Source organism: Sus scrofa, chromosome 1, assembly GCF_054392235.1.
Source record: "Sus scrofa isolate SSC_HxYL_T2T_F1_AM1 chromosome 1, Sscrofa_HxYL_maternal_Yorkshire_Landrace_v2.0, whole genome shotgun sequence".
NCBI classification, from domain to species: domain Eukaryota; kingdom Metazoa; phylum Chordata; class Mammalia; order Artiodactyla; family Suidae; genus Sus; species Sus scrofa.
The window spans coordinates 217345597-218389083 of NC_139383.1; the positions used below are offsets into that span (position 1 = coordinate 217345597).

General features: G+C 39.3%; 4 protein-coding genes, 7 long non-coding RNA genes and 1 pseudogene across 64 annotated transcripts; 3 read left to right on the top strand and 9 right to left on the bottom strand.

The window, feature by feature from the left end:
- Positions 1-580: 580 nt before the first annotated feature.
- LOC110255488 (uncharacterized) lies at positions 581-110641 on the bottom strand. The gene is made up of 5 exons (XR_002335871.2): positions 110368-110641; positions 110195-110263; positions 41715-41784; positions 4961-5148; positions 581-1163 (listed from the first exon to the last, which is right to left on the bottom strand). It is a non-coding gene; the product is annotated as an uncharacterized LOC110255488 (long non-coding RNA).
- Positions 110642-120671: 10030 nt separating this feature from the next.
- On the bottom strand, positions 120672-150309 carry LOC102162053 (uncharacterized). The gene is made up of 5 exons (XR_014821260.1): positions 150288-150309; positions 147291-147433; positions 147020-147077; positions 123262-123324; positions 120672-120864 (listed from the first exon to the last, which is right to left on the bottom strand). It is a non-coding gene; the product is annotated as an uncharacterized LOC102162053 (long non-coding RNA).
- An 82625-nt stretch (positions 150310-232934) lies between these two features.
- LOC146407015 (uncharacterized) lies at positions 232935-234360 on the bottom strand. Its single transcript, XR_014821559.1, has 3 exons — positions 234238-234360; positions 233805-233981; positions 232935-233590 (listed from the first exon to the last, which is right to left on the bottom strand). It is a non-coding gene; the product is annotated as an uncharacterized LOC146407015 (long non-coding RNA).
- A 1901-nt stretch (positions 234361-236261) lies between these two features.
- Positions 236262-588016, bottom strand: CCDC171 (coiled-coil domain containing 171). Of its 36 annotated transcripts, XM_084985192.1 has the most exons (28): positions 587016-587148; positions 585017-585073; positions 575918-576075; positions 565169-565304; positions 557627-557801; positions 548564-548754; positions 546128-546259; positions 526765-526911; positions 510856-510948; positions 507144-507304; positions 477512-477650; positions 476248-476392; positions 447265-447367; positions 433514-433620; positions 431659-431748; positions 430326-430526; positions 428027-428194; positions 426295-426483; positions 405054-405558; positions 403945-404061; positions 386201-386427; positions 385547-385729; positions 381269-381454; positions 335764-335909; positions 333724-333778; positions 312372-312503; positions 278062-278214; positions 236262-238231 (listed from the first exon to the last, which is right to left on the bottom strand). In XM_084985192.1, the coding sequence occupies exons 12-28, from the start codon at positions 476326-476328 to the stop codon at positions 238010-238012; spliced, it is 2865 nt and encodes a 954-aa protein (XP_084841318.1). In that variant the 5' UTR covers positions 476329-476392; positions 477512-477650; positions 507144-507304; positions 510856-510948; positions 526765-526911; positions 546128-546259; positions 548564-548754; positions 557627-557801; positions 565169-565304; positions 575918-576075; positions 585017-585073; positions 587016-587148; the 3' UTR covers positions 236262-238009. The 36 variants fall into 36 exon arrangements, 34 of the variants coding, with proteins under 34 accessions (XP_084841318.1, XP_084841214.1, XP_084841324.1 ...); XM_084985088.1 differs by lacking the exons at positions 476248-476392; positions 587016-587148 and adding an exon at positions 587922-588016; XM_084985198.1 differs by lacking the exon at positions 585017-585073.
- TTC39B (tetratricopeptide repeat domain 39B) lies at positions 373156-935331 on the top strand. 9 transcript variants are annotated; one of them, XM_084985288.1, is made up of 21 exons: positions 373156-373215; positions 816112-817542; positions 825160-825194; positions 866631-866726; positions 880815-880925; positions 883711-883842; positions 885090-885166; positions 891981-892048; positions 895255-895319; positions 903597-903702; positions 905353-905418; positions 906948-907056; positions 908041-908108; positions 908198-908257; positions 909674-909835; positions 911050-911141; positions 914963-915089; positions 918056-918164; positions 927248-927365; positions 930461-930577; positions 932901-934950. In XM_084985288.1, the coding sequence occupies exons 2-21, from the start codon at positions 817297-817299 to the stop codon at positions 932989-932991; spliced, it is 2055 nt and encodes a 684-aa protein (XP_084841414.1). In that variant the 5' UTR covers positions 373156-373215; positions 816112-817296; the 3' UTR covers positions 932992-934950. The 9 variants fall into 9 exon arrangements, 6 of the variants coding, with proteins under 6 accessions (XP_084841414.1, XP_084841424.1, XP_020919159.2 ...); XR_014821469.1 differs by lacking the exons at positions 373156-373215; positions 816112-817542 and adding an exon at positions 792044-792315 and having other exon boundaries at positions 909618-909835; XM_084985298.1 differs by lacking the exons at positions 373156-373215; positions 816112-817542 and adding an exon at positions 792044-792332 and having other exon boundaries at positions 932901-935331.
- LOC146407016 (uncharacterized) lies at positions 419938-421950 on the bottom strand. Its single transcript, XR_014821564.1, has 2 exons — positions 421641-421950; positions 419938-421584 (listed from the first exon to the last, which is right to left on the bottom strand). It is a non-coding gene; the product is annotated as an uncharacterized LOC146407016 (long non-coding RNA).
- PSIP1 (PC4 and SFRS1 interacting protein 1) lies at positions 617840-660613 on the top strand. Of its 6 annotated transcripts, none has more exons than XR_014812340.1 (16): positions 617865-618020; positions 618546-618760; positions 622150-622226; positions 635120-635258; positions 637772-637876; positions 638921-638983; positions 644206-644302; positions 645909-645984; positions 649987-650215; positions 651272-651390; positions 652774-654158; positions 654767-654837; positions 655054-655155; positions 655272-655485; positions 657645-657756; positions 659013-660613. XR_014812340.1 is itself a non-coding variant. In XM_084971904.1 (16 exons), exons 2-16 carry the CDS (start codon positions 618689-618691, stop codon positions 659071-659073), a joined length of 1593 nt encoding a protein of 530 aa, XP_084828030.1. In that variant the 5' UTR covers positions 617865-618058; positions 618591-618688; the 3' UTR covers positions 659074-660613. The 6 variants fall into 6 exon arrangements, 5 of the variants coding, with proteins under 5 accessions (NP_001230599.1, XP_084828030.1, XP_005660149.1 ...); XM_084971904.1 differs by having other exon boundaries at positions 617865-618058; positions 618591-618760; positions 654103-654158; XM_005660092.4 differs by having other exon boundaries at positions 654103-654158.
- Positions 657748-696753, bottom strand: SNAPC3 (small nuclear RNA activating complex polypeptide 3). 2 transcript variants are annotated; one of them, XM_001927743.6, is made up of 9 exons: positions 696423-696753; positions 695640-695717; positions 687877-687961; positions 679145-679249; positions 677193-677342; positions 669430-669512; positions 668040-668204; positions 665438-665545; positions 657748-664129 (listed from the first exon to the last, which is right to left on the bottom strand). In XM_001927743.6, exons 1-9 carry the CDS (start codon positions 696737-696739, stop codon positions 663982-663984), a joined length of 1239 nt encoding a protein of 412 aa, XP_001927778.1. In that variant the 5' UTR covers positions 696740-696753; the 3' UTR covers positions 657748-663981. The 2 variants fall into 2 exon arrangements, with proteins under 2 accessions (XP_001927778.1, XP_003121948.1); XM_003121900.5 differs by lacking the exon at positions 677193-677342.
- LOC102162768 (uncharacterized) lies at positions 702885-779847 on the bottom strand. 2 transcript variants are annotated; one of them, XR_002335897.2, is made up of 5 exons: positions 779634-779847; positions 724710-725022; positions 723703-723835; positions 706274-706472; positions 703524-705603 (listed from the first exon to the last, which is right to left on the bottom strand). It is a non-coding gene; the product is annotated as an uncharacterized LOC102162768 (long non-coding RNA). The 2 variants fall into 2 exon arrangements; XR_014821557.1 differs by lacking the exon at positions 779634-779847 and having other exon boundaries at positions 702885-705603; positions 723703-723832; positions 724710-724984.
- Positions 759678-760192, bottom strand: LOC146407017 (large ribosomal subunit protein uL15 pseudogene; annotated as a pseudogene).
- On the bottom strand, positions 934761-940862 carry LOC146407018 (uncharacterized). Its single transcript, XR_014821525.1, has 2 exons — positions 936467-940862; positions 934761-936152 (listed from the first exon to the last, which is right to left on the bottom strand). It is a non-coding gene; the product is annotated as an uncharacterized LOC146407018 (long non-coding RNA).
- Positions 940863-959049: 18187 nt separating this feature from the next.
- Positions 959050-1006594, top strand: LOC106507234 (uncharacterized). Of its 4 annotated transcripts, XR_014821532.1 has the most exons (4): positions 962337-962854; positions 964087-964226; positions 965755-965963; positions 996215-997785. It is a non-coding gene; the product is annotated as an uncharacterized LOC106507234 (long non-coding RNA). The 4 variants fall into 4 exon arrangements; XR_002335903.2 differs by lacking the exons at positions 965755-965963; positions 996215-997785 and adding an exon at positions 959050-959186 and having other exon boundaries at positions 962760-962854; positions 964087-964216; XR_014821540.1 differs by lacking the exons at positions 962337-962854; positions 964087-964226; positions 965755-965963; positions 996215-997785 and adding exons at positions 980457-980703; positions 1004042-1004120; positions 1006548-1006594.
- The last annotated feature ends 36893 nt before the right edge of the window (positions 1006595-1043487 follow it).

A 1043487-nucleotide genomic window follows, 5' to 3' on the forward strand; every position in this document is an offset into this window, starting at 1 on the left:
TGGCTTGGTTCCACTAAGAAGGTCGGAGGGACATGACCCTGTCTGGTTTCCCCCCTAGTTGGGTTCACTAGTGAGAGCATGCTACTCCCTGGAGACCAGCTACACACATGCTCCAAATCTGCTCCCTTAAGGAACAGGACAAAGGAAAATACTGAGAGTAAGGATGAGGTTCAGGAAGCCAGAGAACCAGGTGCCTTTTGAGGGGGGTAGCCGAACCTCCTTTCATTCCCCAAAATCCAGCATGCACATCTCTGTTTTTTTCAGAGGAAATGGGGTGAGGTGTTGGGGGGATGTTTGGAAAGGGCTGTCTCTACACGATGGCTCAGTGCATGAGACAGTCTGAGGGCAGGGCAAATGCTACATAACTTTCTCCACAAAAAAATGTCAATTAAGAAAAAAAAACCAACATATTTTTGGAAGCCTCTTACTCCCTCATTCAAAAGAAAACAGCTTTATGGAGTCCGGGAGTGGGGGTAGGGGGCACGGTGTGTGTGTGTATTCTTGTAACTTAGATGACCCACTGATATGAATAGTGCAACAGTGTTGACCAAAAAATACTTGAGACTTAGCAGCAAAAGTCAGTCTTGTGATCTTTTATTGTCAAGTAAGAATGGAGGCCATGGCACAAAGCTGGGGGAAGAGGAGAGCAGTGTGGAGTGGGTGGCCCTAAGACTGCAGGTCTGGGGCCCTCATCACATACTACAGCTAGTGCCGGAGTTAGTAAAGCCAGTCGGATGAGGCAAGAAGTTCAGAGGGACATTTCCAAACTGGCTGTACTTGAAGCCCTTTCTGCAAATAAGGTTTGGACTTTCTGCTGTCCTTTTAATATTTAGTATGCATTAACATAACAAATGAGTTAAATCTGCAAGTGGGAAAGCACATATGTAATTCTTTATCCAACAATCTCACCAAGCATTTCATATACAGCCTGTTTCTGCCTTTGGACTTCTGGCTATTCTAGACACTGCTCACTCCTATTTTATAGATGGTGAAGTTGAGGGAGCAGAAATGAAGCATCTTCACAGAGAATTAATCCTGCAAAAGAACCAAGAGCTGCGAGGGTGCTGACTGCCAGTTCCTGGCTCTGAGAGTGGCACTGGGCTTCCTTCTCTTCTTGTGGGAATAACAGCTGATACATTGGCTTCAGACTTTGACTTTACAGTCTGGAAAACAATCATTTGTTGTAAAGGTAGTGAAATGCCTACGTCTTAGTCCTTTGGTCAAGGCAACTTCCTTGAAAATGCTTTAAAGTAAGTTGATGAATTCCAGACCCAGCTGTTTTGTCTCAATTTCAACAGTGGCTCATCCACAAATAACCAAAAAAAAAAAAAAAAAAAAAAAAAAAAGCAAAACCTGTGGCTATACTCAGTTCCTTGTTTCTTTGATTGAATTGATCCTTCTTTAAAATGCTTATTGAATTTACTGGCCAATTTAATTAAAAGAGTTAAAAGAGTACAACTTCTTCCATGGAAGAATTGTGTCTGTGCCTTTTTCATGACTGCCCTTAGGCGACATAATGCTTAGAGCTGGGTTGGGGGTCAAGCAAGTTAAAAACAATTCTTTCCTAAGGCATAAGCTTGTCCCTGCATGACCCCTAGGCATCTCAATAGAGTCAAGAGGTGAATATAGTTTTTTTTTTTTTTTTTTAATTTGTTTTGTTGTTGCTGTTGTCTTGGCTGGGCCCATGGCAAATGAAGTTCCCTGGCCAGGGATCAGACCTGTGCCACAGCAGTGACCAGAGCTGCTGCAGTGACAATGCCAGATCCTTAATCCGCTGAGCCAGCAGGGAACTCCTGAGTTTAGGGGTTTTTAGACAAAACTGGGAGGCTGCATGATTCATGTTGAACTGTTCATACTCAAAATGAGTCTCATAGGCAAGAACTAGAAATTGGCCTAAGAGACAATGGGAACCACTTTCAGTCAATTAAACCTTGAAATAAGCAGAGATTTTTATTTTTTTAAAATTTGAGTCAGAAGTTAAGCTGTAAGAAGCTACAATCCTGCAGTATGGAATATGCTCCTTGTCTATTAAATACTATTTAATAACAACTAATGGTTTTGAACAATGTTTTGATCCAGGTTTTGGCTGAAATTTTTTACATATTATGTCATTTAATCCTTACAACAAGGACATAAAACACATACTCTTACAATTTCTCAGAGAAGAAAGAATGCGATTTTAGGGAATCTTGCAGGATTTGAACCCTTATCTGCCTGACTTCCAGTAACCATACACCTACCTAGTTCTATGCTGTATTAATATTTATTACCATGCCTGCCATGAATAAGGTACTTCTCACATGTTCACAACCATAAAAGCCATCCAAGATGGCCTCAAAGATGGCAGTCTGGGTTCTGGTCTTGGGCTACCTTGTAAAAGTCAAGAATTTCATCAGCTGAGCTATATGAAGCACAGACTCTGAATGAAGACATTTCTACTGAGAATGGCGTGGAGGAACGACTTCTAGAGATTCTTTGGAAAAAAAGGAAAAGAGGGTTTCAAACCATATGAGTACCTTAGGCCTGGAGATTAGGGAGTCAGGAATGAGAGAAGCAAGGGCCTCAGGCAAAAATATAAAAACTCGATTTTAGTTTGACACGGTGGCAACTTGCCTTAAAAGAGAGAGGAGGAGCTGGGAGAGGTATGGTAGGGAACAGAGGAAAGATGGTGTTTCAGGTTTTTTTGTGTTTTTGTGTTTGGTTTTGTTTTTATAAAGTCATTCCCTGTAGTCTGCTACAGTTAAAAGTGAAGGGATAGAGGGGGTCAGATAGAAACAAAGTGCAGAGGGAGAATTGAAGGGAGCGGGGAGAACAGAAAGTAAAAGATCACAGGAGAGGTAAGAAGAAAGCCAGAGGTAGCACAAAGCCCCAGGGAAGAAGCGTGGCAGCGAAGGAGGAGGCAAGTTTAATCAGCTTCGCCTAAGGCTGCTGCATTTAAATCAAGGATGCAGGGCGGAGGAGAGCAGCCATTCTGGAAAGGCGAGGGTCAACAGTGGTGTCAGCAACAGCTCTTTGGTGGCAAAGGGACGAGGGTGGGCAGACAATGGGAGGAGCCTGGTTGCAAGAATGATGAAACAAAGGCCAACCAAGAAAATGATGGCAGGATAGAGGCAGAACTGCTGTGTCCCCAAGGGGTTTTCAAGGGGCTGGGAGTTGCCCTCCCCTGCTGGTGAGAGCCGGATGGTTAAGGCATGAATGACCACAGGAGGCAGGGGAAATTTGGGGGAATCATAAAGTGAATATTTAGATGTGTCTCGGAAAGCTGAAGTTCACTGTGGCTGTAAACTGTGAACAAATTTGCCCCGGGCACATACAGCTTTGTTCCATATGGCCAGCATAATGCTGACCACAAAGACACCTGATTTGGTTATTAGTGGCTGAAACACTAGCCCGGTTCTGCCACAACCTGTCTGGGAGTTTGCTTTCTGATGGAGGAAGCAGGAGGCTGGGAGGAGGCGCCAGAGGGACAGGTGTGGATGAAAGTAAAATATAAATGCTACAAAAAATGGCTCTCTTAAAAAAAAAAAAAAAGTGTTTTTCTGAGGAGAGAGTCCAGTGAACTTGATTACGGACAGGGTGGAAGCAAGGGGAGGCTGTGGGTTCTGGTTCAGACAGGCCAGAGGCTAAAATTTGGTCCTGTCACTTTTAAATTCAGTCTGGGCAAGTTATGCCCTTTCCTGGGCCTCACCTGTAGAAGTGCAACCCCTGACAGGATATCATGGATGGATGTTGTGCAGAGATCAAGTGTCTGGAGATGGGCTGATAAATCAGCTGTAAGATTGACAGGTATGGAGGCAGGGCATGAGGGCAGAACAGTCTAGAAGGACCCAGAGAGTGAACTTCCCAAGGATCAGATTTTACTATGCTGTTGAGTAATGAAAAAAATCTAATTCCAGAGCCACCCTTCTTTCAGTATGACTGTTGCGCTGCATCCCACAGACCTACAAGCCCTATACTCTCCTAGTTTCAAGACTGAATTCTGAGAATTTATCTAAACACTTAATTCCTTTTAAGCCAATTAAATCAAACTCACCAACAAACCAGTCTTGGCAATGCCATTTGGAGGCAGAGATACCTCATATTTATAAGGTGTGCAAAAGCACACCTATATCTGTATAGACACAGAGATCTCATAGTTTTCCTATTAGAGTTTAAAAGGCCTCCTTTTCCTGCTTCACCTGCAGGGATGAAAGTGCCTGAGAGCCCAGGTGTATCATTTACATCTCAAAGGCATTAGAAGAAAAATACCTATTCCTTCTAGAAAGCTAACTTTCTCTAACAGGTTTATACAAAAACCAATGTTAGAAGGTCAAGAGTCCCGTCTTGGGCATTTTGAGGATTTTTTTTTTTTTTTTCAGTTTCTAAATAGCCAATTCAGTTTAAACAAGTTATAGACAATAATACGTATTCACTCGCATTCCCATGCTTCATTTTCAGAGGAACAAGACTCAGCATTCAAGTGTACTTTCACCTCAGCAGTTAGCTCAGTGTCTGTGGACTTTCTTAATACAAAAAGCAAGGACTGGCCCACAGCTGTGGCCACATCTTTCTTCCCACCATAATGGCAGCCAATATATCCCCAACAGCACTAGGGGTGTCTATGAGTTCTCCGTACTCTGATGGGCCCCCATTCATCAAGGACAGACATCATAGGCCACCCTGGAAATTCCCCTTGCCATTTTGGGGATTCTCCCAACCCATCCCCCCACACCCATCTGTCCCACAACTTCCAGGTCCTACCTGTTAGTTGTGGCCACCTCCTGCAACTTCCCATTCCACATCCCTTTTTCTTGACATCTTAGTGCTCCTGGGAGATTCCTTGGCCTCCTGGATGCTCTGCCAGGTTTTGAGCTGTACCCTGCAGACCTGCAAGCCCTGTACTTGCCCAGCTTCAGGACCAAGGAAAAAGCCCAGAGTCAGCCACAGAGACATCAATGGTTTAATGGATAGGGAGACTTACCTGTTTGAAGCAAGGTCGTGGAGTGAGATCTGGACAGTGGAGATGGGCAGTCTTCACTCTTGGGAGGAGGTAGAGGTTGCCAGTTATAGAGGGAATTGATATCAGGTTGGTTCATTGGTTACCAAGGAAACCAGCAGAGAGTCTCGCCCCTCACCTGTTGATAAGCTAACAGGTGAAGATGTTCTGATCTGAGGGATAGAAGGATCATTAGCTGTGGTGGGAGTTGGGGACAGGTATGTAGAAATGTCAGTCATGTGGGCAGGGTGTAGGTGAAGCAGGCGCTGCCCTAGCAGGAGCTGTATGGAGAGCAGAACAGCCATCTCGGGGGCCCGACCCTATAATGACCATGGAGGACAAACCATATCTAATTTCAAAATAAAAGGTGCCAAATTTTAAGAGTCTGAGAGTTGAATACCATGAATATCAACTTTTTTAAAAAAATAAGCTTATCATGGTATGTTTATTAAATACAGCAATTATAACTATCTATCTATCTATCTGACCATTCCTGGATACTCTTTGCAAACTGAGAAATCCCTATCACTACCTTTTAAACATGCAAGTTTGAGCTCATGAAGTGCAAGGAAAGTCAATTTTATAACTGCTGTTAGTGCCACATTCAGACAGTGAAAGCGCCGTTTAAAAAACCTTTAGGTAAATATTTGAAATATTCTAAAACTGACATTCTGAATGATATTCTGATACCACTTCAATAATGTTTTATAAAATTCAGAGGAAAAATAGAATTAAGTAAATTTGAACTTTCCCTTTCCGAGGCAGTTAAAGGCCGCACTATTTGCATATTCTAATGTGGGATCACTGTAGCTCAAGGTACAAAGCTTCAAAAGAAACTGTCCCTCTCAGGCCAACAGAGCAGGAGCCATTAACCTTCGACCTTTCATCTGTCTAAGACAGAAATCAAAGTCTCTTCTTTTCAGAGTGGCTTCTGAGTAACCACCCAGCACAACCCATGCTTTCCAGAACTGTCTTTGGAAGTACAATTAGAAGGTTTAAAAAGCAGAAACACAAGCTCCATCCTATTTACACATTTAAAGTAAAGGTCATTCTCAGAAACTGGGCTTCCCAGATTTCTCCCCTTGAAATCCCTTAAGATATGTAATACCAACATAAAGGGAATCACAAATCCAGTTTTCAGAAAATGGCATTAAATATAGATTTAAACTTTGACCTTTAGTCCCAAGTGAGAGGACAAAAAATTCTCTTTACAGTGAAGGGCATGTTGCTACTAAGCTTCAATGAGTAGGGGAGAACCTGCCTGGTAGTAGCCAGGATTAAGAAGCACCAATCGATTTACCTCCAATGCAGGTGTGCTGCAAATCCGCTGGGTCTAGATGTAGCGCGTGATTGGGCCAGGCTCATCTATATTCTAGAGTTTGTAGAAGTAGCTTCTGGGAAACGGGGGTCTTTTTGGCTTGGGGAATTGACGTTGCCACGGCAATATTTGAAATGCATTCAGAGTGAGCAGGAGTAAGAGATGGAATACACAGGGTCTACCACTCCACATTAGGGTCATGAGCAATAGGTGGGAAGTCCGTGGATAGCGCAATGATGGATTGGCCAGACAGGGAAATCATGGAGACCCAGAGCATTCATATTTTTACATCCCTTATTAACCTGAGTGCTCTGCAGGTGCTGACCAGGGCCCCAGGCGGATGACCTACTCTGTAACTCACCTCCATGTAACATCCTTGACAAGTTGATACTGAGGCCCAGGTAGGGGAGGAGGCAGATGATGGACAATAGGAAAGGGAGCTTATTGTAGAAAGGGACTATCGGTTATGTGCATACCCGCAGCCAAGAAGAAACACTCTCTGATTGCTCACACTTGGGGGCTCAGCAAATGTTTGTTGATTGAGTATATGAGGGAAGGAAGAAAATTATTTGATGGGAGGTGCTCATCCAGTCCAAATCTTTTAAGATAAAGAAATGAAAGCCTAGAGTGGTGAAATAACTTGATTGAGGTGCCATTACATGTTGGTTGCAAAAAGAGTGAGAACAAGAGTTATAAGGATGATGATATTAACATAATAAAGTGCTTAAATTGTGTATCTGCTAATATTGGTGATTTTTAGTTGGCTCTTAGCTCCTTATTTTTCTATTTTCTCCAAGGTTTAGAAGCATGAAAACTACATTTCCCAGAATTCTTTGCAAGCTTCAGTTAGGTTCTGTCACTGGGAAGCACTCACAGAACCTTGGGAAATGGGTTCAAGGGAGAAGTGATTACATCAATATTTTAACTAATTAAGTGTCTGGTCCAGGTGGCAGCAGCAGCAGGTTCCTTCTGAACCAGGGGGTGGCGTCTTCCTGCAGTTACTGAGCTCTCTCTGGGTAATATTGCCTTCCTGCTTTTGCTCCAACAGCCTGTCCAAAACCCTAGTAATCTTTGGTATTACATCTCCCCTGATGAGAGTTCCCTGGTGGTCCTAGTGGTTAAGGATTCAGCATTTTCATAGCTGTGGCTTGGGTTCCATCCCTGGCTCTGGAACTTTTGCATGCCACAAGCATGCCCCCTCCTCCAAAATCTCCCCTGACAAACCACCCAAAGTGCTTCATGTGGATTCTCTCATTAAATTCACAGAGAAACATATGAGATGTGAGCTATTAGAACTATCTTCTTGTTTTACAGATGAGGAAACTGAGACTAAGAAACACTAAATGAGTAGCCAAAGATCATATCACCATATGGCAGATATGGTAGTGGCAGAGAAGGGATATAAGCCAGGGCTATCTGATGCCTAAATCCACATATTTAACCCTGTACCTCAAGAGCAACCCTGCTTTTCCCATCAGATTTTTTTACTGAGGTGGTCTGAGGGTGATGGGGTCTTCCTACCCTGCTGTGTGGGACTGATTGCAATGGGCCCTCTTCTTGAGAATGCTCCTTCTCCAGGACCCTTGTTTTTCTTACCTCTTGACCTGAGCCTCATGAGGACTTATTTCCTCCATCAGGAACTTTAAGGATAGTATATATATATCTTTTAGGAGCAGAGTAACTAAGGGTGTGATGCTATTGCCTGGAAAGCAGAGAGGTTAACTTGAGTGAGGATTTGAAAGAAGAGTAGATGTGGGATGAATAGGCCCAGAGTTATTACACAGCAGACAGCACCCTTTTCTGTCAGGCCAGCACTGAGGGTCCAGCCCCTGGCTGGGGGTGGAAAGGAGTCAGAGGACTAAGGATTGAAGGAGTGGGTTTCCGTAAATGGCATAGAATGGTGCCTAGCTTACTGTGAGCCCTCAATAAATGTTAGCTTACAAAAAGGCCACTAGGCATGAGGTACTGCAAGAGATACCAAGACAAATAAAAGCTAAGGCAGCCCCAGGGGATGTTCTACCAGGAAAGGCTGAGACATGTACTCATCCACCTGAGAGGGAAGGGCTGTGAAGCCAGCACAGGCGTGCTGTCAGGGTGTTGGGGAGGGGAAGGGGTTTGTGCAGGCTCTGGGCTTTGAGTAGTCTCTTAAAGTGGGGACAGCATGAGGAAGAGTTGATAGTGGAGGGACACCTTGCCTCAGAAAAGAAACTGTAGTCAGAGGTATCTCGAAATGACCAAGAAAGGATTAATCTCCAAAATACATAAACATCTCATTCAGCTTTATACCCAAAAAACCAAACAACCCAATTAAAAAATGGCTAGAAGAGCTAAACAGACATTTTTCCAAAGAAGACAGACAGATGGGCAAAAAGCACATGAAAAGATGCTCAACATCACTAATTATTAGAGAATCGCAAATCAAAACTGCAATGAGGTATCACCTCACACCAGTTAGAATGGCCACCACCAAAAACTCTACAAACAATAAATGCTGGGGAGGATATGGAGAAGAGAGAACCCTCTTACACTGCTGGTGGGAATGCAAGCTGGCGCAACCACCATGGAGAACCATATGGAGGTTCCTTAAAAAACTAATATAGAACTACCATATGATCTAGCAATCTCCCTGGAGAAAACCATAATTTGAAAAGGTATATGTACCCCAATGTTCACTGCAGCACTATTTACACTAGCTAAGACATAGAAACAACCTAAGTGTCCATCACCAGATGATTGGCTAAAGAAGATGTGGTACATATATACAATGGAATATTAGTCAATCATAAAAAAGAAATTATGCCATTTGTAGCAACAGCAACATGGATGGACCTAGAGATTATTCTACTGTGTGAAGTAAGTCAGCTAGAGAAAGACAAATATTATATGAGATCACTAATATGTGGAATCTAATAATGATATGAAAGAACTTACAAAATAGAAACAGACCCAAAGATTTTGAAACTAAACTTACAGTTACCAAAGAGGAAACGTGGGGGGAGAAGGATAAATTAGGAGGTTGGGATTGACATAAACACTGCTATGCATAAACTAGGTAACAAGCACCTACTGTATAGCACAGGGAAATCTATTCTATACTGTGTAATAACATATAGGGGAAAATAATCTGAAAAGGAATAGATATATGTGCATTATAACTGATTTACTTTGTTGTACACCTGAAACTAACACAACTTTGTAAGTCAACTATACTCCAATAAAACTTATTTAAAAAAATAAAGTCTGGAGTTCCCGTCATGGCACAGTGGTTAACGAATCAGACTAGGAACGATGAGGTTGCAGGTTCGACCCCTGGCCTCGCTTAGTGGGTTAAGGATCCGGCGTTGCTGTGAGCTGTGGTGTAGGTTGCAGGTGTGGCTCAGATCCCGCATTGCTGTGGCTCTGGCATAGGCTGGTAGCTGTAGCTCCGATTAGACCCCTAGCCTGGGAACCTTCATATGCTGTGAGAGCAGCCCAGGAAATGGCAAAAAGACAAAAAATAAATAAATAGATCAATAAAAAATAAAGCCTAGGAGTTCCCGCTGTGGTTCAACAGAAACAAATCTGACTAGGAACCATGAGGTTGCGGGTTCGATCCCTGGCCTCGCTTGGTGGGTTAAGGATCCGGCGTTGCTGTGAAGCTGTGGTGTAGATCGCAGACACTGCTTGGATCTAGCATTGCTGTGGCTGTGGCATAGGTCAGCAGCTGTAGTTCTGATTAGACCCCTAGCCTGGGAACCTCCATATGTCACAAGTGTGAACCTAAAAAGACAAAAGACAAAAAATAAAATAAAAAATAAAATCTAAGTTCTTGGGGTAACATTTATGTAGCTCTTCCATCCCCTTCTAAATATCTGAGAGCAGTTTCTATGGACCTTCAGTGGCTTCAGGTGGTGCTTAGAGGTGAAGCTTTCTCTTCAGGAAGTGAATTCAAAGACAAATTTAGCCTTTTCCACATCCTTTCCAATCATTCATCTTTCCTCAAGCACTGCCCATCTCCCTGAAACCCTAGCCCCCAGACCCCAGGACTCAGTAGGGACAGAATCCCCTACCTCCCATCAAAGCCTGTTTGTTTCCTTGCCTATTCTTTAGCCGCCTGCTATTGGACCAGACAGCTGTTTCAATGAACTCACTTGCAGTAAGATGTCAATGGCTTGCTATAATTTAAAATGTTCTCCTCTCAAAGAGCATTTGTATCTTAACACTGGCCTTCAGCACTTCATTCAAAGGAGTAATGTGGAATTTCAAATGACATGACATAGAATTTATATCAGTTAAGAATGCATTTGGCTGTAACAGAAAGCCACAGTGCCCTGGCTTAAACGAGGAAAGGTGTTTAGTTGTTCCAGGAATTTGTGCGTGTGTGCATGTGTGCGTGCGCATGCAACACACACACACACACACACACACACACACACACACACACACACACACAGTGTTGCTATGTCTGTCCAGGGTGAAGAGGAGCAGAACATGCCACCCCGAAATATGCCGCTTTGGCATGTGGATTATGATCAGCTGAAGGCAATCAAGACCTGGCAGACTGAGGAAAAACTTTGACCTTTCCCTTAAATACTTAAAAGAATTCAGATGGGGGCTTGTATTAAAAAAAAAAAAAAAGTATGATTACCAGAGATCACGTTTTATCTGAAAGACCTATCTGCATGGCATGGCAAATTTCTAATTACCAAACATCTGCTTTTCTTATTGTTCTGTGAATCATCCTCCTCCCCAATGAAGCCAAGGCCCCCATCCCATTCCTTAGCTCAGGATGGCACACAAGCTCAATTGCTGGTTTGTCCTTGAGTCTCCTATTTTTGGGACTCCAGTACATATAAAATTAAAATTTTCTCCTCTTAATGTGGTTCTAAGTCAGTTTAATTATGAGACCAGCCAAAGAACCTAGAAGGGAAGAAGGGAGAATTTTCTGCCTCTACAAGAGCTTATATGGCAGTTCTGTAAAGTTACCATCTGTCTTCTCTCTTTCTGCATCATCCCTAGAGTTGCAAGATGCTGCAGCTCCTTTAGGCATCAGGACCACAAAGGAGAAAAAGGAAGAAGTGGGGGCAAAGGGGCATAGAGGCACAGTGGGCAGCTCCCTCCCCAAGGATGCTGCCTACTTTCATTGGTCAGAACTGAGTCACGTGGCCAGCTGCCAGCTGCAAGGGAGGTGGGAAGTGAGCTTTCAGTTTTTATTTATTTTTCATGGTTGAGCAAGCGACACAAACCCAAATCCAGGTTCTGTTCATCAGGAGGAAGGGAGAATGAAAGGGAAGTTGGCAACAGCAGTGTTTGCCACAAAGCAGACACATGCAGGGTCTGGGGAGACTCCAGGGATCATCGTGTCTCACCCTTTGTCTTTGGAGAAGCTGCAGAGTCAAGTGCAGAGATGTGAAGCCAAGTCTGAGCAAAACCAACCCCACCCCTTCCACCACAGCCAGCCATTCTACCCATTGCAAAAAGTGCCTCCTGCTTACCTAAGACACAGTTAAATGGCTTCATTTTGTACGCCCCCTCCCCTTTTAAAAATCCTTTCGACCACTTTGAAGCATACAATTCAGCGCCATTAAGGAGGCTGACAGTGTTGTACAACCATCGCCACTATCCCATCCTTCACTTTTCATCACTAATCTAGTTTTGCTTTTTTTTTTTTTTTTTTAGGCATAGGGTTCAGAGGTGGGGATTTGAAATGCACTGTCATTTTAATTGATTCAAAAATACAAAGTATTTTTACTTTTCAAGGTAGTTAAGAGTTTAGGCGCACATGTATTTTTCTGCCTAGAAACATGTTTCTTCTCTAGATTATTTATCCCCTCCAATAAATGCTGCTACATGTAACTCTCCTGCACAGAGAGCCAGCATCAGGGCTATGAGCTGCTCCATCTTTTATTCAAGGGCATCAATATCAATCCCCTTGTGTTTGTACTCAGAATCTACAAATAAATTATTTCCTTTGAATGTTCCCAGGGCCATTTTGTGAGCTTGGACAGATGAACATTCTTCTGGATTTCTAATCCCTCTGAAGTGGGCCATAACCAGAACAATGAGGAGACATATGGGGGAGGTGAAGTCAGTCCCCAGCTCACAAACTTCCACTCTTGGAAAAATTCCCACTGAGTCTCACAGGCAGAAAATCGAGTCCCGTTAACTTCAGTAGACTGTGGAACTCTAGAGGGAGCCAACTGGTGCAATTTCCATCTCTTGAAACATTTAAAATGTATCTGATCAAAGGAGGAGAAAATTAACCACAGTGTAGGAAGCTGGCAGGGGGACGGGCAAGATGACCTAATTTGCCTTTCCCATTACTAATTTCAGTAGGAGTCTTCTCTGGGAATTTCACGCTGAAATTCCAAGGCACGATCACCTCAATGGGATTCTGATGGCTGCTAGCGTGACAATCAGGACCTGTGATTTTCGAAGCCTCTGCTGTTGCATCCTTTGGGGGTTAGCATGGAACTAAACTCTCCTCAGATGGATACACTGGGCCCCATTCTTATCTACATAATAACTATGGAGCAATTTCCCCTTTAGGTTTCAAAGGACGTGAGTTTGGTCTATCAAAGTTGGGGCTGTGCAATGAATTTATTACTTGCTGAAATCAAAATCAACACAAATATGTCTTTGCCTTAAGAAAAAAAAAAAAAAAACCCACACCACTTAGTTGCTTTACCAACCTCTGGATTCAATTAATTTTTAACATGGAAGTAAAGTTCCCTTTTATTTTTTTCTTCTTTCAAGCCAGACATTTATTTTTAACAAGGGATGAAATCATCTGAGAACAAAACGGGACATCTGTTACTTTATATCTGTTTATTTTAAGTACTTAAATCTGAGTTTGATTTCACACAATTTTGACATTGTTGCTTCATTAATAATCCTTACGTAATTGTGACCTCAGACTGCGCCCTGAGATTGCAGCATTCACTTCCCATTAGGGCAGAGTCTGATAAGAAAGCCAGAGTCACCCTTGGGTTGGGTGAGACTTCCATGTTCAAAGCTGGTCCGAGTGCCGACCTTGGCAACAGCAGGAAACCACCTCAAAAAAATGCAAGGAGAAGGCCTCTAATGGGGTCCAACATGAGCAAGCAGTGGTCTATGGTCTGCTGTCAATGTTGCCACCGTCCCATTTTGCAGGACTTATTGGATGGGCAACCTAAAGACAGGAGTTGTTGCAAGAGAAATAGAAGGCGTGTGTGTGAAATGTGTGTGATTACCTCATGCACATGTGTGTAGAACACTGTGTTGGAGTAAAGGTACCCTTCATGCCCCAGGCCAGCCCACCAGCCTTTCCAGAGCACTTGGATGCTATTGGAGCGACCATGATGTTGTTACAGTGACAGGCAGTGATGGAAATGTAAGGGTCTCACAAAGAGGGGCCTCTGTGGCCACAGCAGGGGTGGGGGCAGTGGGGGGAGAATGGCCTGATACCTGTGGCTGAGAAGCAGGGTAAGGGGCCCAGAGATGGGGACATTCAATAAGGGCAGTGGGATTTTTAATTGGCTCATCCATTTATAGACTAAATATCTAACGTGCTCTGTGCAAGGCACTGGATATCCACTGCTAAAGAGATGATCCTTCCCCCCTTAAGGTTAACAGATCAGTGTGCCTTGAGAATGAAATAGGGGGTGTCACAGAGGGATACGTAGAGAGGTCAAATGTCACTTGAGACCTCAAGGAAGAGAAGGAACTGGATGTAGCAAGAGGAAGGGAGAGAGAACTCAAGCTGGAGCAAACAGCTTAGGAGAAAGCCCAGAAGGGGAAGGAACTGGGGCTTGTCAGAGGAGGCTGGTGTGTCTGAGCTCAGTGAGAAGGACTGAGGGATGGACAAGAAGAGAAGGGGAGGAAGGTGGAAAAGGAGACGGGAGCCAAGCCCAGGCTTAGGGACAGAGGGGGGGAGGTTGCTTTTAACTGTATGTGCAAGGGAAGTTACTATAGTTTTAAGCAGGCAAATGATGTGATTTGCTTTATGCTTTAAAAAGATGGTGCTGGCTCTGCAGGGGATGAATTTCAAGGGGCAGGAGTGGAAGCTGGGAGATTAATGTCCTAGGCCGTTGACGCGGTCCAGATAAAGGTTGCAGAGGAAGGGGGTGGGAAGGGGATAGGTTAGGAAAATCTTGAGGGAAAGACAGCAGAGAATGCTGATGGATTGGCTAAGAGGAGGCAGGTATGTGAAGAATATTCCAAAGGTTTCTGGCTCAAGCAGCTTGGTGAACAGAGGCACTATTTACTGAGATGGAAAAGGTGGGCTGGGGCTGGGGCCAGGAACCCTGTGGCATTTCATTTGGGACATGCTAGTTTTTGGGTTCAATTGGCAGTTGAATGTTGGAGTCAGAAGTTCCTTTGAGAGTCTGGCTTGGAGCTATAAATATAGCATCCTTGGCAAGTAGATTTTTTTGTTTGTTTTTTTGTTTTGGGGTTTTGTTTCTTTGTTTGTTTGTTTTGCTTCTTAGGGCCACACCCACGGCATATAGAGGTTCACAGGCTAGAGGTCCAATTGGAGCTACAGCTGCCAGCCTATACCACAGCCACAGCAACACCAAATCCAAACTGTGTCTGCGACCCACAGCAACATCAGATCCTTAACCCACTGAGTGAGGCCAGGGACCAAACCTGCAACTCATAGTTCCTAGTTGGATTCATTCCTGCTGCGCCACAACGGGAACTTCAAGTAGATGGTTTTAAACCAAAACAATGAATGATGTTACCTAGATTTCAAATAAGAAGGGATAAGTATTATGCTGGCTAGAGGTTCTCCAGAGAAGAGAAAAAGGTACAATGTTTATTTCACGATATTTTTTGACATTTTAAGAGTAAATTATAGACACGCTATTTCATCTCTAAATTCTTCAGTCTTCAAAAATAAGGACATTTTCCTACTTAAGTAAAATCTCAGGAAATGACATTTATGGTCATCAATTCAGTGCCAGGCTCTCTTCTCATGCCTAGAATTGTCTATTTATATCTTTTAATTCTCACAAGTCTACGAATAACATGTGATTGGCCCATTCCACCATCAAAGAAAGGGTTAATAATTGATCCCAAACCAGACAGAGGATCTTTGGGTCACATCCAAGTATGACCAGCTCTAAGGCATTCTCTCCACCCCTACTGAACTGTACGGTAAGAGGCCTAGAAACCATCTTCATGGAAGGCATGTGATTCTTCTCCCCCTCTGAGCCTGACACTTACCTGGGCCTCTTTTGCTTAGAGAATCATCCTCTCCTCTGAGCATTTGATCCCAGGGTTCTCATTCTTGGCAGAGGTCATAGAACTATGCTCTCCTTTGACTAGGCTGCAGTGGACCACTCTTTGAAGGCATTAGAAGCCAGGAGGAATCCAGCTACAGCCTTCTCCCACTTATCATGAGTTTGAAAAGCCAACTTTCATTCAACCCTCAGCTGCCCACAGGATGCAAGAGATGGGGAGAGATGGCAAGGGAATGGTGATGGAATGAGGGTTTGGGTGCAGTGACAGGGGGAGCAGGACGCCTGTTTTGTTTTCTGTAGCTGCATTAATGCCTCACCCTCCCAGGGATGCACTCCAGAGGCAAGCTTGGGGTTGTGCTTCTGGGGGTCCTGCCCCTTCCTGCAAGTCATGGCAGAGAAGTTGTGCGAAGCACAGTTGCTCAGGGACGTTGCCAGTTCTACACTACCCAGAAAGGGGGTTCTTGGCCACCCATCATGCTTACTGTAAAATTTATATGTAGCAAGGCCTCTGTCATTCAAAGGAGCATGTGTGTACACAGGAGCATGCAATGGGGGCTTTCCATCACTCTCCAGCCCCTTACTAGCATTCTTTTCCTTCATACCATTTATCACCATTGGCTATAAATGTTTTGTACTTATTATTTATCTCTCTTTGCTAGAATTTAAGCCTCATGAAAGCAGAACTTTTATCAGTTTGTCTCACAATTCATCACCAGCACCTACAAGACTGCCTAAAACATAGTAGGCACTTAACACATACTTACTGAATTAACAATTCAATCAATCAGTCTAAAAAAGTTCATAACAGACTTCTATCTACCCTTCTCCAATGAAACTCTGAAATACTTTCTTATCCCCCAAGTCTAGATAAAAAGAAAAGAATGATGATAGAAAAAAAATGGAAGGAGGGGGAGTTCCCTTTATGGCTCAGTGGTTAATGATCCCAACTGAGGGATCCATGAGAATACGGGTTCCATCCCTGGCCTTGCTCAGTGGGTCAGGAATCCAGCGTTGCCGTGAGCTGTGGTATACATCGCAGATATGGCTTGGATCCCACGTTGCTGTGGCTGTGGCATAGGCTAGCAGCCGTAGCTCTGAGTCTACCCCTAGTCTGGGAACTTCCATATGCTGGAGGTGTGGTCCTAAAAAGGAAAGGGCGGGGGAGAGAACAAGAGGCGAGAGTAAACGCAGGAGACGTCAGAGCACACACTAGAGGAGCAAAGGCTACCAGGCCTTTGCTGGGGGCTGGAGGACCCAGGCTGATTTCTAAGGCCTCAGGGTGGGGCCAGGAAGGTTGCATTACTCTAAAGCCAAAAACCTCAACGAACTGAGGCTTTCGATCATCAACTTTACTCCGGGCTGGCTTAGAGGTCTGGGGAGGACATTCAGATGCTCTGAAATACAGCGATAATCAAGAGAAAGAGGGAGTCTTAAATTGAGGATGGAGAGCAATATAGTCAGGTTAATGGAAGCACTAGCAATATTAAATGAAATTGCTCTACCACTTCTTCCTAAGACGGCACTGGGGAGCCTGCTCTTTGCATAAGCAGGGAGGGTCCTGGGATTTAGCAGGAGGGCAGAGGAGTTGGGGAATCAGTCATGCAGCAACCATTACAGTTCATGGGAGCCCAGCTCGCGGCCCCTGGGCACACCTGCCTCATATTTACCCAGGCCCACACAGGAACTAGGCAAATTTGGGCAGGATTTCAAGGGAGCCTGGAGCCAGGGGAGCCTGCTTTAGTCCAATTAAATGAAGCAGTATCAGGTGGAAAGTAATTCTGAGTATTCACCATTATGGGGGGTTTTGTGTTTAACCCCTCTATGGACCTTCTTTTAATGAAGAACTAAACTGCGGGGTCTGGAGGTGGGCAAGAGGAATTGCTCCAACTCACAGAGTTGAATGCAAACCCCTCCACCTCACCCCCAGAAGTCAGACAAGGGCCTGCAAAGTTTCCCAAGGGCTGCATCTTCTAGCTCCCAAAGCACTCCCACCTGAGCCCACAGACACCTCTGTGGGTATGTCACTTCCATTATGTAAAGACAATGGGAAAGTTGCCAGGCCTGGGGGTGGGGCGTCTAAGAACCTGTATCTAAATGATCATAGGTGGAGCTAACTCACTGAAATCTTTGGGGTGCTCCTTTCCACTTCCTGCCTTCTTTCTTTTTTCCCCTGTGTTGGTCTTCTGAGGCAGCGGAAGCTGAGGCAGTGAAGATGAGCTAATGGCATTGCAGAGAATCAAGACCATTATATAACCATGTTGGGGAAAAGCAAGCCCACTACTGTAGGCAATAAACGCAAAGGAAGGAGGGTATGATTCATGTGTTCACATGGCACAGAGAGGATGGGTTGCATTTAAACTGTGGAAGCTACTCACTGGAGAGATCTCTTTATCAGTGGACATTTGCAGAGGACTTAACGTGAACCAAGCACTGCACAATATCCATGGGGCAGGCAGAGGAGGGGGCCCTACAGAAAAGCCCAAATGGGGGTCTGGACTCTTCAATGGCTCTTGATGACAGTGCCCTGAAGTTATTTGTAGAGCTAAAGCACAAATATGTGAAATGAAACAACCATGCATCATTTCACCCTTCAAACAACATAGACCCTTATTTCAGGTACTTCTCCCTTGCCTGCAACAGTCCTCTGTGCATATCTGAGTCTGCGCTCCTGCTTAGCACCCCTGAGGTGGGTCCACAGTGTTCCCTGAGGGTGGTGAGAGCAGAACACCCTGACTCCAGGTGTGAGATTGCTCAGTTTTTTATTTTCACCACAAACCCTTGATTCTAAAAAGTGTCAGTGACAAATCGTTCCTTCTCCAGCTTCCCCAAAAGCTTTTGTTGGACTAAGTGAAACAACTGCTGCAGTTCCTGTTGAGTTTAGTGTTATATATATATGTATGTATATAGATACACACATACATATAGCTTTTAGTTGAGTTTTAGTTATATACGTATATATATATGGAAACAATTTTTTTTTTTTTTTTTTAGGGCCGCACCCACGGCATGTGGCGGTTCCCAGGCTAGGGGTCGAATTGGAGCTGTAGCCGCTGGCCTACACCACAGCCACAGCAATACCAGATCCAAGCCGTGTCTGTGACCTACACCACAGCTCACGGGAATGCCAAATCCTTAACTCACTGAGCAAGGCCAGGGATCGAACGTTTTGGATACTAGTCAGATTTGTTTCCACTGAGCCACAAGGGGATCTCCTGGGCACGTTTTTATTATTTATCATTTAATAAATATCAAATTTTTTACAGAAGCTAATTCAGAAATTCTCAGCTATATAATTTCCAATATAGGCAGACACACAGTTATGTTTCTTTGCATAGTAAATTCTTACCTAGGGATTCTCTGAATTCACACCAGGGGCAGTTTATGTCTTCAGCTCCTGTGACAGAACCCATCCCTGCGTTTAAACGATAGATGAAAAAAGGAAAAAAAACAATAGCCATTGTACAAAATGGCAAGGATGAAACAAGAAAATTCTGTTATTTTATGTGCCCTTTTAGATTTTTTTGTTTTAAAAATTTAAGGCTGTGGGAAGGAATGAAAATTGTGAGGCATAATATTTTCTTTTATACATGTACATTTTAGCGCACATACGAAATATTTTGCTGACTTTCAATAATACCTTAAAGTTGAGATTTCTCTATTTTATTTTATTTTTTATTTTTTTAAATAAATTCTGTGGCATATGGAAGTTCCCAGGCCAGGGATGAAATCGAAGCTACAGCTGCTGGCGTATGTCACAGCCACATCACTACCAGATCCAAGCTGCATCTGCAATCTACACTGCAGCTTGAGGCAATGCCAGATCCTTAACCCACGGAGTGAGGCCAGGGATCAATCCCATATCCTCATGGATACTAGTTGGGTTCTTAACCCGCTGAGCTACAACAGGAACTCTGAGATTTCTCTTTTTTAAACTGCCAATTGTTCATTTGAAAACTAAGTGAGAAATAGAAATAATTATTGAATACTACATGCTGATTCCTAAAATTTAATGCTGTACTGTACAGGAGAGGGTGATAAATAATGCCCTGCCTGCATGTCTAATATGCCAGGAACCACATTGCTCACAGAGAATCCAGAACTCATCCTGGAAGGACTGGGACCTGAAACCACCCTGTGGACTTGGGTGGTAAGATTATTTCACTTTCATGCACCGAGGCAATTGGGGTTCCCTTATCCCATGTTTTCTCTTTCTCCTTATTGTTCCCCAAAGTTGTCCACACTGAACCCTACCTCATATTCTTCCCAAAAGCATCTGGAAAAACAGAGTCGGCTACTTGCTACTTTTTTTCCTCTTAAGCTTCACCACTTGTTTTACCCTACTTCCACCTCCAAACTTTTGGCCCTGCCTTGGTTCTGTGATGGCTACAAAGGAAGCCTTCGGAGGAAAGGGTGCCCTTGGAAAGAGTACAGATCAGTAGATTTGAAGGAACCACTCTCCCCAAGCCCAGATTAGAAAACTGATCAAAACAATTGCTTAAGAAGCCTCATTATTAAAGGACTGAAAACCATGAATCATGATCAGGGGATTTATCAGAAGTATTAAAAGACGACATGTGGGACCAATTTCCAAAATAGGAAAGCATTATCTCCCTGGAAATAGCCCAGGGAAAACAGAACTGGGAATTTCAATATTTTGCAAGAAAATGGAACAAATCTTAAGAGAGAGGCTCTGTGAGCAAGACAACAGGGTAATGAGACGTTAAGACAGTGTGTTTATGAAAAACAGAGCTTGCCAAACACACTGGATATCTTCTAACATTTCAGCTTCAGGATTAACACATGAGGTGGCTTCAAAGCACTTCATATATCTTTGTTTTTATGACGGAGTTGATATGAAGACTAGAAGAGGGTTTGCAGCAATGGGAATTGGAAAGGGACTAAATGACCCACAAATAGGTGGCACTGCCTCAGACCTGGACAGGAAGTTCCCAGCAAAGTGCCAAAAGGATCTCTCTCTGGCCAGGGTTGATTCACTAACGTTCTGGAAAGGGAATCAAACAGCATCTTACTGGATGGAGGATTCCAGGCTTAAGAGGCATCTGTATGATAGAGACCAGGAGGTCAACACGTGTCAAGCTCTGCACATCCAAGCTTTGGAGAGTGTGGACTCAACTGAGCTGACATGGAGAAGCAGAGTCTCAGGCTGAGGGAGCACCACCTCGGAGCCCAGCTGGCAGAGTGCCACCCTCTCAGCCATTGACAAAGAGAGGAGTGTGTTCAGAAGAGACTCTGAGGACAGAAGAGTCTGGAGAAAAGCTGATGGTTGTTAAATGAGAGGAAGAGAAGCCTCAGGGAAACACAAGTGTTACCTTCTTCATGTGTCTACAAGGCCGACTTGCAGAAGAGTGGACTAAACTGTGGCCCCTCTTCTTCCATTCATATGTTGAAGCCTTAACTCCCCTTTACCTCAGAATATGGCCTTATTTGTAAACGGAGATGTGGTTAACAAATTTGACTAGGAACCCTGAGGTTGCTGGTTTGATCCCTGGCCTCTCTCAGTGGGTTAGGGATCCGGCGTTGCCATGAGCTGTGGTGTAGTTTGCAGACTCAGCTTGGATCTGGTGTTGCTGTGGCTGTGGCATAGGCCAGAAGTTACAGCTCCAATTAGACCCCTAGCCTGGGAATCTTGATATGCCATGGGTGCAGCCCTAGAAAAGACAAAAAAAAAAAGAAAGAAAGAAAGAAAGAAAGAAAGAAAGAAAGAAAGAAATGGAGATGTTGCAGATGTAATTAGTTAAAAGGAATCCTACTGGAATTGGAATCCAATCCAATATGACTGGTGACCTGATAAGAATATGGAGACAGACATGCACACAGGTGGAACGCCAGGTAAGGATGAAGGCAAAGATCTCTAAGCCAAGGATTGCCAACTAACCACCAGAAGCAAGGGGAGAAGGATGGAGGAAATTCTGCCTCACAGCTCTCGGAAGGAACCAACTGCAACGACCCTTTGATTTCTGACTCTCAGATTCCAGAAATGTGAGATACCTCCTAGGCTGTGGTCCTTTGTCATGGCAGCCCCATGAAGCTAGCACAGGGGCTGAAGTTGCTTGGTGGTAGATGTGATTCTTGCTGAGAAGAGGCTGGGTGGGAGAAAGACCTGTCTCAACAGTTCAGAGGTCCCAAGAGCAGGCTAAGCTGCCCATGGTGCAGAGTGCTTTCTAGCATCAATGATGCTCAGACAGAGACTGGAGGACCACCCACTTGGGATACCATAGGAGCAATTCCTGCCTTGGCAGCAAGACGGGGATGGATCCTCTCCAAGGTTTCTTCCAGTTGAAAAATGTATTGGTTCTAATTCTAAAAGTATTCAATGACAATCAAAAATTAACTGAAAATTGGAAATTATTCTTTTCTTAGAACAGAATCTAAAGAATCATAGAATCAGAACTAGTAAAATATGGAAACTTTTTCCACATGAGAAAAAGTACAGGTATTAACAATGGAGGTTATTTCAAGAACAAGAAGTACATGAAGAAGAGTGATGCTGAAAAGTAAAGGGGCATTGAATTATACTAAAAATGTATGTATTTATGTGATGTGGCTGCAAACCAGCGTGGTTCAATAGGAGCATTAGCCATAGGGGTTAAAAGCATGAAGTTTCAATCAGACAGGTTCCTTTCCTGACACTCAAGAGCATTGTAGCCTTGGCCTATATGCTTAACTTCTCTCACAAGAATGTCCCCACCTGTGGAGTGGGACAATATTGCCTGACTCCCCATGTCAGAAGGATGACATGAGATAATTAATTAATAAATAAAGAGTGTGGGGCATGGAGTGATGAAATAAGGGATTACTATTCTTATTATGAAATTATTTTCCCCTGCACCAAAACACAAGGGTAATTATACACACACACACACACACACACACACACACACACACACGTACACACAGAAACAGGGATGACAAAAATCAAAGCTTTAAAGGAAACTATACGATGGAATATTACTCATCCATAAAAAAGAATGAAATAATGCCATTTGCAGCAACATGGATGGACCTAGAAACTACCATACTACGTGAAGTTAGTCAGACAGTGAAAGACAAATATCATATGAAATCATTTATATGTGGAATCTAAAAAAAAAAAAAAAAGGATGCAAATGAATTTATTTGTGGAATAGAAACAATCCCACAGACTTTGAAAAACTTGTGGTTACCAAAGGAGTCAGGTGAGTGGAGGGGGGGTGGACTGGGGGTTTGGGACTAGCATATGCACACCGAAGTATATGAAATGCTTGGCCAACAGGGACCTGCTGTGTAGCACAGAGAACTCTATCCAGTATTCTGTGATGATCTATGTGGGAAAAGAATCTGAAAGAGAATGGATGTATGTATATGTATGACTGAATCACTTTGCTGTACAGCAGAAATGATCACAAGTTTGTAAATCAATTATGGGTCAATAAAGCTTAAAAAAGGGAATTTTTTTTTGTTAGATTCATGACTTAACAAAGGATCTTTCCTACTAGATGGGAAAGTTTCACTCTTACTGATATCACCCTATCTAAGTTAAATTGCTGGGAATTAGTTTCCCAATATCGTTTCACATACACTCAAGTAGAACTATGGACAAGTTTTTTTGGGTGACCACCTCATTTGAAAGCACATACTGGAGGCTGGCCCAGGACTGAGGCTTTGGTTTGGTGTATGGCCTTCACTTATTCCCGGTTTTCTCATCTGTAACTTGGGGCCAGCCTCACCTCCTTCCTCAGTGGGGGATGACCAGATGGGAGCAGGCTGTGTTGAAGGGCCAGTGTCAGTGCAGCATCCTTGCTTTGGGTTGGTGATTGCGGGTGCTCCCATGGCCCCCTACGTGTAAATGCTCTAAATCCCAGAGGAAGCCAGGACCTTATTATCCTGATAGAGCCAGTCTAAACGGGGAGTAAGGCGTGAAATTAAGGTCAATGAGGCTTTAAAGAAAGGAAAAACTTCCGTTCAGCAGGATCTTTGAGATAATGAAGTGGTCTCTAAGGAAGCCTGAAGAAGACCTACACCGGAAGAGTCCCTACAACGTGCAGGGAAACGTTTCTGATTGAGATCCTCACACTCCTCTCAGTCTTCACTACCTCCCCTTCCTCTTTTAACCGTATGCTTTTCCCCAGTATCTTTCCTGATCCGAGTGGCTCCTCATTGGAGCCCCTGATCCATTCCTGGTGTACTTCAAATAGGCCCTGGTCTGTGGTATCTGGTGATGGAAGAGCGGACTCCCTCCTCGCCCGCCCTCACTGCCTTCCCGCCGCCCCACCCCAAGTTCACGGCAGGCCCCGTAGCCGGCTGACTCTTCCGCCTGGGTATCAGCCTCCTCATTAGGCATGCTCGGGAGCTGGCTGGTGTCAGAGCCGGCCGATGCATCAGAATGCAGGGCACGCCTCGGGCTCCTGGGAAGCCGCACATTCCGCATGAAATATGAAGGCAAGAGCCAGCCCGGGGGAGACCCGGGGTGAATTTAGTGAAAGAGCAGCAAAGGTGGCTATGGGGGGAGGGTCCCTGCTGGGTCAGGAAGACGATGCCAGCACCCATCACAGATTTTAAAGGCCCCGTTTGGTGGGGGAGGTGGGAGGCGTGCAGGGAGGGGACACCTTGATTATGTGTCGTCCTGGCTGCCCCCGACACACACTCCCCGTCCATTCTTTCTGCATATGCTCAGCGTGTTCCCGCGATTATGGTGATGTGCCCTTTTGAGATAGGCAGCCGGCTCCCTCTCCCGCTGTGCTCATCACCGATGCTTGAGTTTCTCTTTGGGGACAACCTGAAATCGCAAGGGCAGTCCATGTGGATTTCGGAAGACCTGACAGTAAGAAGCATAATAAAAGCCATGATTGTCCACAGGCCCCGGGGAGGCTTGTCGCACAGCACCTTGGGCCTGCCGAGGTTAAGTGTGCTTAGTGAGCGGTGGCCTCAGATGGCTCTGAGGCCTGACAGGCAGGACAGCCCGCCTCTACCTTTCTCCCAAACCCCCCGGCCTCCAGCCAGGCCTCCATGCTGGGGCCGCAGACAGCCACTCAAAGGTGAGGGGGAAAACCATTCATTTCCGCCACAAGCAATAACACTACCAAGTATCTCAGACATGTCACAGTGTCATTTGCTTGCCCCTCCTTTAGACATGAACCCACTGTGGCATGCTCATTATGTGGAGGTCCTTGTGCTTGCCACTCTCTCCACGAAGCAGAGATGCTGGCTTACCTGTTGTTACATACTCAGAGATCGGCACATAGTAGCTACTCCATAAATACTGAATACATTATATTTGGTGAGTCCTCCCTCCCACCCCAGCATACACCCACGTCATCAAGAAACGCAAGTCTGTTTGTGTCTCTCCATACACAGACATTTTGGGAAGCCATGGTTTTCTCCTTTAACCTAAAACCACAGTGCCCATTACGGACAGGGGGGCACAGGGCTGATTCCATTTCCTGCTATTAATTAGAGAGTACCCAACCTCCTTCTGATCATAGAGTAAATAATTACATATTTTCCCCCTTTAAATATATATATTTTCCTCTTAAATAAATGCATATATATTGCTCTTAAATAACTGTATATATGTGTATATACATATATATATATATATATATATATATATATATACCCTGCTTAAAAAAAAATATTTGCTTTTTTAAAGTCTTAGGTTGTTAAAGCCTTCATGGGCTCTGTAGGAGAAATTGACAATTCAGCAGAAGCTGCATTATTCTTATCTCTGGAAACCTCCTGCAGTCAGATAAGAAGGGTGGACACCATGCACTATAGGGTTCATCCTGAAGGTCCCTACCTAGGATGGAAACCATCTGCATTCCTTGTGAGGGTTTTCTGCAAAAAATCCTAAAGCCATGATGTTTCCTCAGAACCTAAACAATTCTAGCTGGCGTTACTGACCGCCAGGGAGCTCTCCTGCTCACCGCTAGGTCCCCAGTGGCTACAGCAGTGCCTAGCATGCTCGCTCCATCAACATTTTGGTTGACTTCTGCAAAATAGAGTAACTTATCCTCTAGTCAGTGACAGGTTTAGGGCTGGGTCAATAAGAGTCTATCCTGGCTTTGATATACAGAAATTTTCTCTCTCTGCTGAGCTGCTAAGGTGAAAGAAGGAAGTTAATCACACAAAGGAGAAAATGAGGCTATCAGGCAAAATAAAGAGATGGAGAGAGAGAGAGAAAGAGCACAAATGAGCTAGCCCTAACAACATGACTGTGTATTCAGCCCCAGTTGAAGCTCTAACCCAGAATGTCTTAGTTACATGAAACAGTGAATTCCTTCTTTATTTATTTGCTTAAGGTAATATTAGAAGAGGGTTTCCATCACTTAAAACCCAGAGTGGTCTAACACACTTATTTCATACTATGTCTCCTTTCAAAGCTATTCATTTACTCCATACTAATGATTTACTCTCTCTTTACATTTTATGCATGTGGATCTTCTAAACGCCTATTTTCACAGATTGGTCATTTACCACCTCTTTTGCTTGCCTTAAGCAGACCAGACCTGTGTTTCAGCCACATCTTTCAGGGAAGATGTATCCTTCCCATACAAAGAATCTAGACAGAGGGAATTCTTCAAATTCCCTGGATAACAGACAGAACAGTTCCCACCGGTGATGGATTCCCTCAAGTCCCTAATGCGTACAGCATCCTCTCAAAGTGCCCACGAACTCTACTGTGGACCTTGGCCCGGGTGCCCTGCTCTGACCTCGATTCTGCCGGGTCAGTGCTCAATTGTTTGTAGCTTATTTTGCTGGAACGGGGTTTGTTTCCCCAGCTAGACAGGAGAAAGGCAGTTCGCAGAGGACAAAGCAGGGAATGAGATCAATGTTCCTTGGACATTTACAGCGTGACAAACCCCATCCACAGCACTGCACAACCCTGAGAAATCAATAACTCTCTTCATCCATGATCAAGGACACAGGGTCCAAGAGGCTCAGCTGCCACTCACCCATGGACTGAGGTGCTAAGTGACAGGGAAGATCCGCCTGATCGGAGCATCCATACCTTCTCTCCCTCCACTCACTTGCCTCTGGGGCCATGTTTTGATAGATTTTGCACAATCCAGACCACTCAGCACCATGCCGGCCACGCTGTAAGGCCAATGATGACAGCACTGTGTTTATTGCCATTTCATAGTAACCTAATGAGGAGGGAATGTTAGAGACCACCCCCTCCATGGTGTGAGAGAATTGCTTGACATGGAGATGCACAGAAACAAGAGACGTTTCGAGTCCAATTTCCTTCCTCTGTGGCCCACCCAGCCTCTGGGGTGGAGAGCGCGGCCCCGGGAAAGCGTTCTGTTCCTGAACAGGCGGGGATGCCTCTGGCCGGGGGTCAGCTGCGGACCCACCTGTTTTTGTTCTGCAGGTGTTGGAAAAAGGATGTGGCCATCCCCAGCCCCCGACAGGGAAGGGTGGGAAGAGCCCACACGTGTGTATGTGTGGTCCGTGGAGCGAGGGCCGGGCAGCGGCCAGTCTGCAAAACAACATTAAGGAACTGAAACATTTTCCACCAAGAAAGAGAATTACTGCCCATGGAATTCTTACTCAGCCTGAGAATCGAGCAGCAGCCCCTCCTTTTCATTAGTTAAACAAAGAGGGTTATTTTTCAAATGAAAACTTTCAGTGTGGAAAACAAACAGTCTAATTCCCAGTGCTTTTCGAGAAGCGAGATTCTCAGTGCTCGAATAAACACGTCTATGTGGACGAACAGCTCCAAGGGGCAAAGCGGGTGCCCTGATCCAGCGAAGGGGCAGCCTTGGCCAGTGGGGGACCCAGGCCTCCGCTTCAGGTCTCTCCAAAAAAAAAAAAAAAAAAAAAAAAATCCCAGGTAGGAAGGCCAGCCAGAGGCACGATCCATGGCCTGGGAAGACTGGACCAGTCTGAAAGGGGAAAAAAAGGGGGAAAATAAAAATATTTTCTATGTCCATTACATGATCCTCTTTCTGCCTCCAACTTAATGAACTCCCTCTGGTTGGAAAATAATCTGCAGACTGAAGCTCTGCTTGGTTCAATGGGGCATGCCCAGCTTTTCTGAACTCAAGCCTACTGAGTTCTCTCAAACACAAACCGGCTTCTACTCAGGGACCTGTGGGGTGGCATCTTGGCTTTTTCTTGAGGTGTTCTCTTCGTGAAAGCTCCTGGTACTTGCACTTGTTTGCAGACAGTACCAATATGGAAGTAGACAATCAGGGTTCAACTTACAGCTCTGTCATCTAAGAGTGGTCCACATGTACACCTGCAAGGCCTCAGCTTGCCCATCTGGAAAGGCAGATAGCCATGCTACCTATGCCATAAAGTTGTCATGATGACTGAATGAGAACATGTTTGAAACGTGCCTGAACACAGCGTCTGGACAAAAGAAGGCCTTTGTACAACTGTGGCCAAGCTTCTGAAGTTAGAGGGACATGGCATATGGTCAGAGGCCCAAGCTTTTTAAAAGAATAAATAGCATTCTCTGAGGTTCCTACTTTTCCCATCTCACTTGTGGAGAGCATGTTATTTAAAGAAATAAAAGCAGGCACAAAATAGCCTCTCTTCAGATGGGAGCTTCCTTCTCCACTCAGTCCGTGAATGTTTTGGGGAGCACTCTATTTAACTTGGCCAGCCCCTGGTTTTGCCGTGAGTAATATATTGGGCTCAATTTCAAACTCCACACAGCCATGATCACTGGATACTTGAGCTTCCCCAAGCTGAGTTGATACAGCTGCTCTGCCTCTGGTCACTGGTGAGTTATCCCTGTGGGCTCCAAAGGGTCTTGACATGGACAGGTCAAGGTGAATGGGCCGGCTGCTGCCTCAGGACAAGAGCTGCCACAGAGAGGTTCCCAAGGGAGACAAGGCTTGGGAGCCCAGAGAACAGGTGAGACAAGGCTGAGACAGGAAGAGAATGGCCATAGATGATGGAGAGAGAGGGCTCGATGCAAGGGTGGGGAGAGCAAGGCTGATCAGAACATCCTTGCTTCTGTGAAGGGAGCACAGGAGGTGAGAAGAACCCTTCCTGAGTATGAGGTTACCATGGTGATAAGAGAAGGGAGTGAACCCCCTTCAAATGAGAATTTCTAAGACCTTAGTGCAGGTGATGGACACTTGCTTTCAGAATGTTTGAATGGGTTTCTTTTCAACAAAGATTTCATTTCAAGTGGCACTGAACAAACTAAATTTAATTTAGACATTTTCCCCCCAGGAACTCAGCTCTGGCCTGGAACAAGACCTGAAGGTGTGCAGCCACTTGAGAAGACTTCTGCAACACAACTATACCAATGGACAAAGAGAGCGGAGTGTTAATTCTGAGGCCAGTCTAACCTCAATGACAAGTGGGCTGGTAAACAGATGGAAGAAGCTAATGACTATTTAGTGTTTTCTTTCAAGGTGAGCAAAAGCCTCTTTGGCTTCTGAGGTAGCAACACCCTTACCTTAAAAGGTTTGAATTGATGGACCTAATAATAGCCCCTTCCCAAGTCTTCTGGGAAACGTGAGCATTTGAAGAGTCAAAGATAATGAAGATGCCCTAGGAGCAATATGATTATGAGTATATATTATACATGATAATTACAATTAGTCACATTAGCTTTCATAGTTGCCCAACATTATAACTTAACATGGGTAGAGTCATAGATCCCATGTGAAGAAGAAAATTTGCCTCAAATTACAAATCTTCCCCTTTGATCTCTCTCTTGAAGAAAGGCATGTGATGGGGAGTGAGGAAGATGGAAAGTTGTGATGTTCTGTAAGTTCTAGAATCCATGACCTACATGGCCTCTGAGTGAGGCTCTTAAGATCACATCAATACATGTCACAATCCATCTACATCCCCTATCCCCTCCTTGCTTTCTCAGTCAAGTTGCTTTTATTCTCCCTCATAATCCTCTCTTCTTTTGCTCCAATCAGGAATCATGACTTTTTCTTTTTTTAATTTGCTTTTTTAGGGCTGCACCTGCAGCATATGGAAGTTCCCAGACTAGGGGTCAAATTGGAGCTGCAGCTGCCAGCCTACATCACAGCCACTGCAGCTTGGGATCCGAGAGACATCTGCGAGCTACACCACAGTTCACAGCAATGCCAGATCCTTAACCCACTGAGCAAGGCCAGGGATCAAACCCGAATCCTCATGGATGCTAGTCAGGTTCTTAACCTGCTGAGCCACAATGGGAACTCCAATTATGGTTTTTTAAGTCATTTAAATTTGTGGGAGGGTTAGCCCCTCTTCTAGATGTAAGCTCAGTGGAAGAGGAACCATGTTCTCTTGTTGGCCATCCTCCTATGAGTACCCAGCATGGTGCCTTACAAGTGGGGGGAGGCAGGAAATAACTGTCGAGGGGAAGCAAGAAGGGGTTGCACAGCCAGGAAGAGCAAGCCCATTCGAATGAAGCTCTCTCTTCTCTTTCTGTGGATGCTAAATATCCCACTCTCTTTAAATAGCATCAAGATCAACAGTGATTTCCCACTGTGTGCCATGTCCAGTAACTTCCTCAGTCCTCATCATTCAGCTTCTCTGTGGAGGCAGATACAGTGAACCCTGCTGAACTGGAGACCCTGGTTCTTTGCTGCCAGGTCTCCATCCTCTCCTCCCTCTCCTGTGCTTGCTCACTGCATTCTCCTCTCACTTCTTAAAGGGAGCTAGTCAGTGACTCTGGATTCCACTTAATCGTCTTCTGGAGCAGCTCCCTCCCTTGATAACTCATTCAGTCTTGGCTTCAGCCTTCAGCTTTTGCAGGTACCCATGATGCTACATTGCTAAATTCCAAAATGCTCTTTCTGCTGCCTGCTTTTCTTTTTTCCTCTCTGGAAATGTCACTAACCTTCCCATTGCCAGGCTGGGAAACTTGGAGTCTTTCTCAACATCATTCTTCATGTTTACCACATATTCAAGATAACAAAACACTAAAAATATTCACTGTCTTCTCACTGTCTGTGACTCAAGTCTCTTGATAGTCTGGACCTTCCCATCTTTCAGATTTCCTATTTTCCCCAATTCTCTGCTATCCTTTACCAAATGACTACTTCCAAGTTCCTCTTTTGCCAACAATGCCCAAATGCTTCTATTTACACTACCCAAAGTCTACCTTTCCTTCAAGGATTATCTCAAATACTTCCCACTTTAAAAGTCTCTCTTGAGCTTTCTAATCAATTATAATTGTTTTGGCTTTAAATTACCAATTCACTGTGTACCTTTCATTTGGCATTCTCTGAATTCTTTATTGTTTAATGAGTTTCTATGTACTTGTCTGTAGCCTTTAGAGAAAGACTAATAAATAAATCTCTGAAAAGACGCAACTAGTTAAAAAGAGAGTTGGCATAAATTACCAATACACGTCATATAGCATTAAAAGTATTAAGTGGGTATTATAAATATTTTTATATTAATGGATTTAAAAATAGAGATACAATATGGATTATATAGACTGAAGTGTAAAAAGGTGAACAAGAAAGCTTATGGACTGTAACAGGTGAGGATATCTTCATCATGTTGGTGAAGCGAAATTTGGACAAGACATAAAATTCACCAGCCCTAAAAACAAAGATGGACAAATTGGTCATATTAAAATTGAATGAAAGAAGAAATAAGAAAGAAAGAAATATTGTAAGACTCTATGTGACATTCACACATGAGCACAGCTCATGTATGATGGAGAGTGAGAATAAGGACAGAAGCTTTGGGGATAAGGATGATGTTCCATGGTCAGATCCGAGTGGATGGGCTCACTTTTCATCATCAACTAGTACACTGATGATGATAGGTATATGAGTTACACTTTGCATTATCAAAGCTTATCAAACAACAACAACAGCAAAAACCCTGGGCTGGAGGGCCTGCTTAAATTCATGTACATCCTAGCACTCATCTTTTTTGCAAGTTGCTTTATCTCTCCATCACTCTGGCGCTGTCTCCACTCATGGTTTCCATCGCTTCTCTCTGTGGATGTGGTCCTAGCACATTCCTCTGTTCCACCCTTAGCTTTCAACCCAACCTGGATGTGTTGATTCTCATCCTCTGTCTAAGTATTTTGCCCTGGGAGCTGATTTTTCATTCTCAACTTCTGTGTGAATATTTCACTAATAAGTCCCCATTTCAGGTTAGTTCTACTTCTTTTGTAAATGTTGTTAATGGCCTTGCTGTAAATGCATCATTTAATGTTTACACCTTTAATTTTTTTCCTGTTTTTGCTAACAATTTTTTATCTTGTTATCTATCATTTTATAATTGCTGTTAGATTGTTTTCTTGGCTGTCATTTTTCTCCCCAAATCCACAACTCTGAAACAAAGCCTTCATCTCTACTTTTCTGTCCAATGGGCTAAAGTGTGGAGGGTGTTTGAATAGGAGAAGTTCTTTCTCATTTTTTACCCTCCAGCTCCAGCCGTGAGGTGCCAGCTGATCTGACAAGGCAATAGGAAAGGGTGGGGTGGAGAGAAGATTCAAAAATGACAGCTAAAACAAGAGCGTCCCAGTTGCCCAACGTGGTTAAACAGATTACTTTCCTTACAGATTCAGCTAAGAAGCCATATAACTCGAGTTCATTTATGGAACTATTTGACCTTGCTTTTCTTTTTTCTTTTTCAGAATAAATCCTCTGGTCCTCAATTGGAGACACTGCAGAAACCAGGGAGTCCATTTTTTTTTTTTTTTTTTTTAAATCCATATGAAGGTTTGGGTCGGGAATTTTTCAAACACTGGAATAAATTTTTCATTTGAACTTTGATATCCAGACAAGCCCAGCTCATGTTCTCTTGGGTCTCCTTCCCAAAGACCAGACTTCAAACAGACACTGCTCGCCGCCTTAGCAGAGGCAGCAGAAAAGCACTACTCCAGCCACGGCGGCAGCAGTCAACATAAGCCCTGCACATGCGGCCTGTCTGGGCCGGACCCTGGTTTGCTACCCTGCTTGGAAACCAGCACATCCTATTCTGTGGACCTGAATAAAGCACAGTTCCTCAGAGGACAATGAATGAACCTGTCATCTCTCAAGGCAGGGATGCTGGGATGTCCCACTGCCGCCTGGGGATCCTGCCTGGAACATTCTCAATAACATGGGATTTGCATCTTGAAGGGAAACAGGCAAACACATTATTTTGTTTGGCTTATTTGCTTCTTATTCTTTCAGTTTCCTACTTTGCCTCTTAGAGTTTGGCTTGTGAGAGAAAGAGATATGTTTCTTACCAATGAGACTCCAGAGAACTTTTAGTTTAACTCTTCATTTAACTTGTGAAAATTGACAAAACAGAGCATGGGAAGGAGGGGAAAAAAAGAAACTGATTTTCTCTGACAACCACAGAAGCAGCTCATTTCCTTTTGGGGACCTAGATCAGAGACTATAAGTAATTGAAACCTAATACACAGCATCCCTCAGCAAAGTGACCACCCTGGGGCTGTTATCATCATTTCCTGTTAACTGTCACCCGAAATTACCAGTTGTGGAAATGGCATGGGGGCCCCAAGCAAAGGAATGGAGTTTGGGGAACGGCTAGCCCACTCATGTCCCATAACAAAATACAAATGATTTAACAGCAATACTGACAGGGTTCTCAGAATAAATCATTTCCATTCCCACTGCTGCAAATCACTTACTGCGATTGCCTTGAGACAGATTTGGGGAGTTGGCTATTGGTCACCCAGGCTCTAGGACAATTCCCCCTAGTTACCTATGGAGATAAATTGCAATTCTGACCTAATTTACTGCTCTTCCCCACGGCTAAGGGGCCAGGACTCTCTGCACTTCAGGAAGCCTAGAAGATAAAGGTGACCAGAATAATTGTCAAGTCTTTCCAAGAATCCCCCACCCTATCCAGCGGTGTTGACTCTTGAAAGCCTGAGCCCCTACATGGGTGCTATGGCTGGGCCAGCCTGGTTTTTCTATCCAACCAAATGTCTGACTGGACCCAATCACACCCTTCTGTGTATCAACCCCACATTCTCCCAAGCTCTGTCTCATCCCATTGCAATGAATAAGGTTTGGAATCTTGCTTTTACTTTTTTACAGAGCCCAAGTTCCTGTGTGCCCCTGACCAACCAGTCAAGAGGTACGAACTTCTGCAAACTGTGCCTCTCCTTTGAATGAGTCACATTGCCCTCTGGGCCTCCTCAGCACTTTGGCCATGTCTGTGTACCAGTTTGCCTGTCTGCTGTGAACTAAGAAGACCTGGAAAGGGGGGGCCTGGTGTCTTGCATCTTTGTATGTCCACTACCTGCCAAAGTGTGCATGGGATGGGTGTCTGAGGAAGCTAGAAAGAGGAAAGGACAATGGGAAGGAATCTTGGCTTAGTGATCCAATTCTCCGGATCTGGTTGCAAAGTGGTAACATGTACAGATATAGAATTGCAATTTATCTCCCTGGAAAGCTTCATGGGAAGTCTTAATTCCAACTTATAAGCTCTGATTTGAACTCCACCACCATTTTGGTAGGGTTAGGGCACCTGGGAAGCCTCCTCCAAGACCTGCCAATGTTATGTCATTTCTTGACCTTGATCCCCAAGGCCTTAGCTCCAGCCCTTGTTATCTCACACCAGGGTGGCCGCCCTGGACAGACCATGTGTCCTGGTGCCCTGTGGCTCATTCATCACCCTTCCTTTGTGGCCAAGTCATCATTCCCCCAAACCAGACCCTGCCCCTCTCCTCGTCAAGAAGCCAGCACTCACTCCCAGGCTCCATCTGGCCCTCTAGGCTCTCTGACATTGCCCCATGCAATGCTCCCGACTCCCCAAGAACCTTCAGGCCAATTCTCTTATGACATCTTGCTTAGTCCCACCTTGAACCTTCTCTGCCAACCAGTATAATCTCATTTCATAACCCAGTTAAAGTGTTGTTTCAAGAAGCCTTCCTAAGGGACCCTAGTCCAGCTGTTCTTTCTGCTACTTGGTACCTCTGCATCCACAGCCTCACCAACTGCCTCTCCCTCATTCATTCCTTCTGTCCAGGCAAATTTAGTGAGCTCCACCAGGTGCCAGGCCTACACATGTAAAGCGGCAGAACTGAGATTTGAATCCAGATCTAAGCCACTGGAAAGCCCAGCTCTCCATCATAATACCACCGCGCCCAGCCAGAGACATGGGGCCCCCTCTCCTTGCTCTTGCCCTCGCTTCCTGCCTCAGTGAAGAGAGAGGTGGTGTTGGCCATGAATGTAGGCATCTTACCAGTTGGGCTGCAGTCCTGGGGTCCCCCTCTTCAATAATTCCCACATCCCACTTTGGGAATGAAATCACTTTGAGGGTCTGGGGATGCCCTTCCTAGAGTGCAAGACAGCAGCCTGACTTCAAAAAGGGACCTAGATGGGGAGAGAGAGGACAGATCCCTCCTCATCGAATAATTCCTCCTTACACACCAGGGAGAAACTCAAACTGGAGTGTCATTCCCATCATGGGTAAGGAAAGAAAGGAAACAAGTAAGGGAGTTGAAGGCATTGGTGATGAGAGGGGGCCATGGGCCAAGGCTTAGCGACTGGACCGATAAAGAATCTGGATGTGTTGGAGTTCCCGTCGTGGCTCAGTGGTTAATGAATCCGACTAGGAACCATGAGGTTGCGGGTTCGGTCCCTGGCATTGCTCAGTGGGTTAAGGATCCAGCGTTGCCATGAGCTGTGGTGTGGGTCGCAGACTTGGCTCAGATCCTGCATTGCTGTGGCTCTGGTGTAGGCCGGCGGCTACAGCTCTGATTCGACCCTAGCCTGGGAACCTCCATATGCCACAGGAGCGGCCCAAGAAATGGCAAAAAGACAAAAAAAAAAAAAAAAAAAAAAAAAAAGAATCTGGATGTGGACCCAGGGGCTGAGCCCTCCTTCCCTTGTGCAGAGGTGTCAGCCTGATCCGTAGCTGGCGGGGCCCGTGGAGATGGAATCTCTGGATGTGGGCCTGAGGTTTTGAGTTCACTCATAGTGGGTGACAAAAACGATCTGGTTATTTGTTTTATGGTAATGATCTCCAAGAGGCTCCAAACTCCGGGGCGGCAGTCGGCATGCCACACGGCAGGCCTTCCTCTGGGTGCAAGAGGATTTCCTTGGTTTGGTGGGATTCATTTGTTTTTGAAACGAGGCTGTTTATTTTCTCTTCTTTTAATGTTAGGATTTTTTTTTCAGACTCACAAGGAGGATACATAATGTACAGCCGAATCTGCAATCTCCTATTTTGTCAGCTGCTCATGTTGATTAAAACTTCAATAAAGATCCTGTGATAAAACAGAGCTATGTTCAAAGGATCTTGTTATGTTTTTAAAAGGCTGAGCTTGGCAGAAAAGATGGAGAGTATAGGTTTGCTACCTCGATATTTTCACTCTTGTGCAGGTTAGAAGGGGAGCAGATCGGGGACAGATGCACCGTGGCTTCTAGTACTTGGGGGATAGCGAGAGAGCATGTGTTTAACTCAATCCTCAGCAATAAGCAAGGTCCAAGTTAAGGGATACAGAAGCTGTTTATCAAACTGGTGTTAAACGTGTGACCCAGTTGGCCTTTTCCCACCCATGGGTCCGACACACAGCCTCTCTCTACAGGGGCCTCGGCCTTAAGCTGGAGTTGGGGAGGAGAGCCAAGGACAAAGAGAGGTCACAAAACTCCAGGAATTCCATACCCAGTGATTCACCCACCTCACCCGAGATGATGGGTTCCAGCAAAATTCCACAGAACTGCCAGGAACATACAGCTTTAAGGACCTGGGATCACTCAAGAATCCCAAAGGGTGAGTGTTGGAGGTGCCCACCTGCTCCCCGCCCCGCCCACCACCTCTCCTTCAGACAGCCCATTCCTGGCAGCCTCTGAAGTCTCTCAATTCTTATTCTGAAAGGGGCCGGAGAAATGCCTGTGTGTGAAAATCAGTCTAGCCAAAGTCGCTGACTTTATGCAAAGCAGGCAAGTGCAGTCAAAACACTTACAGCAATCAATTCGAGTTGTTGGGTAAAGTTTTTTCCATGTCCCATACATTATTGAACAGTTAATTTCGTCTTTGTGCCTGCAAGACATTCCAGCTCTCAGATGACAGCTTTATCCATTAAGGAGCGCTCGGTGACAGGCGAACAGTGCGAGCTTTGCCAGCCCTGCCTGCCGGGAGGCGAGACCGGCATCACCAGCGAGAAATCCTGGGACACATCAACATCTTAATCAATATGCGAGAGTCAATTACCGGGGAAGCGAGGGCTTAAGCAGGAGCCGATGATGAGATTCACGTGCAAATGGGCTGGATCAATACGCAGCTGAATCTCACACGTGGGTTCACCTCAGCCCCCCTCCTCCAGCGCCCAGCTCCCACACCAGCAGGCTGACCACGCCCTCTCCCAGCATCGCTTCCAACCTGCCAATCACCTGCTTCACTGGGGCTTCTTTGATTCATTTCTTTGATGGATGTGTTGGGGACCGAGAAAGCAGAGTTGAGGGGAACAACCAAAGGCAGGTTTTTGTCTTTGGAAACACAAGCCAGGCTCTTAGGATTGGCCCCTGGGTGTTGAGAATTCTCCCACTGGCCAAGGGGACAATTAAACCTAGCCTGTTTAGCTTAGAAGGGGACCCTGCTAGGACCCCTCATTCAAGCCTTGATCCTGTCACCTGAATGATTCCAGGAAACTCTTAGCTGGTCTCCGAGCTCCATTTGTACTCCTCTTCCAATATGTCCTGCATTGGCTCTCTGATTGGGTGGGATTATGCCATTTACGTCCCTGAATATCTTCAATGTCTGCCTGGGTAATAAAATCCCAACTCCACTGAGTATTTGTAATATTCCCCTGGCTGGGGGCTTCCATTCTTGTTCTGAGTCGTGTGCTATTAACCTCACTCCCTTAAACACCAAGATGCTCTTTGATGCACTGCTGTACCCTTCTCCACCTGTCATCTCCTAAAGCTCTCCAAGCCTTCTCTGACTTCCCTGGTCAGAAGTGCATGGCCTTGCCATTATTGGCTTGAGGTCATTGTATGTGGATTCAAGTTGGATGTCTGCTTAGTTGTGTATTTGTTTATTTCCATTAGATCATCTGCTCCATGAGAATGGGCAACTTTTAGTTTTTCAGGACTGCCAGAAAGGTAGGTTGAATCTATTATTGAGCAGCCTTTAAGGAAACTGCTGTGACCCTGACTCCTGTCTTCATTAATGTAGTTGTTGTCACCTTGGAAGCCAACTGTCCCCCTGCTCCTGCCTCTCCTCAAGCCATGTTGTTGTCCTGCATCAACCCCGTGGCAGAATTCAGCCCCTACGGGAGTTCCTGAGAAAGGAATCCATTGGCATGAGTGCTCTGGTGACCAGCATAGACCTCAGTGAGAATTTGGGGAGGGTCCATGGTGAGATGACATAATTTCAGACCAGGTCGCTGGTCTCTGTGGCCCTCCTCAGAGCCACCCCTGGTTCCCTCCCATCCCTCCTCATGTGGCCTCCATCCCCTGGGGCACATTCTTCAGCTTCCTGCTCCTGTCCACACTCTGTCTCCCCAGTTCCTCCAGGACATCACTCCCCTTTTCCAGAGGCATTGCTGTGCATGCTTCTAAGAGAACCAAATGTTGTCACATTGCAATCAGCTGTCCATACCCTCTTTCAGCTCCTCCCACCTGTTTCGGCAGGACCTTGAGAGTGTCAAGGACGTACAGTGAGAAATGCGAGGTGCCGGCACAAAAGGCAAAAATGAGAGGCTGGGGGAGGAAGACAAGACCTCTCCCCTCTCCCTGCTCTGTGGGTGAGGAGAACTGTGCGTGGACTCACTGGGCACAGAGACATGAGAGTTTGGATCCAGAAAGCTCAGGGAGTGGGCACCAGTGGGGCTTTTTGGATCTTTAGTGAGGTGCAGTGCTGGCTCTGAAAACCAGAAAGGGGCCCGGTCTCCAGCAGAGAGAACAGGCCATGCTGGTGCCTCTGGATATTCCTAAATAAACACCCTCTGGATCTTCCTAGATGAAGCCTCTCTGACCAGCTGACTAGATGAGATTAGCTCATCTTTCAGGAACTCTCATATGCATCCTGCACTTTCCTCAAAACATTCATCACCTCTGGATTTTTAATTTAATGTCTACCTTTTTTATTAGTCTGAAAGCTCCACTAGTCTGTCTTGTCCCCTTCCTGGCACAGAGCAGACTTTTGCCCCTCCAATGAAGAGATGTATGTGGAATGTTCCAGAACACATTTTGGGTAAGGCAGGTTTCATGGAGAACAACTAGAGGTTAGTTCTTGCTCAAAATAGTAAACACAGTATCTTAACAAAGTGAGTTCTTGATAATGTTTCTGATAGGAAAAGGCTGAATTTGGGGAAATGATGGAAATCAATCAAGGAGAAAGATGGTGAGGAGCTAAGTGGACTGGGAATAGACTAGGACTGATGACTTCAAGAGACAGTTCTTAGGTATTTTTGGTCAGATGCTACCTGACTGCCATATAGTGTAGACAGTTACAAGAGGGCTCTGGAGAAGGACAGATTGAGGTCTGAATGGAAACCCAGTAATTGTAGTTCCACTCAGTAGTGTGACTTTGGTCCAGTCACTCCCTATCTCTGAGTTTATTCTTCATATGTAAAGTGGGAATAACAATCACATCTACTTCATAGAATTGTGCTAAAGACTCCATGAGCCTGTAATGCCAGGAAAGGCGAAGGGCCTGGCTGTTGTTTATACCAAGACTGAAGACTGGAGAGCCAGATGGTTCTAGCATTTCAGACGTGGGTCAGTGGGAAAGTGGAGACACTGGCTAAAGTAGGGAACTCTGGAAGAGAAGGCGTTCTTTTAGCGGCATGCTGAGTTTGAGGTCTGGACATCATGTTTAAATGCCGCCCCCCCACCCCCGCCCCGCCAGGCAGCTGGGCACATAGGATGGATGCTCTAAGGAGATGGGACACAGAAATGAGCGTAGGAATCATGACTGAATTTGGGAGGCTAGATAAGCAACTCCAGAGGAAGAAGAGAAAGAAAGGGCAGAGAGCAGGGGCTGCGGCGGGCAGCTGCCTTACTTTGGGAGCCAGAGAAGCAAAAGGAAAAAGTCGGCCTCGTTGCCCTTCCCAGGTGGTGCTGTGGTTCTCAGTCGCTTTCAATGGTTGAGCAGCATCTCACCAGCCCGGGCCAAGGAAAGCCTGCCATGTGGATTAAGCTTAAGTGGTACTCAGGGGAGATGTGGAAAGTTCCTGTGGCAACTTCTTGCTGAAAATCCTCACCCCAGTTATTTTCCATTCCTGCAGAGACATCCTTATGTCCCTCAGGTTAGGATATAAATATTTTACAAAGTACAGAGGGCTGAGATATCTTAACACTTTTGACTAGAAACTCATTTCTCTGCAAGTTAAAGGATGTATTTCCCACTTGCAAAAATTGAACTTCTAGATTAGACAAAGCTAGGGAAGTGACATATTGCAATGTTATATGCAGTGCTTCTCATGGTTTCAAGGTGCCTAAAATATTAATACCACTCCTTTCTTCATGAAGTTTATAAGATTCATTGCCCAAGTTTAAAATTGATTAAGGACCGAGTGCCCCAAACATAGTAGGTGTTCAATAAAAACATGTCCTCTTCCCTTCTTACGTGATGAAGGCTGAAATGTGGTCTACACACTTGGGAGGTAAGTCACTTGAGATATTTCCAGCTATTTCTAGACTAAATTTTTATTAGCTGGAGTTAGGGAAGAGGAGAGAGAAGAAACTTAATTAGTAGCAGAAGAGTATTTAAAAAAAATTCTGCACAGTCACTAGGGAACTCTGTGATGGGGTCAAATTGAAGGAGCCCAGGATAGAAAAGAGGACCCCGAGTTCATGAATGGAGTGTCAACATTGATCCTAAAAAAGGATGCTTTCGCTAACTGTACAGAGAGAGTTAAATCTCCTTTGCCAAGTTTCTGGCAAGCACATCTGAGGGAGGGACCATGGAGTTCCAACTCTCCCTGTGGATAACAGTCACGGTCCAAAGAAAAGGACATGTGACATGACTAGGGAGTAAATGCCACCAGGCTACGTCCATCCTGCTTCCCCTCAACCATCTCCATAGAGTCCTGCCTGTTCTACCCCATTCTTTCTATCTGGGGCTTGGGCAATTAGGCAGCTTTGCAGAAACATGGTTCCTGACACTAAAAGAGCATCTCCCTAACTTAAAGTCTATGTCTTGGCTTTGGTCTGCCTTCATTTTTATCAGAAAAGGGTGGGTAACATATGAGAAAAAAAAATTGGCCTTGTAAAGGGATCCCGAAAGAATGACATATTTGTCTGTTAAGTATAAATACGAACAGCCATGGAGATATGGTCCTGTGGTGCTAGGTTTTCACTTCAGTAACATTCATCTAGTGCCAGGAAACACTAGATTTAGTACCTGAGGGACTGGAGTTTCAAATACCTTCTACTCTTTTTTTTTAATACTCTGCCAAGAATTTAAATTGGTAAAAGCTGGGGACTGACAAAACTTGATCCCCAAGAGCTTTTCTGGCACTGGTTTATCAGAGAATATGGTGCCATTATTTTTATTATAATTATTATTTTTTTCTTTGGTGGGGTGAGAGCTCATTTATAACCCAGTGACTTCTACTCCCAGATGTATGTTTCTTAAAAAAAAAAAAATCCCAACGCTTAAATAAACAGAGGCTTTGCCTTTTGTGGTGGCGTTAGAAGCTGTCATTGGACTTAAAAGTTGCAAGCCTTTTCATGTTTTTAGATCAGATCAGAAAGAGTTGAAAGGAGAAAAAGCTAATTTTAGGATCTGTGTTGCTAGCTTCCAGAGCACACACGCACCCTTCCACAAGCCCCTAGTGCACCCTGACACCCGGATAACTTAGGGGGGCTTTGCAGAGAAGGTGTGTTGCTCCTAAACAGGACGTGGTAAAGGTCAGAAAAGAGGTAGAAAGTCTGGGTTTGAGCCCCCTGCTCACCTCTGGCACCCATCACTTTTTAGCAAGGTAACTTGGGACAGCTTGGTCTTTCTTGGATTTTTTCATCAGTAAACTGATCATTGGATTTTCCAACCAGGAGCGTTGGGAGGATTAAATGAAAAAAGTAGAATATGGGAGAAGGCTTGGCACTGTGAGTCTTTTAAACAACGATCTACAAAGGATGAGAGCTGGGAAAGGGGAAAGAAGGAGGGAAGAGCGTGTAGATTCTGCTCCAAGGTTAGGCTCTTGACATAGACATTCGGGCTGAGAAAACATCCGCCACCGTGGAGACACATAAAACGAGAAGATGCTGTTTACGGTCCAGCATCTTTACGGTCCTCATTGCTCCCTGCAGCCAGATTCCCGATTCCCTTCAGTCCCCCCTCGGATTTTACCCACAAGCAATTTCCAGGGTCAGCTCACCGCTCTCGTGCCCAGGGCAGCGGCAGCAGTGGTGGTCCAGCTTTCTCACACAGACCCGGCTGGTCAGATCCTGCTGGAAATGATTCGAGTTTTATTATACAATTAGATCAAGTCTCTTAGGTGTAGTAGCCCTCCTCATACTTAGAAGAATAGATTAGCCATTAGGACTTTGTATATTTTTCTCCGTAATTGACACCACATCCCATTTTCCTCACCAAAGGGAAAAAGAACCGCATAAAACAATCATGATTTGGGGGGGCAGGAGGTGGGGGCGGGGGGCACTCCTAATGTAGCCATGTCTGGGTCTTCGCCTCCATCTACTGTCCTTCCCCAGCTTTGAAAGCTCCACAAGACAGGTCGAACAAGCCTCATTTGGTTTTGTTTGGTGGTTGCTCATCCACTCCAGAGCCCCTCAGGCTCACACTCCCTAAGCACTTTACTAAGAATAAACCAGGCATCATTCTGCCATTGCAGATAAATGGCAGCCCCCGCTGGCTGGAAGCTGGGTGTTCTTAAAAAGTCCATGGAAGCAGAAGCATGACCGGGTATCACTCAACCTTTCCTTTCTTTTTTCTCCTTTTTTTTTTTTTTTTTTTTCAGTGCCTCCTCCTGGGATAGCTCCATGACACGCCCTCTCCATCAGCATCCCCTTTCTTGTCCTGGTCCAGGGAAGAAGGGGCGTTTGTGGGCTGCTCCAAGTAGTGGTGACACAACGTCCCTTAGCATCCCCAGTTGGGAAAAGGAGAGGGAAAAACAAGCTGTCAGAGCCCAGGGCATAGCTGGTGCCCCAGATACCCAGGTCTGTTTTTGTCCTCTCCCTTCAAATGCTGAACGTTTACATTTGGAAGAAACCAAAAAGAAATGCATCTTATTGAGGAATTTAAATCAGGGAAAATGCTGCCACTTAAATTGGCTTTGCCCGTGTTTGGCATTGCCCACATTTGCAAATGGGCCTCCATTTTGCATCTCGGCCAAAAGCAGACACCTTAGGGCAAGGAGGCTGCATCTGCATAAAGAAAAAAAAAAAAAAAGCAGATGTTCTCTGATGTCCGGTCAAGCATTTGTTTCCTTTGGTCATGTCATAGCAGCCCAAGCTCCGATTCCAGTGACCAGGCCTGGTGGCACCAGCCGTTGCTTCAAGTGTTGCACTCTTGCTGCAAAACATCTGCGAGCAAAAGGCCCTTCCCAACTACAACAATGTTTGTGTCAAGGCTCAGTGGGTCCCTGACAGCCTCCACAACTGTCCAGAGGCCTGCTGTGAGGTGCCGGGGGCTAGAGCCATCTGCAGAGAGGGTGTTCCTGCCCCCTCCCTCCCTATCTTTCCGTGTGGTCCATCAGACAGTGCAGCACCAGCATCATGGACATGAAACGCACTAAGTACATTTTTCAGCTTGGGTCAATGTGTCCAAAGGGACTCTGTGCTAACACATCCAAGCCAATCCTCCAAAAGAAGCTGAAGTGCCCATTTCCCAATAAGATCAATAAACCCACTCATCCCTGATTATGGAACTTTCTTCAGGTACCTTCTGCCCCAGTCAGGGCGTGCTGAACTCTCATAATGGTACAGTGACCCAACAGTGTGCCACCCAGGACTTATACTCCACCCAGGGGTTGCTTTCCTGAAGAAAAATGTCCTAAAGCTTTCCAATTGGTCCCCAAGGACTGTGGAAAATTATAAGATGGAAAGTGACTTTTCTTTGGCCACAACTGGTGATGACTTGTGAACATGTCTCTTTTGCCCAACTTGGCTTTAGCTAACACCTACTGTTTTGAATAAAACATGGGCCCTCTCCACCCCCTACCTCTATGAACCCTACCTCTAGGCACCCCCCTGCCAAGTCCTAAGAGCCCCTGCCTGCCTCTTGTAACTAGGAATTCAAAATGAAACTGTAGTCTTAACCTCTCTTGCTGGTTCTGAAAACATGCAGATTTAATAACTTTTTTTAAAAAAAACTTCTCAACATACATATGGTCCCTTCATATATATATATATTTTTAATTTCCCTCACACTTCCCCCAACCCCCACTGCCTTTACTTTCATTAGCTGGGGGCCAGCTGAACTGAATGCACCCTCTGCACCCAGTGAGCACCTGAGGGTGACAGGCTTCCAGGTGCCTTCCCCCTGGCCCTTCTCCCAGTTGCCAGAAAAAACCCAGCTGGGTGCCTCAACCAACACAGGCCCCTAATTTAAGTTTAATAGTACAGCACTTTTACTGCTTTTGGCCAGGGTGTTTTGAGAAAGGTTAAAATATGTGAAAAATACACGCTAAAAAAAAAAAAAAAAAAACTGTTTAGAAAACAATTCCAGTCTAAGTGCTCCATGCTCTCAGCTTCTGGCCCCTTTTCCAGGAAAGCAGCTCCAGCAACCACACAATTTAGCTCCATTTGGGGGGTGGGGGGTGGGGGTTTCCATTTCCTTCCTATGGGATTTTTTTTATTAGTTTTTTTAAAAACTGTTTTTCTTTCCCTATGCTGGTTTACTGCCTTGTATCTATCTACCCCCAAGGAGTTTAAAAACCTCAAGTCAGTATTATTGGATTTTTCTTAGTGTATTTTCTGACTTTTCTGGTGTGAGAGCATGTGGTCAGGATCTGTACATTTGTGTGCTGGTGAGGATGGAGGGCTGGGTGCCAAAGAGGTGATACCCATAAAGGCCTCAGAAGTGTCAGCTGAGCCTCCTAAGTGTGTACCCCAAAATGAAGTGCCTTGTTCATTTCATTGTTATGCAAACCTACCGGTTAGTGATCAATAACACAGTAGGCATTGAACATGTATCCACTGTCTGCAGAAGGGGATAATGGAATATTAGGTACGGTTTCGTGAACTTTTACGCTGCTTATCATAATTGGTGCTTTATGTAGTTTATTTCATCCAAGCCTCATGATAGCACCACAGTGATGTTGGTCTCGACTCTAGGAAGGAGTAAACTTGTTCTGATGTCATGTGCTATAGGACAGGATTCTTCTGGTCCAGTCCTGTCTGTCCCCAGGAAATAACTTAAACTGGTAGAAACTATGCATATATCACGAACTGCACCCTGCCCTCAAAGACAAAAGGTACTGAAAAGCAAATATTTGGACCTATTAGGAAAAGGCTTCTGGTTGTAGAATCATGGACTGAACACATGTGAATGGTTTGGTTCATTTCTTTGGGAAAGGAACAGGTTGGCTTGTTTGAAGAGGCCTCAAAAGTCACTGGAAGTTTCCCCCAAGCCTGCATGGGCCCCAAGGCAGGCATCACTAACAGATAACACATGGGACCTCAGAATCCTTCTCAACACAAAGCTCGAGGCAGCCAGTAACACTATCTCTCCTTTCCAGCTCTGTGAGCCTATGCAGCCGACAGTGGTGGTCTTCTACCTTCAAGCACATCCTTTGCGATTTTTGCCTTGTCATTACTCTCCGTTATCTCAATATAGTTTAATTGGTTTACATTGCTTCCTTTTCTTTCTGACAACGACAAAAAAAAATAGTGCTTTTCTAAGAATAGACTAAGAATTCATGAAATAGGGAATTTAATGTGGTAGCAGTATGATTTTTAATATTGGTTAAAAAAGCATGTAATTAAATGATTTTTATAAGTTTGTCCTCGGTTATGTTTTCCACACTCCTTGGAACACTTTGATGGTGGGAAGTCCACAGACTTTAGGGTTCAAGAGTCTCCACCACATGCTGGCTCCACGACCTTGGGCAAATCATTTAATCTTGTGACCTCAGTTTCCCTCTTCTTCTTCTTTTTTAAAATCTTTTTAGGGCCGCACATGCGGCATATGGAACTTCCCAGGCTAAGGGTTATATCATAGCTATACCTGCTGGTCTACACCACAGCCGCAGCAGTGCCAAATCTGAGCCGTAATGGCAACCTACATTGCAGCTCACAGCAATGCCAGATCCTTAACCCACTGAGGCCGGGGATGGAACTCATGTCCTTATGGATCCTGGTCGAGTTTGTTACCTCTGAGCCACAACAGGAATTCCCTCATTTTTCTTCTGTATAAAATGGGAATAATAAGGCTTTCTTTGCCATACCATCCAGAGGATTAGAATCTATTCAATGCAATAATGCACACAAAGCAGTCTCTGGTACACAGGGATGTTCAGTAAATGGCAGCTGCTAGGACTCTCCCAGGCTCACACACCAGCATCACCATGCCCAGGACTGTCTGAACATCCCCTCTGTTCCCTGAACTACAGGCTGGGCTGCCTCCTCCCAGATGCCTGCAAGTCCTGAAGGACAGCAGCGCTGAGAGCACTTCAGTGGCAAATATTTACCCAAAGAAGGAAGAGCTCTGCTCTGGCCATCCTCTCAGGGGACTATGACATCCTAGTCATGGAAGCATGGCTTCAGTAGTAAGACTCCCTCGTAATTAGGGAGCCGTTTCATTTTTGTGATAACTATCATCCCCAGGACTCAACACACCTGATTACATAAGTGTTCTTTCTTTTCTGCCTCATCTCTGTTATTACTTCTAATGCTTTTCCTCTTGGGGTCATGAGGGTGGGGGAGCAGGAAAAAGAAAGCACATCAGGAACAAGGCCACTCAGGATGGGGACCAGCAGAGAAATGACTCTAAGATCTTTGCCCGCCCCTGGGACCCGCAGCCTGTGAGGTTCTACCTCTGCTCTCCAAACCCAGCTGGACACACCAATTTTCTCTGTGGACTTTCTGTGGATTCAAAGCAGCCAAGAGACAGTGAAAAAGCCAGATTGAGAGGCTTTTGCCGATTTGTCTATGAAGAGTGGATGACAGAGGGCTAGGACCCTCCCCCACACTGTAGCATGAAAGAAAAGACGGCTGTGTTTATTTACTAAGAGGAAGGGAGGGAGCGAAGGCGGGCATGTCGCACGTGCTGTGAAGGATGTCAAAGAGCTGGTCCTTCTGTAAAGCTTGGGAGAGACAAGAAAAAAATGTGTGTTTTCCAAGAAAACGGTGAGACCAGTTTTCAGGTTGCTCTGGGCTCCCACGCCTTCCCACGCCCACATTCTATACTCTTTGGGGTCAGACCAGCTATCCTCAGGACACGGAAAAGAGGCATCCTTAACGATTGCACTAGGACCAGACAGTGGAGGGAGGGGGGTCGTTTCTGCCAGATGCAGGGGAGGGAAATTCCTGATAAAAACAATACGACTCAGGGAGAAAGGCAAGAACCCAGATCACATCCAGGATGCAGGGACTTCACAGGGATGGGAAAGGAGATGTATGAAAAGAAAATGTACAAAAAGGACGCTGGCAGACCGGGAAGCAACACCTCTCTGACTCTGAAAACCAGACAACAGTAAACACTTGGGTGGTACTCGCCACCTTGTCTTCTGACCGTGAACTCGCTTGCTCACTCTGGGTGCGTGTATGTGCTTGTGCATGCAGAGCAATTAAAAAGGAAGCCCAAAGACGGAACAAATCAATATTTACAGATTCATAATCAGTTCCTTTCCATATATTTATTTATTTTCTCTTTAGCCACTAAAGAAACAACAGCAAACTTGCAGGGAGCAGTTGTTGCCAGAGGGTGAATCATGGCTATATTGATTTGATTATGTAAAAGCTCAGAGGAACCTAAAGCCAGATACAGAAATATCTCATAGCCCTGAACCCTATGGGACACACACTAGTAAAAAAGCAATCTTTATATTGTTCCTGATAAAAGCATCATTAGTTTCCTCACAGTGAAACCATTTCTCTGCTGATACAGTATATGGTTTTCTTTTTCTCTAGAATCCACTCAGACATAATTAACACTCAGTTACTAGACTTGAGGTTCCCTGGGGTGAGCTGCTCAAGTTGGGGAGGGGTGTGGGGGCTAGAGATGGGAAGAAAGAAAGACTGAGAGAGGAGAGGGAAGGAGGGAACAGAGGAGGGGGGTATGGTATTGAACCAATCCATCTTTGGCCTTCCTGAGCACACCCCCAATAGCCTGTACTGAGCAGCAAGACGAGTGTCAGCGCGGTGGCGCCCTCTGCTGGTCCTGCGTATCATCCTGGCTGCCAAGCAAGCTGGTCGCCCCTTCCTGAGGGGCCATCACCCAGCCATCACCTTCCAGGGAGAGAAGCCTGGACTGACACTTCTGCAGTTAGACATATGCCCACGGTCATGCTCACAGTGGATGCTAAAAGGCAGCAGCAACAGCGTTTTCTGTTTCCTTTCCCTGGTCTGCTTGTGGGCAGCAGCAACTTGAAAAGACTTGTATACATAGTGTTTCTGAGGACAGCACGGCTGGCCTTGAATGAGGTCTTAAAATTTTAAGTGTTTGGGGTAGTGGAACCTGGTGGGCCCTCTCAGGTCTCTAGTTCCTGACCAGATGGGTTAATACTTATGAGCTGGGGCTGGGGCGGGGGTGGGGATCCTGGCCACCCATGGGATGGGCTATGGGTTTGAGGGACCAGCACACCAGGGGACTCTGTGGTCCTCTCTTACTGTGCATCAGCCTCTTTAAAGAGGTGGAAGAATCACCAATCGTACTGCTCCTCCTGTGGATTTTGGGGCAAATAGTGGCTCTTTCAGGAAAAAAAAAAAAGGCTTTGATTTTAGAATTCTCTCTTTACTTTTCCTCTTAGTTTCATCTTCCTCTGGTTCAAGGAGAAGGGTGATCAGAATCATTCAGGAGACAAGAGAGGACCAGGTATTGCTGAGGCAGAATGAATCCAGATGTGGATATGGATTCACTAAGCAGGGAGAAACCAAGTCACTTTAGGAGTTTATTCTAGCACCTTCTACATACATTAGCAAGCCCATGGCTGCATACACACACATGCACACAATGGGCATAAAAATATGAACACATAAACACTTTCACACACAACCAGAACCACATGTGTGCAGACTTCCAAACACATATATACATATGTCTTAATGTAATCCCATATGGACTGCATCTTAGATCCTTGGCCTCGCCCTCACCCATCTTCCTCCCTCTGTTGCCCCCAGAGCTCATGTTTCTGTGGGAAAAAACCTCCTGTTGGTGTCTTCATGTTGCTCCATTGTTCCACCCTGAGGACCCTTCCAGGGGCCCTTTCCCAGCCAGCAAAAGCTCTGCACTCGCACCAGCACCAGATCGCTGCATGCTTGTTACTTTAGAGGAATCTCAGGGGTTTATAAGAAAGACCTCTGGAAAGACAGGGGCAGAGCTCTGCAGTCAGGCCAGTTTAGTGGTTAATGGCAGATTCCGAGCCAGACTATCTGGCCACACCCCAACTCACTGGTGTTGCTAGCTGCATGCCTCAGTTTCCCCATCTGCGAAATGGAGATACCACTAGTCCTTGGCCCAGGGAGGTGCTACAATCATGAAATAGGTTCATATTCAGAATCTGCCTGGAACAGTGCCTTTCAAGTAATAACTCCTATATAAATGATTGTCAAACAAAAGGTGTATAATGCAGGTGGGTAGCATTATTCTCGAGAGTAATCCTGGGCAATCACAAGGAATCATGAATAATTCTTCTTCCTCTATTTCTTACCAGGTAGAAGAAGGAGAAACACACACACAAAGATGATGACCAGATGCTTCAGACTCTTTCTATCCTGGGGATCCTTTTACTGGATCTCATTGATCATCTCTCTCTGTTTTTTATTTTTGTTTTTGTTTTGCTTTTTAGGGCCACACCCAGAGCGTATGGAGGTTCCCAGGCTAGGTGTTATTGGAGCTACAGCTGCCGGTCTACACCACTGCTTATGGCAATGCTGGATCCTTAACCCTTAACCCACTGAGCGAGACCAGGGGTGGAACCCACATCCTCATAGATCCTAGTCAGGTTTGTTAACTGCTGAGCCATGAAGGGAATTCCTTGATAATCTCTTAATTATATGTTGTAATAGCATTTTAACCTGTGGCAAGTCACTTTGGACAGCAGTCTCTTCACCTGCAAAGCCTCTGAGATGATTTTTTAAGACTAGTTTTAGTATAGATTAAGACCAGATACAGACAATTTTCAAACCTCATTTCTTTTTTCTTTTTATGGCCACACCTCGGGGCACATGGAAGTTCTGTGCTAGGGGTCACATCAGAGCTGCATCTGCAGGCTTATGCCATAGCCACAGCAACACCATATCCAAGCCACATCTGTGACCTGCACCACAGTTTGCAGTAATGCCAGATCCTTAACCCACTGAACGAGGCCTGGGATCAAATTCACATCTTCACAGAGACAATGTTGGGTCCTTAACTTGCTGAGCCACAGTAAGAGTCCCTCAAACCTCATTTTTAACACCAGTTGCAACCTCTTCCATCTAACCCCACCCCTACTTAAAAAAATTAGAGCTGTTAAAAAGTCGAGCACTTGACTGCTTTAGCTCCCTTTTCTTCTTTTTTCTTTCCCACATGTTCTATTGGATGCATAACCAGCAGTGAAATAGCAGAAAGTGGGGTGATCAGGGTCATGAGATAAGTCAACCAATGGACTTTACATAATCTATGCATTAGGATCAAAGCCAGATGGAGATATGACAACTATAGTGGGAAGCCTCACAATTGAGTGTTCCTCCAAAATGATTTTCTTTAAATATCTGTTCAATATTGTGCAGAGGGGTGGGAGGAGAGGGAGAGGACAACAAACACCACTAGGCCCCTCCTCTGTTCTTCGAACAATTCTGCTTGGTCTCAAATTTGCATACCCTGCTCAGATAAACAAAACCTTGGCAGTCAACCAGACCTGCCCTCATTTGAAGACAAAGTGACATGCAACTGTTGAGAAACCCCAACCCACTGCAAACAGCATTTCTTTTAAATATTTCAACTACACAAATACTTCTGATAAATATAATTTTCTCCATCTTGTTATATTTCCAATAAGATCTAGCACCCCAGCAATGTTCTATGAAGCCCTTATGAAGAAGTGTCTCCAGAAATTGCACTCTGACTCACTTCTGAAGCTGGTTTTGATTAGCAGGAAAGTTTTCAACAGAAGTCTTTCTAGCTATGGGTCAGGAAGCTCCAAGACACTATTTGCCCGCACTCTTGTCTTCTGGAATGGCCCTGTATTCCTCTTGGAAGGTCTTCTCATTCCAGGAACAATCAGGAAGATGCATGATTTCCTAAGTTTACCTCCACACTCAGTGGCCAGAGCAAGCTTGGTGGTTTCCATAGGAAAATATTCTTTGCCCTCTTTTTCCTTCTCAGCCTCATTGACCTAACCTTGCCATCATAATGTGGACTTTAAGAACCCATGTCTTCTGTAGTGCCTTTGGGCCTTCACAGAAATATTAGAGCATGCACAGGGTTATTTTAGAACAAAGGAGTGCCTTACTGGATTCTAATTCTTTGAAAGTTAGTCATACATGGAGGACTTCTGTAGCAATCGTTTGTTAACCAAAATATTTAACTAACCACCATAACCTTACATAGTCAGGCTAGATAGGAGTTTTCTGTGTCAATGATGTGTTGCAATATGTAGCATCCTTCATGTAGAAAGATGGTTCTTGTCATTAAGATATGCTTTAAGGCTTCCTATCCAGCCCTAATAAAGTGAATGAAGTTTAACCAGCTTGACTGTAACCAGCCAAACATAGCAGTGGGACAGCTGGCCAGGTCAGAGCTGGCTGTGGTCACTGTCTATGGCATGGATCAAAGAAAAGGAAACTCAACCACGTTGGAAATGAACCTAAGACGCAACCTCATTCCCTGCATGCTTCGAGCAACACAGCTAACTAGACACAGGCAGACATAGATATTTTTCTCTTTCTTACACATCCACAACTGTTCCCTTCAAGGTCTATTTGGTACAGGAATTTCCGTTTGGAGATGGAGCAAAACCAGACTGTGGGCACGACCTGTGTAAAACTCAGATGTGAATATTACAGAAAGCTTGCTCACATCCACCAGAATGTATGAGAGGCCCTGTGGGAAAATCCCGGCAGCTCTCCACTCCCTAGCCTCAGTGTTCACAATTCGCTGTCCAGACTGTGTTCTGATATCTCTCTTACCTTGTCTTTTTTAACGAGCTCCTACTCATGCTTTACAGCCCAATTCAAATATCTCCTTTTTCAGGATGACTTTTACAACTCTCACCATCACCACCCAGGCAAAAGGAGGCTCCTCCTCTCTGGGTTCTTTCAGCTTTTGGTTTATGTTCCTTTCATCTCAGCTCCACCAGTTCCTTTCTGTCCTCATAAATCAATGGGGGTCAAATCAGTACCACCTCAGGGGGTTGCTATGACTTGCATGTGGAGCCCTTCTGAGAATGATAGGCTTACAGTGAGGGCTCAATAAATCTTAATACAGTTGTTAGAGCACTGGGTGCAGTGTGTTGTAATTATCTACTTGCTGTATTTGTGACTGTTCTCCTTAGAAGAATGACCATATATTTTCAAGGTACCTTCAGAGCAATCCTATAATCCACCTCTGATGAGGTATATAACTAAGGAAAATCTTCATCATTCTGGTTTCCTTACATGAATGTTAGAATCAAGCATTTCTTAAATGACTTTGAGATTCCTCAGTGCTCTAGTGGACCTGCATGGTGGTCATAAAATATGACCACAAATACTTTGATACCCCCTCCTTCAAGAAGTAGACCCTGATTCCCTCCCTAAATGTAAGTGTATTCAGCAACTCAAGTCTAATGAATGGAATGATGGTGTGACTTCCCAGATCAGGACATAAAAAGGCAAGGGCTTCCTCCTTGCTCTTTATCTTGGATCCCTTGCTATGGAGGGAGCCAGCTGCCATGTTGTAGGGATGTTCAAGCAGCCCCACGGTGGGGGGAAGGCCCATGTGGTAAGGAAGCAGGGCCTCCTGCCAACAGCCATGTGAATGGATCAGGTCACTGTGGAAGTGAGTCCTCTAGCCCCAGTCAAACCTTTAGATGCTACACCATTTAAGAGATCTTGCAGCCTCTAATTTCACCCAATAACACACTTGGGGTGTAATTTCTGTCTAACATTGATATGCCTTTTAGAAGAAGATGAGAAGGCAGAGAAGAGAGGTGGTAATTCCATGTATAGCTTTTCATCTTGGGGACAGAGTCATCTCTCGTCATCTCTCACCAGGGCTGGCCAGGTTGCCACTCATCTGGAGGCGCCATGGCCTCCTGAACTTCACCCAGGAGGTATCGGAACTACCATGATAAGCTGCTCCTCAACTTCTGACCCACAGAAAGGAAGATAATTCAAGTTTGGTGTTTTTAGTTTCTTTGTTTGTTTTTGTTTTGTTTTCTCTGTGCCCATGGCAAGCAGAAATTCCCAGGCCAGGGATTGAACCTCGCCACAGCAGCAACCAGAGCCACAGCAGTGATGATACCAGATCCTTAACCTGCTGAGCTTCCAGAGAAGTCCCTAATGTTCATTGTTTTAAACTACTAAGTTTTGGGTCAGTTTGTTATACCCCAATAGATAAGTAATATACATGACAACTAAATCAACGACTCGCTTTGATTTCTGTCTAACCTGTATACCTTTGAGAAGAAGATAAGGTGGAAAAGAGAGGTGGTAATTTCCTGTAAAGCTTTTTGTCTTGGGGACAGTCAACTTGTGTCATCTCTCACTAGGGCTGGCCAGACTGCCACTCACCTGGGGGCGCCATGACCTTCTAGTAGATGGCTCTCCTCAGATAGAGGAGTTGGCATGCTCAGGGGAACAAGAGGGCCCACTGCCTGCTCTTGCCCTGAACCCTCCTGGCTGCTGGCCACTGGCTAAAAAGCTGGCCTAGAACCATTTGTGAGTATCGTCAGTTCCTTGGAGAATCCACCTAGAGTAGAAATAAAAATAAAAGCACTCAACCCAAGGACTTGAGTCATACCAACACTCTGCTTCTTATAGAAAGACTTTGGAAAAGTCATAGAAGCCTCAGTGTTCTCAACTGAGACATGGGAATAATAAGAACATTAGTCTTAGCTACCTTTTTTTGAGTTTTTGTGGAGATGAAAGGAGATTCTATGTGAAACATTGTGCAAACCATGGATTCATGGTGCTACGGAAATGTTAGAATTGTGTTTACTTTTTTCCACAGCTCACACAGATGCCAAGTAATCTTAAATTCACTATTAACTAACTCCCCATTGCCCTAGAGAAAAAGTTATTTGATAAGTTATATAAAGATCAAAAGAGGATGCTTGGAGATGTATAAGCCAAATAGATGACTTTCAATCTACAAAATTTTAGGCCACAGTGGGTGAGAGATTTGGAAAAAGGGCAAATACCTGGTATCCCTTTACAGAGACCCCATTTAAGGTCAACTGTTCTTGGCTAAAGTGGCTTTTAATGACATGAGATGGAGGAGAAAAAGGTAACAGTCTAAAAATATATACATTGCTCTCACTCCAGTTTCAAGGCAGCTCTGCCTGCAAACAGGGACTTTAGCCTCTGACCCCTTGAAATTCCTTCCGGTTTCATGGTTTTGTCTTCACTATATCCTCTCCCCACCTCCTCTTCCCACTTCTATCTCCATCCACTTCTCCTTTGTCAGACAAAACCCAGAAATATTGAAATGTGGTTTGAGTATCAAAGCAGCCAGGAAGTGGGAAGAACAAGTTAAAACTATTTTCTTAACTCACAGCTTCTTTCCAGGAAATATAGCACTTACCATAGATAGATAAATAGCCCAAGCCATTTAGATAATTTCACTTGTCCTTTCCCACTTGTCAAAGCATTTAGCTACAAGCATGATGGGCCCTGTTCAAGTGAACAGATACCTCCCTCAGCTACAAACAGTGGCTGGTCTCTGGGGTTTTGTTCATAGAATTAAGTCACAAGCAATTCAGAAGATGATTCCTGACCAAGCAAACTATGAGTTTCTTCTTAAAGACCTGAAAACCCAGAGACTCTGCTTTTTTGAATTAGAGTCATCATTTAAGGTCAGAAAATGTGCCCCTTCCCAGAACAGTTCGTTCTTAGCAATAATGATTTTCAGACCACCACCAAGGTCACATCAAGTAGGCCCAAGTTCAGTTCCCATGCTTCTAAGACATGATGCAGAAAGAGCCTTTCAAGATCTTTACCTCTGAATATGCCCAAATAGGGTGAAACTTTTAGGGCCCAGACCCTGCCAGGCCTGAGATTCTAGGGTTTGGCAGCTTCTAGGGCAAGAGTGGGCCGTGGAGCCTTGGACTGCAGAGGAAAAGACGGAAACAGGTCCTGGGGTTTGTGTTTGCCTGGACTCAACATCGAGATGCATCTGGACTTACCAGCCTGCCCTCTTCACTTGTGTGTTGTAGGACTGTAGGAGAGATACCAGCTCTTAAGAAAATGAGGGTTTATTGTGAAAATACACAGGATCATGTATGTGAATGAGAAAGCTGTTAGCCTTAGACAGTTTCAGGGACTAGCATTTCTCTTCCCGTGACTCCATTCTTTATTTCTTCCCAAGCCTCTTTCTCGTCTATCCTTTCAATGACCACTTTTCACTCCAGACATCATACTTTTCTCTTCCCCATCTTTCTGTTTCCTTGTGGTATCTGCTTCCTTATCTTGCTCAGGATTTGTTTCCCTAGGATCTTGTCTAGCCCTACTCTATTGCAAGATTATGTCTCTATTTCACCTCCATTGATAATACTTCATTTTCTCCTTTCAGCTGAGATAGAGATCTTGGTTGGCTCAGATCATCTTTTGCGGGGTGGCTATGTCTTGGGTCTTTGGCGAGCTGTGGCTTAGCTTCCTTGGGTCAGAACCCACCCTTGTTCCAATCAGCTGTGCCACGGACAAGCCACATGATATAAAATATGCCTACTGGGCATATTTTATCAGGAGCTATAGGCAGAGAAGCATCTCTAAGAAGAGGGATGCAGGCATGTCAGATGGTCATCCTGCTGTAGCCAGGTACTCATGGTGAGGCAGGTGACCAAGGCAGAGTGACTGGCCTTAAGCCAGAGCCATTCAAGTTTCCTTCATCATCCCCGTGTTCAAGAGTAAAGACCTTTAAGCTATCTCAATCTTGGCTTTTCATCAGGCACCACTTGCAGGTTTTTAGTATTCTAATTAAATGACCATCAGGACTGAACACAGGAGAATAGGATTCTGGACTGCTTAACCGTAGGTCTCAGGGGTGCTGAGACTATTTACCATTCACGAGTGGGCACTCGACTACCTTGGCACTCACAGAAAATCTGCGAACTCCCTGGGAATGCAGCTGTGATTCTTGAGTATCTCTGAGGCCTGATTTGCTTATCTGCTAAACCCGATTATCATACATGTGGGATCAAGTTCCCTGTGTGTCATATAATAAACCCATGGTTTAATGTGGAAACTCCTGGAAGCATTAGCATATACCAGTGATATCCCAAAGAAAAACAATTTTATAACTGTCAGATATATGATGGAATGGTCCAAAGGACATGAAATCAGCTATGCAAATTGTGAGACGTAAGTCACACTTCTATTTTGTACTGTGACAGTGTGAAAATTGGAATTATTTTTTGTCAATATAGAAAAAAAAAAAGCCAGAGACTACATGCACTGTTTTATGAAGAAAACTATTCTACTATGGCCAAATTATTGGTGATATACTGCTCACAACACATTTGATTTTTTTTTCTTCCTTAACCTATGGCTCAAGGACCATCAGAGTTGTGTTTAATTTGATATTTTTAAGAATAAAAGGCAATGAAAATATGTGTGTGACTATTTAATAAACACCCCACTGGTTGATAATGAAGAATTGTGTCATGCCATATTCTGTTGATAATCGATTGGTTTAATTTTGTCAATTCAATTTCAAAAATGTAGGAAGTAAGAAAAAAAAGTCTGAAATTGAAAAATGTTACTATCAACAGGTACATTGGTTAAAAGACCCAGACCACCATGTTAAGATGTAAGTTTGATAGATACGAGTGGTGTTAAAAAGCCTTTTGAAAGAGAGCATAGTTTTGTATTAAGAACATGGGCTCAGGAGTTCCCATAGTGACTCAGTGGTCAACGAATCTGACTAGGAACCATGAGGTTGTGAGTTCCATCCCTGGCCTTGCTCAATGGGTTAAGGATCCGGCATTGCTGTGAGCTGTGGTGTAAGTCACAGACGCAGCTCGGATCTAGTGTTGCTGTGGCTGTGGCATAGGCCGGCAGCTACAGCTCTGATTAGACCCCTAGCCTGGGAACTTCCATATGCTGCAGGTGCGGCCCTAGAAAAGACAAAAAACAAACAAACAAACAAACAACAAACAAACAAACAAAAACATGGGCTCAGCAGACTAAACTCTTCTGCCAATATGTAACTCTTCTAAGTCCTTATTTCCCTATGTGTGAATTGCTCTGGAATTCTTGCAAGGACTTAAAGAAATTTTTATTCTAAAAACTCACATGAGTTTTGAATTCCACTTTATAATACACTGGCATTGGTTCTAAAACAAAATAATTTATTCTCTGCCTTTGTATAATCCCAGCATATTCACCCAAATGTCAGGGTATCAGTTAAAAGTGCTTTCAATTACAAATAACAGAATATACAAATACAGTGGGTTAACTGTATTTGAGTGATTACTTAACATGATTAGTGATTCACTTCTATCATCAAGGACCTGACTCTTTCCAACATATGTTAATCCACTGTCTCAAATGTGCTGGCTTTTCATGACTAACCTGCTTTTTCATGATCACAAAATGACTGCCAAGCTACAGCAATCACTTCTCGTACCATCATCTCAAGAATGAAAAGGAGGAAAAGAAGTCCTCTAAAACACCTACCTTTTCTCTTTTTTTTGGCCACCCCCACAACATGTATAAATTCCTGGGAAAGGGATCAAACCTGCACCACAGCAGAAACCCAAGCTTCTGCAATGACAATGCTGGATCCTTAAGCTGCTGCATTGTAAGGGAACCCTGTAAGAATACCTACCTATCTTTAAGTGTCTTTGGTCAGAATTCATCATGACTCTTCTTGGCTCTAGGTGGGGCTGGAGAGCAAATTCTGGCAAAGGGAAATAGAGTTTCCATGACTAGCTCGACTGATCCTATTCCTTCCCCCGGAGTATGGCTAACTGGGAGTAAGGAGATGGAAATGCCCACTGAATAGGCAAATAATAATGACTGCCACATTCAGTTTAAAAAACATAGAGGTAGGAAGTTTTGCTTTTCCTGCCTCCTCTGAGTGCTCCCTCTTCATGAATCAAAGAAAGAAATTATAGAGCTTTTTCTCATGAAATCAGCACATCTCAATTTCTCTCTCTCTCTGAATCAGTAGGAGATAATGTTCTATTTTTTCCCAAAATTTTTTTTCCTTTACCAAGATTTTCTAACACTAAATGATATCTGAGGAGTTAAAGATTAACTACAGTTAATCTGAGTTAAGATTAAATACAGTTCCAGGAGAAGACTCCCTGCTCTAGGGATTTATCCTTCAGCTTGAGGCAGGTCTGTTGCTGAGCCTAGAGGGAATCTAGAGAGTTTAGTTGGGAAGAGAAGGGTTCATGAGAAGAGGTGCAGTTGAAGGGCCAAAAGGGCAGCTTTTCTGAACCAAGCGTTCCACATAAGGGGGCTTGTGGGGAAGCATGTGAAGGTGTGACCTGCCTTTTGAAGGGCTCTGGGGCAAAGACTACCTCTCCCAGGGCTGCCTGGGCTCGGCCAGGCAGCTGAGCTCTGGAACAGAACCATCTCTGGCTGTGTGCAGCCCTGGGAGGACCCCTCATCCCACTGGTCCTGGCTGCCTTCAAGGGCAGCACCAATCTTGGAATTAATATCTTCTCTTCAATGGCTTGGGGACAGCACATCTCTGTCACCAAGGGAGAATCATAAGATCCTAGAGGGCTGCCCCCATCACCTAGGCAATAGAACTCAGTTTGCTCTTCTGTCAATAATGCGCAAGGAAAATATTTTGCTTCCCATGTGCTCATGCGCCACCAGATGTGTATGCCCAGGAGACACTGGAAGCCTTACCTACGCAGGTTCCAAAAGAACTCACATATGCTAATATAAGTAAGCAAAGAAAGACTGCAAGTGAAATCAATAGCCTCCAAAGGAGAAGACTGAGATGAAACTAGAGATATGGTACCTCTTTAGGATGACTTAATGATAGAAATAAGATACAGTGTGGCACAAAGCAAAATAGAAAACTAAAATAGAAATCTTAAAGTGATACAAGATGATGTTGCAATAAAGCAACCCAAGAGGGTGAAATTTTCTTAAAAAAAAAATAACCTCTGAATGTTAAAATTGAGCAATAGATTGAACCATAATGAATATTCATCTAGTGGGACCTCACTGCAATGAGGTCTTACTGTATAGCACAGGGAACTATATTCAATCTCTTGGGGTAGAACACTATGGAAGATAGTATGAGGGAAAAAATGTATATATATGTAAAACTGGGTCACTATACTGTACAGCAGAAATTGACACAACACTGTAAATCAACTGTACTCTAATAAAAAATTCAACTAGTGATTTAGAAGATTAAATGGACACACTATCTCACAACACAGAACAAAACCACAAAGAAATGGTAATAATGAGTGAAAAGAGAAGAGGTATGGAGGGAAGATCCAGGAAACCTAGCAAGAAATAACAGGAGTCTAGAAGGAGAGAAAGGAATGGTTTTAAGAGAATAATCAAATAAATTACAGAAGAAAATTTCCCTGACCTAAAAAATGACTTGCGTTTTTATATTAAAAAGGCTTACTAGGAGTTCCCGTCGTGGCACAGTGGTTAACGAATCCGACTAGGAACCATGAGGTTGCGGGTTCGATCCCTGCCCTTGCTCAGTGGGTTAACGATCCGGCGTTGCCGTGAGCTGTGGTGTAGATTGCAGACGCGGCTCGGATCCCGCGTTGCTGTGGCTCTGGCGTAGGCCGGTGGCTCCAGCTCCAATTCGACCCCTAGCCTGGGAACCTCCATATGTCGCAGGAGCGGCCCAAGAAATAGCTAAAAAGACAAAAAAAAAAAAAAAAAAAAAAAAAGGCTTACTAAAATCCAGGCAGATCTAAAAAGAGAAACAAAAAACCAAATTTAGACATATGTGGGTAAAGTTTCCAAAATCAGAAGATAAAGAGAGAACTATTTACTTACACAGAGAACAGAATGATGCTAGCATTGATTTTCCTGTATGTTAGGTAAAGAATGATTTCAAAATTATCCACCTGACCAAGGCATTGGGAAGCCAAGAAAAAGACATTCCCACACATGCAAAGACTTTTGTACTTTTTCTAAAGGAATTACTTAACAAAACATGCAAGTCAAATAAAAATGAAATTACAATACAGATCTCAAGGTAGCAGATAATGAAGTAAAAGAATTAGGGGAGACCAAATGCCATAATGCAATAGCTTCCAATTAAATCTAATTGGATGGTAATAATGCAGTCTTACAGTTTTTGTCTGTTTTCTGTGTGTCAGGCATTTTTTAAAGTATCTTATATGTACTACATACTATTACTTTCCTCATATTGCATGGGAAAAAAAAATCGCGTTTTACTATTACTTTTTCTGGTAATTTATCCCAGGTCCTACAGCCAGAATTTGAACTCAGACAGATTGATTCTGGACACTTACCTTCTACACTGCAAGACCTCCATAAATACCCTCATAATAGTGCAGGCATAAATTATAGTGCAAGTGCTAAGAAAAAATATTTGAAAAGAATGAGATAATTATGATAAAATTTTAATAATTGGTGGGAAATAAAATCCCATATTAATTAAACAACACCCAGAAGTGGGGTAGGGGGGTAGATATAGGGATTAAGGGTGGGAAAGCAAAAACCTACTAAAAAAAATTTTATGCTTTTTGGAGTAGGGGTAGAATTACTACTTAATTTTGGTAGAGAGATATAAGTTCAAATATGACTGCTAAAATATGAAGTTATTTAGGAACAAGAGAAGGTACATAGAGGAACTTCATATTAAAGAAACAGAAAAAGGGAGTTCCTGTTGTGGCTCAGTGGTTAAAGAATCTGACTAGGAACCATGAGGTTGCAGGTTCCATCCCTGGCTTTGTTCAGTGGGTTAAGGATCTGGCATTGCTGTGAGCTGTGGTTAGGTTGCAGATGTGGCTCAGATCCCATGTTGCAGTGGCTGTGGTATAGGCCGTTGGCTACAGCTCTGATTAGACCGCTAGCCTGGGAATCTCCTTATGCCGCAGGTCTGGCCCTAGAAAAGACAACAACAACAACAACAACAACAACAACAACAAAACAAAGAACAAAAAAATGATGTAAAAAATATGAAAACAGGAAAAAAGGAGGAAAAAAGCTAAGAATGAAAAAAAAAAGAAAACCTAAAATTAGGAAAAATGTCACGTATCACAATTAACACAAGAGGATTTACTTTTCTCATTAGCAGATAAAGACTTGTAAATTAGGTTAAAAAAACAAACAAACAAACAAAAAAAACCAAGCAGTAAAAACCCCCAAATTTAGCTAGGTTTATAAGAGTCAATGTAAGGATAATGTGAAAAAAAGAATGTATATAAATGTATAACTTTTCACCATTTAAGAATAATTTTATTTTTGTCTTTTTAAGGCCACACCCTCGGCATATGGAAGTTCCCATGCTAGGGGTAGAATAGGAGCTGTAGCCACTTGCCTACACCACAGCCATAGCAACGCAGGATCCCAAGCAGCGTCTGTGACCTATACCATAGCTAAAAGCAGCGCTGGATCCTCTTCCCAATGAGTGAGACCAGGGATTGAACCCACATCCTCATGGATACTAGTTGGATTTGTTTCTGCTGGGCCACAGTGGGAACTCAAATAGAAGAATAATTTGACAGAAGCATAATCATAGAAAGGAACTTTGGCTTTTCAAACTCCAAAAGATAAGTTTTGGAGAAAAGAAAGGACATAAGGGCTTAGAATAACAAGGAATAGAGTATCTAGCATATGTGTGTATTTGTGTATGTGTGTGTATACATGCACACATGTACATATGTGCACAAATATACATGTTACAAAGAATTGCTTTTTCCTCTTATGTATAATGCACACTTACAAAAAACTGATAAGTGTTCTTGGCCACAAATAAAACTGAAAAATTCAAAAATATTGGTCATATTCTCCTATCATGACGAAAGAAAGCCAGAAACCAGAGTTAACAACAAGACAAAACTCAATGGTAATTAAAAGAACTCTAAATAATTCCAGAATCAAAAAAGAAATCAAGTTGAGTGATAAATTATCTAAAAATAAGCATAAAAATGACATTTCAAATAAAAAATTTATGAGCAGCAGTTAAAGCTGTATTCAACAGAAAACACATAGCATTATTAGTCAAGAAGATAGGTAAACTAAACATGCAACTTAAGGGAACAGGAAAAAAATAGCAAGAACTAAATTAAAAGGAAGTTAGAAGAGGAATTGTAGGGGGAAAAAAGCTGGAATTGATTAATTTTAAAAATTTAAATAAGAAAATATAAACGACTAGTAAAATCAAAGTGGGTTCTTTAAAAAGACAAATAAAATTTACCAACCCCTAGCAATCCAAAGACAGGCAGGAAATAAAAACATAAAACATGAGGAATGAGAAAGAAAAGGCACAGTCACAGACACCTAAAGGACTAAATTCATTTTAAGAAACAAACACAATCATATCTCTTAGCTGCTGAGGTTGCCTTGGAAAATCTCAGCTTAATAACTGCCTTGGATAAAGACTTCTTTGTCTCCAACTCCTCAGAATCGGTCTATAAATGGATTTGTATTTCTACCAGAACGAACCATTTAAATACTGTGCTAAAACAAACCATAACTAGAGTTTAAATAGAATGTTGTGGGGATTTTATTGCAATTCTGTTTTAACTGACATCTGTCTTCTCTAGAGTTCCAAGTGCAATCAAATGCCCTAGGCCTTCCTTTGGAAGGAAAATCAACACGTCGTTTTTATACTCAAATCACAATGGTCCAAGCCTCTCATTTAGTTAATGGCCAGAAACAGAGCACCCCCCCACCTCAGCCTCGAAGTTATTTCTCAATTATTTCTTGGTGTCCCTAAGGGATACCTTGCATGTTCCAACCTGTGATGACAGCTGCCACCTGGAGTTGGCCCTGCCATCTCTATTACCTGCTTCTTAGAGAACACCAAGCTTCCTGTTGTTCCTGCAATTTTTCAACACCCTTTTTTTTCCCCTCTGAGGAACCACTTGATCTCCTCTCCTAATGTGTGCACATGAGCAGATTTTGCTTCTCCTGGTTCCAAGCGTGAGTCTATGACTCAGACCTGACCCGTCGGAGCATTCATTCCCCTAGACTCGGTGACTGGTTCAAGGAGGGTCATATGGCCCAACCAGAAGCAACCAGACACAATGGCATTTTTGCCGGGCATTCTGGGAGAGAGGCTGACATTCTTTCCACTGGACTCTAATTGCTAGAAGCCATCTTGCCACTGCAAGGAGCCTCATCATGAAACTATCTGTGAAAAAGAATAGAGCCAAGAGAAGGAGGTTGGTGACATCATGTAGGCTCCCTGGGGCAACACTAAAGCTGAAATTAGCCTGTTACTGAACTTTTCAGTCCCATGAACCAATACGTTCTTTTTTCCTTTTCCATAAGCCAGTTGAGTCAAGTTGGGTGGTCCCTAGAGCCAAGAATCCTAACTGAGTAAGTTGTTTGGCAGAGTAATACTCAGTATTATCTATGGCCCAAAGTAGCTATGCTTGTATCCAGCAGTTCGCCAAGTCTCTTCTGAGCTATCCTGATGTCTTTGGCCTTTTGACCTGTCTTTCCAGAGAAACTTACAGCCAGACTAAGGAAGCGGCTGCAGTTCTAATCCCTCTCTTCATGTTGCATGTCCAACCAAAATGCTTCTCTTTTTTCCCATTTATACCAGCTCTTGTCAGAGGATGCACACAGATATGGTAAGCAGGGAAGGAGGTGGGACCGGGGGTGGGGGTGCGGGGGCCTGGCCTGTACACAGCAGCAAACTCTCAAAGCCAGTCAAGGTGCCCTAATTCACCACATTCTCAACCTGCATGACAAGAAATCTGTCCCTTAAGCACAAAAAGCAAGGGCAGAAAGTGACCTTAAAGAGACAAATGAAACAGATACCAGAATATCTCTCCAAGCTACCATCAAATATTTTGGTTTGAGTAGCATAGATACATCTTTAAGGCCTTTGAAAATTCGTCCTAACATTTAGACATTTTCAACTCACTGCCTTGGATTCTTAAAGATTAATAAACCTACGCAAATCCTCTTCTTGTCAACCACTTTAATAGATGTGTCCTGCAGTGGTCTTATCCCCACTCCCTCAAAATAAAACAAACCAAACAATAAATCAAGACCACTGAAATGAAATCCAGTCTCACATCACAGAGCAACAGTTTTATGGGTGAAACGTGTGCTTGCTAATTTCAAGAACAAATTATTGTGCTTTATTTAGTGCAGTTCCATTTATACACTTTTAGCTACAGGAAATAAAAAATAAAGCCTACAGGCCAGTTTTAATTTGGTCAGTGTTTTCTTTCATGAGCATCCCATGGTGGAAGGAACTGGCTGACACTGAATTGGAAAACCCCTCTCTGCTCTCTTGCCTGAGAGTAAACACGGCCCCTTGAACGGAGATGTTGTCTCACTTACAGTATCAATGATGCTTAATAGACTTGCATTATTAACGGAAAAACGTTTCTGCCTGGCAGAGCTGGAGTCAATATTTAATAGATTTAGGTCCTATTTAGCCACTGGATTTTGGGGCAACCTGACAAAATGAAACTCAGTATGAAAGCTAATAGATTCAAAGATTACAAAATGAGCATTTCCATAAATATGCATTCCTCATAAATATTTGAGGCTGTGAATGGAAGGCTATCCAACATCCTTTAATCATTTCCTAATTAATATTCCTTAGATAGGGCAATCTTGAGTAAATATTAGGCCTCTGTTAAAGAGTTCTGTTAAAAAACAAAATATCCAACCAAATGTTTTAGGGTTTTTTTTGTTTGTTTTTTGGTTTTTATTGTTGTTAAGGAGGTATTACTAAGATTTTTTTATATAAAACAACTTGTTTAGCCTCAATGAGAGGAAATTCCTTCCTATATTCTAACCTATATTCTATATTCTTCCTAAATTCTTCCTATATTCTATTTTTTAAATTTTTATTATAGTTGATTTATAATGTTCTGTCAATTTCTGCTGTACAGCAAAGCGATCCAGTCATATACATACATACATACATATATATATTCTTTTTCTCACATTATCCTCCATCATGCTCTACCACAAATGACTAGACATTGTTCCCTGTGCTACACAGCAAGATCTCTTTGCTTATACATTCCAAATGCAATAGTTTGCATCTTCTTACCCGAAACTTGCAGTCCATCCCACTCCCTCCCCCTCCCCCTTGGCAACCACAAGTCTGTGCTCCATGTCCATGAGTCTGTTTCTTTTCTGTGGAAGGGTTCGTTTTTGCCAGATATTAGATTCCACATATAAGTGATATCATATGGTATTTGTCTTTCTCTTTCTAACTTGCTTCACTTGGTATGAGAGTCTCTAGTTCCATCCATGTTGCTGCAAATGGCATTATTTTGTTCTTTTTTTTTTTTTTTTTTTGTCTTTTTTGCTATTTCTTTGGGCTGCTCCCACGGCATATGGAGGTTCCCAGGCTAGGGGTTGAATCGGAGCTGTAGCCGCAGGCCTACGCCAGAGCCACAGCAACGTGGGATCCAAGCCGCGTCTGTGACCTACACCACAGCTCACGGCAACACCGGATCGTTAACCCACTGAGCAAGGGCAGGGACCGAACCCGCAACCTCATGGTTCCTAGTCGGATTCATTAACCACTGCACCACGATGGGAACTCCTTATTTTGTTCTTTTTATGGCTAAGTAGTATTCCATTGTGTATATGTACACATCTTTTTAATCCATCTTCTGTTGATGGACATTTGGGTTGTTTCCATGTCTTGGCTATTGTGAATATAGTGCTGCAGTGAACACAGAGGTGCATGTATCTTTTTCAATGAAACTTTTGTCTGGATATATGCCCAGGAGTGGATTGCTGGATCATATGGTAGTTCTATATTTAGTTTTCTGAGGTACCTCCATACTGTTTTCCATAGTGGTTGTACCAATTTACATTCCCACCAAAAGTGAAGGAACGTACCCTTTCCTCCACACCCTCTCCAGCATTTGCTATTTGTTAACTTGTTAATGATGCATCATTAATTCTTCCTATATTCTAATTGTGGGATGGAAATCCTATAAAATTGGATTGTGATGATCATTGTACAACTATAAATGTAATAAATTCATTGAGTAATAAAAAAAATTCTAAAGAAAATGGAAGGAGCATCTGTTCCAATGAACAAGGGCAGTGACTTTCCAATTCATAGATTGGATGAGCCACTGGAAGGACCTTCAGGAATTGTTGGGCTGAGAGGTACACTCTACAAAGCCTCAGAGCTAAGGGGTCTAGATTTACCAAAAAGGAAAGGGTTCCTGACTCCACTCTGCCCTAGCCAGCTATCCTTGGACATCTCTTAAATTCTGAGAGTCAGTTTTCTTGTTTGTAAAATGGGGAATAATCATACTCATCTTGCTTCTTTCCCAGAGCTCTATTGAGGTATCCGTGAAATAGCTTCACAAACTCCCTAAGTCCCTAAACAGGTCATGCAGCCTGGGCCTCAAATCCAACTGTACTAAATCGACATGCTGAGTAACTTTAGGTGAGTCATTTAAGCACCCTGGGTCTCAGTTTCCTCACCTGTGAAATGGGGATAATAAAGATGCCTGCATGGCTGGGTTCTTGAGAGATTTAACTCACACAAAGTGCTTAGGTGGTGATAATGATGGACACAGAAGAAGAACAGCATAAATGTTAGTACTTCTTATGATTAGTTTTATACTTATTGTCATCTAACATGAGGAAACTCAGTTCAAGGGGACTTCAGAGGCTTAGTCAAAGTCACAAAATCATGGCTAGAGTATGATGTCAGGTGATAGAGCTGTTGCGCTTCAGTCCCTTTCTGGAATGTGATGGGTTGCTTCCGTCCTTGCACATTCTGGCAGGGTGCCACCCAGAGTGGCACTGATGGTGCCTTCAGGGAGAAGGCACATCTGATTGGAAATTGTGATTGGTTGAACTAAAACTAGACCAGCCACAAGAACCCCCAGGGATGGGTGGCCACCTTCACAGGACTGGACATCAATAACCAGCAGCTAAGAGTAGGCAGGAAAAATCCTCCAAGAGGCGTGGTGGGGAAGAGTGCAGCGAGGTCACTGAACATTCTCAGAATGAGAGAAAACAAGAGAAGCCCAACTGCCCTCTGGCTGACCTTGGGCTGGGAAGATAGCCATAAAAAATGTCATTCTGATGGATGAAGAGGTGATAAGGTGTGGAGCAATGGACCCACTTCGTTTCAGGGTTGGTGTGTGTTCTTAGGCTCTTCCCTCCTAAGGGTTGGTTGGGCTTGTAAATCTCAGCCAGAGTTGGTCATTATAAATATGGGGTTGGTCCAGAGCATGACAGCTGCTTTATCTTCTAATGTGAGTTACCCCTTTAGCGGGGACCCTCGGCAGGGGCTGGAAAACTTTCTTAAGGGAGCATAGGCATGTCCAGGCCTATGTCCCAGCCCACCCACTTGGCCACGGTTTTTGACCTCTCACCTTTCCAAGCTCCATAAACCACTCCCTTCAGCCCTTACCCTCAGACTCCCACCCACTCTCCTTTCATAACTAGGGACTTATTGTTTTTCTTCCTGAGGGAACACAACCAGGCATCACCCAGAGATGCTGAGGAGATGCAGAGGGGTCGAGACTTCCATGTTTCTTTGCCTATGGGTAGAGGGCTTTTGCGATGATCACCAGAGCCATTCCCAGTGGCCAGGACAAACCACTGGAACATTGGTGAGGCAGGTGGTGTAAAGATGTGGAGGCTGGTGTGGGAGCTTCTGGTTATCCTTGTCATTCTCTCCCTTCTCACTCATCCCCCGTCCTCTTCCTCCCTCCTCCCCAGCCTGACTTTCCCTCTCTTCCTCTCACAAATCATTGCCTCCAAAGCGTGAATATTCCAACAAGGCGTTTCACAGAGATCAAGTTATTTTACCTTATTTTCCTTTCTATTGTCACCCAAATTACATTACATAATTATGTACATAATCACATATGGGAACATTTAATTTTTTTTACTTCTTGTTTGTATTATCTTTTTTTCAGCAAGTTCAACAGAAGAAAGGCTTCCCCATCCTAATTTTACCAGGAAAACCCCATGATTAAATGTTACTAAATGGAAAAATAAAGTTTTTTTTTTAAAGTAGCTTGATTTATAGCTCATGTTTTTAGGCTGTTCTATAAGCTGCAATTCCTCCTTGACCATAAAAAGGGGGCCTGACTCTATGATTTCTTAAGTTCCTTGCAGTACTGATTTCCCAGGAAATTTTTTCAGAACCCACTCATGCTTATTCCTTCAAAGAAAATTTTTTTAAATTATAGTTGATTTACAATGTTTCTTCAATGTCTGTTGTACAGCAAAATGACCCATTAGTACACAGTTCCCTGTGCCGTACAATAGAGCCCCATTGCCCATCCATTCCAAATATAACAGTTTGCATCCACCAGCCTACCAAACTTCCCATCCATCCCACTCCTTCCCCCTTCCCCCTTGGCAACCACAAGTCTGCTCTCCTTGGTCATGATCTGTTTATGTTTTGTAGATAGGATCATTTGTACCATATTTTAGATTCCACAAATAAGTGATATCATATGGTATTTGTCTTTCTCTTTCTGACTTACTTCACTAAGTATGAGAATCTCTAGTTCCATCCATGTTGCTGCAAATGGCATTATTTTGTCCTTTTTAATGTCTGAGTAGTATTCTATTGCACCACATCTTCTTAATCCATTCATCTATCGATTGACACTTAGGTTGTTTCCTTGTCTTGGCTATTGTGAATAGTGCTGCTATGAATATACAGGTGCATGTATATTTTTGAATTATAATTTGTCCATATATATGCCCAGGGGCGGGATTTCTATATCATATGGTAGTTCTACTTTTAGTTTTTTCAGGAACCTCCATACTGTTTTCCATAGTGGTTGCATCAATGTACATTCCACTCCTCTTCCTTAATGTGGAAGGACTTGCAGGCACTTTTCCCAAGGGAAATTTACCCCAAACAATGTGAAATCAGGGAAAACCATCAAGATATACAGGAAGGAATAGCAAGTCCTTTGGGGACAAACATTTTCCATGTCTACTGGGATCTGCTTCTTAAGAAGGTGCATCAAAAGAACATTGCACAGGTCCCAAACAGGAGTTTGTGCAGCACAGCAGCAAGATAGCACCTCCCTCCCTCTTAAACTCTTTCATTCTGACCTCAAGACTTTTTCAACATGCTGTTTCAGTGACAAGGGTGTATTTCCTCAATTAGTTGGGCTTTATCTGAGGCCAAGGCAATCGCTGAGAGATCCCATTACCAGAAATGACTGGCTTTATATTAAAGTCGCCTGACTCTGAATTAACATCCTATGCGAGACAGGATATTTCTTGGCTGGTGTCCTGTGTGTTAAATGTTGGCCAAACTCACATCAGCCATCCCTTGACCTCCCAGGAAGTAGGTAAAAATGCCAATCTTCTTCTTATGATGATGTTGGCAAATATATCCCTGAATTTGCCCCAGTCGGAATGACAATATATCCAGGAGGTACTATTATTGCTATTAATCATACACTAAGTGGATCCAAAAGTGCCTGCATATAGAAACAACCATCAAAACCAGTGAGAATTAACTTTGAACTTTGCAGTACACAGTACATCACACTCATACAACCAATTAAAAAGGCCTGTCATCTTGTTGGGAAAATATCTATTGATTTCCTAGTTCATCAGATCAGGTTGATGTTCTTTCAATGGCCTCGATGACATCATCAATATTTTTCTATTTAGAATAATGACTTATTTTATATGCCACTAGCTATAAAAAACAACCCACCTATATATATTTCTCCCGACACCAGCTTAAGAGCCATCTGGTTTTCTCTCCTTAACATATGATATTGGTAATTTGGGGCAAAAGAAATGTTTTGGTCTTGTCATGAGACTCATTTAGAGACCACAGTAAATTTGTTTAGTTTAAAAACCAACCACTAAATCATATTTTCTCTATTAGAGGCCAATGCTCTCCTCTGCATTTGGTGTCCAAATTACATTCATTTGAGAGTGAATTACATTCACTTCAGAAGCGCCCCCAACTCCCTTCTCCTTCCTGGCCAAGAAGGCAATATACTCACCAGCTGTGTGATCTTTGGCAAGTGACTTAATCTCTCGGAAACTCATTCTTCTCATTTATTAAATGGGGAAAAAAAGCACTAGTTCTTAGGCGTATTACCTGTTTTAACCCTCACAGTAGCCCCATAAGATTGAAACTGTTATTAGCCCTGTTTTACAGGTGGGAAACTGAGGCACAGAGAGGCTAAGTAACTTGTCCCGAAATAGCACAGCTAGTACGTGATGAACTCAGAGTATCTGACCACAAATGTTCATAACTGATTACATCTGCCTCAGAGGGCTGTGTGTGGGAATTCTGTGACACAGTCAAAACACCACACCAGAGTTCCTGTTGTGGCTCAGTGGGTTAAGAACCCGACATAGTCTCTGTGAGGATGTGGGTTTGATCCCTGGCCTCACTCAGTAGGTTAAGGATTTGGCATCACCACAAGCTTCAGCAGAGGTCATAGATGCAGCTCAGATCCTACATTGCCATGGCTGTGGCATAGGCCTGCAGCTGCAGCTCTGATTTGACTCCTAGCCTGGAAACTTCCATATGCCACAGGTGTGGCTGTAAAAAGAAACACACACACACACACACACACACACACACACACACACACACACACACACACCAATTTGGGCACTTGGTAGGTGCTAAGGAGGCATTAGGATAGAGATTGGAGAGTCGCACCACCAGAGTCCCAATCCCAACCTTATCGTTTAGTGCCTATATGACCTTGGGCAAATGACTAACCTCTATGTACTACAGTTGTGGTGTAACATGGTGATACTAGAAATGATGCCTGCCTTGCAGGGTGTTGGTGAGGATAAATAGCCTATGGCATATACAGTGCCTGGCACAGAGTTAGTCCTCAGTTATGGTAGCTGTCATCATTCACTGGTACTCCATAAAATGCTGGGCTTCTATTCCCCCAAATCTTTAGTGTCATCCATTTTCAACATACACTCAGTCTCAACCTATGACTTGTGGTTGAAACCTTTAGTGCCATCATGACTTTGCAGGAAACTCCCTGCTGAAGAATTTCTTTGTCTATTTGGCTCATCTCTCCTCCCTGTTTCTGTCTTCTCTTTTCCAAGTCATTTGCCTCTATTTAAATGATCCCAGAGGCCTATTCTCTTGGATTAAGCAATGGAGAGAAAAGAAGCTGAGGACCTAAGGCCTTGGGAAAGGCTTCTTGGGGAAGAAACTGAAAGTGCAAGGCTAGAGTCTTAGTCTTAACTGTCACTAATCATTCAGGTCACCCTGGGCCAGTTACCTCACCTTTCTGGGCCTCAGTTCCATCCTCTCTGAAGATGGGGGGCCAGAGAAGCAATGTGATCTTTATGCTGTGTCCCTCAGAGGCCAGCGTCCCCTGGCAGTGCCCTTGGGGCTGCCGTAGGTGCATGGGGCAGAAGTCAAAATCAAGTAGCTCACGGTTGGCTTACAGATGCATTTTTCTTTACCTGTACAGTGCTTCTGTTTTCCCTAAGTATTGAGTTAGTGCTAAGCTTCTCAAATCAGGCGTTTTTAAATTAATAAACTTTATTGTTTTAGAGCAGTTTTAGGCTTACTGAAAAATTGAACCAGAAAGCAGAGTTTCCAACACTAATTCTTCCCTCTCACCTCTCACTGGCTCCCAGTTTCCTTTATTATTAGCATCGTGCATTGCTGTGACAATATGTATTGTAATTGCTGAATCAGAATTGACACAGGATTATATTGAAGTCCATGGTTTACATTAGGGTTCACTCTTTGCGTTGTACATTTTATAGGTTTTACAAATACACAACGCCATGTACCCACCACTACAGTACCACACAGGATAGTTTCATTGCCATAAAAATCTCCTGTGCTCTGCCTATTCATCCCTCTGCCCCCTCAACTCTTGGCAGCACTTATCTTTCTACTGTCTCTATAGTTTTCCTTCTCCAGAAGGTCGCAGGGTTGGAATCATACAGTATGTACGGTTTTCACATTGCCTTTTATCTTGTTAGGGCTGCACCTGAGGCATATGGAACTTCTCAGGCTAGGGGTCAAATTGGAGCTAGACCTGCTGGCTTACACCACAGCCATAGCAACATAGGATCCAAGTCACATCTTGCGACCTACACCACAGCTCATGGCAACACCAGATCCCTAACCCACTGATTGAGGCCAAGTATTGAATCTGCATCCTCATGGATCCTAGTCAGGTTCATTAACCACTGAGCCACAAAGGGAACTCCTCACATTGCCTTCTTTCACTGAGCAATATGCATTTACAATTCCTCCATGTATTTCCATGGCTTGACAGCTCATTTTTCTTTAGCACTATGGGTGTATCACCGTTTATTTATCCATTTGCCTACTAAAGGACATCTTGACTGCTTATAAGTTTGGGCAATTATGACTAAAGCTGCTATAAACATTCATGTGCCGGGTTTTGTATGGACAAATTTTCAACTCATTTGGGTAAATACCAAGGACTATCATTGCTGGAGCAAATGATAAGACAATGTTTAGTTTTGGAAGAAACTGCCAGATTGTCTTCCAAAGTAGATGCACCATTTTTGCATTCCCACAAGCAATAAATGAAAGTTCCAATTGCTCTACATCTTCATCAGCATTTGGTGTTATCAATGTCTGGCATTTTTGGCATACTAAAAGATGGGTAGTAGTATTTTTTTGTTTTAACTGGCAATTCATATGGGTCATAATATGATGTTGAGTACCTTTTTCTATGTTTATTTGTCATCTGTATTATCTTCTTTAGTCATATATCTATTCAGATCTTTTGCCCATTTAAATAGGGTTGTTTATTTCCTTATTGTCACATTTTTTGGTATATTTTGGATAGAAGTCCTGTATTGGATATGTGTTTTAGAAATATTTTCTCCCAGTCTGAAGCTTGTCTTTTAATTCTTTTAACAGTGTCTTTGGAGTTCTCATTGTGGCTCAGTGGTTAATGAATCTGACTAGGAACCATGAGTTTTCAGGTTTGATAACTGCCTTGCTCAGTAGGTTAAAGATCTGGTGTTGCTGTGGGCTGTGGTGTAGGTCGCAGACGTGGCTTGGATCCCACATTGCTGTGGCTGTGGCATAGGCTGGCGGCTGCAGCTCCAATTAGATCCCTAGCCTGGGAACCTCTGTCTGCCTCGGGTGTAGCCCTAGAAAAGACAAAACAAACAAACAAACAAACAAACAAAAAAAAAAAAACAGTGTCTTTGGCAGAGGAGAAGTTTTAAAAATCAAGAGTTTTCACATACTTTAGTTTCTGGCTTGCCTTGGAAGCGGAAGATCTGGTAACACTGGGACACATTCCTGCAGGGCTGAAGCCATCTAGCGGCTGCATCTTTAGACCAGGGACATTCTTTCCCATTCTGCAGAGCTGCACCTAGCCTGCTTCACTCAGCTACATCACCTACTTTGAGACATTCGACCAGTGTAAATCTGGCCTTGGGAGGTTCCACCTTGTACTGATTTCTATACTGGGTTCCACATAGGTTTTCTTTGTATAAAACTATTGCTGCTTAAAAAGAGACATTTAAACAGAAAATTAAACTTAGATGATCTTACTGCTGTTTCATACTGGAACTACCCATTCAGTGCTGCATTTAACTTGCATGAGAAAAGAAATAATTTCATAAACACAGTCTGTGTGGCATCTTCTAACTGGCCAGTTGTGCCTGTTCTAATCCACACCATGGAGCATAATGCTTGCAGAGGGTCATCCCACATGTTGCTGCACCCACACAAAGGGCCCCATATCAGCCTTTTTGTGGCATCACTGACTACTAGGGATGGGTTTTAGAGTCCTTTGCAAAGGCAAAGTAATTTAAGCCCCATCTAATGAAAAATAGGCCTCTTTAAGGTGGTACATATATACAATAGAATACTACTTAGCCATAAAAAAGAACAAAATAATTCCACTCACAGCAACATGGATACAACTAGAGATTCTCATACTAAGTGAAGTATGTCAGAAAGAGAAAGACAAATTCCATATGATATCATTTATATGTGGAGTCTAAAATACAGCACAAATGAACCTACCTGCAAAATAGAAACAGACCCACAGACATAGAGAGCAGACTTGTGGTTGCCAACAAGGAGGAGAGAGGGAGTGGGATGGACTGGGAGTTCGGAGTTACTAGATGCAAACTATTACATTTAGAATGGATGAGCAATGATATCCTAGTGTAAAAGCCTGGGAACTATATCCAATCTCCTGGGATAGACCATGATGGAAAACATATTTTTAAAAAAGAATGTATATTGAGAATGGAGAAGCAATGAGGTCCTACTGTACAGCATAGGGAACTAGATCCAGTCTCTTGGGATAGACCATGATAGAAGATAATATAAGAAAGTCACACATATATATATGTGTGTGACTGGGTCACTTTGCTGTACAGCAGAAATTGTCATAGCATTGTAAATCAACTATACTTTAATAAAAAAATTTTTTATAAAAAGAAAAATGTTTATGCAGAAGAATCACCCTTGTGGGAAGGTGCTCTCACACAAAGGCAGCCCAAAACAGAGAGAAGGAGGAAACAGCAGGTTGGAATAGCAGATTCCTGCCTCTGGGCTCTTGATTCATTCTGAAGAATAAACCTAATGAGTGGGATGGTGGGCAAACTCACTACAGCATCATTTAAACTGCTCTTTCTCTTTCTCCCTTGAACTGGTTATAGTCGCTTAAGGTATCTGTGTATGCCATGAATCTGCTTCACTGGGGCCTATGGAAAAATGGTTCTCAGGTTCTAAGAAGCATCAGTAAAGAAAAATCCCTATGGGCTTATCACAGGACTTCACAACAAATTATAGGGAAAGAAACATTTTTTGGTATAAATGCCTTGTTCTCAGGCTGGGTCTGGAATCCTGTTGTGTAGACCTGTTGAAGTGATGTCTGTGGATGTCTATAAAAGTTTGTTAGGGCTGCTGTAACAAAGTATCACAAACTGGATGGTTTAAACAACAGAAATGTATCATCTCATAATTCTAGAGGCTAGAAGCTTAAATCAATGTGTTGGGGCGAGGCTGGCTCCTTCTGAGGGCTGTGAGGGAAGGATCGTTCTAGGCCTCTCACTGAGGCTTGTAGAGGACCACATTCTCTCTCTATTTATATCGTCTTCCCTGTATGCATGTCTCTGTGTCCAAATTTCCCCCTTTTAGAAGGACACTAGTGATATTGGATTAGGGCCCATTTTAATGACCTCATCTTAATTTAATTAATTACTACTGCAATGACCCGGTTTCCAAATAAGGTCACATTCGGAGGTAGCAGGAGTTAGACTTCAGTGTCTGAAATTGGCAGGAGGTGGGGTGAAACAATTTAACCTATAACAAGGCCTCTAGTGTAGAGATCAACAAGCAAAAAAACATCCCTTACCTCTATGAGCCAGTTGAAACCAGGTCATTGGGAAAGTGAGTTAATGAAGAAAGACCACAGAAGCAAAGCTTATTGATGACCTTCTCAACATTCTCTATGTTCTAAAATTTTGCTCATCTTTTTCAGCTAATATCAACATGGTAGAAACAAAGAGGTGCTAAAAATTAAAGGAAATGTGCTCTAAGTCCCCAAACCCTGCTCCAGTGTTTCCCCAACCCCATGATATCTTTATAAAAGGTGTTCTTTACAGCCGCACCATGAACAGCCCCTTCAAGCAGCGGTTTCAACCAGGTAAATGGGGCTCTGAAATAAAGGAAGTCCCACCTCCTGCATGGCGTTCAGAGATACAATCCCAGAAGCTGGTCATCCGACTTCCGGAGCTCTGCACTGTTCTCATTCTACCGCCCTGACTAGCTCTGCCACCACCCCAGCCACCACTTCACCCCACGATTTCATCTGTGACTTGTGCCTTCAGAGACTCAGGTTGCTGTTTCCCTAGTGACCCCATTTCACCAACTTCTCATTTCAGCTCTGATTTCATCTCATACCCTTTGGTTTAATTTTGGGTGTTTCTGGTCCTTAGGCCACCCCTGTCTGTGCAGTCTCTCTCCTCAACTGGAGCGTATTTCGTTTCCTTTCTCTAGGGAAATAGTGAAGGCACAAAATTGTAAAGTTGAGACAGGGTGAGGGGGGAGAGGAGGAGGGGAGGAGAAATTCACAACTGGTCTGAAAAGGCAGATCTGGGGTTCCCAGGAGGTAAGAGTTGGATGGCTAGTGTTGCCTGGTGGAAAATGGTCACACATGTTTGAGGAGCTTAGCTATGCCAGTAACTGGGACAAAGTCATTCTACCTCTGAGTGTGGCTTTAAATGTCATCTAAACATTGACAACTCCCCAATTGGTATTTTTAGCTCCGATCTTCCTTCAAATTGGTGGTCCAAATTCAACTTCCTTTTAGACATTTCCATTTGGTATCTACTGATAGTCATCTCAAACTCAACATGTCCAAAACCACTCTTAATTTCACACCAAAACTTGCCCTTTATCCAGTTTTCCCACTTGGTAAATGGTAAGTCCATTATTTTCATACGCAGGTCAAAAGTTTTCAGAGGCATCTTTGACTCCATTTTCTCTCTCTCATATCTCGTATTTTTATCCTTCAAGAAACCTTTCTGGGAGGGTACAAACTAGTATGCAAAACATAAGCTACAAACGAGTATTATACAACACAGGGAATGTGGAATGTAGCCAATATTTTATAATAACTATAAATGGAGCACAACTTTAAAAAATTGTTAATCCCTATATCGTACACCTGTAATTTACATCATATTATACAGTAACTATATTTCAATTAAAAAATTTTTTTTTCTGCTTTTTAGGGCCGCACCTGCAGCATACGGAAGTTCCTAGGCTAGGGGTCAAATTGGAACTACAGCTGCTGGCCTATACCACAGCCACAACAAAGTGGGATCTAAGCCGTGTCTGCAACCTATATCACAGCTCATGGCAATGCCAGATCCCTAACCCATTAAGAGAGGCCAGGGGTTGAACCCAAGTCCTCATGGATAGTAGTTGAGTTCATTTCTGTTGTACAACAGGAACTCCCTAAAATTTTTTTAATTAAAAAAAAAAAACCTTTCTAGCCTTACTTTTAAAAAATATATCCAGAATCTGTATGCTTCTCACCATCTCTGTTCCTGGCACCCTAGTCTGTGACATCATTATTCATTACTTGTATTATTAAAATCACTTCCTAACTAGTCTCTTTACCTTCATCTCTGCCCCTCCAGATGATTTTTCATGATGATGTTTAGAGCAGTCTTTTAAAAGCATTAGTCAGGAGTTTGGGGTAAGCAGATACAATCTATTACATTTAGAATGGATAAGGAATAAAAACCTACTGTATAGCACAGGAAACTATATCCAATCTTTTGGGATAGACCATGATGGAACATAATATAAGAAAAAGAATATGTATATATATATATATGCCTGGGTCACTTTGCTGTACAGCAGAAATTGATACAACATGGTAAATCAACTATATTTCCATAACAAGTCAATATGTATAAATATCAAAAACAATGTTGAGCAAAAATGCTACCAAAAGACTTAAATTGGGAGTTTCCACTGTGGCACAGTGGGTTAGGAATCCAACTGCAGTGGCTCAGGTCACTGCGGAGGCACGGGTTCAATCCCTGGCCTGGTGCAGTGGGTTAAAGGATGGGGCGTTGCCACAGCTGCAGTGTAGCTTGCAGCTGTGGCTCGGATTCAATCCCTGGTCCAGGAACTTCCATATGCTACAGGTGCAGCCATTAAAAAAATAAAAATAAAAAACAAAAAAAACAACCATAGGTCAGATCATGTTACTTCTCCACTCAAAACCTTCTGTGACAGGCTCCTAGCTATATCCCAACACCCATTCTTCCTTTCTTCCTTTAATAACAGACCTTGCAAACTGTAGCTGAGTCATGACAAAAGGCTCTCCTTTCTACCTTTGTGGCAATTGGTGTGCCCATGTGACCAGGTTGTGGTCATGTGGCTGCTTAGGAGCCTATGGGCCATGAGCAGATGCAACATGTACAAAGTCCAGACAAAGCTCTAAAAGAAGAGGCTGTGCCTCTGCTTCTTCCCCCCTTCCCAGTGGTGTGCCAATGGCCAAAGTCCACCATCTCATGGCCACCCTAACTCTAGGCTCCCTACCTCTGGACATCACAGGAGAGAGAACTAGACTTCCACCTCATGACTTGGCACAGCAGCTGAACATGAGCCCTAGCCACACATCCTCCGGTGCCTTGCTTCTGCAATTAGAATAAATTCTAAAATCTTCCTGAGATCGACAAAGCAATGTGTGACCTTTCCCTTGACTAGCTCTCTACCTTCTTCTCTTATCCCCATTTCCCCTGTTGTCTGTGCTCTAGCGCCAAGGATGTTGGTCCTCAAGGCTCTGCATACATGTCACCTCATCAGGGAGTTTTGTCCTGCCCCCCCACCCCCGAGGCACCTCACACCCTTCTGTGTTTTTCCTTATTGCTCTTATGGCTACTTGTCAGGTAACTTTGTCCTCTATTTCTGCCTTGCCCCACAGGAATGAGATCTTCTTGAGAAAAAGACTTTGTGGTTTTGTTTGCTGCTTTAATATGATAAACTCTCCAAAATAGTGATTGGCTAAATAAAGGAACAATGTGTTCCCATCTGTAAAATGGAGACATAATTTCTGCTATATAGCCTTGTGGTGAGAACAAGGGGACATAATACCAGTGGCTTCATGCAACCTCAGGAGATGTTAGCTACCCAACTGGAAAAACGAGCTCTAATGCACAGATGGATGTGCTCTAACAGGATGCTTTTCCTATTTAAACCTAGAAGTTTTTTGTTTTCTTTTGTTTGGTTTCTAATCAGAGAAGTTCTTTTCAATGACTGTTTTCTGTTATCTGTTCGTTCATTATTGCCTCTCCGATCTCTCTCACTTTTGTCCCTGTTCCCTGGCAATATCTGTTTGTTGGCTCTGTCATTGATCTGGACATCTCTGTAACTGGTGATGCTGTTTCTCACCATCACTATGATCATTTCTAAGCCTGGAACTTTTAGAGACAAGAGACATTCCTGAGACGGCAACCTCAGGGGACACTTGCTGCTGATGGTCTCTTTCAAGCTGGCAGAGGGAAAGTGTATCTTGTCTTGTATTTCTCCAACTGGAACAGAGCTGTGCTGACTTAGCACAAATTTCCCATAAAAAGCTGACCCTCGGGGAGCAGAGACTGAACGTGGAAACTTTTATCCCCAAAGGAGAATCTGTCATAAAGTTATGAGTGACTGAAATGTGAGGGGCTGGGGCTGCTTGGGTAGGGTAAATGGTGGTCATTTTGCAGCTTCTGCAACTGCATTTCCTGCCATGAATGCTTGACTATCCCCCATGTGCCCCACATCCCTGTGACCCCTGGCCAGAAGCATCATTACCCTGTTCACCCACTGAAAAAGAAGATTAGGACTGTTACCAACAGAGCTACTTCCCATGGCAAAAAGAGGCTCTTGAATCAAGTTTCCCCTTTACGGTCAGTGATAATCACAATTCACTTCTTTCCCACCAGCCAGATTCAGTCTCCAGTGCACACATGTGGATACCATAGAAGTCGGAGTGGCCCCAGATACACCTGAGGTCTCTTCTTGGTGGCAAGAGAGTGGCACTGTGAAGACAATCTCTACAGAGCTGGGCGGTGTGTGCTTGCGTTTGTGCATGTGTGTGGTGCGTGTGTGTGTGTGTGTGTGCGCGCGCACCCATGCGTGGGCAGCATTTACCAAGGTCTGAAACCCATTTTTGAATCATCATAGTTTAAAAGCAGCCAGCCTTATTGTCCTGGGAATCCTCTAGCATTTATGTTCCAGTATAAGAGCAAAGATGATGGAAAAATTCTTTTTGACAGCAACAGCCAAATTTACAAAACCACGAGATCTGCCAGCCAGGAAGCAGATGCGGAGTAAGTGACAGCAACATACACGGGTTTTGAGGCAGCAGACCTCTGTCCAAATTCCAGTCCAGTCACCTTCTACCTCTGCTCCTGGGCAGGATCCTTAATTTTTCTAAGCTCTAACTCTCATGGCTTCTTGCCTTTCAGTCTGTAAAAAGGAGATTAATATATGTAAATGCCTCGCTTATAAGTGCTCAAATGGAGACCATTTTCATACCTTAACAGGAGATGGAAGACATCATGAACATGGCCCCTCCAACACCACCTTCCGCCACATGCACGTGCACACACACACACTCTCAACTGACTGGCTAAGACTCTGAAGTGTGCTACACTTTTGTTAAGAGCTGCTTTCTGTCTTCTGGGTCCTTCGCATTCACAAAGCCGGGACCTCTTACCCTCTACCTCAGTGGAGAAATTTCTGGAGGGCTCCAGCTGGGACCTCTTACCCTCTACCTCAGTGGAGAAATTTCTGGAGGGCTCCAGCTGGGACCTCTTACCCTCTATCTCAGTGGAGAAATTTCTGGAGGGCTTCCATAGTTCAGCCCCCAGCCATTCCCAATGCCCACCCTCCTCCCTCCCTGGGAAATACAACTTAATTCTAATCTTGCTTCTGCTCTTGCTAGCCATTAGGAACTCTGTCCATTCTGGCTTAAACATGGCACACGATGAAGGATACTTGTCTGAAATCTCCACAAAAGTGTAAAACTCAAGGAAAATAAGATGTTAGACAGACCCTCCTAATATACTGTTCTGTTCACACATAGTGCTATTTGTGGTTAAAATCACTTGTGCAACAATTTTTTAAAAAATGGACTTCCTCCACTAGACTATATGCTCCATGAGGCCTATTTTGCTCAACAGAGCACACCGTAGCAGAGAAAATAGAATAAAGCAGCCTTCAGTAAGTATTTGCTGAATAAATACAAGAACAAGAATGTTCAAGTACTTGGAAAACGGCAAAGCACACGCTAATGTCAGATAGTATTATTATTATGAGACATCATGCAAATACCAAGTGATTGGTTACTGGGTTGCCCTGTTCAACCAATTTATATATGTATTTTAAAAGCTTTCTACTGTACAGTTTTTAGACATATCATTTCTACCTAAATGAGTATGATATTTTCAGCCATTTCTAAAGAAATTCAGTGAAGGGCTCAGTTTCAGGAGTATAAAATCCTGTATTTTAATATAAATTCTTTGGCAAAATCAATTTTCTTTTTGTCTAGACATGTATATATGGGCTACTCACATTTTACCTTTATTTATCCACTTGTCAATTCACTCATACACTGAAGAACTACTTGTTAAATTTCTTTTTGGGGGGGCACTGTTTCAGAGTACTAAGGAGACAAGGATAAATATGGCCAATGGCCTTTGTCTTCAGCTGTCCCTGCACTGGGAGAGCCCAATCTGTAAAGGCACTTTCAACAATGTGATTTGAACTATAATGGAGAGTACAAGGGACAATGAGTGCATAAAGGGGAAAGTGCTTATTTTGGAAGAGGTAAAGGATGCAGGAGCCTTTCAGAGGAGCTATTTGAACCCAGGATGAGTATGGTTTTTCCAGGTAAACTGGGTGAAAAAGCTGCACTTCAGGCAGTGGAAAGAGGATGTGATCTGATGAATAAAAAAGAAGAAATGAAGGGACAGATAAGGTTACAAAGGAGATCAGCCTAAATGATCTGCCACCTTGTATTCCAAGTGCATCGATATGTGTGGATGGAGGTGGGTGTAATGAGCTCCTTTTAACTCCCCATGCTGCCCATGTAACCAAAGAGGGCACCTTGGAACCATGAAAATAGGAGGGTCTTAGCAAAGGACCATCAAGGAGGGAGTTTTAGGCAGATACTAGCCACTTGCCCACTTCCAGGAGGAGAAGAAAGAATCCTCAGTGTGGTTTCAACCAATTTGGAGAGGTCAAAATGCTACAGAGGACTTAATCTTGGAATGTCACAGAGACGTTCCAAAGAATGCTTGGAGCGTTGGCCATTTTCTTCCTCTCCAGGATCCACAAATGCACCTTGGTTCAAAGCAGGGGACATTGTTAAAGGCAACATTATTCTTCCAGAAAGCCAAACCAGGTGCTTTTGAAAACCTCTGACTCCATTCTGAGCATAATCTATGCATTTAAAATCATTTTCTGAGCTGGGACAATGACGCAAACATCCACACAACACAAGCTGCCGTGGATAAAGTTGGGCTGCCTGGTCTGGTTGAGCTGAAAAGTGCTGTTGCAGGGTGTTTTCATTTAAAAATTCTTCTTATTATTTTTTAAAGAATTCTTGTTATAAATAAAAAAATTATTATCATTCAAGTGCATGCTGAAACTGAATCATGCCATTCTTACATAATTTTTCATTGGATTGTTGCAACCCATAAAGAAATCCAATTAAATTTCCCTTGCAGGCACAGGCCTTCATTCAGGGGGCCTTGAAAAAGCTGGTTTGTTGTATTGTATGGCAGGTCGATGAATTGAGAAGCAGAGAGGGCCTGTCCCGTTTCTGTCTTGTGTGACATGATGTGAAGAGTCTGCCAGCAATGTTTCAAAGAGCTGCATTATCAGACAACATAAAGGCATCCATCCAGCCTTTCTGCTGCTGCACCATGGAATATGTACACGCCCGGGTCTCCGTCCATCCGTTAGCAGTTCTGAACACTGTATGGTTAACATACTGCCTTTGGGATCTTGTGAGCATCTGACATCCTCATCCCAGACATCGGACCGAGGTTAAGTGAGGAGTGAGTCAGTGATAAGATAATGGGTTTCTTTTTTTTTTTTTTTAAGTACTTTAAAGGGAATATCCTGGAAACCAGACTACACAAACATGTGTTTTCATTACCTACAAAGAAGGCAGAAGCCAACGTGTCACCAAAGTGTATTATTTTATGTTAATCTGTGTCTCAGTTGCTATCTGGATTGTTTATGCCTCTTCCCTCATTGATTTATACATCATGTGGGGGTCTCAATTATTTCCAGACACACAGGATTTTTGTTTTTAAATACAAATTCTGCCCGAGCAGACACACAGACACATATCCTTTCTTTTCATTATCTTCCCTCTAGTATAGCAAAAAGCTCTTCTACACATCTACCACGGACCAGAAACTCCCTTTAAGATGCCTACCATGGTGTAGATTCAGTCTTCTCGCCATGTACCACACAAGATGGAGGAACTGAGGTCAGAGTCAAAACATAGAGAGAAACACTGGTGTGCATGAGGGAGAAAGATGCTGCTCTTTGTAGTCCTCATCCAGTTGCTTTCTGGAAATGATTTTACATTTGCTTCTCCTACTGGCTTTTCATTTTGGGTTTTGTTTTTGTGCCCCTTTTCATGGCATTTCAAAAAAGTAGCAATTGCCTAATTCTCTTTGACCACGATTTCTCAGCAAACATGAGAAAGCCTAGTTCACCAAGCTGGAGTTTTATAGGACAAGGATGGACATTCAACTCCTTTCTTTCATAATCTCTCTCTCCAGGCATATCTCACAATCAAATTTTCAAAATAACTCACTTCTGCTCTTTCCCCCTATGCAAGGAATAAATTTGTCTTGCTCTAACACAAAGCAGTGATTTGACTGGTAATGAGACACATAGGCAGATATAATTGTTTTCTGTAAAAAGAACCTCGGGAGCAAAGCAGGCATGAGTGTGGGTCTGTCCTCAATAATTGGGAAGCCACATCAGGCTTTTCCAGATCCAGTGTTTGCAAATGATTTATGTGTCAGAAATGTTTCTTTAAAGTTGGAATTCCAAAGTGAGCACTAGTGATTATCACCCTTCTTCCCAGAGGGGTCTAGTCAGAGGAGTAAAACGGGGGCTGACAGAGCCCATGGAGGGTGTGGCACATTCTCTCTGTTGTTTCTAAATTTCTTACCACAGCAAATGTCCTCTTTTATTTTTAAATCCAGTTATTTAAGCCTGAAAGTATCCAAGTGAAAGGTAACCCCTCATGTACAAATCTTTTTTTTTTTAACTATGTGATTCCATTTATAGAAAATTCTAGAAAGACAAACAAATTGATAATGACAGAAGGTGGATCAGTGGTTGGCTGGGGCTGGAATGGGTTCATTGTGATGATGGTTTCATGATACATATACCCAAATATATCAAATTGTGCACTTTAAATATGTATACTTCAGTGCATGTCAGCTATATCTCAGGCTGCTTTAAAAACAAAATAAAACAAGACAGTCAACCCCAATATCCTGTAATCTATAATGGAAAAGAATCTGAAAAAAGAACATATATATATATGTATGTATATGTACATGTATATATATGTATCTGTATAACAAATCAGTTTGCTGTACACCTGAAACCAATACAACATTGTAAATCAATTATACTTCAATTTAAAAAAACAACAACAACAACAACAAACCCAATAGGAAAAAAAGGACCAACTTTATTTTATTAAAGTATAATTGATTTACAATGTTTCTTTAATTTCTGTTGTACAGCAAAGTGACATAAAACCTTAGATGCCTGTCTGTCTGAGCATGCCTGGGTGGCTTCGCTTCAGAGGAACCCTAAATTGTTCTTCAGATCACAAGCAAACCTTCCTCGCCCATCCAGTCCTAATTGGACACAGACTCTCCCACAAACTGACCCAGGGTCCCCCCAGAAACCAATCCTGATGAACTATCAAATTTGCCCAGTCCTCAAGGGTCACAACCGCAAATCAGCCTTTTGCTGAATTTGGCCCACGCTTTGGGTTTTCAGTGAAACTTGAGCTCCGGGCAGAGTTCTTAACTTCAAATTTAGTTATGAACATTCCCTCCAAGATGCTTGGAGCTACACTCTTCTCACTGGGACCCCACAAAGCAGGCACACCCACAGCACAAACACATCACACATACACACTTACCCCCCAACAGGACACAAACATCACAACACACACACACACACACACACACACACCCCAGCCTCAGAGTTACAACTTCACTAAAAAGGATAACTTCAAAAAGCATTGGGTTTCAATGGCTATCTTATTCTTGAGAAGAACCGTAACTGACTGTTAACTAAATTATTTCCCTCAGAAAAACAAGTCATATTCTGGGAGCTTATTTGAAGTTTAAAAATCAGACAAAGGCTCAGATGTTGTTTCTCTTTGTCATGTGAGGTTTTCATCTTTATCAAATAGCATTTACAAAATGTCCACCAACAGATCAGGGAAATGGAGCAGGACAGACAGGAAAAATGGCTCCTCTTGGCTCTGCACGTGTGGAGTGGGATGTCAAATGCACAGCTCTTGGGCCAAATGACATGCGCTGGAAGATTAATCCACTTCTCATCAAGTCACTTATTTGTCTGGAGGAGTCTATCTGCACCTCATTTTGCCATTTGGAAACCAGAACACCTCCTCCTTGTGCAAGAAAATTAAATCACTCGAATGCCTGGAGCCACAGGAGCCGGTGGAGGAGGTTAGGTAATGACAACCTCTGATGGTGAGGACTCGGCACATGAAAAACCCGGGTTGCTGGGAAGTCACACACATGAGGGCCGGGCATTGAGCAAATAGGAAAATTCAGGAATATTCACTATGCAAAAGCTGAGGGAGCTGGAAGGGCAAAAAGATGTGTGTGTGTTGGGTGTTGAGATGAATCACCGACATCCCTCCCATGAGCAGAACGGCCACTGGGAAGGCAATGGGGCTTCAGAAAATCTTTGACAAATACAAGTGGAAGTTGGACATGCTGTGAGGAATTAAAAAGCATTTCCAGCGCAGGACTAGAAAGACAGAGAAAGTTGTGAGGCCCTTTTCTTAGGAGGAAAGGAAGGGAGAAAGTGCATAGAGCTACCGAGCTCTGAAAGACTTTGAAGTGGATGGTAGGAGACCCACTCTCTCTCTAGATCTAAAGGAGGCAGGATTTAAGGGTGGGTTTTGGGGATGAAGTTGTGTTGAAAAGAACTGGGAGTTCCTGGGAGTTTCCTAGGAGTTTCCATCATGGCTCAGTGGTAAAGAACCTGACTAGTATCCCTGAGGATGTGGGTTCGACCCCTGGCTTCACTCACTGGGTTAAGGATCTGGTGTTTCCATGAGCTGCAGTGTAGGTTGCAGACGTGGCTTGGATGCTGCATTGCTGTGGCTGTGGTGTAGGTCGGCAGCCGTAGCTCCAATTCAGTCCCTAGCCTGGGACCTTCCATATGCCACAGGCTCAGACCTAAAAAGACAGACAGAAAGAAAGAACAGACAGGACAGATTCCTGAGGCCTGAAAGAAGTCCAAAAAACAAAACCCTAAAGAAATAGGAAAACATCTAGGGGTAACTGTCATTGAAGTAAAACATCAAATAAAGATAAAGGCTGGAGTGATTGGCTCATCCTTGTTGAGCAGTTTTTAGGAAATTTTCATGAAGAACCAAAAAAGCCTTAGAAACACACACACACACCACTCAGGAGAAAATCCTGAAGTCCTAATTATAGTAAACACCTGGGGACTTTATTTCCTTTGCTGCTGGAGACCCAGGATGATTTAGAAATCCGAGACTTCCCTGGGAGAGTGACATATAGGATTAAAGGGTCCAGTTTCGAGAGGATTCCTGAAGCAGTTTAGGGTTCCAGCCACACTCTTTCACCCGAAATGAGAGTCTTAGGTTAGGAAAGAGCAGAAATTTTGTGAGACTTACTGAGATTCACCTCCGAAACAGCTTTGCGTGATGGCCTAGGGCCAAAAGTTTTGATCTAGACTAGGGCAAAGGCCAAAGGGAAAGACAGGAGTTCTTAGGTGCCATCAAGCCATTCAATAACCTATTCCAAGCCAGGCCAGTTCTCCAAATGCGCCCAAGTAAACACCACCCAAGAGACAGCGGGGCCTGCCAAGCAGTGACCAGACATTACAAGCAAAATTAGCCAATTAATGGGTTCTCCTGTCTCATGGCTGGATTGCTGTGCTTGCTGTTGCTGCACCAGCCTGGCCTCGGACCTGCAAACCCACCCCCCACTGTCCCTGGGCAGGCGTTCCACCAGGTGAGCGGCAGAAGGGTGGTGGGGAGCAGGCCTGCCAGATGGCTGAGTTGTGAGGAGCTGTGCTAAGCTTTTCTCTGCTGCAAGTTACTCTTAACCCAAACACTCCACACTCCATAACCTTCCAGGGAAGTGATTCTTGATCCATATGTAAGTTGCCAAGTGTTACCTGAATGAGTGATTTTTAACTTGATGTCTCTTTTTTGCCAACTTGGAAACTAGTTTTTGAAAGATTTTTCAACAATGAACTGAAACCTCCGCTAATGCTTTGAGTTGCTATGGCAACTTTTTTGGGGGTGGTGATAGGAATCGAAAGTGTTTGAAGGATCTTCTTTTATTCATCTTTAGAACATAACTGATGGATGACCATCAGGTAAAGGAACACTGTCTCCACCTTACAGATGGAGAAACCAGGTGAAGAAGTGTTGTTACTCGTCTTTACAAGGCCAGAAAGCAAATAATGGACTCCTGATTTCAACTACAAACTGAATCATGTATTCCAACTGTGCACTTTGGACTCTGTTAAAGAATGCTTTTAAGAAAAAAGAGGCAAAAACACTTTACCCCCAAATTAAGACAAGTAGAGCTGTTTGTTTTATATGCCACAGACAGAATAAAAATCCCACCTTTGTGACATCTGTAATGTGACTGATGTAGAAGCCTGAATCAGTGCTGCTCCCAAGTAGGAAGTCATTATCATAATAATATCATCTGTGAGATTAATCAAAATAGTCCAATTAAATGTAAGAAGTATGTATTGCATGCTAGGCATTGAACTTGGCTCTTTAGACATTGTATTTTATCCTTAGAGGGAGGTATTATTCCCGTATTTTATGAACAGAGAAGTTGAGAAAGTGAAGGCTTATGAAGGTGTAGTTGGAAGCATATCTAACTTCCTGCCCCATTTCCTACCTTCCACCCAGAGCTGGGGAGGAGAAGACGTGGTCCAAGAACCTAGTTTGGCCATGACAAGCTTTGCACAGGAAGCTGTGAAGAGAAGGGTATGGCCTCCCAGGGAAGTGTGCAGGAGTCTAGAGGAGTTAGTGAGTGGGGGTTCACGGCTGAGCAAAAAGCCAGGGGAGGAAGGAAAGCAGAAGTAGGGAAGAAGGTGACACCACCCCTTACCCTCCCCTCCCCATCACCACCAAAACCAACACCACTGCTCTCTGCAAGCCCATTTGAAGGGAACAGCCCCTGAGGAGGAGAGGGGACAATGGACCCAAGTTTCTCAGGTGCAGCAGCCGAAGTTCATTTTATCCATGGAGATCTATAGAGAACACATACCCCCACCTCCGCCCTGCCCCAAGTCAGCAGGGAAGGCATGGAATCCCACCTTTGGAAACCCCGGAGCAAACAGAAGCTCTGTGACTTCTAAGGACATGCAGCGCCTGAATGATGGAAACCACACCACAATCCCGAAAGGGCAGGCTCCATCTGCCATGGAAATACAGGAGCTACATGCATAACTCGGTTCAGGGAATGAGCCACTCAACTAAGTCTAAACTTTCCTGAGGGTTTTTAAAGGCTGACCAACAAGGAGCCAGGAGCTTCTCATCCAAGTCTCCTGCATTGTTTCCTTTGAAAGAGCCCTTCCCTTAAACACAGGCCTCTTTCCTGACTAAATATGTCATTTCAGCCCTGCTCCTTCTGCTTGTTACCAGGATGGTGCTAATTCGAGCATGGCTCACTTCAAAGTTGACACTGATCCTCCTCATAAGCAATTGTTTTGCAGCCAGACCCATCAGTGGCTCCCGTCAACCCCTTTCAAGCATGGCGCCAGCTTTTCAAAATGCTGACAAGAGTTCCCCTCTGTTGCCTAGGACAAGCCATGGTTGTCCTTTTCAGAGCATGTAATTGTCTCCTGTGGAGAGCAGACCCCCTGCCCCACAGGCCCAGCCACCTGTCTTTCCCATCGCAGTAACTGGGAGCTCAGACTCCGGCAAACGCTAGGGAAAGTTGAAATAGTTTTAGAGGCTGAAGCCAGAATACAGTTATGAACCAGAACACAGAACTAATTAGTGAAATCCACTGGAATCTTTAAACTGCTGCCCTACGGTATAAGACCATCAGACTAGTAGGGTTTCCTTTTCTGTTTCCAGGGAGGACCCCAACATTTGCCACTCCAATGACAATTTGATTCCTTTTTTAAGGCAATGGTTCTCCAACTTGCATCAAGGGAACTTGTTGAAAACACAAATCTCTGGGCAAATTTTCCCAGAAGTTGCAATTCAGTGAGTCTGGGGAGAAGCCCAGGGAACCGCATGTTTGACAGGCTCCCCCGTGATTCAGATGCAGGTGGTCCGGGACTACATATTGTGAAACATGGCTGTAGAGTCTTAAGCAAACGAATGTCTTCTCTCTCCCTTAGAACTCATCTGGGAATTTCAAAAGCTTTAGAACATTCTTTCTTATATCTATTCCTGTCGAGTTAGGACTTACAACGACAGTCCTTGAAAATAATATAAATGCATTGCTTTAGGTCAGAGGGAGATAAGGGCCAGATGTCAGCCTCTGCCTTCCATCCTCAGCTCTTTCCATCCCTATTTCCTCCCAGGTACATCTTCTGATAGGCTCCTCCCGCAAGTCCCAGAGGACCTGCAACCAAGCAGGATTGCAGGAAAGTATATGCTTGTGCCTCAGTCTCCCACTGGGAGAGATGGATCTGGAATTGAGTTAGCTACCATCCAGATCATATCCCCAGGGACAGCCCTGGGGTAGGCATGGCCATGGAATTGTAACACATCTCTCTGTCACCTCCAGCTTCCCACCTCCACTTGACAGGGCTCAGTCTTAAATATTGGGCTTTTGCCCCCCCCACCCCATTTCCCATTCTTCATATTGTCACCATCATTCTCTCAAACTCCCTAGGATCTCAGGTCCTAATGGAGACAATCCTCTACTCATTATTTCCTGAGCATCCCTCAGGACCAGGAAGAGGCTGCACAAATCATTAATGTTATTGTCCAACCACTTCCAGTTCTCAGCCCTCAACAACCTCCCCGGTCAGCAGGACTGCATGTTCCCTTATGTAGGTGCTGTGTTTGAAACTAGTTCTGGCCAATGAGTTATAAGCAGAAAGTACATGGCTCATTTCTCTTATATGGCCTTTCATTATCAGCACATGATGCCACCCCCTGCCCCTGACAACAGAGCCATTTTTTTCTCTTAGGCATGGTGACTGGCAACATTTAAGATAGGGATTGCTTTACCATCCTGGGCCCCTGAATGACCATGATCATTTAAGCCTCTTGTTGATGTGCAATATACATATAGTATGAACAAGAAACAAACCTCCCTTGTTTTGAGTCACTGAGCTTGGGGATTATTTGTTTCTACAATGTAATTTAGCTTGTCCTGGCTGTGCAAGGTCTTTGGGTGCTTTGGACTCTTGCTAATCCCTTTCCTGGGCACCTGAGTCCTTACCTTTTGTTCTCAACTATCATCTGGGACATTTCCCGGAATCAACAAATAGAGCGACCAGAATAAGTGTACAGCCCCGCCTGCCACTGGGATCATGATTCTCTCTACCATTCACTGACACAATTGCCTGACTCATTAACACCTGTACTTTTATACCCTTGGGATATTGTTGACTCTTCAATAGGTAAATGTCCTTCTTTCACACAGGATGATCTTCTTTCCTTCCTCCTATCCAGTGCTGCTACCGACCAAAGCTTTCTCAGAGGCTATTTTCACATTGACAAGGAAAGTAGCTAACATCACAATCTCTAGAGAGATCTTCATCACTAACAGTTTTTGCCTGGAGTTGGGAAATTATTACAAGTAGGTCCAAACTCACTGCCTCTATTTTTCATGACAGTGATAATATAACTGCTAGAAATAATTCATTCCCAGCAGTGGCCTTGTCTACCTTGTGTTCCGATTCCTAAGGACCGTTGGCAAGTGACCTTCCTCTGCTGCAGGCTTTGGCAGTTCACATGACTCTCTGGTTTGGCAATGATGACAAATGAAGTTACTGCAGGTCCCAGAGCCTTAGTCCCTGGAAACCATCAACAGGATGACAGCTCCTACTTGCCTTTGTAACAAGCTCTTCCAGGCAACTAATCACCAGACAGGGTCTTCCTTCCAGTATGCAGAGTTTCTTAATCTTATTTTGGAGAATTAATTGTGTGACCTCAGAACTGGGATTTTTCCTAATAAAGAATTCCAAAATTGCAACTCAGTATAGTAAAAGAGTAATTATAATCCCAAAGACAGGATGACATAAGAAGGCAGAACATAAAGAAGTGATCTGCTTAAGGACCAAGTGAAATTTCAGAACATATTTGGATGTAAACCAAGAACGTCTTCATGCAGATTTTGTGTGATAATTGCAATAAATAAAACAGATTTCATTGTTTCAATGGAAGGGGTTTCATTGGAGAGAGAAGACCATTTTTATTTCTTTTTCTAGACTTTCCTCTTCTCCCGGCACCTAAGAGAGGACTTTGCCCTTAAGAGGGTGCTTGATGCTTAATGAATTTGAAATGACCTCATGTCTAGGTGTTTGATGTGTTGTGTGATGTATGTGTGTGTGCTTGAAACAAAAATATAAAGCGAGATATATAGATATGAAAACACTAAATATGAGGCAATCATTCACTTCTTCTGTAAATATTTATTGAATACCTACAGTGTGCTAGGCACAAGTCTAGGAATACAGAGAAAGTTAATAGCCTCATGATATCTATATTTGAATGAAGGATTCTGGAAATAAATAACAAAAATATTTGTTTTATAAAGAAGAGATGAGGTCATGGAAAATGATGGATCGGTGGTCAAGGGAGCCTCCCTGAAGAGAAATATGAATGAATAAAGAGTTAGATATATGGCCACTGGCCCAGAAAACATTTGAGGAAGATAAAACAAGTTCAAAGGCCCTGAGGCAGGTCCTGTTTTGTGTATTATAGAAACAAATGTGCCAATGTGGTTAGAACAGGATGAAGGGCAGAGAATGGTAGGAGGGGAGGCCATGGAGGTAGCAAGGGCCAGATCATGTAGGGTCTTTTCTGTTATGTTGGGAACTTTGAATTTTGTTCTGAGAGTGAACGGAAGCTGCTGGAAGATTCTGGGCAAGAGAATGACGAACATGCTGTGAAGCTTTGAAATTTTCTACTATTGCAGTGCAAAAAATTAAATGCGGGTCACCAGGGCTGCCTATATCTGGTTACACTGAGTTCCATTCTTCATGATGAAGATTACAGTTGAGCTTCCATCTCAAGGCAGGATGATCACTAGAGACCTGCATATTTGATTTTCAAATGAATTCCTGCCTTTGTGTGACCACACTTTTCTCTCAAAATCTCCCTACAAGAACACTGCAATAAAATCAAACAACCAGGACACCTAAGATCATTCCATATGGATTTGAGAGCATGAGGGTGAATTTCTGGGTTCCCAGGAAAAGAGGGAAGGATAAGAGTAGTTAAACTCTGTGTTACCCTTTTAGCCTGTCCACCTCAATGCTCTACCTAATAATTCTCAGCTCTGAAAAACAATAACACAGGATAACACCCACATTTACATCATCTCCAGTCTTGAACATTAACCAAGATGAGCCTTCTCTGATGTTTGGATCCTTACCAGTTTGAGTTAGCAACAACACATTTTCAAAGGAAGGATGAAACATGTCAGAGACTCTCCAAGTTCAAGTGCCACTACGAACCTCACAAGATAGTTTACCTAACATAGGCATGCCCTTGGAGGCTTTCACAAAAGACCAAAAAGGCTTCAGATCCTTTGTTTTCAGAGCATGAGAGTGGAGTCAGAGAGACAGAACGGTGAAGAGAAAAGGTAGCAGTCAGGAAAAGAGGTGAGTCCATGGAACTGGTAGTGGCTTCTGAAAGGTTTTCATGCTCCATGAGGGAAAAGAAGGCCTTTTCCTCAGCCTGAAGTTGCAACTGGCACTTTTCCAAGCTCGGACTTTAGGACTTATCTGTATGATGATTTTCAAGAATCTTAACTTCTCTGGCCTTGACTTCCTCATTTGTAGACAAAAAGGGAATTGGACAAGATGATTTATAAGTGATGTACTTAGCTTCAAAATTCTGTTTCTTAGAATTACACTAAAAAATAATCCAAATCAACATATTCCAAGACCAGGGACCCAGTCCTATAACATGGAGGTTTAAGCATAAATTGCAGACCTACTCTAAGTGGTTTCATTTACTCTTACTTATTTCATTGTAGATATTGTTCTATTTCCATCAAAGAAATGAAGGCAGAAAGAAGGAAGGAAGGAAGGAAGGAAGGAAGGAAGGAAGGAAGGAAGGAAGGAAGGGAGGGGGAGGGAGGGAAACACCTAAAATGTGTAATTGATATCCACTAGATAAAGAATAGCTTTCTTTTCCAAATACCAATGGAAATATGAGTCCTGCTATCCTCCAGGATAACCTTTGTTTTGTGGGGCTAGAAATTTTGCTGGTCCTGATTTGTGTGCCAACCTTTCTGCTCATGCTATTTTCTTTAGCAAATAGTTGTTTTGAAAGATACACTCTTCTTCTTTCGCATTTTACTCCGACACCAGTGGATAGAGTACATGTGACAATATTCTGGAGCAGGTCTTCACAGAGTAAAATACTCTATCATGTTACAACCAGCTCATGGCAATAAGAGATAGCTGGCCACCAGGGGAACTTTCTGCTGGTTCTATGTTTGTCTTGCCCTTAGCTAATGCTCTCAGAAGAGTAGATTTTCTGATTAGAGGGATCCTCATGGAGACATCATTATTGGGATAAAATGCTATCTATTTGATAAAGAAAAGGAAACAAAACCCAGGTTTCTATGCAAAAGATGAGATCAATCAATCGACTTTTTCAGACCTAAGTAACAACTTCGAGAAACTGACACCCCACCACCTCTGATTTCACGTCTCTGACCATAATGAGGTTCTGCCTCCTGTTGTAACCTGACCATCTTGGCTCAAGTTGAGAAACACCTGTCGTATTAGAATCTTGGGGAGCCAGTGGCTCCTAAAACTCTGAAACCCGAGAAGCAACATCTGTCTGCCTTTCTCCTCTTCCATCAACCAGTCTGTGGCTTTACCAGGGAGTAAATGCTGAGTCAGGGCCGGTGGCTGGCGCTGAGCAGGAGAGATCCAACAAAGCAGTAAACACCACATCGTCAGCATGTGGGGCTTCCTGTCTTAGCAGGCTGGCTTCTCTCCCCTTCCCCCCAACCCCTCAGCTCACACAATGGAAAGGCAATTTATTAGGCAAATCCCTCCACAGCAGAGAGAATATGGGAGTCTTAGCCATTGCTGTGTACTTGGCTTTTGGTGAGCACCTTGTCAGGATCATGATGTCATGGCCAGAACCATTTGTCTCATGGACTCAGGGACATCACCTGATAGGAATTGGGGTGATGGTTTTGATGACCCTTTTGCTCTAGCTCAACACAGAACATGGAGGCTAAGGGGGAAGAGGCCCAGAAACCAACGGGAGAAGGAGCCATGTGAGGGGGTGGCTGGCAGACTGCACGCAGAAGGAATGGTTTCTCCCTTGTCTCATTTTCTTGGGTTCTTCATCCTTCTCTAGGGAGCCTGAATCTGGAAAAAAAGAGTTTTACTTTCTATTTTAAACTCAACATTTCTTGAGGGAGGCTCTTCATGGAAATTTAAATTTCTCTTCTTTTTCTCTTCTTACCTTTGATAAGCAGTTAGAAGCAGGATGCCCAGATGCACAGGTTTCCAAGCACAGGCCAGAGAATAATGGGGCCTTCACCCCCAAGAGAGAAGCAGGAGGTGGATGGCCTGGGCCTCTGGACATTGAGGGGCACCCTAGCTTCCAATCCCTGGGAATCCAGCCACCCAGATAACCGCCGTGATTGGTTTGGGAAAGAAGAAGCCCTCAATACAACTGGAAGCCCCTTGGGAATCCATGAGTAAGTGAACTTCTGGGAAGGGTCTCAGAAAGGAAGCAATCTGAGAGTGGAAGTGTTCTTAGAGTATAATCTAACAGAGAAGAGTCCACAAGTGTGCAGGCATTGCTCCAGTGCTGGGCAACCCCATTTGTGCCAGTCAGGAGTTGGTGTCCTGGTGGGAAAGGCTGCAAACTGCTGACCCTGGGGGTAAAAAGAGGATCCACCAGTCTGACTTACTAGTATGTCAGGCTCATCATAGAAACTCTCCAATATTTGAAAGATAGAATGAGCAAGAGAGTCAGTGATCATTATTTAATATGATTCCACCTGAGCATATGTGGCTTTAAACAGGGTCTCTGGGAGTCAAAGCTGGGAGGCAGTGAAATGCAATGGCTAAGGGTTGTCTCTAAAATCAAACAATCCCAAATATGAGTCTTGGCTCTGTTGCCTACTAGCAGCGTTATTTTTTGGCAACTTGTTTACTTCCCTTAATCTCATTTAGGCCTATAAATGGGGATTACACTAGTGCTTGCTCTCAGAGTTGTTGTGAGGATGATAGAAGTAAAGTGTGGATGATGGTTCCTTTCATGTGTCCACTTGCATAGGCTATAATGTCCAGTAGCTTGGTCAAGCACCAATCTAGATGTTTTTCTGAAGGTATTTTTTAAGACGTGGATAACATTTAAATCAACGGATTGTGAGTCAAGCATATTACCTTCCAGAATATGGGTAGGCATCACCCCAACAGTTGAGGGCCTTATGAGAAAAGACTGAGGTTCTCAGAAGAGGAAAGAATCATGCCTCCAGACTGTTTTTGGGCTCAAGACTGCAACATCAACACTTTCTTGGGTCTCCAGTCTGCCAACCTGCAGGTTTCTAACTTGTAGACCTTGCAATCATGTGATCATGTTCCTTAAAATAAATTCCCCCCTCTCTCTTCATCTATAGATAGAGGGATAGATGGATAGATGAATGAGGGGGTGGATGGATGGATCTCCTAATAGTTTTATTTCTCTGGAGAACCCTGACTAACACACTACATACAAAGTACTAAGCACAGTTCCTAGCACAGTATGTGTTCAATAAGACTTTTCTTTTATTATCATTAATTCCCTAAGTGATAAAGCTTTCCATACCTGGACAGAATTCCAGATGCCTACAGGAAGGTTATTAAGGGGCCAGGGATTAAGTAGAACAGAAGATCTGCTCATTAGCCCTGAAGCATACAATTAGGTGGCACCCACTCTGGGAGGAGCATAGACTGGACATCTGTTGTTTTGGGGGGCAGAAGGCTGGGCTCCTCAGCCCCTAGCCCATCTAGTCCTTCCTCCCCCGCCCTCCTCACAGCTCCTCAGCCCTCACTAGGAAGATGATTTGTGATTCAGGCTCCTTGGCAGCTGCACTAGTGGACACCAGCCTCTCACTCCCCATCCCCAAAGCCTGGCCTGCAGATGTTTTCTTGTGGCCTTTCTACTTTTAGATGCTGTTCCCTCCTCTGACCCAAACTCCTGGCGAGGCTTTTTGGTAAGCTGTTTTTTTCCTCCAGAGTCTCTTTGACTCTGTTATCATCACTAAATCATCTGAATCATCAGCTCAGTATGGAGCCACTGACAAAGGACAGAGATCCTGAGCTCACCTTTCTCCTCCCTTCCTCCCTGGGGTGGCATTTACAAGAGGAGAGCAGAAGAGAGGAGGACCCTGAGGCACTAAAAGCATGTTGTTCTCCATCCTTGAGCCCAGAAAAGCCACATTTTCTCCCTGCCAGCCCTTCCTCACTGGCTCCGCCTCTTTGGGCTTTCCTAGCCTTTTGGAGAGAAGCCCTGCCCTGTAACTCCCCTCTAGCCTGGGCATCCTTCATCTTGAATCTCCATCCCTCTCCCCTCGCTCTCTGGTTACAGCTCCAAGGACAGACCTGTCTGTTGGACTGGAAGTAACTCTACTGGGCTCCCTCACTGCTTCGTTTCTATGAGCTGGAAGAAAAGGTCCAAATTTTATGACTAATAAGGGATTAATCTCCAAAATACACAAATATCTCATACAGCTTTCTAAAAATAAAAAAAAAAAACGCACAACCAAACAATCCAATCAAAAAAGGTCAGAAGATCTAAATAGACATTTCTCCCAAGAAGACAGAGTGCCAAAGAGCACATGAAAAGATGCTCAACATCACTAATTGTTAGAGAAATGCAAATCAAAACTACACTGAGGTACCACCTTATACCAGTCAGAATGGCCATCAACAAAATATCTACAAACAATAAATGCCAGAGAGGGTGTGGAGAAAAGGGAGCCCTCCTATACTGTTGGTTAGAATATTAAGTTGGTGCAGCCACTATGGAGAACAGTATGGAGGTTCCTTGAAAAACTAAATGTAGAACTACCATATGATCCTGCAATCCCAATCCTGGGCATATATCTGGCAAAAACCATAATTTGAAAAGACACATGCATGCCCGTGTTCATTGCAGCACCATTTGTAATAGCCAAGACATGGAAGCAACCTAAATGTCCATCAACGGATGAATGGATAAAGAAGATGTGGTACCTGTATACAATGATGTGGTACCTGTATACAATGGAATATAAATCAGCCATAAAAAGAATGAAATAATGTCATTTACACCAATGTGGATGGACCTACAGATCATCATACTAAGTGAAGTTAGAGAAAGACAAATATCCACTAATATGAGGACTCTAACAAAAATGATACAAAAGAAGTTATTCATAAAGCAGAAATAGACTTAAAGATTTCAAAACCAAACTTATGGTTACCAAAGGGGAAACTATTCTACCAAAGGAAGAATAAAATAGAAGGTTGAGACTGACGTATACACACTATTATATATGGAATGGAAGAGTAACAAGGACCTACTGTATAGCACAGGGAAATCTACTCAATTTTCTGAAGTGACCTGTACGAGAAAAGAATTCAAAAAGGATTGGATATATGTATATGTATAACTAAATCGCTTTGCTGTGTACCTGAAACAAACACAACATTGTAAAGTCAACTGTACGCCAATTAAATTTTTTAAAAAACTAAAGTACAAAGAGCCAAGAGAAAACTTTTGGTGGTGACTAATATTTTATCTGGATTCTAATGATGGTTTCACAGCTGTATACCTTTATCTAAAAATATCAACTTGTACACTTATGAAAAAAGGTCCAGGCTTCGGATGCTTGATAATTTATGTGAACCCTCTAAAGAGTCTATTGCTTTCAGGGATTGTGGTTCCTGCACCAAAGGCCAAGAGTGTGATGGCTGTGGTACCTTCAAAGGCCACTTACAGAGAACCATGTTTTGATGAGCTCCAGCACTACCCCCTTTGACAGAGGCAGCTAATGTTCAGAGAAGGGACGTGTCCTCTTTAAGGCCAGGCAGTTCCCTGGGAGCCACACTGGAGCTCAAACGTGGGTCTCCTAATTTCAGCACGGTACTCTCCACCGACTGCCCAGAATAGCCCATGGAGATGGTATCACCTTGGTAATGACCCTCCATACTGTATCTGAGGGTTGTTGATAGGTTGATTCAAACTTGGTTTCTTCAGAAAGTAAGAGACAGGACTTCTAGGTAGCGTGTGGAATTTTTATTCAAAGAGAAAGGAGAGGGAAAAGCAGAATATCCCAGCATAGATCTCCCTTCTCATCTGTTCATTGGGTCATTCACTGATTCACCCATGAAGTCGTTCTTTCATTCCACTATGGATTTATGGGGTGCCCTGGCTAGCTCCACCAAACAACACCACAGGCCCTACTTTGGAGAATTTTAGGCCACACTCCAGGCATAGAAGGTAAGAGCTCTGGGCACACAACTGCCTTTGCAAAGAAACACACACACTCACACACACACACACACACTCAGCTTTGGCCAAACTGAGGTCCACACCATGAAAGAAAGAACACTGGTGTTGAAGGGTAAGGGGTGTCTCCTCATTCCCATAGATCTTGAAGTCACAGACGCCTCTCTCTCTGCACTAGACCTGGAACCCCAGTGGCTGCAGTGGCTGTGGCTTCTGGGGGCCAAGCTGGATTGCGTGGTGGGCCCCAGACTTCCAAGCTGCTTCTCATCTCAGACCCACTCCTCAGAGTCCTATTGTGTGACCTCTGTCCTCTCCCTCCCTGGCCAGATTCCCGGCCCCCACAGCTATCAGAGTTTGGCCTGCCAGGTCTCCCAGAATCTTCTACACCTACACTGGTCTTACCACCCAGTGAGGTGTAGGTGGGAAGAGCACAGAGATGCAGTTAGCTCAGTGGGAGGCAACACACTGAGGCCCAAGCCAACCCCACCCCTGACTGATACTTTCAACTGTTCCAAGAGGAGCATTGGAAAAGGCATTTGACCAACAGACCACTGCTCTTCACAGCTCTGCAGCTCAGAAGCCTGGTGAGGATTCTTTCAAGAGTCCAGGAGGTGAGGGCACAGGCTGACAGGAAGGAGAAACAAGGAGGCACTTCTCCCAGGGGATTTAGTGCTGCTTGTCTTCAGTCCCCATGAAGCCCATTGAGACAGAGAAGAAATTAGGCAGAGAAAAAGGATTAGGAGGCTGCGGATTTTCCTCTGAAGAGCTTAGGCATAGGTGACAGACTGCCTCTAGCACTTCTTGGCTCTGTTACCTTGGGCAAATTACATAGCGTCTCTGAGCCTAATCACTAAAATGGAGATAATGCTGCCTTTCCTGCTTGGCTGGTGTAAGAATTAGAAGAGAACATGCAAATCACTGAGACAGTACCTAGCAGTACCTTAATGATGATGATAACAGTTAACCTCCTTACGCACTTATTAGGTTCTCAGGAGCTGGTAGTTCTTGGGTTATTTTATTTTTCTTCTTGGTGGAAGAAAATGGATATTACAGGTAGAAACACAGACTTCGTGACCCAGCTTTTTACCTTCCCCAGGAGACCTGCAGCCCCATCATCTTCTCATGGTGGCAGGTGTTTCAGAAGAGGGGATGCCAGGACATGAGTCACAGGCCCCACCATTTCAAAGCACCCCGGTCCCCTGGGGTGGCCTCTGGAGCACCCAGAGATCAGGTCTAGCCCTGCTTTGCTTCTGCAACCACAAGGTGGTATGGACAGCAGCCACAGGAGAGTTCTTCTTTTTCCAGAGTCTGTTTGCTGTATAAACACAATCATAAAATGAGAGCCAAGTGTCGGTGATGGCAGGGTTGGAGCAAAAGCAGGGGGAGGCAGCATTCCTGGCGATGGCCAGCTGCACCCCGCCCAGCCCCAGTCAGCGTGGGGGAGAAGAGGTCCTGCATCCCATCACGTTGTCAGGCCGCACAGACCCTGTGTTCTTCAAACTTCACTTGGCTGGAGTGATTTAGAGAGGCTTTAGGGGAGGAGGAGGCAGCTGGGAGGTAGAGGTGGAGGAGGCAGCCAGGGAGTTATGCTAAACTGCTCCCAGGCTCCAAGGCCTTGCTGGACTCTGAAAAATAATCTGGTTTCCACTTGTCATCTGATCCATAAAATGCCTTGCTGGGGTACTTAAGATAGTTCCCCAGGGCTGCATCTGTGTGATTCAGATTCAAAAGCAGAATTACTGACCATGGAGATGGCTCCACCATTAGTAGCCTGAAGGATGAGCAGGGTTCTCAGAGACCCTCTGGCTGCGTCTCCATGGGTAGCAGAAGATTGGAATGATGACTTCAGGCAACTCAAGCCTCTGCCCCTTCCAAATATGAACCAAAATGCAAAACTTGTATAAATTGGGAGTGAGTAGGCATACAAGCTTGAACGATCAAAAGAGCTGTCTCTAGGAGTTCCCTAGTGATGCAGTGGGCTAAGGATCCAGCATTGTCACTGCTATGGCTCATGACACTGCTGGGGCAGCCACTGGCCTGGGAGCTTCTGCGTGCCATGGGTACAGCCAAAAAACAAAACAAAACAAAAAAACAAAACAAAACAAAAAACCGTTGTCTCTACTTTCAGCACCACATTGATTGCATTCTCCCCAGCCCCACCCCTACTGCTATGACTTGTGGACTTTAAGCTCCCCCCCCCAAAATAATTCCAAATTTCCTCTAGTTCCAGTCACCTCACATTCCATTGCTTGCCCTTCAAGCTCCACTTGCTTAGAGAACTTTGGTTCTTCAAGTAGAGTGAGAAGTAGGGGGCAGGGGGCAAGGGTTCTGGAAAGGGCATGCTAGGTTCCGAATCTAACTCAGATAGACTGTACCCTGTCTGCTCAGAAGGAAAACTTACGACTCGCAGCTGCGTTACAACAAGCACAGGGCTGAAGCCATTCAGGGCCCCCGCATATTTTCCTTGGCCCCAGCACAGGCTGCTGACATCATTGCAGGCTCCGCCATTCATCCACTGCTGCTCGGAGCTTGTGGCTGTGTGAGGCTGTGTTCCAGGGCCTGGGGAGGGTCGGACTACAAATTGGGTGGTGGTGGGGATGGAGGTGGTCCCACTGAGTTTGTGAAAACAAACGGAAATGCACTGAACCATGTCTTTCCTCCACCGGAACAATGAGGGAAACTAACCCCACCCCCTGCTGCCCAGCCCACTCCCCCAGCACAAACCAACCCAGGCCAAGGCCAGCCCAGGGACCCAGAAGCCTTTGTCCTGCCAATGCTATTTTGGGGAATGATGACAAGTGTCCGCCACAGGTAAGAGAAGCAGGGGTTCCAGTAGCAAATTCTAACACATCCTTCCAGACGTCACCCGGGCCGCTCTGGGCCCATCTGCATTCTCCTGCAAATCCTGGGTAGCAGGAAAACCCTGTTAATGGTTCCCAGAGGTCTCAGAAAGGAAAATGGCCAAAGTAGGAAAATGTGAATATTAGGAAATAGGGCATATGTGTAGGTGCACACACTGTAGGATTCATAATCATTTTTAGAAGGCAGCACTTCTATATGTGGATGTTATAAAGGAGAGCCTTTAAGCTGTGCTTCCCAATTCCTCAAAAGCTTTTGGTTCTGGCAGCCTGGTGACTGGCTGGGGCAGCAGTCAAGCTGGTGATACTGAGAAGCATGTTAGAGAGCACAGATAGAGAGCACCTCTAACCTTCCTGGATGTTGCTTCCCGTGTTGAGAGGGTGAGATGTCACGGGCACCAGGGGCAAAGCTCTGGACTTTGGCACTAAGACCTGGCATGGCTTAGTGAAGAGCCCGCAGCCTCTAGATGCTATGAACTGGATGTGAATCCTGGCAGAGGCCACCCTGTGTCCTAGAGCAGCCAGGACCGGCTCCAGGGCACAGACTAGCCAATAGGATCGCCTCTTCCTCAAACATCCCTTGACACAATGTATTTGAGGACAGTGCTCAGCCCTCGGGGGTGCTCATCTAACACAGAGCTGCCAGCAACATTCTTGGGAATGTTTGCCAGCCAGCTGTTTAGGGGGAAACGATCCTGATTTGTAGCATCTGCCTATTTCTGAGGCATAAATACTCCCATCATGGTCAATTTCAACCTCCCAACTTTGGGGAGACAATTCACTGGTCTCTTGTATTTGTGCACATCTTATGAGCAGAGGGACTAACAGCTTTTGTTCTGGATTATCTTTTTAGAGATGCTCATATTCCACCCCCCTTTCCTGACTCTTTCTCTTCCTCCAGGGCTGGAAACATGGACCTTATATCCTGAGAAGACGAGAGAGAGAGGTGATGAAAGAGCTCTGACGTCTGAATCCATTCTCACACAGCAGCCGCCCAGGAGAGCCATCTATCAAAGCCGTCCACATTAGACTCTGCATGAATGAGAAATAAATGCTTCTCATGGTATGACAGTGAATTTAAGGTTGTTGGTGATGGTACCTAGTACTACTTACTCTTATGCAAGTCATCTCCACCTATTGATGAGAAAAGTGAGGATAGGAGGTAACAGACTAGGTCTCATTACCAGTAAGTGGCAGAACCAGGAATCAAATATTGGCCTGTGTACCTCTAAAGCTTTTTTTTTTTTTTTTTCACTGCATTGCTGACTCTTCATGACCAGGTCCATGTGTGGCCAGGGTTTTCAGGTCCACAGATTTGCCCAGAGTGGGAAACCAGTCTCTCTGCCAGAGAAAGCCAGTTTTCTTCAGTAATCAGTCCTGCCTCCAGGGGGTCTGGAAGGATGTCTGACCATCTGCAGCTTCCAGGAAGATTGATTCCTCCCGTCCAAGCCTCTGCTGCTCGGGGCAAAGCAAGGCCCCCCAAAAGACTCTTAGCCTGATGAGTATGGTGCATTCAGGGCAGCTGGTGGACTGCATGAGGGCCCCCCCCCCATGGCCACTGAGAGTCCCCCGTCACCCTGGGATTGCAAACACTGCAACAATTGAGTAGGAGCTCATGCCATGAAATTGTTGGACACCCGCTGTCTACATTGGATAGGAGCTCCCAGGACGCCATAGCCAGGGTGATGGGGACCCTGGGAAGCAGCTGCCTGACTTTACCTTCCAGAGGGACACAGGTGACTGAGGTTAGGCACAGTTTAAGCACTTATTGAGCACTTGCTGTGTACATCACAACTGCAATGACTACTTCCGAGATCCTGTTTCAGAGACTGACAAAGGATTTGTGGTTCTGATTTCTGAATGTGTTTAAAAATCTGACAAAATACTAAAGTAAGGGAATTCCCACTGTGGCTCAGTGAGTTACAAACCCGGCTAGTATCCATGAGGAGGAAGGTTCCATCCCTGGCCTTGCTCAGTGGGTCAGGGATCAAGCGTTGCCATGAGCTGTGGTGTAGGTCACAGACATGGCTCGGATCCAGCATTGCTGTGGCTGTGGTATAGGCTGGGGGCTGTAGCTCCAAAACGACCCCTAGCCTAGGGACTTCCATATGCCCCAGGTGTGGCCCTAGAAAGCAAAACAAACAAAATAAAATAAGGTTGCATTTGGTTTGACATTTCATGAATCATCTTTGCTGAAGAGGATCAAAATACATAAATTCAGGACTGTGTTGGAAAATACCTGCCATGGAAATGTTGCTGGGTGATAGGAAGGACTCAGAAGAGATGAAGAGCCTGGTCTGTCTCATCTACTTTGATATTCCAGCACCAACGTCGCGTCAACACTCAGAAAATACCTAGGAGACATTTGCCTTAAGAAACAAGAGTTTTTCTGATCTACCTTGATAGTTCTTTCATCTTTTCTGGGCCCTCAAGAAATCTGAGAGGTTCACTGAGATGCTAACTCAGGCTGGTGTGGAGGCATTTCTGCCATGGTCTTTCCCAGGATTTTTGAGAAGTTGCCTGGGCTGCTCAGCCTGGGTCTAAGTAGCCATTCAGCCTCTGCACCTGTGCCCTGTGGTTCCAGTTCCAGGTTTTTGGTGCCTCTGATGCAAACTGAAGAATACAGCCCCAGCTGTGGGTGAATGAGCATAAAGTGACCGACTGCAAGGCCCAGGGTTTGTGTGCTTAGCTCTAGAAAATACAAGCCTCACAGAGTCTTTCTTTCTTGGGGTCCTGCCTGGCTCCTCCCAAGCCTTGGCATTCAACAGGCCAAGAAGTAATAGTAAGTAATAATAGAAATCATTTCCAATCAAAACACAAGGCCTGATCTTACTAAAGAGTCATAGGGATTAAAATATTCTCTGTATGAAAGAAACTGTTTGTTTCACAATTCGACCTTTGGCCAACACAGCTACTGGATTGCCAGCCACTCCTTGGGCTGGCCTTGGCTTATGTGCTGAGGGAAATTTCAGTCTGTAATTCACAGGGGCCCCGGCACCCTGACTCCACACTGCCACCACTTATGTTCTGAAAACTGGCACGTGAGCTTGTTTCCCCCCTCCTCAAAAGCTTTGGGTGGCGCCCCATTGTTTAGGTAATAAAATCCAAGTTCTTTGGCATTAAATGTCCAAACCCTATACCAGCTACTGTATTCCACACCTATTCCCCCATCTAGAACCCCACACTCCAATCAAAATTATCCATTCTTTCCACCTGAACATTCTTTCTTTGCTTAGTTAACATTAAAATAAAATTTATATACAGGGAAATGCACAGATCATCAGGATCCCCTCTGATGGCTTCGGATAAATGTACTCGACGAGTCACTACTCTGTATCTCCAATCCCAATATCTCCATCTCTCAGAACGTTTCCTCATTTTCCCTTCTAGTCAGTTCTCTCTCCCAGAGGGAATCACTATCCTGATTTCTGTCACCACAGATTAGTTTGCCTGCTTTGAACTTCATGCAGAGGAATCACACAGCATGTACTCAAAAGTGTCTGACTCCTTCCACACAACATAATGTTTTTGATATTTATACAAGTTGTTGTGTGTATTGGTATTTCATTCTTTATGCATTCATAATCCCCAAATAGTATTCCATATATGAATATGCCACAATGTTTTTATCTAGTCACCTGCTGGATTATTTGCAGTATTTAGCTATTACACTCTAACCCACGTCTTTTTGTGGACATATGTTTGCATTTTTCTTAGGGCAATCCCTAGGAGTGGAATTGTCAGAACATAGGAATGGTGCATTTTTAACTTTGTAAGAAATGATCGACTATTTTCTAGAGTGGCTGTACCCAAAATACATAACATTTTAAATTTAGTAACATTTCCTTCTCATTCACATAGCATCCATTCCACATCAGCAGGATGTTGGGGAGAGAGGAAGGTTCTTGCATAGTCATTTAGAGGCTAGGTTACTGGAAGCCCTGCCATCCCTGAATAAAGCCAACAAGGGAACCCTGAGCATCAGCATTTGGCCAGTGGATGAAGAATGAGGGAATGGAGAAAGAACAGCTTTTTCTTACTGACTTTACCCAGAAGTAAGTACTATTCTTTTGGTTGACATTTCACTGTTGAGAGCTAGTCCCCGGCCGCAACAGGAAAACTGAAGTTCAAACCCCAGCTGGTCAGCTTTTCACCAACATGAGTCTATACCATGAGAGAGGAACACAGGTCTTGTGTACAGTTAGCCATCTCCACCCACTCAGGGGTTAGTCTTACCCTCCTTTCCAATCTGACTGTGCTCACTGAAACTGTCCCATATTCTATGCAGGATGAATCCTTCCTTCCCCTATATTCTCATTGTACTTGTCCCTCAGCTACAGCACTTAAGATCTGCCTTTCATGATTTATTTCCATGTTTTTCCCACTAGATGGCGCCCTCTTGGAGGGCTCTAAGGTCTGGCCATGTTGGATCCTGGTGCTTGGCACACAGAGGAGTCTCCATAAGTGTTTGCTGAATTCACTGTGGTAGACACCTGGTGCCGACCAACCTCCACCCCCTTGAACACACCACTTGTCTATACCCCCCGCTTCTTGCACACACCACTTGTCTGAGTTCCCCAGTTCCCTGGTATCAAGCTGAGACCATGTGACTTGTCTCCCCAATGCCACATGAGCCACAGCTCCATGGCAACCTCCAGGCTGATGAAGTAAGGAGCGGCGATGCCTCCTGATATTTTAGGTATTTTTTCCCTTACCCTTGAGCTAGATGTGGAGGCACTCAGGTCAATGAAGCACCTAAGACCTGACCAGCAGAACCTGTGTCCTGAACACTTGCTGGAGCTGAGTCCCTCTACTGAGCTCAGAGCTGAGACTGGATATTGTTTGCTAGGTAAGTCAGCCTACCCTGACTAAACACTCACTCTGTGTGAACCCAGCCACTAAACTCGGGAGGCACAACCGATTACCTTCTCTTTCCATCATCCTTCCTTACTTGCCACCAAGTGCCAACTATATGACATCAGACCCATGCCGGTATGTGATGCCAGGTAAAGAGTGTCCAGGTAAAGAGAGTTTTCAAGGTATAAGTTCAACTGTGATTTGATAGCTAAACTTGATAAAGACTCCATAGAGTCTTAAATGTTATGCCCTTCTGTACTCCATTCTCCCTATAAACTCTTAAAAGGCAGGTATTAATTCTTGCTGTATATCCTGGGTATATAGCTATTCATTCATTCAGTAAATATTAACTGAGTGCCCACTATGTGTCATTCACTATTCTAGGCAATAGAGACAGAGCAGTGACTCAAAAGGCTACCAAGTCCCTGTCCTTAATGAGAGAGACAGAGAAGCAACCAATAACTGTAACTGTGGAAGAGGCAGGAACAACAGACATCCCCTTCTATAGCACTGTTGTCTCCTTCCCATATCCCAACGTAAGAGTATTTTTACATTTTTTGGGTCAATAACTGACTGATGTCTTCCATGAACCTGGGGCGCCCCTCTATCCCTGGCACTAAGCACAGTGCTGGCACAGAGCAAATACTCCAGAAACATTTATTGAATCAAAAAAAAAATGAATAAACAATGATTATATCTACCATCTGCTGAAAGCCCATTATTTTCCAGGCACCATGTGGAATGTTTGCAAGCGTGATCTTATTTAGCCCTTACACCATCCCTGCAAAGTAGTTATTATTACCTGTTTCACCCAGGAGGAAATTGGGGCTCGGAGAGGTTAAGTGACTAGCCCATTGTCACATGGCTGACAGGAGATGACAGACCTGACATTAGAATCCACACACTTTGCTCGGGATCACACTGCCACACACAACAGCAACAAGGGCTTTTTTTTTTTTTTTTTTTTTTTTTTGTCCCATATATTCTTTCTCAACAACGAGGAGCAACCACTACGGGCCACCGTTCCTATGAGCTGGACCATTCATCCCCCTCTGCAACTTGCCCCCGGCCAGCCAGGGCCGCCTTCCCTAGCAGATGGAAGATGTGCGTCTGTGGTAATTACAGACCGTGCTGTCCTTTTCATTTATGTCTTCACAATCCAGCTTGACATAGCGTCATAAAAGTTTATGTACTGTGTTCTCTCCGCTCCTTACTAATATTCTCTGGCGTTCTCCCCGGCCATCCAGAATCAATACCATCGCTCCTCTCTCAATAAAGCAGGGAGCTATGAACAAGGCCCAAATGGGCACAGTGACTATTTGTGGCAATTAGACGTCACACTGAAAAATGGCCATGCTGAGGGAGAGTGGGCAAGATCTAAAGGCCAGCAGCATCACTGATGTCCCTCACCAGGGCCCTGGAAAGTGGTCTGCTTGAAAAACACACTCTGTCCTCTCATCTCTTCTCTTTCTCACCCCTTCTGCCTTTTTCTTTCTCATAAGAGATAAGGAGAGAGAAATGCATTCAAATTAGGGACCCCAGCCATTGATTTTTACTTGCAGTTGGTGGATTGTAATCAATGTTAATTAACCAGATTCTTTTTCAGCAAAAGGTTGGGACAGGAGAGTAACTGCACAATATTTTTGACCAAGACAACAGATATTAATGGGCTCTGGGGTGGCCAGAGAGCCTGAGGGAGAAGGAGGGCGGTGCTGAGAGGCCACATGCGCAGGAAGGGGAGAGACTGAGACAGTTTTAAAGTGGTCCTGTCCGTGGGCCCTGGTAGCATTTTTTGGAAGCCAAGCAGGGAAGCTCAGCTTTTTACAGATCCTTTGCTTTCTTTCTGCCCCAGGAAAAGTGGGCTTCATCAGAGAGTAATTCCTACATTGTCAGCAAGGCAGCCAAGCACACTCCTCTGATGATTATCACTCTGCCGTGTGGCTCACACTTGGGCCATGTGGCTCAATGGGAAGAGAAAGGTATTTAGCACTGGAAGGTGGGTTTGAGCCTTAGGAGGTGCTCCCTGGCTATGGAACTGTGGGCAGGTTACATAACATCTGGACCCTCATCTTCCCTATGAGGTACATGATTACAACTGACCTCAGGAGCATTGACACAAGACTCAAATAAGATTCTATGCATATCATAACACGCCAGCAGCCACCACTGTTGTAAGTTGTGAGGACAAAGCTTTGGAGCCTCTGATCTCAACCAGCCAGCATGAAAAGATGGGAGCCAAGGTTCCTTTCCAATCTCGACCCACCCCTAATGATGTACAGAGTTGTCCTGGCAGTACACAGTTTTTATTCCAAAGAGGACTTCTCTTTAAATCTAAGTGTTGCATTGAGAAGAGGACCCCCAGATGGGCCAATGCTACTTTTCAATATCCCAGAGCAAGTAAAGAAAGTGATAAGAGTTGGAAACATGATACAGCTGCCAAAATTACCCCCCAAATCTGTATCTGATTTGAAACAGGGCATGCATTACAATTTTTTGGTCACGAGAGAAAATAGAAACCAAGGAAGCCTATGGGTACAACCTCTTGAAGAGACCCATCGCAGTCAAGTTCCTGGGGTTTCCTCAACACCATTTTAGTCAAATGGGGCCTCTGCCTCCAAGAGACACTTTCAGACCTTTCAATCAAGAGAAGGGCACCATTATTTTTCAAGTCTTTCAAGTCCCCTGGGAGGGAGGAAGACTATGGGGGAACAGGATAGCAGGTCATACTGCCATGCAAGAAAAAGATTCCTCATTGCTCTTGGTGACCTCTTGGCCACCGGCACATGGAAATCCCAACTGTGCTGATACACACTAGCTCCTCCTTGCCAAGGCACCTGTAGGCATCTTCCACTTAAGGAAGGTGAATGAGAGGAGGCTTGGAGAGAGAGAGGAGGGAAGAAGGGAGAAAGAGGGGAATAGAGGAGGTTGTCAAAGACTCATGGGTTCAATAAACAGTGCTGAGTATGGGCCTTGAGGCAGTGCACACCCCCTACCCAGGTCATTCTGGAGACCCAGAGGGAAACATCATCTCTGCCCTCAAGTTGCTCATAGGATCCTGGGTTGGCTGGAGGGAGGCAGATTCACAGAGAATCACACACAGGGCCTGGGTGAGTACAGACAACCCCCTGCCCCTGGGGGTTCTGGGGGTGGGAAAGAAGGAGTCATTAAAGGACTTTACCAGTGAAGAGAATGAGGAAAGATCAGAAGGGAGAAGTAACTGAGGAAGCAGAAAGGGAGGGAAAATCAGGAGACAGCAGAGGAAAAAATTATTACTTCACCCCAGGATTTATATACTCAGCTCATATGCAAATCTTGTCTCATTGATCTGTGATTTCAGTGAATAAAGCTGCCTCTTTTGGAGAGCTATCGATTGTGAAGCAAGCTGAGAAGGCCAGGGCCATCCTGCATAGACCTGGGGAGTGAGCTCGCTGCAGGTGGGTCCTGCATTAATTAGGGAAAAGCAGTTGCTCACAGTGACCAAGGTTCATCCTTGAGAGAGGAAGTATCTTTAATGACACCTCCTTCCCCAGTACAAAAACACCCTCGTTTCCAAAACAGGGCCTTGTCCACCATCCCAGGGCCCTGCAGCAGAGCCCCCTCTTTGTCTGGTCCAAGGGTGAGGAGCCTCTTTTCTTACAGGAGCGCCATGCATCCCCTACTTGTACTTCCTATAAGATGACTATTCAGATTTATTCGTGCTCAAAGCTTGGCCCCTCTGGGCTCTATGTTGAATCCCAGTGGTTTCTGGGGAGAGTCCCGCCATCAGCCTGACTGAGGAGAAGAGAGACTTCAATTCTGGACCTACTCCAGCGAGCACCTGGAAGATAGCAGGAGCCAGGAGAAGGTTCAGCCTGGGGCCAGGATCTGGGGGGGGGGGGGGGTTCTCCCGCAGGAGCCTGAAAGCTGCTGAAGTAGGTGAGCCCAGGGGGAGTGGGTGTGGAAAGAGAGAGGCAGAGGGCTCAGGGCTGAAGCCTAAGAAGTTTACACATTCAAGGGTTGGGAGAGAAAGAAGGAACTGAGAGATGCTGACAGTAGGGCAAGAAAGAAGCAAGCAAAGGAGGTCATGAAGAGACACAGGAGAGGAGAGAAATTCAGACACATCAGAGCAGGTAAGCTAAGCAAGAACAAGATGTTAACAAAGATATCCATCCACTGCTTATTTTGACTCAAGGTTCATGAGGCACCTCTTCATTAGGCGTAGTAGCAGAACCCATGAATACGATAGAGAACAAAGCTCACCTGGCCTCGTGATGCTGGCAGTGGCCGGGGGCAGACAGAGGACTTGTGGCACATAGGGCTTCTCAGACTCTGCGGAAAAGAATGAGCTGTTATTGTTTTACTGTCCATCCATTGTGGATAGATACCACCGTCACGGCAAGGTCAAGTTGCTAGGAAAGTTTGTAAACTCTTACACTGCTGTACTTATCTGCTCACAGACAGACATGGGCTGCCTACCACATCTTGAGTAGCTCAGATGGCAGAGATGTCGAATGCCTACCAAACAGCTCCTCTCTCCTTCTACCTTACCAAGGGCATTAGTGGTTTTAGGATGCTAAGGAACTATATTTACCAGCTAAGGATAGGCAAGGAGGTATCTTTGGTAGAACTTAGAGGAAAATTTCATAAAGGGGGCTGACTCATCTTAGAGACATTCCTTTTAGTTCCTGCCCCCTTTACTGATAGAATGGCTTGCATTCCAGCTTCCATCTTGGAATCATGAGGCAATACTAAGGATACTGAAACAAAAAGTTCTAAAGAACCTGGGTCCTTATTGACATTAAAGCTATCACATCAATTCTGGAGAGCATAACTCTACATTTCTTATTACGTGAAAGGAAAGATTTTATCTGATTTAAGCCATTGCAATTTTGGGACAACCAACAAGTATATTTCTCATCTGTTCCATGAATTAATGGGGACTTATCATATGGGAGTAAATACCATCATCACAATAATTTAGAAAGTCCAGAGAAATGGTCTCCATCACAGTTTGGAGGGAGAGTTGGGAAAAGCTATCAGAAAGAAGTAAAAGAGAGAATAAAAGGCTGAAGGAGGAGGAGTTAACTAGAGAAAAGGACTAATGGGGAAAAGAGTTTTCCAAGCCCCAAATAAAACCCATACATGCACGTATGTATATCTAGTTGATGCAAAGACTGGGAGGTGGGGCCGTAAGATGAACTCAGAGTAGTCTGGTCTGGCTGGAACAAGAGTGTAAAGAAGGAGTGACAGGGAAGAAATAGCAGGGGCTGCCACAGAGGGGGAGGCAGTGGTCCATATGAAGGAAGCAGACACTTGACTTTCTGGAAGTCTCCATCCCCACCAAATTCAGAATCTTTCAGAAGATTGTGTTTCCTGCTAGAAATCGGCTGGCAGACATTAGTCCTGGTCTCATCTCTGAGGGGGGAAATCATGTTCAGTGTTCCCAAGTCACTCACCTCTTGGGTTTTCATTTCCAAATCCACAAAACAAGCTTCCTGCTACTGTCCCATCAACCTCACCAGGGATCTGTGGACAAGAGGTTGTGATGTCTTACCCTCAAGAAACATAAAGGCTTCATGCTCAGCCCTCTCATTTTACTCATCAGCATCATAAGGCCCAGAGAAGTGGTCCCACCTGGATGGGGAGAGCTGAGCCTGCAATTTCCCTCTCCCAACTCTCCGGCTGTTATTCTTTCCCCGCAAAGAGCTGAGTGTTTTGCCCTTGAAGTGGATGGTTATTGTTCCTGCCAAAGGGAACACAGCAGAGCAAGATGATAGAGTTTCTTATTTCAAGAAACCCAGTACTTGAAGGTGCTTTGAAATAACACTTTTGCATACTTTTGCAACTAACTAAATATTTGGAGTGTGTCGTCCCATCCTTCCTTTCTGCTCTAAAAGCAAAAACAAGTCTCTGTAATTGGGTGGGGGTGAGGGTGGGTGTTGAAATAGATAAAAGGGAAAATTCAGCTCAGTAACCACAGATGTGAAAGTGCCCTGAAGTCTTTAGACCAGATTCCCATCTTTGGAGGTAACTCTTCATTTTCCACTGAATCACTGAGAAAACAGAGCCAACCCCCTTCGGTTACTTCACAGTTGCTCCCTGAAAAGGTCTTCGTAACCCACCGTCTTCGTTCCATAAATGAACATCTCCAAGAGCCCTGTTTTGATGACCATGATTCGGGGCCTACAGAGGAAGTTCATAATGCAGTGAAATGACGGTGTAGGAAAACTGCATTTCACTTAGGGCTCATACTAACCCTGAGGGGTGGAATTGTTGTCCCAGTTTTTTAGATAAGGATGTGGTTCCTCCTGACTTCCCTCACAGTCAGGCACCCATCCTTCCTAATGCCTCTTTTGTGTGTCAGAGCTTTCCCAGTGCTTCCTGGAAACTCTGATGCCTCCTTGCCTCTGGTAGTTCCCAGCCACCCAGCACCCTCCATTCCCAGAAAGATGTGGATATTTCTTCTTAGGTATCATGGCATCTCTGCAAACTCAAAATGTCTAAACCGCCATAACTTAATGTTCTCCTGCAAACTTCCCCCATGTCTTAATTTGTTATTGAGTCAATTGCCCAAGATGGAGACCACAAAATCTGCACTTTACCCTAAGAAGTCTATTCACAGACCCCCAAGTACACCTTGTAGTTTCCATCCTCCAGGCTCTACTAATATTCCGTTGTTACTTCCATGATCTTCCCAAGAAGTTGTTCAGCAAGTGCAGAAAAATAAATAAACAAGAATGTTCACTATAACACTCTGTCTCTCTCTTTTTTTTCCCCTCTTTTTAGGGGCATACCTATGGCATATGGATGTTCCTGGGCTATGGGTCTAATCAGAGCTACAACACAGCCACAGCAACGTGGGATCTGAGCCTCGTTTGTGACCTATGCTGCAGCTTGCAGCAATGCCGGAACCTAACCACTGAATGAGGCCAGGGATTGAATCCGCATCCTCATGAATACTATGTCAAGTTCTTAACCCCCTGAGCCACAGTGGGAACTCTACAACACTGTTTCTAATGGAGTTAAAAAAAAATCTCAAAGAAAGAAACAAGGATAGATTGTACAGCACAGAGAAATAGAGCTACTATTTTATAACAAATTTTGTCAAGTATTATCTATGAATATATTGAATCATTTGTTGTACACCTAAAAACAACATAGCATTGTAAATCATAATACTTCAATTTAAAAAAAACTCAGAGAACTGAATTCAACTGTCAGTAAGAGACATTATGTTACACACATACAATGGAATAGTACACAGCCAGTAAGAAGTAAAACAAACACATAACTGTAAGTACTGATACACGTTAAAGAACCATATGTATGATCCCACTACATAAATATTCTAAAAGGCTCAACAAAATTATTTTTTGGCTGCCACCTGGGCTGCAGCTGTGGCAACACTGGATCTTCAGCCCACTGTGCCAGGCCCAGATCGAACCTGTGTCCCAGTGCTCCCAAAACACTGCCGATCCCATCGGCACAGTGGGAACTCCTCAACAAAACTCTTAATGATATATATCTCTGGAATTAGAGATGGAGAAGTAGAAATTTCACTCTCTCCATTAAATACATTTCTATTTTAAATTACTTTTTATGGCAGTGAATTACTTTCGTAATAATTTTTTTTCCATTTTGGGAAAAAAAAAAGCCATTTCCCCCCCCTTTTTGGAATTACTTATAGCCCATAATGTACCTGGAGAGTCTAAATATGTCTTATCTATCTTTTATCTCCTAGGGCATGAAGCACGATGTCTCACATGTTCGCACACGTCCAAAGTTTCCTTAGGTTGGGATATTCTCATTCATTGTATGGCCCTTTAAGAGCCCTGCTCTTTCACATTCCCTTGTATATACTATGGAAGCCCATAGCACCTAAACACACATGTAATTCACCACCACCTTCACATACCTGGGTGGAAATTAAATAAGGCAAAGAATGCATAACCATTCTTCAAAGGGAAAACCTGTTCATCAGATTTGGAGAGAAGGGCTAGGCCACTCAGGTATATAAAATAAGAAAGAAAAAATGAGGACAGATTTGTTGATTGTTACTCAATCCCTGCTTTCTTTGGGTTTTAAGTTTTAAAATGTTTTCTCTGTGAAATACCATATTATAACCAGTGTCGAAATCCATTACTGAGATGGGAGAAACCGTGTTTAAAGTGGTGGTGAAATATGGGAATGCATAGGTTCCTATATTTACCGTTTCCTGGTTGTTTGTTTGTTAGGAGGCAGCGTAAATAATTTAAACTGCTGAGATATATTTTTGAATCTCAGTCATGTGGCAAGATGTGAAACACAGGCAGCCAGAGTATCTTAGCAGAGGATCTTCATAGGACTGGAAACAGGGTGCCAGGTGCTCTTTTAGCAAACAGTAGCTGTGACTGCAGGCTTCTTTAGAGACCCAGACCATCAAAAATAGAAATGTTTGGTAGACTGAGAAAGAAAACTAGGCTCCATAACTACCCACAGAAAATAGCAAAGTAGTCTCAATGGTTAAGAAAGGATATCAGTGTGTGGTGTCACTTCCAAAACAGCCCCCCACCCCAAATGATACTTTCAAATGTTAGTTCCACCTCCAGCACACTGGTCCTTGACAGATTTAAGTTAACCAAAATCACTTGGTGGAATTGTGATCTGTGGGGAGACAATATTTTAATATTCTTGTCCATTAGTCACAAAGGCTTTATTGATGCCAGCTCTATGCCTGCAGGGCATAGGGCAAAGAAGAAGAAGGTGAGAATGTCTGCCAGCAAGGAACTGAGATAAACATAGAAGAGGATGCAATGTTGTGTAAAGTTCATTAAGAAGTTATTAGATGCCTCGATGAGCTTCACAAATGCTGGGAACCATAAGGGAGACCAAAGAAATATGAGACTTAGATGCTGTTCTCTGGAACCTTAACACCTCCTTGGCGGGTGCCAGACTTTCAGTGGGAAACAATGTGAGAACCACAGTACAGCATAAAACACTAAATTACCTTGTACAAAGATAAGTCATAAATGGAGGGTTAAGAAAAATGAGAAAACGAATGATTTAAGACAATTCAATTGATTTTGATTCAACATTTTTGGAACTCCTTTCTGTGTAATGGGCATTAGCAGACACTTGGGAGAGGAGAATGATAGAACAAATTGGGTCAAGGTAATGTTTCCCCCATAAAAGAACCTATTGTTTAGCAGGGAAGATAAGACATACAAATAAATATAATTAATTCTAGATGTCATCAATTGAACTCAGTTGCCAGGTCCAACCAACAACTGGTATTGAGTTATAGTTAGGAAGATTTTGGCAGCAAAAAATTTAAAGGAAAAGAGGAAGACAAGAAGGAGGGAAAAGAAAAAGGAGAAGGGAAGGAAAGATCTTGAATCAGGTGACTTAAACCATGAGAAATTTGCTATTCAAATAGCTTCAAGTCCTAATGAAGGAGGATCCCAGGCTGAGGTTCCCTACTGGGGACCCTGTGCCCCACTGCTGTCCTCATCACGGGTTTTTTTTGGGGGGGGCCTTTTTAGGGCCACACCCCCAGCATATGGAAGTTCCCAGGATAGGGGTTGAATCGGAGCTACAGCTACCAGCCTACACCACAGCCACAGCAACACAGGATCCAAGCTGCGTCTGGGACCTCCACCACAGCTCATGGCAACACCAGATCCTTAACCCAGTAAGCAAAGCCACGGATCAAACCCAGATCCTCGTGGATACTAGTTGGGTTCGTTAACTGCTGAGCCACTACAGGAACTCCATAGGCTTCTTTCTAAAGTTAGTGTCACTTGGAGAGCAAGAGGGTAGCAGCAATTCTAGACTTCACTTCCAGATATGACACCAAGGAGAAAACAAGGGACAGTTGTGTTTAGAGGTTTCTCTTCCAGATCCCCCACTCTCCTGTGTTGGCCAAAGCCAATGTAGCTGTGGACCCAGGACCATGAGAGTCACCTTCCATGAATTGGGGGCTAGGAACAAGACATAGCTCCTGTCCTCAAAAATCTCATACACAAAGGGGGAGATATATTACCCAATTACAGTACCAGGTGCTATAAGCACATTCAAGAGTGGCGTTAGGGAAAGATGAAGAAGGAGAAAATATACAGAGCTGACTGGTGGAAGAGGAGGGAGTTACAGGGAGAGAAAGAGGTAAGTTTTAGGGTTAGAGGTGGATTCCAGGAGTCTCGGACAGATCATGTTTAGGCACTACCAGGTGTGGCACATTACCAGTACTGGAAAACCTGCTGGAAAATATTAACCCTTTAATAAATGACAGTCCAATTTCTGAAATGAGTGAATTAATGAGCCCGGAGTGTTAAAGGTGGCAGGCAGTTTCCTGAGTCTGATGGGATAGATAATGGGTCTGTCCTGCTGTGCCAAGGAGTTTGAATTTTACGTTGAAGTCTATGGGAAGCCACTGAATGTTTTAAGTATAAGAGGGGCATGATCAAATTTTGGTTTTATAAAAGATCACTCCTGCTGTAGTATGGTAAAGGAAAGACTGGGGCAGCTAGAATGGTAAGCGAGAGTCTGCACAGTAACAAAGCCCATGGAAGAGGAGAAACTAGTCACACCCACCTGAGGGTGAATCTACTATATAGAAATACTGGGATCTCTCGTCTTCTTTTTTTCTTTTTTTTCTTCCCTTTTTTTCTTTTTAGAGCCATACCTGAAGCATAGGGAAGTTCCCAGGATAGAGTCAAATCAGAGCTGCAGCTGCCAGCCTACACCTCAGCCACAACTAGGGATCCAAGCCACATCTGCGACCTACACCATAGCGGGGCCAGGGGATCCAACCAATGTCTCTGTGGATCCTACTTGGGTTCTTAACCCACTGAGATACAATGGGAACTCTTATTTCATCCATTTGGCAGAAACATCTGGAACAGGGAATTTTGGCCTTCATTTCCTGAGCTCAACAGTTTGAAAGAAGCAGTCCTCCTTGTGGCCTTTGCAATTGCTTAGCAGCGATTGTATTTCTATGTGACCTAGACGCATCCTCTCAGAAGAGAACCCTCCCGCTAGTCAAAACAGACAAAAAAAAAACCTATTAGCTGACCAGCTTCTGAGGCAAGGTACCCTATAGACCGGGGCATTTTAAATGGCTGTGATCTCCTTTGTGTTCCTCTGTGGACCGAGCATGGAGTAAGCCAACTTTCTGCCTCCATAAACGACTCTTACCACATTAGCTCTTTCCTGTCTGCTTCCTGTTACCAGAACCCAGCTCACTCCCAGAGACCAATTGCTCTGGGCTGTCATTTCTTCATCTATTCCAAAAAAAAAAAAAAAGGGCAGGGTGAGTGTGGGGTGGGGAATCAAAGCCCGATTTAGCCTCAGGGAGCAGTTGAGGGTGAAGCGTGTCCTGTCTGCTAGGTGTTCTGAGCTCTTCAAAAAGAGCAAAGGAGAAGGCGTATTATTCATGCAAGACTGTTTTTCACTCTCCTTGCTGCGGGGTGGAGGAAAGGGAGTGCCGTCCCCCCACAGCCTCTCCCCCAGCCCGGCCTTGGGGAGGCTCCAGAGGGGAATAAATTGCAGCAGCACAGCTCTGAGAGGAGAGAGGCCGGGCCGCAGGTGTGCAGTAGGCAGTCCTGAAGGAGCCCGGCCCCAGGCCAGCTGTGGTCTGGACCAGGCTCAGAGGCTGCCTGCTCTGGGCCCAGCTCCTCTCCAGGGCAGACACTCTCCCATGGCTGCCCCCCCCCCCCCCCCGTCACCTTCCCAGAAGCCCCACCTTTGAGCCTTGTCAGAACTTGGGACCCATTAATAAGGAGTCCCTGGGACCTGAATTCAATTCAGCCAGTGCACATTCGTTGAGGTAATAATCAGGGGTTTTTATCCATCCTGTATATTGGCCTGTTTTTCTTTTTTGCTACAGTCACCACCTGAATAGGATTAGAGAAAGCAAAATACTGCAATTCACTGGAGATCACGTTTCCCTTTCCACCTTAGCCTCCACTTGCTGCTGGAAAACAAAGGATAAGCAAGGCTACGGCAGGGGTTCTGGCCAGCAGAGGAGCCAGGGTGGCAGGGATAACCCCAACAGGCTCGGCTCCACCTGCTCGTGAGCCCTGGCCCTCAGTTATTTACTTAGCCAAAGGAGGGCGCTCGGCTGCCGGGAGGCCTGTGCAGGGGCCAGAAGAGTGGATGGTCTTGCCTTAAGGCAAAGACCTCTGGGTGGAAAACGTTCTTGGAGAGAAGTTGTGTTTCGTCTTGTGTTTTTACAGGGGTGAGGAAAAGGTCCAACATCCTCACCTGTGCTGATAAGGGGACACGGTAGATCCCAAGTGCCCTGACCGCCCCCCGCTCTGCCACACACACACCCTGCCTCCTGCCTTTCTGATGAGGGAGAGGAATTTGATGATCTGTTTTTGTGGGCACCCCATAATGGTTTGGGGGCATTTCCCAGATTGTTTCTTCCCCAGGACAATTGTTGGATCTGCTCGGAAGGGAGCCTGGATGGGATATTCAATATCATGCATTTGTTGCTTTAAAAATACCAGTGCCCCAGCAAGAGAAGGTCGTGTACTTCTTACTGGCACATGTCCCCAGACATGGTGTTTTCTTTGTCTTGGAGAATCGCTTAGGTTTAATGGGTGTTGCACATAAAGAATGATGGGAATTTGGTGATCATTTTTGAAAAACAGAAAAACAAAAACAAGAGAAATCAAGCAAAAGCAGGTTATCCTCAGTGCTATACAGACCCTGAGAAGTCACTGGGAGCAGGGAAAGCCTTTGGTGGCAGCAGGGACCCTCTGGATGCATGTGGTGTCACAGAAACCTTTGTCTCATGCCCAGATCCTCATCGTCCCCCAGTGGACCTCCTGAGCCCTTTCACCCCAGCTCTGCCACAGGCCTCCACTGCCACCCCCTAACCAATCCCATTCCTCTGTCTGTGAACTTGGGGAAGTGATTTTTACTGTGGTCATTTCATGGGCCACCTCACAGAGTGGGGTTCATTCCAGAGTGTTTTCTCCTAAGACATCCCACCCAGCTGATTCCTACACCTCAAAAAGTCACATTGAAAATAAGGTAATAATTATTGCCTAAACTGAAGAGTGGGGTTTCCCCATTGATCACTCTTTCTCTCCCCCAAGCAACCTGCTCTGTGGGTGCTACTTTGGGGGATGTCAGCTGGGGTGGGGAACCCCCCATATCTGAGAAAGGACAGAACTCTGACCTGTAAAGAACACTGGGCATTCCACCCCCAGCCTTAATTTGCCTGGCCTGTACATACTTCAAACAGGAACCTTTTTTTCTTTCTTTCTTTTTTTTTTTTTTCAATCAGGGATGGTGGCTTTTCAAGGCAATCCCAGAAGCATAAGCCCCAGTAAGTTCTGCATTATCCTCCCAGGCCATGCTCCTTAAGGGAAAGGGCCTGGTTGCATTCACCTCTGTCTTCCCAGCATTTGGCGTTCCACGGGTGTAACCAAAGCATAGCTACCGCCTAGTGAATCTCTTCCCTTGCACAGAGTGCTGTGTAGATACCATCTCTACCCAGAAAATATGCTGAATTGAATTTAACCTGTATTGTAGGAATAGCAAACTACAAAACACCTTGGCCCTAACCAGATGGATCATGGGATTACAGCAGGATTATGAACTCAAAAGCCTCTAGGGGATGGTCAAATGGAGAATAACAGACCCAAGAAACAAACAGAAGTGGTAAGAACACCAGAAATCAAGTTATGGATAATTTCACATTAGAAAAAGAGAAATATCTGGATCTTTCAGGAATTAATGGACATTGATTCTGAACTAATACTAATCATTAGGGTTCCAGAAAACCTCCATAACCCATAGGTAAAAATGGATGCTTAGAGAATTTCATTGATTAATGGACTTTGGGGTCACTTCAGTCTTTCAGTGGGCCCACTATACCCATGAAGATATTCTTTGGTCATTTCCATAGTTCCTGAAAATGTGGTTTGATTAGATATACTCAGCAACTGGTAGAATCATCACGTTGGTTCTTTGACTTATTGAGAGTTTTTCTAATAGGATCGGCAAAGCTGAAACACCTGTAGCACTCCCCTCTGTACCAAAATAATGAACTAAGGGTAATAGCACATGCCTGGGGGAATAGCACAGGTTAGTCCACCAACAAGGGCTTTAAAGTTGTAAAGATGGCAATCCCTATCCCATCTCTATTCAACTGGCCCACGTGACTGCCACTAAAGACAGATGGCTCTTGGAAAATGATGTGTGCTATTTTAAGTGTAACTGGTTATGGCTACGATTGAAGCTGTTCTTCCAGACATTGTTTCTTTATCCTATAGATCTGCTGTATGGTTACTGATCAGGTGGATACATTTTCTCAGTTGCTTTGATCTGACAGGAATAACAGTACATATTCACCTCTCTGGCCTCAGGGTTATGTTAATCCTTTTGCTACATGCTATTATTTAGATCAGAGGGATTTTTATTCTTGTTATCCCAGAGAACATTCTGCTGGACCACAGTTTAGATGACGGTAGGCTAATCAACCAGGTGAGCAGGCAGGAACTGATATCCCACTGAAACACATGTGCATCAAAGGTCAGAAGATACTTCCATTGGAAATACAGGGGTCTCAGAGACATTTCTAGCAGTTCATGTCTCCATGATATTAGAATATTTTCTCCAATGTGAAGGAAAAATTGCCATACTATACATTCTTCACCTCTAAGGACAAGCAATACTTTTATGGGCTCTCTTTGGGGCTGATACATACAGCGTATGGATGTACTCCTCTGACCCTGTTGCAGTGTAATGCATAAGGTTACTCTTTATTTGAGTGGAGTCCAAAGCAGGAGAAGCTGAGTCAGGCTACAACGCAAGTTATTCTGCCAATAGGTCTTCCGACTGATGAATCTAATGGAGCTTGAAGTGTTGGTGGCTATTCAGGTTGCTCCATGGAACCCATGTCAAGCCTTGAAAAAAGATTCACCATGGAGAGTTCAGACCTGATAGGAATGGATATATGTATATGTATAACTGATTCACTTTGCTGTACACCTGAAACTAACACAACATTCTAAGTCAACTATACTCCAATTAAATATATATATAAAAGGAATCACAAGGTGATTAGAGTCAGCATCATATGACTATACATTCCTTTTAAAAAACCAAGTTTAGAGGAGTTCCCGCCATGGTACAGTAGGTTAAGAACCTGACTACTGTGGCTGGAGTCGGTGCAAGTTTGATCCCTGGCCTGGTGCAGCGGGTTAAAGGATACAGTGTTGCTGGAGCTGTGGTGTAGATCATGGCTGTGGCTCGGATCTAGTACCTGGCCTGGGAACTTCCAGGTGTAGCCATAAAATTAAAAAACAAAAACAAACCAAGTTTACTGAGGTATAATTCACAGGCAATAAAATGTACCCATTTTAGTATATAGTTCAATGACTTTCAGTAATTTCTACACATGAAAAACCACAGCACAATCAAGATGAGGAATATTTTCATCAAACCAGAATCCACCCTTGTGTCCCTTCACACAAATCCCCATCCCAACCCCAAACCCAGCCCCAGGCAACCACTGATTCTGTCATTCGAGATGCATCTTTTCACAGACTTATATAAATGGAATCAGGGTGTATGAACTCTTTTGGGATTTTCTTCATTCAGCATAAATATTTTTGAGATTCTTAAATTCTGTCACACCTATTGGTAGTATCAGCATTTTTTTCCTTTTTTATTAATGAGAGATAACACATTGTATGGACATACCACTATTTCTTTATCTTTTAATAAAAATTTGGGTTGTTTCCAGGTTTTGAGTCTCCTGAATAAAGCTGCTATAAATATTCTTATAGAGTATTCATGTGGACATACATTTTTGTTTCCCTTGGATAGACACCTAAGGAGTGGAATTTGGGGGCATATGGTTAGTTCATATTTAGCTTTCTAAGAAACCAACAAACTGTTTTTAAAAATGATTGTACCATCTCATAATTTCATCAGAAATACAGGAGAGTTCCAGTTGCTGGACATCCTCACCAACATTTGGTAATGTCAATGTTTTCTATCTTAGCTATTTTAATGGGTGTATACTATTTCTTTATGGTTTGAAATTTCATTCCCTGATGTCTAGTGATGTGGAGCATCTTCTAACAGGCTTATTGACTGTTTTTTATATCTTTTGTGGAGTGTCTGTTCAAATTTTGCCCTTTCTTTCTTTTTTTTTTTAATTACCAAGTTGTATAAGTTCTCTACATAGTCAGGAAACAAGTTATTTTTGTTTACATATACGGTGAATCATTTCTTCTAATCTGTGGCTTACCTTTTCATTTTCATTTTTTTTTTCTTTTTATGGCCACACCTGTGGCATATGCAAGTTCCTAGGCTAGGGGTCAAATCAGAGCTGCAGCTGCTGGCCTATGCCACACAGCAATGATGGATACTTAACCCTCCATGCAAGGCCAGGGATTGAACCCACATCCTCATGGATACTATGTTGGTTTCTTAACGTACTGAGCCACAATGAGAACTCCAGCCTTTTCATTTGCTTCATAGAGTTTCTCAAAGAGTAGGAGTTAACTTTGCTGAAGTTCAATCATCACATTTTAATTAATGGTTTGCTTTTTGTGTCCTGCCTAAGGAAATAATTTTTCAAAGAAGCGAGGCAACAGACTAAACTTATGGTATTCGTGGTGCTATGTGGTGCTATCCCATCACCCAGAAGCAGCCAGTCTCACAGGGTGGTAAACAGTCTGTTCTAGCTTTGTGTGGAAGATACCACACTCCAAGTCTTGAGTGAGTCCTGCAGAATGTGACATATATGGTGAACCAGTGACCCATATATGATGTTTCTTCCATAGCCAAAAAACATTTCAGGAGTTCCTGTAGTGCCTCGGTGGTTAACAAATCCATGAGATTGAGGGTTCGATCCCTGGCCTTGCTCAGTGGGTTAAGGATCCGGTGTTGCCATGAGCTGTGGTGCAGATTGCAGATGTGGCTCGGATCCCACGTTGCAGTGGCTGTGGTGTAGGCCGTTGGCTGCAGCTCTGATTAGACCGCTAGCCTGGGAACCTCCATATGCCACAGAAGCAGCCCTAGAAATGGCAAAAAGACAAAAACAAACAAACAAACAAAATTTCACTAACCAAAGCACAGAAGTAGGAAAAGAAGCTCCAGAACTTCACCCAATGCTTTACTTTTAAAACATTCCCTTCTTATTCCTGGAACTCTGCTAGTTCAGAGGCTAGAGTAGCAACACATAAATTCTCTACTAGGGAACACAACCGAGTTTCCGGTGAATTGAATGTAAAGACTGTGACCTAGAGTTTTAGGCTTCTCGTTCCACTGGATGTTGTTACGACTTCAGGTAAACCTGCCTCCATCCCTGACCCTGGACTTACCTGGTTCAGAAATGTGCATTCTCTGGTTGATCAATATCTCCTGCAAATGATTGCTGGTATCTCCTGCAAAATGGAATTGCATTCTCTGAGTTTTTAATCAGCCAGTTACTTTTTATCTTACCCTTTTTACTGCAAATATAATTTTTTTAAAGAAAGGCACTTAAAATTTCAAAACAGTTGAGTGTACCACAAGGGAGGGAATTATTTTAGACCATATGTGCATTTAATTAGTTATAGCATTGTGTTATAGGAATAGACTAACACATTGCTTGTTTTATTCATTGGTATAGATTATTTTTATGATGAACCTATTGGAAGCCATTTTGCCCTAGCAGATGAATGGGGCTACAAGAGAGTCACAGCAAGATGGATATATATATATTTTTAAATGGCTGCACTTGCAGCACATGGAAGTTTCCAGGAAGCCAAGGAATCCAAGACATAGCTGCAAACTATGCCACAGCTGCAGCAATGACAGATCCTTTAATCCACTGTGCCAGGCTGCAGATAAAACCCATGCGTCTGCAGTGGCCCAAGCCACTGCAGTTGAATTCTTAATGCATTGTGTCACAGCAGGAACTCCAGGATAGATATGTTTAAATACAGAAAGGGATTTGGAAAAAATCTAGTATGTGCAGCACCACTGTTAGTAGGAGAGGGAGAGCCTAGTTGTGGGGAAGAAAAGGGATCCAGAATATACCCTAATGTGTGCACATAGGGGCTTAGAGAGGAGATACTCACAAGGGGACATGAGAAGGAAGTAAAATCAAACCTCAATTGCCCAAAATACCTAGCCTGCCATTAAGGAACTCTGTAATCTAATAGAAATGATACAGGCACCTGAATTAGCAAAGAAAATCTTTGTTTAAATTCTGCCAGATCAACAAAAGCTCACAGTGCCACCCCTGCCTGCAACTAGACCCTATTTTTTTCATCTGCAAAATGGGGGAATTAAAAGTGGATGAGGACACCTTTTCTGTTGCTTTGTCGAATGAGTTTAATATGATACCTAATTGAGCCCTTTGATCATCTCAAGTAATGGTACATAAGGTGTTTAAAGTTATGTAGACTGTTTCTTTTGAAGAAGTGGAAACAAAACATAATCTCATCCATTCATCTTTAAATTTTCCAACAGCAGAGCTTAAAAAAAAAGTATCCCAGTGCCCAGACTAGGGGCCAAACCTGGACTTTAGTCTTAGCTCTGCCAGTAACTTGTTCTGTGACCTTAATCAAGTCACTTCCATTCAAAGGGACTTTATCTTGTCTAGAGAACTACAGGGTGAGATGTCACTCCTCTGTGGTCCTTCCAGCTCAGGCGTCAGTGACAGGGGACCTTCTGCCACAACTTGTTTCAGCCCTCATAGTGATCTGTCCCTGGTTGTCTTGTCCCAGAGCTTGGAAGATGTGAATAGCTTCTCCTGGCCATGTGTGGCACAGGAAATAAAAGGCACAAAGTTTGGAAACAGCAATCGTGAGAATTGTTATTTGGAGAAGACTATTCTTTGATGTACTCTCACTCTGTACCCACTGAATCGCAGGGCCTTTTTCTCAGCTTCTCAACCCAAGCTTTCCCCCAAGTTTGGGGACTCTTGCATGATATTTGGGATAACCTGGTGAGCAGGCTGCATGGGATGGAAGAGGCCCAAGGACACAGTGGTATTTGGCAGCCTTCAAGAAGGTCAAGAAAATGTTTAAATAGTGGTCAGAATAGCAAGTACTAACAACTGCTTTTCCATATATGCTAGGAGTGTCAATGTTTTATTGGTAAAATTTAATTCATCAAAATCATTTATCTTAAAAGAACTTAATGTGACATACATATTTTACGTGTTTTGTACATCATCTACATGTTCCATGGGGTGGGTATTTATTCATACTGAGTATTTTCACATTTTTGATGCCAAATTCTTTGAATAAGTCCCATTTGGGTCATCCTAGTCCCTGGAATCTTGTTCTACATTTGCTCTTTCTAGAATCCATGAAGCATCAGTGCCCAGCATACCCCATACCATGGTAACCAATGACTTAAGAGCAGCACAAGGCACAATGTGTTGATCTACATTTTGCAATCAAGGGAATCAAGGCAAAGGTGAGCTAGGTAAATTTTTTTAGCATATGGAAAACAAAAAAAATAGGAGTTCCCATTGTGGCACAGCAGAAACAAATCCAACTAGAAACCATAAGGTTTCAGGTTCGATCACTGCCCTCGCTCAGTGGTTTAAGAATCCAGCATTGCTGTGAGCAGTGGTGTAGGTCACAGACACGACTTGGATCTAGCATTACTGTGGCTGTGGCTGTGGCCAGAAGCTGTAGCTCTGATTAGACCCCTAGCCTGGAAACCTCCATATGCCTCATATGCCACAGGTGCAGCCCTAAAAAGCAAAAAAAAAAAAAAAAGAAAAGAAAAGAAAAGAAAAGAAAGAAAAACAAAACAAAACAAAATAAACAAAATTCAGGAGACTCTGATATTCACTTGTCAAATGGAAGGTTGCTAATAAATATTTGTGAGAGAACACAAGAAGACAGGACAGTGTTTAAATTACTATATCACTTTTGCCTCCCAAAAAGCAGCACAAATGTGGAGACCTGAGTGGCATGTGCGAAGCTCAACCAACTCCAAGTACCATTCTGTGAAACTGACATCAGGTGAGCAGTTTCTTTTTTTGTTATTTACTGTTTTGGGAGCAACTGCCAAAGTCTGTAAACTTTCAGCTTTTCCAATTTCTTTCAGCTTCAGAAACTATAGAATACATTGTGACTGATGCTTATATTGATGACCCTGAGATTTCCATTCATTTGCAAATAAAAATGTGTTTTTGCATCATTATTTAATACAAAATATATAACATAAAATATATCCATCATGTATAGGACATATTTTATATATTTTGTATTAAAAAACAATCATATCAATTAACCTATACGGAAATTATATCAAAATGCATGGCATATGCTATATTCTAATGAAATGTATTATTTTATAATAGTTGCTTCTATATGCCAGGACATTTCCTGGTACTTAGTCTCCAAAGATGCTTAAGAAACAAGGTGTAGACCTTGAGACACTTATAGCCATGAGAAGGAGATAGAAATGTTTAAAAAAAATTTTTTGTTGTTAAAATGCAAAGAGAAAGTCTTCGTTTACAAGAAATGCTTTCTAAGGCATTTAGCATCATGTCTGCAACTTAAACAATTCAGAAAAAACACATGTATCCTGTGTATATGTATAAAGATGTATATTTATGTGTATATATGTCATATATATCACATATATACACATACACACATTTAGAGAGAGAATGATAAAGCAAATATGGGGAAATATTAACATTAGGGGAATCTGGGTAAAGGATACATAGCATGCATTCTCCATGAGGCAACATGGTACTCCCAGGAAAGAAAATTGTTCCTGGGGACTGAAAAACTCACTCTTTTTCCATGTAAAGCTAAGAAATTCATGGAGTTCACAAGTATATTTACAGTAGATCTGTGGTATTAAAATTTTGTGGCAGAAGGCAATTAGGAAAAAAAAAACCAACCTAGAAAGGGCTGGGGGAGAAGGGGAGGCCGATAATGAGAGAAAGGTTGAGAAACACTGATTTAGAGGAAATCTTTATACTCTTTTTGAAATTTTTCTACAAATCCGAAATTGTTTTGGAGCAAAAAGTGTAAACATGGTGACATGCCAGTGCTGGGAGAGTTATGGGAGCTCGAATAAGGCCACCCTAATTCTGCAGGGCAGGTGAGGGTGGCTTTGGGTCAGGTGACATGGGAAGTCCCCACCAGAAAGGTGACATTTGCCCCAAGTCTTAAAGGAGAGTCATGAGTGTGCTGAGGAGATAAGGACAGGGCCTAATCCAAACAAGCCTGAGAGCAAGATTAAATTCTCTATCATTTAGTTGTGCTGTTTAGCATATTTTACCATATTCTAATGAGATACAAATTGATAAGCCAAGTCTTTCCTAAAGGATGACTTGCAATTAAATCGCAATCCTTTGTTAGATGGAAGATTCAGTCTCTACACTTTCCAAAGAAATGAGAGTTTGAGGGGAAACCCATCTTTCCTTCAGGATTCACTATTTTCCCAAACTTTCAGTCTCTGAGGGGATGTTTCTCAATTCATGATTTATGGACTTAGGAAATCCTTGGGGATTTTGGACAGGGAAGGTGCCATCCTGTGAAAGTTGCCTTTAGTCCTGAAGTTGCCTTGGGTCAGGAGGCCCGAGAGAGGCCGAGGGTGGCTTTCACATTCCAGAGCAGCAAACCCTGCCTTGCTGTCAGCTGGAAATCTGACACTGAGCTGTGGAAATGCACAGAGTCAGAGAGCATGCTGTGAAAGGAGGCACAGAAAGGGGCAAACGCTGGAAAAAATTGTACGTTTCTCTCCACGACAGTTGCCTTTTGTTTGGACAAATAATTTGAGGAGAGAACAAAAAAGCAGCTGTTTGCTTAATGCCAAGCCACAAAAACATGGAGCTTTTCTGGCCCCAGCTAGGAGAAAATTCCTGGTCCCAAGCATTCCTGATGATTTGCCCTCTGGTCCTCAGACAGAGGTGACACAGCATGCGCCCATGTCCCCAGGGCCCCTTTCACTGGGCAGAGGCCACTCCACTCAGTCATATCTCAGGAGGACAGGGGGCTGGGGAGGTCCGAAAGCTCCATACCAGGCCAGCCATGCCTGTGGGTGGCTGTGATGGGGTAGGGTGACCTAAAAGCTAGTCCTTAATGCATATGGATGCCCTTCCTACTAGTTGCTAGCTTTCTTGGCCAGAACCATCTCAAAAAGTACAAAACTTTGTGTTCAAAAGTTTTGGAATCTGTAACATATACAGACTCATATACACATACACACATGCCCAGAAACACACAAACTGCTTGTGATACATACATTTGGTGCCAACATAAACAGGATCTTGGCCAAAAACTGTGTTGGTTAGCAACTGGCCAATGAAGTGTTTAAAGTTAGAGGCCAACAGAAAAACCCAAACAGTGGTATTTTTTCCTAAACTTGAAGTCACCAGTCAGTATTGCTTTTCCTTTGCAGAATGGTTTTCTAATATCTTCACTCAGGAAAGACCCTGTCTGCAGAGAGGCCCTGGACGGGTTTGCTATTTTGGTGAGTTCATTACCGTAAATCTATCCAAGGCAAGTTCCAATAACAATTACAAGGCCATCAAGGCATGAAACCCAAGGGCCGCTGTGAATTTGTGACCAGTGCCAGTGAGAAGGAGGAGGGAGGTGCTGGGCTTCTAGAACCGCCTGGTCTCCAAAGTTTATGGAAGGACTGAGACCCCAAAGAAGGAAGGAGCAGCTTGCTGGGCCAGCCAACTGACGCCTGGAAGGGCAGGCGGAGGAGGAAATGTAGGTTATTCCCTCAAACCCTCAGGGTCCCCCCAGCACCAAATAGAGCGAGCTCACCATCCTAAGGACACATCCACATTCCAGAGATGACTCTCTTCCACCTTCAGGTGTCAAATGCCTTCTGTACCCCCTACAAAGTCTGTTCCCAGGAAAGGATAGATGTCGACCATTTACCACTTAGACTTATATTTAAGTCATTGAACCCAAGTCAGAGATGTGTTGCACTTCAAGTCTATGGCCCAATAAGTCCTGATCTCTGCTAAAAGAACCAGAGTCCTTGGCCTGCAATTAGGAAAGGATTTGGTAGGGATGAGGAATGGCAAGCTTTCTCAAAAGTCATGCTCACTGCCTGCATGTTCTTCCCTCTCAGCCTTCGGATCTCAGCCTAATTCCTCATTCCTAAGTAGGTCATATTCTGAGGAGATAGTCTCTTGGTATCACATACTTCTCCTTAACTCTAACTGAACTCAAGACTCATTTCTACACTAGATCACCCTTCTTGAGTACCTAGCCCAGTGCCTGACAAGTAGCATGTTTCAACAGATGTTTGTTGAATGGATAAATCAAGGAATGATTAAAGTTTGGATAGATGGATGGGTGGATGGGGAGATGGGTGGATGAATGGATAGATGGATGATGGGTACATGGATGAATGATGATTGATGGATGATGGAATTCCAATACAGCTCCATCTGGGCCCTGTCCATCTTCCTATGATCCTGCCTCCCTGAGAACTCTGTTGCTTTAGTGCAAACTTAAAGAAGCCCAGTCAATAGGTGATGGTGTCACTGGACGCTCATGATGAATTACTGCAGTAGCCACTGAGAAAGGCCAAGAGAGCAACCAAAGAGAAGGGCTGGGAAGATAAAAGGCAGAGAGGGAGAAATAGAGAGGTTGAGAGGTGTGCAGAAAAACCGACCATGGGCTGCTGGAGGAGAAAGGGAGAAGCTTTGAGGACCTGAAGGGAAAACAGAGGGAAGAGAGGCAATGGAGACCAGCCGTGGGGCGGGGGAGGCAGCTCGGGGTGGGGGGAACCACGGAAAAAGAATTTGTCTTATCAGGAAAACAAAAACAACAGGGGCTTCTCTAATAGGACTGTAGGGAGGTGAAAGTGGGGGGCCTGTAAGAGAGGAGAGGGGGAAGCTTAACCAGAAAAATTTAAGTAGCAGAGAAAGAGAGAAACAGGACGGGAGAAAAATGCTGGCCCTGAAAGCTACAGAAGGGGTGCCCGGCCTGAGAGAGCCAAAGCCACAGCTGCCCTGCCAAGAGAGGAAAGCTTACAGGAGACCCGCCCAAGCAGGATCTTGAAGGCTCAGACTTTTTCCACCTTATGAGCTGTAAATTGATCTATTCAGTTAGAGAAACCTGGTTTTTATTGAGTAATTTCCTCTGAACAACCTCCAGTTTTGAGAATGTCCCCAAAGTTCCCTGCCTCCCCCCTCCTCTACCGGGTCCCTGCGTCAGTGCCCGTAAATCATAGGAGGCAGGCCCCCCGCCACCGCTGGGTAGGTCCCCTGGCTAATCCTGATATGGCACTGGGTCCTGCTTGGTGCAGAGACCAGGGATCTGTTTGTGCTGCCAGCCAGGTCCCAGCATGCACCTCGCTGAGCTCACATCCAGGCAGCAGCTTGGGAGCCCTCAGCCACAGAAGGGATTGCAAACTGGTCCCCAGCCATGTCCTCCGCCTGGCCTCGATATTAAGGAAATTTCTCCATTTTTCTTCTTAGCCCTCAAAACGGGGCCTCTTGCAGATGCAAACAAGGGGCTCTTTATGGGAAGCACGGCCAGTCACTGGCTTTTACATTGCATCTTTTATGCCAGTATCCCTCAAAGCACTTTCACAGACAAGTGTCATTGTCTCCCCCTTACAGATGGCGCAGAGAGGAAAGCACAGAAAGTTAAGGGGTTCAATGAAGGTCACTCAAAAAGTCAGAGCAGAGGTGGGAACAGGACCCAGAGCTCCCTGCTCCCAGGACCATCACCTGCCACTCCCAGGCCTCGCTGGGAACAGCCAGCCTCTGTGAGCGCCCTTCCCACACCCCTGGCAGCAACCTGCCACCCCCCTCATCTCTGCTAGTGAAGCTCAGAACTGAAACCCCATCTTCCTAACCAGGACTCCACAGAGCTTTGGATGGAAGGGGCCCTCTTGCAAAATCAATACAAGGCCAAGGGTCTGGCCAAGACCCAACAGGGTGGGAGGGGGGCCTGAAAGCCCCCTCAGGAGGTGAGAGGCCGGCGTCAGGCTCAAAAAGCAATTGCATTACCTGTGTGGCTGAGGCTTTCCTGCCTGCTCAATCCGAAAGTTAGCAAAGTAGTAATCAATGAAAAGGAAATATAATTGAGAAGATTAAAAGCTGAGGGAGGGTATGGACTGGGGAGGGAAGTGATTGCTAAAGAGGTCCATTTGTATAATTCAAAGGTCGATGCCTCTCATTAAACTCACATCTCCAGACACTCAGGGGATGAAAGAGAATCTCTCCAAGCTGACTGGCTGACACCTAAGAGTTTCCTCTGGCCACTTTCAAGGGTAGCATGAGGCCAGAGGGACAGAAGAAGCTGTTGGGAAGGGAATTTAGGGGAATCCATAAGCAAAAGAACATTTGGAGAATTGAAACACGAAACCAGTCCTCTGACCCTTTTAAAAATGATAGCCAAATTCCTGTTAGACTCTGAGGGCTTGTTTACATGATCTGAATGGAAGCTGAATTGGTGCCCGAGAAAGTTCTAGACTGGCACAGCCCTTGCCTTCTCTGTTTATATTCACACCCCTCCTCCCCCCCACCCCCCCACAAACAAACAGAGTTTATCCTTACATGGAACACATGCATTTCTACAGCTTCGGATCAGTAATAGGCTCTGGTTGACACCACATATTTATCTGCAGAACTAGCAACTGTATTCACCTCTGAGACAAGTGATAAGCTTGTCTTCCACATTTCTCCCTAGGAAAGAAGGTGTATAGGGGTGTGTGTGTGTATGTGTGTGTGTGTGTGTGTGTGTGTTTGTGTGTGTGTGTGTGTGTGTATAGGTCTAAATTGTGATTTGGTGGCTGTGGGGTCTAGGAAGCCAGGTCACCCCTCCTCCCATGACACGAGCACCAGAGCAGACAATTCTAGGGTCTGCCTTCCTGCTTTTGCTCTTTCCTGTTAAGTTGCTAACAAGAGGATGCATTTAGGTTTCCCTTGTCCCTTCATTCATCCTCCATCCTTGTTGCCAATACTAGGAACCCCTAAAAGTGTGTCTTGGAGACCACAGGATACAGACAGGGCTGTGAGATTTAGCAAATGTACGATTTTCTTTTTTTTTTCTTTTTCAGGGCCACACCCGCAGCATATGGAAGTTCCTGGGCTAGGGGTCAAATTAGAGCTACAGCTGTCAGCCTACGCCACAGCCACAGCAATGCAGGATCTAAGCAGCATCTTTGAACTACACCACAGCTCCTGGCAACACTGGATCCTTAACCCACTGAGAAAGGCCAGGGATCGAACCTGCATCCTCATGGATACTAGTTGGGTTCTTTACAGCTGAGCAATAGTGGGAACTCCGCAAATGTACGATTACTGCTTAATACATTACCAGCTTAGCATCTGAAAACAACAAAATTTTCTTCTCACATGTTGCAGGGGCCCACAGTCCCTGGATGTGTTCTCTGCTCTAGGTCTCCCACAGCTAAAATCAGGATCAGGCAGCCTGCCATCTCTCCTGAGGTCCTGCTTCAAGCTCCTTCAGGGTGTTGTCAGAATCCAGATCATTGAGGTATAGGGCCGAGGTTCCTGTTTTCCTAATGGCTATTAACTGGAGGCTGTTCTTAGTTCCTAGAGGCCAACTGCTGTGTCCTGCACAAGGCCTTTTCTGCAACACAAGAGTATTCTCCTTCAACACTCCTCCTCTCCTGCTTTGAATCATGGACTTCTGTCTCTGGCCTCTAGATCTAGATATAAAGCATTTGAATGGTTAGGTCTATACCATACAGATAATCTCCTTTTTGACTAGCTCAAACTTGGCTGATTAGTAACCTTAATTACATTTGCAAAACTCCCTTTTGCCTCGTAATCTAAGACAATCACAGAAGTGATGTCTCATGTAGTCACTGGTGTTACCCACACTCCAGGGGAGGAGGTTATTCAAAGGTGAGAGTCATTGGTGGTATCTAAGAATTCTACCTAACACCACAAACAAAAATCCAGGATGCCCAGTTAAATTTGAATTTCAGATAAACAACAGATAATTTTTTAGTTCAATTATGTCCCATACAATATTTGGGATACTTAGATTTAAATATTATTCATTATTTATCTGAAATTCAAATTTAACCGGGCATCTAGGATTTTATCTGGCAATGCTCGAGGCAGAACCTCAGGGCCTTGGCTCCACGTCTAAGTCAATTGGTTTGGATTGGCCTCCAGTAGAAGAAGGCATTTCCTTTGTGAAACAGGCAGTAGTAGAACTTTCTTCAGTTGGGGGCCCTTTGGTGATAAGAGAAGGCCTCTGTGGCCTTATTTCTACAGCATCACTTTTTCTGCTTCCCTCCCCCAGCTCCCTCAGCCCAGGGCTGTCAACACCCTGCAAACACACGGAGAGCAACGGCTGTTCCCAGGCCATGTGCAGAAGTGGCCCTGAAGGTCAGCCACAGAGTCTCCCTTGCCTAGAATCACACAGCCTAGTGGGAGGGGTAGGGAATTGGGAGGGGAGCTTGGGGTAGGGGTGAGGGAGGCAAAAGCAACCCCAGGCTCTCTCCCTTCTGCCCTGAATGGAAGATCCCTGCCCTCGAAGAAGCTCTCACCCTCGAGGTGGGCCATAGAGACTCTCTGGGCTGTGGAAAGCTCTTCTCACCAGCAGAGTTTTCCTTGTGAGAGCTGCTTGGCTCTTCTCACGGCTACTCCAAATCCCTGCCAGCAACACTTCAAACTCTGGCCGGCCCAGTGTTACATTTTAACAGGCCAGGCCCTATTAGCCTGATCCTAGGATGGGTTATTCTTTCCAGTTTTCACTAACAAAAATCCCCTTTTATTTGGACACTCAAGTGGCCTCTAGGAATGAAGCTTTCATGAGTTGCCAAAAATGTTCGGATGCGGCAACATTTGTGTGTGTGGCCAATTACATCGGTACCTCTGGGGCTGATCCCACAGGCCTTTCTCAGGCAAAACGTCTATGAACTTCCAGCAGACCCTCCAGTGGCCCTTCTTCCAGAGCTCTATCTGCACGAGGAGGCCCTGGGCGGCTGCCTGGGCAGCTGGAGATGAGTTTATGCACGGAATTCTTACTCTCATGAAATCAATCTGAGTGGGGAGAGTGATTTATATGGGCACTAGTCAGTGCGTTATTAGAATTAATATCATTATTTCGCTGCTTCCCTTTCTAGGTTTTTCCTCTCATAAATCAACTGAGTTCGATAAGATTGGGCTGAGTTTCGGCTGCACACAGACTGGAGTGTTCTGCGTGGTGGGAGCAGAGGACTGTTTGTCGAGTTCAGACAATGCCTCCATTGTGTTCTGATTTATTGAAAGCTCGGGTTTTGCGAATATTACATGTACTCACTGATGTTCTGCAAAGCAGGGATTAGTGAGAATTTTTTTGACCCGAAAGATATCTCCCTACAGTGTTGGTTCTTAGAGTCCATGGTTTGTTGGATGTTGCCTTTTCCACGGCAAAGTAATGGCCACTGAAAGAGTGGGTAGGTAGGTTTATAATCATTCTCTCTTTCCATCCTCCTATTTGGCCAGCAAACACAAACTTGCTTCATGTCTGCTCTGAGTTTCCTGACTGCCTGCAGAAGAGGATCTATTTGAGTCTTCTCCTTCATCCTCATACTTATTAATACAATCTATTGTCAGTAGTATCCCATTGCCAAGCTGGTGCAGGCTGGAAACACCAATCAGAAGCCCATGAATACAAGTATCTAGAGTATATTCCCTAGGGTTTAGATGCTCTCTTTAATTAACCTTTTCATGTGCCTCATGTAAACATTCCTTCCACTACCTGCTTTTCTGAAATCTCTTGCAGAAGAAGTCACCAGGGAAGCCTAAGATATTTTTCTTATGAAAAGGACAGCACAGAAATGCTTAGAGATTAGTTTGCAACAGGAAGTCAGAAAGAGCTGACTTAGCTTCAAGTTCAATCACACTCACTTCGCCCTCCCTCTTTTTTACCCACCACATCTTTGCTCTTGCACCTTTGCCCATCTGCCCATCAGCCTTCTTAGAGCTCCATGCAATGGCTCTTGATATCTGTACTTTTTGCCTGGGGATTCCTATTCCTTTTTGTCTTTCCTCTGAAAATGAAATAGGAGAATAAACTTAGGAGAACAGAGTGTAGTCCCATTGGCATGTGCAGCTGCTCCTAAGAGGCATTTGGATATTAACCCCCCTGGGGGTGGCCAGAAGCCTGGTGGTGCATTGTTCTATTAATTTTAGCAGAAACTGATATCTCAATAAGTATTAAAGAAGTGAGGCTTCCAAACCCAGGGTATGACATGTAACAGTCACTCACTCAAGTGCTGTGGAATCAGCTTCTGTTTTAAGGGGAAAAATTTTTTTTTCTTTGCTTTTCAAGGCTGCACCCATGGCATATGAAAGTTCCCAGGCTAGGGGTTGAATCGGAGCTACAGCTGCTGGCCTACACCACAGCCACAGCAACACAGGATCCAAGCCATGTCTGCGACCTACACTACAGCTCACAGCAATGCCAGATCCCCGGCCCACTGAGCAAGCCCAGGGATTGAACCCGAATCCTCATGGATACTAGTTGGATTCATTTCTGCTAAGCCACAATGGGAACTCCTGTTTTACGAGAAATTATTAAAAAACAAAACAAACCTTCCACAAAGGAAAGCTTTCCCCAATAAGGGTTTATCATTATATCCTTAGCAACAATCCTGTGTCAGAGCTATCAAATGAGCCACCCTACCCCAGTGCTTGAAGCTGGGACTTTGCAGAGCAACCTCAGTTTCCCTGGAAACATAACATGTGCACACGTGAGCACAGCACCTCGTCCACGATTGCTCCCAACCCCAGTTCACACACTGTCTCTGGATAACGAATGCAAGTCCATTTCTTCCAAGGGGGGCAATTAGAAAGGAAAATGAATCAAGAAATTGCTTCTGGAAACCGCAGGAGATCTTTAAAACATTGGTCCTGCAATGCACACCACTCAGATGCCAATCAAAGGTGGCCGAAACTGGATGAGTGCTGTTACATGTAAGGAATTCTTACTTCCTGGCAAATGCCATGATCTGAGGTGCCATGTTCCATTTTATCTATGACATTAATGCAATATTCTGGGGAGCTGGTACATTATTAGCCCTATCCTACATATGCCAAAATTGAGGCTAGGAAAAATTAGGGGGCTGGCCCCAACACTCAAGGAGAGGGACCAAAGCTGGCTCTCTTGCTCTGTTCTCCTTTTGAGAAACACTGTTCAGAATGAACATATTTTTTTCCTAAAAATCAACTCTTAGTCACATATCCTTCCAACAAGTCTTTGAAGTCCTTGATAACGGAGATAATGACAACAGGATTAGTTATTTTAATCCACTGCATTTAAACCACTGTATTTTATGCTTAAATGATTTTGGATTTTGTTTTAGGTCCGGACCCATGGCATATGGAATTTCCCAGGCTAGGAGTCGAATTGGAGCTGAGTTGCTGGCCTATGCCACAAGCTGGTCTGTGACCTACTCCACAGGTCATGGCAACGCCAGATCCTTAACTCACTGAGCAAGGCCAGAGATCAAACCTGCATCCTTATGGATACTAGTCGGGTTCTTAACCTGCTGAACCACACTTGAACTCTCAAAATGCTAATTTAACCTTCAAAATGACCCTGTAAATTAGAAGAATAATATTAGCCTTGCTTTTTAATTAGGAAAGAAAAGGCTCAGAGATGTTGATTAACTAGTCCAAAGTCACACAGCTAAAAGATAGCCATGCTCTCATTTGAACTGGGCTCTGTGTGCTTCCAGTAACTGCTGGATTGCACTGAAGAGAATGCTTGGTTAGAAAGCCTAGGCTGATTGTGTTTCTTTCCCTTTAAATCTCAGACCTTCTTTCTACTCATTTCTCATAGGAGGCAATTCCATAGGACATAGAACATAGAACATGTCCTAGTGGGCAACCGACTAAGACCAACCTAGGGCTGACCACTTGGAGCACAATGCATAGAGTAAAAAGGAGGGAAAATGTAAGCTTCTCTGTCTCTGAGTCTGTCTGTCTCTCACTCTTCCTAATAGTTACATCTGAGACTCAACCTTGTCCTACTTCTGGCTTCTTACTGAAAACATAGATCAGTGCCACTGAGAGAGATTCACTCACTTACTTCCATGAGTCTCTAGCAGAGCACGGAAGTGTATAAACATGCCTCCACTGCTGGAAATGTTTATGGATCACTCTGGATAAGGATTCCTTATTTTTGAGATAGTGTGGTTGCTCAGTGAAATCACAAAAGCTCTGTTCAGCTCCCACCTCTGAAACACACTAGCTGTGTAGCTTCAGGCCAGTTACTTAACATCACCGAAGGTCCTTCCTCACCTATAAAATGGGGATAATGCCATTCTACTTTCAGCTGCTTTGAGGATTAAAACACACCTGTTCAGGCAAGGAGCAGGTCCTCAGCAAATATTGCTTTTCCTTTTGGAATATATGGAATATAAAGTAGATTTATGTCAAAATGCTGGGTTATATAAAATTTAACCATTAACTCCCAGACTGCATCTTACAGTGGAGCGCTCAGAGGCTACTGCCTTAAATGTGACTTAATTTACCCTTGCACTGAGCACTCCAGCCCACCTGTGTGGACCATCCTGTGTGCCTTTCCCTTGACAGATAGGAGGTTCTCAAGGGCTGGTGAGTCCAAACATAATGGGTGGTCCCAGATTTCCAGGTTTGTGTTTCATCTCTTTGCCCCATGCATCACTTTTCTGCTCTGTTGGAGTGACCCAAATTTATTTCTGGCCTTCTCTACCCCTCTGTCCTCCAGTGAGGACTCTCCGTTGCCCTCACACCCTCACTTCTTTCTGATTTTCTCTTTTCCCCTTTTGCCTCCTTCCCTCCAGTTTGCTCAGCCTTTAGCACCAGTGAGATTTGACTGGTATCATTGCTAACTGCCTAGCAGGAAACATACAGCACAGTCAAATCCAAAGGATTCTAGAAAGGCTTAATGAAAGGGCTATTTGCAAAGTGTGCACAGAGGGCACCACACGAGGGAGGGTGCAGCACCCTGGGTCTAAAGACAAGGGAGCTGTTACCACCTCAAGGCCCAAAGGGGTAAGAGGAAGGAACCTGGAACTTCTAGAATCCGGAAGGAGAGCATGAGAGAGAGAGAGAGAGACAGAGGGAGAGAGGAGAGAGAGCGCCTTTGGAGAGGAATAAGAACCTCAGTAGAAAGAATCAAGGGGATAAATTCCTCAAAGCTTCTCTCCTCCCTCCTTCCCATATCCTACAAGGGCTTCCCATTGGACAAACCCAATGAAAAGCCAAAAAGCAATGCTTCCAGGGCCTAGAGCAGTGTGAATAAGGATAGAGGGTCTGGAGGGACACAGACACCAAAGACAGTAAGCCTCATTCTGGCTCAGGAACCCAGTGCTCACAGCATCCCAGAGAGCTGGCAGTCCTGGGTGTGTGGGGTGTGAGAGTAATCAGGGTGTGGTTGCCATGTGAGGCAGACTTACAGGCTAAATTGTGTTTTCCATGCTCATGCCATTTCCCTTCCTTTCTTTAATTTACTGTGGCCTGCTCTACATTTTATGGAGCTATTTTAAGCATACACAGGAGATCTTCTTGCCATACACAGGGAACAATCAATGTTCTCACTTAATAATTCATTCTTTCATTAAATGCCCCAAGTAATTAAATAAAACATGAATAAATTCCACACTGATATTTGCTAAAGTTTTGTTTCTAGAGAATTTTACCTGTTGGCGGATATGCTGGCACCATTATTTACTATGATGAACAATGAAACAGGAAAACCTCAGAGTATATGGGTCACAGAGAACCAACTTCATTCTCATGGTTATCAAATGCTTACTAAGCACTAGATATTGGCAGAGATGTCACCTCCAATACTGAAACAGTCCTATGAAGTTGTAAAGAAACAGAGTTCCAAAGAAGCTCAGTGTCAAGCTCATGGTCACATCAGGTAGATTTCAACACCAGCTTTGTCTGGCATCAAAGGCTGGCTCTTTCTACTGTTTCCCCCTACTCTATCTTTCTAACACTTCTGTGGGGAAGTAGGTGATGCAGAAAAAATATTCAGTAAGTCAGCATTGTCCATATTTCAATACACATGTGCATGGGGGTGGGTGGGTGTGTGGAAAGTGGGGGGCAAGTGTGGATTTCAGAGGAGCTTGGGAGACCATGTCTGGGGAACGTTCTAAAAGAATGGGAGTGAAGAAGGAGAGAAAACTGTCAGAAAATAGAATCTGAGGCTCTAACCTCACTCCCCTCAGCATCGTTTCTCAAAAGAAGTTCAGGTAAAAGTTTTTCATGGGCCCAAATGTTTCTCTCCAAAGAAGCCCACCCTGACTGAAGGCAGCTGTGTCCTAGACCTGCTGTACATCTGCATGAGGCACGACTGCTTCTGGAAGGGCTTTCAGATCAGTATTGGGGTCACACTCTTCTAACAATATGTTTCCTTCATGACCACTCTGTGAGCACATTCTGATTGTTTCGTATCATCATATGCTTCTTTGGGAGTTCCTGCTGTGGTGCAATGGAACTGGCAGTGTCTCTGGATTACCAGAACGCAGGTTCAATTCTTGGCCTAGCACAACGGGTCAAAAAGGATGTGGCATTGCCACAGCTGCACCACAGGTTGCAAATGTGGCTTATATTGCCTGGGAACTCCATATGCCAAGGGGTGGCCAAAAAAAAATAAATAAATAAAATACACTTCTTTGCTCTCACATGAGTTTTGTAGAAGGTGTGGATTGATGCTAAAACCCTGGAAAGCCCTCTAATATCAGGCTAGTCTCACTGCTTAGGGAGGAAACACCTCTCCACAGACATCCTTACCCCTCCCCATCCCATCCTAAAGAGCTCCTCTTCCTCCATGTCCCCTGTTGGTCCCTTTGAGGTCTCCATAAGCCTTGAGTCCTGCCCCTCCCTGGTACCGACAGCGAATCAGTCACCAAGCCTTGTTTGATCTGTGTCCTGAATCTCATCCCCCTTCTTCTTCACAATGACCACCATAGTTTGAAGCTCTTATCCGTTCTCCTGTGATAGCCAATGAGCACCCCATATCAGTTTTTTCTGAATGACTGAACAAATGAGCCATTTGAGAGAGACTGTCCTTATGACCTCTCCACTCCCTATCTGTGTTCTACTGAGCCACGAGAGTTGACCTTGTCATCCTTTGATCTGGTCTTTTCACTCCCTTATTTAAGGTACCTCTTAATGGCTGCCAACTAAGAGAATATTCCAGATACTTTAACCCTGCCCCTCTTTTCCAGTGCCCCCTCCAGCCTACCTGCACGCTTTATTCATTCATTTCCCCCTACTCTGCTCAGAGTGTCATATCTCCCCCAGTGTTTATGGCTGTACTTCTTACAGCACCTCCTGCATGAACATGAGTCCATGCTCTTACCACTGCGCTAGCTAGAGGAGTTCATTGGCCCAGTTTGGCTTGGTTAGCTATGGCGAGGGGAACAAAGCTATTTCTTATATACATGGCCACGGGGGAGTACTCATTTGTAGAGCATGGCCATGGAAGGACGAACCATTATTAACAGGCAGCCACCCCAAGTGATCTGTAATATTTCCTATGTTGCTGTAGGAACAGAGAGAGTACAGGCTTGATGTCCATGAACTTGTGTGGCAGATAGGATCCAGGCATCTCAGAGACCTGGCTGCCAGTGGGAGAGGCTGAAGCAGGGGACTTACTGTATTGGTTAGCTAGCATGCTTTTCTTGGCATTCACAATCTACAGAGACATAATTCTTTGCTAGTTCTTTTTACTTCCTGATAACCTTAAATTACCTTGTATACCCTAAAGAAAGGAATAGAAGATGAAAGAGGGAAATGGGGGTGGAGGGACAATATCAGAAAGAGGTGAGTCACAGAAACCAATGCACTTCTCCTAAAACTGTTCTTCTCTTCTCCTTTCCTCATTGGACCCATTCATTAAAATGAAGATGGGATGAGCGTAGACTAGAATATTCTGAATGTCTTTTACCTGCAGAGTCTTGGGTTTTTGTTTGTTTGTTTGTCTTTTGTCATTTCAGGGCCACACCCACAGCATATGGAGGTTCCAGGCTAGGGGTCGGATTGGAACTGTTGCTGCTGGCCTACACCACAGCCACAGCAACTCAGGATCTGAGTCGCATCAGCGACCTACACCACAGCTCACGGCAATGCCGGATCCTTAACCCACTGAGTGAGGCTAGGGTTCAAACCTGCATCCTCATGGTTGCTAGCTGGGTTCCTTAACCACTGAGCCATGATGAGAACTCCTGCAGAGTCTTTTCTTCAGCAGATTTTAGCGGCATTGTATGAATCTACCTGATAGACATGGACTGGATGGTCCACTGCATGGCTCCTCCACAGTGGCCTGGAAGCTTCAGGGCTGGAGCACAACTTGGAAAGCCCCAGAAAAGACCAATGTCAGATAGGTATGCCCACCAGAGAGGACTGAATCTCCGCCTGATCAGGGCAAGGTCTGGCAAGGGAGAGCACAGGAGGTCCCAGGACAAGTCCTGGTGGAGTTTTCTGTATTCACCTTTCATCAAAGAACTCTAACAGAGCTATTTTCTTTTACCTTTGTGGGTCCCTTACTCGAGAGGAGAAAACGGCTATATCCTTTGTGGCCTGCATGTGTTGTGTCTAGTTCCCGTGGTTTGTTTTCCTGCTTTGAAAGCGAAACCGTGCATGGCTTGGAGATGGAAAGCAGACCACGGTTTGTCAGCGCAGCCATTCGTCATGTCCCCCAGAGGGGGCTGTGAACTCCTGCAGACTTGAGCTCTGCCAGCACACGGACCACCCACCTTGCGGAGCTCGGAAGGCCACCAGGCAGCGTGGGCACGAGACTCCACTACCCAGCTGGCCTGAGGCCTCAGCCAGCTCACACCCACCCCTGGGGGACACAGGCCTGAAATATGGCCATGTGATGGACCTTGGGCCAGGTGGTCCAGGTCCCTTGCTGGATGAATCTGCAGTGGGTCCTGCGTAAACTTGTAAGAGTGAACAGAGCTTCTCAGATCCACTTCAGAGCAGAATCAGGGAGGAAATCACTTTACTGTGCCATGAAAAGTCATTTGGCTATGTTTAAGTTGAACTCTTGTTTTTTTTTTTACTGTTCTGCAGAAAACTAGCTGTAAAATGCTCCCACGATGTACAGCAAAGAGTAAATGTCTGCACCTGTCTGGGCAGGGGGACTGGAGGAGGCACACAGAGGCAGTGCTGTGAGAAGTTTCTAATGCAGCTGCCCCAGGCAGGCCGGCAGTTTTCAGCCACTCCATCAGATGCTCCTGGGAGCTTATAAAAGATGCCCTGGTCTGCAGCAGCCCACCCAGACCTTTGGGGCTGGCAGTCTGGAATCCACCTCTACAACAAGCTTCCCTGGTAAAGCTTCTGCAAACTCATTTGGGAACCAGAGCATGGGGCCATGTTGATGATAGGACTCCATGTATGGGGAATGTTTCTCCATGTGAACCCAGAAGGGTGCTAGTCTCCGGGAGTCAGAGGCAGCCAGGGCTGGTCCCAGAGCTGATCAGCAGGGCCAAAGAAGAGGATCCTGTGTGCTTTGCCAAGTTGCGTCAAGGCTGGAGACAATGAGCATCGTGCTCAAGCCTTCTGAATCCATGCAAGCTTGCTATAAATATGCCACCTCGACATGGAACAACAGCATATGACAGAGCAGGAACTGACTGTAACTGGGCTCAGGGAGGAGCAAGTTGAGCCTGGAGCCTGTATTTAAGACCTTGTTCACACTTATGTTTTTGTTCATTTTACAGGAAGTGATGACTGTCTTACATTGTAATTTTAATAAAGATAAAGCTGTAATATAAAAACATGGAAGGATGTGCTTTATCACTTTCTCTCATTTAAACCTATAGGATATCCTATCTTGTTTGTCGTGGGCATGTGCATCAAAGACCCGGTACCATGACTCAGGGTAGACTCCTGGTCCTTGGCATCAATCATCAGCAAGGATGGGACCTCCTTCACAACTGCAAGGACACCAGGTCCACAGTTTATCCAACCCTGGAACTGATCTGACTTTTCAGGGTTTCCCAGAATGTGCTGAAGTCGCTTCAAGCCTCCAGTCTCCCTCCCACTGATCCCTGCCCAATAACACCCTCAGACCAGGCCCGTGTGCTGGGCATTGGCTGGGTTACCAGTTGTCCCAGACCATTTGGTGCTTTGTCAGCCCGCACACTGGACGGCGACTCCTGAGTCAGGTTTCCTGACTTCCTGACTTCAGCACATGTGGCCAAAGGGACCAAGTGGTCATGCTCTCCACAACATCTGGTACGCGCTGTCTCTTGGGTTTTGTCTTGCAAATTTTCTAAGGAAAAAAAAAAATCCTAATTGTCTCATTTCTTCCCCATTTGGGTACCAGGATGAGTTTTGGTGGGAGGAAGGTATGTGGGGGGGTGAGGGGGAAGGCTCTTAGTCTTTCTTGTGCATAATCTATCTTTGAAATCCAGTGATGAAAGTGCCTGTGGGAGGGAGGAGGGGATCTGGCAGGAGAACACATTCCAAGACCTACTGGCCCGAGCAGTCATGTTCTCCGCAAATGATTTATATTCACACAATCAGTGTTCATGAGGTGGGGGATGACCATCCCTGGCTACGGCCAAGTCTCCTTGGAAAAACAAAGAAAAGGAAGAGCTAATGGCACAGTTGGTGTGAGGAGAGAAAGAGGGATTAGACAGAAAGTATGAGATGAGAAAAAAGGAAAAAGAAACAGATGGAAGGAAGAGCCAGGAGATGAGTCTCTCCTGTACAAGAATGATTATTTCTGTTGCCCTGATTGTCCTCTTTTCCTTTTGAAAGGAAAGGTGTTTTCCCTCATTGTATTAATACCATAGAAATTCTTCCCTGCACCAGGCATTTTTGGAAACTGTTGATTGAGGAGTCTCTCTTCTTTTGTTAGACAACTCTTAGCCAATATTTGAAACTCATTTGGAATTGGTAAAGACTCGGGGAGTAATTGGAATAATTCATCAGAACTTTTTTGTTTAACTTATCTTCACTGGTGAGTGAAGTTGTTTGCTCTGGGAACAGAAAGGTAGGTCAAAGTGAGGCCATCACTGGTTTCCTTCTCCTTTCCTTTTCTTCCCCCACCTTTCCGCTAAAAGACTAATTTTTTAAAAGGATAAAGACTACCAAATTCATTCATATTTTTGATCATCATGGAGGCTTGGACTCATGCATTCTCATTGGGTCACGTGTTTTTCACTTGGTGAGGACTGAAAAAAGTCTTCAAAATGGTTACAGGCAACATCTTTGGCTGTCAGCTGATAACCTAGCATCAACACCAGCTCCTGCTACATTCTCCACTGCATTACAGGGGAAAAGCCTAAAAATACGTTTCTCAAAAGTCTTCCCCTGTATGATTGTGGGTTAGACCCAGCCTCTGAAAGGCCCTCACAAAATTTGGAAGCCAGAGTTCTCCAGCGAGATTTCCAGGCAGACATGTGGTCAGTCAGCAGATGTGGGGGTTTCCAGGCAAGCAGCAGAGAATCACCTTCTCTGGAGCTGTAGGCCAGTGGTATCAGCTTCCTGGAGACTTGAAATTCATGGTGACTTCTGGGCAAGCTTTTGAGAATTACTCACTCCAGTGCTGCAGGCAGTTGAGCTCAGAAATGGAAGTTTCCCTGACCTTAGCTCCCCAGCCCTTCCAACAGTTTGGTAAGCCTCTAATTCTTTGAATTGAAGCCATTACTGTTTATAATACTTAGAATGGCTTCTATTTCCCTGAACAAGCTCTGAAAAATGCAGTAAGCCATTGGAACTGGATGAAATCACTTTGGGAGGGAGTGGAAACAGAGAAGGGACAAAGAAGCAGATAAGCTACCACCTTCCTTCCCCTGTGTCTCCCTGTCTGACAGGCTGCCCTCGGTGGGGTCATTCCTGGGACCCAAGACCACCTCTGATATTCCTTAGGGTTAAACAAAAATGGCGCCCAGGCCCCAAAGATCTCTATCCCTGACTTAAACAGCCTTTACTCTAAGTATCCTGCTTTACAGATTTCAAACGTTAATAGCACAACTTCTAGGACATATTGATTCAGGTTTAAAAGGAACCACCTGTGTCCAACATTCGCTCAATGGAATATTCTGTAGGAGCAGAGTAACTCAAGTAGAAAGACAATGTTTCGGTCTCTTTAGTCTACCACTAATCTCAGCAAAATCAACTGTTTGCTTCTGAAAACAGTTCCTCTGAACCAGAAAACATGGTAAGATGGCTAAAAGGAGGGGCTGAGCACTGCCAGCATATATAGACACTCAAAAAATTCACTGAATGAGTTTTTGAAATTACAGAGAGAATTCCAGGAGGTGTGTTTATCAGGACAAAACAGTATCTCTTGGTTGCAGAAAGAGCACTGAAATTTTCAATTATTCCATGGAGGAGCTAACAAAGTCAGAAGGTCCTTTTAAAACCTGAAGCTAAAGAGGTTCCGTCTCCCAAGAATGAATATCTGGACCTCTAAGAAAGAAAGGAATGTGAAGCTCTGTCTTTCTAGAACCACCCCGACCCTGCCCTAAGAAGTATTTAACAACACAGAAAGGATTTAACTGGCACGCCAGTCAGAGTACCCAAATAAATGGTTCCAGTTTCCAACAAAGGGAGTTACTGAAAATCTTGGAATATCTCAAAAAATCAATGTCAACAACAATACAGGCAATATTTTGGAAGGATCTCTGAGTACTGTTTCAACCTTTGTTCCTTCCTGTGGTGAAAAGAGAGTAGAATTTAGAAGTTTGAACCCCTGGACTAGCCACTTTTTAACTGAGTAGTAGCCTTGGGAAAAATCCCTTTTCTTTGACTTGAGTTTCTTCAGCTAGAAAACAATGATAATGGCATGTACCCACGTATGCTCCTTACCGCCCATGATTATATGAGGATAAAATGATGAGTGTGAAATGTCTTAGAAAATAGGAATAGTCTCTGCATATAATCCATTACTAAAATCTTGTATTCCTGATTATAGTAACCCTATCTAATTTGCTCAGATTTTAAGTTATCACATTTTTAATGACAAAAAAAACCACCCTCAATAACCAATTCCTATGGAATGGAAGTCAATATTGATTTTATTCCACTGACTTAACAAACAGTAAATCTGCAACCACACAGCACTGCCAACACACACACATACTTACAAGTAGGAAAGTCCATAGCAAAGTTGTTATGGCAACAGTTTATAAAAAGCTATGAGTATGAGATTGGAGTGGACCATGTCCTCACTAATAAATGTCAGCTTGATTTGAATTACTTACTCAAGTACAGCTTATACAAAGCCAAAAAGGAAAACCAAAGCTTTCTCAATAAAATGGAATCCCAAAGCATAAATAAAAGATGCCACCTGAGAAGAATGATTTATTATCTCTCACTCAAGAAAAGGGTGCACAGGCCATTCTGTGTGACCACATCTCTTAAGTTGTTTGCTACTGGTTTATAAAAAGCTCAGGCATGTGTGTACATAAGCACACACACACACACACTCAGGACACATACACAGATACATACACCCACATACACATACACCACACATACATAAATTCAACTGAAAGAAACACTAGAAGTCACAGGTTACTTGAAATGAAACTAGGTACATCTTTGCCCTAAAAAAAGCAAATTACCCCCCCTTCAGGTCAGAAACATTGATGAACATTTACAGGAGCCAAAGAGAGCCTGGTATTCAGGAAACCTGAGGCATTAAAGTGAGGCCATCATGAAAGAAAAGAGACTAAATGTCTAAAATTTTAAAACCCATCATTTCTAGCATGAAGATATGAATGAATTTATTCTGCTTCAAACCAGTTTGGACCATATGTAATTCACTTCCTTATAATCTATTTGATAGAAATGCTGAAAATAATCATTTTATAGCATAAACCCCTTCACTCTCCAATTCTTCAAGCCACCAGAGATATGACACACTGTGAAGAATATTTACATTTTTTCTAGAAAGACAACAAATACTTTTCCTAAGAGCAGCCATCTTGAAATGAACTGAACTGTCATAATGAATTCTTTTTTCTCAGTCATATGGACTAAATGTCCCCCTTTTCCAACATAATTTAGACAGCTTTATAAACTCAACATCATATTTTTGAGGATTTTTAAGGTTCATATAGTTATGTATCATTTATGACCAGCACAACCAGCTGTATCATACATGACCAGCTCATCAAGTGATCATCACTATGTTATAATTAAGATAAATAGAATACCTGGGATAAAATTTTGGATTGGTGGAGAAGAATCCACTTGAGGGCACAGTGAACATCTCTGTTTTGTGTTAAAAAAAAAAGCTAATCAATAAGAAGCAAATATTTTTAGTTGCATTATATAAACATTTCACCATTTAAAATCTGGGTTCCCCCCATGAAGACCCACCTCAGCAGTTCTACCACACCACACAGATTCCCATTTTCTTAAGGAGCTGCATGAATTACAATGTGCTTGACTATAAGAAGTATAAACAAGTAGGAAAAGCATTACCTCATATATCATGAAGCCTGGGTGCATCATGGCCCAGACTCTGATGTTCTGAAATTCTTTCAGTTTGGCCTTCCCTTTTGTACTTTTTGGCATTTTCTTCAATCTGGCTTCCTTCATAATTGTAAATTGGCTCTGAACAGCACCTAGGGGTAGATTTTTCCTTATTCATGTTCAGTGAGCAAGAGACAAAAACCCCCTCCCAAGTATGGAATAAAAATCCTTCCCTTGAGTCTTATTTGGCCAACTTAAAGTTCCATGGCAGTCCCCTGGATCAAGAGTTGCCAGGGGACCATCAAGCATGAACTGCCCTAATCACTAGTTCCAAAGGTAATGACCAACAAAGGAGGTAATGACTGGCTTGGACCAATCAAGACTCGTCCCTTAAACCAGAGATTGAATGAACCTCTCTTGAGTTATTGGGCTGCACTGAGTGCAGAGATTGAACACCAGGAAGAAAATCAAGGTTTTGTTGGGAAAGAAGAAAGAGAGAATAGATGCTAGTAATCAATTGACAATGTCCATCTTAGAGCTCAAGGGGCTTACCAGAGTGGTGAGAAGAATTTCACCTCTGATGGTGTGTCTGGAATTTATGTGGAACAGTAGTTCACTGTCAATAAGAAGGGGGTTTTTCTAATGGCAAATCCATATGCTTCCACCTTGCCTCAGGAAAATAGATTCAAGGTTCCTTAAGAGAGAGGACTACAAAGAAGTTTAAATAGACTGAGGAAACTTTATCAGAGCCTGTTATAAGAGTTATAAAATCAGTGGTAACAAAGACATCCCCCAGTCAGCAAAAACAGAAATAGCAGCTACTGATTTAGGATAGCAAGCAACAGAATGGAGAAATGCACCAAGATAGCATAAAAGCCCAAATGCCTTCAAGAAGACAAAAGTCACCTACCAAGGAAAAGGAGACTTGGGTGGTTTTGGGATTTCTATTTGTATGTCTATTAGATAAGGGCTTGAAGCTGAAAAGGTGAAGGCAATTCCAGAGCTCTTGGCTAACTGCTAAGAAGACTTGCTTAGCACGGCTTTCACGCCTGGGCTAGAAAATAACATTTCTCATAGAAGAGGATCTTCCAAGAATGGCCCAAATGTGAGCAGACTGGATTTCCTGACTTGCTGCATCACCATAGGAAAGTCACAGAGAAGAAAACCAAACAGATGCTTCAATGTTGCTATTTTATGCTAGAGAAAAAGAGGTTGGGAACAATTAAGGAGCTTTAAGAAAATCAAAGAAAACTATGGCAAACCAAAATTTTAAAACTGGATTGTAAGTGTACACCAACATAAACACACCCCACACATGAACTATTGCCTGAAATTTCTACATCATTCAGAATGAAGAAACTACTTGGCTAAGTCATCTTGGATTAGGTAGAAATGATAGAACATCCCAGAAGACTAGCTGCCCATAACATACCCCAACAAGGAAATCCACTATATGATAATTGGCTATGAAATGTAGAATTAAGGGTTTAATCATTCTGATAGTCTAAAATGTTTAAAAAAATTATCAGGGGGAATTCCCATTGTGGCTCAGCAAAAATAAATCTGACTAGTGTCCACGAAGTTGCAGGCTAGATCCCTGCCCCTGCTCAGTGGGTTGAGAATCTGATGTTGCTGTGATCTGTGGTGTAGGTCCCAAATGCTGCTCAGATCTGGCATTGCTATATCTGTAGTGTAGGCCAGTGGCTACAGCTCTGATTTGATCCCTAGCCTGGGAACCTCCATATACCATGGGTGCAGCCCTAAAAAGACAAAAAGAAAAAAATGATCAGGTACAAAAGCAAAGTCCATTACTTTGATTGAAAGAATCAACTATGTAGATGGGATGACAGCTGCTTAACAGCTGTGAGTTTTGATTGGGTCTGTCAGTTGACCACAAGTTTAATATGTGATCATTATTGTAATATAACTTCTAAAAAAAAAAGATATCATGCTCTTGGATTGGAAGAGTCAATATTATCAAAACGACTATACCACCCAAGGCAGTCTACAGATTCAATACAATCCCTATCAAATTACCAAGGACATTTTTCACAGAACTCAAACAAAATATTTTAAAGCTTGTTGGGAAGCACAAAAGACCCAGAATAGCCAAAGACATCCTGAAAAAGAAAAATGGAGCTGGACGAATCAGGCTCCCAGACCTCAGACTATACTACAAAGCAATAGTCATCAAAACTGTATGGTACTGGCACAAAGACAGACATATAGATCAATGGAACAAGATAGAAAGCCCAGAATTAAACCCACGTACCCACAGTCAACTAATCTATGACAAAGGAGTCAAGAATACACAATGGAGAAAAGACAGCCCCTTCAATAAGTGGTGCTGGGAAAACTGGACAGCCACATGGAAAAGAATGAAATGAGAACACTCCCTAACACCATACACAAAAATAAACTCCAAATGGATTAAAGACCTATATAGAACACCAGACACTCTAAAACTCTTAGAGGAAAACATAGGCCAAACATTCTCTGATATAAATGACAGCAACATTTTCTCAGATCCACCTCTTAGAGTAATGATAGTAAAAACAAAAATAAAAAAACAGGACTTAAAAGTTTCTGCACAGCAAAGGAAACCCTAAACAAAATGAAAAGATAACCCACAAAATGGGAGAAAATATTTGCAAATTAATCGACTGACAAAGGATTAATCTCCAAAATTTATAAATGCCTCCTGCAGCTCAATACCAAAAAAAAGGGGGGGGGATCTTTAAAAAGAGGCCAGAGGGCCTACAATCAGAGATGTTGCTGAGTTAATCCTCCAGTGCAGCTGATTGAGGACATGCTTTTAAAAAACAATTATAGGTCAAATCAGGACCAGCAGCATGCAATTTAAGGTGCAATAAAAAGCTTGATTTCTCAACTCAGAGACCTGACTTGGCCTCACAAATTACAGTGGCAAAAGACAGGGCAACACTACTTTTACTTCCTTTATTCATTTTCCTATAGAAACAGCAGAAGGAAATATCTCTTGCCTACCCCTTCGAGGCTGCCTTCTTGCTTCAGCATTCTTTTTGCTCCACAAATAGCAAGCACCCAATACAGTGGTACCTATGAGGAAATGATATTCTATTACTTCTGGAGCACTGTAGACCTGTTCCATTTTCATCTCATTTTATTCTCCCAACAATTAGGGTGACCATGGACATCAAACAGCTTCATGTTCATTCCTGCAAGAGTGAACTGAGAGGTTAAGCTTTTAGTCTGGGGTCATGTAATTAATTAATGGCAGTGCTGTTGATTAGGTTTAAGTTTCCTGATAATCTATCTACTACAAGTCAATTTACTGAGCATCTCCTATTTGTTTTTAGGATTGTGCTAAGTATTGAAGATTGAGACTAGGTATCAGTCAGATTAAATCACTGAAACTTCCAGCACTGAATTGGAAGCCACATCAGTGGAGACAAAGTGGATTCCTACTTACTCTTTTTTTTTTTTTTTTTTTTTGTTCTTTTGTCTTTTCAGGGCCACACCCGCATGACATATGGGAGTTTCCAGGCTCGGAGTCAAATTGGAGCTGCAGCAGGCAGCATACACCACAGCCACAGAAACTTGGGATCCAAGCCATGTCTGCGACCTACACCACAGTTCATGGCAATGCTGGATCCTTAACCCACTGAGCAAGGCCAGGGATCAAACCTGTATCCTTATGGATACTAGTCAAATTCCTTTCCGCTGAGCCACGACAGGAACTCCTTGCTTACTCTTAACTAAGTTCTTCCGACACTTTTTTTTTTTGTCTTGGCACAACTATATGCACATCACTCAGTGGACTTCACTCCAACTTCCCACTACAAGCAACATTTTGAAACACTGCTCTCCTGCTCTCAATTCTCTCTGTACCTCGGCAAGTTCTGGGGACTATGTCTCTGCTTTCCCTTCCAGACTCATACCTTGGAGAAAATGGCACTACCATTGGGATTGGTCATCTTGCTGCAGAAAGTAAGAATAACTTAGAATTTGCTTGGGTTATAAAACCACCTCCACTTAAACTTCTCAAACCAACTCAGCAAAGAGCAGAGTGTACCTTCCCCGTGTCCAAGGGCAGCCTTGTTAAGTGACTGAATCTGTGAGCTGTGCTGCATAACAGACAACCACAAAAATCTCAGTATTCTCAGCAAAAAGCTCTTATTTTTTGCTCACCGATCTATGAGCTGTCAGAGGTTGGGCTGGTGATGTAGGCTGAGCGTGGCTGGGCTTGGTCCCAAACCGTGGATTGAGTTTAGAGCTCCCCCACGTCTCTCATTTTCCCTGGAAGAGCATTTTCCTGTGGCATGTCTTTTCCATGGCAAAAAGCAGGAGCTCTAAGGGCAAGTCCAATCTCACAAGTGTATGTCAAACACATGCTCACATCACATCCACAAACTCCCTAATGGCCAAAGAAAATCACTTGGCCAACTCTAAGGTCAAAGTGTGGGGAAGTACCTCCCACCCACCATAATGCCATGTGAAAGGTGTGCAGGTGTTAGCACTGCTCGAGGGCTGGAAGATCAGACCAATCGTGCAGTCGCCCTGGTAAAGGCAAAGGGCCTGATTCTTCAGGTTGTCCTTGATGGCTTGGCCCCTAGGTACCTGCCCTTCCAGCAGCTCAGAGTTCTGGCTTTGACCATTGAGCTACCCCACCTTCTCCTTTCCCTCCACCACCACCCTCCCCCAACTCCATGACACTACCATTTCAAAAGCAGCTCATCCCTTCTCATGCTGTCTTATTAAAAGCTTTCTGCCAGGCTGGGAAGTTGAGGAATCCCACCTGCATCTAATATATGATAATTTACTAATGTGACCCAGCTCTGTTGGCTTTTTCCCTCAGTCTGTTGCTTGCCTGTTGCATTGTTGTTGGCCAAGTTCCAAAAATCAATAGGAGAGGGAAAAAAGAAACGGTTTAGATGATGATTACCCAAATATCCAAGCCATTCTCCAGGTAATGTATCCATACTGAGTGAGACTAGCATTTGGAACAATAATGTTACGAGAAATGGAAAATAAAAAATTCCCATGAAAGTAAATAGGTCCTACAAGTATGTCTTTGCAGGCCCACACCATGGCACCTCACAGGTTTAGTCACTCACACCTCTCCCATATTTTCAGAGCCATTAACCAGGGTGGACTTGTCAGGGTTTCAACAATGTAATTGCTTCGCTATAAATTTCCCTGCTGGCTGGGGCCTGAGGTTTCCAATAATCACAGGCAAAGGCAGAAGTCAAAATAGACAGTGCACAGGGGGAAGCAGAGGACCTAGCATGAGGATTCCCTGAGGTGGGGGCACCTGGGGTGACATGGAGAGGGGGCGAAGACCGCCAGAGGAGAGGATTCTGAAGAGGAGGGGGTGAGACCGCGGCAGCTTAAGGTTAGATTGCAAGACAGGTTCTTGCTTCCTGACAGCATGAAAACAAGCCTGACATGCTGGCTCCCTCCCACACAACCAACCTGGAAAAACCACAGAAAAAAGAAGCAAAATTGGATGTGGGGACCCCTTGGTAGACTGAACATGGGTGGGGATCAACTTGATGCAGCAGGTATCAGAGGAAGCTCCCAAGTGCTGCTCTTGCCATTTCCTTTGGAAAGTAGTCACATGCCCCACTGTGGAGAAGAAGGCAGTGGCTCAGCCAGGTGGTAGGTGCGACAAGGGTGAAGCCAGGACAAGGTCAACACCCTGAGCCATGACAAACTGACAGAAAAGTACAGACTGGCCAGCTGGGTCCTGAGCATTTCATTCCTCTACCACCTCCATGCTCTCTCACCTCTGGGTTGGTGGATCACAATCAAAAGTTGTGTTATTCAAAGTGCTTGTGACTTCCACCCACAATGAGAAAACACATTTTATGTGGTGACTGCTCAGTACACATATAGCCCTGTACAAATAAAAGAGAGTTTCACAAAAGAAGGTTTTTACTGTTGAGATGTCCTTTACCTTTTCCACCTATTCTATCCATTCCAATCCATTCCGTTCCATTTTTTCTCCCTCCCCTCTCCTACCTTCCCTTCTTCTCTCTCCCCTTCTTTTTCCTCCTCCTCCTCTATTTGCTCTTCCTCCTCTTCCTCCTTCTTCCTCTTCCTCCTCTCTCTCCCCTTCTCCTCCCCCACTCCCATACTGGCTGGCTCACTAAATTGATCATGACCCCTTAATGGGTTGTCACTCAGAGTTTGAAAAACTTGCCCATAGCAATTATTTCCTTCCCAATTTACTTTCTCAGAGCATTAAGAGAGGATCCTGACCAAAGCTGCAGCAGAATGAAGGGGCAAAAAATTGAGGTGATGGGCTCTAGTTCTAATAGACTTAGATACTCTGCCTTGGAGCTCACTTCTGCCACTCTTCTAGGAGCTCCATCAGTCTGGAACCCATCCACCAACACAAGTACAGACATGGCTACTTTTACTAAAGGAAAAATATTTTTTATATAGAAGGTTATATTCAGGCCAATTATGATAATCTAGGGGCTCAATAGATACATTTTCCATAATGCAAGGCTTTAGCAGGCTTGCCACATAAGAACTATTTAGACAACTCAGGTAGGAAGTAAATTCAGAAAACTGCTGTAAGAAATATGGGAAATAAAAGGATTCAAATAATTAGTGGAATTTTTGCTGTCCAAAAAATTTAAAAACAAAGCAAAATAAATAAATGTATTCATAATAATACAGAACAAAAGTTTCAAACAATATCAACAAGGGAAGGATACAAAGAGACATGAGAATGTGCTAACATTTCCAACTTGTTCATGGTAAGATTATAGATTGATGATCATGATCAATAATAGATAGATGACAGATGGGCAGAACACAGGTAGATCGGTGATAGCTATAGAGTAAGTGTAAGGAGAAACTGAGACCCTCAGATTAGCTGAAATTTTAGCATATATATATCAATATGCGGCCTATGAGAAAAATGAAAAGAGGTGAAAGGATGAAAAAATAATCAGGAAAAGCAGGAATCAAAGAGGCTCAGAGCATCAGTTTCACTATCTGACAATGGAATTCAAGACAAAAATAATATGAAAAACAATAAAGCAAGAGCCATATAACCATCATTGGGATATTTGAACTTCACAATATGGGTTCAATATATATAAAGTAACAATGATAAAACTGGGAGAAAGAGGAAACAAGGCAACACCCCCCCACACACACACAGAAAAGCACCCTGTCCTTAGAGTATGTGATGGCTTCCTACTTCCTCAGGATAAAGTTCAACATCAGGGATTGCGAGGCCCTGCATTACACGGTCCTTCTTACCTTTCCAGCTTCTGTGACTTCTCATGCCTCACGAATGCCAATATCTGAGGGGCATGGAGATGCCCACCAGTGGGAAATCCAATTTCTTCAGGTAGGCCGGGAAGTGAAAGAGGTATTTGAGGAAGTTAAATAAGCTGGAGGGTGCTACGTAGGTGGGACAGTTTGAAATAGGTGTTAGAAAACCAGGTGGGAGGCTTCTGAGATAATCATGATGAGATCTCAGACCAGAGGATGGCAGTGGATGAAAGAAAAAACGACATACACAAGAGAAATTTTTGAAGACTTGATGGATGATGCAATAAGAGGCAGGAAGGAGGAGATGAAGGAATCAAAGATAATCCTGACTTTGAACTAGAGGAACCAGATGCAGAGCTGCAAAGATGGAAGTGGAGAAGGGGGGCCCTCATCCTTCCCGAAGATCAGGAGTAACATATCGACTTCAGGCAGCTGTGCAGGCCGGTGTGCGGGCTGCACATGTGGAAATGTGTTAGAGATGGCTGCACACAGGGCACAAGATCTAAGGCAGAAACACAAACGTGGGAGTGGGGATCGTTCTCACAGGGTCAGAGTTGACAGCACCTGAGTGAATGGAAAGCCTGAGGGAGGAAGGGGAAGAAGAAAGTGCAGAAGGCTGAAGACTTGACTTTGGGAGTCACAGACACATAGACGAGGCGACAAAAAGGAGAGGGGGGCCTCCAAGCAGGAAGGAGAGACAGGCATATCTACCTGACATGCAGACATAACTGTCAATTACAAGAAGCAGGAATGAATTCAAATGAGTAAGGAGGAAGGGAGGGAATTTATTGGCTGAGAATCCAGGTGTAGACTCTGACTGCAGGTATGATTAGATCCTGGTGCTCAAATGATGCCATTAGAAATCCATGCTCTTCACTCTTCTTCCCTTTCTGGTAGCCTTACTTTCTGACAGGTTTTCTCCTCATGATGGCCCCTTGGAAGCACTTGACTTTTATCCTCTCATCACATCAACCAAGATGAAAGAGAATGTCTTCCGCCCCCAAATTCCAACAAAAGTTTCCAGCAGAAGTTGCAGTTGTGATTGGACCACCTGGGCTCCCAGGACCAAACCTGGCCAGACCCGGGCCAGGTGTCTCAAAGTCTCTGCACCCATACCTATATGAACTAAGCACTGGGGGAGAGGGCTGCCCTAAATGAAAGATGGTCATGCAGCTTCCACAGTAGAAGAGAAGAAATGCTCCCAGAGAGGCAGAGAGAGGGCCCAGTGAGAGAGGGGAAGGTATGAAGCAGCCTGGGGTGGAGATTGGGTGGCCAGACACCGGAAACATCCTATGAAGACTAATGCAGGGGCTATGGAGGCTGCACTTGGCTACATGGGAAACAGGCCAGCTCCTCTCTCCTCCTACATCTTCCTCCTGCCTTAGGAGAGCGAGTCTGAGGACAGTGAAGTAACATCCTCAGCTTTCCTTCCCCCTCGTCCCCCAACCTGGCATCCAGAGCCCCGGTGTGTGCAGCTCCCCCCACCCCTCACCATGTCCTTCCAGAGACATGCTGCAGCCACTTTGGCTGGGGCCTGCAGGCCTCTCAGGCCATAAAAAGTCCCTCTGGCTTCAGAAAGCAGCCTTGTAACATGAGAGCCAGGTCCTTCCTGGCTGGACTTCTCACCACACACATCACACGATTCCTTCTTTCCCGGCAGGTAATTTTTCCAGTGAGAGCATCACCCCTCCTCTGGCTTTTGCCTCTGATCCACCCCCACCCATTGTTTGGCGAGGTAGGACCAGCAACGCTCCTTGGCTGGACTTCAGAGTCCCGGTTCAGCCTGGGGGTACTAGGCTGGGGTTTAACCACGGACACCGAGGGGCTCATGTTATATGAATCATCTCCCCGGCGCACCGAGACATCAAACCACACTTCACCCCTCGCTCTTTCTTTCCTGGCTGCTTCAGCTCATTGGCGTTTAAAGCAACGTCTCTGGCAGCAGCTCATCTGGAACATCCTGGCATGCTCCCCTTTTCATGAAAGTGAGCACCCTTTACCTCAGAGAGTGAGGCAGACAGACAGACAGACAGATGGACAGGGAGAATGGCGTCCTGTGCACAGGAAGGATGAATATGGATTTTGGACTTGGGTGGTGGGAGGGGGAGCCTGGCCATCACTTTCAGCGCCACACTCTGGCCCGGGATGCATCAACAGCGGCTCCCCTTAGGAATCTGAGTGGGCTCTTTCTTGTGTGAGGTTTTGAAGCGTGTCAGCATTCCTGGGCACTGTCAGCCTCCTCCAAATGACCCGAGTGGGGGTGTGAATAGCAAGCTCTCACCGCCTTGGGCTGTGCAGAGGGAGAGGCTGGGAATACTGTTCCAGAGCTTTCCTCTCGCTGTGAAAATCAAGCAGAAATGCCTCATCCTCAGCAACCCAAATACCCTTGAAGATCAAGGGGCAGATAAGCTAATCTATTATAAATTCTAATGCAGCACTGTTCCCTGACCAGAGCCTTCTCTCCTTCAGTGCCCCGAGCATTAGCCAATATTTCATCAAAACCAGCTCCCTTATGCAGGCCTGCGTCTGCTCCTCCCACTCACCCCCAAGAGGCTCACATGCTGGTATCTTCTCTGTGCATGTGCTACACACGCACACACACACACACACATACATACATGCACACACATGGACACATAAGGACACATAGAAAGCCAGATCCTCATCATCCTTCCTTATTTATGACCCTATCTTGCCCAGACTGGCTTAAAATTTTCATTTTTCACTCTCAGAATGTTTGAAGCCCACAAAAGGATGCTTAAAAACACCAAAAAGATAACACACACATATGCATACAAATACACATCAAGGAGACTCTCAGGCAACCTACCCCACAGCTCACGGCAACACCGGATCCTTAACCCACTGAGCAAGGCCAAGGATCGAGCCCGCAACCTCATGGTTACTAGTCGGATTTGTTAACCACTGAGCCACAACGGGAACTCCCCGTATGGTCGCTTTGATACCTGCTCAGTCTTAATTCTCCCTCCTATAAAGTGGGTCTAAAAAACCCACCAAGAGTCCACCTGTGGGAATTCCTGTGTTAGCCCTTTGGAAGATGAACACATGGTTGTCACCATTCAGCCAGGATAGGTTGGGGCTCAGCCTGACCCTGAGACCCTGTCTGGGTGAGCAAGCAAAGACGAAACGGCCACCATGAGAACTGCACTTCTGGCAGAACACACTGTTACCTGAGGTTTCTGCTGAACATTACTGATAATCCTAAAGGAAAACTTCTGCAGGGCTTCCTGCGTGCCTCACACTGTGTTCCACATGGATTTGCTCATTGGCTTCTCTGAACCACCCTCTGAGGAAGGTGCTATCACAAAGCCCTAGTTTAGAGATGAAGAAACAATAGTGGAGAAGTTGGGTAGCTGGCTCTGAGCGGTGGAGCCAGACTGTGCTTTTAACACCTACAATATACTGCAGCGAGCAAGGACTTGAGCAAGGGAGTGCGTGTGTGGGCGTGAAAAGGAGCCTGGCAGAAAGCGCAGCGTAGTACCCCAGGGTTAGGGTGGTAGGATGACAGATGGTTTCTTTCCTGCCATATTTCACCTAGTTTCTCATTTCCACAGTGAATGTGGATTGATTTTATTTTTTATTTTTGGCCATGCCCATGGCATGTGGAAATTCCCAGGCTATGGATTGAACCTGCGTCACAGAGGTGACCTGGGCCACAGCAGTGACAATGGCCGATCCTTAATGCACTAGGCCACCAGGGAAATCTCACAGATTGTTTTTATTTATTTGTTTTTTTAAGGAATTTCAGTGAGCTAACAGAGAAAGAAAATTAGCCACTTTGTTTTCACATCTAAAGTTGGAATTTTAATTTTTTTGACTTTATAATGATTTTTACTCTTTCCATTATAGCTGGTCCCTTGGATTGCTTTTATAAGAATAATTTTTAAATGCTATTTTGAACAAGCAGCTCCTATTTCTGTTTCTCGTAATAGGAGAGCTTTCCCACCAGAGAGAAGCAGGGCCAAGGCTCACAGGCAGGCTCAATCCATTCCTCAGGTGCAGCCCCAAACAAGGCAGAATGGCCAAGAAGCAGTTTAGTCTACTGTTAAGAAATATCATTGTTAGAGTAGGGGAACATGGCCTCCTGTACCCCAAATCTACCTGAGCTCCTGATGACTGTGGAAGCATCAGGGAGACAGCGGGAATGATGGAAAGAGACCTGGATGGGGTCTGGAGACCAGGTTTCTAGGCTTTTTCTCCTGTTCATTTTGTGGTAGCCAGATCATCTCTTCACCACCTGAACCAGCTTTCTCACCTTGTGACCTCTGCGGGCCTCCTGGATTCTAAGGCAACCCTACGAGATGCTGCGTAATTGCCAGCCACTACAGGCTCTTCACAAGTACTGTCTCGCTTTATCACCACAAAAATCACCGGGAGTTGACCTTGATGTTCCCATTGCACGGAGGGGAACCCTGAAGCTCCAAAATGAAATAACTTCATCGAGACCACAAAGCAGGGAAGCCAGTGAGCTTGGACGTAAACCCAGGTATGTCTGAGCCCCAGGTTTTGGAGTTCTTTTGGAGTGAATCACATTGTCAGAATTCGAATGTCAATAATGTAAAGACAAACCCCTGGCCCACTTCAGTAATGTGTCAAAGGGGTGTTGACATTATCATGACTGCTTTGGGGGTTGATTTTTAAGCAAAGCGCTCTGCAACTCTCAGTCTGTTTCAGCCCATCCGTCTCTCCCTCTTGTCACGCAGGCTCCACAACTTCCTTCAGGGCCTCTCAAGTCTTCCCAAGTTCATCAGGAAGAGAGCACAGTGCCCTGGCACCCACAGAGAGACAATCACACATTAGCCTCTAGGTGCTGGCCCATAAGCTTTTCCCAGAACGGACCAGAAGTGGGAGGGAGGAGGGGCGTTTGCACTACGCCCAGCCTGTAAGCTCTTCGGGCAGCCAGCAATAATGGAGAATGTGATAAGCTGTCACTAGAAGCCAGCTCAGTTCTCTGAGACTTAATGGTAGAATAACACAATAGGGTCAGACTAAAAAGGTTCCCTTATGAAAATTTTATCAGCAACTTTGGTAAATGGCTGAGGGAAAGGTGCTCTGCTCCCAGGCAGACCTGGGACCCGATTTTACAAGGTACAGGCGGCCTGCATTGCATCACCCCCACAAGATATTAAGGGCACTCAAATTGAATTAACACCAAATCAAGCCGGTGCACTTAACAATACAAATGCACTTAAGGGATGCCTCAGGATGATTTGTGACTAAAGAAAGCAAAGAAGAAAACAGCCTGCAAGCCACAAGGGTGGTGTTGTGTGTCATATACAGGAAAGGCCATAAGTAGAACTTAGAATACCGGAAAACCATGAACTTCGGGGGCTCGCAAATACCTTAGACCCAGTTGTAGAGTAGGAGGCCGTTTTTGTGGTATGCAGAAACAATTGATAAATAAATTACGGCCAATTTTCTTAGTGGCATGGCCTCCATTACCTCTGACAGCGGCGTAACTGCTCTGCTAAGATGATAAGAGGCAAATAGTGGTGTATCAGGTAGCGCCCCAGGAAATCCTTCACCAGTTGCCTGGTCTCCTCATGACAGTGATGACACAAAAATCCTCAGTGAGAGCCAAGTGATGAGAAGTGACAGCTCGCCAGGCAGACCGTGACAGGTCCTAAGAAGAATCAGCTGAAAATGTCCCCAGCAGATGGGACCCCAGAGTCAGGGCCAGCCCCTTGGTTTCTAGACATTTCCAACCAGCGTTTGTCAGCACACGCTTTCTCCTCCTATGTCTTACTCGCTCCTTTGCTCTCAGTCTCCTTCATCCTCTCTTCACCCCCTCACCACCTCTCTCACAGAGACCCTCTCTACTGAGCTGGAAGGCAATTTGGCCATCTTCATAGATGGATGGCTCTTCTGAGATTACCTCGGAAACTTGGATACATTCTGGACTGCGGAGAATTCAGGGGGAAAACATGGCCTCACTGGGGATTCCTTTCCATCAAGTGAAATACACACAAAAGCAGGCTTTTGTTATCCTTCCAGGCAAGAGCTTTCTCCACGCAGGGTCTCACTCTGAAAACGGGCTCCATTTAGGTCGGAGGTGGCCTCATTTTGTCAGAGTTAAAGCAATTGCTCGTCGAATCATGAGGTGGCTGGGAAACTGGGGCAGGCAGGTTCAAGTTTTCACTCCAGAGAAAAAAGTTCTTCAGTAGGACCATTTCTAGCTGCTGGTAGGTCCCAGCCGGGACTTGCCTCCTCTGGGAGGCAGGCATTATCTTGAGGGGAACACAGAGGACACGAAGGTTTCACTGTCTGGAATGACGGATCTCAGGCAGGTTAGAATTTAGTTGTGTGACTGTGAATAATTTCTTTGAGTCGTACTTTCTCCTTCAGTAAAATGAGGACATTTGCATCTTTTCTAATGTCCTCATGGGATTGTCTTGAAGAAGCATCAAAAGTAATTTTGGGAAAGGCCTTTGAAACTAGGAACTGTCTACAAATAGAAGGTGTTGTTATGACGAAAATAATCTACAAAATACACATGCATGCCCACTTCTTCCAAATCCAGTCCTAGGTCCCAAGAAAGAATATTCAAACTACCTGGTTTTCCATAACAGCAGCCTTCATTCAAATAATCAGAGGAAGAGAAGAACAAGCCAATATAAAGGAAATCCACTAAAATCTCCAAACTTTACTGTACCAATTACTTGTTAGCTTCTCCCATACTGAACTTTGAAGCCAAAACAAGGAATGATATCATTCCTGGCCTTCCCAGGACCACCAAATACGACTGTAGGCTTTTGACAGGATGTCTTGCTTCTTAGAGTGGAAGCCAAAGATCGGCCCTACCTTCAGATCATCCTCAGAGAGGTCAGCTAGCACAACAGGTGACAGCATCATATGACACATATTCTTCTGGGTCCTTTACCATCACCCTGGACATCTGGAATCCCTGCCTATGTCCTGATCCCACCTATTCTATTCTACATGATCCTTTACAGGCTTAGGAATCACTACTTAGATTGCTTACTTTTTACCTATTATTAGTCCTCTTTGCCTCAAATGACTTTCTTTGAAGCTCATAGTATTATTCATCAATGGTTCATCTAGTCAACAAATATTTACTGAGTGCTTACCATGTGGTCAGTACAGTGCTCAAAGTCCGGAATGTAGGGGTAAATCAGACAATATCCCTAACTCAGGGAGCTCCCTTTCTGCATCACTGTCCCTTTCTTAATCCCATCTTTGGTGTCTCTATTTAGTCTGAAATGCAGAGAGCTGGCCATGATCGTATAGTGGTTAGTACTCCACGTTGTGAAATGCAGAGAGCTAAGTTGAGCACAACTCTCTAGTGAGGCAGGCCTCTCCACCAGTTGGAAAAGAAGCAAAATTTGTGTTACCTAGGAGTCTCCACATATATGTGGCTAACTCCATCCTTCAGGCCCATTGGACAGAATTCATTCCTTCCTCACCTGGGGTCTTATAGGCTCATACTTCTACATATATACTTCTACTACATAATGTGTTCAGTTGTTTGTTTATGTGTCTCTTGAACACATTCTATCTTTCAGACTTGGGTACCATGCTTATCTTGCTCATGCCCAAATCCAAAGGTCATATCACAAGACTTTGTCTTTAGCTGGTCCTCAATAAGCCTTTCAGAATGAATGAATGAATGAGTGATTGAATTTGTCATCACATTACTTTCTTTCATGACCATCTTCCCTTTCTTTTCTCTTTTCTATTATCAACAACCCCAGCCTATAATCCAGGGAGGCAGTGTATTTCAGTGGTGACAATATAGGCTTCTTCTGGAGTGTTTGGGGGTTGGCTCCTGTTGGCTTGCAAGAGCAGATTGTTAAGTATTCTGGAATCTGAGCTGATTTTAAACTAGTGGTAAGTTAAAATTGCCCTTGGTAGGAGTATTTACATGATGGATGGAAGGTTTTGTTTTGCTTTTATTTTTTGGAAGCCTGTTTGTCAGTACATCACTGCTCTGATTTAGCCAGACTTAAATGTGTGCTTCCACTTTGCCACTCACTAACTGTGACCTTGGATAATCTGCTTGGTATCTCAGACTCAGTTTCCTCATCTATAAAGTAGGAATAATAATTATGGCTTCACAGGGTTGTTGTGAAAGTTAAGTGACCTAGAGTTTATAAAGTGCTTAGCATAGTTCCTCCTACATGGTAAGTGGTCAGTAAAAGCAATTTATTAGTATCAGTGTTTGTATTAGCATCATTTCCTGGCTTTCCGTTAATGCATTCTTTCATCCAGCTTGTTAAAGTTATATTTCTTATTCACCAAAGGATTTGGGACAACTGTGTAATGTAAAAGCCATAAAATAGAAAATATAAATTATAAATCAGGATAAGGGAAAATAAAAATCACAATACAAAGTCAAAATCACATTACCATCATGACTGGATGGAATCTAATAGACTAAGACTCACTCGAGCATTAGACGGAGATTTCTTAAGGTACTTCCAACAGAGTCTCAACATGTTAGAGTGCACAGGGCCTCAGAGATCTTTTAGTTCAATTCCTTACCTTACAGATGGAAAACTGAAGGAGGCAGGTACGCAGGACTCGTTTCTTAAACATTTATAGTTACAATGGCAGATGTTTTCACTTTCATGTCCACACTGTTCCATTTTACAGATGAAGCCACTGAGGCCAGGAAAAACACACAGAATTCTTCTAAAGCCACCAGGCTGGTACTGGTAGGAGGGAAATGGACCCAGATTTCCATTTCCCAGTCCACTCCCTTCGTCTTTCTGGGTACCATGCTATTTCCTCACTGCAGGAAGGGCTTTTTTGTGGTAACAGCTTCCCAAACATCAAAAAAAAAAAAAAAAAAAAAAACTCTCAAGGTGCAACAGAATCCCAGTCAAATGGAGAAACTGCAGGCACTGTGGTGGAGCGCACTTCCCAGGGAATTTCCTAGGTCTGGCTGTGATATATGAAAGAAGGACACGTGGAAGCCCACTGGCAAGAAGAGCTGCTTTTACATAAAACATGTCCTCATTTTGTGTTGGCTTTTGAAAAGAGAACCCCGTTCTTAATTCATATTCATTTGTGGTCCCCTCTGAAGTTCAGGTCTTTCTTCTGCAGGTCTTAGAACTAGATTTTTTTTTCTAACTTGTACTAATAGCTTCAACCTCATTCTTCACAAAATCTTCTGTTGGAGTGGTTCTCAGCCACAGAAATCAAATCTCTTTTCCTTTCTTTTCCATCTGAAAGAAGCCACACAAAACAAGGAGTTAAAAAGCAATAGGCAGGATGGACATGGGAGGGCAAGGAAGAGCCTGCATAATTCACAAAGTGAAGGAATCCTCCATTTATGGAGAGCTGACAGCAATGTCTCATTTACTAGGCCACCACCTTTCTTTGGCAGCAAGCAGGCCGGTGGCCCAGCCTGGGAGTTCTGTTTTATGGGAATCATATTATTGCCCTCAGAGCTGTAGCTGACCTCACACCAAATAAACACGTCAGCCACTTCTCAAGTCCCTGTTCCCAGGTGTGGCGGGGAGGCACCGTGCAAGCACCCTCATGGCCATCGCTCCCTTTTTCCCCACCTCTACTTAGAAATGACTCTCAAAGGTCTAGTGTCCAGCCTCTTTTTTTTTTTTTCCCCTTATCCCCTTCCCCAAATTATCTATCACATCTGTCTAAGATCTCACAAACTGGACATGAATTGCCATCTGAGTGCAGGGCAAGCCACTCTCCTTCAGAGAAACTACTGGATATTAAAGAAGATCCTAGGTGTTCCCATTGTGGCTCAGTGGGTTAAGGACCCAACATTGTGTCTATAAGGATATGGGTTCAATCTCAGTGGGTTAAGGATCCGGTGTGCCTGTGGCTGTGGCATAAGTTGCAGCTGCAGCTCTGATACAACCCCTGGCCCAGGAACTTCCATATGCCATGCTGCAGCTGTAAAAAGGAAATAAAAGTGAGAAGATCCTAGAAGGAGGAAGACCAATACACAACTATACAGAAATTCTATGTTATTCATCTTTCAAAAGTTAGGTTGGGCACTTCGGTGTTTTTTAAGTTTCTTTGCGCAGTGGTTTTTTTTTTTTTTTGGCTATTTCTTGGGCCGCTCCCTCGGCATATGGAGGTTCCCAGGCTAGGGGTCGAATCGGAGATGCAGCCACCAGCCTACGCCAGAGCCACAGCAACACAGGATCCGGGCCGCGTCTGCAACCTACACCCCAGCTCACGGCAATGCCTGAGCGTTAACCCACCGAGCAAGGGCAGGGACCAAACCCGCAACCTCATGGTTCCTAGTCGGATTCGTTAACCACTGCGCCACGATGGGAAATCCATGTGCAGTTTTTTAAAATGCGTTTTTTATGATTTGTCTTTCACACAGCAGAATTAACTGCTCCAGACTTAATAATCCTAGGTTGGCTCAACCACAAGTATAATTCAGAGCCCCATCACTCTGCCACCTGTTGGGTAAGCTTGGGTAACACTGACTCACTCGTCGGTTTTTAAATGAAGCACATGATAAAAAAGATCTGTGACCAAAAATCAAACATAACTCCCACAATCCACTGGAAAGCCAACTCTAAGCACTGTTTGCAACATCCACCATGTGGAAGTCCTCTCTGGATGCTGATGTGCTCATCTGGGAATGTTGGCAGTTGGGCCATGGTTTCCACAGAAGACTGATGTGGGTTCCAACACTACCACTCACCACTTCTGTGACCTTAGTCAAGTCTCATCGACCTTAGTCCTTGAAATGTAAACAGGAATATTAATAGGTGCCTTAGGTCTTTCGTACAGCAAACATGAATGTGCTCTGGAAACGATAATGTGTTTTTTTAAATGGCAGCTGTTGTTATTATGATAAGGGCAAAAGTGAGAGGAGCGTGCATTTCATGTGACAAAATCTGGGGTGCTGGATTCTGGAAGCACTTCCTTCAGAACCAGCAGGGAGGCCGCTGTGGAGACAGGAATGGCCTGACCTTCCTCGGTGTTTGAGTGAAGCAGCTGCATCTAGGGATGGAGGAGAGTGATGCATTGTGGGAAAGTCCACAGCTTGCCCACTGCCCAATCAGCTGACTTGAAACCACACTCTTTAGGAAGTACTGTGTGTATACCCTGACAAGGATTGAAACACCTGGGCTTCCTCTGAGATGGTTTTTCCCAGGGCCAATCCTACCTTGGAACTCTGCTGAGGAATTTCCTTTCCTTGCTACTTGAGACAAATAAGAAGCACAGTTGAGACAATCATAACTCTATTCTGGAGGTGAAACAACAGCTCTGGTTTGGCCTGTGTTTTCGTCCCATTTCTCATTCAGGTTCTACCAGAAGTCTCCCAAGGGAAATAGGCCTGGGAGTTGGTATCTTTGTGGGTCTATGACAAGGTCTTTCATCTTCTGCTTCTCAAGTTTCTGAGTCTATAACTTGTAAAATTCAACTTGCAAAGCACCTCTCTAGGCAGAAGTACTGCTGAAATTCATGGCATCCTCCACCTCCGAGGACCAGGGGTGCAGGCACCTAGGTGGAGAAGGCCCTCACCTTACAAACATGTCTGGACCAGGTGAGGGTGACTCCCTCAGGCCAGCAAGGAACCCCCACATGCCAGGCTGTCGCTGCAGGGTAACAGGCAAGGGGCTGAGAAATGGAGGGAGGAAGAGGCAGGCGAGTGTTCTCACGGTGGCCGGTGAGGGGAGAGTGGAAGGATGTGGTCATGGGGAGAGAGGAAAGAAAGATGAATGGGGCCTGAGTCAGTCATAGGCTAAAGCAAACAGGAAGGTTTTAAAGTGAGATTTGAGGAGAGGAAGTGGTTCTGAGCAAGGGAGGGAGAGAGTTCCAGAGATCTGTCTTGGAAAAGAGCTACTCTTCATTTTTTTGGATAGTCCTACTCATGTGAACATTTCTTGGCGGTACTGACAGACGGGTGAACCAATTTTATATTTTTTATTTTTTTCAATCACAACTGGCTCCAACCTTTCCCTAGAACTTGAACCAAAAAGGATTAAGACTTTCGGTTTGAAAACATTCAGTGTATTCATTCGCGTTAAACAGCACCGCTGCCTGCTGTTCTTAGCAAACACTCAAGGCCACCCAGATGAAGGGAGCACAGGGAGGGGAGTGGTCTGTCCAACTGAGGTCATCTCTTGAATATTATGTCCACTGTGTCTCCATGGTCCAGGGAACATGATCCCTGGAGAGCTCAGCATCTTTCTAAATCTTTCTAAATTGCCAGATGTGGAACTACGGTTGGCTCACTCTCTACCTGGCAAGAGGGGCTGTGCGTGGTGGAAGGAGGGGATTCAATTCCATCGAATTGCAGGGCTGGGGGTCTAGGGTAAATGCACATGAAAGCATAAGGGTTTTTCACTTGGGTTTCCCAAGGAAAGCACCAAGACACAGATCCAACCGAATAAAGGGCAACCACCTTCAGAGAACTAATCTCAGGACAGCTCTAAAAGCCAAAACAAAAAACAAACCTTTCATTTAAAAGACTTAAAAACAGGAGTTCCCGTCGTGGCTCAGCGGTTAATGAACCTGACTAGCAGCCATGAGGGTGCGGGTTCAATCCCTGGCCTTGCTCAGCGGGTTGAGGATCTGGCGTTGCCGTGAGCTGTGGTGTAGGTCACAGACGTAGCTCTGATCCTGAGTTGCTGTGGCTGTGGCATAGGCCAGCAGCTACAACTCTGACTGGACCCCTAGCCTGGGAGCTTCCATATGCCTCAGGTGCGGCCCTAAAAGACAAAATAAATAAATAAATAAAATAAAATAAAATAAGAATAAAGGACTTAAAAACAGCAAATCTTTCCAGCTCCTTGGGGAAGTCCCCTTCCCAAGACAGTTTATCAGAAATTGTTTTGTCCATGTTGTGAAAGATAATAAAATCCTCTGGCCTTCAAGAATTCCAAGGCTTTGCTCTCGCTTCTTGTTTTATGACTCTGGGAAATGAACCTTCATAATCCTCATTTTCCTCATCTATAAAATGGGGATAACAAGCTCTGTTCCCACCTTAAAGGTATTGCATGTTTTGAATTTACATACAGATGTGGCCATGTACACAAAAGAATATTATTCACAATAGCAGCGATGTTTGCAGAACAACTAATAACATCCAGGATATCATTTGTTTCTTCCCAGTTTAAAACTGAACTCAGGCATGACCAAGCTTAATGCTGGATCACTTTTTATTGAGCTAGAAACTAAACTATTTAAATAAAAACCCCAGTGTTTTCCTGTGCTCTGTCCACAGTCTCTATTATGAAATCCAAACTCACCCCACATTGCAATAAAATTCAAACTTTGGTATAGTGAACAAATTCTAAATGCTTAGAGTATTTTTAATAGCTTTATTGAGATATGATACATGTTTCCTTATATACAGGTTTCCCCACTATCCAAAAGTACCATGTTTCCCTGAAAGCTTCCATAAGCCAAAGTGGCATTAAAGCAGAGAAACAATTACCTTAGCACACATCTTGCTGATGCATGTATGAAACAAATCGAGTTAAAGCACAGAGGCTCACAGACACAGTTCAAAGCTATGGCAGCTTGATGCTGAGTATAGTTCCCCAGAAGGAATTTGCTGGGGCCACTTTCTGCCCCTGTAATGGCTCACTGCAAAGTCCACCCTGAAGTCTATGTTCGCTTTTTGCCTTTTCCTGTAAAAGCAAAAATCCTCTTTGGATTTCTTTGAGTTAGTGAATTGGGTACTAACAGAAGTCCTTCATAAAAGAGAAGTGGTGAAAAGTGAACTTTTGCAAAGTGGGAGATACCTGTGTTAGTTTTTTGCGCCTTAAAACTTTGCTGTGTTGTAGTCCCTGCCCTCAAATGACTATAAAGTTTAAATTTAACTTAGTGGGAGTTTCCATCACGACTCAGCAGAAACAAATCTGACTAGCATCCATGAGGACAGAGGTTCAATCTCTTGCCTTGCTCAGTGGGTTAAGGATCTGGTGCTGCCGTGGGCTGTGGTGTAGGTCACAGATGAAGCTCAGATCCCCAGCGGCTGTGGCTGTGGCTGTAGCTGTGGCTGTGGCGTAGGCCAGCAACTACAGCTCTGATTCAATCTATAGCTTGGGAACCTCCATATGCCATGGGGGCAGCCTTAAAAAGATAAATAAATAAATAAATTAATTAATTAATTAATTTAACTTGGTAATAATTTGGTGCTATTAAAAATCCAGTTACCCAGTCACACTAATCACATTTCAATTGCTCAGTGCCTATGGACTTGACAATAAAAATATGGACTCTTTCCATCATTGCAGAAAGTTCTATTTTAGAAACATTGTTCTAAAATAATCTCAGGCTTACCTTGGAGATACTGTGGATAGGGTCCAAACTACCACAATAAAGCAGATATGACAATAAGGTGAATCACAGGAATTTTGTGTTTTCCCACAGCATATAAACTTTATGTTTACCCTATACTGTAGTCAATACATTAAGTGTGAAATACCATTATATCTAAAAAAGTACATTCTTTAATTAAAATATTTACCTGTTGGAGTTTCTGTGGGTTAAGAACCCAACATGGTGTCTGTGAGGATGCAGGTTTGATCCCTGGTCTTGCTTAGTGGACTAAAGATCTGGCATTGCTGCAAACTGTAGCGTAGGTCACAGATGCAGCTCGAATCTGGCATCACTGTGGTTGTAGCATAGGCCTGCAGCTGCAGCTTTGATTTGACCCTAGTCTGGGAACTCCCATATGGTACAGGTGTGGTCCTAAAAAGAAAAAAAAAAATAATTGTTAAAAAAGCTAACCATCATCCGACAATGTAGGGTTGCCTCAAACCTTCAATTTGTAAAAGCCACGGTATCTGTGAAGTGCAATAAATGAGGTCTGTCTGTATACTCATTACAAAAATTTAGAAATTGCATAAAATCATGAAAAAGATAAATTATTTATTTTCTGACCACCCAATGAAAACCACAATTAATATCTTGGCAGATTCTTTACCACGTTTTCCTTTTTCTGCACATCTGTTTCTTTTGTTTCGTTTACATTACATGGTTGTGCTCCATTGAATAGACAACATTATAGTCTACCTTTTTGATGTCAAAATATAAACACTTTTCCATGTTATTTTCTACTTCTCAATGGCTGCAGAATATTCCAGCAGGTAGTGGTGCCATTCCCCTACTGTTAGGCAGAGAGGGGGCACATGCTTGAATTTTTTAAAAATAAAAGGAAATCTGAAAACTCAATACCATTTGCTACTTTAAAGAGGACCAGAGAAATCGTTTCATTCCACGGTAGTTTGAAATCAATTGTATTTTACTAGAAACATACACAAAATCCAGGAACAGCTGACTGATGTCCAGGAATAACCTGCCTGAACTAGTGGGGGCTCCCTCTCTCCTCCTGAGCTCCTGAAAATGATGGAGGCCGCCCACACGCATCACACCTTGGAACACCCGGCTCCCACTACTTGAAGGCTGTGCTCAGCAGAGAAGAAGCAAGGGCAACACGCTGCAGAATTAGTATAATCATCGCGAAATTACATGTTTCATTTGCCAAAAGCTGGGGCAGGAGGATTATGTTCTACCAGAGCCTTCTTTCTGCAATATCCTATGAGCCTGGCAGGGCTGATGAGGTGATTTACCTGGAAGGACCCCCCACAGTGCCTGGCACACTCTCCAGCAAGCTTCCAGAAGCCTCCCTCTGCTGGTTCTTCTCCTTCCACACTGGCTGCTCCTTCTCCTCTGCTGCCTCATCTCTGAATGTGCAGGGTCTAAGGCTCTGCCTTTGGACCTCGCTCTACTTACACTCCCTCCCAGGTGAGCTCAGCTGGCCATGTGGCTTTAATAGCCATGAGGACCCCCACATTTCTCTCTGCCTCCTGACTTCTTTGGGAACTCCAGTCTCCCAGTCCCCCCTGAACCTCTCCTATAAGCATCTCAAAATTAGAATGTAATTTTATCCCATTCTTCCCAACAAATGAACAAACCTGGAGGAAAGACTGCAAATTTTCAAAAACCAGGGCAGACAGGGGTCCTTCTTGCCCCCATCTTTCTTTAACGTCTACTTCATCATGAACTCCCACAAGTTCCACCTTCCCTATCTGGCCAAGCAGCCATCCTCCTAACTGGTCTCTGATTAACACATGCCGCTCACTGCCTCCTCTCCACAACAATTCCCCACCAAGGTGGTTCCGCCTGCCCCACCCACCCTGGGGTGTCTGGAAATACAGGAGCATTGGGGGCTGTCACAGGAATGCTTGTCACCTTTGGTGCTTGGGATCAGCATCCTAAATGCTTAGGACGATCTCTCACAGCTAAGTATTATCCCTCCCAAAATGGCAACGCCCGCTAAGGAGAAGCTCTCAACCAGACTGACCCTTTTTTTGTTTGTTTGTTTTTGGCCGCCCCATAGTATATGGAGTTCCTGGGCCAGAGATCAGACCCCAGCCGCAGTCTCCACCTACACCAAAGCTGTGGCAACACCAGATACTTAACCCACTGTGCCGAGCTGGGGATTGAACCCTCATCTCAGGGCTCCTAAGATGCTGTTGATCCCTTGGTGCCACAGTGGGAACTCCTAGAATGACCCTTTTAAAACGTAAATCAGATTTTGTTTTGCCCTCTTTAAAACCTCCCTTGGTTCCCATCCCCCTCAGAAGAAAACCCCAATTTCTTACCGTGACCTAGGAGGCTCCCCTGATTCATCCTCACCTCCCAGCTCCCCACTTCCGTGACTTTACTCCCCTCCACATGGCTTCTTGCTCTCCCTGATCTGAGCCTTCACACTGGCTTCTCTGGCTGCTGGGGCAGGGGTGGGGGGCTCTGCCTGGCCCCCTTCCTGCTGCGCTCAGGTGTCTGATCCAATGTCACCTTGGAAGGATTTCCCACCATCACTTTCTCAGACAGACCCCAGCCCCAGCAGCCCCTTGGTGTCCACCTCCTTTGCTTTCTCAGGGTGGCAGGACAGTGGGTTATCAGGGTGTGGTTCCAGGAGCCCTTTGTCCTTTCTAGCCACGGTCTGGCTGCTATCTGTGAAGCTTTATCAGGACCAACCTCCGATGTTCAGGAAGGACCCAGGGCTCAGATGTGGATCCGGAGAAGGACCACATCCACATCCATCCACATACCCAGAGATGTGAAGGCCTCATGAGCAGACTTTGAAAAACAGGAGAAATAGGAAGACATGTTGTAGGAGGCAGAAGAGGGTCAGGCCAGACTACAGGTGCAGGGAGCGTATGCCAACCCTCTTCCCCTTGACAAAGACCAGCTCAGCCCTGCGACTAAAAGGAAAGCGCTAACAGGCAAGAAATGAATGCATCAGTGACACAAGAGGCAACGTGCCCAGGGGATGGGATGTCCAGATTTACACTCATCTGTGGACCCAAAAATCGACTGGTGAAAAAAACTTTGAAACTGTGCCTTGAAACTCATCACTCTGAAAAGCTCATAAAATGAAGAAGTGCGGCCACAGTGAGGCAGCCAGCATCTTGAAGGCTGTAGCAGGTGCCAGATTCACATCAGGCGCTCTCTCTCTGACCCAACAGTGCAGCATTTGGGGATTCAGCCTTCATGACAAATAGCAGCTGCTGTCACTGTTGATGGTGAGGGACCACACTCAGGAGGCAGGCTGACCGGCAGACAGCTTTTTTGGAGAGGCAGAGGAGCGTGAGGGAGAGAGAAGAGAGGCCGTCATTCCTTGACCTGTATCTGCGCCTCACATCTTGCTAAGTTATTTACATCCTCACATCCTCAAAACAAGCCTACAAGGCTCAGAGAGCTTAGCAACTCACCCAAGGGCATGGCGTCAGTGGCAGAGCTGAGATGCAAGACCTTACTTGTCCCCACTTGCCCAAGACCTGCCTCTCCTGCTTCCCCCACCCTGTCTGTGACACTCTCCCTTGACAAAAGCTCTCTCGTGAAGTGGGAGGTGGAAGATGTGAGATTGGGCAGAAAGGTGCCAGACCCTGTCCAGGGTCTGGACAGTTGGTGGGTGACTCTGGACAGGTCCCCTGAGCTCTACAGCCTCAGATTCTTCATCCGTCTCTAGTGGACCTGCCTGGAGAGCCCCGAGAGACTGCCCAGCTCTCAAATTCTACCATCTTTAGAAGTTACACCCATCGGCGAGGATCTGTCCAGCTACAACTCTGAGAAAAATTACTCCCGCGGATATGAGACTCAGAACATTAAAGCTTTGCAAATGTTCCCGTTCCAGCATCAATGTATGCATAGAATATTCTTGGCCAGGGAGGGATATTCAGGAAGAGCGGAAGTCCATCTGTCAGTGGTGGGCTTAAACGGGCTGAGTGGCGAGTGAGGTGCTGGGAGGAGGGAATCTGGAAAGACTCATGGTCTGTTTGAAATGAAAAAGGGTTTTAATGAGACGTGCTCACTCACTCTGGATTTTACCTCTCAAAGTGTAACTGGGGGGAAAGGAGAGCTAAGGAAGAGGGTTTGTGATGTGAACAGAGAGGAGGAAAGAGAAAGGGATAAACACAGGACACATTCAGTCCATCAAGGAAAAGGCCGAGTCTATAAATGAGCTGGCCACTGATAAGGAGGCCCAGAGATGGCTCTCAAGAATATCTTAACACCAGAAATTTTAGGTTTGAAAAGCAAACATGTTGTTTTAAAAACTGGAAAGCTCTTGTGTATATAAGGCAGGCCAGTAGGCCTCAGTTTCCTCATTTCTGGTGAAAAGAAAAGTTCATACCTCATAAGGATTTTGTGAACATTAAATGAGGCAGCACACACATAACCCAGCAGTGTCTTTAGCCTGAGAGGGCTGTCACTCGTTCAGTGACAGGAAACAGCTCCAAGGAGCAATGGTGGCAGCAGATGACCATATCCAGATCATGTAAGGCCAGCTTCCCCAGTGACAGCCCCATGGCCACATGCTAAGGAAACTGGAGCAAGAAATCAGGACCGGGCCCCAGGGTGGTCTCTCCAGAGCCTCCTTTCATCTTCCTCTACCTGTTGATCATTTCTGCTGGAGATGGGCGATGCAGAAGGATGCAGAGCCCCCAACAGAACACGGGCTTTCCACCACCCCAAGATGGAGGGGGCTCAGGTCAGGTTTAGTTAGAAGATGAAAGAGATGTGACATCACTTTATCCTGAGAAGATAAGCATGGTGTAAGTGGCTGAGAACTGTGGGTTCAAATTGCTGGGGTTGGACTTAACTCTTTCATGGCACACTCAAGCTGGGTAACTGGGAGAGAGTGATAAACAAATTTTTTTTTTTTTTTTTACCGTAATGTGGGCTAATTTTAGGAAAAACAACAAAGGATGTAGTGGTACCTAAAAGCTGGTCACAGCAGAGAGCTGTCACCAACACAGTCCCAGAGGTCAAGGAGAACCCTGAGAGATAGCTCCCTGGAGATGGGGAAACCAGAGCAAGCTCACGCAGGCCCCTGGGAGCGGAGGAAGAGTGTGGGGAAACCTGTATATAAGGAAACATGTATCATATCTCAATAAAGCTATTAAAACTACTGTAAGCCACAGCAATGCCAGATCCCAGCCACATCTGTGTGGAGGCCATCGTAGTGTTGGAGGGATGAGTAACAGAGGCCACCTACACTGAAGCAGTGGTGGGAGGGAGCAAGGAGGCGGCAGAACTGGGAGATGCTGGAGGCATTGTTGGCGGATGGATGGAGGAGTGCAGGGCAAAAGGGAGAAGTTTAGAAATCCTCCCAGATTTCTGCCCTGAGAAGCTTCATAGATGGGATCACCGGGTGGAAAGATATTACAAGAAGGGGACAGATTTAAGGGTAACTGGAGGGAGATTAGTGGGCTCTGTTTGGGACCTGCTGAGTTCAAGTTACCCATAGGATATTCCCACAGGTATAGGAAGGAAATGCCTCTTATTAGGGACTGAATGTTTGTATCCTTCCAAAACATTTATATTAAAACCCTATCCCACAATGTGATGATTTTAGCAGATGGAGTATTTGGGAGGTGATTAGGATTGGGTGAGGTCATGATGCTGGCCTACCTGTTGAGGTCTTGGTAGAGAGAAAGCGGCCACTGTTCTAACACTCCACACTCCTTTGAACCCCCAACGCCCCACTCTCAGGACCCCAAATGATTCGTCACTTGGTATTTTTCAGCATTCATCCATGTGTTGGAAGCTCCGGAAAAATGTTCCTCTTCCAAAAATATTCTGCCTCCTCTCACCTGTCCCAAACCACTTGGAAAATAAAAAATCCATACACTTTAGATACAGGGAGAGCTGAGTTCAAAACTGTCCTTTACCCTCAATAGCTGTGTGTAGGGAGTTCCTGCTGTGACTCAGCAGAAACAAAACTGACTAGTATTGATGAGGACGCAGTTTAAGAACACAGCATCGTATTCATGAGGATGTAGGTTTGATCCCCAGCCTCGTTCAGTGGGTTAAGGATCCAGCGTTGCTGTGATCTGTGGAGTAGTTTGCAGACGTGGCTTGGATTCCTCGCTCCTGTGGCTGTGGTGTAGGCCAGTGGCTACAGTTCCGATTCACCCCCTAGCCTGGGAACTTCCATATGCTGCGAGTGCAGCCCTAAAAAGACAAAAAAAAAAAAAAAAAAAAAAAAAAAAAAAAAAGCTGTGTGTAACAGACATGAATGAGACCTGTGGTGCTGAGCTGAATTTAGGAAGAAATGAGAATCCCCCTAGGAAACTGCCTCCTTCCTTAGACTCAAGAAACAGGGTCTTCCTTTAGCTCAAGTCTCTCCAGGACCTGAGTGTGTCTATAAGACAGGGAAGGAGAATTTGGGTTTAGCTAACATTCTGTTAGAGAAGAGTTTATGGGGGCGAAAGGGGAAAGGACATCCAGTGAGGAGAGCTTGGGGAGTGAGGAAGGGGTCACAGAAAATAGTGTTTCCTCTGGCTTCGTCTCAGGCCTGGATTTGCCTGCAGTCAGCCAGCAACACTGAGTGACACGGTTCTCCTCACTCCTTGGCCTCTAGGAGCAGAGTCCAGCAGACTCTCCAGTGCCTGCCCTGGCACATCCCTCAGGCTTCACCATCTCAGACAGATTTGCAACAGCCACGCCTGCACCTTCCCCAGGGTTCCTCACAGAACCACAGGCCCTTTGCCCCCACCCAGGGGGATTTTTGGCACTGCCTAGAGACATTTAAAAATTTTTTAATTACTTTAATTTTTATTTTACATTGGAGTATAGTAGATTTTCAATGTTGTGTTAGTTTCAAGTGTACAGCCAAGTGATTCAAAGATATTTTTGCTCATCACACCTGGCTGGGTGGAGGGTGGCTACTGGCATCTAGTAGGTAAAGGCCAGGGATGCTGCTGAACCCCCTATGGTCCCCAGGGGAGCCCTCCCAACCAGGTATTTCCAGCTTGAAATGTCAGTTGGACCAAGGTTGAGAAACTTTCCTTGGCAGGATCACAACCCTGCTGCCCATAGTGGCCACTAGCTTGATGAGGCCCATCAGTGACTTCCTTTCCCTCTGTCCCTCCTCTCCCCACTGCTTCACTGAGATCTCTGGGGATCCTCTCCCAGTGAGCCACCCGCACTCAAACCACTGTCTCAGTGTATGCTTCTGGGGGTTCCCAAACAGGACAAGCCTCAAGCTGTTTTGGGTCGAGGTGAGCAGGTAAAATCTGTCTTCTATCTGCCACTGCATAAAGTACTTCCCACCAAAAGGAAAATACATTTTTAATATATTGATAGAGAAAAAGAGAAAAGACCAAACAAAGAGAATGCAAAGGATGACCTCTTAGGACACACTCGAGAGAGCACTAAAAAGAGAAGAGACTGCATGTGGGCAGAGACCACCCCAGCGAGGTCCTCAGGAGGTGAGTTTAAGGGAGGTTCAAAGCGATGAGTAGGGCAACTTGGCAGCAAGGAGGAGAATGGGCTTTCTGAGGAGAGAATGTGGCCTGTGGTGCTCCCTGGATTCTAACCCCAGGTCATCACCTCCGGGATGCTTTCCCATCCAAGGCCAGGTTCACGCAGTGCCCTGGGAATTGGAAGCACAACCGTGGAACATTATAGGGCGAGCACTCAGCGCAGGACATCTCCTCCCTGCACACTTCCTCTTTGTGGGAGGGAACAAGATGGCTGCAAATGTCTCTAACGTGAAGGGAAATCTTCGCCGGTGTCACGGCCAGGGGATTACATCTGCCTACAGTTACAGGATGTATCACTTGCAGAGAATTCCTTGCACAACACACTCAAAGAATGAAAAAAAAAAAAAGCATTAAATAGCTGGTTAAATTCAATCTATATTTTTCATTCTATTTTTTTTTCCTCCTGTGGTTTTTCACCAAAGTCCACTTTGACATGCCATTAAAAGAAAACCCTAAGTGTATGAGCAATAGATTTAAAAAGAAAAAAAATTAATATATTGAACAACCCAACGTATACAATTTGGAAGAAGTAACCGGATCCTCTGCTCTGGCAGGCTGTAAACTGGGCTAGGGAGGGACATTGTTTTTCTTTTGGTCATTCTGCCAAGTTAAAAAGGAAGTTGGAGATTAGAACAAAATATTTAAATCAAAAATGATTCCTTCAATGAAAGCTGCTTGATCCCCTTTGCTACCACCCCCTGTCTCTCTCCCCCCTTATTGGAAGCATATTTCTCTTTGAAAAGAGGTAGTGTATTGTTGCTGAATAGAAGGGGGACAACCCACTGGGGAGACACATCAATCTCATCATTTTAAAAGTGGGAGATAAATGACCTAAGGCCTCTTCCCAATCAAATGCTGTTTCTGCACATTCTCAGAACAAATGGCACAGTTTTCCCCAGTGAGCAGGGAGTACTCTCCCTGAACCTGAGTTTGCCTGTGCTAGCCATGCATCCCGGCTCTGGGAAAAGGGTAAGTGCAACTGGGTGATGGCACATCTGAGTGATGCCAGGGCATCACACTCTTCTTTGAAATTCAAGCAAGACCTTGACTCTTCCTAACAGGGAATGTGCAGAACAGCCCTTGTATCACAATTCAGTATTTTGATTCTTGAAATGTCCCTCAAATGCACACAAAACATGGATAGATAGCTTAGGTTCTACTGAAGAAAAGCATCCAAGAAAGAAGAAAGGAACGGAGCCACATCTGACATCCAAAGATCACGTCTTCCACTGTACCTGCCAGTTTTTCTTCAAATGAATTCCATGTTTGAAATGGTGTAGGTAAATGTGGTCCTTTTTGTGCTGAACCCGCTTAACATGTGTTTCAAAGAAGAATGCAAAACAAATAATGTGGTGGGACTTCTTATTAGAAACATGGTTCAAAAATTCATGGAGGAAAATGTTAGGAAGAATGTGATTCTGGAAGAGCTCAAGAAAACAGGGCAATCCAGGATAATTTTATTAGATCTGCTATCATCTTTGTAAATGGCTGGGTTCTACACCCTTCAGTACTCATCCCGTGATTCTATTGGTTTGCTATCCAATGTATCTATTGCTCTTCAACATCCTAAATAAATGTCGGGAATGTAGCCTACCAGTATGAATTATTCAGTGATAGCAAATAAACAACAGAATCACCCAAGGTATAAAAACTTAAGAGTGCACTGAGGGCGTTAATAACAACATGGCAATACATAGTAATAGTTCCCCAAATAGAACAATTACAAATAATCCATATGTATCCTGACTTTTCCCCAACCTCTCTGGCTTTACCATCCTGGGACCTTGTGTATTTCAATGCTGAGCTTGCATGAGAGATGATTCGGGGTTATCACACATTCCTGACTTAATACCCAGCCAATATCTATGCGAGTAACCTGGAAGCCTGGCTCTTCCCTGTGTAAGCTCTAAATATTTTAGAAACTGGAAAACAGCATCATCATCAAATGCTGTCAATAAATCCCCAAATGGGCATGTACCAATGCAAGCCTTTGCCTCAGCCCACTTTGCTCACCTACAACATGTCCTTGGCGGGAGGCAGCCACTCGATTTTGCCTGATTTGTGTGTGTGTGTTTCTTCAGCCTAATTTTAAATGCTCTATGAGAAGGGATAACAAAAAGAGAGCTCCTGTGCCTTACAGCCTCTCTTGTGTTTTGAGATGTCAACCCCAATGCCATCCTCACTCCTAGACTAACTCTATGTCTTCGTATCTTTTCTACCTCACTAGCTTGATAGTACTTAAGGTACACATTAAAAAAATCTGTACTGGAGTTTCCGTCATGGCTCAGCAGTTAACGAACCCAACTAGTATCCATAAGGATGCAGGTTAGATCGCTGGCCTTGCTCAGTGGGTAAGGATCCAGCATTGCTGTGAGCTGTGGGGCAGGTCCCAGGTGTGGCTCAGATCCTGCCTTGCTGTGGTTGTGGTGTAGCTGGCTCCTGTAGCTTTGATTTGACCCCTAGCCTGAGAACCTCCATATGCCACCAGTGAGGCCCTAAAAAGCAAAGAAAAAAAAAAAAAATCTGTACTAAACACAGACATGCCCCAGGGACTAAGCAGATGTTTGTCCCCATCTTCTCATCTAATCCTCCTGACACCTTGCCCTCAGGGCTTATAATTCACTTCATTATGCACAGGAGAAACTGAGGCACAGAACCATCAGACCACTTGCCCAAGGTCCCTGGGAGTAAATGCCTTCATCCCCTCAGCATCTCTGCTCTGGCTAGCCCTGGCTGGGAGCCCTTCTGTGTCTGTGCGGCACCACCTGGACTGTAGGGTGGTTGTTTGGGTTGGTGGTGTCACCTCAGGTCAAAATCTTCATGTTGTCTCTTTCTTGCCTTATCCCCAGTCATCTTGTCATCACCCCCACCTTCCTGGCTACAACTGCCTCCCTGACTATATATTCACTTCTCTGATACTCTGGAGCCCATGCACTGCCAACATGCTACTCCATGGACTCCTCCATGCTCCCGAGAATCTTGCTCCACCAAACACTAGCTGTGTGAGTCTGGGAAAGTCACAAAACTTTTTGATGTTTCTTCACATTTATAACAGACATCATAATCCCAGATCTATCTCTGGAAGAAAACTCAGTTGAAGAGCAAATGCGACTTAAAAAATGGCCTTTTGGGGACATAAATCCCATGCTAGATTTTTGTCTCTAAAATGGCCCTGAAATGTAAATTTTTATCCAAATTTACTCAAAATGTGGTATTTCTGGATCTGAATCCAATGCTGGGTTTTTTCCTCCAAAACATGCTATGTGCCCACAAAGAATGAAAGTTGGTCAATCAACTTTTCCCTGCAAAACCTGAGTTAATAATTTGTGTTCCAGAATACGTGGCCAAGAATTTTACTCAGTAATAAACTCTGCATTTGTGAAATCACCAATAAGGAAATTTCAATAAGAAGTCTTATTTTTAATACATAAAACCTTATTTAATTAATCCAATCATAATTTTTTAGATTAAGTCATTTTCACTGAGATAGCCAAAAAGATATCCCCCCCACCAAACCAAACACATTTTGGAAGCATAAATTATTAAGAATCCTGGTGCTCAGACTGGTTCAGATCAAAATAAGTACCTCAAAACCTTCAAAGTCTCGTCTTTAACATCCAATAAAAATTCTGGCTCCTCAGCCTGGCTTCCCAATCCACGTTCTGCCTCAGTCTGCCTTTCCCACCCAAAGTTCCTTTTCTCCTACATGAACCTTTTGTTCAAACCGCTCTGGATTATTTGCTCTTCTTTTAAAAGTTTCTTCATTTTCCTTCCAGTCTCCCCCGACCCAGAATACCTCCCTTATGCCCCTTACCTAATCCAATACATCTAGTTCAAATCTCCACTTCTTCCATGAAAACTACCTCCACCTCACCAGCCTGAATGGAGCTCTCCACCCTCTGAGCACCTATGGCAAGCTCACACCACATGCTGCCTTATGAGGCTTCTCCTAGTGTCATCTTGAACTATCATTAAAAATCTTTCCTTTTCATATTTTAATGTTTGGTGCTCCCTTCTGCCTGTCTACCCCAGAGCTAGCTTTTGTAGCCTTTCGCATACAGTAGCCACTTATTAAAAACTTGGTATTTAAATGTGACCCACATGCTTACAAACCACTCTGATCAAAAGAAATATTCCTCATGCATAAAGCAATGGAGTTATAGAAATCCACCCCATCAGATATTTTTGGCTAAAAAGGAAGGAGGATCTTTCCACAGTCTCAACGGAAACCATGCATGTGAATGTGCGTTTGGGGTTCAGAAGTAGAGAGAGGCTGGTTAATTTTAAAGCCACATAGCATGTTTGGCTAAGACTATGACTCCATTTGTGTATTTCAACCACGTAAAATACACTCTGGGATTCTGGACTGAGAAAAATAGCCATATAAGGAGAAAACAAGACATCCCCTATAGCTGCTCTTGTAAAACACTCTATGATTTAACCCTCTGCTCGGACAGATCCAAGCTCCCGCACTTTACAACTGCCAACAATCAGATTCCTGGGAGGAGCTCAGCATGTGACCTGCACCACTGGGCACAGAAGAGCGCAAACAAAACCTGACAGGTCACACACAGGGCAGCACAACCAAAGCTTTGTAGCTGGCTGCCTTTCTCTCTGTGGTGGGCCGTCCCAGCCGGAGCCGCGGAGCCCGAACTGAGATGAGCTCCAGCCCAGAGACAACTCTGAGGGGCTCATTAATCCTGCCTCCTTCAAGAACACAGGGATTCGGGGTCTGCCTCCACTTTCCAGGTGGCAGTCCATCAATCCGCAGAACCCTTCCACCGAGGGAGGAGGTGGGGGAGGGAGACGGGGCGCAGGGAAAGGAAAGAGGGGCTCTAGGAAGAGCAGCCAGAGGCAGAGCCGGTCAGTGCTGGCCCACCCCCTACGCAGTGCCTGTGGCCTGGGGGGCCTCTGCTCTGAGCAGAGAAGGGAGGGGTACAGAGCAGGGACCCAGAGAGAGCCCTCCCTCTCACTCTCTTCATCTTGATTGTTGTCAGTAACAACTCTGTGAGATCTGGTTTTCTAGAGTAAAACCGAGGTTCTGAGATGTTCCCATGTCTCTCACAGGTAATGAGTGGGGCTTTGATTAGAAGTAGATTTATGGGGAGTTCCCATCATGGCTCAGTGGTAATGAACCCAACTAGTATCCATGAGGACGCAGGCTTAATCCCTGGCCTTGTTCAGTGGGTCAAGGATCCAATGTTGCCATGAGCTGTGGTGTAGGTTGCAGATTTGGCTCAGATCTGGCATGGCGGTGGCTGTGGCATAGGCAGGCAGCTACAGCTCCAATTGAACCCCTAGCCTGGGAACTTCCATGTGCCTCGGATGCAGACCTAAAAAGACAGAAAAAAAATAGATTTATGATGTGCCTGAGACTGCTCTTTTTTTTTTTTTTTTTTTCCCTGCTATCCAGTCCAATCTCCTACCTTCTAGCAACAGAAAGACATCCCCAAGACATTCTTCCTTGAGGACCAAGGAAAATGGCTGCCCAGCTGGAGACAATGATCCCCAAGCTCCCTTGCAGCTGGGAGTGGTCCTGTCACTAAGTTCCAGAGAGAGGAAGGTGAATGGAGGTGATGTGGGCAAATCCTGGGTCACCTCTTTAAAAAGGAGCTGCTGGCCCTTCCCTTGGGCTGGAATGAAGAGGTGGGAATGAAGATGAAGATAAGAACACGGAAGGAAGCTGGATGGCTTTATGAAGCAGTGCCATCCGCCTGCCCAGCCCTGCCCACCGACACCTGGACTGTCCTGTGAGAGAGAAATAAACAGTCTCATCGGAGCCACTGTATTTTTCAGTGTCTTTGTGACAGCAATTCAGCCTGTACTCTAACTAATGCATGTGACTTTCTGCTGCCTCAGCTGTGTGCAAAGAATCTTGAGGCCATACTAGCTTGCACTAATTTAAAAAGCAGAAGGAAAAAAAAAATCATAGCTAAGTTACATAACAGTCAGCAAAATTTCTGTGCCAGAATCATCCCCTCCCTGAGGCAAGGTTGGGGAGGGCCTCGTCCACAGGACAGAGTCCTGCACAGGTTACAGGACAGGTCAGAGGATCCAGCCCCCTCTTTCTCATAAAAGGATGTCCAGAGAAAAGTCTGCCTTCCTAAATTTATTTCAGATAGAAGGACCCTTAACTTCTTTGAGCTGGAATCAGAAGCACTATCTAGAAGACAATTGTCACTAACATTCCAAAAACGACTTATTCAAATCTTTCTTATTAATTTTTAAAATTTGCTTTACCTATCTAAAGAGATATTTTAAAACATCTCCTATTTGTATATTTGACAATTTGTACTGGGGATGCAATTTGTGCCTTATATTTGAAACTCCTTGATTCACATCAGAATTGTTCTACTTTGTTCCATTTTTATAATAATGTTTATCTCTTATCATGAATTTTGTCCTACGATCTGCTATAAATGTGATTCTACTAACTCCTTCTTTTGGCCTGACGGTTATGTTTCCATTATTTGTCTTTGACTTTTTCTCTGTTCTCAATTTTAGATGAATTATAAACCACACAGATTTTTTTCAACTGAATTAATAATCTCTGGGTTTTAACTGATACATTTAGTCCATTTGGATTCGTTTAGAATTCATTTCTGCCATCTTATTTGGGGCTTTGTATTTACCTTGCTTTGTATGATCTTGCTTTCTTTTTTCCTGCCTTTTAATGGATTGATCAAGATTTCTTTGTTCCTTCTTTTCCTAGTCTCATATTTTGGTAATTATTCATCTCATTTTTAAGTTTGTATATACATGCAATCCTTTTAGATGTGATATTTACATCTTTATCACACATACTTGAATTTTAAAAGTATAAAATAAGTCAGCATCTCTACTTACCTACCAATCTTCAGAGATCTGAACATCTCCCACCCTTCTTACATGGTGTCATCCAATATTTCAGTTCCATATTATGTGGTACCCTTAAAACCTGTCAAAATTATTGTTATTTTCTACAGATGATGCTTATTTAAATTTAGTACCCCTCCTTGGATCTCATTCATTCTCTTTTGGTTCAATTTTCTTCTATTTGAAATAAATCCTTTAGAAGCTTTTTCATGAGAGTCACTGGTGACTAAAAAAACAAAAATCACCTTTGTTGTTGAATAATAATTTAAGAGGATGAAGAAGTGACGGTTATTTTCTCTATTATTATCTTATTAACTTCTTCTGGTTTCTGCAGTTGCTGTTGAGAAGTCTACTGACTATCTTTTTTTAAAAAGTCTTTTTATTTTTTTGCTTTGTAGGGCCACACCCACAGCATAAGGAGATTCCCAGGCTAGGGGTCAAATCAGAGCTACAGCTGCCAGCCCAGCCACAGCAACATCAGATCTAAGCCATGTCTGCGACCTACACCACAGCACACAGCAACACCAGACCCTTAACCCACTGAGTGAGGTCAGGTATCAAACCCACAACCTTATGGTTCCTAGTCAGATTCATTTCCACTGCACCACGACGGAACTCCTCTATTGACTATCTAATCATATTTCCTTTGTAGGAAATATGCCTTTTCTCGGTGATTGCTTTGAAAACTTTTTGGCTTTGGCGTTCTGCATTTTCATGACAGTAGACTTAAGATTTGCATTTACACTTATTTATTCAGATCATAGTTTGCTGTAGCTTTCTGAATCTTATCACCCTTATTTTTAACTATTATAGAAAACCTTCACCCTTTCTGTCTTTGAATATTTTACCATATTCTCTATTCTCTTGAAACTCTCATTATTCCCCATTCTTTCTCCAATATCTAATTTTTCTCTCATGTTTATGTCTTTGTGATGCATTCTGAATCGGAATCAGATTTCTCTTCCAGCATATTAAATTTCTCTTAGCCATATCTAATCCATTGAAATTAATGACTATAGTTATTACTTCTGGAATTTGTGTGTCTTTTTCAAATCTGTACTGTCTTTTTTATATTTATTATGTTTTAAATTCCTTACTTTATGTCTCTAATCATTTTAAACATACTTATATTTCCTATACGACAGATCTGCTATCTGAAGTTAATAGGTAAGTTCTATCTGTTGGTTCTCTCCCACGCAGATTGCTTCCTAATATGTTTTGTAATGTTGGAGGGTAATCGTGTCTTCAGTGTCCCTTTCTTCATGGAAATCCTGTGTGCCCTCCGCTGAGGGTGTGGCCCAATAGAATTTTGTATTTGGTTCATGAAAGTATGGCATCGTGGTCTAGAATCACACTTTCATGTTACTATCTCATCTGAAATGTTCTCGGACCACATATATAGCATAAATTCAAACCTCAAGTAAGGCATTGGGTCCTTGGTTCAGAATTCTTGATTTACAACTGCGAGGCATTTCTTTGTACCCAGAGCTCTAGCTAAGAAAGACAAATTCCCCTATTGTCTCACTGTGCCGATGGCGTCCTTGTCAAAGCCTGCATTTAGTCCATCATGGGGGCCATGGAATATAGGTCTCAGCATTCACCATTACTTACCTTTTCAGTTCAAGTTCCCAAGACAACTAATGGCCTCTGTCTCTAGGTGAAATGTGGCTGGCTTATCTTGGATCAGAATTCACATTCAATGCAATCAGCCATAGATAGGGACAGGGTCTGACAACACTTAAGGGACTCCCTTTGGGGCTGTTTTTGGAGAACAAACTTCTCTAACAAGAAGGCCTATAGGAAAAGAGGAAATAATCATTGGAGGAAACAATTAACAGCTCTGTAACCAATAACTTTTCTTTCAGACTTCTCCTATGTGAGGTCTGCTGTGATGGATTGGGTGGCCTCCACTGCGGACATAAAATTGTTCAGTGTAAGAGTGTGAGCTGTTGTAACCAGGGAAGGCACCAACAGTGCCTCTCAGGAAAGATCAAGGCGGAACTTGTTTTCAGTTCGGGCTAAATTTGGAAGTTGTTCTTCCACACAGCAGCTCACCCTGGGCCTGACATGGTTATTCAATATTTGTTGGAATAAAACAGCAAACATTTTCTCCACCCTTCACTAAGGAGATGATGCAGTGCACAGAGGCAATAGGCAGAAAGCATTCAAAGAGAGAGAGAAAGCTACAAGGACATGCCAAGATAAAGACAAATCTTTCCCAGAGAAATAAGTAAATCAAGGCAGGCAGTTAGCAAAGCGTGATGGAGGAAAGTAACCTCTTTAAAGCCTTAGAACTTAAACCGGACTTGGAATTAGCACATATACCAAGAGGGAGAATGTTCTTCAGTTCATAAATAAGAGCGCCATCACAAGTGGTGACATCTCACACCCTCTCAGCAGGGGTCACTGTGAACTTGGGTATTACCGTAAGATAAAGCACACCCACCAAAAACAAAGGCAGTTCTCTTGAGCACGCCTGCATAAGGGATTTAAGGCAAAGGAACTGAAAAATGTTTAAAAGGACACACTGTGTTAGTATTTTTGTTTATAATAACACCCACATTCATTATGTATTAAAATACATGTAATTCAAGTGATCTTGTGGGTTCCTTTGCAAAACGTTCTTTTTGGTTTTGGTTTTTAACACCCACGTTAAAGGATCTCCCCCAAAGCTATTCTAGATAGTTGCTTAGATTAGCTGAAAGCTGTAGTCAAAGTTGGGGTGCTAAGAAAGCAGTTCCCCTTACAGAATCCTGCCTTATCCAGGATTTCTTTTTTCCTAAGTGTACTAGTTATTAGATTCAGCCCTACTAATGGCACCAACATTTCTTTAGAAAAAGTCTTTGGGGTGGGCACCTTGCTGAAAGACAGGGCTAGCAGGCCCTATCTAAAACAGTATTTGTGCACCAAGTACGCTATGCTTCTACTCAAACTGTGTTTTTTAAGGCTGGCTCGGGGAGGAGGGAGGTTAGACCCCATTCCACAAGCTAGTCTTTGGTCCTACAGAACCTTGAAACCAAATGGGATTCCACATGTAAAACCTCTGGAGAATACAATGCCTAGCATGAAAAAGATTAATGCAGTGCCAAGCCAGGATCCAGGGGAGCTTTGTTAGGCAAAGCTTCTGGCTGCTTTGGCTTTTCAAAACACTCATACCACCTGTTCCCCAGGCTGGGGGTCATCTCTGTCACGACAGTGACACGCTGACCCCTGCCCATTCCGAACCTCAGAACTCATGAGAGATGGCTTCCTGGATGAATTCAATAGAACTTAACTCCATCACAGACCTGGAACATCTAATACCAATAATGACCTCAACCCTGAACTTAGGGGTGCATTCCCAACAGTAGCTCCTGCAGTTGTTCTCAGATGAAATCAAATTACTGTGGAAAAAAATGTGTGAGACCTCCCCTCCCACAGGGAAGGGGTGAAAAGGGCAGCTTCCTGGGTTACCACTGCGGAAAACACCATCGCACCAGCTTACAGGTGGTGTTAGTCAAGCACAGGAATGTGTGGAATGGGTCAAATGTGTGTGTCGAATGTGTGTCAAATTATGTAGCCTTCCCCCTGAAACCGTTAAATCTTTGCATCTTATCGTAGACGGGGCTCGGAGCCGGGCGGGTGGTGGGAACCCAGCATCGGAACTGGAACCAAGCTCTGCCGTGGCCCAGAGGGAGTGCCTGAGCCCCGCACATTTCACCTGCCTTCCCCGGGGAATTCTCTCCAGAAGTACTGCTGGGTGGCAGCTCCCCCTCTTCTAGCATTCCTGCAAATAGTTACGGTATGGGAGAAGCACTCAGACTTCAAATTTCTATTAAGAAGCTCAGGTGAAAAGACTCTATGGTGCGTAGATGGAGCATTCAGAACTCTGGGCAGCTTTGGGCTGGCAAATACCATTCCCCTCCCCTCCACCCCCCCGAAGCTCCCTGTGTGGGTGTCACTGAGAACCAGAGGGCACCCTTGCTGGGGGCCCTGACTGGATGTCAGCCCAGGGTGTTGTGAGTCCCAGGAGTCTTCCTGAGTCTTCACCTGGCTTCATCTCTCTCTCAGGGTACTTGTGAGAAATAAATGAGGTAACAATGTCAGATGCATACTAAACCCATCTATTCCACGGCGCCGTGGTACCCAAGACATTGTCTATTCCTAGCCCTGTGCAGCGGGCGGGCATGTGTTCTTGCTGGGCCAGCTCCCAGTCCCTCTTGCTCTGATAACAGCACCTCCATCCTCTCCTGGAGACCCTCTCTGCTGTTGCTCATGGTTTGGGTGCCCTCCTCTGGCCAACGGCTGAGAACGTGACCCACACCAGACCAACTGGAATTGCCCTTCTAGGAACCTGGAACTGGGGCAGGAAGGCACCTGGACAGAAAACTTTCAGAGCTACTTAAAGCTGGGATCCAGGCCCTAGAGACTGTAGGCAGGGCCCTGTTTTGCCGCAGCCCTGCCGCTGCCCTGATCCCCACCCACCTTTCTTCAGCTTCTGGGAGCTACACTCTTTCTTCATAATAGATTCCCTGTCTGCTTGGTGAAGCCAGCGTGGACTTCCACACCTTGTAACAATATGTCTCATTACCCCCTTCCCTGCACAAATGAAGAAAGCAATTCCCAGGTCCTGGGAACTAATGCAGAAGCAGGATGAGAAGCCAGCCTCCAAACTGGCAGCCTGTGCCCACCTCCCACCCACAGGTTCTCTTCTCAGCCTCTGGCGTTCCCCTCCCTCCCCGTCACTCTCTCGTGTTCCACGTTATTCCCGCTCACAAACCATCACCTCTTTCGACTCACAAGTCTCTTTTTCCTTTGGTACCAGGCTACTTTCGTAAATCTTTCACTTTAAAATAAATCTCGGTGTCTCGTTCACCACAGCATTTCTAAAATTCATTCCTCAGCCCCATTCCTCTGGCAACATGCTCATTCCAGAGGAGGGCCCTTCCCACTTGAATGTTGGCAACATCCTGGCCTTCTGGCTTCCTCTCCTGCCACCTTTCTCTCTCCCATAGAAAATGAGGTTTGGGCTGGGGTGGGTCAAAAGCCCATCCATGCATGCCATGCATAACATTCCCTTCCTCGGCTCCGATGCATTCGGAGACAAAAAGGCCTTTGATAATGTTTCTCTGGGGGCCCGTTTGGCGCCATGTTGTGAAGTGAGCAGCCTTGGCCAAGTTCCTCCTGCTGGAGCATAAGCAGCGGGAACTGAGGGAGGGTGTGCTGGGTCCCTGCCCTGGTCTCTGGGCTGCCTCTAAAGCCCAATCCTGCCAGGTGCCACATCCTCATCCAACCGAGGGGTTGAGGGCATGATCACAGTCCATGGTATCTCTTCCACCTAGACACGTTTCACCTAATTGAGCCTCTACAGAAATGGCCCTGTTTGGCAGCCAGAGACCATACCCACCCCTCAGGAAGTGGTTACATATTAGAATTCAGGGTACCTCTTGCAGCTGGGAAACACATTCTATGGGTTGTCCTCTGGGGGCCCATAAGGAATTCACACCTGTGATTAACTTAACTGGCTGTCCCATTTCTCTAAAGCCCTATACAGATCCAGTTGAGAGAGGAGCTCTCTGGCAGTGAACAACTTGCGTTTTTTTAGAGAGAAATCAAGGTATGATAGGTTCCAGTAATTCAGCATATCACAATAAACACTGTGAGCAGAGCTAGGCTAGATTTCACCAACATGTACAAGGAAGACTGGGTATGCTGGTCTCTGTATGGACAACCTAACACCTATTATTGGATTTGTCCTGAACATTTTAAAAGTTTTCCTGGTGTGAAAATTGAATTTGCTATTCACTCGAAGTTTCCCATGCTACTTACAATTAGATTAGTCATTTACTTTTGTGTGGTATTCAGAAGGAGCATATTGTAGAAGAGAATGACCGCATATGTAGAACATGTGTGTGTGCGTTCCAGTTGGGAGAAATTACTTTTATAAATGCAGGCTGAGGAACTTATTTTTAAATGAATTCTCTTAAACTTAAAATTCATTTTAAAGCTAAGCCCCCACCATCATTAAAAAAAAAAAAAAAAGAGAGAGAGAGAGAGGGGGTAAGAGAGAAGGAGAATGTGGGCAGAATTCAACAACTACTTTCATGGTCATGTTGCATTAGGCAAGTTCTCTGAATGATCTCTTAAACTCAAGGTTCTGGCCTCAAAACTAGACATGTTCCATCTTTGTCTCCAATGTATTCTTGTGCCCCTGAAAGTGGAATCATGAGCAGAAGTTTCCAGTATTTTCATTCTTTCCCTGCTTTGAAGTCAATTCATCTTCATGTTGATTTTCCCTCCACCCTCTTGAAAAAAAATGTGTGTGTCCCCAAAATGAAGAGCCAGGAGCTGGCACCTGGGGACAAGATCACACAGAGCAGGAATGGCAGGAGAGGCAAGGGCCTGGCCAGTGTGGGGAGCCGCCACCACAAACCACAGTCGGCATCTCAGAAAGGGAAGTGAGTCAGTTCTCTGACTTCTGTGCTGACGAACCCAGAGCCTCTGTCACCCTCTTCCCTCCCTATGGGTGCATGTCTGACCAAGCAGGGGGGTCTCCCAGGCTGAGGCAGGCCAGACAGTTGTTCTTCTGCCCTTCACCATGCAAACTGCTGTTCTCAAACATCAAATATTGTTCATACTCTTAATCTAAACTCACTTTCAAAATATATGGAATTTTTCCAGGAAGGAAAAATTGAATGATACAGGTCTACAGTAGACTCTAAAGTTGGTTTTTTTGAAATGACTTAAGAACAAATGAAGTTACTATATACATAGGTATATACCAAAGACAGATGGATGGTCAAAAAGCACATGAAAAGATGGTCAATATCACTAATTATTAGAGAAATGTAAATCGAAACTACAATGAGGTATCACCTTACACCAGTCAGAATGGCCATCATCAAAAAATCTACAAACAGTAAATGCTGGGAAGGATGTGGAGAAAAGGGAACACTCCTACGCTGATGGTGGGAATGTAAGCTGGTGAAACCACTATGGAGAACGGTATGAAGGTCTCTTAAAAAACTAAAAAAAGAACTACCATATGACCTAGCAATCCCACTCCTGGGCATATATCTGGAGAAAACCATAATTTGAAATGATACATGCACCCCAATTTTCATTGCAGCACTATTTACTATAGCCAAGACATGGAAGCAACCTAAATGCCCACCAACAGAGGAGTGGATAAAGAAGATGTGGGAAGCTGCTGCTGTGGCTCAGTGGTAACAAGCCTGACTGTATCCATAAGGCTGCAGGTTTGATCCCTGGCCTTGCTCAGTGGGTTAAGGATCTGGCATTGCCATGAGCTGTGGTGTAAACTACAGATGTGGCTTGGATTCGTACATTAATGTGGCTGTGGTGTAGGCCAGCAGCTATAGCTCCGATGCAACCCCTAGCCAGGGAACTTCCATATGCCATAGGTTTGGCCCTAAAAAGCAAAAAAAAAAAAAAAAGAAGAAGAAGATATGGTACATATGAGATCACTAATATGTGGACTCTAATACAAATGAAACAAAAGAACTTATTCACAAAACAAAAAAAAGAGACTCAAAGATTTTGAAACCAAACTTGTGGTAACCAAAGGGGAAGGGATAAACTAGGAGTTTGGGATTAACATATACACACTACTATCTATAAAACAGATGGGTAACAGGGACCTGCTGTACAGCACAGGGAAATTTACTGAATACTCTGTAGTGACCTATATGGGAAAAGAATCTTAAAAAGAATGGATACATGTATATGCATAACTGAGTCACTTTGCTGTACACCTGAAATTAACACAACATTGTAAGTCAACTATACTCCAATAAAAACTTTTTTAAAACCTACGTAAAAAATGTAAGGAAAGGAATATAACCATGTACAGATGTAAAGATGTCTTTAATCTATCTGGGAAAAAATAGTACTGCAATAAAATAAAAGAAAAAAATGTATATATCTAAATAAGAATCTGCGTATTTGACTGAATGCAGTTGAATGGATTGAATTGATCTATTCATCCCAAAATTCCAACCGTATGAAAACACACACAAGTAAAATGACTAACAAAGGGAAGGGGGAGGGAGGGGGATCGACTGGGAGTTTGGGGTTAGTAGACGCAAACTATCGCATTTGGAATTGATAAGCAATGAGATTCTGCTGTATACAGCACAGGGAAATTTATCTGGTCACTTGTGCTGGAACATGATGAAGGATAATGTGAGAAAAAGAATATGTGTGTGTGTGAATATATATATATATATATATGACTAGGTCATAAAACTATAAAACTAGGTCACTTCACTGTATGGCAGAAATTGACAGAACATTGTAAATCAACCATAATAAAAAAAATCTTAAAAAAAAAAGGAAGTCATACTGATAATGATGACGACACTGCTGCCTCTACCACTGCAGGGTATCTGGGAATAACTTGAAGGAGCTTATTGTCTGATTAAACAAACACGCACAACAGTCACTGAGACCTCAGAATCTTATATGATACTTCTCTCTTCTTTACCCTGTACACCAGCTTCTTTCCCAAGTCTTTCTTGATTTTTTTTTTTTTTTTTTTGTCTTTTTGCCATTTCTAGAGCCACTTCTGCAGCATAAGGAGGTTCCCAGGCTAGGGGTCTAATCGGAGCCACCAGGGACAGCCACAGCAACTCAGGATCCAAGCCGCATCTGCAACCTACACCACAGCTCACGGCAACACCAGATCCTTAACCCACTGAGCAAGGCCAGGGATCGAACTTGCAACCTCATGGTTCCTAGTCAGATTCGTTAACCACTGAGCCACGATGGGAACTCCCCAAGTCTTTCTTTTGCTAAATCTCATATTTACCTTCCTATCTTCTCCTCTCCAGTCCTGGCTTCCTCACCTCTGTTTCAGGCCCTCTTGTTTTTTTCCCAGAGGACAGCAATAGCCTCCTTTCAGGCACAGGATGTTGCCTGTTAAGACTTCACAAAGGTGGGCAGGGCTCACAAAGGCACCACACTCACTCATCTGATACCCTGACTTCCTCAATCATAACAGACTATACTAATCAATCCCAGTGCTCTTCCCCTGGACCCAGATGTGACTACACAGCCCCTCAGAGAACTTTCCTCCAAGGTCACTACCAATTTATCAGAATTCTCGTGGAAACAGAATCTATTTACCACCCCTGATTGAGGTCTTTTAAAATAAAGTTTTTCAACCAGGACTGAGCATCAGCATCACAGGTGCCTGAACAGCACCTAAGATCTAAAACATAATCTGTGGGCATGAGCATGGGCAGTGCAAAATGTACTAGGTATGGTTTTTGATGTGTAGTCTTCATTAAGAACTAAGTAAAACTAACCTAAGCTGGATAGTTTTTGCCCCCTTCAAATCCTCTCTCTCCTCTCCTTTACTACCTGCTGCCTTATAACCTTCACTGGTTCCTGTTCCACAACTATGAATCATGAACTTTCCCTAGCCAGCTCCTGACAGTTTCTGTTTAGACACCAGGTACATTAGTCTAAGACTAATACCAAGACAGGTATACCTACAAGGAGCAGATGTCAGGATGGGATTAGACATACAAACCTTCGCTATGACCTATGAGAGAAAAGGCAAAAGGAGCCAGAAGAGGCTGGGAGAAATGTCAGACTGCAGAGCTGATCTGACCCCTAGAAAAGGAGAGAAAGAGATGGAAGGAAGGCTGAATGCAAGCATCTTGGACTGCAGTACAGTATTAACGTGAGTTTAGCAAGGTCTTCAGGAAGTTCTGGAGCCAAAGTCACCTGACAGAGGAATCTGGCATTTTGGCATCCCTGCCGTGTTATGTCATTGGCTGGGAGTGGACCATGGCAAGCGTGGCTTCGACACAGATGCAGCAGATTCAGAGCTCAGAAGCCAAGGCCTTGGCCAATGAGGGACTCCCTGCAGTTGGAGATCTGAGAGAGGCATTCTCAGGGTTGCCACATCAGTGGCTGGGACTGCTGGATTTAACAAATAAACATACAGGATGCCAGCTCTCAGGGGTTGGGGGAGTGAGGGAAATGGGAAGATACTGGCCAAAGGATATAAAATTTCAGTTGTAAGATTAACAAATTGGGGGATCTAATTTGCCATAAGATGATTATAGATAATTATGAGATGATTATAGATAATAACAAAATATACTGCATCATGCACTTGAATGGTGCTGAGATGGATCTTAAATGTTTTCATTACAAAAAAGAAATGGTAACTATGTGGCCAGTGGTGGTGGAAGCTTAATACTGTGGTGGTGAAATCATTTTGTTGTAAATGTATCAAATCAATAGTCACACACCTTAGAATTATACAATGTTACGTGCCAATTATATCACAATAAAGTTGGGAAAAAATATAGTACATCAAGTTCAATTTGGATTTCAGATAAACAAATCAAATAATTTTGAGTCTAAGAATGTGCCAGGTATGGATATCTGCCATTTTGTTTGCCTTAGGTTATATCTGTGACAATTCTTATCTTTGGAAATGGACCTGAAAGTGGTATAATCCTAATAAGTCCCTCCCCTGTTTGTCTCTCTCCTCTCTAGTCATCCACCTTCCCCTCCCAACTACTCTAGATGGTCTTCTGGAAACACTATTCTGGTCATGCCAGCCCCCACCCAAGGAAATTCCAAGAGCTCTCATGACTTTCAGAATGAACCTCAAAGCTCCTCAGGCTGCCATTCAGCACAATTCTGCAATACTGATTTCCAATGAACTTTATAGGCCCTGGGCTCCAATCAGACCAGACCTTGTAGTTATCAAGACACTCTCTATACAGTTCCAGGTATCTTGCCTTTGCTCACGCTAGTCCCATTCCCTGGAATACCCTTCCCAGAGAAGCCTTCCCCCAGTTCTCCACATTTCTGACTTTGACCTGTGAGGCACAGCTAGCTCAAGTCCTGCTTTCTCCTTGAAGAGAAAACCCATGGACACCATCACCCAATCCCTTCCATCTAGTGACACAGGAAGAAGCCAAAATAACATAGAAGGATATAACCTGATATGCCCTGAACACCAAACTCTGTACAGAGTGGATTTTAGCAAACAATGTTTCCCAATTCCATGTGTGGCGTTAATATCAATAGCTCTTGTACAACCAACAGAGTAAGTCTTGCTTTTAGGCCCCGTGCAGATGTTTAATTAATCAGGGCCGCCGTCCTTGTTTGCCCTTGACTGGGTTTCCCTGATGATTACCCACTGGAAAACTCAGCCCTTTAATGCAAACAATGGCCTGATTAATGTTTGGTGCTGTGCACCAGGTTAGGGGAGCAGGTCCTTCATTAGTGAGCCAGCCTGGACTGCAAAATGTTCAGTCCTGAAAACTCAAAGCTCATTTCATACACAACTGTCTTTCCATTTTCTTGTGTGTCAAACCTTTCCTTAACTCCCTTTTCTCCCTCCCAACTTTGATTTGGGGGAAGGAAGTTTCCACCAGCTGAATATAAAATATTAAATTATTCTGACTTCAGCATAGTTTTGAGGTTGACTAGAGCGGTGAAAATGCCCTCCACCCAGCCTCGCTGTGACCGCTCCACAGTCCTGACCTTGGATGTGCCTGCCTTCTGCTGATGGCACAGGTATTCATTCATTCATTCATTCATTCATTCAGTGCCTTTCTCTCTCCCTCACTAGAAAAGGGGAGGAAATCAGATGATGAAATGAAAACCTTTAAATAAAATATCATTCACACAAAGGAAAAGAATTTTCCTCTGGGTCATTATCGTGGAAACCCAGTGAAAAGATAATAAGCACAAGATTCCCGATTAATTAAACATTTGTGCTCATTGTATGCAATTATTCTGGGGAAAATCAACTCCGGGACATCTGTTTACTCAACCTTGGGCTGAAAAACCACCAAACTACCTCTGCCCTGCATCTCCAGGCACAATGTCAAGGCATAGAACTCATAGCTCATAAGACTGAGGAACGTACCCACTAATTTCCTAGGGTGGAAACGTATGAACACTCTACATGAGCAATAAATTATGAAAGCTGAGTAGACTCATAGAGGGTTTATTGGGGAAATCAAAAGTGACAATACGTTAATATAATAATATTTACCAATATACAGAATCATTTATGCTACAGACCAATTAAACATAGATGATAAACATTTTCATGACAAGTTCCCGTTGTGGTGCAGTGGAAACGAATCCGACTAGGAGCCAGGAGGTTGAGGGTTTGATCCCTGGCCTCGCTCAGTGGGTTAAGGATCTGGTGTTGCCATGAGCTGTGGTGTAGGTCACACAATGAGGCTCGGATCCTGCGTTGCTGTGGCTGTGGCGTAGGCCGGCAGCTATAGCTCTGATTTGACCCATAGCCTGGAAACCTCCATATGCCATGGGTGTGGCCCTAAAAATACAAAAGACAAAAAAAAAATTTTTTTTTCATGAGATCTTCAACTATTATGGCTTTTCACCCAGTGAAACTACATTTCTAGCCTATTCCTTTTCACCTGTGCCTTAGTCTATTTGGGCTGTTATGATAAAATATCACAGACTGGGTAGCTTATAAACAACAGAAATCAATTTCTTCTTCTAGAGACTGGGAGTCTAAGATCAAGGTGCCAGTATGGTCAGGTAAGGGCCCTCTAATGGGTTGCAGGCTGCCAATTTCCTGCTGTGGCCTCACATGGTGGAAGGGGGCAAAGAACGTCCCTGGAGCCTCTTTTATAGGAGCACTAATCCCATTCATGAAAGTTCTGCCCTCATAAACTCATCACCTCCCAAAGGCCTCGTTTCCTAATACCACCACCTCGGAGGTTAGGCTTTCAACAAATGAATTTGTGTGAGACACATATATTCAGACCACAGCACCCAGTTAGATCTCCAGTTTCAATGATTTTCCTAATACTACTAAGCCCCTTAATTGTCATCCCTATTTTATCTCCCTCCCCTGGCAGTTGGGGTCATGGACTATCTCTTTCCAGTTTCGTTGGAGCCCAGGAATGGGTAGAAGTCAATGCTTCTCTACTCATCACTTGATGAGCAAAAACCACAAGTTACAAATGGAAGAGGATCAAGGTCCAAGAGTAGGTTAAACAGAAAGCGAAAGTGAGGTCCAGGAGGTCAAATGGGAAGAGACCCAGGGCAGTGAGGGAGCCAGGGCTGGAAAACCCACTGGCTGGACTCCAGGTGCCTGGAGCAGCTTCCTGTGAAGCTCCCACCGCAATCCCGGAGGCTTCAGGGAGGGACAGCCGTGATTCTCAGCTAGAGAATCTGCATTAGATGTGATCAAATGAGCACAAATGCTTGAAAAACTGCTAACAACTGCTTGATCCTTCCTGTCCATCAAATACCACGTGTATCTGCTGAGACTTTGGCGCTGGTGGGCCAGGGTTTGGGTGTCCTCAGATCTACCTACTAGAGGACTCAAAAACCATTAGGTTTCTCTGTTAGGGGAGAGATGGGTTACCACACCCACCCTTCTGAGTGAATTAATCACACTGTCTCAGGAGTCACTGCAGGAAAGCTATGAATCTGGGACCTGATTGATAATCTCTACAAGGCCAAAATCTGTGAAGAAGAGGGTGGCTGGACAAGCATTATGATGAAAGTCCTTGCAAGCATCTTCTAAAATCAGGATGCCCACCAAGGGATGAAATGAAAAAGCAAACAGTGCTCCCCAATCCTCCCACATCAAACAAGCAAACAAAAAGGAAGAACACAAGACGTGACTTGGAAATCCACAGAGGTGGAAGACCTTCTTTAAAAAAAAAAAAAAAAAGGTAAAGCTGGTGCAAGAGGGTGATCCTGGGCAGTGCACAGAAATGGTCATTTTTTATGAGGCCATCTACAGAGTGGACAAGACATTCCAACTTGCTGGGCCTCCCAGGACGACGTCTGAGTGGTCCTAAATCTCAGGTGCCATATGTGTAGACAGTCCTTTTCTGAATATGCGCTCGCCTATTGTTTCTGTTTGTTGTGTCCAAGATGCATGGCCAGAACTTCCTTTGATCACATGACTTCCTGCAATGGAACTACCTCTTGATATGCGCTCTAGTTTCCAGGATACAGGAATGTTTAGGGTACTGGCTGTTTGATAGACAGCAGAAGATAATATCAAACTCATGAAAAGACAGTGCCCCACAGTCCCTGTTCTGCACAAGTTCCTGTACTCCTTATGCTGTCTCAACCACCCTTGCTGCCGGTGGTCTGAAGGTACCCTCTGACTCAGTCCCTCTATGCCTTGGGGCAGCCATAGCTGTGGATTGATAACAACCTATAACTCTTACTCCCACACAGGACCATGCCACTCATAGGGGCCCCAGCTTCGAGGGAGGCAGAAAAGATGTTATGTTAGGATCAGGTTCCTCCTAACTCAAAATAATCTCCTTGTAGAGTGGGTGCTCTAGGTTTGAATGTGTTGGTCTGGGTCAGTTTGAGATAGGACAGGAGCAAGGTATCATATTGGTTTCCTACCGTTGCTATAGCAGATGACCATAAACTCTGTAGCTTAAAACAACATCAATTTATACTTACAGTCCAGGAGGTTGGAAGTCCGAAATAAGTCTTATCAAGCTAAAATCAAGACCTATTCAGGGTTGTATTCCTTTATGCAAGCTCTAGGGAAGAATTTTTTTCTGGCTTTTCCGAGTATCTAGAGGCTGCCAGCACATTTTGACTCATGGCTTCTTCTTCTTTCTTCAAAATATATCACTCCAAACTTTGTCTCCTTTGTTGCCACTCCCTTTTCTATTTTTGACCCCTTTGTCTCCATCTTATAAGGACCCTTGTGATTACACTGGGGACATCCAGATAACACAGGACATCTCATCTCGATTCTCAACCACATCAGCAAAGTCCCATTTCCCATGTAAAACAGTAACATAGCCACAGGTTCCAGAGATCTGAATGTGGACATCTTGGCAGAGGCAGGAGGGAGTGCATTATTCAGTCTACCACACATGTACTTGAACACCAGGAAGCCTTGGTTGGGACTGACTGGGTGAATTACTTGCTGATCTTGAGATGATCAGTTACTGAATCATACAGAGTAAAATAATGTTTTAGATGTTGAATAAGCAGTTGGTAATGCCCAAAGAACCCTTGGAATTCAGAAACATCTTTGCCTGTTCTGGAGGTCTCCCAGTTGGAAACGGCTGACTCCTTGGGGGATTTCCTGCAAACGTCCTCGCTGAGCTGACTGAACATGGCCCATGAGTTTCATCTCTAGTCTCACAAATTTATATCTTTGGACAAGACCAAAGGTTGTGTTGCCCCCAAGTCATGAGGAATAAATTAGGGCAGTAACTCTAAAGTCAATGTGTCAAGGCTCACTGTTTCTCAGGATGTTAATCATTTTGCTGTACTAAAAATGGCTCAATGGTCAAATTCAAAAAAGTTTAAGAAAAACATAGATAAGTTCCAACTCAATTACATCTATTGAAGTCAAAGAGATTTTTTTTTTCTTTTTAGGGCTGCACCTACAGCATATGGACGTTCCCTGGTTGGGGTCAAATCAGAGCTGCCGCTGCCAGCCTACATCACAGCCATAGCAATGCCAAATCCTTACCCACTGAGTGAGAGAGAGGATTGAACCCGCAACCTCATGGATTCTAGTCAGGATCTTAACCCGCTGAGCCACAACAGGAATTCCAAAGTTTTTTTTTTTTAATTTGAGGACCTGTCAGAGCCTTTAATATACTAGCAAGCATTTGAAACCACCAAAGTGGATGTAGAATATAACCTATGCCCAAATGCTTTAATCTCAAAACCCGTAGTAGCAGGGCACCTATTTATGTCTTCTAGAACTTGGGTTCTATGGAATAGGAATGGGGAAACACTGAGTCAGGAACATTAACTATTTAGATGATAATGCTCCGTCCAGAATTTGAACAGGGTACAGATAACTCAGTGTATGGAAGGTTACTTCCTATGCATCAACTTCCTGGATGTGGGTGAGGTGCCAGGCCTCAGGGTTTCAGAAGCAGAACATCTTGGGAGGCTGGCATCTTTCTTCTTAACAGAGAACATAGGGGCCTAGAAAGAGCATGGAAGGGCCTTAGGAAGCTTTCCCATAAATTCATGCCTTTTTTATTTGCAAATGATGTCAATTTCAGGTTCATAGCGAAGTGTACCCATCTGGTGGGTACACAGAGAAATTATTTTTTATGTCTGAAAATATATCCTGGTAGAGGCATATATGTCTAGGAACCCAGACATGGGACATCAAACCCATGGAGGATGCCTAGGTGAATATGAGAGATAGGCATGGCAAAGGGGTGAGGCAGCTTCCACCTGGTCACTTGCCTCCTCTTCATAGACCCAGCAGGCAAGAGTGGTGCATCCCACTGCTGAGCAGGGGGCCTCATGGCCACAGTCACCCAAACTTTGCCCCGCCACCTTTGCAGACATTAAGATGACATTTCCATCCTGTCTGTTTTGACAGGTAAAAGAGATGGTGACTATAAAAACATGTGGGAGGTCTCCAGACCCCTTTAACCTCCCTTGAGACTTTCCTGGAACCAAGACAGTAAATTCAACACCACCCAAGTGAGTAGTATTTTCCTTGCTTCAATGGATACGAGTTTTCCATACATATTCCACTGCTCACAGCCGGACTGCCCAGCGCCTCCCTTGAGTCCCAGCCACTCTGCTTATTGCTCCTGGTCTACTGCACTGTCCTAACCAGCTATCTCCCCCTGCATCCTAGACAGCCTCTGGATTCCCTCCCGCATCAGTCAGGAGAAGCTGCTTAGACTGCAGTAACAAACAACCTCATCTTTCAGTGGTTTAAAGCAGAAGTGTATTCCCACATGTTCATCTCTCATCAGCAGGGGGCTCCACTCCACAATGACCTTACCAGGGACTCAGGCTAAAAGTCCCTGCACCACCTAGAGCACAGCTGGCCACACAGGAGGAAGGGAGCAAACTGGTAAACCTTGTACTGACTCCCAAAGACTTTTGCTCACATTGCATTCGTAGTATTTTTCATAGCTGCTAGCATTTATTGAATACTTAACTCTGGGTCAAACATTTTACAACCATTTAATCCCAAACATGATATACTTATGTGATATTTATTTTCTCCATTTTTAAAATAAGGGACCTAAGCCTTAGAGAGATTAAGTAACTTATTGCCAATCTACTAAGTGGCAAAAACTGGCTTTGATTGCTAGTCCAGCTAGAGCCCAAATTTCTGCCTTCCTCACTAGAGAAGATTCTCTGATTTCTTATTTATTTACTTACATTTATTTCTTACTTCTTATATATTTATTTCATCTACGTATGTGAAAAGACTTACAAAAATATAGCAAATCACAGTTATATATTTAAAGAACTGTCTCATTGAACGCGGAACATTTAAGTGCAAAAAATGTATAAAATACCAAGAAGCACAAAATAATTAGTGTAGTATTTACATTTATCTTTATTATTCATCTGCTGGTGAAATTGTTAGCATATTTTCCTAATCACACTTATAAAAAGAACTTCATTTATTTAGTAACTATTTTCCTTTCTATCTCCAAACATCTCATGACAAGTCTCTGAATAATTAATTTACATTTTAAAAGATGTTTTTAGTGCCAGAGTCCATTGATGACATCTCTGCTGCCCAGAAACTGCTAATCGGAGACACTGCACTTTCCATTTGAGGTCTGTGATTTCATGCTCAGAACCAACAGAATGAATTCACACATTTGTAATGCCTAATGATTTGATCCGTTCAGTTATATATTTGTCAAAATATTTACATTAACAGAGTATTTTTTATGTTTTATAGAGATAATGAAAGTATTTAAAATCCAGACCATTCTGGAAAATATAGAATATTGGTTACTATAGAGTGTAACCAACAATGCTAAAAAACAGAAAAGAAAAGAATTTCTTCCTGCTCCTATTTAAATCTTCTTGGTATAAATCAACTAATCAACTGACTTAGCATTGCCTGGGTAAAGAGTTATTCCTCTTCCCACAGAGAATTTTTTTAACCATCCCTCACCCCTCCCCTCTCTCCCTTGCTCTCTCCCTCTCCCTCTCTCACCCCTACCAAACCTAATCTAACCAGGCTATCCTTGCAGCTCAGCTCACCCTTGCCTATGGGAAAACCAGAAATAATGACTGAAAGTCTGATGGCTTTCTGCCTTCTTAGGACAGAATTTCAAGTCCCTTCCATAGGGAATTATGCTCTAATTGGACTGGCCCTTCATCTATCTACCCACAGATGTCACCCAACTTCCTTTTAGCAGGCCCTGGATGGGAACCATCAATTCATCAACATCTGAAAGATGTTCTTTATAGCGACTTGCCTCTGGCTCTTAGATAGGAACCTCTGGAAAGAAGAGATCAGAATCCTTCCCCTAGGTATGCAAAGCAATATGGTGCAATTCCAAAAAGCCATGGACTAGGAGTCAACTTCCAAATCAAAAGCTTTGGAGAGGGATTTTGAAAAGAAATTGTTAAGGTTTTGCTTTTCTGAACAGCCCTAAAAATAAAGGTCTATTATCCATGGGGAAAATTGTTCTAAACTACTCTTGGCTGCAAATTAAAGGACAAAAAGGTGGGACTAGAAAGGGATTTCTCTGGAGAGGAATGTTGGTAGCCCTGGGTGATGTCTCTGAGTGCACATCTACTACTATGAAGAAGGGCTACTCTAGGCTTTCTAAGGACCCAGTTGCTCATAATCCCCTGCAGCTGCCCTGGATATCAGCATCTTTCTGAAAAGCATGGTAAGAAGGAAGAGTAGAACCAGGAATGAACTGAGTAAAATGAGGAGGTGACAAGGCCTCAGAAAATTCCACAGAGTCCCATTCAGATTACCTCCTGTGTGCAAAGGGATCCCTGGGGCTATGGAGCTCTAGGAGGTAAGCTGAGGGTATGACGGAGTCTGACCTATTACTGATGGTGCTTAAATAACTGGAGTTTATTCAGTGAGGAAACAAGGTGCTTAAGAAGTTAATGTGTGAATAAGGTCCAAATATTATCAGGTAGAGAAAATAATAGAACTTGAATGACTATATTGTCATTACTATAGCATAAAAATGTATCTCTTTGTAATTTTTAACTATGCATATATGTGCAAAGAAACCCACTTTAAACCTTTGGACTCCCCTGCAGTTTGGGAACCAAAAGAATCACCTACCATCCTTTCCCACTTTCTCCTGGCCTTCAGTTAGACCAAGGGTAAGGCTATAAGCTTCTTAGAAATAATGACATTCTGTCTTTCTTGTCACTAGCAGCTTCTTTTACAAGATAGCCTAGAAAGGGTTAGAAAATGATTCATTTTAAGAGGCAGTACAATAGGCTAACAAACACCGCAGACATACTGAACGAGGTTGTGTTGGATATGGGAGATTAGTGCCTAACGTCCATCTCGCCCTCCTCCTCGTGGATCTTTTTGCAGCGCAGAAGCTGGAAATTTCAAAACTACACTTACAGGACTCCCTTGCAAGTAGAGTTCCAGATGTGATTGAAAGTGAAAGATAGAAATGAGGTAAGGCTGTGGCCTGGGCTCCTTCTGCCATTTCCAGGGGCAAACACAAGGGTGGGCCCTCTGGTTTTCCTGTTTCTTCTGCAGAGTATGCAATGAAATTATCTGCTCGGTAAACTAGATCAGGTGAACTCTTATTTCCAGCTACTGAACATACTGATCCCAAATTCACCCAACCTCAGTTACAACCAAAAGAAATAAAAATTGTCTCTTAAAGTGACTAAATATAATTTCATGGTGCTATTTAGTACTTGTTCTGGTACCTTGTCCCATCTCAATATCACAGGTTACAGAACAAGTAAGTATATGCTTTTAGGAAAGCAATTAGGTAGTAAGAATAGAGAACTTTTAAATGTCTATATCCCAGGAATTCTTCTTCATAGAATCCTAGTGTTAAAATACAAAAAGCTCTATGTCCACTGCAGTATTACCAATCATGCTTTAAAAGTGGAAACAAGCAGGAGTTCCCATCATGTCTCAGTATTAACGAACCATAAGGATGTAGGTTCGATCCCTGGCCTCGCTCAGTGGGTTAAGGATCCAGTGTTGCCAGGAGCTATGGTGTAGGTTGCAGATGCTGCTCGGATCCCATGTTGCTATGGCCATGGTGTAGGCTAGCAGCTACAGCTCTGATTTGACCCTTAGCCTCAGAACCTCCATATGCCACAGGTGCAGCCCTAAAAAGAAAAAAGACCAAAAAAAAAGTGGAAACAAGCTAAAACTACAATCATAGGGAAAGTAAAATAATCACGTGCTGTGTATGTGGGCTTGGCCATAGCAACATGAGAGTATATTTAAGTGACTCTATTAAATTTTAAAATCAAAGTATCAAAATTATTGCGCAGTATGATAAAAACTATGATAATAAAACATGGAAACATGCATAGACAATATAAAGTCAATAAGCCAAATGGAAAAATTATTTCTGGGTGGCGAGTCTGGGCAGCCTTTTTGAAATTTATTTCCTTTTCTGTTTTTTCCCCCTTAACTTCTTTAATTAAAATGTACATTTTTTAAACATAAAAATAAACTTTTAAAAAGTTACCTCTAATGCACCAGCATAAAGCCTTTTGTGGTTAAGTTTCCACTGCTCAAATTCATCACCCTCCTCCCCCATCATCCAATATTTATCAAGCAGGCCCTTTAATGTCACCAGATTCTACTGCCATGCATTGATTTTTATGATATTACGGGAAAACTACTAGGTGCAGAGAAAGGGATCTGTGCATGGTATGTGTATGCACATCATATATCACTTTGGATTGCCAGTCAGCAAAGGAAAAACACCATAAACACTAATTTTTACTCCTAGATGGCTTAGTAATTTGCTAAATTTCCTTGTAATTGCTTCTAATTATTCATTACATTAGAGTAGAAGGGGGTGACTATAAATTTTCAATGAAAACAAAATTTAAATACAATGCATCCAAAATGTCTCTGCAGACCCAGGTGGCAACCTGTTTTCCTTATTAGGGAAATCTGACAGACACTGACAACACATGCTGCCTCTTAATGTGACAGAGGAGACTGAGCCAAGGAAGCAACACTATGAGCGTGATGCTGGCTCTAGGAGGATGCTGCAGAGCACCTCACCACCTTCATTCATGTATGAAAGCATTTGGGACCAGCCTCTTTTGCGGTGGGGGGTTTTCATTAATCCCCTGCACGCTCCCCTGAGAGATGTCAGCATTTCCTGGTAACTCAGATCAAGGCTGGTCATTACGTCATTCAGTCAGTCAGTCTTTCTTTCATTCACAAAATCTGTATCGAGCACCTGTGCTGAGTGAGGCAGCTGCTCCGATGGGGGCTGAGGGAAGGTGATCTACAAGTAAAACATCATAATCTAGGGTGGCGGGCTGTGCCTCCCAAGTGGCCCAATCATTGCCCAATCCCAGTGCTGCCCAAGTTCAACCTGAAAAGGGATCTGAATAGCTTCAGGAAGGAGGTGGCAACAGAACTGGACCTTCGAGGACAGTGAAGTTGAGAGTGCAGGTAGCTGCTGTGGAAAATAGTACAGCAGGCCATCAAAAAGTTAAACTTAGACTTAACATATGATCCAGCAATTTCACTTCTGGGTACATACCCTAAAGAAAGGAAAGCGGGGCACAAGCAGATATTTGCACACCCATGTTCACAGCAGCATTATTCACAAGAACCAAAAGGTGGAAACAACCCAAGTGTCCAATGACGGCAGAGGGATCAAGAATGTGATAGATCCACATGATGGGATATTATGGAGGCCTAAACAAGAAATGAAATTCCGATACATGTTACAACACGAATGAACCTTAAAGACCATTAACTGAAATGAGCCAGATACAAAAGGATAAATATTGTATGATTCTACTTACTTGAGGTACCTGGAAGAATACAATTCATAAAGACAGAAAATAGAGTGATGGTTGGGGGTAGGGCGGAGAGGAAATGGGGATTTTTGTTTCAGTCACAGGCAAGATGCAAAAGTCCTGGACATGAACGGTGCTGGTGGTGCCACAACAGTGAGAACGCACTTAGTGCCACTGAACTGAATACTTTAAAATGGTTTAAATGGTTGCTTTTATGTTATATATAATTTGCCACAATTTTTAAAAGTATTCACAAAATTTGACAGTGTGGAGAAGAGGACGTGCACAGAGGTAGGAGGGACAGCCTCCAGTCAGGGAACCAGAGAACCAGGAGGCAGGGGGGTGGGGGGGAGGGTGCAGAGACCAATTTGGCTAAAAGATACTGGATGCAAGAAGTAGACAATAACAATAAGTGTAGACTCCTTAAGTATAATCTTTAAATAGTGGGTTTTTTTTTTATTATGCACTGGGCCCTATACTGTTTCTTTTGCTAGTATTATCTCATTAAGTCTTCTTAATAATCCATAAAGTAGGTACTTTTATTGTCCCAAAGTCAGAGCTGAGAAATCTGTGGCTAAGAGAGGGCAAATAATTTGTCAGGCCTTGACTGTGCCTATCCGTCCCCAGAGCCCACCCTGCATGTTTTTGCCTTCCGTTGGCAATGTGTGAGAAGTGGGTTGGACCCTTGAACGCTAGGTTAAGGACTTGGGCTGTAATGAGCAAACAGAAGGGACAGAGGAAAGAATTCTGAGCAGCGGAATGATGTAAAGAGAACTGTTTGGGGAATATTAATCTGGCAGGAAGAGACAGGAAGCTAAAGGGAATCTTGAGAGTTTTCCAAAGAACAGATAATGACAATCTGACTGGAGAGACTGCGATGGGAAGAGGAGGATGGACGGAGACAGGAGTGTCTCCAAGGGTGCGGGAACAGACTAGGTACAGAGGGTGAGATCACTGATATTATTCTCTGGTTTTTCACATGGGGAAGATACAGTAACTACGAGAAATGGGACACCCAGGGAAGAAAACAGGACTGGGAAGGAAGAGAGTCTGCTAGGGGCCTGCGAAGTTGAAAAATGCTAGCCGATCTGATTGGTGAAGATGTTCCTCAGAGTGTTGGAGAATGGAGGTGTCAGACGTTAGTTTCAAAAGCACAAGCATTCAGGCAGGAAAGCTACAGTGTGAGGGTTGGACTGCATGGCTGAAATCTCCACATTCAAGCATTGAGTTCTCAAGATACTGGCTGGCTCCCTGCCCTCTCACCCCGACATCCACACTCCTCACCCACGCACAACAACCCTATCCGTCACCCATGAACAGATAACCAAGCATATATCAGACACTCGAGGAGACTGCAAACATGAATAAAAAAGACCAAGATGGAGTTCCCGTTACGGCTCAGGGGTAACCAATCCAACCAGCATCTGTGAGGATGAGGGTTTGATCCCTGGCCTTGCTCAGTGGGTTAAGGATCCGGCATTGCCGTGAGCTGTGGTGTGGGTCGCAGACATGGCTTGGATCTGGCATTGCTGTGGCTGCGGTGTGTGATGGCAGCTGTAGCTCAGATTCAACCCCTAGCCTGGGAACTTCCACATGACATGGGCACAGTCCTGAAGAAACAAACAAACAAACAAAAAAGGAAAAAAGAAAGACCGAGATGACCAAACACAAATGAATGACTCCAGAGGAACTATAAATAACTTAGTGAACCAAAATCACTGTCATTGTTGTCCTGCAAGACATTTGAGACAAAATTGTACCCATGAAATGAGACCATGGTATTGATATTAAAGGAACAATCAGTGATCTGTAAAGAAATTTTTGGAATAAAAACGATCAGTGTCATAGTCACAATATTTCAATAGAACATTTGGAGGTAAAATCAAGGAAATACAGCAGGTTAAGGATCCAGCATTGTCACTGCCATGGCTCAAGTCACTGCTGTGGCTTGGGTTTGATCCCTGGCCCAGGAACTTCCACATGCCATGGGCATGGTCAAAAAAAAAAAAAAAAAAAATCAAGACAATAGTCCAGAAAGCTGACCAAATAGTGAACAAGACCTAAGACACAATAAGAGGGAAGAGACCCAGATTACTAGTCCAGGAGGGCCAACCTCTGACCAAAGACATAATACAGGAATAAAAACTCATGAGACTATATGTCAAAGGAGTCCACGGAGTTCCCAGCACAAGGAATAAAAGAACCGCATCCAGACACACTCTTGTAAAGCCTCCATACCAACAACAGGAAGGTCCTAAAATCTTCCAGAGCTAAAAAGACAGGTCTCCTTCAGAGATGCTGTGGGCATAGACACAAAGAGACAGGAGGTGGTGGGGGTGGTGTGGCAAACCCAAGACACCCTCCCTGTGAAGGCTCCTGTCTTGAAGGGCCTGCCTTGGGCAGCACAGAAAGCCTCAGTAAGCCCGAATTTAATTCCCTCCATGTTCTCCCTAACTTCCAGGTGAGAACTTGCTCTTTGCAGAGCAGGCCACATGGTCTGACACTATAGGCAGAAGAGAGTGATCAGGGAATAACAGGAGAGTTTCTCATCGCTGCCCCAGGCCCCAGAGAGAAGGAGGGAACACTGGTTCTGCTCTGCTCTGAGTCACTAGCAGGGTGTCTTGTCTGTGACAAGACCAGCAAAACCTAGAGAAGATAAGGAACCAAGACAACCTTCTGACAGATGAGGAGGGGGGAGGAGGTGAAAACCCCCACTGAGGAGGGAAATACTCACGTTTCAGCTGAGTTTCTACCTATTCTAACTTCCTAACTTCCTCCTCCATCCACTCTAAGCTTTGGGAGAGCAAGGCCTGGGTTCTACCGAGCAGTTTGCATCCTCCACTTACCCAGTCCTGGAGCAGAGCTCAGTAAATGCTGAGTGGCTGTCTGGACAGATGAAGGAATAGATAAATTTCTCCTTTTGTTCCATAGAAAAGGTGACAGTGGCTCCTGGCTGGCTGTGCTCTTGAAAAGTAGCTGCATTCTGCTCCATTATTAAAAGAAACTCTGCATAATTGGGCTATATTGTCGCTCCTAACAGCAGAGGAGACCGTTTGGCCTGTCATTCTGCAAAAAAACCTGTGAATAATAAGTTCATATGGATTATTAAAGCTTCACTTCTAAAAGAATTACGCTGCAAAATATTTAAAACACAGCAGTTTTCATAACACTTCTCTTCCTCAGGTGGCATCTTTCATTCCTGCTTCCAGGGCTGTCTTTCTGTGGCTGTTCCTCCTCGTCTTTGCTGAAATTGTCTTCTTTGCCTGTGGGGTTTTGTTGTTGTTGTTGTTTGTTTTTTTGTCTTTTTGTCTTTTTAGGGCCACACCCGTGGCATATGGAGGTTCCCAGGCTAGGAGTCCAACGGGAGCTGTAGCTGCAGGCCTATGCCTCAGCCGCAGCAACCATCAGTGACCTACACCACAGCTTGTGGCAATGCTAGATCCTTAACCCACTGAGCAAGGCCAGGGATTGAACCCACGTCCTCGTGGATGCTAGTCAGGTTCGTTAACTGCTAAGCGACAACAGGAACTCCTGTCTGTGGTTTTAAAGCCCACTGTGAGAGCTCCTGCTCAGATGTACCATCTGTATCTCTGCTTTGAAGCCCCATGTGAGGACCCCTCTAACTCCTTCCACCCATTTCCCAGGGATCCTAAAATCCCACTCATCACCCTCATTTAAAGCCCAAATGCAGTCTCTGAACCTTCCCCTAAAGGGAATCAGATACACAGAAGGCCCTTCAAACCACAGGCACATGATTCACATTATTGGCCTCTGGCAAGAGCTTAGGTCTCCTCCCCTCACCTCCTCTTTTTCTACCCATGGATCCAGGTTGAGGTATTTCAGACCACAGTTGCTGTTCCTTATTTTTACCTCCAATATCTGTGTTTCCTGGAGGGCTGCTCAAGGTCACCTCCTCAGTAGTAAGAAGGGACTCTCTCTTGCTTCTCCTACTGTGTGCATGACATTGCCACAACCACTGTTTCTATGTTACACTAAATATTATCTTCCTGTGTTTTTCCCTGCTAAAGTCCACTTATTCTTAGGCATGATTTAGCAATAGATAATGAGACAAAGAGATGTCTCCAGCTCTGGGTCTCACAGAGTTACAGCATTTGGTGAGGGAGGTGGGGAGGGAATGGAGAGGGAGGATCATCATGGTCCTATCTCTGGTCCTTAGTTTCATACAGACTGAAGATAACTGACTCATCCAAAAATGACTAGATGGTTCACAGTAACCAAACTTACAAGAGACTGATGTATAAACCAGAAAGCCAGTGCATCAATTTATAATGGTAGCTAGAACTTTCTTTCTATCAAAGGTCACATCTATTTTTGAGGTGCTCAGCTTTCCAGGACCCAGTTGCCTAGAGAACCAAGGTAGGTATCAGACAATTGAGAGTAGAGTATATCATCAGAGTGAAAGGAGTTCAGTAATACTCTGTGCCATTTCGTTCAGTTTCTGAAAGGACTGATGGTTTGTCCCCGCCCTTCTGAGGAAATTTATTTCATCAATGGCTACATGATATGAGTCCTTTAAAAACAGAGCCTTTCTCCCTTGGGAAAAAACTGGATAGCACCCTCAAACTTAGGCTGCCCATTCAATTTCCCCCCACACTCTGCCCATATCACCAATGTCATGATTAACTTAGCAAATGAATCCTAGAGGGCTCTTTTTCTCTTTTATATGTGTGTGTGGCGGGGGGTGGGGTAGGGTGGGGAGGGGTGGCGAACAGAGGATTGAGAGTGGTCTTCCATTCAATCACCTAAATTCAAAGTTTGGCTGATGTCTTTGTACTTCACCATTATCAAGTTCATACTGCATATTCGCTATGTTTAGAGCCACTGATAAAAGTTCTGTACCTCTGTTGTGGTTTTCAAAAATAAAAAAACAAAAAAGCTCCCAATTACCATATCCAGAATTCTAGTCTTGTCTCAGCCATTATATTGCTGTGTGGCCTTTAGCAAGTCATACACCCTTTCTGAATCTCCTGAATAATATCTACATTGAGGGAGATGGGACCAAGTGATTGCTAAGCTTCATTCCAGCTTTGTAATTTAAGAATGTTATGCCTGAAAGCAGTGTTCTTTTTAAAAATCAAATGATCACATAACACAATGGCTCTCTCACATGTCCTGGGCATGCAGCGAACAAAAATTTGCACTGAAAATGATTGCAGAAATGAGAAAAAGAACAATGAGATGATGCATAAGTGTCAAGAACCATCTAAGAAGACAAGTTCCTGGGCTCAACTGTACGTCTTACTTGGGTTCCAAGCTGACAACTTTTACCTACCTGACAAGCTATTGGGAGTGGAGGATAGAGGGGTAAATTTTATGAGTATCGAAAATGGCTTTGAAACACTTGGATGAAATGTACCGTACATGGACTAAATACTCTAATTGGGCCTTTTCTGTCTCATTATTTGCCAGTGAAACTAATCCTGCTGATCTCTAGATAATAGGGGAATTTAGAAGTAGAATTCCACGCTCAGATAAAATCCAAGTATTTACCCTTGATCATTAATAAGTGTTACATGTTTGAGAATTGGGGTGTCTTCTTTTCCCTGAACTATAAACTATCTCTTTGTAGGCAGTTCACACCCCCACATAAAATCCACTTTGCTAAAATGTTTACTGAGGAGTGGGGTTCCTGTAGAAGGGAGCTGAAGAGGTGAGGGCTGTGTGCAAACACGCAGTGGGGAGTCTGGATGGGTTTACAGTAAGCGCAAGCGCCCCACTGGGACTGCAGCCTTTTACCTCTCACCAGGGGGAGGGATGAGGGGGGTGTCTGCCATTGACCAGGTGCTGCAGCCCCACAAATCAATTCAACACTAATGAGGGCTGCAGCTGGGAACAGAGAGGAGCAAGTGGGAGTTTGCAGGTAGCTAGGCTATCTGCAGACGCAACAGAAGCACAAGAAATGGCAACTACCATGCCTGTCCACTTCACCTTTAGGACACTGCAAATTCCAAGGTGGGTAATAGGAGCCAGTAGTAAAGGCCTAAAGCAGAGGCTTACTTATGGGCTGTTTTCCTGGTTGAAATGGAGGTCTCTTTTTGTTGTTGTTTTTGAAGTTCCCAGACTAGGGATCATATTGGAGTTACAAGATACCAGCCTACACCACAACAATGTCAGATCCAAGCCTCGTCTGGGATCTACGCCACAACTCAGGGCAATGCTGGGGGGTGAATCGGAGCTGCAGCTGCTGGCCTATGCCACTGCCACAGCAACATCAAATCCAAGCTACATCTGTGACCTACACCACAGCTCACAGCAATGCTGGATCCTTAACCCACTAATCAAGGCCAGGGATCAAACCCCTAACCTCATGGTTCCTAGTCAGACTCATTTCTGCTGCATCACGAAGGGAACTCCTCAAATAATCTTTTTAAAAAGAAGAGTCATGTCTTATTTCCAATTTGGGCTTCAGGAAAACGTATTCTTATCTCTCATATGCTATCTTTAAGGTTTTTGATCATTTCGCTTATAGTTCTTTCTGGTAAGTAAATGAGAATCACTTAGTAGTTCTACTATTGTCCTACCAAAGCAGAAAGACAACAACATGTAACAGTAGTCAACATGGTAGAAAACTGGGAAAAACCCCAAATGCCCTTAACAAAAATGATGTCAATGACATGAATTTGTGTGATTTTTTAGTTCAGATAAACTTCTGAGTTACTCAGCCCAATATTATTTAGAAGGGAAATGGAACTAATTTTTAACAAAACATATTTTACATGGGATGCTATAAAAATAAGTGTGAGGAAAAAAACAAATATTGAAAATAGACCATTAATGGTAATAATCTCCTAGATCTAAAAAATGCTGTACAGGCAAACTGAATGCTGGCAACTGTGTTAAAAATAAATAATGTTCTTTATACTCCAAAACAAGGATTGATCCTCAATTCTTCATTATTAAAATTCAGAAAAAAATAGAACTATTTCCTATTCTGAGTAATTTGTAGCCTCGTGTCCCAGATGCCTTTAACAGAGAATCCAGCAGAGGGTAGAAACCTAAATGAGAAACTGTTGATTTAAATTGAGTGGAAATGTGAATGTTTTCAAGCTTGGCTGTGTTTGAGCTTTGTGGACAAGAGGTTTGGCCTCCCCCAGAATCTAGCCCACCTCCTCTACAGAACAGGACTTCACCCACTTCCTGTGGCTGCATTTGATGCAAATGGTTCTCATTACCCAAACTCTATATAATAATTCTGTAACATTCAATAAAATAAAAACTTCTTGCACTGAATATTTTTAATACCCAGATTGCTTGCAAGACACTCCAAGCTGACTAGGATTTTTTTCAGGGATATCCATGCTGATGTGCCCCTGGGGAATGAACACGTGGGTGGCAAAGCCTGTGCAGCCAGCAAATGGGTCTCTCCCTGGAATCAGCAGAGGTGGAAGCAGAGGAGTCTGGCCCTCGCATTCCTCCTCAGCAACCTCAGAGACCCCATCACAGGGGCTGCATCATACAGGAATGTCTCCCATGGCCCTCTTCCTTTCAAGGCTCCTTTGGTTTCCCCAGTCCCAATATTATTTGCATTCAAGTGATATTTCCTAAACCTTGGCTCTGCACTAGGTTGTAAGCACCCTGAAGTCCAAGTGCAAGTTCACAATACTGTGTTCATTCAGGATTCTAAAGTCAATGGTCTATCAAAAGAGCTCAGCTCGAGGGGGCAAGAAGCACCGGAAAAAAGATGGGTTTGTAATCAGTGGTATAACCTGGTATTGAAAGCCATGGACAGGGGTGCATTTGCCTAAAAAGAATACACAATGAAAAGACAGTGGTTCAGGATAAGGCCCCCAGGAATATGCATATCTAACTGCTTCCCAGTATCCATCCTTCCCTTCTTCCTTAGTAATAGGGCCTTGATTATTCAGTTAAAAGACACTATTTTCCAGCATCTGTTACAGCTAGGAAGTCAACAGAATATAAAACAAGAGGTTGGGTGGGGCTTATAAGAAGCCTCTTAAATGACTCACCTGGAAGGTACAACATTTTGCCTTTCTCCCTTCCTTTAGATGCTTCCTGGTATGTGGATGTGATGGCTACCATCCTGGACCATGAGGTGATCTTGAGGATGCTAGGATGCTGAAACAGAAAGACAGATACTAAATTCCCGTATGGCCTACCTTTTGTGTGTGTGTGTGTGTGTGTGTGTGTGTGTGTGTGTGTGTGTGTGTGTGTGTGTGTGTGTGTGTGTGTGTTTTGCTATTTCTTGGGCCGCTCCAGCGGCATATGGAGGTTCCCAGGCTAGGGGTCGAATTGGAGCTGTAGCTGCCGGCCTATGCCAGAGCCACAGCAACGCAAGATCCAAGCGGCGTCTGCAACCTACACCACAGCTCACGGCAACACCAGATCCTTAACCCACTGAGCAAGGCCAGGGATCAAACCCACAACCGCATGGTTCCTAGTCGGATTCGTTAACCACTGCGCCACGACGGGAACTCCTGGCCTACCTTTGAGCTTCTTTTTTGTAAGGGAATTGTCCTTCAAATTATTATTATTATTTTTTTTTTTTTTTTTTAGGGCCACACCTGTGGCATATGGAAATTACCAGGCTAGGGGTTGAATCAGAGCTGCAGCTTCTAGCCTACGCCATAGCCACAGCAACACGGGATGCAAGCCCTGTCTGCAACCTATACCACAGCTCATAGCAATGCCAGGTCCTTAACCCACTGAGTGAGGCCAGGGATCCATCCTGTGTCCTCATGGATACTAGTCAGGTTTGTAATCTGCTAAGCCACAGTGGGAACCCCTAAATTATTTAAGCTACTATTTTTTTTGTTTTCTGTTAAGTTCATCCAAACTCAATTTTAATTGGAAAAGTAAGGCAGGAAATGATGAGTTGCGAATGAAGAAAATTAGTTCTCATTGTGGCTCAGTGGGTTACAAATCCGAGAAGTATCCATGAGGATGTAAATTCAATCCCTGGCCTCACTCAGTGGGATAAGGATCTGGTGTTGCCATGAGCTGAGGTATAGGTTGCAGATGCAGCCCTGATCCCATGTTCTTGTGGCTGTAGCATAGGTCAGTAGCTGCAGCTCCAATCTGACCCCTAGCTTGGGAACTTCCATAGGCTTGTGGGGCCCTAAAAAGAAAAGCAAAAATGAAGAAAACATGTAGTCAGTGAAGTAGGTGGGGAAACAAATATAATGTCATAGAAGCCATGGGGACAAAAGTGTTCCAGGAAGAAGTGAATGGTCAAAGGTGCCAAATCCTCCTGAGAGAGCAAATAAGGTAATATCAAAAAGCATTTCTGAATATTCATTGGACTTAGTGGCCTAGAAGTCTTGAGTGACTTTTATGAGACTGTACAAGTTCCTGACTGGGATGGAATCCCATTTGGAGTGGGTTGAGTGATGAGAGGTAAGGAGATGGAGACCACATGTACAGACAGACCTTTTAAAAAATAAGGCTGTAAAAGAGAGGCAAAGATAAGAGTGAAAGCTGGAAGGAGTTGTGAATGGGGCCAAGAAGGGATATTTCTCAGACAAGAGTGACCCGATGCAGTCCTATGAAGAGCCAGACAATAAGGAGAGGTTAAATATATTAAGATGGGGAGGAGTTTCAATCCTTGTCCAGACCAGGTGCCATGGCCCCTCACTACAAACACCTCCTTACAAGTACCCTCAACTTCCTTTCCTGTTCCCCCTTGTGTTTGGAGAAAACCCTGTTCTGGAATGAACCCAACAATCTTTTTTTTTTTTTTTTTGCTTTTTTTGCTTTTTAAGGCTGCAAGTGCGGCATATAGAGGTTTCCAGGCTAGGGGTCAAATTAGAGCTACAGCTGCTGGCCTACACCACAGCCATTGCAATGTGGGAACCAAGCCACATCTGTGACCTACACCACAGCTCATGGCAATGCCAGATCCTTAACCCACTAAGCAAGGCCAGGGATCGAACTTGCATCCTCATGGATCCTAGTTGGGTTCATTTCATCAGTGCCACATGGGGAACTCTGCCAACAATTTTTTTTAAGTATTTTTATTGAAGTATAGTTAATTTACAATGTTGTATCTTAATTTCTGCTGTACAACAAAGTGATTCAGTTATACATATACATATACTCTTTTTAAATATTTTTCCAATTATGATTTATCATAGAACATTGAATATAATTCTCTGTGCCATACAGTAGGATCTTACTGTTTATCTCCTCTAGGTGTAATAGCTCACATCTGCTAACCCCAACTTCCCACTCCATTCCTCCCCCAACTCCTTCCCCCTTGGAAACCACAAGTCTGCTCTCCTTATAATTATGTTTCTATTTCATAGATAGGTTCATTTGTGGTGTATTTTAGGTTCCATATATAAATGATATCATATGGTATTTGTCTTTCTTTTTTTGCGTTACTTAGTATGATAATCTCTAATTGCATCCATGTTGCTGTAAATGGCCTTATTTCACTCTTTTTTATGCCTGAGTAGTATTCCATTTTCTTAATCCAGTCATCTGTCAATGGATATTTAAGACGTATCCATGTCTTGGCTATGGTGAATAGTGCTGCAGTGAACACAGGGGTGCATGTATCTTTTTGAATTATAGTTTTGTCAGGGTATATGCCCAGGAGTGGGATTGCTGGATCATATGGTAGTTAGCTTTCTGAGAAATCTCCATAATTATATTCCTACCAGCAGTGTAGGAGGGTTCCCTTTTCTCTACATCCTCTATAGCATTTATTTGTAGACTTTTTAATGATGGACATTCTGACTGGTGTGAGGTGAAACTTCATTGTAGTTTTGATTTGCATTTCTCTAATACTTAGAAATTTTGAGCATATTTTTTTCATGTGCTTATTGTCCATTTGCATGTATTCTTTGGAGAAATGACTATTTAGGTATTCTGACCATTTTTTTGATTGGGCTCTTTGTTTTTTGTTGTTGAGTTGTATGAGATGTTTGTATATTTTGGAAATTAAGCCCTTTTCAGTCACATCATTCGCAAATGTTTTCTCCCATTCTGTAGATTATTTTTTCATTTTGTATATGGTTTCCTCTGCTGTATAAAAGGTTGTAAGCTTGATTAGCTCCCTTTTATTTATTTTGGTTTTTATTTCTATTGCTTTGGGAGACTGACCTAAGAATACACTGGTATGATTTAGGTCAGAGAATGCTTTGCCTATGATTTTAGGAATTTTATAGTGCCATATTTTATTTTTAAGTCTTTTGAGCCATTATGAGTTTATTTTTTTGTATGGTGAGAGAGTGTGTTCTCATTTCATACACAGCTGATTTACTTGCAGCTGTCCAGTTTTCCCAACATCACTTGCCAAAGACTGCCTTTTACCCATTGCATATTCTTGCCTCCTTTGTCAAATATTAATTGACCATAAGTGTCTGGGTTTATTTCTCAGCTCTCTATTCTGTTCCATTGATCTATATGTCTGTTTTTGTGCCAATACCATGCTGTTTTTATTACTGTAGCTTTGTAGTATTGTCTGAAGTCTGGGAGGGTTATGCCTCCATCTTTGTTCTTTTTCAGGATTGCATTGACAATTCTGGGTCTTATATGATTCCACATATTAGGATTATTTGTTCTAGTTCTATGAAAAATGTCGCAGGTAGTTTTATAGGGCCATTAAATCTGTAGATGGCCATTTTAACAATACTAATTCTTTCAACTGAAGAGCAAGGGGTATCTTTCCATTTATTTAAATCATCTTCATTATCCTTTATTAATGTTCTCAGCATACATGTCATTCACCTCCTTGATCAGGTTTATTCCTAAGTATTTTAGCCCAATAATCTTCATGCCTTCACCTGAACAACCACTGGAGAAGATCACACAGTGAGCTGACAGCTCCATCTAAAAAGCATTCTTTCCCACTCTGAGAGGAGGATTTCACATCTTTCCTCTCCTCAAAATCTCCACAGTTCTTTCTCTACCCTCAGTCAGCAGATGGTCTGACCTCAACATAATTGGAAAAAGAAGAGCATTAAAGATGACTTTTTTAAAAAAATCCACTTCAAATGCTTTGAAGTATTAAACAGTTTGTTTTTCACCCATACCTCCTTGTTACAGAGACATCTCATTTAGGCAATTAAGGAGATGCTTATTGCTTGAAGGAGGATTGTTGCAAGAAGAAAAGTCATTTTTTCAAATTTATTTTATAGACAACAACATGGAGCAAAAAGGCTTTGGGTTTTTAAGTTCATAAATTTTTTGAGTTTTATAGATCTTAGCCAGAAGATATAGGGAAATGTGTGTACACATTTTGGATTTCACAATGATGGGGTTGTAAGTGGAGGTGGGGCAGGTACAGTGTGACTCCTGCACAATGAAAAATTATCCTGCCGCCACAGCTGATAGCATCCCCATCCTGGTACTTCTTGCCCAGGTCTGATAGTGAATAAACAAGGGCCTAAGAAAAGCATGGTTATCAGAGGCTCAAATCCCTCAGGAATGAGGATTTGGATGATGTCACCAGGTGAGTCACTGAGACTAGCAGAAGTGACAGCTGAGGGCCAGGGAAATTTTGGATGGACAATAGAGGACAGAGAATGCAGATCACTTGCAGCCCTGAGACCAAAGACAGCAACAGGGGCTGTACTTTGTCCTTCTAACCCCCTACGTATAAATTCCCCCTCCCAAAGAGAAGCCTGTTGGCAACCCCAAAGAGCTATTCCCTGAATGCAGATGAAGTGGATCTGGACTCTAGAGGCTAAGGAGGTGGCACACTCTGCTCTCCCTCTGAGAAAGAACTTGCTGTTCTGATGCAAAAAGTGCCGGAACTAAGAGCCCCCGGCTGCAGCACCTTTGGGGTCCTTGACAGTGCAGGGGGGCAAGGCCAAGTTGTTCTGGGTAGCCCCCAGCCAACTGCTGAGCCTGAGTGGGGGGTGGAGGACAAGGGTCTTGCCTTCTCTGACCAAGGCAGGTTTCCTCTAACAGGCAACTTTGCTCTAGAGCTTCCTGCTGGACTGGCTGTGTGATTTGGGTGAGGTGTGAGTCTCTCCCAGCCTAAGCCTTCTTCCCTTCTTTGCCTTCTCTAGGTGCCAGATCAGCACCACAGTCGGCAGGCTTCCTGCCCAGTTCTGCTCCCCTGCCCTGGATCTTTCATAGGCTTTATTCCTCAACACACTTCTTGCATTCCCAAATCTGTTTCAGTACCTGCTTCCTGAACCACCCAGATTGACACTGATGGTTAAAGAATACGAGACCCAGGACACAACCCTATACCAATTCAGGACTAAACCTTGTTGACTATTTTTTCTCAATGCATGACGTATCGGTTCTTATCTTCCATTTTTAATGTGTAATTTGAGCCTTTACTACAATTTGCCTTATATTTATTTACTTAAGTCATGGTTATTTTTTAAATAGTTCAATGCAGAATTTAAGCAATACAGAACTAAAATTATCCTTTTATTTTTTTATTTTTAGTTTTTGCTTTTTAGGGCCACAGGTGGGGCATATGGAAGTTCCCAGGATAGGGGTCAAATCAGAGCTATAGCTGCCAGCCTACACCACAGCCACAGCAACGCCAGATCCAAGCTGTGTCTGCAACCTACACCACAGCTCACAGCAAAGGTGGATTCTTTAACCCACTGAGTGAGACTATGGATCGAACCCATATCCTCACAGATCCTAGTCGGGTTACTGCTGAGCCATGATGGGAACTCCTAAAATTATCCTTTAAGATTCCAGCCCTAATTCCCAGAGTTAACCATTAATTTGTATATCCTTCCATATTACACTTAATTCAATTTTCCAACAGGATTATAGTAAACACTGTTATGTAACCTGTGGGATATTTTTACTTTAAAACTATTATTTTGGACATAGGAACATCTTTCCATATCAATATATGTAACTATATTATTTTAAACAATTATTATATTTAGTTAATAAGTCATGTTACTAGGGAATCTTTATTTCTAGGATTTGGCTATTACAAATAATGCTTCAGTGAATCTCCTTGTATTTAGGAACTGATGCTCCTGTCTGTCAATTTTTTATTGGCATGTTAATCTTCTTCATACTGACTTGTACGAGTTCTTTAAATGTTAAATAAATCAGCTCATACTCTGATTATGTGTAACAAATTTTTTTTTTTTTGTCTTTTTGTCTCTTTTAGGGCCACACCCGTAGCATATGGAGGTTCCCAGGCTAGGGGTCTAATCGGAGCTGTAGCCCCGGCCTACGCCACAGCCACAGCAACTTAGGATCTGAGCCGTGTCTGCAACCTATACCACAGCTCATGGCAACGCCAGATCCTTAACCGATTGAGCAAGGCCAGGAATCGAACCCATATCCTCCTGGATACTAGTCGGGTTCGTTAACCACTGAGCCATGACTGGAACTCCGTGTAACAAATATTTTTCTTTAGTTTGTTGCGGTATTCTTTTGACATTGAGTTATTTTTTTCCTACAAAATGTAAAATGTGTATGTACTCAAATTTATGAGTATTTTCTGTTATAGATTTTAGGTTTGGAGTTGTGCCTAGAATGACCTTTTCTATACCAATATCATGAAAAGCAAATTACCTGTGTATATTTCTAGTACATCTGTAGTTAAGTTTTTTTTGTTGTTGTTGTTGTTTTTGGGGTTTTTTTTTTGTTTTTTTTTTGTTTTTTTTTTTTTTTTTTGTCTTTTTGCCATTTCTTGGGCCGTTCCCATGGCATATGGAGGTTCCCAGGCTAGGGGTTGAATCGGAGCTGTAGCCACCAGCCTACACCAGAGCCACAGTAACGCGGGATCTGAGCCACATCTGCAACCCACACCACAGCTCACGGCAACGCCGGATCCTTAATCCACTGAGCAAGGCCAGGGATCGAACACGCAACCTCATGGTTCCTAGTCGGATTCATTAACCACTGAGCCACGACGGGAACTCCCTGTAGTTAGGTATTTAAATCTTTTACTTTCTGGAGTTTATTTCTGTATAAGTGATCTAGTTTTATTTTTTCCCAAATGGCTGACAGTAATTTTATTTTATTTTACATTATTTTTTGCTTTTCAGGGCCGCACCCGAGGCATACGGAGGTTCCCAGGCTAGGGGTCGAATCAGAGCCATAGCTGCCGGCCTACACCACAGCTCAAGGCAACACCGGATCCTTAACCCACTAAGCAAAGCCAGGGATCCAACCTACATCCTCATGGATCCTAGTTGGGTTCGTTAACCACTGAGCCATGAAGGGAATTCCTGCCAGTAATTTTAAATGCCATATATTAAATGATCCATCTTTCCCCTCTGATTTGAAATACCACCTTTACCACACTCTAAATTCCCATAGTATTTCTGAATTTTATGCTTCCCAGCTGCTTAGGGTCCTTTCAGAGCTTGTGTTAATCACAATATGTGAAAAAAAAAAATGAGATAAACAGCAGAATGGAAAAATTGACCTAAATCTAAGTGAACAGGAGAGTTCTCCCAGGTCCTCATCACATTTATAGAGTGCTCCGTCTAAAGTCCAAAGAGAGGGACTGCATCTTGAGGGGGTGCCAGGCCAGCATGCAAGAGGGCACAGATCAGAGCAGGCTGGGTCCTTGCTGCCCTCTTCATGTGAAATCCTTCCCATTAGAGTTCTTAGATTGTATGAAAGCATGGCAGTTTTTAATGAGCGCATAACTCCAGCAAAGCTTTCACTTCAAAGCCTGTTGCTATTAGAGCTGCTGCATTAGTGAAGTAAGTAGGGGGATCAGTTGCACATGAGAACTTTGAGTATCTTATGGCCTCCCTCTGCCGCAAGACAGCCTTTCTGAAGGTGATTGCATACAGACGTGGCCCCGCATCTTTGAAGTATGCTCAATGCAGAATCAATTCAGGAACTCACAAATACTAGTTATCAGCTTGTGTTTATTCACTTCCGCAGAGAAGGGTTTAATTAATGTAATACATATTGGTCAATGCTTTGCTTTTAAACTTTACCTTTGGCCCATCAACAGATCAATACGTATTTTAATCTTCTTCTGTTTTAGAACTGGTTTTAAGACTCATGGCAGAGGCCCAGATTTCACAATCATTAATTGCTATTATCAGCCCCTTTCATTTCCTAAACATCAGCAGTTTCTTGAAATTCTGTTTTCAGTCTTCTACTAAGTTATCCTTTCGTGTTCATCACTTGGTTCTGTAGGGTCTTTCAACCAACAGCAGAGTTACGACTAGCCAATAACAGGAAGAAAAAGAACCATTCTATCTGCCTTCAACACCAGCTGCACACAAAACTCAAGAAGTTGTCTGGCTACTTCTTGATGGAGGCTATCAAGCACTTTGAAGTCTCCAGGTGAGTCAGCCACAAAGTAGAGGAGTTGTATTCTTCTGCTCTCTCTTTTAAATAAGTATCAAATTATCCTTTTTGGGTGGCCAATTATTCTACATGTCACAGTATAACGTCTTTCTTCCCAAATTGTCAGTATTTTTTTAGTTTATCAAAGATTGGGACATCAGAAGAATCCTCCACCACCTAATTCAGGCAAGTCACTTAATTTCTGTGGATCTAAACACCCTCATCTATAAGAGGGAATCATAACAGAAAATTTCTGGAAATCATGAGATAAGCTGAATAATGTATTTTGCACAGTGCTTGGCTACCAAGACACATCTGAATAAGGGACTATCCCTGTTAATGGTGTTGGTATCACTGGTGTCTTGTTGACTCAATAAAGGGCACTGAGTAGACAAGATACTCTTAATAAACGGTCAGCTGTGTTTCCACCTTCGAATGCGTGTCTTATTCAACTTAGGAAGAAAGGGAATTGACGTCATCCATCAGTCTTTTTACTCAGTGTGTCACAATATTTCAAGAAAGACTATTTCCATCTGCCACATTATATAACCTCCCTTCTTGTACTGCTCTTTGTATACAAAATTCCTTTGCTATTTTTATAGAGTTTATTTTATTCTAAACATAAAATTACACATGTTCACTGTAGAAAATTACAAAAAGATAGAAAAATGTGATGAAGAGAATAACAATTACAAAGAAAACAGAAGTTATTCATAATTCTACTTCTGGTAGTATTTTTGTATGTTTTCTCTCAAATACATACCAATGTTTCTATATACTTTATGCATATATGTAGAAACAAATCAAAAGCAGTTTGCATATAGAAGTAATTCTACTTGAAAATTAGCTTAGTTCTGAAATGGAAATCCATTTTTTAAAAGTCTATAGTGGAATTAAATGTAGCACAACTTTTGGTGTTACTGGCTAAAATCAGTCCCATTTTGCTCTGTTGTATAGCTCAATTCACATCTACAGATGATTGTGAATGGAAAGTATATACAAAGGGCTGCTTCTATATACAGTTTTATGCCCTATCTTTTTGATCAAATACCAAATCATGAGAACTTTTCATAAGATGTTTGCATGAGAACAATGCAGTAAGTATTCTATGAATCTGTGATTCTCAATACTGCAGAATAGATTGCTGTATGGATACAAAATTTATTTGACATCTCTTATTTTGCACAGAGAAATCTTGGTGTGTATCTCTGGTTATTTCCTTAGGAAAGGCTCATAGAAGTTGGATCAAAGGTAATGAATTTATTTAAGGATTATGATATATATGGACCAAATGCTTTCCAGCATGATTGTACTTACGTGCACACTACCCACAGCGGCACTGTTACTGGCGCAAACATCATCATTTAAAAAATCCTCTCTGGTTATACAGGCATGAAGATGTATTCTCTTCCATTTACTGAGGTATGCTTTCTGGAGTCCCAGATGTCTATACTTCCTTTAACCATTACAGGTCTTAGGGCTCCAAATTACCTGTAGTAGCTCACATTTGTCCAGGGCCGTGGCTTCACTGGCATTACCTTCTTTCTTGCTTTGTTGCCCACCTGAGCTCTACCATGTAAAGCCATAATGATTAGTTTTACGTGATGTGAGACTACACTGCCATCTCCTCTGACACCAAGGACTATAAATTCCCCTGTGCTCTATTCTGCCACAGGTTAGACAGGGTTATTTACACTGATGAGAAGATGGTTTCTGAGCTAAATCTTTGGTTTCCCTACTTCAAATTCCCTCCTTATGCACAGTAGTGCTTAGTTTGTCCAAAGGGTAACACACACACACACACACACACACACACACACACAGTTTTGGTTCTTGTCTTTCTACTTAGGGGTGAATACACACACATGAAGGGATTATTATAGACTGTTCTCATCTCAGGCAATCAAGTCCATCTCAACAAGCAGATTATTATAACTCCTTACACAATTAGTCAGCACCAGTCAAAGATTTTCCCAAACAGTATTCAACACAACTGTTTATCCAGGAACAATTGCCTGTGGGACTTTGGGAGCAGAAATGAGGATCCTTTAAAAGGTGCTGCTTTCCTAAGATGTTCTTTACATACTTCAGAGATTCCCCCTCCCTCTCTCTCTCCCTCCCTCTTTCTCTCTCTCTCACACACATCACAAAATCCATAAAACGAGGTAAATAAAATATAAAAAAATATTGCCTATTACAGTCTCAAACATTAAGGAATGAATCTGAAAAAAAAAAAAAGAAAAGAGTAAACAATATCATTTCTTAAGAAAGAAAAGCCAGATGTTACTTGGAAATTAAAGACACTAGAAAGAAAATAAAGATGACTCCCACTGACCTGGAAAGTATTATATTCCAAGGACTCTGTGGTTGAGTTCACCACGGGAGAGACAACTGGGGAAAAGAGAGCAGACACAACGACACAACCTTAAGTGGTATTCATTATTTAAGTGGAAGAAGAGAAGGGGTCAGAAAAAAACCTATCAAGAAAGAGGAGGCTGGAGTTCCTGTGGTGGCTCAGTGGTTAATGAATCCAACTAGGAACCATGAGATTGTGGGTTTGATCCCTGGCCTCGCTCAGTGGGTAAAGGATCTGGCACTGCCATGAGCTGTGGTGTAGGTCGAAGACGTGGCTCAGATCCTGCGTTGCTGTGGCTCTGGTATAGGCCGGGGGGGCTACAGCTTGTTGTGGCTCTGGTGTAGACTGGGGGCTACAGCTCCGATTAGACTCCTAGCCTGGGAACCTCCATATGCCATGGGTGTGGCCCTAGAAAAGACAAAAAAAAAAAAAAAAAGAGGAGGCTAACCAAGATCATGCATCTATGTGGAAGCTGAAATCAGAGCTTCACAAGGCAGGAACAAGTCCATGGTAAGAGTTACACAAGAGTCAAGGACAAACCTAACAGAATTAGGTGGCATTTATGGGTTAGGAGGTGACCTTCAAGGGACAATGAAAGTTCATGTTTCCTGAGTGACTTTTCTGGAGAGGCCCATTATTTCCTCCTCACCCCACACAACTTTCTCAATCTACCATGTCCCTCTGTCTCTTCCTGTTGCCTCTGCTGAGCAGGTTAAAAGCCTAGAGGGCCCTCTCTCTGGACACTGATGGCTCCAGGGAGGTGGACCACAAAGAATCAAGAGTTTTAAGCAAAACGCTTTTAGGTTCTAAAACTGGAAAATGATGCGAACCAGAGCTATGGTGGTCACGCCTGGGTCGGTTTGGAAATGGAGCTGAAAGCCAGTTAGCAAGGGAGAGGAGAGGAAGCAGAAGTGCCGAGAACAACTGTGGTGAGAGAGCAGGGAGCCTCAGGAACAGAGGAGAAAGAGGGACTTTGCTTCCTCTGGAGCCTGGCTGAACTCCTTGCCCTAGGGGCCCATGAATTAGCCTGCTTTCCTTCCAATGACTTTGAGTGGGATTTGGTGCCGCATAATCTAATTAGGCCTATTGGAGACAGTGACTACTCTGTGCCTTTTAGCTGTGTGCTAAATATCCTCTCACAGAATGCTCACAAGAGCCCAGCAAAATAGGTGTCATTATCTCCCTTTTCCCTGAGAAAAAACTGAAGTTCATGAGGTTAAATGACATGCCTAAGGTCACACAGCTGCTGAAGGAATTTGGTTCTAAATTCTCACACCACTCCTAAGGACCATAAACATGATACAAGCTCAATTACTGCTGATTGAGAAGTCCGCAGACATGCATAAAGACTATGTCTGTGCTCTAATCTCTTCCTGTATATTAAGTTATAAATGGAACACCTTAATTTGCTTTACTCATGGATCAGCATTCGGAATGCTCCATGAGAGAGGAAGTGTGTCAGAGAGAGACAGAAGCTTCGAAAAAGAAGTTTGCATTCTCCTGGTTCATAAAATACACTATAACTACAATATGAACTTTATCAGAAGTTCTTAGAGACTCTAACAGAAGTATAAGCCTTTTCAGTTATTAAAAGCATTGAAAGCTTTTTATGGTGCATGAAAAAGACAAACTCCTCCCTTTCAAATTATTCTACTTTATAGTACAATTCCTTTAGCTGGGAGGACAACTTCAGACACTTTTTTTCAAATAACCCCAACCATTTAAAATGTACCTTTAAGAAGTCATGCTGAGAGTATAGGGAAAAGAGACAGACGGAGTCAGAAAAGGCGGGTGGGGAAGGGGAGAGAAGGAAGAAGAAAAGGTAAGACATTGTTTCTGAAGTAGGAAGAATTTCCCAGTTCTTCTGGCCTACTTTAAAATGAGCCGGGGATTTCTATCCATAAAGAACACCTAGTATTGTGTAGGTATCCACAACTTAAAAATCTTCTCCTCGTCCACTCCAGTCAGATCATTCAGCCTATTTGTCATCCTCATCACACACAAATGGTGATCACTCACATTAACTAGACACTTTCCCTGAGAGCCATGATGCTGTCTTAGTCAGCACAGGCTGCTATAACAAAATACTGTAGATTGGGTGGATTTAAAAACATCTATTTATCACATTTGGGAGGTAAGAAGACCAAGATCAAGGTACCAAGGTTCCAGACAATTCAGTTCTTGGTGAGGACCCTCTTTCTCATTTGCAGACAGCCATGTCCTCATTGTGTCCTTATAAGGTAGAAAGAAAATGACCTCTCTCTCTCTCTTTTCTTCTTACAAAGCCACGAATTCCATCATTGGGACCCCACCCTCATGACCCCATCTAACCCTAAGTACCTCCCTAAGGCCCCATCTCCAAAAGATCACCCTAGGCACTGGGGTCTAGGGTTTCAATGCATGAGTTTTGAGGGGACACAATGCACTCTGCAACAGAACTTTGAACTATTAAATTTTGAACTATTAAATGAAATAAAACAAACAAACACGTGAGCAACATGCCAGAATATCAGCCATGATATTGTAGGATACAAATATCTACCCAAGTAGAATGAGAACCCCTAAATAAATGCTAAGGAGCTCCTATACTTTGGGAAGGTTGGAGAAAAGATCTTTGAAGAGGCATCTAAAACCATGAGAAATGACTTTTAAGGAAACAGTTTCAGTAAATCTTGAGAGAGAATCCAAATTGGAAAATGCGGCCATAAGGGGAGCAGAGGCCTTATGTGTAGGATCAGGAACAGAATCCAGATGATGTGGGTGCTGGGAGAGGGAAGGCTGGCTTTGAACTCTCTCTAGGCCATGTGCTAAGGAGACCAATGGGACTGGGGTTAGTCCAAGAACTCTAAAATGAAACGAGTTTAAAAATTGACCCTGGGACCTTTGAAATCTTGAATATTACATGTAGTTTCACAAATTCAATTGTTGCTTGAATTTGCTTTGGGGGGATGAATATATGTGTTTTTGGAAAACCTCTTCCATAGACCTGTTGGTTCTGCAGAAGTAAAGCCAAGACCCTAATTTGAAATGAAAAATTTCCAGGAAACATTATCTGCTCTACATAATTATATAAAAAACTCTCTTTATTATGTGTGGAGTTGTCTCTCAGCAGACTGCGGCTAGGAAGTAGGTTGGGAGGAAAGCTAAGATTACTTTCCCTACTCTTTCTAGAACTCACTTATATGGGTAGAGTACTTGGACTCTGAGTGAAGAAGACACACTACAGAGCACATTCATTGTCAAGAAGTGGCTGGCCTCTTACCATTTCACATTGGTCAGGATGGCCATCATCAAAAATCTACAAATAGCAAATGATGGAGAGGATGCGGAGAAAAGGGAACTCTCCCACATTGAGAGTGAGAATGTAAGTTGGTGCAGCCACCATGGGAAACAGTATGGAGGTTCCTCAGAAAACTAAGGACAGAATTGCCATATGATCCAGCAATCCTACTCCTGGGCATATATCCAGACAAAACTATAATTTGAAAAGATATATGCACACCTATCTTCACAGCAACACTACTCACAATAGCTAAGATGTGGAAACAACCTAAATGTCCATCAACAGATGAATGGATGAAGATGTGGTACATATATACAATGGAATACTACTCAACCATAAGAAAGAACAAAATAATGCCATTTGCAGCAACATGGATGGACTTAGAGATTATAATACTAAGTGAAGTAAGTCAGAAAGTGAAAGAAATGCCATATGATGTCACTTATAAGTGGAATCTAAAATATGACCCAAATGAGGGAGTTCCCGTCGTGGCGCAGTGGTTAACGAATCCGACTAGGAACCATGAGGTTGTGGGTTCGGTCCCTGCCCTTGCTAAGTAGGTTAACGATCCGGCGTTGCCGTGAGCTGTGGTGTAGGTTGCAGACGCGGCTCGGATCCCGCGTTGCTGTGGCTCTGGAGTAGGCCGGTGGCTACAGCTCCGATTCAACCCCTAGCCTGGGAACCTCCATATGCCGCGGGAGCGGCCCAAGAAATAGCAACAACAACAACAACAACAAAAAAGACCAAAAAAAAAAAAAAAAGTTCCAAAAAAAATAAAATATGACCCAAATGAGTATCTATGAAACAAAAATAGACTCACATATGTAGAGAACAGACTTACAGCTGTCAAGGGGGATGCGGAGAGGAAGGATGGACTGGGAGCTTGGGGCTAGCAGATGCAAAATACTATACATAGAGTGGATAAACAACAAGGTCTTACTTTATAGCACAGGGAAATACATTCGCTATCCTATGATAAACCATATGGGAAAGAATACAAAAAAGAATATATATAAGTGAATCACTTTGCTGTACAGCAGAAATTAACACAATATTATAAACAAACTATACTTCAATTAAAAATAAAAAGAAGGAAGGTGGCCTCTGAAACATGGCAGTAGACCAAGGAGAGTCACTCTGTGGAAGGGCTTTTCCTAAGAACACTGAGAGTCTTCTTTCTATTTTCATTTTAAGATTTTTCTTTTTTATGATAACATTCCTTTCAGTTATTCTTAAGTATTCATTAATGTTTTGCTAAACACTACAGCCTGGTCTTAGAAAAACAGACTAAATTAATAATAAAAAATTATTAAAATAGTATATTTTATGTTATCTGTATATAACCACAATCAGAGAAATAATTTTTAATATTTTTTAAAATTTCACACAAAGAAAAGCCCAGGCCCAGATAGCTTCACTAGTGAATTCTATTAAATATACAAAGAAAAACTATTATCAATCCTTCTGAAACTAATATCAACCCTTCTGAACAGGAGGAAGAATTTCCCAATTCATTTTCTATGAGCCCAATATTAACCTAAAGGAACAAAAAAACCCTTCAGACCAATATCCATTATAGACAGAGTTGTTAAGATTGACAACAAATACTAGCACATGGAATCCAGCAACCAAAAAAAGTTTATATATCACATTATAGCCAAGTGAGATTTATCCCAGGGATGAAAGGTTGGTTTAATACGTGAGATTTAATCAACAGAACACATCATATTAATAGAATAAGGGACAAAAACCACATGATCATATCAATAGTTGCAGAAAAATCTTTTGATAAAAAGCGAATTCTAAAATTCAGATGGAAACACAAGGGCTACAAAATATCCAAAACAATCTTTAAAAGAAAAATAAAGTTGGAGGACTCACGTCTCAATTTCCAAAACTTGGGAGTTCCCGTCGTGGTTCAGTGGTTAACGAATCTGACTAGGAATCATAAGGTTGCAGATTTGGTCCCTGGCCTTGCTCAGTGGGTTAAGGATCCATCATTGTCATCAGCTGCGGTGTAGGTTGCAGATGCGGCTCGGATCCCCCATTGCTGTGGCTGTGGTGTAGGCCGGTGGCTACAGCTCCAATTAGACCCCTAGCCTGGGAACCTCCATATGCCAAGGGAGTGGCCCCAGAAAAGGCAAAAAGACAAAAAAAAAAAAAAAAAAAAAAAAAAAAAAACCTTAACTTCAAAGTTATGGTAATCAAGACAGTGAGGTTCTGGCTAAGAATAGACACATGTAGATCAATAGGAATAGAATAGAGAGTCCAGAAATAAGTCCTTATACTTAGTCAAACGATTTTTGAAAAAAATGCCAAGACAACTCAATGGAGAAAGAACAGTCTTTTAATAAATGGTGCTAGGACAACTGAATTTCACATGAAAAATAATACCTAATACTACATACAATAATTAACTCAAAATGATCATCGACCTAAATGTAAGAGCAAACTATAAAACTCTTAGAAGAAATTGTAGAATAAATCTTTGCGAACTTGGGTAGGGCAATGGTTTCTTAGATATGATATGAAGAGCAAGCGAAAAAAGAAAAAAATAGGTTAATTGGATTTAACCAAAATTTTAAAATAATCCAATAATTCAACTTCTGGGTATTGATCTGAAGGGAACCATCATGCACTGCTGGAAGGAATGTTAAGTTGGTAAAGCCACTATGGAAAACAGAATGGAGGTTCTTCAAAAAATTAAAAATAGAACTACTATTTGATCCAGTAATTCAACTTCTGGGTATTGATGTGAAGAAAATGAAAATACCAGCTGGAAAAGATATATGCATCCTTATGTTCATTGCACCATTATTTACAATAGTCAAGGTATACAAACAACCTAAGTGTCCATCTAGAGAAGGATGGATAAAGAGGATGTAGTTGGTGTACACACACACACACACACACACACACACAAACACACACTTTGTTATGTAGCCATAACAAAGAATGAAATCTGAGCATTTGTAATAACACGGATGGATCTAGAGGGTATTATGCTCAGTGAAATAAGTTAGATAAATACAATTACTTATGATTTCACTTATATGTAGAATCTAAAAAACAAAATAAATGAACAAATGAATCAAAATGGAAACAGACTCGTGGATACAGAAAGCAAACTAGTGGTTGCCAGAGGGGAAGGGGGGTTGGGAGATGGCATAGGTGGAGGAGATTAAAGTGTAAACTTCCAGTAATAAAATAAATAAGGCAGGGGGGTGCAATTTACAGCATAGGGAATATAGTCAATAATATTGCAATAACTTTGGTGACACATGGAAGCTAGACTTACCGTGGTGGCCATTTTAAAGCATATGTAAATATCAAATCACTAGAGATATACTTGAAACTCTTATGATACTGTACATCAATTGTACTTCAATTAAAAAAGGAATAAAAAGATGAAAATACCAATTAAAAAATAGGCAAAGGACTTGAATAAACATTTTTCCAAAGAAGATATACAAATTGCCAATAAACACAAGCAAAGATGCTCAACACCATTAGTCATTAGCAAAATACAAATCAAAACCACAAGATACCACTTCATGTCCATCAGGATCTCTATACTCAAAGAGATGGACAATAACAAGTTCTGGCAAAGATGTGGATTAACTGGAAACTTCGTACTTCACTGGTAGGAATGTAAAATGGTGTAGTCACTTTGGGAAAGAATCTGAAAATTCCTCAAAAGCTTAAACTTAAGAGTTATCATACAACCAGTCATTCTACTTCTAGGTATTTACACAAGAAAATGAATGTTCTATATGAATGTTCACAGCAGTAATCCTCATAATAATCCCAAAGTAGAAACAAATCAAACGTCAGTTAACTCACGAGTAGATAATGTGGTACATCCATACAATGGAGTATTATTCTACCTAAAAAGGAATGAAGTGCTGATACATATGCCAATATAAATAAAACTTGAAAATAACATGCTAAATGAGAGAAGCCAGGTTAAAAAGTCAATACATATGACTTTATTTACATGAAATGTCCAGAATGGGCAAATTCATAGAGGCAGGACTCATGAGGACTAGAGAGTGACTGCCAGTGGGTATGGAGCTCTTCTCTGGGGAGATGAAAATGTGGTAATGGTTTCACATCCTTGGAATACTCTGAAAACTATGGAGGGAACTGTATGAATTGTGAATTATATTCCAGTAGGACTGTAATTTTTTTAAAGACGATCATGTGATCTAAGTGTTTGAAGCCTTATTTGAATTACGAAGTGGGTAAACTCAGTCAATGTGTGATTGTCAATTGCAAAAGTTATTTAGTGATAAAGGGACACAGACTTTCTACTCTTTTTTTGTTTGTTTTTTGTTTTATTGCCGCACCTGTGGCACATAGAAGTTCCTGGGGCCTACACCAGAGCCACGGCAACACTGGATCCAAGCTGCATCTGTGACCTATGATGCAACTTGCAGCAACACCAGATCCTGAACCCACTGAGTGAGGCCAGGGATCGAACCCATATCCTCACAGTGTCAAGTCCTTAACCCGCTGAGCCACAACAGGAACTCCAAGCTTTCTATTCTGATTAATATTCAGGGAAGACTGTGTCAGACAACCTCGAGAGTTTCTCTTATGGAGAACAGGGATTCTGCCTCCCTATTGAATAAAGAGTATGAAGCCCTACAGATTATTCAGCGGCTTTGGAGCTGATCATGGCATCCACATGCCAGGCTATTACATACAGCGCTGCAGGTTGCAACCATGCTGTGGTTGGTGCCCTCTGAAGGTGCACTTGCTGGGCAGCCCTCTGTGCTCTTCAAGGAGTCTTGGACCCAGGCACACTTCAGTAAGAACATCACCACCATTAATTGCCTGAAAGCACAATTTGAATTCTAACTGTGAAATGTGAACTCTGCTTCACAGGAATATCTCTCTAGTTTCCTCAGTACATATTTAGAATTTCTCCCTAGCCCAGAAGAAAACTTAAGTTTAATCACAGGTGGTGCTTCTGTAACCATAAATGCACTCACAGTGAATTCAATAGTCAGCTGTACATCAAGGTCACTAGAATGAACTGTTGTCTTTATACCTCAGGTCCTAAATGATTTTCAGGAAGTAGTCAGGTTCCAGAGCTGTCCATGCACAGTTTTACTAGGAAAGCCTCTTACTTTCAGACCAGAAGTGAACTTAGAGAAAGTAAAGAGAAATATATTTTGCTTATTTCTGAATGAAAAAAAGGCAAAAGCGAGATATCCTCATCTATATTTACTTCTTGTATGGTGTTCTTGATGAGGCATTCAATATGCTTCCATTCTCTCTTACATAAATACCCCCAAATGTAGACGGGATCTATTGAAAATAGGTAGTTCCCCATATAGTCTCGTCATTAGTGAATATTTATGAATATCTGGTAGCTCTTAACCTGTCAGCTGAGTCTCCTTCAGATTTAAATAAGACTTTATTTTACAGAGTTTCCTACTGCAGCACAACATTTCTGGAGCCGCTTCACTGGAAGGACTCTGTCAACAATCAGCATTTTGCTGGCATTAACATGCAATAAAAGACAATGAAGCATGACTCAATTAAATCACCAAAAAAAAAAAAAAAAAAACTGTCTTCAGATAACATTAACCCAGTAGTTTTCAAAACCTACCTGGGGCTTCTACTGCATGACCAGCATTAAGGTCAGTACTTGAAAAAACCTATGCTTGAGCTTCTAACCCACACACAAGATAATTTGGAGGAAAGAACAAAACTCTGTTTTGAGTTATCTCCTCATGCTGTATCCAGATATTTTACAATTTACAGCATGCAATATCAATTAGGTCTCACTACTACAAAGATTATGAACAAATTTTTCCATTTAAGATGTCAATGGAAATTTAATTTTCACAGAAGATACAGCTTGGGAGACCTGTTTGGGAATCAGCTCTACTTAAAACAAACAAACCAGAAAGGCTTCTGCAGCGAGTGGTTCAGAGGAAATACATAAGCACCCATGGTAGGAACTCCTAGGACATCTGATAACTGGGTATGACAACACATTCCACAGCCAGAAAAGAGACATAATACATTACTAAAGTTCAAGAGAAAAGATGACGCACTTCTACCATTACGTAAATGTACATACTTATGTCTCATTTAACCAGGAGGGATGGATGTGTTCCTTACAAAACTTGGAGTTTTTTTATTTGTTTGCTTTTGTTTTTTCTATACTTGAAATATGTTAACATTCTTGGTTTAGGTCTGCGATATTATGGTTTCATTATATTGAACACAATCTTTTCCATTAAAATTGCTCTCATTGAACTAGACCATTTTTTAAAAACTATATGATTTCACCAAAGCAAATATAAAACATACTCAAATATTATACAATAAAAATTCTTGAAGATTTCATTATTTGTGGCAATTACTAAAATTCTTGCACTTAAATTATAATAAAAAGCATGGATAAATGACCAGGGACATATGTTGATCTTATGGGTAAATAGTAAAGAAAAATGATCTGGCCCATTTAAGCTATGATTTACAAATTCCAAATCATTATTTTAAGCTATGATTAACATAAATCATTGCAAGTTTGAATTTCTTTTGTAAGAAAGCTATAAAAATATGCCAACAAGAGAGGAAATCAAATAAAAAGATTTTTTAAATAAACCTGATACATTTAAAGCATGATACCTTATTAAAACTGTAGATATTAGAATACACATTGAAATCACAAGTTAACTTAAAATTATCAAAAATGATGGCAACAGAATTTCCCAATTGTGCCATCACTACTTATTATATTCAGAAGCCAGGAGTATAAAATAGAAACCTAAAAAAAAAAAAAAATGGGAATTTCAAATTATGGAGGCAACCGATCAAGATAAAATAAAAGAAAAAATGCTTTTTTTTTTCTGTTAGCAAATATTAAAAGGTTAAGGTACTAGGCTTTCAACAAAAACACTGAAAGTTCACTGATCATATTAGTTTCCCATGGCTGCTGTAACAAACTTGTGGTTTAAAACAACACAAGTTAATTCTCTTACCTTTCTGGACCCTTGAGAGGAGAATCTGTTTCTTGGCCTTTTTTAGCTTCTTGCAGTCCTTGACTCCTTAGCTCACAGCTCTGTCCTCCATCCTCAAAGCCTTTGCTCCAATCTCTGCCTCCATTATTATCACATCAACTTTTCCTTCTGCAGTCAAATATCCTCTGCCTCCCTCTCCTATAAGGACATTTGTGACTGCATTTAGGGCCCACCTAGCTTATCCAGGGTAATGTCCCATCACAAGACTCTTAATCACATCTGCAAAGACCCTTTGCCATATAAGGTAACATCACCAGTTCCAAGGATTAGGACAGGGTTATCTTTGGGGCCATTATTCAGTCTACCACATCAGTCCCAAAAAATATATTTTAAAATCCCCATCTCCAGTCTAGGAGGTACACATGTTAATGCTTTTTTGACCAGCTTTACTCACCGGATGTCATTACGTTCCATTGGGAAGTTCCGGCTTGGTCAGGCTGGCTTTCTCCAATATCCTTCAACTGAGGGTCTGTGCTGAGAGGGTCCATGTAGTCTCCGAGCCCAAGCTAGAGACACTGAGCATAGTACCACAGAGCACTGGTTCCTTTGAGATATAGGTACAAACATCACTATTCTTCCCATTACAAGTCACACAAATGGGTGGATTTGTTTCATTTTGTCTAGTCAAAAGATAAGTGGTGTAGATTTCAAACCAAAACATAATTCTGAAAATTATTCCTAACTAGGAATATTTATAAAATTTTTTGTTCTCCTTAAAGACTGCTAATTACTTCTGGAATTCTAGGAAGGCCTAGCAAAGTGGAAATGACATGGGCTTACTAATTACTAGTTTCTGTGTGATTTTAGGCAGTCAAACACTTAACATCTTAGATGCTCAATTATTCACCTACAAGATGAATACCTAAGAGGTTTATTGTGAGAATATTAGAGTTTTGCTATAATAGCTAGCATGGAATAGTTGCTTAATAAATATTGGTTACTTTTTACCCTTTATATTAGAAAACTTGACTATAAAAACTGCATAGTAAAAATAAGATCAATTTACTATTGTTCAGTGTTGTCTATGGAATGAATTCAGATATAACTGGTAAATAAAGTAACATGAAATAATAATGATCTCATTAGGCACTTGATAGCAGCATATATTATAAATGTGAAATAAATAGAATAAATAGTGCTGCCAAGTTTAATAAGAGTCAGACATTTGGTAAATTAAAGTTATTATTCTACTAGTTGAGTTTATTTACTTATGTCATTAAATTATCAGAGAATTGGCAATTCTTCCAATTTCCTGCATTTCTCTGCATTTGTGTATGTCATTCTAAAACGTTTATGTCAAAAATGATGGGAAAGCGCCAATAAATACGACTTAGGTATCAAAACAGTAAGAATCCCTTTGATAGTGATGGATAATACAGATATTTTTTCTAGATCACAGAAGGTAAGAAAACCCATATACTAAGGTGTAAAGTAAAACTTCCTTTCCTCTCCAAAAATATTTGAAGCCATTCTCCTAAGAAAAGTCTACTTTATACATCATTCTTAAGAATGTAAGGAAGCTGATAGAGCAACCGTCCTTGCCAACACAACACAGATCTCAAATATGCAGCGATTGGTCACTGAGGTGCTCAGAAGCAGTCCAGAGTTTCTCAGATCTCCATAGGATATGTCATTAAATCTTCTCCTCCTGCTGAGTCTGACTTCTGGGAAAAAAAAAGCATGTGGTATAAAAATTACTATATTTGGTAGTGAATACTAATGATCACTCCGAAGGCTCATCCTTCAGTCTCCATAGCCTTTAGCATCTCGTTGGTTATAAATGTGACATGCTTTGATTTGATTTAATAATTGTTTTAAATTTATAGTTCAGAATGCATTGGATAAAATGTATCTGTAAAATCAGATACTCAAATATATGCAGAGGCATATATATTTATTTCTGGTGTTATCCCGTTAATAAAGGCAGGAAGACCAAGGTCTGGTCAAGGGGAAGTTTACAGAAGTGTTTTCCCCCCTAAAATTACTAGGATCTGGAAACAGATTCAACACACACACACCCCAGACATGTAAGTGATATCAGGTAACATTCTTCCTACAGTGTGAGAATTGGCATCTCAATGATGTCACTTGAACTAAAAAGTTGTTTTGATTTCTATATGGACAATATCTTAATCACTGTATAGGATGTGCAGAAACAGAGCAACCGTTCTTGCCAACATGAAATAGATCTCAAATATGCAGTGATTGGTCACTGCATATTTATATAAATCACTGTATAGGATGTGCAAAAACTGTCCTATGATCTGTATAAAAACAATCAATAGTGTTTTCTGTGTTACAATAAATTTGCAAGTTGACTTTCATACATGTTACATTGCATTACACAGGGCATACTCTCTAGTATTCAAAACCCAGACTGGTTCGTAAAAAGAATTGCAAGGAAAAAATTAAGAGAAATTTGGTTAAAGGTGTAATTTTACTTCACATAAACAGCTTTCTGAAGATTTATATAATGCTTATATTGGCCCAGTATGATAAGAAACAGTATTGCTACAAAGTATGACAATAATAGCGCTATGTTATCTCAGATGGTATAAACCACTTGGTTAATTTGGCTAATAACATAAATAGTATACCAATTTTATGTACCAAGGCCAATAAGAAATACTTAAGAGGTTGGGTACATTTGAATTAAATGTCATTGTAAAGTTAAGATAATATAAATTCCATAATACATACAGTTATTTTCTAATGTATCCATAATGAAGAACTCCATAATAAGAAATAATTATAAAAGATGGATTTTTGTATCAAAACTCTTTGTCTAAAAGTACAGTTCACATCAGAAGTTAATATCACTGGGGAGTTAAATAATTAAGACAAAAACAAATATATATTACAAATATTCTTTTGTTCTTCACTTACCATGATGCAAACTGCAAGGATTTAACCTTTAAGGGTTAAAGAGTTTAATCAATGTCAATGTCTGATCTTCTGAAGGCGATAAAGAACAGTCTGTCTAGCGATACCCAACAGAACATCACTTTGTCAAGCCACAAAGCGCCCAAAAGCTTGTCAAGTAAGTTACCAGAAACCTCTTTGTGGTTAGAACTCAGCTCCTTCCTGCTTGACCTATTATTTGATATTTGACCACTTGGTTGCAAGACACTTGCTCTTTCTAGCTGAAATGTCACTGGGGCATCTTGTCAGCTCCCCGACATCTCGGCCTGACATACAATTTTACTTTTGTGTGCTACAAGGCAGAAAATGCAGGGCAATGGCCTTGTTTTAAATTCTGTCAGCATCAAAGATGGGCGTCACTCTTGGGTCCTACCAACAACAAAAACAAAAAAGGAGTCTCTTTTGAAGGTCAAAACAGTCATTACCTTGAAGTTTTCCAGCTTATACTAAATATATTACCTGCTGTACTGGAGCGGGAACTGTCCTTAAAAAGTGCCTAAACACACCACAGAAATCTTCCCAGCACAACTGCTCTACTTTCTTATCAAATACAGACTTGATAAAAGGATGAGTTTTCAATGCCTGCAGGGACCAGATTCAGCAGTTAACTTAACTTGTTCAAATGGGCAAGTGGTATCATGTAGCTTTACAAGGAGCGACCTGACCTTCTCACATTGACCAGGAGTGACATTATTGTGCAGGAGGAGAAGCAGTCACATCATTTCTGTTTTGCACAACCTGCTTAAAGTTTGCAACTAAATGCTTGTCTTCAGTTGAGCTGACAAGAGAGAAGAGGGGGCTCAGTGAACCATGGCAGGGCTGCCATGAAATGACAGGAATCATTGGCATACATTTCAAATAGCTCTCTCAATCCTATTAAAGTATTGCAGTCCTGCTTTAAAATAGACAAGTATGAAACAACTTTGATAGATAGAGACTAAAATGGCTTATTGATTTTTTTAAGTCTGAAGGAAATTACCCAAAATGTGTCATTCTTTAACATTTAAAAATATGTTACATAAAAATGAGCAACGGTGATAATAAATAAAACTTAGAGGGAGAAAAAGTTTGTTATTTCATTATTCAAGGAGACACAGATACCTGCACACATCAAGATATCACTCAATTTTTAAAAACCCACTACCACTTGTGCTGAAACAAAATTCAACTGATAAGAAAATCCCCCTTCAAGACAATTTTAATTGTACTGTTAACTCTCCTTGCACCCCTTTTATTTTATAAAGTCATAATCCAATCTGAGTTGGTCTCTTGGTGGCAGCAGACAGAGTCACTGGAGAGGAGTGAGATGATGTCAGGGGCATGGGATTTATAAGTGTCTCCTTTAAGAAAGTGTAAGTTGTATCAAGTTCAGCTTTCAAAGGCAAAAAATCTCCAACATCAATTGTGTCAGCAGGAAGAGCAGCTCTTGAAGGAATGGAGAGATTTGAATGGTCTCGTGATCCTGTCTATGATATAAAAAAAAAAAAAGAACAATAAACATAGAATTGAAAACTCTTATTAAACAGAATCTAAAACCATAAACACAGAAGTGGACTAAGAGTCACTGAAATATGAAATGGGGTGGAAACTGCCACTTAAATAATATATATGATAATACATAAATATTAAATTATTTTCCAAGTTGTAACTGAACCTCTTATTTGTTCTATGTTATAAACTTGTCAGGACATCAGGAGTCTGCCTAAATACTAGACACTAAAACTTTGTGTAACACTCTTATAAAGTTATTGAATCAAAGTCAATAAAATCAGGCATTTTTACCTCAGATTCTATCCACTGGCAAATTATAGAAACCAATGCTAATAATGTTTATTTCATTATGCATTATAATATATGCTCTACAAATGGGAGAGCATAAACTGCTTAGAAAATTAACTATGAATATTTTATATTTTTTAAGTTATCAGTCTGACTTATATAATTGAAAAATATAACACAAAGAAAAATAAGTCAATCCTAGTGCCCTCTAGAAAACAGCACACTAGCATAAAATGCCAGTGAGATGAATGTTTTGTTTTGACCTTCTATAATTTTGCCACCACCCTGTTTTAATAAAGACTGTTCTATTATAAGTACTTGGAAATCATATGTCAAAATATGGAACTGCAACATGAAAACAATTTATCCCGTATTATAAAGCAGTACAACTATCTAGAAACTGTTGGAAATCAAATGTAAGAAATCCACACAAAGTACTTGAAAAGAGAATTAATATCTTCATCAATCTATAATTTAAGCCTTAAGTAACATCAGTAATTAGTAGTTAACATTTAACATAAATGAAATCTCACCTATAAAGCAGATAGGTATTATCTTATAGCATTTATAGATAGTAGAAAAACAGTGATCAATTGTATGTCAGAATTTTCCAGATTCCCAGCAAATAAATGCATGTTGCTGAGATAATAAATCTAGTCATAAGTGTCTCCACTAAAAACCACATTTCATATTACCGAGTTTTTTAGAAAAATATCTTTGTAGTAGATTCTCTTATGGTTTCGACAACAAAATAGCGTGAACTCTAAGGATCTGCTTTATCATGTCATGTTATACAAAACCGTTTCTACATGTGGAAACAAGAGGGAAGCTATCTCTAGCTTTAGGAAAGTATCAGGAATTCAACTGTTGTATGCGTTGCCATTTTTGTGGATTTTTTAAAACTACAACTGGAGAAAAATCAATGGTTGTATCTAATACCTAGTTCAGCAATTTTCTTTGATCTCTGTTCTTTTGATTTCTTGATACTCCACTGCAAGCCTACAGCTGACGGAAATCATCTCTTTTTATGATGGAAGTTAAAAAAAAAAAATGGCCACTTGAATGGCTTTATGAAGGAAAGGTTAACTTATCCTTGTGGAAGGAAAAGAAATTCTGAGATCATGTACTGACCCTGACCAGCAGCAGTGATAAGAACCTAAATGCTGGGCCTGAGCATATCAGCTCAGAACCAGAACAAAGGCATTTGATTACATCAGAGGCTGAAGCTGTATAATATGCATTTTTCCTGCTGCTAGAACTACCTTTGGTTTTTCTGGGGGTTTTTTGTGTGTGGGTTTTTTTGTTTTTTGTTTTTTGTTTTTTGTTTTTTTTTTTTTTTAGCCGTGTGTCTGGATTGGCAGTGTTATTTCTTGATTGATTTTGTTGCTGTAAAGAATACAGTGCCATCTACTAACTGATTCTGCCAGACCTGGCAGTAAGAGGATAATAGAAGAGCAGGAGATGGTGGGACCTGATTCTCTTCTTAATAAGACTCAGAGCAACTGCACTATTTATTATGATAAAAGAATATGGACAGGCAAGGCTTCAAAAGTTTGCTGTTACATCTTTATATTTCAAGTTCTGGTCTAAGAAAACTATATATGAAAGAGAAGAGTGTGCAGAATCAGATCAAGGAAGGTCAGATATTCTCTGAGGGCATTTTCTTCTTGATGCTTTAGACTAGAGAAAGGTAACTGTGCAAAACTGACCAATCACTCCTGTTTTGCAATGTTAGATATATATACATAATTTACTCAAATCTATATTCTGTACTTGAAGTTTCTTTTTCCGTTCTTATGAGTCCATCAACCTAACACATTACACATTAGGTAGATCATCCTTTAGGGAAGGTCTCTAACTTAATATGTTCAGTGGATCTTGCATTCTACAAAGGTGCCCCTCTTTTGCCTTTTCTCTTCTTACTTTTTAATATGTCCATTTTCCACCATGTTGTCCAAAAGTATATTTTTATCTAATGTAATATGTTTCGACTAAATAACTGTGAAATGGGATATTTTGTATTTCACCAGTATGTCAATTCATAGTCTCACTTTTTGCATACATTTTCTATCCTTATGTCCTAAACATGGTAAATAACCTAAAAGAGAAGAGATTTCCTTAAAGACTTGCACTATTCAAAAGGTATGTCCTCCATCAAATAAAGGGACTTATTTTTGTGTAAATAAAAATAATTGTTTTTTCTGTTACTGAGGTCACTTGCTGTATATACTTCATATACTGCTAGAAAATAATCTCATGAAATGGGATAAAATTTGATTGAAAGTCACTTAATAGCTTAAAAACAACACAGCAAAAATTCTAGTGAAAATGACTTGAAAATGGGACGTTAAAACAAAAAGTAAATATGAACTATTTTTCTTGTTACAAATAATATTCAGAAATATAGAACACTTTTAATATAATACAGAGAGTAAAAGGCAGTTAAATAATATTCACCATTTGATCTTATATTTTAAATCTGTGGTCATTTAAGCTACTTTTGCTTAACTTCTGAGATTTTCTGGTAGTCTCTCATGTAAGTTCAAATTTAAGCTATTTTAAAAAGAGAAATTAGTTACCTGAAATAAAAGCTAGGTGTCATGTGAGTCTTTATGGAAGCACTTTTATTTACTCAATAAGCTGTAAATGATTCCATTTGAACTGTTACAGTCCATCAGCTAAATACACATTCACAATACAGAATGTGTCTACCAAATTTCTGCATTTAAAAAATCTTATGAAACATAGTAATTAAGACATATCCATTAACCATTTTTCAAGGCTTTAATATCTTAGTTGTTGAAAAAAACTGAGTGTTTTTCAACAATAAAAATAAATAAGGCGCTAGAGTAATATTAAAGTAATGACTCAATAAATCGTCTATATATCAAAGCCACTTTGCAGATCAAGGCTTCTGAAACAATGACACTAAGCCATTTGTTTCTTGTGAAGCATTTATGATCAAGTTAAGTCTTCTGGAATCTGGTATTATAAAAATGAGAGGTGATGTGATGTAGTAAGCCTGAACAGCACTGCAAGGAGATTATGCTAGGCACATAGTATGGTGAAAAGAACACTAGACTGGAAATCAGAAGACTATAGTTTCCTTCCAGTTCTGTTACAATCCAGCTGGGTCATCTGGGCAAATGAATTAATCCACCCAGACCTCATTTTCCTTGTTTATTAAAATGAAGAACTAGACCCCTTCCAGCTCTGAAGTTCTAGAGGTCCACCATGATAGCAACCTGGCATGACATATGCCTAACTTTTATCTATGACGTTAACAGAAATCAGAGTTTCCTAAACATAATACTTAAGATGTTGAAGGGATACAGATGGCCCATTCTTAAGAGGAAGGAATACATATTGCACATAGTTCTTTAAAAAAAAAAAAAAAAGACAAGTCGATAACAAAATCAGCCACAGTTTAGATGATACGGTTACATTCAATTAAATTCTGTGATACATTTTTTATTATTGTGACCTCCATGATGATGTTTTAAGCTCTGTAAATCACTGACTGATTTTAAGTAGAGTGTGCAGCGCCACATAAACCGACGAAGGAATCAAAGTACCCACAAGAGGGCCTTACAATGAAGCTCCCTTGCCATTTCTACTGAAGCTCCTAATATGTTCTTACCACTGGAGTGTCAGTACTCAGAATCACAGAGTTTTCTTCCTTTCAAATACTTCAAGTTAGTTAACCAAATTTTACCTATTTTCCAGTTCTGTTGCGCTGGCATCATAGGACGCCTCAGTTTATACAGAGCTGACAATAATTATGCAACAGTTTCTCTTGTGGAATGCTCAGTTATATACCTGAGATCTCTTTCTCTCTATCCAGCTATACTCACATATGTATATACCTGGTAAATACATCTACACATACATACTTGCTATATGTATATGTATATGTGTATATATATATAAACATACACACATACACATATATATATACCTTCTACCACATCATTAAATATTCATTCCATGTAGTTATCAATTCTAACTTTTAGTTACCAATACCAAATCTGCAGAAACATGTTATGCGTTCCTCTCACTGCAAGTCATTAAATCTTAGTGCAGACTGGTTTGGCCCTTTAGCTCAGTGACATCAGGATAGGCCAGGCAGAGATATGTGAGCCAGTGAAGCACTGTGATGGAGTCTCCAGACAAAGAGAAAACAACCTAAGAGGACCCTAAGAGGTCTGGGTTCCTAGAGACTAAGAAGGAAGGGTGATCACTGAGCTAGAAACAAATCAGAAAAGACAAGTAGAAGATGTCAATAACCAGCTTGATTCACATCAAAACAGTTTAGTCCTAAGCAGACACTCAGCACTGGTTAAAGAGCCAGAGCTCTTAAGTCAACCTGGTTCAGTCTAAGCCTCAACTACGTGTGGTTAATGCGGTAGATTAATTGGATTAAAGCCCTGGAGTCTTCAGGCTTCCTAACAGGCACACCCTTTGCCATGTGAAGTAGTTACAGCTGTCTACAGCCTGGTTCACAAGCTCTTTGCCTCCCTGTCCAGCCTCATCTAGCATTTTTTCACTTGTATTCTATAATCTGGTTACATGGAACTTGTGAGTTGGTAAATATTATTTCCCACAGCTTATACCCGCCCCCAGTCTGTCCACTGTCTGCAACAGAATTCTACCCTTTGTAGAGTGAAATGTCTTCTTCACGTTTCAGGCGTTGTCAAGGTTTCCCTCTTTGTGGGGTCTTTCCAGATCCTTGCCCCACCCTTCCCCAGCTACAGTTGGCTACAACATTCAATCACACTTTCGCATTCCTTCACGAGCATTTATTTTTCTATTTTCACTTATTTGTGTAGTTACATCTCCCCTATAAAACTATGAGCAGTTAATGTAATGGACTCATGATTTTGTATTCCTAGCACTTAGCAGAGTACCTGGAAATAAATAAGACTTCTAATTGATAACTGAATGAACAAATCACTCATGTCATTACCTCGTGGTTTTGGTTTTATATTTGGTTATTTCATGCATATGCAGATTATATCACAATTAAATGTAGCATGGTATAGTGGAAAGAATATGAACTTTGAAGTGGAAGAGAACTAGGCTTCCAAACTTGAGTCTGTCTGGTATTAACTATGTGGTCTCAGACAAGTTATTTAACCTATGTGAGCCTGTGTCCTTTCTGTAACATAGACTTGCATGTAACATGAATAACCCCTTGTAGAGTTGTTATAAGAATTACATGAAATAATATATATATACATACATATATATGTATAACATACAGTAGCTCCCCCTTTGCCTCTCATTCTATTCACCTCAAGAGAAATTGAGAAGATGATTGATAACTGATACTCTTCTCAAAATTTTAATTATGGTAGCATGTAGTGAGCATGTAAGTTAGGCACTGTGCTAGGTTCAGTTTCATAAGCATTATCTCAATTCTCACAACCACTCAATGAGAAGGTACTATTATTACTCTCATTTTATGGCTGAAGAACTAGGGCTCACAAGAGTGGCATGAACTGCTCCATGTTGCACAGCTTGGTAAGTGGTGAAAAGGGACGTGACTTGATCCATGTTCCTTCTCATCTTATGCTTGGCCACTACCTCACCATGGATCCAAAGAAGATATAGCCTCAGGTTTATCTATATCCAGAGCTGTTTCATAAAGACAGAAAGGGCTCAACAAATCTCTGTGAAATAGGAAAATAAAAGCATATAGATTACAGTAGATGTTAAAAAATAGATGTTCTTTGATAATTTTCTTATAGTCTAACATTTGAATATCGATGTACTGAAGTATATAGATTTTATAGCATTTACATAAAATAAAAGTTCTAGACCTTTCACCGAAGAATCTTATGTGTTGTTATATTCAGAGATAAAACTCAGCACTGAAGTTTTAAATTACACTAGAACATTTAAACTTTAATTTTAAATTACTTTAAAAATGTCTTGTGGCTGACAAGATAACAATTTCCATTTTCTTCTCTTGGATATTTAGATTTCCTGACATGATTGAGGTTGGAAAAAAAAAGTCAAAGAATTTTCCCACATGGCTTTTGTTCTTTCTTTTCCTACTTTCCTTTGCACCCCTGTGCTTCCCCTCTGCTCCTTTCTTGGTAAGTCTGATACACCTCATGGTAGAGAATACCAGAAATGGCCAGAAAATGCAAAGGAGACCATTTTTCCCCCTGTATCTTAGAAGCAAATATATTTAAACAATCCATAAAGATTCTGAAATGTAAATATATGTGCACATACTCAAGTATATTTAAAAAGGTACAAAAACTGAATAAAAACTTAAGCATACTATATAGAAAAATTCCATTGAAAAACTGAAATGACAAGATGATAAAAATATATGCAATACACATAATAGCCATAAATTGATTTACTTAATTTACAAAAGGTTCATGTAAATCAAGAAAAGAAGAGCCTAATTAGAAAACAGATTCAAAATAGTTTATTTATTAACACTGGGTTCAACTATAACAGAAAGCCCAAAATGTTGGTGGCTTAAATAAGGTAGTTTACCTCCCTCTGATATGGCTACATGAAGCTATCAGGAATCCAGATTGCTTCTATCTTGGGCTCCAAAGCCTCAATATGTGGCTTCTACCTCAGGGTCCAAAACAGGTGATCAAGCTCCAGCCATTATGTCAGCATTCCAGCCAGAAGAAAGAAGGAAGGAGCGAAAGTGCCATTATTTGGATTTAACGACACTCCCCAAAGCAAAATACTTTTGCATACTTTCCATTGGACAGTAATCACATGGCTAACTTAGCTCTAGGGGAGTCTGAGAAATGTAGCTTTTTTTCCCCCATATCTGAATGGCCTGTGTAATAATATTGAGAGGACTCTATTACTAAGAAAGAAAGAGAAAATAGGTATCAGGAAACTAGTATGTATCTCTGCCTCAGATACATACTGGCTGCTTGGTGCAGGATGGGAAAATATAGTAAGAAAGAAACACATGAAAAAGAGCTAAACCTCATTCATAATTAAAGAAATGCAACACAAAACATGACATGAGTTTCCACTGTGGGTTAAGGATCCAGAGTTGCTACAGCTGTGGCATAGGTTGCAGTTCCGGCTCAGATTGGATCCCTGGCCCAGGAACTTCCATATGCCACAAGCGGCAGCCAAAAAAGAAAAAGAAAAAACAAACAAACATGACAATGAAAACTTAGTTTTCACCAATCAGATGGCCAAAAATTAGATTTCTGATGATACCCACTGCTGAGAAGAGAGGGAAATAGCTAAGTTCCTACCATGCAGGCAGAGCTGTGAGCTGGTACAACCTTTCTGGAAAACAAAGTTAAAATTGTGCCTCCCTTTGATCCAGCAATAGCACTCCTACGTACTTCTTCTATGGCTACACTCACAAAAGCTAAACAAGATGGACATACAGATTAATTCATCGAAGCATTTTTTCTGCTTCTAAAGACAATGCTAGATCCTTAACCAGCTGCACCACCAGAGGACTCCCTGTCGAAGCATTTTTTAGAAAATAACTTTTTCCATGAAACTAAAGGGTCCATCAACCAATTGTTGTTTAAGTAAAGTATGACACAACAAGAGACTTAGACAATTTTGAAAAATGAGGTAAATACATAAGTACTGATGTAGAAACATGTTGCAAGTGAAAAAAGAATGTTCAAAACAATGAGTGTGTGTGTGTATGAAAACAAAAAACACTTGTATTTTAAAAATGGGTATAAACCGATACATGCATATACGTTTCTCTATTTTCCTTCTGAAAAGGGAATCACAAGAAACTGTTACTTGTCTGTAGAAAAAGGAAATAAATTGGAGTGTGCATTATAAGGAAAAAGCTTTGAACATTAAAATTTTTCTTTCCATGTTTTTCTAATCTTTAAAAATACTAAATTTATGAATTGGCATTTCACGGAGGTCAAAATCAACTGATTAACAAATAAATGGAAAAACAGTAACCCCAATAGTAACAAAAATGGAAAGAAAAGTGAGATGTTTATTGCCAATCAAAATTGAATGTAAAAAATTATGACACTAAATAGTAGTGAAGGCGTTATAAAACAGGCACTCATAAATTGATAGTGATTGTATAAATTGATAGAACCATTTGGACTATAGCTTGGCAACTGTCTTAATTAAATGGTTAAAACTACTTGATCCAACAATTCCATTTATAATTAGGTTTCTAATATTAATAATAACCAAAAAAATCAGAAATAATCCTATATTCAACAAAAGAAGTACATTTAAGTAAGTGATAGCCATTCAATGAAATATTACATGCTACATAATTTATAGTTATAAACTTCTGGATAACATGAACAAATGCTTAGACTTGACCAGGTTTCAGAAACCTTTTTCTGTAAAGGGTCGGATAAATATTTTATGCTTTGTAGTTCATACGCTCTCTGCTGTAACTATAAAATTCTACTGTTTTAAGTCCCAAAGCAGCCATAGACAATATATGTAAATGAATTAGTACGACTATCTTCCAATAAAACTGTATTTATGACCACTGAAATTTGAATTTAATGTAATTTTCACATCATGAAATATTATTCTTCTTTTGATTCATTTTTTCAAACATTTAAAAATGTAAAAACTACTCTTAGTTCACTCAAAAACAGGTGGCAAATAGATCTGGCCCACAGGCTGTACTTTGCTCACCCGTGGGTGAGAGTATTTAAGGTGAAGAGGAGATAAGTAAAATTACATATGATAGTTGTGTAAGCTACTGAGATTGTAGGAATTTTTCCCCTTGATTTCTGTATTTTCCAATTATCTACAGTATGCATGCCTTACCTTTAAGACTAAAAACTTTTAATAAAAAAAAACCCCACTAATTTTATATACACTGAAACCTGTATTTTAGTATAGTTATGTCTCTGAACTGTGTGGCCAAAATGAAATGTAACTGCTTCGTTAAAGGTCTCACTGGGTAGGTCTTGAATCAAGGGTTTTGCAAGTTTTGAAACAATTTTAATTTAGTTAAGAACACTTTCTTATTTCAACATTTTCAGTTATCTAACTCATATCCACAAACTGACATTAAGTAAACACAGACAAATCATTTTATGGAGGAACGTGCGCCTCCACTCTGCAAAAATGCTGCTTCTTATAGAGAGTGGCTACTTACAACTTGTGTGCCTTCATTTTACTCCAAATAGCACTTCCAGCTGCCAAATTACAACTTCTGTGGTCAAAATGTACACATGTCACACTCTCTCTGGGAACTATTAGGCAAAACTTTTCTGACCACTTTTTCATTACTGAAGAATTTCCTCTTAAAGTTATAAGCCCTTTCATTCAATGTCAAAAATTTAGTAATAATCCGGACGCTATAAACTTAGACTTTTTAGCAGTATGTTTTTTTCTGAGTGGAATTACTGACCCTGCACTCAGGTAAAGAAGAACAGAGGAAGGAAAAAAGCATTTAATATTTAAAGTTGTTTGAAAGAGATGATTTTCCTAAATCATACTTATTAACATCCTAAATATGTCAGTTACATATTTCAATAAAATTAGCAGTAAATACACATTTTAAATGTTAAAACCCATTTTTTCTATGCCCCTCCCTTTCACTGCTGGTTTAAACCAGCGTCCCTCATTATTCCACTATATCACATCTAAAATCACCAGCAATTCTTCACGAGCTATTGAAAACAATCGTTATTCCCTGCTGACTATCCAAGGTTTAAGTCCTATATTTCCCTGGTCTGTTGACCCCTTTCTAGAGGGACTGGTTATCTTCAGTTAAAAGGATATAGACTCTATTTCTCAGTGAGAGAGGGGCACTTTGGATGTTAAGACAACTCATGTGATCTGGGGTTCACATCTGTGGAATGCCTTCAAATCACAACAAGCACTGGGGAGTATGTTCCAAGACAAACCACTTAGTTGGCAATGACATTTCCTTTACATGATAGGCAGGAATGTTACTTCTGATAGAACCAGGCCATTTCCAGCCATCTCTAACCAAATCCATCTCCAGGGAGAACATCTTACAGAACTGTGAGAATAATGCAGCAACCACAAAATTCCAAAATAATATAGCTATAGATTATATTTCAAGAATTTAGTCCTTACATGACCAATTCCATATGACAGACTTTCCCCAGGATACATAATGCATAAAGCATATCTAAATCAACATTCTCCATCTGTATCTAGTCATTAATTCATTTACTAGGTATCTATTAAAAGAATAAAATTGAAGAATTAACTAAAAGTACCTATAAAATGTCAGATACTGTTCTGAGTACTATGATACAGCAGTGAATTACACACCAAAATTTCTCTGCCCTCTGCGAACTCATGCCGTCCTAACTAACTGCATCCTGGGGCTGCATCTAGATTCTAATTTGCTCAATCCTATGTAACCACACAAACGCTGTTTTCATAGTGTTCAATTTTGATGGACAATGACACTGAGAGTTTGCCAGCCTCATTATTCTGTGGATACAAACAAGGTCCCAGTAATGAGTCACATATCCCTAGTTCTTCCCTGACCTGTTCACATATGACCTCAAGCGCCCTGGTAGAGTTCCCATCAAAACTTACTGGGTGTCTGCAATCCCTCCACCAGGCTCTGCCTCTAACATATTAGAAGGGCTCACTGGACCACATGCCCCTACACTCTGCCCTATGCCCACCCTTCTCTTTGTGTCCTCTGAAAACTGGGTGAACTCTGACTGGAACCTAGAGTCTTACACGGTCTGTCATGAAACATTACTTTTCAGTTTCTGCATGTAGGTACCATTTTCTAAGAGCCCAGATGCCAGTCCCTAGGCCTGCATGGAGGAGAAGGACTTGCCCATTCTCTCTGCTTCCAATCACCTCCTCTGGGCACCTGCCCCAAAACCTCTACCAGACCCTCATCAACTTCCAAAGCCCTCACGCTCATCAATTCTCGAAGAGCCTGTGCACCCATCACGCTTCCACAAAGGCCCTCAGTTGTTTGAAACACAGTTTGGGTTCAGAGTAGGGAATCCACAGGATAATGATTTGGACAGAGGTTTCAAAGCTCTTTGCTAAAATTTTCTATTAGTTATTTAAGTGCCTCTTCACTTTCTTTAGTTTATAAAGGCACTTGTAATTTTTGTAAACAAGTCATCCCTTCAGACTTATCTCTATTTCCTACTTCATCTCTATTGTATATTTGCTTATTATTTGAGAATATTCAATTCTGCTCTTGAAGACAAGGGAAAAAAATAGGATAGATGAACTCATAATAAGAGATAAGCAAAGAGAATGAATGAGCCAGCAGTATATAAGACAGAGCAGAATTCACATGATAGGGACAGATAGATAGTAAGTTAGCACTCTGTAGGGCAGACTACCTACAGATAGAAAGGGAAGGAAAGGGAGAGATAGTCTTTCTGCAAGCTGACATCATCCTCAAATTGGCCCCAGAACTACAGATAAAACCAAAAGCTGTACAGCAGCCTGATTGGCCAGCCACAGCTACTGGCCAGAAGTATGTGCCCCACATATCTCCTAGAAGACCACACTTGTAAGTGGTCCCAGGCACCTCTGTCACCCAATCTCCCTTTCTCAAACCTCCACCCTGATCGTCATAACCTCACAAAGAGTGGCAGAGGCTGATGCAGTCAAGAGAGAGGCTGTAGGAACACCATAAAAGCCAGGCATCAGGTAGTCCAGCCCGTCCCCATAATGGCTCCCTACCTTCCTCATCCTGCATGTGTTTTAAGTTGATAAACCATGTGATTTTAGGATCTTTGTTTTGTCTGTGAAACCTCCTGTTCTGTGACCTCTGGGATAACTTACCTGGTCGAGTACTCTGAGGCTACCATTGCGTCAAGGTAATTTCCCATAAAACGGCTTTGCTCCCTAGTACTAATCAAAACAACTGATCTGGAAGCAAGCCCTGCTTTGTCCTATCTCAGAGACCATTTTTCAGGCTGCTTTTTTGACTTAAAAGGAGATTTCTCCTCATGTTTTTACAGTTTTTCATGACTCACCTCAGCCATCACTCTGCCCCCAAGCCTTCCTGGCCATCTCTCCCCTCGCGTGTGGTTATGTGCCCTTCTCTATGTTACTGTCACATCTCAAGCATGCTGCTTTATAACAGCATCACAATCTGCTGTTTGCTTAAACCCATGCTGTTCAATACAGTAGCCACTGGCCTCATGTAATTATTCAATTTTAAATTTATTACAGTTTAATATAAAATTAAATTAAAATTAAAATTCAGTCTCTCAGTGGCACTAGCCACACTCCATGTGTTCCACAGCCATCATCACAGCAAGTCCTCATGGTCAGTGCTGGCTAAGAGTTTCCTTCTTGGAGGCACAGACTATTTTGTTTGTTTCTGTATCACCAGTGGCTTGACTAGTGACCAGCATATCAAAGGTACTCCCTGTGTTGTTCACTGTTGACAAGAGTGATTCTAAACAATATTCCAAAGAAAGCCAAAGAGAAAGCATGTTTGGATATTAAATTTTTCTTTCTCTCAAAAATATTTTTACTTTACAAATTTTAATTTTCACTCTTTAATTCTAACTTTTTCGGATTCTTCTTTTCTTAAGTGCCCAAAGTTCCAGAAGGAACCTCGCTGTTCCTTTCTGTGTTTATCTTCCTCAACCTTTTGGCGAATGTCACTGTGGCATTTCACCTTAGGCTGCTCTGAAAAAGAAGGAAAGAAGCCTGTGACATCTGTGACAAGAGGACAGTTACCTTGCCAAGTGTGCATTCTCAAGACACCCAGGCAGGAATGCTAGCTCTCTGAAGCTAGAGAAAACACATTTCTATATCAGAGAAAATGCATTGCTTAGTCTCCTGCTTTAATTTTCAATTTTTATACTCCCTTAAGAAAAAGATTCTACTATAAGCTAAATTTGGAGGCAATCTAATTGTTTGATGTAAACCTTCAAAGTTTCCTTTGAGTTGAATGTCTATCTGCTTGGGCAGAAAAGGGGAAAAGAGGGAATTTACATTCACTTTGCTAAACATTAGCATCTTTTGTTCAATCATTTGAATGCAGGACAGTTCCAGGAAACAGCTTAGAGAACAAGAGTTGACACATACAGTGTAAAATCTTTTAAGGTGCTTGGATTCAATGAGGGAGAAAGTGAGACGGAACCATATTTCAGCTCCCTAACTGTGCTCCAGTCTGCGGGAACTTTGTGACAGGTCTCTGTCTCTCAGCTACACTTGACTGGCTTCTGCTGACATTCAGCTGTCAGACAGCAACCCTCTACCAGGCCCCTAACATGCTCCACAGCTTCACCCAATTAACTCGCTTTCACTTGACACGGCAGCAAAAAGCTTCATAATAGGTGGTCAAGGTGCACGGTGTCTGCCTGCCCTCGAACTGCTCACACACAGCAAGATGTTTAACTACTTTCTTCTTGCTGGTGTGCTCAGAACCTGGATGACGACAATTTAGTCATTCCATCTACTGAACTGGACGAAATCTAGGAAATATCACAGTGATGCACTAAGCTGCTCAAAAACAGACCTAGAGATGACTAAAGTTAAATTTCAAATCCGCTTCTCAGGCCCTCTGAGAGGAGGATTTGATTTTTAGACTACCAAAATTTAGTATCGACAAGCAATCATATATGGCTAGTTTTTCAACTCTATCATTAACAGGATTGTATAAAAGACAATCTCAGATAGAAAAAGAGCATTTGACAAGTAAGAGCAGGAAGGTATAGGCACAATTCAAGAGTATGGAATCAGGCTTTGCTCATAAAAATGTACTTTTTTGAACAAACTCAAAAATTTCTCTATAAATTTTTGTCATGCTTCTCAACCTTTCAGATGAAATACATTGTACTTGAAAATATGTTTGGCTAACAAATAAAAACTTTTATACTTATTTTGAAAATGATCTGCGTAATCTATACATTTTGTCTCACCTCCTAATACATTCAGACCTAAGCATACAATCAGTTTTCACTTCTCTGAACCCTGAAGATCTGAAAATTATTTTTTAATGTCACATAAAGAAAAATAAAAGTAATATACACTGTAGTGCTCTTGGTTTCCTAGATTTATAAACCATGTGATGAAGAGGCCACCAAAAAAGCCACTTTATAAGACTCTTTTTTAATGACATGCAAATGCAGGTCCCTGTAGCTATTACTAAGATAAAGTTATGATTTCCATTCCAAGTACCCTATCAGTAAGTAACCAAAGCTGAAAAATCTAATTAAAGGAATGGGGAATTCTAGCCTCCAGCACAATGAACTAATCCCGGTAGAGATCCACCACTACTTTACACCAGGCAAAGCAGAGTTGAAGTATACCTGGCTATTTTATATAAATCTGAGAAGACCTTCTAAGCGTTTGGAGTCAAGTTTGTAAGTAGCAATGCTTTTGTGACACACCTTCAAAACGAAGGAAATATTTCTATACATAAAATGTGTATTTGCTCACTTCTTATCAGAGGCTCAAGGCAGGGATAGATCGTAACTGAATTGGTGAGCAATTAGGAAATCACCTGCATCCATTTTATTCAGTAAGTCCTGTCAATTTTCCCATCTATATCTGGCTATAATCGAATCCTCCTCCATCTCATTACTACCCTCACACAGATAATTCTCACTTTTCACTTGGGCTTCTTTAATATGACTTATCACAATTCATTACCAGTATTCACGTACATGTCTCCTCACAAAAACCTTAAGATCCCTCAGACAAAGTCATATTATCATATCCTATTAAGGATGCAATACAGTATAAAGCTTAAGAGTAAGGACTCTGGAATCACACTGCCTAGGTTCAAATCTTGGACTTTACCCTTGACAGTTTCTTCATATGAAAGGAAGAGATAATAGGCCATCTTAGATAGGATATTGGGGGTTAAATTAACATGCATCCAGTGCTCAGCACAATGGCTGGCACACAGTAAGCATTCAATAAATATTGTTGTTATTACATCCTTAGCAATGGGTAAAGTACATACCACATAGTAAGTAATAAATATATAGTGAAGAAATAATAAGGAATTTTTTTTTTTTTTGGTCTTTTTGCTATTTCTTGGGCCGCTCCTGCAGCATGTGGAGGTTGCCAGGCTAGGGGTCGAATCGGAGCTGTAGCCCCCAGCCTACGCCAGAGCCACAGCAACATGGGATCCAAGCCACATCTGCGACCTACACCACAGCTCACGGCAATGCCGGATCGTTAACCCACTGAGCAAGGACAGGGATTGAACCCGCAACCTCATGGTTCCTAGTCAGATTCGTTAACCACTGCGCCACGACGGGAACTCCCTTTTTTTTGTAAATTTTTATTATTGCTTCATTTCAGGATGATGTAGATAAAAATTTTTCATTAAGGATGTAAATGATAGATTTAAAACAGTTCTGATAGTATCATTTTGTAAAAATAAGAATTGAAAATGCTTAAATTTTTACAAATCAGTAAGAATTTTAAAAGTTTCTTAGATTTTTTTTTTCTGAGCAGATAACATGATCTGAGCATAAAGAAAAATAAATGTAAATTTTTATTGTTCCATAGATTTTTTTTTTTTTTTTACAGCCACATCTGTGGCATATGGAAGTTCCTGGTCCAGGGTCTGAATTGGAGCTGCAGCTGCCTGCCATAGCCACAGCTTGCAGCCATGCTGGCTCCTTAACCCACTGAGTGAGGCCAGGGATTGAACCCACATCCTCACAGACACTGTGTCTGGTTTTTAACCCACTGAGCCACAAGAGGAACTCCTAGACATTTTTTTATATACCCTCCTTTTCTAAGGATTTGATGGCCTGCTTATCTAATTTGAGGAAGACCTCATTATTTACAGAATTTTTAAGGAATGTGAATAAAAGATTTATTTGATATAAAGGTTCTACTTAGATAACATTTTTAAATGATTTTCATTTCTTTTCTTTTTCCCCTGAAAATAGCTTTACATTTTTCTATTTCACAGCTACTGAAAATCCTAACTAGATGAGGAATTCAGATTGATAAAATATGAGAGTACTTCCTAGGCTGAAATGCATACAAAACAATAGGCCATGTTTTATTAATATGTTGTATGTCCTTTATGTAAAGACATGTCAAAAAACAAAATTATCCCTTGCAATTTAAAAAAATTACTAGTGTTTGAAGTTTAAACAAAAATTTGCCAAACTTTTCAATTTAATTTCAGTTTATAGCTACCCTAAGTAATGCCTTTTATTAAAACTAAACCCCACATCATACTAATTGCAATTGTTTCCTGGCCGCTATAACAAACTGCCACAAACCAGGTGGCTGAAAACAACAGAAATTTATTCTCTAATAGTTCTAGAGGGTAGAAGTCTGAAATCTAGGTATTGGCAAGGCCTTGCTTCCTCCAAAGACACTGGCAAGAATTCTTCCTTGTCCCCTCCAGCTCCTGGTGGTAGCGCAGTCCTTGCATTCCTTGGTTTGGAGCTGTGTCACTCCAATTCCGACCTCTGTCTTTACATGGCCATTGACCCTCTCTGTCCCTCTCTATTTCTCCCTGTCAAGACACTGATTATGGATTCAGGGCCTGCTCTCACCCAATGTGCACTCACCTTAATTTAACAGATTACAACTGCAAAGACCCTATTTCCCAATAAAGTCACATTCTGAGGTTGAGAGTGAGCATTCATTTTCTAGAGGACTCTATTCAGCCTACTATACCAACTACTAACAATGTAAGAAGCAATGCATCAGGGTTATTACTCTTATAATTTTGGCTCAGGGCACCTATAAGGTTCTACTTCACACTGTTTTAAATAATAGCTTAAATATTAGTTCAGCAAAACCTCATGGATTTCCTAAGCCCTATTAACATTTAAAGGTCATTGTTCATGGACATCACTTCTGGTTGAAGCTATATATTTAGTCTTCAAATGCTGCTAAGCAAATAGGGCAAATATTTTTGAAGCCTAGTTACCTCTTAAAGTGAACTTATCTTTTTTCCTTTCATTTCCAATTGCTGAGCATTTTATTTTCATAATAAACAAAATGTAAAATATGTTCAGAAAGCAGTAGGGTGCTCTGAAAGTATATATAATGATGCATTGATAAATATAAACTTTCATCCCCAAATTCCACAAACACCTTATGAAAGAAATTTTTAATATCTGTGAAGATTAAGGCTTCAGAATTCCTATATTAATATATGTGCAACTGTAATTTTGTAATAAATACATGCAGAAATGTTTTATGACAATGGTGATACACATCGGTTGTTGTTCCACTATCCAAATTCATGTTATAGCATTTGCTGTCTCTTCCAAATCCCAAAGTAGCTGGATTTGTTAGGGTTATGTTTTTCATTCTTTAAATGAACATAATTTTATTATAATAGGATACTATTTATGCAAAAAATGAGACAGATTAAAATGTTAATTTTATAATCTAAGAAATAAAAATCCCAGTATTCGGAAAAAAAAAGTTATTAAAATATAAAGTGCTATCTCCCCCTGCCATCAGTAAGCTAGGCATTTAACAATTTATCTTGAAACCTAACTAAATAAGATGATTTGGGGCAAAGATACAAAACTGCCATCAAAACCATTCTAATGCTAACTCCAAAGCTCTGCCTAGAATAGGGGAGTTACTTTGAGGTCTTGGTAGTTCCTTCCTATGTTGAGAACAGGTAAAAATTATAATTCTATACTCAATTCATTAGAACATAATAGAAATGGCATAAATAATAACAGCAGAGACTTTATAAGCATCCTTTCTTTTAATCTTCATACAAGCCTAGAGAGAGAAGCTATCATTATCTTAATTTTTACATATGAGAAAACTGAAGCATTCTTGAAGAGGCTTAGTTGAACCAGGATCACATAGTTATTAGCAAGAGATGAAGCCAGGATGTGAATTAGCCTACTCCAGAGCACCTACACCCAGCCACTGTGAATGTGCTATTGAGTTGGACTGCCTGTGTTCAAACTTGCTTCAGCACCTGATAAGCCGTACAACTGACGATAACAACAGTACCAAAAAATAATATATAACCATAGGGGTGTTGTAAGTATTAAATAAATTAACATATCCAAGGATGTGAGAATGTTGGTTCACACATGTAAAATACTGGACAAATGTTAGCTAGTCTTCCCTCTCCTCCTCTGTATCAACCCTCTGCCTTGAAAAACTATGCATAGCCATAATCCGAGTCCTGTTTTATGTTCACAGACTAGGTCTTTACCTGGAAGATACTTTCCCTTGGTCACAAAGGGAATTCAGTAAGAAAATATGGGATGATACAGGACAAAAAGAAAAGTGATGGCCACAGTGGTTTACAAGGAGCCAGCAGTCCCAGCTCTTTGCCTTACTAACTGGATGATGCTGCATGAATTACTCAACATTTCTGAATCTCATAAATAATAATTTTATCACCAAAAAGTTATCCGGTTGAATACATGGATGTATTTTGAAAACTGTAAAGAATTGCAGAAACAAAATTGTCATCATTTAGGAGGAAAAAGCCAACTCATAGCTTAACCTTGATTGCATAAAGGTGATCAGCATCCAGTTTCTGCTCACACAGTTCTCCCTGTCCAGAATTTCTTATTCAACCTTATCATTCCTTTGAAATCAAGCTCAAATACAAATTCTCAAGAAGAGCCTAGCTACTGCAGTCCAAATAAATCAAGCTTTTCAAACTCTATGAAATTCGTCATCTTATTGCTTTATGTGAGTCTGTCCTGACTCACCAACTAGATTAAAAATTACATCAAATCAGTGACTCTTGATTATGCCTTTTTGTATTCAATCCATTTGCAGATACAACTATCTTTCTTGCATAAAATATGGGAAGAGAAAGACCTCTAAAAGATTTTAGAACTCTTCAAAAAGGAAAAAATTCTCTGACTGATTCAACGAACTTTTGTCAGTCATTTAGTAATGAGTTAGGCACAATGTGGGTTCTAAGGATAGAAGGATAATTAAACACAATACCTGACTTCCGGGTATTAGCAAAATCAAGTGTATATAGGCCAGCAGGCCATAATCTTGATCTAGTTCTAGATGTATAGGTCTGGTCTGAATGAGGAGCAGTGATTTGTTTTTGTTTTTTGTCTTTTTGCCATTTCTTGGGCCGCTACCGCGGCACATGGAGGTTCCCAGGCTAGGGGTCTAATTGGAGCTGTATCTGCCAGCCTATGCCAGAACCACAGCAACGCGGGATCCAAGCCGCATCTGCAACCTACACCACAGCTCACAGCAACACCGGATCCTTAACCCACTGAGCAAGGACAGGGGATCGAACCTGCAACCTCAAGGTTCCTAGTCGGATTCGTTAACCACTGAGCCACGACAGGAACTCCAGGAGCAGTGATTTGATGTATTCCTGGAAGGTATTAAGTTGATAATCGGGACCTGGTCCTTTTTATCTCTTTTCCTAAATTGTTAAGAATCACTAAAGGAGAAGTTGACCAATGCTCTCATGATTTGTGAAAACAAAGGACAGTCCCTGGAAACTTACAAGGAGTTGAAGTGGGAATGGGATAGGCTGATAACTTGAAAATGAATTTATAACACCAACTTCATTTAAAAAAACCATCAAATAAATAATTGGAAAGATATATCTCAATTCTCCTATATGATTCCAAAATAATATATGATTTTTAAAAGTTGGAATTTAGCATTTAATAAATGTCAACGCATTGCCATTCTATGCTTAATTGTTATATTATTTCACATATATGATCCTTTTCAAAAAATACAGTGTTCTCACAATTTATAGAAATAAAAGCAAGCACAATTTCTTACTATGCTCTATATGATGGACTCCATGTGCATCTCAGAGGTTCTAAATTCATCAATAATTGTCTGCTTCTCAAACTGATCTTTAGAGCTCTCTTCACATTTCCTTTTAAAGACTTCTGCTCCTCTTGTCCTTAAACTGATGTCCAACTGCCATCATGCCAATTCGAGGGTCACTGAATTAAATGCATCAATGACAACAGTGACAAAGCCGTTAACAATGCTGAGAAACACATGTGTACCCCTGGATCGTTATTATGTTGCCATGAACTTGATAGGAAACAGGAAATCTTCAAAGGGAAAACTAACATCAAATAGAGTTGACAAGACAGCCAGCAGTTTAACTCAGCCTCCATCTCCTTACTCAGTTCAGTTTGGGTTCAGCAGCTACAGTTCAGGGTTCAGGGCTATTCTCGGGTGGGTTGACATTCCCACCACTAGATTCTTAAACTGCTTTATTTCTTTTAAAAAAATGTACTGTTCTACATTGCTACTAATGTTGTAGGAGCTCTTTATCAGAGCATAAAATTTCTAGAATACCCTATATCCTTCTTATGATATATTTTCTATGGTAAAGAAAAATAAATCCATTTTTTTCTTAGAGATATGGAATGTCAACACATAAGGATTATTCACTGAAGAATTATGATTTCTACTAAACTAAACCATTATATCTTAAGCACTCTCTTCTCTTGAGCTTAGACCTTAAAAGAACAGTTCTTTTATTCTTTATACTATTTTTAAGGCCTACAGATAGTCAACTAGAATATTCCTCACCATCACTATTATTTCTTATTTATTGTACTCCAATAGTATGCTAGGTGCTGAATAAGATATAAACTAAGACACAATCTCTGATCTCAGGTGAACATTTCAGATACAACCACATAGTAGAAGTTTCTTCTTTTCCTATTCTCCTTCCCTTAAGAAAGGGGTTGGCAAAACCATAGAAAAAACATTTTCAACTCCAACTTGACATAAAAAATGATCTTAATGACAAAGAAATTCTGAACCCACAGAGACTAAGGACCAATCACAGCCAAACCTGGGCTTTTTCATAACTGAACTTCCAAACAGACCAGTAAACTTTAAGTTGGGCCATATAATTTATAGTGGAATTTTTAGCAAACTATTCCTTATGTCCCAGATTTTGAGCTAATATCTGGGAATAGCACAACCTCCTATTCCCACAGCACTTAAGAGTCTAATGTGGTAACTCAATTAATAATCAATGACAATATGGTATGATTAATGTTATAATAGTAAAAAGGGTGTTTGGAGAGAAACTTGGGATTTAAAACTTGGAGAAAAATCAAACAGGCACAAGGTAGAAAATAATATTCCAAACAAAGGAATCAGCACACATCAAGGTCTGTGAGAGAGACAACCCGGTACTAATTTTTATTAAGGTAAAAAACAAAATAATTTAAGTTAAAAAAAAAAAAACAAAAACGACAATTAACAGATCGATAACCCTACAAATGCTATAACTGATAACTCTACTGACTTTGCAATTTGTGCTGATCGGTGAATTGGCTTTTTAATATGATATTTGTATATTTTGTTTCTAGATGACTAATTAAAAGAGAGGCTTTCAGGCTACTGCTTATTGTCTAGGATGTCTTTCAAACTATACATTATAGATCTTTTCAATAAATCAACAGGCAATTTGAATAAATTTTCACAATTTTCTATTCTTAATACTGGATCTGAAACACTAAATATATCAAAATGTTGGTATAAGAACTTTGATCCAATGAATGGAACTTAGGGTTCTGTTGAAGATCATCTGAAATAAACTTTCATATCTGTTCTTCTTTTTGGATTCCTTACTACCACTGTATTTCAACATCAGTGTTTTTATGCCTCCTATTTATTCAGTGATACACCATGGGTGCAAAATTAAGTAAGAATAAGAGCAAAAACAAGTTAAACTCTAAAAGTGGTTAAAATTACAATGGTGTACAAAAGTGCTCAGCTAAGTAATAAATAAACTGAGTGTTGAATCAGGAGTACTACCTGTGATTTCCACTGTCTAACAAACTAACTTTCCATGCATTCAGGGGCTATCAATATTCCATCACAAAGGTGGAAATGTTTAAATACTCATTTTATTAATCCAGAAAACAGGAACTGAAATGAATGCCAATATCATCATTAATGACCTGAACCCTCTGAAAAACCTGCCAGATGTTGTGAGGTGACACTGAAGTAACACAAACCCATGAGAAGACACATTTCAGGAGGTTACTGAGTAGAACAGAAGGTTGCGACAATGAATAAAATTTTTAAAAAAAATGTGTTTAGTACTAAAAGGCACCCTAGAGATCATCTGGTCAAATCTCCTCCCTTTACAACCACGGAAACTCCCAGAGAGGTTATGCACCCAGGACCATACAGCCAGCATGGTAGAGCTAGGATTAAGTCCTTACTTCAGTCTTGACTCCCTCCATCCACTGTTTCTACTGCACTAAATTAAAAGCAACTCCTATGTATCTCAAAAATCATAGGTCAATGTTTTGAAGTAATAAAGCTACAGAAGCAATGAGTATGAGCTGTGATGAGGAAGACAGTGAGGAAAGTTAGTGAAATGTTTGATAGATTAGACAATTTCTACATCTTTGTTGGTTCCCAAATTCAGTCTGCAAGGTAGGCTTCATGGAAAGGGCTCTCCCTTTATTCCCAATAAGGAAATTCTGTGAATGTCCCTACCAAGAAGGAACTTGAAGCACTTCTCTTTCCTTGTAACTTCCCTTCAGTCACTGAAAAAAACAGAAATGACCGTTAACTGACTTGGAACTTAACTAGATAAGATTCTGAGATCTACAGGTAGATCAAAGACTGTGGATAGAAAGGTCATGCTTCAGTGTGGTACTCTGAAGAGTCTTTACTAAGTTTATGAAAGTCAAATATAAGGTGTAGTTGCAAAACACAGGCTAACATATGCTAACACACGATTTTATTTCTGCAAAGCTTAACTATACGCTTTACCCAAAATACATATATCACTATTCTCCCCAGAACAAATGATACCAAGTTACATAGTTAATGAAAAAATAGCCATGAATAATGAAGATCTGGGAGTTCCCACTGTGGTGCAATGGAAACGAATCTGACTAGGAACCATGAGGTTGCGGGTTCAATCCCTGGCCTCACTCAGTGAGTTAAGGATCTGGCATTGCTGTGAGCTGTGTGTAGGTCGCAGACGCGGCTGCACCTGGCGTTGCTGTGGCTGTGGCACAGGCCAGCATCTGTAGCTCCGACTGGACCCATAGCCTGGGAACCTCTATGTGCCATGGGTACAGCCATAAAAGGACAAAAAAAGACCAAAAAAAAAAAATCAAGATCTTATAACAGCTGTTCCTAAAAAAGTTTATGCATAAAGTAAGATAAAAATATTTGTTGGAAGAAACAAAGACAAGTCTTAGTTTTAGGCTTTCAAGTAACCATGAAGCAAGTAAAAATGAATTTATAAAGTACAGAAGCTGTCACAACATTATTCATTCTTTTTTTTTTTTGCCTTGAGTATATAATCTATATTTTATGACACATTCAAATAACTACAGATTTAACAGATCACTGTTCATGGGTGTCTTCTTGATATAACAGGGATCTTCAAATTTCGTTTTTTCTTTTTACCCAGTCACTCATGGCATATGGAAGTTTCCAGGCTAGGGGTCAAATTGGATCTGGAGCTGCAGGCCTATGCCACAGCCACAGCAATGCTGGGCCCAAGCCAAATCTGCAACCTATAACAGAGCTTGCAATAACACCAGATCATTAACTCACTGAGTGAGGCCAGGGATCAAACCCGCACCATCACAGGGACAATGCTGGGTTCTTAACCTGCTGAACCACAACAGGAACTCCTCAAGCTTTTTTTAAGGCAGAATTCTGTGATTAAATGAAATCTTATTCAGAAATTTAATTTCTGAATAAGATTAAAGTTACCCTGATTAGAAGAGGGATGGGACTGAGAAGTCTGTTCTCTGGCTTCCCCGTTCTCACCCTGAGGTACCCATATGAGAGAGGGATAAATAAGACTGACTTATTCAATCCTTGTTTCTAATAAATGATAGCCCTCCCCATATCAAGCTTTCTTAGTCCTGAAATAGTGACCCACGTAAACTCTTTGCATATTGACAAGAAAGCATTACTACACACCTGATTCCTTTTATTAGTGCCATTAAAAGAAGAAACAATGTGGTTATAAATTCTGAATTACTTTAATAGCCTTACTTTGAATTTCTTGGTTTTTTTACCTGCTTTAGGAAAGCCATTTAGTTTATTTTAAAAAATTGGAAGATTTTATGTTCAAATAAATATGGATAAGGAAATATAAGTACATAAACCAAGATACTAAAAAAAAGATTACTCCATTTACATGTGTCCCTAGAAGTGAAGTGGGTCCCTTGAAGACAGCATATAAATGGGTCTTATTTTTGTAAAGGAATCCAAATTGGAAAGGAAGAAGTAAAACTATCCCTATATGCAGATGACATGATACTATACCTAGAGAATCCTAAAGACTCTACCAGAAAACTGTTAGAGCTCATCCATGAATTTGGCAAAGTCTCAGGATACAAAACTAATACACATAAGTCAACAGCATTTCTATACACTAAGAATGAAAGAGCAGAAAAAGAAATTAGGGAAGCAATCCCGTTTACCATCACAACCAAAAGAATAAAATACCTAGGAGTAAACCTACCTAAAGAGACAAAAGATCTATACTCTGAAAACTATAAGACACTGATGAAAGAAATCAAAGATGACACAAATAGATGGAAAGATATACCATGCTCTTGGATTGGAAGAGTTAATATTATCAAAATGACTATACAACCTAAAGCAATATACAGATTCAATGCAAACCCTATCAAATTACCAAGGACATTTTTCATAGAACTTGAACAAAATAGTTTAAACTTTGTTTGGAAACACAAAAGACCCAGCCAGAATAGCCAAAGACATCCTGAAAAAGAAAAATGGAGCTGGACAAATCAGGCTCCCAGACTTCAGACTATACTACAAAGCTACAATCATCAAAACTGCATGGTACTGGCACAAAGACAGAAATATACATTAGTGGAACAGGATAGAAAGCCCAGAATTAAACCCACACACCTACAGCCAACTCATCTATGATAAAGGAGGCAAGAACATACACTGGAGAAAGGACAGCTTGTTCAATAAGTGGTTCTGGGAAAACTGGACAGCCACATGGAAAAGAATGAAAATAGAACACCCCTAACACCATACACAAAAATAAACTCCAAATGGATTAAAGACCTAGAAAGAAGACCAGACACTATAAAACTCTAAGAGGAAAACATAAGCCAAACACTCCCTGACATAAACCACAGCAACATCTTCTCAGATCCACCTCTTAGAGTATTGACAATAAAAACAAAAATAAACAAATGGGATCTAATCAAACTTCAAAGTTTCTGCACAGCAAAGGAAACCCTAAACAAAACGAAAAGCAACCCACAGAATGGGAGAAAATCTTTGCAAGTGATTCAACTGACAAGGGATTAATCTCCAATATTTATAAACATCTTCTGCAGATCCATACCAAAAAAACCAAAAAAATCCCATCAAAAAATGGGCAGATGATCTAAACAGACAGTTCTCCAAAGAAGACATACAGATGGCCAAAACTCACATGAAAAGATGTTCAACATCACTCATTAGTAGAGAAAGGCACATCAAAACCACGATGAGGTACCACCTTACACCAGCCAGAATGGCCATCATCCAAAAGTCTACAAACTATAAGTGCTGGAGAGGGTGTGGAGAAAAAGGAACCCTAGTACACTGTTGGTGGAATTGTAAATTGGTGCAACCACATGGAGATTCCTCAGAAAACTAAACATAGAACTACCATTTGATCCAGCAATCCCACTCCTGGGCATCTATCCAGAGGGAACCATGACTTGCAAAGACACATGTACTCCAATGGTCATTGCAGCACTCTTTTCAGTAGCCAAGATATGGAAACAACCTAAATGTCCATCGACAGAGGAGTGGATCAAGAAGCTGTTGTACATATACACAATGGAATATTACTCAGCCATTAAAAGGAACAAGATACCAGCATTTTTAGAAACATGGATGGACCTAGAAATTATCATGCTAAGTGAAGTCAGTCATACAATGAGACACTAACATCAAATGCTTTCACTGACATGTAGAATTTGAAAAAAAGACAGACATGGAGTTCCCGTCGTGGCGCAGTGGTTAACGAATCCAACTAGGAACCATGAGGTTGCAGGTTCAGTCCCTGCCCTTGCTCAGTGGGTTGGGGATCCGGCATTGCCGTGAGCTGTGGTGTAGGTTGCAGACACGGCTCAGATGCCACGTTGCTGTGGCTGTGGTGTAGGCCGGCGGCTACAGCTCTGATTCGACCCCTAGCCTGGGAACCTCCATATGCCGCGAGAGTGGCCCAAGAAATACCAAAAAGATGAAAAAGAAAAAGAAAAAAAGGCAGACTGAACTTCTTTGCAGAACAGATGCTGACTCACAGACATTGAAAAACTTATGGTCTCCAGAGGAGACAGTTTGGGGGGTGAGGGGATGTGCTTGGGCTGTGGGGTGGAAATCCTGTGAAACTGGATTGTTGTGATCATTATACAACCACAAGTGTGATAAATTCATTTGAGTAAAAAAAAAAAAAAGATTACTCCATAGCAAAATATAACAATACCCCCAAATAATTAATATCTATTTCCATATAGAATATTTACATAGGTATATGTATGTATCTATATTCAAAACTCCTTCCTGGGCCTTTTTTTCTTTTCTCCATAAAAAAATGTTATACTATCAAAAAAAGCCAAAAACAGTTAGGGAATACATAATTATAACCATAAGAATCTAATAGCCAATATATTAATATTTTTTAAGTTAAGTCATAAGCTACCAGGAAGAATAACAAAATTCTGTACAAAACAATCACTTCATAATGATAAAATTAGATATAATCTATACCATATAAAATCTATACAATTTTTTCAACAAAGTTTATATTTTCAGTTAGAACCGATGAGAAATAAGACGATGGAGACGAGAAATATAAAGCTGTAACCTTACCTGCCCCCTTACACTCTGGAAGGGTATCTTTCCAATAGGTGTCAGACAAACATTGAGAACAAAAGGATATCCAAAATAATAAGCTGAATTCAGATGCCATCAAAGTTTGCCCTAAGCCAAAGTTCTGGGAAACTAAGACAGCTATTTCTTCCTAATTTCTCAGCTAACACAGAATCATAAGAACAAACGCAATATATCCAAACTTCAAACCGGTATAACATGGAAGGATATACACTTTCAATTCTCTGTGTAAAATACAACTTCAAAAGGAAAGAGGAAGGTCCTTTTGTTCTAGGTAAAAGGCCTTCACCAGAGACCTACTGAATTTGTCACTCTCCATACACAGTCGTTTTTTACTGAAGGAAAAAAACATTAGTTTTGCACAGAAAACTATGAAACTTTTATTAAAGTTTAAATGTCCTTGTCTCTTAATAGCCTAAAGGCACACTCAACATAAACTTGGTTATTCTTAATGTTTCTCTACTATTTCATAACCTAGAATCCATTTTCTAAGAAAAATGTCTATTTCCATCTTTAATTAGAGCATGGGCTCTGCACACACAGACGGGGGTTCCATTCTTGGATACCATAGAGCATGATCTTGGGCAAATTACTTATCCTCTCTGGGACTGAGTTTCCTTATCTGCAATATGGGGAAATCACACATCTCTCATAAGACTGATATGAAGATTAAATTAAATAATAAATGGAACAGATATAGATGCAACATGACTCTAAAGAATCTGACAATTAGAAAATGTTACTGATATTATTTATGGATTACTAACTGCAACTCAACTTTGAATGAGTTGCCCAGCTTTCTCTTTCAAGACATGCACACTGTATCATCAAGACAACTATTCACCCATCTGTTCCTCACAATCACCTTATGCGTTAACTCTTAATTCAACTGGAACAAAAGTTTCCTTGTCCACACTGGTTCACAGTGAGTGCCTGAACTGTTCAATGAGTCTGACTAGTAGAAAAAGATGTGCCCTGACCACCCACTTTGTTGGATTTAATGTCTTGGGTGGGTGTGGGAGATTTCATTTTAAAGAAATCATTTAGCTCTCTCCTGAGTATTCGGTTTGGCGTAAATCATGCATTTTCAAGCAAAAGTTTCTTCCAAAATTACTATGAGAATTATGGCTCTTTATGTTTGCTATTCAGCTACCCACCTTAATTTTTGGTACTTCTTTCTGTTTAATGTCTACTTTTTAAATATTGATAAAAAAAAAACTCAGAGCATATAGAGTGAGCTTTAGCTCTCTAAAATACAATACAATTGGAACTACTATAAATATGTAGCTCTAATATTTATGATATCAGTGACAACTGTATTGAAAATTTCAAAGTATTAGAGCCATCTAATTATTAAGACTTGTACTTCCCCTGCAGGTGTTAATACATCAGTCTAATAAGCTTTTTTACTGTGAAAAAACATACTTATATTAAAATATTAAAAACTATTTAATGAGGTTCGTTTCCTTCCAAAAGTAAACTGAGGTTACTCCTGAGCCAGCTTGAGGCAAGGGAAGTTTCAAACATAACGTTTTTAAAACTAGCCATTATTTCCCGTGTTGAAAAAAACTGCAATTTTATTTCCTAACAGCAAATGAAACTGTCAGGAAAATTTAGGTGTAATAAAATTGGGTGGTTAAACCAACATACTAGACTTGAAATAAAACTGAATTAAAGGAATTAAAATTAATTCTTATGTCAGTCAACCTTTTAAAAATACCATTCAAAACTTACTGTTTTTACAAACAGAACTTCCTTGTTCTTGATAAAGTACAAAGTCAACCATCTCCTTAATGGACACTAATGGTGCTGCCGTTGAAATTGTGCATCGAACAATATTTTGCATAAAAAATGTGTTGCTCCTGGCAACTTTTCTGCTTAAATAAAAAGTTGTCAAGCAGGGTGACTTTAGTGGTACAGAGTTTTAAAATGGTGGATTCCGTCCAAGGTTAGCTAATAACGGCTGACATGCCCTGGAATCTTGAGGCCTAAATCAACATTGTTTTCACAGCTGTAATTAAGCCACCTAATCAGAAGCACATTTTGACGGGACAGTTTCTGGAAGCCAGACATTACAATTTCTTATGCCTGGAGCGCAGTGGCTCATGAGAGGTCCTCGTTTAATTTCAGGTTAAAAAGAAGGGGGGTGGGCAGTAAAATAAAAGGACTTTTTTTTTTTAAGCAACATACACTGTTGAAATGAAGCAGGCCTACGTGTTCATGCCTTGACCAGCCTTGCATCCCACCCTCCTCTGGCTCTCTGCTGAGTCCCCGAACTCTCAAGTGGCAGCTGCACACAGTGAGATGAAGGGTCTCTGCCAAGATCAACAGATGAGCTGGTCTACACTGACTCTCTGTGTGTTCTGATTGTAAATTGTGCTGGTGATGATTAGAGAACTCTAACACAGGATGTCGACTCTTAAAACTGTCCAGAGAAAATAATTTTTTTAAGCTCAGGAAAAAAAATTTTTTTAACTTTTTTTGTGGCTTGGTGCATAGTGTTGTGTCTATAACTTTCATATGATTCAAATGAATTCACCCAAATTAAGCAATTCTGTTATTAAAAAAAGAAAAAAAGAAGGCCATGGCTTGGCTCATAGCAAGGGCCTTCATCTGGGGTTGTTTATATAACAATGCTGCAGAGTGTGGTTCTCCACCAGCATACCAGTCATGTGTTTCTATCGCTTGCCAACTGAAGCTATTCCTAAAACGATGAAAATCTAGGATGTGATATTCACATCTTATCAAGTAACCCTACAGATGTCTTTAAAACAGCTAAATTGCCACCTGAGATAGTTTCTGCAGGGTTGTTGCATTCGGTAACATTTAAACTTTCAACCCCAGAGGCCATTGTAAAACTATCAATATGAAGGCACTAGGCACTGGAGTCTGATTACATTTAGTTCTGCATTTTAATTACATATGGATTCTATTAACTAAACCTTTTGCCTTATAGGCAACATTTTAATCAAATTACTATAATTTTCAAATATGTTACAATAGTTTGACGAGTTAAAAGTTCACATTCCTAAGATATTAAATATCAAAAAAACTTTGCATAAAAAAAGGAAATACTCCTTAAAAATACGCTAATACATTTTCAGATTACTTTGGGGACTTTTTGACTGCCTAGTTACAAGTTATTATGAGATTTATACAAATGGTATACATTTGTAAATGGGTTATTGGTGTTGCATATAACCAAATTCAAAATATAATTATGTTGTTATAAATTCAAAAACGCACACTTGTCTTATTGTTGGACAGTGAAGCAAGAACAAAACAAAGCACAGTTAGGATCTAAGTACTAAAAATCAGTATTTGTAACTCCAGTCAAAGAATTTTTGAGCTGAGAGGGAATTTGGATTTCATCTATTTGAAATCCTTCATTTTACAGCCAGGAAAAACCAAGACCAAGGAGCATGTGTGATTTATTTGCCAAAACTTTGTGTTGAGTTGATAACAGAGGTTGTTCTAGAATCCAAGTTTCCTCTGACTCTCCATCATGCTACTTTCTAGTACAGTACACAAATTGCCATTCTAGCTGCCTATTCCATACCACCCAAGAACTTAAAGAAATGTTTTGTCATGTGGCAAAATACACATGACATAAAAAATTTATCATTTTAACAATTTTAACATGTACAATTCAGTGGCATCAAGTACATTTACAATAATGTACAACCATTACCACCATCTTCACTCTAGAACTTTTCCATCACCCCAAAAGTAAATTCCATACCAACTAAATAGTCATTCTCTGTTCCCTCCTCCCTCCTGCCCCAGGCAACCACTAATCTGCTTTCTGCCTCTATGGAGACAGAATATGCTAATTCTGGACATTTTATATAAATGGAATCATATAATATTTGGCCTTTTATGCCTGGCTTCTTTAATTCAGCAAAATATTTTCAAAGTACATCCATGTGTAACATATATGAATACTTTATTCCTTTTTATATTCCTTCTACTATTCTATTGTCTGGATACTCCAGATTCGTTTATTCATTCATCAAGTGATAGACGTTTGGTTTGTTTCTATCTTTTGGCTATTGTAAATTGTGCTACTAAGTTCATTTGCTATTTTCCCTTATTTAAAAATTTTTTTTCATGGCATTCCTTGTAGGTGTTAAATGATATCTCATTGTAGTTTTAATTAGCATCTGCCTACTCACTGATGATGTTGAGCATCTTTACATGTGTTTGTTGGTCATTTGAATATCTCCTTTGAAGAAGTATCTATTTAAGTCCTTTGCCCTTTTAAAAATTTTGGTTGTAAAAGTTCGTTACATATTAGATCCTAAAAAGGTATATGAATTATAAATATTTTCTCCCATTTTGGGGAGTACTTTCTAATGCACAAAAGTTTTTAATTTTGATAAGCTTTATTTTTTCTTTTGTTATTAATGCTTTTAGTGTTGAATCTAAGAATCTATTGTCAAGTCCAAGCTCATGCAGATTTATATCTGTTTTTATGAAGAATTTTAACTCTTACACTCCCCAAAGAAGACATACAGATGGCCAAAAAGCACATGATAAGATGCTCACATTGCTAATTATTAGAGACAAGCACATCAAAATTACAATGAGGTATCACCTCACATCAGTAAGAATGGGCATCTGCAAAAAATCTATGATCAATAAATTTTGGAGAGGGTGTGGGAAAAGGGAACCTTCCTATATTGTTGGTGGGAATATAAATTGGTAAACTGCTGTGGAAAACAGTATAGAGGTTCCTCAAAAAACTAAAAATAGAACTACCATATACTCTAACTATCCCACTCCTGAGCATACATCCAGAAAAAAAATCCAAATTTGAAAAGATACAAATACCCAATGTTCACTGCAGCACTATTTACAATAGCTGAGACATGGAAGCAAACTAAATGCCCATTAAAAGAGGAATGGATAAAGGTGTGGCACATATATACAGTGGAATACTACTCAGTGATGTAAAAGAATGAAACAATGCCATTCACAGCAACTTGGATGGACCCAGAGATTATCACACTAAGTGATGTCAGACAGAGAAAGACAAGTATCATATATCACTTATATGTGGAATTTTAAAAAAATGATACAAATGGACTTATTTACCAAACAGAAAAAGAATGAAAAACTTTGAAAACAAACTTATGGTTATCAAACGGGAAGGGTATGGTGGGGAGAGGATGGAGTGAGGGATTGGCAAATGCATACTTTTACATACGGAATGGATGACCACCAGGGATTGCTGTAGAGCACAGAGAAATCTACTCAGTGTCCTGTGATAACCTATATGGGAATGGGTATGTGTATATGTATGGCTGAAACACTGCTGTACAGCAGAAATTAACATAACACTGCAAATGAATCACACTTCAATAAAACTTTAAAAAGGAATTTTAGCTCTTATTTTTAGATCTTTGATCCAGTTTGAGTTAACTTTTACGTAGTTCAAGAAAATACATTCTTGAAAATAAGCTTTTTATTGACTTACGTAAATTAGACTTCTATTTCTGAAATAAATCTCATATACTCTAATTTTTTGCTAGGCCCAAGCACAGTTTATTTTCATTTGGAATATAACTATTATTGTCAAATATTTACCCACTGCGTGAGTAAAAAGTACTACACTGGTCATTTTATGCCTATGTGGGGTAAAGATACACAGTTAGGGGCACCAAAAAATCTGACAAATTTTAAAATTATTTAAGTGGTATGCTGTAAAGAATGTTCTTATTTGTCACAAATAATTTTCAATTTTGGGTTTCTGGGCTTGCTGTCTTTATTTTCTACAATTTAATTTCTATTTGATTACAGTGATCAGAGTGTGAAAAGTTCATTCTTGCTACCCCTTGCTCCACCCTTGTAATAGTTCATCACTGAAGAATAGAATTATATAAATACATATTTATGACATATAAATATATTTTATACTTATATTTATAATATATATCAAATATTAAAATTATTAAAATATTATACATTTATATAAGATATAATTTGTATATTTATATACTTAAATATATTAATTACATATACAACTATATAAATAAAAAATTTATAATATCATGCCCCTATAGTTATTATCCAGAGATCATTTATTGTGAAAGTACCTCCGTACAAAAACTAAAAGGCTAGAAAGGAGGTATGAGGCCAGTGGAATATACATTATGACCTCTAGGTCCTATTGACCATACAAAAAAAACCTTGAGCTTCTAGGCTATGAAAAACATTTAAAAGTTCAAAAATTTATATCAAGGACCAAGGAAAAGGTATACCTATTGACTGGGCTGTCCCACCTTTTGATAGTTTTGTTTCCCTTATTTAACTCTGTTAATATCCAAAAGCCAGAGCTGGGGCTTATGATAAAAACATGAGAGAATTTAGTGAGGATATTTAGCAGTATTTAGCAAAAGGGTAAAATAAGTGCTGCTATGATATCAAATGTCAGTAAATTTTGAGAATTAAATAGAAAAAATTAAATTTGCAGTTGAGAAGAGTAAATACATAAGGCAAAGGGGGTATATGTTTTCCAGTGCAGTTAGTGGAAATATAAGAGTCTGAGAGATGCTAAGAAAGCTGAAAGTCACAACTTATGGCCATAATGCCCATCCACAGGTCTCCACCATCTCTCACCTTTCTGCACCTGACTCAAGCTGCTCCAGTCACACAGAATGGTTCCATCCCTTCAGCATTCCATACTTTTCCTTGTCAATTCCTACTTAATTTCATCTTATCTACTCAGATCTACTCAGACCACCCCAAGCCAAGGTTAGAGCCCCCAGGTATGTACTCTCATGGCACTCTGTTATTCCATCTTAATGGTCATTCTTTTAATTACTTGTATAACAGTTATAATCTCTGATATACTGGAAGGACCATGATGGCAGAGATTTGTTTTAATCCATTCTGTAGTCTCATAGGAAAACACCAGACAAGCAATTAGAGACATTGTTCTAATCCGATTGGGTTCTAATTAAAAACCTGGGAGTAAGACTTGAAAATCTGTACTTTATACCATTGTACTGCATTGTACACCTGGCTTAACAAATTAAGGCTTAGTTTATGGCTCATTTTTAATAATTATTTTTCTCAAAGGACTAAAAACCTTAATAAAAAAATCATCAGGAAATCAACTGAGATAAAGTGTTTGAAAGTTTAAGAAAGCAACTTACCTTGAGTAAGTTATTTAAATTCTGTCAGTTTCTTTATCTATACAACACTAATATTAACAAATAATACTTCCTCTCTCAAGAAAATATAATAAAAATAAATGTAACAAAATTTTATTTGAGAACTTAAGATAAATGGGATCCTTCTTTTAATCTGAACCAAAATACATAAGCCTTTCTGCTTTATTAACGCTAGAATACCACTAAACAAACTATCAAATCTGACATAATCTGAAAAATGATGCAGAGATCTCTCCCCTGCAATACACTAAATGGAATGCTCCTCTGATTTGTAATTTATTATTTTCTCACAAATAAAGTACTAGAAAATTAAAAATGTACTGCTTAAACATACAATGGAAATGAAGCAAATCAATACTGTAGCTCGAAGCACCATAACTCACAGCAAAGTATTTGGGTCTGGCATTCTATGTTTCACAGATTGAAATATCATGTGTTTCTCCATGGTTGTGGGCATGCCAATCTCCAAACACCCACAGGTAATTGGTTCTGACTGCTGTACTGTTCTCTACTGGGCTGTATGGGATTCAAAAGCTCTTTACTCAAAGCTCTTTCTGGTTACTGTTACTCAAGATAAAAGCTCCAGAACAGCCCTCAGTTAATGGGTCAAAACCAACATGCTGAAAATGTTAAAGTCCTGGCAAGTGTACAACTGATGAGAACTCCTACATGAACTCCAGCATTACTATTACATGTTGCTGAAAAAAAAAAAAATGGAAATGCCACCTAAAGAGGAATAAGGCTTATAATGATGACTATTCATGTCCGAAATATGATGTTTCTTTCTACGCATTGCAACACCATTACATACCAAGTTTTTAAATTAATAATATATATTTTGTTCTTATCTAGTGAAATGGCAAGAAAATTTAGAAATACATACTGACTGTTCTCAGTTCATTTAATAAGCGATAACAACTAACATTAATACTGTATTTAGTATTAAATTAGTATTAATTAATACTATATTTAATATGTGCTAAAAGCGCTGATTTAAGCGTTGTTTTAGTTCTTTTGCCTACTCATAAAAAGATTTCCTCATGCTAGCATATATTTCTTAAAGTGTAAGTATAGCTTAGCTGTAGGAAATATATGTTACTATCAGAAAAAATCTACGTGTAGGGAAGCAAACCAATATTTATGAGTATCTACCAATATGCCAGACACTGTGTTTTGTTTAATCCTCACAATACTACAATGTGGGCAATTTCATCTATGTTACAAATATATAAACTGATGCTTAAAGTGTTGTGTGGGTAATAAATACTAATGCCAGAAACACCCCCACATCTGCCTGACTCTAAAGCCATATATTAGGGGTAGGATGTGATGGTAGGTGGACCAGGTACTGGAGGAAAGAGCTAGTTCAACTGAGGACCCATTAACAGAGTTTTGAGAATGGCCAAATAAGAACACCAAGAGCAAAAGTAGTCAGAGGCAGAATCAAATCAGGTTATAAAATAAGAAGCAGGGATTGGATGGTGCAAGAACGGATAGAAAACATATGAAGGTTGGGTCTGGAGTGACTGTTGCAAGCAGTCTTGAGCTCCAGTATGTACAGGCTGGTTGGGTAGATGAAGTTAATTGAGAAGGAGAATGGAACTAAAGTAACAATATATTTCTATTACACAAAATATATATAATATAAACAATATATTTCTATATTGTTTATATATATAAACAATATATAAACAATATATTTCTATTACACAAAATATTATATAATTTAATTCATTAAACATATGTACTATCCATAAAGCCTATTCTTCAAACAAAATAAAGCAAAGATTTTGATGGGTCTTCCTCCTCCTTAACAAGGTGTCAAATTGCTATACATTCTTCAAAAGACTCCTACAAATATTTCATCTTATCATCTTCTGACAATGTTAGGCAGAATGAACTCCCTCATCTATGTTCCCACAGACTTTACATATGCTTATTTTTAGTATTTGCTTATGTGACCATTTCCCTTGTTAGAAAAGGAATCCACAAAGGCAAAGATCATATCTTCACCTGTGCCCCTATAAGACAAATAAAATGTAAACAAAAAATCCAAAAATGTCAATAATTATATTAAATGTAAATGGTCTAATTACTCAAAAGCCAGAGATTGTCAAATGGATAAATAAAACAAAAACCAACTATATCTTTTTACAAGAGACTCACTGTAAATGTAATACGTAGGTTAAAAAAAAAGAATGGAAAAAGATATAGAAAAAGATAAATCATGTAAACACTAGTCAAGAGAAAGCTGGGGTGTGAGAAGGTAATAACTGAAATTACAGTACAGAAATGGACAATATAGAGAACAAGGTCAAAATCAGACTGCTGGAAGCCTATTTTAAGAAGATATTGAGTCATTCCCATCTTAAAACCGAACTCCTGAATACCCTGAATACTGCACTCCTATTTTTCACACTAGACAGATAAACCTTTGAGATAGATATCTAAATATACTTTTTGGGGGGTCAACTCCCACTTATTTCTCCACCCCCTGCTAATAGATATCTAATTATACTTTTTTGGGGGGTCAACTCCCACCTACTTCTCCACCTCCTGCTGAAAGAGGCTTTGCTAAGGTTATGAGGGGCCTCCATGCACTAAATCTAAAGGCCACTTTCAGTGCTCATTTCCCTTGATTTTTAGCAGCATATGACACTATTGATAATATGGGAAATAGGACACTCTTTCACTTCTTGAAATTCTCTATTCTCAAGGGATCATACTTCCCAGGTTTTCCCCTTTTTTTCTTTGACTCTTCCTTCACAGCTTCCTTTGCAACCTTATCTTCCACTCAAAAATTGTATTTTTGAGCTTTTCCAAACTTCACTCTTAGGCCTTTTTCTATTCTTACTCTATCAACTGTCCCTATGAGGTCTCAGCCTTGCTAACAGCTTCAAGTCCTACCTGTGTAACAATACCTGAAATTTATATCTCCAGCTTGGCATCTTGCTTGAATTCCATATCAAGGAGTCTTTCTGACATTTCCAGTTGGATGTCTCAATGGCAACTCAAACTTAACATACTCAAAAACAAACTCACAATATCCCCTCCCATTTAATTGTTTCTCTCTCAGCAAATGAAATCATTGATCCATTACAAAGGAAAAAAAAAATAGGAACTGTTTAACACATCCCTACCTCTTGTTCTTCACATTCAATTGTTTCTTCACTACAGCCAAAGCGATCTTTGAAAGTGCAAATCTGAGCATAAAGTTTCTTCTTTAAAGCTTTTTAGTTTTTATAAAACAGAAAACCTTTTAATGCTGTATTACATATACAAAATAGATATACTGGGCCATCCCATTCCTCTAATTTGAATGTGATTGCAAATCCTAGAGCTGACCACCATACTCTGACAATCAGGGAATGGCTGAGAAATTGCAGAGAAGTTGAACCACAAAACTAATGATAATAGTCACCCACTTCTAGACTTCTTACTATATAAGAACAAAATTTTTTTTTCTTAAATCATGTGAGTCAAGTTTTCATTTATACTTGATTGTACTTCTAATGGATGTAATTCCTAAGCCCACACTCATATCTACCAAACTGTATCACCTCTCATCTATGAAATTAAATGAATAACCTCCCTCAGAGAGTTGAGTTCAAGTTAGAAAATGCATATGTAAATGTCTCGAAAAATAAAAATTATCATACAAAATCATTATTGTTTTAAAAACAGTGATTCTAAACTAAGGGAAAAGACTAGAAAACACACATCCCATAAATACATGTGATTGGGCAGCAGTGTCCTAGGACAAATCAGAATCTCGTGGGGAAATTTTTCACATAACACATGCTCCCTTTTGAGAATCACTTCCAGAGCGAACCTCCTCTTACAAATAAGATGATCCTGCATATCTGTTAGGAAGGTTTAGAAGTGGAGTGTCATTATGACAGTGAGGTATATATTAAGCACACCCCAATTAAGATATTAACAGCTTAATAACTGGTAAAAAAAAAAAAATGTGAACCCATGGAGAAACAATCCTACCTTACCAAGTTCAGCCTTTTTCAAAATACAAGTGCTTATTTTTGTATGAATAACAGTAACAAATAATCAATAAGAGTATGACTCAAAAAAGTTGACACAACCTAAATATTACAATGCAATATTAACCAATGGGATCAGAGAGGTAGCAGGAAGAAATGTAAACACACCTCAGAGAAAGACTAAAATGTATTCCAAATGCTTATTCAAATCTTTATCAAGATTTCCTCTTCATTTTAATTTCTCTTATTTGAGGTCAAGTTTACTACTTTCTCATTAAGAAATTAACAAAGTAATCTTAAAAAGTGAACTAAACCGAATTCACATTTCAGGTCCCAAATAACTAGTTTGTTCATTTATTAGATTAAATACTACTATTTCACATTCAATAACCATTTGTTGAGCACCTCTTCTGGGCCAGACTGTCCTTGGCACTAAAGTGCCTTTATAGCAATGAAGAAAATACTCAATTTCTTTTCTTTATGGAACTTATATTCTATGAGAGTAAGGAGTAAACAGACAATGAGCATATTTATTAATAAAATACAATATATGTAAATTGATAAATGCTATAGTGAAAAAAACTAAGCAAGTAAGGTAGAAGATATATAGGCAACGTGGGGTAAGAATGAGACAAAATTTGGGTTAATGGTTGCAATTTTAAATTCTATTGTCAAAGAGCTTTCACTGGGATACTAACACCTGAGCTAAGGCCCAGAGGAGGTGAGGAAGCAAACCTCAGGTGGGCATTTATCTGCTTTAATGTTACTATATCATTTGAAATTGGTCAATAGCTGAATGGCAAAATAACACTGTTTTTCTTTACAAAATCCATGATCCATTCTAACTAAACCAAAAAAGGAAAAGAGCCTTTAATTACTGGTAACCCTCTGAATCTCACCATTGATAAATCTGGCTTTTGAGAAAAAAAAAAAAATTTAAATGTGTATTTTATTCTTTCACATCACAAATATATTCATTTTTTTGATACTCTCCAAACACATATTTCAAATGTAGAAAATTTTGTTTAGTCTTAAATGAGCCCAAATTTCATCATGGGCTAAAATTTTAAGACATAAAATGACTGCTGAAACTGAATTTTAATCGTATAGATGAATCACAACATGCATCTTTAGCTAGGCATGTATTATGGATAAGTCTAGTTTTCTACAGAGAATAATCACATGTTCTAATTACCATTTTGGTTATACGCATAATTAATAATATTCTGTCTTAATGGGACACACTGAATCTTCAGACAGTTGCAAGCTTTAACTATGCATACTGCCAAATCCAACTGTCAGCTGCCCTGCCAAACACAAAGGAATCTTGATGTAGTGTTTTAGCACTGATAACAATATGCATATCTTTATACATGATACAATACAAAAATTAATTGCTTTTCTTCCTTCAACATTTTCTCCACACTTAATAATTTTATGTTGCTTGATTGATCATTTACCCTAAATTATATATTGGTGAGTGATCTTATAAACATTATGAATATAAATGTGACCCAAAATTCAAAGAAGAAAATATACTGTAGGACTTACTGATGGTAAACTTTCATTTTCACGTAAACAAGCTGTGTGAAGTTCTGATTTCAAGGTTGCAATGTGACTTCGATGAGATGTCATTTCCTTTTCTAACGTAGCAATTCTAGTGCTTGCAAGTTGGTAGACATCCATGAAACTTTTAATCATAGCCTTAAGAAATAAAAATAATGTCACATACAATTCAAATAAAGCTGTCCCCAAAGGAGAATTTCCATAATTTGAAAGCAAAATCATTAAAATTTTAAAATAAACAACTTTTCATCTTCCTTTAAAATAATAAAGCTAAACCCCACATTTTACACTGAGAACAGTGACTATTTTAAGAAAGTTTGGGAGAAATAATTGAGACTTCTTTTCCAGAGTATTTATTTAAATAAGATGTACTTTGATCCATTGTGCTTAAAATTTAGAATGCAGTTTTTAAATATAGCACACTTATTTTCTTTGTAAAGTTAAATTTAAGTTGTAATTTGACCTAAATTTCAATCTTAAGACACATAACAGATAGATATATAAGTAAGATATTTCAAAATAAGATTAGTAAAATTTTCAATCCACATAAAAAATGAATGTTTTGAACAAAAGAAGCTGAAATAATTTTGTGATTTTTAAGAGTAAATAATGTGATTCCCATATTGTAAGAAAAGTATAATTATTTTCATTCATTTGTATAATAGAGGGATGCCCTGGCTTTATACTCTATATAATAAATAGCATAAGCAAGTGCCAGTGAACTTTTCTCCTCCTAAATAGTATAATATTTGGGGGATTAGTGGGCCTCTGAGTTATAATTTAATCATATTCTGCAGACTTTTGCTTCTAAAGAAAACTCTAGTGTATTTTAAGTCCAAGAATACTATTATACCTTTTTTTTTAAAAAAAGTCTTTTAAAAGACTTCAAGTACAGCAAAGTAAAACCAAATATTTCAAAGACATATTCAGATATAATGTTATATTATTTACAAGAAAAAACATGTTCCAATCACAGCCACAACTTAGTATAACTGTAGACAGTCTGAGAATTTCCAAATTATATTCAATCTGAAGAGTCTGGTTTGAGAATCTTTAAAAATAAACCCAGATATTTGGGCAATTCTGAATGCATATGAAATAATAATTGGTAAATGAAAAGTAAAAACCAACATTCACAATATCTGAGAAACAGCAGTAGGTGAGTTATTTGTAATTAAAAATAAGAAAATTCACACCTGTTTGCCTAACAAATTCCTATTTGCCTCAAAAAACCAGCTTAAAAACTACCTCTTTCAAGAAGCTTCTTTTGAGCTCAAAGGCAGTGTTAACTTCTATTCTGTTTCTCTGTGGGTCCCTCAGGCTTGCTTCTGCTATTACATGTATTGCTTTAGCTAAATGCATTAGTTTCCATGTTTATTTTCACTATACTAGGGAGTTCCTTAGGCCAGATAGTGTGCCAAATCATCTCTGCATCTTCAGGGATGGCTTGAATGAATGACTGACTGAATGAGTGAGAGAAGAGAAAGGAAAGGAAAGGAGAGGAGAGAAGAAGAGATGGGAAGGGAGGGGAGGGAGGAAGGGAGGGAGACTGGAAAAGATGAAAAGCCACAAGTTGAATAGGCATATTGAACTTTGCAAAAAAATACCTTATAGAAAAGAATGAAGATATTTTGGAAAATATAACCTTAACACACTAATGAATAAATTACTAGCCATACTTTGTTCAAGTGAAAAAATAAAGCAAAAGCATAGCTATAGGCATAAAAAGGCAGAATACACAAAAATGACCTCTACTACCCAAAAGCATGGTACAATCTCATGTTTGGGAACATCTCACATGTCCTAGCATTCCTTAACTTGAGGCATTTCAAGGTAAGCTGAGGGCTAATACTAATACAAAGTATTTCCCTGGGTTTCAAAAGTATATAAAAATCAGAAATTATAAAATCATATCTGCTTCTTCCTGCACCAAGTCTCTCTCCTCTTTGGTAAATCCATTTATCTTCTCCATTGAGGCAGTGGACCAGTAATCACAAGTCCTATTCTTTCCTGGTCCTCACTCTGCCAATTACTTAGCTTTATGTTGGTCGATGCCATGTCATCTCTCTGAGCTTCCATCTCTTCCCTCCATAAAATGGGAAGAAGAGGCATTTTCTTGCTTACCTCCAAAACTGTCGTAAGGGTCAGAGAGTTACAAATCTCATACAAAGCCATTCTCTTTACCCTTCAACTACACTGCATCTAATACAAAAAAAGGCCTAGGAAAACGGTGTATGAGTGAATTTCACTGTAGTAGTACCATTCTTCTATTTTTAAATTCTCCACTAAGATCTTAATGAGACAATTTGTGAAAGGTAGTTCTTATACAAATGTTCTTGTTGTATAAGGACCTAAAGTGTATAAAAAGCATGAAAAAATGCATAAATGCTTATTCAATATAAAGAAGAAAGAAAGTACCCTTCTATCAATAATAGGTTCTTGGATTATTATTTCAGTGTAAATCATAATAGAATTGGCCTCTAACAGTTAAAGATTAAAAAATTCAACATTTAAAAAGTTATTCTATTTCTGAAATTTGAAGAAACACATTTTATGAATTCTCACATACATAATATGCTAAAAGGAATAAATAATATAAATGATATTCCCTCAAACCACTTAAAAATAAATACATTTTTTGAAAAGTTACATCTGAATTTTCATATGATGGATGGGACAAAAGTCATAATAATTTTGTCTCCTTCCTTGACCTACTTTTAAGAACTAAATTCTAATATTCAGTGCAGTATTAAGAGAAACCACATATTACTTCTTTAAAGACTAAAAAAGAATAAAATGATAATCTTTTTGCTTAGGATTTAGTATCTTAAGCATTTAAAATCATTAAAGCAGTATTTCACTTCAGAGACAAAAGCAGTTTTGCTTAACACTGTACAGGATATTTTTTTCTGGGCAGCAAAGGTACAGTGATCAATACAGAGGGCATGATTCATGTACCAGTGTCTGTAAAATATACTATAAGCTTCTAAAATGAAACCCACCTTCAGAACTGAAAGGTAGGGAGCAGTGTCAGTGAAATGGCAAAGCTATTCAAAGAAGCTACAGCTCTTTTGAAGAATAAAGAATGTTAACTTCCAGTATTAAAAAGTGATTCAAACTATGTAATAAAGGATGCCAGTGCAAATCCAACTCTTTAATATAAAGAAAGGTGCTAACTTGGTAGAAGAAATGGAAATGACAGAATCAAGTGAGGGGGTGGGAAGAAGAGGGAGGGGGCATCTAATGACTTCTCTATCAAGTCCTGGAGTCTAACCCTTTACGACACACCTTGCTCCCCTATTAAAACATCACACCCCTTTATGTTGGGAAACAGTGACAGAGCAGCATGATACTGTGAACAGCATGCCCAGCACTTGAGAATTTCTCCTGCGTCATCTTCGGCCCATGAGATTTGGACCATACCACACAATAGAATATGCATTTTAGCAGGGTTTATCTATCTACTGTATAGCAACAGAACGAAAGATAGTTTCTGGGAAAAAAACAAAACAAAACAAAAAGAAAAACAGCCTTTTGTGTTACAAATAATCAATCATGTTTATAACCAGCATAAAAAGATGAGAAAATCCAAATATATAAAATTACACATTCTATTTTAAGGAAAAGCAGAATATAAAAAATTCTGAGATACAAATAGGTGACTGCCACTTGAGGACCAGAATAATACTTATATAATTTGTTATGTACATATTAGGTAGTTGAGACTGACTCCCAAATTGGACTTCAGGGAAAGTGGGAGCCTTGGGAAGCTGATGTCAGGAGTAAAAATTAGTGGAAAATGTCATAAGGCCTAGATGCCAACAAAATAGCAAATTTTCTATTCGTATTTTTGCGTAAGTAATTGGGAAGCAAAAACCTCTGACATTTTACTTTAAATTATATTCATTACTGTATATTATATAAAGTAAGCATACCATGTAAAATAGATATACGAAATATGTGAAATTTAATACATCCCCGTAAAATAAGGATAATGATCCCTACTTTATCAAGATTTTGTGGGGATTAAATGAGTATTAATACACAGAAAGACCTTATCTATCTGGCACACAGTAAACACTCAGGTAAATGTTAGCTATAATAATGACAATGACATCAAATTAGGAAAATTATTATTTTAACTCATAAAAGAAAGATTTAATATTTCTGAAGGGTATTATTGGACACATTATAAGTATTTTAAATATAAGATATTGAATATATTAAAATTTTTTCAAACAAAGAATTTTGGAGGCTAATGAATATTTACTTCTTCACAAGAAAACATCCCATTGATAATAAAACAGTTACGATCAAAGATATCTTTTTTTTTTTGCTGTTGTTCTTTTTAGGACTGCACCTGAAGCATATGGAAATTCCCAGCCTAGGGGTTGAATCAGCTCCCAATCTACACCACAGCCGCAGCAACGCCAGATCCCAGGCACGTCTGTGACCTACACCACAGCTCACGGCAATGTCGGCTCCTTAACCCACTGAGCGAAGCCAAGGATCAAAACTTAGCAATGGGACCCTGCTGTATAGCGCTGGGAACTCTGTCTAGTCACTTATGATGGAACATGTAATGTGAGAAAAAAGAATGTATACATGTAAGTGTGACTGGGTCACCATGCTGTACAGTAGAAAATATATATAGGTGGCTTATATGGGAAAAGAACCTGATAAAGAAAGGACATATGTGTATGTACAACTGATTCACTTTGCGGTACACCCGAAACTAACACAACATTGTAAGTCAACTATACTACAAACATTAAAAAAAAAAATGCATCCTCACACTAGCCGGGTTCATTACTGCTGAGCCACAATGGGAACTCCAAGATGTCTTTCTTAAGGAAGCAAGTCTTACAATGATAACATTCTTGTAGTTTTTAGTAACCAGTTTTACTTTTTGGCACCTGTAGTTAAAGGAAAATTATTTTCTTCATTATCAAAAAATTACTACATTCATTTCAATATTTTATAAGTGTAGGGATATGACAGAGAATGAGGGTTAAAGGGGTCTGTTACTAGAAGTCTGCAAATAGCAACTATATTCCCCAGTCAAGAGCCAGTCTAAGATCTGGAATTGGACTCTTTAATTTGGATGCTTGGTTTCTGGCCCTGGCCCTAAATGCGTGATTCACCATGACATTCCAGTGCTAAGTTATGTAGGAAAGACTGAATCAGGATGATAGAATGTCATCTACCTCCCTGCTTTCCACATGGAATTGCATGTGTGTGTGCGTGTGTGTACGTGCGTGTGCAGATATCAAAGCTGGTTAAGAATGCTACCAGCTGACAAGAATTCTGAGGAATCCTATAAGGAATAGAAAGTAAAAGCGCCAGAAACAAAATTTTAGAGAAAACACTTCTACAAAGGCAAAACCAACCACAAGTGGGCTTGAAGCTAAGTGTAAACAGCTCTGAGAAGTGGAAGAGGGGCTTAACTTTGCTTTATCAGTAGCCCTCAAACCTTTCGCTCTCAAAAAAAAAAAAAATTACTAATGATTTTTAGTGAAGGAAATATGATTGAATATGCTTTACAATTTTAAAAGTCTTGTATAACATTTTGTGACACAGGAATCCCCCGCTTTTCAAAAGTTTGCTTTAAGCTAAATCACTTTTATAAGAGACCTACATTAGTACCTGTTTTCGCTAACCAAAAGCAATCCAAAAAGGATTGTTGTTTGTTTTCACCAAAAAAGGCCAAAAAGGAAAAGCAGCATTCAGCGTCTGTTTTGCAGTGAGCCCTTTTGGAGGCAGTGCTCACCCAGAGAAGGGAGAGCAGGCTCCACCAAGGTCCTTCCCCTGGGATCTCCTCCCGGCATCTCAGCATCAAGTCAACACAGCTTTGAACTGTGTCTGTGAGCATCTGTGCTTTGTCTCGATTTATTTTGTGCATCCATTAGCAATATAGGGCTTAGGGTAATTGCTGCTCCTTCGTTTAATGCCATTTCAGCTTATGAAAGGTTTTACAGGAATGCTCTGCTTTTGGATAGAGGGGAAATCCATAAAGCAATGTGGAAGTCCAACACTGAGTCCTCACCCTCACCAATCTCACACACTTGGTAAATAGGTAAGAGGCAATGGCAGAAGTACACCATTGGTTGTATTTACTAAGTCATGAAATGCATGTTTCAATCTGATCTAGCAAGTAAACGAAGTTTTAATTGGAATTTCAGCTAGAAAATTTCTTTTTTTTTTTTCTTTTTGCCTTTTCTAGGGCCGCTCCCATGATATGGAGGTTCCCAGGCTAGGGGTCTAATTAGAGCTGTAGCCGCAGGCCTGCACCAGAGCCACAGCAATGCGGGATCTGAGCCGCGTCTTTGACCTACACCACAGCTCACGGCAAAGCCGGATCCTTAACCCACTGAACAAGGCCAGGGATTGAACCCGCAACCTCGTGGTTCCCAGTCGGATTCGTTAACCACTAAGCCACGATGGGAACTCCATCAGCTAGAAAATTTCTAACATCCCTGAATCAATCATCTGATTTTTAAACAAATACATGTCCCGTTTTTACATTTTACCAAATGCATTTATATTAAATACATTTTATATTTCTAACAAAAATTCAAACAGATTTCTTTGGTTAAAAATATGAATTTTTACAGATTTGGATCATTCTTAGAAAAAAGTGCAAAATTCTGGAAGTATTTCCAAACAACTGTTCTCATACTGCTCTGTGAAACTCCTTCAATGAAGCAGTTAGGGTTTTTTTTTTTTAAACTTGTGACAGAATGTGTTTTGTCCTGGGTAAAAAAATATTTTCTAGATAGAATGCTTTTGATAGCCACTTACCATCAACGAAAAGGTCTACAGATTTGGAATCCTTCTCTTTTGTTACAGAAAACTGCACAACTCACACTTAAGTTCAAGACTACTTTGAGGTACTTCACAAGAAAAATAGCAAACTTTATATAGAAGATTTTAAAGACTACCTCATCTCATTGTAAACTGCTGCAATGATTACACTGCATAAAATAATTTAATTCATAAATTACTTAACCATACAGGGTATGTAACGGTTTCAAATACAAAGAAAAGTAAATGAGTGAGGAGACCATACTCAGCCCCGCTGCAGTGTAAATTCCTTCCACCTTTCCCAACACACCTTACAGGAAACACTAACCTCTAAACATGGACCAATTGAAGGCACCAGTGCCAATACATGGAAAGAAAAAAAAATGTATCTCCTACTTTACAAAAAAAAGGAACATCTACTGTCTTACATACCCATGAGGGTGTATTCAGTCTCCAAAGTGAATTAAAGTAGAAAAAAAATTGGAGACTTCCATATATGGACTTTATTTTATATATATTATATTTAGTTATTTTAATAGAATTTATGTTTAGAAAATTTTAGGTTCACAGAAAAATTGAGTGGAAAATACAGAAAGTTCCCATATACCCCCTACTCCTACATACCCCAAACCTTGACTATCAATATCTCACACCAGAGTGGTACATCTGTTACGATCGATGACCTGCATTGACATATCATCACCGAAAACCCATAGCTTACACTGGGGTTGACTCTTGGTGTTGTCCATTCTATGAGTTTGGATAAATATGCAAGACATATACCCACCATTGTACTGTCATACAGAAGAGTTTCCTTGCCCTAAAATCCTGTTTTCTGCCTCTTCATTTCTCCCTCTTCTCCAACTCCTGGCAATCACAGATCTTTCTACTGTCTCCACAGTTTTTATATTAATTTTTTTATCTTTCTTTGAAAAAACTCTTTTAAAATCCTATCTGTAAAATGTTTCTGTTTTTCTTTGTTTCATGTTATAGAGCTTATTTAATAACGCAAGCATATAATCTATAAAGGTATAAATATACACAGGTACATACACTGGGAATCCTGGCTCAAAATTTAAAGTAAGCAATCAGCAGTATGGAGAGCACTCCTCTGCATCATGGGGTGACTGACTGAGCTGGATGCCCCACTCCTCTGGGTGCTAAGGAGAATGGCAGCAGCTGTGTTTGTACCTATAAACCAAAACACCAAGTAGCCTAAAGTCAGAAAGGCACAAGAAAGGCCTTAGTAGGAAGCCTCCAAACCCAGAAGACAATCTACCAACCCAGTGGGCCTGGCAGGAAGAACGTCCCACTTCTTTCCCTAACATGCAGACACAAGCTCCAGTAATCAGAATCCTCATTTACATAAGCACAAAGGCAGCACAACCCTCAAGGATTACCAAAGACTTAATGGCTTAAAACAACACACATTTAGTATCTCGTAGTTTCTAGGGGTCTAGCATGGGTTAGCTGGGTTCTCCGTTCAAGGTCTCACCAGGCTGAAATAAAGTGTCAGCTGAAGCTGTGATCTCATCAAAGAGTCAGGGCCCGCTTCCAAGCATATTCAAGCTGTTGGCAGAATTTAGTTCCTTCCAGTTGCAGAACGGAGGTCTCCATTTTCTTGCTGGCTGTCAGCCAGAGTAACTGGCAGTTCTGAAAGAGGCCCCATAGGTCCTTGCCAAATAGACCCCTCCTTTCTCAGCATGGCTGCTTGCTTTCTTCCAGGCCAAGAGAAGAGCACATTTCTGACACATCACCTTCTTTTATGGGGCTCATCTGATTAGGTCAGGCCCACCTAGCATAATAATCTCATATTTACTTGTCCCACTCTCAAGGAGAGTGGGTTATACAATTCAGGTACATCAGGGAGAAGATATTAGGAAGTCATCTTTTAATTCTGATTACCACAACCTAAACTACAGACTTGATACAAAAATGAACTCAAAATTGGTCACAGATTTCAATGAAAAACATCAAACTATAAAAGTTTTGGAAGAAAATGTAGGAGAAAATCTTCAGCATCCAGGGCTTGATGAAGAGTTCTTACACATGATGCCAAAAGCACATTTCATAAAAGTAAAAAATCAGTAAATTTATATTCATCAAAATTTAAAACTTGCCCCGTGAAAGATCTTGTTACAAAGATTAAAAGACAAGCTACAGACAAGGAAAATATTTGCAAACCACCTATCTAATAAAGAACTAGTTTCTAGAAATATTTTTTAAAACTCTCAAAACTCAATAGTCAAAAAACAAATAATCCAATTAGAAGAGGAGCAAAAGACACTAAAATACATTTCACCAAAGAGAATATATAAATTTCAAATAAGCATATTAAAAAGATTTTCAAAACCACTAGCTATTAAAGAACAACAACAAAAAAAAAGTGAGATATCACAACATATCTACCTATTGGAATAGCTAAAAGAAAAAAATCAGCTAACAAGGAAACAGGAAATGATCTTTTACACATTCTGGTGAGAAAGACGAATGGTACAGACATTCTGGAAAACAGTTTGGCAGTTTCTTTAAAAACTAGGCAGATATTTACATTTGGCTAGCAATCACATTTCTGAACATTTATCTCAGATAAATGAAAGTTTATGTCCACAAAAAAATCTGTACATGATTGTTCATAGCTTTACACATAATAGCCAAAAATCAGAAACAACAAAAACGTCCTTCAATGGATGAATAGCTAAACAAATTATAGAACACCCATACCATGAATACTAATCAGCAACATAAAGGATCAAATTACTGACAGACACAACAACTTGGATGGATCTCAAGGGTATCATGCAGAGTGAAAAAAGTCAGTCTAAAAAGGTCACATTCTGTAGGACTACATTTATATAACACTCTTGAAATAACAAAATTAAAGAGGCAAAACATTTAGTGGTTACCAGGGGTTAGAGCTGATTTCAGAGGAGGGATTGATATGTCTATAAAGTGATTAGCTGGCGGAGATCTCTGTGATGATGTAATAGTACTGTATCTTGATCATGGTGGTGACTACACAAATATACATGTGATAAAATGTCATGGAACTATATATACACAATGTAGCAATGTCAGTTTTCTGGTTTTGCTATTGTCCTAAAGTTATGTAAAATGTAATGCTGTCCTCAAGCAATGTAAGATTAGCGAAGGGTTCACGAGCACTTCTCTGTTCTTTTTATAAAACTTCTTGTGAATCTGTAATTATTTCAAAATAAAAAGGAAAGAAAAGTGCATATTTGGTATGCTAACATTTAACTAAAAAATATACAAATTTATACACATTATATATTTTAGAAACATATAAGAGGAAAATAAAACTTTAAAAAGTTTAAATGGTAGCTATTTATCTGGCAAAGGCCTGCACTAGACTAACTAGTCTTCTGCCCATAACTCCTAGAGACTCCCTTACACAGATAGTTGGATAAAACAACCTAACATTTCCCTTATCACACTCAATCTGAGAGGACATCAGACAACTGTCTGTATTTGCTCACCAACTGGCACAACTATGCCAGAGGAGCCATAGAGTATAGCCTGTAGCCTCAAAGGAGCAGTGCAATCTGAGGGCTACATGCACTCAGCCCAGCTCTCCACTCAGGGTAAATCCCACTTCTACCTCAAGAGCCCAAAGAGGGAGGAGAACCCACACTCTAGCACCAGAATCATCAAACGTGTAGGAATGTATGGAAGTCAATAAAGCCTAGGCTTGACCAAATCTTTGCCCAAGATGCTTTCATTTCCTCTAGATCCCATTCCCCAAGGCTTACCAGGACTCCAGTTCTAGCAATTACTATGTGCCACATACCACATGATTAGCTTAGCATATTTTTCCAATTCTGGCAATAACTCTGTAAGACTCATATTATCACTATTTTACAGAATAAGAAAGTAAGGCTCAGCATTGCTAAATATATTATTCAAGGTCCCTTAGCTAGTAAAAAATGGAACTAGGTTTTGAATCAATGTCTGTCCAATTCTGAAGCCCATGCTCATTCCATGTGATACAAGTTTTCCAGTTTGCTTTGCACTGGTTTTTTGTTTGTTTGTTTGTTTTTGCTTTTGTTTTTGTTTTTGTTTTTTTGGTCTTAGCTGTCTATCATAGAAAGTTTCTCAATTAAATCAACAGAATTAATCTGGGCTTTCCAAGTTTCACAAAACTGTGCAGACCATCTATCACAACACTCATCTCAATGAAATGCCAATCTAATACATGTTCTCTCCTCTACTGACCATAAAAGGTACAAAAGCACAGCTCTCTTGAATTTTATTATGAAATCATGATTTTCCAAGATCTCAAACTCATTAATAATTATTACATTACACTGACTCTGAGCTACCAATTTTTGCCTAGGTAATGGAAATAGATACTTATTTCTAGTAAAAGAACTCCAGATGGTATTTTCTTAGGGACTTCATTCTTTCTGTAGAATGAGCTCAACAAACATTTTTAACAAATTAATGAATCTCTATTCTGTCTAAATATGTCACAATTTCTACACTTCCCCCAAAAGCATCTTTTGATTCCAGAAATATTTAACATGAAAGAAGTTTGCAGAATCACTTTAATGAGAAAAAATAATAATATTACAAATTACAGCAAATCTATTAGCCACACAATAGGAGATTATTTGGAAAAAAATTTGGAAAAAAACTTCTAATGTGTGTAATTTACTTATGTATGTAAAATGACAATGTGCTGTGCATCTCTCAGCAGCCTGACTTAAGAATCTGGTATCATCAGTAAAGGACTTTGCAAGCAAAATACCAAGACAGTGATATCCCTAAACCTCCCCCACAGGATTAGCTTGTCTGACTCAAATTCTCATCCTGAATGAGATCCATGCATACTAGACATATGTATAGAAGGAATGGGATTCCAAGAAATTAAATTTCACTTCCATTTTTCCTACCAAGATTGGGGATGGCTTTTATCTTGTCATAGCTGAAAAATTTCCTGGCAGAAAAATGACCTTTCCTTTATGCAGAAACTAGAATTTTAGTGAACCTGGCTTCCTCCCACTTCTTTTTTTTAATGATTTTTATTTTTTCCATTGTAGTTGGTTTACAGTGTTCTGTCAATTTTCTACTGCACAGCAAAGCAATCCCACTCCTGGGCATATATACTTCTGTCTCATGCAAAATGTTTTCCCATTCCTAGGAAGCCCACTTTTGATCCTAAATATCCTAGAGGCTTGTGTACACGTACTGGAATTACTGTGTTTCCTTTAGAGACTGGTCTGGAACACTGATATCCATTAGGATTGTGTACTCCTATTTATTTAGTACAGGGAATGGTGAAAATCATGTGTAACTAGATACTTAATTCAATGTGCACAAAGATACTGAGACGCTTTTTAGTGGTGATGGTAACAATGATAAGGATAAATGCGTTACATTATTAGAATAAAAAGTTTTGTTGCAAATGCACAACTTCCTGAAATCAAGCACAACAGAAGACAAAACAGCATAAATTGACTTTATATGATGCTGCCTACAGTTCAGGTATGTTTTTGTTGGTGTTATTTTATGGAAGAAAGAGAATCAGTTCATTTTTCCCTTTTTGCCATTTGAAATGGCCCTGGACTTGACTTATCCTATCAGTCAAAATTTTCACTGGCATCACTTTGAAGGATGTAAATATAGTAGCTTTTCAGGTATGAGAAGGAGCCTCATAGGAAACCATATTCAGCAGAGGTGCAGAATACTTCTGCAGTATATATTTTTTAAATGATGTTTTCTTTGTATCGTGCTTAGACTCTCAACTTTTTTCTGGCCTCCACTCAACCATGGCATATACAACTTAAATGTGCCAAAAACAAGACCAATTCTTTTTCAAACATGTTATTTCCAACCAGAATTGAATCAGGGTCAATTTGAGGCTAAAAGCATCCTCTAGATTGATGGTGATTACTATTCTTATTATGCCAAAGGTTAACACAAAGAAAGACCAAAGGGATAAGAAATGACAAGCTTGTTTCCTGCAAGAACATGAAAAAGGGATTATCAAAATAACCAGAGACTGAAAAAAGTTCCTCTCAGCAACTATGCAAATGGACATATAATAATACATATGTCCATAATGTAGTAATAATAATAATATGGACTATACTAATAGTAGTAGTAGTAGTAATAATAACAAATTACCTGCATTAGGGACTTAAAAATTTCAGTAAATATACCAAATGCTCATCATACAAGTAAAGAATTGGCACTGGGTTTATTAATGTGTTGCAAAATGGCTTGACAAAGTGAGAGTAATTTAGTTAATGAGTAACAGAATTAATTGTGGGTCATAGGAAACCATGAAGAAACTTAACATCATTGCTTTAGCTCTCCATCAGGAAATATATTTATTATTATTGTTGTTATTATAGTTCTCATTTCTGGAGAACTTACTATGTCTTGACACCATTGTGAGTTTCACAATGGTGATTTATTAGCCTGTTTTAGATTCTATTGATGTACAGATAAGACTTAGTATGAGTGTAAAAACAAATACTCTGATTTAATTGTGATGGTGTGAGCTCAAATTCAGGCAGTCTTCGTCCAAATGTCAAAACCATAATGTCTGGCACTGATATGTGGAAATATCTGTATAAAATTTGGTAGCCAAGAGCATGTTCTTTAGAGATCATGGTTACTTTGACTATTCTCTAATTTTTAACAAGTAACAGATACACCTTTGCAGGGTGATCTAGACTCCTCATGCAAAAGAAGGGCATTTTCTTGCTATATTAAATAAAGTACATAAAAATCTGAGCATGATCTGTTTTCTGTGGCAACCTGCATAATCCCTGATCTTTATACTGTCCATGCAAAACAGGAATTACTTAGCACAATTTTACATATAAAACTACTAATGTTCAGAGTCCATAAATAACTTTCTTAAGGACACACTGATGGCAAGCAGCACAACTGGAAATCAGGGGTCCATCTGATTCCAGACTCCATGCTCTTTTCTTCTATATGCACACAGTTCTGCCTCTTAAGCCCACAAAAGGAAAAACTCCAGTGTATTAGTTAACGAATTCAACAGATATTACTGAGCACCAATTATGCTTCAAGTGCTGAATACATAGTGGTAAAGCCCAGCCCTCAGGGGGCCTTACATTCTCTCAAGAGGCAGATAACCAACAAATATATTAGATCATGTGTTATGAAGGAAAATAAAGCAGGGTCAGGGTTGTTAAGTGTGGAGGGAGAAAGGAGGCTAGTTTACTTAGTGATGAGAGAAGGCCTCCATAAGATGACATTTAAGTGAGGACATAAATGACATGATGGACGGAGCCTCAGGAAGATCTTGTATAAGGCACAGCAAGTAAGGGGACCTCCAGGCACCAGGCCTCAGAAATGTTCAAGTTCCAGCAAAAAGGCTAGGACTGCTATAAACTCATTGCTATGCACTCAGTGAGTGAGATGGAGGGTGTTAGGAAATGGAAGTTGTGGAGAGGCCAGGTCCAGACTATGAGGAGCCCAAGGCCAAGACAAGAAGGTTAGAGCTGATTTTTCAGGTGATGGGAAGCCATTTAGCTGCACATGAAGAGAGGAAGCTAGTTCTGATTCCCATTTGTTCAGTTGGGAAAATAATACATTTTAAAATTTCATATGGAAACTGAGGGGATAAAACCCTAATAGATTATTTCTTCAAAAAATACAGGCCTCTTCCTGTTTAGAAAAACAGGTCTAAGGAGGATGTAAAACACGGTTAGTGACACAATCAGGCCCCTTCCCAATCTTCACACTTCTCAAGGGCTCTTAGGATGCATGTTCGTCCTTGACTGTTCCTTTATTAGTGCTTGCTTTGTTCTTCTTGCATTAGGAACTAACATTTTAGGTAATTTAAACTCCTCCTCTTTGAATGCACATGCATCCTCTGTCATCTCAGTCATCTGTAAAGCACAGGGCTGGATACAGAGCAGGAATCCCACACTTATTTGCTAAGCTTGATTGAATTAGCAACATATAATATGTCATGGTTCCTATTTTAGAGTTAGTGAGAACTTCAATTTCAGTAATAATGTAGACTATATTGAGAATGCCTGTTCATCCTCTTCAAATTTATCCTCCTCAAATGATATGTGGCACTCAACAAAGGGTACTTTATATTCCAAAAATCTCTTTCTGATTTATACTTTTTGGAGACCAAGTGATAACTAGTGCTCTTCATTTGTCTATTGCATAATCAACCTAAAAGATCCAACGGCTTTAATCAAAGTTGATAGTGTAACAAAAGCACATTCTAATTTTGATCGTTTATGGGTTCGGTATGCAAATTCTCTTAAAGGAGTAGTGTAAATACAAAGAGAAAAGTTATAGAAATAAATTACTTACAGAATTGAGAGCTAGTTGTTTACTACCAAAGAAAAACTGTCTAATACATTATCTCAAAGCCAACAATTTTGGAAAGTGCACTTGATCTAAGCTGCTGATAGAGAGTAAATACCCTCACACACACACACACACACAATGTTGAACACTTATCTTTCCTCTTTTCACACACAACTGAGCTTTATTCATGAATCTCAGCAAAGGACATCTATAATTAGTGTCTTTACATCAATCTGTACTAAAATGTGCTAAAAAAAAAAAAGCCAGTTAGTTGGAATTATAAGAATTTGATGCCCTTGTTTGTGGGTTTAATTAAATCAATACGAACAATTTTCAAGATACCTAAAGAAAAGCAAATCAGGAAAGAGACAGAGGGAAAATATTTTGTCTTTATTAACAGCTAACTCTTATTATCATGATCCCATTCTGATTCTGATATATATATCAAATTGGCTTGGGAATCTAAAAGCTACAGTCAGGGTTATCATCTACTTTAATAACTCCTAATATTTCTATTCCATAACAAAATTCATTGAAGTATATTAAACTCTATCACTCTGAAAAAATATTGTTACCATATTGTTTAAAGACAAATTGGTTCTATGAATCAATGAATTTCAACTAAATCAATGAATTTACTTTTTGTACTTTATGAAGGAACAAATAATAAGACTGCCATGAAATCCAGCAGAGACCATAATTTATTCAAAGTATCACAGAGCTTCAGTAGTTGAAAAGCACCTTAACAATCAATGTTTATTTGCAGATGAGACAATCCCATAGATGTCACTGCTACAGAGCTACCTAGTGGCTAAGGTTCCAACTCCAGATATTTCCCATCTGTGTTTCCTGACAGGAATAATTTACAGGAGAGGGGATTTTTAACTGCATAACCTTCAAGGCCCACTCATAATCCTCCCAGCAAGAAAGGATTTCATTCTCCTCTAAATGGCACACTATAGTACTTTACCTATGCCTCTCCTACAACAATCATTTTTTCTATTTCATTTGAATCTTAAATTTCCTATTTCCTCTAGAAAGATTTTTGAGTCACCGCTGTGTCCCAGAGCACAGCACAATGCCTTGAACTTGGCAGGTACTCAGTATATCAGTGAAGGAAACTAGACATACCCAAATCTACATGATCAAGAGAGATGACCATCTTATTTTATTTTTGTTATTGTTGTTATAACTGCCACTTTTAAAAATTTTTACTGAAACATAATTGATTTACAATGTTGTGTTAGCTTTAGGTGTACAGAAAAGTGATTCAGCTACATACATATTCTTTTCATATTCTTTTCCAGTATAGCTTATTATAAGATACTGAATATACTTCCTTGTGCTATATAGTAGGTCCTGTTGATTAGCTATTTTATATATAGTAGTGAGTATATTTTAATCACAAACTCCTAATCTATCTACCCCCCTTTACTGGTTTGTATTGGTCTCTGAATACTCTGAAAAATATATAAAGAACTTACGCAACTCAACAGCGTAAAAACAATCTAATTAAAAATGGACAGACAGAATTCCTTTCGTGGCTCAGTGGTTAACGAATCCGACTAGGAACCATGAGGTTGCAGGTTCGATCCCTGGCCTTGTTCAGTGGGTTAAGGATCTGGAGTTGCCGTGAACTGTGGTGTAGGTTGCAGATGCGGCTTGGATCTGGCATTGCTGTGGCTCTGGAGTAGGCTGGCGGCTACAGCTCCGATTAGACCCCTAGCCTGGGAACCTCCATATGCCATGGGTGCAGCCCTGGAAAAAGACCCCCCCCAAAAAAATGGACAAAGGATCTTAAGATATTTTTCCAAAAAATATACAAATGCCCAATAGGCACATGAAAAGGTACTGAACATCACTAATCATCAGAGAAGTGTAAATCAGAGCCACAGTGAGATATCACCTCACATCTGTTAGAACAGTCATAAACTAATCAAAAAGACAAACAACAGCAAATGACGGTAAGGATGTGGAGAAAGGAAAACCTTGTGCACTGTGGTATTGGCACAACCACTATCAAAAACAGCAGAAAAATCCCCCCAAAATGAAAAGTAATCCAGCAATTCCACTTCCGGGACCATATCTGAAAGATATGAAAACATTGTCAAAGAGGTACCTGTACCTCCATGTTCATAGCACCATTATGTACAATATCCAAGACATGAAAACAATCTAAGTGTTGATCAAGAGAAGAATGGATAAAGAAGTCCATAGATATAGATATATATAGATATAATCAGCCATTGAAAAAAAGTAACTCCTGCCATTTGTGACAATACGACAACATGGGTGGATCTTGAGGGAAATAAGTCAGAGAGAAACACAAATACTGTATGATCTCATTTACATGAAAATTTTTTAAAAACTCATAAAAAGAGAGGTCAGTTTATGGTTACCAGAGGTGGGAGAGAAGGGGATGAAGAAAGAGGAACTGCAGGAAGGTGGGAAAGTCAAAAGATACTAGCTTCCAATTATAAGCTACATAAGTACTAGGGATGTAATGCACAACACGATGCTTGTCTGTGGTATTTTTGAAAGTTGTAAGAGTGTAAATCTAAAGAGTTCTCATCACAAGGAGATAAACGTTTTTTCTTTTTCTTTTATACAAGATCAATGTTAAATAAACCTATTTTGGTAATCATTTCACAACACCGTATTTAAGTCAAATTATGTTGTACACCTTAACTTATATAGTGCTATATGTCAAGTATACCTCAATAAAACTGGAAGAAATAAAGAAGTAAAACTATAACCAATCCAATAAATAAATAAGTACTCTCAAATGATATTTCCATTTTCCCTCTAGAATAAGTAGAACACTTTGCTGCAAAGGCCATCCTGGTTCCTAAGCCTCCTGTGGACAACCAGGAGTCAAGGACATGACCAACCAGGCCCCTGGGCCCCCGTGGCCTTGCTGTCCTTACCTAGGGCATGTCTGGACACCAGGACTGCCAGCTTCCCCAGACCCTTTAATGGTCTACATTACCTTATCCGGTAGGGACAAATTAGAAGGATATGAAAGAAAAGATAAGCAGTTTATGTGACCAGGAATTTCATCCATTTTGCTTTCAGAAAATAAAATGGAGTGGCCCTGAAAGAATGTCTCAGGGGATTTCTACTCACGTGGAATGGAAATGTCCCCTCAGTTTGCAAACAGGCATTAGGCTTGCACAAAATAAAGCTTATTAGAGCCATGTTTGATTAACATATAACACAACCATTGAGGTCTCTGCATTTTCAGGGGGCACAAACTACATACAATTCCTTTATGACTCAAAACACAAAACAAGAGATATCAGATATTAAATTCAATTTTCACTCAAGAATACCATCCCACGGGCTGAATGTGCCTCACTATAACAAAAACAAAAGTCTTTCAATGAAGCGATAATATGTTATTTGTGAGGGAAATGTTTTATAAGGCTGATATAGTTCCCACAATCCCTATTTGAAACCTAGGAACCAGATGTGTTTTGGAGTTCCGAATTTTTTGGATTTTGGAAACATGGGCATATACCACACACTGAGTGACACTCTTATTGGGATGTGAGGCAAAACACTCTAATTAAATACATTCCACAGAAAAACATTGGAATAATCACACTGAGGGACATAAGCTGAGCCTCACATTAGTTCTCAGGTTTGCCACAAAATTAGTTCATGTCAGATTTTGCCTCCAAGTCGCCAGTTTTCAGAGTGTTTTGTTGCTACCTACCAATCAGTGCTAACAAGAAATCATTTAACCTTTTAATCTGCCATAATCAAAAACTTGGTAATAACATGAGACACTCAAAAACATTCAAAGAATCCCTTTTCACTTGATGAGAAATCGTAACATTCTTCAACTTCCACACACCGTCCCAATACTATAATCTAAGTTATCTGCTGGGGGCTTTGTGTCAGTCCCTGTGCTGAGTGTCTCATAAAGACTCTTTTTTTCTATTTTGTCCTATGACATAATAAATGTACAAGGTTAAGTGGCATGTTTTAATTTAATCATGATTTCCTTCTCAATTTTAGGAAGATTAAAAACAAGTGGTCTCTTCTTTTAGACTTTAAATTTTGTGGGTAATCATTCCATCAAAGATCTAAGCTTTGAGGGCTTTTTTAAGCCTTATTTGCAAATACGGAACATGTGCCTTCTATAAACGTGTCATAGATAGCACACAGACTTGTGATGTGTCGCTTTGCTAAATCCCGTTACCAGAACAGAACTCGGTGCTTTCTTCACTTTAGTGCTGTTTTCTGTGTTGCCCTTTTAATCCTAATGAAGTAATACCAGGTCTGGTTCATTTTCATTAATATGCATCATAAAATAGACTCCGGACAAAATACTGTTCTGCAACATGGAAGCAATATCATATACTCCACAGAGAAAACCTACTTGCTTAGTGTGAGTGAAAGAGCCCTCACTCAGAACAGGTATTAAGATATTAATATTTCATGTTTCCTCTGTGAGTTACTTCGTAAGTTAATCTTCCCCACCAAAGATGCACCCTCTTTTTACAGCACTATGAGACTTTTGGCCATTGAAAGAAAGAAAAAATAAAGCTACTACTACTTTACTAGAAGGCTCTGAAACTGAAAAGCATTTAAAGCTTCAAAATTACCCTACATTTCTTTGGTTACTTAATGTCCAGCACTTATACCACCTCAAATAAAATATTTTTTAAATGTGTGATTTTGACAACTCCAAGTTGAAGTGGGAAGAGAAAGATTTACTATAATTTGAAAAGATACACGGTCATTTTTAGTTTTCTTTTTTAATTCAATTCTGCCTCTCTCTGTCCCTGTCTCTCTCTGTACACACCTACACAACCACACACACCCCCCCACACACCCCCACACACACACACTTCTGAGACTAACAATAATCCATTTAAGAAAATTTAAGGCAACTGTGAAATTATTACAAGAAATTACCTTTGTACCTAGTTTTAGACTGAATGATTTACTGCATTTCCCTTAATCCTTAAGTTGCATATTCATTGCTGTATTTTCCTCTAACTGCTGTCACTTAAATTGTCATGTAGAATAGGGCAAATCAGGGTCAGTTTATATAAGCGGCATCAATCTGAAGAACTTCATCAGTCTTTATTTCAAGGCATTATGCAAAGAAAACTGACATTAAGAGAGCCTTAACTGACAGCAAATGAAATCAATCAGCAAATCACTAAGCCATAATAAACTCACTCAATTTGTAGATAACCCTTCCTTTCCCAGGTCTTCACCTAGGCAGTCCATCAAATACTGTTTTTTGTCCAACTAGCTAAAATTAATAGCAATTCTGTTGTAGCACTTGAAAGTTCAAGTGCTCACAGGCTTCAGTCTCTTAATAATAAGCATTAAAAGGTATTATCAAAGAGGGTTACATTTACAGGCTTCAAAATGAAAAGAGAGAGAGAAAGGGTCAATTTAGGATTTAGTTTTTGCCTCAACAGTAATGACAGAAAAATTATGTTCATATCATTCAGCAGCTTTTCTGCTTTGAGCTACCTAGAACTGAAAACTGTAACCAAAAAAAAAAAAAAACTCCATACTTCCATTGTTTTGCGGTTTTGTTTTTTACTAGGTGGTGTCTCAAACAATTTCACACACAGATAAATACTGTTACCATTTCATTGGAACTGGAAGTCTGAAAAAAAATTTAATGGTATAAAGACAACAAAATGAGTTAAAAGAGAATATGAAAACAGTAGTAATGCTTGAATTACTTTGTAGAATAATTATTCAAATGGAAGTATATGGCAGACATTCACCAAAGTGCTGGCAATGGCTTTATACTGAGCTGTAAGGAAACACCAGAGTTGTGGAACATTTTATTCTCTTTATTGCACATGTTGCTATTACAGTGAAACCTGTATCAAACAGATCATCAGTCAAAAGTCTCCGAGAGTCAAAACACTAAAACATTCCTTAATGTACTTAGGTCACTTTTCCTGAAAACCAAGCCTGTTTGCAGTTCAGTCCAACATTGCTTATATTAATTTAGCATTTTACAATATAAAAAGCACCCTCACATGTACATTATCCCATCTGATAGCACCACAACCCTGTGAGTGAAAGCTAGACAGGCTTCACCACCTTTGTTTAAAGATGAGAAAATAGGGGGCTCTGGGTGGTTGAGTGACCTGCCAAGGTGGTTAAACTACAGAGCCAGGACTTCAATCCAGGCATTCTGATGCTCTGCGTAGGCTTTCTCCAATACTACACTGCTTGCCTCCTTCCCCAGCAGATGGAATCTTTTTATCTCTTCCAAATTCCCATTTTGATCAACATCGTGTTTCTAGCAAACTCAATGACATACAGAAAATTGCACAGATTCATGGTTGCCAATTTTCCTATAATCTGATTTACTTGCCCATCTTTTAGAAGAGCAAAAATCTCCACCTGAGACTGAAAACTAAGTGAGTTTACACCTTTAAGGAATGTTTATAAGCCACATGTTAAGGGGGAAAATAATTTGAAAACTATTAGCGCTGCTTACTTTCCCAAGTTCTTTCATGTGTTGTCATATGATCCTCATAACCGCCCCAAGATGCAGCAGGGCAAGTCTCATCATCTCCACATTACAGATGACAAGCCAGTACACCAGAGGACATAAGGGTGCAACACTCACAGACAGTGATTCCACGGCAAAACTCCAGTAGTCCCCACAGGGATGATAATTCATATTCATTCTTCACAAGAAAGAACAATGCTGTTTTCCACGGGAAAAGATGACAATTGGATAAAAGAGTGAGAATTCCTGCCACCATGTAGTATTTGCCTACAATGGGAATGATTTCATCTGTTCTATGGCTAAACCTATTACTTTCTAATAAAGCTTCATAACCTCGTCAACCTTCTGTGACAGTGACTTTGCTATGATTTTATTTTCTTATTATTCTTCCCTGTAATAAACAAAGGAAGAAATGATTTTTTTTAAAAGTTGGAAAAAAAACTTATTTTAAATTATTCCTATCAGATTTTACTTAGTGCCAGTTCAGATCACTGATACCAAATCATTCCCACAGGAATAATTCATGAATATTTTTCAGTTGAGATAGATAGAGTAGGGAGTTATCACATTCCTCAATACAAGAGTTGGCATAGTGGAAGCTTTGTACAGATGCATTTCCTTGCCCTCATATGTCATCCTGTCATTTTCAAAAGGCAAAGAAAGATGAAAGCCCCAATAAGGAAAAAAACAACTGTTATCAGACCACCACTAATCTAAAATAAAATCCATGGTGCAAGATTTAAAATGTCCCATCAGCTAAATATTTAAAAAAATATTTTAGCACCCATCTTAACAAAATTTTTTTAGAAATCTTAGCTATCACTGAATGTCCAATATTATGTTTTAACTACAGATACAAAGAAAAATACTTTTTTACAAAAAGTCTTTTTAAAAATAAAATATGGAGGAGTTCCTGTTGTGGCTCAGTGGTAATGAATCCAACTAGTATCCATGAGGATGTGGGTTCCATCCCTGGCCTCGCTCAGTGGGTTAAGGATCCTGAGTTGCCCTGAGCTGTGGTGTAGGTCTCATACATGGCTCAGATCTGGCATTACTGTGGCTGTGGCGTAGGCCAGCAGCTACAGCTCTGATTTGACCCCCTAGCCTGGGACCTTCCATATGCATGGTACAGTCCTAAAAAGACTAAATAAATAAATAAATAAAATATGGGGACTAAGAAGAGAATGGTAGCATATATCAGCTGGCAAAATATCTGAACAAAAACCATAAATCTACATTTTTACTCTCAAGATTCTGTCCTAAAATTCTGCTTGAGGCATCCCCCTACTCTCTCTACCACCACAATCATCATCACCAAAAAAAAAAAAAAAAAAAAGGCAAATCGAAATAGGACAGGAAGGGTGAGAGGACGGGACTCGGGTAATGTACTTAAACTGCTCTAATGATGGCTGACATGCAAGGCTAAGTCCTCCTAGTCACCAAAAATGAAAACCTTCCTAAAATCTTAGAAGATGAAGACTCAGGACAATAAGGAATAACTCACAATGACTATAAACGAACATACAAATGCTATTATTTAATTGTTTAATCACTGTAACCCCCATTTGTAACACAGCCTTAAAGTCAGTCCTTCTATAAATAGAACATCTTAGAGTTCCCACTGTGGTTCAGCAGGTTAAGAAACCGACTAGTACCCATGAGGATACAGGCTTGATCCCTGGCTTTGCTCAGGGGGTAAAGGACCCAGTGTTGCTGTGGGCTGTGGTGTAGGTGGCAGAGACAGCTCAAAACTGGCACTGCTGTGGCTATGGTGTAGGCCGACGGCTGCAGCTCTGATTCAACCCCTAGCCCCAAAACTTTCATATGTCACAGGTGTGGCCCTAAAAACAAAAACAAAAACAAAAACATGAACATCTTACTTCTTGTGGTATATGGCTTCATTTAGCATCGCTTCTGGTGGCATTGCTCACCACTCTAGCGCCAGGAAGTTCTGAAGAAAATTCATGTCTGCTTGTGCATTATCCAATCTTCAGAGTAGAATTCTAAATTTTAACTAGCAGTTAACAAAAATATTTTATCTAACAACATATGTCAGAAGACACCATTTATTTTTCCTGGGGTCAACATGAAAAACAAACACACTAATTCTTATATTCATTCTCAAGTTATGCTTCTAATTGAGGACACTTAGATTCCTCATTGGCACAATTTATATTCTGTGGAACTGGAGAATTCCACTGTCAAGCAGCCAGATGAGACAAAGGATAGCGTTTTTCCATCAGAATGCATTTATTATTAAGTGAACTATAAGATTTTTCCAGCTAATTGTTTTCCCCTCCAACATAGCTGTTCCCTGGAAAGCGCTTTCCAGCCTTTGAAGAAGGCAGCATTTCAACATTCTGGTTGATGCCACAACCAAATTCTAAAATGATTTTGTTTTTCAATTTAAAAATATTTTGTTTTTAGAATGTAAGGAGAATTGCACGCTCACAGGTAACAACTTTAGATAAACTCAAAATCTTTTTGATACCTTATGCTAAAATGACTTCACCAAAAATGTCAGATTTCCAATAATCTCAAAATTCAAAGAACAGTCATGGACTCAGAAATAAATGAAAAAGAATATCTGTGAGACAAATAGCTATCACAAAATATATTCTTTTTACTTCACCACAGAGACTCTTAGACTGAACCTTGGAAACTCTTGAAATTAAGGATCCAGTGAGAATGAACATCTGAATATTAGGGAAGACCTAAAGTCTAAAAAGAAAGTAAAGTATCAGAAAATAAACTTTTAGTATCAGAAAATAAAGAACCATACTTTAAATTTAGTTCTTTAATATCAGAAAATATATCCTTTTTTTTTTTTTTTTTTTTTTTTTTTTTGTCTTTTTTGCCATTTCTTGGGCCGCTCCCACAGCATATGGAGATTCCCAGGCTAGAGGTTGAATCAGAGTTGTAGCCGCCGGCCTACGCCACAGCCACAGCCACTAGGGATCCGAGCCACGTCTGCAACCTACACCACAGCTCATGGCAACGCCAGATCCTTAACCCACTGAGCAAGGCCAGGGATCGAACCTGCAACCTCACAGTTCCTAGTCGGATTTGCTAACCACTGAGCCACGATGGGAACTCCAGAAAATATATCTTTTAGTATCAGAAAGTAAAAGAACTCTACTTTTAAAAGGAAATCAAAGAACTAGTAGAAGTCACTTAGTCTTTCATAGACAACTGCGAAATATATGTATCAAAAGCCTTAGAATGAGCAAAACCTTAAATGCAGCAAGTCCACTATTTATTCTAAAGGAAAAAAAATAGAACAATGCAAAAACTTGTGCAAAAAGATATCCATTGCCACCTTATTCATGATAACCAAAAAATTATAAATAACTCAAATACCCATCAGTAGGAAACTGATTAAATATCCTATAGCAGATGCATGTAGTGCAATATAACTCAATTATCAAAAATGATGGAGAAACCGTATTTGCAAAAAAGATATCCATGACTTATTTTTAGGTTTAAAAAAATGCTTACAAAATAGTATTGCCTAATTATTGTTTAAATACATATTATAAATATATATAATTACATATAAATGATATGTACATGAGTACCTTTATTTATGACTAAAAAACAACTAGAATAATAGAGAATATATACCAAAATGTTAACATTGGCTATCTCTGAATTGCAGAATTTCAAATAATTTTCCTCTATGCTTTTTAGAGTCTAATTTTTATCATCATAATCATGTACAATCTTCATCATTTTTAAAAGATAACTTCTAATATAAGCAAAATTTCTATTAAGTTATAGTGTTTAAAAGCAAATGTAACTATATATCTGAAACCAGCATAAAAAAATTTTTAATTAGATATACTACATTAATTTCATTTAAAAAAAGCATTTTACATAGTTAGCAATATTTCCATTCAAAATGGATGATAGAAATGAAGAAAACAATAGAAAAGATCAATGAAACTAAAAAGCTACTTGATTTAAAAGACAAACAAAATTGATAATCTTTAGCCAGATTCATCAAGAAAAAAAGGGAAAGGGCTAAACTCAATAAAATTAGAAATGAAAAAGGAAAAATTACAACTGACACCATGGAAATAGAAAGAATCATAAGAGACTACTACAAGCAATTATACACCAATAAAATGGACAACCTAGAAAAAATGGACAAATTCTTAGCAAAGTATAACCTTCTAAGACTGAACTAGGAAGAAATGGAAATTATGAATAGGCTAATCACAAGTACTGAAATTGAAAACTGGATTTAAAAACTTCCAAAAAACAAAAGTCTAGGACCAGATGGCTTCACAAGTGAATTCTACCAAATATTTTGAGAAGACTTAACACACATTGCAGGGGAAGAAACACTCCCAAGCTCATTCCATGAGACCACCATGACACTCATACCAAAATCAAAGATAACATAAAAAAAGAAATACACACCAATATCACTGATGAACATAGATGCAAAAATCCTCAACAAAATACTAGCATACTAAATCCAAGAATACATTAAAAGGACCATACACCATGATCAAGTAGGATTTACCCCAGGGATGTAAGGACTTTTCAATATATGCAAATCAATCAATGTTACACACCACACCAACAAACTAAAGAATAAAAAACCATATGGTCATCTCAGTAGATGCTGAAAAGCTTTTGACAAAATTCAACAGCCACTTATGATTAAAACTCCCCAGAAAGTGGGAATAGAGGGAACCTATATCAACATAATAAAGGCCACATATGACAAACCCACAGTTAACATCATTCTCAAAGGTGAAAAGCTGAAAGTATTTCCACTAAGATAAGGAACAAAATAAGAACATCCACTTTTATTCAACATAGTTTTGGAAGTCCTAGCTATAGCCCTCAGAGAAGAAAAAGAAATAAAAGGAATCTGAATAGGAAAAGAAGGAGTAAAACTGGCACTGTTTGTTTATGACATGATACTATTCACACAGAAAATCCTACAAATGTTACCAGAAAACTACTAGAGCTCATCAATGAATTTGGTAAAGTTGCAGGATACAAAATTAATACACAGAAATCTCTTGCATTTCTAAAGACCTAACTACAAAAATCAGAAAGAAAAATTATGGAAACAATTCTATTTACCATTGCATCAAAAAGAATAAAATACCTAGGAATAAACCTACCTAAGGAGACAAAAGACCTGGACTCTGAAAAGTACAAGATGCTGATAAAGGAAATCAAAGATGAACAAACAAATGGGAAGATATACTATGTTCTTGAAGTGGAAGAATCAATATCATCAAAATGACTGTAATACCCAAGGTAATCTACAGATTCAGTGAAATCCCTATTAAATTACCAAATACATTTTTAATGAACTATAACAAAAAAATTTTTAATTTGTATGGAAATACAAAAGACCCCGAATGTCCAAAGCAACTTGAGAAAGAAAAATGGAGCCAAAGGAATCAGGCTCCCTGGCTTCAGACTATACTGCAAAGCTACAGTTATCAAAACAGTATGGTACTGACACAAAAACAGAAATATAGATGAATGGAACAGGAATAAAGCCCAGAAATAAACCCACACACCTATGGTCAATTAATTTACAACAGTGGAGAAAAGATGTATCTTCAATAAGTGGTGCTGGGAAAACTGGACAGCTACATGTAAAAGAATGAACTTAGAACACCCTCTAAAATCATATACAAAAAAATAAATTCAAAGTGGATTAAAGATCTAAACATAAGACCAGATACTTAGAGAAAAACATAGGCAGAACATACTCTGACATAAATCACAGCAATATCTTTTTTGATCCACCTCCATGAGTAATGAAAATAAAAACAAAAATAAAAAAATGGGACCCAAAGTTTCTGCACAGCAAAGGAAACCATAAATGAAATAAAAAGACAACTCATAGACCAGGAGAAAATCGTCACGAGTGAAGTGACTGACAAGAGATTAATCTTCAAAATATACAAACATCTCATATAGCTTTATATCAAAAAACCAAACAACCCAATTTAGAAAAATGGTCAGAAGATGTAAAGAGACATTTCTCCAAAGACAGACCCACAGATGGCCAAAAAGCACATGAAAAGATGTTCAACATCACTAATTATTAGAGAAATTAAAATCAAAACTACAATGAGGTATCTCTTCACATAGGTCAAAACAGCCATCAGCAAAAAGTTTACAAACAATAAATGCTGGAAAATGTGTGGAGAAAAGGGAACCCTCCTATATTGTTGGTGGGAATGTCAGCTGATGCAGCTACTATGGAGGACACTATGGAGGTTCCTTTAAAAAACTCAATATAGAACTACCATATGAACCAGCAACCCACTCCTGGGCATTTATCCAGAGCAAGCCATGATTCAAAAAGACACATGTACCCAAATGTTCCCTGAAGCACTATTTACTATAGCCAAGACATGGAAGCAATCTAAATGCCCATCAACAGAGACTGGATAAAGAAGATGATGTACATATATGTAATGGAATATCAGCCATAAAAAAAGAATGAAATAATGTCATTTGCAGCAACATGGATGGTTATCATACTAAGTGAAGTAGGTCAGAAAGAGAAAGACAAATACCATATGAGATCATGTGGAATCTAATACAAAATGTTACAAAAGAACTTGGAAAACAGAAACAGACTCAAAGATTTCAAAATTACACTTGTGGCTACCAAAGGGAAAATGTGTGGAAGAGGGATAAATTAGGAGATTTGGATTGACATATATGCATCACTATATATAAAATAGGTTAACAAAGACCTATTGTATAGCACAGGGGAATCTATTCAATACTGTGTAATAACCTATATGGGAAAAGAATCTGAAAAAGAATGGATATACATATATACTGATTTACTCTGCTGTACACCTGAAACTAACACAACTTTATAAGTCAAATATATGCCAATAATAATTTTTTTTAATTTTTTAAAAAAATGGATGATTTTCATGCTTTAGAAAAATCAGAAATATGAAAATTTATTTATGTGGATGAGATAACAAAGAAAATATCTAAATAATACATGATTTCAAGTACAATTGCCTAATGTTTCTTCAATTTCTAAATATGCCAAAATGAAGACATTTTTTGTACAACAATTAGAAGGCTGCTACATTAAATAGTGTAAAAGGGAACAGGTAGAAAATTAAAAGTGATTCTTGGGTAGTTCTCACTGTGGCATAGTGGGTTGGGAATCGAACTACAATGATTTGGGTTGCTGGAGAGGCATGGGTTTGATCCCCTGCCCGGAATGGTGGGTTCAAGGTGCAGGCTGCAGCTGTGGCTCAGATTCAGTCCTTGCCCCAGGAACTTCCATACGCTGCAGGTGCAGCTATAAAATTTTTTTAAAAAGAAAGAAAAAAAGAAAAGAGTGATTCTTGATATTTTTGTTCCCCGATAGTTTAGGTACTTAGGTATAGATATTTATTTCTTCCTTCCTGCATTTAAAAAAAAAAAGTCCCTTCAAGATGCTCTTTATGATTTCACTTTGGATATACAAAAAAAAAAAAAATAGCTGGAAGAAAATCTTCACAAGTGAAGTGACTGACAAGGGATTAATCTCTAAAACATACAAACATCTCATACAGCTTTATATCAAAAAAACAACCCACTTAAAAAAAAATCTCTATGCCTGGAAAGTAAGTGTAAATGTAAAAAACCCTTGGTATCCCAAAAGCTGTAGGTATAACACATAAGAAACAACCATACCAAGTAAGGGCTTAGTAATGACATGGTAGGTTATGGGTGATTAAAGGATTACTGTATTTACGATGAAGACTTTGTTGTCTAGAATCTTCATAAATAAATGGTTTCACAACGAAGTCTTTCTAAGGAAGTATTTATAAACATATATTTATAAAAATATACTGCATTTCCAGAGGTGTAGCTATACTGCACTAAGCCTTGAACACTTTTATGAGATGGTTTAGAAGACTTTTCTTTTAAATGATGTAGATCAAGAAGTTTTTTTAAAAAAAAATTGATACCAAGTCTCTTAAAGGCACAATTTAGGCACAGCAGCTTCCTGAGCCAACATGTCAAGTATCTGAAATCAAGGATACATAAGCCAAACATCCTGGGGCCTCCTCTATGCAAGGCAGGGTTCTGAGCTCTGGGCTGCAGCAGTGGGTAAAACCACGTTCCTGGCCTTGAGAAGCTTTCCTGTTAGTGAAGAGCTAATGGGTACTGAGTGTTTACAGTGTACCTGTCACTATTCTAAGCACTTCAGAGGAATTAACCCATTCAATTGTCACACTAACGCTGAGTTAGAAACTTTTATTATTTTCATCTTATGGATGAAGAAGCCAGAATGCTCAGTTTAAGTTAGCTTTCCCCATTAACCTCTTTTGGATTTCTACTCTAGCCATGATTTCCCCACAAATGAAGCTGTATTTCACAGCCCCTACCTTTATTCTTTTTCCTTCTCAGCTATCTTAAAACATGCATGTGCACACACGCACGCACACACACGCACACACATACACACACTACGCCACAGTTTATAAAAGGCAGGAAGGCATAATTAAAAGAATGAATGGACTGGTTACCCTACTCACTGGATATGTCACTTTACCAATTTATTTCATCTCAATAAACTTCAGGTTTTTCCTCTGTAAAATGGATAAAAGCAGAGCACCTATTACTCACAAGGTTGTTGCAAGGATTAAAAGTGAGTAAATGTAAGGCACTTTAGCACAGTAACTGATACAGAATAAGCACTCAGAAAATACTAGCTGTTGATAAATATTGTTCTATGCTGTTTACTGTTGAATGGAAATGGAATACAGCATTTATTGGATGCCTGCTAATATCTTCCAAATATTAAAAGTATTACATATCATAAATTATTGAAAAAAACACAATTCAAAGTATAAGACAATGAGTAACAGGTATTATCTTTATAAAGTATGGGCAAAATATTTCTTCATACAAAGTCCTCTTATGCATTCACACTGTACTGGATTTAGCTAAAGATAACTTGTTTAATCTATGTGGGTTTTTTTCCAGCACCCTAGTACACTAATATGCTGTTATTTGGGAGATAAAAGCCCAGGTATAATAATTCTAAACTTGCCACTGAGGCTTACACCAGGGGTTTCACTGGAGACATGGCCTCATTAGAATATCAAGTAACAAGGAAAAGTACATAGGGAGCTAAAGTTGATCTTGATTAAAATTAATTCAAGCCTTTTTTTTGGCCACACCCACAGCATATGTAAGCTCTTGGGCCAGGGATCAAATCCATGCCACAAAAGCAACCCAAGCTGCTACAGTGATAATGCCAGATCCACTGCACCATGAGAGAAATTAAAGCTTGTGAAGAAACAAGGAAGAGCAAAGGAACCAAATGGAAAGACATACAGGAAAAGATCCTAAGCAACCATTCCTTTAAAAAAAAAGGACAAACCCCTCAAAAGTAATTAAATCAGGCAACTGTTGCTTACTTCATCTTTATAAGGTGTCCCTGATGGTTTCAATAATAAAAGCCATCATGTATTGTTTGCTTTCTTTGTGCTAGACACTGTGTTCTCTACTTTATAGTCACTGCCTCATTCAAACTTACCATAAGCCTGAGAAAGGGGTAGCATACATTTTTGCAGACAAAGAAATTGAGACTACAAGCTAGCAGATCTCAGAGACCAACTGAACTGAATTATCTCCTATAGAAGCCTATCAGTCACATGTTTTCCTGAGCTCAGAGAGATAAGGTGATCCACTCATCCTCTTCAACTTTCAGTTGTACTCATTGGTCTTCCTTCCACCCAGGATGATACCAATAATAAAGCTTGTGCCATTGAGCTTGCCCTGCTGGAAAAGACAGACAGCAGCTGTCTAGAAAAACTCAGCTCCTATTGCTCTAAATGATGGTTGTGTATGTTGGCCAAATAATTTACACACTATCACATTCTGCACAGTGGTCCTCCCCTCATCATAATCAAAGGATTGCACGCTCTGAATAGTCCACTTCTTCAGCACAGGGTACGAAGCTAAACAAACACTGAACTCCTAAATAGGTAGTCACACTTAGCATAAATATACATATTTCTATACTGCAAAATGGTGAAAAGTAGAGTTCCATAATATTAGCCTGTCTAATGGAAATAAAATTTTTTATCTGTGAATTTGTTTACAATACAGCATAAATGATGACCTACATCATACGTAGATGCATAATGAATACAATGTAAGTGGAAAAAAACTCCACTATAGATTCCAAAGATTTCACTTTTATCATTTAACACACGTGTCTAGATTTTTACCAGTTCAGGCTTTGCAATCAAATACACCTAGACTTAAACCCAGGCTCTGGGCCCTGCCATTTACTTGCTATTGACTCAAGGAGAGTTATCTGCTACAGTTATTGCCTTTCAGTTGTAAAATGGAAATTAAGCCATCTATTCGACAGGTCCAATGTGAGAATTAATTGAGATCACGTATTTAAAGAGATGAGCATGATACCTGGTACATATCATGGGCTCACTAAAATGGTAGTTATTATCATTAAGGTCTTGAAGTAATACAGTGCCTTTCTTCTCAAAGTACTCCAAAGCCTATCCCCAATTGTGTGTGTGTGCATGCACATGTATGTAAAACACTATTATGGCCCAAATCACGTGCTCCTCTCTGCTTGGAATACTAAACCAAAACGTTTATTACTAAACTACAATGCATACTACAGCACGTGAGTATAAAACTTACCCAAGGGTTTAGGTATATGGCAACCCACATAACTACTTTTATTAGGACATGGAAAAGACAGTACTTTAAAATACAGGCCTATACATTTCCTCCTTGCTATTCACAGATGTTAGAATTATAGAGAGTTCATGCTTTGTCTCAAAAAATGGCATTCCAGGAGTTCCCGTCGTGGCTCAGTGGAGATGAATCTGACTGGTTACTACGGTGGCGCAGATTCGATCCCTGGTCTTGCTCAGTGGGTTGGGGATCTGGTGATGCCATGGGCTGTGGTATGGGTCGCGGAGGTGGCTTGGATCTGGCATTGCTGTGGCTGTGGTGTGGGCCAGCAGATGTGGCCCTAAAAAGGAAAAAAAAAAAAATGGCATTCCTAGGTATCAGTCTCTCTCCAAATCACCAAAATCTAGAGTTTGAGAGAAGCCTTTACTTGTGATTCATGACAAGGATTAAGCCCTATGAGACTGCAAATTAAGATAACCATATAAAGGATTATTTTACAATCACTAGAAAAATCTCAAATCATATTGTACTCATGGTTACAATGAATTCATAAATAATGACAATCAAATTTTAAATGTACATCTTAATCTTGTACTAAATAATGGTACAGTATTCTAGCCTATAGCTGAAAATAAAAACGCTTTATGCATCATTTTTGCAATTACATATATTTTAGATATACTCATGGACAACCTAATCAAAGAAACAAGTATTTTTCCTTTGTTGAACTTTGAGTACCAACAACAAATTTAATTAAGGTACGGACCAGGTAGAAAAAAATTGAACTAGCCTCACTTGGAAGGACATTAATTTTGCATGAAGTTAAAATTGTACAGGGTCATAAACTGAAGAATGAAAAAGTTTATCTTAAGCTCAAAATGTGAAACACAGCCTGAATTTTAAGAAATACTTTTCTGTATAGCACGGGGAACTATATCTAGTCACTTGTGATGAAGCATGATGGAGGATAATGTGAGAAAAAGAATATACATATGTACATATAAATGGGTCCCTTGCTGTACTGTAGAAAATTGACAGAACGCTGTAAAACAGCTATAATGGGAAAAAATCATTAAAAAAAAGAAATACTTCTCTTAAATACACTGAAAAGTCTAGGGTCTACTGAACAAGGACAGCCTCTTGAAATATCAGACTCCCTATAGTTTACATAATATTGGTAGAGTCTTCTAACAAAGAAATTGGGCATTAAAGGGAGAGTAAAATACATACTAAATTTTGTTTTGTCCGATTAAAAATTATTTATAACCCAAAGGAAAAAAATGATCATAATAGTAACCTAGACTAGAAAGCTAGCTACAGCATCTGAAAAAAGAATGTTTTTGAAAATAAATATCGTTATTAAGTTTATTGCAAAGTTGTTTGAAGTTTTATGATTTGGTGCTTTCAATTTCATACATGAAATACTGGGTTGGCACATATGACAACATTCATTAAAACTAAACATTATAGTATAAAATACTCCTCAATGCAAAGTACAACTAGGTTCTAGATTTGCTGAAATTAAATTACCACCTAAGAAATGCTGGATATACTTTGGAATTAACATTGAAAATATCAAGTATCTCTCCTGATAGTTTTATCTAAAGTGATTTATTTTAAAATAATAAGAGTTACAAATTGAGACTAGCTTAAAAAGATAAGAGCCTAGCATCTTATTGTCCCCTGCTGCCAGCAAAGCATGTTCTTTTAATACTGTATTTAGCTACAAAATGCAGATTTTCCTTGGTAACAAATACTTTTCTGGATAATTTAATTGGCTAGTTCTAGGCTTTAAAAAAAAACAAACAATTATTTGTGAAATGTAGTGTTACATGATGGAAGAAAAATGAGGAAAAATTATCTGCATCTCCTTTAAGTTAGTAGCAATACTTCGAGGCTTTCATTCTCTCCAGTTAGTGCAATTTATTTTTCTACACGTCTCAGTAGCAAACAATGTTATTTAGACTCTAACCTGGCACGCTACAACCTCTGGCCCGCCCTTGAGCCCCTCCATTGCAAAGGTCTCCAGGTGCAGTCTGGGTAGCTGCAGGGTGAAGTCATTCCTACTTGCCGCAGTCCGTGACAGCGAGATCTGATCTCTGACCTAAAGGGAAAAAAATAGCATCAATGGTAATTCCCCTTCAGACACATTAACTGGGATGAACTGGGTCCCCTTGAGCCCACTGAGTGGACTTGCATTGATCGCTGGACCTGAAATCCATGAATAAATTTAGGACTAATTGATTTTTCGTTGCAAATAAATCTCTAATTCAGAGTGCTGGGGGAGAATGTTAAGAAGAAAAAGCATCCTCCTGCTTGAAATGAGGGAGGGAAGAAGAGTCACTGGAGCTCTTCTGATCAAGAGATTTTGAATTATTTTTTCACTGTTCCACCCTCAAAAGAAAAGGGAAAGAAGGGGAAAACAGCTGCAAAATCAAAAATAAACAGCAATCTCCTTATTTTCACTTTCTTATAATGTGTTTAATTTAATTGGTATTAACTGATATATACCAAACAAGATAGTTATTAGGTACTAGCCTTTGAAAAGAAAACTTCAATACAGACTAGAATAAAAACAAATACACTCAACACACAAGAAGACTTAAAAATATACTAGCAAGAGATTTGTGTGCCCTCTTTACTCTTACTAATGCTGAGTCTTAATGATTAAATAAATGTAAACCAACCTGGCCACACAGCTTCCTAATAAGATAATGGATAAAATCAGTAGTATTTGTACTATATTTTAAAGCATTCGGAAAGGTAACAATACAAACATATCATAGATACAGGAGAAACACCAATTCTCTAGCTGGTCTCTGGATCACATGCAGTTGATATTACACTGCCACCTTCTGGACAAATGAGAAATACTCCCTACATTATATAAATACAAGAAAATGCTCAGAAACCAGTATTTTCATTTTTAATTTCCAAACTTAGTAAAAGCCTTAAAAATTCCACAGTTTTATTTTACTATAAGTGAGCTCTCACTTTCAATCATATAGTTTAATGATAGGATTTTCACGTATAGGCATATTTTCTAATCGTCCTTATGCCTGAATAGGTTTTAAAAATTTATCTCTTCTACACCACATATTTGATAAACAGTATACAATTAGCTTAAAGCCACAAGACAAAATGAGTTTTTATGAGGCAGCAAAAGTCAAGAATGGGGAGATCTATCATTGCTCAAGTAAATATATTTACATCCGTAGTTTTATCTGAGCAACTTCATATGTAACTTGACAGTAACGTATGATAGGAAACCTCACCTTCATTTTTCTATTTTAGTTGGGCAGCTTGTAAAAATGTTTGAATTATTTCTTACTTTATGAATGAACTATCATACTACCCAGGGTTTCCTTAAGCCAGCAAACCTATACAAACATATGATGGGATCTTTCATTGTTCATGCTAATCTAAGCTATAAAAATCCTATATTCTCAGGTTGAGCTGAAGAATTTCTTTCAATAAGTGAATGTCAAAGTATATACTGTAAAACATGCACTACAATGCAATTTTTATAATAGCATGAGTACAATATTCATACCAGAGTCCCAATTCAAACATGTTCCAGAGTCTTCAGTCAGTATGAGAATGCTTTTAACTTACTTAACATAACAAAATAAACCCTACTTTACAAATACATTTGCTTTAGTTTTTAGATTTTATATGTATGCACACCTTCTCTTGCCTTTTTTTGTCACCAATGTGCATTCAGATAAAAGAAAACATTAATGTGGATTAAGGTACTGAGAATTTATCAACATCAAACCACTAGTGTTATGCCTTCTACCCTTCTGAACAACAGTCAATAGATCTAAATATTTTACTGCACCCTGGCCAATTCATTGTTTGATGTTTAAAAACTCACCCAGAATCAAAGAAAATTTATTAAATTTGAGCCCCCAAATGAGATACTATTAGCTTTGAAAGTCAAGTTTAACTGCGATATTGATGATTCTCTTTTTTCTATGACAAAATTCACTAGGGAAATCCTGGATGTCAAAGTACAAAAGCAGATTGCTAATATGGGCAGAGGGGGAGGGAGGCTGTGAGCAATGTAGGTATAATCCACAACACACTCCAAGCACTGGAGGTCCTTTAACCCGATTAATATCAGGCACCATACTTCATCTGGGAAGCTTGACATACAGGAACAGTAAGTCACATTTTATATTCTCTAAATAAACTTTCTGAACAACATTAAGCTGGGGCATCTGGCATTTAAAACTGTGATTTATTGTCAAATTAACATTTTCACTATAACATTATTTAATTTGCCAAATTAAATAATTCTTTATATTTGTATTAGATAGGGGGGAAAACCCTCAAAATGCAGTTGTTTTGCTAAACCTAATGACAGGCAACACAAGTATAACATGATTTGAATAATATGCATGTGTTAATACTATCATTTAATTATAAATTATCTGCTGAATGTTAACAGTGCCATCAAGAAATGGTGCCCCATGATATATATCATATAATATATAATAGATATAATACCACAAATATTTCTACTAAATTTAATAGTTCTTTTCCAACTTTTAAATTAAGCCAAAACTTTGAAAATAGGCATCTAGAATGTTCTCCAAATATTTCAAGAATAAGTTTATTTTTTAAGTCTTCACAAAGGATTGACTAGGAATTATTTTATTTCAATGGACAAAGGGAGTGAAAGCATCATGTTGGAAGAATACAAAACAGCGACACTAGAACAAGTAAAAATATAACAATGCAGCAAAGAGCAGGAAGGAAAGCTGTTGAGGAACAGGAAAAAATAAAGGGTGAAAAGGGGAGACTCTTTGGAAAGAAGGTAAAAGGCAAGTCTGAATCTCAGGGTGTGAACAAGGATAAAAAGGCAAGAAATTCAATACAGAACAGTAAATAAATAGACTCTCACCTATTGCATTAAATTTATTCATGAGAAAAATAGAACAGGCAGGCTGGGAACAAAGTAACTAAGAGCAGAAAAGAGAAAAGTGGGATTTCTTCAGGAAATACTGCCCACTGGATATAAAACTGTCCTTTCAAAAATGAGGATTTAAATTTCTTTACTGTCAAAATTTTTTGAAGTAATAATATATAACAATAAAATTATTTTTCTTCTTGCAGGGCAAAGTAGCTTCATCTTTTAAAATAAAGACTTCAGTGTGAATTAGGATTAGAACAACCATCATCACCTGTCTATGGACTAAATTATAATTTCAAATTATGAATTAACCTTAAATTATAATTTCAAAAGCCAGACTATAATTCTGCTACAGTACATCATTATTCATCCTATAATTGAGATTCTACATCTTTTTACTCTGATTTATTTATAGATGTAAGCAACAAATACATATATTTTTCAACTTTCAAATCGCTAACAGTTCATTTTAACATATTATGAAATTTTTCATGGAATTCCACAATATAAATCTCAGCTGTTAAATTGTATGTATTTTTATAACATTCTATAAAAAGGGTGCAATTTCATAATACTTTCAACAAAGAATAAAAAACAAACATTACTCCATTCTAAAATTTTGATTTTTAGAAAAAGCAGTTTACTTTGTCCCTTTCTTATTACATACTTTTAGGAAGCAGATACTTCTAATAGATATGCCATAAGAAACAAGAGAACTGAGGAATATAGAGAAAAATAAATAAAACCTTTTAAGAAGTCAAAACATCATTACGAAATACTTTTATTGTAATAATCTAGTTTCAGATTTAAGTGATAAGATCCATATTGTTCCTATTCCTATAATTAGCCTTTACTCACAAGCCACCAATCTGTTTCCTAATCTTCTGTACTTCAACAAAACACAAAAAAAAGCTATTCCTGCTGGATATATCAACTATGAAATTAAACTCATCATTTTTAGAAAAATTGTTCAACTCTCAAAATGTGAACCTGCTTTTTTTACCATGCACAGCTAGAAAGCCCTGTGGACCCAAAGTTCCAATTAATTTTTAAAAATTCATGAAATATGGTACTAGTTGTGTTTTTACCAATAGGATACCGAGGAGGAAGCAGTAAGGATTGTAGATAAAAACTCAGATACATTTGAGAACACTTGTAAGAGGATGTACACAATGCCTGCATTTTGTCTGCCTGGGAAAAGCAGATGCTAACAGGACTTTGCATCATAGTCCCAACCTGCCTAAATTTTTATTTGTTCCAATCTATTATGGCCTCCAGTACTTCAAAATAAACATCCTTACCAGAGAAAGTCCCATCAAATAGAGATCTCAACGATATTTCCCATAACTTCCAGTCTCACCTTTCTGTGTTCAGTTTTACTACACCTTCATGCCCTGCCTTCCTTTGTCCTACTACTTCCTCCTCTGTACTTCCTTCCATTTCCATTGATTCCTTATGGCCTTCCCTTCCCACTTTACCCTATTTTTTTTTATCCTATACACTAGAACAGCCTAAGCACTAATTTTCAATCCATGCACCAGAGAGCAGAGCGTAGTTGGCATTCTACAGCCCAGGGATTAAATCCAGACCACTGCCTGTTACTGTAAATAAAGTTTTATTGGAACACAGCCACACCCATTCATTTAACTATTGTCTTTGGCTTCCTTCCTGCTAAGAGGACAGAGCTGAATTGTTGAGACAGAGACCATATGGTCCACAAAGGCTAAAATATTTACTATCTGGCCCTTAGCAGAAAATGTTGGCCATCCCACACCTTAGAGGTATAGAGGCAAAGACTGCGTTTTTCATTATCTATAAAGTTTTTTACATGACCACATTTGACTAGGGAATGTATGAACAATTTCCAGTGAGTAAACCTTATATCACTAACACGGGGCACCATCTCACAGATACTTTCTGGCTCCTTCTTTCAAATTTTATATAGTCTGGTACACAACTTGACTGGGTCTAACTTTCCTGGCACAATGAATGATCACCCAGAGTATAAGCAACAGAACACTTGGTTAAACAAGTAGCTCAGGAACAGTGGAGAGCCTTTGGTAGGGGGAATCAGCCAGAGTTAACTATGTACTCTGCGATAACACTAACAGCAAGAAAAACCTTATGCATACAGAGGCTCTTAGTGTATGTGATCAAATAAGAATGTCATTCCAAACTCACAAAACTTACAAAGCAGTAGAAAAGAGAAGATAACAAACAAACAAAAATTTAGACACCTCTAGGACCCTGGTGATAGAAGCAGGGAGTAAAGCACATCAATGCAATGGAAATGACATTTACAAATTGGACAGTTGTAACCAAATGGATATTTCCTTCTTTTAACTTTTCCTTAAGTAATAAATTCATGAAATGAATAGAGTACAGTACCAATACTATTAGTACTTTCAAAAGTACTTTTCAAAGTACTCTCTGTACTAACTCACTTCATTCTGCCATCCACCTTGTGAAATAGCTGTTGCCATCCCTACTATGAGGATATGATGTTCAGTGCTCTTAGCAACAAATAATAATAGCTCTTAATATCTATAATGAACAGTTAAAGATGAGGAAATTGCTCAAGACTTTGGTACTTCTTCCATTTCCCTACCTAAAAAACAACACTATTTTATAATTCTCTTTCTTTTTCCCTTCTCTGGCAGCCTCAGCAAAAATGTGTAAGTTTCACAAAAGTAGTATTATGATAAGCAGTAGAGACTACTATTTAACCATCCTTATTTTTCCTAGTAGTTTCTTTGGACCTGTGGGCATTTTCATTCATTCATGTTTTTTCTCCCCCATCCTTCTCCCCTGTGCACAGACATGCGCATGTGCACGCACGCACACACACACACACACACACACACACGCACAATTACCACACTGAGAGACAAGTACCTTATACAACAGCAATATCGCACATGGAAGATCCCCAAACTACGAGATCCCAAGATACATGCAACAGTTCCTGCTATGCTCCACACCCATAGGAAGGAAACCCTGCCACTTGCAGCTGAAGCAGATTCCACTGGTGCTGCAGCAAGCACAGAAACTCCTCACCTAAAAAGAAGGATGTGAAAAACTAGCCTTCTTTGGCTGGCGAGTTATTTAACTTAACCAACAACTCTGGAGCAGAGCCAGAACTCTCCTATGACTGCCAGCTGCTGTCACCAGAAAAAGGGGCAAAATCCACTACCACCACAACCACCCCACACAGTATAGTTCCATCCCAATTATGGAATTAAAAAACTGATCTCTTGAATTGAATTATCAAGCTGGCTGCATCCCAATTAAGGATCTGAAAACTGAACCCTCAAATCAAATTATCAAGCTGGAAAAGAAGGTGATTTAATCATAGACATCTCATAAAGGCACCAGACTGCACGATAAATCTGTGATGTAGGTTACATACCACAGAATACACCTCACAAACAGATTACTGTGACCTTGAGCTACTTATTTTTTTATTTTTGTTGTTTGTTTTTCTTTTGGCCTCACCCATGGAATGTGGAAGTTCCCTGGTCAGGGATCAAACCCATGCCACAACAGCAACCTGAGAGGCTGCAGTGACAACGCCAGATTCTTAACCTGCTGTGCCACAAGGGAACTCCACCTTGAGTTATTTAAACAAACACAAAACCCATACTATGGAACAGAGAAATGTATTTATGAATTGTTACAGTTCTCTGCACAGAGATATTTCTTTCTCAGGATAAATTATTTCAAAGGATAATGGCAGATGCACATTGAAATTAATTTATTTAGATGTGTTTAAGCTAAAAACTGTTAACCACATGTATATGACATTCTGGGTGTCTTATCTTTAGTTTGTCAAGGTTTTTAAATCCCTCTTGAGCTAGAGTACCATTTTTAGCTTGGCTAGGTCAGAATGACACTGAACAATATGAATGATGACACACAAGACAGCTATATGGACGGAGTTGTCATCAGCAAGCCAGCTGTGCTAACACCTGTATGTCCTGCACAGCAGATCTTCAGAACAAGGATCAAAAAAGTAAGACTGGAGAGGAGTTCAAAGATCGAAAGTAACAGTTAAGAGTCATTAATAAGTCACTTAAAGCTAGGTTATTAGAGGAAGAAGATCATGTTTCAACTTTAAAATAACTGTCAGTTTCACAAATTTGAAATTATTCTGTGGTATTTGTATTCCTTATAAATGCACAGAAAACTAAAAATCAAAGTTAACTATGCATTATCAAATATTCTTGTTAACCATTTTTAAGATAAGATTATAAAATCACATTTAAAGATTTGCCCAGAGTTTTTACCTGTCAGATACTCTTTGACTTTATTCTATTCCAGAATTCACTCTAACAATAGAAGTAATCATCTTTCTATTTCATAGGAGTCAAACTAGCTATTACCTATAAATTTGCTGTTAGCATATCTCTCTTTCCTAGAGACATTCTTATAACTGAATCCAGGGTTTCTCCTCTAGATCTTGATTAGACAAAATAAATACATATGCTATTTTTAGCAATCAACAAAATAAAAACAGTATCTGCAAGACTTCCATTTGAATCTAGAGAGGGCTTTAGTTATGTTTGGAAACTAGGTGATAGTAAAAGTTTGACTCATTCTACAAACATTCATTAAGTGCCTATTGGGTACCAGGTACTGTGATAAAATAAAAATTAAGGAGACAGAATTCCATTCCTCAAGGATCTCAAACTCTAGTGGCATAATTAATCTCCAAAATACATTTCCTAGCCTCTCATTTATCCACAATGTCTTGTTTCTCCTGTCAATTGCTAAACCGCCTTCTTTCTTTGCCAGAGAGTATTATGTTAATCAATCTCAAACCTTTATCTTTAGCCCTGACTTTTCTCCAGAGGTCCAGATTCATGTATCCTGCTGATCACTCCACGTTACCTTCAACTGAGTATTTCCAAAACAAAACTCATCATTGTCTCCCTTTTTCACCCTAACAAAAAGAAAGGAAAAAAAAAAAAAAAGCAAAAAGGTCCGCTTCTGTTTTTGCTTTCCCAGCATCAATTAATCACAATGCTCATCCTGGGAATCACCCACCCCTGCTTTTTACATCCCCATAGGCCATTTTTCTAAATAAGTTTCATATCCTTTCTTCTGACACCACATATCATCTCTATCCTGGTCCAAACTTTCACCAGCTCTTACCTAGCATCATGGCTCTTAACATCACCTTCATTTCTTACTATTTTCAGTCTGCAAATCTGCTCACCAGAGCCCCAATTCAGTAAGAAAATCTGACCACATCACCCCTCTTCTTAAACCCTAGTTTAGTCTCACTGTCTCCATAATAAAGATTCCAGGTTCTTAAAATGGCAAAAAAAAAAAAAAGTCCTTCCATGACCTGGCTTCCACCTGCCCCATTCAGCTTCATCTCTTGTACTCTCCCTGCACTTAGTGCTGAACAGAGGATATCTGGCTATTCATGCCTCCATGCACCTGCACATGCTACCCTCTCTGCTGAAATGCCTTTCCCATCTTTCCTCATACTTCAAAGCCCCATCCAGGCATTAATTTTCTCCTAAGAAACTTCCAGCCCACCCTTGGGTTTTCTAAGTATGCCTCATAGATGAATAACTATCAAAATGGAAGTGGAAGTACATTTTATGAATGCGTATTTATCATAGGATACTGGAATTATCTGTGTCTCTACCTTGAAGAAAGGGACTATGACATACATATTTTTGTTGCTGTTACTGTTGTTGTTTGCATGTATTTCCCCAAAGGCTGGTACAGCTCATGGCCCATAACATACACTCAAAAAGCATTTGTAGGACCTGACTATTTACAATAAAAACTGTATTTCATGATGAATTAGAGGTTTTAAGTAACTTTATTGTACAAGTAAATCCAAAAGAGTGTTATCAAAAACTTCTGTGACTTCTTAAATCACTGGTTTCCTATCATTTTCAGCTTTATAAATTTAAAGGATTTATATATGCAAGGTATTCCAAAGTCTTTTTGAGGTTTTGGATTGTGACCTTCTGTTTTATCTTTTAGCCACTTTTATTGAAAAGGTATCTGACATTTCTCGTAAATATTCAGAGTAATTTTAAAATTCGTAGTATGCTATGATCATACACAGGAAACACTTGAGTTAGTCCTTTCAAACTTGTAGGACTTAAGCATCTCCTTCCCTCCCTCTCTCTTCTCTTCTCTTAAGAAGCCAGCCATAATGCTTATCCAAAAGCAATTAACAAACGACTACAGAAAATGTTCAGATTCTTCCCACTTTCCAACTTTACCGAAATATACATACTTTCACTTCCAGCTATACTAAACCAAGATATCTGTTAGTATCCAAAAAATACTTAGTTTTCTCATACCTGACCCTAAATAATCCAGACATTATCCTATCTATCTAGTCATTACCCTATTCTGAAAATTAATTTAATTATTTTATTTCCCTCTTTTTGTGACAATATAAATAGTTAAACATGCTTGGAGAGGCTCTTAATTATTTAAAAATTTCAATTCATGACAGGATATATTATCAGTAATATTAGAAGCCTACTGTTAAAATTATTAGGAAAATAAAAGTATATGATTTTAGGGAGTGACATTAGCAAAAATTGCACAGTAAGACACTCCAAAAGCCAGCTGCTCCGCAAATGCAGTTGAATAAACTGGAAAAATTTGTTAGAACCAATTTTTTTCAGAACTCTGAAAATTGCCTGAAAGTTTACAGTAACTAGGCAAAGTCGTAAGAAAAAGCACCTGAATCTTGGTATTAAAGGAAATCTCTGTCAAAACACAGATCACTAAGTTAACAGAACAGAAAGTTCAGTAGCCACACAACTAGGAATATCAACCTCACAAAATAGTTCAGAAAGTCAATAAACAAACAAAAACTACTAGAATAAACAATAATAACAAATAGTAGGGTTGGGGAGAATCTGATTTCTACAGTTTCCACATTTTAATATTCAAAATATTTACTTTTCAATAAAAAAATTATGAAGTATATAAAGAAATAAGAAAACAGAAAAGAAAATAATACGAAAAACAGAAAATAATAGGAACTGTTCCTGAGGAAGCCTAGATATTGGATTTATCACACAATGCCTTTTTACCTTTTCTGAATTTATTTTAGCACAGACCAGCAATTAAGTATAAGATTCTTTGTTACCAATGATATTGTTGAAAATGTGTCCTCAATATCCTTCATGTTTTTCTTGAAGTAGAACTGATTTACAATGTCACATTAGTTTCAAGGGTATAGCATGGGGATTCAATTATACATATATATATATGTATATTCTTTTCTGGATTTGTTTCCCTTATAAATTATTACAAAATATTGAATATAGTTCCCTGTGCTATATAGCAGGTCCTTGTTGGTTATCTATTTTATATATAGTAATAGGTAAATGTTAGTTCCAAACTCCTAATTTATCTCTCCCTCTTCTTGTCCTTTTCATACCATAAGTTTGTTCTCTATGTCTGTGGGTCTAGATCTGTTTTGTAAATAAGTTCATTTGTATCTTTTTAACATTCTACATATAAGTGATATCATACGATATTTGTCTTTATCTGGCTTACTTCAGTTAGTATGATAATCTCTAGATCCATTCACATTGCTGCAAAAGGCATTATTTCATTATTTTTAGGGCTGAGTAATATTCCATATATATATTTGTGTGTGTTGTGTGTGTGTGTGTGTGTGTGTGTGTGTGTGTGTGTATTTAGGTTGCTTCCACTTCTTGGCCAAATGGTGCTGCTATGAAAACTGGGGTACTTGTATCTTTTATGATTAGCGTTCTTTCCAGATATGTGCCCAGGAGTGAGACTGTAGGATCATACGGGAACACTATTTTTAATTTTTTAAGAAATCCCTATACTGTTCTCCATAGTGACTGTATCAATTTACTTTCCTACCAACAGTGTAGGAGGGTTCCTTTTTCTCCACACCCTCTCCAGTATTTATTACTTGTAGACTTTTTGATGATGACCATTCTGACCAGTGTGAGATGATACCTCATTGTAATTTTTATTTGCTTTGCCATAATAATTAGTAATGTTCAGCATGTTTTTATGTCCCTGTTGGTCATCTGTATGTCTTCTTCAGAGAAATGTCTTTTAGATCTTTGGCCCATTTTTTGATTGGGTTGTTGTTTTTTTGATATTGAACTATATAAATTACTTGTAAATTTTGGGGATTACTCCCTTGTCAGTTGCATCATTTGCAAGTATCTCTCCCATTCTGTAGGTTGTTTTTTTGTTTTGTTTATGGTTTCCTTTGCTGTGTAAAAGCTCTCATCTATAATTATGTCCCATTTGTTTACTTTTGTTTTAAATCTCAAATAAGCAACCTAATCTTACACCAAAAGCAACTACAAAAAGAAGAACAAACAAAATTTAAAGTTAGTAGAAGGAAAGAAATCATAAAGATCAGGGCACAAATAAATGAAGCAGAGACAAAAAAAAAAAAAAAAAAACAGATCAATGAAACTAAAAGCTGGTTCTTGTAAAAGATAAATTGATAAAACTTTAGCCAGATTCATCAAGCCAAAGAGGGACAGAGCTCAAATTAATAAAAATGAAAAAGGAGAAGTTAAAACCAATACCACAGAAATACAAAGGATCGTAAGAGACAAGCAACTATGTGCCAATAAAATGGACAACCTCAGAGAACCAGACAAATTCTTAGAAAGGCACAATCCTACAAGACTGAACCAGGAAGAAATACAAAATATGAACAGACCAATTACAAGTACTAAAATTGAATTTGTAATTAGAAAACATTCAAGAAAGGTCCAGGGCCAGACAATTTCACAGGCAAATTCTATCAAACATTTCGGGAAGAGCTAACTAACACTTATCCTTCTGAAACTATTCCAAAAAATTGCAGAAGAAGGAAGCAACACTTCCAAACTCATTCTATAAGGCCAGCCACAATATTCTGATACCAAAATCAGACAATGATACCACAGAAAAATAAAATTACAGACCAATTATCACTGATGAATATAGATGCAAAAACCCTCAAAAAAATACTAGCAAACTAAATCCAACAATACATTAAAAGAATCATATATTATACCCAGGGATGCAAGGATTTTTCAATACCCACAAATCAATCAAGGTGATAAACCACATTAATACACTGAAGAATAAAAACCATAGGATCATCTCAAAAGATGTCAAAAAAGCTTCTGATAAAATTCAACACCAATTTATAGTAAAAACTCTCCACAAGTGGGCATAGAGGGAAACTACCTCAACATAATAAAGGGCATATATGACAAACTCAGAGCTAACATCATACTCAATGGTGAAAGTATTTCCTCAAAGATGCCCATTTTTGCCACTTTTATTCAAGATAGTTCTGAAGCCCTAGCCACAACAATAAGTTAAAAAAAATAATCAAATTGGAAAAGAAGTAAAACTGTCACTGTTTGCACATGATATGATACTATACATAGAAAATCCTAAAGACGCTACTAAAAAACTACTAAATCTCAGCAATGAAAAATAATGTTGCATGTCACAAAATTAACACACAGAAATCTGTGGTGTTTCTATACATCTAACAACAAAGATCAGAAAGAGAAATTATGGAAACAATTGCATTTACCATTGCATCAAAAAGAATAAAATACCTAGGAATAAACCTGCCTAAGGAGGCAAAAGATCTAGACTCTGAAAACTCTTAAAACGCAGATGAAAGAAATTCAGGATGACACAAACAGATGGAAAGATATACTGTGTTTTTGGACTGGAAGAATCAATATTGTTAAGATGACCATATTACTCAAGATCACAGAGTTAATACAATCTACAGATTTAATGCAATCCCTACCAAGTTACTGATGGTATTTTTCACAGAACCACACACACAGAAAAAAATGGATTTGTATGGAAATACAAAAGACCCCAAATAGCCAAAGCACTTTTGAGAAAGAAAAACAGAGATGGAGGAGTCAGGCTTCCTGACTTCAGACTATACCACAAAGCTACAGTCATTTAAAAAGTATGGTACTGGCACAAAAACAGATACAGAGCTCAACAGAATAGGACAGAAGGCCTAAAAATAAACCCATGCACTTATGATCAATTAACCTACAGCAAAGGAGGCAAGAATATACAATGAAGAAAAGACAATCTCTTCCATAAGTAGTGCTAGGATAACTGGACAGTTATATATAAAAGAATGAAATTACAACATTCTCTAACATCATATACAAAAATAAACTCAAGATGGATTAAAGACCTAAAATTAAGATTTGATACTCTAAAACTCTTAGAGAAAAGTACAGGCATAACACACTTTGGTATAAATCACAGCAGCACCTTTTTGGATTCATCTCCTAAAATAATGGAAATGTCACACAATGACTTTAAATCAATTACTTCAAATATGCTTAAAAAGTTAAAGGAAACCATGTATAAAGAATCAAAGGAAACCATCAAAGTAATGCCTTTCAAAATAAGAAATACAAATATATAAAAAGAATAAAAAGGAACCAAAGAGAAATTTGACAGCTGACATATTCAAAGTGCTAGGGAAAAAAAAAAAAAAAACTGTCAACCAAGAATCTTATATCCAACCAAAATGTTCTTCCAAAATAAAAGAGAATGTAAGGCACTCCAAAATAAACAAAAACATGAGGGTTTTCGTTTCAACTAGTCCTGTCCTAGAAGAACGGCTCAATAAAGGGAGTCCTTTGGTCTGAAATGAAAGAACACTGAACAGTAACTCAAGTCCACAAGAAGAAATCAACAATACCAGATAAATATAAAAGTCAGTGTTAATTAATTTTTTTAATTTGTAACTTTTTTTTTCTTTTGGGGCCGTACCCACAGCATATGGAAGTTCCCAGGCCAGGGGATGAATCAGAGCTGTAGCTGCCAGCCTACACCACAGCCACAGCAACACAGAATCTGAGCTGCGTCTGCAACCTACACCTCTGCTCACAGCAATGCTGGATCCCTGACCCACTGAGCAAGGCCAGGGATCAAACTTGCATCCTCATGGATACTAGTCGGATTCATTTCCGCTGTGCCACAACAGGAACTCCTATAACTCCTTTTTTTCTATGATTTAAAAAAAAAACTACATCAAACAATAATTATCAACTATTTTTATGGTACACAATGTGTGAACACATAATTTAAGACAACATAGAAGGGGATGGAGCTATATAATAGGAGCAACATTTTAAATACTATTGAAACTAAGTTGGTAGTAATTCAAAACAGACTGCTATAAATTATGGTGTTAATTGTAGTCCCCAAGGTAATCACTAAGAAAATAACTAAAAATATAAGTAAAATGAAAAAGATAGAAATCAGTATTATACTACAGAACACATACCTAACACAAAAGAATGGAGGAAACATTTTATATATAATTAATATATACAAATTATATTAATATAATTTTATATAAAAATTTACATATGTAAACAAAATATAATAAAAAGGAACATGGTATAAATCTTTCCTTCTAATTAAATGTCAGAAATTGGCAGAATTGATTTTAAAAACCATGATTCAACTATATGCTATCTATAAGAGAATCATCTTATAAACAAAGATAGGTTGAAAGTGAAAAGATAAAAATGATATTTCACAGAAAAGGTGACTAAAAGACAGCTGGAGAAGCAATTCTAGTATCACACAAAATATACCTTAAGACAAAATTCTTTATAAGAGACAAAGAAAGACACTATGTAATGATAAAATGGTCAATACACCAAGAAGATATAATTTCCATATATACATATACCTAAAGAGAGAATCCTAAAGTAAATGAAACAAAAACTGATGAAATTTAAGGGAAAAATATTTCAACTGTTATAGCTGGAGACTTCAAAATCTCACATCATTAATGAATAGAACTATACAAAAGATCACCAAAGAAGACTTAAAAAGCACTAAACCAATTAGACAAAACAGACATATATAGAATATTCTACACAACAGTAGAATATACATTCTTTTTAAATATATGTCTAACATTCTGTAAGATAGACCAAATTCTGAACCATAAAATAAACTTTAATAAATTTAAAAGAATTTAAATTTCAAAAATTCTATTGAAACCACAAAGAACTGCCTTAATACTAAATAGCAAAAAGATACCTGGAAAATAACCAAATATTTTAGAAATTAAACAACATAACCTTTTTTTTTTCCTTTTTTGGCCAAGGATGGAGTTCCTAGGCCAGGGATCAAATCTGAGCCTAAGCCACAGCTGCAGCAATGCTGGATCCTTAATCCACTGTGCCAGGTCTCAGATAAAATCTGCCTCCTAGTGCTCCCAAGAGGCCACTGATCCCCTTGTGCCTCAGTGGCAACTCCTAAACAATATAACCTTAAAGAGTTAATAGGCCAAAGTAGAAATCACAGAAAAATTAGAAAATACTTTGAGATAAATGAAAACAAAAACATAACATACTGAAACTTAACGGAAAGCAGTGACAGAAGTGTACACATGGAAATCTACAGCTTAAATGCCTACATTTAAAAAGATCTTAAATCAATAACCTAACCTTCTATGTGAGGGAAGTGGAAAAAAAAAAAAAGATCAAACAAACTCATAGCAAACAAAAGGAAGGAAATAATAAAGACTGGAGCACAGATAAATGCAATAGAGAATAGAAAAATAATAAAGCAAATCAAGAAAACCAAATCTAGTTCCTTGAAAAGATCAATAAAATTAACAAACCTTAACTAGACTTACCAAGAAAAAAAAATGATTAGTAAGTTACTAAAATCACGATTAAAAAGGGGGACATTACTACTGACCTTATAGAAATAAAATAATTCTAAGAAAATGAATAACTTTATTTCAAAAAACTATATAACCTAGATAAAAAAAGAGAAATTCCTAGGAGTTCTCCTTACGGCTCAGTGGTTAAAGAACCCAACTAGTATTCATGAGGATGAGCGTTAAATCCCTGACCTTGTTCAGTGGGTTAAGGATCTAGCGTTGCTGTGAGCTATGGTGTAGGTCACAGATGTGGCTCAGATCCCAAGTTTCTATGGCTGTGGTGCAGGCCAGTAGCTACAGCTCAGATTCGACCCCTAGCCTGGGAAATTTCATAGGCCATGGGTGCGGCCCTAAGAAGACAAAAGACAAACAAATAAAAGAGAAATTCCTAGAAACACATAAACTACCAAAACTGGCTCAAAAAGAAACAAAATCTAATAAATCTTTTACAAAGAAAGAGATTGAATCACTAATCAAAAAAAAAAAAAAAATCCAACAAAGAAAACTATAGGACCAGATAGCTTTATTGGTGAATTCTAGCAAAAATTTAAACAATTAATACCAGTATTTCTCAACCCCTTTCAAAAAATTTAAGCAGAGGGGCCAATTCTTAACTCCTTCTATGAGGCCAGTATTACTCTGACACTAAAGCAGAACAAAGTTGGAGGTATCATAAGAAAACTACAGATTAATATTCCTTATGATCATAGATGCAAAAATCCTTAAAAAAAAATACTAGCAAATCAAATCCAGCAGCATACTCAAATAATTATACTCCATAATGAAGACGTATTTATACCAGGAATGTAAAGATGACAACATATATAAATCAATCTGTGCAGTAAACAACAGAATGAAGGTTGAAAAAAAAGATCATCTCATTTGATGCTGAAAGAGCATTTGAAAAAATCCACACCCTTTCATGATAAGGAAACCTCAAAAAACTAGGAACAGAAAAGAGCTTCCTCAATCTGATAACAGATACGTATGAAAAGCATATTGAATGGTGTAAGACCAAAAGCTTTCCCCCTAAAATTAGGAACAACACACAAGGATGTTTGTTGTCATCACATTATCATCTAGTTCTAGCCAGGTAATTAGATGAAATAAGGAAGGAAGGAGGCAGGAAGAGAGGGAGAGTGGGAGGGAGGGAAGAAAGGTGTAAGGGAGGAAGGCAGAAAAGGCATCCAAATTAGAAGAAGTAAGTAAAACCATCTTTAGTTGCAGATATCATAATTTTATTACACAGAAAGTCCTAAAGAATTCAGAAAAAACTGATTAAAGCTAATAAATTCAGCAAAGTTGCAGTATACAAGATCGACACACAAAAATCAGTTATATTTCCATATGTTAGCACTTAGGAGCCAAGATATGAAATTAAGAACATAATTTCATTTACGATGGCATTTCAAATGAATGAAATACTTAAGAATAAATTTCAACAAGTGGCAAAACTTGTACACTGAAAACTACAAAATATTGTTGAAAAATTAGAGATCTAAATAAACAGAAGACATCTCATATCACAGATTGCAAGATTTCATATTAAGAAATCAATACTACCCAAATTGATCTATAAACCTAAAGCAGACATTCAAAATTCCAACTGTCTTCTTCAGAAATAGACAAGCTGTTCCTAAAATTCATATGGAATTACATGGGACCTTGTAAAGTCAAAACAGTCTGGAAAATAGAACAAAGTTGGAGGACTCACATTCCTTGATTTCAAAATTTCCTACACTGTTACAATGATCAAAACAATGTAAGGATAAACAAACTGACATAAGGATAAACATATAGATCAATGGAATAGAAGTGAGATTCCAACAATAAACCCATTCATCTATATTCAAATGATTTTCAATGAGGGTACCAAGATTACTGAATGAAGGAGAAAGAACAGTCTTATTAATATATAGTTCTGAGGTAAATGGGCACCCATGTTAAATGAAGTGGATCTTTGCATCATACCATACACATAAATTTACTCAATATGGACCAAAGACCTAATTTAAGAATTAACACTATAAAACTCATTGAAGAAAACAGGGGAAACCTGACCCCCTTGCTGTACAGTGGGAAAATAAAAAAAAAAAAAAAAGAAAAGAAAACAGGGGAAAAATCTTCATGACCTTGAATTTGGCAATGCATTCTTAAATCTAACAACATATGAGAAAATAAGAAAAAAACTGGACTTTATCAAGTTAAAAACATTTGTTTTTCAAAGGACACTATGAAGAAAGTAAAAAGAACTTACAGAATGGGTAGGGGGTATAGGAGTGACTGCTGAATGGCTACTGGGTTTCTTTTGAGGGTGATGAAAATATTCTGGAGTTGGATAGTTGTGACAGTTGCACAACACTGTGAAAATGTATTGAAAGCCAATGAATTGTACATTTTTAAATGGTTAAATGATGATATTTTAATGTTTTTTTTCCAAAACACTAAAAGTAGTTGAGAATTCAACTAAACACAGAAGTGTGTGTATTAAAAAATGCACCTCATGAAAAGCTGCAATATTTTGTTTTTCCTCCTTGTCTTACTTTTCTTAACTCTGATAATCTGAAGATAGCCTTTAAAAAGTTTCTTAATAAAAAGTTAACTTCAGCCTATATTGAAAACAGCCATAAATAAAATACATTTAAATGCAATTAAAATAAAACTTCTGCTTCTTTGAAAAAAAAGTATATGCTTTTACATAAAAAAGGCTGGCCTTCTTTATTAAATACTATTAGCCTCCCATGGTATGTAAAAAATAATATACAGTCAATTGCTATGTGTAATATGGTTTTAGGATTTGAAAAGCTGAATGTAATGTGTCAAATTTTAAAATTACCAAATATCAAAAAACTAACTGCTTTTCCTAAAAATAAACATATTTAGTTTAAGTTCTTTAAAGTAAAAGAAAATAATATCTACATGAAAATAAGTCCTTTCTATTTGATTGCTATGTCACAAGTTAGTATTAAAATTCAATTCAGCAGGTTAAAAATTAGTTTTATTTTAGAATAACTGCTGCATATATTGAAAACACATGTGCTTAAGAAATGAATAGCTATACTCTTTGACTATGTAAACTATGCTAAGAGTTTGGATGTAACCACAATCATTTTTACTGTACCAAGAGAGAGCCAGGACCCTCCATCTGTACCACTCTTAGTTTCCCCAAGACAGCAAAATATCACTGGACAGTCCAAGGTGGCCAGAAAAATAAACCTACAAAAATCACTGGACAGTTCACAGTGGCCAGAAAAATAAATCTGAAATTCTTGCCTGAAGACAGGTGGGTGGAACCTCCCAGAGAGCATCAGAGCGACACCCTGTGCCGCCTCTACCATCACCGATTTGTTTTCATTCAAACATCGAGGAAAAGAGAATTAGCCCAATGATCAATTAGCCTTTCTTAAAATTTCATTTCAACCTTGAAAAGTAATTGATAATTTAAAAATCACTATACAAAAAAATAAAAATAAAAATCACTATACATATAGAAACTTTCAAATATGTAATCAAAATAATTAACTAGTACCGCTGAAAGAAGCCATAAAACAAAAGCAATCTGCAGTGGCTGTAGGCCAACTGTGCTGACATCTTTCTTTCCATATGACACAATAGTCAAAAGAACTGCAAATGAAGAACTCTATGACTCTAACTGTCCTGTTGCAATCAGTCTTTATCATATTTAAAATATATATTTTGCTGTTCTCATAGAAAAGCATTAATGTAAGACATTTCTATTTCATATTGATGATGGGTTTTGTCTGATGTCAAAGTCCATTCTCAAGAGAGCTGCTATCCAACATATTTTCCTCTAGCTGGGAAGATGACAAAGGATTTCAAAGGCAACATTAACCAGGATAAAAAGGTATCCCATATACATGACATAATTGATTTTTTTCCTATCCAAAGCCTCGCCACACACAAGAAAAAAAAATCTAACCAAAGATGTCTCTTTTCCTATAAATCTAAATTTCATATTTCTAGCATGTATGAATTTGATGTGATTATATTGAAACAATACTGACTGGCTAAACTTTTTTAAATGGGAAGGAGAAGAAATCATAGTTCCAAACAATATTACTTAAAAACAGCACTCAGAGCACCGGTTGTTGTTTTTTGGTTTTTTTTGTTTGTTTGTTTGTTTTTTTCCAGAATGCCTTTGGTGATAGGAAATAATGCTAGTCACTTTTCTTCTTCTTTTTTTTTTAAGCTTTTTAGGGCTACACCTGAAGCATATGGAAGTTCACAGGCTAGGTGTCGAATCAGAGCTGTAGCTACTGGCCTACACCACAGCCACAGTAATGCAGGACGCGAGCCGTGTCTGTGACCTACACCACAGCTCATAGCCATACTGGATCCTTAACCCACTGAGCAATGCCAGGGATCAAACCCGTGTCCTCATGGATACTAGTCAGGGTCATTACCACTGCGCTACCATGGGAACTCCCAATAATGCTAGTCATTTTGAATATCAATGAATATAGAGGCCCACTCTTTCTAAAATGTTAAAATGTATTAAATATTAGCTTGTTATTTACTATCTCCTTAACAGGATTAGTTTTTAGGATTTTTTTTTTTTTTTTTTTTTTTTTTTTTTAAGGCCTGTGCCCTCAGCTATACAGAAGTTCCCAGGCTAGGGGTCGAATCCAAGCCAACTGGCCTACACCACAGCCACATCAACATGGGATCCAAGCCACATCTACAACCTACACCACAGCTCATGGCAATGCCAGATCCTCAACACACAGAGTGAGGCCAGGGATTGAACCTGCAACCTCATGATTCCTAGTGGGATTCGTTTCCCCTGCATCACGACAGGAACTCCAGTTTTTAGGATATTTTAAGTGATTTTAAAACTATATTAAATAAAAAATCTGATTCACAAAATTACTTTAAATATGATCATTCATAAATTTAATATATTTTAAAAGTACTAGGTATTTATATTTCCAAGAACTTGCCTATTAAACAATAGAAACATATAAATAACATTTCTCTACTTTTAAATAATGAAATAATGACATCTTTGAATCCGCAGTGCTAACACAATACACAGTATTAAGTCAATACTTAAGATATTAAGTTGTCAGTGATATCTTAATATGCTTATGTTGCTCATCACTAAAAATTAAAAGTCAATTTATCATGCAGAAGTAACCTAATTTAAAATAATAGACTATTAAGTATATTCAATTTCTACTTTAAGAATACATTCTTATAAGAAGGTAAATTACAACTTGAAAAACATTACTGCCTAGTTAAGGTATACAAGTACTGCCAAATACAATACATTATGTCTCTCTAAATATATATGTATATAGGATAGAAGGTTTAAGAGTGGTGAGAGGTTAGACAGTGTGGTCAAACATTTTATCATTTTGAGACATGTAAGAATCTTAATGACCACCAGTTCACTCAGCAAAGACCACAAATAACTCAAGTACAATGATACCAGTTTGGGGAAACCACTGTTTTCATAGTTTTAGCAAGTACAAAAAGTGAATTCTGAAAGAAGTTATACAATATAGCACTGTCTAATACAAATTTTCAGTCATTTGGAAGCATACTTTTGTTAATTTATTTTTAACAGTGAATTAAAGTACTTTGTGGTTAATAGAATTAATGACTAGGATAACTGTGTCATAATACAAATTGAACAATATTGAAGAAAAATTACAGTACCTTATGAAGCATATTTTCTACTGTTCTCATATGGTTAGCAACATATTCTTTGTCTCTAGAAACAAAATGAAGATTACGTATTAGTAAAGCCCAAGCTTTATTCCAATTGCTACCCATTTGAGTATGATTCACTACTATTGAAAAATAAGGTTGGTTTTCATTTACTCCTTCTGAAAGTGTAAAACCTAACCATATTCACTGGTTATATAACCACTTAGCTCTTATCTTCAGTTATATAACCTGCTATAAATTAGAGGGAGGAAAAATCTTACAGATATCTTCAAAATTTAAAAAGAGTGAAAAATAAAAGAAAGAAAAAAGAAATCATGATTACATTATTGATTTAAAATGTGCTGAAAGGTTAGGCTTGTGTCCTTTTTGCTTCTAGTGAAAAAAAACTTTAGAAATCTTAGTAGTGGAGGTATAAATGCCAGTTCTATGCAAAATATTTTCCTTTCTACATAGGCTTTTTGTGCTATAATAATTACATAAAAATCCTCTATAGCCTTGGTTAGACATATGCCAAGTTACTATTTCCTTCTAGAGCCCTGTATTTGAATTTAACTTTTATAGTGAAATTAAAATTTTGGATGAAATAGCTGAAGACAAAAATTCAATGGTGAATTACCAATTAAAAACTATAAATATTTAGTGTTAGAACATGTGCCCATGGTCACAGATGATAGACATGACAAATTCCTAAATTAGCAGCAGTTCTGAAGACACAATATGAATCTAGAGGTTTTATAACCTGTTTTCATTAATATTAGAATATTAAGTGCTCTGAGATGTAATAGAAATTACCTAATTCAAGCTTTTCATTTGACATGAGGAAACTGAGATCAAATAATGACAGCAAAAAGGCTGATTTGGTCAAATATACATTTTTAAATGACAATTATATATACCTAGTATGGTAGTGCCATGTTATGGACCTTTACAATTTTCCAAAAAATGTATAGGTGGGTATTCAAACATGCCAATATTCTGGCATTGTGCAAACTCATTTTTTCATTATTATAATTATGTGAGCCATTTTCCAATCCACCGACAAAGCTGTGGACATCCCCGGATCTCAAACTGCCTGTTCTGTGATTTCATTTACAGACTACATTTATATTTCATATGTTATGCTTAACAAGAGAGTTTGTCTCCAAACATTTTAAAGTTACATACATGTATATGCAAGTAAAAATACATATATATGTATTTGTGTGTGTGCAAGTATAGGAATCCAGAATTCCACCTTTAGAAAACACTGAGTTTATTAAAATTAGATGTTTCTTTAATCCATAAATAGATTTTCTTTAAACCATGCTGTTGTAAAAAGGACTGTCTTAAAGTACTCCATGAAATTTGATGTGAAGAACAAATAAAAATACCCAAGAGAACTGTTCAATTTGAACTTCACAGTGTATGTCAACTTGATTACCTGGTAAAAGGAAAAACATTCTCATCACATTTACATAGTTGCCACTCCAAAAAGTGCATATTTTTTTCCATTTAACATATCTGAGTACATAGCTATAAAATTAAATGAATTTTCCATGATCAATGTGTTTTATTGCACTCAAAAAGATGCTATGACATACATGTTGATTACATACTAATATTTCTTTATGGCAATGTTACTTGTAAGATTAGTATATTATAATATAGGCAGAAGAAAATCTGGGAGGCAGTGGGTCAGAAAGGGATGAGCAATATGTGAGAGCAGAAACTATTCAAAACTTTAAAGTCTTACATCTCGTATTAATGAAAACATGGTTTCAAACATGTAACACTACAACAGAGCCTAAAATACACAAAATTAGAGGTTATATAGAAACTGATTCTTTTCTAAGGTTTCTCAATAAAATATACATTCAGTAGGTTGAGTTAAGAGTTTTCTTTTTGAGGATATATCAGAGAATTTCAAAGAGAGACAGCTGTACTTTTGTTTTCTAACACTGTATTATCCAGGGCTAAAACCCAGAGCATGAAAGTAAGAATTGATCTTTTGTCTGTTTTAAGTGATCTCCCCAAGGTCCAAATGCTCACTTGGCTGCCATGCGGAGGGCACTCTCTGCATCATGGATGTTCTCCTCCAGTCGACGCTTGTCCTGCTCCAGCTGGGTAAGATGTCTATTGAGCTGACGCAGAGATTGATCTTTTCTTCTCAGCTCCATCTTTGCCTCGGAGAGACTCTGCAAGCAGACAGAAAACAGAGTTACTTGTCAGCCCTGATAATTAACTTCAATTTATGCCATAGGCTATTAAACAAAGAAGGATACAGACTGACTGAGAAGTAGACTTGGGTCATTACACATCAAGGTTTCGCAAATTTTCTGTAAAAATTTTACATACTTACTAATTAGAAATGATGGAACTGATAAGATTTTGAAAAATGTTCGGCTGCAAAATACAACTCTTTTATTTTTTAAAATACTGCAAGGCGAATGCATTTTATTCTTACTAAAAATATCTGATTATAAAAACCTCAGGGTGCATTTTCTTTTAACGATAAGAAATGAAGATTTCAATGGGAAAAAAACACATAAAATTTAGAATCTATTTAAAACAAGAACATCACCTGCCCAAAGCATATGAGTGATCGAGAGGAAGGTGAATTAAGATACCTATAAGAGAATGTGAAACCCAAGATTTAAGGGTGCCACTGCTGTCTTTATAAATGCCTCTGTAGGTTAACAGTTAGGTTGCTGTACACATCTCAGTGAACAAAACAAACTGGACTACAAAATAAAATTCACTTAGTTCCCATAAAAAGTCTCATGTCAGAGATAACACAAAAGTGATCAACATGTTTCAATAGAGAGAATTATAAATAATACTTGTATTTAGAATTACATTTTCTAGTCACAGAAGTACAAAACTTGTTGTTGATCTCTGCTATGTGCTTTAATCTGAAATAGTCACTCAGCACAAAAATTTCAAGATATAAATATATGACTTTATCTTGGAACTTTAAGGCTAAAAGTCTTAGGTCAGAAACTCTTAAGTTAAAAGAATATTTTTTCTATACCTATTTTAAATTCTAGGATGTAAAATAACATGGCAACCAGAGGATCTCTTAGCGCTAAAAATCTTCTCATTTCTCTATGAAATTTCTAGAAGATGAGTTTATCAGTTTTTCAATTAAGTTTGTTGAACAGTGAGCTAAATAACTGGTTGCATACACATATTTTTTTGTCTAAGAGTTTAGCCACACATTAACACCCCCAACCATACTTCAAATACCCAGTAAAGAACAACCAAAATACAACAATTTCTCGTTTAACATTCTTCTAATAGTATTATTTTAATGCACTTACAATGGGTTGTATTAAAAACTCAAGCTGCTGGCATGGAGCTAAAACAATTAATTCACTCTAGACATTGGAGAATTGAAAGCAATCACTGGCTAAACTACATATGTTAAAATGCTGAAAAAATTAATTTAGTGTTTTTTTAAAACAGTCAAGGTGCTTTAGACAAGTACAAGTCAAAAAACTAAAAATAAAGCAAACTATGATTACTTTGTAGGTATTATATTTTATTTTAAATCTTTAGTATTAACAGATCTTCAAGAACATCCCACTATGGAAACAGTCACTAATTCAAACCAACTTTAAAAAGACAACGTAGTAGATTTTAAAAGTCATGCTGAACCTACTTATTTTGTGCCGCTGTTAAGATATTTAAAGGCACTGAAGTATCATGAGATTTCTTTCTTTAAAAAAAAATAAATCCCATTTGAGTCCTTTTAAAGCCAATATTTCTGACATTTTTCGGGTAATAAAAAAATGCTATCTTTCAGATGTGAAGATAAAATTAATGATCCACCTCCAGTTACACATAAAGCTTGAGTTCTTTTTCCAATAGAAATAATAGATTTGTGCCAATCTATTCAAATTCTCTTGCTCGGTAATTCTTAAGACCAGAGATGTATATTTGTGAGGGATATTCAAGGTATTGACTCCTGCCTTATCCAGAATGAAGCTCACTAGTCCAATCTGAGAGAATCCATGACCGCGGAATCACCATAAAACCACACGACTTTTCGGCAATTCTATGATACCCTTCCAAAGAAGATATAATTCAGAGAATTAGAATCACTGCTGTATATCTAAATCTTCTAGTTCCCATTGGCTTTCATTTTCACCTCTCAGGAGCAATGGCATAAGCACCACCAAACTTTTCTAAAGCTTGCACTATTTCAGAGGCATAGCTGAACAGCCTATTCTAAGACTGAAATTACAGGTAACAATCAAAGAAATGGTGTAAATTAAGTGATATGGTTAACACTTCCTTAGTGTGAAAATGAAGAGATAATAAAGTTTTTGAAAAAGTAATCACAGTTACATAACTCATAGATACAAAATTCTCATTTTAAAGAGCTGAGGGATATCACAATAGAGTCGATTCATCAGTAGATCTTACGGTTCAAGACATAAAAAGTGATTTGATACTATGTCTTTTCCCTGATATTCACCTTTTTTGTCTTTGGTGACAGAAGTAGAATCCTTAAAAATTCTAATTCTGAGCTTTAAAGAAAGAAAAACATATTTACATGTGTGTCTATGTATGTGTATCATATATATACATATGTACCTATACCATATGTAATATACATTATACATATATATAAAATTTTAAATTCAGCCTTTTGTTTCTCCTGTCCAGATTCATCTAATTAAAACCCATGGTAAACCTTATGGACTCTAATATTTCCAACCAAATGACTGAAACCAGGAGGGTGTGCCTCTAGGCAGCAAGGCAACAATGATAAGCAGCAGGTTAGCCACTAATTTCTCAACCAGGGTAGATTGTGAAAGTGTGATGCTCTGATATCCAAGAAACTGTTCAGGAGAGAATAGGATAAATCAAGTTTAATAACTCTGCTCCTAATTGTTCCCCCAATGCTCAACTCTAATTACTTGGAGAACTCTCCTGACTGTCACCTGATATTAAGTTGTTGGAGGCTGAGCCTGGAACAGCAAGATAATCAATAAACATTTAGTGGGGAGAAGAATGAAGATCCTGTTAAGCAGTGGGAACCTGCAGCACCCAAAGCCCTTCTGCTCATGAGAAAACCTGTGGGACAGCCATAGTGATTGCAAAGCAATAATCCAAAGCACTGTTTTTAGGCCTTGAGGCCTTTAGGCAACAGTACGTTTGAGGAAAAAAGGTTAACACGGTCACCCTAATTACAGCCCACTTTCACATACTTCATATATAAGCGAAGACAAGCCAATTAGGTAGAAAGGAAGATAAGGGAAGTTTTATTTGTATACTAATTAAACCCCTGATGAAATTAAAGGAAAAACATACAGCTCTGTAATTGTGTCTGAGAAAGGTCACTTCAGGTTCAGTTATCAGAACAGCACAGCCTTGAGATATTTCACTTAATCCACAACACAGCCCTCATTTTGTACTCAGGTCTTAATATTTACCAAAAAAAAAAAAAATTCAAAGCCTGATATTGCATTTATCTTTAACTGTGTTGTGAACAATTTTAGCTATTAGAAAGTTAATGCTAAATATGATAACAAGAGTTTAAAAGAAAATATTCTGCCTACGCAAGAACCAATATTATAATATTACTTATCAAACATTTCAAGTTTTCAATTTAAATCCAAAATGTTTTAAAGTAGATTTTTACAAAACCTCAAGCTGACTATTTCAGAAGCTATTCTGCAATATATTTATTGCATTTCTTTTTAGATAATGATATCATTGCTCATAGTCCAGGAAAAAAAGCCAATGTTTTCACTAAACCACTCCTAAAAGAAGACATTTTTTTACATCTGGTTCTTTGCCTAAGATGGTCATGAAAAGCTATTTAGTACTAATGAAAGTTGGCAGGAAAAGTATGGGACCAAGGAAGTAGTTAAGTACAGAGAAAGCTTAGGGACAGAATATAGGGTAGATGTGAATATTAAAATACCCACACATTTTTCAAATGTCTTTTTTCTTGTCTATAGTTGCTCAAGTTTCTATAATAAACATGTGTTACTACTGAATAAGAATACAAATTATTTTAATTCATACATAATTTCATATTTCTATAGCTTTAAACATTTATTAAGGTTAACAATTTTTTCAAATTAATTGTGAATATAAATTGAAATGCTATTACTCTGCACCTATGAAAACATTCTGAACAGTGGAATTTTTTCAATAACAGCTTTATTGAGATATAATTCACATACCACATAATTCACACTTTTAAAGTGTACAATTCAGTGTGTTTCATTTTATTCACAGAGTTGTGCAACCATCACAAATGGAGGTCTTTTTTGAAAAGAAATTCTTTAAAAAAAAAAACTTATCAAAACAATATGGCAACCTAAATGTAGCATGTCATTATTTCGACAAGCTCTAATTTTAAATGACACAGGATATACGAGGTTTATAATTAGTTCAGTAATAGTTTCAAAAGTAAAAAATTTATAATATGAATTCCCTGAATTAGAATATTTGATGAATAAATGCGGTGCTTAGTACAAAAGTCAGAGTTACCCAAGGAACGTACACAACTCCCCAATTATTATTTCCGAATGTTAAGGGAATCATGCAGCAGAGTTCTTTCTCGTAATGGTACAGTACTGCCCTGCTTTAGACCATTAGGCCAGCTAGGAAGACCAAGCCCCAGGAGATGCTGCTTTTATAGATTTTCTTTTGTCTAATGGGAAATATCTATGGATCCACATTCCTACAGACTAAAAGCTAATGGCTTACTCAATTTGGTATAAAAGTTAGTCATACAAAATGAAAGGCAAGACAACAACACAAGTGTTTTAAGAACTAAGTTACAGTTCCTAGGTTAGGAAAAAAACATCCCTAACATTTTTTTTCTAAAAATGTACTACCATCTGACGGTAACTTCTGAATAAACCCTCCTGGACTGTGATAATTTGGTAAAACATCTCAGGGCACCAAAACTAAAGTTAGAAAAGGAAATGGTATAGTCTTCAGCCCTACCATTACAATGTGACAACTAGAAAGTTATATTAATCAAGAACTGAGTGGCTGCTGGGTGGGTCAAGTTTCGCAGGTTGTCACAGAAAGTATGGATTTTAAATGCTATAGGAAAAAATAAATAATAAAAATGGAAAAAGAAGTAGGTTAAATAAATAAATAAATAAAACGACACAACCACCAAATTTACAATTGGGTACACAAGTTCGTGATTAAACTGGAAAATAATATATTTTACAACAAAGCTTGAAAATATGTCGGATAAGCAATTAGAGAATTTGCAATAAATATACAACAGTAAAAGATGCTGATATATTCATAAAATTAATATATGAATAACATTTAGTCTTGGTATTCTAGATTTTAAATGGATAACTGGAATTAAAAGTTCTGTCATTTTAAGTTACCTTCTTAGGGACATTATCTTTTACTATTTTATAGTAATAATCCCATGCAAAACATAGATGACATTAATAAACTGAAGCTAAAGATGAAATAAGTTTACCACTTTGGGGTTAAATACATGACAGCCCTAGTCAGTCCTCACATAGATTCTAATAAGACAATAGAAATGAAAGTTTCCTATAAACTGTAAAGGGCTATATAAATTTAATATGCATAATTAATGCAATACTTACACTTCTACATGTGTAGACTTCTGCATTACACAATCTACTTTAAATCCCCACCTGAGTTTACATATTACTTCTACATTGTCATTTATATATACAAACCTATAAATTTTTATCTATTTAAACACATAAGCTTTATAAATTTTATTAGTATAGTTGATTTGTGCTTGTGTCAATTTCTTATGTACAGCACAGTGACCCAATCATAGTAAACATACCTAAACACAAATTCTTTTTCTCATACTATCTTCCATAATGTTCTACCCCAAGAGATTTGATATTATTCCCTATGCTGTACAATTGGAGTTCATTGTTTACCCATTCTAAATGTAGTAGTCTGTGGGAGTTCCCGTCCTGGCACAGTGGAAACAAATCCAACTAGGAACAGTGAGGTTGCGGATTCGATCCTTGGCTTGCTCAGTGGGTTAAGGATCCCGCATTGCCCGTGAGCTTGGTGCAGACGCGGCTTGGATCTGGCGTTGCTGTGGCTGTGGTGCAGGCCAGCGGCCACAGCTCTGATTAGACACCTAGCCTGGGAACCTCCATATGCCGCAGGTGCAGCCCTAAAAAGACAAAAAATAATAATGATAAAAAAAAAATGCAATAGTTTGCATCTACCAATCCCAAACTCCTTGTCTATTCCACTTCCTCCTCCCCTCCACCCCCGCTCCTGGCAACCACAAATCTTCTTTCCTTGTCCATGATCTGTTTCTGTTTTATGCTATATTTTAGATTCCACATAATAAGTGATATCATAAATTTTAAAAAATAACTTTCTATCACACTTGTAAAGATAAAAGAACAATAACAAAAACATAAAATAAGTCACTTTTATAAGTAGGTTGTATAGTAGATGATTATCATAAAATGGAGCAGACAAGCAATGAAAATTCACCTTTGGAGTTCCCGTCGTGGCACAGTGGAAAAGAATCCGACTAGGAACTGTGGGGTTGCAAGTTCGATCCCTGGCCTCGCTCGGTGGGTTAAGGATCTGGCGTTACCATGAGCTGCGGCGTAGGTCGCAGACATGGCTCAGATCTGGCATTACCTGGCTGTGGTGTAGGCCGGCAGCTGTAGCTCCGATTAGACCCCTAGCCTGGGAACCTCCACATGCTGCGGGTGCAGCCCTAAAAAGCAAAAAAAGAAAAAGAAAAAAGAAAAAGAAAATTCACCTTTAAAATTTCAAAGTATATTGTAAGAATTTGCTGTATGCTTCATGATTATTGGTACCATATCTTTACATGTTCCTTTGAAAATGTCCTCCTAAATCCAATCAATATAAAAGGGAAAAAAGTTAATCCTTCCCACTAAACTAACTGAAAGTGATCAATAGTAAAATACAGCAGGAAGAAAAGGAACCTCATAACAGTGTTCAAAATAAATTTAACGCTATTTGTTCCAAGCCTCACACAGGTACTATGAAACTCTAGCAGACTAAATGTGTTAGATAATATGAGGTAAATAGGTAGAGAAATAGTTAAATGACGTTTTAAATGACAAAAATGGAGGATAATAAAGGGAATCATGAGAGCTCTCTCAACTGGAAAATACACTCAGAAAAGCACAGAATAGATAACTGGTAACTAGATTTATTGTGACAAACGGCATATAAGCAGTAATGTGGCAGTAATGTTTTCTCCAAGTATAAACAAACTGCATTTGCTTGCACTACAGACCTTAGATATAAACTAGCTGCAGGTGACAACCATCCTGATGCTGCTATACTAAAATCCACTCTTATGTGACCTCTAAGTTCTCCCAGTGAATACCTAAGAAATAAAGGAATGGAATACACATAAGACCCTCATAGAGTTGGGTTCCTGACATTTAAATTACAAAACTTATTGTCAGAGGAATTTTTCAATTTCAAGAATTCTTTTTATGATGTAACTGAATAAAAGGGTAGATAATCTTATATAATAACTAAAACACCCTCACATTAGTATTTTCATTGTACTACAGAATTTAAATGACTATTCTGAATTCTTGAATATGCTATATATTAAATAACATTAATCAAAGGAAATCAAATATCAGTTAAGTAAAAATCAATTATTTAAGAGAATATGAAGGTCAAATTTAAATTAGAAAAATAAATAAGTTATTTTATACTTAAATATAGATAAAATCTTTTTTTTCTTAAAATATTGGATGATTTTTTGTATCAAGTATTTCATCACTGTCCGTCTTAATTTTAGACGTATATTTATTGGGGAAAAGTTCTTTTCTAAAATAAATATGGATCTATTTCAAGATTTCTTTTTTTTTTTTTTTTTTTTTTTTTGTCTTTTTGCCATTTCTTGGGCCGCTCCCGCGGCATATGGAGGTTCCCAGGCTAGGGGTAGAATCGGAGCTGTAGCTGCCAGCCTACGCCAGAGCCACAGCAACGTGGGATCCGAGCCGCATCTGCGACCTACACCACAGCTCACAGCAATGCTGGATCATTAACCCACTGAGCAAGGGGCAGGGATCTAACCTGCGAGCTCATGGTTCCCAGTCGGATTCGTTAACCACTGCGCCACGATGGGAACTCCTCAAGATTTCTTTTCTCAGTATACATTCTATCATCCATACACAAGAATTTCATACTCTGGATATCCAAGTTAAGAATATGAAGTATTTGTCCATAAGGTAAGGGGAAAAGTTCTAAACTGCAATCATTTCCTACCTTTCCTGATCTGGTGCATTTCCCCTGTGTATGAAGGCACTAGGCCTGTATGTTCTAAGTGTTCAATAAATGTTTGCTAGTTTAACTTATTTCCCCCAAATCATGGGGGAGAAATAGCTTGAGTGACAACTGAATCATATTATCGTCATCATAAGGATTTTATAGTTACATTAACTCATTCAATTCTTCATAGTTCAGAGAGGTAGACGGCATTATCATTCCTATTTTACATGCAAGGAAATTAAGAATCACAGATGTTCAGTAACATTCCCAATGTCATGTAACTAACTGAGTTTATGCCAAAATATGAGCCCAAGTCTTCTAAATCTAAACCCTTATTCATTTTTTTTCTAATTGAGGGAACATTAGTTTTTAACACTCTGTAAGTTTCATGTATACAACATTTACAAAGACTTTCATATATAGTGTTATCACTACCCAAACTTTCATTTCTATCCATCACCATACATGGACCTCCTTGACTCATTTCATCCTCCCCCCACCTCCCTTCCCCTCTGATAATCTGTATGCTGCTCTTTGTATGTATGTGTATAAAACCTTACTCTTTTCTCTTTTTTTTTTTTGTCTTTTTTATGGCCACACCCATGGCATACATAAAACCATATTCTTTATATGATACCACAATATCAGTAAACATCTCTCCAGACTTTCCATAACACCTGACAACTGGAAAATCCCCATGGAAATGTAAAACCAATATTTCAGGTATTTATCAAGTTCCTGGTAAGGTCAGTAAGGTATTTTAATCTATTTAAATGGCTGCTTTCTGTTTATATTGAAATAAACTCCATGCGTTATATAATGGCACACTTTCATCATCAAAAGTCCAAGTATGGGTGTTCCCATCGTGGCTTAGCGGAAATGAATCTGACTAGCATCCATGACGACACAGGTTCGATCCCTGGCCTCACTCAGTGGGTTAAGATCTGGTGTTGCCTTGAACTATGGTGTAGGTCACAGATGCGGCTCAGATCTAACGTTGCTGTGGCTGTGGCACAGGCCAGCAGCTACAGATTCGACCCCTAGCCTGGGAACCTCCATATGCCACAGGTGTGGCCCTAAAAAGACAGAAAAAAAAAAAGAAATCAAAGTATGAACAATTTAAGATTCCCTGTTTGAAAGTAGGATCACTGTCGTCATTTATTAAATGTACTAAGGAAATAAGAAATAAATGTTTGCATAATGAGGATGAATTTATATAGCATACTATTGCAGTAGAGAGTTTTATATAATTCAAGACCACACTGGCCTGCTGCTTTTTTTTTTTTTTTAATCTTTCAAAAAGCAATGGAGTTCTCTATATCTCTTTCTTTTACAAGTGAGCAATGATAGCACTGAACTTTCCCTGCAGATCTGGAAATGTGGTTGCCTAGTTTGACCTCAACTTTTAAAGCATTTATTATATATCACAACAGAATCAAGATCTATAGTATCAGCACACAAATCTAATTCCTCCCCTTAAAGAGATTTCAACTTCTAGGTAAAAAGTCATCAGTGTGCCTTATTTTAATCCCCCCCAAAAAGCCCTTACAGAACTGCCACCATATATATTACATTATAATGCCACAGTAATTAGTACTGACATTTGTTAATCTGAGATACACGTGTAGTTGCATTTGACTTAAAAGCATTCCACTATACTTACTGTGTAAGGGCTAAGAAGAGAAGTGGGGAAAATGAAGGGAAGTGAAAGAGAGATGGAGATTGGTGATTCAAAAACCATAGTTCTAATGCTGCTCCAACTCATAAAAATTTACCCAGAGCAAGCCTAAATAATAGGTGACAGGAACAAAGCAAACAGCAACCACAATAAAATGTGCATTTCACCTGAGTGCCCTCACTTTCCAAATATCTACAACAGAAGATACTCTAATAAGGAGGTAAAAGTGAGAGTGATCCTCTTGTACAAAAAATGTGCCTTCATCTAATTTGGCCCTTGAATGCCCAACTGAAAAAAATGGTACCATAGTCCAACATGGAGGAAAACCTGGCTGTTTTGCATTTGTCTAGAATATGGCATCTCTAGTAAGCCCCCTCCAAAAAAAAAGACTTTTTAAAGAAATGAAAACAAATAGGAACAGCTTATTGAACTGGGTAACTGAAAGGGGTTAAAAGTGAAATGTTTTAATAATTTTTCCACTAATAACTTCAAATATTTCATTAGATTTCCCTAAGGGATTCTTAAAGGTACTTTTTTAAATTTTATTGGAGAAGAGTTGACATACAATGTTGTATTAGTTTCAGGTGTACAGCAAAGTGAATCAGTCATACATATAAACATATCCATTCTTTTCCCCATATAGGTTATTACGAACTATTGGGTATATTTTTCTGTGTTATTCTGGGTTCTTCTTAATCACCTATTTTATAGAGTACAGTGTATATGTTATTCCAACCCTCCCAATTTCTCCCTTCTCCCAGTGGTTTCACCAGTGGTAACCAAAAGATGAAGATGCTTTTGACTATATAAGATTTGTGCTAAAACCTAATCTTGGAAGTTCCCTTCTTTTTTTTTTTTTTGTCTTTTGTCTTTTGTTGTTGTTGTTGCTATTTCTTGGGCCGCTCCCGCGGCATATGGAGGTTCCCAGGCTAGAGGTGGAATCGGAGCTGTAGCCACCGGCCTACGCCAGAGCCACAGCAACGCGGGATCCGAGCCGCGTCTGCGACCTACACCACAGCTCACAGCAACGCCGGATCGTTAACCCACTGAACAAGGGCAGGGACCGAACCTGCAACCTCATGGTTCCTAGTTGGATTTGTTAACCACTGCGCCACGACGGGAACTCCAGAAGTTCCCTTCTGATGCAGATAGGTTAAGAATCCAGTGTTGCCACAGCTGCGGCACAGGCTGCAACTACAGCATGGGTTTGATCCCTGGCCCAGGAACTTCCATATGCTGTGAATGCAGAAAACACACACACACACAAAAGAAAGAAAAAAGAAAAAAAAAAAAAAAACTAACATCAAGATAGGATGTAACTCTACTGTACTTATTTATTCACTGAACTTACATTTTTTGTATGCCTATCCATGCCAAAGCCATAAATAGTAGTAATAACAACAATAATAGCTAACACTCCCTGAATACTTACTTTATGCCAGACATTAACACAACCGGTCCTCACAACAATTCTATGAGATAAATACTCCTATTATTACCATTTTCCAAATGAGGAAACTGAGGCACAGAGTTCAAGTAACTGGCCTAAGATTACACAGTGCCAGAGTTCAAAATCAGCAGTAAGATAGGTAAATTAGTAAATACAAAGAATATATATTCCTCTTGGAAATGACTTCCTATCTAGGAAGATGTGGTTTAAAATGCTGCTTGTACTAAAGCTAGGTGACCAGTGTTGTGAAGAGCATTCTTAGCAGAATAAAATAACATATTCTGAGAAGTCCTAAAGCAAGTTATGGCTGAAGATAAGGAGTTACTAAGAACAGAAGGAGAAAAGACTAGAAAGGTATATATGGGACAAATATGGTCAGAAAACCAGACTTACCTTGCAATTATCTGCACAATTACTCCACAGAGATGCATCCAGATATTTTGGGGAGAACATTTCAATTAGTGGACTCTCAACCCCTAACCTTCTTTCAAACAGAATTTGCTTTAATGTTCTCTACAAGCTTTTGTATGATTCCCAGCCACACAGCAGCATTCTCTGATCTCTGTCTCAGAGATCACATGTACAAACTATAACTGTTAAATCAGAATGAATACAAGAGATCATTCTGGCTATACTGCAACCACTCGTTTACACCTTCAGTTGGACTCTAACGAAGTTTTAATAAGATTTTACCTTTGAGCATCAAGATTCAGTGATATGCTATATAATCTAAAATATGGCACAAATGAACCTATCTACAAAACAGAAACAGACCCACGGACATAGAGAACAGACCTGTGGTTGCCAAGGGGAAGGGGAAAGGAGTGGATGGACAGGGAGTTTGGGATTAATAGATAAAAACTGTTACATTTATAAGGGATAAACAATGAGCTCCATAGCACAGGAAACTATAGCCAGTCTCTTGGGAGAGACCATGATAGAAGATAATATGAGAATGTGTGTATATATATATATATATATTTCTGATTGGGTCATTTTTCTGTACATGGAAATTGCACAGCATTATAATGCAATTACACTTTCATTTTAAAAAATGGGAAAAAGGATTCAATGATATACTAGATAAAAAAGATTTTAGAAAGAACTGTCTTATAACAAATCATGTACCTTAGCAAAAGAGTATTATCTCAAATTCACTTTTACATTATTCAAGCAAAGACTATATATTAAATATTTACTTTATATAAATACAGCATGCTAGCCATGTATAGCTCTACTAATAACTATATAAAATCATATGACAGAGAGCCATAACCTTTGATTCCCAGAAGAAATATATGATGAAAATAATCCACTATTTTAGGAGCACCAAAAAGTAGATTAATAATTGAACTAGGAATTCTTTAAGGAGAACTACACTATTTGGTCTACACTTTCAAACATTTTTAGATTTTTACAATAACAAATTCATTATTATGTTGGGTTATTTGGAGGGGGGGAAGGCTAGAGCAAAATTACCACTGGCAATAACTATTAACTTTTCTAAATAACTAAAATTTTTGTACTAGCATTCCCATCATATGATTAATGAACCAAAGAAGTTAATTTTTAACATATCTAAATGAATATAAAAATTTTAATCCATCTTTACTCCAATTAATTATAGAAAAGGAGACTGAGGCTGAGTAACATAAGTTGCTAAACAAATATTGAAGGCTCACATCTAAAACAACCAAAATTTCAGCAACCTTAGTAAATTCAAACAAAGCACTGGGAAAAATAATTCAGATGAACCCAACCCTCAGTAAAATTTCTTGAGAAATTGTGCTTAGGAACACTTGTGTCTTTGTTTGGGTAGTAATGGTTGGAAATATATATATATTCCGAGGAAGTAACTTAATATGGCAAAACATTATTTCATAGCTTTGCTTCAAATGGAATTTTCCTATGTGAGGATATGTGTGTGTATACATATACTCAATAAATACTACAATTTTCATTATAAAGAGCTTTCCCTAACACTGGTATGGTTTACATTCCCTGTGTAACCAACCCATTAACCTGAAGAAAACACACTGCTATTCTATTCTTCTAAGTGAAGGAGATCACCATCTAGTGGTGACTCCTTGAAATGCCAAGCATAAGGCTTCTGAAGCCTAGAAAATGCTTTATGAAACATGGTTAACAGAGTCTCAATAGTCCAGAACATTCAAATTTATTTAAATAAAAACAGAATAACATGCTGCATAATTATTTTATACTAATAAGAACTCTATATCAAGAGAGACAAGTGCCAACTAGACACATGGCTCCCTGTTTTCAACCCTCCTAACAAAATAGGGGAAAAGAGTTACAGATGTTAAAATGTAAAGTTATACAAAACTTGGTCAATATGACTAACTAGAAAACAGATTGTCTTTTCTGTATTTTATAAATTTTTTTAAAAAGTTATTGTAGTAGACTGTATTTGTTCCATCTCCCTGAGTAGAAAGTATACTCTATCTCAGTGATATGTGCCTTGACCATGTACCTGATGGCGCCTCTTCTGGAAAGAAAATTATATATTCCCTGTCTTGTCAAAATCAAGAGGACCCAAGTTACTTTCTTTGGCCATTGAAATGTGGGCAGAATTTAATTTAGTGTCACTTCCTAGCAGACACAAGACCAGCAATGTCCTATACAGAGACATTTATTATGAAACTAACAGAATCCAGGATAGAAGATGCCCTGTCAACCTCATCAATAAAGTGAGGAACCCATGAAGCAGAGGCACAGCTGATCTATGATGAGTATGTATGACACATGAGAAATCTCTTGTTGTGAGGCACTGAAAGTTTGGAGTCATTTGTTACTGCAACAGTACACACAGTACACTGACCAATACACTTCTACTCCTACATATGGCAATTTACTCTAGAATTAATACAGCTATGAAATCACGTGTAAACACTTTATAAAATCAGATTCTAGCCTGACTTAATACTGGATTATTAGTAGAAGAAATTAATTACAACTAAACATTAAAAACCATAGCAAGTGATTTGACTTTTAATCAGTATAAAGACATGATAAGGATATGATATCACTATCTTATAGCAAAATACTGACTTTGGACACTACAAATTAAAATAAATTTATCTATACAGCTATAATTCATTAAAAAATTTCTTCTAGGAGTTCCAGTCATGGCTCAGCGGAAATGAATCTGACTAGCATCCATGAGGACACAGGTTCAATTCCCGGCCTTGCTCAGTGGGTTAAGGATCTGGCATTGCCATAAGCTGTGGCCTAGGTTGCAGATGCAGCTCAGATCCCCCGTTGCTGTGGCTGTGGCGTAGGCCAGCAGCTATAGCTCCAATTAGACCCCTAGCCTGGGAACCTCCATGTGCTGCTGGTGCGGCCCTAAAAAGACAAAAAAAAAAAATTCTTCCAAAACCTTTCCTAAGTTACAGATGCATATTTTAATTAACATTTTTCACTCTAAAAGATCTAATGAGGAGAAAAATATGTCTAGCAATTCTTTGTTCTTTTTCTATCCGTTGTTAAAAATTATCTTTGTTGATATTTTTAAATGGCCATGAGGTAATTCAAAATTTTAAAAAGGAGTACTATGATATTCTAAAATATGGTACCATATTTTAAAATAAAGATATGATGTACACACTACTAATATGTATGTAAATATATAATATAAATATATACATTTAAATTTTGAACATATACATCAAAATGGTAAATACTTTTCTTATTAATATTTTTCTTTCTTTTTTTTTTTTTTTTTGTCTTTTTAGGCCCACACCTGCTGCATATGGAAGTTCCCAGGCTAAGGGTCAAATCAGAGCTGCAGCTACTGGCCTACACCACAGCCACAGCAACACCAGATCCTTAACCCACTGAGCAAGGCCAGGGATCAAACCTGCATCTTCATGCATACTAGTCCAGTTCGTTACTGCTGAGCCACAGCAGGAACTCCTCTTGCTAATATTTTTCCATTATTCTCAACATAATATGTATAAACTTTATCTAACCAAAAAAATGCAACTGACACAATTCTCTTAAGATCAAATTACATCACAAAATCTCAGTTTAAATTTATACATAGGATATCATAACAATAGTAATTGAAATTGATTTTTTAATGTGCTCTACTAAACAAAGGGTAGGAAATTATTCAGTTAAATAACCCTTTATAGAATAGTTAAAATATCTATATATACATATAGATATGTATAATATGCAATTAAATTTAATCACTATCATTTATCCAACCCCTCGGGAAAGGTTTCAATGATTTGTTTTCCTTTCAGAGAATAAGCACTAAGAGCCTTAGCATTTCTTAAGTTGATAGTCACATCATAATACTTATCCACCTGATACAGGGGATTTTGTCAAACCCCTTTTATAATTAAAGTTGTCTCTTTTTAAGGCTTTTAGCCATGACGCAGAATAGAAGCCCTAAATCCACATTCTTTACGATAAATGATTTTCTAAATTCCACAAGGACTCTATGTCTGTTCTGTGTCATAGGACTTAGATCATAAAAACAAATGAATTTTACTTCTATCACAGACATATGCTTCATGACTTTGGTCCACTTTGATACTCTGCCTTTATTCTTGAAATAAGATAAAACCACTATAAAGGTGTTTCCTGTTTCATGTGTCATAGTGATGTTCCCTGTTGGTAGTTTTAACAAATCCTTGTTATATAGCTCCCTTACCACATTTTGGAACTTGGTAATATTTTTGCTACCAGAAGACAAAACGGACAAATATGCTTTACCCTTTGTAGTTTCAGGCATTCTAATTTAACAGAAGTTAAGATTATATATGTTTCTGGAATTAAAATATAGAAAATAATATTTGCCAGCATTGTATAAAATCAAAGCACTAAAAAGCCATCCATTAGGTAACTCTTTAATCGTGAAAATACTAAAAATAAAATGCTAATTTTAAGATTAGTCAGTACTAGGAGTTCCCTTGTGGTGCAGTGGTTAAGGATTCAGTGTTGCCACTGCAGTGACTTGAGTTGCTGCTGTGGCACAGGTTTGATCCCTAGCCTGGGAACTCCAACATGCCACAGCATGGCCGAAAAAAAAATAGTCAACACTGCTGTTTTCTGAAGTAGCATACTAAATTAGTATTAGAACAGTAAAATATTACTAAACTTCCAAATAAAACTTGAGCATATAAATTAAATGTTCCCTTTAGAAAGTTATAATGATTTAGAACATAAATCCCCACAAAGGGGTAAAATTACCTCTAAAATGAATTAAACATTGTCACCTAGCCATGTCACAAATATAAACATATAACTAGATGATTTCCTTGAAAGTCTGAGACACTTACATTTATGTTCATTCCATTATTAATGCAGTATTCCAAAATTGGTTACTATAATTGATCACAATTAAATATTTCTGGAGTTCCCATCGTGGTGCAGCAGAAACAAATCCAACTAGGAATCATGAGGTTGCGGGTTTGATCCCCAGCCTCGTACAGTGGGTTAAGGATCTAGCATTGCCATGAGCTGTGGTGTAGGTCGCAGACATGGCTCGGATGTGGTGTTGCCATGGCTGGGGTGTAGGCCAGGGGCTACAGCTCTGATTAGACCCCTGGCCTGGGAACCTCCATATGCCGTGGGTATGGCCCTAAAAAGAAAAAAAAAATAATAATAATAATTAATTAAGTATTTCTGAAGCAAAACTGCAACTAAGTCTCAGATTAATGAAACCCAACACTTCAAACAGTAAATCAATTTTTATTAGCCTTTCAAGTTATAATGTACCCTTACTAATTAAAAAATGGGCCCTCTAAGACAATAAACAAAAAAGTATTTTCACAGTCAACATTCAAAGGAAATAATATTTCTAACAGAGAAAAGTCTAACTAGTATCATCATTAACAAACATCTCTTGAGTTCAGTCTTTGTTCCACTAACTACTAGCTCTGAGATCTGGGACAAGTTATATTCTCTTGTGCCTTGGTTTCCTCATCTGCAAACTATGGAACATTATATTTATCTCAAAAATTATTTTAATGATTGAGTGAGATATTATCTGCAAATTACTTAGCAGAGTCCTGTTAAAATAATATCTAATTCAAGGAAAAATGCTAAAAAAAATTACAGTTCCTGAAGCCACAATCCACAATGGAGATTTATAAGATTACAGAGAACCCCTTCTGTAGTTAATAATAAAACAAATCAATGAGCAAATACGATTCATAAGATTATAAAATTGCATAGTTACATAAAGTTTTTTTAGTGTATTATCAACTCAATTGATGACAGGAAATTCTTTAAAGAAACTGAAAACATTTAATATAGCAAAATCAACTTCAGTCATTATATATTTTATGTGACATGATATAAATAGCATTTACCAAAGTCCAAATAATTTACATACACTTGAAAACTCTGGTTTCCAGGCTGAAATGTATATTTCAGATCAAACATAACTTCATTTAAGGATGGAGTGCCGGGAAATGGAATGCCACCCACAGCTGAAAAGGACAAATTAGAGGAGAAAGAGATTTGACGTGAATCACTGAGAAGTGGTTTCAACATGTGATGGCCCACTGTAGATTTATGTGGTCTTCCTATGGCACTGCACCTTTTTAGACTTAAACTTTAAGACCACATCTTTTTAGACTTAAACTTTAGTGAAAAGGAAATGGAAATCATAGGGATATTTGATTAAGATGAAAAGTAAAGGCACCTAAAAGAAAAGTCCTTTTAAGTAGTGCTTCTTCTCAGAGAGCAAGACAAACAAATAGGAAGCCAGGGCAGGGGACAAGAGTGAAATCAAAACCAAAATACTCCAACACTCTCTAACCATAAGGGACTTTAATACCGCAACAAAACTAGAGAAAGAAAGAAACCCAGAAAAGTCATATACATTGATATTTAGGCTAAAAGGAAAAATATGATTTCAAACATTTTCTTAAAAGGCAGTTTTGTACACGTATTGATTTCTTTTGCACATTTCAAGGTAAAGCAGTTACTTTGTAGTCAACTCAATAATGTAACAAAGATCTCTCAGGAATCTGGACTTAACAAGTACTCTCTATTTTTGAAAGAAAATCTAAAGACAAGTTAATAGCTCAAACTAAGTGGAATAAATGGTATGCAAGTACATGTGCTTAATATGCAATCTACTTACGTAATAATCCCATTTTTCTTCCAAAGCATAAGTCAATAAATCTTTCTTACTGCACTATAAATTCCAAGGTCATGGACAAAGATGTTTATTAGTATAATTATAACATAGAAATAATACCATTAAGCCTCCAGTTCCAGGTTTCATAAGTAATAGAAATAGAAGATTAAGAAAGTGTCAAGTGTGGTTTTAATTCTTCGACACTAAAAATACTCCTAGTGCAGCTCCTTTCTTTTACATGATCTAACTTCTAGTTTCATTTTCACTTTATCTTTGAATTTGCAAACAATTTTTTAAAAGTACTTGGAAAATATAGTTCTATGATCATAAAAAATAAGATACGGCCCTAAAGAAGAAATGAAGGAGAAAGCCAAAATTGGTAAAAGGCCAAAAGGAACTCATTTATAGTATAATGAATCACTCAATTTCTTAAACAGGATCTCTATGTTTAACCTCTAAATACTTAAGATTCTACACAACTCTTAAATAGTGTTTGCAATCTACCTCTGTAGAACTGCAAAAATGCACAATAACAGTAGGTTCTTGACTGCCCTCCAATATCCAAAGGCTTCACTCTCTACTCCCAATAAGAAGAGGATCAGTAGTTCAGAGAAAAAAAAAAATGTTTTTGACATTATGGTCAAAGACTTTGGGTGTGTGGTTTCACATGAGAAAAAAAAATTGCATTAAATGACTGGAAGATTTGGTTGTTGTTTGGGCATTTGTTTTGTTTGGGGAAAATCTCTTTTTTAGTATGTTTTCTGTCCAAAAAATCAGCAGTGGTATAGAACTTAGAAAATAAATGTCCCTACTTTCCTCTGTCACTGGAATAGCATATGAAATATAATACTATAGAGGTTGTTTATATGCCCTCTGTTTATAGCATATGTGAAATATTTAAAGCTAAAGTAGGAGTTTTCATTGTGGTGCAGTGGGTGAAGAATCTGACTGCAGTAGCTCGGGTTGCTGAGGAGGCACAGGTTAGATTACTGGCCCAGGACAGTGGGTTAAAGGGTCCACTGCTGTAACAGCTGTGGCATAGGTCACAGCTGCAGCTCATATTCAATCCCTGGCCCAGGAACTTCATATGCCATGGGTGCAACTCTAAAAAAACAAACAAACAAACAAACAAAAAGCCGCTAAAATAAATCTCAATTAGTCATCCAGAGCTGGTCAATCTTTCATGTCTTACTTCTTTTTTTTTTTTTTTTATTTTATTTTCCCACTGTACAGCAAGGGGGTCAGGTTATCCTTACTCATGTCTTACTTCTTAGAGCTTTTCATCACCATAGAAACAGACAACAAAAACACTTTCTTAGAAGGATATTTAGTCTAAACTAGATATTCACTTAATGCCACAGTTATTTATGAAAGTATAAAAACTATGCCAAGTATCATTCCAACAAGGAATTTTCTGGGAACTACCAGTGCTTGAGGACCACAGACATAATCAAACCTCGACAAGTCTAAAGGACACCAACTTCTCAACAAGAGATGACAGATAAGTTTATTATCCTTAACAATTTCCACAGACTTCCCCAATCTCACTCACTCAGTAGTGATCTTCTTTTCATATATGCTACCACTAATGACATATAGTCCTTACATAAAGTTTTAACATGGTTCTACATACAGTTTACACATAGCTTTAACATATATAACATGAATCTCTTGCATATTAAGTTTTGCAGAGTTGTTTCAGTAAGAGAGAACACACATGGTAAGCAGATTTACAGCAATTAAGTTTTAGATGATTCAGACATTAAAATTAGTAACAAACTTTAATGGTACTCTACTTATCCAATCTCACATCTTCAAGTCTTTCATCTCTCTTCTTAACTTCCTTCTCATTCTCTCTTATCTTTATGTATTTTCAGAATCATGGCTTTCAATGAAGACATATCTAGGTGGTCTTAATTTCTTTAAACTTCATCATAATCTTCCATAAAGTTTTATCATCTTTTCTTTTTGTCCTTATTAATTCTCTGAAAGTAAAAATCGCCATCTACTACTTATATGCCCATCCACACACCATATGTAATAAAAGAGGAGGAATTTTAGAGTCAACAAAATTCTAAATACAAATTCCTACTTTACTTACTGAGGAAACTTGGTCAAATTAGTAACATCCCTGAATTTTATTTTCCTTATCTACAAAACAGGAAGTTATGCTGCCTACAGAAAAGGTTGCTGTGAGGACTGAACTTAGCAATATATTTGGGTATCTAGCAGAGAGACAGAAACAGTTATTACTCACTAAACAACAATTATTTCTATTCTTTGCCATGTGAAACCTAGTCTCTGGTTCCACCATTTTTCTAACCAAGGTGAGCCTCAATAAAAGGGTGTCTGGTTCCTAGCCTCTTCTATATGCCAATCAAGAAGGAGAAAGCTCACCTATGAATTAAGGATATACCAACCCTGGTGGTGGTTGTTTTTCAAATAAAGTGAAGCTAATTTTCTGAATCATTTTTAGAAAAGAGTGAAATAATTTTACAGAGAAAAATCATTTTAATAAAAACCTTGACAACTCTTTGACAACCTATAGCTTTTGCAAATAATATCCATTTGGGTTTCTGTAGTACCCTCTATCTCTATGATGGTCCCCTCTACTCTGTATTACACTTAAGTGTTCTCCCTGAATAAACTGAGATGTGCTTGGGGAAAGGAGAAGCTATCCGTTGAATAAAAGTACTTTGAAAAGTATCTTTTTTTTTTTTTTTTTTTTTTGGCCACATACAGAAGTTCCCAGGCCAGGCACAGCAGCAACCCAAGCCAGTTGCTGAATCCTTAACCACTGAACCAACTAGGAAACTTCAAAAAGTACCTTCTTTTCAAGATTTTCTACATGTAAATCTAAGCCAATGCAAAAATATTTTAAACAAAGTTTTCAACTTGTTTCAACAAGTTTGTTTCAAACTTACTTCATAATATTTCTAGCCATTTGATGTCACTGAAAATTATTTTAATGAAATTCTTCACAAGTGACTTTTCTAGGTCATTATTTTATACCTCCTCTTTTTCTTACTACCTTCCAAGTTTAGGTATTTCCTACATTTGTCTGCTCTTTATTACGTATCTTCAAGATACTTCATGTATTCCTTATTTCTTTAACACTTTACTACAACCACCAATTATATATTTCCTCATTTAAAGTTGTGATCACAAATTAAATAAAACAAAAACTTGAAATCATAGTCTTTCTTGCATTGCCCAAACTGATCTCTCACCTCATCTCTTTATGTTGAAAACATTATTCTTAAAAAGTAAAATATTAATTCATCTTTCATTCCTCTCTATTCTATTGCCTGTATATTCACTCTGTTATAAAACTCAACTATTAAAGAGTTCTAAGAAATAAAGGTCCTCATCTCAGATTTTTTAAATGGGTAACAAAAAGTAACAGGATTAATTCTTTTAACTCCTTCTAGACCATCAGAGAGCAGATCATGTATGCAGAATTCTAACGTTAATTCACAGACATAGCTTAGAAACCTAAAAACTTAACCAGCTACGACAACCTAAAGGTTCAAGTATCACATCCTTAGACCCAAGTGACCTATTCAATCTACAATGAAAAAACAAAACACTCTTACCCAACTAGTGCAATCAGATCAAAAACACATATCCACAAAATTAGGAATAAGAAAGAGGTGATAATATCAGACTATGTGTTAACTTTTAACGATTATAAGGAAAGATATGGCATACTCCTAGATACATATAAATACATTTTCAAACTTGGATGAAAGGAAATATTTCAATAGAAATATACAATCAGGCAACTGACTCAAAAAGGCCCAAAGTCCAGTTCAAAATGACATTTCCTCTCCCTACCAAAATTCCATTTTAGGAAAAAGATCAACAAACAACAAAAATGAAGACAGAGGACCTTTATAGAGAGAGAAGGAAATTTTCAAAAAATATATATGAAAAGCATGGAGTTCCCACTGTGGCTCAATGGGTTAAGAATCCAACTGCAGCAGCTTGGGTCACTGAGGAGGTGTGGGTTTGTCCCCCAGCCTGGCGCAGTGGGTTAAATCAGGATCCAGCATTGCCACACCTGCAGCATGCGTCACAACTGCAGCTTGGATTCAATCCCTGGCCTGGGAATTTCCATATGCCATGAGTGCAGCCATTAAGAAATAATATATTTAGGAGTTCCCATTGTGGTTCAGCAGGTTAAGAACCTGACATAGTCTCCAAGAGGATAAAAGTTTGAAATCTGGCCTCACCCATTGGGTTAAGGATCTGGTACTGCTGCAAAGAGCAGCATAGGTCATAGGTGTGGCTCAGATCTGGTGTTGCTGCAGCTATGCTGCAGGCTGGCAGCTGCAGCTCTGATTCAGTCCCTAGCCTGGAAATTTCCATATGCCATAGGTGTGTCTATAAAAAGAAAAAAAGTCAATAAATAAATTAATATGAAAACCAAAGTGATAACCCATATGAAAAACAATCTGAAAAAGAATGGATATGTGTATATGTATAACAAAGTCACTTTGCTATACAGCAGAAAACTATCACATTATAAATCAATTATACTTCAATAAATTATACTTCAATAAAACTTTAAAAGAAAACAAACAAACGAACAAACAAAAAACCCAGCTGACAAATGAAGCACAGAAGAGGAAGCTTCAGCCTTCAGCCTAGAGTCCATGTAGAAGACATATACAGAAGAGGCATGGAGACACTCTCCAACCTAGAAGAGACTCAAGACATGAAAACACAAGGTACAATACAGGACAGGAGTAAGTCAAAGGGCAGGAGACAGAAATGAATTGAAAGATTACCTCAGAATGACCAACCATACCACCACCCCTCCCCCACCCTCCAACCAGGGAGAACCCATGGTAAACAGACATCTACCTGCAAGGGGAAAAAAAAGAGAGAAATTTATTCCATAAAACAAACTAAAAACAAACAAGTGGATGAGTTCTCTAAGAGAGAAACAGGAAGGGAGGCATGACTGACAGGGCCACAGAACAAAGACCAGTACTGGGGGTCACCCAGCCTGAGAGCCAGCTCACAGTCCATCCATTCTAAAGGAAACCCAACCAGCCACCAAGTCTTGTCTCCACAGAAAGAGCTCTTAATTTGCTTTTCTTTTACTTCATTCTTAAATGTGAATGATTAAACAAACCTTACCAAAAATTTGAGGAAAGCTTCGGTCCCAGTTACTAGGGCTACATAACAAATTATTCCAAAATATATTGGTATAATATGACTATTTATTAGTATCATGCATTCTGGATCAGGAAATAAAACAGGGCACAATAGGGACAGCTAGTCTCTGCTCCCTGATAACAGAGGCCTCAGCTGAAGGCTGGAGTGTGAAATCATCTCAAGGCTCATTCACACATGTCTGGCAATTGATGCTGGCTTGCTGCAAGAGGCCTTGGCTGAGATCATTAGCTGAAAACAGCCTAACATAGCTCACCATGTGACCTGGGCCTCTTCAGAGAATGATGGCTGGATTCCAACCGAAACACTGAGAGAGCCCAGAGAGAGACCAGAGTAAAGAGCGAGAGAAAGAACAAGCGGAAGTTGTGTTGCCTCCTATGACCTGGCTCTACACGTCCCTGCAATGTCACTTTCTTCCTTGTTCTAGTCATAGGGTCAGTCAGAGGCCCACCCAATTTCAGAGAGAAGGAAATAGACCTCACTTCCTTTATGGGAGTGGCAAAGTTATGGAAGCATTTGTGGAAAAAGAAATACTGCTGTGGCCATTTGGGAAAGCATAGTCTTCCACACCTCCACCATGAAAGAAAGGGACCAACAGAAATAAACAGAAGACAATATATAAAGACCCCAGGAGAAAGAGTACTTAAATAACTGTTTATTGTCCATTAAACACACAATTTAAAAAACACAATTTAAGAAGACACAGGAACTATTTTTTTAATGATGTTATGAAAAGAGAACCAAAGAATTAAAAGCAACTCAAAAATTAAAAATATAATCCCAATGTAAAATATTTAAATAGAAAAAATAAGAGAAAATACAGACTCTACCAAAATCTCTAATGCAAAGACAGAAAACAGAAGAGAAAATATGAGGACCACAGAGGATCAAGCCAGGATACATGACTTCTGACAGACTAATAGGTGTTCCAGGAAGAGAGAAGAGGGATAAGAGGAAATGAGACTGAATTCTGAAGTGTCTCTTGAGTATTGCTGCATGAGGTAGAAATATTACTCCTTCTGAAGCTTCCCATCTCCCTCACTGTGTACTCTTCTGTCACCAAGACTGAACTTCAAATAGCCTAAATTATAAACACTCAAAGAAAAGCATTTGAAGGCTAAATAGATACAGATTAAGAAACTTCTAGAGCTATTTCAATTTCCATTTCTAGCTATTTTAACCAATTTTCTTTTTAAAAAAAAAATCTTTCATAGAAAATAAAATTTCCCAAACTCTAAAAGAAAATGCTGTATTGGAAATAGAGTGGGCTATGAATTTGGGTAGATCCTGAGAGAAAATTCTGACTCTGAAATATACAAATATATGACTTTGGGCAAATTTATTAATAACTCTGATGCTTAATCATTATATATTAATAATTTATACTTAGGTGTTATTGTATATTATCTTTCCAGGTAACTACAAGGATTACAGAAAATGTGTATAAAGCATCTAATCCATAGGAGTTATATTATTGGTGTGATTCAAAATCCTCATGAGAATCCACAGGATAGGATAGCCACATTCCCACTCTGTCTGTATCATCAGAGATGCATTCTCCTAAACCAATTCTTGAACAACTGATCTACCTGCCTGGTCTCATCTACTCCTTGTCTGTATTTTAAATGACCAGTTATCAATTATGGGATAGATGTTTTGAAGTCAGAAGGCTGTAGCAATATGAATTCTGTAAACATAAAAATCAATAGGTTTTATTTTTAATACTGTGAAGTAGAAAAGTAATCTCATCTGAGATTCAGTCAGAGATGGAGGAAGAAGAAAAGCTGGGGTGATTCTGTTTTCTGGTTCCATGCCTTGAGAGACTTAGGAAAGTTATACAAAAAAGAGAGAGAGAAAAAAAAAGTAAACTCCTTCAACTTTTTAATATTACTTCTCTAAGTATAGTAAATGGATTGCCACCATCCAAGTCTGAGAACCCAAGGGGAAAGAAAACATTTTAAACAAAGCCACGTAGATAATGACTATCTCACAATACTACTGTGAGCCATGCTGAAATACAGACAATGATTTGATGGCTAGAGCCTGTCAGAGTAAATTAGAAGGCACCACTCCAATCAAGGTGTGATGACCAGTCTAGGGATAGAGAGTAAAGAATTAGTAAGAAAGATATCTAACTGTACACAGATATTTTTTAAAGAGATTATACGCTAGAAATCAGCCAGATTATAGCATAAACTTTGTGCTCTTAAGCTATTTTAATAAAAGACTTTCATTACTGCAAAAAAAGAAAATCCATGAAATCTAGGTCTTACCTAAAAGCACATGCTTTGTAAATTCAGACCCCAAGATCATGGGAGTCAAAGCACTTGCCACCACCTGGGGGCAGCATACCACCAACTGTTAGAAGTCCCCTAAGAGTAAAGAGCCAACGGAAGACTGAACATGCAAATGACAAAGACCACACCCAAATCATGTCATAGAACAGGTTCCTAAGAGTATACATTCTGAAACACTTTCCGATATACATACATGTATAGTTTATTTACATAGACAATATATAAGCAGAAATACATAAATATATATACATATATATATATATAATTACGTTGTTATAAATTGTATTTTGGAGTTCTCGTCTTGGCACAGTGTAAACAAATACGACTAGGAACCATGAGGTTGTGGGTTCGATCCCTGGCCTCGCTCGTTCAGTGGGTTAAGAATCCAGCGTTGCTGTGAGCTATGGTGTATGTCACAGATGTGGCTCAGATCTGGCATTGCCATGGCAGTTGTGTAGACCAGCAGCAACAGCTCCAACTGGACCCCTAGCCTGGGAACCTCCATATGCTGTGGGTGCGGCCCTAAAAAGACAAAAGACAAATAAATTGTATTTTGTACCTGTATAATATAATTTATATATAATGAAATATTTAAACATATAATTAACACATACATGAAATGGATGTAATTTATTTTTATAAAGTATATAACTCTATAGTATGTGATGTATATACATATAACTATGTGTATATGTGAATAAGACTGAAAATAGAAAAGCCAGTATGTTATTTCTTACTTACTAAAATGGAAATTTTGAAAACAAATTGTACAATGTCTTCCTGTGAAGCTCAGGAAAAAATGTTCTCTACATGTAGCCTAATTCAGAGGCTTGATAAGGGAAAATTGGATTCATTACTATTGAGTTTTCCTAAAGTGGGCAACATAAGACAGGTTATAGGAATATGCATATTTTTAAGAGTAGAAATAATGTCTGTTCTAAAACTAACCTAAGTGAATCTGTGAAAAAGCAAATAATTTTTTACCCTGTCATGGAAATATTCTTATAATATACAAAGAAAATATATAGCACTTATAAATGTTCCCTTTAAAGAGGTGTGGTGCATTTTATTTTTCTTAAATATAATACATGAAAATTTCTTGTTCTGACAAATTAATATTACAATTTTTCAATAGTAACACTTTTAAAGCTATTAAGGGCCCAAAGAGGAGCCTTCTAAGCAATATTAACTAATGTATTTAAAGCAACTTTATCATGTATACTGCCAAGTTCTCTGTAGATATTTTTGTTACTTTGTATATAAAATGTAAACAATAATACTTATCTCTGAACATGTTGTAACTGTAAAATAAAATAACATGAAGTGCCTAACAATGTGTCTAACTGAAGTATCTTTTCTAAAATTATACTACAAATAGCAAATTAACTTTACATAAAATTATGTGAACAATAAACATATTGTGTCAGGAGGAATTCGTTGTTCCTTTTTTTGCTTGGTGCAGAACTAAACAGTACACCTTTCCTTATCTGCCAAACTGGCAAAGTTCCTAGTTTTGATTTGTTGTTATTGGTGTTTTCATGATAATACCTAATAATACTCAAAGCTGATGAGAATGGGGTCAAGCAGGTGCCCTTATATATATATATACCCTTTCATGTGTATATACCCGATGTAAACACAGATTCTGAAAAAAATATTCATGGCTTTAGAGGCACACACACCACTTTAAAGTATCTGTATCTTTTGGAGTACCCGTTGTGGCTCAGTGGTTAACGAATCCGACTAGGAACCATGAGGTTGCAGGTTTGATCCCTGGCCTCGCTCAGTGGGTTAAGAATCTGGCATTGCCGTGAGCTGTGATGTAGGTTGCAGACACGGCTCGGATCTGGCATTGCTGTGGCTCTGGCGTAGGCCGACGGCTATAGCTCCAATTAGACCCCTGGCCTGGGAACCTCTATATGCTGTGGGTGAGGCCCTAAAAAGACAAAATAAATAAATGATAAAGTATCTATATCTTTTGATCCAATAAATCTGCTTCTTTAGCTCTATCTTGAGAATATAATCAACTCTATGGTCCAAAACTTAACTGTAAGATGCTCATATAATTTTTAATACTGAAATATGAACACAAATCTAAATATTCAACAACAGAAAAATAGTTAAATACATCAGCACATTCACAGAATGGAATATTATATGGCTCATTAAAATAAGACTTTAAAATCATCATAATGTGAATAAATGTTAATCACGCAGTTGCTGATGATCATCCTTGATTCATCTCTCTCATACTCCACATCTAATCCATTAGAAATCCTGTAAGTTTTACTTTCCAAATGTAAATAAATCCAGAATCTCACCACTCTTTACTCCTATTTACCCCTTCTAAGCCACTATCATCTCTGGTCTAGATTATATGGTTATAATTATCTCTGGTCTCCCTGTTTCCACTTCTGCATACCTACATCTATATTCCAAGAGATGCTTGTATGATATAAATGTGAACAAGGTCACTCTGCCCTCAAAAGGATATAAATAAATAAATCTATATATTTCCAGTATTATTTGTCAAAATATTAAAAATGGTTATATATGGGTAATGATAGGATTACATATAAATTATTTTTATTTCTTCTGTGTTTTTAAAGATTTTCTTACGAACATGTTTAATAAAAAAAACAGGAGTTCCCGTCGTGGCGCAGTGGTTAACAAATCCGACTAGGAACCATGAGCTTGCGGGTTCGGTCCCTGCCCTTGCTCAGTGGGTTAACGATCCGGCGTTGCCGTGAGCTGTGGTGTAGGTTGCAGACACGGCTCGGATCCCGCGTTGCTGTGGCTCTGGCATAGGCTGGTGGCTACAGCTCTAATTGGACCCCTAGCCTGGGAACCTCCATATGCCATGGGAGCGGCCCAAGAAATAGCAAAAAGACAAAAAAATAAAATAAAAATAAAAATAAAATTACTACCTAAACCAAAAAGAAAAAAAAAAAGAAAAAACAAGGTAACATTCTTTTAAAAAAAAAATTATACAAAGTTGGAGTTCTCATAGTGGCACAGCAGTTAATGAACCCAACTAACACCCATGAGGATGCAGGTTCAATCCCTGGCCTTGCTCAGTGGGTTAAGGATCCTGCATTGCGGTGAGCTGTGGTATAGGTCACAGATGTGGCTTGGATTCAGCGTTGCTGTGGCTGTGACATAGGCTGGTGGCTACGGCTCTGATTGGACCCCTAGCCTGGAAACCTCCATATGCCACGGGTGTGGCCCTAAAAAAAAAAATTATACAAAGTTGAACTGTATGATTCAAAATATTTTAAGTAATATTTAAAATATAATCTAACCAAAGGTTAGTACTCAACTAAGAAACGTGATAACTCTAATCACAAATTACTATTCATTGAGGACAACTTTAAACATGGAAAAAGATGTATTAAAATTATATGAGTACCAGTACTTTTAAAAAAGGTAAATGTCATAATAATTTAAAGAAAAGGTATTTTATTTTTTACATATTTTTCTATTGTGTTCAGCATAACAAAAACTGAAAAAAACTTTTTCAAATTCTTCTAGCTTCTAGCTTGAATCTTCTCTGTTAAATTATTACTCTTAAAAAATTATCTGAGAGCTGTTGTTTTCTTAATTCTTTTTTCTCTGACCTTGAAATATAATTGACTACCCTATAGGTCTCAATGGTGTAAGTCATTAGAAAGATAAAAAATATATATGGGATTAAAGTAAAAAATGATAAGACTTTTAAATTAAGTAATGACGTTAATAATCCTACTTTATGAAAATGGGTTATGTGATAGATGTTAATTATTATAATCAAGGTTCGTCAATCAAAAAAGTTTAAATTTTTGAAGTAAATGAATTCGAGGGCTCTTTTGCTTAAAAGATTACTGGAGAAAATATGGCTATTTATTCAAAATTATGTAAATAAATGACTTCATTGCAACATTCACATTCTATAACCTCAGAGTATGGCAAATAATGTTATTAATAATATAAAGGTTAGGATACTTTTAAATAAAAAGAAGGTAAATATTCATAAAATGTGACCTTTTGCCACAATTACTACAACTCCAAAATATCTCTGCAAATTATTCCATTTGAAATTTGAAAAACATACCCTTTTTTCTTCTTTTTTCCTATCCAGAGTGTAAGCATAATTAAGTTTTGAGAATGGAAAATAATAAAGCACAGAGTTCATTCTCTATTAAAATAGAGACAAGAGCAGGAAACAGCTAAAGCAGCTGCAAGAAGTTGAGCAAGAAAGAGGCATGAGCTTTGAGACCCTGTGAGGCTGCTAAAGCTCCGGAAGAAGAGAAACAAGATAGAACAAGTTGGCAGAGGACAGAAATGATGGTGAAGGACACAGCAATAGGAGCTGGGTCAGAGTTTGATAAAGGAACTAGTATTTGGGAGACTTGCTGGGAATAAATCTTTATTTCTTTCCCCTAAAGCATTCACTCTCAATCCAGCATCTAGCACTTTGCAAGGAGAAAATTCTAAGACTGTGACAGTTCCAGAGAATTATAGATTTTGTAAAAGTTTCAGAAGCTTTCCTCCATCATCATTTCATTTCTCTCACCAACCATTAGGATGTAGGTAATTTTTAAAAATTAAATTCAATATATTCTAAAAAAAATTCAGTATATTCTCCACAAAGCTAAATATTATGCTTTCCATGGTAAAGGCTCAAATATATGTATCAATTATTAGAAAGTATTTGCTTTATTAAATATAAATACCTATAAATATAAATATATATTAAATATTAAAATATATTAAATTTTTCTATAAATAATAAACATACCTAGTGTGTTTCAGATATAACTAAAAGTTAAAGAATTTAATAGATAGCTAACTTTTCACAAGAAAAATTATGAAACAACTACAGCTATAACTTTATTCTAATCCTAAATGAATCAGTCATATTTAATGTCAAATCTACTTGAGAGTGAAAAAATTTTTAAATCTCTTTTCATATGAGCAATGTCAGCTCAGAAAAGTTATTATCATTCTGTTTCTCTATTCTTCCCATGGTTTGCTTCCAATTCATAAATTACTATCCTTTCCTAAATTTTTATTCATGTCTAGTTTACTCCTCTACCCCCATCAGCATATTATCTTTGAGCCTATGGACTATTTTATTTTTAACACATTACATACATTATGCAAATATACACTGAATCAAAGAGTGCATCATCAAATTACAATTTGTAGGCCAACTAGGAGAAACCAGTTCACTATGGGAGCAATGGAATGGATTTTCAGAAGATGAGACCAGTCTCAGGTTGGTACCAGCTACAGATATCAAAATTATTTGGGGAGATCAATGGGCCATTTCAGATGCTTTGCTTTTCAATATTTCTTCATAACTGACAGAATAGATTAACACTAGAAAAATTACCCCTTTCCTGAAGTTCCCGTCGTGGTGCAGTGGAAACAAATCTGATTAGGAACCATGAGGTGGTGGGTTCAATCCCTGCCCTTGCTCAGTGGGTTAAGGATCCAGCATTGCCATAAGCTGTGGTATAGGTGGCAGACATGGCTTGGATCTGGTGTTGCTATGGCTGTGGTGTAGGCTGGAAGCTGGAGCTCTGATTAAACCCTTAGCCTGGGAACCTCCATATGCTATGGGGACGGCCCTAAAAAAGCAAAAAAAAAAAAAAAAAAAAAATTCCTTTTCAAAAGAATATCACAAGTTCCAAGAGGAATACCACAAATGTCAATACCACAGCATTTCCAAGGCCTTTCATTCACTGAAACTGCAAATTACAGGTCCCTACTCTAAAATTTGATTATCCTGACCATCTCTTATTCCACTGTATATGCAAATGCAAACAGTAACTCTGTTATTCAACTAAATTCAATATGTAATTATTGAGTTCCAGGTATACACCATAACTAGATCTACCATGGCCCTGTCAGGAATCCAGCCTTATTCAAATGTATAATATTTTAGAAACTGACACAAATCTAATGCCCATGAGTAGATGAATAATTAAATAAGATTTATTTATGGTATGGAATTCTGTGCACCAATTAAAATGATAAACCAATAGGCCATTAAGCCTGTTGTTTAAGACTCAAAGAGTATAAAGCTACTTTAGTCAAGATTTGCGGTTTCTTGCCAACACAAAAGTTGGTAGGCTTTTGATTTGTTTGCTTCCAGTTAGTACCATGTGCCACTAAATACAAGATTCTCTCTTGGAGATTATTCTCACTACTGGTGTTCTCACCACTATAATATTTCATTACAGCCATTTCTGCACACAAAACTTAATTTTTAATTTTAATTTAAATAGCCACGTGGCTAGTAGCTACCATATTAGACAGTCAATTACATACACTGGAAATACTACTCACTGCAAATATACCTATGCTGATTCTCAGCTATGTGTAACTGGTTCATAATTTTGTCTCACTCATATTTTGTCTCACTGGAATAACCCCATTATTCCAGGTGTAATGTGTGTACTTGAACTTAAGGGTGGTTATCCTAAAGCCATCTAAGATTAGAGTAAGTTAGAATAAGAAAGCCATATCCCTAATTTGTTCTTTGTCATGAGCCTAGTCATGATCAGCTCCTTCTTGGCCCTAGATTTCTGGACCCTCTTTCTCTTTCCTTTTATTTATGCTCATAAGCCTACTAATTCTATCCTGAGTTCATTTATTTGTCATACCTTGTTCAAAGCATAATGTCAAATACAACACACATTATCATCAATTTTTCCCACCACTTCCCCTAGAACTATAGGGGAAGTTTGCGTTCTAAATTATGATGAGAGTTTTGCCATGGCTTGACATCAGTTTCCATCTTTCTACATCTGATATTAATTTTCTCACCACAAACTGTCTGATCTGTACACCTGTGCCTCCTACTTTAGATATCTGTCATAGCAGCAACCCATTTTAAGGCATCCCTTTCTGTATTAGCTCCTGCAAGTATTTTATCCACAAGTTTGCTCTCTCATTAAAATAACACTATTTCAGTCATTCCTCCACCTTCTCCATTAACATGGAATGCTACCATTAAAGAGTATATACACATAAAAACATGTAAGGCAGGATTCAAGATAAATGGTTAGTCTAGTGCTTATTAAATTTAAATCCAAGCTTGCTTGAAGTCAAGGGAAAAAATAATATATAGTAGATACTGTAGCTTTCGTTGTTTTACAAAGTACTCATATCAATAAAGAAATGTTGCTGGAGTTCCCGTCGTGGCGCAGTGGTTAATGAATCCGACTAGGAACCATGAGGTTGCGGGTTCGGTCCCTGCCCTTGCTCAGTGGGTTAACGATCCGGCGTTGCTGTGAGCTGTGGTGTAGGTTGCAGACGCGGCTCAGATCCCGTGTTGCTGTGGCTCTGGCGTAGCCCGGTGGCTACAGCTCCAATTCAACCCCTAGCCTGGGAACCTCCATATGCCGCGGGAGCGGCCCAAGAAATAGCAACAACAACAACAACAACAACAAAAAAAAAAAAAAAGAAATGTTGCCTAGCAGAACTGTCTCAGAGGTTTTGGTAGCACTAAAAGTACTATGGACCAGGTCAACAATAAAATATAAAATATCTGAAGAATGGAATAGGGAATGAGGGAAAAAAGGAAAATAAACAAATATTTAACTTGTTCTACTTTTTTCCATACTACATTTTCCATATTCATCTGTCCCTAGTTCCCAATAATAGAGAAATGTGTTTTATCTAATTAACTAGTTACCTTAACTGACTTGAGAGTTCTTACAGAACTTCGTAACTATTAAACTAGTTCTATTAACTCAAGGTTGGCAATAGAAAGAGCTTGTCTTCCCAAGCCCTTTGACTCTGAAAGGTTTCTACCTTATGGAAAGAACACTGCAGTTAGTTTTGATTTCCATGCCTAATGGGTCTGCTACAGGCCTAGATGCTTCACATGATACCTGTCCTCTACACTAGCACTGTGCAGTAGAGTAGTCGCTAGGCACATGAGGCTACTGAGCACTTGAAATGTAGATAGTATGACCAAAGAACTGAATTTTTTTTTTTTTTTTTGTCTTTTTGCCTTTTCTTGGGCCGCTCCTGAGGCATGTGGAGGTTCCTAGGCTAGGGATCTAATCGGAGCTGTAGCTGCTGGCCTACACCAGAGCCACAGCAATGTGGAATCCGAGCCGAATGTGCAACCTACACCACAGCTCATGGCGCCAGATCCTTGACCCACTGTGCAAGGCGAGGGATCGAACCTGCAACCTCATGGTTCCTAATAGGATTTGTTAACCACTGCGCCATGATGGGAACTCCCAAGGAACTGAATTTTTAATTTTAATTTAAATAGCCACATGGCTACTAGCTACCATATTAGACGGACAATTGCATACACTGGAAATACTACTCACTGCAAATATACCTATGCTGATTCTCAGCTATGTGTAACTGGTTCATAATTTTGTCTCACTCTATCAATATAGAGTTATCATTCTGAATAACTTGAAAGACAATATGCACAACCCAGCTAAAAACATAACCTCTCCATTTCCTTAGCCTTTCCATGTTCTCTATTTAATTCACTCCATACTTAAACTCTGAACCCCATTATTCCATAAACTTGTTCTGTACTCCAAAGTACCGATTCAGGCAGCTTGCTCTCTGATTACAAACATTCTTTCAGATTTATTGTTTAACCATAAATTCCATGAGTATGATCGGTCTCCCGGTCCATTAGCCCTCTCCCTTCTTTGTTTTCTTTTCCATGCAGTATAGATCCAGTAACCAACTAATTCAAAAAAACTGTTTGAATTCTATCATCTTTTGCCATTCCATTTTCCTATCTAATGTATTTAGCAAAACCCCCAATCCTTCAATAACTATGTGAACCCATTTTTCAGTTCATACAAATAAGCATTCAAACACCTTAGGGGAAAATTAGTATTATCATAAGTTAATGGTCAGTTTCAAAGGAGCCTTCCAATTACATTTCTACCTAGCACATCAGTCATCTTTCTATTGTTTACTTGGTATTCCTATCCTCTGCGATGACTTTTCTATGCTCCAACTGCCTTCCTCCTCCAGATTGGACACACTTGCCTCCTTTACAAAGAAAGAAGCACCAGTGAAAAAGTTTACCAATAACTGCTTTCATCTAAGCCACTCTTTTTCTACATTTATAATAAGGGAAGTGTTTCCCCTATCTAAAGCCAATACTACACTTGTACTCTGGCTCTTATCTTCTCCAGGTCTTCACAGAACTTAACACCAGTAGTTCTCAAAATGTAGTTACCCATATGGCTAAGAATTGACTACTCTTCGAAAGTAAAAACATGCACCATACAAAATGCTAAAAAGGTTCTTCATGCAGAAAATGATACGAGGTGAAAATAGATTCTTATAAAAAAGAAATATGGGGAGTACCCATTGTGGCTCATAAGGTTATAAACCCAACTAATATCCATGAGGATGTGGGTTCAAGCCCTGGCCTCGCTCAGTGGGTTAAGGATCTGGCATTGCCATGAGCCTGTGGTATAGGTCGCAGACATCTGCTTAGATCTGGGGTTGCTGTGGTAGTGGTATAGTCTGGCAGCTGCATCTCCAATTTGACCCCTATCCTGGGAACTTCCATATGTGGCAGGTGCAACCCTAAAAGAAGCAAAGAAAAAAAAATAAATATGGTTCATATGTGGTAAATATGTGAGCACTGAGGAAAGACAATTGTTTTCTTATTTTAATTTCTTTAAAAATGTACTATTTAAAGCAAAAATACTAACAATGAATTGTGGGGTTTATAAAATGTAAAAGTAAAATCTATGACAGGAAAAATAAAGACAATGGAAAAAAAGAAATGAAAGTGTAATACCGTAAGATTCTTACATTATACATAAAATAGTAAAATATTGGAGTTCCCATCATGGTGCAGCAGAAACAAATCCAACTAGGAACCATGAGGTTGCTGGTTCGATCCCTGCCCTTGCTCAGTGGGTTATGGATCCTGTGTTGCCATAAGTGTGGTGTAGGTCACAGATGTGGCTTGGATCCAGCATTGCTGTGGCTGTGGCATAGGCCAGCAGCTGTAGCTCTGATTAGACCCCTAGCCTGGGAGCCTCCATATGTCATGGGTGTGGCCCTAAAAATACAAAAGACCAAAAAAATAGTAAAATATCATTTGAAGATACACTGAGCTACCCAGGAAGCATATTAAAAATATTAGAGCATCCCATGAAAAATAAAACAAAGAGGAATACCTAATTAATCAATAGCAGAGATTTTTTATAACCTCTGAAAAATACTCAACAGCTCTAAAGGTCTGGGTAGCAAGTATTTTAGGTATTGAAGGCCATATGGTCTCTGCTGCAACTCTATCATTGTAATATAAAAGAAGCCATAGACAATATTCAATAAATGGACATGGCAGCATTCAAAAAAATTTTTATATTTCAGATGGGGGGCTAGATGTGACCTATGGGTGATACTTTGCTCATCTCTGATCTAATAAATTTACCCCTTAACAGTTAGGAAAAGAATTTTTATCATGAATGGATGTTGGACTTTGTCAAATGCTTTCTCTGCATCTATTGAGATGATCATGTGGTTTTTGACTTTTCTTTTGTTAATGTGGTGTATGATGTTGATTGATTTGCGTATGTTGAACCATCCTTGTGTACCTGGGATGAATCCCACCTGGTCGTGGTGTATGATCTTTTATACATGCTGTTAGATTCGGACGGCTAAAATTTTGTTGAGAATTTTGTGTCTACATTCATCAAAGATATTGGCCTACAGGGAACATACCTTAACATGATAAAAGCCATTTATGACAAACCCACAGCAAATATAATACTCAATGGAGAAAAGCTGAAGAAAGCCTTCCCACTAAAATCTGGAGTAAGACAAGGATGCCCACTCTCCCCACTGTTATTTAACATAGTACTGGAAGTCCTACCCACAGCAATCAGACAAACAAAAGAAAAGGTCCCCAAATTGGAAGATAAGAGGTAAAACTGTCACTCTATGCAGATGACATGATAATATATATAGAAAACCCTAAGGACTCAACCCAAAAACTACTTGAACTGATCAACAAATTCAGCAAAGTAGCAGGATATAAGATTAACATTCAGAAATCTGTCGCATTTCTGTATACTAACAATGAAATATTAGAAAAGGAATACAAAAATACAATACCTTTTAAAATTGCACCCCCAAAAATCAAATACCTGGGAATACACCTGACCAAGGAGGTAAAAGACTTATATGCCTAGAACTATAAAACATTAATCAAGGAAATTAAGGAAGAAGTAAAGAAATGGAAAGATATTTCATGCTCCTGGGTTGGAAAAATTAATATTGTAAAATGGCCATAGTACCCAAAGTAATCTACAGATCAATGCAATCCCCATGAAATTACTCATGACATTTTTCAGAGAACTAGAACAAACAATTTAAAACTTTAGATGGAACCACAAAAGACCCAGAATTGCCAAAGCAATCCTGAGGAACAAAAACCAAGCAGGAGGGACTTCCCGTGTGGCTCACAACATAACTATTCAGCATTGCTTCTACAGTGGCTGTGGCTCGACCCCTAGCCTGGGAACTTCCATATGCCACAGAGGCGGCCACTTGCTAAAAAAAAAAAAACAAAAAAACAAAAAAAAAAAAAACAAGCAGGAGGCATAACTCTCCTAGACTTCAGGCAATATTGCAAAGTCACAGTCATCAAGACAGTGTGGTATTGGTACCAAAACAGACAGACAGACCAATGGAACAGAAGAGAGAATCCAAAAATAAACCCGGACACCTATGCTATGGTCAATTAATCTTGACAAAGGAGGCAAGAACATAAAATGGGAAAAAGACACTTTTCAGCAAGTATTGCTGGGAAACCTGGACAGCTGCATGCAAATCTATGAAACTAGAACACACCCTCATACCATGCACAAAAATAAACTCTAAATGGTTCCAAGACCTAAATGTAAGACAAGACACCATCAAACTCCTGGAAGAGAACATAGGCAAAACACTCTCTGACATCAACCTTATGAATATTTTCCCAGGTCAATCTCCCAAAGCAACAAAAATAAGAGCAAAAATAAACTAATGGGACCTAATCAAACTGATAAGCTTTTGCACAGCAAAAGAAACCACAAAGAAAACAAAAAGACAACTTACAGAATGGGAGAAAATAGTTTCAAATGATGCAACTGACAAGGGCTTAATCTCTAGAATACACAAGAAACTTACAACAACTCAACAGCAAAAATTAGCCAACAAACCAATTGAAAAATGGGCAAAAGACCTGAAAAGACATTTCTCCAAGGAAGATACATAGATGGCCAACAAGCACATGAAAAAATGCTCAACATCACTGATTATTAGAGAAATGCAAATCAAAACTACCATAAGATACCACCTCACACCAGTCAGAAAGGCCATCATTCATAACTCCACAAATAACAAATGCTGGAGGGGGTGTGGAGAAAAGGGAACCCTCCTGCACTGTTGGTGGGAATGTAAGTTGGTACAACTACTATGGAAATCAGTATGGAGATACCTTAGAAATCTATACATAGAACTACCATATGACCCAGCAATCCCATTCTTGGGCATATATCTGGACTAAACTTCCCTTAAAAAAGACACATGGACCTGAATGTTCACTGTAGCTCTATTCACAGTAGCCAAGACATGGAAACAAGCCAAATATGCATCAACAGACAATTGGATTCGGAAGATGTGGTATATATACACAATGGAATACTACTCAGCCATAAAAAAGAACAAAATAATGCCATTTGCAGCAACATGGATGGAACTAGAGACTCTCTTACTGAGTGAAGTAAGTCAGAAAGAGAAAGACAAATACCATATGATATCACTCATATCTGGTATCTAATATACAACACAAATGAACCTTTCCACAGAAAAGATATCACTTATATCTGGAATCTAATATAAGGCACAAATGAATCTTTCCACAGAAAAGAAAATCATGGACTAGCAGAATAGACTTGTGATTGCCAAGGGGTAGAGGAAGGGAGTAGGGTGGTTGGGGAGCTTGGGTTTAATAGATACAAACTATTGCCTTTGGAATAGATTAGCAAAGAGATCCTGCTGTGTAGCACTGGGAACTATGTCTAGTCACTTATGATGGAGCATGGTAATATGCAAAAATAGAATGTGTACATATATGTGTAACTGGGTCACCATGCTGTACAGTAGAAAAAAATTGTATTGGGGAAATAACTACTAAAAATAATAATAATAATAATAATAATAATAATAATAATAATAATAAAATAAAACAGGAAGAGAAGAGAAAAATTAACCCAAAGTGTATATAAGGATGGAAATAATAAAGATACAAACTGAAATAAGTATCATAGAAAACAAACAGTATTGTTAACAAAGTCAAAACTTGTTCTTTGAAATGAACAACAAAATTGATGAACCCCTAACCAGAGCAGAAAAAAAAAAAAAAAAAAAAACAGAAAGAAAACATAAATTACCGGTTTAGGAATAAATGAGGGATTATCAAAACAGATCCCATAAACATGAGTTCCTGTCGTGGCTCAGTGGTTAACGAATCTGACCAGGAACCATGAGGTTGCGAGTTCAATCCCTGGCCTTGCTCAGTGGGTTAAGGATCTGGCGTTGCCGTGAGCTGTGGTGTAGGTTGCAGACACGGCTCAGATCCCGCGTTGCTGTGGCTCTGGCATAGGCCGGAGGCTACAGCTCCAATTCGACCCCTAGCCTGGGAACCTCCATATGCCACAGGAGCGGCCCAAGAAATGGCAAAAAGACAAAAAAACAAAACAAACAAACAAAACAGATCCCATAAACATTAAAAAGTATAATGATGAAATATTATAACCAAATTAAAACCAAAAGGTACCACTACACATCCACCAATAAATTTGATGTCCTACATGAAACTGACAAACTGATTCTAAATTTTGTATGGAAATTCAATGGACCTAAAATAGTCAATACAATTTTGAAAAAGAAGTGGAAAATTTATAGTACCTTAAAAATATGACTTATAAAACTTCCTATAAAGGTACATAAATACATTGATATAGAATTAGCATAAAGACAGACACAAAGATGCCTGTCACAAAAATAAAGTCCAAATGTAAATAAGTAAACACACACAAGTGATTTTGAATATAGGGGCCAAGGTAACTGAAGGGAGAAAGGATAGTCCTTTCAACAAATGGCACTCAAACAACTTATCATCTATATGAAAAAAATAAACTTCAATCCTTACATCAAACTACTTATAAAAATCAAGTCAAAATGACTTAAAGCATTTTACCTAAAACTAAAAAAATAAATTTTCTAAAGGAGAACATGGGCCAAAATCTTTTCTGCATCAGAGTAAACAAACATTTCATAGATAAATGACAAAAATGAACCATTACATTTAAAACTCTCCAAAAATTAAAACTTTTTCTACTTGAAAGATACCATTAAGAAAATTAAAAGGTAAATCACAGAGTGGAAATAATATTCTCAATACACATCTGACAGAGGACTTTTATACAGAAATAGAAATAATTCTTGCAATGGAATAAGAAAATAAACTACCCAAAGTTTAAAATATTAAATGATTTGAGCATATATTTCATGAAGAAGACATATGAATAACCAATAATAATAAGGACAGTAATAGATGCTTAACATAATTAGTCATCAGTGAAATGCAAATTAAAACCAAAAGGTACCACTACACATCCACTAGAACAGATAAAATTTAAAAGACAAGCAGTGCCAAGTATTTGACAGGATATGAAGCCAATGAAACTCACATTTAGCTGCCATTGAAAATGTCAAATCCTGCAGCCTCTTTGGAAAAAGACTTTGGAAATTTCTTAAAAATTTAAACTTTCTTTTACCATATGACCCAGCATTTCCACTCCTAGGTATTACCCAAGAATGGTCAAGATACGTGTCCACCTAGGGACACGTACAAGAATGTTCTTAACAGCTTTAATCAAAATAGCCCTAAATGGAAACAATCTAAATGTCTATCAACAGGTGAATGGATAAACAAATTGCTGTAAATCTATATAAGGCAATACTGATCAACAACAAAGAAACAACATAGATGAATCTAAAAAAATGTTAAGCCAAATGAAAGAAATCAAAGATACACATATTGTCTGATTCCATTTATGTGAAACTCAAGTAAAAGCAAACCTAATCTATAGTGATACTGGATGAGCGGTTGCCAGGCTAGAGTAGAGGGAGGATTAAAAAAGGGAACTGAATGGAAAAGAGTACAAAAGAAATTTGGGGGATAAAAAAATGTTCTATATCTTGAATATGGTGGTACTTACACACATGTAAACGTGTCAAAATGCACTGAGCCATGTATATTTTTTCCTCAGCTAACTTCCAGTTCACTAATATCTTTTCACCAATGTCTATTCTCAATGTTCAAATTCTGCATTGAGTTTTTAAGCTTTGTGTGCTACATGTAGTCTGTCACTTACTCTTCTTTGGCTTTGTTTGTTTGTTGTTTATGATCCTTTAAATATGTAAAAATGATTCTCAGCTCACAAGCCATACAAACACAGGCTGTGGGCTATAGTTTGCCAATTCCTGATATAATCCAACTTGCTAATAGAATACGAGAGAAAAACCATACAATTATCTGAGGAGATGCATAAAAATATATTGACAATACCCAACATCCCATATGATTTTTTTTCTTTTTCTTTTTGTTATGATTTTTTAATTATGCATAATCTAGGAAGATAACTCCCTTAACCCAGTAAGATTTATCAAATTATAGTAACTTATAAAAATCTATACCTGACTTCTTAACAGAGAAATGTTAGAAAAATTCTTAAGATTGAGAACAAAGTAAGGATGCCTGCTGTGTCCACGTCTACTCAACATTGTGGTCCTAGCCAGGGCAGTAAGGCAAGGAAAATAAACAAAAATGTTAGAACAAATAATATGATGTTCTACATAGAAAACCCTAGAAAGTACAGGTAAAGTATTATTAGAATTTCAAAGAAGTTTAGCTACGTGGCTGAGTGTAAGAGTAATGTATCTCTACATTTATTCATAAGCCAGTTATTCAGTTGAGCTTAGTCTGTGGAAGCTCTTGAAGGAACTAAACTAGGCAAGGTTTCCTCCTGAGAAAATTTTATCTTAGCTCTTATTTAGACACTACTAACTGAAATTACCCCATTCGGGTAATTTGGCTTGACTCCTTAATGTGAGAGTCAAGGATTCAAGGCCCAATCTACTGGTGGTACCCAAATCTTAGTCTTCTACTTCCAGAAGTGGGTTTGGGTTTGGTATCTGTCCACAGGATAAGCCCATCAACTAACTGTTCACAGTGTTAACTGTAATTTTCATTGGGGTTTGTTGGTGTTGTTTGTTATTTGCCCTTGGAGATTTCCTTTACTCTTTAATGCACTGCTGTAATAAACCAAGTGTTGGAGTTCCCATCGTGACTCAGGGGAAACTATCTGATTAGTATCCATGAGAAAGCGGATTCGATTCTCGGCCTTGCTCAGTCGGTTAATAATCCAGGGTTGCCATGAGCCATGGTGTAGGTCGCAGACTCGGCTCAGATCTGGCATTGCTGGGGCTGAGGCTTAGGCCAACAGCTGTAGCTCTGATTCAACCCCTAGCCTAGGAACCTCCATTGTGTGGCCCTAAAAAGACAAAAAAAAAAAAAAAAAAAAAGTGTTGAATCCAAAGTCTAGCTGTATCATAAAGGAAGGCCATTCTGAGCAAGAAGATTTATAAAAACTTTAATTATTTTTCTGTTTATAATAAACAAAACCCAAAAATATCAACAGTGGTGTCAAGTAAGTTATGAGTAACCCATTTTCTCTTCTGTATTTTCCATATCTTCTATTCATGATCTTATTTTGTTTTTATATAGAAGCAGCAGCAATATAATTTTTTTAAAGAAATTATATACAACACAAAAAAACTATTTATTACTGAAAAGCACAAAAGTATTTTCCAAGCATATACTTACTGTCAAATGATATCTTAATTAACTCTTACAAAAATTCTGTGACTTAAGCATCCTTATACTTAATTTTTCAGAAGAGGAAACTGAGGCTCAGAATGGTTAAGTTTTTCTTTGTTTTTTGTTTTTGTCTTTTTAGGGACGCACCCACAGCATATGGAAGTTCCCAGGCTGCGGGTGCATTCAAAGCTACAGCTGCCGGCCTACACCACAGCCATAGCAATGCTGGATCCAAGCCGCATCTGCCACCTACACCACAGCTCACAGCAATGCTGGATCCTTAACCCGCTGAGTGAGGCTAGGGATTGAAACTGTGTCCTCATGGATACTAGTCAGATTCGTTTCTGCTCAGCCACGACAGGAACTCCCTCAGAATGGTTAAGTTATTTGAGCAACGACAGTACTGGGACTTTAATTTAGAACCACTTATTCTAAGGCCAGTGCTTTTTCCACTGAACCATGCTGCCTCCCACAAGAGAGCATTTTCACATTACACCTGCTAGTTCTAATTAAACAATAGTAATTAAACAATTCTCCACTCCTGACAACAATATTTAAGCTACTGGCATTTTAAAAAATTAATATGAAGAGCTTTTTATCTGTTGGAAAATACTAAACCTAAACACAACTACAAGGTATTTCAAAAAGAGAAGACTCCATTATGAATTAAATGCCTTTTCAAAGCATGTATAATTATTTTATCTATTAATGGGACATGAAGCATAAAAATGTTGTTTAGTCAACAACATAGTGACCAATATAATTATAAAAATGTTCAACTTAACTAGTAATGAAAGAAACACAAATCTGAATAATAATGATATATTGATCAAACTGGTAAAAGAAAATTAATAATAATAGCTAGTTTGGGTAAAAAGTGAAACTCTCAGGCATTTTAAGAGAGAAGGTAAAAATTTGCCATAGGCCAATTGATAACATTTACACTTCAAAACATGTGGCTCTAGACCTACTAATTCATCAAGGAATTAATTCTGAAGAAATAATCACAAAAATGCATAGAGTTAGCTACAGGGTTTATTTATATTAGAATTATACTAGCAAAAAAAAAGGGAAAATTATAAAGAAAGGAAAACTGAAATAAATCTAAAATCTAATTAACCTAGGAAATTAGGTTTATAACTCAAAATTAAAAAAAAAAACAACTAAATTCCAGTTTCAATATGCACAGGCCAGGAGACCCTGACCAAGTCCATTAAACTTTCTCGATTTAACCAAAAAAAAATGGGAACAATAATAGTACCTATTTCACAGGGGTAGTTTAAGAATGAAACAAAACATTTCATGCAGAGACCGCAGCACAGAGCCCAGCATATGTATGCTGTCCATCAGTAATATATTTAATGTGGTGATTAGGAAGGCAGATGTAAAATCTGACTCCCTAGGTCCATAATCTACTAATGGTTGTACAAATTATGTGCCTCTTTGTATTTCATTTTTCTCATTACAAAATGAGAATAACCCCACAGAGTTTGTGTAAGCATTACATGGAATAATTGTTTATAAAGTATTTAGCACAATGCTTGTCAATCAGGAAGTTCTCAATAAACTCTCGCCATTTAATTATTAGTATTGTATTAGTATTTAGCTATTAAATATGTATTATTTGTGTAATAAATTTTATACCAACTCTGAGCTGCTTACTGTATTAGGTATGATACATGATACCTGCTATCTAGGCTGTGTTATATCACATTGGTTTTCCTGGAATTAGTTGTTCCATTCCAGTGTGTATAACCTCACTAGTATTAAAATCATAAACTAAAATTCCATTACGTTTTACAGCCAACATTTCCAAAATATACTTTAGTCCTAAATCCATTAATGATGTTTTCTAAATGACAACTATTTTATAATAACTTTTTTTCCCTTCTAAATACCTTTCCCACAGATAAATGACAGGGAAAACAACTCTTCCTAACCAAACCCCAACTCCTTCTCAAATACACATGTATAAAGGAATTAGGGAGACACACGCCCAAAAACCTTTCAAATCCAGAAGAATCTGGATTTTCAATGTCTTTCTAAAACAAAAAAGAGAAAAGAACTGAAGAAAGGAAGAAATAAGGAAGACAAGTGAAACAAAAAATAAAATTATTACTAGAGAGTTTAAGTCGTGGCTCAGTGGTAAGAAACCTGACTAGTATCCAAGAGGATGTGGGTTCAATCCTGGCCTGACTCGGTGGGTTAAGGATCTGGCATGGCCGTGAGCTGTGGTGTAGGTCACAGATGCGGCTCGAACTCACACTGCTGTGGCTGTGGTTTGGGCCAGCAGCTACAGCTCCGATTTGACCTCTAGCCTGGGAACTTCCATGTGCCGCCCCCAGGTGAGGCCCTAAAAAAAAAAAAAAAAAAAGAATAAAATTATTACTAGAAAAATCTCCTCTTGGTTCCAACTAGCAAAGCCAACTTCTACATTCTTAGTACCTGGGAATGCAAGCTTGAAATTGAGGTCTCAGAGCAATGTTTCATTCCATCCTTATAAGCTCTTATAGAATAAAATTTCATATCTTGGGATCTCTTCCCCATTCAAGAGATACACATGATTTCCTCAAAGACCCACACCTGGAGGATATAAACCATCATGCAATGGATTTTTTCCTACCTTAACAGCTTCTCCAAGAGTTTGGTTTTTGTCAGCTTCCTCACTGGAATGTAACTCAAGTCTATAATTCAACTCCTGTAGTTGCTGTGCCTGTTCATTCAATAGCATTTGAGCCTGCTGTTCCCTAAGTAACGCGTTATTCAGTTCTTCACACGCACTTTCAAACTTCTCATGGGTGATCAATTTCTGAAAAAAAGGAAAAAAATTAATTATAAGCTAACTGTATTGTTGTATCATTTAATCTTCAAAAGTATTTGCTAACATATAACACATTTCTAAATGTCTGATATATGACAAAAGTACAATTTGTTTTTCTTAATTTCATAAGTCAAGATAAACAATTTCACTCTGATTGTTCAAGCATGACAGCTATATACTCCCAAAGGTATCATTTTTAGTCAAATAAAATCTCAGGAAACATTTGAAGTTCTAAGTAAATCCACAATGCTTAGCTTAAATGTTGATATATTAGCACTTTTTATAAAGATAATGATTGTGGAAATTAAAGCTTTTAATAAGTTCCTATGCTTTTAAATGATTATCTGCAAGTCTTTGTTCAGTGTATGTTACCATAACCCATTCAGGTTTTCCTCGTCAAACACTCTCCTTGCAGAGCCCTCACCAGACCACGACTCCCTGCCTCCCACCACCACCCACATCATCATGCCATCTTCTTATACTTCCTTCACAGCCATTTTTATTATCTAATTCATCTCATATAGTTGTTTACTTTTCTATTACCTGTCCTCACCCTTCCACCAACCACATATTTAAGGATGGGAGCTCCATGGGGCAGGGACCTCGTTCAGCTTGCTCACTCAACACACAGAAGAGTGTCTGGCACTCAGTAGGTACTCAGTAGATATTTGTTGAATGAAAGAATATGTATTCATATATAAACACCTGTCAATAAAACTCTGCACCTTAATAGACAACACAACTTTTACAATATCCTAACTGCTCTGAAGAGCAGAGCACTTGGCCCTGGAATAACTAGTGACAGGGGCATGTGGAATCCAGGGTAGAAGACACCTGTATTATCTCCTGTGCAAAATATTTAAACAAAGGAAAATTAGTTACAACAAATGATAAAGGGCCTCTTCATCTTGAGGTACAAAGAATAGGAATGCTTCACAAATGGTGGGTAACCTGAGAAATGCACATGGAAAATTAAAAGAAGCCATGCAGGTTACTGACTTACACTAAGTGTAAATCTATCTAAGATTGATAACTTTCCCATTGTTGTAAAGAATTTGAGGTGGGGAGTTCCCGTCGTGGCGCAGTGGTTAACGAATCCGACTAGGAACCATGAGGTTGCGGGTTCGGTCCCTGCCCTTGCTCAGTGGGTTAAGGATCCGGCGTTGCCGTGAGCTGTGGTGTAGGTTGCAGATGCGGCTCGGATCCCGCGTTGCTGTGGCTCTGGCGTAGGCCGGTGGCTACAGCTTCGATTCAACCCCTAGCCTGGGAACCTCCATATGCCGCGGGAGCGGCCCAAGAAATAGCAACAACAACAACAAAGACAAAAAGACAAAAAAAGTAAATACATAAATAATAAAAAAAAAAAGAATTTGAGGTGGATTAATATAATTAACACAAATATAAAGCCAACTGATTTAAAATTTTTAAAAAATCTGGGGATAGGGAGGCAGACCAAAAATCCCATTGATTTTAGGCATTTGGAATGTGTAAACTATTACAGTTGAATGTGGACTTTTATGAGTTTTCTGACAAATTAAACAAAAATGCAACTATGGTTAACTGGACTTCCTCAGAGACCAATAACACCAAGCATGCCATTCATGTAAAGAGAAAAACTTGCTGGAACTAAGTCTGAGGATAAGTTTATTACATGGGTCCTTTCTGTATCGCAGTACAAGAGCACTTAGTTTTACTTTGGCACCATGTACTTTGCCTGTTACCCCTCGGAAACAACTATTTTTTGCTAGGATTTGCCCTTTTCAAAGGCATATATAATGAATTCCTCAACACTGATGAAATTTAAAAGGCAACAGAATAGCATAAAAAATAAATATCTAATAATCTACCTAAGTTAATACAAAGTAATAAGAATGCTCATAAGGCACACAAGGAAAGTTGCCTCATTATCTGAGTGTCATCTAGTAAAGATGACATCTATGTAACAGATTACTGACACTACCATGTTTAAATTTTAAGGAACGCTTACTTCTTTTTAGCTCCTTCTTAACAGCTGCCTCACCCTCTATCTTGTCCTATTACAACCAAACCCTCTACTTTCTAAACATCAAATCTAACAGTCTCCTCTCAGCACTCCAGGTCCATTTCAAGTTCTTAACATCCCTTGACTGCCAGATATCACAGCACTCCTGTGGGTCTTGTGAACAGATATTTCTGTACTTCTACCTTTTATCTGTTACGTTGTTTTAAATGATTACTCCTTGCCATCAGAACATTCTGTCCCTAGCAATCCACATGATTGCTATCAATTAAGATCCCCAACTTTTCACAGGACTTTTGCCTACTCTTCCAAAAATTTCTCCTTTACCTAAAAACTTAGCTAATGTTGGCCTCTCTCTTGTCCATCTATCCCTCCCAGAGAATGGCACAATTTTGTTCACTTTTGTGCAAATAAATAGAGTCAAACAAGTACAGCAATGGAGAGAAAGAATGAGAGTGTGTAAAAAAAAAAAATCATGGGAGTTAACTGTTAATAACAACTGTCAGTAGGTGAACAAAGTATTCCAAAACAACATAAGTACTGAATCTCTTTTGGTGGGCAGGATGTTTCCCTTTATGTTTCAATTGTAGACCAACTATAAGAAGCTATTTTATTTTCCTCCTATATACTTTGCCTGAAGTAAATGAAAGATGAAGGTTGCAGGCACATTCCCTAATTTTTAAGAGGAAAACAGTATTATTTTTCCATCTATTCTGTTTTTAGTAAAATAATCCTTTATTAACATGGCTAGATATGGACATTAACCACTATAATGAAGTCGTTAAAAGCATTAGTTTTGGAGCCAGAATACTAAGATTCAAATACTGTCATTTCTACTTACTAACTATGTGACTTTGGGAAAGTTACATAGCTGTTCTGTGTCCTATATTCCTCATATGTAAAATAAAGATAATATTACTGAACCATTTTTGATATGAAAGGACTAAATGAATCAAACACCCTAAAGTGCTTAGGGTCAGTGCCTGATACATGGTCAATATGGTCATTACATGTTAGAAATCACCACTTTGTAACTTGATACATACAATTGTATGTCAGATATAAAAATTACATATCTCATTTCTTCAATTATTACTTCAATTAATCCTATCTTTATTTCTATCCTTGAGTAGAAGTAATTCACACTAAACATTTCTTGGAACACATTTTTTGCTTTTCCTGTGAGCAAGCTATTCAACCAAAGTTTATTTGCTATAGCAGTTAACCATCTTAATTACAAATTTATCATTGTCAACAGGGCTACGAAGTCTGCTGACACGGGCACGGTACAGCTTTAAGCATCTGGGACAACTCTTTTCCTTCATGTCTTCTTTTTGTTTGTTTGTTTGTTTGTTTGTTTTTGCTTTTTAGGGCTGCAGGTATGGCATACTGAAGTTCCCTGAAGTTCTCTAGGCATACTGAAGTTACCTAGGGGTCGAATCAGAACTGCAGCTGCCGACCTAGGTTACAGCCACAGCAACTCAGGATCCAAGCCAGGTGTATGACATACACCACAGCTAATGGCAATGCTGGATCCTCAACCCACTGAACAAGACCAGGGATCAAACTCACATCCTCATGGATATTAGTTGGGCTCATCACCACTGAGCCACAATGGGAACTTCCTTTTTCTTCATTTTTTTTTAATTGAGATGATTTTAACGATGCTGTGCTTTTAATTAATTGACATACATCACTGCATAGTTTAAGATGTACAATGTATTGAATTGATACACTCCTACACCACAAAACAATTGCCACTGTAGCATTAGCTAACATCTCTATTAAGTCACATAAGTATTACTTCTTTTTTGTAGTGAGAACATTTAAGTTCTAGTGTCATAACAAGTTTGAAGGGTATAATATAATATTGTTGGGGCATTTTAGAAGGGAAGTTTTCTAAAGAAAAGAGATCCTATCAATGGGATTTTGATTATTTGAAAAATAAGACATTAAAAAGTTAAGGAAAACAAACATTTTGCTCTCTGATATTAAATATATAAAAATATATAAGATAAAATATATTTAATTTCAGAGGAAAGCTAACCAAAGTCATCGTGTTTTAAATTACATATACTTACAGACTGCTTAAATTCATTTAATTGCATTTGGAGACCCTGGGCTTTGTCGAGCTCCTTTTTCATTTCATTCACATTTCGTTTGAATTCTGCGACCTCTAAGCGCAGTGAGCGGCGCTCCACTTCTGCTGCATGCAGTCTTTGTGTAAATCCAAATATCTGCTTCTGTAATGAGGCTGTGCTTTTCTATTGTCAAACAAAAGCAATGTTATGAGGAATCACTAGATTTACTAGTAAGTCCAGAGCAATGACCATTTTACAAAATTAAATGTAACAGTGTCCACAGAAAATAGTACCAACTCTTGCTAAAACTTATAAGTGAAAGCTTTATTTTTTATGTGAGCAATAATTTGGCTCATATGAAGAAATAATCTAGATGGCTAGAAAATGGAATAGGTAATTCTTTATGTCTCAAACAATTCTGTTGCAGTACACCTGTAGAGAACAGTAAATTCTGAACTCACATCTGAACTTTTATTTCAATATTTTGGACAGTTTTTTGGAAATCAGTTTATTTATTATGTTAAACAATTACATGCAATCTAAGAGAAATCTACATATACTCATATACAACTAATTTGAACTACAAAAAAATCTGATTCAGAATTAAGTTTTCAAGTCCCAAAACCCCTATTTACTGAAAAATTGCATACATACCAAAATGGGCACATGGCCACATAGCCCATACTTCAAGGCCAAGGTGTTTACTTTATGAAGTCCACGAGCCAGCCTCTGAACCAGGGAATCTTTTTCTACATATGTAATACTTCTATTGCTGTGCAAAGGCATACTGTCCATTGCCAGACTAATTTTATCCATGAGTTTTGCAAAAGAATTCTTGGCTGCCCCTATAAGTAAATGGCCACAAATTCTGGAATTTGGATCTTCAAAGAAAAAGAAAAAAGACAGAAAAATGTGAATTGTCTCATTCATTTCACAACTCTGCCAACCACAACACAATGAAAATATTTTTCCAATTATATAATTCCCATCCACGTATAGTATTCCATTTAAAAAGTCCCCTCCCATGTCAATTTTCATTACGCAGGAAATAGCTCACCTACTAAATAATGCATCTAAAGAAAATCTGCATGTATTTACATTATGTCATTCATACTGAACACTATGACACTAAAATTCATCATCACTCTTTTCTTTGTTTAAAAACCTAACAAATTCATTTTCTATTTACAACTACTGACGCTTGTTACCTTAATGTCATACTATTTATATTCTCAGACAAGAAAATATGATTTGCCTTATTCCAAGGCAATTAAAATTTTATAACTACAATTATTCATTTCCCCATAGGATTCTGGTAATCATCTCTCTCATATAATGGACTTAAGGTCCCAGCATATCCAACATGGCCTGATTACCACTAGATTCATCAGGTCTATAATTAATAATTGTGTTTAATGTTGATAAATAAAATTGTCAGCATTCTTTCTACTAATTGGTATTCCAGATAATGGTTAATAGGTTTATTTATGCCTTAATAAAAGTCATGTAATTTAGTTTTCCCTCTGCTAGGCAGGTCATAATCTGTCATTACTTGTCTTACAATACTATCCATGTAAAATGACAAACAGAGATTGTTTAAATTCAGTTTAATTACATCATAAGCACAAAAGGCATATTTGGCCATTTTTATCCAACAGAAAAATGTTTCATAATTTTAAGAACACATATGATTCAATATTAGGAAAGCAACACTGATCGAGAAGGTGATCAGTCAGTGGTTTTCTATGTCATTAAGAACCATCTCACAGAAGCCCAGTGTTCAAAAATTTGAGCTTTGTTTTATTTTATTTCTCTGTGTACAAAAGGAAAGATTAAATTTTAAATTTACGCAGCAGTCAGAAAATGAAAATTCCATTGCTTAGAAGTTCTGGGAAACTAATATAACATTGTAAATCAGCTATACACCAATAAAATTAAATTTTAAAAAATAGTCCTAGAAAATGTTAATTGGATAAAAGTATAATATCCTTCATGTAGAAGTAGTTTCTTTCAGTTATTGATGCTCTGACTTCTAATAATATAAGATAAAATAAGTCTAATTCTATATGTCTCTCATAAATATGTTCTCTGAGAATCCCATGGACAGAAGGCATACATGGTATAACTAAAATACACAGTTGCTTTCTTAACAAATTACTTAAATAAATCATAAATGGAAAACAATTTAGTAGCCTTAAAGAGAATCAACATATAATGCAGAACAGTGAATAAAGAGTTACTAAACTAGAAGATGCATTTAACAAGTTGAATAAATGAACAAATACTAAAATTTATTCATCTATAACATTCAATAAAATGAATCATTCCAATGCCTATATATGTAATCCCTGTTTCTTCAGCTAGCTTTCAACTCCCTGACTATATCTTCTTTTATCTTAGTAAACTTTTTATCTTCACTTGTGGTAGCCTAGCATATATAGGTATTTTTTTACATGTTTGTTGGATTAATTATATTCCTTTTTACTTCCATAGCAGCAGCAACAATGCTGAATACAAGAATGCATTCAATAGTACCAAGAGAAATTGATTAACATTAACTTTTACAGTAGGTCAAAAGTTATCCTTTTTAAATAAACAAGATAAAAGCTCACTTTCAGGAAATTTTCAAGAATATAGAAGTAATAAAAATTTTCACAGTTAAAGAGCCTTTAGAAACAAAAATCAACTATAATTAACTTTTAATGAATAGTTTTTTTTACCATATCACAAAAATGTGTTGTGTAGACACTAACCACTATGAAAGGTGAAATTAAGTGGCAATATAATTCAACAAGGCATTCCTCTGAATTTTTAAGAAGTGGTAAAGAAGGCACTCTAAGTGCCTGACTGTTACTCTCAATAAACTACAGAAAAAGTATTAAATAATTTATGCTTTGATGAATACGAAGTGTTTTTACAATATACTCTGCATTATACAGAGTACAATTAATTCAATATTAAATAAATGAAGAAACAAAAAACCTTCTAGTGACATAGTTGTAGAATTATATGTATAATGATACAGAAATAAGAGAAAAAAATAAGGTCACTAAAATTCCTCATGTCTAAACTTGTCTTGACTGTTTAAAACATTTGACTTGTTAGATTTAACAAATTCTTGTTTATGCTAAATATGTTAATCAATTTTCCCCTATTTAATAGCATGCATCTTTCAAGAAAAAGGACTCTATGTTCTGCAATTCTTCTTTTCCAATAGAAGGGGCAATACTGTACATCTAAAATCTTCAAAACAAATTCATAAAGAATTGTTTTGACCAGTAGTTCCAAACCTGTGGACTACAGATCTTGGGGTGGGGGGAGGGGAGGCTGAAAAGTTCCACCACTTTCAACTGCAGTAACTATTGCTATCTGATCTTTATTTAGCCCTAAAAAAAAAATGCATCATGAGTAATATATGCTTATGATATCGTGAGTAATAAAATTAAAATCCCTTCAAAACAATGCAAAAGCCAACTGTTATTAAAAATATAGCTATCATGTGGGGGGAGATCAGTCTATAATATGTCTTCTTATTAAAATGGAGTCTCCACATTCATACATATTGAGAAACACTCCTTTCATGAAAACAGTGGAAAACAAGTAATTATTTCATTAATAAATATGTAATTATGTAATTTAATAATAATGTTAGTTCTGAGAACAATAATAATGCATGTGAATAATAATGTTAGAAATGTTAATCATGAGTAATGTTAACCTCATTAAATTCTGACTCAGTTCTAGGCAACTGGGAACATTTTTTCATCCTTGACATCTCCATCTTTCTTGCCATCTCCCTCTCATCCTGTGCTTAGTACTTCTCCAATCCACTCACTTTTCTCTGTGATCATGCCCTTATCTCACCTATACTCTCCCAAGAGTCTCCCTACTCTTCTCCAGTCATTCCCTTCTTCAATCCCTCTTCCACTGTAAAAAAAAAAAAAAAAAAAAAAAAGTGACTTCTAAAACACAAATAGGATCTTGTAACAACTCCTGCTTTTAAGGCTCAGTGATTCTCTTCAGATCTATGAAAACAAGGCTTAAAACATGGCTGGTAAGGTCCTACGTGATCTGATTCCCGGTTACTTTTCCAAGAACATCTTTCACTACTATCCTCTTATATTACAATTCCTTTCAAGTGAGCCCAATACATCACTAGAGCATTCCTCTGAGCAAAAATAATGCTTGTGTCTTCAAAGAGCTATAATTTGGGAAATACAAAGTAGTTTTCAAACTTAGGAGCCAATCATGAAGGTAACATTCAAAGCAGTGTTCTACCTAAAAGTGAAACAAACAAACAAAAAAATCACAAAAACAGTAGTTTCTGTTGTGGTTTAGTGGTTAAGAATCTGACACGGTATCCATGAGGATGCAGGTCTCACTCAGTGTTGCTGCAAGCTGCAGTGTAGGTCACAGATGTAGCTTGGATTTGGTTTGCTGTGGCTGTGGTGTTGGCTTCAGCTGCTGCTCCAGTTCAACCCCCCACCTGGGAACTTCCATCTGCCACAGGTGTGGCCATAAAAAGAAAAAACAAAACTATGGAAATAGGCCAAAATACTACATTCAAAAAGTAATAAGAGAATGTCTTTCCGTTATTTTAAAACGTCAAGAAATACTCATGAAAGAGGCAGTATGATACTGATAGCAGAAGAGATGAGAAGGCCAGTGGAATAGACAGGAGAGACAGTAAACAGATCCAAGTACTTCTAATAAATATATAGTAAATAGCCTATCTAGAATCAGTAGGTAAAAGATGGCTGACTGATTTAAAAAGCATTAGGACTAGCTGGTCATCTTACACAAATAAACCTTATTTCCTCACCACTTGTCCAAAAATAATTCCAGGAGTTCCCGTCGTGGCACAGTGGAAAGGAATCTGACTAGGAACCATGAGGTTGAAGGTTCAAACCCTGGCCTCAGTGGGTTAAGGATCTGGCGTTGCCATGAGCTGTGGTATAGGTCGCAGAGGTGGCTTGGATGTGGCGTTGCTGTGCCTGTGGCATAGGCCAGTGGCTACACCTCCGATTAGATCTCTAGCCTTGGAATCTCCATATGCCACAGGTGCGTGCCTAAAAAGACAATAATAAAAATAATAATTCCAGATAAATCCAAGATTTAAAATAAAATTCAAATATACTAAATCAAAATATGAGCAACACAACCTGAGGTTAAGATAGCCTTTCTAAGTAAATCACCGGAAGAAAAACTATAAAGTAAATGATTATTAATTTTAATTACATAGAAACACACAAAATTAAAACACAAACTGGAAAAATTATTTATATTATACATTGCAAAGGGCTAATATCCATGATCATATACAACAGTTCTTTCTTTTTTTTTTTGGTCTTTTTGCTATTTCTTGGGCCGCTCCCACAGCATATGGAGGTTCCCAGGCTAGAGGTCGAATCGGAGCTGTAGCCACCAGCCTACGCCAGAGCCACAGCAATGTGGGATCCGAGCCGCGTCTGCAACACAGCTCACGGCAACGCTGGATCGTTAACCCACTGAGCAAGGGCAGGGACCGAACCTGCAACCTCATGGTTCCTAGTTGGATTCGTTAACCACTGCGCCACGACGGGAACTCCCAACAGTTCTTATAATTCCATAGGGACACAGGCACACACACCCCATATATAAACATAAAGAGATAATCTGTAAAAGATGATGAATGGGTATAGAACAAATGAAAAGACATAAAACCTAACAATCAAAAATGCAAAATTTGCCTTTCAAATTGACAAAGCAAAAAATACTTTCAAAACTTTGTGGGTCCACAAATGAACCTATCTACAGAAAAGAAACAAACTCATGGACATTGAGAACAGACTTGTGGTTGTCAACGTGGAGGAGGAGGGAGTGGGATGGACTGGGAGTTTGTGGTTAGTAGATGTGGTTGCATTTGGAATGGAGGAGCAATGAGGTCCTGCTGTATAGCACATATCTAATCACCTGTGATGCAACATGACAGAGGATAATTTGAGAAAAAAAATGTGTATATATATAAAAATAAATAACTGGGTCCCTTTGCTGTACAGCAGACATTGGCAGAACATTGTAAATCAAATATAATAAAAAAAATTCTTAAAACTTTGTGTGCCCAAAAGCATTATGAGGAAACCAGAACTATCAATACTGTTCATGGGGAGTGTAATATAAAGCAACATTTATGAAAGGCAGATGGGTAATACTTTCCAAATGTAAATATGCAAACCCATTTCTTAGGAAATTTAGCCAAGGAAATAATTATATAAGTGTAAAATGATTTTAAGTACAGACATGTTAATAACAGAATAGTTTATTATAGTATTACTTAAAATAGTAAAAAAAAAAAAAAAAAAAAGGACAAATGCCAATATCCATCAAGAGGGAATTTTCAGAGTGAAGTATATACATATAAACAATGGAACAGACTATGATCAAATACAACTAATGATGTACACCTACCTCATTGTCATGGAAAGACATTTACTATTCAATGAGTAAAAAATAAAAGTTGAGGCGTGATTGTATGACTCCTGCATATTAAACTGGGTGCATTTGTGTACATACATGTTTATACACATTTCTGAAAGATTTGTACAAATCATTAAAGTCTTAAGAAAGATTGAAGATGGCCTTTTGGGTGACCTTTATTTCTTCTGTTCAGATTTCTATACTGTGTGAAGTTTTTATACCAAGTATAAACACTTTCAGTGAAATAACAGAGCTATTTTAAAAAGCACTGTGCACTGTCTTTCTTATTCATTCATTAAATAGCTAGGTATAGAACAGCTTGTGTATAAAGACACTGTGTTAGGCGATGGGGAGAGGAGATCTATAACACTAAGAATCAATAGCTCAGATTTCCCTGGTAGGTCAGTGGGTTAAGGATCTGGCATTACCACTGCTGTGGCTTGGGTCTCTGCTGTAGTGTGGGTTCGGTCCCTGGCCTGGGAACTTCCACATGTTACAGGCATGGTAAAAATAAATAAATAAATAAAAATGAAAAACCCTTGTTTCTGTCAATATTATTTATAAATAATACTATAGGTATAAATGCCCAATAATAAGGCTATTCAAAAACATATCTTGACCTAGACATGTGATATTTGGGGAAATGATTATCTAAAGCAGGGATTCTTGGTCATGGACACATTTGGAAGCCTGGTAAAACCCATGGATCCCCTTCTCAGAATAATACTTTTAAATGCCTAAGTCAAACTATGTAGAATTACAAAGGAAGCAAATTTTATTTAAATGCAGTTATCAAAATCTTTTAAGCCTTATTATAAATATATTAAATGTAGGACAAGACATGTAAGATACAGATTAATTAAAATTAATTTTTTAGGAGTTCACTTAGGTGCAGTGGATGAAGGATCCATTATTGTCATTACAGTGGCTTGGGTTGCTGCTGTGGTATGAATTTGATCCCTGGCCCAGGAACTTCCACATGCTGCAGGCATGGCCAAAAAAAAAAAAAAAAAAAAAACAGAATTCTCCAAGACTTTTAAGTTTAAAACCTATTGTAGAAAGTTTTTTGTTCAAAATTCAGTGATTTCATCTTTTGCTAGGTCATGCTATTCAATAAATTTACACCAGAAAGAAAAAGGATTGTGAATTTCTGGTTCAAATTTGATGCCATTTTAAGATAGAAGGAACTTAAGTATCCCCCCCACTTTTTTTTTCTTTTCTTTTCTTTTCTTTTCTTTTTTGGCTTATTAGGGCTCCACCTGCAGCATATGGAAGTTTCCGGGCCAGGGGTCACATCAGAGCTGCAGCTGCCTGCGTACACCACAGCTCACAGCAACAATGGATCCTTAACCCACTGAGCAAGGCCAGAGATTGAACCTGCATCCTCATAGATGCTAGCCAAGTTTGTAACCGACTGAGCCCCAATGGGAACTCCTTAAATAACTCTTTTGAAAGAATTCTGAAGTTTTCCCAAGTACTTGCAGGCTTCACTTTCAAAAAAGAAACAGAGAATTTTGTATTTAGGGTATACTGGAAAGAAGCATAGACCTGAAGAACACAGATGCGCCAACTGTATAAATGAACAACTACTAGGTGCAGAGTTGTCCTAATGCTTGGCCAGCTACATTGCACAAGCATGCATCTGTACACAGAAAACTGTGATGACATCTCAGGTATGTGATGAATCCCATGACTACTGATCATCAAAGAAAAGTATAAACTATATCTGGAGACAGCTGTAACAACTGTATTACAATACGGAAATATCTGTGATTGCTACTAATAACAAAGTCACCTTGCTGCTAATATTATCAAGGTCTGTCATCACCATTCTTAACTGAAGGAAATGTCAAAGTTAATTAATAGTTAATGAAACAGGATGTAACAATCTTCCATCCAAATCTGCCTGCTCCCCTTCTGAATTCTATCCATTTACCATTTTGAGAAGAGTTCTGTAAACCCCAGATTAAGAGATCCCTTATCTAAGAGATCCCTTATCTAAGTTCTGTAAACCCCAGATTAAGAGATCCCTTATCCCTTACTTCTTTGGCAACTTAAATAATAAGAAAGCTGTGCACCTGGACTACTACACTCAGAGAACTATAATATGCTCTCAGTTTTCACTAAAGATGAATGTGACAATGACAAGAAAAAAAAACTTTGGTATCTTCTATGAAATAGCCTTTAAAGATATAAACTGTAATGTTATTCAATATTTCCAAAATGATAATCCAGTCATTAGAACCTCTTAGGGCTTAGTAGCAAAAATATAGTTTGCACCATGTTTGGAGATATTAGAGAGCATCTCATAGCTAGGGAACAACAAGCAGCTCAGTTTAGCTAAGCTGCAGGTTTATTAATGAGAGTACAGGGAGGTAAGATTGTACAAATAAATGAGATTAGATCAAGAAGGGTCTTGTACATCAAGCTAAAGAATTGATTCATAAAGTAAAAAATGAGGACCACTGATGCTGATACAAAGATATGTGACAGACAAGCACTGCCCACATGCTATAACTCATCTAAACCCTTACAATAGCCAATGAGTTGGTACAATTTTTACAGCTATTTAAAATAAGTGAGGAATTCTCATTGTGGTGCAGCAGAAACAAATCCGACTAGTAACCATGAGGTTGTGGGTTCGATCCCTGGTCTCATTCAGTAGGTTAAGGATCCAGCATTGCTGTGGCTGTGGTGAACACCGGCAGCTGTAGCTCGGATTAGACCCCTAGCCTGGAAACCTCCATATGCCATGGGTGAGGCCCTAAAAATCAAAAAAATTAAAAATAAAAATAAAATAAGTGAGGGAAAAAAGCACAATGAAAAGCGGCATATAGAGTGACCCAGTCATAGTGAAATACATACAAAATAACCTGGAAGAAGTAAATACAAATATTAATTATACTCTTGGATACAGAGATTAGAATAGGGAGATTATAAGAGCTATCTTATAATTATATTTTACAAATACCTATAAGCTGCCATAATTTTTTTTTCTGGGAACAAGGTGGGGGTCAAAAATACTTTTAAATATACATATATTATTTTACCATAGGTTTGAGAAGAAATGTTTTCTTGTGAATTTTTACAAAAATGTTAAAGAGTAATTTTGTTGCTGTTAGATAGTATCTGAATATTAAACTAAACCTTCCAAGAAAAAGCTCTTAAGGAGTTCCCACTGTGGCTCAGCAGGTTAAGGACCTGATATTGTCTCCTTCATGCAGCTTGGATCTGGTGTTGCTGTGGCTGTGGCATAGGCCCCAGCTGTGGCTCTAATTCAACCCCTGGCCCAGGAAATTCCATATTCCAGGGGAAAAAAAGGAAGAAAAAAGTAAAACCTCTTTAAAAATTTCTACAAGCTACCTATAAGATGCAAAATATGTGAAAGATTCATGTTTCTTAAAATAATTATTTTATATATATTAATAAATAAATTCTATGAAAGTTGTATTGATTTTATATATTACATTAACAAATAAATACAATCTATCAGAGTTGTGACAGAATTTTACATACTCATGAACACTTCCAAGGATAAATTATTTATTCAAAAATTGTCCTTAAAAATGATAGGCAATTTTATTTAAAAAATAAAAACAGCTATTCACCATAAAATTCTCTAAAATTTTCTATATGCTTGAAAATTCTCAGAATAAAATGCTTTTAAAAGTATGAGAAAATGCAAAAATAATTTTTAAAATCACGAAAATATAAGAAAATTCAGTAAGTTAAGTGTGGCTTCCTTCAAAACAGACACTACCAACTCAAGTACCAAAAATGATACACTGGTCAGATGGCACTTGTTTCAAGTTTAAGCACGAGTAAATTATGTGAATAATGAAATTCTCAAAATTACTACTTCTCACACTTTACTGCACATATAAATCATCTTATTAAGACGCAGATTCTGGTTTAGCAGCTCTGGAGTCTGAGATTATGCATTTCTACCACATCCCCAGCTATTGCTGATGCTGCTGGTCTACAACCAACCTGAAGCAACAAGTCTCTTTATTATCTGTTAGAATTCAATAAAGCTTTAAAGTTTTAAAATAAATACCAATAACTACTTATTAATGTAAATATATTTACTTACTGCTTTGAACTTCCTGATAGGAAACCTCAATGTTGTGCCGAATACAATCTAGATTTCTGAGTTTTGTCTGAAAGAGTTGCTATGACCTCTACAAAGTTAACTCCAAATCTACAATGAAAGCAAGTTCTGAGTAATAATAGCAGGTATATTTGAGTCATCTATCTTCTAGATAATTGAGATTCAATTGTAAGTGAAATGTTGTAAATGTGTAACAAAATGTATGAACATTCCACTCATAATCATCTACTCCTGTATTTGTTCAGAGATATTTCAAAGCAAATCAGTACATTTCTTTCTATCTTTATATATTCAGTCTGAACCACTCATATAAAAACGTTGAGCTATCTATAGGGTTCTTTAGCCTATTTCTATAATGATTGATATCCCAGCCCTTCAGTGGAAGTAACACTCTCCCCTGTTTGAGGTAAATGATCTCTTGCAGGCACACCATTTGGATACCTGGAAGAGGTAATTTATCTCAAGTGGGCAAACACTTTAATGAAAGCAAGAAGGTTGCCACCTGTCCAGTATTTACAGAGGCAACATGGAAACTGGGGTCTCTGCCCACTGCCTATAAATACATCGTCAAAGTTCAAGAAGGCAGCAGGGACAACTACCTTTAGCCATCATCTCACTTTCTGAGCAGTGAATTGAAGTTACCATGATTGAACTTCCAATTTCATGAAAAGGTATAAAGAAATATACAGGTTCCACCCAGACATCAGTACACAAAAAACAGATAAAATAACACTTATTGGACAATTACATCAATAAGGGACTTGGCTGAGGAAGTTACTTTTATTCTGAATAATTCTGTGAGCGAAGAACTTCTCTTAGCGAAATTTTAAAGATGAAGATACTGAGGCTGAAAAAGGATATGAAATGCTTTTCCCAACGTCACACACATAGTAAGTGGTGGAAGCCAGACTCAAACCTAGGGTCCAGGTTCTTCTTCCACATTCTACTATGTATCCAACATGTTTAATTTTCTCTCCTAGACAATTTTTAATTTTTCTCTCCTAAATAGTTAATACTATGTGTATAATTCAGAACTTACTTTAAAAAGCTAAGCACCTAACTTTTAAAAAGAGTAATTTGCTGATTTTTTTTACCTCAGAACAAAGATAATAAGAGAAGCAATAGCTACTATTTAATATATTAAAAGCTACTACTTAGTATTGCTATACATGTACTAGTTTTCCTGGAGCTAAAAAAGAAAAAAGTGATAGTGATGCCAGCAACATGTGGCATGATGCCAGCAACATGTGATATGATTTAAATTTTCAGCAAGTTCTTGGAAAAGAAAAACACAGACAGAAGGAACAGAGAAGAAAAATCAAAGTTCTAAGAAATACCTTTTCATTTTAGAATTTTCAGATTTCCTAAGTAGACCTTCCCAAGATGTTGCCATTTCAATTTCCCAAAGAATTAAGATACTGCTCATACTATTAGATGATGCAAGGACCAAGGACACAATTACAAATCAAAGCTGAACTGATATTCTTGATAGCTTTCCTATGATGAAAACATCCTATTTTAAACTAGTTAAATAGACTATGGAATGCTCAACTGATACATATCACCCAGACGTTTCAATCATTTTCTTTAAGAATATCAATAGAAATAGAGAAAAATCCTCAAAAATTATATTTTTAAACTATAGGTATGACAGCATATCATAAGCAGAGTATAAGGCCACTTCTGCGATACTCTTCCTAAAAACACATAAGCTAAATCTCATCGTGAGGAAACATCAAACAACTCAAAATTTAAAAATATTCTACAAATGATTGGCTTGTAATCTTCAAGGTCATAATGGTCAAGGAAGGACTGAGGAACTCTTCCATACTGAGGAAGACTGAAGAAACATGACTAAATGTAACACATAATTCTAAACCAGATTCTCTTGCCAAAAAAAAAAAAAAAACATGGTTGAGAAAACTAGAGGAGGTTTCAACAGAGTGTGAATGGTAGTAATGTTATCAGTTAATGTATCAGGGCTGGTTCCCTGACGTTCATCGTTGCACTCTGATTATATAGAAGAATGTCTCTGAAAAACACACCAAAACATGAGGCAGCGATGGGGCATCATAGGAGCAAATTGCTATCAAACTCTTCAGCAAAAAGAGTTCTCTGTTGTGTACTCACAACCTTTCCATTAGTTTGATATTATTTCAGAATAATTTTTAAATGAAGATATTAAGCAGAATGTAGTCTATGATATCATTTACCTCATTTATTAGTCTGTTAGTGGATGGATGAGTGGGTGGCAGGGAGGGAAAGAGGGAAGGAAGAATAGCCAGAGAAAGAGGGAGAAAATTTATTGGAAGAACACATAAGAACATACAAAAATGTTAACATTAACCATCCCTATATGATGAGAAAATGTCTCTGCTTTTGTTATTGTTGTTCCCTGATTTCTTTTCCAAGTTTTCAGAATTGATCAGTTTTCCTTTATAATGGAGGCAGTAGAAGCGGAGGTAATTAAAAAAAAAAAATGAAAACAACCCTCTCTACTGGAATGATTGGCTGATTCATTCCATCCACAAACTCTTGCATCTCTTTGGCCAATCTCTAGATAGCCATCTAGGGATAGTCAGGTAATCTAGTTCAGGCCAATGAAACAATAGCAAAAGGCAAAAGCCCGCTGGAGAAGCTTTTGGGAAAGCTTTCGCCTTCATGACATAGAGGGCTATAATCAGCAACCACATGCCTTCACATTTTTAACAACTTTCTTGAGATATAATTCACACACAATGCATTTTACCCACTTAAACTGTACAAATCAATGGGTTTTAATATATTCAGAGTTATGCAACCATCATAAAATTGTATACAACTCTAGTCACCCCAAAAGAAAATCCATACCTATTAGCAGCCACCTCCTGTAACACCCAAGCCCTCCCCAACCTTAGGCTGTCCCTAATGTACTTACAGTCTCTAGATTTGCCTAATCTGCATATTTCAAATAAATGGAATGGTATGATATATGATTTCAAATAAGTAAAATTACATGATATGTAATCCTTTGTGACTAGCTTCTTCTTTAATGTAGCATAATGTTTTCAAGGTTCGCCCATGTTGCAGCAAGTATCGGTACTTCATTCTTTTTTATGGCCCAATAATATTTTGCCATTTGGCTATATGCCCATATCCATTCAGCAGCTGATGGGCATTTGGGTTTGTATCCACTTCTTGACTATGCATTATATCACAATAAACATTCAGACACAAGTTTGTATGTATATTCATTTCTCTTGAATATATACCTAGGAGAGGAATTGCTGATTCATATGTTGAATATTTTGAGGAACTGCCAGACTCTTTTCCAAAGCAGCTATATCACTTTTTTTATTCCTACTAGCAATGTATAAACACATTCACATTGTGTCCTTTCCTTCTTCCTTTGCAAATACAATCCTGATGCCTGAAAGTAGTCAGCTTAAAATTAGAAGGCACCAATATGAAGATGCTAGGATGGATGAGTGGAAAGACAGAGTCTGGATTTCCACCTTCCTCCAGACTTCCTATTACTGTGAAGGAAAAAATCTTCTATGATTAATCTACTCTAAGCAGGGTCTTCTATTAGTCACAAAGAAAGCAAACCTATGATACCCCCAAACAAACAGTATCATTATATTCAGAGGAAGAAACTTCTCCTTGACCTTTACATGTATACTAATTTAAAACAAAGCCATGTTTTTAAGTTAGAGTTGTATGTGATGTGTAACGTCTCAAAAACTTAAGATAAATGACTGTATTTTCATTTGATTTACTCTACATTTTTAGGAAACTTCATATTATTCAGTTAGTGCAATAAGCCTTAAAGTCTTATTTCAACTAGGAAAAGTAAGTAAACTAGTAACAAAGACATGCTAATAAGCACTTTACAAACTAACTCATTTAGTCCTCTAAACAACTCTGAAATAGGTAATACCTACTATTCCCACTTTACAAATAAAGAAACTGGGGGAGTTCCCATTGTGGTTCAGCAGTAATAAACTTGCTAGTATCCATGAGGATGTGGGGTCGATCCCTGGCCTCGTTCAGTGCGTTAAGGATCCAGTGTTGCCGTGAACTGTGGTGTAGGTCGCAGATGCAGCTCGGATCTGGTGTTGCTGAGGCTGTGGTGTAAGCCAGCAGCTACAGCTCTGATTCAACCCCTCACCTGGGAACCTCCATATGTTATGGGTGTGGCCCTAAATAGACAAAAGAAAGAGAGAAAGGAAGGAAGGAAGAAAGACTGGGGCACAATGGGTTTGAATAACTTGCCCATGTCACATGGCCAGCATCAGAAACAGTACTCAAGTCAGACAGAATACCTGCTTAATCCTATACTATGTTGCCTATATATATATATATAGCAATTTAGCAATTTTGAAACAAAAATAATTAGTAGTCTAAAAATGTGTACATTTTAGCAGATGTGTGTGTGCATTAATGCTATATGCTTTCATTGTGAGATGGGTGGTAAGGGAACAACAGTTTTTGGGGGGTAACCACTGTATAACAGGTACTATACAAAGTTTTCGACCCACATTATCTCATTAAATCCTCATAAGAGAGTTCCTGCTGTGGCACAAATTGGCAGTGTCTTGGGAGAACTGGGATGCAGGTTCAGTCCCTGGCCTGGTACAGTGGATTAAGGGTCCAGTGTTGCTGCAGCTGTGTCTTAGGTCACAACTCTGGCTCAGATCTGATCCCTAGCCTTGGAACTCCACATGCTGTGGTGCGAAAGAAAGAAAGAAAGAAAGAAAGAAAGAAAGAAAGAAAGAAAGAAAGAAAGAAAGAAAGAAAGAAGAAAGAAAGAAAGAAAGAAAGAAAGAAAGAAAGAAAGAAAGAAAGAAAGAAAGAAAGAAAGAAAGAAAGAAAGAAAGGAAGGAAGAAAGGAAGAAAGAAAGAAAAAAGAAAAATCCACATAACAACTGCGAAGATATACTATCTTCATTTATAGGTAAAGTGTTGAAGCCCAGCAAAATTACATAACTTGCCAATTTCACAAAACTAATAACTAGGAATGCTGGAAACAAATCAAATCTGCCCTGTTCAAAGTTAGCGCTTTGTGTACTATACAATGGCTATCTATTTAGGTTTTTTCATACACTTAAAATTATAAACTCAACATGCCTATATTAGGCTTTACATTTACTACCATGATTATTATCTGTTGATAATCACTCATATACTTTGCCTAAAATTATTCTCCCATCTTCTCTGCTAAAATATCTAAAATTTCTACCATTAGGATACATCTTAAATTAAAGCACATTGCCTGGAAAACATAATACATTAACTCTTCATGTTTTGAAAGAATTACTTTGTAAGCCCAGCTGTTCAAGTTAACACTGCAAAAGGTCCACACTATTTCTGTACTAGTTTGGTAATAATCATCTGCCTGGACCATCTCCTTTCCAATACACTTCAGGACTCTGATACATCAATTACTTTCCCCCACTAAGCAATAAATCATTTTCTCTTCTCTAAGAAGTGTTCTTTATCCAACAACATTTAAAGTCTTGTGTAAAAATGTTTGCTTTTTTTGGGGGGGTGCTTTTTTAGGGCTGCACCCAGGGCATATGAGGGGGAGGTGTCTAATCAGATCTATAGCTGCCAGCCTACAGCACAGCCACAGCAACACCAGATTCAAGCCGTGTCTGAGACCTCCACCACATCTCATGGCAACACCGGATCCTTAACCTACTGAGTGAGATGAGGGATCGAACCTGCAATCTCCGGGTTCCTAGTTGGATTCGTTTCCGCTGCACCATGACAGGAACTCCTAAAAATGTTTTCTTAAATTTGCTATTTCCTCAAGCTAGATGCACACCAGGTTCTAACATCAACGACAGCTCATTTCTAAAGGTAGGCAAGCACTTAAAAACACCACTCTTGGACTACCTTCTACTTGATAGGTCTAACCTACACATATTTTTATCAGAGTCTGCATAAAATTATTGCCAATATTTAACTTAAAAATGTTACACAAGGGGTCACTTTTGGAAGATGTGCTCAGGGGAAATCGCTGTCTACTTTTATAAATCCTCTACAATCTGATCCCATGCCAATGACAGACCCCTTCTCCACTATTTCTCAATGTAGTTATAACAGACAATATATTTTATCTATAAGCCAGGCCTGCCATGCATGGATTTACATTTTCTCTTTCTTAATGTCCCTTCTTCCCACTCTGCTTATTTCCACCTCTACATCCCTGCTCAAGTGATGCCCTGCATCTGAATGCTATCTCTCCTCTCTAACGTGCTAAATCACTCACCAGTTCTTCCCTGAAGCCTTCCCAATGCTCAAAAGCCCACATTGAGCTTCATCTTGTATCGATGCTCACATTTAAAGCCTGTACTTCCTCATCCAACCTCTGATTACCTTCTGCCTCAAGTTGCTCATGAGTTGTCGCTCTTATTCTTACAACCACTGTGTATATTTTCTTTCTAGAGGATCACATCAAGTCACATATTTTTCTTTTATGTCCTCAAATACATAGCACAGTGATAAGAAAAAAGGCATTAAATAAAATAATACAAGTAAGATTATAGCTTAAGAAATCAATCTACTTTCAGATGCACAAACCTGGAAAGAATATGACTAATGTAAATCCTCTATTTATTAAATTAAATCCAAAAACTTATTAAGTTCTTTCAAGAATGTGAGTTTTGTTTTGAAGTTACAACACCAACATTCCTTTTTTTTTCCCCCTTTGGTCGTGTCCTTGGAATGCAGAAGTTCCCAGGCCAGGGAATGAACTCCCAGCACAGCAGTGACAACACCAGATCCTTAACACACTGAGCCACCAGATAACTCCCCAACATTACATTTTATTTCAGACTCCAAACCCAAGATGCTAAGGTTTTGCCAATACATTAAATATGCATATTCCTTACCAACATCAATGGCCATAACCTAAAGATAATCTTTAAATGGAAAAAATAAAAATCATTATAAAATTTAAAAATTAAATAAATAAATAAATCCTAAGTTTCACACTACAAGCACCTAGGTTTAGATATTTGAAATCTCAATAAATGATTTATATTTACATAGCATAATTATCTAAAGAATTAAGTTATATGCCAAATTATCATTTCATTAATACTCAGAATATTATACTGGCAAATATTAACAAGTCTATTACACCTTACTTTTTTAACTATTAATGTGTCTGAAATGAGTATAATTAGTCCAATGACATGGCTTAAGCAGTAGGTAACTGTATGTTACTTTCTCAGTTTAAAGAAATCAATTTTCACTGAACCTTTTACACAAACATGCAAACTGAGTCATGACAAAATAAACTTGAATTTTAGACATTTGGAAATCACTGATTATAGGTGGTTTCACACCTAGTGAAAAGGAGCAAACTATTCAAATTAACTCTATTTAAAATTAAACAGAAAAAAACAGAAACATATCACCAAATAAGAGAAGAAAAATTTCTACTGATTCAATTATTACCCCAACTTCTAAAGTTCACCGCTAGAAATAGAAGGAAAACTAAAACATTTGAAAGAACATTACCAGTATTACTTTAAAAAAACTAGAGCTTTCCACAGGAAAATCAGGTAACAAAGGTGTAAAAAGATGGATATATCCACCAAGAAATGTCATTTAATTTCTCCTTAAATAAAGACAAAGTTATCTATCAAATTTTACATTAATTCACTACTTCATTAATATAGACTTAGCAATCTCTCTGTACCTCAATAAAAGAAAGATAAGAACAAATGCGCTAGAGTTCTAACCTCCTTGAAGGTTTATTAGAATTTGTACCATAAAGCATTTCTGGACATTGCTTTTTAAATGTATTTTGCAAGGACATAAAAAAAGGTTATCATACCTGTTTTACTAATAGCTTCCTGTAACTCAGCCATGGAAGTGACTATTGCAGCAAGAAGGTCAGAACTGGTGAGCCAACTGAGAGCGTGCAAACAACGTAACTGTTCCTTTTGATGTTCTGCAAAAATAGAAAAAAGTCCATTATGCAATGCTACAAAAATTTATTAAAATACATGTTTAAAATTCAGTCATATTTAGCTATTTAAGAAGTAGATCAAAACTTGTGTGCAGAACTTCATCTTATGCAAAATCTACAGTAAATGTTAGATTTTATTGACTTTAATTAATTCATTTATATATAATGGTATTGGCAAAAAAAGGAAGGATATTTTCTTTGTACTTATATTACTCAATATCTTGCTTTTGAAAAGCTAAAAATTGAAATAATTGTTTCCTCAGAATAATCAAGCATTCAAAAAAACATTAGTCATAGGAGTCCCATGCGGCTCAGCGAGTTAAGAACCTGACATAGAATCAATGGGTTTGATCCTTGGTCTCACTTAGCGGGTTAAGGATCTAGCTCTGCCTCAAGGTGCAGCAGATGCAGCTGTGTTGTTGTGGCTGTGGTGTAGGCCCCAGCTGCAGCTCCAATTTGACCGCTAGCCCAGGAACTTCCATATGCAGCAAGTGTGGCAGTAAAAAAGAAAAAGAAAGTTATCTGTATAGCATACATTTGTCTCATTTTCATTCAGTTCTTCAATAGATTTTTAACTCTGATAATTTTATACTAATTAAAAGAAAGTGAAAGGAAATTATGTTGCTAATTAATTTTAAATAGGGCAGGGTTTCTGGATTGAGTTTACTGTTGAAAGAATCACTGTATAAACTCTTCAATCTACTGTGAGAAGAGCATTCAAATATAATAAAGCTAGACAAAGTTGAAATTATATATATTTGCTACTTTATATTTTAATGTTTACCACAAAATATCAAAACCTAACTTATATATAGATACACACTTATTCATACACACATATATATCTACATAAGTGTAGGACTATATGTTTTGACATACAAATGATTTTTTAAGTTTTTGCATAATGCCCAAACATATTCAATTTTTATGTCCTTACATTTGATTTAAATTTTAAAAAGCACAATTTATCTTACTTGGAAATTTATGCTTGTCTTTGGGCTCTCCTGTACACACTAACATGCCTATGCCTTCTTTGAAATTCTCCATCCAGGTAAAAAGAGAGGCACATGATTGGCCCAAATGCTTGAGTCTATTTGCTGCCAAAATTGCAATAACACCTTTCCGGAATACTCGTATCAATCCTTTGAATGGTTTTTTCTTCATCTTGGCTTCCTCTTGTTTCTTTTCCTCTACAGTTGACAAGGCCTGGGCTAGAGTTCTAACCTCCAATTTGAACAACTCAAAGGTGTTGACCTGCTCTTGGAGAAAGTCTCTCTGTGTAGATAAGGCACATGATCGACTATAGAGAGGATATAAGGCACCAGCCATCAATGCACAAGCTGCCAGCAAGGATGTTTGTTCTCTTTTAGTCTGTAATAACAAGTTTTTGAAGTGTGAATTTTCAAGAACCAACTGTTCATGTGACTTCTCAATACGGGTCAATTTTTCCATATTTTTTTCAGCAATTTCTTGAAATTTCTATAAAAAAGAGGTCAAATAATGTATTTGATCATGAAACAAATACACATTTTATTAACTCTTAAAGAAAGAAAACACTTTTGCTGACAACTATTTTTTTTATTCAAAAGATCGATGTTCTAAAAAATCCAAAAAATACATATGATAGAGCAGCAGTGGTCCAAACAGCTTAGATATAACTGTGCACAATTAGGAAGTCCCATCATTGCACAATAGAAACAAATCCGACTAGGAACCATGAGGTTGCTGGTTTGAGCCCCCTGGACCTGCTCAGTGGGTTAAGGATCCAGCATTGCCATGGGCTGTGGTGAAGGTCACAGACACAGCTTGGATCCTGTGTTGCTGTAGCTGTGGCATAGGCTGGTAACAGTAGCTCTGATTGGACCCCTAGAGGCTGGGAACCTCCATATGCCATGGGTGAGGCTCTAAAAAGCAAAAAATAAATATATAAATAAATGTGCACAATTATTTTTAAATCCTATTAAATAGCTTTACATAAAGTACAGCACATAAATTTAAAAATATTTTGTGAATTTCCTGTATAGTTACACATCAATACAGATATTTAGAGAAAGAAAATTTCTCCTCTTCCATTCCTCAGTAACATTTATTTCCTACTTTTAAACAGAAATCACACCACCAACAGAAACATTCCTATATGTAAAAAGACAACTTTTTCCAAAATAGCAAAGAGTTAAAAAAAAGTAATAGTAACAGCACCCAATTATCTGACAATTACTAGATGAAAAGAACTGATTCCCAGAGCATACTCTCTTATTTCAGTTTCTTCCTCCCCAAGACAGAAGGCTGTACAAAGTATAACACCTAGTGCTAGAAGGAAATACTGTGAGCTGGGCCTCAGCAGCGCTCTCTGGTCCTCTTTTCCTAATCAAGGTACTTATAAACCAAAGCTTAATTTGCAACACCAAGAAATTTTAACTGCAAGCACCAGATTTTAATCATTAGAAAATAAATCAGCTTTCCATGAACTTTTATGCCTAATCATTAAGGAATTGCTGAAATAGAGTCAATTTTAGAAGATGGCAGATTCCATTTTTTTTTTTTTACTGATTCATTTATCATTCAACAAACATTTATTAGTCACTAAAGTCTGCATGCTAGGAAAACAGACAGGTAAATCAATTACCGTGGTAGCACACTATGATGGAGTTATGCTAGATTGACATAGATGCACAAAAGGGTGTTTATACCAAATGACAATGACAGGCTTTTGGAAGAAAACAGCAAAGGACAAGGGAGAGTGAGCTGTGTAATAGAACAAAAAACTCAACTCCACCAATAAGGAGGCTAGCCAATAGCTACCCTTATAATAATTTGGGCTAATCCATGGTGATTTAACACCTTTATCTGGATCTTAGCCAAAGAAGCTGCCCTGACTTAGCCATGGAGTTATTCTTTTTAAAACAGGCCAAGGGAGTTTAAATTTGAATAAAGGTGTCAGTCAAAGACAGAGAAAAACAGCTCTGTATATGCATAATAAAGTGAAGTGCTGTCTTCATTATGAGAGAATCCTTTTGCAGACAGTAAGGAAACTATTTCTCTTTGCATTATTGGTTCAGACCACACTCCATCAGAAATGTAACATTGGTCTTTGAGAGAGATTTACAATGAGCGTGTGTCTGATTTAAGAGTTACTCATAAAGAACTAGAAGAATCAAAGTCATTTCTAAAATTTACATTGGCAGGAAGACCTCAAAGTTGATCAGATTTAGAGAAAAATCATACAGACTCTCTATGACTTTGCAAGATTTGGGTGTCAAAGCCTACCATGGACAATGTTGACAGGCAGAAGCCAAAAGGATTCTAACTTGTCAAAATATACGGCTGAGCAAAGTAACCCCTGGACCAAAACTGGTCCTGAGGCGGGGGTAAGTTCTCAAGGGTGCACAGTGAGTAGAAGGAGGCGCTCAAAGGTACAGTCCTGAGTACAGAAGAGAAAAGGAAGCATACAAGAGGTCAGTGTCTGATGGATTCAACTTCTTGAATGCTTTCCCTTGGGTGGGATAATTGGATTTAGACATGGTTTTTAATGTTTCTCTACTATATATATATATATACTTTTTTTTTTTTTTTTTTTTTTTTTTTTTTGTCTTTCCACCATTTCTTGGGCCGCTCCCGTGGCACATGGAGGTTCCCAGGCTAGGGATCGAATCGGAGCTGTAGCCTTCAGTCTACACCAGAACCACAGCAACTCAGGATCTGAGCCGCGTCTGTAACCTACACCACAGCTCATGGCAACGCCAGATCCTTAACCCACTGAGCAAGGTCAGGGATCGAACCCACAACCTCATGGTTCCTAGTTGGATTCGTTAACTACTGAGCCATGATGGGAACTCCGTTTTTTTTTTTTTGTTTGCTTTTTGTTTTTTGTTTTTCTCTACTATATTTTAATTCACTTTACTTACTCTAACTTTTTTCTGATGTCTGATGTAGCCATATCTGTGATGGTAATATGAAAAATCAAGGAATGAGGAAATATGGGAACTGTATCTTGCCCCTAACCACATCTCCAAGGAGGGCCAAGTTGCAGCATCAGTATTTTATCAACAGGACTGTGTCCCAGAGCTCCATATAAAGGTCCCTAATAAAGGAAGTGGTGTTCCTCTGGGAGCAGCTAAAAGAAGGAACTCTTAAGAGCCCTAGCCAAGAGACAGCTTGGAAGCAGATGCATGACTTTTGAGAAGAGGGAAAACTGACACTTGAGTTGCAGCTAGAAAAATCAGGAAAGAGCCAGAAAACAAAGTAATGTGGTCTAAGGAAGGGCAAATAATTCAGAACGTTTGAAGAGGGAAATGATGGAAATTTGAGAAGTATGTAGATAATAAATGATTAACCCAGAGAATTTAAACTTTACCCAAAAAGCTATGAGAAATCATAAAATCCTGGGACAATCGCTACACTTTAGTAAACAGAGGGGAGAACTGGAAACAATAAAGACAGCTGGGATGGCAGCAGAGCTGCAGGAAGTAGGGAAAACAAATGGAAATTACAAAGCTTAATTCCATACTCTCTCCAAAATCAATTCCACCAGTTCATTTAGGGGTGGGGGAAAAGGAAAATTATAGAAAATCTAAGGCAAAAGAGGCACACTGGTTGTACCTAAGCAGTGGAAATAAAAATAAAACATAATCAGGTTCTAGACGGTTGCCCATTTACATTTTTACAGATTTCAAAGTCTCAGGCAGAAGTGGCTTTTCAATAAAAATTATTTTTTGTCTGAAAAAACTATGAAGAGATATATTTGCTAATACTACTTCAAAATATTAAAAAAAAAACTCAGTCATAGGTCAAAATCAAATGGATTGTGGAAGGAGAGATAAAAGTCAAGTAAACCTATTGCAACAAAAGATTTAGTTAATTTTAGTGCATGGCAGACCCCAAATTCCTCTACTGTATACAGCTGGTCCATTTCCACAGAGCATCAGGTTAAAGTTAAGGCATTTAATAACAGCAGCCAGGAAGAGGCAGTCCTGTGATGAGGAAAAGAGAGTAATTAAAAATATGGCTAGAAATAGATTAAAAAAAAATCTACAGTGTATTACCAAAAATACCCTACCTCTCTCTAAATAAGAGAAAAACAGGAACACACTGGAATTTTTGGAAAACAGAATTGAGATTATAGACTTACAGAGCCAGCTATCATTTCAGGCTACCTAGTACAAGCAGTAATGATGTAATAAAGTAATTTTTAAAGATCCTCATGTCTTTGATGGCCCCCAAGTTTTGATCATTTATAGTGGTTCTTTATAGAGAAGCACTGAATAATATTAATTTCTATCGCTATGAATGACTTCATGAGACTCATCACCTAATTTCTATTGCAAGAAAGAGATGCCATTCACAAATCACTAAAAGAATAAAACTAAGACTAAGAATACATATGAGGTGGTAAATTCTACCAAATAGTGAAAGAAGAGTTAATAGTCATTATCAAAGTCTTCCCAAAAATTTCTAACTCATTTTAAGACTAACATTACCCTGATACCAAAACTAGACAAGCACAACACAAAAAAAGAAAATTAGAGGCAAATATCTCTGATGAACTTAAATGCAAAAATCCTCAACAAAATATTAAAAAGCCAAATACAATATAGTAAAAGGATCATACACCATGAGAGTGGGATTTATTCCAGGGAACAAAGATGGTTCAATATCTGCAAATCAATCAACATGATATAGCACATTAACAAAATGAAGGATAAAAATCATATGATCTTCTCAACAGATGCAGAAAAAGAATTTGACAAGATTCAATTCCTTTTTATAATACAAAGCTCTCAATTAAACAGGTGTAGAGATACCGCAACATAACAAAGGCTATTTATAAAAAATTTACTAGCATCATACTCAATGGTGAAAAACTAAAAGCTATCCTTCTAAGATCAGAACAAAATAAGGATGTCCTCTCTTACCACTCATATTCAACATGGTATTGGAAGTTCTAGCCAGAGCAACTAAGCAAATAAATAAATAAATAAATAAAAGACATCCAAATTGGAAAAGAAGTAAAAATGTCACTATTTGCTGATGACATAATTTTATATACAGAAAAACCTTAAAATGCCACTTAAAAAAACTACTAGAAATAATAAACAAGTATAATCAAGTTGCAGGGTACAAAATTAATATACAAAAATCTGTTGCACATTTCTATACACTAACAACAATCTAACAGAAAGAAAAATCAAGAAATCCATCCATTTACAAGCACAACAAAAATAACAAAATACCTAGGAATAAATTTAACCACCGAGGTGAAAAACTTGTACACTAAAAATTGTAAGACATTGTTGAAAAAAACACTGTTGAAGAATACATGATAGAAAGATCTTCCATGCTCATAGAAGAATTAACATTCTTAAAATGTCCATATTATCTAAAGCAATCTACAGTTTCAATGCAATCCCTATAGATATCTCAATGACATTTTTCACAGAAATAGAACAAAAAAATCCTAAAATTTGTATGGAACCACAAAAGACCCCAAACAGCCAAAGCAATTTCAAGGTGAAAAAAAAACAGAGCTGAATGTATCGTGCACCCTGATTTCCAATTACACTACAAAGCTATATTAATCAAAATAGCATGGTATTGGAAGAAAGACACATGGATCAATGGAAAAGAAACTCTTACATATAAGTACAATTAATTTATATCAAAGGAGTAAAGAACAAACAATGGACAAAGGACAGCTTCATCAACAAATGGTGTTGAGAAAACTGGACTGCTACATGCAGAAGAATGAAACCAGATCATGGATTACTATCTCACTTCATATACAAGAATTAACTCAAAATGAATGAAAGACTTGACTGTGAGAACTGAAAGCATAAAAATCCTAGGGAAAAACATAAGCAGTATGCTCTCTGATATTGGCCTTAGCAGTATCCTTCCGGCTATGTCTCCTAAGGCAAGAGAAACAAAAGCAAAAATAAACAATAGGACTATGTCAAACTAAAAAGCTTCTGCACAGCAAAAAAAACTATCAACAAAACAAAAGGAAAACCTTCCATGGGAAAAGATATTTCCAAATCATGTATCTGTTGAATGGCCAATATCCACAATACACAAAGAACTTCTGCAACTCGACAGCAGCAAAAAAAAATAAGGCAAATAATAAATGGGCAGAGGATCTGATTGCACATTTTTCCCAAGAAGTTACACAAATGGCCAATAGGTGCATGAAAGGATGTTCAACACCACTAATTATTAGGGAAATGTACATTAAAACCACAATGAGATATCATCTTGTTATTAAACCATGACTGTTTGCCAATGAGTAGCAAGCCAAATGCTGAGCCACAAAGGTTTGCAGCAGAGAAAGGGTTTATTCATGAGGCAGCCAAGTGAAGAGCCAGGAGAACACATCTCAAAGCCACCTCCCCAAAGGCAGGGGCTTGGGATACTTCCCAGTAAGGCTGAGGTGTAGGGAGCGTGGGGACCAGCAACTAGAGAGAAGAAAAAGGTGAGGTATCATCATTCTGCACAGGTGCAACTAGCTATGTGCTTCTCCACAGGAAGCACGTTCTGAGGGTGGAGTTTGGGGCCCTCTGAGGTCAAAAGCTCACTGATTGCCTATTCCACTCATGCCTATTTGAAGGGCTGATGATCCCACCAGTCCCAACCAGCTTGAACTCTTACTGGACACAACTGACTCTAAGTTTCTGAAAAAAAATTCAAGCAAGAAGTATTTAGGCTATGTGATGCTTAGAGGGCAAATAAAGCAAGCTTGATCAGTGAAGGCAGGTTACAGTTCATTATTTATTAAGTGAGTTACAGTTTAATGGATCTAATTGATGACTATCCTCAATTTCAATCTCACACCCATTAGGATGGCTATTATCAAAAAGACAAGACATGGTGGGGATGTGGCGAAAACAGAATACTGATGCACTACTGGTGGAAAGGTAAACTGGTGTAGCCACCATAGAAAAGAGAATGGAGATGGCTCAAAAAACTAAGAATATAACTACCAGATGATCCAGCTATTCCACTTTTTGGTATTTATCCAAAAAATACAAAAGCACTAATTCTGAAAAATATATCATTGCACTGTACCTCACAGGTCTACAAGTCTTGTAGTTGCCCAGACTCCAGACTGAAGAAAGAACCCAGAGGCAGTAACAGAGACATCAATGTCTACTGAACAGGAGGATCTTACACAAAGAGTCCTGGAGCAACACCCCACAGTGTGTGGCAGATGCTGGGCAGGAGCTCAAAGCAGTCTTTGCTACTCAGGGGAGAAGGCAGAATTGACATCAGGTGGGCTCATCAGTTACCAGGGTTAATTAAATCTTACAAGTCTTATAATTAAGAGAATTGGATAGTCACATGAGTCAAGCAGGACCTGGTTGAGCAGGGGATGTACAGAGAGCAAGAGAATAGCCATCCTGAGAGGCCTAATACATATATGCACCCCTATGTTCACTGCAGCACTATTTATAGTAGCCAAGATGTGGAAACAACCTAAGTGCCCATCAATAGATGAATGGATAAAATGATGTGGTATGTACATACAGTGGAATATTATTAAGCCATACAAAAGATGATATTGTGCCACTTTCAACAAGGATGGACTTTGAAGGTATTATGCTAAGTTAAATAAGTCAGACAGAGAAAGACAAATACCATAAGATTTCACTTATATGTAGAATATTTTTAAAAAAGAAACAAAATAAATGAAAACAAAAACAAAAACATAGATACAGAGAACAGAGAAGTGGTTACCAGAGGGAAAGTGGCAGGGGAGGGCAAAATGGTTAAAGGGGGTCAACTGTATTGTGATGGATGGAAACCAGGCTTGCAGTAGTAAGCATGCTATAGTGTATTCAGAAGTCAAACTATAATGTTGTACACATGAAACATATAATGCTATGTAAATGTTACCTCATTTTTTAAAAAATATGTAAGAAGAATACATGTGAAGTCTATATATAAATAAAAATAATCTGTTTTTAAAGACTGTCTAACAACCATCTGTTGCCCTAAAATCATTCTTGGGGAGTTCCCGTCATGGCGCAGTGGTTAACGAATCCGACCAGGAACCATGAGGTTGCGGGTTCAGTCCCTGCCCTTGCTCAGTGGGTTAACGATCCGGCGTTGCCATGAGCTGTGGTGTAGGTTGCAGACATGGCTCGGATCCCGCGTTGCTGTGGCTCTGGCGTAGGCTGGTGGCTACAGCTCCGATTGGACCCCTAGCCTGGGAACCTCCATATGCCGCGGGAGCGGCCCAAAGAAATAGCAAAGACAAAAAAAAAAAAATCATTCTTGGTTTAAGTAATTACAATCAAGATACTAAGCATCAATGGTTAAAAAAATCAACCATGACAATATTCAGCTAGATAACTAGGATTAGTAGAGTGGGATATCTGAATTAATATATTTTAAGTAATGAGATTAAATATTTAAATTTTTAACACTCTTATTAGATTAAGAAAAGAAAACCACACTAATATTAATGCTAATGAATACTCAGTTTTTATTACTTCTTAACAACTACATTTCTGCATTTCTGGCAGCTCCACTGAAATCCAGAATTACAGATCTGATGACCCACTAGGCATCTTCTCTTAGATACCTCATGGCCATCTCAAGATTAAGTATCCAGTCCAGCACTGTTGTTTTTCCTCCTAAATGTGTTTATAATAGCCCTCTTTCCATCAGTAAATTGAACTACATCCAACCAATTGTTTGAGTCAAAAACTCTGTAGTAAGTCTTAACTCCTCCTTCTTTCAAATCAGCAAGGTTTATCTACAGAATTCATCCTCAACCAACTCCACTGCCACCAGCCTAGTTCCAGCTATCATCACCACCAAGCATTCATGTCCACTTCAATAAGAGTTTCATATCCGATTGTATAAATCCCAAACCTATTGCTGAAACTCTATCTTTACTGAACCAAGGTCTCATCTCAAGTCACAACACCCCCACATGCCTTCTCCTATAAATACTTCATCTCCTCCCAGGATCCTCAACTTGATGAGGAAGGAGAGAATGGTCTTCTTCTCTGCTATCCAGACATAAACCTCACTACAACTTTTCACAATTCAGCCATGGTCTCTAGTACCACCAGGTCCTTTCCCTTCCAACTCCCCAACACAATTCAAATTCTAACAAGCACCAGAGCTCATTTCTGTCTATTCCATGACACCTTTTACCATCCATTCTCACTCATGCTGACCTTGACCTTCTCTGAACCTAATTAAACCACCCAAGCAGTTAATTCCTATGCTGCTATTTACTTATTCCATATGTAATCTATTCTCCCTCAAATACAATAGAGTGCTAGTTCCTAGAGACCAAGAATTATTTACCATGGTGCCTCTCACAGTGCTCTACAGGGTATTTACTAAATATTAAATAATCCTTTATAAAATATTCCCTAATGCTTAGCACACAAAGCTTTACCCATAATAGGCACTAAACAAAAAGCTTTACAAGACTAGTGCTTGCAAATAAAAAATAAGAAAATAAACCTTTACAAATGTAAAGAGAATAAAAATATAATCAAGAAAAGATATAATTTCCAAATATAATTTAGAACTTATCAACATGTCAAAATTCTGTTTTAAACTTAATTCTGATATTCCAGAGGATTTTCAGAGATATTGCATTATTTACTGTGAATTATCCTTAAAAAACAAAGACTGTCTGATAGTATGGCTAGAAATAGCCATAAGAGCAAATTTTCCTTAAAAAAAAAAACAAAAACAGCAAAACTTATGTTCTTTACCAAAGAAAATTAAATACTTTTTTTTTTTTTTGCCACGCCTGTATCATGCAAAAGTTTCCAGACCAGGGACTGAACCTGCATCACAGCAGTGACAAGGCCAGATCCTTAACCTCTAGACCCAGGGAACTCCAAAGGGCAATATTTTAAAAACAGACACAGGGAGTTCCCATCATGGTGCATCAGAAACAAATCTAACTAGGAACCATGAGATTGCAGGTTGGATCCCTGGCCTCCCTCAGTGGGTTAAAGATCCAGCGTTGCCATGAGCTGTAGTGTAGGTAGCAGATGCAGCTTGGATCTGGCATGGCTGTGGCTGTGGTGTAGGCCAGAGGCTACAGCTCTGATTAGACCTCTAGCCTGGGAACCTCCACATGCCGAAGGTGCGGCCCTTTAAAAAAAAAAAAAATACCAAAGGAGTTCCCTCTGTGGTGCAGCAGAAGCGAATGCAACTAGTATCTTGATGCGGGTTTGATCCCTGGCCTTGCTCAGTACAGCCTTAAAAAGCAAAAAAAAAATCACCTTTGAATGGGACAAAAGCATTCTTAATACTTAAATAATTCACCCTTATAGTGTTTAATTTCAAAAATAATATTCACAAGCCCTCTCCTCAAAAATTCTTATCTTAAAAATTTTTAACAATCTGAAACTAAAATTTATATCTTTTACACAGATTTTTTTGGCATGTCAAAAATACTATCTAATTTCACTAGTTCTCCTTTACTCTCTGATAAATTCAAGGTGAACCCAAAGTGAGGGAGAGTGGACAGCGCCTTTCCTTAATGAGTCCTGCACTTCCTGAAATATAGGCAGTAAGGGACACCTTATTGGCTTTCAGCAATCCAAGATCTTTGAGACTTTGGGCCAGAAATTAGATATCTCCCTAAGGAGTAAAATTTTTTTATCATTTTTGCTTGCTGAGTTCCTATTCTTTACGTTGGCAGAAAGACAAATTGCCAGCTGGACAGTCCATATATATTAAAGGACTTCATTTTTAAAAATTTACGTTTAAGTTACATGTCTTGTCTTTTAAAATACAATAATCATAAATTTGCCTGTTCTTCCTACAATGTAAATGTTTCTCTGTTAAAAATAAAGCACATTTTTTTGTGGAGAAACTGGAGCCTCATACATTGTCAGTAGAGATATTAAAATGGTGCAGAAGCTTTTGAAAACAGCTTGGCAGCTCTTCAAAAAGTTAAACATAGAGTTACCATATGACCCAGCAATCCCATTATCTGGTCTTCATATATATATATCTCAAACCCCATAATGGCTGTTTATTTAACTTAAAAACATTATCTTCATTTTGTAAGTTTAGTACATCAAGTTTAGTATGTGCCAAAAATGATATGAACTTGTGTGTCCTCTTTTTTTCTAAGGCAGTACAAATTATAAAATTATCCAGGGATAAGCCAAGCCTTCAAAAGAAAAGAGCTTTCCTTATTATTAGACTGAGAAAAAATTGTCAATACAGGCAAGATGTTTGCTTTACTGATTGTTAAAAGCTATCACCTCAGACTGCTGGAAAGTTAGCATTACCTCTAAGTTCTGATCTCTCATCTCCCTTCCTTCTGGGCTTTTAGATCCTGACAACAGAGCCCAGGCTGGCTCCAGTCTCCTCTACAAAGTCTTCAAACTTTGACACTTCCTCTGCTAAACTGAGAGCATTCTTTCGGCAATTAATTACAGACAGCCTTGTGATAAACCTTGTATTATTTAATTATTCATGGGTTTATATAATGCTTCCATAAATTAATTTGATACTTTTTGAGAAAATAAGAATTATACCTCTTTGTTAGTATACAATGTGAAACACAGTGTTCTGTATATCTGACATATAACACTAATTAACATTAACCACATTATGTAAAAGTTATCTTGATATTCTCACCTACAATAGTAATTTTGCTAATATAGTATACTAAAACTTCAGCCTCTCAGAAAAAAAAGTTCAAGAAAAATAAGACATAGAGAATTACCTTTTTTTTTTTTTTTTTTTGGTCTTCTTGCCTTTTCTAGGGCCACTCCTGCGGCATATGGAGGTTCCCAGGCTAGGGGTCTAACCGGAACTGCAGCTGCCGGCCTACGCCACAGCCACAGCCACTAGGGATCCGAGCCTCGTCTGCGACCCATACCACAGCTCACGGCAACGCCAGATCCTTAACCCACTGAGCAAGGCCAGGGATCCAACCCGAAACCTCATGGTTCCTAGTCAGATTCGTTAACCTCTGGTCATGACGGGAACTCCAGGAATTACCATTTTTGAATGAGTGATAGCATAGCACTGGTTATCTATTACATACATTATCATGTTTAATTACTAATTAGGTAAGACTCTCAGAAAAGTGAATTCAAGAAACATGAAACTAAGTTTTCCCTAGACCTTTTTTCAGATATTACTTTACATACAAAAAGAGCATATTTCTAAATAACATGTTTCTAAAAGAAACACTGTTGCAGTACAATGCAAAAAGGATTAGAAGATAAGGATGATGATATTCAAACAGCATATGACATTTACTTTGTAATTTCCTTTCTTTTTCTTTTTCTTTTTTTTTTTGTCCTTTGACTTTTTAGGGCTACACCCGCGGCACATGGAAGTTCCCAGGCTAGGATCCAGTTGAAGCTACAGCTGCCGGCCTGCGCCACAGCCAGAGTAATGCTGGATCCAAGCTGCGCCTGTGACCTACACCACAGCTCACAGCAATGCTGGACCCTTAACTCACTGAGCGAGGCCAGGGATCTAACCCACAACCTCGTGGTTACTAGTCGGGTTCGTTAACCACTGAGCCACGAGGGTACCTCTCACTTCGTAAATTCTAAACACAAAGCAAAGTGCTCAACATTTTACGTCTGTTACCTCCATTCTAATTCTGACCCTAGGACTTCCTCACTACACTAATGAGTGGTATCAGTTCCCTGAACCTTAGTGTCCTCATTTAAAAAACAGAAATGATGTTTAAGTGACCTATCAAACATGGTGGATGTGGGGCTCAACAAAGAGGCAAGCAAAGGTATAAAAAAGCATTGCTCAAGCATTATTCAATTGATAGCCTTGTTATTAAGAAAAACAAGTTTGAAAGCAATTATTTGAAAAGTAGTCAGATGACTTTCCTATATTTCATTACAGGTGTCCAGTCACACCAACTCACAGTCCATCAAAACACACTGTTCACAGGACTGTGTCTATCTCCCCGTGAATCGTTCCAGGCAGGCATGTATCCCGATCACCACCACCAATATAAACAAACTGCACTTTATCTCTGAGTATTTCTGGAATTCAATTTAAAAGGAAAAAAGTTTCACCATCTAATAACACTTTTATGACTAACTCAGATTTCTTGCCAAATGTACTCTTATACTGTGAGGTAAGAGAAATAAAAGGCAATATATTATGAAGAAACCCCAATTTCTTTGATTTTTGTTCTCTGTTCAAAACTCACTTGATTTTACTAAAATGCCACATAAACCAAAAGTGTTTACAATGACCATCATATCAAGGGTTAACCATACTTAACTGACAGTGAAAAAACTTTATTTCCAGAAAGGAAGTTCTTGTTCCAGTAAGTGCATCTTTTACAGATAGAAAAGAAATAAGAACATAAATACTAAGATTACAAAAGCAAAGCCAGCAAGGCAATGTAACATGGCACTCAGCCCAGATGCTTCAGTAGGCATAGACACTTGAGATATATTTACATGATGGCTCCAATGTATTCAAATTCAAGAATTATCCAACCATGTGGCTAGCACATTTTACCTAATGTTAAAAACATGCTGTATCTAAAACCAAGCTTCCTATTCTACAATTTGTATGTACCAAACTACATTTCCACTAATTGTTTTAAAGCTTACACATCCAAAAGTCTTGCTCTACTTTTTTTCAGATAAAAGCAATCCAAATCCAAAAACTATTTTTCATTTAACTACCTGTCTTTTACTAACCACTTTTTTACAATATCCAAGCATTAAAACAGGGTTCCATAGAAGCCATTTGTTTTCCAGCAGATGGCATGAAAAAATGGCATGTTTATCTGACACCTAAAGTTCTCTACAACCCACAAAAATCTATGCAAAACTGTAGTTATTTCCCTCTCAATTATCTATCAGCATAAGTCTTGAAAATTAAGTATATAAAGTGAAAGTTTTTTTTTTTTTTTTTTTGTCTTTTTAGGCCTGCTCCCATGGCATATGGAAATTCCCAGGCTAGGGGCTGAATTGGAGCTTCAGCTGCATAAGAAAGTTAATTGCTATGCCTTCCTGCCTATACCACAGCCACAGAAACTCAGGATCTGAGCTGTGTCTGCGACCTACACCACAGCTCACAGCAATGCCAGATCCTTAATCCATTGAGTGAGGCCAGGGATTGAACTAACATACTCATGGATATTAGTCAGGTTCATTATGCCTGAGCCACAATGGGAACTTCCGAAACGAAAGTAACTTTATTTGCATTATGGCCTAGAGAAAAAAAAAGTAGAAGCTATAGAATTAATCATAGGGAAATTTCCTAAAAAAATTTATGTCTTGTAATATGCATTATAATATCAATTTACCAAATATAAAACCCAAATGAAATGCTGCTGTGTATCCAATTATATTTTATGAAAATTTAAATATGTACATAAATAATATAGACAATATGCCAATATATAAGATTAATGTACTTTTAGGAATAATGAAAATGATACTTTCCATTTACATATCCAGGGATCAAAGCCAAGGGTGTTACACATTCTTGAGAAAAAAAGTCTTTAGTGAGAGCTTCTCCTAAAACATTAGTATTTGTGATGATTAACTTCCTTACTTAAGAAAGTTAATTGCTATGCCTTCCTGCAGATCCAGAATAGAGTTCAAAACACTAATAGGATAGTTTGAAATCAAGAAGCGTGATTACCTTCAGTTTTGATCTTTTTCCTCAGGATTACTTTGGCTATTAGGGGTTTTTTGTGGTTCCCTACAAATTTTAGGATTGTTTCTTCTATTTCTGTGAAGAATTCCTATATTTTGATAGGGATTGCAAAAACTCTATAGATGGTTTTGGGCAGTATAGTCATTTTAACAAGATTGATTCTTCTAGTCCATTAACAAGGGATGTGTTTCCATTTGTTTATATCTTCTTCAATTTCCTTCGGCAAAGTCTTACAGTTTTCAGTTGTCCAGATCTCTCATTTCCCTGGTTAAATTGATTCCTAAATATTTTACTGTCTTTGATGCTATTGTGAATGGGGTAGTTTTATTTCTTTTCTTTCTTTCTTTTTTTTTTTTTGGCTATGCCCACAGGGATCAAACCTGAGCCACAGCAGCAACCTTAGCCACTGCAGTGATAATCTGTGATGCAGATCCTTAATCTACTGCACCACAAGAGAACTCCCTGTTTTCTTTATTTCTTTTTCCAATGCTTCTTCATTAGTGTAATGGGGTGCCACAGATTTCTGCAACATAACCTGCCACTTTACTAAAATCATCAATTAATTACAACAATTTAAGTTCACAGCATCAGCAAGCCATAGTAATCAAAAACAATATGGCCCTGGCACAAAAAGAGACACATAGACCAATGGAACAGAATAGAGAGCCCAGAATTAAATCCCTGCCTATACAGTTGACAAATATTCAACAATATTCAACAAGTGAGCCACGAATACCCAATGGGAAAAGGACACTCTCTTCAACAAACGGTGCTTGGAAAATTGGAGAAACACATGCAGAACAATGAAATTAGACCCCTATCTCACACCACTCACAAAAATTAACTTGAAATGGATGAAATACAAACGTAAGCCCTAATATCATAAGACTCCAAAAGAAAACATAGGGAAGAAGCCCAGAGATATTAGACTTGGCAATGATTTTTTGGATATGATATCAAAAGCACAATTAATACAAATAAAAATCAACAGATGGTACTATTTCAAACTCAAAAGTCTCTGTACTGCAAAATAAACAATTAAAAAAATGAAAAGGCAGCTTACAGACTGGGAAAAATGTTTACAAACCATCTATCAGATAAGGGGTTTATGTCCAAAATACATAAAGAACTAACACAACTTAAAACAAAATTAAAAAGATTAAAAATGGGCAAAAGAACTAAATAGACATTTTTCCAAATAGGACATCAAAACGAACAACAGGCACATGAGAAGATGCCCAATAGCACTAATCATAAGAGAAATGCAAACAAAAACCACAATGCAGTATCACCTAACACCTGTTATGATGGTTAGCATCAAGAAGACAAGAACAGATGCTGGTGAAGATGTGGTGAAAGAAAACTTTTATACATTGCTGGTGAGAACATAAATTAGTCTGCCACTAAAGAAAACAATATGGAGTTTCCTCAAAAAATAAACCTACCATACAATCAAGGAATTCCACTTCTGGGAATTTACCCAGAAGAAAATGAAAACAGTAATTCAATGATATATATGCACTCCCAAATTTATTATAGCACTATTCCCTATAACCAATATATTGAAACAACCAAATGCTCACCAATAGATGAATAGGTTTAAAAGATGTGGTATATATACACAATGGAATATTACTCACCCAGGATAAAGCATGATATCCTGTCATTTGTGAAAACATGAATGGACCTTGAACACATTATGCTAAGCAAGATAAGCCAGAGAGAGAAAGACATTGTTTATATGTAGAATTGGAAAAAAATCAAACATTAAAAAAAAAAAAAACAATAAAACAGCAGTTACCAGATGATGGGGACTAGAGGGATAAGACTGATGGTTTGAGGGGGTTTTTTTTGGCCATACTCACGGCATATGGAAGTTCCCAGGCCAGGGATCAAATCTGGGCTGCAGCTGTGACCTACACCACTGCTGCAGCAACATTAGATCCTTAACCCACTGCACCAGGTCAGGGATCAAACCCAGGCTGCCACAGAGACAATGCCAGATCCTTAAGACACTCCACCACAACAGGAATTCCAAAACCAATGGTTTCTAAGGGTATAAACTTGTAACAAATACTAAAACAGCCATAAAGATTTCATGTACATTATTAAACATACAAAATAACATTGTACTATAAGTATGTAAGGTAATAAATATAAAAATAGCAACCATATTATAATACATTAATGGATCAAAGTAATAAAATGTATATCTTAAATTTGTACATTACATGTCAAATTCAACCAATTTATTTAAAAAAAAAAAACAATATAAGGGTTCCCTGGTGGCCTAATGTTTAAGGATCTGGCACTGGCACTGCAGGGGCTTGGGTCACTTCTGTGGTTTGGGTTAAGTCCCTGGCCTGGGAACTTCCATGTTCTGTGAGTGTGGCTAAAAAATTAAAAATAAAAAATAAAACTATAAAAAAAAATAGGAAATGAAGAAAGTTAAAAGACTCACACTACCAGATTTCAAGACTTACCAAAAAGCTTCAGAAATCAAATCAGTACAGTTTGAAAAAAGAATAGACATAAATAAATGAAAAAGATGAGAAAGTCTAGAAACAGACTTACACAAATATAATAAGTTGATTTTTGACAAAAGTGCAAAGGCAATTGAGGTTTTAAAAGGATGGTCTGGAATTCCTGTCGCGGCGCAGCGTAAATGAATCCAACTAGGAACCATGAAGTTGCAGGTTTGATCCCTGGCCTTGCTCAGTGGGTTAAGGATCCGATGTTGCTGTGAACTGTGGTGTAGGTTGCAGACGTGGCTCGGATCCCGAGTTGCTGTGGCTGTGGTGTAGGCCAGAGGCTGTAGTTCCAATTGGACCCCTAGCCTGGAAACCTCCATATCCCGTGGGTGCATAAAAAGCCCAAAAAAAAAAAAAAAAAAAAAAAAAAAGGATGGTCTTAAATAGCACTGGAACATGGACATCCATGTGGGAAAAAAAAGGATATCAACCTGTATCTCACACCTTTATAAAAATTAACTTGAAAAAAATCACAGACCTATATGAAGAGCCCAAAACTATAAAACATCTAGAAAAAAAAATGGGTAGATATCCTAGTGACCTTGCACTTGGCAAAGCATTCTCAGATACAACACTAAAAGCACAATTCAGAAAAGAAAAAAAAAACTGATAAACTGGACTTCATAAAAACTCAGAATACTTGCTCTGCAAAAGTACTTTTAAGAGAATGGGAGAAAATATTTGCAAATCACATATCTGACAAATGATTTGTGTTGAGAATATATAATCAGCTCTTGAAATTCAGCAATAATAAAACAGGCAACCTAATTACAAAATGAACATAAGATACAAACAGGTAACTCACAAAGAAGACGCACGGATGGGAAATAAGCATATTGAAAAATGACCAACATTATTATTTATTAGGGAAAATGTAAATTAAAACCACAATGACATACCACTACAAACCTACTAGAATGGATAAAAAGAAAAAGAAAAATGATGAAACCACACTCTGGCACAGATGCAGAGCAATTAGAACTCTCATATTGCTACGAAGAATTCAAAAAGGTACGGTGACTTGGGAAAACAATTTGATAGTTTCTTATAAAGTTAGATATATATTAACCATATATCCCAGAAATCAGACTCCTAAGTGTATACCCAAGAAAAATTAAAATTTATGATCACACTAAAACCTATCCATGAATGTTTAAAGCGTTTTTAACCATAATTGTAAAAAAATTAAAATAATCCAAAGGCCCATCAGTGAGTATCTGGATAAACAAAGAGTGGTACATGCATACAATGGAGTATTACTCACAGTAAAAAGGAGTGAGCTACTGATACAAGCAACAATGTGAATAATTCCCGAACACATCTGATTAAATGAAGAAAGTCTCAAAAAGCTACATACTTTATAATTCCTATGATTCCATTTATACAACATTCTGGAAAAGGTAAAATTTCAGGGAGGCAACAAGCCTGCAGTTCCCACATACAGTCAGTTATTTTTTCACAGAGGGACCACGGCTACTCAGCGAAGAAAGTAAATTCTTAAAAAAATGGTATAGGAACAACAAATGCAGGGAGAAAATGAACCACAGCTTTTATCTAACATCAGACACAAAAATTAATTTGAGATCACAAACCTAGACATAAAAGCTAAACCTATAACACTTGTAGAAGTGATAAGAAATCTTATTGTTGGCGTGTAGAAAGACTGCTTAACACATAAACAGTCAAAAAAAAAAAGATTTATAAGTTGAACTTCACTGAAATTTTAAAACTTGTAATCATCAAAAGAAACATTAAAAAATGAAGACAAATGAGATATTGAAAGAAAATATCTGTGCTACACATGTATGACAAAGGATTTATAGTTGTAAATTTATAAAGAACATTTACAAATCAAAAATAAAAACACAAATAAGCTAAATTTTTAAATATGCAAACACCTGAAGAGACATTGCTCAGAAGAAGACATATAAATGGCAGTAAGAACTTGAAACATCATTTATCACCAAGAAAATGTGAATTAAAACTATAATGAAATACCATTTTAAAACAACTAGAATGGCTAAAATTTGAGACTGACAGTGTCAAATTCTCCAGACAATATAGAACAAAAGAAATTCCCACATATTTATGGTATAAATATAAAACATTATAACTATTTTGGTGAAAAGGTTGATAGTTTTTTATAAATATACACCCATCCTATGACCCAGCAACTATACTTTTTTGTTTGTTTGTTTTTGTTTTGGATTTTTTTTATCTCTTCAGGGCCGCACCCACAGCATATGAAGGTTCCCAGACTAGGGATCCAATTGGAGCTGTAGCCACCAGCCCATGCCACAGCCACAGCAACGTGGGATCCGAGCTGTGTCTGCGACCTACACCACAGCTCACGGCAACATCGGATCCTTAACCCACTAAGCAAAGCCAGGGATCAATCGAACTTGCGTCTTTATGGATACCAGTTAGACTCATTTCCGCCAAGCCATGACGGAAACTCCGCAACTACACTTCTAACCAAGAAAAATGAAAACATGTGTCAACAAAATAGTTAAATAATATTTGCAGAAATTTTATTTACAATAGCCAAAAATTGGAAACAACCCAAATAACCATCAATTCACCATCTATCAAATTATTATTACAAAATGGAATACTACCTGACCATAAAAAAGAATGAACTACTGACACAAAACAATATGGATCAATATTTAAACAATATTTAAACAATATGGATGAATATTACATTGAGTGTAATAAGCCAAAAACCAAAGACTACATACTGAATGATTCCACCGAGAGGAAATTCTAGGAAAAAAGAAAGTAATCTATGATGATAGTCATCAGAACAATGATTGCCTATGGGGGGTGGAAACTGACTGGAAGAGAGTACAAGAGAACTTTCTGGGGTAATGTAAATGTTTAAGTCTTAAAGGGGATGATGGCTACATGGGTGTTTACATAGATCAAAATATTATATTGTACACTTAAGATCTGCTCACTTCACTGTATATCAATGTTACCTCTAAAAAATATAAATTGTTTAGGTCTTTCACTTCAATAGTAAAAAATGCAGAACTTAGCACCTGGCACTCTGCAAACAGTGAAAAAAAGGCCACTTTCAGAGACTGCATGAATTCATTCAAATTTATAGAGAAAGGCTTAAGTTCACATAAGGCCCAGATGTTTGGGGCAACAGCATGGTTTTATTTTAAGCAATGTTAAGCTGGCTTATTGGCAAGCAAATGTGATTTCTTTTTATTAGATTTGCCAACATATGCAAGCATAGACCAAATAAAGAGGTTAAATTCTGAATCAAGCACAGGAAGAATATACAACCTTCTGGTTCCTAAGTATCTTATCTTGAGAAGAACAAGTTACCTACTATTCAATTCAATACAAAAAAAAGTCTACATTATCATTGTTACCCCTGATTGGGCAGGGATGATATAAAGCATGTTGACAATAATTTATATAGGAAAAAATATAGTTATGTTAACTACTCACAACTTCTGTTCTAAATCAAATCCATCATAGAAGACAAATTACATCTCACAGTCAATTGTTTTACTACAAGGTCTACAAATATAATTCTTAATTCTTAAACAATGTTAGAAGTATAACAAAATTCAACACCAAGTCAATTTAAATAATGGTTCATGTAGGAACCTCCACAAATGAATAAATCAGATCAAAGAATATCTACACTAAAACTGACAGTATTTTACCAACATTTCTTAATTTTTATTTTTAAAATAAAGGAAATAAAATTTTAGTATTTAATTGATCCATGCATTCTGGGGATGTTTTAAAGAGAAACTTATCTACTTCCAAACTTAAGTGAAAAACAATCCTTAGTAAACATGCATTTGCATGCATACACACACACACACACACACACACACACACACACACACACACACACATTTGCATGATCACATGATATGTGATGTGTACCTAACAAGCAAATTCTATGTAGTTCTCCAAAGTTTTAACTGACTTGCCATTGGTACTAAAAGAAAACACTTGAAAGTCAAAGAAAGAACATCTCATTTTTAAGCTCTTTGAGGAAGCAGCATACCTGTGCCCTCTTCTGTACCTCCAGGAGGAGTTCAGAGTACTGCAGCTCCAGTTCCTTCTTTTGCTTGTGCCAGCAGCTCTCCTGGGCTTTGATCTGCTCTGCCACTTTGTTAAAGGTGTCTTCCTGGGTCTGCTGAAGCTCTCTCATCGTATCAGACTTGTTCTTACAGATATACTCTAGATGACTTATCTAAATGGGGAAATGCAACACAGAATGAGACATGCTCACAAACCAGTTCTTTCCATCATTTCAGAATTTTCTATCATATTTTATTCCTTAAGATCATGTAAAAATTTAAGTTAAAATGAAAACAAAGAAATTAAAAAATAGGAATTGGTGGGACAAAATAACATTTTAGCAGAAAATGGTGCCATTTGTATGCATAGATGAAAAATCATTTCTTTTTCCCTAGTAAAGATATTAATTCTATAATCCATTTTACTGAGAAAATTAAGAATATTCTTACATTTAGAACCAAAGTTAAAGCTATTTCAGGTATCTCAATGGGAAAGGAAGTATTTAAATGATTAAGATTTACAAATCTACAAATATTTTACATGTAATAAAGTAAAATGTTCCAATCAGTTTTTATTTCACATTCAAAACACTGGAAAGAAATTCTCATCATCTAACCTGTATGACAATTAATGATGTTTTGAAACTATGAAAAACTATTAAAACACAATACCATCTCAGAGGGTTAAAACATGTACTCATTTTAATTACCAGTAATTTTTAAATCTGTTATACACACATTCATTATCAGGAATAGCATTTCTGCTTCTCACAATTTATTCCCTTGTTTCCTCAATCCTACTTCTCAGGGTCTACAATTGTTTGCCAATCAGACCAAGGTAAAATGCTCTTACTCTAGAATTGGGCCAAGATGCTATCTCATTACTTCAACAGATTAAAAAACACTTAAGGAACACTTTTTCTCTTCTTGTCCCTTAAAGGCAGGTGTCACTGCAACTAAGATCTGAAACTAGACCACATAAATATTGTTCTGATTAGTTCAATAGACCCTGAATAAGAATCAATACCTTTAATGGCAGAATATGTTAGACCGCTAAGCCAGTTTAATTTTCAATAATTAAAAGAAGGTTCTTAAATATTTTTTTGGAAAGACTGGATTCTTAGGTTTGTGAATAGTAAAGGGACTGTAAAAGTCTACTGTTTTCTCCTATAATATATCCTTTTTACGAATATTCTAAACACTGAATGGGTTTTGTAACATATAGTTTGTTATATTACAAGAAATGATATAAATATAATTTTTAAATTTTAAGTGCTTTTAAAGTAACACCTCATTATTTCCTGAGCAAAGAATTTTAAGATCATGTTTTTGAATAACTGTATCTTGTTTCTACTTTATGCTAACATAAAGAGTTGGTTTATTAATGTAAATGACTAAGTTCTTTGAATTGCTTCATCAGTAAGATTAATTTATTTTCTTTTAATTAGGTCCCTGTGGCTAACACTGGCTAGTAGTATTAGCATGTCCTGCACAGAAAGTGGAGCTCAGAGACTTCATACAGACTTCAGTCACATTTACATGCCCACAGCAATGGCATCAAACTGAGTTGTAGACAAGCCATAATTAATGGTATTGAATTATTAACACCCAAATTCTTTTTGAAATAAGATGAATGTCAGCCCCTCTTAATGATACTGTGATGTGGACAAATGTCACTGAATTTAATAGAGGTATCTGGTGCCTGAGGACAGTTACCTTCTCATTAGCCCTGTTGAGGTCTACGATCAGGGCATCAACATTCTCCTGCAAGACTGCACAAAGCTCAGACCAAGAGAATTTATCCAGCATGCCTTCTGGTTGTTTTATGAGCACAGAGCCTGCTATCAAGTGCTGATACAAGGTATGAAGGAAGGTTAGCTTTTCCTGAGAGGAAAAAAAGAAATTAATTCCAGTGTATAACATTGTAAGAAGAAACACATATAAAAAATACATGGTGAAAAAATTGCTTCAAAAACCCTGGAAAGGAATTAAAATACTCAAGTATTGGAGTATGGTCATATTGGTGACTTTTTTACATTCGAAATTAAGCATCAGATAGAAACTTGAAATTGCTTATACTTGGGTTTTCAAAACCAAAATCTGAAGCCTAGAAGCCAGAAGACCTGGTTCTGACCCTAGCTAGCTTTGCTACAGCTGAGGACATGATCTAAGTGCCTGTTCAGGCCTCACCTTCGTCAGCTGTAACATGAGATCTCAGGACTAGTTGTTTGCAAGCCCTCCTAACTGGAAGTCAGTATGGTAGTTCTATAATTTCATATTTACATTTTCCAAAAAAATGTTATCCAAATAAAAAAATAATACAAAGAATGATACTCAACTCTGTTGAAGAAAAAGTTATACCAATATCTGTACTTTACATGTACACAATTACGCAGCTTCCCTCTTCCTCCAGAGACTCCAGTTTACTTACCACTTATAGGAAATCTATCCCAAACCCCCTAGGCAAAGCAGAGAGTGATATGAAAGAGATGGAAGATGGGTTCGTTTGTTTTCCCCACTTAGAAGTTCATACTGTGTTTGGCACACTGGGCATTTGTAGCTGTTTAAGTATTACAAAGTTAACAGTCTGAAAAAAATGGACACAGCTACCCCAGACGGATTTTCAAAATTGCCCAATTAGAAATATGTAAAAATAAGTCCTTTAAAATTAAATTGCCATTGTCATAACAAATCATCCACTATACAAAAACACTGAATACATAGTTATATCCACAAACTTGAGTTAGGATATCAGAAGAGTCTTCATAAATATGCTGTCTTTTTCTTTTTTAAACAAGTAAAGATTTTTTTGCATTTTCAACTAAGTTGAGATGTTTAAAAATCTTATTAAATATAACTAACCAAACATAATATTCAGGCACTAAAAATCTTTCCCCTCCACGTTTTGCCAAGTGATGGAGTTCATCCTAAAGGGTAATTCATTGTGTCGCCATCATGTCCTTTCTGCTTGGGCTGTGATGAACCATGCATGATAATCAACCGTTTGGCGTGAAAAGAGAATCTCAAGATCCAAAATCAATTCACACATGTTGAACCCAACCACAATGCTGTAGACATGCTGACTTTACAATACAGTCAGGCTTCTAGTTTCCTTTGCTTTAATCATTATCTGATGTGCAGAACAATTCCAGCCTCTTCATGTGGACACAATTTAAATCCAAGACTGTAAGAAGAGTGGAAAGAATGTTTCCTTTTTACTCTCTTGGCATTCATGTTCATATTCATTGGAGTAATGAACTCAATATGCAGGACGACTCAGATAAACTAGCTCCACACTAGCTAGACTAACTCTATATCCCATGGGTAAAAGAAAATAGAGGATAACAATTCCACTCACACAGGCTCACACAGACTATAAAAGTTTGTCATAATATTTTAAGAAGTCATTAATAAATTAAAATGGATAGGCAACTCTCGGGGGCACCCAAATAAAGTTTTAATTTTGTGGGACTTTAATTTTTCTAAATTTTGATTAATATCCCATAACTATAAAGAATAAGGAGACTGTCTCTTAAAGTAGATACTCTTCCTATTTTGCAAATAAGGAAACAAAAATGTGGAGAGATGAAGCTAAGTGGCTTGTCCATATTCATAGTTTCCAAACAGAAGTACCTCTATCCAAATCAATTCTTTCTGATTATAGAAAACATTCTTTCCACCATGCCAGGTTACCAAACTACTGAAATAAAGAATAATTTTGTCACTGGCAAACAGGACTGTTAGGAGCATAGCTGCCTGAGACAGGATGTTCTAAAACAGAATATTAGTTGTACGAATGATAAAAGAGTTAAACTACTTTATTTCTCTCACAAAATAGGATGATACAAGAGTAATGGAGTGACTGATTTTGCAGCTGGCATGAATATTTCAAAATAGCTCAGAAGAATTTTTTTGAATTAAACAAGAGTAAAAACAACCACTTAATGGATGTAAATTTCTAAATCTGAGATTAGTACAAGGCCTTTCCTGCCAGCCACCTTGTCTCAGGTAATACCTCTGAATCCTTACGGAAAGTTTGAGAAAGCTTCTGCAGCTCACTTTCAGACTGGGCTGCTCGCACCTTTTCCTTCTCCCAACAGTGCAGCACATTTTGTAGTTCCACTTTCAAAGTGCTTATTAGAGCCTCTCTGTCTGCACATTTAGTGCGTAAATGACTTAACTCTTTATTGACATCAGCCAGTTTGTCCTGAAGGTCCTATTGGAGACACCAAATAAGGAGATTGTTTGAAGTCCAGACTGTAAGGTTCAGGGCAGCTGTTGGGGGTGGGGGGTGGCTAACAAATATAAAATACATAATGAAGATTTCCAAAGCTTTAATGTAAATTCACAAAGGTAGGAGTTCCTGTTGTGGCTCAGCAGTAACAAACCCACCTAGTATCCATGAGGACAAGGGTTTGATCCCTGGACCTGCTAAGTGGGTTAAGGAGCTGGTATTGCCCTGAGCTGTAGGTCACAGATGCAGTTCAGATCTTGAGTTGCTGAGGTTATGGCTTAGGCCTGGGAACTGCCATATGCAAAAGGTGCAGCCCTAAAAAAAAAAAAAAAACCACAATAGGAATTCCTCTTTGAGTATTCTTTCCAATTCATTACAAAAAAATAAATAAATAACTTGGTAGCTCAAAAATGTCTAAATAACATGTAAATAACATTTTAAAAATAAATCCCTTACATTCACTATAAGAATATTTAGTTCCCAATGATATTCCAAATACTAACAGAAATCTCAAATATGTGACATAAAATTCTGCTGAACTATTTATTCCTTATCCTTAACAAATTCAAGTATTTCCACGACAAACTCTACATGAACCAACACCAAAAAATTCAAACTCTGAGAGTTGCTTCAGTATAATTTTACAAAGATGTAGTACATAAAACCAGCACGGAAAATAAAATAAACTGTTGTCCTGGACCTTAGCCAGGTGTGGTCTCAGCCCATTACGAGGCATGATATACTAAAAGCAATGACTCCACCCCAAAATGATAAAAACTGACTCCAAATACTGATGTGTTTATATAAAATACATTGAGTATGTATTAAGGCTGGACATCAAATCTTAAATCATTTCTTGAATCTATGGTATTATAATTGAATCTGGGAAGTCAATTTTTCCTCTAACCAAAACAATTTACAATTAAGTTTTACTTTTTTAATGAAAAAACATTCTTCCTACTTTGATCAACAATAAAAATTTTTAATTAGATCCAAACATACTTCATGAAAAATAGAAAGACATATTTTCAGATATCTCTAGTTTAAAATATTCCCAAAATAATTATATTTGCTTCTTATTACAAAAGGAAAAAGTTATTCTAAATCACGATACCTTTATATTTCTAGTGTGAGATTCTATCTTCTGTTTGGTAGAATCAAGTTCACTAGATGCCTTTTCCTTAGCATTATTAATGCTGCTTAGCTGATGAAAGAAAAAATATGTATTTTTTAAAATATTTTTCAAGGATGGATAACTCAAAAGCTAATCTTTAAATGTTTTTATGCAATTACTTAAATACAAATTTTGACAGTAATCCAGAGTCTTAAAAAATTATTTCTTTTGGTTAACTATGTAATTTCTGTCAGAAGTTCATATGGCTAAAAGGAAAAGAAAGCATTCAAGCTTAAAATGTCAGTGATGTTACTATGTTTTTACTAGATATCTGGATAAAGGATTTCATTTTTTCTGTAAACAAATACAACTTTATTCTTAAAATCCTACTGGACCAAAATGCCAGAAGCAGTGGCATCTACACAGAAAGAAAAAAGGATAGAGCAGAAGACTGTTATTTCTACATCATGAGGGTATTCACTGGTCTCTCACTCCATATGACAACTGCAGGGTCGGTCACATGCAGTCCTACTGGGAAGGCTTGTGGCAGGTCATCAGTTGGTCCTGCTCCGCTTGTGATTTATTTTCTTTGACAGTTCATTCTTCTTTCTGTCAGACTGCTCTTTTTGCTTTCTTTGCAGCCACCCCCTTGGTCTCCCCACTGCTGTCTCTGGCACTGGTTCACAACAAAGCACATTACTAAGCCAAAGCCTGCTGAGTCGACTTCTCAACTGTGCTGAGGATCATGTGACATCCATCCTCCCAAATAACAATTCGCTGTGGGTAATATGTTCCTAGTTACCCTGCAGCTTCCAGACCCAGACCTCAGAAGAGTTTCATAAACTACTAACAATACAGGTTGTCTTGTCTCACTCCGAAAGACTTAGCAATGTTTGTTCTTTATAGAAATTTAATTATTTCAGTGAGCATTTGCTTTTATGCCTTTTGAACGATTACAGAGGGTATTAAGAAGACTCATTTTTCCTTCTTCGCTCACCTTAGCAAACTAAAGTAAAATGCGCCTTGTCTGTAATGTGAAATATAAGAGTTTCACAGCCTTCTTATCACATAAGAGAAACACTAAAGTCCATGCTATGTGGCTTGTCTTTGGTTGGAACAATTGTTTGTTGTTTTGCTAATTGTATTTAATGTAGTTATTTCATATTCTCTAGTTTGACAAGCCATAACTAAACAAACTCTTCAATTTTTAAAACATGAATTCATAAATCATTTTAATACCCAAGAAAATTATCAACCCACAAGTTAAACAATACAAAAGGGAAGATAAATAGAAGCATGAGCTTTTTCAATGGGGAAACTTAAAACCCTCAGGCTACATCAAACAGATATTTGTTTTAAAAAACTTCTAACAACACTTTACTCCCTTTAGAGAATGAATACTAACTTCTATTTTTAAGACTTCTACTTAAAATACTGACAAAACCCAAATTTCCACTACCTATTCCAAATTTTATAAAACCACTTTAACATTTAAATATAACATGTTAACTTGAACTTCCCATGTGGCTCACAACAATAAATATAACATGTTAACTAAATGTGTTGTGAAGCTTTTTTATTAAATTAAAAGAGATAAATTATGAAGACCAATAAGTGACAGAGTCTCTATAACTTTGAAAATAATAGTGCGAGAGAAGAGTTACAAAAACATAAGTGAGACACGACTTTAGGCCACACTTAAAGAAAGAACAGTGACAGACAACTTATTATTTGTTGTATCTGTGAAGCTGTCAAATCAACATTCCCAATATTTTTGACCTTTGTAACAAGCAAGTAATACGTACTGCTGCAGGCCGAAGGCTATGTGTGTGGAGACAAACAGTGCAAGTGTTACCTCATTAGATGCATCTTCCAGCTTGTTCTGGTAATCTGTCAAGGTACGCCTCAAAGTCTCAAGGACAACAGAGAAGCTGGGAGGTTTATCTTTGTCCTTGTGGATGCCTAGAGAAACACACAGGATGAAAATATACTGTTAAGTCACAAAGAGACAAAAGAGAGCTAAGCAAACAGTAACAGAGATATTGCAATTAGATAGAGCTGAAAAGACATCATGATACACTGAGCAGTATCTTATTCTCAAAAGTATACTGCTATATAGCCAAGTATTAATAGCTTTTCTAAACAAGTGTTCAAATTACGTTCATAAGACATCGAGTTCAAATTTATGGCTACTTTATACCTTTCTATGGCCCACCTTGCAGTCATTAGTGAGCTCTTTTTTTTCTCTATTTCCAGAGTAACTAAAGTATTTCACCTGTTATCCAACAATTAAATGAACAGTCTATACTAACATTGTTTGGGAGTTTACATACACTTACTCTGATCCTTGTGTTTCTGATCAGTCAGGCCTATTTTGCTTAAATAATAATTTCTGAATACAAGAGAACATAATTTTCTGCTATTCTTGGAAATAATATTCCTCAATCTTTAAAATTCTCAAGTTATAATTTGAAATAAATAATAAAAATGCTATTATCTACATAGGTCCACATCATGTTTCAATTAAAACTCTTAAAACTGATATTCATTGTAAAAATATGAGTATTTCCATATTATGCCCTCAAACTATTTTAATTTTGCTGGGCCATAAATTAGTTGAGCTAATCAAGGTCACATGGTCAAATGTATAAAATATTAATCCAAAATAATCAAAAGTTTAGTTTCAAAACCACTTTAAATTGATTGCTTATTGTACTACTCTTCAACTGTTAAAAAATAAGCAGCAAATTTTAAAACATACTTACTAAAAATATTTTTATTTTTCAATAATTCCTCCTTACCATATTTCACAATCTACATATTAATATAGATAAGAAACATTTTTAACAAAGATAATTTTTAAAAGAAGCATTCGTGATATGTTTTATTATTCATTGACTGATACAGTCATTCAGCTAATTTAATACATTCCTACTATGTACTAATCCTAGGCACTAGGCACACAGATGTGAATAAGCATGGTGGTGTCTGTGTTCTCATAGAATGTACAGCCTAAAAAGAGGAGGTAAGATAGTAAACAAATGATTACATAAGATCATTCATCCATTCTTCAAGTATTCAATTGCTAGAAATTTGGTAGGGGAGGGAAGAAAGCAGTAATAAGTGAAAGAATTAAGAAAGGAGAAAAAAATCTTAGTGATACACCGACTTTATTCATCTCAGAGGAGTGGTGATAATTATTGTTTTCATTTTGTATAAAAGGTTATTAATTAACTTACTACACCCACCAAGGCAAAATTTCAACACTATCTTAATTGTGGGTATACCTTAGATATTTTAAACAAAGGAATAATTAACTTAAAAACCAAAAGTAATATGGAAACAACACATATCCCAGCTAGGGGGAAAAAAAGACAGCACTCTGAGCCATGAAAATGGAGGAGACGGTACTCTTTGTAATGACTGTGAGTTGGAAAGACAACTCATTAAAAATTTTATTAAAGGTCTTAGCAAATATATTTTTTAAAAATTGCTCTCTTGCACAAGATAAAAAAATGTAATATTTAATTCTTTTCTTTTGCTACTACACAAGTAGTCAATGAATAAATCATTCAAGGACACTCGGGAAATCTGCTAGCTTATACAATAAGGGAGAACTCTTCCCCTTAGAAATCCAGAAGAATGAAATCATCCTAATATGGGTGTTGAGGGATAAGAGGACAAAATGCCCTCTCCTTACTGACCCATGCACAACTTATATTCTACATAAAATGAAGGTTTTTTGCCTGAAAATACTTACACAATAGAGATTAGCTGAAGTATAAAGTATGCTTTATGGTTTTCCCACACACACATTCACTATGAAAAGAAAGGCTTACTAGTCCCTTAACATGACAAAATGCTTACAAATAAAAAGAAAGGGTCACTCAGGACCCAGGACCTTACCAATTTGATTTAACCTAATAATATCCTAATCACTGCACTCTAGCCAAAAAGCAAAGAACAAAAAATCAACAAACTATTAAAGCTATCCTATCAGAGAAAGGTCTAAAAAAATTCACGTATAAAGAACATTAGAAAAAAAGAAGCAAGTCATACATGACTTTTTTTTTCTTATTTCTTTTTTTATTTATTTTTTTATTTCCCCAATACATTATTTTTTTTTCCTGCTGTACAGCATGGTGACCCAGTTACACATACACGTATACATTCTTTTTTCTCACATTATCACGATCCATCATGTGGCTAGACATAGTTCCTAGTGCTACACAGCAGGATCTCATTGCTCATCTATTCCAAAGGCAATAGTCTGTATCTATTAACCCCAAGCTCCCAATCCATCCCACTCCCTCCCCTTCCCCTTGGCAACCATGAGTTTATTCTCCAAGTCCACGATTTTCTTTTCTGTGGAAAGGTTCATTTGTGCCATATATTAGATTCCAGATATAAGTGATTATCATATGGTATTTGTCTTTTTCTGACTTACTTCACTCAGTAAGAGAGTCTCTAGTTCCATCCATGTTGCTGCAAATGTCATTATTTCATTCTTTTTTATGGCTCAGTAGTTAGTATTCCATTGTGTATATATACCACATCTTCCTAATCCAAACATCTGTAGATGGACATTTGGGTTGATTCCATGTCTTGGCTATTGTGTTTAGTGCTGAAATGAACATGTGGGTGCATGTGTTTTTTTAAGGAGAGTTTTGTCTGGATATATGCCCAAGAGTGGGGTTGCTGGGTTATATGGTAGTTCTATGTATAGTTTTCTAAGACACCTCTATACTGTTCTCCATAGTGGTTGTACCAGCTAACATTCCCACCAACATTGCCGGAGGGTTCCCTTTTCTCCACACCCCCTCCATTATTTGTTATTTGTGGACTTATTAGTGATGGCCATTCTGACTAGTGTGAAGTGGTATCTCATGGTAGTTTTGAATTGCATTTCTCTGATAATCAATGATGTTGAGCATTTTTTCATGTGCTTCTTGGCCATCTGTATATCTTTCAAAGGTCAAAATCCAGATGAAGAACAGACTGTGTTAGGAACATTTATTCTTCAATGACACCAACTAAAAATCTTCTGAGTTTCTTTGTCCCTGTCCCTATAGTTGTGTGTCTCTGTCCATGGGTGCTAGCCTGTACTTTCACATCACTGCTGCCCATTTCAATCTCTTTCTCATTTTTAAGTAGGTTTCAACTCTAGGTATGCCTTGGCAAATCTTTTCTTTGAATTAGTAACCCACAAGATGGAGTATGGGAGAAGTAAAAGTTGCAAACCTTCTATTTAAATGTTCCCTTTTGGACAATCTGAAAAACTAAATATTTTTACATGACTCAAATAAACCACTGTTTTTCAAGCTGTTGTTATTACCTCAGTAACATATAATTCCAGAGGAGAAACAGTAAGTTGTAATGAATAAGGTGAGTCTATTTCCTCTACCTTGTCCACCATTCTCTATCTACTTCAGCATCCTGGAAGATCTCAATTATTAAGAAATAATGGATTGAGAATATAAAACAAAAGACTTAGCTTTTCTTTAAAAAAAAAAAAAAGATGTTTGTTATAGAACGTAAGTAGTCATGTTCATCTTCAGAACAAACAGTAAAAAGGGAAACAAGACCCTGTTGTTTAATGTTGATTTTTAATCTCATAATAAAACACAGAAAATGACATTCAAATGAGTTTTTCACCTGAGGAAATCTAAGCATTTAATACACTGATGACTAAGAAAATTCCTTTTTTCATTCTAAAAGCACTAAATATAAACATTTTGTTGGCAGTTATACTTTTCAAACTTAGACTACATTCTGTACATTATTTGCCTATTCACTTAGATCATAAACAAACAACATTATTTTGGAAACATTGGTGCTCATTCTGGAGTTTTTAAGGAAAATGCCTCATAACTTTTCTAACATATGGCAGTATTTATTACATAAGTACTGATCACTCACCCGCTATGTCCTTAGGAAGAGTCCAAAATATACTTATTTAACCAAGGTTTGAGAAATGTATTGGTGAGGGGAGCCCCAGAATCCCTGATGAGCTCTGTGTGGCTTGGTGAGCTTCTAAGCCCAGAAGTGAGAAAGCCATGGATGACAGTGGAAAATGGTGCCATCAAGCTGGGTTCCATGAATTCAGTGAGGATGCTGGGATTTCAAGTGACATAAGCCAAGTAGTAGCACTTAACTTCCAGAAACAAAATGGACATAGTTACCATAAGGGGCAGTGAACTCAAAGCCATAAACAAAATGGTTTTACCCACAGAGATTGCTGGCAAGTGATCATGGTGTTCTTAGGACTAAAACAGAGAGTCATTCTACTTGAATATTATCTAATCTGTATAAGTAGAAAGGCTCTGGGTCTCATTACCAGAAGGAGGAGTTAAAGCAACATAAAAGAGAGTGTTGACCCTCTACCAATTCTCAGATTTGAGCTAGTTTAGAGCCGCAGTGCCCCTTGAATAAAAAGGACAGACCCTCTTTAGGAACCCTATTGTCAAAAGATCGTAATGTAAATCTGCCTCCCAGCCTTCTTCAAAGGAGGGATTTAGAGAGGAAAACAAAACAGTAAAAAAGCAAGTGGAAGTCACCAAAATTTTTACCTACCGAAACAGTAAATCAAAAGTAATGCCACATTCCTAGAGAGATTGCAGATTAATGCCTCTGTTAAGAACTATAATGGGGTGATGATTCCAACCACATCAGCATTCAGCTCATCTGTCTGGCTACAACAGAATACAGATGGAGCTTAAGGAATGGGAGTGAATTACTATAAGCATAATCACATGTGACTCCAATTGCAGCTGCAGTTAAAGATGGAGCTTCATTGTTGGAACAAATCAATACATTTCCTGGCAAGTGGAATGACACTATTTCTTCTATCAATTTCTTTCCTCTGGCAGGGCCAGCAATCCACCTTCACGGCCCTACCTCAGAGCTCCATCAACTCCAGCATAATCTAGTCTGCAGAAATCTTAATCAACTCTCCATTCTGGAAGACATCTAATGTTCCACGTAGTTCTCTACCAAGTTGTGGATATCATTCTGACAGCTCAAGTTCAAGGAGGTCAAGTTTGTCAGGTCCTTACAGGTGAATTATAGTGTAAAGTTTTTGGATTTTGGAACAAAGCAAGCCATCCTCTACAGATAACTATTTTCTTGAAAATCAGCTTTAGACTTCCTATTGGTCCTCAGCAGATGCTACATTCATGCCCACCAATTTAGCATGTAATCTAAGCTGCCCATTGTAAAATTGTTATTGTCTGATCCACCAAACCATAAATTTGAGCATGCACAACAGCACTCTGCCATCAGGTGAAAGTGGTATATATCAAAAGTAGGTTTAAACAAGTCCTGAGGGCACAAGTAAGTTGCATGAGCAAGTAATCCAGATCCCATGGGTCCCATTCTTGTTATATTGCTTCTTCTCTTTTAACCTACACCCTGAACCCATGCAAAAGTTCCCTATAACCAGATGACCAATGAGGTTGGGGGTGGGGGAGGGGGGAGGAAACAGGCTTGAAATATATAAATAGGAGCAAAAAAGGTACTTCTGTACCAGGAGCAAAAAACGTACTCCTGTACCAAGACAACTGGTCTTGCAAAATAGGTACTTCTGTACCAGGACCACTGGTCTTGATTATCAAGGGAAAATTAGTGGTAATAAAGAGTATGTCTAGGAGTTCCCGTCGTGGCGCAGTGGTTAACGAATCCGACTAGGAACCATGAGGTTGCGGGTTCGATCCCTGCCCTTGCTCAGTGGGTTAAGGATCCGGCGTTGCCGTGAACTGTGGTGTAGGTTGCAGACATGGCTCGGATCCTGAGTTGCTGTGGCTCTGGCGTAGGCCGGCAGCTACAGCTCCGATTCGACCCCTAGCCTGGGAACCTCCATATGCCCTAGGAGCGGCCCAAAGAAATAGCAAAAAAAAAGACAAAAAAAAAAAAAAGAGTATGTCTAGAATGCAGGACATTCCACAGAGTACCTATTAGTACACTCGAGTTCTATGATAAAAGTTAATGTACAAACAAACCCACATCTGGGTATATATCCAAAGAACTGAAAGCAGGGTCTAGAAGAGATATCTGTATATCCATGTTCATAGTGGCACTTTCACAATAGCCAAGAGGTGGAAGCAATTCAAAGCTACAGGAACCAATGAACAGACAAACAAAATGTGATATATACATATAATGGAATGTTACTCAGCCTTTAAAAAGGGAGGAATTCTTTCATATTATGAACCTTGAGGACATTAAAGTAAAATAAAATAAGCCAATCATGAAATATGATTCCATTAATTGAGGTATCTAATCTAAAGTAGTCAAATTCACAGAAACAGAAAGTAGAATGGTGAGGGCTTATTCTAGTGACTCAAGGGAGGGAGAAAAGGGAATGTGCTGTCAATTTTATGTGTAAACTTGACTGCGCTATGGGACCAGATACTCATACATTATTTCTGCGTGTGTCTATGAGGCTGTTTCTGGATGAGACTGATATTCAAATCAGGAGACTGAGTAAAGCAGACTGCCCTCCCCATCATGTGTGGGTCTCATCTATCCCACTGAAGGCCCCAGCAGGCTAGGGAAAAGGCTAGGAAAGGATTCTCACTCTCTACCTGACTATCTCCAAGCTGGGACATCAGTCTTCTCCTGCCTTTGCACTCAGACTCAGACTGGAACCTACCCCATTGATTCTCCTGTTTCTCAGGCCTTCAGAGTCAGACTGGCCCACCTGGGTCTCAGATTTCTCAGTCACCATACTCTTGAGATTAGTTAATGATCCCACCAGAAATGTTGAGCCTTCTTAGTGAAGTCACTCCCTTGGATTTCCACAAACCAAAGCTATGAGTATGATGAAGTAGAACAAGTTTAATTTGTAAACCTCAATGAATTGAGAGGTGAGGGGAGCAAGAGAGAAGAAACTGGCAAATGACAGCAAAGGAGGTCTGTGTGTTGCTATTACAGGCATCCTTAGCTTCTTGGTAACCCATAAACCTCTAATTAAAGAGTACCAGTTGTGATGACAAAATTCTCAAGAAGAGGAGTTTCCACTGTGGCTCACCAGTAACGAACCCGACTAGGATCCATGAGGATGCAGGTTTGGGATCCCTGGCCTCACTCAGTGGATTAAGCATGCGGCATTGGTATGAGCTGAGGTGTAGGTCGCAGATGCAGCTTGTATCTCACATTTCTGTGGCTGTGGTACAGGCCAGCAGCTACAGCTCTGATTTGACCCCTAGCCTGGGAACCTCCATATGCCGCAGGTATGGCCCTAGAAAGAAAAAAAAAAAGCAAGTAAAATAAAATTCTCAATAAGATACTGTCTTGATTTTCCTAAGAACAGTCCCTGAGACTGCCCAATTCCTGGGAGATATGTATGTACCTAAAAGCATCAAACACTGTTACTATTATTTCCTAGAGTCCTTCAGTCTATCCAGTAGAAAGATAAAGGAATACCTCTGGAGTATTACAAATGACTTCCTCAAGGAAGGAAAGGTTGAAGAAGGTGGGAGGGCTCTGTTTCAGTCAACACAAAAGTCAACCGCCCTGAGGAGGATCCAAGATTGAGTCAGAAGAAAACCTTTCTTTCATGAACTTAATGAAGGAAAAGTCACATTCTGTTTTCTAACATCCTCAGGCAGAGGTGAAACTGTAGTAAAAGAAACACTTGAGGCAAAAAGACTACATGGGTTCAAAGTAGAAATGGATTTCTCCCCATATACACTATAAGAACTTCCATCAGAAAAGAAATGAGATTTGAGTAGCTCTAGTGTGTGAACTTCAGTGGGAAGTAGAATGCAGAAATAGGAAGTAAATGTCCCTGATCAAGTAAACTGAGGCTATCTCGCCTAATAATAGTAAGCAATCAAGTGACATTTCTATGACCCATGAAAGATTGTATATCTTTTCCACTGAGGTTGGAAAGTCAATCTTCCTGGTGATTCATGGATTTCTAACCAAACAGCTCCTATAATTTGGAAATAGACTCTGTAACTATCTTTATAACCTCAAAAATTAAAATTTAAAATAGAACTTCAACCTAATATTAATTCACTCATGCTTTTATTCATTCACATTCAAAAAACATTTGAATACCGGATTTGTGCCACGTATTGTTTCATTTGATTAAAATCATTTGGAAAATAAGAGGGACAAAGATCCTTGCCCTCATGCAGCTTAGATATTGTGATGGTTAATTTGATGGGCCAACTTGACTGTGCTAAGGGATGCCCAAATAGCTGGTAAAAACCCTAGTTCTGGCTGTGACCATGAGAGTGTTTCTGGAACACAGTAGTGTTAGAATCAGTAGACTAAGTAAAGAAGATCTGCCTTCACCAACATGGAAGTGTAATAGCCAATCCACTGGCCTCTCTAAACCCCTGGCCCCACTCTTAGCCCTCTCCTCCTGCCACCCCAACAAAACAAAAAGGCAGGAGGGAAAATTTCCTTTTTTCTTGAGCTGGAACTTCTACCTTCTCCTGCCCTAAGATATCCTGCTCCTGGTTCTTGGGCCCCAACTTCTCAGGCCTTTGGACTCAGACTGAATTATATCACTGACTTTCCTGGTTCTTCCATTTGTGGAAGACATAAGATTTCTTAGCCTCCATAACCATGTGCACCAACTCCTATATCTCTTCTTGTATGTGTCTACATATTTTATTGGTCCTATTTCTCTGGAGAACCCTGAAAATACATATATAATAATAAACGTACAATATAATCTGTTAGAAATGTTGCACAGCAACAAGCGCAGTGGGGAAAAAACAAACAGCAGAAAAGGGGAAAAGGTAGGGAGGCAAGTGGCATGGGAACAGGAGTGGATAAGCATTATGGAGAAGATGAGATCTGAGCATAGAGCCAAGGAAGATAAGAAAGAGAGAGTTACCAGTGTTCCCTGATAGGTTTGCAGGTTAAGGATCTGGTGTGGTCACTACTGTGGTTAGGGTCACTGCTGTGGTGTGGATTTGATCCCTGGCCCAGGAACTTCAACATGCCACATGCGCAGGGGGGAAAAAAAAAAAAAAGGAGGGAGCGATCTTGGGGAGGAACTTTTCAGACAGAAGCAAGGGCTAACACAAAGGCCTCCCGGCCAAGGGCTCGCATGGGTGTCCAAGAAATGGCAGGAGGCCAGAGTGGCCCAAACAAGGGAAGGGGTGATGAAAGTGGTAGGAAGTGAGGACAAAGGAGTGATTTTTAAAAAACAGGAGCAGACCATGCAGGGTCTTGCAACCACTGCTTCAGCTTCTAATCTTAGTGAAATGCAGAACCTAGCAAGGTTTAGGGCAAAAGAATGACATGTTCTAATTGAGGTTTGTAAGCCATCATTCTGGTGGTTATAGAAAAAGAGACTAAAAGGAGCAAGGTAGAAGCAAAAGCAGTGGAGGAGGAGTTGGAGGCATTAGGAAACAAGGTGTAAACTGTCATGGTGATTTCTGCTGCAAAGATCAAGTTAAATCCTCTAAGTCAATAAATTCCTGAATGTCTTAGACTAACTAAAGCGTCACCTTATCTGTTACATGGAGATAAACTGATGCATTACTCTGGCTTCAGAAAGATTTCCTCATGAAGCAGACCACAAAATGTGAAGAAGACAGGAAATAGAACACTTGGCAGCTACTGTCAGCTCTGGAATAAAATTCATTCAAAAAATTAGTTTTTGGAGTTCCCGTCATGGCACAATGGTTAACGAATCCGACTAGGAACCATGAGGTTGTGGGTTCGATCCCTGCCCTTGCTCAGTGGGTTAATGATCTGGCATTGCCATGAGCTGTGTGTGAGAAATGGCAAAAAGACACACACACAAAAAAAAGAAAAAAATCAGTTTTGGAGTTCCTGTTGTGGCAGGCACATTGGAAGCTAATCCGACTAGGAACCATGAGGTTGTGGGTTCAATCCCTGGCCTCTCCTAGTGGGTTAAGGATGTGGTATTGCAGTGAGCTGTTGCATATGTCACAGACACAGCTCAGATCCCGTGTTGCTGTGGCTGTGGTGCAGGCAACAGCTGCAGCTCCGATTAGAACCCTAGCCTGGGAACCCCCATATGCCATAGGTGCAGCCCTAAAAAGAAAAAAAAATTAGTTTTCATTAAGACCACTTTAAAAAACAAGTCAAAAAAAAAAATTTGCAACCATCCCTCTAAATTTCTACCATGGATTATTTTTTCTTGAAGTGGAAGATAGGTACAGAGTGTATATATATATACATTCAAAAAATTAGTTTATATATATATATATATATATAAAACTGAATATCAATATATCAATCAATAGATCTATATATATATGAATATATCAATATCTGTAGATAGAGTCTGAACTGAAAGGTATGAAGAAGTAATAAAAAAGAGGGTAAGGCACTATGGCCCACTTGCCTAACTGCACAACAGAGGATCTCTCTGGAAAACCCTTTCCAAGATAATTAAACTAATTTTGTAACAAGTTATAAGGCTGTGCCATCATCATCCTTGAATTATCCTAAGTCTTCCAATTACTTCATTTGGAAGGAACAAATTATTTAGTCATCTTTGTGTAGTTGAATCCAAGTCTGATGCAGTAGGCAATTCTAACTGTTCAGACTCTTCCATAAAATGTTGAGCAATAAGGTTTATTAACTATATCCCTCTTGGTTAAGTAACAAAAACCCAATCTAAGCTGGTATCAGCAGAAAGGGATCCATTATGGTTAGACAGGGCTATTTCATGGATACCAAGAGCAAAAATAAAATGAAGTTTGAAGCAGATATGTGAGTGAGTCAGGCTATCAGCAGGAAAAGAGATGGCACACTCAGAAGGGTTCACTGGAAGAGAATTTAATGAAGATATTTACAGACATGTGAACAAGTTAAGAGAACCAAAAGATAATGATGAGGCACCAAGAACCAGCAAGACTGGAAAACCAAGACAATGGCCAAACCTATAGGGTTAAGCGGAAGGAATGTTGTCCCCACAGTCCAATACGAGCCACAGCTGTGGAAGAGGACACACTTGACAGGAGCTGTAGCTGCCAAAAAAATGAAACTACTGCCAGGAATGCACTGAAACAGAGGAAGCGGGGAAATAAATCCCCTGACTTTCCTTTCTTCCTCCATTCTTAATCTCCTGCTGGTATACCCACTGTCTAAACCCAACCCAGAGGGCAAAGAAGCCCAAGTCATGCAATCCTTAGAGTTCAGGCTCTACAAGGCAAAACACAGACCAGAGGAGAGTGGCTCTAGGGTGGGTAAAAGAGTGAATAATCAGCACAATATGGAAACAAAGACCACTAAAACAGTACAAAAATCACTAATTCAGCATGCAGTCCCTTTCCCAGGAATTCTTTCTCTATAATATATAGGATGTACATATATATTGGAAACAAGGAAGTTTGAAAAGGATTGTTACTGAAAGATAAGAAAAAAAGGAAAACCTTTATTGTAAGACAATTCTTTTTCTATAGGTTAATAATAACTTGTGAGTTTGTTATCAATTATTTAATGGGCTGCACCCACAGCATATGGAATTTCTCAGGCTATCAATCAAATCAGAGCTTCAGCTGCCAGTCTAAACCACAGCCAGAGCAACACAGGATTCCAAGTCACATCTGCGAGCTGTACTGCAGCTTGAGGCAATGCCGGATCCTGAACCCACTGAACAGGGCCAGGGATCGAAGCCGCATCCTCATGGATACTGGTCAGGCTCATTACCACTGAGACACAACAGGAACTCCATCAATTATTTAATTTTAAACTTCAAAAGAGACATGATCTCATTAGTCTTAGCTTGTCTAACTCAACTCCTAAAAATAATATTGAAGCACTAAGATATGCTATAATAGTTATAATTTTTAAAGATCCTAAAACCATTAAATAATGATATATCTCAATAATAAAATAGTATCACTGCAGAAGAAAATTTTATCTTCCAAAGCTTGAGCAAATACAATTGAAAAGTAAATATCTATGCTTTTACATCATTTTTTTTTTAATTTTAGGGCCACATTTGCAACATGTGGATGCTCCCAGGCTAGAGGTTGAACTGGAGCTGCAGCTGCCAGCCTACACTACAGCCACAGCAACGCCAGATCCGAGAGGTGTCTACAACCTACACCACAGCTCACGGCAATGCTGGATCCTTAATCCACTGAGCAAGGCCAGGGATCAAACCCTCATCCTCATGGGTACTAGTCAGTTTCATTAAGCGCTGAGCCACAATGGGAACTCCCTTTATGTCACTTTGGGGGGAGAGGGGTGCCTGCGGCATATGGACATTCCCAGGTCAGGGATCAAGCCTGTGCCACAGCAGCAACCCAAGCTGCTATAGTGACAATACCGGATCTTCAAACCGCTGTGCCACAAGAGAACTACCATGTCACTTTTATATTCCTTGATTTTTTTCCACAGTAACAAAGCATGAAGCACTAAAGCTATTGGAAAAATTTAAATAAAAATAAAGAAAATTTAAAATATTAAACTGCAAATTACACAAAATTTCTAATGCTTCACCAATAGAAATCTGCAGCTCCCTAAGGTGAAAACGAGCCTTGATTATATATGCTCCTGCTTTTTTGGGGACGGCAAACTTTTCCAAACCTAACCGTTTCCTAAAGAATTCGTTTGCCAAGTATCTATTTGAGTCCTTAAAAAAAAAAAAAAAAAAAAAAAAAAAAAAAGGTAAAAAACAGAGTCCTGAAGCTTTATTTTAAACTATAGGAAGGAGTTCTCTTGTGGCACAGAGGGTTAAGGATCTGGCATTGCCACTGCACTACCTTGGGCTGCTGCGGTGGAATGGGTTTGATCCCTGGCTGGATAATTTCTATATGCCATAGGCACAGCCAAAAAATAAAAATAAAAAATAAAGAAAGAAAGAATACGGAATTTAATTCTACATGCTTTTTTGACGAACTGAATCAGAAACCAACTAAATAATCAGCAGCTGACAGTATGGCAAAAGAAAACTACAGTAGAAACATGAAAGTATTTAAGTCAAAGCTACTAGAGCACACACAATGGCATAAAAACAGTAGAAATCATGGAAAGAACAGCACTTATTAGCCAACTAATGCTAGCGCTAGTCCCCAAATATACCTACCCAATAGACAATCTTTATAGTTCTTTATCTTAGATACTAAATAGTAAAATACTAATACTAAAACCAAAACATTTTACCTAAGCATGCTTGTCTGGAGAGTATATATATAGTAGAAGGAAATGAAGGAGAAAACCAGCCTAGAAAGCGAGAGTGTAGAATATGCACTGTTACAGCCTGTGTCCTTCATAACCTTTTGAATGCATGACCTTTAAGTTGCTGAAGGTTGCCTGAGAATTTGGCTCAGTTTGATGGAAACATCTGTTCCCCTTGCAGGTATACTGTAAGGACTTTTTTCTCAGTTGGATTCAGAACACAGCAAGTGAGCCCTTGTCTGTCCAATCATACAGACCCCAACACTTGTAAATCAAGTTCTGGGAGGACAACAGCAGGTCCACAGTCCGTCACCCTTTCTCAGCCAGCTAGGCCAACTGACTGCTGTGAGAACTGCTCTTATCATGTCATCAAATCAAAACATGTTGAGATGAGGGACTACAAGAGGCATCTGCAGAATTCCCAAAATGTAGTGACTTTGGAACATTGACAGATGCATCTGTCATTTTATACCTTCAACTAACCTGATGTCCACTGGCCCGACACAGTAAAGCTGTCCAAGATCGATTCCAATTCTTTCACGTTATTTTCACATGTCTCTACTAGAAAAGCCTGGTGCTTCTTAGCCTTTTAATTAAGAAAAAAATTATACATAATAAGGTCAGGCATTAGATGAGCGGCAGATTTTTTGTGTGAACACATAGAGCAAAATTAAGTATAAACGAGCTAATAATTACTCCATTCAAATCTATTATTTATAAACCTTTTTTTGTCTTAATCAGACATTTTACTTGGCTTAACGTAATATTATATAAAGTCTCGATAACAATTCACTGAGGTCTTAATGCCTGGCAGTGTTCTCAGTATTTTATACATAGTAATTATTTTTATCCTCACAACAAACCTATGAGGGAAGGGCTATTGTTATCCCAATTTTGCAGATAAGGAAACTGAGACAGAGGAATTAAGGAAAACTTTAAAAGATCAAACTTGCAGTCACGTGGCAAACTGCCAGACGGTGGTTAAAAGTGAATGTAATATGACCAATTAGAAGGAACCGCAGTAGTCTACTCAAGAGGTGACAGCAGCTTAGATTAGCATCTTGGCAGTGAAAAGGAGGCATGGGGGTGTATGCACTGAAGGGGTATTTTTGGGGGGAGGGAGTGTATACTTAGAAAGTGGAATGGCCAACCTTGGTAATTTCATTGGGTTAGATTACACTGATTGGATTGGATTGGATTGGTAGGATTGGATGAGGTTGGGAAATGCTCAGATAAAATGAGGAGTCAAGACTGATCCCAAGGTTTCAGACTAGAAGACCTAGGCATATTTCAGTAATTGAGGGAGAATGATGGAAATAGATGAGATCTTATTTTGGGAGCTTTTTGCTGTTTCTGTTTGTTTATTTACTTGTTTGCTTGTTTTTGAGAGAGAATATAAATCATAAATTCTGTTTTGATCATATTCCATTAGAAAAACCTCTAAGAGACTCCCAGCACCAGCACAGTGCCTGGCAAATAACAGAACCTAACAAATATATTTGACAGAGTTCCCGTCGTGGCTCAGAGGAAGCAAACCCAACTAGTATCCATGAGCAAGTCAGTTTGATCCCTGCCTTGCTCAGTGGGTTAAGGATCCAGTGTTGCCATGAGCTGTGGTGTAGGTTGCAAACTCAGTAGTGTAGACTGGCAGGTGCACCTCCAATTTGAGCCCTAGCCTGGGAACTTCCATATGGCTGCCCTAAAAAGAAAAAAAAATAATAAATTTAAATTTATTATTTAATAAAAAAGTTTTAAAATAAGTTTCAAAACATATATATATATATATATATATATATATATATATATATATATAACACACACACACACATATTTGAATTAACAAAGAACAAATAATGTAGAAAAATAAGGGAGACAGCCAGACATAATAATGTAAAGCTCAGAAGAGAGGTCAGGTAAAGGTTTGGGATTCATCTAGAGATATGTGAAGCTTGCCCTAAGAGTGTTTGATGGGAAGGGAAAAGAACATAGGACAAAGCCTCAGAAACTCCAAATTTTAATACTTAGAAAAGGAAAAGACAGCAAAAATGACTGAAAAGGAGGAAGAAAAACAGAAGAGTTTAGAGCCATAAAACCAAGTTAAGAGAACATTTTAAAGATAGAGTTGTCTATTACGTCCAAAGTCACAGAATGTTGGAGCAAAATGAAGACTAACAAGTGTTCACTGGAGTTTAAAGTCACTGCTGACCTTGATGAAATCTGTTACAACCCAGACTGGAGGAGTAAGCCTGATTTTTTTTTTTAATCTTAAGTGAGTGACAATTAAGGTAAGTAAATAGAAACAGGAAACTTAGATAACACTTTTTTGGTAAGAAGAGAAGGGGAGATAAAGGGCAGTAGTTGGAAAGAAGATTGTGATTAGAGAGCAGTTCTGTTTTTTTAATAGGTGAGAAACGTAAACATTTATAAAAGCTGATGAGATAGAGGCACCAGGGAAGGAAGGCTTCTAGAAAAAAGAAATAGGAGAATAGATTTTACAGGACAAAATTCATCCTTAAAATATCTAACTAATCATTCTTTCTTTAGACATCAGTTCAATTATCTCTTCTCTGGAAAAGCTATCTTTTACTCCCTGACTGCATCAATTTTCTCTATTAGAGTCTTACCAGAGCACTTACCAGAGTTATGATTCTATATTTATTTGAGTAGGTCTTTACTTAATATCTACCTCATTTAATTTAAGTTCCAAGAGGGGAAGAGATACAGTCTTTAATTTTTTTTTTTTTGTCCTCATCAATGTATTCCCAGCCCCTAGACAATACTGAGTATTTAAGAGTTAAATTGGAGTTCCCTTCATGGCTCAGTGGTTAATGAACCCAACTAGTATCCATGAGGATGTGGGTTCTATTCCTACCCTTGCCCAGTGGGTTAAGGATCCAGCATTAAGGATGAGCTACGGTATAGGTTGCAGACATGGCTCGTATCCTGTGTTGCTGTGGCTGTGGGGTAGGCTGGTAGCTGCAGCTCTGATTCAATCCTAGCCTGGGAACTTCCATATGCTGCAGGTATGGGCCTAAAAAGACAGAAAAAAAATTAAATAGTTTTAAAAAATGATAGTACATGCTATCGACAGAAGATTGTTAAATCAGGATTCACTCACACAGACTTTAAATAAGAAAAAGCTCTTCTTCATACACTAATATGGAAAGATCTCTAAGCTTTATTGTTGAGTTAAAAACAAAAGAGGAGATGGGAAAAGTATAAACCACTATAAAATAAATGACCCAATGTCTAACCAAAAGCCCTCTGAGTTGGGTTGCAAAACCAAACAAAAACAAAACGAAAGCAAAGTTCAAGTTTTCTGCATTAGCATACACTAACGTGCTTTTTAGTGGGTGTCATATTAAACAAGCTATTATCAGGGGAAAGGGAATCAGTATGTTTAAAATGGTACCATTTTATCATCTGTGTAAAATTCATATGAGTATGCATATTTTAAGTGTAGAGAGAATCTCTACACATAATCACAAGAAAATAGTAACTAGAGTTACCTCTGAAAGAGAATCTTGGTGGCCAAAAATTGGGAAGAAAAACATTTAATTTTTCACTGTGTAACCTTTTGTATCTGCAAAATCTTGTATTACGGGTACCTATTATATTCAAAAAACGAATTATATTTTTGAAAAACCACAAATAAATAAGCCAACAAACAAACGAAAACACTTTTCCATGGCGAATAAGCATGCACACTGTTAATGTGTTAGGAAACTTATGAGAGCAAATTATGCAGGGAGGCCCAGATGAAGATTTCTGAGGATTATCAAAGCACAGACTCACATACCAGTGCAAGGTTTATATGCCTATAAAAAGAAACCAAATTTTAGTTATTAAAATATAGGAGTTCACCAGTGGCCTAGTGGTTAAGGATTTGGCACTGTCACTGCTTTCACTAGGGTTTAATCCCTGGCCCAGGAACTTCCGCATGCCCTGGGAAATGTCATAAATAAATGAATGAATGAATGAATAAATAGTAGAAGACTCAAAATGGAATATATTATTATCAATGTGATCAAAGTTTACATGAAAAAAACACTGTATTTAGGAGTTCCCGTCATGGCGCAGTGGTTAACGAATCCAACTAGGAACCATGAGGTTGCGGGTTCGATCCCTGGCCTCACTCAGTGGGTTAAGGATATGGCGTTGCTGTGAGCTGTGGTGTAGGTCACAGACACGGCTTGGATCCTGCATTGCTGTGGCTCTGGTGTAGGCTGGTGTCTACAGCTCTGATTAGGCCCCTAGCCTGAGAACCTCCATATGCCACAGGAGTGGCCCTGGAAAAGGCAAAAAAAGACAAAAAAAAAAAACCACTGTATTTATAAAGCACCAATTATATATATATATATATGATACTACATTGTAAAGTTATTTTTAATCAATAAATACACTTAATTATTAAACATTAAATATTCTATTAAATTCTTTGAGTTTACATTATTCTCAGGGTAAAAAAGGAAAAAAAATCAAGCAACTGAGAAAGAGAAAGTAACTCAATCTCACAGGTATGTTTCATTCAGAGTTTGATAATTAAAGAAATCTAAATATGTAATTTTATATATAAGAAAATTATATTTTATAAAATAAAAATTTATGTAAAGCTTGTATATAATTTTAAATTCAAATAGGATCATAGTATACATAATACTATGTAACTTATTTTTCCATTCATTGTACATCTCTAATATCTTTCCACATCACATTTTTTTCAGTTGCATAGCACTCTACTGTTTAGGTTAATTAATTTATTCATTGTATCATTAATAAATTCAACAAGTTCCCTACTGATTTAGAGGTTATTTGTATTTTTTTCCTATTAGTGACAATACTACAAGATACATCCTTACTTGTATATCTTTGCATGCCCATTAAAATATATCTAGTTAATAAAGTCCTAGAAAGGTAAAGGGATGTGTACAACTACTTTCACACAATTGTTACCAAACTGCTCTCCAGAGTCCTACCATTTAAAATACCATGAACAACATAAGTGCTTATTTCCCAATACCTTTCCAATGGTAAGAATTATCAACTTATTTCAATGTGCATTTCTTTCATTTTAATTAAGTATCTTCTCATATGTTTATTAGCCAGCTGTATTTCTTTTTCTGTGAACTGCCTTTTCACATCATGTGACCATTTTCATATTACACTGTCCATATTTTCCTCAATGATTTATTATAGTCCTTTGTAAACCATGGAAACAATCACTTTGTCACACATGCTGCAACTCATTATGGCCAATCTGTCATTTGTAGTCAGCTACACTCTTAGGAACAAAAATTGATCAGTAATTTGCTTTGGAATTTTTAGGTTTTGTGCCATACTTTCCTTACTCTAAGATTATAAAACACTAATTCCCTTTTTCTTCCCCAGTACCTTTTTTTTTAATCTCCTTCTTTATGACCCTTTGATCAGTCTAGAATGTGCTTGATATAAGCAATATGGTATGGATTTAGTTAGACTATTTCCTGTTATGTACAGTGAGTTATCCAAAAACTATTTATGAGATAATCTATCTTTGAACATTGATTTAGCATACTATGATATTGTGATTTATAATAAAAAATTAAAATTTGGTCCTTTTCATGGTTCCTGACACATAGTTTCTAAAATCCTTATACTTTCCTATATAAGAGCCAAAAGGGCTTCTTTTGTTATAACAGTTTTGCTCCCAATAGTTTCTAAAATAGCTTTAGGGTGATAAAGGTGAAATGGGTGTCTTTCATTTTTCATTAAAAAAACTCCCTTCAACCACATCTGACCCATGTTAATGAGCTGATTTTTGGACAGCCCCTAGATAACCTAAGAATGGGGGCTGCTTGCCAGGGGATTCAACTGTGTGCTTAGAAGTTTGGAACTTTCAGTCCGACTCTACCAACCTCCTGGGAGGGAAGAGAAGCTAGAGGTTGAGTCAACCTCCAGGGGCCAATGATTTAATCAATCATGCCTACATAAAGAAGCCTCCATAAAAGCCCAAAAGAACAGGGTTCCAGAAGCTTTGAGATAAGGAAACACCTGGCGATGCAGGTAAATGTGGCACACCTAGAGAGTATGGCAGCTCAGAGACTCTTCCCACACGCCTTGCTCCACACACCTCTTCCGTCTGGCTGTTCTCAGTTACATCCTTTTATAACAACGAATGAATCTGTAATCTAGTAAATACACTGCCTTCCTGTGTTCTGTGAACATTCTAGCAAAGTAACAGAAACTGAGGAGGGAGTTGTAGTAACCTCTAATTTAAAGCTGGGTGGTCAGAAGTGCAGGTAACAACATGGAATTACAACTGGCATCTGAGATGTGTATATGTGTACATATGTCTGTGTATAGGGGGAGAGAGGCTGGGAGGTGGTGGATAGGGAGCAGTCTTGAGGAACCGAATTCTTAACCTGTAGGATGTGAACTATCTCCAGGTACATACTGACAGAATTGAGTGCAATTGTAAGGCACCTAACTAATGTGGTAGAACTGCTTGGTGTAGGAAAATCCACACAAACTTAGTGACTTCAAGTGTTTTGTGTGCAATGTTGTGTGTAGAAAAAAGAGACATAAAGGAGTATATATTTTTCCTTAGAGTTGAAATATTTTCCTTTATACATACTAACTTTATCCTACACTAAATTCCCATACATACTTGTAGCTATTCTGGTACTCTCTACTCTGTTTCATTGATTCTCTATTTTGTCAGTATCAAATTCTTAATTATGGTAACTTTAATTTTTAATTTTACTATAATAAGACTGACACAATTCACCAAATTCAAGTACACAATTCAATGTTTTTAACATATTCAGAGTTGTGTGGCCATACCCACAATCTCAAGTTAGAACACTGTTGTCCCCACTAAAATACATACCACAGCCATTGACTGCTACTCTCAGTTTTCCAATTACCACACCCAACCTCTGAGCAAACACCAATCTTGTTTCTATAGATTTGCCTATTCTGGACACTGTATATAAATGGAATCATAAACTGTGGCCTTTTATGACTGACATCTTTCACAAAGAACAATGTTTTCAAGGTTCATCCACGTTATAGTGTATGTACAAGTACTTTGTTTATTTAAATTGTTAAGTGCATCATAGGGATAAGCCAAATTTCATTTATCCATTCATCAGTTTATGGACATTTGGGTTGTTTCCATTTTGGGGTTATTATGTATAATGCTTCTTTGAATATCCATGCACAGATTTTTATACGGATGTTATATTTTCACTTCTCCTGCATACATACCTAGGAATGGAACGTCTAGGTACCATAGGCACTCTAGGTTTAAGTTTTTGAAAACTTGCCAGATGTTCTTCCAAAGGGGCTGCACCAATTTATATTCCCACCAGCAATGTGTGAGGGATCCAATTTCTCCACATATTTGCCAAAACTTGTTATTGCCCATTTTTTGTTATGTTCATATTAATGTGTGAAGATTTTCATATCCCTAACGATTTTAATTTGCATATATCCCTGACTAGTGATTCGAACATATTTTCACATTTTTGTTGGTCATTTCTTAATTAAAGAAATCTTACTGAAAGAAATGTCCACTTAAACCTTTAGCCTATTTTTAATGGTTATTCCTTTATTTATTATTAAGGTGTGAAAGGTATTTATACATTCAAGATACAAGTCCTTTATCAGTCACTCAGTTTGCAAAATTTTTTTAGCACTTTATGATTGTATTTTCACTTTCTTTACAGTATCCTTTGAGGTATATAAGTTTATAACTTTGGTGAAGTCTAATATATCTATTTTTTGTTACTTGTGCTTTTGGTGTAGTTTCTAAGAAACCACTGCCCAAGAGATTTGTAGGTTTTGCTATTCTATTTGAGTCTATGAACCATTTAACTTTTGTGTAAGGATCCAAATTCATCCTCTGGCTTGTGGATACCCAGTTCTTTCAGTACCATATGTTAAAAGATGCTATTCTTTCTTCCATTGATTAACCTGGCAGCTTTTTCAAAAATCAATTAAACGTAATTAGAGTCTGGACTCTCAATTCTTTTCCATTGATCTATACGTCTACTTTATGCCAATACCACACTGTCTTGACTACTATAGCTTTATAGTAAGCTTTAAAATTGGAAGCGTTACTCCTCAAACTTTATATTCTTCTTTTTATTTTGACTAGTCTAGGTCCCTGGCATTTCCATAGGAATTTTAGGATCAACTTCTTAATTTCTACAAAAAGCCAGCTTGAATTTTGATAGTGACTGCATTGATTCTATACATCGGTTTGAGGAGTACTAATATCTTAACAAGTAACAATAACTCTTATAATCCATATGAAGTCTTTACATTTACTTAGGTCTTAATATTTTAGTTGATTATTTCTAGTTTTCAACACATGATTCTTGCATTTCTTTTGTTAAGTTACTCCTAAGTACTTTATTCCTTTTGATGCTATTATAAATGAAATTGTTTCCTTAATTTCACCTTGGTATTATGCATCCCTAGTGTATAGAAAAACAATTGATTTTTGTACTAATCTCACATTGTATACTATACATAGAAAACCCCAAAGAAGCTGCCAGGAAACTGACAGAACTCATCAATGAATTCAGTAAAGTTGCAAGATACAAAATTAATACATATAAATCCCTTGCAATGCTATACACTAATAATGAAAGATCAGAAAGAGAAACTAAGGAAACAATTCCATTTACCACCACATCAAAATGAATAAAATATCTAGGAATAACCAACTTATACAAAGGCAAAAGACCTGTACTCTGAAAACTGTAAAATGCTATTGAAAGAAACTAAAGATGACACAAACAAATGGAAATATATATTGTGTTCTTGCACTGAAAGAATCAATATCATCAAAATGATTGTACTATTCAAGGCAATCTATATAGTCACTGCAATCCCTAGTAAATTACCAATGGCATTTTTCAAAGAACTGGAACAAAAAATTTAAAAATTTGTATGTAAACACAAAAGACTGTAAAAAACCCTAAAGCAAACTTGAGAAAGAAAAATAGAGCTGGAAGAATCAGATACCTGACTTCAGACTATACCTACAAAGCTACAGTCATCAAAACAGTGTGGTTCTGGCACAAAACAAATATAGATCAGTGGAACAGCATAGAAAGTCCAGAAATAAACTCACAAACCTATGATCAATTAGTCTCTGACCAAAAAAAAGGCAAAAATACACAATGGAGAAAAGATAGCTTCTTTAATAAATGGTTCAAGAAAAAATGGACAGTTACATGTAAAAGAATGAAATTATAACACTCTCAAACAACAGGCATGCAAATAAACTCAAAATGGACTGAAGACCTAAACATAAGAACAGATACTTTAAAACTCTTAGAGGAAAACACAGGCAGAACACTCTTCAACATAAATTACAGCAAAATCTTTCTTGATCCACCTCCTGGAGTAATGAAAATTAACAGAGAAATAAACAAATGGGACCTAATTAAATTTAAAAGCTTTCACATAGCAGAGGAAACCATAAACAAAACAAAGAGACAATATACAGAATGGGAAAAAAATTGCAAATGAGGTAACTGACAAGGGATTAATTTCCAAAATATACCAACAACCCCTACAGCTCAAATATCCAAAAAAAAAAAAATGAACAGCTCAATCAAAAAATTGGCAGAAGATCTAAATAGACATTTCTCTAAAGAAGACATATAGATGGCAAAAAAAAAAACTCACGAAAAGATGCTCAACATCACCAATTATTAGATAAATGCAAATCAAAACTACTATGATGTATCACCTCACATCAATCAGAATGGCCATCAACAAAAAGTCTACAAACAGATCCATCATTGCCGAGAGCTGTGGTATAGGCCACAGACGCAGCTCAGATGCCATGTTGTTGTGGCTCTGGTAGGTCGGCAGCTGCAGCTCTGATTTGACCCCTAGCCTGGGAACTTACATATGCCACACATGTGGCCCTAAAAATCAAAAAAAGAAAAAAAAAGATTAAAAAAAAAAAAGTCTACAACCAATAAATGCTAGAGAGGTTGTGGAGAAAAGAGAACCCTCCTACACTATTGGTGGGAATGAAAACTGGTGCAACCACTCTGAAGAACAGTACAGCAGTTCCTCAAAAAACTAAATATAGAGCTATTGTATGATCCAGAAATCCCACTCCTGAGCACATATTTGGAGAAAACTATAATTCAAAAAGACGTGTAGCCCAATGTACATCACAGCACCATTTACAACAGCCAAGACATGGAAGCAATCTAAGTGTCCATCAACAAAGGAAAGGATAACAAAGATGTGGTACATATGTACAAAGGAATTTTTTTCCTGCCTTTTAGGGCAACACCTGCAGCATACGAAAGTGCCCAGGCTAGTGGTCAAATCAGAGCTGCAGCTGCCGGCATACACCACAGCCACAGACACTCAGGATCCAAGCTGCATCCTTGAACTTCACCAAAGCTCAAAGCAATGTTGGATCCTTAACCCACTGAGTCTGGCCAGGTATCGAACCCACAACCTCCTGGATATTAGTCAAGTTTGTTACCACTGAGCCACAACAGGAACACCCATATGTACAATGAAATATCACCCAGCCATAAAAAAGAATGAAATAATGCCATTTGCAGAAACATAGATAGACCTAGAAATTATCATACTAAGTGAAGTCACACAAAGAAAGACAAATATCATAGGCTATAACTAATATGTGGAATCTAACAAAAATGATACAAAAGAACTTACAAAAGAGGAACAGACTCAAAGGTTTTGAAAACAAATTTGTGGTTACCAAAGGGGAAACTTGGGGCAGGAAGGATAAATTAGGAGGTTTGATTGACATATATACACTACCATACATAAAAGAGATAGATAACAAGGACCTACTGTATAGCACAAGATTATCTACTCATACTGTATAATAATTTATACAGGAAAAGAATCTGAAAAGGAAGAGATATATGTATATGAGTGATTTACTTTGCTGTATGCCTGAAATTAACACAACTTTGTAAGTCAACTATATTCCAATAAAATGTTTTAAATTTTTAATTTTAATTTTTAAAACATCTTGCATTGTACCCTACAACCTTGCTAAACCTTTTTATTCTATTAATTGCATATGTGTGTGAGTTCCTTTCTAATATACAAGATTTTCTAATATACAAGACTACATGATCTGTACATAGGTAGTTTCCTTCTTCTTTTCCAAAATTAATGCCTTTTATTTCCTTTTCTTGCCTTAGTACCATGTCTGGAACCTCCAATATAATGTTGACTAGAAAAGGTGACAGGATACATTCTTGTCTTGTTCCTGATCTTGGGAAGAAAGTGGTCTTTCACCATTAACACTGATGCTGGCTATAGTTTTTCATAAGTGCTCTTATCATGCTGAGAAAGTTCTTTTCTAGTCCTAGTTTGTTGAACATCTTTATCATAAAAATATGCTGAAATTTATTAAATACTTTTCTGTGTCTACTGAGATGATCATTCGGCTTCTGTCACTTTTTTTTTTTTAATCTTTTTAGGACTACATCCATGGCATATGGAAGTTCCCAGGCTAGGGGTAGAATCAGAGTTGTAGCCACTGGCCTACACCACAGCCACAGCAATGCCAGATCCAAACCACATTGGCAGCCTACACCACAGCTCACAGCAATGCCGGATCCTTAACCCAATGAGTGAGGCCTGCATCCTCATGGATACTAATCAGATTTGTTTCCGCTGAGCCACAACAGTAATTCCTGTCACTCTATTAATAAGTTCCACTAACTAGTTGATTTTCAGATGTTAAACTAGTCTTACATTGTAGGATAAATACCACTTGATCATATCGTAAAATCTTCTGGATTCAGTTTACTAGCATATTGCTGAAGATTTATTCAAAAGCGATACTGGTCTGAGTTTTCTTTTCTTGCAATATCTTTGGTTTGCTATCAGAATAATAATTCTAACTTCACATAATGAGAGAGGAAGTGTTGCCTCCTCATCCCATTTTTGGAAAAAAAAAAAGTTGTGAAGAACTGATGTTAATTGTTCTTATGCAATAGCAGAATTCACCAATGAAGCCTTCTGGACCTGGTTTATGAAAAGTTTCTTGATTATTAAGTTGACCACTTGACTTTTTATAGGTCTTTCCACATTTTCTATTTCTTCTTTACCAGTTTAGGTAGTTTGCATCTTTGTAGAAGGCTGTCCATTTCATCTATATTAATTTATTAACATATAATTGTTCACAATATCATCTTATAATTACTTTATTTCTGTTCAATCAGTAGTTGTGCCCCTTCTTTATTCATTGTTTTAGTAATTTGAATCTCCTCTCTTTTCTTCCTTTGTCCATCTAACTAAATGTTAATCAATTTAGTTATCTTTTCAAAGAATCAACTCTTGGTTTCACTGACTTCCTCTATTATTTTCCTTTTTTTGGTTGTTTCTGCTTTAGTTTTTGGTGGTTTTTTTTTTTTTTTTTTTTTTTTTTTTAGGGCCACGCCTGATACATATGGAAATTTGCGGGGTCAAATTGGAGCTGCAGCTGTGGGCCTACGCCATAGCCATAGCAACACCAGATCCACGCCACATCTGTGAACTATGCCACAGACAGTGGCAACACTGGATCCTTAACCACTGAGCAAGGCCAGGGATCAAATGTGCATTCTCACCGAGACATATATTGGGGGCGTTCTTATTCCAAGGAGCCACAGTGGGAACTCCTGCTTTGTCTTTACTGTTTCTTCTCTTCCACTTGTTTTGGATTTAGTTTGCTCTTCTTCTAGTTTAAGGTAAAAGGTTAAGCAATTAATTTTGAAAATTTTTTTAGAAAATTACTATACCTGGGAGTTCCCATCATGGTGCAGTGGTTAACGAACCCGACTAGTAACCATGAGGTTGCGGGTTTGATCCCTGGCCTCACTCAGTGGGTTAAGGATCCAGCATTGCCGTGAGCTGTGGTGCAGGTCACAGATGTGGCTCGGATCCCATGTTAGTGTGGCTGTGGTGCAGGCCAGCAGCTACAGCTCTGATTCAACCCCTAGCCTGGGAAACGCCATATGCCACAGGTGTGGCCCTAAAAAGACAAAAGACCAAAAAAAAAAATTACTATACCTATAAATTTCCTCTTAAGCACTGTGTTAGCTGCATCCTATGATTTTATAGGCTGTTTTCATTTTCATTCATCTCAAATTAATTCCATTGCAATTCTTTTTTCAATCCACTATTTATGTAAGTGTATTAATTTTCACATATTTATGCATTTTCCCACATTTCCTTCTGTGGATATGAGTTACCATCTAGTGTCATTTACTTACTCCAATAAAGTTTTATTCCTAACCACTAATTTGTCCTGTTATTGTCAAATATATTACATGTCTGTGAGTAATTAGCCAAATAATACAATACACTTACTGTTTCAAGCAACTGTTTCTTCAACGCATCAAGAAAATAAAGTAGAAATAGGCAATTGCATTATCTCCTGTAATTACCTACATAACTACCTTTACCACTAGTATATGGGTTTTTTGTGCAGATTCAACTTAGCATCACAAATGATAATGAAGACATAACCACTCAAAATCTATGGGATGCTGCAAAAGCAGTGCTCAGAGAGAAATTCATAGCAATACAGGCCTTCCTCAAAAAAGAAGAAAAATCTCAAACCAACAACTAAATCCACCAACTAAATGAATTAGAAAAAGAAAAACAAAACCAAAAGTCATCAGAAGGAAGGAAATCATAAAGATCGGAGAGGAAATCAATAAAACAGAGATTCAAAAAAAAATCGATAAAACCAAGAGCTAGTTCTTTGAAAAGGTAAACAAAACTGACAAACCTATGGCTATACTCACCAAGAAGAGGAGAGAAAAAACTCAAATAAACAAAATAAGAAATGAAAAAGGAGAAATCACAACAGATACTGTAGAAATACAAAAAAACCATAAGAGAATACTATGAACAATTATATGCCAACAAATTTGACAACCTAGAAGAAATGGACAACTTTCCAGAGACTCACAGCCTGCCCAAACTGAATCAGGAAGAAATAGATCAACTGAACAGACCAATCACTAGAAATGAAATTGAACATGTCATAAAAACATTCCCTACAAAGAAAAGTCCAGGACCAGATGGCTTCATGGGTGAATTCTACCAAACATACAAAGAGGAACTTATACCCATCCTCCTTAAACTTTTGGAAGGAACACTCCCAAAGACATTCTATGACACCACCATCACCCTAATACCAAAACCAGACAAAGACACCATGAAAAAAGAAAACTATAGAACAATATCTCTGATGGATATCAACACAAAAATTCTCAACAAAATTTTAGCCAACCGAATCCAACAACATATGAAAAAGATCATACACCACGACCAAGTGGCATTCATCCCAGGTGCACAAGGATGGTTCAACACATACAAATCAATCAATGTCATACACCACATTAACAAAAGAAAAGTCAAAAACCACATGATCATCTCAATACACGCACAAAAAGCATCTGACAAAGTCCAACATCCATTCATGATAAAAACTCTTACCAAAGTAGGTATAGAGGGAACATTCCTTAACATAATAAAAGCCACTTAGGACAATATAATACTCAATGGAGAAAAGCTGAAGAAAGCCTTCCCACTAAAATCTGGAGCAAGACAAAGATGCCCACTCTCACCACTGTTATTCAACATAGTATTAGAAGTCCTAGCCACAGCAGTCAGACAAACAAAAGAAATAAAAGGTCCCCAAATTGGAAGAGAAGAGGTAAAACTGTCACTCCATGCAGATGACAAGATACTATATATAGAAAACCCCAAGGACTCAACCCAAAAACTACTCAAACTGATCAACAAATTCAGCAAAGTAGCAGGATATAAGATTAACATTCAGAGATCTGTCACATTTCTGTATACTAACAATGAAATATTAGAAAAGGAATACAAAAATATAATACCTTTTAAAATTGTGCCCCCCAAAAAATCAAATACATAGGAATAAACCTGACCAAGGAAGTGAAAGACTTATATGCCTAGAACTATAAAACATTAATCAAGGAAATTAAAGAGAATGCAAAGAAATGGAAAGATATTCCATGCTCTTGGGTTGGGTTGGAAAAATTAATATTGTAAAAATGGCCATACTACCAAAACCAATCTACAGACTCAATGCAATCCCTATCAAATTACCCATGACATTTTGCACAGAACTAGAACAAACAATCCAAAACTTTAGATGGAACCACAAAAGACCCAGAATTGCCAAAGCAATCCTCAGGAACAAAAACCAAGTAGGAGGCATAACTCATCCAGACTTCAGGCAGTATTACAGAGCCACAGTCATCAAGACAGGGTGGTACTGGCACCAAAACAGACAGACAGACCAATGGAACAGAAGAGAGAACCCAAAAATAAACCCAGACACCTACCGTCAATTAAACTTTGACGAAGGAGGCAAGAACATAACATAGGAAAAAAACAGTCTCTTCAGCAAGTGGTGCTGGGAAACCTGGACAGCTACATGCAAATCTATGAAACTGGAACACACCCTCACACCATGCACAAAAATAAACTCAAAATGGCTCAAAGACCTAAATGTAAGACAAGTACACCATCAAACTCCTAGAAGAGAACACAGGCAAAACATTCTCTGATATCAACCTTACAAGTGTTTTCTCAGGTCAGTCTCCCAAAGCAACAGAAATAAAAGGAAAAATATACCAATGGGACCTAATCAAACTGACAAGCTTTTGCACAGCAAAGGAAACCATAAAAAAAAAAAAAAAGACAACTTAAAGAAGGGGAGAAAATAGTTTCCAACGATGTAACTGACAAAGACTTAATCTCTAGAACACACAAACTTAAACAACTCAACAGCAAAAAAGCCAACAGTTCAATGAAAAAATGGGCAAAAGACCTGAAAAGACATTTCTCCAAAGAAGATAGACAGATGACCAACAAGCACATGAAAAATGCTCAACATCACTGATTATTAGAAAAATGCAAATCAAAACTACTACAAGATACCACCTCACACTAGTCAGGATGGCCATCATTCATAAGTCCACAAATAAATGCTGGAGTGGGTGTGGAGAAAAGGGAACCCTCCGGCAATGTTGGTGGGAATGCAAATTGGTACAACCACTATAGAAAACAGTATGGAGGTATCTCAGAAAACTATACATAGAACTACCATATGACCCAGGAATCCCACTCTTGTGCACATACATGGACAAAACTTTCCTTGAAAAAGGCACATGCATCCGTATGTTCACTACAACACTATTCACAATAGCCAAGACATGAAAACAACCTAAATGTCCATCAACAGATGAATGGATTAGGAAGATGTGGTATACACACACACACACACACACACACACAAATGGAATACTACTCAGCCATAAAAAAGAACAAAATAATGCCATTTGCAACAACATGGATAGAACTAGAGACTCTCTTACTGAGTGAAGTAAGTCAGAAAGAGAAAGACAAATACCATATGATATCACTTATATCTGGAATCTAAGGCACAAATGAACCTTTCCACAGAAAAGAAAATCATGGACTTGGAGAATAGACTTGTGGTTGCCAAGGGGGAGGGGAAGAGAGTGGGAGGGACTTGGAATTTGGGGTTAATAGATGCAAACTATTGCCTTCGGAATGGATAAGAAATGGGATCCTGCTGTATAGCACTGGGAACTATGTCTGATCACTTGTGATGGAGCATGATAATGTGAGAAAAAAGAATGTATACATGTATGTGTGACTGGGTCACCTTGCTGTGCAGTAGAAAACTGACAGAACACTGTAAACCAGCTATAACAGAAAAAATAAAAATCACTTAAAAAATTAGCATCACATATAGTAAGGCAGGTCTGCTAGCAAAAATTCCCGCAGTTTTTATTTATCTGAGAATGAATTTATTTTGCTCTGCATTTTTCAAAGGTAGTTTTTCTGCATATAAAGTTCTTGGTTGACAGACCTTTACTTTCAGCACTTTGTCTTTACCACCCCACTGCCTTTACTACTGCCTTCAGCCTTATTGTTTCTGATCAGAAGTCAACTATTAATCAAACTGAGTTTCACTTGTGTGTGATGAGTTATTTTCCTTGATGCTTTCAACATATTCCTTTAGCTCTGGCTTTCAACATTTTGACAATAATGTGTCTAGGTTTAGAGTCCTTTTTTTTATGCTGCTTGAAAAATGGTTTTCATCAAGGTTAGGATGTTTTCTGACATTGTTTCTGCAAGTATTCTTTCTGCCCTTCGTCTCCTTCTTGGACTCCCATTATATTGGTGCATTAAGTGGTACCCTGCATTTCTTTGAGATGCTGATATTTTTCTTCATTCTTTTTTTCTCTCTGTTCTTCAGATAATATAATCTCCCACTCTGCCTTCAAATTAACTAATAATTTTTTATGGCACCTCAAATCTAGTTAAGCCTCTTTAGTAAATTTTCCATTTTGGTTACTGTACTTTGGGGGTTCGGGGTTTTGGGGTTTTTTTGTTTTGTTCTGTTTTGTCTTTTTCTTTTTAGGGCTGCACCCAAGGCACATGGAGGTTCCCAGGCTATGGGTCTAATCAGGGCTACAGCTGCCGGACTATACTACAGCTCACCACAAGGCCGGATCCTTAACCCACTGACTGAGGCCCGGTATCGAACCCATACTTCACGGTTCCTAGTCAGATTTGTTTCCACTACACCACAACGGGAACTAAGGTTACTGCAGTTTTGAACTTGCAATTTTCCCTTTGGTTATTTTCAATAATTTCTATTTCTTTATTGATCTTCTCTATTTGATAAAAAGTTATTTATACTTTCAATTCTCTAAGCATGGTTTCTTTTGTTTCTGAGTATATTCAAAGTAGGTCCTTTTTTTTTTTTTTTTTTTTTTTGTCTTTTTAGGGCTGCACCCACGGCATATGGAGGTTCCCACGCTAGGGGTCGAATCGGAGCTACAGCTGCCGGCCTATACCACAGTCACAGCCACGCAAGATCCAAGACCCGTCTGTGACCTACACCTCAGCTCAAAGCAACAATGGATCCTTAACCCACCGAGCGAGGCCAGGAATCGAACCCGCAACCTCATGGTTCCTAGTCGGATTCGTTAACCACTGAGCCACGGCGGGAACTCCCAAAGTAGGTCCTTTGAAGTCTTTGTCAACCAAGTATTCCATTCAGTGCCTTCAAAAACACCTTCTGTTACCTACTTTTCATCTTGTGCATAAGCCACACTATCTTCTTTCTTTAAATATCTTAAAATTCTTCACTGGTGACTGGACAACAATGTAGCCAATCTGGATAGTGATCCTCTCCCCCAGAGTTTCTATTGCTATTTGTTTGGTTATTTATGTGTTTAGTACTTTGATTGAACTAACTCGACAAAGATGATTTCCCTCAGAATGGGCATCTTCTGATTCCCAGCTCAGATTTTATTCCCTCGTTTTCATCTTTTAGCCTGGCTACCTAGGGGTGTCATCACCCCTGTGTAGGCATAAGTCACTTACTGGTCAAAAGTTGTGCTTAAGGGAGTTCCTGTCGTGGCGCAGTGGTTAACGAATCTGACTAGGAACCATGAGGTTGCGGGTTCGGTCCCTGCCCTTGCTCAGTGGGTTAACGATCTGGCGTTGCCGTGAGCTGTGGTGTAGGCTGCAGACGCGGCTCGGATCCCGCGTTGCTGTGGCTCTGGCGTAGGCCGGTGGCTACAGCTCCGATTCGACCCCTAGCCGGGAACCTCCATATGCCGTGGGAGCAGCCCAAGAAATAGCAAAAAGACACACACACACACACAAAAAAAAAAAAAAAAAAAAAAAAAAGTTGTGCCTAAGATTGCTGAGCCAGTTGTATTTTTACCTTTTACTGCTGGATGTGTTTGCAGCTTGGAGACTGCTATCACAGTTCAAGAAGTTCCCATTGCTTTGTCCCACTTTCAGCCAAGGAATCACAGCCTATAGGCTCTCTCCCTGATCACTCCTGAAGAGGCACATCCTTGGACATGTACAGTCTTCACAGACTACCAGGGATGACTGTGATATCACCTAGGATTCCTAGGAATCACCTCTGGGTCAGAATATCTTACTGTCAGTCTTTGGTTGTGCTAAAGCCCCTTGCACCACTGAGCCTGCTACACTATGTTGATGTGTCTGTAAGCAGTGTTGGGGCATGTTTTCAAGTCTGCCTCACATGCTGTTCTGATTACTCCTGAGTGGATGCAGCCAAGCACATGAACATAGCCTTCCCAAACCCCCATCTTAACTGTGACCCCATGAAGGCTCTTCTTGACTGTCTCTTTCTCTAGTCCTATTAACTTCTGGATATTCTGTTATTTCCTTGTTTCAGAGAAGTACCAGGTACCGCTTAATTGCTCTTCATCAAAATTTGTACAGTTTTCAACAATGTCCTTAAACATAGATCTCTCTACTCTATTCCAAATAGGATCAGTCCCCTCAAGCAGAGCTGCAGAGCTCCTTCCCCTGACAGTCAACCAGCCTATTCCCCTGGGCAGAACTCCTTTGCCACTGCTTTGGAGTTGGGGTAAGGATCCACTTTTTCCAGGGCAACAATCCTGCCCTCTATATGGCCATTACTGAGGGACTGCAATCCCTGATGTTCTGGGGCTGTTCCCAATATTCTTGTCTGCCATGCCTGAAGTAGAACTTTTGCATTCCAAATGAAAGCTGGATAGAGGAAGAGTGATCTGGTCCTCTTAGCCCTGCTTGCCTGAAACAGAGTTGCTATGGCACAGGGTTCTGAAGGATGAGAAATCCTACCAATCTGCTCCTCCCACAGTGAAAGCACAGCCCCAGGCGATAAGATAGAAACAGAGGAAGGTCTCATCCTCTTGGCTGCATCAGCCCAGGGTAGAGGTTCTGTAACATGAAGCAGGGGATAGAAAAGGGATTATGGAACTAGGCATTACTCAAAGGCTATAGACTTTCACTGTTCTTGCTGAAATTTACTAGATTTTCTTCTTTTTAATAGCTTGAGATATAATTTACCTAATTCAACCATTTAAAGTATACAATCTTCTGGGTTTTAGTACACTCATCAAGCTGCACAACCATCACCACAATCAATTTTAGATTTCATCATCTCAAAAAGAAACCCCATAACCATTAGCAGTCATGCCCCATTTTCTCCCAGTCCCTTCAGCCTTAGGCAACTCTAATCTTTCTATCTCTGAAGATTTGCCTATTTGGACATTTCATATAAACTGAATTATAGATTATGTGCCTGGCTTTCGTGTCCGGTTTCTTTCACTTAGCTTAATGTTTTCAAGGTTCATCCATATTTAACCACTGATCAGTGGTTCATTTCTTTTTGTACCTAAATAACATTCCATTGTATGTATGAATCAACTTCTATTCATCCATTCATCAGTTGATGGACATTTGAGTCATTTCAATTTTTTGGTGCTATGAATACAGATGTAAATTTTCGTTTCTATTGGGTATATACCTAGGAGTACTACCGGTAATTATTAAGTTATATGGTAACTTCAATTTTAACATTTTCAGGAACTTTCAAACTATTTTCCAAACTAAAGGCATCACTTTACATTTCCAAGAGAAGTGCATGAGGATTCCAATTTTTTTACATCCTTGCCAACAACTGTTACTATCTATACATTTTTCATTATAGTCATGCTAGTGTGCATGATACAGTATATCATTATGGTTTTAATTTGCATTTTCCCAATGTCTAGTTCTAATATGTTTATTGACCATTTCTAATACGTTTATTGGCCATTTATATGTTTTCTAAGGAGAAGTCTCTGTTCAGATCTTTTGCTCATTTTTCTATTAAGTTTTTTGTCTTCTTACTGTTAAGTTAAAGAGTACTTTATATACTCTGGTTAAAATTCCTTTATCAGATATGTAAGTTGCAAATATTTTCTTCTGTTCTATGAGTTGTCTTTTTATTTTTCTGATAGTGTTCTCTGAAGAATCAAGGTTCTTAATTTTGATGACTAGTAGATTTTCTTGAATGAAAGTTTTTCCTTTGACCTTTATATAATTGGGGGTTTTTTTGTAATTTTTCACCAGTTAAACTGTTGTTTTGCTAAGTTCACCAAGTTCCTTACTACATCATTTTGCAAGTTCTTCCATGCAATATATTTTAATGTCCTAAAGGCTTAGTATCCTATGTCTTCTTATTCAATATTTTCCTAATATTATCATAGAATTATCTTCCCAGAGGACATCCAGCATCACATTTACAAGTTACATGCATACACACAAGCCTTCTATTATTTTAATACATATATTATCTTTAATGCTCATTGAGAATCCTGCACAATAGATATCATTAGCACAATTTTACAAATGAGCAAACAGATTCAGAGGGATAAGGTCTCACAACTATTATGAGATAGAGCTGCAATTAAAACTCAGCTCAATCTGTCTCCAAAATATATGTTCTCTCTTTTATGACATGATGACTGAGGTTAAGTCCCTATCAATCTCAAGGGATAAAAATTTACAGAAGTAAGAGTTCCTGTTGTGGTTCAGTGGGTTAAGAACCCTACTAGTATCATGAGGATGCAGGTTTGATGCCTGGCCTTTCTCAGGTATTTAAGGATCCGATGTTGCCATGAGCTGTGGTGTAGATCACAGACATGGCTTGGATACTGAGTTGTTGTGGCTGTGATATAGGTCACAGACACAGCTTGGATACTGAATTGTTGTGGCTGTGGTATAGGCCGGCAGGTGCAGCTCCCAGATGACCCCTGGCCTGGGAACTTCCACATGCTGCCATGGGTGTAACCCTAAGAAAATTGACAGAAATATAAATGTGGAATTGCGTCAACTGAATATAAAGGTTTAATTAAATTCCTAATTCAACAATAATTCTTGCCTTTGAAGTACAGGACCCAATCCTGACTAAAAAATGAGCTAAATATTTGAAATAAGAAAGAGAAAAATACCACATGATCTTACTTATATGTGGAATCTAAAAAATAAAACAAATGAACAAACAAAAATGAAAACAGACTCACAGATAAAAAGAGAATAAACGAGTGGTTGTCAGACAGGGGGTGGCCAAACAGGGAAAACAAGTGAAGGGAATTAAGAGGTACCAACCTCCAATTACAGAATAAAAAAGTTTCAGGGATGTATTATACACCAGAAGGAATATCATTAATAATACTGTAATAATTTTGTATTCGACAGATGGTTTCTAGACTTATCATGGTGATCATTTCATAAAGTACTTAAATGTTGAATCACTAAGTTGTATAACTCAAACTAACAATATTGTACATCAACTTTATTTCAATTTTTAAAAAAAGATGAACTAAAATTTCAATACCATTATGGTTTAAAACCAAATTTAATGTCAAATTAACCAGATACACCAATAAGTATAAAATTTTTCAAAGAACTTGATCAATAACAAAACTTAAAAAGAATTATGCCTTAAAGTTGCTATTCCATTTATAATTAATAATAGCCTAATTTTCCACAGAGCTATCTGGCTAATAGTCTCACAATATAGTCAATACAAATTTTACTTAAATCTAATAATTTTGGTTTATGAACCAGGTTATGACCAAGGAAAGTAGACCTTTGCACTGTTTGTTTATTTTGAGGTATAGATGATTTACAATATTTTGTTAGTTTCAGGTATATAGAACAGGCCCTTTTCATTTAGAGTTGACCATATTTTTCATAATAAATTGTTACAGTTTTATAAATGAAGCTTCTATCCTTCATTCGCACAGATAAAGCATTTGGAGTTTTTTGTAAGTATGGATTGCACTTAACAAATTTTGTCTCAAAGCTGTTAGCTGTCTTAACTTTTTGATGTGTACAAAATTATAGAATAAAAACAGAATCTATCAGCTAAATAAACAAAACCGCTGGGTTGAAAACAACACGCCAAGCAAACATAATATACTAAGTTTCTAATATTTTTTTTTGTTTGTTTTGGTTGCACCCACTGCAGACGAAAGTTCCTGGGCCAGGAACCAAATCCAAGCCGCAGTTGTGACCTATGCCACAGCTGCCAACACCAGATCCTTAACCCACTGCACTGGGCGGGGGACAGAACCAGTGCCTCAGCAGCAACCCAAGCTGCCGCAGAAACAACATCAGATTGTATATCTGCTGCACCACAGCAGGAATTTCCTAGGTTTCTAAATTTTTAACATATTTATTATATGACATAAAGAGTAAGTTTAGGTTAAATGTTAAATTATTGATTCAACAAATTCTATAATTTTAAACAGCCACTGAAGTTTAAGGCAAAACTGTAGGATAAAAGAACTCACTTCCTTTTGTGTTGGACATAATTCACATTAAGAGTTTATTACCTTAGGAATAAAAGTCCCTTATCGCTATGCTGGCTACCAGATGATGTTCAGATGAACATTTATTGATCACTCAAAATGAACCAAGGACTACTTCAGATGTCATGATGAATCTACAACCAGTGTAGAAAAGGGACTAAAAATATCAAAATATTCAAAGAAAGTTCAGACAAATTTGTGACTGACAGACCTTAATGCATTATTAAAGAGAAGTCAAGGTTGGTTATAAAATACCTTTAATCAGAAAAAACAATGAGATGACAAAGAACTATGTTTTATTTCTACTACCTTGGTACACTGTGTCTCACAAACTGCTAAAGTGAATGAATTTCTGGCTTAATCTAATATGTCATTCTATCACATTTATTTATTTATTTATTTATTTATTTAGGGCTGTACCTGCAGCACATGGAAGTTCTCAGGCCAGGGTCAAATTGGAGCTGCAGCTGCCAGCCTACACCACAGCCACAGTAATGCCAGATGCAAAACACATCCATGACTTACGTATGCTGCAGCTTGCAGCAATGCCAGATCCTTAACCCACTGAGCAAGGCCAGGGATCAAACCCACATCCTTATAGATTTTAGATGGGTTCTTAACTCGCTAAGTCATAATGGGAACTCCCCATTTTATCATCTTAACTTTCCTTTAGCCTACAAAAAAAAAATCATCCCTCATTTTTGCTAATCATGTATGAATATGATAATTCAGTATGCATGTGAATAAAAATTTTTAGGATTCCCACTGTGGTACAGTGGGTTAAGTATTCAACTGCAGGCACATGGGTCTCTGCAGAGGAGTGGGTTTGATCTCCAGCCCAGCACAGTGAGTTAAAGGATCTAGTGTTGCCACAGCTGCAGCTCAGATTCCTGGGCCCATGAACTTCCACACAGTGCGAGTCTGTGGGTTTCCATAAATATATATGTAATATACAAACTCTGGAAAAAACATGAAAAAGCATACATAAACCTTTACATCTAGAAAATGGCCAAATGGAAACTGCTTATCTGCAATGGAAAAGTTGACTCACATAAATTTCAAAAAAATTATTTAAGGGGCATTGTTAATGAGGTTAAAAATTATGCAAAAAAAAGGGACTTCCCATCGTGGCTCAGTGGTTAACAAATTTGACTAGGAACCATGAGGTTGCGGGTTCAATCCCTGGCCTCACTGAGTGGGTTGGGGAACCGGCGTTGCCATGAGCTGTGGTGTAGGTCACAGATGCAGCTCTGACCCTGTATTGCTGTGGCTGTGGCGTAGGTCGGCAGCTACAGCTCTGATTAGACTCCTAGCCTAGGAACTTCCATATGCCACAGATGCGACCCTAGAAAAAGACAAAAAAAAAAAAAAATTATACAAGAAACAAATAGGTAAAAAATAAATACCTTTATTTGGACACTAGATTTCTTCAATGAAATTAGTGTTTTAAAAATATGTTGGAGTTCCCATCATGGCGCAGTGGTTAACGAATCCGACTAGGAACCGTGGGGTTGCGGGTTTGGTCCCTGCCCTTGCTCAGTGGGTTGACGATCTGGCGTTGCCGTGAGCTGTGGTGTGGGTTGCAGGCGCGGCTCGCATCCTGCGTTGCTGTGGCTCTGGCGTAGGCCGGGGGCTACAGCTCCGATTCGACCCCTAGCCTGGGAACCTCCATATGCCGCAGGAGCGGCCCAAAGAAATAGCAAAAAGACAAAAATAAATAAATAAATAAATAATAAAAATATGTTGAACTTTTGTAGCAGTGATATGTAATGCTAATAAGTTTTGAACAGTTTTGATCTCAAGTAACTAATATATATTAGTTTAAAAATATTTTAAACCCTTACAAAGGAATTCTGCATGAAAATAGAGGAGCATCAGAACCTATAATCAACAGCACACACTTGTGCCTCACAGCTCACATTTGCTTTTTTTGTGTGTGTCTTTTAGGGCCACACCCACAGCATATGGAAGTTCTCAGGCTAGGCGTCGAATTGGAGCTGTAGCTGCCGGCCTATACCACAGCCACAGCAATGCCAGATCCAAGCTGTGTCTGTGACCTACACCACAGCTCATGGCAGCACCGGATCCTTGACCCACTAAGCGACCAGGGATCAAACCTGAATCCTCATGGATACTCGTCAGGAGCCACAACAGGAACTCCACATTTTTTTTTTTTTTTTGGTCTTTTTTTAGGGTCGCACATTTTCATCTTATCTACCACTCAGTTACCATTACATATAAGGCCATTTCTAAGGACTCCAGGAGAGCCTGCTCAGCTAAACTGAATTCGATTGGGTTAGCTTTCATAATCATCACCATCTTCAGCTTTTCCTTGATTATACTGATAACAGCTAATATCTCTTACTTCTTCATAAAACAGACACTATTTCTTCCCACTTCCTTGCCTATGCTGCTTCCATGGATGTGAACTTTCATGATCCCAATTGCTTATGTCATATGATGAAATGTTACCCTCCCTAATGTAACTTTACAATTAGTTTATTTTTCAGAAAATGTTACCTTCCAATCTATAGGCCTTGACATACAAATCATCTCTCTTTCTCACTCTCTCTCTCACACACACACAATACCCTTTTATTTTTTCCCAGGTCAAAAAAGAGTTTTGAATTTTCAAAACATAATAATTTATATATGAATAAATTTCAAAATCTTAATGAAAAAGCTTTATGCTCACACTATAAATTAAGGAAGAAGCCAGCCATACAGTGTACATTTAAATACACAAATACAAATACTACTTAACAGTATTAAACCTTTAAGGACCACTAACAGAGACAGAAAGTGATGTTCCCATTACCAAAAACAATGCTTATACTACTCCTGGGTAAAAAGCAGGAATCAATTTTTAGTAAAAATTCAGAATATTGGCACGAATAAGCAATGAGATCCTGCTGTACAGCACTGGGATCTATATCTAGTCACTTATGATGGAGCATGATAATGTGAGAAAAAGGAATGTATACGTATATGTGTGACTGGGTCACTTTGCTATACAGTAGAAAATTGACAGAATACCGTAAACTAGCTATAATGGAAAAAATAAAAATCATAAAAAAATCAGAACAGAATATTTATTAGCCATTAAGTGTTGAATGTTTCCTACAAAATCAGAAACATGTCCTTTTAAAGCAAACCAAATAGATTATTTGATGCAAAAATATTATTAAGAAACATTAACTTTATCACTAAGCCCAGCAATCAAAGTGCTTTCCAAAATCCTATCTAATGCTAGCAATCATTATTATTATATAATCAGTCAAGCCCCCAAAGTATAGGGAAAAAATATACACTTGACCATTTTCAATCACAAGTTCTTTAGAGAATAAAATATTCTTTGAGCAAAACCTCATGAGAACTAGAATTCCCTTTTCAATATATGGTCTCTCCTAGATCTGTAACTAAATATTACTGAGTGGCAGAAAAACAAATCTCAAGGAATGATGGACTTAAAAAAATTTCATTGTAGAAAGCACAAAGCAAATCCTAATAATACTAATTTGAAAATGATGGCTCCCCTGCTTCAAGAGCAGCAGACATAAAAACTCACAGTAATGACTAAAAGACCCAGCTGGATCTGTTGAGCCTCTGAGGAGTTTAATAAGCATGATTACTAAGCAGCTTAAACAAGAAATTCAGTTTTATTCAGTAGTTGATTAAATCATTATTAAATTCATAGAATTTAAAATTAATAGTCCAATTTTAATCAAAATTTTTAAAGTTAAATTCAATGGTGTATAACAGGACATGAAACTAATTTTGCTAAATCATTAGATGTCCTATTGAAATCCCATTAATTATATGACATTAAAAATATGCAGTTCCCTGGTGGCCTAGCAGCGAGGGACTCAGCATTGTCATTGCTGTGGCTCGGTCCAGTCCCTGGCCCAGAACTTCCGCAGGCCGTGGGCACAGCCATAAATAAATAAATAATGTACCTCATTTGCCCATAATATCTTCTAAATCCATACATTGAATAGAAGGGATTTCACGAATATAAAAGCACAATGAATGTCAGCTGGGTTTATACTTCTTAAATACCAACAAAAGTCTCAATGTACCCAGTTTTAACTTTTCCAAAATCATGTTCTATATTTGTATTATATCTCTTGAAACAGGGAAGCTATCACTTCACAACGGATTTACTGACACTTCATGCATCCTGACCTAGATGGCTTCTTCCAGTTCTAAAAGGCTACCTTAAGTTACACAATTGTTATTTTTAAGTCTTAAAACTTCCTAAAGTCTTCCTGCATATTATTAAAAATACCTTGATCTCAATAGTAAACCTAAAAAGGAAAGTGGCTTTAATTTTCTCTTGCAATGAAACAGAGAAAATAAAGACCAAGACTTGAACAATGGTCATGAATGTGACCTAAACTAGATAACAAGCTGTTAGCTCAAAGGGAGAGAAAAATTACCTGTAGCTAAGTTGTGCTTCCCATCTATACGCTCTAAAAATTGAAACTATTATTAAAATAGGTATAACTGTGGGAAAGACACACTGGGGTACATAAGATCATGCAATGTCATTATAACACAGTTTCATTTCTGAAGGCAAAAAGTCAAGCCATTTTCTCTTCAGTGAAAAACAATTATGAATACAAAACAAAAATAACAGCTAGACTTTGAGAATGAAGAACTTAAAAAAAACCCTCCATTTTTAAGGCTTAAAATATTTAATTTGATAGATATCTCTTTAGAGAAAAGTTTATAAGATCCCCCTACTCAAAGGATAGTAACCTACTGAAAAAATGAAATGAAATAAAGGAATACATAACAAAAAAGTATTTAAGAAAAGTGATAGATGAATTTTTTAATAAAAAGAAAACACTGTACTTACTATTTAAAGTAACAGTATTTTCATTAAATAAATTTTCACTAATTTTTAAAATTTTATATTAAGGTCAGGTAAAAAGTTAGAAAGCAATAGTTCCAAGCTTAAAACAGAACAAGTTAAAAGAGAAAGCTAATAACAGGCAAGGAAAAAAAGGAGGAAAAGAAAACAGAAATATGAAAGAAAATAAGACAAAAGAGGGATTTAGAAAACAAAGAGGACCATACACATAGTTATGCTGAACCATATGAACTTCAGATCACTTAGGCTGCAACCTAAATACATTTCTCAACATCCCATTGACTCTTCTGCCAATCAGAACAATAGTGCTTTATAGGATGAGTGCCAAGGGCCCAAAGAAGCAGAGATTGCTAGTGAGGTGCAACTCCCCTTATTTCAGACCATCCATCGAATGGTAAGAATTAAAAAATAAAAACCTGTTGGCACCAAATAAGTTACTTTTAATCACAAAGCACCCTACTCTCAGTGGTGAATTAAGCAAATCTTCATTTATTTTGTATCTAATCACTGGAGTGCTAGAAGACCAGAATCAGGAGGATTCATACCACTTATTCTGGTGACTAGGTCATCACCACTGCATTCTTAGTTACAGCTCACTTTGGTTTACAACCAAACTATTTGATTACAGTATCCAATAAGCAAGCAGAGCAAGACCAAGACCCAGGTCAATGATTCTGACATGTTTTTCCCCACTGTGAATCACTCACCTTCCCAAACCAGGAGTTAAGAGGTGGGACAGCCCATGAAATTTAGGGAAGCACATAACAGTGAAGAGGCACCATAGCATGCTACACACAGAGCTCTAAACTTCCTAAAAACCTGCATACAAACTGGCTGTAGGCACAGCCAAAAAATAAAAACAAAAAATTTAAAAGTTAAAAGCAGGGAGAATAAAAATGCCTACCTCATAGTGCAACCATAAGCATGAAAGGAAATAAAATGTTGGAATACTTGACAAAAGCACTTAATAAATAGTGGCTTCAAAAAAAAGTACTCAAACTACACACTCAACCACAGCACAAGCAATAACATCAACCTCTGAATCAGCACAAATTAGATATCATGAATTAAATGGAGACAGTTGAACATTAGAGGATATACAGACATTTTTTAAAGGAAAAGAAGGAGCATTTCAGTCAAAGTGGGTCAAAAACATCAGCAATCAGAACAGAAGCGAGATAAATATATGAAATTTATATAATGTGTTTAGGAAGGCAAGCATACTCTGACGCGGCTGAAGCAAGACTGATAGAGGGCCACCTGACTCTATTTAACACTGGATTATTTGAAAACGATGAAGAGTTTAAATGCTATCCCATCACTGCTTTTCTTTTGCATCATTACCTTTCTAGCTGGGCAGCACTGATTTGACCACCACTTCTTAGTATAAAGCAGAGTTTCCATCTTTTTGCCAAGTTTTAACATTTTCCTCAATAACTAATATCACTAAGAGTGATGGAATATAATTGAAAGTGAAGTAGCCAGGTCTCTGAAAAAGGTATATATATGGGGAACAAAACAAAGAGGAATTAGCATACTACTTACTATAAATGTTAAGCACTCCCTTTTGGGGTTCCCAGCAAACTTAAGAGTAGGGGTATGTTGCATCAACCAAACAAATTCAACAAGTTTTTAGCGAGACAAATTCTACTGTGGAATCTTGGTGTTTAAAATGAATTAAGGTAATTTCAATGCACTGTCAATCTCTTAAGAAGATAATACACATTGGATTTTGGTGTTATGATAAAGGTGTTAAGCTAAGAACTAAAGCAACACAAAGTTGGAAGGGGACAGAATTCTGACATTAGCTGGATGAAAGTAGGGTAAGATGGAACCATGGCAAGCTTCACAGATTGCGAGATGTCAGAGCTGAGCATTTCAGGATATACAGGGATTCATTAAAAGAAAAGAAGACAATGAGCATTTCAGTCAATATGGGTCAAAAAATAAACAGCTCGAACAAAAATAAGAAGACATGAAAATATATAATGTGTTTAGAAAGCCAAGAGTACTCTGATGTCGCTGAAGCAAGACAGAGAGGGCAACAGCAACAGAAGGAGCTGGAGAAGTTAACACAAAGCTTCAAAGAAAAAGGCCTTAGATTACATGACAAGAGGCTGGACTTAATTCTGAAAGCAACGGGGAGACACTGATGGGTTTTTAATTGATGGTGGGTTACAAGAGCAGATCAATATTTAAGAAAGATAAATTGGTGAAGACATGAAGACTAGATTATTGAGAGTGATCAGGTCCAAAATGATTACAAAGTTAAGTCTCTGAAGCCATTAGATCTACTGATTATAAATCCTAAATCCTCCCTCCATCCTGATAATATTGTTTTATGCACTTAAAAATAAAAGGAAAACCCCTGAATTAACATTCTATAATTCAGAGTTTTTACCATTCAGTTTCTCAATTATTCCAAAGAGAGACTTTATTATGTATATCTTTGTTATAAACAGCATCTTCGGTTTTGAGATTTTATATCAATATCACTAAAATTACTTTCACGCAATTATCTCTCGGTGTGTAGCAAGAAAAGAACCTTTTAAACATTAAATTTGACCCAATAAAGTAACTGCCATAGGGTTTTCTTTTTTATCCTTACCATTACAAGCTCTTCCTGTAATTCACTGCAACTTTTTTCATTATACTGGAGTCTCTTTGAAAGGTCTATAATTACTTTCTTCTGTTCCTCAATTTCTTCATTTAGTTTCTTGTTTTTGGAGAAATACTCTCTTTCTAGTCTGAAAAGTTGAAATGTTAGAGCATGTTTTTCAAATAGGCTATTATCAACTCCTATTATACAACTTTAACACAAGTGGCAAAGGTACTATATATCACGGTTTCATGCCAAAATTTTTTCAAATAATTTTTCATTTCAAAATTTTTTCATTATTTTCTTAAATGAAAGACTCTAAAGAAATAATCTCTCTCCCTTTTTGACAGTACATATTTGTACTGTGCCCACAGTTATAAGCCAAATAGATTTGGTATCACCATTATCTACGATGAACAAACCCCATCCACTCCAGTTCAATTAGCTCAGAAATTCCCTGAAAACAGAAAGCAATTCTATTAATATTTTTCTTTGTTTTTTTGTTTTCTTTTTCAGCCACACTCATTGCATATGGTAGTTTCCAGGCCAGGGGTGGAATCTGAGCTGGAGCTGCAACCTACACCACAGTTGCAGCAATGACAGATCCTTAACCTACTGTGCCAGGCCAGGGATTGAAACAGCACCTCCACAGAGACAAGCCAACTGTGCCATAGCAGGAACTCCACAATTTTTAAAGTGTAACATTAGAAAATGGCAAAAATGTTATATCCCTGAATGTTCATGCAGGTGGAACCGGTGTGGTCGTATAGAAAATATCAGCAAGAATAATCAAAAATTATTCATACTCACTATGAAAGCACATAAATTTCTTTTCAAAGGAGTTACCTTTCTATTTTAATTTTTCTCAGGCTGGCATTAAATAGTATTTACATTCTTGTACAGACATAAGATGAAAAGCAGCTTGGAAGTATTTGAGTTTAAAATTTACTGTAGATAATCCACAAAATGGATAACTTTAACTCAAATTAAAATGTTACCACTATTTTTAATCTGAGATCTTCCTGATAAATGTAATAAACCTGTTTCGCATTACTTTTAAGCTGTTATACAGGAGACAGGGTGACTCAATATAACCAAGTCCACACTACCCTTGTCACTGCGGTGGCTCGGTTCACTGCTGTGGCAAGGTTTCAATCCCTAGCCTGAAACTTCTGCATGCTGCAGGTACAGCCAAAGACAAAAAAATTAAAAATAGCCATCTTTAGGCTACCTTTTAACAATAATATAAACAATAATATTACTGTTATAATAATTTTGTTCTTTTTATACATTTGGCTGATATATTTAGAAAAATAAAGAAGTATCTAAATATCAAATATAACAAAATAAATTTAGATTTGGTCTATTCAGTATTTTCAACTAATACTATTTTACATTAAATTTAAATTTCAACTATATTTAAGGATTAACTTGGGGAAAGTGGCCATGATGGCAGAGTAGAAGGACCCTAAGCTCACCTCCTCTCACAAACAGACCAAAATCACAACAATCTGCATAATAACCGTCACTGAAAAAAGACTGAAATCTACCAGAAAAGATCTTCTAGAACTGCAGACATAAAGGTAAAACCACAGCAAGACTGGTATGAGAGGCAGACTCACAATATAATAAAATCCTATACCCTCAAGTAGGTGACCCACAAACTGGAGAATAATTATACTACAGAAGTTCTACCACAGAAGAGCTCTGAGTCTCAGTCAGGCATGCCAGACAAAGGGTTCGGCACCAAGAAGAGGAGACTCCAGGGTATTTGGCTTCAAAGACCAGTGGGGCTTGACTGCAGGAGCTCCAAAGAATTGGGGAAAATAGAGACTTCACTCTAAAAGGGCACACACAAAATCTCACAGGCACCAGGCCTCAGGGAAAAAGCAGTAATTCAATAGGATCCTGGGCCAGATTTATCTGCTGGTCTTGGAAGGTCTCCTGGGGAGGGAGGGGTGGCTGGGTCCAGCATGGGGACAAAGACACTGGTGGCAGCCATATTGGGGAGTAGTCATCTCTGTGACCTCTCCTGGAGGCTGACATCTTGGCACCAAGACCTGGCCCCACTCAACAGTCTGTAGGCACCAATCTTAGGACACCTCAAGCCAAACAACAAACTTGGCAGGGATATAGCCCCATGTATCTGCACAAAGTCTGCCTAAACTTCCTGCGCCCACAGCCACCTCTAACATACCCCTTGGACATAGCACTGCCCACCAGAAGAAAAAGACCCAGATCCACCCGCCAGGGTACAGGCACCAGACCTTCCCACCAGAAGACTGCACAACCCTCTAGACCAGCCTCATTCAAAAGAGGGGAGACACAAGAACTGGGAAAACTAGAGTCCCACAGCCTGAAGACTGAGTCCATAAACGCAAGTGGGAACCTAACCTTGGACCAGCTGCCCCTGGCCCTTGGGTGATAAGAGGGAAGTACACTGCTGGGATGCATAAAACATCTCCTACAAAGAGTCACTTCTCCAAGGTCAAGAAACATAACCAATCTACCACATATATAAAAATACAAATAGCAATATAAACAAAATGAGGCAACAGAGGAATATGTTTCAGACAAAGGAAGAAGATAAAACCCCAGAAAAATTAAGTGAGATGGAGACAGGCCTTCTGCCTGAAAAAGAGTTCAGAGTAATGATATTACAGATGACTTTAAAACTTAGGAGGACTGGATGCACAGATCAAGAAATGAGAAGGGGGTTTTTTGGTTTTTCTTTTCTTTTTTTGGGGGGGACACACCCATGGTATATGGAAGTTCCTGGGCCAGGGATCAAATCCAAGCCACAGCTGCAATTTATGCTACTGCTGTGGCAATGCCAGATCCTCAATCCACTGCACCAGGCCAGGGATCAAACCTGCACCTCAGCAGCAACCTGAGCCTCTGCAGAGACAGTACCAGATCCTTAAACCACTGCACCACAGAAGGAACTTCTTTTTAAAAAGAATTGGAAATATAAATTATAGTCAAACAGAATTAAAAAATACAATAGAAGGAATCAATAGTGGACTAAATGAGGCAGAAGAACAGATAAGCTAGCTGGAAGATGGAGTAACAGAAATTACTACTGCCAAACTGAAAAAAGAAAACAGAATAAAAAGAAATGAGGACAGTTTAAGAGACCTCTGGGGCAACATGAAGTGCACTAATATTTGCATTACAGGGGTTCCAGAAGGAGAAGAGAGAAAGAAAGGACCCGAGAAAATATCACAAGAGACAATAGCTAAAAACTTCCTTAACCTAGGAAAGGAAACAGTCATCCAAGTCCAGGAAACACAGAGTTCCATACAGGATTAACCCACAGAGGAATAACCATGACACACTGTGACCAAAGTGACAAAAAATAAACATAAAGAGGAGAATATTAAAAGCAACAAAAGAAAAGCAACAAACAACACATGAGAGAACTCCATAAGGCTATAGGCTGATTTTTCAGCAGAAACTCTGCAGGCCAGAAACAAGAGGCACAAAATACTTAAAGTGATGAGAGGGAAAAACCTACAACCAAGAATATTCTACCCAGCAAGACTCTTGCTCAGATTTGATGGAGAAATTGAAAGCTTTACAGACAAGCAAAAGCTAAAAGAATTCAGCACCACAAACCAGCTTTACAACAAATGCTAAAAGAACTTCTCTAGGCAGAAAAGAAAAAGGTACAACCAGAAACAAGAAAATTACAAAATGAGGAGTTTCCATTGGAGCTCAGTAGGTTAAGGACCCAAGATAGCCTCCGTAAAGATTCAGGTTCAATCCCTGGTCTTGCTCAAGGGGTTAAAGATCAGCTTTGCCAAAAGCTGCAGCACAAGTCACAGATGTGACTTGGATCCAGTGCTTCCATAGCTGTAGCACAGGCCTCAGCTACAGCTCTGATTTGACCCTTAGGGGAACTTCCATATGCCACAGATGTGGCTTAAAAAGAAAAAGAAAAGAGAAAATTACAAAATGGAAAAGCTCACTGGTAAAGGCAAACATACAGTAAAGGTAGGAAATCATCCACACACAAACTAGCAGGAAAAAGTCAAAAGCAGTAAAACCATCTGTATATACAATAAGTAGTTAAGGGGGAAACAGAACAAGTATAATGTGAAGTATAATATCAAATGAATTCTCTTACACTGCATCAGATTAAGGATACAGCATTGTAACTGCACTAGTTGGGTTGCTTCTGTGGTGCAGATTCAATTCCTGGCCTTGGAAATTCTATAGGCTGCAGGCATGGCCAAAAATAAAATATAACATCAAAAACTATAATTGTAAGGAGAGAAGAATACAAATGCAGGATATCTAAAATGGGTTTGAAATTAAAAGATGAGCAATTTAAAGCAAACACATATAAATATAGAAAAAAACCTCATGGTAACCACAAGACAAAAATCTATAAAAGACAGTGTAACAAGAAAGAAAAAGGAATGCAAACATAAAGGTAAAGACAGCCATCAAATCACAAGAAAAGAAAAGAAAACAACATAAGGGGAGGAGAAGACCAAGAAGACAAAAACAATTAACAAAATGGCAATAGGAACATACATATCAATAATTACCTTAAATGTAAATGGACTAAATGCCCCAATCAAAAGACACAGACTAACTGAATGGGTACAAAAACAAGACCCAGATCATGCTGTGTAGCACTGAGAACTATGTCTAGATACTTACAACAGAGCGTGACAATGGTAGAAAAAAGTATGTATACATCTATGTGTAACTGGGTCACCATGCCGCACAGTGGGAAAACAATTGTGTTGCGGAAATAGCAATAAAAGAAAGAAAAAAAAAAGACCCAAATAATTGCTGCCTAAGGAAGACTCATTTCAGATCTGGAGACACAAAGTGAGAGGATGGAAAAGGTACTCCACACAAATGGAAATAAAAAAAAAGCCAGAGTAGGGATATTATATTAGACAAAAAAGACTTTAAAGAATGTAATAAGAATCAAATACCTCGGAATACACCTGACCAAAGAAGTAAAGGACCTATATGCCAAGAACTATAAAACTTTAATCAAAGAAATCAAAGAAGATGTAAAGAAATAGAAAGATATTCCATGTTCCTGGATTGGGAAAATCAATATTGTAAAAATGGCCATACTACCCAAAGCAATCTACAGATTCAATGCAATCCCTATCAAATTACCCATGACATCTTGCACAGAACTAGAACAAACAATCCAAAACTTTAGATGGAACAACAAAAGACCCAGAATCACCAAAGCAGTCCTGAGAAACAAAAACCAAGCAGGGGAGTTCCCGTCATGGCGCAGTGGTTAATGAATCTGACTAAGAACCATGAGGTTGCAGGTTCGATCCCTGCCCTTGCTCAGTGGGTTAACGATCCGGCATTGCTGTGAGCTGTGGTGGAGGTTGCAGATGCGGCTCGGATCCCGCGTTGCAGTGGCTCTGGCATAGGCCGGTGGCTACAGTTCCGATTGGACCCCTAGCCTGGGAACCTCCATATGCCACGGGAGCGGCCCAAGAGATAGCAAAAAGACAAAAAAAAAAAAAAAAAAAAAAAAACAAGCAGGAGGCATAACTCTCCCAGACTTCAAGAAATACTACAAAGCCACAGTCATCAAAACAGTGTGGTACTGGTATCAAAACAGACAGACAGACCAATGGAACAGAATAGAGAACCCAGAAATAAACCCTGACACCTATGGTCAGTTAATCTTTGACAAGGGAGGCAAGAACATAAAATGGGAAAAAGAAAGTCTGTTCAGCAAGCATTGCTGGGAAACCTGGACAGCTGCATGCAAAGCAATGAAACTAGAACACACCCTCACACCATGCACAAAAATAAACTCAAAATGGCTGAAAGACTTAAATATACGACAGGACACCATCAAACTCCTAGAAGAAAACATAGGCAAAACACTCTCTGACATCAACATCAGGAATATTTTCTCAGGTCAGTCTCCCAAAGCAATAGAAACTAGAGCAAAAATAAACCCATGGGACCTCATCAAACTGAAAAGCTTTTGCACAGCAAAGGAAACCCAAAAGAAAACAAAAAGACAACTTACAGAATGGGAGAAAATAGTTTCAAAGGATGCAACTGACAAGGGCTTAATCTCTAGAATATATAAGCAACTTATACAACCCAACAACAAAAAAGCCAATCAATCAATGGAAAAATGGGCAAAAGACCTGAATAGACATTTCTCCAAAGAAGATATACAGACGGCCAGCAAACACATGAAAAAATGCTCAACATCGCTGATTATAAGAGAAATGCAAATCAAAACTACCATGAGATACCACCTCACACCAGTCAGAATGGCCATCATTAATAAATCCACAAATAACAAGTGCTGGAGGGGCTGTGGAGAAAAGGGAACCCTCCTGCACTGTTGGTGGGAATGTAAACTGGTACAGCCACTATGGAGAACAGTCTGGAGATACCTTAGAAATCTATACATAGACCTTCCATATGACCCTGCAATCCCACTCTTGGGCATCTATCCGGACAAAACTCTACTTAAAAGAGACACATGCACCCGCATGTTCATTGCAGCACTATTCACAATAGCCAGGACATGGAAACAACCCAAATGTCCATCGACAGATGATTGGATTAGGAAGAGGTGGTATATATACACAATGGAATACTACTCAGCCATAAAAAAGAACAAAATAATGCCATTTGCAGCAACATGGATGGAACTAGAGACTCTCATACTGAGTGAAATGAGCCAGAAAGACAAAGACAAATACCATATGATATCACTTATAACTGGAATCTAATATCCAGCACAAATGAACATCTCCTCAGAAAAGAAAATCATGGACTTGGAGAAGAGACTTGTGGCTGCCTGATGGGAGGGGGAGGGAGTGGGAGGGATCAGGAGCTTGGGCTTATCAGACACAACTTAGAATAGATTTACAAGGAGATCCTGCTGAGTAGCATTGAGAACTTTGTCTAGATACTCATGTTGCAACAGAACAAAGGGTGGGGAAAAAATGTAATTGTAATGTATACATGTATACATGTAATTGTAATGTATACAGCAAGGATCCCCTTGCTGTACAGTGGGAAAATAAAATAAATAAATAAAGAATGTAATAAGAGACAAAGAAGGACATAATATGATGATAAAAGGATTAATCCAAAAAAAAAGATATATCAGTTGTAAATATATATTCACTCACCATAGAAGCACCTCAATATATAAGGCAAATGCTAAGAGCCATAAAAAACAGAAATTGAGGAGTTCCCACTATTTCTCAGTGGAAACGAATCCAATTAGTATCAATGAGGATGTGGGTTAGATCCCTGGCCTTGCTCAGTGGGTTAAGAATCTGGTGTTGCCATGAGCTGTGGTGTAGGTTGCAGATGCAGCTTAGATCCTGCATTGCTGTGGCTGTGGTGTAGGCCAGAAGCTGCAGCTCTGATTTGACCCCTAGCCTGGGAACTTCCATATGCTATGGGTGTGGCCCTAAAAAGCAAAAAGGAAAAAAAAAAGAAATTGATAGTAACATAATAATGGGAGGAGGTACTTTAACAACCCACTTATATCAAAAGACAGATCATTCAGACAGAAAATCAGTAAGGAAACACAGGCCTTAAATGACATATTAGATCAGACAGACTTAATTATTACTTATAGAGTTTTCCATCTAAGCAGAAGAAAATATATTCTTTTCAAGTGCACATTTGATATTCTCCAGTATAGGTCACATTCTGGGTTACAAAGCAAGCCTCAGTAAATTTAGGAAAACTGAAATCATATCAAGCATCTTTTCTGACCACAATACTAAGTGGCTACAAATCAACTATAAGAAAAAAAACTATCAAAAAACACAAACACAAGGAATATTTTTTTAAAGATACAAATGAACTTATTTGTGGAACAGAAAGAGACTTTGAAAACAAACTTAGAGTTACCAAATGGTAAACTGGCAGGGGCAGATGGACTGGAATTAGGGATTGGCATATGCACACAGAGGTATATGGAATGAGTAGTCAAAGGGAAACTGCTGTATAGCAGACAACTACCCAATGTTTTGTGATAATCTATGTGGGAAAAGAATCTGAAGAGAATGCTTATGCATACATGTATAATTGAATCATATTGTATAGCAGAAACTATCATAAAATTGTAAATCAACTATATTTCAAAAAAAAATTTTTTAATGAAAAACAATACCAAGATACAAATGAAGATGAAAACATGACAATCCAAATGAATGGAATGCAGTAAAAGAAGATCTGAGATGGAAGTTTATAGCAATACAATCTTACCTCAGGAAACAAGAAAAATCTCAAATAAACAACCTAACCTTATACCTAAAATAACTAGAGAAAGAAGAACTAAAAAAATACAGTATTAGTAGAAGGAAAGAAATCATAAAGATCATAGCAGGAATAAATAAAAGAAAAACTGAAAAATAGAAAAGATGAAGGAAGCTAAAAGCTGGTTCTTTGAAAAGATCAACAATATTAATAAACCTTTAGCCAGATTCATCATGAAAAAAGGGACAGGACCCAAATCAATAAAATCAGAAATGAAAAAGGAGAAATTATTCACTCCTATGTTCACTGAAGCACTATTCACAATAGCCAAAACATGGAAACAACCTAAATGTCCATTGACAGATGAATGGATTAAGAAGATGTGGTATATATACACAATGGAATACTATTCAGCCATTAAAAACAATGAAATAATGTCATTTGCAGCAACACAGATGCAATTACAGATTTTCAAACTAAGTGAAGTCAGAAAGAAAGACAAACACCATACAATATCACTTATACAAGGAATCTAAAATGTGGCACAAATGAACCTATCTACAGAACAGAAATAGATGTGAAGGGGGAAGGGTGTTTGGGGTTAATAGATGCAAACTACTCTATTTAGAATGAATACACAATGAAGTCCTATTATATATATAGCACAGGGAACTAAACCCAATCTCTTATGATAGAATATGATAAAAAATAATATGACTAAAAGAATGTATATTTAAGTATGACTGGGTCACTTTACAGAAGAAATTGACACAGCATTGTAAATCAATAATACTTTAATAAAAAAAATTTGAGAATGAAAAAGGAGAAGTTATAACCAACATCCTAGAAATACAAAGGATCATAAGAAACTATTACAAGAAACTACACACCAATACAATGGACAACCTAGAAGAAATGGACAAATTTTTAGAAAGGTACCATCTCCCAGGACTGAACCAGAAAGAAAAAGAAAATATGAACAGACCAGTTACCAATTCTGTAATTGACTCAGTAATTTAAAAACCCCTAACAAGCAAAAGTTTGTTACCAGATGTTTTCGCAGCTGAATTCTTTGGAATATTTTGAAAAGATTTAACACCTAATCCTCTGAAACTATTCCCCAAAAAAATGCAGAGGAAGGAACACTTCTGAACTTATTCTATGAGGCCACTACCACCCTGACACCAAAACCCATCAAATATATCACAAAACAAGAAAATTACAGGCCAGTATGACTGATGAACACAGATGTAAAAAATCCTCAACAATATATTAGTAAACCAAATACAACAATATATTAAAGGGATCATACAATATAATCAAGTGGGATTTATCCCAGGGATGCAAGGATTTTTCAATATCTACAAATCAATCAATGTGATATACCACATTAGCAAACTGAAGAAGTGTAGTTCCCATCCTGGTACAGCAGAACTGAATCTGACTAGGAACCACGAGGTTGCAGGTTTGATCCCTGGCCTCGCTCAATGGATTGGGGATACAGCGCTGCCATGAGCTATAGTGTAGGTCAGAAACACAGCTCAGATCCCTGCATTGCTGTGAGTATGTGTAGGCCAGCAGCTGTAGCTCCGATTGGACCCCTAGTCAGGGAACCTCCATGTGCCATGCTGTGGCCCTAAGAAGCCAAAAAAAAAAAAAAAATTGAAGAATAAAAAATATGATCATCTTAATAGATGCAGAGTGACCTTTTGATAAAATTTAATGTTTATTTATTATTTAAAACTCTTCAAAAAGTGGGCACATAGGAGTTCCTGTTGTGGCTCAGTGGTTAATGAATCCGACTAGGAACCATGAAGTTGAGGGTTTGATCCCTGGCCTCGCTCAGAGGGTTAAGAATCTGGCATTGCCCTGAACTGTGGTATAGGTCACAGACATGGCTCAGATCCCACATTGCTGTGGCTGTGGCATAGGCCGGTGGCTACAGCTCCGATTGGACCACTAGCCTGGGAAACTCCATATGCCACAGGTGCAGTCCTAGAAAAGACAAAAAGACAAAAGAAAAAAAAAAGTTGGCACATAGGAAACATATCTCAACATAATAAAGGCCATATATGACAACTCATAGCTAACATCATATTCAACACAGTTTTTCTTCTAAGATCAAGAACAAGACAAGGATGCACACTCTCACCAATTTTATTCAACATAGTTCTGAAAGTCCTAGCCACAGCAACCAGAGAAGTTAAGAAAGCCAAGGAATCCAAACTGGAAAAGAAGAAATGAAACTGTCAGTGTCTGCAGATGAATGATGCTACACATAGAAAATTCTTAAAAAGCTACCAGAAAACTGCTAGAGCTCATCAATAAATTTGGTAGTTTCTAGATACAAAATTAATATACACAAATCTGTTTTTCTACACACTACCAATGAAATATCAGAAAGAGAAATTAAAGAAACAATCCCATTTACCATCGCATCAAAAAGAATAAAATATCTAGGAATAAATCTACTAAAGGAAACAAAAGACCAATAGTTGGAAAACTGTAAGATGATGATGAAATAAATTGATGACAAAACAAATGGATGGAACAGTATACTCTGTTCTGGGATTGGAAGAACCAATATTGCTAAAATGACTACACTACCAAAGACAATCTACAGATTCAATGAAATCCCGATCAAATTACCAATGACATTTTTCACGAAACTACCAAAAAAAATTTCCCAAATTGTATGGAAACACAAATGCTGAATACAATCTTGAGAAAGAATGAAGCATGAGGAATCAGATAAAGCTACAGTAATCAAAACAGTAAATGATCTCTAACATCATATACAAAAATAAATTCAAAATGGATTAAAGACCTAAAAGTAAGATCAAGTAATACAAAACTCTTCAAGGAAAACCTTAAGCAAAATCTTTTTGACATAAAGTGCAACAATATTTTTTTGATCTGTCTCCTAGAGTAATGGAAATAAAATCAAAAATAGGAATTCTCTTATGGCACAGCAGGTTAAGGAACAAGCATTGTCACTGCAGCAGCCTGGGTTGCTGCTGTAATGTGGGTTTGATCCCTGGCCAGGGAACTTCCATATGCCACAGGTATGGAAAAAAAAATAGGACCTAATTAAACTTAAAAGCTTTTGCATAGCAAAGGAAAAAATAAAACAAAAAGACAACCTATAGAATGGGAAAAAATATTTGCCAACAATGCATCTAATAAGGGATTGATTTCCAAAATATACAAACAGCTCATACAGTTTAATACTTTTCAAAAAACCCTATCAAAAAAATGGGCACAAGCCCCTTCCCATGTCAAGGCATTCTCATGTTTTGTCCTTCCTCACTCTGAAAATTTCAATATCAAGCATATTTTTAAATCAGGTCTTTTTCTGTCACATAAAAACTTTTCTCAAGAAGCAAGTAATAATTTTTAAAAATGGGCATAAGAACTAAATGGAAAAGAATCAAGATGGGAGGATTAAGATCATGGGATAATATAAAGTGGGCCAATCTACACATAACAGGGATTCCATAAGGAGAAGAAAAAGAAAAGGGGATTGAAAATATATTTGAAGAAACTATGGCTGAAAACTTTCCAATCTAGAGGAAACAGATATCAAGACACAGGAAGGACTGAGGGCCCCAAACAAGTTGAACCCAAAAAGGTACACACCAAGACATTTTATAATAAAAATAGCAAAAGCTAAAGAGAGGATTCTAAAGGCAGCAAGAAAAGAACAAAGACATAATTTTAAGGGACCTCCCTTCATAACACTATCAGCAGATTTCTCAAACACTACAGGCCAGAAGACAGTGATAAGATATATTCAAAATTCTAAAAGGGAAAAATTTGCATCCTAGAATACTTTACCCAGCAAGAATATCATTTTCAAAAGAAGGAGAAATAAAAATTTTTCTCTAAAAAAACAAAAAGTAGAAGTACAGCAATACTAAACCCATTCTAAAATAAATGCTGAAAAGGATCCTCTAAATAAAAAAGAAGTAAAAAGAAATAGGATGGAAGAAATCACAATTGGAAAGCAATCCCTTAAATAAGCCAGCATACAGATCTAAAAGGAAATTTTAAAAAACCATTGAAAAAATGATGATAAACACAAGGAACAGCAAAAGGACAAACATGAAGATGTTTAAAAAGAACTTTGAAATCATAAAACGTGGGGAAGGAAAGTAAGAAAATCCAGACTCTTTTTTAGAATCTGTTTGAGGCTACCTGATTGTAAGGTTAAAGCAAGCAGATATAGAAAGGGGTTAACATACTTGAAAAACAGGGGAACCACAAATCAAAACCAAAAAATACATTCACAAAAACTAAAAACAAGATGATACAAGCACAAAATAAAAGGAAATCATCCAACCAAAAAAAAAAAAAAAAAGGAAGAAAGGAAAAAAAGAGACTCAACTGGAAAACAAGATTTAAAATGCAATAAATACATATTTATCAATAATTACCTTAAATGTCAATGGACTGAATGCACCAATCAAAAGACACAGAGTGGCAGATTGGATTTAAAAAAACAAGAGCCTACAATATGCTGTCTACAAGAGACTCACCTTAGGGCAAAGGAAACATATAAATTGAAAGTGAGGGGGTGGAAAGAATATTTCATGCAAATGTAAAAGACAGAAAGCAGGAGTTGCAATACTCTTATCAGATAAAACAGACTTTAGAATGAAAGGCTGAAAAGAAAGACAAAGAAGGACACTATTTAATGGAAAAAGGATCCATTCAAGAAGAGGATATTGCAATCGTCAATATATACGCCCCTAATATAGGAGCACCTAGATACATATAACAAAAAACTAATAGACATAAAAGGAGAAATTGATGGGAATACAATCATAGTAGGACTTTAATACCCTACTTACATCAATGGACAGATCCTCTAGAGAGAAAATCAATAAGGCAACAGAGATCCTAACGACACAAAAGAAAACTTAGATCTGACATTTTCAGGACATTACATCCAAAAAAATGAAATATATATATATATTCTTTTCAAGTGCACATGGAACATGCTCAAGAATTAACCACATACTTGGGCACAAAACTAACCTCAACAAATTTAAGAATACAGAAGTAATTTCAAGTATCTTCCCTGACCACAATGGCATGAAAATAGAAATAAACCACAGGAAAAGAAAAAATAAAAAACTAACCACATGGAGACTAAACAACATGCTACTAAAAAAATCAACAGATCAATGAGAAAATCAAAAGAGAAATTAAAAAATACCTCAAGATGAATAATAATGAAAACACAACCATTCAAAATCTGTGGGATGTTGCAAAAGCAGTGCTCAGAGGCAAGTTCACAGAGATACAGGTCTTCCTCAAAAAAACATGAAAAATCCCAAATTGACAACTTAACCCACCACCTAAAAGAATTAGAAAAAGAACAAACAAAACCTAAAGATAGCAGAAAGAAGGAAATCATAAAGATCAGAGAAGAAATTAATAAAATAGCGATTCAAAAAAAATCAATAAAACCAAGAGCTGGTTCTTTGAAAAGATAAACCAAATTGTCTAACCTCTGGCCAGACTCACCAAGAAGATTAGAGAAAGCACTCAAAAAACAAAATAAGAAATGAAAAAGGAGAAATCTGAATGTATACTGCAGAAATACAAAAAAAAAAAAAAGAGAGAGAGAATACCATGAACAATTGTATGCCAACAAACCTGACAACCTAAAAGAAACAGACAACTTTCTAGAGACATACAGCCCACCAAAAGTGAATCAAGAAGAAATAGATCAACTGAACAGACCAATTACTAAAAACGAAATTAAATATGTAATAAAAATACAAATATACAATATCTTTTAAAATTGCACCCCAAATAATCAAATACATGGGAATACACCTGACCAAGGAGGTAAAGGACTTATGTGCCGAGAACTATAAAACATTAATCAAGGAAATTAAAGAGGACGCAAAGAAATGGAAAGATATTCCATGCTCTTGGGTTGGGTTGGAAAAATCAATATTGTAAAAATGGCCATACTACCCAAAGCAATCTAGATTCAATGCAAGCCCTATCAAATTACCCATGACATTTTGCACAGAACTAGAACAAACAATCCAAAACTTTAGATGGAACCACAAAAGACCCAGAATTGCCAAAGCAATCCTCAGGAACAAAAACCAAGCAGGAGGCCTAACTCTTCCAGACTTCAGGCAATACTACAAAGCCACAGTCATCAAGACATTGTGGTACTGTACCAAAACAGACAGAGAGACCAATGGAACAGAAGAGAGAAACTAGAAATAACCCCAGACATCTATGGTCAATTAAAGGAGGTAAGAATATAAAATGGGAAAAAGACAGTCTCTTCAGCAAATTGGTGCTGGCAAAACTGGACAGCTTCATAATAAATCAATGAAACTAGAACATACCCTCACACCATGCACAAAAATAAACTCAAAATGGCTTAAAGACTTAAACATAAGACAAGACACCATCAAACTCCTGGAAGAGAACATAGGCAAAACATTCTCTGACATCAACTATACAAATGTTTTCTTGGCTCAGTCTCCCAAGGCAACAGAAACAAAAACAAAAATAAACCAATGGGACCTAATCAAATGGACAAGCCGTTGCACAGCAAAGGAAACTATAAAAAAAAAAAAAGACAACCTACAGAATGGGAGAAAATAGTTTCCAATGATGCAACAGACAAGGGCTTAACCTCTAAAATATACAAACAACTTACACAACTCAACAACAAAAGAACCAAAAACCCAACTGAAAAATGGGCAGAAGATCTAATAGACATTTCTCCAAAGAAGATATACAGATGTCCAACGGGCACTTAAAAAAATGCTCAACATTATTAATTATTAGAGAGATGCAAATCAAAACTACTATGAGGTACCACTTCACACCAGTCAGAATGGCCATCATTAACAAGTCCACAAATAAAAAATGCTGGAGAGGGTCTGGAAAAAAGGGTACCCTACTTCACTGTTGGTGGGAATGTAAATTGGTACAACCACTATGGAAAACAGTATGGTGGTACCTAAGAAAACTGCATATACAACTAACATATCATCCAGAAACCCCACTCCTGTGTATAAATATGTACAAAACTTTTATTGAAAAAGACACATGCACCCGTATGTTCACTGCAGCACTATTCACAATACCCAAAACATGGAAACAACCTAAATGTTCCTCAACAGATGAATGTATTAAGAAGATGTGGTAGAAGTGGATGAAGATGGCAGAGGAGTAAAACGTCTTGCTCACCTTCTCCCACAAACACATCAAAAAAAAAAAAAAACACATCAGAGTTCCCATTGTGGTGCAGCGGAAATGAATTCGACTGGGAACCATGAGGTTGCAGGTTTGATCCCTGGCCTCGCTCAGTGGGTTAAGGATCCAGTGTTGCTGTGAGTTGTGGTGTAGGTTGCAGACGCAGCTCAGATACTGCATTGCTGTGGGTCTGATTAGACCCCTAGCCTGAGAACCTCCATATGCCACAGGGGCAGCCCTAAAAGGACAAGAGACAAAAAAAAAAAAAAAAAAGGCGCCACATCTACATGTAAAACGACTTGTACAGAACATCTACTGAATGCTGTCAGGAGTACTTAAACCTCCAAAAAGGGCAAGAAACTCTTGATGTAACTGGGTAGAAAAAAAGAGAGAGAGAGAAGGAATCAGGATGAGACTAGCATTCCTGAGAGGGAGCTGTGAAGGAGAAAAGGAATCCACATGCTGGGAAGCCACCTAACCGATGGGGAGATCAGCCGAGATGGAGGGACCTCAGAGTCGCTGAGAAAAGCACAGCAGCTGGACTGAGGAGGGCAAAGTAGAATGAGAACCACACAGATCATCTGAACCACCGTTCTGGACAGTACAGGCTGAGACACTCAGGTGAGGGCTGGGCACTGAGACTCAGGCTCCTGAGGTTGGTCCCAGGGAGAGGACTGTAGCTGGCTGTATGGGGACAGCCTGAGGGGCTAAGGAGCGGTGTGCTACAGGTGGGGCAGCAGTGTGCTACAGGCTGGGGAGTGGAATGCCACAGAAGAGGGAACCTGGGAGAAGGTCCAGGCCCCCAGGAGAAGCAAGGTACCATTGCTGGGGAGGGGCAGATCGCCATAGGAATCTCCCCATAAGCACATGAGCAGGGCAGCTCTGGAGCAGGAAGAAGAAGGTGGCAAGAAGCCACTTGCTCAGGCTACAGGAGACTGGGCACCTCTTGTGTGGGCTGAGGGCAGTGGGGGCTAAATGCAACATGGTGCCTCTTGAGTGATCTACAGGAGGCAGGGACATAATGCGGCAGTCTTCTCAGAGGCAGGTGGGAGGCATGGCCTGCCACCACTGCAGACCTGTGAGTGGTCTCCACCTGCACCCCTAGTCACCTCAAGGGTTGGCAAAAAAAAAAAAAAAGAGAGAGAGAGAGAGCACTGTAATCAAGCACCACACATTGTTGCTCTCACGCCCCTGGGAACATACCCACCGTGCAAATGCTCTGGGTGGCACCAAGATGCTTGATCACTGTCCCTTCCCAAGACCGTACAACTATAAGCAGTTGGTTCAGCACCTCCTGTGTGGGCTAAGTGGGACAGGGTGCTTTCTGAGGGATCTGCAAGTGACAGGGGCAAACCACTGCAGTTATCACTGACTCCAGAGATGGGTATGGCCCACTGCCGCTGGGAATCCCTGAACAAGAACCGCTTGCAGCCCCATTTCAGAGGGCACCACAGAGGAGAACACTGCAATGGAAAGCCACCTGTTGCTGCTCTCGGTCCCCTGGTAGCACACCCACCCAGATGGTGCCCCTCTGAATGCCCTAGGCAGTGCCCAGATGCTTGATCACTGTCCCTTCCCAGGAACCTACAATTAGGGGGCACCTCCTGTGGGGGCTAAGTGGGTTTGAGGTGCTTCCCGTGCAGTCTGCAGGTGGCAAGGGCAAACCACTGCAGTTAATCACTGATGCCAGAGGTGGGCGTGGATGCCACCACTAGGGGTCTGTGAACAGGCACTACCTACAGCCCCCATTACCTCAAGGGCACCACAGAGGAGGGCACTGTGACCAAACACCACCTGCTAATGCTCTCGAACCCCTGAAAGCACACCTACCCAGTTGCTGCCACTGCCGAATGCTCTGGACACTGGCCACACGTTTGATCTCTGTCACTTCCCAGGATTCTACAACAAGGAGCAGCTTGTGTAGCACCTTTTCTGTGGGCCAAGTGAGATGGGGTGTTTCTTGCGTGTTCTGCAGGTGGTGGGGGCAAACCACTGCAGTTATAACTGACTCTAGATGTGGGCGTGGACCGCTATCACTAGGGGTCCCTGAACAGGCACCAGTTATGGCTCCAATTAACTCAGAGGAGGGCACTGCAATTGAACACGAACTGTTGTAGCTCTCATTCCCCTAGGAACTCACACACCATGTTGCTGCCACTGCCAAATGCTCTGGGCACCTTGTCAATCTGCATAAGGCTCATTACCACTTCCCAGGGCCCTGCAACTAGGAATAACCTGCGCCACGTTCCTACTTCCTCAATAGGTCCTTGCTGCTGCTGAGAGCCCAGCAACCAGGCACTGCCTACTAGCCCTACCCACTGCCTCCTTCTTCCTGAAAAGACACTGAGTATCCTGGGTATAACAGCCTGCTCACACCAAAGAAAGAGACAGCAAATATTCAAACTCCCACGTGAAAAATAAATAGTAACCCCCCCACAAAACACAAATGGGTGCTCTTGCATATAAGTATCCCCCAAGACTATAGTTTGTATTCCCCAAATTTACAGAAAAAGAAAAACATACGCAAGATGAAGAAGCTCAGAAACCATTCCCAGTTAAAGGAACATGAGAATTCACCTGAAATAGCGAACAATGAAACAGACCTCCGCAGTCTGACAGACATTAAGTTCAAAAGGGAAATAGTGAAAATACTGAAGGAATTAAGGCTGAGTATCAATGAATTAAGATCAAAGACAAAAAGTAATGCAGATTCCTTCAGAAAGGAACTAGAAAATATAAGGAGGAACATAGAAAAAACAGAAAATTCATTTGCAGAGATAGAAAACTGAGCTAAAGGCACTAAAGAGCAAAGTGGAAAATGCAGAGGAATGTATTGGTGACTTGGAAGATAAAATAGTGGAAACCACACAATCAGGACAGCAGACAAAAAACCAAATGAAAAACCACAAAAGCAATATAAGAGATCTATGGGATAAAGTGGCCCAATCTACATATAATAGGAATTCCAGAAGGAGAAGAAAAATAAAAGGCAATTGAAAACATATTTGAAGAAATTATGGCTGAAAACTTTCCAATCTAAAGGAAACTGATATCAAGATACAGGATGCGCAGAGGGCCCCAAACAAGTTGAACCCAAACAGGCCCACACCAAGACATATTATAATAAAAATGGCAAAAGCTAAAGACAAAGAGAGGATTCTAAAGGGAGCAGGAGAAAAACTAAGTGGTAATATAAGGGAATCCCCATAAGGCTATCAGCTGATTTCTCCACAGGCCAGAAGGGAGTGGCAAGATATATTTAAAGTTCTGAAAGGAAAAAATTTGGAGCCTAGAATACTCGATCCAGCAAGAACATCATTTAAAATAGAAGGGGGAATAAAGAATTTCTCCAACAAACAAAAGCTAAAAGAGTATAGCAATACTAAACCCATTCTAAAAGAAATACTGAAAGGGCTTCTCTAAACAAAAAAAAAGGAGTAAGAAAAAATAGGGTGGAGGAAACCACAATTGGAAAGCAATCACATAAATAAGTCAGCATACAGATCTAAAAGGAAAATTAAAAAACCATTGAAAAAGCGATGATAAGCACAAGGAACAGCAAAATGACAAACATGAAGATGTTAAAAAAGGACTACAAAATCATAAAATGTGGGGAAGGAATGTAAGAAAAGATGGATTCATTTTTCTTTTTCTTTTTCTTTTTTTTTAAATAATGTGTTTGAGCCTATTTGACTATAAGGCCAAAGCAAGCAGATACAGGAAGGGGTTAACAAACTTAAAAAACAGGGCAACCACAAATCAAAACCAAAGATTACATTCACAGAAACTAAAAAGAAAAGTACTCAAGCATAAAATAAATGGAAAATATCCAACCAAAGAAAAAAGGAAAGAGAAATATAGAATCAACTAGAAAACAAGGTTTAAAATGGCAATAAATACATATCTATCAGTAATTACCTTAAATGTCAAAGGACTGAACGCTCCAGTCAAAAGACACAGAGTACCAGATTGGATAAACAAGCAAAAACCAGAGTTCCCATCGTGGCTCAGTGGTTAACGAATCCACTTAGGAACGATGAGGTTGCAAGTTCGATCCCTGGCCTCGCTCAGTGGGTTAAGGGTCTAGCATTGCCATTAGCTGTGGCATAGGCCAGCGGCTACAGCTCCAATTAGACCCCTAGCCTGGGAACCTCCATATGCCACGGGTGTGCCCCTAGAAAAGACAAAAAAATAAAAAATAAAAATAAAAAAGCAAAAACCTACAATCTGCTGTCTACAAGAGACTTATCTTAGGGCAAAGGACACATATAGATTGAAAGTGAGAGGATGGGAAGAGATATTTCATGCCAAGAGACAAGACAGAAAAGCAGGAGTTACAATACTCATATCAGACAAAAGAGACTTTAAAATGAAGGCCATAAAGACAAAGAAGGACACTATTTCATGGAAAAAGGATCCATTCAAGAAGAGGATATTACAATCATTAATATATATGCCCCTACATAGCGGAAACCCACCTCAACATAATAAAGGCCATATATGACAAAACCACAGCAAACATCATTCTCAATGGTGAAAAGGTGAAAGAATTCCCACTGAGATCAGGAACAAGACAAGGACATCCACTCTCACCACTACTCTTCAACATAGTTTTGGAAGTCCTAGCCACAGCAATCAGAGAAAAAGAAATAAAAGGAATCCAAATTGGAAAGGAAGAAGTAAAACTATCACTATTTGCAGATGACATGATACTGTGCCTAGAGAATCCTAAAGACTCTACCAGAAAACTGTTAGAGCTCATCCATGAATTTGGCAAATTTGCAGGATACAAAATTAATACACAGATATCAACAACATTACTATACAATAAAAATGAAAGAGCAGAAAGAGAAATTAGGGAAGCAATCCCGTTTACCATCACATCCAAAAAAATAAAATACCTAGGAGAAAATCTACCTAAAGAGACAAAAGACCTGTACTCTGAAAACTATAAGACACTGATGAAAGAAATCAAAGATAACACAAATAGATGGAAAGATATACCATGCTCGTGGATTGGAAGAGTTAATATTATCAAAATGACTATACTACCTAAGGCAATCTACACATTCAATGCAATCCCTATCAAATTACCAAGGACATTTTTCACAGAACTTGAACAAAATAGTTTAAACTTTGTTTGGAAACACAAAAGACCCAGCCAGAATATCCAAAGACATCCTGAAAAAAAAAAAAAATGGAGCAGGACAAATCAGGCTCCCGGACTTCAGACTATACTACAAAGCAACAATCATCAAAACCGCATGGTACTGGCACAAAGACAGAAATATACATCAGTGGAACAAGATAAAAAGCCCAGAATTCAACCCACGCACCTACAGCCAACTCATCTATGACAAAGGAGGCAAGAACATACACTGGAGAAAGGACAGCTTGTTCAAATAAGTAGTGCTGGGAAAACTGGACAGCCACATGGAAAAGAATGAAATGAGAACACTCCCTAACACCATACACAAAAATAAACTCCAAATGGATTAAAGACCTAGAAAGAAGACCAGACACTATAAAACTCTTAGAGGAAAACATAGGCCAAACACTCTCTGACATAAACAACAGCAACATCTTCTCAGATCCACCTCTTAGAGTATTGACAATAAAAACAAAAATAAACAAATGGGACCTAATCAAACTTCAAAGTTTCTGCACAGCAAAGGAAACTCCAAACAAAACAAAAAGACAACCCACAGAATGGGAGAAAATCTTTGCAAGTGATTCAACTGACAAGGGATTAATCTCCAACACTTATAAACATCTTCTGCAGCTCCATATCAAAAAAAAAACAAACAAACAAAAAATCCCATCAAAAAATGGGCAGAAGATCTAAACAGACAGTTCTCCAAAGAAGACATACAGACGGCCAAAAAACACATGAAAAGATGTTTAACATCACTCATTAGTAGAGAAAGGCACATCAAAACCACGATGAGGTACCACCTTACACCAGCCAGAATGGCCATCATCCAAAAGTCTACAAACAATAAGTGCTGGAGAGGGTGTGGAGAAAAAGGAACCCTAGTACACTGTGGGTGGGATTGTAAATTGGTGCAACCACTCTGGAAAGCAGTATGGAGATTCCTCTGAAAATTAAACATAGAACTACCATTTGATCCAGCAATCCCACTCCTGGGCATCTATCCAGAAAAAACCATGACTCACAAAGACACATGGACTCCGATGGTCATTGTAGCACTATTTGCAATAGCCAAGACATGGAAACAACCTAAATGTCCATCGAGAGAGAAGTGGATCAAGAAGCTGTTGTACATATACACAATGGACTATTACTCAGCCATTCAAAGGAACGAAATACCAGCATTTTTAGCAACATGAATGGACCTAGAAATTATCATGCTAAGTGAAGTCAGTCATACAATGAGACACCAACATCAAATGCTTTCACTGACATGTGGAATCTGAAAAAAGGACAGACTGAATTTCTTTGCAGAACAGGTGCTGACTCACAGACATTGAAAAACTTATGGTCTCCAAAGGAGACAGTTTGGGGGGTGGAAGGATGTGCTTGGGTTGTGGGATGGAAATCCTGTGAAATCGGATTGTTATGATCATTATACAACTACAGATGTGATAAATTCATTTGAGTAATAATAACATATTAATATATATTAAATTAATATTGTAAAAATGGCCACACTACCCAAAGCAATCTACAGACTCAATGCAATCCCTATCAAATTACCCATGACATTTTGCACAGAACTAGAACAAACAATCCAAAACTTTAGATGGAACCACAAAAGACCCAGAATTGCCAAAGCAATCCTCAGGAACAAAAACCAAGCAGGAGGCCTAACTCTTCCAGACTTCAGGCAATACTACAAAGCCACAGTCATCAAGACATTGTGGTACTGTACCAAAACAGACAGAGAGACCAATGGAACAGAAGAGAGAAACTAGAAATAACCCCAGACATCTATGGTCAATTAAAGGAGGTAAGAATATAAAATGGGAAAAAGACAGTCTCTTCAGCAAATTGGTGCTGGCAAAACTGGACAGCTACATGCAAATCTATGAAACTGGAACACACCCTCACACCATGCACAAAAATAAACTCAAAATGGCTCAAAGACCTAAATGTTAGACAAGTACACCATCAAACTCCTGGAAGAGAACACAGGCAAAACATTCTCTGATATCAACCTTACAAATGTTTTCTCAGGTCAGTCTCCCAAAGCAACAGAAATAAAAGCAAAAATAAACCAATGGGACCTAATCAAACTGACAAGCTTTTGCACAGCAAAGGAAACCATTAAAAAGAACAAAAAGACAATTTACAGAATGGGAGAAAATAGTTTCCAACGATGTAACTGACAAAGGCTTAATCTCTAGAATATACAAGCAATTTACACAACTCAACAGCAAAAAAGCCAACAGTTCAATGAAAAAATGGGCAAAAGACCTGAAAAGACATTTCTCCAAAGAAGATAGACAGAGGGTCAACAAACACATGAAAAAATGCTCCATATCACTGATTATTAGAGAAATGCAAATCAAAACTACTACAGGGTACCACTTCACACCAGTCAGAATGGCCATGATTAATAAGTCCACAAATAACAAATTCCGGAGGGGGTGTAGAGAAAAGGGAACCCTCCTGCACTTGTTGGTGGGAATGTAAGTTGCTATGACCACTCTGGAAAACAGTATGAAGGTACCTTAGAAAGCTATACACAGAACTACCATGTGACCCAGCAATCCCACTCTTGGGCATATATCTGGACAAAACTTTCCTTGAAAAAGACACATGCATCCGTATGTTCACTGCAGCACTATTCGAAATAGCCAAGACATGGAAACAACCTAAATGTCCATCAACAGATGATTGGATAAGATGTGGTACATACACACAATGGAATACTACTCAGCCTTAAAAAAGAACAATGTCTGGGAACTATTTCTGGTCACCTGTGATGGAGCATGATAATGTGACAGAAAAGAATGTATACATGTATGCATGATTGGGTCGCCTCACTGTGCAGTAGAAAATTGACAGTACACTGTGAATCAGCTCTAGTGGAAAAAATAATCCTTAAAAAAATTAAATTAAATTAAAAATATTTTAGAAAAGAAGAAGATTGGTATATACACAATGGAATACCACTTGGCCATAAAAAAGAACAAAATAATGCCATTTGCAGCAACATGGATGAAACTACAGACTCTCATACTAAGTGAAGTAAGTCAGATAAAAGAAAGCAAATACCATATGATATCGCTTATATCTGAAATCTAACATATGACACAAAGGAAACTATCTACAGAAAAGAAACAAACTCATGGATTTGGAGAATAGACTTGTGGTTTCCAAGGAGGAGGAGGAGGGAGTAGGATGGACTGGGAGTCTGGGGTTAATAGATACAAACTACTGCATTAGGAGTGGATAAGCAATGCAATCGTGCTATACAGCACAGAGAAGTATATCTAGTCACTTGTGATGGAACATCATGGAGGCTAATGTGAGAAAAATAAAAATATGTATATGACTAGGTCACTTTTCTGTACAGCAGAAATTGACAGAACACTGCAAACCAACCATAATACAAAAAAATTAAAATCTTCCAAAAAAAAAAAGAACTAAAATAGACATTTTTTCAAAGACATACAGATGGCCAATAGGCACATGAAAAGATTCTCAACATAACTAATTACTAGAGAAATGCAAATCAAAACTAAAATGAAGTATCACCTCACACCAGTCAGAATGGCCAACATTAAAAAGTCTAGAAATAATAAACACTAGATAGGATGTGAAGAAAAAGGAACCTTCCTACACTGTTGGTAGTAATGTAAATTTGTGCACCATTCTGGAGAACAGTATAAAGGTTTCTTAAAAGACCAAATATTAGGAGTTCCCTCTGTTGCAAAGAGGGTTAAGAATCCAACTGCAGTGGAGTGAGGCCAGGGATCGACCCTGCAACTTCATGGTTCCTAGTCGGATTTGTTTCTGCTGCGCCATGATGGTAACTCTTACACTTCAATTTAAAAAAAAAATTACTATGATTCTCCTTCTCCCCACCTTTGCCCAACAATCAGTTACCACAACTAATGAAGACTTGATATACTGAAAGATTTGAAATAAAAAGATTACTGAAAAGTTTTAGTTTTGTTTTTGTTTTGCCATTTCTTGGGCCGCTCCCACGGCATATGGATTTTCCCAGGCTAGGGGTCTAATCTGAGCTGTAGCCACCAGCCTACACCAGAGCCACAGCAATGTGGGATCTGAGCCACATCTGGGATTCATAGCCACTGAGCCACAACGGGAACTCCTGAAAAGTTTTAGTTTTACACTTAAAGTTTTCAATGGAAAAAATTTAGAACTTAAAAAATTTGATCATAGGAGTAGGTCCCCCTCATGGCTCAGCGGAAACAAATCTTACTAGCACCCATGAGGACACAGGTCCGATCCCTGGCCTCACTCAGTGGGTTAATAATCCAGTGTTGCTGTAAGCTGTGGTGAGGGTCACAGATGCCGCTCGGATGCCATGTTGCTATAGCTGAAGCGCAGGCCAGAAGCTACAGCTCTGATTTGACCCCTAGCCTGGGAACCTCCATATGCTGGGGTACAACCCTAAAAAAAAGACAAAAAAATTAAAATAATTTTTAAATTTTTTGATTATAGAAATACAGAATATATGTATATTCTAAGATTATATTATGTATTTGTTTAAATAGCCTATTATTGTTCAAACTCTTAGTTGAGCTGTTTAAAGGATGTTTCACTTATAATAATTTTATATTATATATAATATTAACATATAATTATATATTAAAATATGTACATAGATTCCATTTAATATATATGCATATGTACATTCCATCCACATATGCACATATATATATATATATATATCCCATCTAAAATAGTTTTATGCAGGAATATGCACTGTTATGAAACTACTGGACAAAATTAAAACTCTGAAATACACACACAGCTTTCCTGTCCTGCCTTTTAATGAGATCCTGCCTGGATCTACCTGAGAAGAAATAGAAGCTTAAAAATCTTAACTACCAATAAGGTTCAGGCAGCAATTTCTCTATAACTTGGTTATCATCACTTGCTAAACCAGTCCTGTCCCACAAGTAAAAAAGTAAAAAAATGTCCTACCTCAAAACTCACTACTTTCAGGAGTTCCCGTTGTGGCACAGTGGAAACGAATCTGACTAGTATCCATCAGGATGCTGGTTCAATCCCTGGCCTCGCTCAGTGTTGATATCAGGGATCCAGTGTTGCTGTGACCTGTGGTGTAGGTTTCAGCCACGGCTCGGATCCTGCTTTGCTGTGGCTGTGATGGAGCCAGGCAGCTGTAGCTCTGATTCAGCCCCTAGCCTAGGAACTTCCATATGCCGCAAGTGCGGCCCTAAAAAGGCAAAAGCAAAAATAAATAAATAAATAAACTCACTACTTTCACTATGGTAAATTAAAGGTATTATTTATTTACCTTAAGGACCTAAAATATAAATTCTCCTTTTGAAATACATTATCCAAAACTTAGAACTACTTTGAAAAATTAATATCTGAGGAGTTCCCGTCCTGGCTCAGTGTTTAACAAATCCGACTAGGAGCCATGAGGTTGCGGGTTCGATCCCTGGCCTTGCTCAGTGGGTTAAGGATCCGGCGTTGCTGTGGCTGTGGTGTAGGCCAGCAGCTATAGCTCCAATTCGACCCCTAGCCTGGGAACCTCTATATGCCGCAGGAGCGGCCCTAGAAAAGGCAAAAAGAAAAAAAAAAGAAAAATTAATATCTGAGAAAAGAGTTTAAAGAAGACTGTAAAAAAGAATCAGAAGTACAAGTAGAAAATGAAATAACTTATCCAATCATCCCTCATGTCTTATCATCCTTCTCATACCACAGATAAATGGAAAGGAAGTGGCTGTCATATTACATACAATAAAAAGGAAGACAGGATGGGGGACGAGAAGTCACAGGGACTATCAATAAGCAATGGGCTCTAATTACTACTTAATGTTTACTGTTTCTTGTTCATTATTATTAACTTTTATTATTATAGCACAGTTACAAAGAAATAAAGAACAGGAGTTCCCATCGTGGCGCAGTGGTTAACGAATCCGACTGGGAACCACGAGGTTGCGGGTTCGATCCCTGGCCTTGCTCAGTGGGTTAAGGAACCGGCGTTGCCATGAGCTGTGGTGCAGGTCAAAGATGTGGCTCGGATCCTGTGTTGCTGTGGCTCTGGTGTCAGCTACAGCTCCCATTAGACCCCTAGCCTGGGAACCTCCATATGCCGCCAGAGCAGCCCTAGAAGAGACAAAAAAAATTAAATTAAAATTAAAAAAAATAAAGAACAGATGAGGGACATCATGTTAAAGCATTTAGGACTGTGAGGTTTCCACTGTGGTGAAGTGGAAATGAACCCAACAGTATCCATGAGGATGGGGTCTGATTCCTGGCCTTGCTCAGTGGGTTACGGACCCAGTGCTGCCTTGAGCTGTAGTATAGGTTGCAGATGCAGCTCGGATAGTGTGTTGCTGTGGCTGTGGCATAGGCCAGCAGCTGCAGCTCTGATTTCATCCCTAGCCTGGGAACTTCCATATGCCACAAGTGAGGCCCTAAAAAGCAGGGAAAAAAGAAAAAGGTATTTAGGATTGTTAGCTGATGCTTAGTTGGAATACATAACTAATATTTAAAACTGTTAGTGGTGCTTATTGGAATACAAAACTTGAGTAAAATCTTTCAAACACAAAAACACAAATAATAACAAAACAAACTTAAGGAAAAATTTGCTTTGGGGTCAAATTTTAAAAGTACTTTGGTTAAAATCTTAGAGCTTAGCAATGGTCACCTTTTTTTGGCGGGAAGTAAAGTTTGTTTTTTTCAATTTAATATAATTTTTATTTTATCTTGGAATATAGTTGATTTACAATGTGTTGATTTCAGGTGTACATATTGTGTATGTATGTATACATGTAACTGTATATATATATATATACACACTATTTTTTAGATTCTTTTCCCATATAGGTTATCACAGAATATTGAGTAGAGTTCCCTGTGCTATAGAATAAGTCCTTGTTGAGTATTTTATATACGGTTGTGTGTATATGTTAATCCCATACTCCTAATTTATTCCCCCACTTTACTCTTTTGGTAACCATAAGTTTATTTTTAAAATCTGTGAGTCTGTTTCTGTTTTGTAAATAAGTTCATTTAGAGCACTTGCTTAGCAGGTATCTTAAAATTCCTCTAGTCCAACCTTTGGAGGACTCTCTTCTTCCGCATCCGTGACAGAGAACCATCCACCCTCTGTTTTGAACTTTTCAGAGCAGGGAACTCACTAGTGTCCCCAAAGAAGTCTCATTGCTGGAAAGCTTTAATTGTTGGAAACACAGAGAGACTGCTTAAAGTTTCACTAGTAGGTCAAAATTGAGGTCACTAGTAGTACCTCAAAGCAACAAAGAAGGCTGTACTACATAAAAGTCTGTCAAACATATTCCTATATAAATGTTCAGATTCAGGCTATGGTTCAAAGGAAATAAAGGAGCATAAGACCTTCAAATAATGTTCACAGAATGTCATTTAAGTCACTCTAGAGGAAGCAAGAAAATTCACGTAAGCCCTACTAATTTAATCTATCATAAACATTTAATAAAGGTAATCATAGTTAAAGCGTTTTAAATTTTTCAGAGTTCCCTTCGTGATGTAGCGGGAATGAATCTGACTAGGAACCATGAGGTTGCGGGTTTGATCCCTGGCCTCCCTCAGTGGGTTAAGGATCTGGCGTTGCAGTGAGCTGTGGTGCAGGTCTCAGACACAGCTTGAATCCTGCTTTGCTGTGGCTGTGGCATAGGCCTGCAGCTGTAACTCCAATTCAACCCCTAGCTTGGGAACCTCCATATGCCGTAAGTGTGGCCCTAAAAAGCAAAAAAAAAAAAAATTTCAAACTTCAGTCTGTCAAGTTCCATCTTTAAAATTTTTGCCATTCTCACAATAATTACTACTACTCTAAATACTACATTTGTTTAAATTAACTCATTAGTTAAATGAAATATTTTTAAAAGAAACTATATTACAACTGTTAATAGAAAACCATTATCTACCATAAATAGAAACAAATATTCAAAATGAATATATAACTCTAATGTATAAAGCTATCATTATGCTGTGTACCAATGGGAGTATACATTTCACTCTCTCAGAGGAAATGGTTTAAAACATCTTCTACTGGCTTATTTTTGGAAATGTATTAAACAATTATAAAATTTTTAAAGCACTTTAGATGAAAGAATTTTGAAAAGAAAAAGGTAAAAATCAGTAGAAGCAAGATGCTGGCTCCACCACTTATTAGCTATGTTCTCTGACCCTCATTCAGGCCCAACTGTCACATCTATAAAACAGGGTTAAAATGAGTGCCTAGGAGTTCCCGTCATGGCGCAGTGGTTAACAAATCCGACCGGGAACCATGAGGTTGTGGGTTCAGTCCCTGGCCTTGCTCAGGGGGTTAAGGATCTGGCATTGCTGTGAGCTGTGGTGTAGGTTGCAGATGCGGCTCAGGTCCCCCACTGCTGTGGCTCTGGTGTTGGCCAGTGGCTACAGCTCCGACTGGACCCCTAGCCTGGGAACCTCCATATGCCACGGGAGCAGCCCCAGAAAAGGCAAAAAGACCAAAAAAAAAAAAAAAAAAAAAAGAGTACCTACTAGTGGAGCAACATGCTAAGGCTTTGTCACTGCTGTGGCTCAGGTCATGGCTCTTATATGGGTTCAGTAACCGGCCCAGGAACTTGCACATGTTGCAAATGCTGGGTATGAAGTGAGCTACATGCATGCTAGTTCCCGGCAGCATTATTACTCCTACTATTATTTCTACAATTGGATAAAATCTCAAACATTACCCATCTCCACATAGACCATTTTAGGTGGCCTAGAAGTCAAGGTATTTAAAGATATGGTATTACATCAGTATATATAATATAAAATACATTAATATATTCACTTTCTGGAATCAGAAAGTATTTCTGTATTTCTAGGGCTCCTCGGAATGGCCATGATACTTCAAATTCCAACAGAGCATTTCCATATTTTCCTAGTACTCCACATTCATATTCATATAGATTTCATAAACTCTTAATATTAACTTGGAGAGTTTTACAATATAACACTTACACATTTAGTTTTGCAAAGCTCTCTTGCGCATTATGCTTTTCTCGCTCATATGCATTTTCGACTTCCTTGAATTCATTCTTGATCATTTCCAAATCCGCAACAGCTTCTGCTTGGCTGGCCTTTTCTACCTGCAAAGCTCCTTCAAGGTCTCGAATCCGTAACTACCAGATAACAGAAAAGTAACTGAAGCAAGCAAGGAAACACTAGCACCAATCTCAAATTTAGTAGAATACAATATCAAACAGCAGATTATCATTTGTGCAAACAAGTCTTTCTTTCTGTTCTTGGTTTAAAAAAGGAAAATATACAAAAAGCAGTTTGTTCCCTTTCTCAACATGTTCGGTGGAAAGGAGGAAGAACAGAAGAATACAAACTCAACTGTGCTATGAAAAAGGACTGGCGGATGGATACAATATAACCCACTCCATCAAAAGTGCCTAATTTTTTGATCTTCCAGCCCGTGTGGACATTTCTTTTATAAACATAATAAATTAAATGGTCTTTGAAAACTAAAGGGAAGCATCCTTCCCCTCTTTTGAGAAACATTATTATATGAACATCTTCACAAGCCCTTTAAGAAAGTTAATAGATCTTTTTATTCTTAGAGATTTCCTACTGTAGAAAAGTAAAACCTTTATTATCAAATAATATTATTTGACTAAAATATTTATGGGTGTAGTAATATGACATCTAGGACTTGCTTTGAATCCTGTATTTTGGGAAAATAAGAACAGGTAGCAAGCAAGAGAGTAAAACAACGCAAGGGACAAGAGTAAAAGCAAGAGTTCTCCATCATGTACTTTTGTTTTGATTTTTGAACTATGAGGATGTTTTACCTTTTGGAAAATTAAGTTAAAAACAAAAACAATTTCCTTTATGATCATTATACAACCACAGATGTGATAAATTCGAGTAATAAAAAAAAAACTCAAAAAAAAAAAAAAAAAAACAATTTCCTAAAGTTCAAAAAAAAGAGGGAGGGCAGGGAAAAAAATGCTTTACACTAGATAGAAAATGGGCTTTAGACTCAGGTTGGAGTGCCAGCTCTACAAATTAACTTATGTGCCCTTGGGCATATTAAATTCCAAAAGCTCAGGTTCCTCATCTATAAATGAGATGAACTAAATAATAACCATAATAACAATAATAATATACAGACTATCTACTTTACAGGTTGCTACAAAGATCTAATGAGATGGTATTTACTTAATACTAATGTGTATTTCATATGAAATATAAACATATAACAATTATTTAATAATTGTTTAGATAAATATTTATTAGGCACTTACTATGTGCCAGGCAATGAGCTAGTTTTTTGAGATATATACAATGATCACGAAAATACAGTCTTAGCTCTTGCGAGGAGAGAACAGACCACAACTGCACATGACAAGTGCTTCCTGTCACAGAGACAGGCCCAAATCAAAGAAGAGCTATGAACTCTGTGTGACAGAAGCCTCCCAAGGATGGCAAAAAATCTGAGTTAAAAAAAATGAACTCACCAAGAAATGAAGCCTAGGAAATATGAAAATGTTCCATAAATTAATCTATACAAATAACAATCACCAGAATTATTGTTTCTAATTATCAAGAAGTATTTTGGACTAATTGAAGCATTTATTCTCTCACATTAAAGCAGGGAAGTGGTACAGATATGTAGATATAACTTTGTGAATTTTCAAACTTGGTCTTTTAAACTTTATTATTCCTGGTTGTTATGTCTAAATGCAATGTTTGTAAGTGGAATAATAAACCTAGGAAACATTTTCTTCCATCTACATTGCTATTTTCTGTCAGTAAATATGCACACTTAATCACAAATGATAAACCCATCCAACTGAAAGAAAAGCAGTCTTACAAAATTCTCTGAGTCAACTCTTTTGAATCTACTTTCTCATTTTTATGATACAGCATCCAAACAAATTTAATAACAGAATACACAAAACATATTTTCAACTACAGTGTGTGTTAAGATGGTGATTAATTACAATTACCTAGTAGTCTGGTTTGCTTTTAAACTAGTCTAAAACTGAATTTTGCTAGATGTACATCATCGAAGATACTTGTCAATATTTATAGATATATGATTCAAATATACACCTTTACTTTGTTTTCTAAGTTATAGCACTAAATTGGATATCAAATGTTAATTTTCAATCTACATGAGTAAAAAAATATACATGTAATACATTCCATTTTTATAGCTACTAACAATATATTCTCAGTGATATAACTACAATGAAAGACTTAATTTTGAATTATACTTCTTTCATGAATTTAAAACTTCAGCCTTATTGCCTATTAATGCTGTTTTCAGCAATCCAACCATTTTTTTAAGAAAGGCTTAAATACAAGTTTGCTTCACATACAGAGGTACTCAGACACATTGGTCTGAGAATTTTGTTGGTAAGAGGCATTTCATCAAAGATAAAAGTGAAAAAAAATATGTAAAAATTCTTACAAAGTTAGGTGCATCCTATATCAAGACCTACTTAATACAGTAAAACCAGGCAAATTCTATCAATTAAATTTTAATATAATGGGAAAGACTAATTCTTGAAAGAAAGAAAAAGAAAGAAAGAAAGAAATTTGGACTTATAGAACTTATGTAAAACTATTTACAACAAAGGCTGTGGGTCAGACCTAGTTCATGGCGGTAGTTTGCCAACCCCCAGTTAAATTGCCTTTGCTTCTCTTAGAAGTTACTCCTTGGGGAGTTCCCATCATGGCTCAGTGGTTAACAAATCTGACTAGTATCCATGAGGATGCAGGTTCAATCCATGACCTTGCTCTGTGGGTTATTTCTGTGAGCTGTGGTGTAGGATGCAGACCCAGATTGGATCCTGAGCTGCTGTGGCTGTGGTGTAGGCTGGCTCTGATTTGACCCCTAGCCTGGGAACCTCCATATGCCCATATGCCGCGAATGTGGCCCTGAGGGAAAAAAAAAAAAAAAACAACAACAACAAAAAACAAAAAAAAAAAAAAAAAAAAAAAAAAAAAAAAAAAAAGAGGTTCCTTCTCATTCTCTAAGACCTAGGGAGAGAGACACTTTCCTCGGGATGCCTTCATTTACTTCCTCTCTCAGATCTAAGCCTTCCCTTTATCATGTTCCCACAGTACTTTCGTAGTTATATTTCTAACTATACCCCTAAGTATAGATATATAGCATCTCCAGAAATGGAATGTTTAAGTCCCCAAAAAAGCTCATTCATCTTTAAACCTTCAGCTCTTAATAGTGACAGGAGGTATGCACAGGATATACACTCAATCAACAAAGGTGGGTATTTTTTAAATGTTTTCAAATAGAAATTCATCCCATAGCTGTCGACAAAAATAATAACAGTCTGATCAGCAAATCTTCCTGTAATGGGCCAGATGGCAAATATTTTGGACCTTGAAGGCCATAAGGTCTCTGTCACAAATACTCCACTTTGCCAGTGTAGCAAAAAAAAAAAAAAAAAAAGAAAGAAAAAAAAGCCCCACAGACAAGAAAAAACTTCATAGGAACACACAGTGGATAAGATTCAGCCTGTGCACTGTAGCAGGCCAGCTCCTCTCCAACAGAGCAAAGACGATCCTCAACTATAGGTTTAGCGTAGCTTAACAATATGCTACCCATTGTAAATGCACACCTTAGTTCACTGAACATAACGCTGCTGTCCCTAGATTAATAAAAACCCTACCAAAAAAAAATTTGTTGTCATTTTACCTGAATAATTTCAGAATTAAATTTTGATTCCAAATGTGCTGCTCTTTCTGCTTCAATACTCTCTTCCAATTTCCTCACTCTTAGAGTAGTTGCCTGAAAACAAATTAAAAGTTTAAACTCACATTTAAATTGGATATAGATGATTATACTGTAATTAGCACTTTAGACTACTGTAGCCTATTTTTTTTTAATTTGCTAGAGTGTAAAATTCATGTTCTAAAAATCACGTAGGGAGTTCTCATCATGGCTCAGCAGAAACAAATGTGACTAGTATCCATAAGGATGCAGGTTCGATCCCTGGCCTTGCTCAATGAATTAAGGATCCAGCATTGTCGTGACCTGTGGTATAGGTCGCAGATGTGGCTCGGATCTAGCGTTGCTGTGGCTGTGGTGTAGGCTGGCGGCTGTAGCTCCAGTTAGACCCCCTAGCCTGAGAACTTCCATATGCCACAAGTGCGGCCCTAAAAAGAAAAATAATAATAATTTAAATTTTTTTAAAATAAAAATCATGTAAAAATCATTTTCAGGAAGAAAGTTCCAGAACTTGCTTACCTTTCCTTAAGGTACAATTTACATATAATAAATTACACATATTGAAAGTGTTTAATTTGGTCACTTGTATACATACACCCAAAAAATCATTGCTTATGTTTCTTGGTAATCCCTACATCCAGCTCTCACTATCTCACCCCCACCCCACATAACCAATGACGATCTGCTTTTTCACTACAGATCATTTCTTATTTTCCAGAATTTTATAAAAATTGAATCACACAGTGCATATACTTTACCGTCTGGCTTCTCTCTCTGATATAACTATTTTCAGGTTCATCCAAATGGTTTCATGCATTACCATGTCGCTTGTTATTGTTAAGGTGTCTCACTGTGTTGATACACCACGATTCACTTATCAATTCACCTGTTAATTGACATTTGACTTGTTTCCAGTTTTGGCTATACCAATGAATCTGCTCTGAGCATTTGTATACAAGTCTTTGTATGGACATATTTTTCTGGGATAAAATAAAGGGTAGAATGACTCAGTCAGATGGTAGGTGTATGTTTAATGTCTTATGAAACTGTGTTTTGCAAATTGTTTCCAATTTATACATCTTCATCCACAGTCAGCATGGTCATTTTTTTGGGTTATCTGGGGGGAAGGGTTAGACATTCAAATGAAAATGTAATGATATCTCACATTAGTTTCAATTCTCATTTTCACAATAACTAATGACATTGAGCATCTTTTCATGTAATTATTTACCATCTGTTTATCCTCTTTGGTAAAGTTTCTGCTTAAATCTTTTCCTCATTTTTTAATTGGGTTGTTTACTTATTATTGAAATTGAGAGTTCATTATATAATCTGGATAAAAGTCATTTGTGGATGTGATTTGCAAGTATTGCTCCCGGTCTCCAGCTTGTCTTTTCATTCTCTTAACAGTAATGTCTTTTATATAGCAAAAGTTTTCATTATGACGAAGTCTATCTAATTTATTAATTTTTCAAGCAGGAGTCAGCTTCTGACCAGAAGTACAAGAGCTATATTTTTTTTAATGTCATTTTTGTTGAGGAAATGCAATCCTGGGAAACACTGTATTCCTAGTCCCAAAGAAGGTTCTAGTTATTTCCAAACCTGTTAGGGGCTGAGCAAGTAAGGCTATGGGAGTACCTCACTGCACATGTCTCAGAATAACATTCAGCAAAGAAAAGCCACATCTATAGAGTCCTATCTGTCAAATACAGATAGTTCAATATTGATAGAGGACATTACTAATTTAACTTCCTTTCTTCGATAAAATTTGAGAAAGAAATGTTTCTAATAGCTATAATGACTCAATCATTTAGCCTAAGTTGAATGGTTTTTTTTTTTTTTTTTTTTTCATTTTTTTGGGCCACATCTGCTTTCATATGGAGGTTCCCAGGCTAGGGGTCAAATTGGACCTGTAGCTGCTGGCCTACACCACAGCCACAGCAACGTGGGATCCAAGCCATCTCTGCAGCCTACACCACTGCCACAGCAAAGCCAGATCCTTAACCCACTGAGCAAGGCCAGGGATCAAACCTGCAAGCTCATGGTTCCTAGTCATGGATCAAAGGATCAAAATAAGCAAATAGCTAATAAAGGGAAAACAGAAGAAACAAGCTTAACAATATTAATGTGTTTGTTCAGTTCCAATCAAGATAAGCATTATATTTTAATAAAATAAAGAATGTTTGGCGACTTCATAATAAAATAATTCATCTTCTTTTCATTTTCCATATATATGTTATGTCATATTATCTGATTCTTACTCCAAAAGCCAAGAAGACTTTTTTTTCTGCCTAAACCAAAATTAAATGCACTGAAATTATAAATTAGAGATATCTTTATTTTCATATATTCCTATTCTAAAGGAAAGGTCCAGAAGAAAACAAATTTATAAGCTGTTTATTATTACTAAAACAATAAATTAATTAGTAAGGATAGCAAAAAACTTCAAATCTTTAAACAATTTTCTTCCAAAAGTGAGTTTTGTTGATAGACTTAATTAAATTAAAGACTTCCTTATAAATACTCTTTTCAAATCTTCTAGTCTGGTGAACTAACTATTATGACCAGCAGAGGGTGCTAGAGGAACACCAATTTGCTGTTCACAAAATTTTTTTTTCTCCAATATCACCCTCAAGAACTAGTACAATCATAATCTGTCTCTCACTAGTATCCAATCCTAATGTAATCAACAATGAAAGAGCAGAAAGCATAACAGAATTCATACTAAAATACAAAATCCAACACAAATTCATGTATACCACCAGCCAAGTTAACTATATACAAGTTTGCCTGTAATACAAGTATTATACTACATACTATCTGTTCCTTAACACTATGAACATCAGAGTTCTTTATGACACAAAGTGATGATACATTTTATCATTTATTAACTGTTTTTCACATCCTTTCTGACTGCAATATACTGTCAAGAGATTTTTACTCCAGTAAATTCTGTATATTCATTGTACCCATTTTTTTTACTTTATGATTTATGTCTCATTAAATCACAATAAACCCAGTGAGATAATATACTCCACACAAGGGTGTTCATTCTTTGAAAAAGGCAACATAGAGAACATATAATTCTATCACAAGCCAGGGCATAAGCTGCAAACTCCGTTTCAGCAACAGAACCAACCAAACACATCCAAATCACATTTGTTCTCCACACCAAATCTGCTCCCACGGCTTCCATGGACTTGTTTCAAAAGTTTCACAAAAGTTATGAAAACATTTGTGTACAATGAATTTGCTGAGAGACTGGGCAAAAAACAGCTCCTACTATATCTTTCCTCCCAGAGAGAATATACCCAGCTCAGAGGATATGCATAAACTTAAAGCAGAAAGACTCCAATATACGAAATTAAGCCCACTTAAATGGACATCAAGAAAAATAGGGGAGGAGTTCCCATTGTAGCTCAGTAGTAATGAACCCAATTAGGATCCATGAGGATGTGGATTGGATCCTTAGCCTTAATCAGTGGGTTAAGGATCTGGCATTGCCATGAGCTGTGGTGTAGGTTGCAGATGTGGCTCAGATCCTGTGTTGCTGTGGCTGTGGCACAGGGCAGAAGCTGTAGCTCTGATTCAACCTCTAGCCTGGGAACTTCCACATGCCTCAGGTGTGGAGCTAAAAAGCAGGAAGGGAGGGAGGGAGGGAAGGAGGGAGGAAGGAAGGAAAGAAGGAAGGAAGGAAGGAAGGAAGGAAGGAAGGAAAAGAAAGAAAGAAGGAAGGAAGGAAAGAAGGAAGGAAAGAAAGAAAGGAAGAAAGAAAGAAAGGAAGGAAGGAAGGAGAAAAGAAATAAAAATAGGGGAAGAAATATCACATATACATATCAATTAGAAATTTCTCTATGTAGCACTATTTCCTAAATAGTTTCACAGTTTACCACAGGATGTCAACAACAGCGTAAAGAGAAAGTGGTTGTTTTAACTATTTTTCCAGATTTTATCACATGATAATTCCTATTAATGAACACTCTTACAAGTAACCAACACAGTAATAATCCATCTTCAAAAAGATGATTCTAAGGGACTGAATCCTCATAGACTAATTAATTCTAAAACAGTTATTTCAGTAGTATTATTTTATTACATTTTAGTGGTTGTAAATAAGTGTATAAACAATTAACTGCAATACTTATTCCCTACCTATGTGGGGGAAAACGTGTAGTTACTACACTGGGAGCCCTTAAACTGAAGATCTCAAAGTACTTTTTTCATTACCAAAAAAGATATCTTAACAGTGTCAAAATCTCTAAGTATTTTTACAAGTATTTGAAAAACAGAAGCATCATAAAATTACACTACTTAAACTAAAGTCGTATGTTGAGGAGTCATAACTAAGAACATATGAGTCCTGGAGTTCCCGTCGTGGCGCAGTGGTTAATGAATCCCACTAGGAACGATGAGGTTGCAGGTTCGGTCCCTAGCCTCACTCAGTGGGTTAAGGATCCGGCGTTGCCATGGGCTATGGTATGGGTCGCAGATGTGGCTCAGATACCGTGTTGCTGTGGCTCTGGTGTAGGCCAGCGGCTACAGCTCCGATTAGACCCTTAGCCTGGGAACCTCCATAACCGCGGGTGCAGCCCTAAAAAAGGCAAAAAGATAAAAAATAAAATAAAATAAAATAAATAATTTTAAAAATAGATCACAGTTCACCAAAAAAAAGACATATCAGTCCTTTACTATTTATCTTCCTTGTTCCAATCAAAAAACTTGAAAACTAATATTATTATTCAATTAAGCTGATGTTTAATGTGGGCCATTTTTTAGCACCAGTACTGCAAGTGCCACATCCACACGAGAGAATGTATATAGTATTTATGTTAGTGTCACTGGTGACATCAATCCTACAATTGAATACTAATATTCCATAGTTTTCAAAGAAGTTTCATGTGTATTTTGTCATATAACACAACACTATGGTAGATTTTACAAAACAAGCCAATACAATACAATACATAATATTTCAGGCCTTTATAAAACATTATTTGAATATCGGGGGGGGGTGTTTTCGAGGGGTTTTGGTTGTTTTTGTGTGTGTGTCTGTGTGTTTTGTCTTCTTATAGCCACACCCACAGCATATGGAAGTTCCCAGGTTAGGGGTCGAATTGGAGCTGCAGCCACCAGGCTATGCCACAGCCACAGCAATGCCAGACCCGAGCCCCGTCTGCAAACAAGACCACATCTTGGGGCAACACTGGATCCTTAACCCACTGAGCAAGGCCAGGGATCAAACCCATATCCTCATGGATACTAGTCAGGTTCATTACCACAGAGCCACAACGGAAACTCCCTGGGTTTTTTTAAGTGGCTCTCTTACATTGCACATAGCCAGCACACTAAATGAGAAAAACCACTCTAGTCAGAGGCAAAATTAATGCTCCTTTTGTGACATGGAACAGGGGACCTGCTTTGTAAAAGTGAACAGCTGACCTCCTAATTAGCGAACTTTGATTCACTAAATTCTACCTTAAAAGAAATCCTAAAATATTATATTCTCAATCCCATTAAGTGAACACTACTTTTAAAAATATTTACAAGGTTATCAAAGGCAAATGAACAGGTTTGCAGTTTTCCATGATCCTCTCATTGATGTTTACTATACAGGTCAACCAAATAGGAAAGGAGAATATTTAAAGAGTACCTACCATATGCCAGATACCACAGTAGGTCCTCAGCTGTTATTATAAGGCCAAAAGGGGTATGGACAAATATATAAGCATCTCTGTTATAAGTAAGGAGGAAAAGTGGAGTTCCCGTCGTGGCGCAGTGGTTAACGAACCCGACTAGGAACCATGAGGTTGAGGGTTCGATCCCTGCCCTTGCTCAGTGGGTTAACGATCCGGCGTTGCCGTGAGCTGTGGTGTAGGTTGCAGACGCGGCTCGGATCCCGCGTTGCTGTGGCTCTGGCGTAGGCCGGTGGCTACAGCTCCGATTCAACCCCTAGCCTGGGAACCTCCATATGCTGCGGGAGCGGCCCAAGAAATAGCAACAACAACAACAACAACAACAAAAAAAAAAAAGGACAAAAGACAAAAAAATAAAAAATAAAAAAAATAAAAAGTATTTAAAAAATTTAAAAAAATAAAAAAATAAGTAAGGAGGAAAAGAACCTGTGTTGTGGATGAAAACTTAATTATCTCTAATTGGTGCTCCCTATATTCTCTGCTGTAAATTACAATTTATTTGTAACTTTTATTAATAGCCAAGTCATAATTGTTTTTGAGAATCCTCTCGCTTATCTTAAACAGACTCACTTAAAATAGTCCTCACTATAAAATTTCACAGCAGTTTCAAGAAACAGCCAAATGTACAAATATTCAGAGCTCTATGTGCCCAGTATCTTGACCATGGTGAACTGTTCAGTTTGAGGAACCCCAAGTTAGTCAGTGAGGATGGCAGCAATCAGAGGCTTAACAATTTCAGAACAGACAAAGGCAATGGGATGACTAGAGGAATAAATTAGAGAACAAAGAAATTTTTTTATTCACAAGGAATAAATAATGAAGCATATCACACTCAGATTGTAAAACAGTTTAATGGGAAAAATTTATTACTTTTAAGGTATAATAAAAGAAACCACAGACAATGAAATAGGAAATTTAAAGAAAAGAATTTACAAACCACAAATTCTGATTGGCCTGGTAATAAATTAATTTAGAGTTTGGTTTGGGGTTTGGGGTTTTTGTTTGGTTTGGTTTGGATTTTTTAGGGCTGCAAGTGCAGCATATGGAAGTTTCCAGGCTATGGGTCAAATTGGAGTTGCAGCTGCTGGCCTACACCACAGCCATAGCCACGCCAGATCCAGCCATGTCTATGACCTCCACCACAGCTCACAGCAACACTGGATCCTTAACCAGGAATCGAACCTGCATCGTCATGAATCCTAGTCAGGCTCATTACCACTGAGCCACAATGGGAACTCCTAATTTACCATCTTTAAAATCATCTTTGGAGTTCTCCTGTGGCATAGTGAGTTAAGGATCTGGCATCGTCATTGCAGCGACTTAAGTGGCCACTGTGGCAAAGGTTCAATCCCTGGTCTGGGAACTTTCTTCCACATGCCATGGGCACAGCCAAAAAATAAATAAATTTCAAAAAATAAAATAAAAGCATCGTTACCTTTTCTGGCAAAAAAAAAAAAACTTCAATATTTAACAAAATTTTAATCAACTTCCAATTTTAAAATCCATTATGAACATAAATACAAAAATATGTGTACTTATAAAATTGTATAACCCAGGTTATTTTATTATTTACCTATTGTAGCTTTTAATCAACACAAATGGATGTTTAAAAAATCTTTCCTACAAACACACGATGGCTTTAAAAAGATGATTCATCTTAAGTTGCTTCATGGACAATCTGAAAGATGAGATTCATCTTTTCCTTTTTCACTTGAGCATAGTACATGAGTAGAGAAAAAGGCTATATTCTATCCTTCTATATGTTACTATCATACAGAATATGACCAACAAAAGCAATTCAGAATTTGTTTGCAATGACCTCTCTCTCTCTCGTAATCATAACAAGATTCTTCAGGTCTCTCAGAATTAGGTTTGCATCTTCTTTTTTCTCTTATTGAGTTAAGTTTATTTCCCATGATAAAAAAAAAAGAAAAAAAAAAAAAAACTCCTCTAGTTGTAAAGAGGTTTATAAACCATGGATATTTCTTTTTCCGGTTCACTTTTCCCTTGATTCTGTGATATCCAGAACCACATGTAGAAAATTGGATTGAGCAGGGTTTTTTTAATCTAAGAAACCATTGATCCATGTTTAAGATGATTAAGCCACACAATGGTCTATAGCCTGTCAGATTTTTTTTTTATTTCTATATATATATAGAGAGAGAAACAGGTCTAGGCACATAAAGAAATCATCTTTTCATGAAATATAACTGTTAAAGCTTCACGAAAATATAAAACATTTAGTGGGCTAAAGAGCTGTTAGGTGCTTTGGTCTGATATTATTGACATTAAATATGTTATATTAAATTAAATTTTAACAATTTTCAAAAATACCACTGACAATTATTTAAGTACCTAGAATTCCTAGTACTTAATGTCTCCACAAGTGAAGGTAAAACTGGCATAAACTACTCTCTACAAATTTAACTTTTCCTTCATTATGTCTTGAAGGACATCTGGTGACCAGGACCATCTTCATCTGGTCAAATGGCCCATACAAAATACACTCGCTTAAATATTTAAAGCAAAAATTTGTAAGATGTCTAAATATGAAGAATCATAGATATCAGAGAGTCACAGGACTATACTTGTCCACTTAAAATTCTTATAAATATAATAAAAATAGAGACTGTCTGGATTATCCTCAAAGCTTCAAATTCTCCAAACACAGAGACCTGGTATTATCAAAAGTGATTACAGAGTTTAACTTTCAGGTCTTCATCTCCATCCCAACTGGTCAAACAACCACCCCTCCCTAAGCACTACACAAACCTACCAACTGGAGGTTTATTATCTGGAAAATATCAGCATGACACCAAGGCAGGACACAGAGATATAATGGATGGGAAGAACAGAAATTGGGAGAGGAGGGTTGGAGCACAAGAGAAAGTTCGTATACTGAAAATATAATACAGTTTTTTTCTCCATTTCCTTCTCCCATGTAATAACCACTAAAGAGGAAATTAGCAGATTATTCTTGGTATAAACTAGAGAAACAAAAAGAAAAGACTTCTAGATTGTAACATATCAACATTTCCCAATGAAATATTTGGCACATGTACGGTAAGGCTTCCCCGAAGCCAAAACTCATATTCAACCGCCTACTCAACAACTCCAGGTGGATACATCAAATTTAACAGGTCTAAAACCAAACTCTTCATCTCTCCCAAATTTATACCACTTGCATTCTTGACCACTTGAGTAAATGACAATACCGCTCTCCCAAATTTAGGCTCAACCCAAAATCTCTGGCATTATCCTTTACTTCTCTTTTTTCTCTCACAAGGCAGGTCCAATAAATCTGAAAATCCTACTGGTTTTATCTTCTAAAACATATAAATCTGACCACCTCCTCTACAACTATCTTGTTCTAAAGCACCATAATCTTTCATCTAGATTACTTTAAAAGTCTCCTAAATGGGCCTCTTACACAGTCTCCTGTCGTGGCTCAGTGGGAACAAACTCGACTAGTATCCATGAGGACACGAGTTCAATCCCTGGCCTCACTCAATGGTTTAAGGATCTGGTATTGCCATGGGCTGTGGTGTAGGTCACGGAGGCAGCTCAGATCCCATGCTGCTCTGGCTGTGGTGTACGCTGGCAGTTGCAGCTCCAATTTGACCCCTAGCCTGGTAACTTCCATATGCCTTGGGTGTGGCCCTAAAAAATAAATAAATAAATAAAAATTTTTTTAAAAACATTAAAATATTAAAGAAAAAGGTCTCCTAAATGACCTCTTACAATCTATCTTCCAAAGAGTATACAGAATGATGATGCTTTCAAAACAAATCAGAGAGGACATATCACTCCTATGCTCAAAACCTTCCAATGGCTTTCCTTCTCAGAAAGAAAGCCAAAGTTCTTACAATGAACTGCAAAAGACCTTCAAGTTTCTATAAAATCTGCCTACCATGCTATGTATCCCACTAGCCTCTCTCTTGCTCATTCCATTTCAGTCACAATGGCCCACTGGCTATTCCCCAAACTTTCCAAGCACACTCACATTTCATGGCCTTTGTACCTTCTATTCCTTCTACCTAGAATCTCTTCCTCTAGATAGCCACATGGCTCAATCCCTTTATTCCCTCAGGTCTCTGCTCAAATGCCATCCTATCAATAGGTGAGCCTTCCTTGACCACTAACACAAGAGGGTAACCATTCTATCCCATCATTTACTACTCCCCTCATCTGCTTTATTCCTCTCCATAGGGCTTATTATGTTCTGTTTTATTTAAAGTGTGATTCTCCCTGGGAGGAGTGTGAATTTCAAGAGGGAAGAGGCTTTGTTTTAGTCACTGCTCAAACAAACTAAAGTGTGCTGGACACTCTCGGTATTTTCTAAATAAACTAATGAATAGGCAAAATATAGGAACAGGATGTGAGAAAAATGGTACAGAGAATAAGAGAAACTAAAAAGAAAACAAAAAATATTCAATTAGAAGATCAGGATAGTCAAGGAAATCTCCCATGAAGCAACAATAACAAAAAAAAAGAGAGAGAGAGAAAGAAAATAGGTAAGAAAAGCAAAACATCAATCCAACTAGACTAACAAGCGAATAATTAAAAGCACAAGGAAGAGAGAATGGAAAAAACCCTGAGGAGGAAATTATGAAGAAATTGCACAAAATAAAGAATTTGAGTCTCCTAATTAAAATGGCCACCAAATGCCCTGCACAGTGAATGCAAAAATCTATAGTAAGAAACACTGTTTATCTTCGATATTGTGAATTTTCATAGTCAGCAGGAACTCTGCAGCAGAAATAGCTTGGTCTCTTCACAAATTCGAGGGAAAAAGAAAGCTACAGATGGCGAACCTATAGCAGAGAGACTTAGAGACATAACAACCAATTATAACATGTTAGCCCTAATAGGGTTTCTGATTAAAACAAACTGTACTCATTTATGCCATTTATGGAGCAATTTGAAAGTTGAATAATGTCTGGATATTTGATTATATTAAGTAATTACTGCTTATTTAGGGTTTGATATTGATAATGTAGTTCTAAATAAAAGACCTCTTTTTTCTTAGAAATCACAATGAAATATTTCTGGCTAGAAAGACATGATGCCTATGAATTGTTTCAATATAATACGGAAAGAAGGAAAGTAAGTGGGGGTATAAGTGATCTAAGATTGCCCATAAGTGGATAATTGCTGAAGCTGGTGATGGATACACTAGGTTCATTATACTATGCTGTCTGCATCTTTTAAGCTTAAAGTTTTCCATTTTAAAAAGTGGGAAAAAAGGAAAAAGGAACCTCAAGTACTGTTGGTCGGAATATAAATTAGAGAATTAGTGCAGCCACTCTGGAAAACAGAATGGAGATTCATCAAAAAACTAAAAATGGGAGTTCCCATTGTGGCACAGAGGAAATGAATCCAACTAGGAACCATGAGGTTGCGGGTTCGATCCCTGGCCTCACTCAGTGGGTTAAGGATCCGGTGTTGCCATGAGCTGTGGTGACGGTCACAGACGTGGCTCAGATCTGGCGTTGCTGTGGCTCTGATGTAGGCGGAGGCTACAGTTCCAATTGGACCCCTAGCCTGGGATCCTCTGTGTGCCATGGGTGCAGCCCTATAAAGACAAAAAAGACAAATAAATAAATAAATAAATAAATAAGGAAGTACCATATTATCCAGCAATTCCACTCTTGGGTATTTATCCAAAGAAAATGAAAATACTAATTAGAAAAGATGCATGCACTTCTATGTGCATTGCAGCGTTATTCACAACACTGAAGCTATCTATGGAAGCAATCTAAGCGCCTACCAATAGATGAATAAATAAAGAAGATGTACTGTATGTATAAGTGAAATAAGTCATACAGAGAAAGACAAAATACTATTTGATTTCACTTATATGTGGAATCTAAAAAAACAAATGAACAAACATAACAACAACAACAAAATGGTTACAGATAGAGAAAACAAAGGATTGCTAGAAGTAGGAAAGGAAAAATAGGTGAAGGAGATTAAGAGGTACAAACTTCTGGCTGCAAAATAAATGAGTCACAGGTATAACATGTACAGTGTGAGGAATACAGCAAATAACTATGTAATATCTTTGTATGGTAACTTATCGTAACCAGACTTAACAGTGATCATTGTGAAATGTGCAGAAATATCAAATCACTATGCTGCATAACAGGAATTAACACATTGTTGCAGGTCAATTATACTTCAAAAAACAAGGTGTTCCCATTGTGGCTCATCGGGTTAAGGACCCAACATTGTCTCGGTGAGGATGTAGTTTCCATCCCTGACCTCGCTCAGCGGGTTAGGATCTGGTATTGCTGCAAGCTGCAGCATAAGTCACAGATGCAGCTAGGATCTGGTGTTGCTGTGGCTGTCTGTGATATAGGCGGCAGCTGCAGCTACAATTCAACCCCTAACCTGGAAACTTCCATGTGCCGCAAGGGCAACCATAAAAAGAAAAAAAAACTCACTGAAAAAGAGATCAGATTTATGGTTACCAAAGATGGGGGGGGGGAGCAGCGTGTAAATTGGATGAAAGCAGTCAAAAGGTACAAACTTTCAGTTATAAGACAAATAAGTACTAGGGATGTCATATACAACATATATATAATTAACACTGCTGTATATTAAATTGAAAGTTGTTAAGAGAGTTATTCCTAAGAGTTCTTATTATAAGAAAAAAAATTTTTTTCCATTTCTCTAAATTTTTAACTATATGAAATGATGGATGTTCACCAAACTTACTGTGTTAATCATTCCATGATATATGTAAATTAAGTCATTGGGCTGTATATCTTAAATTTATACAGTGCTATATGTGATTTATATCTCAATAAAACTGGAAGAAAAAAAACTTTTAAAAAAATAGAGGACCAAGGAGTTCCCGTCGTGGCTCAATAGAAATGAATCTATCTAGGAACCATGAGGTTGCAGGTTCGTTCCCTGGCCTTGCTCAGGGGGTTCAGGATCCAGCGTTGCTGTGAGCTATGGTGTAGGTCGCAGATGTGGCTCGGATTTGGCCTTGCTGTGGCTCTGGCGTAGGCCGGTGGCTACAGCTCCGATTAGACCCCTAGCCTGGGAACCTCCATATGCACAGTTGCAGCTCTAGAAAAAGGCAAAAAGAAAAAAAAAAAAAAAAATAGAGGACCAAGATAACTTTCAGAAAGGAAAAGAGTACCCAAAAAAGGAACACAAGAATAACATCCGGCCTCCTCAGTAGCAACAGAAGAGACTAGGAACCAGTGAGGCAAGGCCTTCAAATTCTGAAAGAAAGCTTTCCAGCCTAAAACTCTATATTCGGCCAGATTATATCTACCTTAATATTTTACTGATGAAAAGTTATGTTCAGACAAATAAAACTTGGCTCCCATACACCCTTTCTTTGGAAGCTACTAGATTATATAGTCCAACAAAGTAAAAGAAGCAAGAGACCTGAGAAAGAGAAAACCCAACAGAGTATAACTGAAAGTCCCCAGATAATGGCTGTGCCATGTGCCCAGAAAGCAATGTAGAGATGGAGCATGAGAGAGTTCCAGAAGACTATGATCATTTTCTGAAGAAAGACTCTATAAAGAAGCTAAACAGAGCTCCTTCAAGTTTTTAAAAATTTACACTCCCATCATCAAAGTACAAGAATTTTTAATTCACCAATGCTGAGTACTATCATTTTCTTTAATCTTATTATTACAAGTGTTATTGTCTCTCTCACATCATGGTGAGAGTCAGCATATTTCATAGGCCTGTTATCCATCCAAAATTATTCTTTCATATCTTCTTGATTTCCTTGATATATTTTTATAAAGATTTTCTTTTTCTTACCCAACAGCAGAAATATAGAGATATATTTACACTTTGCTGTAAATATTTTTCTCATTTGGTTATCCTTTTATTTTATTTGAAGTGGAGGTATTGCTTATGTACGACTTTAACTTTTCCCAGTCAAAGCTATAAATCTATTCCTTTATGATTTTGTTCCTCTGCTTTTATGATTAGCAGTGATACTGACCCAGAAAGCAGAAAAAAATTAATCTACATTTCCTTCTTAATCAATTTTTTTAATATTTCTCTCTTTATAATCTGACTGGATTTCATTTTAGAATATAATGTAAGATAGGAATCTAATTTTATTTTGTCCCAACTAGTTAACCAATTGTTTCAAGACAATTCACTGAATAATTTTTCTGTTCTTACTGACTTAAAATGATACCTTCATATACTGAATTTTTATATATACTCCACAAGTCTCCTACTAGCCTCTCAATTCTATGCCATTGTTAGCCACTCAACAATCTTTCCCCTTCTTTTGGTACCAGCACCCTAATTTTCTGCATAAGTCTTTGGTAGGGAGTAATTTTAGTAGAATTGAGAGGGATTTATTTGGGGCAAATTACCTCTCTCAATCATGTGTTCTTTTCATGGGATTGGAATCTTGAATAAAGTTACAAAATGAATTCACCTCAACTTCACCCATCATTTCTGCTATTGAAAGCTCTGGAGAGACTCTGGGACTCATGTTTTCTAAGCCTGATCCTCAACATTCCTTCTGATTCTATAACTATGATTCTCACATTCTTCCACTGAATTCCCTTTTTAACTATAGTTAGTTTCTGTTGCATACAAGCAAAAAAAACCAACTGATACACTGAAGCTTTGTAATCTGTATTAAGTTCTGGTAAAGTAAGTCCCCACTCAGTACTCTCACCAAAATGTTTTGGAGACTCTCATGTGGGTGAATTTTTTTTTTTTTTTCGGTCTTTTGTCTCTTAGGGTCATACCCATGGCATATGGAGGTTCCCAGGCTAGGGGTCCAATCAGAACTGTAGCTGCCAGCCTACACCACAGCTCATGGCAACATTGGATCCTTAACCCACTGAGCAAGGCCAGGGATCGAACCCGCATCCTCATGAATGCTAGTCGGGTTCGCTAACCGCTGAGCCACAACGGGAACTCCTCATGTGGGTGAATTTTAGAATCTGTCTTCTCAAAATAATTTCATTGAATTTGTGATTGGAACTGCCTCAACCCATAATATAGTCTAGGGAGTAGTCCTATCTTTACACTGTTAAATGTTCCCAAAATGTCTCATCATTTTCTTTTAAGACTGTCAAATGTCATTCTTTTTAATGTATTTGTTGTTAATTGTATTCCTATTTTTTGTCACTATGATGGCAAAAAACTCTTTTAGTATTTTATTCTCTGATTATTACTGGTATGTAAGAACGTAAACATAATTGCTTCATATTATTTTCTTCTTGACCTCCTTATTGAATATTCTTACTAGTGTCAATAATTTCAAAGTTGATTTTCTTGGCCACTCAGGGTTATTAGCATATTATCTAAAAATAATAAGAATGATACCTCCTTTCCAAAAACTGTAATTCTTATTGCTGTTCTTACATTTATATACTTCTTTGGCTAAAATTCTCAGCAAAATGTTAATGACAAAAGTGAGTGTAACAAGAGTACCTTCAGCATTTTATCATTAAATATTTTATAAATGTTCATTTAACTTAGAATGATATTATGTTTACAACAAAACTTCTTTATCTATTGAATAATATTTAATTTCCCACAAAGCAAAAGAAAATTTAGAAAAAGAATTAATAAATTAGGTTTCTCTCAGGTTAAGTGAATATCAGTATAATTTACTCATACAAAACATATTTTTCATTTGTAAATTGATGCTCCTTTCCCATCTAAAGTCTTACCTGAAAGCATTCCATAAAACTATGCAGCTATTACAAATGATTCAAACTACAAAATTAGAACTTAATATTAGGTATACAAAATATTTTCCTATGTTGCTTTCTCAACCCTGTAATATAAACAATTACCCTCAAACTATCCAAATATTCCAGGACAATTAATTGTTAAAACGAAGCATTTTTTAAATTAGGGGCAAACTATAATTTACTCAGATATAAAAGTTTTCAAAGACGCCAATACAAGTAAATATCAGTATAAATAAATATCAGAAAATTAGTTTTAGGTGTTCGCTTGTGTTTAAGGATGTGGCGTTGTCACTGCAGCAGCTCAGGTCGCTGCTGTAGAACAGATTCGATCCCTGGCCCAGGAATTTCCACATGCATTGGGTGCAGAAGAAAAAAAAAAAATCACTTTTATATTTTACTGCAGAGTGTAGCTTTCTCTGACCTTAAATTACTAACTAGATAACATATATATGTTGTAAAAGAATGAGAAAATTTACCTCAAACTCTTTTCTAAGACGTTCCTCTCGTTGAGTGCTAAATTCAAGTTCACTTGTTTGTCGCCGTAAAAGGTCAGAGCAGTCCATGTGTTCAGCTTCTAATTTTTCTACCTTCTTGTGCATATTTTGTACAGCATTATCTTGCTCCTGGAAAATAGTTCCGTTTTCCATCAGTAAAGTTTATAAGGCAACAATGACTAAAATTTATTCCACAGAAGAGAGTGAGCAACTAAATCTGTACTTTAACCATAATAATAGGTTACTTTATATAAATACCTAACAATATTTCAGAATATTACATATGTTTAAAAAGCACTACTGCATTTCCCTGGTGGCTCAGTGGGTTACAATCTGGTGTTGTCACTGCTGGGGTTCTGGTTACTGCTGTGGCTCAGGCTCAGTCCCTGGCCTGGGAACTTCCACATGCCATGGGCATGGCACTAATGAAGTTTTACAATTAAAAAACCTGATTAATATGTGTTACAACCAAAAATGTGTATAGCTTACTACAACGTTATGCTAGTTCAATTGACCTCTGAGGGTATTTATTTAATGCTATATAGTTAACAGTCATATATAATGTTTTCCGCTCTCATTAAAATTTTATTAAAATATTTAGTAATACAAATGTATATTGCTCCTTTGTGTGATAAGGAATGATTAGCTTGAACGCCTAATAATGACCCTTGAGAGATTTTGTGTGAGCTCATGGTATTTTAACCATGCTTAGAGCTCTTAAAGTTGCATCCACTAGATGGCTGTATTTCATTTTCGCTTCAGTTTTCAAGTTTTTAAATCTTTGCTGTTCTATTATAAGAAAAATAACATCATAGCCGCTACAGTCAGACTCACAACCCACTGCACCACAGCAGGAACTCCAGTAGTTAGAAATTTCTACTTAAATCTCTCAATCTCCTTTTACAATTAAACTCAGAAATCTAGTTGAATTTTATGGGAGTTCAAACATAAAGTTAACACACATGTCAAAATTATTTTCCACAGTAACTAATCTAGATTCATCATTCTTACTTATGGTCTTTGACAAAGCCTTTCCTTCACCAGCATAATCTTATTTGGGAACATACACACATATATTTATATATGCTTCCAGGTACTAAAAGGTAGCATAAGAATCTGAGTGAGAAGGTTGCAAGTATCAAATACAATCCTCTAGAAAAGATTCCAGTTTGGAAAGCACCCAGCAGTATAGTCCACAGTCAAAGGATGAAGAACAAAATTTAATTTCTCCTCTCTACATCCCCTCATTCATAAGGATACTATTCCATAGCTGACTACACATGAACTCCAAGAATCATTTCAGGTAATTCATAAGGTTATTCAGGTAATTCATAAGGTTATTCAGGTAATTCATAAGGTTACTATTCCACAGCCAACTATACATGAACTCCTAAGAATCATTTCAGACAATGGAAACTCCTTAATATACAGAAGTTCATCTACTTATACTTATTTTCAATTTCTACAGTATCATAGATAAAAACAAAGTTGGGTACCAGAGCAAGGCAGTGCCAACACTGTCTGTAGTCAACAGCCAGCACTTGCAGTTTTTATCATGACACTCTGGATTCAGAAACAAATGGTATGATTAACAGCCCTATGTAATCTGATTTCATCATAAGAGAAACTTCATATATGAAAACATACGTAATGCTGGACTCACTTGGCATTTCTTGCATAAAGACTTTTTTATATTATATCTTTTTATATTTTTCTGCAATTGGCTAAAATTTTATAATATTTTTGCATCTATATTCATGAGTGATAATGGCTATAATTATCTTATATCCTTGTCAGTTTAGTGCTAAGATTATTAGCTTAGTATGTTATCAAGAGTTTTTCATTCTCTGGCAGTTTATTTAAGACTGAAATTATTTGCTCCTTGAATGTTTCTTTGTATTCACCCTTGAAGAAATATGGGCCTGGAAATTTCACACTGATTCAAAAAAGTTTTCTGCTTTCTACATCTTCTTAAGTTAGTTGGGGAAGGTAGTAGGATTTTATCTATCTGTTTCAACTATCCACCAGATGATACTATAGCAAATATCACAGTTTAAAGAGCTAACCAAATACTCAGAGATTCTAATAAGCTTTTTAGTCCCTCACTCTTAAACATAAGAAAAAATGATATTTGAAAAAAATTCCCCAACATAAAAGATGAAATCTAAAATCAAATAGGGAGGGGAAAAAACAACCTGAGAGAAACATATGCAAAGAGAAGAAAACTTCAGAATATCTCCAGAGAAAATAAGTAGTTCTATAAAGGCAGAGTAAGAACCACCAAAAATTCTTTCTTCCTTTAAAGCAACAAGAACACTGGCCAAAAAAAATGTCAAAATCAAATTTTTCATAACCAGAAATTAACCAAAGACTTGCAATAATCTAAGAAGCATTTATTCAAGAAAATCAGCTAAATCTCAGTAAGAATAGAAAGATTTGTGCATTTAAATGTGTCCTAAAATCAACTATACTTCAATAAATAAGTAAAAATAAATAAATAAAAACAATTTCTAAATAAACTTGCCCGAATCTCAGACTCTCTTTCCACAAGTCCTGATGGCCTTGAAAATCAACAGCCTCAGTAAAACAGCCAAAATATGAAAATAACCTTAATGTCCAAAAATGGATAAATTAAATATGGTATATAAGCATTCAAGTGTGGATTTCCTAATGTGGCCCAGTGGATTAAGAATCCTATTGCAGCAGACCAGGTCACTGCAAGAGGTTTGGGTTCGATCAACACACAGAATGGGAGAACTTACAGAATGGGAGAAAAGAGTTTCAAATGATGCAACTGACAAGGGCTTAATCTCTAAAATATACAAGCAACTTATACAACTCAACAGCAAAAAAGCCAACAACCCAATTGAAAAATTGGCAAAAGACCCGAACAGACATTTCTCCAAGGAAGATATATAGATGGCTAACAAGCACATGAAAAAATGCTCAACATCACTGATTATTAAAGAAATGCAAATCAAAACTACCATGAGATACCACCTCACACCAGTCAGAATGGCCATCATTCATAAGTCCACAAATAACAAATGCTGGAGAGGGTGTGGAGAAAAGGGAACCCTCCGGCACTGTTGGTGGGAATGTAAACTGGTACGATCACTATGGAGATCAGTATGGAGATATCATATAAAACTACACATGGAACTACCATATGACCCAGCAATCCCATTCTTGGGCATATATCCAGACAAAACTTTCCTTGAAAAAGACACATGCACCCACATGTTTACCTAGCACTATTCACAACAGCCAACACATGGAAACAACCTAAATGTCCATCAACAGATGAATAGATTAAGAAGATGTGGTATATATACACAATGGAATACTACTCAGCCATAGAAAAGAAGAAAATAATGCCATTTGCAGCAACATGGATGGAACTAGAGACTCTCATACTGAGTGAAGTAAGTCAGAAAAAGAAAGACAAATACCATATGATATCACTTATATCTGAAATCTAACATTCAGCACAAACGATCCTTTCTACAGAAAAAAAAAAATCATGTACATGGAGAATAGACTTGTGGTTGCCAAGGGGGAGGGGAGGGAGTGGGACGGACTAGGAGTCTGGAGTTAAAAAATGCATTTGGAGTGGATAAACAATGAGATCCTGCTGTATAGCACTGGGAACTATATCTAGTCACTTATGATGGAGCACGATAACATGACAAAAAAGTGTAGGAGTTCCCATCGTGGCGCAGTGGTTAACAAATCCGACTAGGAACCATGAGGTTGCAGGTTCCATTCCTGGCCTCACTCAGTGGGTAAGGATCCGGCGTTGCCATGAGCTGTGGTGTAGGTTGCAGATGCGGCTCGGATCCTGTGTTGCTGTGGCTCTGGTGTAGGCTGGCAGCTACAGCTCTGATTAGACTCCTACCCTGGGAACCTCCATATGCTGCAGGAGCAGCCTTAGAAAAGGCAAAAAGACAAAAAAAAAAGAAAAGAAAAGAATGTATATATGTGTGTGTGACTGGGTCACCTTGCTGTACAGTAGAAAATTGAGAGAACACTATAAACCACCTATAATGGGAAAAAATAAAATTATAATTGAAATAAATAAATAACTCCCCCAAAATGAAATTTAGTATCACAAAAGACTGTATTTGAAAAGCACCAAAAAAAAAAAAAAAAAAAAAAAAAAAAGGAAAGGAAATTCATGAACCCATGGCTATAGCTATAACAGGTGCAAAAACTTTGCACTTTTTGCAAAATACTTTTTATCTTGTGTTGAAAAGGCAACTTTTCAGCATTGACATAGAAAGACATATGTATAGACTCTAACATGATTTGAGAAAAAGCAAGTCATTATATGACAACATGAAGCAAAAGGAAGATGAAAGATCTAAAGTTGGAGAACTCAGGAGTTCCCTTGTGATGCAGCAGGTTAAGTATCTAGGGTTGCCACTGTAGTGGCCCAGGTTGCTTCTGTGGCATAGGTTGAATCCCTGGCCAGGGAACTTCCACATAACCACAAGCACAGCCAAAAACAAAAATCCAAAAAGGTGGAGAACATAATACCAGCAAGGATGGTGTGATAATTTTAGAAAGAGGTTTGTCTTCAAAATGCCATGATAGGAGTTCTCGTCATGGCTCAGTGGTTAAGAAATCCGACTGGGAACCATGAGGTTGTGGGTTTGATCCCTGGCCTCCCTCAGTGGGTTAAGCATCCAGTGCTGCCGTGAGCTGTGGTGTAAGTCACAGACGCAGCTCGGATCTGGCGTTGCTGCGGCTCTGGCGTAGGCCGGAGGCTATAGCTCCAATGGACCCCTAGTCTGGGAACCTCCATATTCCATGGGTGAAGCCCTAAAAAGCAAAAAATAAAAATAAATAAGTAAAATGCCAGAATAACAAGAAAAGCAGCCTCTAACAACCAAGAGGCAGCAGATGAGTACCCAAATACCACTCGGAAAATCACTGAGCAGAAAGGATATCTGCCTGAATGGGTTTTGATACAGACAAAAGTGCCCTATTTTGGGAGAAAAATGCCACAAAGGCATTTATTCCTAAGTAAGAGAAGCAAACACCAGGATTTAAGGAAGGAAGGGATAGGCTAACTCTACTATTTTGTACAAATGCAGTTGGATTTACAATCAGTATGCCCTTCTCTATAAAGCTGTTAACCCCTGAGCTACTAGTCTTTTGGATGTATAAAAAGGCCTGGACAAGAACACTTTTGCTGAATTGGTTCTATCAATGCTTTGTCCCTGAAGTCAGGAAGTACTTTGTTAGTAAAGGACTAACTTTTAAAGTTCTTCTGACATTGGATGTATCCCTTGGCCACCCAGAACCCCAAATGTTGAACACCGAAGACAATGAAATGGTCTACTGGCCCCAAACACAACATCTCTGATTCAGCCTTTAGATCAGGGGGTCATAAGGACCTTTGAGGCTCATTACACACAGAAAGAATGGTCAATGCTATAGGACAGAACCCTGATAGAGAGAACGTCATGAAAATCTGGAAGGATTACAGCATTAAAGATGCCATTGTTGTTATAGAAAAAGCCATGAAAGACATCAAGTGCAAAACAATAAATTCCTGCTGAGTAAAACTGTCCAGATGCTGCCCATGACTTCACAGGATTCATAACAGAGCGAATCAAGGAAATTATGAAGGATTGTTGATAAGGCAAAAAAGGTAGGGGACAGTTGAAGGGTTTCAAGACACAAATCTTGAAGAAATTTAATAGCTGATACACACCACAACAGGGGGAATTAACAGAAGACAACTTGGGAGTGTTTCCAAACCAGTGTCAGATGATGAGGAAGAAGACATAGAAGTAGCAGGGCCAGAAAATAAACAGACAATGTGGCAGAAGAGTTCTGATTTCAAGGCTGCTTTTGACTTCTTTTACAACATGGAAACTTCTAGGATATGGGCACGAAGTACAGCAAGTGATGGAGGAAGTATTGGTACCATAGAGAAACACCATTAGAGAAATAAAAAAGCAAAAACAGCAAACAGAAATGACAATGTATTTCTGTAAAGTTATACCAAATGTGCTTGCAACTCCTCCCGTCCCACATCCTCCATCTCTCCCACCTCTGCCACCTCTGAGACAGCAAGACCAACCCCTCTTCCTTCTCCTCCTCCTCTTTCTCAGCCTGTTCAATGTGAATATCATGGATAAAAACCTTTATGAGGACTCACTTCCATTTAACCAACAATAAACAATCGTCATGCAGTACAGTTAATTAACTTATCTGTTGTGTATGGTTTTTCTTCATATGGATAGCTAATAATTGTACAGCAACTGTATAAAATGTCTTTGTGGCATCATTCCCTACATATTTATGTATTCATCCTGTAGAACATCACATGCAGTGGTCTACCTACCTATTTCACATAGGTATATTTTTTAAGGATACAAATGAACTTACTTGCAGAACAGAAAGAGACTCACAGACATTGAAAGCAAACTTATGGCTACCAAAGGGAGCAGGTGGTTGCGGGGAGAGAAGGACTGGGGGTTTGGGGTTGGCATGTGTACACTGTGGTATACGGAATGATTGGCCAACAGGGACCTGCTATATAGCACAGGGAACTCTACCCAATATCCTGTGATAATCTATGTGGGAAAAGAATCTGAAAGAGAATGGATGTGTGTACATGCATAGTTGAATCACAGTGTTGTACAGCAGAAATTATCACAACATTGTAAATGAACTATACATCAATAAAATTTTTAAAATGAAAAAAGATCCTTACATAGGTATAAAGTGAGTGACATTTAATATAAAATTAATAATGCATTACTTTTCTTACTGCTTTATAACTTTGCTTTCACCAAAAAAATCAAATTATATATAGTATGCCTCTCTCTCTTATAATTGGAGAAAGTGTATGTCAGCCTATCATCACAAGCTATAAAAATGTTTTCAATACTGTATTATGGAAAGAATATAATACTGTAATTCATTACTGTAATACTGTAATGAATATTAAGATATGATGTATAGCATAATGGCAATGCTTAACAATACTTTATTTATACTTGGAAGTTGCTAAAGAAGTAAATCTTAAAAGTTCTCCAGGAAAAAAAAATTTAACTATGTGAGGTCATAGAAGTTAACTAAACTTGTAATCATTTTACAGTATTCACATATATCAAACCATTATGCTGTACACCTTAAACTTATACAGTATTATATATGAATTATGTCTCAATAAAACTGGAAAATTTAAAAAAAAAGAACAGCAGTCTGGCTTCTTTTAATACTAAAAACATTCAGTAATACCAGAACTCAAATATTAGATGAGAAGTAAGACTGCAAGTCTCAGAAGATCATAACCAGAAAAACAGAAAGAAGGCAGCACCACCAGTAAAACAGATTGGATCAAACCTATCAAATCTTCTCTGCTTACTCCTGAAACCCCACTTAAACGAAGACAGAATAAAAATGAGTGGCAGAAAAAGATGACAGCCAAAAAGAGATGTCAAAAGCAAATTTGTAAGATGGAAAGTAAATGGACAAGTGATAAATGACAGGTTTCAGCTTTCTCAACTTTGCTAAATACTCAGAAAGGGAAGAGCCTAGTAGCAAGCTGAATTTATATGCACAAAAGATCAGAAATTAGATGCTGCACTCATCCCTGAATCCAAGCCCTGGGGAAGCAATAAATACAGAACACTGTTGGAAGTTTCTATAAGCTGTAGTTATGTCCTCAGATCTCCTCTGCCAACTCCCTAACTGATAAAGTCCCCTCTCCATCCTGGAAAAAGAGAAGGAATTTATTTACTAACTAGAGAGGTTGATCCAAAAATGTTCTAAGGCCATGAAAACCAGACACAACTGAGGGTAAAGGTAAGATACCTTTTTAAAAATTAGGAGGTTGAGTGAAATTTCCATAGTGGGAGGTGAGACCTCGCATTTCCCTTTCCTTCCTCATCTCCCAGAACATTGAGTCCCACACTTGAGATACTATAAGCACAAGGAGACACTAGAAGACTCCTCTGTGGGGAAACTACGGGTCCAAAGGAAAAGAGCTGCAGATGATGACACTTTCAGTGTCCCTCAATTAAATGGAAGGGCTCCACATACACAGGGCTGTCTCCCAGCTTCTTAGTGCCTCTTTTTTTTTTTTTTTTTTTTGTCTTTTTAGGGCCACACCCACGGCATATGGAGGTTCCCAGGCTAGGGGTCAAATCAGAGCTGTAGCCACTGGCCTACACCTCAGCTATGGCAATGTGGGATCCAAGCCATAGAAACACCAGATCTGAGCCATGTCCGCAAACCATACCACGGCTCATGGCAATGCCGGATCCTTAACCCACAGAGCGAGGCCAGGGATCGAACCTGTGTCCTCATGGATGCTAGTCAGATTCATTTCCTCTGACCCACGACAGGAATTGCTAGTGCTTCATTCTTAAACACGAACACCCAGCCAAGGATCATCAGACATTTGAGGAAAGCTTCTCATGAGAAACTCAGAAAAATGGAGCCAAATTCGCAGAGAAAACAAAGACAACCTTGGGGGAAGGGGGGATGGGGTGAGGAACCACTTTCAAAATAAGTATGACTTCCATCCTCAAAGAGTTAAAATAAGGTATCATAAACATGAAACAAGAAGAATAGGGAATTCTCTTGTAGCACAGTGGGTTAAGAATCCAGTGTTGTCACTGCAGTGGCTCAGGTCACTGCAGCAGTGCAGGTTTGATCCCTAGCCCAGGAATTTCTGCATGCTGCAGGTGCAGCCAAAAAAAAAAAGAGAGAGAGAGAAGAGTCTACTAATAAAAGGGGATAGTCAAAGAAAAAGAAACAGCTCTTAGAAATAAAAACCCAAAAGCAGAAATGAAAACTCAATGGAAAAGTTGCAACATAAAATTTAAAAAATCTCTCAAAACAGAGCAAAAATATAAAAGGATAGAAAACAGAAGAAATTAGGGATGTGAACTTTATGCAAAATTGATCTAAAAATCCAATTCAGTACCAATTTAAAGTACAGCAGGGTTCTTGGTGGAAAATAACTCTCAAACTCACATACAAGATTAAAAGGCTAAGAATAACTCTCTTACTCCCTCCAAAAAAAAAATTAAGAATATGGAGAAGGGAACTTGCTTTATTAGATATCAAGATTTATTCTAAAGCCATGGTAAATAGAATAATTTGATGTTGATTCAGAAATAAACAAACATGTAAGTGAAATAGAACAAGCAACAAGAACCAAACCTTAGATCTAAAGGAACTTAATATATATGACAGAAATAATATTATAAGCCAGTATAAACCAGTAAGTGGTAAAAGATGAGACAGGTGCATAACTGGTACAGGGACATTTGGTTATCCATTTGGAAAAAAATAAAATTAGATCCTGCCTCATTCTCTATATAGAAAATATATTTTTATTCATGATTCAGGTAATATCATGATAAATATAATTATATTTAATATAAATATAATACATTAAATATAATATAATGATAAAATAATTATAAATTCAACTACATTAAAATTTAAAACTATACATCAAATTCAATGTCAATTGTCTCCATGTCTCCACAAAGAGGAAAAAGATGTTTGCCACAGGGATTTAAATAACCAAGAATTAGTAACCAAATATATTAAAACTCCTATAAATCAGGAGTTCCTGTCGTGGCGCAGTGGTTAACGAATCCGACTAGGAACCATGAGGTTGCGGGTTCCGTCCCTGCCCTTGCTCAGTGGGTTATCGATCCGGCATTGCCGTGAGCTGGGGTGTAGGTTGCAGACACAGCTCGGATACTGTGTTGCTGTGGCTCTGGCGTAGGCCGGAGGGCTACAGCTCTGATTCGACCCCTAGCCTGGGAACCTCCATATGCCGCAGGAATGGCCCAAAGAAATAGCAAAAAAAATAAAAATAAAAATAAAAACTCCCATAAATCAATAAGAATATACAAATAATCCAAAAGAAAAAATACATATTAAAATCACGGTTCAAATGAGAGAGGATTAAGATGGCGGAAGAGAAGGACTGGAGCTCAACTTCTCTCCTAAAAACAACAAAATTCACAACTAAAGACTGAGCAATCTCCACCCAAATGGACTGAAAACCTTAAAAAAGATACCCTACTCCAGAAGAAAAACAGGAGGTCACACTAAGAGGTAGGAGGGGCGATTACACAATATAAACAACCCCATACCTCCAGGGTGGGAAGCTCCACAGACTGAAAACTAACTGGTTCACAGAGGCTCACCTACAGGAGTGAGAGTTCTGAGCCCCACATCAAACCCTCACGTGCTGGGATCTGGCACTGGGAGAAAGAGCCCCTGGAGCATCTGGCATTGAAGGCCAGTGGGGCTTGTGCACAGGAGCTCCACAGGACTGGGGGAAACAGAGACCCCATTCTTAAAAGGTACACGCAGACTTTCATGTGCACTGGGTCCCAGGACAATGCAAAGACTCCATAGGAATCTGGGTCAAACCTGACTGCAGTTCGTGGAGGAACTCCTGGGAAAACGGGGGTGAATGCAGCTTGTTGTGAGGGAAAGACATTGGAAGCAAACCCCTCAGGAATATTCAGCAGCTGCCTTTCTCTGGAGGTGACCATTTTGGGAAAATCTGACCCCATCCATCAGTCAGTGCTGAGAAGCCCCAGGGCAAACAACAATCCAGGTGGGATCACAACCCCACCCCTCAGTAAACAGGCTGCCTAAAGAACCCTCAAGCACAGGCGGCCTCTAATCCCATCCAGAGACTAAGCCCCACCCACCAGAGGGATTAGAATCAGCTCTACCTACCAGTGGGCAGGCATCAGCACCTCCCATCAGGAAGCCTACAGCAAGCCCCCATACCAACTTCAGCCACAAGGGGGGCAGACACCAGAAGGAAGAGAGGCTACAACTCTAGTATCTGTAAAAAGGTCACCACACCAAAAACCTATAAAAATGACAGAGCACTATAGCTCAGATGAGGGAGAAAGGAAAAACTCCAGAAAAACCGCTAAGCAATGAGGAGATTCTCAGCCTCCAGGAAAAAGACTTTAGACTGTTGATGCTAAAATTGATACAAGACATTGGAAATAAACTGGAGGCAAAGATGGATAACTTACAGGAAACACTGACCAAAGAGATACAAGATATAAAACTTAAACAAGAAGAGATGCAAAATACAATAACTGAAATAAAAAATTCACTAGAAGCAGCCAAAAGCAGAATACAGGAGGCAGAAGAACAAATAAGTGAGGTGGAGGACAGATTAGTGGAAATTACGGATGTGGAACAGAAAAGAGAAAAAAGATTGAAAACAAATGAAGAGAGTCTCAGAGAACTCTGGGACAACGTGAAACACACCAACATCCGTATTATAGGGGTGCCAGAAGGAGAAGAGAGAGAAGGGGACAGAAAAGATACTCCAAGAGATAATAGCCAAAAACTTCCCTAACATGGGAAAGGAACCACTCACTCAAATCCAGCAAGCACAACAAGTACCATATAAAATAAACCCAAGGAGGAATACACCGAGACACATAATAATCAAACTAACCAAAATTAAGGACAAAGAGAAAATCTTGAAAGCAGCTAGGGAAAAGAAACAAGTAACATACAAGGGAACCCCAATAAGGTTATCAGCAGATTTTTCAGCAGAAACTCTGCAGGCCAGAAAGGAGTGGCATGATATACTTAACGTGCTGAAAGAAAAAAACCTCCAACCAAGATTACTTTACCCAGAAAGGCTCTCATTCAGATTTGAAGGAGAAATCAAAACCTTCACAGATAAGCAAAAGTTGAGAGAATTCAGCAATACTAAACCAGCCTTACAACAAACACTAAAGGAACTTCTCTAGGCATAAAAGACAAGACAGCAACAGGAAACAAAAATTCCGCAAATGACAAGGCTCACCATATATAGTAAAGGTATATATGCAGTAAAGATACGAAATCATCCATGCACAATTATACCACCAAAATCAGAAATCATGAGAAGAAGTGGGTACAAATGCAGAACACTGGAGATGAACTTGCAATTAAGAGAACAACAACCTAAAAAAATCTCATATACATATAGACTCTTTTATCAAATTAAAAATCTACAATTGATGCACAAACAAGGAATCTCTGGAGAAGAAATATATCTCATAGTAAATAAGTGCATAATCCACCATGAAGGGGGTCATTTGACATCATTCTTAGAATGCTGAAGTCTTCTTAGATCTGATTCTGATTTCCTCTCCATCAAAGAATTTATGATAATTATAATTAAATAATGCAAATGTACAATTAAATAATACAGTTCTACAATTGTATTATTAATAACCATTTCTCTCCATGGTACAATGTAAGGTCTATAATGTCTTGTTTATCACATCACCAAGAATGGTGTAATGCCTATATTGAAGAATCAATAAGATGTAACAAATTGTGAGGATATATTTATAGAATTACACTGTTTTTTAACCAATTTATGCATTTTATATTTTACTTATTTTCAGAGGGTGTATTATTTTTGTTATTCTTACCAGTTAAGTTATTCTTTTTATTATGCTATATAAAATATTTAATGGTATATAAGGCTTTCTTCTTTATAAATTTTAGTTGCATAATATAAACAATTTTAATATAATGCTAATTTTTAAAGAAAAATTGAATGTAATAGATAATACTAAATAGTAAAGATGAAAGCCATATAAAATGGGATAAAGTAAAGAATAAATTTCCTATTTGTCTCAGCATACTTTCCATTCCACTTCTCCAGAGGGAGACACTTAATCTGTTTCTTAAGATCCATGATATAATAATCTGTATGAATGTAATTGTGTTTAAATATATGTATTTTATTCTGTAAAAAAAAATATTCTGTGATAATCTATGTGGGAAAATAATGTGAAAGAGAATGGATGTGTGTACATGCATAACTGAATCTCTTTTGTTATACAGTAGAAATTATCACAACCTTATAAATCAACTATACTTCAATAAATTTTTTTAAATGAAAAAAAATAATTAATTAATAAAAAAATCATGGTTCACAAAAGAAACATAAATGGCCAATAAACCTAACATACTCAAAGTCAGAGAAACAGAAATTTAAGCAAGAGTGGGAGACAATTTCACACACACCCTACTGCAAAGAAATTAAATCTGAAAATTACCAAGCATCAAGAGACTGAAATGGAAGAGAAACTCCTCTCTCAAAATGGTATGACCACATGGAGAACAATTTAGCATACGTTTTACCTCGTAATTGCAAATTTACTAAAGACATCCTACATAAATAAAAATATTTGATGTTAATGGAAGCACTGTCTTAAATTAAAACTTCAAAGGAATTTAAATCTCAATTAATTCAGTAATTGATAAGCTAATTATGGTATATGCACAGGATAAAATACTACAGTTACACTAATCAAACCAGAGCCAGTTATATTAACTTGGTTAAATCTCAAAATTACAAATGAAAAAGAGAGGTTGGACAAAGATTTATACATTATGATACTGTGTGTATATTTTTTAAATACACAAAGTAAATTTTAAAAAAAGACAGTCTGTCAAAATTTACAGACAGAAAATTAAACACCAACTTCAGAATGATGGTTATCTTTTGGGAATGAGGTGGCGGCGAGATGGTGAGACAATTTAGCCTTAAAAAACATAAAATTTATTATGCTTTTTAATTTAGAAGCAAATATGAACAATATTAAAATGATCTAGATGGTGTAGGCTATATTAATGGGATTAGCTGGTCCTATTAGGTATTAATTAAATATTATTAATCCCTGCTATTTTTTTGTATGCTCAAATATCTGTTATAGATGTATTGTTTAACGAATATAATCTATGTCCAGGGTATGAAATAACATACAAGAAAATTCCACAACAACTATAAAATACTTCATGCAGTTATACATCAAGATTAACTTGCCTTCTCCCAAATAAATTTTTTAAATTTGGATTGGCTTCACAAAATTTTTTTTTTCCAGAATTTACTTTCTAATCAAACCAAAGCTACCTGGATCCTTACTGTGAAAAAATGTGTGTTTGTATATGTGTGTGTGAGTGTGGGCGTGTGTGTGTGTGTAACAAAACCATATTAAAAACATTGGTGAGCTCCCCTTGTGACAGAGCAGAAACAAATGTGACTAGTATCTATGAAGACTCAGGTTCAATCCCTGACCTCACTCAGTGAGTGGCGGATCCGGTATTGCCAAGAGCTGTGGTATAGGTCGCAGATGAGACTCAGATCCCGAGTTGCTGTGGCTCTGATGTATGTAGGCTGGCAGCTGTACCTTTTCCACCCCTAGCCTGGAACTTCAATTTGCCACTGTGCGGCCTTAAAAAAAAAAAAGGAAACTGAGACGTTTTTATTTTTTCCACTAGAGGGAGGTGTTGAACTTAAAATGTTTTTAAATGGAGCTTGTTTCTGAACTGACATTTAACATAACAGTAAATCACACTGTGCTGTTAGAAAATAAACTTGCTTTCTTTCTATATCTTTCAGAAACACAGCCCCAAAAGTATGATCATTTATATATACTCATGTAAATTTCTAGAACTTCAAAATACAATTTCAAAGTCTGAAGAATTAAAGTAGTTAGAAACTTATTGGAACTATGTTTCTAGTTGATTTATTTCCTAACTTATGAAATAAATCAAATGGATATAGTTACAACCTTAGTCTAGTACAGGATTACCTCCTGAAAGAACAAGCTCTGCCTCCCTGAATCTCCAAAACCAGCACAATTCCACAATCATAAATAGTGTTTGCTGCTGTAGAGTACAAATTGGTACTAATTTTGTGTAATACCTATCATAATCAAAAATCCATAAACTTGCAGACAAAATGATTATACTTCTAGGCATTTGCATAGCTGAATCACTTGTACACTTGTACACCAACTCAAAGATATGGACAGGGATATTACTGAATCTTTTTTTTTTTTTTTTTTTGTCTTTTTGCCATTTCTTGGGCCGCTCTCGCAGCATATGGGGGTTCCCAGGCCAGGGGTCGAATCGGAGCTGTAGCTGCCAGCCCACACCAGAGCCACAGCAACACAGGATCCGAGCCGCGTCTGCAACCTACACCCCAGCTCACGGCAACGCCGGATCGATAACCCACTGAGCGAGGGCAGGGACTGAACCCGCAACCTCATGGTTCCTAGTCGGATTCGTTAACCACTGCGCCACGACAGGAACTCCTGAATCTTTTTTTTTTTTTTTTTTTTGAAGTTTTACTGAAGTAATTAAAGTTGATTTACAAGGTTGTAATAATTTCTGCTGTACAACAAAGTGATTCAGTTATACATGTACACATATCCATTCTCTTTCAGATTCTTTTTTTTTTTTTTAGGGCCTCACCCATGGCATATGGAGGTTCCCAGGCTAGGGGTCGAATTGGAGCTGCAGCTGCCGGCCTATGCCACAGCCACAGCAATGCGGGATCCAAGCCGCATCTGCGACCCACACTACAGCTCACAGCAGCACCAGATCCTTAACCCACTGAGCAAGGCCAGGGATCAAACCTGGGTCCTCATGGACACTAGTCAGACGCTTTCGTTGAGCCACGATGGGAAATCCATACTGAATCATTTTAAACTAGAGCAAAAATATTTGAAGGAAATAAAATGTCTACCAAGGAGTTCCCTTGTGGCACAGCAGGTTAAGGACTTGGCACTGCACTGCAGCAGCTCTGATAGCTGCTGTGGCACAGGTTCAATCCCTGGCCTGAGAACTTCTGAATCCCACAGGCACAGCCAAAAAAAAAAAATGTCTACCAATAAGGGATTTATTAAATATACTTGGAACTTCCATATGACAGAAAAACCACACAAAACTACAAGAATAATGTTAAAACATTTAAAGATGGACACCAAATATTACTGAGGCATATTTATGTAAATATAATGTTTATATGCCCTTAGATGAGGAGTAGGATTGGAGGCAGGTAGGGAAAGACCTTTACTTTCTCCTTTCAAATTTCCCTAAATTAGGAGCATTTTTACAATAAGAACAATACACAGTGATTTTATAAACTGATTTTTAAGATACTTCCTGTTTGGCAACAACAGGCGATACCAGTGCCAGACTCACTTTCTATGCCATTTGTTTACACAGGGCACGAGTGGACAGTTTCCCAGGAAACTACAAAGAAATGCTCCTTGCTACCCTAGATCACTTAATGCAAAATTCTGAAATACTTTCTTTTCGTGTAACTTACCCCAAGCTGACTGTACATCACAATTGTGCTTACCAGGTCAATCTCTGACCTGCCACCTCCTATTCACTGACTGCTGTTTTTGCATAAAACCCTTATACCTGGTCTGATAGCTTCTTTATCCCCACTACCTCCCCACCCTTCCTCTGCCTTCTTTAGTCTGTGGTATTACTTTTAATCAGCATTTCCCACACTCTTTGCCATCACAAACTCTCCTACACTTTAATCACTAGACATATAAACCAAATTTAGTCAATGAATCAGGAAAATGTCACTTTATTCCCTGGATTAGTTCCAGAACTTTGAAAACAAAATAAATATTAAAAACATACATTCATCTTCTAAATGCTTTTGATCCTACTAATAAGTTATACACTAAAATGAACTAGAAAAATCACAAAGGAAAGAGCATGGTGATTTTTAAAAACAAAGCTTTGCCATTGCATGTCCCACACTGCCTACAATAGAAAATATTCATAGCTAATATGCATCCTCAAAGTTCACATTGCCATTGCAGAAACCAAGAAATAAATAAAATTAAAAGTTCATTTTAAATTTAAAAATTAAATAAATAGTAAAAAAATAAAATAATACATATTCCCTCCAATATCAACATAAATATACCATGGCATTGCTGTTTTGTAATTTCAAACAATGCTAAAGAAAGACATGGAATTTTTATGTTTATCAAAAGAGGTCATGCATTTTAAAAAATGAAAAACATCTTCTTAAAATGAAGTAATTACACTAAAAATTCCCATTAATATTCCAAAGAAGTACAGCCTTGTTTAGAGCTTCAATTACTGGGAAAGAAAGGAGACATGGCATAAAATTAAGATTTTCTTTTTATAGTAAGTCTGAATTCTAAAGCCCAGATGAGAGAAATATTACACCAGCTTTGTCTGTTAAAGATGGGGTTTCACTTAGGTTTTTTTCAAACTTATTTTAAAAACTGAATTCCCTGAGAGAGCTACACAAAGGGAACACTATGTGATACTAACACCTAATTACAGGATGGAAAGCTAAACCCATCAACAGCCAATACAGAGAGGAGAGAATTTCAATCTATCCTTCAAGTTATTTTTAAAAAGAGTTTTTTAAAATACTGTTTTTAAGCTTGCTTTATACAAGTAAAAGAGGTTTTCTTTTGTTAAAATAAAAAGGACAAGAAACTGAGAGAGCTCTGAATATTTCAGTTACAGACTACAATAAAATCTGTCTTACAAAAGGTGCTAGTAACTAAGAATATTCCCCTATTCCTCCCACACATAATAATTAAAGATGGATAACAATTTCAAATTCTCCTGATACTTCGTCATATAAAGTCTGATATAACTATATACATTTCATGTGAGATTTATAGCGCTGGCTAGGAAACTGCATCAAAATCACATCATCCACACATTTAAATATAGGTCTCTGAATTATATTTTATAAGGTTCAGGTTTCTGACTGGTGGCACTTGAAATTTCTGGGTATTTAAAAACAAACGGGTTATTTTCATTTACTTATGTGTGCTTGTTTGTTCTAGGTAAACTTTAAGACAATTACCAACAACAGCTCAAATGTCCTCTGCTCTGCAGTGATTTCCCCAATCTCCCAGGTACTTAATTAATTTCTCTCTTATGTTCCCAAGGAATTTTGTGCAAAATTTTATACTACAATATAGATTTTCTCTTTTTACATCTCTTTCCATATTGCAAGATCTTCTAGGACAGAAATCATACCTTAATCAATTTCATATCCTCAGTACCCATAGCAGGAACTCAGTAAGTATGCAGGGAATGAATAAATGCATGAATGAATGAATAGGAAAATTAACTACACACATTCAAGCAGACTCTGAAAATACCAAGAGGTCTAAAGAGTGATTATCTTTCCAGATTCCACAGAGGGAGTGATGGGGGAAAAAAGCATTGCCCAAGGACCAAAGGTTTGGGAAAAGTGTGGTTGTATTGGTATTCTGCACACTTACATATACAACAAATTCAGTATTTCCACTGTTTACTGCCAGCCCTTAAAGAAATAAGATCCCTCCTATTCTCTGCCTTCATCTTACGAAATTGTTTCTAACACAAAGCAAATCCAAAATTTATTTTAGATTTATTCTGTAAGAATGCTTATCTTTGACATCTATATAGAGACTATATTTCAATTTTGTATAGAAAAAAAATGTTTGTCTTGTCACAAAATAAGTAATAGAAGAAATGATGGAAATGTACTTGAAATTTTAAGTTAGTTGGTTAGTGAATGAACAGTTTTAATTCCTACTACCACTCCTTCAAAATAATTTACATGTAATCTCCTGAAAAAATGCAAGGTACATAGGAGTGAGAATCTAGAGACTTGTAGTCTTTCCCACACTAATCACTTCATCTGTATCTGAGTAAATCACATACTGCCATCTGCTTATCTATAATGGGGATTAGATATAATCAGTGATTTTCAAATTGAACTACTCGAAGGATTACTGTGTTTTGGGTGGGGAGGGGTTAATAGAACATGATTAAGAACCTGTACTTCTTAAAAAGAGTCCAAAAAGCACTATACCATATGATTTATAAGCATCCTTTAATATCCAAAATCTAGTTATTCTATTTCTTTATGTTATTAAAGTGTGCTAACAGTTTCATATTTTAAATGGAAAACTAAATGCCAAATGTATATGTGTCCTTTAAAAATCACATAATTTATGCAATGGAAGTTACCGAATGCTAATTCTAACAGTATTTTTAGAAACAGCTGCCCATATTGTCATGTAACTACAAATGAAACATGGCCTTCCAGAGATCAAAGACTAGGAACTATTTTCTCCTTGAGTAAGCTAGTCAATTATCACACTAATGTAATTTTTAATATCATAAGCATTAAAAAGACATATTTAGGAGTTCCTATTGTGGATCAGCAGTTAACGAATCTGACTAGCATCCATGAGGACGGAGGTTCAATCCCTGGCCTTGATCAGTGTGTTAAGGATCTGGTTTTGCCATGAACTGTGGTGTAGGTCGCAGATTCGGCTCAGATGGCTCAGATCATGCGTTGCTGTGGCTGTAGTGTAAGCTGGCAGCTACAGCTCCAATTCAACCCCTAGCCTGGGAATCCCCATATGCCATGGGCACAGCCCTAAAAAGCAAAAAAAAAAAAAAAAAAAAAAAAAAAGGGCATACTTAAAGAACTGAATTATTTTAAAAATACCTGTACTATAAATTGTAACTCTCTTCTTTCTGCTTCCCATTGTTCTGCTTGCAATCTAAACTCCTCCAATGCGGTCTCCTTGATATGAGACTCCATCTCATTATTCTCCTGCTGATGTTTTTCCAATGCTTCCTTTATATGAATAAAAACTTATTTTACTATTAAATCAATAAAAGTTACCTTTCTTCCTTCATCCCAATTTAAATATACAAAGGGCTCTCTTTACCAACAGACTGTTAAAACACATTATAAGTTATGTTAAAAATCATTAATTAATAGAATTATTATACCTTGGTCACCAGAATGTACATCTGAATAAGAAGCTATGGTTACTCATTTAATTTAAGCAACATTTCATATAGATACATAGATAAGTGTTAGATAGATAGATAGATAGAGATAGAGCTATTTAACCCCTTTTTTCCAAAAAATTTAACTTCAGGGGATTGAACAAAATGCACCATATGATAAAGAGACAAAAACAAAATCAGTTGTTTGGCATATATGTAATCTATATGTAAAATCTGTATGTAAAGGAGATGATATAGAAAGCTTTAATTACCTATAAACAAACTACCTGGATCTTCCCTAAAAATTTAAATATAAATCTGACAAAGAACACTGTATTTACAAAAGGGAAGAAGGAAGGAGTTGTGTGCAACGAATCAGTATAAGGAAACTCTAGAATGTTAAAAATTTGAAAAGTCAAAATTTTTTTCAGGTTCGGACTGTTCTATAGAATTTCTAGTTCTACAAGTAAACAATATTTGCAAGAGGCTTTTCTTTCGGGATTTTCCTAGTTGTACTATATTTATAAGATCTAATTTAGCTCAAAATTTTGGAAGAATACAGTGCAGGTTTCCCAAGAAGCCCAATTTCCTAAACTTTTGGTTTTAAAACTAAGTCTGCATTAACACAAGGAGAAAGATTCTTTGGTTTACAGGAGAGAGAGGAAAGCCTTCTGTGCCCTCATAAACAGTAGCCTGGATCTGCATAATAAAGACTGCCCTTCCAACTTTCTCTAATGGAAAGCCAACACAAAGAGCCTTGGGGCTTTTTCCCCTTAGGGCTAAATAGGGACTCCTCTTCAACCCCAAAGGTCTCTGCACAGATTAGTTCAAAGCCAAATGCATAAAATCAAAGCAGAGTTCTACCAACTAGGTGATCATCTGATCACATCAATATCAAGATCCATAAGAGATCTTAAGATGCAGGCTGATTGACTGTAAGGAATGCTGCCAACTATACCCTTCTTTTCCTATAGCTAAGACTTTTGTTTGTTTCTTTGCAGGTTTTGCTTTTTGTTTTTTGGGGTTTTTTTTACTTCTAATTTTCTTTTTTGGTCACACTCACGGCATTTGGAAGTTCCAGGTCGAGGGATCTAACCCATGTCACAGCAGCAACCCAGGCCTTGGCAGTGGCAATGCCAGATGCTTAACCCACTGAGCCACCAGAGAACTCCTCTAAGACATTTTTCGTGGGGAAGGTTATATAGAGTAGTTCCAGTTGCCACCTAAGCTCCCCCCATTCAAATACTAATGGAGCCCTTGTTTACGCCTGGCACTGTTCCAGGGTATAGGAATACTGCAGTAAATAGAAAAGACAACTGCAACTGTTGACATGCAGGAAATCAAAAGGAGATAGGCTAACAATGTCAGGGAACCCTTGTGCTGAAGCTTTTACACTTTTCAAATGCTTTTGTAAGACTATTTCTAGTAAAGATTTTTTCCAATGTTCTGAAAACAATTTTTTTTTACACCAGTGGAAAATGTGGTACATTTTTATTATGTATTTTTTAATTTAAACTGGTACTTCCAAAAAATGGCAGATACAAACAATTCAAAATCTATCCTTTAAGTAGCTGGCAACTTCAACCTTAAACCATGCTTTTATTTTAGAGACTCAAAAACAAAAAATGGGAGAGTAAATAGCTCACTATAATTTTGCTAAAAGGTAATCAAATATTTTACATATCATGCCTATATAGAATGTGCCCTACATGGATAATGAAGTTTACATCGAATATATAAAATTTTTCTATATTTATTGTATATTCAGGTCAAAATCTAGGGCCCACATTTCTAACATTCCAAATTTTCATGTCCCTGGATCAAAGGAATTGTGGGTTCTTATCTTCTTACAATATACCTATGCAAGTTGGGTTTTTAAACATTTTTGATCAGAGACCTCAAACTGTTTCGCACAAAAGAAACAGTATATACATATTAATATATTGCTAAAGTATATTATAAAAGAGACCCACAAAAATGCCCCTAAAAAAGAGAGGGAGAGAGGAAAGAAATTATAGGGGTGGGGAAGAAATCAGATTCTCTTGCTTTCTGGTATTTTCCTTTCCAAACATAATTTCAAATAATGTATAACACATCTCAATAAACATTATTTATTATTTAAAAAAATTCCTTACAAAATATTTACCTGTAGGGTTTTCTCCAGTCTGCTTTTTTCTTTCATAAGTAAATCATATTCTTGATTGCAATTTTGAATTATACTGTCTCTTTCCTCCAAATCATGTTCAAATCTTCTACATTCTTCTTTCCATTTCTGCTGGGAAGTCTGGAATGCTTTCTCAATCTCATTTGCCTTTCCCTGAAGTTCTGCATTCTGAGCTATTAAAATATGAAAGAATAATAGATATATTTACAATCATAAACTAAAACTAAAGGAGTTCAAAAAAACAAATCAGCATTAGAGCTGATTTCAGTTACAGCATGATCTCAGGACAAAACATTTAACTGCTTCACACCAGTGAACTCTTAAAAAGCTCCTGTCCCAGAATCAATCTATTCTATAACTTCTCAATCTCTTCTTTCTTTCCAGGCAGAGGTGATTTTGCCATGAAATTGTAGGACATATTGCTAGATGCATGCCCAAGTTTAGGTGAACTAGGTACAACTCTATTGCTTTTTCTATTCAAGAAAATTAATTTTTTAATTAAAAAAAAAACCTGTGAGACATAATTGGGCTACTTTTTGAAAACACTTGATAAATTACAAATTTTGATTTTTGACTTGGCATCAAGTTAGTTGTGGCACATCCTTACACTTGAGACTCTCAGAAATTTGAGGATGGGAACCTCTGGACTATAGCTATTTGCCCCCCCAAAGTGCGGCTCAACTCACCTCTCATCCTAGTGTTACCTCAATAATAACCATGACCTCCCAACTCCACTATGGCTGCTACTCTGTTTCAGCATCTGGGAAAGAAGTCAGGAAAGGCTTCCAGGTCTGGCTCCACCACCACTACCTGATTAAAGCTCTCTGACTCTATAATTCTCAGTGAGAATAAAATTATTGAGAAGAAAAAATGAGGAAATATGTACAAACACACATTAAACAAACAAACAAAAAGGTAGTTAGGAATATTATTTTAAAATTATATTCGTGTTTTGAGTGGATCATATGTTCAGAGAGGTTCCAAATAGAGTTTACACTGTGGCTCTGCAGTAACAAGCCCAACTAGTTTCCATGAGGATCTGGGCTCAATCTCAGTGGGTTAAGGATCTGGCGATGCCATGAGCTTGTGAGCTGTGAGCTGTGGTGTAGGTCACAGAAGCAACTCAGATCTGGCACTGCTGTGGATGTGGGGCAGGCCAGCAGCTGCAGCTCCAATTCAACCCCTAGCCTAGGAACTTCCACATGTCATGGGTGGGGCTCAAAAAAGAAAAAAAAAGAAAAGGAAAAAAAAGTTTCAAATGCAAAAGTATAAGAAGTCTCCCATTCAGTTACGCTATAAAGATTTTATTCTATGGTTTAGCATCCTGTATTGTAAGTAAGAAGTTTGAGGCCATTTTGATTCCTGTTCCTTTGCATATGACCTGTTTTTCTTTCTTTTTCCCTTTTTTTTTTTTTTTGGCTTGGTAGGACCGCACCGCAGCATATGGAGGTTTCCAGGCTAGGGGTCGAATTGGAGCTGTAGCTGCCGGCCTATGCCACAGCCACGGCAACATGGGATCCAAGCCTCGTCTGCGACCTACACCACGCTCACGACAATGCTGGATCCTTAACCCACTGAGCGAGACCAGGGATCAAACCTGCAACCTCGTGGTTCTTAGTAGGATTCATTTCCACTGCACCATAACAGGAACTCCTTTTTTTTTTCTCTTTGAAAGCTTTAGCATCTTCACTTTCTATTTTTCTGGAACTGCATAGTACTTTGCCTTCATGTGGGTCTATTTTTTCCCATTGTGGTGAATGTTCAGCGGGCCCTTTCAACCTGGCAGCTCAAATCCTTTAGCTCTGAGATATTTTTTAAATAATTTTATTGATCATTTACCCCTCTCTGTTTTCTCTTTTATCTCTTTTTTTTCAACATTACTTATTATTCAGATTGGTCCTCAAAGTTTCTTGCCTTTTATCCTATTTTTCCAACTCTGTCTTTTTTAACTCTAATCCTGGGATATTTCTTTCATCTTTATCTTCCAATGCTTCTGTTGATATTTTTCATTTCTGACTTGATACTTTAATTCTAAGAACTTTCTTTTTTTATATCATCTGGTTCTTGCATCATGGATGGAATATATTCTCCTTCAGCCCTGAGGATATTAATACTGCTTGTTCGTTAAATCTTCTCCCTGCAGAGTTTTTGATTCTCGCAAATTAACTTTTTTCTCTCCATTTTAGAAGCTTTCCCCAAGTACCTGCTAATTCTTGGTTGTCTGTTCCCAATTAAGTGTAATTGTAAGGATGATGTACCCTTTTATACATCATATACCCACTATCTAGATTCTGAACTTGAGGATGGAACTTGATAAATGTGATCTGATAAATGTGGCCCATTTATTAGGAAACCCCCAAAATCATTATCATTAGGTTTTTCCTCCTAGTTTGGTCAGATGATCCATGAGAAAGCTTTCTAAGCTCCCACATCGAGTGTAGAAATCTCAGTGCTAGCTTTTGGGTAAACCAATAGAAAAGGGAAGCTGGAAGGAATAGTTCCTCAATATTCAACATTAAGCATGCTATATTCCCATCTTGCCAGTCTAGAGACCCTGTATGTTATCATCTTCAGACATTAAACCTCCCAACTTATACCAGGAAATGGGAGAAATCCCAGAATAGCAGGCTCTTGGAAAGGGGATCTGAGAACCTTAAGCACCTCTAGAGCAAAAAGCTTTCATCTCCCCTCTGTATTTCACCAGTGATATTTTATTTCCTAATTCAAAATGTATCTGGTGCTGCCAATTCACAAGCCTTTGACTGTCTGCCAGCTTGCCCAATTCCTGGCTTAGGATTCTGACATTTCAGGTCTGCTAAGTCAGTTATCTCTCATCCATTTGTTTTCCAGCTTCCAAAATTTTCTCCTTTCATACTTCCTTTCTCAATCATTATGAGGCTATCTCTTTTTAATATCCCATAACTCCATTGTTTTTTACTCTATCCTCAATACTTTATCATACAAATTTTCAAAAATACATAGAGTTAACAGTATTAGGAATTCCCTGGTGGCTCAGTAGATTAAGATCTGGCATCACCACTGCTGTGGCTCTGGTTACAGCTGTGGCATGGGTTTGTCCCCTGGCCTGGGAACTTCTGCATGCTGTGGGCATGGCAAAAAAAAAAAAAAAAAAAAAATGCATAATCAACACCCATAAACTTAGACTAGGCTCCAGGATTCTTAACATTTTGTTATATATATTTTCTTGATCACACATACATCCATCTATCCATGCATCCACTAGTTTTTTTTCATCCATCAGACCATCATACTTTTTCATGTATTTTAAAGCAAGCCGCAAAGAAGAGTACATTTCACTCCTGAATAATTAAGCATTGATATCATTAATTAGAATTCAATATTACAGAACTCAATTATTATTCTGCAGGTAAAATTTACATATAGTGAAATGGACAAATCTTAAGTATACCATTCAAAGAGATTTGAGAGATGCATACACTCATTTAACCCAAAACTCTATCAAAATATAGAACATTTCTTTCAATCTGAAAAGTTTCCTACCACCTTATCCTAATCAGTCCCTACTGCCAACTCATCCCAGAGGTAACCGCTGTTCTCATTTTTCACCAACAATTTTTTTACTGTCCTAGAAATTCATATTAATAAAATCATACAGGATATCCTTTTCTGTATAAAGTTTAAGTCAGCATGTTTTTTCAGATTCATTCATGTTACTGCATGTATCAGTAGTTGGTTCATTTTCATAGCTTAGTAGCATTTCATTGAAGAATATACAAAAATTATTTCTTCATCCTTTCATCAATGGACATTTGTGGTTTTTCTCCAATTTGCAGCTGTCCTAAATAGAGCTTCTATGAAATTCTTACACGAGACTTTTGTGGACAAATGTTTCTCAGAAAAATATCAACGAATGAAACCGCTGGGTCATTGGATAAATGTATGTTTATTTTAAAAGAATTGCCAAGTTTTTTCCCCAAAGGACTTGTACCGTTTTACTCTCCTAGTAACAAAGTATAAAAGTTCCATATAAGACACTGATGAAAGAAATCAAAGATGATACAGATAGATGGAAAGATATACCATGCTCGTGGATTGGAAGAGTTAATATTATCAAAATGACTATACTACCTAAGGCAATCTACACATTCAATGCAATCCCTATCAAATTACCAAGGACATTTTTCATAGAACTTGAACAAAATAGTTTAAACTTTGTTTGGAAACACAAAAGACCCAGAAGAGCCAAAGACATCCTGAAAAAAAAATGGAGCTGGATGAATCAGGCTCCCAGACTTCAGACTATACTACAAAGCTACAATCATCAAAACCGTATGGTACTGGCATAAAGACAGAAATATACATCAGTGGAACAAGATAAAAAGCCCAGAATTCAACCCACGCACCTACAGCCAACTCATCTATGACAAAGGAGGCAAGAACATACACTGGAGAAAGGACAGACCCTTCAGTAAGTGGTGTTGAGAAAACTGGACAGCCACATGGAAAAGAATGAAATGAGAACACTCCCTAACACCATACACAAAAATAAACTCCAAATGGATTAAAGACCTAGATAGAAGACCAGACACTATAAAACTCTTAGAGGAAAACATAGGCCAAACACTCTCTGACACAAACAACAGCAACATCTTCTCAGATCTACCTCTTATTAGAGTATTGACAATAAAAACAAAAATAAACAAATGGGACCTACTCAAACTTCAAAGTTTCTGCAGAGCAAAGGAAACCCTAAACAACACAAAAAGACAACCCACAGAATGGGAGAAAATCTTTGCAAGTGATTCAACTGACAAGGGATTAATCTCCAACATTTATAAACATCTTCTGCAGCTCCATATCAAAAAAACAAACAACCCCATCAAAAAATGGGCAAAAGATCTAAACAGACAGTTCTCCAAAGAAGACATACAGACGGCCAAAAAACACATGAAAAGATGTTTAACATCACTCATTAGTAGAGAAAGGCACATCAAAACCACGATGAGGTACCACCTTACATCAGTCAGAATGGCCATCATCCAAAAGTCTACAAACAATAAGTGCTGGAGAGGGTGTGGAGAAAAAGGAATCCTAGTACACTGTGGGTGGGATTGTAAATGGGTGCAACCACTCTGGAAAGCAGTATGGAGATTCCTCTGAAAACTAAACATAGAACTACCATTTGATCCAGCAATCCCACTCCTGGGCATCTATCCAGAAAAAACCATGACTCGCAAAGACACATGGACTCCGATGGTCATTGCAGCACTCTTTTCAATAGCCAAGACATGGAAACAACCTAAATGTCCATCGAGAGAGGAGTGGATCAAGAAGCTGTTGTACATATACACAATGGAATATTACTCAGCCATTCAAAGGAACAAAATACTAGCATTTTAGCAACATGGATGGACCTAGAAATTATCATGCTAAGTGAAGTCAGTCATACAATGAGACACCAACATCAAATGCTTTCACTGACATGTGGAATCTGAAAAAAGGACAGACTGAATTTCTTTGCAGAACAGGTGCTGACTCACAGACATTGAAAAACTTATGGTCCCCAAAGGAGACAGTTTGGGAGGAGGGGGGATGCGCTGGGGTTGTGGGATGGAAATTCTATAAAATTGGATTGTGATGATCGTTGTACAACTACAAATGTAATACATTCATTGAAAAATTAAAAAAATAAAATACAGATAAAAAATTAAAAAAAAAAAAAGACTTCCAGTAGCTCTATATCCTCATTAACATTCGGTATTGACTGTCTTTTCAATTAGAGCCTTGTGATGGGTATGAAGTATCAGTCACTGTTGGTTTTAATTTGCATTTCCTGATGACAAGTGAAGGTAAGCATTTTTCATGTGACTAATGGCCATTCTTCTATGGTGTTCTATAAAGTGTCTATTTGAAATCATTTGTCTTTGGGCAAGCAACTTCCCATTTCCCTTCAATTTACTCATAATTAAATGAAAGTCATTAACCTGTATATCTTGTGCCTTTTAAGTCTTATATTCCTAAATTCCAGGTAGTGGTATAGTTATCAAAAACTAGAGGTAATCAAAAGTATTTTTGACCAATGGCCAGGCCAAGACTAGGGATCATAACCTATATAGTAATTATAACTTAACATGCATTTAGCCCCATGCAGTCAACAAAGCACTATCATTCTCTCATTTCATCTTTAAAATAACCTAAGTTCAAAAATCAGTAACTAATTTGCAGAATCAGGACCTAAATCTAAATCTTCTGAATTCATGTTCAGTATTCTCTTAATTAAAACCTGCTGAGTACAAGAATGTTCACAGCAATGGGAGTTTCTGTTGTGGCTCAGCGGGATAAGGACCCAATGTGGTCTCTGCGAGGGTTGAGGTTTAATCCCTGACCTCACTCAGGGAGTTAAGGATCTGGCATTGCCACAGCCACAGTGTAGGTTGCAGATGAAGCTCCGATTAGACCCCTCGCCTGGGAATTTCCATATGCCCCAGGTGCAGCTGTAAAAAGAAAAAAAAAAAAAAAGGAATGTTCACAGCAACCTTATTCTTAATAACCAAAAACTGACACTATCCACTACCACTATCAATAGAAATGGATGAGTATAAGTGTGGTATGTTCACACAATATCGTATTAAACATCAGTGCAAAGTTCACAGGACAGCAGGGATGAACTCACAAACACAATGCTGAAGGAAAGAAGCCAAATATAAGACAGTACACACTGGAGTTCCCATTGTGGCTCAGCAGGTTAGGAACCCAGGAGGTAACCATGAGGATGAGAGTTTGATCCATGGCCTCATTCGGTGGGTTAAGGATCAGGTGTTGCCACAAGCTGTGGTGTAGGTTGCAGACATGGCTCAGATCCAGCATTGCAGATATGGCTCAGATCCAGCATTGCTGTGGCTGTGGCATAGGCCTGCAGCTGCAGCTCTGATTCAACCCATAGCCTAGGAATTTCCATATGCTGCAGGTGTGGCCCTTAAAAAAAAAAAAAAAAAAAAGTACACAGTATATGATTGCCTTCATATAAAGTACAAAAAAGAGGCAAAATTAATTCTTGCTATTAAAAATCAGAATAGCAGTTATCCATGTGGAGGACTTACGATAATTTTCCATTGTATGTCCTACATGCTGGTTATGAGTTACACACTCTTCAAGGCATATTTATTTTTCTTAAATTTTATTGAAATACAGTTTTTGTTTTGGTTTGGTTTGGTTTGGTTTGGTTTTTTTTTTAGGGCCACATGTGCAGCATATGGAAGTTCCCAGGCTAGGGGTCAAATCAGAGCTATAGCTACTGGCCTACACCACAGCCACAGCAACGCATGATCCAAGCCTCATCTGCAATCTACATGGCAGCTTGCAGCAACACCGGATCTTTAACTCACTGAGCAGTGCCAGGGATCAAACCAACATCCTCATGGATAGTAGTTGGGTTCGCTTCTACTGAGCCACAGCAAGAACTCCTATTGAAGTATAGTTGCTTTACAATGTTGTGTTAATTTCTGCTGTACAGCAAAATGATTCAGTTATACAAATATATATTATTTTTTATATTTTTTTCCATTATGGTTTAATCACAAGATATTGAATATAGTTCCCTGTGTCAGGCAGTAGGACCTTATTGTTTATTCATCCTATATATAATATTTTGCATCTGCTAATTCCAAACTCCCAATCCATCCCTGCTCCCAACCCCCTTGGCAACCACAGGTTTGTTCTCTATATAGGTGAGTCTGTTTCTATTTTGTAGATATGTTCATTTGTGTCACATTTTAAATTCCACATACAAGTAATATTATGCGATATTTGTCCTTCTCTGTCTGACTTAGGTCACTTAGTATGATAATCTCTAGGTCCATCCATGTTGCTGCAAATGGCATTATTTCATTATTTTTTATGGCTGAGTTTTATATATATATATATATATATATATACACACATACACACACACACATATATACACACACACACACATATATATATACACACACACATATATATACACACACACACATATATATGTATATGTCACATCTTACTCCATTCCTATTTTGACGGACAGTTAGGCTGCTTCCACGTCTTAGTTATTATAAATAGTGCTGCAATGAACACTGGGGTGCATGTATCTTTTCGAATTATAGTTTCATCTGGATATAAGCCCACAAATAGAATTGTTATACAGCAACTCTGTTTCTAGTTTTTTGAGGAACCTCCACACTGTTCTCTGATTGGCTGCACCAATTTACATTCTCACCAACAAGGTAGAAGAGTTCCCTTTTCTCCACACCCTCTCTAGCATTTGTTATCTGAAGACTTTTTGATGATGGCCATTCTGACAGGTGTAAGGTGGTACCTCATTGTAGTTTTTTGTTTGTTTTGTTTTTTCTTTTTTTGCCATACCTTCAGCATGTGGAAGTTCTTGAGCCAGGAATGGAGCCTGCGCTACAGTAGTGACCCAAGCCATAGCAGTGGCAATGATGGATCCTTAACCCACTGCACCTCACTGTAATTTTGGTTTGCATTTACTAATTAGCAATAATGAACCTGTTTTGACATGTAGGCACATTTATTTCTATTATACTTAAATAGATTTTTAAAAGATTTTACAATTTTTTCAAATGTTCATATGTTATATAACAAGCTTCTGAGGATTAAATCTACTACCTTTTTCTTTCCTAGGCACCCTGCTCTAACCCTGTGGTTCCTATACTTAGCTAATCAGCAAATCACCTACAGTGCTTCCTAAACATACAGACTCTTTCAAACTAGAGATTCTGACTCAGATTATATGTGATAGGAAACCTACAATTTTTTTTAAATCTTTATGTGATTCTGCTGATTATTCATGGACCAAGTGCTCTAAAAAGTGATTAACAAAACTTTGAACCCCATTCACATAATTGCCAAAAGACATATACACCCAACAAAGCCTGTCCATCAAAGGCCAGTCAAAGAAATCAAAATTCTACCTCTTCTCCTATATGGAATGTATACATAACAGGGAGCAATGACATACAATGAGGTTTCAACCCTAAACATGGGAAGAAAGAGAAATAGTTTTACCACAGAGTTTCTCTTGGATCCTATGTGCCTCAGCTAATCTTTCTTCAGCAGCCCGTCTTCCAAGTCCAGCTTCCTTTCTAGCAACAGCTAGGTCATACTCCAGACTTTGTCTCAATGCCTCTCCTTTTTCAACCTCAGATCGTAGCTTCGCAATGTGGCTCTCATAGCTTGCCAGCTAAAAACAGATTTCTGGAATATTAAAATATGTCTCCAAGATTATGAGATCATGCAGCCAAACATTTTAATTTCTTAGACGAATTTGTTTCTATAATATTTGTAATATAAGAATATATATATTTATACTTTTCTAAAAGACTAGAAAAGAAGCACTAGCCTCACTTACCAAATAACACTCATTAATTTTCTTACTTTAGAGAATTCACTAGAGAAAAAAATTAAAACAAAAAATTTTCATATGAACTCCTTACTAAAAATAAAGAGAAACCACAAGTTTTAATCAGAAATAGACATATATGGAGTTCCCGTCGTGGTGCAGTAGTTAACAAATCCGACTAGGAACCATGAGGTTGCGGGTTCGGTCCCTGCCCTTGCTCAGTGGGTTAACGATCCGGCGTTGCCGTGAGCTGTGGTGTAGGTTGCAGACGCGGCTCGGATCCCGCGTTGCTGTGGCTCTGGCGTAGGCCAGTGGCTACAGCTCCGATTCAACCCCTAGCCTGGGAACCTCCATATGCCGCGGGAGTGGCCCAAGAAATAGCAACAACAACAACAAAAAGACAAAAAAGAAAAAAAAAGAAAAAAAAAAGAAATAGACATATCTAAGAAGTGAAAAAAATGCATGACACTTCGTAACCACTTAAAAATTCACTCTCTCCTCTCCTCCTATACCCTAATTGAAATCAAGAAGCAAATGGTATCAAAGTATAGTTTAGTAAGTACTGTCTATATTATTTCTCTAAATTATGACATTACTGATAGGGCATAAAGTAATAAAATTGCCAATTTTTTAGGAATTTTAATGAGTATCTATTAATTTAATTCTATTTAGAAAACTAGATATTTAATAACTAGATCTGATATATCTAATATCCTTCCATGAAGTAATGCAATAGAAGAAAGGTCAGAGAGATAGAACCAGAAGATTTATAAAGTCCTTCCCACTCTAAAATCCTATAATCTAATCAATAATTTATTAAATATTATATACTTGCTATGTGTCAAGTGCAGCAAAAAATATAAAAACAAACATCATAAAGTTGCAATACCAAGTAAAGAAATGCTACAGAAAGACATGGGATTAGCTTTATAAAAGAGGTAAAAATGTTATGATAGTTCAAAGAAAAGCAAAATTACTTTGACAGAGGAGTGGATCAAGAAGATGTGGTACATATACACAATGGAATATTACTCAGCCACTAAAAGGAACAAAATACTAGCATTTTTAGCAACATGGATGGACCTAGAAATTATCATGCTAAGTGAAGTCTGCCATACAATGAGACACCAACATCAAATGCTTTCACTGACATGTGGAATCTGAAAAAAGGACAGACAGAACTTCTTTGCAGAACAGATGCTGACTCACGGACATTGAAAAACTTATGGTCTCTAGAAGAGACAGTTTGGGGGGTGGGGGTGTGTGCTTGGGTTGTGGGATGGAAATCATGTGAAACTGGATTGTGATGATTATTATACAACTACAGATGTGATAAATTCATTTGAGTAATAAAAAAAATTAAAAAAGAAAAGCAAAATTACTTATTGCTAGAGGGAGAGAAAGAGATGGTGGATGAGAGAGAATGCTAGGAAGGCATCTTGTTGGAAAGCATCTAGCTACTGTACCAGGCTAGAAATAGATGGTCCAATTACCAAATAAGGATAAGACAAAAAGGATTTCTAAAGGGCAGCATCAGAAATTACCATAAGGATTTGGTGTTGCTGTGGCTGTGGTGTAGGCTGGCAGCTGCAGCTCTGATTCAACCCCTAGCCTGGTTTTTTTCGTTGTTTTTTGTTTGTTTGTTTGTTTGGGTTTTTTGGCCATAAAAAGCCAAAAGAAACCCAAGCAAGCAAGAAAAAGAAAAAGAAAGAAAGAAAGAAAGAAAGAAAGAAAGAAAGAAAGAAAGAAAGAAAGAAAGAAAGAAAGAAAGAAAGGAAGAAAGAAAGAAAGAAAGAAAAAAAGAAAGAAAGAAAGAAAGAAAGAAAGAAAAAAAGAAAGAAAGAAAGAAAGAAAGAAAGAAAGAAAGAAAGAAAGAAAGAAAGAAAGAAAGAAAGAAATTACCATAAGGGAATTCCCATTGCGGCTCAATGGAAATGAACCAGATTAGTGTCCATAAGGATGGGGTTCAATCCCTGGCCTCACTCAGTGAGTTAAGGAATGAACATTGCTGTGAGCTATGGTGTAGGTTGCAGACCTGGCTCGGATCCTGCGTTGCTGTGGCTGTGGCATAGGCCGGCAGGTGTAGGTGTGATTTGACCCCTAGCCTGGGAACTTCGATGTGCCACACTTGCAGACCTAAAAAGCAAAAAAAAAAAACAAAACAAAAGAAAGAGAGAAATTACCATAAGTAGGAGTTTATATACACAGTGCAGCAAGAGTTACACTCTTTTTCACATATAAAAGTAATTTCCATCTTTAAAAATTTTTTAAAAGTAGGAGTTCCCGTCGTGGCGCAGTGGTTAACGAATCCAACTAGGAACCATGAGGTTGCAGGTTCGGTCCCTGCCCTTGCTCAGTGGGTTAATGATCCAGCGTTGCTGTGAGCTGTGGTGTAGGTTGCAGACGCGGCTCGGATCCAGCGTTGCTGTGGCTCTGGCGTAGGCCGGTGGCTGCAGCTCCGATTGGACCCCTAGCCTGGGAACCTCCATATGCCGCAGGAGCGGCCCAAGAAATACCAAAAAGACAAAAAAAAAAAAAAAGTTTTAAAAAGTAAATGTCTTCAAAACACTTATACTCATTAAATAAGAATTTACAATTATCCTTTAATAAGTTAATAGAAAAAACATGAAACTTTAATTACATATTCAAGATAACTCCATAAATCACTCATACTTCTCTACCTACTCTCTCCCCTCAAAATAATAAAGTTATTAACATTTGGGCAGTCTCAGTTGTGCCAGTCATTTACCTGTTTGCCCTCAGACCACTCCCACCCCCCATTTTTCTCTAGCTCTGCTCTGTATTGTAGGAACTTCATTTGCCAGGTTTCCTTGACCAATGGTTCCTCAGGAGTGTGAGTCCATAAGAGGCACTTGCGGTAAATATGAGGGCAGGAGAGAGAAGCCAGGGTGTTTATCCCTCTCTTGCTCTACCCTAAGCAGCATCTCTTCTTCTCTGTGGCTGCAAATCCTTCTGGATAGGCCCTCCTTCTATGGTCCTAGCTCTTTCTAAATGACTCTGGGTTTTATCAGCCTTAGGACTGGAAGCAACTTCCTAAGGTTGCTACCCTCTAGGGTAGCTTCTCTGGTACCTATTTAATCAATTCCATCTAGACACCAAGTAGTATTAGAAAGGGTTTCTGATATTCGTTAGTAAACCTATATGAGCCTAAATTCAGTGAAGACTTTTTGCAGGTAAAAATAGATACTTTTGGAGTTATCCATGACCTCCAGTGGGATCACAATTATTTAACCTATCACGTGAAGTTGTTTAAAATAATGTGCCAGAGGAGGACAAGCCTTTGGGAAGTGAAGTAGCAACTGCACTTGCCAATATGGCAGTATTGTTTACTACAAGACCCATGGGTGGGAAGGCTAAATCTAACTATGCCAGAGAATTTATGAAACAAAAAGGTAATCTCAAGGCTCTAGAATCTCAACACAAAATTGTAAGAAAACCAGATTCTATGTTGACTTTAAAAGAACCTCTTATTTCTCACAGACCCATGAAAGAAAAGGTTAAGGACCAGACAGAAAATCTGATTATGGGAAATGCAGAATTATAATACTAGATGAATGAAGAGCCTCACCAAGTTTCTAATGTTAAAATGGTATTTATCAGCTGGGCATTAAGCAGAAAGGAAGGAAAGTGGATGAGGGCTTTTGGAATTCGACAATCCTGAAAATTGTAAACTCCCAAGTCTCCCCTAAGCATCCCTTACCAACAAAAGCAGCCACTCTTCCCTGTCTGAGGTAAGCAGCCTTCCCTTGCTTAAAGACTTAGTAATGACCATGCCTGAAATAGCTGCCTTGCAAGAAGATTTGAAAGACCCATCTCAACCTTTGTCACCATAAGTAGGCCCAGAACTCAGTAAACTATAAAAGGAGAAATGCAGTCTGCACAGGGAGAAAATAGCTTCTATAGCAAAAGAATAGAAAGATCTTGCTAATCTTGTGTTAGCAGGAACCTACGGAATATATATAGGCTCGATCCGAATTTAATAAGCTAGCTTGGAGTTCCCTTCAGGGCTCAGCGGTTAACGAGCCTGACTAGGATCCATGAGGAAGCAGGTTCAATCCCTGGCCTCGCTCAGTGGGTTAAGAATCCGGCATTGCCATGAGCTGTGGTGTAGGTTGCAAACTCGGGGCTCAAGATCCCATGTTGCTGTGTCAGAGTTCTCCTTGTGGCTCAGTATGCTAAGAACCTGCCATAGTGTCTGTGAGGATGCAGGTTCAATCCCTGGCCTGGAAATTTCCATATGCCACCAGTGTGGCCATTAAAAAAAAACAAAGAACTGCTTCTCCAGTATGGTAGCCATTAGCCACATGTGTCTTTTGAGCCCTTGAAATGTGACTAGTCTGAATTAAGAGGTGCTACAAATGTACACTGGATTTGGAGTTCCCATTGTGGCTCTGCAGGATAAGAACCTGACTAGATCCATGAGGACGTGGGTTTGATCCCTGGCCTCGCTCAGTGGGTTACGGATCCACCATTGCCACAAGCTGCAGTGTAGGTCACAGATGTGGCTTGGATCCTTTGTTGTCTGTGGCTGTGGTGGTATAGCCAGCTATAGCTCTAATCTGACCCCTAGCCTCGGAACTTCCATGTGCCACAGGTATGGCCCTAAAAAGAAAAAAATAATACACACTGGATTTCAAAAAACTTGGTACCAAAAAAGTATAAAATATATACAATAAAGTATCTCGCTAATAATTTTTCATATTGATATAATGATAATCTTGGCTACATTGTGTTAAATAAAATACTAAAATTAACTTCACATATGTATTTTTTCTTTTCAAAATATTGCTACTAGAGAATTTAAAACTACACATGATATTTGCATTATATATCTTTTGCATAGCACTGCTTTAGAAGCCTGCTCATCTCCTTAACTCCTGCGTACACGAGCATCAGTTCAATACCACCACAAACACCTGTATATAATGGATGAATGATTATCATGACACTAATATTCTCAAGTAAAACGTACATTTGGTTTTAAAAATAACTTTTGGAGATTATGAACTATTAGCACCATTTAACAAATATTACTGTATATTCAGTATGTAATTGTACAACAAAAATAGAAGCAATTACTACTCCAATTATCACTTTAAAATTACCTCATTGACACTAAAAATAGAAATAAAACAGTCATATATTCATCACTTGTTATTTTAAGCATAAACCACTGTTCCTTAGAGAATCTGAACACACAGCCACTGGGCGCCTACTATGATCCAACCCAAGAGGTACAGAGACAAGGCATGAGCACTGCTTCCAGCTCTGAGGAAGTTTAAGGACTAAAAAAGAGCAGGTAAAGATGAAATAAATGTTTTAGCTCTAAGATATCTGTAACAGCAATGCATTGTGGGAAACAAAGAAAGGAGAAATCACTTTCACCTATCAAGGCTTTAAATGGTTTCCTGACAGAACAGCATCAGAATTTAGCAAAAAGGGAAGGAAAATATACGGTTTATGCTTAACTGTCAATAAATTACAATTACTATTACAGGGCACAGGCACTTCACAAACTCTATTTCACTTAATTACATCAACAACCCTTTGGGACCAGCATTTCACAATGAGAAACCAATGATGTACAGGATAAATAACTCGTCCAAGGTTACATATCTTGTAAATGGAAGGGCCCAGAATGAAGCCAGATCTGCCTAAGCTGAGATTTAAGAATGAGTAAGATTTAAGTAGAGAAAAAGAAGAAAACAGAAAAAAAAAAAAAATCAGAAAGAAGACACAGGAGTTCCTGTCATGGCTCAGTGGTTAACACATCCGACTAGGAACCATGAGGTTTCGGGTTCAATCCCTGGCCTTGCTCAGTGGGTTAAGGATTTGGCGTTGCTGTGAGATGTGGTGTAGGCTGCAGGTATGGCTCAGATCTGGCGTTGCTGTGGCTCTGGTGTAGCCCGGCAGCTACAGCTCAGATTAGGCCCCTAGCCTGGGAAATTCCATATGCCATGGGTGGGGCCCTGAAATGACAAAAAGGCAAAAAGACAAAAAAAAAGAAAAAAGAAAGAAGAGACAAACGTATAATTCATGAATTATCTTAGAATAAAAAATAACTACTGTCCTTGGAATATATGCATATACGTATGAAGCATATATATATATTTTTACATATAACACACAAAATAAAAGATACAGTGATACAATATAAAAAGAAACTAAGATAATTCATGACTTAAACTATGATTAAAAATTCCAGGAGCTCCACTGATGGCACAGTGTGTCAAGGATCCGGGCTTGGGCCACAGCTGTGGTGCAGGTTCAATCCCTGGCCCCAGAACTTTTATATGCTGTGGGAGTAGTCAAAAAAAAAAAATTCCAGAGTTCCCGTGGTGGCGCAGTGGTTAACGAATCTGACTGGGAACCATGAGGTTGCAGGTTCGATCCCTGCCCTTGCTCAGTGGGTTAACGATCCGGCGTTGCCATGAGCTATGGTGTAGGTTGCAGACGCGGCTCGGATCCTACGCTGCTGTGGCTCTGGTGTAGGCCAGTGGCTATAGCTGCGATTCGACCCCTAGCCTGGGAACCTCCATATGCCGCAGGAGCAGCCCAAGAAAAGGCAAAAAGACAAAAAAAAAAAAAAATTCCATACTCAAATCTAATTGTTTAAGAGACTGTTCTATGACTAAGACCATAAGAAACATACATTAAGATTTCCAGATGTCTAATTTATGAATCCCTTAGTCACCGAACATATTCATCAATTAACTTTTGATCAAGTACAACACATTAATTAAAATAAAACTAAGACAACACACCAATAAACATAACAGTTCATTAAATTTCTACATTAACACTCCTATAGAATTACACTGTATTTAAAAAACTATCGGTTTTATTATAATTCCCTACTTAAGCACAAGAATGTTACAGTGATAAATGTTAAAACAAGGAATTTCTAATATGGAATGAATCTAAAATAATCAAACTAAAGTTCCTGTTGTGGTTCAGCAGGTTAAGGACCCAACATTGTCTCTGGGAGGATGAAAGTTCAATCTCTGGCCTGGCTCTGTGGCTTAATGATCCAGCATTGCCACAAGCTGTAGCATAAACTGCAACTGCGGCTCTAATTCTACCTCTAGCCCAGGAACTTCCACATGCCGCAGGTGTAGCCGTAAAAAGAAAAATAAATAAATAATCAAACTACTTTTAACATTATTTCAGAAGAAAATAAATTCTACCTCTGCATTGTGCTTAGTTGTTATTTCTAATTTTTCTTTCTTAGCCCGATGGAGTTTCTTTCTGAGCTCAGCAGTAATATCCAAGTCGGCTTCACTTTTAACCATTTGTTTTATATCAGATGAGGCATTCTTCAACCTATAAAATGAGATCAAAATAAAACATAATTCTTATTAAGTAAATTTCCAGCATTTCTGGTATTTCTGATAACTTACTTTTCAAAAAAGCACAGGGAACATATTATGGTCCTTGCCCTAAAAAAACGTATATGCCAGTAAAACACTGTTTGCAAAAGCTAGATAGAAATGTAAAGCAGGAGTTCCCGTCATGGCTCAGTGGTTAACGAATCCGACTAGGAACCATGAGGTCGTGGGTTCGGTCCCTGCCCTTGCTCAGTGGGTTAACGATCCAGCGTTGCCATGAGCTGTGGTGTAGGTTGCAGATGCAGTTCGGATCCCGAGTTGCTGTGGCTCTGGCTTAGGCCAGTGGCTACAGCTCCGATTGGACCCCTAGCCTGGGAATCTCCATATGCCATGGGAGCGGCCCAAGAAATAGCAAAAAGACAAAAGAAAGAAATGTAGGAGTTCCCGTCATGGCACAGTGGTTAACGAATCCAACTAGGAATCATGAGGTTGCGGGTTCAGTCCCTGCCCTTGCTCAGTGGGTTAACGATCCAGCGTTGCTGTGAGCTGTGGTGTAGGTTGCAGACGCGGCTCGGATCCCGCGTTGCTGTGGCTCTAGCGTAGGCTGGTGGCTACAGTTCCGATTTGACCCCTAGCCTGGGAACCTCCATATGCCACGGGAGCGGCCCAAGAAATAGCAAAAAGACAAAAAAAAAAAAAAAAGAAAGAAAGAAATGTAAAGCAGTATATGACTAGAAACAAATGACTGTCCACTGGGAAACCATCATGTTGTTCAAGATTGGTGCTTAAAGGTTATCTGATCTTACCATAAGCTGGAAAGTTTTGGAGATGACTGTGTTCTCTCCTTTCTGCCTTTTTCAATAATTATACTTATTGCAAATATATATTACAAAAAGAAAAAGTATAAGAGAATACAGACTGGTGCTTTAAAGGGTGCTTTAAACCCTTTCCCCAAAATTAAAATTTTAATTAAAATAACATTAAAGAGAATTTAGATATGAACCCACAAGGAGAATAAGCCCAGGAGATAAAACAATAGCAACAAAATATTGGAAGGTGGAATGCAAGTGGATAAGTGGTAACTGATTTATGTAAGAGAGCTGAATTCAAAGCTAACAGTAGGGAAAGATTTACACCAGAACCCCCAAAAGCTCAGTTCACTGGCAACACCTTTTAAAATGGAGGTAGGAGTTCCCCTGTGGTGCAGCAAGTTAAGGGCCTTGGATTGTCATTGTAGCAGTCCAGGTGGCTGTGTGGTGCAGGATTGATCCCTGGCTTGGGATCTTTCACATGCCATGAACATAGCCCAAAAAAAGGGGGGCGGGGGGGGGTAAAATCAGAGAAGAAAACAGGAATTGGCTGAAATTCTGCCAAAAAACAAACAAACAAACTAATGAGATCCTCAGATCCTACCCTATATACCACACAACTGTGTAATAATCTCTTCCCTACTCTGGCAAAACACTAAGAGTTTATTACCTGGAGAAGATAAAGAGAAGGTCTCTCTACTATACACATAAAGCACAAATGGGGTAAAGGTTCTATACCAAAAACAAGAGATTCCAGTAAAAGGTTATATAATAGGAGTTTCCTGGTAACTCAGTGGGAATGAACCAGGCATTGCCACTGCTATGGCTCTAGTTATAGCTGCGGTGTGGATGCAATCCCTGGCCCAGAAACTTCTGCATGCCTTGGATATGGCTGCCCAAAAATTATATAATAAATGATATCCCTGGTTTCTAACACTTCTTGCCTGTTACAACAACGGCAGCTAAAGCAGAGACTAGAAGATCTTCCCTAGAGAGTCTAATCAGCAAGTTGAAAAAGACCTAAAGATGCTGAGGGTTCTTTGGCAAAAGAGCTTAACCAGACCACTCTACAGAAAATGCCTCACACAATGAGCATCCAATCATCGTTTTAGGCCTCTAATTTTAAATATAAACAGAGAGCCAAGAATCACCAGAAGTTAAGAAGCATCTAATAAGAAAGACAAGAGATCACAAGGGGTGGGGAAGTTTGGGGGAGGGAGGTGGAGTAGTCAAAGATTATGCAGGGAAAAGATAATTTTAAAAAAAGAGAAAGAAAAAAATTAATATCCTCAGAAAAATGGGGGAGAATAAAAAAAATCCATAAAACAAAAACTGGACATTATTAAAAAAGAAATACTCATAGAACAAAAAAAGAGCTCTTGGAAATCAAAAACACAAACTAAGAAATGAAAAACTAAATAAGTGTAAAAGAAAAACTTCCCTGATGTCTGAAAAAGTTCCAAGAGAAAATAATTTCCAACTTAGAATTTTATGCCCAACAAGTTATCATTCAAAGAAGAGTATGACAGAGATGGGAGTTCCTGCTGTGGCTCAGGAGGTTACAAACCCGACCAGTATCCATGAGGATGTGGGTTTGATCCCTGGCTTCGATCAGGGGGTTAAAGATACAGCAATGCCATGAGCCATACTGTAGGTCGCAGACACAGCTCAGATCCTGCGTTGATGGGCCTGCAGCTCCAATTGGACCCCTAGGCTAGGAACTTCCATATGGTTTGGAAAAAAAAAAAAAGAGGATGAGAAAGGTTATTTCAGATCTACAAGACATCAAAACATTTACTTACAATGAACTTTCTCAAGGGGCTATTAGATTTGTTTCACCAAAATAAGGACCCGCACTGAGAGAGAAAGACATGGATTTCAGAAGTAGGATATTCTAGACAAGAACATAACAAAGGACTGTCTAAGATAGTGATGAAAGGAAGCACCCAGTGACAACTATGTAAGCAAATCATGTAAAAGGCAATTTGTCCCAAATGAACTGGCCAGCATCTCCAGGAGTGATTTCTTTAAGAAGATGAAAACAAACCAACTGAACATATCAACTATGTGAACATAATGAGAGATTTATAAATCGTGATCAGAGTATAAAGTTGAATTCATAAGTTCATGGAAATTAAGCCAAGTAAACAATAAATGAAATAACAATTAAATCCAAGAAAAACAAAATGTATAAGAGAGAGAAATACTACTACATGGCTCAACTGGGAGGTTTTCATAATTACATAATAATGTAAACATTGAATAACTAATCTAACCAAGATTATACATCACTAAATGTAGAAAGACTAGAAAAAGGAGGCAAGCATGAATTAAAACTAAATTATGAATCTTCTGTAGTGGAAAGTCAGTACATAATGGCTGAAAAATCAAATAGTAATATAAAAAAATTTCCTAAAGAAATACGGGTTTTAAAAAACACCCCTCTCAAGAGTTTCCTGGTGGCCTAGCAGTTAAGGATTCAGCATTGACACTGCTATGACTCAAGTACGATCCCTGGTCTGGGAATTTGCATATGCTGCAGGTACAGCCAAAAGAAAAAAATAAATAAATATACATAAAAATAAAAACCCATCTCAGTTGAAAACGACTGATTTTCTAGGGATGATGAAAGTTATTTGTGTCAAGGTAATAAATTCTGCTATTTTTTTCCTAAGAGCAGTAAGTAAGCCTTGTAGAATAATTAGTCTTTAAATAATGTGCATATGTAATTTTAATTTTTTAAAAGTAAGACTAAAGTAGTTCTGGAGTTCCGGTCATGACTCAGTGGTTAATGAATCCAACTAGGAACCATGAGGTTGCGGGTTTGATCCCTGGCCTCACTTGGTGGGTTGAGGATCCGGCATTGCCATGGGCTGTGGTGTGGGTCGCAGATGCAGCTCAGATCCCGTGCTACTGTGGCTCTGGTGTAGGCCGGTGGCTACAGCTCTGATTAGACCCTAGCCTGGGAACCTCCAAATGCCACAGGTGTGGCCGTAGAAAAGACAGAAAGACAAAAATAAATAAATTAATTAAAAAAAAAAAGGAGTTCCCCTCATGGCTCAGCAGTTAACGAGCCAGACTAAGGTCCATGAGGACTCAAATTCGATTCCTGGCCTCACTAAGTGGGTTAAGGATCTGGCGATGCCATGAGCTGTGGTGTATGTCGCAGACACTGCTCAGATTTGGCATTGCTGTGGCTGTGGTATAGGCCAGCAGCTGTAGCTCTGATTAGACCCCTAGCCTGGGAACCTCGATATGCCTCAAGTGCAGCCCTAAAAAGTAAAAAAAAAAAAAAAAAAAGACTAAAAACAATAGAGAATCAATGAAAACAAAATTTGGTTCTTTAAAAAAAGATCAATAAACTTGATAAAGCTTTGGTTAGAGAGACAAAAAAAGAGAAGAAACTCAAATTATAAAAATAAAAAATGAAAGAGGTAATGGCACCACTAACCTAAAAGGATTATAATGAACATCATGAACAAATTTATGCCAACAGGTTAGACAATTTAAATCGAACAGATAAATTCCTGAAAAGATAGATATTACCAAAAGTAACTCAAAAAGAAATAGAAAATTTGAATAGACCCATTAATAAATAGTACTGAATTAATTTTTTTGTGTGTTTTTAGGGCCACACCTGTGCCATATGGAAGTTCTCAGGCTAAGGGTCAAATTAGAGCTGCAGCTGCCAGCCTACACCACAGCTCATGGCAATGCTGGATCCTTAACACACTGAGCAAGGCCAAGGGTCAAACCCGCATCCTCATGAATACGAGACGGGTTCATATGCTGAGCCATGATGGGAACTCCCTGAATTAATAATTTTAAAAATCTAACCATAGAGCAAGTCCAAGTCCAGATTGTTTCTCTAGTAAATTCTATCAAACTATGAAGAAGAAATAATACCAAGGCTCGCATTAGCGGGGGAGGAAACATTTCCCCAAATAATATTACCTAATGTTAGCTAATGAGTCCAGCATTCCCTAAAACCAAAATGGGACAGACCCACAAGAAAGGAAGATTATAAACTAGTATCTTTCATGAGTGGAGGTATAAAAAAATCCTAAACAAAACATTAGCAAACCAAATCCAGGAACATCTTATAAGGATTATATAGTATCACTAATTGGGATTTATCCTCCCCCAAAAAACTGGTTTAATGTCTGAAAATCAATTGATGTAATATACCGTTTTACTGAAACAAAGGACAAAAACTACACGACCATCTCTATAGATAGAGAAAAATCATTTGACAAAATACAACACCCATTCATGATAAAAAAAAACTCACAAACTAGAAATACAAAGAACTTTCATCAATATGACAAAGGGCCTTTATGAAAAACCTCCAACAAGTAGCATCGTACTTAATGGTCAAACACTGAAAGCTTCCCCTAAGGCTAGGAACAAGACAAAGATGTCTGCTATCAATACTTCTACTCAAAACTGTACTGAAGCTTCTAGGCAGTATAATCAGTCTCAAATACAAGAAAGAAAAGAAATACTGGAAGGGAAGAGGTAAAATTGTTCTTAATTACAAAGGACAAGATCCTTAAAGATTATTCTAAGAAATCCATTAAGAAGCAAAAAGACCAGAACTAAAAAACAATTTCAGCATGGTCATAGAATATAAGATCAACATACAAAAATCCTATCACATTTCTAAACACTAGCCATAAATAATCCAAAAATTAAATTTAAAAAATAATTCCACTTATAATAATATCACAATGTATAAAGCAGATTTAGATATTTAAATACTTAATTTTAAATATTTTATTAAATTTTATTTGAATATTTATTTTAAATATTTTATTTAAATATTTTATTAAATTTTATTTAAATATTTAAATTTAACAAAAGATGTGCAAGACTTCTACAATGAAAAGTACAAATTATTGTTGAAATAAATTGAGGACCTAAATAAATGAAAAGACATTTCACATTCACATTTATTTGAAGACTAGTATTTTAAGGCAGCCATTTTCCCAAAATGATCTACAGATTGAACGTATTAACCACCAAAATCCCAGCAGACTTTTTGTTTGCAGAAATTGAGAAACTGACCCTAAAATTTATATGGAAAAGCAAAGGAATCAGAAAAAACAAAATAATCTTTAAGAAGAACAAACAGGAGGACTTGCACCTCCTAAATTCAAAACTTAACAAAAACCTACAGAAATCAAAACAGTGTAGAGCTAAGAGCAGACATGTACCAGAATTGAGACTAGAGAAATAAATGCATATATATGTATATACACAGTCAATTAATCAATTTTTTGTTATTGGTTTTTTTTAAGGGCCACACTCGTGGCATATGGAGGTTCTCAGGCTAGGGGTCGAATCGGAGCTACAGCTGCCAGCCTATGTTACAGCCACAGCACCAGATCCGCACCGCATCTGTGACCTACGCCACAGCTCATGGCAACACCAGATCCTTAACCCTCTGAGCGAGGCCAGGGATCGAACCCGCAACCTCAAGGTTCCTAGTCAGATTCATTTCCGCTGCGCCACTCAACGCAGTCAATTAATTTTCTTTCTTTTTTTTTTTTTTTTTTTTTTTGGTCTTTTGTCTTTTTTGTTGTTGTTGTTATTATTGTTGCTATTTCTTGGGCCGCTCCCGTGGCATATGGAGGTTCCCAGGCTAGGGGTCGAATCGGAGCTGTAGCCACCGGCCTAGCCAGAGCCACAGCAACGCGGGATCCGAGCCGCGTCTGCAACCTACACCACAGCTCACAGCAACGCTGGATCGTTAACCCACTGAGCAAGGGCAGGGATCAAACCCACAACCTCATGGTTCCTAGTCGGATTCGTTAACCACTGCGCCACGACGGGAACTCCAATGCAGTCAATTAATTTTCAATGAAAGTGTCAAGGCAACTCATTGGGGAAAAGATAATCTCATCAACAAAAGGTACTAAAACAACTGATATCCACAGACAAAAAGGTAAATTTATAGTCTTGCCTCACAACAGACATTAAGAAATAACTTAATATGGAGCACAGACCTAAATGTAAGAACTAAAATTATAAAATTTCTAAAATAAAAGAGGAGAAAAACCTTCACGATGTTAAGTGAAGTAAAGATTTCTTAGATATGAAACCAAAAGCACAATTCATAAAGAAAAAGAATTGAACTCCATAAAAATTAATAACTTTTGAACTTCGAAAGACATTAAGAAAATGAAGTCAAGCCAACAAAGGGGAGAAAACATTTGCAAATTATATATCTGATGAAAGACTTGTATCCAGAATACATAAAAAATTCTTAAAGGTCAATAACAAAATGACAAATAATCTAATTTAGAACTGGGCAAAAGATCTGAATAGGCTTTTCACCAATGGAGATATACAAAAGTCCAAAAAAGCACAGGCAGGTGAAGCAGAAATGAATCTGACTAGCATCCACAAGGACGTAGGTTTTGATCCCTGGCCTCACTCAGTCGGTTAAGGATCCAGTGTTGCCCTGAGCTATGATGTAGATCCCAGACGTGTCTCAGATCTGGCGTTGCTGTGGCTGTGGCATAGGCTGGCAGTTACAGCTCCAATTTGACCCCTAGCCTGGGACCTCCATATGCCACAGGTGCAGCCCTTTAAAAAAAAACCGCAATGGCAAACCACTTTACACACACTAGAATGGATATAGTCAAAAAGTTAGAAAAGAACAAGTGTTGGTGAGTATGTGGAGAAACTTAAAACTTTTATACATTGCTGGTGGAAATGTAAAATGGTAGAGCCACTTTAGAATATAATCTGGTGGTTTCTTGAAATTTTTAACATATATTTACTTTGATAAAGTAATGGCGCTCCTAAGAATCTACCCAAGAAAAATGAAATTGTATGTCCACAGAAAGACTTGTACACAAATGTTCATAGCAGCATTATTCATTATAGCCAAAATGTGGAAACAACCCAAATATCCATCAACTGGAGAATGGATAACCAAGATGTAGTAAAATCCATAAAATGGAATGATATTCAGCAATAAAAAGAAACAAAGTACTGGAGATCTGTTGTGGTACAGTGGGTTAGGGACCCAGCATTTCCACTGCAGGAGCTTGGGTTACTGCTGTGATTGTGCTTTTATCCCTGGCCCAGTAATTTCCACATACCGTGAGCTTGGCCAAAATAAAAAAAAAAAAAAAAAAAAGTATTAGCACATGCTACAATGGGACAAATCTGAAGAACATGCCTAGTGAAAAAAGTAAGACACAAATGACCACATGTTACAGGACTCCATTTATATGAATTGTTCAAGAAAGGCAAAGTTATAGAAACAGAAAGTAGATTAGTGGTAAAGAGCAGAGTTTAAGTAACTTCATTTATCCAGATTCTAGAATTCTGAAGAGTAATTTAGCCATTAAAAATTATGACAGATGTTAAGAGTTCTCCAGTGGTCTAGTGGTTAGGATTCAGCAATTCCACCACTGTGGCCTGGGTTCAATCCCTGGTCTGGGAACTGAAATCTTCACATCAAGCTGCTGCACACTGTGGCCAAATAAATTACATGAATATCATCTGGGCCAAAGTGAAAAAGCAAGATACTAAATAATGTGAAATATTATTCCAATTTATTAAATATACATTTATACAACACATTTATATGTTCAAAAGAAAAGGTCTGGGCAAGCAAGTATCAAAATACTGTTGGTAGTTAACTTTTTTTTTTGTTTGCTTTCTTTGGCCACACCTAGGGCATATGGAAGTTCTTGAGCCAGGGATCTGACCCGTGCCATAGCAGCAACCGAGGCTGCTGCAGTAACAATGCCAGATCTTTAACCCACTGCACCATACGGTAACTCCCAATAGTTAACTCTTAGATGGTAGGATTATAAGCAGTTTCATTGTTTTATTCATATGTATTTTTTTTAATTTTTCTAAAAACACATGCATTATCTGCATTAAAGCATACATATCTATGCATATATACACACACACACACGTATAAAATAAGATATCAGAACAAGAAGGAAGCTTAAAGATATTCTACTTAGCAGTTTTGTTTTTTTGTTTTTGTTTTTGTTTTTTGGCTGTGCCCATGGCATGCTGAAGTTCCTGGGCCAGGGACCAAACCCACACTACAGCAGCAAGCCAAACAACAGCAGCAACAAAGCCAGATCCCCAACCTGCTGCACCACAAGGGAACTACTATTTAGCAGTTTTTGAACCATCTTCTGACCATAGTAATGGGAAACCAGCTGATAAGACCTCACTCTTAACCCTTGCAACATTTGATAAAAGAAAAAATCCTTTTTTCAGAAAAAAAATGTTAGCAAAGAAAATGTTTATGTTCTATTAATTTATTCTCTATCTTGCTCCAGAAAGGATTTAAGGTCATTCCAAAAGACAGGTGGAAAATGTTTATACAGCAAATCCTATTTACAAGGTGAAGTACATGTTAGTAATGGTGCTTGTCCCACTCATATGTCCTTGCTGAACAGGTGCTCAAGATCAATTCTTCTCAAGCTAAATGAGAGCAAGGACTATCTCCACATACACATACCCCCATTGCTTCTGTACAATATATTTAAAAGAGATACCAAAAAAAGAAAACTTAAAAACAAATAAGATACAACCCAGAGTTCTCTTTTGGCACAAGTTCTCTTGTTACCGATCTGGTGTTGTCACTGCAGCAGCCTGAGTCGCTACTGTGGCTCGGGTTCAATCCCTGGCCTGGGAACAGCCACACACCATGTGTATGGCCAAAAAAAAAAAAAACAAAACAAAACAAAAAAAACAAAAAACAACCCTAATTGTTTTGTTTTTTTATCTTTTCTCTTTTTAGGGCCACGCCCACAGCATATGAAGCCAGGCTAGGGGTCGAATCAGAGTTGTAGCCACTGGCCACAGCCACAGCCACAGCAACACCAGATCCAAGCCACATCTGTGACGTACACCACAGCTCACAGCAACGCAGGATCCTTAACCCACTTGAACAAGGCCAGGGATCAAACTTGCATCCACATGGATACCAGTTAGATTGGTTTCCACTGAGCCACGATGGGAATTCCTGGACTCAAAGTTTTTTATTAGTCACATCAGATGTGGATAAACCACAGGCAGGCACCTTACCCAAAGGCAGATATGAATGGTATAAAAAAGATGAGCAACAACAATACTTAGAATATAAAATCTGGAGTTCCAGTTGTGGCTCAATGGTTAAGGACCAAACATTGTCTCCGTGAGGATGCAGGTCCAATCCCTGACCTCACTCAGTGGGGTTGCTGCAAGCTGCAGCATAGATTGCAGGTAAGGCTCAGATCTGGTGTTGCTATAGCTGTGGCTTACGCCAGCTACTGTAGCTCCAATTCAACCCTTAGCCTGGAAACTTCCATATGTCTTGGGTTCAGCCCTAAAAAAAAAAAAAAAAGAAAAAAGGAAGGTAAATTCCAAGTAAAGAAGCAGTTAGCAATAAGATCTAAAACCAACAGTTATGAATCAGAGTTGGGGCAATGAGGATAATAAGAGGAAACAGCCACAGAGTTATGACAAGCCAAGAAATGACCACACAGAAATGTGAATAAGCAAAAGAAAGGATTTAGAAAAGTGGAAAAGAGTAAGCAAGTCTCTAGGGACCAGAGAAAGTACAGACACTGACTTCTGTACACTGAGTTAACAAAAGAGTACAAAGAGACAAAGTCTCCAGATCCAGTTCTGGTTCCTATGAGGCACCATTCCTGCTCCTCCAGTTCCATGAAATTTCTACTTCCCTTACCATCCCACGAGAATTCTTACAAGCAGCCCCGGCTCCCAGCAACCAAAAGCATTCCTTAACTAGAGGAAGAGACTAGAGGCTTACCTTTGGATATCACCAGGGGTATTGCTTGAAGTGTTTAAACTCATGACAAGTCTTCCAACTCTTTCAAAATAATCCACTGTTACTTAATGATATACTTTGTTATTGATGATTAAAACTGTCCAAGACGTCCTTGGCTTATAGGTTACACGGGCTAAAGTCTGTTAAAATAGTAAACAATATAACATTAGTTATTTGAGTCTTGAGACTGTGAGTGATTTTTCTCTTCTAATTCAGCTTATTTCTATCTTTTTATTCTCTGAAAAACATGTAAATATGTATGTGTGTGTGTGTGTGTGTGTGTGGCCACACCCCTGGTATACAGAAGTTCCTGAGCCAAGGATCAAACCCTCACCACAGCAAAAGAAGTGATAACAAAGTGTCTGAGCTGCTGCAGTGACCACACCAGATCTTTAACCCAGTGCACCACAAGGACATTCTAATACTTGTATTTTTTAGAAGTACAATGTTTTATTTCTTTTAAAAAATTAGAAACAGATATAATAAAATACTAAAGATATTTCTTCTTGTAAGAATTAAACTGGAGTTCCCGTCGTGGCTCAGTGGTTAATGAATCCAACTAGGAACCATGAGGTTGCAGGTTCGATCCCTGGCCTTGTCCAGTGGGTTAAGGATCTGGCGTTGCCATGAGCTGTGGTGTAGGTTGCAGACGCGGCTCAGATCCCACGTTGCTGTGGCTCTGGCTAGGCCGGCGGCTATAGCTCTGATTAGACTCCTTGCCTGGGAACCTCCATATGCCAAGGGAGCGACCCTAGAAAAGGCAAAAAGACAAAAAAGACAAAAAAAAAAAGAATTAAACTAATCCCATTATTTTAATTTCTCAAATAAAAATTAAAAAGTGAGAAACTGTTCTTAAACTGAAAGAGAGGTAAGCAGTGCCTATTCCTAAGGCGAAGAATTCAGTTGGAAAGAAAATGAATTCCAGGGATGTTTCTGGATCCCCAAAGCCTTTTTCATGAGATTTTTTTCTTTTAGCCATCCCCACAGCATGTGGAAGTTCCCAGGCCAGGGATCAAATTTGCACCACATCATAAACCCAAGCCACCACAGTGACAATGCCAGATCCTCAAACTGCTGTGCCACAAGAGAACTCCTAAATGAGATACTTGTATGCAATGTTACAAAGAGGCCAAGGTACTGCCACATAAAAGATCTTAAGGTAATTTTCAAAGGCCTTTGGCCAAGTGACAGAAGAGGAAGGAGGAAGAGACTATGTGTCATTTGTCTTGGCCTTCTCTCTGGAATGCTCTTCTGTGGAAGATACCTCACATTATACAGTCAACCTTTAAAGTAAGTTACTTTACCGCAGTATTAAGGAACGTCTGGGTAAACATTTTAACCTGGGAGACAGTAATAATGAACTGAGTCCAAGGAGACACAAAAATGAAATTCTCACAAGTGTCTTTTGGTATTCCCCAATAGAAGTCCATTATCCTAAGGAAGACCATGAGATTTGGCCTCAGAGAGATCTGAGCTAGGATTACAATAAGTATCTTACAAGCATGTGGCCATGGGAAAGTCACTTAAACTCTCTAAGCTTGTTTCCCCAACCATTAGAAGGAGATAACTATATCAATTTCATATACTTGAGAGAAAATAATATATACAGCACATATACAGTGCACAGTTACTGTCAGTTTCTATCACTTTAACACAAACCCTCTGAGAAAATATAATGATCCCTGATAAAGGAAAGGAGTAGGCTGTACTTGGTGTAATTTGGTCTGGGCTAAAGATGTAATAAATGAATTGTTTTGTGAAATTATAGGTGTACCAGGAGAGCTAGAAGACAAAAAAAAAAAGTTTGAAACTGTTCTGTCTCAGCTCCCAATAAATAACCCTGAGAGAAACCCAATGAAAGAAAAGGGACTCAACTGATATGTAGACTCAACCCACGGTACTGAGAACTAATTAAATACTCCTCCAGCCAAACGCAAAGGGATTTTTTTTTTTTTTTGGCTTTTTGGCTTTTTGGCTTTTTGCCTTTTCTAGGGCCGCTCCCTTGGCATATGGAAGCTCCCAGGCTAGGGGTCAAATCTGAGCTGTAGCTGCCGGCCTACGCCAGAGCCACAGCAATGCAGGATCCGAACCAGGTCTGCAACCTACACCACACCCCATGGCAACGGTGGATCCTTAACTCACTGAACAAGGCCAGGGATCAAACCCACAACCTCATGGTTCCTAGTTGCATTTGTTAACAACTGAGCCACAATGGGAACTCAAAAGAGACCTTTAAAACAGTGATTCAGATAGGTCATAGAAAAATAGTTTGACCTAGGAAAAAGAGGATGGACAAAGAGATGGAAGGAAAAGTTCCATTTCTCCAGAATCCTAAAAGACTAAGTTTTGGGAATTCCCGTTGTGGCTCATAGGGTTAAGAACCCGACACTATCTCCATGAGGATGCAGATTCAATCCCTGGCCTTGCTCAGTAGGTTAAGGATCTGGCATTTGCCAAAAGCTGTGGCACACGTATTTCCATGGCTGTGGTGTAGGTCAGCAGCTCCGATTTGACCCCTAGCCTAGGAATTCCCATATGCCACAGATCTGAGTATTTAAAAAAAGAAGAAAAAAAAAAGACTAGTTTTTGTTTTGTTTTAAAAAAAAAAACTAGTTTTTTGTTTTGTTTAAAAAAAGACTAGTTTTTTGTTTTGTTTTGTTTAAGAAACAAAAAAAGACTTCTTTGGGAATAGGGGTAGACAAACTGATACCACTATCATTAATTTATTGAACACCAAGTACAGTAACAAGCACTGTATTTGGAACTTACAGTATAGAACTCTGATACTTACAACAGTGCAACATGAAGATTATCCCATTTTCAACAAAGAAAACTAAGACACAGAAATTAGGAGTAATTTGTCAAAAGCACATAGTTATAAGACCAAAATAACAACTCATAACTATCCAAAGTTCAATGCTCTTTCTACAAGGTCACTGTTAATATACAGTTAAACCATAAATTACCTTACTTAAGGTTTATTATCCTCACTTCAACTAAGGAAACTCATCCTTAGATTCAGAGGCATAAATGGCTTGCCTAAGGCCAGTCAGCTACTAAGTAGGGGACACCAAGGACTCAATCAAGCTCTTCTGATACTGAGTCCCAGAATCTTTTCATCTTACCACCATGCCCCCAAAGCTCAGACTCCAGGGAAACTGCCTTCAGAATGGAAGCAAAAGAGTTACAACCTAGAAAGGACTCTTCTACACTTCAGAGTAATATCCAAGGTTCAAAAGCATATATTAAAGATGTTTCTATTTTTGTGAAAAGGATTAAATACACACACATACACACACACACACACACACGTCATTAGAGGGAAAAGTAGAATCTCTACTTACCCCCAGGAGAAGAATTTATTTACTCAGGGCCTTAACAATGTCTTTGTTTTTTTGTTTTGTTTAGATCTTGGGGGCAAAAGAGGTAGTTTAACAGATTTTAATATAGCTTTTTCAATAAAGCTAAACCGAAGATATCTATCATTTTTCAGTGCATTATTTTGGTATGTAACATGGTTAAATTAAATCTTAAATGGTTTTCTAGACAGAAAGTATCTTCTACAGCTCAGGTACAAGCTTCACTGATTCCAGACCATTGCACAGATAATGTAGTAGGCAACCAGCGCCCGTGATCTCTGCACCCTGCTGCTTCTCTCTTGTATAATCCCCTCTACTTGACTGGAGGCAGAACCTATGACTTACTTCTAAGCAAAAGAATATGGCAAAGGTAACAGGCTACACTCCCATAATTACAGTATGTTATATAAGACTCTGTCTTAGCCAACTGGAAGTGACAGACAACCTCCAGCTGGTCCAGAAGCTGTCATGCTCTGAAATGCCTATGGAGAAGGCCACATGGCAGTGAACAGCAAGCAGCCTCCACTCCACAAGAAGGAAATAGTTGGATCCTTTGGTCACACAGATGCCAACAGGAAATAAATTCTGCCAATAACCTGAATGAACTGGGGAGCAGATTCTTTCCAGTCAAGCCTCCAGATGAGAACACAGCCAGCAGCACCTTGACTGCAACTGAGTGAAACTCTGCACAGAGGGCCACTGAAGTGGGACCCAGACTCCTGACCTACAGAAATAATAAATAAGGACTGTTTTAAGCCACTAAGTTTGTGGTAACTTGTGACACATTAGAAAACTAGTATGGATAAGATGTTTGAAAACGTTCTTTCAGTGTTAAGAAGAGAAAAAAAAAAAAAAAAGAGTGACATGCAAAATAAAAAAAAAAAACGGATTCTCATACCAGCCCTGTGTATACCTTTTATAGTCTTTTTTTTTTTTTTTTGATCTTTTTAGGGCTGCACCTGCAGCACATGGAGGTTCCCAGGCTAGAGGTCGAATCAGAGCTACAGTTGCCGGCCTACGCCATAGCCACAGCAACATGGGATCCAAGCCGCATATGCGACCTATACCACAGCTCACAGCAACACCAGATCCTTAACCCACTGAGCAAGGACAAGGATTGAACCTGTGTCCTCATGGATACCAGTTGGGCTCGTTAACCGCTGAGCCACAAAGGGAACTCCCAGTCTTTTAATTTTTCTATAATTTCCTTATTAATTTTCATGACAGAGTTTATCAAAATCCTATCTAAGGTAACTAAATAGAGAAACTAAAAATCATGGGCAACATTTACAACAAAAAGAATTACAAAATACAAATGAAGCAGGGCAAACCACTGAGAGCCAAAATACCTGCATGGGAGCGGAAGTGTCTACAGAGAAGAAAGAAGAGAGAAATAATAAGACTGCAGCTGAAAGAACCCCCAATGGGTCGACAGAGAGTTAATGCAAGGCACTGCAGGACAATCTGAGAGCAGATGAAACTGGCACATGAAACAGGCATATGGTAAGAGAGTCTTAAAAGGGTTAGTACAGTCAAGCCTCATGGACTTTGATAAATGACCTGCTGAGGTCCCATTCCTGGAGAGGGCCCCACACTAACGAGAATCAGCAGAGGATGGAACCAAAACTGAGCAGAGGCGTTCCCACCGTGGCGCAGTGGTTAATGAATCCGACCAGGAACCATGAGGTTGCGGGTTTGGTCCCTGCCCTTGCTCAGTGGGTTGATGATCCGGCGTGCCATGAGCTGTGGTGTGGGTTGCAGACTCGGCTCAGATCCAGCGTTGCTGTGCCTCTGGCATAGGATTCAATGAAGTTAGAAAAACATTCTTGATCCTTATTCAAAGTTCAGGTAAACTAACCTTCCATAAGGTTAGTGCGCTCCTGTGGTACAGGAGGTTAAGGATCTGGCATTGGCATTGTCACTGCAGTGAGGTGGGTCACTACTGTGACCCAGGGTTTGATCCCTGGCCTGGGAACTTCCTCATGCCATAGGAGCAGCCAAAAAAAAAAAAAATACATAGAATGTTTAAAAAGCTGCAATTTTTTTTTTTTAAAGCAACATTACAGTAGTATAGTGGAGTTCCTATTCCGGCTCAGCTGTAACAAACCTGACTATTATCCATGAGGATGCAGGTTTGATCCTTGGCCCAACTCGGTGGGTTAAGGATCCAGGGTAGGTCAGAGATATACCTCGGATCTGGCATTGCTGTGGTTGTGGCTACGGCATTGGCCAGCAACTGCTGCTCCAATTCGACCTTTAGCCTGGGAATTTCCATAAGCTGTGGGTGCAGTCCTTAAAAAAAAAAAAAATTAAAGTAGTATAGTTAAGTCCTATAGAAACATAAGAAAAAAAAAAGAGTAAGGGAGTTCCCATCACAGCACAGCAGAAAAGAATCCAGGTGGTGGGTTCGATCCCTGGCCTCACTCAGTGGGTTAAGGATCCAGCATTGCTGTGAGCTGTGGTGTAGGTTGCAGATGCGGCTCAGATCTGGCATTGCTATGGCTGTGATGTAGGCCAGCAGCTGTAGTTCTGATTGGACCCCTAGCCTGGGAACCTCCATATGCCACAGGTGTGGCCCTAAAAAGCCAAAAAAGAAAAGAGAGAGAGAGAGTAAAGAGTAGAATAGACTTTTACAAATCAAAGAATGACAGAAAGACATGCCCACAAAACAGATGAAAATTTTAATTTACTGTTTCAAAATGAGCTAAAAGACATTAACAAAATGGTGTAAGACATGAAAGAATAGAAATCAAAATAAGAAAACCTCAGAAATCAGGTGACAAAGATCAGAAAGGATTAGAAATAAAAGAAAAAATCATTTCTGTAATGAAGACTAAATGAGAGGGAACATAAGAGTAAACACACATGATAGGAGTTCCCATTGTGGCTCAGTGGGTTAAGAACCCAACTAGTATACATAAGGATCTGAGGTCAATCCCTGGCCTTGCTCAGTGGGTTAAGGATCCAGCATTGCTGGGAACTGTGGTGTAGATGCCAGATGCAGCTCAGATCCCACGTTGCTGTGGTTGTGGTGTAGGCCAGCAGCTGTAGCTCTGATTCCACCCCTAGCCTGGGAACTTCCATATACTGCAGGTGCAGCCCTGAAAAGCAAAAAAAAAAATAGACATGATAAAAAAAAAAATGCCTTAAAGTTCACATGAAATGAAAAAGAGGTAAAAGTTTTAAACAAAAAAAAAAAAAAAAAGAAGAAACAGATCAAAATTCAAAACGAGGATATCCCATTGTGGCTCAGTGGAAACGAATCCAACTAGTACCCATGAGGACGCAGGTGCAAACCCTGGTTCACTCAACAGGTTAAGGATCCAGCATTGCTGTGAGCCCTGGTATAGGCTGCAGATATGGCTTGGATCTGGTGTTGCTGTGGCTGTGGTGTAGGCTGGCGGCTACAGCTCCAATTAGACCCCTAGCCTGGGAACCTCCATATGCTGCGGGTACGGCCCTAAAAAAGAAAAAAAAAAAAGAAGAAGAAAGAAAGAAAAAAGAAACAGATCAAAATGATTCAAGAGAAAGTGACAAAAATACTGAAAACAGGCAAAGAATAACCAACATGTAGATAATAGCAGTCCTTGAATAAGATCAAAGCAAGAGAAACAGAACAAATACTGAAAACTATACCTCAAGAAAAAGTTTCTGAAATACAAAAAGATTTTAATCTACACTTTCAAAAAACAAACTGCATATCTGAGAACTCTGACCTAGCACATTCAACACAAAGACACATTCTAAATAACTACTGGACTTTAACAAAAACTTGTACACAGAGTTCCTGTAGTGGCTCAGTGGTTAACGAACACGACTAGCATTTTTGAGGCCTTGCTCAGTGGGTTAGGGATCTGACGGTGCCATGAGCTGTGGTGTAGGTCACAATGAGGCTCAGATCTGGCGCTGTTGTGGCTGTGGTGTAGGCCAGCAGCTACAGCTCCAATTGAGCCCTAGTCTGAGAACTTCCATATGCCAGCGGGTGCGGCACTAAAAAGACCAAAAAAAAAATTTGTATAGAAATGTTCATAGCAGCATTTTTCATAAGTAGCCAAAAAGTGAAAGCAATCCAAATAAATATTCATCAAGTGATCAATAGATAATAAAATATGAAATACTATTCAACCATAAAAAGGAATGAAATACTGATAAATGCCACAACATGGAAGAACTTTGAAAACTTCATGCTAAATGAAAGAAGCCAGACACAAAAGGCCACATACTGTATAACACCATTCATATGAAATGTGCAGAATAAGGTAAATCCACAGAAACTGAAAGTAGACTTGAGGTCATCAGAGGGTAGACAGAGGGGGAACTGGGTCTGACTGCTAGCAGGTATGAGATTTCTTTTGGGAAGTGATGTAAATGTTCTGGAATTTGATAGTGGTGATTGCTGTACAAAGTGAATAAATTTAAAACCTTTGAAATGTATACTTTAAAAAAGGTGACTTTTACATTAGGTGAAATATATCTCAATTTTTTAACTATATCATCATAAAAATATATCCTGTCTATAGTCTCCTTTGGCAAACTCTTATTTTCTTCCTCTCTGACATCAGCTCTTGGTGACACCAGGGTTCAAGGGCCTGCCTGTGTATTTGAGGAAAACTAAAATCAATGAAGGGCCAAATGTAGGTCTGCGGCTGAATTTAAGCTATGATGGGATTTCTTTAATATTCAATATGGCAAGAGAAAATGTAGCAAAATCTCCCTTTTCTTCCACCAGAATGAAAGAGGAAATGATGAGGAAGGTCAAGTAGCTAGGTACAGTAATGAAAACAACAGTGGGATAGGAAGCTAAGTCAAAGAATTGCAGGGTCCCCACATAAATACATGTTCCTAGCTTTACTTGACACTTCCCTTTGAAATAACACAAGATAAACAACAATTTGCTCATCTTTATGTGTAATTAAAAATTTGTTATGATATGCAATCAATGCAGCCCTTTTTTCCTTCAGTACCTATGTAACTCTGCTACTCCCTGCTGTCATCATTCCTACTGTGACAAACATCCCTTCTCCAGGTATCATGCTAAAAACTTTTTCACTGATTATCTTATTTCACTCTACAACAACCCCAAGGGAAGACACTGTTAATATTCCAATTTTCTACCTGAGGAGACTAGAACTTAAAGATATTTAGTCACTTGTCCGAACTCACATCTCTAGTAAGTGACAGAGTCAGGATTCTAACCCAAATTGACTGACTCCAGAGCTCTGCTGTGTGTCTTGCTATTGATATGACTCATTCTAACCAGGGAGCATGTGAGAACCCCTTGGCAGATATGCACTTCTACTCCATGCTGCAGATTTCCTAGCACAGATCATTCTTCCCTACATCCAAACTAACTACAAGTCAGGGTCTTCTTAACGAAAGATGGCTCAGACCACCAGTGATTTCTCAACCAGGTGGGATTTCCACAGACTTGGGCCAAAATCAGGCCATCCTTCGGGCAATAATGGATAAAAGCAAAGTGTAAATCAGCTTTTTATGTTAATGTGTTATGAGCACATTAACTTAATCTTCTGGACTACTCGCACCATTCCTATTAAAATAGACAAGTGGGTGTTGTGTATATCATTCTTCAATAAGAAGTTTTTAAGAAATAGGTAATAGGGCAATTGAAGCCAAGGGATCAATGGCTGGACATCCTGAGAGTAAGTACCAGCCAGAAAGACATTTAGATTTCCGAGCCACTGCTGGTAGATAGTTTTCCTACCTCACATCTGAGTCCTTCTGTAGGTCATCCAGAATGTACTCATCTCTCTCAGCGTGTCTGCACAGACCAGGGGAAAGGGGAAGGTTAGAGAGGATGAAGAGATAAAAACTACTATTACTGAGCATTTCCTACCTTCCAGACACTACACTAAGTACACCTGATCTGAGTCTTTCCAATAACCCTAAAGACCATTTGGTACATTTCATAGATGAGAACATTGAGGCTAGTAGAGATTAACTTGCGTGAACATATCCACTGGGAGGGTTAGAATTCAAACTCATGTTCTGCTGACTCCTAAATCCATCCTCTTTCATACCAGTGTTGTAATCAGCGGTAACCACATCTGTGTTGGGGATGCCTATCAACCAAAAACATATTTCACCTTTAAAAGAGACGTTTGGTTCTGGCATCAAAATAAGATCAAGGTGGGAGTTCCCACTGCGGCTCAAGGGATTACAACCCTGACTAGTATCCATGAGGATGCGGGTTCCATCTGATCCCAGGCCTAATTCAGTGGGTTAAGGATCTAGCAAGCGTCTTAGTTGCTGTGGCTGTGGTGTAGGCCAACAGCTGCAGCTCCATTTCAACCCCTAGGAACTTCCATATGCCACAGGTTCAGCCCTGAAAAGAAAAGGGAAAAAAAAGATCAAGACAGGAGTTCCTGCCATGGCTCAATGGTTAACGAATCCGACTAGGAACCATGAGGTTGCAGGTTCAATCCCCGGCCTTGTTCAATAGGTTAAGGATACAGCGTTGCCAGTGAGCTGTGGTGTAGGTTGCAGATGCGGCTAGGATCCCGAGTTGCTGTGGCTCTGGCGTAGGCCGTCGGCTACAGCTCCGATTAGACCCCTAGCCTGGGAACCTCCATATGCTGCGGGTGCAGCCCTAGAAAAAGCAAAAAGACAAAAAAAGAAAAAAAAGAAAGAAAGAAATCAAGACAAATGGGCTGAGACAATCAAAGTATTTTAGCATTAAATGGGACTTTAGAGACCAAGTCTATCCTCCTTATCTGATAGATAAGGTACCTTAAGGCCTAGGGAGCTTAGGTGATTCACCCGAGGTCACAGATCTAACAAAAGACTTCCCTGGAACTGATGCAGAAAGCTTCAGACCAAAATTACTGCCTTCATCTTTCCATTTAGCAGGTTGCACTGTCTTTGTTTCCTTTTCTTTTCACGGGAAACTCTGTTCGTTTGCTGCTCTGGGCTTGTGTTGCTGTTACTAGGCACTAACGGTTCAATACAACAAGTGACAAAAAAAAAAAAAAGTAGGCTCTTTTCTCCAAGATAACGAAAACAACTATAAAACATCAATGTGTTGTATTGTGTTCAAGAATTGGACACCAGCTGAAATTGCTTCTCAGGTAAACATATGCAGTATCATTGGAGATCTGCTTAAAACGAAAAAGTGTATTTGCCTAGGATAAATATCACATGGAATAAAGAACAGTCAAAAGGAGGATCCACTTCTGCAGAACTGTACTGCCTCGAAAAAAACTCAGCTCTCCCTTCTGCCTCTTAGAGTGGTGGAGTAGAAGCTACAAAAGACAGCCTAGTACAACTCCTCCTTTAGTTTATCTAGCATTTATAGAATGTCTACTGTGTGGCTGGCATTTTCATTTTAAAAGGATGAAAAAGACCTGGTCCTTGTCCTCGAAGGACTTACTGATTCTTGAGAGGGAAAGAGCCCAGCAGTTCGAAGTTGTAAACTTAAGAAGCTCCAAGTCTAGGTCCTCTGGGTCCTGCCCTCTGGTCCCTACCCAGCCCTCTGGGTACTGAGGCAGCGGTCGCTGGCTAGGATGCTCGGGGAAGATCTTCCTCCAGAAGGATGGAGAAGCCAATCCCGAGCAGCTGGAGGCGTGTCCTCATAGACGACACGAACAATCACAAAACAGCCCCACAACACTCACTCACTGGAGCCCCCCCCCCCTCCATACCGTTCCTCTGAGCACCTTCCCGCCCAAGTCGTTTGCCTCCAAACTCCCACACCCGGTGGTTACCTCAGGGGGCTCCCGTGAAGCAGACTGCACACCCAAGACCTCTGGGGGCAGCTTCCAATCTCAAAGACTGAGAGGCCAAAGCGGACCGCGGGGTCAGAGCAAAAATCATTGGAACTCGACGGACTCTAGGACCCGGGGAGAGGGAACAAAGAGCACGGGGGAGGGGAACAGAAGGGGGACTAGCCCCTGGGAGACAGTGTTTATAACGGCCACTTCCGGAAACTCGACTTCCCTCAAAGACCTCCGCAGACTTTGGCTAGCCTCCCAGCCCGACCCGCCCCTTTCCTCCCGCCTCCCGCAGCTCCGGGATAAGCACTCGGAGAACACCGGGCTCCGATTGGAAGAGCCTGGCCCGCGAAGCTGGGCGGCTTCGCTGGGAGGCCAGCCGGCGCATGCGCCGTTTCCGGGGAGCGGCGCGCTCGCCACCGCGCGCGATCCCGCGTGTGGTGCGTCCTCGCCCCGCGTGAGGACGCCTCGGCCCACGCTCTAGTGCGGTGGTCTCGGGGTGAGGTGCCCGTGTCACTGTTCCGGAATTCCTAGACAGCCCGCTGTAAAAGCAGGTTTCCAAGCCCTAACCCATTTTCCCCGCCTACTGAATAAAAATCTTAAGAGGTCAGATCCTAGATCCTGCGTTTTTAAACTAGCTCCCCTGCTGAGCGTAAGTACCAGCGCAGGCCCTCGGGGTCCGCGGTCAGATGCAAGAGTCAGAAGCAAATTCTCTAGGCTCCAATTCTGTAGGAGAGGCAGGTTTCCTGCTGAGATCGCTCACGGTGTTTCGAGTCCCCTCCTTCCATGCCCATTGTATCCCAGCTTGTGGTTGTAAACCGGGACGGGAAAATACGGGTCAGTGCGCTGATGCTGTTGCAGCGTCTTTTCATTATAAATATTACATAACGAGGTACCTACCAAAAAAAACTCCTTGGAGCTTTAGCATGTGCTCCAGTGTGCTCCAGCTCCCTTTCTTACCCGCCTCCGCTTCCCCACCCCCACCCAACACACACGCACACGCTTTTCTCGTTGATAATTTATACTTGGGTTTCTCCCGGTAGCCGCTTCACAATCTGCTGCCGCCTCAGGGAGAGTGGAAAACCAAATCCCCTTTTGTTCCTGGGCTTTTGAAAGCCTATTCCCCAAAGAACAATGCAAATTGGCGGGATTTTGATTAAGGATTTTATCTGCACCACCGCCACCTCCTCCTCAGGAAAAGGTGGTTAATACAAAAGGAATCTTTATGGTAACATCATCCCTTGATGATTGTCACCAACCTGAAACCAGGTGTAGGGGCCGTCTGTCCCTTGTCTCCCTGGGGATAGCCAACGGTCATAAATGCAAATACAAATTGAGATTAAAACCTTGATTCCTGTAGCACTGAAATGTTAATTGATATGAGTTTGGTCATCTAGATTAAAAAAGGAGGCCCATCCCGCTACCTAATAATTTAGTCAGAAAGAGAATAATTACTTCAAAGAAAGGAATTTTTGGAAAGGAAAAAATAGCCTACTCTAACACTTAGAAACAAAATGGAAAATTACAACAGACTAATGATATTAGGACTCTTTTTCCTTTACAAGTTTTAGATAATATTTATAAAAAACTTCATTGTATTTTAGCAAAATCACAAAATTGAATATTGTGCAGCAAGAAGACTATATGGTACAGTAATTTTTTTTTTGGTACGGTATTTTTTAATGAAAAAATGAGTGCAACGTGAAGACTTGCCGTCTTCATATATTTACTCATCCAGCATTTATGGAATACAGACCATATACCCAGCCCAGAACTAGGTGGTAGAAATGCAGGGTATGTGATATAGGTACAGTGGAATTCAGAAGGGGGAAATGTTTATATGTACCCTGAACAACGGGAGAGGCTTTATGGAGAACTTTGAGCTTTGTCTAGGAAGATGATTATAGATTGACCAAGCTAGGACTTGGAAGACATGGAAGCTACAAACAGCAGGACAGGAAACAGAGTGAGGCATTTGGAAAACTGAACAAAGCTCCCTGTGCAGTCTTGGGGTAGGCGGGTGTGAAGAATAAGATGCCAGGCTGGAAAAGTAAGCAGAACCCACATCACAGAGGGTCTTCTAGGTCATACTTAGCTTACCAAGCAACGAAACTGATGAAGGATGTTAAGCAGAAAAGTTCTAATAATTACACAATAAATCAAACTGTTTTCAAATACTTGAGGTTTTTGTTTTTCTAGTAGTTACAAGGTCAATTCTCAGTTGTCTTTTGTTTGCCTAACATGCTACTGCCTAGGAAGGTTGTACAGAAGGATACTGTCCAGCCCATTTTTTTTAGCCTCAAGAGTCACAATACTCATCTCATTCCTTCGAAATGTTCCATCCTCAGCACTCTACCAAAACAGTTTCCAAAGTCAATAATGACCTCACTACCAAATCCCAGACACCTTGAGTTCACTAAAACTTTGATCATCCTCAGATACCTCTCCAGCATAGGTGAGACTCTTTAGCCAGCGTTTAGCCAGCTCTTTGACCTTTTTGTGCTTCTCAGGAAACCCTTATCACCCTCTTGCCCCTTAAGAAAATATTTTCTCAGTTTCTGCCCTCCATGTTCATGATTTACCATATTGGCTTCCCTGTTGATGTCATCCATTCCTGCAAGTGTGAATTCTGGGTCCACAACTTTCAATTCTTTCTGTCCACCTGACTTATCATAATATCATGAACTGAGCTCTAGTTTTAAACTTTTAACTCTCATTTAAGTAGTACAGCTATAATGTCTGTCAGTATTGAATTTAGTATATCTAAAATTTAATTATCTTTCTCAACTTCTCACTGGAGCCCCTCAAACTGCTCCTCTACCTCTTTACTTTATATTCTCTTAGACACCCAAGTGAAAAAAACAGAGAATCTTTCTTCTCTCCCAGTCTCTCAATTCCTACATCTGAAAATTACTAAATCCTACTTACTTCTTCTCTGTCCCCTATCTTCTTTATATGCCTCGTACTAATCGTCTTCATTTATTTGTTTCCTTACTGTTTCATATCCAGATACTGGTATTCCAGACCTTGGCTGTGGCTGACACAGGTCATTCACCTCCTTCTTCTGTACAAATTCTCAACCTTTTTACAAGTTGACAACTAACATTTAGAGCCTTTTTAAACTGGGGAAATATGAGAGGAAAGGATCAAAAAATAGAAAAAAAAAAAATCAAAAGCAGGCCTAAGGGCACAAATGCACTTTTCTGACACTAAGGGATTGTTACGATCTGAGTGTATGCATGTGAGCCTCAGAGTTTTTTAAGCACCAGATGCACCACATCCTTTTGACCCTTCAGCAACCACTCCCAGAAAATTCTCCCAGAAAATTCAGGTGCTTGATTATTTTGCTTCTTTGGTATCAATTCTTAGAACTGGGAGATCTTGCTATGACTGTTGCTCTCAATGGCTCCAGTTCTTTGCCCCTTCAATCTGCATTTTGTGTGCTGAAATGGAAGTGATTCTTCTAAAGCATGACTCTGATTATGTTACCCTCTTCATGAATTATGTTAATGGCTCCTCAGTCCTTATTGGATAAAACCCAGACTTTTCCTCCATTAGTCAAGGGCCCTTATTCTTGCCCCTACCTGCCTTTCCAGCCTTGCCTTCTGTCTCACAATAAATCCCCCTGTCATTCACATTAGCAACTGAAACCAGGAATAAATGTTATGAGGTAAGCATGGACTTACATTAAAAGTTTTAAGATATATAAGCTAATGTAAAAGGTTTGAACCCAAATAACATGATCTATTTAACATGAGCAAAGCACTATGCTAAATGGTTTCACACGTATTCTAATTTTTTTTTAAAAAAAGCATGCGTCTTTATCACTTGTTCTGAAAATAAATACATGGTCACTTAAATCAGGGCAATCATAAACAGTAAAAGTCTTCCCAAAGCCCTACCTTCCCACTCTAGATACGAAAACTATTAGGAATATATAGGGGTCCCTATAGTGGTTCAGCAGCTTAATTAAGAACCTGACTAGTATCAATGAAGATGCAGGCTCAATCCCTGGCCTCACTAAGTGGGTTAAAGATCCAGCGTTGCTATGAGCTGTGTCATAAAATGGCAGCTGCAGGTCCGATTCAACCCCTAGCCTGGGAACTTCCATATGCCAAGGGTATGGCCCTAAAATGCAAAAAAATAAGAAGAAGAAGAAGTATAACATTTTTGATGCATAAATAAATAAACATGTTTTAAAAGAAGGTACTCTTGTTTATTCATTTATTTTTATTTTACACATGTGTGCACACACACGCTAGTAGTAGACACCGTTAGTTGCTTTTCTATTTCTTAACCCATCCTTAGTGAAAGCCTCAACTTATTTGCAGTGGTAACAGGTAGAACTCCAGGAGATGAATGCTCTGAACACAATATCCTGTTTCCTACTGCCAGTTCCTGGTTCTTCAAAGCTCCCTACTAGCTGTGGGGCTGTGTGACCAGTTCTAAATGATGAAATGTAAGGGCACAGCTACTGCGATGAGAATAAAAAGGACCTCGATCCCTCATGACATGATTTAGTTGCTGACCCATTCCTGGACTTCCTTCTGACCTAAACAATTAATGGTCTTAGAATTTAAGCCTGTGCTTGTCTTGTTTTCTGTTATTTGAAGCCAGTGGTATGCTGATTTCCTTGCTGTGTATTCTCTAAATACTGCCACTGTGGCTCATTTCAAGCAACTAACACACAGTCTCTGACTGCAGAGTTCAGAAGAAATATGTACACTCGGCTCTCAAGAGCCCTGTGTGAACCAGCTCCAGCAGATCACTGCTGGAAGCAGTGTATGAAGTATTGTACTTCTGTCTATCTATAGCTAGATCAACCAATGATTTTTTTTTTTACTTAAAAATAGAGTATTGACACATTTCTATTTTAATATGATAAAATATAGCTTTTTATGGCTGTACTATAATCCATGTTATGAATGTCTGTAATTTATTTATCCCATCATTTAGATTGTTTCTGCTCTATTTCTTAAAAACAAAACACTGTCTCTATAGGTTTGCTTTGCATATTTGTCCAGCACGCAGCAGCTTGATGTGGGATCTCAGTTACCAGATCAGGGATCAGACCTGTGCTGCAGTGGTGAATGTGCTGAGTCTTAACCACTAGGCCACCAGGGAACTCTCTGCAGATTTGTCTTTTTATTATTTTTATTTATTTGTTTATTTTTTGTCTTTTAAAGGTCATACCCTCAGCATATGGAATTTCCCAGGCTAGGGGTCAAATCAGAGCTGCAGCTACCAGCCCATGCTGCAGCCATAGCAACTCAGGGTATGATCCCCATCGGTGACCTACACTACAGCTCACAGCAGCACCAGATCCTTACCCTGCTGGAGCAGAGCCAAGGATCAAACCAGCATCCTCATGTATGCTAGTCGGGTTTGTTACTGCTGAGCCATGTCTGAACTCCCACATATTTGTCTTTTTTGAAGTCATAGTGTAAATTTCTAGAAAAGGAATTGATGGATAAAAGGATTAAAATTGAAAACTGAAGGAGTTCCCTAGAGGCTCATCAGGTTAGGGTTGTGGTATTGTCACTGTTATGGTGCAAATTCAATTCCTAGCCAAGGAAATTCCACGTGCCCCACATAGCCAAAGGGAAAAAAATGCTTCAAAACTTTTACCCATGTCTACTAACCTGAGGCTATTGTATTATAAACTCTACCCAATCCCAAGTATTACCCTAACTTGCTTCCTTTCCCTAAATATTTTTAGCCCACGCCCTAACGCCCTAAAAATAACTGGCCTTAATTTTCCATTTTGAGTCACTCAAAAGGCTCAGTCAAGGTAGTATTCTATTATTGTAGTAAACCTAATAAACTGAACAGTTTTTATGCTGAGCTTCTGAAGAGTCAGCATTTGACAGCTGTATTTTTTTATGCATTGTACCAGGTTATCTTTCAGAAAGAATATCAATTTAGAGAAATATCAACATGGCATGAAAGTGCCTACTTCCCTCTACGCTTACTAGCACTAGATATTTTTGCAGTATTGAAACTTTCCCAATTTGATAAACAGAAATTTGTTATTGTTCTAATGTTCTTTTAATTTTCATTTATCTGATTATTGATGAAGTTTAGTAACATCTAGCACTAGGCTGCTTTTATCTTTTGTAACTTGATGCATTAAATCACTAATACAACACCACTGCCATCAAAATTTAGAAAGACAGTGTTAAGTCAAAAATTGAATTCATAAACTTATAATGAATAATTATGAAGCTGCAGCCAAGTTTTTGTAGATAAGTTGTCATCCTTTAAAGAAATATAAATTAAATATTTAATTTTAACATTGTCTTATGTTATTATTCCTGTTCAATCTAAAAAAGCACAATCCGAAAGTAGAAATGTGGTTTTTGTTTTTTGTTTTTTTGTCTTTTTAGGGCTGCACCTGCAGCATATGGAGGTTCCCAGGATAGGGATCGAATCAGAGCTGTAGCTGCCAGCCTATGGCAAAGCCACAGCAACACAAGATTCTAGCCGAATCTGCGAACTGTACCACAGCTCACCACAATGCTGGATCCCCGACCCACTGAGCAAGGCCAGGGATGGAACCCGCGTCCTCATGGATGCTAGTCGTCGTCATTAACCACTGAACCACGATGGGAACTCCTGAAAGTAGAAATTTTTTTTTCTTTGTTTTTTTTTTTTGTTTGTTTGTTTGTTTTTGTCTTTTGTCTTTTGAGGGCGGCACCCACGGCATATGGAGGTTCCCAGGCTAGCGGTCTAATCAGAGTTGTAGCTGCTGGCCTATGCCACAGGCACAGCAACGCAGAATTCGAACTGTGTCTGTGAACTACACCACAGCTCATGGCAACGCCAGATCCTTAACCCACTGAGCGAGGCCAGGGATCAGACCTGCAACCTCATGGTTCCTAGTCAGATTCGTTAACCACTGAGCCACGACGGGAACTCCTGAAAGTAGAAATGTTAAGGAGCAGGAGTGAAGGCAATAATGAAAGGAACCGATATTGATTTGTATGACAATGTAAAATAATCATTCCAATATGAGTAGTGTTGCTCTTATAAATTATAGACAATAAGAATGTGTTTTTATTCTACTTGCAAATTTAGACTAGCATCCTCCGGAGTTCCTCTTGTCACTCAGTGGTAATGAACACAAATAGTATCCATGAGAATTCGGGTTCAATCCTTGGACCCACTCAGTGGGTTAAATATCCAGTGTTGCCGTGAGCTGTGGTGTAGGTCACAAATACAGCTCGGATCTGGTGTTGCTGTGGCATAGGCCGGCGGCTATAGATCTGATTTGACTTCTAGCCTGGAAATGTCCATGTGCCGCAGGTGTGGCCCTAAAAATAAAAAAATAAAAAAATAAAAAATAAAAATAAGTAAATAAATACTAGCATCCGCCAATATTTATCCTTAAGTGACATGAGTGATATCTATTTCTAGTCCCATACTTACTCAATAGACTTCCAAAAAATTAAACTGTGTGCAGGAGTTTCCATTGTGGCTCAGCAGAAATGAACCTGACTAGTATCCATGAGAATGCAGGTTTGATCCCTGGCATCACTCAGTGGGCTGTGGATCCAGTGTTGCCATGAGCTGTGGTGTAGGTCACAGACACGGCTAAGATCCTGCAATGCTGTGGCTATGGTGTAGGCCAGCATCTGCAGCTTCAATTAGACCCCTAGCCTGGGAACCTCCATATGTTGTGCCAGAGAAGATCTGAAAGAGGTCCAGATTTCTTAACCTGCCTGGGACAATTAGAGAGGACTTCATCTCCCCAACTCACCCTGAATTTGCCTGTTGAAGCTATGAGTTATTGTTCTATGTGAAATAATTCAAATCTAGACAACCATACTTGTGGGGAAGATAATGTTTCCTACAGTGAGATGAAAAAGGAAGCACTATGGCCTCAGTCTGAAGACTGAGAAGTTGAGAACCGAGGGAGGACACAGTGGACCCCTAAGTTTATAACTTAATGAATGTCTTTGTCTCCAGCCTTGTAAAAAGGCATTTTTTTTCCTTTCCTTTTTTCTGCTTTCTTACTTTCTTTCTTTCCTTCTTTCTTTTAATGGCTGCACTTTTAAGTTCCGGGCCAAGGGTTGGATCAGAGCTGCAACTGAGACCTACGGCACAGCCACAGCAACATGGGATCTGAGATGCAACTGCTTGTGACCCATGCCACAGCTTACAGCAAGCATTGGATCATTAACCCACTGAGTAAGGTCAAGGATTGAATCTGCATCCTCACAGAGACAACACTGGGTCCTTAACCACTGAGCCACAACAGGAACCCCTAAAAATGCACATTTAATATATGGTTTTAAATGCTGTAACTCTCATGAGAGAAAATAACAACTTTATAGTTGGAGTTGTGGATGGAAGGAAGGTCTTGAAGCCTTTTGTAGAAGCCCTTATGGAGACGTCAGCACTGATGAAGGTGGAACGTGTAGTTAATGAGTTCCAGTTGGTAAGCAGCCAAAGGAACACAAAAGACTTGAGAGGCTCACCAGCAGAGAAGCAGTGGTCAACTCAGAAGCAGCTGTGGGACAAACCCCTTCCCTTTTAAAAAAAAATGCTTGAGAAGGACGATTCCTTAAGAGGACAGAAAGCTTGGGAGATATACATATACTTATAAATAGATGCACTGATGCACACACACACACATGTATACATATTTTCCAATTCTCTTTTCTATTCAATGTGTTTATCTATGTCCCAACATCACAATGTTGATTTTTGTATTTTTCTTTTTAGGGCTGCAGCCGCAGCATATGAAAGTTCCCAGGTTAGGGGTCCAATCAGAGCTGAAGCTGCCATTCTAAGCGACAGACACAGCAATGCCAGATCCAAGCCGCGTCTGCGACCTACAACACAGCTCGTGGCAGTACCAGATCCTTAAGCCACTGAGCAAGGCCAGGGATCAAACCCACATCCTCATGGATCCATGGATTCGTTAACCTCTGAGCCATCATGGGAACTTTCCACAATGTTTTAATTATTATGTCTTTATAGTACATTTTAAACTACTAGTCCGTTTCATTTTTCTAAATTTCTTGACTATTCTATGGATTTAATTAATTTTCATTAAGGAGTTCCCTGCTGGCTTAATGGTTAAGGATCTGGCATTATCACTGCTGTGACGCAGGTTTGGTCCCTGGTTTGGAACTTTTGTATGCTGCAGGCACAACCAAAAAAATATATATATATATATACATTTAAGGATTACTGATAAATAGATGATTGTTTGGACATAATTATAGCCATATACCTTTAGCTTAAAACAACTTTTCTCTAACTTTCTCACAATAAAAATGTTAGTTAGGAGTTCCCGTCGTGACGCAGCGGTTAACGAATCTGACTAGGAACCATGAGGTTGCAGGTTCGGTCCCTGCCCTTGCTCAGTGGGTTAACGATCCGGTGTTGCTGTGAGCTGTGGTGTAGGTTGCAGATGCGGCTTGGATCCCGCGTTGCTGTGGCTCTGGTGTAGGCCGGTGGCTACAGCTCAGATTCGACCCCTAGCCTGGGAACCTCCATATGCCTTGGGAGCGGCCCAAAGAAATAGCAAAAAGACAAAAAAAAAAAAAAAGTTAGTTAAATATATATATATTTATTTATTTATATTTTAGTACATGACTTGGGTTTAGTTTCTCATGATTTAAACCTTTTAAGTTTCTACATTAATTCTATGGGCTCAGTAAGTTATTATTTCCACAGATGGTTTAAGACTACAAACATAAAATTGTATTTGGCTAAATGAAATTGCAATAATGGATTTTTTTTAAATAACGATCTTTTTTTTTTTTTTTTTTTTGGTCTTTTCTAGGACCGCACCCACGGCATATGGAGGTTCCCAGGCTGGGGGTCTAATTGGAGCTGTAGCCCTGGCCTACGCCACAGCCACTGCAACGCGGGATCCGAGCTGAATCTTCGACCTACACCACAGCTCACGGCAACACCAGATCCTTAACCCACTGAGCAAGGCCAGGGATCAAACCCGCAACCTCGTGGTTCCTAGTCGGAGTCATTAACCACTGAGTCACAATGGGAACTCCCTAAAATAATGAATATTTTTAAAGAATGTAATCTCACGGATTCTTACAGTACTGTATGTGATAAGGACTCAATGAGTTAATACAAATTGTAATTTCCAGGAAGATCCCCTGTGGCCTAGCAGTTGAGAATCTGGTGTTGTCACTGCTGTGGCCAGGTCACTGCTAAGGCTTGAGTTTGATCTCTGGCCCAGGAATTTCAGCCATGTTGTGACTGTGGCAAAAAAAAAAAAAAAAGTAATTCCCAGATATTTTAGTCAAATTTAAGACCACAAATTTATGTACTATGGTTACTCAAATAATTTTTTGTTAAAAAGATCACTAAAGATAATTTTAAATTATACTTGTTCCTAATTTTTATATATGGAATGGCTATAGAACAGCAACAGCAAGGTATGCAAATGTTTTTCAATTATTATGTACACACATTTATACTTCTGCCACCTTAAAATGTATTAAAGTAGTATAACATATATCTATATATACACTCAATGGAAAAAATTAGCAAGATAGTTCTTGGTTTCCTACTTTCTAATTTCCCTTGTGTTCGCAAAATCCAACATTTATTACTCTGATTAAAATTTGTAACACTGAGAATTATTAAATAGAAGTGGGAATATTCAATCAAAACCATAAATATGGCATGCTTTTTTTTTTGGTCTTTGTAGGGCCACATTTGTGGCACACAGAGTTTCCCAGGCTAGGGGTCGAATCAGAGCTATAGCAGCGGGCCTACTCCACAGATGTGGCAACTCGGATCCAAGCCGTGTTTTCGACCCACACCACAGCTCATGACAATGCTGGATCCTTAACCCACTGAGCAGGGCCAGGAATCGAACCTGCATCCTCATGGATGCTAATCAAATTCATTTCCACTGAGCCTCCATGTTTGTTTTTTAAGGGTATTGTTACAGTATATAAAGATGTGATATTCAGCAAAATAATATACACATTGTTCTATATAATACTGGTAAAGCTAAATATATTTTAAAGTTGTATTTTAAAGCTAGCTAGGGAGTTCCTGTTGTGGCTCAGTGGTTAACCAACCTGACTAGTAATCATGAGGTTGTAGGTTCGATCCCTAGCTTCGCTCAGTACATTGCAGTGAGCTGTGGTGTAGGTCGGAGACACAGCTCGGATCTGGCATTGCTGTGGCTGTGGCATAGGCCAGTGGCTGCAGCTCTGATCGGACCCTTAGCCTGGGAACCTCCATATGCCGTGGGTATGGCCCTGGAAAAGATAAAAAAAATAAATAAATAGGTTAAGCTAGCTAAAAATCTTAATTTAATCATCAATTAGTATATTTATATATTTGTGCATGTCTGCATACATATAGATAAAGCTATATAAAGATAAATTCAGGAGTTCCCAATGTGGCAAAATGGTATTGGCGGCATCTCAGGAGAGCTGGGATGGAGGGAGGTTAGATCCCTGGCCAGGCACAGTGGGTTAAGGATCCGTGTTGCCACAACTGCAACTCGGATCTGATCTCTTGCCCAGGAACTCCATGTGCTACAGGGAGGCCAAAAAAAAAAAAAAAAAAGGTAAATTTAAAAAGTTTATTTAGGAGTATGAGCTGTGGTGTATGTCCCAACTATGGTTCAAGCCTGATCCCTGGTCAGGGATTTTCATATGGCTGCTGGGTAGCCAAAAAAGAAAAAAAAAAAATTGTATTTAAAATAAGAAAAGGGATTCCCTTTGTGGCTCAGTGGTAAAAATCCTGACTGGTATCCAGGTTCGATTCCCTGGCCTTGCTCAGTAGGTTAAGGATCCGGCATTGCCATGAGCTGTGGTATAGCTCACAGATACTCCTCAGATCCTGAGTTGCTATGGCTGTGGTGTAGGCCAGCAGCTGCAGCTCCAATACGACCCGTGGCCTGGAAACTTCCATATATTGTATGTGTGGCCTTAAAAGCAAAAAAGAAAAATGCTAAAAGACAAATCTGAGAGCTTATGTGTTCTTTACTGTGAATTATAATATGGGTGGAGAACAAAAAGTAAAATTAGAATGTGAATTTTTTTCCTAGAAAGTGACCTGGTTATTTTGGCTCAGATAAATGAGAGGTTTTGGGGTTTTTTAATGGCCACACCTGAAATATACGAAAAGTCCAGGGACTGAATCTACTCCACAGCTGTGGCAATGCCAGATCATTTAACCCACTGCACAGCTGTGGCAATGCCAGATCATTTAACCCACTGCACCTGACTGGCTCAGGGCACTGCTGTATCCTTAACCCGCTGAGCAAGGCCAGGGATAGAACCCACATTCTCACAGACACTATGTCAGGTTCTTAACTGGTGGAGCCACATTAGGAACTGTGGAAAGGATTTAAAAACAGATGGAGTGTATTCAGAGACTATATCACTTTTATATATCTTATAAGAAAGGAACACTAGCAAACTTAGTCCTAAGCTTTTTCACTTTAGAACTAGTGATCTCTTTATTAATACATATATAATAATGTTGTATTTATATTTCTGCAGACTTCTCTGGGATCTTTAATATTACTAAAAAGATCTAGAAAAACAAATACCATGAAACTAAATAATCTGGCTAATACCCAAATCTCTGGTTCTTTGGGGGGTCTTCATAGTTGAAATGGAATCTATTCTATTAGTTTATCTGGACACTTTTCTACATAATTAGATTAACATTTGTTTGTGTCACCCACTCAAATATAGAGCTCAAGAATCTTTTCTTGGAGTTCCCATTGTAGCTCAGTGGAAAAGAATCTGACTAGGAACCATGAGGTTGCCGGTTCAATCCCTGGCCTTGCTTAGGGGGTTAAGGATCCAGCGTTGCAGTGAGCTGCAGTTGTAGGTCACAGATGCGGCTCGGATCTGGCTGTGGCTGTGGCGTAGGCCAGCGGCTGTAGCTCCGATTTGACCCCTAGCCTGGGAACCTCCACATGCCTCGGGTGCAGCCCTAAAAAAAAGAATCTTTTCTTCTTTTTTTTTTTGGTTGTTTTTTAAGGGCTGCACCCGAGGCATATGGAGGTTCCCAGGCTAGGGGTCGAATCGGAGCTGCAGCTGCTGGCCTATGCCACAGCCACAGCAACACAGGATCCTTAACCCATTGAGCGAGGCCAGGGATGGAACCTGAGTCCTCATGGATACTAGTCGGGTTCGTGACTGCTGAGCTACAAGGGAAACTCCAGAACTCAAGGATCTTAAGGTCACTATGTCTACTGATGATCTTCTACCAGAACAAACAAACAAAACAAAAAACAAAAATAACAAGAAAGGCTTTACACTTGTTGAAGTTAGAACAAATACCATCAGAAATTATACTCAAAGTTCCTGTTGTGGCTCAGTGGTAATGAACCCAACTAGTAACCATGAAGATGCAAGTTCTATGCCTGGCCTTGCTCACTGGATTAAGTATCCTGGGTTGCCATGTGCTGTCATGTAAGTCACAGGTATGGTTTGGATCCTGTGGTGTTGTGCCTGTGCTGCAAGCTGGCAGCTTCAGCTCCTATTTCACCCCTGGTCTGGGAACTTACACATGCCAACATGCCAAGTGTGGCCCTAAAAACCAAAAAAAAAAAAAAAAAAAAAAAAAAAAAAAAAAAAAAAAAAAGAAAGAAGGAAGGAAGGAAAGAAAGAAAGAAAAAGAAAAGAAATTATACTCAAACACAACATATCAAACATGGTGTAAATCCAGACTGATTATCTCCACAAATGACAATACTCCTCCAGATTAACCTGGAAAATGATAAAAATGAGGACCGGGAATTTATTTATTTATTTATTTATTTTGTCTTTTTACCTTTTCTGGGGCAGCTTCTCGTGGCATATGGAGGTTCCCAGGCTAGGGGTCGAATCAGAGCTGTAGCTGCCAGCCTGCGCCACAGCCACAGCCACAGCCACAGCAACGCGGGATCTGAGCCACATCTGCGACCTACAACACAGCTCACGGCAACGCTGGATCCTTAACCCACTGAGCAAGGCCAGGGACCGAACCCGCAACCTCATCGTTCTTAGTGGGATTCATTAACCACTGCGCCACGATGAGAACTCCAGGACCGGGAATTTAAACTAACACAATTCTCAAGCGCCGGTGTTAAATAATAGCAAAGCTATAACTGAATCACTTTGCTGTACAGCGGAAATTAACACAACATTGTAAATCAGCTATAATTCAATAAAATTAATGAAAAAGAAAAAAATAAGAAAGCAAAAATACTAACTTCTGGTTGAGGAATATAATGTATGTTCCTTCTGGATAAATAAAAACAGCTTATTTATCAAAACTTCTAGCTCATCAAGACTCATATCAAAATTCCTATTTTGCTGAATCCACCAATCCAAACCTCTTATATCATAAACTCTGCCCATTTCCAACCAGTTCCCACTTTAAAATCACCCAGCCCAGATCCTAAATCTCTACAAATGCCTTTCCCTAATTTCCTCATTTTGAGGTATCCCTTAGACTCTGTCATGGTAGTGTTTTTCCTTAAACAAAAGTAAAATAAATTCAGCATTTTTGATCAGTGGGTTTTCTGTGTGCATGTGTGTGTTTTCTGTTAGAAGGGGTCAACAAATGATACAAGCAATAAACGTAAGTAAAAAACATACAGCATGCCAGATGGGGATAAGCACTGTGAAAAAAAATAGACAAAGAAATGGGAAAGGAAATGCTTGTGGGTGGTGGGGGGTAGGTCTGGTGTTCCAATTTTAGATCAGGTCATCAGCGAAGGCCTCCCTAAGTGGATAACATTTGAGCAAAGACCTGTAGGTGGTGAGGGAGTAAGTGTGCAGCTATTTAGAGAAAGAGCATTCCAGAAAGTGGGCCTAGAAATTGCAAAGATGTGAGGCAGGAAGTTGCCTGGCATGTTGAAGCAACAAGGAGGCCAGCATGGCTAGAGAAGAGAGAACAAATGACAGGGAAATTGAATATGAGGAATAGAAGCTAATGGAGGGAAATCATTTATATAGGGCCATTTCTCTAAATGAGATGGGCAAAGATGCAGAAGAACTTTAGAATCAATTTATCAAGGAATTACATGAATGTTTAGAAGACTTAGGGGATAATTGATATTTTTATGTTATTGAGTCCTCCCATCCAGGGATATGTTATATTTCTCCATTTATTCTAGAATTTCTTTTATATCCTTCAGTAAACTTCATACAGTTTTTGCCTCATGAATCTTATAAATTCTTGTTAAATTTATTACTAGGTTTGAAACATTTGTTTTTGGAGTTCTCCTGTGGCTCAGCAAGTTAAAGATCTTGTATTGTTATTGTCACTGCAGTGGGTTGGGTGGCTGCTGTGACATGGGTTCAATCCCTGTCCTGGGAACCTCCACATGCCCTGAGCGTGGACAAAAAAAGAATAAGGTTTGGTTTTTCTTTGGGTTGGCATTTTGCTTTTGGGATAATCTTTCCAGTGTATTCCCTAACTGGACCGCATCTCAGTTATTACTGTTACTCTGAATGTAGCCACTATCCTGACTTCTATCAAGAAGTGTTAGTTTGGGGAGTTCCCTTGTGGCTCAGTGGGTTAAGAATCCAGTGTTGTTACTGAGGCAACTCACGTCACTGCTGTGGGTCAGGTTTGATCCCTGGCCCAGGAACATCCACATGTTGCGGGCATGGCAAAAAAAAAAAGGAACTTTTTAACTTGGGGTAACACAAATAATTCTGTTATAAACATCTGGTACCCGACTCTGATATACATATATATGTGTTTATTTTTTTTCTTCTTAGGGCCACACGTGTGGCATATGGAAGTTCCTGGGCTTGGGGTGGAATCAGAACTACAATTGCCAGCCTACACCACAGCCATAGCAACATGGGATCCAAGCCGTGTCTTCCACCTACACCACAGCTCTTGACAATACCAGGTACTTAAACGGTTGAACAAGGCCAGAGATCAAACCCAAATCTTCATGGGCACAATGTTGGGTTCTTAATCTGCTGAGCCACAATAGAAACTCCCATATGTATATATTTTTTCTTTTCTTTTTTTTTGGCTGCCCCACAGCGTATGGAGTTCCTGGGCCAGGGATCAGATCCAATCCATAGCTGCCACCTACGTTGCAGCTGAGGCAACACTGGATTCTTAACCCTCCATACTGGGTTGGGGATCGAACCTGCATGCAAGGCTCCCAAGATGCCACCAATCCCATTCTACCACAGAGGAACTCCTGTATGTTTTCACTGAGGATATACCTAGGATGGAAATTAGTGGATCAAAGGATCCGGTAAATATTTACAGCTGTCTTTGTCTGCATTGAAGACTTTCATGGACACTTCTGAGGCTCCTTGCTGGTATCCTCCATCTACAGCTCCCACAACGTGGGCAACAGAGCAGCTCTCCACTCAGCTCCTGGGGCCCACATGGCCTCTCTTCTGAAGCCCTTTGTGTGAGTCTTCTTGGTCAAGAGTCAACAAGGCCCCAGTCTGCCCCACTTTCTTCATGCCCCCACATAAGGAGGTATGCCTGTTCTCTAAGATATCTTATTAAAGTCACAGGTGGGGCTTGGATCCTGCATTGCTGTGGCTGTGGTATAAGCTGTTGAAGTGTAACAAACTACTTCAAAACTTAGAAGATTCAAACAACTGTGTTATTATTTCTCATAATTCTATGGGTCAGGATTTTGAACAGGATGTAGCAGGGAGAGTTCATATCTGTTCCATGTGGTGTCCGCAGGGGGCAGGGCCCTTCAAAATGGCTTTTTCAGGTACAAGTCTGGTGCCTCCATTAGGGTAATTCAAAACACTGGAGGCTGGCTGGAAGAGCCAGAGAAAAGGAAAAAAGATATGCATGTATATTTACATAGGTAATATATGTTGGAACTTTAGAAATACAAGTTTAAAAAAGAAGAAAAATTTTAAATCCAATTGCAACCCCACTACCAAGGGCTAATGACAGTTAATACATTGGCATACATAAAAATAGAGTAAAGCCCAAACCCTTTACTGTGGTCTCCAGGGCCTGCATAATCTGGACTCTTTCAGTGTCATCTAATGCCTTGTTTCCATGCCCCTTTTCAACTCCAGCCAAATAGGTTTTATTTCAGTTTCAGGAATATTCCAAACTCCTTGCACATGCAATTCATCTTGCCTGGAACTCTTTCTTCACCCTTTGAATGACAAGGTCTTTCTCTTCCTTCAAGGGACTGTTTAACACTCATCTCCAAGGACAAGTCATCCCTGTCTATGCTGCCTAAATTCGTCCCTGATTCACCCTCCTCTTCATGTTTTTTTCATACCATTTGATTCAATTTGAAATTATTTTATTCAGTTTCTTGTTCGCCTTTTTGTCTCCTTCTCTTAATTGTAAGTTCCCTAAGGGCAGAATGACTATATCAATTAGGTTTAGTGTTGACTCCCTAGTACCTCTCACCAAACAGGTGATATTAGTGGAATGAATGAGTTGATAGTTACTAGTTACTCATCTTCTCTGTGCCTCAATTTCCTCATTAAAAAATGGGGGAGGAGTTCCCACTGTGGGGCAGTGGGTAAGGATCCTGTGTTGCCAGAGCTGTGGTGTAGATCGCAGCTGTAGCTCGGATTCGATACCTAGCTTGGGAATTTCCATATGCTGTAGGTGTGGCTAAAAAAAATTGGGGGGAAAATTGCACCTTCCTCAGAGGATTTTTATAAGCATATAGTAGTAGTAGTTGTAGTAGTAGTATATCATTATTTTATTTTTTAAAAATTATTATTACTTTTTAACACTTTTTGGCCGCCCCATGGCATATGGAGTTCGAGGGCCAGGGATCAGATTCAAGTCACAGTTGTAACCTATGCCACAGCTGCAGCAGTACTGGCTCCCTTAATCCAGTGTGCCTGAGATCAAACCAATGTCCTGGAGCTGCAGAGATGCCACTGATCCTGTTGTACCATAGCAGGAATTCCCATTATCATTATTTTAGTATCTTCAGGGAGGATTTTTTTTTTCTTCACTCCATTTGGAGTTTTCAGTTTTATTTCAGCTTTGCCATTTTCTTCTCTTAAAATGCCCTGTTATTCTTGGTTGTTTGATCCTATTCCCTTCGATGTTGCTGGTGTAGCAAAAACATCTAGAGTCTCATCCTCCCACCCTTTACTTTGTCTAGAAGACTGAGGAGAATTCAGAATGGGACCCAAGATTAACAAGACAATGAGTGTGTAGCTGGAGGTCTGAGACCAATTGCTCTGTGCCTTTAAGAGAAATCCTTTCTTTTCCTTGTCATGTTTTTCTTGGCTTCATTTTCCTGAGCTGCTTCTTAACCTTAGAGAACAGTTTTCATGGCCCCTAGGAGCAGCCATGTTTGAGAGTTGAGGCAATAAGGATAATAAAAATATATATAAGATCGCCTGAGATTCAGCCCAGCACAAAAGATCCAAGGGTTATATCTATGGGATCAAAGATATGATGCCATCTCCAGGAACAGTGTGCTTTATCTGGGCTGTCCTCTTCACAAGATCTGGTGGTAGACTGCCAACCATGCCAAGATCCTCCTGCTCACACTCACTTTCTATCAAGGTCAACACTAATACATAGAATATACTGGGTTTTTTTTTTTTTTTCTTTCTTTCTAATTTCCTCTCTATTTCATTAACCCACTCTTCTACCACTAAGTTAGGAGAAGAAGTGTTCATTTTAGGAGGAAAAAAGAGTTCTGGGGATGCACAACAATGTAAATTAATGCCACTGAACTGTACACTTTAAAATGGTTTTTTAAAAAAGTGTTATTTTTAATGCAGCTAACCTCGCTTTTGTCAGGTAATCTGAATCAGGAAAAAAAAAATCCCTTGAAAGGTTTATGGTAAATTAGAACAGGAGATAAATACACAAATTCAGTACATCTTCTTTTTGTTCTACGCTAACCATGAGGCAAGAAATAGGAGTGGGTACAAAGATACTGAACTGAACTTGAGAGGTTTGACCAATCAAAAATGGAGCAAAGACACTAGACTGAATGAGAAGCTGAGTTTTGCATCCTTCAGAACTAATTCTATGTCTTAATTTTTCCTTTACCTGAAATGTCAGCGAAGAAAACGTATGACAGCTTCTCAGCATCACCCCTACACATTTTTGACCATTTCTTCAGGTTTCCAGCTGTTTGGACAACTGTACCTTAGGCATGTGTAAATCCACACAAACTTGATAATGAACATGGTCATACTTTCTTTCTCAATTTTTTTTTTTTGTCTATTTAGGGTGCACCTGAGATGTATGAAACTTGCCAGCTAGAGGTCTAGGTCTAATCAGAGCTGTAGCTGCTGGCCCACGCAACAGCCACAGCAACTCCAGATCTGGGCCAAGTCTGTCAACCTATACCACAGCTCATGGCAACGCCAGATGCCCAACCCACTGAGCAAGGCCAGGAATAAAACCCACAACCTCATGGTTCCTAGTTGGATTCGTTTCCGCTGCGCCTGGATGGAAACACCCTTCCTCAATTTATATTTATTTATTTATTTATTTTCTCTTTTAAGTGTATTTATTGGTTGCAGTATCAATTTATATTTATTAATGTGAAATTATAACTAAGTCTAGGTTTATGACATTAAATTTTTATAGAAAGAGGAAATATATAATTATATTAAAAAGTTAAAATTTGGGGAGTTCCCATTGTGGCTCAGCGGAAACAAAACTAACCAGTATTCATGAGGACACTGGTTGGATCCCTGGCCTCACTCAGTGGAGATAAGGATCCAGTGTTGCCCTGAGCTGTGGCTGTGGCCGAGGCTGTTAGCTGTAGCTCCGGGAAACTACCATATGTCTCAGGAGTGGCCCTAAAAAGCAAAAAAAAAGTTAAAATTTTGTACGTCTGTATAGTCCTCAAAAAATTGTTCTGGCATTCATCAGTGGTGGTTTTGCATGTGCACAAAAATGTTCTAAAATCAGTGTATTGCTTAGTTATGCTTTAAATTACAAATTTTACAATGAGAAAAGTAAGCTTGAATAAATGCATGCAAAACTAAATAATTCTGAATCCCACAAGTCCATGTCATTGAAACACTGCAAAAAGGAAAAAAAAAATTAGGGTTAGTAGAAATAAAATTATAGCCTAGTGTTCTCAATTCTGCATTATATTTTCACAATCAGTTTCTTTTATTTTTATGCAGTTTAAAATTATTGCAAGTTCCCTTGTGGTGCAGTGGGTTAAGGATCTTGTGTCACTGCAGCTGTGGTGCGGGTTGGAACAGGGATTTGATCCCTGGCCCAGGAACTCTCATGTGCTACAGTTGCAGCTAAAAAATTATTAATTTATCTTCCTTTTGAATATGTTTATATAGATTTTCCCAACACTGTCTATATTTTTTTTTTGTCTTTTGTCCTTTTAGGGCTGCACCCACGGGATATGGAGGTTCCCAGGCGAGGGGTTTGATTGGAGCTGTTGCTACTGGCTACAGCAGAGCCACAGCAATGCCAGATCTGAGTCGCATCTGTGACCTACACCACAGCTCACTGAGCGAGGCCAGGGATCTAATCAGCAACCTCATGGTTCCTAGTCAGATTTGTTTCTACTGTGCCATGATGGGAACTCCAACACTGTCTATTTAATGTTGTTTATATTCCATATACTTAAAAATTTTATTGTTCCTAGCTAACTTACACAGATGTCCCTGACTTACAATGGTTCCATTTACAATTTTTGACTTTATGATGGCACGGAAGTGATCCAAATTTAATAGAAATAGTACTTCAAATTTTGAATTTTGATTTTTTTCCTGGGCTAGTGATAATATGGTTTGGATATTCTTGTGATGCTGGACAGCAGTAGCTACATTCTGATCATCAAGGTAAACAACCACTAGACTTACAAGCATTCTGTACCCTCACAAACACTCTGTTTTTCACTTTCATTGTCGTATTCAATAGAGTACATGAGATACTCAACACTTTATTATAAAATAGGCTTTATGTTAGATGACTTTGCATGACTGCAGATTGAGTCATGCAAAGTCTGAGCATACTTAAGGTAGGCTAAGCTAGGCTATGATGTTTGGTAGGTTATGTGTACTAAATGCATTTTTTGACATGATGTTTTCAACCTACAGTGGGTTTATCGGGACATTGCCCCATTGTAAGTTGAGACAGATCTGTAATATAAATAAACACTAGGGCCATATTATGAAGGTTTGGAAATCCTATACAAAGTCTCTTAATTGGAAAAGGTAAATAAAGGGCTCATGGGGAGGCAGAACTCAATTCTCTTCTCTGAACTCTAAGAGCTGTTTATTTGTTGCTCTATATTGGTGTTTTTTACTGTCTCTCTTGTTTTATAGATTTTTTTGTGCTCTGAGTTCTTATGGAGGCTAGGATGCTATCTTAGATGTTCAATAAATATCTGTGGTTGAATGTATTTATATACATATATAATATACATAACATATATATTATGTTACACACATACGTTATATATACACATATACATATTATACATGTACGTATATTAAAGTATTTGCAGTGTATATATATGTAATATATAATATACATTATATATATGCATTATATATACATATAATAACATATTAGTTAAAAGGGGAGAACTACATTCTCAAAGATAAAGTACTTGCTAGAAGTAATGTTCACAAACATGCTAAGGCAGGAGAGGAGTTGGATGTAATAGAAAACAAGAATAGTACCCAGAATAAAGAAATAGGTGAGGAATGCCGATAGGAACATAAGAAAAAAGGGGAAAAAAAGACCAGTAAAAGTTAAAAGACAAGATTGCCTGGGCAGCATTTTCCCCCTCATGGAGATAGGTACCAGGGCAGAAGAAAACTAGCTTGCACAGCAAGATCAATGAGGACCACTTGTGATTTAAGAATCCAATTATTGTCTAGGAAAAAAGGGACAGAAAAATGAATTAAGATGTAGTCCCAGCCCTCCAGGCAATACAATAATTTTTAATACACTAGAGATTAAAGTTTCAACTTCTATTTATAAAGTTTACCTAGTGGTAGTGGTTTAATTAAGCTGGATTACATTTCCCCAAATCCCCTTCCCTGGAGGTTTCCAAATTAGAGTTGGCCAAAAGAAGAATTTGAGACAGATTTGGAAGGTGGAAGAAAAGCAGGAGGCATTTCTCTGAAGTTCATTGTTGTTAGATGCAGGAAAAGACAGATGTAGAGGACCAGAAGGGTCCAGCTTGTCCTCATTTTCCCTCAGTCCACATCTGGCTCTTCTTCCCAAATCCTGACCCTGGGGGCCAACAACACTGGCCCAGGCTCAATACCAGAGGTGGTAGCTGAATGGAGGCACAGCTTCGGTAAATCTCCCATAGATGATAAGCCTTCCCTTTACAAGTCTATTTTGGTAGTTGGACAAGCTTGGTTTTTCAGATTGACTTGTTAGTTACTATCTTTCTAATCATCCGATAGACCTCTTGGACCTCACTTCTCTAGTTCTTCCAAAAAAAATTTCTACTTGCTATAAAAAAAAGAAACAACAACAAAAAAAGAAACTCTTCTCTTACAATTCATAGTGGTTCTACTTCCCTGACTGAAGAAGCTGTTATTTTCAGAAGAATCTGAGCTCACTGAGAAATTCTGAAATAATTATGTTTGATTTAAATCCCACCTTTAAGAACTCTATTTGTGGGAGTTCCCATTGTAGCTCAGTGAGTTAAGAACCTGACATAGTCTCCATGAGGATGCGGATTCGATCCCTGGCCTTGTTCAGTGCATCAAGTATCCGGCATTGGTCGCAGATGTAGCTGATATCCGGTGTTGCTGTGGCTGTGGTGTAGGCCTTGCTGCTGTAGTTTGATTCCCCCCCAGCCTGGGAACTTCCATATGCCACAGGTGTGGCTGTAAAAAGAAAAAAGAAGAGGAATAACTCTATTTGTTGTTTAAAGCAGAAATATATGAAATTAGTAGGATCCTTATAATCATCTGGTGTGAAGTACGAAATGATTAACTCTGATTAGATCTCTGATGTCAAATATTTTACAAACTAGTTAGGTAGACATAAGATTTACCCAAATGGATTATATAGATATTTATGTATATGTGTGTCATATGTCATTGTTTTCTAATTGAATTCCTATTTACAATACTTTCTCACTTGTACTTTCCAGCTAGGTATAGATATGTAATAGAATTCTGTCCAATGAGACAAAATAAGTAGGCTGGGTGTAACTTTTGAGAGAGCTTCTGTTTTCTAAAAAAAAACAAAAACAGACAGATCTGCTTAGCCTATCCCTTCATCCTATGCCCTTTCTTCCGACCTAAAACTCAGATGTGATTCCCAGAAGAGCAATTGTCTGCTCATAAGTAGACCAGCCAATACCAGGAAAAGGTCAAGTGAATTGTAGAAACACTTATCCTGAATTCATCCAGCTACAATGCCAGCATCTATCTCTTAACTTCTTTTACATAAGCTAATATAACAGAATTTCTGTTACCTAAATCTGATAGCTTTTTTTTTTTGGCTGCGTTTGCAGCATATGGAAGTTGGATCAAATCCTAGCTGCAGCTGTGACCTATGCCACAGCTGCAGCAACATCAGATACTTAACCCACTGTCCCACAGTGGGAACTCCTGAAAGCACTTTTTTTTTTTTTTTTTTTTTAGGACCAGACCTGCAGCATATGGAAGTTCCCAGGCTAGGGGTTGAATCAGAGCTAAAGTTGCCAGCCTATAGCCTATGCCACAGCTTCAGCAATGTGGAAACTGAGCCGTGCCTACGACCTACCCCACAGCTGACAGCAATGCCGGATCCTTAACCCACTGAGCGAAGTCAGGGATCAAACTTGCATCCTCATGGATCCTAGCCAGGTTCATTAACTGCTGAGCCACAAAGGGAACTCCCATGGAAGCATTTTTAATTATGTTAATATGTTAATTTAGGAGTTCCTGCTGTGGCACAGTGGATTAAGAATCCAACTTCAGCAGCTTGGGTTGCTATGGAAGCACGGGTTTGATCCCTGTCCTGGTGCAGTGGATTAAAGGATTCAGCATTGCTGCAGCTTTGGTATAGGTCACAGATGAGGCTCGGATTCAATACTTGGCCTGGAAATTTCCATATGCTGTGGTTACATCCATTTAAAAAAAAACAAAACAAACTACATGTACTAAAACAATGAAAAGAAAAAAGTGACAATTTCAAATGATGGTTAAGGTGTGAAAAAAAATAGCTCTCTCATATGTTTATGTTGGTGGGCATATAAAATGATACAGCCACTCTGGAGAACAGTTTCTTAAAAAACTAAGTATGCAACTACTTACAACCTAGTAATTGCACATCTGGGAATGTATCCCAGAGGAATAAAAACTTATGCCTATACAAAAACTATACACCGATGATCATAGCACTTTTATTTGTAATGGCAAATATCTGGAAACAACCAAACGTCTTTCAGTAGGTGCCTGGTTTAAAAAAAAAAAAAAAACAAAAAAAACCCGTATACATCTATAGCATTGAAACTACTCAGACGTTACAGGCAATGCACTATTGATACACAGAATAACTTGGATAGATTTCAAAAGCATTAAGATGAATGGAAAAGCCCAGCTGAAAAGGTTGTGTAATGTATGATTCCATGAATATAATGGAATGAAATGATAACATTCTAAACGGTAAAATTATAGGGATCAAGGCATGATTAATGATTACCAATGGTTAGATATCGTAAGAGGGAGAATGATGGGATGACTTTACAGTGGAAGCAATAGGGAGATATTCACGGTGATGCAGATGAAGAAAAGAAAGCAATGTAAGAGCCATGTGTTTTACACACACACACGCACACACAGAATTGAGAAAATATAATGAATTTTTTTTTGTCTTTTTTTTTGTCTTTTGTTGTTGTTGTTGTTGTTGTTGTTGTTGCTATTTCTTGGGCCGCTCCCGCGGCCTATGGAGGTTCCCAGGCTAGGGGTCGAATCGGAGCTGTAGCCACTGGCCTACGCCAGAGCCACAGCAACGCGGAATCCGAGCCGCGTCTGCAACCTACACCACAGCTCACGGCAACGCCGGATCGTTAACCCACTGAGCAAGGGCAGGGACCGAACCCGCAACCTCATGGTTCCTAGTTGGATTCGTTAACCACTGCGCCACGACGGGAACTCCATAATGAATATTTTATCTCTTTCTGCTAGTCCAGTTTCCAATAACTCCTTAATATCTATAAGCACAAGCAGATTTTCCTTTTCCTAAACAAAACCTTCTCTTGATCCTTCAATATATAGACCTTTTTTTTTTTTTTCTTTCTGGCCATGCCCACGGCATGTGGAAGTTCCTGGGCCAGGGATCGAACCTGTGCCACAGAAGTGACCCAAGCCTCTGCAGTGACAATGCTGGATCATTAACCCACTGTGCCATAAGAGAACACTTTTACTTTTTATTTTGTTTATTTGTTTGTTTTCCTTTTTAGGGCTGCACCCACAGCGTTTAACAGAAATTTCCTGGCTAGGGGGTGAATCAGAGCTGCAGCTGTTGGTCTAAACTACACCACAGCTCAAGGCAAATATGGATACTTAACCCATTGAGCAAGGCCAGGGATTAAACCCACATCCTCAGGGATACTAGTCAGGTTCGTTACCGCTGAGCCACAGCAGGAACTCCTACTTTTTATTTTGGATTACTTATAGATCCACAGGGAGTTGAAAATATAATACAGAAAGGTCCTCTGTACCCTTTACCCACTTCCCTCCATGGTTATATCTTAACTATAAAACAGTGACAAAACCAGGAGATTGACCTGGGTGCAATGTGTATGTATACCTCTATGTTGTTTTTATCACATGTGCATACAACCACTACTACAATCGAGATACAGAACTACTCTACCACCATGAATATTTCCCTAGTGTTCCAATTTATAGTCATCTCATTCCCCTCCCCTTTATAATTCCTAACCCTTGGCAACCATTAATCATTTTCCACCTCTAGAAGAACCAAAGGCACACAGATAATAAAAGAGTTAATTACATTAATAGGTCTATTCATCAGAACAAGGGGTCAGTTCATTTTCAAAGCTATACCTCTTAGGTACCCAAATCAGGAACTGAGAACATGCAGGAAATGAGGAAAAATACATCAAAAAGAAGAAGGAGAAGGAGAAAAAAGAAGAAAAGTCACAAAAAAACTAGGCAGAAGAGTTCCCTGATAACCTAGGAGTTAAGAACTTGGCATTGTCATTGCTGTGGCATGGGTTCAGTCCCTGGCCCAGGAACTTCCATATGCTACAGGTGCATCCAAATCAAACCAAACTACACCAAACAGAAAACAGGCAGAAGAATTAAAAAAGAGTGTAGTTCACTGACATGTAGGTTAAGAGAAGCTTGTAACTGAGACTGGATGTTCAGATGTAAGTAAAAAGCAAATCAGATGTCTGAGATGAGAAGTAATTATGGAAGAGGTTATTCAGTGATTTAAAAAATTCTACTGGAATGGCATACAGTGTAGGAAATCTTCAGAAGAGGCACCAACAGGAGTTACCGTTGTGGCTCAGTGGAAGTGAACCTGACTAATATCCATGAGGACTCAGGTTCAATCCCTGGCCTTGCTCAGTGGGTTTAGGATCTGGTGTTGCCGTGTGAGCTGTGGTGTAAGTCACAGACATGGCTTGGATACCGCATTGCTGTGTCTGTGGTGTAGTCCGCCAGCTGTAGCTCATATTCGACCCCTAGCCTGGAAACTTCCATATGCCTCCAGTGCAGCCCTAAAAAAACAAACAAAGAAAAACAACAACAACAACAACAACAAAAAGAAGAGAAACTAAGACACCAACAACACTGCAAGTCAATCTCTGTCTTGGCTTAGCTCCTTTCCAGCTGGTCTAATGACCACCCAGACTCATTAATGCTTCTCTTATCCCTTGTATCTGAGAATGACTCTTCTCACTGATAAATCTGGTCACTCCTCACAAACTAGTACATGTTGGTTTTTCCCTTCTTATTGGCCAAAGTTCCAAATCCTTATTGATTTCCAGAGAAAGCTAGGTCTAGACTAGATTTATGACAGCTCTAACTGAACTAGCCTTTTGATTAATGTTCTTTATCTTCCCCATATTCTTGCTAACTTCCCCATCACAAGGCTTTGAGGGTTAAAATATCACACATAAGAAAACAGTCCAGTAATTGTTGTTCATACCAATAAGTTAAAGTTGTGTTACTAATACTGTGTATTAGTGTGGGAAATTATGTACATTATAGGTAAAAGCTGTGAAGGGGATTATCACTGCTAAGTTTTGGGGGAAAGTATCAACTCTTAGGATAATATCCATTTAAATGGTTACAACGAATATATTTGTAGTCAGTGAAAAATGTCATTGCTTTTAAAGGGTTAACCTTCTAGAGTGCCTGCTGTGGCACAATGGGTTAAGGTGTTGCCATAGCTGTATTATAGGTTACAGCTGCAGCTCTCATTCCATTCTTGGCCAGGGAATATCCATATGCCATGAATGCAGCCAAAAGAAATAAAAATAAAAAATAAATGGTTAACCTTTAAGCACATGAAAAATGCACAAAGTCAAAACAAATATAGATACCCTCAAGTGTCTTCTTATCTGCTTTCCAGTCTAAAGAATAAGGAAGATCCTGTCAGAGCTTTTTATCTGCCCTTTCCTCTCACTGATTCAACAAATATTTATTGAGAAAAATTGTATCGCGTGCCTGCTGAAGTCTAGGCACTGATCACTAAGATAGTGTTTTTTTCTAAGTAGTTTATTTTTAAAATTTATTATTATTATTTGCTTTATTAGGGTGGCATCTGCAGCTTATGGAGGTTCCCAGGCTAGGGGTCGAATTGGAGCTGTAGCTGCTGGCCTACACCACAGCCACAGCAACACTGGATCCTTAACCCAGTGAGTGAGGCCAGGGATTGAACCTACGTCCTCATGGATCCTAGTCAGATTTGTTTCTGCTGCGCCACAACGGAAACCCCTTCTAACTAGTTTAAATACTAGTTGGTAAGATTGTAAATAAGAAATTATGTCACAGTGAGATGAGGTCAGAAGTCTTTTGAGAGGAGATTTTTTTGGGGTTGAATCCTCTAGGACTAGAAGGAGTTAAACAGAATGGGTTGGTGGTAGGGACAAGCTGTGAATGGGGTGGGGTAGGGGGTGGTGGTTGGGAAATTTGAAGCTGGGAGTACTTTCAAGTCCAAAGACATAAGGTAAGGGAGTCCCGGGCTGCTTTTACTTTCAGCATCTTTTTCTAATTATGCAGTGCTGCTGGGCCCCTGCTCCACCTAGAGGTGGTGTGGGATCACACAAAAGCATGGACTTGAGAAGAGATTGGCTGGACCACTGCCTTGGCCACTTGAGTTGATGTGTGATTTTTGGGCAAATTGCTGAACTTCGGTGCGCCTCTTTTCTCATCTGTAAAATGGGGACAGTACCTGGATTAAATGAGAGAATGTAAGTCAAGCTCCTGCCTCAATTCATTTAGATCGTCCCGCCACCCCCTTGCTTCAGCTGTTTTGTATTTTCTCCTTAAAACGCTCTATTTGCTCCTTTAATCTGTCTTACTATACTTTTCCCGGCCTCCCCACTAAGAAGGCTATCTATGGGGGAGGGGTGCACTGAGCCTGGCTGGAGAAGAGGACGAGCTCACAGAAGCTCAGAAAAGCTCTCCAAGTGGCTCTGAAGAGCCCAACACTCCCACCTCCTTCTCCCCTCCCCTCCCCCTCTGCTTTGGAATTGCTGCTCCCAGGGATCCTGGGCTTTTGTTCTCTAGAGGCTTAAACTACCACCTGTTTTGCCCTGACTTATTGTTTAAAGGGTACTGCCTGTTGTCTACAGACTATCAAAAATCGAAATTGCCAAAACTTAAAAATAGCGAGAGCTAAGTTTTTAATTTAAAAAAGAAAAGTAACACTGAAGCCATTTTCCCTCTGTTTTCCATTTCTTTTCTGAGGACCTCCTCACTCACAATAACCACTCCCTATTATTGGTGCTATCATTTACCACTAATAAAAAGTTATCTTTTAATACTAATTATAATTTATCTATTAATATATATCTGTCTTCCCGATTTGATTTTAAGTTCCTATGATCTGTAGTATCCTGCATAGAAGCAGTTTCTCAAACCGGAATATGAGTAAGAATCATCTGGGGGTCTTGTTAAAATGCAGATTCTGAGTTAGCTGGTCTGGGAAAAGGCTAAGTTTCTTCTAATAAGCTCCCAGGTGAAGCCCAACCTCAGGGCCCTGGACCGCACTTGGAGTCGCAAAGGCTTACTGGGCTTAAAACAAAGGAGGTGCACAAAAAATGATTGCTGAATGATGATGCCTTAGTCTTATCTACTCAGTGTCTTGAATTTTCTTTAATACGTCTTTCTCTGCTTTTTCCTGCGCACGATTTATGACTAACTGACAATTATTCCTTTGTGTTAACTTAGCTGTGCCCTTCCTTCCCTTTTTCATAGTCAACAGTGTTATCCAGAAACCAGTCACTTAGGGAGTACAGTACTAACATCCAGCTTCCTTCTACTGACATCTATTTTGTAGCAAGCAAGAATAACTTTTTAAAGAATTATCTTTAACTTTCTTGTTCAGCAGTAATTAGTAGCTCCCTAGTATACATATCAAACGCAAATTCAGGATGGGAGGCTTCAACACTTTTCTCCAGCCCCCCTCTCTCTTGCCAGTCAGTTTCTGTTTTGGCATCACTTGGAACCCTCTGCATGTTGCAAAGTATGCTTTAGTCTTCTTGAAAGACATTTTGTATTGGGAACATCTTCTTTCATTCTTTTTAAAGGCCTATGTATATCTCTTTCAAAAAATTCTCAATTTTTTGCTTATTTAATATTAAGCTTTTTTTGATTTCATCCCAGTTGAGTCCTTCATTTAAAGGAGTATGAACTATGTACTTTTTATATATTTTAATATTCTTATTCTTTTTTCATATTTTCATTGTTTTAAATTGGAATTATCTGTGCTTGTTGTTCATGGTTGTACCCCCAGCACTTAAGAATGCTTGACACACAGTAGGTACTTTAAAAAAAACATACTAAAATTATATTGGCTAAAGGATTAAGAAATTAGAAAATCCTTTAAGAGTATTTTAAAAGATAAAACATCTGAGGTTCAGTAGTACTTTTACACTGTACCACCTACCAGCTACTATTCTACTAGGGAAATAAAATTTAGATGCCGCTAAAATTAAGTCAGGGCCCAAACCCACATCCTATCTGAAAGGCTTATGCTTTCCTGTCATTGTTTTCTATCCTGCACGGTTTGCATTCGTTAAGATTGCATTTTTCTTAATAGTTCTTGGTGCTTTAAATTTAAAAGCAAAGAAATGGGGCTTTCTCAAATTACAATTTCAAGAAAAGGAGCCTGCAAGCCCCCTTCAGCGAGGCTTAAGAGGCCTACAAGCTGCACAGTGCAATCGCCTTATGCTCTGATTTCATCTATGGGTTTTTGTACAGTTCTTTTTTGGATGGTGCAAACCGCGCAACTGCAGCAATGAAAACCTCCCCACCCTGGGAAACGATGGAAGAACATGTTAGCTTAGGCTGCCAGGTTCTCCCTAACACACAGCCAAGGGCTGGAGGCCCAGATACCCGCCCCCAAACCCTGTCCACAACAATCGTTTCCTCCCTCCCCGCCTTTTACATACAGTACACATACAAATACACACACGCAGAGCAGCCAGCAGGGGCGGGCCGGGCCCGACCATTCCACAAACCGCAGGGGGGAACCACAGCGGGCCGACCTGTTAGTGTCCACTCCTTTTCTTCTTTGGACCCGTATCTCTCTCTGTCTGACTGCAACTATTAGGCCAAAGCGAACTTGGGGATCTATGGCCTCCTGAAGTTCCTCTCCGGAGCCACAGACCTTTGGCGGGTGCTGCGTTACTCCCCCTCGTCGGCGAGCAGTTGGTCCCGCCCCAGTGCTAGCGGGCGCCGAGCGGGAGCCGCGCGGGAGCAGCGCAGCGACGGCGGCGGCAGCGGCGGCGGCGGTTGCGATTCGGAGCCGTTGAGACGCCTCTGCGGCAGCTGGTGGCGCAGGTGGCTTGCGTGGACGCGGGCAGAGGCGGCCGGTCCGCCACCGCAGCCCCAGCGCCCGCGGCCCCGGCAGGTGAGCGGGCGGCGGGGACTCGCCCCGCCCCCCCCTCGGTGGCCTCACTCCTGGCTGTAGCGGGGAAGTGGCCGCGGCCCGCCCGTGAGCCGAGGTTCGGCCCGGGGCTGCTACTATCGGGGAAACAGGCTAGGGGAGAGGTCGTGTGTGGATAGGAAGAGAACGTTCGCCTTGCTTTTGCCATCTTTTTCTCCTCCTCCCCCTCCCTCTTGGGGCTTAAGCTTGGGGGAAAAAAGCCAGAGGAAAGATGGGGCTGGAGAGAGAAGAATTGGGCTGAGAAGCATCTCTGCCTCAGGTGGTGGCGTCTTTTCGGTCGTCGAGCGGTGGACCTGGCGGAGCCTGGAGGGGAAGCTCTCGGGCTGCGGAGGCCGAGTACTCGCGGGGGAGGAGCAGGAGGCGGCTCTCCCCTCACTCTCCCACCCCCACCCCTGCCCCTCCACGGTCCTCCCCTCCCCCGTTCCTCCCCGTACAGCCCCTCCCTTCGGGTTTCTGAGCTTTAACCGCCCTCGGTGCTCTCCCTCGCAGGAGCGTCGGGACACCCCGAGGCATCCTCTCCCTCCCGCCGCCCAGGGGAGCCTCGGCTCCCCTCCGCCCTCCCGCATCCCCTCGGCGTCCGCACCACCGCTCCTCCTCCCTGGGCTTCGGACCCCCGGCCTCGCCCCCGAAACATGACTCGTGATTTCAAACCTGGGGATCTCATCTTCGCCAAGATGAAAGGTTATCCTCATTGGCCAGCTCGAGTAAGTGATTTTTAGCTTTCTCATTTAGCGATGCTACCTTTTTCAGAGGCCTACTTCCTATCCTTTTCTCTGAATTTTTTTTTCTCGTTTCTTTTTCTCTCCCTCGAGTTCTTTAGTCTCATTTATAAGCTCACCTTTTTAGGGTTTTTTTGGCCCACTAATCTCCCATGTAATTTAAAAATCCTGATGTTTTTACATAACTAGGTATTTTTCTGTGGTTTGTTTTTGACAGACTTTGGCAGGTTTCTTTAATAGAGATATTTAAAGGTGATGCAATTAATGTTCCACTGTAGGTGAAAATAATCAAGTATAGATTTGACGTTTAAAAATTAATGAAACATTGACCTTTTCCTAATTTTGAGTAAAATGCAAAATACCAGTGGGATCTATGCAAACTATTTAGGTGTCAAAGAGTTGTATGTGATTAAATTGAATTCATAGGTACTTTTTTCCTGTTCTATAGTAGATCAGGCCTTTTGGATTGACTTGTTTAATATGATAGAGGATTGGATGTTCTTGAAAGTTTTATGGTAAGATAGCATCAAGGATGGTTTATAAAACTTATTTTTGTGTTTTTACTGGAAAAGTTTGCCTTATGACCTTGAAGAAGTTGTTTGATTACTTTGATTGTTTCCCATAGGCAAAAGGAGAAGTAAACCCAGATTCCTGTAGTACATGCAGTACGGAGAGGTGATTAAGGAGCCAGGATTTTTTGTTCAGAAATTTAAGACTAAAATATCTAAGCACCATTTTCAGAAAAAGATCTTTTAGTTTATGGTAGAACTCAGGTTCTAAGATAGTGATAGAACCTAAAAAATGTTGAGTTCAATTAGATTAGTAACCCCAAGATCCTCCTTAAATATAAACATGTGTCTAAAGTTGGTAATTTCCATTAATTTGCTCTTCAAGGAGTGTATTTCTTGAGGATAATTCAATTCTATAGTTTTAATTATGTCAGCTGGGAGGAAGAATAGCCAGTGGTTACACAGAATCATGGAATGAGTTGCTGAGTGTTATCCAGGTATAAAATATTTTTTGTTCCTTAGTTTTTCCCATCCAACTCTGTATAGACTCAGGTTAACAGGTTTCCTTCCTCAACCTGGAAAGATTTCTTTTTCCCCTAATTTATTAAGTCTACCTTTTCATTGGAGTCTTACTGGAAAAAGCCTTAATCATAATTCTTGCCTGTGTATTTGACGCTTTATTTCATTGCAGTAACCCTTTATTTTAACTCTCCCTTACATTCTTTGGCTTCCAAATAGATTGTAAGGCTCTCGAGGGCAATAGCTATAAACGGAATTTCTTTATTACCCCCTCATCCTTAGTACATAAATGATGCACTTAAAAACACCATTTTAGGTTTAAATAGAGTATAGGGAAACTGAGCAGGTTTAAGGTCCCTCCAAGCGTTGTTTTTTTTTTTTTTTGTGATTTTAGCATCATTTATTTTGAGGTGTTATAAAATCTGAGGTTATAAGATACATCTGTATTCAATTTTTATACAACTGCACTTAAAAGCCAAATGAAAATTTTCAAAAAATTACCTACTCTTCTAAATCATCTTCCCCATATGCTTCAGTCTGTTAGGTGACCAAGGATTAGTGCTAAAAAAAAGCAAAATAAAGTAGCCTTAGGAAGGCCAGCGTACTTTCTTTATTGAATAAGTTCTATAGTTAACAGCTTAATTTGAATTGAAATGGAAAATTTTAGTCTCTTTCCTTTTCCCCTTTTTCTCTTGAGACGCTGTTGAATTTGTTTTTGATATTGTCTATGTCTAAGAATTACAGTCCGTTTGTATTTTCTTTTTAGTCTTATAGATTCCAAGTCTTTGCTTTATAGAGTTTAGAGTACGTTTTTAAGATCTCAGCTCTGAAGGTGACACCCATCGTTCCAATTTTGATATTAACATTTTCTGTCTGCATCACAAAGTTCATTATTTTTTAAGTCTTGCACATTTGTGTAATCCTGTGCCAGTAATAATCATTTTTAGAGTTGACTTAAAAAAATTTGCCTAGTATTTATTAAACTCAGGTGCTAGACATTTGCACAAACTTTTAAAGCTGTTTGCTGGCAAAAAGAAGCATATGAGCTGAGTTGACAGAAAATATCCCTCATCTTAAGGCCTCTAAGGATTGTCACAATTTACAACTTGTCATAAAGTTGAAAACACCCTGTAGGTGAGGAAATTAAGTTCTGTAGAGTGTTGGATGCTAATGATTCTTACTGATATCTGAAGTCTTCGGATTGGTAACCAGTCAGGTCACCCTCAATAACACATAGAGAGCACAGTAGGTCCTTTAATGGGCTGTTCCCTTCTTAACAAAGTCAGCTGATTTTTAAAAATTAGTTTCTTCGAAATTATGATAGTTATGAAATGGAAATTTATTATGAAGTTTAAATAAATAAATATGTTAAATTCTGGCTAAATACCACTACTTCATGGTGTTAACTTTGATAAGAGAAAGTGACAAGTATTATGGATGTTTTAGACATAACCTGGTAGTTTCTTCCTTACTTAATTAGAAGTATTAAAGAGAAATGAAAAAGAGGAGTTCTCGTGGTGGTGCAGCAGAAATGAATCTGACTAGGAACCATGAGGTTGTGGGTTCCATCCCTGGCCTTGCTCAGTGGGTTAGGGATCCAGCGTTGCTGTGAGCTGTGATGTAGGTCGCAGACATGGCTTAGATCCCGAGTTGCTGTGGCTGTGGCGTAGGTTGGTGGCTACAGCTCTCCGGTTGGACCCCTAGCCTGGGAACCTCCATATGCTGCAGGAGTGGCCCTGGAAAAGGCAAAAAGACAAAAAAAAAAAGAAAGAAAGAAATGAAAAAGATAACCTCATTTGCTTCAACCTTGTAGGTATAAGATCTTTTCAGAATGTGTCTCAGACTTTGAGAAGTACTGCTTTAAGTTTAATGTGTACTTATACATTATGCTGATGTTTGTATAGATTTCTTGCAGAAATAACATTTAAACAGGTTAAAACTCCCTTATCTGAAATGCTTACAGTCAGATTTGTTTAAAAATCCAGAATTTGGGGATTTTAGAAAGGTAGCGATGGAACACACGCCAAACGTGTTGCTCCTGGTAGGGTCTGGGATGGCCCATGGTAATCTAGCACAATATTTCTGCAAAGAAGCATCAGTAGAAACAATAGGTAGGTAAGAAATGATGGGATAGCTTACCTCAATCCAAGTTTTGCCACCAAATGAATTTTGAGAAATACATTGGTTTTCAGACCTGCTTGGGTGTTAGAACTGGAGATGAGGGCTTGTGAACCTGTAGAACTGCTCTACTTTAGAGCAGATCCCTCTTGGGTGTCTTGTTTTCAGTTTATCCTGGTGTGTTTGGGTTGATGTAAACAATTTTAATTTTTCTGATCTTTCTTTTAGGTAGATGAAGTTCCTGATGGAGCTGTAAAACCACCCACAAACAAACTACCCATTTTCTTTTTTGGAACTCATGAGACGTAAGTCCTTTTGGCTGAAAAGGCAAATCATAGTTAATTTAGCAGGTTCATTGGGCATAAAATGAAAAACTAGAGATTAATTCAGGGAGAAAATAATAAAGAGGAAATGTTAAAACCGTCTTTGAACTTTAGAAAAAAGTTTTCAAGTTTCTCTTTTAAATTTATTTTTTCTGGTAGAAAAATTGGACACTGTAGGCCTAACTTTTAATGGAATGGATGATTCCTTAATCATAAGAGGAAGATAAATATATATGGATCCTCTCAGCAAAGAGAAGAATAACTGACGGATGAAAGTATGTGAGAAAAGTTTTAACAAGGCATTCAGTATTCATATTTAGGATAATTAGTGCTTTTCATAATGACAACCTGGCACCCTATTTTCGGCTTTATGATTTTAACCACACAAATGGTATATTAGAGAAAAGATGAGAAGAAATCTAGATAGTGCCCTCTGTGCGTGTGTGTATGTATGTATGTCTGTGTATATGTGTGTGTATATGTATGTATGTATGTGCATGGTGCTGAGAGCTACTAGTACTGCTCTGCTGCTCCTGGAAGATTTGTGGGCAGAGAACTGATTTGGTGAAACAAATTTTTCAAAAATTGGAGTTGAGTATTGAACTGCTGCTCTAGGTGCAGAGGATTACTCCAAAGGCTATCTTATTATTTTTAAAAAATAATACGCTTTTTGCCTATATTTCAGTAGCCTTAGAAGTAGTATGTAATTTTGCCGATTTTGAGAAGTATAGAATGTGTGATAATTTTGGTAAAGTGGACTTGTTTACCTGGGATCAGGTGAAACATTGAGCTGGTGATATTCTAATTAGAAGTATGTATTCCTTAGAGTGACTGTAATAGCAACAGTTGGTTTAATGTTGCTTAGCTACTGTATGAACTTAAGGTAATTTTTAAAAATGGCTTTATTGGTAGGTAATTTACATCTTAAAGTTCATCTCTTTAGAGTGTATAATTCAGTGGATTTTCTTTTTTCTTTTTTTTTTTTTTATATAATTCAGTGGATTTTAGTGTTATTTACTTCTGTACCCATCAGCAGTCATTCTTTATTCTTTTCTCCCCAGTAAACTAGATACCCAATAGTTACTGTCTGTCTAGATTTGCCAGTTCTGGATGTGTTAATGTAACATACAATGACACGTAATTATTTGCTTTAAAATACAGTTTTGAGTCTACATTTGGGTTGGTTTTCACTGTAGTTACTTTGAGTTGGGTTCAAGTATATTAAAAACAAGAAATTAATTTTGTAAAAAAAATGAGTTTCTGATTTTCTGGAATAATCTACCATTTAAATTTAAAACTCTGCTATAAATTCAATAGAGAAAGATGTCTTTTAATGAAAAATTGTATACTCTCTATTGGAATAGGGGTTTTAAAGTGTGATACCAGGTCAGGCTGCAGCATACATGGGAACATCACATGGGACGTTGAGGCATGCAGGTTCTTGGACCCCACCTCAGACCTACTGAATCAGAAACTGAGGTATGGGGGGCAGCAGTCTCTTTTAACTAGCTTCCAGTTGATTCTGCTGCATGTGAAGTTTGGGAACACGGTAGCAGAGTAATGTGAATAGACGTTCCCTAGAATTTTTGTGTCCTTATAGTATTATAGAACAACCTCGTTGATTCTTACATTAAATTTAGATGAATGAGTATTCCTTTCCCAACATTTACAAGTGAGGATTTTTAGGAGTCGTGTTGTGGCTCAGCAAGTTAAGGACCTGATGTTGATGTTGTCTCTCTGAGGATGTGGGTTCAATCCCTGGCTTTGCTCAGTGGGTTGAGGAGCTGGTGTTGCCATAAGCTGTGGTGAAAGTTGCAGATGCGGCTTGGATCCAGTGTTGCCCTGGCTGTGATGTAGGCCTGAGCTGCAACTCCAATTCAGCCCCTGGCTTCGGAATCTCCATATGCAGAGGGCGTGGCCGTAAAAAGAAAAAAAAAAACAAAAGTAATTACAAGGATTTTTAGGTTGTAAATATCTGTGAATTATAAACCAAAACAAACTATACCAAATAACTAAGTTTTCATAAGCATTGTTTTGTTAATAAATGGTATAAAGTGCTTAATGAAGACAGTGAATTACTAATCAAAAATTAGAATATACTCAGGGAATATAATTCTAAAATTAAGCTAATGATAATAAATTTTCATTTCAAAGTGTACTCGTAATTTTTGTGTCATGGTGTTCTCATAAGTACGCCATTATCTTTGGAAAGGTAGTGTTGGTGTTTCTATTGGTCTGGTGGCTTAACTTTTTTGGTACTTAAGGTTAATTTTTAGAAACTAGATCTCAATGGTTATTTGCATTCCCCCCCCCCAGAAGTTGAGAGAGGATGGTTATTTGTACCTTTCTATTTGGGATTTGCATAAATGGGAGTTTATTCTGATATCCTGTAGTGAGGGAGGTGGAAAGAAAGAACATAGAAAAAGAAATGGCAGTTTGAAAATTGGAAGTACTGATTCATAACTAATTTGTAGATTAAGATTTCTTTATTGTTGAGAGCAGAGTGCTTTTGTAATTGCATTCTTTTCCTGACCTACAAACATCTGATTTTTCTTAATGTTTTGTGCCTTTCACAGTAAATTCATACAGCAAAGTTCTGAACATTGGATAACAATGAGCCTTTGCATATACCAAATGTCACACTCTACTAGGTAGATATATTCAGGAGTTCCCGCTGTGGCACAGGGAATTAAGGATCTGACTGCAGCGGCTCAGTTTGTTGCAGAGATAGAGGTTCTGTCCCCTGCTTGTGCAGTAGCAGTGGGTTAAAGGATCTGGTGTTGCCACAGCTGTGGTGTAGGTCTCAGCTGCCTTACAAACCAACCAACCAACCAACAACCTGATATATTCAAAACAGATTCTCAGTAAATGAGTGTGACAAGAATGTAGTGCTTTGCTGGAGCCAAAAATTATGTGTTATCCTGGATTTCATATTACAGTCTTTACCCCTTCCTCCCACATCTTGTCATTCAGCAAGTCTTGTTCTTTTTCTTTAAAGTGCATTCTGATCTATTTTTTTTTTTTCCTCCATCTCCTCTACTACCACTCAAGTTTATGCCGCAGTTACTCTTAGAGATAGTGTCCTGGAGTTGCCATTGTGGCTGAGTAGTAATGAACCTCTTTAGTATCCATGAGGACGCAGGTTCTATCCCTGGCCTCGCTCAGTGGGTTAAGGATCTGGTGTTGCTGTGAGCTGTGTTGTAGGTCAAAGATGCAACTTGGATCCCGTGTTGCTGTGGCTGTGGTGTAAGCTGGCAGCTGTAGCTCCGATTCGACTCCTATCCTGGGAACTTCCATATGCCACAGGTGCGGTCCTAAAAAGACAGTGTGTCCCAATCCTGCCTTGGTCTCAGTTTTCACTCTTGATGTAGAATCAAAGTGATCTTTATATTCTAGACAGATCATGTCATTTCTCGGTCCAGAACTCTTCAGTGGCTCCCTTATTAACATTACCAATCAACAAACCTCCCAGTTTTTCCTACAAATGCTATTTATTTGTAAGTCCCTATATGAATTAGTCTGCTTAGATCTCCAACCTCAACACATTTTTTCAATGTTACAGATATTTTTCACCTTTTGTCAGGTCCTTCTTGATTTATCTTATTGGGAAAAGTATATCTTCAGATTTTTAGTCATTTAGATCTCAAATCTTGCTTTTTAATGCTTTTTTCTCCATTGCAGTGATGATAGAAATTTTTTCTTTAACCCCCAAGTCAGGAGCTTGGAGAGCAGAGACCTTGTCTGTCTTGCTTGTCATCTTAAATGCCTGGCACATAGTAGCTGTTAAATAAATGTTTGGTGTTTGAAAGCTCTATGACCTAGATAAAAATCATTTGTTGATTATGCATTTGCTGTCTATTAGCTAGCATTTATATAAGGTATAAGACAACTGGATCAGAAGACTCTTTGAATTCTGCCACTTACCTGCTGTATATGACCTTAGGCAGGTTACGTAGCCTTGTGTCCTACTTTCATTACTTGTAAAATGAAAATAATAAAATATCTCAGGATTTGAGGTGAAGATAAGTTGTTACATAAAAGGTGCTTAAAACAATGCTTGGCATGTATTAAACACCAAATATCAGCTGTTAATAAAGGTAATACTGCATATTATTTTCCCAATTATATTCCAGCACTTGTGTTTATTGTTTGCAATTCACTTTGAGTTTTGCTGGCTAATTACCACTGCTAATTGAAGGAATACTCAACCCAGGTGTATTTATTTCTCTGAAGTCTAGTAAATTTAAAATGGTGTTTTTACTACTTTTATCTCCTGATGCTCAGTTCTAGAAAATTTAAAAAATATCTGTAACAGTCTATTTCAAAACTTGCCTAATTGCAGTTTTAGGAGTGAAGGGGAATGGAGAGGTAATACTGTTGATTGTTTTTTTTTTGTATAACCTGGCCACAAGAAGGGAATAAAAAAAACAGATCATAGAATAGTATTTTATTTTCTTCTATACTCCTTCTGAATAATTTCCTTTTTAAAATTTTTTGTTATTATTTTTTTAATAGTTATTTCCCCAATACAATTTTTTTTCTACTGTACAGCATGGTGACCCATTTCCACATACATGTACATTATCATGCTCCATCGTAAGTGACTAGACATAGTTCCCAGAGCTTCATAGCAGAATCTCATTGGTAATCCATTCTGTATAATTTCCGTACTGCAGATATGGCTGTGTGTGTTGGTATGGGACTTGTATAGTTTCTCATGAACCTTATACCATAAAATGGGAGGAACTGTATGTTCATCTCTGTATGGTCAGGTTCATGGTGCATAGTAGATATATCCTCATTTGTCTGTTGAATCATTTTCTGTTATAAAATAGTGTATGCTTTAATAAAATATAATTATAAAACAGTATATTTCATATTTTGTAATTTAATAATAATAAAGAAGTGAAGCAGCAAGTTAGAATCAGTGTTTTAAAAGACAGAAGTTTCTGTATTATTTGGCAAGAGATAAATGAGTATTGAGCTTCATGTTTTCAGCTCCGATAAGCTTTCCATCCCATTTTTTTTGTTTTTTTTTTTTTTTTTTTTGGTATGTGATTTCTGGTTTTCTTTAGGTTCTAAGTATGTGATGATTGAGTTTTTGTGGAGCATATATGTATATGTTCTTATGGGTATATACATTGTTTCCAAAAAGGTACCCGGAGAGAGAACTGCTTTTCTGTGTGCTTAAATTTCTCTGAAAATTGGGATATACAGAGACACACTTAATGGCCTTTAGGCATATGCCATGTAAGAAACACACTAGTAAGATTTGTTTCAGAATTTTAAAGATTAGTAATGTAGTTAATTTGCTTTTTTTTTTTTTTAAGGACATTTCACATCAGCTTTGATACTTGTGGGCTTTGGCATTGGAATTTGAAATCTGTCTTGATATGTGTAGGGATATGACATCAATATTTTATTAGGAGATGGTTGAAAGACTGTATTACAGTGGTTAAAAGAAACCCTGAAACCTTTTTAAGGGAATGTTGTACAGAGTGGAGGCTCTGCTGTTTAATAGATAGGTAACCTTGCCAGAGTCAGTTGCTCTTTCTGGCCTTCGGTGTTCTAATCTTTAAAAGGGGGATTTTGGTGATCCCTAAGCTTTCTTTCAGATCTGGAATTTGGTGGGTAATTTGTTTTGAAAAATTACCCACCAAAAATTTAAAAAACAAATTGTAAAAATTAAAAAAAGTCAACAGGAGTTCCCGTCGTGGCGCAGTGGAAACGAATCCAACTAGGAACCATGAGGTTGCGGGTTAGATCCCTGGCCTTGCTCAGTGGGTTAATGATCTGGTGTTGCCCTGAGCTGTGGTATAGGTCACAGACGTGGCTCGGATCTGGCGTGGCTGTGGCTGTGGTGTAGGCCAGCACCTGTTGCTCCAGTTTGACCCCTAGCCTGGGCACCTCCATATGCCACAGGTGGGACCCTAAAAAGCAAAAAAAAAAAAAAAAAAAAAAAAAGAATCCTCCTTGGGAGGATTCTTTCTGTGTGTATGAGTTTTCTTATTTTTATTTATTTATTTATTATTATTTTTTTATTTAATAAACAAGTGGCCGCACCTGCGGCATATGGAAGTTCCCAGGCTAGGGGTTGAGCCACAGCCATTGTAGAAGCAACGCCAAGTAGTTATGTTGTGAGCCACATGGGAAGGCCGGGTTTTCTTATTTTTAAAAACTGATATGGGAGTTCCCGTCGTGGCTCAGTGGTTAACGAATCTGACTAGGAACCATGAGGTTGTGGGTTTGGTCCCTGCCCTTGCTCAGTGGGTTGACGATCTGGCATTGCGGTGAGCTGTGGTGTAAGTTGCAGATGCGGCTCGGATCCTGCATTGCTGTGGCTCTGGCGTAGGCCAGTGGCTACAGCTTCGATTCGACCCCTAGCCGGAACCTCCATATGCTGCAGGAGTGGCCCAAAGAAATAGCAAAAAGACAAAAAATAAATAAAAAAAAATAAAAACTGATATGTAATTGATGCATATTGTGTAAGTGTAAGGTATGTTGATTTTAATATGTTTATTGCAGTTGTGATTACACACCACCATAGCATTAGCTAACACTTCCATTAGGTCCCATGAGTCCTTTCTTTTTTGTGGTGAACACATGGGAGGGTTTTTTCAGTCTCAATAAAGAACCGCCTAGTTTTAGGCATAACAGTTCTACTTAGAATTATTAGGAAAGTATGTGAAAAGATTGAGCAATACATAATTTATTATAGCTCACTTTATTTTTATAATTTATTTTTTTGGTCTGTTTTAGGGCCACACCATGGCGTATGGAAGTTCCCAGGCTAGGGGTTGAATCAGAGCTGTGGCTATCAGCCTACATCACAGCCGCACTTGGGATCCGAGCCAAGCATCTGCGACCTACACAACTCACAGCAAAGCTGGATTCTTAACCCACTGAGCGAGGCCAGGGATCGAACCCATGTCCTCATGGGTCCCTGTTTGGGTTTGTTACTGCTGATCTATGATGGGAACTCCCTATAGCTGCATTTTATAATAGAAAATTTGGTATAGAAAGTGATCTCACAATAGACTAATTTTGGGATAGGTCTTCAGTGAAATAGTACGTAGCTGTTATGTAATTGTTGACATGAAAAGATGTTCCTTACATTACAATTTTAGAACATCTTAATAATCCCAAAAAGAAATCTGTACCTGTTAGCAGGTACTTCCCATTTGTCCTTTCTCCCTCCCGTCTTGCTATAGGGAACCACTAATCAGTTTGCCTGTCCGGGGCATTTCATGTAAATTGACCGATACAATATGCAGTCTTTAATGACTGGCATTTTTTAACTTAGCATAATATTTTCAAGATTATTTATAGTGTGTAACATGTGGTAGTAATTTGTATTTATTGCAGAATAGTACGTTGTATTGATATATATTTATCTGTCAGTTGATATTTGAATTGTTTCTACTTTGAGCTATTATAAATAATGCTACAACGAACAATTTGTGTTTTGTGTGTCATGTTCTCCTTTCTGTAGGAGTGAAATTCCTGGGTCACATTAACTTGATGCTTGATCTTTTGAGGAATCTCCAGACTTCAAATTAGCTGTGTATCATTTTATATTTCTATCAGCAAAGCGTGATGATTGTAATTTCTCCATATCTTTGCCAAGGCTTGTTATTATCATCTTTTTTCTTATTATAACTCTTCTGTTAGGTGTGAAGATAGCATCTTACTTGGTTCTCATTTACATTTCACTGATAGCTAATGATCCTGAGCATCTTTTCATGTGTGAATTTTTTTTTTAACCATCTGTGTATAACATGAAGGTCTTCTCTCAGTTGGAAAGGCATAGTTATTTAATTCGGGGTATATTTATAAAGATACAAGTTTAGGTATGACTTATAATATGAATATAACGAATAGTAAAATAATACAGAGTAGTTCTTGAAAACCTGAATCTGGGGAAGGAGCAGGGAGAGAATTTTTTTAAAACCTATTCTGCAGAATTAAGAATAAAGGTTAACCAAGTGTAATAAAAATTTAAATGTAAAACACAATGGTATAAGACCAAATATAAATGATTACATTATGTGAATAGAATTCTATTAAGACTTAGATTGGATTAATCTTACTAATCTACCTATATCTTATTTTGTGAGACAAGGCTCAAAAAAAGTATGACTAAGACTAATGTCACAAAGAAAGCAAGAATGGATTTGTTCTATCTGATAAAAGTAGAATTTAAAGTCAAAGCATGAAGAGGAGAGGAAAGAAGGTACAGGCAATCTTTAGCTTTGCATAGGTCTATCTAGTATGTATGAATTTTGGTTACCATGGTTTAGTTAAAATAGCACCAATGCCCCAACAAAATGTTTCAAATTGCACTTTCTCTGGAATATTAACTGTAATTGTATAAACTACTAAATTTATTGTTACCTCTTCAGTCCACAACTCTAGATATAAATAGCAGATCAGATGCATAGCATGTCACTTTGTTTAAAACTGCATCAGCGGCACGTGGAAGTTGCCAGGCTAGAGGTGGAATTGGAGCTGCAGCTGCCAGCGTACACCACAGCCACAGCAGTGCTGGGTCTGAGCACCATCTGTGACCTACACTGCAGCTGTGGCAATGCTAGAACCTTATCCTACTGAACGAGGATAGCGATCGGACCGGAGTCCTCACAGACACTATGTCGGGTTCTTAACCCACTGGGCCACAGCGGGAACTCCATGTATCACTTTTTTCAAAGTTTCTTGGTAACTGGTCAGTGTACATCTGTTTCTCACTTCAGGCGTAGATAGCGCTATGGTAGCCTCCATGTCTTTCGATTATATACCCACCCAGGTTGAGTTTAATGAAAAAACAAAATGGAGAATTGACCAACAAAGAAGCTAATAAGGCTAGAATTGAAACTTGCATGTAAATAGAGTTGTAGAATAAATAGACTTGTGAATAATAACCTCATGAATATAGAAGTGCTAAATATGGGGAGACTAGATATGCAGGCAGAGCAACTAGGGAGGGCAAGCTTTTCAATATGAGGGAGGTGGTTGTAATAAAAAGGATGAAGATGTCTCATAGGAAGTCATGCCAACTAATAACATTAAAGATACTTCACAACATTCAAAGTGCAAAATAAAATGTTAGAATCATCAGATTTAGAAAGGAATGTGACACATTGCCGTAGGCATAGAAAATATGCATTGATAAGCTTTTTACAAAGAGTGAAGTAGTTTAAACTCAGTGTTTCTAATGTTTTAAATTACAGTGTAACTAATAAATAAGTTTTAGTTTTTAGTGTTTTAAAATGTCTTCGTACAGGAGTTCCCGTCGTGGCGCAGTGGTTGACGAATCCGACTAGGAACCATGAGGTTGCGGGTTCGGTCCCTGCCCTTGCTCAGTGGGTTAACGATCCGGCGTTGCCGTGAGCTGTGGTGTAGGTTGCAGACGCGGCTCGGATCCTGCGTTGCTGTGCCTCTGGCGTAGGCAGGTGGCTACAGCTCCGATTCGACCCCTAGCCTGGGAACCTCCATATGCCGAGGGAGCGGCCCAAGAAATAGCAACAACAACAACAAAAACAACAAAAGACAAAAGACAAAAAATGTCTTCGTACACTTAAGAGTGTTTTGACGTTTTTTTTTTTTGTTTTTTTTTCCTTTATTTTTTATCTTATTTATTTTTTTGTCTTTTTTAGGGCTGCACTAGTGGCATATGGAAGTTCCCAGGCTAGGGGTCTAATCAGAGATGTAGCTGCCAGCCTACGCCAGAGCCACAGCAATGCAGGGTCCAAGCCGAGTCTGTGACCTACACCACAGCTCAGGGCAACGCCGGATCCTTAACCCAGTGAGCAAGGCCAGGGATCGAACCCTCAACCTCATCGTTCCTAGTTGGATTTGTTTCTGCTGCACCACAATGGGAACTCCTGTTTTGACAGTTTTTGAAGGTTATGGAACAGTTATAGCTTTTCCTGTTGTTCAATAAAATTGCCTTGCTGTGGTCATTTGTATGGTCTTTTTGACATACAAAGTGAGGACTATGTTTTGGGAAAAGAATAATCGTGTAAATTTACCTCTCAAGCCTTTATAAATAAATAACATCATGGTAGAATCAGTTTTCTCTTTTGAATAGCTTTTTAGCTTAGAGTCATGTCTAAAAATGCCTCACATTTGAGGTTTTTAAGACATTTTTTCTGTAATTTTATTAAGTATTTAATATTTAAGGCCCTTCCACCTCTTGAAGTTCTTGATGCCAGCACTTTCAAATCCCCTTTGGGGATTTTGAACTATACATAGGGGTCCTATCTCACTTTTTACATCCCTGCTTAATATCAAATTTTCTGTCTTTCTAGCTTCCGAATGTGTTGATAATGTCTCTTGTTTCCTTTAGCCTTAGGAGTTGTAGGGTTTTAGGAAGAGAGAATTGCTTTGTTCTAACTAGAAGTATATTTTATTTTTTTGGCCACCCTGCAGCATATGGAGTTACTGGGCCAGGGACCAAATCTGAGGCACCCTTGCCACCTATGCCGAAGCTGCAGCAACACCTGATCCTTTAACCCACTGTGCCAGGCTGGGGATTGAACCTGCATCCTGTCACTGCAGAGACGCTGCAGATCTCTTTGGGCAACAGTGGAAACTCTGTTGTCCAAAGTATATTTTATTTATTTACTAATTATTATTAAAGTATAGTTGATTTGCAGTGTTTCTTCAAGTATATTTTATTTTTGATGGAGTTTTAGCTCAAGTCATTTACTTAGAATTTGAAGGAGAGATTGATTTACCGTTTTAACTAAATGTTAATTTTTCTTATTTTAGGTTACAAGTATGAATGAATGAAGCCTAGTAAAGGTCTAGAATTTCTGGATCAAATAAGATAACAATGATTTAAGTGTGTCTTAACTGATGTGCATTTACTTAGAGTTTTCATAAATTGCAACTAATAAAGCTGACTTTTATATGCATAGATTATATATAGAAAGAGAAAGAAAGAGAGTCTTTTTAGGGCCACACCTGCGGCATATGGAGGTTCCCAGGCTAGGGGTCAAATCAGAGCTGTTGCTGCCGGCCTATGCCAGATTCACAGCAACATAAGATTTGAGCCGCATCTGTGACCTTTACCACAGCTCACGGAAACGCCAGATTCTTAACCTACTGAGCGAGGCCAGGGATCAAACCCGCAACTCATGGCTCCTAGTCGGATTCGTTTCCACTGTGCCATGATAGGAACTCCCTGCATTGATTATATTTAAGTAGAGCCCTGAGTCTCCTTTTTGTTAAAATTTTATCTTAAAGCTTTTAAAATACTCTAACTGGAATTTTGACTTTACTCATTAGGTCCCTAATTCCTAAAGAATTTCAGCAGATAGAGAATTTATGGTAGATATTTAATTGATATTTAACTTAATGTGGTAGTAAATAATTTTAAATTATAGCACATTTTAGAAATGAGTATTAATTTTCCTCTTTGGAGACTACGTGTATATCAATCATTATTGCAAAAAACTTAACACATCCTGTGCATCTGCCTTTATAGGAATGACAGACTTATCTAGAACTGACATAGGGAAATACATAAGGGGGCTTTTCTGAGAATGATAAATATGTATGTATATTTACATACACACACAAAAGTAGTTGATTGTCATCATTTGTGGTTTCCATATTAATGAATTTGCCTGCTTACTAAAATCCCAAATCAATACTTGAGATGCCTCTGTGGTCATGTCTGTGTGCAAAATGGCAAAAAATTTGAGTAACTTGATGTACACATCCCTAACTGAGGCTGAACCAAGGCCATGTTTTGCTTTGGTTCATCTCTCATGTTGTAAACAAGTGTTTGTGGTTTTTGTAGTGCCATGGTTTTTGTGTTTTTGTGCTTTAAGAAAAAGCACAAAACTGTCTATAATCAGTACCCAAATGTAGTGCTGAAGTGCCATTTAGTGTTCCTAAGTGCAAGAAGGCTCTGCTGTGCCTTATGGAGAAATATTTGTTACATAAGCTGTTGGCTGTGAGTTCAGTGTTAATGAATTAGCAGTATATATTAAATAAGGTGTCTTTAAAGACAAACGCACATAAAGTAATGCATTGATTGACAAAAAGGTTGTGACCAGAGGAACTTACCCTGTATTTCCTCTGGAGCAGTAGTACAGTATTCCCTAATTTAGTGTTCCTGGTGACTTAGAATATAATTACCATGAATACAAGAATTGACTGTAATGTAATGGCACAGTGGATTAAGAATCCTACTGCGGGTGGCTCGGGTCACTGTGGAGGCATGTGGTCAATCCCCTGCCCAGTGCACTGGGTTAAAGGGTCCAGCGGTATAGGTCGCAGCTGCAGCTCAGATTTAATCCTTGGCCCAGGAACTTCCAGATACAGTGGCTGTGGCCATCCAAAAAAAGGCCAGAATGAATGAAGAAACCAGTTATAACATCTGAGTACCTCACCGAATAAAGTAAAATTCCTAACACTCATTTTATTATAAAAATCTATGTGTGTGTATATATATATAAATATTTTAAAAATATCGACAATGCTTTATAAGCTATATAATATGCCAAATTACTTTGCAGTAAAACTTATATTGCTGTGCATTTAAAGGCATTGATTAAAACAGTCATGTCATAATCTCTTTTTTATGCATTCTTTAATTGTGGTAAGATAAACATAGAGTTCACCATTTTAACCATTTTTTAAGTGTAAAGTTTAGTGGGATTCACACTGTTGTGCAACTTGTGTGTTTTAAAAAGAATTATGGATCTAGGAATTGACTGAATTTAGTAAGAGTGTTTAATTTACGATTTTTACTGCATTTTAGGTTGAGAATTTTTGATAATTGCATCATAAAGTGGTGCTATTTAATAACTTATATTTGAGATTGCTTTGCACTCACATTTCCCCTTCCCCCTCTCCTTTTTTAGTGCTTTTTTAGGCCCAAAGGATATATTTCCTTACTCAGAAAATAAGGAAAAGTACGGCAAACCAAATAAACGAAAAGGCTTTAATGAAGGTTTATGGGAGATAGATAACAATCCGAAAGTGAAATTTTCAAGTCAACAGGTGCGTCATATTACATAAAACTTAGTTTAGTTTTATTTATTCAGTTTTGGGGAGTAATCACTAGTAGAGCTATAGGAAAATAATTTAAAAGCCTTATGAATTTCAGATTGAATCACTCCCATTTGTGAGGTTGAGATAACTTGTTGAACTAGATAACTTGTGAAATATTGCCTGCATGGTCAAAGATATCTCAGAAACCTGGGAAACAATTATTGAAATCTTGATTGAGAGTTTAATGTATCATTGAATTTAAAACCGTATGTACTCTTAAATCTAAGTTTTACAGCTTGAAGAGTTTTTTTCTTAATCTTTGAAATTCTAAATCCATAAAATTTATTAGAATAAGAACTTCACATGGATTAAATTAAATCTGTGACAAAAGTACTTATAGCACTATGCAAATTACACTTGTTTTGGTGTGTAGAAGAGCAACCTTTAAACCTCCTTTCTGTTCTGTTTTTTGTGTGTCCAGAGCTTTTGTTCATTTATATTAGGCTTCAGTTAGTAAAAGCTATTAAGAGTATGAGTAAATCTAAAGGAGATAGCAATACTGAGAATTCTGCAACTTTCTACATTTAAACCCATATATATATATATATATATATTTTTTTTTTTTTTTTTTTTTTGTCTTTTTTGCCATTTCTTGGGCCACTCCAGCAGCACATGGAGGTTCCCAGGCTAGGGGTCGAATCGGAGCTATAGCCACCGGCCTACGCCAGAGCCACAGCAATGCAAGATCCGAGCTGCGTCTGCAACCCACACCACAGCTCACGGCAACGCCGGATCGTCAACCCACTGAGCAAGGGCAGGGATCGAACCCGCAACCTCATGGTTCCTAGTTGGATTTGTTAACCACTGCGCCATGACGGGAACTCCCAACCCATGTATTTTTTATTTCTTTGTATGTATTGTGCTTTTTCTCATGTTTGAGAACTTTTCAGTTGCTCTTCTGTCTGGAACATTTAAGTCTTTTATTGATGTTCCAAGACTGCATTAGATGGTAAGTGCCTTCATTATATACCCAAAAGTTATTTGTTACAGTATTCAGTCATATCATAGTTGCTTTTGTGCTTGTCTTTACTGCCACAGGCTATATAGTTCTATAACAGAGAAGTCATATGACCTGTGTGCCTGGGATTTTTTATGTGTGGGAAGACTAGGTATTTACTAAATGTTTGTTATGCAAATGTAAGAATGGATAAGTGATTTCCCATCCTTATCGCCTTGACTATGTAATGAGAGTCTAAAGAGACTGAGTTGACTGTTTCCTGAAAATAGTATTTTGTAATTTAAGATTATGCATCCTTGGTTGTGCCTTCAAGGTCTTTTTATCCTCCAGATTGCCTAGTGTAGTTACTGTACCTCTCTTCCTCCCTATCTACTTAATCTCCAGGTAGTTTCCATGTTACATACTTAGGATTTTCCATTTCACAATGAAATTTTTGGTAGATTGTGTGCATGAAACTCAACAATTATCTGTTCTTAACAAAAGCGTGAATGATTATGCTGGTGTGGTGTACTCTGTATTTCTGGCACAGACATCCCCAGTGGCACATTCCTGTGGTTTGGTGCAAGCATTGATGCCCAAACTTACACAGAAGAAACAACGATTAAAAATTGGCCATCATGATTTGTAACATTTCTATAGTGCTATAAGTAATTTTGGGCACATTTTTACATTTTTTTATTATACTTTTATTTATGAGTTAGTAGCATTTATTTTAAGCGAGGAAATGGGTTCATAGTGTAAAAGACCTGCCAAAAGAAATTGCTAGAAAGGTGCTTAGTTTGGATTATAGTGCTGTCTTCCTGTAGATTTGTGCTTTACTCTGACCTCTCAGTGTGTACTGTGTTGCCTTTGGTATTCATCTTTTTGGTTGGTATGAAAATCTAGGGATGCTAAGTTACTTAAGTATCTTTCTCATCTAGGGGTACTTCTAAAATTTAATGATGATTACTGGACTCCCACACAGTACTTGTTAAATCAGAATTGAGGTTTGGGTCTCAGGAAGCCGTGTTTTAAAATAAACTAAGTTTGAGATAAAGATCAATCACAATCCTTAAATAAAGCTGAGATACATATCCTTTGCTAAGGCTGTTGGTCTTAGAGTACATAGATAAACTTCTTTCTCCAGAATATTTCAGTAGTTGGAAACAGTATAGGTCTGTGCTGTTCTAAATCAACTTACATTGCATCTTGTTGAGTGTTTGTTGGTTAGAACATCAGAATGGTATTCTTTGTAACTGTACTTTTCATTTCTGCTTCACTTTTGTCCACTGAGCTTGTATGTATCATTTGCAGGAATATAGTCCCTTATATGACTTTACTAAAGAAAATGACAGCATTTAAAACTATTTTAAAATTGTATATATTAAAAGGTTATGTGCGACAGAAATGAGGGTACTTCTCTAGCTTTCTTATAAACAGGCTTTGGTTTTTTTCCTGGGTGTAGAATTTTAAAGTTGGGGTAAAATCTTATTTTCTGAAACTGATAAAACTTGATTGTTCATAGGCATCTGCTAAACAATCAAATGCATCATCTGATGTTGAAGTTGAAGAAAAAGAAACTAGTGTTTCAAAGGAAGATACTGACCATGAAGAAAAAGCCAGCAATGAGGTATGTTTAATTTTCACTTGCACTCTAAACCCATTTTGTTGCAAGGAAGAAATTTTAAAATGAGTTGATAGTGGTAAGATAGAAAGTAATCTTTGAAGTAGTTGAGTAATGGGAGCTGTTGTCACCCACTGGGTTAAGGATCCAGCGTTGTCGTTCCTCTAGCGGCTTGGTTCCATCCCTGGCCCAGGAACTTCTCTATGCCTTGGACATGGCCAAAAAAGAAAAAAAGGAGTTGAGTAATGAATGAGAAAATATTAAAGGCTTATTTCCACATGAAAATATTCAACATAGTATTATAAAATAGTTTGTATCTTTAAGATACTCGGATTTTTTATTCGAAGTTATTTTGCTGTGCAAAATATGAGGTACAACTAGGAGAATGGCTTACTGTTTGCTAGGGACATTTTTAAAGTGAAGTATTGTTGGATAGATGTATTGGAAAAGACATTAAACTGAATCTTTATTAATTTCTATTTTTTATTTTTGGCTGTGCCCATGGCATGTGGAAGTTCCCAGGCCAGGGATTGCACCCGTGCCGCAGCAGAAACCTGAGTTGCTGCAGTGACAGTGCTGGATCCTTAACCTGCTGTACCACAAGATAACTGCTGAACTAAATTTTTTAAAACCTAGGTGTATTTCCAGCTCTGTATTTGGTTGTTTTGAATAGGAATTACAGCCCTTTTATACGTCTTGAACTTGTTAGATGATATCCAAAGTCAGCTACCTCTTTCATAGTCCTAACACTGGGATTCTACTGCAGAACAAGTGGTTTTGTAAAATTAAATAGACAGACTTCCTGGTACACTAGCAAGTGTGACTTTGATCTGAGAGAGGGAAGGATTTTTTTAGGGTAAGACACTGGTAATTACTTTAATGTTACATTGATTATGTGATAATGTTAAGTAAGACTTTTGGTGTTTATAATTTCCATGGTCAGAGAAGCAAAACAAGTTTCTGTAAACTTTTAGTAAAACACACTTGTGACTTGTAAGAAATTTTCTTTCAGTTGTGGCATAATTTATCATTTTTGTCTTTTTTTTTAAGGATATGACTAAAGCAATTGACATAACTACTCCAAAAGCTGCCAGAAGAGGGAGAAAGAGAAAGGTAATTCTACTGCTTAACAACAGAGGTGTTTGTTTGTTTGTTTTGTTTTGTTTTTTGTTTTGCCACAGCTATGGCATGCAGAACTTCTTGGGCCAGGGATCAAATCTGTGCCACAGTAGTGGCTAAAGCCATAGCACTGACAATGCCAGATCTTTAACCCACTGAGCCACAGGGGGACTCCAACTACAGAGATCTTAAAAGAATTTTTATTTTAGTGTAGAGATAATGCAGCTCTGCCATTTAATTTAAACTATGCTTTTCATTCTAAGTCCTTTAATTTTTAAAAGGGTGGGTCATGATATTTATATAATAAAACTACCTGTGTTTCCTTTCTTAATGATACAGCATCCTTGAGTAAAGATGAATGGTAAACAAAATAAAATGTTTTAATGATGCTGCCTTCAGTTTTCTCTGTAAAACGGATAATAACATATACTTATCGGATTGTTGAGAAGATAAAATGAGTTAACATGTAAAATATTTGTAATAAATCCTGGTACATAGTAAGTGCTTTATACATGCTGTCCATTATTATGCTGTTGTTTTATTACTTTACAGCATTGTTGCATAAAATGAGAGTATGTGACAGTTTAGGTTGAAGTACATCTTATGCTTCTAATTAATGTTTCTGTTTCTTCTTTCTCATATGAAACTTTGTTCATCGCACTGTTTTCTTTTTTTTTTTCCTTATCTTTTTTGAGGGCTGCACCCACAGCATATGGAGGTTCCCAGCCTAGGGGTCTAATTGGAGCTATAGCTGCCGGCCTACACCACAACCTCAGCAACTCGGGATCTGAGCCTCATCTGCGACCTACTCCACAGCTCATGGCAACACCGGATCCTTAACCCACTGAGCAAGGCCAGGGATTGAACCCGCAACCTCATGGTTCCTAGTCAGATTCGTTTCTATTGCGCCACCATGGGGACTCCCATCACACTGTTTTCTGACCTGTTTATGTCTCAGACTGTTATATGACAAAGATACAAAGTAAACTAAGAAGAGTTCAGTGTCTTTTAAGAAAGTAAAATATGAAAACAAGTAATTACAGTGACTTTTTATCCCCTGTAAGGGGCATGTGGAAGGGGCTGTGATAACTTCAACAAGATTTTAAAAGATAGGCAGAATTATGTCATGCACATGAAGGAGAGTAGGAAGGACATGTGAGGCAATTACAGGGGCATAGAGAAAAATTCTGCTTTAAGCAATTCAGGAAGGCCTTTCAATATTACCAGATAAAAGGTTTGAGGTAAATGAGTATAAGAAAAAATGTTTTATTCTAAAGAACTTAGAGAAATGATGGGAAGCTATAGAATCAGTTTAAATTTCAGATAACCTCCTCTTTTTCAGGAGAATGATGGGGATTGGATTGGAGCAGTGAGACTGGTTCAGTGATTAATTCCTCTAAGGTTTTGGTACTCACTTTACTAGTCCAGGCAGAGAATCAGTAGTGAATAAGGAAGATAAGTTCTCTATTCTCATTGAACTTTCATTTTTAAAATTTTAGGTACTTATTTTTATGGCTGCACAGGTGGCAAATGAAATTCCCAGGCCAGGGTTTGAATCTGAGCTGTAGCTGTGACCTACGTTGCAGCTGTGGCAACGCTGGATCCTTTAACCCACTGTGTTGGGTTGGGCCGAGAATTGAGAACCTGGACCTCTACAGTGACCTGAGCCAGTGCAGTGCATTTGCGTTCTTAACCCAGTGTGCTATAGCATGAACTCCTGAACTTTTTTGTTGTTGTTGTCGAAACTGACAATAAATACATAAAACGAGAGAATCGAAATGGGTAGTTAGGATTGTGACTTGGTAAATAAATTATGAAAAGCCTTTCTAAAGACCTAGCATGATATTTTTGGTTGTGTAGAAGAGAGATAGGATTTTACGACCACCTTAGAAGATAAAGTTAATAGTTTGAAGGGAGGGGGCAGCATCCGATAAGCCAGAGTGTTGATGGGATGACCAGATAATATGCTGAGAATGCAGGAGATGTTGTTTTGCGAGCAGAGGCATGAAGGGGAGGATGGGAAACATCTTTGGAAATTGGACCTCAAGATAGGTATTACTGACACTACGGGGGCAAAAAGTGCAAGTTACAGATGCAGCCTCTGATAGAAAGATAGGATGTTAGACAAGGAGTCAAGAGAATGTGGAAAACAGAAGCCTGAAGGAAAATAATGATGACGAAAGGTTGCCTTGAAAAATTATGGCTGAGAATAAACTGGCAGGAGAAACATGTAAGGGAGGATGTAAAGCTAATAAATGAGGGAGTGGGGGAATTCCTGTTGTTGCACAGCAGGAAAAAACCTGACTAATATCCCTGAGGATGTGGGTTCTGTCCCCGGCCTTGCTCAGTGGGTTAAGGATCTGGTGTGGCTGTGGCTGTGGCGTAGCCCAGGGAACTTCCATATGCTGCAGGTGCAGGTTAAAAAAAAAAAAAAAAAGAATGAGGGATTGATTACCAGTGTCCTGATGCAGAAGGGTCCAGTAAGATTTGACATTTAGGCTTCCCCAGGGTTGTTGTTTTTGTTTTTTGGGGTTTTTGTTTTGTTTTGTTTTTTTAGGGCTGCACCTGAGCATATGGAGGTTCCCAGGCTAGGGGTCGAATCAGAGCCACAGCAACCCCAGACCCGAGCTGTGTCTGTGACCTACACCCTAACTCATGGCAACGCCAGATCCTTAACCCACTGAGCAGGGCCAGGGATTGAACCTGTGTCCTCATGGATGCTAGTCAGATTCATTTCCACTGAGCCATAAAGAGAACTTCTACCCCAGGATACTTTAAAATCAGATGGCAAGGACAGATGTAGTAGGTTGAGGTATAAAATGTTCAGTGTTAAAATTTTATTGTGCTTTTCAAATATCTGAAGGGAAGGAGAGAGAATGCAGCACCAGGTATATGCATGATTATGGGAGGGTGTTAAAAGTGGATATAGTAGAGGCTTTAACACTTCTTCAAAACCAGGAATGATTGAAGACGTGAAAAGCGTGTAAGTTATTTTAAGTTAAGAATAATACTGGAAGAGAGCAAAGGGAGGACACGTTTTGAAGGAATTGACATAATGGGGAAGAGATGGACATTTCACCTTTTTTTTAACATTGAAGGAAGGGAAGGGTAGAGGAGACTATTAAAAATGTCTAGGGAGACTTGGAAATTAAGGGAATTTCTTCTGGCTGGCCTCAGTTTCTCCCTCCTCCCTCACTGAATTCAAAGACTGCAGGAAGAGAGGTTTTGAAAGTTTATGCTAGAAGGAAGAGAAGGAAAGGGCATGACAAAAATACAGGATAAAGGATTAGCAGTGAACTGAACTTGCATAAAATGAATGCATGCTTGTATAATTTCTTTTTTAGCAGACTTTAACAAGGAATAATGAAGCAGGGAGGGTAGAGTTTTTGGTAATGCTCTGTTGGAGATTTGTGAGACAGGTGAAGCAGAACAAGAATGCAAATGAATAGTTCCATAAGGTTTTTGTGGGGTGGGAGGACCTCTATGTAAAATCATGAAGGGGGGGAGTAGAGCTAGAAAGGGAGGTGTTATGGGGAGACTTGTCAAAGGATTAGAGGTCTCAGATCAAGAAAAACTTGGAAGAAATTAATCTGCACTCAGAATATTTGCATTTAAGATATTTAAATATATGCATATTTGAAATAATAGCCCTTTCTCTAGATGAAATGTTTCTTTGAGGTTTATTTTCATGAGGAATGATTTGACTTGGGTGATTTTTTGGTAATAGTCAAGAATATATGTCTACAGAAGGGCTGGATTTTTGCTTAGTATAGTGTTAATTTATTTTTATTCTTGGCATTTGTTATTGATGAACTTGTTACCTCTTATTGGTATCTTCACAGAAAGGTTGATAGCTATAGTTCTTACTTAATGTCAAGATTTACTTTGGAAAGCAGAGTATAAGTGAAGAGAGGGTTTTTTGCCAGATCTATCAAGTCAGGATTAAGGGAGGAGTTAGGTGGTCTGTAAGTTTTTAAAGTCATAGAAATAAAACAAGACCTAATATTTTTGAAACAGTGTTTGTCATACTCCTTGAGAACCATTGAAGAGTTACATTGAATAAGTTTCTTGACTTTTAATAATGCTTTGAATGTGCATTATTATATTTCAGGTAAAAAAGCAAAACTAGTAACAAAGAAATGGATAAATTGTTAGAAGTAGGCTTGCTGGGTAAGATTTGGATCATCTTTATTGCTTATATTCATAAAGATATTTCATAAATGTAGTATCAATTTATTGATCACCAATAATCAAAACATGAATAATTGTCCCATCTTACCCAATAGTGGGCATTATCTTTAATGAGGTGTTTGCAAATTAGATAGTTGATTAAAGGATTTAAAAACATCTTTCTTGGTTTAAGATTGGATTATCTCTTTATTTTATATGATGCGTTATTCCCTTTTATTTGTGTTGATCTAGTTTAGGCTGAATTGTAAATAATTGAGGTGGGGAAGCAGCTCATAGTAGGCCTCTCATTCTTTGTTCTTTTCACTGTTTCTTTTGTCTCTTTTCAGTGGTGATGTGATGTTTGCATTTCCTTTCTAACTGGTGATTATTAACCTTTGTTATGCTGTAATGCCTGAATCATTTAAAATGATTGTTTTAGTCTCTTCACTGGGGCATTACAGTTTGTAGAAGATCATTGGGATTTCTTTATAGTAGTAGATCCTTTATGGAAAATAAAGAGTAATTCCTAGGGTAGAACAGATGTATCCTAGTTCAAAAATAAAACATGTATATATTAACAAAGTTGAGTAGAAATATCAGCAACTTAATTTCTTGCCTTTTCTAACATTAATTTAGAATTAAATAACATTAATTTGTACATTAGTAAGTACATGGAGTTAAATGTTAGCATTTTGAGGTTCTCGGTGAAAGTACATTTATAAGCAATGCGTGGGCTGTTTACAGTGTAAATTACATTATAGTTCAACATTTTGCATCAAGAATACTCACTTTATTTTTATAAATGACTTTTTCATGTTGAGAATATCTAAAAAAATAAACTGTTTTGTTTGTGTCCTAGAATTATTCATTAGACTTAAGAGCTAAGTTTGACAATATCACTCTGAGTTGTCTGTTGAAAAATAATAAAGATCATGTAGAAGTTACTCATATATTAGAACTTGTTATCTTAATAGTGGCATGTTTTTGCCATTGAATTAAACTTTGAATTCCTACTATGTCTAAATAATTAAATCTTTGTGATTCAGGCAGAAAAACAAGTAGAAACTGAGGAGGCAGGAGTAGTGACAACAGCAGCAGCATCTGTTAATCTGAAAGTGAGTCCTAAAAGAGGACGGCCTGCAGGTAGGATTATTAATGTTTAAATCTCTGGTTTGTGATTAATACTCTATAATCGATTAAAGTAATGTACCTCAGCTACTTTGGAATAGGTGAACACACACTTGGTTATGTGTAACATATAAATTTCAAAGGAGATAAACATTAGATTTCTGTTCTTTATAATAAAATATTTAAATTTGAAATAATTGCTTAAGACTTCTTTCATGTTCTGTTTTATCCCCATTGTGTTTTCTTTTCACAGTATAGCTAATGAGGCTGTGGCAAAGATTCAAATTCCATGAGTGATGGGTTTCTTTTACCTCTCACTTTAGAAAGCATAAAGGTTCCAAGTAGAATCATAATGAAAGCAATAGAAAATAGTATTTGAGTAATCAAAGCTACTAATTTATAAATTACTGCCCTTTCTTTATTAGGACCTTTACAATACGCAGCTATCTTAAGCATTGCCTATTTTTTTTAATTTGATACATAGGAAGTAGTTTGGAAGTATGTTTCTAATACAAAGTAAAGCAAAAATTAGTTAAGATAGAGCCCTTTTTTTTCTATTTCCTAATACAAGATTCTTAATGAAACAGGATAAAATGAGTAATACCCCAAAAAGAAAAAACCTGAGAATCTGTTCATTTAATTTTTACTTTGGAGTTTAATATTGCAGTGACTCAAATTAATGGTATTAGAAAATTCAGTGAATTCTAATAACAAATTTTCAGAGATGTGAACAAAAATATATAACATTGTAATATATATATGAATATTGAATATAAGTGCTAGTGTCTATTATAAAGTTGAATTTTGTGACATTCCTGTTAAAACAACAATGAAGGATATTCTTTTTAAAGGCTAAATCGAAAATACTCTTGATTTACCTCTCCAGATTTTCTGCTCCTCATTTCAACCATTGGAGGATATGATCTTTTTTTTTTTTTTTTTTTTTTTAATTTTTAGGGCTACACTGGTGGCATATGGAGGTTTCCAGGCTAGCGATCAAATCGGAGCTGTAGCTACCACCCTACCCTACACCACAGCAACACCAAATCCGAGCTGCATCTTCGACCTACAGCACAGCTCATGGCAGTATCAGACACTTAACTCACTGAGTGAGGCCAGGTATCGAACCTGCATCCTCATGGACACTATGTTGGGTGCTTAACCCACCGAGCAACAATGGGAACTCCAAAGAGGATATGATTTTTAAAATTTAAAATAATTGTAATGAACTACTAATTAAAATTCTTAGTAGATGTCATTTGTAATATTTATATGTGAGATCTGCATCTTTTTTTTTTTTTTTTTTTTTTGTCTTTTGTCTTTTTGAGGGCCGCACCTATGGCATATGGAGGTTTCCAGGCTAGGGGTTTAATCAGAGCTGTAGCTGCCATCCTGTACCACAGCCACAGCAACACCAGATCCGAGCTGTGTCTGTGACCTATACCACAGCTCATGGCAATGCTGGATCCTTAACCCACTGAGCAAGGCCAGGGATCAAACCCACAACCTCATGGTTCCTAGTCCGTTTTGTTTCCACTGTGCCACGATGGGAACTCCTGAGATCTGTATCTTAATGGGAAAGCTGATAGTTTAAACATTTTTTTTTTCCTGTCAATGTTAGCTACAGAAGTCAAGATTCCAAAACCAAGAGGCAGACCCAAAATGGTAAAGCAGCCATGTCCTTCAGAGAGTGACATGTGAGTATAATTCATTATGTAGTAAATGAGGCATTTCATTTTAAACATGTCTTAAGTTTTTTTTTGCCTTTTTGGTAGTTTTATTTACAGGTTATTTGTTGCTATTACTGTTTTGTACTTCTAAAAATTATGGGAAAAACATTTGAAAAATAGTTTTTATTATGTAAAAAGTTAAAGAAAAATCTGACCATTTCATTAAGACATTTTCTTGTATATCAGGGTATCACATACTTACTAATGTATTATAAAATTTATAATAGGGAAGTTGGGTAAGATAGTTTTTTTGTTTTTGTTTTTAATTTTATTGCTGAAGCTGCAGTGTATGGAATTTCCCAGCCAGGGATTGAACAGCTGTGACCTAGACCACTGTGCTGGGCCAGGGATCTAATCTGTACCTCCACAGCGACCCAAGCTGCTGCACTCAGACTCTTCACCCACTGTGCCACAGTGCGAAGTTAGTGTGTTTAAGAAAGTTTTTAGACAAAGTATTTTTGAAGTGTTTTCCACAAATCTTCTAGTCCTCTAAAATAACCTTATTTAAAACACTAAATTATTTTTATAAGATTTAAAAATATTTTAATGGTAACTTAGTTTTCAAAAAAATATTTTTTTTCTTGCCAACTTTATTTTCTATTATGGATCTTGTTTATGTTGGCAGGAATATATGTTTCGACAAAGAGGGCAAAACTTTGTAGCTTTGTGTTTGAAAATTTTATAAAAAAAGCTCAAGTGAGTTATATCACTTAGGAATGGATTTAGAGCATTTTGAATGAAAAGATTTTATAGGAAATTATAGTTACAGAAAACTAGAGTGTTGGTAATTTTCAACTAATGTATATTTAAAGAGTTTCATTTTACTGCTAAGCCAGCTGTTTAAATATTCTTAAAAATAATGGTACTAAATTATAACATGGTTTTAACTACTCTAGTGAAATTTAAGAAATTAAGTACATGCATGTGAGTTTCTGGTTTTATGTATTTGTTTATTTATTTATTTATTTATTTTTGCCCTTTTTTTTGCTATTTCTTTGGGCCGCTCCCAAAGAAATAGCAAAATTTAAGAAATTAAGTACATGCATGTGAGTTTCTGGTTTTATTTATTTATTTATTTTTGTCTTTTTTTTTGCTATTTCTTTGGGCCGCTCCCGCGGCATATGGAGGTTCCCAGGCTAGGGGTTGAATCGGAGCTGTAGCCACCGGCCTACGCCAGAGCCACAGCAACGCGGGATTCGAGCCGCGTCTGCAACCTACACCACAGCTCACGGCAACGCCGGATCGTTAACCCATTAAGCAAGGGCAGGGATGGAACCCGCAACCTCATGGTTCCTAGTTGGATTCGCTAACCACTGCGCCATGACGGGAACTCCAGTTTCTGTTTTTAAACATAACAAATCTTACTCATCCCCTCCCTAAGATGTGTTCTCTAATCAAGGCATCAGGCATAAAGTCTAGGATTTGAGGATAAACATAAGGCCTTATCTAGAGACTCAGGAACTGAAACATAACTTATTTGCTCTCCTCTCCCCTTTATATATGCACATGGATCTGGGATAGGGAACTGTAGTACTCCAGGGGAGAAGAGGAGGCACACAGCAGTTGGTAGGGAAAATATTGTGAGATCCCTATTTTAAATACTAAGGTATATCTCTCCTTGACTAGGTCCTTGGCAGTCTTCCCTGAGACTATCCTTCTAGTCCATTTCTCTCCATGGCTTTTGGCTGGTTCCTCTGAGAGGTCTCCACTTTTTCAATATCATCTTTAGTTGATTTTTTTTCAGTCTTTTTTCAGTATCCTGTTAGTTACACTGAAATGTATTACCCTCATTAGCTGAGCAGCTTTCTCAGTCTGGTTTCATACTTAGGAGTTGGGCCTAAGGTTCCTTTATAGATCTCCATTACTTTCTCTTAATGCAGGCTGGTGCCACTCTTGGTAGTTAGCATGTGTCTGTATGTTTCATTCTCATCAGCTTCATGTGCAGTGGTCTCATTTGTAAGACTTCCCTAAACATGCTTATCTTTTTTTGTGTGTGTGTCTGTTTTGGGCCACACCCGTAGTGTATGGAAGTTCTTAGGCTAGGGGTTGAGTCAGAGCTGTAGCTGCCGGCCTACGCCACAACCACAGCAATGCAGGATCTGAGCTATGTCTGCGACCTACACCGCAGCTCATGGCAACTCCAGATACCTGACCCACTGAGCAAAGCCAGAGATTGAACCCACAGTCTCATGGACACTAGTTGGGTTTGTAACTAGCTGAGCCATAACAGACACTTCTTTTCTTGTTTTGTTTTGTGTTCTCTTTTTTTCTTTTTTGGCCACCCTATGAGATAGGGAGTTTCCCAGCCAGGGATCAGATCTGAGCTGCAGCTGTGACCTATACCACAGCTGCAGCAATGCCTGATTCTTTAATCTGTTGTGTCGGTCTGGATTTCAAACCTGTGTCCTGGCATTGCAAAGACCACTGATCCCATTGTGCCACAGCAGGAACTCCTATTATTTGTCATTTGTGCTATGTGTTATTATAATGCTGCTCTCAGCTTTGTATCTGGGCAAAAACTCAGTGGAGTACAGAGGGAAACTTCATAACCCATTTTGAAACTTATGTTCTCCATAAGAACAGCTTATGTTAACATGTTTATAATTTTCTTAGTCTTTTAATGTAACTTTCCTATTGTACCTTGACTGTGACCCATTAAAAAGGGAATTTATCACCGTGAGAAATCTGTTTTTCATGGAAGATGGTAAGGAGGAAGACCTCAGCAAGGCCAGGGATCGAACCTGCATCCTCATAGAGACTAGTCAGATTCTTAACCTGCTGAGCTACAGCAGGAACTTCAAAACCCATATAACATTTGAAAATAAACATAGCCAGTGATAGTTATGGGACAAAACAATTTCTAAAGAGATAAAAAGGTTTTTTTTTTTTTCCCCAATTTAATCTCTTAAGGGTTAAAAGAAGCAGTTGTCTGGTGGGAGGTTAGTGGGTTTGGAATTGAGATACTGGGCTGTTTGACCTTTTTGCACCATCATTTTCTCATTTGTTAAATGGAATGGGTTGGACTAAGTGACCTAGGGTCTCTTCCAGCTTTCAAATCCATTATATGTATGTGAAAATATCAAATTCTTTGAACACTGTTTATTACATTTAATTGACCATATATTTTACCATTATATGCGTAAGTTGGGAGCCTTTTACCTTGTAAAGAATTTTTTTTTCTTTTTTTGCTTTTCAGGGCTGCTCCTGTGGCATATGGAGGTTCCCAGGCTAGGGGTCCAATTGGAGCTACAGCTGCCGGCCTACACACAGCCACAGCAACATCAGATCAGTCACATCTGCAACCTACACCACAGCTCACAGCAACGCCGGATCCTTAAACCACTGAGTGAGGCCCAGGATCAAACCAGCAACCTCATGGTTCCTAGTTGGATTCGTTTCTGCTGTGTCACAACGGGAACTCTGTAAAGGATATTTCTTTACATTTTAAAATGACCATATTTCACCATGGGCAGTTCACTTGTGCAAGTGTATTTTTTCCAGCATGGCTGCTTTTTAAACATAATTTATTATAATAAGAGTTATGTGAACTTCCATAATATCTAGGGATCTCACCCACCTTATACATTGCTATTACCCAGAGTCAAGAATAGTACCTTGGCATGTAAGATAGTACTTAATATTATTTTTAAGTGAATGAATCACATTACAAAAATAAAACTTGGGGACCCAGTGCGGTACAGTAGAAAATTGACAGAACACTGTAAACCAGCTTTAATGGAAAAAATAAAAATCATTATGTAAAACAAAAACAAAACAAAAAAACTTGGGAAAAAAGTGAAAAATCACTTTTCTGTTACCTTATTGCCACTATAATTTTTTATTTTCTTATATTAAAAGGATGTTCTTTTTCTTTTATGATTGGTTGATAATTTTTATGGTTAATTAATTCAGAGTGTGATTGACAAGTATATAAAAAGTTCATTTTTCATTGTCATACCTATGAAATAGGGTAACTGAAGAAGACAAAAGTAAGAAAAAGGGGCAAGAGGAAAAACAACCTAAAAAGCAGCTTAAAAAGGATGAAGAGGGCCAGAAGGAAGAAGATAAGCCAAGAAAAGAGCCAGATAAAAAAGAGGGGAAAAAAGAAGTTGAATCAAAAAGGAAAAATTTAACTAAAACGGGGGTTACATCAACCTCTGATTCCGAAGAGGAAGGAGATGATCAAGAAGGTGAAAAGGTAAAATGTTTAGCAAATATTCTATTTTTAGTTTCCTATGTAGTTCTTAAGCTTTAGCAAAGCAATATTTTTATGAAATGTCTATAAATGTGATTGTTAAAATGGATTTATGTTTCTGAATTAACTTGAATTAGCTGTGTTAAAAAGCACATTTGAAACTTTACTGTAATTTTGTTATCTTTTCACAATAACCCCACTTATCTAGAAAAGGTAGGAAAGTAGAAAATTAAGCCAAATAGGCTGTGACCAGTCAAGACAGTTGTAAAAGAGGTACATTTATACATAGATTTTTATTATTTACCTCCATGAAATTCTTAATACTCCAGGCCTACTACTGTACATTTTATTAGTGGTACTTAATTATTTGGATGCAACAGTTGTTTGGGAATTTCATTGAAGCTCTACATTTTTTACTGTATAAAAACATTTATACATAGATTTTATATGTACCTATGTTTTATATAGGTACATTTATACATAGATTTTTATTATTTACCTCCATGAAATTCTTAATATTCCAGGCCTACTACTGTATATTTTGTTAGTGGTACTTTATTATTAGGATGCAACAGTTGTTTGGGAATTTCATTGAAGCTCTACATTCTTTACTGTATAAAAATACAAGTTTTGTTTATAGTCTTAGAAATCTGCAGACTCAGGTCATGTAGGTCTTTTATTTATGTTTATAATAGTAATTTACTAATACCTCAAAGGCCAAAACAAATTCGGGAGGTTGAGCAGTGTACTTGTCAGTAAAATAGGTACTGATGGCAAAATCAGAGTGTAGAGGCAAATAGCCTAACAGTCGTTTTGACCCATTTTAACAAAAGGATATCATTCCTATAGCAGTGCAGTAAATAGATTATAAATCCCAAAATCATCAAGGGAAAAGTTAAATTTAGATAGTAACATGTTTAATTCTGAAGTTTTTTTAAAATTAGTAATTTAAGTATTTGTCCCTTAAGAAAATAGAGTTGCTTCTTTTCTCAGAAGATTGTAATCATAGAAACATTAGTCACTGATAGTTAACTAAAACCATACAAATTCTCAAAACAGAAGAGAAAAGGTGGAAGAAACTTTCAGACTGCTCATAGAAGGAATATGCTGAAAGGCCAACATGAGAAAGAAGCAGCAGATAGAAAACGCAAGCAAGAAGAACAAATGGAAACTGAGCAGTAAGTATTTTCTTACTAAATTCCATTTCTTTTTTTAAGCTAGCATGAAATTTTTAATAGACTTTCATTTTCCAGACTTTATGAAGCCTTTTAAATAAGTGACTTTTCCCATGTGTTAGAAAAGTGTCTTCAGTATATAATAATAATCATGTTTCAGGCTTCACCCTTTTCTGCATAAGGAGGATGAAATTCACTGAGATAGTCACCCTGCAAATTATTTTTAATTTAAACTGAAAGTGCAGATAGGGTTTAACTGTTAAGTGGCTTTGTAGAAAATGTCCTCATCCTCTACTGCTTACTTGTATAATATTAAATACAGAAAGATGATAATAAAAATTGGCCTTGAGAAAGAATGAGGGAAATATCTGTATTTGTCATACCACCAGCAGGCCTTCCCCAAAAGACCAGCGAAAGAAACAAAAGCACAGTTGGAAACCCAAGAAGCCAGTAAAAGTAAATCTAAAGGCTGACAGGGTTTGCATTAGATGTGTGCAATATAAATCAAGTTCAAGCTAGTAAGTTTTGATACTTGGAAACCATGTAACTTACATGGGGAATTTCTTTCCCCTTTAATTTTATTCTATAAAGCTTTGTAAGAAGGAAACTAGCAATGGCAGTGATGAATTAGGCTTCATGTTTATTACATTTGTTTTCCTAGTTAACTTTAGACTGTCACTTCTCAGTTCTTTCTCTGAAAAGCATTTCTTTCTTTGTGAAGCGTCTTGCATTATTCTGACTAAACTTTGTTTTTTTGTTTTAGTGAGATGGTTTTAAAAACATGCTCTAGGTCACTAAGACAAACTTAACGATAAACAGCAAAATTCTTAAAACCATTCTTAAATAATTTTGTACTTTTTATTTATATAATACATCTGTAAGGTGAAAGTCTTTCTCGAGAAGTATAATATTTGACCATCTGCTTTCTTAGTTTTTTTGGAGGATATATAAGCAGTTTCAGCTGCTTGAGGGAGTAATTTAAAGATTGATATAAAACTCAGAAATGTTACTCCCTTTGACCATTTATGTAAATACTAGTTATTTTTTGTTGCCTTTCCTTTTCTGTCCTTTCACTGAAAAGTTGTTGGACTGTTTGTTGCTTTTAACTTTATTGTGCTCCGCAAACTAGAGATAAAAAATTAGCTGTTGCTTAGTAAATTTAGCCCAACTCTTCTTCAGTATCTCAGAGTTGATCTTTATGTGTTTCAATTTCTTTTTGAATGTCCTCCGAATGTAACTTTCTCAAATTCTAATATTTGTGTTTTCTTTCCTTCTCCTGTTATTACAAAACTTTGTACTTGGACAGTTTTGCTCTGTAAAGCATTTCAGATGCAGCTTGTATGAAATGCATTATGCAAAATAAAGTTTATTGTATTGTATTCCCAGCCAAACAACATGTAATCTACAGTAATAAAAAATATATCTCATTTTGGGCTCAAAGCATTAATCCAGTTACTGAAAAGAGAATACAAGTGGAGCAAACAAGAGATGAAGATCTTGAGACAGACTCATTGGACTGAATTTCCCCCTCCCCCCCTTGATGGAAGAATGTTCCAGATTCTAAATTGAGGACTTCATTAATGGCATTATTACTGTGTTATGATTGTTAAAAAACATTTCCTGTAAGGTACACACTACATACTAAGGTCGGCCATCATTCCTGTTAAAAGTTTTTTTACCAAGCTTAAAATGAAGCTTTGTGTTTGAAAGTTATAAGCTCAGATGAAGATGGTGGTTGTACATTATTTCATTTAGAAAATATAAAATTCATTTTGTTTTGAAGCTAGGTGTTAAACTGGAATAGCTATTATACCCCCACAGAATGGGGCAGTTGTGCCCTTCCCTTGACATTCTTTTGTTGTTTAAATCTTTAGAATATTAATAATTGTTTTTTTAATCCTGAGAGATTAAACAGTAGACTTGTTAAGAAAACAAAAATGAAACTGTAACCAAAATTTTAAAATAAAGTTTTTTTAAAAAAACCTGATTTTTAGATATTTTTTTGTTCTTGTCTATTTCAATTGGTTTATTATAATAGGGCCTGAACTCCAAGTCAAGGTACTAGAAATTATTAAGAATTCATTTTTAAATGGTTATTTTTGTGATTTACAGTAAAGTGGTACCTTTTCATTTGTGAAATGATATGTAAATGTTAGTGAATGTCACTGAAGTTTGATATATTGGCAAAAAAAAAAACCCACCTCATTTTAATATAGTAATATTATCTTTAAAGAGTCTATTTAATCTTGAAACTAACTTTGAACCCCTCAGATTACCTACATTTTGGAGATGTGGGAAGAATTAAATCAGTCTGTTTTGACATATTACTTTAAAAAATAATTGTGATATATGGAAGTCAAGAAACATTTATAGGCATTCTTTTCCCACTGTGGCCTCTTTGTCCACTGACCCTGAAGTTGGTCTTTTAACACACTATTGTTGGAAAAAAATTCACCAAAGCAGCTGTCAAAATTTATTTGTAATGCCACTGAAAAATGACATAGATCATTTATTCTGGTATGTTTGTGTTTTCAGTTTTGCTTATATTTATACTAATTAGTACTAATGTGGCATTGCAGAATTCTAAAAATTACAATTCCCTGTGATCTACTATTTTAAAGAAAATTTTAATTTTTACATAAGGGATTGGTGGGCATTTGGAAATCAGTCGCCAAAGTCCAGTGTTTTTGAAATATTTGTGTTGACATTTGATAGGCAGAATAAAGATGAAGGAAAGAAGCCAGAAGTTAAGAAAGTGGAGAAGAAGCGAGGTTAGTTATTTCACTTTCTAAGATAAATAAAGTTGTATTATATATAGAAAGGAAGATAAATAGACACTTTTAATTGTATAGGTTTTGAAGTTGATCATTTTATGTTCTTAATCTACAGGTACACTTTTCAAATCCCTAAGGGATTCTATATACCATACATTGTTTTTAAGTATTATTAGGTGAATTTGCTTAAGGAGTTATGTTAATTTTTCTTAATGCTCATTAAACGATGTCAAATTTTTGTAACATTGCCAAAAGCTGGATGTTTTCCCATTTCTGACAAATTTGGGTTTCAGATGGATTTTCTAGTTTTGGTTAAATGTGTAAACGGTGAGGCAGGTATTTAAGGACTATAATAAGAGTAGTTATTACACGCAGAATGCCTGTTTTAGAAAAACGCAGATGATGATTCTTTGCTTATATGATGAATGCTCATTGCCTAAACCAAATACTATAAAAATGGCAGACAGCTTCTTAATGATGTAGACTTGATTACTAGGAACATTTAAAAAAATTTACCAAGTCTTTCCATTATACTTTGCTTAGATGATACAAAAAATACTGGTTTTGGAAAACCTATTTACTGTGTTTCACATTTTAATTTATAGAAACATCAATGGACTCTCGACTTCAAAGGATACATGCTGAAATAAAAAATTCACTCAAAATTGATAATCTTGTAAGTGTTTGATACCTAACTTAGAAATACAGTACTGCCTTTATAGCTTCATGTTTTATTTCTCACGATTTTATAAATATGTGCAAATTTGAGATGATACTATTACTGGTTATTTTGTATTGCTCTTGTTATTCAAGATTTTAAAAGTGATCTCTAGCAATAGATTATATAGCTTGTGGTAATTAACAGTTATGAAATTACTGTTTTGTCATGAAGGATGTGAACAGATGTATTGAGGCCTTGGATGAACTTGCTTCACTTCAGGTCACAATGCAACAAGCTCAGAAGCACACAGAGATGATTACAACACTGAAAAAAGTAAGTGATCGTGAGTTTTGGAGATATTTTAGATTTCCTCATTATCACCATTTCATTAAGTAACGTTTTAAAAAAACCAACAAGGAAAATTACGAGCGTATGTTTTGTTTTCTCAGATTCGGCGATTCAAAGTTAGTCAGGTTATCATGGAAAAGTCTACAATGTTGTATAACAAGTTTAAGAATATGTTTTTGGTTGGTGAAGGAGATTCTGTGATCACACAAGTGCTGAATAAATCTCTTGCCGAACAAAGACAGCATGAGGAAGCAAATAAAACCAAAGATCAAGGGAAGAAAGGGCCAAACAAAAAGCTAGAAAAGGAACAAACAGGTATGTGATAATAAATTATTCGCTGGGACTGCTCTTTAAAAATGGCTTTGATATTTTGTTAATACTCTATATTAAATGACGAGAGAGTTTCATAAAGCACTTAGGACATCCTCAACCTTAGCTGTTTTTCTAAGTTTTCAGAAGTTTGAGTAGTTAATACTACTAGTATCTATTAGTAGCAGTGGTTGCTACCTTTTCATTTATATTATGAAAGATTTCTAACCTTAGTAAAAATAGAAGGAACCTCCTTTGTCCCCATCACCCAACTTCACCAATTACCAATATGTGATCTTTGCTTTGATATCCCCATCAAGTATCTGTGAAACTCCTCAAGGTTATTTTTTTAGGGCCGCACCCATGGCATATGGAATTTCCCAGGCTAGGGGGTTGAATTGGAGCTACAGCTGCTGGCCTACACCACAGGCACAGCAACGCCAGATCTGAGCCATGTCTGTGACGTACACATCACAGCTCATGGCAAAGCCAGATCTGCAACCCACTGAGTGAGGCCAGGGATCGAATGTGTGTCCTCATGGATGCTAGTCAGATTCATTTCCGCTGAGCCATGACAGGAATTCCTCCTCAAGGTTATTTTTAAGCACATTCCAGATATGCTATACAGTCATAAATGTTTTATGATGTATGTGTGTCCAGACACTTAGAATCAGTAGTACAGAGATGTTGTGGGTTCAGTTCCAGACAACTGTAATAGAGTCCCACTAATTTTGGGGTTTCCCTGGGCATATTAAAGTTGTCTACATTATACCATCATCTTTTAAGTGTGCAGTAGGATTATCTTTTTTTTTTTTTTTCTTCTTAGGGCCGCACCTGTGGCATATGGAAGTTCCCAGGCTAGGGGGTTGAATTGGAGCTATAGCTGCTGGCCTACACCACAGCAACACCAGATCCGAGCCACTTCTGCAACCTACACCACAGTTCACGGCAACGCTGGATCCTTAACCCACTGAGTGAGGCCAGGGATCGAACCCGCAACCTCGTGGTTCCTAGTCTGATTCATTTTCCCTGTGCCATGATGGGAATGCCAGGATTATGTCGTTAAGAAAACCCAATATACCTACTTTGATTTAAAAATACTTTGGGAGTTCCCGTTGTGGCCCAGTGGGTTAAGAACACAACATAGTGTTGGTGAGGATGTGGATTAGATCCCTAGCCTCACTCAGTGGGTTAAGGATCTGGCATTGCTGCAAGCTGTGGCATAGGTTGCAGATGCAGCTCAGATCCAGTGTTGTCTGGCTGTGGAACTTCCCTAGCTGGGACCCTCCCACATGCCCCAACTGCGTCTGTAAAAGAAAAAAAATAAAGAAGCAAACAACTTTGTTGCTAAGAAAATGTTAACAAATTATCTGAGCTGTCAATGAATCATAGTTACTAACATCAAAATCACTGATAACAGACCACCATAACACGTGTAATTTTAAAAGTTTCAAATACTGTGATATTTCACAGAATGTGACAGACATGAAAGGAGCAAAGCTGTTGGGAAGATGGTGCTGATAAACATGCTTGATGGAGAGTTGTAACAAATGTTCAGTTTGTAAAAAATGGAGTATTTATGAAGCATAGTAAAGTGAAGTGCAGTAAAATGAGGTCTGCTTGTACCATTATCAGCTTCCCCAATTCCGTGGTACACAATATCTTAGCAGCTGTTGCTTAATGTAGAAACCAGTGTTCAAAAGGAGTTAGATTGATACTCATTAGGGAATGATACAGATCTCCTGAGAGATTTGTTAATGAATAAGATTTACAAGGAAGACCTTAGCAGTTATTAAGTCATAAGAGACAAAATCATGTTAATTAGGATCTACTTTTGACACTTTTTGTTATTAAGTATGAAATTTACTGTGATTCACATTACTTTTTCTAAGAAAAAGAATAAACCTCAGTACTTTAAATGTACCACCCTTTGGTCTGCTTGATAACACTAACATGGTAGAATCAGATTAATAACCTACTTTTTGAATGGACAGAAGTATTAACTCTGATTGTTACTGTTGCTGTGTAAACCGAAGGATTACAGAGTAATTTCAAATAAAATATAGTGTTAGAAACTTTGGAGCTATGTTTTATTTTTGATTTTGTGTCTTTTGAGGACATTTAAAAGAAGCTCTAACAGATTTTCTACTGGAATCCTCCTCCAGGTTCAAAGACTCTAAATGGGGGATCAGATGCTCAGGACAGTAATCAGCCACAGCATAATGGAGACAGCAATGAAGAAAGCAAAGACAACCACGAGGCCAGCAGTAAGAAAAAGTGAGGACATGTTTTAATGGGTTGTAATACATGTTCTAATTTTTAAATCATTTTGCTGTTCCAGGGTTATTTGTATAAGGGATTATATTTTATATTTTCATCACTCATTTCTTGAATTCAATATGCAAAAATGCAAATCAAGGCCAAAATATAATGAGACTTCACTTATAGCTAATATTCAAGGGAATAGAACTAGGCAGGAATCCAGTTCAAGAAAATATTCCTTGGGCTTCTTTCACTGATAAATCTTTAATAATAACTATGTCCATACTTTGTTGAATTTTGACAGGATAATACAGAAATCAGATCTAGAATCATAGGCTATGTTGGATCATAACACCCATTCTAAAATAACTAGGTATGGAACTGTAATTTTACAAATCTTGGTTTGTTCCACTGTACATTGGAAGGACTTGGAATCAAGCATTCCTTCTAATTATGAACTTTAGGGAAATCTTGTCTGTGTGTACATTACTTCTCCTTTAAAAAAAAAAATTTTTTTTTCCTTTTTGCCTTTCTTAGGGCCGCTCCTGTGGCATATAGAGATTCCTAGGCTAGGGGTTTAATCAGAGCTGTAGCCTCTGGCCTACACCACAGCCACAGCCACACTGGATCCTTAACCCACTGAGCAAGATCAGGGATCAAACCTGCAAACTCATGGTTCCTAGACACATTCGTTAACCACTGAGCCACGACAGGAACTCCGTCTTCTTAAAATCTAGAATATGTTGGTATCACAGATAATATTTTCATGTTCTTTAAAGAAAATTCATTTTAAAGCTGGAAATGATGGAAAAGGGCCTGGGCCATAGTGCTTCCCTGATTATTTTGCTTGATCTGCATATTATTTTGGGAAGAAGATTATAACATGGTAAAATTTTGAACAAAAAATAATTAACAATAAGTCAGGATCCAAAAAAATTCTTTTGGTGGTTTTAAAAAAACAGCATAGGGAGTTCCTGTTGTGGTTCAGTGGTAATGAACTTGTAGCATCCGTGAGGATGTGGGTTCGATCCCTGGCCTGGCTCAGTGGGTTTAGGATCCAGCATTGCTGTAAGCTGTGCTGTAGGCTGACAGCTGCAGTTCCAAGTCAACCTCTAGTCTGAGAACTTCCACGTGCTGCAGGTGCGGCCCTAAAAAAAGTAAAACAAAACAAAAACACACGAGGTACAGATTTAATGTCTTTTTTTCTCCTGAAGAAAAAAAAAATAGTCCCTAATCCCAGTTGTCATACTTTTCTTTCCCCTTTTCTTTAGGCCATCCAGTGAAGAGAGAGAGACTGAAATATCTCTGAAGGATTCTACACTAGATAACTAGGTTGACATACCTGGAATATAAAGAGCATTTGAGAAGTTCGTAATGGTTTTCATTTGAAATATTTAGACAGCTGAAAGTTTTAAATTTTTATAAGCATAGGTTTTGATGTTTAAAACTTGTTTTGAGGGAGAAATCCCCCTTAGCTTTGTTTAAAAGTGACTAAACATTATTGATAATTGTACTTGTGCAGTATTAACAGCTACATTATACAGTAAATGTGAGGGAAAGTCCATTTAGGAAATGTTAAAACTGCTTTTCCAGACATCGGTTGTAGTATATTTTCAATTAGTGTGTGTATGTTAATGCGTAATTGATAGTAGAAAAAGGTTACATTTTAAAAACTGCTACTTGTATAAACCTTTCCTCTTTCCCAAATACTGTGGGTTTTGTGCATAGTTTTTACAAATCTTGGATTTACCAGAATGTCTTTTCACCGTTTGTGGGTTTTGTAGAAGTCAAGCATTTTTATGGTAGATAAAATGTTACTTCTATACAAGTACTCACTCCCCCTTTTATCAAAAGTTAATTTTAACCTCAGTCTACATTGTGCTACATTATCCTGCTGCTTTGTAACAATGTGTGGTCTGTATGCCTTTTTGTATGACAACTAGATATCCAACTGACATTGAACTGACAATTCTGCCAGGTACAAAACTCATGTTAACTTTTGAAGGTAATTTAGTTTTGTGGCTGGGAAATTTGGTGTAATCACATGACTTTCCTGCAGGGAGCAGCAGTATGTTTAGGAATGAATCTGGCTTTAGGGTTCAACTATTTAAGATCCTTTACAGACACTAGTAGCTCCAACTGAAAACTAAATGATAAAAATTTATTTTTGAGAAATGTCTCGAGTTTCTGAATTTTTTAAAGAGTCACACTCATTAAAGAAATTACTAAGTATTTTTTTAATTGGAAAAAAGCAATCCATGATGGTTTTGCAGTAAATAAAAGTAAATACTATATAAAGAAACCAACCTATTTGAGAACACACCTTTATCAGAAGGGAATTTTTATTTCTATGTCATGTATGTGACAGGATTGCATAGAGTGTGGAAACAATAGTTACTCTGAGGCAGTACACAAAAGCTTTCTGTATATTCATGTATATGGACTTAAATCAGGGTGAACCAACATTAATACAAAATTTAAGGGTAATTGAACAGATAGCATTTCTAAGGTATTTTGAATACTAGGTCAGTTGTGGTTTGCAGTAGCTTCAAAGACTCTTTTCATGTTTGGAAACTAGGAATATGGGAAAAGGTTGAATACCAGTGTTGCATGTGACATGCATTGTATGCTTTGACCTCTTGAGTAACTATTTTCATCTATAGATGGAAAGTTCAAATTATTTTAATAATTGGAGTTTTGCTTTTGAGAGGTCTTAAAATGGAACTAGGACCCACTGTTTTGAGGGAACTCTTGCTTATTACATTATATCTGTTTGGTCCTTAATACAAGTTAAATTTGGACAGATTTATTCTAGTTAAGCCATAAGTGTCAACATGTAAACTTGTTTTGATTAAAGGATTTTTCTATCAAACTCTACTAGTAAATTACTTCTTTGCCATTTACAAAAGTGTGAATTCTGGATTTGCTTCCAAGAGAGTATAACCTGGTCATAGAAATTGTATTATTTGGGGATACAGGGTTACTGAAATATAAGTTCAACAATATAGAAATAAAGGAAATGTTATTTTTTTGTTTCCCCTCCCTTTTTTTCAGTGACCCAAAAGACTTATGTAATTTTACCAAGAAGCCACAGACTACTCAAATTCTGGAGGGAGAATTCTGATAATTTGTCTGTTTATATGGGCTGAACTTGCTGTAGCCAGTTGGTTTTTGTAGCGTTAAAACACAATTGCCTTCTCCTTACCCTCATTTCAAGAAATTATTTTTTGTCATAGGTTGATTCCCAGATAACTACTATTCTAATTTTCTTAAGGAAAAGTCATATAAACAATTACCAATTTTTAGGAGCTTTGACATAGTTTAAATTTGTGTTTGGTCAAAACTCCACTGCTGAACAAGTCAGTAAGGGATACTTTAAATGAGATAGCTAGTCCCTTCATCAAAAAACCCCCTTATTTTTTGTGTTAACTTCTTATATGTATAAGCAACATCTATTTGGGGCTGAATTTTTAAAACCATTGGATAATATTTTAAAAAGTAAGTTACACATGACCCAGGAGAATCAACTGCTGCATGTTTTTTTCTCAGCTGCTTTGAAGAAATTTAGATGTTATCATTCTAAATTGGAGAACCTGAACAAGACTTTGTATGTGTAAATAGCCAAAGCCTTATATTTGTTATTATATCCTGTGATTTCAAATAGTGAGATGAGAGATTTTACCTAGTTTTTGCTGATACGTTGACTGTAGTGTACCCACACACACTTACCTGGTTAAAGACATTCAGATCAAGGTGAGGTCTGCCATCTAATCCTGTACAAGAGCAAAAGGCTTTTACAGGGCTCTGTGAGGGCTTCACTAACACAATTGATTCTGTTCCACTGGTCAGAGAAAGGATGATCTATTGGAAATAGCAAACCCATAATTAAATCTTAAGAAACGAAGAAGCTGCTATACAGGTACAAATGTGTTTATGCTGTGTAATTCTCCAACCTTAGAGGATATGACGACACTGCAATTGGATTGGGAGAAAGGTCAAACTATTCGTAAAGGATACTAAATCCTAAAGAATGTTATTTTTCTAGATAATGTGATTTTTTGGTGCATGACTATCCACTATTATATCAAAATCGGATTCATTTCTAACAATGTTAAGGTTCATGAAACATTTTCGTATTTGCCTTCATTAGATAAAATATATGTAATTTAACTTAAATCATATGTTTAATACTGATTTTTCCAGCTACAAAATCCCTGATCCAAGACATCTTTGATGTCTACTTCAAAGTTAGGAGTTTCTTTTGACTTGAACTTGGTGGGAGACCTGTATGACTGATACGTGGTACATTCTCAAGTTCTGGGAGTGACATGGTAGGCCTTTCCTCTAGAACTCACCAAGAAGTGATAACAGAAGTGTATCTGAGCTGAGCCTTTGTAACCTGGGTGTGGAGTTAACCTAAAGAACCAGCAGAATAATAATCTCAATTTCAAAGGACAAAACAAGAATTTCAGTAGCAGTTATGTTTTAACTATCTTTCTTCTCTATCTAGTAACATGAATTGATTGGTGCCACACATAGATAAATGCTTCTTTATGACAATCCATTTTCTTGAACTTGCTTTGAGACTATGAAATGATGAAAATAAAAGCAAAAAGACCCTTGCATAGTAACGCAAGACCTATAAATGCAGTTTCAAAATAAAGTTTTGAAATGCAGTTTCAATATAAAGGAAGCAAAACTTCATTTTTACCTGGGGAACTTTAAGGACTAGGTAAATCTATGGTTTTCCTGCATGAATTTTTACCTGTTCAAATTGAACATCATTGGAAACAGGAAAAGTAAACATTTAGTTAATAACAGCCAGCTAGCCATGGAAGAACCTTAGTCCCTTACACTGATTTTCTGGTGTATTGACAGAATCAGAGCTGCTAGAAACAGGTGTTTGTCTTCTACATACCAATCCAATTAATTGGATATATAGCATTTAAGTCCATAAAACATTTCACTGTCAACCTTTTAAACACATAGGCATCACCAGTTTTTGATTTATATGGTATATATGTGTTCTTAGCCATCCAGGGAATATGGAATTCAGTTGAACTTAAATACAACCTAGAAGAGAGAATGTGAAATTTAAATAAAACACATTTAAAATGAACTGCTTTTCAGCATTCCTAAAGTCTTTAAACAAATTTTCCACCAAAAAATAATTCCAGAATACATTTCAATATGGGTAGCTACAATTTTCTCTGATGGAATTAGAGCTCAGAATTAAAGTTGCCCTTTGGCAAGAGAATGAGAATAGGATAAGAAGGATAATCATAACAAGGATACCATAAGAATGAAGAACTAGGCTAGAAACACACTTGTTTTCTTTTTGCATATAGAATTCTGGGTATTGCCCAGGAGTAAGTGACCTAGAGGTGGCAGACCATGGGGATCTTAATTTCTCATGTCCACTCAGTGGTCACACTACATAAAATCTGCTGTTCTTTCAGATTGTAAAAATAATTAACATACATTTTAAACTAATAACATTTGTAATTCCAAAAACTTCTGGTCAAGAGATGAAGCTTCAATTTAAATGTTACTTCTGTGAAGGCATGAGTATATACTCAAGATTTTTCATGTAGTGAATCTCAAAAGTGTTGTGTGCCCAGTTTCTAACAAAAGGGCCCACTGTAAGATTAAATTACACAATAGCTATTCTTGATTATTTATTAAATACAGTATTAAGAATAGTTACTTAATAATCTTTTATTCTTAACTTCTCCCTCATTTTTATTACAGATATTTGAAGGATCTTTTACCTTGGAAGCCTCAAGGTACAAGGTGTAGCTCTCACATTCTTCAAAGAATTTCCAAACACTTCCATCATTTGATATATCATTAAGAGAATTTTGCTAATGAGCAAAAAGCCCTCTGGACAAAGAATGAATAGGCAAACCACTGACTGGGAAAAAACCAGAATACTTGTATCTGACAAAGGATTTGTATTCAGAATACATAAAGCACTCCTACAACTCAATTAAGACAATTCAGTTAAAATGGGCGAAAAGCACTGAATAAAAACTATACTTTGGAATAAATACTAAAATAATTTAATATAAATTTCAAAACATTTAAATACAATCAAGGTACTGCATAAGAAAATCTGGGATTTGAACTTTTGCAGGGGGTGGTTAGCTTTTAGCTCATTGTTTGAGGTGGATCCTGATCCTTGGTGGCATTTCTGGGAAGTAAAGTAACCATCCAAGAGGAAGGGTACACTTTTTGTTATTAATTAAAGGTTCCAGGATCAACATAAGGATAAGCGAGGAATTCCCCCAGTTTGTTGCCTTCTGAATCATAGTGGAGCATTCGGAAGCAAACATCACAAAAGAAACATGGGTCCTCTGGTGCAAAACTGTCATTGTTCGTCACCCATCTGTAGTTAAAAAAAATGTATATCATCACAATCAACCTTTTCATGCTTTAATGTGCTGTAAGTTATGACCTACTTAATATGTAAATATAACACTCCCACTATTGTCTTATAATTTATAATTATATATATACATATAGGTACAGACATATCACTACCAGTACTCTACAAGGCAAAATGGCAACTTTTTTCCAAAATACTCCTCCTTAAAGGTAAGTAGAAAAGAATATATATAAATATATAAATCATACACTTTTGCCATGACATACCTACCTTTCAAATAACTGTTAATAATTTTCTAGTAGGCCATCTTGAATATTCATTAATATTAGATACTACAGACTTGATAAACTTTTTGCTTATAATAAAATTAGTACTGGGCTAACTTGAAAACTCAAGCTTTTTAATCTAGCCTTTAGGATAAAATGTTTAAAGAGTGCAAACAAATGAGAATATAGGCAACATTATTCAACTGAGATTTTGGTTTTGTCCTGAGATGTCACAGTTAAGTAAAATGCTATTTTTCAGTCCTTCTGAATTCTACATCTCATGGAATGTTATTTTTATTTTTGGCCACATCTGTGGCCTGTGGAAGTTCATGGGCCAGGGATCAAACCTGTGCCACAGCAGCAACCAAGTCACTGCAGTGACAACAGCAGATCTTTAGCCCACTGTGCACAAGAGAACACACTCATGAAATATTTCCACATTCCCTGATTTTCCAGTAACTGACTGATCATACTTTTCCTATTGATCATTCAGAAAAGCCTTTTTGGTGGGGAACCCAAAACAAACTTATGACACCAAAATATTCCCTCTTCTAAATGGTTTTTTGACTCTCATCCACAGTTAAACATAATTTAAACATGCAAACCTACAAAATTTTATAAATTATATTTTGACCTCATTAAAAATGAGATGCTGTTTTTTTAATCATCAAATGCTGTTTTTTTAATCATCAAAAAACTGGGATGAAGCCAATTTTATAAATTGCAGACAAGAAGCAGAAAGAACATGGCTCCCTGATGACATCATCCAGCATTTTATTAACCAAACTAAAGTCATACCTAATCCCTGAACTTTTAATTACACACAATTCATCTCCTTATTGTTTAAAAAGATGACTGTAACCTATTAAGCTGATTTGTACTGTTGGTAGTGCTTTCCTACTAGATGACGCCCTTTATATTATTTATACCCCAAAGTGTAAGTCTTCAGATTCAAAACAGCAAAAACTTCAAAAGCCAAAAATCTTAAGTACATAACTATGGAAAACCAGTACTTCTCAAGGAAAAAAATAGAATCACTTACCTAGCTGTATACATTTTACAAACGAAACATTTTCTGGTCCAGAGCCAATGCTTCTTGATAAGAAGGGGATAAAGTGTCCTATCCAAGCAGTCATCATGATGCACAAGCCTTTTGTACAGGAGAAAATAAATGAAGATATTAGAGTGCAAATTTTTGCGATCTGTAACAAAATGTATCTTTATCTCAAAATCAGCAATAGAGTTAGGTGTTTTTTTCAATTTATTGTGTTCTCCAAAAGAGCCTTTGGGATTAAACAATGTTTTCTTCCTGTGAAACTTTCCAAATCCCTTTATGGCCATGTGCACTCACACTAAAGAAAGAAATATTGTAGGCAGCAATTCTTGAGTGTATTCCATCAAAGAATCCTTGCTTTGCTCAACACTTGGTAACTTTTTATGAAACAGAGTTTGAGCAAGTCTATCCAGGGCTATTTTACCTAAATTAATTGGCTTTGTATTATAAACATGGCTAATTTTTTAAATTACAAGAACCCTTTTATTAAAATTCAAATATGGCTTCTGGCATATTGTAAATTGGTAGGACTTTAGTTTTTGGTGTCAGAATTAGGACATTTTAAGTGGAAGTCAGTGTCTACTATACCACAAATCAGAGTAGTGGCTAAGTCCCATAACCATGCTAGACCTCAGATTCTTCATCTAAAAAATGAAGGGAATGCACTAGAGTATTCTAAAGGCCCTTGATAATTAGAAAATTTGATATCTTAAGGAAGGGTAGCAATGTATCAACATCATCAGAAAATGGTAAGCTATGCAATGGCACTGAATTATTAATCTTCCTATAGAATAAAAATTAGTGGTAGTTAATTACATTAAAAAATTCCTTAGGGGGAGAAATTCCTTAGGAATGTCCAAGTTGTTTTGAATTTAAGGAATGACACTATAGCAAATATGCCTACACTATAGTAAATATAAGGATCACCAGAGAAAAGTGGACTAGCTTCTGTTTTATCCTTATTTGAGGCACATTCTCCTGCATTTGAATGAAGAGCAGGTAGAACAGCTTAAAAAACTTATCAAATAAAGAAATGTACATAATTTTAAGTCATTAAGTTCATGAGCTCTCCTGGCTTTTGCTTTAGCAATTCTTCCCTAGAGGCTTTTGAATTTAGCTCCTCTACATCCCTCTACATAACAACTCGGCTTTGGTTAAATAGATATTTATATGTTTAAATTATGACAAATGAAGTAAACATATCCACACAATTGACTATAGGTTCATTTTATTGTGTAACACTTTAGTTTCCTAGCTACGAATTCTCTCATGTTTGCATTTGCTTGGGTTTCAGTGTAGTTGTCTAATTCAGTTCCCTAATTTCTGAGAGAACAGTAAACACGTTCTCCACAGGAGGCCTAGCAATCTCAGGACATGCTTCCTGAGTCCTCTGTCCTGCTCCAGTCTCTGGACTAAGCATCATTCTGGGATTCCCCTTCTCATCATTCTGAGAGTTCCTTTTATATTTTATCTATCTTGATTTGCATTCAGTATTTTTCTTTTTCAATGTTTACTCTTCAGGTAAAGTACTTCTGGTAGCTCCCTGAGAATGAGGGCGTGAGAGGTAAATTTTGGGGGACTGGTCACTAAATCCCCAAAGTGGAAGCAGGCACTTTCTGAAAGCATCAGTTCCTATTACTAGTATAACAAGCATTATCATTGCTCCATAAAAAAAAAAAAACTTAATTGTCTCTCACAAGAAATCAAACCAAGGATAAAGTAGGACTTATTCTTATATATTGGCCCCTCATAAATTGAGATTTCCTAAATAAGGAAATGAATAGCCTTACTCATTAGAGATACTAGCTATACAACATTTAAAACTAGTCAATCCCCAAACCTCACTTGAGACCATTTCCGGACTTCCCACTCTTAAATCTTTATCAAAGCATCAAGGCTTCCATATTTATCAAATATCAGAATTACTCTTCTCTTCCCCCAGTTTCCTTTTATCGCCTTCAAATTGTGGCAAAAAGAGAAACTTTAGGTGCAAATTGCAAAGGGCCTATGTGATGTAGAAAGTGGATAACTACTACCTAGATAACAGTTATCTAATACACAGGTGGAGACACTTAAAAGTGTTTACAGGAGTTCCCGACGTACCTAAGCAGAAACGAATCTGACTAGTAGTATCCATGAGGACAAAGGTTCGATCCCAGGCCCTGCTCAATGGGTTAAGGATCTGGTGTTGCCGTGAGCTGTGGTGTAGGTCCCAGATGCAGCTCTGATCTGGCACTGCTGTGGCTGTGGTGTAGGCCAGTGACTACACCTCCGATTCTACCCCCTAACCTGGGAACCTCCATATGCTACAGGTGCAGCCCTGAAAAAGCCTAGGAAAAAAAAAGTGTTTACAGATTTTTAATCCTTTAAAACACTAAAGTATTTCTTATTACAGATTTTTCAAAAGGCAAATGGATGCAGAGCTGGTCACTGTACGGACAACAAACACTTATGTTTACTGCTCCTGAGCCAAGCTGCAGTGATAATTACTTCTATTCCTCTTATTTCAAACATATGAACAAAAAACTACCTGTGCTTTTTATACACTGTGAAATAAACAGAATAAAATGCTCTGAGTGCTGTCACTTACCTTATGTCGGTAATGACAACAACATGTTCACAATCTCCCTGGTGACAGTATAAATAAGGAAAGCCCAGTTTAATATACAAGTCATTGAAGGTGAAATCTTCCATCTTGGCAGTCTGAAACTTTCCATAGCCTCTATCATGGGACTCCGACCACTCAATGATGGTTCTGAGGGGGAAAAGGCAAGCATGTATCATTGCTGACAAAAGTCAGCTGACCCAATTAACTTGACCATCTTAGAGATGAAAATCAGAGTGGTTAATACATGTTGCAAGTAGAAAGAAACAATTTTCTGTATCCATTAGAGCAGTAGTTCTCAAAGTATGATCCTAAGACCCCCCTCAGAGATTTGTGAGATCAAAATTATCTTTATGGTAATCCTATAATGTCATTTGCCCTTTTCAACCCTTATTCCCTCATAAATACCAGTTTTCTGGATGCTATGTGATGTGTGTTACCACTTCAGATTGAATGGAAAATGTACAACAATGCCATTCTTCTCACTATTTTGTTTTGGAAAAGATTTCTGAAAAATGTCATTAATGGTAACTATATTGGGACTATTTAAGTTAGTTAATATTTTAAAATATTTGTCTCAATTTCTAATGTAAGTATATAGTCTCAATTTCTAATATTTACAGCTGTAAGCCAAAAAAACAAATGCTCTCTGCAGTCCTCAATTATTTACAGCATAAAGGAATGTGAAGACCAAGTCTGAGAACTCCTGCATTAGAATATAGACACAAATGCCTATGAAGGAAGAGTTTATATTATACACTCAGAAAAAATACACATCTATATTCTAGTTGCCAGGACACCAACCATAAAAGTATGGTAAATATTTTTAGGTAGATAACATGATACTAGATACAGATTTTTCATGTTATGTATTTAAGCAATCAGTCACCTAGGGCAAATAATAGTACACACTGGACAAGAAAAATAGTGAAAGACTAATTTACTATCACCTAAATATGAAGAACAGAGATTAATAAACTACCTAAGTGGGGTTTAATCTTTTTTTAGATGCATCTAAGACTCAACATAAAATTTAACATAATCTCTGAAATAGTAGGTAATAGATTTAAAAATAATTACAGATAGCTGGAAATGTTCCAGACAGACTTGAAATGTTCCATGTATGTCTTTGGCAAGAAAATTTTCTTCTTGGGGTAAAAATTTTGATTAATTTATGATAACCTAGGCCAACCAGAAGAAATAACTTTGAAAATATTTAAAAAATTGAGAGATCATTTTAAACCTCAAAACATATCAATCTAAAAAAAATTCCTTGGCAAAGATTCTTAACAGACCAATAATATTTATAGAGATAACATTATTTTGACAACTAGAAAATAGGAAAGATTTAGAGAAGATTTTTTGGAAACTATACCTGCTCAAATCTCTGCACTCAGGGTATCTTTTATCATTGTAAAATGTTCCTTCAAAATAAAAGAAGGCTGATTTGTATAGGTCCTAAAAGAAAACGGATATGGAGAGAAAGGTCAGTATTAACAGTTGTAAAATTGCTCTAAGTATTAATTCCAAATTTGTATGTCATAAAGTCACACTAATTATGTTTTACAACAACTTCATAGAATATGCTCAGCTCATTCTGTTGGTTCCCAGAGATAAAGGTGTAAAAGACACAAATCTTTGCTATTTTTCAAGTGCTGTTTTTTTTTTGGCTGTGCCCACATGTATTGAGTTCCTGGGCCAGGGACTGAACCTGTGCTATAGCAGTGACCCAAGCCACTGCAGTAATGCTGGATCCTTAACCCATCATGCCACAAGAGAACTGCTATACTACTGCTATTTTAAATCAATAGGTTTGATTTAAATTTGTATATTCTACTGAGATTCATGAAAGGAACCCAATTAGAAATGAAATAAACTTTTAATATTATATGCATACATAGCAGTGACAGTTATTTTGGATACTAGAACTAAAAACTAAACAATGTCACATCTTTGATGTTTCCCCAGTGATAGTAACAGTGATTATAGAATTATGCTGATCTGACATTTTTTCTGTTTGTTTTGTTTTGTCTTTTTAGGGCCGCAACCACAGTGTATGGAGGTTCCTGGGCTAGGGGTCTGATTGGCGCTGTTGCTGCCGGCCTACGCCACAGCCACACCCATGCCAGATCCAAGCTACATCTGCAACCTACACCACAGCTCATGGCAACGCTGTATCCTTAACTCACTGAGCAAGGCCAGAGATTGAACGTGCAACCTCATGGCCCCTAGCTGGATTCGCTTCCACTGCACTACAGTGGCAACTACTTTTGTTGTTATTTTCAATGGGCTTTTATAAAGATTCTCTTTTTATATTTTCAGTAACTCTTATGCAGGCAGAATGTAAACTTCTATTCTCATTCAAGCTCTTGCCCAAAGTACCATAGTAGTTGCACAGCTGGTCTGAACCCTCAAGTTTCAACTTTCAATCTACCAGACTTTCCATCAGAGGTGGTCTCAAATCCTGACCTCATAACAGAATCACAAAAATACCAAAGACCACATCTCACTTCAGATCCATTAAGTGAGTACCTCTGATGATGGTACCAGTATTTTCCTAAATCCCCAAGAGATTCAGACATGCAACCAGCACTGAGAACCTTATGGATTCTGTTAGACAATTCCTTCACCATTTGCTCAGAATTAGGCCCTTGGTGAGGGTCAGAAGATGTGTGTCTTTTTGCTTAATCTATACTTCCTTCTCAGACCTAAGTTTCCTGACCTGTATAATGAGAATAGTATCTACCATATTATCATTCAATTATGGTGATAACCAAAAAATCAAAAGCAGTCTATGAACTATGAAAGATGTATAAGCTTCAGGCATTAAAATAATTTTATCCTAAGATACCCTAATTTCTCTCTTTTTTTTTTGGTCTTTTCTAGGACTGCACCCAAGGCATATGGAGGTTCCCAGGCTAGGGGTCTAATAGGAGCTGTAGCTGCCGGCCTAAGCCACAGCGACGCGGAATCCAAGCCACATCTGTGACCTACACCACAGCTCATGGCAACGCTGGATCCTTAATCCACTGAGCAAAGCCAGGGATTGAACCCACAACCTCATGGTTCCTAGTTGGATTCCTTAACCACTGAGCCACGATGGGAACTCCCAAGATAGCCTAATTTCTATCCCACTTCTTTGAAACTTTGATTTTTCTTTTTCTTTTCTTTTTTTTTTGCTTTTGCTTTTTTTTTTTTTTTTTTTTTTTTTTTTGTCTTTTGTCTTTTTTGTTATTGTTGTTGTTGTTATTGTTGCTTATTTCTTGGGCCGCTCCCGCGGCATATGGAGGTTCCCCGGCTAGGGGTAGAATGGGAGCTGTAGCCACCGGCCTACGCCAGAGCCACAGCAACGTGGGATCCAAGCCGCATCTGCAACCTACACCACAGCTCACGGCAACGCTGGATCGTTAGCCCACTGAGCAAGGGCAGGGATCGAACCCGCAACCTCATGGTTCCTAGTCAGATTCGTTAACCACTGCACCACGATGGGAACTCCTGCTTTTGCTTTTTAGGGCTGCACCCGTGGCATATGAAGTTCCCAGGCTAGGGACTGAGTTGGAGCTGTAGCTGCCGGCCATAGCCACAGCAATGTGTGATCTGAGCTGAGTCTGTGACCTATACCACAGCTTACGGCAAGGCCAAGGATCGAACCCATATCCTCATGGATCCTTGTCGGGTTCGTTAACCGCTGAGCCATGAAGGGAATGCCCTGATTTTTCTTTCATTCCCCTATTTACAGATCACCTGGCACTGGTATCAGACCCCCTTCTAAGATCAGCTGTGCTGTTTCTTCTTGGACTACTCACTGAATCTCTTGATTCTCTGTTTCCTCGTGTAAAATCAGTAAAGCTAATACCCTCTTCCCAAGTGGTTGCAGACATATAAAGATATAATGTACTATAATGCCATGCCTGGTGGCTGTAACACAAAATGTGCCACTTACTATGCCACTTACCTCAAAGGGGTAAGCTAGGGTCCAAAATAAAGATTCTAGAAGAATCACTACCTTATTTTGGAAACAAAAGAAGTTTAGTGTATATAAAAATATGTTCAATAGTTCTCTTGTGGTGTAGCGGGTTAAAGATCTGGTGTTGTCACTGCAGCAGCTTGGGTCACTGCTGTGGCACAAGTTCAATCCCTGGCCCGGAACTTCCATAGGCTGTAAGCACAGCCAAAAAACAAACAATCCAAAAAAAAAAAGTTCATATATAACTTCATCTATAAGTTATTTAGGCAACTTAAAACCTCTGACATAATAATTAGAAGGGGAACTCTAAAAGAACAAAAATAGTTTCCTTATTATATAAATGGAAAGAAGATATAAGTAATCTCATTACCAGCTAATTTTCATTCTCAGTGGTAACCAGAGATCCTCACTAAGTAGTTTTCCTGCTTTGTCAGTTGAGCCGACCAAGTTCAAAGGAGGGAAAATGGAAAAAATGGTGTGAGAAGCCATGAAGGGAATGCCCTGATGGGGTCCCAGGTTGTTATGGTTGTTGTGTAGGCCAGCAGCTATAGCTATGATTCAACCCCTAGCCTAGGAACTTCCATATGCCACTAGTGTGGCCCTAAAAAGACGAGGAAGGACCATTAAAAAAACAAACAAAAAAAAGAAATAAAAAGCCAGAGCATAACTATTATAGTCCAAAAAAAAATAGCAAAACATATTACATTTCAGACATGGCTTTTAAAAGGGATTTAAATACATTGGCCCAATTCTTGTCATCTCACACACCAAATTAATCAAAGTATTTTATTAATCTCTTGTTATTGGCTGGAATAAGAGTCTCACTTCCTTAGCTACAAGAGCTGCAATCCATTAATTTGTTCCATGATTACTAGTGGCATACATGCCAAATATCTCCCTGTCAAAAAAACCCATTATAACTGAAGGACTTATTTTCAATTTGTTGGGTGTAACAATGGCAGGGGGTAAATAGATGAACTAATTCTGGCAAAATGCTGAGAACTGTTGAAAGTGGGTAATGGGTACATAAGGACTCATTATACTATTCTTTTTCTTGTGTGCATGTTTAAAACTTTTCAAGGCAAAAAAAAAGGTGCTTTAAAGAAAACACCATCATAAAATACAAATACCAATCAATGAAATAAAATTCTTTCCACAGGCCACATGATTATTAGCATCAGGAAAATTCCACTTAATTATATAAGTTCAACATCCTAAAACATAGCTGGAGAACAAGGAAGCAAATGAAACAGGTCCCTCGACAGGCAAAAATTCGATAAAGTCTATGTATTAGAATCTTGCCGTCAATCACAGCACAGCTCAAGTTTTCACTCAGTGCCTGTTCAACAAGTAAACAAAAGGGTAGGGAAAGATGTCTAAAGCCAGGCATGGCGCCAACATGGCAAAGAAGGAACACTCGGCTTTGACGGCAAGTTGGCGAGGGTCTAAATCCAGCCTGCATCACTAATTACCAAACGCAGTCTCCACATGAAAATGCTTTGATCCATCTTTTTCTTACCTGTAAAATGGTGAAAATTCTTTTCCAAAGATAGTGTACTATGAACTACTGTACCATACAACTGGTACATGAGTGCTAAATAATCAGAGGATATAATTTTAATAAGTAGAAGTGGCAGAAACAATTGTAACAGCAGATGTGTAAATAGTTTAAATGACTATGGGTCATTTAAATCCCTTGCTTAGGAAGCTGTTGAAGGCATGAGCACTGATGTACAAACACAATAAACTAAGCAAGTCTGGTTAAAAACACTTTTCAGGGTTTCAGGAGCTAAGACTGATTCCGAGATCACAACCACCCCCCCAACCCTGGTAGGGTGGAGAAACCTGGTAGAAGATTACTTCTCTTAAAAGAAAAGATATAAACCTCCTATTCCCCGGTATGTATACAGCCTTGAGATTCCACTTGCCTCTCTTTAATGTTTGCCTCCAAGAGCATCAAGCTTGCAAACCTGAAGAATCCAAGTATCTTAAAACCATTTAAGTAAAATCTACTGTTACTTAAGTCATGTGAGTCATGATGCTGGTCTCCATGCTGATCACCAAAAAGACTAGAGCACAGCCAGCCTTGTGGGGGGCATGACATATCAAAAAGTATCCATACATTCTTATAAAGCACTATAAAAGGAAAAGTGAAATGGTCCCAGAGGGGCACAGCGGAGGGTCAAGAAGAAACTCATGGAGGAATTCCCATCATGGCTCAGCAGATCCCGAGTTACTGTGGCTGTGGTGTAGGCTGGCAGCTGTAGCTCTGAGAACTGCTAGCCTAGGAATCTCCATATGCTGTGGGTGTAGCCCCAAAAAGACAAAAAAAAAAAAAAAAAAAAAAAAAAAAAAAAAGACGAATCTCATGAAATAAGTGAGTTTTGAGCTGAGTTTGGAATATGAATATGAACTCAATTCATCAGATGGATGGAGGGAGGGGAAGGGAATACTAATGTGGGCAAAGACCTCTTTGTTGAGGCAACACCTGAAAGAAACAGCAAGAATGGCAAGTGGTTCAAAGGCGGACAAGTGATAGAGAAGGTGTTAGGAATAAGAAGCTGGGAGGCAAACAGGACCAGATAAATGGACCACAATTAATGATTTTGTATTTTACTTTAGAAATAAGAGGAAGCCTTTAGAGACTTTTGAGCTGAAAAGCCACAGGATGTGACTGATACTTAAAAAATACCATTTTGGCTGGTAAGGAAGTGTGGAAGGAGGGCAGGATGAATGGTCACTAGGCTACTGCAGAGTCCAGGCAAGAGATGATGGTGGTTTAACCAGCCTGGTACATGTGAAGGAGCAGATCTTAAATATAATTTGAAAGTACAGTCACTGCACTTGCTGATGCCTTCAACATGGAATAAAAGGAGGGCAAAGAAAATTCCAAGGTTTTTAGCTTAAGAAACCAGGTGTAGGAGTTCCCATTGTGGTGTAGCAGAAATGAATCGGACTAGGAACCAAGAGGTTGCGGGTTCGATTCCTGGCCTTGCTCAGTGGGAGGGAGGGAAGGAAGGAAGGAAGGAAGGAAGGAAGGAAGGAAGGAAGAAACCAGGTGTAAAATGAGCATATTTACTGAAATGGGAACACTGGGGAAGGTATAGATTTGAGGGGGAAGAGAAAACCAGAGTCTTTTTGAACATATGCAGTTTGAAATGGCTACTAGACAGTTGGTAATTGTCAAGGAGGCAGTTGGCAATGAAGTCTGGAGTTCAGAGGAAATGCTGGGACCGGAGATGTGAGTCTGGATGAGATCACCTAGGAGTATATAAGAGGAGAGTTCTGAGCATTGATTCATAGGGCTTAATAACATTCACAAGTCAGGAGGATGAAAAGCATCCAGTAGAGGAATTAAAAGTCAGTCAGACAGGAAGAAAATCAAGTGGGTGAAACATCTTAAAAGCCAAGTAAAGAAAGTCTTTTAAGAAGGAAGAAATATTCAGTTGTGTCATGTGCTGATGAAAGGTCAAATAAGATGAGACCTAAATCTATGGTGATTTAGTTCATCGATAAAAATGATTTTGGTGGAGTGGTGAAGAACAAGAATGAGTGTAAGAGAAAGTAGGGGGAGAAAAAAATAATAAATCAAGGTACTGTTATTAACTCCTATTAAATTTTACTCTTATTAACTCTTGAGTCAGTTTACTGAGAAGAAAACAGAAAGATGAAGTCATAGCTAGGAAAAGATACATAGTCAAGAAAATGCTTTAGGATGGGAGATATTACAGCCCATCTGTGTACACATGGGAGAGTCAAAAGAATGGGAAAAAAACAAAACAAAACTGATGATATAGTCCTTGGTTATGCAATTGGGGGTGGAATGCAGTAGACACATAGCTTGGTGTTTGATAGCAGCATCTATTTAGTTGAGTCCATCTATGCTAACAGGTGGGAAGGCAGACTAAGCAGGCAGACGGATAAATGTGGGAAAGAAAGGATGGAAAATTCTTTTCTGGTAACTGTATTTTGTCAGTGAAATAAATAGCAAAGTTTTCAGCTGTAGGTAAGCCAAGAGGAAAACATGTTGGCAGTTTCAGAAGGAATAAAACAGTTACCTTGAAAACTGTCAGTGTACTAACTACAGAGAGGTGGTGAAAATGCTACGCAGCATTGAAGCTAAGTGAGAATGTCCTGTAGGCACTTCAAAATAATGAGTTTGGAAACCAAGAGAGAATATGGTCAGGGAAAAAGATTTACAAAGATTGGAGTATACTTAAACACATGAAAATTGGGGGTGGGGCTAGGGGTGGGGGAAGCCCAGGAAAAGAATTTAGAATAAGAACTAAGATGAAACCTAAGTTATAACAACATTTATTTGGCTGGCTGGTGTTAAAAGGAAGAGCGAAAAAAAAAAAAAAAAAAGAGATTGTGATGGTTCTGGTCCAAACTCTATCTCCATTCTAGTTGTTCCAAACATCTTCTTCTGCAGGAGATGCTGCACCTCTTCAGCATGTCAATAAAGCCGAGGTCTTCCGTCAGAGTTGTGCCAAGTAAAAGAATTAGGTCAAGCTTGGTCTATGATGAAATTCGGAAGGATCAAGGCCCTACTATTTTATTGGGTGAGCAATCCCTTCTGAAAACTGTGAGTAGCCACAGTTTTGCTCCTCTCCATCCTGATCCAATGGGAATATAGGGTTTCTCTGCCCTTTTAAGAGCAAAACCCTGGGAAACACCAGCAAGGACCAACATCAGATGCTATATCCCTTTGCTTTGGTCCTTGGACTGGCAGCTTGTTCTATGGGCACTGATGCTCTCGGGGAAGACCCCAAACCCTTTGCTGGGAGCAGTTATATGACAGACAAACTCATATGGGGTTTCAAGAAAAGAGAGTGAAGAGTCAAGTTCAATACTATAGTGAGGTCAAGTTGTATGAACGTGGAAAAGAGACCTATTGGTTAGACAATTAGGTGGTCCTATGACCCTAAAAAGAAGAGTATATGAAGAATGATTGCAAAATAAATGGGAGATGAAGAAATCAAAACCAACTACAGACCAATCTTTGAAAAGGTCTTGATGATAAAGAAAAGAGATCGGCATGATTGAATGGCATACAAGAAAAAAACATTTACTGGAAAGTCTGTGAGTCTGCTAGAGTAATCACTATTTCCTTAGCTTATTATTATTTCCTTTTGTTTTATGGGGGTTAGAGAAAAAAAAAATCACCTTACTTTGCTGATGTGTTCAGGTGCTTGATCAGGAGTGTTGCTGAATTCCCCACCAATCTGGAGGTCACTAACACAGCAAATTGCATCTCTTAGTTCCGTGAGCTTCTGACTGCCCAGTACCAGTATCGTCTGGTATGGTTTGTGTTCTTTGTGCTAAAGTCAGTAAATAAATCAGTGTTCACTTAGAGACAAAGCAGCTAAACTATAGATCTGTCATGACCAGATCTAAATTAAGTTTTTTTAATGTAAATTATTTCCATAACATGGTGTCCTGCGTTTTCTTACATTCTGCCATTAGTCTACTCAGCATCTATCAATTTTAGGGCCAAACTAATCACCAAAGTTGTTTACCATCTCCTCTGTAATTCAGAGCCCCACTGTGAAACTATCTCCTTTCTCTAACTCTAGTATACCAAGCCAGTATTTTCTCTGTCCTGAATCAATTGGAGCCCGGTACCAGACAACTAGGGACAGCACTATACCCCAGAGCCCAGTGGAATTGTTCAAGCCAGCCAATCCTAAACTGTTTACTCTGCCCTGCTTTGATATTCCTGCTGAAACCCCCCAAAGGGCAATGGCCTATGTCTCTTCCTTTATCTTTTCTGTTTCCAGACTGATACTAGTGCTTCTCCTGTGGCCCGCAATGGCATAGCATACCTCCTCCCCTGAGGAAGTGCAAATAATAAAAATCTTCTTTCAATGGCAGTGGCCTCTAGTGCTAGCATCAGTAATCTCTATAAATTAAAATCCCAGGAGTACAATTGAGACACTTGGTGCTATAGTCTGACTGCTTATGTTTGCCCAAAATTCACATGCTGGAATCTGAAGGCTCAATGTGATGGTGTTAGCAGGTAGGGCCTTTGAGACCGATTAGGTCATCAGGGTAGAATCCTCATGAACAGGAGGGTGCTTTAGTAAAAAAGAAGTCTGTGACTTGGAAGCGGACTCTCACTGGACCATGCTGCCACTCTGATCTTAGATTTACAGTCTCCAGAACTGTGAGAAACAAATTTCTGTTGTTTATAAGGCACCTAGTCCATGCTATTTTGTTATAGCAGCCAGAATGGACTAATATGCCCAGCAATAAAACTTTTTTAGTTTAAGCTACAGTTTAAAACCAATATGCTACTAAAGTGATGTCAGCAAAAAAAAGCCTTTGGAATATAGTTATATATAATTAAATTATAAATTTAATAAATTATAATTGAACATAATTCTCCTGGAAGTTACCTCTAGAGGTCAAGCAATGTATACACTACCTTCATGTTATAAACCCAGAGGTTTAGTTTTCCTTTGTTTTCTTTAATAATTTGACATCATAATCAAACAACATAATTAGTACTAACTATATCCCAGATGATTCATAAAAGCCTATTTAACCATAAGTACAATTTACGTGCAGCAAATTTCAATTAAACCTTATCAAAGTTTATGATACATCTATTTGAGGAATCAAGAATATATACACTCTGGGCTGGGGATAGAGTTCTTTTTATTAGAGGCCCCTAAGAAATTCCTGGATACCCCTGACCTGTTAACTTTCTGCAATTTCATCTAAGAAGAGCTGACCTTAGTTCAATAACTCCCAAGAATTCTGAACTAGTGAACAAAAAATACCCCCCTTCTTTGCCAGTTTTTCTGCCAAAAACCCTCATGAATTCATATAATCAGAATCACTATGGATTTGTATACTTTCAGTTGCTACTAGTATAGAAATCAGGTATATTATATTCCAATACTCTAATCCTACTACTCAAGAGATCACTTGAAATTTAACCTTATTTACGATATTCCTTATAAAACAAAGAACCCAAGAATACAGACAGAATGTCAGATAAGACAGCATATGCCTGCATTTATTTTGAACCCTAAGGTCAAATAATTCAACTTCAAATAATTCAACTCTGACAAAAGACAATCATAATATGTGAAGTCCAAAAGGCTTTACCACTGACCTTATGAAATATAACAGGGTACAAGATATTCACAGATAGGATAAGTTCTCCTTCTTCAATCATGTCTGCTGGATTTTCAGGCTTTTTCCCCATGGCATGTGATTCCTGAAGAAGGAAGCAAATTAACAGAGACCTTAAAATCAGCCACTGTGACCCAGCTCAGAGGCAGTATAGAACAATGGCTATAAGCAAAAGCCTGAGTGAGCCCTAGGTCTGATTCCTAATTTTACTTCAGGAAGACCGTTAAAACCTCTCTAAACTTTGGTTTCACCATCTGTAAACAAATAAACAAACAAAAAACCAGAAAATACTTATTTTACAGAACGGTTGTTGGAAATGTATACATAAAGCATCTATTAAGATGTCTGGCACTAACTGCTCAGCAACTGATGACAAAATAGGATTATCACCTAATGTCGGTACAACATTGGCATTTACAAGTTACTGACACTCTTACATACCTCCTCTTGTATTGCCATGACAGCTATTTGACAGATGAAGCTCAGGTTGACCAATTTACTCAAGGAAAATCAGAGAGTCAGAATGTAAATATAGATCTGTTTGACTCTAAAACCCTTGATTTTTAACTATACCGTCATATCTTTAATATGTCACAGCATCACACTCGCTTTTATATGTGCTGAATAACCATGAAATAGGGGCCACCAGGGTGGACTGGTAAAGAAGTAAAGGTGCATTGATGTTTTAAAAATAGGTGGGAGTGACATCACGTAAAACGGCAGAGTAGGAAGCTCTAGGGATTGGTTCCTCTACCAAAGCAACCATCACAATGGAAAAAGAATGGAATCAATTATGTTGGCACTCTGGAGCCTGATCAGACACTTATATTGACCAGTGAGTGCCTAATTAAGGGATAAGCTGCTGATCTTTCCTAGGGAAGCAGAAGGTATAAACCAACTACCGTGCCCGGTTCTTTAGCCCTGCTGCAGATGTGGGGATAGCAGCCTGTGGTCCTGGAACAAGTGGCTGATGCCAGGACATGCAGTGGGGATCTTCTTCTCCAAAATATGGGGATAGCGTGCTCTGGTTGCTCCGGCAACGACCTGAGAGCCTGGTGTAAATACTACCTTGGTTTAAGTGCTCCTACCAGCAGTGGCTTCCCCTAGCAGGATCTATTAGAAAACTTAGACAGAAGACCCTTTGTGGAGTCAGACATTTAAGGAAATCTTGGTCAGGTCACTGGCTGACCACCCAGATAATGAAACAGAAATATCAGTGAGCATACGAGCATACCTTGGGATGGATTCAGCTCCAGACTAACACAATGACAAATATCGCAATAAAATGAGTCACATGAATTTTCTGTTTTCCCAATGTACACAAAAGTTATGTTTATACTATGCTGTAATCTACTAAGTCGGCAATAGAATTATGCCTAAAAAAATGTACAAACAGTAATTAAAAATACTTTATTGCTTATATTGGATGGGTAAATCATAAGGTCCTACTGTATAGCACATGATAACTATATTCAATATCCTGTGATAAACCATAATGGAAAAGAATATGAAAAAGAATATATATATATATATATATATATATGTATTAACTGAACCACTTTGCTGTATAGCAGAAATTAATACAACATTGTAAATCAACTCCACTTCAATAAAATAAAATAAAAAAAAAATACTTTACCAGTAAAGAAAAAAAATGCTAACTATCTTCTGAACCTTCAATGAGCTGTAGTAGTAACATTAATCATTACTGATCATAGATCACCTTAATAAATACAAAAATAATGAAAAAGTCAGAAATATTGTGAGAATTACCAAAATATGACAGAGACACCAAGTGAACAGATGTTGGAAACTTGCTTAACACAGGGTTGCCACAAATCTTCACTGTGTAAAAAGATACAGTATATGCAAAATAGAGTAAAGTGAGATAAAATAAAGTATGCCTGAAAACAACAAGGAATACAGGCATTGGAAAAATTGTTTGGAAAAGTCACAAACAGCTCTAGCCCTTAACAAGTAAAATACATGCTCAGAATGTCTAGTTCTCAAAAAAACTTACAAAACGCACAAAGAAATAGGAAAAGATGACCTACTCATAAAAAAAAAAAAAAGAATTTGACAAAAAACACTGTTGAGGAAGCCCAAACATGGAAAATACTATCCAAAGATGTTAAAACCAACTATCTTCAGTGCACTCAATGAGCTAAAAGAAGCCATACTCAAAGGACTAAAGAAAATCAGGTTCCTCAGTAAGATTAAAAGCTTATTTCTCATTAGTAACCATGGAGACAAGAAGGCAATGGTATGACATATTTAAGTCTTGAAAGATAAAACTGTCAAGCAAGAATTTATACACCCTGCAAAACTATCTTTCAGGAAAAAAGGAGAAATTAAGCCATTTTCAAATAAACAAAAGCTGAAGGAGTTCATTACCAGTAGGCTTCCCCTATAAGAAATGCTAAAGAGAATTCTTCAGGCTGAAATTAAGACACTAGACAGTAACTTGAATCTATAAGAAGAAATAAGGAACACTGGTAAAGACAATGACATAAGGAAATTAGAAACTCAAGATTACTGCAATTTTGGTTTGTAACTTTTTTCCCTATGTTATTTCAAAAGCAAATGCCTATAACAATATTTATAAATTATGTTAACAGACAATACATAAAGATATAACCTGTGACAATAACAATACAAGGGGGAGAGATGGATATATATATATAGAAAAGTATACGTGTACTAATGAAAACGTGGGTATTACTAGAACTAGACTGTTATAAATTTAAGAAGTTAATTGTAATCCCCAAGGTAACCACTAAGAAAATAAGTAGAGCACATGTAGAAGGAAAAAAGAAGGGAATCAAAGGGATACACCACAAAAATAGGTAGTAATGGATGAACTGAAGAGCAAAAAACATATATAACAGAAGTAAATACAGAAACAAACAACAGGGGAGTTCCCGTTGTGGTGTGGTGGAAACGAGTCCAACTAGGAATCATGGGGTTGCGGGTTCGATGCTTGGCCTTTCTCAGTGGGTTAAGGATCTGGTGTTGCCGTGAGCTGTGGTGTAGGTCGCAGATGAGACTCAGACCTGGCTTGCTGTGGCAGTGGCTGTGGCCAGAAGCAACAGCTCCAATTAGACCCCTATCCTGGTAACCTCTATATGCCATGGGTCTGGCCCTAAAAGGACAAAAGACAAAAAAAAAAAAAAAAAAAAAAAAAAAAGAAAGACTAAACTCTCCTATTAAAAAGGTAGGAGAGGAGTTCCCTGGGGGCCTGGGGGTTAATGACTTCACATTGTCACCACTGTGGCCTGGGCTACTGCTTTGGCTCAGGTTCAATCACTGGCCTGGGAACTTCAGCATGCAACAAGCACAAACAGAAAAAAAAAAAAGATAGAAGATTGGCAGATTGGATAAAAAAAACTTGATCTATGCACCCTCTACAACAGAATCACTTTAGATATGAAGACATAAAGAGATTTTAAGTAAAAGGATGAAAAAAGATATTCTGTACAAATAGTAACCAAAAGAAAGCTAAGGTATCTATATTACCGTCAGAAATAGACTTTAAGTCAAAAAAGATTATAAGAAACAAAGAAAGATATTATGCATTCACAAATGTTACAATCCAGCAAGAAGATACAAAAATTATTAACAACAGAACTTCATAATCTGTGAAGCAAAAATCGACAGAATTGAAGGGAAAACAGATGGTTCTACAATAATGCTTGGAGATGTCAATAACCCACTTTCAATAATGATTTCAATAATCTATTACAGAGATAAAAAAGACTTGAGGTGTTTCTGCTGTGGTGCAGGTTCAATCTCTGGCCTGGTGCAGTAGGTTAAAGGATCTGGCGTTGCTGCAGCTATGGCTTGGATTCAATTCCTGGCTGGGGACTTCCATATGCCACAGCTGTGGCTATAAAAACAAAGAAAAGGAAGAAGGGGGGTGAGGGGAGGAAAAGGAGAAAACTTGAAGAGTAGAAACCGAATACCAAATAGGCCTAACAGACACATGCAGAACACTCTAACCAACATCAGCAGAATATACATTCTTTTTAAGGGAACATGGACCATTCTTCAGACTAGACCACCAAATCTTAATATATTTTAAAGGACTGAAATGATAAAATAGTATCTTTTTTTGATCACAATGGAATGAAACTAGAAATCAACAGAAGGAGGGAAACAGAAAAATTCCATGTGGAAGTTAAATAGCATATCTGTAAACAAACAATGGGTAAATGAAGAAATCGCAAGGGAGTTCCCATTGTGGTGCAGTGGAAATGAATCCAACACTAAACATTAAATAAAACAGAAAACAAAGGGAATTTCCTCAACATGATAAAGGTCATATATGAAAAATCCACAGCAAAACTAATATTCAGTGGTGAAAGACTGATAATGATGTATACTTTTGCTGCTTCTATTCAACACAGTACTAGAAATCTAGCCACAGAAATTAGGAGGAAAAAAAAGGAAGGAAGACAGAGCAGGCAAGCATCCAAATTAGAAAAGAGATAATGACATACATGATCTTCTATGTACAAAATCCTGAAGAATCCACACACACCAAAAAATACTGTTAGAGCTAATAAACAAACTTAGCAAAGTTGCAGGATATAAAATCAACACACAAAATTCAGCTGTATTTCTCTACAGGAGCAATGAACAATTTGAAAAGAATATTAAGAAAACAATTCCATTTAAAACAGCATGGAAAGAACAAAATACTTAGTAATAAATTTAATAAAGGAGATGAAAGACATAGACACACCAAAAAAAAAAAAAAAAAAAAAAAAAAACCCTACAAAACACTGAACAAAATTAAAGACAAATTTAAATAAGCTGAAAGACATCTTTTGTTCATGGATTGGAAGACTTAATATCATTAAGGTGATAATACTATCCAAAACATAAAGATCTGAGGTAATCTCTATCAAAATCTCAGTGCTTTTCTTGTTGTTATTGCAGAAATAGAAAAACTTATCCTAAAATCATTTGAAATTTCAAGAGACCATGAATAACAAAAACAATCTTTCAAGAATAAAACTGGAAGAGTAATATCTCCAAATTTCAAAAATGACCACAAAGCCACAGTAATCAAAACAATATGGTACCAGGATAAGGACAGACAGAGACCAATAAAATAAAGAACTCAGAAATAAACCTTATCTATGGTTAACTGACTTTTAACAAAGGTACTAAGACCACTCAACAGGGAAAGGACAGTCTTGAGTACTGGAAAAACTGAATATACACATGCAAAAGAATGAAGCTGAACCTTTTTTATACCACGCATAAAAATTAACTCAAAATGGATCAACAACTGAAACTAAGAGCCAAAACTATAAAAATCTTGTAAGAAAACATAGGGTGAAATTAAAATCTCATGACAGTGAACTTCTGTTTGTTTCTTCACTATTACACAAAAAGTATAGGTAACAAAAGAGAAAACCACACTGAATTTTATAAAATTTTAAAACTTTTGACCATCAACAATCAAGAGAGTGAAAAGACAATCCACATAATTAAAGAAAGTATTTTTAAAATCATACATATGGTAAGGTTCTAATATCCAGAATATACAAAGAACTCTTGCAACTTCAAAACAAAGAGACAAGCTAATTTGAATACAGGCTAAGGACTCAAAGGACTTGAAGAGACACTTCTCCAAAGAAGAAATACGAGTGGCCAAAAAGCAAATGAAAAGGTGCCCAACATCAAAAAATCGTTAGAGGAATGCAAATCAAAACTGTAATAAATACTTCACACCCATTAGGAGGGCTATTATCAAAGCTCAGGAAACAGTAAGTGTTGACAGGAATGTGGAGAAATTGGAATTTTCCCTCATTGCTGGAAGGAATATAAAGTAATGCAGCCCCAGTGGAAAACAGTTTGGCAGTTCCCCAAAACATTAAATCTAGAATTAAAACACAATCAATTTAACATTGCAACCAAAAGAATAAAATACCTAGGAGTAAACCTACCTAAAGAGACAAAAGACCTGTCCTCTGAAAACTATAAGACACTGATGAAAGAAATCAAAGATGACACAAATAGATTAAAGATATACCATGCTTGTGGACTGGAAGAATCAATATTATCAAAATGACTATACTACCTAAGGCAATCTACACATTCAATGCAATCCCTATCAAATTACCAAGGACATTTTTCACAGAACTTGAACAAAATAGTTTAAACTTTGTTTGGAAACACAAAAGACCCAGAAGAGCCAAAGACATCCTGAAAAAGAAAAACAGAGCAGAAGGAATCAGGCTCCCTGGCTTCAGACTATACTACAAAGCAACAATCATCAAAACCATATGGTACTGGCACAAAGACAGACATATACATCAGTGGAACAGGATAGAAAGTGCAGAATTAAACCCATGCACCTACAGCCAACTCATCTATGACAAAGGAGGCAAGAATATACAATGGAGAAAGGACAGACCCTTCAGTAAGTGGTGCTGGGAAAACTGGACAGTCACATGGAAAAGAATGAAATGAGAACACTCCCTAACACCATACACAAAAATAAACTCCAAATGGATTAAAGACCTAGATAAAAGACCAGACACTATAAAACTCTTAGAGGAAAACATAGGCCAAACACTCTCTGACACAAACAACAGCAACATCTTCTCAGATCTACCTCTTAGAGTATTGACAATAAAAACAAAAATAAACAAATGGGACCTACTCAAACTTCAAAGTTTCTGCACAGCAAAGGAAACCCTAAACAACACAAAAAGACAACCCACAGAATGGGAGAAAATCTTTGCAAGTGATTCAACTGACAAGGGATTAATCTCCAACATTTATAAACATCTTCTGCAGATCCATATCAAAAAAACAAACGATCCTATCAAAAAATGGGCAGATCTAAAGAGACAGTTCTCCAAAGAAGACATACAGATGGCCAAAAATCACATAAAAAGATGTTCAACATCACTCATTAGTAGAGAAAGGCACATCAAAACCACGATGAGGTAGCACCTTACATCAGTCAGAATGGCCATCATCCAAAAGTCTACAAACAATAAGTGCTGGAGAGGGTGTGGAGAAAAAGGAACCCTAGTACACTGTGGGTGGGATTGTAAATTGGTGCAACCACTCTGGAAAGCAGTACGGAGATTCCTCAGAAAACTAAACATAGAACTACCATTTGATCCAGCAATCCCACTCCTGGGCATCTATCCAGAAAAAACCGTGACTCGCAAAGACACATGGACTCTGATGGTCATTGCAGCACTCTTTTCAATAGCCAAGACATGGAAACAACCTAAATGTCCATCGAGAGAGGAGTGGATCAAGAAGCTGTTGTACATATACACAATGGAATATTACTCAGCCATTAAAAGGAACGAAATACCAGCATTTTTAGCAACATGGATGGACCTAGAAATTATCATGCTAAGTGAAGTCTGCCATACAATGAGACACCAACATCAAATGCTTTCATTGACATGTGGAATCTGAAAAAAGGACAGACTGAACTTCTTTGCAGAACAGATGCTGACTCACAGACTTTGAAGAACTTATGGTCTCCTGAGGAGACAGTTTGGGGGGTGGGGGGATGTGCTTGGGCTGTGGGATGGAAATCCTGTGAAATCAGATTGTTATGATCATTATACAACTACAGATGTGATAAATTCATCTGAGTAATAAAAAATAAAAAAATAAAAAAACCCCATGATCAAGCAATTCCACTTCTTGGCATATAGTGAAAAGAGCTGAAGATTGATTCAAACAGATACCTGAACACTAATGTTCATAACTGAATTATTTACAGTGTTCATAACAGAATTATTTGGAAATAACCCAAATATCCAACAGATGAGTGGATAAACAAAACGTGGTGTATCCACACAATGAAATATTCAGCCACAAAAAGAATGACGTTCTCATGCACACTACAGTATGAATGAACCATGAAAACATCACAATTAAGTAAAATAGGCCAGAGACCAAAAACGAAAGATTACATGATTCCACTTACATGGAATATTTATAATAGGCAAACTCACAGAGATGTAAAGTAGAACAGAGGTTACCTGGGGTGGGGGAAGGGAGAATGGGGAGTTAGCGTTAATGGGTATAGAATTTATTTGGGATGAGGAGAAAGTTCTGAAAATAGTAATGATGCTTACACAGCATTGTGAATGCACTTCATGCCACTAAGTAAACATTACAAAATGGTTAAAACATTAAATTTTATGTTATGTAAATATTACCACAATTTAAAAAATGAGTGAGAGAGACAACAGATACCCCTGTGCACTAGTAAGTGCCCAAAACAGCATCTGGCTTGTAGTAAGTTCTAAAGAATATGTACTGGATGAGCCCATCATGTCTACAAGCACTTAATTCTTCATTATTCATCATCTTAAATTATTCTGAGGGTTTTACCTAAGAGATAATGGATTAAGAAAGAATGTAGTTAAATCAAAATTAGGAACAGAACAAAAATATCAGAAAGAGCATGGTAAAAGCATGAAATTAGCCTAATACAGAGAGCAAGACCAAAAAGTAAAAACAACAATAAGGCAGAGATCTGAGTGTAAAATGTGCCATTGCTTGAATTTTATGGGTCTTTTTCTCCTACTAGTTCCTAGTCTCAGTAAAGTTTTTCTAATTTGTTTCTAAGCATATCCAATATAAAGCTATCATATAGTCATCACTAACATCTAGTAAGAGTTTGTTTCATGGGAAAAAGTGAAAAGTTAACACTTTTACCATCTCATAAGCAAATGTTTCTTGTCTGCAGACCCGATCTATCGTTATGGTTTCTTTCCGATGTTCCAGAAGCCTCTTTCTAACCCTGTTAACAAGAAAAATCAAACTTCAACATTCTTTGCTGGGGTTCCAAAGATATCTTTAACTTTTTATTTCTAACTAATTTTAGATTTAACACTGCAAAACTAGTACAAAGAGTTCCCTATTCTTACCTGGGTTTCTCTATATTAACATCTTACATGATCACAGAATCACCAAGATCAGGAAATTAACATTAACACAGTATTATTTACTAAAGTTTTTTTGAATTTCACAAGTCTTTTAATTTAGTGCCTTTTTTTCTGTCCCAGGAACCTATGCAGACACCACAGTACATTTTCTTTCTTTTTTTTTTTTTTTGCTTTTTCAAGCTGCACTTTTGGCACATGGAGTTTCCCAGGATAGGGGTCGAACCAGAGCTGTAGCTGCTGGCCTATGCCACAGGCACAGCCCCTTGGGATCCATGCCGCATGTGCAACCAATACCACAGCTCACGGCAATGCCGGATCCTTAATGCACTGAGCAAGGCCAGGGATTGAACACGCATCCTCATGCATTTTAGGTTCTTTAATCGCTCAGCCAGGAAGGGAACTTCCTACATTTTCTTATTTCTTCTTTCCCTCAGTCTTTGACAATTCCTCAGTCCTCTGTCTTTCACGATCTTTACACTTTCAGTTACTTTGTAGAATGTCCTTCAATTTGGGTTTGATGGCTGTTTCCTCATAATTGGAGTAAGTGTATACAGTTTGGGCAAGAATAACACAAAAATGATATTGTCCTTCTAATTCTATCATCAGGAGATTCAGAATATTAATATTGTCTTATTCCTAGAGATGTTTACATTGATTAAGTTCCTATCTGCCAGGGTTCTACACCAGAAAGATACTTTCTTTTTCTGTGTATCTGACAAATGTTTGGGGGAGATACTTTGAAACTATGCAGATCTTGTTTCTCATCAAACTTTCATCTAGGAATTTTAGCATTCATCAGTAAATTCTGTCTGCAACATTTCTTACAGTGGTTTATACCTAAGAGTGATTTTCTATTCCCCTCCTTTTACATTTATTTGCTGTTATTAAGAGGGAGACCTCTTTTCTCCCATCTATTTATTTGGTCATTTATATTATTACTATGAACTCATAGATACTTACTTTATTGTACAGGTTAAAATCTAATAGTACTGTTATTTTATTGCTCAAATTATTCTAGCTTTGGGCATTAGGAGCTCCTTCAAGTTGGCTCCTGTTCTTTCAACAATCCCTCGTTTTTGTTCTTTATCTTTTCTTCTTCTTGTTTTTTTTTTAAGCATTCCTTACCTTTTGGCACCATAAGATGCTCAGGGCTCATCCTGTATTTTCATATCTCAGCCCTGGAATCAACCACTTCTCTTAGGAGCCCTATTTCCTTCAGTGGAGAGAGATTTAAAGACCTGTATCTGAGAACAAGGCACTCTCACTGTTTCCACAGTCACTGCTTCTAGGACTCTCAGAAGAGAGGTAGGAAACATACACATAGGTAGGCAACATAAACACATGTACTAACCCACACACATACAAATATCTGTGACTGTGTATTTTTGTTGTGTTTTTTAAGCCATGAGTTTATACTGATACTTCTAATCCCAAACTAAAATCACAGGATTCATTTTAGCCTTCAACCTTTCCTTGTTTATAACTTTTCTCCATAAGTGAGAAACCCAGCTCCCATTATCTACAAACTTTTATTCACTTATATATTTGGTTTTTTAAAATACATGTTTTGAGAATTACTAAGCTACACCCTTGTGAGAAACACTAACTCATTAATCGTTCTTGTCTGCAGCCTTACAACACTGAATCAAGGTGTGATTTTGTACAGATTTAGATGAGATCTTTCTCACTAACTCTCTTCAGTGTTGTTCTGTTATTCATTTGTAACACAATTAGATTCAATTCACAATTTGCCAGTTTTTGTATTCTATTTTGGGTTTCCCCCTACATCCTGGCTAGTTTTGATAGACTACTTTGGGGGTATGTAAAAGATACGTGAAACACTATTATGGTTCTAAGAGTCAGAGTTATAAAAAGTACATTCATGAGTTCCCACTGTGGTTCAGCAGGTTAAGAATCCATGAGGATGCTGAACCCTGGCTTTGCTCAGTGGGTTAAGGATCTGGCATTGCTGTGGTATAGGCTGGCAGCTGCAGCTCCGATTCCACCCCTAGCCTGGGAACTTTCACATGCTGCATATGCGCCCCCCCCCCCTCAAAAAAAAGTACATATATATCCAAAGAACTGTCATTCTCTTTTTGTTCTCACCACTAAGCTGTACTTACTTCCTTTCTTTCCACTCCACTCCTTTCCTAACTACCCAGAGAGGGCAACCAATCTTTACAGTTCTGGTTTATTCTCTCCATTTCTTTTGTTTAAATATGCAGATACTGGAGTTCCCATCATGGCTCACTGGTTAACGAATCCAACTAATGAACCATCAGGTTGTGGGTTCGATCCCTGGCCTTGCTCAGTGGGTTAAGGATCTGGCGTTGCCGTGAGCTGTGGTGTAGGTTGCAGACACAGCTCCCGGTGGCTACAGCTCCTAGTAGACCCCTAGCCTGGGAACCTCCATATGCTACAGGATCAGCCCAAGAAATGGCAAAAAGACCAAAAAAAAGCAGATACTTATGTACATTCTTTTCTTTATTAGTCTGAGTTTAATTGGGAGGAAAAGAAAACTAAACAGTAATTTGAACAGAGAAAGCTTAATATGAATAATTATTAACTTTAACAGAGGAGTGGAGGAATGAGGGATTGTCAGGTAAGAACTAGAGAACAAAGGATTAGCAAATATAAGGAGTACCCTACCCCTTATGCTAAGAAAGAGTAGCCAAAGGAAGGCTCCTTTTTCTTTCCCCTGATCTGAAATCCAGTCTTGTTGGAGAGGGCATGGCTGTGACTCACTCCAAGGCAGATTGGAGCCCTAGCCTGGGAACGTGGCTAGGTTCATGTGCCGTGGGTGCGGCCCTGAAAAGACAAAAAAAACAATTAAGTGCCTATGTAATTTTGTAAATTTGGGTACTACTAAATTTCCCTAGAAAAAGGTTGTATCAATTTTCATTTCCATCAGGAATGCAGGAAAATGCTGCTTCCCCTCAGCCTCATCAAAAGAATGTGTATTTTTAAGAATGCACCATATTTTAAAACTTGTGCCAGTCCAAGAGAAAAAAAGGCATCATTTCAACTTGCATTTTTCTAATTATTAACACACATGAACATTTTTTGATATGTTTCAGTCATTTTTTAGATCTTTTTTTTTGTGTGTGTGAATTATTGGTTCTTATCTTTTCCCCATTTTCCCTTTGGATTTTTGGTCTTTGTCCCTCAACTTTTAAGGTCTTATATATAATGGTTATTGGCTCTTTGTGGTACACTGTTATATTCTCTCCAAGTTTGGCAGCTGTCTTTTGACTTTGCTTATGGTGTTCTTTTGTTAAGCAAAATTTAAAATTTTTGTGCGATCAATTTTACCAGTCTTTTCCTTTTACTGCCTCTGAATTGAAGTCATAGTTGGAAAGCCTTTTCTTATACAAAGACTTGTATGTTTCATTCTCTAATCCCTTTGGGTTTATTCTTGTGTGTAGTGTGATACTAAATTTCCATATGCATTTAAATATAACAGGCCTTTCTCTTCTATTCCACTGGTCTGATTGTCTATTCATGAGCTAGTACCTACTGTTTTAATTACAAACACTTTGTAGTATATTTTAATATACAATAAAATTACTAAGGACTCACAATTTTCTTTCCCTCAGTTTTTCCTAGTTATTCTTGTATATATTCCATACGAACTTTATAACTTCATAAAATAACCAATACTTTTAGTACTTTTATTTTAGATGTGTCTATTGTCTCTGCAAGGTTTTCATTTTGTGAGCCAAATCTAAACCCCTTTTACTAGATTGTAGAAAGACTGATGCCTTGGGATACTACTCAGTTATATTTTCTAATTATATGGTACTTTGTTATATTAGCTAGTTTTTTCATTATGAGATGTGTCTTTTTGCTTATCTATTTTTTAGAAATTGGGAAGTTTGGCATTTGCATTTTTGTTCCTGTGGTTACCTTTGTACTTATATATATTTTTAATGCCCCTTGTTATACATTTTCTCTCTGAAATCTAATCATTTTACTAAGCTATGCCTCAAGAGTTGATAATTCTGGGTTAATTTTCTCAGGTAAATAGTGAGCTCTTTTAACTTGTTGTTTTGGGTTTTCTTCCCAATTCTGGAAATTTTCCTTAGATTATGTTCTTAAATACTCTATTTATAGGCTATTGGATTAAAAAGAATGTTCCTCAAGCTTTGGGGATGAAAGATAAGTATTAGTAGCACCCATGTTGTAACAACTCTCTCTTATACCTGGGAATTAAAATCCCATCTTTTCAGTGATCAAAAAAAATTCAAGTGTACTCAAATAAATTATTTAGCTTGCTATGGATTAAGGAGAGAAGCAGTATCAATGGAGAATAAATCTCTTATCAATTACCTTTTTTTTCCCTAACACATAAAATTAGTCCTTTGGGGAAAAGAAAAAGTGCTATAAATTTATTTGTTTTATGCCATAATAAAGGGGTCATGCCATACTTTGGTTGTGTTTTTACTTTTATGTTTTTAAGTTATTGGTGGGGAGAGGAAAGGAAGGTTTAGGGAAAGAGAAGGCATAGAGATACAGATCTTTGGCTTTTGGCACAAGTCTAACTTACTGGTGGTACTGTTAAGATTAACATTAGTCCTATTTTTTTTCTTTTTGGCCACACCTGCAGCATATGGAAATTCCTGGGCCAGAGACTGAAAATTAACTGAAGCTGTGACCTACACCACAGCTGTGGCCATACCAGATCCTTAATCCACTGCTCTGGGCTGGGGATCAAACTGGTGCTGCCACAGAGAAAACCCGGATCCTTAACCTGCTGTACCACAGTGGGAACTCCAGTCCTATTTTAAATGGCTTTAAAGTACATCAAAACAATCCCAGCTAAGGAATGCTGCACTAACTTTTTTTGCATTAGATTACACATATCATTCTCCTCACATTTCCCATGGAAGGGACTAGAAGACAACTGAGGAGATCTAGTTGATCTAATAACAGAAAATAGCCAGGGGAAGCACTGTGTAAAGTAGTCTATTTCACATAGCTTAATAAAATCATTATAAGCCAATTAGCATGTAATTAACTACAGCAAAAAGTGTGCTTTGTTTATAATTATCAACTTTCTTCTTTTAGTCAATAGCTAAAAAATTACTTCCTTAGGTTTATGTAAGTTTCATTTATTCCATTCATTCTAAAAATATCTACTGACTCCCCATTATGTGCCAAAATTCTAGGAATGGGGGATATGACAGTGTGACAGACATAGCTTATAGAACTTTTTTTTGGCGGGGGGGGGGGGGGGGGGGCTACATCTGTGTCATGTGGAAGTTCCCATGCCAAGAACTGAATCTGAGCCAAAGCAGTGACAACACAGGATCCTTAACCCACTGCACCACAAGGGAACTCTGGAACTTTTAAGCCTAGCTAGAAGACAGAAAATTAAATAAATATGATTTTTTTTTTTTTTTTTTTTTTTGCTTTTTAGGGCTACAGCTGTGGCACATGGAAGTTCCCAGGCCAGGGGGTGAACTGGAACTACAGCCTCTGGCCTACACCACAGCCATAGCAATTCGGGGATCCGAGCCTACACCACAGCTCACGGCAACACCAGGTCCCCAACTCACTGAGAGAGACTAGGGATGGAACCCGCATCCTCATGGATCCTTGTCAGGTTCGTTACTGCTAAGCCATGACAGGAACCCCTGATGAGTATTTCGACAGGGAAGCACTGGAAGCTACACAAGCATAAAAGGGGAGCTCGATGGAGTTCTCAGTCCATCAGCTAAGACCTGAAAGATAAGTAGAGGTCAGCAAGACCAGGGTATTAAGAAAGTGAGTGTTCTAGGCAAAGGCCTGGAATGAGAGCACATTCTAGGAATTGACAAACAGTGTAACTTGGCTGGAGCCCTGCAAAAGATAAAGAGCTGAAAAGATTAACAAGATTCCTTCTACAGAGGCCCTTGTGATCCTTTTAAGAACTCAGGACTTTTGCCTAAGAGCCACTGAAAGGTTTTAAGTAAGACAGTAACACAATCAGATGTGCCTTTTAAAAAGAATTCTACTTACCAATCAACAATAATTTAAGAGCACCAAATGGAGCAAAGTAAAACAACAGAGTTAAGGGCAATTCACAGATAAAGGAGTATGGACTCTCAAAGAGCCTTTAAGGACTTTAGAAAGGTTAGAAGAGTTCTAGACCTTTCAAGTGCTTCTATTCCTTCAGGGAGACAAATGGGTTGAGAGATGTGAAAAAGATTCTCAGGGTCTCAGAGTTCCTGGTGGTTCTGCAGGTTAAGAATCCAGCACTGTCACTGATGTGGCCTGGGTCACTGCTGTGGCATGGGTTCAATCCCTGGCCCAGGAACTTCTGCACGCTGTCAGTGTGAACAAAAAAAAAAAAAAAAAAAAAAAAAAAAAGAATCTTAGAGTCTCAGAGATGGGGTTGGTTTCATCTGGGAGAGGGGTCATGTTCATCTTGACCCACTGAAAGAGAAAATGATCAAATATAAATCAAGAAAGGCAGATTTGGGCTATGTGGAAGGCTTCAAATGTCTAAGGAAGAAATCTGAAATTTGTCCATAGAGGAGAGGATGAGCTATTGACAATTTCTAGCAAAAGAGCGTGATGCATAAATCAGAAGGAGGAAAGACAGGAGCTAGGAATAACGGGAACCTTTTATATCACTCCAAATATTGCTAATGTAAATATTAGCAACAGGGTAAGAGAAAAAGATTTGGCAGTTATAGAAGAAACCAAGGTGAAGTAGAAATGCCCCTCTATTTTTTGAGGGAAAATAGAAAGGGTAGGATAAAGGCTGACAACACAACTGAGATGGTGCAAAGTAAGGGGCTACAATCCAGGAATTATAAATTTCACTATTACACACACAGTTTCTCCATAACAGTATCATCATAGAGCAGTGTTTCTCAAAAGTGGTTGGCAGACCAGAATTCATCTGTTGGTCTGTTATCCTACTGGTACAATGAGAGTAAGCATTTAGAAATGTTCATAGCAATGACAGTGATTTTTCTGTTGAATTTAATAAAAAATTTGGAGTTTTATTGTCTTTTAATTCCATTTTTCTGGTAATTCATCTTTATCCTATTTTACAGATATAGATCTGTCAAAAATTAAAAAAAAAACTAGTACTTTATCATACTACCAGAGTATGATAGTTTGAGAAGCACCGTCAGAAAAATTAGCTTGCACTGAGAAACCTATTTAAATAGATTAATTGTACGTTTGTAAACATTAAAAAAAAAAAATTTAAATATGGACTGAATATTACAGTTAATGCATTTACTGTTAATTTTCTTAAGAATAATAATACCACTCTGATTAAGTAGGAGAATGATACTTTTAGGAGCTATATGATCATGTATTTCGGGGTAAATTATCATAATGTCTGCAACTTACTGAGTCGTTCTGCAATAGAAGACACACAGCGAATATCTCAAACACAAAGAGCTAAAGCCAAGATGGCTAAATGTCAACAATGCCTGAATTTAGTGGATAGAATGATAACAATACCATACTGTCGACTTCTGAATAATACAATGTTGAAAGAAATATTTAAACAAATGACAAAGTCCTCCATACCCCAAAGTCACTAGGTCGGTATTCTCTGGGATGACTTCTGGATCCTCCCCTTCCTCAAGGCACTTCAGTTTATCAAGGCTAAAACAAAACAAACAAAAAAAAAGCAATCACGAATCCTTCCGTAGCGCGTTGAAGAGTGTGTCCTAAATACGTTAATGAACAATTAAGAAATCAGATAAAATCCAGCAGGCGCCTCAGAGGAGGCCAGAATTAAAGGCGAATTCTGTGCGATATTCATTAAGTAAAAGGATACATGGCGTTTGAGGAGGCCAATACTGTTAAATAGACAAAGAGATGTTACTTTCATATTTTCACCCAAAATAAGGCACTCTGGGGAAAATCTCATTAACAGCATACCCGGGAGGTCGCCAAAAGAGACCACAGTTAATCAAGATTCCATTCTGGTTTAACATCCTTCCAGCTTCTTCGTTCCTAAGGTCCTTCCAACATCAAAGTGCCTCTCAATGGCAGATACCCGTCGCTGTTACTATAATTGTTTTACTACATTAACAATCACTTAAAAAACTAGTGAGTAGAAAAATGAATCTCTTATGCAGCTCTCTCCCTTCACTCCAACTAGCAGAAATTGTGCATTCCGATCACGGGACTTCTCCCGTCACTCAGGGAAGGCTTTCACCAGGCTGAAAGCTTTGAAAGGGCAGCCTGTCTACCCCGGGGGAGTAAACCACAGGCCCGCCCTAGGATGAGTCCCAGCGGAGCGCAGGAGCAAGGCTGCACCTGGGTAGACCCCAAGTCCCAAGAGCCCCTCGGCCCCGCACTCACCCGCACACTGCCCTTAGCTCTGCTGCCGCTTCCAGGCTGCAGCCCAGATCCCGGGCCACGGCAGCATCCTCCCGGCCGGAGTCGGCGACCGTGTCGCCCTCGGGCACCGCGGGTGCCGGAGGCTCCTTCAGCGACAAGTCCCCTTTTCCGCGCAGTCGGCAGCGCCACAGCTCCCCAAAAGCGCCCACGTGGAAAGCGCGTGTGTTTAGCTCAGGAAGCTCGTACTCTGGAAAGCCGCAGCCACCACTGCTGGGGGCCGGGTCTTGTCTGTCCTCCATCCTGCCGCACGCTGGACCGCCCCGACTGCCTTCAGCCATATTCGTCCCACTCCCTTCCCTGAGAAAGCCGGCGGATCAAGGCCTCGCGGAGCATGCTGGGACTTGCAGTTGCGCGGGGCCCGGGCCAGCAGGCAACGAGGCTGCACGTGCCCAACTTCAGGTACTACATTTCCCGGCAGGGCCTGAGTCGTACCCGCCCCGGGGCGCGGCACCGCGAGTCTCCGCGTGCGGGGTTGAGTGCATTGTTCTCCGCTGGCGGCGTTTCGAAGAGTGGCTTGGTTTTCTGTTCACTGCAGCTTGTGTGACTGGTTTTTCGGCTCTCCGGGTTACGCAGCGTCGCTCTCTGCGGGGCCGAGCGGCTTTGACAAGCCCATGGCCCCACTCAGTGCTTTCCTCTCGGCCCGGGGGTGTGGGACTTTTCGTTGATTTAAGGGTTGCGTGGCTGCCTCACTGTCCCAGAGCCTGAGAGCCTTGGGGGTCGAGGGCTGAGACGGGGTGGGGGGGGCACTACCGGACCTCCAGATCCGGTTCCTTAAGAACCTCCCCAACGCCCCCCACCCCCAGTAATATATGTATCACTGCTGAACAGGCGCAACATGCTGTTGATTTTTTGAGCACTTAATATGTGTCAGACACTGTACATTATTATCCCTAGTGTATATTTTAAAAAATCACAACAACCTTGCCAGGCAGGGATTACCATCCCCATTGAGCTACTGAGGAAGGAGTTAACCTCCAGGAGACAGAAGCAAGGTCAGAACTCAATCCGTCTAGCTTCAGATGGCACTTTCTCCATGTGTCCGAAGCCCCAGAGGAGGCAACGTAGCAGAACATATGGGAGGAGCCTTGATTACTTACTTATTGCTCTATAATTCACATACCATACACCTGACCCGCTGTAAATGTTCTTTCAATGGCTTTTAGTAGATTTACAGTTAGGCAAACAGCACCACAGTCAATTTAAGAACATCTTCATCACTTCAAAAAGAAACCCCATTTATTTTACCTATCATCCCAACTCCTCCAGCCTTAGGCATTTAATATGAATGGCATCATATATGTGATCTTTTAGTGACTAGCTTCTTTCATTTAGCATGTTTTCAGGATTTATCCGTATTGTAGTATGTACTGGAACCTCACTTTTTTATGGCTAAATATACACAGTGTATGGATATATGACGTTTTATTTATCCATTTATCAAAAAAGGGTCTACCTTTTGGCCATTATGATACTACTGCTAAACATTCATGTACAAATTTTTGTGCAGTTTCATTTCCCTTGAAGATATATGTGTATCTAATGATATATATGTAGGATTGCTAGGTCATGTGGTAACTCTGTCGTTAAAGCATTTGAAGAACTGCCAGACCTTTTCACAGTGGTTGCCCCATTTTACACTGCCACTAGGATTGTATGAGGATTTTGATTTCTCTACATCCTTGCCAATGCTTGTTATTTACTGACTCTTTGATTATAGCTATCCTGGTGGGTGTGAAGTGGTATCTTGTGGTTTTGATTGCATTTTTCCAGTGACTAATGGTACTGAGCATCTTTTTGTGTGCTTTTTTGACCATCTGTCTTTTTTTTTTTTCTTTTTTTTTTTTTTTGAGGAATATTTAAGTCCTTTGCCCACTTTAAATTAAGTTATGAGTCCTGGTATATACCGGTAGGTTGTCGTAGAAGACATCCGTTGTTTTTGTCTGCTTAGCAGTTTGTTTCTTAGCATTGACCCTGCCTACTCCTTTTGGTCCCCCAGGGGCTGCCAATCATAGAACCATTCTCCCTTTGCCACAGTGATTGGGTCAAGGATGAGTAAGTGACTCAGCTAGAGCCAATTAGAATCCTCCCATGGAATTTTTATCTATAAAACACCCTTCCTCCATTCTGAAGACCTAAGGATGTGCCCTAGACATAGCTTGTGCCAGCCAGTGGACGGTTAGAAGGAAAAAAGCCAAGAGTTTAAATAAGGAAAGGCAGAAAAGAGAAAAGTCATGTGTCTTGGAATGATGTGTCTGAGGCCAACTCCTCCCCTAGACTTGCCATTATGTAAACCAGTAATTTTTTAAAAACTTTTTGCTAGTTTGAATTGAATTCTCGAAACCTGAGGACAATTGGTCTTCCCAGGGCCTGTAAACCCTGGTCCAAATCCCTCAACAGGGGGAGCTCTCACTCCAGAGAAGGAGGTCACATTTCAGGTGAAAGAAATTTTTTTTTTTTTTTTTTACCCAGATCTTGGTTTTATTTTTTTTATTTTTTAATAATTTTTTTATTTTCCCACTGTACAGCAAGGGGATCAAGTTATCCTTACATATATACATTACAATTACATTTTTTCCCCACCCTTTGTTCTGTTGCAACATGAGTATCTAGACAAAGTTCTCAATGCTACTCAGCAGGATCTCCTTGTAAATCTATTCGAAGTTGTGTCTGATAAGCCCAAGCTCCTGATCCCTCCCACTCCCTCCCCCTCCCATCAGGCAGCCACAAGTCTCTTCTCCAAGTCCATGATTTTCTTTTCTGAGGAGATGTTCATTTGTGCTGGATATTAGATTCCAGTTATAAGTGATATCATATGGTATTTGTCTTTGTCTTTCTGGCTCATTTCACTCAGTATGAGATTCTCTAGTTCCATCCATGTTGCTGCAAATGGCATTATGTCATTCTTTTTTATGGCTGAGTAGTATTCCATTGTGCATATATACCACTTCTTCCTAATCCAATCATCTGTTGATGGACATTTGGGTTGTTTCCATGTCCTGGCTATTGTGAATAGTGCTACAATGAACATGCAGGTGCATGTGTCTCTTTTAAGTAGAGTTTTGTCCGGATAGATGCCCAAGAGTGGGATTGTGGGGTCATATGGAAGTTCTATGTATAGATTTCTAAGGTATCTCCAAACTGTTCTCCATAGTGGCTGTACCAGTTTACATTCCCACCAACAGTGCAGGAGGGTTCCCTTTTCTCCACAGCCCCTCCAGCACTTGTTATTTGTGGATTTATTATTGATGGCCATTCTGACTGGTGTGAGGTGGTATCTCATGGTAGTTTTGATTTGCATTTCTCTTATAATCAGCGATGTTGAGCATTTTTTCATGTGTTTGCTGGCCGTCTGTATATCTTCTTTGGAGAAATGTCTATTCAGGTCTTTTGCCCATTTTTCCATTGATTGATTGGCTTTTTTGTTGTTGGGTTGTATAAGTTGCTTATATATTCTAGAGATTAAGCCCTTGTCAGTTGCATCCTTTGAAACTATTTTCTCCCATTCTGTAAGTTGTCTTTTTGTTTTCTTTTGGGTTTCCTTTACTGTGCAAAAGCTTTTCAGTTTGATGAGGTCCCGTGGGTTTATTTTTGCTCTAATTTCTATTGCTTTGGGAGACTGACCTGAGAAAATATTCATGATGTTGATGTCAGAGAGTGTTTTGCCTATGTTTTCTTCTAGGAGTTTGATGGTGTCCTGTCGTATATTTAAGTCAGGTGAAAGAAATCTTAAGGGTGTATGTGGAGATTTAATAACATTGGCTTCAGGAGTGGATACCACTGGTGGTTCCTGAGCAGCAGGCGGGAGGGGCAGGACCAGAGGAGCCAGGGCAGGGAAAGGTGGTTCATTATGAGGTGCAGCACTGTGCTGCAACAGCAGTTTACAGGTGTGGTAGGGTGTGGTTCGAAGGGATCAGTGGGGAAAGGATTAATGGTTGTGGCTCCTCCTTGTAATAAGGCTGACGGGGTCCAGGGTAGCCACTGCAGCATAAAATTATTTTGAGCTGAAGGCATTTGAGAATTAGCTTTTCTTCTGAACCCCATTATTTACCTAAATGTGGACACCCCCCCACAAAGAGCTGAATTGTTATAAATCAACTCCCATAACTAGAGAAGATTGAGTGAAAGTGGGCATCACACCCACAAGCTGTAATAAAACTCTGTCTCCCATCAGTTTCTCCCTAGGACCTATTTTATCTTTCCTGAAAGTCACTTATTTTTTTTTCCTATTAGTGCCCTGCTCCCCTTCCCCTCCTCCCACTGAGATAGTACATAAGCTCAAATTCTAACCGCCTCCTTGAGTCACATTTTCCTGTGAATGCTCATTAATCTGTCTTTTGTCAGTTTCATTCACAGGGCCCAAAAGAGCATGAAAGAGTTTAAGAGGAAGCTTTTCCTCCCCAACAACCTGTGGTAAAGGTAGCTGCTGGCCCCATGGCCCAACTGGCAGAAAAATGGGAGTATTGTTGGACTTGGCAAGCACCAGACAGAAAAGAGGTAGAATGATTCTAAGGTCCCTGGATAGATAGGTACAGTCCTTGTAATTCTGGGGGAGCTTTGTATGATTCCTGGGGGGGGGCCCTAAGATTTCCAAATTGTGGATATTGGAACCAGCTACTAGATTGAGGTGGTGGCATTTGTTTAGAGTCAGAAGTCTGAGTAGTGGCACAAACAGGTCATGGAGTCATTGTCTTGCTTTTGGTTGGGGAGTGGGAATAGGGAGACAAGAGCTCTCAAAGTTTGCCTCTGGGCATTAGTTTCCTCCCCTGAGATACTTACATGGGCTCAGCAGGTGATAAAAATTGGCTTGCTGATGGGAACTGTGATGATGGGAACCGTGACAGACGGTGGAATACCAGCCTCTGTTTACAAGGCTGCCTGACTGTCATGCAGGAATACAGCATTTGTCTACCAGTGCCTCTAATATTTCTAAAGAAGTTATATATTTAGCTTTTTTTTCTTCTAAATGTGAAATCTCCTGATCAGGAGATATTGGCAATTAATTTTGTTAAATTACTTAAACAAGGAGCACATTGGATTGAGGTGGCTCTAATGTGGTGGTCACTTACCTCAGCAAACCAAAATCTAAGTCTGTAAATGCCTCAATTACAAAATCAAAATGCTAAAGACAACCAATCGCAAACAGTCAACGAGGCTTTAAGCTATAACCAATCAATAATTGCCTTGTTTCCGCCTTTCTCTATAAATGTCTTTACCCAGGCTCCAATCAGTGAAGCTCTCCTAACCACTTCCAGTTTGGCACTGCCCAATTTAAATGGATTTTTGCTCAAAGAGACTCATAAAATTTTTAATATACCTCAGTTTATCCTGTAACAGTTGGTATAAAATTTAAAAACAATATTCAAACCAAACACAACATACATAGCCCACCTGTTTACATACTATAGCCCATGTGTTTGTAATCTCTTAGCTATTGTATCCCTAAAATCCACCCAGCTCCCAATTTATGTAATTCCAAATGTGAACTTCTTTTGTGTTTCTTTTCCAAAATAATTCTACCAGTGCCCCCAGGCCATGTTTCTCAGAATTAGCTATAGGTACCTGGGGGTCTCACTTGGGATTGAAGCCATATGTTTCCCACCATTTCAGTGTCATCTGTCCAAGTTGTATTTCCATCCCCTTCTAATGTCTAAATATTTCCTATAGCTAAATCATTTACTTTATTTTTCTCCTCTGGCTTCAGCTTTTTTTCACCTGAGTGTACAATTGGTCTAGATTTTTTAAAAATAGTTCTTGAGTAAGCATATAATTTAAATGATACAAATATTGACTATATTATTATTATTATTTCTTTTTTAGTCACGCCCCCAGCCTATGGAGGTTTCCGGGCCAGGGATCAAATCTGTGCAACATTGTGGCCTGCCCCGTATCCTTAACCTGCTGTGCCACATGGGAACTCCCAACTATATAGTCAATAGTAAGATAGTATTTTTGTATGGGCGTAGATGGTAACTAGGTACATGGTGATCATTTTGTAATGTAGAGAAATATTGAATCACTGTATTACCCACCAGAAATAATATAGTGTTGTAGGTCAGTAATACTTCCAAAAACAAATAAACGCAGAGAAAAAGAAATCAGTAATTCTCTTGTGGTACAGTGGGTTAAGGATCTGGTGTCATCACTGCAGCAGCTTGGGTGGCTGCTGTGGTGGTTTGGGTTGCATACCTGCCCCAGAAACTTTTATGTGCAGTGGGTGTGGCCAAAAAAAAAAAATCAGATTTGTGGTTACCAGGGGCAGGGTGTAGGGGGAGGGGGAATTGGGAAAGGTGGTCAAAAGGTACAAACTTACAGTTATAAGATAAATGAGTATCAGGGATGTAATGTACAACATGATTAATATAACTAATGCTGCTCTATATTATATATGAAAGTTAAGAAAGTAAATCCTAAGAGTTCTCATAATGAGGAAAACAAAGTTTTTTCTTTTATTTTGTATCTATGTGAGATGATGAATATTCACAAAACTTATTATAATCTCTTCATGATGTATATAAGTCAAATCATTATGCTGTACGCCTTAAACTTATACAGTGCTATATGTCAATTATATCTTAATAAAACTAGAAGAAAAAAATTGGTACAAATATCACACAATGAAAGTCTCCCTTTCTCTCTAGTCCCCAGTAATGTAGAGTCCCTTCCTAGATTTCTGGAGGCAACCAGAGCTGTTATGTATCTTTCTGAAGAAATCATACACACAGATTTATGTATACAGATGCTCACACACATGTGTGTGTATGCATGTACACACATATATTTTGTATACTGTACATGTTGCTCTACATTCTATATCTGGTAATTTCTATGTAAGGTTATATCTTGGACATCCTTTTATATTAATATATTAAAAAGGATCCTAATTCTTCCACTGTAGCTATCTGTCAAGTTTGTTGAACCTGTCCCCCCTTGAAGTATATTTAGGCTGTTTGTAGTCTTCAACTTGTACAATTAATGCAACAATGAATACTATTATAAGAAGTCATTTTGCTGATTGATATCTGTCCTTAGGCCCCAATTAAAAATTCTTTTTAAAAATTATTCTTTTGGAGTTCCTGTCGTGGCTCAGTGGTTAACGAATCCAACTAGGAACCATGAGGTTGTGGGTTCGATCCCTGGCCTTGCTCAGTGGGTTAAGGATCTGGCATGGCCGTGAGCTGTAGTTTAGGTCGCAGACGCGGCTCAGATCTGGTGTTGCTGTGGCTCTGGTGTAGGCGGGGGGCTACAGCTCCAATTAGACCCCTAGTCTGAGAACCTCCATATTGTGCAGGAGCAGCCCTAGAAAAGGCAAAAAGACCAAAAAAAAAAAAATTATTCTTTTGTACTCTTGTGGATCACTCACCCTGGGGAAAGCTAGCTCTATGTCATGAGGATACTCAAACACAATGGAAAGGCTGATATGATGAGGAAAGGAGAAGAGGCCTCTTATCAATAATCAGCACTAACCTGTCTGGTACTTGAGGGAGCCACCTTGGAAGCAGACCTTCCAGTACCATCAAGCCTAAGATAACTGCAGTCCTGCTGACCCTAGCTCATCTCTTCCCAGATTCCTGACCCACAGAAACTGAGTGGGATAATAAATATTTAAGCTGCCACATTTGGGGTAATTTGCTGCATAGCAATAAATAATACACAGAGTGATGTAAACACAGCCATGCATTAATAGAATTAACCCATACAAGGGGCTTTGCCATAGAGACAAGAAGCAAGGAAATAAATAAGGAAACATTTCCAATAGTCCAGTAAAGAGGCAATGGTGGGTCTATGAATAGAGAAAAGGTTTAATGAGAGAAACTTAGAGGAAAAAGAAATGAGAGACATGAGGGTAGTTGTAGGCTTACATGCTCAAATATCTAGGAGGATAGTGATGATGTTTCAGAAATAGGGAAGAGTGGAGGCAGAAGCAAATAACAGGAGTGAAATAGTAATATCCAGAGTAATTGTGTAAGGTAGATATTTTTATTTTCCTCATTTAAGAATTTGAGGCTGAGAAAATTTCAGTGATGGGCTTGAAGTTGTAGAGTTAGGACTCAAGTCCGGGTCTGTATGTAGGTTGCTTTACTGTCGAGCATAGGAAATTTCAAGTCCAGTGAAGATGTCCAGCAGGGAGATAGAAGTTTGAATCTAAATGAGAATGAACAGTGCTAAGGATATAGTTCGTAGAGCTGTTTGGGAAGATGGTAGATAAAAGCCATAATAAAACACAAAATTGTCAAGGGAGAGGGAAGAGAGCATATGAAAGCAGCAGAAAAGAGGGCCACAGAAGGTACAGCACCCAGAGGAGACCCTCAGCAGAGCAAAGCCCTGGGGCATAAGCCAGCACAACATGCAAGGATAAATCTTGGAAAAAGAAGAGCCACCCAACTCGCAACAAAGCCAATCTACTAACATTGAGTTGTGGTGAAGGAAAGTATAGTGTTTATTGCAGGGTGCCAAGCAAGGGAGTGGAGATAAGCCTCAGACCCACTCCAACCTGGTCGCCAAGTTAAGGGTTTTTTAAAAGGGGAGAACAAAGATGCTGGGATCAGTCACTGTCTTGTGACATTTTTAATTGTAGTTTGGGGAGTCAGAATGTCTGGTTTATGATTCTCTGGCCAGGCCGTCTGTAGCTCAGATGTCTGTTAGCTCATCCAGCCCTGGAGAAACAACCTGCATTTGTACATGAGTGATGATATTCTAGAATATAGTAATTTTAGTATATTAATGATATTATCGACAACAGCAATTTTTGTCATCTGACTCTGGTTGATTAGCATTCAGTGAGCACAGAACTGGGGTCAGAGGGGACAAAAAAGGGAATAAAATTTGGGGTAAAGAGATTAATCATAAACTTGGTAAAGGAACTGGCTTTAAGGAGACTTGTTTTCAATAACAAATGCAGGAAGATTCATCTACTTAAACAGCAATATTTCCAAAAATGACTGATTCTGAGAGCATTAAATGCTATCACACCCACTGAAATCACCTTTCAACTATGAACTTGGTCAGAGTGTGCTCTTCATATTGAATGGCGACTTCATACCTCTGATCATTTTCTTTTGACTCTGTTGATCCTATCTTGTTGAGTAGCATTTCCAACTGTGGGACACCATGTGGGAACATTCTTGCCTTGAGGTGTTGACAGCTAGTTTGGGAGGAAAAGTGGGTAATCAAAGAGAGACAAGGGGATGCAAGCACTTATCTCCTTTTTTGTCCATTCTTTCTTCTCCTTTCACCTTTGTGAAACATACATCCACATGGATTCTTTTGGTTAGTGTTGTTTGTGATTCAAAGCACTGATGAGTTTTATCCGAAAAACAGAAATGATGTTTAAATTTACCAACACCTTTTTTTCCCCCTACCCTCCCAGCATGTGGAAGTTCCCAGGCAAGAGATCAGACCTGAGCCTCAACAGTGACCTGAGTCATAGCAGTGACAACACCAGATCCTTAATTGCTAGGTCATCAGGGAGCTCCTACAAATATCCGTTTGCAATCCAATCATCACCTCGACTAAGCATAAATCTCTAAATTTTCAAAGCTACACTGTTTATGGCCATAGTCTAAGCCCACTGATTTTTCAGTAATTTACATTTGACTCATGATTAGCAGGGAGTGTACCTCAATTCTAAATTTAGGCAGCAATTACAGTGTGCTCAGGCTTTCCTTCTTTTGGGTTCTGTGGGACAGACATTCCCACCAGGTTCAAAAAAAGACCCTGCAAAAGCAACTGTGAAACAGCTTCTCCTACCGACAACTCTTTTTTGGCATTTCTAGTGAGAGAAGGGTAGAGACAGATGCCCAATTCTCACTTACCCCTTAGGCATTGTGAGGCTTTAGGAAAATAAGAATGAGTCAGCTCTCTCCACAACAGGGTTGGAAACATCTTCAAGATACCAAAAGGAGAAAACCTTTTTTTGCTTGGTGCTGTTCCTGATTTCTCTGCTTCAACAGATTACATGTTCCTGTGGAGAATTTCTTTCCTGAAATCAGGGGACTATGTGGGAATTTCTCCCTGCCAAAGAAAGGGTTAGAAGAAGGACGGTAAGGGAATGATGTGGCCAGAAAAACAGCTAAAGGATGTTTGGTAGAATAATAATAACCATTTGGTGATAATTAAGATCTATAACCATTCACAGTCCTGACATTTAATTATAAGGAATTTTAACAACTGAGGGAGGAAACCACAACTGACTGTCCTCATCCATTCTAAGCAATGGTCCTTCTCACAGCTAACTGTTAATAGATATATATTTGCATAATGACTTTTTTTTTCTTTTTTTCATTTTATGGCCGCACCTGAGGCATATGGAAGTTCCCAAGCTAGGGATTGCATTGGCGGTACAGCTGCCAGCCTACACCACAGAAACAGCAAAGCTGGATCTGAGCTGCATCTGCAACAGACACGACAGCTCATGGCAACGCCAGATCCTTAACCCACTGAGCAGGGCCAGGAATCAAACTTGCATCCTCATGGATACTTGCATGGTTCTTAACCCACTGAGCCTCAATGGGAACTCCGTACAATGACTTTTTAACAAATGCTCTAAATTGTCTCCAACTAGTTTTTGGATACCTCCATTATTTCCTGTTTTCCCACCATCCTGACCTCAGTTCCACTGATGAGTACAAATTAGGCAATTAGTTTTTTCCAAGAATGATCCCAAATTTATTATAAGCTATTTTAAATCTTGGATTAGCAAATAGAGTAAGAAAGGTTACTGGTAGAAAATGTAAAAAATCAGAGAAAAGGGAGTTCTCTTGTGGTGCAGTAGGTTAAGGATCCAGCGTTCTCAAGGCAAAGGCTTGGGTGGCTGCCGTGGTGTGGATTCCACCCCTGGTCTGGGGAAATTCCACATGCTGCGAGTGTGCCCAAAAAAACCAAAAAACAAAATCAGAGAAAAAAATATCAGAAGATGTTTTGGTCCCTTTTGGTTATAGGGACTATGGACATGGAGAGATTTGGGTGAAGCTATTATTTTTTTGGAGGGAGGGTGGGACCAAGACGTTGTCCCATGCTACAAGGCTGGTGTCACCCTAAGATTCTGCAAACAAGCATACTTTTTATCTTCTTAAATTCACCTACTCTCTCTATGGGACACATTCACTGATGCGAGAGGAACAGATCTTGGAAATGATATAAAATGACTGGAGGCTAGAAGCAGTGGGCCAGGTAATGAAATACTCTCCAATATAAGATTTTTGCTCTCATTTCAGAAGGAAAGCATCTTTCCATTTTAAAGTTCTGTCTTCCTTCTTTCCATACTCTTTGGAAGCAAGTCACTAAAGACAGCTCACTCCTGGAGGGTGAAGGGGTGGGGAAGGAGTGGGAATTAAGTTTAATTCCTCAGAGTAGGGAACAGTTCACATAAATTATTTGAAATTCTATAAGGGAGATTTGCCTCTTCTCCTTCACTAATTTAAATATTCAGTCTTTCATTTATAATATCAATATATACTCATGGATATTTATTTTATCTTTGGATTATCATCTATCACTCCTGTATTAATCACGTGCTTCAAATGCTTTGACATCTGGGGATCTGGGGTATTGCTAAACCTGGAGAGAGCACCCCTCCCAGGGATTGCCCATTCCTAGAGATAGTAAAGGATTCCCCTTTTGAGTGTGCCTTTCAAATGCAAACCAACCAATCCAGAGACCACAACCCAGCTATCAGCCACAAAGGGCAGCCGCTATGCCCTGCACCACTGAAATTATTTAAATTAGTGACTCCTGGAGTTCCCATTGTGGAGCTGCAGAAACAAATCTGACTAGTGTCCTTGAGAATGTGGGTTCTATTCCTGGCCTCAATCAGTGGGTTAAGGATCCACCGTTGCCGTGAGCTGTGGAGAGGGTCGCAGACACGGCTTGGATCTGACATTGCCAGATAGTTATTGCCACTGAGTTTATAAGTAAGATTTTATTGGAACACAGTCATGTTTATTCAATTTCATCTTGGCTGTTTTTGCATTACAACAGCAGAATTTAATGGTTTAACAGTTACAAGAGTGCATGGTCTGAAAAGCCTGAAATATTTACTATCTGACTCTTTACAGATGTTAACCAGATCTATTGTGTGATTATTTCACAATACGTACAAATACTGAATCATTATGTTGTACATCTGAAACTAATATAATGGGTTTTTTTTTTTTTTTTTGCCTTTTCTAGGGCCGCTCCCGCAGCATATGGAGGTTCCCAGGCTAGGGGTCGAATCGGAGCTGTAGCTGCTGGCCTATGCCAGAGCCACAACAATGCAAGATCCGAGCTGCGTCTGCAACCTACACCACAGCTCATGGCAATGCCGGGTCCTCAATCCATTGAGCAAGGGCAGGGATGGAACCCGCAACCTCATGGTTCCTAGTCGGGTTTATTAACCACTGCGCCACGACAGGAACTCCTGAAACTAATATAATGTTATATGTCAATTATATCTCAATAAAAAATAATATGTAATCATAGTAAAAAAAATTTGCTCACTCCTTTTTTAGATAAAGGTGATTGTTATGCTTCTTTTTTTGAAAAATTTATTTTATTGAAGTGCAGTTGTTTTACAATGCTAATTTAATTTCTGCTGCACAGAAAAGTGATTCAATTATAAATATATATGTATATATTCTTTTTTTTTTTTTTTTTTCCAGGGCCGTACCTGTGGCATATGGAAGTTCCCAGACTAGGGGTTGAATTGGAGCTACAGTTGCTGACCTACACCACAGCCACAGCAGCTTGGGGTCCCAGCTGCGTCTGCAAACTACACCACAGCTCACAGTGTGTAAAGTAACGTAATGTCTTTTCTATCAAAGGAAATCTTGGTTAATCCATTTTGCTCTGGTTTCTGCTCCAACGCCCTCCTGATACACCCTCCTCTTTCCCTCTTCTCCTAGTAGCAATTTGTTTCAAATTAGCCAACTGAGAAGAATGTACACCCTGACCTGACCAATGGGAAGGGGATGGGTATATCACCTGCCTTAGGAATAAATAGGGAGGGTCTTCTTTGCATGCAATTTTTGAGTACCCACACCCTTCTGCAGAAGTAAAGAGCCTTGTCAAGATCTCCCCATGTTCATGTGTCTCATTTTCCAACACTGAAGATCCGAGCCATTTCCCAACAACAGCAATGCCGGATCCTTATCCCACTGAACAGGGCCAGGGATAGAACTTACATCCTCATGGATACTAGTCATGTTCTTAACCTGCTGAGCCACAATGGGAACTCTATATATTCCTTTTCATATTCTTTTCCGTATGGTTTATAACAGGATATTGAATATAGTTCCCTATGTACCTGTGTACTAGTAGGACCTTGTTTATACATTCTATATGTAATAATTTGCATCTGCAAATCCCAAACTCCTAATCCATCTCTCCTCCCCCTTCCTCCCTCTTGGCAACCACAAGTCTGTTCTCTATGTTGCTTATTTCTGTAAGAATAGAGAGAGATCTTATGGAAGTCCAAAACATGAACAGAATTGTTCGTGGGATCTGACACCAGGAATCAACACTACATTTCTTCCAGGGCATCTTGGCCTTTATTGTGCACTTCAGTTCCTTTTTTCTCTCTCAGGTGGTTCTCACTGGTTCCTTATGCAGATGGCTAAATAGTGGGGGAACCCTCCCTTTTAGCAAGGTTAGAAGGGAGGAGATTTATGATAAAGAAGAATTTAGCTAGAGCTGGCACCACCCCCTGGATGGTAAAGAGAGCCAGGTACCTCTCTAGTCATGTAAGCTAAGTCCAGGGAGAAAAAAAAAGCAATTCCTTCTCAACACAATTATTGCCCTTTTAGAACTTGTCAAATTCATGCCAGTTTCAAGGAAGAATATCCTTTCCTTGTTTGTGATTAGACATTGTAGCTGAGGGGGAAAAAACCCCAAAATTGCTCACTTTGGAGAGGTGCCCTTCTTTTTAAGGCACGTTTCTGAAGATGTCAAGTCCATCAAACACTAGGGATTATCCTCATCCTCCCAGATCAGCAGTGACTAAGCAAAGCACAGCCTCTCAGGTGCTCAAGCTTGCAAGTCCCTGCAAAAGACAGAGAGGAGGGCTGTCCTCTTCCTACAGGGAGGGCAGGAGTTCCCTGAGGGAGTGGGTGGCAGGAGGGCACCTTACTATAGGCTTTAAAAAGAGGCAACGTTAGCTGGAGAGGGGTTGAAGAAGGAGGGAGAGAGGGAACATTTACATTAGACTCCCTCATTTTGAAGACCTCGTCTGGAAGGTTTTTGCTGGTGTGAGGTAGTGCGGGGAGCCGAGAAAATGCAGGGACTCAAAAAAGGACCTTGCCTGATGGCAGAAAAAACCTGAAGGCAGGTTCTTAACCAAGAAAGGGAGCCCACCCAAACGGTACAAGCCGAAGGTGGGCTTTTGGTCAGGAAAAAAACTCACCTGAATGGTGCATGCCGAAGGTGGGCCTCTGGTCAGGATGAAAGCCTGCCTGCACGGTACAAGCCGAGGGCAGGCCTCAGGTACACAGCTCTCACTTTGATGTTGATGGGGAAGAATTAAGGCTTTCCTGGGAAAGCCATTTCCATGTTTGCACTGAAGAACATGGATTGTTTCTCGGGTGACCTAGTCTTTCCTGATGTTTTATTTGTTATTCAGTTTTTCTCAGTCTTTCCTGATTATTTACTTATTATTCTTATTTTCCATTCTTATTGTCCTGTGGTGATTTGTGACTTAACAAAATTACAACAATAGTATAATGAGAATTTCATCCTGAAGGACTTTCCCCTATTTTAATCCAACTTAGTTAAAACATAGTGTTTACCTATTAATTACTTATACAGTAAATTTTAGAGTTAGGATTTTAATGAGGTTCATAGAAGTTAGACATATATTATTCTTGACCAAAAAACACCTATCTATGAGTTATAGAAGCTTTTAAGTGATATCTAGTTAAGGTGGTTTATATTTTCTTACACTGTCTCCCTGCCATAATGCTTTAAAGATAAGCACCAGTCTAAAAACAAGATTCGTGAATGCCAAATTCTTGTGTCTGTGAACTCTTCAAATTGTAAAGACTGGCTGGCCGTGGGATGATTTGTACTGTCTCCTCCTTTCCATGATGTATTGTACCTAATTGCCCTTAAGTTGTACTCACTAAGTTTAGTTAAGATAGAGATCTTCAAACATGATGTATTGTACCTAATTGCCACTAAATTGTACCGACTAAGTTTAGTTAAAACAAAGATCTTAAAACATGATGTATGGCTGCTATACCATGTAATAGTTGACCAATGTGCTTTTAACACTGTGATGAAATCTGTAGCAAAAAGCTGTCTCTATAATCAACCACTTATGCCAATAAAATTTGAGCAGTCCAGAGCCCTGAAAGAAGGGACAAAGAGGCTCTCTCCGTAATTGTACATTTGCCGATGCCGCATCCCTCTCCGATCGGGAAAAAGCGTACGCTCCCTGGCCGCCGGAGCTGGCCTCCAGCAAGGTAGAATAGAGTCCGATACAGTTATAGCCTAACCCAGGGTGATGAATATTTGTACTTCACTCATAATACAGTGTGTACCTGGTCAGGGGAGACTGAGCAGCAGAGGAACAATAAGTGCTCTCTGGTCGCTTGCTGGGGATCCAGCAAAATGAGGAGAGGAAAAACACGCCTACCACATTGGGGCAGAGTCTTCCAGCACCAGAGACAGCCTGCCTTTTTCCTTAAGGCAGAAAAGAAGAGATCTGCACTGCTTTGCCCCACAAGCTTCATATTCACATGTTGCATAAGGGCACCCGATAAAGTTGCCAGATTTAGCAAATGAAAAGTGCAGGACATCCTCCTACTTTTGAATTTCGGATATAAACTATGAACTAATAACTTTTTAGTATAAGCATATTCCATGCACTATCTGGGATATACTTACACTAAAAATGTTTGGTTGATTGTTGTTGTTGTTTTTGCTTTTTAGGACCACACCTGCAGCATATGGAAGTTCCCAGGCTAGGGGTTGGCGGGATCCGAGCTGTGTCTATGACCTATACTACAGCTCACAGCAACTAGATCCTTAACCCACTGAGCAAGGCCAGGGATAGAAATTGTATCCTCATGGATACTAATCAGGTTCATAACCCACAAGGAACACCCTAACAATTCTTTATTTTATCTTACAATCCTATGCCTGGCCTACAGTCTACTTCATAACCTTTCAGAGCAGCTCACGGAGCTACAAAAAACTTCCCTCTGGATCTTTTGCGAGGGAAGGCACAAAATCAAGGTAGAAAGAGAAGAGGATTGTTTTCCCTGTTTTGGAAAATCCTGGCATCCCAGGCCATGCTAAGCCAAAGGTCAGCTTTCAGATGGACCTGTTGTGTCTCCCCTTCTGGTCTAACCTGCTGCGGCCAAGGTCATGGGCTGTTGATTGGGGGCCTGTAGGGACACAGACAGATTTAGTTTACATAGAAAGAAAGTAGTCAGGCAGGTCATTATGCCCCGGGCACTTATGTCTGCCAGCAGACTCCCTCACTCCCGCCTTCCTCCCCTCTTCTCTACCTCTGGCAAGAAGAGGTTCCTTTTCTGGTCCCCTCACCTCTGCTCAGTGCTTGTCCCTCTCCTGCCTCAGTTTGAAGTTTCTCTCAGATATCACTCCTATGCTTTTTGGCTCACTCAACTGCCTGCTGACACTCACTCTTGCTCTTGTCAGGTTGACCTTCTAGCCTACCTCTTTTTCTGCACTATTTTCCTCCGCTCATCCAGATCATTTGAGGCTCCATAGAATCCTTCGGTTCTGTGACATCCTTCCCATGCCAGTCTGTACTGTTCTGTCCACACTTTATAAATGATCTTGTATTCTTCATCACCTCAAAAATTTAATTGCCCTCTGTTTCCTTTTTTAAAAACTGAAAATCAAAATCATAGCGCTAAAAAAAATTTAAATCCCTCATAGTTCCAACAACCTAAAAGGACTTAAAAAAAAAAAAAAAACCAAAAATCTCTTTTTTGGCCATGCCCTCTGGCATGTGGAAATTCTTGGGTCAGGGATCAAACCTGTGCCACAGCAGCAACCTGAGCCACAGAAGTGACAACGTCAGGTCCTTAATCTGCTGCGCCACAAGAAAATTCTGATTTTTTGAAAATGTTTGAGTAGCCTTCCAAATCTTATAATATGTATATATAAATAATATGGCTATCTAAGATCTCATATTGATATCTTTCCAGCTTTCGTGATCCTAGAGGCAAGGCCACTCTCACCTACCTCCAAATAGCAACAACCCAAGAGGATAATTAATCCAGCTTGGAACACCTGCCTACCATACAGCAGTCCTTTCAACCAGTGACTGCAGCTAGGGGAATGAGCTATTATGTTTGGCTAGATCTAGAGCACCCTGTGGCCATGTGATTAGATACTGTGACTGACAGCTTGGCCACAAGGAAAATCAGAGCTGGCAAGTGGGTGGGAGAAGAACAGTGCCCCCAAAAGAAGGAAGGTAATAATGGTCAGACAGAAACAAGAGCTAGCTACAAAAACCACGATCCTTCTGAGTTTGGGTAGAATGACCCAGTCGCCTCAAATATGGTCATCCTTTGGTGAATTAAAAACACAATTTTTACAACTGAGGACTGAGCTCTCAGGCAATGGTAAATGTCAGAGGACACTCTAATTTCAGTGACACTGATTTTACTTAATTATATCTTCTTCCTTTGAGTAAATGAATTTTCTAATGATCAGATAGCGTTGGATTGTCTAAGAAGAATTATTGTTTTCTTTCTTTTAAAGAGGGGGACATTGGTAGTTCCCATTGTGGCTCAGCGGTTATGAGCCCGACTAGTATTCATGAGGATGCAGGTTCAATCCCTGGCCTCAGTCAGTGGGTTAAGGATCTGGCCTTGTTGTGAGCTGTGGTGTAGGTCGCAGATGGGGCTCAGATCCCTCATTGCTGTGGCTGTGGCATAGGCTGGCAGTTGTTGTTCTGATTTGATGCCTAGCCAGGTAACTTCCATATGCTAAAGCTGTGGCCCTAAAAAGCACACAAAAAAATAAAAATTAAAAAAAAAATAAAGAGGAGGACATTGAGTCTTGAAAGAATGTAGGAAAAAATTAAAAGTCCTATCTAACGACATACACTGGTGAGTTGTCTGGGATAAGTTAAAACTGTTCAGCCTTGTATCTTATACTTTCTACAAGGGTGGCTTCTGCAGTTCAAAATATCAGTGGATTTTTTTTTTTCTTTAAACTGGAAGATGACTTTAAGATATGCAGTTTTATTTGTTTTCCCCTCCCCTCAAGTGTTTTAAATGAAAAATCTTCATATGCTTCAGGAGTAAGGCAAAAGGAATGTTGTTTAAATTGAGTGAATATATCCAACTAAGAAGGAACAAAAATTCTGCTTCTAAATCTGTATGATAGGTTTTCCTGTCATCAACATTTTGCTTTCACACAAGCCATAAATCTCCAGTCTTGTCTGTGTTTTTAAAGGTGCCCAGTCTCACATTATGTAATTGCTGTGAACAGTTAGTTATTAGAGTATTACTACCCACATAAGAGGGAGGTGAAGCAAAACATTCTTCCCTTATTTTCTTTTGTCAGCCAGTTTCTGACTTATGGAGCAGTTTAAACAAAATTGTGCTATCTTCTGAGCTGTGTCTAACTCTGGTGTTTCCTTGCAATATATTCTTTGAAAACTTATTTGCATTTTTTCAACTCAATGGATTTTCTTATATTATGGTTGTGCAATGATCATCACAACCCAATTATTTGCGTTTTTGAATAGATAATATCTTCCCTTAGTTCAAAAATAAAAAAGATTCAGTGAAGTCTCATGCTCATGTCTTTTGCTGTCTTTTCAGTTCTTACTGCCCCACTTTTATCAGATGTATATAACTTATACAGCTTTCTAATATAAACATGAACAATTATGAACATATGTATTCCCATTTAAAACAAAAGGCAGTACTGTTCTAAACCATACTTAGCAATGTATCTTTTTTTTTTTTTGGCTGCTCCCATGGCATGAGGAAGTTCCTAGGCCAGGAATCAAACCCAAGCCACAGCAATGACAACACCAAATCCTTAACTGCTAGGCCACCAGAGAACTCCATCATTGGTAAATAGAGAGCTTCCTCATTATTTCTTTTACAGTTGCATAGTCTTCCATCAAATGGATATACTGCATTTACTTAATCAGTACGCATTAATTTATATATGAATTTTTTTCAATCTCTTACAAAGAGTGGTGCAATGGTTAAGCTCATACTGAAGTCATTTATTACATGTACAAATACATTTATAGAATAAATCCCAGAAATAAGATGGCAAGGTTGAATAGTTAACAAATTGTCATTCCTGTAGTGTTTTCTTAAAACGGTACTACTGTCCTTCCCTTTGTGAATTCTTCCTTATTTTCCAAAATTCATTTTAAACAGTAGCTTAAAGACTACTGTGCAAAGACTTCCTGATCCCTTTTCTGAAGACTGTCATTTGCTCCCACCTCACTGCTCTCCCTACCTTGTATTTGTCCCCCTAATATAGCTCTTAGCCCTTTGTACTGAGATTATTTATTGGCATTGCAGTTACTTTTCACTCTACAATGTTGAAAAGCAGGGATGCTGCCTGCTCCATTTCAGTAACCCTAGGACCATGGATAGTACCTAATGTGCAATAGATGCTCAGTACAGATGGATGGAAGATGCATACATGGATGAATAAATAAATATGACCAAAGAAATGACTATTACTGGAACAGTTCTAAAAAATTCTCCTATGGATAACCTGGGACAAATATCAATGTTAAACATGAGTGTGCATTATTTTGCTTTAAGATTTGGGTTGCCTGGGTGAGTTGTTTGAAAGAGAAGTTCTGAACTAGAAGCAGGACACACTGAATTCAGATAAGTGGTTGAAAATAGAGAGCTGTACTGGATAAGGTTCATGTGGATTCAAGAACCAGAAACAGATCTTCTATTTAAGCAAAAATTAGATTCATCGTGGAAGCTTAACAATAGGAGGCAGAGCTAAACAGCCAAGTCTTAGGAAGAGTTATCCTAACAGGGTCAGTCCTTTCAAAACAAGAAGAGCTTGTGGGTTTCTATCCCTAATTGCCAGCAATGACTCAGCTCTTATCATTTTCTGTCTCTGTTCTCAAAGTTCCCAGGAAAGAACCTGATAGGTCAGCAATCTCTTCCTTTGTATCATCAGGCATAACTAAAGGAAAGAATGGGTAACATAGGCATAGCCTTTTGGGAAACCGTTATGTGTCAGTCTGTAATTTTTGCAGAAGAACCAAGGTGACAAGGTCTTGGGTTTCCTATCAGATATGTATAGCAGAATGACAAGGAAGCCAGGGAAATGTAGGAACTAGGTCAGTGGGGCAAGGAATCAGATAGGAGAGCAAGCAGAAGCCTAGACATTAAGACTTGGGCAATAGGTCAGAAGTCGACTGGCAGCCAAATGTGGAGTTGGAGTCATCTGAGCACATCTGGCCCCAGGTTAAGACTGGCTCTGGGAACTAGAAGAGGCCTGAACCTGTCCTTGGGAGATGAATCAGGGAGCCAGCAGGGAGGGGCTGGGGTAGGGGGAGGATGTGTGGGTTATACCTGGCATGTACCGTCAATCCCTTGATGCGGAACTTGGAGCAGAGCTCTTCACTCATATGCATTTCTCACTAGTTGGCCAGCTGACAGTGTGAAGGACTGGCCCAGACTTCCTTAACCCCGACTAAGTGAACCAACAACAATGTTTACACATTTCGTTGTCTCTCAGCTACTAGTGATTATTAATTTTTTCCAGTAGCTGTTATTTGGTCTTGAATCCAACTTATTTGCTGGTGTGACTGAGTGGGGAAGATATTTATTTTGTGTCTACTAAGTTCCAGGCATAGAGATAGAGATCTCATATGCATTATTACATTTCATTTTATTTTATATTTTAAACTACATATATAGTTTAAATATATAGATATATATTGCTTTTTAGGGCCACACCTGTGGCATATGGACGTTCCCAGGCTAGGGGGCAGAATTGGAGCTACAGCTGCTGGCCTACACCACAGCCACAGCAACGCTGGATCCTTAACCCACTGAGCTTAGGCCAGGGATTAAACCCGAGTCCTCACGGTTATTAGTTGGGTTTGCTGAGCCACAAGGGGAGCACCTAAATATTTTTTTATTAAAATATAATTGATTTACAATGTTTCTTTAATTTCTATTGTACAGCAAAGTGACCCAGTCACACACAGTTCCCTGTGCTGTGCAGTAGGACTCCAGTGCCCATCCATCATTATGTTTTAAAAATATCCTCAAAATAGTCCTTTGAGGGAACGACTAGGCCCCCTTTTATAGATAAATTAAATGAGGCAATTTGTCTGTTCAGGCTGCTATAATAAAATACCACAGATTGGGTAGATTACAAACCACAAACATTTATTTCTTACAGTTCTAGAAGCTTGGAAGCCCAAGATCATGGTACTGGCAGATTTGGTGTCTGGTAAAGGCCCATTTCCTAGATGGCCATAGGCCATATTTTTGCTGTAACTTCCCATAGCAGAAGGGCTAGAGAGCTTTGTCTCTGAGGCTTCTTTTTTTTTTTTTGGCCATAACCCTATCATGGCATATGACAGTTCCTGGGCTGGGGATTGAACCTGTATCGAAGTTGCAACCTGCATCACAGCTGCAGCCTTCACCACAGCTGCAGCAACGCCAGATCCTAAACCTGCTACACTATGTGGGAACTTCCCTCTGAGGCTTCTCTTAAAGGGGCGCTAATCCTATTATCCTATTCCTAAGGCTCTGCTTTCATGATCTAATCACCTCCCAGACTCCCCATCTCATATGATCATCTTGGGGATTAGATTCCAACATATCAACACTGGGGGGACACAAACATTCAGATCGTAGCAGAAGGTCTAGTAACTTGAACAGTTTTCTCTGAAACCCCAGTGCTCATATCTCCTTCTTCACAACACTCTCTAGACTCTTCTGGGCCTCGTCATACAAACAATGGGGCCTGTTTTCTGAAAAGCGACTGTATGACAGCCATATGTTCACAGGTAGTGGAAAGTGCTTGGAATACGGAAACCTCAACTCTGGGCTCAGTTGTGTTATCAATTAGATGGTGACTTAGTTTCCTCATCTACACAAAGTTACCCAGAGAGCATGTGGTGAAGGTGGGACTTGAATTCAGATTTGCCTGAATCCACAACCCATTTCTTACCCAGTCTCTATCCTATATGGCTGCTTAAATTGAACAGAGGTCTAGTCAGCAGGACTGCAAAAACTTGCAACTAGTAGCAAGCTATATTTTCTACTCTGCCTGTTTTGCTTTTGCAAAGATGTTATGTTTCATAAGCAAAAGGAATATACTGAATACCAACATTGCATCAACTTCTGTTAGTAATAATATATCACATTTTTGTGTTACTGACTTAACTTACAAGCTGCTTGGCATTATGCTCCACAAGGTAGATAGATGGTCAAATCATAGAATGCAGTAGAACTTGGTGGTTAAGAGCATAGGTCTGATTTCTTAGTTTAGATGTGTCCTAACCGTATGAAACCAGACTAATTACTTATCAGTACCTTCGTCTCCCCTACAGAATGGAGTTTACAGGCTAATGTTATTGCTTTATAGTTGCCCTTTCATTTTTTTTACCTAAATGGAATCACCCAGCTTTGTCATTGATTTTTTTCCCCCCTCCAGATCTGTATCTTACTGATTTTTAGCTTCTCCCAAATATATGAAAATTTTCATAAAATAAAAGGAAACTTATAGGTAAAAAAACAACAAATAAATAAACCTCTGAAGCAAGCCTATTGTAGAAATTTTAAACCACTTCCAGCAATAACATTATTATCTAATTGAGCATAGTTTCCCATGAAGGTAATTTTCAGTGTGATGATGTAACTTCTTTTTTTTTTTTTTCCTTTTTAGGGCCGTACCTGCAGCATATGGAGGTTCCAGGCTAGGGGTCAAATTGGAGCTGTAGCTGCCAGCCTATGCCACAGCCACAGCAATGCCAGATCTGAGATGAGTCTGCAACCCACACCACAATTCATGGCAACACCAGATCTTTAACCCACTGAGGGGGGCCAGGGATCGAACCTGCATCCTCATGGATACTAGTAAGATTCTCGTTTATTCCATAAAATGGAAGCAATCACACACACCTTCCCCTTGTGACTGTATGGATTTGGATAGCTGAGCCCTCAGTGTGATACCCACAGAAAGATGGCCAAGTGTCCCCTAGTTATTAGCATGAAAACAGTTGGAATAAGGCCACAAAAGAGTAGGGTTGACTAAGTTTGGAGATGTGGTGTTTTTTTTTTTTTTTTTGTCTTTTTGCTATTTCTTTGGGCCGCTCCAGCGGCATATGGAGGTTCATATGGCTCAGCATATGGAGGTCCATCATGGCTCAGCATAAATGAATCTGACTAGGATCCATGAGGACTCAGTTCAGTCCCTGGCCTCACTCAGTGGGTTAAGGATCTGGCATTGCTGTGAGCTGTGGTATAGGTCACAGACGCGGCTCGGATCCTCCACTGCTGTGACTGTGGTGTAGGATGGCAGCTGCAGCTCCTATTTGACCCCTAGCCTGGGAACTCCATATGCCTCTCAGGGGTGGCCCTAAAAAGGCAAAAAAAAAAAAAAAAAAAAGGAAGGCTATCACTACAAATCTTATAAAAGGAAGGATAATAAAGGAATGCTATGATGAGCTTTATGCCAATAAATTTGACAGATAAAACATTCAAGTTCTTAGAAGAACCTAACTTACCAAAACCAATAAGAGAAGAAATAGAAAATCTGTATAACCCTATAGCTGCTAAGTAAATTTTATTAAAAAAATTCTAATCTTAAACTCGCAGAAAAAAGGAAGAGTTAACACTTCCATGTTGCTTTATGAGGCCAATAAAACTCTGATAACGAAACCTGACATGATTATCACAAGAAACAGATACCACAGACTAGTATATCTCATGAACAGAGACACAAAAAACCTTAACTAAATATTAGGAATTGAATCAAGAACTATATATAAAAGGATAATTGTCAGGAAGATGTGGAATTTATCTAGGAATGAAAGGTTGATTGGTTTAACATGAAAAATCAATCAGATAGTTGCAAACTATTGCATAGATGCAAACTATTGCATTTGGAGTGGGTAAGCAATGAGATCCTGCTGTGTAGCACAGGAAACTATATCCCGTCACTTGTGATGGAACATGATGGAGGATAATGTGAGAAAAAGAATATTTATATATATTTATGACTGGGTCACTTTGCTGTACAGTAGTAATTGACAGAACACTGTAAATCACTTATAATGGAAAAAATAAAATCATTAAAAAAAAATCAATCAGGCATTCCTGTTGTGGCTCAGTGGGTTACAAAGCAACTAGTATCCATGAGGATGCGGATTCGATCCCTGGCCTTGTTCAGTGGGTTAAGTATCCAGCATTGCCATGAGCTGTGGTGTAGGTTGCCCACAGACATGGCTTGGATTCCGCTGTGCTGTGGCTGTGGCGTAGGCCAGCAGCTTCAGCTCTGATTTGACTCCTAGCCTGGAAACTTCCATATGCTGCAGGTGTGGCCATTAAAAAAAACAAAAAACAAAAAACATAATTCATTGCATTAACAGAATAAAGGTAAAAAAGTTGTTGCATCTCAATAAAGAAAAAGCATTTCACAAAACTCAACATCCACTCATGACAAATTTCATCAAACCGCAGAACAAGGGAATTTCCATAATCTGATAAAGAACACCTAACAAAATTATAGCTAACTTTATACTTAATGATGAAAAGCTGATTGCTTTACCCCTGAGATTGTAAACAAGGCAAGGATGCTATTATGGGCTGAATGTCTGTATCTCCCCCAACATCATATGGTAAAAACCTACCCTCCAATGTGCTGGTACTAGGAGATGAGGCCTTTGGAAGGTAATTAGGATTAGATAAGGTCATGAGGGGGGAGCCCTTGTGAAGAAGATCAGTATCCTTATAAGAGTCCTAAGAGAGCTTTCTTTCTTTATACTACTTGAGGAGACACAAAGTCAGCCATCTGCAACCCAAAAGTGAGCTCTCACCAGAACTTAGCCATGCTTGCACCATGAGCTTGAACTTCCAGCCTCCAGAAATGTGAGAAAAGTTTCTGATGTTGATAAGCCATTCAGCTTGTGGAATTTTGTATAGCAGCTCAAACTGACCAAAAGAGATGTCCACTCCTACTACTTCTAATGAGATAAAAAATAAAAGTCTTATATAACTATAATTAGATAACTGCATTGGAGGTTCTAGCTAGTTTAATAAAGCAAGAGAAAGGAATAAAAGATATAAAGATTGGAAAAGAAGAAGTAAAAACATCATGAACAACATGATTGTCTATATAAGAAATCCTACAGAAACTACACAAAATCTACTAGAATAAATGAGTTAGCAAGATTGTAGGACATAAGGTGAATAATAAAAAATAGGAGTTCCCGTCGTGGCTCAGTGCTTAACGAATCCGACTAGGAACCATGAGGTTGTGGGTTCGATCCCTGGCCTTGCTCAGTGGTTTAACGATCCAGCGTTGCTGTGAGCTGTGGTGTAGGTCACAGATGCGGCTTGGATCCCATGTTCCTGTGGCTGTGGCATAGGCTGGTGGCTATAGCTCCAATTAGACCCCTAGCCTGGGAACCTACATATGCCACAGGGGTGGCACTACAAAAGACAAAAAAAATTAAAAAAAAAAAAAACCAACAACAACCATATTTCTATATTATAGCATATAACAACTGGGAATTAAAATTAAAAATCAATATGATTTAAAATATCAACAATATGAAATACTTAGGGATAAATTTAAGGAAATAATGTAAGACCTATACACTGAAAGCTATAAAACAATATTGAGAGAAATTATTAAGATGATCTATTTAGGAGATGAATACATGTTTAGGGATTGGCAGACTCAATATTCTTAAAATGTTAATCCCACCTCCTCAAGTTATCTACAGATTGAATGACATTCCAAACAAAACCCCCACAGCTTTTTTGTGGACAATAATCGGCTTATTCTCAAATTTGTATAGAAATTCAAAGGACCTAAAATTAGCCAAAGTAATCTTGGCAAAAAAAGAGGAAAAATTCAAAGGACTTGTACTTTCTGATTTTAAGGCTTATAATACACCTGCAGTTATCAAGACAGTGTAATACTTGTAAAATTATGGCAATTGAATATCAAGTTCCGAAATGGATGCACACTGATTTTTAACAAAAGTACAAAGATTCAATGCAGGAAAGAACAGTCTTAAGGGTGTTGAATCAACATGATATAAGTACAAAAAAAAAGAACCTCGAACTTTACTTCACATTATTTATAAGAATTAACTTGAATGCATCATAGATATAAACATGAGCCCAAATTATAAGATTTCTAGATAAAAATAAAGCAGAAAATCTTTGTGATGCTAGGTTAGGCAACAGTTTCTTAGGTAGGAAACAGAAGCATAACCATAAAAGAAAAATTAATAAACTAGACTATATCAGAATGAAAAACTTGCTTTTCCAAAGACGCTGTTAAGAAAATTAATGCAAACTACATAGGGAAAATATTTACGAAATCCTATGTTATAAAAAGACTTCTATCTAAATTGCAGCAACATGTATGGAACTAGAGACTCTCATACTAAGTGAAGTAATTCAGAAAGAGAAAGGCAAGTATCATATGATTTCACTTATATCTGGAATCTGATATATGGCACAGAGGAACCTTTCCACAGAAAGAAAATCATGCACTTAGAAAACGGACTTGTGGTTGCCAAGAGGGAGGGGGAGGGAATGGGAGGGACTGGGAATTTGGGGTTAATAGATGCAAACTATTGCCTTTGGAATGGATAAGCAATGGGATCCTGCTGTATAGCACTGGGAACTATGCCTGGTCACTTGTGATGGAGCATGATAATGTGAGAAAAAAGAATGTATATATATGTATGTGTGACTGGGTCACCTTGCTGTGCAGTAGCAAATTGACAGCACACTGTAAATCAGTTATAATGGAAAAATAAAAATCATTATAAAAAATAAAATATATGTTATAATTCAGTGAGGTAAGCAATGCAATTAAAATGGGCAAAAGAGTAGAAATGATACTTCACCAAAGAATACTTTAAAAATTGGCAAATAGGCACATGAAAAAATGCTGAACATCATTATTCAAACCACTAGAATGATAAAATTCAATGTACTACAATACCACTTTTTGGCAAGGATATGAAGCAACTGCTACTCTGAAACACAGTTGGACTTTTTAAAAAATAAAGTTAAAATACACTTACCATATATCTCGGCAAGCTTGCTAGATATTTTCCCAAGAGATATGAAAACATCTGTCCAAAGACTTCTCAGAGGTTCACTGCAGCTTTAGTCATGATGGCAGAAAGTGGAAATAATCCTAATGTCCAGCAACTGCTGAATGGATAAAGAAATTGCAGTTATTTTTAGAAATCACAAAAAACAATTCCATTCCATACAATGAAATATAACTCTCATCAATTAGATGGAATAGACCACTGATACACACCAAGACAGTGATAAATCTCAAAAGCATTATGCTGAGTGAAAGAAGAATTTCTATTTCTGAAATCGTTGTGATAGAAAATAGCTCAGTGGTCACCTGGGTCTGGAGGTTGGGGGAGCGGAATGACTGCAAACCGGCATGGGTCACTTTTGGGGGGATGGAATGTTCTATATCTTGTTTGGGGTCATGATTATAGGACTGTCTCCATTCATCCACACTTATCAAACTATACACCTAAAGTGGGTCAATTTTATTGTAGGTAAATGACATCTCAGTAAAGCTAAGTTTTAGGAAAAAATATTGTCTTTACAGAAAGGAGTAATTTTATTTGGGTATTAAATCAAATAAAGCATGTATAACTTTATTAAAATACAGCAATTGAATTCAATATCAAGTTCAGAAGCTTCAATTTTGTGTTTAATAATACTCAGAGTGAAACTCTATAAGATTTACTAAAAAAAAAAAAGACATATGGAGAGTTCCTGTTGTGGCTCAGTGGGTTAAGAACCCGACTAGTCTCTGTGAGGATTCAGGTTTGATCCCTAGTCTCTGGCTCAGTGGGTTAAGGCTCTCAAGTTGCCACAAGCTGCAGCGTAGGTCACAGAGTGGCATGAATCCTATGTTGCTATGGTTGTGGTGTAGGCCAGCAGCTACAGCTCTGACTTGACCCCGAGCCCGGGAACTTCTATAGGCCATACGTGTGGCCCTAAAAAGAAAAACAAAGCAAAAAAGAGACGTACAAAGAGGCTGTTCAGAAAGAGGTACCTGGGAATTGATCCATTGGCTTTAACCACACCTCACAATTGGCCTGCACTTTCTGAATTTTCAGTGGAGGGTTCCTTATTTGCCACTTGGCAGTAAAGGTAAGGCAGCCTTGCTCCTGCTGAGAACACTTTGGTTAACTGAAGATAGCAGAAGAGGGTTGCCAGGTGTCTTCACTCCATACTTGGAATAGCCTGAAGGGAGCACACTTGTCAGTGGAAATACAGGCTGTGTTCTGTCCTGGGCCGGCTCTGGAGTTTTCCCACAGGACAGAACACATAGGCAGGCCCACATTCTGCTCCTCTGAAGATCTGATCTGGAAAGAAGACAGCTTGTGATGAAAACCAATTTCTTGGCAAAAGGTGCATATTACCACTTCGGAATTTTCCAGAATGAATAACTATACCATATGTTGTTCATACCCCTAAGGGAGCTACCCTTTAATTTATATCTTAATGCATGAAAGAAGCCTTAGGGGAGAACAGGAAGGGCAGTGGTTCCTTCAAGGGCTCCAAATAAAACAGCCAATGAGCTAAAAGCAGGAACCAGCAATTAAGGCGGACACAGGGGATTTGGTTTCTTTAACCAGCTTGACGCAAAGCAATTCCCAGCAGGAATCTCAGAGCTCAGAGCCGAGCTCAGTTGTTTGCAAAATCCAAGCTAAATATACTGATACCAACTTCAAGGATAAAGCAGGGTGGTAAGAAAAAAGCAAAACAAAGGATGACAACATATGCTTTGCTCTTCCTAGAGGAAACTTGGTGCAGAAACATGGTTTTGTGGCTTAAATCATTTGACCACTATGGGTTGGCTTCTCTCTCCTTGTTTTCTCTCCAATCATTCTCTTTAGTCAAAGTTAAAAATACCTGCCTTGATGAGCTATTGTAAGGTTTAAAGAGAACGCAGGCAGGGCCCCTTTAGCACAATGCCTGGCTCCGAGTAGTTTAGTGAATAATAAATATTTTATGTAAGAAGATGTTAAATATGACATGTTTGTAAATACGATATCATAAAGAATGTGTGTATGACTGTCCTTATGTTTTGTGGCAAATTAATGTTGGACCTGGGACTTGGAGCCAAGGCTTGTACTATGAATTCCTTGTACTATGATGTGATCCATTATTTGCCCAAGAAGGCTAACCCCTGAGAACTCTGAAAAGATCTTTGAAAAGGATAACTTCCTAGAGACATATAGCTTACAGCTGTAGCTCCTATTGGACCCCTAGCCTGGGAACTTCCATATGCTGTGGGTTCAGCCCTAAAAAGCAAAAAAAAAAAAGGAAAAAAGAAAAGAAATGTCAAAACCCACACACACGATAATCTCAATAGATGCAGAAAAGGCATCTGACAAAATCCAAAATTCATTCATGGTAAAAACTCTTACCAAAGTGGATATAGAGGGACCATAACATCATAAAAACCATTATGACAAGCCCACAGCCAATATAATATTCAATGGAGAAAAGCTAAAAGCCTTCCCACTAAGATCTGGAACAAGACAAGGATGCCCGTTCTCACCACTTTTATTCGACATAGTATTGGAAGTCCTAGCCACACACAATCAAACAAAAGAAAAGTTATCCAAATTGGAAGAGAAGACATAAAATTATCACTCTACATAGGTGACATGATACTGTATATCAAAAACCCTGACTCCACGAGGATCAGCAAAGTAGCAGGACATAAGATTAAAATTCAGAAATCAATTGCATTTCTGTATACTAACAATGAAATATTAGGAAATGAATATAAAAACACAATACTTTTTAAAATCACACCAAAAAATTAAATACCTAGATATAAGCCTGACCAAGGTGAGAGACTTATATGCTGAAAGTTATAAAACATTAATCAAGGATATTAAATTCAAATTAAATTTAAGGAAACTAGATTCAAAGAAATGGAAACGTATTCCATACTCCAGGACTGGAAGTATTAATATCATTAAATGGCCATAACACCCAAAGCAATCTACAAGTTCAATGCAAGCCCTATCAAATTACCCAGGACATTTTTCACAGAACTAGGACAAACAATCCAAAAATTTATATGGAACCATGAAAGACCCAGAATTACCAAAGCAATCCTGAGGAACAAAAACCAAGCAGGAGACATAACTCTCCTAGACTTCAGGCAATACTACAAAGCTACAGTAATCAAGATAGTGTGGTACTGGTTACCAAAACAAACAAACAGACCAATGGAACAGAATAGAGAGCCCAGATACCTATAGTCAATTAATCTTTGACAAAGGAGGCAGGAATATAAAATGGGAAAAAGACAGTCTTTTCAGTAAGTGGCAAAACTTCATGTAAGTCAATGAAACTAAAACACACCTTCAGACCATGCACAAAAATAAACTCAAAATGGCTTAAAGACTTAAACATAAGACAAGACACCATCAAACTCCTAGGAGAGAACATAGGCAAAACATTCTCTAACAACAATGGTACAAATGTTTTCTCAGGTTAAGTCTCCCAAAGCAAGATAAATAAAAATAAAAATAAACCAATATGATCTAATCAAACTTACAAGCTTTTGTACAGCAAAGAAAACCATAAAAAAAAAGACAATGGGAACAAGAGAATGGGAGAAAATAGTTGCAAATGATGCAACCAACAAGGACCTAATCTCCAAAATATACAAACAACTCATACAACTCAACAGCAAAAAAACAAACCCAACTGAAAAACAGGCAGAAGACCTGAATAGGCATTTCTCCAAAGAAGACATATTGATGGCCAAGCAGGCACATGAAAAAATGTGCAACCTCACTAATTATTAGAGAAATGCAAATCAAAACTACAATGAGGTACCGCTTCATGCCAGTCAGTATGGCCATCATTAGTCAGTTTACATATAACAGATGATGGAGAGGGTGTGGAGAAATGGGAGTGTAAATTGGTACAACCACTATGGAAAACAGCATGGAGGTACCTCAGAAAACTAAATACACAACTACCATATGATCCAGCAATCCCACTCCTGGGTATATATCCAAACAAAACTTTCATTCAAAAAGATACATGCACCCCTATGTTCACTGTAGCACTAGTCACAATAGATAAGAGATGGAAACAGACTAAATGTCTATCAAGAGATGAATGGATTAATAAGATGTTGTACATATACACAATGGAATACTACTCAGCCATAAAAAATGCCATTTGCAGCAACATGGATGGAACTAGAGACTCTCATACTAAGTGAAGTTAAGTCAGAAAGAGAAAGACAAATACTATATGATATAACATATCTTGAATCTATTACAGCACAAATGAGCCTATCTGCAGAAAAGAAACAAACTCATGGACATGGAGAGCAGACTTGTGTTTGCCAAGGGGTAGGAGGAGAGTGGGATGGGGTTAGTAGTGGAGTTTGGGGTTAGTAGATGCAAACTATTGCATTTGCAATGGATAAGCAATGAGGTCCTGCTGTATAGCACTAGGAACTATAATCACTTGTGATGGAATGTAATGGAGGATAATGTGAGAAAAAGAATGTGTATATTTGTATAATTGGGTTACTTTACTGTACAGCAGAAATTGAAAGAACATTGTAAATCAACCATAATAATAATAAAAAAGAAATCTTTGTGGATTTGTAGGAGAACAGTGCATAAGAGAAGTATGTCCTAGGAAATGACTATTGTCACTCAAACCAACTTCATATCGTGGCCATATTTTGTGCTACTTTCCAGGGGATGATGCTTAGATTTTTAGACTCTGAAATGCAATTTTTAGGGATCATGACGTGTTTGGGCTTGAGGCTTGACTCCCTTTAACCAAATCCACATATATAAACTTAAAATGCCTATTTGTTAATTAACAAACTGATCTATACTGATCATGAGAAAAAGAATTATGTTGTTCTTGTCCTATTTGCAAAAATCTATGTGGGAAGCCAGAATCCAGTAAGGTTGCTTAGGGGACAAATAATTAGCACAAGGGAAAGCACTTGGATGACTTTCACGGTTAATGTCATCTGGGAAGGATAGATGTCAGGAATCTGGCTGTTAGCTGTGTTGGTCAGAGAGAGCAGTGAGTACCCTGGTGCCGAGCTGGAGGCCTCAAGTCAGTGTCTGTGTCTCTAACTCCCATTTATGCTTCATTTACCAACCCAACCACAACTAGATAGTCACCCTCTCTTTAGGTTATGGTTACCTTTTATCACCCTGGGAAGCTTACCATTCTGTCTCTTAACCTGTGATATAATTCTTCCTTTGCTTGTAATAAAATATTTCTCACACAAGGCAGATTCTTCCCTTTTATCTCCAGCTTCTTATTTAATCCTCATCTGGGGCCACGTCTACCATCTATGGCTACCAGATGTGAAGGCATGATCTCTAGGACTAGTTTTTGCTGCGTGTAATGCTTCTTAATTTCAGGATTTTGAGCAGAGTGACAGATGGTTATCTCTCTATAGATGGCTCTCTAAATTGTTTCTGTCCTTGGAGCCTCATGTTAAAGTTTATTGCTCTTAATTTATTATTACTATTATTTTGTTTTTAGGGCCGCACCTGGAGGTTTCCAGGCTAGGGGTTGAATCAGACCTATAGCTGCCAGCCTACTCCACAGCCACAGCAATTCCAGATCCAAGCCTTGACTTTGATCCACACTGCAGCTCATAGCAACGCCAGATCCTTAACCCACTGAGCAGGGCCAGGGATGAAACCCGCATCCTCAAGGTTCCTAGTCGGGTCTGTTAGTGCTGAGCCACAATAGGAACTCCAGGTTATTGCTTTTTAACGGTCACATTTTGGACCTGACTAGCTTCATCTCTAAAATCTAAAACTCGAGGAGTTCCCATCGTGGTGCAGTGGTTAACGAATCCAACTAGGAACCATGAGGTTTTGGGTTCGATCCCTGGCCTTGCTCAGTGGGTTAAAGATACGGTGTTGCAGTGAGCTGTGGTGTAGGTCGCAGACCCGGCTCAGATCCCGTGTTGCTCTGGCTCGGGCGTAGGCCGGTGGCTACAGCTCCGATTCTACCCCTAGCCTGGGAACCTCCATATGCCGCGGGAAGTGGCCCTAGAAAAGGCAGAAAGACAAAAAATAAATAAATAAATAAAATCTAAAACTCGAGGAGTTCCCGCTGTGGTGCAAAAGGATCGGTGGCATCCCTACAGCACCAGGATGCAGGTTCAATCCCTGGCCCAGCACAACGGGTTAAGGGAACGAGCACTGGCTTAGGCTACAAGTGTGGCTCAGATCTGATCCCCGCCTTGGATACTACACACGCAGTGGGGCAGCCAAAAAGGAAGAAAAAACCCAAAAAACAAAAAACACACTCGAAAAGCACACACTCTTACCACGAACCCTTATCCTTCCAGCACTTATTCCATCTCTAACCCCTAACCTTCAATCTCAAGGGTGTTTTGTAATACCTTAATCCCTCTATCTACCTGCTCCTGGCCACATTTCCCTCCTATCTAATCTACGGCCTGGTAGATTATCATACTCACTACTCACTAAGAGCCCAAAGCTCACAATCTTGTGTCCTTCCACACTTGCCTTGCACTTCCATGAGCCAGACCTTGGCCTTTTTTGCTTGCACACATAGGCAGCGGTTTTTCTGAAGGAAAAACAATCATTAAGCAGACTGGATCCACTTCAAGTTTATAATCTTCCATTTTAACTGTACTTTCAATCATTTCTTTACCTGATAATAATCAACTCCTGTTTGGCAGAAATGTCACCATTCTCCTCCAGGGCTCTAACTCACCTCCACCTCTGCCTCCCTCAGTTGTTCCTGCCTATTTATTTCATATATAAAATAGAGGCCATCTGATAGACCTTCACTCACTACGTGCACTTCCCCACATCATGGTTTATACACAGCCACATACATCCTTACTTCTTTTTTCAGGAGCAGCTGTCTCTCCCTACAGCATTTTCAGGCTGATCCTTCTGCCTGGCTTCTGATTAGGTTAGGCTTTAAAAAATCCTCTGTTTTCTTTCGAACCATGGTAACCGTTCTCTGCTGATTCTTTCTTCTCGGCCTAAAAACATAATCAAATCTCTTCGATCTTAAAAAAATAAAAGGAGTTCCCTTTGTGGCTTAGCAGTTAATGAACCTGACTAGGATCCATGAGGATGTGGGTTTGATCCCTGGCCTCACCCAGTGTGGGTTAAGAATCCGGTGTTGCTGTGAGCTGTGGTGTATGTAGGTCCGCAGATTCGGCTTGGATCTGGCATTGCTGTGGCTGTGGCGAAGGCCATCAGCTGTAGCTTTGATTCACCCCTTAGCCTGGGGACTTCCATATACTGTGGGTGCAGCCCTAAAAAGCAAATAAATAAATAAATAAAATAAAATAAAGCAAAGACCTTTGTGAATTCTACATTTCTTTCTACATACAAGCCCCTCTATCCTTCCATTCACAGTGATGCTCCTTGGTAGTCTATATTCACTATCTCTCTGCCTTCATCTTCCATTCATTCTCTAGCTTACTACTCTCTGTCCTCTGCCCCAATGTTCCACTGAAACTATTCTGAAAAATGTTAACGGTGGCCTTCTTGGAAAAGTCAATGGACTCTTGTTTGATCTCAGTACACCTTGTTGTTGAAAGCTGGCCACACTTTTTCTTTTTCTTTTTTGGCTGACCCATGGCACATGGTACTCCCAAACCCGGGATCAGATTTGAGCCACTGTTGCGGCCTGTGCCACAGATGCATCAGGATCCTTTTACACACTGTGCTGGGCAGGGGATTGAACTTGCATTCTGGTGCTGCAGAGATGCTGCTGATCCTCTTGTGCCACAGTGGGAACTCCTGGACATACTTTCACGAGAAATTATTTTGCCTGCCCAACATAGAATGCTTTTCTGCTGAATGATTTCTTCGCTCCATGAATCTTGGGAAAGACCTTCACTACACCTCCCATGGATGCTAAGAATAGACTCATTGACAGCCTCCTTGGTAGATGGCACTGCCTGTGAGTTAGGTTTGGTTATTTTGATGCATCTGCTTCAGACATCAAATCTAGCTAGTGAGACAAAGAAGAGGGACAGCAGACTTGTCACTGAATGTGGAGAATATGGCTGTAGCCATCTGCCTCTTTTCTTTCAGGCACTGCCAGTAGTCCAGTCTGCAGAGACTGCAACCATGGTAGCCTCTGTGCTGTGATTTCTGGTTGTGATTCTGGCAGTCTAGCCTCTGGGCCTCCCAGGTAATTTAATGTGCTACCCAAGACCCTTAAATCTTTTCCCTCTTGTGATTAAATTAACCAGAGTTGATTTCTGCCATTTGCAACTCAGAGCTCTGACCACTGCAATTGCATTTTTGAACTGAATACCACCTTTGATTGATGAATTCTCTGCTTCTATGTCCTTATCCCTCCAATCAGTGACCATTCTAACATAACTGTATCTTTCAACTTGGATGTGTTCTCATATATATCTAATGTTTTGTGTGCATGCTTATTATTCACATAAATGGTATTTTGCTAGGGATCTTTTTCTTTTGTACCTTTCAAAAAATTTAGCACTAAGTTTTTAATAGTCTGTTTTGTAGTGTATCTAGTGTGTTGCATTGCTGCATGGAGTTGTTTCCATGTGAAGTCTCTGGCTTAAAACTTCCCTCTAAGGAGTTCCTGTTGTGGTACAGTGGTTATGAAACTGACTAGTATCCATGACGGTTTGGGTTTGATCCCTGGCCCCACTCCATGGGTTAAGGATCCAGTATTGCCATGAGCTGTGGTGTAGGTCACAGATGTGGCTCGGATCCCACTTTGCTGTGGCTGTGGCTGGCAGCTGTAGCTCCAATTTGATACCTAGCCTGGGAAATTCCATATGCTGCAGGTGCTAAACAAAAAATTACTCATAAACAACAACAAAAAATTACTCATAAACAACAAAAAATTACTCATAAAACTTCCCTTTAACACATAAACTTTGCAATAAGCCTCTTTCTATATGTGGCCTCATGCTCATCTGTATGAGACTGTCTCTAGTATAGTTTACCAGGAGTGGGACATAGGGAATGTATTTATTAAATTTAAGTACTGCCATATTGCCCCCTAGAATGGCCACAGGAGTCATCTCCTATAGAGGAGGAAAAAGTTTTCCTTGGCCCTCTTAGGGTCTCTGGCTGCATCTAAAAAATAAATGGACAAAGAAAGATGAACAGGAGAGAAATGTACACACTTTGCTGAATTTTGACATGTACATGGGAAACTTCACGAGAAGATGAAGACCCAAAGAAGTGACTAGAGCAGGAAATGTTTATTCCATTCAGACAAAAAACCATTACATTTGTGAAGAACTGACAAGACAAAAGGGTTTGGGCTGGGTGTGGTAAATGTTGAAGCACTAACTAGGAAGATAAGGGTTAGTTTAGCAAGGTCTGTTTGTACAGATTTCTTGGCCCCAAATTTCCTGTCTCTGGTGATAAGAATGTCTTCCTTGCTCCCAGGACAAGGAGAGTACCTGTCGCATGGGAGTTTTATGACCTGTTTTAGAGAAGAAGAATGAGGGAAGGTGGGGGTCAGAGTGACCTTTCTGCTTTTGCTGTCTTCTCAGATTTTTCAGCTTAAAAAATGCAATATACCAAGGTGCCATATTTTGGGGTAGTGTGTCTTGAACCCCATAACTACCAACAGCGTTCCTATTCATCTCGTCTCATCAATACTTGTTATCTGTCCTTCTAATTCTTAATGACCTTTGTATGCAGTAATTTTTTATAGCTGCCATAGGCGACCAATATGAATAGCTGGATGACTTATTTCTTTATTTATTTTTAATTTTTTTTGCTTTTTACGGCTGCACCCACGGCATATGGAAGTTCCCAGGCTAGGGGTCCAATTCTACAGCTACTGGCCTATGCCACAGCCACAGCAATGCAGGAACTGAGCCTTGTCTGTGACCTACAGCACAGCTCATGGCAACACCAGATCTTTAACCTACTGATCAAAGCCAGGGATCGAACCTGCAACCTCATGGTTCCTAGACAGATTTGTTTCCACTGTGCCACCATGGGAACTCATGGATGATTTATTTTTTATATAAGTATACATCTATGAAACCACCATCTCCAGCACAGAATTTGAGGTGTCTGCCTTGAAGAGGTGGGGTGGGAGCAGAGAAAGTGGCCTGAAGCAGATTCCCTAACAGCAGAGGCTTCGACCATGGACAACCTTTTTTTTTTTCTTTCCATTTTTCACTGTCCCGCATCATATGGCGTTCCCAGACCAGGGATAAGATCCAACCCATAGTTATGACCTACATTGCAGCTGTGGCATCACTGGATCCTTTAACTCACTGTGCCTGGCTGGGGAGCGAACCTACATCCTGGTGCTGCAGAGACACCAGGCAATTCGGTTGCACCATAGTGAGAACTCCAACAGTGGACATTTTTGAAGGAAGCCAAGCAGAACACAAAGGTAATGATATATTCCACCAGGGGTCCTGAAGCTACGTGGGAGACTTTGCAAGGTTACTAAGAACATGACCTTTATTTGATTAATTCTAGGTTGGGTGGGCTGGGGAACAGGTCATTGCTTTATGCTCCCCTTCTTGACAATATAGCTTAAGGACTTTATCTTTAATTGGCTATATTGCTAGTTTCCTGAACATTTTTTGGCCCAGGGTAAATATTCATTAAATGTTTATTGAATAAAGAGCCACATTCCCTTGGCTTACTCTTTCCTACTTGCAAAAGGGAGAGTTGTCTCCTATATTGAAATGATATTTATTTTGCCTTTTACCTCGAAGTCCCAGCTAGCAAGTCATTCTAAACTTCACTTCACTGCCAACCTTGGCTTTGAAGTGTTGCACATGGATATCTCAGTTTGGTTACAGCCTTCGCAACCTGGACTCAATCGCCCACATCCTGGTCTCACAGCACTTCCTCGTGTGCACCTGCCATATTTGGGCTGGAGAACGTGTCCTGGAGTCACAAGGTACTGGGCTTATGAGTGGTTCCTACAGTGCCTCTCCCTGGATAACACCTCCCTTACCCCTAACAGCCCTGGGAGTACCAACTTCTCGACTGAGACCCTGATAAGTATCACCTCTAGAAGGTCAACGTCTTCATCACTCCAGGCAGAATTAGTCACCTCCTTTTTAATTTACACGGCACTTTATTCTCACTCTAATAACCCCTGAGATTGTAATTTCTCTCTTAGCTTGTTTCTTCCTCAGAGAAGAAAGGCCATCTCATCTATGGGTTTATCTGGGACCTCAGTGATTAGCATAACCTAGCACACAGTGGTGCTTGTTTTTTGTTTTTGTTTTTTGGTTTTTTTTTTTTTTTTTTTTTTTTTTTTTTGGTCTTTTTAGGGCTGGCGACCCCCACCTCCCCGGCATATGGAGGTTTCCAGGCTAGGGGTTGAATCAGAGCTGCAGTTGCCAGCCTATACCACACAGCCACTCAGGATCCAAGCCACATCCAAGAACTACGCCACAGCTCACAGCAAGGCAGGATCATTAACCCACTGAGTGGGGCCAGGTATCAAACAAGTGTCCTCATGGCTATTAGTTGGGTTTGTTACTACTGAGCCACTAGGCGAACTCCCTAGGTGCTTGTTTTAATCAGGGTTTTCTAGAGAAGTAGAACCAATTAGATAGATAGATGATAGATAGATAGATAGATTTATTTATTTTAAAGGATTGGCTTACATGATTGTGGGGGGCTGGTGAGTGTGAAAGTTTGAAGACTGGAAATTGAGCTAACAGTTGGTGTTGCAGTTTTGAGTCTGAAATTTCACAGAGCAGGCGTGCAGGCTGTAAACTCAAGCCAGGTTTCTCTGTAGCAGTCTTGAGACAGAATTGCATCTTCTCATCAACCGGTTAGATGAGGCTTTAACAAGGTAATCTGCTTTATGTAAAGATGTAACATCAACTGATTATAAACATTAATCATATCCACAAATACCTTCACTGACACATCTAGACTAGCCTTTGACCAGATAAGTTGCACCATAACCTCGCCAAGTCGACACATAAAGTTAACCATTGCAGTGTTCAAAAAGCGTTTGCTGAATAAGTAAAGCAATGTCTAATAAGTCTTCCAGGAGTCCAGAGAACAGAGCAATGGGCTTTAGCATAGAGTTCCAAATTTAGCAATGTTCTTGACAAGCGATAGAATAATCTTATTGGTTCACTGAAGTGGGTAGCCTTCAGAACCCTCAAAAAGATGGGGGCAGGGGGAGGGAGGGAGAGAGAGAAAGAGAGGGAAAGAGGAAAGGTAAGAGAAAGAGGGAATACATCCATCTGTAAATCAGACAAATCTATATACATGGACACCTGCAATATATCCATCCAATTACTTTTACTCTAGATGGTGGCAATATGGCATTAATAAGTTTTGATCAAAATTATTTCTTTATTTTACTGTGAACTGCTGCGGCATCAACAAAAACACTTTCAGAGGCAAAAATGAATGCTTCAAAGTGGTCCTTCGTATGGACTGAAAATGACTAATAATTCAAGAGTGTCATCTCCAGGTTTTGATTAGTTGTGAAGCCAGCAGGGTGCAGGCAGGAGTGAGACTGGGGGCCAAGGGTGAGAGGCAATGCCTGGAGAGAGCTTTCCTTCACAACATGCTGTTTTCCAGAATAGACTCTTTCCTTCAAGTCACTCAGGAGGCAAGAGTGGGAAGATTTGAAGCTTTTACAGAAAAAGTCACCTCATCTATAAAATGGACACAATTGGAGTTCCCTGGTGGCTCAGGGGTTTAAGGACCTGGTGTTGTCACTGCTATGGTTTGGGTTCAATCTCTGGCCAGGGAATTTCTGTATGCTGCAGGCGTAGCCAATAAAATAAAATAAAATGGGCCAATTATGAATGATAAATATTAGGCTAAGTCATATGAAATCACTAATGTTCAACTATTTCTGGTTTTCAGAAATGGCACTTTCATATGATTCAGCCAAATACGTAAACTACTGACTGAGAAGAAGAGCTATGTTGTAGGTGATCAATAACTGCTGGCTCTCATCTTTATCATGAGGCTTGGGCTGGATGCTTTAGGGGAGCCAAAGATAAGCCATCAGGGGTGGGCAGGGCACTAGGAAGGCAAAGCTCTGGACTCTACTTGGTGGAACTGAGTCTTTAGCAAGACCTTGGGATTTTTTCCTCCAAAAGACCCCAGCTCAGTACATTGAATAAAAAGAATCTCAGGGTTGAAAACACGAGGAGGGCAAGGAAAAATGAAATGGGGAACTGGTCGATAAAAGTCCTAATTTGTTCAGTAGCCCTTCGCAATATGAAGTTGTAGAAGCAGAAGCAACAGTGACAGATTTTCCTACTGTTAGGTCCTGATGTGGACATACAGATGGAGAAATGAAAGGGACTGACTTTTTTCAAAAGTCAAACTTTTTTCAAAAGTCAAACAGAGGAAGAAAAAATGAGAAACACACAAAAGGGTGGGGAAATAGTGAAAGTATTTAATCAGTTCCTCAACTTGTCATATTGAAATCAAACTATCGCTAATTAAATAAATGCATGCACATCTCATTTAATTCTTGTAATGCCACTGTTGGCATCACCATTCTTATTTTCCACAGAAGGAAACTAAGGGGAAAAGAGATTAGACAATTAAAAAAAAATGATTTCAATTAAGTTGGGTGCTATTTCCCACCAGCTGTTAAGAATGCCATGCAATACCTAGACAGCTGGCTCTCAGTACATCTCTTCTCTTGATTTCAGAAGTTTTCTTGTAATAAAGAATGACTGCCTGGGCAGGCTCATAAAAGCACACTCTGTTTCATGTTTTCATATGCTCAGCATTCCTGGGACACTGTGTAAGTGCTACTTTTCAGATTGACTTTCTTAATGCAATGGCCAATGGTTTCCTCTGGTCCTAAACTATTTATTTTTAAATGTGCGATTTTGATTATTTAAGTTATGTTCTTTAAAAAATCCCATATAACAAGGATGCAAAATGGGGGAAAACTCTTCTATAATACAGAGGTTAGAATCTGATAGTGGTGCTCATGAAATGCAAGCTGCTGACCCATCGATTTTTCCATCCTGGATGATGGAAACAATAGTATTTTTCTAGTATAGCATCCATGCTGTCTCATTATAGAAACTTTGGAAACTACAGGAAAATATAAAGAAGCAATAGCAATTCAAAAGCCCTCCCCCATGAAAGAGCTACTATAAACCTTGTAGTATATGCTTCCCTTCAGCCTGGAAAAGAGACTTTTTTTTTTTTTTGGATGAAAAGAATCCTGCTGGAAAATAATCAGCAAAGTGATGGTCCAAAATTCAAGGGAGAAAGGTGAACTGGTTGGGTAATCATTTAATGCTTTCTACTCTTGCTCTGACATAATCATTTCTTGGTAACGTGACAGTGTAAACTTGGAGAGTGTGCCCAAATGCTTTCAGGCTCTCCGAGATACAACCTTTCTGCTAGGGTTGCTACATTAACAAGTTAATACCAGTTCAATGTCAACCTCACGGGAACTTTTCGTAATCGAGCATTCTCCTGAATGCTACAGTAAAACTCCAGAATTTAGAATTTAAGGGCTTTTTCATTTGGATAATTTCGATTTAAGTGCAACTGATGGCCACAAATGCTTCCCCTGGTGTAAACATTTTGGGAAAGGGACAAGTGAACAAACGATGACTTGACTTTGAAGTAACTGAAGAGACTGACGTTAAGACTGGAGGAGGGGAAAGTTCCACTTGTGGCTCAGCAGTGACAACCCTGACTAGTCCATGAGGACACGGGTTCAATCCCTGGACTTGCTCACTGGGTTAGGTATCCAGCATTGCTGTAAGCTGTGGTGTGGGTCACAGACGCGGCTCAATCCTGAGTTGCTGTGGCTGTGCCTAGCAGCTGTAGCTCTGATTCGAACCCCTAGCCTGGGAACCTCCATATGTTGTGGGTGTGGTCCTAAAAAGCAAAAAAAGAAAGAAAGAAAGAAAGAATTGGAGGACAGTGTAGGGTGTGCTTCTGCCCAGCTCTCTGCAGGGCTTAAGCTGAAAGGTGGAGGAGCTGGTTTCTTTTGAAAGTTTAAGGTCTAGAGACCTTGGTCCTTTAGCAAAGGTGGCACATGACAGCACAGAGCTGGGCCAGATGCCCACCTTCTCGGGTTAGATGTGGGAGATAACACCTCTGTGGCTGGCTTTGGAGAGCTCCCAAAGAGACCATTAGGAGTGGCCCTGGTGGAGATCCTCCAACTGGTGTGACAGGAAGAGACTGTCCACAGGGGGAAGATGAGGAGAGGAAGGTAGCAGATTGCTCATAAAATCAGAGAGGAGGTGGGAGGGAGGATTTTGCAAGAGATCTTGTCTGAGTAAAAAGTGCAAAATCAGTTACAAAGTACTTTGCTAGGGAATTGCATTTGGCTGCTAATGCAGAGACCTGAAATAGCAGAGGCCTAAACAAGGGGGGCTAGAGCGGTTCCAGAATGTCATCCATGTCCTGGGCTTGTTCTAACTTTGGGCTCTCCACCCTTAACAAGGGGCACAAGGTCTTCGGTGGTTTAAAGATGGATCTCGCAGCTCTTCCTTTTATATCCACTTTGAGGCAGGAAGATGGAGGATCAACCAGCGCTTCTGTAACAAAGTCCCATTGACTGGGTGGTTTCAACAACAGAAACTTAGTGTGTTACAGTTCTAAAGGCTAGAAGCCAGATCAAAGTGTTAATTTCCTCTGAGACCTCTCTCCTTGGCTTACGGATGGCCCCCTTCTCCTTGTGTTCTTATAGGGTCTTCCTGCTTTGTCCTTTTTTGTCTGTGTCTTAATCTCCTCTTCTTAAAAAGACACCAGTCCTATAGGATTAGGACCCACCCTAATAACCCTGTTTTAACTTAATTCCCTCTTTAAGGGCCCTAGTCCAAATACGGACACATAGTCACATTCTAGGGATTAGGACTTTCACATGCAAATTTTGGAAGAGAGCCGCAATTCAGCCCATAACAAAGGCAAAAGAGTGCGTTTCTGCTGGCACTCCTCTTTTTCTTTCTCTCTCTCTCTTTTTTTTTTTTTTTTTTTTGGCTGTTCCCAAGGCATGAGAAGTTCCTGGGCCAGGGATCAAACCTGGAACACAGCAGCACCTTTAGCAACAGCAGTGACAACACCAGATGCTTAACTTGCTTTGCCACCAGGGAATTCTGCTGGCAGCCCTCATTTAATCGTCTTTCCTTGAAGCCCCTGCACTACCACTCACTCTCACAGGTGAGGTTGTCCTTCATCAAAAGATGGAAGATGTAAGGGCTGTGTTTGTTTTTGTCTTTTTCAGGGCTGCACCTGTGTCATATGGACGCTCCCAGGCTAGGGATTGAACCAGAGCTGCAGCTGCCGGCCTACTCCACAGCCACAACAATGCCAGACCCAAGCTGCATCTGTGACCTACACTGTAGCTCATGGCAACGTGAGATCCTTAACCCACTAAGCAGGGTCAGGGATTGAAACTGCATACTCACGGATACTAGTTGGGTTTGTTACCACTGAGCCACAACAGGAATTCCAAAATGTAGTTTTAAATGGCTTGACACATTGCTGTTTCGCTTGCTGAGCTTGGGTGTGGGTTGGTAAAGAAGAGGAGGAAATGGATGTGTGAATGATCTAGCCAGACCAGGGTCGTGAAGTTACTGTGACTCAGTGACTTGGAGGGCTCTGTGACACATGGTTGTGTCTGTGAGGAATGTACATCTTTTGACTATGGATATCTATTCACCAGGAATGTATCTCAGGGCCAGTGCTGTAAGGCCTGGAGTTGGCGGCTGGCCATCCACAAGACACCCAAGCATCTCCCGTGGGGTGAAACTTGTGGCTGTTTTTGTAAAGGAGCTAAGGCTGAGAGTGCAAAGAAGGGCAGCAAAGGTAAAGCAGGAGAGAGAACAGAGAAAGGAAGCGTGGGAGTAGGGGATGAGGACGAGGGACAGTAAGGAAGGACAGAATGTGAAAACAAGAGCTGGGATGAGGAATAAGTAGGTCCTTTTTCTGCAGTGTCCACCCCCAATGACAGGAAGAGGGAGGAAATGAGGAGAGGCGGAGGGAAAGAAGAGGGGAAGAGGGAGAGGGAGGGAGAGAGAGAGAGAGAATGATCATGAAAAGCACTGAGGTAGGGTAGAGCCAGGCCAGCTGGAACCAGTCTTGAAAACCCAGCAGACTGACTATAGAGAGTTCCACTTCTTTACGATTTTTTGGGGGAAGAGGGAACTCTTCCACTTGTTACTAACCTCTCTCATTTATGAGCTTCCTGAGTTCTGAGTCACTGATTTTCTATGCTATTAAAGGGTGAAATGATGCTAAAGAAAAATATTACAACTGTTGGGTTAATTCTGTTCCTTCTGTCAGGGCCACTGCTGGTGATCCCTGTGCCTTGGTCCCTGTGCATGCATCAGTCATTGAGGTTTTTATTGGGAAGTATTATTTGATTTCTGATGCAAATGTGCAGTGCTCTTTCCATCAGCTGAGGCAGGCAGAGCTCCCCAGAGTGGGAAGGAGGGATGGTGTTACCATGGTGATGAGATGACTAGTTGAACACCAGGCTAAGCACCCTCCTATAGAAGGGCAGGAAGAAGTCATTCCTTACTCTCTTCCCTGATGAGTCAGAGCTGATTTGCATAACCCCTTCATTTTTCATTTAAAGCTGACATCTACTGGGAAGGAAAGTCAGAACAGTGGTCAAACTGGAAAGGGGTTGCTTTTCAACTAACACCATCTTGGTTTTTCGGTTTTATGCTTCTAATTAAGATATTGATTTCTGCTGAGGGCATGTATAGAGTGGCTAAATTTTTTTTTTTTTTTTTTTTTTGTTTTTTGCCTTTTCTAGGGCCGCTCCCTTGGCACATGGAGGTTCCCAGGCTAGGGGTCTAATTGGAGCTGTAGCCACTGGCTTATGCCAGAGCCACAGCAACGCGGGATCTGAGCCACGTCTGCAACCTACACCACAGCTCACGGCAATGCCGAGTCTCCAACCCACCAAGCAAGGCCAGGGATCGGACCCGAAACCTCATGGTTCCTAGTCGGATTCGTTAACCACTGCACCACGACGGGAACTCCAGAGTGGTTAAATTTTTTTTTTTTTTTAATTTGTTGTTGTTGTTGTTGTTGTTGCTATTTCTTGGGCCGCTCCCACGGCATATGGAGGTTCCCAGGCTAGGGGTTGAATCGGAGCTGTAGCCACCGGCCTACGCCAGAGCCACAGCAACGTGGGATCCGAGCCGTGTCTGCAACCTACACCACAGCTCACGGCAACGCCGGATCCTTAACCCACTGAGCAAGGGCAGGGACCAAACCCGCAACCTCATGGTTCCTAGTCAGATTCGTTAACCATTGCGCCATGACGGGAACTCCCAGAGTGGTTAAATTTTAAAATGTCAGCCAAGGAGTTCCCATTGTGGCTCAGTGAGTTAATGACCCGAGGTAGTCTCTGTGAGGATGTGGGTTTGATCCCTGGCTTTGCTCAGTGGCTTTAGGATCCATTGTTGCCACAAGCTGTGGCATAGGTTGCAGATGCAGCTCAGATCTGGTGTTGCTGTTGCTATAGTGTAGGTTGGCAGCTGTAGCTTGGATTTGATCCCTATCCTGGGAATTTCCATATGCCATGGGTGCAGCGGCAGTTTAAAAAAAAAAAAAAGTCAGCCAAAATTTGAAGGATGGTATAAATTGGCTAGTAAACTAGGGTTATTAGCTATGTAACATTGAACAGCACACTCAACCTTTTAAACTTGAATACATGTATTTCCTTCTGATGTTGACACTCGGAAGTAGAAAGCACTCTTTTGGATGTTTGCTTACAAATTTCTGAGGACAGAATTGATGTCTTCTTTAATACCCAGCACTTGCATCAAATAGCATGTATATAATAAGTACTGAATACTTTTTTTTTGGTCTTTTCAGGGCCGCACCTGTAACACAATGGAAGTTCCCAGGCTAGGGATTGAATCAGACCTACAGCTGCCAGCACACACCATAGCCACAGCAATGTTAGATCCAAGCTGTGTCTGTGACCTTTGCCTCAGCTCACAGCAATGTTGGATTCTTATCCCACTGATTGAGGCCAGGGATTGAACCTGCATTCTCATGGATCCTAGTTGGGTTTGTTACCACTGAGCCACAATGGGAACTCCAATAATTGAATAAGACATCACTAACATGAACACTCATACATTACTGGTGGGAATACAAAAGGGTACAGCTATGTTGGGAAACAGTTTGGTTAAACACACATTTAACCAAACTGTTGCTTTGTGTCAACTTGGCTAAGTTATGATGCCTTTATTTGGTCAGTCCAGATATTGCTGTGAAGATATTTTTTAGATGTTATTAACATTTATAGTCAGACTTTGGATAAAGCCAATTACCTTCCATGGTGTGGGTGAGTCTCATCTGATCAGCTGAAGGCCTTAGGAACAAAGGCTGAGGTTTCCTGAAGAAAAAGTAATTCAGCTTCAAGATTGCAACATAGAAAACTTCCTTGAGTCTCCTGCTTGCTAGTGCTTTCCCTGCAGATTTTGGACTCAAGACTGCGACATCAACTCATCTCTATCTCTCAAAGAGGATAGGTAGATGTAGACATAGACAGAGTTTCCTACTGGTTCTGTTTCTCTGGAGAACTCTAAAAATAATCTAATTTATCAAGCCTAGTCCTAGATAAATACCTATGAAACATGAAAAATTATGGCAAAATAAATACCTATATGTGACTCTTTCTATCTGCATCATTACTAATCGCCAAGAATGGAAACACAACCCAAATATCCTCCAACCGGTAAATGGAGAAACAAACTCTGCTTCATCCATGCAATGCAATACTACTTGGCAATGAAAAGGAAAATACTATTGGTACACACAACAACCTGGATAAATCTCAAAGGCACTGTGCTGAACAAAAGAAGTCAATTTCAAAAGTCTGCATGAGTCAATTTAAATAAAATTCTAGAGAAGGCAAAACTGTATGAATAGAAATAGATCAGTGGTCACAGGGACCTGGAGTTGGGGGTGGTTTACCAACAAAAAACATGTGGGAACTTACTGGGGTGAGGGAACTTTTCTACATCTTGATTGTGGTTACATGACCATAAGCACTTGTCAAAACTCATGGATCTATATACTAAGAAGAGTAATTTTACTGTACACAAAGTATGCCTTAATGAAAATGTTAGCTCTGTAATCTCACCATGTGTAAATAATTTATTGATGTTCAAAATTTGTTGTTCTAAGCTTCCAAGCTCTTTTCTAAATATACTCACCAAATACACACACATTCACATGCATTTGGTGTAGAGAAAAGGGAACCCTCCTGCACTGTTGGTGGGAATGTAAGCTGGTACAACCAGTATGGAGAACAGTGTGGAGACACCTTAGAAATCTATACACAGAACTACCATATGACCCAGCAACCCCGCTCTTGGGCATATATCCAGACAAAACTTTCCTTAAAAAAGACACATGCACCTACATGTTCATTGCAGCATTATTCACAACAGCCAAGACATGGAAACAACCCAAATGTCCTTCGACAGACGATTGGATTAGGAAAATGTGGTATATACACACAATGGAATACTACTCAGCCATAAAAAGAACAAAATAATGCCATTTGCAGCAACATGGATGGAACTAGAGACTCTCATCTTGAGTGAAGTAAGTCAGAAAGAGAAAGACAAATACCATATGATATCACTTATATCTGGAATCTAATATATGGTACAAATGAATGTTTCCACAGAAAAGAAAATCATGGACTTGGAGAATAGACTTGTGGTTGCCAAGGGGGAGGGGGAGGGAGTGGGATGGATTGGGAGCTTGGGATTAATAGATGCAAACTACTGCTTTTGGAATAGATTAGTAATGAGATCCTGCTGTGTAGCACTGAGAACTATGTCTAGTCACTTATGATGGAGCATGATACTGTGAGAAAAAAGAATGTATACATGTATGTGTAAATGGGTCACCATGCTATACAGTAGGAAAAAAATTGTATTGGGGGAATAACAATAAAAAAATGAAATCATAGCATTTATTCTGTTTTGTGGCCTGTTTTTTTTTTCACTTACATCATTTTCTATATTGCTGCTATTTTAAAAATTAAAATACCTTATAATTAGAAACACAAATCTCTTTCCACTTTGTAAAAGAAACAAAACTAGCCTAGTGTTTCCCCATCCATCACCAAATCATGAAAAACATGAAAATAATTACATGGGCACCCCGTGAATGAAAAAAAAAAAAGACAAACAAACTAGCTTTTATTTATGTCAACATAACTAATCCAGGCAGTTTAGGCTTTATAAATATGACATATGTAAGACTGAAGGAAAAAACTGGAGAGGGATGAAGTTTTCAGAGCATGCAGCAAAGATATGTGAAAACAGCCCAATGGCCCAACAAATACACTCTTTGAAAGTAAATACTGCAAATAGCAAGGCCAGGAAAACTCAACTCATCCCATAAGTCAGTAATTAAAAGACAGCTGGCATGACATCAATACTAAGATCCTGAAATATAAAAGGTGGGAAAGAGCCACATAACTAACCAGAGAAGACAGTGAACTGAAAATAGTGATGAAAAATAATCACCATTGCGCTATGAGTTTTTAAAAAACATAAAGCATCGCTTCTCTAAAGGAAGACACAAAGGCAGAAATATAAGAACTTATGGAAAAGATGGTGAGAAAAAGAAGGACGTGAACAGAATGCAGGAGCAAATGAAATATGGACTGGGGTTTATTCTAGAAATTTGAATGTTAGGACTACGTTAATATACTTTGTATTAATAGATTGGAGGAGGAAAATCATATAATTATTTCCGTAGATGCCAAAAATACATTTGACCAAAATAAAATATGCTTAATAAAAATACTGAATAAAATACAGATATATCCTTAACATGGTAAAATAGATTGATCTCAGCTCAAAATCCAATGTCATGCCTAATGACAGAACTTGGAAACGACAGAACTTGGAAACATTTTCAATAAAGTCAGGATCAAGATAAAGATGTCCATGTCACTACTATTATTTAACAGGGTGCTAGAGATTTTAGTTAATACAACTAAGTAAGAGGGAGAAATTAAAGATGTAAAAATTAGGAGAAAGTGAAACTATCACTATTGGCAGATGTTATGGTTATAAACTTGGGAAACCCAAGATAATTGAACAAGAAGCTACTTTTACTGATAAAAATGTTAGTATAAGCTTAATTGCTTCACACAGATGTACAAATCACAATCAGATAAAAGTAAGAAAACCCATTTATAATAGCAACAATAACAACAAAAGGAAAATATCTAGTAATAAACTAAACAAAAAAATATATAAGACCCATATGAAGAAAAAACTTCTCTTAAAGATGTAAAACAAATCTTGAAAAAGCAGGATATAAAATATTCTTGGATGATAAAACAACATTATGAATATCTTAATTCTCCCTAAGTTAGTCTGTAAATTTGTCTCCAAAAATTTGTTTTGTTGAAAATGTTTTAACAAAAACCTGATCTTAAGTTGTGTATTAAAAATAGCTAGGGAAACCTGAAAATAAAAGCTATGATAGAAGATAGAAGTACTGGATGTTAAAACCCATTATAAAGTTGCAGAATACTGGTATTTAGAAAATAAATTCCAAATGGATCAAAGACTTAAATGTGAAAAATAAAACCATAAAAGTTCTAGAAGAAAACAAGGAATTCCTTTAAAACCTTGGAGTGAGAAGGGCCTTTTGAACTAGGATTTGAAATCCTGAAGCCATAAAAGAAAAATTTAGCAAATTACATAAATACAAAGTTTGGGAGTTCCTGCTGTGGTGCAGTGGGATTGGCACTGTCTCTGTAGCACTGGGACTCAGGTTTGATCCTTGGCCCGGCACAGTGGCTTAAGGATTGGGTGTTGCCACAACCATGGCATAGGCTGTAACTATGGCTTGGATCTGATCCTCTCCCCGGGAGCTCCATAAGGAGCAGAGTGGTCAAAAAAGAAAAAACCAACCAACCAACCAAAAAACCCAAAGCTTGAATTAAAATAAAACCAAAAGCAAAAGCAAGAAAAAAAAAAGAGAGTTTTTATTGTGGCTCAGTGGGCTAAGAAACTGGCTAGTATCCATGAGGATGTACATTTGATCCCTGGCCTTGTTCAGTGGGTTAGGGATCTGGCATTGCTGTGAGTTGTGTAGGTTGAAGATGTGGCTCAGATCCCTTGCTGCCGTGACTGTGGTGTAGGCCAGCGGCTGCAGCTCTGATTTGGCTCCTAGCCTGGGAACCTCCAGATGCCACAGATGTGGCTGGAAATTAAAAAAAAACAAAAACAAAAAAAGAAGTTGCCTATGTGCTGATGCACAAGCTGCCTTAAAATATATTGTATGTGAATAAAAAAGAAGGTAGAGAACATCTTTTTGGAATAAAGAGTGACACTTGAGAATCTATATTTATATTTCCTTGTATATGCATAAAGAAATTCTAAGAAAAGGGATGACCTATGGAGGGGAGAAGGTGTGCAGATGGGGATATGGGAAGGAGATTCCATGTCTTCTTTTTACTTTCTGGTTCTTGAGCCATATGAATGTATTATTCAAGAGGGGAAAAAAGTCTTATTTAGAGAACTAGAGCAAATAAGGTTTCTGTAACTGGATTTGAAGATGGAAAGACTAGACTGGCATGCCATCAAGTCACTGCCCCTTTTAGTCACATGATCAGGCTTTAGGTCAGATCCTTTCAGAATTGAAGTCACTTGACCTGGCTTTGCTTCATGTCCCCCTGGTTTAAAGGAAGGTGCCTGTCTTTACATGTCAAATGCCCAGCTTTACTCCAGCACCCACAGCTTTAGGACATGTGACCTGGCATTATAGAGGGGAGAGAGGTCTGCTTTCAGCAGCTGATGAGGCACTTTCAACCAAGTTGATTGGCCCAGTGGTCGGAGAGCCTAACAGGCTGTCTGAGGTCTGAATACCCTTTGTTTCTCCAGAGGCAAGATGCTGGACCCAGAAATACCTGGCTGGAATCTTGGTCTTGCAGTTTTCAAGCTGCAGGCTTGCATGAGTGTTGGCATCTGGAAAATGGAGCTGGTGGTGGTGAACATGTAAATGGTAGTATTTTGGTGGGCTGGCTATGCTCATTCCTATTCCCTTTCTCTGGAGAATTCTCCCAAACTTCCTTCTTCCTTTTCCATCTGAGACTCTCCCTCCTGTCCACTGCCCTCAGCAGAAGGGTCTCACCATCTGTTGAACAACCACTGATTACAGCCTCTATGCCAAATGTTATGTTGGGTGCTGAGATCATTGTGAAGTTCCCAGCTTTTGAATTTGCAGGCTTGAGAGGCAGACAGTGTTGTACTTTACTGATTTAAAGCCAGGTCATATGACTGAGAACCTGGTCATATTTCCCACCCTGAAGTGCAGTTTGACTGGCTAAGATGGACTTCCCATGCACATGTACAGGTAAATCAGTTCTCTGACACCCTGGCTACACATTAAAGTCATCTGTAGAACTTAAACATTTTTAATGCTGAGGCCCCACTTCAGATCAAATAAATCAGATCCTCTGGAGCAGAGCCAAGCATCAATATATTTAAAGAGCTTCCCAGTGCTTTTCATGGCCAGGGTAGCAAAGCACTGAGTTGAATCATTTGCGTCTTGTCATAATCTAGTTCATATGTGAGTTTTTCTTAGTCAATTGCATCTAGAACATGCTGGTGAAACATGTCAAGCTATCAGTATCTGTTTCACCAGCTGTGTTTATTGCATGACTGTGACAGTGAGAGAAAATGACAAAGGTCAACATTGATTTCTTTGGTGAAAGAGGAGTTAAGGTCAAATTTGAGGAAACTTCCAATCTACCAAATGACTGTTGATAATACTTACGTGTCCCTGTTATGTGCTCACCACTTCCTCTGACTTTGGGGGGAAGCAGAAGCAATAGAAATGAGATCTTTGTGTCCAAAGGAGAAAGAGAATGGGAGTAGAAGAACAGTGACAAAGGTACTAATTCCTATGTTTTAGGCACATTCTATAGGTCATTGCATATAAGCCTCATGACAACCTGGCGCAGTAAATGCAACTATCAGTGCACACGGAACATTCTCAAGGATTGACTAGGTACTGGGGCACAAAATTAACCCCAACAAATTTAAGAGTATAGAAATTATTTCAAGTATCTTCTCTGACCACAATGGCATGAAACTAGAAATTGACCACAGGAAAAAAAAATGGGAAAAAACATCGGTTACAAGGAGACTAAATAAAATTTTACTAAAAAAGCAGTTGGTCAATGAGGAAATCAAAAGGAAAATTTAAAAATACCGCAAGTAAATAATAATGAAAACAAAATCATTCAAAATATATGGGATGCTGCAAAAGCAGTTCTTAGAGGGAAGTTCATACTGATACAAGCCTTCCTCATAAAGAAGAAAAATCTCAAATCAACCACTTAACCTACCATCTAGAAGAATTAGAAAAAGAACAACAAAATCTAAAGTCAGTAGGAGGAAGGAAATCATAAAGATTAGACAGGAAATCAACAAAATAGAGATTCAAAAAAAAATACAAAAAATTAATAAAACCAACAGCTGGTTCTTTGAAAGGGTAAACAAAATTGACAAATCTCTGGCCAGACTCACTAAGAAGAGGAGAAAAAAACTCAAACAAAATAAGAAATGAAAAGGGAGAAATCTCAACAGATCTTGCAGAAATACAAAAAGTCATAGAAGAATATTGTGAACAATTATATACCAACAAATTTGACAACCTAGAAGAAATAGACAACTTTCTGGAAACATACAGCTTGCCAAAACTGAATCAAGAAGAAATAGACCAAATGAACAGACTGATCAGTAGAAATGAAATTGAATATGTCATAAAAACACTTCCTACAAACAAAAGTCCATGACCAGATGACTTCACAGGCAAATTTTATCAAACATAAAGAACTAATACCCATCCTTCTTAACTTTTCCAAAAGGTTGAGAATAAGGAACACTCCCAAAGATATTCTATGTAGTTATAATCACCTTAATACCAAAACCAGACAAAGATACTACCAAAAAAGAAAATTATAGGCCAATATCTTTAATGAACATAGGTGCAAAAATTCTTAACAAAATTTTACTAACCAAATCCAACAACACATAAAAAAGGTCATACACAATGACCAAATGGGGTTTATCCTAAGTTCACAAGGATGGTTCAACATACACAAATCATTCAACATGATACATCACATTAACAAAAGTCAAAAACCACACGGTCATCTTAATAGATGCAGAAAAAGCATTTGACAAAATCCAACATCCATTCAGATAAAATCTCTTACCAAAAGTGGGTATAGAGGGAACATATCTTAACATCATAAAAGCTATTTATGACAAACCCATAGTCAATATGATACTCAATGGAGAAAAGTTGACAGCCTCTCTGCTAAAATCTGGAACAAGACAAGGATGCTCACTCTCACCACTTTCTTTTTTTTTGGGGGGGGGTCTTTTTGCCATTTCTTGGGCCGCTCCTGTGGCATATGGAGGTTCCCAGGCTAGGGGTCTAATTGGAGCTGTAGCCTCCAGCCTACGCCAGAGCCACAGCAACTTGGGATCCAAGCCACATCTTCAACCTACACCACAGATCATGGCAATGCCGGATCCTTAACTGAGGCCAGGGATTGAATCCACAACCTCACGGCACCTAGTTGGATTCGTTTCCGCTGCACCACCATGGGAACTCCTCACTGCTTTTATTCAACATAGTATTGGAAGTCCTAGCCACAGCAATCAGACAAACAAAAAAAATAAAAGTTATCTAAATTGGAAGAGAAAACATAAAATTATCACTCTATATAGATGACATGACACTATATATGGATAATCCTAAGGACTCCACGTAGAAACTACTCAAACTGATCAATGAATTTAGTAAAGTAGCAGGATACAAGATTAACATTCAGAAATCAGTTACATTTCAGTATACTAACAATGAAATATTAGAAATGGAATATAAAAATACTTTTTTTTTTTGCCTTTAGGGCATATAGAAATTCCCAGGCTAGGGGTCAGATTGTAGCTGTAGCTGCAGGCCTATACCATGGCCACAGTGTGGGATCCGAGCCATGTCTATGATCTACATCACAGCTCAGGGCAATGCTGGATCCCTGACCCACTGAGTGAGGCCAGGGATCAAACCTGAATCCAAATGATACTAGTCAGATTCATTTTCGCTGAGCCATGATGAGAATTCCAAAAATACAATACCTTTTAAAATCACACCCCCCAAAATTAAATACCTAAGAATAAACCTAGCCAAGGAAGTGAAAGGTTTTTTTTTTATATATGTTACTTTTTTCTTAAGGTGTATTTAGTTTTATTTATTTATTTTTTGTTTGTTTTTTTAGGACCGTATCCACGGCACATGGAGGTCCCAGGCTAGGGGTCTAATCAGAGCTGTAGCCTTTGGCCACAGCCACAGCCACATCAATGCCAGATCAGAGCTGAGTCTTTGACCTACACCACAGCTCATGGCAACACCGGATCCTTAACCTACTGAGCGAGGCCAGGGATGGAACTCACAACCTCATGGTTCCAAGTCAGATTCATTTCTGCTGCACCACAATGGGAACTCCCTGAAAGATTTTTATGCTGAAAACTATAAGACATTAATTAAGGAAATTAAAGAAGATTCAAAGAAAATAGAAACATATTTCATACTCCAGGATTGGAAGAATTAATATCATTAAAATGGCCATACTACCCAAAGCAATCTACAGGTTCAACGCAAGCCCTATCAAATTACCCAGGACATTTTTCACAGAACTAGGACAAACAATCCAAAAATTTATATAGAACCATGAAAGACCCAGAATTGCCAAAGCAATCCTGAGGAACAAAAACCAAGCAGGAGGCATAACTCTCTCAGACTTCAGGCAATGCTACAAAACTACAGTAATCAAGACAGTGTGGTACTGGTACAAGAACAGACATACAGACCAATGGAACAGAATAGAGAGCCCAGAAAGAAACCCAGACACCCATGGTCAATTATTCTTTGACAAAGGAGGCAGGAATATAAAATGAGGAAAAGACAGTTTCTTCAGCAAGTGGCGCTGGCAAAACTGGACAGCTGCATGTAAGTCAATGAAACTAAAACACACCTTCAGACCATGCACAAAAATAAACTCAAAATGGCTTAAAGACTTAAACATAAGACAAGACACCATCAAACTCCTAGGAGAGAACATAGGCAAAACATTCTGTAACATCAATTGTACAAATGTTTTCTTAGATCAGCCTCCCAAAGCAAGAGAAATAAAACAAAAAATAAACCAGTGCGATCTAATCAAACTTAAAAGCTTTTTGCACAGAAAAGGAAACCATAAAAAAAAAAGACAATGAGAACAAGAGAATGGGAGAAAATAGTTGCAAATGATGCAACCAACAAGGACCTAATCTCCAAAATATACAAACAGCTCATACAGCAAAAAAAACCAACCTGATTGAAAAATGGGCAAAAGACCTGAATAGACATTTCTCCAAAGGAGACATACTGATGGCCAAGCAGGCACATGAAAAAATGCACAACATCACTAATTATTAGAGAAATGCAAATCAAAACTACAATGAGGTACCACCTCACACCAGTCAGAATAGTTGTCATTAGTAAGTTTACAAATAACAGATGCTGGAGAGGGTGTGGAAAAAAGGGAATCCTCCTGCACTGTTGATGGGAATGTAAATTGGTACAACTACTATGGAAAACAGCATAGAGGTACCTCAGAAAACTAAATACACAACTACCATATGATCCAGCAATCCCACTCCTGGGCATATATCTGGACAAATATTTCACTGAAAAAGATAATGCATCCCTGTTCAAAATAGCCAAGACATAGAAACAAACTAAATGTCCATCAACAGATGTGTGGATTAAGAAGATGTGGTACATGCATACAATGGAATACTACTCAGCAATAAAAAAGAGCATAATAATGCCATTTGCAGCAACATGGATGGAACTAGAGACTCTCATACCAAGTGAAGTTAAGTCTGAGAGAGAAAGACAAATACCACATGACATCATTTATACCTAGAATCTAATATATAGCACAAATGAACCTATGTATGGAAAAGACATGGAAAACAGACTTGTGTTTGCCAAGGGGGAGGGGGAGGGAGTGGGATGGACTGTTAGTTTGGGGTTTGTAGATGCAAACTATTGCATTTGGAGTGGATAAGCAATGAGATCCTGCTGTATAGCACAGGGAACTATTATCTATTCATTTGTGATGGAACATGATGGAGCATTCTAAGCACTCAATAAATGTTAGCAATTATTATTATTGCTGGAGATCTCAAAACTAGCAGGTTGCAAGATAGAGAGAATTAAAAGCCAAAACTGGACTTCCCTGCTGTGATGCAATGGGATTGACAGCATCTCTGGAGAGCTAGGATGCAGGTTCAATTCCCACCCCATCACAGTATGTTAAGGTTCTCGTGTTGCCTCAGTTATAGCTTAGGTCGCAACTCTGGCTCAAATCTGATCCCCTTGCTTAGGAATTCCACATACTGTGGGGCAGCTAAAAAATGAAATGAAATGAAATAAAATGAAATAAAATAATAGCCAGGGCCACCTGTCTCCAGAACCATGAACTTTCCTCTCTGCCTTGCAGCCCAGGAGGCAATTTAACAATAACAGCATGATACTGCAATATGAAGCAGCAATAGATGTAAAACACAATGAAGTGTCAAAGGCCGGTGGAGGAAAGGGCATGAGAGCTATGCATTTGTACTCAGCAAAGGAAGCCAGTGAGTATTAAGCACAAGAAATAGAAATTAAAAATCTGGAGGTTTGGGTGATGCACACTGCTGCTCGGCCTCAGCTTTCAGTCATGGATTTAACCCACGCCACAGCAGCGACTCAAGCTGCTGCACTGACTATGCTGGATCCTTAGCCCGCTGGGCCACTAGAGCTTTCCAGCAGACTTTTTTTTTTTTTTTTCCTTTTTACAGCCATACCTGTGGCATATGGAAGTTCCTGGGCTAGGGGTCGAATCAGAGCAGCTGAGGCCAACGCCACAGCACACCAACACCAGATCCAAGCTGAATCTGCAAACTGTAGCTTGTGGCAATGCTGGATCCTTAGCCCACTGAACAAGGCCAGGAATCGAACCCACATCCTCACAGAGACAACATTGGGTCCTTAACCAACTGAGCCACAATGGGAACTCCCCAACACACTTCTTCTTCTTCTTCTTCTTCTTTTTTTTTTTTTTAGGGCCACACCTGCAGCATACGAAATTTCCAGGCTAGTGGTCTAATCAGAGCTGTAGCTGCCAGCCTACACTGCAGCCATAGCAACGTGGCATCCAAGCCACCCCTGAGACCTATGCTGCAGCTCACGGCAATGCTGGATCCTTTACACACTGCACAAGGCCAGGGATCAAACTTGCATCCTCATGGATACTAGTGGGATTCTTAACCCACTGAGCCACAATAAGAACTCCCCCAACAGACCTATTCTCAATTTGTTTTTCTCTTGTGAGCTCTGCATCTTTTGAAAATGTCTGTGCGAAGTGGTTCCTGAGTGTAATACCGTTGTTTCAACACCCTCATCGTCCTAGTGGGAACTAACTAGACCTTAGGGATGATAAACACATGACTGTGAAACTGAAGAAGAGGCTGACTGCCATCACACATCCTCAGGGTGTAGCCATGGCTGAGGAAATCTGAGCTGTGAAACACCTGGGGTGCTGGGGTCTGACACAGCAAGGCAGATGCATGGTTTGATGAAGCTCTTCAAGCATCTCTCTCCCACCTCCGATCAAGAAGGGGGAAGAGAAAACACCCAGGGTGGAAAATGTCTGAGCCCCTCACTCTTTGCCCTATCCTCCTCAGAACTTTTTTACACTTGGCTCAAAAACTTCGGCACCTTTGCACTCAATGCCAAGTTTCTGTGACAGATTAGTTTCCCCATAAAACCATTCTGAAGTAAGCAGTAACTTTAAAGTTTTGTTTAAGTTATACAAGTTTGAATTTTTACGTTCTATTAAAATTTAGGGAGTTCCTGTTGTGGATCAGCATAAACATATCTGACTAGTAACCATGAGCATGCGGTTCGATCCTTGGCCTCACTCAGTGGGAATCTGGCATTGCCATGAGCTGTCATGGAGGTGGCAGTCATGGCTCAGATCTGGTGTTGCTGTGGCTGTGGCATAGGCCGTGGCTACAGCTCTGATTCGACCCCTAGCCTGGGAACTTCCATATGCTGTTGGTGCAGCCCTAAAAAGACCAAAAAAAAAAAAAAAAAAAAACCCAAACAAAAAAATCCCCAAATTTTAGCCCTGGAGTTCCTCTGTGGCTTGGTGGGTTAAGCATTCTGCATTGTCTCTGCTGTGGTTCAGGTCATTGCTGTGTTTCGGGTTCCACTAGTGCAGCCAAAATAAATAAATAAAAATAAAATTTAGCCCTAAAATGAAAAAAAATTCAAGATTCAAGGCTTACCTTCATCATATCCTAGCAAACTGACTTTAAAGTAATTACATCTGTAGCAGCCTTAATTTATTCACTTGCCTAAAATAGGAATAATAATAGCACTTACTTCGTCGTATCTTTTTTTACAAAAATTAAATGTGATCTTTTTTTTAAAAGCCTATGCTAATTAAGTAGTTTGGTTTTAGTTAGGTAGAGGAAAGAATTTGAAGCTAGGACAGAAGAAACATGGGTTCTAATTTCTGCCGTGACCTAGCTCACTTGCTTTGGGCAAATTCCCTGATGTCCTTGCTTTTAGTTCACCCCTTGTTAACAAGATAGGAGAGCACGTAGCAGAATGGTAGGCATTCGGGAAAAGTAGCAGCATCTTTATCCTTCCAGTGTCTTGTAAAATGAGACGACTGGATGAGTCACTGGTTCACAAAACCTGGCTAGTTATCAGAACAAACTTTGGTGATTAAAAAAAGAAGAAACAGAACAATCAGAACATGCGTGTTGAGAGCTGTGGACTAGATGATTTCTGAGATTGGCTCATGGTCTGATGAAGAAAATATGACTTGGGTTTAACTTTATTTGTTTATGCTTTTTAGGGCCATGCCCAAGGCATATGGAGGTTACCAGGCTGGGGGGAAATCGAAGCTATTGCCACCCGTCTACGCCACAGCCACAGCCACATGGGATGTAAGCTGTGTCTTCCACCTACACCGCAGCTCACGGCAATGCTGGATCCTCAACCCACTGAGTAGGGCCAGGGATCGAACCTGAAACCCCATGGTTACTAGTTGGATTAGTTTCTGCTGCGCCACAATGGGAACTCTTGCCCTTTTTTTTTTTTTTTTTTGCTGGGTTTAACTTTCTTTATTCTCTCTTTTCCACAAACTGTTTGAGTCCTTGTATAATGTTATATAACAAGAAAAGGGATAATATAGGAGGATTGGGGATTTGAAGAGTTGTTATGAGAATATAATTTGACAGTGCCGGCAGGCACTTAACACAGGGGTGGTCAAGGTGAAGATAAATAAATGGCAGCTATTGTTAAATGAGTCTCACTCTTCCTAAACATCACTTTGAAAGATGTGTTTGGAAAACACTGGGTGACTAATGGATGTTGTATTCTCTAGAACAGAGATATTTTGTAATATTGATTAAGAGTAATGCAAGGAAATATAGAACAGTGGGGGAAAAGGACTTTCCAGAAGAATGGGGCAATCTGTGTGGAGCTCTCAGGATCTGACCTGTGTATCTGAGTGATTGATAAGACAATGTGACAGGTGAGGGAGGGGTGCTGAGAGGTAAGGTCAGACCACAGAGGCTTTGAAGGTTTAGTAGAGAAATGTAATCTGGTTGAACTATTGAAGCTCTGCTTTTTTTATTTTTTAATTTTTCTCTTCATGGCTGCACCTGCGGCATATGGAAGTCCCCAGGCTAGGGGTCAAATCGGAGCTGCAGCTGCTGACCTATGCCACAGCCACAGCAACACTGGGTCTGAGCTGCATCTGCAAACTACATTACAGCTCACGGCAATGCTGGATCCTTAACCCATTGAGCGAGGCCAGGGATCAAACCTGCATCCTCAAGGACACTATGTCAGGTTCTTAACCTGCTGAGCCACAGCAGGAACTCCAGCTCTGTTTGCTGACTTTATGACCATGGCCACCTCCCACAAACTCACAGAGCTCCTATAGGAACATCTTGTACACCAAAGCAATTTTAAGGACATATGCAGGGGAGCTGGGAAAGAGAAAGCACTAGGAGGCAAGCACATCTTTGTTTTCTTCTGGGAGAAAGAAAGTAAAAACAAAGTGTTCAGGACAATGTTCTCCTTTAAAAAGCATGATGCAAACTGTCAGTCTTATTTTCCTTTTGTGATTTCATATTGCTGATGTCAACTAAGACATATCAGTAAACAAAAGCCGTTGCAGCCATCCAGCCACCACGTGACAGCCACCCCGACAGTGAGCCCTGAGGGAACTCAGGATGGAAACCAAGAATGCCTGCACTCTAGCAGTCAGCTGCTGCAGCCACCTCCTACTGCACACCTGGCAGAGACTCAGGATGAGAAAACACAGGATGCTGCCCCTCCCTCCTGTAGCTTTGTGCATATCAAAGGAATGATTTCAATGACCTCAGACTTTGCATCTTCCCCTACATAAAAATTGCTAATTTCATTAACTTCAGATGTCTGGTTTTCTTTTATTAACAGTAACTTTTTTTTTTTTTTTTTTTCCATTTCTTGGGCGGCTCCCGCAGCATATGGAGGTTCCCAGGCTAGGGGTCCAATCAGAGCTGTAGCTGCTGGCCTACACCAGAGCCACAGCAACGCTGGATCCCAGCTGCGTCTGCGACCTACACCGCAGCTCACGGCAATGCCGGATCCTTAACCCACTGAGCAAGGCCAGGGATCGAACCCGCAACCTCATGGTTCCTAGTCGGATTTGTTAACTACCGAGCCACAACGGGAACTCCAACAGTAACTTTTTGATGTTTGGAATACCTGGCCCTTCATGGCAAAACTCCTATATATCTTGACTTGCATCTTCAGAACAGTCTCTCAGAGTCACTGGAGATGATGTTTCCTGGGTGAGGTCCTAAGAATGTCTGCTGAATAAAACATTACTCTCAACTTTCAGGTTGTGCAATTTCTCTTCAGGCTACAGTGACAAGCCCTGTGCCCTACTCCCAAGTCACCCCAGAATGACAGAAGCCTATGGCCTTCTAATGGACACCTGATCCAAGCGAGTACCTGCCACGGGATGAAAAACACCAGAGTAATTGCAGCTCATTTAAAGTTAGCTGGTGATGGATAAGCAATGAGATCCTGCTGTATAGCACAAGGAACTAAGTCTAGTCACTTATGATGGCACCTGATGGCGGATAATGTGAGAAAAAGAATATGTGTGACTGGGTCATTTTGCTGTACAGTAGAAATTGACAGAACACTGTAAACCAACTATAAGGAAAAAAATAAAAATCACTTAAAATGAAAAAAAAAATAAAGTTAGCCAGTGGAAAGAATTTTATTGCTCCACTTGGGCATCCAGTGTAACTCACAACAAACTTCCACAATGGCCTGGTTGTCTTTATCTTTAAAATAAAATCATTTATATTACAATTTGTACTTCTCCAGAAACAGGTATTTTCAAGTGATTTAGAGTCCCCAGGCAAGCTTTAGGGGAGGGTCTGCTGGGCTTTCCTCCTTCCCCCTTTTGCCTCTTAGATTCTCATTAGTGTTTAAGAGCCTTGAGGCTGAAACTGAGCAGGACCCTGTAGGGCCTTACTAGGGACAGACTAGCCTCACCTTCCTGCACCCTCCTGTCCATAGAAAAGCTTTAGCCTCTAGGCCTTGCAACTGAAGCAGGAGATAGATCTGTCCCAGGCTGAGCAACAGTAATCTGCTCCCTGTGGACAGATAACTTCAAGATAAAAGCTGCATCCTGCTTGGATAAAAGATAGAGATCCTCTATTTCTCATTCCTGAGGTCAAGGAGACCTCCGGAACCATATAGCTGCAGAAATGTTCCTCTGGGGTCAGAGAAAGGAGGGGCACCAGACCACAGTACATCCTGTCAACTTCCAGAGACCCTCAGCTAGAATCCATCCCAGCTAAAAGATGTGCATGCACACAGGGAAGGGCCCTGAGTCAGGCCAAACCAGATGAAGCAACATAATTAGCCAGAGGGAGCCTGGAAGGACTGTCCCCATATGGGTGATTTAAACAACCTACAAAAACAGGTGTTGTTCTCTTCTTCTCTCTTTTTTTTTTCTTCTTTTGTCTTTTTGAGGGCCGCACTTGCAGCATAAGGAGGTTCCCAGGCTAGGGGTCTAATCAGAGCTGTTGCTGCTGGCCTATGCCAGGGCCACAGCAGATCGGAACCGTTTCTGTGACTTACACCACAGCTCACAGCAATGCTGGATCCTTAACCCACTGAGCAAGGCCAGGGATCGAACCTGCAATCGCATTGTTCCTAGTCAGATTTGTTAACCACTGAGCCACGAAGGGAACTCCATCTCTCTTGCTCTGTCTGTCTTTGTCTCTGTCCCTCCCTCTCTATCCCACCCCCACACCCCAGCCTGCCTGTTCCTTTGCTTTCTCTGCTCCCATCTTCTCTCATCTCTTTAAACCTTGCCTGTGTTTTCTCCACACTTATCTCTCTCTTCTTTCTTTAAATAAATAGTTATTGGTATCACTACCCTGAGTCTTTTTGCCGAATTCTTTCTCCAAAGGGACAAAGTTCTGGGGACCTACAGCAGGTGGTTAGGGTTCAGCATTCTCACCTGACAGCCACCCAAGAACATTTTTGGTGCCCAAACCCAGGAATTCAAGGTAATCCGTGGGCCTTGCCCAGCTGTGACTTGAGGCCCCTGACTTTCACTCTTGCTCTTTCTGTCTCTAGCTCTCTGCTTCACTTTCTTTTCAAGACCCATCTATCTCCTCCTTCACAAAGTGCAAAAAAAAAAAAAAATTTTTTTTTTTCTTTTTTGGCTGCACCTAAGGCATATGGAAGTTCCAAAGGTCAGGGATTGAATCCAAGTTGCAGTGTTGACCTGTGCTACAGCTATAGCAATGCTGGATCCTTAACCCACTGCCTCAGTGGGAATTCCTCCAAAGAGCAAATTTATTTTATTTTATTTTTTTTGAAAAGCACTTGTCAACATTTAATGAATTTCCCACCATGTGGTTTCAAGCTACCAGGACACAGGCCCCCTCCCGCCACACCCTTAATCTTCTCTTAGCTGTCTGCTGAAAACTTTGGCCTTCACGACGACAAGCTGCTTTGGGAGCTTTCTCTTCCCCAGAACTTTGTAGTAACCTGATCGCACCACATCAATGATAAGGGCAGCTCCAGTCTTGTTCTTGGCAGCATTTATCTTGTGTCTGCTCACTGACCAAGGTCCACAATTTATCAAGGTTGACAGTTGGGCAGAACTCTGGTTCCTCTTTAAGTGGTAATGCCTCATACCAACTTTCCCAAAGTATCATGGGTGATATTTGTCGAAGTTGATCCTGTAGTGATGCATGTCACCCGCATTGCCCCGGCCTCCTGGGTGTTTCTGGTATTTGCCGATTTGGCCATGGCCGTGGCTCACGTGGCCACGAAGTTTCTAGGTCTTCCTTAGTCTGGATGGCATGTGGGCAGCAACGGCGAAGAGCAAAGAGCAAATTTAATCAGAGAAGTGAGAGAATGCAAAAACAAAGGAAAACAGGCAAGACAAAATAATAATAGTTTATCCATAAAATAAAGTCAAGGACTTTTCATTCCTTCTCAAGAGCTATAGGCAATATTCTGAGTCATATCCTTGAGTTGTTTTGCGGATGCTAAAACCCTCATCAGGTAGAGGAAGTGAATGCTATGCTAACCACAAACACATAGACAATCAGTTGATGATGTTAACTCCCTAAATACCACCCAGTTACTGCATCATCGACCAATCTAAGGAATATCGACAATCTGAACAGGCATCCTACAGTCTTCACCCCTAATGTTGCCTTTAAAAACCCTTCTCTGAAAGCCACTGGAGGATTGGGGACTTTTGAGCATGAGCTGCCCATTCTCCTTGCTTAGCCCTTACACTTTGTGATAAATGCTGCATTTTCCCTTCACCACAACCCACTGTCAGTAGATTGGCTTTACTGCATTGATGAGAAGAATCAAGTTTGCTTCAGTCACAAAGTCAAGGACTGGAGCCTCACTCTTCTTTCACCTGCCACTGCACCTGCCACCATGTTGGCCCAGACTGTGTGAGAACTGTTTCCACTGGGATTTTCACAGGGGTCTCCAGTGTAGCACACACACAAAATATATATATATATATATAATGAGCACAGAGCTAGCTCTTTTAGAATGACTAAATTTAAGTTAGCAGCCAAACTCCTACTCCTGCACAGTGATGGTTGTTACCTTTTTTTCTTAAGAGATTTCTCAGATCCATGCTTTTCCCACTATCATTCCAAAGTCAACTCACAAGTCTATGTGGAAGTTTAGAACAACACAATGAATGGTGAGTGTGTAAATTCTTGTGGGTTCTATGTGCATGGGTATGACATTGTGTTTCCTGGCTAAGAGTTTGCAAATGTCTTGGTATTTTGTGAATGTGTTAGAGGGATGATCAAAACACTTCATTGAAACTACTCTTCTAGTCCTGCCTTATTCATTCCACACTTCAGAGGTATAAATTGGGGTGGCACTCAACATTATAAATAATATTCAGGGATATTGTTTTGCTTTTCACCTCACAGTGAAAGCAGCTGTGGAGCAGGTCATTTTGCTTCTGATGGTTTCAGGGATGGTTCCTCCTGACAAACAAACACAACATGTCCCTTATGTTACTCTTGGTCAGTTTTTGCCATTTCAAGTACAGATTGTCTCTATACTTGTACATCACATGTTCTTGGAAATGTGTTTCCAGTTGAATACCTGAAAGTAAGTGAAAGACTCCCTTGTTACACAGAGCATTCCGTCCCCAGAGACCCAAAACATATCGTTTAGGCAGTGGCTCTTTTTATTGGAAACAGGCAACTGGGCATGGGTCACTCAGAGGCTTCACTTTGTCAGAGGGAGAAGGGAGGGACAGCAGAAGATAGAAGGAAGATGTTAGGCTCAATGAAGTGATTCCATAAGGCCTCCCCAGAGCATGGCAGGATGGGGACGAGGAGAGTAAGCTCCAGGGTTCCAGATATCAGGCACTGTGGGATCTGCAGGGTCCTTTAGAGAAGGTAACGTGATCATGATAAGACCTGAAGGAGGGGTGTCTAAGCTAACCTGAAGGGTCATAAATGAAGGCACAAAAATTTCCCTGACACCTTGTCTAAGGCTGATGCTTCACAGGGAAAGCAGCTTAAAGGTGATCCAATTATCAGCCAGCTGAAGCAGGAAGACTAAATCCAGACAGATGCTTTACCAGTATGAATATATTAAGTGGAAGACACTTGAAGGCTTCTTAGTACTTTCGGGCTTCTGTAACAAAATACCCCAGACTGGTAGTTTATAAACAGTGGAAGTTTGTTTCTCACAGATCTGGAGGCTGGAAGTCTGGGACCAGGATGCCTTCAGGGGGCCCTTTTCTGGGTTGTAGATTTATCACACAGTAGAAAGCATGGGAGCTCTTTGGGATCTCTTTGATAAGAGCACTAGTCCTAATGTGAGGACTCCACCCCCACAACCAAGCACTAGCATAGGAGGTAGGATCTTTGGGGGGTGCCTGGTCATTGGGGTGGAGCCCTCACATTAGGACTATCAAAGAGATCCCAAAGAGCTCCTATGCCTTCTACTGTGTGATAAATCTGCAAGTCAGTTAGATACTGAATTTTTACAGATGAAATTGTATGTTTAAAAAAAGTTTTTTTGGTTATTTCAAAGAAACTTTTAGTGAGTACTTACACTCCATGGATTTTTATTCTTTATCTTTCTGGTAATTTTAGTTTTTAAAAATATTGAGCCCTTCAAAGATTTCAAAGCCAAATTTATGGTTACCAAAGGTGAAACATTGGTGGGAGGGATAAACTGGGAAGTTGGGAGTGGCATATTCACACTACCTTATACAAGATCGATGGGTGATAAGGACATACTCTACAGCATAGGGAAACCTACCCAATACTCTCTGATGGCCAGTGTAGGAGTGGAGTCTGAGAAAGAATGGATGTATGTGTATGTGTGGCTGATATACCTTGCTGTGCACCTGGAGTTAACACAATGTTGTGAGTCGACTATACTCCAATAAAATTAAAAAAAAATTGAGTCCAGTAGCCTACTCAAAGATGGCTCTTTACCTTCCAGTATTCACATCTTATACTATCTCCCTCACACTGAACTAGGGCTGGCCCTACATGCCTTCTGAGCCTGGGTAATAAAAGGCATTGTAGCTTTTGCCTTAATCTCTTGGACTACTTGCTCGGCAGAGAGCTAGCCATCTTGCAATGAGGACACTCAAGGAGTCCTGTGGAAAGGTCAGTGTGGAAAGGAACTGAGCCTCCTGGACAACAGTTGGCACCAACTCGCCAGTCATGTGAGTGAGTCCCAGTTACCCTTTAGGTAAGTCCTCCAGCATTTATCTGACTACAACCACGTGGCAACTGAACCAGAACTGCTTAGTGAGCTACATATGAATGCCTGACTCCCAGAACTTGTGAGAGAAAATAATTATTATTGTTTTAAGCCACTAAGTCATTTTGGAATGACTTGTTAATTAGCAATAAATTATTAACATATTAAGTTTCTGAAAGTCAGAGATATTTTCATTATTTAGTCAAACCATGAGAAGTTCCTTATTTTTGTGTTGTTTAACCTAAGAAGTATAACATCAGATCTGTGGGGTTTTGTTTTCTCCAATTTTATAAAAATTTTGACCATTTCTTCAAGTATTTTCTCTAGTCTCTACCCTCCTTCCTCTCCTCCAATGACTCCAATTACACATATATTAGGGTGCTTGAAATTGTCCCATTGCTCACTGTTGCTCTAATCACTATTATTTTTTTTTCCTTTTCCTTTTTGTGTTTATTTTGGATCATTTTTAATGCTGTGTCATCAAGTTCACTAATATAGCCTCCTGCAGTATCTAATCTGCTGTTACTATCATCTAGAGTAATTATCATCTCAAACATTTCATTTTTCATCTTTAGAAGCTCAGCTGAGTCTTTTGTTATGTCTATTACATGCCTAAACATGCTTGTTTTCACCACCTTCTTAGATATATGGAATATCATTATAACTATTTTAACATCCTTGTCTATTAATTCTGTCATATATGTCATTTCTGGATCTGTTTCTGTTGTTTGATATTTTCTCCTCTTCATTATGCATCATTTTTCCTACTTCTTTACATGCCTGGTAATTTATGATTGAATGCCAGACGTTTTTCCCCTTCTAGCTTTACTAAGATATCAGTGTGAGCACTGCATAGTTGTCTAGTCTAATGATTTGACTTATGTACATCACAGACATTTTGCATCTCTTGAAGACAGGATATATTATTAAATATATTTCACATATTTATTTATAATATAAACATATTTACAGTATTTCTTATAAATATTGTTGAGTTTTGTTCTGAGACACAGGTTACTTGGAAATATTGGTATACTTCTGGGTCTTACTTTTAAGCCTCATAAGCAGGATCAGAGCAGCATTTGGTCAAGAACTAATTTTGCCCTACAACTGAGGCAATTCCAAGTATTCTACTTGCTGTCCTATGATTTATGAGATTTTTCTACTCTGCCCACATATGTTGATGATAGTAATAGCCTTTTCTTGAATGGATCCTTTAATTATTAAATAGTGTCCTTCTTTGCCTTTCTTTATGGCCTTCGTTTTAAAGTCTATTTTATCTGATATGAGTGTTGCTACTCCTGCTTTCCTGTCATGTCCATTGGCATGAAATATTTTTTCCCACCCCTTCACTTTCAATCTATATGTGTCCTTTGTCCTAAGGTGAGTTTCTTGTAGGCAGCAGATTGAAGGTTTTTGCTTTTTATCCAATCAGCCACTCTGTGTCTTTTGATTGGAACATTCAGTCCATTGATATTTAAGGTGATAATTGATAGATGATTATTTATTGCCATTTTAAACTTCGTTTTCCAGTTGATTCTATGATTACCCATTCTTCCTTTCTTTTTTTGGTTGGATGGTCTCCAATTATTTTCTGCTTGAGTATTTTTCTTTTTCTTTTTTGTGAATGTAATGTTTGGTTTTGATTTGTGCTTGTCCTGTTTTTTAAGTATGTTAACCCCTTCCTATAACTGTTTTAGCCTGATAGTCCTATAGGTTCAAACACTTCATTACCATACTAAAATTAAAAAAAAAGAAAATTAAAAAAGAATCTATTTATTTCCTTACTTCCCTTGCCCACATTTTATGATTTTGATGTCTCTTTTTTTCTTTTTAATTTTATTTTGTTTTAAACATCTTCATGATTAGATCTGTATGCTGGCTTATTTGAGTGACTGCTCTCTAATTGCGGTTTCCTCTGTCGTAGTTCTTCCTTTTTTTTTTTTTTTTTTTTAATTTAGAGAAGCCCTTTCAATATTTCTTTTAGAATGGGTTTTGTATTGCTGTATTCTTTTAGTTTTTGTTTGTTGGAAAAAATTTTTATTTCCCCTTCTGTCTTAAATGATATTCTTGCTGGATAGAGTATTCTAGGTTGCATATTTTTTCCTTTCAGTGCTTTAAATATCTCTTGCCATTCCCTCCTGGCCTGTAGAGTTTCTGTAGGGAAATCAGCTGAGAGCCTTATGGGGTTCCCTTATAAGTGACACTTTACTTTTCTCTTGCTGTCTTTAGGATCCTCTCTTTATCAGTAACTTCTGCTATTTTTATTATAATGTGTCTTGGTGTGAGTCTATTTGGGTGCAACTTATTTGGAGCCCTCTGTGCTTCCTGTATCTTGAAATTAGTATCCTTTAGATTTGGGAAGTTTCCAGCAATAATTTCTTCAAATATATTTTCAATCCCCTTATCTTTTTCTACTCCTTCTGGAATTCCTATTATGAGTAGATTGGCCCACTTTATATTATATATTGCTTTCATGTTTTTTTCATTTGGTTTTCTGTCTGCTGTCCTGTTTGGGTGATTTCCATTATTCTATCTTCCACGTCATTAATTTGTTCTTCTGCATTATTCATTCTGGTTTTTACTGCCCTTAGCTCAGTTTGTATCTTTGCAAATAAATTTTCTAGTTTTTCTTGGCTCCTCCTTATATTTCTAGTTCCTTTCTGAGGGCGTCTGCATTATTGTTCATATCTTAATTCCTTCAGTATTTTCACTATTTCCCTTTTGAACTCCAAGTCTGTCAGACTGCAGGGGTCTGTTTCACTGTTGACTACTTTAGGTGAGTTCTCCTGTTGGTTTAACTGGGAATGGTTTCTGAGCTTCTTCATCTTGCACGTTATTTTCTTTTTCGTGGTGGAGGTGCACGCCCCGTGGCCGGGTAGGGTTGCCCTGGCACTGCTGTAGAGTGTTTCCCAAGGGATGGCAGTGTTGGCTGGTGGTCTTTGATGCAGCGGGGTGTTTCTGGAGGGTGGACGGGGCTAGCAGGGTCACTCTGAAGCAAAGGAGGACTTCCTGAGGGCAGGCGGGACTGGCAGGTCCGCAAGGTATGGAGGCAGACTTCCCGTGGCCAGGCAGAGCTTGCCCTGGTGCTTCTGGGCCTCAGAGCTCTTCCAGGGGGACCAGTGGTGCTGAGTGCTGCTCCACTGGAGTGTAGCCCCTCTAGAGGGTAGGCAGACCAGGCCAGGGAAAGCCCTGGAGGTGGTTGGCTTCCCATGAGTGGTAAGGCCAGCCTTCCGGGATGGCAGGCGGCCTCAGGTCAGGCGCACATGGGGTAGGGGAGGGGGGATGCACTGGGAAGCACTGCTCTCTGCTAGTTGGCAGCAAGAGTGCTTGCTGGGGCTCAAGGAGTATTCTATGGTGGCCCACCCCCTCTCCTCTCTCCTCCCCAACACTGGCGCCTTGTCTCTTCTGCGGGTCCAGATCTTCTCCCAGATTCCCTCTGTTGTGGCTTTCCACTCCCCAGCCCTTAGCATATTGCTCCCACCACCCACAATGCACCACTTCCTAGTCCCTCAGGCTGTCTCCACACCACCAACCCCAGTCCGCTCCTGGGGACTAACCTCCTGAGCCAAGGTCTTGGTGCCCAGCCCCCACCCAAGCGTCTCGTTTTTTGGTGACTGTGCCAGTAGTTGAGATGATCTATTTGGCTCTCACTCTGCTTTTCAGATCTCAGACCTACTGCTGCGCTCTTCTCGGCCTCTGGAGATCCCTCCAACTTGGTTGATATTTCTGTCGATTAGGTGACTTTCCAGGGTGTGGGTTCCCTTTCTCCTTCACAGTTTCCTTTCAGGAGTGCCAGTTGGGTCCTGATTCCCAACTCTCACTCTCCTCTTTTCTCTTGTTTTACCCAGTTATATCATGAGATTCTTGCTGTTATTGGAGGTTTAAGTTCCTCTTCCAGCATTTAGTTGCTGTTCTGTGCGAGTTGTTTAACATGTAGATGTGTTTTTTTTGTTGTTGTGTTTGTGGGAGAGGGCAAGCTCATCCCCCTACTCTTCTGCCATCTTGCCTCCTTTGACACAACATTTTAAGTCAACTATATTCCAAAAAAGTTTAAAAATTCAGTAGCATTTCTATATACTAACAATGAACATGCAAAAATTGAAATTTTAAAATGCAAGATCATTTACTGGTGCTCTAAAGAAAATGAAATATTGATGTATACACTTAATAAAACATGGACAAAATCTATATGCTGAAAACTTCAAAAATACTGATTAAAAAAAAATCGAAGACCTAAATAGAGACACATGCTGTGCTATGGATTGGAAGAGTCATCTTGGCAAAAATGTCAACTCTCCCCAAATTGATCTATGGGTTCAACACAATTCCTATCAAAACCCTACCAACCTTTTTGGAAATAGAGGTAAGGTTATTCCAAAATTCAAGCATAGGTCCCCAAATAGCTAAAACATTCTTGACAAAGAAGAATAGAAGGAATCACTCTACCTGATACTAAGGCTGATTTTATATATGCAGTGACTGAGACAATAAGTTACTGGTAGAGGCAATGACACACAGATCAATGGAACAAAACAGAGAATCCAGACAGACCACAAAAACATGCCCAACTGACTTTGGACAAAGGTGCAAAAGCAATTCAATAGAAGAAGGACAGACTTCTCAGCAAATGGGGCTGAAGTTACTGGACACCTTAGTGAGAAAATTAAACTTCATCTAAGCAGTTCTCATTGCGGTGCAGTGGAAATGAAACCAACTAGTATCCATGAGGATACAGGTTAGATCCCTGGCCTCACACAGTGGGTTGGGCATCTGGTACTGCCATGAGCTGTGGTGTAGGCCAGAAGCTGTAGCTCCAATTCGACCCCTAGCCTGGGAACTTCCATATGCGGTGGGTGCGGTCCTGAACAAACAAGCAAAAAACAAAACAAACAAAAAAACTCCATCTATGCAAAATTTAATAAAACACAAAAAGTAACTCAAAATGGGTCATGAATTCAAATGTAAAATGTAAAACTATAAAACTCTTTGAAAAAAAATTAAAAAAAACTCTTTAGGATCTAGGACTAGGTAGAGTTTTCCCAGATGATCCATGAAAGGAAACACTAAACCACCGAACTCATCAAAACAAAATTTTATTCTGTGAAAGCACATGAAAAGAGAGTGAAAAGACAAGTTACAGAATGGGAAAAACCACTTGCAAACCACATATCCAACAAAGAATAAATATCTAGAATACCCTAGGAACCCAAGAGTAAATATACAAACAACTTGATTAGAAGATGGGCAAAAGCATGAACAAACATTTCACCACACAGGCTGTATGAGGGCAAATAGGCCCATGAAAAGATACTCAACATCATTAGCCATCAGGGGAATGCAAATACAAACTACAACGAGCTATGACTACACATCTGTCACAATGGCTAACATTAAAAATGAGGACCACCTCATACACTGGAGAGGGTGTGAAGAGATGGCATCATTCATACCCATTGTTACTGGAAGTGTAAAATGGCACAGCTGTCATTTCTTATAAAACTCAACATCCAATCACATATGACTCAGAGATTGCACTCTTGAGCATTTAACCTAGAGAAATGATAACTTATGTTCACACAAATGATCTTAACAGCTTTATCTGTCACAGACAAAGCTGGAAACAACCCAAATGTCCTTCAGTGGGTGACTGGTTAAACATGTTATAGTGTATATATTTCACAGAATACCATTTAGCAACAAAAGAAGAATGGATTGACACATGTAAGAGCTTAGATGAATCATGAGGAAATCATGCTGAGTGGAAAAAGGTAATCCTCCAAAATTACATACTACAGAATCCCACTTATAGAATATTTTGAAATGACAAAATTTTAGAAATGGAGGACATACAATTGGTTGCCAGGGGTTAGGGATGAGGGTTGGGGGTGATGTGACATGGCAGGGAGATGGGTGTATTTACAGAAGATAATAGGAGCTATCTTTGAAATGCTGATACTCTTCAATTTCTTAACTGTGGTAGTAGTTCCATATAACTAAATGTGATAAAACTGTATAGAAAAAAACACACACGCACAAATGAGGACAAACAAAATTAGGAAAATCCAAATAGGATTGGCCATTTGTATCAATGCTGATATACTGGATGTGATTTTATATTAGAGTTTTACAAAATATTACCATTGAAGGATACTGGGTAAAGCATATATAGGATCTCTCTTATGAAAAAAGAAGAGGGACAGTGGGGACATTACTGAGAAGAGCCACAGTCTGAGACGACTGGTATCAATTAGATTAAACTCCAAATTCCATATTGCAGCATTCTGAATTTTATGATATGGTCCCAACTTATTTTTTCAGGCTGTCTTCCATGACATACTTAAGCGACCCCAGCATTAGAGCCCTTCTGAGCTCCCTGCCTTTCCCCCAAATGATTAGTGCATTCTGTATGGAAGGATGCACAGCTCAGGGCATTGGTCCCCCAACCTGACTGTGTATTAGCGGCCTTCCTCTGCCTCACCCAGTACAAGGTGAAAATCATGATATTTTCTCCTACCATGTAGCAACCCGTGAACTTGATAATCTCACCCTTAATTCTAGTAGTATACCAAAGCATTTTTCCAAACCAAGAATGTTCTCTTCTCTTCTGATGCTAGTGATCAAGATAAAAAATGCCATCTTTTTTTTTTTTTTTTTTTTTCTTTTCTAGTGGTTCCTCTGCCTGGCATTTCCTGCCCCCAGCTTTGCCCCTCCTTCCACTACTAATCTTAAAAAAACTTCCTTAGTGAAGATTCTTGTCTGTTCAGCTGGAGAAAATTGCTTCCTTTTTTTGAAATCTCAAAGTCCTTTTGTCTTAGTTTATACTCTGTGCTGTATTGGGGTTATTCATATACCAGTTTAACGTGTCTGCTAGACTCTGAATGACTTAGGGGCAACGTCCATCATCCCCTAAACTCTCACACTAGCTGCTGTGGAGGCAAACATCAGTAAAATCCCTTCTAAGCCCTCAGAGCTCACACAACTCAGTGAGGGGGATGGTATCATTGACAAATTCCTCTACCTTTCACAAGCTGTGGAGGCGTCAAAGATCAGTGCCCCATTTCAGTTCTTCCAAGGCCCCATCACAGTAAGAAGCAGATTAAATCTGCAGTGGTTGATCCTCTCTACACAGCACTTTGTGCTGTTCCTGCTTCACTCCTGTTGCTGAAGCCAGAAACCCTTGGGAAACAGGAAATGGCCCACGTGGGAAAAGAGATATGGAGGGTAAAATGGCTGATGTGAGAGTCTCATCTCGTCTTGGAAGATAAACTCCAGGGCTTTGATACTTTGAGGCAAAACAACAAAAGAAAATATAAACATGCACATTCCTGTGCATGTACACAAACACACTCACACACACACAGCCCCAACCCAACAACAGGAAAGAAAACCATTTATATTATGACACATTTTTCCTTTTAGATTTCACATTTGCTAATATGAATAATGTAAAAGTAATCTAAAATCACAAAGCTTGACTAATTGTAGAAGCCACAAACACATGGTGGGTAATGGGAGTGGTAAATAGCAGAAAGATTACAATTTTGAACCTTACAATGTTCTCAGAAGGAAGACGATCCTTTCATGGTAAGGCAGACATGGATGGTTTTCAATCTCATCACTGGGGCTCCTTTATAAAGTTCTTTAACTGGTCACGTATTTTGTGAACATGACGTCTTTTTACCTACTTACTCTGTGTTCCTCCACCCTGCTTTTGGCAGCAGTAACCTGATTTTCCCTGGGGACCTTCTACTCCCCTGTTGTTGTCCATGTGTCTCCCCAGAATTAGCAAGTGACTTAGAGCAGCCCATCATATTGTATTCCTCTGGTCACTGAGTGGTTCTGTGGGTGGGTACGTGACTCAATTTGCCCCAATTAAAGTGAATGCCAGGACTTTTGCCAGAACCACTGGGAGAGAGAATTACTCTTTGGATTGAGGTTGCTAACAGAAAACAGTGTAATCCTGACAGCCGTTTCCCCCCCACCCCCCAAAAGAGGATACTTTACCAGAAAAACTATTATCTCACACACACACACACACACACACACACACGAGCTGAGTTATGGAAAGAGCAAGACTGAATCTCTGGTATTTAGCTTATGCCTCTGTATCTAGAATGCCCAGTGCTTGCTCTACTCTTGGACTTTAAAGATATATAAGTTAATAAATTTTCTATTTTGCTTAAGCCAGCCTCATCTTTGTGTATGTGTATATTTATGGGCACGCCCATGGCATATGGAATTTTCCAGGCCAGGGACTGTATCGGAGCAACAGCTGTGGCAACACCAGATCCTTTAACTCAACACACGTCTGCAGCAACCTGAGCCTCTGCAGTTGGGTTCTTAACCCACTGCACCACAGTGGGAACTCCTTCAATTGTATTTTTTGAAAAAAAAAATAACTTTCAAGCAAATGTACACAGACATTATAACTTTGAAAAATAAAAAATACAGACATTTTTTTCATCCTACCTAAGGAGAACTTTTGGTGTTTGCTGGTTCATCTATTTCAGGAAAGCTTAAAGCTTTAGGTATTAAGGCAAATCAGGTTTGAGCAGTAGGAAATGAATTATCCTCATTCACTCAGGATAGAACAGCTAGGCTCTACTGTGATAATAACAACCTCAAAATCCCCTAAATCTGAGTTGCTCACACTCTGTGTCCATTTCAAAGTGGTGTTGGGCTCTGCTCTGTGGTCACTTAGCTGGACACAGGCTAATGGAGCTTTCACCACTTTGTAAAAGAACCATCTGGGTAATATGGCTCCCTTGGTCATCAAATGCAAGAGGAAAATCTCATAACCAATCTTCTATATTTGTTATAACTCATTGTATGGCCCCAAAGGAGAAAAGAACAGGATATAGTGGCACTAGTAATGTCTAACATGTGACCAAGCTTGTATGTATGTATGTATTTATTTATTGTCTTTTTATGGCCACACCTGCAGCATATGGAAGTTCTCATGCTAGGGGAATCAGAGCTACAGCTGCTGGCCTATGAGAGCCACAGCAGCCCAGGATCTGAGCTGCATCTGTGACCTACACCACAGCTCTTGGCAATGCCAGATCCTTAACCCACTCAGCAAGGTCAGGGATTGAACCTATGTCCTCATAGATACTAGTCAGGTTCATTACAGCTGAGTCACTATAGGAATTCCCCAAGCTTCTATTTCTTTTCTTTCTTTCCTTTTTTTTTTTTTGGTCTTTTTGCCTTTTCTAGAGCCACACCTGTGGCATATGGAGGTTCCCAGGCTAGGGGGCTAATTGGAGCTGTAGCTGCCCGCCTAAGCCAGAGCCACAGCAACACCAGATCCAAGCTGTGTCTATGACCTACACCACAGCTCACGGAAATGCCGGATCCTTAACTCACTGAGTGAGGCCAGGGATTGAACCCACAACCTCATGGTTCCTAGTCAGATTTGTTAACCACGGGAACACCCCCAAGCTTGTATTTTTAGATAACAACTCTGATAAGAATTATGATAGGGAGTTCCTTGGTGGTTTAGAGGTTAGGATTTTTGGCATTTTCACCATTGCAGCCTTGGTTCAGTCCCTGGTCTGGGAACTGAGATCACATATCAAGTCACTGCATGCCGAGGCCAAAAAGAAAAAAAAAAGAAAAAGATTATGATAATAACAGGGTACATGTGTTAAGTATTCCCATGTATAAGGAATTTTATATATTATTGTATATGCTCCTTACAGTGTCTTTATGACTTATAATTGCCTCCATTTCCTACATGAAGAAATTGAGGTTCAGTTGGATTAAGAGACTTGCTAGGAGTCACAAATCAAGGGAGATAAGGTTCTGTTGGAACCCACGTGGGAAACTGGCTGCTTACTCTGTGCCATACTCTCTCCCTGATATGAAGGGTCCATTGATTAGCTAAGGAAGTGGACTCAGCAAGATCAACCAGAAATTCAAGTGAGAAATGATGAGATGCTGCTACTCAGATCCTGGGTGGATGGAGAGAAGAGGCATTACCAAGGTGGAATGACAGGACTTGGTGATAGATTAAATGAATGATTGTGGGCAGAAATGAGTCAACGATGACTGAGTTTTCAAGCAGTTTGGGAGGGGTTTGACATGCTAAGTGAAATATGGGAGGGGATGTTAGGCTAGCAGGCAAAACACAGATTTAGACCTAGTGTGGAGATGCTGATTTGTGAATTCTACACTTACATGGCAGTTTGCCTGGGTGGTGAGTAAGATCATCCAGAGTGAAACAGCATGACATGAGAAAAGGGTCAGGACAACTTGTGGGGTGGAGTCAGGGGAGTTATAGGATCTTATAGTTTCCAGGGAAGAAAAAGAATCAAGCATAAGGAATCCTAAGGAGCAGGAAACACCTAACAGTGAGTCTCAGACCTCTGTCTCCATGAGAACCAGGACTTGGCCAAGAACAAATTCCCTTTTATGAGAAAGTGTTTGTCTCTGTTGGTTAAAGCACGACCTAATTAGGACTTTTTTTTTTCCATTAGACATATTTTTTCCAACCTAGATATTAATAAGCTCTGGTGTTCAGTTTTAATCTCTTGGACTTTAAGATTGGGAATTCAACTAAAACAATTAGAAACCAGTCAATCTAAAACATAAAAAGAATGTGCCATCTTTAACATCACAGTTAAGACAAAAGCAGGAGGAAGATAACAAGAGAGTGTTTCAGAATAGGAATGAAGAGACAATGTAAACTCCAAAATTTTCAGCTGGATAGAAATTCCTGTTCCTCTTCCATTTTTTTTAACCCTTTTCTTTATTGACCTTTCTTTTTCTTTTTAGGGCCACCGTGGTGGCAAATGGAAGTTCCTGGGCTAGGGGTTGAATTGGACCTGCAGCTGCAGGCCTATGCCATAGCCACAGAAACACTGGATCTGAGCTGCATCTGTGACCTACACCGCAGCTTGTGGCAATGCCAGATTTTTAACCCACTGAGTGAGGCCAGGGATTGAATCCACATCCTCATGGACACTATGTTGCGTTTCTAACCTGCCCTGCCATGACAGGAACTCCTTTATTTATTTATTTATTTATTTATTTACTTACTTACTTACTTACTTACTTACTTCTCTTTTTAGGATCACATCTGTGGCATATGGAGGTTTCCCGGCCAGGGGTCGAATTGAAGCTTCAGCTGAGGCTTACATCACACCCACAGGAACGCCAGATCCCAGCCACATCTGTGACCTACATTACAGCTCACAGCAAAGCTGGATCCTTAACCCACAGAGTGAAGCCGAGGATTGAACCCATATGCTCATGGATACTAGTCAGGTTCATCACTGCTGAGCCACAACAGGAACTCCCAGAATTCCTTTACTGACTTTCCTTAACCATTAACTTCTCTGGGAAGTCTTCCCCGGCTAAAGCAAAGCCATGTCCTCCCCAAGCTCCCTTGGTACTTTTAACCTACTTGTAGAGAATTCACCAAGCGTTCCCAGAGGCAGATTAACGTTAACACTATGAAACTAATGAGATTTAAACCTTTGGGTCCCTCACTTGCTCAAGCTGCTGCTGGTGCTGGGAGGTGCTGAGAGTTACGGGATGTTTCTAAATACAGGGTGTGGAGGGGAGGCCAGATGGCAACCAGGAAGCATTTCCACGAAAGCATTTCTGATAAATTGCCAAAGAGATGTTAAAAGAAAGGGATCTCAATCTCCAAGCCTCTGGTGTCTAAAAGTGATTGACTTTCTTATTCTAAATAAATACTCATTTTCATGCTTAATTTTGTATTCCCAATTTTGTAAGCCCAATTCCTCCTTGGTTTAAAGAGGGCTCCCAAATCTTTGCAAGCTTCAGGCTCAGAAAACATGGATCTGCTGTGCATATGCCATTTTTATTACCAGTCACTACTGAGTAAATTGTCCAAATTGTATCCAAGCCCCTTATTTTAGACATTTTTACACCGACAGGTCCAGCATGGTGTCTTGCTTCATAGTAGGCTATAACAGACGTTTGCTGAATAAACAAGCATGGAGTAAGCCATGGTGAAGAGAAGCCCAGAGTTTGGAGAGGAGTGTGGGCATGGGTCCTAAAAGACATGACAGAATGTCAAAACAAAGGAACTGCTCTGTGGTGGGGAAGAGAAATCAGAAAAGAAAAATTCTCAGGGCTTTCCATTTTGCCTGGGGAAATCAGGCTTAGCAGATAAGGCAGTTTTCATTTTTTAAAATAATCTGATATAGCAGATGTTTCAAAAATAATTCCTATCTACCTTCCCTCCACTGGCTGCAAAATGCACTAAAAATTCATAGAAAGGAGATTATAGCAGAGCCAAGCTCTCTAGTATAAAATTTTATATTCTTCCATTCAAGATCAGGTCGAAGATACTTGGTGAAAGAATTTTATATGATAAGAGCCTAGTTCAAGTTTTCTATTTAAGGAAGCAGGCAAAGATCAGGTATTTTTAGTTCCATTTTATACTACAGGAATCTGAAAGACGGTGTCTATCTATTTTATAGAGTACAGAAAGCAGATAAAATTTCACTAAAACCTGTTTTCTGCTTAAAAAAATAAAAAATCTAGTTTTAGTTTCCACAACTGGGAATCATGTTTCTTGTCTTCTAATTTTGCTTTGTTTTTATGTTGATTTTAAAAATGACCAGGAAGATAGAGTGAGAATCACTGAAAAACACAAATTTAACTTGATTGTATGCTAAGCCCATTTCAGGTCTAGATATACTTAAGTTAGAAACAAAAAACTTATCAAAGAAGACAGAGTAAGAGTAGAGGAAAAAATTAGCCCAAATGTATATTTTTCCTTTACTTCATCAACATTTCATAGTTAGTTTCATAGTTTCATATTAAACTGTTCATAGTTTAATAAATAAATGAAAATTAATAAATATCTAAAATAAAGAAATAAAAACTAATAAATAAATGTCTGTGAATCCTTGTTGGCTCTGGAGTGAAAAAGTTGCCTGTTAGTTTGAAGTCTGACTATTCAGAAAGTGTATACTAACGTTACTTTTATTTTACGTGGGAAAAAAAAAAGTGAAAAAAATCTTAGAGGGTGGAAGTTTGGGAAAGTGAGAGGAGAAAAGCTTAATGTTCTCTTCTCTTCCCCGAGATAAATAAGATTTCCAGAAGCCTAAATACAGAAAACACTGTTCTTAGCAAATTCTGAGAGGGAAATGGTCTTCTCCCAGATCTTTCTGGATTTAGTATAGGGTGGCACTGAGGCTGTAAAGCCTACTGCACAGAGTGCTGTGACCAATGACTCTGACGCTATGTTTCATTTCCAGTTTTATCACCAGCTAAATGATTCGGGGCAAAATTACCTCTTAAATTTGTTAGCATTAACCTCCAAACAACAGAAAATCCTCAACTAACAGTGGTTTAAATGAGATAGATAGAGCCTTATTTCTCTTTAACACAAAGGAGTTTCAGGTATAGGCAGTAGGGAGCTAATACTGGTGGTTATATGGTCATTAGGGACTTGATTTCTCTCTATTTTGCTAGTCCAGTATCCCGAGTGTGTATCTTCACAGTACAGTGAAGTTGCTTGAGTTCCAGCCTTTACATTTACATTCCAGCAAATGGAAAGAAGAAAGGGGAAAAGGTAAAGGCCAGTAACACTTTTAAGGAAATATCTAGAAGTAGCCATACAATGCTTATGTTTACTTATCATTGGCTACATCTTATTTTTAAGTTGTCATAGTTGGAAAAAATAAGTCTCAGAAATGTCAATCTCTATTTTGTTTACTTGTGCCCCAGGTAAAAATCGGATTTCCTGTAAAAGGAGAGTGTGTATAGGGATGGAATCCTCATCCTCTGCCATATCTCTTCAAGCCTCAGTCTCCTTTATCTGTAAAGTGAGAATAAAAACATCCTACCCTACCAGATAGGACGAATCAGATAATATAAGTAAAGTGCCTGGTACATTGTACATGCTCAATAAATGTTAGCAGTTATTTGTGCAATATAAATATGTAATCAAAACTTCAAATTGCACCCCCCCATATTAATTCTCAGTTTTACACTTTTAGTTATACAACTCTCTGAGTTTTGTTCTATACACAGCTGCCCAGCTAGAGATTACATTTCTCACTTTCACGTAGTGTGTGACTATGTTATGGCTAATGAGATGTGAGAAATGATTTCTAAACTTCTAGGTCACGTACTTAGAAGGATACTGTGTACGCTCCACTTCCTCTGCTCCCATGCCGCAGGCTGAAATGTAGATTTGATAGTAAACCATCCAGCTTTGACCGTGTGGACTAGGGCAATCCCCTGGAGGATGAGGAAGAAATAAAATAGAGGGAAACTGTGCCCCTAAGTGACCTTTAGGATCTGTACCACTCAAACTTGCTGGACCACCTTCCAGTCTTGATTGCTAGTCAGAAAACAATAAACCCTCTGTATTACTTAATGTGCTGTAATTTTTGCTCTTTGTTAAAGCTGTCTAATTGAGATTCAAATTATTACTTAGGAAGATAATCATACATGTATAATTATACATAATTATATATGTATAATATATATGTGTTATATATACGTGTGTCATATATATATGTATGAGTCACGATTCTTAGCTACAAGCAACAGAAACTATTTTTTGCTGACTGAGGTAGAAAAGGAATTCATTAAAAGGCTATTAGAAGGATAGCTTGCTTGTTTTCCAGAACCAAGCTCATAGAACCAACATAGAGACTTCACAACCAGAAATAATGCCCATTATCATGCTGCAACATGGGTCCCACTCTACACAGACTCTGAAGCTCATGTTTCCAACGTTAGTGACATGAGATGGCCACTGACCACCTTCACTTAGAATTATTGCTCCACTTGCTCTTGGAAATGGCTTGTAGCAGTTTCCACTGTCCCTATGCACATTCCTATGGATTCTGCAGGATACCTGCTGGTTCCTGTACAAGCTTCGAATTCAGCACCTGAGTTAGGCTCTTGTGATTGGTGGACCCTTGGTCATCACTTGCATCCTAGCTAGAAGGGAGACTGGAGAAGAAGGTCTGGCACTTTCAGCTTTTCAAGAGGGAGGTTAACTTTGTCTCAGGTAGGAGTTCTCTTAACACAGAGTTTTAGATGCTGGGTGGCTGAAAACAATGACAGATGATTTCTAAACAGGAAAACTTCTTTACAGGATTGAGGATAAATCTTTGTAGATTCTCTAGTTCATCATTTGGATAAGTGGGTGGTGGTGAGAAAAGGATTATTTATTAGGCAATACTATAGGCACTCAGCTAGCTGTTGAGTATTTAGTTATGAATAAGAAATCATCCCTATCTTCTAAAGCTCAGAGTCCAACAGCTGAGGCAAAACTTAGGTGATTTTAAATTCTTCTGTATTACAGTTTCAAATGGTAAAAACTGCTATATAGTCAATGCTTATTATTTATGGATTCAGAATTTTGAATTCACCTACTTAAAATTCATTAGTGTCAATACTTGTGGCACTTTCAAGGTCTTTCCTACAGTCCTTTGAATCAGCATTACTCTTTGGCTGATTCCCTTATTAATGACTTAAATAGATTTTTAGTGTGTGCTCATGATATGTCTATATTAGAGTCATGTTTTTAATTTTCTGACATTCTAAAATTATAATTTTAGAACTTTAATGTTATGTGTTCTAAATCATAACATGCAAAGCAGTGGAAAATTTGAGTCATCTGATGCTTACGTTCCCAGCTGAGGTTGAATGAGGCAATGCTCTGGTCTCTCATTGTACTGTCATGCTGAAAACCAGCATCCTTTCCATAGTCTATTTAGAGCCATGCTTCTTTCCTTCCTTCCTTCCTTCCTTCCTTCCCTCCTTTCTTTCTCTCTCTCTCTCTCTCTCTCTTTCTTTCTTTCTTTCTTTCTGTGCTTTTTGTTGGTGAATCTATTGCTTAAACTTGCCTGCAAGAAGAGTGCTAAAGTGAGGAGTTTCCATCATGGCTCAGTGGTTAATGAACCCAACCAGTATCCATGAGGATTCGGCTCAATCCCTGGCCTTGCTCAGTGGGTTAAGGATCCTGCATTGCCATGAGCTGTGGTGTAGACTGCAGAGGCGGCTCGGATCCTGCATTGCTGTGGCTGTGGTGTATGCTGGCAGCTACAGCTCCGATTGGACCCCTAATCTGGAAACTTCCATGTACCTCGGATGTGGCTAAAAAGACCAAAAAAAAAAAAAAAAGTGCCAAAGTGTATACAAATATAGATATACTTTTCTAGGCATAAGTTATACTGCTGTTGGTCATGAATTCACTGTTAGTGAGTCAACAATATATATTAAATAAATATGTCTTTGAGCAGAAACACACATAAACCAAGGGTACATATATTGACCAGTTGACAAATCAGAAGCTGGTAGGAAACTAACCCCGTATTTCCTCTAGAAGTATTGCTAAATCAGTATTTGTACAACTTTATAGAATATTACTATCATGAACACTGAGAATAAACTGTATTATATTCCCCCCTAATTTTAAAAGTGAAAGTAACACAAGCAATAAAGGGACATATTGAGAAGAAATGAAAAACACTCTAAATCCCAGCAACTCAGAAAAAAAAAGTTAGCGAAGCAGATCCATTTACCTGATGTGCAGCAAGCCCTACGCTAAGATGCTGAAGTTTGCAGCGAAGGGTTTTTTCTCCAGGCAGCCAAGCGAGGAAATACGAGCTATGAACATGTCTCAAATCAACTTTCTCAAAGGTGAGGATTGGAGGTATTTATGGGACAAAGAAGGAGCTTGGCCTGAGGCGTGGGGAGCATAGGTAAACATAAGGGGAAATAAAACAAAGGTGCAGTAATTATTGTTCTGCGCAGGCGTAACCGCTACAAGCTTCCTCATCAGACAAGGGATTAGAAAATGGTGTGTTCACTTGTTCAGAGGGTGGAGTTTTAGGCTTTCTGACGTCAAAAGACCACTGGCACACACCTCGTTGGAGGGTGGTTGGTCCTAACTAGTTTTAGCCAGCTTGAGCTTGAACCGGACACAGCTGACTCCAAATTCCTAAAAAACAAAAACAAACCAAAAACTCAGGCAAACACCTTATTGTCTAGGCTTTGTGCTACTAGGAACATAAGCAAGTTTTGATCAGTGAAGGCAGGTTCCAGATTTAATCGGATCTAACGGATGAATACCCTCAGTTTCAAAACCATCAATGTTAACTATTTTGGTAAAAATTATTTCAAATATTTCTTTCTTTTTCATATATATATATGTATATATATATATATATATATACACACACACACACACACACATTATTTTATATAAATGGGATGGTATGCTTGTGGTTCTATAATTTCTTCACCCAATGTATGAATTATAATTTCAGAATTTTCAGAACGTCAAAAACGAGACTCTGGTCCAAATATATCATAAACACCTGTTTATTTAATGCATTAATAAGGAAACCAGTAGGACATAACACTGGTTCAAAGGAGCAAAGAGGAAAACATATCTATAGCCATTGAGAGAATGAATATAAAAATGAGGTTGATAAGTAGATGCAAAATCGGTTAGTGTACCACCTCAGGGCAATAAAACGCTAACCTTTGGGGAAAAATTTTCTTCTGGATAGAAATTTTTTGCAACTTATCAATCATTTGCAAACAAACATCCAACTGGGACTAGTCATTAGTAAATTGTAAATCAGATAAAAATTACAGAGAGCCTTATGCTCTTTAGGCAGGATTATGAAACAATCCTCTAGTAAGTATAAGAAAAATTATAACACATTAGATATCAACCCTAAATTTCTTAAAATACAATCAAAACATTCTTAAATGATTTTGTTAGGATGGAAAATGCTGCCTGTCACCAATTAATATGGTCATAAACAATAGCTGTTTTGCAGGCGGTCCCTACTCTAGATCAGCACCATCTTTGAGGCAGAAACTTGGCACTGATACTTAGTACACTTTTCAAAGCCATCCAAGTGAGATTCTGATATTCTACCAATTATTTCTGGACTACAACTCAAGACTTTTCCTGAAAAGTATTAGGGAATGTCAATACAATTTTTTCTTTTGTAAATGCTGGCTGAAAAATGTATCGAGAAATATGTATGTTCTAAGATGTTTGGGTATTTAAAACAAAGAGGCAATCTCCCGGAAAAACAGCGGAGACATTTTTGCAGGGTATCTCTTTAGTGTATTCTGAAAATTCTTCTGGCTACTCCTGTGTTGACTAACAGTCCGTTTCTCTCCCTGGAGACAAACAGGGCTGTTTCTTCTGTATCACTCCAGATTATTCTCTGTATATATGTCATATGTATCTAAAGGATGGTGAATGTGATACTTCCTGTTGCCCTTTGGTTTTGCAAGTCCCAAAGGCCTAAAATAAAAAACTGTGTGCCAAGGATCCTCCCCTTCACACGTACAGGTGAAGAGGGGACTAGACCATCTCAGGAGCACAGGCAAAAAGAATGAGTTCCCGAATCTGTTTGGTGACCTTGGATTTTCAGCCAATTCCAGGTGATGCAAGAGGAGGCCAAGAATTCCTTAGAGGTCATTGGCATGATAAGAGCAAAGCTGATTTTTTTAAAATTTTATTTTCACACTGTACAGCATGGGGATCAAGTTATCCTTACATGTATACATTATATTTACATTTTTCCCCCACCCTTTGTTCTGTTGCAACATGAGTATCTAGACATAGTTCTCAATGCTACTCAGCAGGATCTCCTTGTAAATCTATAATCCTCCCACTCCTTCCCTCTCCCATCAGGCAGCCACAAGTCTATTTTGCAAGTCCATTATTTTCTTTTCTGTGGAGATGTTCATTTGTACTGGACATTAGATTCTAGTTATAAGTGATATCATATGGTATTTGTCTTTGCCTTTCTGGCTCATTTCACTCAGTATGAGATTCTCTAGTTCCATCCATGTTGCTGCAAATGGCATTATGTCATTCTTTTTTTATGGCTGAGTAGTATTCCATTGTGTATATATACCACATCTTCCAAATCCAATCATCCGTTGATGGACGGTTGTTTCCATGTCCTGGCTATTGTGAATAGTGCTGCAATGATTCTAAGAGAGAGAATTGCCGTGGCCTCGGCAAGTTCAAGTTCTCCTTCGACTCTACTGGGGAAAGATAAGAGATGAATGGGGGCTACTCCTTGCCTTCTGTTCAGACAAAGTTTTCAATAAAACCACTCAGAAAGCTTAACAGCCATCCACTGGAGCTTAAGGGCAGGATAGGTGTCTTCCTATTCTGGGGAAGGTCTAGGTGAAGGCTGGCTGGGGACTTGGCAGGAAGGAAGGGGTTCATTAGAGGTGAGTTGTGTGGCCTCTGACGTCAGGGGCAAGTGTGTGTTACTCAGACACCATTAGGTGAGGCCCTCATAGATATGGCAACTGTAGGTTGTCTTTAACGGGACCCTCAGACATTTTCAGCAATCCTGGGAAAGTGAAGCGCTTCCCTGCTTCCTCCCTCCCCCAAAGAAGCATTTCCTTTGAGAAACACTGAGGATGAGGAGGCTAGATTCCACGCCTGCAGAAATCTCCAAACTATCCTCAAAGGCCTCTTGTGATGGAAGGATCAACATTGTGATCTGTCCCACCAAGAGGGCACCAGTGCTAGTCAAGCAAGAGCTTTTGTGACCTTCATCTTTATCATTCCAACATTAGAAGGTCCTAACATTTAAAATTTTTAGTTATGTTTATTTTGCTTTTTAATTTTTTGTATTTTTGTCTGTGTCTGTGGCATATGGAAAATCTTGGGCCCACACCACACCGCAGCTGTAACCAGAGCTACAACAGTGAAAATGCCACATCCTTAGCCCGGTGGGCCACCACGGAATTTCTATTTATGTTTATTTATTTTTTTACTACTTTTGTTTTTTTTTTTTTGGTTGTGCCTGGGGTGTGTGGAAGTTCCCAGGCCATAGATTGAACCTGTGCCACAGTAGTGACCCAAGCTGTTGCAGTGACAACACCAGATCCTTAACCAGCTGGGCCACAAGAGAACTTCCCTTTTTATGTTTATTTTGACTTGAAATGTATTTTGTTATTGTTGTTGTTGTGGGTAGAGTTCTTCTCGTTACAATTGTATGACTGAGGTTTCTGTTCTTTTTTAAAATTATAGTTGATTTGACTTGAAATATATTCGACATGTAACACTGTGTAAATTTAAGGTATACAACAGGTTAATTTCATAATTTATACATTGTAATGTTAATGCCATTATAGCAATTGATAATAAGCATCTCTATCATGTTACATAATTATCATTTCTTTTTAGTTGTTGAAATAACTAAATTGTTCTAGTCTCTTAGCAAGTTTAATGATTATACTGTAATATTGTTGTCAAAATACATTATACTGTGCATTAGATCTCTAGGACTTACTGCTTATTACAAGTTTGTACCCTCCAACATCTCTGTCCTATGAGGGTCCCAAAGTTGTAGGTAGTAATGGATTTCCAAGAAGGAGCAAGAAGGATTCAGGTTCCTTCTGGCTCAGTCATGAACCAAGAGTAGAGAATCCATGCTCTGGGCATCAGCGTGGATTATATCCAATGAAAGATGTGTCCAATGAAGGCAAAGGGCAAAGATCATAGGACACCTGTCTCTAAGGAAGGGTCTTGGAAGCTCCCAGGTAAAAGTTTTGCTCACACCTCATCAAGGAGACCTCAATCACATGGCCACACCCAGCTGCAAGGGACACTGGAAAGGCAGCCAGTTATGGATGAGGAGGTATCTGGCTAAAAATTTTGGAAGAAGGGTGAAAGAATATTGTAGAACAATGAACTCTGTTTTGCAGTGTTTTGTGCCTTGCATATTTAATAATATATGTTGGAGATGATTCCTTACCAACCCTTAAAGAGGTTCCTTATTTTTATGCATTTTATTTTATTTGGAAATATCAGTTAACATCTAACTGTCCATCAATCCTCTGCTGATGGACAGTTAGATGTTAAGCTTATATTATCACAGATATTGCCACAGTGAGTAACTCTGTGCATTAGTTTTATATACTTGTGAGAATAACTACAGGATAAATTCTCAGCTATGGGTTTTATACTCTGGATCCTTGTTGCCAGACTTTTCAAGGAAGATGTGCTAATTTTCCCAGTCCCACTTACAAAGCTTGAGAAATTACTTAAATTTGGGGGCGCAGCTAGAAAAATAGTTTTGGAATCAAATATGCCAGCATTTGAGTTGGATTCCTTTAGATCCTCTGAAGAGTATTGGATGACTATTTTTAATCAGTTAATTTGTATGAACACAAACAATAAACACTCTTTCCCCTGTGGTGAGCTACAGGTCAGTTCTTTTAACCTTAGCTGGGCTGCTTAGAGTTGGCCTCACATGTGCAGGGTTCAAGGGTCAGTCAGAGATTTGGGCAGGAGCTCCCCACCTCCACCAACCTCTTTCCATTCCTGGATATCTTGTCTTAATTTCCAGCTGCCGCGGTTGCCTGAACTCTGTCCTTGGTTTCTTGGAACCAATTAAATTGCACAGGTTCTCCTCAGGCTAATGGCATAAAAAACAAGAAAGCCATGGAGTAAGTTCTTTCTCTAGTATGAGACCTTGACAGCTTTCAGAATCTACCTTCTTTGGGTCTTTCTTTAGAAGGTTTCAAAAAAAGCCTTCAGGTAGGTTTTTTGTGGTCGAAGGTTGTTTGTTACCCGCACTAATTCTTTGGACTTATTTCGGCCTTCTTCACAGTTTGACATCTACAATTTTTGTAGATCCTCTGTGCATGAACAGTGTCACAGAAATACATTTTGAGTCCACCAAGGGCCTATGTCTCCATATCAATTCCAAGGGCTTTGGAATTGTCTGATAATAACAAAACAAACAGCCGGGAGAGTGGGGGGTCGTGAATGGTAGGGGAGCTCACAAGTTTCTGGGGGTACTTTTGTTGTAGTGTGGCAGATTTTGGGTACTTAAACCTTTTCTAATCTCTCCAAAAACAAAAACGAAAACAAAAACAAAAAGAAAACAAAACAAAAAAACCAACACCAGCCTCCAGGTCACGGTTATATCCTTTATAGTATACCTTTCAGAAAAGGTAGCATGTGATTTATCCCCCACTCAGTAATGACTTTGGGCAGATCATCTAATATTTTAGAGTCTTAGTTTTCTAAGACATAACTGCCAAGCCCAACTAGAGGTTCCCAGTCTGCATCTGAGATCCATCACCCTGAAGCCTACATTTCAATGTTTAAATATGTGTCCAGAAACCAATGGGGAATTCAAAGTCAACTGGAAACATCAAAAAGCAGTAACACTAGGTAGTATAGAGTATAGAGAATAGCATTAATTATTTCCTCTTAAAAATCTTTGTTCCCCCCCACCCTGCCTTGCATATTAGCTAGTATGGCCTTTAGGGGGAAATTATTTGAGATACCTGGACCCGGAGATGTGTGAACATGTAAAATTCACCTACTTGGCTACTTCAAATCACCACATTCCACTCTCTGTCATAATTGTAAATCAAGGAGAACTTCCTATTAAAGTCTCAAGGTTGTCAGAGTTCACTGGTGACTAAGCAGGTTAAGGATCCAGAGTTGTCATTGCTGTGGTTTTGGTAACAGCTGTGGCTTGGGTTTGATCCCTGGCCTGGGAACTCCCACGTGCCATGGGAATGGTCTCTAAAAAAAAAAAAAAAAAATCCTAGGATTGTTGGAGTTCCCTGGTGGCTCAGCAGGTTAAGGATCTGGTGTTTTCATTGCTGTGGCTCTCATAACAGATGTGGCTTGGGTTTGATCTCTGACCTGGGAACTCCCACATGCCATAGGCATGGTGTTAAAAAAAAAATCCCAGGATTGTCTACAGATATGGAAAGTTACACTTACTTACTTTACCTGCTTACTTTAACCCCTCTTTCTATCTTTGGCACCCACAAATAAAGCTGAAAGAACTGAAGTGGATGGATTACTCAAAGATCACAAATCAGGGTCAGAAGAAGGTAGAAGATGAAGGTCCTGATGGTTCAGTATTTGTGTGGGAGTCAGGCTCTTATGGAGCAGTGAGGACCTACCGCTTTTTTGTTGGTCAGTTGGACAAAAATAAAAATTGATGAAAATGAAAGTGGTTTTATTGAATCATTTGAAAATAAACCTCTGTCCTCATCTCTTAGATTGTTTTCCTTTTTGTTGAAAGAATATCAAGGAGAAAGTAGTCACAGCTTTTCCTTTACATGGAATGTTAATGTTAGCCCTAGTGTGCTAAGTACTGACACAAAAAGCGCTTTTCTAGTTTTTCATCCTGAACCCTTAGTTAATGGGTTATATCTGGCAGGTAGGCTGCTTGTGCAAGAGGGACTTAGGTTGCTTGGCACAATTTAAAGCAGTGGTTCTCAAGGCATGGTTCTTGAATTAGTAGCAGTAGCAGCAAGTGGACCCTACCCTAGACCCTCCTAATCAGAACCTCTGGGGAATGGAGCGAGCAATCTATATTGTAACAAGCCCTCCAAAATCTGTGTTTTAATAAGCCAGGTGAGTGATTCTGATGCTTGCTCAAGTTTGAGAGCCATTCATTGCTTTAGAGACACTTAGAGCTAACTGCTGTAGTGCTGAGTCAAAACCACTTTTAGAGTACAGATGTTACTATGGGTATATCTTATGAAGAAGGTTTGTATCTGTGACTCCTTTTCTAGATGAGTGTAGGAACTGCCTAATATAAACCCAAAGTGTCAGAAGCATTGTAAATACTAGGTCTAAAAGAAGCTATGAGAATAGAATTGTGGAAGACGGCCAAAGATAGTTATTGGTTATCAAAACTGTACATGAAATACAATGAGAATACCATAAAAAAAGATGCTGGTATTTTTCAGAATGTGGAGAATATTTGGATTGGAGGAAACTAATGTATTCTAGCAATGGGAGGGGAAATATGCCAGAAAAGAAGGCACAACAGAATCCTGAGAAAGAGGACTTAAAGGAAGTGTCTTCAGGAAAAGAAGACGTGTAAGGGCTGCAAAATTGCTCCAAGTAGGCTCCTCCGAGTCAACACTGGCCAGAAGTTCCAAATGCTTTAGCATATAGGGAAGGCACATGGGAACTCAGAATGTCTAACAACACTTTGAATTAGATACGTATACATTTAGATTGCAGCTAACAGAAAACACTATGTAATGGTGGCTTAAACAAGAGAATAATTGAAATTAAAGTCATAGAAATCTGGTGGTTGGTAGCCAAGTACTCACATGGCAGCTCCACACTCATCAGGAATCCAAACTCTTCTTGTCTTTTTGTTCCCCTGTTCTAGTTCAAGGCTTCTATTCTCCAGGTGTTACTTCATGGTCCAGTAGGTCAACAGGAGCGCCAACCATCGTGCCTGTTCCAGGCTGTGGAAGGGAGGAGAGGCAGAAGGGCAAAAATGTCACATGCTTCTGTTCAGTCACTTTCCTTTCCTAGAAGTTATATATAATATATTTCATTATCTGGAATTTTCTTACATTGGCCATTCATAGTAGTAAAGGAGTTCTTGAAAATGTAGTCTTTTAGCTGGGCACCATGCTGCCTTATATAAAATCAGGTTCTGTTACCAATAGAACAAAGGAAGAATGAACAATAGGGGACAACAAGCAGTCTCGACCACAGATTCCTTATTCTTGTTTTTAAAACCTCAGTGCTGAACTGAGGTTTCATATTGCCATAGTTAGTCTCTGTTCAGCTTTTCTCTTCTGTGGGTCTCTCTTACCTGGAAAAAAAAAGATTAACTTAATTTAGAGAGATACAGGGAAAATAAATAGGAATGTGATTGGAAAGATTATATATATAATATATATTCATATAAAATAATAATCATATATATGTGATTATTATACATCTATATAAAGTACACATCTGGTAAACAGGGCAAAATCAAGGTTTACCCAGCTCCAAATGCCTACAGCAAGGATGTTCTTAAGGGAGGATTTCAGCCTCTACTAAATGATGAGGTTTCTTCCCCCCCCCCCCCTGCTGTAGCATTTAAACCTCTTCCAGGAACATGGATTAATCCCCTTTAGGTCACAGAGGGACCTCTCAGTGCTTAGCTCTTGTATAATTTTGAAAAAAAGAGAAGACATTAAAGGTAGTCATCATGCCTGCCACATTACCCTGAGAAAAATAGTATTGACTTTTCAGATTTCATGTAATTTGTGTCCTTTAATCTCCCTCATTATTACTGATTGCCTCTGTGTTTAAAAAATCATTAGACTAAAGTATTGGCATACAAGTTCTAAACAGAAAGCTCTGGGCACTACAAACTTTATACATATTCATTCATTCACTCCCACTTATTAAATATCTATTAAGTGTTGGGCCCTGGGGTTTGTCGTAGTCACAAAACTCAACGTTCCTTCCCTCATGGAGCTTGCATTACAGTGTTATGTGTGGGTGTGGCTGTTGAGAGAGATAGACTGTAACCAAGGAAACAGATGAACAAAATATTTTCAGAGTAATAAGTGCTAAGAAGGCAGTAGGAAGACATGGTAGTATGTGATGGATAGGGAAGGGCTAATTTAGAAGGGGAAGTTCTTGTTGAGCTAAGATATGAATATGAGACAAAGCCATTGACAAATAAATGCATGACATATGGTGATACGCACATCTAAAATTTTTCATTTCTCTCTCTCTCTTTCTTTCTTTCTTTCCTTCTTTCTTTCTTTTTTTGCTTTTTAGGGCTGCACCCTCTGCATATGGAGACTCCTAGGCTAGGGGTCAAATCAGAGTTGTAGCTGCTGGCCTATACTACTGCCACAGAAACACCAGATCTGAGCTGCATCTGTGACCTATACCACAGCTCACCGTAATGCTAGATCCTTAACCCAATGAGTGAAGCCAGGGGTTGAACCTGTATCCTCATAGATCCTAGTTGGGTTTGTTAACCGCTGAGCCACGAAGGGAATTTCTAAAATTTTTCATTTCTAAACTCAAAAGCATTCTCACTACTCCTACACAAATGATGAAGATGCAATTTTAGTTTAAATCAAGTATCAACAAAAAACCTTATATCTCCTAAGAGTAACAGGTTTAGGAATACTACAGATTTGATTGGCTGCAATATGAGATTTGTTTTGAAACCCAAAGAGCTCCCAGTAGATCTACCTTAAAAAAAAAAAAATCAGACACTGTTCTTGCCAAATCCCTATGCTCACTTCTTTTGGGAAATAGAACATCTAGTCTCACTTGACTGATAGAGTATATTATTATCAGCAAACTGGCAAAGGGAATTGTGTCACAAAAATGAATCCATTCTAATTATTCCCTGAAAAAAAGCTGTTTTATATTTGTGATTCATAATCTTGTAGAATCACTCATGTGCAGGAAAGGAAAGTTGGCATCTGTCACGTGCAGAGCAAATTTGATTATATGTTCCAGCGGCTAGAACACACTTATTCATTCAGTGTTCATAACTGGCTCCCTCAGAAACAGGAATATTACTCATTTAGTGACATGAATTTAAAACATACAGGGCTTCATATTTGATCTCTAATCTAAAAAAACAAAAACAAAAACAAAAAAAAAACCCTACCAAACTGTCTCTATAAGAATGATTTTTGGAGTTCCCACTGTGGCATAGTGTGTTAATCTGGTTTGTCTCTGTGTAGGCGCTGGGTCATCCTGGCCCAATGGGTTCAGTGGGTTGAAGATCCAGCATTACTACAGCTGTGGTGTAGGTTGCAGATGTAGCTCAGATACGATCTCTTGCTTGGGAATTTCCAGATGCTGCGACTGCAGCAAAAAAAAAAAAAAAAAAAAAAAAAAAAAAATCTGAAAAATTAAACTTGATTCTTATTATAAAATAATCAAGCCACTAATTAAAGCTAAGTTCTTTTGTATCACTTCAAAAATTGAAGAGTTGAGATTCAAAAGACAATAACAAAGCATCCAGGAGAGGAAGAAGATACCACAACATGGTTTAATGTCAAAAAATATGATATTAATTTAGGAGCCAATGAACTTTGAAAAACAGAATCATGTGTGAGTAATACAGAGAAGAATCTGGACCCAGACAGGAAATCCAGCTTCAGAAAGTTAAGCATAAACAGGAGGTAGGGGGAGGAATGGAAACTTTCAGAGGTATTGGAAATAAATGACCTTTGGGTTCCTTTGAGCCCCACATATCTGATTCTAAAACACCCCAAAGAACATGTTAACCTATTTTTAAAAATAAGAGTTCCCATCGTGGCTCAGAGGAAATGAATATGACTAGCATCCATGAGGATGTGGTTCGATCCCTGGCATCACTCAGTGGGTTAAGGATCTTGCGTTGTCATGAGCTGTGGTGTAGTTCGCAGATGTGGCTCGGACCGCGAGTTGCTGTGCTTGTGGCATGAGCAGCTGTAGCTCTGATTTGACCCCTAGCCTGGGAACCTCCATATGCCATGGGTGCAGCCTTAAAAATACAAAAAAAAAAAAAAGCATTACTGAGATAAAATGTACATGATGGTAAAATTCACCCATTATAATTATACAATTCAAGGATTTGTAGTAAATTTATAGACTTGTGCAATTATCACCATAACCTAATCCATTTTTTTGCCATGTTGTTTGTGGGGTAGAAACAATTTTATTTTTCTCGCATAAAGGTACATAATGACATTAAAATTGTAGAGCAAGTTTCAAGGATGCAAAGATGACTCACTGAAAATGTGTGTAATAGACATGTGCAGGCAACTGCTCTACTGAAACAAATAGGGAGAACAAGAGGGAAGGTGATAGCTGGAAGCAGTGCAGAGCCACACCCTTGAGTCAGAGTGCTGAAGTTCAGATTCTGGCATTCTTACTTCCTTAATTGCTGTCTGACTTCAAACAAGTTACTTAAGCTCTCTGAGCCTGAGTTTACTCATCTGTAAATTAACAGTACCTACTTCATGGGATTATGAAGGATAAATGAGGTAATTTATGCAAAGGGCTCAGCAAAGTTCAGGCACATAATAAGTATTCAATAAATGTTGGCAGTTTTATAATTATCACAGGATGACCATTAAATAGTACTTTATGAGCCCAACACAAAAGACCATAGGCTCTATGTTTAAATTTATATGAAATCCTAGAAAAGGCAAAATGATAGTGATAGCAGATCAATGGTTGCCAGAGGCTGGGGAGTGGGGGAAGGAAACTGACAGCAAGGAAGCACAGGGAATTTTTGGGGTGTGTTCCAAATTATGATTGGGATGGTGTTTTGTAGACATTTGTTATCAAGTTACAAACTTAAACCTGGTGAATTTTATCATATGTAAAATAAAGCTGACCAAAAAAAAAATCTTTAAAAATATAGCTTCTAATTTTCCAATTGGATTGTTCATTTACCTTACATATTAGACGCAAGGATTTCTAAATGAAGCCAGTAAATATTTGTTGAGCACCTACTACATGCAGGGCACTGTTCTAAGTACTGGGGATACCGGCTTGAAGAAGAGGAACAGCACCCTTACCTTCATAGAGCTTATAGTTCAAGTCCACTTATGCACACATGTTTGGGGTTACAAAAGGGGTCAGCGAGATATTGAGAGGAGTGGTAGAGGAGTTCTCAGTTGCATAAATATCTGTCCCATGGATTTTCTTTTATTTTTCAAACATACACAAAAACAAAGCATCCTTGTTATGAAGACGATGTTCTTCACCTGGTGTCTGGGAAGGTGGTATGACGGAGACCTCTGGGAGACTGGTGACTTTGACTCAAGCCTGCTCTCTGGCCTCACCATCTTCGGATACGTAGTGCGCACCTGGCGAGGGCAGGCGACTGGCATTGGTCCAAAGACCAGTTGGACGCTTCCACGAGCAGCAGGGGTATTGTGGCTTTGACTTTGGTCTTGTTAACCCGGCGCTCACTTAGCTCTAGGTGAGAGCTAGCCCCTTGGAAGGAACTTTCTCAGAGGGTGGACCAGACCCGCAAAGTCCGCGAGTGACCCCGCCCACGAGGTGACTCCGCCCGCGGAATGACCCCGCCCACGTGGATTCGCTGCGGATGCCGGCTGGAGGCGGAGACGCGTTGAGGGAATATGGTTGGTTACTCTAGACAGTGGGGGCGGGGCGAGGCCTGCAGGGGGCGGAGTTTGTGGAGGGGCAGGCGGCCTGGCCCCCGCTTGGGAAATGGATGCTCTGTCAGTCTGCCGGCGCCCAGGGCAGGGAAGGCTTGCTGGCCCCGCCCGCGACCCGGCGGGAGAACGGGGCCGCCCCTTTCCTCCCTTGCTGACGCTGGGCTGAGACCGGAGCCGAGAAACCGAGTTGGCTCTGAGCTCCCTGTTTGGCTTTTGGGCGGTGGCAGCCTGAGGAGGAACATGGCGCTCGTAGGCAACGGAACAGAGTTGGAAGCGGACGAGGTACTGGCCGGTTGGAAGTGCGTGTACTGCTCCTGGACCTCGGGAGGGATGAGCGAACCCGGCAGGGTTAGGCGAGCCCGGCAGGGACAGCCAAGGTCCCGCCCCCTTGGTTCCCAGTTTGGGACCTCCAACCTCCCGCTCCGCAGAGAGTAGGCGCTGTTGAGGTTGGGGGCGCTGGCATCGTGGGGTCGTGGGGATCGAGGACACCACGTCCTGTCGGTGGGTGGATGGGTGCGAGCGCATGGGAGCGCGGGACCCGCAGGACAGAGCAGTTCCGAGCCTCACTAGGAACGCCTGGGCTTTTGAGGTCTGACCCTAAAGTCCCGACACTGGCCCTTTGGAGTTTGTGGAATCCTCTCTTGACTTCGGAATCTCACCTTCTATGGAAGTTTCCCGGTATCAGAGCCGAAAGTCTTGCAGACCATGAGAGGAAGGGGAAAGCCGGAGGAAGGCGCCCCGGGGGCGTCTGCACCAGCGAGCAGGGCAGGGCTGCCAGGGGCCGGAGGGCTAGAGCCGCGGAGCAGCAGCCCAGGAATTGGTGCTTTCCCCTCCGTGCAGGGCCCGGGCCTTTTTTCAGCCGGTCCCCAGTGTCGGTGGTAGACGGAGAGAAGGCGCTGAGAGAACTGACTTTGGCCTCCAGTGGTCTCAACTGCCTTTAAATAATTAGTCACTTCCTCCTGTGACTGGTGCGTCTGGGTCTGAGCACCCTCCGGCGGACGGGCAGGACCTGTTGATTTATTGACTGTTCCTTTGAGCAGTTGGCAGCTCTGGAGATTCGCTTTAGCGCTTGAGGTTGAGGCCAGCCGCGGCGGCAGCAGCAGCAGGAGCAGTACCCACAGCTGCGCCTGCTGCCATTTTACCTGACTTGTCGCTGCCTGAAGAGGCTTAGCTTTAAATGATGCAGTAGCGCAAGATCTGGAGTTGGCGGGTTAAGATTCTCTTCAATGTCGGGAAGCTCCTGGCAACGAATACTGTTTTAAATGTAGCCCTTAAACTCACAAAATAAAAGCCAAACTGCAGCTCCTTTATACTGGTCGACGGAACCTTAAACCTGACTGTCCAGAAGCTTCCTTACAGCCTGTGCCTTACAAGGAGTGTCCCAGGACCACAGATCAATAAACTAGAGCTTGTATAGTTGCATATATTTATTGTTGAAGCTTTAAAACTACACATAAAGGCAAATGATGAAATAGCTTATTTATTGCTGTTTTCATCTGTGATAACCTTTATTTGTAGCTTTAGGCTGTCTTTTTGGTATGACCTGGAGTCAGCTTTTTTCATTTTTCTTGTCTTAGATCTTTTCTGTAATCGAAGTCATAACACTTTCATGGTGCTTGACTGTACGCTCACTCTCTTCCTCAAAAGATTTTATGCCTCCCTGTTGTATATTAAATGAAGTATCTGTGTTCTTGTCAATCAAAGCCTGCTACAGTGTGGTCTCAATCTGAATTCTCGGTCTTGTCCCCAGACCCTTTTCTGTATATAACCATATAGTTTAATCTGTGTTATGCCTGTATTAGAAATGAGGAAACAAGACTGGGAGTAGCTGGTAAATATGGATAGAGATTTTTGAAGCCCTGGGCTTCTTATTGAAAAAGATTTGTTACATTAGGGCTGTATAATTGTCTAGACCAGGGCATTGTTGGGAGAGGATGCTTGGACAATAGGTGTAAAGGGGACTGTTTTGGGCATATGGAGACATAGCTACCTGAGCTTTGCCCACTGTCTGCAAGGTGAACTGAATGCCATGCATTTGCTAGGGAGGAGGGCTCTAGATCGTGGGGGATGTTAGGTTTCAGAGCAGCAGAGAGCCTGGCACACAGATATTTGGTAAATACATATGTTATATTTGTTGAATGAATGAATGGCTGCAGAATGAAAGACAATGCCTAATAATTTTTCAATTTTTGCCGTGTCTTTTTTTTTTTGCTTTTTAGAACCAAGCCCGGGGCATATGGAAGTTCCCACACTAGAGGTCAAATCGGACCTACAGCTGCCGGCCTACACCACAGCCATAGCAACTCAGGATCCAAGCTGCATCTGCGACCTACACCACAGTTCACTGCAACGCCGGATCCCCAACCCACTGAGTGAGGCCAGAGGTTGAACCTGCATCCTCATGAATCCTAGTCCTGTTCGTTAACCACTGAGCCATGAAGGGAACTCCCTTTTGTTTTTTGTTTTTTTTTTTTCCTTTTTTTAAATTCAGTAACTATTAGGCTCCTAGTACATGTCAGACACTAAACTGGTCCTAGGAAATGAGCAAAGTACAAACAGAATTTTTTACATGCCAACTTTTATCCCTCATGGTGCACCATTTCTACTGGAATAAATTTTGCAAACTTTTTTTTAATTTAATTTTTTTTAAAATTTTATTTTCCCACTGTACAGCAAGGGGGTCAGGTTATCCTTACATGTATACAAAATTTTGCAAACATTTATTTGCCATTTGCTTTGTGCTTGCAATTTGTAGGTACCTTAGAAAGAGAAGGCAGTTTTGGCTCTCTATGGTTCTCAGTCTGGGTAGGGAGATAGGGCATGGAAACAAGAACTCTAGAAAAGAGCTCAAGGCAGGATAAGCATGTAAGAAGTAGTGGATTGCAGATTGAGTACCCTTGACTTATTTGTAGAAAGTCCCTCACTGTCGGGCGGAATTGCTCCATCCAGGGTATATAAGACCCTGCTCTTCAACTTACTGGGTGCGTAAAACTGAAAGAACTGGGAAGCTTTACAAACAATATAAATTTGATAGTTTTTGAGGCCCCTATTTGATATTCTAGGGAAGTAAAAGGGAACACGTGGTATAGGAGAAAAAGTAGTAGGTTAAGAATTAGGTGAACTGGGCTCTCAGCTTGTTGCTAATTTGCTCAATAGCCATTGTCATTAAGTGTGCCAACATCTGACTTTGTTATGTGTCAAGCTCTATGCTACCTTGGGACTGCAACAGTGACCCAGACTAACAAGTTCTCTGTATAGAACCAGTGACCTTGATTGAACCAGTCACTCAACCTCTTAGAGCACTTTTTTTTTTTTTTTTTTTGCTTTTTAGTGCCTCACCCTCAGCATATGGAGGTTCCCAAGCTAGGGATCGAATTGGAGCTACAGCTGCTGGCCTACACCACAGCCACAACAACGCAGGATCCCAAGGTGCGTCTGCAACCTACACCACAGCTCATGGCAATGCCAGATCCTTAACTCACTGAGTGAGGTCAGGGATCAAAGCTGCAACCTCATGATTCCTAGTCGGATTGTTTCTGCTGCGCCAAGACGGGAATTCTCACTTAGAGCACTTTTAAGTTTCCTCCTCTAAAGGTGGAGGGGCTCTATGAACCCTGAGTACTCTTCTAGCTCTAAAAGTCTACACTTTTGGAGGCAGGGAGCTTGCTTTTTGGGAGAAGGGCTAATATTAGGGGAATGCTTTTTTGTTCAAAGGGCTCAAGTAGATGACAGTAGTAGAGAGGCCCTGATGGTAGCTGTGGGATGTGTAATTTGATACATTACATTTTACACTAAAATTACATTAAAAGTTACTCAGCAAATACAGTAAATAAAGTTTAATGTTCATAGCTTTAACTTTTAAAATTTGGGAGTTCCCTGGTGGCCTAGGAGTTAAGGATCTGGTGTTGTCACTGCTGAGGTGTAGGTTTGAGCCCTGGCCCAGGAACTTCTGTATGCTAGGGATGCAGCCAAAAGTAGAAAAATTAACTTAAAATTCTTATCATCATTATGAACCCATTACTGATTAAAAGAAACTTTACACTTGCTTTATGTGTAAAGTACAGATATATCTCTGTGCTATTAATGTTTCCTAGGGGGTGTGGTTAGGAAAAAATGTCCAAAAAGTTTCCCTGGGTGGGGCAATAATGAGAAAAAGTTGAGAAGCACTGGATCAGGGAAAGAAATGGTTTATGTGACAGATGTTTTCACTGCCTGCTTTTTTGGCCCAGGATTTTTTCGATCTAATTCTGATTTAGAAAATTTCTCCACTGGCATTTTATTTTATTTTAATTTTTATTGCTGCACCTGAGGCATATGGAAATTCCCAGGCCTATGTCACAGCCACAGCAACACAGGGTCTGAGCCGCATCTGCAACCTACACCATGACTTGTAGCAAAACTGGATCGTTAACCCACTAAGCAAGGCCAGGGATCAAAGTTGCATCCTCATGAGACTAGGTCCAGCTCCTAGCCTCCTGAGCCACAATCAGAACTCCTGGACTGGCAATTTAGATGAAGATTAGATAAAAGTGATTGCTATAGGTTTCTTTGGCTCAGATTCATTCTTTAATTCCATCAGCGTTTCATTGAGCACCTCCCCACGTTTGGGGAGTCTTTAGATGCTGGAAGGCCACACTGAAATCAGATGGCTTGCTTGCTCTTGACGAAGAACACATGCTCTAGCAAAAGACTCAGTTATACCCGTAATAGAGGTGTCTTTGGGTCAGGGTAGATTTTAGGTAGGAGGGCCATATAATTTATCATCCATAGCAGGGTCCTGGGAGAGTCAATGTGGTGCTTGCAGTAATTACCCCAGGACAACAGGGGCAAACAAGGTTGGTTGGCCACCCTCATTTAGGGACTGGCAAAGACTCTCAAGAAGAGGTGGTATTTGAACTGTGTTTTGAAGGGTCTGGGTGGAGCAAGTGAGATAAGTCACAGACCTAGGTGGAAGTTGAGATGGGTGGGGATGGGCGCACATCTGGGGGTCAGCAATGTGCTCAGCAGGTGGGGAGGAGCAGGCTGAGAGCTCCTAAAAAATGGGGGCCCAGAAGTTTTTTTTAATTTTACTTATTTTTTTTTTAATCTTTTTTTATCTCTTGCCCCATACCTTCTTCCTCATCCTCAAGTCCGGTGGTGTGGACATGCCTCTTAGGCAGAACTCAGTCCTTCCTTGCGTAGCTATTTGCTTTCATAGCCTTGGTCCCTGTACACAGGTGCTGTTACTGATGATTCATGGTGCCACACAGATCTGTGAATTCTGTGAGGCCCCTGGTTTCCACCTGGCTGGCTGCTGACAGCTCCCTGGTTCCCGGTCTCAGGTGCCCCGGCGGTGAGCTTACTTGTGTCTCTTGAAGTCACTGTATGTCCCCTTCCCAGGAGATGAGTACTGGAGGACCAATTTGGGCTCTGTGAGGCTTCCTGGGGAGAGCTTCCCTTGGTCACCAACTGTCCTTTTCCACCCCTGGCTTAGTGGGAGTCAGTCACACACTCAGAGCCACTCTGGCCAGTTGGCCATCCTGGTGAGGTCACCCCACCTCTCTAAAGGGACCTTTCAAGTCTTGACTGCCTGGTAGTTTATAATGCCTTTGTGCATCTTCAGCTCTTTATTTAATAAAGACTAGGTGCATAGGAAGAGAGTTTTTTTTTTCTTCCCTGAGATCTGTGGACCTGGCCCCTTGGTATTCCTGATACTCTGCTGACAGAGGCCTATGTATTTTAAGAATATTTTAGTGAAATGATGCATTGTGTATACTTGTTAGGTCTGACTGTGACTAGTGAAGGAGATGATTATTCAGTCTGACTTAATTTGTTGGGTTTTGTGCCAGATGTTCCCCCCTTAAGTTATGGTCTAGTGGGAGGTGGGGCCAGGTGTGTAAACAGATTGATGCAATTCACTGTGCTGAGAACCATAGAGGAGGGATGCCAGGCTGCTTTGGGAGTGCAGAGGAGGGCATCTCACCTGGGGGTGAGGGGATGGGTGATCAGGGATGGCCGTTTCTTAGACATTCTGCATCTTGCAGGATGAGTAGGCATTAGCCATGTAGAAGAGGGCTGGGGAGAGAAGGAACTCTTGAAGTGCATCCCAGGGAGAGAGTAGCAGGCTTAAGGTACAGAGGTGAAGAAGAGCTTGTGATGCTCTGGGTGGCGGGGAAACTGAGGCTGGAAGGCTAGGAAGGGCCGATCTAAGTTTTTCCTGAAGAATCGTGGATATCATGATGTGCATTTAAGAGTTTCAGCTGAGGAGAGGTGTGGCGAGACGCCCGCTGTAGGTGGCTTCCTCTGGCAGTGTGCATGAAGCCTGATTGATTACAGGTGGACAGGATAGGAAGGGGGGAGGTAGGTGGTTGTCTGGTGTTTTGTTTTGTTGAATGACTGGGCCCATGGAAGGCCCACTCTGTGTAGGGGTAGCTAGGTATTGGGTTAACATAATGGGTAAGCCATGGTTTTGACCCTTCTGGAGTAGGTGATCAGGAACATGGACACAAAACCCCACTTTCACCTGGAGTGGAGGGAAAGGGGGGAGAGCATGAAAGCAGGCCTGGAGCTCCTGGAAGAAGGAGGAAGAGAAGCTTTCATGGGGTTGTCACACACCTGGGAGATGGTGGTGAGGGATGGACCCCATCTCTAGGTCAGCTCAGCTGACTTGGTTCCCATACCAAGTCTTTTACTGCCCAGCTGTGTGACTTCTGGGCCTTGGTTTCCTTGTTACACCATGGAATTGACCTTGATGATCTGTTTCTGAAGTTCTCAGCTTTGACGTCTGGGATCTACAAGGTGACATTTGATCTGGACTTTGAGGGGTGGAATTTCGGCAGGCAGCCATTGGAGCAGAACTCGGCTTCATTCCTTCAGGCAGAGGGAGCAGCAGGGAATACACTTGGCGTGGATGAAGCTTGTGGAAGCTGAAGCAGAGGGTGTGCAGGGCTGTGCGGTGGAGGTAGAAAGGCAGTGCTGTGTGTGATAGCAGATTTGGATAGGCCTTGAATGCTCAGCTAAAGAGTTTGCGTTGTTTTCTTTTTTTCTCAATTTTCTTTTGTGATACATGTATGATCCCCTATTTGGAGAATGTGTTTCCCTTCCTCCCTTCCTTCTTCTTTTTTGATTGTTAGGGCCACACTTGCGCATATGGAGGGTCTCAGGCTAGGGTCAAGTCAGAGTTGTAGCAGCTGGCCTATACCACAGCCACAGCAACATGAGAGTGGTGCCACGTCTGTGACCTAGCCTGCAGCTCACAGCAACGCTGGATCTTTAACCCACTGAGTGAGGCCAGGGATCAAACCTGAGTCCTCGTGGATACTAGTTGGATTCGTTACCACTGAGCCACAACAGGAACTCTCTCTGTTCCTTCTTTCCTTTCTTTTGATAAAGGAAGCAATGATGGTCCTATTTTTTGGTTTTACTTTCTCCTTTCCCAGCCGCATTTCCAAAGTATTTAAACTGATCACTGTAAGTTGCGATGCAGTGGTTAAGGAGATAAGTCAGTCACGTGCGAGTGATTCCAGACGCTATGTTTTGTCACCTAGACTCTTACCCTTGGCTTAGTTCTCAGACACAGAACCACCTGGACCCACGACTCCAGTGTGGTCAGCAGGACTAGTCGGGGTTTCTCCAATGGTGTCCTCTGCCCTCCTCTTCTCTCTCCTTACTTCTTTAGACTGTGTTGTCCAAGAGTTCTGGGATTCCTGGTCTTTTCTCCGTATATAGGTCACAATCCTTCCACTCAGAACTAAAGGAAACAAGCTTCAGAGTCTCACATCATTTTTCAGTCCAAATGGGCAAGGATCTCTGAGAGGAGGCGGGCAAAACAGTTGACAAAGTGGGAGAGTCCTGAAGAGAGGGGAAATGACGCCTGAGTCCAGAACCCTCTGCCAGAAGCACTGAGATGGCCTTATCCATGTAAAGTCATAACCTGAGTGCTTGTTCAGAAACAGTGACCCCAGCTTGGGTGCAGACCCAAGCTTCTCATCTCATGTGCTGTGTGACCTTGGGCATTTATTAACTTGTCTGATGCTTTTCATTTATAAAACAGGAATAACTGAATGTGGTCTGTAAGGCTGGCTGTCAAGATGAAGTGAGAATCTGCTGTACAAAGCTTCTGGCACATAGAAGTGCCCTTAATATGCTAGTTCTCTTTTCCCTTCCGCTTTGCCTTAAGGTATTGCTGCCACTGTTTATTATTATTATTGTTACGTATGGTCTTTTTAGGGCCACATCCGCTGCATATGGAGGTTCTGTCTCGGGGTCCAATCCGAGCTGTAGCTGGCAGCCTATGCCGCAGTCACAGCAATGCAGGATCCGAGCTGTGTCTGCAACCTACACCACAGCTCATGGCAATGCCGGCTCCTTAACCCACTGAGTGAGGCCAGGGATGGACCCGCATCCTCATGGATACTAGTCAGGTTTGTTAACCACTGAGCCACAAAGGGAACTCCTGTTTATTATTTATGGGTTCGATGGAGGATCTGTTTTAGTGGGTCCAAATATAGTTTTACCTTATTTTTGTAGTTAGTCAATTTTTGTAGTCAATAGGGAGGAACTCCTGTAAGAGAATCAAAGAAGAGGCAGGAGGCTGGAGTGCCGAGACTTCAAGTGAGGTTTTTTTTTGCTTTTTGGGGCCACACTCGTGTCATGTGGAAGTTCCCAGGCTAGGGGTAGGGTCAAATCAGAGCTATAGCTCTTGGCCTATGCCACAGCCACAGCAACATAGGATCCAAGCTGCATCTGCAACCTACACCACAGCTCACAACAATGATGGATCCTTAACCCACTGAGTGAGGCCAGGGATCAAACCTTCATCCTCATGGGATACTAGTCAGGTTCATTTCAGCTGAGCCACGATAGGAACTCCTATTGATTGGCCAGGGGCACTGAGAAAGAACTCAGGTTCCTGCCACTTAGGGAGCAGTTAGTTATACAGGAAAAAGTGTAGTTTCTATTTTTAGCACAGGTTTGTTCTTGGGTTAAGTCAGTATAAGGGTTAGGGGGAGGCAGTCTCCTTAGGAATGTGGGTGATGGTTTAGGGTAGAGGGAAGTTGTAAAGAAAGGTCCCATGACAAATGACTGTTTAACTGGTCTTCAAGGCAGCTCATTGTTGGGGGAGGGATCTGCCTGTCTTCTGGATTATAAGTCTTATTAAGTTTTGGTGGTGCCTAGCAAGTCATGATTTCCCATCTAAGAAAGTATGCATCCTAGACACAAGCAGTGACTGACCCAGGGCCACCCAGCTCACTTAGGCATGGAATCAGGGTTAGAAGCCTGGTGCTCTAACTGTACATTCAGGGTCCTTTCCACTAGGTCAGGGGGTGGCAGGCTTTGCTGCAAGGACACAAATAGGCTTGTTTCTGCCTGTTTTTGAAAATAAAATTTTATTGGAACCCAGACATGCCCCTTCGTTTAAGTGTTGTCTGTGGTTCCTGTATAGACAGTCAGAATTAGTAGCTGGGGTACAGACCAAATGGCCCACATGGCCTAAATATTTATAGGTCCTTTATGGAAATAGTTTGCTGACCTGTGTACTAGGTGATTTCTAGGGCTACGTGTAAGATTGTTTATAAAGCGTTGTAAGCTTTACGAATTAAATTTGCTTATTCCCTTAATACTTGTATAAGCATCAAAAACTAGGAAAAATTTGCCATCTATTTGGCACTATGGGACAGGCTCTGGAATTAGATGGACAGGGGTTTGAATCCTTGCTTCTCTGTGTATAGCCTTGGATAAATTAATCTCTTTAAGCTTCAGTTCCCTCATCTGTCAAATGGTGATAACAGAAGTTACTATAGAGGTTATTGTGAAGACTAAAGCCCTATAAAGTGCTTAGCATATGGGGTGCAGATGTTAGCCCTTAGCACTATTTTTATTAAGGCTGTGTGATATGATGCTTGATGTTGTTTTCCCAACCTTATATAAAGGTCAGCCCACCTAGAGTTCTGCAAGACTCTTCTTCTACCTGGATTCCTTCAGGGTGGTGCTGCTACCCCTCAGGCTGATCCCAGGACTCCATCTAGGTCAATTCTGCAAGTTTACAACCCTCATACCTCTTACTCCCTGAGGGGAGAGGGGAAACTATATATCACAAAAGAGTATAAACATGGGCTCAAAGGACCGTCTGTTTGAGCACAACAGTGTTCGTATTTGTCAGCAGGGGATTTGGCCATATCAGTAATATTTTGAAAGTGACGTTTGCCCTGTGACACCTATGTGGTATGTGTGGTAATGTCTGGTTTCTCCAAATGTGTGGTTGTGAGGGATGATCCCATCTTTAACATCGGTGAAGGTTTTGACATTCTTAGGACATTTTCATAATGACATAAAGCGCCCAGATGTTAATAGGAGACTGTGACATGTAGGAGGTATGTTTGCGTGTGGTTACTTAGTGTAAGAGGTTAAAAGGTGAAGGAGGTGACAGAGTGTGTGCACCTCTAGGCCCTGGAGGGAGCTCTAGGGTTCTTGCTCTGCCCCAAAGCCATGTGCTGTGCCAGGGTTTTGTTTTTTTTTTTTTTTTTTTGTCTTTTTACCTTTTCTAGGGCCACTTCCCGCGGCATATGGAGATTCCCAGGCTAGGGGTCTAATCAGAGCTGTAGCCACCGGCCTATGCCAGAGCCACAGCAATGCGGGATCCAAGCCGAGTCTGCAACCTACACCACAGCTCATGGCAACGCCGGATCGTTAACCCACTGAGCAAGGGCAGGGATCCAACCTGCAACCTCATGGTTCCTAGTCAGATTTGTTAACCACTGAGCCACGATGGGAACTCCAGGGCTCTTTTTAAAGTTCAAGTGCATAACGTCCATTCACAGTGTCTCATTGCTTTTGAGGTTTTAGTCTTTTCAGATACTCCCTCCTTCCCTCCATTCCAGGTGCTCAGTAACCATTTAGCATTCCTGGCTACTTCCAAGGAGAAATATTCCTCTTTTGGCATACACGCTATGACACCCAGTAGGGATGGGTGCCTTGGTTGTTTGAGAAGGAAAGGGTGGAATTTTTCTGCCATAGAAAGCAGCAAAGGAACTCCCTTTAGTGCTTTCTAACAATATTATATTTTAAGCTCCTCAACCAGAAAGAAGAATTCACCTCCACAATCTATCTATTAGCATTAGCTCAGTCTTAAAAAAAAAAAAAGTTTATTGAGGTGTAATTCATATGCCACTAATTCACTCCTTTTAAGTGTATAATTTAATGATCTTTAGTACATTTACAGAGTTGTGCAGCTGTTGCCACAATCCGATTTAAGAACATTCCCATGACCCCCCTAAAGATTCCTTGTGCCGTCTGCTCTCACCTCAGTATACTTTTTACACTTAAATTCATTGACAAATTGAAAATCAGCATGATAAGATAAAATTTATCAGGCAGAAATGAGCAGCCATTGTATATTGCTTTGGAGACAAAGCAAATGTGTTAGGCATCAAAAAGCAAGACTGTAGGAGTTCCCATCATGGCACAGTGGAAATGAATCTGACTAGGAACCATGAGGTGGATTTGATCCCTGGCCTCGTTCGGTGAGTCAGGGATCTGGTGTTGCCATGAGTTGTGGTGGATGGAGGTTGAAGACTGGCTTGGAACTGGCGTTGCTGTGGCTGAGGCTGTGGCTGGCAGCTGTAGCTCTGATTTGACTTCTAGCTTAGGAACCTCCATACGCTGAGGGTGTGGGCCTAAAAAGCAAAAAAAAAGGAAGACGTACAGCAGAGTGCAATTGGGTCAGTGCTGACTTGGCTCTGGCACTGTGAGCTTATCAGAAGACGGGCTCGAGGCCTAAGTGAATTACCCTTGTCCAAATGAGTAATTTGTCCCATTTGCAATAAAGCAGAAGATGTGTAGTGTGTATAGTTGATGATGGTTTTCCCTGACTTTCTAGTTCATTCCCCAAGGCAGATGCTACTTATCCAACATGTTTAGCTTCCTGCCAGAGGGACCAATGAGCAATTACATTTCTAAGCCATTAACAGTTGAATAAAAGGGAATGTCATCTTAGCACAAGTCTCAAAGGACAAAGAGTCAACTGAAATCAACCTCTTTTCAGGGACCCCTGAATTTCAGATTTGTTGTGTCTGTTCCTAAGAAAGCAGGTGGGTGAGAGGGAAGGACATGGAGGGGCTTGTACATTAGTGGACATAGGTTGGGTTCTGTCACTTGCCAAACTGTGACCTTGGGCAAGTGACTTAAGTGCTCTGTGAGTTTCAGTCTCCTTATCAGTCAAATGAGGGATTCTAGCTGTCACTTCAGAGAGTCGCTGCTGCAGCCCTGGCACCTCACCCAGTTCCTGCCGTACTATAGATGTTAGCTGCAGCCATTCGTTTGAACAATTATGTATAGATTTTTCTTTTATTTATTTAAATGATTTTTATTTTTTCCATTATAGTTGGTTTACAGTGTTCTATCATTTTCTACAGTACAGCAAAGTGACCCAGTCACACACAAATATACATCTTTTTTCTCACATTATCCTCCATCATATTTCATCCTAAGTGACTAGATAGAGTTCCTTGTGCTATACAGCAAGATCTCATTGCTTATCCACTCCAAATGCAATAGTTTGCGTCTATTAACCCCAGACTCCCAGTCCATTCCACTCCCTCCCCCTCCCCCTTGGCAACCACAAGTCTGTTCTCCAAGTCCATGAGTTTCTTTTCTGTGGAAAGGTTCATTTGTGCTGTATGTTAGATTGAGATTTTTCTTTTAATCAGTAGGTAAGGATGGCCAGAATTTTACAGAGCAGGAGAGAATCCCAGTAAATTTGTATCATATACTGCAACTAGACATGTTGAACATCCTGACATTCAATGGTCATTTGCTGATATAAATTTTAAGATTAGTTTTGTTTTGTTTTTGTTTTCGTTTAATAGTACAAATGATGAAAACTGTCCCTGTGGATAACTACCTCAAGCCAGGTAACCAAGAGCAAGGCACTTGGAGCCAAAGCTTCCTAATGCCTGCAGTGGGACAAAGTGAAAACACTCATGCAGTCCATCTGGGAGCATTCCGAAAATGAGGATGAGTAGAATTTATTCATGCACTTAATGCTTTTAGAATCCTGAAGTGTTCACATTTTTAACAGTTTATTTAGTAATACTAACACGTGTGCATAGGTGGTATTTCTCCCAACTTTCCAAAATGGAAAACACTGAGATTCGTGGGAATTCTTTTTCAGCAGATGGCAAGCAAACCTACTCTGATTTCATAAATAGTAGATATGACTTTACTAAGGTGTGAGGCTCCACAAATTCTATTGTATTGCTGATTATATTGGCAATTTAAAAAGTGAAGCTACCAGCTTGAATTATTTTTTTTCTTCTAAAGACTTAACTGCTTTATCTTCCTTTGTAGTTTATGGTAGAGAAGGCTACATTTTAATTTAGGTAAGAGTCCCCTTTTTTTTGATATATGCAAACCCTGTCCAAGTCAGGGTTTTAATTTTTGTTTAGTTTTTCATTATTCCCATGGCATGTGAAAGTTCCCAGGCCAGGGATCAAACCCAAGCCACAGCAGTGACAATGCTGGATCCTTAACTCGCTGAGCCACCAGGGAAGTCCTCCAAGTCAGAACTTTAAATCTGCATGCGGTGGGTTGAGGGGGAGTAGGTTTCACGTGACAGAAGGTAAGGCTCACTTCAGGACATGGGACATGTTTAAATGAACTCCCTTCTTTTTGTCAAAAACTGAAAAGCATTCCATTTCCATTATGGCAATTTGGTGACAATCACCCTTTCCTTAATTATTTAAGGACAAACACAAGGCTCCTTAACATGGCCTTATTTGACCCAAAAAACCCTCTTCATGCCTCAAACTTGATTTTCCTTTTCTGTTCCCACATCTCTGTCATCAGCTGGTACTGTTGCTCTTCCTCCAAAACACTGCTCCCTACTGTATCCTGGCCCCCTTTCTCCATCTCTACCGTGTCCCCAGGCCTCGGCACAGTGTCTCACCCTGTACCTCCTGGAGAGCATCCTCAAGGTCTCCTAGCTTCCCCTCTGCCTTTTACAATCCACCCTCACCCTGCAGCCCAAGTGCTCTTTTACAAATGGTATTCACGTTACACCTGTACTTCAAAGTTTTAGGATGAAATCCATCCACACTTCCTTTCTTTTGCTTTCCTCCTCCAGCTCATCTCCTGTCCCTCTGCCCTTCATTCTCTACTGTAGCCACCCTGGCTTCTCCCCCCCCCCCCCCGCCCCCACCTCAGTGAGTGTTTCCCCAGCCTGGCGGATTGCACCAGGCCTCCACGTGACCAGCTCCTTCTCAACTTTCCATTCTCACTTGGAAGATCAGGTTCCAAGTGCAGCTTTCCTTAGGTTACATCTCCAAAGCAGCCTTTCTCTTTACTTCTGTTTATTTCCTTGTAGATAGGATCACTGTCTGTATTATTCCGTACATTTATTGTCTTCTCTGTCATCTTCCTCACTCCATCGGGTTTCAGTGCTGGAAGTGGAAACTGCTTTACCTAGTTTAAGGAAGAAAGTTTAAGAAGGGAATCAGGTGCTTACAAAATGCATAGAGGGGCTGATGGCCCAGTTTTAGGCTAGGCCTCTGGAATGACCTTCAGGGGCATCCAGACTGATGATTCTGGAGCTGATTTCCCAGCACTTTGTGGTGGCTTTGATTCTTACATCAGAAAGCTGGAATAGAGAAGCCTCTGCTGCCACTGTGTTTTATATACTGGAAGGTGGAGAAAGGATACTGAGCCCTGCTGTTGAGACAACCTCAGTCTTCTCACCCTTGCTGGACAGCAGAAGTCAGAAAGGGGCAGAAAAATGACCTCAGACTTTCAAATCTTGTACGGGTATATCTCAATGGATGTAACCTAACTCTCACCCAGAATCAACTCACTACTACAGCCACAAATCTATCAGGCTCCCCAGAGTTCCTGTCTCTGTGAATTGTGCTACAGTTCCTGAAATTTCTGCTGTGATTGGTCAAAACTCTATTGACTGTTCTGACTGGTTCTGTTGTCTCCAGATATATCTCAACTTCTTTTTTTTTTTTTTTTTTTTTTTTTTTTTTGTCTTTTCTAGGGCTGCACCCACAGCATATGGAGGTTCCCAGGCTAGGGGTCTAATCAGAGCTGTAGCTGCCGGCCTACGCCAGAGCCACAGCAACATACGATCCACGACTCGACCACAGCTCATGGCAACGCCAGATCCTTAACCCACTGAGTGAGGCCAGGGATTGAACCAGCAACTTCATGGTTCCTAGTCGGATTTGTTAACCACTGAACTACCATGGGAACTCCCTCTCAGCTTCTTAATTTTGGCAGTTCTTTATTTTTACGCTGGCTGCACTTTTCTGCCAGTTTTCACTCTAGATAGCTCTTTGCCTTAATTAAAAAGAAACAATTAAAAAGACTGAATTTTAGCGGTCTGCACCATTATTCTTGTGTAAATGCTGATGGTCCTTTCGGTTCTGCAAGTATTTAGATCAGCTAAGAATTAGTAAGGAAGCTTAGCTTCAGATGACAGCAAATCAAGCAGACCCTTAATATTCCCTTTTAAATAAGATCCATTTTGTAATGTATATTGGTGTGTCAAGTGTGTAGGTCAGTGGTTACCTAACTCAGTTTTCATTAGGTCGCTCAGAAAAAATAATTGAGTCTAAGCCTTAACCTTGTGAGATTCCTGGGCAAAACAGAATTCTCATAATAAGCAGGTTCTAGGTATTAGAATTTGCTCGGAGGGGGTAAATAGAAATGTAAAAATTGCCTAGACCAAATTTGGGACAATTTGAATGCCAAAATAAGCAACGGACCATTGAAAATAGGTCTCCTTGAGTCCATGTGGATGATGACCAACTAGACAGATGTATGGAGGAGACAGGAGGGCATTCCTTCCTTCCTTCCTTTCTTTCTCTTTCTCTCTCTCTATTTCTCTTTATCTCTTTCTCTTTCCTATTCTTTTTAGGGCCGCACCTGTGGCATGTGGAAGTTCCTGGCCTAGGGGTCAAACTGGAGATACAGCTGGGGTCCATGCCACAGCCACAGCAGCACTGGATCTGAACTGCATCTGTGGCCTTAGCTGTGGCTTTTGGCAATGCCAAATCCTCAATCCACTGAGTGAGGCCAGGGATTGAACCTGCATCCTCATGGAGGCTATGTCAGGTTTTTAACCTGCTGAGCCACAATGGGAACACCAACAGGGAAGCTTTTACTTTCAGTAGAATGCCAAGGGCCAAGTAATAGCAGATGAGGGAGTGCTGGAGATGGAAAAGCAGTGTTCAGCTAGCCTAGTAAAGATTGAGTCAGGCAACCATCATTGTGGGTGCAGAATCTAGAGACAGGCTTCAGGGAGGTGCGTGTTACACTGTCTCTCCATAGATTCCTTATTACTTTCAAGACAAAAATGGTAACTATGCAGTGGAGAAATCAGACAACACTTTGACCAGGTGATCAAAATTAATACCATCAGTGGAGGCAGATAACATCTGTGCCTCTAGATAGACATGACCTGGCAAGGACATATTGTCCCTTCTGTACTAGTCTAGCCTGAATCTGATCACAGAGGAACATCAGAGAAACTTTAAATAAGGAAGGTTCTATTTAAAAAAAATAAAAAAAGAAGAGGGTGGTACTCTTTAAAAATGTCATTGTCATAAAAGACAAAGAAAGTCTGTGAAAGTGTTTCAGATTAAAGGAGGCAAAGGAGTTGGGACGGCTAATTGCAATAGCTGACCTGAGCTGACCTGAGACTAGTTCTGTACTGCAGGGGAAATACTGTTGGGTCACTGGACAAAATTGGAAAATAGACAAGAGTTCACAGTAGTTAAGTTTACTGAAGTGGATAATTGCACTGTGGTTATGTAAGAGAATATCTGTATTTTTGAAAAATACGTACTAGAGTAATTAGAGGTAAAGGGCCACAGAATATGAATTTACTCTCGGTTTAGAAAATTTTTTCATCTCTCTAGATAGAGAAGAAGAGAAGGGGAGGTGGGGAGGAAGAGGTAAGAACAGATTATAAGGCAAATGGGGCAAAATGTTAACACCAGCTGAATCTGAATCAGCAGCATAGAGGCTTTCTTTGTACTATTCTATAAGTTTGAAGTTATTTCCAAATAAAAAGTTTAATAAGGATTGTATAGAAACTGAAAGTGCCTTTCACTTATACTGGGCTTTCGTGCCCAGTTCTGGGTTATGAAACAAATTTAGCTGAAATGTCATCTTATCTTACTTAGCCTACCTGAGTTTTTCTCTAGGTATGTTGGCTCTGTTTATCATAAAGACTTCAACCTTCTTAATATTGTTCAAACTTTTCACTTTTTCTACATTACACAAGCAATACATCAAGCGAGTCCTTTGTAAAAGATTTAAATGATTCTGAAGCCCAAACATAGTCTCACACTTTACCCTTTCCTCCTTGCCCATCCTTAGAAGAAATTAGCCTTAAGAGTTTTTTTAATGTAAATGGGATCCTGTACTGTTTGCCTTTTCTAGAAATGAGCGTTTCACTTGTTATATCTGGAAGATATTTCCTCTGTTTGCTTTACTCTTTATCTAATGACAGAAGAGGATCAGGTCATATAATTATGGATTGAAAAATATTCACCATCCTATGGACAAAATTATACTACCTTTTAAGCGCCCTTTTCAAAGTTTATTGACTATTGGATTTCTTTTTCATGCACTCTTTCTTTACACTCTTTATTATTATTCTTTCGTTGTCTCTTCTTTATTGACCTATAAGAGTTCTTTATGTATTAGGGATAATTTTTTTGCCTGTTTATGATGCCTCAAATACTTTCTCCTAGCCATTTGCTTTTCTTGCACTTTTAAATTTTTATGTAGCCAGATCTTTTACTCTTTTCTTTATGGTTTCTGGGTTTTATGTCTCATTTGGAAAGATTGTCCCTGTCTCAAGATTATAAAAAGTATTCTCCATATGTTCTTCTCTTGTTTTTTATGTATTTATCTCTTTAATCTATCTAGAAATTTGCCTATGGGTTTAATTTCGCTTTTGTCCCGGTAGATAACCACATTCTTCAGCATCATTTATTAAATCACTCATTATTCTTTCTCCAATTTAAATTTTAAGTGAATCATAAAATGCATTCCTCTGTGTTCAGGCATCTGTGTCTGCATTCTTTTTTATGCTCTATTGATCAATATATTTGTATTTTCCTGTGCCATTTGCACAAATTTAATTTGGCAGGGAAAATCCTATGACATGTTTTCCTTTCAGATAACTATAGAACTACTTGTCAGGTTCCACTGAAAATCTGTTAGGATGTTGATTGGCTGAATTCTCCCTATGTGAAAGGATTCTCATGGCATCAGGGATAAGAGCTCAGGCTATGGAGTCAGGCCTGTGTGTAAACCACTTATTAATTAGTTCTGGGATGATAATTGTACCGATTTTAGAGAATTGCTGTCTGCTTATATGAGACAATGTATTAAAATGCAAAGCATATGCTTGGTGTATAAAGGTACTAAAATTATTTATATGTTAATGGAGCTGATGTACTCAGTAACAGTTTTGTAGCTTATTAGTCAGAATAGCCTTTTCATTGACTTAAGACGCTGTAGGGTATGTGTATAACTACTCACACGTGCACATATACACATGCATGTAAACAAAAGTTCAGTCTACAGTGATGCTTACTGTATAAGGAACTGCATTAGTGCTCTTCTGGTTCCACGCATTTCTGTATTCATTCTTTTTTTTTTTCTTTTTATAGCTGCACCTGCAGTATATGGAAGTTCTGAGACAGGGCTGAATTGGAGCTTCAGATGTGGCCTATGGCATGGCCATGGCACCACCGGATTGAGGTGCCTCTGTGACCTACACTGCAGCTTGTGGCAATGCCAGATCCGTAACCCACCAAGGGAGGCCAGGGATTGAATCTACATCCTCATGTAGCCTATGCCAGGTTCTTAATCTGCTGAGCCACAACCGGAACTCCACTTTATTCATTCTTTCATGTAGTGTATCTGGTAGGCCCCAAGCTTGGTGCTCAATGATATGCCTCATGCAGCCTGTGGCCTGGAGTGAAAACAGACATGAAACAAATAACCACACACACAACTTTGCACATGCGATATATAGCATGAATGGAAGTTAGGGTCTCTCAAGAACTTTGGTTCTGTTTGATGGAGTTCATTTTGTTAAACAGTTCAGTTTGTCGAAATTACCAAATTTGTTTCTCAGAAATGGTTTAAATGGTATTCATGAAAATGAATTTAAAGCTTGAAGGCTGTGGGTTTTTTTTTTTTTTTTGGTAAATAATTCCTACTTTTTTATAGATTTTTCATATCTCTTACTCTGTCCTCAAAACATCAGGTGAGGTAGGGAAGGAAATTCAATGCGTCATCCATTTATGCCATGGTAAACAAACTTTTTTTGCAAAAGGTCAAAAAAAAAGAATATTTTCAGCTTTGTAGACCCTGTGGTCTCAACTTGCAACTGTTCAGCTCTGTGGGTGTAATGGGAAATATAGAAATTTGTAAATGGTTGAGAGAGGCAGTGTTCCAATAAGACTTTATTTACAAAGACAAGCCGTAGGCTGGATTTGACCCTTGGGTGCCTACCTCTGTGGTGGTGGACTGTTCTCTTTGGGGACACCAGGACATGTGGGCTCAGGGAGGGGGCACAGAAACAGGATTCCCTGGGAGAAGGGCTGTGCCCCGTCTATTCCCCAGCCTTCTCCAGGCTACAGCCTGTATCGCCATTCATCAGGGCCTTTAGGAGATTCAGGTCCCAACAATAATAGTGATAATAACTGATGTTTTATCCCGGCTGCTCTGTTCTGTATGCTTTTCACACTTGTCATTTAATCAGTAGACAAGCCAGTGTGATGGGAAACTGAGGCGCAAAGAAGAAAAAGGCTTGTCCAAGGACACAGAGCTGATAAGCGGTGAAATGGATTTGAACCCAGGGAGGCTGATTCTGAGTACATGAATTTAAATCCTTTTACTTCACCTTTCCCACATTATGGGCTTACTTAGTTTGAGGTTACCTTTGAAGCCTTCCTCCTCAGAAGCTGCCTCTTCCCAGCACTGATATCAAGACGCAAGATTCTGTATTCTCTTTTAAGATGTTTACTTTGGAACAGAGCTACAAGCAAGGGAATGCTAACTGCTGTTTTTCTGTTACAGCTGGAAAGTTTGAGGGGACAAACAAGATGATGCAAGAAGTTTCTTTTTGCTCATCCTTAGGCTGCACTGGAGACTGTCAGCTTTAGAAACACTGTCATGATAACAAAACAAATTTTTGTTAAATACAGCATTAAATACATGATCTCAGCTAAACCTCAGAATAATGCTGTAAATCAAGCAGTATTATTCCCAGTGCACAGATGGGAAAACTGAGGCTCATCTATGAAGTGCTGGATAAGTTAATTAAATCTCCATGAATCTTAGTTTCCTTATTTAGATATAATAATAGCCCTACCTTGTAGGGTCATTATGAAAATTCAGTGAGTTAATACATGTTAAGGATTTAGAGCAGTGTTTGGCACTCAGTGGTGTTAACTCCTACTATTGTTGCTATTATTATTATCAAAATATAATGGCAGTTATAATGGTAGAGATGAAATGTCCTTTTTATGATTGGTTGTGAATCGGAAATAAGCATCTAGGTGTCTAACAGCACCTAGGTGTTAATAAATGGAATTTGTGGTTATTTATTCATGGGAAGAAGCTATAAGCTCTGTTCATTTTAATTTTAAAATGCTTCTATAGGAGCTCCCATTTCGGCTCAGTGATAATGAACCCAACTAGTATCCATAAGGACTTGGATTCAATCCCTGGCCTCTGCTCAGTGGGTTAAGGACCTGATGTTGCCATGAACTGTGGTGTAGGCTGGCAGCTGCAGCTCCAATTCGACCCCTAGCCTGGGAACTTCCACATGTTGCAGGTGGGGCCCAGCCCTAAAAAAAACAAAACAAAACACCCCCTCCCCAAAAAAAACCTTCTAGTCATGGTTTCAAAATTAAACATTTTAAAAGATTAAAACTTAGGCCCTCGGTTCTGTTTGTTGCTGTTTGTGTAAAATTAGTCTCCTCCAAAAACAGTATGCCCTAGATAATCCTCTGTTTACTATAGATTAGGTAGGGCTGGCACTACAGCACAGGAGTGCTTGACATATTAAGTGTTTGCCAAGGTTCATTTTACAATCATAAAAATAGCAGCTTAGGACTATGTACAAGGGGGTAAGATAATTTGCTCGTTTATGTTAAATTCAACAATACACAATTGTGAAAAAACATGTTTTGCAAATATATTTTATTTCATTTTATTTTATTTTACTTTTTAGGGCTGCACCTGAGGCATATGGAGGTTCCCAGGCTAGGGGTCGAATTGGAGCACCAGCTGCCAGTCTATGCCACAGCCACGGCAATGCCAGATCCGAGCTGAGTCTGCATCCTACGTCACAGCTCATGACAGCGCCAGATCCACTGAGCGAGGCCAGGGATCGAACCTGCATCCTCATGGATGGTAGTCAGAATCATTTCCGCTGAGCCACGATGGGAATGCCTTTATTTATTTATTTATTTTTATGTATACACTTTATTACACACTGTACATTGCTGTGCACATTTTATGTTTGTACATGCCCATTCCTTTCTATTGTAATGACAATTTAAAGGATTGTTCAATGTCAGCTTTGACTATATGTGATTGTTTTCTTTTGATTACTGACCTTAGAATCTAATCCCTGCGTTAAGGGGCCACTCAATTCCATATTATAATGAAATGCAGAAAGGAAACTCTTTCCCCCTTCATAAAGTGAACTGTTTCATTTTTAAAAAAATACACTTTTCTCTGGATTAGTGCTCAGCAAATGCTGTCCAGTTCAGTTGTTGTTTGTGAGAGTGACATCTGGTGGTTCTTTTTAATTATCATGGTTTCTCTGTGCTTCGCTGGAAGTTCTTAGAAATTCCAAAGAACCCTTGTGTCAGTTGCTTTGCCTGGTACTTAACACACTAGGTGGCTTTTGAGGATCGAGTTAGTAAAATGGATAGGGCTTTGAAAGCCCAGCACTCTGTATAGATGCAGTCCTGCAGAATGCTGGCCTTTCCCAAGGGATTTTATTTTAGTGCCTGTGATAGACAAACAGCTGCCTTATTAGGGAGGATTTGTATTTAACTCAGGGAATTTAGGACTTTGGTATCTGTGCCAATCTCCCTGCTTGACTCATGAGTAAGCTAGAGCCCCATGAGGTTGAGTGTGTTGGCCAAGGTCATGCTTTGTTGGCCAATGTCACTGCTCCCCAGTGAACCGAGGTCCTGGGCTCTGTGCCCATAAGTTGTGTTTATCATGTTGGGTAACCCTCTTGAGTTGAAAGAATGTGGGCATTAAAGGATAGGAGATGGAGGCTTTTTTTTTTTTTCCTTTGTCTGTTTAGGGCCACATCCATGGTATATGGAAATTCCCAGGCTAGGGGTCGAATCGGAGCTACAGCTGCTGGCCTATGCCACAGTCACAACAACATGAGCCGTGTCTGCGACCTACACCACAGCTCATGCAACGCTGGATCCTTAACCCACTGAACGAGGCCAGGGATTGAGCCTGCATCCTCATGGATACTAGTCGGATGTATTTCCGCTGCACTACAACAGGAACTCCATGAAGGCATTTTAAATGGGAGAAGTAAAGGCAGTTACCATTTTTGAGTACCTATTTGCTATAAGTATTCTCATTTTCAGCCTCTTTCCTTTCTTCCAAAAGAGGGCACAGAATTGTTAGTATGAAAGAATTATGAGGAAGTATGGTGAGGGATCCCAGCACTGTTTGCATGAGTCCACTGATTCATCCCATGTCTGAGAATTTATATCCTCCGAAGTTGTATATGGTGAGCCTATTTTGAGTTGGACCTTTATTTATTTATTTATTTTATTGTGGCTCCACAGACAGCATGTGGAAGTTCCCAGGCTAGGGGTCAAGTCAGAGCTGCAGCTGCCGGTCTACACCACAGCCACAGCAATACCAGATCCCAGTTGCATCTGAGACCTATATCACGGCTCACGCGATGTGGGTTCCTTAGCCCACTGAGGGAGGCCAGGGATTGAACCTGCATCCTCATGGATACTGGTGGGGTTCTTAACCCACTCAGCCACAACAGGAACTCTGAGTTGGACCTTTGTATGCATTATCTCACTAGTGTATTGACAGCAGTTTGGGGAGGTGGTTGAAATCCACCTTGCTAAGAGTCTGCAAAGTATAAAAGTACCGTGTTGGGTTACAAGGCACATTCACAAGGAGTATGATGGCCCTTGATTTCAGCCAGGGAGTTAAGATAAGCTGTTGAAAAAAATCAGTAGAGGAGGATTCACAGGGCTAGACCTCCTCAGGGTTTGGGTAGATTTGAAACTCAGACCCAGATAGGTTTAACTTCCTGGCCTAAGTTTATATTTTCCATTGTCCTTTGTTGGAAATGTACTACATTTCTGCTCTAATGTTGAGCAGATATTTCAATAAAACTTAACTTGCCAACATGTAATAGTGGCTTATTAAAAATGTGCTCAATTTACTTGTGTGTGCAAAGTAATCTTTCCTAATGAAGTGACTGTTACTCTACCTCCTTTTCTATTGTCAGACCTGTGATTTTTGGTAAATATAAAGCTTTAAAAAGTTCAGAAATTATGAGGTAATATTGGAGCACATCACGAGCATGAGCAAAACTAGAGAACTTGGAGAATGTGTGAAATTATTTTCACTCTCAAATGATGAAATGTTTAAAATAAAATTTCTAAGGTGCAGATTTTTTTCTTTTGGCAGCTGATTTTTACTGTTTGTATTATTTGAAATTTAAAAACCCTACCTTTAAATAATGTTTGAAAACCTCCAATTTTTTGGTAAACATATCCAAAAAATTAGATTTTCAAACCTGAGCAGATTTGGAAGATGAACTCTGTGTCGCACTTCTTTGGTCTACCATTTTTGAGAATTATGTTTATAATGTTGGGAGGGTCACATTTTGTGCGTTGCAAGGGCCAGATGAGGACTCAGAGTGTGAGTGGTCTCTAGTACATGAGCCCCTCATTGCTTTCCTTCTCTTTGATTAAGAGCTCTGTGGGTTAGTTGAGTTTTTTTTTTTTTTTTTGTCTTTTTGCTACTTCTTGGGCCGCTCCCTCGGCATATGGAGGTTCCCAGGCTAGGGGTCCAATCGGAGCTATAGCCACCGGCCTACGCCAGAGCCACAGCAACGCGGGATCCGAGCCGCGTCTGCAACCTACACCACAGTCACGGCAACGCCGGATCCTTAACCCACTGAGCAAGGGCAGGGACCAAACCCGCAACCTCATGGTTCCTAGTCGGATTCGTTAACCACTGCGCCACGACGGGAACTCCCGGTTAGTTGAGTTTTGACGTTAATCCTTAAAGGGGAATTGTGAGTGGTGTTTGCACCCTTTAGCCCCACTGATGGGGATACTGAGGCTGAGTTTTACATTTGGCTCCCGAGGGTCTCAGAGCACTGATGTTCCCTCCTACAATATGAAATTTTAAAAAATGAAGCAATAAAATACAACTGGTGAGGAGTTCCCTGGTGGTGCAGTGGGTTAAGGATCCAGTGTTGTTATTGCTGTGGCTCAGGTCACAGCTATGGTGTGGATTTGATCCCTGGCCTGGGAACTTCTGCATGCCATGGGTGTGGCCCCAAAAATGAAAAATAAAAAAATTAAAATAAAACTGGTGTTAGACCTTGGATCCAGTTGCGGAGTTTAAAGGCTTCAGAAGGCCATGGATGGCAGATGTGAGCAGAGTGAAAAATTATCCCTGACACATGAGCTCAGGGCACATATATTAAAACATTCTTTGCCCTTTTCTCTAAAAGTCACTTCATGGGTGTATGATAAAGGTGGATTTTTAAATTAATCCTGATTTAGAAAAATCAATACTTTATATTGAAGTCATAGTAGGGAATGATATGACTTAAGTTTATGCATTTCTCATAGCTAGTAATGCGCTTTTTCCTTTTATGTGTGAAAAGATTTATATCCAAAGGAGAAATGCTCCTGGTATGTCAGTAAATAATAATAAACTGTAACAACTGATGGCAGTCTGGTTTCCCATTTTGGACCTCTTAATGGACCAGTGATGAATGCCATGTGGAGGAGTGTTTGTAGTTCCTAGGACCCTCATACCCATGGCTCTTAATCCCTGAGTTGGTCCTGCGGGAGGCTGGGGCATCCTCTTCATGTCTCATCTCCTTGGGAATAGTACAGATGTGCCCCAGAGCCAGGTATAGAATCTGTGACTTATCAGAGTTCTCAGCAGCCCTGGGGTTCTTTGAATCCATGGTACCAAACATACAGCTTCATTGGTCAAGAGAATAGAATGTTGGGGAAAAGCTCCAGTGGGAAGGGTCTGGTAAAATGGGATGGAAAATGGTTCTCATTGAGGAGGAAGGTGTGGACAGAGCCTTGGCAAACCTTATCACCGTGTTGTCCTAAAGAACAGCAGTTAAATGAGAACATGATAGTTTCAGCTCACAGCCCCGTTGAGGACATCCACATGAGAGAGGGAAAAGTGGAGGAAGAGGCGGAGGAGGAAGATGAAGAGGAGAAGGAGGAAAAGGAGAAGGTAAGGGGAGAAAGGCAGAGGCCATAGAGAAGTGATTCGACGTTTTGGATTTGCAGTACCTACTTTCAATTTTTATCCGATTCCTTCCTACTTCCTCTTCCTTCTTGGAGTCGTAGTTGCCACATGTTCCTTTCCATACCACAAAGTGAATTAAAATTCAAGCAGGGAGGCCCAAAACACTTGTAAATCTATTTGCTCTCTTTGGAAATTAATAGAGTTTTTAAATTATTGCTGTTAGTAATGTATTTTAGCTTTATTCTTTGTGTTTCCCCCTTAGGGATAAAAATAATGTAAACATCTTCATACTTAGTTACTGTATTATTTAAGATTCTTAAATGAACAAATATTTATTAAGAACCTGTGGTCACTTGGAGTTCCCGATGTGACACAACAGGATTGGTGGTATCTTGGGAGCACTGGGACATAGGTTTGAACCCTGGCCCTGCGGTGTGGTTTTAGGATCCGGTGTTGCCACAGCTGAAGCTTAGGTTACAATTGTGGCTCAGATATGATCCCTGGCCTGGGAACTCCATATGCTTAGGGTGGCCAAAAAAGAAAGAAAGAAGGAGGGAATGAAAGAAAGAAGGAAGGAAAGAAGGAAAGAAGGAAGGAGGGAAGGAAGGAAAGAAAGAAAGGAAGGAAGGAGAGAGAGAGGGAGAGAGGGAGGAAGGAAGAAAGAAAGAGAACCCATGGTCATTTAAATGCACTTGCATGCATTTTTGCTACTCAGAGTATTGCAAAGCTAACAAATTCAGAGGAAAGTTGTTTAGAAAAGTTTTAGCAATTGATGCAACACCCCCATCCCCTTTCCTCACTTCTGGCCTGTTTCCATGACCAGGACCCTCTATCCCTCTGGAGGCCAGGGGTTGGTTTCAGGCTCCCCACCCAGCAGAGAGCAGGCTGTGGAGGGCAAGCTGGCACCTGGAAGGTTCCCCCAGGAAATCTTACACCTAACAGGGTTAGCCTATTTGCCGAATCGCAAAATGAAACTCCTCAAGGTAAGGACCTTCCATCTCAAGACAAGGGTGCTCACTCGGCCAGTCAGCCACTTGTGTGCTAAGAGTCTTTGAAGTGCAGCATACTGTGTTGGATTATAAAGTGGATTCAGAAGGAGTAGGGCGGCCCTTGACTCCAGCCAGGGAGTCAAGATAGGCTCTTGAAAAAGTCAGGTATCATATTGAGGCCATGTATGCTTAGGAGCCAGGTGTGGCTCAAGTAAATCTTTATTATACTTATGCCCAAGGGTAGTAGCTCCTCAAAGTTGGCCTTGGCATGAAATTGGGGGTGGAAAATGCAGTAGCCTTTAAGGACAGAACTAAATGCCAGTGCTTTCCTATGAACACATCTTATGGGTCAGCAGCATGAACTTTCCTGTCTTACTTAAACTGGATGGACTCTGGATGCCTCTCTAATTGTATGTATTTCACCTAGAGTCCACATGGTGGGTGTCCTCAGTACTGGGAGGCTTGAGGGAAACCAGCTCTGGTAATTACTAGGGAAATGAAAACTAACTCTGGTGAAGCACTGGGAAGTCGATGGTGAGTTTGGAGAAGCAAAGAGACCAGAGGTGGAAAAATCTAGTTATGGTCCATGAGGAATGTGTGTGGGGATATTTAGTGATGGGTGGGAGACTATTAACTAGGAGTTCCCTGCAGATTATGTGCTAAACCTAGCAGTCCTGATGGGAATCCATGGGGGAAAGGAGCTCCCTGAGGTAGCAGCAGGAAAGGGATTGATTTGAGTTGGGTGTTGGGACCTAGAGAGATAGGTATGTGGTGTGGGAGGTATGAACAGTCTCCTGACTTCTGGACCTTTTACCCCCCACCCCCCCATGCAGAACCCACACCAGTTTTCCCAAGGAGCTGGGAAAGTGTATTTGCAGGTACCCAGGGATGTTACAACAGCAAGAGTGTGTTGTCACTATTTTTTTTTTTTTTTTTTTGTAAATCAACTGTACTATTAATTAAAAAAAATTTTTTTGGAGTTCCCATCGTGGCGCAGTGGTTAACGAATCCGACTAGAAACCATGAGGTTGCGGGTTCGATCCCTGCCCTTGCTCAGTGGGTTAACGATCCTGCGTTGCTGTGGCTCTGGTGTAGGCTGGCAGCTACAGCTCCGATTAGACCCCTAGCCTGGGAAACTCCATATGCCGTGGGAGCGGCCCAAGAAATGGCAAAAAGACAAAAAAAAAAAAAAAAAATTTTTTTTGAGTACTCAGTAGCTCCTTTTAGTTTTAATTTTATTTATTTATTTTATTTCCCTAATACATTTTTTTCTACTGTACAGCATGGTGACCCTGTTACACATACATGTATACATTCTTTTTTCTCACAGTATCATGCTCCATCATAAGTGACTAGACATAGTTCCCTGTGCTACACAGCAGGATCTCATTGCTAATCCATTCCAAAGGCAATAGTCTGCATCTGTTAACCCCAAGCTCCCCAACCACCCCACTGCCTCTCCTTCCCCCTCCCCCTTGGCAACCACAAATCTATTCTCCAAGTCCATGATTTTCTTTTCTGTGGAAACATTCATTTGTGCCATATATTAGATTCCAGATATAAGTGATATCATATGGTATTTGTCTTTCTCTTTCTGACTTCACTCAGGAAGTCTCTAGTTCCAACCATGTTGCTGCAAATGGCATTATTTTGTTCTTTTTATGGCTGAGTAGTATTCCATTGTGTATATATACCACATTTTCCTAATCTAATCATCTGTCGAAGGACATTTCGGTTGTTTCCATGTCTTGGCTATTGTGAATAGTGCTGCAATGAACATGTGGGTGCATGTGTCTTTTATAAGGGAAGTTTTGTCTGGATATTTGCCCAAGAGTGGGATTGCTGGGTCATATGGTAGTTCTATGTTGTTGTTACTGTTAATGTTCAGTATAATTTCCAAAAGTTAGAAATATGACTCCCATAAAGCTTTAAAGTGAACGCGTCAAAATTTTATTTAACCCATCAGTGAGAAAACCAGTGAGGTGGTAAACTGAATCACAAGGTATTTGTGGACCTGCGTATTCATAGGCTTAAAACAAAAACAATATTAGCTTAAGATTGCTAGGCTATATATAAAACTAGATCATGTCCTCCAGGGCCATAAAACTATCATCTTTGGGGTTTTCCCACCCTTCTTAAATCTGCAAGTTAACACGCAATCTCACAATGTCTGGGTTCCAATCTGATAGTAAATAGCAAAGTCAAGGACAAAGACATTCTCTTAGATCATTAAATAATTCTTGGGAGGATATGTGCAACAATCTGCTGTAGAGAAACGCTGCCCATGCCTCGCCTACCCCCTCTCTAGTTGTGTGCAACTGCCTTACCTCCAAGTTTTGGAAGGTGGTTTTTTTTTTTTTTTTGTCTTTTGTCTTTTGTCTTTTCTAGGGCCACACCCTCGGCATATGGAGGTTCCCAGGCGAATAGGAGCTATAGCAGCCGGCCTACGCGAGAGCCACAGCAACTTGGGATCTGAGCGGTGTCTGCGACCTACGCGACAGCTCAGGGCAGTGCCGCCAGATCCTTAACCCACTGAGCAAGGGCAGGGACCGAACCCATGGTTCCTAGTCGGATTTGTTAACCACTGAGCCATGACGGGAACTCCTGGATGGTTTTTATTAACATAAAAAAATCCTTTAGAGTTAAAGAAATCTGAGATTGAGTCCCAGTTCCTTAACTGGCCAGCTATATAATACTGGGCAGGTAATTACCTGAGACTGGATTTACTTGCTGCAAGTTGGGAGGAGCAAATGAGATAGCTTTTGTAAACTGCCTGGTACATGATGGATACTGATTAAATCTTAGTTCTTATCTTTACCTTTACATTTTGAAAATATTTTATCTTTTATATTTACCTATTTTTATTATAGTTGATTTACAATGTTGTGCCAATTTCTGCTGTACAGCACAGTGACACATTCATACATATATATATACATTCCTCTTCTTATATTATTGTCCATCATGGTCTATCCCAAGAGATTGGATATAGTTCTTGGTGCTATATAGTAGGACCTCACTGTTTATCCATTCTAAATTTACTTTTCATTTTTTTTAAGTGAAAAAAATTCACCTTTTGTCTGCCTTTCAGAGACAAAATTGTCTTTGTTCTCCTTTCTTCTTCCCTCCCTCCCTTCCTCCCTCTCTTTCTTTCTTTCTTATCGCTGATTTATTAGAATAATATCCTAGAACTCCGGTGGATTTTCTGCATTACTAATAGAAGCATTCTATTAAATTTTTATTACTCATCTAAATGGAAAAAAATAGACTTTTCATTTTTTTGGCCAGAGTGTGCAGCTCCTTAATGTCAGATGTCAGTTGTCAGGGATTGAACCCCAGGCCACAGTGGTGAGGGCACCCAGTCCCAACCACTATACCACCAGGGAACTCCCCACAAAAGTAGATTTTAACATTCTTTTTTAATTAAAAAAGTTTTCCCCAGCTTTATTGAGGTATAATTAACATATAACCTTGTGTAAGTTGAAGGTATACAACTTAGTGGTTTGACGTATGTATATATTGTGAAATGATTACCATAATAAGGTTAGTTAACACATCCATCACCTCTCAATGTTACATTTTTTTGCAGCGAGGATGTTTAAGATCCACTCTCTTAGCAACTTTCAAATATACAATGCAGTGTTGTTAACTACGGTCACCATGTTGTACAGTATGCTTTATTTAGAGAACCTTCTGCAGGTGACAAGATGAAGAGATGTTACTTAAGTGAAGATGATTTCTTACTGGATAGTCTTTAGTTTTTCTGAGGGTGTGGGTGTGGGTATTACATGTTTAAGTGGAAATATTAGCCTTGTCTCCTTTTATTTATTTATTTATTTGTTGTCTTTTTGCCATTTTCTTGGGCCGCTCCCTTGGCATATGGAGGTTCCCAGGCTAGGGGTCCAGTTGGAGCTGTAGCCACCAGCCTACACCAGAGCCACGGCAGTGTGGGATCCGAGCCGCGTCTGCAACCTATACCACAGCTCACGGCAATGCTGGATCGTTAACCCACTGAGCAAGGGCAGGGATCAAACCCGCAACCTCATGGTTCCTAGTCGGATTTGTTAGCCACTGAGCCACAACGGGAACTCCAGCCTTGTGTCCTTTTAAAAGGAGAGATGCCTTCCTCGGTTACCCTTTCTGAAGTGTACTCTGTAGGTATCTCAGTGTCTACTGTGTGCCACACCCCAGGTGGACATTTATAAGGACGGGGATGGATGCCTGGGAGCTACCAGGGGCATGCTCTCTGCATCCCTCTTCCTGTAAAGGTCAGTCCAGCGGGGGTTAGCGGCAAGGCCTGAGGACTGTAAGCTCCTGTCTGGCACAGGCACCTGGTCATCACAGCCAGATCTATGTTGTGGGAGCACATAGCCTCTTGTCTTCTCCACAGCCACTCACATGATAAAGCAGTATGCTGGCACATGGGACACTGAGCTGCGATTCAAATGACAAAATCTATACCAAGAGCCTCTTCAGCATTTTGATTTAGAAAAAGGAGTGTTTTCCTAGTTAGAATTTTTGTTTTTTCTTTTTTTTGGCCGTCCCAGGGCATAAGAAGTTCCTGGGCCAAGGGGATCAGATCCAAGCCACAGTTGTGACTTATGGTGCAGCTGAGGCAACGCCAGGTCCTTAACCCACTGTGACTAGCTGGGGATGGCACCTGTGTCCTAGTGCTGTAGAAATGCTGCTGATCCCTTAGCATCTCAGTGGGAAATCCTAGATTTTTTATATAGGCCAGAGAAACATCCTTTTACTTTTGGCTGAAGAGCTTTTGCTTTAGGACCAGCTCATTTCTCTTCCAGCAGCTGGTTTATGAGCTTCTGATTTTGCTCTAGTCACTAATCTCTGGAGAGTGAAGAATAAGATGGAAATGCCCTTGACTTTATCCCCACGTAAAGAGTGTGATATTAATGTTGATCTGTAGGTCAGAGATTCCAAATTCTAAACTCAGTTCTGTCACTACCTATAATGCCATTTCTTCTTTTTTGTATGTGCACATTTTTTTTCCTTTCCTGCCTGGATGCAGAATCATGCAGCATAGTGTACACATTGTTCAGTGTTAATGGTCACACAGGGAAAAACTCTAACCCTCTTACCTCATTTCTGAATCATAGCTCTAAATGAGGTGATAGGATTGGGGCCCTGATGGTCCAGGCTCACTTCATTCATTAGGCAACGTGTATCTGGTGAGCAATGACTCTGTGATTTCTCTGCAAACAGGGGAAGTAAGACCCTGCCCTGATGGAGATAGATTGTAACCAAGTAAACAAATAAAATGATTAGAGACTGATAAGTATTACGAATCAAAGAAATCAGATGATGGGAAACTCTAAGTAAGCTGCTATTCTTAGTAATTTTAATTAGGGTTATCGGAGGCTCTCTCTCTGAGGAGGTAGCTTGCTGAGATGTGAATGGAGGGATGAAAAGGAGTCAGTCATAGGAAGAGTTGGATGAAGAACATTATAGGAAAGAGAGACAATGCAGAGAGGGGTAGGCTGAGTTTGGCTTGGGAAAGGAACAGAAGGACATATGTGTGCCTGAAGTGGAGTGAGCAAGGGGGCCAGTTGGTGGAGACGGTTTCAGAAGCTGGGTCATTTAGGGCATCAAAGATCATAGGAAAGAATTTGGGTTTATTCCAAGTATAATGGAAAGCTTTTAAAGAGGCTAAAGCAGTGGAATGGTATGAGTTTATCACAAGGAGAGAAAGAAAAGAACAACTGCAGCTGTTGCTTGAAGAGTTGAATGGTGGGTGTCAAGTGTGGGAGCAGGGAGACCGGTGAGGTCCTTGTGCTTGGTGGTGGTGATGGTGGCAAGGATGTGAGAGAAGGATGCTTTGAGGATTTGACTTGGTTACAGGGGATCCCAAACATCTGGATGAGGAGCTTAGATTTGATTTTTGCAGTTGTGAGGGAGTGTTGTGTATGTGTGAGTTTGTGAGTGAGTGTATGTGTGTTTGTACGTGTGTGTGTGGGGGTGGGTGTGACTGTGAGTTTATGGGTGAGATTGTACATGTGAGTCAGTGTGTGTGAGTGTGGGATACATGTGTGGATTTTTGGGTGGATGTGAGTATATGTGTGTGTGTGTGTTTGGGTGTTTCTCTTCTTGCTGCTTTTGAACAAGCCAGTGGCATGAAGAAAAGCCTGTCCTATATGATGCAGATAAAAGGCTGGTAGCAGGGACACTCCCTGGGAGGGTAATGGAGTTAGATGTGACATGAAGGCCCAGAGGTGCTAACTTGTTAGCTGTGGAGAAAGAGATTGAATTGGCAAGTCTTGTTATTAGTTTTACCTTGTTTATGGTTAAATGAGACTGAGGAGTAGAGACTCCATTAAAGGTGTTACATTCTCTTCAAAGTAGCCCATTTTATTGCTAGCAGGTTATGTTATTAGTCTTAATTATTAAAAAAAATAAATTAAAACTCACTTAAATTCCTATGCTTGGTTTCTCTGAAATAAATGGAAAGTGGAATGATTCTACTGTGGCCCAGCAGAACTGTTCCTGCTCTGCCCCTGTATGTGTACACACACACACACACACCCACCCACCCCTCCTCTTTTATACTTAAAGTTCTTGATTCTTGAGAAACTCATTGTATTTTTTGTTTTCCCTCCAGGACATCTTTGAAGATGCCTTGGAAACTCTCTCTATGTAAGTAGTAACATAATTTAAAAAGTATGTGGTAAAGGAAAAGTGATGATTTTCTTATATAAGATGTAAATATTTCATTCTCATTTTTTTTGTGAGTAGTGAGTATTAGAAAAATCTACTTCTCTATAACTTAACAGGATGTGATTAGACAAGAAAGGATCTATTTAAATTACTACCAAATATATTTTTGAGTATTATTTCTTGTAACATTACAAAGTAAAATAAAAGAAAAAAATGCCTTCCAACAAATCAAATTTTATTTGTTTATAGTTTACCCTTTTATTTCTTGTCCATATTTATTTACATGGCTGGCCTCATGTTGTACATTTTTGCTTTTGGTTTGCATTTAACTTTATTTTTATTTTTTTTATTTTTATTTTTTTTGTCTTTTGTCTTTTTGTTGTTGTTGTTGTTGTTGCTATTTCTTGGGCCGCTCCCGCGGCATATGGAGGTTCCCAGGCGAGGGATTGAATCGGAGCTGTAGCCACCAGCCTACACCAGAGCCACAGCAACGCAGGATCCGAGCCGCGTCTGCAACCTACACCACAGCTCACGGCAACGCCAGATCCTTTAACCCACTGAGCAAGGGCAGGGACCGAACCCGCAACCTCATGGTTCCTAGTCGGATTCGTTAACCACTGCGCCACGACGGGAACTCCTGCATTTAACTTTATTATAAGCATTTCCTATAAGCTTATAATAGTCATGTTATGATTTCAAATGACATCATATTAGGTCAAGTGCTTTTTGTAATTATTTTAAATGACATCATATTAGGCCAAGTGAAACAGCACAGTTTACTTATCCGTTTCTCTGTTATTAGACATTTAGGTTTTTACTGGTTTAAAAACTTAATGCTAAGTAATGAATATTTTAATGTGTATAGCTTTGTCATAGTTTTGAATTATCTCTAAAGGTTAACGTCAACTGATGTGAGATTATTAGATTTAAATGGATTAATATTTTTATTGCTCTTTATATGATATTTTTCAAGTTGCCTTTCTGTATTAGTCAGCTCAGGCAGCCATAACAAAATACCAGAAACTGGGTGGCTTAAACAACAGAAATTTGTTTTCTCTCAGTTCTGGAGCCTGAAAGTTAGACATCAGGGTGCCAGTGTGGATAGGTTCTGGTGAGAGCTCTCTGCCTGGTTTATAGACAGCCACCTTCTCATTGCATCTTCATGTGGCAGAGAGGGAGCAAGCCCTCTGGGGTCTCGTCTTATAAGGTATTAGTTAGGCATGAGGACCACTCCACTCTCAGGACCTGATCTAAACCTAATTGCCTCCTAAAGGCATCATCTCCACATACCATCGTACTGAGGATCAGGGTTCCAAAGTGTCAATTTTGAGGGGACACAATTCAGTCCATAGCACTTTCAAAAGAATTTTATTAGTGTACATGGTGACCGATGGTATGTAGGTGAAGTGGTTTAATATGTAGCCTCAGGGAGTTCCCGTTGTGGCTCAGTGGCTTAAGAATCTGACATAGTATCTATGAGGATGTGGGTTCTGTCCCTGCTTGGCCTTGCTCAGGGGGTTAAGGATCCTGCATTGCCACAAGCTGTGTTGCAAGTTGCAGCTGATGCTCAGATCTTGAGTTGCTGTGGCTGTGGTATAGGCTGGCAGCTACAGCTGCAATTCGATTTCTACCCCGTGAGCTTCCATATACCGTGGGTATGGCCAAAATAAAATAAAATAAAATAAAATATAGCCTTAGAGTTCCCCCTGTGGCACAATGGGATGGCTGGTGTCTCTGCAGCACCAAGATGCAGGTTTAGCACAGTGGGTTAAGGAATCTGGTCTTTAATCTCAAGGTCACAACTATGTGATCCCTGGGAACTTCATGTGCCAAAGGGTGGCCAAAATATAGCCCCATCATCCCTAGGTATTATTTGAAACTGTGTTGCTATTTAAATGATACCTAATTGCTTGGTTTTTAAAAAATTTTCTTATTATCATTGTTTAGTCTATCTCATCCTTTTAAAATGAATTTTAGTCTTTTTTTCTCAATTTTTCTCCTACATACTTAATCTTTCTTTTTTCTTTTTTTGTCGTTTCTAGGGCCGCACACCTGGCATATGGAGGTTCCCAGGCAGGGTGTCTTATCGGAGCTGTAGCCACTGGCCTACACCAGAGCCACAGCAACTCAGGATCTGAGCTGCTTCTATGACCTACACCACAGCTCATGGCAACGCTGGATCCTTAACCCACTGAGCAAGGCCAGGGATCGAACCTGCAACCTCATTGTTCCCAGTCGGATTTGTTAACTAACCACTGTGCCACGACGGAACTCCCTCTTACATACTTATTAACTTTAGAATATAAATACACCTTCATCTTTTGTCCTGGTTGCTACAGATATTTTCCTAGTTGCTATTTTTCTGTACATTAATGTTGCAAATTTTTATAGTTTTCAAAAAGTTTTAGAGTTCATGTTGTTGAATGTGTATGTGATTAAAAAAACTTAATTTGAAAATTTAAAAAACCTTTTTGTTGTGCAATAGTTTCAGATTTACAGAACTATCGTGAAGGTAGTACAGAGAGTCCTCTAGCTCACACCATTTTCCCTGTGATTCATTTCTTACATTAGAATGATATATTCATCACAATTAACAATCTGTCATGGACGCATTTTTTAACTGAAGTCTGTAGATAGTTCATTCAGATTTCTTTAGTTTTTATCTAGCATCCTTTTTCTGTTCCAGGATCCCATTTAGGACTTCTCCTTAGTCATCCTATCTCCTTAGGCTTCTCTTTAAAAAAAAAATGCATTTAATTTAATTTAGTTGGATTTAATTATTTATTTTTTTTGGCTGTGCCCATGGCATGTGGAAGTTCCCAGGCCAGGGATTGAACCTGCGCCATGGCAGTGACCTGATCCACAGCTGTGACAACACCAGATCCTTGACTGCTTGGCCAACAGGGAACTCCCAGGCTCCTCTTAATTGTGACAGTTTCTCAGACTTTGCTTTTTTTTGATGACTTTGACAGTTTTGAGTATTGGTCAGGTGTTTTGTGGAATGTCCCTCACTTGGGATTTGCCTGTTTTTTTTCCCTCACGATTAAACTGAGATCATGTGTTATAGGAGGAAGACCACAGATATAAAGTACCATTTTCATCACATTATGTCCTCCTGGCTTACTACTGTTGATGCTAAATTTGATCAGTTGGCTTGAGATAGCATTTGTCAGGTCTTTTCACTGTAAAGTTACTCCTTCCTCCCCTTCCCTTTTCACACTGTACTCTTTGGAAGATAACCTGCTTATGTATTACTTAAGATTACTTTTAAGGTGAGTGCATTCTCTGCCATCCAAAAATCTTACAGTTATTCAGCTCTGCTCCTGCTGCTCTACTCTGAGTGTTGGAATGAAGAGAACTTGAGTTACATAGCAGACTGAAGTCTAGGAGATGGAAAAGAATCAGCCTGTGGGACTGGTGACTGGAATTCTCCAGTGAAGGCATAGCAGTTCCCAGTGGGAAGCTAGAACACCAGACACACACCAGAAAGGGTTTTAGTTCTTAGAGATGAAAACAGGTCAGACACGTAATTTTTTTTTTTTTGTCTTTTTTTTTTTTTTTTTTTTTGTCTTTTGTTGTTGTTGTTGCTATTTCTTGGGCCGCTCCCGCGGCATATGGAGGTTCCCAGGCTAGGGGTTGAATCGGAGCTGTAGCCACCGGCCTACGCCAGAGCCACAGCAACGCTGGATCCGAGCCGCGTCTGCAGCCTACACCACAGCTCACGGCAACGCTGGATCGTTAACCCACTGAGCAAGGGCAGGGATGGAACCCGCAACCTCATGGTTCCTAGTCGGATTCGTTAACCACTGCGCCACGACGGGAACTCCCAGACATGTAATTGATGTGACTGATGGGTGGCACACATTAAAACTTGTGTTTCTTTGAGGTTTCATTGGCTGCATTAGACTGGCAGTAGCTTTACCTTTGGGTCTGAAAGGTATTTCTAACATTATTATTTTAAAATAATGATTTTAGCTATTTCTAACATTATTAGTTTAAAAAAAAATCAGCTATTTCTAACATTATTAGTTTAAAAAATTCAAATTATAGGGAAACAAACAAAAATCTCTTGAACTTGACTTCTGGTTTCTGGTTTTCCTTGTAAAGAGCTTGGAAGTTGTCACTCCAACCTAATAACAATTAAAGAACTAGACAGACTTGAAAAATCCACAGGTACAGGGCAAACAACTGCCTCCAAGATTGGAGGGACAGAGAGGCAAATTCAGGGAGTCATGGCATATCAGAGGGGAAGACAGTGCAGGAGCAGGAAAGCCTCAGCTGTGATCAGTGAATTGCCGGAGGCACAGCATGAACTTTTCTAGGAGCTGAGAACCATATGGGGACCCTGTCATGTGAAGGTGCCCTTCACCCCCATGTGCAATTTATCTCCAGAAGCTCCACCAGAATCCCACAGTAAATAGAGGAAAAAAATCCCTTTGGGCTTTCTACAGAGTGAGGAGAAAAGGAACCAAAACACGCCACAGTTTCAGTAAACTATTACAAGTAACCAGGGGAGTGTAGTTAACCAGAGCCTAGTTGGAGCTGGATAACTGCAGCCCACTCTAGCCATCCTGCCCCACCTAAGCAGGAGAAAAACTGAGAATCAGTTGAGAAGTTCCCAGTCCAGAGGCACAGGTTCCCTAAGAGACTGAGATCTAATCACAGAACTTGGGAATGGTTCCCGTCCCCAACACCTCACCACCATGTGACTACAGGCCTATTTACAGTTCCTTTTTATCCTGTATGTCATATTTAACTGTTAATATTACAAGGCAAACCAATAGGCAGAAAACACAGTTGGAAGAGACAGAGCAAGCATCAAAACCAGACATGGTGAGGCGTGGGAATTTAAAACAACTATGGTTAACATGCTAAGGGCTCTATGGATCAAGTGGAGAGCCTGCAGGTACAGATGGACAATGTAAGCAGAAAGATGGAAATCATAAGAAAGAAAATGGCAAAGGGAGTTACTATTGTGGTGCAACGGGAATGGTGGTATCTCTGGAGCACTGGGACACAGGTTCAATCCTCGGCCCAGCACAATGGGTTGAGGATCTGCACTGCCACAGTTGGACCTGATTTCTGGCCTGGGAACTCCATATGCTGTGGGGCAGCTTTATAAAGAAAAAACAAGAAGAAAATGCTAAAGAAAAAATAAAGTCCTAAAAATAAAAACCATTGTAACAGAAATGAAAAATGCCTTTGATAGACTTATTAGACTGGACATGGCTGATCAAAGACTCCCTGAGCTACAGGCTATAGCAATAGAATTCCCAGAAGCAAAAAGCAAAGAGACCAAAGACTACAAAAAACAGAACAGAGCATCTAAGAACTGTTAGACAACTACAATAGGAATCACATGTGGAATGGGAACACCAGGAGAAGAAAGAAAGAAACAGAAAAAATAATTGTAATAATAATGACCTGAGAATTTCCTCAGTTAATATTAGACACCAAAACAGAGATCCAGGAAGCTCAGAGAATACCAAGCAGGATAAATTAAAAACATTAAAAAAAAAATCCCCTCGGTATATCATCTTCAAAATATGGAAAATCAAAGATAAAGAAAAAATCTGGAAAGGAGCCAGAGGATAAAAGCTCCTTACCTATAGAGGAGCAAAAATAAGATGACTTCCAACTTCTCAGAAACCAGGCAAGCAAAAAAAAAGTGAAATGAAATGTTTGGGTTGAGAGAATAAAACTGCTAACATAGAATTCTGCTCTTTCTGAAATTATCTTCAGAGGTAAAGGAGAAATGGAGTTCCTTTGTGGTGTAACAGGTTAAGTATCCGGTGTTTTCACTGCAGTGGCCTGGGTTGCTGCTTTGGTGCAGTTTCAGTCCCTGACCTGGGAACTCCCACAAGCTGCAGGTGTGGCCAGGAAAAAAAAAAAAAAAGTAAAGGCAAAATAAAGACTTTCTCAGGTGAGCACAAATTGAAGGAATTTGTTGTCTGTAGATCTGCCTTGTAAGAAGTACTAAAAGAAGTTCTGGAGTTCCTGTCGTGGTACAGTGGTTAACGAATCCGACTAGGACCCATGAGGTTGCAGGTTTGATCCCTGGCCTCGCTCAGGGGGTTAAGGATCCGGTGTTGCCATGAGCTGCGGTGTGGGTAACAGATGCTGCTTGGATCCTGCTTTGCTGTGGCTGTGGAGTAGACCGGTAGCTGCAGCTCTGATTGGATCCCTAGCCTGGGAACCTCCATGTGCTGCAGGTGTGGCCCTAGAAAAGCTGAAAAAAAAAAAAAAAAGTTCTGTATAGGGATGGAAAATAATGGGGGTCAGAACCTCATATCTACATAAAGAACATCAAAGAAGAAGAAGTCAAAGTAAAACATTTTTCCTTAATTGATCTAACAGTTAAGTTTTTTCCAAATAATACCAATAGTGTATTAGATTATTTACAGCTTATGTTTATATATTTTATATACATATTTATATAAAGATGTTTATGTATGCTTACATGTAAGGGAGATGAATGACAGCAATGATATAAGGGATAGGAGGGAGGAATTAGGATTATTTTATTATTATAAGGTACTCACACTACCTGTGAAATGATATAGTGTATTTGAAAGTAGACTCAGATTAGTTGTAAATGTGTATTGCAAACTCTAGGGCAACCACCAAAAAGAGTAAAATAAGAAGTAAAGCTGGTGTGCTAAGAAAGGAGAGAAAATAGGGTCATAAAAATGCTCCATTAAAACCACATACAGCAGAAAAAGAGTGGGAGACAAGGATAGGAACAAAGAACAAGGGCAGCAAGCAAAAAACAGTAATGAATGTGGTAAATATTAATCCGGCTATGTCAACAATCACTTTGAATGTTAGTGGTCTAAGTTTTTTCATTAAAAGACAGAGTAGATGAAAAAACATGACCCAATGATATGCCGTCTACAAGAGACTCATTTTAAATGAAAGACACGTATAGGTTAAAAGTAGATAAAGAAAAATATATTGTGCTAACACTAATCAGAAGAAAGCAGTAGTAGCTATCCTAATTTTGGACAGAGTAGACTTTGAAATAAGGAAAGTTATCAGGGATAACTTACATAATGATGAGGGGGCAGTTCTCCAAGAAGACATAATTCTTAATGTCTTTGTACCTAATAACAGAGCATCAAACTACATGAGGCAAAAATTAATACAACTACAAGAATAAATAGATGATTTTATTACCATAGTTGGTGACTTCAACGCTCTAAGAAATAGATCCATCAGGTAGAAAATCGTTAAGGTCATAGTTGAACTTAAAAAAAAATCCCCCAAATTAACCTAACTGAAGTTAATTTAGCTCCCTATCTCATGCCAACCCTAAAATTGCTTGCCCGTTATTCTAACACCATTTGCCAAATCTGAATAAAAGAGTATATATGTATGATGCCTTCTTTATCAAATAATAAACTCATTAGAATAATAATGCTCTGTTTCTGGGTTTTGTATTTTGTCCCTTTGATCTCTATGTCTGTGTTTGCACAACACTACTCCATTTAACTGTTTTATGTTTCAATATTAGTAGGACTGACTAGTTCTCAGAATAGCATCCAAAAATGACCTCTGTGATGGAGATATTTTTGATTCATGATTATCAGAAACCTATTGCGAACTCTTAAAATGTGGAATTCTGGAGGCTTTGTGTCTTAGGTTCTTTTATCCTACTGTCAACCATATTACAGTTTTGCTCATCTTGAAAACAATAGTTCTTTAACGCTACCTTGCTTTCTAATTATCTAACATTTTCTTTTCCATTCATTGCCTCTTTCAGCCTCTCTTAAGCTGCATCTATCTGCTGTTGCCTACATGTTTTTTTTTTTTTTTTTTTACTTCCAAATTTAACTTCCCCGTCCTGTCCAGTTTAGCAAATACAAGTGTTTACCCATTCTAGAATTTACCTTATTCTTTTAGGTTTCTGATGTGCATTATTTCCTGTGACTCTTAAGACTCTCTTAAACAGTTTTGTGTTTCCTTTTCAATGTTGACAAAATGTCCCTGATACACACTCTTGTCACCTTGGTTGTAGCAATACACAATAGTTACACTTCACCTAATAGAGATCCTCAGCTACTTGAAATAGAGCTCAAGGCCAGACAGGGTAGACAGAGTAGGTAGTAGAGTCCATGCCCTAAAAAGCTTCCATCCAGAGCCTGTTTACACTGAAATTTAGACTTATGCGCTTTGGCATAATTTTGCTGGAGTTCTACGAGGTATGGTGAGGGGGTGGTTTTAGAAGCTAGTTTGAGATAGTCTCAAAAAGTGACAAGGAAAGAAGAAAGAAAATAGGGCACATAGTCATAGAATTCCAAAGCACAGGGGTGTGGCTTTACCTTGCCTAAGTGCACCAACCAGATGTACCTTCCTGGAGGGACAAGCCCTTGGACTTGACAGGTGAACTTCAGCACTAGTCCCTATGGCCATTTACTACCTGGGAGACTTGAGTCTCAGTTTCTTCATCTTTCACAAATAGATCTCTCACAGAGATGATAAAAAGAAATTTAATTGAATTGTGAAAATGAGTATAAGCACATAGTAGGTGCTCAGTAAATGTCAGTACTTTACTGTTCCCCCTCCCTGGCTGCTGTCAGTCTCCACTGAGAAAATCATGTTCCTAATGCTGTCTCTGAGACCCCGGAAAAAGGTTAAATTATATCTAGTTTATTCCATTTGAGAAGGTAGAGACTTGTGTCACATATGTTAAGAAAATGCCAAAATGACTGAAAATGTTTGCAAATACCATTTTGAAAGTTAGTAGGATATACTCTGTTCACAGAGAAATCTCTCTTGGGTGTTTTCCTTTATTTCCATAGTACAGAGTGCGATAATCCTGTAATCTGTCTCCTGCATTACTGACCATTTTTGAAATTAAAAATATTGCTGAAGTAATCTATTATTCAAATTTTTCTTTAAAATATTGTCTATGTTTCCATCTGATTACAAATAAGTTAATTGTAAAAAAAATTCTTCAGTTGTTTATTTATTTATTGGCTCTATCTGTGGCATGTGGAATTTCCTGGGCCAGATACCAAACTCGTGCCACAGCAGTGATGATGCCAGGTCCTTAACCCACTGAGCCACCAGGGAACTGCACATGTGAACTTTTATTTTGTCATAATTTCACTGTTTCCAAAATTTCTCCCTCATTCTCTCTCAAATTTATGATGCCACTACTTTCCCTTGGTGATCCATTAGCTGCTAAACTCAGTAGAGCTCTTTTTCCTTATGCAGATTGAACCACATATTTTGGTTTTATGTGCTGACAGCAACACTTCAACCTCTCTGTAGCAGGATGTGTTCTTGCCAACCTGGTGATTAATTTATTCCTATGAATATTTTCTCCTGAATTTCTAATGAAAAGAGGCACATGGACAGATGAAACACATTGATTCTACAAAAGAAAACTATTTCCTGGAGTTCCTGTCGTGGATCAGTGGTTAATGAATCTGACTAGGAACCATGAGGTTGCGGGTTCGATCCGTGGCCTTGCTCAGTGGGTTAAGGATCCAGCGTTGCCATGAGCTGTGGTGTAGGTTGCAGACTGGGCTTGGATCCCACATTGCTGTGGCTCTGGCGTAGGCTGGCGGCTACAGCTCTGATTGGACCCCTAGCCTGGGAACCTCCATGTGCCACAGGAGCCGCCCAAGAAATGGCAAAAACAAAAACAAAAACAAAACTATCTCCTGGTTTCCTCTTCTGTTTGATGAATTCACCATCACAGATGTAGTTTTTCCTAGTTCTGGATCTTTGGTGTTATTTTAACTAACTAACTAACTTACTAACCTAACTGTCTTGGGAAGTTGCTAGGTTTGCAAGCTGGCAGATCATACAGGCATCTCTAATATTTAGAACTGGAGGGAAAGATCAGAGATTAAAAAAAAGGGAGTTCCCGTTGTGGCGCAGCGGAAACAAAACTGACTAGGAACCATGAGGTTGTGGGTTCAATCCATGGCCTCGCTCAGTGGGTTAAGGATCTGGCATTGCTCTGAGCTGTGGTGTAGGTCACAGACACAGCTCGGATCTGGCATTGCTGTGGCCGTGGTGTACGCCAGCAGCTGTAGCTCTGATTAGAAGCCTGGCATGGGAAACTCTATATGCCGTGGGCGCAGCCCTGAAAAGCAAAACAAAAAACAAGTCAAAACAAAACAAACCAGCTAGTGGTACATTGAACATGTCCTTTCTAACAATTAAAATTGTTTATGAACTTTCTGACTTGCCTAGCATAGGAGGTGACCTCTTAGGAACTGTACATTAGACCTATCTCATGACCTATAGAAATTTGCCAGAAAATTAGCCTCTTGTTTCCTTATTTACCAGTTCTGGAAGTTCTCCTTGTGGCGAAATGGAAACAAATCTGACTAGTAGCCATAAGGATGCGGGTTTGAACCCTGGCCTTGCTCAGTGGGTCAGGGATCTAGTGTTGCCGTGAGCTGTGGTGTAGGTCGCAGACATACCTTGGATCCCGCATTGCTGTGGCTGTGGTATAGGCTGGCAGCTGCAGCTCCGATTGGATCCCTAGCCTGGAAAACTTCTGTATGCCTTGGGTGCGGCCCTAAAAAGAAAAAGAAAAGAAAAGCAAACAAACCAAAAAATCCCCCACACCGTTCCTGCTGGCATGTGCTTCTGGGTGCTCTGATGACTGGGTGTCCTTCTTTCCCAGTGTTTGTACACAGCTACTGTCTCTGACAATGTAGTGGTGGGTCTAAATAAAGACTGCTCATAAATTAACTGTGATATGACATGTGAAGAATAAATGAAATGTCTCAGGGGTTCCAAAGAGAGCTCTTGTCTCATCGGGAGATCAGAGTGGTTGGCATTGGTTTTGGATTTTGAGGGACATCAAGCTTACCTGGGACACCTGTGAACACAAGAGCAATTGGTTCACCAAGGACTCCTGGCCTCCACTGAGTGAGGAGAGTAGCCTAACCACGTAGAATCAAGCAACTTGGTAGTGCTTTCAGCTAACCTTTTTCTCATAAAGACCACCCTGGGCAATGGCACAGAAATCTAATTAACTGTAGAGTCTGGTCAGGTACTAGTTAATCAAGATTTCTTTTTCTGATAGTTTTGAGAATCAGAGGAGACATCACATTTATGTTCAAAGACTGTTAGATCAGATGTAGGTTTAATATGTTCTCAGCGATCTCTCATAATACCTTATTACAATATTGAATTTATCCTTATATAGAAATTCGTAGGTGTTTAATCGAGTCCCGAGGCACTGTGAATACAGTGGGATGAATATATTCATGTGCAGGAGTGACAGTGAATTTGTTCTTAGCTTAGACATCGGAAGAGGCAGCTGTTTTTAGTCAGGTGCCAAGGAGTTTACAATAGAAATAAAAATAGTTTGTAGCATAGCATTTCTCATGGACTTTTTCCTTCTTCATGAAACTTCTCTTTTGAGCCTTAAATTATATATCAGAATGAGATAAAGCCTTTAAGGCAGTTCCTCCCCCAAATCAGGTTCAATCAATTAATTATGATGCAATAGTTTGGTCTGTTTTAAGGTTATTTGGGGTGAAAATTAGTGAATGATAGTTGAAAAACATCTAGTTAATATTTTTCTTCATAGTGGTTAAATTATAACTAGTACCTAGAGGCAGAGTTAAATTTATTTCCATTTTTCTGTGATCTCTCTTTTGACTCACCTTTCTTGTCTCAGTAATCCAAATGTTACTCAGATATGGAAGGGGACCTCTCTCCCCAACCTGATTTTTATTTTTCCTAACCAGGTTGGCATTTAATTATTTTATTGGATCTAAGATACCATTACCATGATCTATTAGTGCTAGGGAAGGAAAAAACCCAGCGGAGAGTTTTATAGGTGACTTTGCATAAGAGGATGAAAAAATAAAACTGTCTCACAGGAGGACCAAGTAAGGAAATGTGTCCTTCAATCTTGGTACTAGGTAGGGAGAGGAAAAACAAAAAAGCCTGTTGGGATTCTCTGCCCTGGGAAATTTAAAAAATAGCTCTGGTAATGTTATTAATTTCTATCCAATAAAATCCCTCGGCGTTCCTGTCGTGGCGCAGTGGTTAACGAATCCGACTAGGAACCATGAGGTTGTGTGTTCGATCCCTGGCCTTGCTCAGTGGGTTAAGGATCCGGCGTTGCCATGAGCTGTGGTGTAGGTTGCAGACACGCCTTGGATCCTGAGTTGCTGTGGCTCTGGCGTAGGCCGGTGGCTACAGCTCCCATTCGACCCCCTAGCCTGGGAACCTCCATATGCTGCAGGAGTGGCCCTAGAAAAGGCAAAAAGACCATAAATAAATAAATAAATAAATAAATAAATAAATAAAATCCTTGTTTTAAGTTTACATTGTAGTTCATCAAAGTTTAGTATATTTATCACTCTAATTAAAAATATTCATCACTCAAAAAAGAGACACTGTGCCCCATTCCTATTACTCCCATTCCTAGGCAACCACTCATCTAATTTCTGCCTCTAGATTTGCTGCTATAGACATTTCATGTTAATAGAATCATGCAATGTGTGTTTGTTTGTGTCTGGCCTTTGAGGTTTATCCATGTTGTAGCATATGTCAGTACTTCATTCTTTTTTCTGGCTAAATAATATTCACCCGTGTGGGTTTACCACATTTTGTTTATCCATTCATAAACTTATAAACGTTCAGGCTGTTTCCAGTTTTTGACTGCTGTGAATAAGGCTGCTATCTGTTAACAACCATGTACAAATCTTTGTGTGGACCTACATTTGCAATTCTCTGTCATTCATATCTAGGAGTGGAATTAATGGGCTGTATGGGAAGGCTGTGTTTAACTTTTCAACATGCTCAGAATTTCCATCACAAGCTGGTTTGTGGCCTGAATATTAGGTGTCACTGTGGCCCAAAACAACTTTAAGCAGGTAATTTAATTTTAAGTGGATCACGCTGGTGTGGCCCTCAGGTAACTGGCAAAGCAAATGGGGATCCTCTCCCTAAGAATTCAGCTTTCATCTAGGTCAGTTAGAGTTGCTTTTCAATGTTAAGACATATCCTGGCTTTGGGAATATTACATGATGAAAAACCCATGTTATAGAGTCAATGAAATACGGTAAGTGGAAATAAATTGTGCTAAAAAGTCCAGAGTGAGTAGCATCCACAAGTGTCTTTTCCCCTGTATTTAATTGCTTTTTTCTTCTTTTTTTTTTTTTTTAGGACCATACGATATGGAAGTTCCCAGGCTAGGGGCCAAAACGGAGCTGCAGCTGCTGCCTACACCACAGCCACAGCAACACAGGATCTGAGGCTCATCTGTGACCTACCCAAACTCACAGCAATGCCAGATCTTTAACTCACTGAACAAGGCCAGGGATCGAACCTGCATCCTCATGGATACTAGTCCAATTCTTTACTGCTGAGCCACAATGGGAACTCTCAAGTAGTTCTTTATGTAAGGCTATTGGGGAAGGTGTGTGTGTATGCACGTTTTAAGTTAAGGTATCTATATTCCATGAGAGTTTTCCATCTATATTCCATCTATATTCCCTTCACTATAAGGAGGGACAGGATTTTCTAGCTCAAAGGAAAGCTCCTTAGTGACCTTTTGATCCATTTGTCTCATCTTGTCAAGGGGACCCAGGGAGGTGGAAGACTTGACTGTGTTGGTGGGCAGAATGAATGGAAAATGACCCATGAACTCTTATGGGCAGGGCCTTTGCTGTTGAGGTTGCCCTTTCTACAGGCTCAGGAGCCTCTCTGCCCTTCACTCAGCCCCAGATAGTAGCCCACGTGGTATCTGAAGGTCAGAGACAGCCTGCTTCCAGTTCTGACCTCTCCTTACCTCCTCTATCACTGACTTTCTGGATATCACTACTTACTCTGTCTGGGACTCTCTTAATAATTATGATGGGAAATAGGTCCAATTGTTGCTTATTTGATCACCCACTTGGCTATTTCACAAACACCTTAATTTATATGTTCCAAACTGAACTCTGGATAGCCGCCTCCCTCGTCCATGTAAAACCTCTTCCTCTCCCAGTCCTTTCCATCTCTGTGAATGTCCCCACCCACATTCTCAAGCCAGATGCCTTGGAGACATCTTTGATTCCTTCCCTTCCCTTTCACTTCTTCCTTCCATACTACCTAGTCTGATGATTTCTACCTCCAAAGTTTATTTCCCATTTGTTCACTTCTCTCTCTCTCTCTCTCTCTCCTCTGTAGTTATTGCATTAACTCAAGATGCTGTCATATTTTGCCTGGATTACTTTAAGAGCCCTCAGTGTGTTCTCTTGCCTCCTTTATCCTTTATCTTTCCACCTGCCCAACTGCATCCCACTCATTCTCCAAAGAGTAGCTAAAATCATCTTTTTTTTTTTGTTTGCAAGGATTTAAAACATTTCTTTCTTTCTTTCTTTTTAAAAATTATAGTTGATTACAATGTTCTATCAGTTTCTGTTGTACAGCAAAGTGACCCAGTTATGCACAGACATCATTGTTTTTCTCATAGTATCATCCATCATGTTCCATCGCAAGTGATTGGATATAGTTCCCTGTGCTATACAGCAGGACCTCATTGCTTACACTCCAGATGCAATAGTTTGTATCTACTAACTCCAAATTCCAGGTCCATCCCACTCTCCCCCTACCCCTCAGCAACCATAAGTATATTCTCTATGTCCATGAGTTTGCTTATGTTTCGTAGATAGGTTCATCTGTGCCATGTATTAGATTCCACATATAAGTGATCTCATATGGCATTTGTCTTTCTCTTTCTTTTTTTTTTTTGTCTTTTGTCTTTTTGTTGTTGTTGTTATTTCTTGGGCCGCTCCCGCGGCATATGGAGATTCCCAGGCTAGGGGTCGAATCGGAGCTGTAGCCACCGGCCTATGCCAGAGCCACAGCAACGCAGGATCCGAGCCGCGTCTGCAACCTACACCACAGCTCAGGGCAATGTTGGATCGTTAACCCACTGAGGAAGGGCAGGGACCAAACCCGCAACCTCATGGTTCCTAGTCGGATTCGTTAACCACTGCGCCACGATGGGAACTCCTGTCTTTCTCTTTCTGACTTACCTCACTTAGTATGAGAATTTCTGGTTCTATCCATGTTGCTGCAAATGGCATTATTTTGTTTGTTTTCATGAATGAGTAGTTTTCCATTGTGTATATATACCACATCTTCTAAATCCATTCATCTGTTGATGGACATTTAGGTTGTTTCCATGTTTTGGGTATTGTGAATAGTGCTGCAATGAACATAGGGGTGAAAGTATCTTTTTGAATGAAAATTTTGTCCAAATATATGCCTAGGAGTGGGATTGCTGGATGTTATGGATTTCTATATTTAGTTTTTTAAGTTACCTCCATACTGTTTTCCATAGTGTTTGTACCAATTTACATTCCCATTGGCAGTGTAGGAGGATTCCAAAGTCATCTTATTTTATTTTTTTTTTGGCCATGCCTGCAGCATGCAAAAGTTCCTGGGCCAGGAATCAAACCTGTGCCAAAGTGCTGACAATGGCAGATCCTTAACCCACTGAGCCACCAGTGAACCCCAAAGTCATCTTATTTTAAAATTTTAATATAAAAAATTTCAAACGTAAAATGCAGACAGGATAGTAACTGAGCTCTTATGATGCACTCACCACTTACCTTTACCAGTTGTCAGCTCAAGGTCAACCTTATTTCATCTATGATCCACCTTTAGGTTATTTGGAATCATATCCTAGACAATATATTTCTACCTCTAAAAATTTCAATCTGCGCTTCCCAAAAACAAAGATGTACTCTTACATATTTACCATTCAGTTATTAAGGTCAGGAAATTGCATTGAAACAGAACTATTATCTAATCTATAAACCATTTATGGCATCTGCATTTTAGTATGCATGTAAAAAATAGGTCTCTTTTGAAAAACATCACAAGGCTATTATCACACCTAAAAACAGTTAACAACATTTATCAAATATCCTGTCAATGTTCAGCTTTCCCCGGTTGTCTCATAATTTATTAACAGCAGGCTTGTTTGAAGTAGGACAGAGTGATCCTTTTAGAAATTCAATTGGATGATGTCACTTTCTTATTTAGAATCTGTGCATGAGTTTGCATGTCTCTGAGGATGAAGATCCCAGTTTACCTCTGTCTCCAAGGCTTGAGGTCAAGGTCATTTTCCCACGTACTGCTTCCCTTGGTACACCGTCATTCTCTGCCCTCAGCTACAAGCCTCTTTCAGAGTTTTGACTGAGGTGGACCACTGCTGCCCTAGATTTGTGCATCTGACATCTCTGCCCAGAGCAAATTCCTTCTACTCCTCCTGGAGCATCTTCCTGATCACCCTCTGCCCTCAGCTGCTGTGTCCTCCCATCTTAATGACTCTACCCAAATAGGTTACTCCTCCCCCAGTCCTCTATCCTGGCATCTTGTTTGTTCCTCTCCTTCCATTTCTCATTTTGTAGTTGCCTTTTACTTGTTTTTTGACATCTGTTCCTTTGAACTCTTTGTAGATGTTCAGTGTGTATTTGTTGAGTTAATAAATTTGTTGAGTGGATGCCCTAATTAGAAACTACAGATGAATAGTCCAAGTGAACTGCAAGGATTTGCAACTGCATTAAAAAAAAAACCAAAAACAACAGCCATCATTCATTGAGAACTTAACAAGTATAAGGCACAATGATATTGCTGTGATTGTTCAAAGGGAGAGTGAGTTAAAGTATCTTGTGGAAATTCTTTGTCCTTTTTTTTTTTTTTTTTTTTTTTGTCTTTTTAGGGCCACACCCACAGCATGTGGAGGTTCCCAGGGTAGGAGTTGAATCGGAGCTCTAGCTGCCAGCCTATTCCACAGCCACAGCAACGCCAGATCCGAGCAGAGTCTGCGACCTACACCAGAGCTCATGGCAACACGGATCCTTAACCCACTGAGCAAGGCCAGGGATTGAACCTGCATCCTCATGGGTACCAATCAGATTTGTTTCTGCTGAGCCATGACAGGAACTCCCTTGCTCTTTTCTTTTTCAACAGTGATTACAGGTGATTGTGTTACTCAACCCATATATACCCAATTAGGGTATTAGGTGTTGTCCAATTATTTGAGTGTAGTAAGTGCTACCCAGGATTTTCTCTGCTATTTCTCAACTGTGGGCTGACTTCCTTTCCATCTGAGGTTTATGCATATGGGCTGCAGACTCTTAGGGGATGTAGTGAACCTTACTGCCCTTTGTTACCTTTCCACCATCTTTTATCTGCCTTCTTTTTGTCTTTTTGTCTTTTTTAGGGCCACACCTGTGGCATGTAGGGGTTCCCAGGCTAGCAGTCCAATCAGAGTTTTAGCCGCCAGCCTCCACCACAGCCACAGCGTCTCGGGCTGCCACCTACACCACAGTTCATGGCAATACCGGATCCTTAACCCACTGATCGAGGCCAGGAATTGAACCTGCATCCTCATTGTTGCTAGTCCGGTTTGTTAACCGCTGAGCCACTACAGGAAGTCCTGCCCTGTTTTATAATACCTTCATCTATTTAGATAAAAATAGCAACCTAAAGTGTCTAATGAAATACCCCAAAAGCAGATACTTGGGAGTTTTGTCTTTTGAAAAGCTTCCTTGCTCATGTTCAGTTTGAAATCAGTCTTTCTGGTTCCCTCCCTCTCCCCTTCTCCCTACTTTCCACTTTGTGTCATCACGTTTGTAGAACATGGTGGGTGGAACTTCTCAGAGATGGATGACATTTGGATTAGGTGCATTTATAAATCATGTATAGTCCGATTTCATGTACCATACACATTTAATAAGGAGTCTGAAGACTTAGCCACCAACAAATCCAAAAGATTCTGAAATTGCTTAACTTTGGTGAGGTATTTGGGGATTTATGTGTGATTTTTATTATTGTGTAAAGTAATTGATGTTATTTTTGTTGTCCAGAGTGAAAGCATTCAAGCCAACAAACAGTATTTTTTTTAAAAAAATTTATGAGCAGATAACTCTGATAAAATAACTCTGATAAAGTTACATTTTGAAAGGTATAGGCATAGTTTTGGTCTTCCCTATAGGCAATTAAGTTATAAGTATTTAATTTCTATTTATCTTGTGAGTGAAGAAATTTTCCTGCAAGGATAGCTTGACTTTTATGAAGTCAAAAAAGAGAGAGAGAGTGTATAAAGCTTTGTGTTTCAAATTACCACTTTTTTTTTTTTTTTTTTTGGCTTTTTAGGGCCATTCCCCCGGCACATGGAAGTTCTGGGGCTAGGGGTTGAATCTGAACTGCAGCCACTGGCCTATGCCACAGCCAGAGCAGCACCAGATCTGAGCAGTATTTGTGACCTACCCTGAAATGCCAGATCCTTAACTCTCTGAGCCAGGCCAGGGATTGGAACTTGCATCCTCATGGATACTAGTCAGGTTCTTAGCCCACTGAGCCATAAGTTATTAAAAATCCCCTTGTGGCTCAGTGGGTTAAGAATCCAACTGCAGTGGTTTGGATTACCATGGAGGCAGGTTAGATCCTTGGACCAACGCAGTGAATTAAAGGATCTGGTGTTGCTATAGCTGCAGTGCAGGTTGCAGCTATGGCTCAGATTCAGTCCTTGGCCTGGGAACTTCCATATGCTGTGGGTGCGGCCATAAAAAACAAAAAATTCTGGATCCAATTTAGAAGAAATCACTCCAACAATGTATTATTTGCTTTGATTAAAATAATTCTGTGTTGGAGTTGCCATCATGGAGCAGCAGAAATGAATCTGACTAGTGTCCATGAGGATGCAGCTTTGATCCTTGGCCTTGCTCAGTGGGTTAAGGATCCAGCATTGCCAGGAGCTGTGGTGTAGTTTGCAGACTCGGCTTGGATCTGGTGTTGCTCTGGCTGTGGTGTAGGCCGGTGGCTATAGCTCCAATTTGATCCCCAGCCTGGGAACCTCCATATGCCACAGGTGCGGCCCTAAAAAGACAATAGTAATAATAATTCTGTTGTAGTTTACAGGGAAATTAACTCTATGATTCCCTATTTGAAGCATATATATTTTGAAAGAGCATTCTCATTGTTTTGGTACCATTTTATTGTTTAGATACATAGATGGATCCTATATTTTCAGTAGAGCTTACTATAATAGTATAAGTATGCCTTTACAGACAATTCAGTGTAAAATAAAAAGTGTATTTTGTAATATAGGTCTTTAACCTATGAAATAATTTATTTGAAAGCATTTTATAAAGCTACAAAGTTTTATAATGCAATATAATATGTAATGTAATATCTCTACCAATTACTCAACATATAATGTCATATTGGGAGCATTTTGTAAAACTACTATTCCTTCCTACAAGAAATTTTGCTATAGCTATTTTCATGCAGTCTTAGCGTGGCTGCTTCAAGATGTAAAAATGTTTTTTGAAAAAAGTAAAAACATAAAAGAAAAGGAAACATTCTGTGAAATTTAACAAAGAAAAATAAGAAGTGAGTAATTGATCCTTGGTCATTTTCCTATTTTTGAGACTCACTTCATCAGACTAGGGAGAAAGTGAGCATCTTGCTTTGCATGGCTTAACAAATGTTTATCAAGCATTTTCTCTACATCAGGCATTGAGGTAGTTTGGGGAGAGACTTGACAAGTGGAGCATGGATATGGATGGGGGCCTCGGAGAGATCTGTAGTCTCACATCTCAGCACTTATTCTCCAACCAAGTCTCTGTGTTGTTGCTGGTCCAGGGGATGAAGAGTGGAGGGACATGCGTGTGAGATTGTATGGCTTTGCATTGTTCTTAATAATAAAGAAAAAAGTTGGAGATTTTATTGTTTAGATAGTAAAAGCAAATTAAGGCAAATAATTCTGGGTTCTTTGGGTTGGAAATTATGTTTTAAGCCTGATACCAACAGGAAAAAAGAATGATCATTTTGACCATTATGACAAAACCCTCATAAACCCAAGTTAAAAGACAATTAACTGGGAAAAAAAACTTGAGTATAAAAAAAGGTTAATACTCCTCCCCCCAAAAAATGATCAAGAAAGTGGACATGTTGATGAAAAAAAGAAATATGCAGATAACTGAAAAGAAATATGTCAGTAAGGCTACTGTATTAGTTTCTCACAGATGCTGTAACAAATGAACACAAACTTGATGGCTTAACACAAATTTATTCTCCTCTAGTTTGGGGGGTCAGAAATCCTAAGTGGATTTCACTGAACCAAATCCAAGGTGTCGCCTTGGCTATGCTCAATTGGGAGACTTGGGAGAATCCATTTTCCTCACTGTTTCTGGCCTTGAGAACTGCATTTTCTCACATTCTTGGCCTCATGGCCCCTTCCTCCAACTTCAAAGCCAGCAGCATAATCTTTTCAAATGACTCTGCCTCCATGGTTGGTCATATCACCTTGTGTCTTTTGTGTCAAATACTTTTCTTCCTTCTTGTTAAAAGGATACTCATGATTGCATTTAGGGCCCACCAAAATAATCCAGGATCATCTCCGCATTTTAAGATTCTTAATTACAGCCACAAAATCTCTTTTCTAATATAAGTTTGGTTCTAGGGGTTAAGACATGGATATCTTTTGGGCCATTATTTAGCCCAACCACAGCTAAAAATAGCATGCATGGTGGATCAATGTACACACACACATATATACACATACTATGCTTGAGATTTGTTATCTCAGCTTGGTGAGATTACAGGATATTTATGTCAAGTCCCATTCTTTTGCACTGCCAAAACATTTTTATGAGGTATATTTTATTAATGATCAGAAAAAGTAAAGTTACTTTCATTTTGGGAAAGAGACTTAAAAAAAAAAAAAAAAAAGGCTTTCCTAAAGTTCCTGCTATGGCACAGTGGATTAAGAATCTAACTGCAGTGGCTTAGGTCACTGCAAAAGTCCGGGTTTGATCTCTGGCCTGGCTCAGTGGGTTAAAGGATCTGGTATTGCTGTGGTGATGGCTCTGGTCACAGCTGCAGCTTGGATTCAGTCTCTGGCATGGGAATTTCCATATGCTGTGGGTATGGCCATAAAAAACAAACAAACAAAAAACTTGTATTTTCTAGAACAGTTTTAGATGTACAGAAAAGTTAGACGTTCGCACATACTCAACACCTAATTTCTGTTACTGTTAACATCTTACATTAATATCATGATTTATTACTATTAATGAACCAGTGTTAATATATTATCATTAACAAAAGTCCATACTTTTTTTCAGGTTTGCTTAGTTTTTACCTAATTGGCTGTAACAGTTTCTTAGGCCTTTACTTCTTTTTGAAGACTTTGATGCTTTTAGTAGTACTAGTCAGATATTTTTTAGGATATCCTAATATTGGAATTAGGTATTTTTCTCATGGTAAGACTGTGGTTATAGGCTTTGGGGAAGAAGAACACAAGAGAAATACCATTTTCATCATATCATATCCAGGGTACATACTGTCAATATGATTTATCACTGTTGATGTTGATCTTGATTACCTAGAGAATCTTCACAAATTGAGCATTTTTTTTTTATCAAATTGCATCGAGAAGGTCAAGTAAAAAAATCCATGTCAAATTATATTATTTCCTACATTTTCAAGGGGATCCTTTAGCCTTCAGGAGATCCTGTGCGTGGCTAAGTTAATTTTTGGTTGAATACTTAGAAACACCTGGTAACTCACTATTTTAGGAATATCTGTAATTGGGTGGTCTATCTTTTGTAATTTCTCAAAGGTTATGTTCAACTATAAGTTAGATCAGTTATTACATATTTTATATTATTCACAAAAATATAGTTAAAATCAAAGTTTCTTTTGATATAAAAACGAATGTTAGATAAAAGACTGGAAAATGTAGGTGTGCAATACACTGTACTAATAATTTTGCAGTTGAGCTTGCTGATCCTTGAGAAACCCTGACCTTCGCAAGACGCAAGACGTGGACTCTTAGATATTTCTAAAGTGTCCTGTAGTTCTCTTTTGAGGTACAGCACCTATCACATTTGCAATTGTTTGATGAATATCTGGCTTCTCTGCTGGATCAAGAGCTCAAGGGACCATGTGTGCTCTGCTTGCTACTGTTATTCTCCACACAAAGCACGTAGTAGGCACACAAAAGCATGTTGACTGTCACTTGCATATGCGAACTCTCTTGAACACTTTTAGAAGCGGGTCCCATTTATGGGTATATAATCATAACATCATGCTGTGTGTAAAAGGGAATGTATAAAATGGAAACCAACAATATTAAAGAAAAAAATATACATGGAGGAAGGAGACTAGAAATAAATCTAGTAACATATTAAACAGCTGTTATCTCTAGGTTATGAGATTATGGCTGGTTTTAATTTCCTTCTTGGTTTTCCAGTCCTCTGCAAGGAGTTTATTACTTCCTAATCAGGAAATATCAGAATACATTACCTGATACTTTTATAATCAGATTAAATTGTGAGCTCCATTGTAGAAATTGTTCACTTCTAGTAAGAAGCTCTTTAGGCAAGACAAAGTTGCCAAGTCATGGACCATTTCTAAGCCTACTCTTTTTTTTTAAGTTTCATCAAATCAGTTCAAATATTTTTTATTTGATATTAATTTTAAAGTGCATTTTCCATCTACATTATAATGGCTGTTATGTCATATGTATATTTTCATTCACTTCACTTATTTAACTTGTGTGCATTTTACCCATTAAACTAAAAACTTCAGAGAACTTGACTTGCCTTATTTAGTATTTGTAAAAAGTCAGTAGGATACAAAATCCAAGTCTAACCTGGGAGTATCAGCTTGTTCTCATGTTTTCTTTAAAAGAGGTAGTTCATCTTATTCCTCAATTAGACCTCTTTTGATAGAGACGAATCCCTGGATTAGGTGGAAAAAAATCATTAAAAGACCCTGTAGATTTTATAAATCCAGGCCATTTGTATTCTTCTTGCTTGTTTCCCTAGGATAATTAAACAGTGATGGATTAGAATTAGGCTGCAGCAGAGATTGGGGAAAAAAAAAATCTCCCAGCATCCCTTCCTGCAGAAGCATCAGCTTCGGCAGTGAATGTAGCTGCCACTTTAACTGACATGTCTTAAATCCTGCCCTGGGAAGCTCTGGGATGCTGTCAGCTGCCCGATAACTTCTTTTCTTATGCTCATGAATTGAATCTTCCTGGACACCAAGAAATAAAACAGAAATTGAAGATTTTTGTTGCCCTTTAAATTGGAGATTGTCTCTTCATTGATTTTTTTTTAAAAAAAATCTGTTGGAAGAGAAGGAAAGGCATCTTCACAGTGGGATTATATTCATCCCTTCAAAGTTATAGTTGCTCTAAATCTGTGAGTATGTTGCATTTATTTAGCTATTCTTGGGGGTATGATTGCCGCCTTCTCTTTAGACCTGGGAGGACTGAATTTAAGGGAAGCTATGCCAGTTAAAAAAACTGGAGTTAAATTTCATTGCAAAACTGCAGTTTTTGTTAGTTAATCTTGTTTTCATTAAAGCCCTCATGCCAAGCCTGCCAGGGACTCCCTCCTCTGCTGCCTGCACCCCTGCCCCCGTATCTTTTTTCTTAAGTTCCTGAGGGTGAGTGCTGGAATTGAAGAAAATAGCAAATCTCACTGCTGAGAAGGATGCAGTCTTCCTGGGATGCTTTGGCTGGTTTACTGCTTCTGCAAGGTGTGCACCGGGCTGCAGAACAATGGAAGGAGGGTGACAGCTCAGGTTGTAATCATTGTGCTTGCCTTAGGTCCTTTGCTGGCTTTGGTATTGTGTTTTGTTTTGTCAAGGTGATTAAAACCTTAAAGCAAAATTAGGCAATGAGGCATGCTCGCAGAATAACGTGGGGAGAGAGTCATGGGCTTACCTCCCTCTGTGCTGTGTCGGCTTCAGCCCGTCTTTTTGTAGCAGATTCCCGTGAATGGGAGTTATCCAAAAGTGACCTTTGCATGACCACCCTTTGCTAATTGTGCATTTGAGTGGGTGCCATTTTTTTTTTTTTTTTTTTTTTTCTGGTGACGCAGGCCCTTTAATCCCAACATCTGTCCTTAGTCATTGTGTCCTGCTTTTCCCCTTTGGAATTCACTGAGGCTGGATCTGTATCCTTGCTGAATTATTATTGAATCTGTTGTGAACCTTTTGTAAAGATAGAGGTTAAATTTTGGTCCCCAGGATAACCCTCATATGTTCATGATTGATCTTTGTTACATGAAAGTCTTATTATTTGAGTAATCTGATTCATATCACTGGTTATTTGGTTATTGATGTCATTCCTTTATCTTAAAATTACATTAGCTAAAGGGATTTCTAAAAGTTAAGTTCAGGGATCAGTAGTCAAAATACTTTTAAACACCAGCTGGTAATAGTTATCTTTGTAGAGGTGGAATATGTTTGCCTTAAGGTGATATATGAGGTTTGGGGTGCTAGTATTTTTGATTGATTTCCTATAAGAGAAAATAAATCAAGGATTTTAAAAAAGAAACTCTCTACCACCCAGAGATCAAACATCTGCTGTTTTTATTTTTAAACATTTCATCATATTTAAATGTAGAAACTTTGAATTCAGTGAGGAAAGATTCCTGAAAATAGGAAATTCTGCCTTGGCTAGACTTGCAAAGAAGTTAACAAATGTTTACATTTGTTTCAAAGCCCTTGTTCTGCCCTGGGGACATGATGCTGAACCAGATATTACATCTGCCCTTAGGAACCAGATATTGTTAGCAGGTGAGGGGAACATTCAGAAACTGCCAGAAACTGCCTAATTATTTCATTACATGTGTGGTGATTTTTCAACCGTAGAAGTGTGGGAACTTTGCAGCCAAATAGACAAAAGAAATACAAGTATTTGCAACTTATGCTGCCCCAGATGTTCTGGAGCCACAGATCCTTGGTAAACTTGAAAGGCGATTTTGAAAATAATTAGTTCAGCAAGATAGACTCTATATAAGTGCTGGTTTTTAGATCAGCATTAAGGAATAGTCCCTGCTGTGAAGGAACTCACAATCTAGTCTAGTGGGAGAAGGAGGGGAATTGATTATGTTAGTATATTCTCATATATTATTGATTTATTAATTCAATAAATATTTATTGAGTGTATGCTGTAATGTTGGGCACTATTATGGACACTGTGCTGACACTGGGGATGGGATGGAAAATAAGAGAGATGCCCTGCCCTCTGGCAGAGAAATGATAGGATGTGATGAGAATACACAGGATGGGGAAAGGGGCATCACTGCTATTTACTGAGCATCTGTAGTGGGCTAGCCACTAGTTGTTACTCTGTGTATATTCATCTTCTCATTGATCCTATAAACCTATAAGATTAAACCTACGGGTTACTATCTGTTGTAATAAGCAAGTAAACAGAGGTACTGAGAGGTTAAGTCGTTTGCTTAAGGTCATACAGGAAGTGAGTGGAGGAATTTTAACTTGATCCCAGTTGTGACTTGATTTAAATCTCTGTCCCTTCCAGTGTTCCCCAAACCTGGCTCTCATCAGAGTTACCTGAACTCTGGAGGGAGAACTGTGTTAATGATGGGCATCCTTGAGGACTGTGGCAGTGAGGTTTAGGAAGCATTCTTAGACTCCCCCCCCAATATTCAGATGGAGGATAGTGAAGATAGATAGAGTCCTACAATAGTTAAAATGGAGTCAGTACCTAGATTTCCTGATTTCCTAGCCACCATTCATTCCATTACAGTGTCTTGGAAGATACGTGCTAAGAAATCAGAACCAGAATCATGAGCAAACAACAGATCCAAAACAACTAGCCAAGTTAATAAACAAAACAAAATAGAACAAAAGCAAAATAATTGCCATGAGAGCCTGAACTTGTAAAGTGTTTGTCTGGTCTTGGCTCTGAAGAAGAACGCCTAGCTATCCTGACTCACCTTTTCTGACAGTGCCAGTTCAGAGGTCTTCCTATGTTGCCTGATGGTTATTCCTTGAGAGTGAAACAGCTAGGACTTTTTTTTTTTTTTAACAAAGCAGATGTTGTGGCTTATTAATATTCATTCAGGCACTTACAGTTTATTCAGGGATACAGATAAGAAACTCTGTACTTGGGAGATAGTGGGATAAAGTCTGAGGTCTGGAGAAGGTCAGTGTTCCATGGAGCAAAGATGAGGGGCCACCAAACTAGCCCTGGTTGATGGCAGGAGTTTAGGGAGACATTGACCTTGTCGGGCTTTGTGGAAGAGTAAATATCTAAATTGAGGCAGATATTGCTAGATATTGATGGTCATTGGATATGGCCATAGGATTTTTTAGGTCAAAGGCCCCGAGATATTTGAGATCATTGTAGGAGGAGAAAAACATTCTCTTCTACCCTGTTAGGTTCACATCTGATACCTTGCAAATTAAGTGGACAAAAAATTAGCAAGAGAAGAGAAAAACAAGTTTAGTTGCATACATACACATGAAAGTTCACAACGAAATGTGCTTCGAGGAGGTGGTTAGAATTGGGGGCTTATATACCATCTTAGCAAAGGATGATAAAGTGTGGCAAAGAGGCTAAACAAAAGAAAAAGGAGTTTTTGGACTTCTGGATGAGGGTAAGTTATGGGACGATGACAAGGAAAGTGATGGTAAATGAGGATTGTTTAGTATGGCTTTTAAGTGGATAAGAGTCTTCTCAGGTGATAAGAGTGATCTCTGGACTCTTCCTGGATGTGGGAGAGGGAGACATCTTTACAAAAGGAAATTGATGCCCTGCTTTTAGACAGAAAGGAGAGCAGAGAGCTAATTGAGAATGACATATTTTGGGTTGACATACTCTGATCCCCTTCACCATGATCTCTTTAGGGTTTGCCAAGAAGCGTGAAAGGCCTGTAGTTCTAATAAAGGCAGGCTGGTTAGAGACAGACAGGTGCCAAGGGTACCTTGCCAAGAAGCTTGGACAGGGGCAGTGATGAGCCACTGAAGTGTCACTAAAATGTAAGCAGTGAAGTCCCTTTGCTCTTGGCTCTAAGACTCTGGCCACTTAGTAATGATTTAGGATTTAAATAGGCATTGATGGCCTCGGTTGGGAATTTAACATATTTGTATACATATACATACGAATGTGTATACAGATATATACTTGTATATACACACATAGTTCACATGCATGGAGATATGTATTAGTATAGGTATATATCAGTCATTGTTTTTATAGAAAGTGTATTTTGATTTCCAACCCAGTAACTTCTAAACACATTTGTAAGACGCAGCTTGCGTAGTTTTTAATCTCCTGTTTTTCAACATCACATCTCTCATTTGATTAGCAGGAGGCTCTGAAGTCTGTTACAAGATAAAGCATTTTCAGGCTCTGTAGGGTTTCCTGGACAAAGCATGAGGGAGGTTTAGCAGCTTTTTGCTGTGTTATCATTTTCATATCTTAGTGGGGAAGAAACGCACTAGATTTTTAAAAAAATGTCTTCTGCGTCAGGCCCAGTACCCACCCTGTCTTTGTGTCTTAAGTAACAGCGGTGTTAATTGATCACCCCCTTTACAGATGAGGAAAACCAGGTGGGAAAAGATTTAAGCAATTGCCTGAGGTTATTTAGCATGCTGACCATGTGCTAAAAATTGGCAGATCTGTGCTCCTACAGGCTGCTATATTGTGTCTCTTAGCTTTGGATTGATTGAGGGAGTGGAGATGGCCCCCTTCTCTGTTTTTCCATAAAGCACACACACAGTACGCTCTGCTTACATGTGTCATGAATAATGCTTAGGTGTTCTGGCCTCATGCCCAGAGATCTTCCTAATGTTTAGACTTGCTTTCCCCTTTTTGCTGTTAAATTTACACTGAGGTCTTTGGCTCATTTTAGAAAGGGTGGGATTGCATCTATGGGCAGATTATATGAACACGAGTTTGATGTGAATTTCATGCATCGTTTGCTTTGCTTTTGATGTTTCATCAGTACACAGGTGTGGGAAGTCTTTAGTGATCATTCAAGCGGATGAGTGGATTTCTTTGGTGATCGTTTTAGATTAGTGGGTTATGGAATATCTTATTTCAAGTCATTACAGGTGACTATATTTTAGAAAGCAAGGAAGTGTGGGACCGAGACTTCAGTTTTTCTTTTGATTTGGGGCTGTAGTCATTATCTTCTTATTTAGTGGGTGGGGCAGAATTTGAGCCTTTCCGTGAGCCCTAATAAGTAGCATTTATATACCATCATCTTTCCTTAATATTAGCTTAGGTTTTTGTTTTTTAAAGGCAATAACATCCCTGAATAACAAAACCATTTTGTGTGCCCACTTAATACCACAACTTGAATATACACATTATACCAATTATGAAAACAGTGAACAGCTAAATAAAATGAAACTTTGGTGCTTAATTTCTTGAGTATTTATATGCTTTCCCTTCTATTTTGCTTGTCTTAGCTGATAAATGTTTGTTGGGAAAAGCCTACTATAGCTTGCTTGTGATTAAGGACTCCATGATCTACAAATGTGACATAAAATGTCAAATATTGAGGCTGTGTTTGGCACAAGGGTACAAATATTATTGACTCATCAATAACTTATTGAGCATCTCTGGGCTCAGAGAGTCCCTGCCCTTAAAAAGCTCATAATCTACTCACAGCAAGTAAATAGTTGGACCACTCATCATGCTATGATTGGTTTTAAATTCTGACCATGGATCCCAGAGGAGAGACATATTATCTAGCCTGGAAAACATGGGGTATTCTTTATGTATTCTTTCCCTTGTGAATTATTATCCAAATGAAAGGAAAGCTTGTTTTCAATATTGCTTTTTAAAGATTTTTTTTTTACTACCTTAGTTTAAGGTGGTTTTAAAGGAAATGATAAACAATTACCCGCATTCAATGTCACACTGAAAACCTTCATTTGCTCTGCATCCTGAAAAGACCTACATCCCTACCTTGAGGGACTAATGAAAATGGCAAAGTGCTGGTAAGTGGCCTCTGGCCACAACTGCAGGAAACTGCTGAGTAGCAGGAATGCAATGGTCTGTCTGATGGGAAGTTCTTGGCCTCAATCACTTAACTCTCTTACCAGCATCAGCACTACATTTGTGTGATGTTTTGGTTTAAGAAGTGATTTTTCAAAATGGAATGCGTTATTTCCTCAGAACATCCCTGTGAGGTTGACAGGATGCAGGTAATTTTATGTGTCTTCTGGTTTTTTTTTTTTTGCCATTTCTTGGGCTGCTCCTGTGGCATATGGAGGTTCCCAGGCTAGGGGTCCAGTCGGAGCTGTAGCCACCAGCCTACACCAGAGCCACAGCAACGTGGGATCCCAGCCGCATCTGCAACCTACACCACAGCTCACGGCAACGCCAGATCCTTTAACCCACTGAGCAAGGGCAGGGACCGAACCCGCAACCTCATGGTTCCTAGTCGGATTCGTTAACCACTGCGCCACGACGGGAACTCCTGGGTTTTTTTTTTTTTTTTTTTTTTTGGTGTGTGTGGGTGTATGCCCCCCCCCCCATTTTTTATTGCTGTAAAATACATGTAACATAAACTTTACCATCATAACCACCACTTCAGTCATAGTAAATACATTCATAGTGTGGTGCAGCTGCCACCACCGTCCATCTCTGTAACTCTTCATGTTGTAAAACTGAAACTCTGTTCTGCATTAAACAGTAGCACCCCTCCTCTGCCCCCAGCAGAGGTGAGTGATTGCTCCAGAGTCACACTCCTTGCATACCTGGCATAGAACCCAGCAATCCAGTGTTCTGTCTTGTGTCCCAGTGTGCTTTCTCTTCAATTGCATAGCAGTAGGGAGCTGAAGAAGGATAATTAATAGAGAAGGTAGAAGTTTTCTGCTAGAAATAAGAGGACCCTCCAGTAAAGAAGGGGTTTTCTTTTTTTCTTTTTTTTCATTTTTTGAAAGTTTTGTTGATGTATAGTTGATTTACAAGGTTGTTATAATTTCCGTTCTACAACAAAGTGATTCAGTTACACATATACACATCCATTCCCTTTCAGGTTTCATTTCCCACATAGATTATCATGGAATATTGATTTCTCTGTGCTATACAGCAGGTCCCTGTTGGCCATTCATTCCATATGCTTCAGTGTGAGTTTTCTTTTCTTTTTTTCTTTTTCTTTTTTCTTTTTGTCCTGTTAGGGCTGCACCTGCAGCATATGGAAGTTCCCAGGCTAAGGGTCATTTGGAGCTATAGCCACTGGCCTACACCACAGCCACAGCAACTCAGGATTCGAGGCACGTCTGTGGCTTATACTGCAGCTCACAGCAATGCCAGGTCCTTAATCCGCTGCAGCTCGAGGCCAGGAATCGAACCCTCGTCCTCATGGGTACTAGTAGGGTTCATTACTGCTGAGCCACAGTGGGAACTCCTGGGTTTTCTTTTAAATTAAAAAAAAAAATCAGTGAAGAAAATCAGTGCAATGAAATAGGAGCTGTATGTATCTCTTGCCAGTCTAACATTCTATTTTTGTTTGTTGTAAATAATGTGAAGGAATACAATTTGCTTTGCCTAAGGAAGGAAGTTTCAAAGATAACTCATTTCCAACTTGGTCAGTGATTCGCTGTGGTTTGAGCAAAAAAAAAAGCATCTGTTGAGGTTCTCTCTTTTTTCTAAAGACATAGTCAGTCCCAGCCTCTATTTTCTTTCTTTCCTTCTTTCTTTCCTTCTTTCTTTCTTTCTTTCTTTCTTTCTTTCTTTCTTTCTTTCTTTCTTTCTTTCTTTCTTTCTTTCTTTCTTTCTTTCTTTCTTTCTTTCTTTCTTTCTTTCTCTCTCTCTCTCTTTCTCTCTCTCTCTCTCTCTCTCTCTCTCTCTCTTCCTTCCTTCCTTCCTTTCTTTTGTTCTTTTAGTTCTGCAACCATGGCATATGGAGGTTGCCAGGCTGGGGGCCAATCGGAACTGTAGCCGATGGCCTACGCCACAGCCGTAGCAATGCCAGATCCGAGCCGCATCTGCGACCTACACCACAGCTCATGGCAACACCGGATCCTCAACCCACTGAGCGAGGCCAGGGATCCAACCTGCAACCTCATGGTTCCTAGTCAGATTCGTTTCCGCTGTGCCACGATGGGAACTCCATCCCCCTCTATTTTCTTAGTGAGTAGGATCTGGACATGCTTTATATATTATCCACAAATGAATTTTTTGTTCTTTTCAACTGCCCTCACTTTGCTCTGGAATTCTCATCTCCCTGGAAGATGGGAAAACACATGAAATTGTCAATTAAAGATGACGTCATCTATTCAAAATTCAGACAAGCCTCTCTTGGAGTGACTCAGGTTTTCTTGTGGGTATGAGAGAGGCAAGAAAAGTTTAATCTCTATCTCAGGCTGACATCTCCTTTCTCAAAGATTTCCCCCTTCTCCCATCCTTCCCTGGTGGCCTCTGGGTGTAGGACAAAGTGGCATAGGGATGGAGCCCTGATCTGAGTGTTGCTCTCTGGTGGAGGATCTCATCGGTTATTTTTGCCTTGACCTCTATCCTTGCTGCCTCTGTCCATGAAGCACCTATGACCTGAAGGACTTGGTATCCTCTGCTGGCGTTGGCTGGTCCACAGGTGGCCACTCCCATTTGATCCCTGTTCTCTGCCCTTTGCTACAGGAGCTGTCTTTTAAAAAAACTTATTTTGCAATAGGTCCAAACTTAGAGAAAAAGTATGAGAATACTACAGAGAACTTATCTGTACTCTTAATCCCTTTTGAACATTTTGCCACATTTGTGTTTTATTTTTTATTTTTTTATTTTTTCAAGAGGTAATTCCTTTTTGTTTGTGTGGATTAGAGGAGTCTCTTTTCTTTTTTTCAGCCATACCTGTGGGATATGGAAGTTCCCAGGCTAGTGGTCAAATCAGAGCTCCAGCTGCTGGCCTATACCACAGCCACAGCAACACAGGATCTGAGCTGCATCTGCAGCCTACACATCAGCTCACGGCAATGCTGGATTAAGGATCCTTAATCCACCGAGCAAGACCAGGGGTTGAACCTGAATCTTCACGGACACTATGTTGGGTTCTTAAACTGCTGGGCCACAATGTAACTCCACATTTGTGTTTTATTCTCCCACTGTATATATAATATTTTGTATTTTTCTGCATCATTTAGAAGTAGGATGCGGCTCCAAAGAAGGTAGTCTGGAAGGACGAATTGGAACTTTCCAAGTGAACAAGGGGGGAAATGTCTGGAAATAGCTCTCATGTTCTTTCCTTTTCTCGGCTTTCCTCTAACTCTTCTCTCTTCTAAGTTAAACTTCTCCACCTTCTTGAGCTCTTCCTTTTATAGAAAAGCACAAAGAATATAAAAGCCATCCAAGTCCTGCAGATAATATGAAGATTTATGATTTTGAGTGAGGAAGCCTTTGTCATAAGTCTAAGCATTAATTATTAAGGGGTAGATTATAGAGTTAATTAAATTTGCTACGATCTCACTCAATAGAATAATTATATCTGGTATTGGTACTTGCCCTTTGGCCTTGTCCAGCTTTTTATTTTTTATTAAAGTATAGTTGATGTACAATGTTGTGCTAATTTCTGTTGTACAGCAAAGTGACTCAGTCATATGCATATATACATTCTTTTTCTCATATTATTTTCCATCGTGGTCTATCCCAGAAGATTGACTGTAGTTCCCTGTGCTACACAGCAGGACCTAGTTGCTTATCTATTCTAAATGTAATCGTTTCCATCTACTAACCCCAAACTTCTAGTCCATCCCACTCCCTTCCCCCTCCCCCTGGCAAACACAAGTCTGTTCTCCATATCTGTGAGTCCGTCTCTGTTTTGTAGATATGTTCATTTGTGCCACATTTTAGATTGACATATAAGTCATATCCTATGGTATTTGTCTTTCTCTTGCTAACTTAGTTCACTTAGTATGAGAATCTCTAGTTGCTTCCATGTTGCTGTTTTCCAGCTTTTTAGATCTTTCCTCTAAAGGGCAGGACTAGTGTGACAAAAAAAAAAAAAAAAAAAAAAAAAAGTTGAAATTTCTTTCCATTGATTCTGATGGCACTGGTGCCAGGCCTGGAGGTGGCGGGGACAGTGACATGTATTTGAGGGGTGTCTGTTAATTTCTGGGCTGTCCTTGCTCTCCCAGCTGCAGGATTAGCACCTTCCTTCTTTCTTCAATCACTGGCCATGAGAATGGCTATTTGAAAATGTCATCATAGGGCAGAATTTATTCTAATGAGCGGTTTTCTTTAGTTAGAAAGACAAGTTGGTCATGTGGTCAACGATATTGGGCAGCAGGTTTCCTAGAAATCTGGTGCTGGTGTCCACTGGAGTCCTATGTTCCTAACTCTGATGGATGCTCTTCAATTGCAGGTTATAAATGGTGCCTCTTAGAGCATATCCATTGGTTTTTCTTTATTCATTCCTTTTTGCCCCCAAAGAGAGATTTTAAACTTTGATGAAAAACCTTCAAGGATATGTTTTTTTAATGAATTTTTGACATTTTATTTCATTTTTTCTTTTTAAAAATTATTTTATTTTATTATTATTTTTATTATTATATTATTAAAGTATAGTTGATTTAACAATGTTTCATCAAGTTCTATTGTACAACAAAGTGACCCAATCACACACATTTCCCTGTGCTGTACAGTAGGATGCCATTGCCCATCTATTCCAAATATAACAATTTACATTCCCCCAAACCCCAAAATGCCCATCCATCCCACTCACTTCCCTTCCCCCCATCCCTGGGAGCCCTAAGTCAGCTCTTCTTGGCCATGATCTGTTTCTGTTTTTTGTTGGTTTGTATGTTATTTTTAGATGGGATCATCTGTTCCATATTTTAGATTCCATGAATAAGTCATATCATATGGTATTTGTCTTTTTCTTTCTAGTTTACTTCAATTAGTATGAGAGACTCCAGATTCATCCATGTTGCTGAAAATGGAATTAGTTTGTCTTTTTTACGCTGAGTAATACGCCATTGTATATATGTACCACATCTTCTTAATCCATTCATCTATTGATGGACATTTATGTTATTTTCATATCTTGGCTATTGTGAATAGTGCTGTTATGAACATAGGGGTGCCTGTATCTTTTTCAGTGAATGTTTTGTCTGGATATTTGCCCAGGAGTGGAATTGTTGGATCATAAGATTTTTTTTTTTTTTTTTTTTTTTTTTTTTTGTATTTTCTAGGGCTGCACCCATGACATGTGGAGGTTCCCAGGCTAGGGGTCTAATCAGAGCTGTAGCCATCGGCCTATGCCACAGCCACAGCAATGCACAATCCACACCGCATCTGCGACCTACACCACAGCTCATGGCAACACTGGATCCTTAACCCACTGAGCGAGGCCAGGGATTGAACCTGCAACCTCATGGTTTCTAGTCAGATTTGTTAACCATGGAGGCCATGACGGGAACTCTGGTATTTCTATATTTAATTTCTTGAGGTACTTCCATACTGTTTCCATAGTGGTTGTACCAATTTACCTTCTCACCAACAGTGGGGGAGGGTTCTGCACACCCTCTCCATCATTTATTACTTGTTGCCTTGTTAACGATTGGCATTTTGACTGGTGTGCGGTGGTACCTCATTGTAATTTTGCATTTCTCTAATAATTAGTGATATTGAGCATTTTTTCGTATGCCTGTTGGCCATCTGTATGTCTTCTTTGGAGAAATATCTATTTAGGTCTTCTGCCTATTTTTCAGTTGGGTCGTTTGATTTTTTTGTTGATGAGTTGCATGAATTGTTTGTATAAAGACATTCTTCACAGAGATAAAATAGACTATTTTAAAATTTGTATGGAAATACAAGAGACCCTGAATAGCCAAAGCAATATTGAAAAAGAAAAATGAAAATGGAGGAATCAGGCTTCCTGACTTCAGACAATACTACAAAGCTACAGTCATCAAAACAATATGGTACTGGCACAAAAACAAAACTATAGACCAATGGTACAGGATAGAAAGCCCAGATATAAACCCATGTACCTATGGGCAACTAATCTAAGGTAAAGGAGGACAGAACATACAGTGGAAGAAAGATAGCCTCTTCGATAAATGGTGCTGGGAAAACTGGAAAGCTGCATGTAAATGAATGAAAGTGGAACACTATCTAACAGCATATACAAAATAAACTCAAAATGGATTAAAGACCTAAATATAAGGCCAGATACCATAAGACTCCTAGAGAAAAACTTAGGCAGAACACTCTTTGACATAAATTACAGCAACATCTTGTTTGATCCACCACCTAGAATAATGACAATAAAGACACAAATAAACCAGTGGGACTTAATCAAACTCAAAAGCTTTTGCACAGCCAAGGAAACCATTAAAGAAACAAAAAGACAACCCGCAGAATGGGAGAAAAATCTTTGCCAATGATGCAACAGACAGGGGCCTAATCTCCAAAATATACCTTCTTTTTTCTTTTTTAAATAGGCTAGTTTTTTTTTTTTTTTTCATTCTGTTGGAACATAGCCCATTGTGTTGCATTTATTGGGGGAAATTAAATTTGAATTGATCTGCTTATTATGATTTGATTGAGAAAAAAAGTATAAACAATGCAACTCTAAGCTTTTCATTTGAGAATGGTTCTACTCAGTGATTAAAAATTAGAGCAATGTAAAACAATAATAAAAAGACAGAACACAATTAAAAATGACCAAAGAATCTGAATAGGCATTTCTCCAAAGTAGATATACAAATGATCAATAAGTATCCAAACCGATACACAATATCATTAGTCACTAAGTAAATGCAAGTCAAAACCAATGAGATACCACTAAGGTGGAGAGTAGCAAGTGCTGTCCAAGATACAGAGAAATGGAAACTTCCAAACATTACTGGTAGGAATGTAAAATCATACAGGCACTTTGGAAAATGGTCTGGCAGTTCTTCAAAATGTCAAGCATAAAGTTACCATACAATTCAGCACTTCTATCCTAGGTATATACCCAAGAGAAATGAAATATATGTCCACACAAGAACATGAATGTTAATGCAAAATTATTCATAATAGCCAAAAAGCGGAAATAGCCCATATACCCATCAGCTAATAAAATGACAAAATGTGTTATAGCTATCCAATGGAGTATTATTTGGGAATAAAAAGGAATGATTTATTGATTTATGCAATAGCATAAAATGAATCTTCAAAACACTATGCTAAATGAAAAAAGCTAGTTATGAAAGACCATTAATGTAAAATGTCCAGAATAGGCAAATCTGTACATACAGAAAGTAGATTAGCGGTTTCTTAGGATTAGAGATGAAGGGAAATGGGGAGTGACCGCTAGTGGATGGATGGATACAGGGTTCATTTTGAGTGAGAAAATATTGTAAAATCAAATTGTAGTGATAGTTATACACTTCTATGTGTATATTAAGAACCGTTGATTTATACTTTAAATGAGTGAATTGTATGGTCTGTGAATAGTATCTCAATAAAGCTGTTTAAAAACCTTAAAAAATTAAAGCAGTAAAATCAGGGCAAAATAAAGACTTTTCCTAGCATACTAAATAAAATATGATGTACTGTTTTCTTTAGCCTCTATAAACCCAAGGACCATATTTTCTCTAGCTAAAAATAGATTTTTTTCTAACATTTGAGTGTAACATCTAGGTTATGCCTAGTACCTTCCTAGGACTGGGAACAGGCACATCATTCTGTTAAGTCAAATTTTTAATAACTCTGCTTACTTTGGTGGCACATATTTTAAAACTGAAGCAATATAAGGAACATTTAACATGGTTTTTTTGCAAGAGTACATGTTCCTCAGTTCAGTGTTTTATATGTATTTCCTTTCTTTATTGAAGGAAGTAAGAGAAGACCTGAGTAATTGTAGATAGGTGTGAAAATATACCATTGTAAAGATTGTAGGGGTTTTTGCTTGCTGTGGTACAGCAGGTTAAGGACCCAGCATTGTCTCTGCAGTGACTCAGGTGGCTGCTGAGGTGCTGGTTTGATCACTGATCCCACACAAAGAGTTAAGAGTCCACAATGTTGCTGCAGCTGTGGCATAGGTTGCAGTGGATTCTATCCCTGGCCCGGGAACTTCCATATGCTGTGGGTGACTGGAGATGGAGGGAAATGGGGAGTGACCGCTAGTGGATGGATGGATATATGGTTCCTTTTGAGTGAAAAAATACTGTAAAATCAAATTGTAGTGATAGCTGTACACCCCCATGAATACATTAAAAACCGTGGTAATTCTTTTCAAAAATCTCTAAAAATGTAATGAAGTCCCACTCAAAACCTCAGCAGGACTTTCCTTGTAATTTTACAGTGACTGATTCTAAAATATATAAAGAATAAAGTTGCAATAGCAGCCCCATCCTCCCCTCCCCACCAAAAAAAAAAAAAAAAAAAAAGAACATTTAGTAAAGCAGAGGACTTGCCCATTGGCCTATAGTTTCTAAAAAAGCCACGATAATGAAAATTGTGTGACTGGTGCAGACAGAAGCAAATGTATGAATGGACCAAAAGAGTGCCCGAAACTGCCCTGTGCACGTGTGGAAAGCTGCCATGTGTTAGAGACTGCAGTGTTATTCATCATGTCAGAGTATGATAATTATCGTGTGAACACATGTTAACGTTTACTTATCAATGGCGGAACCAGCAAGATAGTAAAACTGCTCCAAAAGCACTTGGGGAACTGAAGAAAGAAGGTTTGAATAAGATCTGCATTATACAAAACTGATTAATCTCCTACAGGACAATAAAACCATAACCGTACCAAATTATTTGCATTTGTATGAGACAAAAAAACCTACAAGTTAATGTATTATTTTACACAACATAGACCTTAATTAGTAGAAGATAGCAAATCAAGCAAAGGTACATCCCCTAGAGAATGAAATATTCCTTGGGTGGGCCTGTCAGGTAGTGCTCCAAGGTGGCATTGAGTGGACATGAGGTCTTTCTTTTGTCTTATTTTGAAGCTAACGAATAGCCGAAAGATGAGTTTTTCATTGCCGTTGAAATAGTTGCCAACCTATAGGGAAAACAAATTTAGATCACACTGTACACAAAAGTGGATTCCAGATATACTGGCATATAAATTATTTTCTCCATGTATTTGAAACATTTTTCATCAAAAAGGAAATAGGTTCTTGATACAATACTAGATAGTAGTTTAAAGGAGTGAATTGGGTCTATATATAAAAAAAATTTTCTTGGAGTTCCCATCGTGGTGCAGCGGAAACAAATCCGACTAGGAAACATGAGGTTGCAGGTTGGATCCCTGGCCTCGCTCATCGATCAAGGATTTCGTGTTGCCATGAGCTGTGGTATAGGTTGCAGATGTGGCTTGGATCTAGTGTTGCTGTGGCTGTGGTGCAGGCCAGTGGCTACAGTTCTGATTTGACCCCTACCCTGGGAACCTCCATATGCCACAAGTTGCAGCCCTAAAAGGACAAAAAGACAAATATGCTCTTGAATAAAAATCAGTTTGTAGCATGATATACTTATTGTGATATTAATATAAACTTAAAAATACTATAGAATTTCTGAGACTTCATGTACGTGTGTATAAAAGCATAAAGAACTAAATTTTATACCTCATAAAAATGAATAAATTCTAGGATTGTTTTATATTATGTTCTGCTAAATTCAAGTCTATCGTGCCTGATAAAGATACTCTAATTGTAGCTTTGAAATGCAACATTTACCTGGCCCAATAGGCATGATTTCAGCTGAACTTAATTTAGTCACTTTATATACACATGGTATGTCAAACCATTGGAGAAAAGATGTGGTTTTAAAAAAATTATCTTGGGAAAAATGGCAAAAGATTAAGAAAAAAATGCATAGCACCATCTCATACCATATACTCAAGTTATAAGTGGATCAGTATATTAAATATTAAAAAGTAAGTAATACTGGTAAAATGTTACACGGTCTTTACGGAGGGAAGGTTTTTTTCCCTAAGTATGCCTTCAAAATCAGAAATTATAAAGGAAAGTGCCTTTTTGATTAGTTCAAACTTTCACTATTGGGGAGAATTTCAAAATTAAAGCTAAAGGCAAATGAAAAAAGGGATTTTTTTAACAGTGTTTTTCAGAGTACATGTTCTTCTAGCCATTATAAATGAATCTGTAAGAGAACAGATGGGCAAGAATGATCCAAAAGGGTAGACAGCCCTTTGAGTCTGCCTTTTCCTCTTTCTGCTTGTAAACAAAGATGACAGTCAGGGCCCTAGACTCTGGTTTATCTAACTACTTAGTGCTTCCTCCATTCTCCTGGTAAAAAGTTCTTGTGATGGAAAATAATGAGTGTTCCAGCTACGTTTCCCCTTATGCATGGAGTTTCCTTTTCTCACCACCCACACCCAACCACCCTAGTAAAAAGAACCTTGATTTCCCCCTAACCTGATGTATATAATCTAGGGAACTTGATCTTTTCAAGAAAAGATGAATGTTAAATATAAAATATCAGAGGATATGGGGGAGTCTGAAGGTGGAATATAATTAAACTTCCTTTAAGGTGCAGTAAGGATATTGACATCTTAGAATTTAAAAAAAAAAAGAAAAAAATCTTCCCTAAAGGGATGGTCCATAACTCTTTGTTCACTTCTCTGTGGCTTGTGTTTAGTTAAGGTGGGTGAATGGAGGCGGGAGATTGATGATATTATTATGATACAGGACAGGGCTTATTCTTAAACTCTATGGAAGTTTCCTTCTCTCCTGGAGATCTGCCTCCATGTATCTGTGAGGTAGTTCTGGGTCAAAAAGTGGCCTAAGATTCTGCAAACCAATTTGTCTCCACCTCTTCTATGGTTCCTCGGCATTCTGTGGTGTATATAATGGAAAACAAGGTAATTAAAAAAAATAGAAGATACCCGAAGTAAGGCTTTGGGATGGGATCCCAAAGGCCTGTAATAATAAGGGTTTTTACAGGGACCATTTAATTGGTTTTTTGTTTGTTTGTTTGTTTTTTTAATTTTTGCTTTTTAGGACCGCACCCTCAGCACATGGAGGTTCCCAGGCTAGGGGTCTAATCGGAGCTGCAGCCGCCGGCCTACACCACAGCCACAGCAAAGTGGGATCTGAGCTGTATCTGCAGCCTACACCATAGCTCACGGCAACGCTGTTTCCTTAACCCACTGAGCGAGGCCAGGGATTGAACCTGCAACCTCATGGTTCCTAGTCAGATTCATTTTCACTGTACCACGACAGGAACTCCAGGACTATTTAATTGGAAGCAGAGCTTGTAGGTTAAGGTAAAAGAGGGTCAGAGTATGTGAGTATCCTGGAAATAAAGACTTAATGGAATAAAAAAAAATTAAAATTAAAAAATATTAAAAAAATAAAATAAAAAGAAGATACCTTATAAGTTACATGCCCTTTAAGTCCAGAATTTATCCTTAGGAAATAATCAAGCAAGTGAGTAAGGGGCTTATTGCAATATTGTTTGTAATTGCAGAACAGTGGGAGCAACTCAATTGCCTCAAAATGAGGGATAGGTAAAAATTATGTTAACTAGATTCAGTAGACTTGCTGTGTGGAGAGTAACTATGATATAGCAATTCTACTGAGGAGGAATGATTCAGGATAAATTCAGCATATAATGAAGGAAGCCAGAATATGGTATCCCAAAATATTTATGCCTCTTTGACATAAAAATCATTTTGAGCTGAAGGCAGTCAAGGCAGTAAACACTGAAAAAGTTCTCTTTCTGCCCAAAGGCAGGACATAAATTCTCTTTTTACTGCAGACAGACTTATAGCTCAGAGAATCTGCAGACAAACCTTGTTAAATTAAACCTTATTTTCTGGTTATTTCTTCCCCCTAGCCCAACCCTTTTGTCTTGCCTTCACAAAGGTACTGTTTCTTTGCCTATAAGGTATAAAAGATTTTCTGTTCTGGTCACTTTTTTGGGTCTTCATTCTCTTATGAAGGCTCTCATACATGTAAAAATTCAGTAAAATTTATTTTCTTTGCTCTTGTTGATCTTCATCAGTTTAATTTTTCATTCCCAGCCAGGGATTCTAAGAAAGGGATGAAAACTTTTTCTTCCCCTAAAATAATAATCTATTTCAGTGAAGAAACATGTAGATAGGTAGGTAGGTAGGTAGACAGTCGATAGATAGGTAGATAGATAGGTAGATTTACTTGGGGAAAGTTTTGGGAGGTGATTTCATGAATTTCTTTTTTTGTATACTAGAATATAAAGAAAATATTTTATTGGGGCTTTATTATAGGAATGTTCACCATATAACTGAGTAGATGTTGCTATTTGATTTTCAAAATTGGCAAGAAATGGAGGTGAGGGAGTTCCCATCGTGGCTCAGCAGTAAGGAACCGGACTAGGATCCATGAGGACCTGGGTTTGATCCCTGGCCCAGTTCAGTGGGTTAAAGATCCAGCATTGCCATGAGCTGTGGTGTAGGTTGCAGATGCGGCTCAGATCCCGTGTTGCTGTGGCTGTGGTATGGGTGGTAGCTGCAACTTTGATTTGACCCCTAGCCTGGGAACTTCCATATGTATCTGTCGAGGCCCTAAAAAAGACAAAAAAAAAAAAAAAAAAAGAAATGGAGGTGAGATATTGCAAATAACTGAAGGGCTTGGGTGGTATTCTTGAATCTATGTTGACTTTTCCTGTAAGACGAAGAAATAAAAACCTCACTGCCTTTTTATTAACAGGGCTTCTCGCATAGATATGGCAACAAGCAGCCAACACTGCTCGTCATTTGATACAAAACAGGCATCTGGACAGCACCGAACATCTGCTGTGAAAAGGTCAGGAAGGGGGTGCCGATGTTCCTCGGGGGGTAGGGGGAACAGTCCAGCCCTCTGGGCAGCTGTAGTGTTGATGCTGCAATAGGGCTTTGGGTTTACTACTTGGCAGGGGGTGGGAAGGGGAGAGGCCCAGGCAGGTTTAGTGCCCATTTTACAAGTTAGGGGAGGAGCTGCCAAGGGATTTAGTGATTAGGTGGCACTGTTACACAAAAGCAGAAACAAAACTGAATTCAACTCTTGATGGTGGGGGGAGGCACGACTCCCTTTGGAAACTTTTTTATCTTAACCTTAACCATTAATTTATTATAAAATAATGTAACCATATTGTCCAGCATCAGGGAAGATGAAGAAAAGAATTATGAGCTTTATCATAGACTGTTAGAAATTTGGTATAAGTTCCCACTATGGTGCAAAGGGATTGTCGGGGTCTCTGCAGGGCCAGGATGCAAGGTTTGATCCCTAGCCCTGCACAGGGGGTTAAAGATCCTGTGTTGCTGCAGCTGCAGTGTAGGTTACAAGTGCAGGTCTGATTTGATTGGTGGTCTGGGAGCTCCACATGGCGAGGGGCAGCTTTCTATCTATTTCACTCCAATGTTTTGTCCAGGCAGGTGGTCCTTCATATACATGTAGCCACACCTTTTTCATTGAATATTGTGTTGTGATTATTTTTCTACTTCTATTCTTCTTGTAACCTTGGTTTAGAAGTTCCCTTGTGGTGCAGGCATTAAAGATCTGGTGTTGCTACTGCAGCAGTTTGGGTCGCTGCTGTGTCTTGGGTTCAATCTCTGGCCTGGGAACTTCCACATGATATGGGTCTGGCCAAAAAAAAAAAAAAGTGCATGTTAAGAAACTTTCATTGTAAATAATTAAGGAAATGTGGAAAAGCACAAACAGGAGATAAAATATATATTCACCATAACAATTGTTTTCACGTGTATCCTGTCTTTCTCTTTTTCTTTCTTTTTTGGCATATGGAAGTTCCTGGGCAAGGACTGAATTTGAGCCAGAGCTGTGACCTACACCAGTTGCAGCAATGCTGGATCCTTAACCCACTGTGCTGGGCCGGAGACTAAACTGGCCCCTCCACAGAGACAAGTTGGATCATTGTTGGATCATTAACTCACTGTGCCACAGCAGGAACTACTCTCTCTCTCTCTCTCTCTCTCTGTGTGTGTGTGTGTGTGTGTGTGTGTGTGTGTGTATATGTATATATATGTATATATATATATATTTTAGGTTTTTTCCTAAATTGGGATAATATTAATTATACTATTTGGTAACCTGCTTTTTAAAGCATAATATATCATGACATTTTTCCTTTCCACTAAATATTTTTTATAATATCATATTTGTTTCCTAAGTACTGTTCCTTTTTGCACATCTTAGAATTATTTTAGTCAGTTGTCTCTTTTTGAATATGTAACTTGTTCCTTTATTGGTTATTAAAGCAATTCTGTTAAAGCTCTATTTTATTATCATGAGAAAGTGCTTTCTATCTATCCTTACAGGTTTATTAAATCTTAAATTATACAGCATATCTTTAGCATTTTTGATTTTGCATTTGAAATTTCAGCTATTTTTGGTTATGTTCATAATATCATGGACTTGGCAGTTTGTCTTAGGATTCAACCCTTACAACATAAGAAAGGGGTGCAATATTATGGGGTTTGAGGAATGGAGATGAAGTTGAAAATGACTTCTAAGGATATGGAGGCATTTATTTTCTGCATTACTTTTTTATTTCCTATGTCTCTGCTCATGCAGATTTGAGCTATCTTTGGAAATATGTATTCCTTCGTCATAGTTTCCTCTGATGGTTTCCTAGGTAACCATTGCATCACCATTTACAATGCTGAGTTTTAAAGCTGGGGTAAAATAAAAATTGTGTTACCGAAAGCAGTGATTAATAGAGGATGTAGCAGTAAGAGAGAGCTCTGGGCTGGGTGGATATACTGGGAATCTTCAGCAGATGTGGAGCTGCAGAATGCATGAGCTGTACATGCTCTTTCCAAGAGAGAGCAAAACAAATCAGTGGAGGAAGGAAGCTCTGGGAATACAGACATTGAAGGAACAGCTGATAGGATGAGTTCAAGCAAGAGCTATGGAAATGTGAGGATCAAGAAGACTTAGTGAGATGATGACTGCAGGATGGACAATGTGCTGGGGAGAGGTGAGTTCTAGCATAAGGTCAGCACAGCCAGGTGTTGCAAAGAGGTCCACCTGGGTATAGGCTGGAAAGCATCCTTTGTGTTATGTTATCAGACACTTGTAGCTTGGAGGGTTTCAGGAAATTGTGGCAGGAGCCAGGCTGTAGTGGCTGAAGATGAATAGGAGGAGGGAAAGTAAGTTAAGCAAGAGTCAATTCCTTTTCAAATCTTTTGCCTATGAAGAGAAGTGGGAGAAGTTCAGGAGGGAAAATAAAATTGAGAGAATGTTATCTTTTTTGTTGATTTTACTTTAAGAAAAAGTGAGTGATATTTGTGCATGTTTCTGAGTTGGAAAGGGGGTAGAGAGGACAAGGTTCGAGATCTATAAAAGAAGAAACAGAAGGAAATGTAAGAAATAGTATAATGGCATATTCAAATATAGTATGGGCATTTGTAGGTTTCATTTTAAAATTAAAATTTCTTAAAAAAATGAGACAGTAAAAATTCCTACTGTGCCTTTTAGTCAACGGGTCTTCTAATGCATTTGTAAAAACAAGCACTTGTAAATTTATTGTGGAGCAGCCCGGAAGGACATCTGCAAAGTTGAGCAATGTTTCAAACTTGAGCAAATATGTGGGTAGTTAGACCACATAGAGAGTAACAGCAACACTACCTAATGTAGTGCTGAGTCCTCCAGTGACTATCCACTCCACAAACCTCCAGTATATTGCTCTTCCACACAAAGCTGTGAGGCAGTCAAGGAGGGAGTTTGGTTACTTTTTAACAAACGAGCAATCCTGGATGGTAGCTGACATACCCAAGATGCCCTGAAGTAGTTGAATTGAATCTTGATGCTCCAACTTCTCATTTCCTGGCCAGAGCATTTTTTTTTTTTTCCGGCCACCCTCTGAGGCATAGGAAAGTTCCTGGCCAGCAAACATGAATCTGAACTGGAGCTGTGATCTATGCCATAGCTATAGCAATGCCAGATTCTTAACTCCTGTGCCGGGTAGGGGATGGAGGCAGCGTGTCCACAGAGACAAGCTGGATCATTAACTGCATCACAGCAGGAACACCCAGAGCATCTTCAGTGAACTCATTTGCCTCCCTGGTTATAATCCCTGTTTAATCTTATAAAGTATTTTGACAGCCATGGTTTCATTTGATTATACTTCAACTTGAAAGAGATGGGAAAGAATCTTTCCATGTAAAATGCCTTGCAACTCTGAAATCCTCTCTTGGATTGTTTAGTAATGAATGCTTCATAGAGGGAACTGTTGTTTAATGGGTATTAGGGTTTCAGTTTTGCAGGATGAAAAAGTCCTGGAGATTGGTTGCACAGCAGTGTACATATATTTAATACTACTGAACTGTATACTTCAAAACAGTTAAGGTGTTGAGTTTTATGTTATGTGTATACTACCACGATGAAAGAAAAAAGGAATGCAGAATAGATAATCCAGACATTATTAGAGAGTTCAGCCTATCTTTTTTTGACCTCCTTCTTTGACTTAGAAGTACTTGGTACATTGTACATGAAATTAAGACATGGATTTCATTTCCTCCTGGAAAGATCCTTCCTAGTTTAAGAAAGAAACCTCTGGACTGAGTTCAGGAACGCTGAGGCAGGGTTTTTGTGTGCATCTCACCTTCTTGCTATATTTTCTTTTTGCTTTTCCCTGACTCACTTGGCATTACCCTAAGGAGCTTCTGCTTTGTTATTATGGTTGTCCAGAACCTTCGCTAGTTAGGTAAGCTGGGGGTAGTTAGCAATCTCTGACAAAAAGGAGCCCTTTCAAAGAGATGATTAGTCAAGGCTAAATTAGTATCATACCAATGAGATGTTAAAGAGCACCTTTTATAATTGTATTTATTAATAAAATCAAGATAGGAGGAAAAGGCAGTAAGTACAGGTAGTTGAAAGGAATTTGATGTGTCATGTTCTGGTTTTGTAAACTAAGTGCTTTTTAAGGACAATTGATAAAAACTCCACTCCTCCTTTTAGTTAACAGATCTACTAAAATAGATATAACATGAAACACTATGGCACCATAGGAGGGGCTCTGGTTCAGAAGTCTATCCTGTTTGGTCCTGAAGGATGAACACATAATTCACAAGCAGAGACTAGCTTTTTCTTTTAAACTATAATAATAGTTACCTATTCATTTAAAGGCATTATTTAACAGCATTTTGACCTTAATATCATTTTTTTCCTGCACTTCCTAACAGCATAAAAAAGCTATTGAATAGATATTGTCATTTGCTCACATCTTTTTTATAGATGAGGGAACAGAGAGTTGGAGAGGACAAGTAACTTGCCTATAAGCTCACCATAGATTACGAATTTATCATAGGTTATGAACAGGTCCCTCCTCTCCCTTGGACCAGGAATCGCTGTAATCTCTTTGTCTAGTCATGTGTGTTCCTGAGCCTCTGGGCTCCACACAGCTGAACCGACAGGCCTGGGGTATGCTGGCCTGGAGCTCTTGAGTACAGATGAGATCTTGGGTTTGCTTGGGAAAGAACCCTGGATATACGTTGGTAAAGGCCCCTGAAGAGTAAATCCTTATCCCGTTGCCTTTCTTTCTGTGCCAACAAATCCTAAGTGTTTAGGTCTGTCTTTGAAAGAACTGTCTCTTTTGGACCTAAGTCTAGAGCCAATTGAGTTATTGGTAAAGGGGTCAGATCAATAGAGCTCAAACTCTCAGCTTTATTTTTCTTACAGTCTCTCTGAGAATGTAGATTAGTTGCATGAAGAAATGGACTTTTGTCACACCTCTGAATGAAACTTAGGTGCTATTGCAGGCTTCCCTCGTGAGGATAATGACTGTGGTGGTGTAGAGCCTGCCCTTCCAGCTTAACACATTGTTGACAGCATAGACTGTTAATGTACCAGCTTTCCATGTGGGAAGGAGGCTGGGTCATTTATGCCCAAACAGATATCTCCTCTCCCAGAAGAGGAATGCAGAGGTACGAGTCCAGGATTGTTATTTACCAGGTTCCCCTCAGGGAAATCTGGGAAGTGGGAGAAATATTCCTCCATTACAGCTGTTACTTTCTAACTCATCTGTGAATTTTCTAGGTAGCTACATCAATATTCACAATGCTCACCTGTTACTATTGAGCCTTTATTACATAGAAGTGGATTTAAAGTAAGTTTGTATTAGAGACACTTTTAGACAATTTGAAAATGTTAGTGGGAGTTCCCTTCATGCCTCAGTGGTTAATGAATCCACCTGGGATCCATGAGGATGTGGGTTCAATCCCTGGCCTTGCTCAGTGGGTTAAGGATCCGGCGTTGCCGTGAGCTGTGGTGTAGATCGAAGATGCAGCTCAGATCCTGAGTTGCTGTGGCTGTGGTGTAGGCCAGCAGCTGTAGCTCTGATTTGACCCCTAGCCTGGGAACTTCCTTATGCCCTGGGTGCCACCCTAAAAAGCAAAAATAAGTAAAAAAAAAAAAAAAAAAGTTAGTGACTATTCAATTGTGTTCACATTTTTATTTTTAAAATTTTATTGAAATGTAATTGATTTATTATGTTGTGTTAATTTGTGTTGTAAACAAAGTGATTCAGTCATATACACACACACACATATCATTCTTTTTCAGATTCTTTTCCTATATAGGTAATCACAAATATTGAGTAGATTTCCCTGTCCTATTCAGCAGGTCCCTATTGACCATTCATTCCATATACAATAGTGTGCATATGCCAGTCCCAAACCCTAAGTCCATCCCTCCCTCCTACTTTTCCCCTTTGGTAACCATAGGTTTGTTTTCAAAGTCTGTGAGTTTGTTTCTGTTTTATAAATAAGTTCTTTTGTATCATTAGAAAAATTCCACATATATTATCATATGATATTTGTCTTTTTCTGTCTGACTTACTTCACTTAGTATAATAATCTCTAGGTCTATCCATGTTGCTATAAATGGTATTATTTCATTTTTTATGGCTGAGTAATATTCCATTGTGTATATATACCACATATACCACATCTTCTTTATCCATTCCTGTGTCAGTGGACATTTTGGTTGCTCCATGGCTTAGCTATTGTAAATAGGTATATGTAATTATTTTGAATACTTTATTTATCAAGTAAAAGAAGCAGTTAAAAATGTAAGGAGTAATTTAGAGAAACTTAGAAGTACAGCATTATTGTATATTGATTATTGGTTTTTTAGCCTTCTATTCATTTTAACACAAATCATAAAAATCCTCTCTCTGCCTTCTACTCAACAGTTCTCATGAAGCAGATATGATTAGTAGTGGGTCATTAGATATGAGCAAATGTGGAGAAGTTTGCCAGGTAAGAAAGTCTGAGAGTATATGTGGTTCTTATCAGGTGAGGCTGGGCAGTTTGACACTCTTAGATAATTATACTAATGCCTCAGTACATGTTAAGTGCCTATACTTTTATTTCCATGTGTGTACCTGAGTTTTTCTATGTTGTAAAGTAGTAACAGCAGGCTTGACTACTGTTTCCTTTCCTTCTTACAGATAAGGAAACAGAAACTTGGGGAGGTAAAGTATATTGTTCAAGGTTACAGAGCTAGGAAGTGGTAGAGATAAGAGTATTTTCTTTATAGCATTAATTTTATCTTTGAAAATTTTATAAATCAAATTTCCATGATAAAAGTAACATGGACAGAGTTCAAATAATTTGGAATAAGAAAAAAGTCACCAATTATATCTCTACTCAACATAGCATCAGTATAAACTGTGAGCTCTCAGAGGGTAGAAACAAAATCTCCAGGTAAATAACTGAACATGGCATAGGGGTCAGATCTGTTCTCTAGGACGACAGTTTCGTGGAATGAGTACATATAAGAAATCTTTGATTCAGAGTCTTAAAGCAAAGGGACTCGAATAAAGTAAAAACATTCTCTGGATGCCCTTAGCCAAGAATCCTGTATTCCTGTCTGCTTTCTGATGACTCGATCAATGAATATCCTCTTCTCCCCTCCCCCACCTTCAAATCTTCATAAATAATAAAATTCTGACATATTGATTTCTTACAGATAATATGACCTTTATGTTCCAAAGGGCTAGATTTTTGCTTCTGTTTGCCTTATAGCTAGTGAGAAGTAAAGCTTCTTAAATAATGCTTCAGATGTTCTGAAGGTAATTTATTCCTCCTTTATCCTCCATATTGACATTTTATTCTTTTCTGACTGTCAGCACTTGCCAATGTGGGGAGGGGTGATGAAAACAGTAGCAGTTCTTAGAGTCTCTATACCCTTAGGGGACTTCCTGCTCTGCTGTGATAGTTCCACTCCTGCTCCCTGCCTCCTGGAGCCCCCAAAAAGGCAGGCGCAGAAACATATGCAGGCACTTCCAGTGCTTTACAGTTCTCTCCCGGACAGCCGGACAGACAGATAATGTGGCCCACATTGTCGGCCCCCATCATTGGCACTTTGGATATGGCACCAGCCTCTATTCAGTCCCTGGCACCCACTCTGGAGAATTCCAGTCGGATCTCAGATCAGCACCTCAGACAGCTCCCAGACCCTGTCTCCCCTCCCCCTCCCTCTGGAAACAACCAAATAAATTAAAAGGGGGGGGGTACAACTAAGGATAAGGAAGAAGGGTACCTCTCCCTCAGAGTCAAAAGAGCTTTCTGCTTCCTCCAACTCTTCTGCTGAGGCGCTGCTGCTGCTCCCAGGTGACCTTCTAGACTGAGTTTGTTCCAAAACCTCAGACTCCTGAAACTGGCATCTTTCTACCCCCCAACTTCCAACATTCAGCACATTGGAAAAAGTGGGGAGAGGTGGTGGGGGTGGGGCAAAGGGCCGTTGCCAATATCTTGTGTTTCACAATTGATTAGATACCTAAATTGGGTTATTATTTTAGATATCTTTCCTTTTCAAAATATAAAAGACTCATTTTGCCTTTAAATGAATGTATCTTCTCAATCAGAAACAGGAAGGAAGTGTCTTTGCTTTACTGAAGATCTAATTGAGGGAGGCCCCTGGGTGGGGCTCCCACAGATCAAGACTGAGTGTGTAGTCTCTCTGGGCTGAACACTCACAGCTTTTGGAGAATTATACTTGGGTGGTAATTTGCACAGGCCGTGACAGTTCACCCAGCAGGCTCGTAGCAACCCTTGCCTTTGTTTTTCCTGCACGACTTGTGAAATGGGGTGGGGGGGACATTTCAAGGATGAGGCAATGCACTTAGGGAAGTGAAGTGACTTTCTGAATGTCACAGGCTAGAGTGGCAATGCCGACGTCTGATTTCCTGTCCAGGAATTTTCATTACATCACATCAGGCGTGAGGAGGAGGATGCCATGAGGATGATCCTCTTGGAGATACTTGGCTGCTTTTCAATAGCCATCCTCATGGCTCTGGTCTGGTTGGACAGGTGTGGTGGGGCTGGGTGGAAGGGTTTGAACCTCCTGAGGCAGTGTGGGTGGCTGTGTTAGGTTCATAATCTAAGGGAGCCATATGATTGAACATGTTTTAGGAAGAGGAGTATGAGAGTACCTAGGGCGAATTAAAACAAAATTAGTGTTATCTCAGAACTTGCTGGGCCCATCCCAGGCCTACTGAGTCAGAAACGCTGGTGGTGGGGCCCAGCAGGATGTTTTAACAGGCTCTCTGGTGAGTTGACTGCACATTGAAGCTTGAGAATGACCTAAGCAAAGCAAGTAATAGGAAGCCATTCTAGAGACTGTTTCAGAATTCTGACTTGAAGTGATGATAGTCTCAATTCATGTGATGGGATGCACATTAATTAAACTTAATTAATTAAACTCACCCTTTTGGTTGTTCTTTGTAGAACACGTGGTGGTATCGATATTCTTCTGGGGGAGGATGTTAATTTCATGTGAGCACGTTACTGAAATGTTTAGGAGGCTTTAGCGCCCACTTTGGTTTCTCCCTCTGAGCTGCCTTGCAAGTGTGTCCTCCTGCCAGGTGCCAGTGTGGCCACCTGAGAGGCAGAAGTAACCACTGGTGTCTGTTCCTAGCCCATTTCCTGGTAATAAAAGGTGAGCTGTACTCCTGAGAAAACTGGTGGGAGTGGAAATTAAGGAAACAGGTGAGAAGTAACCATGGAAAACCTAATGCTTGAATGGAAGGGGTGATTAGAAAAGGGGTGGGAATTTCTGAGCTACAAATTTCCTTTTGTTCTTAGAAAAAAATCTACCTTCTCTGCCGTGGTGGTTTCTGGTTTCTGCCTGCTTTCTGTCCTCACTTCCTCCCACTCGGCCTTGCTCACCACATTCCCAGCCTAGAATCTCCTCTTCTCTCTTCATCCTAGAGATTCCCATGGCTGCTTCCCTTCTGTAGCAACCCGCTGTTACCCTTTTCAAGAGCTTTCCAAGACCTTCCTCATCAATGCGGGGCCTCACACCACCCACCTTCCCAATGAGTCTCTTTGCCAGACTCATTATCCCAGCCTGAGATGATCTGAGTTACTGATCTCCTTGTTGAAGTCTGTGCTCCCTCCCCAGGAGCATGAAAGCTCTTCCACAGCTGGGAATCCTGTGGGTCTTGTTCGGGGCTCTATTCCCAATGCCTAGAAGAGTGCTTGGCATGTAGTTAGAGCTCCATAAATAATGCATTGAATGAATTCTAGGTAGAGAGTTGACATGGGAAGAGGTAGGGGAAGGAAGTGGTGGGGGGCGGGGCGGGGAGAGAGAAATGTGTCTGTAGACACTAGGCAGCAAATGACAGCCAGCTTGGCCTGGGTCGTGGAGGTGAAACAGGATAAATCTGGAGTTCCCTGGTGGCGCAATAGGTTAAGTATCTGATGTTGTCATCGCAGTGGCCTGGTTTGCTGCTATGGTGTGGTTTTGGTCCCTGGCCTGGGAACTTCCACATACCATGGGTGTGGCCAAAAAAACCCCACAAAAAACAAAAAACAAAAAAACACCAAACACAGGATAAATCCAAGAGATGTCCAGGAAATAACACTGACAAAATATGATGGACTGATGTGGAAAATATTAAGCAACTTGCTTGTGAAGAATCTTCCTGAGAGAGGTTTGTGAATTCCTAGCATTCTTATTGCGTCTCCTCATTTGCTGGAAACTTAAGAGTGAAGCAATTCTTTTTTTTTTTTTTTTGTCATTTTTTTGCCATGTCTTGGGCCGCTCCTGTGGCAGATGGAGGTTCCCAGGCTAGGGGTCTAATCGGAGCTGTAGCTGCAGGCCTACGCCAGAGCCACAGCAACGCGGGATCCGAGCTGCGTCTGCGACCTACACCACAGCTCACGGCAACAGCAACGCTGGATCGTTAACCCACTGAGCAAGGGCAGGGATCGAACCCGCAACCTCATGGTTCCTAGTCAGATTCGTTAACCACTGTGCCACGACGGGAACTCCTGAAGCAATTCTTTATTCGTGTTACAGTCGGAGTTCTCCAGAGAAACATGACCGATAGGATATATAAAGAGAGATAGAGATAGAGACAGAGTTAGATTGATTTATTGTGGGGACTGGCTCACGTGACTATCAGAGCAGAGAAGTCCTCCAGTCTGCTGTCTGCAGGCTACAGAACCAGGAGAGCCAGTGGTGCAATTCAGTCCTGGTGCAAAGTCCTGGGAACCAGGAACATGGGAGAGTGGAAGATGGCTCCCCAGCTCAAACAGAGGGAGATCAGAAATTCACCCTTTCTCTGCCTTTTTGTTCTATCCTGAACCTCAGTGGATTGGCTGATGCCCACCTGCATTGGAGAAGGCCTCCTGTTTTACTCAGTTCACCAATTCAAAGGCCAATCTCCTCCAGAAATACTGTCACAGACACAGAAATAATATGCCAGCTATCTGGACATCCCTTGGCCTGTTCAAACTGACATGTGAAATTAACTGTCACAAATTCTGAGCTCTCCAGCTAACCCTTTTTCCAAGAGCTTGTCTCATTTCTGAAGGCTCTGGAGAGGTGCCTCCAGCTCCTAGGCTTGAGGATTTCTGTTTCTACCCAGAGTATCTACCTCTCTCCCCACCCATCCGCCCAAACTGTCCGCCCACTCAGCAATTCTTAATGAGATGCACTATGGTCTAGATTACAACCAAGGCCCTGTGGATACAGTAGTGACTACAATAACCTCCTTGCATTTATATCTTAGAGTGGGAAGATAGGCAAAGACAAACAGATCCTCAAATACAGGCACAAGATAGTTTGGATGGTAGTAAGTGGTATGGAGCAAGCAAGACAGGATTGGGTGGGGTCAGTGAGGCAGCTCTGAGTTGGCGCTTTTTGAGCTGAGATCTGAATAACAAGGAGGAACCAGCCAGGAGAAGACTTGGGGGCAAAGGGTGGGTGGCTCCCTGTAGAACCTTCAGAATCCACTTCAAGAAGATGAATAACTGAAGTGCAATTTTGTTTTCCTGCTTGACAAATGAACTTGGAGGGGATAGTGGTATAGAAATTCAACCTTCAGCACTTTTTTCCCTCATTTTTCTTATTTCTTTGGCTGCAACCATGGCACATGGAAGTTTTCGGGCCAGAGATTGAACCTGCAGTACAGCTGCAACCTGAGCCACAGCAGTGACGGTGCTGGGTCCTTAACCTGCTAAGTCATGAGGGAACTCAATCTTTTAGTGCTTTTACATGAATCATTGTATAAGGAGGATGGGACTAACATATATATATAGCTGCTGTATATAAAACAGATAAGTAACAAAGACCTACTGCATAGCACAGGGAAATCTTCCCAATATTTTGTAATAACCTACATGGGTAAAAGGAATGGATATATGTATGTGTATAATGGTTTCACTTTGCTATACATCTGAAGCTAATACAACATAGTGAGTCAACTATACTCCAATAGGAGTTCCTGTTGTGCCTCAGTGGGTTAAGAATCCCACTAGTATCCATGAGGATGCGGGTTTGATCGCTGGCCTCGCTCGCTGGGTTAAAGGATCCAACATTTCTGTGAGCTGTGGTGTAGGTTGCAGACGCAGCTCGGATCTGGCATTGCTATGGCTGTGGCTTAGGCCAGCAGCTATAGTTCCAATTCGACCTCTAGCCTGGGAACTTCCATATGCCGAGGAAGCTGCCCTAGAAAAGGCATAAAGACAAAAAAAAAAAAAAAGAAAAGAAGTTACATAAGGAAGTTCCCTAGTGGCTCAGCAGATTAAGGATCCATCTTTGCCACAGGTGTGGTGCAGGCTATAACTGCAGTGTGGGTTTGATCTCTGGCCCAGAAACTTCCATATGCCACAAGTGCAGCCAAAAAACAAACAAGTGAAAGATAAATAAACAAACAAACATTTCTAGAGTTCCTATTTTGGCTCAGTGGGTTAAGAACACAATGTAGTGTCCCTGAGGATTCAGGTTTGATCCCTGGTCTCTATCAGTAGGTTAAGGATCTGATGTTGCTCTGAGTTGCAGAGTAGGTTGCAGTTGCAGCTCAGGTTCCACATTACTGTGGCTGTGGTGTAGGCCTCAGCTGCACCTCTGAACTGACCCCTGGCTTGGGAACTTCCATGTGCTTTGGGTGCAGCCATTAAAAAAAAAATTGTTGGAGTTCCCGTCGTGGCACAATGGTTAGCGAATCCGACTAGGAACCATGAGGTTGTGGGTTCGATCCCTGCCCTTGCTCAGTGGGTTAACGATCCGGCGTTGCCGTGAGCTGTGGTGTAGGTCGCAGACGCGGCTCGGATCCCGTGTTGCTGTGGCTCTGGCGTAGGCCAGTGGCTGCAGCTCCGATGAGACCCCTAGCCTGGGAACCTCCATATGCTGCGGGAGTGGCCCAAGAAATGGCAAAAAAGACAAAAAAAAAAAAAAGATAAAAAAAATTGTTATACAACATTTTAGAGTTGGCTCTAAGTTTTAAAGGGCAGAATTTCTGTCAATCATAAATAATTAACATGATTTCCAAACAAGGGTAAAATCATGACTCATACAAATGAACAGATGCTACAATTTTTACTGAACTCATTAATCAGTGAGGGAATTAGACAGATGTTATAACATTCAAAGGAGAAATCAAAATAGCACAGATCTATATGGAGTAAAGGAATGTTGAAATGAATGCAAATTTACATAGAACTAGCTTCTTCCACAGTGGAGGAGAGAAGTCACTTGAAGGCCAAGACAAAACTGACGTGTTAAATAACAGAGTAAAGCTGAAGATCTCATTGTCATTATTCAACTATTTGCGATTTGGGCTACATCCCATCTAGCAATAGAAAAGAGCTCCTTCAGGCTGCGGGAAAGGAAAGGTTTTTCAAGGCAGAGAGGAAGCAGGGGAATAGAGGAAATTATTAGCAAAGAATGGCATTGTTTTAGGCTGGGTCGCCCCCCTAAGGGCAGTAAAAGTGGTCTATCACCGGATTTCCTAGTGCTGATCAGGAAATTCCTGGCTGGCTGGTTAAAGATCACATTCTTAGGGCAGGTTGAAATTATAATTAGGTTGGGTTTAAGTCCTGGTGGGGTTTAGCATAAGTGACTCCATTTTGGGCCTGTTGCTTCTTTTCAAACACTTGTCTATAGACGACAATTATTTTTCCTTGCTATCATTTACTTACAATTTATCAAGTCATAAGATAGTTCCCATAGAATCCCAAACATATAACCTGGCAGTCTCCTCTAGATTTTAGACAATGCATGTCTAAAGCATATTCTTAGCCCTACATAAAACTAAAACAAAATAATCTCTGCTCCCTCTCATGAATAGAGGTAAGTTCCCACACTTGTGGTCTTTGGAGTGATGGGGTGGAGAGTCTGTCATTTATTTTGTGCTTGCTATGAGCCTTATTTGTTAATTACGCGCGTCCTTGCAACAACCCCCTGAAGGAGGTGCTAGTGTTTCCATTTTGCACATGAGAAAGTCAGGTTCCCAGTAATTAAAGAAATAGCTGGTAAGTGGCAGAGTTAGATTTCCAGCTTGTCCTTCTGTCCCCAAGGTGTACACACACACAAGCACTCCCTGTGACAACTTGCTGAAAGTAAAAGCTCTAGAAATTCTGTGTATTTTTCCTTGATCTTTAGGTCACCGTCAACGAAGGTGGATCTCAGGAGTTGCCTGGAAGAGTGTACAGTGGCCCTGAACTTATTTCTAAGTAACAGATTTACAGATGCCTTAGAATTGCTTCGACCATGGTAATTAACTTTCTTTTAGATAAAATATATTTTGTCAGATGCTTTTGTTGTCATTCTTTATTTTTTTCCTTGATGGTGTGCTTGTCAGTTAATTTTTCTGCATTTCCACCTGAAAATTTATAAGCTAGTTTGGTTGAGACCCTAACTGTTGTTTAGTTTTAATATCCAGTTAAAAAATTTATCTTTTCAACTTAGTAGAGAATTTCTGATTCTTTCTTCTGTCTTAATTTCTGTACTTGTTCAAATAGTATCATCTTATTAGTTTTGATGAGCTTCATTTTGCACTTTTCACTGAAGTATTTTTATGGCTATTCCTCTTAAGTTTAAGTATCATTGAGAAAAGTTTCCTGTTTTCAATTTTAATTTTAATTTTTTTTTTTTTTTTTTTTTTTTTGCTTTTTAGGGCCTCATCTGCAGTATATGGAAGTTCACAGGCTTGGGGTCAAATCAAAGCTACAGCTGCTGGCCTATGCCACAGCCACAGCAACTTGGGATCTGAGCTGTGTCTGCAATCCACACTACAGCTCATGGCAATGCTGGATCCCTGACCCACTGAGTGAGGCCAGGGATCAAACCCCCTCATGGATACTAGTCAGATTTGTTTCTGCTGCACCACAACAGGAACTCTGAGAAAAGTTTCTTTTTAATTGGGTGTGGGAAAAACTAAAATATGCTCAGATGCTGAAAAGAAATTTAAGGTAATAAAAATCTTATTGGGGCTCCCTCTTTATGTGATAAATAAGTCATGCAATTTCATTTCAGTGAATAGTATCTGTTAATTTTGATGATTTGACAGCAAAACCTGTGCTTAACTTCTTAATAAGCCTCCCTTTGACCACACTGCCCACTTGTAGAGCTTGAGTATCTTGTGACAGGAATAATCACTCTCTCCTCGTGCCTTACTTGGCAACTTACTTGGATGAAACTGAGGCGTCAGGTAATAATTTTCAAGACAGATATGTGGGTGCAGGAGTGGGACTCTCATTCCTTTGAGGAGTCAGAGCGGTGACATGACTCTGTCTGGTCAGTGACTTTGAATCTTAGAAATTAGTATACCTGGAGTTCTTGTTGTGGCGCAGTGGTAATGAACCCAACTACTATCCATGTGGAAGAGGGTTTGATCCCTGTCCTCGTTCAGTGTGTTAAGGTTCCTGCATTGCTGTGGCTGTGGTGTAGGCTGGCAGCTGCAGCTCCGACTGGCCCCCTAGTCTGGAAACTTTCATATGCTGTAGGTGTGGCCCTAAAAAAAAAAAAGAAAAAAAAAGAAATTAATGTACCTGCTAAACTGTGGTAATTCTAAGATTTAGAAGAACTGCACTCAATGAGCATTTCAGAGGTTAGAAACAGATGGTAAAATGGATGGTGAAGCTCCCTGCCTCAGGAGATTGCCCAGGGTTGTTGGCTTCATCCAACACATCTCACAACTTCTGCCTTGACTGCCCCCCCCGCCCCGTCCTTCTTAGTCCCTCAGACTGTCCCTCCCTCCCTCTCTCTCCATCTTCTGTCTCTACGGTCCCTCTGTCTTCTCCCTCATCTCTTTATCTCTGCCTGTCATTCTCTTCTTGTCTCTCTTCTCTCAATCTGCCTGCCTGTCTGCCTTGTTTTTTAAATCAAAAAGTCTTTTTTTTTTTTTCTTCTGCCACTGATGCCCAGCTGGTCATATTATGGAATGAACATAAATGACTTAGTCTTATATTTAGTCAAGTTTTATATTCTCTTATCTTTATGCATATTTCACTGTTAAACATACTTTTTTTTCCCCACTTGAATACTTTTCTTCCTCTTGGAGAAGCTTTCAAATGTGAGCTTTAGAACCACAATTGTTGATGAACTTTGGGCTTCTCTTATTCCTTTTTTTTTTTTTTTTTAGTAGCTAGTGCCCTCATTTTTTGGGACTAACTGCATATTACCAGAGGATGTTTAGACTATTTCCAGGTGGGAAAGAATAATGTGGCTTGTATTTGTTTTTCAGAGCATCAGGCTGTTGTGCATTATATTTGAATTAAAAAAAATAAAAGCTGTGCTGTAAATAACTAATTATTACTTGAGAAGTTTTGAGGAAAGAGAAGGTGAGGTTTTCAGTCTGAGAATCTGGGATGTGCCATCCATTAGGACTAGCTAATGTCCTTAAGAATCAAAGCAGTACTCACAGATTAACTTGATAATTTGAATTATCAAGAACTTTAATCCAGATTCCCACATATTGGGGTTAGATTTGGTCAGAGGGCTTCCATGAATTTTTGCCTGGGCCCTTTGTGGCTGACCAACTTTCTACAAAAATCTTGCTTCCTCACAGTCTCTGGCTGGGAGATGAGAGGGGATGATTTTAAAGAAGCCTTATCTTTCAAAAATAGATTAGAATTTCTCTGTCACAAAAATATCTTTCCAGTGGCCTTAATGTTAGCATTTGTTTCAGAGCGAAAGAGTGCACTGCTTCTTGTTCAATAGGGAAAACCTGGTTTGCTTGGAAACTTTTTCTAAAAAATGAATTGGCAGGCCGCCCCCTCGTGGTCAAACAGGGAAAAGCATGTGTCACGTTCTGCTTCCACCTGGACCGTTTTGTGCGGCCTGTGTGGTGTCAAATTGGGAAGGTCCGCGGCCTTTGAGTTTTTTAGGGAATGTCTTTCATAGTCCATGCAGTTCCCGTGGTCATGGTGAAGGAGTAAATGTTGTCACTGTCGAAGTCACGATGTGGATTTACTAGGATTTCTTGTGACTGGTATCAGGCGAGCCCTGAATGCTTTCCAGTTGAATTGAAATGTAGTAATTTCTGTGTTCTCCTCAGGGCTAAGGACAGTATGTATCATGCCTTGGGCTACAGTACCATTGTGGTGATGCAGGCCGTCATGACCTTTGAGCAACAGGACATCCAGAACGGCATTTCTGCAATGAAGGACGCCTTACAAACCTGCCAAAAGTAGGGGCTGAGTAATAGCTGAGATAATGCCTATAAACCCTTCTGTCTTTGTGACAAAATGAATGGATGCACCTTGCTTGACTGAGAGTTCTATTGCAAGTTGGCCATGGTTGTAGAAAAGACCTTGAGCAACAAAGCTTCCTGGCCTCCTGTAGTTTTATGTACTAGAGACAAAAATTTCCGCTGAGGAATTGCATGTGTGTATGTATGATGCTGCTCCACGTGGCTAAACAGACGCACCTATACCTTCCACTTTTCTTTTTGGTCCTTGAGCTACCCAGAAGGGCCAAGGGAGATTTCAGTGGGATGCGTGGCAGGCACCTCTCGGGGGCCCCCTGGTGGAAAGTTTAGGTACTACTTGCCAAGCTAGGCCAAGCAAGAGGCATACTTTCCTGTGGGAGATGCTGCAAGTTCAGAAGGGAGTCTTTTATTTGTTTCTTATGTACACATTTGAACACTGTTGATTGGAAAATTACATGAGGTTTGCTTTATTTTAATCTTGGTGTGTATAGAAAGCTCCCAGCAAAAGCTATTAACTAGCATTGGTACATTTATTTTTTTTGGTCTTTTTTTTTTTTTTTTTAGGGCCACACTCATGGTTCCCAGGCTAGGGGTCCAATTGGAACTGTACCTGCTGGCCTACACCACAGCCACAGCAACAGCAGATCCGAGCCGTGTCTGCAACCTACACTACAGCTCATGGCAACTCCATATCCTTAACCCACTGAGCGAGGCCAGGGATCAAACCTGCATCCTCATGGATACTAGTTGGGTTTATTAACCACTGAGCCACGACGGGAACTCCCTGCATTGGTAAATTTTAACACTGATGAAATTATCTTCTCTTGTAATGTTGCCGGCTGCTGAAATGAAGAGTCTCTGATTACTGTACTCTAACTCCATCCTTAATGTGTGGCAACTCTTACCCAGAAATATTGATTTTAGCCATAGAGATCAGGGTACATGCATGACAGGGTTAGTATTGACTGTTTTGCATAGGTTTATCCACTCGCCTGTTCGGTAAGCATGGATTCAGTACTCACAGGTTGCTAGTGCTAGGAGCTGGGTGTGAAGAGTTCAGAGGGGTGGTCTCTGCCCCATAGACTTTAGGGCTCAGAGTTCTGCTTTGAGGAGTCTTGGGTGTGATTGTGACTGAAATGGATGTCAAATGAAAATGAGCTTGGCCTGATTGCTTGTTATTTTTTTCCTTTCTACTTCCCTTTTCCCCTCCTACTTATTTTCTGCAGATACAGGAAAAAATGTACAGTTGTAGAATCTTTTTCTAGTCTTCTTTCTAGAGGATCCTTGGACCAGCTGACTGAAGGTAAGAGTCACTTAAAAGATTGTTTCTTTTCCTCGAAAAATTAAAATGTGATCATGCTCCTAAAATGTGATACTTAAAAGTATAATATAAAGTAAGTGGAATGTCTTTTTCTCTTCCCCATCATGCTCACCCTCCACAAGTAACCACTATTAACAGTTGGTTTTCAAGCTTTACAGACTTTCCTGTGTACATTTACAAATATATACAGAAGGTACATGCAGGATTTTTATAGTTATTCATGGATTCATTTTTTGTAAGCATAGAATCACATGATATATATTGTTGTACAATGTAATTTTTGGCATTGACTTTTCCCATTTCAAGAAAATATAAATTTTACTTCATTCTGTTTTATTAACTGAGTAGTTGGGGGAACTCCCACTGAGTAGTGTGGTGTAGTGGGTTAAGAGTCTGACTGTCGCAGCTCGGGTTGCTGCAGAGGCACAGGTTCAATCTCCAGCACAGCAGAGTGGGTTAAAGGATCCAGTGTTGCTGCAACTGTGGCATAGCTGGGGCTTGGATTCAGTCCCTGGCCTGGGAACTTCCATATGCTGTGGGTGTGGCCATAAAAACAAACAAAAAACTGTTTAGTGTTCCATAGAACCAGTACCATAAATTACTTTTTCTCTATTGAAGGACAGTTACATTGTGTATTTTTTTTCACTATTATAAATGATGTTTTCCTAAAATCCTTGTGCATATATGTTTTCATGCATTTTTGTAAGCATTTCATGGTATAGATTCCTAAAAGCAGAATTACTGAGACTGAGCTTTTGAAAATTGAAAACATTTGTAGATATTGCCAGTTTTCTCCAGAGGCTTAAGTCAGTTTATATTCTTACCATTCATGTACAAGAATTTCTATTTTTCGACAAGCTATTCATTTTTTTTCTCAAGGTCAAAGTAATTTTGCTACCTTTAGAATAATGATGGTGTTTCACAGTATGGAAGATGTTTGGTTTGTGGACACTTAGGAATATTCAAGAACCCAGGAAGGACTACAGCATCTGGATCAGATGGCTGGGAGGAAATGACTCATTTTTCTGTCAATTCCTTGCTGTTCCCACAGAGATTAGGGCAGAAGTTCCACGATTATGTTTTATGAGTGTTATTCTCTAGTCAGAATGGTTTACAAGAAAGGAGCATTCAGATTTTCCTGTCGAAGAGAAAATAGCATCCTTTAAATGTGGCCCTTGTGGAATAAAGCTTCTGCCACCCAAAGAGAATTTGTGCCTGTGTTGTCATTGTCACATTTGTTCTCTGGAAGAGGTAACATGAAATTGCCAAAGTAGCTGTGGCTCATTAAGGCAAGAGCACTTTTGGATACTGCTCTCCATCATTCCTAGTGGTCAAGTGTGTGTCAGACACATTTTTGAGTGTGTTTCATTATGAAGTTTTTTTTTTTTTTCTTTCTGGAGTCACACCTGCCACATGTGGAAATTACTGGGCCAGGGGTCAAATCAGAGCTGCAGGTGCGGCCCACACCACAACCACAGCAACAGGGGATGTAAGACCCTACATCTATGACCTACACTGCATCTTGCAGCAACGCTGGATCTTCAAGTCAATGAGTGAGGCCAGAGATTTAACCCATATACTCACGGATACTATGTCAGATTCTTAACCCACTGAGCCACGAGAACTCCTCTTTATGAAGTTTTGTTGGCTTTGTTAGATGAGTTTTATCAGCTTGTTATGGACATCGGAGAACTTTGGGTCACTAGAGTGTTGATTACTGGAGAGGATTATGAGACTTGTTCCAGACGGTATGATGTTGGCCCTAAAACTGTCATGGAGAAGATTGGCGTTTCCTTGGTCCCTCCAGGCAATGGAAGCTTATCTTTTTCTCCTGAAACTGACCTCTAAGAATCCTTAAGAGTTTATCTCTTTGATTTAAAATAGAATATGTTTTCATATTTTTCATCTTAGGGCTATTTATGTAAGTTGGCCCCAGTAGCCCTAAAGTAGGTCAATGAGAGATTGAATGGGTCCCAAGGAAATCTGGCTCATTTATATTCTCCTTACTGTTGTCCTCGAAATGGCTTCTCTCCGGGGACCCATTGCCCCCTGCTTCCATTTTTTTTTCCAATATAAAGGCTGACATTTGAGGGTTTTTAAACCTAGTTTTGGAAAGAATGGCATGGCATTTTTGGTGTAAGTATGAATAATAAGAATAGTAATTTAAAAATGTAATAATGATAATCCCACTCCCCTTTTTAAGCACTCTGTGTGTCAGACACCATCCTTGGCGCTTTCCTTAGCCTTATCCAATCTAGCCTATCTAGCCTCCTTGCTATAGACTAGGAACAGATGTTCAGAGAAATTAGACAAATGGTCCAAGATGATCTGCCTAATGGAGCAGGGTTCAAACCTGCCTTTCCCTAAGCCATGGTTCTTTCCACTGTACCCCACAACTTCTCCCATAGGTGGGTAGAAAAAGATATAAAATATGTCACATATGGACAAAGGTAATGTTGAATTATTTCTGTATTAGATATCTTGAAAATAGATGGCATGTGTTCTTTTTATTATGCCTTTGGGCATGGCATATTTAGCAATATTAAAAAATAAACAGTAATAAGATACCATTACACACCTATTAGAGTGTCCAAAATCTGGAACACTGACAACACCAAACGTTGGTGAAAATGTTGGGCAGTTGGAGCTTTCCTTCATGGCTAGAGGGAATGCAAATATAGCACAGCCTCTTTGGAAGATAGCATGGCAGCTTCTTACAAAACTGGGAGCTGAAAACTTGGGTTAACACAAAAATCTGCAGGTGAATAAAGCTTTATTCAGAATTGCCAAAACTTGCCTTTCAGTAGGTGACTGGATAAATAAATCGTGGTACATCCAGACAATGAAATATATTATCATTGCTAAAAAGAAATGAACTATCAAGCCATGAAAAGAATGGAAGAACCTTCAGTGCATGGAGGAAACTTCAGTGCAAGTTACTAAGTCAAAGACACTAATCTGAAAAGGCTGTATACTATATGACTCCAAGCGTGTAATATTCTGGAAAAGGCAAATCTATGGAGATAGTACAAAGATCCATGGTTGCCAGAGGATGGGGTGGAGGGATGAATAGGTGGAGCAGTGAGAACTTTTAGGGCAGTGGAAGTATTCTGTACGATGCAATCAAGACAAATACATGTCATCATACATTTGCCCAAATGCATAGAATGTACAACAGCAAGAGCAAGAGTGAACCCCAATGTAAACTGCGGACCTTGGGTAATTAGGGTGTGTCTGTAGAGGTTCATCAATTGTAACAAATGTACCACTTTGGGGGTGGTGCTGATAGTGGGAGAGGTTATGTCTGTGTTGGGGGCAGGGGATCTATGGGAAATCTTTGTACCTTTCCCTCAGTTTTTCTTTGAACCTAAAACTGCTCTAGCAAAAAAAGATCTTAGTTAAAAAAATTTGGGAAATAAATCAGCTTGTGACTCTAGCATCTTCTAAAATACTTGTTTGTTAAGACTTTTATGTCTAAAGGCATGCTTAGCAAATGCTTCAGTGCATAATGGAGATATTTCCTTCAGTGAACTAGGGAATTTATCATTAAGAGATGTTCTGGTAGGTACGTACTCATAAATGCCAAATGTCTCATTTTGAGAGCTAGAGACTGTCCAATATAAATCAACCAGAGTGAAGAAAGAAGACTTTTATAAATTAAGTTGCATTTATTCCTGATGAGTTTGGCTGTCACCACAACCCAAACAGACTTCGTGTTCAAGGGAGCATGTCAAAACATTGTAGATTTAGTGTGAGATTTGTTTTTCCTCTTGGTAATTTCCATTTCCATCCTGGAGTGGCTGGTTGTCTGCAGGAATGAGGATATTTAATTAAACTTTTTGTGGGTTTAACATAGGACACACCCATTCTCCTTTCTTCATGGCTGGTGTATTGCCCTGAATGGCTTTCTAATAGCCTTTAAAATCAGATGTTTACACGCAGTGCTTGGGATGTGAAAGGGATTTAATACAAGGAATCCTTACACATGGAATGCAGAGTTTAAACTTTCTTGCCTTTTATCCCTGGATTCTTTTTATGTCCTTTATGCTTTGTCTGCCTTTAACTAAAGGCTGATCCATCCGCCCTTCTGCTCAGATCTCTGCAGTGACTTACTGCTGCCTACTGAATGAAGCCCAGACTCTGACATTCAAGATTGTCCACAATTCAGCCCCAGTTTACCTCTCTGGGTTCATTGCCCATGCCTCCCTCCCTGTACACACCTCGTGCTTCAGCCACAGGCACACCAGTGGCCTTGCCACACAGGGCTCTGTGCTCCGTGCCTTTGCTTGTGTTGGTTCTCTCCCAGTAGCCCACTCTCCTCCGCCTTGGCCCATGCCCTAAGCCAGCACTCTGGGTAGGCTTTTAAATAGAATAATTACTACCAATTCCCACTTTGTTACAAATTTGCCTGGAAAGAGGGTATTCAAGTGACTCTGTAAAAACAGAAATTACCAGTTTTTATCCCACTGAACATGCTGAGAAAATGCAGAGACATTTACTTTGACGTGAGGCATTCCAAGGGCCTGAGACCCTGGCTGTTGATGCTGCCAGAATGTTCTCAGGCCAGAACTCCTAAAGTTTGGCCTGTCATGGGTTTAGCTCCATCTTACATGTGCTGTTGGAAGATCTTTGTTGCACAATTGCATCTTTGAAAATCGGCCTTTTAATATGAGTGTGGCAGGTAGGTGAACCAATTTATGAGAACTAGTGGTGTGTGTGTGTGTGTGCTGGTAGTGGCTGTGTTGGTGGTTATTGTGGTGATGATGGTAGGGTCTTGTGTGTATAAATGAAAGAAATAATGCCCTAGTTTTTTTTTTAAGTTTTATTGAAGTATAGTTGCTTTACAAGGTTGTAAATAATTTTTGCTGTACAGCAAAGTGATTCAGTTATATATATACATGCATCCATTCTCTTTCAGATTCTTTTCTCTCATAGGTTATCACAGAATATTTGGATAGAGTTCTCTGAAAGTACTAGTTCTTATCCAGTTAGATTCGACAGCATTCCCATTAACACGGAAATACCCCATTTTCCGGCTACTTACGTCACCAGTGTTCTACTTTCTGAACTGTTAGCAAAAAGCATGATCTGGGCCAAGGGCAGTGATCTTAGTGAAAGATTAGTGAAAGATGCACATCGAATGCTTATGCTGCACTGTGAGCTCTATATGCAACCTCTTGGTGAATTCTGCAGCTCTGAAGTAGAGATGTCCCTGGCCAAATGTTACAGATGAGGAAGCCAGCAGAAAGAGGGGAGGGTAGCTTGCTCAAGTTTCTACAGCCTGTATGGGGCTGAGCCTTTCCTACAACCCAGGCTCTAAAATACCCCAAACTCCTTTACTTAAATAACACACCAGTTCGGGAGTTCCCGTCGTGGCTCAATAGAAACGAATCTGACTAGCATCCATGAGGACACAGGTTTGATTCCTGGCCTTGCTTAGTGGGTTAAGGATCCAGCATTGCTGTGAGCTCTGGGGTAGTTTGCAGACACAGCTCGGATCTGGCGTTGCTGTGGCTGTGATATAGGCCAGTGGCTTCAGCTCCAATTGGACCCCTAGCCTGGGAACCTCCATATGCTGTGGGTGAGGCCCTAAAAAGACAAAAACCAACACCCAAAAAAACCCAGCACACACCAGTTTGCATCCCATGGATAAAACCAGAATCTGGTTTTGTTTGTGCAGACTTGCAAAGATTTCTCCTCCCCCTAACTCTGCCGGTATTGTGGATGATTTAGAGAGATAGGTCATGTGTTTTGGGGCACTCCACAGGTCCTGGCAATACGCACAGAGTTCTACAAAGCCCTTCTGTGCATGCCTTGTTCCTGCGCTAGAGGTCTCAGGGATCCAAATAGCCTTTGGATAAAACTGCGCTATTACTAATTTTTTTTGACATCAAGTCTTCTGTGAATAAGGAGTCTTGAGTCTGGCATGCAGGCCAGTTCTTTTTCATAGAACCCTAGGGAATTTCTGCTTTCTCTTCAAGATAACAGGGCGCCTAATCCTGTAAATGACTGTCATGCCTTCATATTTTGGAAGTTTGCCTTACTGTAAGTGAGTTTGTGTGTGTGTGTGTGTGTGTGTGTGTGTGTGTGTGTGTGTGTGTGTTTGCCATTTCTTGGGCCGCTCCCGCGGCATATGGAGGTTCCCAGGCTAGGGGTCCAATCGGAGCTGTAGCCACCAGCCTACACCAGAGCCACAACAATGTGGGATCCGAGCCACGTCTACAACCTACACCACAGCTCATAGCAACGCCAGATCCTTAACCCACTGAGCAAGGCCAAGTGTCAAACCCTCAACCTCATGGTTCCTAGTTGGATTCGTTGACCACTGCGCCACGACGGGAACTCCTAAGTGTGTTTTTCAATCAATTAGCTGTGTTAAACTTGCATGTGAAGTTACATATAAGTGATTTCCCCCTGTGTTGTACAGCAGAAATGATCACAACCTTGTAAATCAACATCAATAAAACATTAAAAAATGAGAAAAAAAAAGTGATTTCCTTTTTGGTTTCCGCTTATGAGGTGAGTTTGGGTCTCTGACACCAATTGCCTGACTCTTGGCAGTTATATTTGAATGGAGCCAAAGATGACTTCCCTGAACCATGTCACACATTCTGGGAAAATCTTGCTGAGGACCTGAGAGCTGAGGTCATTATTCCACTTTCATGGAAGTGCCAAAGCAACCAAGGTTTTTGTGTCTCCCTGGGGCTCATTGAATTACCAGAATTTTCTGAACATCTCAGAGCAATTCCTGTGGATATGGGATTTTCCTTAATATGCTTTTATTTGTTTTTAATAGAGGAAATGCATGCTGAAATCTGTTACGCTGAGTGCCTCCTACAGAAAGCAGCCCTCACGTTTGTACAGGTAACGAACATTTGGAATAGAATCAGTGTCGCCTGGGGAAGCCTGCCAAGTATGACATAGAAAAAATGTGGCTCATTCTATGTCAGTGCTTCAGTTCTTTTGACTCAGAGTCATAATGACATTTGTTATTGCTGATAAAACTTTGGTTGCAAGAAGACCCTGGGGAGGTTTTTTTTCCTACTCAAATGCACTTAAAAGGGTCTATTTTGAACTTCAGTCTGTTGGGAACAATTGCCTTTTAAAGCACCTGTCTTGCAACCACCACACCTAATTTCAGGATGCTTCTCTGTGTGAGAACTGCGAAATCATCCTTCTTTGTGCTTGCTGATGGTGGAGGGCTGCACACAGGAGGGACTTGGCTGGAGGAGGCTTCACCTTCCTTGGCTGTTCCCTTCTCGCACCAGATGCTTCAGCAAAGCTCAGCTGTGCATGCATAGAGAGCCAAACTTCCCACGTACACCTCACAGTTTATTTCCTCTCATCTTTGTATTCTCATTTCTTTTCTTTTTTCTTTTTAATTTCTTCCTTTGGAAGAGCAGTTTAAAAAAGTCACTCACCAAAACAATGAATACTTTTCTCATGGGACATTTAAATTTCACCTTCAAGAAGTGTCACCACCAGTACCTTGCCTGTCATTGTAGCTTCCAGTGCTTCTGAAAAATACAGATTTGGATATCATGGCTGCACAGGTGGCTGTGATGGATACAGTGGGAGTCAACGTAGGGTGGTGATTGTAAGGGAGCAGAAATTCAACTGGAAGATGGAGAGTCTTCCTCCATCTCAGTGGTCTACATTGAATTGAGAGTTGCTTTTCTCTTTTACTAGAAGTTGACCTCTTAGGTTGGATTCTGGTTAAGTAAAATTGAATCAGTCTGGTCTATGACCCTGTTTCCTAAAACCCTATGTATTTTGAAGGCTGATTGAACACAACAGTCTTGCTGCTTCCATGAACAAATGCTAGTCAAGGAAGCCCCCAGTTTTTTCTGATGTGTTTTTCAAATGGGAATTTGACAATAAAATCATTGATTTGAAGACTTTTTCATGTTTGAGGGCTTGTAATTCAACATGTGCGAGATAGCCGTGGCTCTTGCCTCTTCTTCATACCTCCGTATCCAGTCAGGCTCATGGTCAAGCTGTTTTTACCATGTGAAGATTTAGCAGCTACATCTCTTCCTCTTTATTCAGACTATAATTGTTCTAGTATGGGCATCGTCAGCTCTTCGTAGGGACTCCTGCTCTGTAGTTTCTCTTCTCTCTGGCTCACTCTCCATTGTGCGATTGTGCACTGACTCAGAGATGAGATTCTCCCTGATCATGTCTCTGCATTAGCATTTAGTAGCCTCATGAACTATGGTAGTATTTGTGTATCAGAATATCACCGATAGGAAATGCTTTTTCAAACTAAACTGCTGTCTCCCCCCATATTCTCTACTCCCCTCTTATCAATGCCCTCAAATGCTCCTGACAGGCATTATGTATACTTGAGTAGCAAGGGTACAAGCAGCTTTCTTACTCCTTAGTCATCCCCTTCTTTGCAGTAGATTTCTGCAGCCGTGCTGTTGCATAAGCACAGATGGCCAAACACACCATGATCTTTAATGCAACCTTGCTTTTCCTCCTGAGTTTTTTGTTTGTTTGTTGTTGTTGTTTTGCTTGCAGAGTTCATATCTGCCTTGCCTTCCTTCATCCCTGGTTACTTCCTAATCTTTTTTTTTTTTTTTTCATGCTGTAAGCACTGATGCTTCCAGGAGGCTTTTGTGGACCTCTTTGTGTCCCTGTCCACCTTTGTGCTGTGATGACATCCTGTGCATGTCTTTGTTTCTGTGTGCATGCCTCCAGCCCTTAGAGCATTATGTTGCTGTTGTCTGATTTTGCATTCAAGAGCCTGCTGTAATAATAGACATCCAGCACATGTGTGGTGAATCGTGAATTCTTTTTTTTTTTTTTTTTTTTTCGTATTTTTAGGGCTGTACCTGCGGCATATGGATGTTCCCAGTCCAGGGGTTGAATCAGAGCTATAGTTGCTGGCCTGCGACACAGCTACAGCAGTGCATACGTACACCACAGCATATGGCAGCATCAGATCCCCAAACCACTGAGCAAGGCCAGGGGTTGAACCTACATCGTCATGGGTACCAGTTGGGTTTGTTACTGCTGAGCCACCACAGGAACTCTGAAATGAAATATTCTTATTGGAGGCAGATTTTAATCCAACCTAAGAAGTTCTTTCCTGGCAAGTATTGGAATTTGAGGAATGGTAATGTTCTTTAAAATAAGGAGATAAACATTTAAATTGCATAGTGAATTTTATATTTGTTGATTCTTGTAATAATTTAAATATTAAGTGTTTAACAAAATCAGTTCTTCTTTTGCTCCAGAAGGATGCCCAAGTACACAGGAAATAAATTCCAGAGCATCCTCCTGATATTAATGACTAGACAAACATTACTGGAAATGTGAAACATGGGGCCATTTCTATTAGCACTGACTTTTAGAAGAACGTCTTTCAAGCAGTTATTTGCTATACTTTATTAAGAGCGTCTTGGAATCCTAGACTGCTGACTCTGAAAAGGTCATTGATTTAGGCCAACTGCCCCAATTTTATGGTTGATGACCATCAGGCAGAGAGAATTGATCTTTTTTCCTTCAAACAAAATTTCATATCGGTGACAGAAAATTTAGAATCCAAATCAGTTATTTTTGATTTGGAAATGTATACAAATGAAATTCACAGTGTTTAATAGCCTGGCTGCTAAAGTACCTTGAAAGAAGTATGATAATTCCATTTATTAGGAGTATGAAAGACAAGAAAGTTAGGCCTTGAGCAAACCTCAAAAGTCAACCACTTTGAATTCCGCTAAACCCAGAAGAAGACTGCTCATTAGCTGGTAATGTTTATTAAAGTAGGTTTGGACTAACCTCTCTGGCTCCTGAGTAATGACAACTACTTCCTTGATTGCTTCCTTAAAGTAATGCAAGGATTTTAAAAATATTTTCTGTTTTTTTTTTTTTTGTTGTTGTTATTCTCTAACTTGGAGGAAAAATGACAAAAATCATTTCAAATGTAAAGCAGGAAGAATGTTTTAATTTAAAAATCATGTCCTCAAAAGGTACCATTTTGTTCTAATCACACAGCTACACAGCTGTGGGGACAGTTTAAGAATCTTGTGCTAAATGATCTAATTATGTAATTAAATTATTTTCAGGATGAAAATATGATCAACTTCATCAAAGGTGGACTCAAAATTAGAACCAGTTACCAAATATATAAGTAAGTTAAAAGTTAAGATTTTAAAAAAATCTTATAGAGGTTTGTACCTTTTTGACCACCTTCATGTGGTTTTAAAAATGATTCTTGTCCCATGTACCATTTGTACTTCAAAATTCTCAATTAGTATGACTAGATTTTTAAAATTTGATGTTGGTAAAAATACATTTGATTTTTAGCTTCCTGAGTGTGTATTTGATACTGTAGGACAACAGAATTTAAGGTTGAATACAATTTTAAGAGAAAAAAATAGCTGAAAAGAATGGTACTTACATACCTTCTGATTAGATAATCTTAGTTCCTCTCTCCTAAAAACAATTTATAAATTTAAAATGACAGGTATGTCTTTGATCCAGACTCTAGAACAGCACTGCCCAGTTGAATTTATGCAGTGATTCAAATATTCCATTAAGGTGGATCATAGCTTCTATATCCTTACTGATTTAGTAAATGATCTTTTTGTCCAATCATTTACTCACCGTGTTGAAAATTTTCAGCCCTGATTCTGGAGTTATCCATTTCTCCCTTTAGTTCCATCAGTGTTTGCTTTATGTATTTAGAACTTCTGTTAGGCTCACATATACTTTATTTTATTTTATTTTTTGTCATATATGTTTTAATTGTTTTATCTTCCTAATCACTTAACCTTTTTATCATTATGAAATGGTCCTATTTAACTCCTTACAATATTCCTTGTCTTGAAATTTGTTTTGTCTGATATTAATATAGCTACTCATGTTTTTTTATGATTAGTGTTTGCATGGCATATATTCTTTTATGTTAAACTTACCTTTGTTTTTATATTTAAATTGCTTTTTTTGTAACTGGGTTATGCTTTTTAATTTGGTATCATAGTTAATATATGTTTATACTGTGACTACCATTTTGCTTTTTCTCTTTGTCTTATTTGTTTTCTCTCTTATTTTTCTGCCTTCTTTTGCTTTAATTAAAAACATATGTATATATATTCCAGTGTAATCCATCAATTGTTTTCTTAGCTATTGCCCTCTTTAATTTTTTAAATGGTTGCTCTAGTGATTGTAATAGCCTTCTTATCACAGTCAACTTAGAGTTAATATTTGTAACATTGCACATAAAGTACAAGAACTTAGTAAAAGTATAGTTTCATTTGCCACCTATTGTCTTTTGTACTATTCTTATGGAAGTACACTTATTTATATTATAAACCCACAACATGGCATCAGATTTTTGCTTTAAACAGTTTTATGTCATGGTCTTCACTGTGTACCTGTATATTTACCATTTTTTGGTGTTCTTTTTTTCATTACTATATAATTTCAGGTGCTAAATAATTGTTATAGAATTTGTTATAGAATTTTTTGTGTGCATGTCTGCTTTCAATAATTCTGTTTCATTCACCTGAAAATGTCTTTATTTTTGCCTTCATTCTTGAAGGCTTTTTTTTTTTTTTTTTTTTTTTTTTGGTCAGTACACTATTCTTGAGTTAAAAGATTTTCTTTTTTTCTTTCTTTTTTCACTCCTTTAAAACTGTCAGTCCACGTTATTATGGCCTCTATTGTTTCTGATCATAAGTCAGCTGCTACTTTCTTTTTTTTATTATTCCCTTGTCTTTAAATGTGGCACTTCTTCTGGCTGCTTTGAAGACTTGTATTTTTGGTTTTTAGCAGTTCGACAGATGTACTTAAATGTGGCTTTGAGAAACATGTAGCTATTACTTCTTGAAATATTTTATCTGCTCCATTCATACTCTTCTTCTGAGACTCCAATTACATGTTATCAACCTGATTTTGTTCAATAGGCCACTGAGGTGTTTTTCATTAAAATTTTTTTTTTTTTTCCAATTGTATCTTATTTCACCATCTGGGCTATCTTAGGGCTGATGTCTATTGCCTGCTTTTTCTCTTGACTGTGTATCATATTTTTCTGTTCTCAAGTCAGTATTTCTTTTTATTTAGTGATTTTAATTTTTTTCCATTATAGCTTGTTTACAGTGTTCTGTCAGTTTTCTACAGTACAGCAAGTTGACCTAGGCACACGCATTCACATATACATTCCTTTTTCTCACATTATCATGCTTCATCATAAGTGACTAGATATAGTTCCCAGTATTATACAGCAGGACCTCATTGCTTATCCATTCCAAACGCAATAGTTTGCGTCTATTAACCCCAGACTCCCAGTCCATCCCACTCCCTCCCCTTCCCCCTTGGCAACCACAAGTCTGTTCTCCAAGTCCATGATTTTCTTTTCTGTGGAAAGGTTCATTTGTGCCATATATTAGATTCCAGATATGTCATATCATATGGTATTTGTCTTTCTCTTTCTCACTCACTTCACTTAGTATGAGAGTCTGTAGTTCCATCCATGTTGCTACAAATGGCATTATTTTGTTCTGTTTTATGACTGAGTAGTATTTCATTGTGTGTATATATGAATAAGTAGTATTTCATTTTTACTTTTAGGGCCACACTCGTGGCATGTGGAAGTTCCTAGGCTAGAGGTCGAATCAGAGCTGTAGCTGCTGGCCTGTGTCTGCAACCTACATCACAGCTCATGGCAACATTGGATGCTTAACCCACTGAGTGAGGTCAGAGGTCAAACCCACATCCTTATGGTTACTAGTCGGGTTCATTACCCACTGAGCCATGATGGGAACTCCTCAAGTCAGTAATTTTTTAATTGTACATAGATTGTGATGCATTGTAGAGACTCTAGGTTCTGTTATCTTCCTCAGAAGAGTGCTCATTTTTGTTCTAGGAAGGATTTAACTTGACTAGACTTATATGAATAAGAGTCCACACTCTTACTCTCTGATAGTGGGAAGCATCTGAAATCTTGGCTCTGTTATTTCTTCTGTCCTGTCCTAGCCTTTTTTTAGAGTCTTCCTAGTGCTCACATATTTCATTAATCAGTGAAGAATTTGAATGGACTTTTAATACTGATTTTGATGTTTCCCTTCTAAGTGGTTCTCCCCTCTGAAAATTTCCCCATTACTTCACAGCTGCTATGGCAGATTTGGACTTTGTACTTCTTTTTAAGCCAGTAAGACTGTGGGCTTCTGTTTAAGTTCTAGGTGCTCCACACTGAGTGTACTGTGAAGTCACTGCATAGATGACTACGACTAGCCATATAAGTGTAAAGTCCTTTCAAGAGTTTTTCCCTTTTTCTCAAAGTTCAATGCTTCTACAATTTCCTATTATTCCCCACTACTTTCCAGTCCCTGCGAATGTATTTAAAATATATATTATGTATTTTGTCTAGAGTTTATGATTGTTATCTGTGGGGATGTTAATATAATATAAGCAACCTTGCCATTACTAGAAGCAGAACCAAGATTTAGTATTAAAATAGATGCTTTTACCCAAAATGATTTCATAAAGTTATATTCCATTCAAAATCCTAGAGAGGGGGTGGATTTTGGGAAGCTGACATATTGTTTTTATTTTTCCTCTTAAAGTATTTTTTAGAAGATGTAAAAGAATGTTAAAGAGTTGATTGCTTTTTCAGTCATCAAAATTTTAAAACTGAAAGAATTAAAATTGTCTTATAATGGCACAGAAATATGTATCAGTGGAATGGAACATAGAGTTTTGGAACTGTGTGTGTGTGTGTGGTATGTGTGTATGCCCAAAAAACATACACAGTTGCTTGGGAATTCAAAAGCATGCTAAAAACCTATATGTACATAAGTCTCTAAAAACAATGGGGAAAGATGGGTACTTTAATAAATGGTTTTGGGAGAAACTGTCTCTTTGTTTTGAGGGAAAAAAGGCTATGTAAATGATACACTCTTTACAGATTTAATATTACAATATTTTAAAAGAGTACACACAAAAATATAGGAAGGTATTTTTATAGTCCTAAAATACATAAGCCTTTAAACCTGAGTTTTACTTTTTATTTTTTTCACTTTGAATTAATTTCAGAATTTTGCAAAGAATTTTCATATATTCTTCCAATATATGAATATTAACATCTTGTAAAACCACAGTATAATTAACAGTACAAACAGTGTAAACAGTATAAACTAACATTGATGCCATTTTGTTAACTACTTTATTGACCTTACTCAGATTTGCTGTGGCTAGATTCAATCCCTGGCCTGAAAATTTCCGTATGCCATGGCTGTGGCCATAAAAAAAAAAGAAACAGGATGATAAAACTATAGTTATAGTACTTAATGTAGGAAAAATACTTGATGAATGAACAAGAACACTCTTAGCAGCATTGTTTATAATATGGAAAATTTTGCAACAACTTGAAAATTTAAGAATAGGAATTTGGCTCAGTAAAATATTCCACAGAATGAAATAGTAGGCACCTGTTAAAAAAGAGTAAGGTAATTTTCATGGAAAATCATCAGTATGACTTATGGAACAGTATACATTATATGATCCCGTTAATCATATAATGCATTTTTTTTTACATTAAACACATTTAGTCATGTAATTTGTTTTTTAAAGATTGCATTCTTTTTTTCTTGTTTTTTGCTTTTTAGGGCTGCACCTGCGGCATATGGAGGTTCCCAGGCTACCCAGGCTAGCGGTTGAATCAGAGCTGCAGCTGCCAGCTTGTGCCACAGCAACAGCAATGCAGGATCCTAACGGCACTTGCAGCCTACACCACAGCTTGCAGAAATGCCGGATACTTAACAGACTGAGTGAGGCCGGGGTTTGAACCTGCATCCTCATGGATACTAGTCATGTTTGTTACTATAGAGCCACACTGGGAACTCCAAGACTGCATTCTTAGTAAAGCATAAAAACTACAAGTGGATTATGTACCAGGCTATTAACAGGGACCATCTCTCCACAGGGTGTTTGTGTAGGGGCTCAAAGGCTTTTTCCATAAGATTTGAAAATTTTCTAACAACTATCTATTATCATCAAAATAGAACATTTACATTTTGATTAAGAAAGAGCTCTGACCATTATATCCACATCCTGCCATCCTGTTGTTATTTTGATATTTGAGATTTTTAAAAATTTAATTTTTTTTTTTTCCTTTTGGGGCCATGCCTGTGGCATATGGAAATTTCCAGTCTAGGGGTCAAATTGGAACCACAGCTGAAGGCCTGTACCACAGCTATAGCAACACTGGATCCAAACTGCACCTGCAACCTATGCTGCAGCTTGCGACAACACCAGATCACTCACTGATTGAAACCGGCATCCTCATGTATACTATATCAGGTTCGTAGCCTACTGAGCCATGATGGAAACTCTGACATTTGAGTTTTTGATGCATATTTATAAGCATATGCAATTATCTTTTTATATAATGGAATAGTATGCTTTGTGTCATTTTGGAGTTTGCTTTCTTACTTCATGTAGGAAAATTTTAGGTTGTTAAATATTTTTAATTCATCATGGCTTTTAAGGGCTGCATAATTTTTCCAATATGTGATTGTACCACATGTATATGTATAAATGTCTGCATGCATACAACTGTCTTCTTAACTAATTTCTGTTGTTGCCTGTTTAGTTTGTTTATACATTTTCATTATAGGTAGTAATACAATATTTCTCCTCATAGGTTAGGTTTTGTGTGTATCCATGCCATTTCCTTATAATCAAATTAGATTTGTTGGGTCACAGGTACTCATGTGTTTAAGATTTCTGATATATATTGCAAAGTTATATTGAAGGATAGTTAGGTTGGCAAACTTTTTCTTAAAATACCAGACAGGGAGTTCCCTTCATGGCTCAGTGGTTAACGAATTCGACTAGGAACCATGAGGTTGCAGGTTTGATCCCTGGCCTTGCTCAGTGGATTGGGGATCCAGTGTTGCCGTGAGCTGTGGTGTAGGTCTCAGACGCGGCTTGGATCCCGTGTTGCTGTGGCTCTGGCGTAGGCCGGCAGGTACAGCTCTGATTCGACCCCTAGCCTGGGAACCTCCATATGCCCAGGGAGCGGCCCTAGAAAAGGCAAAAAAAAGACAAAAACAAAACCCAAAAAACCCAGACATTAAGTGTTTAGGCTTATGGGCCATATGATCTTTGTCCCACCTACTCAGCTCTATGACTGCAGGGTGTAAATAGCTGTAGACTGTAAGTCTAGTCTACATACATGTGACTATGTTCCAATAGTTTGCCAACTTCTTTACTATAGCTACCATTTCACCAGAAGTAAATGAATGTGCCTATTTGTTCTTACCTTTGCTGACATTGTTTTCCATTAAAAAAATTAAAATAATGCTTCTGATCGCAAAAGTGGCTTATCTATTTTGGAAAATAGCACAGTGTGGATGAGCATACATTAAAACACATACAGGAGTTCCTGTTGTGGCTCAGTGGTTAACGAACCTGACTAGCATCCGTGAGGATGTGGGTTTAATCCCTGGCCTCGCTCAGTGGGTTAAGGATCTTGCATTGCCATGAGCTGTGGTTTAGGTTGTGGATGTGACTTGGATCTCTCATTGCTGTGGCTGTGGCATAGGCTGGCAGCTCCAACTCCAACTGGACCCCTAGCCTGGGAACCTCCGCCCTAAAAAGACAAAAAGACAACAAACAAACAAACACATCCACACACATACATACCCCATATACTTATTGCCCAGTGATTATGGCTGTTAACACTTAGTATGTATTCTTTCAGAATATTTTCCACACCTAACTAAAGATACATCTATATATCTATATATATATCTTTATTTTAAAATATATATGTATTTTTAGAACCAAAATGGGATCATCCTATATGTACTTTTTAATAATGTGCTCTTTTCGGTTAGTGATCTTTCCTTTTTCATGTTAATAAACCTTCATTTCATGTAATACTTAATAATCCATCTTCAGATTTTGCCAGTCGGTCCCAAGTTTCTTTTACTGCTAGTATGTTAGCACCAGGATCCAACCCAAGACTGTCTTATGCATCCAGTGTTTATGTTCATTAAGTACATATAGAAGAGTCTCTATATTTATGATTGTTGAAAATCCCAATCCATTTGTCCTGCAGTATATGCGTAGATTTGTTTGGTGGCTTCCTTGGGTTGTCATTTAGCTTGTTCCTTGTCTTTGTCAGCTCAGGCCTCCTAACAAACTGTTGGATGGCTTAGCAATAGAGATTTATTTCCTCCCAGTTCTGGAGGTCGAAAGTCCAAGATCTGGGTACCAGCATGATCGGGTTCTGGTGAGGGCTCTCTTCTTGGCTTACAAACAGCCACCTTCTCATAGTGTCCTCACATGACAGAGAGAGATGGTGCTCTTCTTATAAGGACACTAATCTTATCAGATGAGGAGTCTGCTCTTATAACCTCATTAAACCTTAATAACCTCCTAAAATTGTTTGCATAATATCTATGTTTCTTATTACCTTTAAAAATGTTCCCACCGTGGCGCAGTGGTTAACGAATCCGACTAAGAACCATGAGGTTGCGGGTTCGATCCCTGCCCTTGCTCAGTGGGTTAACGATCCGGCATTGCCATGAGCTGTGGTGTAGGTTGCAGACGTGGCTCGGGTCCCGCGTTGCTGTGGCTCTGGCTTAGGCTGGCAGCTGCAGCTCCGATTTGACCCCTAGCCTGGGAACCTCCATATGCCGCGAGAGCGGCCCAAGAAATGGCAAAAAAGACAAAAAAAAAAAAGTGTCAATTTGATAATCAATTTCTGCTTATTGTCGATTTTTCCATTTTTGTCATTGTTTTCATCTGTGGTTCTCTAATTATTTGCCTTTTGGATATGTGAAGCAAAGGGAGAAATGCATAGAAAAGTAATTAAAGTGAGAAATCAGAAAAATTTGCTTGGCTGGAAGAGGGAAAAGTAAGAGGATAGTTGTGGGTTGTTGGGACGGAGTTTGCTTGCCTCTTTTAACCTGTCCTAGTTGCAGGTTGTAATGGATTTGGTATATTTGAGACCATGATGATCACATGGAAATTAAAATCTTTTTGTCAGTAGCCTCTCAGTTACTCAGTGGAAGGTAGGTAGCTGAGTTGTGCACAGCCACTGAGAGACTGAGCACTCCTCCAGCACATCGCTGGAAACTGAGGTCCTGTGGCTCCTGAGTCATGCTTGCCAATGTTTGAATCCTCTTTTGCTTTAGGCCCAGAAAGATCAGTCCTGATAAACACTGTAGAAATCATTCTGAATGGTTATTATCCAGTGGCCTTAAGAGTAAACATCATCTACTTCTGATGATGCTAAGAGTAGCATCTCTTAAAATTCCACTTATATCTCCACTTAAAAATTCTCTTGCATTTTGGCTTATGACACTTATTTTATGATATTGTAAGTGTGAAATTTGATTGAACCTTAGTTTTCAGAGTCATGGTAAACAAAGTATAACTGTTTTCTTTAATCCAGAGAATGTCTTTCTATCCTGCATGTAATTCAGAAGAACAAAGGTGGACAGCAATTCCTCAATGAGTTTGAAGGGGGTGTCAAGCTTGGAATAGGGGCCTTTAATCTGGTAAGTGATGATAAAGCAACTGGAATCTTTTGTAAAAGAACATTAGGTTTTCACTGCCTTCTCTACTGCATATGAACCTCATCCCGAACAGCTGCCTGGGTTTGGTTGGCAGGTGGCTAGAGTGGGATCAGTTTTCACGTATTGTGACTCAGTGAGGGCTTTGGCCAGAGTTTTCTGTAATGTTCTGTATATGCTCAGAGTAGTTTTGGATTATATAATAAAGGGAAACATGTAGCACTCTAAATGGACTAGTAATTTTTTTTGGTATAAAGGAGCTTGAAATTCAGTGCCATTTCTAAATCAGAAATATTGTTGCTAGAGCAATGGCAGCTCTGGATTTGAAAATTGGTGAGGCAACAATATAACCTAAGAAATGATAATGCTCTGAAGGAGATGAAGAGTTTGAGTGGATTTCTATTCTGATATATTATTTAGAGATTTTGATACTTTAGTAAGATTTGACTAGAATTGGTGAGAAAATTAATTAGAAAAGGGAATCCCTTTTCTAAGTATACACACTACCATGGCCACTTAGTTCATGAGCCCATTGACTGAAGACAAAAATGGCTGAGGAGAGAGGCTGACTTCCGTCCAAAGAATGGATCACCCTACCCACTGGGTTATTTAAATCCTCCTCTGCTGAGGTCAGCCTTTGGCGAATATTCATGTAGGACACACATATCTTCACATTTTTTGCGCATTCAAAGAGGTCTATCCACATACCTCTTCCCCAGAGCTTCTTGTTGTCGATTTCCCCATCATGTTCTTTCTAAGTCCCTGACCATCCAAACAAACCTTTGGCTACCACCCATGAATTGGTTGGTTTATAACTACATGTATGGCTGTACCTCCTTCCAAGCGAATTGAACAACCAGGTGTGCTGCTCAAATTTCAGCCCTGGGAGGACTTCCCTTCATCCTACTCTTCAGGAATGTCCCAGAGAGGGCCTAGGATGCTGTAGCTCTCCACTTCTGGGGCATGCCTGGGTATCATGAAGAATACAACAGGCTTTTGCTTTTTAGAAACAGAGGCTAAAAGAAACCTTGTTTGGAAATGGGCAATAATTTTAACCTTCTCATCATTTTTTATCAGTACATGAAAGGAGCAGGTATTCTTTAGAGCATCTTGAAAAGCCCAGTTTTTTTTGGTTTGTTTATTTTTATTTATTTATTTATTTATTTATTTATTTATTTATTTATTTTAAGACCACACCTGCGACATATGAAATTCCCAGGCTAGGGGTCAAGTAGGAGCTTGCAGCTGCCAGCCTATGCCACAATCATAGCAACACTGTATCCTTAGCCCACTGAGCAAGGCCAGGGATTGAACCTGCATCATCATGGACACTATGTTGGATTCTTAATCCACTGAGCCACAGTGTAAACTCCAAGGCTAGATTTTCTTCTTTTGTTTTTAATTTTTTGAGTGTATTGTCTTAACTAATGAAATTAATTCACAAGTAATGAGTATGGTAGGTACAGTATGTACTGATTGAGGCATATCTAGTGCTTTAAACTTGGTTCTAATTTTTTATATTACTGACTCATTAGAACTTTAAGTTATTTAGAATTTAACATTTATCTGCAATTATTTATGCTAACACATAAATACACTTGTGTTTTTTGTTTTTTTGTTTTTTTTCTCTTATAGATGCTGTCCCTTTTACCAGCACGGATTATCAGACTACTAGAATTTATAGGATTTTCTGGAAATAGGGTACAAAATTAATTTTTTTCTTAATTTTGACAGGGAAGATAAAAAATTATTTATTGAAAATGAGGGAAATACAGCATGTACTTATAACATAACTAGCGTGAAAATTATTGGCAATTTGATTGCAGAACAATAAAGAGGTATTGGGTCTTAATCATATTTTTCAGGAGTTAGTGGTGGTATTTCTATTCAAAGTTAGAAATTTGCATCTTTGTTATCTAAATCCTGGGATTAAAGTTTACGTATTACTAATATTGCTGTTTGCTGGATCTTTAGTAGTCTTTTGAGGTTAAAATATGCTTCCTTAATAATTTTTCAGCCCCAGAATTAACCGCAAAATCAGGAAATTAGGCAAGATTTCCATGTCTAACATTTTATGATTCATACGGATGAAGTATAGTTGCTGTATTTTGGGTTTTCTTGTGGTTTTACAAGTTTCACTGTAAAACTAAGCAAGGAAATTTGTTTTCCATGAGTTTTGTTTGGTTATATTTCTGTTTGGCTATTTTCATAGTGTATAACATCTATTAATCACAACACTCAATATGCTATTACCTGAGTTGCCTAATTGCAAAAGATGTTCCTGTTAATCAGTAGAGCAAATTTTGAGAAATGTATGAGAACAGTACCAGAAGCTCTGACTTTTCCCCTATTTATTCTACTCTCCAGGTTCTTCATAAGCTATTACTTATTTATGGTGATCCCTTAATGTTATGATCTATCTATTCAGACTCTGTATTTCATGATTTCTGTCCACTGGACCATTCATCTTCTACTCTCTTTCTTTGGTGGCTCCAAGTTGCCCCTTGAGTAATGTCCAAACTGTAGCATGAATTTAAGAGACCTATGTCCTGATTCTAGTCTTACTACCCATACTTTTTGCTTCCCCGATGTTCCTGATAGACTCTGTGCTTTTCTGTTTCCATGCTTCTGCTTGTCTTTCTTTTGGATGTCCTCCCCAACCAGCATCCTTCCCAATAATGTCTCTTGAAAGTCTCTCCATCCATTAAGTTTGAGATACATATTGCCTTTTCCACAGAGCTTTCCCTTATCTTCTTCCAACAAGGCTGAAGTATTCCTAGCTTTCAGAATTGTTTCTGTATCTTTCTTAGGGCCTTTACCATATTCTAATAAAATGATGTGTTCATATACTGCCTTTCTTATGTAATGGAAAGATCTTTGAAAACACAGAACCATGTTTATTTGTGTCCACCAGAATGTTTTGTACCTAGATCCTCAGAATATTTTAATAAATTAATATTTATGTAAGAGAAATATAGCATTTTCTGAAAAATGAGCTCTTCATTTTTCTCTCCTTAGGAACACATGATATAAAGAATGTGTGAGATTGTCTTAGGCCAGTTTAAAATGTAAAGTTTGTTTCTAGTTAGACATTAGAGCTTTTCTAAGTTCTTGAAAAATAAACCCCAACTTCAGGGATGGTGAAGTTACATGAACCAGCATTTTAAAGTATCTGAATATGACATTTCAATCATGTTATTTTCATTCTAAAATGCATTTAATTCCCACAGGAATTGGGCATCCAGCAGCTACGGGAAGGCGCATTAGGAAAAAGCATGAGGTCTCCACTATGCTGCCTAACTATACTAGCTTTTCACACTTATATCTCCCTCATACTTGGTAAGGACTAATTATGTTTTACATCATTGAAAATTCATTACCTTTCATCTGAGTAAGTAAAAATTTAGAAAAATCAGTAAGAGCTAGTAGTCTATATTTACTATTTTTGAGTAAAAATGGAAAATAGTGATAATCGTCTTAGTAACTTTTGGTGGAGGAGGTGGAGGTTTTCTTTCATGGAGCATTTTTTAAAATATATTCCCAGCTAAAAAAAATTCTAAAAATTTATTAAAGTGGTCTATTTTTGGCAGAAAATTAAATTTGGAGTTAAAATACATTCATATTGCTGATAAAACTGGAAATTTCAATTAGAAATTGAAGGCAGGCGTTCCCACTGTGCTGCAGCAGGCTAAGTATCTGGTGTTGTCTCTGTTTAGGTTCCATCCCTGGCCCATTGCTGTGGGTTAAGGATCCATTGCTGTTGCAGCTGTGCTGTAGGTCACAGCTGCAACTTGGATTCGACTCCTGGCCTGGGAACTTCCATTTGCTGTGTGTGTAGCTAAAAAAAAGAAATTGAAGGCAACCACCTCCTTTTTTTTTTCTTTTTTTTTTTTTGTCTTTTTGCCTTTTCTAGGGCCACTCCCACGGCATATGGAGGTTCCCAGATTAGGGGTCTAGTTGGAGCTGTAGCTGCCAGCCTGCACCAGAGCCACAGCAACGTGGGATCCTTAACCCACTGAGCAAGGCCAGGGATAGAAGAACCTGCAACCTCATGGTTCCTAGTCAGATTCGTTAACCACTGTACCATGACGGGAACTCCGCAACCACCTCCATTCTTGAGAATTAGTCTATCCTAGAGTTTTATTACACTATTCATAGATGAGGCTTGTCATCTTTTATTTCCCAAATATTGAAATGAGAAACAGACAGTTGTCATTTTTCCCATGAATAGGTCTTTGCTATATTTTAATGAAATTTAGAGAATTCGTTATAAATATCAACCATGTTTTGTGAAGACTGAACCTTTTCCTGTTAAATTTCTAGGTACAGGAGAAGTGAATGTTGTGGAAGCTGAGAGTCTCCTTGAACCCTACCTCCAGCAGTTTCCAAATGTATGCTTAGAAATCAGTTGTCTGTTTCAAACCCATAATCAATCAACAGGATTAACCATTGACCAGTCTGTTTCTCCCTTCTTCCACAGGGCTCCCTCATGTTGTTTTATCATGGCCGGATAGAGCTGCTGAAAGGGAATGTAGAAGAGGTAATTTATTTGAGGGGGTCATTTGGGGAGTTGCATCACACTCTCATTTCACATGAGCAAACTCACCTATGCACATCAGACAGAAAGAAAGGGAAAGCATGTAACTAAAAAAACAACATTTCATTATACGGATGCATTCTATTTTATGTAGTCAATTACTGAATATAGTCTACATGTATACATAAAGTAGCTGAGGCAATTCAGGGTAGGCTATGGAAATACAGGTGGGCAATTTAAGGGACTTTTAAAAAACTTTGCTATCCATCTCGGTGTTACATATTGACCTCGAAATCTAGCCACTGTATAAGGTACGACTCCACTGTACTACAGGTGTGCTCTCCATCAAAGGAAATCATTCACTCATTACCTTGAAGAAGAAGAGTGAAGAGCCTTTCATATAAGTATACTCATAAACAATTTTCTCCCTCACAAGTGGGGTCAAACATATATTTTTCCTTGATTTGACTTTTCCTACTTACAATACATCTTGGATTTCTTTCCAGGTCGGTATATCTAAATCTTCCTCATTCTTTTTGATGACTGGGTTTCACCCATGAGATGGATACACTATACTTATTAAAGTGGTCCACTACTGATAGACATTTGACAACTAAACATAATGCTGTGGTAAACATTATTATGTGTATATTTCTGTGCAAGGGTATAGTTACATAAGACAGATTCTGGTAACTAGGATTTCTAGGTCAAAGATTTTTTTTGAATTTTGATAAATTCAGAGAAATTGCACTCCTAACTTAAGGCAATTCCATTTTAACTCCTGTAAAGATAATAAGAATACTTGTTTTCAATGCTCTTTGCCAACTCTGGTCATTATTTATGTTTTATTTTTACCACTGTGATAGCTGAAAAATGATGATCTAATTTTTTAATTTATATTTCCAATTAAAAAATTTCTTCATATGTACATTTGTCACTCATATATCCTTTCCTTTGATTTCTTATTTGTATCTTTAGCATTTGTCCCATTGATTTTTTTTTAAAGAATTTTAAAAAATTGCTGTATAAAGGTTAATTCTTTGCCTTATGTAGATAGCAGTCCTTTTTCCCAGTCTGGCTATTGCCTTTAGCTTTGTTTAAAGTGTACTTTACCTTCTAGACATTCTGAATTTATTGTCAGTCTTTTCTTAAAGGACTTTTGCATTTTATATCCTACTTAAGGAAGGAACATTGCTATCCTTACATTATCAAGTTCTGTAGCCCACTCAAAAAGTTAAATACAGAGGCAGAATTTAACTGTATTGTTGCATGTAAGGAAAGGAATGTATCATCATATTGAGTGGTTTAATGAGTGATGATTTTGTTCTTTTTGTACAAAGTATTTTATGTATTTTTCCATTAGGTTATTATCTCCTTGTCTAATATCTGGATGATCAGCTTTATGCAATTGACTTATAGGCACAAGAGATATTTCGAAAATGCATTTCAGTTCAAGAAGAATGGAAACAGTTTCACCATCTCTGTTATTGGGAGCTGATGTGGATTTTTGTATTCCAACAAAACTGGATGGAGGCGTATTACTGTTCAGATCTGCTTTGCAAAGAGAGTAAATGGTCCAAGGTAAAGTGCAGTGCTTTTCATTAATGTCATTTGTTTGCTAATAAGTGTACAGGATAATTTTCGTTTAGGACTGTTTATGCAATAGTATGATATTGACATAGTTTTCTCAACTTAGACATCCTTCAAAGGAGGAAGTATGCCTTAAGTACCTGTTGTTTAAGGTACTTAAGTCCTCTGCACTATGTGCTTTTTTTTTTTTTTTTGAAGATTTTTATTTTTTCCATTATAGTGTATTTACAGTGTTCTGTCAGTTTACTGTATATTTTAAAAACCACCCTTCTTTTAACTCTGAAGATGTACTTATATTTAAAAATTATTAAATATCAATAATTCTGATAATTTTTGTCGATTTTTGATGCCCTGATGACAAGGCTTTTCATAATTATCAGAATTAATTCCTTGTCCATTCATCTGTTGATGGGACACTTACTTTGCTTCCATATATCTGGGCTTTTATAAATAATGCTGTAGTGGACTTTGGGCTGCATATATCTTTTTGAATTAGTGTTTTCATTGTCTTTGGATATATACCTAGGAGTACATTTGCTGGATCATATGGTAGTTCTGTTTTAATTTCGTGAAGAAACTTTATCGTATTTTTCGTAGTTGCTGTACCATTTATGTTCTCACCAACAGTGTACTAGAGTTTCCCCTTTCTCTACATCCTTGCCAGCGTTTATTCTTTGTTGTCTTTTTGATGATAGGCATTCTGACAGGTATGGCAAGATAGGGGAAGGAGATTAAGAGGTACAAACTTCCAGGTATAAAATAAATGCAATACAAGTTTGTAATATGCAGGGAATATAGCCAATATTTTATAATAACTTTAAATGGAGTTTAATATATAAAAATATTGAATCTCTTTGTTGGACACTTGAAACTATTATAATACTGTAAATTAACTATACTTCAATTTAAAAAAATTCTAATTCATTTCAGAGAAATTAGGAGGAATGAGATAATGATCTCTTAGTCATTTCGTCCACTTTCTCATCCATGAACACTGTAGGTATATAATAGGAAAATGGCTAAAATTAGGTGAAAACTATTGATCTCCTTTGAAATAGGCAATCTAAGACTTCATTTCCTTTTTTCATCTTTGATAACTCTTAAATATTCTGTCTGGAAAATTTGTAGGTCATTCCTGATTTGCAAGGTAGAAATGTCATGTACCTAGGGATGCTCTCTAACTAGCTGTTTTTCTTTTCCTCAAGGCAACATATGTGTTCCTAAAAGCTGCAATTTTGAGTATGCTTCCAGAGGATGATGTGGAAGCAACTAAAGAAGATGTGGTGACTTTATTCAGGTAAGTGGGGCACTATTTCTATAACAATGATCCTGAATATGTAGAGGAGCTCACAAATACTTCTTTCTTTTCCACTTGGTGCTCTCCCATGCTTCATCTTCCCATTTCTTTATCTGTTCATTTGATACAGAAACTCTTAAAAATGTCAGAGAGTCAAAATGTCATCCTTTCAGCAGAATTTTGCAGATATGCCAGTGTAATTGGGAGTCTTAAGAGCACATAATTGTTTGTTTTGTCATTGGGGCTTTGCTCCTGCATTTTGAACATGATCTCCTAAAATGGTATTGTTAGCAAAAGCTGTTAACCATTGTTGTAAGTGGAAAGTATTTTTGATCACAAAAACTTAAACACGGTATATCATACCCTTACTTTTCATTTGTGTAACCAAAATTCTGAGAAGATATGCTGTGCTTTGTTTAACTTTGTTTAGACCAGTGTCCATCTGTCCATCCATCCATCCATTCATCCTTTCAACCATCCATCCATTCATTCATATATCCATTTATCTATAACCTTTATGTTGACCACCTACTGTATGAAGGCTACTGTGTTAAGTGTTGAATAAACAGTCATGGCTCCTATCCTTGTGGAGTTAATCTTATGGTAGACTAGACAGCAGTAAGATAATCACACAATAAATGCAAAATTATAATACATCATGATTTTTTCACCCCTACTTCTCTCACCATTCCTTCTTTGTATGTTTGTAGGCTCATCCTACTTTTTCCAGCTGTTAAATTCTGGTACTTTTATTTCAAAGGTCAGCCTTAGAACCTCAGTCTTAGGAACTTTTACCCAAGCCAAATTAAATCCCTGGTTCAGACTTTGTGACTGATCTCCAGAGCCATCCAACTCCCATTTACCACCTTCACTTAGATAGATCAAAGCATTTTAAACTCCCAAGGAAACCTGGTATTCTTTCCTCTCTCAGTGGTTAGGACTACCATTCATCAGGGCAGTAATCTGTCATACTTGCATCACCAACACGCCCCACTGTCCTTCCATTCCCCAGTGGGAGGGGTGATGCATGTAAAAGCATAGAGGGCATAGCAGTTGAGGTGAGGTCTGAAGGTGGAGAAGGAGGTGCTCATGCAGTGGGGAGTTGTGGTGATTCAGTTTCAGACCAAGGGAACAGCCTATGAGAGGACTTGTTGCAGGATGGTGCACTGCACATTTAAAGAACTAAAAGAAAGCTGATAGTGGATGGGACATGATGCTACATTTTATATATAGATCAAAAGAAAGCAAATGTCAAGGGTTACTCAAATTATGTCCCAGGATATGTCCAGTACACAGAATTCCATTGAAAAATAAGGAAAAGTGTATTTTAGTGATACAGAGATCACTGGTATTCTGAGCAGGTTCTGGTGAGGTTATGAAACAGAGGTGGAAACCAGATTGGAGTTGCCTAAAGATGAATGCGATACAAAGAAATGAAGAGAGTTGAGCATAAAAATATCCCTGGATAATTTTGACTACAAAGGGGAAGGGATTGAGAGAGAGAGTTGGAGGGAGATGCATGATATATTAAAGAAGAGTTTCACGGGAGAGATCTGAGCATTCTCAAAACCACTGGGATGGATCCAGTTGAGAAAGAGAAGTTGCACAGATAAGGGAGCAATGGGATAATATTTGTAAGGCTCTTGAGAAGGCAAGAGGAGATAGAATCCAAAGCATTGATGGCATGACTGGTTTTATCTAGAGGAAGTACCAGGCAGAATAGCATTCAAAGGATAGTGTGCTTGAATTTGAGCTTTGAGGTAGAAAGGTTATAGGTGACGAAGTGGTCTAAGATAGGACTGTGGGGGTGGGAGGCTGTGGTAGAAAGGAGGTAGTGACCTCTGGAGATTAGGGAGATAAGGAATGGAGAGGCCTCACTGCATTCTTCAAACATAATTGATGACAAGCACTTTTATATGGGATACTCTATTCTGTGTCCACATAATGAGAAATAATGGCTTGGTTGAACCCTCAGACTTAGGGCAAATTTGAAGGACCAGGACTATTTTTTGCCCTGCTTTTAAAGAAGCTCTTTTTAGAAATAGGAACCATGTATACTAACTGTAGACTCAACATTAGTGGAAGCCATGTCGATCAATGGCCCCTCGTACTAGTCAAATGTATTTCGTTCTCTCACACAAACAATGAATGGAATGAAATGGAATATTAAGGTACATTGGGATCTTTTAAGTCTCCTTCTCTTTCCTCCCACTTCTAAGGACATTTTCTACACATCGAAATAATTTCTGTGAAATATGTAAACAATATTATGTTCAGGAGAAGGCTTAACATCTGCTGTACCATAGCATCTAATCTGTTGGTATAAAGAGAGGAGAGTCCCCCAAATGAATGTTCTCTTCATACAGGCTCTGTGATGCTTCCCGACAAGGTTTCATGTCCACTGCATGCTTTCTGACTCCTTCTCTCGACCCCCTACCTCACATTTCCACTTCCACTGATATTAATTAACACTAAATGATGGGTATTCTGGTTTAAAAGCCATAACCCTTTGTACACCTGAAAGTAACATAATGTTATTTGTCACTTATACCTCAATTAAAAAATACATATACTTGGGGTTAACGGGTGCAAACTATTGCTCTTGGAATGGATTTACAATGAGATCCTGCTGTGTAACATTGAGAGCTATGTCTAGACACTTACATCGCAACGCAACAATGGGAGGAAAAAGTATGTATACATGTATGTGTAACTTGGTCCCCATGCTGTACAGCGCAAAAAAAAAATACATATGCCAAAATATGCCCAGAAGTAATGTTAACACTATGTCACATAACAGTATGTCTTCATATTGGAATTTTTTTTCTCTTTCTTTCAGTGGTATAATTGGATATTTCCATAAATTCTTTCTTGGGATCCTGTTTGACGCATTTACAACATTGTGTATTACAAAGTGTCCTAGGAACACATAGTCTCACCATCCTGTTCTCATTTTTACATGCTTGTGAATGTTATAATTGGAATTTCTTAGAATTTTGAGAGTAAGGTTGTAAATATGGTGTGTGTCCTTAGCTTATTCTTTTATTCCTTGCTTTTTTGGGGGAGGGGTCTTTTTAGGGCCCCATCTGCAGCATATGGATGTTCCCAGGCTAGGGATTGAATTGGAGCTGTAACCGCCAGCCTACAGCACAGCCACAGCAACGCCAGATCTGAGCCACATCTGCCACCTACACCACAGCTCACGGCAATGATCCTTAACCCACTGAGTGAGGCCAGGGATTGAACCTTCGTCCTCATGGATGCTAGTCAGATTTGTTTTCACTGAGCCATGAGGGAACTCCTTTAGCTGAGTATTTTCAAAATCCCCTGTGCTTGGGAAACATTTTCTCAAATTATACATGGCTGTCTTTTGAGCCACATCATTTTATAGATCTGTGTCCTACTTGGGATTGGAATGGGAACTGTCCCAGTATACCTCCTTCTCTCTCTCTCTGAGCATCTACAATGTGAATAAATACTTTGGACTCTTGCTTGCTTACTTATGGAAACTGCCAATTTTATATCTAGATTTCCTCGACTGTATTGGATAGGCTAGGACGCTAGCTAAGTTAACTAGAAAGAAATCCATGTCAGCCAATGGTGGCTTGCAAATGTGTGCATGCATCAGAATCACGGGGAGGACCCACTGAAATCCAGACAGCTGGACCCCAGCTCTAGAGCTGCTGATTTAGTAGGTCTGGGGTGGAGCCTGAAGATTTATCTTCTGAGCTGATTTCCAGGTGATGCTGATGCTACTGGTCTGGGGAGCGCAGTGTGATGAGGACAGGTGTAAATAATATGTGTTCTGGGTCTCTTCACAGGCAGGTGGATGGCTTGAAGCAGAGAATTGCAGGGAAATCCATCCCTACTGAGAAATTTGCTGTGAGGAAGTCTCGGCGTTACTCTCCCTCGTTGCCTGCACCTGTGAAGCTTGTCTTGCCTGCCCTGGTATCTGCCTTTACTTTATCTACTGCTTGCATCCTAGAAACAGATTGTCCATTCAGTGTCAGGGAGAACATCTAACTTTTGTTCTGAGGTTTGCTCAATTAAAAATCACTGTAAGGTGAACATTTATAAATAAATTATTGATACATAATAAAATTATAGGATTTTTTTTGACTAGCTGGTATGTCCTAGGCATTATGATAAAGGGTATTTAAAATTATTATTTAATTCTTACAGTAACTCTATGAGAGGAGTTTCTTTTTGTAACCTTATTTGACAGGTAAGGAAATTGAGGCAGAGAGAAGTGAGTTGACGTAATTGAAATTTTGTTGAATTATAGTGCAAGCCCCATATGTACCTTTTTTTCTGGTAGCCACATTAAAAATTAAAAAGTAAAAGGACATGCAATAATCATTTTAAGAATAATGTTTAACCCAGTTTATGCAAAATGTTGTCATTTGATCATGTAATCTATAAAAACATTAATGAGAGTTCACATCTTTTATATTGTACTAATCCATTGAAATCAGTTGTGTATTCTATGCTTGGAGCATGTCTCAGTTTGAATCAGCCACTTTGCTCCAGAGCAGTAAGCTAGAGCCCATACTTTTGGTCCATATGCCATTTAGACTAGACTTGTTGAAAAGCATCATATCAACTTAAATTGTCTTAATGAAGACCTCTTTAAAAAAGTACTGAACATGTGAAACTACAATGAGTCTTTGGGGCTTTAGTTTTGTGTAGGTAGTCATATAGCACAGGAAAGCTGTTTAGTGTAAGCTGATACCTGTTGTCTTCCTTTGGGTTTCCTGATACACATATATACACACACATACATATACATACATACATGTATATATACACACACACATAACATACATACATATATACACACACATATACACACATACATATATATATACACACACACACCTATATATGATTACAGAGTTTATTCAGTTATTTGCTATTTAGTTTCTAGTTACTACTATTTACAAACATGCTTCAATGAATATTCTTTTATCTCTTTTTTGTACATGGGCATATAATTATCTGAGAGCGATGTCTAGAAATGGAATTCCTGGTTGAAGGGCATACGCAGTGAATAATTCGACATTTCAGAATTGCACCCCCCTGTCCCCACAAAAGGCTGCATCAATTGCAATTCCTGCTAGCAGTGTTTTACTGTTTTCATATGCAGTTGAGCATCTTTTCATATGCTTGTTTATTTTTACATCTTCTTTTGTGAATTGTTGTTCAGATACTTAAAATTTGTCATTGCGTTGTTTATTATATGCCTTATATGAGCTCTTTGTATATCCTGCAAGAAAGAAAACTGCAGCCCTTAACAGGTATTAGCTGGGAGCTAGCCTGCCGCTAGTACCTGGACCCAGGTGTTCCCTACTTAAGATAAACCATCACAAGAGAAAAATATCACTATCAGACCAGGTTGTTCTGTACCTGTGATGGAATGAGACAAAAATAGGACCATTCAGATCTGAGTACAAATAAAAATAAGACCACCATGCCAATCGCAAAAATGACCAAATATCTTCCCCAGCTAACGTGGAGCCTGCCACTGTTTTACCAATGACAGCTTTTCGCTTCATTCCTGCTTCGTTTTTTTCAAATGATTTGTGCTGGGAAATTTTTTTCTTTCTGTGTCAAAGAACTTCCCTGACATTTTTCTAGAGCGCCATAATCCTTTTTCTACCCTAGAACTTAAATGCTTGAATGTACGTAATGATGCATATCTTGCTCTGATTAAGGGTCTTAAGAAAGGTTAACTCACAGCACTTCTTTCTCCAGGCCTAAAGGTGTATAATTGGCTCAAGTTAGTGGTAACTAGGAATTTTACCAAAAATCCTATATTTCATAAAAAGAGAAGCTCAGATATGAACCTTCCTTCTTCTGATAAAATATTCTTTCAATAAAAACAAAACTAAAAAAAATCATCAGCGTAAACATTCCATTCGTTATTTAATTGAACTTTTACACTATTAGCAGTAAGAAACTTTAGATGGAAAACAAAAGGTAGAGTGTCCTGATCTTAGCTTTTAGGGCTGTAAGGTTAAGATTACTTGACTCCAGTGTATTTTCCTCATTTCTACTGCTTCCCTGTAAGAGGCTGTTCAAACAATATCTTTATCATATTTTAACATTCATTTATTTCTAAGAAGAAACTAATTACCCTTCAAAATATGAAACTGTACTACCAGAAAGATTAGAAAAATATTTTCAAGCAAGAGCACATTTGCTTCTGGCCAAAAAAAAAAAAAAAAGAAAAAAGAAAAAAAATTTCTCATCTGTTAGGCTATTAAATGTAATGTGCAATGAGAAATCATTAGTTTACATTTTTAAGGGCTGTCATTCAGCCATATGGCCTTTAAATGAATGCATTTTCTGCTTATTGGATGGCATTACTGGACTGTCACATATTTTTAATGGTATAAGAGAACCTCAGCCAGGTAAAATATTTCATATGTTCATTTTCAGTAATGTCCTTGGAAACGTTTTATGTAAACAATTGGGAGATGTTGAAAAATATTTACCTTTACCTAATGATAACAACAAAAATTTACATTAAATAGAATTGTTCACAATATCAGTTTAAAATATTGTATTTATTTCTGTATCTATGATCTTCCAAAAGGATTGAATACCAGTAAGTGCTTAATAAATACTTGTTAAATGAATGAGTAAATTAATTTTTCAGTAAAAACACAGTATATATCTTGAATTACTTGGCAGTATAAAAGGCAAAAAGCATATAATAAAGTGAGAAAAAGGGAAAAAGGGAAATTAAATCACTAAACTCCAAATGAGAAAAGCTAAGGAAAATGACCTCTGTATGTTGTCTTGAGATCACTAGCAATCAAGGCAAAAGGCACGTAACATCATTTTGTTCTTGGAAAGAACATTGAATAACCTCACATAATTAGAATAGTTTATTCATTTTTCCTCATTAGGAAATGATGTATGTCTGGAATGGTTTTCCACTAGTGAGCAAAAGAAAAGACCTTTCTGAAAATCTTTTGGTAACTGTTGAAAAGGCTGAGGCAGCTCTGCAAAGTGAAGGTAAGTATGAAAAATAAGAGCCTTCTCCGTTCCTTTTCCTGTGCACATCTCCTTGTGTTAATTTGTGTGCCAGATGAGGACAAAAAAGCTTGAGCCACAGGTGTCTGGGCTCAAGAAAGCTGAAAGAAGTCGGCTACAAAAGACGAGAGTGTGTGATTCTATTTGTACAAAATATTGAGGATAGATCAGTCTATAGAGACAGAAAGTGAATCAGTGGTTGCCTAGGGATGGAGAACTGGGATTGTGTGACAGCTGAAGTGTATGGCACTGCATTTTGGGGAATAATGAAAATGTTCTTAAATTGACAGTGGTTATGGTGCACAACTCTGTAATATACCTAGAACTGTTGAATGCACACTTGATGTTTTATTTTTGTCTTTTTCATCTTTTCACAGTCACACCCATGGCATACAGAGGTCCCAGGCTAGGGGTCGAATTAGAGTTGTAGCCACAGGTCTATGCCACAGCCACAGCAATGTGGGATCTGAGCTGCGTCTGTGATCTATACCACAGCTCACAGCAATGCTGGATCCTTAACCTACTGAGTGAGGCCAGGGATCGAACCTGTGTCCTCATGGATACTGGTCAGATTTGTTTCTGCTGAGCCACAATGGGAACTCTGAAATGCACATTTTAAATGGGTGAATTATATGTCATGGTTATTTTATCTTAAGTATTACAGAAAAAAAGACGAAGACAGTTGAATTTTAGAGCAGCACAAGGGAAATGTGTACTCCTTCTGGTTTTAGTTGGTTGTGACTCTTTCCATGCCTCCTTTTTGCTCTCTAATGACTCTCGTTTTCATAGCCACAGAGAATTGTTTCCAAGTTGAAATCTTGTAACATTTTTATTTATTTATTTTTTCCTCATGACTTTTGATTGTCCTGGAGATTCCTCTCTAGTTCATTGGAAGCTCTGTTTACTGGGAGCAGCTGGTGTAGTAGAAGGAAAATCAGCTGGTCTGGGCTTATAGTCCTGGCTCTACAGCTGTGAGACTCTGGGAAATATAACTCATCCATACCCAGGAGGGCCTGAAGTTTCTTTAAAATGGGGGTGGTGTCACACCAGATGATACCCAGAGTTTTCTTGCTCTGGTGTTTTCTAGTTCTCTGCCGTAAATAGAGGCTTTATCTTTTGCTTAAAAAATGCCCTAGATGATAGCCTTTGTTGTGTTCCTTATCAACTCCCAAATCATTCCAAGATAATGGTCTTAGCTTCTGGAATGTTCTAACCACAGAAGTAAGACCAAAACTTCTGAGCTGATAAACACCGAAAAGTGTATAGAGATTCTAACAGTTAACTCGTTTTTCTTAACTTGAAGAAAATGGGCACTGAAGGAATACTGGCTTCCTATTCAATATAGTCTCCATGAGGGTGATTAAATTATTGTGAGCAGGGATAATTACCTCATTTGCATCATTTTTTACCTCGACCACAGTATGAGGCTGAACTGTTTAATGAAATTTCTCTTTATACTTACTTTAAAAAAATTAAACATGTCATTATGGTTAATACATAATAGGTGCAAAACGTCACCCATATTTTTCCCTCTGTCCACAATTATTTTAGAATTTCTGGGTTCGCCATCCCAGGTTTATTCTTCTTTTTTTTAAACTGTAATCAATTGTTATTTCCCCAATACCCAGGTTTATTCTTATAGTTATGATCATAGTGTACCCAGATACACTCTAGCCTAGGTTTTTTCATTTAATATATCATAAACTCTTTCCCATTAAAATATAATTGACCTATACCACTGTATTAGTTTCAGGTGTGCAACATAATGTTTGATATTTGTATACATTGCAAAATAATCACCACACTAAGTCTGGTTAACATCTGTTACCATACATAGTTACAAATTTTTTTTTCTTATGTTGAGAACTTTTAAGATCTACTCTCTTAGCAACTTTCAAATGTATAATACAGTATTAACTAAGTCACCGTGCTGTATAGTACATCTCCATGATGTGCTTATTTTATAACTGGAAGTTTGTAAGTTTATACCTTTGACACTTTCACACATTTCAGCCACTCCTAAACCCCTTGTCCCTGGCAACCAACCAGTCTGTTATCTGTATCTATGAGCCTTTTTTTTTTTAAGATTTCACAAAGGAGTGAGATCATATGATGTTAGTTAGTCTTTCTCTGTCTGACTTTTTCACTTAGCCTTCAAGGTCCTTCATGTTACTACAAATGGCAATAGCTGAATATTATATATATATAATATATATATAATTATTTATAATATATAAATAACACTCACATTTTCTTTATCTGTTCATCCATCTATGGACACTTAGGTTGTTTCCATAATCTTGGCTATTGTAAATAATGCAGCAGTGAACAAGAGGGTGCATATATCTTTTCGCATTACTATTTTTTTTTTCCAGATAAATACCTAGAAGTGGGATTGCTGGATTATATGGTAGTTTTATAATAAATGTTTTAATTGTTGCTAAGTAACCCTTATAGTAATTTCAACAGCTTTGTGTACTTCCATGGAGCTAATATATTGTAATTTAATTAACTCTTTCAGTATTGTTGGGCATGTAGGCCGTCTTCCATATTTAAAATAATTCTAGCTTTTACAAATATCATATGAGATCATTAATATGTGGAATATAATAAAAAATGATACAAAAGAACTTACTCACAAAACAGACTCAAAGATTTCAAAACCAGACTTAGGGTTACCACAAGGGGTGGATTGGGAAGTTGGGATTTGCATATACACACTATGCAAAATTGATTAGTAACAAGGAATTACTATATAGCCCGGGGAAATCTGTTCAATATTCTGTGATAGCCTATCTGGGGAAAGAATCTGAAAAAAAATGGATATATATATATATATATATATATATATATATATATGGCTAATTCACTTTGCTGTACATTATAACATAGCATTATAAGCCACCTTTATTCCAATAAAATTTATTACAAAATTCTAGGAGTTCCCGTCATGGCGCAGCAGAAGTGAATCAGACTAGGAACCATGAGGTTGAAGATTCGATCCCCGCACTCTCAGTGGGTTAAGGATCTGGCCTTGCTATGAGCTGTGGTGCAGGTCTCAGATGTGGCTCGGATCTGGTGTTTCCCTAGCTCTGGCATAGGCCGGCGGCTGTAGCTCCAGTTAGACCCCTAGCCTGGGAACCTCCATGTACTTCGGGTGCAGCCCTAAAAAAGACAAAAGACAGTAAATAAATAAATAAATAATTCTGGCTCTAGATGCCTATCAATAAGGAGAAGAACTATAAAAGAATGAAATCCGAATCAGTGGTTGTATCTACTAACAAGCTCAAAGTTTCAGGCTGGATAGCTAAAGAATCCAACAGAAACAAAGAGCAGTGCTGTTTTTTGGTTTGTTTGTTTTTTAGGGCCACACCCATGGCATGTGGAGGTTCCCAGGCTAGGGGCTGAATTGGAGCTATAGCCCCTGGCCTATACCCAGGCACAGCATCGCCAGATCCAAGCTGTGTCTGCAGCCTACACCATAGCTCACGGCAACACTGGATCCTTAATCCACTGAGCAAGGCTGGGGATCAAACCTGTGTCCTCATGGGTGCTAGTCAGATTCAATCTTGCTGAGCCACAATGGGAACTCTGAGCAGTGCTGTTCTGAGTCCATAGACCACCACCCTCCCCACCTCATCACAAGCCTTCTTGCAGACACAAACAGGGAAACCAAGTGAGTGGTATATTCTACTCCACTGCTGAAGAACAGTCATACACGAGCCCATCTGCTGATGGAATAGGAGTATGTCACCATTCCATATTAAAGGCAGCATTTTTTTTTAAATAAAAGAATTATGGTTTCCTTTCTTTTCTTTTTTCTTCCCCATTTTACAGAAAAGTTATAATACTTCAGTTCCTTTTGAGCTAAAGGTTAGGTAGAGTAGCCAAAATATTGAGGTGTTCTTCTTCATGGCCTGATAATTCCCTTTGATTTCTGGGTACTAGGGAAACAAGTGGATGCGAGGGCTCAAGAAACTGGGACCAATAGAAGGATTTTAAACTTTGTATTTATTTAACAAAGAACCAAAGGAGCATATGTATAAGTTAGACAAAAGACTCGCTATATGGACATTTCAGACTTCCTTTGTCTGTGTTCCTGATGTTCTATCACTAACATATTTTCTACACTCTTTCCATTAATATAGAGTTATGATAAACCCCCTTTCATTTTTTATAATTGTCTTTTAAATTTTTAATTGTAGTAAAATGTACATAATATAAAATTTAGGTGGCCCAATAATGTTAAGTATATTCACTTTGTTGTGAACCAGTTTTGGTAACTTTTTCATCCTCATTAAATAATAACTTCTCATTTCATCCTCTCTCAGCTGCTGGCAACCACCATTTTACTTTTTGTTACTATAAATTTGATTGCTACTGCTCTAAAGACTAGGTATGAGTAGAGTCACACAGTATTTGTCTTTTTGTGACTGCCTTATTTCCCTTATCCTAATGTCATCCAGGTACATCCATTTGTAGTATGTTTCAGAATATCCTTCCTTTTTAAGGCTGCATATTATTCCCTTGGATGTTTAGACCACATTTTACCTATTCATCCATCAATGCATATTTAAGTTGCTTCTTCTTTTGGAAATTGTCAATAATAAATACTTTCATGAACTTGGGTAAGCACTTTTTTTTTTTTTTTTTGAGGAATTCCTTAAGATATAAGCCCCGAAGTGAAATTGCTGGATCATATGGTAATCTTTCTTTCTTTCTTTTCTTTTTTTTTTATGGTCGCACCCACAGCATATGGAAGTTCTCAGGCTAGGGGTCAAATCAGAGCTACAGCTGCCTACCTATACCACAGCCACAGTAATGCTGGATCCTTAACCCACTGAGCAAGGCCAGAGATCAAACTCGTGTCCTCATGGATACTAGTAGGGTTCATTAACTGCTAAGCCATGATGGGAACTCCTGGCATTTCTATTTTTAATTTTTTGAGGAATTGCCGTAGTGTTTTCTAGAGGCCGCATCATTTGATAAACATCCCTACGCATAGTGTACAAGGGTTTCAATTTCTCTACATTCTTGACAATTCCTGTAACTTTCTCTTTTGTTTGTTTCCTTTTTTGTATTTTTTAGTAGTAGCCACCCTAATGCATGTGAGTTGATTTTTTTTTTTTACTATTTTTAAAGCAGAATAATTTCAAAAAAGGGAAAATACTTATTTTGAGTGGAAAAGTCAATCTTTTTACATAAAGCTACATAATTTTAAATTTTAACTAAAATAAAACTCTGTGAAACTTTACTTTAAAAAATGAGATTTGACAAAATATACTTCAGTAAAATCCATTTGGGCCTTTGAACACATTTACTAGTATTTATTTTTTTGACCCAATATGGCCACTTTTCATTAATTTGTTCATTTGAACACTCTTAGATTTTCCATACTAGACATAGCATTATGATAGGCAAAGAAAGCATTGCTCTTGCCACTAAGGGAATTAACTGTGATTAAAACCCAAACATTTACAAATTAGGTGTAAAAATGAACATGTTTTCAAATAAGTGGATATGTAAAACTGGAAAGTAAAGAGAAAACTCATTAAGTGAAGTCATTTGTAGGGTGTTTGTCTCCCAGAGGAGTAGGCCAGCTTGCTTCTTCTATTTTACTACAAAGATAAGGGTTTTGGTTCAGTAGAATAAATTCTCATGTTTGAATGTCCATCCTTTGTAGCATAGACTAATACCTACCACAAGGGAGTAAGGCCTTTGTATACTGTCATCCCTCAGTTCTGCATGGAGTTGGTTCCTGGACCTGCTGTGATACCAAAATCCATGGATGCTCAAGTTCCATATTTAGCCCTCTGTATCTGTGGTTCTGCGTCCGCAGATTCAGTCATGGGTTTTAAACATAACTCAGCATCTGTCTGGTTGAATCTGCAGATGTGAAACCCTCAGATACAAAGCACCCACTCTGTTAAGAAGTTCTGAAACCACTGGAATTTTCTCCATTTGAGCAGGCTCTTTTTTTTTGTTTGTTTGTTTTGTTTTTGTTTGTTTGTTTGTTTTGTTTTTGTTTTTGTCTTTTTGCCGTTTCTAGGGCTGCTCTAGCAGCATATGGAGGTTGCCAGGTTAGGGATCTAATCGGAGCTGTAGCTGCCGTCCTGCACCAAAGTCACGGCACCTCAGGATCTGAGCTGCGTCTGCAACCCACACCACAGCTCACGGCAACGCCGGGTTCTTAACCCACTGAGCAAGGCCAGGGATCGAACCTGCAACCTTATGGTTCCTAGTCGGATTCGTTAACCACTGCGCCATGATGGGAACTCCTGGGCAGGCTCCTCACCTCTATCCCCAAGTTTATTTTGCCCCTACCTTGGTTGGGGAAAAAATTAAAGTAGTAATATTTCTGTCAGCCTGTGCATGTAAAATGCAATAGAGATTTAGAAAACCAGGCTGTTCTCTCCATCCATTCCTTTCTCTTTTAATGACATATTGAGGTTTTAGACTTTGAGACATATTTACACAGGGCAAGGGGGAGCTCAGACAGACAGACATACCATACTTTGTACAGTGTGTCTTTGAATGTCTTCCTGGTGGGTTAAAAAAAAATTGATTTATTTCCTAAAGATCCCTTTTGCTGGATGGAGCACAGGAAACATGTGATGATCCCTTCTAGGTCCACAGTTTATACAAGATGATTACTTGATTTTATGCCCCCACAGATCTTTTAGTAATTAAGATTGGATTCTTCAGAGTGAGGGAAAAAAAAATCCGAAATTGAAAAATGAAGTGAAGTGGTAAACCTAAGTTGACTTTGGCCTCCACTGAGGCCCCCAATAATAGGAAATGAATATGTTTTTGCTTCTCTTCCCTTTGGAAAGTGTCTCTAAAGTCAAAGATGGTAGAAGATGCTATTGGTGGTCTCCGACAATGCTGTAGTTATGAGAGGTTAGTCAGAGACGCAAAGGAAAGAATACCATTTAAAGAGAAAAACACTTGGTAGTGTGCCTGGAGTCTGGGCTTGCTGTTAATTCTAATAGTGCTTTGTTGGAAATCTACCTCTATTCAACATATAGCCAGAAGTTGGTTCAGTAGTTCTCCTTTGACTATTTGTTAGAATTAATTTGCTTGGTGAAATTATGTTGCAGCCATCATCAGAGTTACATAAAATGGAAAGTGTTACTTTGTGGCTTTTCACTTTCTAAATCTATTTTCAGATTTTTCCTTTGGTGCATTTCAACTAGCTTCTGAAAAGTTCAAGGTAGATATTTTTATAGTTTGGGCCTTCAAGCTTCCTTTTTCCTAAGCCCACCCTCTGCTTTATTTAAGTTCAACAGATCTTTTGTGATGAAAATATGCTTTGGCAGCATTATTATGTAATTTTTGGGGAGGTATAAATGGAAACTGTATGTTGAAATGTTCAACCATGAATTCACCCATAAGGATGATAGTCTTGATAAAGCTTTCACGTTTTAGGGGAGATAGTACTGTGTGGTCTGAGGAAATAATGATTTTGCTTTCTAAGGTTTTTGGAGGATGTGGGGTTTTTTTTCTTTCTTTCTTTTTTTTTTTTTTTCTTTTTCTTCCTTTTAAATCCATTCTCTAAATCCCTAGCTCATGATCTAAATAAAAGTTGTATATTTTAATGGTACTTCAGCTTTCCATGGTGTCATGTCTGTTCCTCAGCAAAATCATCCTTCACTGAGCACCAAAATGGTGTGATAACACAAACTGTCATAAAATGAGACACAGAACTCGATAGAATGTGCAAATATGATACTAGACCTTAGCATCCAATATGGACTGTAAGGGGTTGGTTCTTGGCATGGAAAGATACTGCTTCTTGAATGTATATTTTAATGAGTGTCCATGATTAGAAGTATACATCGATTTTTTTGTTGGGGTGTGTGTGGAATGGGCTTTAAGTAACAGGGAAGATAATTTGTCATTGATATCTGTGGTTTTCTTGTTGAGTAACCTGTCAGATCTTGGAAGTGAGAGGTGAATATCAGCTCTTTTTAGCACCTAGAAGTAAAGTGACTCCCTTGAATTGGTTAAAGTAGCATAGATAACCTCCCCAAGCCAAGCAGTTTATTGATTAAAACACAAGCATGTGTTAATGGTGATTTCTGATGTTTGTACTGAAAGCAAGATTATTTCAGTTTGAGGGACTCCCAGGGCCTTGTCAGTTTGGTTTACTGGCCCTCCCCACCTGTGTTGTCAAGCCTGAAAGGTATAAATTACCAGTATGTCTTGGAATGGTTTGTTAGTTGCACCTAACTTGCAACAACAAAAACAAAACAAAACAACTGAAATTCACAAGTGGTGAATGTGAAGTGGCCACCATTGTCAGATAGATGCCACTGCAGATATGGTTCCTTCTGTTTAATATGTATTGTCCTTGGGCTGTAGGAAGTGAGGAGTCATTTTCGAAAGGGAAAAAGTCCTGAAAGAAAATGCCCTACCTTAGCCCCAAGCAGTTAGAAGTTTGTGGAGATTTTTAGGTGCCTTGTACTTCCTTTAGAACCATTTTATCTAATTTTATGACATAATTTCTTCTCCCAAAGCACATAACCTGGGAGAACTGATAAGTTGTAAACATAACGATCTGGAGAGGGTGTTCTCCTTCCTGAATTTTTAATGGGGAGAAGGCCATCTGCTCTTCCATATGGAAGCATTACCCTCTTGTGCACAAAGCCAGCGCAGTGAGGGGCCAGAACCACAGGAAGAGGCAGCCTGCTTGCTCCTCACCGCTTTACCTTTCCTAGAATTAATAAAGCTTTTACTTTTTTTTTTTTTGTTTTAACAGTTCAGGCTTCCTATTATTGTATATGAAGTCACATAACTCACAGTATGAGCACCCAAAAAACATTTAATTGGCTGGTGAACCCCTTAATAAAATGGTGTACTCATGTAGTAAACTCAGTATACTTTTAATTTGAAATCTTTTCATTGTATTTTGTTTAGTGGGGCATCACACATGCTGAGCATATTTTCCTTGTTTTTAAATGATCCCTCTGATACCTAAGAACTGTTCGTGCTGCCTCTTACAGAGGATTTTGATGAGTATTTTTCTTTCTGTGTGTGAATCATGTGTTCCTTTTTGCTTTAAGACTCCAGTGACTACTCAATAGATGATGAGTGCTTAGTGAAGTTGCTGAAAGGATGCTGCCTGAAGAACTTACAGCGGCCACTGCAAGCAGAATTATGTTTCAATCATGTGATCCAGAGGTAAAAGCAGACAGGGGAACCAGCCTGATTGTAAATTGTGGTCTCTGGAGAATGAATCACTGTGAGAGAATGATACTTTTATCTCCCTTTTACTACCCTTTTACTTTGCGTGACCAGAAAGTGAACACAGTGTCTTTTTCCTTATGCTTTAAGAACAAAATTATGACCCAAGTGGAACATGGCTTTATGCATTTCCACTTGGTGTGCAAAGGTGACTTACAAAAGCTCAATTTCCATCCAGGCTGACAGGTGACCATCTAAACTCTGGCAGCAACATATTGAGCAGCTGATGCTTCTTTTTTTTTTTTGTCTTTTTGCTATTTCTTGGGCTGCTCCTGAGGCATATGGAGGTTCCCAGGCTAGGGGTTGAATCGGAGCTGTAGCCACCGGCCTATGCCAGAGCCACAGCAACATGGGATCCGAGCCGCGTCTGCAACCTACACCACAGCCCACGGCAACGCCAGATCGTTAACCCACTGAGCAAGGGCAGGGACCGAACCTGCAACCTCATGATTCTTAGTCGGATTCGTTAACCACTGCACCACGACGGGAACTCCTGATGCTTTCTTTTGATTCATGTGTTGCCTGCCATTCATTTATTCCACAGATATTTGAGTACCCACTATGTGCCAGAGACTGTGATTCTGAATCCTGGGGATTTAACGTTGAGTAAACAGACTCGCCATCATGGTGATGATAATTTGGCAGGAAAGAAGACTGATGAACACCGTGACTGCTTCTCTGTTGGCAAGGGGCATTTTTCCATACATGAATGAGTTTTACTCCCCCATAGCGCTGATGATGATGTCCTGCTCTTGTGCTATAGAGAGTTGAGTCAAGGTTCTGATGCCTGGCCTTCTTCTCTACAGCTGGAGTAACAAATGCACTTGTCCACAGGGGCCAGGCACGTGACCTTACTGAGTGATGGCTGGAATGGGGATTAGTGGGCACTGCAGATGAGGGAGATTGTGTATTCTCTCTAAAGAGTGCAGCCACTCCTGAACTCTAATTGATTATTGCTCTGGACAGTGTGGGCCCAGTAGCAATAATCCCTACATTTTTTTTCATCAAAAGCCTGGAGTCTGAATTTTATGTAACATCTCCCAATTTTTAAATCTTGGCTCGATATTTCGGAAACTATTGTGTCAGCCAAAGAGATCACAGCCACAGACCTCCACTTGACATCATCTGTTGCACATCATGTGCTTTTCCATCCATAGTTACTGATTCCTCTCTTTCTGACAATATTTTGTGGAAATATAGGAGGGCTGGTATCCTAATAAGAAGGGGAAAGAGAGAGTAGTCTATTTCCCAAATAAATAATGCATTGTATTTAGTAAACATGTTAAAGAAGTATCTGTCAAGTTCTCTTTTAGTGGTGGTTCTTCTTAGGATCAAAAGGATGACCCACTTTGGCAATTGGTTGTGGGTTTTTTTTTTTTTTTCATATTTGAATTGCTTGCTCGTGTATTTTATTTTTTAATTAATTTTTTTTTGTCTTTTTGGGGCTGCATCCACAGCATATGGAAGTTCCTAGGCTGGGGGTCGAATCAGAGCTGCACCTCCCTTCCTATAGCCACAACAATGCCAAATCTGAGCCACGTCTGCAACCTACGCCATATCTCATGGCAATACTGGATCCTGAACCCACGAGCGAGGCCAGAGATTGAACTTGCATCATCATGGACACCAAATGGGTTCGTTAGTGTTGAGCCGTGACGGGAACTCCTGATTGTGAGCTGACTTTCAGTGAGGTTGTATCTTGAGACCTCTAGGAGTCTAGGATTGAGGAAGAGTCCCTCTTTAAAGTGATTTTACTTTTTTCTGCCAGATACCCCAAAGGCTTTTCCAGATTGTGGCCACTTTCATGTTAATTTCATTGCTTAGAGGTTCTTGGATCCTTTGGGCTACATAACTTTGTTTGCTTTTTTTTTTTCTTTTTTTTGCCTTTTAGGGCTGTGGGTAGAGCATATGGAAATTCCCAGGCTAGGAGTCAAATCAGAGCAGCAACTACCATCCTACGCTACAGCCACAGCAATGCCAGATCTGAGCTGAGTCTGCAACCTACACCACAGCTCATGGTAACACCAGATAATTAACCCATTGAGTAAGGCCAGAGATTGAACCCATATCCTCATGGATTCTAGTCGGGTTCATTTTCATTGAGCCACAGTGGGATCTCCCTGGGCCACATAACTTTGAATTGCAAATTCATGTAAGGGCAGGCCTATTGGTTATTAATTTCTCAAGGGATGTGTTTTTTCTTTTTACTTAGAGTGCAGGCCAAGGGGCCAATTACCCTGTGCCACGAGCAAGTTTTTGCCATCTGCCCTTTCTCTGGGTGGAGCGAGGCCCCAGCATTATGTAGAGGTCCCACCCCTGGCTGCCTTCTCTATGTAGGCTCAAGGCTTCACCTCCTGTGTGGACACTGAGACACAAAGCCCAGGCAGATTCAGCATGAAACAGACCCAGGAGTGCATTGGCATCATTCACAAGCTTCTAGTTCTGGTTTTGTTTTGTTTTCAGTTCGAGAGTTTTTCTTAAGTTTTTGTAAGCTGAGCCATGCATTTGGAAGGGTGTTGCTCTTATTTTTTTCAGTGCTTCTAGATAGTTTGTTGTCAGAGCATTTTCATAATATTGCTGAAAACAGAAGTGTTTACCACTTCCTCCTTGACATTTTTAAGCATTATAAGACACTGGTGCAAAGAGGGTTGAACCATGGTGAAAAATATGAGGAGTCATTTTCTTAATGGAGTCATTTCCTGAATACGTTCCTGTTGGGGAGGGATGAACTTGTACTTTCTGGGGTTAATCTTTGAACATCTGCATATGTTTGTCTACCTGAAGGGCAGTAAACTTTCCTTAGCACTGAATTTAGATCAAGGAATAAAATAAAGGAGTGATATATTAAAAGCAAACTATTTATTGCCATGATTTGTTAAGTTCTTTAACTGTATAATGACTGCTTTTCTCTGTTGATAGGCTTGGTGTTGTACCTGTTTTCTTAAAGATGGGGAAGATAGATATAGATATATAGAAAAAGAACATGTTCTTTGTTCTGTTAAGACTTAATTACTTTTCATTCGCTCTTTTAGTGAAAAGTTACTGAAGTATGACCACTACCTAGTGCCGTTTACTCTGTTTGAGTTGGCATTTTTGTATAAAAACCAAGGGGAAATTGACAAGGCCATAAAGGTCCTAGAAACTGCAAGGTGAGTGAAAATGGCATGTTTTCCCTCATTGTTGTGGAGTCGGGAATGTCAATACTATTTTTACAACAGCAGTAACTTTATACACTTAAAAACGAACACATTAATGAAAAATTAGTCATGACTTGCTAATTTATGCTTAGCTTCTCCTCATGGCCTTTGCTGGAATTGTGCTCTTTCCAACCTACTTAATGCCTGACCCTATGACTGTTTACAAATAGTTGTGATTTTAAGTACCTACATGACAGATTTCTAACCTATTCTCTTCTATATCAGGGGTCAGCAAACTTTTCTGTAAAGGGCCACTTAGTGGTATTTTTGGCTTTGAAGTATGAAGTCTCCATTGCAACTACTCAACTATATTGAAAGCAACCACAGAAGACAACATGTAAATGCACGAGTGTGCCCAGATTTGGCCATTATTTTGGTCATAGTTTTCTGACCCTTGGGGTATTCCACCAGCTCTCTCTCATTCCTTAAAGAGCCAGAGATTTGAAGAAGCCCTTTGAATCTTCCCCTCTTTCTTCTTTCTTACTACTTTTGCAGTTTCAAAGCCCTTCATCATTTCTGCTGAACAATAATGACTCGTGAACTTGTGATCATGGCTCACTTACTGGTGGCACAAACCCTGTGGTCTGTTTGCTTTGAACACTGCTTGCCATAGAGAAAGAACGCCATGATAGCTCCAGGCCATAAATAGCTTAGTGATTCATTAGTATGCTCACTTACTCAAATTCAGCAAGTATTCACTGAGTACCTAATATGTGTTCAGGAACTAGGAGAGGTTCTAGACAGACAACTGTGCATAAAAAGGCAAGTTTTCTACTTTGTAGGTTGCAGGGGGATGGATACGAAGCACATAAGATAAGTAGCAATGGTATGTGCTTTGCTGAGATTTGCAATATGATACAGGGTACCTTTGTATTACTTTATTTTTTGCATTTTTTAGGGCTGCACCTGTGGCATATGGAATTTTCTAAGCTACGGGTTGAAGAGGAGCTGCTGCTCCCAGCTCACGCCACAGCCACAGCAACACGGGATCCAAGCCACATCTGTGACCTAGCCTGCAGCTCATGCTGGATTCTTAACCCACTGAGCGAGGCCAGGGATCCAACCTACATCCTCATGGATACTAGTCACACTCTTAACCCGTGGAGCCACAATGCGATCTCCGACCTTGGTATTACTTTAGATTAGGTTGATTCTGGAAGATTTCCTTGAGGAGGTGATATATAATTGAGACTGGTGTTATTAAAGCCAGTCCTGAAAAGATCAGTCACCAGAAAACTGAGTAGGGAGCACTCCTGGGGGTGTGGGAGGGTGTTGAGCTCCTAGGTTGATAATGATGCTTTACTGAAATTGGGAATTTAAAGAAGGAGATTTGGGGAGAGGAAAAAAAAAAGCATACTTCTGTTTGGATGATGATATTTTGAGGTACCTATTAGGTATTCACATGGAGATGGTAAGTTGACAGTCAAATATAGAAGCATGGAGTTCAATTAAAGGTCAAAGCCAAATGTTGATATTTCAAAATCACCAGCACATAGACTATAATTTTTTTTTTCTTTTTATAGCCACACCTGCAGCATATGGAAGTTCCCGGGCTAGGGGTCAAATTGAAGCTGCAGCTTCCAGCCTACACCACAGCCACAGCAACATGGGATCCGAGCCACATCTGTGACCTACGCTGCAGCTCATGGCAACATGGGATCCTTGATCCACTGAGCAAGACCAGGGATCAAACCTGCATCCTCATGGACACTGTGTCAGGTTCTTAACCCACTAGGCCACAGTGGGAACTCCTAGACCGTGATGTTTAAAGCTGTGGTGCTTGATGAGGTCATTGGTGTGTCACAGAGTAATCCTGCTGCTTTTTTTTTGTGATTTTTTTGTTTCCTGAAAGTTTCAAGATTGATTTTTTTTTTTTTTTTTTTTTTTGGACAGGGTGAATGAACATGTTTACCTTGTTTCTATGAGACTGCCTAAATTTTCCAGTTTAGAAAAGGGGGTGAACTATTTAGAAATAGTTCACAAAATTTGTTAAGGCTGTCTTCTTGCTGTTTGTGAATGGCTTGGTAATTAGGTAAACATTGCTACTCAAAGTGTGATTTTTAGACTACCACCAGGAAGCTTCTAGAAACACATAATATTGCCATTCCCCTCTTCTCACAGGAACCAGAATCTGCCTTTTAACAAAATCCACTGTTTTGCATATCAGCATTTGAAAGCAAATAAGGAACGAAGAGGAGAGGAAGCAGGGAGGGTGGTGGTGCCCTGATATGTAAAGGAATTTTGACATTACAATTTTATTGTTATTTGTCTTTAGAAATAACTACAAAGACTACTCACTGGAGTCCAGACTACACTTCAGAATTCAGGCAGCTCTTCACCTCTGGAGAAAATCTTCCTCAGATTGATTGGAACATGAAGGATGGAATTTTCTCTCAATTAGTTAGTACTGGCATCTGCTATAGAGTAGACCTTATATTAAAGTGGAAGGGCGCTTTTGTGAATGAGAGACAAAAAACGAATTTTACTGTCAATATTTTCTATCATCTGTGTGCTTTACTTTTGGTCACATAAGTGTCCCCCTCCCCCCATGGAATGATCAGTAATGTCTAGAAAACTCTTATACTTTGCCTCTCCAAAAAGAATTTCATATCAGATTTGAATCGGAGAGTGAAGAAATCTTTTAAAGGACTCACAGGTACAATAAAGTCTCATTAGATTATTTATTTTTTTAATGTGGAAATGAATATTGTTTAAGTAGCAAATGACTCACAACCTGAGTCCTTTTTAGATTTGTTGGTCAGTTAAACTTCCGAGATATTTTATTGCCTGGTATATCAGTTTCCGAGGGGAAATAATCACCTACATTCAAAATAGCTTAATAACCTTCTGAAGACTCTTGAAAAAGACAGACAATGAGTGTGAACAGGGACAGGTAATGTAGGCGGAAAAGACCTCTTTCTAGAAAAGATGATGAAATGTTATTGTTTTTTATTCTTCATGTAAGTTAAAGGTCATGACATTTTTGAGAGACTCCTGTTTTTGAATGTACTTAAGTCAATCATTATTATAACAAAATTCAAAAACTCCATGTATCTAAAGGGAAGAAAAAGTTATATTTTAGAACTTATCCTCAACCTTAACCACGAGAGCCTAAAATATATATGCTGATTATTTTTCTTATAAAATTGCTGCTGCTTTAAGTGATATGTAAAATATCGGTAATTTTTACACTCATAATGTTGGTGTGTAAAGTCTAATTTTCTAATCTCTCTAGCACTGTGGTGGTTCCTGGTAACCATCTGGACTGTGCTTAGTCCTTTAAAATTTGGAAACTTAGTCACATGAGAGCCTGACTGCAGGTCCAGGCTCTGCTGTAGGTAGCAGTTACCAGGATGATCTTTAGGGAGTTCCCTGCTGGCTCCCTTACTATGTTTTCTTCATCTGTGAAATGGAAAAAGAACAGATGACTTTCAAGGTCTCTTTCAGTTTTATAACTGTGGGTCTGTGTCTTAGGTATTTATTCTCAGCGAACAATGTTAGAATGTTTAATCCAAACCATTTCCATTTCGCATGCGTTTTATTTTACAATCACCACGGCCTCCATCCCCCCTCCCCCACTCTCCATTCTATCTGTGCAGCGGCTAAGGACATGACTGCATCTATGAATCGACGAATCAGGGTTTTGTCTTATTTCCATTTTGAAGAATAACTTGTCATGGAAGCCTCTGCAGTTCAACAAAAACAGCCCCAGGATGGCCCTCGGGAGCCCGTTTCTGCACCTTAACAGTTCCTCGACATGGAGCAAGTCATTGACCCTTGCTGGGACTCAGTTTCCCCAATGGGGATAGCAGCACAGCCTGGTGTTTATGCGGGTTCAGTTAGATAACGAATAGGATAGCTTTTTGTACACTGTGAAAAGCTGTATGAATATGAGTCATTGTGATAGTTAATGGTTTTTGTATACAAATGACGGTTATCAAAACCAAAGTACTGGCCGGGTCTGTGCTCTCTGATGTAAAATGAAAGAAGCGTGGAAATTCAAACAAGCTTAAATGTATTTGTGTATTTGGCACTGACAGTAGCTCGCATTATGAATTTTCTCCTTGCTGTTTATTCCCTTCTATATAAGCCTGTATCCAGCAGGTATTTGGTTTTGTTTTCTTTAAGGTACTGCTTCTTGGCCAATACGGAGGATGTATTTCCAATGGAAAATGATGACTATAACTCTATTCGTAGTACCACCCCTTCAGATAATATTGGTGGTTGATTTTATCATGTGCTGTTAAAATGAATCATATAACTTTACTTTAGATCCGGACAAAAGAGGAAATAAATTAATTATCATTACAATTAGTAGTGGAAAATCTGCTCGGCAATTTCTTTGTATATTACTTGGCAAAAAGGTTTCCACGTTCCTTCGAAGAGCTTTGGTAGTGTTATTTTTAAAAAATAAATAAAAAAAAAATCTCATATTGCTTTTGTAAGAAGCTGCAAGTTGGAAAAAAAAAGTCAGTGAAAAATGCTCCTTCTGGTGTAAAATGGAGACAATTTAAGCTAACGGTGGTTATTTTTGTTTTATTTTAACTCTACCAAACAAGTGGAAAAAAATTTGCCTCTGCCATTAAGATTTTCCCTGTTACTTGTTTTTATTTTGTTTGTGTTTTTATTTTCTGTCCCTTTACAGTGACTTGATAATCTATTCAATGGATTTTTAAATGTAATAACATTAAAGCTACAAATATTCATCTGTTTTCCTGCCACATTCAAGATACCATGGTAGTGCTAGTTTCTTGTGACATCAGCTAATACTGCATTTTTGGAGTCATTTTGCAATTCAGGGTGTTCTGTGAAGAATGAGAACTGAAGTGATCATATTTTATCTCCTGTTTTGAGGGGCATATGTGAGGATGTTGGGCTGGCAATGTGTCTGACAGTTTGTGCAGTTTGTGTAGTTCTTAGTATAATTGCCTTTTTATTATTATTATTTTTTAATGGAGAGCCAGGGTTTTGATTGGTGCTATGTTAACTTAAGACTCAAGTAGAGGTTATGCTTTGCGGGATTGGTGACAAAGAAAGCATGATTTCCACTTGACAATTCATGGCAGATTAGCCATATCAGCTCATATATGAACATATATTTTAATGTTTCTATGCTTCTCCTGGATACAAGAAGGTCCCAAGATATATAGGAAAAAAAAAAGTTCATTGATTCTCTGTCTCTTCTGCAAGTGAGTAGAAGCTATGGGGAAGTGAATTCCAGATTAATCAGCATCAAGGATTTTTAGTCATTGAAACAATGCAAGAATATAACCATCTCTTTTTCAAAGGAGTGAGTTTAGCAGAGCCATGTGACTATCATTCCTACCTGGCCTGAGAGCTTGTAGTTGAGCTTTGAGGTCACTGTGAGCCTTTGATTAGGCTTCCAAATCAGTGGGATATGTGTAAAGAAGACTTACCCCGTTAAAACAAAAGTGAGTGTTCCTACTTTTGAAGCTGCTTTGAGAGGTATTTATGTTATGATGGGCATGAATGGCCCCTGCTGTTAATAATCATTATGGTTTCACTTCTCATCCATTCCTTTATTTTTTTTTTTTTTTTTTTTTTTTTTTTATTTTTTTTTATTTGTTGTTGTTGTTGTTGTTGCTATTTCTTGGGCCGCTCCCGCGGCATATGGAGGTTCCCAGGCTAGGGGTTGAATCGGAGCTGTAGCCATCGGCCTACACCAGAGCCACAGCAACGTGGGATCCGAGCCGCGTCTGCAACCTACATCACAGCTCACGGCAACGCCGGATCGTTAACCCACTGAGCAAGGGCAGGGATCGAACCCGCAACCTCATGGTTCCTAGTCGGATTCGTTAACCACTGCGCCACGACGGGAACTCTCATCCATTCCTTTAAAGAGAGTCTGTTGACATTTTCTTCCTTCCTTTCTTTTTCTTTTTTTTCCCCTTTTTTTGTCTTTTTAGGGCTGCACCCATGGCATATGAAGGTTCCTAGGCTTGGGGTTTTTGAATCGGAGCTACAGCTACTGGCCTATGCCACAGCCACAGCAACACCAGATCTGAGCTGTGTCTGCCACCTACACCACAGCTCATGGCAACACTGGATCTTTAACCTACTTAACAAGGCCAGGGTTTGAACCAAGTCCTCATGGATACTAGTTGAGTTGGTTAACCACTGAGCCACGATGGGAACTCTGACATTTTCAAATAATAATTTTTTTTCCTTTGGATGTCAATAATAACAATTTAAAAAAAGTCTTTGTGATCAATTGGAAAAATTTCTGTCATGATTCTAATGAATTCTTCACTGATTTTCTTTCCTATTTCCTTTTTCCCTTTTCTTTTTCCTATTTCTTTTTTTTTTATAATTTTTTTTATTTTCCCACTGTACAGCAAGAGGGTCAGGTTATCCTTACATGTATACATTACACTTACATTTTTTCCCCCACCCTTTCTTCTGTTGCAACATGAGTATCTAGACAAAGTTCTCAATGCTATTCAGCAGGATCTCCTTGTAAAGCTATTCTAAGTTGTGTCTGATAAGCCCAAGCTCCCGATCCCTCCCACTTCCTCCCCCTCCCATCAGGCAGCCACAAGTCTCTTCTCCAAGTCCATGATTTTCTTTTCTCATTTTCCTATTTCTTAACTAGGAAAAGTTATTTTCTTCATATTTATAAATCATAAGTTCAAGTACATTTAGTTAAAATGAGTTAATGAAGACTCCAGTGATTGTTTTGAGGTCCTAGGGTTTTGTGAGTCATAGGGCATGGGATGGATCTTGGGAAATTATGTGATTCTCCCCAACCTCAAAACAGTGTTGTTTCTCCTTCAGTCCTACTCAGGCTAGTATGGTGGCCACTGGTCACATGTGGTTATACAGCACTTGAAACAAGGCTAATGGCACATGTGGCATGATGCTGAGTGGCAGGGAGCATTCATTTAAACATGCCTCCCAGTGTCATGCTTCCTGTGGTTCTGGCTTTTACTGTGATCACCTAATGACCATAGTCTCGTCGTCAATTGTAGTTCAGATATGTATCTGTGAGGTTTTGCTTTTTCTCTTGAAGTGCTCATAAACTTTTATTTCACAAATTTGCAGATGATCATTGATCATTGGCATGTTTGAATGTTATTCTTCCCCCCACCCCAGCTCCTTATGTACTAGACTAAGGGACCTTATTTTTAAGATTATCATTTTAATCTGATTTTAAAGACAGTCCTTGCTTTTTGAGATGTCACAGCACAAACAGTTAAAGTTGTAGAGGAAGTGACTCACCTTTGACATGTTAGTGGATTTTATGATGAAAATAATATTTTCTTAAGATGAAAATGATCCTGAAAAATTAGGTGACTTATTCAATTCCTTTGTATTATCAATGTTTCACCAATGACTCAGCTGGGCCAGTATTCTTCCTTACAGATTTTTAGGCAGTAGTTATCCACTTAGAGAATGATTTGACAGGTACTTTATTTAAAGTTATGTTTGTCTTTTGCTTCCGATTATTAATATTTTTAATGTGTATGATATCTAAGTGATGTGCATACATGTAATTGACATATTTTAAATCTCTTTAGACATTTCTTGATCAGATACATAGAAAGGTCAATAGGGAGATAGAAAACAGTTTACAAATATTAAATAGACTCTTGTTCATACTGTTCTTTCAGAAGGAGTGCAGGGTTTTTTCCATTTCCCTTCCCTCAGACTAGTCATTTACTTATTCTTTCTTTATTTGATTGCTGTTATGAAGCCCTATTTCCCCTTCTCCTTGTCAGCAGTTTTGTCTTCTATACCTCACTTAGATTTAGTTTCTTCAGAATGTTGAACTTAAAATTTAATGAAGAGGATATAATGGCATTTAGGATGAGGGATATATATTTTCTTGTTGAGCAGCTGCTGTCTTGACCACGATAATGTCAAAGTCCATCCCAGTCTGTTTATAACTTCATAACCACAGAAGGAAAGTAATATAAGGACTGTTTAGTAGGTTGAGAAGGCTGAATGGGTTCTTGGCCTGATCCATCCTGAAGTACTGTGTGGATCTAGTTTCAAAGGAGTCCAGCCCTCTGTCCAGTTTACACACGTGTAAGCGCAGTAATACTGTGGCTTGACTCTGCATGGAAAAATGAAAGCAGCCACCTCACTGTATTTCACTAATAAGGCATGTGTACCATTGCCTACAGATTGGATATTTAATAGGAAAACTTGAGGTACTTTAATATCTACATTATGTAAAACTTGTTGCATATTAATATATAATACTCCTTGTGTATTAATTCAGTAGTTCTAAGAAACATGTAATTTAAATGATGAATATAAGGAATGCTGATATATCCCAGTGGGAGTTTTTGTTTTATTGCTACTTGATATTTTTTATTAAATTTGTTTTAATTATGGGGAGTCTGTGTAGCATTATTTAGGGGAAAAATTTTGGTCTCAGTGTAAGAGAATCGAAAGCCAGAGCAATTGGGTAAAATGAACACCTTAAAGAATAGTGCTTATTTCAGTTTTAAAGAAACTACATTATTTTGAAGTGCTGGAAGGCCTTCCTCATTTTGAAGGGATGACACTTTGATTTGGAAATAATGCAAACATTTTAATTCATTCTTATGTTTATTGGAACCAAATGTCCAGGTAGCAACTGTGGGTGTAGTAAATGAGTTTAAACAGTTTTCATGACTTACTTCACCTTTTTCTTATAGAAGTGATTTTATTTTTTATATCAGACAATTGCTTTCTCTATAGTGATTTCAGAAAATAATCTACATGAAAAGAGAGACTATGGTAAATATTATAAATCTTAGGCTATTGATCTAATGGCTTAAGAGAACAGTACCATTGGGTTCTGTTTAACTAAGATTTGCAGGAGAAGAATGCATGTGTTTCTCTGAAATGTGTTGTCCAGAAAAATTATTTAACTCTCAGTGTGTTGCATTCTCATGTTATGTCAGGGGAAATTTTTATAACTAAATAGTATATTATTTAAAATTTTTTTTTTTGCTAACTGTTGACATCCAAACACCTGAATGAATACCAGCTGATTCATTTATATAGTGTTTTAAAATATTTATTTGCAGATGTTCAAAGAACTCTTGAATTTTTTTATGTAAATTGCTAAATCATATGTAAAGGCAAAATATATATTTAATAAGTGAGAAGTATTTTATTACTGAGATTTATTTCCAGAGCAAATTTATTTTGTAAGTACTTCCCTTGGGAAATTTTGCTTTGCCTTAAAACACACATATAAAACCCTTCATGTTACCTTGACAGGATTTTAGTGAGAGGCCATAGCATTTTGCAAATCACTGTGTAGTTTCCTGTTAAATCATCAAAGCTACCTGTATGTGCTTTATACATTTAATGTCTGTTAGTAAACATTTTTAGCGTTTTATCTCACTTTTTATCTTCTTATTACATTTGAACATAAATCCTATCTTCCCCATTCCCAGCAGTCACAGTTTTACAGCGCAAAATAATTTTAGAAATCGATGATGTGTTGAGTGTTAAGACAAATGTGTTTAGTAGCATCCATCTGCTGATCAAGAAGACATTGGATCTGATACTAGAAAGTGAAATAGATTGTAGCTATAAAAGCATTTTATCAATATAAGTCGAGAAGGAAGTCGAAAGCTGTGAACTTCTGATATTTTTAATATCAAAACTGTGTTCCCAAATGAGTATTCGTTTGCTGATTTTGTGTTAATGTTATCATCTCTAATATGTAAGCTCATGCTGATATGAGATCTAAATTTTCAACGTGAAGACATCAGTTCCCGTAGCCTTTTTATAACATTAAGACATTTTGGAAAACAGATGTCATCTTAGAAATTGTATTTTAAAGTGCAAATAAATCATCCCCACTTGTAAGTCAATGTTTTATGTTTCATTCCCTAGTCTTACAGAATACTCTGTATTATTAGATGCATGTTTAAATTGATGGATATTCTTGGAATTATCTATTTTCATATTGCTACAACTGGTTTACCTACAATGTGCAATTGAATTGTTATTTAAATAAATTACATATGATGGAATTACAGTCTTCTGGTTGGTCAACATATAAAAGATGCACACATCACCTCTTTTGCTGACATTTAATTGTAGTGTGATGTACACTTGAATTTTTGTTTCTTGGTAAGAATTTTTTTAATTTGGGTATGCTCGATTTAAAATGATATATCAGTTTCTGGTGTACAACATAGTGATACACAATTTTTAGAAGTTGTACTCCATTTATAATTGTCATAAAATATTGGCTATATTCCCTGTATCCTTGTAGTTTATTATTTTATACTTAGTAGTTTGCATCTTTTAACCCTCTATGCCTATCTTATCCCTCCCCCTTTCCCTTTCCCCATTGGTAACCACTAGTTTGTCCTCTGTATCTGTGAATCCTTTTTTGTTGCATTCACTAGTTTGTACTGTTGTTTAGGATCCATGTATAAGTAATATCATACAGCATTTGCCTTTCTCTTTCCGACTTATTTCACTAAGCATGATACTTTCCAAGTTCATCCATGTTTTTACAGATGGCAAAATTTCATTCTGTTTTATGGCTGAGTAATGTTCCTACACACACACACACACACACACCCCACATCTTCTTTATTTTATTTAATTATTTAATTTTTAGTCTTTTTAGAGCCGCATCCATGGCAGATGGAAGTTCTCAGGCTAGGGTTTGAATCAGAGCTGCAGCTGCCAGCCTATAGCACAGCCACAGCAAGACGGGATCCAAGCCGTGTCTGCTACCTACACCATAGCTCATGGCAATGCCAGATCCTTAACCCACTGAGCGAGGCCAGGGATTGAATGAACCCAGATCCTCATGGATAGTAGTTGTCTTTGTTTCTGCTGAGCCGCAACGGGAACCCCCCCCCCCTTTTTTTTTTTCCACAGCTTCTTTATCCATTCATCTGTCGATGGACACTCAGATTGCTTCCATGTCTTGGCTTTGTAAATAGTGCGGCAGTTTACATTGGAGTGCATGTATCTTTTCAAATTAGTGTTTTAGTTTTCCTCAGATATATGCCTAGGACTATAACTGCTGGATGGTATAGTAACTCTATTTTAAGGTTTTTTTTTTTTTTTTTTCTTTTTAGGCATATGAAGTTCCTAAACAAGGGGTCGAGTCAGAGCTACAGCTGCTGGCCTATGCCACAGCAACACAGGATCCGAGGCGCATCGGCTACTACACCATGGCTCATGGCAATGCAGGATCTTTAACCCACTGAGCAAGGCCAGACATCAAACACACATCCTCATGGATATTGTTCAGGTTCATTACTGCTGAGCCACAACGGGAATTCCTATTTTCAGTTTTTTGAGGAGACTCCATACTGTCTTCCACAGTGGCTGCATCATTTTACATTCCCACCAACACTGTGCAAGTGCTCCCTTTTCTCCACATACTCACCAGCATTTGTTATTTGTGGTCTTTTTTTCCCTTTTCTCCACATCCTCACCAGCATTTATTATTTGTGGTCTTTTTTTTTTTTTTTTGTCTTTTCTAGGACCGCTCCCACGGCACATGGAGTTTCCCAGGCTAGGGGTTGCATCGGAGCTGCAGCCACTGGCCTAAGCCAGAGCCACAGCAACGCGGGATCCGAGCCATGTCTGCGACCCACACCACAGCTCATGGCAATGCCGGATCCTTAACCCACTGAGCAAGGCCAGGGATCGAACCTGCAACCTCATGGTTCCTAGTCAGATTCGTTAACCACTGCACCACAACGGGAACTCCTATTTGTGTCTTTTTGATGAAAACCCTTCAGACAGGTTGAGGTGATATCTCATTGTGGTTTTGATTTGCATTTCCCTGATGATTAGCAATGCTGAACGTCTTGGTAAGACTTTTTTTTTTTTTTGTCTTTTTGCCTTTTCTAGGGCCGATCCCATGGCATATGGGGTTCCCAGGCTAGGGGGTCTAATCAGAGCTGTAGATGCCAGCCTATGCCAGAGCCACAGCAATGTGGGATCCGAGCCGCATCTGCAACCTACACCACAGCTCACGGCAATGCCGGATCCATTGGTAAGACATTTTTTTTTTTTTTTAAATGCTTAGAGGGGAGTTCCCGTCGTGGCGCAGTGGTTAATGAATCCGACCAGGAACCATGAGGTTGCGGGTTCGATCCCTGGCCTTGCTCAGTGGGTTAACGATCCGGCGTTGCCATGAGCTGTGGTGTAGGTTGCAGATGCGGCTCGGATCCCGCGTTGCTGTGGCTCTGGTGTAGGCTGGCAGCTATGGCTCCGATTCAACCCCTAGCCTGGGAATCTTCATATGCCATGGAAGCGGCCCAAGAAATAGCAAAAAACAAAAAAACAAAACAAAACAAAATGCTTAGAGGCATATGTGAAGGTGCTTCTTGGTGCCATGTTCTTGGCTGAGCACCAAGCATGAGGTGATAAATGGATGATAGAATTCTCTGAAGGGAAGATTACCTTCTTGTTCATCTTTTTATAATCTAGTCATTCAGAGATTTAGATTAGCTAGTATGATCAATTTAAGGAGGAATCTTTAGCATTTATGTTTCACAGTAGAAAAAACTTGGTCCTGGAAACCAAGAAGTCTGTATTTGAGGCTGAACTTACCTAGGTTCCTACACCCCTCCCCAGCAACTTAACTTCTCTTAACCTTGCCTGACACCTTTAAAAAGGGGATGATTGCACTGCCCCTCGTTCAGCTCTAGAGAGGATCAAAGGGTTCTCTATGCAACAACCACAAAGGACTAATTTGGAGTTTCCATTGTGGCTGAGTGGATTAAGAATACAACATAGTGTCTGTGAGGATAAGGTTCAACCCCTGACCTCACTCAGTAGATTAGGGATCCAGTGTTGCTACAAGCTGCAGCGTAGGTTGCAGATGCAGCTCAGATGTTGCTGTGTTGCTGTGGCCGTGGTGTGGACCAGCAGCTGCAGCTCTGATTGACCCCTAGCCTGTGAATTTCCATATGCTGCAGGTGCAACCCTAAAAAGGAATAAAAGAATTTTAAAATTAAATAAAAGGTCTAGTTCAGCATAAAGTACTTTCTTCAACTCTTCAGGACTCTGTGATGAGTTAAAGTCTGTCACAAACCAGACTTGCCAGTGGGTGACTTTTCATGTTGTGACTCTGTGACCCTCGTTCTTTCAGTTGTGTGGCTCTGCTGTCTTCTAAGCATGGCTGTTAAGGTCACTGTTTAGTTTTTTTTGATTTTGTTTTTTTTTTGTTGTTGTTGTTTGTTTTTTTTTTTCATCAAAGTGCTGGAGAGGAAGAGTCATGGCAGGTAGTGGCGGGGATTGGGGGAGTGATGTACATCATCTTTTGCATGTCAGCTGTTCACGTTCCATTGGTTAGAGCTCAGTCACCTTGCTTTACCTAACGACAAAAGAGTCAGAGAGATGTAGTCTAGCTGTGGGCTCATGCAGAAGAGGAAATAGTATGGTCAGCACTTGGCCATATCCTTATTTGGCCTGGATCCACCATGGTTTTCCTAGTGAGTCTGAGCTTTTATGTTTGTCTTTTGGGTTTTGGCATGAGCAGCATGATGGATTTGGGAACATATTAGTTATATCTCTTTGGATTGAAAGTAACGAAATCCGGAGTTCCCGTTGTGGCGCAGTGGTTAATGAATCTGACTAGGAACCATGAGGTTCCAGGTTTGATCCCTGGCCTTGCTCAGTGGATTAAGGATCCGGCATTGCCGTGAGCTGTGGCGTAGGTTGCAGATGCGGTTCGGATCCCGCGTTGCTGTGGCTCTGGTGTAGGCCAGTGGCTGCAGCTCTGATTAGACACTTAGCCTGGGAACCTCCACATGCCACGGGAGGGGCCCAAGAAATGGCAAAAAGACAAAAAAAAAAAAAAAAAAAAAAGGTAACGAAATCCACTTTTACCCACTAGTTAGGGTAAAAACAAAAACTTAAGGAGGAATATATTAAACAGTTAAAGAGTGAGAGTTTCCTGGTGCCTACTGGTTAGGATTTTGGTGATTTTGTATCCTGGGTTTGATCCCTGGTCTGGGAACTAAGATTCCACATCAAGCTGTTTCATTCTGTGGCTAAAAATACAAAAACAAAAATAGATAAAGGGTATCTTGTGGAACCCAGGGGAAGGAATGTGGAAGAACCTCAGGAAGTTTTTGAATTTGGATATTTCTGGAATTGATTTCTGTACTAATCAGAATAGGGTACAATATTCTATAGTAACAACCAAGCCCCAATTTTCAGCAATTTAGAATAACAATCTCTTATAACGGATTACAAGCAAACCTGCCTGCCCTTTGCTCAGGAGGAAGATACTATCTTTGGTCATCCTAGATAGAAAGGGCACCTGCCCTCTGCTCTGGAAGGAGACACTATATTTTGCACAGCTGCTCACTATCCAAACATTTTCGAAAAGACGGTCTAGAACAAACTGCCTCTTTTTGCAAGGTGTGCAGAAAAGCAAGAGGCCCATGGAGAATTGTTTCCCTGTGAGATGTTTATAAGCTACCTTTGTAAGTTCATGGGATCCTTTTAAGGACTTTGACTTTTACCCTGACTGAAATGAGGAGCCATTGTAGAGTTTTCCTCAAGTGACTGACGTGAGGGGACATGTCTTGACAAGGTAATCCTGGCTGCCAAGCTGAGTGGCAGTAGACAAGGGCAGAAGCAGAGATTCTTGCAGGAATCCAGCCAAAATGGTGGCCCAGACCAGAGTGATGTTTTGAGTTTGGGCCTGGACAGCTGGAAGGATGGTGTTCCATGAACTGAGGTGGGGAGAGTGACAGAAGGAATAGATTTTGGAGGGCTGCTCAGAGATCAGTTTTGGATGTGATGAATTTCAGATATTAGATAGATAAGATGTCTTGGTATCAAGAGGGCCATTGGATTAATGACTCTGGAATTTGGGAGAGAGGTTTGGGTTGAGATAAAAAACATGGTCTTTGGTGTACAGTTGACATTAAAGCCATGCGGCTGGAGACTTATAAGGCAAGCTGAGGGGATGCCCAGGGTATTTCATTTGTAGTTATGAATTGGGGTGAATTATACGCTCTGTTCACTCTCAAAGCCGAATCGAGGCTGTTGAGGTTTAGATTGAATAAAATACAATATAGATGAATAATATTAACAGTTTAAAAATGAGCTCATCCGATAAAACAATTAGGGCCTTTATCTGACTTTTTGCAGACTCCCATGTATCTAAAAGAGGCAGAGTGTCATTTGAGCTTTAAAGGAAAAAAAGAAAAAAAGCCAAGCATAAAATCTAAAATTTTAATTAAAAAATTTTGACAATGTTAAACAAGAAGCAGCTGTGTGGGGGAAGATTGGTGTGCATTTTTAGCCCCACTTTGAAAGCCTCAGATTGTCTCTGGAGCAGAATGCAGCAAATTGTCACAAATCTTGTTTTCTGAGAAACTGGTTATATCAACATTACAGCATGCCACTTCTTCAGCCAGCATGCCAAAAATAACACGAAAAGAAATGACTGCAAATCTAGTTAGAATTAAGCCCATAATTATTGCGTTTGTGATCATTTCCAAGAATTGTTCCTAACCGAATATTAAATGGAAGAAATGTTCTAGCCTTGAAAGTTTCCATTTTATTTTTCTCCTTCACTTAATGGTTTATATTAGCAAACTATGAGTAGTTTTAGACAGAGCCCTTCTATGTTGAGGTTAAAAGCAAACCCATTTTAATAATACTTTGGAGACTGTATTTTTCTTTGTTAAAAGAGGAAATGTTTTTGTTCTGCTTGTAGTTGTCTAGAACACTAAAGTTTTAAAAGCCCTGATTAAAAGTCTGTGATCATTTAAAGTCCTGAGATACTACCTCTTTTCTGATTTTTCCTTCATTATCAGATAAATAAATCTTAATTTAAAATATCTGTTTGGCGGAGTTCTTGTCATGGCTCAGCAGTAACGAACCCGACTAGAATCCATGAGGACACAGGTTTGATCCCTGGCATCACTCAGTGGGTTAAGGATCCGGTGCTGCCTCAAGCTGTGGTATAGGTGGCAGACGTGGCTCAGATCCCACGTTACTGTGGCTGTGGCGTAGGCCGACAGCTGCAGCTCTGATTCGATCCCTAGCCTGGGAACTTCCATATGCTGTGAGAGTGGCCCTAAAAAGAAAAAGAAAAAGAAAAAAAAAAAGAAAAAAATCCCCTCAAAAATCTATTTGATAAACTGTGGGTGAACACGGAGATAAGAACGGTGGTAATGGAACAAATGCAGAGATGGAACTAAAGTCTTTCTTTTGTCCATAAAATGGCTTATCTGAAAACAGATGGAATCCTTTATTTCAGGAAAGTAGTTTTTGTTTTTTAATGATGACAGCATAATTATTTAGGAAATTCCCCTTAGTATTTGTCCAGCTTCTTCTCCCACGGTTTCTATATTCCTCATACAAGTTAGATCCACCAGCAGACCATGTGGATATTTATGGTGCTTGTTAATATAGTAGGAAGTATGTACATTCTGACATTTCTGTGCCTTGGGGGAGTCTATGTTTCCAGTCCTTGTCAGGTATTTATGTATAACTCTTAACCAGTAAAAACAGGACACATTCCTCCTCCTCCCCCTTTCAACAAAGTGTAACTCACTGTACTTTAACAAACTTGTTTTTTTTTTTTTTTTTTTTTTTTTTTTTGTATAGTAAGCCTATATAGACTTAAATTCAGAAGACTGTCTTTTGGCTAAAGAAAAAAAAAATCCACTTTTTTAAGTAGCATTTGCTTGGAGTTCCAACGTTCCACAAGAGACATTTTTCCTTCCTAAGATCATTACCAACACAAGGTGTGCATACATATGTGTGCTCTTGTGTGCACATTAGAACACGTGCATGCATGAGCACACACACACACACACACACACACACACACACACGTGTGGAGAGTCTCTGCCTTGTGCAGAAACATTCTGATTATTCCAAGGATGAATGGGCTGCCCTACAGCTTTCCCCCTTTCCCACCTGCCTTAAGCCTACATGAAGTTCATCACCAGGAGGAGGCTGTTCTATGGAAAGTCTCCCGTTGGTTTTGGAGCTTCAGGGGTGGCAGGATCAGGCAGGCACCTAAATCCACATTGTCAAGCCTTTGGCTGTACTCTACTGGAGAAAAACGCTGCAGGGCTTTTTCTCCTCTTTCAATGTCAACAGAGAACGATGTCCCGGAACAATTGAATGGCTACCTCTTGGTCTCTGCATGATTATCTTAATACCAAATACCATTTGCTGGTGTGGGGACTCTGAGCAGTCCCTTGCAAGCAGCCCTGGCAATGTGTGTTGAAAGATTACTGATGTCAGGAACCCTTTTTCGGGACTTGCCTCCTCTTGGTGGACCCCAGGTTGAGTTGCCTTCTGGGAGGACGACCATAGAATAGCTGGAAAAGAGAAGCTTCGAAGGTTCCTTCAGGCTTGACAGACAACTAAAACTTGTAGAGAGGGAAGTGGCAAGTGAGGGCAGTTTCCTCTTTAGGACTGCGGACAGGCAAAATGGTTTTACTAGGTGAGGTGAATAGGCTGTATGGAGATTGTTGAGGTGATAGACCTACACTGGGTCTTTCATGGTAGATCATTTTTGTTGTTGTTATTAATTGAATGTTAGCTGAGATTCAGCAGAAATTCTGAGTACTTTAAGAAGAAAAGGATTTAGTACAGGAGACTAGGCATGTACAAAATCATCAGATGACTGGACAAGTAGGTTCTAGACTGGGCCTCTAGCAATGACTCCAGAACATGGAAAAAGTGACCCACTGGGGGAATAGGGGGGAGGTGGAGAATTACAAAGCTGCCACATTTAACCTTGAGTTAGAAAACCTGCTGTGTGGCTATAATCTTGGTATCAGGAAATCACCTGCTTTCTAGGTGTGGTACACAGACTCTGCTGTGGAAAAATCCCACGTCTCCCACAACCTTGCTTGCCAATAGGAACAGCCCAAAGTCGCAGGAAGATGGGCCTCCCTCATGCCTTCAGATCTCCTGTTAGGGCATCTAGCTGAATTCATGCCCAGATCTATAGCAGCAAGGGTATCTGGGAAATGTAGTTTTTATCTTTTAAGCTTCTTCAGGAAGGCCTACTGGAAGGAGGTTGGAACATCTATGGGGTAATTATTGTCGAGAATTCAACCCATATCCAGAGAGGGCTGATCCCTTCAGCCTGCCAGCAGCTTCAGCTTCCCTGGCAGGGTGAGGATGTGAGCTCACTGGATGTTTCCAGGGCACGTTCCTTCAGGTAACCTGAATGGCTGGGACAACAGTGAGGATGACGGTAGAGGCAACATCAGCCACAAAGATAGCAGCTTCCAGCAGGGTGAGTAAGAAGCCATGACAAAGCCTTTAAGGAATGTGGGTCGTTTCCTCGACTTCTGGATCCTTTCTTGGTATTGAAGTCCCCATCTTCCTTCTGGCAGCAGCTTTGAGAGAGAAGCGTGGGCATACAGTGGAGAGGAGGGTGCCTCCTGGCTGGCTTCTCTCCAGGAGTATTGGTGGCTGCAATCATCCTGTGGACTTTTTTGTAGGTGTTCGAGAGGGCAGATGGGGAGTGGGAAATGGGTACCTGTGGGACCTGCAGTTTCTTCTGGGGGTTCTGGTGGTGTCAGGAACAGCCTCCAGCACAGTAAGTGTATGATGGTGGTGGGTCACATGGGTGGTTCGTGGGGATTAGAGGGCATTAGATTTAGTTGATTATAGTACTTATTTTTTTCTCATAAAACCTAAAAATATCACCTGTAAGAAATGGTAAAACTTGACAGTGTTCTCAGTATTATTAGAGTTCCTATTTCTTCTCTTTCCTACTTATGTTAGCAGTAGGCTATCCACCCTGACATATTTTAAAAGGAGACAACAAAGAGGCAGCCAGTGAAAGTCCCCTTTCCACAGCCATCTTCAGGCTCAGTAGAAGTGGGAGAATAATATTGGAATTAGTATTGTAGACTTACAAGCTTATGAAGATGAAATGCACTGTTCCCACCCCACACTTCTGTCTCTGTCAGACTCACCTTCAGTTATGTCTATTGTAACCCAGACAAGCTCACCCGAGACCCAGAAAAATTGGGAGCTAGTTCCACGCTGTATTAAATATGACTCACAAATACACAATCCTTTTTCTTTTCCAATGACTTTTATCACATAGGGGATGTTACATTATGTATAAATATATTTTTTTATTTAAAATTTTTTTTTGTCTTTTTATGGCTGCACCCGTGGCATATGGAAGTTCCAGGCTAGGGGTCCAATCAGACCTGTAGCCACCGGCCTATACCAGAGCCACAGCAATGCCAGATCCGATCCACATCTGTGACCTACACTACAGCTCACGGCAATGCCAGATCCTTAACCCACTGAGCAAGGCCAGGGATTGAACCCACAAACTCATGGTTTCTAGTTGGATTCGTTTCCACTGTGCCACGATGGGAACTCCTTTTATTATTATTATTTCTTATTTTATAAACATTTGATTGTTTGGTTTGAACGTTGTCTCATCGTGAATGTAAAAGCAGCTATTCTCTGCTACAGACAAAATTCCAGATTTCAGCTCGACCCGCCTACCTCTGAGAAAGTGGTTCTGGGAAGATGCTGTGAACATGGCAGGTACGGATATCGTCACAAAGTTTGGGAAAAGCAGGAGGCAGCCTTTTGTCTATTCCTTGTCCTTGCTGTCTAGCTAAGGCTGCATCAGGACAATAAGGCAGTTCTATCAGAAAACTGCACTAATTAGTTGCAGTTTCTCAAAACGTCCTTAGACTGCTTCTGAAAACTAATTAATGGGAATCAGAGAGTGTAAGAGAATACATACCCTGTGGATATGTAGTTAACACACACACCTCTCCCAGGCGCTGATGGGACGGGCTACTTAATTTCCCCAAAGAGGATTCACTGGGTTTTCCCCTCCCCATCTTTTAGTTTTTCTTTTTTAACAGCTTTGTTAATTTAGGTTAAGTGGTTTGGTTGTCATGGAAACCAGTATTCCTCTCAGGCTGATTGTGTCAAAGGCATCATTAATCTGTTTTCTCAACTGCCTCTTCCTCATCCATCTAATTGCCATCTACCTCCCCAGCCCCCTCTTTGGATGACATCATTTTGGACATTTTTAGGACACCATATGTGAGATTCAGCACAATTTATTTTCTTTTCAAATTCCATATCACTATGTTAATTGTCATGTTCCCACCCCAAGGAGGAAGATGGCTCCCCTATGTGGGGGATATAATTCCCCCCAAAGGTGAGGCTGCAAGTCACTTAATTTAATATATACCTCAGGTGCAATTCAGCTTCCCAAATAACTCTTTCCTTCTCATCTCCTGGGTTTTTTTAGGATTCTAGATCATGTTTTTGATGTTATTCTGGGTACGGTGATCTTTGAAAGCATAAAGAACCTGTACTGTCGGGCTAGCGAAGAGGATGGATGATTTAGGTAACAGTGTGGCCTGATTTCTACTGAGATGGCCTTGAACCTGGTGAGAGAATGTGGAGCCCTGCCTATTGTCTCTTCTGCTCAGATAATGCTCTTGGTGCAAAATGCTGTATCATTTGTGTCCTTTTGCCGTGATGTCCATATTGACACAAATCTGGCCCCAAATACAGTGTGGCAGTGGCTTTTTGCCCCCCTGCAGCTCTGATGGGTAGAAAGATTCTCACGTGATTGTTCTGTTCTGTTTTACCTTGGTCAGTGGGCAAGATTTTCCCTGCACAGCTCTGTCTTCTCACAAGATTTCCGGATTCTGTGCCCATTCAGATAATAGGTATGTAAGTATCAAGGACATTTTGGCCGTAAATGGGGCACAGGTCAGTGGGGTACAGCACTTGAGGATAATTTAACACCTGGTCCATTCACTCTGCTTCCTATGCCTCTCAACAGAAGAATTTTGAGAATTTTTGCCTCACCATTTTCCTCTTGGGAAAGCCAAATCATATCTTTTTATTATTTTGCTAGTGCTTTTATGAGGAGGTGATAAAAATCTGGGAAGTAATGTTAATTTATATTTTACATGCAGTAACATCATTTATACATAAATCACATTTTTTTTCTTATAACAGCAGACACAAATGATATTCCTAATACCTTTTTGTGATATCTGTTTGATGCCAAAGGTTTATATCCTTTTCTCATCTCTACTCATTAGGCAGAATTCATTGTTTCTTCCTCTGTTTCCTGATCCAGACATTTATTACAGCATGCACACTGTTAAATAGTTAATTTAAAAGTGTGTCACTTTATATGTTTTATACTCACCATTGAATAATTAGGATTGAACAATAAGGCTTTTATTGAATAAATGAGGTTTTTAAATATTATACATGAAATTTTTGTGGTATCGTGCAACATACATTAAACATTTCAGTACCCAGTACACAGGAGATGCTCAATAAACACTGAGTGAATGAAATATTGAATATGAATTGAGTTTCAATTACACACAAGGTCTTTTTGTAGGAATTAGAGATTTGATCAGTGCTTTAATGAAATTACAATATACGGTGGATGATCATTCAATTACTTTAAAACATTTTGAAATGGCATGGGGATTATTTTGAATAACATTTTATTTTTCTTTACTGTTTTGTTTAGTTTTTTCTAAAATACCTGGCTTTTAAAATGATGGTCAAATACAATCCTTGTGAATTTAATATATTAAAGAATACTTATATAAATGGTGTCCCTTAAAAACATGAGCCATTTGAATTGCCTTTCTTATCTTTATGCCCACCAGAGTGTTTGGCAAATATTATTTAGTCAGGTTAACTGTAGGATAAACTAATGTTGACTTAAGATTAAAACAATATTGATTTATAGCTACATAAATTTACAAATAGGTAAAAAATGTCCATTGCTCTTGATTGCCAACAACAGTGGTAGAACTGACCAGATTTCATGTGCTACCTCTCTAAGAAGCATTTCTATTTTAGGCCCAAGGAATGAAGCAATGTGTAAGAAAACTGCACAAAGGCAGTTGGTGGCTGTCTTAAACCATTTGGGTTGCTATTACAATACATCATATACAGTAAACACAGTATATCACTGGGTGGCTTATGAACAACAGAAATTCATTTCTCATAGTTCTGGAGGCTGGGAAGACAAAGATTAAGGTGCTGGTGGATTCACTGTATGATGAGGGCCTGCTTCCTATTTAATAGATGGTGTCCTTCTGCTGTGTCCTCACTTGGCTGAAGAGGCAAGGGAACTCTCTTGGGGTTTCTTTTATAAGGACACTAATCCCAGTCATGAGGGCTCCATCCTCATGACCTAAGGACCTCCCAATGGTCCTCCACCAAATTCTATCCTCTTGGGGGTTAGGTTTCAGCAGTGAATTTGGGGAGGGTAGATACAATCTTTCCATCTATAGTAGTGGCTAAGATTTATGCTTCTGCAATTCTAATTTTAGATTTGGAGACACCAGAGTGGATAGGGGGCATGGGAAAGGACCTAGAATGACTCCTAGCCCTCTGGTTTAGGTTCCTGGGGGGAGGCTGACACCCCAGGGGAGAGCTAGTTAGACAGGTTGGAATAGGGAAGATGCGTGAGCAGCCTTGACATGTTCAGATTGCCTCTAAACTTTCAAGCACAAGTACAGAATGAATAGGTCCTTTCTGAGTAAAATACAGAGAAATCCTTAGGTTATGTTTTGTCTCTGTGGCTGAGTCTTTAATGCAACTATCTGGAAGCTAAGTGTCCAATATCATGTTGTTCTAAGCAAGAATCTCAGGGCTGTTGGGTACTGGACAGAAATAAGGAAAATAGGCAACAAGCGTCCTAGGAATTCATGAAGAGCAATTCAGATTTGTGAACAAGATTTCATATCAAGATTCTTTTTCTTGTTTCCTGCTGCACCCACAGCGTGCTGAAGTCCCTGGGCCAGGGATTGAACTTGCACCGTAGCAGTGACAATACCAGGTCTTTACCTGATAGCCCACCAGGGAACAAACGCCTCAAGATTCTTTTTGTGCTGAGGAAATCACTCAAGTTACCTCTGACAGGTTTTTTTTGTTTGTTTGTTTGTTTGTTTTTTAAGTAAAGAATAGTTCCACAGGAGGGCAGAAACCAAGGGTAATCACCTCTGTCTGCTTCCTTCTCCATGGACCTCCCTGTCTTTTTTTCCAGTACTTCTTGGCCTTTCAGACATTGGATTCATTCTTCTCTCTCCTGACCCTGATTCCTCGAAATGTTATTATGTCCCGAGCCCATTTTGTCTGGTCCTCGACCTTATGGGATACACCTACCTTCAACTCTCCAGATAAATGATGTTATTTTTTTATTCTCCCGGATTCCAGCATTCTCAGGAGAGAATGGAAGGCATACGGAAGTTCCCGGGATAGGGGTGGAATCAGAGCTGCAGCTGCTTGCCTAAGTCACAGCCACAGCAACGCCGGATTGGAGATGGATCTGAGCCGCATCTATGACCTACGGTGCACCTTGTAGCAACACTGGATCCTTAGCCCACTGAGCAAGACCAGGGATTGAACATGCATCCTCATAGACACTATGTTGGGTTCTTAACCCACTGAGCCACAAGGGGAACTCCTGTCCACTTCATTTTTAAAGCACTGATGCAAGGAGTACTGGCAGGGTTACCTGGCAGTCATGCATTAATCAGGTATGTGAGTGAGGGGGTACTATAGAATGAACCCTGGGGGGAAAAAAACTTCATGAAAACATCACTGAAAGACATGCTGCACTTCTTGCAGTGAAAAGAACTGGTTATTTCCCTGTCTACTTCCCCTGTAGAAACAAGGACTTTTATCACAAAGATTCTTTTGTCATAATTATTAACATGGTGAGCAATGTAAGATTCACACAGAGGTTGTTAAATCTTCACATTTCTGGAGTCCTCTTCCAAACTCATGTCATACTTTTACATTGTCACCAAAAATACTTGTTTCTTAACATTCAGGTTTTATTTCCTGCCATAAGGAGGTGCAGTAGGACTGAGAAGCCACTAGATGTCGCTGTTGCAGGTAGCATTTCAAATCCTCCAACTTGAGTCTGCTATTGTTGAATGCAAATATTTCAGTAATAGTTGACAGAAATCATCCAGACTATCCTTCCTGACGGGCAATCACAGTGAATGGTGGTGGTTTACCTTTAATGAACCTCAAGTAAAGAGCAATGTTTAAAAGAGCACCCATCTCTGCTGGCCACTGGCAGGACAGATACCAAAGCAAGCTGGCCTCCAAGGTCCTTACAGTCTGAACACCTTTAAGCCTGAGAGTCTAAAGGCATGATCTCTTCTGGTTTTCTAACCTTTGTGTGCCTTTGTTTTTGTCAGGATCAAATCATTTTGGTAAATGGCATATTGTATATTCAACATAGCAGAATCCATAATAGTGAGAAACATTAAGAAAATATTACAAGGAATTCCATTGTGGCTCAGTGGTAACAAACCCTACTAGTAGTATTTCTGAGGATGCAGGTTTGACCTCTGGCCTCACTCAGTGGGTTAAACATCTGATGTTGCCCTGAGCTGTGGTGTAGGTTGTGGATGCAGTTTGGATCCTGCATTGCTGTGGCTGTGGTGTAGGCTGGCAGCTTAGCTCCCATTCATCCCCTAGGCTGGGAACTTTCATATGCCATGTATATGGCCCTAAAAAGAAAATATTACAGTGATGGCAAAAGTTTGCTTTGTATTTAGGTGACTTCCCTTGGCTTAGGAGGCCAAGGCTCAGAGGCTGAGTGCTTCAGAGAAAGGGTAATCTTCAGGCCATTGGTCAGCTGCTCTCTGCTGGCTTAAATTTAACTCAACTCTGAGATTATTGTGGGATATTGAAGGGGGAAGTTTTAATTGTGTAAAGACAGTCCTTCTCATATTGTCTTGTCATTTTTCTCTTTCCTTCTTCTTCTCCTGTCCTCTCCTCAACTTCTTTTGCCCTGATTATCCTTTTACCTTTGCCCTTAGTTCCCAGTGGCTCCAAGGCATTTCCTAGTAGCAATGGATGCTCAAGAATGTATGATTTTGGAACCTGGTTTCTTGTCCCTTGTCCTCTTCTCCTAATACTTTCAACCACAAATAAAAGATTTCCAGCTACTAAAAATGGATAATCCATTAGGAGAGTGAAACCTAAAGAATACTATTGGAGACCTGGGTGGAGAGGCATGGCCGACTGAGGCCAGTGTTTCCCAAAGTGGGTTGAGTAAAACATCACTCCTCAGGAATGCACACTACTATATATATAATAGATAACCAACAAGGACCTACCGTACAGCACAGGGAATTCTACTTAATACTCTGTAACAACCTATGATACAAAAAAGGAGTTCCTGTTGTGGCACAGTGGAAATGAATCTGACTAGGAACCATGAGGTTGGGGTTCGATCCCTGGCCTCGCTCATTGGGTTAAGGATCTGGCATTATGGTGAGCTGCGGTGTAGGTCGCAGACACAGCTAAGATCTGACATTGCTGTGGCTGTGGTGTATGCTGGCAGCTGTAGCTCTGATTGGACCCCTAACCTGGGAAACTCCATGTGCCACAGATGTGGCCCTTAAAAAAAGCCAAAAAAAAAAAAAAGAAAAGAAAAAGAAAGAAAGAAAGGAATCTGAAAAAGGATACACACACATACATAACTGAATCACTTTGCTATACACTGAAATTAACACAACATTGTAAATCTATTATACTTCAATTAAAAGATGAATCATGAAGAAGCAGTTCCATGCACATTGAAGTTGAGAAATACTATAGTTATTATTCTCTCTTGTGAGGTTTATAATGTATATGGGGCAGTCAACTTTCCAATATGTATTCCAGCAGAGAAACCAGTTTAATTTTCTCAGCCCAGCATTACCTACTCTAACTGGACCACGGAACCCATTCTCTGTCATTGCTGATGGTTCACACCACCAACTAGTAACCTGTAGAACTGGTATTTCATGAAATAGATGGAATACACTTTGGAGACTATTTCCACTGCAGGAAAATTTTATAAATCCAGTCTTTGCAATGAAGTAAAATTGAATCCCTCTTCTAAAATAAGCTCAAGCTTAGATTTTTGTCTTCTGAGATGTTTTATTTAAAGCAAGTAGGATAGTAAGTATATAGGGGATATCACTTTTCCATGATGTCATTTAGATTACTAAAAAAATACTGAATTACTGATATAATTTCAAGACTTTCTTCTCTTTGGAGGCATTTCATGCCAGAATTAGTTATAGCTTTAGGCTATATAGTTAATATTTTTTGAGCATTTACTATATGCCCAGTACTGTCTAGAGGAAACGTGATGGCAAAATCTTTTTTTTTTTTTTTTTTTTTTTTTTTGGCTATTCCCATGGCATGTGAAAGTTCCCAGGCCTGGGATCAAACCCGAGACACCGAGACACAGAGGTGACAATATTGGCTTCCCAGCCGCTAGGCCACCATTCCTGAAGGCAAATATTATAGTCTTATACCTCTTAACACTTCTCCTCTGTCGTTCTGATTTTTAATAAATGGAATGTTACTTATGATATGCTTACCTCTGTGCCTAGGATAGGGTAAACCTTAGGTAAATAATGGCAGGCATGATTAGCTACTTGGTCAAGCACTTTGAGTTGGAGAGAACATTATAGATACTTTAGACCCTTCAAACATCTTTTCCTGTGGCTTAAGTACTAAGCATGAACCTCAATGAGGTGGCTTCCAATCTTATGGTCAAGGTTCTTTTTTGAATGTGTGATCATTATTTCCTTACTACTATTAGGACTAAAGTCAGAGAAAGTCTGGTAAGTGCTTAATGAATTGACCTATATGTGTTGCCCCTTGAAATATTGTGAATAACTCCTGAGAAATTGTCTCTTCTTTGAGGAGACCTTTTTGTGGGATGTCAGCAACTTCCTTCGAGGTAGATCTGTGATTCTAAAAAAGGCATAATCCCATTTGGGACAAAAGCCAAGTTCAATATCATTTAAAGCTTAGCTCATGCACAGGATGAACAAATTCTCAGTAGAATTTAAGAAAAATCCTTTTCAAAACTTCTTCTTGATTTATGGACCTTATAAATATGACCCCTGGAAGATGGCATGTAGGATTATGGGATTTATTTTGTGTGTTTGCCGTGAGGATGAAATAGAGTTTTGGAATTACTGAGGCCAGACGCAAAGGGAAATTAAATAAGCTCTGTGGATGAAAAGAAATTTTTAAAAAGTGCCCTATAAGACATATCAGGTAATAAAGCACCAGGGCCAGATGGATACACAGCTGTATTGTACAGAACGTTAAGGCATAAATTGCTTTCAATTTTAGAAGAGGTTTATAAACATGCTCCAGGAACCAAAGAAACCCCTCCTTGTTCCAATTTCACTGGCAAGAAAAAACATGTATAGGCTCTAAACTAATTTTATTCCTTAACTCTGACCAAAAAGCCATGACTGTTAGATTTATAAAGCTATTAGGCGGTATATTTCCCTGATCAAGTGGATTAATTCTGTGGGATATTTCTGGAAAATAATATTTACTTAGTTAATATTACAAATATAATACTAGATAATAGAAAAATGGGTACGGATAAGATATTTACCTAATGAATTGAGGTGCCAAGAAAGTACTACATTTAATGAAATAGTCACAGAAGGCTTTTACTTCTTTTTATGCCCATACCTGCAGCATATGGAAGTTCCCCAGCTAGGGGATCAAATCAGAGTTGCAGCTGCAGTCCTACACCACAGCTCTCAGCAGCACTGGATCTGAGCCCAAGCTGCAACCTATGCCTCAGCTTGCAGCAACAATGGATCCTTCACCCACTGACCCAGGCCAGGGCTCAAACCCACATCTTCACAAAGACGATATTGGGTCTTTAACCGGCTGAGCCAAAAGGGGAACTCCAGTCATAGAGAGGTTTTACAGAAATTGCAAAACTAGCCTGAATCCAGGCAAAATAAATAGACTTTCTCATTTTTAAGAATATGTTTTTGCAATAATCATGGATATATTAAATTATTTCATATCACACATATTTTTTTTAAAGTGAGGTTTAAAGTGGCAATCAGTTGGGAAAAAAAATTTATGTCCAACACCAGGCTGTTATGGTATGTTCATTCCATGGATGTTATTCAGTTATTGCAGATAATAGAGAATGATTAATATCAGAAAGATGGCTATCATATTTTAAGTGAGTAAAAATGGGTTTCAATGCAGGTTTTTGTTTTTGTTTTTTTTTGACTTTTTAGGGCCACACCCGAGGCATATGGAGGTTCCCAGGCTATGGGTCGAATCCGAACTACAACTACCAGCCTATGCCACAGCCACAGCAACACCACACCCGAGCCATGTCTGCGACCTACACCACAGCTCATGGCAACGCTGGATCCTTAACCCACTGAGCAAGGCCAGGGATTGAACCTACAACCTCATGGTTCCTAGTCGGATTCATTTCTGCTACGCCATGACAGGAACTCCTTAGTGCAGTTTTTATGGTATGATTTGCTTTTCGTAACCTAATAGAAAAACCTGTGTTTGTGTATTGGCACTGTCCACTCAGGTGTCTTGTTAGAGTCAACTGGATATTAAATCTGAAGACTGTCAGAAGATATATTTGGCCCAGGCTTCTGTGGAGGGTGTCACACAGGAACTACAGCTGTCTACAGGAAGCATCAGCCATTCTTCTTCAGCTGGAGTTTTTGCAGCTGTATAGCTCTGGTGCAAGGATATGAGAAACCCACCAGACAGGGTAAGAACTGTCATGGCTTAGAAACCTCAGACCTTACTACTGTACCAATTATTTCTTATAATGACTCAATAGGATTCCAGTCTCCAAAGGGCAATCCAGTCCCAAGAGTTACCATACTCAGGAAGACCCATAGCTACCTGTCTGATTGGGTATTTAGAGCACATTTCTAGTCTCTCCCAATCCAGATGCAGTTGACCAAACAAGGGTTATCTTAATCATTAAGCAACGTTGCTTAGTGCTATAGACTTAATATTTATTTTCCCCTACCCCTAATCCATATGTTAAATCCGAACCCCCAAGGTGATTAGAGTTAGGAGATGAACCCTTTGGAAAGTGATTAGGTCATGAAGGCAGAGCCTCCAAACCCAAGGAATTCATGCTCTTATAAAAAGAAGACTGAGAAAGTGTCTACCTCTTCCCTCATATGAGGTTACAAAAAAGATGGTAGTTTAGGACTGAATCCTTGCCCAATACCAAGCCTTCCAGCGCCTGGATCTTAGACTTTCCAGCCTTCAGGACTGTGAGATATAAGTTTCTATGGTTTATAAATTCCGCAGTCCGTGGTATCTTTCTTACAGCAGCTTGAATAGACACACACTTACTATTGTAGTTAACATTCCATCTGAGGAACAATCAGGTGTTTAGGTGGTCATTTTAAGACAGCAAGCCAGGAGTTCCTATTGTAATGGTAATTGGTTCATTCAATGGTAATGAACCAGACTAGTGTCCATGAGGATGCAGGTTTGATCCTTTGCCCCTTTTAGTGGGTTAAGGATCCAGTGTTGCTGTGAGCTGCTCTGTAGGTCAAAGATGTGGCTTGGATCCTGTGTTGCTGTGGCAGTGGTGTAGACCAGCAGTTGCAGCTCTGATTCAACCTCTAGCCTAGGAACTTTCATGAGCTCCAGAGGCAGCCCTAAAGAGAGAGAAAGAGAAAAAAAAGAGAGAGCAAGCCACTGTACAGCAGAAACTGACAATACAGTGTAAATCAACTATACTTTAAAAAACAAACAGCAAGCCAAATGAGCATAGTAATCCAAACTTTATTTCATAAAAGTGGCAGTAATAGCTAAGAGAAATATGAGGTGCCTGCTTCCCAGGGCTGTATGTTCCCCATGGAGTTAGACTCCTTACCACCTTTATCAGGTCTCCAAAAGATAGAGCTAAAATTTAACCAAAGGGCCAGTTTTCATTGAGAAGGGCCTTTAATCCTTCACCTGTACTCATAGTGTTTTTTTATATTGATCTGTTTTTTTTTTCCTGGTTATTTTGTATTTATTTACTTACTTTAAAAATTTTAATTTTCTTCTGTTATAGCTGATTTTTGACCTCCTTTATTAACCTTTTTTTTCGGTCCTTTTTTTGGGTCACTGTGGACTCAAATGACTCTCATGTATCAGCTCCTTTTTATTTGTTCAGTGACTTGGCTGGAAGTACCACCCACGCTGCCTCAGGTAAATCCTCTTAGGTACATATACCTCAAAAAGTGCAGCATTGGGCATGCCCACAGTCCCCCTGGGATGACAGTGGGTTTAGCAGAACTTGCTTATATTATCTTTTACCCTGATTGCTCTATCAGGCTGCTCCCCTCTGGTGGTATCACACCCAGCTTTTAGGCTCTTCTAATTTTTAGGTGGTTGTGCTATTGCTTTTAACAATATGCCAGAAGAGAAATTGTTCTAGTTAAATTTGGACACTTTTGCAGGAATAAAATCTTTGAGTCCAGTCTCTGAGGTTTGTTTTGACCCCAGGAGGACTGTTCTTATCTGTCTTTCCCCCTGTTCTCTATTAAGCCTCCACTGGTCTACAATTACCTTATCACTCTTATAAAGCTACCAGCCTCCTCTTCATTGCTTTGCTTCACTGTTCTCAGCCATGCTCTTTAGGCTTGAACTTCCCTACATCCTTTTCCAAATAAAATCATTCTTTTGAGAGATTCAAAGCTTTCTGTTCTTATGGCTTGTCTGTTCCCCTGGGCATAACTTCTGTGCCACTGCTCCAGAGCTTGGAGCAGCAATACCAGTCCACTTCTCTCAGAATGACATCTTTGCTTGATAAGCAGTGTGCCACTTGGGGTTGGAGATGGGGTGTCTTTTCAGCTTGCTCCTCCTGGCAAGAAGCTCTGCTCCCAAGTGAATTGGAATACAGGAGATTTGGCCCCAGTACTCTCAGCCTATCATGCCTGGCTGGGATAGAGCTTCTGTTCTATGAGCTGAGCTTGATGAGTTGATGAGTTGTGGTGATCAGTTGAGGGTAGCTCTGAACCTCACAGCTATAGAGCTTCTGCGGCCTGAAGCTAAAGGGAAGAGAAATGCTGGAGACCTGGTCCCCCTGGGGAGATACTGCAGCTCCAGACTGAGAGCTAGGGGAAGTTGGAGCCCTTGCTCTTGGCTATACCAACTTGCATTAGTGCATCATGCTGAGCCGGGGGTGAGGGAAATGATGCCCATTCTTGTTCTTACTGAGATTTAGTAGACCGTTTTGGGTTTTTTTGTGTGTCATTTTAGGGCCGCACCTGCAGCATATGGAGGTTCCCAGGCTAGGGATCCAATTGGAGCTGTAGCCGCCGGCCTACGCCATGGCCAAAGCAATGAGGGATCCAAGCCGTGTCTGCAACCTACACCACAGCTCATGGCAATGCTGGATCCTTAACCCATTAAGTGAGACCAGGGATTGAACCTGCATCCTTATGGATGCTAGTTGGGTTTGTTAACTGATGAGCCACGATGGGAACTCCAAGCAGACTATTTTGAATGAATATTTTTCTAAGGGCTCTCTCACGGCTGTATGCCATCAGGAAAATTTATAGAGACTTAAAACAATGTTTTAAAAATAATTTTTGCTAGTTAGGGTTGTTTTGCTCAGGAGGTTGGTGGAGCTAATTATACTGCCATTCTAAAAATTTATTTCCCTTTATTGTTTGTAATTTATATGTGTCTCAAGGGCCATTAGCCTGGAGTTGTTTCATTAACACTATGCATGTATTAAAAAGATGAAAAGATAGATAATGATCTATTAATGTTAATCTGTTGATTTAAATATCTTGATTTTGCTTATTTGTATGTTATGCCTCCAACTTCTTCCTTTTTTTTTTTTTTTTTTGAAGTGAGAAAAAAAGGTTTTAATAAAAGAGGCAAGTAAAAGCAAATGATTTCTCTCTTGGTGGCTGGGAAGGAAAGAGATAGCACTAGGCCTGCAATCCATTCTCTCCTTTTTACTGAGAGGCTTGCTGGGAAAAAAGGTAAATCTCTTTAGGAGCATATTCATGACAGACCTCTTAGCAAACACACTGATGGCATCCACTGATGGGAGAGTCCTCAGTCGTGGAATGTTTTTAGCATAGCAGGATGGACCTGGTCTGTCTGGAACTGATCATACTAACCAGACCAGGAATCTATGGATTTCTAGGGCATGGCTCTCTGGAAGAAGTCACATTAGCTATTGCTGGGGGAGGTCAACGAGAGGACATGATGGGACCTAACTCCCAATTGACCTGAGAGTTGGAATGGGGCAAATATAGGCTCCTCATCTGCTCTGCTATCCTGGAAATATACATTCTACCCACCATGCCCACAGCCACAGCTGCAGCTGTTTCAAGGACGCAGCCTTGAGAGCGTAAGGTGCTGTTGAGACCATGAGACCATCTGGACTGAATATGTGATGGAACCTAGGTAAGACCTTTATGTGAACTTGAAGATTTTGGTGGGTGAATGCGAGATCTCCTTGTGCTGTGGTTGCCCAGGAGCACCGTTGTAAGGAAGCTCCCTTCTTTTCAATCTGCCGCCAATCTGGAGTGATCTGCCTCTCTCTTCTATCCCTGTGTATGGGGGCCAGATTGTGAACCAACAGTTCTGTGACTCGAGAACTATGAAAAAGAGATGTTTTATGACAGAAATGGCTTTCTTTTGTGAAACAGAGTATTGTAGAAGTTAAATATTGCCAAATGAGGCAAGAAAGGCCTGGGAAGCTGTGTCAGAGGTCCTGGACCTCCCTTCTCTGTTCCATAAAGGCCTCATATTATGGAGTAAGATCTCTGATTCTGGTGGGTCTGATTGGAGAACCCAACCCTTTGTATTGTTTCAGTGTCAAAATAAGAAAAGGAGCCACTTCCTCGGGACCCTTGTGAGTTTAAACACTTAACAGAAATGGTGTTAAGAATCACTGAACTCTTTTCAGGTATATAATAAGCAATTAAATTCAAAAGAAGCAAGGAGGTGGAGATTGTGTCTACTGAGTGCCAGCACTGCTATTTATAACATAAATTAGGTGTGTTTCATCAAACAATTTGGCAATGAAGCTTTAGGTCTTTTTCTTTTATTTTCCTGAAAACCAATTTGTCCTAAGTCAGTTTGGCAATTTACTGAAATAGTTTTCTGGGAATTGATTTTTAGAGAATTGGATTGTTTCCAGGCAATACAATTAAAAAATAAAAATATTTACCCCAGTTCTTCTGGCATTTCTATGGTGCCAGAGTATAAAGAGGAATTATTAAGAGCTTTGGGAGGTGAATACCTTTTTCTCCCAACTATGAGAAGTTTTATGTTTTTGGTCTGCTATATGAATTTTTTCTTTTTTGCCCCTTGTGGAAGTCCCCCCCCCCACTTCTGTTACACTTATGCATCCATCAAAGAAAATTTGAAAAAAGAGAGACAATATTAAAAATAGGAAACCAGCCAGTTTTCACACATTTTATATACTTTTCTCCAATCTTTTCTTTCTATGCATAAGTTTTTCTTATCTCTTTGTAAATCATTCTGAACAGGATTAAGACATTTTAATATCCCAGACTTCGTTTTAGTTTTTTTTTTTAAATCAATCCAGATACTTGCTTGGATTGCCTGATTATTCAAAAGGGCTGAATCAACACAAACTCTCCAAAGTGTTTGTTTTTCTTTCTTCATAGCCTAGACAGGTCCTGTGAACATAATAAAAGGCATGGAGGAGAAAAAATGTCCCACTTGTTTAGGGGCAGCACGTTAATGGGATGTAGGAGAAGAAACTGATGAAGAGGCTCTAGCCCTGGGTGCATCTATCCATCACTGGGTAAGTCATGTAATTTCCAGGACTGTTTCCCAGGTGTGTTAGGGAGTGGACCACGGTATCAGTACGGTCTTTTCTAGATAGAAGAGCCAACAGACATCAGAAGTCATAACCCCATGTTTCAACTACTTTTCATCATATGTAAATCACTGGTCTTACTTACAGAATTCCATGTGGAAAAAATGACAGTCACCAATTTATAACTGCTTTGTATTCAAAAGGATTTTTTTGGTTAGTTCAGTTTGGATGGGAACGCATTTTCCCACAGAAATGATGTTAAATTAATGGTTCAGTTTCCACTAAGATAGCTAAGAGAGAGTTCTAATAGCATCATTATTATTATTTGTCTATTTTGGCTGCTCCTGCAGCATGTAGAAGTTCCTGGGCCAGGGTTGGAACTTGTACCACAGCAGTGACAATGCCAAATCCTTAATCTGCTGCGCCACTAGAGCAACGTCCTCAAAAAAATTTTTTTTGGCATTATTAGTTTTTCTTTGTTTCTATGTCGTGATGGGTCCTATGATCTATCTAGCATCTTAAAGTTCAATAATATATCACATATAAATGGCCATATAGCAGTTCCAGTCTTTAAATGAAGATCTCTTTTCCTCTCCTTCTTCATTGTCCACACTCCATTTAAAAGCAGAGAGGATTAATAATATCAAAAAAGATACCACCTAATGTTTATTGTAGGCATACTATTGTGTCATTTAATTCTCATTACTCTCCCCATTTTATACATGAGCAAACTGAGACCAAGAATTAAAGTGATTTATTCAGAGAACTAGAGCTGAAAAAAGGTGGAGCATGAATTGTCAGCTGTGGTACAGTATGTTAAGAATCTGACTACAACCAGATAGTTGCAGAGGCACTGGTTCCATCCCCAGCCAGCACACTGGGTTAGGGATTTGGCGATGAGGCTGCTGGCATAGGTTGCGCGCAACTGGCTGGGTTTCAATCCCTGGCCCGGAACTTCCATATGCTCTTGGGTGTGTCTATATGAATTTTTAAATTTTTTCTTATCTTTTTAGGGCCACACACATGGCACATGGAGATTCCCAGGCTAGGGGTCCAATCGAAGCTATAACCGCTGGCCCAGGTCACACCACAACAACTTGGGATCGAGCAGGGTCTTCGACCTGCACCACAGCTCAGAGCAATGCAGGATCTTTAACCCACTGAGCGAAGCCAGGGATCAATCCCGCATCCTCATGGATGCTAGTCGGGTTCGCTAACCGCTGAGCCGCAAAGGGAACTCCTGGGTGTGGCTTAAAAAAAAAAGATGGAACCTGACCTGATGTCACCAAACCCGGTGACTGCCCCCTTATGGCAGAAGCGCCACTAAAAGGACCCTCTACTGCAACCATAATCAACACAAACAGAAGTTCCCCAGTTACCCACAATTCACAGTTTACAGTGGTCCATAAGTATTAAACGGAAAACTCCTGAAATAAACAATTGGTAGGATTTAAATGGCGCGCCTTCCTGAGAAGTGAGCTGAAGTCTCGTGCTGTCTGCTTCTTCCCTCCAGGGCTGTGAATCATCCTTTTATCCAGCGCATCCTCCTGTCAATCACTTAGCAGCCACCTTTGTTGTCGGATGGACCCTTGAGATATCACAGTGCTTGTGTTCATGTCACCCTCATTTTACTTCCTAATGGTCTCAAAGTGCAGGAGTAGTGATACTGGCAATTCAGGTGTGCCAAAGAAAAGCCTTCAAGTGCTTCCTAGAAGAGAAAAGGTGAATTTTCTTGACTTAAAACGGAAAGAAAAATATCATAGACTGCAGTTGCTAAGATCTATGCTAAGAACAAAACTTTTACTCGAGAAATTGTGAACAAAAAAGAAATTTGTGCTGGTTTTTCTGTGGCTCCTAAAACTGCAAAAGTTATAATTCAGTGCATGGTAAGTGCTTAGTTAAGATGAAGAAGCTGTTGAATTTATATAATAAGATAATTTGAAAGAGACCACATTCATATAATTTTTATTAGGGTATATTGTTATAACTGTTTTACTTTATTATTAGCGATTGTTGTTAACCTCTTACTGTGCCTAATTTATGAATTATACCTTATGGTGGGATGTAAGCATAGGAAAAAACAAGGTATATATGGGTTTGGTGTTATCTGTGGTTTCAGGCATCCACTGGAGTCCTGTGGGCAAGGGGAGAATATGGTATTGGCCAAATATTGTTTCCTTGCTAAGAATATCCCTACATGCTTCCCTCTACTCTTGGACTAGCCCAGTTGTCCTTACTTAGACTCTCACAGCCTTGAGTTTATAGTCCTCAATACTTTTATACTAGCATTTGTGTAGTTATTTAATTACTATCTTGCTGCTTTCTCGCTGCTCTCTTAGACAGTAAGTCCCTTGAGGGAAGGGACAACTTATGTCTTTTCACCTTTGCTCCCCTAATGCTTTTTTTTTTTGTCTTTTTTAGGGCCTCACCTGTGGCATATGGAGGTTCCCAGGCTAGGAGTCTAATCGGAGCTACAGCTGCTGGCCTATGCCACAGCCACAGCAACATGGGATCTGAGCCGTGCCTGTGAACTACGCTGCAGCTCACTGCAATGCTGGATCCTTAACCCACTGAGGGAGGCCAGGAATTGAACCCTCAACCTCATGGTTCCTAGTCAGATTCGTTAACCACTGAGCCACGACGGGAACTCCATGCTCCCCTAATGCTAATGTCAGTGTTCTCTTAATACATTTTAGAACAAATGAATGAAGCAGACATGTGGTAGGACTGCCTTCATGGGGGCAGAGACAGAAGGGCATATGTGGGTAGAACTGGGGCTCCAGTGTCCTGGGGAGCAGGGGTGGGGCTCCATTGTTGATGGTGCTTGCGGGTAGCCACAGGTTCTATAGCTCTGGGTACCGGTGGAGAATGGTGGCCCAGGATGGTGTTAGGATGGCTATTTTATCTTTCAGATTATTGTGTCAATCTTTATCTGAATAGTTTTCTTTGAGACAGTTTCCAGAGTCAAGAGGATTACTGTTGATTGCATCATGATTGCAAATCATTGCAGTGATTTTTTTTCACTTAAAATTTTTTTTTGCCGTATAGTTGACTTACAAAGTTGGGTTAGTTTCAAGTATACAGCAAAGTAAATCAATTATACACACACACACACACACACACACACACACACACACACATATGTATGTATATCCATTCCTTTTCAGATTCTTCTCCCATATAGGTTATTACACAGTATTGAGCAGATTTCCCTGTGCTATACAGTAGGTCCTTGTTACTTATCTATTCCATATGTAGTAGTGTGTATATGTTGACCCCAACCCCCCAATTAATCCCTCCCCCACCACATTTCCCCTTTGATAACTGTAAGTTTGGTTTCAAAATCTTTTTTTTTTAATTTTTATCTTTTTAGGGCCGCACCCACGGCACATGGAGGTTCCCAGGCTAGGGGTCAAATCAGAGCTGTAGCAGTTGGCCTATGCCACAGCCACAGTAATGTGGGATCCAAGCCGGATCTGCAACCTATACCACAGCTCAAGGCAACGCCGGATCCTTATCCCTATGAGCAAGGGCAGGGATGAAACCTGCATCCTCATGGATGCTAGTCAGATTCGTTTTCCCTGAGCCACAACAGGAACTCCTGATTTCAAAATCTTTAAGTCTGTTTCTGTTTTGTAAGTTCTTTTGTATCATTTTTTATTAGATTTCATGTATTAGTGATCTCATAATATTTGACATACTAAGTAAAGAAAGTTGGACAAAGATATTTTCATTAAAAATCTTTTTTTTTTTTTAATTACGGAGTTCCTGTTGTGGCACAGAGGAAACGAATATGCCTAGGAATCATGAGGTTGCGGGTTTGATCCCTGGGCTCGCTCAGTGGGTTAAGGATCCGGTGTTGCCGTGAACTGTGGTGTAGGTCACAGACATGGCTCAGATCTGGCGTTGCTGTGGCTCTGGTGTAGGCCGGCAGCAACAGCTCCGATTAGACCCCTAGCCTGGAAACCTCCATATGCCATGGGTGCAGCCCTAAAAAGATAAAAGACAAAAAAAATTTTTTTTAAAAATTATAGTCGATTTACAATGTTGTGTATACAATGCTGTATAGCAAAGTGACTCAGTCATACTTACATATACATTCCCTTTCTTATATTACCTTCCATCATGGTCTAGCCCAAGAGACCACTGCAGTGATTTCTAATTAAACTATTCCCCTAATCCGTTGGTTCTTTTAAATTTTGTTGTTATTTATTTTGCTTATTTTTAATTTTCACCAGCTTTTTTGAGGTGTAATTAATGAAGAACATTGTGCACATTTAAATCATACAGCATGATTTCCTATGAGTACATATTGTGAAAGGATTACCATAGCATTCTCAAGAGTCATTTGCTGAGGCTTTGGTAAAACTTCAGGGGTTTCTTTTTGCCTTTGGGAGAAAAGTCCTAAGGCATCAACCCAAGGCCCTCGTACTGAATCTCATTTCCTGCAAATTCCCAGTGTGAACAGTCTCCTACAGCCAGGTTCATCTGCTCCCTGGACCCTGTCCCTATCATGGCTTTTGTCATCTCTCTGTCCCCAAACTACCTCTTCCACTTCACCTCACTCCTATGCTAAACCCTAATGACCCTCGGAAGGCCCAGTAAGCACCTGCTCCACACAAGCCTTCCAACCTAACCGGTCCTGTACCCACATCTGTATCCTGCCACGTCACTGCCATGTTCCCTTCTTGTCTTCTTTTGGTAAAAAAGTCTCACCCCTTCACAGGATCACCACGTAAGTGATCCTTATCCTCCCATCATTTCCCATGCTTGAAGCCAGGTGTAATACCGAGGAGTATTCAGTAGGTGGCAGCCTTCACAAAGAGAATTCAGGCAATTTTGTTGCTTTGCTCCGCGGGATAGTACGCCTAATGAGAGGCACAGATGCCCCGAGCTGCTACCTCCGCTGATCTTGTTCACTAATTAGAAACATTTGCTTCCTTGGAGTCACAAAAATGTTCCCACTACTATTCTGTTTTGTAAAGGGAAACAATCTGAGTTATTTAAGTGATTCCATTCTCCAGCTCTCACCAGCTTGGAAGATCAGAAGATATCAAACAAAGCTCTCCTTTTTTTTGTGTTTTGTCAAAGATTTGGGGAGAAATGATTCTTTTTTCAATTTTGGTATGGAATTTTTATTTTCCTGTGTTGCTGCTGCTGCTGAAATTTTGTATCGGAATCTTTATCATTAAAAACAAGCAGAAGGAGAGAGAATGTTTTAAAAAACACGAGAGTAGACTGCTAATTGAAAAGAAAGGCATTAAGAAAACTGGACATATTGTTCAGAATTTATTTTCTCTTTAACAAGAATATTTGAGAGTTGGTTGCTTTACAACATGGAGATGTTGGTACATAGCACTGGTACATATGGTACCTGGACTTATCTGGAATAATGATAGAGGCATGCACTTATTTAAGACCCCTCTTCCTCTGAGTTCATGTCCTATTTGTTGCCCGAGACTAAAGCATCTTTCACTTTTAAATGCACTCACTTTTTCTTTATTTCTTGTTTTGGGCTATGTTTATTTATTTATCTATTAAAAAATTGTTTTTATTATAGTTGGTTTACAATGTTTTGTCAATTTCTGCTGTACAGCAAAGTGACCCAGTAATACATATATAAACCTTCTTTTGTTCACATTATCCTCCATTGTATTCCATCACAAGTGATTAGATGTAGTTTCCTGGGCCATATAGCAGGACCTCATTGCTTATCCATTCCAAATGCTGTGGCTTCGGCTGCTGCTATGCCTCGAGGTCGGTCCCTGGCCTGGGACATTCCATATCCCGTGGGTGTGGCCAAAAAAAAAGTGAAATACTGTTTAGGGAGCCCTTGCTATGTGTCAACTACTTTCACTGATGGAAGTTCATTTCATCCTCACAAAAACATTTTAGATTGGGCATAACTGGAGTAATTTCTATTCTATTCCAGTAGCTAAGGTGGGGAAGTTAGGGTTTGAACCTAGAGGTGTAGCCTACCTGGCACCCCAGTGTGGACATGACTGTCTTGCACTCAATATTTGGTTGCCCTTACCAGAATCAGTTCCCTTTCATGAATAAACCTGTCTTTCTTTAGTGCTGACTTTGATAACAAATAGATAATCTAAGAGCAGTAGCAGGAGTCCATCCTTAGGTAACACTTATTCTGGGTCAGGTACTTTTCTAAGCGCTTTACATTTATTTACTCATTTAATCTTCCCAAAACCCTGTGAAAGAGATACTATTCTCATTCTCATTTTATAAGACAAGAAAACAGAAGCACAGAATGGGCAAGCAGGTGTTTGAGCTGGGATTTGAACCAAGGGAGACTGAGTGCCAGGGCCTGTGACGTGAATCATGATACAATGCTGTCACTAAAGAGTTGAACCCACACTATGTAACCATCACCTAATAGCAACCTCATTCCATGATACTTAACAAGATGGCTAAGCAATTCACATCCAAGTGTCCACATATATACATGTGTGGCCCACAGAGATCTGCACACAGGGTATAGGCTTCATTGGGGTTGTTGCCCTGGAGCCATTTACCAAGCCCTCCACACAGGCTACCAGCCAGAAGTGCCTGAAATGACTCCTCAGGACCACAGCAATATTGAAGTCACAGGACTTTTCATGGTGAACAGGCCTTCATAAAACCTACTGCAAAATGCTCTTTCTTTGTAACTACAGAAAGAAGGGTTTTAGAAGCCTCTTTCATTGTAGGTTAAAAAAAGAGAAGTGTTTTGGAGTTCCCGTCGTGGCGCAGTGGTTAACGAATCTGACTAGGAACCCTGAGGTTGCGGGTTCGATCCCTGCCCTTGCTCAGTGGGTTAACGATCCGGCGCTGCCGTGAGCTGTGGTGTAGGTTGCAGACGTGGCTCGGGTCCCGCGTTGCTGTGGCTCTGGCGTAGGCCGGTGGCTACAGCTCCGATTGGACCCCTAGCCTGGGAACCTCCACATGCCGTAGGAGCGGCCCAAGAAATGGCAAAAAGACAAAAAGACAAAAAAAAAAAAAGAGAAGTGTTTAGAAGTTCTTCATTTTATTTAGAAATACCTCCATCTGTGTCTACAAACTTACAACCTATTTTCTTTCTAGCTAGGGTTTGCTGGGCTCCCATGCTGGGTCTGCCATTTGATTCTTGAATCCCCACTGCTTCTGGGTTATACAAGCAACTCTTTGAACATAATTTGATTTTTTTAAAAAAAATAATAACTGTGCATTGTTTTGAAACAGTGTTTTTTTTCAAAGTCAAAGTTTATTTTACGGACTATTAGATGGCAGACTCTCAAGCTCGGTGGGGCTATTTCAGCAATAAAAATATGTTTGTGAAAATGAAAAAAAAAAGAAAATATGTTTATGAAGATATAGCTAGATGGCCATAACATATACAGCCTTAGGATTCAGAAATATCCAATGCCACAAGATCCTCTAAATCAGAGCAATTTTCTGGTATAGTTCATTGCTTTTGTAGTCGGTTTTGGCATTATCATTCTCTGCTGTTCCAAGGCATGCCATGGACTAGAACTTTCTTTGCCTTAAACTCAGCTCAAACAATGCAATTTATGCTTCATTGTTCTAGTTAAGATGGAAGTGGATGTTCAATTAAAAAGTTGTACACCAACCAAAAAGAGAAGGGAGGGAGAGAGGAACAGCAAATGCTCAGTAAATGAAGCCCGAAGACAATGGTTTAAAACATTTCCTCCCAAGAACACACTCTGTGTGTGTGTGTTTACATGTGTGTTGTTTGAATGGTTCAAACAAAGATCAGTTTGTATTAGCATTCTCTCAGAGGAACTCTTTCTTTGAACCTGCCCCTTGGTTCCAGCCAGTGAAGATTTCTGTCTCTGACATGTGTGAAGGGCCCTTGACCTCAGGACTTGCAGGGGGTGATGAGCATGTTTGTTGAGAATGATGGCACCTACACTGTGGAAGAGACCATAAAAATCTGATGTGCAAAAAAACCTGAAAACTATATATGGTTTTTTTCCTTCTCACAAAGGGATTGATAAAAACTCTGAACCAGATGTATTTAAAAAGTGGTCTCTCTTCCACCACTCTGTGTTCCTTGGGATTTCTTCATCTGCTGGTCCCACCCTGCTCTAGGTGACTGAGGGGTATCACTCTCTGGTGTCACAACTCTTAAGACCATTTGTGGAAATTCTTTATATCTAAACTCACTCAGAGCCCTTTATTTAGTTTTATTAGTGTTGACAAGAGCATTAATTATTGTATCACAGTAATACATGCATTTATATATAAACATAATGAACTAGAACTCAAAACTTATCAAGAAAAAACCATTCCCCTGGTCCATTGCTCCACCCTCTATCCCAGCCTTTCTGAAAGTGATCCCATTAAACTCTTTTAACTATTTCGTTTAACGTTTATTATAGTATATCTAACTAATGCAGATGAGGCCTTAGCCCTTTTTCTCCCCTGTTCCCATTGCTTATTCTGCCTTTTCCCTTCCTCATAATCTAGTTACAGCCATATTTTAGTTTAGATCAATGCTCAGTATTTACATTATTATGACTGTATCTGCTGTTCTCTGCAGAAGCAAGGTGCATTTGATGATTGCATGTCCTTTCTTCTATACCTTTTCAATCCTAATGTGAATAATTGCCTTATTTTTTCATTGGCTTAGTTTTCTAGGTGTGCCTTGATAATTTGTCTTCCTAATGCCGCAAGAGTTTTGTCAAACATATGTCAATATTTTTTTAAACACTCAAACAAATTTTATAGAAAAACTCCCTATGGGTCCCACTCCCTCTTCACACTTAGCACCCCATCTTCTCCAGACGTCTGATTCTGCCCAACCCTAGAGAATTTGCTCTGTGGGCCAGCAGAATGGGGGCCGCCATGGGACTTCTCTGGTCTCGGGACCCTGCTTTTCAGATCCTATGCCTTTCCCATCCCTTCATGTTCTGAAACACAGCCTTGCTTGAGAAACATATTTTTTGAGTTCTTGGGCAGTCTGAAGATGTCTTTATTCTATACCACACCTTAATGAATTGTTTGGCTTGGTTAAGAATTCTGTCCTCATCTGCCTGCATTTTGAAGCCCTTGTTTACTGTCTTCAATAACCCAGTTTTTTTTTTCTTCTAGTTTTATTGAAATATAATTGACAAATAAAATTAAGATATTTAAAGTGTACAATGTGATGATTTGATATACATATATATACTGTAATTGGATTTCTCCCCAATAAAAGCTAATACATCTATCACCTCTATTTTCTTAGCAAGATAATCTAGTTTTCTTGTTAAGAAGTCAGATGCTATTCCAATTCACATTTTCTTTGTAAGTGAATATTATTGCTGTTGTTGTTGTCGTTAAATCTGTGTAATCCCTTAGAACTTTCTTTGGTATTCTAAAATTTCATGGTGATGTGCTTTTTTAAAAATTTTTTTTTATTTTTTAAATGGCTGCCCCTGTGTTGTATGGAAGGTCCCAGGCTAGGGGTCTAATCGGAGCTGTAGCTGCTGGCCTACACAACAGCCACAGCTACATGGATCCAAGCTGCATCTGTGACCTACTCTGCAGCTTGTGGAAACGCCAGATCCTTAACCCACTGAGTGGGGCCAGGGATTGAAACCACATTCTCATGGAGACAACAGCTAACCCACTGAGCCACAATGGGAACTCCTGGTAATGTGCTTTTATGTGAGTTTTTTATAATTCATTTTTTTGTGCACTTGTGGGCTTTCTCAGCATGCAAACTCCATGTCCTTCAGTTTTGGAAAATTCTTTAATTTTATTTCTTTACCATTTCTTTCCTGTATCTGTTCTCTCTGCCTGAAACGTCTGTTAGTTGGGTCATGGATCTCAGCTCTAACTTTGGCTAAAAGTAAGAGTTGATCCTAATTTTCTTATCTTCTATATTATTATCCTTGGTTTTTTCATGCTACTCTTCCAGATTTTTAAAAAAATTTTTAATTTTTTAAATTTTGTTTTGGTTTTTTTTTAGGGCCGCACAAAGGCACATGGAGGTTCCTGGGCTAGGGGTCTAATTGGAGCTACAGCTGCCGGCCTGCGCCACAGCCACAGCCACAGCAATGTGGGATCTGAGCTGTGTCTGTGACCTATACCACAGCTCACGGCAGCGCCGGATCCTTAACTCACTGAGCAAGGCCAGGGATTGAACCTGCAACCTCATAGTTTCTAGTAGGATTTGTTAACTGCTGAGCCACGACAGGAACTCCTCTTCCAGCTTTTATATTGGATTTTAAAAAATTTCAGCCAAGATATTTTCAATTTCAAAGAGCTCTTTGTTTTTATTTTTAATATTATATTTTTTATTCTTTCTTTGTAGATGTATCATCTACTTTCAACCTTAGGATATTAAAGATAGTTTTATACTGAGCTTATAATCTTTTTCTCCATGAGTACCTACTGTGTGTATGGCATTATTTTATGCCTAGAGATACGTTAGTGCATAAAACAAAGTCCCTACCCTCATAGCAGGCTCTCTTGTATCTCCCAGATTTTTTTTTGGTCTGAGCCACATACTGAAAAGGAGAAGGGCATGGGAATTTGGAAAGGGGGACTGGGCGTTCATTTTTAGGGGGTTGTGTGAGCTTCCACACATTACTACAAATTTAGTAGCTTAAAACAACACAAATTTATCACTTACAGTTTTTAAGGTCAGAGTCTGAGGAAAGTTTTCCTGGGCTGAAATCAAGACTGCATTCACTTCCTCCAGAAGCCCTAAGGGAGGTCCTATTTTCTTGACTCGTTCAGTTTCTAGAATGGCATTCCTTGCTTTCTTTGGCTGGTGGCTTCTTCCTCCATCTTCAAAGCAGGCAGCCTCGAATCTTACTTCTAGTAATCATTGGTGAATATCTCCTTCCTTCTTCTTTTGAAAGCACATCCTCCTCTACTCCCCTCTTATAACGTCATTCCTGATCACATTTAGGGCCGATTTGAATAGAGTGGTATCTCTTTTGAGATTTTAATTTGCAATTCTTTGATGACTAATGATATTCAAGATATTTTCATATGCTTATTTGACATTTATTTTTTTGTGTAAGTTGTCTGTTTTGCTATTTTTATTTATTTATTTATTTGTCTTTTTGCTATTTCTTTGGGCCGCTCCCGCGGCATATGGAGGTTCCCAGGCTAGGGGTCTAATCCGAGCTGTAGCCACCAGCCTACACCAGAGCCACAGCAACTCGGGATCCAAGCCTCGTCTGCAACCTACACCACAGCTCAGGGCAACGCCGGATCGTTAACCCACTGAGCAAGGGCAGGATCTAACCCGCAACTTCATGGTTCCTACTCGGATTCGTTAACCACTGATCCACGACGGGAACTCCTGTTTTGCTATTTTTAAAAAATTAGGTTATTTATCCTATTATTGAGGAGTAAGAATTCTTTTCAGGATACAGATCCTTTGTATATTTTCTCCCAAATTGTGGCTGAGCTTTTCATTTTAAAATATGTCTTTCAATTAAAAAAAAAATTTCAACTTTAAATATAAATCGTCATTTTTTCCTTTTAAATTAGGTATTTTTTATGTTACATATAAGAAAAATCTTAACCAAAGTGGTGGGAACTTTTTTCTGTGTTTTCTTCTAGAGGGTTTATGGTTTTACCTCTTATGAGTTAATTTTGTGTATAGTGTGAATTTATTTTTCTCCATGTGAGTATCCTATTGTTCCAGTGCTGTTTGCTAATAAGACAATTCTTTCCTCAAAGAATACACTTGTCATCAAATGAGTTCATTAAAAACCTGTTTGTGTTTCATCATTCTGTATGTCTATCCTAGGTGAACATTATTGCAGCTTATCACAGGTCTTGAAATCAGGTAGTATAAGGCTGCCAACCTTGCCCAAATGTTTGGGAATCCTTTCCTATCTTATAATTAAAACAATAATCACTTGAAAGCAAAATGGAAGTTAGCAGTAGAGTATGTGGTCCTTGGGCAGTGATCTGACTTTGTCATTAAGACAGTCAACATCGGTACCTATGGAGTTTTCCTCCTCTCATGCTGTTCAATTTCTTTAGGCAAGAACATGTTGATATCTTTCCTGGAGGGTATGCAGTTTCCAGCAGCAGAGTAAGGGGATATAGATGCAGTATTATGCTGGGAAGTCTTTCCTTAATCCTCTCTTTTAAGCTCCATGCTTCATGTCACTTCTTCACGACCTAATAGTTGTAAGTCTTTCTGGCCCATTTTTTTCTAGAGAGTAAATTTCCAGTCTCCTAAGCACTGGGGAGAAGGCCTTTGCCTGGCTATAGGGAAATGAGGGAGGGGAAAAGAGTCCTTAGGGTTTGATCACTTTCTACTCTGTATACAGATTTTCCTCCCTGGGTCTCATCCCATTTTTTTTTTTTCTTTTTTTTTTTTGGTCTTTTTAGGACTGCACATGCAGCATATGGAAGTTCCCAGGCTAGGGGTCAAATCAGAGCTGCAGTTGCCAGCCCACACTACAGCCACAGCAATGCTAGATCTGAGCTGTGTCTGCCACCTACACCACAGCTCATGGCAACGCTGGATTCTTAACCCACTGAGCAAGGCCTGGGATCAAACTCACGTCCCCGTGGATACTAGCCGGGTTCATTACAATTGAGCGATGATGGAACTCCTTATCCCACTTTCTGATTCCTGGTCCATCTACTTGTGAACCTTTCCACAGTACTGCAGATGATTTGCTTTTATTTGTTTTTAAATATTTTTTCTCTGATTTTGATACTGGATTCCTCCCTTTTGTTAGAATTGTTAGTACTCCCCTCTCTACTTTCTGGCTTTGAAAATTTGTTGATGGCCACTCATTAGCGTTTGTCTCCTCCCTGTTTTTTTTTTTTTTAATCCTTTTGCATTGTGCATTTTTAATTCTTTTAATTTATTTTAGTGGTATTTCAAAAGGTGGTAGATAATTACCATTCTTCATGCCACCCTGTTATGGCAGGTGTACCCTTTTAAAGCCCTTTAAATAATAAATACTTCTTGAATACACTCTCTAAGGAGGTTTGCTATTCACAGTATGCTTTGTAAAACACCTGTCACTGACTACCTAAAAATGACTTATTTTTCTACTTGCTCAGTGGCACAGTCTTGCTCTCCAGCTGGGGGCATTCTGGGCTAGGTATCTTCAGGGTCCTGCCTCTGGGTTCTGAGTTCCTTGTTCTTCCAATGTTGTATTCCTGATACTGCCTGGTGATAACATTTTGCACAGGTGATTTCCATTTCTTAGGCGTAAAGAGCTACTTAACTAGAAATGATTTTCCCAGAAATACAAAAAATATTGAATATCATGTTGTATTTGAGGAGTTCTAAAGGATTTTTCCTACTTTCATGTGATCTACATATGCCTTCAAAGATTTAAGAAATGTGTGTAACTCTCATATCAACTGGGAGCCCTTGTTCCTTTAATGTCTAATAAGCTTATTTGAATGCCTGAAAACCATGGTCTGTAGAAATCCATCCTCTGCAAGATTTCTGCAAATTCACAATGAACTGACATTCTGAGGACCTTCTTTGACAAGTGCATTTGTGTTTTTCTTTGACCTACACTGTTATAGCCTAAATGTGAAATACCAACCTCTTCAAATTCCAAAAACTATCCTCTCACAAAGCACCTGTAAGCAGATGTAAATTAAAGGAACTCAATTGAATAGAGTTACTTAAGTAGAGTTTGAATTAAATTGAGTTTGAGCTGATTCAGGTATTGAATTGAGAAGGGATTTAACTGAGTGGATACAGTTGGGAAGAATTTGATTTGAGTAGAGGTTGATTTGGGCAGAGATCAAGTTGAATAAAGGTTGAGGTGAGAAAAGAATGAGTTGTGTAGAGACTGAGTTTTATACAGTTTGAGTTCTGCAGAGAATTAATTGAGTAGTTTGATAGAAGAAGACTTAGGTGACATATGAAGTTGGGATCATATTTCACATAGTAAACACATTAAAAGTCTATAATGCATTCTCCAAAATCCTTTTGGGGTCATCTTTTGTCTCTCTCCACATAGAAAAGGAGCAAAGAGCTTTATCACAAGATATTCCCCTGGTTCTGCCCGCTTTTCCTTTCTTTCTGTCCTCCTCTTCCTGGCTCGTTCTAAAACAACAAAGAAATTCCTTTCCCAGCTTCCCTTAGAGGAATTTCAAGATCTTCTCTGACTGCCAGATCCTTACTTTCTCATCATCACAAGGGCTTATCAGAATGTTTCTCAGAGACAATCCCATTCCGAGGAAGGTATGGTAAAAATGCCAAAATGATACGTTTTTCCCCTGCCTTGTTACCTTTAATTTCACTACTGATAAATTTTAAAATGCTCATCTCTCTGTTTTTGAAGTACATTGAATTGAATGCTAGGATTATATTCATCAATATTGACATGGAGAACAAAACCCCCCTCAGTGTTTGCTAATTGGAAAATGCTAAGATATATTTGGGTATCATTCCTGTACTTCCAATAATAAATTGGTCAAAATGGCAATGGTAGTTAATTTTAAGGCAAGCATGTCAAATGGATTATGATGAAGAGATGCTGCTATACTGTATTCTTACAATATCACTCATTAAATCTCTCCATATGAAGCTATGAAATTCCATTTGGTGGGCATACCAATAGCTAAAATAGCAGTTCATACATTAGATCTACTATTTCAAAACAAATTAAAATAACAGGCACTGAATGTTTACTAGGTACTGGAGAGAAAATTTGCATGAGTCACAATCCTTTCCTCCAAAGAAGATGGGAATCTAATTAGTGAAATAAACAGTAAATAGACATAACTTTTAAATAATATGAAAGGGCATACATTTCAGGATGAAATTGTGGGTTGGAGCTCTGTTATGGGATTTTGGAGAAGGAAAGGCTGTTAGGGTTTAGTCAGATTAAAAGCCTGAGAGAGGGGACTGGACTTTCACCTGTGCCCCAGAAGGTTTGGGGTTGAGCTTTTCAGGTGAGGAGAAGAGTCTGGATGAAGCTAGTGCTTTGGGAATGGGTTGAATGAGGGTGAAGAAAGTAAGGAGATGATATCCATGGTAAACAAATATTTCTTGGGGAATATTAACAGTTGAGGTCAGCTAGGACAGGTGGGTATCGATTGGGTTCTAGGCTGAAGAGGCTGGGTTTTGCCTCAAAGAGATGAAGGAGATACCCAGGTATGACTGCCCATGCAGAACAAAAAAGGATGAAATTGTTTAGCCCTGAAGACATTTCACAAGTTGCAGAGTTCTTCCTTTGCTTTCACAGGCTTACAGTTCTCTCTCAGCAGGAAATGGTGGGGAACATTTTTTTACTCTCTCGATGAGAATGGTGTAAAGAAAAAAAAAATGGAAGAACTTCAAATTAGTCTGTTTTGTACATATGCATTAAAATAAACATGCTGTTCACACTGTGAAGACTTTTGCCCGCCTGCATCTGCTGAATTGCCAGCCCACCTTGAAAGGAAATCCATTTAGAAAGTTTATTTTTTCTTCAAGAGGAGTAGGCTTGTCAGCTTATTCCATGTGGTTGGTGAAGGCTCAAGAAAGGTGCTGATGCCACCAAACGTCACCATCAATTATTGACCCAAGTGAGGAGTGTCTTCTTGCTGATTTCTTTTGTGCATATTCAAATATTTCTACAACACATTTTTGTCTACAAAAAAGGATTGAAGTATGCCTCCAATTGAGTTTCAGTCTTTTTAGACAAGTCTGGCAGACTGAGGAGGCTTGGAGATGGTCAGAGGAATCAGAATGCAGGGACGGGTGGGCTATTTTGACCTTCAGATGGACAGAATAAGCTTGAGGCTCACAGAGAGCTTACTTTTGGAGAACCCATCCCATGTCATTTCCAGTTAGTGAAAACTCACCTATATTCTATGATAAATGTCTTTATATGAAAATAGTATTTGAGTTGATGCAATGTTATATTTGATAAACATTTTAGTTGAATACGTATTCATTTTAATTTTTGCAGGTTTTAAAAGTAGTTGCAGACAAATGAATACTCTTTTTGGTATGTGTTAGGTCTCAGCATTTTCATAGGCTGTTGACTGAACCCTGTCTCCAGAGCCCAGCAGATAAAAAACCCTGGAGGGAGGGCCACTCAGTTTCCCTTGGAGGATGAGGGGGACTGACTGCTACTCTAACCTTCCATGGGCACCCCAAGGAGCAAGCAGAGAGATGGCTGCTGTGTGTTATCTGAAAAATACTTTCACCTGAGTTCCCATCCTCAGCCCCCATCCATGACCACGTGATGGAGAGGGGGCCTGCCTTTCCCTGCTCAGTGCTCCAGAGGTCAGCTGTTTCCACGCAGCCAGACTGGAGAGCCTGGGGGGAGGGGCTGTTCCCAAAGCCGTGGTACAGCTGAGCTGCCACGGAGGTAGGCGTGGGTTTACATTGACCCAGGAGAAAGAGAAGTGGTAGTCAGAGCTGTCTTGTGAGCATACAGCGATGCTGTCTACAGAGCGGCAGAAATAACTCCAAGGAACTTTGCAAGGGATTGGATTCTGTTCGAGCAGCATGGAGAGGCGTATTGCTTTCCACACAGAGGTATGGTAGGCCCTCTCGCACTTCGTGTTTGCAGGTTCAGCATCTGCAGATTCAGGCAATTGGGGATGGAAAATATTATGGGGGAAAAAAAAAGCCTCAAGAATGTTCCAAAAAGTGAACCATGAGTTTGCCAGGTATTGGCAACTATTTACATAACATTTACCTTGTAGGAGGTATTCTAAGTAATCTAGAGATGGATTTCAGGTATACGGGAGAATATGTGTAGTTTATAAGCAAATATTATGCCCTTTTGTAAAAGGGATTTGAGCGTCCGCCAGAGTTTGGTACCTGGGCGTCCTGGAACCATTTCTTCCACGCACACGAAGACCACTGCTTTAGTGTTGGGGGAGACCTCGGATGTGTCCATTCGCTGATGAACTTGGAACTCATTTAGGTGCTTCCACAGGCCTGCTTTCCTGCCTTTTTTCCTTCTAGCACTTTGGGTTCTTTCACTGACCAAGTATGCTTCTAATTAGATGTTAGAGGCACAGATGAAGAGTTTGTGTGCCTCACCCTTAAATTACTCCTGAATCCATAGGAGGGGCTCTTGGTGTGTAAGACTGTGCACTGGAGTCACCAGCCAAGTAGCACCTCACACTGCCTGTGGTGGGGTGGTGGCCAAGGAAGGCTTGGAAGGGGAGTTTTGAGCTGGTTTGTTTTTTTTTTTTTTTTTTTGTTGTTGTTGCTATTTCTTGGGCCGCTCAAGCGGCATATGGATGTTCCCAGGCTAGGGGTTGAATCGGAGCTGTAGCCACCGGCCTACGCCAGAGCCACAGCAACGCGGGATCTGAGCCGCGTCTGCGACCTACACCACAGCTCACGGCAACGCCGGATTGTTAACCCACTGAGCAAGGGCAGGGACCGAACCCGCAACCTCATGGTTCCTAGTCGGATTCGTTAACCACTGCGCCACACGGGAACTCCTGAGCTGGGTTTTAAGGGAGGGATAGGAATTCACTGGGTTCGTCGCTGAAGTACATGGGAGCACAGTTTCGTCTCAACAGCAAACACAGTAGCAACCTGAAAATCAACTACACGTCAATTAAGAAAAAAGTGGTTTGAAAGTTCAGCAGGTGCCTGGAATTCTCCTACTTTACAGACATTATCTTAACCTATTAGAACCCATAGACTAGAGGTTTTCTGAAGTAGATGTTGAGTGGAACTGTATTTTGATGTTTGCTTGCCTCAACTCTTTTTTGGACCCTTTTATTATTTATTATTTTTGTGCATGGTGTGAGGGTATGTTCCAGTTTCATTTATTTGCATGCAGCTGTCCAGTTTTAGCAGCACTACTTGCTGAAAAGACTGTCTTTTTCCCGTTTTATATGCTTGCCTCCTTTGTTGAAGCTTAATTGACCATAGGTGTTTGGGTTTATTTCTGGATTCTCTATTCTGTTCCATTGGTCTGTATGTCTGTTCTGGTACCAGTACCACACTGTCTTGATAACTTTGGTTTTGTAATAATTGCCTGAAGTCTGGAAGAGTTATGCCTCCTGCTTGGTTTTTGTTCCTCAGGATTGCTTAAAATTGAAGTATAGTTCATTTACAATGTTTTCATTTCTAGTCTATAGCAAAGTGATTCAGTTGAATATGTATGTATTCTTTTTCAGATTCTTTTCTATTGTAGATTATTACAAGATATTGAATATATTTCCATGTGTTATGCAATAAGACCTTGTTGCTTATCTGGTGTATATATAGCAGTTTGTATCTGCTAATCCAAAACTCCTTTCACCCACTTTCCCCTTTGGTAACCATAGGTTTGTTTCTCTGTGAGTCTTTTTTTTAAATAAATTCATTTGTATCATATTTTAGATTCCACATGTGATACTATGATATTTGCTTTTCTCTGACTTACTTCACTTAGTATGATAATCTCTAGGTTTGTCCATGTTGCTCCAAATGGCATTATTTCATTTTTTTTTATAGCTGAGTAATATTCATGTGTGTGTGTGTCTTTATCCATTTTATCCATTCATCTGTTGATGGACATTTAGATTGCTTCCATGTCTTGGCTACTATAAATAGTGCTGTGGTGAACTTTGGGGAGCTTGTATCTTTTTGAATTATAATTTTGTTCAGATACATATCCAGGAGTGGGATTTCTGGATCACATGGTAACTCTAAATGAAGTTTTTAAAGGAATCTCCATATTGTTTTCTGCAGTGGCTACATTAATTTACATTCCCACCAACAGTGTAGGAGGTTTCCCTTTTTTCTATACCTCTCCAGCATTTGTAATCTGTAGACTTTTTGATGATGGCTGTTCTGACTAGAGTGAGGTGATACCTCATTGTAGTTTTGATTTGTATTTTTCTAACAATTAGTGATGTGGAATATCTTTTCATGTGCCTAATGGCCATCTGTATGTCTTTGAAGAAATGAGTATTTAGGTCCTCTGCCCATTTTTTGATTGGGTTAATTGGCTTTTTGGTATTGAGTTTTTTGAGCTGTTTGTACATTTTGGAAATTAAGTCCTTGTTGGTAGCATCATTTGCAAATATTTTCTCCCAGTTGGACCCTTTTATTAATGGCTTAATGGAGGCATTACTTTTCATGCTACCTGTCCATAATGAGGCATTTTATACTTCTTAGCACTGGCATACTTACATATCTCTGTTTTATCAGTTGTCATCTAGCCCACTGTTTGGGCAATTAACCACTCTCCCAGCATGTCCCTTAAATAATAGAATTTTTCAAGTTTGTGTCTTTTCCCTCCAGTAATAATACAGCCCGTTTTTGTTCCCCATGATCCCAACTCAGAGTCACAGCCAGGGTTATGTTGGTTGTTGCTTTTTTAGGACTTCTTGACACTTTGTCAAATGTTGTCTAAATAATGTGGAGCAAAGGAGTGTGATTTTTTTTTAAAGCTCAGAACAAAAACTTCACGTGTCTTCCACGGCAGCCATGTGGTGTACATCAAGTGCCCAGTTTACAAACTCTAATATAGAACATATTTGAAAAGACTCCCAGCTAATCCACACTGAGAATATCTATGTGCTTTTGGGGGATTTTGGCATGGGCGTTTCTTTTCCGGAACAGGTGGTGAAGCTAAATTTGTTTGGTGTGCTTGACATACTTGGAGCCTGATATTAAAAGACTTCAGTGGCTGCAATAAACAGTTCTTCCCTTCTTTGTTTACAGGGAATTAGGACTTTCTCTGGGGTTTTAGATTTCTGCTTCTACCCACGGGCAGGCTGGAAACCATCCTTGGCCTCTATTCTTCCACAGCTGGGCTGATTTGGTTTGGAAGCCTCGGTGCTTGGCTGTGAGATGTGGCCCTTGTTCTGATGTTTGTGTCAAAACTGGATTTAGTGATTCCTTCAGGTTCACAGAAACAAAAAAGAAATTCATACCATTTCTTCACGATCCCCATGTTTACATGAAAGTGCTTCCTTCCAGGGTTTCAAGGTCACAAGGCGATGGGGGAGGGAATGAGGGCACAGGCAGAGGCACTGATACAGAAACATGAGAAGGGTGCCTGGTTGCTGGATTTGAACATCTTTCAGGTCTAAAAGCAGATGGTTGCATTTTTGTTTGTTTTGACTAAATCATATGACTGTCCCCAAATCTGCTTTTGATGGAAAGCAAGCCTTTCCTGCTGAGGAAGAGGGTGGCTTGCTTTGTCAGGGCCTCGGGGTGGGCCAGCCCTGAGTCTTTAAAGTTGTAGATTTTAGACCAATAGCTGTTCATCTTCTCATAGTAGCAGTATGTGAGTGCTGCTGGGAACTGGATGTTAGACACACTTTTGGTGAGCAGGAATGAGAGGTGCCACCACCAAAGCACCTTCATGCTGCCACATTGGACTTCAGCTGGGAAGTGTCACTGGCAAGGTGGTATCTCCATGGATTGTTTATGATGGGTGCTTTTATACAACAAACCTGAATCCAGCCCTTATCTGCAACTGTCAAAATTATATTTGTATAGTTAAGGTTGTTAGAAGGGCCCTCTGTCCTTCCAGCTGTTTTTTGGTATTTTCATTCTCAAGATCCAGAGGGCTGACCTTGGAATGTGAGGTGGTACAGGCTTGTGTAGGCCTCAGATTAGCTTGCATTTAACACCTTCTCTGGGTGCCAGTTTGACCTTTTTTTGGTCTTTTTAATGGCCACACCTATAGCATGTGGAAGTTCCCAGGCTAGGTGTTGAAGCAAAGCTGTAGCTGCCGGCCTAAACCACAGTGATAGCAATGCAAGATCTGAGCTGTATCTGTGACCTGCACCACAGCTTACAGCAAGACTGGATCCTTAATCCACTGAGCAAGGCCAGGGATCAAACCTGCATCCTCCCAGACACTCCATTGGGTTCTTAAACCACTGAGCCACAGTGGGAAATTCCAGCTTGACCTTTCTCTGGTATGCTTTTGCCTTTTGGTTTTTGTGTGCATGATTGTATAGTATATAAGAAATTGGGCATTAGGGAGCTCCCGTCATGGCTCAGTGGTTAACGAATCTGACTAGAAACCATGAGGTTGCGGATTCGATCCCTGGCCTTGCTCAGTGGGTTAAGGATCCGGCATTGCTGTGAGCTGTGGTGTAGGTCGCAGACAAGCTTGGATCCTGCTTTGCTGTGGCTGTGGTGTAGGCCGTTGGCTACAGCTCGGATTAGATCCCTAGCCTGGGAACCTCCATATGCTGTGGAAGCGGCCCTAGAAAAGGCAAAAAAAAAAAAAAAAAAAAAAGAAATTGGGCTTTAGATTGACCCAGATATGGATTCAAATATCAGGCTCTGTTTTTTGAGTTTTTTCTTTTTTAAAAACTTTATCTTTTTAGAGCAGTTTTAGATTTACAACAAAATGCTCTATTGTTTTTTGAGAATGTGACCTGGATAATGAATTAGGACACACATATAGCTGATGTAGCAAAGGACAGAGTATAGCGGTTTCATTAGGTGAGAAGCTTCTATCTGTCATGCATAACAGAGTATATGCTTTAGAGTTGATGGGACCATTTCACGCTATCTGGTTTCTTGTTCTTCTGCCATCTTCCACATACAGCTTCTATCTTTGGTCCAAGATAGTTGCACCAGCTTCCACTACCAAATCTATCCTGGCTTGTAGGAGAGGAAGGCAAGAAGTGAGGGCATGTTCCTTTTAAGGGAACAACCTAGAAATCACTTTAACTCAGAGCCTGTTGCCGAGCATTTAATTGCATGGCTGTTATGTCTGTATTCACCCAAAATTCATATGTTGGGCCCGCTCATATCAGGGAGTGGGGACTTTGGGAGTTTATTTCAGATGATGTCATGAAGTTGGGGTCCTCATGATGGAATTAGTGCTCTTAGAAGAAGAGACCAGAGAGCTTGCTCTCTCTCTCCTCTATGAGGATATAAGACAGCAATCTGCAAGCCAGGGAGAGCCCTCTCACCAGGAACTGTATCAGTGAACACTTCAGTCCTGGACTTCTTAGTCTCCAGAACTGTGCGAAATAAATCTCTGTTGTTTAAGCCAATCAGTCCATGGTATTTTATTAAAACAACTGGAGCTAAGATAATGGGCACACATAGAAGCTGGGAAATGTTGTTTTTAGTCAGGTGGCTATGTGCCCAACTAGACTTGGATGTTTGTTACTAAAATAAGAGGATAATGGGTGTCTGGGAACAAATGTCTTCTTCCAAGGACAAATTATTTACATTTACTGTCTAACCTCCTTCATCTGGAAAGTGAGATTGATCTTAAAGATTTATGAGACTTAGGTGGTGATTATAAAGCTTTTAATGTGGTGTCTGGAACCTAATAACTATTCAGCTAACTACAAGTAAAAGAAAACATGTGGGTTTACTTGGATCCTTCCCATTTGTTAGGGTATAGGGTAGGTTTTATTACATTTTTTTTCTTTAGTTTTTATCTTAAAGCTTTATCCCCAGGAAAAGATTCACTGTATTACAGTGGCCAAGTGATGAGTTCACTTTTTGTATCAATTTAGAGCTTTATCAAGTGGCATAAAAAGATTTGAGGTGTTTGTAAAGGAGACCTTACATTTCCCCCCTTATTCCATCAGGAATTGCCTCATTTGCAGCTTTCATAAGATATGCCATAATTGGGAACTCTAGTTTCTGGGAAATGAGAAGAGAGGTTGATTGCTTATGAATCTCAGAGTCAGAGTATGGTTGCAAGAGTTTTTAAGAAAGAGGGAGCTTCTGGATCCCAGGGAAGGGCACCGTATCCTTTGTCAATTTGTAATGGACACTAATATTCGGTGTCTGATAAAGCTGGGGTCTCATGCTTCTGAGTTGCTCTGATCTCTGGAGTGAAATAATTAGCTGAATCTGAGGGCTTGATGTGAAATCTATGCCTCTTGCCTAACATTTTCATCATTTCGGTTGATGATAAGTTGTCAGCTATGCTCACTACACAAGTTTTGCCTTTAACAATTAAAGATTTATTTTCATTGGACTATGACTCACAAGCCAGACTGTAATACTAGCACAGATTACCAACTCTTGCCTGGATCTGTGGTCTAAGGAAACAAGGGCCCACAGTGGGAGCACACAGGGTGGAGGCAGCTCCACAGACTTGTTCACATGGGAAGGAGCAGTGGAGGGTCAAGGAAGTTCTCCCTAATGCAAGGTATGGACTGACAGCCTCCAAGGCTGCTGTGCAACTTGTAGCTAATTCTGATCTTGCTCTATTGAATTGTGTTCCAAGCTGTGTGATTGTGAAGTAATTTAGTAAGTTGTGTTGGCCATTCTTTAAAAATTGGCATAGACTAGAAACACTAGAATGCATCACAGGTTAATAAGAGAAGCATGTAATATTTATTTTAACTCTGTGTGTGTGTGTGCGCGCACGCGCCTGCACATGCTCAAGCATGATGTAAATGTTTTTCTCACTGACCCATGAGCAGAAAAAGTTTGAAAAGTATTGCTCTAGCATAAGCTGTGCCAGTGTTATCACTGTAGAGCTGGTTTTCTGTGGTTTAATTTTTCTCTGATCCAGTCAGACTGTATTGATGGGGAGGTAGGCAGTTCTGGGTTTTGTAATCTCTGTCTCCCTCATTCACGAGATGGGCTGAAATCATCCTAAAGGCTAAATAGCACAATTGGTTCCATTCCACAAACCATTGTTGACCAGGAACTGCGTACATACAGTGTGCTAGGTGGTGTGGGAAGGACATAAAACCCTTTGCTGCCCCCCAGAGGCTCATAAACTTGTAATGATGAGAACAGATAAAGGCATACACAGATAATTCAACCACGAGACTGACCATAATACTCAATGTCATTAACTTGGATACAAACATCATGAATTATCTTTTGAAATTTAATTTAGATAATTATACTTTTTTTGCTGAGCATCAATTATGTTCTATTAATATTCTTTTGATTTTAGAAGTTTTGAAATTCATTGTAGGCAAAGTTTGCTAAGGTGGAGACTTGGGCAGTGGCAATGGGAATGTAAGTTGGTATCATCTTTTTGGAAAGCAATTGATGGGAAATAATTGGCTTAAAAATACAGTCTTTGCAGGAATTCCACTTCTAGGTATCCTTTAAAAAATGAGATTTGGACAGAGGTTAATGTGCAAAGATATTATTGCAGCTCCATTTCTCTAGAGTAAAAAATTAAAAACTAAAGATTTACAGGAGGAATCTGTGTAAGGGGTATTATCTATTGTTAAAAGTCACATCCTCAAGAAATAGGTCAATACACCGGAAAGTGTTGACATGAATTATTAAATGAAAAAAGCAGGGTCAAATACTTAATATACAGTATTATCACAATTCTAAAAAAAACTATTTGTGTAAAGGGGGAAAAAAAAACCTTAAAGGAAATTCATCAATATGTTAAGTGTTGAAGTCTCTCAACTGTGGCATTTGGTTCATTTTTTGTTCTCTTTCTCAAAAGTTTTCATGTATTTTATATAATATGAGATTTTTGCTTTATAATCATACATCAAAATGCCATTTGATAAAAACTATAGAAATTACATTAATTCTCACATGCCAAATTGAATATGTTATTTTGAGAAGAGACTTTTTTGGACTATAATGACATCTTTTTGGATTTAGTGGGCAGTCCTAATATTTGCCTCCTTCCTTCACTTTGCCAGTAGGAGAATGTTTGCTATGGCAACAGAAATGATTAGGGCAGTCACTTATTTCCTTTCCTAAATTTAACGTTTAAGAAGAATAGAATGTGAAATGTCTTCCAAGTAGTTGGCCCCATCTACATACCCATTTAGATTTCCTGGAGTCCATTCAGACTTAGTCTCCTAGATCAGGACTGACTCGAAGACCTTCACATTCTGTCATAGGACAGAGATGAGCACTTGGACTTGATTATGGACGCATTTGATTCATCTGGGTTATCTATAGTTGCCCTCTTCTCTGGGCATTATTTGTTTATTCAATTTATTGTATAGTTCATTTAATGTTGTGTTAATTTCTGCTCTACAGAGAGAGAGAGTGATGGGGAGGTAGGCTTTTCTTTTTCATTATGGTTTATCTCAGGATATCGAATATAGTTCCCTGTGCTATACAGTAGGACCGTGTTTATCCATTCTTTATCTCATAGTTTGCATCTCCTAATCTACCCTGGGCAACTTTGACCCAAGAGGGACTATACTGCTTTTGAAAGAAGATTTTGTATTGTAATTTTTATCTTGGGAGGGTAAATTCTTTAAAGATAGGAAGTAACACCTGCCAAGTTATTAGCAATTACTGAGCGATTCTTCAGTGTTTCCCCTTAACAGTCCAATGTAATTTCCTTGGATTTTCTCATTTAACTCTAACAATAACCCATCATGTAGTTCCTCTTACTGTCCCTGTTTCATCTGCAAGGCATCTGATGTCTCAAGAGGTTAGGTAATTTGTCTAGAGTTATATCAATACTAGGTGACAGAGCTGAGGCCAGAGTTCATGTTCTTAGACTTGATGCCACTCAGCATTCTTTTGTGTTCCCTTTTCTGCACTCTTGAGATACACCACGACACTGGTGTAGGGGTTAGGTCATTTTAAAACATTCTAATGTCAGAAGAGACATTCTGTCATGACTATTATTATAATGGCAAAATTATTCTGGACTGATTAGGGATGCCAGCTGCCTTCAGGTTCATTCTATTAAAATTAGCTTTGCATATTTCTGCCCATCTACTTGGTGAGACTCATGTTTTAATCTCCTTGCTAATCTAGAAAAAAAAAGTAGGCATTTTATTGCCAGTAAAAATTCTTCTAGGTTTAGTCAAAGCAAGTTGTAATTTCTAGTGCTCCTTGGCTCATTAGTTCTTCCAGATGGTGCCTGTAAACATGGCAGGAACTGCAAATTGTGTGAAGGCCGAAATGTAAATCAAGAAATAAGTATTCATTATAGTTTGTATGACAAATGGAAAGCCTATAAAGCGAAACAGTGCATTGCTCAATCAATTTCATCCCATTACTTTTGGGATCCCCCAGAGACTATTTTCGGAAATGGACTTCCCCGATTTGGTCAAGGTCAGTTGTTGTTACAGTGTTTAGAAGAGTTCTCAGTCTAGCACAGATGTTTGGGGGCATCATAACTCTGTCTTTCTGCTCTTGATCATCTGGAGGCTGATTTTAGTTCTTATTGAAGAACTAAAGGGAGAGAGAAAAATGTTACCTTAAAAATTTGAGGGTTTTTTGAGAAGGAATAGGAGACTGGTTGCAAGAGTTCTCATGCCCACTGTTGTGGATGTGATGTGCCTTGTCCAGATTTCTCCCTCTCTAGGACAGAGGGACTCATTCCACTATCCTGCTGGGACTGTTGATGGCAGGTAACTCTCACCTGAGGCCCATGACCCTGAAGAGATCTTCATGGCCCAAGGTACATGTCTTCTGAGCAGTCCCCATCTATTCGCTAGTTAGTGTGGAAACATAAGGGTCCAGGATCCTCTTCGCACCCTCCATCCCCCTTTTCAACTCAGGACAACTATTAATGGCCACCCCAGCACCTGAGATACTCACAGGGTTGGCTGAGGCCATTGTTGTAACCAAACTGCAGTTCTCTGTTCTGGAAATTTTAAATAATAATTTAGCATCCAACATAGGAAGCAATACCATGAGGAATTCCCCAGTGGCTCAGTGGATTAAGGATTTGGCATTGTCACTGCTATGGCTTGGGTAGCTCCTGTGGTGCAGGTTTGATCCCTGACCCCAGAACTTCTGCATACTGTGGGCTTTCCCCTCCCCCTAGTAAAAATACCATTAAAAAAGGAAGCAACACCATGAAGTGGTAGAAAGGGCACCAGACCAAGAATCAGGAAACCTGGGGTCCAGTGCAAGCTTTGCCACCGTTAAGTTTTAAGATCTCGGATAAGTGGTTTTTCTTGTAGGTTCCTTATTTTTCTTATCTTTCACATGTAAATCCTGGCCTGGATCAGCAAATCTTACCCAGGGATCTCCCTAAGGTGGTGTCTCTTGACTCTGAAACTCTGAAATTGGATGTGCTGTCTCTGTACTTTTGTAGCAAGAGGATCAGAGTTTTTCGTTTTTGTGGCTGAGAGTCGTTTTTGTTTGTAATACATCTATACATTGTGAAAACATTTTCACTTGGTGAGGGATTACATGTCACATCCAAAAGTTGGCCGATACTATCTTACTGAATGGTGAAGGATGTGTGGGACAGAACAGATGAGAATAATAACTTTCCTTGGATTTTCCTGCATGAATCACGTTGATGACCAGGGTCTATGATGGAGATGTCTTATTTTAGGTGGAAGAAAATGGTTGCTGCCATGTTGCAATATTTTGTTATTCCTGTCAGCCTCAGGGTGACGTCTTCGCTTTTCTTGAATGACAGAGTAAGCCAACTGAGTGTCCAGGAACTTGTTATATAAAACTGGACATTTGGTCCTCTAGAACCCAATTCTGATGTTACTGCTTTGGTGCATGATCTTAGATCTCTTGGGGTCTCTCTGTGTCACTGTATTAGGCTCTTTAGTTGTGTCAGTCATGCATCATTGCTTGTGTTTCACTGAAACAGACTTCTCTGAATACCTCAAAAATTTAAATATCCTATTCCCACATCCATCTGGGCTGTTTATTTTTCTAATCTTTGATACTACTGTCCATTAATTTTCCGTTAGTAAATTCATCTAAGGACAGGTATGAATAGTCTTTTCCTTCATATTGTTGAAATGAGATCTAAAGAATATCTAGGAACATATAATTTATTTTTACTGAGCTTGATCCTTTGATCCTTTGGTATTACTTTACAGTGTAAGTTAATAAAGTTATTTCAAAAAATATTCATTAATATAATTTTTTTCTCTAAATTATGAAATCATTTTTTAATAATTTTTATTTTTTCCATTATAGCTGGTTTACAGTGTTCTGTCAATTTTCTACTGTACAGCATTGTGACCCAGTTACACATACATGTATACATTCTTTTTTCTCACATTATCATGCTCCATCATAAGTGACTAGATGTAGCTCTGAGTGCTATACAGCAGGATCTCATTGCTTATCCCTTCCAAAGGCAATAGTTTTCATCTATTAACCCCAAATTCCCAGTCCATCCCACTCTCTCCCCCTCCCCCTCGGCAACCACAAGTCTGTTCTCCATGTCCATGATATGAAATCATTTTTAATGTCTTCTCAGAAGCTGTGGTGAGATGATTGCTGGCAGATTTTAAAAAAAGTTTCTTCTTGAAAAATTCATTAGCTGAATTCCCATTACACTGGCTTTTTTTTTTTTTTTTTTCCAGCATGCCTCAAAATACATCAAAGCAATACTTGAATAAAAAGTGACTGGAAAACTGCCTGTAGAACCAAAGACACCAACAAAAGTATCTACTAGAACTTTTATACTTACTCTGATTACCTGTGGCTATGAGGGATGTTCTTTATATGTATGGGCTCATTAAATCCTCACAACTTCTTCATGAGGTGTTATCCTTATTTTATATACAGTAAGCATTAAATGAACATTTGATTCAGTCCATCACATCTTGTTTCCTTTACCATTAATCAACCTCCAAACATCATGCTGAGGCAATTCTTTCTCTTTCTGTGTCCATCTGTCCATCTGAATTGGTATATTATTCTCTACCTTGCAACTGGCTTGTTTTTTGTAAAATACAACCATGCTCTTGTAATAGGTTTTTTTGTTTGTTTGCAAGTGAGTGAAACCAGTTCAGTGTCTGTTAAGCAAATCACAGCATTTATTGGCCCACATCCTTGGGAATTTCAAGAGATGGGTCTGATTAAAGGCTCAGCTTGATTTAGGGCTTCAAAAATACCCACTGCTGTGTATGTAGGTCACTGGCAGCCCAGGATTCAAACTCTCCCCACTGCACAAAACAGCAAAAGCAAAACATTTTCCCACATAATTTCAGCAGAATGGTCCCAAAGAGGTTCACAGATTTAAACATGAACTAGTCCCTGAAGCTCTTGCCATGTGGATCTTTCTTGGGGGCAGACTGGGCTTGGAGGACAGAGGCAATTCCATACAAACCTCATGAATAGGTCCTGTTATCAGCTGAAGGAGAGAAAGGAGCCATGGAAGGTGAACATAATGGATGTACATGACATCCCAGTTGAAAGTCTTACCACTACGCCCAGCTACCTTTGGATAATTGCCAAACTCCTTAGCATGTTATATATGCTTTGTGTGCCTGTACAGTTTTATTTCTGCCTCTTTTTCTTTGATTGACAACTTATCAAAGGCTTAATTTAAGCAGCGCATCACCACTTTCTTGGAGTCTGTCAAACTAGGCTAGGGATTCCTCGTCTGAGATTCCAGAGCATCCTTCAGAATGCTCCCCTAGCTGGGAACACTTTTTTTTTTTTTTTTTTGTAATTAGTGTTTATCAACTAATCCTCTGCTCAGAAGCTTAAAATATACCCATGCCCTAGCTCTACCCTAGCTCAAGTCTATCAGAGTCTTCAGATGGAAAATGGGAGGACTCTCTCTCTCTCTGTCCATCCATCTGTCTTTCCATCCTACCTACTACCTATCATGTATCTGTCTATCTATCTCATTTTTTTTCTTAAGCTCCCCAAGTGATTCTAAGTTACAGCTAGGATCCTGGACTCCTCCCCCTCCTTCTTCCTGTTTCTAGCTTTTGCATTGAGAGATAGCAAAGCCAGAGTTTAGTTTAAAAAAATAAATAAATACAAACTATTGTCTGTTATTCTAATTGCCCTTAGATGCTTGGAAGCTACCTCAGTGACACTGAGAATATCTGAGTCATTAAAAAATGAGTTACTGTGTCTATTGCTTCCTTCTGCTAGTTCAGCCCAGTCTCTCCTTATACGATGCCCCCAGCCCTGGAGCTGTGCCTTTGGGCCCCTTATAATTGTGTCTCATCAGCACGGCCAGTCAGGGCTACAGTGAACAGAGTCATTTAAGGCGCTTTCTGTAATGTTTCAAACTGTTGTGTTGTTGACATTCGGTGCATGTGTTTGTCATTGACACACAGGCTCCCATTCCAGCTGGAAAGCTTTGCCTTTCATGTCGAAGCTGTTTAAAGGAAACGTTCCTACTTATCTCAAAGCCAGAGAGAATGGAGGGGAGGGAGGAGTTTGTTTGCCCACATCTTAATCGCACTGCATTGTGGGGATGCCAACAGGACTGTTTTCATTTGCTCCCCACAAAGGGAGACTTCTGCTGCTCTTCCGGAGTTTCTGATGGAAGAGTGTTTGTCTTTAATGTCAGGAGGCGAGATAGTGCAGCTGTGTTTATGGTGGGAGTTACCTGTAATTTATGTTCTAACTTAAACATTTGGGAAGATTAGCTGTTTCCTTTAATTTAAAGACCTGAATTCCTTCTTTCTTTTCTTCTTCTTTTTTTTTTTAAGCTCAACTCCTACAAATATTTTAAGTACCAGGAAGGCAGTTGGAAAATCAGGACTTTGGGTGTCTGGTACAGAGTTGGAACTTTTGAAATGACAACATTCTAGAATATGAACATATATTTAATTTTAATCAGGAAAAGCAAATGAGGAAAAATTCCTATAGGTGTTTCTTTTTCTTTTTAGGGCTACATCCATGGCATATGGAGGTTCCCAGGCTAGGGGTTGAATCAGAGTGGTAGCCACCAGCCTATGCCACAGCCACAGCAATGCAGGATCTGAGCCACATATGCAACTTACACCACAGCTCACGGCAGTGCCAGATCCTTAACTCACTGAGTGAGGTCAGGGATGCAACCTGCGTCCTCACTGATGCTAGTCAGATTCGTTAACCACTGAGCCATTACTGGAACTCCATCTAGCTGGCTTTTTATTTTTTTTTTAATTTTTATTTATTTTTTTTATTTTCCCACTGTACAGCAAGGGGGTCAGGTCATCCTTAGATGTATACATTGCAGTTACAGTTTTTTTTCCCCCACCCTTTCTTCTGTTGCGACATGAGTATCTAGACATAGTTCTCAATGCTATTCAGCAGGATCTCCTTATAAATCTATTCTAGGTTGTGTCTGATAAGCCCAATAGCTGGCTTTTTAAATGAAGACAGGACATTGCTTAGGGGATTTGTGAGACTCAAGCTGATCATATCATGTGCCTCCTTCTCACTTACTACTCAGCTCCCTTACTTTTTTTTAATAGTTCATAACATGCTAAATTTTATTATCTTGGAAAACTGTCTTCCAGGGACATTGGAGAAAATAAGCCAGGTCAATACTGCTCAGGTTTGGGGACTGGGAAGAGGAGTGCAGGGGGCAGTAATTGTGGACTGATAGAATCTAATGGAACCTTAAGTGTTTGTTTTCTAAGCACCAAGAGATGGATTCCTCCCCTTGCCTGACCCAGTGAAATATATTTGTTCTCATCTAGAACCTTCAGAAGAAAAACCTATTTGCCCCTCCCCCACCTTTGCTCACCTTTACCTTAGGACCTGTTCTCTAAAAAACTAAACTTCCATTGAAAATTTCACCAGAATCTCCAAAGAAAATTAAAATGTAGCATCACTTATTTATCAATTCAGCAAATGCTTATTAAATGCCCAGTATATGTAGGCATTATGTAGCAAATGAAAAGATGAAATTGAATGCTGCATTTATACAAATGCATTTGATAAATTATGAGGAGTTCCCTGGTGGCCCAGTGGCTAAAGATCTGGCATTGTCATTGCTGTGGCTGAGATCACTGCTGTGGCATGGGTTTGATCCATGGCCAGGAAACTTCTGCATGCCATAGGCATGGATAAAAAACAAAATAAGGCCAAAAAAGTAACCTATATTTTAAAAAAATTATAAAAATAAGACAATTGCTTAATAAATCAGTGGATAGAATTACTACTGGTCACAGACATCAAAAAAGACATAAAGTACTTGGATGTGATCTAGATTTAGTTTGTGGTGTTTTCTTGGTCTATGAATCTTGGGACCGCTTGACAAAAGTCAAAGAGGTTAAACTGGCTAGACTCAGTTTTGTAAGCCTACACTGTCTCATAGTGATACCATTTTCTTTACTAACATTTTCTAAATTCTAAGTGGTAGTCAATTCTACGATTTTCCTGGCAATTGAACGTCAATTTAACTGGTATGTACTTTTCAAAATCTCTGTCTAAACATTGTTTTGATCATTTGTGTTTCTCTAACTTTCCTCTATAGGCTGCACCATCTACAGGGATTGGAGGATTAATACTACAATTTTGTAAACAAGCCATCAACATTATGGAGGCTTACAGTTCTGCAAGAGCCTAGTCAAAGTCAATTTGACTGTTGGGTTCTGAGCTTGAACGGAAGTGTACCTCATCCATATCCTCCCCACAAAAGACTTTCAGAATTGGTGGACAAGTTCCCCTTGGCTACTTAGAAAACATCCACCAAAATGCCTTCCTAGGTTTTATAAGTCCACTTTGAATTTGTTCCCGGGTTATTAAACCTCTTTGTACTGCTAAACACTTTTTTGATAAGCCTAACATTATTTTAAAATAAAGTTAAATAATAATATAATTTATTAAACTAATTATTGATTGTTAGACCCTTAGATTGTTTCTAAATTTTCTTTTTTTGAATAACTTTGTAGTTAATATCTTGGCCAAAAATTTTTGTGTCCTATCTATTTCCTTATAGTACATTCCTAGATGTGCAAATGTTGGGTGAAAGGGTATGCATATTTTTCTCTTTTTTTCCCTTCTGGTTTTGAGATGATTGACATATAGCATTCTGTAAGTTTAACGTGTACAGCATCATGATTTGACTTATTTATATCCTGAAATGATTATCACAGCAAGATTAATCAACATCATCACTTCATATAGATACAAAATTAAATAAAAACAATTTTTCTTGTCATGACCACTCTTAATTTTCATATATAACATAACGTACATGTTACTTATATGTATCATGTTATACATTATCTTCCTAGCACTTACCTTATAACTGAGAGTTTGTACCTTTTGACAACCCCACCTTCATCCAGGTTCTCCTCCCTCAACTCTCTGCTTCTGGGAACCACAGATAGATCTCTTTTTCTGCAGTTTGCTTGTTTTTGTAATATATTTGACCTACAACACTGTCTTAGTTTCTGTTGTACAACATAGTAATTTGATGTTTCTATACATTTCAAAATGATTACCATATATGTCTAGTTATGACATGTCACCATACAAAGGTACTATGTATGTTCCCTACACTGTACATACTATGACCCATTTATTTTATAACTGGAAGTTTGTACCTCTTAATCTCCCTCACTTATTTCTTTTCTCCCCTCAACCACTTCTCCTCTGGCAACTGCAAAAGCAAAATGTGCTTGTATCAAGTATTTTTTTTTTTTTTTTTTCTTCTTAGGGCTGCACCTGAGGCATATGGAAGTTCCCAGGCTAGGGGTTGAATCAGACCTGCAGTGGCTGGCCTATGCCCACAGCCACAGCAACGCTGGATCTGAGCTGCATCTGCAACCTATATTGCAGCTCACAGGAATGCTGGATCCTTTAACCCATTGAGCCAGGGACTGAACCTGCATCCTCATGGATACTAGTCGTGTTCATTACCACTGAGGCGCAACGGGAACTCCTGTATCAAGGCTTTAATGTGGTACCAAATGTTGTACTTACTTGAGATTCTTTTCTCATTTGGCAACTCTGTTTGTTTAATTTGTTAACAGAGTGTGAAACTTTTGTTTTATTAAAAAAATAAATGTTCTCTCGCCAAGAATTGGAAGCATAGCAATATATGAGTTGCAGCATCTAATTAACATCCAAAATTGGTATCTCCACTGGTAATCAATCTTTATCCTTAGGTTTAGCTCAAGTGCTCCAACTCCTTCAGATCAGAAGGTGAATTTCTATTTATTTATTTATTTTAGGGCTGCACCCAAGGCATATGGAAGTTCCCAGGCTAGGGGTGGAATCAGAGCCACAGATGCCGGCCTGCACCAAGCCATAGCAATGTGGGATCGGAGCCACATCTGTGATCTACATTACAGCTCCTTAACCCAGTGATGGAGACCAGGGATCAAACCTGCATCCCCAAGGACACCAGTCGGATTTCCAAGCCCTCCTTTTTCTTTCCAAGCTCTCCTTTTTCTCACCTGTGGTTTTCTGAGAAGTCGAGTTAAGTCCTGTTCTTTCATTTCCCACCAGTCCTGTTCATGCAAGGATGCCTCTGGTGGCTTGGGTTTCTTGAGTGTCCCCAACCCTGTTCTCAGACAAGTCTGTGTCATTGCTCTCACCTTCAGTTACTTTGTCCAGAAACATGTCCTCCAACCCCAGCCCTTCTTATCCACTTGGAAAGTTCCTCCTCATTTTTAGGACTTCAACTAAAGGCTCACCTGTCCGCATGATGCAAGGTGGGCTGATTGCCAAGTGTGCATGAAGCCTTAGATAAGATAAGTTTGTAGTGCCAAGTGAAGAGAAGTGTGACATACAGCTCCCAATTTATGTAGCCAATTTCTTTACTTCTGCCCCTTCTATCACACTATAGTTAGAGTTTATTTTTTTCCTCTGAGAAGTTGGGGGACATGAGCTCTGAGGACTCTTACTGCCACCCCCTTCTGTTTGAAGCCTTCTCTTGCTTCCTGGGCAGGTTCCCAGTCTCTCCTGGACTTACATAGCAGTGTGCACGTGTCTCTCTCAAAATATTCTCTTGTTGTCCTGACAGTTCTCCCTCTACACTTTATTTGCTTACTCTCCTGCAAGCTCTGCAGAGCTTTCTCCAGGTCTTATTCATGTTTATATTTTTTTCTTGGTGCCTAATATATAGAATGTGCTTGATATATGTAAGTTTAGCACTATTAGTCCTCTCTTTGTAGAAATTCTATTTGTAGCCTGCTGCAATTGAGAAATCTGAATTTTACTTTACTTGCATACATTTTATTTTATATGCAACAGTTTCCTTTTCTTTTTTCTTTTTTTGGTCTTTTTAGGGCTGCACTCACAGCATATGGAAGTTCCCAGGGGAGGGGTTGAATTAGAGCTGCAGCTGCCAAGCTACAGCCACAGCAATACCATATCTGAGCCACATCTGAAGCTTATGGCAATGCCAGATCCTTAACCAACTGAGCAAGGCCAGGGATTGAATCTGCATCCTCTTGGATACTAGTTGGGTTTGCTAATGCTGAGCCACAATGGGAACTCCTGTATGCAATAGTTTCTTAATCACACAATACATGTATATTATGAAAAAAGTAGAAAATACTGATAAATAAAAAGATAAGGGAAAGTGTTCTATAGTTGCACATCCTAGAAATGAGCACTGTTAATGTTTGGGCACATATTCTTTCAGAATTTGAAGAAGATGATGGTGAATATTTATTGAGTCCTCACTGTGTGCCAAGCATTGTGCTAAACCTTGACATGGATCTTGCTTAATCCACACATTAACTCTGTGTGAGAGAGATGAATTCTTACTTTCCCCATCTCCGCTTGGAAGACACTGAGGCTTAGGAAGGTTAAATAACTTGCTCATGATCACGTGGCTGACAAGTGGCTTAGCCTGGATTTGAACCCACATGCTGTGAACCCAAGCACACATGAATCAGAAGAGTATGTGATCAAAGGGCATATCTCCAGAGCCAAACTACTTCGGCTTAAATCCCAGTTCCTTCATTAATAAGCTGTGTGACATTAGGCAGCTAATTAATCTCTTTGTGCCTCAGTCCCCATCCTCTCCTCTTTAAAATGGGGTTAATGATGATGCTAACCCTGAATTCTGTGCAGAGTTGTCATGAAGATAGAATGAAATAATTTATGTGAAGTAGTTAGAACAGTGCTCACCTACAGTAAAGGCTGAGTTGTTAGCTCTTCTATCACTATGTGTATTACATAAAAATCTTCATGCTGTGATCTTTATAAATTTTTTACTTTGATGTGAGCATCTTTTTAGTTAATAAATGTACTTTTACTGCATCATTTATAGGACTATACATCATTCCACTCTTTGAAAATACCATAATTTATGTAACCAGTTTCCTGTTTCTCTAGGATATTAGCTTCATGAAATGGGGACTGTTCCAAGGACTGTGGTTTTCCTATGCCTAGAACAAGGCTAGCACAAGGTAGATTCTCAGTAAATATTTATAGAATGACTGACTGAATGGATATTATTAAAGTTATTTTCAATTTTTCACTGTTAATCATATATTAAGGAATTCCTTTATTTCTAGGTGGTTTTGGAGTTTTAAAATTTCCCTATGCAGTAATATATAACCTTCTAATCATTGCTTAAGAACCAAAATGTAATTCTTACACTGATGTAAAAACATGTTGAGTCTAAGAATACCTATTTGGTCCAAGAGAAAAAATACTGCCACTGAAGTAAAGGTGCATGGTTATGTTTAAAGTAATAACTTTAAAAATCTCTTTCATGAAATTGTTTTCAAAGCGTGTTGTACTATGTGGGTAAATTTTAACCAAAATTGCCCAGATTAACTCCAACTAAGTACAGTGACATGCATAATGCTTTGATTACACATATGAAATTCATTTACTCAAAAGAGACTCTGAATAGGAAAAAATGCAACTTTGTGTGAAAAAAAAATCCCCATTACTCTAATGATAGAGTAGTTCCTCAAGATCTAATCACATGCACATTTAGAAGAAAGCCTTTTAGATTCTCTGTAACAGCAACATCTGGTGACTTTCTGACTAGTACTAAAATCCACTCTGCCTTCAAAATTCCATTTCGTGTTAGCCGAATCTGTGAAGTTGCCTGCACAGAGTTGAGAAACTTGGAATATTTTCAACTGAACTTGAAAAATGAGCTACTCTTCTTCAGTCCCTTGACCTAGGGTGGAAGATAGTGATGACTAGAGAGGCAAGATGAATAAGGCGAGGGGCCACTTCATGTATTGTTCTGATGCAGTAAACACCTCAGAGAATTTCTTTAAGGAGGTGATGAGACTGGTGGGTAGAACTTAAGGACCAGAAGGAACATAGATAGACGATGACTAGCTTAAAGAGCAGCTGTAGCAAAGGATTGCTCCAGAAAGGGAGGAAATCTAGAGTCCAGCCAAGGATATCCCTATTTTTTTTTTTCTGTTGAGATTGTGTCACAGTTATATTATGCTTGTAGATAGATTTTTATTTAATTTTATTTTTTGGCATTCAGCTGAAGTGTAAACCATGTAACCCAGTTTGCTTCCCAGGATAGTACTGAAGTTGCTTCAAGGACCGAAGTATTGGATAGGGATCTCTACTCAATATTTTGCAATAATGTATAAGGGAAAATAATCTGAAAAAGAATATGTGTGTGTGTATAACTGAATCACTGTGCTGTACACCTGAAATTAATACAACATTGTAAATCAACTATAGTTCCGTTAAAATATTTTCAAAATATCAGTTGTATAGTTTCAGTATATATTCATATACATACGTGTGTGTATATATACATATGTGTGTAGTCACACACACAATTCTCAGGCTTCTCCAGTCTTCAGAGTTAAAAGATTTTGGAGAGTTGGGAAAATAGCTATTGCAGTCAAAACGAGTGCTTATAAGAGGAAAAGAGCACAAAGAGAACATTAAAGAGCTTGTTCTATGTTCTATTCCTTCTGGAGCATATTAGAAATAGGTTTTTCTAATTCAGTTTATAATAACACATCTGGATATATGTGTGTGTGTGTATATATATATATACATATACATGATATGTATATGTATATATAAGTTTCTTCATGATAGAGTTGATTATTTTCAATATGGTAGTAAAACATGGTATTGTAAGTGAAAAAAAGGTTGCTGTGGACCTGGGTGTCAATTTCTCTTTCACTTTGGTTTTGTTCAGTGTGAAAATGATAGTCCCTGGCTACCTGCTACTATGGAGCCAAATTTCTGAAAAGTGTAATAAGAGACATTGGAGACCTGTGAACGATAGATAAACAGTTCCCAGGCATCGTAAAAGGAAATATTCCATTGGTATTTTGGCCTAAAGTCCACTTATATCCTAACTGAAGAGCAGAGTGTGATGTAAAAATAATCTTCCTAGAGTAACATTTCTTTGTCTTCTCTTTTTATTTGCTCCTCTGTTTATTCTGTCCTCTTCTCTCCTTTTGATTTCTTCTTTTCTTTTCTCCCCTTCCCTCACCTTTCTTCTCTGTGCCTCCTGGTTTTTTAACTGCCAGTGTTTTAAATTCATGGGGCCAAAGTATTATTTTGATCATAATTATGAAATAGAATTTTACTGTTAGTAATTTTAAAAATAGTTTGAAGAGAGTGTTTGTTTTTCCAAAGAAAAAACTGTGCTCCACTTTTTCTGATCTTAGTTTTATTACCTAATATAAAACACTTGAATAAAGTCTGGCAGAGAAAAAGCACTACATTAAATCTTAGCGATTAGTATTCCCCTGATTCAATTTTTCCTTCTGAATGAGTCGACCTTGAAAGAAAAAAGATTTCCTCTGTTTTCCCTAAACAACTCCAGATGGACAGTTACCATTGCCCTTATAGGTGCTCTTAAAGTTGGAGTGTACACCCTTTTCCCAGCTTCCTGTGTCAGTGGGTCATTATTAACTTGTCTTCCCAAACCTTCTTTCCATGTAATTTAAACTCACTTTCTTTTGTTTGAGCCTGAGTGGAAAGAACAAACAATTAGGTCACAGTTCAAGTTCTAGAAAATGGCTTTTGGGCCATCTTTGGACCTTTTACAGCATAGTTCATGGCCAGAACATGGACTCTGGAGCCTGATGTTCAAGTCCGTGGGCAGAGCTTTTACACTCTCTCAGCATCTATCCAGGATAGATTCCTCACCTATCAGGAACCATTCAGAGGACTGTTGGAGTAAGTCAAGATAGTCAAGCTGACAGAATGCTTAGTTTGGTGCCTGTGCGGGGTGAGATCTTCATAAACGGCAGCATAGCCTCCCGGCACTCCCACCTTGGGAGATTCTTCTCATGGAAATGCTACCGATTCTTCTTCTTACCTCTCCCTGATGATAATGCTGCTTAGGATCTGGGAATAGTAAAATAAGAGAGATCAAAGATCATTAAGAATGGAGAGAAAGGGAGAAACAGGCACAGCCCATTGGCCTGCATTTCTTGTGCCTTTTTTGGCAGCTGAATGACTAAATTCAGGTGCTTCCCAGGGTGGAGCCAGGAGCAATAATGGGCCTGCATTTGCTGAGTTAATGTCTTTCAAAAACCTTGTGCAGGAGGGTCTGCCCTGGGGTTTGCCCCTTTTTCACCTCCCCACAGACATTGCACAAGCATCTGGTTGGTGGAGAACCCAATCAAATGTGATAAACTGTCTCACTTTCAAGTGTGTTACACGAGACAGTGGGGTAGATGTGGATGTGTGTTTATCATGAGCTAGTAGAATTAAACCCTTCTCTTAGCAATACTTGAAATGCTCCTACAACTTAATCTCCGCTACAGTTTCTTGGTACTTTCTCCAAATTAATTTAAAAATGCTGAGACCAAAACTGATCCAGTCAGGAAATGTTTTTATGAAAATGTTCATTGGATATACTCCTAGGGTTTCATTGGTTCTTTTTTCAAAAAATTTTTTTAATTAAATTTTTTTTTCTTTCTTAGGGCTGCACCTGCAGCATATGGAAGTTCCCAGGCTAGGGGTTGAAGTGGAGCTGCAGCTGCCAGCCTTTGCCACAGCCACAGCAACATGGAATCCGAGCTGTGTCTGCGACCTATACTGCAGCATATTGCAACTCCGGATCCTTAACCCACTGAGCAGGGCCAGGGTTGAACCCACACCCTCATGGAGACTAGTAAGGTCATTACCACATTTTTATTTTTTAATTTGTTTTCTTTTTTAGGTCATTGGTTTTTAATTGCAGGTTAGCGTTCACTGCTGTGTTGCCTGCTGTCATTTGTGACCAGGGCTGCCAACCATTTAATAATAACATTGTTAGTGGATAAAGTGGTCAAGCTTGTAAATGACTTACTTTCTAACTAAATAGATGGAAAGGAGTTCAGAAATTGTTCTATAATGACATCACTTTAGCTTGCTTTTCATTTTGCTTTTTTGGGTGAAGAGAGTGGCATGATGGCTGGCTGGTGGGACTCTTCCTTGACCCAAGATGTGAACATCATTGGCATGGCTGCTGTGAACAGGTATATAAAGATAAACCTGGCAGGAAATGGGATGTGTTAGGCCACTGCTGATTTTGAGGTGAAACCATAATGCTTTAATAATTCAGTGCTTTGCTTTCTCAAATTCATATTCCTCAGGAATATCTATAGATACAGTGCCTTGATGATGAGTGACAGTCTGAGGAAATGGATCTTTTGGAGGATCTGTATATGCTGGCGTAAGATGCTTCTAGTGCTATGAGGACAAAAAGGAGAGAGGAAAGACATAGAAAGGGGAGCAGGTTAAATCTGTGAGCAGCTAGTCTTTAAGGAAGCCAAGAAAAGGAAGGACAGCCGCCTTTCCTCCTGGGTGGTCATAGCAGAGATCCTGTGACATGATGACACTTATTTCTCAGACTTTGAAATAGTATAAAAATCACTGAGGTTAAAAACCTTTGAAGGGTTCTTCTCAGGCTGTAAATCTCAAAGATGAGGTGAGCTAGTGTAACAGGGGTCTGAGTCTAGTCTGTAGAGTTTCCTTTTTTCTACAGTTTCAAGAGAGAAAGGAAGACTGAAGAGGAGAATAGGACAGTGAGAGGAGATAATGGAAGAAACAGTCTTCCATTAGCACCCTGTACTCTTACACATCTTGCTGGGCATGCCAAGATTTCAGGGCCCACTTTATTTTACACCAGGCCATTGCTTAGGATGGTGTTGGCATTGAATAAGCTGGAGGCCTGAAGTAAAGTCTCCCTCTGACAAAGGAGGCTTGCTTATTGCTTTCTATGACATGGTGAGTTCCCCCAAGCTCAGTGTTCTTCTTCTATTGAAGAGTACCTTCCACGCAGTGTGTTTGTGGGCATCCATTTGGGCCTCCACCTTGCCTCTGCTTGGAGGGCAAGTGGAAGTGATGCAAACATACTAACACTCCCACTGCTTGCTGTGCCAGGAGTCAAGTCCCTCGTCTTTAACCAGATAGCTCGTGTCTTCTGCCAGTATCCATGAAAATGGTAGCAGGGTAACTTCCTTGTTTGTAGACAGGCTAAAATCAAATCTCAGACCTAACAGAAAAGGAATACAAAAGGTTACAGAAATGTTTTCAAAGAACTCGAGCCTTCACCAAAAGCACTTTTTTTTTTTCTCTATCTTCCAGGAAGTTGCCCACCCATCTTTAAAAACCAACAGTAAGCTCTTTGGTACTTGGCAATGCTCTAGAATTCTCGGACTCCGTTAATCTGGCCTTGAAAGCCTTGAACTTCCTGAATTCTTCCTTAGGGATTTAGTGTGCTTGACAGTGGGCGACAGGGGTCTTGGAAAAGTCATCCAGCCTTTCCTGCCTTCAGTTTTCTAGCATCTCCAAAGAGTGAGTGAGTTTAGCCATATTCCCTCAGGAGCCTGTTGCAACATTTCACCTTTTCCCTTTTTTGGATGTTTCTCTGCCTTATCATTGAAGTTGAATGAAAGGCTTATCATGAAAAGGTTTCCTTGAGTTCCCGTCATGGAGCAGTGGTTAACAAATCCAACTAGGAAACATGTAGTTGCAGGTGTGATCCCTGGCCCAGCTCAGTGGGTTAAGGATCTGGTATTGCTGTGAACTGTGGTGTAGGTTGCAGATGTGGCTTGGATCTGGCATTGCTGTGGCTGTGGTGTAGGATGGCAGCTACAGCTCCAATTAGACCCCTAGCCTGGGAACCTTCATATTGCCACAGGTGTGGCCCTAGAAAAGACAAAAAAAAAAAAAAAGGTTTTCCTTTCGTGTACTTCCATGGGTATTTAGAAAACTGGTCACACCCTGAGAGAAAAACAAAACCAGACAAAAAAATCTTGAAGTTCACTGTCATTGTCTTTTCTCAAGGCAGAATGGTGTTCCAATTTCCTTTAAAAATCTTTCACTGTGGATATCATTCCTTATCATTCCTATAATCATTCTTTGCTGGTTTCTTCAGGGAAAATAGGAAACAAGCTCTACTCATACCATTTCAAGTACCATTTTCTAGGGATTGTATGAAGTGGATTCGTCAATTGGTCACTGGAATGATTAGGCTCTAAGACTACTTCCAACATGAGGTTGATGAGTTTATATCTTGGGGGGTTCTTGTATTCCCAGTTTATATACACCTGTGTATTTAGAGTACTAATCATTCAACTCCATACTATTTAAAAAAAAAAAAACCGCTTACATTTAGAGTGGATAAACAATGAGATCCTACTCTGTAGCACAGGGAACTATATTCAGGCTTTTGGGATAGACCATGATAGAAGATAATGTAAGAAAAAGAATGTGTGTGTGTGCATATATATATATATATATATATATATATGTATATATAAATACATATATATGTCACATATGACTGGGTCACTTTGCTATAAGCAGAAATTGGCACAACACTGTAAACCAACTATGCTTTAATTTAAAAAAATAAAGGGAAAAAAAGCATGAATAAGTTCTCCTGATTTGTCCAACAGATCTTGTGTTTCCAAGGATGTACTCAACAAGAGACATCACCTTTTCTGTAAGTTTCCCTTATGGATATGCCTTGTCTTCATGTTTCAACTTTTAGTAAACTCATTACTATTGATATTGTTATCTTGTAATTAAGAAAAATCAATTGCTAGTTTAAAAGTTGAAATGGAGTACATATAGATAGTGTACCATGTACTAACTTCCCATCACTGAAACTACTCTTTTTTTCCCTTTTCCCTTGAATTTTTCAAGTTGCACAGCCAAAAGAAAGTAATAGTTTTCCTTCTTGACTTCCTCAACCATTCGCTAATTAGTCAACACATGTTTGTTTGGACCTTAGCTTGTGCAGGCAGCTGAGATTTAATTATCTGATTGAGTATAGTAATTTAGCATGTAGCTGTTAGCCATAAATTCTTTATTTTTCCCCCCTTTAATTCCTTAATGACACTTCTCTGGCACAGGATTTCCTGGGTTATGTGAGTGGGGAAAATTGTGCAAAGGTGGCATTTGAGAGGGCCCTGAGAGAAGATCATTAAAACTCTGCTTAATTAGGTACTTAGCAGGAAAGTTTCCTGTTTTTCCCTATGAATTTTATTTCTCTTCTTCAAAGAGTAGAATTTTATTTGCTCTTAGCAGTATTACTTTGGCTGTTAGTATAATCAACAATTTTACATGGTGTCACTATCAATACACTGACTATTAATACAATATACTCTGCTTGGATTTTGCCAAAATTTAATAGCATAAATGAAGTCAGAAAAATATTGTAGAATAATTTCTGTTGATGTGAAAAAACATTTATAAGTGATGATTTAAATTTCCTTCATTTTTCTCATATCCATTTTCTAATTTTTCTCCTGTTAATATCTATAAAACTGATGTGGGACCTGTTGTTCACAGTTGAATTTTTTTGAATTGTTGAAAGGTCAGAAAAACCCAGTAGGGCCTATGGTGATCACCATATTGTGGAAAACTCAGAATCCCTGAAGGTGATACTGGAGTATGTGAGAAAACTACCGTTTAGAATTTGAAGAGTTCACACCAGGCAGAATGGCCATCATTAATAAGTCCACAAATAACAAGTGCTGGAGGGGGTGTGGAGAAAAGGGAACTCTCCTGCACTGTTGGTGGGAACGTAAGCCGGTACAACCACTGTGGAGAACAATATGGAGGTACCTTAGGAAACTATGCACAGAACTACAATATGACCTAGCAACCCCACTCTTGGACAAATATCTGGACAAAACTTTCTTTAAAAAAGACACAGGCACCCGTATGTTCATTACAGCACTATTCGCAATAGCCACGATATGGAAACAACCCATATGTCCATTGACAGATGATTGGATTAGGAATATGTGGTATATTTACACAATGGAATACTACTCAGCCATAAAAAAGAACAAAATAATGCCATTTTCAGCAACATGGATGGAACTAGAGACTCTCATCCTGAGTGAAGTAAGTCAGAAAGAGAAAGACAAATACCACATGGTATCACTTATACCTGGAATCTAATATATGGCACAAATGAACCTCTCCACAGAAAAGAAAATCATGGACTTGGAGAATAGACTTGTGGTTGCCAAGGGAAAGGGTGATGGAGTGGGATGAATGGGATGCTTGGGATTAACAGATGCAGACTATTGCCTCTGGAATGGATTAGCAATGAGATCCTGCTGTGTAGCACTGGGAACTAGTCTAGCCACTTATGATGGAGCATGATAATGTGAGGAAAAAGAATGCATATATGTATACATATATGTATGTGTACACCATGCTGTACAGTAGAAATAATTGTCTTGGGAAATAACAATTAAAAAAAAGAATTTGAAGAGTAATAAATATCTGGTCCTTCTTGTTTTATTGTGTGGACGTGCTTATGCTTTGAAGACCTATCTCTCATTCTTTCATATTTTCATGTGGCCTCTTAAGCAGCTCCCAGGATTCTGCTCATTGGCAGAATCTCTTGTGGGGTCTCAGAGATCTTAAAGGCCAATGGAGACTGGCCATTTTCATCTCAGGAGTGTCCACTAATGTGAGAGCATCTTACATATTTGTGAAAACTAGGAAATTAACTTCAGTGCAGAGTTACTAGTAGTAAATTACAGAATATATCTGGATGTCATCAGTCATTCCACAGCTAATGTCCTTTTTCTCCTCCAGACCACATTACACTTACATGTCACATCTTCTTAGTCTCCTCTCCAGTATATGAGAGTTTCTTGCCTTTTGCTTTTTTTTATGGTGTTGACACTTTTTTTTCCCAACCACACTGTGGCATATATAAGTTCCTGTGCTAGAGATCCGGATCCAAGCCACAGCTGCGACCTATGCCACAGCTGTGGCAATTCTTACCTTGACACTTCCAAAGAGCATTGGTCAATTTTTTGTAGTATAGTTGGTTGGCAATGTTTTGTTAGATTCAGGTATATAGCAAAGTGATTCAGTTACATACTTTTTCAGATTATTTTCCATTATAGATTATTATAGGATATTGAATATAGTTCCCTGTGCTATATAGTAGTTCCTTGTTGTTTATCTGTTTCACATATAATAATTTGTATCTGCTAATCCCAAATTCCTAATTCATTCCCCTCCCTCTTTCCCTTTGGTAACACTAATTTTGTTTTCTATGTCTGTGAATCTGTTTCTATTTTATAAATAACTTCATATTCCACATATTTTACATTCCACATATAAATCCATTTGGCATTTGTCTTTTTGGGGCAGATTTTTTTTAGACTGTCCCTCAGTTTGTCTTTAGCTGATGTTTTCTCATGACTAGACTGGAGTTAAGAATTTTTGAAGACGATATGACTCTTGTGATTGCACCACATAGGTGAATAATACCAACATGACTTTTTACTGTGGATGTTAACTTTGATCATTTGGGTTGGGTGATGTCTTCTGGGTATGTCCACTGTGAATTTATTGTGTTACTCTGGCCATATTCTGTTCTTAAGAAGTCAGTCCCTAAGTGCAGTCTTTTCTCAAGGGGAGTGGAATTAAACTCCACCCCCTGAAGAGCATATTCTCAAAGAATCGGTGGACATATGTTAAAAACTCTACAGTAATAAATATTTGGGGCACAATACTTGGAGGCTATAGAGACATGTCATTTCTTTATAAAGTTTCCCTTATAATTTTAGTCTTCTTCAGTGAATCTTGCCTGCAGTAATTTTCACTATAGTGTTCTAATTTTCTATATTATATATATATGTGTGTGTATATATATGCATATATATATACATATGATGTACTATAACCTTCATCGCAATGTTTATTATTTGGAATTCTTCTGTAAGGAAGAGTTGTTCCTTCTCCCCCATTTGTTCATTTATTCAGTCATTTATTTGTATCAGTATGGGCTCATATATATTTATTTTTCTTAGAGGTTCTAGCTGAAACTTCTTACTGACTTAAATACCTTCTGGTGCCATCTGTCACGTGGAAGCAAATGCCAGAGGTCTTGATCTCCCTCCAGGTATCTGTCTCTCTCAGATTTCACCTTACTCTCTTGCTCTTTGATCTCAGTTGTTGAATGGGCTCAAGACAAGTTGTTCATTTGCCACTCAGCTTTTTTATTGTTGCTGTGTGTGGCTGTCTTCCTTGGTTCCTGACCATTTTTCAGCTTAGTTTTTTGGTCTTCATGTTGATTCTATGAGCTATCCAATAGCTTTTCAATAAGTAATTTTTCTGCCTTGGTAGTTTCTACTGTTTGCAACCCCGAACCCTGACTCTAAAATAAGAGTTAGACTAAATCACCTTTATGATAATTACCTCATCTTTTTACCACTTTATTATTATATTGCTTCTGTTTCATCAATGGGTGTGCTTTTTGTGACTTTTTAAAGAAGTAAAAGCACCTGAAACTAGTATGTTGTAAGTCACCTATAATTTGATAGTAATTAAGAAAGAAGTCAAAGCAGTGCTTTAATAGGCTTAAGGTTTTAGTTTTTCTTTGGATTTTCTTTTGAGTAGATGAGTATGAAGATCAGGGACTTGAGCAAATATCAGTGTTAAGAATGTTTTGAATTTTACTACTTAAAACCCAAGTGGGTGACTGATTGTAAAGTTAATGATATGGTTCTCTGTTGGGTAGGCTGGTTCTGGGTGTTAACAAGCACAAAGGCAGAATGCAATAATTTCCATAAGAAACTTTTGTGAACAAGAACAAAATAAGGTTTTGTTGTTATTACTACTGTATACTGTGTTAACTCAATTTAACACGTGGCAACTGAAGGATCTGATGTTTGCTGGTCTTTTCATATATGAAGATAGTATGAAGGATCTGGTGCAGACCTAAATTGCTTGAGTTAAAGCCAGAGAGAGATTCAGGGAGGCCCAGAGGAAAGATCACAGCTGGGTGCTTGAGGAGCTTGAAGTCTATGAGGGTAAAGCTAGAGAGAGAGGTGACCTTTGGGATGGTAGCTAAGGATACATTTTGGAGAAATGGAGAAGTATCAAGGGGATTTTTGGAGAGAAATACTTTGTGTGTGATATAAACAATCTCCATCTCCCCCAAGAAATTATAAAGTCCATATTGCATTCTGATGCCTGTGGGTGGAAGTCTCTTTATTTTAAAGGATGGAGTGTCGGATGAAAATAGAGATGGCACATCAAGGCAGTCGACACTTGGATTACAGAAATCATTTTTGCAGAGTCTTGTAAATGTCACTTTTCACTGTCCTTAACTGAGGTTCACTTGAGCTGTAGTAGGACTCATGCTCAGAGGATCTTTTCTTAAGTTAGATCTATTTTCACACAGATTTGGCGCATTTCCACCAAGAAAGTACCAGCATCTCCTGAGGACCTTCTATGGAGCAGTCAATAAGCCAGTTAGTTGGGCACCGAGGTGGGGGATTGGCATAATGGGAGTTGGCCTGCCTGGGTAGGAGAAGTATCTGATCACTGAGTTTATCTGGAGTTGTCACGATAAAAGGCAAGTCACCTTTTAGTCAGTTTTATTATTGTTTTTAAATTCTCTACAATAATAGACCCCTTTTTTAACTGCACCTGGGCACATATATCTCCTCTCAGTTCCCCTCGATGTGCCACTGCTTGAAGCTCTACATGTATTACCTGTTTTATCACTTAGAATAACTCTACAAGGCATTGTCACCCAACACTATGTATAGATGAGCCTTGAAGAGATTAGGAACTTCATGGAGACAAGAATAGAGGCAAGATTTTAGCCCAGCACCTTGGGTTTACAGAGCTTCACTGTCCCCATCACGTCACCCTTCCTCCTCAAGGCAGCCTGGACAGGGTGCAGGTTTATTTCTGGTCTAATGTTTGTGGATTGTCGATGCCCTCTCTCCCGCATCTACCCTCATGGAGGGTAGAGGACTGTTGAGGGCAGTGAGCAAGTACCCATTCTGTCCCTCAGTGACAAAAATAGTTTGGTTATCCTGGTCTATAACAAAGCTCTTAGGATGTCAGTTTTGATTGTGAAAAGAACTATATAAAAGCAGTGACTAAATTCAGACCTACATGGACAGGAAAGCTGTCCTACTTCCTAATGCATTTGGCTCATCCTCAAGAAATAAACATAAATAGCACTGTAACTTGTTTGTGATTAAAGGCAAGTCTCTTGCATGAAGAAGTTGATCTTTTAAAAAATAGCTTAAAGCAATCCAACTATCGTGATGAGGTGTCAAAACTCATTTACTCTTGGTTAAAATGTGCCCTTTCTATATACTCCCAGTGCAAGGACAGATGCACAATAGCAGTAAATTAAGAGTTCAGAGCACTTGGGAAAGTGTGCTTTGAACTGAATTAAAGATAAATCAGCAATAGAAAAATCCTTCTTAACTGCTTTTGAATTGCAGTTAGGCCTGTTCTGATTTGCCTCATTTTCGGCCTCCTGTCTTAAAATCTGAATATTTATTGTTAAAACATACTTACCAAAGGTGGATTAATTCTTCTTTGCTGTTTTCATGGTAAAGGGTTTCTCTTGCCTATGCGTTAACACCAAAAAATTTTTTTGACTTAGGTCCAAACAAGACAGACATATGGATTAGATTTGTTTTGAAATAAACGTGGCTTTGAGGCTTGTCTGTGGTAGTGATAGCTCAGGGAGAGGGAGAGAAAAAAATATATGTCTTGGCCTTTTCTAACATCAGAACACTTGGAGATAATTTGTGAGTCAGTCATCGCCCCAGCAGCATACCTGTCTTCATTCTTTGAACTCCCTTGACCTTCAATCAGGATCCTACAACTCTTGTCAGTTGAGGGCTGGTTGGAAACTTTCCTGTTCACTTTGCAAGCACCTCCCACCCCTTAGAAGTTGACTATAGAGCTGGCAACCTCTTAATCTATTTTTTTCAGATTAATGATGCTGCTGCCCTTAGTATCTTTTTTTTTTCATTTTTTTTACTATTTATCTCATAGGTTTATTTTTAAATTTTATTAGAGTATAACATTTGTAATGTTGTGTCAATTTCTGCTGTATAGCATAGTGACCCAGTCATACATATACATACATTCTTTTTTTTAATTTAATTTTTTTTTTTTGCATTTTAGGACCACACATATGCCATATGGAAGTTCCTAGGCTAAGGGCTGAATTGAAGCTGCAGCTATAGGCCTATGCCACAGCAACATAGGATCTGAGCCATGTCTGCTGCCTATACTTCAGCTCATGGCAACGCCAGATACTTAACCCATTGAGCAAGGCCAGGGATCAAACCTGCATCCTCATGGATACTAGTCAGGTTTGTTCCTGTTGTGCCACAATAGGAACTTCCTACATATACATTCTTTTTCTGATACTATCTTCCGTCGTGTTCTACCCCAAGAGTACAGTAGGACCTCATTGCTTATCCATTCTAAGTGTAATAGTTTGCATCTACCAACTCCAAACTCCCAGTCCATCCCACTTCCCCCCACTTCCCCTTGGCAACCACAAGTCTGTTTTCCATTCCTTTAGTAGCATTTTTGTCCAAATGTGATCCATACACTGCCTGCATTAAATGACTGAAGGAGTGCATTAGAAATGCAGAGCCCCAAGTGCCACACCAGTCCTCATGAATCCACACCTTCCTGGGAAGAGCTCAGGGGGCTCATTTTAACCAGATTCTCAAGCACATCAGTTTGAGATCTCCTGTTCCAATCACTTAGTAATAAATAAAGATTTAGCCTTGTTAAATTGTTAGCCTATGACATCCTTGGTCTGTATCTAGGGAATAATAATGTTAGGACTGCTTAAGATTTCGAATCCGCTAGATTTATTGATCCCTTACATCTGTGCCAGTCTTTTTCATGTTGATGATCTTGCATAGTGATAAATTATCCAATGAGGTATTTTATCATTGGATACACAATATCTGGGAAACTGGGACTCCCAGATATTAAGTCACTTGCTCACCCAAGTTTACCCAATGAGTTAATGGGAAGTAAGATTTGAATCAGGATTCTAACTTCATAATCCAGCTTGTATTTCAACCATAGCTGTTCCTTTGTGGAATTACAGGTGTTTATTGAGCTTTTTACTACGGGCCTGGCACTGTTCTAAGTACTCAGAAATGGAGTGATAGCAGACAAGACCCCTGCACCCCCCAGACCATATTTTCGTGGGAAAAGACAGACAATAAACAGCTCAAATGCACATAAGTATCCACATTCAAACACATGGGATAAATGAAGCTTCTAATTCACAAAAATTTCATTCTTATAATCTTAATTGTCACATAAAACTAAATAAGAAATTATTAGTCCATAGGGATAATAAAGTTCTTGGTCATTATATATAGCAGGTGTAAGAATTGCCCATAAATGTTAATTAATGAGAATTGCAACCAAGAAAATGAAAAATCTGGAAATTCGCTTCTATTCCATCAATAATCTTAGCTACAACCAAATGGTCAGACTGTTTCATGCTGTTTAAGCACTGAACCATGTGACATATCAGGCAAACGTCTTCACCTCTCACCTTGAGCATCTCAGCCTCTAGATAAGTAGAAATGGATTGGAGAAAAAACAGAAGTAACTGTCTCCACTCTCGACTTAGTTACAATATCACCTGGGTCTAATGCTCATTATATTTAGAAAAAAGCTTGAAGACATGTCTTTCTGGCACTCACCAGAGAGCACTTTTGTTTATTTATTTTACCTCAGTTGTGGTTCTGCTCCTGCTAAAAGTAAAATTAAGATGAGAGGGAGAGAGTCGGGGTGGGGAGGGGAAAGGGAGAGAGAGAGAAAGAATGAATCTCCTATGTCTTTACTGGAATCTGAGGTGAGGTTACCTGAAAACAATGCACTTAAATTCTCCTGGCCTAGTTCCCTGCTAAAGAGCTTTCTTTGAGCTTCACTTCTCCAGGCCATTGAGGGAGTCAATGAAGGAAATCATTGCTTGAGAACTGTTTTTGCCTCCTCTCAAAATGGCCTTTAAGACATTGCTCCTTCGGTTTTCCGGAGCTGTTCTGAGGACCCATGTAAAGAATAATTGGAACTTAAGGCTCGGAATCACTTTGTCCTCCTTACCAGCTTCGCCTGGGATGTCTGTCTTTCTGTGAATGCCTGGCTAAACCACTGTTCATTCAGCTCAGATGTTGCTGCTTTCAGGAAGTGCCCTCTTCCTCCTCATCTCCCTTCTAAGGAGCTTTTCATGGCATCTGTACACCCAAGCTCTGCATCTAGAGCACAGCTTTTGCAGCTGAGGTTTCCGCAGTTGCCTTGTCTATCTTCCTCGGTGTTCCCCTGAGTTACCATGAGGATAATAACCATGACTTAACCATCTCTGAGTCCTCTGCATTCATCACAGTAGGAGCCACATGTAATATTTAAAAAATTCAGTCCACTCAGCCATAAAAAAGACAAACTAATGCCATTTGTAGCAACATGGATGGATCTAGAGACTCTCATACTAAGTGAAGTAAGCCAGAAAGAAAAAGACAAATACCATATGATATCACTTACTTTTGGAATCTAAATATGAAACAGATGATCCTATCTAAAAATAACAAATAAACACAAAACAGAAACAGATCATGGCCAAGAAGAGCAGACTTGGGGCTGGGGCGGGGGAAGGGGAGGAAGTGGAATGATGGGCATTTTGGGGGTTTTGGGGATGCAGACTTATATTTGGAGTGGATGGGCAATGGCATCCTACTGTACATCACAGGGAAATGTGTGTGACTGAGTCACTTTGTTGTGCAATAGAACTTGATGAAACATTGTAAATGAGCTATGTTTTAATAATAAGATAAAATTATCACATACATTAAAAAAATAAAAATAAATAATTCAAACTTCTGGTGTAAGGACCACACCTTGAATACTGAGAAGTTTATCTGATAACCAAAATTGACTGGGAAGGTATAATAAGCTCTGCCCCAGATGCTACCAGAGACATAGGGCTCAGTGGGAAAGGGGACACAGCACAATCGGGGGCATCTGATGAGAGAAATGAATATCTCCCTGTGACTACTGGTAGACAGTGGACACTCCTCAACAAACTGGTTGCAGTCGGGGCAGGTGTAAGGTCTGTCTTTGCTGTTATAACCCAGCATCTTGTCTCCCTCCTTCAGGAAACAGGTGGTTGATTTTTGCTTTGGAGAATTATCTCTTTATCATATACCCCTTGCAGGGCTGTCAGTAAGGCACCAGCTCCCTCCTAGCACAAAAGGGGGCATGTGATGTAAGTAACCATTCTCTCATGGGAAACTGAACCTTGAAAACAGGGATCCGAAACCTCATAATGCTGGCGCTCATTCAGGTGTGGGTCCCACCCTGAGGAGACCCTAAGTTTCTGTTCCACATCCTCAGTGGCATATGTTCCCATCTCTCCTCATTCATTCATTCAGTAGATATTTATTGGATATTTTTTGAGATCCCAGGGATTTTGTGTTGAAAAGACAGGTAAGTCCCTTATCTATCAGATGGGGCTGACACTCTGTGATGGTTCTTTCACTCTTCTTCTTAGAGATACTCTGTATCCTTCTCAGGAATTTCTTCCCTGCTATGTGAGCTGGGCTGATTTCTGTTGCTTGGAACCACATCCCTGGCTGATCCACTGATCATGTCCACCATCCTTACCTTCCTGGTCTCATCCAGCCTACATTCACCCCACTGCACTGCCAGATGCACCCCAAAGCCCAGTTTTACCAAATTGTAGCAGACCCTGGGCATTTGCTGATTGCTTGCAGATTTGACTGTGGGATAAAGACACAAAGGATTCCAAGTCAGAGGTATTTTCCTGGAGTATTACTACACAGAGTACTTTCTTGTACCTTTGTACATCCTGCTCCTTCATATTAGAATGCTCTTCCCTACCCAGAAAAATAGAAGATTCAGCTCAAAATCACCATTGTCTTCAAGTGCTGCCTCACAGTTTATTCTGTAAGAGAGGTCAAAGCATGGGCTTTAGAACAGTGTGATTCATTCACTTGTTGTATATCCTTGGGTGAGGTATTTAAGTTCTTTGAGCCTCAGTTTTCTCATATGTAAGATGGAGATAATAATACCTGCCTCCTTGGGCTGTGAAGATGGAATGAGATGGTATATGTAAAATACCTAGCTTAGTGCTCGATACAGAGACATTTCTTCAAGTATTTATTTCCCTTTTGTACTGATTTAGGTCCCAGCAAGAAATGACACTCAAATTAGGGTAATTTAAAAAGTTGGGCAAAATATAAGAGAACTGCAAAGGGCAGTGCAGTCATCTGGGGTTAATAACCATGGAGGGTGAGCTGATACCAAGCCTAAAGGGAAAAGGGGAGGGAGAGGTTACTGAGGAGAGAGTTGGAGTTCCCGTCGTGGTGCAGCAGAAACGAATCTAACTAGGAACCATGAGGTTGTGGGTTTGATTCCTGGCCTGGCTCGGTGGGTTAAGGATCCGGCGTTGCCGTGAGCTGTGGTATAGGTTGTAGATGCGGCTCAGATCCTATGTTGCTGTGGCTGTGGCGTAGGCGGGCAGCTGTAGCTCTGATTTGACCCCTCGCCTGGGAACTTACATATGCCATGGGTGTGGTCCTAAAAAGACCAAAAAACAAAAATCAGAAGAGGGAGTCTTATCTAGCTGTGACCTTGAGAAGACTAGTGATGTGGGGTGCAGGGATACAGCTAAGTGACCTTGCAGAAAGGGGAATGGGAATAAATGCTGTCACCTCATTCTCTTCCAGTTTCCTGTCAGTGTTCCCAGCAGGAAGCAGAGGGAAGGCTAGGAGCCTGTTGACCCAGCCCATGCAGGTCAGCTTTCCATTTTATGGAGCAGGGGGAGGAGGAAGGAAAGTGGGTTGGGAGAAGTGGACCAAAGGTATCCTCCACCCCTCTCCTTTATGGAGTAGAGTTAATCGTTTCATCTCAAGGGACTCATGTACCAAACAAACAAACAAAAAATGAGCTCAAGTGACTTCATTTCATTCTTCCAGGTAAAAATCATATAAAATTACTGTTTTGTAGGTTAAGAAAGTATTGAGTATTAGTACTTGCTCATGGCCAATCCAATAGTCATTCAGCCTGGTATAATAATTGTGACAGTCATTTTATAGCTGAGTTTATAAACTCGCACTGATACCCCAGCCCAGCCCCCCACCCTTTTCCATACACTGCGGTGCATTTTATGCAAAGCTGAAGGCTGAGGTTTGTCTCTGGACTATGGCCTTCCCAACACAGTGCTTGAGTAAGATGAGCCCCAGCCCCAGGGTTCTGGGTGTTTCTGAAGTCATCCTGTCTTTGAGGTATTTAGTGGAAGAGGAAAAGCTCTCTGGAACTTAACCTTCTTGCTTTATCTCAGTTTCTCTCTATCTTCTATCTACTCCTTGATCTAAAGAGGGTGGGTATTTTTTTGTCTCTCCTCCCTAACAGACTGAAACTTTTCCTATTTCGTTTTCTCTTCCATGAAGGAAAAAAAAATAAGCAATTAAAAATATTTACTGTCCTTGTCTCTGATTATAAACCAGACACTCCTAGAATAGGTGGTCTATTGAGTCATATCACTAATTTTTACCTTACTGACTGAGAACAAATGAACAAAAATCCTTTTGATGAGAGTTGGTTTTGATAGAAGGATGGGAAGAGAAATCTTAAAGTCAGAAGTATCTGTGAGCAAGAAAAGTGCAATTGAGAGATTAGGGAAATAAACTTCACCCATTTCTTTTTGAAGATACCAAATGGACCTGTCCCTACTGGTAAATTTCTTCTTTTTCTCCTTAGATTTAGATATGGGACCAGCCTTATTCATTTACTTATTTTATGATAGTGCTCCATGCTGAGCTGTTTGAGAATTCCATTGTGTTTTATTTTCTGGTATTTTGTTTCATTTTCAGGATTTTTTACCCCATAACATTTCAATGATAAGAACACGTTATTTTCCAGACACTGTTTTTTTTAACAGCGATTTCCATTCTGGGCTTTGCCTGGTCTGGCTTTTGTCTAGAAAAGACAGTCCATTCAAGCCCTTGCCAAAAGAGAGATAAGGATGGATGACTTTCTTTATGCCCCTGGGGGAGCACTTTGAGAAAAACTCATGGGGGAGGCATGGTGTGTGTGTGTGTGTGAGTGTGTGTGTCTTTGGTTTCTCCATTCTTTCAATCTCAGTTTAGTAATTTAGTTGAGGAATAAGATGGGAATTTCCTGGTTCACCCACAGGATGGATGAGAAACCTGGGAAAGTAGTCTTCATACCTTTAGGAATAGTGACATCCCAATAGTTGTTCTTAAAGTTAGTAGTGGGTTATTTTTCCTGATAGAGAGCAAGCAGTTCCATTACTGGTGCGAATAATAGTATAGCAGAATTCCTGCTTCACTCCAGTGGGTAAAAGTCACCTTTCTCTGGCAGTGAAAGGGAATAATTGTTTGCTTCAAAAAATGTGGGGTTGTGACCATTACTTGGGGGATGAGAAAGGCATGATCTTTGGGTTCTGACCTGGATTCGAATCCAGACCCTATCACATACTAGCTGAGTGACTTTCAACAAGTTACTCATCTACTCTGATCTTCAGTTTTTTCATGGGTATAAAAGGGAAAATAATCCATACCTCAGAGTTGTAGAAAGGGGCTATTTACAGAGCCTAGTTCCTACAAAGGGCTTCAGTGAATACCCTTTTGCTATGGATTTTGTTTTTGTTTGCAAAAAAGGAAAGCTCTCATCCAGAAAATTGGTAAAGACAAACTCAAAAGAGCTGATTTTCTCTTAATAATCACCCACAGTAAATGGCTGGTGACAGTTTTCTCAAAGCAGGGAGCTTCATTCTATGAATTCTCTTCCTAAATAATCAGGAAGCGATTTCTCTCCAAAAAGTTGGTGGGTCATGTCTCATACAAGCTAGTTCTAGTAAAATGCTAAAAGTTTCCATTTGTGCTAAAGGGGAAGAAAATGAAAAATACCAAGTGTGTACATAATAAATGCTATCAGTCAGTTCAGGCTGTTAGAACAAGGTATTAAAGAACGGCTGGTTTATAAATAGAAATTTATTCCTCACAGTTTTGGAGGCGAGAAGTTTGAGATCAGGTTGCCCAAGTGCCTGAGTTTTGGCACATACCCTCTTCCAGGTTGGAGACAGTCGTTTTCTCATTGTTATCTTCACATTTGGGTTGGGAGCAAGTGAGCTTCTGGGGTTCCTTTTCCATTCACGAGGGCATTGTTCTAATGATTTCATTACCTCCCAAAGGTCGCACCTCCTAATACTGTCATTTTGGGGTTCTGGATTTCAACATATGAATTTTGGGGGGAGAGTACACAAACATTCAGTCCATAACAAATGGTGATTTTGTAACAAGTCTGTTACACAAATTGTCCGTACGTGGTGGTTTCTCCTTGGAAAGGAAATCACCAACAATAACAGACCATCAATTACATGCTAGATATTTGTACACACACACACTCTTTCTAACTGCTTAAAAATAAGCAAGAGTTATTTTAAAACATTTGCCTGTGACCCTTAGCAAGAAATACATTTTAATTATGTGTATGTGTATGACATAATTATATAGTTATATATGACATTAAAGCAAATATTTTAGGAAACAATATTTACCCTTATGACACATAACACACTCTTGATATTTTTATTCTGTACCATTTCATTTGGTTATAAAGTTGATTGTAGTTCAGATTGGAGTTAAGACCTGCTAATGTGTAGCAAATCTGCCCAACATTCTATGTAAGGGTAGCTCTGTTTTGAGTTTTATAGCAGAAGAGACATTTTGAGAGTGTGTAAGACATGTCCAAGGCCACATGGCCAAGAAGTATCAGTGTATGGATTCGAATCCAGAATTTTGATTCTGAACTTCAACATTGCTTATACTACAATAAGCTTGTTCCACTGTCTTTCGTGGAAATTTCTTCTCTTCTACTTCCTTTCCTTTCTTTCCTTCCTTTCTTTGCTTTCTTTTCCTTTTCTTTCCCTTCCCTCTCCCTTCCTTCTTTCTTTGCTTTTTTTTTTTTTCTTGTGTGTATTCATCACCCAAACACACTTAGCTATTCAGAGGCCATGGAACAATTTGTTAAACCAATCCTGGAAACAATTAAAATAATTACACTAGATACAAAAAGCAGAGTTTCTAGAACTTTTCTCCTTTGCAGGGTTCTCACTGAATACTCTCTGTATGCAGAAAACCTGGTCTCTTTAGTCAGATGTTTAAAAGTACTGTTTTGTTTTTCTTTTCCAAAGGGAGATACAAATTGCTGGTTCAAACTGAAGGGAAAAATATCTACTTTATGTGTGCCTTTTATTTTGCATCCAATTAGTCTAGAAAAGGAACAAAACTGAGGTACCAAAGTAAAGAGGGCAACGTTGCACCCCTGGATTCATTTTAATGATTTTTTTACAAATACCTTAAAGTAAGCTAAAGAATATGACACACCCACTGTTTCAGTGACATGTTATTTTCTGAAATTCTTAAAAATAATAAGCTTTGCAAATCCTATGTCAAAAATAGCTAGTGTGTTTTTTTTTTTTAAAGTGTTTTATTTGAAGAGTCTGGAAAGACTCTTACATGGCCTTTCCCCACTTTCAGTTGGATGAAGGGACTTACCTCATCTGTGAGATTTTTCATTGAAGAACTCCAAGAGTCTGACAAGCCAAAGCCTGCCAAATCATCATAGACATCAACTGCCTTGATAACTCTTATGTCCAGCCCAGAGCTAAGCCTAGTTAAGTCTGGCATACATTTTGATATCCTAATTTGCAGCCTTTTAATTCAAATTGCCAGCAAGCATAAATGATATCTGTAAAATGCTGTGGTTTCTTTTACAAAACAAACAAACAAACAAACAAACAAACCCAGCAACAAAGAAATGAGGAATTAGATTGCAGCTTTTGATATAACTCAATAGCTACTAAGATTAGACCACTGCCCAGAAGACCAGGAAAATCTCTATTATAACCGGTCATTCATTCAATCAGTAAATATGTATCAAGTATTTACAGTTGGCCCTTCACATTCCCAGGTCCTGCATCCATAGATTCAACCAGCCACAGATAGAAAAATATTCAAAAAAAGGGCAGAAAGTTCCAGAAAGCAAAACTTGAACTTACTGCATGCTGGCAACTATTTACATCATATTCACATTATACTTTTGATTATTTACATAGCATTTACATTGCATGAGGTATTATAAATAATCTAGGGATGATTTCAAGTCTATGGGAGGATGTGCTCAGATGATTATGCAAATACTATAGCATTTTATATAAGGAACTTGAACATCTGTGGATCCTGGGACCAATCCCCTACAGATACTGAGGGATGACTGTGCTGTGTGCTGGAGACTATGGCAGGCTGTTTATTCTCAAGGAGTGTATTCATTGCAAAATTAATTTTTTTTACAATTCCTCTGTTCAGAAAGCATTGTGGGTAATTGGGAGCTTCCTCTGAGCCATGTTTCTGGTTCTGATACTTGATGCAATGACATCTCATGGGAGGTCACTGGAGGCAGAATTGAGGGTGCAGTAGAAGTGGGGCCAAGCAGTCTTCTCTCCTCTCATGTTGTTTAATGCATTCTTTCCTCCATGCATGAGGATGAGAACAGTGACTATTAGAATCCACTGTGCTCTGTAGAGGAAGAACCCTCTTCTGAGACTGTTAGAGTTCAAAGAAGTTTGGGGATTGCAGTTATAAAAAAAAGGAGGGGGGATCTGATTAGGTGTATTTATGTATTTTCATTCATTCATTCATTTTTTTAAAAAGAGATGGACAAAATTAAAACCTAAAATAAAACATCCCTGGCCTCAGGAGCATCTGTTTACTTTTGATGTTGTAGTACTTAATCCAGGGGCCCAGTTCTTGGGGAAAACTAGTTGTTGCATAGACTTATTTACAGACTTTTGGTGTCTCTGGAATAAAGGCTTCTAGAAAACAATAGACTACATGTAAAAGAGCCCCCAAAGGCTTTTTAAAGGTCCACCAAACCAACCACTGTGTTGCTGCTGAGTTCTAGGGCTCTTCAATAAAATTTTGTTGAATATATACATTGTCTGAAAGAGATCCTATGAGGTCATAATTCCTGGAACACAATAGAGGCCCAATAAATGAAGAAATAGATGGATAGTTAATTCTTGGTCTCAATGTCAAGGAAGCTTGAAATCTAGTGTTGTAAACAGATACTTTTTCAGTAAATCATGTATTCAACAAATATTCATCAAGTGTCTTCTATAGACTGGTATTTTTCTGAGTTTAGGCAATATGATGTTGGGTTAATATTGAGGAAAGTCTTACCTTTGGGACCATTAATCAACCTTAGAATTATAAATTGAAACCCTAGTATAGTAATGTCAGTAATAGATAGCTCTTGTTTGGTGATTATGTACCAGGTACCCTACTGAATGTTTTACATAATTGTTTTATGTAATCCTCATGACACTCCTGGGTGGTATTGATATACTATTTTAATTTTTTTGTTTTTCATTTGTTTTGCCTTTTTGTCTTTTTAGGGCCACACCTGCGGTATATGGAGGTTTCCAAGCTAGGGGTTGAATCTGAGCTATATCCACCGGCTTACACCATAGCCACAGCAATGCAGGATCAGCCACGTCTGCGCCCTACACCACAGTTCACAGCAATGCCGGATCCTTAACCCACTGAGTGAGACCAGGGATCAAACCCATGTCCTCATGGATGCTAATCAGGTTCGTTAACCGCTGAACCACGGTGGGAACTCCCTGATATACTATTTTAATTATTATGTCATTTTCACTGTTTTGTGTTTTTTGCTTATTTGTTTTTGGCTACACCCACAGTGTGTGGAAGTTCCCAGGCCTGGGATTGAACTTATGCCACAGCAGAGACCCAAGTTGCTGTGGTGACAATGTTGGATCTTTAACCCACTGAGAGAGAACTCCTATGTCATTTTTACTGTTGGGGAGACTGAGACCTAGGGAGGTAGAGTAACTTGCCCAAAATCATAACGCAAAGAAGCAATGAAGCCAGGATCTTCATCTTTGTGGTATTTTTCCATTCCTAATATATATATTTTTCCTTTTATGGCTGCACCTGCAGCATATGGAAGTTCTCAGGTAGGGGTCGAATCAGAGCTGCATCTTCAGGCCTATGAAGCCACAGAAATGCCAGATCTAAGCCACATCTGTGACCTATGCCACAGCTTGTGGCAACAAAGCATCCTTACCCGCTGAGCGAGGTCGGGGATCAAATCCACATCCTCACAGAGACTATGTCGGGTTCTTGACCTACTGAGCTACAATGAGAACTCTCTTTTCCTAATAATTTTTTTTAACCCCAAAGCTAACATTTACTCTTTGCAATTAAATGGGAGTCTCACATTCTTTTACTACAATTATTCTGTAGGTGAGCAAGCAGCATTTTAGCTAGTGGTTGATTCTGCTCAAGCTCATTGACATAGCATTCCAGGCCAATGCCTGGGTTTGGAGACCTTGGGTAATACTGTGTGAGTTTTATTAATGACTGCTCTTTAGTTAAACCTTATGATACTCATCACAAATGAGACTGAGGCTTGTTTTGAACTATTCCTGTGTTTTCTTCTTCTTCTTTTCAAGTATTTAAAAGTGTTTTCCTGACAAATCTACCGCTTTTAGTTTGAGGATACTTGTTCCCCTGGCCTTGCTCAGACCTATTGTTTACAGTCTGGTTGGAGAAGCTGGAGGCTATGCAGCTGTACAAAGAGTGAAGTGGTGGTCAGAGAGAAATAGTTTTGGTTTCCTTCATTTTCTACTCATCTGATCCTCAAGGACCCATGCAAGATGCTATGGTGGCTGCAGAGGATGGTTAGGTGTTAAAGTTTACTCAGATCATAGGCTGATAAAAGGAAGCTAGTCTGACTCCTGGGGAGCATATTGGTGACTTTCAGTAGTCTTTGTGAGAAACAGCGAGAGTAGATTAGTAGTATTTATAATCCTCAGTGCTGGGCTGATCATTATTTTCTTGGGTTAAACTATCTGAAACTATTTACTCTATCTCAGTCCCTCTTTCCCCATCAAGGGCCAATAAAAGGAAAGGTCCAGTTGAGCTTTATTTAAAAATTTTTTAACATTTTTTAATTGATGCATAGTTGATGTCCAGTATTATATACTACAGGTGTAGACTATAATGAGTCACAATTTTTAAAGATAATAGCCATTCATAGTTATTATATAATATTGGCTACATTCCCTGTGCTGAACAGTATATCCTTGTAGTTTGTTTTATACCTAAGAGCTTGTACCTCTTAGTCCTGTCCCCCTGTGCTGCTTCTCCTCTTTGGGGATTTGTTAGAATGGCATAGGTACCTCTGCCTCCTTGTCTTCATCTTCTCTCTCTCTTCCTCGTCTGGTCCTTCTGTTAGTCCCTTTCCACCATTCACTTAGAGCCAAACCATTCTTTTTTTGATGCCAAAAGGTCTAGTCTGTATAAATATCTACCTCATGCAGCTGTCACGAGCATGCAATGAAATAAATAATAAGTGCAAAGCTTAGGCAGAGTTAATTCTCAAGGTATCCATCACAGGATTGGCTGTGTGAGTTGATGGTCTGTGAATTTGCCCAGAGCTAGCCTTAGAAGAGCCCCACACTTGGTTTAGTGCCCTGTGGTCACTTTCTTGAAATTCTTCATCGGTTTTGAACACAGGGACCCACATTTTCATTTTGTAAGTACCTCCTGCACATCCTGGATTCTGATCCTGTTTAGCAGTAAAGAGACAAGACCACACTTTTCCCCAAGTGCTATCCTTTAATGCAGTTATTGTTGCTCATGATAACATGACTTAATAACCTAAAAATGTACCTTTGTGAATGTAAGTTAGCGTACCAAAACCTCCTTTCCCTCTGTGGCCACTACAAGAAAGCTAAAAAATAATTGCCTTGTGGTATGTGTAAGACATAACCGGCTTTCACAGGCCACCAAGAAATTTGAGCTCCTTTAAAGTTGAAGGATCAGCATTATTAGAGGATTTACCACATTTTTCAAAAAGCATGCCCTCAGCTTCACCTGCTTTTCTGACTCCCAGGACAGAGGAAGTCTTGGAGAGAAGCATTAAAAAATGTGGAATGTCATTTTCATTCGTGAATCTGTAAATCCCACAAATATCTCTTGGATGCCTCTGAGATGCAAGATATTCTCTTACCCGCTGGGGATCTAACTGTGAACATGACAGATCTGGTCCCTGCCCACCCTGAGCCCCGAGTCTATTACCAGGGGTGCTGTGAGGAAGAGGTACTCAGTGCTGTTGCTACTGAGCAGACTTGAGTTGGCTCACTCATGTGCAGTACAGCCCATCTGCTGACTCAGGGTTGTGGTGATGGAAAGTGCAGCATTGGCTGCAGGCAGGAAGTCCAGGGCTGCCTGTGCCTAAAACACTTGAACTCCCTGATGGATTTCAGGAAAGCATCTTTAAACACCAGGTGGAGGGGAGGGGGCATCCCACAAGTGATCAGCTTGTGCACAGTCCTCTGAATGGTTGATGGTGAGATAATAGGGCAGTGTCACAGGGGTTAATGTTATCAATCCCTAGGCCTGGGGCTGTGTGCTCATGGTCATCAGGCAGTTAATTTCTTCCATTTGGTGGTGGTTTTAGCATCTGTAAAACAGCTCAGGAAATGTGCCTCAGACACTGCTGTGTAGGTCCTTCAGAGTGGAGCTACAACTGAGGAAGTGGATGCAGCGTCTGTCCTGGGAAGGCCCCATAGGGTCCTGCTGTGTTACACTGTAGGGGTACCTTAGGAAACCTTAAGCACTTAGGGAATCAAGGAAGACTTGGAGGAGGGGATTTATAAGCTGATACCTGAAAGATGAAAGGACAAGAGGTATGGCATCTCCTTAGAGCTGACTTTAGGGACAGCTGGCCCAGGGAGTGAAAGGACCTCTTATAATGCTACACTAAGCGTGGCTTTCAGGTCAGGTGGACCTAAGTTTGAGTATTCTATTTGTTCTTTACTAGCTATGTGACCTCATAGAAGATTACTTAACTTCTCTGAGCCTCTATTTTTCATCTGCGAAATGGAGCTAATTATGGTACCTACTTCTACCTGGCTGTGATAAAGATTGAGAAGTTAATTTCTCCAAAAGCTAGCACAGTGCTTGGCAGAAGTTAAGTGTTAAATAAATATTGGCTGTATTGTTTCAAGACGTATTAGCTGTTTTCCCGGCATCGCAGCTGTTATTTTTATGATTAAGACATGAAGTTCTGAAGCAATACTGCAGAGATTGATTTGCTAATAAGCTTGGTTTCTTGTCATTTATGGTTTGGGCACATATTCACTGCTTTCAGCGCCTCACCATATCTGAGCGGCCTTTCTGCTTTGAGGAAGGACTTTTCACTTGTCAACAGGGAAACAAAATGGCCAGGGACCTCAATGAGAGGTTCAGTCAAGACATGAGATCTGCTGTCCTGGGGGAGCCAGAGGTCTGAATCCCATTCAGTGTTCAATTGCATTGCAGGCAGGAAATGATGTGGTCATTCTCATAGGATTAAAACCAGAGGTCCTTATTAATATGGATATTCAAGATGTTGAGGTCATAGCCCCGAGGAAGAACTGAGGACCCTTATAATCCCTTTGAAAAGCATTGGTCATGTGCAGTTTAACTGTGGTTATAACAGACAGCATCTAAAGATGCTAAAACACAAACGTCAGTACTCAGCCCTGTCACTCTCCTAATTATTAGCACCTGTCCTCACTTCAGTGACTTCCCTGTGACAGAGGTGTACCTACTGTACAATGGCCTAATCAGGTCAGTTGGAACAATAACCAAAACCATAACTGTTGTTTATGGCTCTCTGCCTAACAGCCTGCTCATCAGAGAGTCAATTTCCTCCCAGAAACAGGATGCAGGACTGTTTGATTTTTCTGGCCTAAGGCTTTAAAAAAAAAAAAAAAATTCTGAGCATGGGGCCAGGAGCCTTTGGCTCTGATTCGGATCATCTACTTTGCAGAATTTGTTCTGAAGTATCAGTTTCTTGAAGCACTTTGCACTTCCTGTCCATAGCTGCTTTATTTTCTTGTTGTTCTTACTCACTCACTGATGCATAATCAAAAACCTATGTCCAGAGCACTCTAGAAAAAGGAAGCTCTAGTCTCTGCAATTAAGAAGTTACAATCTGATTGCAGAGATGGAGTACACTCATATGAACGTGAGATTTGTGTATCTGTGGCTGATACATGCGCTGTTAAATCTCAGTTAATACAGCGGAGGATGGAACTCATGCTGCAGCTTTGATTCACAGGTAATTCTAAGGTTTCAGTGGTCACAAATCCAAGGGTCTGATGGAGAAGCCTGATTAACCACCTTGTTCAGTAAAACTGAGTGATTTAACAGTGATGATGGTGACAGTAATAACTTCTAGGTTATCTGTTCTTTACCCAGTACACGTCTCAGCTAATATATGTTTAATCTTCCCAACAACATGTTACTGGAACTTGGCCTCTGCGCACTGGTGTGGAATAGAAACACAGAGACAGAGCTTTGGGTGAAGGAAAAAAAAATAGCTCTATTGCTTTGCCAGGCAAAGGAGGTCACAGCAGGCTAATGCCTTAAAGACTGTGCCCCCTCCCCCAACCCCTTAGGAGATATTGGGAGGTGGTTTTATAGTTTTGGGAGTGAAAAATAGGGCCCCAGATAAGGATCAGAGTAGAAGCAAGCTTGTATTGTTTTCAAAGCTGGTGTTCAGTGGCCTGGTGGTCTTCTTTCCTGAATAAGGAATGCTTCATTAACATCTTCCATTGTTTGGGGTTTTAAGTTCCGCAGAAGAACTCAAATATATTATTATCTATATCCCTTGAGGAGGCACCAGGACCCTATTTCTTGACTGCTCCTCTCCATCTCTGCATCCCCTCCCTTCCCTGATTAGCAACTGTTTGAACCTGCCCTTTGGAACTCAGGGAAGGTCATGGAGGTTGAAGGTTATTCCCTAAAAACAAGAAATGGGAGACACAGAAAGGCTTGTGTGCCCAGGAACCTCACAGGGCCCTGCTTGGTTTCAAACACACATACTATTATTTCCTTTTCACAGATGAGGAAATCATCTCAGAGAGACTGAATAATTTTCTTCAAGTCCACACAGCAAGAAGGTGGCAAAGATAGGGTTGGAACTCATGTCTACCAGTCAGTGATTCCTGAAATGTGCTGTTTCCTGTTTGTGTGATGTTGGACATTTGTTGACACCTTGACAGCTGTATGTCCTTTTCTATAAGATGGGATAAAAATAAAATTGGAAAAAAAGATTGGGTTGTTAGGATTAAAGGAATTAATAAATGTAAAAGGGCTTGGAAACTGTAGAGTGCTCTTAATACTTAACAATATTACATAGAAAACTTAGAGACAGTCTCCCAAGCTCATGTCAGGCTGTTTTATGCCAAAGCAGGCCTGGGTTCTCTCTCCTAGAATTTGTTAGTGACACAGCTCTGCAACATGGTCAGCCACTTCTGTGATGTTTGCCACCAGATGACTGGGTCACTCATTTGAGAAATGTTTATTGAGTTCACTTGTATATTAAGCAAAATGCTGGATACTGGCTGTGTGACAGGGCACATGCAGTCACCACTCCTGCCTTCCTGGAACTCGTAGCACTAAGAGCGAGATTAAGATTAAATATATAAACCTGCAGGTGGTGTGTGTGTATGAAAATTTTGATGAGTTCTCGAAGAGGGAAAAAGCCATCTTGAGAGAAAACCAAGAGGACAGGCAAAGTTAAAAATTAGTCCAGGAAATAGCATTTGAGTAAGTGATTTACAAACTGAAATTTAAAGGGTGAGTGGGAGTTAATTGAATGTGGAGCTGGCAGCATATGCCAGGCATAAGAAAGAGCAAATTTTAAGGCCCAATGTAAGGCAATAATAATAATAATACCTCGTTATAGTAGTTACAAAAGCTATTTAGTGAATACTTACTGTGCGTCAACTACTATACTAAGTGCTCTACCTTTATTAACTCATTTTATCCTCAAACACTCTTTGGGGGTAGATGCTATTTTTTTTTAATGGCTACACCCACAGCATACGGAATTTCCCAGGCCAAGGACTGAATCTGTGCCATAGTTGTGACCTACACTGCAGCTTAGACCATGCTGATCCTTTAACCCCTGTGCCAAGCTGAACAGGTGCAGTCAGATTCTTAACCTGTACTATAGCAGGAACTCCTGGTAGATGCTATTTTTGTTCCCATTCTAAAAAAATGAAGACAGAGGCTAAAGTGATGAACTAACTTATTCAAGGTCATGTGACATGTAAGTCCTGGAAATGGGAGTCCAGATTCAGCCAGGATGAATACAAATCTACATCCTAAGCCATGATTTAGGTTCAACTAAATAACAAAAAGTGGGTCAGTCCATCTGTGAGGGCTCAGTTGCAGTCAACAGAGACCCCCTTAGCTGAGTTGAGGAAGAAGAGGTGTATCAGATATTCAGTGGTTTACAAAATGATTGAAGGAGCTGGAAGGAAAGCTCTTGGGCTTAGAGTCCAGGATGAGCTTCCAGAGATAACCCTGTACTCTGGGAACCACACTGTTATTTCTCTGACTAGGAAACCCACTGCTGCAGGAAGCTGTGACTGCAGAATCATGCCGATTCTGGCTCAGTCTGCACCAGCAAAGTGGATGCCTGGTCCTCTGCCTCTCCCCTGCTTAACTGGGTCCCCAAGTCAAGTCTTGAACAAGTGCTTCTGATTGGCAGAATGAAATCACATGCCAGTTCTGGCTGCAAGGGGGATCCAGGAAATGTAGTTCTGAACTTCCCAACATGCAGTGTAGGGAGGCATACTCATGGGAGTGGGCAGTCAAACCATAGGCTCCAAGTCAACTAATGGGGCTGGAGTGCAGGGAGTGATGAGGGTAGAGAGGTAGATGGATCACACCCCAAAGGCCTTTTGACCATGGTAAGGACTTTCTGTTCTACATAGAATACAATGAGATGCAGGGGACTAGCAGTCACAGCATTTTAAAGGAAGATTAGCCTGCCTGGTGTGTGAAAAGTGGCTCGAAGGAGACAGGAATGGATGCAGGAAGATGATTTACTATGAGATGGACCGAATTGGACAGATATGCAATATGCTTTGGATGTTGAATCAATGTGACATGGTGTTGAGTTAGATATGGGTAGCTGGAAAAGAACGGGTGACACAGTTTTCTGGCTTGAGAAACTGGCAAGATTGGGAAGGATTTGCTGAGACAGAAAAGGCTGGGACCAACTGGTTTGGATGAGTGTTGGACACAGAATGCGATTGTCAGGAGTTCTGTTTTGTAGATCTGAAGTTTGAGCAGTGGAAAGGTTAGAGGAGCAGTTGTAGATGACTATGGAGTCCAGAGAATCGAGACTAGAGAGAGAAATTTAGGAGTCGCAAGAATGTTTATTTAAAGTCAATGGTCTGGACGGGATCAGTGATACACAGGGGATGGTGTAAGAAGAGGAGAGGGCATGGGTCTGAGCCCCAGGCCCTTCAGCGATTAGAGCTTGGGTAGAAGAGGGGGGACCAGCACAGGAGAGTGAGGAAGAACCAGAGGTAGGAGGAAAATGGAAGAGAGTATGAGGACACAAAGAGTTCTTTTGTGAAGGAGAGTGTGGTTTTTTAAGACAATTGTTCACTGGACGAGACAGAATGGAGGGATTTGGTGACCTTTGGTATTTTGGAGAGGGCTGAAGAGTAACCTGGGGGTGGGGAAGTGCAGAAAAGATTTGTGGGCAACATTTCTGAGAAGGAGAACAGCTGGTGTACTTATGGGACAGTAAGGTCAAGGGCGGTTTGGTTGGTATGTGTTTTGAACTCACTAGAGCATGGAGGACGCCCATGGGAATGATACTAGAAAGGAAAGAGGAGGATTTTGCTGGATGGGGAGCAGCAAGGTGAAAAATTAAGTTCCTGAGAGGGAGAGAGGGGATGGGGTCCTGGGCCACAGTGCCAAGTGGTCTGTGATACTCTCTCTGAACAGGAAGGAATTACCAAAGGGGAGCCTCAGCCTCAAACAGGCTGGGGATTTGGTGGTGACAGCGTGTTGGCAGGCTGTTGGTTCTGTTTTCCCACTAAAGCAGGAGGCAAGCCTGGGGTATCAGTAATTTGAGGAGAGCCTCTGGGTCCTTCTGTCTGCAGAGGCAGAGCTTGAGGTCGGGTTCAGTCCAAAAGGCTGCTTCCATCTTCCCAGCCAGCACTGCACGGCTCTTCTTTGTTTGTTTGGGTAACCAATGGATCACTCTGGAATCTGGCCCTGATAAAGGGATTTCTATTCCTCCAACATGAATTATCCTTTCCATTGCTAGAAACCAGCAAAACCCAAACATTCATTTCCTTGTTATAATCAAGGAATTTAAACTCTTTTCATTGGGCATATCGGTACATGTGTAATATGTATTTACTGTGGATGCTGGGTACTCACCCTTGGATGGGAGAAATAGGAATAAACAGAACAATGCAGAGGGAGATGGGAAATCCCTGGGGTAGGGGGTGGGATAGATGTGGGGTGTCTGGAGAACAAGAAAGAAACCCAGCTCATTTATTTGTAGATCTATTGTGGCCCCCAGTTCCTATGTTCTTTCCAAAGTCTCCGGCCACATTATTCACAGCCTCCTTCTTTCCTGATGGCGAACTCCTTCTCTGAGAGTGCTGGAGAGACTCACTAAGGAGAAATGTTAGAATATTAAGAGCAGGAGTTCCCATCGTGGCTCAGAGGTAACAAACCAGACTAGTATCCATGAGGACTCGGATTCCATCCCTCGCCTTGCTCAGTGGGTTAAGGATCCAGCATTTCTGTGAGCTGTGGTTTAGGTTGCAGATGCGGCTCAGATCTGGCATGGCTGTGGCTGTGGCATAGGCTGGCAGCTGCAGCTCCAATTCGACCCCTAGCCTGGGAACTTCCACATGCTGCACTTGCAGCCCCCAAAAGCAAAAAATAAAATAAAGGACTGAAAAAAAAAAAAGAAAAAAAGAATGTTAAGAGCAGAAGACAAGCATTACAAAGAATCTCTGTAATGAATCCTAACAGATAAAGTGCCATAGCTCCAGGTGGAGAAAAAAGTCACATCCCTTGAGGCATTTACAAGGAGCAGGTAGCCAGACTGTACAGGGTGTGGGCATCTTCTCCTTGCCCCAGGAGAGATATAGAAATGACTATCTCCAATTGGAAGTTCCCAAGATACTATGATTTAGTGCCTGTTGAAAGGCCCATGTGCGTTGTGATTGAGTATGAAATGGGACACATGGTTTACTTTAGAATCCATCTGAAGCCCTTAAAAGGCCAAATGTTTGGGAGGATGTTTTAAGTTCTGGTGAAGGTCATAAGGCTTTAATAGGCAGGAAACTCAGGCAAACTTCATTTAAAATTTTTTTTTTAGATAACTAGTTATATAAAATTTTTATTAAAATTTTTTTTTGTTTTAGTTGATTTACAATGTTCTCTCAATTTCTGCTATACAGCAAAGTAACCCAGTTATATATATATATGTATATATACACACACACACACATTCTTTTTTTCACATTATCCTCCATCATATTCGATCACAAGTGAGTAGGTACAGTTTCCTGTGCTATACAGCAAAATTTCATTGCTTGTCCAGTCCAAATATAATAGTTTCCATCTACTAATCACAAACTTCCAGTCCCTCCCACTCCTTCCCCCTCCTTCTTGGCAACCACAGGTCTATTCTTCATGTCCATGAGTTTGTTTCTGTCCTATAGATAGGTTCATTTGTGCCGTATATTAGGTTCCAGATATAAGGCAAACTTTATTAAAGTATCAGTTCTTATGTCGCCCTCTGAACTAGCAGAAACTGTGTAACAAGGACCTGTAGGAGCTCAGGGAATTATAGGTCATCTACTTTTCTTTAATTAATAAGTCAGTCTTTTATAGACACTGCTTTTGCTACTTTGTTAGCAGTTGGCTTGTTATCTTAGGGGTAGATGGTCAGAAGACATTTCACCTAAAGCTGTCTCAGTCTGGATAGTTATAGTTTTTTCCTCCGTCCTCTCCCCCACAACATTGGGCATTGCCTTCTCTGTCCCTTTTCAGAAGTTATCTTCTTGTTTTGTATGTGGATTTGAAAAAAAAAAATTCCTATTTTTTAAAGTGTTTTCTTCCTTCTGTCTCTTTCTTTAATTATTGTTGTTGGACATCTCTCTGGGTTTTCTATTTTTGCATTTTTCCCCTTTATGGTTCACTTTGAGTATGTTTCCTCTAAGCTGAAATCCCCAGAAGCTGGAGGACAGACAGGTGAGGTGGCAATCAGCCATACCCTTTCCTTAAGCCTAAACTAAGAATTGGGGAGCAGTGCTTGTTTCCCCATCCTCCACCAGAATGGAAGGGGTTCTTAGGGGCAAGTGGCAACTATTCTTTACTGAAAGACTCAAGGTCACGAAGATTTCTTCTTGCTCTTCTGAATTTAGGGCCTTACAACCCCCAAACTTCTAGTTCATTTTTAGGGTATGTGAGGTTTCCTGGAGCTGCATGGGTAATCCTGGGTCCTTGTGATGCTTGCGTAACCACACCTACTCCACCTTATTAGCTGTGTCATGTTCAAGGCAACAAGGGAACAGAGAAGGGACTGAATGGCTCAGATCCTAGAACTTGGTCTTTATTGAATTTTCTCATTGCTTAAACCTCTGAGTATTTGTCAAGTAGGGTATTCATGCATGTGTGTATGTTTTTATAATAGCAGTATTATAATTATAAATGTTGAAAATGGGATCTCTTCACAGGTACAAATGAAGGAATCTAGGAGGGTAGTGAGTGTGCAAGGCCTCTGTCAAACCCCCTCCCTGAACCGGGTCACCTTTGAGAAACCAAAGTCGGCTCTCAATAAGAGCTGAAGCCGAGCCTTTGTTTTCCTCTATGCCCATTTATGGAATTCCCTAAACTTTCCCCAGAAACATAACAGAGGATCCCAGTCTCCATTTGGAGGAAAAAAATAGGTTTGGGAATAAATAATGTTGGTTAGAAGAAACAGAGACTCTCCCCGCCCCTTCAGAGGATATAGTGATATGAAAACAAATTCATTTTTTCTAATTGCATTTCTTTGAAGAAACTTTTGCCCAAGGCAGGGAATGGAGGAGAATTTTCTGGCTCAGTGGAGGAAACATACCCCAGAGACAGAATCTGGGGCTCTGGTGAGTGTGGTATCATGACCTGGGCATCTTCAGTCTAGGCTGTCAAGGCTTAGCTGGGGACCTAGGCTTCTGGGGAGCATGGAGGAAGGTTGCCTCAAACAGCGTTGCTTAGGTTCTCTTTGGGTTTTCTGCCTCTGTCTGTGACCAGCATTGTGATGCTTAGAGGAGTCATACTGCTAGGTCATGCTTGAAGGGTGCAGGATGTGGCCTTCAGCCCTACCTTTGCTCAGAGATGGAAGGAGCGCCTGACATTGCAGGAATTTGTATATTATTATTATTATTATTATTGCTTTTTAGGGCTGCACCTGTGGCATATGGCAGTTCTCAGGTTAGGGGTTGATTTGGAGCTACGGCTGCTGGTCTATGCCACAGCAACTCCAGATCAGAGCCATACCTGTGACCTACACCGCAGCTCACAGCAACACCAGATCCTTAACCCACTGAGCAAGTCCAGGGGTCGAACCCGTATCCTCATGGATACTAACTAGTCAGATTAGCTTCTGCTTTGCCACAATGGGAACTCCCAGGAATTTGTATATTTGGCTCTGCTGGGCCTCCAGTTCACTCAAGGAGGAAGTCTATTTCCTTGACTTAGTTTCACACACAAGCACTGCTTTATTCCTTAACATCTAGCCATAGATAGACTTGTTCTTTGTGAGCTTCAATATTCCCTTTGCCTACAGAGCTAACTCTGATATCTAGTGGGTCTGCACTGGACACGAATGTGGCTGTTGTTTAGTCTTTGGGCTGTAGCTTTTCCTGTCCCTTCTCTTTTTTTTCCAAGGATGAAATCTCTGAAGCAAATGCCTCATGCTCTTTTTTTTTTTTGTCTTTTGTCTTTTTTTGTTGTTGTTGTTGTTGTTGTTGTTGCTATTTCTTGGGCCGCTCCCGCGGCATATGGAGGTTCCCAGGCTAGGGGTTGAATCGGAGCTGCAGCTGCCAGCCTAAGCCAGAGCCACAGCAACGCGGGATCCGAGCCGCGTCTGCAACCTACACCACAGCTCACAGCAACACCGGATCGTTAACCCACTGAGCAAGGGCAGGGACCGAACCTGCAACCTCATGGTTCCTAGTCGGATTCGTTAACCACTGCGCCACGACGGGAACTCCTCATGCTCTTTTACAATTTACTCTTTTATGGAAACTCTGGCAGGACTGGATATCAGGTTGTGCTTTTCTTCCTACGTGCCTCTCCTTGAAGAGCTCTGCTTTTTGAGGACTGGCTCTAGGCATTTACGTCCTCAGCCATGGTAGCCCTGGAGCCTCATGGAGAGGAGAAATGGAAGATAACCCTGTTAGAGCTGGGGATTGAATAGCAGAACCTTACCTTGAAAGCTCCCACTTTGTTCTTCCTGCCTCTGCATTGATGATGAAAGACCAAGACAATGAGATGCTGGGACCCATTGTTCACTTCCCTCTCTCTAAGCAAGTGGAAGACATTCATTCTTGAATGAATTACGCGATATTCCTTGATGAATTATGTGACTTTCCACATTGATTTGTGATCTGATTCTTTCCATGCTCTTCATTGTTAAAATGGATAAAAATATTCTCTTCAGACCCTTCATGGAAAATTCAAATAAATAAGGGTTTTCTGGAATTCCCATCATGTCTCAGTGGTAATGAAAGTAATATCCATGAGGATATGGGTTTGATCCCTGGCCGTGCTCAGGGGGTTAAAGATCCGGTGTTGCTGTGAGCTGTGGTGTAGGTCATAGATGTGAAGCTTGAATCCCTCATTGCTGTGGCTGTGGCTATGGCTGGCATCTGCAGCTCTGATTTGACCCTAGCCTGGGAACCTCCATATGCCATGGGTGTAGCCCTAAAAAAAAGACAAAAAAAAAAAATCAAATGTGGAATTCCACTGAATACAGTAACAAGATAGAAAGAAGTCCCCCAACCCCATATAAAACAAAATTCCCAGGTCTTACGAAAAGGCAGAAGAAGACAGCCAGCAGTCTCCTTCATCTGGGGTACACTGCTGGCTCAGGTGATGGGGCAAAGAGAACGTGTGTTCCAGTCTGAGGTTCCAGGCCCCATCAGGGAGCTGTGGGACAGCCACAAAGGACTCGCAAGTGCAAATTCCAGGACAGCCTCTTTGTCACCATCTAGCCTAGCAGATCCCAACACCAGCTCATGGTTGCTAGATATATCCACCCTCCCTGGTCCTTCCTAGTTTCCTCAGTATTTGTATATGTGTATATACCTGTCAACAAAAAATTTAATCATAGTCTAAGAAAGAAATGGAAAATTTTATTCAAGTCAGCCTGAGGGTTAGCATCTGAGACACAGTTTTTCAGAAATCTCTGAGGACTGTTCCACCTGTTAGTGGTCAAGGCACAGTGACATGAGTTTTTTGAGACAAAAGACTATACATCAAAGTGACATATTGACAATCTGCATGGTCCTGTAAAGCCAATAGTGGGTTGTTGTGACCCCTTACGGGATTGAAGAAGGAATGTTGCCTCCTAAGCAGTTACCTTGCTGGCATCAGGAGGAAATTACTTTTGTTTTTGGAGAGTAGGCATTCCTGGGTCTTCTAAGGGAACCTGGTTCATGTAGAATGAAGATGCACAGTGTGCACTAAAAGGGAGGAGGAATGGCTCAAATGGGCGGAGAGAGAAGTTCATGATGAAAAATGTTATTTTCTTACCTTAAAATGATTTAACTTCATTACACCTTAGTGTAATTTTCTCTTGACTCCACATATAATCCACATATTATCTGGTTTCCTTTTACTCCTTAGAGATAACAGATGTGGACACGACTATTACCACAAACTTTGGAGGTCTGAAGTTCCCCCAGGAAATTTTACTAATTCCTAGGGACTATTTTTTTAAAAACCCTTTTTGGGAGCTCCCATTGTGGCTCAGTGGTAACAAACCTGACTAGTATCCATGAAGATGCAGGTTTGATCCCTGGCCTGGCTCAGTGGGTTAGGGATCCAGCATTTCTGTGAGCTGTGGTGTAGGTCATGGGTGCAGCTCAGATATGGTGTTGCAGCGGCGTAGGCTGGCAGCTACAGCTCTGATTTGACCCCTAGCCTGGGAACTTTCATATGCCACTGGTGGTGGCTATAAAAAGAAAAAAAATATTTGCAGGTTGTTCAAGAATTAAGAACATATTGCTTGGTAAAGATGGAGAAATATCAATAATTCATTCTGGAAGAAGGTGGATATGCATATATACACATAGAAATCCATATTGAGGGAAGTGGGGATTTCTGGCAAGTATGCATTTCCTTTTCCACATGTTTTCGAACGCAGTTTGCAGACTCTGTTTTGTAATGAAAAGCATCTGCCTAGATTCCAACAAATGCTCACAGTTTTGAGTGCCACCAAATTTCAATTATTATGGTAAGTCGTATGGGATGGAAGAGACTCAGTTTCAGTAGTTCAGTTGTTTTACCTCAGGATTTTTTGTTCGTTTTATTTTGCTTTTTAGATTTTCTTATTGAATGACAAACTAATTAGGACAGTACAAGCTCCTGGAGGTAATGAAATCCTATATGTCATTAAAAGGATGGTGAGCTAAGGTCACATCCATCATCACAAGTAAAAATTCTTTGATACTGTCTGTGTAACTCCTGTGTAATTACATACTTGAGTCAAGTTCATGGTATATAGAGATCAGATTACAGTCCTTGGCTACGTGCTTCATAGAGTTTTTGTTGTCTCCATTCAGAAAGAAATTTTTGGAGTCTGTGGTTCTTTAACTACATATTTAATAAGTGCCACTGGTGGTTCTTTCAATTTATTTGTGTGCAAAATTGGTTCTAACTGAATAGGTTATGTTTGTTCCCATTTCTTTGTATTTGTTGCAATAGGCAATTTTTACTGATTTAGCTGCAAGAAGAATAATTTCACTTGCACTGCAGGAAAAATATTGACTGGTTTCTTGTTTTATTATAGTGTGTCCAGTAAAAATTATTAAAACGTGCCAGATAATGCTTGCCAGTGCTAACTTAATCAAGTAGAAAGTAATAACAATTATCATTATGTGAGGGATCTTTAAGTGTACTGAGCGATTTTGGAGGCTGTACTGCTAGACCTTCTATGACACCAGAAACTATGTAGTGAATGTAGGTGTCGATGTAGATTTGTGGTGTAGAAAAAAGTTTGTGCAAAATCGTGTAAGACAATAACAAGGGGAAGGCAAAAGCTCAGAAAGTCAGCACGGCTCTGATGAATCCAGAAAAAGTGTGTTAAGCTTTTCCAGGGATTTTTCTATTCTTGGCATTAAAAGAAAAAAAAAAAAAAAAAAAAAGGAAATGCAAACCAAACAAACCAATGGAATTCCCTGAAGGAGAAAACTCCTCCCACACATCCCCAACTCCAAAGGGCATGAGTAGCCCTTGGTTTGTGGCTATATGACTCCAGTCTCGTCCTCTGTGGTCATGTTGGCTGCCCCTCTTCTGTGTCTGCTCTCCCTCTGCCTTCCTCTTAGAATACCATTCGTGATTGCATTTAGGACTCACCTGGATAATTGAGATAACTTCCCAATTACAAAATTCTGAATTTAATCTCACCTGCAAAGCCTCTGTTCCCATGTAAGGTACCATCCACAGGTTCCAGGACCGGGTTAACTTTGTGGGTCATTATTCAGTCCACCCCATCCCTCCATCTTTGTTCTCTTCCTTGAATTCCTAGTTGGATCCACTCTTTAGTTATCTTCTCTCTCCTATTTTTCTCATCTGTCTTTGCATTCTGCCTTCTATATTCTCAATTATATTTTCTAAATCTTTTGAGATTTTAACCTCTCCTATCATACATTTAATTTCCAAACATTATTTCTTGCTTTCCTAATACTCTTTAAAATATAGCATTGTGTTCTTATTTCACGGGGGCAATGTTTCCTCAAATGTTTTGTGGATCTGGGCTATCAATTTCATTCTTACTTAAGTGGGAGGCATGTGAAGTTCCTTTTTGTCTATGGCTTGTTGACAGGCAAGAATGTGCTAAGACTTTATGGGTAGTTATTTTTTACTCGGCTGTTAATTTCCCCTTGAGAAGAAATCAAGATCTCTCACGTAAGTTTTCATTTACTTGGCTCTGTAAGTCAGTGGCCACTCGGTTCTCTTGGAAGTCTATCTAGGGATAGAACTGCTGTATTAAAAAGTAAGTATAGTTGGTGAAGTTGATAAACATGAACAGCATGACGAAGTCACAATACTGAGTGGGGTGGAAAATATGCCAAGACTTGACGTGAGTAAATCTTTCAATCTCTCTGAACTTTTGTTTCATAAACTTGAAAATAAAAATCATACTACTTTCCCTGAAGAGTTGCTATGAAGACTAGAATATAAGTAAAGAGTGTGAAGTACCTGACATAGGACCTGGGGCATAGTACAGTACTAACTAAATGAGGGCCACGGTGATGGTGGTGGTGGTGGTGATGCTGATGAAGAAGAGGATGTTAATAGAGTTTCTTTATATGCACTGATAGGTAAACTTGCTGACTTAAAATAGAGAACTGATCTCCTCTTATCCTTGAAAGAGAGTCTGAAAGCTTTCAAGAAGGTCCATCTCATATGTTGGCTAGACCTGTAGTTCTTAACAAGATTCTAGCATTCCACTTTTGAGATTCTTATTTAAGACTAGGCCCTGTTTGCTTTCAACTTTCTCCTGGTGATGTTAATCTGCTGTCAGGGCTAAGAACCACTCCTTGCTTAGCAGAAGAATTAATTCAGAGCTCACCTTGTCTGATTTAGCCATTCTTTGGTTCTCCATGGTAGCAGATTAGTTTCAGTGCTTTCATATTCTTCTCTGTGCTGAAAACTAGTTGTATCTGAGACACTGAACCCATCTCTGGGCTTTGTGTCTTATTGGTAAGCTTCCAGGAAAGGCAGAAAACCTTTTCTCTTGTTTCTCTTATGAATCTCAAGCTGTTGGTTTTATTTTTTTTATTCTTATAGTACAATGGCATGATGTTTATTTTTAAAGTTTTTTTTTTTCATTTCTTAGTTTTATTGAATTATAGTTGATTTACAATTTTGTGATAATTTCTGCTATACAACCAAGTGATTCAGCTATACATTCCGCCGCCCCCAGATTCTTTCCCCATATAGATTATCAGAGAATATTGGGTAAAGTTTTCTGTGGTATATAGCAGGTTCCCATTGGCCAGTCATTCCATGTACCACAGTGTGCTTATCCCAATAAACCCTTGATTTTAGATGGTGTGCTTTTGTTTCCCATTTGCTGCTTGGCTTCCGTATGCAGCCTTAGTCTCCTCACATGTCACCTTCTCAATATTTTCTTCCTATTTTCCTGCTGTTTTTACTTTTTCATTTAAAATAAACACCAATATGGGAGCTCCCGTTTTGGCACAGCAGAAATGAATCCGACTAGAAACCATGAGGATGCAGGTTCGATCCCTGGCCTTGCTCAGTGGCTTGAGGATCTGGCATTGCAGTGAGCTGTGGTTTAGGTGGCAGATGTGGCTGGGATCTGGCATTGCTGTGGCTCTGCTGTAGGCCAGCAGCTGCAGCTCTGACTAGACCTCTAGCCTGGGAACCTCCATATGCCATGGATGCAGCCCTAAAAGGACAATAAATAAATAAATAAATAATAACACCAACATGGCAACCTCCTGCCACCTCTGGTAGCTGACAGCCTACATGCCTGGTTGTGCCCACCTTAGATGTACAGATTAGCCTGGCAGACTGTTGAAAGTTGTCGTGACTTAAGGAGCAGCTGTTTTTCATCTCTTTAAAAAAAAAAATTTAAACCAGGTTATTTTCACTTTTAATTATCAAAGTAATATATGTTTACTGTGTCAGACAATTTGGAGACTTAAGTTCAAAATCCAAAACAATTAAGAGAATTTCTGCCCTTTGCTGTACAGCAGAAATTAGCAGAACACTGTAAATCAACTGTAATAAAAATTTTTTGAAAATCTTCAACTTTCTGCTTATATAGTCAATATCCACTTTCAACTTCAGCCATTCCTATATATATATGGCCCTGGGTTACTTCTCTTCCCTGAGTCTGTGGCCTCATATGTTAAAGAGGGATATTTTTTTCTAACAAAAATCTGATAGAAAAATGGAGAAAAGGCATGGGTGAAAATTCACCAGGAAAAGGTTAAAATGACTAAACATATAAAAATAGTTAATTTCACTCATAAGATACAGGCAAATTAATGGCAAAAACTTTAAGGCTTGAACACATACTTTGTCAATGAGGTGGGGTCAAACTCAGATATTGCAGTGAAAGTGCAAAATGGCACTTCCTTATAGAGGGAATTTGGCAATTCTTAAACAGACTACATAAATGTTTACATTTTGATCCAATAATCTCAATGAAAAGAATTTATTCTGAAAATGTATCTTAAAACTATGAAATGTACATGCAAAAGATTACTCATTGTGACATTATTCACAATCACACCATATTGGAAATAATCTAAATCCTCCAATACAGGAAATTTTTATTGAATAGCCCATGAAACATTTATATTAAAAAGAACCATGCGACTTTAATGAAGAAGGATAAAGATCTTCATAAACTGAAATGAAGTAATTACCTGCGAAAAAAGCAAAGGGCAGCAGAAGACCTAAATAGACATTTCTCCAAAGAAGACATACACATGACCAACAGGCATATAAAGAAATGGTCAACATCGCTAATTATTAGAGAGATGCAAATTAAAACTACACTGAGGTACCACTTCACACTGGTCAGAATGGCTATCATTAATAAGTCTATAAATATCAAATGCTGGAGAGAGTTTGGAGAAAAGGGAACCCTCCACTGTTCAGTACCAATATAAATTGGTACAACCACCATGGAAAACAGTATGAGCTACCTCAGAAAACTAAATATAGAACTACCATATGATCCAGCAACTCCAGACAAAACTTTCATTCAAAAAGATACATGCACACCTGTGTTCATTGCAGCACTGTTTACAATAGCCAAAACATGGGAACAATCTATATGTCCATCAACAGATGAATGGATTAAGAAGATGTGGTACAAATACAGAATGGTATACTACTCAGCCCTAAAAAGGACAAAATAATGCCATTTGCAGCAATATGGATGGAACTAGAGATTCTCATACTAAGTTAAGTCAAAAAGAAAAAAGACAAATACTACATCGCTTATATGTGGAATTTAAAATATGACACAGATGAAACTTTATGCAGAAGAGAAATAAACCCATGGACGTAGAGAACAGACCTGTGGTCACCAAGGAAGCGGGAGAGAATGGGATGGACTGGAAGTTTGGGATTAGTAGATGCAAGCTATTGCATTTGGAGAGGATAAGCAATGAGGTCCTGCTGTATAGCACAAGGAACTATATCCAATGATTTGTGATGGAACATAATGGAAGATAACATGAGAAAAAGAACATGTATCTATAAGTAACTGGGTTACTTTGCTGTACTGCAGAAATTGACAGAACATTGTAAATCAACTATGATAAAATTTTTTTAAAAAAAGCAAAAAGGCAAA

Excerpts from the sequence above, each read along its gene's own strand:
- TTC39B (XM_084985288.1), top strand. The coding sequence starts at position 817,297 with ATGTTGGGGAAAAGCTCCAGTGGGAAGGGTCTGGTAAAATGGGATGGA. Across the intron at positions 911,142-914,962 it reads GATGTGGTGACTTTATTCAG|GCAGGTGGATGGCTTGAAGC; the intron begins GTAAGTGGGGCA and ends GTCTCTTCACAG. Across the intron at positions 930,578-932,900 it reads AAGGTCCTAGAAACTGCAAG|AAATAACTACAAAGACTACT; the intron begins GTGAGTGAAAAT and ends ATTTGTCTTTAG.
- CCDC171 (XM_084985088.1), bottom strand. The coding sequence starts at position 575,961 with ATGAGTTTAAACACTTCAAGCAATACCCCTGGTGATATCCAAAG. Across the intron at positions 477,651-507,143 it reads AGCTTTGCAAAACTAAATGT|ACTAGAAAGAGAGTATTTCT; the intron begins GTAAGTGTTATA and ends TCAACTTTTCAG. Across the intron at positions 447,368-477,511 it reads TACAGGAAGAGCTTGTAATG|GCTAAGAAGCACCAGGCTTT; the intron begins GTAAGGATAAAA and ends CTTAATTAAAAG.
- PSIP1 (XM_084971904.1), top strand. The coding sequence starts at position 618,689 with ATGACTCGTGATTTCAAACCTGGGGATCTCATCTTCGCCAAGATGAAA. Across the intron at positions 622,227-635,119 it reads TTTTTTGGAACTCATGAGAC|TGCTTTTTTAGGCCCAAAGG; the intron begins GTAAGTCCTTTT and ends CTCCTTTTTTAG. Across the intron at positions 654,838-655,053 it reads CACTCAAAATTGATAATCTT|GATGTGAACAGATGTATTGA; the intron begins GTAAGTGTTTGA and ends TTTGTCATGAAG.
- SNAPC3 (XM_001927743.6), bottom strand. The coding sequence starts at position 696,739 with ATGGCTGAAGGCAGTCGGGGCGGTCCAGCGTGCGGCAGGATGGAGGAC. Across the intron at positions 668,205-669,429 it reads GAGTGCAGAGATTTGAGCAG|AACCATCATTGAGTGGTCGG; the intron begins GTATAGTTTCCA and ends TTTCCCCCTCAG. Across the intron at positions 665,546-668,039 it reads GTTGTCATTACCGACATAAG|GCTTGTGCATCATGATGACT; the intron begins GTAAGTGACAGC and ends CCTGTACAAAAG.